This window comes from Triturus cristatus, chromosome 5_1 (genome assembly GCF_964204655.1).
Source record: "Triturus cristatus chromosome 5_1, aTriCri1.1, whole genome shotgun sequence".
NCBI classification, from domain to species: domain Eukaryota; kingdom Metazoa; phylum Chordata; class Amphibia; order Caudata; family Salamandridae; genus Triturus; species Triturus cristatus.
The window spans coordinates 544,436,994-545,590,426 of NC_140587.1; the positions used below are offsets into that span (position 1 = coordinate 544,436,994).

Below are 1,153,433 nucleotides of genomic sequence, written 5' to 3' on the forward strand. Positions count from 1 at the left end.
ACCAGCAGGATTTCCTGTATCTCCCTCCGGTCAAGCGGGGGCGACTGAGACTGCAATCAACACCCAGACGAGGCGGTGAGAAGTGCGAAGTATCCCGACCAGAGCCTAGCTGAGAGAGCAAGATCCGAGGTATACAGAGACCCACCAGTCCGACGTCAAGCCCAGTGTCCGACGAGTCGAGTTGAGTCCAGTCCAAATCCGAGTCAAGTTCAAGTTACTGAGGCCTTCCGTTTCCGAAGCTACCCGGTGAGTACCATTACTGGGGAGGCATTTCTGACGTGCACATAGGTTGTGCCGGTCAAGACGGGTTTGGGTACACAAATCCGGTCTGCACTGTTTTAGCAGTGTATCTGTACTGTTTAGCAGTATATCAAGTATTCCGAAGTGTCTAGTTACTGTCTAGTTATTGTCGAGAATTAAGCTTGGTGATTAGTCATGCAGACGATCATCATTGTTGTTTCAGTTAAAGGTTTAATGTTAAATGTTTGAAGTGTTTAAGTATATCGTGGTATGAATGACTGTTCATTATCGTGTTTATTGTATTAAGTCTGTTCAAATTCAAGTATCAGGTCAAAATCAAGTATAAAGTCAGTTCTCAATATGCCGTTCTTTTCGAAATTAAGACAGATCACTACCAGAAAAGGGGTTCTCGAAGAAGCCGTCCCTATTCCTCCTAGGGACACCCCAGGGCATTTTATGTATCACAAACATGGATTAGACGCTATATTATTTCTTGATTTATGGGTAGACTATACCAAGGGATTACCAGAAAGTCAGAGGTGGCCCACAGCAGGGACCTGGGATGCAGAGTGCATCATGAAAGTCGAGGAAGAGTTATGGAAAAGGAAAGTCAGACAGTCACAGAAAGACGCCGTTGAATTATGGCGTAAAGAATCACATAGACGAACAGAAAAAGCACGTAGACAGGAAGAGAAGAGTAAAGAGAATTCCACTAAAGTTCGAGAAAATCTATTAATTGAGGAAGGTATCCGAGTGAAATCAGAACAAGTAGACAGACAAAGAAATGCCCTTATGAATGGTATGTATCCCCTTCTGGCCGAAGGATTACCTAAGGCTACTCCGGAAACGCCAAAAGACTTGCCAACCCCATTGTTCCCAATAAAGGTACATCCTAAGGGGCATCCTAGAACCGCAGAAGATGTTTTTCTTTCCTCTTATTTAGATGACGCAGCTCCCGAGTATGCCAATTCCGCCCCACGTAGACCGCCTACCAGGGAGGTTCAACGCCAAGATCCAGTACCCATATCCCTACGGCAACAAATCGAGTCACAAGTTCCGGCAAGCACATCTGTTTCTGTATCCGCTCCTACAGCTACTTCTATGGCTGTGTCCACACCTGTAGTTGCTGTGTCACGTTCAACGAATCCTTTTACACCCGACGCCCCAGATGGAGCCGCGGGAGGAGCTACCAATGTCTTTTCTACACCACCCAGAATAAATAAGCTTACTTTTCAAGAGTCAGCGCATTCACGTACACCCAAACTCCTTAGTGCCCGTGCGCTTAAGGAACTTCTTATAGATTGTAGATATGACCCGGTGCCTGGAAAAGAGGACGAAATGACCCTAGCATCATTGCGTATCAGACGAACCGCAGTGTATTTAGCGAAGTTACCAGGAATGACTGCGCATCTAGATAATATATATCATTTTGTCCAAACAGGGCGAGACCCAGAATGTATTTACAGAGCTATGGAATACCAGAAAGTAGAGATCCAGGGGGAACTGTTACGTTTCCTCATAAACTGTGTGATCAGAAATCAAGACCGACCGGGGGTAGACCCGGAAGCCATGAGAATTCTTACAAGATGGAGCCAGAATATATCAGAAGGGAGACATGATAAACAAAATTGTATAATAGCCATGTGCCGAAAGATCCGTAAAGAAATAGAACGCCTACACGAAGAGAGATTAGAGACAGACGAGTTCGAACAAAACGAGGAAGAAGGGCCAGGACTGCCCACAGGACAGTCAGACACCATAGCCTATGTAGGTAGAGGAAGATCTTGTAATAGGAATCAGACTAGATATCATACTGACTCAATGCATCCGACGTGTCCAGATAATAGCAGGAATTTTCAAATACCTATAATTAATATAAGGTCTAACGAGCATTCGTTCCAAACCGCCGACAAACTACTCCGAGAACGAAGGGGTTATCATTTCCTCGATTCTATGGATGAACAAGATTTAGCCAGGGCAGCTGTCCATTGGGTGGACAGTCCCGGAAAATATAGTGATGATACAGTAGTACGCACATTTTTGAATCTTACCCCAGATGAACAAAGGTTAGCTGGGATTTATATGATCCAACAACTCATTATACTGTATCGGAGTCAGCATTCGGACCCTGGTCCCTTGCCTGACATACTGACTGAATTACTTATGAATAAATGGAGAGGTCCAGGTACTGAATTAATTAAAGAAATTCTAGAATCAAGAAAGCAGTATATTCTTTTCGTATGTTCAGAACATGTTCCATTGTCCGTCAAGGAAAGAACTACGTACCACATAGATAGACAGAATCCCTTACGAGAAGTGCACCCAATAAAGGGTGAGGACAATGAGTTTAAACGCGTATTTGTATATACGCCTATATCGAAAATAGAATTATTAGAAATGAAGAAAGTAGTACCCAGTCATGACAAGGACCCAGCGGGGTTTCACCGAGAAATTAAAGACATGTTACTCATGGGAGAGTATACCTACCCCGACATTATGACAATATTAAAGGTGTTGATGCCTGCTGGCATTTATGAGAAACTCAAAGAAAAAGAGTGGGAGGTAGGTGATCAAAAGATAGAATGGTCAGCATTAAAAGCAGAAGAAAGGGCCCGAGGTCCAGGTTCGGGGCTTGGGGACAAAACTAAGGCATTACCAGGACTACTAGTACAGGTACTGCCACGTTTATTAACTACGAAAAAGGAAGATTGGGGTACAATTTCAGCCTGTAAACAGAAGCAAGATGAAGACACTAGTGATTACTATGCCCGTTTTGAAAAATGTTTCGGTATAAATAGTGGCATAAAAGCAAGTAGCGAATCATACCCACATCTGTTTGTAACAAAATTAGTAGAAAATGCTCTGCCTCCAGTAAAGAATAGAGTATTAAAATTCGAAAGTACCTGGCAAGGTAACACCCCAACACAAATGTTACAAATGTTACAGTACCACCACAATAGAATTAAAGAGGAACAAGAACATGAACACAGACGCATGAAAGACACAAAAATGAAAATGCTAGTTTCCCAGACAGTTCCAGCTGAAGGACATAAAAAGGGTATGACACATTCCGATTCAGCAGGACCTGTAAAAGGGACATGCAATTATTGTAAAAAGCCAGGCCATTACGTACACGATTGTCCAGTTCTAAAACATAATATCGCCATAGGTAAAACACAAGAAAGATCACGGCCACTAAGACAAGACCAGAATGAACAAGGAGCTATACAGCATGTCCAGGCAATGCCAGCCGCACAACAGCCAATACAGTTTGTGCCAGCTGCACCCCCATTGCCTGTTGCTGCCACACAAACAACAACACGACAAATGTATCAGACCGCACAGTATGAATATCCCGAGTATCAGCGTTACGCATGAACTAGCCTAGAGAGGGAAGTTGACTTACCCCTTATCGAGATTCCTGTAGATCAAGAAGGACCTTATGTACATAGTAAATTATTAGGTCAAGATAGAAAATTTTTACTCGATACAGGGGCAAGTCGAACAACTATAAAACGTAGTGAAGTTCCAGGGGCACCCCTCTCAGGCTCACAAAATATTTCCCTTGGCTTTTCAGGCAAACCTATTGTTAATGAAGTGTCACAGCCTCTGCCACTCACGATAGGACCTCTGACCCGAACTACAGATTTACTGCTTACTAAATCATGTCCAGAAAATCTATTAGGAATAAAAACGTTAAAAGCTCTAGGAGCTATAATATGTTGTTCTCCGGAAGGAGTAAGATTGTTTTTACGTGATTTTAAAGGTCACTATGTATCTAGAGACATGGATCCCCGACTACAGACTTTACCTACACATCTATGGGCACAAGGCCCTACTGATGTTGGTTGCATGAATATTACACCATATCGAGTCACACTAAAGGCAGGAGTGGTGCTACCACGAATGCGACAATACAAGTTACCACCAGATGCTGTAGTGGCTTTACTACAAATCATTGACGAGCTCATTGCCCAAGGAGTAGTTGTGGAAACAGACTCCAATATATGTAATTCACCGATAATACCGATTCTTAAACGAACAGATCCGAAGGCCCCGCCAGTATATCGATTGGTTATTGACCTGCGCGAGTTAAACAAATGCATTGTGCCACAATTCCCTGTGGTCCCAGATATCTCGTCATTACTGACAGCTATTGATTCCGAAGCGACATTCTTCACTGTAATCGATCTCAAGAATGCCTTTTTCAGCGTCCCAATAGATCCGGAAAGCCAATATTTGTTCGGATTTAGTTTAAATGGACGTAGCTTTAAATTCTCACGCGCACCTCAAGGATTTACAGAAAGCCCCAGCATCTATAGCCAAGCATTGAAACGAGAACTTGACAGTATCCACATGCCAGTTAACACGGCTCTGTTTCAATACGTCGATGATCTGCTGATCACCGCAAGAAGCGAACCTGAATGTGAAAAAGCATCACTGACAGTTTTACAATTTCTAGCCGAAAAAGGGCACAAGGTTTCCCCTTCTAAGCTGCAATTCTGTGCCCAGCGAGTTGTTTATCTTGGACACTCGCTGGACAAGGAGGGAAGGCAGCTTACACCCGACCGCATTCAGTTGATAGCTAACATGCCAATACCCAAGACACAAAAGGAGGTGCGGGCTTTCATAGGCCTCACTTCATATTGTAGACAGTGGATCCCGCAATATGCATTCCTAGCAAAACCACTCATTCAGTTGACAACCCAGGAGGCAGCCACATCGACTGTTCTCCCTTGGACTCAGGAACATACACAAGCTTTTGAAAACCTAAAGAAAGCTTTATGTCAAGCACCAGTTTTAGCAACACCATGTTACAGAAAACAGTTTACACTCTTTGTTACAGAACGCGAAGGTACTGCTTTGTCAGTACTCACACAGGAACAAGCAGGAGCACACAAACCATGTGCTTATTTTTCTAGTACATTAGATCCTGTAGCTCAGGCTTTGCCTGCATGCCTGAAATCAGTGGCAGCGACAGCTTTAGCAATCAGACAAAGCGATGCCATAGTGTTAGGACATCCATTAACAGTTCAAGTACCACACGCAGTAGAGGTTCTTGTAAATAGAACACAAACACAACACTTGACCGTAGCACGACTTACAGGGTATGAACTTACATTGTTTCAGCCACATATAGAAATAAGACGCTGTAACACATTGAATCCTGCCACACTTTTGCCAGTAATCGGAACAGACCCACTAGCTCATGACTGTATTGAAGTCATTACTGTAACGACAAAACCCAGACAAGACTTGACCGATGTTCCATTGTCAGATCCAGACCTGACATTTTATGTCGATGGTTCATGCATGAGAACAAGTACAGGAGAGTTAGTAGCCGCTTATGCAGTCACAACAGATATTGAAGTTATTGAAACTAATCGTATAAATACTTTGTCAGCTCAAGCCGCAGAGCTCATCGCTCTGACACAAGCCTGTATTCAAGCCACGAATAAAAAAGTCAACATATACACTGATTCACGTTATGCATTCGGAGTTGTACATGACTTCGGCGTGCTGTGGCGAGAGAGAGGTTATTTAACTTCCCACGGTGCCCACATTCAGCACGGACCCCTCATTCATGCATTATTAGATGCAATACATCTACCCACTGCAATATCGATTATGAAATGTAAAGCTCATACGAAAGTTACTGATACCATTTCCCAAGGCAATGATCTAGCCGACAGAACAGCTAAACTGACTGCTCAAACTCAAACCCCCGATATGACAAAGACAATAGTCCCGACACCGACATATTGTATGACAGTTAAAGATCCTACTCTTGACGTAATTGACATACAGACACATGCTACACCAGACGAAATAAAGAAATGGACTGAATTAGGAGGGATCCAAACGGACCAAGGATGGATGATGAAGGAAAAGTCTGTATGGTTCCTCCCTGATTCAATGGTCCAAGTCGTAATTAACACTATACATAGTCCAGCACATCTAGGAGAAAAAGCTATGCTAGATAGCATTCAACACATTTGGTTTAATAAGCATTTACGAGCAGCAGCCAAACAAAAGGTCCGTACCTGTATGATCTGTTGCCAGTTCAACCCAGGAAAAAGTGTTCCCGTAGAACAGGGTGGATTTCAGCCTCCTGATCACCCTTTTGAAGTCCTACAGATGGATTATATCCAGATGGAACGATGTCGAGGATTCAAATATGTTCTCGTAGTTGTCTGCGCTCTGTCCCGTTGGACAGAGGCGTACCCGGTTTCAGATTACACTGCCCCGACTACTGCCAAACAGTTGGTTCGAGAATTCTTCCCACGATACGGTTTACCACGTGTTGTCTACTCAGATAACGGCCAGCCGTTCTCATCCGAATTAATGAAACACGTTTCACTTCTGTTAGGTTATCAGTGGAAATTCCACTGTGTCCGACATCCCGAGGCAGCAGGTCTCGTAGAAAGACATAACCAGATACTGAAAATCAGACTGTCCAAAATATGCAGAGAGAAAGGTGTCGACTGGATAGTAGCATTACCAGTTGCACTCTTTTACATGAGAATGGTAGCACACTCTAGAACAGGGCTATCCCCGTATGAGGTGATCTTCGGTAGACCACCGAATATGTGGGGGACGCCCATACCACGCAAAATAACTGATATTGACTGTAATATGCTGACAGATTACTTGGCTTCCTTGATGTCTGCACTACAATCTTCTCGTTCACAGGTAGCTGAAGCCTTTCCCGACAACACTGAGGTGAAACCCCATGACGTTGTTCCGGGTAATCTTGTCTTTGTGAGAAATTTCGACAGAAAGAATCAACTGGAGCCCAGGTGGAAAGCACCCAAGTTGGTCCTGTTGACCACAAGAACAGCCGTGAAGATCGAGGGCCGCAAGGGTTGGATTCATTCAAGTCACATAAAAAAATTTCATGGACTACCTTCAGATATAGACACTGTGCCCTGCACTCCCTCACAGACTGATTCAAAACTTCCTTTGGTGGAAAAAACTGAAAGCGAACTTTACAAACTAAAGCTTAGGCCCACCAAGTCGAGCAATTTGATTGTTTAAGTCCTCTCCAAGGTGAAGCGGTTGAATTGTCTCTGACATGTATCCCCTGGACCTAAGTAGAGGAAATACCGGAAAAATGTTGAAACGACAGGCGTATTGTAAATCACTGCGTAGCCACTGCATAGTGACATTATTAATTTTGTTTTTATTGAGTCTTTTAATAATTATTACAAGTATGTTGTTGCACATATATTACCCTATTTCTAGACATGTTTATAATGTTGCTGCTGAACATTCTTTTAGTGACTTACCTCCGCATGAATTGTCTTACAGACTTGCGCTGCGCAATAACACTTTCATTAGTATGTTACATTATTCCCATCAGACTAGTAACGCCACCAATTGTTGGGTGTGTGGCCGACTCCCTCCCTATCAGAATTATGAAGGAGTCCTGCCATTCTTTCCGCATCCATTTACACATAATGGCTCCTGTGGAGCATGGTTTAGTTTAATTAATTCCATAGACTCAGACACAGCAGTTTACCAAGACCAGTGGATATGGGGAAACCTGAACCTAGTTTTACTCCAAGTCTGCTACCCTGACAAGGAGGGTCGCCCCAAAAGAACAGGAACTGATCTAGAAAATGAAGTATATGGATTAGGTAATTTTACACCTAATCTCATGATTCTAAATGTCGTATCCGAAGTTGAGCTAGTCTTACCCACCATGTCAGTATTCCCAGCAAAAGGTGAATTGTGTGTAAGAAAGGTTGGTTCTATACATATGGGCCATAGTAAATGCACTACTACAGTAGAATTCAGTGATCAAGGCAAATCTTCATTCAGAACTTCTCGCCACTCCTACTTTATATGTGGTCAGACTGCATATATGCGTCTACCTCTAGATTGGGATGGTACCTGCTACATAGCATTCCTTTTGCCACCTGTTTTCCTAGCTCCTCCTGATTATTACAGAAATATTCATTTAGTACACAATAGAGAACGGAGAGATCTCCCCATTGTCGATTACACTGAGACGGCATGGGACAAGTATGTAGATTTTAATAAAGGCATCTTTCCCTATATAGGTACTGTTACTAATAGTAAGCTAATACGTAGATTAACCAGAACCCTTGAAGCAGTAGTGAATGAAACTATTTCCGCCTTAGGCAATTTAACAGAAGAACAGTCTGCTATGCGGATTGTTGTGCTTCAAAATCGTCTTGTCCTTGACGTCATCCTGGCTGATAGGGGCGGAGCTTGTAGGGTCATCGGATCAAGCTGCTGCGTATTCATACCAGAAAATTCGCCATCCGTATATAAAGCCATCACTCGCCTTCATAAGATAGTAAGCCAGATACACCAGAACCCAGGCACTTGGACTTGGTCCAGTTGGTTTTGGAATACGGTATCAGCCTGGGGATGGAGAGTTCTATCCTTCCTAGGTATAAGCCTTCTCATACTATTCAGTTGCTGTCTATGTCTGCAATGTGGACCAGCAATTTGTGGTCTGTGTGCCACATCGTGCATTCCACATCAAGATTTTCATTCAAGATCCCGGAAGAAGAAAGAAGAACAAATGATGCTATATGAACAGATCAATGGATTGATGAAGATTGATATCTCGTGAAGGGCAAGAAGGGGACAAGGAGGGAATGTGGAAATATGGATTTTTCTGGTCAGTTATGTCCCCTATCTTGGACCCCAACGGTTCTATGTGCATGTCGCAAGTACATGTATGCTCCCTCCAGTTCCAGTAATGATGACGCAAACACATGTGCGTCCACCGTCAACATGTCCTCTGTCAGATCCGCCATGAATGGGCTGGATATTCGCTTCCTAAGTATGAAAAGCCACCGACTTTATATGGCTCAGTTACTCCACTTTTACAGTCCAGGCAAGTAGGCCCTGATTCTGTCATCGAACTCCTTTTGCCTTCTGCCTCTGACAGCTCCAGTTCAAGCCTGCATCCGTGACCATGAACTTTGTCTCATTCTCTGCGCGGCTCACGAAGCCTGACATCAGCCTATTCTCTGCCAAGAACTGTATTTCACCTTCGAATTATCTGCTTCCCCCTCAGCCGATGCATTCCTGCCTAGCAGCTTAAGTAAACATTCTTCCAGTTACCAAGCAAAAAGGCCCATCTTCTCTGTCCTCATGCGAGTAATTCATAGCCCTGTTACCATGGAATATTCCTACCCCCTCGCATTCAGTGTAGACACCTAGACGCTTGTACACGCACGCACAGTCAGTATAGAATAGATTCTGTCCGAGAGTCCTTCTTTTGTGGATAACATAGTTCTTTAAACATAGGATGTAGATATGATTTGGGATTAGGTTGACTTGACCCCCCAGACTTCTTGTCTCCACACGTAGAGCTAAATGTCAAGTCCTCGTCACCCCCTAGTTACACGTCAATTACACGTCAGACTGCTGCGCGCGCATCAATGCTAAGTATTATCTTATAGATCCACCTATGTATTACATCATAGCCAATCATGTTCCTTTTTACTCATTATTACACCCATTTTCGGCTACGCACACCAAACGTCAATGTCCTTATCAATTGTTACGCCTACTGTATTCACTTCATTATGATGTATGTATTATAAAAGTTACTGCTTGTCAATAAAGTATGTACTTCACTTCCTGAACTCCCGTGGTGATGGAACTTGAAGCATCCGATTATAATCGCTTATTGGAATAAAGCCCATTCTGAAACTCTAATATCACGGATTCTGCCTCTCATTTCATTGAGCTATTTTTACTATGTTCCTGTATCAAATTCAGTCCCGGTAAAGGAGAAATATTTACCACAGATGTAACACCCTAAAACTCTGCAGCACCCAAAACCAGTGCCTTCTACTCATAAGGCCACAAGAGTGTAGCCTGTGCCACCCCAAGTCCCAAAATTGGCGGCCATTGTCCAAGAATAGAGGTCCAAGGCTAAGAACACAAATACAAAAGGCCAAGTGAGAAAAGGCCTAGTGTCAAACTCAAGTCATCCCTAATCTGTTTATCCCAATGTTGCTGAAGGTAGAATGTGTTAACCACCAGTCTCCTTTCCCATTGACAGTGCAGAACATGAACAGGACCGGCTTGCCCAGTCTAGAGAGGGATAGAGAAGGAAGTGAAGGCACTCAAGAGATGTCATCCATGTGTACTCACACAGCTCTTCTCATCAGTGAAGGTTTTTTCTGATTTTCTGCAGTCTCTCATGGGTGACAATATTTTTATGCTAAACAGAACACAAGTCTACTGTTTCTGTCTGCACTTACTTCAACTTAAAATAAGCACAGTTTTTTCATTTATATGGATTTCACATGAATAGCATTATACTACAGGAAATGAGACATGGATAAAATGTACTCTGTTAACTGATACACTGTGGTAAACATTCAATATATCAATAGCACAGAGCTTTTATCTTGTTAAATTTAAAAGAATCATCATGAGTCTGTTCTTGTTCTGATTTCCTATAGCAGTTTGGAATGTTCATCACTTGAGGCACAGATCAGAAATAAAGGCTCACTGAGGCTCTGCATATAGCACTGAAGAGGCCCAAGAGCCAGTGTTGGACTTGGTCCTCTCTGCAGGGTCACCCCTAAACCACTACTAATTGGAGATTTGTCGTTTTGGTCTTGTTTTATTAAACAATGCTCTATTTTTCCAAGACTGTTGTGGGCTCCTTTTGTGGTGTGTTTTCACTATTTTACTGTTTGAAGTGTTGAACAAATATTTTAGACATAGACTGTAAGTTAAGCCTTGTACCAAGAACAACAATGTCTCAATGTCAACAGTGCATAACTCAATAAAGGAGGGGGAAAAAAAGGGGAATAGGGAGTCCAAAAGTTGAGAATAAAGGTTGTTATTTGCAGGTAGTTATAACAGCACTACATTACAATTAGATTGAAGTAACCATAACAACCAAATGTGCACTGAACGTGCTTATGTGAGTGACCAGTGCAGTGCAGTGACACAAGTGATAAAGGACAGCGTGATACGGCGAAAAAAAATAAAGACAAAGAATTATTCGGGAGTCAAAAATATAACTTAGATAACTTTAGAAATAGTTTGTTTTGGTTAATTTTGAATGACCCAGTAGAGGCCGTGGATGACAAATTCAAATTAAGGTCATCATCAGGACGATGGTTACAAATTCTTTAGGTAGTGCTGTGTAAGAAGGAGGGGAAAGAGACATGAGGTAAGAATAAGAAGGCCCCAGAATTAGGTATAAGGAGGGAGTAATGGCGACAGGTAAGTGAAATTCACCTGGTGGCACAAAGGGGTGTCAATCACGAATAGGAATTGCAACGAAGGGAATCAATCACGATAGGAATTTGCAGTGAAGGGGATGGTAAATCTCTGGGGAAGAAAGAGCATACCAAGTTACTAGCCATTGGTTGCCAAGGCCGATCCGGATAAATGGAAAGGAAGGTCCAAGTGAGACCTATTAAGCTTGATGGAGGGTCCATGATGGTTCGGTAGATGATTTTTGGAGTTTAAAAGAGGGAGGGGGGGGGGGGTCAGGCAAAGGGCAGGTTAGTAAAAGGAATTATGGGGGTTGGGGAAAGAGTCCAGAGGGGAACTGAATATGAGGGATCTTACCTGGGCGCTATGTGATTGCCGCCCGGAATGGATAGAGAACCCAGTCAGCGAAGTAGGACAGGGCGCCCGGTGGCAGCATACGAGTCAAAGGGAATCGATTGGGCTCATCAAGGGAATTAATCCATGAGAATGAGTGAATCGTCTACGCTGGCTGCACGGCGGGGTAGGTATAAGTGCCCGAGCCAAGGACTTCCTGATCACGTGATGAGAAAAGCACTAGCGTGAGTCTAACATCATGGGCAAGTGCCTCGGGGGGACTAAGGAGGGAAAGACGCCTCAAGAAAAATGGCGGCAATAAGGAACAGCGGCACTAAAGGAAACAGAAGTGATCTTGACAAGCATTGCACAGTGATAAAACAAATGAGAGTAAATAATGCTGGACAAATTACAATAAACAGTGGCAGTTGCTTTTTCTAGGAACCAGTATACACATTAATCCGACGTAGTTAATAATACATTAGTAGGCACCGCAAATATTAAGTTACAATCAGAGAGCCTGGCATGATTTTAAAATTAAAGGGTACATAATATATCATAATCATAACAAATCATGTAGAACGATTCACATGGGTAGGGTTTAAACCAGATACACCAGAACCCAGGCACTTGGACTTGGTCCAGTTGGTTTTGGAATACGGTATCAGCCTGGGGATGGAGAGTTCTATCCTTCCTAGGTATAAGCCTTCTCATACTATTCAGTTGCTGTCTATGTCTGCAATGTGGACCAGCAATTTGTGGTCTGTGTGCCACATCGTGCATTCCACATCAAGATTTTCATTCAAGATCCCGGAAGAAGAAAGAAGAACAAATGATGCTATATGAACAGATCAATGGATTGATGAAGATTGATATCTCGTGAAGGGCAAGAAGGGGACAAGGAGGGAATGTGGAAATATGGATTTTTCTGGTCAGTTATGTCCCCTATCTTGGACCCCAACGGTTCTATGTGCATGTCGCAAGTACATGTATGCTCCCTCCAGTTCCAGTAATGATGACGCAAACACATGTGCGTCCACCGTCAACATGTCCTCTGTCAGATCCGCCATGAATGGGCTGGATATTCGCTTCCTAAGTATGAAAAGCCACCGACTTTATATGGCTCAGTTACTCCACTTTTACAGTCCAGGCAAGTAGGCCCTGATTCTGTCATCGAACTCCTTTTGCCTTCTGCCTCTGACAGCTCCAGTTCAAGCCTGCATCCGTGACCATGAACTTTGTCTCATTCTCTGCGCGGCTCACGAAGCCTGACATCAGCCTATTCTCTGCCAAGAACTGTATTTCACCTTCGAATTATCTGCTTCCCCCTCAGCCGATGCATTCCTGCCTAGCAGCTTAAGTAAACATTCTTCCAGTTACCAAGCAAAAAGGCCCATCTTCTCTGTCCTCATGCGAGTAATTCATAGCCCTGTTACCATGGAATATTCCTACCCCCTCGCATTCAGTGTAGACACCTAGACGCTTGTACACGCACGCACAGTCAGTATAGAATAGATTCTGTCCGAGAGTCCTTCTTTTGTGGATAACATAGTTCTTTAAACATAGGATGTAGATATGATTTGGGATTAGGTTGACTTGACCCCCCAGACTTCTTGCTCCACACGTAGAGCTAAATGTCAAGTCCTCGTCACCCCCTAGTTACACGTCAATTACACGTCAGACTGCTGCGCGCGCATCAATGCTAAGTATTATCTTATAGATCCACCTATGTATTACATCATAGCCAATCATGTTCCTTTTTACTCATTATTACACCCATTTTCGGCTACGCACACCAAACGTCAATGTCCTTATCAATTGTTACGCCTACTGTATTCACTTCATTATGATGTATGTATTATAAAAGTTACTGCTTGTCAATAAAGTATGTACTTCACTTCCTGAACTCCCGTGGTGATGGAACTTGAAGCATCCGATTATAATCGCTTATTGGAATAAAGCCCATTCTGAAACTCTAATATCACGGATTCTGCCTCTCATTTCATTGAGCTATTTTTACTATGTTCCTGTATCAAATTCAGTCCCGGTAAAGGAGAAATATTTACCACATGATGGCGCCCGAACAGGGACACTTTCTCATCTCACGCGCCGGCGGTGCGTTGCAGGCCCGGTCTCCTGCCACAGCTGGACGGACAATAACGCGTACCAGCAGGATTTCCTGTATCTCCCTCCGGTCAAGCGGGGGCGACTGAGACTGCAATCAACACCCAGACGAGGCGGTGAGAAGTGCGAAGTATCCCGACCAGAGCCTAGCTGAGAGAGCAAGATCCGAGGTATACAGAGACCCACCAGTCCGACGTCAAGCCCAGTGTCCGACGAGTCGAGTTGAGTCCAGTCCAAATCCGAGTCAAGTTCAAGTTACTGAGGCCTTCCGTTTCCGAAGCTACCCGGTGAGTACCATTACTGGGGAGGCATTTCTGACGTGCACATAGGTTGTGCCGGTCAAGACGGGTTTGGGTACACAAATCCGGTCTGCACTGTTTTAGCAGTGTATCTGTACTGTTTAGCAGTATATCAAGTATTCCGAAGTGTCTAGTTACTGTCTAGTTATTGTCGAGAATTAAGCTTGGTGATTAGTCATGCAGACGATCATCATTGTTGTTTCAGTTAAAGGTTTAATGTTAAATGTTTGAAGTGTTTAAGTATATCGTGGTATGAATGACTGTTCATTATCGTGTTTATTGTATTAAGTCTGTTCAAATTCAAGTATCAGGTCAAAATCAAGTATAAAGTCAGTTCTCAATATGCCGTTCTTTTCGAAATTAAGACAGATCACTACCAGAAAAGGGGTTCTCGAAGAAGCCGTCCCTATTCCTCCTAGGGACACCCCAGGGCATTTTATGTATCACAAACTTGGATTAGACGCTATATTATTTCTTGATTTATGGGTAGACTATACCAAGGGATTACCAGAAAGTCAGAGGTGGCCCACAGCAGGGACCTGGGATGCAGAGTGCATCATGAAAGTCGAGGAAGAGTTATGGAAAAGGAAAGTCAGACAGTCACAGAAAGACGCCGTTGAATTATGGCGTAAAGAATCACATAGACGAACAGAAAAAGCACGTAGACAGGAAGAGAAGAGTAAAGAGAATTCCACTAAAGTTCGAGAAAATCTATTAATTGAGGAAGGTATCCGAGTGAAATCAGAACAAGTAGACAGACAAAGAAATGCCCTTATGAATGGTATGTATCCCCTTCTGGCCGAAGGATTACCTAAGGCTACTCCGGAAACGCCAAAAGACTTGCCAACCCCATTGTTCCCAATAAAGGTACATCCTAAGGGGCATCCTAGAACCGCAGAAGATGTTTTTCTTTCCTCTTATTTAGATGACGCAGCTCCCGAGTATGCCAATTCCGCCCCACGTAGACCGCCTACCAGGGAGGTTCAACGCCAAGATCCAGTACCCATATCCCTACGGCAACAAATCGAGTCACAAGTTCCGGCAAGCACATCTGTTTCTGTATCCGCTCCTACAGCTACTTCTATGGCTGTGTCCACACCTGTAGTTGCTGTGTCACGTTCAACGAATCCTTTTACACCCGACGCCCCAGATGGAGCCGCGGGAGGAGCTACCAATGTCTTTTCTACACCACCCAGAATAAATAAGCTTACTTTTCAAGAGTCAGCGCATTCACGTACACCCAAACTCCTTAGTGCCCGTGCGCTTAAGGAACTTCTTATAGATTGTAGATATGACCCGGTGCCTGGAAAAGAGGACGAAATGACCCTAGCATCATTGCGTATCAGACGAACCGCAGTGTATTTAGCGAAGTTACCAGGAATGACTGCGCATCTAGATAATATATATCATTTTGTCCAAACAGGGCGAGACCCAGAATGTATTTACAGAGCTATGGAATACCAGAAAGTAGAGATCCAGGGGGAACTGTTACGTTTCCTCATAAACTGTGTGATCAGAAATCAAGACCGACCGGGGGTAGACCCGGAAGCCATGAGAATTCTTACAAGATGGAGCCAGAATATATCAGAAGGGAGACATGATAAACAAAATTGTATAATAGCCATGTGCCGAAAGATCCGTAAAGAAATAGAACGCCTACACGAAGAGAGATTAGAGACAGACGAGTTCGAACAAAACGAGGAAGAAGGGCCAGGACTGCCCACAGGACAGTCAGACACCATAGCCTATGTAGGTAGAGGAAGATCTTGTAATAGGAATCAGACTAGATATCATACTGACTCAATGCATCCGACGTGTCCAGATAATAGCAGGAATTTTCAAATACCTATAATTAATATAAGGTCTAACGAGCATTCGTTCCAAACCGCCGACAAACTACTCCGAGAACGAAGGGGTTATCATTTCCTCGATTCTATGGATGAACAAGATTTAGCCAGGGCAGCTGTCCATTGGGTGGACAGTCCCGGAAAATATAGTGATGATACAGTAGTACGCACATTTTTGAATCTTACCCCAGATGAACAAAGGTTAGCTGGGATTTATATGATCCAACAACTCATTATACTGTATCGGAGTCAGCATTCGGACCCTGGTCCCTTGCCTGACATACTGACTGAATTACTTATGAATAAATGGAGAGGTCCAGGTACTGAATTAATTAAAGAAATTCTAGAATCAAGAAAGCAGTATATTCTTTTCGTATGTTCAGAACATGTTCCATTGTCCGTCAAGGAAAGAACTACGTACCACATAGATAGACAGAATCCCTTACGAGAAGTGCACCCAATAAAGGGTGAGGACAATGAGTTTAAACGCGTATTTGTATATACGCCTATATCGAAAATAGAATTATTAGAAATGAAGAAAGTAGTACCCAGTCATGACAAGGACCCAGCGGGGTTTCACCGAGAAATTAAAGACATGTTACTCATGGGAGAGTATACCTACCCCGACATTATGACAATATTAAAGGTGTTGATGCCTGCTGGCATTTATGAGAAACTCAAAGAAAAAGAGTGGGAGGTAGGTGATCAAAAGATAGAATGGTCAGCATTAGAAGCAGAAGAAAGGGCCCGAGGTCCAGGTTCGGGGCTTGGGGACAAAACTAAGGCATTACCAGGACTACTAGTACAGGTACTGCCACGTTTATTAACTACGAAAAAGGAAGATTGGGGTACAATTTCAGCCTGTAAACAGAAGCAAGATGAAGACACTAGTGATTACTATGCCCGTTTTGAAAAATGTTTCGGTATAAATAGTGGCATAAAAGCAAGTAGCGAATCATACCCACATCTGTTTGTAACAAAATTAGTAGAAAATGCTCTGCCTCCAGTAAAGAATAGAGTATTAAAATTCGAAAGTACCTGGCAAGGTAACACCCCAACACAAATGTTACAAATGTTACAGTACCACCACAATAGAATTAAAGAGGAACAAGAACATGAACACAGACGCATGAAAGACACAAAAATGAAAATGCTAGTTTCCCAGACAGTTCCAGCTGAAGGACATAAAAAGGGTATGACACATTCCGATTCAGCAGGACCTGTAAAAGGGACATGCAATTATTGTAAAAAGCCAGGCCATTACGTACACGATTGTCCAGTTCTAAAACATAATATCGCCATAGGTAAAACACAAGAAAGATCACGGCCACTAAGACAAGACCAGAATGAACAAGGAGCTATACAGCATGTCCAGGCAATGCCAGCCGCACAACAGCCAATACAGTTTGTGCCAGCTGCACCCCCATTGCCTGTTGCTGCCACACAAACAACAACACGACAAATGTATCAGACCGCACAGTATGAATATCCCGAGTATCAGCGTTACGCATGAACTAGCCTAGAGAGGGAAGTTGACTTACCCCTTATCGAGATTCCTGTAGATCAAGAAGGACCTTATGTACATAGTAAATTATTAGGTCAAGATAGAAAATTTTTACTCGATACAGGGGCAAGTCGAACAACTATAAAACGTAGTGAAGTTCCAGGGGCACCCCTCTCAGGCTCACAAAATATTTCCCTTGGCTTTTCAGGCAAACCTATTGTTAATGAAGTGTCACAGCCTCTGCCACTCACGATAGGACCTCTGACCCGAACTACAGATTTACTGCTTACTAAATCATGTCCAGAAAATCTATTAGGAATAAAAACGTTAAAAGCTCTAGGAGCTATAATATGTTGTTCTCCGGAAGGAGTAAGATTGTTTTTACGTGATTTTAAAGGTCACTATGTATCTAGAGACATGGATCCCCGACTACAGACTTTACCTACACATCTATGGGCACAAGGCCCTACTGATGTTGGTTGCATGAATATTACACCATATCGAGTCACACTAAAGGCAGGAGTGGTGCTACCACGAATGCGACAATACAAGTTACCACCAGATGCTGTAGTGGCTTTACTACAAATCATTGACGAGCTCATTGCCCAAGGAGTAGTTGTGGAAACAGACTCCAATATATGTAATTCACCGATAATACCGATTCTTAAACGAACAGATCCGAAGGCCCCGCCAGTATATCGATTGGTTATTGACCTGCGCGAGTTAAACAAATGCATTGTGCCACAATTCCCTGTGGTCCCAGATATCTCGTCATTACTGACAGCTATTGATTCCGAAGCGACATTCTTCACTGTAATCGATCTCAAGAATGCCTTTTTCAGCGTCCCAATAGATCCGGAAAGCCAATATTTGTTCGGATTTAGTTTAAATGGACGTAGCTTTAAATTCTCACGCGCACCTCAAGGATTTACAGAAAGCCCCAGCATCTATAGCCAAGCATTGAAACGAGAACTTGACAGTATCCACATGCCAGTTAACACGGCTCTGTTTCAATACGTCGATGATCTGCTGATCACCGCAAGAAGCGAACCTGAATGTGAAAAAGCATCACTGACAGTTTTACAATTTCTAGCCGAAAAAGGGCACAAGGTTTCCCCTTCTAAGCTGCAATTCTGTGCCCAGCGAGTTGTTTATCTTGGACACTCGCTGGACAAGGAGGGAAGGCAGCTTACACCCGACCGCATTCAGTTGATAGCTAACATGCCAATACCCAAGACACAAAAGGAGGTGCGGGCTTTCATAGGCCTCACTTCATATTGTAGACAGTGGATCCCGCAATATGCATTCCTAGCAAAACCACTCATTCAGTTGACAACCCAGGAGGCAGCCACATCGACTGTTCTCCCTTGGACTCAGGAACATACACAAGCTTTTGAAAACCTAAAGAAAGCTTTATGTCAAGCACCAGTTTTAGCAACACCATGTTACAGAAAACAGTTTACACTCTTTGTTACAGAACGCGAAGGTACTGCTTTGTCAGTACTCACACAGGAACAAGCAGGAGCACACAAACCATGTGCTTATTTTTCTAGTACATTAGATCCTGTAGCTCAGGCTTTGCCTGCATGCCTGAAATCAGTGGCAGCGACAGCTTTAGCAATCAGACAAAGCGATGCCATAGTGTTAGGACATCCATTAACAGTTCAAGTACCACACGCAGTAGAGGTTCTTGTAAATAGAACACAAACACAACACTTGACCGTAGCACGACTTACAGGGTATGAACTTACATTGTTTCAGCCACATATAGAAATAAGACGCTGTAACACATTGAATCCTGCCACACTTTTGCCAGTAATCGGAACAGACCCACTAGCTCATGACTGTATTGAAGTCATTACTGTAACGACAAAACCCAGACAAGACTTGACCGATGTTCCATTGTCAGATCCAGACCTGACATTTTATGTCGATGGTTCATGCATGAGAACAAGTACAGGAGAGTTAGTAGCCGCTTATGCAGTCACAACAGATATTGAAGTTATTGAAACTAATCGTATAAATACTTTGTCAGCTCAAGCCGCAGAGCTCATCGCTCTGACACAAGCCTGTATTCAAGCCACGAATAAAAAAGTCAACATATACACTGATTCACGTTATGCATTCGGAGTTGTACATGACTTCGGCGTGCTGTGGCGAGAGAGAGGTTATTTAACTTCCCACGGTGCCCACATTCAGCACGGACCCCTCATTCATGCATTATTAGATGCAATACATCTACCCACTGCAATATCGATTATGAAATGTAAAGCTCATACGAAAGTTACTGATACCATTTCCCAAGGCAATGATCTAGCCGACAGAACAGCTAAACTGACTGCTCAAACTCAAACCCCCGATATGACAAAGACAATAGTCCCGACACCGACATATTGTATGACAGTTAAAGATCCTACTCTTGACGTAATTGACATACAGACACATGCTACACCAGACGAAATAAAGAAATGGACTGAATTAGGAGGGATCCAAACGGACCAAGGATGGATGATGAAGGAAAAGTCTGTATGGTTCCTCCCTGATTCAATGGTCCAAGTCGTAATTAACACTATACATAGTCCAGCACATCTAGGAGAAAAAGCTATGCTAGATAGCATTCAACACATTTGGTTTAATAAGCATTTACGAGCAGCAGCCAAACAAAAGGTCCGTACCTGTATGATCTGTTGCCAGTTCAACCCAGGAAAAAGTGTTCCCGTAGAACAGGGTGGATTTCAGCCTCCTGATCACCCTTTTGAAGTCCTACAGATGGATTATATCCAGATGGAACGATGTCGAGGATTCAAATATGTTCTCGTAGTTGTCTGCGCTCTGTCCCGTTGGACAGAGGCGTACCCGGTTTCAGATTACACTGCCCCGACTACTGCCAAACAGTTGGTTCGAGAATTCTTCCCACGATACGGTTTACCACGTGTTGTCTACTCAGATAACGGCCAGCCGTTCTCATCCGAATTAATGAAACACGTTTCACTTCTGTTAGGTTATCAGTGGAAATTCCACTGTGTCCGACATCCCGAGGCAGCAGGTCTCGTAGAAAGACATAACCAGATACTGAAAATCAGACTGTCCAAAATATGCAGAGAGAAAGGTGTCGACTGGATAGTAGCATTACCAGTTGCACTCTTTTACATGAGAATGGTAGCACACTCTAGAACAGGGCTATCCCCGTATGAGGTGATCTTCGGTAGACCACCGAATATGTGGGGGACGCCCATACCACGCAAAATAACTGATATTGACTGTAATATGCTGACAGATTACTTGGCTTCCTTGATGTCTGCACTACAATCTTCTCGTTCACAGGTAGCTGAAGCCTTTCCCGACAACACTGAGGTGAAACCCCATGACGTTGTTCCGGGTAATCTTGTCTTTGTGAGAAATTTCGACAGAAAGAATCAACTGGAGCCCAGGTGGAAAGCACCCAAGTTGGTCCTGTTGACCACAAGAACAGCCGTGAAGATCGAGGGCCGCAAGGGTTGGATTCATTCAAGTCACATAAAAAAATGTCATGGACTACCTTCAGATATAGACACTGTGCCCTGCACTCCCTCACAGACTGATTCAAAACTTCCTTTGGTGGAAAAAACTGAAAGCGAACTTTACAAACTAAAGCTTAGGCCCACCAAGTCGAGCAATTTGATTGTTTAAGTCCTCTCCAAGGTGAAGCGGTTGAATTGTCTCTGACATGTATCCCCTGGACCTAAGTAGAGGAAATACCGGAAAAATGTTGAAACGACAGGCGTATTGTAAATCACTGCGTAGCCACTGCATAGTGACATTATTAATTTTGTTTTTATTGAGTCTTTTAATAATTATTACAAGTATGTTGTTGCACATATATTACCCTATTTCTAGACATGTTTATAATGTTGCTGCTGAACATTCTTTTAGTGACTTACCTCCGCATGAATTGTCTTACAGACTTGCGCTGCGCAATAACACTTTCATTAGTATGTTACATTATTCCCATCAGACTAGTAACGCCACCAATTGTTGGGTGTGTGGCCGACTCCCTCCCTATCAGAATTATGAAGGAGTCCTGCCATTCTTTCCGCATCCATTTACACATAATGGCTCCTGTGGAGCATGGTTTAGTTTAATTAATTCCATAGACTCAGACACAGCAGTTTACCAAGACCAGTGGATATGGGGAAACCTGAACCTAGTTTTACTCCAAGTCTGCTACCCTGACAAGGAGGGTCGCCCCAAAAGAACAGGAACTGATCTAGAAAATGAAGTATATGGATTAGGTAATTTTACACCTAATCTCATGATTCTAAATGTCGTATCCGAAGTTGAGCTAGTCTTACCCACCATGTCAGTATTCCCAGCAAAAGGTGAATTGTGTGTAAGAAAGGTTGGTTCTATACATATGGGCCATAGTAAATGCACTACTACAGTAGAATTCAGTGATCAAGGCAAATCTTCATTCAGAACTTCTCGCCACTCCTACTTTATATGTGGTCAGACTGCATATATGCGTCTACCTCTAGATTGGGATGGTACCTGCTACATAGCATTCCTTTTGCCACCTGTTTTCCTAGCTCCTCCTGATTATTACAGAAATATTCATTTAGTACACAATAGAGAACGGAGAGATCTCCCCATTGTCGATTACACTGAGACGGCATGGGACAAGTATGTAGATTTTAATAAAGGCATCTTTCCCTATATAGGTACTGTTACTAATAGTAAGCTAATACGTAGATTAACCAGAACCCTTGAAGCAGTAGTGAATGAAACTATTTCCGCCTTAGGCAATTTAACAGAAGAACAGTCTGCTATGCGGATTGTTGTGCTTCAAAATCGTCTTGTCCTTGACGTCATCCTGGCTGATAGGGGCGGAGCTTGTAGGGTCATCGGATCAAGCTGCTGCGTATTCATACCAGAAAATTCGCCATCCGTATATAAAGCCATCACTCGCCTTCATAAGATAGTAAGCCAGATACACCAGAACCCAGGCACTTGGACTTGGTCCAGTTGGTTTTGGAATACGGTATCAGCCTGGGGATGGAGAGTTCTATCCTTCCTAGGTATAAGCCTTCTCATACTATTCAGTTGCTGTCTATGTCTGCAATGTGGACCAGCAATTTGTGGTCTGTGTGCCACATCGTGCATTCCACATCAAGATTTTCATTCAAGATCCCGGAAGAAGAAAGAAGAACAAATGATGCTATATGAACAGATCAATGGATTGATGAAGATTGATATCTCGTGAAGGGCAAGAAGGGGACAAGGAGGGAATGTGGAAATATGGATTTTTCTGGTCAGTTATGTCCCCTATCTTGGACCCCAACGGTTCTATGTGCATGTCGCAAGTACATGTATGCTCCCTCCAGTTCCAGTAATGATGACGCAAACACATGTGCGTCCACCGTCAACATGTCCTCTGTCAGATCCGCCATGAATGGGCTGGATATTCGCTTCCTAAGTATGAAAAGCCACCGACTTTATATGGCTCAGTTACTCCACTTTTACAGTCCAGGCAAGTAGGCCCTGATTCTGTCATCGAACTCCTTTTGCCTTCTGCCTCTGACAGCTCCAGTTCAAGCCTGCATCCGTGACCATGAACTTTGTCTCATTCTCTGCGCGGCTCACGAAGCCTGACATCAGCCTATTCTCTGCCAAGAACTGTATTTCACCTTCGAATTATCTGCTTCCCCCTCAGCCGATGCATTCCTGCCTAGCAGCTTAAGTAAACATTCTTCCAGTTACCAAGCAAAAAGGCCCATCTTCTCTGTCCTCATGCGAGTAATTCATAGCCCTGTTACCATGGAATATTCCTACCCCCTCGCATTCAGTGTAGACACCTAGACGCTTGTACACGCACGCACAGTCAGTATAGAATAGATTCTGTCCGAGAGTCCTTCTTTTGTGGATAACATAGTTCTTTAAACATAGGATGTAGATATGATTTGGGATTAGGTTGACTTGACCCCCCAGACTTCTTGTCTCCACACGTAGAGCTAAATGTCAAGTCCTCGTCACCCCCTAGTTACACGTCAATTACACGTCAGACTGCTGCGCGCGCATCAATGCTAAGTATTATCTTATAGATCCACCTATGTATTACATCATAGCCAATCATGTTCCTTTTTACTCATTATTACACCCATTTTCGGCTACGCACACCAAACGTCAATGTCCTTATCAATTGTTACGCCTACTGTATTCACTTCATTATGATGTATGTATTATAAAAGTTACTGCTTGTCAATAAAGTATGTACTTCACTTCCTGAACTCCCGTGGTGATGGAACTTGAAGCATCCGATTATAATCGCTTATTGGAATAAAGCCCATTCTGAAACTCTAATATCACGGATTCTGCCTCTCATTTCATTGAGCTATTTTTACTATGTTCCTGTATCAAATTCAGTCCCGGTAAAGGAGAAATATTTACCACAGATGTAACACCCTAAAACTCTGCAGCACCCAAAACCAGTGCCTTCTACTCATAAGGCCACAAGAGTGTAGCCTGTGCCACCCCAAGTCCCAAAATTGGCGGCCATTGTCCAAGAATAGAGGTCCAAGGCTAAGAACACAAATACAAAAGGCCAAGTGAGAAAAGGCCTAGTGTCAAACTCAAGTCATCCCTAATCTGTTTATCCCAATGTTGCTGAAGGTAGAATGTGTTAACCACCAGTCTCCTTTCCCATTGACAGTGCAGAACATGAACAGGACCGGCTTGCCCAGTCTAGAGAGGGATAGAGAAGGAAGTGAAGGCACTCAAGAGATGTCATCCATGTGTACTCACACAGCTCTTCTCATCAGTGAAGGTTTTTTCTGATTTTCTGCAGTCTCTCATGGGTGACAATATTTTTATGCTAAACAGAACACAAGTCTACTGTTTCTGTCTGCACTTACTTCAACTTAAAATAAGCACAGTTTTTTCATTTATATGGATTTCACATGAATAGCATTATACTACAGGAAATGAGACATGGATAAAATGTACTCTGTTAACTGATACACTGTGGTAAACATTCAATATATCAATAGCACAGAGCTTTTATCTTGTTAAATTTAAAAGAATCATCATGAGTCTGTTCTTGTTCTGATTTCCTATAGCAGTTTGGAATGTTCATCACTTGAGGCACAGATCAGAAATAAAGGCTCACTGAGGCTCTGCATATAGCACTGAAGAGGCCCAAGAGCCAGTGTTGGACTTGGTCCTCTCTGCAGGGTCACCCCTAAACCACTACTAATTGGAGATTTGTCGTTTTGGTCTTGTTTTATTAAACAATGCTCTATTTTTCCAAGACTGTTGTGGGCTCCTTTTGTGGTGTGTTTTCACTATTTTACTGTTTGAAGTGTTGAACAAATATTTTAGACATAGACTGTAAGTTAAGCCTTGTACCAAGAACAACAATGTCTCAATGTCAACAGTGCATAACTCAATAAAGGAGGGGGAAAAAAAGGGGAATAGGGAGTCCAAAAGTTGAGAATAAAGGTTGTTATTTGCAGGTAGTTATAACAGCACTACATTACAATTAGATTGAAGTAACCATAACAACCAAATGTGCACTGAACGTGCTTATGTGAGTGACCAGTGCAGTGCAGTGACACAAGTGATAAAGGACAGCGTGATACGGCGAAAAAAAATAAAGACAAAGAATTATTCGGGAGTCAAAAATATAACTTAGATAACTTTAGAAATAGTTTGTTTTGGTTAATTTTGAATGACCCAGTAGAGGCCGTGGATGACAAATTCAAATTAAGGTCATCATCAGGACGATGGTTACAAATTCTTTAGGTAGTGCTGTGTAAGAAGGAGGGGAAAGAGAAATGAGGTAAGAATAAGAAGGCCCCAGAATTAGGTATAAGGAGGGAGTAATGGCGACAGGTAAGTGAAATTCACCTGGTGGCACAAAGGGGTGTCAATCACGAATAGGAATTGCAACGAAGGGAATCAATCACGATAGGAATTTGCAGTGAAGGGGATGGTAAATCTCTGGGGAAGAAAGAGCATACCAAGTTACTAGCCATTGGTTGCCAAGGCCGATCCGGATAAATGGAAAGGAAGGTCCAAGTGAGACCTATTAAGCTTGATGGAGGGTCCATGATGGTTCGGTAGATGATTTTTGGAGTTTAAAAGAGGGAGGGGGGGGGGGGGGTCAGGCAAAGGGCAGGTTAGTAAAAGGAATTATGGGGGTTGGGGAAAGAGTCCAGAGGGGAACTGAATATGAGGGATCTTACCTGGGCGCTATGTGATTGCCGCCCGGAATGGATAGAGAACCCAGTCAGCGAAGTAGGACAGGGCGCCCGGTGGCAGCATACGAGTCAAAGGGAATCGATTGGGCTCATCAAGGGAATTAATCCATGAGAATGAGTGAATCGTCTACGCTGGCTGCACGGCGGGGTAGGTATAAGTGCCCGAGCCAAGGACTTCCTGATCACGTGATGAGAAAAGCACTAGCGTGAGTCTAACATCATGGGCAAGTGCCTCGGGGGGACTAAGGAGGGAAAGACGCCTCAAGAAAAATGGCGGCAATAAGGAACAGCGGCACTAAAGGAAACAGAAGTGATCTTGACAAGCATTGCACAGTGATAAAACAAATGAGAGTAAATAATGCTGGACAAATTACAATAAACAGTGGCAGTTGCTTTTTCTAGGAACCAGTATACACATTAATCCGACGTAGTTAATAATACATTAGTAGGCACCGCAAATATTAAGTTACAATCAGAGAGCCTGGCATGATTTTAAAATTAAAGGGTACATAATATATCATAATCATAACAAATCATGTAGAACGATTCACATGGGTAGGGTTTAAACCAGATACACCAGAACCCAGGCACTTGGACTTGGTCCAGTTGGTTTTGGAATACGGTATCAGCCTGGGGATGGAGAGTTCTATCCTTCCTAGGTATAAGCCTTCTCATACTATTCAGTTGCTGTCTATGTCTGCAATGTGGACCAGCAATTTGTGGTCTGTGTGCCACATCGTGCATTCCACATCAAGATTTTCATTCAAGATCCCGGAAGAAGAAAGAAGAACAAATGATGCTATATGAACAGATCAATGGATTGATGAAGATTGATATCTCGTGAAGGGCAAGAAGGGGACAAGGAGGGAATGTGGAAATATGGATTTTTCTGGTCAGTTATGTCCCCTATCTTGGACCCCAACGGTTCTATGTGCATGTCGCAAGTACATGTATGCTCCCTCCAGTTCCAGTAATGATGACGCAAACACATGTGCGTCCACCGTCAACATGTCCTCTGTCAGATCCGCCATGAATGGGCTGGATATTCGCTTCCTAAGTATGAAAAGCCACCGACTTTATATGGCTCAGTTACTCCACTTTTACAGTCCAGGCAAGTAGGCCCTGATTCTGTCATCGAACTCCTTTTGCCTTCTGCCTCTGACAGCTCCAGTTCAAGCCTGCATCCGTGACCATGAACTTTGTCTCATTCTCTGCGCGGCTCACGAAGCCTGACATCAGCCTATTCTCTGCCAAGAACTGTATTTCACCTTCGAATTATCTGCTTCCCCCTCAGCCGATGCATTCCTGCCTAGCAGCTTAAGTAAACATTCTTCCAGTTACCAAGCAAAAAGGCCCATCTTCTCTGTCCTCATGCGAGTAATTCATAGCCCTGTTACCATGGAATATTCCTACCCCCTCGCATTCAGTGTAGACACCTAGACGCTTGTACACGCACGCACAGTCAGTATAGAATAGATTCTGTCCGAGAGTCCTTCTTTTGTGGATAACATAGTTCTTTAAACATAGGATGTAGATATGATTTGGGATTAGGTTGACTTGACCCCCCAGACTTCTTGTCTCCACACGTAGAGCTAAATGTCAAGTCCTCGTCACCCCCTAGTTACACGTCAATTACACGTCAGACTGCTGCGCGCGCATCAATGCTAAGTATTATCTTATAGATCCACCTATGTATTACATCATAGCCAATCATGTTCCTTTTTACTCATTATTACACCCATTTTCGGCTACGCACACCAAACGTCAATGTCCTTATCAATTGTTACGCCTACTGTATTCACTTCATTATGATGTATGTATTATAAAAGTTACTGCTTGTCAATAAAGTATGTACTTCACTTCCTGAACTCCCGTGGTGATGGAACTTGAAGCATCCGATTATAATCGCTTATTGGAATAAAGCCCATTCTGAAACTCTAATATCACGGATTCTGCCTCTCATTTCATTGAGCTATTTTTACTATGTTCCTGTATCAAATTCAGTCCCGGTAAAGGAGAAATATTTACCACATGATGGCGCCCGAACAGGGACACTTTCTCATCTCACGCGCCGGCGGTGCGTTGCAGGCCCGGTCTCCTGCCACAGCTGGACGGACAATAACGCGTACCAGCAGGATTTCCTGTATCTCCCTCCGGTCAAGCGGGGGCGACTGAGACTGCAATCAACACCCAGACGAGGCGGTGAGAAGTGCGAAGTATCCCGACCAGAGCCTAGCTGAGAGAGCAAGATCCGAGGTATACAGAGACCCACCAGTCCGACGTCAAGCCCAGTGTCCGACGAGTCGAGTTGAGTCCAGTCCAAATCCGAGTCAAGTTCAAGTTACTGAGGCCTTCCGTTTCCGAAGCTACCCGGTGAGTACCATTACTGGGGAGGCATTTCTGACGTGCACATAGGTTGTGCCGGTCAAGACGGGTTTGGGTACACAAATCCGGTCTGCACTGTTTTAGCAGTGTATCTGTACTGTTTAGCAGTATATCAAGTATTCCGAAGTGTCTAGTTACTGTCTAGTTATTGTCGAGAATTAAGCTTGGTGATTAGTCATGCAGACGATCATCATTGTTGTTTCAGTTAAAGGTTTAATGTTAAATGTTTGAAGTGTTTAAGTATATCGTGGTATGAATGACTGTTCATTATCGTGTTTATTGTATTAAGTCTGTTCAAATTCAAGTATCAGGTCAAAATCAAGTATAAAGTCAGTTCTCAATATGCCGTTCTTTTCGAAATTAAGACAGATCACTACCAGAAAAGGGGTTCTCGAAGAAGCCGTCCCTATTCCTCCTAGGGACACCCCAGGGCATTTTATGTATCACAAACATGGATTAGACGCTATATTATTTCTTGATTTATGGGTAGACTATACCAAGGGATTACCAGAAAGTCAGAGGTGGCCCACAGCAGGGACCTGGGATGCAGAGTGCATCATGAAAGTCGAGGAAGAGTTATGGAAAAGGAAAGTCAGACAGTCACAGAAAGACGCCGTTGAATTATGGCGTAAAGAATCACATAGACGAACAGAAAAAGCACGTAGACAGGAAGAGAAGAGTAAAGAGAATTCCACTAAAGTTCGAGAAAATCTATTAATTGAGGAAGGTATCCGAGTGAAATCAGAACAAGTAGACAGACAAAGAAATGCCCTTATGAATGGTATGTATCCCCTTCTGGCCGAAGGATTACCTAAGGCTACTCCGGAAACGCCAAAAGACTTGCCAACCCCATTGTTCCCAATAAAGGTACATCCTAAGGGGCATCCTAGAACCGCAGAAGATGTTTTTCTTTCCTCTTATTTAGATGACGCAGCTCCCGAGTATGCCAATTCCGCCCCACGTAGACCGCCTACCAGGGAGGTTCAACGCCAAGATCCAGTACCCATATCCCTACGGCAACAAATCGAGTCACAAGTTCCGGCAAGCACATCTGTTTCTGTATCCGCTCCTACAGCTACTTCTATGGCTGTGTCCACACCTGTAGTTGCTGTGTCACGTTCAACGAATCCTTTTACACCCGACGCCCCAGATGGAGCCGCGGGAGGAGCTACCAATGTCTTTTCTACACCACCCAGAATAAATAAGCTTACTTTTCAAGAGTCAGCGCATTCACGTACACCCAAACTCCTTAGTGCCCGTGCGCTTAAGGAACTTCTTATAGATTGTAGATATGACCCGGTGCCTGGAAAAGAGGACGAAATGACCCTAGCATCATTGCGTATCAGACGAACCGCAGTGTATTTAGCGAAGTTACCAGGAATGACTGCGCATCTAGATAATATATATCATTTTGTCCAAACAGGGCGAGACCCAGAATGTATTTACAGAGCTATGGAATACCAGAAAGTAGAGATCCAGGGGGAACTGTTACGTTTCCTCATAAACTGTGTGATCAGAAATCAAGACCGACCGGGGGTAGACCCGGAAGCCATGAGAATTCTTACAAGATGGAGCCAGAATATATCAGAAGGGAGACATGATAAACAAAATTGTATAATAGCCATGTGCCGAAAGATCCGTAAAGAAATAGAACGCCTACACGAAGAGAGATTAGAGACAGACGAGTTCGAACAAAACGAGGAAGAAGGGCCAGGACTGCCCACAGGACAGTCAGACACCATAGCCTATGTAGGTAGAGGAAGATCTTGTAATAGGAATCAGACTAGATATCATACTGACTCAATGCATCCGACGTGTCCAGATAATAGCAGGAATTTTCAAATACCTATAATTAATATAAGGTCTAACGAGCATTCGTTCCAAACCGCCGACAAACTACTCCGAGAACGAAGGGGTTATCATTTCCTCGATTCTATGGATGAACAAGATTTAGCCAGGGCAGCTGTCCATTGGGTGGACAGTCCCGGAAAATATAGTGATGATACAGTAGTACGCACATTTTTGAATCTTACCCCAGATGAACAAAGGTTAGCTGGGATTTATATGATCCAACAACTCATTATACTGTATCGGAGTCAGCATTCGGACCCTGGTCCCTTGCCTGACATACTGACTGAATTACTTATGAATAAATGGAGAGGTCCAGGTACTGAATTAATTAAAGAAATTCTAGAATCAAGAAAGCAGTATATTCTTTTCGTATGTTCAGAACATGTTCCATTGTCCGTCAAGGAAAGAACTACGTACCACATAGATAGACAGAATCCCTTACGAGAAGTGCACCCAATAAAGGGTGAGGACAATGAGTTTAAACGCGTATTTGTATATACGCCTATATCGAAAATAGAATTATTAGAAATGAAGAAAGTAGTACCCAGTCATGACAAGGACCCAGCGGGGTTTCACCGAGAAATTAAAGACATGTTACTCATGGGAGAGTATACCTACCCCGACATTATGACAATATTAAAGGTGTTGATGCCTGCTGGCATTTATGAGAAACTCAAAGAAAAAGAGTGGGAGGTAGGTGATCAAAAGATAGAATGGTCAGCATTAGAAGCAGAAGAAAGGGCCCGAGGTCCAGGTTCGGGGCTTGGGGACAAAACTAAGGCATTACCAGGACTACTAGTACAGGTACTGCCACGTTTATTAACTACGAAAAAGGAAGATTGGGGTACAATTTCAGCCTGTAAACAGAAGCAAGATGAAGACACTAGTGATTACTATGCCCGTTTTGAAAAATGTTTCGGTATAAATAGTGGCATAAAAGCAAGTAGCGAATCATACCCACATCTGTTTGTAACAAAATTAGTAGAAAATGCTCTGCCTCCAGTAAAGAATAGAGTATTAAAATTCGAAAGTACCTGGCAAGGTAACACCCCAACACAAATGTTACAAATGTTACAGTACCACCACAATAGAATTAAAGAGGAAAAAGAACATGAACACAGACGCATGAAAGACACAAAAATGAAAATGCTAGTTTCCCAGACAGTTCCAGCTGAAGGACATAAAAAGGGTATGACACATTCCGATTCAGCAGGACCTGTAAAAGGGACATGCAATTATTGTAAAAAGCCAGGCCATTACGTACACGATTGTCCAGTTCTAAAACATAATATCGCCATAGGTAAAACACAAGAAAGATCACGGCCACTAAGACAAGACCAGAATGAACAAGGAGCTATACAGCATGTCCAGGCAATGCCAGCCGCACAACAGCCAATACAGTTTGTGCCAGCTGCACCCCCATTGCCTGTTGCTGCCACACAAACAACAACACGACAAATGTATCAGACCGCACAGTATGAATATCCCGAGTATCAGCGTTACGCATGAACTAGCCTAGAGAGGGAAGTTGACTTACCCCTTATCGAGATTCCTGTAGATCAAGAAGGACCTTATGTACATAGTAAATTATTAGGTCAAGATAGAAAATTTTTACTCGATACAGGGGCAAGTCGAACAACTATAAAACGTAGTGAAGTTCCAGGGGCACCCCTCTCAGGCTCACAAAATATTTCCCTTGGCTTTTCAGGCAAACCTATTGTTAATGAAGTGTCACAGCCTCTGCCACTCACGATAGGACCTCTGACCCGAACTACAGATTTACTGCTTACTAAATCATGTCCAGAAAATCTATTAGGAATAAAAACGTTAAAAGCTCTAGGAGCTATAATATGTTGTTCTCCGGAAGGAGTAAGATTGTTTTTACGTGATTTTAAAGGTCACTATGTATCTAGAGACATGGATCCCCGACTACAGACTTTACCTACACATCTATGGGCACAAGGCCCTACTGATGTTGGTTGCATGAATATTACACCATATCGAGTCACACTAAAGGCAGGAGTGGTGCTACCACGAATGCGACAATACAAGTTACCACCAGATGCTGTAGTGGCTTTACTACAAATCATTGACGAGCTCATTGCCCAAGGAGTAGTTGTGGAAACAGACTCCAATATATGTAATTCACCGATAATACCGATTCTTAAACGAACAGATCCGAAGGCCCCGCCAGTATATCGATTGGTTATTGACCTGCGCGAGTTAAACAAATGCATTGTGCCACAATTCCCTGTGGTCCCAGATATCTCGTCATTACTGACAGCTATTGATTCCGAAGCGACATTCTTCACTGTAATCGATCTCAAGAATGCCTTTTTCAGCGTCCCAATAGATCCGGAAAGCCAATATTTGTTCGGATTTAGTTTAAATGGACGTAGCTTTAAATTCTCACGCGCACCTCAAGGATTTACAGAAAGCCCCAGCATCTATAGCCAAGCATTGAAACGAGAACTTGACAGTATCCACATGCCAGTTAACACGGCTCTGTTTCAATACGTTGATGATCTGCTGATCACCGCAAGAAGCGAACCTGAATGTGAAAAAGCATCACTGACAGTTTTACAATTTCTAGCCGAAAAAGGGCACAAGGTTTCCCCTTCTAAGCTGCAATTCTGTGCCCAGCGAGTTGTTTATCTTGGACACTCGCTGGACAAGGAGGGAAGGCAGCTTACACTCGACCGCATTCAGTTGATAGCTAACATGCCAATACCCAAGACACAAAAGGAGGTGCGGGATTTCATAGGCCTCACTTCATATTGTAGACAGTGGATCCCGCAATATGCATTCCTAGCAAAACCACTCATTCAGTTGACAACCCAGGAGGCAGCCACATCGACTGTTCTCCCTTGGACTCAGGAACATACACAAGCTTTTGAAAACCTAAAGAAAGCTTTATGTCAAGCACCAGTTTTAGCAACACCATGTTACAGAAAACAGTTTACACTCTTTGTTACAGAACGCGAAGGTACTGCTTTGTCAGTACTCACACAGGAACAAGCAGGAGCACACAAACCATGTGCTTATTTTTCTAGTACATTAGATCCTGTAGCTCAGGCTTTGCCTGCATGCCTGAAATCAGTGGCAGCGACAGCTTTAGCAATCAGACAAAGCGATGCCATAGTGTTAGGACATCCATTAACAGTTCAAGTACCACACGCAGTAGAGGTTCTTGTAAATAGAACACAAACACAACACTTGACCGTAGCACGACTTACAGGGTATGAACTTACATTGTTTCAGCCACATATAGAAATAAGACGCTGTAACACATTGAATCCTGCCACACTTTTGCCAGTAATCGGAACAGACCCACTAGCTCATGACTGTATTGAAGTCATTACTGTAACGACAAAACCCAGACAAGACTTGACCGATGTTCCATTGTCAGATCCAGACCTGACATTTTATGTCGATGGTTCATGCATGAGAACAAGTACAGGAGAGTTAGTAGCCGCTTATGCAGTCACAACAGATATTGAAGTTATTGAAACTAATCGTATAAATACTTTGTCAGCTCAAGCCGCAGAGCTCATCGCTCTGACACAAGCCTGTATTCAAGCCACGAATAAAAAAGTCAACATATACACTGATTCACGTTATGCATTCGGAGTTGTACATGACTTCGGCGTGCTGTGGCGAGAGAGAGGTTATTTAACTTCCCACGGTGCCCACATTCAGCACGGACCCCTCATTCATGCATTATTAGATGCAATACATCTACCCACTGCAATATCGATTATGAAATGTAAAGCTCATACGAAAGTTACTGATACCATTTCCCAAGGCAATGATCTAGCCGACAGAACAGCTAAACTGACTGCTCAAACTCAAACCCCCGATATGACAAAGACAATAGTCCCGACACCGACATATTGTATGACAGTTAAAGATCCTACTCTTGACGTAATTGACATACAGACACATGCTACACCAGACGAAATAAAGAAATGGACTGAATTAGGAGGGATCCAAACGGACCAAGGATGGATGATGAAGGAAAAGTCTGTATGGTTCCTCCCTGATTCAATGGTCCAAGTCGTAATTAACACTATACATAGTCCAGCACATCTAGGAGAAAAAGCTATGCTAGATAGCATTCAACACATTTGGTTTAATAAGCATTTACGAGCAGCAGCCAAACAAAAGGTCCGTACCTGTATGATCTGTTGCCAGTTCAACCCAGGAAAAAGTGTTCCCGTAGAACAGGGTGGATTTCAGCCTCCTGATCACCCTTTTGAAGTCCTACAGATGGATTATATCCAGATGGAACGATGTCGAGGATTCAAATATGTTCTCGTAGTTGTCTGCGCTCTGTCCCGTTGGACAGAGGCGTACCCGGTTTCAGATTACACTGCCCCGACTACTGCCAAACAGTTGGTTCGAGAATTCTTCCCACGATACGGTTTACCACGTGTTGTCTACTCAGATAACGGCCAGCCGTTCTCATCCGAATTAATGAAACACGTTTCACTTCTGTTAGGTTATCAGTGGAAATTCCACTGTGTCCGACATCCCGAGGCAGCAGGTCTCGTAGAAAGACATAACCAGATACTGAAAATCAGACTGTCCAAAATATGCAGAGAGAAAGGTGTCGACTGGATAGTAGCATTACCAGTTGCACTCTTTTACATGAGAATGGTAGCACACTCTAGAACAGGGCTATCCCCGTATGAGGTGATCTTCGGTAGACCACCGAATATGTGGGGGACGCCCATACCACGCAAAATAACTGATATTGACTGTAATATGCTGACAGATTACTTGGCTTCCTTGATGTCTGCACTACAATCTTCTCGTTCACAGGTAGCTGAAGCCTTTCCCGACAACACTGAGGTGAAACCCCATGACGTTGTTCCGGGTAATCTTGTCTTTGTGAGAAATTTCGACAGAAAGAATCAACTGGAGCCCAGGTGGAAAGCACCCAAGTTGGTCCTGTTGACCACAAGAACAGCCGTGAAGATCGAGGGCCGCAAGGGTTGGATTCATTCAAGTCACATAAAAAAATTTCATGGACTACCTTCAGATATAGACACTGTGCCCTGCACTCCCTCACAGACTGATTCAAAACTTCCTTTGGTGGAAAAAACTGAAAGCGAACTTTACAAACTAAAGCTTAGGCCCACCAAGTCGAGCAATTTGATTGTTTAAGTCCTCTCCAAGGTGAAGCGGTTGAATTGTCTCTGACATGTATCCCCTGGACCTAAGTAGAGGAAATACCGGAAAAATGTTGAAACGACAGGCGTATTGTAAATCACTGCGTAGCCACTGCATAGTGACATTATTAATTTTGTTTTTATTGAGTCTTTTAATAATTATTACAAGTATGTTGTTGCACATATATTACCCTATTTCTAGACATGTTTATAATGTTGCTGCTGAACATTCTTTTAGTGACTTACCTCCGCATGAATTGTCTTACAGACTTGCGCTGCGCAATAACACTTTCATTAGTATGTTACATTATTCCCATCAGACTAGTAACGCCACCAATTGTTGGGTGTGTGGCCGACTCCCTCCCTATCAGAATTATGAAGGAGTCCTGCCATTCTTTCCGCATCCATTTACACATAATGGCTCCTGTGGAGCATGGTTTAGTTTAATTAATTCCATAGACTCAGACACAGCAGTTTACCAAGACCAGTGGATATGGGGAAACCTGAACCTAGTTTTACTCCAAGTCTGCTACCCTGACAAGGAGGGTCGCCCCAAAAGAACAGGAACTGATCTAGAAAATGAAGTATATGGATTAGGTAATTTTACACCTAATCTCATGATTCTAAATGTCGTATCCGAAGTTGAGCTAGTCTTACCCACCATGTCAGTATTCCCAGCAAAAGGTGAATTGTGTGTAAGAAAGGTTGGTTCTATACATATGGGCCATAGTAAATGCACTACTACAGTAGAATTCAGTGATCAAGGCAAATCTTCATTCAGAACTTCTCGCCACTCCTACTTTATATGTGGTCAGACTGCATATATGCGTCTACCTCTAGATTGGGATGGTACCTGCTACATAGCATTCCTTTTGCCACCTGTTTTCCTAGCTCCTCCTGATTATTACAGAAATATTCATTTAGTACACAATAGAGAACGGAGAGATCTCCCCATTGTCGATTACACTGAGACGGCATGGGACAAGTATGTAGATTTTAATAAAGGCATCTTTCCCTATATAGGTACTGTTACTAATAGTAAGCTAATACGTAGATTAACCAGAACCCTTGAAGCAGTAGTGAATGAAACTATTTCCGCCTTAGGCAATTTAACAGAAGAACAGTCTGCTATGCGGATTGTTGTGCTTCAAAATCGTCTTGTCCTTGACGTCATCCTGGCTGATAGGGGCGGAGCTTGTAGGGTCATCGGATCAAGCTGCTGCGTATTCATACCAGAAAATTCGCCATCCGTATATAAAGCCATCACTCGCCTTCATAAGATAGTAAGCCAGATACACCAGAACCCAGGCACTTGGACTTGGTCCAGTTGGTTTTGGAATACGGTATCAGCCTGGGGATGGAGAGTTCTATCCTTCCTAGGTATAAGCCTTCTCATACTATTCAGTTGCTGTCTATGTCTGCAATGTGGACCAGCAATTTGTGGTCTGTGTGCCACATCGTGCATTCCACATCAAGATTTTCATTCAAGATCCCGGAAGAAGAAAGAAGAACAAATGATGCTATATGAACAGATCAATGGATTGATGAAGATTGATATCTCGTGAAGGGCAAGAAGGGGACAAGGAGGGAATGTGGAAATATGGATTTTTCTGGTCAGTTATGTCCCCTATCTTGGACCCCAACGGTTCTATGTGCATGTCGCAAGTACATGTATGCTCCCTCCAGTTCCAGTAATGATGACGCAAACACATGTGCGTCCACCGTCAACATGTCCTCTGTCAGATCCGCCATGAATGGGCTGGATATTCGCTTCCTAAGTATGAAAAGCCACCGACTTTATATGGCTCAGTTACTCCACTTTTACAGTCCAGGCAAGTAGGCCCTGATTCTGTCATCGAACTCCTTTTGCCTTCTGCCTCTGACAGCTCCAGTTCAAGCCTGCATCCGTGACCATGAACTTTGTCTCATTCTCTGCGCGGCTCACGAAGCCTGACATCAGCCTATTCTCTGCCAAGAACTGTATTTCACCTTCGAATTATCTGCTTCCCCCTCAGCCGATGCATTCCTGCCTAGCAGCTTAAGTAAACATTCTTCCAGTTACCAAGCAAAAAGGCCCATCTTCTCTGTCCTCATGCGAGTAATTCATAGCCCTGTTACCATGGAATATTCCTACCCCCTCGCATTCAGTGTAGACACCTAGACGCTTGTACACGCACGCACAGTCAGTATAGAATAGATTCTGTCCGAGAGTCCTTCTTTTGTGGATAACATAGTTCTTTAAACATAGGATGTAGATATGATTTGGAATTAGGTTGACTTGACCCCCCAGACTTCTTGTCTCCACACGTAGAGCTAAATGTCAAGTCCTCGTCACCCCCTAGTTACACGTCAATTACACGTCAGACTGCTGCGCGCGCATCAATGCTAAGTATTATCTTATAGATCCACCTATGTATTACATCATAGCCAATCATGTTCCTTTTTACTCATTATTACACCCATTTTCGGCTACGCACACCAAACGTCAATGTCCTTATCAATTGTTACGCCTACTGTATTCACTTCATTATGATGTATGTATTATAAAAGTTACTGCTTGTCAATAAAGTATGTACTTCACTTCCTGAACTCCCGTGGTGATGGAACTTGAAGCATCCGATTATAATCGCTTATTGGAATAAAGCCCATTCTGAAACTCTAATATCACGGATTCTGCCTCTCATTTCATTGAGCTATTTTTACTATGTTCCTGTATCAAATTCAGTCCCGGTAAAGGAGAAATATTTACCACAGATGTAACACCCTAAAACTCTGCAGCACCCAAAACCAGTGCCTTCTACTCATAAGGCCACAAGAGTGTAGCCTGTGCCACCCCAAGTCCCAAAATTGGCGGCCATTGTCCAAGAATAGAGGTCCAAGGCTAAGAACACAAATACAAAAGGCCAAGTGAGAAAAGGCCTAGTGTCAAACTCAAGTCATCCCTAATCTGTTTATCCCAATGTTGCTGAAGGTAGAATGTGTTAACCACCAGTCTCCTTTCCCATTGACAGTGCAGAACATGAACAGGACCGGCTTGCCCAGTCTAGAGAGGGATAGAGAAGGAAGTGAAGGCACTCAAGAGATGTCATCCATGTGTACTCACACAGCTCTTCTCATCAGTGAAGGTTTTTTCTGATTTTCTGCAGTCTCTCATGGGTGACAATATTTTTATGCTAAACAGAACACAAGTCTACTGTTTCTGTCTGCACTTACTTCAACTTAAAATAAGCACAGTTTTTTCATTTATATGGATTTCACATGAATAGCATTATACTACAGGAAATGAGACATGGATAAAATGTACTCTGTTAACTGATACACTGTGGTAAACATTCAATATATCAATAGCACAGAGCTTTTATCTTGTTAAATTTAAAAGAATCATCATGAGTCTGTTCTTGTTCTGATTTCCTATAGCAGTTTGGAATGTTCATCACTTGAGGCACAGATCAGAAATAAAGGCTCACTGAGGCTCTGCATATAGCACTGAAGAGGCCCAAGAGCCAGTGTTGGACTTGGTCCTCTCTGCAGGGTCACCCCTAAACCACTACTAATTGGAGATTTGTCGTTTTGGTCTTGTTTTATTAAACAATGCTCTATTTTTCCAAGACTGTTGTGGGCTCCTTTTGTGGTGTGTTTTCACTATTTTACTGTTTGAAGTGTTGAACAAATATTTTAGACATAGACTGTAAGTTAAGCCTTGTACCAAGAACAACAATGTCTCAATGTCAACAGTGCATAACTCAATAAAGGAGGGGGAAAAAAAGGGGAATAGGGAGTCCAAAAGTTGAGAATAAAGGTTGTTATTTGCAGGTAGTTATAACAGCACTACATTACAATTAGATTGAAGTAACCATAACAACCAAATGTGCACTGAACGTGCTTATGTGAGTGACCAGTGCAGTGCAGTGACACAAGTGATAAAGGACAGCGTGATACGGCGAAAAAAAATAAAGACAAAGAATTATTCGGGAGTCAAAAATATAACTTAGATAACTTTAGAAATAGTTTGTTTTGGTTAATTTTGAATGACCCAGTAGAGGCCGTGGATGACAAATTCAAATTAAGGTCATCATCAGGACGATGGTTACAAATTCTTTAGGTAGTGCTGTGTAAGAAGGAGGGGAAAGAGAAATGAGGTAAGAATAAGAAGGCCCCAGAATTAGGTATAAGGAGGGAGTAATGGCGACAGGTAAGTGAAATTCACCTGGTGGCACAAAGGGGTGTCAATCACGAATAGGAATTGCAACGAAGGGAATCAATCACGATAGGAATTTGCAGTGAAGGGGATGGTAAATCTCTGGGGAAGAAAGAGCATACCAAGTTACTAGCCATTGGTTGCCAAGGCCGATCCGGATAAATGGAAAGGAAGGTCCAAGTGAGACCTATTAAGCTTGATGGAGGGTCCATGATGGTTCGGTAGATGATTTTTGGAGTTTAAAAGAGGGAGGGGGGGGGGGGGGGGGGGTCAGGCAAAGGGCAGGTTAGTAAAAGGAATTATGGGGGTTGGGGAAAGAGTCCAGAGGGGAACTGAATATGAGGGATCTTACCTGGGCGCTATGTGATTGCCGCCCGGAATGGATAGAGAACCCAGTCAGCGAAGTAGGACAGGGCGCCCGGTGGCAGCATACGAGTCAAAGGGAATCGATTGGGCTCATCAAGGGAATTAATCCATGAGAATGAGTGAATCGTCTACGCTGGCTGCACGGCGGGGTAGGTATAAGTGCCCGAGCCAAGGACTTCCTGATCACGTGATGAGAAAAGCACTAGCGTGAGTCTAACATCATGGGCAAGTGCCTCGGGGGGACTAAGGAGGGAAAGACGCCTCAAGAAAAATGGCGGCAATAAGGAACAGCGGCACTAAAGGAAACAGAAGTGATCTTGACAAGCATTGCACAGTGATAAAACAAATGAGAGTAAATAATGCTGGACAAATTACAATAAACAGTGGCAGTTGCTTTTTCTAGGAACCAGTATACACATTAATCCGACGTAGTTAATAATACATTAGTAGGCACCGCAAATATTAAGTTACAATCAGAGAGCCTGGCATGATTTTAAAATTAAAGGGTACATAATATATCATAATCATAACAAATCATGTAGAACGATTCACATGGGTAGGGTTTAAACGCATGAAAGCATAAGGCATGAAACATGCACAGTTGTGACTCGGTGGTGTGAGCGGTGTGAACATGCCTACAAACCAATCTATATATATTGGTTAAAAAGGAAACATATTTAGTACAGAAAGAGACCATTTGTCTCTACATAAAGGTAATGTTCAGCACATATATACATCTATATACAAAAAGCGAGCAAGAAAGGGCATGGGTTCTAGGATGTTGTGATAACTGTATTCCATTCATCAAGAGAATTCAGCCCATGGGTCACAGAGTTGCAATGTGCGATCCACCTACATTCGCATTTGTTCAATAGGAGTTGCAGGTTACCACCACAAATTAGTAATTGGGGGCGGTGAATGACCTGCCATGTCAAGTCGGTTTCAGAGTGGTTGTGTTCTTTGAAGTGTGACACTAGTGGTGCAGTCTCAATGTTGCATCTAATACGGCTTTTGTGCTGGGTTATGCGCTGTTTTACCATTTGGGTTGTCTGGTCAATATATAGCATATCGCAGGGGCAGCGTATCGTGTAAATGACGTTGGTAATCCAGCAATTGGAGAAATGTTTCAGATGGTAAGTATGATCAGAGGTCACAAAAGCTTTGGTGTTACTGGTCAGATCGCAAACACAGCATGTCTGGCATTTGTAGTGGCCTATGATGGGGGGGAGGCCCCACATGGAGGTCACTGATGGGATGCCCTTATCTTTCTGGGGCCATGTAATGGCATGGACCAGCTTATCCGAGAGGTTGTTGCCTCGTTTGTAAGAGAACAAGGGGGGTTCTCTGAAAGGTCCAAAGGTACGAAGTGAAGTCCAGTTTTTTAAAATTATACTACTGACTCTGTTGCTGGAGGGGCAATAAGTGGATACAAAAGGGATGGGTGCATTTGAGCGTTTGGTGGATGGTGTCAATAGTATTTCCCTGTGGCTGTACCATGCTCGCTTAGAGGCCCTTCTGACAAGGTGTTTGGGGTAGCTTCTACTGGTCAATTTCTCTGATAGGATGACTGCTTCTCGGAAAGTAATATTTACGCCATTTGCAGTTCCTCCTAAAACGTAGGAACTGTCCGTAGGGTAAGCCATCGTGCAGACCACTGGGACGGTAACTAGAGTTAAATAACAAGGTATTGCGCTCGGTAGGTTTACGATAGAGTGTGGTACCAATGATACCATCCTCTGCGTGGAGTGTGAGGTCTAAAAATGGTTGATCACTTTTTCTGATGTCCGAGGTAAAGGTAAGAAGGCATTGACAGGTGTTAAGCCAGGAGATAAACATGGTTAACTCATCTTGTTGGCCATGCCATAGGAGAACAATATTGTCAATGTAACAACGCCATAATGTGATGTTGCTCAAAAAAGGGTTCTGGATGGATAAGATGTGTGTGGTCTCTAGATGGTGGACATACAGGACAGCAACGTTTAGGGTAAAGCATGCTCTCATTGAGACTCCTTTCACCTGCAGATAGAAGGTGTCACTATTATGAAAGTAGTTGCTAGTAAGGGCAATGTGAAGCAGGTCAATGATAAATTCAGTAGAGATGTGAATGGGTCTGGGTCTGGTGTCCAATTAATGTTTGATGACTAAGAGGCCCTCAGTGTGGAGAATGTTGGTGTACAACGATTCTATGTCGAGACCAGCCATAAGGTCTGTCTCGGCATTGAACGGGAAGTCCTCAATGATATTAATCAAATGGGTACTGTCACAGACAAAGGCGTCAGTGAGTTGGACAAACTCTTTCAAAATAGAGTCAATGTACTTGCCGAGAGGTTCCAGAATAGAGCCACATCCAGATACTATGGGGCGGCCCGGTGGCAGTACTTAGATTACTGGTGTTCTGTGGTGAGGATTATTGAGGAATGCATGCTCTTTTTTTAGAAATAATGGCTGAATGAAGGGCCTGATTAGTAACCATCAGTATTTTTCCATGGATGTTTGTGAGTGGGTCTGAGGTCAGGGCCTGATAGTGTGCAGGGTTATTAAGTTGCCGTATGATTTTGGCATCATATTTCTCAAGATCCATGACAACTATGCCACCGCCTTTGTCCGCGGGTTTTATAACTATGTTTTTATTGTCACTTAAGCTGTTAATGGCATGTTTTTCTGAGAGTCGTAGGTTATATGGAACAAACTTGGATTGGTGTTGTAGTTCCTTGACCTCACGCATGACAAGTCACTCAAAGATCAGGATTTCAGGTGACATCATGGATAAAAGAGGCAGAAAAGTAGAAGGCAAGTGAAATTGTTTCTCATAGGGCTAATCGGTATTGGGTTTGTCTGAAAAAAATTGCTTCAAACAGAGGCGCCTGAAGAACAATAATAAATCTTCTTGTAATTTGAAAAAAATTACTACGGTCTGCCGGTACAAAGGAGAGGACTTTAGAGAGGAGTGAGATTTCGTCAGTGGATAACAAATGTTTAGATAAGTTGAAGATGGGGATAGTGGTGTTAGGGCATGATGGTGCGTGGTGAACTACACTACTCATGGTGGGTTGAGTGGTACCTGCATCAAGTGCAATGGATAACAATTGTGTGAGGGAAAGGGCACCAGATAAGTTCAGAATAGTGTTTAAGTGCCATCATTATCCTCTATGGTGTTTGAGCATGGTAGTAAGTGGTGCACTACACTTCTCGTGGTAGGCTGAGAGAGTGCCTCAATGGGTTCCAAAAGTAGCCTCTGTACCAAGGGGGGAACGTTAGATGGGTTGAGGTCAGTATATGAAGTGTCTTCATTGTCCTCTATGCTGAGTGTGGTAGGATCCCTAGGGGCATCCATCAATGAGGTTTGTAAACGGTAAGCGAATGGTAAATCGGTTCTCACTGATGGGGACCCGACTGGTAAAACTTGCGGCGAGTTTGTCGTTCACTTGCATATTGGTATTGGTAGTTCTGTCTCTGTCGACCACGCCCGCGGTTTACTCCTAAAAAACAGTGGGTAGGAGTGGTGGTGGGTGAGCCTAGTTCTGTTGGCGTTCAGAACTGGGGCCTTCGCCTGGGTCTGAGTCTTCAATGGAGTTGTTGGATGAGTCTAAGAAGGTAATGATCTGATTGTTCTTGTATCGGCCCCAGTTCCTACTTCTAGGAGGCTGGTAGGGAGTGATGTAGAATGTGTCGAGTAAATAAGGGAAAGTCTGATCCTTTTTGTAATTTAAAAAAAAATATCTTTCTGTATTTTGTTGTTGTTTTTGTTTTGTTCAAATGTGTTGAAGGTTGCGATACTCGCTTTGACCTTATCAAGGAGACCTTTAGCGTCAGAGATGCTTGTGTCAGCTAGAATTATTTTTTCAAGCTCTGTTATCTCTTTAGGCTCTTTCCTACTGTGTTCTATCGCCGTGTCAATGCCAAGCACCATCCAGTGCCTAGAACAAATAGTGGCTAGATGACTAAATCTGGGACAGAATTTAGAGTCCTGCGTAAAGATAGCTGGAACGTTACATAATTGTAGTCCTAATGGAATAGTATCTGATTTGAGGTATTCAGTAAGCATGCGGGCATGCAGGTCGGTACAAATCTGTTTTTTCATGAGATTTTCTAGTTTCTCTAGTAGAGCCCTGGAGGTATTAGGGACTGAAGGCAAGGGAGTGGAAGAGTGTGAAAGTAGAGAGGGGCCGCTAAGAATGCGTTGGATGTAGTCATCCGTGTAGATGGAGGTCTCACTAGAGGACATGATATGCCAGTTAGTTGCACATAATGTGGCACAATCAATGTGTAAAGTATTAACAGAAATATACTCTTGCAACCAAGCGGTAGCTCAATAACAAGGAACGTGAATCAGGAGTAAACCCATTGACCCAGCTGAAACCGGGTAAGTTATGTACCAAGAGCAACAATGAAATCATTGAAAAAGACCGTTACATAAAGTGCATAAATCACTAAAGCAGGGGGAAAAAAAGGGGAATAGGGAGACCAAAAGTTGAGAATAAAGGTTGTTATTTGCAGGTAGTTATAACAGCACTACATTACAATTAGATTGAAGTAACCATAACAACCAAATGTGCACTGAACGTGCTTATGTGAGTGACCAGTTCAGTAACACAAGTGATAAAGGACAGCGTGATACAGCGAAAAACAATAAAGATAAACAATTATTCAGGAGTCAAAAATATAACTTAGATAAATGCAGAAAAAGTTAGTTTGGGTTAATTTTGAATGACCCCGTAGGGGCCGTGGATGACGCTTCGAAATCAACGGCGTTTCGACCTATTCAAATTAAGGTCATCATCAGGACGATGGTTACAAATTCCTTAGGTAGTGCTGTGTAAGAAGGAGGGGAAAGAAAAATTAGGTAAGAATAAGAAGGCCCCAGAATTAGGTATAAGGAGGGAGTAATGGCGACAGGTAAGTGAAATTCACCTGGTGGCACAAAGGGGTGTCAATCACGAATAGGAATTGCAACGAAGGGAATCAATCACGATAGGAATTTGCAGTGAAGGGGATGGTAAATCTCTGGGGAAGAAAGAGCATACCAAGTTACTAGCCATTGGTTGCCAAGGCCGATCCGGATAAATGGAAAGGAAGGTCCAAGTGAGACCTATTAAGCTTGATGGAGGGTCCATGATGGTTCGGTAGATGATTTTTGGAGTTTAAAAGAGGGAGGGGGGGGGGTCAGGCAAAGGGCAGGTTAGTAAAAGGAATTATGGGGGTTGGGGAAAGAGTCCAGAGGGGAACTGAATATGAGGGATCTTACCTGGGCGCTATGTGATTGCCGCCCGGAATGGATAGAGAACCCAGTCAGCGAAGTAGGACAGGGCGCCCGGTGGCAGCATACGAGTCAAAGGGAATCGATTGGGCTCATCAAGGGAATTAATCCATGAGAATGAGTGAATCGTCTACGCTGGCTGCACGGCGGGGTAGGTATAAGTGCCCGAGCCAAGGACTTCCTGATCACGTGATGAGAAAAGCACTAGCGTGAGTCTAACATCATGGGCAAGTGCCTCGGGGGGACTAAGGAGGGAAAGACGCCTCAAGAAAGATGGTGGCAATAAAGAACGGCGGCACTAAAGGAAACAGAAGTGGTCTTGACAAGCATTGCACAGTGATAAAACAAATGAGAGTAAATAATGCCGGACAAATTACAATAAACAGTGGCAGTTGCTTGTTCTAGGAACCAGTATACACATTAATCCGACGTAGTTAATAATGTTAGGCACCGCAAATATTAAGTTACAATCAGAGAGCCTTGCATGATTTTAAAATTAAAGGGTACATAATATATCATAATCATAACAAAGCATGTAGAACGATTTACACGGGTAGGGTTTAAACGCATGAAAGCATAAGGCATGAAACATGCACAGTTGTGACTCGGTGGTGTGAGCGGTATGAACTTACCTACAAAACAATCTATATATATTGGTTAAAAAGGACACATATTCAGCCCATTGGTCACAGAGTTGCAATGTGTCCTTTAATTTTAAAATCATGCCAGGCTCTCTGATTGTAACTTAATATTTGCAGTGCCTACCATTATTAACTACGTCAGAGTAATATGTATACTGGTTCCTAGAACAAGCAACTGCCACTGTTTATTGTAATTTGTCCGGCATTATTTACTCTAATTTGTTTTATCACTGTGCAATGCTTGTCAAGTCCACTTCTGTTTCCTTTAGTGCAGCTGCTCTTTATTGCCGCCATCTTTCTTGAGGCGTCTTTTCCTCCTTAGTTCCCCCGGGGCACTTGCCCATGATGTTAGACTCACACTAGTGCTTTTCTCATCACGTGATCAGGAAGTCCTTGGCTTCGGCACTTTTACCTTCTCCGCCGAGCAGCCAGCATGGACGCTTCACTCGTCCTCGTGGATTCATTCCCTTTATGAGCCTAATCGATTCCCTGCGACTCGTACGCCGCCACCGGGCGCCTCGTCCTAATTCGCTGACTGGGTTGTCTATCCCTTCCGGGCAGTAATCACATAGAGCCCAGGTAAGGTCCCTTATATTCAGTTCCCCTCTGGACTTTTTTCACGACCCCCATAATTCCTTTTACTAACCCGCTCTTTGCCTGTACCCCCCTCCCTCTTTTAGACTCCAAAAATCATCTACCGAACCATCACGGACCCTCCCTCAAGCATAACAGGTATCACTTGGACCTTCCTTTCCATTTATCTGGATCAGCCTTGGAAACCAACGGCTAGTAACTTGGTATCCTCTTCCTTCCCCAGCAATTTACCATACCCTTTGCTGCAAATTCCTATCGTGATTCATTCCCTTTGCTGCAATTCGTATTCGTGATTGACACCCCTGTGTGCCACCAGGTGAATTTCACTTACCTGTCGCCATAATTCCCTCCTTATACCTAATTCTGGGGCCTTCTTATTCTTTTTTTTTTTTTTATATTTCTGTTTATTGAAAAAACAACTTTGTCATGTTTACAGAATTTTGCTTCAGATGAAGTCGTCGTACACAGGGCTTAGAGGCTAACACAACTTTTCCCGGCTGTTCCCGGAGTCACCAACTTTGGCCTTCTTATTCTTACCTCATTTCTCTTTCCCCTACTTCTTACACAGCACTACCTTAAGAATTTGTAACCATCGTCCTGATAATGACCTTAATTTGAATAGGTCGAAACGCCGTCAACTTCACAGAGTCATCCACGGCCTCTACGGGGTCATTCAAAATTAACCAAAACAAACTATTTCTGCATTTATCTAAGTTATATTTTTGACTCCCGAATAATTGTTTGTCTTTATTGTTTTTCGCCGTATCACGCTGTCCTTTTTCACTTTTGTCACTGCACTGGTCACTCACATAAGCACGTTCAGTGCACATTTGGTTGTTATGGTTACTTCAATCTAATTGTAATGTAGCTGTTATAACTACCTGCAAGTAACAACCTTTATTCTCAACTTTTTGTCTCCCTATTCTGCCTTTATTTTCCCCCCTCCTTTAGTGATTTATGCACTTTATGTAACGGTCTTTTTCAATGATTACCGGTTGAGACTTTTTTGTTCTTGGTACATAACTTACCCGGTCTCAGCTGGGTCAACGGGTTAACTCTTGTTTCACGTTCCTTTCTAAGTTAAGCCTGTCTGTTTTGTGCCAAGCTCTCAAAAGGGTGAGCACAGGTTAATATGGGAATTTGTGATTTTCAATTACCTTACCATGAAAAGGATTGTGGTTGCTGCTTGACCAGGGCTTACACCCCAGTCAACCCAATTTCTTACAGCCAGTTATTACAGCACACCTTTAAAAGCATGACAAAAATGTACTGGGATTCTGTTACTCTCTCAAAGATGTGATCTAGCAACAATCTCTTGGGCTTCTACAGTGTCATACACAGATCCTTTGTAGACCTTTTTAGGTGCACTGGACAAATCAGGGGCCCAACTGAAGTCCCAGAATCCAAGCAGTGATATCTAACTCTCCGTAGCTATCTCTAATCTAAAGCCTCTGAAGACAGTACTGGGAGAGGTCGAATAATTCCGAGGATGCAAGGAAGGCCTTTGAGGTGATGCAGCGAAAGGAGTTTTAAGAAGCATCACAAATAGAAAACATCTAGGAAGACGTACTCAATGTTTAACTTGAATATAATCTTGGCTGGAGAGCTGGGACCACATGTAAAGTGCCAAGCCCAAGCAAAGACTTCCTTTCATCATCAGGGAGGAAGTGACAGATAGACAAGAAGGTTGGTCCTGGTCTTCCCTCAGTTCTCAGAGCAGTTTTTAGACAAATAAATGTCTAAATACCAAGCTTAGGATTTTGACTATCTGGGCACCTTTAGCACCACAACCAAGGGTCCAAGACTGGACGGACACCATTTGGGGGTTCAGGATTCGCTCAGGCTGGGTCCAGTTGAGAGTTCAAGATGGTAGGAGCCTTTTATGTCTCTGCTTCTGAACAGAAGGTCAGCAAACTACCCTTTGGAGTCACTCTGTAAGTCCTGGATTCAGGTGATGATGCAAGGCTCAAACAGCAGAGCTGGCCTCTGAGAATTTAAAGCAGACTCCTGGCAGCAAAACAGTTCTTCTAGGTGCAGAAAAGCAGTCTTAGTGTGTAGACAGCGTCACAACAGCAGGCAGTCCTCTGAGAGTCCTTCTGCAGATCCAGAAAGTGAACTGAAGAGTGGGTCTGAGGGCCTTCTTTTTATACCTGACGCTTTCCTTGAAGTTAGAAGCGTGTATAGGTTTCTCTTCAAAGTGCTTGGAACTTCCTGACTCTCTCTGCCCTGACTCCAAGGTGGCTGCAGAGAAAAAAAGTGAAGGTGACAAGCCTTTTGTGTGAAGGCTGAGCATAGCCTATTCAGTTGTAGGTTTGTCCGTGCCCAGCTCAACCCCTTATCCTGCCAGCAGATGGCCCATTCAGGCACACCTAATCAATCTAATGTGTGACTGGGAGCTACCAACTATACCCAGTCATGTGATCCAGGGAAGGCTGCAGCCACCAAATGACTAAGGCCAGGAAAATGCGAACTTTCTCTCGGCCTTGAATCAATCAAGTTGCTTTGAAATCCTAGTCAGCCTGACAATTTGCAGGTAAGACGCATTTATCGACATACTGGCACATGCATCAAGCAAAAATCACCTCGCAAAAATACCGAATCGCTAAAATCTCCCGTTAGCGAGTGGCAAACAACGAATCCCAATGCATCAACACCAATAGCGAAAAAATAAAGAATCGCAAAAAAAATCCCCGTTAAAATAAAGAATCGCAAAATAAAGATTCGGCAATACGGAAAATACAAATAGCGCCTGGCATTAGCGAATCGCAAATAAAGAATCGCTAATGAATGCATCAAAAGTCGCAAATACCGAAAATCTCAAAAATCGCTATTTAGCATGAGCAGATTAAGGGGAATCAGAACCAGGAGGTAAAGTTGCAGAAAAAAAAAAATACAGAAAAAATCACAAGTGTTCCACAGATGCAATCAATCAGAAAGCCATACAAATTGGGCCTGGAGACCCTGTTTCCTTTCACAAAATGGCAGCCCTCTACGTGCTTGCAAGGAGGATGAGAATAAATTCTGCAGCACAACGCAGGAGAAGGATCCAGGAGAGAGTATTCAGAGTGCGCATTACATTGCTTGGCCAAAATGAGGATGAGGTATACGACAAGTACCGTCTCAATCGTGCAATGATAATGCGCCTAATTACTGACCTGGAACCACTACTGCAGCACCAGACACGTCGGACCAATGCCATTCCTGCGCACGTCCAGGTCCTATGCAGCCTGCACCTACTGGCGTCTGGAAGTTTCCAGGGGGTCATAGCGGTAGCGGGAGGCGTGTCATAAAGTGCACTAACACGCTTCTTTCGTAAATTCATTGATGCCATGCTGACAATGATACATATCCACATCAGCGTCCCCACAACCCCACAGCAGATGGACCACACCAAACAGGAATTGTACCAGGTGGCCCAATTCCCCCATGTCATAGGATGCATTGACTGCACGCCTGTCCCCATCTGTCCCCCCTCAGCCAATGAGTGCATCTTCCGTAAAAGGAAGTCCTATCACTCCATCAGCGTGCAGGTCGTGTGCGATGCCAAGCACATCCTCACGGACATAGTGGCACAATTTCCAGGGAGCACACACGACTCCAATATATTCAGACACAGTGGCATCCACAGGCGTCTGCTCAATGGAGAATTCGGAGAGGCACTCCTGCTTGGTACGTAAACATACCTCTTCATAACATCTGTATCACACATGTATCATCATGACTGACGCTAAGCCTTTGCTTCCATCCTGTAGGTGACAGTGCATACGCCCTGCGGGAATATATCCTCACCCCCTACATCAACCCAGCTACACCACAGGAACAACGCTACAACGCGGCCCACATTAGCACCAGAAATGTGATTGAGAGGACATTCGGGATCCTGAAGAGTCGCTTCCGGATCTTACATAAGACTGGTGGTGCTTTGCAATATAAACCAGACACCTGCTGCAGGATTGTAGCAGTATGTGCCATGCTGCACAACACTGCAACCAGAAGGGGGATACCCATAGAGGTGGACAGGAATGACAACTACCGGGATGATCAACCACCCGCACAACACTGACAGTCACACGTTCCAAACACAGCTGAAGGTCAAAGGAGGCGGACATACATCACACAACATCATTTCAGAGCCAGGTAAGAATGAGCCATGACGATATCATTAGGAGTGCTACTGTTTACTTCACATGAGCACTTATGTAGGTAATGTTACACTAACATGCAAATTAGAGTTCCCCCACACATTGTGGGCAAAAACATGACCGTTGGCATCACGGGAGTGCTAATGCAAAATTAAAGTGGGCCATGGTTACCCCACCATGGTCAGGGATGCAGGACTGAATGTCTAGTGGCGCTTCCCACGAACACCCAGCCTCCTATCGCGTGTCTCCTCCACCTCACCACGCTGTGTCTCTGTGGCTGTGGAGCAGCGCGAACTGCGCCTCCTGGTGCAGGTCTCCAGCACCGACACGCTGCTCACACTGGATGCAGCCTCACTGCCATCCTCCCCTCCCAAGTTGCTGCCACTGAATGTTCCTGACTGCAAGTGTTCCACTGCAGTGGTCACCTGGCCTAAGGCCTTTGCCACGTCACCACAGTAATGTCCGAGGTCCACCTGCAGTGACACGGAGCGGTGGGACAACACAGCAGTGCTGTTGCAGAGCTTTGTGATGGCCCTGGTCGATGCTGTGGTACGGAGCAATTTCTGCCTATGCCTCCGGCGCTCGCTGTGTTGTCCTGCTCGGATGGCACGGGTGAGCTCCTGGAGGTTCTGACTAATGTCCCTATTGCCCTCTGCCACAACTGTGGTCATGTGCCGCACAGCGTCAGTTAGAGTGCACATATGTTTGGCGAGTCGTGAAATATTAAGGTTCATTGTCCCCATGTGTCTCCCCTGCAGGCGCTGAACACGCAGCATCTGGGCCTCGACTCCACCATAAATGTTCCTTGGCTGGTCGGCTCCCTCGGCAGTACTGCGCATGGACCTGCGCCGCTGCGTGACTCTGCCACGTGCTGGTGGTGGTGCTGGCGGTGTGACACCTGTATGACTTTGCCCACTTGTGGGTGCAGGACTCGGGCCTGCATCCATCACCTGCAGGGAGGGGACATGTGCCCTGCGTCTTGGTGGTATTGTCGCTGGTGGTGGTGGTGGTATTGTCGCTGGTGGTGGTGGTGGTATTGCCGCTGGTGGTGGTGGGGATTGACCTTCCTGCGGAGTGTCGCCATGGGTATCTGCCAGTGTTTCGGAGATGATGAGGCGCTCACTATCATCTGAATCCCCAGGAGATGCATCTGTGTATGAAACAGTGCATTGTTAGTTTATTTTGTGACTACATCTGTTTGTCATTCTGCATTTATTTCCTAAAATTAATTACATGATTTGACTCTCTAAGTTGACCCTGGACTGCTGATCTTATTTATTTTGCATTTGTGACTATACATGCACACTTTTCTGACATGACTACGACTCCCATGATGCAATACTAATGTGAGGGCATATTTGTTATGCACTTCTGCCTGCACACTGTGATTGACCTGGGGGGATGGGGATGGGTATACTATATGCAGCGTATGGGCGCAGGCATGCATCTTACCTTGTTCTGTGGTGGCTGCGCCGGAGGTGTCCATCTGCGTTACTCCGACGACCGCCTCTGGCTCAATGGTCCCCTCGACGAGCTCCTCCAGGGCAGTGTTTGCAGGTACTGTGGATGGCCCCCCTCCTGTGCCAGCTGCCTCCTTGACCCTTTCGCCAATTCTTTCCTTTGCCCCCTTCCTGAGGTCATACCACCTCTTCTTTAGGTCGTCGATGCTGCGGTGCGTCACTCCCACAGCATTCACCCTCTCCCTGATGCAAAGCCAAATTTTCCTCTTCTCAGCTTCGGGCACCTTGAGTGACAGCTTGCCAAACAGCTTGTCATGCTTGCTGCTCACCCCCTCGATCAAGTGCTCAAGTTCCCTGTCAGAGAACTTTCTCTTCCTCTTCCTGGGCGTGTCTGCAGTGGCAGGTGCATCCTTGTCCATCCTGGATGAAGGTAGGGTGGATGGTTTCAGTGGGTGAATTCTCTTGACTCAGCCTGTGTGCTCTGCCTCCTCCTGTGAGCTCCTCAGGGCAGTGAATGAGGGTGGGGCTGGTTGACTTCCTGGTTGTGATGTCATCAGCCCGCTTCTAGAGCGACCCGTTTTTAGCGAATTCGCTAATTCCGGACTTGCTAATACCGAATTCGGTAATACTGAATTCGGTAATTGCTATTCATTATTTTCAGAAATCGCTATTAAGTATTCGGTAAATATTAACGATTTTTAAGGAATCGCTGAGATTTACCGAATCTGTTCATGCATTCCGAAATGCGATTCCTTATTAGCGATTCTTTATTTTTCGCTATTAAGGAATCGCTTTTCGGGATGTTGATGCATGTGCACCTTAGCAAATATACATCTATGATCATGCAACTGACCATAGCAGATTATAACACTATAAAATGGCCTTTTCTTTTAGGAAATTACTGAGACTCATATGGCGTCCCTAGGTGTTTTAATCACTTTTGGAATTCTGTAATTGTATGTCTTTCCTGACCTTGACAGGTAAGACTTGTTCCTTTGTTAGCACGCTCCGTTTACTTTCACTTATTCCTAGTAGGATCAGTTAATCAATTTATAGATTTTTTAGATCTATTTGGCTGCCCCCGTACTGTGCGAGACGCCTCCTTGTACTCAGGGTGAGTAATAGTCATCACTAGTCCACCTCCCATGTCGGCCCATTCTAATACACCCGCTGACGCTATGTCTCAATTACCTTGGGATGTCCCCTGTCCTGATGAAGACCCACCGCGCATACCATTGATGCGCAGTTAGGGACGAAATGTCGATGGTTAAGGGTGGTTCAGCTCTAAGATATCTCTGGCTTTCAACTTTGAGCAATTCAGCCCTGACCACCCCCTCCCACTTTTTTCCCGTTTTGAAACTGCACATATTTGTATGTTCTCAATGCAAAGAGATTCAGCATTATATACATTAATATTGACGTGGCATATCGGTATTCAACAACAATAGCGCAACAGATCGAAGGAAAAAAAAGTGAGAAACCTGCTAGCATTTCATCAAGCAGCACTTCGCTCTCCTCTTTGGAGAGTGATCCTGGTGAGGGGACTAACAATGCACTTGCCGCAGATCCTCCCTCGGTTTTTTATAGGAGGTACAAAGGTACAGACAGGGATATCGAATGAAAACATTAAACGAAGACGCAGGCGGAGGGGTGGCAAGAAACACCAGGTCAGGTATAAAGGCCAGGGAGCAGAATGTGGGCAACAAGAAATAAATGATGATACTATAGGAGAAACTGATTGTAGTGAAGTATCAACTGATTGTAATGCATTGTCAATTGTTAATTTGTCCTCAAGAGAATTATCACCTCAAGAAGAGCTTGTTATGAGTAGAGGGCTGAATTATTGTCCAGAAGTAGATGTGACTTTGTAAATTTGCATACAGATTTATTCAAATTTATTCGCAAAGTGAAAATTAAAAAAAAATATTTGAAGATCATCCTGTTGCACAATGTGTTCCCTTATCCGTTACCAATAGTAATTATGTGCCATCTATAGCAGATATACATCATACACATCCACTTGCATCATTATATGATGAGGAAGAAATAGGGAATGTCATGCAGGTAGCTAGCCACTTGGGCATATCACAAGCTTATACAACTGATAGTGGTTTACGTTGTAGATCCTAATTTATGCCGCCACAAATGAGAGACTCAGCCATTGATGATTTCTATAAGAAGGTGTCAAACGATCTTTATGACTTAGAGGATTTGCATTATAAGAGGAGAGGCTATGTACACATTAACAATCTTAGTGAAGTTGAAAACAGGATATTACAATTTTTAAAGGATTACGAAAATCTGGTCATCAAAGAGGCCGATAAAGGTGGAAATATCGTTCTCATGAACCCAAGTGATTATTTGCATGAGATAGATAGACAATTGAAAGATGTTCAATGCTATGATAAACTAACGGCAAATCCCATGACTTGGATAGAGGGAAATATTAACTCCAAACTATGAGAATGGCATGAATCTAATTTATTGTCAGATCAAGAATACAAATTCCTACAGGCCCACAATTCCCGGTCACCGTGTATTTACATCCTACCGAAAATCCATAAAGGGGGTCCTTTTCGATCTGGGCGCCCCATTATATCTGGGAGTGGTGGACCTACTGAAAATATGGCTCAATATGTTGATAATTTTCTTCAACCCATTGTGAATAATCTCCCGTCTTATCTTAGAGACAGCTCTGATCTCCTGTGCAAACTTGAGGATTTTAAATGGGACCATGACAATTTACTTTTTGTCACCATGGATGTGGAAAGCCTTTAGACCTGTATCCATATTCAAGAAGGGATGAGGGCTTTGAAACACTTTCTTTTCAAATGGAGAGCACAACACTTGGAACATACAGACATGCTACTAACCATGGCAGAAATGATTTTAACACACAATGCATTTCTGCATAATAATGAGTGGTTCTTACAACGACGTGGTACTGCCATGGGCTCCAGATTTGCTCCATCTTATGCTAACCTCTTTATGGGGCTGTATGAGGTGGAGCATGTCTGGGGCCCAGGGGCACATACATGGAGTGATAATGTGATCTTTTACGCTCGATACATTGATGATGTCATTATGATATGGCATGGTATGGTAGAACAGCTTAATATGTATCATTCCTATTTGAATAAAAACAAATTTAATGTGATACTTACTATCCAATACTCTGAGACCAACATAGAATTTTTGGACCTAAGGTTATTCATAAGGGATGAAAACATACATAGTAACATATACAGAAAAAAGACAGCATGCAACAGTTATCTGCACGCCACGAGTGCACATCCACGATCTACCATTGAAGCCCACCCTATGGTGAAATGGTTCGCGCCAGGCACAATTGTAGTTTGGATGAAGACTTTACAAAAAACAGCAGTAAAATTAAGACAAATTTTTCCAAGAGAGGATATAATCGAGCCTGCTTGGATAAGGCTGAAAGGAGGGCCATGACCCTTAAAAGAGAAGAAATAATGATGTCAAAAGTTAGGAGAAAATCTGATATTGGAAAATCTGATTCTGAGGTACTTTTTATTTTGGAGCATAATGTTTTTAGCAATCATATATATAACATCCTACGAAAGAACTGGCATCTCTTTGAAAAGGATGGTACAACAAGCACGATAACATCTAAGAAGCCCAGAGTAGTTTACCGCAGAAGTAAGACTCTGATAGATCTGTTAAGTCCTAATTACATCAGAGACATTCCCACCCCCATGTCAATGTGGTTACCCGATAAACCTTTGGGTTTTCATATTTGTGGCAATTGTTGCATATGTAAACTTGGTTTAAATAAGAGCAGAAAATTTAGCAACAATACATCTAGGTAGTTCACAATAAACTGTTTCATCAACTGTAACACGACGTTTACAGTTTATATGATCGTATGTGATTGTCAGAACAAATATATTGGGAGCAGTACACGCAGTCTTAAACTGCCTATACAAGAACATGCCAGAGCTATCAGGAATAGTGATGATAAATATCCGGTCTTTATGCATATACAATGCGAGCATCCCAATGACAAGAATTTAAAATTTTATGGCATCGATCATGTGAAGATGCCAGAACGTGGAGGTGACAGGGAATTGCTTCTGAGGCAACGGGAGGCGTCATGAATATGCCGTCTGAGGACTGTGAAATTTGGGATTAATATTAATGACGAGATGCATTATTTCCTGTAATCCATCTAAGGACGATGTACATATGCATATGCAGGATGATAAATTGATTTTTTCTATTTACTGTAAAACATCTAAGGATGCTGCACATATGCATATGTCCAATGATATATTGATTTTCCTAATTATTAGTAAATCTATTGGGACACACTGCAAACCACTTAGCTGAATATCGGTGCTGTAATGTGAACCTGACAATAGAGTGGTCTGTGTCTCCTAAGTTCTTGGAACTCTTCTTTCTTTGTGGACAAATGAAATAGCTTTCGGAATGCTAACTGTATAATGTGTAATACTTTCTTAGATTACATAGCATATTAAACTTAGAGTAGGAAACCGTTATGGGTTTTGAAATGCGATGCTCAATAAGGGCAAATGGCACTAAATGGAGTTGTGAACGGGCGCAGCGTTTGGCTGCGTTCATTTTTTAATTAGGATTGTGTTTACAATTGCGAACTAGCCGCATAGCAACTTACTTATACAAAACAGTGGATCGTTTTTTATTAAATGATGCATTTATATACTAGGGAGTGTTGCTGACATAAATTACGAAACGGTTGCATATACGAGGGACATGAGATATAGAACGTGTGGTAACTGACTCACCCAATATGGCCACCAGGTTTTAGCATGGATTAGGGCCTTATGTACAAACTGTAATATGTGATATGCTACGATAGACAAATATCGGGTTTATTGAATTGGGTTTTTTGTAGATAGATAGTGGGGCTGACTCCTATTGACGAATTATGGGGTTCATTAAGTGCAGGGGTTACGGAGAAAGGCTCCAATATGAGCCGCGAACAGTTCCAACATGTCAGCGCTGTTTGCTTGTTTTCTAGCACACGTGAATAGAGTGACCTTGGTCACATGGCAACCTTATTTCCGGGTGAGGAGTTTAAAAACGCGAGACTCACGAATGCACGGTTTCGCTGAAAAATTGGATACTGATTACACATGCGCTACCGGTAAGCTGCAATGGGAATCGTTATTTTACATCATGTATTGAATTGTTCGAGTCTGCTAGATCTAGCTTAGCTAAAGCTTAATAATATATAACGCTATAGTTAAATGATGCGGTGTGGGTGGAATAACTATACACCTGGTTTCTTTAGATAAATGAGATAGGGAAGTGCCGTAATTTACGATGTATGGATAAGCGCACATAGATTTTAGGGGGGATTGTGTTTTTAAAGATGGCCGCTGTCGTTATCAATTGGCTTGGGCAGTTTTAGTTCGTGTGACCATATTTTGACGGGACAGGTGTATATTCATTCTAAATTTCATCACTCCATTAGGGAGTTTTACAACTTACGTCTTGGCCCTTATTTCATTATTACATTTAGTAAAACGAACGTACCTAAGGCTATCCATATAAAACCTAAGACACGCGGTGAATACAATCGCGCTATGAATTTGAAAAAATACTTGAATTGTTTTTGTCAAGCAAAATGACATATGTGTATAACCATATGTTCGCCTGTCATGTAAATTCATGGGCCTTTACATGTTGTCTCTTCAAATTAACTGTGGTCATTGTTCCGCTTATTTATTTTACATCGTAAACTAAGATGGCTGCTGCTGTAATACCAATCCCGATATGAAATGGCCATATTTAGCCTATTTTTCTGTAGCTACAGTAATTCATCACATTTTTTTAATTAAAATTCTTTCATTTTTATTCTTATTTTATTTTTCTAATAATTTTCGTGTCTTTGCACAGTGGGTTCACGTCTATATATAGTTTTTAGTAATATTAAGACCTATGTATTCTAAAGTCGGTAGATATTCATGCATTTCGTTCGGTTCTCATTTGAATGCATTTCATAGCATTTAATCATGAATACATGGAACAAGCTTAGCTCTATTTGAGGGCTTTTTCTTACTGCATAAATAGTCACCGATTGAGACTGTAATAAGCGTGTCAATTCGTGCGTGACTCTGGTGACTTTAACTATTCTGGAATATAATATACTCCATCGGGTATTGATTTCCCTGGTTTTCTGCTTTTTACCAGGGTAATCATTTCCAAATACGGTGTCGGGGATAAGAGCATCATTAAGGTATTACTTCTTTGAATTAGAGACAGGTTCTGGATTGAAGAATTGTGTGAAATATGGCATAGGTAGATAAAATGGTTTAAATATAAACTAAATAGAGAAAATTTAGTGGTATGCCAAAAAATATATATACATTAGTAATGCACACAATGGGATGGGATATTTTGTTTTATATTTCTCATGTTTATTTTTTGTAGAGAACTGTGTGATCTATAGATATCCCATGACCATTGGATCTGAATCTTATGAACTTTTAAGGAATACGTTGTATGCCATATGTTTAAGGTATGGGGTGTTTATTATTATTACACAAACAATGATAAGGATTCTCTCTTTCCGTTTTTGCTTTGTTTCATTTTAACAATGTCACTGTTCTTTAATAATTGCTATTAGCTATCTGACTCACAAATGTGAATATGTTTAGAGACAAATATTGATTTCATGACTATGTCTTATAAAACAAAGTCTCTTGATTGTTGAACATTTCATGAATAATGTGAATAGGCTACAGTCGGAAGCAAATAACTGTATATATGTTTGTAAAAATGTAAGTTTCTAGCAATATATGTATGTCTTATTCTTTGATGAGTTTAGGCTCATTTTTTAAAAATGAAAAATTTATATTTATGTGTATTTTTCTAATAGCCCTGAAGAAGTCTCATTGGAGATGAAACGCGTTGGCTATGAGGCTATGATATGTGGAATGTAAAGAACATCTACTTGTGAAAAATAAAGAAGAAAATTTCACTAAGAAACATACATCTTGAACTGGACGTCTTCTTTATGCGCTATTGTTGTTGAATACCGATATGCCACATCAATATTAATGTATATAGTGCTGAAACTCTTTGCATTGAGTGTTGCTGTAGGACTTGTTCCTATTTTTTAGGGAGTATAGCGGGGAGTACTCCCTGGTTTCGTGCACTATTTAATAATCAGACACGGTATACATTTGTTATGTGCGGATTTGACCAGCCTCTACCCTCAAGTCTTTGGTCTTTACATATTTGTATGTAGCCGCATACTTGTATATATGCACCTTGTCACCAGCACTGAGCACTCTTTGCACCTTGAAGCACGTGTCACCAATTTATTGTGCCTATTTTGGACAGCCTGTTGTTTATTGAAATTGTCTGATGAAATGCTAAAAAAACAAATACTAAAAATATTTTGCTAGTATTTCTGAGTTCTTTATGTTTTGTCAGGGTGTGTTGTACTTCTATTGGTTTGAGCGTGCTAACTGAATTTGTTTACTGGATTTTTTAAGTAAATATAATTGTTCATCCTAAGGGTTTGTATCTATCATCAAAGCGATTGGCGCTCCCCGACTGAGCCATTGTAGTTTACTATATACTCACCCAGGCTCTGAGGGACACTGGGTTACCCCATTGTATTATACCCCAACTTTCTAAAACTGCCATTTTCAAAATTGTAATTTAAAATCCGACGTTACCACTAAATAGGACTTTTAATTACAATTCAATTATCTATCCTCAATCAAAGGTTAGCACTTATTAAATGTATTAAGGCAATCAAATGTTATCCTATGGGACAAGTAGGCCTGACATAGTGAAAAATAAATGTAGACGTTGTTCACTACCCAGACATGGAAAGCTTAAAAGTATGTATCCAATCCTTTTATTACAATGTGATCAGCCCAATGTGCTACATAGGGCCTACCTTATGGGTGATTGATATGTAATAAAAGGGGGAGTTTCAGGCTTGGGATTGTATATTGCCAAGTCCAATTGATAGCTTAAAGCTGCATGCATGGGATGTGTTAAGGGGTTACTTAAGTTGGTGGAACAATAAGTGCTGAAAGCCTACTAGTACAGTTTAATTTACAGGACCTGGGTATATGGTATACCACTCTACAAGGGACTTATAAGTAAATTAAACATGGCAATTAGATGTAAGCCAATTTTACCATGTTTAAAAGAGAAAGCACTAGCACTTTTGCACTCGTTAGCAGTGCACAAAGTCCTAAGGCCAACGAAAATGAATTCAGCAAAAAATGGAGGGCAAAGCCAAAAGGTATGGAGGTGACCCATTCAGAGAAGGCCAGGTCCAACAAAGCATGAGTATGTTTTTTGTTTTCTGAATGTGGGTGGGTTCCAGCCTGAAGGAGTTCACACTTCTGAGGCAGAGGCTGCCCTCTGAAATTCAAAATCTTTTCTTCCAGATACCTGGGTTAATTGTAGTGGAAGGCTTTGTGAGTGAGGCATGCCCTTTTCGGCTGATCTCTGGTTTTGAAAGGGAGCCGGTTGAGAGACTTTAGTGAGGGGATAATGGGGTCAAAGGGCCTTGTGCCTCTTACCTGTCTTGTTAATGCATTGAGGGTAGCTTTGAGTGTCGCCGTTTTCAACTTGGGGAGACCTGTAAGGGTTGCACAGCCATAATCTGGTCTGGAGCCCACTAGTGAGTGTACTGAGAGTTTGAAATCTGGTGATGGCAGGAACGGTTTCACTTTCTTCGGGAGGTTGAGTTGGAATGAAGCACTGAGTGTGGTTGCATTGACATGTGCTTGCATGACTCTCATCCACTGTTATTACAAGGGATTTAGTGGATTCTTTAAAGGTAGTTTTGCAGTTGAAAAGCTACTGTTGTAAATGTTAGGAAAATTGAGGGGGATGTGCTTGTCATAATTACGCCATAATTTATCTTGCTGCCAAATGAATAATAGTGTTAATGCAGGGGATATTAGATCTGCTTTTCATCCTCTCCAAACGATAGCATAACCCTAAACACAGAGAAAAAAATCTCAGAATAATACAGTTTAACAAACAACTAATTTGGATGCTTCAGCACCGTGATGATGGCACTGGCCTTCTTCAAAGTGAGGTCGATCTGCCTATAGGCGGGTTTCCAAAGTCCAAGGGCATTACCAACACTAATCATAGTTCTCTTGTCTTTAATGAAAGCCACATTTACTTCTAAGACCCTGATTACGAGTTAGGAGTAAATATGTGAGGTGGTTTCAAGCGGCTGGACTTACAGTTTTCAATGTGGTACATGTTTACTGCTATTTTTGTTACACCTCATCAGAATGGGGACTAACTGCACGGCCACAGACCTACTGGGTGGGCTTAAAGCACACACGTACCATGTGCTATCAGCTCCTGTCTGGGCCGAAGTCGAGGGGAAGGGGTAGGAATAGTATGAGAAGAAAAGGGAAGATTAGTTCTAGCCGGAGAAATTAGTCAGGTGAAGCAGGACACTAACCTTGACTGTTGAAGCAGCCAAAGCCACAAGCAATGTTACCATCTGGAATTACCAGCCAGTCCAGTGTGCCTGCATCTAAGAAAACCAGAGGCATGCAGGAATTCCACCCTGCCTCAATAATAATGAGGTCTTGAGTAGCGTTTCCCCATAAAAGTCATGTTTCACATTCTGTAAATTTTAAATAGATTTCAGCTTCTTTTGAAAATGTACGTTTCTTTTTACTTGAACTTTGATTTGATAATCTCTTCTTTCCTGTGTCTTTTTTTATATCTAATTGGTTACATTATAGTCAGGAGCATATAAGAAAATGTATTGTAAGTTTGCAGTATGTGTTGAAGGACTAGCCTTGGCAGAAAACAACTGAGGCCCCAGTCAATTCCTTCATATGTAGTAACTCCTGTTGCTCGGCATATCACAATTACCAGTTCAGTAGCAAACGCCACTCCCCCCTCTTTCTTCCCAAGATTAATGTTAGCAGGCCAAACCTGTCAACATTTACTGGGGTGTACAATGGGTGGTTAATACTGGGACCTGCGGATTTTGATGTCGAACGCACAGCTATCTCTCTGCTATACCTAATTGTAAGCGCTATCTATCAAACCAGAGACATTCCAAGCTTGTAGTGTTGGAGTTTACCAGGCGCAATAAATATTGCACCCTCATCCAGGATACTGGTATTGGACCTAACAATGTAAAATGTACTTTGTTCTCATTATTTAGATTGAACTATTGAGACCATATTACAAGAGGTCATGTGTCAAGATGTTAGAGTATAAAAGAAACTTTGGGGCATATTCACAAAAAAATGTCGGAGCGCAGAGCTGGGCCAAATTTGGCAGCTTCGCGCTCTGACATTTTCAAAATGGAAGTATGTGCCGTATTCACAAGAATACGGCGCACCCTGTATTTCCCCTAGTGCCGGGGCAACAAAAGTTGACTAGCACCAATGCAGGCACCCTGCCGCCATGTTGCAAGGATGCATGCGCTGCAGGGACGATTATTTATGTGCAGGAAGGGACACCTTCCTGCACATATACAATCAACATTGGAGGGAGATTTGCACCTCCTATGTGTGCTGCAAATTGCAGCACCCATGGAAAGTGCAAAAAACGAGGAGCACCTATCATTTCTCGTCGTTGCACCATTCTAATGCCTTGTATTCCACAGCGTTCGTTTTTGGCACTGCCTCAGCCTTTTAAATGTGGGAAAGCGTCAAAATGCAATGGGTGTTGTGGTGGCATGCACCGAGCTACACCTATCACATGCCCCTTTGCCTCAGAGGACTGCGGCAGAAAGGGGCATATTTATAAAGTGGCGTTAAGTTACCCAAAATGACAGCGCAACCTTGTAAATATGGAAAATGATGCTGAGCCACCAGAGCGTCAAAAAAGGTGACGTTCCAGTGGCACTGAGGGCTTGTAAATATGCCACTTTATCTTTAAAGTATTGCAGGCGTTTTTAGAGTGGTTGTATGTAAAAAACCCAACATCTTCAGCTCACACAGAGGTCTTAGATTATTCAGTGTATCCAATAGAAGAAAACCTCTGCTCTATGGAATAATGTCTGGCTCCTTACTTCAGAAAATTCTTTATTTCCTAGATTCAAAGATTTAAAAGGAAAAATACCACGGTATCTGTATTACCATATCAACACAAATATATAAAAGTTTGAAAATGTTACTACATTTGCTCAAATTGGGACAACATATGATTTTAACGAGACGAGTGATATTGGATTCTGGTAGTTAGTTCAGTTGGTCTGAAGAGGCATTTAGCATCAGGAAATTCGGTTGAAGGAAAGTATTGAGGCAACATGTTGCACAACTTAATGGCAGAAGAAACAACTCTGCCCATATTGGCAGGCTTAAAGCAGCTTTCAATTCCCAGTTGTCAGTCTCTCATTTTAAAAAAAGCTTTCAAAACTTAAGTACCAATACTTTATGCTGATCTAAATTTGTGTCACTTTTGCAAATTAACTATAATGTAAATGGTGGGGTCATTTGTGAAGTCTTCTTTCCTCCAATGTAGTCCAAGCCTTCCTAATTCCCCATTCATGAAAAGTGACTTGTGTTAAATACACGAAAACATGGAAAGAGATTTCCCACTTAATTACAGGTTAATTACATTTTGAGACTCAAGTACAAAACTTTGTTTTTAATTCTTTGAGCATCTAACTGTGCAGAGGAAAAGAACACAGGTTTAGGAAGGAGTGTTCCATAATTCACAATTTTTGTCACTATTTTTAATGGCAAACCATGCACTTTCGAAGAATTTCACATTATTAACAGCCACTTTCCTGATTTTTCAAACACATTTGAAAAAGTACACAGACTCCTTTTTTAGACGAACCTAAAAAAGGTCGGTCATCTCTGTTTGGGTTTTTATCTCTAATACAAGTTCTCTGCAGACAGTTTTTTTTAACTGAGGCAAGGATGCTTCAGGTGGAATCCAAATTCTGAAATATTTTTTAAAAAGGTGAGTGTTTTCCAGTGTACCTATACATATCAGATCATCCAGGTTACAAACGATGCATTAAAGTTGAGGACACAGAATCATGGACTGTTTAACTATGACTACGACGTACTTTGATGGTTACATATAAGATGGGCATGTAAAGAGGTATAGAGGTCGCCTTGGTGTTTTGGGAGGCTCATTTTAATAGTATTTGCTTCCAGGAATTCGAAAAAGCTGTACACCAATAGAGGGTTTACACATTTGAATTTCTCATTTGCATTAAATTGCACATATTTACAATCACATTCCATTTCTTACATATATACAATATCTAGGCAAAGGGAGATTAAGTGATTTGCCACACGTTTTACTGAAGCCTGAGTCATGATAATTATAGATCCCAAATCGGAGACCACATCTCCTCCAATACTACTATCAGTTTTGTGCAAATGTGAGGAGTGTATACCTCAAACACCGCCTCACCTTCCACACTCCCAACAGACAGCTCCGCTCCGCTCCGCTCCGCTCAGCTGGACCTGGCCACCATGCTGCAAGGGTAAGTGCATCGACACATGGCAGTCTAAAATGTGGCAGCACATTAAGTCATGAAAACGGTTCCATATTTTATGAGATAAGCAGCAATTATGTTCTTTTTTGTGACACACTGTAGCACAGGAGGTTTTGGTTGCTGTGATGCATTGCATACAAATGTACTAAATATGAATGATAATTTATCATATCTATTTATTATTAACATTATGGTATGTATTAAAATGGTTGATTGTATGTGTACAGAAACATACATTTCTGATTTTTATTTAATTTATTTTTTAATTTTTCAAAATCCATTCATGTGATAATTCTTTATTTTTATGTTTAAGATTACTGTTAGACCTGACAGCCTTAAGGTGGTCTTCCCCTAAAATATTTCCATTACTCCGCCATTTGTGTGATTTTTTTTTTTGTTGGCCTTAGGACTTTGTGCACTTTACCACTGCTAGTCAGTGCTAAAGTGTGTGTGCTCTCTCCTCTAAACATGGTCAAAAGTACACATAATTGGCACATTTAATTTACTTGTGAGTCCATAGTAAAGTGCTACCACTTGTACCTAGGGCGTGTCATCAAGATGCCTGCAGCACTTACTGTGCCACCCACTTAAGTACTTTTAAACATGTCTCAGGCCTGACACAGCAGCCTGTGTATGCAGGTTTTAATTGCCATTTCGATTTGGCAAAATAAACCTTTCACCAGGTCCAAAACCTTATTTTTAACCTCTTCAGTGCCCATGACGAGATAGTCTCGTCATGGAGCACGGTCGCGCTGTGCCCATGACGAGACTATCTCGTCATGAACCCCACCCACTAATAAAACGCCCGGCACAGGAGGGGGAAAGGGCGTGGCACAGAAGGGGTTAATATATATAAGCCACCCCTAGGGTAGGCCCTAAACAGCCTAGAGGGCAGGGTGCAGTGTACTTAAAACGTTGGACATGTACTTTTAACTTTTACATGTCCCGGTAGTGAAAAACTCTTACATTCTTTTTTCACTACTGCAAGGCTTGCTTCTACCTTAGGATGATATTGGGTTAACTTATTACATTTAATAAGTGATAACTTTCAATTCGGAGGTAGGTAGGAATGTCGAGCCTAGTGTCTACGGAATTGTAATTTAAACCCTCTTTAATGGTAAAGTCAGATTTTAAATCACAATTCTGAAATGTTCTAATCATTTAGTGCCTGCTGCCTGTATCCTGGGTCACAGGGTGTCCCAGACAGTGAGCCAAAGGGTAATAGGTGATGGCAGGTTGGGTCATCCCTGACTTGATGAGGGAGAGGAACTGTCACCTACCACAAAGGCTCTACCTGGGCACACTCACAAAGAGTTTGGGACTAGTCTTTTGTGACCCCAGTCAAGCTGGGGTCAGGGGAGGGAGGCAGGAAATTCCAAACACCTCTAGGGGTGGAAACCTCTAGAATCATCTCCTACTTCAAAACTGACACCAAGTATAAATAATTGACCCTCAGACCCAACTGTTCAGTACATCTCTAGACTTGTGGAAAACTCAGAAGGACTGCTGTGCTGCTCTGCAAGAAGGACTGCTACACTGCTGCCCTGCCGCCCTGCTGTCCTGTTGCCCCACTGCTTGAGTGAAAAGACTGTGCCTACATCTTGAACGCAGAACCACCAGAGTGACTCTTGGGGCTAGATGGCTGGCCTCTGCATCAGAGCCCGAGGGCCGGAAAAGGCTCCAACCACCTTGAACCCAGCACCTGGACCCTACTTGCTGTGGGTCTTGCCCCCCAAGTGGTGCCAGCCCAGTCTTGAACCCTTGGAAGTGGGCCTGAAGGTCCTCTATCAGTCCAGCTGTGATCCTATGGGCAGAACTGACACAGCGTTGATGTATCTCTTCACAGCTCCGCTTGAAACACCGCTGTGTGACACATCTGCGATGCAGGACTTCACATCACAGCCTGCAGTCTCCTTGGAACCGCTACTGCATAATGCATCCTAGAGGCATACTTTCATATCATAAGCCCCTCGTCGATGTCCTCCTCGATGATGATTGAAGACTCTGCATCACAGCTGCACAGTTTCTTCAGAACCACCGGTGCACAATACATCTTTGACACCGGATCTCACAACTCTCCACAACCAGGTGTTAAGGCGCTCTTGTTCAGCTGGCTTAATTTGATCCCTGTGCCCAATCCATTCTCCATCTCGATTGCCCTGAGCTTGTGACTTTGTCTCGGTCCACCGTGACCTTATGACCACAGTTAGGCTTTGTATTTTTAGACACGATTTTCACGTAAGTCTTTAAAATTGCATATTTCTTGTTCCACAAATTGGAATTTTGTCATTTTGGTGTCAAATAATTTATTACATTTTACTCTAGTTTTCAAATAAGTGTGGGATTTTTTGTGTGTTGTACTTTCTCAGTGCTAAGTTGAAAACACAGTGAAAAACACACACAGACATTAGGGTACACTATATATGAGGGTGCGCTTACAATTGGCAGGACCTACCCAATAGGTTCCTAGAAGATAATAGGGCAGGGATATAGAAATGTCCTATAAGTCTCTAGTATATAGTAGGGCATGACAGTTTAGAGGCCAGCAGACCCTTCTTCACTTGCATGTGTGCACTGCTGAGAGCCTAAGGTAATTTTAAAAGCAGCCCTGTGTTGCAGCACTGCTTTTAAATGTAACTTGTGCCTAAACTTGACTTTGGTGGCAGGGGCACACACTTAAAAAGTGATAAACTATAATATTCTGGCATTTTAGCTACCCCCATGTTCTCCCCAAGGTGTCCCAGGGGTGGGGAGTCATGTCAAGATAAAGAGGGCCATTATAAAAGATGTTTTACATACCCTGGGGATAAAGAAATTGCACATTTCACTTTTCCCATTGTAGTAAAGTGCCTCCTAAAAGTGACTTTGGTGCTATGAGCACTGTGGAGTGAGGATTTACACTGTTATTGCACATTCAGGACCCCCTAAAGCCTCCCCTATGTGTCCCGGGGTGGGGGGTAATGAGGAGTCATGTAACTATAAGCAGGGCCCTTATAAAATATGTTTTATATGTCCTGATGATGGACAAATTGCACATTGCAGTTTCCCCATTGTAGATGCCTAAGGCCAGACGTACGACCATGACAATTTGCGACTCACAAATTGCGCTCCATTGCGAGTCGCGATTTGCGACTCGCAAAATGCCATGTACAACAGTGTCTGAGACACTGTTTGCGATTCCCAATGGTGTCGAAAATTGCATGCCTCATCAATATTCATGAGGCACTCGCAATTTGTGACAACATTGGGAATGGCTGGCCCTCCCAAGGATGGTGGCCAGCTGGGCTCAGCAGACCTCCATGTCTGGAACTGCTTTTAAATAAAGCTGTTATTTTTTTTTTAAATGCAGCCTATTTTCCTCAAAGGAAAACGGGATGCATTAAAAAAAAAGAAACATTTTGTTACATTTTTTAAGGGCAGGTAGTGGTCCCAGGGACCACTGCCTGCCCCTAAAAAATATTTTCCCCTGCATTTGCGAGTGCATTACAAATGTTGCAAATGTATTGTCTCAGGAACTGCCTTTGGCTGAAGAACAAAGAACAACTATGAAGGGTCTGAAATAGAATTGACAATACCTTGAAACTTTGAAAGACCAACCCAAACCTGCAATTCCATAAAACCTCGACTGACAATAAACATGAGAAGTACACAAACTATAACTCAGTATCCTGCGAAAGTCAAGAGAAATAGACTGGTGAATTATCTGCATGCCACACACTAGAGACTGTCAAGGGTTGTGCATGATAATAATGTGAACTGAGGAAGCAATTTTAATCATAATGTCTTTGTTAGTAAGCACTGCAAAACAGTCAGGCAAACAAGGCTGAGGAAGAAAACTGTTTGGATGCTTCAGGACATTGATGCAGATGTTTGTCTGTTCTAATTTATCATTTCTGTAGTGTAAACAATGCTAAATACAAGATTTAAGGTACACGTATTACAGACAAGTGCAAGCAACACCATATATAACACTGCATGTAGAATAAAAACAAACCATATCAGCAAGTACCTAATGACAATCTATTCAAACTGTAGTTGGTAAAGCAAAAGAAAAAGTGCAAATACTTTCAAAGTGCAAAATAAAACAATCACCAGTCCAGCAATATACAAAAATCAAGCATGTTTTGTAAAACAATCCAACTTTCTTCTTGCATCAAGGTGAAAATACTTTCAAAGTGCATGGTAAAAGCAAGTTCAGCAGCTTCCCTCACAAGGACTGACCTGAACCACCAGACTGGGCCTTACCTCATAACAAACAGAGGCCTCAGACCTCAGTGTGTCAACACTGGCGGTATTTACAATGTACTAAGAGTATAGACACGCCTGCTAAATTACAGATTCACCATTGCCTCCAAATGGCTCTATCGTCACGAGTGACACCGCCAGCCAGGCGTGGATTTTAAGCCAACAGCGCCTTGCATTCTGGGAGTTGTGCTGTGACCATCTAAGTAAGGGGTTAAACATTCCAGCATGCAAAGTGTTGCTGGATAAAAGCTACAAATGGACACGACATGGTGCCAATGCCATTTGGCAGCTATGTTTTATACAAGCACAAGGGGATGTTTAATTTCCTCAACACAAGCTGCAGAAGTCTGGCGTCAAATAGCAAACACGTTGTGCGGAGAACCCAGAAACGGAATGTGGAGCCCCGGTGTATGGACCTGAGGTGTCATTCTCTAAGAGACCCAGTGGTAAAAGCCCACAGTTGTCTCTAATGCATGTTAGTGCCAGGCAGTGGTCGAAGTGGTGGGAAAAAAGTAGGGAAACTGTGGGAGGAGAATCGGAGGGCGGAATAACCAATGGATTGGGTCAGTGGGCGGAGTGAGAGGTGTGGCAGAAAGAGCAAAATATCCCAATTTTTTGTATTCGTTTCCCATTTCACTTACCGGTTACAGCTTATTACATTATTTAATTTAACCAATATATACACATGTTTATTTTAGGTTAAATATGTGTTATTGACATTAAAATACATTCACAAAGTGGGATACGTTTCCAATCACAGAATGTCCCAAATATCCTTAAAAGTGGAATCGCAAGCCATTTGTCTCCTAGCCATGGAGTTTCTGTCATCAGCACTTCTCCTCCCTTTTTCCACAAGAGCAGTTCAAACATGAATGGCAAAATATTCTAGTTTGCAAATGTTTTCCACATAACTATGGCTTTGACATATTTACAACATAATACATCATCTGCTGCATAATCTGACGATAGTAAATTGTTTATAGCTCAAACACATCAAAAGTTGCTAAAAAATGTGACTTGTGCTGCTGTGAAATGGAGGGCCCTTTGCAAAGGTTGACTGGTCACCTTTCTCATTGCTGCAGTTGTATATTCCACTAGTACTAATAAGGAAAAATCTTTGCAGAGACTGTTAGCATGTGTACAAATTTCAAAATAAGTATCAGAAAATGTACAGCACCACTAATACCAGTGTAGGGTGTCAGAGCACTTACATCACACATATTACACAGAGACAATCATTCATATGTGTGTAAATCACTGTGTAGGAAATGTTACATAAGACAAAGGACTACAAAGTGTAGGAGTCACATGAGCACTTGTGTCAGAAAAAGACAAACGTTTGCAGCATAAATGTTTTTCTTTTTTGGATCCATTTCACAGGGGAGCAAATAAACGAAAGGAGGAAAGAGAGGGTAATACCTGTTTCTTGAAGTCTCGGTTTTCACTAGCTGAGGAGCGAGACAGAAAGAGAGGGCAGACTTGGAGGCCTAGAGGCCGTCACCGTGGCGTGTGTGCACAGTTTAATTTATGGGGACTTGGAGAGGCCGTGCGCGCAGGAGCACTATTTAATTTGAGAAGACTGGTCTCCCTCGCTGAGAGTGAGGGGGCCCCTGGAGCGTGGGGGCCCCCCGCACCGCGGGGGCTGCGGGGGCCTGTGTTACGCCCCTGAGAGTCACTATTAGGAAGGGACGCCCTTGAAACGCCCCTTACTAATAGAGAGTTGCAATTCCTATTTAGCGAGTCAAAAGAATGTTGCGACTCGCTAAATAGGAATTGTACATGGTCCTATTCGTTTTTACATGCGCAAGCGGGTCGCTTGCCTATTTGTGCATGCAATTTAGGGTCATACATCGGGCCCGAGTCCCATAGGAGTACATGGCAATGGTTTATGGATGCAGGAATTTGTGAAGGTATCATTCAAGACCTTAGGATAATGGTATTGAAAAATCCAGAAATATGCCATTGTTGAATGTATCATAAATTGTACAAAAAAAAAGTTATAAGACTTTCTTGTCTGTAAGCCAAAATTCAGCCATCCTGCCCTCTTCCCTGATTGGTCAGAGTTAACAGGATTAGCCAGACGGGCTGCTTTGATGAAATGATAAGTGGCTCACCGAGGGAGAGGCTATCTGGTGGAGAGAGCTCTGCTACGCAGGAATGCCAAAGCAGGCGGGAGCGTTTGTAAAGCAGGAAGCTTCAAAGGGGGAATAGGATAGGCAGGGAATGTCAGGTCCATCCACCCACAAGTCCCTCTGACCGAGCCAGATGGCAGGCTTAAGGCAGGGATTTGAAGATGGTATGGGGAAGAAAGCTATGTACATGAGCCATACTGGAGGTTGGTTTAACTAGTTCTTACTCCTCTGCAGAGATTTGAGCCATACTGAATTTTGGAAGAATAGTGCTTTCTGAGAGAACATTATGCCACATTTTGGAGGAAGTGGTCATGCTTTGGGTGTTGCCTTGCACCTCTTTCTACAGGAATGCTCACCTGCTTGACCCCAGAGAACACTAAATAAATATATGAGAGGAGCAGAGCCTCTCAGATCGCCTGCTTGAAACTGAGAAGAAGAAGGGTTGCCTAGCAGGCTCTGCATTCTGACTAACTGTGCCTGCTGCATTATCTGGAACTACAACCCTGTGGATGTACCCTGCTTCAAGAGGAATACAGAGTGGACTCCCTGCTAGCTACAGGTTAACATAGCTAACCTGGACAATCCCCACCAAGAATCCCCCACCTGGAGTGTGCCTAGTGAATTTGTTAGAGTTTTGTTGAGGTGCATCGTGGGAATTGTGGTCCCAACCTTTCAAGGACAATCTTGGGGATTACAGGCCCTTGCATTATGTTTTGGACACTTTGGACCCTCAAGAGGAACTTTAGGAAGAAGTTCCAGAAGTTTGGAGCAACTTTGGAAAACAGCTCCATAAGGGGACCGACTCAACCGAGAGAGCCAAGCCAGCCATCTTCAACCATGAGCTGGCCTAACCTGCTGGTTCATCCAGCTGAAAAGCCCTGGAGGTCCGACTTCCAGAGTTTGACTGGGAGCTCCCTGAAAAGCAAGCCGGTGATCCCTCACCGAATCTGGACTGGTGAAGAGAATCGAGAGACCCCGGCAGAAAAAACTCTAGAAACTTTTCTAAGTCCGAAGGTAAAATTTTGACCGAGGCCTACCGTAAGGGGTATCCGAGCAGGGCTCAATCGCGGTTGGCCTGAAACTTTGACTTTGTCCCGGTCAATTGTGACCTGATATCCCAGAGTGTGGAGCTATAGGTTCCTTACTGCTATACAGTGTTAAATATTTAAAAAATCATATCTCCAGTTTCCTACATTAGATTGTTGCCATTTTGGTGTCATTTTAAAGATACATATATTTCCTATTTGTATAAAATAGTGTGGGATTTTTATTGTGTATTGTGTCTTAGTTAATTACTGAATCGGTGTTTTTAAATGCTTTACATACCTGACTCCTGAGTTAACCCTGCCTGCTCACAGGATAGCTACCCAGGGTTGAGCTTGGGAATAATTTATTGAGACCTGTACTGAGCCCTAGACTGTGTTAGTGGCCTTATTGCCAGTGATAGATACATATTTACCACTACCAATAATCCACTTTCCAACATTCGGTAAATGCAACATTATCTCACAAAGTCAAAAAAATTGTTTACATTTTAGCTTAGAAATGTTCATTTTGAGGGCTTGGCTTGGGAGCCAAGCATGGTGGGTACGTCTCGATAGAGCTCCACCGGCCTGAGCCCATAATCGTCAACATCTGCCGTCTATCCTGACCCCAGTGACTATCTGGATTGCGGGATGATATGTGCGAACATCCCAGCCCCTCACGAGGACCGAATTTGGTGGTGCCAAGCTTTATTGACCAGGGCCCGCCCCAACGCGACGGCAGCCTAGAGAGAGATGGCACGAAGCTTGAGGCGGACCGCAACCTTGGGCACCGGCATCAGAGACCAACAGCCATGCAGTGTATGCGCACTTTTCCGCTGCTGAGGCCTGTGACTCCCGGTTGGAGAGCCCGTCCAGTTCGGTGGGCGAGGATCGCCTCCTATCACAGGACCAAGACACCGGTAAGGCCGTGGGGCTGTGCGGAGCCTGCTGGCAGGCGGGACCGGGGATTACTGGGCCTTGCTTCACCCGGAGCGCCCTGCGGGCAGACGTCTCCTTCTTTCCCCCTGAGTCTCCTTGGAGCATTACGAATGCAGCCCCCGGTCTCTGAAAGGAGGGTCTGGAACTGGACCGGGACCTCTCATTAGCACTGAGGCATGCAAGGGGTGTGCTAGGCCCCAGGGCAGAATTACTGATAGGCATGCCCCCCTCCCGTATACGGCCTCTCCTGATTGCGCAGGGAGTGTGTGGAGCTCCCGAGAGGCACATGGGGGTCAGCGTTGGAACCGACCTGGGTGCCCTCATTGCCGACCCTGCGCCAATGCCCATGAAGCATTGGGTGCGGCCTGCACCGGGACGAGGCTGCGGCAGGCCCGATTGCGGCAATCCTGAGTGCTCTTGACCGGGGTGGACGCCTAGGTCGGGGGTCCGGCGAGTCTGGTTCCTTTAGGGGGCCAACTTGGCTGCCCTCCCCAGACAGCGGAAGCGGCTGGGCTAGGCCTGGTGCGGCTTGCTGTCGGGGAAGCCAGATTCCGTGAGGCCTGGCCCGGAGCTCTTCCCCGGATCGGATAGGGATGTTACAGATGGCGTAGTAAGCCTGGCTTGGAGGATGCACATCCGTGAGCCACGAGTTGATGGCACCATGAAAGGGCATCTGGGCTTATCTGATCTACCTGCCCTTGCTATAAGCTCTTCGTCTCATATCTCTGCCTGCCTCCTCCTCCAACAACGGGCAAGGACAAACAGGGTGCGGCTGCCCCAAGCCGGATGGCCCACTATACCACCACAGGTTGAGGGAAGGAAGGCATTGAGGGCTCGTCCCCAGACAACGCTGCCCTGTTAGCGGCCATTACCCAGTCATGGGCAGTGCTCGAAGCCCAGATCGGGGCGGTCGGATCAGAGGTATCATTCCTCTGCCAAGACCTCTGTAAGGCTGTGGATAGGATCACAGAGGCTGAAACCAGGGTATCCACAGTTGAAGACGCAGTCCCTACCCATCAAAAGAAGGTCGACAAGCTCATAGTCGTCTCACAGGAGTTGGGCTCGCGAGTCGAGGTAGCTGAAGGTAGGACGCGGTGCAACAACATTCATCTGAAGGGCTTTCCGGAGGGATGCGAGGGAACATCCATGGGCGATTTTCTCACTGGCTGGCTCAAGTTCCTACTGCCATCTGATGTTATGTCTCCTTGCTTTGTGATCGAGAGGTCCCACGGCGCCTAGCCAAGAAGCCGCACCCTGGGTAGCGCCCGAGGGCCGTGATTGCCCGGCTCCTCAACTATGCTGACCACAACGCTATCCTTCGGTTTGCCGGGACTCACAAGGAAAAATTGGTCGCCGCCGATGTTGGATTCCTACTCTTCACAGGGGTAACACAGGAGCCGACAAAACAGAGGCACATCGAGACAGCGGCATAGATCCTGCTCCAACTGGAGAGACGATGAGCAGTCCACAACCACTGAGTGAATTGGTCCCCGAAAATCCCTTGGCTTCATACTGCGGCCGCTAGCCCATCCATCGGGGTATTGGAATATAATGCACTGGGGTCCACTATACCGGCTCTAGGAAAGACAGATGGTTATGGAGTGGGGGTTTTATTGTTATAAATGTTTTATGCACCAGACACACTCTCACACATCATGCTACAGATACTACACTAACAGCTATGGATGGTGACGTGGGCGATGACGCAACATAAAGGTTGCACTCCATTGGGAGAACTAAACATAATTTCTTGGAATGTACGGAGGCTGCTCAACAAAGTCAAGCGCGGGGCGGTGCTCCGCCTGGTAAGGCGTTATGAGGCTTATGTTCTTCTGCTGCAGGAGACACATCTCCTAGGCAACAAAGCTCCTTGCCTTAACAGGTTTGGCTTCGCCGCTATATACCATTCCGGATTTTCACAGGGTGCACGGGGCAAAGTGATCCTTATTCACAGACGTGTGCCGATCCACATCTCTAAGCACTGGTTAGACCCTTGTGGGCCCATAGTATCGGGCACAGTGGCAGGGGAGCAAATAACGATTGGGAGTATTTATGCCCACCCTCAGTTGGGTCAAACATTTGCAGACAAGATGACACAGCTATGGGGTGACCTTCCTGGGTGGTGACTGGAACGATACCATCTCCCCCCAAGATAGATGGTGCGCAGTGCAGATTAACAAATCCCCTCCTACTTCCAAGCTGTATATATTCGCTCACACATTGGGATGGTCCGACACATGGCGCGCGCTCCACCCTACAGAGTTGGGGTTCTCCTACGCATCGGCCGTACATCATACACTTTCGCAGCTAGACAAAATATTTCTTCCGCACAGTTATACACACAGATTAGCGCATGCCTCTATCTTGGCTAGATGACTTTCGGATCACTCGCCGTTCAAAATAAGTTGCGATTACTGGTCCAACTGACCCTGTGTAGGTGGTGCATGTCCCTATGGCTCCTTCAGGATGCTGAGTATCAGGAGACTTTACGCCTCGCCATTGTAGAATATCTCCGATTTAACATGGATGCCTCTCCTTCGCATATAACATTATGGAAGGCTCTCAAGCCGACGATCAGGGGGGCTAACATCAGCTTTCGTACAGGGGAGAAATGTAGATGCTTAGCACAGGTGCTGTAACTGGAAGTCTGACAAAGCCTGTTAGATTCATAAATGTTAGAGGGGTCGGACCCCAGCTCACGACACAATCTGTTACATGTTCAACAGAAAATTCACCAGCTCCTTACCGACGAGGCCAAGGAGGCGCGGCTAGCATCCCAGCACAGGATCTATCAATGGGGCGATAAGTCCAGCCAAATGCTTCATCGGCTATGCCTGGCTAGATCGAACCCGGCACAGGTTCCTCTCCTGAGGGCCCGGATGGCACATTATATACATCCCCCAAAGCGGTGGTCCAAGCCTTTGCTTCCTTTTATTCTGATCTTTACTGGGAGTGAGAGATGATAATGGAGCCTCTCTTCGACGACTTTCTCTCGGATATTCCCCTCACAGACTGTCTGATCAAATGCGCGATCTGCTGGATAGCCCCATATCGTAGATGACCTGCAGGCAGCGTTGGCAAGCATTCACCCAGGCAAGGCTCCTGGCCCGAATGACTTTCCCAGTGACTTTATGCATCCACATATAGCGACCCTGGGCCCCCACCTAATAAGGCCCAGCATGAAGCCTTAGAACAGCGTATCTTACCAATGGACTAGCGACATGCCGAGATCGTGGTGTTCCTTAATCCTGGTCGTCCCCCGGAGGACCCAGCCTCATATCGACCTATCTCATTGCTGAACTTCGAGCCTAAGCTCCTGGGGAAAGTCCTGGCAGACCGTCTCCGGTCTTCCATTCACGATCTCATACACCTTGACCAGGCGGGCTTTATGCCACAGCGTTCCATCAGGCACAATATCCAGCTCTTTCACAATGCTATCGCGAGAGTGCCCAGCTTAGGTCACCCGGCGGCTGTCTTACTCGCCGATATAGATAAGGCGTTCGATTCCCTGAGCTGAACTTACCTTTTCAAGCTCCTGGTGGCTGTGAATTTGGGCACTCGGTTCATAGTTTATACGCTGCTGCTTCATACAGACCTTACTGCGTCGGTTCATGCCGTGGGACATTGTTACGCCCCCTTTCCCATCTGTCGGGGCACGAGGCAAGGATGCCCCCTGTCCCCTCTCCTGTTAGCCCTGGAGACAGAGCTCTTGGCGGCATGGGTGCGCCAAGACCCATCGATTCGGAAGATGGATTGGACACAGGAGCACTCCGATAGAATCGCGCTCTACGCGGATTATGCTATCTTCTTCATGTCTGACCTGTGGTTCTCGAGACCCTGTGTCCTCCAAATCCTTCGAGTCTTCGGCAAAGCCACAGGGTTGAGCACCAATCCATCCAAATCCACACTTTTTCCTATTTGCGTGGACCAGAGGAGTCAGGCCTGGGCCTCGGAATTGCGCATTGCCGACACCGGCTTTAAGTACCTGGGGGATTTTATATCGCCGTGTCCCACAGCCTCCTGGACGCACAATATCACCCCACTGCTTCCGGCTGTCTGTAATGAGGAGACTGTCTAGTCCCAGCTACCTCTGTCTTAATACGGAAGGTCCGCCATTTTTATGATGGTGTCCTTACCGCGCCTACTATATCGGCTCCAAACCTTTCCATACTGCAACCCTCCATCGTGGTTTACACAACTCAATGCACTTCTGAACAGGTTCCTATGGCAAGGGGGGGGGGTGATTCGGGTTGCACTTTCCACATGTACACAATCCACGTATTGCGGGGGCATTGCAGCGGCGGATGTCCATGCATATAACTCCGCCTTGCACCTCTTGGTGATAAACAAGTGGTGGTATGGGCCCCAGTCAGACCCGGCCTACGCAGTTGAGGCGATCGCCATGTTCGGCACCCCCTAGTTGCACCTCCTATATAGTAATGCATAACTAGATACTCTACCTCCGGCATACCGGACAGTCATACAAATCTGTAGGCGGGCGGTTCGGTCCATGGGATGGTGGGGTAGACTGACTCGCTCCACTCCCCTATTGCATGGCACCTATCTACGGACTGTAGTGGCACTCTGTGGGTACCGTAAAAGGGGACCTTATTGGGATTTCCACCCTGGGGGATGTCATGTGGGGCACCCCTCTTAAATCCTTTCAAATGCTGCAATCGGATTACGACCTCCATAAATCACAGTTCCACCGCTACCTGCAGCTTTGACATGCCTTAGACCCCCAGATGCGCCGACTGGAGGCCCTGTCTGAGTTCCACCCGTTGGAGGGCCGCCTACTGATGGGGGACATCGGGAATCACAAAAATATGCAAATTTATAAGATACTCAATACACACGCTAAGACCACTATCCATAAAAACAGAGCGGCATGGGCGGCGGATCTGCTGGCCCTCACAGACGATGACTGGGCGGAAGCCTTGGCCAACCCCCGGTACGCAGCGGTGTCCGCTAGATACAGGCTCATCCATTTTAAGTATTACACTCGCCATCGGTTATGGAAAATAAGTGCAATTTAGTCCCCTGTGTGCCTCTGTTGCTGCTCTGAGGATGGTTCTTTTTTGCATACGGTGTGGAGTTGCGCGGCGATTCAGCCGTTCTGGACCAGTGTGGTGTCCAGCCTGGGCCAGGTCCTGGCATGGACTATTTCGCTCGACCCCAGACTGGTGCCTCTACATGGCACAGACGACATTGGGGGGAACCGCTATAAACAGCACCTTTTATTTTTGGGCCTCACTTTAGCCAAAAGGGACATAGCGCAGCACTGGAAGGACTCCTTCCCGCTCAGGGTGACTAAATGGAAAGAGGCTTTAGACAGATGTCTGACGGCCAAAATTGTGGTGTTTCAGGTGAGAGCGTGCCCTCAGAAGCACGGGAAGATCTGGGCCCGTTGGGCTGCTTATAGAGGTATAGATCTGCCCCCAATGTCACAGTCCGCCCCCATGACCTCATTGAACAATTGGTGGTGTGCAACTCACCTGTTTAGTGTGCTGATCTTGTATATCTGTGGGTGGAAATTGGTATATATTGTATGTGTAATGCTTTATAAGTGTGTTTGGTGCTGTTTAAAGTATCTTCAGTCTGTTGTTCTGTAGACCATATGGGTTTGTATGATGTACCTACGTACTTTATCTCATGCAAATTATTTGTATTATCCCCGCTGGGCTTTGCCCATTTGGTATGCTGGAATATCAATAAAAATGTATTTTTAAAAAAAAGAAATGTTCATTTTGTCCTAAGAAGTATTGATATTTTTTCAAGCCATTTAACTTCTTGTTAGTCTGTGAAATGCATGTGTTCTCTTCTATTGAAATATTAAGTTACATTACTTATATGTAATAAATATCAATTACTTTAAGGTTAATAGTATAAAGTATTAATTGTCGTCATGATGCAGCGAAACAACCAAACATGGGGCTCTGCAGTGCACGTAAATGAAATACAAAAACAACACTATAAATATAAAAAGATATGGAGCTGATTTAATTTCCAGTGGTGCCATACTTTAGGAAGCCATGTGCCAATGCACACTCTCTTCAACCATATTAAAAAGGTTTGTGCGTTTTCACAAGCATAGGTTTGTAATTGAAAATTGACCCTTCCAGTACAGCCATTATACTTTGACCCCTTCACTGCTAGGCCTGGCCCCCCCCCCTTGCCAATCATTTTTTGGCTATTTGGGGTAGTTGGCGCTTACGCCCTGTAACCTTTTGTCCACATAAATCATCCAAGTCATATTTGCTTCCTTTTTCTAACATCTTGGGTATTCTAAAGTGACCCAGGGTTTGTGGATTGATACCCCTGGAGCATTTTACTGGGACTTGGCCCATTTTTCCCATTTTTTGTGCTTTCAATCTCCTTCAAGTTAGTGGTAGAATTGGGTGTGAAAACAATGGTGCATCCCAGAAAGATATACATTCTGAAAAGTAGACCGAATTCTGAATTCAGTAAAGGGTCATTTGTGTAGATCCTTCAAATTTTTGTATAGAAAGTAACAGTTGAAATAGAAAAATATTGAAATTGAGTTGAAAAAAACAGCATTTTGTGCAAACGTTTTCATCTGTAACTATGCCAGATTTTTTAAAGCAATATACCGTTACGACTGCTGAACACTTCAGATTGCGGGGCTATATAGAGCTTGTAGGTTCACCAAGAACCCAAGGTACCAGAGCCAATAACTGAACTGCCCTTGCAAAGGTTTTTCATTGTGTACAGGCTATACAGATATTCATTTGGAAAAATATATAGTGAAAAATAGGTATCAGGGACACCTATGTATTTCCAAAATGGAAAAAAGATATGGAGTTTAGGAGCAGTGGTTATTTGCACATCGCTGAATTTCTGGGTACCCATACTAGCATGTCAATTAAAGGGCATTTTTCAAAATGCCTTTTTTTTTTACACACTGTCTTACATTTGGAAGGCGCAGGGAAAGGCAATTGGTAATAACATTTGTTCTACTATTCTGTGTTCTCCTAGGTCTCCTGATAAAAATGTTACCTCACTTGTATTGGGGAGGCCCAGTGGTCACGACAGGAAACAGTCCAAAACGCAACATAGACACATCACATTTTTCCAATGAAAACTGACCCTTTTTTTGCTATGTGCCTAGCTGTGCATTTTGGGCCCTAGCTCAGCTGCCATCTAGGGAAGCCTAGAAAACCTGTACATTTTTTAAAACTAGACACCCAGGGAAATCTAGGGTGGGTTGACTTGTGTGGTTCTCATCAGGTACTGTTACCCAGAATCCGTTGCAAACCTCACAATTTGTATAAAAAAACCAATTTTCCTCATATTTCTGAGATGGAAAGTTCTGTAATCTACAGGGAACCACAAACTTCCACCCACCCAGCATTCCCCCAAGTCTTCCAATAAAAATGGTACCTCACTTGTGTGGGCAGGCCTAGCGCCCACAACAGGAAATGGGCCAAAACACAACATGGACGCAACACATTTTTCCACTGAAAACTGACCCTTTTTTTGCAATTTGCCTAGCTGTGGATTTTGGGCCGTAGCTCAGCTGGCATCTAGGGAAACTTAGCTTATACATTTTGTAAAACTAGACAACCAGAGGAATACAGGATGGGCTGACTTATGTGACTCTCAGCAAGTTTTATTACCCAGAATCCCATGCAAACCTCAATATTTGTCTAAATAAAAACACATTTTCCTCACATTTCCGTGATGTAAAGTTCAGGAATCTTTGGGGAGCCACAAACTCCCAACCACCCAGCATATCTCCAAGTCTTCAGCTAAAAATGGCACTTCACTTGTGTTGGTAGGCCAAGTGCCCGCGACAGAAAATGGCCAACAACCAACATGGACACATCACATTTTTCCACTGAATATTGACCTTTTATTTACAATGTGCCTAGCTGTGGATTTTAGGCTCTAGCTCAGCCGGCATCTGGGGAAACCTGGCAAACCTGTACATCTTTTAAAACTGTACACCTACGGGTATCCAAAGTGGGCTGACTTGCATGGCTCTTACCATGTTTTCTTACCCAGAATCCCTTGCAAACCTCAAACTTTGACTAAATAAACACGTTTCCTCACATTTCTGTGATGGAAAGTTCTGGAATCTTCAGGAAGCTACAAACCTCCACGCACGCAGCATTCCCCCAACACTCCTGATAAAAAATGTACCTCACTTGTCTGGGACGGTCTAGTGCCTGCAACAGGAAACGGCCCAAAACCTATTGTGGAGACATCAAAATTATCTAGCACAAAACGACCTGGTTTTGCAAGGGGTTACCTGCATTTTTCATCCCGGGCTTGGCGGCCATCTAGGAAAACCTACCAAACCGAGACATTTCTGAGAACTAGACACACCGGGGGGAGTCCAGGGAAGTGTGACTGGCGTTGATCCCCCAATATTTTCTTACCCAGAATCCCCTGCAAACCTAAAATTTGGCTAAAAATATCACATTTTCCTCACATTTCTGTGTGGGAAAGCTGTGTGATTAACGGGCCGGCACAAAATTTCCTACCACACTGAATTCCCCCAGGTCTCCTGATAAAAATTCTACCTCATTTGTGTGGGTGGGCCATGTGCCTACAACAGGGAAGGGCCCAAAACGTACTGTGGAGACATCAAAATTATCTATCACAAAATTACCTGGTTTTGCAAGGCGGTCAACTGCGTTTTTGGTCCCGAGTTCGGCGGCCATCTAGGAAAAACTATCAAACCCAGACATTTCTGAAAACTAGGCACCCAGGGGAGTCCAGGTAAGTGTGGATTGCCTGGATCCTCCCATGTTTTCTTATCCGGAATCCCCTGCAAACCTCACATTTAGCAAAAAATATCACATTTTCCTCACATTTCTGTATGGGAATGTTGTACGATCACCGGGCTGGCACACATTTCCTACCACCCAGCATTCTCCTATGTCTTCCAATAAAAATGCTACCTCACTTGTGAGGGTAGGCCAAAAAGTATTGTGGAGACATCAGAATTATCTATCACAAAATGACCTGGTTTTGCAAGGGGGCCACTGTTTTTGGACCGGTCTGTGTGCCATCTAGGAAACTAACCAAACCCAGACATTTCTGAAAACTAGACACCCAGGGTAGTCCAGTGAATTGTGGCTTGCATGGACCCTCCAACGTTTTCCTACCCTGAACCCCCTGCAAACCTCAAATGTAGCTTAAAAGACCAAATTTTCCTCACATTTCTGTGTGGGTCACCATGCTGGCACAGATTTCCTACCACACAGCATTCCCTTCAGTCTCCCACTAATAATTGCCCAAAGCAGAGTCAACATAAAAACATATTTAAAAATGTACGCTTCTGAACACGCTTTGGTGCCCCCTTAATCTCTACATGTTTTTGGCCATTCCCTGTTGGAGGAAATGTGAGGAAAATATTACTATTCCCTGGCTTCTAGGGGGCTTTGGCTCCCCGGGGAGCTGATCGGCCTAAGAAATGGCCGAACCAGCTCCTGTGGGGGACAAAACATGGACTAAATATGCCCTCAGGGGAGCGAGCCTTGCTTAAGAGGTCGCTCAATTTTGGAAGTGGTGGTGTTCTGGTTGGCTAAGACAATGATATAGCCAAGCAGAATTTGCCACTCCCGTCAAGGGTAGGTGATTACACTCACTGTATAACCTGAGCTCACCCATTGGGAGCTTAGCACTGAGCAATCAGGCTTATTACACAGGCAATTTGTAATGCATTGGCACAGCATTCGTTCACAATAAATACCCGGCGCAGTACAAAAGGGACTTCACACAAGACTTACGTAAAAATCATTTGTGTTTAACACACGTAAATAATTAATGCAATATGAACATATTGTACTTTTGAGTATAAGTCACATTTAGAAGTATTTGTAGTCGTACCAAACCCACTCGTGTTGTGATAAGATAAATAATATGCATTCGGGACAATACCTAATCTAACCCCCCACCCAGCACACAGCACCCTTATGTGGTGCAACACAATATCTACCACAGGCCCCCTAACAATCTTTTTAATTCAATCCCACACAGTTATGGGGGCACCCTGGGTCACAACGAAATCAGAAACATGTACATTCAGGAAATTAGACAACTTTTTAGCAGCACCTCGGACAGGGGCCACGGGGGGTAAAACCAGTGTCAAATGGAAAGTGCTTTTGGTATGAAATCAACATAGAAATCCTCACCGCCTGCCAATGCTGTGAAACACTGGCCGTGCACACAGTGTCACTTCCACACACACACAGTCACTCACTCTGCACCGCTATGCAGTGCCACTGATACCCACCTAGAATGTACACTATTCCGGGACCCTCTAACTTGCCTAAGGGGTATTGTTCTGTTGACCTTGGGGTGGAATCATTACACTGCAACCATTCAGGTGCAGTATCATACATACTGAGCAGCCATCCTTTATTAGAGAGGAGGTCTCATGCCACTCAGGGGGCGATACATCACTGTATCTTGTCCTGATAAATTGCCAACTGACCCTTTGGGCAATCAAGGCACGAAACATGTCGCCCTCACTTTGCTGACAGCTATCTAGGTACATTGTGACCGGACGATAGCGCCACTGTTTTTCTTTAGTCCTGGTACCCTTACCCCTTAAAAATTGTTTTTAGGACACCAGAGTCTTGAGCCCTTCATCCACCTTTGATATAATAGGCAAGTTCAGCAGAGCCACATGAGGTAGAATGAGGCCCTACTATGGGCATACCTCCACTTCCGGGTCACCGCATACAATGAGCATGCAGTTGCTGTGATGCATGAGAGAGAGATGCAGCACGAACGAACAAACTGGCCACGCACAGGCCAGCCACTAGTCAGACAGTTAGCCTTCATTTCCACAAGAGAATTTTCTGGCAGTGTGCACTATGCAGTCTGGATTCTCATGTCCCACGATCCTGAAAGCATATCTTACCCTTTTGCTGAAGCATGGCACCAGTAGTTATACTGACGTGCCTTTGAATTTAGGGGTGTTTGAGGAGGTCTCCCTTTGAACCACAGATGTCTCACCTAAATTTCAGGCCTGTCTGCCATGGGGCCATGGAATGCAGATCCCAATCTTTAGTGGGGCTATGATCCGGCCCAAGAGGCTACATTTCAAAACCTTACCTACCAATCAATTTCACTCAGCCTTCAAATGGTAGAGGTCTGTTGTTCCAGGGCATGCTCACTGTTTATAGTTGCCTTCGGGAAATGCAAAGATGTGCTCTCCTGGTCCCCCGGTGTTGACTGGAGCCAGGTTCCAAGGCACACGAAGATTTTTAGAACAGAGAAATATCCATATTCTATAAGTGGCATTTATAATCAAGCTATGCCTGAATCCCCTTTACCATTGGAAAGGGGTTGGCACTGCGAATCCCTTGATAAGAAACACCATGAGGCTGCTCCACTGCAAACTACTGCTGCAGCCCAAAGTAATGTCAAATACGTCCTTATGTTAGCCGATGGGAAGCGCAAGCCTCATAGGTAGAGAAAACACACTTAGGTATTCTACACTTACTGAGTGAACGTGCGCAATTGCGCACCCAGGCCTGGGATAGCAGGCTGGACACATGGACCCAGGCATCAGTGGAGCCAGCGCACTCATAGAAGCCTGCAGGGGCAGGCTGGGTACAAATGTAACCATTCTAGGGGTAAATGCACCCTCACAGGCATGTAGAGGTAGGCCAGCCACATAGTCCTGGGCACCATAGGTGCAAGTGCGTACGCACAGGCCTGCAAGAGCAGGTGGGACATGTAGTCCCTAGTGCCATTGGTGAAAATGCACACACAGAAGTCTGCAGGCAGATGGGACATGAGTTGCTAGCGCTATTGGTGTGACTACGCATACCATAGATGCAAGTGCGCACCCTTCAGTCTGCAACGGCAGGCTGGACATGTATTTAATCCAGCACAAAGGCCAGGGCGTACACTCAGGCCCGCAGCGGCAGACTGGGCACCCAGCCAACTAGGTGCAAGTGTGCATACACTGGTCTGCAATGGCAGACCGGCCCAGATCTCAGAACATCATGTTGGCGCCTCTTCCTAAGAGGTCTAGGATGGCGGTCACACTTCCCCACTGTCTTTATGGTGAGGAAGTGCCCCAGGCCCTTGGTCACTCAAGAGCATCAGCAACACCTAAGGAGTACCCCATATGGAGTCACTCTAAGGCAGGGGAAACCCACATGGGGGCTCCTCACTACATGGATGGGGGACATCCACCTGTCCCCGCCCTGCATTCAGCCTACCACCTCCTGCACCCCTAAGGGCTTCCCTGGGGGTTGATCTTGTGGTATCAGAAGGTCCACTCAGGATTGGCTGAGGCGTGAGTGTTACCAACTTAAATAGGGGTGCAATGGAGCCCCACAGGCCTGCCATGGCAGGTTCCATACATGGTTGAACAGGCATCTAGTGGGTGGCACACTCAGTGCTTTGTCCCACTGCTAGCCAGTGCTGTACCCGACCTGGGTATGTGGGGTACCTATTTACGAGGCCCACATAGGTACAGTACTGAAACCAACCATGTATGCACCCCCTTCCTGGTGAGTGCAGGACGGGCATGTGAACCTTCCCTCTGCAGTACAGCAGGAAGGTGCCCAGAGTCCTAAGGTCATGTAAAGAGAGTCAGCAAAAGCGAGACGGAAAAAGCAAAACGTTTGGGGGCAATTTCTCTAAGAAGGTCCATGTCCAACACTCCCCCAACAACAGAACAAGAAATCCCTGGTGGTCTAGTGTTGTGGATTCCTGCTCCATGATCGCGGCACCACCCGTGATCGTGGAGCAGAAATCCACTCTAACCAGGCACAGGGGGAAAGGAAAAACTCTTTCCTTTCCCCCTGTGTCTGCTTTCCCCCACCAAACCCCCCAGGAGAAGGACTCAGTTGAAAGGCTTCCTGTCCCTGGACGTGCTGGAAGCAAATGGCTTCCAGCGCATCCCCAGCTTTACTTGATGATGTCTGTGCAACTTGGGTGCACTGACGTCATCAGATCACCGATGAGGGGTTGGAGGTGGTAGTGTAAGCTCATCCACTGCCATCCCCTGTGAGGGCATGTACTTGGGCAGAGCATGGGTGAGCATCAGCGCTTACCCCCTGGGTGGGTGCTCGGACGGAACAGTTCCATCCTCAGCCATGGTTCTCATGTGCTGAGGACAGAACTGTTCCATCCATAGCACCCAAGGAGTTAAAAAAAATTAAGCACTTTTTCATGTTCGCTGGTTAGTACTGCGCATGCAAATTGTTTTCAGACTTGAGTAATTTTAACTTTTCTGAAACCTTTCGCCACAATCAATGAGGCACAAATTTTATGCACTAAATCCTTTGATAATAGTAACTGGTGGTGTTTCGTTGGTAAAGTACCCTAATATGGAACCCAAACTTGACTGAAATTTACACAAACTAGCACATATCACTAATTTGATTTACTTTGCCCAACTTACAGATGCAAATCTATGTTAGGCCTTAGAGCATATAGTACAGTTAGGTAGATGTTTTAAAACATCTTGAATCTTCATGAATCAGATAGAAGTGAGCTGAGATTTACAGAAAGGTTTGCCTTCCTTCAGAAATGATTAATGTAAGCATATTGGTGGAGCTTAATTTCTGAGGGTACGATCAATAGAGTCAGGTGTTCAAATTTGCTGTTTAATAAGAAAAAAATACACTTGAGGTACAATCCAATGTGACTCCACATATCTTAAAAAGCTGTTATTAACATTTGAAAAATATATTAAACAATATGTAATGATCTTTTACATGTTTGGTACATACCCTTACAAAGTCTATACTGTCCATAACCTTGTACAATTTCTCAAGCTTCCAGAATCTTCAGTATTTTGCCCTACATGTACTTAAACACTGTGTGAGAAGTTTGTTTTAAAAGGTTATACTAATATGGCATTACTGGTTCTAAAGCAAATTCAGATTTTTTTTCCTGCAAGTTGTTTCTACTGAATGGAAAATATTAAAAAGTCCCACTTAATAAAATATTCAGTGAATGGGACATTCCAAATGTGTGACAAGTGGGACCTTCACCTGCAACTAAGAAAGTTTTTATCCAAAAACTATTATTAGAAAAATGATTTGTATGTTTGTTTTTGCCAGTACTGTATCACTAGCCAAAGTATGGATTCAATGTCCCTCTCCCCAAAATTGCCCGGCATACCTCTAGCACACATATCTAGATCTAAACTAACACCCCTTCCTAAAAAGTACCCCTAAACAAAAGAACTGCTTGTAAACAATGAAAATACAAACTAGGACAAACTCATATTTCCGCACAATGTGACCCATCTTTATGCAAAATACAAAGTAACTTACCATTATTAAATTTAACATCTGAAAATGTTGCAGTGCTTATTATTTCTAAATAAATGAAACATGTATTCAATCTGCTTTTTGTATATATTAATTTCATTTTTTTTCCGAAATTAAAAAACAATAATAATTTTGGAAGATAAATATATATAAATGCACAAACATCTTAACAAATCAAAAAAATTGTTAATTTGGACAATTATTGATTCTCACAAAATGTGAAATATACTTTATCATCAAAGATTATAATACAGCTATAAAATGAATATTAATATAATACTTCAAATTAAGATTTTTTCAAAATTGCTCTCATGTTTTATTTAGAAAATGTGTTTAATATTATATTTATTTGGTACATTAGGTAAAGATTTCAAATATTCTTAATTTTGAAATTGATACAATCATATCACAATATAAAATATATACCTTTGTCTGTAGTCCAGTACAAAATATTTGCTTTATTACAAGTAGCTATCATCACATTTATACTACGATCATTATGTTGTCATTGTAGTTTTACTCATGAAATCATGAAATACGTTTTCTGTTTTTTAGCCATCTCAGTGAAGATTTATTTACTTTCTATCTATGTGCAACGTAGTGGCTCATGTAGGACATCAGAGCAGAGTAACTAGATGAGATAATGTGTATTGTATATTTTAACAATGTGTTATTATTCATGGTCTGTAGGTACATGGGTAGGAGATGCATGCATAATAATCTGAAATATATTCAGAAAAAGCTGTTTAGATGTCCACACATACACATTATAAATTATGTTGATTTAGACCATAAATGCCAAACCTGGAACAGCCAAAGAAGAACAACAACAATTAAATCTTATGTTTCAACTATAATTAATATTTAGATGATGTCCCTCAGGCAATTTCATCAGCATAGTAAGGTCATATATAACCAACCAATTACAATTTAAACATGGAGACCCCCATATTAGGATTTGTGGACATGGCAAAGAATATATATTTATATTTTTTTTTTTAAACTTTGTTTATTGGTTTCAATCACAGCCATACATACATGATTGGACGACATGTTCAAGATTGTCAACAAAATAATCGAGCAGACATTCATTCTATTTTTCATATTATACATTTCCTACAGAACTCGCTTGTCTTTGCATCTCCATTTCAACAGTAGGCGACACACAGGGATCCCCCTGATGTTTATTCCAGTGTGACCACTTCCTATCCCATTTCTTGGGACACCCGAGCCTTAAATTCCTCAGTCTCTGCCAACATGCATCTGTCCATTTCTTTGGCCCACATGGTGACGAGTGGTGGGCACGCTCTCCCCCAACCTCTAGCCAGCTCTCGTTTCACCAGCATGTATCCCAGTGTCATAAATTGCTGTTCAACTTCAGTGAGATCAGTCGCCTCCCATATGTTCAACAGTCCCAGTTGTGGTGTTAATACTATGTCCTTCCCCAAAGCTGTGCGCATATGGTCTGAAGCTCCCTCCCAAAGGGCACGTACCTTTGGGCAAGTCCACAGGGTATGGTAAAATGTGGCATGCCGACCACATCCCTTCATACAACGGTCGTCAGGTCTAGCTCCTATTCTCGCCTAAACTTTCCCTGTGATGTATGATCGGTGGAGTATCCTAAGTTGAATCAGCCTGAATCTCTGTGTGAAAGCCGCTTCTCGAGGAGACATAAGTGCTGTCTTCCAGTCCTCGTCATCTGTAGGACCAATGTCGTCTTGTCACTGCTCCCTGAGCTTTGAAAAGGTGTCTGGCAGGTTATTACTCAACTTCTTGTAAGTTAGAGATATTGCCTTCGAACTGAGGGGCCCGTCTAGCAAGCGGTCTTCCAAAGGTGACGATTTCGGAATATCTTTGAGAGACGGAAACGCCGTCTGGATCGCATGTCTAATCTGTAAATACCTGCACATTTCTCCTTGTGCCAGATGGTATTGTTTCTGGAGATCACCAAAGGTAAGTATTGCTCCCTTCTTAACCAGGTCCTTCACCACTGATACCCCGATGAGGTCCCATTTATCAAACCCGGGCTGATAGCACAGCATGTCCAGCTTCTGGGTAAACCACAACGGTGTAGCTTGCGAGAGGACACCCGTCCACCCCAGCCGGGAAGTAACTATATGCCAAATTTCCAATGTATGTTGGGTAGTGCCGAAGAACTTCCCCCTATTTTTCCTATCAGTAGTGTATAGGGCCCCCAGATATCCTGAGCGATCAGTTTGGTATCTATCAAGGGCATATGCTGGGTCATGCGGGGGATGATATATCCAGTGATTGACGGTCACCAATTGCGCCGCCCAGTAGTAGCGTTGTAGGTCAGGGAGTGCTATGCCCCCGTCGTACCAACCTTTTGTCAATTTCTGCAGTGCAATTCTAAAGGCCCTTCCATCCCACAGCAGCGTGCAAATCTCTCTTTCGACAGCTCTAAAATACGAGTCTGGGACCCTGTGAGGACAGTGTTGTTAAGAAAACGAGGAAGGGCTAGCATTTTAAAGAGTGCCGCCCTCCCCACCAGTGTTAAAGGCAGAGACCTCCAATGCTTCACATCCGCTCGTAACCGAGCCAAAGGGGGGGCCAGGTTGGAGCTGTAAAAACAAGCTGGATCTGAAGTGACAAAGATCCCCAAATAGCAAAACCCCTCCGTCGCGACTGCTATAGCGCAGTCTGCCGGAAGGCGGGGAGCTTCGCCCCTCAACATAAACAATACGGACATGTGCCAATTAATCACGTATCCCGAATATTTACCAAAATTCGTGAATATGTCTAGCACTACTCTGATCGATTTGTATGGGGATGCTGGCACCGGGAAACCCTTTTTGGGTAACTGTTGCGCCTTATAAATTGAATTATAAATAAATAAATAAATAAATAAATATAAATAGCAGTATATCGTCTGCAAAGAGGGATATTCGATCTTCCACTTCAGCTGCCCAGTGCATCCCACGCACCATCACGTCTCTACGCACACAGTCTGCAAGAGGCTCCAGCATAAGAGAGAATATCAGCGGGGAGAGCAGGCACCCCTGTCTAGTACCTCTCCGTAGCTCGAACGTCCGAGATGTAAAACCATTAACCCTCACCTGTCCCAACACCCCGGTGTACAGAAGCTTTACCCAGGCTATGAATTTAGGGCCCAGTCCCACCTTCCCCAGGACCTCGAACAGATATGGCCATTCGATAGAGTTGAATGCCATGGAAGCGTCCTCTTCAATATACTTCCTACGAGCCAACACCTTTGTCGCCACGTTAATCAGCGTAATTGGCCTATAGGAGCCACAGTCATCTGCTGGCTTACCCTGTTTATGAATGACTACGATGGTGGCTAGCCGCTGATCTACTGGTAGCCCACCCACTTCTAGAGTCTCTTTATACATGTCTCTCAAGTGTGGCACAGTCAGAGAGGCAGTGGCCTTCAAAAACTCTAGTGGAATGCCGTTAGGCCCCATCGCCTTTCCGGACTTAATCTGCCCTAAGGCCTTGCTGATTTCTTCGTTTGAAAGGTCCGCCTCCAGGGTCTTCCGTTCCCCATCCGTGAGGCTCGGCACCTTGCTGTCCAGGAGGAGCTGATGGGAGTCCTCAGCCGTGTAGTGTGTGGAAGGGGAGTACACATTTTCAAAATGATCAGCAAACTTCTCCGCTATGTCTTGAGGATGAATCACTGCCTCACCCCTCAGTGTCGTCAGATTGTAAACCCATCTGGACCCCTGCCCTCGCCTTTCCAGCCATGCCAGTGTCCTGCCAGCCCTATCCCCAAGCTCATAGAGTCTATGTTGGGTGGCACGGTGTTTAGCTACCACCTGTTCCCTGGTTTTTATCCTGTATTCATCTTGCTTCAGTAGGAGTCCATGACTTGTGTCCGGGGAGGGATCTTGTGAATGCTCCCGCTCTAGTTCAAGGAGGTCCGACTCTACCTGGACCAAGAGTTCGCGCTTTTTGGTGAAATAACCCGTCTTTAATGAGAGAGCTTGCCCCTTAAGAACCACTTTGTATGCTTCCCAGATTATTTGTGCGGAGTCGACTGAACCCACATTTTCAGTAAAATAGTTCTCCGTTTGTGTGCGGAGTTCTTCTCTAATATCCGGTATGTGTAGGAGCCATGGGTTAAGGACAATAGTGGTGCGTGCTTTTCGTTCCCAGTGCATATATTCCATCCAGGCCGGGGAATGGTCCGAAATGCCTCTGGGTAGAACTTTATACTGGGCGAAATTACCTAACGAGGGCAGATGCATGAGGAAGTAATCAATACGTGATAAACTACTGTGGACACTAGAGAAATACGTGAATAATTTATCAGTAGGGTGAAGCGCACGACCTACATCAGTCAAACCCAGTGCCTTCGCGAAATCAGCCATTAGGTCGTTAGATTTCTCCCTAGACTTCGATGGGTGGCGATCACCAGTGTCATCTAAGGTCATCTTGTAGTCTCCCCCCATGATAAGTGTGCCCTCCCGGAGTCTCGTCAGCATACTTCCTAGGTCCTCCAATGCCGTCTTTCCCAGAGCGGGCGGTAAATACACAGGGAGTATGTTGATGTCCTTTCCATCCCATTGGGCCTCTGCCCCATGAAGTGGCCTCCCGTATCCACCCATGTCTTATGAACATTAAGGGGCGTGGTTTTCTTTACCAATATGGCCGTCCCCCTCGAGCCCGTGGTGTAGTCCGCGTGTACTAGAAGTTTGTATCCCCACCTAGTGAGGGCCTTGGATTTCTGACCTACAAGATGCGTCTCTTGCAGCAAGACCACATCAGGTGAATGTCTCTTTAGGTACTGTTGCACTATCCCCCGTTTAATCTTATCACCAACACCATTGACGTTCCAGGACATTATAGAAAGGGTTCGGTCCCTATCCCTCCCCATTGCCATGTATCACATCAATTTCCAGTACTCGGATGTTTGTAGGAAAAAACTTGAACCTGCCCACTCAACAATTGCCATCCAATGTTCACTATGGCTACTTTACGCTTTCGAATCACACTATCACATTGCTGACCAATAATATAGTCAAGAAAGAAACATCCCCAAATTCCAGGCCCCCTGGTTCCCTCCCCCCTCCCTGCCCCCAGGTCCATAGCATGATGCCCTTTCAAACCACCCCGACCCCCAACCCCTCAACAGCCGCCCCCCTCCCTGCCCCCCTGCCCGTGGATTTAAAACTACCCACTCCCAAACATGGCAGAGTGCCTCTCTCCCCCCCTGAAATGCTAGAAATGCACGGGGTGATCAACTCCCATCCCCGCCTGCTCACATCACAATTAACTTGTATTTTTTAGCCATCCACTGATCGTATTGTCCAGTCCCATTCAAATCACATCATTTAACCCTAAACTTTACACCAGGTCCCCTCTTTGTAAGTCTCGTACCCAATGGGTATAGCAACCCCCACCCGGTCCCCCCCTACTTGCGCTTTCAGTTGGGCGCCGGCTCGCCATCGATAAAGCCAAGGGTCCTCATTCCTGTTCCTTCAGCGGACCTTCTTCCACTACAGGACCATTTTTAGCAGCATCTATACGGAAACCCCTGCATTGGCTAGTCCTGTCAGGGCGTTCTCATCTCTGGCTTCCCACCGTACTCCATCCTTCCATCCAGTCCCAGACTGCATCCGGTGAATCAAAAAACCACGATTTGCCATCCAACTCCACCCTCAGTCTCGCAGGAAAGAGCATTGCGCATTTCACCTCACAGTCCCGCAGTTCCCTCTTCACCGCCTGAAAGCTGCGATGTTGGGCTTGGACCTTGGCCGTGAAATCAGGAAAGAAGGTCACTTCATAGTTATCTATTTTCAGCAGGGGACTGTACCTCGCTGTCTGCAGGATAATGTCCCTATCTCGGTAGTTGAACACCCGAGCAATTAGGGGCCTCGGGGGTGCTCCCGGTTTTGGTCTACCTCCAGGTACTCCATGGGCTCTTTCAATGGCGAAGTAACTAGACAGAGTCTTGGGCTGTAGGTGCTTCGTGATGAGGTCTTCTACATATAAGTCTGCAGCCGGCCCCTCCGTTCTTTCCGGAACCCCTAAGATGCGGATGTTATTGCGGCGGGCCCGGCCTTCATAGTCATCGAGCTGCTGTGCCATCCTCTCCTGCTTCTTCTGCATTTCAAGCATCTGCGTCTGAAATTCAGACGTGTACGTCTGTAGGGCACTGGTGACCACCTTAAGCTCCTTGACTTTCTCGTCCATCTTCCGGAAGTCCGCCCGGATGAGAGAGACCTCCACTGTGACCGAATCCACCGAAGCGCGCACTCCATTAATAGCCGCAGTGACATCATGCAGAGTTGGCTCCGGTCCTTGTTTAGAGGCAGCCGCCCCTCCATCCTTCTCCGACTGCGGCGAATCACCCTTGTCTTCCACTTTGGACCATGCAAATTTGGCCAGCTGCTTTCGGGCGTTCGCCTTAGGCCCCTTCCCTCCTGTCGGCATGGATGCGCGGCAATGGACGCCCCACTAGGTGAAAGTACAGACCAGCTTCGAAGAGTTAATCGCAAATCATTGATAAGGGTGACTAAGTTCGTGAGAATCCCTTCCGGATTCTCCATCTGGGTGTCACGGCCCCAGAACACGGATTATCTTGGCTGGGCTTCTACATACTTCGCAGCTTTTGTTAGTGTGGTGTGATTACCTTCGTCGGCTTTCCACCGGAAGCTTCTCTGCTCTCTGTTGACTGCACTCTATCTCAATATCTCCTGCGGGGTTGGAGCTTTCAGCACCTCCTTCTGACTGTGCATTCCAGGTTCATAATGCCCCTCGAGCCCCAGTTTCGGCTCCCACAGCACCAATCTGTTCTTGATCAGTTGGGGGGGGTTTCAGGAATTCCCACGCCCCCCTCCAAAATCAATAATGTCATATACTGGTTATCAGCGATGTGGCCCCGCAGGAGGCAGTAGCAGTCCACTGTGCCAATGCAGTCTTAAGTGCAAGGAGTCATCAGGGCCAATCACTCCCGCCTCAGGTACCCCTCACTGCCATCATCCGCCAGCACTGGACGAGGGTTTTATATCTGATGCACGCCCCAGAGTCACTCCTGTGTAGAGCTGTCGGTCCAAGCCATGCGGTGGGTCACTACTGTAGGGCCCACTCTGGGCAGATTAGCTGGTCAGAAGACCTACCAGTTACAGCCTCAACTGCGCACATAGGCCCGGGGATCCAGCGAGGACGCCTCCTTCCAGTACTGCAGCTGGCCCGCAGGGCCTCAAGCGCTATAGATTGCCAAACTGTTCTTACTTGAAGTCATCAGCAAATTTTTACCATTGGAAACCGTGATTTGCTGTGCCCTCGCTCAGGCCCCAGGGTCAGCATATATCTCCCATGCAGGCCGTAAGCCAGGGCCTCAATTTTACCGCTACGCCAGTCTAGCGTCCGGTGGGCCATGGCGCTCTGTCTTCCCAATGGGTCCCGCCACAGGCCCCAGTTCAGATTGCCTCTGTTGAAGCTGCAGGGTGACACTCCCGACAGGCCACCGCCTCCAACTATTCACAGGCGCCCAGCATATTTGCTGATGCTCTTGTCTGGTCCTGGAGGTCCGTGCTGCATGTCCCATACCAACCACAGAGGCCACCGCCACCCCGGCAGTCACCAGGCCTCCCGCACCGCCTCTCGTCAGTTCCCCACTTCAGGCTGCAAATCCGGGGTCTCGCTTAGCTCATGGATGCAAATGTCTTCGCGTCTGGCGCCGCAATGCCCCCTCCGTTATGCAGGCTCTCAGATATGCGCCAGTCCTCGCAGCGCAAGAAAGCCCAAGCGCCAGGTCTCCACCGTGCCACCGCTCCCCGCTGAGTATCAATCCAGGCCTCTGCCCCTCAGGCACCACAAGTCCTATGCTGGCGGCCGCGGCGCGCGAAGGCCGCAAAGCCGGGAGCTAAGGTGACTAAGTCACTCACCGGGTCCTCTCCCGCTCGGCAGCACCGTCCGGCGCGGGAGCCCTCAGCTGGCCCTCGACCATCACCGGGTGCTTCTTCAGGGATAAGGCTCCTAAAGGACCCCTTCCGGACCACCCCGCTGCCAGGCATCTTTAACGTCCCTCAGGCTTTATCGACACTTTCATTCTGCGGGAGACCACCATTGCCGCCATTGCTGCCCCAGCAAGGACGTTTCAAAAGGAGTCTCCGGAATCACCCGCCGAGTTGCCGCTCCCGTCGAGTCTCTCCTAGGGGGTAAGGAGTGAGATATTGTTCAATTCTGCAATTTCGGGATGTGGATGGCAGTGGATAATGAAGGATTTATGTCGGGGATTCAGGAGCCCTCTCAGGCAGCGGCCATTCTCGTTGGCTTCTAGCCACGCCCCCCATGGCAAATAATTTTGACGTGTTTGATTTGATTGTTTTTTGCCAGTTGAGGTAGTACTACCTGGATTGTATATGTTTGACTCTCAAACATGCAGTGACAAATAATACATCACATCCTCCATCTTCAGAGGAAGTGATACCACTTCCTGACGTCTGTTTACTTCCAAAAACATCTTCATGGTGTCCCATCGCCTAAGCGTCCACAGCTAAGGTAGGCACCTAAGAAGGGCAATATTTGTTTGTGATACAGTACCTCTCCCACTGAAACGTACATGGTAGATTATAACCATATCAAAAAAACAAAGGGGAGGAGTGAAGAGGTAACACTCCTAGAGCATAAGAGGTGGATACGTCCTCCTCTAGTCAATATATGTCAAACAAAGGGATCCACCCTTATAAAAAAAAGGGAAAGAAAATGGAAAAAAGTGTCCCTCCAGAATTTGTGTGTCTCCTACGTTCAGTGAAAGCACATAGCTTTGTTAAAATACCCCTCACCCACCAAAAGGACCCTTGGTGGCATGCTTCATCAACACTGTAATCAGTGCTCCTGCGTAGTCGTAGGTCGTAGCACCCCATCCCGCAACGGGGCGGGAAGACCCCAATGATGAAGCATGCCACCAAGGGTCCTTTTGGTGGGTGAGGGGTATTTTAACAAAGCTGTGTGCTTTCTCTGTATGTAGGAGACACACAAATTCTGGAGTGACACTTCAGATTATAACTATATGCTTCATTCAACATCCCAACTGTAAATCACCACAATCACACCCTTACCCTAGGAAACTACACACACATAGTATTCACACATCACAAATACCCAATCTCATACACATAACAATAACTACCACACACACTCTAAATATACAACACATTAGAAATCATGCTCATTAAAGCTCACTCTTCAGTACGCCAAGCATGCGACATTGCACACATCATTACAGATCACAAAAATATAACTTGACACCATCTTCATCATGGAAACAAAGATCACTACTTTCTCACACAACCTAGATGCCCTTCGTCCCACAGGCAACAGCACATATTGTATGGACTGCACATATAAGAAGGAAGAGATCCTTGCAATCATCCATAATTCCACCTAGACTTGGTCCAGCACCTTCGGCAAACCAGCAATAGTATACTCCAAGAAGCTGATGACATGCCATTTCCTACTCTCTGCAAGTCAGACTGCTACCTTCTCTCTCATCTACAAGTCTCCTGTGTAGAAGTAGTTCAATGATTAATTTTCAGATCTCCTCCACCCAACATGCCTATAACAAACACTTGAGTGTTCTCACCCTTCCAGAAAACACAAACATAAAAAAACAAGAGACATTCTCATCCACATACTCAACTTGTTACAGCATCTTATTCAACCAACTTACTACAAAGGCCATAGCCTCAAGTTTGTCTTCTCAACACCATCAACAATGTGTGTACTACAAACCATCTATATCCCTCAACAAGACAGACTGCTTCACCATACTTTGAAGTTTAAAAGAGTGATTTTTGCCATCAGGAAGTTTTGAAATAGGTAAAGCTTTTTTAATCTTTTTAAGGACATGCGCAACTGATATATATGTGGCATGGACCAACAAATAATGACGAAATCAGACATTCCCAAATTGAACAACTATTGTGATGCTATAGGTACATTAACCATTTTTATAGAAGACATACAACCATTTATTTAGTTGAGGCAGAAATGTAGGGGTGTGTGTAGTAATTAAAATAATAATAGTTTGTGTGGAAGTCATTGTCAAAATAAAGTGTAAACATGCTTTTCTATCAATGTGCTTGATAGCTTAAGTTTAAATCCAGTACATGCAGGTTGTGTTTTGCATTTGTGTGCTTCAATATTCAGAGTCCTTTTCTACTATGGAAAATGTAATTCATTCACATTTGTTAACTGATGGTCCGATGTTCTGTGTCAAATGCTAATAATGAAGGTGCTAATGCATGACCAAAATCAATTTCTTTAGCTTCTCAAATAAAACCTTGTGGCATTATTGCTGTTGTAAATGTTAGCGTATATTTTAAATGTTCTAAGCGTAATGTGAATAAGTTCCTGATGAGTTTAAGAATAATATGTACCTTTTCAACATGTGTACTCTATGACTAGCACACTGAAATATTAATGTAAAGAAATGGCACTTAGAATTGCTTTATTAACTTACATTTTTTAATTTAACTGTATCAACTCCAGTTTCTGCCAACTTGATAGTTCTGTTTTCAATTCTATTTCAATCAAGTTTTATACAAATTAATTAAATTATTGAAAAGGCTTGAAATGTATTTTAATTGCAGATGTATCCAATCAGATATGTAGATATTTACACATTTTTCACATTGTATGTTACATGTAGGTTTCAGACAAGTTAACTTTAGTGAAGAGAAACATGTACAAACAAAACATCAAGAATACAAATCAAAACAATAATTGTATTCAAGAAGGCAGTTCAGGCAAATATACTCAATGATGTCTGTTCAGAGACATTGTGGCACACAATAGCTATACCATCATCTTTATCCTCTAAAACCTCCTCAAGCACCTTGCTGACTTTAGAAGTAACTGACACAGGTGTAGTAGTAGGGAAAGAAAAGACAGCATAGAAAGAAGCTGTTGGCCACATGCCATCAAAGACATAATTGAGTCTATTGAAGGCTGCATTGAAATCCCTGACAAGGGTCTCTTGTGTTGTTAAAACAATGAGAATGTTTTGATTAAGAGTATTCACATGTTAAGGAAGAAATCTATCTTCTGCTTTAGTCTTTGTTGGATTTGATGAATTAATAGTATTTAATATATCTTGATTTTATCGAAGTTGGATGCTAATTCTGGCTCAGCTTTTTTTTTACCACCTTCTGCAATGTCTGCAAGAGAATCATAAATTCATTGGAGCCAATAATGTGAACCTTTAGTGATCTGGGCCAAGTTTTTATCTGGACTCAGACACCTTTGAAATCCTTCCAGAGTGCCTATAAATGCCTCCTTCCCCTTACTCAATTTATCAACAAGACGGTCCTCTGTCCTGTGGATATACCTTGCAAATGTAACTTTCAGATATTCCTAATCCACAGGAGTATGATGTTCTATTCCTTTTTGTAAACAGAAGGCTTGATGACAAATTGAAAATACCATAAACATTGTCATACATTGCCAAGATTGGTGGAGAATTGTCCAAAACATCCATGACATCATTAAAGGTTTCATTATCCATCAAGGGCAAGGGGGCTTGAATTGTCTCCAAGATGTGTGTCAGTCAGTCAATTCACTTTATTCGATACTTATGTAAATAAGATCATAAAAGTACAAATATACACAGTTAAAAAACCTCCATACTTAGAAACCAATTAAATACAGCATTAAATACAAAGTTCATTACATTCACAGTTAGAAAACAGGTGGTAAAAAACTCAGGTGATAAATCGCGTAGTAAAGGTAGAATACCAAAAACAAGGGTTAACAATTCATTCTTACGTATTGTGCTATTGTCTGATCTTCCGTGTCTGAATTAAAAAGGATGCCACAGAAAAGCAGACCATAGGATCAGGCAAAGATTGTAAAAAATACATTCCTACACAGCATTGTTTAAAATGATATTTACACAGCAGTGGCAATATAAATGTTTTGCGAGGTTCAATGTAAAATCAACAAAAGAAGAACATGTGCAAATTTGATTGTACAGAAACGCCATAACAAGGACAGAATGGTAAGTCTTTTATGGAATAAATTCCCGCTGGGTGGGCCAGCATACATGAAATAAAGTTCAATCAAAATCTAATTAAAAGGAATCTATGACATGAGTTTGTCATATTAATAAATATGAAGAAGTCCTTTCCTGTGCCATTGGTCCCTCTAAATATAATTTGACTGATACTTTTGTGAGGCTTGTTATCAGTCTTTCGTTGGCCCTTTGTTTAAGAAAGCGGGATTTAATCTCCTGTTTTGAATTGTTGGAACACTCGTTAGGGGAGACACATAGAAGCTCTAAACCGAGAGAGGAAAAAATGGATTTGATGTAAGTAATCCACAGAATCATATGGGCATATTCCAGGGATATGCAATCTTCAATTAGCTTTTGGGTGACATGGATAGATTCCATTCTCCAAATAGAGTGCCACCGGATGATTGAAGCCAAGCTAATTGTATCAGTCAAGTATAGGACATCTAGTTCTGTGTGGGAAATAAAATTGGAGCAGCTTACGGGGAGGACTACTAGTTTCTTCCAAAAGATGTTCTCTATGGTCTGGAGGGCTGAGAAATTAGTATAGCCCCATATCCCTGCCCGTAGGTGGCTACCGAAACTGATTTGGCTGCATAAACTTTTTTAACCATGTTAATAGGTTCAGCACCCACTTTTTTGATAGATAAATGAAGGGCAATTATACTTTTTTCTAATGATAAGCCCCTTGTGGTAATCATATTGGACCATGTTAGTTGCCTATCAAAAGTTACACCTAGGTAAGAAAAGGTGTCAGTATGGGCTATTTTCTGACCGGATTTGTGGAAGCTTGGGACCTTTCTATCCTTTTGGCCAGTAATTAAAATAAAGGGTTTGGCCTCGATAGTTTTAAGATCTAATGTATGCATATAATTCACATAAATATCTAATAACTTTTGCAGGATCAGGCCCGTGCGAGCAATTAACGCCGCATCATCAGCATACAGGAGAATTGGGGTGCCCCCATCATTGATTTTTGGAACATCTGAAGTTTAGTTCGACAGGGACGCTTCTACCCTATTGGTATAGATGGAAAAAAGAATTGGGGCGAGCACACAAACCTGTCAGACAACCCAATTGATTGGGAACGCCCTGGTGCACTCCCCCAGTCTCCTGTATCTGACACTGGCTGTGGCCGGGGAATAAAGCTGCTTAATGAAAAGTATGATGGCCTCATCTATGCCCATTTCTTTCGTTATCTTCCATAGGTGTTGGTATGCAACGCAGTCAAATGCTACAAACAAGTCCATAAACGCCAAGTATAACTTGTCAGGCTTGGCTTGTGTATACTTGGTGATTAGGAGGCTTAAGATAAGGCACTGATCCTGAGTACCCATTCCCTTTTTGAAGCCGTATTGGATCGGGATCAGAACCTTGTTGCCAGCTGCCCATTCCTTGAGTCTGTTTAGTAAAACCTTACCCATAAGTTTTGCTGTGCTATCCAGCAATGAGATTGGCCTGTAGTTTTCGGCCACAGATTTATCTCCCTTTTTATGGATTGGGATTAAGATTGATTTCTTCCATGAGTCTGGTGGGCCCACCTTGGCGACTGCATTAAAAACGTTTGTCAACACGGTCCCCATAAGTCAGGCTGATCAATAAAAAAATCTATTGGGGTACCGTCCGGTCCGGGCGCTTTGTTACTTGAACACTGCATGAGAGCTTCTCTAATCTCATGATGATAAAAGTTCAGGAGGGGTTTTGTGCGAGTTGATATAGATACATTCTGTGGTATCACCCCCTCAGCATTTGGATAGAAAAAATCAGGAGAAATATGTAACCCAAGATTCCTCATCCACGTAACAATCCAATGTTGGTGCTGTTGTTGGTTTGAGGAAAGGGTCATTGATAGTACTCCAAAAGTCCCTAGAGTTTTTTTTAATTGCAGCTAGATGGATGTTGTTCCCAAGCTTCTTCCTTTAGAGATTTAATTCTAATCTTCCTGGCCTCTTTATATTGGAGATGAAGGAGCTTAACTAGAACCATATCTCTGGGGGTCATTCTAAGAGCCTGGTGCAAAGCTGCTAGGGACTCGGTACATGATCGGTCAAACCATTTCAGACCTGATGTTTTGACCTTCTTGAGAAGAGGATGGGGCTATAGGGTCCCGTACTAAACTGGTTGCATCATTCCTTTATAATATATATATTTTGTTCTTATTTATTTAGTGTTTTCTATAGCGCAAACAACATAGCGCTGACATTTGGGTGTCAGAGCACTTTACATTTCAATCAGCTTCAAAATCCGCAGAAATATAATTCTATAACGTCAAGAACATGTATACGTATTCCAATAACATTGGCATATGCTTAGTGTTGGACTTGGCCCTTTTTGCAGGGTCATCCCTAAACTTTTTGCCTTCCTCCTGCATTTTTTTGGACCTGTTGTTGGCTGTTTTATGACTCTGGGCACTTTACCACTGCTGTTCAGTGCTAAAGTGCATATGCTCTCCCTATTTAAAATGTATATGTTGGTTGGATTCCATGATTGGCTTATTTGGTTTACTGTCAGACCCCAGTAAAGTGCACCAGGAGTGCCCAGAGCTTGTAAATACAAATGCTGCCGGTGGGCTTGCAGCACTGGTTGTGCCACCCACAGAAGCGGCCTGGTAAAATGTATCTAAGGTCTGCCATTGCAGAACCTGCGTGCAGTCTGGTACTGTCATGCTGACTGGGTAAGTGCACACACTTGCCAGTCCCTAAACCTTCCCTTAACTTCATATCAGTCACCTCTATGGTAGGCCCAAGGGCAGGGTGCATTGTAAGCATAAGGTAGGACAAGCCCTGTTGTGTTTGGCATGTCCTAATAGTGAATTACAGCCATTTTCTTTTTTCACTATTGTAAGGCTACCTGTTCTCCATAGGCCAGAATGGGCTGCTAGAATTGTTACATTCAATGATCCTAACAGACCCAGGGAACATGGTAGAAATTCGAGTTTAGTATGCCTGAACTCAGAATAATAAAATACATCTTTTAGTAAAGTTTATTTTAATATTCTGTGTTTGCAAATACCACTTTTAGAAAGTTGGTATTTGCTTGCCTGACCATTTCAGCCCGCCTCTGCTATGAGGTGTATCTGCCTGTCTGGTTGTGTGAGTGACAGGGCTGGGGAAACCCAGAGGGGCAGGGCTAGGTAGCCTGGTGGTGAATAGGAAGATTGGTAGTCAGATGGGTGGGAGGAGTACACCTGGGCTCTGAATAGGGTTGTGCTCTGCTACCACAATGCTGGCTCCACCTCCTGCGGAGCGGCTGATGTCTCTGCCCTGCACCCTGAATAGAAAGGCAGAGTCATGTCAACAGAGTGCTCGAGAACTGGTTTGGACTGGGCAAAGGCCCCTCAACCCCAGAGGAACAAAGGAATTAGGGGAATAAGTATTGGGACCCTGCTCCCAAGAAATTAGATCCTGCTGAAACAAGAAGAACCTCTGCCAGAGGAGAAGGAACTGGGAAAGCTGTAGGAGGAGTACTGTCCCTGATCTGGGGGATTGGCCTGCAGTGGTTGCCTTGCTGCTGAAGGAGAGGAGAAAGACTACTAAAGACTTTGCTTCAACTTGTGCTTTAAAAAGATCTCCAAGGGCTTGAACTGAGCTTGCCCCCTGAACGAAGTCCCAGGACCAGTGGACTTCACCCCCAGCTCCCCAGAGTCTTTTGGAAGTGCCTGCTGTTGTTGTTGGGCCTTCTGAGGGACTGCGTGTCGCAAGGAGCTGGAAGCGCGACGCAAGGAAGAGAAGCGTGCCGCCGTCGGAGCTGTTGCTGTCGCATCTCGCAGAGAGTGTCGCCGCTGCAGCATCGCATCGAGCGGAAGCGTCTCGCATCATTCCGGAAGTGTCTCGCAACACCGAAGAAGCATGTCGCCATCGTAGCCATCGTAGCCATCGTAGCTGTCGCATTGCATCGCATCGAGAGAAGAGTCTCGCATCGAGGAGGAAGCGTGTCGCCATTGCAGCCATCGTAGTTGTAGCATTGCACCGCATCCAGAAAAGCGCCTCGCATCCACGGAAAAGCGTGCCGCCGTCGGAGCCGCTGTCGTCGCATCTCGCAGAAGGCGTGCCGCCGCTGCAGCATCGCATCGAGCGGAAGCATCTCGCAACGTCGGAGAAGAGTGCCGCTGCCAAGGCCGCTCCCGACGCATCTCGTCAAGGGTGACGCCACTGTAGCTGACGCATCGAGTCGAGTCTTCTCGCAACATCGAAGAAGCGCAACGCATCTGGAAGATCCCGTCTTTATTTCTTTTGCACCAAGAACTTCAACGCATCTGCATCGCTGCAACACTTTCGTTGCCCTGTGTGTCGCATCTAAGGTACATTGACTTAAAGTGTCGCATTTAAGAACTTAAGAGAAACTAAGCAATCTTCTACCAACTAAGCAACCGTATTGTGTATTTTTAATCGTTTAATGGTCTTGTGATAATCCTATATAAAGAATCCTTATTTTTAATATAAATACTTGTGTGGTGTCGATTTGTAGTGTTGTCACTTGGTTACTGTATGTGTTCACAAATGCTTAACCTATAACGCTCTGAGATAAGCCTTGTCTGCTCGCGCCAAGCTACCTGGAGGGTGAGCAGGGGTTGTTTTAGTAGTGTAACCCCTTACCCTGACTAGAGGAAAGGTTCCCTGCTTGTCACAAGTACCTACCTGCGCCATCCAGAGAACCCGGATTCTAACACTTACCTATATACAAACCACATAAAATGAAGAATACTAGAATCATTAGATTATAGTAAAGCATGTCATTTTTTTGTAATTAAATTTAAAATAAGACCACTCTTGAGGTCTTAGATACCCACACTGGTTATAGTATTCCTAGACTAGTCAAATATCACTGTGGATTGGTCGAGGTACCTGACCATAGACAACATCACTGTTGGTAGCTGAGGGACTAACTGTATCCCCTTAGCTGAATATAGCCATTAGAGCTCAATCCATGCCAGTAGATTTATTCATGAAGTGATCAGATTCTTTGTTCTGCGATTAGCAGGACTTTAGTCCTCCTCACAATAACTTACTTGAACAGCTGAGTGAAGAGGATTTTCCAAACGTTTTAGTAATACCTTTTGTTTGTTATGGGAGAAATTTACCCATCAGAAAGGACTTAGGGGCATATTCTCAAGGACCTATCGCTGAGTTATCTGCACTTTATCGTGAAAAACTTATCGCCCCATTCACAAGCTGGTGCTAACAGCCGATATCACCAGTTTTCCGGCAATAGCATCCTCAAAAAACATCGCCACGGATGACCCCGGCAACTATCGCTAATGAGATGCAGAGTAGGCGTTCCAGAGCAAAAAGCCGCGACAACACCACTCCACAACATTCTCAACGACCAGCCAGATCGGCGATAAGAACACAAAACAGGTGATGAGGTGCGTTAGCAGCAGGAAATACACCTGCTCTGACCTAGTGTAAAGTCGGACGACAACCGGCCGCAGCCAAGGGAGCACAGTCCACAGCCAAACATGAGGAACCACAGATGCCCCTGAGCAACTGAACATGCAGCCCGGAGCCCCAATAGGGCAACAACACCCCCCGCCACCACCCCCCAGAGTGCATCAGGGGACAGTGGAGGGTGATGATGCAGAGGGCAGAACCAAGCAGAAACAGGCCATATGGCGGAGATGAATGCCATCGCTTCCTTCAGACCACGAGGGCAGATTCATCAGCATCTTCGTCCTCTGCTGTTTCATGTGCCTCACATGTGGGTGGGGGTGTTCTGTCTCCAGCACTGTGTGGCACTGACACCTCAGGGGCTGGAGGTGGAATGTCCGCCACACTGTGTGGCACTGACACATCAGGAGATGTAGATGGAGTGGTAGCAGCAGCTTGCATCAGCGCCAGGCCTTGTGGCAGCAATGCCATGAGGAGGGTATTTATGGCATTGAGGGACCCAGCTACCTCTCGCTGTTGTGCAGCCGTGGCAGTCGCGGCAGCCGCTCTTTCCGCTCCATGTTCTCCATGAGCCTCCGCATGAGTCTCAACTCCCGGGCGAGTTCGCTGGAGCCACTCTGACTGGACAGTCGTTCTTGTCGCAGGGTCAGGACTTTGGCGATGTCAGCCATGGTTCGTTGGAGGGCATGAAGCGGACTGTCGGTGTCCGTTAGGGACTGTGAGTGGTCCCTGATGGGACTTAGACACCCACGTATTGGGTCTAGTTTGTCTGCAATGCGGTCTAACCCCACCTGTACCTGTTCAGCCAGCTTCTCCTGGCACCCCAACACATGACGTTGGAAGGCCATGTGTTTGTCGTGGGGGGCCTGGGAGGCAGCCATGGTGGTGGGTGCTGCCTGCTGTGTGTTCTCTACAGGGGGTGGGTCCTCCTCGTAGCAGCTGGGCTACCCTGCTCCTGGAAGTGGGCTGCGGAGGCTGTCCACAAGCTGTTGGAGGGCGTCGGAGTCGAAGGTGTGGTGGTCCTCTTCATCATCAGAGAAGAGAGGTTGGGACTGCTCTGCCGGAGGTGTTGAATTTCCCCCTGCAAAGTGAAGGGGAGATAGAGTTTAACATTGTGTTCACATGTATGTTGACGCATTGTACATGTTTACATTTGGACTGAATGACAGTGTACATTGTGACTGTTTTTGGGGAGCTGCCTATATGATGCAGGACAGTGGACATTTCGCCAACATCACAGATGTGTGTTTGTACTTGTACATTGTCAACACACATTTCCATGCGATGCCATATGTTATTGGCCTGTTTCTGCACACAAGCAGCACCAGTTGTGTCCTCTGTTCTGTTGTGGATGTGTTGCAGATTGTGCCACATCGTTGTCAATGTTGATGTGCTCTGCATGTGATGTGTGTGTGCCGCGTTGTGGGGGAGTCACCCCTGCAGGTCTGATTTGGCTGCCCCTTGTCCCTTACATGCGGTGCGCCTCTGACTTCTGTGCTTATATAGTGCTGAGATGTGGCATACTTGGGTGCATTGGCCTCTTGGTGGGATTTGGGGGTCTGGGCCATGGTTTTTCCACAGATGTGCTATGCTTACTTGTGCATGTGTGCAATTGTGCCAATCTCCCCCCCGTCCCCCAGTCCCTGTTAGGTACTCACCCTGATGCTGTTGTGTCCGGTCATGTTGAGCAGTGTCTGGGCCCCCAACTCCTTCCACCGTTTCCCCACTGATGACTGTGGACACCATTTCCTCCATCTCATCCAGCTCCTCCTGTGGCTCTGGGCTCCCACCTCCAGTCTGCTTTGCTGCCTTCCGGTTGTTTGTGAGTTTCTGCTTGGTTTTGCACTTGACATCATTCCAGCGCCTCTTGACCTCTTCCATTGTCCTTTTCAGCACTCCGACTGCATTCACCTTGTCCACGATGGTCTGCCATATTCCATTTTTAGTTCCCAGTGACACAGTGGAGGAGACGAACAGTAGTTGATGGTGTTCTATCACCTCCGTTATCAGGATCCTGTTTTCCTGCGGACTGAACCGCTTCTTCCTACTCTTCTTGTCCTTGCCCTTCCCTGACCCCGAGGTCCCAGGCTGGTCCTCCGGGGGGCTTGTGGAGTTCTGGTTGTCCTCTGCACTTGCTCCGGCTACCTCCATTGTGCTTCGCTGTTGTTTGGCTTTCGTATGTGTTTTTTTTCCAACTTGGATAGTGCATTTTCCCACATGTCGCGTGAGGATTGCAGGCCTGTGGCTGGTTTTGGCTGATTTTTGTATTGCCATTTGTGTCATCGCCACTTTTTTCGTGTTTTGCATTTTTGAGGCGTCGCGTTGATTTTAACGCGTTCATTTGACGCGTTGTGGTGGGTCTATCACATGGTGCTACCGTACTGAGAATACCACGGTGTTATTTTCCCGTGATAGACTGTGATGCAAAGAGTTGCATTAAGCTACTTTTGCGGTAGTTATCACACATTCTTGAGAATATCTCCCTTAGTCTCCTTTTTGAATCGTGGAGCATCTGTGATTCTTCTAATATTCGGTGGGAACGAATTCCCCTATCCTTAGTGCAGCTCCCCTCAACGCTCTTTCGTATGTTTTTTTTCTTGCTGAAGAGTGCTGGTTTCAGTAAAAAATCCTCAGATCCCCTTGAGGGTCTACTGCCTCCAGACAGCATAATTTTATGGGCCAGGTAATGTGGAGTTTTGTGGTGTATTGCCTTGTGTGTAATATATGCAATCTTTAGCTCTATTCTTACCTCGTACAGGAGTGATGTGGTTGATTTTTTTTTATCCCGTTATAAGTCTAGTTGCTGCATTGAGACAAGCTTTTAGGGAAGCTGTTGAGATCTTAGGAAGCCCTGATAAAGTTGCGCATCCATACTCAATTCTTGATATGACCAGCACCTGGACTGCCATTTTAAGATCACCAAAATCGACGAATGGCTTCAATTTTCTGAGGTAACTCAGATGGAAACGAGCATTTTTTGACATTGTGTTGATGTGGGCTTGCATGTTTAATTCTTTATCCAGCGTGATTCCAAGCGACTTAGTTGAGTCAACTATAATCGGGGTACCGTTTAGCGCGGTGATCATCTTGGTCCATTCCTTAATCCTGGCTGAACTTTTGGGTGGGGGGGGAATCAGAAGGAATGCATTTTTTTGTGAGTTGAGCTTAAGAAGATTGTCAGTTAGACATTAAACGGTTCTCTGTAGTGCTTGGTTCATTATGTTTATCTGTTCTGGTGATGATTTCTTCATATACAGCTGGGTGTCATCTGCATACATGTGAAAGGAAATGTTAGCCTGTTGTAATACTTCTGTAAATGTTCTGATGTACAGATTGAATAGTGAAAGGGATAGAATTGATCCTTGTGGAACCCCAATTTGAATCGGAGATTGTGGGGCTAGCTTGTCGTTCACAAGGAATCTTTGCGATCTGTTCTCTAGGAAGGAATGATACCATTTCAAGACTGTTCCCATGAAGCCCATAATATTCTCTAGGCATTCTAATAATTTGGGATGGTTTACTGTGTCAAATGCAGACGATAGGCCGAAAAGGATCAGGAGACAGGTTTCATTACGGTTTGGGTCTGATGGGTTCTCAGTACGTTTCTTTAAAAGAGGGATGACCTGGCCGGTTTTTAGAAAGTCCAGAAATGATCCTTTGGCTAGCGATTCATTAATTATCTTAGTCCAATAGGGGATTACCATGTGGTTGCGAGTGGGCCAACATTTTGCAGGCACAGGGTCATTGTAATGGGTTTTTGGTTTCAAAGATAGTAAGCTTTGGGTAATGCCATGCTGATCATATAGTTTGAAGGTTGACCAGTGAGTATTATTTTTGGACATTACTTGAGTCGGGAGGGCAGGATTCTCCACTTGTTTACTTAGATTTAAAGCTCTCTCAGTGGTATTTTTGAGTTCTCTCTCCAATGGGCTGGTACTGATTGATGGGTGCTGAGTCCCGAGAGGTCAGCTATTTGTAAAGTTGTGGAGTTATTAGTCTCTGATTTGTGCTAATTGGAAGGCTTGCTAGACTTTCATTGGTTTGCTCCTAGGGATTCATTGATGATTGCTTTGTGTATGTCCAATCTTAGATTGTTTGCTATATGGCACGTCGTTGTACTTTGTCTAGTACTGGAGGATCTAGATTGTTGACTCTCCTGATCTGTTCTGATATCTCTCATTGCTCTTACCCTCAATGGTGTATGGGTGATGGTGTCTAAGATGTCGCCTTGTTGGTGAGCTGGGAGAGGGATGTTATAGACCTGATCTTTTAGCGTGGTAAAGTATTCATCAAATAGCTCAAGATCTTTGTTGGCAGCTTGGATGAGTACTGTGCCATTTTTGTAGTAGGTTATATTTAGTGTGGCCTTTATATTTTTCGAAGGTTTTATAAGCAGCTTCGTTCTGTACGGGATGTTTCTTGTTTCTATGATGTTTAGCAATTTCGACATCGTAGTGCGCCATTTAGCTGGTGATCTAGTGTAGAAAATTAAGTCGTTGATAATCACTCCATTTTTAGAGTTGACGGAGGGATCTGAGATAAGTGTTTCAGGGTTTTTCCTAAGCAGGTTGTATTTAAAGGTTTGGGCTGCATTTTTAGAGAGATTGGATGGGTATGCTATCGCTCGAGTGTTATTACCTGCAGGAATGAGATTTGCACCTTTCATTTTGTAGCTGGTGCATATAATTCCTCTTGAAGAGTTTCCTCCGCTAATTAGTGAGCATTTATGTTTTCATGCAAGTGATACTCGCTTAATTACTGCTGAGAGTGCCCTTCAATGAATGATATTATCTATGTTCTTGAACATAAGCATTACGGTAACCTATTATCATGTCCTACTATTTCCTTTAAACATCCTGACCTCGCCCTTTGGTATTAGTATTCTTTGTGTTCCACGTGTTCATTTATTTATTAAATAAACTTCCTCTTTTTACTGGTTATGATTGACATTCTTAAGTTTTAATACATTTTTATATAGTCTGGGAATTCTGGATTATGGAAGTTATTTAAATAATTATTTATACAATTATTTATTCTCGGAATGCTGGTCTTTCCTAATTATTTAATTAATTATTAGATAGTTATTTACACTGATTTATTTTAGCATTATTCATAAACATAAACATGGGAGAGCTAATAACAATCGTCTTTCATTCCTGGTTTTCTTGATGACTGTCCTTTTTCAGTTTCCTGGTTCCCTTGATGGTTGTCCTTTTTTTTGTTCTTTAGTTTTGTTGGTAATAGGGAGTTAAATCCAGCCTCATTTGAAGGGTGTTTTCTTAAGGTGTTGCCAGTTCTATTTTTGTTTCTGTGTATACTTGATCCCTTCTCCTTAGTCTTCTTTCCATTACTGATGTGGGAGGGGTTAGATTAGAGCTCTGACATTTTGTTATTTTTGAGTAGAGAATGTGAAGAGCAGACCGTAGTAAAATGACTGAATATCGTTATGTTAGTCTAGAGGAGCTCATATCGGGCGCTTTATGTCCCAATCACCTATGACTGTCTGGTTGATCTTCTCCCCTTAGGGTCTTCTCAGATGCCCAGATGTCTCTAGAGCCTGCCTTTTCTGCCGCCTCTGGATGCTCCTTCTTATGTTAGCAAGCGGCGCTCTATTTTAGCATATCTCGATCCTCACACTTCCGGATGCCCGGTAGGCTCGCTGAGATTTGGCTCGCCTCCAAATATGTGGCATGAGCGGCCGTCGCTGTGTCTTCTTTCTGCATACGGTGTGTCTCCTCCCCCCCGATCGTGGTAGGTGCGACCGTCGCTGCTTCTGGCTTTCTCCTCTCAGCTCTCTCCTCTCCCCTTCTCCCCAGATGTAGCAGGAGCAGCCGTCTCATCCTTCTGCAGGCTAGGGGTGGTCATTAAAGGGCTCTCCTCTCTCCTCGTATGCATGTGAAGACAGGGGGGTGGGTACAGACCACTACTACTTCATGCCTGTCTGGCAGCCCAGTAGTGAGAAAGATCCAATCCAGCTATGGACTCGTTCCATATCCCGAGCCTCACTCCTCCAAATCCACAACAGTAGCTCACCTTGCCTCCTCTGGATTCAGCGTTGAGGACCCTGTCAGACTCCAGGACAGTCGGGGTGCTAGCAGAGGTGAGTCCTTTGGGTCTTAGATTTCTCCTTTCTGTGTCTTGTGGCAAGCTGGTAGAGATGAGTGTGTGCGTGATCTTCGACGGGTGTGTGCAGGCTTAGCCAGGAATTTTGCTAAAAAGCTATCCCCAGCCAGGAGCTCTTTCTTCAAGCTCCTCTCCGACCAGCGGCCATCTTTGAAGATAGACCCCAAGGAATCAAAATCAATCATACCTATTTGGACGCTAAACCAGTCATGATTGGAATTCCTCAATAATCCACACTCTCACCCATTTTATTCAGCTTGCTCATGGAACCTCTTACTGATCTGCTTAAACTCTCAAACATTCACTACCAAATGTACGCAGATGAAGCACAATTGTATTTGAAAATTTCCTCTTCCGAAGATATTAAATTGCTCAACTGCACCCTACTGAATACCCCACAATGTTTAACTGGCAATCACCTCATTCTTAACACCCTCAAAATGGAATTCCTCCTGATACGTCTCCCAACCACTCTGCACCCATAGAAGAATGCCACAAACAACTCTCTGCTCTCAACTGCGCACCACACATGATATATCCACTAAATATAACTCTGGACAAATTCCAGAATATGCAAAATCATATCATTGCTACCACCAGGGGAGCCAACTACCAACTAAACACACTAAGGAAATCAAGCTTTTCTTGCAATCAACTTACTTTCAGTTAGCATTCCAATCCCTAGTCATATCCCATTAGATTATGGGAGTGATACTTGCTGGATCTACTTAGGGCCACTTTGAACTCAGCTGCTAGGCTAATCACAGGTTCCAGAAGATTCAGCCACATTACACCTGACCTAAACAAGCTGAAATGGCTCCTGTTTGAAGCAAGAATCCATTTGAAGATAGCTTGCATGACACACAAGACCCTGCACCACAACAAAACTGTCTACCTTGACAAAACACGTGTACTATCTGGGGGTAGTCACTCCTCAAGAAGCTCAAACTCCCTTCTGTTGAAGCCACACAAGTTCAACAAAAGGAAGACTTATAACCTTCTTCAGGCTAGTCCCAAGTATTTGGAATGCACTACCGCCTGAAACTAGGAGAAACCTCTCCATTACCTTCTTCAAAAAAGAAGTAAGAAAGCTTCTAATGAACAGATTCCTGAACTAGTTATCCTTAGCCACTCAGCTTGACCATTTTCATGTGGACTTTGGTATGCTGTGTCTGTATTGGTTTAGTACTGCTTACCGCATATTCCTTCTTGCACTCTCTTCTCATATGTGTGAGCTCACTGCTATATGTACAGTGCTTTGATACCCTGAAGGGTCACGTTTGCGCTATAAAACTGCAAATAAATTAGTAAATACCTGGGATCGGTTAGAACCTCAATCTTAGCTAAAAACCACTAGAGGAGTCTGGGAAGCCTTCTGCAGTCCACAAATGTCTGACATGTCTTTCAGTAATCCTTCCTAGTGCTGGCACCTGATACTGATAGAATGATTCCAGGTTACAAATAGTTTGTGTAGTTGAGAAGCTTGGGTCACATAAAATCTGGGAAGGCAATATAAAAGGATGTATTGCGTGGGAAAAGATACAAGAGCGGATACAAGACTTCTAAAATTACTCAAGGAAAGAAGGAAAGGTTTATTGAAATGTTACAATCAATCAATCAGAGAATTTGTAAAGCGTGCTACTTACCCGTGAAGGTCTCAAGGCGCTGGGGGGGTGCCGCTACTGCTCGAATAGCCAGGTCTTGAGGAGTCTTCTGAAGGCGAGTAGGTCTTGGGTCTGCTGTAGGTGGGTAGGGAGGGTGTTCCAGGTCTTGGCGGCGAGGTAGGAAAAGGATCTTCCACCGGAGGTTGTTTGTTGGATGTGGCGGAACGCGGTGAGGGCGAGGTTGGCAGAGCGGAGCTGGAGGGTGGGGGTATAGGAGCTGTGTTTGCTGTTCAGGTAGGCTGGTCTGGCGTTGTGGAGTGCTTTGTGTGCGTGGGTGAGGAGCTTGTCGACTGGGAGCCATTGCAGGTTTCTAAGGTGGGGAGTGATGTGGCTGCGGCGGGGGACGTTCACTATCAGACGGGCGGAGGCGGTTTGGATGCGTTGTAGTCGTCGTAGGAGTTTGGCTAGGATTCCTGCATAGAGTGCGTTGCCGTAGTCCAGTCTGCTGTGTCACCGTTCTTCTTGTTTCGGTCGGGATCCACTTGTAGATCTGCGGAGCATGCGGAGGGTGTTGTAGCAAGAGGAGGAGATGGCGTTGACCTGTTTGGACATGGAGAGGGAGGAGTAGAGGATGAATCCTAGGTTGTGTGCGTGGTTGGTGGGTGTTGGTGCTGTTCCCAGTTCGGTCGGCCACCAGGAGTCATGCCAGGCTGAGGGGGTGGGTCCGAGGATGAGGACCTCCGTCTTGTCCGAGTTCAGCTTCACACGGCTGCCCCTCATCCAGTTGGCAATGGCCCTCATCCCCTCATGGAGGTTGGTTTTGGCGGTGTGTGGGTCCTTGGTGAGGGAGAGGATGAACTGGGTATCATCGGCGTAGGAGATGATGTTGAGGTCGTGGTGGCGGGCCACACGTGCGAGGGGGGCCATGTAGATGTTGAACAGCGTCGGGCTGAGGGATGAGCCCTGGGGGATGCCGTAGATGATGCCGGTGGCTTTGGATCGGAAGGGTGGGAGGCGGACGCTCTGGGTTCTGCTGGAGAGGAAGGACGTGGTCCAGTCGAGGGCCTTCTCTTGGATTCCAGCTTCTTGGAGGCGTGTCTTTAGTGTGCGGTGGCAGACCGGGTCGAAGGCGGCTGACAGGTCCAGGAGGATGAGGGCTGATGTTTCGCCTTTGTCTAGTTTGCGCCTAATGTCGTCTGAGGCGGCAATGAGGGCTGTCTCGTGCTGTGGTTTCGTCTGAATCCGGACTGGGACGGGTCCAAGATGTTGTTGTCTTCGAGTTGGTGGGCCAGTTGCATGTTGACGATTTTCTCGATGACCTTTGCTGGGAATGGGAGCAGGGAGATAGGCCGGAAGTTCTTGAGGTCCGTGGGGTCCGCCTTGGGCTTCTTGAGGAGGGCGTTGATTTCGGCATGCTTCCAGTCCTCCGGGAATGTCGCTGTATCGAAGGAGATGTTGATGACCTTCCGTAGTTGGGGTGCGATGGCTGCGTCTGCTTTGTTGAATACGGGGTGTGGGCACGGGTCGGACGTGGATCCTGAGTGGATGGAGTTCATGACCTTGCGAGTCTTGTCGTTGTTGACGTTGGTCCAGGAGGTCAGGCGGTTGGTGCTGGTGATGTTTGCAGGGGGGGTGGAGTCTGGCATAGTCGGGGCGGTCTGGGTGTTGAAGCTGTCGTGGATGTCAGTGATATTGCGGCGGAAGTAGATGGCTAGTGAGTTGCACAGTTCTTGTGAAGGTGGGATGTCGTTGGCGCTGGCGCTGGGGTTGGAGAGTTCCTTTACGATGCTGAAGAGCTCTTTGCTGTCATGTGCGTTGTTGTCCAGGCGGTCTTTGAAGGAGGATCTCTTGGCTAGTCTGATGAGGTGGTGATGTCTGCGGATGGCGTCCTTGTGGGCTGCGTGGTTGTCCGGTGTGCACTCGTGGAGCCAAATCTTCTCCAGTTTCCGGCATGCGCGTTTGGAGGTCTGGAGTTCGTCGGTGAACCAGGTGGCTCTCTTGCTGGCGTGGCTGTTGGAGGGTTTCTTGAGCGGGGCGAGGGGGTTGGTGCAGTCGTTGATCCACTGTCTGAGGTTGCGGGCTGCGGCGTCTGGGCTGGTGGGGTCGGTGGGTGGGTTCTGGGCGAGGGTGGTGATCAGCTGGACTTCGGTGACTTTGCTCCAGCTGCGGCGAGGCAGCTGTTGGGTGCAGTGGTGCGTGGTTGGTTTGTTGAAGGTGAAATGGATGCAGCGGTGGTCAGTCCAGTGTAGTTTGGTGGTGTGGTCGAAGGCGACGTGGGTGCCAGCGGAGAAGACGGTGTCCAGCATGTGGCCGGTGGCATGGGTGGGTGCGGTGACAAGTTGCCTGAGGCCGAGGTTAGCGAGATTGTTGATCAGGGTGGTGGAGTTGGCGTCGTTGGCGTTCTCGAGGTGGAGGTTCAGGTCCCCGAGGAGGATGTAGTCCGTGGATGCGAGTGCGTGGGTGCTGGCGAGCTCTGCGATGGAGTCGCAGAACTGAGCCCAGGGTCCGGGGGGTCTGTAGATGAGTGTTCCTCTGAGGGTGGTGTTGGGGTCGGTGTCGATCCGGAAGTGCAGGTGTTCGGCGATGTTGAAGGTGTTGTCTGCATGGGTGGCGACCTTGAGGGTGGACTTGTGGATGATGGCTATTCCTCCTCCGATTCCGTTGGTGCGATCCATGCATGTGATCTTGTAGCCTTCCGGGATGGCTATGGCGATGTCGGGTGCTGAGGAGTCGTTCCACCAGGTCTCGGTCAGGAAGGCTACGTCTGGGGCGGAGGTGTCGAGCAGATCCCAGAGCTCGATGGCGTGTTTGCGTGCGGAGCGGGTATTGAGGAGTATGCAGCGGAGGTAGTTGGGTCCAGTCCTTTTATGCTTGGTGGCTCTGTCGCAGGTGAAGTTGCAGGTGCGGCAAGAGAAGGGTCCGTGGGCCTGTTTCGGGGCGGCCTGGAAGCAGGTGTGGTTTCGGCCGGCGTTGAGTGCGTGGAGGGTGCTGGTGTTGTAGCGGAGTCTGGTGTTGTGGCGTTCGCGGGGTCCAGGGGTTCTGGTGCTGGGCGCGGTCCAGGCGCGGACGGGCACAGACAGGCGCAGACGGGCTTGCCTCTGGTGCGCCTCCAGTGCGCCCGCTGCGCGCCGCTTACAAAAGATTTCAATATATGATAGTTAGAAATGAGCCCATTAGATCAAACTACTGTACTTCCGACTATTTCAGTGTTTACATTGATCTTCTGAGAACTAGCCAATGTGTCTAGAACCTTTATATACACCAGCAGCTGAGCAAAATCTCTTACAAAGTACTACATCATAAAGGAAAGATTTATTGAAATGTTTACTTACTTTTGCTTATTTATAAGCAGTTTGATATAGCGTGCGCACAACCAGCCTGGGTAGCAAAGCACTTTACTCACATTAGTTACATACAGGGTGGGACTAAAGGTTGGGAAAATTATCTAAAGTACACACAATGTAAGGAATTAACAACAGTCTGGGAGACATTTCCACATAGTTTATATGCCTGAGCCAGCATAAGGGAGCAGTTGTGCGGCATTTAAACAGAACCAAGCTCCATCATAAATACTTAGGTTACTACATGACCTCAACAAGAAAAAGATTTATCATAATAAAAGGTTTAATCATGAATGGAAGTGGTGATGTAAAAGTAGGATTTTAAGGGGCATATCATCAAGGGCTGGCGTTAAAATCATCGCCGCTTTTGCGTCCGTTTTCGGGCAAAAAGCAGCGATAATTTTAACGCCCTATCAGCATGGACACGCTAACGCGTGAATCCATGCTGTAGTGCCCATTATCTTTTTGCCTGGCCTCGCATCGCTAATGAGATGCGAGGTAGGCGTTCCCATGTGAAATACAGCGAAATTAATCGCTAACAGAGGTTCTCCCTATCAGCAAGGAAATCGCTACCCGGCCTAGCGACATTTAAAGTAGCGCTAACCGGCTATATCGCAGGTTTCTTACACCTGCTAATTTTCTGACTTGGCTATGTTTATCATGGGAGGTGGATTATTATACTGAGTCCAAATCTCCCTATCAGCAATGTTTTTATCTAACTCTTTTTTTTATCGCAGGTAATCCTGCAATGTTGCTGCTTATCCCCACTATTGCCTGGATTACTATCGCCTCGGTGATGCGCGTTGCTGATAGTGCGCTAACCGGGCGATAGAATCCGGCGATAGACGGCGTTAGGATTTCACACGCTACACGCGGCCAGCGATAATTATCGCTGCCACTTGGTGATATGCCCCCAAGTTCTTTCTTGAAAATAGAGTATGAGGGTTTGGTTCTAAAGCTGACTACATGCTGTTCCAGATGATGGCAAAAACAGCAGTTGACGGACCGAATGCAGAACAATGTCATACATTCACCCCAGTACAGAGATCTGGGCCTAAATCCTTCGTTTTTTTGCTCACCATGCCATTCCAGTTTGAACCCAGCCATATGCAAATCAGTCTTGACCCTGTGCCTCATGGGAACCGTCCAGCCTGAACTGCCAAGCCAGGTCCTCCCTGGACTGGAACCAAGCATCCTAGGACCGGTTTTGGGGTTTCACCCCTCTTCAGCCAGGATAGCTTGGATCCAGTGGCATGGAGAGCACGGGACTCACGTCTGAGCAGACCCGTCCCACTTGGGGTGACAAATACAAAAACAGTTGATGGACCGAATGCAGAACAATGTCATACATTATGCATTCTCTCCCTCCTGGCAGCTCTAAAGTTCTTCTTTTTGGCATGGTCCTCTTAGTCCAGAAGCAATCTAAAGTTCTGGGGTTTTAGGTCTAACACTTATACCCCTTTTTCCCTCTGAAGTCTTTCTTTAGAAAGTCTCTCTTGCTCAGTAAATCCAGTTTTTTTCTCCCTGGTCCAGTTTCACTACAGGAGGTAGAGAGCATTGTGCAGAGCAGCCACAACCTGTTCAGGTGTCAGTGATAACTACTCGCACCACTCTAGCCAAAGATTGTCCAGCAGCATATGCAGGGCACACATCAGCTCCCTTTGTGTGAGTGGGTGGAGTGAATGCACAAATAGCCCCTGTCAGTTTAAACCAGTCGGTGAATCCACAAGCAGACATAGGCACACAGGATGGTTAAACAAGAAAATGTCAACTTTCTAAAAGTGGCATTTTCAAACACACAATTTAAAAACCACCTTTACTAAAATGTGTGTCATTAAATTCTGAATTCAGAGAGCCCAATCTCAAAATCTCTAGCTGTTCCCAATTGAAAGTTACACTTGTATAATGTTACAAGGCAGCTCCAATGATACAATAAGGGAGACCCAATCCTTGCAATAGTGAAAAACTAAATACATAGTATTTCACTATCAGGACCTGTAAAATACACCACTACATGTCCTACCTTTCATATACACTGCACCCTGCCCATGGGGGTACCTTGGGCTAACCTTAGAAGTGACTTACATGTAAGAAAAAGGGAGGTTAGGACTAAGGCCTGGCAAGTGGGTGCACTTGCCAGGTTGACATGGCAGTTAAAAACTGTGCATGCAGACACCGTAATGGCAGGTCTGAGACATATTTGAAAGGCTACTTGTGTGGGTGGCACAATCAGTACTGCAGCCCCACTAATAGCATTTGATTTACAGGCCCTGGTCACACGCAGTGCACTTTACTAGGGACTTACCAGTAAATCAAATATACCAATCATGGATAACCAATCAGAATCACAATTTACACAGAGAGCATATGCTCTTTAGCACTGATTAGCAGTGGTAAAGTGTTGACAGTCCTATAGCCAACAAAAAGAGGTCAGAACGAATAGAAGGAAGTTTAGGGATAACCCTGCAAAAAGGGCCAGGTCCAACATAGTGACATGTATTGCTTACTGTTTCATTATATCGAACTACTATATTTCTAGCTTTGTGTATTCAGATATGAAGTTCTGAGTGTTTATGTTGATCTGAGATCTATCCAATGTGACTATGACTTTTATACCCAAACATGTACAAATGGCACTCATAATTGAAGTCTGTATTTTGGGGTAGTGAAAGTGTGCAAGGAGAAGTCAGAGGGTACAGGGACTGGCACATGGCTTCAGAGTGCAAGCACAGATACCCTAGACTTGAGGATGAGGATTGGAGTGCCACCCCTAACGCAAGCAAGAGGGCTGTAGCATCCAGCATTAGCATTCTCGTGTAAGGCATTTTCCATGTAAAACTGATGTATGATATCTCTCACGCTACTTGGTCACTGATGAGGAATAAATGCATGAATAAAATGTGAACGTGGTCCAGGAACGCAGAATGACTACAAAGATCTAGTTGTCCCGAAAGGCATTTCATTCTTCAGGGTTATCCAAAAACCTAAATTATTTTCTTTACTTGAAGAAAGGGAATAGATGCTGTGACATAAAGGATATTATTAGTTATAGACAATCCAATACTGTAGAAAACAGGACATAGCTGATTGGACCTTTCCATGCATGACAGAACCTGGAAGCTCTTTTAGTATATGTTCATGGTTGGGATCTAGTCTACTGTCTGAGAATTTTTTTTATTAATAACTTTTTGAAGTAAACATTGCATTTACTTTCCTAACCACTTACATCTAACCTTATTCTCTGATAGCCTCTTGTCTGACTGACTCGACTATAGCACATTGTCAAACATAAGAAATGTATATTCTTTTTGCCTTTTATTTAGCTTTCCATTAGTTTCCCCATCAAGGCTTGCTTCTACATGTTAAGTTCGGGTTTATTAATCACTCTGAAATTAATGACAGTTAATTTATTTGAAGATCCTTTTGGGATAGTATATATATTCTTTATTCGATCAAACATACGACCATTTACATCGTAAAACCATTCATGAGCATAAAAACAATTAAAATCGTGATACAATATTTCATAAAAAAGATTCATGTGATAAAACAGACTTTCTCATCTACCAAAATGAGTGTAAAATACATAAATTCATACCCTCTGGCAAAATTGGATGTGTTAACTGATCAAACTCTCGGAGGCAGTTTTAATCATTTTTTACCTCCTCCACCAGGCAAATAGCAGGAATCTTGAGATAGCAAACACAAGCCACCTTGTGGTATCTGATCTAAAAATACGTATGGCTTCACTGGGGCAATTAAAAGATAACAAGCGGCAGACTGGGGTTATCCAGGTTTTCCTAAGGTCAACATAGGAGGGACAACAAAAGAGGAAGTGGTCAGGGGTCTCAGGAAAAGTGTGACACATAGGGCACAAAGGCATAACAGACACTTTTTCCCAGGTACTACTACTTACATTTAAGGGGAGAGGTCTGTATCTGAATTGGATATATAGGGCTCTTGCCTGGGGGGGTTCGATGTCGTCCAGAAATATTTCAAAACCAAACCCTTCTTTAAAATTTAAAAAACTTGTGGTTAAAGTGCCATGTGCTGTACATTCTAAACTTTGGGGCAGATTTACAAGCCTGCGTCACTTTTAACATGGGAAAAGTGACGCAATAGTGGCACAAGGGGCTTGTAAATCTGCCCCTTTGTGTGTGTATATACTCCCAATATCCTTTTTTAAGAAGGGGAACCATTCATTTTGTAATATACCCTGGCTCCTCCCAGATACTCCCCAACCCTAATTTTAAAAACTACTTCTTGATCTTGTTGAACCACTTAATGCGGCCTGTTTGTTTATGCAGAGCAATCAGCTTGGTCAGGGCCTCCTTTGTGTCACTAGTCCATACCCTAATCCAGAACAGAAGTGCCCTAAGGTTAGCAAAGGTTTTAAGCCAAGATCAAGTCTTAGCGGAAAAAGGGGGGTATTCACAGGCAGGGTCAGGATAGCTCTAGTAAATGTGTTTTCAGCAAGAGTTCAGTCAGACAGATTTTTCAACCCCCATAACTCTACTCTAGCTCTACTACACAGACTCCAGACGATCCAGAACTCCACCGCCAGACTCGTCCTCGGGACTCCGTGCCACGATCACATGACCCAACACCTGCGAGACCTCCACTGGCTCCCCGTCGAGAAGAGGGTCACCTTCAAACTACTCACCTACGCCTACAAATCCCTCAACATCAGACCCAAATACCTCAACGAGAGAGTCTCTTTCCACGTACCCAAAAGATACCTCCCCTCCGCCGACCTCTCCCTAGCAGAGGTCCCCCGCATCCGCAGATCAAGGACAGGTGGGAGAGCCTTCTCCTACATCGCAGCCAAGACATGGAACAAGCTCCCCATGCACATCAGATGCTCCCCAACCCTGCGAACCTTCAGGAAGGTCCTCAAGACCTGGCTCTTTGACTGACCCGACGCTGCGACTGCTCCGGAGCTGCCCCCCACCCCTAGCGCCTTGAAACCCTCACGGGTGAGTAGTGCACTTTATAAACCCTGATTGATTGATAACTTGGCCCCATAAAGGGCTGCTCCTAGTCCTTTTGCCCTGTGGAATTCTAAGATAGGTGAGATTGGCCAGTAGGGAGAGGCCCTAACCCTTCGAACTATTGCGCAATCGGCATGTTGGAGGGTCAGTATGCTCTTTTCTATTTGCGGTGACCATACCAGCCTATCGCTGTTGCGTACTCACAGATAGTCGAAAGACTTGACCTGCTCAAGGGTTTGCATGCCCAACATGAGTTTACCCTTATAGGATTTATAGGGATTAAAGGTCATATATTTAGTTTTGGAGCAGTTTAGTTCTAGGCCTCTCTCTTTGCAGGCTTTGTCAAATTTATTCAAAAGGTTTTGGATCCCTCTCGGTGTTCTAGCAATAAGTAGTGTGTCGTCTGCAAATAGCAGACAGGGAACTATACTGCCTGCCAATTTCGGGGGGTCACCACCACAATTGTACAACTTTCCTATTAGGCCGTTAATGTAGAGGGTAAATAGTGTTGGGGCAAGGATACAGCCTTGGCGAACACCTTTCCGAACCGATGTATCATTTGTAAGACTACCCTCTGAATTCCACCTGACCTTAGCGTATGTGTCGTGGTGCAGCCGGATCAGGATTTTAAGTATGTAAGATGGGAGTCCTAGGTCACTCAGGGCTAGACAAAGTTGAGTGTGATATATAGAATCAAAGGCCATTTTTAAGTCCACAAATACAACATACAAGTGGTCCCCTCTGATGGTCACTTACTTTCAAATTAACAAAAGGAATCTAAACACTTGATCAGTGGTACTTGTGGAGGCCCTAAATCCTGCCTGTAAATCTGACAAAACATTATTTTCCTCAATCCAGTTTTGGATCCTAGTTAAAATAATTTTACAGAAAACTTTCTGGGATTCATCTATAAGGCTGATGGGCCTATAGTTTCCGGGGGACCCTTTATCTCCCTTTTTATGAATTGGGATAATCTCGGCGCCTCGCCAGGTTGCCGGGATGTCACCACCAGACATGATGGCGTTGTAAACCACTTGGAGCAGGGGTCCCCAAATTGTAGGTTCGGCCTTCTATATGTCTTCCGGGAGCTTATCAAGGCCCGGGGCTTTCCCATTCTCTAATGAATTTATGGCTAGGATGGTTTCGTCTAATGTGATGGGAGTCTCCTCGGTTGTTACTAGATCAAGAAGACTTGTTTGTAGGCCTGGGTCATATGGAACCCATTGTCCTGGCTATAATTGCTCAAAATATTCCTCCCACACATGGGGCTGAATATGGAAGTCTGTTTCCATTTCCATATTAGGAGACCCTTTTGACAAGAGGTGCCAGAAGAGTTGGCTATTCTTTTACCTCTAGATTTCCACAAGCATGCACCAGTTATCTGACTCCCAGTCCCTTTTTGCCTTAGTTTGTCCCAGTTGATATAGCTTCCTGCTATTTTTTATGTCCATAAGAGATTTCAGCTTCACCACCACAATTAGATCATCCTTGGCTTTTTTGCATGCAATATTAAACCAAGGGGCTATTTTCCGCTTGGGTCAGTTACTTTGTTTATAGAAGAATGGTCCTATTGTGGCGGTCAGTTGCAGGAATGTGGCCATAATTTCATCTAGCCCAGAGGCAACATTACTCAGCTCAAAGAGGGTCTTCTCTACCACCATATATACTTAGGGAAGAGCAGTTGGATCAGCCAATATCATGGGCCATTTGACTTTTTTGTTGTTATTGCAAGTGATTACCGGGACGCTCTTAGGCCAAGGATGTCCATACAATAAAGCTGCACCAGACAGCGTGAGGGCCAGAGCATTATGATCACTATCTTCCCGTATTAGTACAGCCATGTCTTTAACACGAGACCAAAGTTCAAGATCGACAAGAATATAATCAATCCTGGTCTTTGTTGCCCCCCTCTTGAACGTGTGGCATGCTTCTTTGTCAGAGTCTGTCCTGCTGTTACAGGCACGGACCCCAAATGTAATAGTAAGTGCTAGAACCTGATGCCCCACCCTATTACATTTCTTAATGGGTGGTATCTGGAGCTTTGCAATCCCCCTAGCTTTATCTCCATCTAAAATAAGATCCTGTATATAGTCAACAGGTTCAAAGTTGTATTGAAGTCACCTGCAATTATGAGTCAGTGATTCCCCTTTGCTGAATCAAGGTAAATAGTTAATGTGGTTATTGTGCCAGATGACTTGTGGGGGCTATTGAAATGATTATAGATGTTAAATAGCCTAACATGCACGTTCCCTTTACAAAAAGATAATTCCAGCCCAAGAATTTCCTCTGAGCCGAGGTGCAGAACCTTAATTTTACAGGCTAGTTTATTTTTTACCCAAATAAGGAGGCCTCCCGCTGGGCGTAATAAGTTGACTGCTTGGCTTCAATGCTGTGTGTGGTGTACCACACCCGATGAACACGTCCTACCGCCCAGGTTTCCTGCAGTAGGCATAGATCGAAATCGTCCACTAGCTTGCACCAGTCAGGGTCGGTTAACTTAGACGTTATGCCTGCAACATTCCAGGGTAAGATTTTCAAGTCCCGGAGTTCTAATAAGGGTTCCTGTGTGTGTCCTATGTTACTAATTTCTCCCTCGATCTCTAGTTGGTGAAGGTGATGGCTATTCTTAAGTGCTGGATCACTTTGGACAAAATCGTCATCACACATCAGACTGCATGGCAGGTGATTCCTCAGGAGTGATTGATATAAGTGGAGATGCTGTATGTAGTCAATCTTGGGAATCTAAGTCGCTCAAGGGATGGTATCTATTTCTTAATTCCAGCGGGGTGACCTCCTGGTACATAGGGGGCATCTTTCTAGGTGGATTGGTAGCCAGAGTGTTCTTCATTCTATATTTAAGATGCCTATAAAATAACCAAAGTGGTAACATGTCAATCTCTTGATCCAACATCTGGTATGTTAAATAAGGCCCCCTACCAAGCACCCGGCTATCTAGAGTTGGAGATCTGCAGTTTATAACAATACAGTCTCCAGGAAAGGACTTGCATAGCGGCCCAACCCAGCTAGCCCACCTTACGTACATAATGGCATGATAGTGTTTAAAATATTTGTGTTCAGTGATAGCCAGTGGCAGACTTTGTTCTTCAGCTGGATCTGTGATTCATTTGAATTTTCCTGTAGGGTAGGAACATTGGTGAGGATTGCCACGTAGGGACAACACTGACGTGGAAGATGAAGAGTCACCTTATCTCAATTGACTAATCCATTTTTGTGAGGCAATAATAGGGATGTTAGTTGGTTAGCGCCTACACTGCTCCCAATTGTAGTTACAGGGGGAGGGCTAGCCGCAGTTTTGTTAGGGAGCGAGCTTGTTTTGCCCTGATATCTGGTACATGTAGGCCCTTGGTGCTTTTGTGCTGCTACACTAGTAACATTTCTAGGAGATGCATTATTCACAGAGCAGATTAATAGATCATCATGTGTTGCAGAGGGCCCCTCAGCAGGTGTTACACTCCCCCCCCATGGTCTGGTCGCCCAACCGGCACATTCCTCTTGGCCCCAATCCCTAGTGATATATCAACAACCAAAGAATGCATTAGTTCCACAGTTGACTCTAGTTTATCAGGTCTGGCTAGAATTGGTAAAAGGTTCTTGGTGATTGTGTCTTCTAGAAGAGATGTTAATGCCAGAGTGAACTGCAGGAAGATTTCCTCAGAGTGAGAGGGCAATGGTAGGTTGGAGCCATTCCTGGTGGGTGATCCTTGTAAGGGTTCTGCAAGGGCTTCTGGGCTTGGGGCCTGGAGCCTTTTCCTGGATCTGGTCCGTGCACACCGTGTGGGCTCCATGTGTTTTACCTTTTTTTTCCTTTTGCCTAACATATCGCGTGCTGGGGAAACTGGGGGTGGTGGACAGGGCTGCTGTGTGGGAAATGGAACCACTAAGCTTATCGTGGATGCATGGTTATTTCGGCCAGTATTATTCATTAGAACAGCCTGTGCATCAACCACAATAGATGGGTCAGTGATAGGACCAACCGGGCCCCCTCCCATAGATAACTGATGTTCTGTGACTTAGATCTCCTTATCAATGGCCTTTGCAGCCCGGAGTAAAAAACAGTAAAGTGTAGCATTAGACAGAGTTTTTGGCATAGCCACCTTCACCCTAGTGGTTTCAGGTTTACCGCCATGCCAGTGGGATTGAATTACATTAAAAAGTGTGCCTACTTGTGCAGGAGTAGCAGTCCAGTACTATGGGCGTCCGGAGTCCAAGAAACGGGGCCCGCCCCGCCTCTTCCTGCCACTGACGAGCGCAAACAGACCTACCCTTGGCCCAGGCTTCGCCCGGACATGCCCGCGCTCGTCCCGCATTGCGGGGGGCCAAGGGTGGTTTAAAAGGCCTCCGACCTGGCGTTGGTGACGCGGCTGGCGAGCGCATCACTGGGAGATGGAGTCCCCCTCCTGGCATTAGTGCGGCCAGTTTGGTCAGGCGTCCAGTGCTGTGGGGGGCAAAGGGTGGTTTGAAGCACCTCTGGCACAGCGTTGGTGACTCAGCTGGCGAGCGCATACTGGCGCGAGCGTCACTGGGAGATGGAGTCCCCCTCCTGGTGTTAGTGTGGCAAGTTTGGTTGGGCGTCCCAGTTTTGGGATAGTATTGTTTGAAAATATTCTTTTCAAGAATCTCAAATAATTTTTTTCAGGAAGAACTAATGTAATTCACACACATGCGCCAATACTCAAACACGCACACACTCTGGGCCAGATTTATCGAGGGCTTGCATTGCCCTGGCATCATGCAAGGTGACGCAAGGACCGTGCATGCCCTCAAGTGAGATTTACTATGCCACGCAGAGCCACCTTGTGTGGCTCTGTGTGGCATAGTATATCTGGAGTAACACAAGGTAGGGCAACTCACCACCTTGCTTTTACTCTGCCCTAGGAAGGCATTCCATGGGTAGAAAGTGGGGCCCTCATTTATGGAATTTTGGAATAGGGCAGAGCAGTAATGCACCTTGCTGCGCTGCCATTCACCAAAGTGAAATGGCAGGAATTAAGTGTATTTATGTAATACGGTGCATTGCTGTCCTTTCTCCCTGTGCTGGTGCCATTTCAGCAGCCTAGGGCTAACGTAGGCACTCTTGCACCATGGTGCAAGGATGCCTCTGTTGCATGCAGGAATTTTTTTGTGCAGGAAGGGGCACCTTCCTGCACATAAACAAACCTAAGAGGTGATTTCCTCTTTCTATGTGTGCTCATAGAAAGAGGAAAAACTAAGAGAAATAGAGGTATTTTCCTTGGCACTTTCCCGGGTTTACATGATTTTTTTAAATGTAGGGCAGTGTCAAGATCTATGGGTGTTGAATGGGAAAACCCACAGCAACACCCAGGGAACGCCTCCCCGGGCACAGAGTAAGGTGACGCATTGATTTGCGCTGTGTTGCCTTGCTAAAAATGTATGAGGCCACTGAAAGTCACGCAGAATGTCTCTGCGCGGCTTCATGAATTGGATTGAGAACCCTGCATGTACCACCTTACGTGCTGCAAAAGTGATGCAGTGCTCTCATAAATAAGCCCCCGGGTGTTCCCACGCATCTACCCCGGGAAAGAGCAAACGCCTCAGATGCTGGCCTGCACAAAAACAATCCTGGCTGTAATGTAGGGGGGATCATGCTTTAGTGCTTGGCAGCCACAAGTTCACCAGTGCAGAGAAAGAGCAGGAATGCGCAATATCTTAGTAGATATGGCACTTTCCTTCCCTTTCCACTTGAAGCAGCACAGCAAGTTTTTTTACTGGATTGTGTTAAAGATTAGTAAATATGCTCCTTCATATTTTATCAAAGGAAGATCCACACTGCCCCTTTCATTAAAATAACTCAATAATTTTATTGTATACATTTAACTCTTCCCCATACTTAACCATTAACCCTATTCTTATACCTTATAAAAAATTTGTATCTGTCAATTTTTGTCTTCCTGATTTTTTTCTCAAAAGTGTTGTAGCCCAATATTTGTTCCCGAAAATAACGTCCTTCTGGCTGTATTATGAGAGCATTATCTATTAAATGTATTGTAATGGTTAAATTATAAAAATACATTAAACCAATCTATTGAATACTGTTTCTTTGACACAGAAAACGTAACAACTTCGTGCCTATGACTATCAGTCTCACAGGATGACATTTTGCCAAACAGAAATTTGTTTATTGAAAATACATAAACTGGAGGTCAAGGCATGTCTCTGTTCACCTGGACATCAATCAGCAGCAGTCGCCCGGATTAGCTTGTGTTCTGACTGTATGGATCAGATGTCTCCCTTGACTGTTACAATAAATTTTAAGCACACATCGTCGTTCTTCTTACCATCAACAAATCCTTTCACGCCTAATGTGTAGGTTCCCTGTGAGGAAATAACATGTAACACAAATGATATATGTAAAGACTCACCAGACAAAATATAGCATCTATTCGCCAAAGACATACAATTAACTGATGTGCGTCAATTAATGGAAATTGAGAACTAAGAAACCACATTGGGGGAAATCAAATCATGGAAAAACAATTTTAAGGAATGTCAATTTTAAGGAAAAATGCAAAAAACAAAACAAAATTAAAGGAAACATTTCAAAGGAAAGATAATGTTGAGGAAAAATCCCAAAATGAATCATACTTGGGTGGAGTTGAGGACTACTGCCAGGTTTTTGAGTTGAGAGATGGATAATATTTAGGGTGATAAGGAGTTTTTAGGGGTCAGGAATAAGTCCAGGCACAGAAACAGTTTTTTGGGGTTCAGAGATGGGTAGGGTGTAGGGGTGGTGAGGGTTTTTTTTAGGGTTTTTGGATGTGTGGTGTTTTGGTGTCTGAGGTGTTTTTAGGTTTCAAAGATTGGTTGGGTGTAAGGGTTTTGAGGGGTTTTAGGGTTCATGAATGGGTGCAGTTTAGGGCTGGTGAAGGTTTAACGGTTCATCTATGGGTAGCGACTGAGGTGGTGAAGAGATTTTAGGGTTCAGGATGGGGTGGAGTTTAGGGTGGTGAGGGTTTTAAGGATTTTAAGGATTCAGGGATGGGTGGAGTTTAGATGTAAAAAAGGTTTTTGGGGGTTCAGGTATGAGTAGTTTAGGGTGATAAGGAGATCGTATGGATCGTGGATGGCTGGTGTTTAAGGGGCACCTGGTTTTTTTAGAGATCAGGGGTGGATAGAGTTAGGATGTACTGAGGTGTTTTAAGGGGTATGGGAAGGTTGGAGTTTAGGCATTCAGGAATGGGTGGAGTTAGGGGTTTTATGGTTCAGGGATGGTGGATCTTTGGGATAGAAAGGGCTTTTAGGCTTCAGGGATGAGTGTAGTTTAGGTGTGGTAAGGGGTTTTAGGGGCAGGGTTTGATGGTGTTGAATTAGAGGCATCCAAAGTAATTGTTTGGCAATGTAAAAGATATAAATATGAAATAATGCCTTCTGAAGTAAAGCACTGGAATACATATTTCTGACAAAACTGTTTCCGAAATTATGACCTGCAACCACTGCATTTACACTTGAGAATTAAGCATTCAAAAGCCAATATCGACAAAAAGACATTCTATTAATTGATTTCTCCAAAAAGGTAAATGCCATTCAATCTGAAAATTCCCATTAAACAGTTTCGATTAAATGGTTTCTCAGTAATGGTATTCCACGAATTCGTTTTTCTATGAAATCACATGCAAATGCTTTTAGCACAGTTCAGAATTGGATTTGAACTGTGAACCTTTTCTGAATAATAGGAATGTTTTTCATTCTTTTTGTGTAAATGGGTAAGTACAATTTGATTTTTCATTTGTGATGTAATAAAAAATATATAGTTATGAACAATACTGAGTTTTCTCACCAGGTCATACTTCTTAATGTGACGTGTTGTTTTATATGCTCTGATTTGCTGATGAAATGCTACAACTACTCACATCACAGTGAGTCTGCAGATCCTATAATTTCAAATTAAAAAATAACAACCTTTATTCTGTGAGTAAGCCAGTAGACTTTGCTGTTGTACTAGGAGTGCTGTCTCACACTCTCTCAAGGTTGCTGCCCACTTGAGACATAGAATTATTTCTGATTTAGCTTTCTCCGTATAATTTTTATATCAAGAGTCTTTATGACTTTACTCTGTATTGCTTAATTTCTGTAGTAAAACCTTTTAACTTTTGTTTCATCTTAATGAGAAGGCTCATTTACTTAGAATTTGTATTTCCGAATTTTGATGCTTGGGAGGTGCCTTGATGTGGGGACACATTGCCTCATGAAATTGAGCTATAACAACATCTAAGATCCAGTGAAATGTGGGCATTCTGATTTAGATAGATTTTGATATGTCTAAAATTTGGAGGACCCTGCGCCCACAGTGTTTGGTAGCAGAGGATGCTTTTGCATTAAAGAGCACCTCCTTTCTGCTTTTGAAATTCGTTTTTTGCCCAGTCCTTAGTGATAATGGACTTTCCTTTGTGGATTATCCAAGAGGATTTTACAGAGCCCTGGCTTGCAGTGCTATTCATAAATAATTTTAATTGTAAGTATGAATAGGATGGAATGATGCTGGTGGCTGTGAGTGTTTTTGGGAGTATTGGCAAGGTGAGAGACTTATCCTGCAAAATAGATGGTTATGATGTATGTGAGGAATTTAAATATCGGATGTTGGTTTTGAGTTCAATTGGTGGTTTGATCTCTGTTCTCATGTTCTATTCTTATTTGTAATTTGCAATGAAGGTTTGCTTTATTATGGCTTGGTTTAGTCTAAATTCAAGATCTTGAGATATGGTGGTTTTGTTTGCCTGCACAAAGGTAGTATGTGCAGCTAGGGTTTTCTGAATTAACAAATGTTCCTTCTTGGAGTTTGTGTGTCTCATCTAGGTTAATTTACGGGTAAAAATGCCTACCAGGGATTCTCTCTCACAGTATTGTTCTGGTATTCTGAAAAAAATCTTGATAAGCTCTGAACAGTAGCTTATATTGAATTATTATTCAAAGTGAGTCCTTATTTAAACGTGAATCAATCTTAACAAAACTTTAACTTGAAAAGAACAATACAAGACGGGTGTATACTTATTGAAGCACACATTTATGTGAAAAAATGAGAAGTTGAAGGGTACACACAAAACTAAATTCACATACAGACAAAAAGTGACCGAGATTTAGCAATTGTTTACAGCATTTCTCATCTCATTAACACTTTGTAATCACCCATTTCACATGTTATATAAATAGAGAACTTGTCGCCAATTTTGTAAACAACAATTCCTATGATGAAAACAATTACAATGGCATGAATATACCGCTTCTAGTTTCCATCAAAGGGTATCTTTGTCATAAGAAAACTATATTTCTTGTGACAATTTCTGAATGAATTAAAGTTGCTACCTAGACCAACAGAGTTTGAGGCATTAATTTAAAGGGATTAAATGGCTACAGAGAAGGAAAGACAGAAAATGTCAAGGCTGGTGAAGGGTTCATTTAGACGGTCGCTTGAAGGCAAGTGAAATTGAAAGAAGCGATGCTGGAGGGAGGATATAATAGATGGAATAAGAGTTTTTCCTGCAATAGTCAAAGAGATGACAGACAAAAAGAAAACTGATGAGGGAGATAGAAAGAAACAAAATTAAGATTCAGTTGTGGAGGATAATATAAAATGTCCTAGCTAACGTGAAAGAAAGTTTCAATTCTTTTAAAGACGCGGAGGCGAGGATTATGCCTAACTCTTTTATTTTATTACTCAGCAGCCTTAAACAAATAGCAACTAAAGATTACAAATCCCATGAGTCTTTGCGTAGCCCAAAACAACCATAGTGGCAGTCCCATATAAACAACATCAAAGAACACTTCCTCTTTCTTCGGGCGAAACACCTGGTCCCGCATTCTGGTAAAAAAACTTGTTTCTGATTGAACCCTGGAAAAATAGAAAGAAGTAATTTCAGCAACTTGATACCTAAATGTTATCCCTGAAACAGAACACCAATGAAGCAGGTTAATCAGCGATCAACACGTTAAGTTCAGCCCACATATCAAGTCAATATAGGCATCTCCCCATAACCCTCTGGAACTACAATATGTAGCCAACATGAAGCTTGCCAATATCGAGGGAGGGTAGGAATAATAATTACTCTGGGTGAGATTATCCTCGCCTCAGCATCCTTAATAGAATTAAAACTTTCCTTCATGATAGCTAGGAAATTTTATATTCTAGGTCATGACTGGAGGCTCGGATTATGCTAGTTCAACCATAGAAGCCATGCACTGGATACGTTTAAAAGAACAATTCTCAAAGGTGGACTCTGAGGACCAATCCGCTGCTCTGAGTATGTCCTCTATCCGCCCCCCAAGGGCGAAGGCTTTCAAAGCCATGGCTCCCCTTGCTGAGTGGGCCTCAAAGGCTGTTGTATCAATGCCTGCTTCCTGGAGCACCCATCTCACCCAGCAGGCAATGGTGGCAGTTGTCACAGCTTGGAAAGGCTTCTTGAGCAAGAGAAAAAGTTGTGATACCCCTGGAGGTCTATATTCCGCCTTCATGATTTCATATGCCCTAAGACATCGAACAACACACAGCTTTGGATGACCCGGGAAAGCCGGATAGTGAACCACTCTAGTGTTTGACTTTGTACATTGCGCCACCATGAACGACACCCCTGCCAGTGTGAACACATGCGCTGTAACCTCCAAGGCTCGGACATCCAATACCAGATTGCACGAGATAAGGCAAAGGAGTATTGCTAACTTACCTGTCAGCTCCTTACAGGAAAGGTATTGATTGTCTTGCTAAGATTGCAGAAGACGTAGCACTGTATTAACGTCCCACAAGGAGGAGTACCTCAGAAGGGGAGGAAACTACAGGCGTATGCCCCTCAACAATCTACAAACCAGGTGATGTTCCCCCAACGGAACCTCGTGAATGGGCAAGTGGCCAGCTGATATTGTGGATCTACTCACGTTAATCGAACGATAGGCCAAGCCCTGATCCACTAACTCCGACAAGTAGTTGACTACATGAATTATATCAGCCCCCCACGGGATCCAAACCCCGTCGCACACACCAGCGTGACCACTTTCTCCAAGATGATCTATATCGCTTGACCGTAGATCCAGCCGATGCCTTCCTGATAAGGGAGGAAGCTCTTGCGGAAAGGCCCAGGCTCTGCCAACGTCCCCTGTAATCCTCCAACCCATAAGGTTGAGGCTGCCCTTCCGAACCAAAGGGTGCAAGTTGCCCTGAGAGTGCGTCAGAAGATGAGGTGTCCGGGGAAGTTGGAATGGAAAATCCATAGAAACTTCCAGAAGAACTGGATACCAGACTTGAGATTTCCCAATGTGGTGTTACCAAAATTACCTACACCTTCTGCCTCCAGACCAATGCCGTGAGCCTGGGAATCCTGGCAAGTGGGTGAAACGCATAACCCCGGAACAGGCTCCAATCCTGCAAGAAGGAGTCCGTTGCCTCCACCAGGCCAGCTGAAGAAACAGGGAATCTGATAGTTGAGGCGTGACGAAAAGAGGTCCACCTGACATGGCCCGCTAAGAGTCAGACTCTGAAAGATGGTCGGATCCAGCTTCCAAGCACTAATCTTTTAGATGTCTGGAATGCCAGTCCACCGTCTGGTTGAGAGATCCCGAAGATATTCCGCTGTGACCGACAGTTTACGAGACAGGCAGTACTCCAAGAATTCTTTGGCCCAATTTGCTAAGAGTTTGGACCGGGTGCCTCCTAGCCGATTGATATATCTCACCGCCGAGATATTGTCAATCTACAGTAAGATGGCGCAGGAGACCTTGTCGGCCGCTAAGCTCCAAATCGCAAAGGAACCGGCCAGGATCTCTAAGCAATTGATGTGTAACGATTGTTCGTGCTCAGACCAGTGCCCGCCTGTAGTAACGTCCCCACAGCGGGCGCCCTCCCCCGATGACTGGAGTCTGACTCGATCACCAAATCAGGGACGATCCGAAAATGGCCCTCCCGTACCAGGCCTGCATGTGTTCGAGCCACCAAAGGAGCTCCGTGCGTGCCTCCTGCAAGAGGGAGATCTCATGTGGATACGCGAGACCACGATGCAGGTGTCTTTAAGTGTTGTAGGGCCCGTTAATGCCTGTTTTGAAGATGACAACAGGCCGATGATCCGGGCTAGAGATCCTCTTTCGCCAGAGTCCGGCGCAGTTCTCTGTGGATCAAGGCGCATCTTCTGTTGGGTTAATGTGAGGCACTACTGAACCGTGTCGACCTTGAAGCCCAAGAAGGATATCTGTTGGGCCAGTACATAAACTGAGTTCTGGTTGTTCAAGATGAAACCTAGGCTCTGCAGGAGGTTCTGAGTCAGAGCTGAGAGACCAGAGTATGCTTCACCTGGTGCATCAAAAGGATGTCATCCAGGTACACTATGAGGCGAACACCTTGAGCCTGGATCCACTCCATGGCCGGCCTCAGCACCTTGGTAAAGCACCAAGGAGCTGGTGATAGCCCAAAAGGCAGAAACATAAACTCGTAAATGATCCCGCCCCTCTGGAATTGAAGAAACCGACTGTGGGGTGGAAAAATTGGTATCGGAAGGCGTCCTTTAGGTCGAGCCTCACTAACCAATCGTTTGGGAGCATCACATCTCTGAAAAGGTGAATGCTCTCCATTTTGAAATGGCGAAACACCACCCATTGGTTGAAGTCTCGGAGATTGATCACTAGCCTGAATCCCTTGTCCTTCTAGTCAAGGAAAATATTGCTCAAAAAACCTTCCGGATGTAGCGATGTCTGTATGATGGCCTTTTTGTCTAGGAGATCCCAAACCTTCCCGTCTACCCTTGGGCGCCCTCCCATGAGAAAACTAGTGGTCTGGGGTGAGAGAGTTGCTGGGGTATCCCATGGAGCTCGATATGAAAGCCCCCCCACCATTTACAACACCTAGGCATCCCCTGTAATTGCTTCCCAGTTGTGACAAAACCACTGCAGCCTTCCCTCAACCTCTGGTAGGAATAAAGGAATAGGCCTTACTGGAGGGTCCACCTGGTGCGTTGTGGCTCCTATGGGGTAGCCTCTTTTCCTTTGCTGCGTCCTCTCGAGGGGTAAAACCCTCTGAACTTATTTTGGTCCTGCCACTGTATAGATCATTTGGTCTGGAACTTGTGGGGGTTGTTGTTGTAAGGATGGCCGGAGGAGCACCCCCTACCTCTTTTGGTCCATCCAAAACTTTGTTGGCTGAACACTTTCTTTATAGATTGTTGGGCCTTGTCAAGTGAGGAGAAAGTATTGACAAAACAGGATAATTACTTAATAAATGGTTCCCCGAAGAGACCTCTGTGTGCCGTGGCCCCGGCCTTCGTAGAGGCCAACTTGCCAAGTCTGGGCTCAATTTTGATTAGTAAAGAGCTCCTACGCTCTGTTGATAGCACACAATTGGCATTGCCAAGGAAACACAGGGCTCTCTGCGCCCAGCCCGAGAGAATCTCGGGATCTATAATGTGGCCTTTCTCTTTGGCATCCTCTGCCATGTCTAGAATCTTCGTAAGTGGCCCCAGTACATCCAAGACCTTATCCTGACAGGATCGCCAGGATCAGTCCAGACCCTTTAGGGTCTTTGATGAACTTGCCAATAAAGGAGGCCATTTTGGCATCGATCTCTGGAGTATACGCCACTTTACTCGGTAGGGATGGTCGGGGACATTCCCCTTTCAGCTGGCCACGGACCTTTTGATCCATAGGCATCCGAATCTAGCTAGCCACATATGACGCCACCAAGGGCGCCAGTTTCCAATCTGCAGAGCGGGTATGATATATGTACTCCAGGTTAAGCATACCTGAGATATCTACAGACTCCTGGGTGTGAGGCACATCCAGCCAGGGTTTTTTTCACGCCCCCTTCCAGGCACCAGGGTCTGCTCGGACCAGGCTCTTCATCTGACTCCCCCATTAGGGGCATCTGTGTCGTCCCCAGTATATTCATCTGCCCCAGCTTGGGGGCAGGAATAGTCTTCAGGCGTCCCCTTCGGCTGGGAATCCCCTTGCCTTTGCAGGCCGTCCAAGCGTCTTTTAAGGAAGGCCTGCTGCAGCCTCTCAAAGGCATCGGATGAGGCGGTACTCCTAGTAGCCTTGGCCGGGGCTTTGGGCCTTGCCCTTACCCTTGGAGGATTCTTTTGCATTTAGGAGCATGGACTCCCCTGAATCACCCTCAGTAGAGAAGACCTCCCTGCCTCGGACCGTAAGTTCAATGACACAGCGGCTCAAGGGTTCAAGGACCGAGGAAACCGCCCTCTCTCGTGATGCGTCTATTGCATCCACCAACTCTAAGTGAATGGGGAGAAGTGAATGATCCTCCCCTTCGGGTTTCCAAGAGTTAAACTCACCCGCCATCACAAAGAGGATTAGAAAAAGCCCGAGTGTGTTGGCAAAAAATGGCCCAGAAAAACAAATAGATGCCTTAGAACTGCACTAGCACAGGCCCAAGGAGGTGATTGGATGTGCCAAGTCTTGTTGCCCAACAAATACAGTCAGCTGATGCTCCGCGGAAGAACCGCTAAGCTGGAGCCACTAAACGTAGAATATGTCCTATTCCACCCGGCGTACAAAGAAACTGAAAGTCCGCTCTACGGGAAGCTGTCAGAAGCGCCAATGGGCACAGAGGAATGACAAACATGCAGAGGAATGCCCCCTCCCTCCTTCTACCCTCTAATGGGGCTGGCGGTGCACCACAGTGTGAGGAGAAGGGAGCAGCACTGCAGGGGGAAGCCCCGCCCCACAGCCGGAGTGAACGTCAGGCCGGAGTGCAAACGAGGTGCTCCAACGCACTATTGCACTGGCCGAAGGCAGAAGTCATTAAGGGCTTGTAACACATACCGTGCAGTGCTGACCTCCTGGGGATCCCCCACCAGAAAGCGGATTTCTACAGCGCCTGACAGCGACGCTCACCGAGAGAAAGGTTAATGCCGGCACACTGTTAATGAGAACAATCACGTCTCGAATGCCCCCAATGTTCTCACAGTAAATATAGTACAATGTTTCCACAGACAAACTAGATCAAGGAAAAGCACTTATCTGGCTGCTGAGCAGCGAAGAAAGAGGAAGTGGTGTTCCTTGATGTTGTTTATATTGGACTGCCTCTAAGGTTATTTTGAACTATGCAAAGACTTCTGGGATTTGTAGTCTTTTGTTGCTATTTGTTTAAGGCTGCTGAGCAATAAAATAAGAGAGTTAAGCATAATCCTCGCTTCCGCATCCTTAATAGAATTGAAACTTTCCTTCATGATGAATTGGCACTAGGATGCAAAACCAAGGGCCAGCGCAGGGGGAAACACAAGTATGGACCATATTCTTGTAAATATGGTGCAGCCCTGCGTTTTTGAAGTGGCGGAGCGCGTCATTAAGCCAAGGAGGCCAACGACACGCTCCACTTCTTTGGAAATATGCCCCTATGTGTCTTTGAAAAGAGTTGATGTTTATACTTTTATGACACACTTTTCAAAATTGTGAGAAGAACCTGAAAAGTGGTACAAGGAGGTTCATGGGTTGACTACTTTTGCAAAAATGCACTGAAATGATTTGAATTCCGTTGTTTGAGATTGTAGTTCTTAGTGATTTGTGGTCCGAGTGTAAAGTTGCTGTAGCTTAGCCAACTGAAGAATCAGCTAGGGTAGAGCCTAATAATGCTCCTTCTCATGTAGTTACTGACAAATACATGAAGGTTCTAGAGCAAGAAGGTGCCACAGAAAGACATTAATTGGGTAAAGGTTTTAAGACCTTCACAATAGCTAAAGGAGTCAGTGCATGCCTATTATGAGAGACTCATGCAGATTTTTAAAATACACAGTGGAGTAGAGTACCCTTAGAAAGATGGTGCTAGAGTTTATATTTCTTCTTTGGTGATTTGCCCAGCCAAAGTAGTTGGAGAAAAATAGTAGAAAGCAGTTGATGAGCTCTGATTTAGGATATCTCTCATCTGGAAATACTGGAATGAATGTGATGTCCTCAATACAAGGTGTGCAACTGAGGAATGGGATGGTAGAGATGCGGGGTCGAGTAAGAAGGAATGCGAGCAATTCTGCTACAAATGCAAATATGTTGAAGAAGAGCACTGCTTGTCATTTCTGTAGTGAAATAGTCCATTGTAAGTGAGAAAAGTGATTTTTTTTACCCATATGCAGAGAAATGTGAATCATACATTAATAGTCATTGGCCCAAGCCCAACCTGCACCTGTACAGAGCATGTATGATCAGAGATATATTAGTATGAATATGCTATAGCCCCAGTGTTGCAGCAAAATATGAAAAACAAAATACCATCTGACCCAAGGTACTAACAGAATCCATTAATTCTGAGTAATAGTTTTCCTCAGTTTTCTCCAGAGAATAATTCTCAATGACAGTTCCTGAGGGGGAGGGATTGCTTACTTGGAGCAGTCTTAGAGGTAGACCACAGTGGCCCATATATTGACGGTGAAGTCAATAGCCAGCCTATTTTTCTCTTGAAAGATATGGGGGCTATACAATCCACAGTTCGTTCTGTAGAGATTCCAAAAGACCCTTCTTGGGAAGAAAAGTCCACACTGTAGGCATCAGCAATAAACATAATGTTATCAGGTCACAGCAAATGTCCATCTTAAAATAGGGTGAATTTAGAATAATCATCAGTTCATTCTGTGTGATCTGAGCCCGGTAAATTTGTTGGGCAGAGACTTGCTTTGCAAGTTGAACTATGTGATTATTGTACACCTGAAGATGAACACGATAAACATAAGATAGAACTGCACAGAGGGATCATGTGCATTTAAAAGGTCAGCAACCCACATACCTCACAGGCCACACATGAGGGGTGAGACCAAGGCCTCTAGTACAATAGCCATTGGCAACTGTTGACATTGTAGCCAATGTGCCCTCTTAAAAACACCCCTACACGTGAACATAGGAGGGAATGTCATGCAGATAGTCTGCCTCACATGACAGAGCAGCTGCCTCATCTATCCAGGTCTGGAACATCTGATAGGTCCATAACCACGTGTCTCTGACCCTCACCCAAAGTCTGACACCCATCTAGTGGCTCTTCATGTAGCAAATTGCCCTACAGCTTAGCTATAGCAATCCTGTGGAGGTACACAATTCACTCCCTGCGCTATGCAGCGGAAGCCTCAGCCCTACACCATTAGCAAGTTTCTGCACCCAAATTTTGCAGTGTGGGGACTAGATTGGCCTAACAATGCATGCAAATGTCCTGGCATGCGATCAGTATTTCCAAATCCATACGCACATTGGATAACTTCAAAAACATAATCTACAGAAATATCCCCCTCTGCATCCACTTCAATCGAAGGAGGTTGAACCAACACCTCACTGGGCCAAGTACATCTGTAACTCAGCTACACAGGTTTGCAGCATACAGCCATGTCCAGAACATATGTATCAATTACAAAATAGGTGCATTACGTCGTGTGCACAGATGGCAGGAAACTTTCGTGGTTGGACAGCTGAGGTGAGACATGGCCTATGCCAGATGTCAAGTTGAATAGACTGGAGTTTGTCATCATGACCTACTGAACATCGGTAGTGCTCAGTCTATTCTCACTCCTCGCCCGTGGAGGACTCCTAATATATCAGTGTCCCTTAGCTAGCGAGCAGGTGACAGCGGGTCATTCTTCATGTGTCCAAACACATCAACAAATAAGATCACCAGTGTCCGAACTCCAACCATGACGTGCAGGGCATGGGATAGGGGCTGATGCGCCGAATAAGTGTCTGTCATGTGTCCCATCTCAGCCATCAGTGTGCCATGTGCCAAGAAATAGACCCCTGCAATGGCAGGATCTTCCTGAAACTGGCCAAATGTAATATGCTTCAGGAGCCTGAGTAGGTCCCCCACTGAGCTCAATCCTGTGTCTCTCCATGCTGTTAGTACTTCCCAACAATGCTTCAATGGAAATGAGCCAGGATGTGCAGAATAAGAGACGGAGAGTAAGGGATCATGTTGCTTAGTAGCCACAGGCCCACTACCCCAAAAAACACTTTCACCAGGCTGCCAGCTCCACAGGAAGCTGTGCTTAATGGAGCAACATTGATCCCGCAATCTCATGTGCCCTGCATTTTGAGAACATGCTCACTTTGTACAACTTACTACCAGACAAACTTTACACTGGCCATTATGGCGATCCTGCCACATAACATTCCTTTTAAAATGCACAGCCTGGACAGCCTTTGCTTTGGCAGATGCAGCCTACATAGAGCCACACTTATCATGCCACTATTGCAGATCAACCATCGCAGCATGGTGTCAAACTCCCTGGAGGGGGCAACAGGCACAGCCATTGTATGGTGATGGCAAAAACTCAAGATGCCGGGGAAGATTAACTTCTTAGAAAGTGTGTATTTCACAGGAAGGATCACCGCGACAGCATGGGTAGCTGTAGAAGGTGACCAGAGTGGTCAGAGTGACGGCTCCGTGATACGAGCACACAAGTTTCAAAGGATTCCAATACTCTCGGAATCCACTGTCCCCAACCCGTCCTCGGCTCCGGCACTTTGCTGTTATTTTTTCCGAGGACGGGTTGGGGACAGTGGATTCCGAGAGTATTGGAATCCTTTGAAACGTGTGTGCTCGTATCACGGAGCCGTCACTCTGACCACTCTGGTCACCTTCTACAGCTACCCATGCTGTCGCGGTGATCCTTCCTGTTTCTAACTCAAATACTATACGAAGCCGCATTATTTTCTTACCATTGCCTTGAAGAAGTTCCAGTGTGGAACGAAACGCGTTGGCTGCGAGTCTTTTTACAAGAAAATTAAAAGAATACTTCAAAAATATTGTTTGGACCTGGACTTTTTACTGGTGCACCTTCCTCTTCTGCTTTATGTAATGAGGATATGGCCCTGCTAAGATTCACACAAAGAGATACTTTTCATCATCACAGTTACAGATTCATAATTGCCAAAAACATGAACCTTATGCATTATTGCAAATAAGATTGTCTCACAGAAATATCTGGAATGTCCCTGCAGAGAGACATAATATAGAGCAGCATGTTGTCTGCATCATTGGGTACTACATGTACCTCATCGCCCAGTGATACTCACCATGATTAACACCCCTTTTAACAATGTACACCAAAAAAATTGCCACATTGATTGTGGGTGTCTCCAATCACTCAAGGTGGCCTGGGAGAGATACAGTCACCTATGTTCAAGTACAAGCTCATAGGCATTATCAAGACTGGGCGGGAGGCTGTCCAACGCATGAGTGGTCAACGTGGCAGTGGGCAGAATCACTATGAGTATCTCTTGTACCAGTCAACTCTTTTTTGATCACTGCATGCACTGCCAGATCAAGTACAGGTAGATTCAATCCAGTCATGAATCAGGAAACATCTACCTTGCGTTCAGACTGGGGGGGAATGTACAGGCCGCAACAATACACCGTGAAGGAGTCATGGATTGTTGTCTGACTATTGTGCATCTGGTGCAGGTGATCCATAATCATCCACATATGCTGGGTTGTTGTTATGCAAGAGAGGAGGCAGGACAGGAGTTGCCCTGACTTATCTCCCTCCATTTGCATTCCAGCTTGTCATTTTTCAAAGTAAAAGCAACGCAGTTGCTCAATCAGATGGGTGTGAAGTGTTTGAGCATCTGTCAGTGTGGGTAACATCACAGCCCATAACTGGCCCGTAGAATATTGATTACCTAGTGATGCCTCTGCTTACAGGAAAGCCCTGTGGATATTAGCCCTAGGCACCACACAAGCCCCAAGTACATGCCACTCATTACTGCTTTCAGTGCTTACCACTCCAACAACCGAGAAGTGGTTGTGTCCCAGTAGTCAGTGAAATATTTGGAGGCGGAATCCCTCAGGAATGAGAAAAATGCACAGCCCAACAACGTAGGATGCAGTCACCATGTGTGGACTGGGGGGGCGCTGCACACTACACCCAATCTGTATTGGTATTGGGTCATCTCCTGCGAATGTCACTCACAGCTATTCGGCATCTAGCTCCTCAGGCTGTAGTGTGATCTGCTAACAAATAATCTATTCCGAATGTGCAGGTTGTGTATTGCAGAGTAGTAAGATTACTCATGTGTTTCAGGATGTAGGATCCACTCACAGTGTTGGAGGGACCAGTGTGCAGACCTTTGTGTAAGATAAGCTTGAAGCACTGGAGAGGATGCAGGGGGGGGGCACTCAAACTGTAGCTCTTGGACACAATTGACATTGACATCCTTAAGGCAGGGGATATGGGTAGACCCTGTGAGGATGATGGATATGTGCAGAATGAAGTCTGCTTTGTCAACATTTGGCAATGAAACACTGCCCCCTGATCTTCGAAAACATAAATTAAACCCTTTACAAAGACAGATTGCCCTCCGGCTCCATGGCAGTGTTTAATGGGCTAAATGGGTCCCCGTATGGACCCACACACAGGCTACCCTTGCCAAACCAGAGTACAGGATGCATAAATATTTGCAATGCAAACATTTATGGAACTGGGTATAATGTTCCGGTGTCACCTGTGTCTCTTGTAACAGTGCAATGGTTTTACTCTACACATCCAGAGACATTACAACGCATCTATCTCCCTTGGTGTACCCATACCTCTGACATTCAAAGTCAGAATGCCATGAGTACCCGTGTGTGTAGTGTACTAGGCAGTATGGGGAGGCATTTCAGGAGTAGTCTGCCCCCAGGTGGGTAACCAACACACATCTTGGAGTTTTCATTTGGGGGGCTATGGCCCTGAAAGCATTGGACTGCCATTCAATGATCATGCATCATGACAGTTTAAATATGAACCCTCAACACCTCCATCCCAGAGCCGTACAGAAGGGGAAGCATGAGCAATCAGTGACAACATCTACCTACTAAGGGTAACTTGTCACTTATTCCCAAACACACCTCAGCCAAGGCAAGGCTAGGTGGAGAGAGCATGACCTGTGCTGCTAATAAGTTTTGCATATGCTAGAGTTCTCCTAGCGGCCTTGTCAATAATCTGTCATGAACAATCAGTGACAGACAGCAAGCTGCAGCTAACACATTACATCCTTAACTTTCATCCAGCAACTGTTGTTGCATACTTACATCCATATAATATCCACTTGTGTACATTTCAACATTACCACTTGGCCTGCTTGTTAAGCTAGCGCAGCCCATGCAACATAATCTTGCAAAATACATCTGCAGCTAGGCCTCGCAATCCAGGATCTACCTCCTCCCCTCTCTGTCAACTTAGAGCATGGGTGTAACACAGGCTCCTGTAGCATCTGCACAACACTTCTGTACACTCAGTCCACTCGGCATAGCACATTTAGCACTTGGCAATCCACTAGATATAACAGCGCTCCTAGTTCATCTGTGTGATCTTGGCCAGCATCAAGCATAGCTCAAAAGTACTCCTCTGTCATCTATGCACAAATGACAACATAAACACAAATCATAGGCTCAACAACAAATGGTGTGGTTAAAATTATAAGGCCCTAGCTTGTACAAACAAAACAATTCCTATGATTACATTATAATTGTCAGACTTCAGTTGTGGGGGCGTACCAAAGGATTCCTCGATGTTCATCCAGGCAGGGGCAGGTTGCAGTCACATCCATAGCACTCACAAGTGATGTGGTCACATGCTGTAATGATGATGATGCATTGTGTACGCTGAGTGAGGGGTGACCACAAGTCAAGTGTTGCATTAAAGGCAATGCACTTTTTAAAATTAATATTCCAGGCTGTTAAAAGAAGGTGCTTGTGCCAAACACATTGACATCTGAGCCCATTCCTAAGTGTTTCATGTGAGGGGTGTTGTGTTGATTCTGCAACACCCGGATGCACTATGGATGCAAAACCAAGGGATGGGTTTGTCCACTTGTACCTCGTAACAGTGACAGCACACTAAAGGCAGTGCTCTGTTGCTGGGCTCTGTAGTTACTAGCATTTGTGAGGCCCCGGGCAGTGTCAGCCCGGACTGGCACATAGCATCCACCCTGAACTAAATTGACTCTACACCACTCCTGTTACCAATGACTGAAGTTCAGACTCCTTGCATGAACTGAGCAAAGACGGAGATAGTTGCGGTGCATTGTCATGCTGAAAAGCTACACCTTTGGTTGTTTCACATGAGGGGGCTAGAAGGGGCACTGGATGACCAACCACACACAAATGTCATTCACTCAGAATGCACTAACAGGACTTGACATAGCCTAGCATTCCCAACAGGACAATTAGATGGACACAAAAATACCCTTTGAAATGAATGGTGTTTTCCTACATGTCTGAAACATAAATGACACACAAAGACCATGCAGCACCCAGCATTGTCCCTGAACAAGAAGATGAAATATCTTGAACACAACAAGCACAATCCACTCCAGAACATATTGTAAGAACTCCTAATCCATATGTAACTAAGTCACATGTGTGTCACCTAACTGACATGACTATTACAACCTTTGGCAAATACAAACTGTCTGCCATCTTAGGTACAATGTTAGGTGTGTCATATTCCCATCTGAATCATATGCCTGAAAGAACAACATTTAGAACTTGTGCCCATATGTGAAATGCACTAGCAAGTTGCTCAGTTGGGTGGAAAAGGTAGACACAGACTCATGATACATATCCCTATGACGACACACAAACAAACCCTTGTCAGACCAGGATACACAGTGGGTTTCATTGAATCAACAACATAAAGCTTATCACAATTGAAAGAAAAGTTGAACAAACAACAAAAACACAAGCCTGAAATACCATTCATTGTGTCTTGGTTAGAGTTAGCTTGTCACGCATCCTCTCTGGCCATGTAGACACACTCAAAGTCACTTTTTGCACAAATAATAACTTCAAAGCTTGAACAACATATTGCAACTAACATCAGCCTGGGATAGACCATTCATCCCCATACCTCTGCTTAACATATTCTGGTCTGGTGCATCATATATCTGGCTGTAGGAGCAAACACATAGCTGTATGTGCCCCAATACAGAATCCAAAGAAACATCAAATGAGCATGATGTGGCAGAGTCCATTTCTCTGAATTGTGAAATGGCCAGACTCTCACACTCTACTTGTTTCATAAGGCCAAAATGAGATGCACATTACAACACTAGGTACTATACAACTCTACAATCACCGCGTGTCATCACTCGCATTCTAATTGTGAGACAACCATTCATGCACCAAACGTTGTGTACACATGCAACTAACACCTCCAACAATTGTGTCTGTTAAACACTGTAACTTACTGAGACATGTCCTGGACACACCATCCACATGATGTCCGCAAACGAAATCAGGTTGGAATGACTGACATCTCATTGTACAGGGCCTGGACAATACAGACCTCAGACACCTTGACTAACAAGAAAATCTTCAGAAAGTGGAGTCCTGGGAGGCAACTGGCTCGGGACACTGTCAGAATAATGCCTACCATGGGCACAGTAAATCTATTAGATGGGTCCACAGCCTTGAAGGGCATTAGCCTACAGTGGCAGGCAATCTTAGCAAATCTACCAGATCTATAGAAGACAGACATGGGTCCATCACTAAATAGACACGTATTATACCATTACTTTGTGTACATGGGTGTGTCCAAAATCACGACCTTGTAGTCAAAGTGCCTATGTATCCAGGTGTATTGATGAGATAGTGGTCTATCAGCACACTACAAAATTATGCAGCATGCTTCTCCTAAACTGTTGCACATTGCGACACTAGCACTATGTTGACATTTTAAAGCATGAACCATGTGGAAGTGTGTTTTCCTAAACAAAGCTTTGTGACTTCATGTCACACTCATAGCCAACCTAGGCACAAAAATATAGATACATACTAACCAAGGGCTTGTAGTCTATGGACCATCTACAATCCACGCCAAACTAACATCATTGCATACTTACATCACAAGTTACACATGAATGACAGCTAACCAGAAATCCATTTTGAGGATATGAAATGAAAAATAGAAAATGCTTTAATCAGAAAAATAAGTCGGATAGTGAGTTAAGAAAAAGGGCAATGGCCAGTCCAATATAGCTCATGGCTTTAATAGTACAAAAATATCATGGCCTTCATTGCTTGCCTGCACTTCTCCTGCAAGGGGACACCTCCCACAGGAGGGGCATATATGGGGCAGGCCAGGCACCAAAGGGACAAAACCAGGGAGGACTGGTTTGGTTTTTGGATGGGATGGAATCGGGAGGGGGTGGGCCAACTGCAGTGATAGGGTCAGATTGAGGGGGGTGGGACAACTGCAGTGGGAGGGTCAGATGGAGGGGGGCGCGTGTCAATTGCAGTGGGAGGATCAGATGGAAGGGAGTAGGAAAACTGCAGTGGGAGGGTCAGATGGAAGGGGGTGGGACAACTGCAGTGGGAGGGCCAGATGGAGGGTGGAATGGGCTGGGCTTTACAAGTTTGTGGATTTTTTAATTGGCAATGATGTGAATGGGAATAGGAAGGGGATGTGACTTTTTTTTTTTGGGGGTGTCGAGGTTCTGGTCTGGTGTGGGGAAGTATGGGTTTGTTGGAGGGTGTTGGGTTTTCATAGACCGGGGTGATTTTCTTCTGGGGGTTGACTTTGGGTTATTTTTCTCAGTGGGTGGGGGAGAGGGGGCAGAGTGAGATGGCAGGGCCGGGGAGTGAAAATCCTCTTTTTCTTGGGAAGGGGTTGGTAGGTATGGGTAGAGAAGAGGTCTAGGGCAAAGAGGTGAAGTGTCTGGTCAGAGGGGGTAAGAGGAGAGGCAAGGGTGGGGGTTGTAGAGGAAGAGTTGTGAGATCTGCAGAGTGTCTGTGGATGTTGGTGTGGTTTGTGGTGGTATGTCTGTAGGGGTGAATGTCCTGTCTGTTTTGTGAGTGTGCGTGCTTGTGGATTTTTCTGTGTATGTTTGTGTGCTGCGTGTGGCTGTTGATGCGGATGCATGCCTATGTTTGCATGTGCTTGTGTCAAGGAGGGTAGTTGGGACTGTGGATGGGGAAGAGGCAGGAGGGGGTGGAGGATGGGACAGCTGGAGCTGGGATACTGCTGCCATCAGTGTGGAGGCCAGAGCCTGGTTGGATCTCTGTAGGGCAGACATGTCAGAGTGAATGCCCTCCAGGATTGATACCATTTGTGTGAGATGATTGGTATGCACCTGTAGGACATTCAGCACTACTGTCTGACCCACAGAGATCTGTCTCAGGATGTTGATGGCCTTAACACTCAGGGCAGCAGGGGAAACAGGGGCCAGGGGTGAGGTTTCTGGCATGAAGGAGATGCCTCCCCTTCTAGGGGAGCGGCCACGGACAATGGGCTGGAGAGCACCTGGGAGGGTGGAGATGGTAGGGGTAGTGGAGTACTTGGATATAGAGGATTCAGTCCCTGGGTCATCCACCACCACATGGGAGTCCTCTCTGCAGCTTGAGCTGGTTGGAGATCCAACGGATGTTGTGTCCGACGTGCCCTCAGTGAGGCTCACCTCACCCTCCGTGCCACTGGTTTCCTTCTGCTCGAACTTAGCACTGGAACCAGTCTGGAGAGCTGCTTCCTCTTATTCAGTGGCATTGCCTCCTCCACTGGCCAGTTCTGAATCTGTGGGAAAATAAATCACATGAGTCATCCGTATGTACTTGACACATAGGTATCGTCACAAATCTACATAACTACATAATTTGGACTTGTGCAATTATCTTTTGATACTGTTCCGTAAATACCACATGTTAGTACGCAAGTTGACCTATGCACCTTCACACATGATGTTGTCTGCGACATTAGGGTGTAGCAATATAAAAATCCACAACCACTAAGTCCACTTCTTCAATATGTACCAGGTGATGTATTGTCTTTCGCTACTGAAGGTCTTGTTTCATGACATACCTGTCTCATCTAATGCCAGGGATTTTAGACCTCACAATGGGAATAGGAGTCAAACAATTGAGTTGAGACATGGTATCCATTCTGCAATCCCTAGTCATCAATTTGGGAACCATTGTGTCTAATGTTACAGGTCATAACTGTCATACATCAAGTTGGCGTAGTCATTGCATAAGTCATATCACATAGATAACAGTGATTGTGCTAATTTGTTTTGTAGCTTAAGTTCCTTCCTGTAAGGTCACACATCTAACTCTTACTGTGGAGACACCAAGGTAGTAGGCATACCTAGGGTGAGAGGTATGTGGCCCACAGTCTTATGTCATCTATGCACAGTGTTAGGAAGATGAATCAGAATGTTGTGCACATTGGATCATCTCACCAATTTCACATATGAACAATGCTCAACACACTGCCAAGTCCAATGACTGCATCTTCACAATGATTTAGGTGGATCACTATGCCACTGGGCCATCTGGGTGCATCATCTGTAAATAATATTAGTAATGAACATATTTTCTTTAAAAGTTTAGTCAACATTTTATACCATTCTGTCCACACTGCAGAGGTCCACGTTTGTAGAGGCCAAGTCTGAATGTCCCTCACTTCTTTTTGCCATCGTGCACACTTTGTACAGCTTCAATTGCCCGTGTTTACCATCTCATTTTGTTTAATTACTTCCAAATGAGACACGTGTGAAATCTCTGAATCTAACAGTGATGCATCAAACATATTTAAAAAGGCATCAAGTATGAATAGTCCAGAGCATTTACCTCTGGAACCATTGTGAGTGTGTATGTAACATCATGCCTTACAATTCCAGCCCTGTTTCCACCAGTGACCACCTTTGTTTGCCACAGAATGTCATGTGTTGTCACCATGCACAAAAGGAGAGGCCCCCCTACTACTTAGGTGAGGTTCCTTAAGGTAGGGAAAATTCAACCAATGTACAGATTTACGGCAACCATATGAATATGATAATTAGTTCTAATACATAAGCAATAAGAATTAGAAAGAATCAAGGCAACAAAAACTATCAAAAATACAAATTACCATTACTTAAATTCACAATTAGATGACCTGTGGTATTCATACATTCACTTTCATGTCCTTCAATCATACTCCCATTCAAATTAAATGCAGTTTAAAAACATTATTGAAATAGTAACATTTTACACAAAGATGATAAGTTGACACAAAGCATAAGAAATAGATTCAATTTGAAACTGAGTGTCACAAATTCAAATGACTGGTGGTGTTGTAGGCGTGTTTCGGCACACATGGGTGCCTTCGTCAGGAAGAGGGCCACAGTTGGAACAATTGAGGAATCTGTGAATGAAAATTGTTGCCTTATGAGAAAAGGAGGTTCTTTCTGAGATACAGTGAAAATGCAATAGGCATTAATCAACAGTAAAAAACGTTTGCATTGAATAGATAAGAACAACAAAGTGAAAGAGGAAATGACACAAGATAGGTAATTAAATACTATATAGCAAGGTTTGCAGAATGAAATTAGGTTTATAGAAGTAAAATATGAAAGATGGTGGTAAAGGATAACCCAGAGTGTATAGTAAGAGAGAAATCAGAATGTATATATAAGATAGTGAAGAAACAGAATGAAGCCATAGATACCTACTCGTGACATGATCCCATGCTTGAGTATTACCTACTGTTGATGGTTATACAAAAACCAGTCATGTTTTAGGATCAATGAAAACTATACAATTCTTGATATGTTATCTAGACCTGAGGAAATGAATGACACGTATTGGTGGAATCACAGATTTCCTTGCATTTTCAAAACAGAGTGCCTAGGCGTCTAGCTGATATTTACCTCAATTGCCAAAAACTTTGGTTAGGATGAGAACGCAAGAGAAACACTATTGTATTATCATTCAGTGTTAAGTGTATATTCATCGTCTTTTATAAAGATATGCTAGAAATGGAAGACAAAACAGGCTTAAATGAAGGAATATATTTAGTGCATGTGGCAACATATAAAGGTCTAATAAGCTATTCTTTTATATACCTGTATGTCAGTCCTGGCAATAAGGATTGTAATTCATCATGACAGATGAAAACAGACTATCGTGGTAATGTACAAAGTGCAATGAATGTTTATTTTGTCTTTTATTCCAATACTGGGGAAAACAAAACACACAGATATATATTTATTGGGTAAAAATGAAGAAGTTGCAGTATTGGCAATATATAGTAGCGAAAGTAGCTACTAAATATTGATAATATATGCTCTATTCATACTAGCTATCAGGTTTGTTTGGATTATAGTAAGAGAGGCATAGTACTTACTTTACTCTGATTCAATATGATTAGGAGGGCTGGGTAAATATCGTTGTTGATGAGTGCAAGGATTGCTGTACTATAAACAGAGGAAGCACAATAAGGTATATGCTTCTGTCATTGCATCCGGGGGAGGAAAGGAAGGGGTAGGGGAGGAGGTTTTCGGAGAGCGAGGGTGAGAACGAGAGTATAGGAGTGTCAACAAGCGCACGCAGCCATGCTAATTGAAAACAGATGGCCCCTGTGCTCCGCTGCTCGCTCCCGCAACGTGGATGCCACTACATGCACAAGTGTGTGGAAAAGAGCAGACCAATTTCTAAAGGTCATCTCCTAGAGCAGCGCTAGGCTTGACCTAAAAAGAGGCAAATGTTACAACACCCTTAACAAATCTCATAGAGATAAAAACCTCAGTTCCTTTTTAAGGATAAATAGTTCCAGGTTTTGTATTCAGTTCAATTCGGGAACTCGCAACTTGCTTCAACTAAATCAATTTGGCTTTTTCCATTATCATATCGATTGCATCTCTCCTTCTGGCTCCCCCACCCAGAGTGAAGGGCCTCCACAAACTCTCTTCTGCCTTGAAGGGAAGAATTAGAGTAGGGAAAGAGAGAATTTAATGTGACACCTCTCTATGATTTTAGGCACCAAGTCAGTGTAGGCCTTTTCTAGCCTGTGTTAATGAGGTCGGTTAGATCTTTCTCTGTGGGTACAGTTAGAATGATAGAATCCGAAGCACACATCACAATGTGTCCCAATTCAGTTTTATTTGCTATTGAATTCTTAAATCAGTAACTACTTAACATACTGGCTAATTCTAACAGAAGCATATCAAGGTATGTGTGACTGAATAAAATGGCACAATAACTTCTGTAAATGAGAATTAAGCATTAATTAATCCATTATGTCTAAACTAAGGAAGGAAACAGCTAACATCTTAGGAGAGTCCTATCCTACTTCTGCATTTGGTTGCAGAACACAAGCCTTTTTGGCAAACAGATTACGGGGGTGGCAACAAAAATTGAGGAATTTTAATACAACAGCACAGCATCAATTCTCATAATTTATATACTGGAAATTCATTGCATTCATGTTGAGGTTTCAGATGAGATTCTGTCAGTAACTAAGGAAACCTGAATAAGTTTGGCCAGCAATGTAGGTTTGTATGCTCTCATTGGCTCTGCAGATATGTGATAGAATAGATTTGCTATAAGGCAACTCTGGTAACCATAGCAATGTGCAATTGCAGCAACAGCTTATGTCACAAAGGTGCAGAGATAGGTCATAGAGCTTCCTGTAGACAGTAAGCTGTATTGGGATACTTTACGCTCATTAGCTCTGGCAATATATGAGTTAACAGAAGCACTTTTGCAAAGCTTTCCAGATAACCACAGCAATTGGCAAGAATGGAAGCAGAGCAAGTCTGAAAGGCACAACGATCGGACAGACTAAGGGGAAAGAAAAGGACATTTGCTCGCACAAGGAAATGAGGTCAGGAAATATGGTATGGAGATGTAGAGCACACCTTGTGAGGTATGGAGGGTATTCAGAGTGAAGGGTGCCACTTACAGATTTTTCCAGGGGGAGGAAAATTATCAATGTACTACGTCAACCACAAGGGGAGCGGGGAGCCAATCCTAAAAGTTTGGGTTCATAGACTCAGTTGGGGTAGAGGAGCTCATGGTTAGGGTAGGACAGAAGTTCTCATTGTTAAGCTTTTCTGAGGCCGTCATGCTAAGAGGTGCATTGTAGGTTGAGGATAATGCAAGGCGGGCCGCTTGCTATTCTTTTAGTGTATATTTTTTTATTCTTATATTTAGTAAGGCCTCATAAATTAGCCAAACATAATAGTGGAAGGCTGCTGAAAGTGAAACTCAATTTGTCTGTTTTTCATTATTGGCTCTTGAATTCCTTCTTTTTATTTGTTCCTCTTTTTTAGGGGAGGTATGCCTTGCTCTTAAAAATAGGTGAAATGCAGGCTGAAGCGGGAGATCTGATTTGTGGTGTGCCACTGGCGAAGAAACAAAGTAACCACCACCAAAGGTTGCTAGGAATCGTGTAAATAGTACAAGGGAATAAAATGGTGCATGAGAATCTGACAACAAATTGCCTAACTAAAGTTAATAAGCCAAAGATCTAAGGATCGCTGCTGGGAGTAGCTAAATACACTCTCTCAGCGCATTTGTGGAGACGTGCAGTATGAAACAAAGGCTTGCAGATCCTGTTTCATCCAGGTAACAGTGCGGATAAAATTAAAAGGGTGCAGTGGCACAGGTCGGAACTTCAGGGAATGATTGGGTCACGATAAGTGCTATGGCTTAGTGAGATTAAAAAAAGCCTCAATCTAGTTATGAAAACCTATAAGGGCTTGCAATAGTTTGCAAAGGTGGAGGAAAATGAAGATGACAAATAGACTGGTGGGTAAAAAGTGGAATACGTTGGGTAGAGAAAGCAAAATAAATAAAGAAGCAGTACATGTATAATAATAAGTTTAGTTAGCCATAAGAAAGACAAGGGAAAAATGTAGATAAAGAAAACAAGCATTGGCCGTGCGGCCGTGAAAATGACAAGGCCGCACGGCCCGCAAAAGTGAAAGTTATCGCGGACGCGATCAAGCAGGGTGAGACACATGGCGGCTGCACGCGTGCACGCTCACGTGCATGCAAGCTTTAGGCCACAGGCAGCACTTGGAAAACGCGCATGCAAAATGTCCCTGCCAGACCAGCGCATGCGCTGGATCAGGCGAGACATAAAAAATGAGAATAAAAAGTTACATCAGGATGTGGAGGATACAGCAGGTGACAATGAGAACTATGTTTCACTAAAGTAGGTACAGATTATCAGAATATTTAAAGTGGACCAAGGGATTGGAGAACGGTTACTATGTATAGCCTAAAAGACTTAGCCAGCATTGTATCATATTGCCTGTTCCCATGGAATCTCCTGATTTAGACCATGCTTGACTGTATCCAAAATAAATATCCAAAATACTTCTCTACTTTTTCTAATAGCATCAGTATCAGTACCTGCTTTAATGTTTATTTTTTCCAGGATAAGCCATTTAATGTCTTCAGGGCTGTGTCCTACCTCCATTTAGTGTTTCACTAAAGGGGCAGCGATCTTTTATGTCCGTGTCACTGATCGTTGTTCTGTCAGTCGTGTGGCTAATGTTCTAGATGTTACGCTGACATAGCCCAATCTGCATGTGCATAAAAACAGATAAACAATGTTTTTTGTTTTGCAGTTTGTAAATTATTTTAGTGTAATTGTTTGTCCATTATGTTCAAATGCATCAGTTATTATTGCTAATTCACATGCCTTGCATTGGGAGCATTTATTATTCCCACAGATTGGGTTTTCACCATCTATTGTTTTTTGGATAAAAAGTTGTTTTGTATTGATGCACGTATAGACAATTTGGTCCTTCAGATTTTTATTACTTCGATGTGCAAACACCAGACGTGGCAGATTGTCATTTTCATCTGAGTTGGTATTCATAATGTGCCAATTGGCGCATATTATTTGACGTACTTGTTCATTAGCTGTTGAGTATCTTGTAACGCATGCTAATTTTGGTGCAGTTTTAGGTGGATGATTATCTAAGAAGAATATCTAAGAGGTGATCTCTATCATAAAAATGTCACCATTACAGTGTTAGGCACATGGGCTAATTCTTTGGATTAAAGAGAATGGCATCTTATACCCAATCATGTGAAAGGCCAATGAAATGCCAGTGTGACAGGTGACCTGAGTTAGCAAACCTGCATTTAGCCCATGGGATACATTGGAATACACTGAGCACCATGGCTGGGACCTAACATTGGCACACTGACAGTACAAAACTAACCAAGACCTCAACATTGACATCACCTGCTACCGGGATGTATAGCATGGGCTTTTTACAGTTGAGCGCTCCAACACAACATACTTCACAGATTTGGTGTGACCACTCAGAGAACAGTTCAGACATTAGTCAATGTGCTGGCTCATGTTGAGCAATCGCAATATTCCTGAAGGTTATCTCCATGCACATGTTTTCGTAATGCGTTCAGATCACATGAGCATGGCACTACTGTCACGACCCTGAACATATTTTCCTCACATGTTCCAGATGAAAGGGGCATAACCAGGCATCTACTTATCCTTGTGCATATGCATTCTTTAACAATGAACAGTGTTTTTGTGTTTCTTACAACCTGTAAAAGGGCCAGCAGGCTAAGATACGTCAACATGCATGGTTAAAAACATTGTGCAAAAAGGCACATACTCACCCCCTCCTTGCTGCTGTGTGGCTTTCAACTTCCCATTCAGGTCAGGGAAGACAACCGCTAGGATGTGGAGCATGTGTGGGGTCAGGGTTCGATGGGTGCCCCTCTTTCCTGGAGGTGACAGGCCCAGCTGGACTTCTGCAATCTTATTCGTCCAGCCTCTCAGGTCCTGCCACCGTTTGCGACAATGATGGGTGCGCCGATTGGCGACCCCCACAGAGCGCACTTTCCAGGCGATGGTCATCCACAGCTCGGCCTGCTAATGGGACTTGACCTGGAAGGATGACATGGTTGCAGACCCTTAGTTCAAATGCAACATGTTTCTGAGACGAAAACTGATACACATAGGTCATGGTCAGATTGGCAACAATGTCTAAGGGGTTGGCAAGTGGCATTATGTGCAGTTCTCCTGTGTACAATGAGGACTCCATCCCATGAGAACAGTGATAAGATGTTTACACCAGTACATACACTTCTACAGCAGTGTACTTGCCCAGACCAGTTATCTACACACTTTGAAACTTTCAACTAAACAGTTTACATGCTTGTCTGTGAGATTCCTAATGCCAGTAGTGCATGGTTATTGAACATGTCAAATGACAATGCAGTGTGATCATCACTCACCTTCTCCTCTTGTTTGCCATAGAGCTGCCTGTACAGAGGCTGGGGGTGTCCAGCAGCATCTGGTTTTCCTCCTGGGTGAAGGCTGGGGCCCGGCCCTCTGTACGTGCCATAGTAGCTCGCAGAGGACAGCAGCAAAGAGATGGGGAGGTGCAGGAATAATGCAGGTACTGCAGGCAAGTGAAGAATCTAGGGAACAGACAGACTTATATCTAAAACGTAGAGGTAGTCTTCAGTCCATGCGTCCAAAGCAATAGGTTCGCGTTGGTCACATTTTCCGAATCGGTCAATCCATTACATTGATACAGATGACAGGCCTACCGCGCGGTTATAAAAATATCATCGAACCACGAGAGACTTTGATACATTACCAATGGGAGTTAACAGCCAATGGCTGCGTCTGAATCGGTTATGATGCGCCTACAGCGTCCTTTGAATAATCGGTCAGTAGGGCAAACACTTTTGGAAATGTTGTATTAATGTGAAAATACATGGCTGGAGGCAGCTTTTTCCTGGTGAAAAGGACATCTAACTGAATCGCTCACACTCCCATGAGGACCGAACCTTAAGGGGCATATGACACATTGATTAGGAGGCTCATACCAACAGGAAAACAAACAACTCCATTTAGCCTCTTAGGCATGGCCACAGTCAAAATGCATTATTGGGGCAATTCAAGTACAGTCTTTACCTAGTCACTGCATTATGGGACAGTGTGCCCCAGTGTGCAATCCGTGTGATGTGAGACCGAAAAGGTGGTGTTTTTTTAAACTCCTGGATAATGGATTTACCAAGGAATTACTACACAGTGACATTAAGCAGCCACATAAGCGTAGTTTTTATGTGTGATTTACTAGTCTATCTTTGTGTCCTACACTTAAGTGGCTAACCGCATCACATGGAACTCTACATAGTTAATGGTTTGTGTATGTAATTGTTTCTGTAATGTAGACGTGACAACATGACATTGTCCACCCTGTGACAATAGTGTGCATACTTTACATTGTGAGACGCTGTGTATGTGGTGTCTCACATATAAGGCATTACATGATCCCTTTGTGGGTACATTTGAACCATATGAATGTTTTCACAACCTAAATCTAGGTTTAATGTTTATGAGTTGTTGTGTAGGTTATGCTTGATTTACATGAACAGTGACAGACACTAGTGAAGTTTACACTGCTGTGCTCTAATTACTGTGTCACCATACCTTGGAAACATGTCCACAGGGGTCAGTATGCTGTGATATGTATGTGAGGTCAACCTCATTCATTGAAATGTGTATTTCCATTAACATCCAGGTTTAGGTGTGGTCATTTTTGATTTGCTGTTAGTCGAAGTGCATGCTGCTCGTTACATTGTGAACTAACACCAACTGTGTTTACACTCTACACATAGGTATCGAACACAGCCTCCAGTGTACAGGCCCTTTCTAGACCTACAAACAATGGAAGTATAGGATATAATCAAGAAATATTGTTTAACAAGGGCTACAGTTGATGAGTTGTGCCAGCAGTTGGCACCTCATTTGAAGTCTGGTCGCACTAATCCAACAGCACTGAGCCCCAGGCTGAGGGTGATGACAGCATTGCATTCCTTTGCCACTGGAACATTCCAGTACACAGTGGCAACAGCGAGTGGAATGTCACAGCCCATGTTCAGCAATGTCCTTCGGGGTGTGTTGTCTGACATCAAGGGTGACTTCTAAGCCTTAGAATGGATACCCCATGTCATTGGAGCAATTGATGACACCCATGTTGCGTTGATCCCACCACAAGCCAATGAATAGGTCTATCGCAACTGCAACCATTACCACTCCATAAATGTCCAGGTGGTGTGTTTGGTTGACATGTAATGTAATGTGTTTTTTGTAAAGCGCACTGCTGCCCTGAGGCGTCGTGGTGCTGTAGACCGCTGGGGAACCCGTCCTGGCTATCCCTGTGAGATGGTCCCTCCTGGGTATCTCCAAGGTGAAACCAGGCATCCCCGGCGAATGTGGGGGGCCGTTGTGGAGATGAGGCAAGCTAATGCCCAGAGTTGCCGAGTGTGATCTCTGGTTAGAGTAGGCACCGAGGCGAGAATTATCGAGTCCGCTGGCCATGGTCCACGACCCTGCCGCGTCGGGAATTGAACCCTGGTCCCAGGCCATCCTCTCCTTCTGGGTCTGCTGCCTCTAACCAGTGAGCCACACTACTCCACCATCTCACACGTCTGTGCCTGTTTCCTTGGCTCGGCACATGACGCATAAATCCTGTCAAACAGCGTCATCCCATGTTTGATGAGTCAACTGCAACCTGACCGAGCCTGGCTTATTGGTAGGTGATGCTGTATGGGTATGTTGCAGTGTGTGTTGGTTGTATGTCAGATAGTGATCTGTTGTCAGATAACTGAAGTCTTTTATGTGTTTAATGTAGCAGACACTGGATACTCCAACCAGCCATGGTTACTGACACCACTGCACAACCCAGTCACCACAGCAGAAGTGTGCTTTAATGAGGACTATAGTAGGACCAGGCGGATAGTGGAGTGGAGTTTTAACCTCCTGAAGACAAGATCCCGCTGTCTGGACAGTAAGTGAGGAGCCCTCCAATATGCCCCATTGAAGGTGTGCCAGATCATCACGGCTTGCTGCATGTTACACAATGTGGAAATATGTATCGGCATACCTCAGATAGTGGACAACGGAGACCAACAGGTACAACCGAGGGAGGATCTAGGACTGGGCCATGATGACAGTGGTGATGATGATGGCATGGATTTGAGACAACAGCTTATCCACAACTTTTTCACATGACTGTAGATATGCAATGAGAGGAGGTGATTAACCCCAATTGTTTGTTGTTGTGGTGCTGGTGGACAATGTGTATGTATGGTTGTGCGTGTCTAATAATTGTCCTGAGGTTTTTTCTAAGATGGGTCTTTGAAATGGGCAGATTGACATGTACAGTGTTACCATGAAGCCTAGCTAGTGTTCACACTGACATTTTTGTGCTTTAGATGACATCGTTTTCAGAATTGTCCTACCTTATTCCTGATTTCCTGACTCTGTTCTATGTTTTTTCTTACCAGGGTACATTGTCATGTCATCTACAGAGTGGACTTGCAAGTTGGGACTTCACCACACACATGATGCCTTGACAGAACTGTTGCTGAACTCCCCTGGCACATACTTCCTTCAGACATGATAGTCAGTTAATTTTGTTTTTAATGCCTTTCAGTACTGTGTGATGTGATGTGACTTTGTGTTCAGGCACCAGGTTATATATGGAGAATAAACCTGTGTTCCACATTGAGGTGTGCCTTGTCTGTTATCACACGTACAAAGACGTATCAAATCAAAATTTGACTATGATGAGCTGGTATGCTAACAATGATTGTTGATTGCGCTGGCAAATTGTGAAAGTTTTGTAGACAATTGACATTCCAGTGAACCTGTACTGTTTACTACGGGTTGTGTGATAACCTGGTTGTGTATATCTATCATGCTGTGCCAAGGTACATTTACTCATGAGCCCTTAGTTTACTTTTTGGAAGTAATTTGTTGCCAATGTTGTTGACACTTTCTTCTTTGTGATTTTGTGGGTCATTACATTTGGAAATCAAAGGCACAACAGGAACAATTATTTTGGTGTAAAGTGTTTTATTTTTGTGCCTAAAGTGAGAAAATAAAGCCACACAATGGTAGTGTGCTCACAAAGACCGTGCAGATAGGAGTTGATAGTGTTTGTAGATGAAATTCTCCAAGGTAAAGCCACAGTTATCTGAGTCCAAAGTCCAACTGTGTCCAATGTCGGACAGTTCTTGATGACAGTCAACAAAGTGAATGCTTGGCACACACTGGATGATATCAATGGCACATTGTCACTTCCTGGGGGTGGTGCATTGCCATCCGACTCTCACGGATTTTTCCGCAGACGACCCTTCCCACGTTTGGTTGGGGGACCCACAGCTGCAGGTTCCTGGGGTACTGGGGACTCTCTGCCAGAGTCCACGTCCCTCCCGGTGACTTGTGCAGATGTTGATGCACCAGATGCTGTGGGCACACAGGGAGGTGTGGTCAAGTGAGTTGCAAGCTGGTGGAGGCTGGTACCAATGCTAATTTTTTAATTAGAAGTGTCCAGCTGTTGGTTTTGGCCTACCTACAGCTGCTTGATGTTACGTAGGATCCCTAGTACCTGGCCCATTTCTCCCTGGTAAGCCTGGTAGGCATTGATCACCAGGGAGAGTATTGGGTGATCATTATCGGCAGCACCAGCTGCTCAAGAGCGAAGATCCACTAGGCTCCTTCCACCGCCCCTACCCACCCGAACAGGCCCAGTTGTGGGTGGCACAGTCAACACTGAGCCTCCTTCCTCATTGGCGTGGGTGTTGTTGTCAGTCAACTCCAGAGTGCTCTGTGTTGCTGTGCTGCTGGCGGTGTCCCGGGCTGCTGTGTCCGTTAGCGTAGGGGTCAGCTGGGTGTTGTCAGCTGAGGTGGGAGTGGTCGCAGTGGATCCTGCTGTAGCTGCTGGTGCTGTGTGCCAACCCAAACCTGATGGACCAGGTTGGTCCTCGTCATTCGGGAATGTGTGAGAGTCTGCATTGCCGGAGAGAGCTCCTGGTTGGCCAGAGTCTGGGAGTGACTGTCCTCCTTTGGTCCAGGGATGTTCCCAGCTCATCCTGTGGGTACAGAAATGACACAATCATTAGTGTGAATGTCCACTGCACCTCAAATCATACCCATTACATAGATGACTGAATCTAACAATAAGTTAATGAAGATAGATTGGCCTCCTTCATCCATGATGCTGGCCTATGTTTTTGGAGAACAATGAAAAGATGTGGATTGTGAACATGTGCACCTATGTGCATAAATGGGCATGTTGTGTTTATTTCTCGTTACATGTCCAAAGACATTGACTGGTATCTGACACTCTGTGGATGACACTGGTGGGTAGGTGTTCTCCACATCTGTAGTTTAACGTTGCCATACGTACTCTTTAGTTCCCAATGTTGGAGTTTGTCAGGTCTGTGTACTGGGCTTAGTCCATCTGTCATCAGTCAAATAGGTATGGCTGTCTACAGACTCACAGTCTGTTGATTTCCCTTGAATTGTGTGGTCATGGTATGAGTGAGGTGCTTATTGTTCTCATCTCATGACACACAAGTGAATGCCTATAATGAGCCAAATGTGTGACTGCTTAGCTTTGTGCCTACACAGATCATGTATTCTGTAATTTGTCTCCATAGTCAGATAAGATCACAAACTCTGCTTTCTGCTATTTTTTGACAAGCTAATTTCATGAGCTGAGGTTTGAGTGCTGATGGTCTATTTCTGGAATTTACACTCTTCTTCCCACCCAGCCCAACCAGGCCACCGGGAAGAATGTTGTCCAGACAATGATGGGAAGTGTACTTACAAGATGGTTGTCACGTATGCCTAGTGTTTGGAGCACAAGGTCCAATTTGGTAGTTGTGATAGGGTCAGACAGCAGTCCCCAGTGTCAGCCATCTTGCTAGTACACCTCCACTCACTGTCAGGTAGCCATAGGCTCAGATGAAGTGGTTGTGCTGGGTGTATGGATGAGTAGATGAGTGTTTGCTCTTACTCCAACTCCCATCAGGCCCGGTCCTACATACACCTTTCAACCCAGCCCAACCAGTGGAGCTGTAGCTCGGTTTCCCTGACAGTGAGTGGACATCTACTTGCAAGATGGCTGACATTGTGGACTGGTGTCTGACTAGACCACAACTCCCATCCAGGCCCCAGTGTCAGCCATCTTGCCAGTACATTTCCAGTCACTCTCAGGAAAACAAAATCACAGGGGTTCTGTTTGGAATGCGTGGGACGAGTGTGTCTATGACATTGCCTGGTGGGAGTTGGAGTAATGAAAAACACTCATCCCCCCCACAGCACAACCACTTCATCTGGGCCTATGGCTAACTGACAGTGAGTGGAGAATAGACTAGCAAGGAGGCTCACACTGAGGACTGGTCTTTGGAGCAAAAAGCCATGATGGTAGTCGTGCTCGATGCAGACTCCAGGGATCACTGTGAGCCATCTTTCTAGTACACACCCCCTTGCTGTCAGATAAGTATAGTTCCAGGTGGGCTTGTTGGGCTGTTTGGGATGCGCAGTGTTTGCACTGACTCAGGTTTTGTCCTACACACACCTTCCCACCCAGCCCAGCCAGACCCCCTGGCACTCTGCTTTTCTGACCATGAATGCAAATGCACTATCAAGATGTCTGACACTGGTGTCTATTGTCTGAGTTGACCACAACTCCCATCCTGGAATTGTGGTCCAAACACCATGCCCAGTATCAGCCATCTTGATAGTACACCTTCACTCACTGTCAGTAAAGCATGGTTCCAGGTACGCTTTAGGTGCTAGGTGGCAGGAGGAGTATTTGCAATGGTAACATCTCCCATCAGGCCCTGTACTTCACACACTCTTCCCACCCAGCCCAAACAGCACACCTGAAACTATGATAACCTGACAGTGAGTGGAAATGGACTTGCAAGATGGCTGCAACTTTTGCATGGTCTTTTACTTGAAGCCAACTCCCATCAAGGCCTTGTGCTCCGAACACTAGACACCAGTGTCAGCCATTTTGCTACTACATTTCCATTCACTGTCAGGTAAGCATAGTTCCATGGGTGCTGTTTGTGCTGGGTGGGAGGAGGAGTGTTTGCACTGATTCCATCTCCCATCAGGCCCTGTCCTCCACACACCTTCCCACCCAGCCCACCAAGAAGAGTGTTGTCCTGACAATGAGGAAAAGTGAAATGGTAACCTGTCTGAGACTGGTGCCTGTGTTCTGTGTTGACCCCAACTCCCATCCAGGCCTTGTGGTCCAATCACTAGTCTCCAGTGCCAGCCATCTTCCTAGTACATATCCCCTCACTGTTAGGTAAGCATAGTTCCAGGTGGGCTTGTTAGGCTGGTTAGGATGGGTAGTATTTGCAATGACTACATTTCCCATCAGGTCCTGTCCTACACACACCCTCCCACCCAGTCCAAACAGCCCACCCGAAACTATGCTTACCTGGCAGTGAGTAGAAATGTACTCTCAAGTCCCCAGTGTCAGCCATCTTCCCAGTACATTTACGCTCACTATCCGGGACAGCATAGTTCCAGGTGTGCTGTTTGGGCTGGGTGGGAAGGTGTGTTTAGGACAGGACCTCCTCCCTCTCAGCCCAAACAGCTTGCCTGTGCCAAATGGTACCTAACAGTGAATGGAAGTGTACCATCAAGATGTCTGACACTGGTGCATGGTGTGTGGAGCACAAAACCTTGACGGAAGTTGGCTTTATGTTCAGCACCAAGCACGTGTCAGCCAAGCATGTGTCAGCCAGCTTGCCCTCATTGTGAGGTAGGCACAGGCACAGAGGAGTTGGCTGGGGGGGAGGAGGTGTATTTGCAATGGCTACAACTCCCATCAGGCCCTGTCCTACAAACACCTTCCCACCCAGCCCTAACAGCCCAGCATAAACAATGCTTTCCTCACAGTGGTTCGAAATGTACTATTAGGATGTCTGACAGTGATGCCTCTTGTCTGACTTGACCACAACTCCTATCAAGGCCTTCTGCTCGAGACACCATGCAGCAGTGTCAGCCATCTTGCTAGTACATTTCCACTCACTGCCAGGAAAGCAGACTTCCAGGTTAGCTTGATATGCTGTGTGGGGGTAGGAGGAGTGTTTGCTGTCACTACAACTCCCATCAGGCCTGTGCCCACATACACCTTCCCACCCATCCCAACCCGCCTACCTAGGACTCAGCTTTCCTGAGAGTGAGTGGAAATGTGCTGGCAAGATGACTGACACTAGGGACTGGTGTTTGGAGCACAAAGCCTTGCTGTGAGTTTTAAAAAAGTGTGTAGATAGTAATAGTTTTAAGAGTTTTCATTTTCATTGCAGGTTTGTGGTTTATCTATATGACATACACATCACATGCTCATTGACTATTGTTTATTTAAATTGTAAAAAAACTGTCATTTACAGTGATGTCTGTAGAGGTGTAATTGCTAACTTTAGTGGAATGTGGAGTAGCTACTTACCAGACTCTGGTCCTTCTGTGAATCCATACATGCTCTCTGGCAGAAGGACAGCACACACCTTCTCCTTCCAGGAAGTAAAGTGCACAGGTGGTGCAGGAGGGCCTCCATCAGTCCGTTGTGCATTCAGATGTTCTTCTGCACACAGTTTTCAGACCATCCATCTGACTTCATACCACCTTACCTTGATATGCTGACTATCCTGTCCCACATCCTATTTTTCTGGGTGAGGAGGGTCTGTTGGACTAGGGTCCCAGATAAATGTGGCTCTTCTCTGATGATTTCATCTGCAAACACTATCAACTCTTTCTCGGTTAAACGCGGCTGCTTCCTCTGGGCATGGTGAGGGTGAAGTTGAGGGTGAGGGTGAACATAAAATAGAGAGTGTATTTGAAAGAAGGTATTTAACAAAAAAAGGATCTGTGCAAGTTGTGAGATGGATAAAGTGTGTGAGTGTGTGCAAGGCAGAGAGCAGGGAATGGGCACAGACACCTCTATGGGCTGGTAGCAGTATTGTGTGAGCGAAGGATTATGGTCATTTTTTGTTGTTTATATAGGTGGATTGGTGGGCGTGCCTAATATGGGAATTTTCTTTTTTTTTTATTGGCTTTGCCTATGCTTGTTGTTGTGACTGATTTTGGCATTTTACACTTGCTATGTGTAACACAACCTGACACGGTTCCGAAACCTCGTCGAATGCATCATAATCTGTTCGGCGGGTCAACCGAGTCTTGTTCGGAACCAGAATGCCTATGCAACAGCATTTCCGACCAACTCTGTAGGTTCGGAATTGTTTCTGACCGACACGGTTGTATGGAATGGGTTCCGACCAACTCGGTCGGAGTTTTACCTGCTATGTATCATAATACAGGAGTTGGAGAGATCGCGGTCGAGTCGATCGTAATGTTTCCGAGGACGAGTCAGTTGAACGGTCTTTCCAACCGTCATCGTAATGAGGCCCTTGGTGTTTAACCCCTTCGCTGCTAGGCCTTTTACCCCCTGTGCTAAGCCTTTTTTGGGCTATTTGGGGGAGTTTGCGCTTTGGCCCCTGTAACATTTTGACCACATAAGGTATCCACGCCAAATGTGCGCCCTCTTCTTCCAACATCATGAGGATTCTCAAGGTACCCAGGGTTGGTGGATTCCCCTGGAGGGGACCCAGAAATTAGACAAAATACAGCAAACATTTTTTTTGGGGGGGGGGGGACTGCTACCAATGAAAGCGTCAGTTTTTTTTCCCTGCAAATAGTATCAAAAAAGGGTTTGTGGGGCTGAAATCACTATTTTCCCAGCTTTTAGGGAATTACAAACTTTTGTCAGAGAACCAACCTCCTTCCACTTAATGGTAGAAATGGGTATAAAAGCAATAATGGATCCTGAAAAGCTATACATTGTTTTATTTAAAGTAGACATAATTCTGAATTCATCAACCAGCTGTCATTTAAAGATCAAGTTAATGCGGTAGTCTCTGCTACTTCATACACTTTGAGGTCATGTAAAAAGATCCTGCCCATATTGCCCAAAGAGAGTCAAAGAATAGTTGTCTCAGCCTTGGCCCTATCAAGATTGGACTATTGTAATAGCCTATACCTAAATATTCAGGAAGGGCTATTAAAAAAACTCCAACTATTGCAAAATGCAGCTGCTAGATTGATTTCTGGGATTCCAAAATACGCCGCAATCTCGGCTGAGATCAGAAAGCTTCACTGGCTTCCAGTAAAAAAAAGAATTTTGTTTAAGGCCATGTGTGTTATGCACAGGTCCCTTCATGGAAAGGGACCCACTCATTTGACAAGGCACATTCGTTGGTATATTCCCAGAAGTATGTTGCAATCCTCAGAGGCAAAATTGGTTTCAGTCCCTTTAGCAAAGAAAGCTATTTGGGGTGGACAAAGCTTTTTGGTTGGAGCAGCCAAGGCATGGAATGCTCTCCCACGACACCTTAGAGACATCACACATCACCTTAACTTTAGGAAGGCACTAAATACATGGTTATTCACGCTCTAAAGACCTTTACTCCAACCCAGTTCAATCTAAGGATGGACATCCTATAATAGCGCCAGGACACCTTCGGGTAACAGTCGCGCTCTACAAGTTTCAATAACATAACATAACATAACATATATGGAAACTAACTGTTAAATATAGGAAAAAATTTAAATTAGTTGAAAAAAACAGCCTTTTGTTTCAACGTTTTCACCTGTAACTTCTTCTAATTATGGCAGCTCTTTGAAAGCAAAACACCGTTACATTTGCTGTACCTTACTGGTTGTGGGGATATATAGGACTTGTAGGTTCACCAAGAACCCGACGAACCCAGTGCCAAAAACTGAGCAGCGACTTGCAATGGTTTTTAATTGTGTACCGGGAATATAGAAATTATTCTGGGAAAATGTATACATTAACCCTAGCTCTGCCGGCACCTAGGGAAAACTAGCAAACCTATACATTTTTTGAAACTAGACACCCAGGGGAATCCAGGATGGGGTGACTTGACTGGCTTTCACCAGGTTCTGTTACCCAGAATCCCTTGCAAACCTAAAAAAATTGTAAAAAAACCACATTTTCCTCACATTTCTGTGGTGGAAAGTTCTGGAATCTGCGTGGATCCACAAATTTCCACCCACCCCTCGTTCCCCAAAGTCTCCCAATAAAAATGGTACCTCACTTGTGTTGGTAGGCATAGTGCCCATGACAGGAAACGGCTCAAAACGCAACGTGAACACACCACAATTTCACAATGAAAAATTATCCTATTTTTGCAAGGTGCCTACCTGTAGTTTTTTAACCCTAGCTCTGCCGGCACCTAGGGAAACCTAGCAAACCTATACATTTTTGAAAACTAAACACCCAGGGGAATCCAGGATGGGGTGACTGGACTGCCTCTCACCAGGGTCTGTTACCCAGAATCCCTTGCAAACCCAAAAAATTGTCAAAAAAAGCACATTTTCCTCACCTTTGGTGAAAAGTTCTGGAATCTGCGTGGATCCACAAATTTCCACTCACCCCGCGTTCCCCAAAGTCTTCCAAGAAAAATGGTACCTCACTTGCGTGGGTGGGTCAAGGACCCGTGACAGGCAAGGGCCCAAAACCTATTGAGGCAACATCAAAATTACCTATCACAAACCAACCTGGTTTTGCAAGGGGGTCCCATGGGTTTTTGGCCCTGGGCTCGGAGACCATATAGGGAAACCTACCAAACCCACACATTTCTGGAAACTAGACACCCAGAGGAGTCCAGCGAGGTATGGCTTGCATGGGTCCCCTAAAGCTTTCCTACCCACAATCCCCTGAAAACCTCAAATTTAGCTGAAAAAAATCACTTTTTTCTGAAATTTCTGTGTTGGAAAGTTCTAGAATCTACGTGGCTCCTCAAATTTCCTCCCACCCAGTGTTCCCCAATGTCTCCCAATAAAAAGGATACCTCACTCGCGTGGGTGGGTCAAGTACCCGCGACAGGCACAGGCCCAAAATCTATTGAAGCGACATCAAAATGACCTATTACAAAACAACATGGTTTTGCAAGGCGGTCCCATGAGTTTTGGGCCCCGGGCTTGGCAGCCATCTAGGGAAACCTACCAAACCCACACATTTCTGAAAACTAGATGCCCTGGGGAGTCCAGAGAGGTATGGCTTGCATGGGTCCCCTAATGTTTTTCTACCCAGAATCCCCTGCAAACCTCAAATTTAGCTGAAAAAAATCACTTTTTTTTCAAATTTCTGTGTGGGAAAGTTCTGGAATCTACGTGGATCCACAAATTTCCTTCCACCCAGCATTTCCCCAGGTCTCCCGATAAAAATGATACCTCACTCGCATGGGTGGGTCAAGTACCCGCGACAGGCAAGGGCCCAAAACCTTTTGAGGCGACATCAAAATTACCTATCACAAAACAACCTGGTTTTGCAAGGGGGTCCCATGAGTTTTTGGCCCCGGGCTCGGCGGCCATCTAGGGAAACCTACCAAACCCACACATTTCTGAAAACTAGACACCCGGGGGAGTTAAGCGAGGCATGGCTTGCGTGGGTCCCCTAACGTTTTTCTACCCCAAATCCCCTGCAAACCTCAAATTTTGCTGAAAAAATCACCTTTTTCTCAAATTTCTGTGTGGGACAGTTCTAGAATCTCTGTGGATCCACAAATTTCCTTCCACCCAGCGTCCCCCCGGTCACCCAATTAAAATGGTACCTCACTTGTGTGGGTAGGCAAAGTGGCTGAAACAGGATATGGCCCAAATCGTATTATGGAGACTTCAAAATTACCTATAACAAAACTACCTGGTTTGGGGGGGGGCACCTGTTTTCTTGGCGCCGGGCTCGCCGCCATCTAGGGAAACCTACCAAATCCACATGTTTCTGAAACTAGACACCCTGGGGAGTCCAATGAGGTATGGCTTGCGTGGATCTCCCAACGTTTTCCTACCCAGAATCCCCTGCAAACCTCACATTTTGCTTAAAAAAACATATTTTCCACATATTTTTGCGTGAAATCACCGTGCTGGCACAAGTGTCCTACCACCCAGCTTTCCCCTTGTTCTCCCGAGTAAAATGATACCTCATTTGTGTGGGTGTCCAAAGCAGAATTGGCTAAAAACATATTTAAAAATAAATGTAGCGCTTAGAATTCTCAGTGCTATACTCTAAATCCCTATGTTTTGGGCTCTTCCTACTCACAGACCTTTGGCCCACCCACACAAGTTAAGTATCATTTTACTCAGGAGAACGAGGGGAAAGCTGGGTGGTAGGACATTCGTGCAGGCACGGTGATCACACGCAAAAATGTATGTAAAAAGTGATTTTTTAGCTAAATTTGAGGTTTGCAGGGGATTCTGGGTAGGAAATTGTTAGGTATACCTCGCCGGACTCCCTCAGGTGTCTAGTTTTCAGAAATGTGTGGGTTTGGTAGGTTTCCCTAGATGGCCGCCAAGCCCTGGGCCAAAAACTCATGGGACCCCCATTGCAAAACCAGGTTGTTTTGTGATAGAAAATGTTGATGTCGCCTCAATAGGTTTTGGGCCCTTGCCTGTCGCGGGTACTTGATCCACCCACATGAGTGAGGCATCATTTTTATCGGGAGACCTGGGGGAACGCTGGGTGGGAGGAAATTTGTGGATCCATGTAGATTCCAGAACTTTCCCACACAAAAATTTGAGAAGAAAGTGATTTTTCAGCTAAATTTAAGGTTTGCAGGGGATACTGGGTAGGAAAACGTTGGGGGACCCACGCAAGCCATACCTCACTGGACTCCCCCGCTGTCTAGTTTTCAGAAATGTGTGGGTTTGGCAGGTTTCCCTAGATGGCCACCAAGCCCGGGGTCAAAAACTCAAGGGAACCCCTTGCAAAACCAGGTTGTTTTGTGAAAGGTTATTTTGATGTCGCCTCAATAGGTTTTGGGCCTTTGCCTGTCGCGGGCACTAGGCCTAACCACACAAGTGGGGTACCATTTTTCTCGTGAGGCTTTGGGGAATGCGGGTTGGGTGGAATTTTGTAGATCCACGCAGATTCCAGAACTTTCTACCACAGAAATGTGAGGAAAATGTGTTTTTTTGACAAATATTTAGGTTTGCAAGGGATTCTGGGTAACATAACCTGGTGAGAGCCAGTCAAATCACCCCATCCTGGATTCCCTTGGGTGTCTATTTTTTAAAAATGTATAGGTTTGCTAGGTTTCCCTAGGTGCCGGCAGAGCTAGGGTTCAAAATCTACAGCTAAGCACTTTGCAAAAAAAGGGTCAGTTTTCACTGTGAAAATGTGGTGTGTCCACGTTGCGTTTTGGGACGTTTCCTGACGCGGTCACAAGGCCTACCCATGCATGTGAGGTGCCATTTTTCTTGGAAGACTTTGGAGAACGCAGGGTGGGTGGAATTTTGTGGATCCACGCAGATTCCAGAACTTTCCACCACAGAAATCTGAGGAAAGTTTTTTAGGGGCAAATTTTTAGGTTTGCAAGGGATTCTGGGTAACAGAACCTGGTGAGAGTCAGTCAAGTTACCCCATCCTGGATTCCCCTGGGTGTCTAGTTTGTAAAAATGTACAGGTTTACTAGGTTTCTCTATGTGCCGGCTGCGCTAGGGCCCAAAATCGACAGGTAGGCATATTGCTAAAAACAAACCTGTGTCTAGTCGGCTTTCTGCCGCCCTAGGAGTGATATCGGGTGGTGGGGTTGCCCTGATATGCCTCCAAGGGGGGCGGAAACACTGTGGCTATTTTTTTGGGGGGTGGGGGCATTGGTATGCCCAATCTGGGCAGCCCCCACACCTAAACATAAAAAAGCCAGCGTAATCGTTGGCGTCTAGTGGGCTTTTTGTCCCCCCGGGGGGGCAGATTGGGGGCTACTGCCCCCATCTTCCCCCCACGGGGGCAGAAAGGTTGTAATTGTTGTGAGTGGGAAGTGGGGGCATTGGCATGCCCGTTTTGGGCAGCCCCCACCCTAATTAAAATTTGCCCAAAAAAATCCCTGGTGTCTAGTGAGCTTTTAGCCCCCCAGGAGGGGGCAGATTGGGGGCTAAGGCCCCATCTGCCCCCCAAGGGGGGGCATGAAGGCATGAAGGCTGTAATTTTTGCAGGGGAGGGGTGGGGGCATGGGCATGCCTGTTTTGGGCAGCCCCCACCTTAATTCATATTTGCCCCAAAAAAATACCTCGGCGACTAGTGGGCTTTTTGCCCACCGGGGTGCAGATTGGGGGCTAATGCCCCCATCTGCCCTCCGGGGGGGCAAAAAGGCTGTAATTTTTGTGGGAGAGGGGGTGGGGGCATGGGCATGCCTGTTTTGGGCAGCCCCCAGCCTAATTTAAATTTCCCCAAAAAAATCCCTGGCGACTAGTGGGCTTTTTGCCCCCCCGGGGGTGCAGATTGGGGGATTATTCGGGGCAGAAAGCCTACTAGACGCCAGGGATTTTTTTGAGCAAATTTTAATTAGGGTGAGGGTTGCGAAAAACGGGCATGCCAATGCCCCCACCCTAATAAAAATGTGCCCCAAAAAATCCCTGGCGTCTAGTGGGCATTTTTCCCCCCCCCGGGGTGGAAGATTGGGGGCTAATGCCCTCCTATGCCCCCCGGGGGGGCTGAAAGCCACTAGACGCCAGGGAGTTTTTTTGTCACATTTTATTTAGGGTGGGGGCTGCCCAAAACAGGCATGCCAATGCCCCCACCCTAATTAAAATTTGCCCCAAACAATCCCTTGTGTCTAGTGGGCTTTTTGCCCCCCCGGCGGGGCAGATTGGGGGCTAATGCCCTCATCTGCCCCCCGGGGGGGCTGAAAGTCCACTAGACGCCAGGGAGTTTTTTTGTCACATTTTATTTAGGGTGGGGGCTGCCCAAAACAGGCATGCCAATGCCCCCACCCTAATTAAAATTTGCCCAAAAAATCCCTGCCGTCTACTGGGCTCTTTGCCCCCCCGGGGGGCAGATTAGGTGCTAATGCCTCCATCTGCCCCCCGGGGGGGCAGGAAGGCTGTAATGTTTGCGGGGGAGGGGGTGGGGGCATGGGCATGCATGTTTTGGGCAGCCCCCACCCTAATTCATATTTGCCCCCCAAAAATCCCTGGCGACTAGTGGGCTTTTCCCCAGCTCCCAAGGTCACAGGGGTGAAATAGAAATCTATTGAGTCTGGCTGCGGCGTTCTGGATGGTCTGGAGTCTGTGCAGAAGAGTTTTGTTGATTCCGGCGTAGAGGGCGTTGCCGTAGTCCAGTCTGCTGGTAATGAGTGCGTGGGTGACAGTCCTTCTGCACTCGGGGGGATCCACTTGAATGTCTTACGGAGGATGTGAAGGCAGTTGAAACTAGTGGAGGCGACGGCGTTGATCTGGCTGTTAATGGAGAGGGAGGAGTCAAGGATGATGCCGAGGTTCCGAGCGTGGTCTGTAGGGATGGGTGGGCTCCTGAGGGCAGAGGGCCACCAGGTGTTGTCCCAGGCGGAGGTGCAGGGGCTGAGGATGAGGACCTCGGTCTTCTCTGAGTTTAGCTTCAGGCAGCTGTCCTTCACCCAGGCTGCCACGTTCTTCATGCCTTCCTGGAAACTGGTCTGGTGTCTTCGGGATTCTTCGTGAGCGAGAAGGTGAGCTGGGTGTCGTCGGCGTAGGATAGGGTGTCATCTGCGAACATCAAAATAGGCGTAGACACAACTGCTATTTTAGGGGCATCATGTTTACAGTCCATCAGTATGCCTACTGCTCCATTAATATGTAGGTTAAAGAGGGTGGGAGCAAGGACTCTCCCTTTTCTCACCCCTTGATTGATCTCAAGCTTATCTGTCAGGACCCCTGCGTTATTCCACCTGACCTTTGCAAAGGTTTTTATGTGTAGGGCTTTCAGTAGCCTTAGCAGGTCTGGGGAATGTCATACCCATCCAATACATCCCATAGTGTTTCCCTTGGGACCAGGTCGAATGCCACTCTCAGGTCTATAAAGGTGACATTTAGATGGTCATGCTTCAGGGTGACATATTTCCAAGTTATCACCTTGAAGCAAAGGAGCTGGTCCAATGTACTAATCTTTGGTCTGAACCCGGCTTGCGCCTCTTCTAGGATGTTATTCTGATCTATCCAATTAGGTTTGAACAACACATGCCTGCAGATTTTTTTTGGGTGTTATCCAACAGGCTGATGGGTCAGTAGTTGGAGGGATTTGATCTATCTCCCCTTTTGTAGACCGACCGATTACGATGTTTCCAAACACTGTTCAGTCAGACTCCCATTGACTTCAATGGGGGCCTGTGTTCCCATCGACAGTACAGGCTCCCATTGAAAAAAGGGGTGATCGCGGAAAACCTTGCATCCTGTGGTGCCTGCCACACCATGCATTGCTGGAAAGAGGGGACCCATGGGTACCCCCACGGGCCCCAGCCGGAGGTCTCCTGGTGAAGGAGAGCCCCCAAGGTCAGATTTCAACAGCCAATCCGTGTCGGACAAACCGATTCGGAAAGGCTGTCCGAATCCAACATCGTAATGCGTCGGTTGGAAACGCTGTCCATAGACCTCTACGATTCGGCTCTGACCGACTCGGTTTCTCCAAATGCCGAACAGAACCGAGTCGAAATGAATGAACGGTTTCCAACTATCACAATCAGCCGGTCGGATGTGTTTCTGAGCCGATCGGAAACGTGGGTTCCGAATCAGATTCGGACAAACCATTCGGAGCCTTTCCGACCAACATCGTAATGAGGCCCTTAGTGTCAGATCCCAAAATGCTAAACTGCAAATCCTTCAATTTTTTCTCACATTCTATTGAAAGATTTAGAAATGTTAAGGTTGCCGTGCAACTCAGTCCTAGTGCAATATATAGATGATTTATGAGTTGCATCTGAGACAAAGAATGATTGTAAACTTGACACAATTGCCCTGTTGAATAATTTGGTTGACAATTGTCACAACGTTTCACCTACAAAAATGCAGAACTGTTATAAGGAAGTGGTTTATATGGCTCATCACATTGAGAAAGGAGCAGGGAAAGTCTGAGCAAAACGTGTTTCTGCAATTATGAAATTTAATCCTACCACACAGAGGTGGATGAGGATGCTCCTAGAAATTGTTGGCTACTATCATGAATTAATTCCAAACTTGTGCTTGATTGCTAAGTCTTTAGTAAGGCTGACCCATAGTGTTATCAAAGTTCCAGTTCCATTTCATGGAAAATGTTTAGAGGCCTTCCGGGTTTTGAGACAAAGTTTATGTAATGCACCTGCCCTTGGAAGTCCTGACTATAATTTAGAGTTATACCTTTTATGTCATGAAAAAGGCTACCTTTGCTATTGTAACACAAAAAACATGGAGGAATCATATAGACAGTGCCTATTTATAAGCTGTGTTAGATCAAGTAGCTGTAAGTCTGTCTGGTTGTTTAAAAGCTGATTGTTTAAAAGCAGATTGAACAAAGTGAGGGGATTGTGATGGGACATCCATTAATTGTGTTTGTTCCACACTCTGTTGAGACTTTGCTGACTCATATAAAAACTCAGCACATGAAAAACTGTTTTGAGTGATATGAACAAGTCATACTGCAGTCGAAAAGTATCTCAATCAGATTAAACCCTGCAACGTTGATTTCCTATTCCAAACAAAGTTAGTGAAGATAAAAACAGGAGTCATGATAATAATGATGATGATAATAAACCAGAGCATGACTGCATCAGTGTATGCTGAATTATCGGAGACGGCTTCGTTATATGACTGAATCTATGAAAAACAGGGGCATATCATAGCCCGAGTTTCATCGCTGAATGATCAATGTCTATCACAATACTTACTTGAAATTTAAGGGGAACGACTTCTACTCTGGATAAGATTTTTATTTTTAATGGGACCAAGTAATTTCGCTGGAAGTATTAAATCTCATAAGGAATACTTAGAGAATCCATCTACTACCTTCTGAAGCCTTGAAAAAGTTTCTTTTGTAACGAAACACGTGTCGGCTGCCGGTCCAACGCTATGTGGAAGGGTCACTACATTAAGCTTTCCATCGTTGATATATAATGCTATCTGTTTTCAAGCATATGGTCTGAATGTGCCTACTTGATGTATTTATCTTATTGAACAACAAGTAACAAATACTTTTGTTGCTGATATCTTAAATTGTTCCATGAAACATATTGCTTGTTGGTACTTTAAATAATAAATCCTTTTGTATGAAAAGCATGAATCAAAATTGAACTGATTTGAGTGCCGGAGTTTGTCTATAGTCTCTGAAATTACCACTGGGCTCTTTTGAGCCACAGGGGATAACGCTTTAGGTGGTGGGGTATAAATCTTGAACCTTGAGGAACACCAACACTGTGAATGCACAAAGAGAGTGATGTGCTACCAATAAAGCCCACCACTACCATTTGTAAATATTGTCATGACTGCATCAGTGTTAAAGAATTAAGGGCCTTATTATGAGTGCAGGGTCCACAGGACCGCCGTACTCAAGGTGGCGGTCCAATCACTGCCTCCACTGTGGGTCCGCCCACAGTATTCAGGGTGTGACGGTTGGACTCAGGAGATTCAGGAGCCCAAATTGGTCGTGCAGCGGAAGGGGGCAGCAATATGCTGCCGATGCTGCTGCATCACCGCCGTCCATATTATGAGTTGCCTGTCCACTGCCACTCTCATGTCTGTGAACCCACCATGAAAAGAGTTGTAGAAAGGAAACTAAAGGGGCCCTAACAGGTCCCCTGCTGCTCCTGGGAGTACACGAGGGGGGGGCACATGCTGTGCTCCCCTGAAATTGCACCCCAGTTCCTGCATGGTGTGCCATACATGTCACCCTGTGCAGAAATGTGATGCAGGCGCTGTCATGGCAGAGTCTGAAAAGAAGGCTTACTAATGATCCTTATACAACCGCAGCTGTGAGACCGCCGCAGCACCGCCCGCCTGCCATGGTTTATAGTTGTAATCTGATGGGCGGGCTCCACAGGTGCGCAAGTGGCGGGCCGACAGGAGGACCCCTAACATCCTATTAAGGCCCTTAGTATCAAACTAAAACCAAATATTAAAGAAATTACTCTTCAAATGGCCAATCTGACTGTGTTTATTGATGGAACCTATTTAAGAGATCATTATGGAGAATTATAGGCTGCTCATGTTCCATTTCTGTAGTTCTTGAGTCATCACACCTGCCGGACATAACTTCAGCAAAAGTGACAGAATTGGTTACATTAACAAGAGCTTGTTGTCTGTCAGTAAATGTAAATATGACAGACTATCCAAACAGCATGTATGGTTTGGGAGTGGTCCATGCTTTTCAACAAATGTGGTGACAAAGGGAATTTATGACATCTTCTGGAGCTCCCAACACTAGTAGTTTCTATATACATCATTTATTAAAAGTAATAAAACAATCAAAGGAAGTTGCTATAGTCAAGTGCATTGCCCATAGGGCTGGAAACGATATGGCCACTAAAAATAAATAAATAAATAAATATTCTGATCAAGTGGCCTGATTTTATGCACTTGAGACTGAAATAGTGATTCAAGGAGCGAAACAAGATGAAGGAAGAGCCAATTATATGGTGGATATAGAAGATGTGAATTGTTTCTTATTAATTCCAGTTGAGACTTCTTTAAGTCAATTGAGTGATCTCCAGGGGAAAGCTCCAGAGAATGAGAAAAGACAATGGGAAATGTTAGGTTATAAGAAAAACTACCAGGCTGCAAATATCACTCCTGAGTATAAATATGTATTGCCTGACACAATGCTACATTGTCAGAAAAATACTTAGGGCAAAAGATCAAGTGTTCTTATCAGCAATATTGACAAATCAGACAGAGGACCCATTTACTAAACTTCAGGCAGAGTTTGTTGAAATGCCAGTATGCAATAGCCTGAAATACATTCCTGTGTTTGTCTGACTGTTTTGTAAATGGGTTGAGGCATATCCCACCCAGTAATCAACAGTCTGACAGTTGCCAAACTCTTGCTAACTCGCTGCTGACTTGCTGCTGCTGAGACAGTTCATGGCTCCCATTTTAAAAGTGAGATTTTACAATTGATTTGTACAGCTCTCCAAATTGACCAGAAGATCCATTGTAGTTATCGTCGTCAGTCGTCCAGAATGGTTGAGAGGATGAACACAACCATAAAAAACAAACTCGCCAAAGTATCTATTTCCACTGGTTTGAAATGGCTAGATGCTCTTCCTCATGTCTTGATAAGTATCAGAAGTACACCTGACAGAAAGACTGGTCTCTCGCCCCAAGAAGTATTAATGTGAAGAGAAATTAGATTGGCTTATTCTCCTTCAGCTACACTTGTTTCGATTACTGGTGACATCGTTCTACAATAATGCAAGGTTTATTGCATGTTGAAATATGTTTCTCATCAGATGAATTTGGCAACAGCACAGATCAAAGAAACCCATTATCATCCATTGAATTCAGGTAATTGGGTGGTTATTTAAAGATATATTCCCAGTAATTGGCTTGGAGAAAAATGGTGTGGTCCTCTTCAAGTTATACTAGTAACTAACACTGGTGTGAAGTGTGCCGGAAATCCACGTGGATCCGCCGTCCCGCACACAAAAAGAGTGAAGGCGGTGGATGAAGAAGTGGTGAAATTCATAGGGGTTGATTCCGATGTTGTTCGGAACGATGCCTGGAAACCATTGGGCTGTCCGAATTGCTTCTGAAAGGCATTTGGACAGGTCGCATCTTTCGGAGCCATATCGTACAGCTCTATGGACAAGGGTTCCGAGTGAGCGAGTACGATGACTGATTTGGACAGCCGGCCTGATTCAGTTTCTCTGGAACAAATCTGCTGCCGGAATCTCTCTTTTTGGGGGCCCATAGCAGTTTCCCCTTCACCCGGGAGTTTCCAAATGGGGCCCGGGGGGGTACCTAAGGGACCAACCATCCACAGAGTGGCAGGCACCAGGTTTTCCCTAGCCACCCCTTTCTTCAACGGAAGCCTGTGTTCTTGTTCGGAACTCAGGCTCCCATTGAAGTCAATGGGAGTCCGGCTGAATCATATCCGGAAGCATCCGGCTACATCCAAATCGCTTGGTTGGACCCACCTGATCCAAGTCGTCCAGAAAGCATTCCGGAACCGATTCAGTAGGACGGCTTTCCAAACGACATTGAAATCAACCCCATAGTGTCAAGCTCAAGATCACTGCGTGGATCCGAACAGGGTGGGAAATTTGCAAATTAAACAGGTGACGCAGATAACGAAATAGAAATTCTTGATGAAAGCGAATATCCTGGTGAAGGTACTAGGGGTCAGTTTCAAGGCAAGGGTCAGAGCAAAGAGCTGTTGCCATGCAAAAGTTAAAGACATGAGTGGTAGCAAGCAAAAGTAGTCTCTGACCAAACAGTGAAAGTCTGCAGTTGAAAACGTGAGTTTCAAGAACCCACAAAGGAAGAAAGCAATTCAATGCTGATCGAAGTTCAATTCTATCAGTGAGTGGAAAATAATCAGGGGTAGTCACGCCTGAAAATATAAGGGCTGAAGCAACTTAGCAATTAAAAAGTACTGCAAAAGAAAGCACTGGCAGAGTGAAAGATGAAAGGCATCAATGAAAAATCTTCAGTTACTGAAATTGACACAGAGAATTGAGAAAGTGAGTCACCAGCTGCTATAAGACCATTGTGGAAAAGAGCTCCAAACAAGAACAGATGCTAGATATACCCAATATCTAGCACCTGCATCTAAGGAAGAAGAAGAGTGAAAACCAGAGATCTACATTCTAATAAACTGCTACGAATACACCTTTGAAAATGAACTTGAAAGTGAACTTGAAGAAGAAAAACCACCTTGAAAATCTTAAGAGACTGTTAAGGACTAAACCTGGATGGTGCAACTGTAAGCAAGATCTAGATAAAGAAGAAGAAAATTTTATTTTCCTTTTTTGTAATTCTGTTTTGATTATTGTTTTAAAAGAAATATGAAGAAACAAAGAAAAGCTATTATTGTTCTTTTTTAATTGTTAATTGAGGAGTTTTTTGATAAGTTTCTCATCTCAGTAAAAAATGGTATATTGCAAATGTTTTAAATATATCAGTCTGATTATCTTGCTAATGATACTTATAATATGACCTGCTGTTGTGCCTCCTTTCTCCGATGGGATATGCCTCCACAGAAGTTAAATTAACTACAGTACATCCTGATATATATTATAATACACTGACATGTAGGGAACATTTAGCTAGTGGATTTAATGATAATATCTGTCCTGAAATGTCAAATAATATGTCCAAAGTATGACAGTCAAAGATTGCTTTCTGTGTACTTCTCTTCCCTTTTCTACAAGTAAAGGTGCTACATACTTGCAGCTACCATTGTCTGATAGGTTGTTATAGGAAATTGGGTTAGTAGCTGTGCAGGATAGGAGGCTTGCACAAGTAATAGAAATACCATTTCCCCCTACTGGGACCCAAGCACCACGTTGCATAACATGACTCTCTCAGGGTAGTGAAGCAGAGCAATCCAAGGCCTACTCAGGGGAGGTGGTGTGGGCTAGTAAACATCATGCGCTGGCCCACAATAATAACACTCAATAAATGATTGTCCAGTCAGTGCTTTTTCTTTGAAAAAGGAAAAGTGAATTTATTACGCACACTACTAAATACTCTGCATTAATTTACAAATACATGCATAAGGCAGTTGGAAATACCTTGGTGACACTCTGAAATCACATTTGACCAAATAAGGGTCATGAATCCCAAAATCACAGTACCCAAGTCATCTGCATCAGATAATGCATCATATAACAGGTGGTGTCACATTAAATAAAACAGGCCTATTTGCTTTGTCACTGCGTCACTGTAACAACATATCTGGAAAGTCTATTGGCTTTGTCAAAGGTTCACCATATTAAAAGACAAATAATGCACATGGTAAAATCATCATCATTTCACTACAATCAATACTCATGGGTAAATGCAATTGTTAATGTCAATAATACATTTCAATATTTATCAAAAATCACTGTCAGCATTAGATTATTAGAAAAAGCATTTGATATGAATATCAAATGTATCTGAGTCTTTTTTAACACATTCAGGCCACATACATGGCAGCCATATAGCCAACCCCCAGAGGGCATTGCACTTCCAGCTGGAGAGTAAAAGCTCCATCCTAAGGAATGCTTTGAAAACTATTGTAAAAGCCTGGGGATCATGCAAACTCATAGGGTCAATTCTAAAAATGTACTTGGTGGGGGGCTGCTGAGCTTTTTACAGCCCCCACAACATCAGTTGGTGGTGCCCCGGCTCATAAAGAGCCACATTTAGCACTGTTCCATGCCCCGCAGACATTATAGGGCGCTGTCTCTGAGGAGCAATGCATATTTGAACAGCGGCTCCAGCTGCGTTCTTTTACCGGTGTCGACCTCACGCAGTGCATCATTTCTTCTTTTTTTTTATTTTGAAGGAGGGTGCCCAGTCCCAGCAGGAGACCCCCGTCCTTTAATTTGGTGGCACCTTGCAGGGAGCCCATTCCTTCCTAGCCAGGCCGACTCCTTGTATGAACGGCACTGACCTCACTGGCACAGGAGCCGGCAGTCTTATTTCCACTGCCCGCTTCATGCAGGCAGGATATACTTCTGCAGTGGTGCCAGGCTGCTTTCTTGTGTTGGCCCCTGGGGAGATGGGGGACACTGCGGCAATTGGACCATTGGGGAGGAGGCCATTCACATACCCACTCTCCCCTCAAAATATTAAATCCTGGAGCCTGTGCTGACCCACTCCAGGGGTTCTCTTCAAAATTGCTGCGGAGACCCACGTGCTCTGTCACTTGGGTGGGAAATTAATGATCAAATGGTTTGGAGCTGAATATAACAAGACCTGATGGGCCAGTTTTGAAAATCCGGGGCTCATGGTGCTCCTGGTGACAAGCCCTAGGCACCTGGAGCTTCTTTAGCAAGCCTAAACCATGATGTGCTTTGCAGGAGGCTGGCTCCACTGTCTTCCTGCACCAGCCTTCCTCTCTTCCCGGTGTCCCTCTCCTCTTGAGGGGCACAGAAGTCTAGATCTTCCCTCCAACATGTCCTTATGGGGTATAAGGGAACCAGCCTCACTGATCCTAGAGAGATCCACTAGTCCTGGGGTCAACTGTAGGCAGAATCCTTAGTCCATAAGCGAAACAGGAGGCTTGTCCTTCCAGTTGACCATGGCATTGCTGCCGTCCAATTCTAGTGTCAAGTTCCAACAACTCCCTCTTCTTTGTGCAAGATGTTTTTAATGGGGCAGAAAGTTCTAGAAGCCAGGCATTCCATGTCAATTCTAGAGTGCCACAGCACCCTTTTAACCCCTCCCAACCCTTCTCCACAGCATGCTGGGACAATTCAAGATGGCACCGTCAAATGGTTGCTGTTCACATCTTCTCTAGAGGCCTCAGCCTCACCCCTAGCTGCTGTCACTGCCAGGGACTTTTCCACCAAAACATCAAAGGGGAGCTCCCTCCTATGTTGACTACAAAGGTCTGGACTTCCACCTTTGTTCAGTGGGCTGGGGCTGTCCCAACCTTAGCACAGTGTGACAGCTAATTAACGGATGCAGATCTTCTACCCCACCCCTTCCTCCACAGGAGCTGAGTGAAGCACTATTAATTGTTCCTTTTGTGTGGAGAGGCCTTTGTTTCCCCTGCTGGGCAGCAGTGTAACTAACAAGCAGGGTGACAAAAGACCTGGGGCCCGATTCACAGAACTAACTTAAGACAAAATCCTAAACTTACTACCATTTTGGTATTCACAGAAGGCACTTACTCATTTTGGTATTCACAGATGGCACTTACTCATTTCGGTATTCACTGAAGTTAGGAGTCCTAAGTTTAGGACTCCTAAATACCTTCTGTGAATACCGAAAGCCTTAAAATTAGGATTTTTCTCAGTTTAGTAGTTGTAAAGTTAGGAGTCCTAACCTTAGGACTCCTAAACTGAGAAAAATCCTAATTTTAAGGCTTTCGGTATTCACAGAAGGCATTTAGGAGTCCTAAAGTTAGGAGCCCTAAACTTAGGACTACTCAATTGAGAAAAATCCTAATTTTAAGACTTTCGGTATTCACAGAAGGCATTTAGGAGTCCTAAAGTTAGGAGTCCTAACTATACTACTACTAAACTGAGAAAAATCCTAATTTTAAGACTTTCGGTTTTCACAGAAGGCATTTAGGAGTCCTAAAGTTAGGACTCCTAACTTCTGTGAATACCAAAATGAGTAAGTGCCTTCTGTGAATACCAAAATGAGTAAGTGCCTTCTGTGAATACCAAAATGGTAGTAAGTTTAGGATTTTGTCTTAAGTTAGTTCTGTGAATCGGGCCCCTGGACTCTGATCCTGAGCTGCACCAGAGAAATATGAAAATTCTTGCTGACCCATAAAGTGTACCTGTAAGAGATTGGGACCTGCATGATGAAACTGGGCACACATGCTTCACCCAAGTGTCATAGCTTATCAGACTTTGTAGGCTTACGGGAGGCAAATTTGCACTTTAAGGCAGATTTTGCTCTGTGTGCATAATATAGTATCACTGCAGATAAACCAGTAAACCCTACTGACCTTACTTATGACTGCCCACTAATATTCGAACAGAAAAATATGATGGACAAAATGCTAAACTCTGTCAAACAATCACCCCCAGTCAGATATATGGGTTAAATCCATCTTTTATTTTGCTCACCATGACACCCCAGTTTGGCTAGGAATTTTGTGATAATTAAACAATGTCTACCCTTCTGGACCAGCTGCTTCTAACACGGTTGGAGCCCTAACCAAAATTAAGTAATTCTGAGATACTTGCAATGCAGGCAATGATTATGCAAAACTCCTTAGCATTAGATGTCCTTCTTGTGATGTTTGCAAGATACTGAAGTTGAAGGAGTGATGTACCTTCATTCCAGATAACAGTAGGGTTATTAATACAAATGTACACAATATTACCAATATTTCTCATGAAGTCAAAGCTTTAGAGGATCATGGCTTGTGGGAAAGAGCAGGTTTCTGGGTTAGTGGGATAGTGGTATAGGGAAGGGTTTTTAGCAAGGTTTGTAAATGGTTTGATAGTGAGAGGGGGAATGCTAAGACTAATTCTAACTCCTGTAATAATTTGAATGCTTTGTGCAATTGCCCTATTTCTCTTGTTTAAAGAATCTGGATGCACCAGAAGACTTTCCTATTCTACTAGGGATGTTGTCCGGTACGCTCTCAAATTTGCTGCCCACTTGGACTTAAAATAATTTCTTATTTTGCATTTCTGTATAACTTTAATATCAAGAGCCTTTATGGCATTGACTCTGTATTGCTTATGTTTTAATTTAAAAAAAAAACCCTTTATCTTTTGTGTGATAGTGAACTTTTTGGAGTGAACCAATTTCTTTACAATTTTCAAATTTTGATGCTTTGGGAAATGCCTTAGCACAGGGACACGTTGCTTCATGAAACTGAGATTTAACTGATCCAGTGAAATATGGGCATTCTGATTGAAGTAAATTTGGGGTTATCTAAACATTTGAGCTACTCTGCACCCACAGTACCACTAAAAAGGGTCTTTTTCATGAATGTTACCCCTTTAAACCATATGAAGAGAGGTACATCAATTAGAGGTACACCTTTTGGAGTCATCTAATGACAATACGATTACACATACCTGAAAGACCATATTTTAAAGTTTGAATATATCCATGTGTATTATGCTATGGGGAAATGACATAGAGTAAACTGAAAGCAAAACCTCCTAAGGGTCCCACAATACTGGAATAACCCTTTATTGAGATAAGACATCATCTGTCTTCAATCCTTGGTCCAGGGGGGCATTTTCATACAAAGACTTAGGACGCTCTTTCTTGAAGCACTTAGGGCCTAATTTAGACTTTGGTGGTCCTGCCGCCTCTTTTTGGTAGTCCAACCGCCTGATTATGGTGCAGGGGGTGAGACCGCCATCTGACCAACTCCATACTGCCGCCACAGATGAGATCTAAGGTCCTGTGGCAGTGGCTGTGGGTTAGCAGCAGCCAATGGTGGCAGTGCTGGCATGGGCACCGCCGTCAGGATTACAATATGCCTCTCCGCCAACCTGTTCATGACAGGAACACTGCCATGAAAAGGTCAGCAGAATGGTAGGTTTTGGGTGCAAAGATGTCTCCGTGGTGAGTGTGCATGGGAGACATGTTCCTGGTACTGCTCTGTGTGTGCCCTCATGGTTTGTGCATGTTGGCACGCACTGTTCCTCCTGCAGACCGTGCTGCAGGAAAACAGTGCACCCGTCTGCCCGGAGTCTTCTAAGCATGGCCAGCATTGGATGTGCCTCTTAACTAGAGCAGTAGCATTACACCGCCATGACTGCACCACAGGCACACCACCAGCCCTGCGGTGCTATCGTAATATGGCGGTCGGGTTGCTGCCTGCTTGGTGGTGTTTTCCAAACTGCCACCGCCACAGGCGAGCGGTGTGCCCGCCAACATTGTCATCGGGCCCTTAATGTTGGGAAATATCTAATTGATATTTATGGAAGAGGATTCCTAACATTATCCCTTTTCATCCCACGTTTTTTGTTTTCACATATACCCTAATAATACATAAAAGCAGTTCACTGGCTATGAACACACACCTTGCATGGAAAGGTTTGGGGTGTGAACTGTACTTCTGCACAGGCTTTCTGAATTGTATTAGCTCCAATTGTCATGTTGATGTTTTCTCTTGGTCTCTTAGATCCACATGTGAGAATGATGAAACTGACATTTTAGTGGCAAGTGTCCTCTTAACTGGCAGACAGCGTGCATTGTACAGTAGCATTTATATTGCACTAAGTACCCCTATGTGAGTCAATGAAGCAAAATTGATAACATAACTTACAAAATATATAAAACAGAAAATATGTCAGCATGCAAAATACTGCACTAGAAAGTGTGGCTCAATGAAATCCACTGACAGAACAATTTGCTCCAAAAGGAATGTCCACCGGCGAAGTTAGATAGTGGGTGTGGCCTTGAAATTTTGAAAAATAGCATTCCATAGATAGTGAAAGATGGACCACAACCTCTGCATGAAAGTCTGTCGACTTTACTACCACAGACCCTCTGTCTGTACACTAATATGCAATCTCCAGTCTATTGAGCAAACCTGCTGCTGTCTCACACTTGAGAGTGACTCTACTTTAGCCAGATTTTGACTGTAGCTGGTTAGTTTCTTCCTTGCTATCTTTTGTTCTCCTTTTTCGGGATTTCACTTAAGGCCAGATTACAACTTTGGTGTGTAAGCACCACCCACCAGATTACAAGTTTTCTCATGTTTGGCAGGCATTTCTTTGGCGTTCCCCTGAAAAAGGGCACCACAATGGGAGAGTCAAAGGCAGTTCTTGTAGGTCATATATCTGCAGACCCTGCAGTGCAGGAACTGGAGTGCATGCACACATTGGGGCACAATATGTGCCCCCTGCATGCACCCCATGGCCCTGAGGCAACAGGGGGCCCTGTAGGGCCCCCCTTTGTTTCCTCACTGCCACAATTTTCATAGTGGGCTCACCACCATGAAAACTTTGGCAAAGAAGAAACACGTAATATGCTTACTGGTGTCGCATATGCACAGCCAAGCACATTGCAGCCTGAATACAGCCACAACACCACCAAGGTTCTCTGATCCATGGTGGTTGCGGTAGTCCCATGGCGGTCCAACTGCCTAAGTTGTAATTGGGCAGTTTGCCCGCACCGCCACCATGGCTACAGCAGTCCATCGGACCACTGTAGTCTTAATCAGGCCTTAACCCTGTGTTCCTCTCAGCAACAAACAGCACGGAAGATTAGTGCCAATCTGCCCATCATTTTCAAGACCACTGTTTTTTCTGGGGGGGGACGTTTGACTTTAGCAACATATTTAGGGCCTCTTTTACAACTTTTTGGTGCAGGCAGCACAGTAAGGCTTCCTGCTGCACTGCGCTGCCCTTCATCAAAAGAAAAGGTGCCGTATTAATGAAATACAGCACATTTCTGTCCATTCTCCCTGCACCGGTGCACAAATTGGTGCCCAGTGCCAACGCAGCCATCCTTGCATCATGGTGCAAGGTTGTCTGCATTGTTGGCATAATTGTTTTTGTGCAGGAAGGAACACCTTCCTGCACAGAAACAATCAATGGAGGCATTTTCCTATTTCTATGTGTGCTGCAAATTTCAGCACACAAAGGGGCTTATTATGAGTTTGGTGGTCCATAGACTGCCAGACTCGCAGGGGCGCAGCGGTGGTGGTCTTCTGATTGCTCTATTAGGACCAAGGTGGTCAAAGACCCAAAAAGGATCTCTGATCCCTGGCGGTTGCGCTTGTCTTCAGGCCGCAATATGCTTGGTGGGGCCGCTGCGGCCCGCCTAGCATATTACGAGTTTCCTCATGCCACACTTTTCGTGGCGTGGTGATGTGACGGCCATGAAAAGTGTGGTGGTGAGGAAACAAGGGGGTCCTACAGGGCCCCCTGGTGCCTCATGCCATGTGGATGCACACAGGGGGGCACAACATGTGCCCTCCTGTGTGCATGCACACCAGTACCTGTAAGGCATTGACTGCAGCAGTCTATGCCATGCAGGTACTACCTTTGATGTTCTAACTGCAGTGCCTATTTCATAGGCACCACCATGGGAACAGCAAAGAACCACCCGCTAGACAGGAGAAAACTCCTGATCTGGCAGGCGGTTCCTACACAGGTTTGGTGTTGCGGTAGCAGGGAAGCCCTGCTCCCGCACTGCTAAACTCATAATAAGGCCCATAGAAAGAGGAAAATACGAGGAGAAATGAAGTTATTTCTCCTCATTACGCCTCCCCTGAAGTTTGACCCATTCCCAGGTTTACAGATCCCTGTAAATCTGGGAATGTGTCAAAACCCATGGGTGTTGCGTGGGAAAACACATCACTATGCCCATGGAATGCCTCCTTGACGTAGAGTAAGGCAAGGCAGCACTTTTCTCTGCCTTGCCTTACTCCATATCTGAGCCCTGAGTGGCTTTGCATGGCCTCATAGATAAGATTGAGAAGCCTGCGTCACCAGAGTGTCATAAAAAATGACACTCTGGCAGTGCACGTCTCTTGTAAATGAGGCCTTTAGTGTCTGTGTTTTTATTGGTTGTAGACTCTACCCAAGATGATCTCAATATATTTGAAGGCTTTACTCTGATAGCAGACACAGTACAGCAACTCCCATTCAATACCCTGCACATACATACTTTTAGCCTACTTGCCTTCTTGCATTTCACAATTTTGTATCTATGAACTTTATGTTAACCTTATTGAAAACAACTTGTTTTCTATGCAAATCGTTTTTTTTGTGGGGTGGGGGGTTACGCCCTTTTTTTCCAGCCAATCTCATAATGATTTTATTGCAATCCTGAGGATTTCACATCTCACTCCTAGCTGTACTTTTCCTCATTTTTGGATATAGAGCTACATATAACTCTCCCCGTTGCCAATACCTTACACAAACTGTAAGCAAATTAATCTCACAGATAAACTGCTGTACTCTGTGAAGAAGGAAGACTTATGTCAGCGTTTGCAAAATGTTCCCAAAAAGTTGAAAGTCTCATTTTCAGTCAATCTTTTCACCAATTAGTCAGGCAGAGAGAGACTTTTTCCCATGTATATATTTCTTCAGATTTTAGATAATTTGGCTGTTGCAGTTTAGAGTCCTTTGCTTAGTCGCTCCCAGCAAGTGAGGAATAGTAGCTGCCAGTTCACATGAAAGATGTTTTTTTTACAAACTGTAGCTATGACTTAGTGAATATGGGGCTATGAATTAGTGAATATGGGGCCAACATTCAGAAGCAGACTGTAAGAAATTGGATTATTGGTTGAAGGGGCAACTAATGACCACAATCCTTGTCAGAGTGAGCTACAAAAGTCATTAAATAAATATGTGCTTTAATCTCTGGTTGCTTGGCACAAAAGCAGTCAGGTTTAACTTAGGGGCAGTATTTATGCAGCACCTGAACAGCAATAAAGTGAAAAACATGACACAAAAAATCCCAAACATATTTTTTTAATAGAGTGCATTTAATAAATAAAATGACATAAAAACGACAAAAATACAATCAGTAGAACTGGAGTTATGAGTTTTTAAAGTCTCAGGTAAAAATAGCACCAAAAGGTGTGAAGTACCGACTGCAGGTATCTGATCGCACAACACCGGGACAAAGTTACAAATTGAAGCCGACTACAATGGTGCGTGGGCCAGATACAGGACCAGGTTCGTCCCTCCAGAAGTTTTTCTTCTGACTTCGATGTGATGTCTGTGCAGCAAGACTTTATGGTGCTAGGTGTTGCTCCGCGAAGCTCTGTGTTGGATCCAGTGAGGCTGTCAGTCGGAGGCTTCACACTTAAGGACATGAACAAAGGGCAAAATATTGTCCCATTTCAATGCCTGTTTTTAATTACTACCAGATCTGTGACCCGGAGAGACCAGACCTACTTAAAGCCCCACCTTCAGCATAACTGCCATTGGGGTGGATGCACTGAGTCACAGTGAAGTGCTGAGCAGCGGTCATTTGTTTTCTCACCTGCTCTGCGTTCATTCTTGTGTTACTCAAACTCCAAAAATGTAGTTAAAAAAACTATCCCTCAAGGCAATCCACAGTCTGTAGGTTCCATAACAGACCAAACATTTTTTTTAAGAACCGCTCCAGGAAACCTCAAAAACAAGAAAATCCATTTTTAAATAACTAGTTTATAAAAAACAAAATCAAATTTTCTTAAAAAATATGGGACGTCCAACTTCCCTTAGAACCATCCAGGAAAATTAAACCTGCAAACAATAGACAAAACACCCCCCCCCCACACATACACTACATTCCCAAATATATACATTCATATTATTACTCTACACAAGACTAGTCAGCAATACATACAGTACAAATAACTTACATTCAAAAACACTTTAATTTCTACAACAAATAATATACCTACGCATCTCCAAATAGCATGCAATACAACAATAAAACACAGACTAAACTCAAAAATAACACCACACATATCATATACACAACTATCCTGCCAGCCCCCTACTTTACAAATCCCTTAAAAATAGATAGAAATGAACTTACCTTTACAAACGAAGAGCAGCACCCAACCACAACTTCTTTCCTCCACGAACTCCACGAATGATGCAAAATAACACCAATAGACTACTAAATTGAGTCTGTGGTAGCAAAAAAATGGCCCCAAGCAGGCGAGAGGTCGGGTAGGTTCAAGAATCGGTGCCTTCCGATGAAACTATTGTGATGGCCAGCACTCTCTCGCTATGATTTTTTTAGAGTTTTATATAGCGTGAACTAGACCCGAGACATCGGGTATCAGAGCGCTTTACGCGAACACCAGTTTCGTTACAGACGGACACATTCATTTTTGTTAGGCACGGGGAGATTAAGTGATTTGCCCAGAATCAAAGGATGTTGAGCGTCGTTGCAGAGACTCGAACCCGATTCCCCAGCTTCGAGGTCGATCGCTCTAGCTGCAAGGCTACACCCTCGCCCCATATGGAGTAATCTAGCTATACTAAATAGATAGCACCACTACTTGGGTCGTCCGAGTGACATGACTTGACTCAATAAGGCCACCGCATAACCCCTTTTTCCCATTACCTTAATCACTTCCCTATGGTCCTGAAGAAGCGCAAAGGATCTCCTCCTGAGACCACACTATAACGCGAAACATGTCGACCCCATTCTCTTTTTAAACAAACACTGCACTTGTCTAGCTACTGAGGATCATAACTGCCCTCAAGCAGCACACAACCTTTTTTTTTTAAACTATGACAGAGGTATCCTCCTCATTAAAATTTGTCTACCTTAGATACCGTCTAGTCATTTTTAATTGTCACCTCTCACATAACACTGCACACTGACACACTATACGGCTAAATCACAAAAAAGATCTCTGACAATGTGACCTTTGGGGGACCCGTAGGGCATTGCAGCGCTGGCCCGATGAGGATCCCTGCCCCTTTATGAAGCATGACATCCTTCAGGGTGTGAGAGGGCATCAAGTGAAAGTTTCTCCGACTCTTTTCCATTTCTCTAAAAATAACTTTTTTCAAATACTTATCTTAGGAACAGTGACTCTCCTAAGTGACTTGGAAAAAAATGACCCCTTAATAATGTAAAAAAAATGACCATTCCCCCATAGGAATCAATGGGACAAATTTCAGAAATGTTACAAAAATGTAACTCAAAGGTGCCGATTCCGATCCAGTAAAAATAATTTGCGTACGACCCGTAGCCGTATTTTTTTACGTATGAGTCGTACAAGTACCGTACAAACTGCCAAGTACGATTCGCACGTGAAAAATAACTACGAATAGTGTCGGGAAAGGTCTACGAGAATGCGTCGGAAAGTGTCCACATCCGAATATCGTCTGGAAAAGTGTACGAAAGTGAGCCGGACAGTTTCACGTACAAATCGTAAAACACAAGTCCGAGCGCGCAAGTACGATCCCGACCGTCCGTCCGAATACACAATTGTACGTAAAAAGGCCCGTACGGAGCCAACGCAGTAGCACACATGTACACGGGTAAACTCATGCCCGTGTACGAGCCGTACAGCCCCCCCACCCCCAAATATGTCAGCACCGTACACCACCCTGTCTGCACTGCACCCCAGGACCGCAACTGTACGCGCCGTACCCCCCCATGTACGTGCAGCACCCCCTCATGTACGCGCTGTGCCACCGCATGTACGCACCGTTCCCCAGGGCCGCATGTACGCACTGTACCCCCAGCCCCCCCACCGCATGTACGCACCGTACCCCTGCACCGCATGTACGCACTGTACCCCCAGCCCCCCACCGCATGTACGCACCGTACCCCTGCACCGCATGTACGCACTGTACCCCCAGCCCCCCTACCGCATGTACGCACCGTACCCCAGCACCGCATGTACGCACTGTACCCCCAGCCCCCCACCGCATGTACGCACCGTACCCCAGCACCGCATGTACACACTGTACCCCCAGCCCCCCCACCGCATTTACGCACCGTACCCCAGCACCACATGTACGCACTGTACCCCCAGCCCCCCCACCGCATGTACGCACCATACACCAGCACCGCATGTATGCACTGTACCCCCAGCCCCCCACCGCATTTACGCACCGTGCCCCAGCACCGCATGAACGCACTGTACCCCCAGCCCCCCCACCGCATGTACGCACCGTACCCCTGCACCGCATGTACGCACCGCACACCAACACCATACCCCAGCACCCTCACCCAGCATCGCGTATGTACAGATCGTACCTACGCGAAAAAGACTCATACAGAACCAGGACACTGTAAAACTGCACAAGGAGGGTCAAATCGACTCGCACAACAACACCAAACACATCTACACGACAAAATACATCTCAACGACTGACCTGCCACATCCAAACAGCCCAACAGAGGCCCCAAACACAACCACCTCTTATAACACACCCACCAAAATTCAAACACAGCCACATCCAAAAATAGACCAATAAAAAGGGCCCACACACACAACCCATGAGCCTTTGCAACAGACCTACTGCGGACAGAGCCCACACACAAACCACCCCACATAACTCATACCTTCGCTACACCTTCACTCACACACCTTCACACAACCACCTCCACAAACATCCCCCCTTCACATTCACACACACACACTCACATTCACAACCACACAACCATCCACACCCACACCCACACCCCACACCATGCCCACAGACAAGAATCCAAAGTTCACAACGGCGGAGCTGGACATCCTTGTCAACGAAGTCATCAGAGTCGAGCCACAGCTGTTTGGAACATTGGCCAGACAGACCAGCATATCTGAAAAATCCGCCATGTGGCAGAGGATCGTCGATAAGGTGAATGCTGTTGCGCCCATCCGAAGGACCAGGCATGAATGCCAAGCCAGGTGGTACGATCTGCGCAGGGCGGTCAAGAGGAAGATGAATGAAGAATTTGCCCAGACCAACATCACTGGAGGTGGGCTGCCCCGCAGACCCGTACACTACCATCCCTGGGAGGAGAAGGTGATGGCCATGCTACCGCCGTTGGGAGTTCACGGAGTGGACGGAGTCGCAGAGCCTGGTGAGTACACAAACAACTCACATAACATGGGGGGAATGGCATCCACACCCCAACCACAACAAATGCACGCACCTACCCCCAAGCACTCACCGCACACAACCACACTCAAAAACCACGCCCATGCCACTAACGTCACCATTCACCCTTCACAAATCAAGGCAAGGCCATGTCCAAGGCTACAACAACCACAAACACAAGACTGGATGTCCGGGAGGCTGGGAGGGTGGGCCCCACACAACACATAGTGAAAATGAGACGCAGACAACAATGTCCTCAGCCCATATGGCATAGGTACATACCCATGCACAATGCACAGGGACTGGCAAACTACTAACAAGGTAGCTGACACTGGGCCCTGCTGTATGCAGCACAAGGCCCTCCTGGGACCACTGTACACTCAAACACCAACTCCACAAACACAGGTATCTAGCACAGGAACTCACACACACTGTCATGCCAGCATGCACCATGAGGGGACACACACATCACCTGGGAGACCCAATTACAACTCACACCACACACAACGGCACGCCCGGTCACACACACCCCCCCTCCCCCCTAACACAAGCACACACCCCCGGGGCAGGCAACGGATACACACACTCCCACAATGGACATGTGACACAACAAGACCAAACCAGAGCCAAGTAAGCAACAGAGCCAACTATCTACAGGTCACACACTCAGGAGAACATCCCAATCTGTCCCCCGCAACATCCCCATCCCCAAGTGGACACTGAGAGGAATGCTAGGGACATCCAACTACCTGGGGGAACTGTGTCAACTTGAATATGTATGAAACAGCATTAACATTGTCTCTCTCTCACACACAGGGCAACATCGACGATCTCCCCCCAACACTGGGGGGGAAGAATCACAGTTCCAGGCACCGCGTGAAGACGATCCCAGCGGCAGCGCCGACTCTCACCACTCCATGGATGACCCCGACCAACCTGGCCCCTCTGGTGTTCAAGCACCTGCAGCACCTGCGTCTGGTACATCTGTGCTGACCACCACTCCCATTCCCGCCACATCCCAGGACACACCCAGGATCCCTGCTCGCACTGAACAACACAGCCAGTCTGACCAGGAGGGACAAGGTTCTGCGGGCACCCAGGAGGAGGCAGACAACCCTGCAAATGCCATCCTTCAGGGGTCCCGTAGACCTGATGTGCCCACAACAGCAGGCCAGGCTCGTGTGGGCAGGGGTGGTGGAAGTGGAGGCAGGCGGAGGCGCGAACCTGACCAGCCAGCTCAGGACCCCGGTATGTCACACATACGCATCATCCTGGACTCATACCAGCGTGACACCAGAGGCATGGACCAGGTCGTGTCCAGACTTTCCGGGATGCAGGGGACCCTCGATGAGATAAAGAACCTGCAGGTCGAGCATCATGCCAGTCATCAACAACACCAAGGACGGATGGAGGAAAGACTGGCTGAGCGCCTGGTGGTGCACAGGGACGTGAGCCAATCACTCCATCAGATCGCCCAAAGTCTGGCAAACCCTCCCTGTGCCACCAGGCGTAGACCAGCACCAGACACAGGGAGGGAGGAGGAGGAGGATTCATCTGACTGAGCGTCCCCAGCATCGTCAAGCCCTGCATCTGAGGGTCCCCGGAGGAAGGTGGGTCGTCCACGGAAAAGACCGTGAGCGTCAGCAGACCATCCCCATCTCCCAGGTCACCTGGCCTGGCACCTGGCCCTCTGGCGCAACAGCAGCACCTCACCCAATGACATACTCTGCCACATGGACTTGCTGGTCACAGTCTGACCAATGATGACCAACACTGTGGTCAGGACTCTGATGACTTCCAATGCTAGGATGCCATCTCCCCCAGTGAACTTTGGATTCTATTCCCCCGGTAGACCCCCTTACACATCTACCAAAAGACTCACCCCACCAAAAATAAATTCATATTCTTCTGCACATGAGATGTTGCTGTCATTTTGCATTATTCTACGACATATGTGTGTGGAAATGTCTAACTATGCCTGAGTGTTGAACCAACTCCAGCCATCCATACCCTGGGAACAGAGTCTGGTACAGGACACACATGGGTCACAAGGTATCATTCAATGTAGGCATGGAGCACAACACTCACCTGTGATGGCCTCTGGCTGCTGAGGGGGTGCCTGCTAAACTGTGCAGACAGACCTATTTGGGAGATCATCATCAAGGCGTAGAGGCGGGGAGGGAGTCCCAGGTATGTGTGGCCAGGTGGGAGATCAATGTCCTATGTGCTGGAGTACGGTGAATGTGAAGAACGGTGGCCAGGGCAAGGTTGGGTGCACGGAGATGGACCAACGGGATCTAGGATGACAGACGTAAAAGGTTGGTGTGGGGTCGGGTTTGTGGACTGCCTCCTGAGTGTGGGTGGGGAGTGTGGAGGACATCCTGCAGCAGACAGTGAATCATTGCAGCTATCTATGTTGGACGGTGAGGTGGCTGGGGCACAGGGTGTAGAAGCTGAGGTGTGCATATGCCCCCTGGAAGTGGACCAGTCTCCTTGGAGTTTGGATGTACTTGCTCCATAGAGGACAGGGAAGTATATGTGATGGATGTTGTCATGGACCTGGGGGATGGTCTGTCGTAACTTGGAGTGGATCTATCTGGGGATCATGAGCATAATGCAGAGGGCGTTGCAGCATGAGGTACAGATGCAGTGGACTAGCATGGCATATGTGAGCGAGCCAAACATGATGCACACCATCTTGTGTGTGTGGCCACTGGGTGCTTGTGCAGGGCCCGCAGCAGCAGGCGCCATCTCCCTGCCAAATGCCCCATTTTGCATACAAAGACTAGGATGTCAGAAGGACAACTGCAACAGGCGCGTGTGTAAAGTAAGGAGTGTCCAGTGTCACATGGCACACCCAGAGACAATGCATGCACAATCACCAAAGAGCCATTACACCGGATCAGGAAACTGAAGGGCGACCTGCGCACAGGAGACACACCCTCAGCAGCTGGTGATGGCCCATTGTGTGGTCGACCTTGCTAAAAAACATACACGACCATGTACTTCGTGCCCAATAGGGAGCCTAATCCATGAACAACTGCATGCATGTCGCTAAACTACACATGGACTCCTATGCATTCTCTACAGCAAGTATGCCAAAGATGCCGCATGCCAAGTGGCAAGAGACCTGCATTGACAGAGATGAGGCACCTTGGAGTGTGACGAACACCTTTATTACTCATCCTCACAGTAATGGAATTGCATCCATTGGAACAGAATCACAGGTCATTCGGCTGACCATGTGTGACCTACACTGGACACCCCCTGCAACACACAGATGTGGTAAATCCTACTGAGCTGGCACACAAGTGAAGGGGTTGAGCCTCACACCCCTTGCTGCACACGGAGAGTCTACAATTCCCCATTGAGCCTCATATGGGGATGTCCCACACCATGTCCACCATGAGCATCCCGTATGTTCCTGAGGGACGTTATACACACATTGATGCCTTCATCAGAATCCACAATCCATGACAGATGACTGTCAGGAAGGGTGACTATCAATTCATGGAAGCCATGCAACACGTCACGTGGCCCATGGTGAGTCGACATGTATACATGGTAACACAACATGCACAGGAGCAGTCCCCACATATCACAAACACGTACCACCCACAAAACGCCTTGCTACACTCCTTACCCAAAATGACTTCTCACCATGTCTGTGCATGTAACTCTGATCCAGCACACGTTGCAATACTCATGAGGAATAGCAGGAGTGTAGTGATGACATGAGCAGACGACAGCCGCAGGAATCTGGGGAGGACAGACACACAACAAGTCAGCGAAGAGCCAGTAATCCGCAGACATGTACATGCACACTACAGGATTGATGTTGTCACCATGGTAATAATGAATTTTGTGTTCCCACAAAAATTTGGGGAATGACATTATCACTTGAATGACACATCAGAACACACCTCCAAGTCACTTGGCACACAGTCAGCTTGACACACACATTGCAACACATGCCACACAAGGCTCTAAGCGTGCACACTCAGACACAGGGACTCACCATCATGAGAAGAAGTTGCAGATAAGCTGACTCTGGATGTCCTCATCCTCATCCTCATCGTCACTTGCCCCGTGCCCAAGCCCTTCATCCTCCACGGGTGGATGATCTTGCTCATCCGGATCCAGGATGAGTGGCACGGCCTTCTCCACTGCCATGTTGTGCAGCATGCAGCACACAAGGAAGATTTTTCAGACCTTCACCAGGGCATATGGGAGGGCGCCGCCGGTCTTGTGGAGGCACCGGAATCTGCTCTTCAGGAGTCCAAACGTCCTCTCAATCACGTGCCTCGTCTGCCCATGGGTGTCATTGTACCGGTGTTCTGCGGCTGTTCTGGGGTTGCGGAGAGGCGTCATCAGCCATGGCATGTTGGGATAGCCAGTGTCCCCTACATGGAAACATCATGGACAGAAGTGGGTCAGGAGAAGCAGTAAGATATTAAGAAACCGCTAAATACAGGACTAACAGAGTATACCCACCAACAAGACATGCACGTTTGTTGCGCAGCTGCAGCATCATTTCAGGCACCCTGCTACGCCTCATGATGTAGGCATCGTGTGCTGATCCTGGAAAACGGGCACAGACATGGGATATCATCATGTTAGCAAGACATACCACAAGGGCATTGATGGAGTGGTAATGCTTGCGGTTACGGAAGGCTACCTCCTGTGCGTGTGGTGGTACCAAATCCACATGTGTCCGATCAATGGCCCCAATGACATGGGGCATCCCTCCCAGGGCATAGAACTCACCCTTGACACCTGTCAACTGCTCACGAGTTGGAAAAGTTATGAATTCATCCAGGTGTAACAACATGGCCTCTAACACATCATGCAGGACACGGCTGAACATGGTCTGGGACATGCCACCTACATCAACTATGGTCAATTGAAACGTACCCATGACAAAGAAATGTAGGGCTGCCATCACCTTCAACTTGGCTGTCAGTGCAGTAGGATACCTGTGTAGCGGTTGGATGTGTGGCTCCAGCCTTGTGGTCAAGTTGTCAATCAACGGTAGCGGCGTATACAGTCACGTTCCCTCATGGCAGCTAAGTCTGGCATTGGTCGGGGGAGAGGCGGTGCCCTGCAGAAATTTGAAAGGAATAACGAAGATTGAGTACAGCACTACACCACTGTCAATGAACTGAGCACATGTTCAACAGCTAATACACATATGCTACATACAGAGTCTGTACTGTGCAATGCATCCAGGACACGTATGCCAGCCAGGTAACACCCCTACCAACAGTCAGCTACACACGTGGGTGCTCAAGGTCAACATGACATGCCATGGAACTAGCTGTGGGCCAGTGTAAGTGAACAGGCAGACGCATTACAGGAGTGACAGCCATCCACATATGTGCATAAGAAGGATGTTTTATCATACAGACCGGTTGCGGGACACTAGAGGCACAGGTCACATGTCCTTGAAATAGGACAGTCCACACACCTTGCCATGAAGGGGTACATGTCAGGAATGATCACACATACATTGAGACTACGCAGATATGTGCTTGTCTCGCAAGTCCATGTGTGATGCATACATAGACCCGTTACGTCTGATTCCACATGTGGCCTGGTGTGCGTAATAGTGTGCCATGCCCATCGACATGCACACACATGTTGGATGCAGCAACTGCAGATGCATGTCACGGAACAACTACAGCAAGCTCATGGGAACACATGACACACACATGACATAGTCACATCGTGCAACGCCGGTAGTTACATGTCAGGTGTCATTATCCGTGTCCCAGGCATCAGGGGACAGTTGCGGGTGATCGAGAGAGTAGCTCCTCTGTATCTATTGATATCCAGTAATTTGCTGTTGTGTCATGCTCCCCATTGTTTCCCAGTGGCATGCTGGGTAAACCAACTGTGTGGTGCAGGGCCTACATATGTTTGTAGTATTGTAGATGTCACTCATGTTGCTGTTCATGCAATGCGCTGTGTCCTATGTAGTTTGGACTCATGTGTCATATGTATACAGGTGTCGGATCATTTCCTGTCTCTTGACCTTGGCCACAGCATCGTCGGGGAAAACCGAGGGAGACACTGGCACGGACGTGGGGGAGGGATCCAGCACCGGGGCCACCAGTGCTGGGGAGTCTGGCGCAGCAAGTGGCACGGAGGCCGAGGGGAGTCAGGCGGAGGACCTGTCCAGTCCCAACACCGACTATGACGCTGACGGGTCCGAGGCTGAGCTCCCAGAGGGGGCAGAGGATGCTCCCAGAGCTGAAAGCACCACTCCATCCCTCGCCGCACCCTCCATTCCCATCACCGCCCTCCCACTGGCTCGGGTCCCTTGTGTCCGTGCTAGGCGACAACAGGTGCGTGAGAGACGGCAAGGAGGTGTATTTAAGAGGTGAAGGGTGCACTTCCACTCCGGATCATTCTGTGGTGTGTAGGCACATTCAATTGCATGGTGCTTTTCACATGCACGCTCATGATTTAGCTTGTATTCTGAAAGGGATTCGTGTGCCAGTTATGACCCCGTCTTGAACGCTGCTTGCTAACGGTAATTATGTGCTATTCAATGATGAAGCTTGCTGTGGGATGCTTCCGGGAATTCCTCACATTGTGACTGTATCACTACGAGTGGTTTTCTGTCATAACGTCCTTTTCCCACCCCCGCATGGCCAGCTCGATGTATCCATCTGGCCTTCCATTCCAACCTTGAAAGCAGAGTTCAACGGATGAGCAGAATAAGGGCTCTATTGTCTCAAAAACAAGTCGTGTTGACTTCATCCCGAGAAACATTTGTCCTTCACGTAGCTCACACGCGCACAGAGGTGCAAGCGCTTTTTAACACTGATCTCCCACTACATATTTTGGACTCGGATTCAGACTATCTTTCATGCCTCGTCAACAAGTGGCCTGGCTGTTTTTTTAAATTGTGGGCTCCGGCCTCGTGACCTCCTTCCAAACTCTGTTTGGTGTGATCCCCGCATTTCATCATTCGATTTTTTCTAGCGTCTTCGGAGGTGTCCCTTTGCTTCTCGCCCTCGTAGCTGGGGTGCCATAATTGATCTGCGTACTACGCTGTGGCTTCACAACTTGCGTTACAAGACAGCATGCACCGGCTGCTCCATCTTCGGAAACAGATGCTTGCATTCTACGGCACTCTGCCGCTGGCGACCTTAAGCAGTGCCTATGGATTGTCCTTCCGGTTTCCCTTCTTTACCTGCGTGCAACCTGTCTTTCATTGCCTAGATTGTTCATTCGAAAGGGCTCTGGATTTGTGCCTGTCTAACTCGGTGGCTCCTGACCCGAATTATGATCGACTGATGAGCCCCTTAGTGGCTCATGAGTTGGACTGTTCTGGCGTCAGGATCATGGCCTGTGCTGCTGCACATGGAGTCCTAGGCAATTGGGACATCGGAACGGCTGAAAATGAATTCTTATCCAGAAGTTATCTTGATGTCCCCACCTGTTGTCCACAAATGGTGCTGGATGCCCCGATTGTTGAGGAACACGTGTGTTCTTTCCCCCTGCTGAACTGGATGGCAGATAATTTTGCGGAACGTTCAAATGATTTCCTCTTGGAAGCTGTTGCAACTTATTGTGCTTATACCTTGATGGATTGACTTTAGCCCTGCTCATTTCATGGTGCATCCATCGATGTCATATTTTTTCCCCTTTTACATGGTTAATTTCCCTTCAACATCGTTCATAATTGACATTTCTTTTCTGACTTTTTCGCTTCCCTTCTATGGACTTCCAGTTCATGCCCTTGGTTCCGTTCTATCAAACTTGAACTCTGCGTTCTCGATTTTGCGTTAGTGGTACGAACAAGGGGGGGTGTAGTGATGATTCCTATCTCCCTATGTACAATGCTAAGTTGGCACCACCGCGTTAGTTGTTAGTAAGCCATCTTGCCAATTTTGCTGTTTTTGCACGCGACACTGTAGTTGCGTGTTATTACTTTTGAAATGCCTACTCGAGTTTGCTTCACATGAGAACTGTCTGTTGTTTGACATCCTTCACAGTGAGCAGCGAGCTTGTACTGTACATTGTGTACACAAACAGTCTGGGTGACTAGACGGTGCATGTTGTTGTGTGCAGGTTGATCGTCCCACTATTTAGCCATTACATGCACGCAGCTGCAGATACCTGATAGACGAGTGCTTGCCATATTGCAGTGCAGCACGTTTTAGTTTCATTGTGATGGAGGACTTTCGCAGGAGATGGGACTAGATGATCCTGTGATGTGATTACACTGAGCTGATCTGTACGGTGGGGGGTCCCCCGTTCAAGCTTAGAGACCTTCTATTAGTCGAATGATATTACTGTTGGTTTACTGGCGACAGGAAGGTTGCTGTTTCCACTGTCATTTTCTTATGATTGCTCCTTTCATTGCCTATGATATTGCAACAATGCTGATGCTTCTGAACTTAACCATTTGTCTGCTTATGTTAGCCACAGTACTGCATCTTAGGACGCGAGGTTCATTGAATGAACTCTTCCAACTTTACCTTGTCTGTGTCTATTCTGTTGTGGACTGATCTGAGAATAATGACGAACAGGTATGTCTGATTCCCACCATTCCTGAGAATGTTGTAAGTCGCTTGTTCTGGGTTGTCTATACATTGGGACCGCCGAGCTCAACCTCGGCTAATGAATGGGACACTTAGCTAGTCGGATAAGGGGTTCTGGGTTCTGAGGGTAGTTTGTGGTACACCACACATGTCTCCTTCGTGCCAGGCACCGCACCCCCTGGCCCTGTCTCCCCTGCTGCTGTCAATGCAGAGTTTGTGGACATTCAGCGCCAGTTTCAGGGTGGTCAGACATCGCTGCTGCGTGTCCTCCATGGCCACACCAGACTGCTGACACGGATGGTGTCGTACATGGAGGGCATGTCATCAGCGATGTCTGACCAACGGATGTTGCTGAGGTCCATGGACTCGTCAATGACGGCAGCAGTGGGTCACCTGCAGCGCTCCGTCCCCCCCCTACCCGGGCATCATCCGCACTTCCCACTCCCATGCCTGTCCCATGCACACCCAGACGTCCCCATGCACGCACCCCACCGGACACAGGCAGCACACAACCAGGGAAGGCCAAGCGCACACCTCCTGTCACGCACACACAGGGGGGAGAAGGCACAGGCACTGGGTCGGGGGGCAAACAGCAGCCTCGCTGTCACAGTAGGAGTCTGCAGTCCTCACGACCCACTACCTCCAATACCACTCCCCTTGGCTCTCTTGCCCAACAGTCAGACAGAGAGTCCTTCATGGCCAGTCCATCCCTCTGCCCCAGTGTGACACCACCCCACAAGCGTTTGAGGGATTCCCCGGGCAGGGTGGTTGAGTCCCCCCCTGTCCACACCCTCCCCCAGTTGCACTATGACCCATCCCTCTGACCCCCCCCCCTCCTTGGGGCCTGTGGTGCCTTCGGGTGCAGGGGAGACACTGGAAGAGCTTGCGGCTGTGTGCAGCGCCATACTGCCCTCCTCCTTTGGCGCTGCCCCACCCTCTGTGGTGGAGTCGTCCGTCGACACCTACCTGTGCCCCTCCAGTCCCTGCGGTGCCTGGTTCTTCCCCCCCACATGATGCCCCCCCTCCTGTGTATGATATGGTACAGTGAACTGTGCAGGCAAGCTAGGGGAGACGCGTCCCAATGGAGAAGTGTGGCTCAATGGTTAGAGCGGCAGACCCTGATGCAGAGGTCTAGCCCGGGACCAGGGTTCAATTCCCCGCCTCGGCGGGTCTTGGGCTCAAAATTCCACGGACCTGACAATTCTCGCCTCGGTGCCTATTCCAATCATGGAGTCCCACTCTGCAACTCTGGGCAATAGCTTGCTTAATCTCCACAACGGCCCCCACAACGCTAAGGATGCCTGGCCTCCACCTTGGGGGTGCCCAGGAGTGGACACCTGACAGGGAAATCCAGGATGGGTTCCACAGCGGTATTCGTACAAGCGCCTTGAGACCCTTGCGGGTGAGTAGTGCGCTATACAAGTATCAATTTACAATTACAATTTAAAATGTGTCCCCCCCCCAGGACTTTGCATCTGGCATGGCCTATGGGCTTGTTGAATGGTGTACTGTGGCTACTTTTCTTCGAGATGCTGAATGTGTTTTTTTGTTTTTCGTTTGCACACTATTGCTTTTCTGGTATTGCTGTTGGTGCTGCTGCTCCCTGAGTTGGGGTGGTGATAATGTGTTGGGTGTCTGGGATATGTTGTAGTGTGCTGCTCATGGGGTGGACCCTGGTATCTGCATGCCGTCACAAGGTGTCTGCATATATTCGTAGGTCATGTTAGCTCTTACTGCATGGTGACATTGTCCCAAGGTGTGTTCCTTCCTCTGTGGCACCTGACATCTTCCCTGCAGGGTGTTTCCCAATTGTTGTGCTGAGCTGTGTCAACCTTTCCTCGGTGTGTGACACATCCCTTCGACTTTGGCCATGCATGCTCTGCAATGTCTCCACCTGCATCGTTTGTGGCATCCTTGGTGGACACTGTACTTGTGTATGGAGTATATTGACATGACTTCATGTGGACATTTTCCCTTTTCTGCACTATGCATGTGTGTACTCCCTGCCTCACACACATGTGTTACGTGTTCTGCAGGGTATTTGGGCACCTGCTGACAATTGTGGGCATTGTATCTGTGTGTACTCCACCCTTTTACTTCCATGGGAGGTTTCGACTTGTTGGCTGCCCCGGCACCTGTACATTCCTATCATTCATGGAATGTGGGTGACAGTGTGTGTTCCCTTAGGCTCTCTTAGTTCAGTGGTGTTTGACATGAGGATGCAGTCTTGTTGCATGATCTCAGTGTGTGTATTGTGCTGCCTCCGCCAGGGGTGGGTATGCATGTGTGATTTGTCATCACACCCACATGTGGTGTGTCATGCAGTGGGGGAAGGACGTCCATCCTCATGGGAGTGGGACACTGCTGTCAGTGATGTGTTGTCATGGCACTCTCAACATTGTCGCACATTGTGGATGCCTTCATGCACCCTTGGAGTTTTGCTCATCGGAGGGTGATGTACACACCCCCATGTCTCTGTCCACTGCTGGGGGTCCTCTACACCCACCCCTCATATGTCTGGGCACTGCTGGGAGTGATGGCCACCCACCCCTCATATGTCTGGGCACTGCTGGGAGTGATGGGCACCCACCCCTCATATGTCTGGGCACTGCTGGGAGTGATGGGCACCCACCCCTCACATGTCTGGGCACTGCTGGGATTGATAAGCACACACCCCTATGTATCGGTCCACTGTTGTGGTACGAGCCGTACCCACGCGCTGATGGGCTGGGTAGGGCCCGTACCCCTAGGGCACCCCAACTTTGGGGGTGCGGCCCGTACCCATGCCTTTGGGACGTGGGTACAGGCTGTACCGCCATTGTTGGTGTGACATAGGGGTGGGCGTGGTATGTGCCGTACCCACACGCTGTTGGCCTGGGTGGGGCCTGTGCCCCTAGGGCACCCCAATTTTGGGGGTACGGCCTGTACCCATGCATTTGGGACGTGGTTACAGGCCATTCCGCCATTGTTGGTGTGACGTAGAGGTAGGCGTGGTACGGTCCGTACCCATGCTCTGGGGGGCATGGGTACGTACCGTACCACCATTGTGGTGGTGACGGGTACGCGTCCACGTCCACTTCCGTTGTGGCGGGACGTGGGATTGGTGGACACGCCCCCCGAAGTGACCAGACCATGGAGGTAATTAATGTGCAGGATGTTTTAGTAATTTGTGGGGTGTAGGTTATGTTTCCTGCCCCTTGCACACACACACACACACCCCCTTTGCCCCTGGGGGTTGTTCTGACATTCTGCGGCGTCTGCGTCGGTTTCTGTACATGAGGTGGTAGGCTATGAGGGCCGAGATGACGCGTAGGTTGGGGTCCATCGCTGTCCGTCACGTACCGGGGCTCCTTGTTCGCGTCGTCCTCAATTTCCCAGCAGTTTTTGGCTCCCGTAAAAACTGCATCGTGAGGAGTGACGTCGGCACGAATCGTACTTGCTGGTCCGTAGAACGCTGCCTGACTTCGTCCAGACGACGCGTTTGCGCCGTCCAGACACAGATTTGTATGTATTTTTTTGCCGGTCGGTGTTTTTTACGACTCGTGCGGTAATGGTGTTTCTGTGCGAATCGTACTTGCGAGTTTGTAAGGTGTTTTTCCAGGGTACGAGTCGGACGGAAAAAACGCTCCATCCGACCATTCGTACCCGGGTTTTACAGGATCGGAATCGACACCAAAATGTTTAAAAATGTAATACATGAATAATAGTGATCCAAAAATTATTTAAAATTTTGTAAAATATATAATAAATAATATTATAACATATATAAAATTATTTAATATATATTAATAATGTTTATGTTAAATAACAGTATGAAATATATATAACATATGATTGTGAAAAACATTAAAAACTGTCAAATGTTTAAAAAATTAGAAAATGTATATTCCTGAAAAGGTATTCAGATATTAACATCTGCTGTATTTAACAACTATTAAAGAATGTGTTACATATTAAATAATATTATAACATATATAAAAATATTTAATATATATTTAAAATAATTATGTTAACTAAAATATATTTGTGAAAAATGAACAATGTTTAAACAAATATAAAAATGTATAATACAGAAAATGTATTCAGAAACATTTCTTCTGTATTTGTTTAAAAACTATTAAGAAATATGTTGTATATTAAAGAAAAAAATTATAACTTTAAAATGTATATATTTATATATGTTGGAAATATAAAAATATATTTAAAAAGCTGGAATAACTATTTTAAATGTACCACTCCAATAAATAAGTCAGGAAGGTGTTGGACACTAAAGGGGCAACAATTAATTTTCCCACTCCAAAATAACTTAGCACAGCGAAGGTGCTGCACACAAAAATGCCAACATTACCCAGTCCCACTGCAATAAAACTTATCTCAGGAAAGGTGTGGACACTAAGAGGGTAAAAAAATATATTATGACTACTCTAAGATAAATTATGTCAGGGAAGGTGCTGGACACTAAAGGGTCAATATTTACTATTCCCACTCCAACAAAACCTAACACAGGGAAGGTGCTGGACACTAAAGGGGCAACATTAACTATTCCCACTCCAATATAACCTAACACAGGGAAGGTGCTGGACACCAAGAAGGCAACATTAACCATTCCCACGGCAATAAAACGTATCCCAGGGAAGGATTAGGACACTAAAAGGGTTAAATATACTTTTCCCATTCCAAGTCAGGAAAGGTGCTGGACACTAAAGGGGCAACATCTGCTATTCCCACTCCACTTTAACTTAGCTCAGGGAAGATTTTGGACACTAAGGGGGCAACATTTACAATACCCACTACAATCTACCTTATCTCGGGGAAGATGTTGGACACTAAAGAGGCAACATTAACCACTCTCACTGCAATACAACTTATCTCAAGGAAAGTTTTGGACTCTAAAAGAGTTAAATACACTATTTCCACTCCAAGATAAAAACAACTCAGGGGACATTTTGGACACTAAAGGACCAACATTTACTATCCCCACTCCAATATGACTTAACTCGGGGAAGGACATTAAAATTCAATGTTAACAATTCCCACTGCAATAAACGTATCTCAGGTAAGGATTTGGACAGTACAAGGGATAAATATAGTATTCCCACTCAAGATAAAATAACAAAGGGAAGGTATGCATACTAAAGGGGCAACATTTCCTATTCCCACTCCAATCTAACATAATTCAGGGAAGATGCTGGACACTAAAAAGAAAACATTTACTATTCCCACTGCAATATAACCTAATTCAGGGAAGATGCCGGACACTGAAGGGGCACCATTAACAATTCCCACTGTATTAAAACGTATACCAGGGATGGTTTTGGACACTAAAGGGGCAACATTTACTATTCCCACTCAAATCTAACTTGATTCAGGGAAGGTGCTGGACACCAAAGGGGCAACATTATCATTTCCCACTGCAACAAAACTTATCTCACGGAAGGTTTTGGACATGAAAAGGTTTAAATATACTATTCCCACTACAACATAAATTAAGTCAAGGAAGGTGTTTGACACTAAAGGGGCAACATTTACTATTCCCACTCCAATGTAGCTTAAGTTTTTCAATAATTTGTTCCATTTTTCTAAATGTAACAAAAATTATCCAATTTTTAAAAACAATTCTAAAATGTTTGTAACTTACGAAAAAAAAGTAATATTAATAATTGAACATCAAATATCACATAGCACAATTTATTTGAAAATATGTTTTTATAATTAAAAATAATAATTTACCAATTTTGGGGATTTTATTTTACAACACCAAAACCAATATTTTTGACAGCAATATTAAATGCAGTGATATTTATGCGTTACGATATTCTTGACACAATATTCATGTTACACAATATTTTTATTGTGATATTTTGTTTGAAAACCGGTGACTGCCACAAAGTCCTAATCTGGGTTTTATGGCAATCACTGAGTCCTGGCAGCTCAGTCGAGCCAGCCTGTCCATCTGGTCAACAGTTTCTGACCACAGAGCCCTATGAGGCTTCACCATCAGAAACTTCAAAATGTAATGCATAAACGAAAACTACAAGGTTGGTAGATGCTGTACTATTGCCAGCCTCCAAATGAGGCCACTGACCTATGCTGTATACTAACATTGGGGCTCATTACGATGGTGGATGGACTTCAGTCTGTCTGCCATTGTCACCTATTTGGGACCGCCCGCCAATCATGCGCAGTTCCACAATAGGAATTACGATGCGACCACCACCGTGGCGGTCGCATTACCCACCTTTAACATTGCAACGGGAGTTGCTGGCTGCAGCACCTGTCACAATGTTAAAAAGGAATGGTTTACATATCCCTGGACTACGTGACAGGCACCATGCCGTGCCTGTCACTTGGTACAGGGTTATGTTGGGCGGCACCATAGGTGCCCCCCAACACCCACAGGAATGGTACAAGGGGAGGAGCCCCCAGTGTCCATCCCCACCATCCTGTTGTGTGCAGATTTTGATTCGGTATATAGATTTCCCTATTTATGCCCTTATATACGTACAATTCACATTGCCCTTATTTGGACATAGAAATCCAGCCCTTATTTAGACATTGTCCGTACAAACCAAATACAGGCATGGCCACCTACATCCGTCCATCCACGCCACAACGAATTCTTGGAAAACCAGACACTTAAGCCTTAGGAATTTCCCTCAGCTTGAATATTGATTTCTCCAAGAACTCATTAAGTATGCATGAACATCTATTCCTTAGGGGTTCGTTCATGACGTTCCTCTGCCCGACTTTTATGTCAATACTGGCATTCCTAGACACCTTCAAGGTATAAATATACCAGCACTTGCCCTGGCAAATTGTGGTTTCCGGAGGATTCGATCCAACCCAGACTACGGGGTTCGCCATGGCAAGTTCCGAAGGAGATCGAGTTCCAGCCTGATGTACTGACCTGACGCTGCTATCCTCTTCGCAGAGAATCCAGCTCCATTGCTCTCTGACTTACCTTGTTAGACTATCAAGTCCAGAAGAGAGATTCCAACCTCTCTCATTCTAAGGCATGGAGCTGACTAGAACTTAGAGAAACCTTTGGCAACTCTTGGCTAAACTAAAATATAGCTAGCTGTACTTTAGACATGGCACCTACTTCAAACCTCGTACTGCACTTAGGTTAGGTACACTGGGGTAGAACAATTTAGAAGCATCAGATGAGTATCACATTTTAGCTTATGTTATTTATGTATGTATTTTGATTAATATATGTCATAGCTACAAACCATGCCATTGCAGTATTATTGTATCTTACTGCTAACTTCGTACATATTGTACTTCGCAGTCTGTCTTACGATTGTTGCAATTCATATCTCTTGCATGAGAAATAAGACTGTTCAATAAACCCTTTTATTGAAACGCCTGTCTCTCTATTTCTGTGCAACTCTGTAGAAACGAAGCATGCATGACTGACTGAGTGAAACTATTATCTATTGTTTCCACGATTCTGAGACTGTTCCGATTCTAAGGGAAAGAAAGTTGTCATGTTTATGCGGTTGTCAGAGAATAATACATTCTTGTATATTCGAGAAGTTTCTAGTGACCTCTGCGTTAGCTGGCACACACAAGTAATTAAGTTTAATATACTCAATAGAGACATACTGACCTTAGTCCTATGTCAAATCTATAGTGTATGTTATTCCAATGAGCCTATCAGGGATATAGGAACTACACTACAATCCTTTTCATGGCGATTTAATTGGCATGGAAAGGCAGGCGGAATGGATATCATAATCTGTCTGGCGGTGTTTACCAGGCGCTGCCACCATTCGAGGTATTGAGGGTGATCCGTTTGGCAGTCGGATTGTATCTGACTGTCGGGACCGTGGCGGTCAGATTTTCCGACTACCCCATATCCGACTGCCATCGTAATGTGGCAGTCTGATCGGCCCTTAGAATAGGCGGACAGACCACCACCGACCGGCTGATGGTGGCAGTCCTCCCGCCAACGTAATGAACCCCTTTATACGGTTTTATATTGAGATGTCTTTGCCCCTTGCCTGTGGCTTTACTGAGCACCAAGTTGCATTTATTATATCTTTTTGAGTTCAAACTATTTTATTGATTTTTCAAAGTTTGAAGACAACACAAAAAAGCATACGATATTATTATATATAACATAAATATGTTAAAACTTTAAAATACTGTATTTGAGTTCTAAATATACCTATAATAACTAAGGGCCTGATTATGAGTTTGGATTAGTGACAGAGGGCCACAACGCCAGTGCCCCGCTGCAACACGGTCAAACCCATAGTGAGACCGCCCTCCGTATTCCAATTGGAATACAGGTCGGACGATCCTGCGGCAGCAGTCCCGCGGCTGTGCCTATCAAAGGCTTGTATGTGAGCCTTAGAAAGGCAGTGCCATGGGACCACCACAGCATGGCATGGACTGTTAAGTACATGCCATGCAGGAACTGGGGGTGCATGCATACAGGGGAGCAAAACATGTGCCCCCTGCAAGCATCCCCTGGCCCTGAGGTGGCCCTTCATTTCCTCACTGGCACACTTTTCATGGTGGGCTCACCGCCATGAAAACTGTGGCTGTGAGGAAACTCGTAATATGCCTGACGATGCTGCAGTGGCATCGCCAGAGTATTGCGGGTCTCAGACCACTGCAAGACCTCCAGGGATCATGGATTCTTGGCAGTGGCAGTGGCAGCAGTCCGACTGCCAAACTTGTAATACAGTGGTCCCACTGCTAGTGTGGCGGTGCCCACACTGCCACTGTGGCTACGGTGGTCCATCGAACTGCTGTAGTCCTAATCAGGCCCTAAGAATCATGTAGCTAGAAGAATAGAAATGAAGACTAAGGAAAAAACTAGCGCTTCCCCCTATGTCAAAGATTACAAATTACATTAATAAGAAACAATACATTCAATTAATAAATATATTACATGTATATATCAATATAGTTATCAACTAGTCTCCAAAGCTTTTGAAACATTGGCGCATTTTTACATGTTCCCGTAAAAGTTAATTGAGCTCCACGCCTAGTAAATGTGACTCAGGACAAACATGTATGAACCGATATTGCTTCAGTGGATTTCCACTTAGTCAAAATAGATTTAATGGTATAGAGATAATAAGGGCAATAAGTTTATTATGGGCTTCTGTTTGGAGGTGAGTGCAATAGATTTACATATAGCCATGCTATATGTCAATGTATCAGTGAAGGGAAGAATTTTGAGTATAATACCCCAAACATTTTTACGAAACTGTGATATTATTGTACTTTCAAACAGAACAGGTTTTACAGAGTCTACATGTTGTTTGCAAAGCCAACAAAAAGGGGAGTCAATAAGCTTAGCATTGTGTTTACTACTTTTTATTATTCACAAAGGTAAACTTAGACCAGAAGTCTAACTTTACTAGTTTTCGGTATTCACAAAGGTTAGTTACTACAAGTTGGACTTTTGGTCTACGTTTACCTTTGGGAATTCCGAAAAGTAGTAAACTTACTCAAAAGTGTAAGTTTCCCCTTGTGAATCGGGCCAGAATATCTAAGTCTTGGTCGCAGAGCTATCTTTACTGGTGACAACTGTTTCCTTAGCAAAGTCTTGATGAATGAAGATTTTATTGCCATTAACCATTAGTGAGGGGATCTCTCGTGCTGCTTTGCAAATTAGAGCAAGATGATGATGACAAAGAACTTTAAAAATTACTTGTAGCGGTTTGGCTTGGTGAGGTTTGCAAAGAGAATGAATACGATGTGCTTTATCGATTTTTAATTTTTCTGTAAATTTTAATTTTAAGTGATTAGGGAATAGGTTCTCATGATAATGCCTGCAATCACTTCCCTCTATGTCTTTAGGCAAATTGAAAATCACAAGTTATATTGCCTATTTGGATTTTCCAAATCCTACTATAATATATTCAAAGGAGGAATTATTGCAGCAAGTGGAATTAGTTGGTCAATTCTTGTTTTATTGTCATTAATTTTAATTTCACTATCTGCAACATTCATGGAGAGATCAGCGATGTCTTTACGAATATTTTTTATTTCATTAACAATATTGTCAGTGTTAGATCTACCAGCTTGCAATTCCTCCAATTTAGGGCCTGATTCCGATGTGGTTAGGAAATCATTCCAGCCAAATTGGTTTGGGAATGGTTTCCAATCGACTCGGATCAGGAGAGTCCGACCAACTGAGTATAATGCATCCGGATGCTTCCAGATAAGATTTGGTTGGACTCCCATTGACTTCAATTGGAGCCTATGTTCCAACCGAATGCATAGCGTCCCATTGAAGAAAGGGGTGGCTGGGAAAAATCAGGCACCCTGTGGCGGGCACCCCCTGGTGCCTGCCACACTGTGCATGGCTGGTAAGGGGGGACCCATGGGTTCCCCCATGAGCCCGATTGGGAAGGGTCAGGTGCAGGGGGGCCCTCTACGGGCCCCCAAAGTCTGATTCCAACTGCTTATCGGAAGGCACGATTCGGAAAGACTTTCTGTGTCTGAATCCAGCATCGTAATCGGTCATTCGGAAATGCGGCCCGTAGAGATATACGATTCTGCTCCATATGGCTCGGTCATTCCAAATGGCGTTGCGGTCAGATTGGGATATTCCTAATGCCTAAATCGTATCGTACTTGGTCAGTCAGAAATCTTTCCGATTCGGGGCCCGATTCGGATCTCAGTCGGAAAGCATCCCGACCGATTCGGATCTGGAATGCTTTCAGACCGACTGAACCACATGCCCTTCGGGCGACGGAGTACGATGAATCCCATGATAAACACAACTGGGTCATACAGAACACTATCATTCCGAACAGAGACTCCTTAAACCACATCGATGTGACGACTCGTTTGCAAACGCTCAAGAACAGCATGCCGGTCACAAATTCGACTCATATCAACACACAAGCAGATTAAGTTGCATGAGACTTGGTTTCAGAACCGTGTCGGTCTGTGTATTAAATGTCAGGGGGGGAGTCAAAAACAGTCAAAATAAACATTGGCAACTCCCAAAGAAAAATAATTAAACTACACCCACAAATCCACCTATATAAAGGGCCAACAACATGACCATGTTCCTTTGACACAACTGCTAATATGTCCAAGGAGCTACCACCACACATTCCCTGCTCTCTGCTTCCCTGCCTCTCACACACCACACACCTTGCACAGATTTAATTGCATACAAAACCACACAAACATACACTTTTTTCATATTCACACTCACCATCACCTTCACATTCATCCTCACCATGGCCAAAAGGAAGCAGCCACGTTTTACAGATAAGGAGTTGGAAGCTCTCATAGATGAGATTGTCAGAGAAAAGCCACAGTTATTTGGAAACCTAGTCCAACAGACCCCCCCTTTCCCCGAGAACTACGATGTGGGAGAGGATAGTTAACAAGGTGAATGCTCAAGCACCTTGCCTGCGCACAATGAATGATATCAGGACCAGGTACTATGATGTGTGAAGGAGGGTCAAGAAGCTGATGGCCTGGGAACACGTCTAAAGCCAGCAGACTGGTGGTGACCCTCCTACACAACCTGTCCACTTCACCTCCTGAGGGGAGAAGGTGCATGACATCCTTCCGCTGGAGGGCGTCTATAGAATACAAGGAACAACAGAGTCTGGTGAGTACACAAAACACATTCAAATAAAGTTATTAATTACACCCTTAGAGACATCACTGTAAAGGATACAGTTAAACAAAGGACCGTAACAATCTGTAAAATGAACTAGATTCTAAGAGCATGTGGTGTGTATGTCAGATTGTTAACAAAACTACCTCAAATAAAATTAAAATGTACTACACTATAACCATGTATATACTTCTCACAAACTCACACCAAGGCCTTTTGCTCCAAACAACATGCACCAGCTTAAGACATCTTGGACCTGTACTTTTCCACTCACTCACAGGAAAGCTCAGTCATAGGTAGGCTGTTTGGAATGGCTGGGAAGGTGGGTGGGGGCCCAGGCCCCATGGGACTTGTAGTCATTGCAAACACTTCTCCTCACACACAGGCCACACAGCCCACACAGCCCACACAGACACACTGGGACTATGCAAGCCTCACAGTCAGTGTACATGTCATAGTAAGATGGCTGACACTGCTGCACAGTGTCAGGAGCACAAGGCCTGAGGGGAGTTGTAGTTAAGTCAACCAACATGCACCAGCGGCAGACATCTTGGCCCTGTACTTTTCCACTCACTCACAGGAAAGCTCAGTCATAGGTAGGCTGTTTAGGATGGCTGGGAAGGCGGGTGTGGGCACAGGCCCCATGGGACTTGTAGTCACTGCAAACACTCCTCCTCACATACAGGCCACACAGTCCACACAGACACACTGGGACTATACAATCCTCACAGTCAGTGGAAATGGCCTTGTAAGATGGCTTACACTTCTGCATGGTGTCAGCCTGACCACAACTCCCAACATGGCCTTGCGCTCCTCACACCAGTCCCCAGTGTCAGCCATCTTGATAGTACATTTCCATTCACCATCAGGGAAAGCACAGTCCTAGGTCTGCTGCCTGTGCTGGCTGGGAAGGTGTGTGTATGACAGGGCATGATGCGAGTTGAAGTCAGTTCAAACATTCATCCTCACACACAGCCCAAACAGACCCACTGGAACTATGCGAGCCTCACAGTCAGTGGAAATGCACTAGCAAGATGGCTGACACCGCTGCATGGTGTCAGGAACACAAGGCCTGAGGGGAGTTGTAGTCAAGTCAAGCAACATGCACCAGCGGCAGACATCTTGATAGTAGACTTCCATTCACTGTCAGGTAGCCATATGCCCAGATGACCTGGTTGGGTAGTGTGGGAGGAGGAGTGTTTGCACTGACAACATCTCCTATCAGGCTCTATCCTACACACACCTTCCCACACAGCCCAATCAGGCCACCAGGAAGAGTGGTGTCCTGACAATGACTGGACGCATAATTGCAAAATATCTGACACATGTGCATGGTGTCCGAGTTGACCACAACTCCCATCATGGCCTTGTGCACCTCACACCAGTCCCCAGTGTCAGCCATCTTGATAGTACATTTCCATTCTCCATCAGGGATAGCATAGTCCCAGGTCTGCTGTCTGTGCTGGCTGGGAAGGTTTATGTAGGACAGGGTATGATGGGAGTTGAAGTTAGTGCAAATACTCATCCTCACACTCAGCCCAACAAGACCGCAAAGAATTGAGCTTCCCTGACAGTCAATGAGAATGCACTGGCAAGATGACTTGCCCTGGGGACTGCTGTTTGGAACTCAAGGCACTGTTGGTGAGTTGTGGACAAAGCAGACACCAGTCACCAGTGTCAGACATCTCTGAAGCACATTGCCACTCACTGTCAGGTAGGTAGAGTCACAGGTAAGATATTTAGGATGGTTAGGAAGGTGTGTGGAGGACAGAGCCTGATGGGAAATGGAGTCAGGGCAAACACTCCTCTTCCCAAACAGCACAAACAGACCACCAAGAACCATGCTTACCTGATAGTGACTGGAAATCTACTGATTAAATGGCTGACACTGGGGTCTTCTGTCTGGACAGCTACGCCCTGCTGGGAGTTGTGGACAAATAGGCACCAACCATCAGTGTCAGACAACTTGCAAGTGCATTCACACTCAATGTCAGGGAAGCTGAGTTACAGGTAGACATTTGCTGCTGGCTGGGAAGGAGTGTATGGGACAGGGCCTGATGTGACTTGTAGCCATTGCAAATACTCATACTCACACCCAGCCATGCTAACTACTCAGGGCCTATGCTTACCTCACAGTGAGGAGAAGTGGACTAGCAAGGTGGCTGACACTGCTGTGTGGTGTCTGGAGCACAAGGCCTTGTTGTATATTGCAGCCAAAGTCAAACAGGCACCAGTGTCAGTCAGTTTGAAAGTACATTTACACTCACTGTCAGGTAAGCATGGTTCCTTGTGGGCTGTTTAGGATGGATGGGAGGAGGAGTGTGAGCCCTGCTACATTTCCCAGCAGGCCCTATTCTACACACACTCTATCCACCCAGCACAAACAGCCCCCCATTAACTAAGCTTACCTGACAGTGAGTGGATATGTACTGGTAAGAGAGATGACACTGGGGACTGCTGTGTGGACCACAAGGCACTTCTGGGATGTGTGGCCAAATCAGAGACCAAGCACAAGAGTCACACATCTTGATAATGCATTACCAATCACTCTCACAAAACCATTCTGACATGTGGTTAGTTGTCTCTGGGTGGGAAGAGTGTGTGAAGGACAGAGCCTGGTGTGAGCCGGAGTAATGGTAAACAGTACTACACCCACCATGATCAACCACTTCATCAGGGCCTATGCCTACCTGACAGTGAATGGAAGTGCAACAGCAAGATGCCTGACACTGGTGCATGGTGTTTTGGGCACAAGGCCTTGCAGGGATTTTGATTCAAGATTAACACCAGGCACCAGTGTCAGCCATTTTTGTCAGTACATATCCAGTTGGCCTAACGGCTAGGGCTGTCGACCTCAAATCTGGGGAGCTGGGTTTGAGTCTCGGCAATGACGCTGAACATCCTGTGATTCTGGGCAAACCACTTAATCTCCCCGTGCTTAAATTTTTTTTATGTGTGTCCTAATGTAACGAAACTGGAGCTATGTAAAGCGCTATGATACCTGTTTCGGGTCAAGTTCGAGCTATATAAAACTCTGCAAAAAAAAAAGCTCCCTCGCAGGAAAGCATAGTTCCAGGAGTGCTGTTTTTGCACGCAGGCAAGAGTGTGTGTAGTACAGGGCCTGATGGGATGTCTGGCCATTGCAAACACTCCTCCTCACACACAGACATACAAGATCACTAAGGACCATGATTACCTGACAGTAAGGGGACATCCAACTATAAAATGGCAGTGACTGGTGCCTGGTGTATGGAGCAGAAGGCCATGAGGGGAGCTGTCTTCAAGTCAGACACCAGTTCCCAGTGCCAGTCAGCCGGCAGGGACATTCTAACATACTGTGAGGTAAGCTTATGTCCTGTTGATTAGTAGTTTTAGAACTGGGTGTTGGTGAGTTGTCAAATGTATTTTCACTTTGAGCATGACTTTTATTGGTTCTACACAGTATGCCACACGATTATAGTTACATCAACCTTGGATATGAATTTGGCATGGGTTTCCACAATGGCAATGACAATCTGGTCACACCTTGAGTGTGATGGTGCTCTAAGCGCCTGGAGTTTGTTTAAGAGCATGTATTGTAATTGCTGTATGAAAACTGTGTTATATATAGTTTTTGGAATACAACGTTGCCATTTGCATTACATTTAGTCCTGATGAAGTCATAGGGATAATTCCCGCTTACGACGAAACACGTGTTGGCTAAGGCTAACAGAAGATCATCTGAAGATGAAATAAAACACAACACCTGAAGACAAGACAACCGATCATTTGTCTATTTTGAATTCTGCTGATACTTTGTACAAAACTGTAGTTGATTGAATGGCGTGTGCTTCAAGCCTTTAAATTACTGTTCACCATTCCTAGGATGATACTAGGGAAGTAGGGTATATAAAGCGCTTGATTTCTTTGCACATTGCACATCGTTTTAATCTGCTCATAATTTCAAACTCGACGTGGTATCCTACCTAAATTGTTTTTCCCCGCACTGCCTTGCTCCCTGAGCCTACCTCGGTCGATTTTGGGGCTGGGAGGCTCTCCCTCGAATCGGCAGAAGCACGGCGGCCATTTTGGGTAGGGGAAGCGTCCAGTCACCAGCATAAAAGGCAACGGTCATGTCTCCGCGCAGCGTACGCGGTCAGCGTACGCGCCGGATCTGCGCCGGAGTCGTGCCAGAGTCCTGCCCGTCTGCGCCCGTCCGCGATCAGGACGTGGCCGAGGCCAGGTACTCTGTGGAAACCCCAACATCTTGCTTCAAAACATATAGTAAGGAGTCTCTTTTTTCGATACAACACAAATGCTGTGCTCTCACTGTTTCTCTTCAAAAGGACTTAGCCCTATATCCAGAGTTGGGCATACCTTGCAATATGCTGAATGACACATTGGTCCCGTGCCCCTTTGATCAGCCGCCGTCTCAGGCCCCTAAAGACACCAGCAATTCCTCTATTAAGGCTGGCCTAATTAATTGTCGCTCCCTGCCTAAACATTCTCTCGATATCGCCCAGTCTCTGATGGACAATAACTGGGATTTACTTTTTCTTACGGAAACATGGCTGGAGGATGAATCTAATCCGTCTTTATGCCTGGCCATTCACCCGGAATATAATATCCTATGCACCAATAGAGCGGGTCGCAATCGGGGAGGTGGGGTAGCTATTATTTATAGATCCCAATGGACGATCTCTTCCTTCCCTTACACACAAATTGAACTGATTGAAGCCCTTCCTTTCTGTATTAAATTAGCTGAACACACCACACTGACAGGGCTACTGGTCTATCGCCCTCCTAAATCTAAGGCTTCCTACTTGGCTACATTTTTGGACTATGTCCTTCAGGCTAGCCTACGCTATGGCAATTTTACCTTACTAGGAGACCTAAATCTACACGCAGAGGATTCTTCTGACAAGCTTTGCCTTAACTTTCTTTCTACTTTAAAAGATGCTGGATTAAGCCAATTGGTTTTTCAACCTTCGCACAAAGCTGGTCATACTCTTGATCTTGTTTGCTCGAATTTCTCAAACATCCTGATTGAGGATCCCTATCCGGTGATTTGGTCGGACCACTTTTTTTTATCCCTTTTGCTATTCATTTTTGCCAGCATGTGAGACCTAGAATTCCCCCTAAGGCGGTAGGACGTAATTGGAGTAAGATCTCCCCTGACAGTGTTGCCCTACATCTTGTAAATACCACACCCAAAGACGCCCCTGATTTAGATTCACGCCTGACTAACCTCAACTGCTGGGTCACCTCTGCTATTGACTCGCTCGCTCCTATGCGACCGATTAAAACCTTTCGAGCAGCTCCCTCCGCCCCTTGGTACTCCGACGAGCTTCGGAAATATAAATCTTCTTGTAAGCTGTTGGAGCGACGGTGGAGGTCATCCTATTCTATTGACACAAAACTTAAAATATAAACTGGCCCTCAAAGAATACCGTAGGAAAATAATTGAGCATAAAAAACGTTACCTGGAGGAGAAAATTAATAGAGCGCATGGCTCGGTCAGGGAAATTTTTAACACAGTGAAGACTTTCACAGATCCCTTGGCTCTTAAACAGTGTCTTCCAGTCTCTCAGGCCCTTTGCTCCCGCCTCTCTGCCTTCTTTGAAGACAAGATCACGAAGATCTATGACACCTTCCCCAAGAATAATGATCTAGGGAGTGATACGCCTTTACCTGACCGCATCGAGTCTTCTTCCACCTTTTCAGACTCTGAGGCAATCTCACTGGAACACTCACTGATGGAACTGTCTAGATGCCGCTCCGGCTCACCACTTGACCCTTGGCCTGCCAAGCAATATAAATTATTGGCCTCTTTTCTTAATCCCTTCCTCAACTACATCTGGAATGACTCGCTCAAAACGGAATTTTCCCGGAGTCTTGGAAACATGCCCAACTGGTCCCGATTTTAAAGAAAGCTAATACAGATCCTAATGAGCCGGTGAACTATCGACCCATTTCTCTGCTCCCAGCCCCTGCCAAGGTCCTTGAAAAGCTAGCGCAGCAACAACTGGCAGGTTTTCTTGAATCCCACGGCCTACTTCATGAATCCCAACATGGTTTTAGAAAGTGCCATAGCACTGAGTCTGCCCTTATAGAAATGGCCGACTCTGTGCGGTGGAAACTGGATGGGGGTTCCAGAGCGGTGCTGGTGCTGCTCGACTTGTCGGCAGCATTCGACACCGTCTCTCACCCCATCCTGATTGACCGTCTTCGGTCGAAGGGCATTCAGGGGAAGGCCCTGGAGTGGCTGACCTCTTTTTTGTCTAATCGCACCCAGGCAGTCTATACTCACCCTTTTACCTCTGTTAGCCGTACCCTGAAATGGGGTGTCCCTCAAGGCTCGGCTTTGAGCCCACTATTGTTCAATGTCTATTTTTCTCCTCTGGCTGAACTCATTGCTAGGTCGGGCATCATAGCTACTTCCTATGCAGATGATATTCAGCTGCTTTTCTCCTATGAGAGTGCCACGCGGACTACTTTTGATCCTCTGAAGGATTGTCTGCGGGACATTTCAAAATTGATGGACCATAACTGCCTCCGCATGAATGCGGCGAAAACGGAGGTTCTCTTTTTCCATCAACCCTCCCCTCTTGATGCAACTCTCTGGTGGCCACAGGAACTTAGCCTTCCCCCTGTCTCTAAGGACTCTGTAAAAAATCTAGGGGTCAAGTGGGACTCAAATCTTTCTTTTAGCAACCAAATACAGACCGTTTCAGCCGCTTGTTTTTCCAAGATCAGGATGATTCGGAAATTCATCCCCTATCTCCCTAGTGACACAAGGAAAACCATAGTCCAGGCATTGATTACATCTCACCTGGACTATGCGAACGGCCTGTATTTAGGGTTGCCCGCGGGCCTCCTACATCGGCTCCAGACAGTCCAGAATGCGGCTGTTCGGCTGGTCTGCGGGGTTTCCCTACGCACCCATATTTCGCCACATCGCAGAGCATTACATTGGCTACCAATCCATCAAAGAGCTGCATTCAAAGCCATGACCTTAGCCCATCGAGCAACTAGGGGTAGGGGATCGGCCTACCTCTCTGTTAGTATCCGTCCTTACTGTAACTCACGGAACCTCCGTTCCAACTCCCAACATCTGCTTTCCATACCAAGATTCAGGAAAGCACGTTCTGGAGGTAAAACCTTCCAGGTCTGTGCCACAACTCTCTGGAACGAACTCCCGATCGCAATTAGGATGATCCAGGAAGAATTACCCTTCCGTAAGGCACTAAAAACGTTTCTCTTTTGTTAACCCCCAAGGACTATCACTCTGCTTTCACTCAGAAGCGCCGGGACACCCCGTTGGGGTAGCTGCGCGCTATATAAAATACACAAAATAAAAAATAAAAAATAAATAGAATGCACCACAGGCACTTATCCAGTTCGACAAAACACACATATGCAAAACTGTAAGAGCGCTTGACACCTCACCAACACCCAGTTCTAAAACTAATGATCAAGAGAGGCAGGCTGCTCTACAGGCATTTAAGTAGAATAAATAGAAGGCTAGCAAAATGAGTGACAATCTAGACCGTGATAGACAAGCAGAAGAATTATTTGGCAACCTAAGTAGAGGGAGTACGGGAGTGGAAACCCATCACAGAATGAAGGGCTTCGGGATACATTTATTAGACTTGAAAAACTCAAGAAAAACGAAATGCCAAAGTGGTAGGACAGAGCCACTTTGAAGCAGTACATCAAACTTCAAGGAATCCCAAGGGGCCTAAGATCCCAGATCATCCATACATACGATGATCTGGAGGAGGACCTGTTGAACCTGTGGGGAAAAGAATTGATATCGAGCTCTATGAAGCAGATGGATATATTAGTGTAAAATGCTGATAGAAAGGTTACTAAGCTCCAGACAGTGATTACACAATTAGAGAGTGAGATTACTGCTTTAAACCTACCAGAAGCCATAAGTAAGAACTTTGAACCTTAAAGACCGTATTAACCAAGCATCAAAATGATATCAAACAAAGGAAAGATTGTAAACTTAAAGGAGACAAGCTGGACTATAACAGTGGGAGAATATTTACATTCTCAAACAAATATGACCATTTAGTGCACAATGACATTGACAAACAAACACGTAAGCCTATCTCCTCCAGCTCTAGCTGTACCTCACTTAGTGTGGCACCCGCTAGTGGGAGTGAAAGTGAAGGGCAGGAGAGGTACATCAATAAGGCAGGTGCACCCTTTGGGGAACTCATCCTTCTTACAAGAGGTAAATTGTATCAAAAGAGGGAACCAAGAACAGACCAGGAGAATAGAGAACACAAGAAAACTAGGTACAGTAAGAGAGGAGGTAGCTCAAGAAGAGAGACCTGGAATGAAAACCAGATCATGCGACAGGAGCACATAGCAGACAATATAGAAAGTAAAGTCAATGTTGTAAATTTATCCGACAAGACACTTACAGATGACATGATTTATTTGCTTAAAAGGGGGACGGGGTTCTGTCCTGAAAGCAAGGGCAATATGTGTAATATGAAGATAAACCTGTATAAATTTACTCGAAGGCTGAAACTCAAGAACTTTTTTGCACTTCACCCACTAGAGAATAAAAGTACAGTTTCATCAGCAACTAGTGCTGTGTCAAATACATTGTCTATGCCGTATATACATGACACAGTTACACTATTATCAATCACAGACTTAGAGGAGGATCCAGTTACAGTAGCTAAGGTACTTGAGGATCTATATATACAGATGGATTTGACAGTCACACGTGGTCTGAAAACCAAATCACGTTGGTCTCCTAACCTAGTGAGTGGTGATAACATGGAGATCTTTAATGAACTACAGAACAGGGACTTAGATCTCTATGCAAACTGACAGAGATCTACTCATGACAAAGGGAGGGATAAACTGACCCATAGAGAACGATGTGCTTTGAAACTCCTTCAGGAAGACAAAAACCTGAAGATTAAAGAAGCAGACAATGGAGGCAACATTGTAGTGATGAATACACAGGATTATGAATAAGAAATTTACTCTCCACTGCAAGACACACAATGTTATGAAAGGACACCACATAATCCAATGTTTGGTTTAATCAGCACTGTTAACAAAATGCTGAAACTATGGCATGACAGATGCTTGCTGGATGTGGATCAATATATGTATCTTAAAGTTGACCGCCCCAGGTTCCCCCCTTTCTATACACTTCCTGAGATCCACGATGGCCTTCCTTTCCCACTTGGGAGGCCTATTGTTTCAGGCATCGGGGTCCGACAGAAAAACTATCGTAGTTTGTGGGTGTTTTTCTACAACCACTGCTGTTAAATTTACCATCCCACATTAGAGACACCAGACATCACTCAATCTGCTGGGTGACATTCCCTGGGAACCCGGGATGATATTAGTGATGCTAGACTTGGTGGCTACAAATACTAGCATTCAAAATGATTTGGGCATCAAGGCTTTACGTCATTTTCTTGCTAGGAAATCAGCAAGATTGTGGGAACACACAGAAATGTTAATATCAATGACAGAACTAATACTTCAGAACAACTACTTTCTTTTCAAAGAAGATCTGTATAGACAGACACAGGGCGTAGCTATGGGTTCCAGGTTCTCTCCTTCGTATGCCAATCTCCTTATGGGATGGTTGGAGGAAGGGTGGATCTGAGGCCCTGGCGGACGCCAATGGAATAAGTCAATCTTATATTGGGGACGATATATAGATGACTGTTTTATGATCTGGACTGGTTCATCAATCAAACTAAAGGGATTCTGAGCCTACCTCAATACAAATGATGCTAACATCAGATACACTACCTATTCGAGCACTACTAGCGTGGTGTTTCTGAATGTAGAACTTTACATCAAGGACAACAAGATACATAACAGGATGTACCATAAACCAATATCATGTAACTCAGTTTTGCATGCTACTAGCGCCCATCCATGACACCAGATTCAATCTATCCCCTTTGGAGAGATGGTCAGAGCTAGAAGTAACTGTAGTAAGGATTTTAACTTTCTGTCCTGTATACAGGATATGGAATCATGATTCACACAGAGACGATACCAAGCGCATGACATAACAAGGGCCAAAAGGAGAGCCCTGTCATTAAAATAAACGAGCACTCTTAGACCCACAGCACCCAAGCAAGAATTATCAAAGCCAGTCAGACTGATTGCGGACTATACAAACATGTCAGATGTTCTACAAAGGAGCATGACAAACATTTGGTATATTCTAAAGGCTGACAAAACATTGGAAGGGTCGATAGCCACGAGACCACAGATCACTTCCGCAAGGGTAAAACACTAAGCTCCATTTTAAGCCCCAGTTACCCAGTTAGTGCACCAAAGAGTCAATGGAGTTCACAGTTTACTAAGGGTTTCTTCAAATGTGGACACTGCGGAATATGTAAGTGGGCCCAGGACAAGACAAAACTATTTGGAATTGATGCCAGCAATATGTATACAATTCGTACTAACATTAACTGTAATACTAAATTTGTTGTGTATGTAATTATGTGCAAATGCGAAAAGATCTATGTGCTCAGCATGATCAGATTTCTCAAGGATCGTGTCAGTAAACATATGAGGGCTCTGAAACATGGCAATGAGAGATGTCCAATTGCCACACACACACACAACTGTTATGCCCAAGGTCCTAACAAAAGCTTTACATTCTACGGAATTGAACATGTTACAAGAGCTCCTCATGGGAGCAATAGAGAAACTCAGAAGTCACGAGGCCCTGTGGATCATACGCCTTAGAGCGGTAGAAGAGGGACTAAACTTTGACCATGAGTTACAGTACTTTTTTGGGCGACTGATCTGATTAGACTTTGTATAGTTCACTTACCATTCTGCTCTCCTTCACCTATATCCTACATGTTGGTCATCAAAATCTCCCAATGAGCACCGACCCATAGGTCTTTGGACACTCGGTTATACATGGTCCTCTTACATGCATTAATACAAGTTAGGGTTTACTAATAATTATTGAATGAACCTTAAGGAACAATCTATATACTGGCTTTTCAACTGATAATTAGGGAATTGACCAATTATATCCACTATAATTTGTCTCACTGATTAATGCAGGCTAGGTTTAGTCTATTTACTGGTCTCTCTCCACAATTCCATTACTTGAGACCTTTATGGTCTTTCATGGTGCATTACTATGATTGCAATTCTTACATTAACACAAATGATTCAGGCCTTAATCGGATTTTTAATCTTCACACAGGCAATCATATATTTGGCTAAGGCATTTGTTTGGCTTCTCCCCCCTTCACTCTCCTTCTGTGTCTTTCCTATGTTTTTTACTCGGTTTTTACCCTCATCTCAATCACCCCCTTTCACTCTCATGTGTCCTCTGTGTCTTTCCTCCACTCTTTCTTGCACTTTTTCTGTCGTTTTCCCCTCATTTCAAGCTCCCCCTTCACTCTCCATCTGTGTCTTTCCTCCGTTTTTCACTCGTTTTTTACCCTCATCTCAATCTCCCCCTGTCACTCTCCTGTGTCCTCTGTGTCTTTCCTTCACTCTTTCTTGCACTTTTGCTGCCTTATTTGCACTTTTCTCTCTCTTTTTGCCTTTTTCAGCCTGTTTTTCTCCGCCGCTGCTCCACCCGCGCCCCTCCCCCCAGCACGACCAGTGCGACCGACCCAATCCAGCTCCCCTCCGCGTTCCCGCCTCCCAGCTGTCCAGCCCTCCCTGACCCGTATTGAATGGTGGCCACTGCGCGGCTGTGCAGCGTCCGTGCTGCCAGGGCGCCAAAGGCAAGCTCGTCTGCGCCCGTCCGCGACCCGACTGCGACCAGCGCCAAGAACCCTGGAGCTCTGCACCGCCAACGCTACGACCCAGCAGCACTCTACGTTCTCAACCCAGGCTGCAACAACAACTGCAAGCTAGCATCACCAGCCGACACCCTTCAGCTATCACTGCTGCCGGCACACCTGCAGCACCGCCAAGACCACTGACCCAGCGCAATCCGCCCACAACAACACAACCGAACCGAAGACACTGCAATGCATCCTCCTCAACGTCTGATCCCTCCACAAACATGCCACTGAAATCTGGGACCTCCTCGACAGCACTACCCGGACGTAGCATTCTTTACCGAAACCTGGACCAACACCACCTCGGGACCAGACATCGCCATTGCCATTCCCCAAGGATACAAGATCTCTAGGAAAGACCGCCCCACCCGCCCGGGAGAAGGAATCGCCACCGTCCACAAATCCACCCTCCGTCTGAGCACACTCCCTGACGAGCCCACAGACCTGATGGAACACCTTCACTTCAAGATACTGGCCAGCCCTACCTCCACCCTCCGAGGAACCCTCATCTACCCACACACTGGATCCTGGGGACTTTTCGCCAACTCCATCATGGACATTATCTCCCCACATTCCATTGCGTCCACCAATTACACCCTACTGGGAGACCTGAACTTCCACCTCGACAACCAACTGGACCCCAGCACAACATCCCTCCTGGACAACCTCCACAACATTGGACTCCGCCAGATCATGACCAAACCCACGCACTCAGCAGGACACACCCCTCTTCACAACAGGAAACTCCATCATCTTCAGCCACACCACCAAACTCCCATGGACTGACCATCGATGCATCCAATTCACCTTCAGAACACCCACCATCCACAGACACCAGCACCTGCTCCCACGAAGAAACTGGACCAGAGTCACCGACGACCAGCTAACCTCATCACTCAACAACTCCTCCCCAACCATTGCGGAAACCGACGACGCCAACACCGCAGCCCGAACCATGCACAGATGGATCTCCGACAGCGCCAACACCATAGCCCCCCTCAAGAAAAACAACAACACCCACGCCAAGAAAGCTAGATGGTTCACCACCGAACTTCGAGAGTCCAGACGCACTTGCTTCCACCTCGAAAAGGCCTGGAGGAACACAAAATCCACAGAAGCCCACAACAACTTCAGAGCCGCCACCAACGCCCACCACCAACTCATCAGAAAAATGAGGAAAAAAGCGATTGAAGACAGAATCTCCACTCTAGCACACAACAGCAAAGAACTCTTCAACATCATCAAGGAGTTCGCCCAACCCACCAGCGAGTCCACCGACATCCCTCCCTCACAAGACCTCTGTGACAAACTCAGCAAATTTTTTCACCACAAAATCAAGAGCATCTACGGCAACTTCGACGAAGACAACCAACACACTGAACCCTCACCAACCACCTCCGACACCCTGAAGCCAGCGATCGACAACTTGTCAGCCCTCACCACCAAAGACACATGGAAGACGATGAAGTCAATCCACTCCAGGGCCCCCATGGACCCCTGCCCCCACCACATTTTCAACAGAGCCGCCGACACCATCGCACCCATGATCTGCCACACCATCAACTGCTCCCTGGCAACCGCCTCGTTCCCTGATGACTGGAAACACGCTGAGATCAACCCCCTCGTGAAGAAACCCTCGGCGGACCCCACCGACCTCAAAAACTACAGACCCATCTCACTGCTCCCGTTCCCAGCGAAAGTAATTGAAAAGCCATCAACAGCCAACTCGCCACATTCATCGAAGAGCACAACATCCTCGACTCCTCCCAATCCAGGTTCAGAAAAAACCACAGTACAGAAACTGCCCTCCTCGCCTCAACAAACAACATCCGTACCTTACTGGACAAACAGCAGCCCTCATCCTACTCGACCTCTCAGCGGCGTTCGTCACAGTCTCTCACTGCACCCTAATACGCAGACTCCATGACGCAGGAATCCAAGACAAGGCCCTCGACTGGATCCGCTCCTTCTTCTCCGGCAGAACGCAGCAGGTCAGACTCCCCCCTTTCCTCTCGGACCCTACACCTACCACCTGCGGAGTCCCCCAGGGGTCCTCCCTCAGCCCTATGCTCTTCAACGTCTACATGGCTCCGCTCACCCCCATTGTCAGAACCTACGGACTCAACATTGTGTCATACGCAGACGACACCCAACTCATCCTCTCCATTTCCAACGAACCCAACACCGCCAGACACAACTTTCGAGAAGGCATGGAAGCCGTCTCCAAATAGATGAAAAACAGCTGCCTACAACTAAACACCAACAAAAAGTGCTCATCATGGGCCCAAACCCAGATGCCTGGAATGACACCTGGTGGCCCCTGCCCTCGGAAGCCTGCCCACCCCCACGGACCACGAACGCAACCTGGGAATCATCCTGGACTCAGACATCAAAATGGACTGCCTGATCAACTCCATCTCGTCCTCCTGCTTCCACACCCCCGCGCCTCCTACGTAAGACCTTCAAATGGATCCCCCTCTAACACAGAAAGACCATCACTCACGCCCTGGGCACGAGAAGGCTCGACTACGGCAACAAACTCTATGCTGGGATAAACAAAAACCTCACCCGCAAGCTACAGAACATCCAAAATGCCGCCGCAAGACTGGTCCTCAACCTGCCAAGACACTGCCACGTCTCCCAGCACCTGCGCACACTCTACTGGCTCCCCATCGAAGCTAAAGTCACCTCCAAGATGCTAACCCACGCTCACAAGGCCCTCCACGACACCGGACCAGCATACCTGAATAGCCGACTCAAATTCCACGCACCCAAAGGACCCTACGATCAGTCCAGCTCTCCTACGCCGTGGTCCCCCGCACCAGAAAGACCAGATCGGGAGGCCGCTCCTTCTCCTTCCGCATGGCCAGAGCCTGGAACAACCTTCCGCTCCACCTCAGACAGACAACATTGCTCCCCATCTTCGCAAGAAACCTCAATACCTGGCTCTTCGACAGACCCCCTCCTAGATGGAATGGAACCTGTGAAACCCCCCCACACTCCCCAGCGCCTTGAGACTCTTACGGGTGAATAGTCGCGCTTAACAAACACCTGATTTGATTAGATTTGGACCTTTTAGCCGTCAGGGATGGCAGTGGCGATGTCGGAGCCGGAGGAGGCGTTGGTCCAGGTTTCCATGAAGAAGGCCACGTCGGGCGAGAGGGTGACGATCAGGTCCCAGATCTCTACGGCGTGTCGGTGTAGGGAGTGCACGTTGTGGAGAATGCAGGTCAGGGTGTTGGTGGTGTGTGCATCGGGCGGGCCTTCGGTGGTGGTGGGGGCATTGTCGATGGTGAAGGATCTGTGGCAGGCTCTGCACAAGAACCCTCCCTGGGTGGTGTTTGGTGCGGTTCTTACGCAGCCGTTGTGTCTTCCGGGGCTGAGTACATTGAGGGTGGTAGAATCGTAGCGGTGGGTCAAGGGAGAGCCAGGGTTCCTGGCGCTGGTCGCGTCCGGATCACGGATGGGCACAGACGGGCTTGCCTTATGCGCGCCTTTGATGCGCCAAGCAGTCTGCATTATGTAGGGGAGGGAAGGGATGCTCAGCTGCTCAGCTGGGAGGCGAGAAAACGGGCACGGGGAGAGGGGAGAGGCCGGGTGAACAGTGGTGTGAAGCGTGGGATGGGGACGGCAATAGGGGGGGTGAAGGCAGAAAATAACACAGAGTCAAATTAACAATAGCAGGTGAAAGCAGAAAAATAAAACGGATCCAATATTAACAACAGAGACACAGGAATACAAGCGCAATTACAAAAAACAAACAAACAGTACTTAGAAGGCAGTAGACTCGAACACACGAGGTAGGGGGCCCAGAGGTAGCAGCCGATCCCAGGAGCTGTCGGGGAGAGTGCAGGCCTGTGACCGAGGTCAAGGTCTTACGAGCGCTCCCCCGCAGCGGTCTGCATTATGTAGGGGAGGAACGTTCAGCTGGGAGGCGGGAAAATGGGCGCGGGAGAGTGGAGGGGCTGGGTGAGCAGTGGTGTGAAGCGTGGGATGGGAACGGCAATAGGGGGATGAAGGCAGAAAATAACACAGTCAAATTAATAATAGCAGGTGAATGCAGAAAAAAAAAACAGATCCAATATTAACAACAGAGACACAGGAATACAAGCGCAATTACAAAAAACAAATGAACAGTACTTAGAAGGCAGCAGACCATACATGCCAACATTTCAGAAGAGCAAAGTGGGAGATTTAAAAAAGAAAATCGGGAGAATGGGGCCTTGAATCGGGTAACTGTTATGTATGGGCTTTGGAAGTGTGCTGCTGCAGGACTGGACATTTGAAACGCAAATGCACGTTTTTTTCTTACCTTTCAGAAGTATGGAGTGCCACGGTAGGCGGAGAGAGGGTGATGCAAGTAAGTGTTTTGCACTGGCCTGGCAGGTTACAGGCAGTGCATACACCCCCCCACCCTCTGTGTGGCAGCCGGGGGCTGAAATAGCTTCCCCGCACACACACAGCCACCCCCCTCTCCCCCCCTAGTACTTCACAGGTCTTTAAAAGACCATTGGCTTGTTAATGAGGCTTTGTTGGTTTTCAACCCTTCTAGAGCCCCTGCATCGCCACTCTGACTATTGCTGGAAGAATTAGCACGTTACACAATACCAAGCCCTGTCAGCTGAAACCCCCGAGGAATCGGGTTTTTGCTGACAGGAATCGGGAGGCGGGAGACTAGCCTTGAAATCGGTAGTCTCCCGCCTGAATTGGGAGGGTTGGCATGTATGGCAGACTCGAACACACGAGGCAGGGGGCCCAGAGGTAGCAGCCGATCCCAGGAGCTGTCGGGGAGAGTGCAGGCCTGTGACCGAGGTCAAGGTCTTACGAGCGCTCCCCCACAGCGCTCTGCATTATGTAGGGGAGGAACGTTCAGCTGGGAGGCGGGAAAACGGACGCGGGGAGAGTGGAGGGTCTGGGTGAGCAGTGGTGTGAAGCGTGGGATGGGAACGGCAATAGGGGGATGAAGGCAGCAAATAACACAGTCAAATTAATAATAGCAGGTAAAGGCAGGAAAATAAAACAGATCCAATATTAATAACAGAGACACAGGAATAAAAGCGCACTTACAAAAAACAAAAGAACAGTACATAGAAGGCAGCAGACTCAAACATATGAAGCAGAGGGCCCAGAGGCAGCAGCGGATCGCAGGAGCTATCGGGGAGAGTGCAGGTATGTGCTCGAGGTCAAGGTCTTATGAACGTAATGACAAAAAACAAAAGAACAGTACTTAGAAGAACACCAGAAATTTATTTACAAATACTGAGCATTTCTAATGTGATTATGCATCATCCATGAGACTCAGAACAAATTTCTAGGAAAACGTCTTTAGGCTCAGAACGGCATGCTCACTCATGTGCAGATTAACTAATATTCATGATGGCATATACTACACTATGCCTTATGCTTAGCTATACATTTCTGTTTACAGGGATCACACTACTCCGAGTCCTGACTTAATTGACAGCATACACCCTGCTAGCATTCTTATTTCAATGGAGACAGGCACATGGGCAGCATTATTGGGTAAGTACATTACCATCTCTGATGCATACAAAAAATCCTGTTTTTATGCATGTGTTATACTTATGCATACCACATTCTGTGTATACTGAGGGATTTGCCTTTTATTCTATACTACCTATCTAGAGGATATTCCACAATTGATGTGATTAAACTGCTAGGACTTCCAGAATTCTTGACCTTCCACACTGTCATAATCAGACAAGTCCAAGAATACTCGAACATTACACCTATATACAATAATTCATGGTCAATAGGTTTTACCCTAAACTCTTTTTATCATTGCAATCTTTCTTGGTAATACATAGGTCTGACCACGGGACCACTACATAGAATCAGGTACAATATGCCTTCTGAGTGAACACACACAGAGTGAATTCAATAATTCAATATTTTACATCATTATTCAAAGAAACAGATATAATTGTCCTTACTTGTAAATTTGGGCGTTATGATAGACATATGGATGTTCCACGTTTGTCACACAAGTTTGTCACATGTCACCATAGCTTTATAAACGTGCTTTAGTTCAATGCCACAAATGTGTTTTTACTTTGAGCATGACTTGTATTGGTTCTACACAGTATGCCACAGAATTATAATTACATTAACCTTCGATATGATTTTGGCATGGGTTTCCATGTTGGCAATGACTATCAGGTCACACATTGAGTGTGATGGTGCTCTAAGCGCCTGAAGTTTGGTTAAGAGCATGTATTGTAATTGCTCTATGAAAACTGTGTTATATATAGTTTTTGGAATACAACGTTGCCATTTGCATTACTTTTAGCCCTGATGAAGTCATAGGGATAGTTCCCGGTTACGACGAAACACATGTTGGCTAAGGCTAAAAGAAGATAATCTGAAGAAGATTAAATGAAACACAACACCTGCAGACAAGACAACAAATCATTTGTCTATTTTGAATTCTGTTGATACTTTGAACAAAACTGTAATTGATTGAATGGCGTGTGCTTCAAGCCTTTAAATTATGTCCTGTTGGGTTGTTTGCGCTGGGCAGGAACGTGTATATAGGACTGCCCTGATGGGACTTGGAAGAATAGCAAACAGTCCTACACACACAGCACAACCACTTCATCAAGGGCTATGTCTATCTCACAGTGAGTTCATGTGTACTATCAAGATGGCAGATACTGGAGAATGCTGTCTGAACCTATCACAACTGCCACATTTGCCTATGTGCTACAAAGACCAGCCAACATAGACAAATATCTTTCAAATACACTTACAAACATTGTCTGGATAACACTCTTCCTGGTGGCCTGGTGGGGCTGGGTGGGAGGAGGGGGGTGTAAGTTTCACAAATAGAGAACAAACATCAGTTTATCATAGTTATTTGCCACAAAATGGCACACAACTGAGTTTGTGAAATCATTTGACCATGGAGTCAATGTACAATGTACATGGATCTGTGTATCTACAAAGTTAAACCATCACACAATTTTGCTACTCACAACCATTCACATGTGTAGTGTGAGATGATAACAAGAAGCACCTCCCACACTCAATTCCCGCAGCTTTCTGGCTAAGTTAACAGAATGTGAGCATGTAGGCAGCCACACCAATGCGACTGGTGAAGACATACCCTCAGACAAGTAGATAGGCACAGAAAAGTACCCACATAGGGAGAGAAAATCTCACTGTGAAAGTAAAGATGTGGACAACCTAAACATACCTGTGTCATTCACAGGGTGTCAGGAACCAGTAAATGTCTTCTGACATGTAATGTGAACTAAACACAATAGGCCCATTAATGCACATAACTGCACATGTCCATCAATCCCCCTATTGTCCAAAAACATAGTCATCCCAAAAAATAGGCCTGCATCATGGATGAATGAGTCCAATCTATCTACAGTAACTCATCACAAACTTCTGTAGCCTATGTAATGTGTATGATTTGAAGGGCAGCAGACATTCATAGTAGTCATTGTGTTATGTTTGTACCTACAGAGCCGGCTGAGGACACCACTGGAACCATGCAGGACAGCCAGGCCCAGAATCCGGTCGACCAGGATCCCTCCGATGTTGATGACTTTCATCATTCTTCGGACGATAGACCTGTCCCTTCAGGTATGGGTCACCCCACAGCACCAGTGGCGACAACATCCAGATCCTCTGTGACCACTCCCGCCTCAGGTGCCAACACCCAGCTGACTCCTACTCCCATGGACACAGCAGCCCAGGACAACATCAACAGCACAGCAACATGGGCACTCTTGAGTTGCCCCTCAACAACACCAATGCCAACAATGAAGGAGGCTCTGTGTCTACTGTGCCAGCTCCAGCCGGTCCTGCACGGGTGGGTAGGGGTAGTGGGAGGGGTCATAGGGACCAGCACCATCATGCAGCTGGTGCTGCTGATGCAAAGACCCAACACCCCTCCAGAATCCTCCATGCATATGAGGATTCACAAGGAGGGATGGGCCAGGTCATAGGGATCCTCAGGACCCTGCAACAGCAGCAGGCAGAGTAAAATGAAAAACTGGACAGGTTTACTGACAAAATTGGTTGAACAGACTTCGGTGTACAGGGACATTGTCACCGGGCTCTGCCAGATTGCCACCAACATCTCCACACCTCCTGTGTGCCTACCACATCCAGTGCAACAACATCTGCACCAGCCACAGGGAGGGATGAGGACTCTGGCAGAGAGCACCCTGCATTGGATAGAGGGTCCAAGTTGGACTATGGACTCAAATAACTGTGGATCTACTTTGGAATACCTCATCTACAAACACTATCAACTCCTATCTGCACTTATCTAAAAATAATTGTGCACCACCATGATGTGGACTGATATCATCACATTATGCACCAAAATAGATCACTCTGCACCAAAAATGTGGTCATGTCATTACTTTGAATATAACGGTAATGATGAGGAAAAAGTCAAAGAAGAAAGTGTCCACAACATTGGTAACACATCACTTTGAAGAAGTACATTACTGGATTGTGAGTATATGCACATTGTCACAGTATGATAGATAGACACAACCAGGTCATGGCACAACCCATAGGACATGCTACAGATGCAATGCAAGTCTATTGCTTAAAATACTAGCACCATTTTTAAGCACAATAAACAAACATTTTTAGCAAACCAGTGCATCATGGAGCATGTTTAGTTTAAAAATAACCTTTGGATGTGTGAAAACAGACAAGGCACAAATCTATGTGTAGTCTAGTTGTATTTTCCTGATACAACCTTGCGCCTTAACCCAAAGGACATCACACAGTAACAAAATGCTCTTAAGGATAGATAAATGTCCATCAGTCGAAAATGAGTGTGTGCCATGGATTTACAAAACAGTCCAATGTTGGACTAGGTTCCAGCATCAGGTGTCTGGTGAGGTCACAACTTGTGGGTTGACACGGCAAAGTACCCTGGTAAGGAGAAACATAGAACAGAGTTAGGCACACAGGACTAACCCTGTCCAATGTAGCAAACAATATCATCTGAAGAACAAGATTTACAGTATGGAAACTAGCTATGATTCACGTTAACACTGTACATGTCAACTTTTCGATCACACACAAACTTATCATACAACTAACATCATGGCAATTTTCACACACTCACAAGCATACATAAACACCAGCAACACAACAACAAACACTTGGGGGTAGTCCCCGACTTTCATTGCATACCCACACTCATGTGAAAAAGTTCTGGATGAGCTGTTGTCTCAAATCCACACCACCATCATCATCCCCACTGTCATCATGTCCCAGTCCAGGATCTTCCTTCGCTGGTGGCTGCTGGTCTCCATCATCCTGTAAGAGTGGTATTTCCCTCCATATAGCCAGGTTATGGAGCATGCAGCAAGCGGTGATAATGTTGCACACCTTCAATGGTGCACATTGTAGGGATTCTCCTGTCCAATAAAGACAGCGGAATCTTGTCTTCAGGAGGCCAAATGTCCACTCGATGACTCGATGACTCGCTGGCTCCTACCATGGGCCTCATTATACCCACTTCTGCAAGGGTGACTGAGTTACGGAGTGGTGTCAGTAACCAAGGTTGGTTGGGGTACCCAGAGTCTCCTACATTGAAAACAGAAAATAGAATCAGTTGTTGGTTGACAGGGCATTATCTGACAAACAATTTACACACAACACAACACACACACATGCCACATCACCTACCAACAAGCCAGATATGGTCAGGTTGTAGCTGAGACATCAACCGGGGGATGGCACTATTCCTCATAATATATGCTTCATGTGCCGATCCAGGAAAACGTGCATAGACGTGGGAGAGGGTCATGTCAGCCAAACATACCACCTGAACACTGATGGAGTGGTAAAGTTTGCAGTTGCAAAACACAACCTCATTTGCCTGTGGTGGGACCAATGCCATGTGGATGCCATCAATGGAGCCAATGATATGGGGTATCCATCCCAATGCAAAGAATTCCCCGTTGATGTCTGCCAATTCTCCAGGTGTTGGGAACTTAATGTATTGGCCCAGGTAATGCAGCAATGTCCCAAAAACATCATGAAGAACACAGCTGTACATGGTTTGTGACATTCCACCAGATGTTATCACTGTGTTTAGAAAGGAACCTGTGGCAAAGAAATGTAAAGCTGCCATAACCTTCACTTTGGGCGTGAGTTCAGTTGGATAAGGGCAACCAGGCTGTAGATGAGGTGACAGCTGCACAGACATCTGTTCAATTATTGACTGGGTGAATCGGAACTTCCTGATGGTGTCACGTTCTTCTATGGCTCCGCATCCTAGCGGTGATCTTCCCTGACCTGGATGGGCAGTTGAAAGCCAAACAGCAGCAAGGAGGGGGTGAGTCTGGTACTTGTTGCACTTCTATCTTTAATCATGCATGTTGTAAGACCTTAGCCTGATGGCACTTTTACAGGTCGTAAGTCTGCCAAACGTGCAGTTATTTAATTTTCACAAGATGAAAATGCAGAAGGATCGATAGATGACAGGTAATGCCCCATTCATCAGGGACATGTGAGTGAGTCATGTTCAGGGTTGTAACAGTATTGACAAGCACATATGTGCATCCAACATTCTCAAAACACATGCATATGAGCTTCAGCATGAATCCCATAGCTTGACATGTGTCTGCACATTCACTGATGCGTGAGCCTGTTCTCAGAGTGGTTTGAACAAATCATTGAAGTATGTTGTGATTGGTGCACTCGATTATGGAAATCCCATGCTAAACATTTTTGCAGAATGATTTGTCTATGTTCAGGCCTATATTAGTTTGGCTTGGTCCATGTGCCAATATGTTTTCCAAGACGTGCTGCTAAGTGTGATCACATGTATTCCATGGGACAGTCACAGCTAGGATCACTCTGGTCACATGTCACACTGCCCTTACCCATGATATTGTTGAAAAATCCATACACAACTTTTAAAAGAGTGAGTCCATGTGTACGACTTTGTGATGGTGAAAACACAAGCCATTCAGTGTCAAACACAGGTTGTCACTGATGGAAACATGGCAGTATTTGTGAGGTATGATGTGAGGTACACAGTCACAACTGTTGACATGTGTGTTAATAGTCTATAATAGTCCATCTTAATGGCTTGCTAAACAATGTGTTTGTTGCATCACTGTCTGATTCAGAGGTGTCAAATATGCATCAAATTTAAGTTTGTTACCCAAATGAGATGTTAGACAGGAGCAATATCAGCAGTACAAAGTGTGCATACTGTGTAATTGAAGTGAGGGACATTCAAACTTGGTCCATACAAATGTTGACTTGCTCAGTCTAGACAAGATTGTTCCACAGTGTTGAATGTACTCATGATGGAAATGGGTTTAGTTACTAGAGTCCTTACAGTCATTGCATCCAGATGTGCCAGTGGAATGGTGTTCCGCCTGAGGCATTGTGAAGCTGCAGTTATCAGACTTGGAAATTTGTAGAACATTTATTGCATCTATGAAACTTGAGCTGTTTTTAATATTCAAATATTTAGGATTCTGCTACATGACACCGCGCATAGATGACACAGGACAGTGTGCTACATGCTGTCAGCCCAGCTATGCGTCCTGCCTTGGTGTCTCCAGGATAACACTCACATGTGTAAACTGCCAATAGAGAGGCAAAGCTACTGACCACATGTTATCAATCGCTGTGAACTGTGTAACATGACTCATGCAATGATTATGCATTGTGCATGTTTGACAAGGTAGACATTTGAGCTGTGACATATGAACAAATGGTTCCACATTTGATGACCAAGGATTGCAGAATGTGTACCATGTCTCAATGAAATCTGAGATTCCTATTCCTATTTTGATGGCTATGCTCACTTGCATGAGAGGAGACAGAAATGTCAGGACACAAGAGCATCATGAGCACAAGACAAAACATCCCCTGCCACAAACTCCATTAGTCTACCTTGACGTTATGTTCTTTGATATTGATACACCCAATGTCGCTGATCACATCATGTGTGATTGAGCAATGATTAACTGGCAGGCTAACAAGTACTATGCATGTTAATGTAGCATGAGCTAATAGCAGAACTCAATGTAATGTCTGATATTTACTTATGTGTCAAGTACATATGGATGGCGCATGAAAATCTTTTTTATTCTTGGTCACAGCATCATCAGCAGCCACCAGAGGAGACAGTGCCATGGATGTGGTGGGAGCAGAACGTCACTCTGGGTCCAGTGAAGAGTCGTCGGAGGGGGGACCCAGTGACGGAGAGAGTGAGGGGAGCCTCATTGGGAGCGGATCTGCAACTCCATCTGCAGGGTCTGAATCAGATTACAGCTCTGGTGATGACTCCCATGTGGTGGTGGGGGACACGGTGACTGCATCAACAACCTCAGAGTCCACCACCACTACGATCTCCACCCTCCCAGCTGCTTCCAGCACCAGTTTCCGTGGCCACTCCTGTGGCAGAAGCAAACTCTTCTTTGGGCCACCCCCTGCACCTGTCTCCCCCGCTGCCCTCAGTGTGGAGACCAACGACCTCCTGAGGCAGATTTCTCTGTGGCAGACATCCATGCTGAGTGTCCTCCATGCACACACCACTCTTTTGACAGAAATGTCTTCGTACATGGAGGGCATTCACTCAAACATGTCTGCCCTACAGAGATCAAATCAGGCAATGGCCTCTACACTGACAGCAGCACTGACTCTTTTCGAGCAGTACCTCCCCCCTCCTATCTCTTCCTCATCCACTGTCCCAACTACCCTTCCTGACCCAAGCACATGCAAATACATACACACTGCAACATCCACACGCAGCACACAGACACAAGTTGCAAACCAAACACACCCACACTCAGGATAAAGATAGGATACTCCCCCAGGACATGACAGCATATGACACCCATGCATCCAGCGACACTCTGCATACCTCACAATCCTCTGCCTCCACAACCTCTACCCTTTCCTCTCCTGTTCCCCTCTCAGCCCAGGCACCCCACCATGTTCCCATTGAATTCTTTCCTCCCCAAACATATACCCCCCATCCTAAGAAGAGAAAGTACCTCCCACCTGACCCACCATTAGCATCTGCAACCCCACCCACCCCTGAGAAGAAACAGAAGACAACAACTCCCGCAGAAAATCCCCCGGTCCCAGAAAAAACTGCCATTCCTCCAACCCATAGCTCCCCAGACCTGCCAAGGACCTCTGCCACTAAACCCCCCTCCCCTGAAAAGACATCTCCCATCCCCATTCCAGACACACCCATCAAACGGTACAGAACTCCAAAATTATTTCAGGTTACCCCATCCCCAGATACATCTGCCCATACTGCTACAGCTGCCCCCTCACAATTAGAGCCAACAACTGCAGTGGAGTCCCACCCCCCGCCATCAGACCCTACCACTGCCGTGGACCCTAAAACTCCTCCTGATCCCATCCCTGTCAAAACACAACCCAGTCCCCATTAGTTTGTACCCTTTGGTTCCTGGCATGCCTCCGAGATGCCCCTCCCAGGGGAGGTGTCCCCTAGCAGAACCAGTGCAGGCAAGAATATGTGGGCAATATTTATTTGTTGCTCATCATGAGACTGGACAATGATGGACTGGCCAATGGCCTTTTGCAAATCCTTGGATTTTTATTTTGAGGCTGAATAAAGCACTTTATATTTTTGGTTACAATTGTATGTGTTCACAAACTTGTTTATAGTTAACTGTATGACATGACGGTGTGTTGTTTAATCAATCTTTCAGGGTGCTTGTGGGCTGTACGTACTTTTCTAAACGAAATAGATTGGTATATTGTTCCCTGTCTGTGTTAGTAATACTTGTAGTGGGGTGTAGGTCCCGGCTAAAGTTACTATGCCTAAGGCTAAGCCAGTAGTCCCGACCTCAACCATGGACAACTACTTGGTTAAGATGGTCGATAAAATTAATCAAGAACGAAGGAGATCTTTAGGCCGCCCGGGGTTGCAAAGCTCGGTGCCCCCCCTGTCTAACTCGCCGGCACTAGAGATTCCTTCTGATCTGGACCCTAACACATCTCTGTTACCCACTGAATGCATAAATGAGGGAACCTTAACGGATACCTCTAGTTTGGAAGGTGGTATCCCTGAGCCCACAAATGACCCTGAATCAGGCCAAGTTATTATTACAGATATAACAACCCCAAGTCAGCCGGTATCTAGAAGCCAAAGACTAACCCGCACTTGCAGGAACACTAGTAAAACCACCCAGCCTAAGCGAGGAGGGAATCGACACGTTAAGAAAAACGATCCCGCTCCACAGAAAAAGTTACCATCTCAATCTGTGCCAATGGAGGGAGCTAAGGTCATCCTTGATAAAGAGCAGTTGGATTTTATAATTAATACTATAGATGCCAAGTTTGATATTCTGTTTAAACCCCTATTGACTAAACTTACTACTCTCACTGACGAAGTAGTCAGATTGGGAGGCATCTTGGACTCTCTCACCAAGGTTAGACCTACTGCGAACACTGTTGCTAGTATCGTGGTGCCTGATGAGATTTCCTTAATTCCCCCTAACACAGTCTCATTGTTGGGTGGGAGAGGTAGCTCCAATTGCAGACCAGGAATTGACACTGGAAATCTTCTGTAGTCTCTAAATCATCTTTTCAGCCGCTGGACTCGACTAAACCACCCTATAGCTCAGTTTCAGGGGATTCTACGGGTCACACTGCTAACATCCCCAGACACAGTAATCCTCAACCGGACCTGCCACCCACGTGTGCCCCTTTTGTAGCTGTCCTGATGAATGTCCCACCCGTTAAGAGGCAAGGTGGCAATCCTGTAAACGGTGAATCTCACTCGTCACTAAAGAATAAGACTGTGGACTGGCTCCACCGACAGTGTGATTTCCCCGTAGCCCTATCTAGGGATATTTTAAGTACCAGGAGAACCAATTGGGTTGGCAAATCACGCAAGACCTGTGAAGGCGACTGTATAGTCATTAACTTCCGCAACCCCCAACTTACCTCTACAGTTCTGATTAAAGCCGCATCTCTCCCTGTGAGTGATCAATGCATTTCTTTGCGGCCCCTTGGGTATTTCTATAGGGACTATGCTACTCAACCTGCTATTCAGTCTGCTGATGAGCACCACTGGTGTAGGCCTAGAGCCCAGAACCTGTGCGCTGCCCCCGCTATCCCTACGTTTAATAGATTCCAACCTTTAAGTGGGCTTGACTCTAATGATTGACTGGAGCCCGCCATAGATGATGCAGGGAACGAGGACTTGAATTTGGGTAAAAAGAGCTCTAATATGGACCCTAAGTTACTAACTAGTATTATTATTGATCCTGGTGTAAGCCATCTAGATCCTACTGTGGTTTGTGGTCACGATAGTCTAGTTAGTCCCGGAAGGGATAGGTCTGTTTTGAATGCCCCAGTCCGCCCAGTTAATTACGGCTTATGTTCTATTGCCTGCTGGAATGTCGCGGGCCTATCACACAAGGATGAATGCTTAGGTTGGTTTGATTTTATCAACCTTTTTTAAATTTTATGTTTTCAGGAAACCTGGAGTCTGGACCCCATCAATTACAATGGCTTTGTTTCATATCAATTACCTGCCGTGGCATCTAACTCGGGAAGAGCCAAGGGTGGCCTCCTGATATTGATTTCGGTTGATGTGCCACTTACTGTCAAGAAACATGTTCTGGTGGGGGCCCATTCCCAGATACTATGGCTTTGTAAGGAGCAGGATAGAAATATCCTTTTAATTAACTTTTATAATAATACTAGGCAACATGTAGCTTATGCCTTGGAGGCTGCTTTGGCTAAAATTGTAACAGATAATAATATTGTCTTTGACTTTATTTGGATGGGGGATTTCAACATTTCTGCCTGTTTACTCTCTGCCCATAGGGTCTGTGGTTTCATAAATGGTCGAGGAGATGGTGCCGCCCATTTCCCACATAACCCATACGGGGACTCATTAAACAAAATCTTGATGACATATGATATGGAGATTTTGGGGAATGGGAGGGGCGTTTTTGGTGAAGTTCTACCCACTTTTAAGGGCAGAAACGCAAACACTGTTATTGATTTCATTTGTACCTCCTCCAGCCTTAACCCATGGTGTTCAGTCCCTATAGTAGTGGACAACTTAATTAGCGACCACAATTGTCTGACCATGGAGTTGGTTCTCTGGAAGGCCAACTCAGACCCTAAACCATGTGCCGTTGAGAACATTGAACCCCATAGACTCAACGGAACCAGAATCAGGTGGAAGGGGGAGAAGGCAGATCTTTTGTCCAATTCAATTATTGCAAATTGTTTAGAGGAAATTGATGCTATTCTAGCAAGCAACGAGCTAACAGATATAATCCTGCATAAATTTGTTGATATTAATCATTGTATCGAAGCCAAATTTACTAAGCAACACAAGGGCAATTTAAATCAGCAAAAAGGGTGGTTTGATCACGCAAGTACTGCCGCCCTTAAGAGCCTTAAAGTAGCACTGGCTGCTAAACAGAGGGACCCAAACCTTATTAGGCATCTTAGGGTTACTTATCGGGCAGCATTATCAAAAAGAAAGGCGGAATTGAAGCGTGAGGCCTAGGATAAGCTAGACCAGGCCGCTGAAACCTCTGATTCCTCTCTATTTTGGGCTACTGTCAATAGCCCTTTTTTAAGGAACGAGGATACACCTGTTCTGTCGGCAAATGTCAGTGAGGAAAGTTGGGTCTCTCACTTTTCTTTGATTTTTGATTCTGATAAACATATGGAAATTGGAGGTGGGATCTGGCCAATAATTCCCCTTGATATTTCCCCTACCGAGGTTAAGAAATGTATCAACGCTAGCAAAGGAGGGAAGGCTCAGGGACCGGATGGTGTGCCGGTTGATGTTTATAGAAAAGAACCTGAGATCTGGGGCCCGCTACTGACCAAAGTATTTAATGCTGCTGTAAGTCTCGGTGCCCCGCTTACTTGGAAGGAATCCACTATCATTCCTATCTATAAGAAGGGGGAGAAGGGGGATGCTAAGAACTACCGCCCTATATCCCTCTTAGATTCCTCCGTAAAAATTATGAGCCGGGTTCTTCTTCTTAGATTAGAAGAATGGGCAGAAACAAATAACATCCTGGCTAATTCCCAATACGGATTTAGGAAGGGTAGAGGCACAGTAGAACAGTGTCTCAACCTAGAACTACTTATTGGGAAATACACTATGGCCAAGAAAGGTTCCCTCTTTCTCTGCTTTGCAGACCTTAGTAGTGCCTTCGATATGGTTAACCATAAGATTCTTTGGGAGACACTACTTGAAATGGGGGCACCGGAGGGTATCGTCTATTTCCTGGCCAGGCTTTATGCTAATCTCAGTTCTAGCGTACGATTTGGCCCAGGTGGGGAGTGTACTTCGAAGTTTTCTGTTAAGCGTGGTATCAGGCAGGGGTGTGTATTGGCTCCTTTGCTTTTCACACTTTTTATTAACGAGGTTGACTCTGCTTTAAGGACTGTGGGGGCCGATGCCCCAATCATACTTGATGCCCATATCCCAGTGTTACTACATGCAGACGACGCTGTTCTCCTCTCTAGGACCCCTGTCGGCCTTCAACGGCTCATGGACAGGTTTTCCATGTTTATTGGGGAAAGGAAGCTGGTTATCAACAAATCAAAGACATTTGTCATGGAATGTGGCCAGGGCCGTAAAAAACCCCATCCCTTCTTTATAGAGGGGTATAGGGTTCAGACGGTCGATACTTTTAACTATCTGGGTATCTCCTTCTCCAAGACAGGTAGTTGGTCCAGCGAAATCACCCACGTTAGAGCAAGAATGGCGAAATGCGCTCACGGGGTTTTTACGTTTGCTTCTAAGATAGGGGACAGACGGATTGGGGATATGCTGAAAATCTACCAGATGAGGTGTCTTTCAACCGCCCTTTATGGGGCAGGTGTATGGGGGCATGTTTCGGCTGGAAATTTACAAGTTGAGGAAAACCTGTTTTTAAAGCGGCTACTCTGCCTGCCAATTTCAGTATCCACTCACCTGGTGCATAGGGAACTTGGAATTCACTATCTTTCGGATACCGTCACCCATAGACCTCTATTGCTGTGGCGTGCCATTTGGGCAAAGGAGGAGACCTCCTTGAATAGAGCCATCATCAAGGACTGTCTGTCCCTTGATAATCATTTAAAGATCCCTTGGGTAAATTATGTTTTGAACAGTTTCAAGGATATATATGGTCTTAATTTATTTGAGGACTGTTATGCTGCCAACAGTCTGACCAAAAGCGAATTGAAATCTGTTTGGTTGTCTTTAAAGTACGAGCAACGTTTGAGGGTCAGTAGCAATTTATCCACCTGTATGCTCTATGACAGCTGTTGTGAGCTGTCGGGTTATCAACCTTATTTGAGCTTTGTTACTAGACCCTCCCACAGGTTCGTTCTTACAAGACTGCGCTTTGGGATTGTTCACCACCTAGTGGCGTTTCCTACTATCAAAAAACACCCTAGTGGTCCTTGCCCCTGTGATGGCACTACAGCACAAAGCACTATGCACTTTTTATTGTTCTGTCCACTATATGGTAACTATCGCACTGATCTCTTAAAGCCTATCTTTAAGAAATTCGGTGTCAGAACCGTAAAAGATGCTTTGAAACTGATATTTAATCCTCCACCCGATGTTTGCTTCTTTACTGCTACATTTGTTCTTAGAGCTATCAAGGCAAGGCCTAGTATTATTTTTTAAATAGATATTGAGCTGTTTTTTATACTGTCTGTTTTAAACTGTATTGATGTAGCTTTTATGACTTATGATTGTTAATAGTCTATGTATATTAATGATGTTTTATGTATGATCTGCTTTTATGGACTTTTTGTCAAGCTCCGAATAAAGCTTTATGAAATTGAAATTGTATGACATGAACAATCAGTAGTTTACATGTCCAATGATGTTATTATGTTATGGATTGCATATGTTCCATGGAGTCAAAGCACTTTGAGAGTATGTATACAAGAATGTTGTGTTTACATATCATGGGTGGCATTGTCAACATCAGTTTTGGGTAAAAGTATGACATTAAGTCACAAACTTTATAATTCTCTACACACACGTACACATACATCATGCTTTCATTTGTCAACATAGTGCAAGTGTCTCAAAGTGCAACAGTTTAGGCGTAGCATGATGCATATGTTTGGGATGTGCTGAAAGGCATCTGTCTCATCAATTCATCTGGATACATGTGAATGTTGACTACATTGCAGTGACTTTGGACAAACCCATGTACACAAAGTGATGTTTCAATACTTATATGTGACTTGATGGTGGTGGACCCATGTCTGTGTTTTCTTCAGATCTTGTGGAATAGTGGAAATGTCAACCTTGCAACAGGTGGCATGCCATTATGGGCAAAAACCCTTCATGGCTGTGAACACATCTGATGCATTTACTGAGCCCATGGTGAGTGTAAGGTGAGCAGTATTCTCACAGTCTTCCAACCCTCTGCCTCAACAGGACTCCTATTACTGCATGGGTTTTTGTTGGGCAAGGTGTGTGTTTTCTTACTAGTGTATTGAACACTCATTTAGAAGTTGTTCATGCCATCCTGCTTTTGTTTTGTGAAATTACAAGTATGTTGTTTATGGATTGTCCCAGCTTGCATTGCATTTTACAACCACACACCAGTTGTAGTTGAGCATATGAATAGTGTGTTATGTGTATTTTGTGGATGACAGACAAGGGTGTTGATTTGAGCTTAGATGGATGCTGTTCCATATCACAACAAGCTGCACTATGAGTGCTGCGATGTATGTTGAATTGCTAAGTGGTCCATGTGGTAAGGCAGGTGGACAGTGAGTGCACAGAAAGGATGTATGTCTATCAACTGTGCAGATGCTCCAAGATCTAGATACTCCACCATGCTCTTAGTTGCCACACATGGGAGGATATGTTGATGGAAATATGCATCCTGGCTGCAGATGTATAGTCAAGGGTTCATGCTGCATGTGCAGAGCTTGCTTGAACAAGGGTGAAGGTGAGAGTGACTAGTATGTTAAGTATTGGTTTGAGTGGAGATACATACGTCATGGTGGCAGGACACATTTTGTGGTTGTCAGAGAGTATGACGTATAAGTTGAGTGCATAGGAATATCTTGTGTTGTAGACATGAGGTATCCACATTCCCCCTATATGAGTGTTTACAGATAGCATTACGTGATCCAGAGTATGCAACTGGTTAAATCTTGTGCAAGGTATGGGATGAATGGGTAGATGAGAAGTGTTGAAGCACTTAGACAAGGTTTTATTCTGGCAGGTGGTGAGCTGTAGTCTGTGCGTCTATAGTGAGGGATGACTGTAACAAGGCATTTTGAAATGAGTGAGGATAGTTGCTGATGTGCAATAGTCATATGGTATTGAGCATGTAAGTCATATGTTGATGTGGCAGTGCCACAGTGAGACAAGGTTCAACTTGTCCTTTGTGACAAAGTGGATAAGTGTATGTGAAGGGTATATGCCAGTTGTGTACTTTAGTGTGCAGAAAGGTGAAATGTGTAGTGTTATATAGTTGCAGTATGTTGTTATTGCATCTGTGTATGCATGTGTTTCTGAAATGACAATCTATGTAACTTAAGCAGAGTAGGGTGGGTGTGTGGTGATCTATGACTGACTGAGAACATATCTATTGAGCAATGTAAGTATCTTGTTGTGAGATGTGGTGATGTATTAAGTGTGCATGTCAGAGTGGGCAGTGATGCTGCACATTGTGATATGATTGCAGTCCAAATACATTGCTGAGGGTGCTAATGGTGATGAGCGTGGTTATTTTTACATGTAAAGTTTGACGTCTGTTGAGGAGGTGATGAGTACAGTACATAGTGTACATGTCATGTTTGTGAGAGTTGTGTACATAGTCATGAAGAGTGGTGCCGTGCATGTAGGTGTGTATATGAGAAGGGCAGTGCATGAGTGAGATTGTGACAATTGTGTTTGAGCAGTTTGAGTACAAGGCTGTAGCTTGCAGGGCATACATATTTTTCCAACTAGCTGTAGCAGAGGTGGCTTATGGCATGCTTGTGTGTTTTGACAGTTTTGAAAGTTGAGCATGTACTTTAGGGTGGATGTGAGAGGGGTCATACCTGCACAAGTAGAGTTCATACATGCCATGAGGTAATGTTGATTTGGACATATGTGTAGATTTTGTGTATGTAAGTAGTCAAATACAGTTGCCAGAGCAAATATGAAGATGTGGAATGTGTTGTCTGCAGCTTGCTGTCTGCCAATGGATTTTCATGACTGATTGTGTGAATGTCCACTTTGAGTACACTGTCATATGCAAGACCTATTGCCATCACTGGAAAGGTTGCCTCAACCTAGCCTTGCCTTGTCTGAGTTGTGTGTTGGCATATTTGGAATTGTAACCTTTGTAGGTATTTGTACTCAATAATTGGTCATTATTAGCCTTGCAATGTGCCCTGGGATGGATGTGCTGATTGTTACATTTGTAATGTCATGAATCTGGAACATTGGATGGCATTCCCTTCCTTTGAGGGGTACAGCCCCATCAATGTTCAAGTAATGAATGTGTGTTGTTGTTCTACCTGGGGTGAGTCTACCCCAGGTACGCATGCCCACACTTGCCAGTACACTACACACGCATGGTTATTGCTGGCATTCTGACTTTGAATGCCTGAGGTATGATGACACCAAGGGAGATGGAGTCATTGTGATGATGTCTCTGGTTGTGCTGAGGAAAACACATTGCACTGTGAATAAAGACACATTTGACACTGGAACCAGACGCCCAGTTCCACGAGTGTTTGAATTCTCAAAACTTTTTTTACCTCTGATCTGGTTAAGCAAGTGTCGCCCTTGTGTGTGTCCATAAGGGCTCCCATTGTGCACATTAAATACTGATTTAGGGCCTGATGGTAATAAGTGTTTGTTGAAAGTCTCCTTGATGTTTCCATAGATTTTTGGACATTGAGTCAGTGCCAATTGTGGACAAAGCGGACTTAATTCGGCACATGTCCTTCATCCTCACTAGATGTACCCATATTTCCTGGCTTCAGGATGACTATATCACCAGTGTTTTTAAGCCACAGATTGAGCCACCACCCCATCATCCTCACCGTGCTGGCAGCTTATCTTACACAGTGAGCTGTACTAGACAAACCAACACTGTTTGTGGCTCCTACGTCCTGTGACTCATGCGTACTCCTAAAACTATGCAGGACACAATCTGTACATTCAAAATGGGATTATTAATTTCCGGCATACACCACAGATTGAGGGGCTAGATACAGATTAGCTGCGAATGACATTATCAAAAGATAACCGTACACATGCAGATTGGGATTTGTGTACAGCGGCACCAGTCCACACATGGGGACTGTATCCTACACTGTTGTTGGCCCATTCTTCTTTCAAAACCAATATAGATCTTGACTACAAATATTTCCCTGACAATTGTGACACAACCACTTCTGCGTTGTTGTAGTTGGAGACACTGAACTCAGTACTTAGTGGCTGTGTCTGTAGACATGTATGTTGTCTGGGCCGATATCCTCTGTGCTTTATTGTTCACAGATGCATCACAATGTCATACTTTTGTGAGTACATTGGAGTTCTACTGTCCTGCGATGTTTCTGTGTGCATTGTGGTGGACTCATGCATTCACTTTGTGATACACACATATGTGGTTATTGTAATTCCTGGTCCAGCGTCAAATGTGTTATTTCCCTCGTACTTATCATGCTAACTGTACCTACCTGATGATGACATTCCCTCTTTATACGTACACGACATACTATTGACCCATGTTTGTATTGTGATCACAATGATGCTCAGGCCCTCAGAAAGTAATCAGCACACAATCTGTGATCATCTCTTGAACCTGGCCTCTGTACTTTTACCGGTCAACGGTTTTGTTGTAAAATGAACACTGCTGCTGATCAAGGGTGTGGTATGTAGGTCAGACCGTCCAGTTGTGACTTGCCTCCCTGCAAGACCCCTACATTCAACGCAACTTCCCTGCACCCGCCATGACCTGAAAGTGATGTTTGTGTGGTGTAGATGACACAACCTCTGTCAAGGCATGTAAGGTAGTGCACCATGGTGGTTATACACCAAAGGCTGTCCCCAAGCCTCTATTTACAGAACAGCTGGTGATCCATCGAAATTGTGGCCTAATGTTGCAGTGGCCTGGTGTTGACTGTGTAAGTGGGTAAGTCCATTGGTGTGGTATACGAAGGCCCATCTAACCATAGCCGACAGGTGACCCTGGTGCACCTGCCCATTGACCAATGCGCAAATGCCATCATGGTGATTCCAAAGGTATGCTGATCACTTTTTGATTGGATATTAACACCCATAGGGATCTATGGGCTTCATCCTCCCATAGTGTGTGTCACCCCAGGCTATGACAGCTTCTACACACACACATACAGTCCTTGAGCTGCAGTAGGTGGCTGGTCTGTCTTGTTTGCATATCAGCCCCCAGTATTTCCCAGGTTTGTAAGGGACCATTTAGTAGATGATGAGTCTTGGTTTGTTTGCTAATGGTCCCTGGAGCACTTGCATCTCCACTCTACCCATTCCTCAATGTTGCCAGTTACTTTTGCTGCAACAGTGTGTGAATGCATTTCATTGAAAAAGACCTAAGTGATTGTTTATGTAGACATTCCTATAGCATGTATTCCACCCATAGGAATTTAGGGACTTTGTTTGAGCAGACGTTACATTGCTGGAGTTAATTTCCCCCCAAACCCCAGATATGAATCTACACGCATAGGGGTTTTCCCCCAACTCCAGATATGCATCTAAATGTATGGGGGTATTTTCCCCAACCCCAGATTTGCATCTAGACGTATAGGGGTATTTCCCTCAAACCCCAGATATGCATCTACACATATTGACTCTACATTGATGTGGGGATTTGCCACACCCATATACACTCTACATTAGTGTGAGTATTTGCCCAACCCACATATTGACTCTACATTGCTGTAGATATTTGCCACCCCCATATTGATTCTACATTGGTGTGGGCATTTGCCACCCCCCATATTGACTCTACATCGGTGAGGGTATTTGACCAACCCATATATTGACTCTACTTTGCTGTGGGTATTTGCCACCCCCCCATATTGACTCTACATTAGTGTGGGTATTTGCCACCCCCCATATTGACTCTACATTGGTGTGGGTAGTTACCCAACTCACATTTTGACTCTACATTACTGTGAGTATTTGCCATACCCCATATTGACTCTACATTGGTGTGGGTATTTGCTACCCCCATATTGACTCTACATTGGTGTGGGTATTTGCCTCCCCCCCCATATTGACTCCTCATTGCTGTGGGTATTTGCCCAACCCCCATTGAATCTATATTGCTGTTGTATTTGCCGCCCTCCATATAGACTCTACATTGCTGTGGGTATTTGCCCGACACACATTGGCTCAACATTGCTGTGGGTATTTGCCACCCCCACCATATTGACTCTACATTGCTGTGGGTATTTGCCACCCACCATAGTGACTCTACATTGATGTAGGTATTTGCTACCCCCATATTAACTCAACATTGATGTGGGTATTTGCCCAACCCACAATTGCCCACCCAACCACCAATTTGACACTACAATACAATTATTATTGTCCCCCCTCCTCGGATGTGTTTGTGACCCTGCTTTCTGTTGTATTGTCTTTCATGGGGTAGTTACGTTATTCTGTATGGGTAGGTGTCAGACTTCACACAAAACTCTTTCACACGAAGGAGGGTCCAAGGGATATGTTTAAAGACCAACAACAGTATAAAATCCCCAAATCAACATACAATATACAAAAGTACTGTGGGTCTATTGTTCGATGTGAGTGCAAACACTGATGAAACAGAAAAAGATAAAGAAAAACCAGAGTAATCGTGTGAAACCTCAAAGGAGGATCCTACAAAAAAGGTTGAGTTCCCATCACCCACCAAAGGTGGCTTATCATCATCTGGGATCTATGGATAATGCCATGAGTACCAACCACTATGATAATTGTGGTGGTTCCACAGTTGTCCCAGGCGTGAATGGTATATCGTTGCATACGGTAGGGTGACGGTTGCAGTGCAAAAAGTGAAAAATAAAAGTGCTATTAAAAATGGCTAACAAGACACTATATATTTTTATTCTGGCGCTGTCTTGGTGCCACTTTAAAAACAGTGCATAGACAGCTTTCACAAATAACTGTCAGATAATCGGTCTACATGTTTCGGCTTGTGGACATAAGAGTCCAAGCTCTCATCAGGACCATGTAAACGCTACTGCAATTGGTGTGTAAAAAACAAACAAATAATAGATTACTACCCAATACAACCTGATTTGTCCTGTGTGTCACGGTGGAACAGTTACAGGCAAAGGCTTGTAAAGGAAACCTAATCAAAATCAAACAAAAACAATGGTAAAGAGTCTCAACTTGATCTTTTCCAGCATCAGTGTTAATCACAGAACCATGCTATGTAAAATTTTCAATGTGATACTCAAATTGTATCAAAACTCATTCGTGTATGACATGACGATAGTCAATTCGACATTCGACACATGCACTTACCCGGATAGCTGCAGGTACGCACCTCGCCTCACCTGGCATCCGCTCAGGAATTAGAGGCACCGCTCTAAAAATGGAAATTCCAAGAACAATATTGGGTAGTAATCTATTATTTGTTTGTTTTTTACACACCAATTGCAGTAGCGTTTACATGGTCCTGATCAGAGCTTGGACTCTTATGTCCATAAGCCGAAACATGTAGACCGATAATCTGACAGTTATTTGTGAAAGCTGTCTAAGCACTGTGTTTAAAGTGGCATCAAGACAGCGCCAGAATAAAAATATATAGTGTCTTGTTAGCCATTTTTAATAGCACTTTTATTTTTCACTTTTTGCACTGCAACCGTCACCCTACCGTTTGCAACGATATACCATTCACGCCTGGGAGACCTGTGGAACCACCACAATTATCATAGTGGTTGGTACTCATGGCATTGTCCATAGTTCCCAGATGATGATAAGCCACCTTTGGTGGGTGATGGGAACTCAACCTTTTTTGTAGGATCCTCCTTTGAGGTTTCACACGATTACTCTGGTTTTTCTTTATCTTTTTCTGTTTCATCAGTGTTTGCACTCACATCGAACAATAGACCAACAGTACTTTTGTATATTGTAGGTGTCAGACTTACCTTCTGCGATGGACGCGTTGGTTGCAGTTGTAGTATTGCTCAAATAGGTAGAGTATAGGGATGACATGCATGATGGGATTCATGGCTTCACCGTCTTGTTCGCAGGTCTGATTCATGTTGTGGCGCGAATCGGAGCTGGAATACTCCCCTTCCGGCTAGTCTGACGTGTTGGTTATGGTGACGGATTCGGTGCATGGGAAGTACGCATCGTACTTCGGCGTTCAGAATCTGCTTTGGAAATGCCTCCAAACGACTCTATTCTGCGTTTTCGGAGGCGTTTCGTTTGGACAATGAGGACGGAATTGGAGTGACCGTGTTGTTCGGTAAGTAAACGGTTTTGGGCATCGTACTACGTCGTTTGGTTTAACCGGCTCCCAGTACAAGTCGATTGTACTATGAGGCTCTGGACGCATCTGGGAGGGCCCTCCGCACGACATCGGAATTGGCCCCTCGGTCGGAAAGACACGTTCATGATCCGATTCGGACAGACAAATGCCATTGGGAGGCCTTCCTAACTGCATCAGAATTGGCCCTCAGTATTAAGTGAGGGTTCAGAAGAGTCAACAATTTTAGACTTCAGAGGTGGTGGAGATATTGCTTGCTTGCGTTTATGAGCAGCTGAAGATGTAGGTTAGCCCTCCATATTAAAATATAAACCAGTAAATATATATATTGATAAAAGTGACATGAAAACAAAAATAAAGAATCCAACCCAATGTTAAGCTGCTATTAACAGGTGCTACAGCTAAAACTAACAGCGGTGGATTCAGACCCAAATCCCTGCCCTTCCCTGGTGGAACTCTGCCTTTTCTGACAAAAACGCCAGACAGAAAGCAAACTGAGCCAAGGTAAGATTCCTGGTGCTCCTCGGAAGAGAGAGGTAAGGAGCTCCGCTGTAGAAACCCTACAGAATATTCCTCAAGAAATGGAGGTATGGTGCTGATCAATATTATGTATGTAAGTAAGTAAGTAAGTATACTTTATTGTATATAGTTAATTAAAACTGATACAAAGTTTGCGATAAAAAAAGAGCATTCAAATGATGCTTGTGAGTAACTTAGACAAAATATTAAAACCAGATAAGAACATTTGATGATTAAAAGAATTGTCATGCGAATTGCCAGGCCCAGTTAAGACAATGATTATGAGTCTTTTGGTTTTGACGGTCTTACGCGAGTGCTTGATTTGTTCTTCAGCCAGCTTTTGTGGGGGTTCATATCAGTTCATTGATCGTGTGTGCTTTTCCCGCTGAGTAATGGAGTTCTAACATTAACCTGTGATAGTACCACAATTTCCCAGCTTCTTGTCTATCCATGTTAAGAATTATACTAGCTTGCAGTTCAACTGTGGGTCGTCTAAGTTAAAGCAGGCTATCACTTCGTGATAGCCTTCGTGTTCGGACCTCTCGCAGATTGAAGTGGAGCTTGAGCAGACACGATCTTTCTCTTCCTAGGCTGGGGCAGGTGCATATCAGGTGAGCCATATCCTCGACTCTGTTACTGCACAAGTGGCAATCTGGAGACTTTTGACCCCGTAGACATGGTGTTAAATGCTGAAAGGCTTGCAATTTTCCTAATCGAGGTTTCAGGAATTTCTCCTTAATGGTCCTGAAGTACCCTGCGCTAAAGTATGGTTGAGGTCTCAGTGATACATAGCCGTTTATTGTCATCCAAGCGTGTTTTCTCTGCACGAAGGTAACTTTATCTTCTACAAGTGAAATACTCCTTATTGTCTTCCCCACAATTTTCTTCAAGATAGCATGAGTGGTCGGAATTTCCCAGACCTGGCTGAGACCAGTTTTCTTAGGACACTAATATAGATGTTTGCTTGCCTGGTCCGCTGTTCTCTGTTGTATCTCCTGCCACAGTAGATGGCTTAGGCTGTTTACGATGGCATTCTTGATCCTGTGCCATCAAGTTATGTACGTCCCCTGCCTTGCTAACTGTGTTTGATGAGGCCACGTTCTAGCCCAATCTGGGTGGCGGATGCCTATGTGGGGATGTTAGAGTTAAGAACAATGGTTCAAGGATGGCCCAAAAGGGTCCAATAGAAAAGGTGACCCAGGCAGGGTCACTTGTTTTTTAAGATAAGTGAAATCAATTCCGTAGGGAGCAGGAGACACCCCACAACATGAATTCCTTATAACTTGTAAAGATCAATTATGGAATTCAACTACTATATTGTTGTCAATGCGATGTCTTTTTAGAACTACTATCACTATTTCACACCACGCTTTTCTTATTTTGTGAGCATTCTAAAATTGACTTTGTTTAAATAAATACCTGCTATCTTTTGACCTACATGACCCTTTACCTACTTTGTCTCCTGCTCCCTACGGAATTGATTTCACTTATCTTAAAAAACAAGTGACCCTGCCTGGGTCACCTTTTCTATTGGACCCTTTTGGGCCATCCTTGAACCATTGTTCTTAACTCTTCATTATCACCCCAGGTTCACATATCGGGGTACCCTTGTCTCCTAAAACCCCTATGTGGGGATGTTAAACATGATTCTGTAGGCCCTGATTAAGGTGCTGTCCAGGGTGTGGGCATCTCTTCCTTTTAGCGCTTCGCTGCCGTATGTGATCGTGCAAAACAACAGTTGATGGACAGAATGCAGAACAATGTCATACATTCACCCCAGTACAGAGATCTGGGCCTAAATCCATCGTTTTTTTGCTCACCATGCCAGTTTGTACCTATCCATATGCAAATCAGTCTTGACCCTGTGCCTCATGGGAACAGTCCAGCCCGAACTGCCAAGCCAGGTCCTCCCTGGACTGGAAACAAGCATCCTAGGACCTATTTCGGGGTTTCACCCCTCTTCAGCCAGGATAGGTTGATTCCAGTGGCATGGAGAGCACGGGACCCACGTCTGGGCATACCCTTCCCACTCGGGGTGACAAATGCAAAAACAACAGTTTGATCTCTGTACTGGGGTAAATGTATGACATTGTTCTGCATTCTGTCCATCAACTGTTGTTTTTGCGTATGTGATCGTGGGCAGGATTTTGGCTTGCGTAATCTGAACAAGTGGAGAGAGCCTCGCGCCCATGATCTGGGTATTTATTGGCCTCAGCATTGTCGCAAGGGCCACTCCTTTCCTTTTAATTGACTCTAGCTGACTTGTAAACTGGCCTCTATTGTCAAATATTACCCCTACATATTTGTCATTTGTTGTGTTCTGTAATTGATTGTTCCCTAAGTGCCAGTGGTGGGATTTTTCCCCTCGACTTTTAATGGACATTGAATTCGTTTTTTCCAGATTTACTTCCAGAAGACTGGCATTGGAGTATTTTTGAAGAGCGTTTAAAAGATGTTGCATACCCACATGCGTGTGTCTACTTAGGACTACATCATCAGCGTACAGGATGCTGTTTAGAGTCTTGCCTCCTAACCTTGGAGCATGTGCATTGCATTGGTCTAAGGTCTGCGTCAGGTTGGCTATATAAAGGTTAAGCAGAGTTGGCGCATGCACGCAGCCCTGTTTGAGCCCTAGAGTTGTTGGAATTTGCCTTGACAAGCATGTGACGTCGCCCAGTTTGACCTGCACCCAGGTGTCTGTGTGAAGGGATATTAGTGCGCCTAGCAGTGCCTGCGGGATCTTCCAATTTGTCAGCTTGTTCCAAAGTTTTGCTATCACGATGTTATCAAAGGCCGCCTTAAAGTCTACGAAACACAGATGGAGTGACTGTTTTGTTGCTGTTGCCTTGTCCATGAGTAATGACAATGTTAAGATATTGGTTAAAGTTCCTGGGCCTTATTTATGAGGCCTTGCGACAGTTTTGCGCTTCCGTTGCATAACTTTTTGTGACGCATCGGGGGTGTAAAATATGCCTCCTGTTGCGCCCTATTTACAAAGTGACGCATTTAAGCAGATGCGTCACTTTGTAAACACCTGCGCTACATTATACCTGAGTTAGGTACAATGTATGCAGGGTGGGCGTTCCCATGTAAGTAAGCCTCGTAGAAGTGACGCAGTGAAATCTACAACATTTTACGGCGCCACTTCTAGGGTGAAAATGCGTCAATATCTTACGCCTGCCTCACAGCAGGCGTAAGACTGACGCAGGCTCTTTCACATGGGGCTTGCCCCCATGTGAAAGGACACATTGCTGGAGTTGCGCCACTTTTGTGACACACTCCAGCAATGCTTCACTTTTGCGCCTACAGATACGTCAGACATCCTGACGTATCTGTAACTCCTTGCACCATGATGCGTCATACAGTAAATATGACACATTCATTATGTGGCAAGGAGAAGCACTGAGAAGTGACGCATCACTGCTTTCACGCAGCGATGCTTCACTTCTCATAAATGAGGCCCCCTGTGTTTTTAGCCAAGCCGGTTTGGTTGAGTGGTAGAATTCCTTGCTCCGTTGCCCATTGCTGAAGATCTCAAGTACGTTGCCCGCGTAGTATTTAGGTTTGTTATCAATTAAAGCAATTATGGAACCTTTCCAAGAGACCGGTAGTTGTCCCAATTGTCTGACTTCCTGGAATAGTGGGACTGAGGCACCTGCCCAAAAGTCGACGTTCTGCTTAAAATGAGCGGGGGGATCCCGTTGGGCCCTGGGGCTCCTTCTCTCCTGCCTTTGGTGATCTGGCATTTAATTGTAGCAATGTCAGTTTGTTCTTCCATACCCTTACATAGTGTGTCCGTTTTAATTTCATCCTTAAATTCTGTGGTTTCTTTCACCTTTGGGGCCTGTTTCCTTGCACCATTTCGGCTCGTCCCTGTGGTTGAAGTGAGATGTTAGAAACTCTGACAATACCTCTTCTGTGATATATGAGGTTTGACCACCGTGCGACGGGCGCATTATTTTATTTGCTGTACACTAGAAATGAGTGCTGTTATGAGTTTTGAAATCATGCCATAATTTCGCCATAGCTCCTCTTCCTTGGATCTTCTTAGTTCCCATTTCAGCATCTTGAGGCTTTTCCTGTGTTGTTGCAGGGATGCTGTGATATCAAGGTCTTCCGGTTTAAGCCTCAGAAGTCTCAGAGTTTTTTTAAAATATTTTTTTATTATCTTTAGTTGCTTGTTTTGGGCTCCAGAGAGCCTGTCGGTTTCCACAGGATCATTTGGCGGCCGATATTTGGCTACCGTTGAGAAGGTACTTGATATTCCCAGTTTGCAATTGGGCATTTTATGTACTCTTTTGGGATCTGTAACAGGTCTTTTGCAACCTGGAGAACCTCCCCCATGTTTACTAGGGACTATTTGATCCTTCTGAGATTGATTGTATAGTCGGAGAGAAGGCCCCCTAGTAGTAGCTCAAAAATTGGAGGAGCCGCCCGGAGAATGATTTCCTGGGGGGCGGTGGTCGCTATCCGCCTTGTCACCAAGCCGGAAGGTGGCCACACTGCGAAAGAATGAAAGGGAAAGCAAAGTGTAGTCCAGAGTTGAGGCTGCCTTTTTAGAATAAAAGGAGGAAGCAGCTGGCGAGCCATCAGAGAATCTGCCATTGAGGGCCCTGAAGTTGATATGCTCCAGGTCATCCAGAAGCCGTTTTGCTGTAGAGCTCACTCTACGTTGAGGTTTGTGGTTTTGCCACAGACTGGGCCAGGGTCTCTCCATCCCCTGAGGAGCCTAAGAGGTGGCGATTAAAATCCCCCGAAAGCACCATATTCGGGGTTTAAAATTGTGTAATGTGTGTCAATAAACAGTCCACCAGGAGATTTGCTTCTTTGGATTTCTTTTGCGGATTAAGGTATATGTTAAAAATTACCGCCTCCTTTCTTTTCCCTTTGGAGTTGAGATTCATCCTAATCACACTGACATTTGACAGGGGAACCAAGAGTTGTTTTATTGCGTTTGAGATAGTAATTGATACATAAGTGGCCAAGCCACCTGACAGGAGGCCATATTGTGACGTTCTAGTTGTCGACGTGTGAAAGCAGATATAGCGCTGCATTTAAAATGGTTCAATTGTCCATGTTTCCTGGAGTAGAATTATATTGTGGGTTCTGAAGTAGTGAAAGAAATCAGGATCCGCAGTTTTACCCTTTAACCCATTTACGTTCCATGAGCAAAGACTGATGGTTTTGTTGCTCTTTCTAGTTGACCCTTGATCTTGCTTGATTTGTCATTGGGGACCCCATGTCCAACAAACAGTTCTGGTGATTTGTTCTGGTACTTGATGCGTGGGTGATTGTCGCGGGGGCTGCTGGCCGTGGCTGTAGCGATCATTTCTTACAGGGTTCCTCATAGGAGATGTGGCCCAGGATCCCTTGAGTATTGAGATTGTTTTCATTTTGGGGGCACTATTATGCCCTTTGTTGGTAAGGCGTGGAGATGGGTATCCTATGCTCTGGTAACCAGATATGGTTATACCCCATATTGAAAGCAGGTCTGTTGATCTTATTTCTCTTAGAGTTGGTATGGTTGATATTAGTTGCAAAATGTTGCTTCTATTCAGGGTATCCCAAGGCCCTTTAGATTTGAATTTTGTCTTCAGAAGCATGATGCAATTGTCGTTGGAGACCTGAGGAAGTTTGCCCTTGGGCCCTCTGGTCCCCGTAGCGACCCTTCGGAGAAGTGGCACTTTCTTCTCTCCACACCAGAGTTTGTTTCAGTTGTCAGTTCCAAATGAGGTACACTGCAGTAAGGCCTGGCATACGCTAGCTCCGGATTGCTTAAAGGGCCTGTTTTTTTCAGTTTTTGGCTTCATTGTGCAGTTTTGACAGGTAGTTATTAGCCCATAGTTGCCCGTTGTGTCCGCTTTTCCGCTCGTCTGAATTACTTGTGCGATCGTTGTGTTCTCACTGCCCCTGTTTTCAGTTATTGCGCTTTCTCTCAATGCTTCTGAATTTCTTGTGTGGGCTTGTCGCATGGTTTTTTGATGGGTAACTGGTGGAAGTGTATGAAGTTAAGAGCGGTGTATCTTGCGCTCCTGTCTGGGGAGTTAAACCCTCATGATGAGGGGTGTCTGTAATTAAGCTAATTACTTAAGTGTTGCCTTTGCTTTGTGCCGTGGTCTCTATGAGTCCTTCTTTGCTGCAGCTGGTCCCTTCCCTTGGGCTTGGTCCACTGCTCGGTATGTGATCAATATTATGAATTAGTGACCCCAAGAACCGACGTAAATAGCTCCTCGGTCCTACGGGTGCGCCAGAGATCAGCGAGGGGTGGCCATCTTGAAATGCGTGCTCTCGCGTTTCCTACATTTATTATTTCTGAATTCTAAAAATCCCTTGAATAATACACTGGACATTGACAGCTCTCTTCCCTTCAAATGATATATTTTCTAGATTTTTCAATATACTTTTGTCAACGTTACCTTAAACTTTAAAGATCGTTTATTCAGCTTCATTCCAACCACGCACCTCCCGAAATGTAACTGCTACAATTAGAGAAGTTTTTTTACAACTGTCTTCCTTAACTGACTTCTTCATCAACATACTGGAATGGTTATGCCCATCTCAACAAAGTGTAGAATTGTAATTGAAGCTCGTATCAAAACACTGTGTTTTGAGAGAAACACTCTCACAGAGGGCATTGAAACAGAGTCAAGGAAGTATGCTTTGATTGACTGCCAACAATTCAGTCATTTTAACCCGAAAAAGGTGAGATGAACAATCAAAGTTCTCATGTTTAAATGTTTGTCTTTCACATCCCATTCTTGTCCTGTTTCTTATAATTCAAATTAAATTTTTATCAATTGAAATTGTTTAGTTTGCTCGAACACATTCGCGAGGAGTTATATTAAAATGTATTTACCATGTTCTGCCCTAGAGCGCCATCAAGGGTAGTATCACAGTACTGAACTCTTTTTACAGCAACATGCTAAACATCTAAAGAGACACACTTGGTGATTGTTCATTTCATACATTTATAATACATTATATATATAAGAGATGCAGAAATTTTAGAGTGCAGAAAAGAACAATGACATATCTGCTTTGTGGTTTTTTAACTCTCTGTCTCCACTTCATTTATCAGCAGGAATCTGCTCAATTGGAAACAAGTGAATTTTTGTTTTTCTGTTTTATCACCATGATGCTCTCTCTCTCTCTCTGTATATGTTCTGCAAGCACATATTTAAAGTTTTATCTTGTACTATTTCAAAGTGTTCTCTAATATCCGTTTTGCGAAAAGGTGGATAGCGTTACTATATACAATTAAAACCAGGAGCAAATTATGCTATATACAACAAAAAAAATAATAAGGCTGTTCATGAATAACATAACTTTAATTTCAGTTTACCGCTACTGTCAAACCTTTTTAATGATTTGTGCTTATTTTGCATATTATTTGCATCGGAATAAAAATAATCCATTTTTGAAATGGGGGTAGACAGCAAAAGTTTGGGTCATCGGGGGAGACGAAATGTGATCAGGTTGCAAACAATGTCACCTAAATTTGGTAGCTTGCTGAATCTAGCACATTTAATTAATTTAATTCAGTGTTTCATGTAAGCATGCGCCCGTGATTGCTTAATATTTTACAGATTTTTATTGCATTTCAGAAGAAATGGAAACAGAATATGCCTCTCAAAAACTAAAGATGAATAACAATTTAACCTATGCATCATTCAAGCTTTATTAAGCTACAAAAATAATAAATGTGAATGTCCTGTGTGATTACCATATTTAACAAGCATTTGCAAAACTAATACGTCTTACCTTTGAAATGCATTAGCTACCCTTTTGGCCTTGCCAATGCTTGCCGTTGATGCAACATTGCCAAAAATATGTTTTTAAAGTTTGTTGCTGCTTCTACACAGCATCGGCAAAAAAATGTCTGACTCAGCATGATGATGTGCACAAGCACCTGCATCAACATGCATGTACAAGTGCCGCTCGCAGGCGCTACTGTTGCAGACACTCACCTCCTGCTTGGTGTTTCGTCAGAGAGGTAGTTCCTCAGCCACACCGGGACAGTCACATTCATCAGAGCAGCGCACCTTCCGGGACTGCGAGGACCAGGTAGCCCGGCGTCGAGCCGCCCGCCACACCTGAATCCTCTTCCCGGCTCCTCCCTGCCAGCATATTGGATTATAACGTGGCCTATCCCTGAACGCGCTAGCGGTACGCGCGCGGAGCTTATCCCGGAGCGAAGACCGGGCAAAGAGCGGGCCCTCTGAGGCCCTCAGAGTCACGAGGAGACCGGACCGGGGGAATCCCCTGCATTTTCCAGCAACCGTGAGTTGTGTGTTTGACATTGTTAGCATTACCATGGCCGAGACTGTACCTATTAATACACCCATAACAAATGGTACCCCAACCAAAGGAACACTGGTCGACTATTTCAAAAAGGTTGCTGCGGCATCGGTCAAGGAGACTACGCTCGCTGAACGAAGGGCAGAGCGACGTCGCTCTATAGAGTGTATTAAAAATAGGATACCATTAGATAATATGTCTCCTACAACTCCGACTCACATTGTGCTAAGTTCTCCTACTCTTACGCAGGAGGCATTAGCTATTGATAATGTCCCTGTGCTGCTTAGAACCATTGATCCTACATTTGACAACCTCAATTGTTCGCTTGGTACAACTGATCTGCTCCCTTCCAGTTCTAGTATTCCTATTAAGGAAACTGACATTGTCACTATTCCCTCTCAACCTAAGGCAAAGGCCCCTAGCAAGAAGGTGGGAAGGGTGCTGAAGCCCAAAGCTCCAAGGCCCCCTCCCTCCAAAAGAAGAAAGAGACTAGGTGATATCCCAAAAGATAAGATCAATCACACTGACTTCGGTAAGGGACCCATCCAAATTCCAGGTATAACATCTCTGACAAAGGTTCCACCCACGTTACCAATAACACACGCCAAGGCCACAACACCTTCTACCTCTTTGGCATCCCCCCTTCTGATCTGACTTGTCCTCCGTTGCCCCTACCCGATCTAGGTCTGATGCCACCATACCTCGAGGGCATTGAGCAATTGATAAGGTCATTTGTTCTACCCATCATCGAACGATTAAAAAATATAGAGCAACGCCTAGGGGACCTAGAATCCTTAATTATAAAACATCCGGGGTCACGTAAAGATCCTGTTCACCCGGATTTGTCCCCTCCTGTAGTATCAGCTCTACCTCCTACGTACACCAGAAAAAACGATATGGGTAGCTCTAATTGCCAGCATAGGGCCAAGTTCTCTCATACCATAGCTCATCAACACCATGGGCAAAGTGATGTGGGTGAACAAATAAAGGAAGCAACAAACCCCATCACAGAAACGATTCCAAATGAGAGGGGTGGGAATCAGCACTTAGCTAGGGCAAGAGACCGACCTGGCCACCTAGTCGATCTACCCCCAGAGGCGGTCCCATATGTGGTAGTGCTCACAGAAGTCCCGCCTCTGGAAAAGGGCAAAACTGAAGGCTTCTACGAACTTAAAAATAAAACCATGCACTGGCTTAGGTCAAACAGACCCCTCCCTTTTAACATCAATGGGGAGATATTGCATGTCCGGAGACTTACTTGGTTAGGGCGTAGAACCAAGGATCTCGAAGGGGATGTAATTATTGTCAACTTCAGAGACCCCAGAGCAGTCAACTACATCTTAGACTACCCTTTGGGTAATACCTGTGGGTCCATAAATCCCCGTGAATTGTCATACTTTTACCCAAGACCTGTAGTCTCTTACAATGCGTATCCCAGGGCCTCAGTACAAATGTCGACACATCCCCACACATTTTCTGCAATCTCTGTTCCCCCTGCTAAATATTGTAATATCTATGCATCCACCTCTGCGACTTACGGAAACGCATCAGAATGGGTTACGATGCTCCCTGGGAGTCACAGATATGGCCCATGGAAGGTGAACCATGGGCCACCATTCACTCCCCTTGAAGTCGCAAATAGATTCGGGGCCTTATCAGGAGTCGATGATTGCGACTGACATAGGACCTTGGTATCCCAGGTTGAGGACACGGATCCGATTCCCAAGCTGCAGATTATTTGCCCACAATATTCCACCACTCCTGGGCTACACCTGCCCCTGCCTGAGACTCATATAGCGCCCCATGAATATGCTCCGGCAGTCGCAGATGAAACAGCGGTAAAGGCGCAGGGTGGATGTTTGTCAAGACAGATCAATCTGGCACAGGGTTCCTTACCTAAGGTACGAGATGATGTGGGGGATTGTGTCCTTTCAAGGCCGGCAGAAAGCACTCTGTATGAGACTGCAACGACCGCACGTAGGGCTATGAGGTCATTGGAAATACTATCATGGAACGTGGCTGGCCTACCCAATAAGTTGGATAATAGTGACTGGGAAACCTTTATCAAAGAATATGACATATGCATGTTCCAAGAGACGTGGGCCAGAGAAAACCATTGTTACCCTGGGTTCGTAACTTTCAACGTCCCAGCCAGATGGGGTGGGAAGGGACGCCCGTCTGGAGGTTTATCAATATGGATCGCTTGCCATCTAGGCTGTATGGCTGAGATGGTAGAAACAAACTCATCCGATATCCTGTGTGTGGTCTTGCGTTGGCCCACTGGGATGGGCCTGACCTTGGTAAATATATATTCTAGACCAGTCGGAATTACGGCCACCTCAAGGACAATGGAGGACTTAGTGATTTTTCTTGATTCTCTCATTGGTTCAGAAACACTACTGGTTGGAGGGGACTTTAACATCCAGTTTGAACCATTCCCGATTCACCTAGATGGGATTAGTAGTGAGGAGGATGATCTCTGGGAAATCCCAAGCATTGTAGGACCGCCAGTTAGGTCATCATCACCTCTCCTACTGCAAGTATTAACACTGTCTCTGGCAAATTCACTTAGAGCATGCAATGGTAGGTTCCAAGGGGACATTCCGCCGCAACCAACTTTTAACAGACCAGGCCAGGAGTCCCGGATAGATTATATAATGATCAAACTCCAGGATTGGAAACGGGTTCTAGATTTTAAAATAGTCCCTAGGTTAGACAGCGACCACAATCCCCTAATTCTTTCACTAGCCGCTGACGGTTTTCTAAATGGCGCTGTTCTAGGAAACAGACTATCTGCCCCCAGTCTCACCTTATCCAGTAATAGGCGAAGAATAAGGTGGGACAAACTGCTAGAGAAACCGACTTGCATAAGGAGCATATACGAGCAAGTGGCACCAGCCCTTGAAAAAGTGGAAAGTCTCCTCTCTCAATTGCCCTCGCAAGATGGTTGTTTCCCCCTTGAGGACATTCACCAGACCCTCTGTGATAACCTTGCCGAGGTATTGAACCCTGTGGTCCGGGACAGGAAAGTGAGGAGAGAAAGAGCCTCATGGTTCAATGCCAGTTGCAGGGGAGCTAAGAAAGACCTCCTCCGAGCGTTTAAAAACAAGGAGGCCCCCTCGGTAATTAGGGAAAAGAGGGTTGCTTACAAGCACCTCCTTGAAAACGCAAAAATCGACTGGGACTGGGAGAATTGGGCAGAAATTACAACTGCACTTAAAACCAGAGACTCAAGGAAATTTTGGCATATAGTCAAACATGGCTCAGCCGAACCTGTTGTGGCTATAGAGGGCAATATTGCGCCTGAAGTTTGGGAGGAACACTTCACATCGCTTTATAGTAGGACTGGGCTAGACCAAATAGGAATCCAGGCCGGGACCCCAGTCGCCCTAATCATTGATAATTCCTCTGAGATGGAAGATTTTAACTTGGAGGAATTGGAAATGGCAATTACTCGCCTTTCCACAGGAAAAGCGCCAGGCCTTGACAAGCTCCCAGGTGACCTCTTAAAGCATGAGGTAAAAATTTGGGCACCATACCTTTTGGTATTGTTTAATGCCATCATCCATGGGATGTCAGTCCCTCCAACTTGGCTCGGGGCGGAGATTGTGCCCATTTTTAAAAGGGGCTCACCTCTGCTCCCTGCTAATTACAGACCGATCAGTCTGATAGACGTCCCACAGAAGCTTTTCGCGAGGCTTCTGTTGGATCGACTCTTGGACTGGATCGAAGAGAGGGACATCCTGAGCCCCTTTCAGGCTGGGTTTCGTCAGAAGACCTCCACCATAGACCAGGTTTTCAGGCTGTCCCTTCTATACTGGAAAACAATACAGCTGGAGGGTGGCAGTCTCTATACTGTATTTGTGGACTTAAGGGCAGCCTTTGACCTGGTTCCACGCGGTAAGCTCTGGGAAGTGCTGGCGAATGTCGGGGTGCCAGCTGATCTTTTGACCATGATCATCCGCCTCCACACAAACACCTATGCTCGTGTGAGGTGTGGTAGACATGGAGCACTGTCAAATAAGTTTCCCGTTGACAGAGGGGTAAGACAGGGGTGCGTACTCGCACCAACCCTGTTCTGCCTCTTTGTCAACGGTGTTATTGATCACCTCAACGGGGTCCCCAATTCGGATGTCCCGAAGCTGGCGGGAAGGAGGGTTCCGGCAATTATGTTTGCGGACGATACCCTCCTTCTCTCCAAGTCACCGATGGGAATCCAGCGTGTGTTGGATGGATTTGGGGACTTCTGTAGGGAGCATGGACTGGAGATCAATACTCTGAAGACTAAATTTATGGCCTTCAATCCGCCACCCAGGTTCCACCGCATCCCACGTATAGGGAATAACATACTTGAACGAGTAAACACCTTTGAATACCTTGGTGTTACCCTCAATGAGGAATTGGGGTGGGGTCCACACCAGGAAAAAAGCCAGGATGAAATTAGTGCAACATACCAGTGGAATACTAAGGATGATAGGGAAGAATAGGTCGACCCTCAAACCTATAGGCCCACCCCTTCATATTTACAGGGTACAAGCCAGAGGAGCAGTCACATACGGTAGCGAACTATGGGGTCACAAAGTCTTGGATAGTCTGGGAAAGGAGGAGAACAGATTCCTTAGGTGTCTAGTAGCTCTTACTCCGAGTACACCCCTAGTGCCTCTAAGACTTGACCTAGGCATTAGACCCCTGGAGGAAGAGTTGGCACTTCGCCCCGTGATCTATTGGCGTAGATTATGGACGGTGCCTGAACTGATTCATTATAGACAGGGTTTACAGGAAGTTCTTGGCTTCCCAAATTTGGGGAACATTGCCTGGCTTAAGTTTGTAAGGAACAGTTTGGTGAGCCTAGGTCTAGACGCACTTTGGAATGAACCTTGGAACGCTTGTTCCAAGCTTCCTAAAAAAGCTCTTACCAAAATGTATTACGATTCCAAGGCTCCTTCACTTCGACCTTCAAAATCTTTAGGGTCTTTAACACACCAATTCCTTCACATGAAGACTATGTATGGCTTTGAACTAGCCCTTGACAATGTCTACCCCGCAATTATCAGGAAGCTTTATTTGCAATGGAGGCACGGGTCCTTGCCAATTCGTGCTCTCACTAGCCTTTGGTCTGTGTCGAGACCCAGTATTTGCCCGGCATGCAGAGCAAGCGATGAAACCGAGCTGCATCTCATATTCTTCTGTCCGGGCTATACTGAGGCGCGCAGAAAATGGATCATTTTGCAGGAATCTGGGTTTTACCAGATGCCACGAAGCCTTTAGAATTCTTAAGAGCGAAATGGCTGTACACATTGTGTTTGCTGTGGCAAAATTTCTGGGGGCTTTATGGCACAAACGGAAGCGGTACTTAAAAATGTCACCATGATTCGTTTTGTACTGTGTTAAAAGGCACATGATTTTACGTAATTAGCAGGCATCTAGCCGTGCGGCTGCACCAATTTTTAACCATTTTTATCTATTGTTCTTAAATGTTTTTTATATTCATTTTATGTACTTTTATGGAGATTCTCCGAAATAAAGTTTTTCTTGACTTGGCATGTACAAGTATGTGTGAAGACACTGCAGCATTAATTTTTTTACTTTTAATTTATTATTCCAAGATGGTGGATGCCAATCTTGCAGTAGAAAAGTAAAAAGTTAATAAAAGCTCATTCTCAAGAAAAGTGAGATAACAATACTGAATGGCGACCTCCTGAACATGTTGGTAGAAGAATATCGAGGACAGAATATAGTGGAAAAAGATATTGAAAGGTAAATACATTTAGGGAAGCGTAGACAAAACATTCGAACTACAATAATATAGAATGAGAAATATCGTGGCATGGAAATATCGAGTGCAAGAATATCGTTGTCAAGAATATCGATTTGTAGGTAAGTAATATAGATTTTAAAAATGTAGAAGTAATTAATTTTTATTTTTATTTTTACATTTTCTTTGTCCTCATTTGTGCAATAATCTACTAGGAAGAACATGCCACGGTTTTCGCGTTTCCCACTGAGGCTGTTACTTGGCGAAACACGCTTACCCAAATTTCCTGTCCCTTGGAATCCAATCAGGTATGGGGTTGAGGAGGGAACATTTGGGTATGCAAACCCATTCCGTGGATCCGGGAATTATTGTAGAATTGCTTAATCATTGGACGATTTTGAGACTGATCATACACAAATTAAGAATCTTAAACCACCTGTGAAAGTTAACTAAACTAAAATACCAGATCCCATATGTCCCAAGCCTCTTTAGTCCCTCCCTATTCTTATCCAGCTTTCGCACCCTCCGTATCGAATCCAACCATTCATTCTTGGATGGGGAAGTGGAGTTTTTCACTTGATACAGATCTCCCGCCTAGCTAACAGTATCAACATAAATAGTCGATTTTTCGGTTTCCTTTCCAAGCTGACCCTTACCTCCTCCTCCTCATTCACTACCCCAAAAATACAAAAAAATGCTCATCTCCAGATTTATGCCCAAAGTTGTTGTGAGGACCAAACTTACATCATGCCAGAATGCCTGAAGGCTGGGACAGCGGAAAAACATGTGGCGATCATCTGCTTCTTCCTCCCCGTACTTGGGACAACATTTGCTCACCTGCCTGTTCATCCTTGTCAGCTTTTTTGGCGACCAGTAGGCCCTATGGATTGTAAACAGATGTGTTTTCTAAGGGGGGAAGCACTAACAACATGCCATAGCATAGATATTGATACTCGCCAGAGGGTCTGCATGTCTCCTCTTGAAAAGTCTGTCCTCCAGATTTCCTTGGGAAGAACAAACTCCTCCTCTCCGGCTAGAACAAACAGCCAATACCACTCCAACACCTCCTTCTTTTTTCCAGGATTCTGTAAGAATTTCCTCTCGAGGTTTGTATTTCCTACCTCTCCCTCTGGCAGCGAATTTGACCAGCTAGTCAATTGATTAAACTTGAATCTGGAAATGTTCCTGTTTGGCAGAGCTGATATTTGTTCCCAGTCCACGAAAGTTTGCCCATCAAGTAGCTAGTTCCATCTTGTTACCCCTGCTTCTGCCAATGAGGTTGAGAGTTTAACCCTTAGGCACTTGACGGTTCCTGGGGAGGCCCAAATTGGAGCGTATATGGTATAGTACGAAATCCTCGCTGCCCTTCTAATTTGAAACTATAGCTTACTAGCTGCGTGAAGGATCTTAAGTTTTATTTATTTTTAAATATTTCGGGTGACCACATTTAAACAGAAATCTATCCCCCTCTGCCTTAGTCATGGCTTGTAGATACCTGGGATAATTCCAGTAGTCCTGCATTAGAATTCTGTTTTAAATTGAAAGGCCTTACAGTACTGAAGCATATCCGGGCTAGCAATTCCTCCCTGATGTTTCCCCCCTATGGAGCTTCTTCCATGCGATTCTAGGGGCCTTAGAGGCCCAGATAAAGCTGGTCAGCGCCCCCTGTAGTTTATCAAACCAAGGCTTCTTGAATTCTAGGGGTATTGATGCAAAAAGGAAGGTAAACTTGGGTAATATTGACGTCTTCAAGATGTTTGACCTACCTAAGAAGGAGAGTGGAAGTCCTGCCCAAGATCTTAATAGCTTCTTGGTCTCACCCATAGCCTTCTCGAAATTCAGACGTGGTAGCGCTTCGAGATTATTGTACACCGTAATGCCTAAGTATCTCATTGAGTTTTTTACCAAGGGATTATTACTCAGAAAGTTCCACTCCATCACATCTGTTTTCTGCCAATTAATCTGATAGTCAGAGACCTCACCAAATTTACCCATGATCTCCGAAATTGTTGTTAATGAGAGCGCCAATTTGGTCGTGAATATCATCAAGTCGTCCGCATATAGAGCTACCCTCTTCTCCCATCCCTGAAGCATAAAAGGGGAAATTCCTTGGGTAGCTCTGAGTTTATTTTCAAGAGACTCAATGTATATTTTAAAAAGGAGAGGGGAGACGGGACACCCCTGCCCTGTTCCTCTTGATATAGCTATCTTTAGAGTGAGGTTCGCATTCACCAATATCCTGGCAGAAGGGCTCTGGTAAATTGTCTCCAGGACCCTACAAAAAGCTGTACCCAGACAGTACCTCTCTGTAGCTCTATGCAGGAAGGACCACCTAACCCTATCAAACACCTTTGCCACGTCAAAGGTTATAATAGCCAGAGGGAGCCCATTCTGCGTTGCCATATCTATAGCACCGAATAGTTCATGCGTTAACTCATGCAACTGCCTGACCCTAATGAAACCCTTCTGATCCAGATGAATTAAATCTCCTACGACCTCCCCTAATCTCATTGCTAAAATATGAGTAAAACTCAAGAGGGAATAAAATCACTGAAATCAAGGTAGAAGGAACTCAGGGATAAGATGGAATCCTTGGAGAACAAAGCACAGAGGAATAATTTGAGACTATTAAATATTCCAGAGGGGAAGGAAGGCGAGAACATCAAAAGATGTTTAGTAAAACTACTCTGTGACTTTATCCCAGGTCTATACCCAGCAGGATTAGAGAAAGACATACATAGAGCACATAGGAACCCCTTCAGGAATTCTGGGGTGAGGAAGAACCCAAGAAAGATTCTTATTAACTTTCAATCATATTCCCTGAAGGAGAGGATCCTAGCAGAGGCGTTGAAAGCGGGCAGCTACAAAAAAAGATGACTGGTCGTTTAGGATCGGCTCTGACATTTCTAGAGCTACGTAAGATCATCAGTGAGAGTTGGACAAGTTTATTCAAGTCTTAAAATCAATGGGCGCAACAGCGCCAATACGCTTCCATGCATCATGTGGCAAAACAAGATGCATAACTTTATAAACCCAGAAGAAGTGGAACTCTTTATTAAGCAGATTAAAACAAAGTAGTTGATGTAAGCCGGAGTCAAATACAGAGCAGGCAGGGTCTCGAAGGGCGAATGTGTTTCGCCTAAGAAGAGATGGGAGGGTTCTTCAGGTGGGGTGGGGGGGTGTTCATAGAATTTAATACACATTTTTCACAGGGGTATTGGGAGCATATAGGGAAAAAAAGAAAAAAAAATGTCCAAGTTTGTGGCTTATTGCGATTAAGGACAGAGGGAGTTGCAGGACCTGCGAATATGTTAACATACTAATTTAAAATGTTAAAGATGGTTAAAATATTATCCTGGAATGTCAACGGGCTGAGGGTCAGGAAGAGGAGGCAAAAGATATTGGAGTACCTGTGAGTGGTAGATAGCGAGATTATCATTTTGCAAGAGACACACTTGGTAAAGGTGGAATGGGAAGAGGCGATAAAGAAGTTAAAATGGGTGGAGGCCTCGATATGCACCAATCAAAACTGTGGTGTTAAGGGAGTAGCTATCATCTTTAAGAAGGTAGCGAAAGCAGTAATCCTGGAAGCCTTTTCAGATCCTGGGGGAAGATGGGTCGCTGTTAAAGCTAAGATTCTGGGGAAGACATATGTTATCACTGGGTATTACGGTCCGAATATGGATGACCCCTCACCGTTAAAATCTTTGTATGATCATCTGTTGGACTCTACGGCTCCCATAATCTTGGCAGGAGATTTTAATCTACTTTTAGACCCTGACAAGGATAGGTGGCCAAGTATAAAACCTTCTAGCGAGTCAAACTTGCCCCAAATGAGACCAATACTCAGATGCTGTATGCAGGATCTTGGGTTACAAGATGTGTGGAGAGAGAAGGGGGTGGGTCACCAAAAGTACACGTTTAAGAACAGGAGGCATGGCCATGCCTCACGGATCAATTACTTTTTGGTAGATAAAGGAGAAAGTAGGATGGTTAGTAAGGTGGAACATCTGCCAGCACACTTGTCAGAGCACTCTGCGGTCTGTCTGGAATTTAAGGTGGGAATCATCAACCCCACCCCAAGATGGACATTGGATAGAACCTTATTATTAGATTCCAAGTGAGGTTGCAGCTGAAGAACATAACCAGGGAATATTTTCATTTTAATGACAGGAGCTCTGCACCTCAAATGGTCTGGGATGCATATAAGGCCGTCATAAGGGGGAGGTTAATCAGCATGGCAGGCTTTAAACATAAAAATACCAGGAGTAAAATAGGGTCCTTGGAGGCTAGGCTGGCACAATTGGAAGAGCAGGTCAAGAGGCAGAGTTAGGGGCAAGGGGCCCAGGGATTAAACTTGCTGGAAGCGGAAATGAAGGTGAAAAAAGAGGAGTTGGCTTGCCTCCTGGAGGAGATAGTTAGAAGAAGGTGGGAGACAAGTAAGTTGGCACACTACGAATACGGCAAGGGTTGCGACAAACTTCTGGCTTGGAAACTTCAAGCTGGCAGGGTGGAGGGTCAAGGGGTCCTCAGGTATGAGGAAAGGGAGAGAAAGAAAGCCTTCACAGAGTTTTTCCAGACATTATACACAGAGGAAGTTAAGGCGTCAAAGGAGCAAGTAGGGGGGTATCTAGAAGACATGCATATACCTACACTGCCGGAGGAGCAGAGGGAATGGGGAAATAACAATGGAAGAGCTAGCAAGGTCAATAGGAAAGTTGAAAAGGGGGAAGGCAGCTGGCCCAGATTATCTCCCAAACAAGATTTACCTGTCCCTTAGTGAAGAGATGTCACCCTTCTTGACAGGTCTGTTTAATGAGATTTTCCTTGGGGGCGAGAATATTCCAACATCCTGGGAGGAAGCCACCATCTGCCTATTGCATAAAACAGGAAAAGACCCTGAGCTTTGCGACTCTTATAGACCTATCTCATTATTGAACAGAAGTCATTAATATTGTTTGCAAAAATATAGTTGTTTAAAATATCTATTTTTTAATTAGTGTTACGTATTTTAGCATATATTTTAAATGTATGTCATATGATTTTTTTTGTATAAGTATTGTTTATGTTTTTTGATATATCTGTTAAATTTCTAGTAGTTATTACATTTCATTTAATTACATATTGAGTCTTTTGTGGGTTGTGGACTTATAGGGAAATAGGGTGGGAAGTAATTTAATTATAATAAATGAATGATTATTTTGTATTTAATTATATTTATTGAATGGATATTCAATAGAGTTAATTGTGCTTTTAATTATTTTTTTAGTACATTTTGGTGCCGATTCCGATCCTGTAAAACCCGGGTACGATTCGTCATACGAAGCGTATTCTCCATACGACTCGTACCCAGGAAATCCACCGTACAATCCAGCAAGTACGATTCGTACAGAAATACCATTTCCGTACGAATCGTACAAAACACCGTACGGCTAAAAATGACCTACAAGTCTGATCCTGGACAGCGCGTACGCGACGTCCGTATGGAGTCAGGCAGCGTTTTACGGACCAGCAAGTACGATTCGTCCCTACGTCACTCCGCACAGCTATTTTTTTAAGGCAGCCAAAAAAAGCCGGAAAACTGAGTCCGACGCGAAAACGGAGCCTCGGTACGCGACGGACAGCCATGGACCCCATCCTACGTGGCATCCCTACCCTCTTAGCCAACGACCTGGTGCACCGAACCTGACGCACACGCCGCAGAAGGTGAGAACAACACCCAGGGGCCAAGGGGGGGGGGGTGAGGGCCAGGAAACATACCTCCTACCCAAATTAAAACCTACAATATTGAGGACATACATTACCTCAAGGGTCCGGTCACTCCGGGGGGCGTGTCCACCAATCCCTGCGTCACGCAACAATGGAAGTGGATGTGTACGCCTACCCCTACGGCAACACTACAATAGTGATACGCACTGTACTCACACATACATAGCGTGGGTACGGTCCGTAGCACTATATCAGTGGTGCCGTGGGGGTACGCGACCGTAAACACGCTCTCAGAGCGTGTGTACGGTCCGCACCACCATTGTAGTGGTGTCGTAGAGGTACGTGTGGTACGGCCCGTACACATGCCACCTGAGCGTGTGTACAGTCCGTACCACCATTGTAGTGGTGCCGTAGGGGTACGCGTGGTACGGCCCGTACACATGCCACCTGAGCGTGTGTACGGTCCGTACCACCATTGTAGTGGTGCCGTAGGGGTACGCATGGTACAGACCGTACACATGCCACCTGAGCGTGTGTACGGTCCGTACCACCATTGTAGTGGTGCTGTAGGGGTATGCATGGTACGGACCATACACACGCTCACAGGGCGTGTGTACGGGCCGTACCACGCGTACCCCTACGGCACCACTACCATAGTGATACGGACCGCACCCACGCATACATAGCGTGGGTACGGGCCGTATCCCTGTTGTATTTGTGCCATAGGGGTACGGGTAGTACGGAACGTACACACCCCATGAATGCGGGGGTACGGTCTGTACCACACGTACCCCTATGGCACCAGTACATTTGGGATACAAGGCGTACACACGCCACGAATGTTGGCCTACGGCCTGGTGCAGCATATTACCACTATATTGGTGTGTGTGTAGGCCCAGGACACCAGTGTACTGCACCAAGGGGGTGTGTGGGTGGGCTTGGCTGCATAGGATTCCCAGCAGTGGACAGACATGTGAGGGGTGGCTGCAGAGGACTCCCAGCAGTGAACAGACATGTGAGGGGTGGGTGCAGAGGACTCCCAGCAGTGTACAGACATGTGAGGGGTGGGTGCATATCACTCCCAGCAGTGGACAGACATGTGAGGGGTGGCTGCAGAGGACTCCCAGCAGTGGACAGACATGTGAGGGGTGGCTGCAGAGGACTCCCAGCAGTGGACAGACATGTGAGGGGTGGGTGCAGAGGACTCCCAGCAGTGGACAGACATGTGAGGGGTGGGTGCATATCACTCCCAGCAGTGGACAGCCATGTGAGGGGTGGGTGCAGAGGACTCCCAGCAGTGCACAGACATGTGAGGGGTGGGTGCAGAGGACTCCCAGCAGTGGACAGACATGTGAGGGGTGGGTGCAGAGGACTCCCAGCAGTGGACAGAGACATGGGGGGTGTACATCATTATCAGATGACCACAACTCCATGGGTGTATGTACGCATCCCTAACTGTGGACATAGTGCCATAACAACACATCACTGACAGCAGTGTCCCACTCCCAGGAGGATGGATGTCACTCCCCCACTGCATGACACACCACATGTGGGTGTGAGGACAAATAACACATGCATACCCACCCCTGGCGGATGCAGCACAATACACACACTGAGATCATGCCACAAGACTGTATAGTCATGTCACTGCCTACTGAATCACCTCAGGACAATAGCCAAAAAATGCCACCCAGGATTTGCCAGGCTGAATGTGTCACACCTGGACACAATGCCAGAAGTGAAAGCCACGAAACAGGTGCACAGTCAAAGGTAGTGGGGTCAGCACTCACCTGCTCCCCTGGTCTCCCATACAGGCTGGGGTACTGTGGGAGGAGGACATTCAGCAGGGCCTCATTCTCCTCCATGGTGAATGGCTGGGCCCTCTCCACAGTCCGCGACATGGTGCCAGAGGAAGCACAGACAGCAGCAGTGTGGTCGACAGGAAAGTTGTGCAGGCAAGTGCCCTCTCATGGGTTCTGGCTGACTTATATCTGTCTTGCTGGGGGCTTTCCATTACAGGAGTACAAAGTGATTGGTCAGACTCATTTGCATCCTACGTTTCCTCCAATCCCTTTAAACATACACCAATGACACGAATTTGCATGGTTCAAATTTTGAGCATCATAGCAAGGCAAACACCACTTTGCAACATTGTAATTTTTTGCCCAACTGACTTTTCAAGCCCACATGATGGCCACATTGCAACTGAAATCTCTGTATCCATGACAACCAGCATGCATTTTGGGCCTAATACTAGTCCCCTATGTAATTTTTGAATCCCAAAAACATGTACGGTGCGTTTCACACGTACCCGTACATGTACGGCACCACTACAATAGTGATACGGACCGTACACACACTCTGAGAGCGTGTGTACGGTCCGTATCACTGTGGTAGTGGTGCCGCAGGAGTACGCGCGTGTGTACGGTCCGTACCACGCGTACTCCTACGGCACCACTACTATAGTGATACGGACCGTACACACGCTCTCAGAGTGTATGTACGGTCCGTACCACGCGTCCTCCTACGGCACCACTACTATAGTGATACGGACCGTACATACGCTCTGAGAGCGTGTGTACGGTCTGTATCACTGTGGTAGCGGTGCCGTAGGAGTACGCGTGTGTGTACGGTCCGTACCACGTGTACTCCAACGGCACTACTACTATAGTGATACTGCCCGTACATACGCTCTGAGAGAGTGTGTATGGTCCGTATCACTGTGGCAGTGGTGCTGTAGAAATACGCGCGTGTGTACGGGCCGTACCACACGTACTCCTACAGCACCACTACTATAGTGATATGGACCATATACACGCTCTCAGAGCGTATGGACGGTCCGTACCACGCATACTCCTACGGCACCACTACTATAGTGATACGGACCATACATACGCTCTGAGAGCGTGTGTACGGTCGTATCACTGTGGTAGTGGTGCCGTAGGAGTACACGCGTGTGTACGGTCCGTACCACGTGTACTCCTATGGCACCACTACTATAGTGATATGGACCATACACACGCTCTCAGAGCGTATGTACGGTCCGTACCACGCATACTCCTACGGCACCACTACTATAGTGATACAGACCGTACACACTCTCTCAGAGCGTATGTACGGTCCGTACCACGGGTACTCCTACAGCACCACTACTATAGTGATACGGACCGTACAGACGCTCTCAGAGCGTGTGTATGGTGCGTTTCACACATTTACACTGGTGATAGGAGGCGCACGTGAAAGGAATGGAGGTCTCCGACTCGCACAAGGCTGTACATCAAGTCATTGTCATTGCAGACTTTCATGTGCAGGGCCTAGGTGTGTCAGGCAGTGACATTGCACATGTCTCCTCATGTAGTTGCACAATTGATGTGTGATGACCTGTGTACACATGTCATGTGTGATGGGGCACTATGTGGCACACTTCCCCTTCACACTTTGCACATGTGTGCCTGTATTACAAACGTGTCAAGCACAGCATCACTGGTATGGCACAGTCACCACCACCACCCGCAACTGTCCCCTGATGCCAGGGACATGGACACTAACAACTGAAATTTCACAATCACCATGCCCCGATGTGACTATGTCATGTGTGTGTCATGTGTTCCCATGAGCTTGCTGTTACTGTTCCGTCAACTAAATCTGCTGTTGCTGCACCCAACATGTGTCTGTGTGGAGATGGGCATGGCACACATCTATGCACACCATGCCACATGTGAATTCCCACGTAAGCAGGGTCTGTATGCATCGGACATGATATTTTCACCTCAGGACATATCTGCGTCGTCTCAATGTCTGTGTTTTCTGTTTTCACGTGTACCCCTTCATGGCAATGTGTGTGATCTGTACATATGAGTTTCCATGTGACCTGTGCGTCTAGCTTGCCATCAGCTGTCTGTATGAGATGACATCCTTCAAATGCAGCTATGTGGATGTATGTCACTCCTGTGATGTCTCTGGCTGTTCACTCACACTGACCCCAAGCTCATTTCAGGGCATGTCATGTAGACTTGCCAATCAACGGGTGTATCTGGACTTTTCGTAGGAGTATCACCAAGCTAGCATATGTGTCCTGGATGTATTGCACACACCAGACTCTGTATTTAGCAGATGTGTAGTAGCAGTTGAGCATGTGCTCTGTTCATTGACATTGATGTTGTTATGCTCTCAATCCTCGTCATTCATCACAAATTTCTGCAGGGCACCGCCTGTCCCCCGAACAATGCCAGACTTGGGTGCCATGAGGGAACGTGCCTGCATCCAACGTTACCGATTCACTCAACAGTTGATTGAGGACTTGACCGCCAAGGTGGCACCACACCTCCAACCGCGACACAGGTATCCCACTGCGCTGACCCCCAAGATGAAGGTGATGGCAGCCCTACATTTTTTTGCCACAGGTACGTTTTGATTCACCATAGCTGATGTTGGTGGCATGTCACAGACCATGTTCAGCCGTGTCCTGCGTGATGTTTTGGCAGCCATGTTGGAGCACCTTGATGAATTCATCCATTTTCCGACTCCTGAGGAGTTGACAGGTGTCAAGGGTGATTTCTATGCCCTTAGAGGGATGCTCCATGTCATTGGGTCCATTGATGGGACACATGTGGCTTTGGTACCACCACAGGCACAGGAGGTAGCCTATCGCAACCGTAAACATTACCACTCTATAAATGCCCTTGTGGTGTGCCTTGCTAACATGCTGATATCCCATGTCTGTGCACGTTTACCAGGGTCAGCACACGATGCCTACATCATGAGGCGTAGCAGGGTGCCACACATGATGCTGCGGCTGCACAACAAACGAGCACGTCTTGTTGGTGGGTATACTCTGTTTGTCCTGTGTGTTGCGGTATCTCTGGCTCTTACGGCATCTCCTGACCCACTTATTTACATGATGTTTCCATGTAGGGGACTCTGGCTATCCCAACATGCCATGGCTGATGACGCCTCTCCGCAACCCAAGGTCAGCTGCAGATCACCGGTACAACAATGCACACGGGCAGACCAGGCGAGTGATTGAGAGGACGTTTCGGCTCCTGAAAAGCCGATTCCGGTGCCTTCACAAGACAGGCGGGTCCCTCCCATATGTACCGGCGAACGTCTGCAAAATCTTCATCGTGTGCTGCATGCTGCACAACATGGCAGTGGAGAAGGCAGTGCCACTCATCCTGGAGCAGGATGAGCAGGAACATCCACCCGTGGAGAATGAAGGGCTTGGTCACGAGGCAAGTGATGAGGAGGAGGAGGAGGAGGATATCCGGAGTCAGCTCATACGCAACTCCTTCTCATAATGGTGAGTCACTGGGTCTGAGTGTGCACGCTTGGAGGTTTGGGTGGCATGTGTTGCAATGTGTGTGTCCAGCTGACTGTATGCTAAGTGACTTAGATTTGTGTTCTGATGTGTGACTCGAGTGATGATTTCATTCCACACATTTTAGCAGGGACAGTTTCTTTTAAATTAGCATGGGGACAACATTATTCCTGTTAAGTAAATGTCCATGTATGCGGAGAAAAAATATTTTCGCTGACTTCTTGTGTTTCTGTCATTCCCAGGTTCTTGCGCATGTTGTCTGCTCGTGTCATCGTTGTCCTCCTGCTATTCCTCATGAGTATTGCAACGTGTGCTGAATCAGCGTTCCATGCACGGACATGGGGAAATTTCATTTTGGGTAAGGATTGCAGCAAGGCATTTTGGGGTGGTACGTGTTTGGAATGTGTGGGGACTGCCTCTGTGCATGTTGTGTTACCATGCATACATGTTGACTCACCATGGGGCACATAACATGTAGCATGACTCCCATGAATTGACAGTCACCCTTTGTGACAGTCATCTGTAATGGATTTAGGATTCTGATGAAGGCATCAATGTGTGTAAAACTTCCCTCTGAAACATACGGAATGCTACGGGTGGACATAGTGTGGGACATCCCCATGATGGGCTCAATAGGGAATTGCAGCCTCTCCGTGTACAGCAGGAGGTGTTTGGCTCATCCCCTTAACTTATGTGCCAGTTCATTTGGATTTACTACATCCGTGTTGTGAAGGAGGTGTCCAGCGTAGGTCCCACATGTTCAGTCAAATCACCTCTGAGTCTGTTCGCATTGATGCATTTCCCTCAGTGTGAGCTTGAGTAATAAAGGTGTTCCTCACCCTCCGAAGTGCCTCATCTCTGTCAATGCAGGACTCTTGCCACTTTGCATGCGTCATCTCTGGCATAGTTGTCAAAGATTGTGCATATGAGTGTATGTGTATTTCGGCAACATGCATGCAGTTCTTCATGGATAATGATCTCTATTGTGCATGAAGTCCATGGTTGTGTATCTATTTGGTCAGGTTGCTCCCACCAACGGGCCGTCAACGCCTGCTGAGGGTGTGTCTCCTGTGCGCATCTCAGCGTTCTGTTTCCTGATCCTGTGTCAGTCATCTTTGGTGATTGTTCATCCATTTTCCCTGGGTGAGCCATGAGTAACCTGACACTCCTTCCTTAACATGCACCTGTTGCAGTTGTCCTTTCTGACATCCTTGTCTTTGTGTGCTACTTTTGGCCTACTTTCCAGTACATGCGAACTAGATAAAAGCTTCTGCCACGCACCAAAGCTAGGGAAGACCACACTATCCAACCTGCTGTACGCAGACGACCTGGTGCTTATCAGCCAGACACCCATAGGTCTCCAGCACCTGCTAAATACTACCTACGCCTTTTCAAATAAAAACGCTCTGCAAATAAACTTCAATAAATCTAAGGAAATGGCAGTAAATTACAAAAAGAATAGAGAATACAACTGGCACATAAATGGAGAACGAATGGAAAATGTAACAACCTACAAATACTTGGGTGTAATACTGGATTCGAAGATCACCTTTAAACCTCAGCTGGACTCCCTGCGAGGCAAAGGAATGGCAACCTCCCTTGCCTTAAAATCGTTAAAGACAAAACTTCCAGATCTGACTTTTTACCCGCTCCTTCAAGTACTTCGTGCAAAACTACAACCAACACTCACCTACGGGAGCGAACCCCTTCAAGGGAAAGATGGCACCCTCTTGGACATAGTCATATCGAACTCTTACAGGCTCATCTTTAACCTGCCAAAACAAGTTTCCTCTGCACAAATACGACTGGAATTTGGCATCACGAAACAAACTCTAGAAAGACGGTGTGCATACGTCGTTGCCTGGCACAAGATACGCAACGCCGATAAAGATTCCCTAAACTCTAACATCTGGGAAGAGACTCTTCGGCATCAAAAATCATCAGCGAGGAAGTACTTAATTGACTCTCTTGAAGTGCTGGGCCTATCCAACTTGTGGGGCATCCCAACAGACCACGTGACGTTTAAAAAAACAGCCAAAAAAGTAGTTAGACTTATTTCCACAGTTGAAGATAAGGAGGCCCTGACAAAAAAAGCACACGGCTGGATAATCCTTAATGATTATGGACCAATGCAACCACAGGCATACCTTAATGTTGGCATGAACCTAAGAAAGAAAGAAACATTTTTTAAAATGCGCCTGGGCGTAATTCCTGTATATCCTCACTTACCGCCCTGGATAAGGAAAAATCTTCAACCACAATGCCGCCTGTGCAAAGTCAGAAAGGAAGACATTGTCCACGCAGTGTGCATTTGCCCTAAATTGAAAGATCTGAGATGCAAATTCCTGCGAGACTCCTTCAAAACTCACGGTATCCGGACATGTAGACAGGCAGTCAAACTTTGCTTCAATCCCAGCAAAACAAAATTAAACTGTCAGGTTGTAAAATTTTTGAACTCGCTGGGGTCAGATACATGAGAGCCTGAGGACTGTTGATTTTAATAATGGTAAACTATAATCTGAATCACACTGGCAAATTCACAGGACAGAGCGAACTTTTAAACATCTTCTGGTTAATTGTCCTTGCAATTTTTAATTTCCTTTTATAATGTTTTTACTCGATTTGTAAAGATTTTAATTAATCATGCACAAATAAAATACTTACTTACATACTTACTTACAGACTCACCATGGGGCACATAACATGTAGCATGAATTGACAGTCACCCTTTGTGACAGTCATCTGTAATGGATTTAGGATTCTGATGAAGGCATCAATGTGTGTAAAACTTCCCTCTGAAACATACGGAATGCTACGGGTGGACATAGTGTGGGACATCCCCATGATGGGCTCAATGGGGAATTGCAGCCTCTCCGTGTGCAGCAGGAGGTGTTTGGCTCATCCCCTTAACTTATGTGCCGGTTCATTTGGATTTACTACATCCGTGTTGTGAAGGAGGTGTCCAGCGTAGGTCCCACATGTTCAGTCAAATCACCTCTGAGTCTGTTCGCATTGATGCATTTCCCTCAGTGTGAGCTTGAGTAATAAAGGTGTTCCTCACCCTCCGAAGTGCCTCATCTCTGTCAATGCAGGACTCTTGCCACTTTGCATGCGTCATCTCTGGCATAGTTGTCAAAGATTGTGCATATGAGTGTATGTGTAGTTCGGCAACATGCATGCAGTTCTTCATGGATAATGATCTCTATTGTGCATGAAGTCCATGGTTGTGTATCTATTTGGTTAGGTTGCTCCCACCAATGGGCCGTCAACGCCTGCTGAGGGTGTGTCTCCTGTGCGCAGCTCAGCCTTCTGTTTCCTGATCCTGTGTCAGTCATCTTTGGTGATTGCTCATCCATTTTCTCTGGGTGAGCCATGAGTAACCTGACACTCCTTCCTTAACATGCACCTGTTGCAGTTGTCCTTTCTGACATCCTTGTCTTTGTGTGCTACTTTTGGCCTACTTTCCAGTACATGCCGCCTGCTGCTGCGGGCCCTGCGGCAAGGGCCCTCCAAGTTCCCGGATTCTGCAACCCACACACCTCCAAGATGCTCCTCCCTTCCTCCCTCCACCTATTTATTAGGCTGTCATCAGCTTGTCTGTGCCACTGTTGCGGCCAGGAGGTGCCAAAGGCAGGACCGTCAGCGCATGCAACGTGCACATTGCACGACCCTCATGTCCTTGCATGACCCATATCACACAACAGTCTCATGTTGCAGCCACCCTCCAAGCAATGTCCAAGCAAAAATCTACTGCCTGCTCTCAGGCATTCCCTAGGCGCACACACGACACCTTCGCATGCTGAGTGTGCAACTCCAACTGCCTACACAGCGCTGCCCCGCCTTCTAGGCCCTGTCACACCAACCAGGTCATATCCCTCCTACTCCACACCGGCTCCGTCCAGCAGCACGCCATTGGACTCTGTTACCTCCTCAACACAACAGGCCCACACATCACCATCATGGCAGTGACCTGGATGAAAGCATCCTCAGCACACAACTTCTTCATTGCCATCTTAGATGGATACAAGAGCACCCGCAGGGACGGCACTAACAATCCCGGAGGATGAATTGATATCTATTCCCAAGTACGCACTCAGGGTCACAAATCCGGTTTGGCACAAACCCCCTGCAAACCATCAGAGTAACACTCATCTACAGATCTCCAGGCCTACATCCACAATTCCGCAAAGCCATCAACACGTCCATCGTCACGCACGCCCTCACATCCACAGGATACATGTGCCTGTGGGCCAGGAACTTCTGGCTGGATGAGAACAACACCAGCATCCATCATTGGTCCATCCACATAAGCATCCACATCTCCGACGGGCAACACACTGCCACACACCCCGCTACCAATCCCCCAAAGATGCTTGATGTAAGTCAACACAGACATGCTGTGTGGGACACTGGAGCCAACACCACCGCCACACCCTGCAACCTCACTCACTGGATCAGCAACTGATCCAACAATCTTGCCACGTTGACGGACTTTCCTGTGACGCACATCAACAATTAAGCCACCTGGGTCAAGGCAGACCTACTGGACTCATACACGTCTAGCAGGACTCTTGTGCACAGCTTACAACACAATACAATCAGTGGCCTTAAAACCCTGGAAAACGGCACACACAGCCATCACCATATCATCAGCAAGGACAATTGGACAATTGGAGATCCTTCAGATGGGGAGGAGGACAAAAAACAGCACGACATCAAGGAGCTCATCAGCATCGTGAGTGCACTGACATCAGCTCTCCATCCAAAAGACACCCCACCCTTGCAAGTCTGAGCCAATCCCTTGCATCTTCCTACCACTGCAAGCTCATGGACATACACGCAAGCCTTGGCACACAGAGGCAGAACGCACTATTATACCCGGGACCAACCACCCTCAGGTTTTGGACTTCCATCAGTAACACTGGCTCATGTGCAACATCCCCTGGGGATCACCATCAGACCCCTCCCCACACAACATCTCAACCACATCATTCCCCATCCTTGTAGCCCCCGTCCAGCATGCCATGTATGTATCTTTGGAGTTAGCCGCATTCCATGGTAGATAGAGGCATGCAGTGACCCAGGCCCTTCTTAGACAATGGACGGCAGCTTGCTTCCCTAGCCAGCAAATGTCATCAGGAAGACAGTCAACGAGCAACTGGCAATCTTCCTCCACGCAAAGAGCTCCAGGCAACCTGCACAAGACCATCTTCCACAGTAATCACCCCACTGCAACCATCATCATTGCCATCCAACACCGAAACTTTGCCCTGCTCAACAATGGTGAGGCCACCCCCCTTGACCTCTCCACAGCATTATGCACGATGTGGTCACACACTGTCAGCTCACACATCTCCAACACTGGTATCCAGGGGATGGACCAGGATGAAATCACCAAGTGGCTCACCAGCAAGGCCATGGGAGTGGGACTCACGCCTTCAGCATGTAGTACAGTGGCGTCATCTGGCACATGGCCCAGGGCTCATCTCTCAGCGTGTCAATCTTCAATGTGTCCATGACCACCCTCTCCACCATCACATGCGCACACAACCTCATCATCAGCTCGTATGCCATTGACACCCAGCAGCTCCTCACCCTCACCAAAGACACAGCCATTGCCAGTTCCAACCTTCAAGAAGGCATGAGGTCCGTTGATGAATGGCTGAACATCATCCACCTGAGGCTGGACTTGGACAGGACTGAGGTAATCATCTGAGGATTGTCCCCTTACAGCTGGGTCAACTCCTTGTGTCCCACCCGCCAGGGCACTGTACCAGCACCCAGTGGCCACGCACACAAGATGGTGTGCATCACGGACTCGTCGCTCACAATTGCCATGTAACTCACCAGCATCTGTACCTCATGCTGCAACACCCTCCACATGATGCACATGACCCACAGATAGATCCACACCAAGGCAAGACAGACCGTCCCCCAGGTCCACGACACCAGCCGTGTCAACTACAGCCCCGCCCTCTACGGAGCAAGTACAGCCAAACTCCCGGAAAACTTGTCCACATCCAGGGTGCATCTGCACACCTCAGCTTCAACATCCCACGCCCCAGCCACATCACCGTCCACCTGAGATAGCTGCAATGGATCACTGTCTGCTGCAGGATGACCTTCACACTCCTGACCCACACTCAGGAGGCAGTCCACAACCGCAGACCCCAAACCAACCTTGGACGTCTGTCATCCAAGACCCCGTTGGGCCAACTCTGTGCATCCAGCCTTGCCCTGGCCAACATTCTTCACATCCACCGCACTCCAGCATGCAGGACACAGTTCTCGCACCTGGCTACACATACCTGGGACTCCCTCCCCGGGCACCTCCACATGAGCCATGACCTCTACACCTCAATGATGCTCTTCCAAATTGGTCTGTCCGCACAGTATTGCAAGACTCCCTCATTAGCTTGAGCCCATCACAGGTGAGTATTGTGCTCCATGTCTGTATTGGATGCTACATTGTGACCCATGTGTGTCCTGTACCGGACTCAGATCCAAGGGTATGGATGGCTGGAGTTTGTTCAACACTCAGGCATAGTTTGACATTTCACCACACGTATGTTGTGGACTCATGCAAAATGACTACAACATCTAATTAAAGAAAGTTTGTTTTATTCTCGGTGGGGGGCGTATATTGTGGGTGAAAATAGGTGCTATACAGTGTGGCTAGAATCCAAAGTTCACAGGGGGAGATGGGATCCTTGGCATTTGAAGTCATCAGAGTCCAGAACACAGTGTTTGTCATCATTGGTCAGACTGTGACCAGCAAGTCCATGTGGCAGAGAAAGTCAGTGGATGAGGTGCTGCTGTTGCGCATGAAGGCCAGGTGCCAGGCCAGGTGACCTGGGAGATGTGGATGGTCCGCTGCCTCTCACGGTCTTTTCCGTCCAGGTGGGTTGGGGTCATCCGCGGAGTGTTGAGAGGCGTCGCTGCCGGTGGGATCAGGTTCCTCCCGAGCCTGGGACTGTGATTCTTCCCCCCCATTGTTGGGGGGAGATCCATGACATTGCCCTGTGTGTGAGAGAGAGAGACAATGTTAATGCTGTTTCATGCGACATCCACGTTTCATACATATTCAAGTTGGCACAGTTCCTCCAGGTAGTTGTATGTGCCTAGCATTCCCCTCACTGTTCACTTGTGGATGAGTATGTTGCGGGGGACAGATTGATATGTTCTCCTGAGTGTTTGCCATGTAGATTGTTGGCTTGGATGCTTCTTTGGCTATGGATTGATCTTGTTGTGTCACATGTCCATTGTGAGAGTGGGTAAATCCATTGCCTGCCCCGGGGGTGTGTGCTTGTGTAAGGGGTGTGTGTGACAGGGCCTGCTGGTGGGTGTAGTGTGATTTGGCTGTGGGTCTCCCAGGTGATGTATCTGTCCCCTCGTGGTGCATGCTGGCATTACAGTGAGTGTGAGTTCCTGTCCTAGATATCTGAGCTTGTGGTGTTGGTGTTTGACTTTACAGTGGTCACAGGAGGGCCTTGTGCTGGCTACAGCAGGGCCAAGTGTCAGCTACCTTGTCAGTACTTTGCCAGTCCCTGTGCATTGAGCATGGTGCATGGGTATGTACCTGGGTCATATGGGCTGAGGGAAATGGTGTCTGATTCAGAGTTGAACAATGTGTTTTGTGAGCCCCACCCTCCCAGCATCCCGGACAACCAGTCTTGGGTTTGTGCTTCGTGTAGCCTGGGACATGGCATGGCCTTGCTTTGTGGATGGGACGTACACATGTTAGTGGTATGAGCGTTGTTTTTGAGTGTGGTGGTGTCTGGTGAGGGCTTGGGGGTAGTTGCGTGCATTTGGTGTAGTTGGGGTGTGTATGCCATTACCCCCATGTTACGTAAGTTGTTAGTGTACTCACCAGGCTCTGCAACTCCTTCGACTCGGTGTACTCCCACCGGCGGAAGCAGGGCCATCACCTTCTCCTCCCAGGGATGGTAATGTACCGGTCTGCGGAGCAGCCCACCTCCAGTGATGTTGCTCTGGGCGTAGTCCTCGTTCATTTTGCGCTTGACTGCCCTCCGCAGATCGTACCACCTGGCTTGGCATTCATTCCTGGTCCTTCTGATGGATGCAACAGCATTCACCCTATCGACGATCCTCTGCCACAGGCGTGAGTTTTCGGCTATGTTGGTCTGTCTGACCAATGTTCCAAAGAGCTGTGGCTCGACTCTGATGACTTAGTTGATAAGGATGTCCAGCTCCTCCCTTATGAACTTTGGATTCTTGTCTGTGGGCATGGTGTGGGGTGAGGGTGTGGATGGTTGTGGGTGTGTGGGTGTGAATGTGAAGGTGTGTGTGGGAATGTGGAGAGGGGGTTTGTGTGAAGGAGTGTGCGTGAAGGTGTATATGTTAAGGTGTATGGGCACAGTTGTTGGGGTGTGCTCTGTAGCTGCAGTGAGTCTGTTGCAAAGGCTCATGGTTTGTGTGTGTGGGCCCTTTTTATTGGTCCATTTGTGGGTGGGCCTGAGTTTGAATTTTTGGTGGGTGTGTTATAAGAGGTGGTTGTGAGTTTGGGCCTCTGTTTACCTGTTTGGATGTGCCAGGTCAGTCATTTTGATGTTTTTTGTACTGTAGACATGTTTTATGGTGTTGTGCGAGTTGAATTGACCCTCCTTGTGCTGTTTTACAGTGTCCTGGTTCAGTACGAGTCGTTTTCACGTATGTAAGGTGCATCCATACGTGATGTTGTTGTACCGTGCTCGCATACGCAATGTTGTTGTAAGGTCCGTACATACGCGATGCTGGGGGACGGTTCAGGGGTACGGTGCGTCCAAGTACGGTGCTGGGGTACGGTGCGTCCAAGTAAGGGGCTGGGGTACGGTGCTGGGGTACGGTGCGTTCAAGTACGGGGCTGGGGTACGGTGCGTCCAAGTACGATGCATCCAAGTACGGGGCTTGGGTACGGTGTGTCCAAGTACGGGGCTGGGGTATGGTGCTGGGGTATGGGGCGTACAAGTACGGGGCTGGGGTACGGTGCTGGGGTACGGTGCGTACAAGTACGGGTCTTGGGTACAGTGCGTCCATGTACGGGGCTGGGGTACGGTGCGTACAAGTATGGGGCTGGGGTACGGTGCTGGGGTACGGTGCGTACAAGTACGGGGCTTGAGTACGGTGCGTCCAAGTACGGGGCTGGGGTACGGTGCTGGGGTACTGTGCGTACAAGTACGGGGCTGGGGTACGGTGCTGGGGTACAGTGCGTACAAGTACGGGGCTGGGGTATGGTGCTGGGGTATGATGCGTACAAGTACGGGGCTTGGGTACGGTGCTGGGGTACGGTGCGTACAAGTACGGGGCTGGGGTACGGTGCTGAGGTATGGTGCGTACAAGTATGGGGCTGGGATACGGTGCTGGGGTACGGTGCGGACATGGGGGGTACGGTGCTGACATACGGGGGTACGGTGCTGACATATGGGGGTACGTGCGGACATACGCGGGGGGAGGGGGGGCTGTACGACTCGTATCCCGGGCACAAGTTTACCCGGGATACAAGTGGTACAGAGTTCGCTCCGTACGGGACGTTTTACATACGCTTGTGTATTCGGAAGGGCGGTACGGATCGTACTTGTGCGCGCGGACTTCAGTTTTACGATTTGTATGTAAAACTGTTCGGGTACGTCTCGTAGACTTTTCCCGAAGCGATTCGTATGTATTTTTCACGTACGAATCATACTTCACCAGTGGGACAGGACTTGTACGAATCGTACGTAAAAAAATACGGATACGAGTCGTACGGGAATTTTTTTTACCCGATCGGAATCGGCACCTTTATGTGTGGGTTGTGGTGTTTATAGGGGTAAAAGGTGGGAAGTAATTTATTTTTAATTGGTTTGTGTGTGTGGGCCCTTTTTGTTGGTCCATTTGTGGGTGGGCCTGAGTTTGAATTTTTGGTGGGTGTGTTATAAGAGGTGGTTGTGAGTTTGGGCCTCTGTTTACCTGTTTGGATGTGCCAGGTCAGTCATTTTGATGTTTTTTGTAGTGTAGACATGTTTTATGGTGTTGTGCGAGTCAAATTGACCCTCCTTGTGCTGTTTTACAGTGTCCTGGTTCAGTACGAGTCGTTTTCGCGTATGTAAGGTGCATCCATACGTGATGTTGTTGTACCGTGCTCGCATACGCAATGTTGTTGTAAGGTCCGTACATACGCGATGCTGGGGGACGGTTCAGGGGTACGGTGCGTCCAAGTACGGTGCTGGGGTACGGTGCGTCCAAGTATGGGTCTGGGGTACGGTGCTGGGGTACGGTGCGTTCAAGTACGGGGCTGGGGTACGGGGCGTCCAAGTACGGTGCGTCCAAGTACGGGGCTTGGGTACGGTGTGTCCAAGTACGGGGCTGGGGTATGATGCTGGGGTACGGGGCGTACAAGTACGGGGCTGGGGTACGGTGCTGGGGTACGGTGCGTACAAGTACGGGTCTTGGGTACGGTGCGTCCATGTACGGGGCTGGGGTACGGTGCGTACAAGTACGGGGCTGGGGTACGGTGCTGGGGTACGGTGCGTACAAGTACGGGGCTTGGGTACGGTGCGTCCAAGTACGGGGCTGGGGTACGGTGCTGGGGTGCTGTGCGTACAAGTACGGGGCTGGGGTACGGTGCTGTGGTACAGTGCGTACAAGTACGGGGCTGGGGTACGGTGCTGGGGTATGATGCGTACAAGTACGGGGCTTGGGTACGGTGCTGGGGTACGGTGCGTCGAAGTACCGTGCTTGGGTACGGTGCGTCAAAGTACGGGGCTTGGGTACGGTGCTGGGGTACGGTGCGTACAAGTACGGGGCTGGGGTATGGTGCTGGGGTACGGTGCATACAAGTACGGGGCTTGGGTACGGTGCTGGGGTACGGTGCGTCCAAGTACTGGGCTTGGGTACGTTGCGTCAAAGTACGGGGCTTGGGTACGGTGCGTACAAGTACGGGGCTGGGGTACGGTGCGTACAAGTACAGGGCTGGGGTACGGGGCTGGGGTACGGTGCGTACAAGTATGGGGCTGAGATACGGTGCTGGGGTATGGTGCGGACATGGGGGGGTACGGTGCTGACATACGGGGGGTACGGTGCTGACATACGGGGGTACGTGCGGACATACGCGGGAGAGGGGGGCTGTAATATATTTATATGTTTATTTGTATGAAAATCATTATGGTATTTTATTTTGAAAAAAATTTATAGGTATTTGTGATAAGTATTTAACATTCTAATACATTTTTATTTTTTTTATTTCTTATATTAAATATATATTTTTCTCAACATATTTATATATCTTTTCGTTTACTTTGTTTGTAATGTTGTTCTGACTGGTGTGGGAATAGTATATTTTACCCCTCCACTATCCAACACTTTCCCTATTGTTACATTTACTGGAGTGGGAATAGTACATTTTACCCCTTCGCAATCCAACACTTTCCCTACTGTTGTACTGACTGGATTGGGAATAGTAAATTAAATTGATTTCATTTTTTATATTTTATGTTTTTGGTTTATTTAAATATGTTTACATATATTTTTGATAATATTATGCTATTTAAGATTTTCAAATTATAGTATCAACTAAAATATTAATTTATATTTTTTATATATGTATAATTATATATGTATATACACAGATATATATGTTTACATTTTTAAAAGGAAGTGTATTTGTTGTATTTGTTAAAATATACCTTGAATTATATTTTGTTTTATAAATTAATGTTAGTATTTAATTTATGTTAATTTTAATATTGAAAATTATATATATTTTTAAATCGATATTTAATACAACTACATTATTGGAAACTATATATTTTTTTCGATATTTTCGTACTTACCTGTTTAAGTATAGGGAGTCATATTTTTGCATTCAATAATTTTACCTCGATATTTTTTACAAGTCGATATTCTGTCAGTGAACTGATTTTCTATTCTTAGCTCCACATCTACTTACCATGAAGATATATGTACCTCGTTACTTCATATATGTGGAGTGAGGTATGAAATATCTAGACTTGCTTACCTGCTGATATTTTTTTTTTTAGAATTTGTCCTCAAAATTGTGTGTCATCAATATTCTGGGGTTATTATTCAGGGTTCACACCGAAAAGAGTGGCTCTGAAACAAATTGCTGCTGCGGGGCCCACCAAAAAGGAAAAAATAGGATAAAAAGCAGACATGGAGGGCTGGAAGGGCAATAAATTAGTTTTTGTCATAGCTGTAGATGATTTTCTAATAGTAGTTGATGACTGATTGTCAAAGAACTCCCTGTGGTGTTCGGTACAGTCAATCATTATTTTTTTTCTTGGCTCTGCCACTGCAGCTGTATTGTCTAGCAAGAAAGTGGCTTATTAATTGGGGTGGATGGGGTGTCCAGCAGAAGGAATAAGGCCACAAACCTGTTAAGGTAAAACATAGTTTCAATAATTTAAACCTGGGCTCAATCCCCTGATAGCTATCGCACAGAGCAGAAGGTATAACTTACAAAGATTTGTAAAGTATTTAGCAGTAACAAAGCAGTTAAAAAGTAAAAGCACAATAAAAATCCCGCAACCATTTTAGGAACACAGATACAAATTTAATCAGTAAAACGCCAATAAAAATATAAAAATCCAATAATGGGAATTGGAGCTATAAAGCTGAATCTTCGCACCCTCAAAAGTCTTCTCTTTCGGCAGATACTTTTCGGGCCTTCAACCAATCAAGATTTCAACTTCAGACTGAAGGCCTGATTTAGATCTTGGCCGATGGGTTACTCTATCACAACGGTAATGGATATTCCGTCCTCCGAAATATAAAACTCATTGGATATAATGGGATTTATATTTCAGCGGACAGGATATCCGAAGTAACCCATCTGCAAAGTTCTAAATCAGGCCCTTAATCTTTTTATGGAGCTTAAAATCATTCAGCGGTGTAATCCTGAAGCTGTTATTTACAAGGTTCCATTGAAATTGGACACCTTTGTCATGAGGTCCCGTTGATGCTCTGGAGGTCTTGGAGGTCCAAAAATGTATAAGTCTCAACATTTCAGAATTTCCGAAGCAGGTCTTCTTGGTCACTTCTAAGACTTCCAGGACCTCGGGAACTGCACTTAGGGAGCAGGATTCACTCCACAGGAGGCTACCAACAGAGTCCAGTACAGTTCCAGTTGCTACTGGTTGACTTGTAGCTTGTTTTGTCCCTGTAGCACACAGGGGGTCCGCCAGTTGAGCATTGGTGTCCTGGTTACAAGTGGGAGCAGGTCCTCTTCTGCTAGTCCAGGGAGTGTTCTCATGAGCTGTGAGTGTGGTGTCAGTCTTGTAGATATCACTAGCCTGTGGGTAGGTGTGACTTTTGCACACTCCCTAACCAATGAGGAAAAACGTTCCTAAGAGCAACCTTTCTCACTTTTGCAGCATATCTTGTTTGCTTGACTCTAAATTAATCAACAGTTCATTTTTCTGAGGCAAATCCAACATGATAGAATTGTTTTGCCCCTTAAGGGAATTTGACAGCCAGCCAGGGTTGTTTTTAGGGAAATGGGCAGTCTTCGCCTCTTCAGCTACACCAAAGTGGCTTTCGGACCAACTCTCCTTCCAACTGGGCTGCTGTAAAGCTGGATACAGAGGGCCTACAGAACAAAGGCTTCTCTTCCCCAGGCCTCCCTTTACACTTAACTCTGATTGGACAGGCCTAATTCTAGTCCCTTTCAAGTCAATTAAGTTCATGGACCCTCTTCAGCTGTCCTACCTGAGCTGTCATCAATCACATGCCTCACACCCAGGTCTTCCTGTGAAAAATCCTAAGCCATTGTTCCTGCGTCCTCATTAAGGGGAGGCACTGGCAAGACCATCTTCCAGTAAACTAACGCTAATTATCTGACTATATGCTCAGGCAGGTAAAATTTATTTTTTTAAATTCACGTTTCCTAAATATTTATTATTAAAATTCCAACTTCACCACTGAAATGGATTTTTAATACATTTTAAAAATAGTGTTTGAATCAATCCAATACCCTGTCCCAAACTGGAGGTATAAAGGTTACGATTCTGAATTCTAGTTTTTCTTTCAGGACAGCTGCAGTCCTTTAAGTAAAAATAGCTTTTGGGGACTAGTCAGGAGCAACCCCGGCTCCACTGCGCCAAACCCACACATGGACCGCCAACCATATTATGAGTTGAACTCATGTTACACAAGTTCAACTCGTAATACAGTTAGTGGTCTTTAGGACTTTCCCATGGTGGTGCCTTGAAATCAGGCACCACATGGGAATGTCCAAAAAGCTCCAGGACGGCATGGACAGTACATCCATGCTGTGCTGGAGGAATACAGAGAGGGGGCACATGTGCCTCCCCGAATGTATACCCATGGTGAGGGGCATGGGGGTCCTGTAATGCCCCCTTTATTCCTGCACCGCCAGTCTTTTCATTGCGGGGCTCCGTCATGAAAAGGCTGGTTGTCCAGGAACTCAAAATATGCTGAGCAGGACTGTGCCAGTCCCTGCTCAGCATAATGTGTTGTGGCACTCCTGCCCCACCACAAGGGAACGACTGTTCCCTGACATAGCCGGTAGTCCACCACCGATACGACGTACAAAGTCGCAGTCAGCAAAACAGTGGACCACCACTTCTGCGCCACAGTGGGTCTGACAGTCGCAAGACCACCAGACTCGTAATCAGGCCCTTAGTTCCTACATATTGATGCTCTATGGCCCCGGTACAGTTCTGTTTCTGAGCAGAATCCATGCAACATGGTGCCATCAACATTTGGGCTGGTATTTATTTACTGGTCTCCTGAGTAGTGCTTCTGTGTATCCACAATAACCTCACACCTTTACTCGGACACATCCATGATGTTTGGGGTTCACCCACATATTGTTTAGGAAGCACTGTTGGTTTTTGAAGCTTGAAAGTTTCAAATGATAATACCCAGTTTTGTGTTGCACTTTGTCTTACATTCTGTTTATGTAATGACACAGCCTGTTGCCATTCCTTTAAGTAATAGACCTGCTGTCCATGCACACCTAACGCAACATTGACTTGCTAATGTGGGTGGTGCTTTTATTTTCGTGGTGGAAGCGGATCCTGCTTTCCACTTTGATGGGTCGATTTTCCAGCTGTGGATGTGAACACTAACACATTCCACACATACACTATACCTCCAGCACCTAATTTATATAGGTCTTATCAGCTTATAGAAATACCACTGACTTACTGGAAACACAATACTTGGTGCCCTACCCCACATGGATACACCCATACACATGAGTCCCCTCAGTAATGACGGGGAAACCTGGTTGGCATCAGCCGGATATTCGCCCTACCATAATATGGCGGCTCTTAATTTAGTTCAGACACAAGCCCAGTATGAAGCTCTGGTTGTCTTGTACAGATGCTTAGCTCAATTTATTTTGTGTACCTTGCTGCAACAGAGTTGGCATGTCAGGGCAAGCCCAGTTGCTTACAGTGCCTACAATACATCCTGTAATTGTTCATTCAGTTATTTGTATTTGTATTTGTATTTGTATTTGTAGGAGTATTTATAAAGCGCATATATACCAACAGGTCTCTTAGCGCTGACAGAAGGAGATTTTTGCATTCATCCCAGTAAAAACAGTCCTGGTAGCAGGGGGATTAGAATATGTCTCTGAAAAGCAGAGTTTTCAGTAGTTTCCGAAAGGGGAGTAAGCCTGGTTCTTTTCGTAAAGCATCTGGCAGTTGGTTCCAAAGACGTGGTAGAATAACAGAAATAGCTCGCCCACCCTTGGTAGCCAAATTGCTCCGAGGGCAGACTAGCTGGAAAGCATCTGTAAATATCCTGGTACGGACTTGGCCAGGCGTTCCCTAATGTAGCTGGGGGCATGACCATAAAAGGTTTTATGAGCAATACATAGGCCCTTGAATTTTGCGCGTTGTCTAACAGGCAGCCAATGTAGCTTAAGCAGCAGGGGAGAGGCATGAGTCCTCCTAGGAAGGCTGAAAACCAGCCTAGCAGCGTCATTCTGTACAACTTGGAGTCGGTTAGTGAGTTTCAAAGGAAGTCCCAGGTACAGCGCATTCCCATAGTCAAGGCATGATAGAATAGTAGCCGAGACTATGGATTTCATAGAGGAAGCTGATAGGAGGGGAACCAACTTCCTCAGTTGTCTCAGACACCAGTACAGGTGCCCACCACTGAGGAGACTTGATGACTCAGAGAGAGTTCTGCATCAATCTTGATTCCCAAGCTTTTCACAACTGGTGAAGGACAAGGAGGAGCCCCAAGTTCTTTGGGCCAGAACAGGCCACTCCAGGAGTTATTGATTGTTGGAATGACGAGAACCTCCGTTTTGTCGGGGTTAATTTTTAAAGAATTAACTGTCATCCAGTTGGTGGTGAATCTTAAGATACTTTGAACCATCTCATGAGCATGGGCCGAGTTGTCAATCCTCAGAATAAGCTGAGTATCATCAGCATAGTTAAAAACTCGACAGTCCAAATTGGACAGTGCAGTCATTAAGGGTTGTAGATATATATTAAAGAGTAGAGGGGACAGAGCGGAGCCCTGAGGTACGCCACATGGGATGTCACCTCTATTAGAAGTACAATCACCAAGTTGAACCCTTTGCGAGCGACCGGATAGGAAGGATTTTGGCCAGTCATAGGCCGAGCCCCTGAGTCCCAGGTCCATCAGTCGGGTCAGTAAGATACAGTGACTGACCGTGTCGAATGCTGCGGAGAGATCCAAGAGCACAAGTGCGCTTGGCTCTCTATTGTCAGCATTCAATCTGAGATCATCAAGGACAGACAACATGACTAGCTCCGTGCTATGATGGGATCTAAAGCCAGCCTGACGTGGGTGAAGGAGCTCGAATTTATCAAGGAAGTCGGATAGTGTTTTCAAAACATGCTGCTCCATAACTTTAGCCAAGAAAGGGAGTTGCGAAATAGGCCTATACTTTTTCAATTCAGCCTTGTCAGCCCCTGGCTTTTTCAATAAGGGAATAACTCTAGCCTCCTTCAAGTTAGATGGCACCTGGCCAGTGGCCAGGGAGTTGTTGAGAAGCGTGAGAATCTGACAGTCCAAGGCTGGACGAGCCAGCTGAAAGATCCTAGGTGGACAAGGATCAGCCGGAGAGCCAGATTTGGTTTTATTTATCAGTAAGGCCAGGGCTTCTGAATCCAGAGGGGGAAAATTAGTAAGAAATTGGGCTGGTAAGGTGGGAGGCGACGCCAATCCCTTATTGCTCAGAGCAACGGCAGCAGGAGATCTATTGATCTCATGAAGAATATCCATCACTTTCTGCAGGAAGAAGGACTGCAAGGTGTCGACGTCAAAAGGTATTAAAATTGAATTGACGTCGACCTTTCTGCTAAGTTCCTTCAGGATCTTGAAGGTTTCCTTCTGTTTGTTAGGGGCGTCTGTAATCCGAGCCTCGTAGTATTCTGCTTTCCTGGAAGTGATAGCTTTCTTGTATAGAGCCAGAGCAGCTTTATAAAGGGTCAAGTCAGAGGCGTTATACGCTCTCCTCCACTGTCTCTCTACTTTACGCAAGCTCTGTCTATGTATCCATAAAGCCTCATTGAACCAGGGAGCCCCTTTATTTTTGGGCTTTATTCTTTCCCTACGTTCTGGAGCCAGGTAATCAATGGCCAATTGGAGGGTGTTACTAAGGGATTGACTAGCTAAGTCAATATTGGTGTAACCCTCCTCCGGTCTGTATGGAGATAGTTTCTGAAGAAAATCGGAGAGATTATCCGATTGGATCTTATGCCAGCTTCGCACTCTCCTCCATTCCGGAGGGGAAAGGGTGGAGGGACAATCCAAAGGAACCCAGCACGAAATTAGGAAATGATCCGACCAAACACAAGGGAGACAATTTAAAAGTCTGTCTTGCTGGTTAGATGACCAAACCAGATCAAGAGTGTGACCCTTAATGTGGGTGGGGCCGTTTACCAATTGGTGGAATCCTAGGTTTGACAGAGTCATGTCAAATTGTCTAGCTTGTGACTCATGGGGACTACTTTCCCAGTGGAAATTAAAGTCTCCCACAACCATAAGCTTTTGATAGCGTGTGCTAAGGTCCGATATAGTTTCACAGAAATAGTCGCAAAAACCAGGGGTGGCGTCCGGAGGGCGATAAACTGTCAGAAGTACAAAGCAAGAGGAGTCAAAGGTAAACTTGACTCCTAGAATCTCAGCGTTGTCCGAACTTTCTGATATTATCATAGTGGCCTTGAGACTAGATTTAAAGAAAGTCGCCACCCCCCCTCCTCTTCTATTATCTTGCCTATTGTGCCAGAGAGCATCAAAATTCCCTGGCAAGGATGAGATAATGTCAGGGACTGATGCGTCCCCCATCCATGTTTCTGTCAATGACAGAATATCAATATCCCCTTCCTGAAGAAGGGTAAAGATCTCGAGGCGATGTTTATGCAAGGATCGTGTATTCAGGAGAGCCACTGTCAAGGCCGGAGGCTTCTCTAGTCTAGATGACAGGTGGCCTAGGGGCGCAACTAAAGGGTCTGGGGCTGCAGCGGGAGTTCTTAGAAGATTTTCAGCTTCCAATATTGAAAGGGTGGAGGGTTTGAGAGAGTAAGTACGTGTGGCGAAGGACAGCAGCTCATTAGATGGGTACATGATATTTGGGCCTGGCAGGGCGCGGATGGGCGCAGACGGGCTTGCCTTAGGCGTGCCTTCGGCGGGCCTGCGGCGCGCCCGATGCGCGCGTCTGCTGCGCGTCGGCTCCAGCGCGCTGAAATGCTGTCCCCTACCGCCCACCAACCAATCAGCTCAGCTGTGCAGCAGCTGCCAACTCCCTCCCTCCCAGCACTAGACCGCGTTCTAAGCGGAAGTGCTAGTTCAGGTACGTGATTGAAGAACCAACAGGAAGTGACTGATTTGTTTAGTTTAAAAACACGGAATCAATTTCAGCAATTTTAAAAACAGGTATAGATTTTCATCAGGTACTAGTAATCAAGCGCTGCTTTTACAGAGTAACACACAAGAGCAGGACTGCCTGAGACTTCAGCGCGTCTCTCACTTCGTCCGCTGCGTGTCGGCTCCAGCTCGCTGAAATGCGGTCCCCTACCTCCCACCAACCAATCAGCTCTGCCGTGCAGCAGCTGCCAACTCCCTCCCTCCCAGCACTAGACCGCGTTCTAAGCGGAAGTGCTAGTTCAGGTACGTGATTGAAGAACCAACAGGAAGTGACTGATTTGTTTAGTTTAAAAACACGGAATCAATTTCAGCAATTTTAAAAACAGGTATAGATTTTCATCAGGTACTAGTAATCAAGCGCTGCTTTTACAGAGTAACACACAAGAGCAGGACTGCCTGAGACTTCAGCGCGTCTCTCACTTCGTCCGCTGCGTGTCGGCTCCAGCTCGCTGAAATGCGGTCCCCTACCTCCCACCAACCAATCAGCTCTGCCGTGCAGCAGCTGCCAACTCCCTCCCTCCCAGCAGTAGACCGCGTTCTAAGCGGAAGTGCTAGTTCAGGTACGTGATTGAAGAACCAACAGGAAGTGACTGATTTGTTTAGTTTAAAAACACGGAATCAATTTCAGCAATTTTTTAAAAACAGGTATAGATTTTCATCAGGTACTAGTAATCAAGCGCTGCTTTTACCGAGTAACACACAAGAGCAGTACTGCCTGAGAGCCTTCAGCGCGTCTCTCACTTCGTCCGCTGCGCGTCGGCTCCAGCGCGCTGAAATGCTGTCCCATACCGCCCACCAACCAATCAGCTCTGCTGTGCAGCAGCTTCCAACTCCCTCCCTCCCAGCACTAGACCGCGTTCTAAGCGGAAGTGCTAGTTCAGGTACGTGATTGAAGAACCAACAGGAAGTGACTGATTTGTTTAGTTTAAAAACACGGAATCAATTTCAGCAATTTTAAAAACAGGTATAGATTTTCAACAGGTGCTAGTAATCAAGCGCTGCTTTCACCGAGTAACACACAAGAGCAGGACTGCCTGAGAGCCTTCAGCGCATCTCTCACTTCGTCCCGTTATGGGCAAAATGTCCAATAATCATGAGGAAATTCCATTTTGGATCGTCCACAAAGTGGACCAACTTGAAGCAGTGTTTCCCCTTCCGAGAACACAAGACAAGCACAGAATTTTGAATATGGGCTTACCACATGGAATGGTTGCTGCTATTGGAGACTGTAACACCTGGGGGGCGGTGTTCACTGCTGTCCATACGATTAGTCACAACACTCCCTCAATATCCGTTTTTTCAGACATTTTAAAACAAATACAGAAAGAACACGGGTCAACTGCTGCTCTGAACTTGGGGATGAAACAAATTAGAAATTTTCCCATAGTGTCCTCGATGATTCTGTCAAATATTAAAGGAGAAACAGCATCTCTGGCTTTACGCTGCGACTCGCAGTGGTCGCAGTAGTCTACTGTGTATGTGAGTAGCATATAAATATTGCTGATGTGTATACATCCTTACGATGCAATAATTCTGGAACCAGACCTACAAAACCGCCTCTTGGCAAACCTAGCACTGAGAAGGAAGCCAAACAAACCTGTGAGTCTGTTAAAAATAACATGTGCTAAATCTAAACAAACACAGAACGGTAAACCTCAAGGAGGTTCTCCACCTCCGCAGTCCTCTGAGAAGCAATAAGATTTTCATGATTGCACTAAAATCAAGACTCCAGAGTGGTGTCAGGTTCCTGGTGCACGTTCTCATCATTTCTTTAAGGAATTGTATGACAAGCAGTACGACAGAGGAGAGCAATCTGAACATAGACAAGAAGAGTACGTGCCACCGAAGAAGGAGACACAATGCTCATCTGACTTGGGGATAAAAAATAAAGGAAAAAACTCAATATAAAGCCCCTACTTATAAAAAAAATTGCCACCATAACCGTTAAATATGCCACAGATCCTGAGAACCCTCCTCCTTAACAGGAGCTTAGCTTTGACTCTCCTCCACAGCATGACAGAAGTCACCATGGTAAGCCGGAATCTTCAGGAGTTTTTGGTAGTGAAAGCAACTGACACTTTTATTACATTTGAGACCCCAGATAAGCGCATAGCCCCTCCAGATAGGTTGTATCATCTTGATATTCAAATTGAAGGTGACATACAGTGCACCATTAAAGCTGTATTCTGGGAAAAGTTAGCTCTATCTTATGACATTCATCTGGTAGAGATCGATTGCCCCCCACAATTTGTACAGATGTCCCCACAGGGTGAGGATGTAATACTTCCTTCTTTTTCTGCTCTTGTCCCTGACTCAGTTAAAGGAGAGGAGTGGGAACTTGCACCAGCCCCTGCATTGTACCGCAACCATGTCGGCTGGAATAAGGACTCTCATTATCATGATATACCTGGACGGTCCAGCCCTCAAGTGCATACATAATACCCAATTAAACGGGATGCTAAAGCTCCTGTTAGAGAAATACTCTCCCAAATAGAGAACCGGGAGTAATTGAACCTTGTGTCTCTCAAATGAACAATCCTCTTTTAAAACCTGATCATTATTATTGTATAGTCTTAGACTATAGATATTTAAATATTCATACAAACAATTTTGCAATACAGAATACACATAATATGGCACTAATAAACAATATAGTCCATAAAAAATACAAAACAACCGTAGATATTCCCAATGGGTTTTTTCAGTCAAAATCTCACGCCTAACAGCAGAGATTGGATGGCATTTCCAGCCCTCAGTTTCCAGCGTCGATTTGCAAGTCTGGCTATGGGCTATAAGAATAGTCCTGGGCTATTTGCTGCACACATAACATCAATTTTACACAATATTGATCATGATGCGTTGTCCTACGTGGATGACATCTACCTAATGGATGATGAATTAAATCCATACTTAGCCTGGGTAGATAGCATAATCTTGGTATTTGCTTAACTTGACTATAAATTCAACTTTAAAAAGTCTAACATAGCTTTTCTTGGATTATAAAGTCTTGCCCCTAATTTTTCAGAGAAATGTTCACAATTGCAACCTCCAAATACATTAAGGAAATTACAGTCCCTGATAGGCTTTCTTAATTTTGGTACAACATACATACCAGATTATGCACCATGCATCAAACCTCTTTATGAATTAATACATACTGATTTTTCCACTACAAGCTGGAAATCAGAACACACCGATACACCCAAGTACTTACAATCTGATTTACTTATGTACACGTGTCAATACCACAAACCAGGTTATCAGAATTATACTGGGTGTGATTGGATTTACCTATATCACCTTTAATAAAGTTGAAACAGTGTTGATTGCATTTATATTTTAATGCTGAAATGCATTTTGCTTCCACTGAAAAAATACTGACTGCAATGCAGATGGCAGTTCTTAAAGAAAGTCCACTTGCACAAGATAAATGCATTATTGTCTTTACTCCCATGCCAGCCTTAGAGGCTGTCACAAATTCTAGCATTCAGAACACTAAAGCCCTCCTTCCTAGATTGATACAATGGGCATCATCCTTATCAGCTGTTGATGTAAACTTTGGAACAACGGAAATAAAATGATGGGAGAGTGTTTAATCTTTTCAAACACTCACCCCCAGTCACAGATCTGGGTGTAATCCATTGTTATTTTGCTCACCATGTCACCTCAGTTATGACCCAGCCGAATGCAAATCAGTCTTGACCCTGCTCTCTATGGGAACAGTCAAGCCCTATCTGCCCAGCCAGGTCCTCCCTGGACCGGAAACAAGCATCCTGGGCCCGGTTTGAGGGAATCACCCCTCATAATCCAGTCTATCTTGAATCCAGTGGCGCAGCGAGCAAGGGACCCACATCTGGCTATACCCTTAGCCACTTAGAGTGAATATAGCAAACATCACAAAATAAAAGTTTCCACACTCCGTCCATCATTTTATTTTGGGATGATGTAGACTTTGGCCTGATTTAAACCTTGGTGGATGGGTTACTCCATCACAACAGTGACGGATATCCAGTACGCCAAAATTTAAATCCCTTAGGATGTAATGGGATTTATATTTCGACTGACGGGATATCCGTCACTGTTGTGACAGAGTAACCTGTCAGCCAAGATCTAAATCAGGCCCTTTGTCTTCAACCTTTCTTTGCAGACACAAGAATTTTTGCAATATGAGCATGTATATCCCATGCCCAGTTCTATTCTACTGCTTGATCAGTATAAATACATCATTTACCTTGATGGTTCAGCCCAACCCGCAATAGGTTCTAAACAACATAAATCAGTGGTATGCACTGCCATTGTTGGTGTGATATTGAACAGTGATTTCCAATCACAAAAAACACGCATAGAGTCCCTGGAGGGTCCCTTGGGGGATTGCACTGTGCAGTTGTCTCAACTGAAAACCTTACTTCTTGCACTTAAAGATACCGGTCCTGAATTCCCCACACTTATAGTGTGTGATTCGTATTAGGGTGTGCAATACTTTAATGATAATCTAAATTACTGGAAATTAAATTGATTTACAGATGCTAAAGGTGATACAATTAATCATAAAACGCTTTGGTAAGGTAAGGTAAGGTAAGTTTATTATGCATAGTTAATTAAAACCAGTGCAAACATATTACAAAAATTTTAAATAGCATAAAAGTTTGTTCATTATAATCATCATTTTTAAAAGCGTACAGTAAAAGACCCAGAGTAATTGTCCAGCAGCATTTTTTCCCTGATGCAGGGCAGCATGTTCCTTAGCGTCCTAATGACCTCCTACTTGTTATCTGTGTAGTTGTTCCCGGTTTTGGTGAGTTTAACAGTCTGTGCTCGGTCATCGCAAGGAACTTAACATATCTGCAGTTCAGTTTCGTATTTGCAGGGTTCATGCAGGCAAGCACTGCTTGCCTTCTAGTGCTAGTCCCTAACTGCTTGAACTGGTCCTTTAGGAGGTGTTGGCGGGCTAGCCAAAGCTCTTCACAGAGGCAAGTCAGGTCGAGAATATCGCCCTTTTCTTGGTTACAGAGCGGACAGGCTTCTTGGCCTTTGCTCCTGAGCCATGGTGGAAGATGCTCTCTACTCGGCAAGACCCCTAATCTGAGTTTCAAAAACCGTAGTTTTATGGCATTAGGATAGCCCTGACTGAAGTATGATTGTGGTGTCAGGGTTTTGTATGAGTTTAAGGTCATCCATGCGTGGTTTCTTTTTGTGAATGCGGCCTTGTCCTCTAATGTGGAAAGAGATTTTACGTTTTTCCAAACCAGTTTTTTAAACGTATTATGCCCAAGTTGCATATCCCAAATCGCAAATTGGTTGGTGACCCCCAGGGCTGCCTTCAAATAAGATCTTGCTTGAGATTCGTCCCTGCTTTGGATGTCTTGCCATAGCAGCGAACGCTTTGGGAAAAAGTGGGAGACCTCAAAAATAGGTTACCACGAACTCATGTTACACATACATTGAGTCATCAACTTGTGGGCACACACATTTTAGAGAATTCTCTGGCTGACGAGGCTGCCAAATCTGCAGTCGTGACTGCCACTGTTGCTGCAATTACTCATTATGAAATGAGAATAGACTCTGAAATCTTGCCTACTGTTAATGCTAACAATGAGGGCACACCCTTACCAAAGGGATTTACAGCTAAATATACCTACCACTTAAATGAACAAAACATAGCTTTTGTTAGTATTCTCAGTAGTTGGTGATAGCTTGATTCCCAACCAATGCAGTAGCCTAGCGTTAGCTATAGCTGTGCATGAATGTGTCACCTCTGCACACGCAGGTGTGGTGGCCACTGTTTCAGAAACACTATTGGTGGCCGGGGCTATATCAATAAACTAGGAAATATGTCCTGTGGTATGACATTTGTCAACAGATTAAACCTTCCACAGTGCCTCGCCCACCGAAAACACACCTATTTATTTCTAACAGACCATTTGGCTGCATTTATTTGGACCACTGTGGTCCTCTTGCTTCAGATACAGTGTTTACATTTATCCTAGTTGCAGTTGATTTATGCTCTAGGTTCCTCTGGGTTTGGCCACAGCATTTGGCTGACGCTTGAACTGTTATTAAAGACTTGTGAGTCTGTATCGGTTCACATGCATGCAGTACACACTCCATTCAAACCAGGGCCTCGCTTTTGTGTCAAAATCGTACCGGGATGCTATGGCATACACATCTTTGCAGACTCGAGCACACATTGCAATATGAGCATGTATATCCCATGCCCAGTTCCATTTTACTGCTTGATCAGTATAAATACATAATTTACACTGATGGTTCAGCCCAACCTGCAATAGTTTCTAAAGAACATCATTTGGTGGCATGCACCACCATTGTTCGGGTGATACTGAACTTTAAATCCCAATCACAAAAAACTCACACTGTCCCTGTGAAGTCCCTGGGGGATTGCACTGTGCAGTTGGCTCAAACGAAAACTTTACTTCTTGCACTCGAACATACGGATCCCCAATTCCCCACATGTATAATGTGTGATTTATATCATGGTGTGCAATCTTTTAATGATGATCTACATTGCTAGAAATTAAATGAATTTAAAGATTCTAAAAATGACACAATTAAACATAAGACACTTTGGGTAAAATTGGGAGACCTCAAAAATAGGTTACCACAGACTCATGTTATACATACATTGAGTCATCAACGTGTGGGCACACACGTTTTAGGAAATTGTCTGGCTGATGAGGCTGCCAAATCTGCAGCTGTGACTGCTACTGTTGCTGCAATTACTCATTATGAAATGAGAATAGACTCTGAAATCGTGCCTGCTGTTAATGCTAACAAAGACGACACACCCTTACCTAAGGGATTTCCAGCTAAATATACCTACCACTTAAGTGAACAAAACAGCTTTTGTTCGTATTCTCAGTAGTTGGTGATCGCTTGATTCCCAACCAGTGCCCTAGCCTAGCATTACCTATAGCTGCGCATGAATGTGTCACCTCTGCACTCGCTGGTGTGGCAGCCACTGTTACAGCAAAGCTATTGGTGGCCGGGATTATATCAACAATCTACAAAATATTTCCTTTGTTATGACATTTGTCAACAGATTAATCCTTCCACAGTGGCTCGCCCACCGCAAACACTCCTGTTAATTTCTAGCAAACTATTTGGCTGCATTTATTTGAACCACTGTGTTCCTCTTGCTTCGGATACAGTGTTTAAATGTATCCTAGTTGCAGTTGATTCATGCTGCAGTGTCCTCTGGGTTTGGCCACAGCGTTCGGCTGACGCTTGAATTGTTATTAAAGGTTTACAAGTCTTTATCGGTTCACATGCATGCAGTACACTCCATTCGGACCAGGGCCCCGCTTTCGCATCCAAATCATATCGGGATGCTATGGCATCCCTGGGTTTACAGGTGTATTATTGTTCTCTATATAGGCCGGAAGGCAATTCTGTTGTGGAAAGAATGAACCATGACTTAAAGCAGTTGGATACATCACCTATATGGGGTTCAACAAGCTCTTAATAACCTCTGTAAGAGATGTCTAGGTGGGCAGACCCCATAGGAAGTACTTTTTATCATCAAGATGTATGTTCCAGACCTTGACTGTTCGTACATTGTGGAAGCTGCCGTGCCCTTTAATGTAAACAATCGTGCTGTCTAATAGGATCTACAAAAGTTGCATCACACCAATTCTAATGAATAGTTGAAGACATCTCCGTCTTTGAGAATTTTGGAGAAAGCAGAGCCCTCCGGCTGGATTCCAAGGATTGAGGATCTTGTTTGTGAGAGGGTTACAGTAAAGAAGGAGTTCAGACCATCATACCTAGCACTGGTGCTAATCCTTGGCATCCAAGGCGCAATAACTGTTATATCGCCACTGCTTCCTGGTTCCAAAGATAATCATTTTGTCTCTATTGATTATGTAAAACTGTACCTTGTGGCCAATTCTTAACAGTAGGCCACGAGGAGTCCTTGCTAGTTCCCTTAGCCCTCTCGCTACCATACAGGACATTCCTCTACAGCTGGTAAGCACCACCAAAGCTGTTTCTCCCCAGCTGGGGGAGGGGCGGCGAGAATTCACTACAGTTAATTCCTGCATCCACAACCAGAAACACTACTGAAGTGAGTACTGCAGTTACTACTGCGCCTTCTGTATGTGATGTTGTTTATGCTGATCCACCTTTAGTGGACCCGACTCTTGGTGATTTTTCGAGAGTTTGTGATGATTTTTCTTCTGACAGTTGTCCGTTTGTTTAAACTCCTCCTTCACGGAACTGGTGTTTTCATTTCATGGTTAAAACACACTTATCTAGTTCCACCTTGGATATATGTTTGGATGGCACTTTCCTTGTTTTTTTATTTCTGTGAATTGGATACCTAACTGTGTTCTTTCTAATGATTATTGGCCATTATCTTCCAGAACGCTCTGCTACAGAATTAGTGATGGGTTGTTGGTCCCCGACTCTGCTTCACATAGGCTAAAAAGAGGCTTGTCCCACATAAACATTTCTGTGGTTCCAGTAACTGATGGAAATGTATGGGATAAAGTTCCATTTGATATATGTTGCCCTACGTAGATCCTCCAAATACCATATGTGTTTTGAGTTTCTATGGGTGATGTAAATGTGCCTGGGTTACATTCAAATGATTGGGATGTTGAAACTGCAAACACTATGCTCTCGGAGCTGGAATATTATACTGTTGTTTAAATCAGAGGACTTGTACGTGAACTCTGCTAATTATGGAAAATGTTTTGTTACCATTATGTTCTACACCAAGCTACTGTCCAATGCTCCACTATTATTTATACAAATGGGTACATTGGCCAACTCCCCAACAAGGGAGTTTTAAAACATATAAAGATGAATTTACATATTTTGCAAGGTATGATACATCAGAGTCAAAGTCATATTATTTCAAATTAGTACCTATAACCCCAAAGAAATACATGCTTACACAAACTAAGCTAATACATGCAGCTTTGTTTGTTACAGAATTAGCCGTTTAAAGCTATGCATATTGAAAAGACACCATTGAAATGAAATCAATTTGAGATACCAAACCTTGGCAGGTTCAGGAGACAGAAACTATGTTTAGTGCATGTTTAATTCTAACACAAATGATCTTCCCGAATGACACTATCCAACAGATTACATATCTGGGACTGGCTGAGATCAACGATATGAATGCTTCAACTATTCCCTCCATTGCGCTCTTTGAAAATTGGAAAAATCTTACTGAGTATACCGAAGAACAGCTCAATAGTATGTTGCAGAATGGTACACTTAATTCCACATTTTCTGGTCCTAATGTGTGCTTATTGTGGCCAGTAGACACCAATGGTTGCCATGCTCATCTTTTGAATTCCTCATCAGAGTTTAAAGTAAGCAGACCTGACCAGCAATACTCCCACTCACTACATTCAGGTATCATTACCACCTATTCCATGGAGAAATTGTGTCATAATGGTTGGAACATTCCACACTATCTGCAGTGAAACAACATATTTCTCTCCTGTGCGAAGATATGGATTTGTCTGATTTTTTATTAGGCCCAAAATCTCCATGTTCTAAAAGATGTATTTATGCCACATATATTCAAATGTAGAAATTGTCACAAATGGAAGCTGCTGCACGCTTAAGACAAATTGATCAAGATAATTTGGATAAAGTGCTTGCTGTTGATGAAAATAGTATAAATATGCCGACTTCATGCATTTATAATCTAAATAACATTGTGTCATCTATTATCGATAATATGCAAAGTGGCATATTAACATTGTATCATGGGCAGAGCCAGCTTAGATCTGTAATTTAATTTAGCTGGACATTACAAACCCTTAAGAATGGGTGCATCCCTTGGCGCTGTTTGAACACCTGTAACCTCTTCTTGCTCTTTAATTTGACACGTAAACAATATATGGCGTAAAAGATGCCACCTCTACAATCCTGCATTTAGAGAAGTTAGAACAGCTCCCGTTTACACAGTGGCTGAAACACCTTCAGCTACCTGACAGCTATATATGGAGTAATATCATTACCAATTTCAATATTTCAATTTACAGCTTGCATTAAACTTTTTCCAGTTGGTAGATATGAACCCCTAGAAGGCAGCTTCACACATGAGTTATGGTCACTCCCATTTTTTAGGCTCGAGCTTAAGCGTACAACCTCTTGTATACTTTAGTATACTTCTCTTGTGGGCTTAAACCCATCTGATTAGTTTGTTGCAGTGTCCTTGCTTGCTAGTGGTCAGTTCTGCCTCTTTGTCCCTCCTTTTCTCTTTCTTTCCTCCCACACAGCAGGGACTAACTACTGTATCATTGCACTTTGACATGTTCATGCGTTCTTTGGGGGACTTTTTTTCACTTGGTTTCCTGCTTGTTTCTGGTGAAGCTTCCCTTTTCATTTGCAGAGCATTCTTGCTCTGAGCTTACCTTCCCTACAACACTTTCTGTAAATTATTCTGTAAAAAACACTGTTATCTCCTTAACATTTACAACACCCTTGCCCCACTTGTGTTTTAATTTTATTCCTGCTTCAGGTAAACTGCAGTGCTCGGTTCTGCTCTCCGTGCCGCAGGGCTTCGGTCTCTTTCTGGGGTCGGTCATTTCCTCATAGTCTGCCTGCTATTCTGAAGTGCCCCACACCCTCTCCTCTGCCGAGTACAGGGATTCGGGAGACCACCGTACCAGCCCCTGCTTTGTGTGATCAACATTGAGGCACACCAGCGAGCTCAGTTTGTAACATCATCTAAAGCTGCCAAATTCATGTCTCCCTGTTAATTCAGCTTCAGCGCTTTAGCTGGCATTAAGCATTGCAGCCCCTCCCCCTCCTCCTGCTTGGGGCTGTCTGAGGCTCTCGCCCCTCACCATGTTACTTGGTTCAGTAAGGAGTCGCTTCAGGAGCCCCAGCATCCCCACAGCATACAAGGAATGCAAAACATCCCCTGGAGCATCAACTGACATCAGGGCAGCATTCCTCCTCCCATGGGTCAAACGAGTCAGGAAACTCCAGGTTCCAGCAAAGGAAATTGAAGGCCATAACATCTGTGGGCTGCGCTTAATCACACGGAAGCGCCCTCGCTCACTTGAGTCTTTTGTAATTACATTTATGCAGCGCTTCCGCACCTTCAATCAGCATGGTGGCCGCTTCCCGGCCACCGCGCTTCATGTTTCATGAAACCCAGCTAGCGTGAAGCGGACGCCGTGATGCTAAAAGAAGGCACAGACTCTTTAATTAAGCTCAAGGCCCGGGCTATTAGGGAAGTGCCTCAGGCTCTAAGTCGTTTCTCAACTCTCGTGTGTGGGCAGGCACAGAGCACAGCCTATAATAAGGCCTCTCTGCCCCATACGAAAGGATCCCACAGGTGAACCAACACCAACTGATACAAACTCAGAGGAACACAAACATTATACACATATCATCTACTAATGCACTTTTCTCCTTTACCGCTCTGCGCTCCTCCTGCTGCTTCCTCTTGTTGCTGCTTTCCTTCGTTGTTCCTTCTCCTCTCACAGCCCTCTCTCCCTCCCCCAAAGCCAATTTCCCCACCCCTCTTTTTTAGAGAGCTTTGTGTGCAGGTCTCTATAAAGCAAAAACCAAAGGAAATGATGGACGGAGTGTTGAACATTGCAAGCACTCACCCCCAGTCAACTGATCTGGGTTTAATCCATCACCGTTCTTTAGCCCACTCTGCCACCAGGTCTCTATAAAGCCGGGTGCTGGCTAAATGCGCAGCTCAAATGTCACTCTGCGTCTCTCCTCCCTGTCATTCCTTGCTCACTCTGGATTGTTGGCGATTTTCTCTTCTTTCGCACTTCCACTAGTTATTTATTTTGCCCCGCCCCATCCGATCCACTCGTATTTTGTGTTGTCCCTCTTCCACTATTTTCCTGTGTCTTTCTCCATCTGCAGTTTTTTCTTTAACTCTTCCTTCTTAGTTTCATTCCCTAACATTCTGTAGTTAATTGCTTCAACGCTCTCTCCAGGTTTCCATACGCTCACCCTCTCGATCTGCCTGTGTTTCCTTCTGTGTCTCCTCACCGTCTCAAGCCACTTTCTTTCATTATCGTATCCTCTCTTTACCTACTGCTATAATGCATCTTTTTCCCTTCAAATTTTCTCCACCCTCTCCTTTTACTTCGACTAGCCTTTTTTTCACTCCTCTTCACTTTTTCTATTCTCTTATTTCTCTCTGCCTTTATGGCCCTCATTTTCCCTTCTTTATCTCCTGTATCCCTCTTTCATTATTTCTAAGTGCCTCTCACCAGCCCCTTCCTGCAGGGGCTGCCAACCTTCCAGGGTGCTCCCCATCCCTCAAATGGTCCCCTGTGCAGCCGAAGGCCAATCAATTTCGCTAAAAGATCACACGATGTTGCCATATCCAGACGCCCTGTGCATGGGAACAGCTGCCTATGGTTTTTTTCACTGCAACCTGTCACCTGCTAACTCTGTCTCTGTCCCCCAACCTCCCTCTCTGCCCCTTTCATCTTTGTCGCATCCCTTCCACTCCACTCTTAGCGCCGACACATTCTCTTCCTATTGTCTCATGCAGTGCTATAATTGCAGTGCTTGAGGGGAGGGGCACTTTACATGTGCACAATTTCCGTCTTTCCTTTATAGTACCTCTTACTAATCTTTCCTGTCCATCCTCTTTCCTTCTGATCTCTTTACATAGGTCAAATAATCACTCCAGTGCAAACAAAAAAACATAACTAAAAACATTGTCATTTATAGCCCCAACAGCTCTAACTTTCACTAATGCCAGATCGACTGCATTGCAAATGCTTGTTCTATTGTTGTGAACGTGCTAATAAGGAATTGTTCCTCACTGGAGAGGAATGTGACTCCTCTGTCGGTCTTTCACTTGTTTGAAAACACGTGAATACTAATGGCACATGTAATACTTTTGTAGCATACTTTTGTAGCAAATTTGGCCTGCTATCTAAGAGGATCACCAGCCCCAGCAATACTTCCACTTTGAACAATGCGAGCTGGAATCCCCTATATTTTGTCTGTTTATCAGGTTGTCACTTGCTGAAAAAACATCCTGTTCCTGCCTATGCAGGAAGTTATGGATGGCTCATTGTGGCATACAATTCCAACTTTGAAAGCAAATTTTAACTAACCCTGGGCGGAGCAGGCATAGTTCCTCTATGCAGAGTTCCACTCCCAAAGTAATTATAATGTAAAAAAAAAAGGCACTTCCCTGCCGTGGCTGCCTCCTCCTCGCCATGGCCGCTCTCCTTCGTCGTCCTCGCCGTCCTTCTTCTTTGATAACCCCTATGTTGTAGTACTTGCGCGTGCGCACACCCTCAAAACTTACAACATAGGGGTTAACAAAGAAGAAGGATGGCAAGGACGAGGAAGGAGAGCGGCCTTGGCGAGGAGAAGGCAGCCAAGGCAGGTAAGTGCCTTTCTTATTGACATTATAAATACTTTGGGAGGGTGGAGGGGCCAGCTAACTCCGCTCTGCCACGGAGTTGGAGTTTTACCTAAACTAGGCAAAACTACATAAACTCCGCTGGCGGAGCGGAGTTAACCGCCCGGGTTTAATTTTAACAAGCTAAAAAGACTCAAAGCACTACTGTTCTTAAAAAGAGGATGCCCTCAGATCTGCATGTGAGACCTTCAAACTGCAGGTGGCAAGGACATCTAGTGAGATACAGTTCTTGTTAAATAGAACCTCCCAGTAAATTTTGGTGAATTTATACATCGTATCTTTAATGCTTTGAATACTGCAGTCCCTGCACATTTTTTCCAAAATATGGGCTTGGGTTTGGACAGTTTGTTCCAAACTAGTTTTGGAGTAATACCTGCTTTATCCATTCTCCTTTTTACAGAATGTTCAGTGGATTCCCGCTGCTGCTGTTCCTCATTTGCAGCATTTTGGTTCTATTTTTGCTTCTCCACAATGGATATTCCATTTGCAAGCGCATGAGCTCTACCATTGCTCCAGCATTTCTAGGAGTGCATGCTACAGCTCTTCAGAATGTTACTAATCTAGGCACTGGACCTTGATTGGTTACTGTCATTCCAACCGGTTAGGTTTACCTGTTTGCAACCCGTGTTTCACTGCCTCTGGTGCCCCTTTGAATGGGCACTAGAAATTTGCTTGGCTTTGCAGACACCGGCCTCTGTGGATTTTGTCCTGCTAATGAGTCCCTTAGCAACCCTTTTTCAGAACTGTCCCATGGGCCGATGCCTTCTCCATTACGCCAGCTATGAGACACTCCTTTCTGAGAAGATTTGTGCATCGGCACATGGATCACTACCTTCTGGCTCTCATGACATGGATGCAGACTCCCTGATGACCTTCTCAGCATTAGCTGAGACTGAGGATCATGTCTGTTCTCTGGATTTTGTTAACTGGTCAGTAGACCAATCATCGTCGGCGGAGTCTAAATCTGGTCTGAAGTCACTGGCTTATTAGAAGTGCTTTGAGTTTGCTTATATTGTATTTTCAATTATTTAGCATGTTGTAGCATCACTGTTCCGACCAAAGGGAGGGTCTCATGTATTTCCAAAAGGCCCATTGTATTTTCTCCCTAACTGCAAGGAGCTGGCTGCTTTTGCTTTGCACGTTACGAAAGAACACGCTTGTTTTTGTGCTACATGCTTAGTTTCGGACTAGGCTGCACATGTTTTGATATTTTGTTTCTTGCTGGGATTCAGATGGAACATTTCTTACAAAAGGTCGAAAAACTCTATTCTCTTTTTTCTCTGTGGTATGTATGCCTAGTCATAATAGATAAATTCAGCTGCTGTTTTGAATGAGCAAACTGTTATCATATAACCCAGGACTTATAGCTTTGAGACCAGAGAGGACACATTTTCAAGGAGCAAAGGAGCAAAGGTTTCATGATGAGGAAGAGCTCCACATCATTAGATGTAGAACAACTCTATGTGTATGGCAGAAATGATGTCCCCGCTAATCCGAGAGATCTATAGCTATCTCCCTGTGCTTTCATAGTGAGTGTAAGCTTAGGTAGATTTGTCTTCTATAATTTTTTATTGTGTACTGTTTGCTTGCTGGTCCTATTACAGTTATTACATGCATTTGTCTACTAATTACAGTGTAGCCATTGCATGTAAAGCACAATAACTTTCAATAAATATTGTAAACTTGCTTCGTGTCTCTTTCTTGTTCATTGTGGATACGTATGAGTAAGACAATGAAAGGTGATGACCTGCTACCTTGATCCCTGGGAGGGTCTAGAGCAGAGGTTTTCAAACTTTTGTCGGCTGAGCCCCCCCCCATCTAAACCTTTTCCCACTCTAGCACAGAGTGCCAGGCTATGTTACAAATTGGTTGGGCAGGGGGGTTATTGGCATATTAAGTTTTGTCATAAGAGGCAAATGGGAAGAGAGAGCCCAGACTGAGAAAGGACGAAGCAGGTTAGAAACAGAAAAGGGAAGGAGAGACCCTTACAAAAAGCAAGAGGATGCCGCGTGGGCCTAGCGTGGTCTGGCTGGACAGTAATTTGGAAGGAATTCAAGACTGAGGAAATAAACAGCAGGCTAAACAGTAGACTTTTTTTTGCAATTGATGTTAAAAGACGGATTTTACAACCTCATGGCTGTGAGTGGTGTATCAGGGGAGACGAGATGGTCTAGTTTGACCATGTCAGGATGTAGTTACGTCAGTTTAGAATGTACGTCTAAACCGAAGGATGTTGTGTTTGTACGCTCAACTTGCTTCTGAAACAAAGGCCTTTTTCACTAACAGCAAATGTTTCTGTAGTCGTTCTCTCTCAGTGTGAACTTCTGCGTGAGAACCCAGGTCTGCATGTGAACATCATGCTGCTCAGTGTCGGCATGCTGCGCATTTGCAGGAACTCTTTGACCCTGATGGCTGATGGGAATTCCATTAAAAGAAACATTCCCAGAATTCCCCTTCTTTGTGCCCCTGTGTCCCTCGTGTCCCTCTTTGCTTTAGGCATTTGGGTAGCCACTGAAGGTAAAAAATAAGCATGGTCAGTTTCTGTGTTTTTATTTAACGCTAACCTCTATGGAGAAAGTAATATGCTGGCTCTCAAGCTGCCTCCAGTTGTTCCCCCAACCTAGTCCAGGTGTCATGCAGGGGTTGATGGTGCAGAGCTCTGCCCCCTTGGACTCCTGCAAGAGGGCAGCAAAGATTTGTTTGTCCGCCACAGTTGGTGACTCGGTGCACCAAGCGTTTTTGACAGCTGTAATGAATCTAGCAGCTTTAGAAGTATTTTAATTGTATTGTAGTTTTGTAATTGCATCTATATAGCACTTACTACTGAGGCGTTACATCGCTTGTCTTCACACCTTGAGTAGCCCATAAGGGGCTCCTAAAATATGCGCACATGCATTGATCTGTTCCTGAGACATATGGTGCATAGTGTACATGAGACCCTTGTATCTAGTTTCTGTCCTACTCTATGAAAGAGGTTTTAGGGTAGGAGAGGCACACAAAGGTGTTAGCCAGCTAGGCTGTTGAGGCAGGAGTAATAGCAAGCATGCCCCAGGCTCCACTAACTTGAGGTTCGTTTTAAAAACAAATACCCCAGCAGCAAGCACCCACATAGAATACTGACACCTCCGCCGCCCCTGTGAATAAATATAACTGATCCGACATCAGTATTAAATAAGGAGAGCAGTGGATTTCCAAGACTCGCATTTACCGTTTCCTTGTGAAAACTGATGCCCACAATGGCTCTGTATCCGAAGTCTGCCTTGCCATCAAACGTAAGGAATAGGCAGAGTGGGGGCCCAGGGGGTACTGGAATCAGAAAAGAAACTGCATCTGTAACCAGTTTACAACAGTATGTATATATACACATGGTCTTTAAAGACCTGTGAAAAACTCGGACGTGCCGGAGATAAGACTCCAGACACTACCCAGCCGAGACCCCAGCAGCTCCAGCTGCAGCAGCCTGGGCTGAGACACATGACGGCGGGGGCTGAAGCCCTTTCAACCTAATAAGCGTTACACGCCTGGAAACAACGTTGAAAGGTGAAGTGGTAGGCTGTAATGCACGCCCCCCCCTGAGGGGATGCTGTGCCCCCCCAGGGGGGCGCGGCCACCCAGGAGGGCGCGCCCCACAGTTTGAAGACCTATGGTCTAGAGTGTTGTGTTCTGGGGTGCCAAATTACCAGGCTGGGATAGGAGTGCAGGTGAGCCACTATGAGCTAGTCTGGATTGGCGTGGTATGGTGACTAAGTTCCTACATACTGATGTTCTAAGGTCCTGGGATAGATCTGTTTTTTAGCAGAATCCCGGCAACAATCAGGAGATTTCTCTTCCCCCTTTTACTTCTCTTAGACAGTAATTTGCCCATGAGATTCTCTGCCTTCCCTATTTGATAACATTTCTTCCCATCCCTAGCTTCCCTTATAATGTTGTTTGTTTTCTATTCCTACACACTGGGCTTTATTTAGAATTTGGTAGATGGATACCGCGACACAAAAGGGAAGACCTGTCCACTGTATTACAAGTACATTGTTGTCTATGGTACTTGTAATACGGTGGACGCAAAGCCTGCTACATTGTGACAGAGTATCTCATCTTCCAAACTCTAAATAAGGCCTATAGCCTGATGGTTAAAACGCTGAGGTGCAGTTTGACTGATATTTTGAGTGTTGCCCCTGACATGAGTATCTGTCTCTTGGTGATGTGCAAATAGATGAGCACCATTTGGTCTAAGTTGACCCTGTAGAGCACAGAGTGATAGAAGTTATTGTCTTTTGGGGAAATGAGGATAGTTGGCCAGTTCGCATAAAGCCAACCTTTTAACACTGGAGTCCAATATCCAGAGATTCAAGGGCCAGATGTATGAAGCATTTATGAGGTTTCAAACAGCCTGATTCCCCGAATTAGGCTGTTTACAACTGCAAAAATGTTTTTTATGTACAAATAGCAAACTGCGTTTTTAGAGAATCACAATTTGAGTTTGCAATTCAGTATTTTGAATAGGTGTGTTTAGTACGTCCCTCCCAAATACCAAATCATAATGGCATGTATTAATGTTTACCAACCTAAATACGGTCGCAAAACATTAATATTTTAAGAACACCTCAAAGCAGGTGATAACCTGTTCACAAACTTTAATGTTGACAAATACATTTGTACATTACACTTTTCTTTTTTTTTTAAATGCATCCTGTTTTCCTTTAAGGAAAATAGGTAGCATTTTTTAAAAAAATGCTCTATTTAAAGCAGTCACAAACAAGGTGGTCTTCCAACCTCATCAGACAACCATCTCTGTGATGGGTGTGATTTCTAATGGGTCAAAAATTGCAACCTATCTCATTATTATTTATGAGGAATTTTGATTTGCGCCCCACTAGGACTAAGACTAATAAAAAATGAAAGTTTCATCCATTAAGAATAGCATTTACCAAATAGCGATTCAGGAAGCAAAGTTTGCCTCACGTCATATGGATGCACCCTGTGTGCATGCACACCAGTACCTGCATGGCATGGATTGCAGCAGTCCATGCTGTGCTCGTACTGCCTTTGATGTTCCCATTGTGGTATTTTATAGGCACCGCCCTGGAAAATGCCAAAGAACTGCCCGCCAGACAGGAGAAAACTCCTGATCTGGTGGGCAGTGTGTACATGGGTTTGGCAGTGCGGGTGTGGGGTGGTCCCCCTCCCACACTGCCAAACTCCTAATAAGACCCCAAGTATCTGGTTAATGAGGGCTAGTGAGTCTAGCAGTCAGGGTCCTATGGGAGAGACCAGTTAAGATCTCAAAGGCTTGGAAAGGAGCAGCAAGGTGATGGAATCTGTTAATACACACAAACCCATGTCCTTCCTATATCCAAATATCAGAGGCCCAGCCCAGATCCTGAAAAGAGCTGGCATAGACATGATTTTGAAGTGATGGGAAACTCATCCAGACTGAGTGCACCCGACGGACTAACATGCTTGACTGGTGCCAACTGGAAACTGCAAGTTAGGGTGTTGCTCCAACCATGACTCTTCCATACTTCCAAACGTGTTGGTGCTAGAGAGATGGTTGAAATGGTTCATTGATCAGGGAAACCCACCTCAGCTCATTGAGCACAGCTCTAAGTCCTGGGGTAAAGTTGAAAAATCTCTATGGGCATGATTTATATAAATTTGACGCAGTGTAACGCAGCAAGACAACTTGCTGTGCTGTGCTGCACCATGGTGCAAAGGTGCCTGCAATGCACGCATGATTGTGCAGAATGACTGCTTCCTGCACAAAAACAAACCTTTGAGGCTTTCGGAAACAATTAAGAGACATACAGATTTCTCCCCTTTCTTATGGGAAAGCATAGCATTTTGACGCATTCCCAGGTTTACCAGTCTTGCTAAATCTGGGGATGCACCAACATCCATGGGTGGATGCATAGAAACATCCATGCTCCAACCATGGAACTCCTTACCAGGGCAGGATAACGCAAGGCAGCTAGTTGCGCTGCCGTGCATTACTCCAGATTTACCAAGCAACGCAGGGCCACGCAAGGTGGCCTTGCATTAGTTGGTAAATCTGACTTAAGGATTGGATTGCCCATTAAACACCATCCATGACACAAAGGCAACTCAATCTAATGCTAAATCTGGCCCTATGGGGTTTGGGCAAATCAGGGATGATTTAGACTCAGCAATTACTTTGTCCTGCTAATGAAGCTTCTCAAATGTGGGTGCACTTTATTTGCTTCTTGATCAAGCAAGCAAACTGGGCTACAAGTTTCTCATGGTTCCTTGAAGATTCACATCCTTAATTCACCTATGTCCTCAAGTACCAGCAACATTACCCCAGTCATAGTACGAGTAGTAGCTACTCTCCTTTGCGGATGATGGTACTTGTAATATGCACCTCCTAACCAGTTGAACCTAGACTCTACCGTAGAATATCACACAGAATCATGAAGCACCTCAAGTACTCAGGTTGTCGAGTACAGAAGAAGAAAAAGTAAGACTGACCAGAAAAACAAACAGAGGTGGGCGTAAACCTTTACCACCACATGTGGACTATACAAAACAGGAAAATAAAGTTGCCATGGCCTCAAGTCACATATGAGTTGGGCAAACTATACGTGTTGTTCTTAATTTAGCCTTAGAGGGGTTAAGATTGCTTTCAGAATGCCAGAAAACAAGCAATCAGTGATATACGACACAACAGAAGATATGGTATAACACATGAGATTTTTTTATAGTATCCACCTTCCATGCATAGTGACATATTTTGCATGTTTGTGTGAAACAATAAAAAAGGCAAGCAGATATTTTAGCAAGGTTAAGCAATGAGAAATTATACCTTGTAGACCATTTTATAGGGCAAAGTCTTGTGCACGTTCATCCATGTAGTCTCTGTAAAATAGACAAAAGGAATTGTTCATCTCCGGGCCTATCCAGTAAAAACTAGTTAACAAACATGAATACAGGCTAAGTTTAAATAAATATAAAAACATATAAGGTGTCACCAAGCACTCAGTAGAACTCTGCAGAACAATCAACCCACAAATCACAAGGTGCGCACCAAGTCACTACAAACGCTGCCTGGCTTGAATGAATGAATTTATTAACTTCGATTAATTCAAACATTACAATAAAAGGAAAGAACATTGTTAAAAAGCAGTTAAAAGGCAGTTCCCCCTCTACCCCCAGCACCCCCCTCCCCTTTAATGTCCTTGACTTATAAATGTCCATTGACCTTTGGCATATTTGTGCAAATCCTCGGAGTTACTTATATTTCCATATTTAAATCAACAAATTTGAAAAAACTAGGGGCCAGATAGATGTACGACGCTTTTTAGCATGCGCAAACGGGTCTTAGACCCGTTTGCGCATGATAAAAAGCAAGGGCCCATGTACAAACAGTATTTTGTGAGTTGCAAATAAATTGCAACTCGCAAAATACCGTTTTGCGACTTGCTATTAGGAAGGGGCGTTCCCTTCCTAATAGTGACCACAAAGCTACGCACCAATGTTTAGCGACCGCAAATGCGGTTGCAAAACACTCGTAAATTACCACCCACTTCAAGTAGATGGTAATTCATTCGCAAATGAGAAGGGGTCCCCAGGGGACCCCTTCCCCTTTGCAAACGCATGCAATATTATTTTTTAAGGGCAGGCAGTGGTCCTAAGGACCACTGCCTGCCCTTAAAAAATTCAACAGAAACGTTTCAATTTTTTCTTTTTTAAATGCATCCTGCTTTCCTTTAAGGAAAACGGGCTACATTTAAAAAAAGAAAGTTGCTTTATTTAAAAGCAGTCCCAGACATGGTGGTCTGCTGAGCCCAGCAGGCCACCATCCCTGGGAGGGCCTGTCATTCTCAATGGGCTCGCAAATTGTGGGAGGCTCATTAATATTCATGAGCCTCACAATTTGCGACCCCATTGGGAATCGCAAACAGTGTTAAACACACTGTTGTACATGCCAAATAGCGCTTTGCATATTGCGAGTCGTAAATGCAACGCAATTTGCGAGGCGCTATTTGGCAGGTCGTACATCTGGCCCTAGGACTTTAAAAATTCTAGTTTGCGAGTTGGCCTTTAAGTAAGGTGGGGGAACCCCTTGGTGCCTGTCAGGGGTCACCCTGCCTCCTTCAGCGTGTTATAAGATGTGGCGTAACAGTCATAGGTGCTGGAATGTCTTCTGGCGCCTCATTTAAGGCGATCCTGATCAGGTGTGTGAATTTCCCCAGTCTTGCTAGGTTCATTGTCTTTTGTTTCGTGAAGCATAAGGCCGAGTACTCTCTACAGGACTTTGCCCCGTTAGCAATAAATATCAGGCAGAGAAGGCACCGACGTTCATTATTCAGTTTACGGCAACAGCACAGGCGGTGCAGCCAATATTCCTTGTGGAAGGAAAATAGCCTGCACTCAATGTTCGCCCCCTGGCATGCCCATGCTGGGTTGAAATCAGTGATGCGTAACGAAATAAGTCTCATAGTGAGAATTTTCCTGCGGACCTGTGACGTCTGAGCCTCATTTAAATAGTGTTGGGCTTTTCCCGGAATGAATGATTTGTCCAGTGGCTCTAGGATAGGGCTTTGGCGGAGGACTTTGGTGTCTTGAGCAAAAGATGTTTCCAAGACCTGCATGTTTACTGCTTTCTTCCAGGCAGAGAGTGGAATTTCCGATAGTTGGAAGTGCGCTGCCTCAATCCTCAGTGTGTTGATGTCATGGCCAGGGCTGGCAAGCCAGGCTGTTCCTACCTCCTCGAAGACAGATCTCAGCTGGTATCTGATTGACTCCACTGGAGCACTCAAGATCCTGAGGTATATGTTTATCAAACCCCCCTGGCATATCAGGTCCGGCCTCCCGAGGATGAGCTCCAGTCTCAGGCTTGATTTCCTGGCTGAGCGCGTGATTTGTATGCTTTAGCTTGAGGTGTATTTAAGAACTCATCCAGACATCCAGGAAAAGCCGGATGTCCATAGCTTAAGGCTGGTAGCAGTTTTGCTTTTAAGAGGGTCAGTATCGGCTTGGCTGATGAGCTTAGCAAATGTTGGTTCAGTTGTCTTATCAAGTGTATAACGTGGTTAGCCTTAGAGATCAGATGTTTTCGATGGATGTTTAAGTTGGCCCTTTCTGAGAGCCAAACTCCAAAGTAATTGTAGGATGTTACTGTACAAATTTGCAGATCAACCAAGGACCACATGGCTTGCCTTTTGAGTTGATGTCTCCCAAACACAATTGCCTTGGTCTTCCCTTGGTTAACCTTCAAGTAGTTGGCTTTGTTAAAGTGTTCCTGTGCATGCAGGGCTCTTTGCAGGTCCACTCTAGTGTGGTCCATTATTACTGTATCGTCTGCGTATTGCAGTACCGGCAGCCTCAAACTTCCCAGGCTTGGGGCTGCTAAGCTGGCACCTTGCAAAGCAGCCCCCAGGTCTGCGGTATACAGATGAAACAGGAGGGGTGCCAGCACGCTGCCCTGTTTGAGCCCACTGTTTGTTAAACTTTTGAGGTCACTGTGATAGCGCTTGTTTTGACCCGCACCCAGGTATCTTCATAAATCGATTTTATTGCATTTAATAACTTGGGTGGGATTCCTCAGCTGTCTAATTTATACCATAAACTTTGATGGTCCACTTTATCGAAGGCTGTGCTATAATTAAAGAAGCAATGCAACAATGGAAGACTGACTGTGTTGATAGGTGGGCAAGCGCTATGAAGTTGACCAGGGTCTGTGACATAACTCCTGATTGATAGAAGGGAATGATACCTTTTTCTTGTATCCAAGACTCCAGATCCTTTATGAAAAGTTGTGCATAAGCCTTTGCTTCGATACTTAGCAGGGCGATAAGCCTGTAGCTCAATGGCTTCATCCGGTCACCTTTTTTGTAAATAGGGAAAAGCATAGAACCCCTCCAGGAGTCAGGTGTCCTTGCTGTTGAAATAATGTTATTAAAAGGCAGGGTTAGGATTGCTGCCCAGAAATCCGGCGCTGTCTTAAATACTGGCGCTGGTAACCCATTTGGCCCTGGTGCTCCATCGTTCCTCATTTTCCTGAGTATCATGATAACCATGTCAGCATTTATTGTTGTATCTGGTGACCTGCAGAAACCCTCATCCCAGCTGGTGGATTCAAGAGGACCTTTATCAAGGGGGTCTCTCAAGGTAGGTTGTTTAACATTAGTTGATCTGGTCGGCCCCACTCCCTGGTTCATCAATTCTGTGGGGTCTTTGTCAGAGGAAGCATTTGAATATAGTTGTGTTACATGATTTCAACCACTCATGCCCCGCCACTACATTTTCTCTTGGAGCACCTCGATTGCTCAATTGATTGATGTGTCTCCACAGCCCGGAGGGGTTATTCCCTTTCAGCAGGGAGAACACTTCAAGCCATTCCTTATCTGTGTGTTCCCTTTTCTGTTCAAAAACTTTCTTTCTATAAGCTGACCTCAAAGCAGTAACGGAACGGCCCCTGTAATTATGCCCCCTCTTTTCTTCACTTCCAAGGTCTTACGTAAAGCACATTTGCATTTGAACATGGCCTTAGAAGGGCATTTGTTTCCAGGAAGCTACGGCGACTTAGTACACATGCGTTGGTGTCGAGAGTTTCACAGCTTTTGTTGGCGATCCCCTACAATATTCTCCCAGTCCTTTATTGATGATGCATAAGTTGGTGGGGACCCTTCCTGCTTCTATTCCTGCCATGTTCGCATCTTTTCTCTCTTGTTTCCACACCATTTGATCCTTCAGAGGACCATATGCGTTTCTTCCCCTCTCGTTTCTCCTAATGGCTGAAAGATGGTTGCTGTGGGAACTTCAAGCTGGAACCCAGCTCTCAGGGTCTGTGATAATTTTCGGCTCTGTCCTCAAATTCGAATTCTGTTAGTCTAGCTGCGATGGTTTCGCTGACTAGGATATCATCGATTGGTGAGATATTCCGGAAGGTTGGTTTTGGGTGCCAGGATGTTGGGCATACTTCCTTTTGTGTATGAGTTGAGCATAGCTTGTGGTTTTTGAGGAGATTGAAAAGGGGTTCTGCCCAGCCCATGCACCAGGGACTGATGTGCATTTTGTCTAGATCCCTCAGATTAAATTTCCCCACTATGATTACCTGATAGGATTTATATTTGATTAAGAGATCTTCTAGTGTACGTATCAGAACATCCATCGAATCTTTCATGAAGGTCTGTGCTGGTTTGATGTAGCAATTAATTAGCAAGAGGCGAAGCAGTTGGGACTATGGATTCAGGCCACCAATCAATAAGACTTGAGTCTCTGGTGATTTTGATTGGATTTCTGTAGCCATGAACCTGCAGGCATGCTTTAGGATAACAGAGAGTCCACCGGATGGGTGCCTGAAGATGTTCCTTTTTATCGCTGCTACATGGTGCTCGTAATACCCTGCCAGGGTGGTACTGGACAGGGCCCATGTCTCCTGGAAGAATAGTATATCACCTTCTCTGGAAATTCCTTCAAAATTTCTCCTTTTGTGATTTTACTGATCCCTGCTATGTTCCATGAAATTATGGTCAGTTGTTGGAGTGGCGGGTTTACATCCATTTCCTTCCCCGACCAAGCCTACTGCCATGTTTGTTAGGAATAGTGATGCTGCGTTCTTTGCACTCCTGTTTGATCTAGGTAGAGGTGGTTTGAGTATACTGCCCGATGATTATTGCGGCATGTGATCCTGATGCCAGTATGGGCCTTAAGGCTGGTACGGCTGCTGCTATGGACTCCATAGCTGTTGATCCCATGCAGGACCAGACACACTTGTGCCCTTTGTTCTCAGTGAGGATGTTCAGGTATTTTAATTGTGGCTGAGACTGGGCATCTATACCCCATTCGGTGAGTTGTTGTGCTTCACCCAGTGGAGATCAGATGTAGGTTCGTCTATCAGTGAAAAGGGGCTTGAGATTGGTGGTGGTGTCTCAGTTTTCTGGCCATCTTGGCCAGAACTTTTAGTCCAATGGATTTGTACCACTGACTCTAGGGTGTGTTCCTGCTTTTCTTTCAAGATAGGTGTATAATTTTGCCAATGTGCAATTCATGGATAACAAGTGAAGTAGCGACTACCTGCTCTCTCCAACTTGCAGGACTTGAGAGTGATCTCCTTTTGGGGATTTTGCGAGCTCTGGGGGGACTCTTGGCTCACACTTGTGTTGCTAGTTGCTTGTGAGATAGAGGTGTCGAAGCTGGGGGCTGCTTCGTCCTGAGGTCAATCCCTTTGGCAGCCCTGAGTCGTGCTGGGATTACCACTATTTGGAGAAAGTGCATAACTGATTCCCTTAGCGGGCAGCCTGGAGGACTTTATTGGAGCTCTGAGGCTGTGTTGTGGGTACCTAAGTACTGCCAGGTGGGGTGTAATGAGTTGTGGTGATGCAGAGAAAGAGGGAGGCAAGAAGAGGCAGCTCTCACCGACTTGCAAGCCGCACTGGCGTAACACTGGCTGCCACTGCGAGATTTGGTGGTGCCGCTGCCCTAGCCACTGGAGTCCCGCCCTCTGCCTGCCACCACCACTGTGCCTCACCATGACTGTCTTGCCACCTTGCTGACCTGCTTTGCCTTTGAGGTGGTGTGGGGTAGGTGCACGGCAAGCAGGCAGCAGCTCACAGCAGCTCACAGTCCTCACGGCACTCGGCACCTGCACCCGCAGCATGCCGCACAACTCCTGACTCCACCCTCTGAACATGATCGTAGCCAGTAACCCTTCACAACCTAAGCAAAGCAAAACACATTGTGAGAAATGGCTTGGCCAACTCTGTTTTGATCCTGTTCCTGCAAGTTCTTTTAAACAGTTTCCTCTCTAACAAAGACCTCTTCCCAAGACAGTTTTTCATTCTTCTTTATTTAAACTGACAACACATGATAGGGTGCATAGTTCAATCTGCTTTGTTCTGTTTTATTCTAAACACAAACTAATAGTGATAGGTCTGTTGGTAACTGGCCAATGCAAGCACACACATGCTGGCCTTTATTTCCCTCTCTCTTAAATCCTTATTTCTATATTAGCTCTATGAATTCATTTTACAGGTGTGGTGATGGATTCTCAGACATAACCCTCCCTGCAAACATGTGTTATGCTGTGTTTACTGTGCTATATTATATGCAATGTTACTTTATGTTCTATGACATCATGTTATCACAACTAATGACGTGTCTTTTAGCAATGAACCAGTGTCTTGAAGGGCTTCAAATCTGATATAGTCTGGAGGTGCACAGTACGAACATTTAACAGTGTGTGCATCTGGATTACAAGTCTCCAATCTAGTGTGCAAACTGGGATGAACATTGAAGACAACCTTTTGGGCCCCATTATGATGGCCACTGTAACGGTAAACAGGACCGACCACCAGAGGTACGGCAGGTCATCTAAGCCCATTAGGATGCGACCGCCACCCCGGCGGTCGCATCCTGCATATTTTACATTGTGACGGGCAGTGCTGTAAGCAGCACCACCGCAATGTGAAATATGCATGTTGTGCATTGGCATGCACAAAGTGACAGGCACCGCTCAGTGCCTGCCACCTTGTGTATGCCAATGAAGGGGGGTACCATAGGTACCTTCCAAGTGCAGCCCCCCACCAAAGCATTTTCTGCCGGCCTTTCCATGGTGGCATCGCCACCATGGAATGGCCTTTAAAAATGCACATAATAATATGACCGCCACCATATTGTCTGCCTTTTCCGCCCGGCCGGCAATCCGACCGGCGGAAAAGCGGCGGACGGTCTTTCCGTCCACCGCAGTGCCCCTCAGGTGACACAGGGACATTTGGCGGATGGATCTCCACCACCGAGCCGGCGGTGGCGATCCGCCTGTGTACCTAATAGGCCCACTTGTGTTTTCAGGAAATAAGTCAGTAATTGACTATTGTGTTCTGGCAATATTGTGACTTTATTAAATTGAAATGACTGATTCATTTTGAAGTATGAAATAAAAGTATGATTTGCCTGAATTTGAAGGATTGCTTACTTTAATTTAGGAGTGATATTAAAGATAATTTTACTTGGCGAGACCATCAACATTGGGGTGGTCTGACCCTGGACAGTGTTTCACTGTAAAGTCCATTCCCTCTAAGGAGCTGGACCACCCCAACAGTTTGGGATTCTCACCCCTCACTCATCTGCATGAGCCATCTGAGGGGCCTGTGGTCAGTCTGAACTAGGAAATATGTCCCAAACAGGTAGGGTCGCAGCTTCTTCAGTGCCCAGACCATAGAAAATGTGCCTCTTTCAATGGCATTCCACCTCTGTTCCTGTGGAAGTAGCCTACTTCTAATGGAGGCTACTGGTTGGTCTACCCCTCGTAATTTAGCTGAGCTAAGACTGTCCTAATGCATTGCTCTGAAGCGGTGCAGAGACAGAATATCGAATCAAAAATATCGATTTACACAAATATCAAGTTAAAAATATTGTGGGTCAGAAATATTAACAGGCAAATTCTTGTGGTCAAGAATAACGAATTTAGGTAAGTAATATCGATGTTAAAAATATCGGAGTGTAAAATATCATTTGCAAAAATATAGTTGTTAAAAAATATTGATTTTTTTATTAATTTATATATTTCAGCATATCCTTTATATGTATGTGGTGTACGTTTTTTTGTATAAGATTTGTTTGTATTTTTAATATATGTGTTAAATGTTTAGTAGTTATTAATTCTTCTTTATTTGATTTTTGCGTTTTTAGTTCCGTATCGTTTTGTAGGTTTATACAGGAATAGAGTGGAAAGCAATTTAATTACATGAAACAAATTGATTGTTTTTAGTAACTATTATGATATTTTTATTTGAATTCTGCATTTTTAGTTCTGTAGTTGTTTGTGGGTTTATAGGGGAATAGGGTGGGAAGTAATTTAATTATATTTAATTTATTGAATATTTTGTATTTTTTATCATTTGTTTAATTGAGATATCATAGTGTTAAGTGGGTAAAGTAATTTATTATGAATTAATTAATATTTGGTTGTTAATTAATTTTAATTAGTTAATTAGTACTTAATTATGGTAATTGTGTAAATAATTTTAGGTGTGTGTTGTGGTGTTTATAGGAGTAAAGGGCGGTAAGTGTTTAATTAATTATTATATAGTTGTTAATTAATGTTAATAATTTGGTATTTATTTTCTGTAATTGTTTATTTTTTGTGTTGTTTTTACTTTTAAAGGGGTAAAAGGTGGGTATTTAATATATTTTTAAATATTTAATTATTAGTTATTAATAGTAATAATTTTTCTTTTAAAAATACTATTTAATTGTGTTTTATTATATTATAGTTTAATTTAGGTGTGTGTTGTGGATATTATAGTTTTAAAGCATGTGTAGTCAATGAATGTTTATTATTATTGTTTTGCTAATTGCTACTTTCAAATAATCATTGTTTATAAATGTATTTATTAATTTATCTCATATATTATTTGTAGGTTTTTGTTACATGTAATTAATATTATAATATGTGTTCTTTTTATATGTTTAATGTATTTACTATTTTTTTTAAATATTTGTTATTTATTTTTAGGATTTTTAACATTTTGTAATATTTTTGAGGTTTTTTCAATTGTTTAAGTGTTATTAGTAATTTTTGTTTCTCTGCTATCCAACACTTTTCCTAATGTTGTAATCACTGGAGTGGCAATAGTAATTTTTACCCCGCCGCTATCTAACACTTTCCCTACTGTTGCACTCTTTGGAGTGGGAATATTCATTTTTGTCCCTGCACTATCCAACACTTTCCCTACTGTTCCACTCATTGGAGTGGGATAGGTAATCTTTATCCCTCCGTTATCCAACATCTTGCCTACTGTTGCACTCACAATAGTTGGAATAGTACATTTAATTCCTCCGCAATCCAACACTTACCCTACTTTTGTACTCACTGGAGGGGGACTAGTAATTTTTACTCCTCCGCTACCCAACACTTTCCGTACTGTTGCACTCACTGGATTGGGAATAGTAATTTTTGCCCCTCCGCGATCTAACATTTTCCCTACTGTTGCACTTACTGGAGTGGGAATAGTAATTTTTTCCACTCTGCTATCCAACAATTTCCCTACTGTTGCACTCACAGGAGTTGGAATAGTAAATTTAATTCCTCTGCTATCCAACACTTACCCTACTTTTGCACTCACTGGAGTGGGAATAGTAATTTTTCCAAAAAACACAAAGGAGTCGCCCCCAATCCAGAGAGAAGGAACGGGATGTACTTGTACTAATAACATAAAAAATCCCTTTTCAAAGTCACTTAATTTGTACCAATTGAATAATCGGAAAGAGTGGAAATCAATGAATGATCAAGGTCAATAAACCATTATCAAAACAAATCATAAACTCAACTTACATTAGACATATAGCAACATACTTAATATCAACCTAAAATCTAAAGCAGTCCTTACTTTTTTTTATTTTATTTATTTGAAAAGTTTTATATAGCGCTGGCTAGACCCGGAGGTATCAGAACGGTTTACATGAAGACGAACATTAGTTCAGAGCATAGTTACAAGTTACATGAGTTACTGGAGCGAAGTTATATGCGTTAAAAACATAGAGGCAATGAAAAAAGCAGGCAAGGGGAGAGAGATTCAGGGGAGAGAGGATAGGAGCAGGGGAGGATGACCAAGAATGAGAGAGGGAAAGAGGAGGGGGAGGGTGACGGAAAACACAACCGGGAGACGAGGAGAAATAGTGTCCGATGTCCGGTGTGCTGTGATCCCAGTAGAAGAGGTATAATTCCCACACTTCTGCTGTTTGTGGTTCCCTTTGTGCTGTGGACTCTCTCAGAGGGGTCTCTGAAACTCCAGGGCATAAATACTGGATCCCTCCCCAACAAGGGGAGAAAGAGTGGTTTGGCAAGGGGCGCTATTCCCACACCTCCGCTGTGTGTGGCTTCCTTGACGTGGTGGACTCTCTCAGGGGGGTCTCTGAGATTCCTGGTTATAAATGTTGGATCCTTCCCCAACAAGGAGAGGAGTACTTTGGTAAAGGGCACACACAATGGCGGTAAATTTAGGGATAATGATGTATTGCGAGGTATAACAGTTTTAGAATCCGCCCATGGGGCATCATCATTGTCAGTCCAGGCAGTATGTCTCAGTAGTTGGAGACCTTGGTGGCAGAAGGGCTGCGGCATGAATCTGTCCTGCTAAGTGCCCAGCTCACCTTCTGACTCGTGGGGCTCTTGTATAGAATGGAAGCAGGTAGAGCCTTGCTGGATGGTTGTTGTGTGCTTGGTGGCAAAGCTTCCAGGAACCAGATATGCAGGCACCATTATGAAGTCAGGTAATTGCAAAAGCTTGAACCACTCAACAATGGTAAAATTATGTGGGTTTCCCTTTATAGCGGCAGAGCAATGGTGAGGGACGCTTTTGCACGGTGATGTTAGGTCAGCGTGAGGGGAGTAAATACTACTGCAACAGAAAGTTGACGCCATCTTAGGGTCATGCAACACGCTGCTGGATAAGTGTTTGGATAAGGTTTGGATTTCGCCGTATAGGAGAAAGGATCGGGAGGAGACCGAAAATTCTTGAGTCCAGAGACAGGTGAGTGATCTAGTGAAGATTTGATGGAGCGATGGATTTCTCAGCAGGCAGTCATTCAGGCAGAGAAAAGGACAGCCACCAACACTACATAGCAGCAAGATACTTTAGTAGAAGCGTCGTTATATTCGTGATTGGCCGCCATTCTAGGAATCAAGATCGGGCGCCATGTTAGGGTCAGGCAGGTAGTCAGGCAGGTATACATTAGCCGAGATCAGCGGTTAGCTGTAAAAAAATCATACATCTTTATTGTTACTTTATTGCCTATATTGCTACTGGCCTCTTCTCCTGCCACAAGTGTATATCTCCAGTCACGCCTCACAGGTTTAGTAGCCTTGGATCTTTCGACGTAGTAATTTCACACCTCTCTCACCTTAAACTTTTAGGGATCATTATTCTGCTGAATCTTCAGATTTCAGGAAAGTCTGAGGTTAAAGTGAATATCTGAGACAATCTTAGGGAAGAAAGAATGATGAATTCTATGTCCAACATTTCTCTGATTCAGCCAAAAATGTGAACGTCTCCTACAGACAGTGAATCAATTAATTAATCGTGATCAAGCACAATACTTTTCAAGTCAAGTATTTTGGCATTTGTGCTTTGGCTCAAAAGGCAAAAACATAAAACTTAGACAACACCTAGGTCAATTCCCATAAGAGCCTTGATTGTGCACCAGAGAGAATGATCTTTTCAAACACTCCAGAAAATCATGAATGATCAGCTGAATTCCAAAATGCTTTAATGCCTGAGAGATGCACTCTGTTCAAACCTTACTGGAGGCCCAACTTAAGCAGTCCTTGAGCCAAAAAGAGAAGAAAGCAAATACATATATATCACAAATTGATTCTATAGAAATTATTTATTATTCCGTTTACAATTCAAAAACAATGGGTACACAAATTTACACTTATCCACTTTATACATCACAAATTATTCCCAATCATAAAAACACAGTTGATAAATTCATAAACTTCTCATGATCATAAAAACCAGAAAATGAAAGAATCAATTAAAATGATGTTCCTTTGGGCATAATATGCTCAGTTGGGTGTATCTGTTGACGCAGCGTTTCAGTGAAACCATCAAATTAACATCACCTTCTTCAGTACAAATATTGATTTATTCAATTATTATCAATTAATATTGGGCAGATTTAATATTGAATAAGATGATACAATGTGTCTTGTAGTGTGGAATTGTAATACATTCTTCCACTACTAACAACTTGTCACAGACGTTTGTTAATAGTAACGTGCATAGGGTTTTAACAGCAAAAAGGATCAAAATTATGTATTGATGATCCATGGTATTATTCAATAATAAACATAGGGCATGACGAATAAAGCCTTTTGATGTGCAAGCTATTGAGACTCAGGTTGGTAGTTATAGTTCCAACTACATTAAATGCAAAGAGTAACTTTTATTATTTAGTTGAATTATTTTACTCTCTGATTAGGTGATCTCTTTAGATCGACACAAGTCGAATGCTGCCTGTATGTAGCAGACCAGTTTCTACATACAGGCAGCATTCGGCTGCTGTCGATCTAAAGAGATCACCTAATCAAAGAGGAAAATGCTGTGTGTTGGTAAAGGGAGGCTGTGAACCATCTCATGAGGTGCCTACCCATTCCAATAACATGCAGATATTGAATTGTGCGGTGCATGGAAGGATGCCTCTTCATGTCCCCCGACTTGCCGCTCAATGCTGCGAATAGCGAGGTGCAGAGCAGAAGCTAGCCTGGAGGTAGCCCACCTTCCTCCACCAGTGTATCATATGACACTAGCTCATCATATCAATAGAAGTCCCCCAGTGTGTGCAGTCTGGCAGCAAGTCAAGTGTCGATCTCTGCTGATGAGGTGTCAATGTTGCCACTAGCCATGCCCAACAAGGGCAACGCTGGCGCATATGGGGTAGTGGACAGGGTAAGGTACAGACTACGTCGGTAGCACTTATATGCAACCCCAAGCAGGAAATACTCTGGTGGCTTACCACACGAGCAGGGATGAAAAAGTCAGAGAACAGCGGACCGGGTCCAGGCCATGGACAATGTGGCGTGTCGGAGAGATTCTCCCACACTATCCACCTGGTCACAGACAGTAACTGAGAGACAAAACAGTACTGCTCCATATTGGGCACAACAAGTCCTCCCTGATCCGTAGGTAGGGAAATATTTTCCAATGCTACCCTGCACAGAGACTTGTTCCACATAAACTCTTGCATGATTCCATAAAAGGATCTAAAGTAGGGGGGTGCAAGATATAGGGGCAGGTTAGTGAAGAAATAGAGTTGCCAATGCAAGACCACCATTTTGAGCAAAGCTACCTGACCTATGACGGACAATGGGAGTGTGCACCAGAACGACATTTGGGATCTGAGGACAGTTGTCGTCCTGGGAAGATTACCGCCCAATATGTCAGCTGTTTAATGGTGTATCTGGATCTCTCGGTAGAGAAACATGTTGGGTTGCCACTTGATCCCATTGAGAGCAAATGTGAGATTGCTATAAGAAGGAGTAAGAGAGAATAAGCATGATTTGGCCCAGTTAACCCACAAGCCAGATATAACAGCAAATTCAGTGAGCCTCAGGGGTGGGGCAACGGGTTCCAATAATGTCTCAAATATATAGAGGAGGAGACCATCAGCGTGCAAAGAGATTGCATGAGTTTCACCTCCCAATGGAATGTCCTATTTTTCTCCCTGGGCCCTGATAGCCATAGCAAGTGACTCTATGGCCAAAGAGAAACAGTGGGACTAGTAGGCACCCCTGGCAGATGCCTCTGCCTATCAAGATAGGGTCAGAGATATAAGAGGCTGTTTTGAATCTAGCCAGTGGTGTAGTGTAGAGCAATTTAATCAATCTGAGGAAGCAGCCTCCCAGTCTGTAGCAAGTAGTGCGTCAAATAGAAAACCTCATTCCAGTGAATCAAAGGCATTCTCAAGGTCTAGGGCCAAGCATCTAGAGCGTGGTCATTTTGGTCTGTGTGGAACAGCAGCGGTACCAAGGGCAACAGTCAGGCAGCTAGGACCTTGGCTAAAAATGTATAATCCATATTGAGAAGTGTCAGGGGCTGATAGGAGCCCAGTGCTGTGGGGTCTCTGCCAAGCTAAGGTAGGGAGATAAGCAGAGCTTAGCATAATGATTAAAACAGGGGGTGAGCTATGAGGGATGCTTCATAAGAGCGAGTAGGTGGGGACCCAGCACAGGGGCGTAAGCTTTATAACATTTGGCTGGCAGGCCATCTGAGCCAGGGGACTTGCTGGTTGATAGGGCTCTAATGGCCCCACAAATTTCTGATAGTGTTAGGGGCTCGACCAGCTCCTCACACTGTTCAGGTCTGATGGTGGGAAGGCAGAGCGTGGAGAAGCCGGGTCGCCATCCGTAACTGACCTGTAAAGTGAGGTGAAGTACCTTGTTAGTTCCACATGTATTTCATGTTGAGTGTGAAGGGGGTGCCCTATAGATAAGTTTAGTGAGAGAATGGGAAGTCTAGGCTGGTCCTGGCGTAGCAACCACACCAAAAGGGACCTGTACGTTCGGTTGTTGCGTGATTGTGTGAGGCATTTGCAGCGTAGTTCAGAAACCTGAGTCACTCCAGTAGAGAGGTGTGTTAACAGCGCACCTCAGCCAGTCATTTGGCGTATTCTTCTTCAATTACAGAGAATGTTTCAAGGTGCAGAAGTTTTTGAGCAACGAGCGTGATGTCACCATCTAATCGTTTACGAGTGTTCCAGATTAGCGCCAAGCAGTGTTCCCTGACGGTCACTTTAAAGGTTTCCCATTCCATCAATTTGTCAGTGGTGGTGTCATTATTGAACTCAAAATAGTACGCCGTTGCCATATCCAAGGATGCGAGGAGGGGTCAAACTTCGAGTGCGATGTGCTGCAGTTGCCCTGTGGGTATGGCAAGCAAGGTGTCTCCCCATGTCAGCTGTAGGTATTGTGGATTATGGTCCAAATGTGTTTGGCCTAAATTGTCCATGTGTTTGATAGTGGGAAGCAGATTGGTGGAACCAACAAGCGGTCATGTCTAACATGTAGGTTGTGTGGTGAGGAATAGACGGAATATATTCGCAAGTTTCGGTTGCAAACATATGCCTGCAAGCTGGCAGTGTAGAAGCCAGTTGGTGAGGGGCTGTGCATTAGACGTGGCCAGTGTGCATGACAAGGGAGGAAAGGAGCGATCTAGAGCTGTATCAAGGACAGAATTAAAACCGCCCGCTAGGAGCCATGGGATCCCACTCCAACAGGACAATTTGTTAGTTAAAGCTTGTAGGTATCAGGTCTGGTCAGTATTTGGGGCATATATCCTCCCTAAGTGGAGGCGCCGTACAAAACCGACGAGTCAGGACCTCGGTTTCACCCAGATCAGCACTCCACTCGCAAAAGAGGAGTAGTCGGTAACAAACACAGCCAATGTCAGGTGTGTTTCCTGCAGGAGTGTTATGTGCGTGGATCGGAGCTTCAAGTAGGAGTATACTGCATAATGGCGAGAGGGCGTGTGCATGCTTCTCACATTCCATGTAATGAAATTAGCATGGGCCATGAGGGAAGTGCAATGAAACCCCACATGTGACAATGTCACAAGGGGGATGGTTCCTCGCTATGCGCCTGTGCGTGAAGGCGAGTAGGAGGGTCTTGGAGCTCGGGCAACTAGTCCTAACAGGGGAAAGGGAGAAAATCAAAACAGGTAACATCATTGGGGTGGAGAGACAATTGGTGTCTGCCCAAACTGTCAAACTTTCAAAGGCAAGTGGTGGCCCTACAGGCTAACTAGTTGTAGCTCAAGGTGAAGTGCAAAAACCAAAAGCATGATGCCCCAACTTGCAGGACGTGGAGACATCAACTAATGAGGTGGGTGACTACTGAGGAAGCGTGTATCACTTTACAGGGTATATCCGTGCTCCATGCCAAGGGATGTGCCCAGCAGGGGCCAGGTCATTGTCACCTGTAATGCAAGAGATGTTACAGCATACCTAAGTAATGCAATGGGAGAATCAAAGCATTAACACCAAGGCAGGGTGAATTGTGTGTGCATCAAATGACAGTAAATTATATAAGGTTGTCCGCAGTCTGAGGGGTGACCACGAGTGGGGCCATTGAGTCAAAACCAGAGGGCCATGTGGTGGAGGAGACATCGTCACTGAAGGACTTCACAGATGTTGCATCGGGGTTCAGACTCTGTTCCCGGTCACATATAGTGGACGCCATCTGCAGTGCCTGCCGTTCCTGTAAGATTACCTGTTCCAGGTTTGGTGCATAGCCAGGTTGCATTGAGGGGCGCTCCCTTCGTTGGCGCTGGCAACCTCCCGCTAGGTTACCATAGTGTTTCACTGCACAAGGTGGGGGACACGCCGCTACGAGGCTGGAGGACTCCTTCCTGCCACATGCTTATACAGTTGAGTCGAAGAAATGTGTGGATCCCTCTGCCATCACTTGGAGTCATGCAGAGAACAGAAGCACAAGAAAGTAATAAAGTAACGTATCTCTAATTCTTGGAGGTGCCCCTTAACTGCAAGAAAGGCTGGAAGTGTAGGATAGTTAGTCCTACTCAAGTCATGCATTTTTGCATGTGATGGAGTGCTGCAGGGAGAGCGGCCCAGTGTGACATCAGGTTGGCGTTCCCATCAGTAGTGCATAGGGTTTTTGTAGCCAGGGCTCGCTTGCTCGCCCCCGTAGAGCTTCTCTAGTTTGCGTCCACCATTCAGGCCCATTGGGCACACCCTGCCAGTACCCTGATATCAAATCGAAGGGGCTGAACTTGGCAGTGTCCAGCCTGTCGATGAGCTCATATGCCCGGGGATGGGCTGTTCATACGTTCTGGTTACTGAATTGAGAGCTCTTTAGTCCACACAGAACCAGAATTCTGGTGTGACGCCTGGTGGGGCAGCCTTGGTTACCAACACCACAGGGCTGGACCAGGACCGTTGAAGGGTTCAATCACCTCTAAGGCCAGCATCTTCAAGACTTCCTCCTTGATGCTGGCTCTCACCCTGACTGACAACCTGTAAATTGTGTTCTTTAGAGGGGGCTGTCCACAGTGTCAATATTATGGATGCACAGATGTTTGAGTTCAGTGGTGAGAGATAACATTGAAGCAAACTGTTTGTTCCAGAGGCTGTTAGCAGTCTCTCTGCTGTTGAGGGGTCAGGGTGGAAGAGAGGTTGACAGACTCCACTCACCCATCATTTTCCTGTGCAGAGAGAGGTTCACTCTCCTCCTGACTCCCTAATTTGTCACAAGGAGCATGCTCACTTCAGACGTCTCAAAGTGAGGCTTTATCTTGTTGACATGGAGAACCCTTAGGTAGTTTCTAGGGGTCTGGAGGTCCACCAAGCAGGTAGCCTCCCCCTTACTCTCCTTAATTTCATATGGGCCAGTCCAGCAGTCCTGGAGAGCTCTGGGCTCAACTGGCTCCACGACCTGTACCTTCTGGCCAGGTTGAAACTCTACCAGAGTGGCCTTCTGGTCGTACCAACATTTCATTACTTCCTGGCTGGTGTTGAGATTGCTCTTGGCATTCTTCCAGAAGCGTTGCATCTGGTTGCGGAGGGCCAACATGTAGCTGACCACATCTTGGGGGTGCATCCTTGGAGCTTTCTTCCACCCCTCCTTTACAATGCTCAGAGGTCACCTAACAGGGTGGCCATAGAGGACTTCAAAGGGGCTGAACCCCTACTCCTTTCTGTGGCAACTCCTTGTAGGAAAAGAGAAGGTATGGCAAGAGGACATCTCATTTAAACCTCATGTGCTCAGGTGGGGCCATAAGCATGCCCTTCAAAGTCTTGTTGAATCTTTGGGAGTGATAGGGTGCGGTGAGCTTGTAAGTTACACCACACTCATGCCACAGAGACTTAATGTGCGCAGACACTATCACTTTGGGGAACCCAACATGGGTAAAGATCCCCATCAGAGGTCTAGTCACCACAGGTGCAGTTACCGCCTGCAGAGGGATTGCCTCTGGGTAGAGAGTGGCATGGTCTCCCAAGACCATGATAAACCTATTGCCTAGGGCTGTCTTGGGCTTCAAGGGTTCAATGACATCAATGCCCACTCTTTCAAAGGGGGTGACAACAACGGGAAATAGGGTCAGGGGAGCTTTCTGCTTTTTCCCTGACTTCCCACTGGCCTGGCAGGTGGGACAGGTCCTGCATAATGTATCTGAGTCTGTCTTCATTCTGGGCCAATAAAAGTGGGAGACAAGCCTAGCGAAGGTCTTGTCTTGCCCTAAATGTCCTGCCGGGGGAATGTTGTGAGCCAAACCCAGTAGTAAGGTCTGGTAACATGGGCTGCCCAAGTACCAGGAACCTTAGGCTCACTGTAAAGGAGATTATTCTCCCAGTAGATTAGGTGATCCCAGAGTATTCACTTGCTGCATGGGTTGAGGCCTGTCGCCTCAAGCCCTGAAGAGTGACACACTCTCTCTGCGCTTTGCAGAATTCCTCCCGGGTGGGCCCACCCTCAACTTGTCAGCCAGCATGTTCAGGTAGGTCACATAGGATGACACTGCCCCCCCCCCTGGTTGGCTCAGGGGCCTCCACTTCAGGGACCCCGTCAACCTCTACCATGGGAATTTCAGGGACTGGTTTCACATGCCCCCTGCCCCTTCCCTTGGCACCTGCCTGGGCCATTGTTTAGGGCTCCAGATGCCCTTGACTCCCTTTCCAGGAAGCCATGAATTGTGTGCTCATACAGACCCACTCAGGCAATCCCATCATCTCCAAGTGAGACCTGAGCTCTACCTGTTTCCAGGTGGTATGCTCTAGGTCATTGCTCAACAGACAATTAACAGGCTTGGCAGGGCTCACAGCAACTTTCATGGAACCTGAGACCCCCCCCCCCACCCCACAATCAAAGGGAACCAGAGCCACTGGTAGATGGCTCTCTCAATGCTCAACAACTATAGCTTGGTATAATGTGTTTGGTAGAACCTGATCTGCGGACACCTGGTGACACATGCTCCTGTGTCTCTCAGAGCCTTAACCCATTGCCCATTAATGGTGACCCACTGCCTATAATTGGAAGTATTTTCAGGCATGTGGACATTTGGCACAATTTCTGTATCCACCAGGGAAACTAGGGTCACCTCTTAGAACATTTGGAGTCACCCTTGGAGTGCCTATATTTGTAGCACTCAGTGCATTGGGATACCAACCTCCCCGCCTTATGTTCAAAGAACCCTTTCTTTTTAGAATCAGACTGAGACTAGTTACCACTATTATTACCTTGGGAATTATTTTGGGAGCCTTCAGAGAACTCCCTATTTTTAAGTGTTTCTCCCCCCTCTTTCTTCTGTTAAAGAATATGTAATAAATTGATTGACAGTTGGAATTGTGACAGCAAGTGTGTTAAAAACCTTTGAAGGTGCATTTTAATATAAATTATATGATTGGTAGTCCTACTTCTACATGCATTCATTTGATGAATTAGCTCTTCTATTTCTTTAAATCAATGGCTTGAAAACCCATGCAAACATTGTGAAAGGATTTGCTAACTTTTGTGAAATATTTGCCTTTAATGTTTCTGTGGAAGTGACAGATGATATGTCCTTCTTTTGTGATAATATGTGGAGAATACTTTTTTTTTAGGGTGACATACTCCACTGGCCTCTACTGCTGAAAATGCTAACATGCAGTGGCAATGCAATAATGTGGGATCCCATGCTGTGAGTGAAATTAGTAGATGGTGTCACTAATTGCTTTCAGGTCTTTCTGTAGCAAGTTAGATTGGGTAGCAGCCTGGACACAAACAGTCTCCACATTTTAGACACTATGGCATAAAGGACCTGGTGGTTGAGCACAGAGGTCTCATGAGGAGCACAATTTAAACTTGTTACTGTGGCACCGAGTCAGAGTGCCCGCTGAAGAATACAATGGGCAGTGTACTTAATCTGTTTACAAGCAGAGAGCATCAGAGGGAGTGAGCCAAACTACCCCAGTGACATAGAGACACAGGAGTAATTGTGCTGTTACATTTTGTAGCCACTTCAGAAGATCAAGGAGAAACTGATGGATAGCAAAACATTCCTCATTTGCAAAGTATATTCTTGAGACTTCCAGAGCGATGCTGCGCTATACCCTATGTGGAAAGGCAAGCATTTAAAATATGTTACTCTTTGGTTTTCAGGAAAAACAAATCTTTCACATTGGAAAACTCATCTGGAAAGGTTATAGAAGTATAAAATTAGCCAGACCAATGGGGTCACAATTGTTCCGATCCCCCAACAAGGCACGCCATTGTTAAATCTCAGCCCACCATGATATCTTTCTCTTTAAAATGTAATCTTTAGTGTGTTGTTTGATATTGATTGACTGATGGGAAGGAGTAGTCTGAAAGTAGACTACAACAGATAGAAAATAGAACTTGGAATACAACTAGCTGTAATCAGCACTGCTGTAAAAGCCAACACTGTAAGAGTGCAAGATTGAACTTGAGTTTACTATGCTCTATATTCTGTGTAAATTTCAAGTCTAATCAATGCTATTATGTGCATGTGTGATGTGGCAGTCTCCACTGTGTTTAGCTAGGTCAGAGTTTCCATTGGAGGAGCATTTTTTTCCTTTTGCTAATAACTTTGATGCCATCTGACGAATCTGCGCAAAGCTTTTTAAAAACAAAGTTCATCCACCTCAGCCCTTTCCTGTGAATTTTTGCATCAATCAGTTAGATAGGGTCCAAGAGAAAAGGGAGGTTCCCAAAACATTAATGTCCCATGTTAATTCCTTTAGGAGCCTTTGCTCTCTTATGCAGAAAAAACAGTTGACCAGAATTACACCACGTCAGGCATGAACAACTTTAATCAGAAAGCATGCTTTTTGTGATTTGATGTGAACCAGTTCAGTCGATTTTGAGAAATTCTCGAAGAGTTGCTTAGAGTTGCTTGAAGGGGTTAAAATGTTAGGTGTTTCTGGACAGTTGGTCTCATGAGAGTAGAATGATACAGTAAATTAACAAAATAGGTTCCTTTGATAGGCTGGGGGAGCTTTTTCTCCAGTGGCCCATTTCAATACCATGGGACAGGGTCCGGGACCTGTCCCATGGTACAGAACAATCTGATTGGCTGGCCACAACCCACAGAAAAATTTAGCTGCTGCCATTACAGGACTTGGTGACTCAAACCCTGTGTCCTGAGACTGTTTAAAAAAGAAGATACAAGGGGTCAGGATAGGGGCACTCATACCCTGATGCTTGTAGTGGGACCCAAACATACGCCCCCTCATCCAGTGGTCCAAAATATTTTAAAATGTGTTGTGCTGCGGGCACCACGGTATTCCCATGAGACCCTGTGTGGCCCTCCCATGAAGTACTGCTGTACTCCCACAGAAACTTGAACCGCCACACCATTGGGGTGAAGCTTGAGCGCTGGTACCGAAGGAGTACAGCAGTACCTGTGAAAAATTAAAATTAAATGCAAAATGTGCGTTAGGTGTCTGTGTTGGAAAGGCATCCATAGAGCATTGGCCCCCTGAGCAACCTCCTGATGTGCATGGCTGAAGGCCGTAAACAGAGGTCGGTTGGCCACCCATGGGGGGGTTGGGTGTAGAGCCTAGCCAGATGTTACTAATGGTGTCATCTGAGATGCCATCAGTGATGTCATCAATCATGAGTGATGTAATATGTTGGGGTGGGCGATGTATTCTGCTACACCAACAGAATTGGTATAATTTTGGCCACTCCACGTTATGCCAAATTCTACCCACCGCCGCGTGGCAGAGTTTTTTCTCCTGTGTCGCTCAAAAATGGTACGTTGGGGAGCATGACGGATATTTGACATCCCCTAGTGCAATTTACAGTTGCTGGAAGTGAACCCAGTGAGATTTCTCCAATGTGGGCGGTCACAACCGTTTGCAATCAGAAAGCCGCAAAGCAAGTAGAAAATCTGCTTGAGTGGCAGCAAAATCAATTTGAAAAGCTGCTCCCTCTGGCATGCTGCGGGGTACTGTTTGAGCTGATCTCTCAACACGGAACGAGCTCACGGGGCAAAATCACAGTGCGAGCAGTGCGATGTGCCTATTTCCACCTTCCTCCTTCCACCTTCCTCCTTTAGCTGAATTCCACATAATCATGTGGAGTTTTTTTGTATCTCTGAAGATTTCTGTGGCGTGAAACTCCGGGAGTTCCATCCAGGGCTAGTACTATGTGACGTCATAAGCAGTGCATGGCGGAGCATAAGATATAGTTAACTCACTGAAGTTAAAGTCTGTTTTGTATACCTAATTATAGCGTCACTATGTGAACATAAAAGGGTAGGACAGTCCTATCTTTTTATGAGGGGAGACTCCACAGTCGTAAAGATAGTACTAATACAATTCATTTGTGAATAGCAAACAATTAAAAAGTTACACAAAAGCATAACTTTTCCCTTTGTGAATCAGGGTCCCAGTTTTTTTAGTAAATTTCTACATTTTTTAAAATGTCAAGTATAATCTAATTAACAAAGTTAAAACATAATATTAATTCTTCCTCTATATTTTTAATGACTTTACAGTCAATCTTTTATTTCTATAAAATAACGTGTGTTGTTGATTTACTTTCCATGGTCCTGTGGTAGTCATGCAGGACTGCTACAGCCAATGATGGGCCTCAATTGGAGTTCCGTATGGGTTTTGCTTCCTGTTTGGGTCTCACAAGAGTACAGCGAGGCCACCGGAAAATAAAAGGGTTGAGCCGAGAGCCTTTCCAATTGGGTCCATTCATGAGAATCTCTTAAGTCTCCTAGTTTTTAAGTGTCTCAAGGGTCCCACAGAGGTACAGCAAGAGTATCGGGATTGATAAAAGGTATAGCCCTGGTTGATTGATTGAGGGTTAAGTTGGTGTTGGAGAACAACTGATCCAAGAAAAATTCTTTTTCTTTTTCTCTGTCCAGGTTCATATGCCCTGTTTTTGGTTTTCAAGTTGGTCCCCCCAAAAAAACAAAAATACAAAAAGGAATTAAAAAAGTTAAAATCTACCCAAAAAGTTTTATTATCAGAACCACCTTGACTGGTTTAAACATAGAAAAAATGAATGCTGTTTGTCATGTGTGTCTCATTAGGTTAGTGTATCGTAATAGGCTTCTATACCAGGCTATACATAGTAAAAGGTATGTCTATTGTTGTAAGTAAAACACTAATAGATTTCTGTACGATTGTTAAACATTTAGCTTCAGATTACTTTTTAAATGCAGACCCGACACAAAATTCACAGTGGTATTTATAAACCAACAAGAATCACTATTTGTGTTGGTTTATAACCTGAAACAGTCAAGGGGGCGTTCCATAGTTAGTGTATAAACATTCATATGCATCCACTTATGGAGTTTGATACCAATTCATATCTACAAACACTTGTAGATATTGATTTGTGCCAAACTCCTGCGCCTTCTTGATGTTGCTATAACACAGATTTTTTTTTTTTATTTCTCTTTGGGTTTTTTTCTCTCAGCAAATGTGCTGCATTCTATGGTACACATACTTAGAGGAAATAGCCTTAGAGGATAGTTTACATGGAGGAAAAGACTCCTTCCTGCACAAAAACTAGCCTAAGCACAAAGCAGACACACTTGCGCTATGGGGCTTGAGTATCCTGAGGTAGTGGGTTCTCAGTGAAGACTTCTGTACAAGGCGAAGAGTGTGCATAGTAGGGCCATGACCATCTAATGGGGTTTGGGTGTCTGGAGGCAGAGGGCTTCTGTGAAGACTTCTGTACAAGGTGAGGGGTGTGTATAGTAGGTGCTTGACCACCTAATGGGGCTTGGGGGTCTGGAGTCAGTGGCCTTTCCATAAAGACTTCAATACAAGGCAAAGAGTGTGCATAGTAGTGTGCATAGGAGGGACTTGCCAACCTAATGGGGTTTCAATGTCTGTAGAGACTGGCCTCTCCATGAACAGCAGTGCAAGGAAGAAGTTTATACGTAATAGGTATTCGGCTATGTAATGGAACTTGGCTGTCTGGAGGGAGTGGGCTCTCCATGAGTACTTCTGTACAAAGTGAAGTGGGTGCGCAGTATTGGCTTGGCCACCTAATGGGGTTGGGTTTCTGACGGAGTGCACTCTCTGTGACAAATTCTGTACAAGTTGAAGGTTGTGCTTTGTAGGAGGGGTTTGCTAGCCTAATGGGGCTTGGGTGTTTGAAGGGAATAGGTTCTTGACGCAATTGAAGACAACACTAGGGAACGTGTTGAAGAAGACTTTATTCCGTTACACCACCACAAGTCCAGTCAGCTGGAGTCAGATGTGGAATCTTCAGAACAAGGTAAGCATGAACCAAGGGGGTGGAAGGAGGGGCGGGGGATGGAATGAACTAACTGCCAGATTATAACACACCTCTTATGCAAGGTGAACAATGGAAAGGGAAGAGGAGAGGGAGAGAGAAAGGAGAACAGGAAAAGGTACAGGAAACTGGGCAATAAAAGTACATTAGCATGGATACCAACTAAAGCATTACTCTACATGATAAGGAAAGTTGGTTCTGTCAGGTATACATTTGCTTTGTCCTTATTGAATAAGAAACATTAGTGAAAGAAGCAGTTATTCAAACATTTATGTCGTAGTAATTAATGCAACAAATTGGGAAAAACACAAAGACGCACCAATCATGAATCAATCAAAGAATTGTATTGAAGAAAAAGAATCACTTTTTTACTTTTTTAACATTGTGTTCATGACACTAAGGGGCTGTCACAAGTAATAAACAAAACAGCGCAAGTGTTGAAGTGACAAAGTGCAACAAAATGCTGGTTTTGAACAAGATATGTACAGTGCGGTATTGCTGGTTAAAAAGGTCACTCTAATGTCATCCATCCCTAGATACGTGAATCTCTGATACGCTGGGGAATAGAATTTCCTTTTTTGGCGTGGAGCAGAGAGAATAGGGTCAGGATTTTGACTAGCACGTCGAAGATGTGCAGAATGCTAATGGTCGCGGTGGGTCTTCCTCAGGAAGAAGGGCACACAGGGACAGAAGGATTAATTGTGACTGTTTTCATGGTATGACAACTCTGTGAGTCGGATTCATGGAGGAAATGAACAATGTGGGGTCCTGGTATTGGTGATTTAGAAACCAAGATGGGTTACATCAAAGGGAAGCACGTGGGGCAAGCTCTCCCATTGCAGAACCCCAGGTTGTATATCAGGAGATTTACTGATATTAAGAATGATATTTTGACCAATGGCTCCATTTGGCATAATTGACTCCATTTTCTGTGCAGATTCCATCTTGTGTAACAGACCCCATTTTCTGTGCTCGCACGTAGCTGCAAAGTGGGGAGGGCATGTTTTCGCTCTTCACTTGTTTTTGCTCTTCACCGATCAGAGTGAACTGGAACATGTTGTGTGGGATGCATGCTTGGTACCTTTCAGGGAATGTGCGCAATGTACAGCTCTGTCTCGGAGTCAAAATACAGGAGCATAACCAGATTCTGTCTTGACCTTGACACAGACCAGTATGGCCAGCTCAGTTTTCACAACAGAAGAAAGGGGGCATAGTTTCTAGAACCTTCGCCTCATATTGAGTAAAGGTATTGAAGCTGGAAGTCTTCGGAAGGGCGACTAGCAGCTCATTCACAGAGTAGACGTACTGCTGTGAAACAAATGGAACTTGGGTCCCGATCAAACTCCTTCCTGAGCTGTCAAAGGGCTCATACAGCTTGAGTTGGCAAGGATGTTGCATGATCGATCGGTGAGGTGTTCCTTACTTTATGTATATCATTTCTAAGTTTCTTTGCTCTTTGCTACAAGTATATATGCTACGTTTTATTCTGGTTTTGCACTTGAGTTACTTGATATTTGGGAGTCTGCATTAATTGATATATTTTGCCATCAAATAGGTACCCAAGCACACGTAAAATTTCCGTTCACAGTTTACGAATTAGATCACACATGAAACACAATAAATCAATCTTTCTTTCTCGTTTCTTTCTTTTTTTGAATTTTTCCGTTTGGAAAGTAGTTCCCAAGCCAACACGTGTTTCGTATGATTGTACATGCGACTTGTTCACGGCTAGGTAGAGAGTGATATGATATTTTACATTAATTTGTTGTTTTTTATGATTCCTCGCAGACATTTTTTTATTATTAAAAACAAATGTGCTCCCAGGGTAATTACAAAAACATTGTGCTAGTTGATGTGTTAACACCTCATAGTCCGGTGTTTGTTCATGCAAATAGTGCCATCTGTGGCATGTAAACAAGTGTCGAGTCACACTTTGAGAAAACAGTTGTACAGAGGTATTTATTTGTGCTGAATGGTGAGAAGTGCGCGTGATAATGGTTGATTATGTGATAGGAATTAATTTCTGTATGGATAGTTCCATAGGTATCTCCAATTCAAATCCTAAAAGGAGTCACCCAGTGACACAACCTTAAAAGCAACAATATAGTTCAAAAGTTAGGTAAATCAATGTTATTCTTAACCCTACCACACTTTTACAACCAAGACCCACTGACCTGAACACTTTCGCTGTATTACGGTCTGTAAAGTTTGCATAAAAGGAGAGAAGAGGGAAAAACACAAAACGTGTAAATACACTCTGTGTTGATCTCTATGATTTTGAGCTCAAAATAAAGGCTGTCGAGCGATAACACCCTGCTAAAGAACCCGTGAGTATATACATACTTATAGCACGGCGATAATTCCAAGCCACACTAATCCTGTGGAGTGAGGGCAATTCCTAGTAAGGGCTGAACTTCGATATCACGAACACTCCAAATTTAACACTCGTGGTGTCCAATCTAAATTAGAGAAAGACAAATATAATATGTCTTCGCTTTAGTAAAATGTGGCACTGTAGTTGAGCGTAATTTCACCTTGTTTTCTAAAAATTCTTGTATTTCACGTTCTAACATGTACAAGTAAAGCATGTGTTATGTCTCCTTACCTCTGGACTGTAATAATTGTGCTTTCGAAAGACGCAACTTCCTCCTCATGCCGGACTCCAAATGCGAGTGCCGGCATATCGCCACATGAGCGACTTTCTAGTCCTGAGGCATCACGTGATCGCTACGTCGATGCGAGATCACGTGTGTTGTTCCGAAACGGCAAGCTCCATGTTGGATTAGTCAGAGAGTTGCCGAGTGCGTGTATTAAAATGCCTGAAAATGATTCAGCAATGAGTTTAAAGGCGTTTTTTAAAAGAGGTTTTAAGAATCAAGAGAGGCAACAGGGAACAAAACAAACGCCCTTTGACAAGCCCAAGACAAGGAGAGGGAAAAGAGGGAGCAGAAAAAGAAGAGAAACAAGGCATGAGAACGAGGTCTTGGAACAGGAAGAAATAGATACTGTCAGTATAGTTAACTTGTCCACAAAAACCTTTACGAATGATGATATGGCTCTCCTAAGAAAAGACTTGAGTTTCTGTCCAAAAAGTCATGGCAATGTAATAGATCTGAAAATAGATTTGTACAAATTTATAAGGAAAATGAAGATTAAAAAGCATTTCATGATGTGTGATGAAGTGAATAAAGAAATGGTTGTTGAAAGGCAAATGCATCCTTTGAGTGAAATCACTATACAAGAGATTATAGACACCAGATTACTTTTGTCACTCACTGATTGTGAAGATGAAATAACTACTGCAGATATTGTTATGAGGGATCTTAATGTAATAAGTGATGTTTGGATTGAAAGTGGTTTGAGAGAAAAGTCCAAATGGACACCTACCCTCCATACAGGCAACAGTATTGACATTTTCCATAAATTAGTATTGAATGATTTAGACAGATTTGACTCAAAGAAGCACACGCCACACATAGTAAGTGACAGTTTAACATACGGTGAAAGGCAAGCATTAAAAGAGATAAGGAAAGATGACAGCATAATCATCAAGGAGGCAGACAAAGGGGGAATATTGTCATTATGTCCAATATAGGTTATGAAAATCAAATCATCTCCGAACTGGGAGACCTGCACTGCTATGAACCCCTTACTACTAATCCAATTTGGAAACTGACGGACCATATTAATCGACACTTGAAACAGTGGCATGGAATGGGTATTCTAGATCAAGATGAATATAGTTACCTATGGGTTAACAAGCCCAGATATCCATGTATCTACACGCTCCTGAAAATACATAAAAAAATACCCTTCCCACCTGGTAGGCCCATTATTTCAGGGATTGATGGCCCCACTGAAAAAATATCAGAATATGTAGACATCTTTCTCAAACCAATGGTGTATAACCTACCATCATTTATACGTGACACCAAACACGTTTTGGGGCTTATATCAGACATTACATGGGGACATGACATGACACTAGTAACACTAGATGTTACTGCTCTCTATACGAGCATAAAGAGAGAATGTGGACTTAAAGCGTTTAGGAAGATCCTAAGCACAAGGTCAGCCAGTGCATGGGAACACACAGAGATGCTAATCACTATGATGTAGCTGATCCTTGACAATAATGTTTTTTATTCAAAGAAAAATGGTACCGCCAAAAACAGGGAGTTGCAATGCGTTCCAGGTTCTCTCCCTCGTATGCCAATCTTTTCATGGGTTGGCTGGAGGAGGACTGGATCTGGGGCCCAGCAGGTTCCAAATGGACTGATTTTATTCTATTTTGGGGCAGATATATCGACAACTGTCTCATGATTTGGACAGGAGACACTGACAAATTGATTGAATTTGTAGAACATCTTAACAACAACACCTGGAACATCAGATTCACATATGAGTACAGTAGAGGCAAAATAACATTTCTTGACACAGAACTATATGTCAAAGATAATCAGATCCACAGTAGGCTGTATCGGAAGGATACAGCCAGTAATGCAATTCTACATGCATCAAGCGCACACCCCTCGCACCAGATTAACGGCATCCCTTATGGGGAATTTGTTAGAGCCAGACGCAACTGCAGTTTGGAATCTGATTTCAAAACCTGTACGGAAGCAATGACTAAACATTTCAAACTAAGGGGTTATAACACACACACCCTAGAGAAAGCTAAATCAAGGATTAGTAAGATCAAGAGAGAAACAACTCTAAGGGACACCACGAGTAAAAAGAAGAATGACAACAAAATCAGATTTGTTACAAACTATAACAATCTCTCTACCGATTTGACCAAAAGTCTTAATAGACATTGGCACATTCTGAGAAAGGACGAAACAATGATGGGATTTATTAATGACAGACCTGAGATAACTTACAGAAGAGGAATATGTCTCAGAAACCTTTTAAGCCCCAGTTATCCTACACCAACAACCAATAAAAATTGGCTAACAACACGTACGGTGGGTTTTTATGGATGTGGACACTGCTCAGCTTGTAAATGGGCTAACAGTAAAAAAGTGGACTTCACAGGTCCTAATAACAAACGTTATAAAATCACTACAAACATTAACTGCAGTACTAACTTTGTAGTGTACATCATTGAATGCCGGTGTGCCAAAAAATATGTGGGGAGCACCATCCGTCCATTACGTGAGAGGATAGGTGAACACATGAGGGGTGTCAAACAGGGTGACCTCAGATACCCTATTGCGACACATATCTCAGAATGCCATACACAAGGTCAACACAAGGACTTCACCTTTTACGGAATAGAACAGACCATGAGAAACCCGAGGGGTGGTAACAGGGAACTGACGTTACGCAGAAATGAAGCTTCCTGGATTCTCAAATTGCGGACGACTGACATTGGGATGAATGTTGATAATGAGATGCACTATTTCTTAGGAAAATGAGAGTCACAGACTTAATGCGTATATACAAAAGCACACAGAACTGCTAACTCTTGATGTGATCTGATGCATATTAATTGAAATGGTATAATAGGGATCAAAACAAAAAAAAATGTGTTTTTTTCAATATATGTTATTATGATTTATGAACAGCTCTGTCACTTATACACAATAATCACTGATGATAATCTCTGAATAGTATAGTATTCACAAACACATAGACTGGATGCAAGGGTTCTTATTGGTCCATAGATATCACTATGGGAAAGGTTTTTGTAGTGTTTGGATTGGAAGTGAGAAAATGTTCACTTCCTAAATAAACGTTGAGATTCATTGGGGAAGCACAAGCCAAGATAGTTACATTATAAACAGAAGATACATAGACTGGTTACAATACGTAGATAGTAACCACAGTATTCATACTGTTTGATCATTTAGCTACGATAGACCAGCTAGATATCAGACTAGCGTACTTAATCATAAAGAACGCTTACCATCTTGAACGCGCGCTCGTAATAATTTTTGCATGCCACTTATCTCAAGCATGTCGCTGTCCCGATTCAAAATGGCCGCCACTTAATATTGACTAACCTACACAGGGAATACTGCCACATTGTTACAGATTAGTTAACTTTGATTTTCATATCGCCGCATACTTGACCCTTGGCCACTATATACAGGGTCGTTCTGATTATAGTATCATGTACTGACAAATGTGTGACTCCTTTAATTCCCTTTACTTTCCATACGGGACATTTTTAATTTTTAATATAGACCCTACGGACACCTTTAAACTCATTGCTGAATCATTTTCAGTCTTTTTAATACACGCACTCAGCGACTCTCTGACTAATTCAACATGGAGCTTGCAGTTTCGGAACAACACACGTGATCGCGCATCGACGTAGCGATCGCATGATGCCTCAGGACTGGAAAGTCGCTCATGTGGCGATATGCCGGCACTCGCATTTGGAGTTCGGCGTGAGGAGGAAGCTGCGTCTTTCGACAGCACAATTTTGACAGTCCAGAGGTAAGGAGACATAACATATGCTTTACTTGTACACGTTAGAACGCGAAATACAAGAATTTTTAGAAAACAAGGGGAAATTACGCTCAACTACAGTGCCACATTTTACTAAAGCGAAGACATATTATATTTGTCTTTCTCTAATTTAGATTGGAGACCACGAGTGTTAAATTTGGAGTTTTCGTGATATCGAAGTTCAGCCCTTACTCGGAATTCCCCTCACGCCACAGGTTTATTTTTGGCTTGGAATTATCGCCGCGCTATAAGTATGTATATACTCACAGGTTCTTTAGCAGGGTGTTATCACTCGACAGTCTTTATTTTGAGCTCAAAATCATAGAGATCAACACAGAGTGTATTTACACGGTTTGTGTTTTTTCCTCTTCTCTCCTTTTATGCAAACTTTACAGACCGTAATACAGCGAAAGTGTTCAGGTCAGTGGGTCTTGGTTGTAAATGTTTGGTAGGGTTAAGAATAACATTGATTTACCTAACTTTTGAACTCTATTGTTGCTTTTAAGGTTGTGTCACTGGGTGACTCCTTTTAGGATTTGAATTAGAGATACCTATGGAACCATACATATAGAAATTAATTCCTATCACATAATCAACCATTATCACGCGCACTTCTCACCATTCAGCACAAATAAATACCGCTGTATAACTGTTTTCTCAAAGTGTGACTCGACACTTGTTTACATGTCACAGATGGCACTATTTGCATGAACAAACACCGAACTATGAGGTGTTAACACATCAACTAGCACAATGTTTTTGTAATTACCCTGGGAGCACATTTGTTTTTCATAATAACAAATGTTTGCGAGGAATCATAAAAAACAACAAATTAATGTAAAAAGAAGAAAGAAACGAGAAAGAAACCAAAGATTGATTTAATGTGTTTCATGTGTGATCTAATTCGCAAACTGTGAACTGAAATTTTACGTGTGCTTGGGTACATATTTGATGACTCTTTGTTGCTTTTGCCACAATAACTCAGGGAGGCAGGTGGTTCTCTCTAACCCTTGAGCACCGTCACTAATATAACCTCTTTGAATACCTGGTGGAATTACCTACAGGCGCCTATTACCTATTACCAATACCACCGTATCTAGTGAAATTTGATATATTTTGGCTTCCTTTCTAAAATATTGAATTAATATGTGTGTGTCACTTTAAATGCACCTGAATTTGTTTTCTTGCCTCGCCTTAAGAGAGTGATGGGTCCTGTTTCATCGCCTCGACTTGGGAGTCCTGTTTAACGTGTGTTGTTTAAAGGTGCAGAAATGAATTTGCCTCCTCTTGGGAGTGCAGGGTCCTATTGTCCAATTTGTCCTATTGTGTCAAATTACAAGCACTACAGGAGATTGCAACATGTCTTGCCATGCAGGAAAAAGTTCAAAAAACATTTTTACATCTACTAAAGTGTAGTGGGAGCAAGAGTCTGCAAACACAGATACATGTTTCTTATTGACAGTGATATTGCATGAAGGAAAACATGTGGCTTCAGTGCTATCTTGAAATTGGAATACAAATTTGGTCTCAACAGGAAAGTCATGTTCAATGGCTAAGACTGGTTTATTGCGTTGTTCTCTACAGACTCTTGCCATGTGGTCTCTTTTTCCACACTTATGACACACAACTGCCCTCACTGGGCAAGCTACATTCTTTGCCAAATGGGCTGGGCTGCCGCCCCTGTAGCACTTGGGTTTGACTGCTGAAGAGGAGGCGCTACTGATTTATTTTGTTGTCCTTCTTTGTACCTTGTTTGTTAATGACATTTACATCAGTTAGCTTGTCTCTACCTTCCTTCTGAGCCACAATGCAGTCGGCTGTGTGTTCAATTCCTACCATAGTATCAATTGCTTCTCTAAGGTCAGGATTAGCTACCAGTTGTCTTTCCTGGATCTTTGGGTTAATGGTGCACATGACCAATTGATCTCTAATAAGTGACTCTTGGAGAGACTCAAACTCACATGTATTGGCTAAACCTTTCAAAGCAGCAATGAACGGGTTTTCTTTTTTGTTTTTACCTTGTACTCTTGAGAAACATTTGTGCCTTTCTAGCACCACGTTCAGTTTCTTCTCAAAGTGCTTCTCTAACCTGTTCACTGCAGCTTGATAGACATTTTCATCTTCATCGCTGTCCTTTTTGTCCAGAGCGGGCACTGAAATATTATCATAAGTCTTACGACCTTCAATACCCGAGTTATGAAGTAACGTGTGTAGTTTCCTTAACGGGGAGAATTTTTCTCCACCTATGCAATAAGATAGGATTCCAACAATCCAAACCACTGTTTCCAAGGTAATAGGGGTTTACCTACCTCATTTAGGAAAGGAGGTGGTTGTCAAATATTCATAGAAGCCATGGCAAATATTTTATTATGCTGGAAAATATCACCAAAAAGCTGTGCCCATCGGCTAATAGGAAGGCTGACAAGCACTAAAAATCATTGGCTGTGCCCATCAGTGATTTAGAAAAGTACACGGTGTTTGTAAAAATTACACAAGCTGTGCCTATCAGCGACAAAGACTTGACAGGCAGTGGGTATTATTGAGGTGAATTGGCTGTGCCTATCAGCGAAGTGATCAAACTTGCACTATTTAAATTGATTCAGCTCTGCCCCTCAGCGAACAAGGGGACTGACAGGCAGTTGCTTTACGTAAGGAGCAATGCTGTGCCTGTCAGTGTTAAAGCAAACACAGCAAGAGGACTGACAGGCAGCTGGCTTCAGTAAGGAGTGTTGCTGTGCCTGTCAGCGTTGAAGCAAGTCCAGCGGGATGATATTTTCCCCCACACCATTTAGAAAGAAGCCGGCATGACGAAGACGATGAAAAGCTGGTGGTTCCTTCGGCCATCACCATCAGCTGTGAAACACCCCCTCTTAATACACCACAACAGGAGGGGCGGCAACCACAAGGACGCCCTGTTTGAAGGGAGGAGCAGAGGATGGCAACCCTGAGGTGGAAGAAGGCGGCCTCAGGAAGGCCGAGACTGGACTCTGCACAGTGACACGAGAAAGACCGCGGTCTGAGGAACGGCCACCGCGTCTGGAATGCTCGATGAGGTGGACTTTTGAGTCAGACACGTTGCAGGGGACCGCGCCTGAGGGGTGCGCAGGGGCAGCCGCACAGCAGGTGAGGGTCTGTCACGTTATGAGGCAACAGGGTGAACCGCTGATAATCGCAGCGGGTCGACAGTTAGTGGTAGTGAACCAAATACCAGGAAGCTGGGTGTCCCTGAGGTGGCATGCTGAATCAACGCTGAAGCAGGTATAGAGTTTGTCACATTGGGAAACAAGAAGGATAAATTGCTGAAAAGAAAGGGATGAGCAGAAAGCAGGGGTCAGCTGCTCACCGCAGTGACAGGTTTCCAGTAGGTTACTTCCCGATGCAAAGATGAGAGAAGAGCAGGGGTGACAACTGCCAGGGAGCATGCCATGCACAGTACCTTAAATCCTCACTGGGAAGAGGATTGCACGGCTTGGTTATCTGACAGCTGATGTAGCAGGACACCGGTTGACAGCTTGGAGTTTCGACACCGGTACAAGTAGGGGAATTCATCCACCCGCATTACTCAGTAGGACAGGAGCAGAAAGAAGCAAGCAGCACTGGAGAAGAAGCTGGGGTGGTGGTGAACCGTCCTCACACTGTGAATCATCACCAATGATGCAATTGAAGAAAACACTAGAGAAAGTGTTGAAGAAGACGTTATTCTGTTATACCACCACAAGTCCAGTCAGCTGTGGAATCTTCAGAACAACGTAAGCATGAACCAAAGGGGAGGAAGGAGTGGGGGGGGCGGGATGTACCAACTGCCAGTTTATACCAGTTCTCCATGAAGACTTCTGTACAAAGCAAAGGGTGAGCATAGTAGGGGCTTCGCACCCTCATGGGGCATGGGTGTTTGCAGGGAGTAGGTTCTCCATGATGACTTAAGTACAAATTGAAGGGTGTGTGTAGTAAGGGCTTGGCTTCCTCATGGGGCTTGGCCAACTAAGGAGGCTTGGGTGTCTGAAGGGATTGGGCTCTACGTGAAGACTTCTATACAAGCAAATTGTGTGGGTAGTAGGAATGTAGCCACCTAATGTGGCTTCATGGTCTGGAGAAATTGGCCTCTCTATGAAGTCTGTGCACAGAATGCTTAATAAATACTTGAGTATCAAATTCACATTTGGAATAAGTGGGCTTCACTTGATGTCTTCTATTCAAGGTGAAGGATGTGCATAGTAGGGGCTTGGATGTCTAGTGGGTCTTGGGTGTCTAGAGAGAGGGGGCTGTCTATGAGGGCTTCTGTGAAAGGTGAAGGGTGTGCTTAGTAGGTGCGTGGCCACCAATAGTGTTTGGTTGTCTGAAATGAGTAGGCTCTCTGTGAAGATTTCAGTACAAGGCGAAGGCCACCTAATAGAGCTTGGGTGTATGCATGGAAAGGCTCTCCATGAGGACTAAGCACAAGTTGAAGGGTGTGCATAGTAGGGACTTGGCCAGTTAAAGGGTCTTGGGGGTCTGGAGGGATTTGACTCTACATGAAGATCGTTATACAAGGTGAAGGTGAAGGGTGTGCATAGTAGTGACTTCTGTCTGGAGAAACTGCCACTCAGCGAAGAGTGCTTGAGTATAGAGTGGGTCTTGGGAGTCTTGGGGGAGTGAGATTTCCTTAATGACCTCTGTACAAGACAAAGGGTGTCCGTAGTAGGGGGCTTGGCCACCTAATGAGGCATGGGTGTCTGGAGGGAGCGGGCTTCCATAAGGACTTCTGTACAAGGAGGAGGGTGTACTTAGTAGCGGTGTGGCCAGCAAACGGGCTTAGTTTTCAGGAAGAAGTTGGCTTAAGTGTCTGAAGGGAGTGGGCTCTCCATGATGACTTCAGTACAAGGCGAAGGGTGTACATAGAATGGGCTTGGCCACCTAATAAGGCTTGACGGTCTGGAGAAAACGGTCTCTCCATGAAGAGCTGTGCACCGGGCGAAGTTTATGAGTAATAAGTACTTGGCCATCTAATGGGGCCTGGGTGTCTGGAGGTAGTAGGCTCTCAGTGAGGACTCCTGTACAAGGTGAAGTTTCCCGGGGGAAGATAAATAGGTAGCCCTGCGGGTCAGTGCAGGGCAGTAGGCTAGGTTGAAGGATAGCTGCTGCGGGGGGGTAATGCATACCACTGACTGTGACTGGCTCAGCTGGAGTAAAGCGCAGCCAGGGTGGCAGGAATTGTTAGATAGTCTAGGGGTAAGAGAGAACAGGATTTTGTTGATTAAGGATGGAGAATAGTCTGCTGTCAGTGTGGCTGACAGTTACAGAATTAAAGAAGTTCTGCAAGTCTGGAATTAGGTGCCTTGGCAGAGCTTCGCTATGTGTGAGTCTGAGAGTTGAAATGTTAGTAAATTGTAGGCGGTACAGATCCACACTAAAGCTCTATGATACAGTTCAGTTTCCTCTGAAAGATGAGAGTGGGACAAGAGCCCATTGTCTCTCTACCCGGTTTAATACTGTTGGACAGGAATGAGGTAGATGAGTAGAGCTATGAAAGGTTTCTGCACAGCACTACTAAAGTCAAGTGTGTGAGTTCCCAGAACTGGAACGAAAGTGGCGATCCTTAGTGAACAAATCAGATTCACTACAAGGGGTTTCACCCACAGGCATATCATAAACAAGCATTGGCAAAGCCAATAGTTTCCGCCTAGCCAAGAACTAATGGCTTTGCCAACGTCTTTTAGCCATGTTGCACCGCAGAGGAGAATGGAGTGGAGTGGAGTAAAGTGGTATGGAGTGGAGTAGCTGGGAGTGGTGTAAAGTGAAGTGGCATAGAGTGAAGTGGCATAGAGTGAGTAAATTGGCGTGAAGTGAAGTAGTGTAGAGTAGAGTGGCATAAAACGGAGTGGAGTGGCGTACAGTAGAGTGGACTGGCGTGGAGTGGAGTAGAGTGCAATGGCATAGAGAGCAGGGGCATAAAGTGGAGTGGCATAGTGTAGAGTGCCATAGAGTGAAATGGGTAGACTGGAGCTGAGCAGAGTATAGTAAAGTGGAGTGGCATGGCGTAGAGTGGTGTGGAGTAGAGTGGATCACAGTAGAGTGGCATAGAGTAGAGGGGAGTAGAGTGGCTTGAGGTGGTGTAATGTGAAGAGGTATAGAATAGAGTGACATTGAGTGAAGTGGAGAGAGGTATAGTGTAGAGTGGCAGTGTGTGGGGCAGAGTGGTATAGAGTTATGTACGGAGTTACGTACGGTGGAAGGGAGTGGCATAGAGTTAAGTGGTGTAGAGTGGCGTACAGTGGAGTGGGGTGGTGCAGAGTAAAGTAAAGTGTAGTGGCACAGAGTACAGGGGCATCGAATGGAGTGGTGCAGAGGAAAGTAGAGTGGCATAGAGTGCAGTGACCTAGAGTGCAGTGGTGCATAGTAGAGTGCCATAGAGTGGAGTAGTTCAGAATAGAGTAGAGTGGTGTAGAGTACAGAGGCATAGAGTGCAGTGGCATAGAGTGGAGTGGTGCAGAGTAGACTAGAGAGGCATAGAGGGCAGTGGTGTAGAGTGAAGTGGTGTAGCGGTCCTGATAAAGTGATCAAGTTAGGAACATTGTGAATAAAACCAGATTGTTTTCAAATTTGACTACTTCAGAGAAACTACATGTGCATGACCCCACCCTGCTTGCCCTAAATTAACATTCAGATCCCAGGCAGGTAGATGGCAATTATCTTTTTGTCTCATAGCTTTACTTCACATCATCCCTCTTTACCACTTACTCTCTACCTATCTGTAGATCACTATGTACCTACCACAACTCTCTATTTCAACTTTCGACCTTACCTATGTCTATCCCTTCTCACATCTTTCTCTACCACATGCTACCTCTCTCTGTGCCTGCCGGTCTCAATATATTTACTTCTATTGCTCGACTCTCTTGCTAACTCAGCTTTCTCTCAGTACCTCACTGCTGTTACACCTCACTATATTTCTACTCATCTATTTCATTATTGTCTCACTTTTCTCTTCATCTTCCTGTATTGTACCTCTCTCTGCCTCCCTCTCACCTGTCTCTCTACCTCACCTTTCTGCACCTCATTTCCCTACCTTATATTTCTCTTCCTATATTATCTTTCTCTACCTTGCCTCTCTCTTTAACTACCTAACTTTATCTAACCATTTGTTTGCTGTCTAACCTCTTCACCTTCTCTACTCACCATACCTATCTCTGCCTCACCTCTCTCATTATATTACTCCTTTCTTGCTACCTCTCTTTTTCTACCTCTTTTGTTCTGTCGATATATGTTTCATTGTCATCTCTCTTTGAACCTCCTTTTATATTGCAACTACCCTCTCTACCTTGCCCCTCTTTCCCTCACACTCTTTGTACATCTCTCTACCTCCCCTCTGGGCATACCTCACTCTCTATGTTATAGCACTCCCTCTACCTAATCATCTGCCTATCCTATCTACCTCTATATCACCTTTCTTTCCCTGTCTGATACTGTCTCTTTAATTCACCTCTTTTCTCTCAACACTGCATGCATCTTTCTACATTTCATACCCTCACTACCTTTCTCACTGACTAACTACTCTATTCATCTAACCTGCATTCTTCTACTTCTTATGTCTGTGTCCTGTTGCCTACCTCACAACTCTTTCTAGTCTTCTCTTGCTACCTCATGTTTCTCCTTCTAGCTCTTTCTGCCTCTACCTCTCACTAACACACTTGTCTTTCTATCTTACCTCTTTCTCTACCTCAATCCTTTGTGTACTAAGCTATTCCTGTCTAAATCGCATACTTCCTCTTACATGGCAGAATCAGAGATCACTTTCTACAGAGCTAAGTGTCTGGTTATGCATTTGGTGGTCCATGAACCGCCAAACTCACGGTGGCAATCCGGCCACTTCTGCACCAGCAGTCAGACTGCCATTGGACCACCGCAACTTCCAGATAACCGTGTTCCATGGCGGTGAAGCGGCAGTCAGTGGCTTACAATACCCTGGTTTCCTGACTGTCTGTAGTCTCGTGGAGATTCTTACTCCATGAAACTGCTGATGGTCAGGACGCAAAGGGTTCCCTTTCCCCTTGTGTGTTTGTGCATGCAGGGTGGGTGCATGTTGTGCCCCTTGTGTGCTAGCACCCTCAGTTCCAGCCCGGCATGGTGCTGTGCTGGAACGCACTGTGGCAGTTCTGCGACAGTGCAGCATTAAGGTTTCACATTTGAGCCTTTTTACTGCACTGCCACGGGACCGCCACTTCACCTGCCCACCAGACCATGATTTCAGTCGTAATCTGGCAGGCAGTAGCCCTCTTTGGCAGTGTGAGAATGTGGCAGTGGTGTGGCAGCCTGCTCCCACACCGCCAAACTCATAATCAGGCCCTAATTGTGAACATAGAAAGAGGAAGGAAGGCAAAGGCAGTGGAATTTCATTTTGAAGACTTATCAGACTTCTCCCAATGAAAGGGTGTACATCCTCAAAGCATTATTTCGATTGTCACCATTGCTGTGAGAATGCCAGATGTGAATCAATATTTAATTGCGATTACTCAGACACAGGGCAGTTATTGTTAAAGTAACAAGGATTTAGCTAAACATGAATAACAAATTCAAATTTGTTCCAAATAGTGTCAACGCTGTCTGGGGGTTCAGTACAGCAGGAGCAGCCCGTGCAGGTAAGAGCGGTGGGGCTATGGGGCAGGGTGGCTTCGGATTTAACAGACGACAACAAGGGAAAATTAAATAAATAAGTAATTTCCCCCGTTGTCGTCTGTTGAATCCCCCCCCCACCCCACCGCTCCTACCTGCACAGGCCGCTCCTGCAGTACAGGAGAGTACGTGGAAAGAGCCGCAGGTGACAGTAGAGGTGTACTCATAAGTCTAGCTGTGGGGCTCTCCATGCTGATGGTGCAGGTGAAATTACAGCAGAGGAAGGGGAACTCATTCTGAGCTATGCTATCTTCATCTTCAAAAATACATAATCACATTTGAGGTGAATGTTCAAATCTCAGGGGCCTATTCACAAACTCCATTTATTAGTAGGTTTTGTAGTACTACGGAAGGTCCTACAAAATGCAGTTCTCAAACCTTTGTGCAGGGTTTATGCCTCTACCTCGCCTATCATTTTCTGTGCTTAGGTGTGGGTGTGAAGTCTCTGCACATGTAAATATAAATTTTGTAGTAAATGTGAGAGGGACAAAGGGGAGTGGATGGAAAATGGAGAATACTCACTAATAGAAAGAAAATGAGGAGGAGTGAGGGGTTAAAGGATAATCAGGGAGGGGTTTAGGGAAGGAAGTTTACCCACCAACTTAAGAATACCCACATTCCTATTCACAAATGGCCCTTATAAAGTTACTACAGCCAAGGAGGGACCAAACATGGTAGTACTCAGAGCTGGAGTAAGTCCAGTATGACATACGGCCTACCACTGGTACTTCAACACCCTTCCATGGAAATCAATGGAGTTAGGGACTTCAAATAAAACCCTATAGGAAATAATGTTAAATTAAATTAAATTAATTCAATATAAATATAATTTAATGTTAAAAAATATATACAAATAGTGCATATTTTTAATTTAATCATAAAATATGTTTGGGGATTTAAATATTGATGTGGAAATAACTCTTTTATAATATATTTTAATAACTTTCCATTATTTCTGTACATCACTTTTAACAATTATTGATGCATATAAAAGTAGGTGGGAAATACATTTTTAATTTATTTCAAGGAACTAATTGTAATTTAATTTAAACTACTTTAAATAATTACATTTTTAATTCAACATTTAGTCAATAGTGCTTTAGCATTTTATGTTCAAGTTCTACATTTAAAATAAATATATAAAATTAACTTAAATTAATATTTTGCATACCACATATTTTTAAAGACTTTTCCAAAGTTGAATAAACCTTTTTACTTTTCTCTATACTTTACTACTTTACCATAGGGAGACTCCACAGTTGGGGTGGAGATCTTGGCATGGTAAAGTCTAGGAAAAGCTTTTAAAAAAAGCTATTTCAACTTGGTTAGTGTCTGTAAAATATGTTTATGTTAAATGTTACTGCAAATTATTTTTATGTTTACTTTAAGTAGATAAATAAAGTAAGAAATGCAACATCAGTTCTAACAAAATTTTGAATTAAAAATAAACTATTTAAAATATATTTTTATGTAGGTTAAATTAAAAAAATGATTTCTGCATTATTTTTTAAATGCAAAAGAAGTTATTAAAACATTTGATAATTAAAATAAATATAAGCAGTGTTGTATATATTTGTTAACATTACATTATATTTATTTATATTCATAACTATTTGAAATCTTTTAATTTAATTTAACATTATTTCAAATGGGGGTTACATTTAAGTCCCTGCCTCTATCATTTTCTGTGGAAGGGTGTTGCACTGCCAAGGGTTCGCCATGTGTGGTGCTAGACTTACTACTGTTATTTCATAGTAACTTACATTTGTAATGTAGGCTCCTCCCATTTTTTCAGTGGGTGTAGATGTGTAAGTATACTCTTCTGAGTAACTGTACACTAGTTTTTATATGTGCAAATTACACACAAGCCTAAGTTAACCTTGTTAAATTGTCCTGTACATCTTTATTGCACAACACAAATACCTCTTTTGGTTGCTTGAGTACTCAAAATGTACTGGGGATGGAAACATCGAGCCGGGTTACATACCTCCTTTTAAGTTTCCACAAAATTCCATTTCATCATCATGTCCAGTGCATACATCGTGTGTGCGTTCCAATATTTTCATATTTTCATACCATAAGTCCAGGATCACGTAGAAGTTTTTTACATCAAAACCTAGACAAAACAGAAACATTTTACTTAGAGTGCTCACTTTAATTCACACTTGGGGCGTACATTGTTGATAGTTGAGGATGCTTGTTTTCTTAGGATTCCTGCAGCTTGAGCATTTTGATGGGTGAAAATGTATTACTAAATCTACCATGCCAACTGTCACTGTGAATCCTCAAAAAGCACTGTATCAAACAAAGATTTCAAGTTGTCATACGAATGCTCCCCATGAAGTAATTTATTATTCTGATTCGCTAAGGCACTTTACATCTTGGTGTTCATTTCTTTATTCTTAGCATTTCCCTCTAGTCATAATGTTACTAGAACACCTGTCCATACATTATGACCCAACAGGGCGGAAATATAAATAAGTTTGAAATAAAAATAGCGCCAAAAAGTGTTAAGCACCAACTGCAATCAACTGGACATGGTAGATCGCAACCTAGGCGCAAATTGATGCCAACCAATGGAAAGAGATAAAAACAAGGAGAAATAAAGATATTTCTCCTCATTACGCCTGCCCTGGTTAGGCGTACAGTTTTGACGCATTCCCATGTTTACAGATCCTTGTAAATCTGGGAGTGCATCAAAACCCATGGGTGTTGCGTGGGAACACCCACTGCAGTGCCCATGGAACGCCTCCTTGATGCAGTGTAAGGCAATACAGAGACTTCAGCTGTGCTGCCTTGCCTTACTCCATATCTAAAAGGCCATTAAAAGCCATGCAGGGTGACCTTGCATGGCCTCATAGAAATGGGCCTGCACTCTGCGATGCCGGAACGTCATAAAAAATGACACACCGGTGGCTCAAGGGGCTTGTAAATAAGCCCCTAATTCTCAAAATTGGCTGGTTGGTACATTTGTAAATGGGCTGATTCTGTGAATTAGCCAATTTGCGAACGCAAAATATCTTCATGCATGTGGCCCTCAGTTACATATTTCCTAAAAAGTACAAACGCCTCTTTTATCTCTTTCAGAAGTAAAAGCAATTGCTGAAAGTGCTTCAATACAAATTGTATTGAATTGACAGGCAGCCCTATTTTGCAATCTTGATTGGTTGGCATGTTTAAGTGTGGCTTATTTTTCCCATATTAAAAGTGATGCACTGGCAGCGAAATGGGCTTGTAAATAAGCCCCTGTGTGTGCGCGTACTTCACAGATATTTAGGGGCATATTAGGAAGGGCTGGCGATATAATTATTACCGCTTTAGCATCCGTTTTTGGGCGAAAAGCAGCGATAATTATATCGCAGTATCATCAAGGACACGCTAGCGCGTGTTTCCTTGATGTAGAGCCCGTTTTTTCACAGCCTTGCATCGCTAATGAGATGCAAAGAAGGCGTGGCTGTGAAAACAACACATGTTAATATCGTGAAGGCAGCTCCGCGATATTAACAAGGAGGTGCAGCGATAAAAAAAATCGCGCTACCTCAGCCTTAACTCAGGAATTTAACGTCTGTTAAATTCCTGACTAAGGCATACTTTTAATGGGAGATGGATTATGCTGATACGACCACAGGGTCGTATCAGCAATGTTATCGCTGTTTTCAATGGAACATCGCTGGAAAACCAGCGATGTTCCATTGAAAACACAGCTATCGCTGAAATATTATCGCCATGGCGCTATGCGTTGTAAATATAGCGTTATCATGGCGATAATATTCAGCGATAGCCGGCAATAATATTTCTATCGCTATGTACGGCCAGCGATAATTATCGCTGGCCGTTGATAATATGCCCCTTAGTTTTTCTGGAAGCATTATTGATGCAAAATATGGCACACTAAGTTGCTTTGCAATTCCCATCGCGATTTTATGCTTATCCCAAAAGGATTGTATTTGTTCAAAATGAAAAGCAAGGTAACTTACTAAATGAAAGTTGCCGCAGAGGCAAAATATCAGAAACATGTAACTGAATCTTGAGTCTATAAACATTTTTGATTCCGTTTTCGTTTTAATATCCCATATTTCTTTACATTTCTAGGTTTGGCTTTATCAGTACCAAATTATTTTGAAAATACAAGTAGGAGTGCAAGCTAAGCTGCTCCATAATTAGCGCCATGCTTCAAGAATGGACTACCACTTCTGCACAACATTCCTTAAACAGCACTTTTTATTGGTCCAATGTTGGAATGTTCTTTTTTTTTTACACCAGTTAAATAATTGTATTTGTTTCAAAGCAAAATATAAGAAAGGTACATAAATGGAACATTAATTTTAACAAGTGTATATCTCATGATATAAATCAGTAATGCGATAATAAAAGTTTCTATTTTACATACCAAGATTCTATCTTCAATCATATGAAGAAAAGGAAAGTCTTTGGACTTGAGTGCTATGCATTTAGAAAACAGAAATACTTGTTATTACTAGTATCAAAGAGTGAAACTTAGTAAAAGATAATAGTCTTTAAGATTTTAAAATTCATTGGGTCTATGATAGATATTAAAGGTCAGAAAAAGAAGGGGGCACCAAAAAAGATTAATTAGCAAAGTAACGCCAGTTCTATAAAATATTAACTACTAACACGTGATATCAAGTAATATGATCTAAAAATTAGATTACAATAAAAAAGCATATCATATCTCAACCTATGTAAATTTATGGAGGCATTGGAACCTCATGGATTGATTCAGATGAAACATTCTTCCTGTACTCTTCTTTTTTTTTAAAACATATTTTTTTATTATTACTTTTTTCCAAGAGACATTTCAACCAATCAATGATTTAACAAGCCAGTGGTCCACAATAAGCTGGACCAACTTTGACATCATGTCAGATATAAATGTCCTCTTACAAACAACACAAAAAGATAAACTATTACAGAGGAGCATAGTTCACATAATGATCCAACAAAAACAGTTACAGTACAGCAGTCTCACGAAATACAATCATAGTATTATCATAGTCACAGAGTCTCGAATGTTGGTCTCATTGGGAGCATCTAAGGTTCAACATATTTCCAGGTTCACGTGAAAATAACATACCACCAGCGTGTAAATGTACTCATGGTCTTAGTGATCAATGGAATGGGCCTGTAGGTAGCTCTTGAGCGCTTGCCAAATGTCACAGGGCGCGATCCCGAATCCATGTCCGTGCTAATGCTATCAACAAGGCCATTGCTGAAAATCGTCGAATGCTTCTTCTCAACGGCTTGACATATCCCAAAAGGGCCATCAGAGGTTTGGGGGTACAGGTTGTTCTATCATGAAGACAGTTGTCGAAAAATGTCTTCCCAGTATGTGCTCACCAATGCACAAAGCCATGCAAGATGTAAAAAATCAGCGCCAAGGGCGCCACAGCGCACACACGTGCTTGAAACTGCAGGGTTCATCTTTGCCAATAGCTTGGGAGTAACGTAGGCTCTATGAAGATAATTAAAATATAATCATATATGTCTATAGTTGCATGAGAGGTAGCGCGTCTGGGAGCAACAGTAGTTCCATATGTCGTCAATGATTGTAATATCTAATTCTTACTCCCAGGATGCGCGTACTTTAAAGCCTACAGGTGAGCGACAAGTGATACATGCGTGATACTAAAGGTGCACTGTCGGGTGAAGTAATAAGAAGTGTGAGTGGTGGAAAGTTGACTGGTTAGGTAGAGGAGTCAGGGAGGGCCTTCAATAGGGAGCTACATATTCTATGGAGCAAGAAGCTGTCCATGTAAGTCGCAGTACCACATGCGGTCAAGTCGGCAGTCAAACATGGTTTAGAGTCATTAAACAAGTCACCCGGTTTTGAGAGTCGATGTTTAAGAAGCTTTTGTTTAGTGAGAGTTTCCATAGTAGGGGGTATCCACGGGATATCTACCAGTGATAAATGTGGAGAGTATAAAGATGAGTATTTTAGGTATTTACGCAACTTCGACCATGCCCAATATGTCGTGGGGACAGTTTGAATTTCTGCATGGCATTGTGGAAGGCCCAAGGACAGCAGTGTAGATAGTGGTTGGGGATGTACCTGCGAGCCATCGGGTTTGAGGTATTGAAGTCGGGCATCTGGATGAAACCAGTAATATGTAAAATGGACTTGGGCCACGAGGTAATATAAATAGAAGTCCGGGACCCCAACTCCCCCCCCGCTCAAAAGGCATGGTCAAGATGGCCCAATTCACTTGCGGTTGCTTATCCGCCCATACCAATCTTATCAGAAGTGACCGGCATGTGTTAAAAAAGATCAACGTTAAAGGAATGGGGAGATTTAAAAAAAGGTATAAAAATTGTGGTAGTACTACCATTTTAATTATGGCAATCCTCCCCGTCATAGAGAGCGGAAGCTTCGTCCATTTGTTGATTTGTCTCGAGGCGTTCAACCGCTGGGCCATAATTTAAACGGATGACCTCCGGGGCTTTACAGTGTAAGAAAATGCCTAGATATTTAGGTGAATCAGTGCACCATTTCAAGGGAAATTCCATGTCACTCGGGGTTGTGGCGGGAGTCAATGGGAATATTTCGGACTTGGTCCAGTTGATGACCAGTCCTGAGTAAACGCCAAAGCGGACCACCCCCCGCAAATGAGGGGGCAGATTATGAGCAGGCTTGCATACAAATAGCATCACATCTTCCGCGTAAAATGATGCGATGAGTGGTCCCGTGTGTAACTGTAATCCATGGTGCAGTTAGCGTTCCTGAATGTAGCGAGCTAGCGGGTCCATAGCTATAATGAAAAGCACAGGTGAAAGTGGACACCCCTGTCTGGTGTCCCATGTCAAAGCAAATGGAGACGTGGTGGTACCATTCACTTTCAGTCTTGCAGTTGGGTCAGAATATAATAAGCGAACAAGATTTAGAAATCCAATGGGGATTCCTAATTTTTGTATGACAGCGTACAAAAAGGACCATGCTAGGGAATCAAAAGCCTTCTCGGCATCCAGCATAACTGCTGCCACCGGTAAAGTGGGCTCCATTTGGTTTATCACCAAGAAGACTGTACAAAGGTTAAGAGTGGTAGACCTTACCGGAATGAATCCAGCTTGAAAGGGGCAAAGGGTGGTGTTGACTAGTAATGCCAGTCGGGTAGCAAGTATCTTGTAATCATGATTAAGTAGTGACAGCAGCCTATAGGATTGACATTTGTGGGGGGATTTATCCGGTTTGAGTAGAAGTGTGATCATGGCTTCACGCATTGTTGGTGAGAGTGATCCGCACTGCAGGGCCTCGTCATATACCTCCAAGGGATGGGGAGCAACTTTGTGTTGATAGGCTTTGTAAAAATCACCAGAGAGCCCATTGGACCCGGGGCAAAACTGCTGGCCAGATCTTTAATGGCCTGCTTGATTTCGTCAGTGTCTATCAGGGAGGCCAGAAACTCCTGCTGTCTCTTGTCCAACCAGACCATGCCTATCTCTTGTAAATAGGCAGACAGGGCTGGGCTCGTAGGTGAGTTTCGCGTTTGGTTTAATTTGGTATAATAATCGAGAAAAGCTGTGTTAATGTCCGACCCGTTCGTTAGTAAGTCACCAGAGTCTGTAGCTAGGTGAGTTATGTATGTCGACCGGTATTGTGGTCTAAGGAGGTGTGTAAGCATTCTACCAGGTCGCTCCCCCTCGCCGTACACCTAACTCTAGGATATTTACCCATGTACTTGACCTCTCGGGCAGCTGCATCAGTAAACTTAGTCAGCAGCTGGGAGCGGTCTCGGAGTAGTGTCAAAGACGGAGAATTTTGAATGGCAGTGTCAATATCCTTTAACTTACTATCAAATTTTTCAATTTATCTCAAATGGAGCTGAACATGCCAACATGTTTTGAGATGCAAACACCCCGAATAAAGGCTTTAAACGCATCGCATAGCACAAGTTGGGACAGTAAAGTGCCCATGTTCAATTGAAAGAATTCTGTGATAGCTTCCCCCACCTCACTGTGAAATGCAGAATCCAATACGGCATTAGCCGGGAATTTCCATAAAGGCCGCTGCTTAGGGACTGGGGAAAAACCACGTCTAGTAAGACTGGGGAATGATCAGCTATGGTACAGGGTAAATATTCAACTTTGTGTACGTCTAAGAGAAGCTGTGGCGTAAGGTACCAATGGTCAAATCTGGACTAGGGGCCATGTGGGGTAGAATAAAAGGAATAATTACGGTAGCCTGGGTAGTTGATGCACCAAGGGTCTGCCAAAAGTGCACTTTGCAAAAGAGAGAAGAGGTCCTTTGTAGCCTGTGGTTTTGAGGCACGGCCAGATTCGGTAGTGTCAGTGGCAGGGTCAAGTGTAAGATTGAAATGCCACCTCCCCAGTAATATAGTGTTGGATTTCAGTCGGTCTATATGTGAAGCTATCGTGGAGAAATATTTGGGCGTGTTAACATTCGGAGCGTATATATTGACCAGAAGCAACTGTGTCCCTCCAAGGGATCCCTGAACTAAGAGAAATCTGTCCTCTGGGTCCCTCACAACCGATAAAACTTGGAAGGGAAGAGAGGGATGTATGAAAATTCACACCCCACGGGAGTAAGTGCTTTAGCTGGAAAAGAAATGGTTTTGTCCCCCTGACGCAGCAAAGCCATGGGCTGACAGCGGTGCATAGTGTGTCTCCTGTAGGAAAGCAAGTTGAATGGAATGCCTTGCTAGAAAAGCTGTCACCTGTCTACCTTTTTTGGAGCAAGAAAGTCCTCGTACATTTCCAGGATGAACATCTAAGGTGTAAGTCAGCCGTATGTACTCTCCTAACACTCATCTATACACATATATTTCTTTGAGATGCATCTGAGAAGAGTGGATCGTGCCGTGTCATGCCGCACAAGATGAGTGTGCTCCGAGCCCCGCCCTCAGGGTCACCAGAGTCCCCTGTCGACTCGGGCCTCCGAGGGCCGTGTCAGGCTCGGAAGCGCAGGATCTGGATCCTGGCTCCCTGGGCATGTCCAGCTGTTGCATCACCAGGGCTTCCAACAGGTGTTCTAGGGCTGTCTTCAGCGCATATTTAAGCAGGCGGGTGAAAATAACGCTGTGACGGTTCCAGAGCTCTCGAGTCAGGCGGCCATCTTAGTTGCCTGGTCGGCCACGCCTCCTTCCTGTACTCTTCTGAAAGAAAATTGGTAAAGGGAAAGGAAAACTCTTTTAACCTTATCATTAACACAAACAGCATGAGCTGTATCCACCCTGTGATCAAAACACTGTTAGACCTGTCAGCCTTAGGTTGGTCTTGCCCCAAACGTTTGCCTTCTCCCCTCCTATTTTTACTGAATTCCCTCTTTGTTAGCTTAAGACTTGGTGCACTCTACAACTGCTAACCAGTGCAAAAGGGTTTTTGCTCACTCCCCTAAACATGGTAAAATAGGCTTACACCTGATTGGCAAATTTAGCTTACTTATATGTCACTGGTAGACTAGTTAATCATAAACCCAGGATCTGTAAATTAAATGCCACTAATGGGCCTGCAGCACGTATTGTGCCATCCACTTAAGCAGCCATTGCAGCTTCAATGCAGTTTTAAACTGCCAAGTCTACTTGGCAATATAAACCCCTTGCCAAGATTTAAACTCCCTTTTTATTACATATATGTCATGCCCATAGTAGGTCCTAGGTAGCCTATAGGGCAGGGTGCAGTGTAATTAAAAGGCTGGATGTGTACTTTTAAGTTTTACATGTCATAGTAGTGAAAAAGTCCTAAACCCATTTTTTACTACTGTGAGACCTACCTGGCCCATAGGATAACATCGGGTTGCCCTATTACATTTAATAAGTGCTAACTTTGAGTGGGAACAGGTAAGCATTTATTGGTTGGTATCTCTGAAATTGTAATGGTAAAGTTGGATTTTCAAATTACAATTTTGAAAATGCCGCTTTTTGAAAGGTACAGGAAAAACCACAGGAGATAACCCATAGGCCCAGTCGAGACTCAGGTAGATCAAGTATAGCAATCAACAATGTCTCAACAGGTAATATTTAGTAGGCAATTTCATGAAGTATAAAACAGCAATTACAGTTGCAAGGGAAGAAAGGGAGACAAAACGATTTGTATGAGACGTGTAGAGCGGTCTGTATTAAAACATTATATAAACAGCAATAGTTATATCAGCACTATTGCATTTAATGCAGTGTAACCCAAATATTTATCTGCACATAAGTGCTCGTGCAGAAAGTGACACATGAAGTAATGTGAGGAACAGTGAAAAACAGCTCAAAAAATATGATTCAAAGAACGGTTACAAAACAGTCAAGTGGTAGTACAAGAAATAATCCACTGATTTAAGAACCATAAAAACGCCCAAGGATGTGCTGAGTGGTCGATCATCATCAGTACCGGGTTACAGAGAGTTTGGTCAGTGCTGTAATGGGAAAGAACTCATAAGAGGTAGGAAATATCTCCTCAACCCAAGTACATCAGTCAAGGTATCAAAGGCGTGCCTACACGTCCAAGTGAACTGGTGGAAAATTGTATAAGATCCAGAAGTGTAACTATGTTGTGGAAGATGCGAACGGGTTACGGTCAAATTATCATGTAATTTCAATAGGCTGTCCAATTCCGGTGTCAGTAAGGAATGCGTCCTTCCTGACACAGTCAGTGGTCATTTAAGATAAGTGTATTCAATAATTTGAGAATACTGTTACACCATTAATGTTAAAGGTATCTTTTTAACGTGGCGCCTGCTCTAGCTCTAACAGCATATGCAAATTGTGACTGGGTCCCCGCATTTAGCATGCTATTTCTTATAGGGGCCACATAAAAGCAGTCTATGTTTTGGGAGAACGTTTCAAGCTCTGTACAGGGGCTTTTAAACTATTAAGCTTGGTTCTTTCACCTCTGGTACCCTCACCTGCCCAATCCAAGATGGATGCGGCCCAGCAACATTACATGAGCTCTCGCTCCCTGATAACCAGGGAAGCGGTGGCTATATTTCTAGTATATCTTCTCCTCCACTTAGCAATCCAACATCAAGAATGGGAAGCACGCCTTTAAGAGGTAGAGGTAGGAGACTGAATCTTCTGCCTCCGAAGAGGAGCAAGGAGCTTGTTTGGAGTCTGGCTCCATTGCATATTTGGAGAGGCTCCAGCTTGATATCGTGTAGTTTGGGCAAAATGTTAATAATATGGGTTAACCTCTTCTTACCATCAATTACAGGGATAACGCCCTTTCCCGCACTGCCTTCCGAGTATAACTCGCTTCAAGGGATCGATCTTTGCCACCGTGTTTAGAATCACAAACTGTTTCATTATAGTAAGATTAATCACAATGATAGCTCTCAGTTCAGTCAACGATGAGAGTTTCAAATAATTTCAAACTTTTTTTGGTCATTAAGAATTTAGTAAGATTCTTTTTATTCAGATTAGTCAATGATTTCAAGTAATTTTACAGAAATCTAAGTAGGGTTAGACCAAATAATCAAATAATGCTTCAAGCGTGTTCCATAAAGGACATAACCCTATTCTAAATAACAGGGCCACAATTTATAGCTAGTAGAAATCATGAAAAGCTAAAGTTTAACGGGAAAGAGTGAAATAAAGAGAGTAAAAAACTCAAAATCCAATTAAAGCAGCCGAACCTCGCATAAGAGTAGTTCATGAAACTCAGCCAATTCTTAGTAGTTTGCGCAAAGAAACGTAAAGTTGCAGTAGTAATCTGTAAAACTTGATCATCAACAGTAAAGCATAGGATGAACAGCAGCAGCAGTAGCCACAACTGACAAATGAATGGGTCTGGGTCTCAGCTTCTCAGCTTCAAGCCTCAAGTCTCTAGTCTAACTAGTAACACCTAATATAACAAGCATTGGCATAGCCAATAGGTCTCGCTTTTGAGACCTTATAAGTATTTAGTTATGCAGCACAATATCCTTGGTGCAACAACATCAACCGTTGCATGGCTAAACACTTATAAGGTCCCAAAGGCAAGACCTATTGGCTATGCCAATGCTTGTTGTCTTTGATAAAGGCTGGGAGGCTTGGCTCTTTCCCAATTTTAATCCCAAATGTTCTATCCAAGGCTCTGCTGCATCCTCCCGAACTGCTCTGCACCGGGAAACAACTTGGGGTAGCTGTGCCCATTTCAATTCTTTAGCAATAATAGGGAACTCGGTCTGTTCTTATTGAACACTAATATTTACAGTAGTCCTCCTGTGGTGTCAAGTGCCTATAGTCGGCACTGTGCAGGTAAAGCCAGGGGCACCAATAAACCGGTGTTATCTTCACTGTCTATCAAATGGGAGGATTGTGAAGAAATAACAGACATCTCATGCAGCCGCGGCCCGTGGAGGGAGTTACGTGGGGCGGAAAGGCGGGGCGGAGGAGGGGCAGGGTGGGGGGTTCTAAAAACCGGAATATGGATAATTGCAGGTAAGTAAACAATTAAATAAATAAAACAAATTTCTTTGCGCGCACTGCATCGCAAAATGCAATGCAGCGTGCGCTACGAAATTCGTTTTATTTATTTAATAGCAGAAACATACCACGCAAATACACAAACAGAAAGGAACAGAAAGGTTCAGTATTCATGTATACACAAGGGTGCATGAACGCATTCATGCATGCCCATAGTTTTACACAATAAACCAGTTTTACACAAATATGCAATCACATGGATACATGCAATTAATCAATCAATCAGGGTACTTGTAAAGTGCGCTACTTACCCGTGAAGGTCTCAAGGTGCTGAGGGGTGGGGGGGTTTTGGGTGCCGCTACTGCTCGAAGAGCCAGGTCTTGAGGAGTCTTCTGAAGGCGAGTAGGTCTTGGGTCTGTCGTAGGTGGGTTGGGAGGGTGTTCCAGGTTTTGGCGGCGAGGTAAGAGAAGGATCTGCCGCCGGCAGTCGTACGTTGGATGCAGGGGACATCTGCGAGGGCGAGGTTGGCTGAGCGGAGCTGGCGGGTGGGGGTGTAGAAGCTGAGTCTGCTGTTCAGGTAGGCTGGTCCGGCGTTGTGGAGTGCTTTGTGTGCGTGGGTGAGGAGCTTGAAGGTGATCCTCTTGTCGATGGGGAGCCAGTGCAGGTCTCTCAGGACGGGGGTGATGTGGCTGCGGCGGGGGGCGTTGACGATCAGTCGGGCGGAGGCGTTTTGGATGCGTTTTAGCCGACGTTGGTGTTTGGCTGGGACATACTATAGTTAAACTCGCCACCACACGCACACTTCCGCTCCTCCATGTTTGCACATAAGTCACAGACACAGTCTAAAAACAAACATGCACTCACAGGTTCGCTCACCCCCTATCATTTTCATTCAGTCACATCAGTGGTAAGGAAACTTGAGGGGTCCTGCCCACAAGATGCATGGGGGGTTCCTGTTCAGCACCCAATCAGGAGTGCTCAGGCCAGGGGCCCGCCACCACCAGTGTACAGTGCAGGTAGTGGCCCCCTTGAGTTCGCCCCCCAACTGCGGAGTGGGGGGTGTTTCTACGTCACAGGTCACATGCACCCCAACATTCACACAGGCGCGCCCACACACAAACACTGGCACAGATTGTGTAGAGAGCTCCAGACACTCCTCTGAACACCCCCCCCGGGCCCCTCCCTCACTCTCAATTACTCCTCACTCTGCAGAGCCGAGCAAAGATACAGCTGTCCCCCTTTGTAACCCTTTCATGCGGCATTTGTTCCAATTACCTCCGAACTCTCCGAGCATACCGAAGGTCATTGTCACAGACCGGGGGCTCCCTCCTTTCATGCTGCCCCCTCCCTCCACCCCAAGAACCCTTTGTTTGTCTCTTCTGCTGTTTATACCCCAGGCATTATCCCAAAAAAACTCTAGTCTCTGCGCGTAACATGAATAGCGCACCGTTTCTTTTATGAGTCTGTCTCCATTGCATGGTTTGTGCCCCTGTTGCCATTAACCCCAGCTCTTTCAATAAGTTGCAATTTGCTATTTGATTCTTTTAAAGGCTTTGTGTTTGTTTATCAGCTTAATGCGAAAACAGGCTGAATGGGAGGTAGTGTTAACGGTTACAAAGCACAACTTATTTCGTGTTATGTGTCTGGGGGGCTGCGATTGGGGATTTAGTTCGCCTCCACCCCATCCGAATTTCATGCAGACATTTTACAAGAGAGACCTCATAATAACTGGATATTTCATATGGCGAGCCCGTGTTGCGCATGTAAAGGAACGCCGTGCAGCGCGGGGGTTTTATCGAAGGGTCGCGGCCAGAATGCGACTGCGCATCATAATATCGAAATACTGTCAAAATGCGTGTGTAAATATATATTAGAATTTCGAGAATGGAGGCGCTAGTAGCTGGCGCCAAAAATACCCTGTGCGCAGTACAAACTTAAAGGATGAATCCGAAACCGAGTTGGCTATTTGTGTGTTTTTGCACGGGTAAAATCGACACCCGCGTCCTTTAATTAGGAAAACAGGTGGAATTTTGAGCATTTTCATTTTGTTTAAGATGTTTATGAACTGGCAACGTGCCCCGAACAGCTAGGAATACATGTTCATTTGGATGTGCGATCACAAGAGTGAGCAGTTTAAACTCTTTTTTCCTAATATTCGCTTATTCAAAAGTGCTTTTGTGTGTTTCCAGTAAATGAGTGGACATGAATATAGCGTGCTGGTATCTGATCTGGACAGATCACATACACTTCGGTAGATAAAAGAACAGGCGCGGTCCCGAAAGTGAAAGAGGACCGCGCTGCAGCCCCATAAAGATAAGAAAGTGATTTGCGACTGCAGCAAAGCAAGTGAGCCAGTCCGGCTCGCAGGTGAAAGGGCGTCCACCAAAAACCCTAATTTCCATTGGCAGGCCACTGTTTAGCATAAACGGTGATGCCAACCAATGGAAATCAGGGGCGGGGCTTAAAGCCATTTTCTAAAACTCCTTGTTCACAATAAATCTTGCGAGCAGCGCATGTGCTGCAACGCCACACAAGACCTAAAAAGGCATAAAATATGTCGTAAACATTGTATCAGGCTTTCCTTCTTTGGATCCAATCAGGTAGCAGAATTCATCTGAGAGTGAGTCCTGCTCTTCCTTTCCTACGAAAAATTATGCAGCTTGCAACGTTTTATCACAAAGTTTGTTACAGACACCTTATGTATGTAGCTTCTTGATTCAAAAGCCTCCGTTCCCATAGCCATTAAACACAGTATATCCTTCCAATGTTAAATGTTTCATTGCGTAAACAATGAACTATGCTAAAGAAGAGAAGAAGAGATCAACTTGCAAAAACACTGTTCAGTAATACATTTCCTTAACACAAACAAAAAATACTGTTTTAAGATGTACAAATATTCTATTCAAGCAACATGTGAAATATAAGGAAAATAGGAAGTTTAGTTATTAAAATAATATGCTTCTTAGAAAAATGTTATACATTTATTAAACCAGAACATTCTTCAGTTATGACGAACACTTCTAAGCGTGTCACATTAGGGTCAGGTCTCTAAATTCCATTGGGCATTTTTCAGCATGATCAAGTTCACTTCTAGTTAAAAAAACTTGCATTCAAGCGTTTCTGCGGTCTATATGAATAACTAGGCCTGTGTGATGCAGTTTGCACATTTATATATCTTATTTCATCTTTATGGTTTTCCGTTAATCATTGCACATATAGCTGTTATTCTAAAGGATTTGTACCTTAATTAGTTAGCTTCTTCAATTCTCCCATCTGATGATTATCGTAACCATCACATAATCTTGATTTCACATGTGAGTTCTGCTCAAATGGCACTTTAATTTTCTGTTGAATCTTTTTGTTTTTGTTCGAAACTTTGGAATTTCATGTCGTTTTGCAATCATCAGTCATGAGATTATTTAATTCTAATTCTTTTTCAAATCTTTTATTTCTTTTTCTGCCCTTTCTTTAGTGTGAGTAACATCTACAGTCTTTAAATAACAAATGAAAATAGTAAATAATGCCCTATAAATAGTATTGGCATAAGTATAGCTTTCAAAATTCTTTCTCCTGCTGTTGTAATCCAATTTCCAATTGTATGAATTCCTTTTCAAAATCTTCTAAAATGTTAGGTGTTTACATTTCTTCTAATTCAGGTTTCAAGTCTGAAATGTTCTTTGCAAATTCCTCTATTTTCTTACTCTAACCAGGTACGTCTGAACAACAGTGGGTTAATTTGAGCATCTTGCAGACTCCGCTTTTTTCTGCAATAAAAATATCTAATGTTAAGCGATCTTGTGAAACTATGAAACTAATTGCTACGAGCTCAGTGTTTACTGCTGTGGAATGATTGTGCTAAATATGTCTGCTACTAATTGAACTCCATTTTTTGTACTACTTGTGTGTCTGTGTGCCAGTGTCATTGTTAATGCATTTATACTATACATATGGCACATTTTAGGAAATCATACAGCTAAACAACAAATACCCACCCAATCAACAGGTAACTGAAAATAAGCATCCTGTCCACAAATGAAATAATCTCCTGAAATTGCAGATTTTTCTTGTAAAATTTGCCATAATCCTCCCATAAATACGAATGTATGTTCACAACTACTAATACGTGTATGTCTGGTTTGTTTGGATGTTCTTCTTTTGAAAATGCTAATTTTTCCTTTATGTTGACTGTCAAGCATTTTCTTTCTAAATTCATCTTATTCCTTCTTCCATTTTTCAAAACATCATTATGTTTATCTTTTCTACATATTATGTTAGTTTTTCTTTTCCCTAGAGTTATAATGAAAACTTTCTCTAGTTGTCTCATTAAGCAGGTTAATTGTTTTGATAAGCCTTAACACTATTGAAAGGTCTATGTGGTATAATGTAGTACCAAGCTGCGTCCATTTCTTTTGCTTGCGGGTGTAAATTCTAGCTTTCTATTAGAGACACTCTAGAAAAGATAGAATCATAGTTGTAATATAAATATTTATAGTGTTCTCGTCTATACACAAGCGAAAGCAGTATGCTTTTGAAAATTGCATATGATAATGGTATGTGATAATATGTGACATCTTCATTTGCTTATGATGGTAAATGAGCACAGACATAACAGTCTTTTGCTCCCATGGCATGTCCATATTCCTGTAATAATCTAGAATTACCGTTAGTTGTGTAATCATCTCTTCTGTATTTAGCAAATGAAGCTTTCAGTTGCTCTTCATTATTCATGTATGTATGTGTTTTAGTTACATTTTCAGATCTAAGGTCTTTCTCAGGTGTCAAATAAAACCCTACCTGTACTATTGTAATTATTATTGCTGTTATTACAAAAATTGAACACATAATATATTTACATTCATTTCTAAGGCAACACATGTTTGTCTAGAACTAGATCTCTACAAGCAAGTTCAAAAGTTATATGAAAAAAGAACAAATGACAGATGGAATGCTGAACAATGTCAAACACACCCCCCCAGAACAGAGATCTGGGACTAGATCCATTGTTTTTTTGCTCACCATGCCATTCTAATTTGGACCCAGCCATATGGCAATCGGTGTTGACCCGGCCCCCCCATTGGAGCAATCCAGCCCAAACTGCCAGTTCAGGCTGGACTGTTCCCATGGGGATCAGGGTCAAGACTGATTTGCATTTGGCTGAGTTCAAACAAGGGTGGCATGGTACAATCGATTGGGAAGCGGCCTGAGTGATTGCCATTTTCTAAGATTTATTTAAGCCTTCCATATATCACCTTGTTATTTTTTAAAGTTCAAAAGTTCAGTGTAGAATTCTGTAAATAGCCTCTTAATGCACTTCATATTAACCATCCTTAACCCTACTCCGTGTTCTTCTAAAATTGTCATCCCTACTCTTCTACTGCAGACTCTGGCCTACGTATGTTTTTTTTTTTTAAATAAAAGAGACTGTTAGTGTCAGTTTCTTTTATGCCTTTCAAACAACTTTTTAGACATTTCAATGTCCCTTTATAATTGCAGAGTACATTTCTTGTTAAGTATCTTTATCGCCAATGCTCATTTTGGTGATATCATGGAGTTTCAAACAGGCAGATTTCACATCACACAGTTCATCCAATGTGACATTCAGTTCTTTGTCCACATAGTAAGACCACTCAGGCACTGAATACTTTCAACAAGGCACTCTTGCTCTTTTCGATCTTCTCAGTTTTTGTGGATCACCTTCTGTGTCACCTTTATCACTTGAATTTTTCTCCTCAGTAATAGTTGATGGAATCTGATCTACTGATATGCTCCTTCTCAGTTTTTTTTTATTACACTTTTGTGGCCATTCAGCTCTATGGGTGACTCTTCTTGTTTTAGTGCATGTTTTTTTCACCCTGATCTTTAGGCTATACTGATGTTGTCTCCAAATTGAGGGTCAGTCTCTGCTTCTCCTTCGTTGGAGACTTCAATGCCCCTTTGTGAAATGACAGGCACTTGTATTGGTTTTGCAGTCTGCAAATCTTCATCCCTTTCTTCTCTATGCTGCTGTTGTGATCTCGGTATCACTGCTCTTTGCGGTCTCTCAGCTTGTGGTGGTGCCGTCACCAGTGTTCATTGTTCAGGTTCAAAGAGCACAATTTCTTCTTCTGGATTTCTCACTTTATTGGTGTGCGAGCATGCACCCAATTTAGAACTCCTGCACATTTAACAGCAGTGTTGGTTACTTGGAGCTGACCTGGAAGGGGTCCTCCCATCTCATTTTCAAACAACTCTTCCATACATGCTTCTTGATCACAACCCAATCATTAGGATGGAGGTTGTGGCACTGTTCTTGATGTGGATCTTTAGTGACAGCTGCAACCTGGTATGAAACGGAATGTACAACATCAGCCAATCCTTTGCAGTAATCGAGCATCATAGTATCTGTGATGTACACAAGTGCATTTACAGGAACAGCAGCTAGCCTCAGTGCATGGCCCATCATACGTTTATGAGGTGATAGCCAAATGTTTCTATCAGGGATACTTTGAATACTCATCCGAACCAACGGCAAAGCATCTGTCTATTTCACTGATGTTGAAGCACAAAATTAAGCTGGTTGAGATTTAATGGTGCCATTGAGTTTCTCGACTATACCTGAAGGTTCAGGTCAATAGCTACAGTGCAGTCTTTGCTCAATCTGTATACCTGGGGATCAATTCTCACAATAACATTTTGTTTGGTTGAGTAGGCTTCCGCCCATCTCGAGAAGATGCATACTAACACCAGGACATATCTCAGTCTGTTGCAGACAGGCATCTCGATGAAGTCCATTTGCATTCTTTTGAAAGGACCACCTGATCTCCCTATGTGACTCATGCACTTTCCCTGCATTCATTGGTTGACATGTCACACATCAATGACACACTTGTTCTGCGAGCATCCTGAACCTGGGATTAAACCAATTTAGTCTAAAGAGATGTGTCATGGCATCCCTCTCTAAATGTGTGTATCTGTGGAAGTATTGTGTTATTTGAAACATCAAACTATCAGGCAATACTGGTCTCCCATCAGCTGACAGCCGCATGTTATTAAAGCAAACATAAGAAGATGATGGACGGAGCACTGAAACTTTTCAGACACTCACCCCCAGTCACAGATCTGGGTTGAATCCATGATTGTTCTTTATCTCACTTCCCCACCCCAGTTCAGACACAGCTTTATGCAAATCAGTCTTGACCCTGTGCCTCATGGGAACAGTCCAGCCTGAACTGCCTAGCCATGTCTTTCCTGGACAGTAAACAAGCCTCCTAGGACCGGTTTTGGGCTGACAGCCCTTCATCAGCCAGGCTAGCTTGAATCCAGTAGCAAAGTGAGCAAGGGACCCACGTCCGGGCATACCCGGCCAACTTAGGGCAAACAAAGCAATCACATGTTATTTGCATTTTTCTCACAACCTGCTCTGATCCAACTTTGTTGTTCTGCTTCTGAAACATGTTCTTGTACTCCCTTCAATTCATCGAGTATTGATTACTGGCATCAAAATAGAAAAGGAAGTGTCTGCCTCACACTCACAAGCGAAAGTTCCATCAAATGTGAAGGCCAGCCAGGCACAATACTGTGCAACTGAGTCAACATACATATTTCCCAAGGCAATATCACTGTTACCATTTCGATGGGCTGCATGTTTAAAAACGGCAATTTCCACAAGCAACTGGAGAGCTTCCAACAAAATCCTTGCTTGTACCCCATTTCTAATCAGGGTTCCTGAAGAGTTCATGAAATGTCTTTGTGACTACAATTTCTCAAAATCATGGACAATGCCAAAGCCGTACTGACTATCTGTAAATATAAGTCAAAAAGTAGAGAATCAGATTGGGGCTTTTGGTCAGGTCCAGCATACGTGCCCAGATAATGAAACAAGAAAGGGTATGCAGTTCCTCGGTGGGTCACCATGGAGGTCAGTAGAGAGAGGTACAAAGTGAAAGGTAAAAACCACTAATGGGACATTGTAGTCCTTAAAGTGGTTTGGTAGGAGGGGAATACCTCCTTTCAGAACTAAGGCCCTCACACACCCAGCCAGCTAGGTGTCATGCTTCATAATTGGGTCTGCTCCTCGTCAGGTTGGCGCTGCAATACCCGACGGGCACCCAATAAGGGGCTCTTTGGCTGAGTTCTTTAGTTCCTTGCCATATGGTGAGGTGTGAGTGAGGGGCCCAGACTAGTGTAGATGTGGTGTGAGAAATATGAGAATTAAAACAGGTTGGGTAGTCCAATAAACTATTTAATGAAATTGCTCCCACCTGATTAAAATAGAACAAGAGTGGCGGCTCATATCTGTAGTAATGGTTCAAGATCCTAGCGTTCTACTCTAACAAAGGGGTCAACATGTTTCTTGCCTAAACGTCCAAGTGATCGAGCGGCAATTTGTCAGGACCATGTGCAAACTATCGACACACCGTGGTAGTTGCTGGAACAACCTACCTACCACGTATTAATAGGGATAGTAGCTAAACAAGGTTGAGGGTAATCCTAAGGCTCTACTAGCCATGCCTCAACAGTGTCTTAGCGGGGCTATGAGACCTCTAGGTGCAGTAACCTTAACTCAGCGTCACTGCGCTGGACGACCTACCCCTACCGAAAGAACTGGGTGGTGTACAATTAGTCACTTTCATTTGAGCAGTTGGTGGTGTAAATATAGTCACTTTCATTTGAGCAGTTAAAATGCATAATCTGGTAAGGGCAATCATTTCTGGAACTTGAGCTGAGGTAACCCCTTGAAACCATGAAGCCTCAATGACATCATTTATTGTACATACAGTGTAAGCTGCTTTCAGGGCACCCGCATTATTTCTCAAGCATGAGTCGGCCACAAAAATTACATAATCAGGCTCATTCAGGGGGTTAGCCTTAACATCACGTCTAGGCTTTGAACATACATCCGTGACATCTAGGCAATCATGTTCAACTTCATCACAAACAGTGTAATTTACGAGCAGTAATGTCGATGGATTCAAAACTTGACATCTTTTTAACACAATGTTTTCCATGGACAAACTCTTCTGCTCATACTTTGTAAGTCAATATAGGGTCTTTTTTGTGTCAATTAAAGTTCAACAGAGTGTGGGACCATTACAGTTAAAGGGTATCCCATTACTATCCTCCTACTCTTTTCCATACAAGTGCTCACTGTGGCAACCCCTTTAAGGCAGCCGGGCAGTCCAGAGGCAACAGGGTCAAGGGTGGTTGAAAAACATGCCATAGGTTTTCGAGCATCACCGTGCATCTGAGTAAGCACTGAGAGAGCACAGCCCTCCCTACCTCTGCAAAACAAGGTTAACTATTAACCATAATCTGGCATTCTTTCTTTCTGCTCTAGGAAGGCTTTCAAACAATCATTGGCCCATGGAAGCAGATCAGACACATCCTTGTGTTTCAGCCTCAGTAAAGGCTTTGCCACTAGGGAACTGATTGGGTATCCACTTGAGGAACTTCGATTTTCGATCACGATCGAATCGACCCGCCATTTTGTGACCCGCCGCCATTTTGTGTTGCCATCACTCAGGCAGCACAGCGAACGAAGTCTATTCTGCTTTTTCTGTAGCCTGGTGTCAAAATACGTCCTCGGCCTTTATTTGCAAAGCTGGTGTTAGAACTAGCCGAGTACACTAATCCCTGTCTGGCTTTCTTAATCCTCGTTTCAACTATCTGTTGGCTCACATTATTATTTTCTGACCGTATCTTATTGACTGGCCTTCATTGTCTCCTGCCAGCATTCTCTTGTGTCACGACTGTCCTCTAATACAAACAAACGTATCTCACCACCTGCAAGTTAGTTATAATCTGTTAATGAATTAGTTTGAGGGTGAGGTGACAAACACAGTTGGAGGAGAGGTCTCTTCGAGTCATCCGATATTTCTGTTTTCAAACCTTTCCTATTGGTTCCGCTTTGTTTTCCAACTTTCCTTATTGGCTCTTTCTTATGTGCTTTGAGAGTGTATCTTGTTAATAATTATAACATTGTATAGTATTCAATCTGATGCGCCACAGAGTGAAGTGGCAGTCTCCTGAGAACCTACTTTGTGTACTTCTAGGATAACTGTACTAGCTGCAGCTAAATAAATCCAATCTTCTAACGCCGACAGAGTGTCCCATGTCTCTGTGTAGCGAAGCAGGTGAACTCCGGGGACATAGGGCATACCCTGCGCCGCCAGGCCCAAAAGGTTCTGGTTCTTCAACTGGTGCCCAACGTGGGGCGGCTTCAGTGGTACCGGTTCTGCTCGAAGGTCGTGAGGAACCCCGCAAGAATATTCCGGAGGGTTCGCGAGCCACACTAAGCAACCCCTGTATGTCGAAAGTGGTCCGAAGGTCTTTTGCAGCGCGGTTACTCCTTCCTGACGGCTACTGACGACCACTGCCCTGACTGCCGCCCTGCTTTGGCCCATTCCTTTGATGATATATGGTAAGGCGAGACGATAGACGGGCCTCTGTTGGTGGAAGAAGACGTCCTTAGTTAAGTATTTTCGTGGGTCGCGCCCACAATGTGGTTCTTCGTTTGATGTCCTTAGGTTTCTTAGATTTAACCTTTGCAAAAGTTAAAGCCGAGGGTAAGTGCATTTGTGCTGCGTAAACTGAGTTTTACTCCCTTGAAGTTTGTGAACAGTCCGGAGACATCTCGAGATGCCTGGTCTGACTAAGTTTGGAAGAATTTGTTGTCTTGGTTGTAATAGGGACTCCCGACTCGAGGACTCTTGTCCGATTCCTTCGGTTGGAACTCCCACATATGAGCTCTATTCAAAACATGGTATCGGCCCCATTGCCTTTAACGGGACATGGACTCGATACACGAAGAAAGATGGTGTTCTCAAATGGCCAGAAAACTGTAGCTTCAATCCTGATGTGCTAGATAATTTAGAAACAGTTTTGTTCAAAAGAAAAGCCCGGTCGGCAATGTTTGACTCTTTCCGCCTTTGGCGAAAGGAAGCCAAATAGAAAGAAATTAAACAAGCAAAACGAGATAGGAAAGCACAGGGTATGACAATTATACAGGCTGCCCAACAGTTAAAAAATGATGAAATTGATAATGCGACTGAAATTTCAGAAAGACAACATCGTATGGCGATAGATAAATGCTATCCGGTGTTGCCTGTTTCTCCTTCTGATAATAAGAAAGATATAGAAGAAGATCCCCTAATGTCTCATTTATTAAGGTTGCCTCCACCTTATGCGCAAAATGCCAATGTACCTCAGTTGTTACAGCCTGTTCAGCTGCCAGTGGTACCTCCGCCGGTTCCGGCTCTTCAGCATTTGCCTCCTCCAGTATTACCACCCTTGCCGGTTTTACCATTAGTCTCAATGTCTTTGCCTTCATCTCCTGATCTTAGCTCTCCTTTACCTTCTGCTCCTCCTGCAATTATCAGTTCTTCTCCTGTCAGTTCTCCTAATACTCTATCTCCAGTTCTAATGTCTAATTCACCGTCTGTGCGTAAGCGTCTCACAGATTCTGTCACTAGTATTCTATCTCCTTTCTTTGGAGCTTTTAATGTGTCTCCGGCTTTTGCTCGAAGACAATCTCGTAGTCAGTTCCCAGATTTTGAGGAACGAGAGAAGCTAGACTCTCTTGCACAAAGATGGATCAAGAAGGGTCCACAATACAGTGTGGTTGATATTATGCCTACCTTTTTGCAATGGAATGTGCCTACGCAAAGATATGTTTTCAATATGATGTGCGACATTCTTATTAAAGAATGGGAAGATGTGAGTTCGAGTCCGATCTCACAAGATCTGTTAAATGTACAGGCGGATTTTGAAAAAGGACTTATTGTAGGTTCCAAAGTTGAGGAAGCTGTAAGGACACTTATCTCTTATAGATCCTTATTGTTTTCTCAGATTTTTCTTGACTCTGATCCGTCGGTTAAACTGACGTTGAGAAATTACCCTATGAGAGAGGTTCCTCCAGTTTGGAAAGAGGCAGTTGCGGCTGTAGGCGCTAATGCACCTATTCCTGCTCATTTTCAACGTATATGGGTACATGTTCCTTGGAAGAGATCTGAAGTTTTGGCTCTTAAGCAGACTATACCAGATCCACGTAAGAACCCTGCAGGCTATTATAAAGAATTATCGCAGACAATTGATGCTTGTATTATGAACCTAGCAGATGTTGATATGTTGATGGGTAATGTAGTCCCACAGACAATATGGGCTAAAATTCGTAGAGAGGACCACGCACAAGAACTAGGAGCTACTTGGGATGTTATAGCAAATACAGATAGAGACCAAGTGGGTGGCGCAAAGCCTGACGCTCTGATCTCGGAACTTCCTGGTAGAATCATCACGTTAATGAAAACTATGATGCCTGCACTGAGAGTTAATTGGGATAAACTAGCAGCATGCAAACAAAAGAAAGATGAAAGTGTTTCTGACTTCTTTACTCGTTTCGAGGAGACATTTATCGACCACAGTGGTCAGGACATGGCTACCGAGGGTGGACAGCGATTATTCGTGGACAAATTTGTATTCAATTTGCTTCCCGAGCTGTCACACAAATTAAAGGATTCAGAAAGTTCATGGGCTGTTTCTTCTTCTGCCCAGATATTGGCTACTGCACAATATTATGAGAATAGGGACAAAGAAGAAAAAGAAAAGCAAGAGAAAAAGACGAAAGAACTAAAAACGAAGGTTCTCTTGCAACAAGCCTATCCGCCACGTTATGTTCAGCCTCAAATTCAGCAGCCTCCGCAGTTTCAGAGATTGTATCAAAAACCTGAGTCATACAATCCGCGACCTTTGTTAGGTCCTAATCAATGTGCCTATTGTAGAGAGGAAGGTCATTTTAAGAGTAGTTGTCCGGTTTTATTGCAGCGCAATGGAGCGTTATCTGCTCCACGAGGTCGTGCTGGCCTCCAGTCAGCAAACAGAGGTAGAGGTCGAGGTGTGTTGACTCAAGAACAGCGTGCCCTTCCTTCTCCTAATTCTGCGAACTACTTTGATCAGCAGAATGTGAGGTCTGCACAGTATTACAATGAAGACCATTATGTTGAAGGCGAGAATGAGAATCTTCATACTAGCTAGGACAGCCATGGACAAAGTAAGGGAGTTGTGCCAATCCCAGTAGATCAAAATGGTCCTTATGTTAACGTCACTACAATGGGTGTTTCAGAGCCATTTCTTCTAGATACTGGAGCAATGAGAAGTTCTATCATTCATTCTAAACTCCCTGGAGCACCTTTGTCTGGCTTAACAAATGTTTCTGTAGGATTCTCTGGCGCCCCTGTTCGTAATCCGGTTTCTTGCCCTTTGCCTATTTCAGTTGGTCCTTATGATTTGGAAGCTCCACGTCTGTTGACGAATGGTTGCGGTGAGAATCTGTTGGGCCTAGACCTATTGAAAAGAATGCATGCTACAATATATTGTTCTCCTTCTGGCGTACATCTCACTTTAGGACAGAAGTTGATCTCCCCAATGTATTTGTCCAAAGATCAGTTTCCTCCTGAGTTGCTTTCTCTTCCAGCAGCGCTTTGGGCCACGGGTCCGAACGATGTAGGTTGTCTTGAGATTCCGCCTTATGTTGTCACACTCAAGCCCAATGTTGAATTACCACGTATCCCACAGTATAGAATTTCTGCTGAAGGTGAGAGAGCGCTTTTGAAAATCATTCATGATTTAATTCGGAAGGATGTGGTTGAAGAAACAAGAGGTAACACATGCAATAGTCCTATTCTTTCTGTTCTTAAACGTACTGATCCTTCTCAGCCTCCTGTGTACCGTTTTGTAATTGATCTGCGAGAAGTTAACAAAATTGTGATTCCACAATTTCTTGTTGTTCCAGATATCACTGCTTTGTTGACAATGATACCTTCCACAGCGACTTGGTTTTCTGTTATCGATCTAAAGAATGCCTTCTTCAGTATTCCCATTGTAGAAGAGAGTAGGGACATTTTTGTTTTTTCTCTTGGAGGCCGAAGCCTCCAGTTTAAGCGCGCACCCCAAGGCTATTATGAAAGTCCCTCCATTTACAGTCAAGCCTTAAAATGTCATCTTGATACTTTTCATTTGCCGTCTGGTGCTGCTCTTATTCAATACATGGACGACTTGTTAGTCGCCGCCGATTCAAAAGATATCTGCAAAGATGTCACTGTTGCTTTGTTACGCCACTTGTTTAAGCTGAATCACAAGGTTTCACCTTCCAAACTACAATATGTTTGTCGAGAGGTTACCTATTTGGGTCATCTCCTATCAAAGGAGGGACGACGATTGACACCAGAACGAATTCAGGCAATTGCGTGAATGTCTGTACCATCCACACAAAGGGAAGTGCGTGCCTTTCTGGGTATTACTTCCTATTGTAGACAGTGGATCCCTAACTTCTCTTTGATCGCCAAACCTTTGTTGGCACTCACTTTAAAAGATACGCCTCAGCCCCTTCCTTGGACTGATGAGTGCCAAAGGAGTTTCACTGATTGACGCACTGCTCTCTGTTCTGCTCCTGTACTAGGCACCCCAGATTACACTAAGCCTTTTACGCTTTATGTTCACGAGAGAGAAGGTTGTGCATTGTCAGTCTTGACACAGCAATTTGGAGACAGACAGCGGCCATGTGCCTATTTTTCGGCTACATTGGATCCCGTAGCTAAAGCATTGCCCAGTTGTCTCAAAGCGACAGCAGCAGCAGCAATTTCTATCCGACAGTCTCCTGGAATGGTGTTGGATAACACTCTCATTGTCATGGTGCCACATGCAGTGGATACTTTGCTAAACAGAACAAAAACACAGCATCTTACGAGTGCACGTCTAACTGGATACGAGCTGACGCTTTTGGCTAGTCATATACACATCAAACGATGTTTGTTGCCCCTTCCAAAAGAGGAGAGTATTGAGGATCAGCATGATTGTTTCTTCCGTACTGAGGAAGAGACAAAAGGAAGAATTGACCTGAGAGACACACCGCTAGAGAGTCCGGATGGGACTCTATGGGTAGATGGTTCTTGTTTTAAGATGCCTAATGGAGATACGGTATCAGCCTATGCTGTGACTACCTTACATACGATTGTGGAAACTGCACGTATTAGACACAATTCAGCGCAAGCAGCAGAATTGATAGCATTGAAGAGCTTGTGTATTATCGAAAGGGAAAAGAGTGAACGTATACACTGACAGCCAATACGCTTTTGGTGTAGCGTTCAACTTTGGGCGTCTCTGGAAGGAAAGGGGATTCCTAACTTCACATGGCACCAAAATACAGCATGGTCAGTTGGTGACTGATCTCCTTGAGTCACTTGCCTTACCCATCCAAATAGCGATAGTGAAGTGTAGTGCACACAAGAAGATTACGGATGATGTTGGTCGAGGAAATGCATTTGCTGATGAAGTAGCAAAGAAGACAGCGAGAGATTCAACGAGTCAAATGTATGTGGCAGGTCCTGCGAATTGGGTCAGAGAGAGAGGAATGTGTGAGAATACAGTGGAAAGCGTGAAAGCGATTCAGAAAGAGGCTTCAGAAAGGGAGTTGAGCAAGTGGAAAGAAAGTACAGGAATGGTAGATGAGATGGGTTGTTGGGTGGAATTATCCGAACATCAATGTTGGCTTTTACCAGATGCCTATGTTCTCCCAGTGGTTACTATGGCTCATTGTCCAGCCCACTTAAGTGCAAAAGGCATTTGTAAACTTCTGGCTCCAGTGTGGCAAAATGAAAATATCCCAAAATGTGCAGACAATGTAGTAAAGCACTGTATTGTTTGTTTAATGTACATCCAGGAAAGGGAACCCCAACTCCAGCAGGTCACTTTCTGGTGGTAGTATGCGCCTTTTCGAGGTGGATAGAAGCATACCCTTTGAAAGATAACACAGCTTTATCCACAGCTAAAATCCTACTAAAAGAGTTCTTTCCCAGGTTTGGTTTGCCGCGCATTGTCTGGAGTGACAATGGGAGCGAATTTGTTCGCCAAGTCATGCAGAAAGTTTGTGCAGGTCTTGGAATCAAGCAAAAGTTCCACGCGGCAAATCATCCACAATCAGCGGGTTTAGTAGAGTGCTACAATGGAACTTTGAAGTTGAAATTAGCAAAGGTTCAAGCAAATACGGGACTCAAGTGGCCTGAGCTTTGCCGTTAGCTCTGCTATACACCAGAACTGCAGTACACTCTCGTTTGGGACTTAGCCCTTACGAAGTGGTATTTGGCCGTCCGGCCAACGTATGGGGAATACCTCGCCCTAAGAAATTCTCAGACTTGCCATATCCAATGTTGATTGATTATCTGCATGACCTTACGACTAAATTGCGTGTTCTTCATCAACAGGTTCAGAGTGCTCTGCCGGAGGCCTCCACAGACCCAGGTCATTCCATCCGACCAGGTGACTGGGTCTGCGTGAAGGATTTTCAGAGGTCCAATAATCTACAACCCAGGTGGCGGGAGCCGCGAATAGTCTTGTTGACTACAAGGACAGCAGTTAAAGTCGAAGGAAAGAGAAATTGGATTCACGGTGTGCATTGCAAGAAAGTGCCTTTGCCTTTGCCTTTTGATCAGTGGGTTCGTAGAGGGGTTGGTGACTGTGAAAGCGAAACAGTTCTATGATTTGTACCCTTCAGCGATGCACACCTGAGTGGGACACTGTCTGAGAAAGAGGACGACGACATTTTACAGGAAGCAATTCCATCGCATCGTCGCTTGGATACGACTGAACCACGAACATTGTTTCAAAACCAGAATGTTCCAGGGAAGGAACATTACAATCTAAGGCCCAGACCAAAGAACATTTAAAACTTTCTCCTCCCTTGTGTAGTATTCTGTTTCGGTTGCAGGGTCATGGTAGGAGTCTAGGTCACAACCTGAGTAGTGACAATAGGTCTGCAGGATCTTCAGTGTCATAGGACGGTAGAGCATCGTGACTTCAGTGATTGAGGAAGATTTCCATGAGCATCCACTAGTAAGACGGAAACTACACTAAGTAATAAAGAAAGAAGAGGTGAAGTGAAGAAAGCATCCTGTAAAATAATGTACAGTCGTTTTAGTATAACTTTATGTGTTTTTATATCATTATGTATTGCTTTGGCGATTATTGGTTGGATAATTTATGCTTTGCAGCCAAAAGATGCCTCCCCTTCTTCTTCTTCCTCTTTGCCTTCTTCTACTATCTTTCCACACCTCTTTCATACTCTTCCTTCACATGAACTTGTCAGAAGAACCGAGTATTACAACAATTCCTTTATCCAACTATTACATCAGCATCAATTAGTGGTCAATACAACTGATTGTTGGGTGTGTGGTCTTATGCCACATACCACCTGGAAAGGAATGCCATATCTAGTTCTTCCTTTTTCTTATGAGGGTTCTGCTTGGGCATTCTTCGTCATTTTCTCCAATGCTTATCAAAGCAAATTTAGACGACCTGTTAGTACACAAATTAATTATCCGGATTTTAGTCATAGTTCTTTAATTAAAGGTATGGTAGTCATGGCTAAAATCATGGAGAACAGTAAAATTTCCATCGACGAAAGAAAAGCATACACCAATTGGAACGTCACCCACTATATGTCGAGTCTTAATAGTAAAGTCGGAAAATGAAAGTCCTCGCCAATCTGGACTATACCGCATCAAGGTAACTTCTGTTTACAGATAAACGATCGCTCTTCTGACACTGCACAAAAGAATAACTGCTCCTACACGTACATTTATTCCTCTCAAAACTCGCCTCCTCTAGTGCCGTCTCAAGGCACCTATTTCATCTGCTATGATAGAGCCTATACTTGGTTACCAACGGGTTTCTCTGGTACTTGCTATATAGCCTTTCTTCTTCGCCCTACTTACACTGCTTCTGCCAATTATCACCGAACCCGTTACGGCAGAGGGATTATTGATTCAAAGGACACAGCAGGACAAGAGGGAGGAGATTTCCTTAAAGGTTTTCTTCCCTTCTGGGGTCCCATGTCTAACAGCAGAAATATAAGGCAACTGGTCCATGTCGTAGAGACTACAATAGACATCACTGTAGGAGCCTTAAGTAACATCACGGCAGAACTACAGGCGGATCGTCTTATGACTTTGCAAAATCGAGTTGCCTTAGACTTTGTTCTTGCCGATCGTGGTGGAGTGTGTAAATTGATCGGGTCTAGTTGCTGTATTTTCATTCCTAACGACGCTCCGACAGTATACCAAGCTATCTCCAAGTTGCACATAATCTCCGAGTCTATTCATCAGGACGAAGGAGATTGGTCTTTACCGGAATGGTTTTGGGGACTACTGTCCAAATGGGGTTGGAAAGCATTGACATTCCTTGGTATAATCCTGACCATTATATTTTCTTGCTGCCTTTGTATGCACTGTGGTCCCACTATCTGTGATCTTTGTGCTACTATGTGCATCCCAAAACCCAAGCCACAAGTAACAGAAAACATAAGAATGATGTTACAACAACAGCTTGATGACCTTATGGCAATTGACGTGGACTCAGATTAACATGAGTCTATCTTGCCTGAGTTCTGGTAAAAGGAGGGTCTGGTGAACTTCGATTTTCGATAACGATCGAATCGACCCACCATTTTGTGACCCGCCGCCATTTTGTGTTGCCATCACTCAGGCAGCATGGCGAACGAAGTCTATTCTGCTTTTTCTGTAGCCTGGTGTCAAAATACGTCCTCGTCCTTTATTTGCAAAGCTGGTGTTAGAACTATCCGAGTACACTAATCCCTGTCTGGCTTTCTTAATCCTCGTTTCAACTATCTGTTGACTCACATTATCCTTTCCTGACCGTATCTTATTGACTGGCCTTCATTGTCTCCTGCCAGCATTCTCTTGTGTCACGACTGTCCTCTAATACACACAAACGTATCTCGCCACCTGCAAGTTAGTTATAATCTGTTAATGAATTAGTTTGAGGTTGGGGTGACAAACACAGTTGGAGGAGAGGTCTCTTCGAGTCATCCGATATTTCTGTTTTCAAACCTTTCCTATTGGTTCCACTTTGTTTTCCAACTTTCCTTATTGGCTCTTTCTTATGTGCTTTGGGAGTGTATCTTGTTAATAATTATAACATTGTATAGTATTTAATCTGATGCGCCACAGAGTGAAGTGGCAGTCTCCTGAGAACCTACTTTGTGTACTTCTAGGATAACTGTACTAGCTGCAGCTAAATAAATCCAATCTTCTAACGCCAACAGAGTGTCCCGTGTCTCTGTGTAGCGAAGCAGGTGAACTCCGGGGACATAGGGCGTATCCTGCGCCGCCAGGCCCAAAAGGTTCTGGTTCTTCACACTGTCTACAGTAGTCAACCACTCCCCAAAACATTTTACTTCTTTCTGAGTTTGAGATAGATTCATCTGAAGAATCGCTTCCACTCTCTCTGGTGTCACCTTTTTTTTAGCTCCTTTCTTAATTATGTGTCCCAGACATTGAACTTTTTTTGACAGTATTGTAGTTTACCTAGAGAGACGTTAGGTCCATTCTCAGCCAGATGATTCAATAAGAATCTTAGCTTCTTGTGTCTCTGATGGCATGAGTAGGTCATCAATATATTGCGTGAGTACTGATCTGTGGTGAATCTGTAAGGACTCCAGATTATTTATCAAGATCTGGTTGAATATAGATGGATTCTGTATACACTTGTGGGACTCAGCACAATGCCAAAACTCTCTGCTGGAACACAAAAGAAAAAAGGAACTAGCTATCCTCATTGCCATGACATGGAGAAGAAAGCCTGGCAAAGATCAATGACAGTAAATCATTTTGCAGTACATAGACTTTGGTAACGTATTGTGGCTGGACACGATACAACGGGAAAAACATGGAACAAGAATGTCATTGATTTTCCTAAGGTCTTGCACTATCCTATATTTCCCAGTGGGTTTCTGCAAACACATGATTGGAGAGTTACATGGACTCCCAAGCAACTCCCTCAAAATTATTTTCTGTATCATGTCTTCAATGACAGGTGTTATTCCTGTAATTGTTTCGGGGGCAGATGGAACAAGTGGTGTACACTGCATTTGTCTTTAAGGTAACTCAGATTGGTTCTACACCTTTAACCAGTCGAATATATTTTCATCTAAGAGCTCACACTTCTTGATTCACTGCTTCACTCAAATCAGAGAGTAATTCTTCAATTGGCATTAATGGAAACAATCCTACAGCTGTCTTTTGTTGAACCATTTTAAACTCTACATCCTAAACATGAGTCCAGAATTCAACACTATCCAGTGTACAATAAATTGTGCAATTTAACTTGCACAATAAATCTCTCCCTAACAAGTTTACAGGGCTCGTATGATACACAACAAACCAGCGATTTTCCTCAAATTAACCTATTTTTACAGGCAATTTTTCTGAAACTGGATTCACAACTTCTTTATTTAGAACTCTTACAACGTGGAGTTTCTTTCCTGAGAGCTGCAGGTCTGGGATGTCACAGTTATAACAGTGGATCTGGTAACACCTGTATCAATAAGAAATGATGTGGGGTGGCCATTCACCTCACCTTCAATGAATAGACCACTCTGGTCTACTGGTCTACCTCTAAGACTGTGTCAAACATGCAATTTTCCTCCCCCCTCAGGCACAGTCATTGAGAAATGTTGGAGCCTGAACTGTCTTTATCAAAAACAGGAAGTTGCTGAAATGTATTATGATTTGGATTTTGGAAAGGGTTTTAGTTTAAGTTTGCTTTTCGGGTCTGGGTCAAATTAAATCTTGGATTTCCCATATTTTGTGTGATCATTTGGGTTTGTGGGACTTGCATCATCATAACTTGTTTTTGTATTGCCGTCTGCATCTGTTGTACTGGCATATTTAGCATCTGCACTCCTCTCTGCATTTGCACATTTCCATTTGCGGCATCAGGATTACACCTACACTCCATCTGCCAATGCCCAATTCTGTTACAAATATGATAAGGGGTCATCTTCTTCAGCATTGCTACATCCATACCTCAACCTGGGTCAATTGGAACACCTCTGCCTCTACCTTGTGAAACACCGATATCTCCTGGATTACCCTGAAATCCTACTTGTGGAGCTACAACATCTTGCATGCCTCCTTCATTTCCTACAAAAAAAAAATCTGAAACCCTTTCTTGGGAAACTTTGTTTGAGCAAACATGAAATTCTCTTTAATCTTTTCTGCTTCATCTCTCGTTCATCACTGCAATATTTCCCATTACCTCAGGATCTGATCAAGTGATTTATTCTGCCAGCAGATTACACTTTGTTGTAAATGCCCACTGATCTCTGGTCTCAACCCTATAACGAACTGAATTACATTGAATTGAATTGTATACATAAAGTGCACTGCCACTCACAAGGAGCATCCTGGTGCTGCAAGTTTAAATTTGAAAACCCAATTTGGAAGGAAAGGAGAAGAGAGAGAAAATAAGGCTGGCTAGATAAGGGAGTGACAGAGTGCATTGGGCCAGGAAAAGCCAAGTCTTTAAATGCTTTTTAAAAAGGACTTTTAGTTCTGTGAACCGGAAAGGAATGGGGAACTGATTCCATGTCTTGGATCCTAGTACCAAGAAGGATTTGCCACCTCAAGTTTTAAGTCTGAAAGAGGGAGCGCAAGAAGATTCATGTGGAGGAGCCCAAGGTTCTTTGGGTTGTATGGTGTGTGAATCGGACCATCCAGTATTTGGGACCAGTGGCTCTAAAGACAAGTAAGACGATCTTAAAAAGGATCCTTTTATGTATTGGGAGCCAATGCTAAGTTTTTAAGCAGTGGAAGCAGCACTTCGTCTAGGGAGTTTTACCACAAGTCTGATTGCCGTGTGTTGCACCATATGAAGTTTGTGGAGTATATATTTTGAGGATCCTGCGTATAGACTGTTACATTAATCAAGTCTGGATGTAATAAGTACATAAGCAACTGTTTTTCTGGCAGTTAATGTGAGGAAGTCAAAAAACATTCTTAGGAATTTGATTAAGTTATCTCAGCCACGGAGAGAGCTTGTGGGCGAAAGGAGAGTGAGGTTTCAAATTTCACTCCTAAATTTCTTTCTACATCCACTGTGGCAGGGGAGGGTTACAGAGTTTAACTACCATTGAATTGTTGAAAAGTGACTTGCCAAATAGCAGGATCTCCGTTTTGTCTGTGTTGCATTTTAAGTGATTTTATTGCATCTACAAGACAACTTCAGTCAAACAGCTTCGGAAATTAAGTTCTGTGCCAAAGGATCCTTTGTCTCATGAGAGAATCAGGTGTGTATCATCTGCATATGATGTTGTGTCAATTCCAAAACATGCTATTAGGGATATTGGGGGGACCATGTATATGTATGTATGTATTTAATATACATTATACATTTTCAAAACTAATGGTTCACTCAGGTCAACTCCTGTTCTGAAAGTTTCTGGGTGATTCGTCAAGCGGGGGCCGAGAAAAAAGTGGGGAACCAAAACGCGTTTTCCCCATGTTAATTTCCATGGGAACTTTAGACACGTCTACAGCCCGAACTGCTGAACGGAATTACACCAAATTTAGCAAAAAGGTAGCTCTTGGTTCAGAAAGCACTCTTTTTGTTAAATCGTGTAAATCTGTTCAGTAGTTGCTGAGAAAATTCAAGAAATAAAAATATCAATATCTGAGCACTGAGGAGGGTTTGCGAACCCTCCCGGGCACGAGTTGCACTCTGGCTGGCTGCCAACACTCCAAACCAGAATGTGTTGGCAGCCATCTTGTGACTCGGTAACAGAGTCACAAGAAAAAGGTAAAACAAAGATAGAAAAGATGAAAAGGGGGCAGGGTAGAAACACCCTGACCCCCTAGGCCTGCTCAGGGGGTCTCACAAGGACCCCAAGGCCTGAAACAAGCCTTTTATTTTTTTTAAACAGCAGAATTTGCGCTGGGTGTGCAAATCCTGCCGAGTAACTAAAAAAGAAATGAAGGGCAGGCTCCCCCGCTTCGTTAGCTGTAAGCCCCTTGGTGGGCCAGGTCCCGGGGCAATGCCAAATTATATAGCGAGGGCCCACGGGGGCCCCAGCAGCCCTGGGGTCCGCCACCTCCCCGGGGCTATGGTAATTTCTATGAGGGGGGCACACGGTCCCTCCCCGCAGCCCTGGGGACTGGCACCCTTCCCAGAGCTTGCAAAATTAGATGTGGGGAGGCTCCCAGACCCCCCAAACTCCAGGGACCACCACCTCCCCGGGGCTGTCTTAAATTATGCATGTTGGCACGGCTCCCAGTCCCACTCGGTGGGGATGCTCCGGCTGGCTGTGATGTCCAGGATCTCTTCCTCCAAGAGGCAGTTGGTAGCCTCCAAGCCCCTCACCCTCTCCACATAGCCGGCCAGCCGCTCGTTCAGACCCTGCATGGTATCCTGATGATTATTGGCAGAAAGCAGCGAGTCCATACAGAGCCCATGGAGGGCGGCGTCCATGTTGGCCTGGAGAGAACTCAAGCAGGAGGTAGAGATGCGTAGCTCCCCGGGAGCGCCATACAGACTTGAGGAGCTGGAGCGCAGCTTCTGCAACACGGACACCTGGTAAGACATCTCCGGTGTGCCTGCAAGACTCTGAGCGGATTTGTCTCCTCTGGCACCTCTAGCTCTATATGAGGGGAGGCGACACCCAGGTGAGCTACCATGTCCATGAGTAAGAGCCACCGCCCAATCGGGAGCCGGACATTTGTCTCCACCCTCATGCACCTGTATGGCTTTACCCATGCCACTGAATAATGCATACTTGGTTGGTCTTGGCCACCCCATCCACGTTGCATCCCAAGCATCTGCATAGACTCCCCAGAGATTTCAAGGTGCTACCGTGAGCAACAAACCATCCGGTGCACCTGCACTGCATCTCCCGAGCATTCGACCCGCTCCTTTGCACCTGCACAATTTCCGCAAGCCTTCGAGTTGCTAGCTTGAGCCACAACCCCTGCAGTGCACCTGCACAGCCTCTACCGAGCCTTGGAGGTGCATGCCTAAGTCACGACCCCTCCCATGTGCCTGTCCAGCCTAGCACAAGCCCCTCTGTGATTAGAATCAGCGAAGTGCATGATGCATATGGATCACCGCAGCAGGTGCATTGGTCAACAGCATGTGTACCGACAAGGCCCTCTTGTTGGGAAAGTGTCTAAATGTGAGGTGGTGGCGCCAACCGTGGGTGCCAGCCTAGTAAAAGGCACCTTCTGTGGCGCTGGTTTCCGGTAGGGGACTGCCCTGTATTGTTCTGGGAGAACAACACCTTTTTTTTCCAGAGGAGGAAAACTCGTGTCAGGAGTGTTCCTGCATTGAACCGGAGCAGCAGGGCACGTCTACCCTCCTGCCCCAGCAAGGCTGAGGGAAATGTGTGTGGGGGGATGGGGATAGGTGTAAGGGGGGTCATTGGAAGGTCCCGAGGCAACGGTAACCACTGTCATGGCACCCAGGCAGGCGCTGACTCTCGTCGTCGCTTACTTCACCCGTTATATTTTTTTCTCGATCGATTTTCACTTTCTTTCCACATTGTGTCGTTATCTTTCTGGCGTCTTGGCTCCCTTTTCGCTAATACTGCTCTCATATCTGCCCAGCAGTCCTTTTCTCTGCCCCACCCCCACTTCTTTTCCTCATTCTCTCCTTACCTACCTCCTCTCTTCATTCCCCCTTCTTCCATCTTCTGCCCCGCTTCTTCTATTTCCTTCTGCCATCACCGTCCCTTCCGTTCCCTTGTGTCACCCTCTTCCTTACCTCCCCGCTTCTCTCTCTCTCTTCCATCTACATTGTTATATTTCTCTTCCTTCCTCTCTCTGTGTACTCCTGTTCTTTCTGTTATTTTCCCCTGACTGCCCTCCATTCACACTGCTTCTTTTGCTCCATTCCTCTTCCTTCCCTTCACCCCACAATCTTTCCTTCGTCTCCCACCTCCAGTCCCTCTTTCCTCCCTCATTCACTGCTCTGCCATCCATTCATCCATTGGTAATAACCCCTCCCTCCCCTCTTCTGACCCTCACAACCCCCACCAGTCCTTCGTGGTATCATTGTTCATAAGTGAGGTTAAGACCCCTTCATAGGTGCGCAAGCCCCACTTATCTGGGGGGGCGGTGCCACTAGATGAGTATTCTATACACTCCTCCAGTGGCGCGGCCTATGCAGATTTGCCCAGGTGACCCTGACCTCTTACTACCTGATTGGGTATGTGCTGGTTGCAGGTGTACCGTGGCATGCCCCAAGGTTTCAGGGAGGGCCCCTTCTCTTATTTCGGCCCCACCTGCAGCAGTCCAGTAGTAGGAGCTGCTCTGCCATCTCTACTCCTGAGAGACGTCTGTTCTGAGGAGCAGGTGCCACACCTGGCAGGTGCTCCCTACCCCAAAGCTGTGCTGCTACACCTGGCTGGTGCACGCCCTACCCTGAAGCCCTGCTACCGTACTTGGTAGATGCCCCCACTCTGAGGATGCTCTACCACACCTGGCAGGTGCCCCCTACCCTGAAGCCCTGCTGTCACACCTGACAGTTGCCCCCTCTGAGGACCTCTTAACTGGTACCAGCACCCCCAAGTGGTACTCTGAGCAGTTCGTCCCACAGCCTCCAGTGCTCCACTTCTAGGAGCTCCACCCCCCCCCTCACTTTGAATAGCACTCACCCCTGACAGGCCTCCAGCCCACCCCTCACCTGAGATGAATCTGTACAACAGTCGCTATGGGGCCGGGTGCTGCATCAGCAGCAGCTCCCTGGGCTCCCTGTCCCTGTCCAGCCGCCCCTGGTCCAGTTGCAGGGTGGTGGGCTACCAGCCGGGGCTCCAGAGTTCCACCAGTGCCTTGACCCTGGCCAGGAACGGGCCGGGGCTCACCTGGGCCACCACTGACTTCCTGCTCTGCTCCATGTCCACCCTGGAGATTGACCCCCAGCTGCACCAGATCCGCTCCATGGAGAAGGAGCAGATTAAAGGCCTCAACAACCAGTTCTTCTCCTTCATCAACAAGGTAAGCCCTAGCTGTGGGCCTGTGGGGCTAGGGGAGAGTCAGTCATATGTAAATCTAGCGCCTCAGAAAGGCCAGTAGGACTGGGGTCAATCAGGTCATAATTAAATCTGGGGACGCAGAAAGGCCAATAAGGCTGGGGTTGGGTCAGTCACTTGGGAACTTCCTGCATCAGGAAGGACAGTAGGGCTGAGGAGTCAGCAACGTGTACATCTGGCGTCTCTACAAGGCAAGCAGGGTTAGTATAATTAGTCACTTATAACCAGGCCATTGGATTTATGTGGCGGGGGGAGCCAAATCATACAGCATGGTTGAGTAAATTATGCCTCAAGAAAAGCAAAAGTATGCGGCTGAATGTGGCACATTTTGCGAAAATATTACTTCATTATTTAGTCATTTTTACACTGCCTTGGTATTGGTTGCACCTCATTAGCATCAGTTTGACACCCCAATGCAGTTATAAGCAACAGAAAGGTGACCAGTCAACCTTTGCATTGGGCCTTCCATTCTCCGGCAAAATGTGTAGCTGTATGTTTAGTAAAGTTTGAACCGTTTGAGCTAGAAATAATTTTTGTGTTAAAATCTACAGCTTATGCAGCAGATGGTGGATTATGTGGCAAATGCAGCAAATTTACAATTATGCAAAAAACGCCACTGCCACAAAGTCGTATGATGCCAGTGGCTGTCCTTATAGCTATCCTGGACACATCCGAGAGTCAGACACAGCTGGGACACAAGCAGTCCTGTGTCATGCTGGATTCAGCCATTCATCCTTCTCATGTCAATCGAATTAGCACACTGGGCTGGCTGATACAGTCCAGAATTCCTCGTCCCAGTAACTACGAAGTGCAGTGTGGGGAATCAGATAATGAAGCATTTCCAGGCAGACGTCTGGTTCTGGGAGAATGGCGAGGCTTGCGCCGCGCCTGACGTGGACAACTCAGTCATTCAGTCTTCTGAAAGCTATAAAATGAGCCCTACTGATTTGGGTGATAACTCATATGTGACAGTTCTGCAGGCCATTGCACCTGAACAGCCTGCATTGCTGGGTAAGAGACACAGCATGGCATGCCAGTACTTGGAAAGGTGTCCGGGCTACACCAGTGTCAGTGCCATTTCAGCCCGGTGCCTCTGAAAGGGGTACGGTGCTGGGGTAGTCAGTCAGTCTCGTATCAGGCTGGCAAAGGGCTGGTAAAGCTTGTGGAGAGCCGTTCCTTCTGAAAGGTCGGGAGAGCTGGGCTAGAGTCAGTCTCTTGTTAGGCCGGGGCCCCCCAAAGGTTCTGAGCGACGAACAGTGTTCAGCCAGATCCATGTAAAACAGTAGGCTCCAAAAGGATATGTAGCGCTGAGAATTCAGCGCCACCTCGCTCGCGCTGCTGCCCTGAAAGGTCTGTGGCAGGCAGCGCCACGTCAGGCTGGGGCTCCTGAAAGGCTTGCAGAGCTGGGGCAGCCAGTCTCTCTCAGAATGCCCAATGAAAGGCTAGTCAAATTCCCAGCTGGTGTTGCTCAGAGGCCTGGAGCGGTCTTGGTGAGACATCTCCACGTCAGGCTGTTGCCTCTGAAAGGACTTTTCTTACAGCAAAATTTGCCTTTTCTAGTCTCATAATTTGGGCCTCTCTTGCCGCATAGGTCCAGTGGTCCTGCTGTACCACAGGCCATAACACATCCGGTGGCTAGCAAACTTGCTGAAGTAAAGTGTCTGCACCCGCAGGTCAGAGGGTTAAGACTTTACTCACTCCTTCATCCTTCTGAGGTCAATAAAAGAAGTACCTTTTATCTTTACTGCCTGACATTTTCTCATTTCAATTTATGAGATATTCTTGATGCGTTTCTAGAGGTCTGTTTTGAGAAACCCATGTCTGTGCTTTTTCCCATGTTAAAGGGGTCAGGTTCTGGAGAATGGGGTCACCAGGGCATCAAAAATACTGAAAGAAGTGGGGCAACACAGCCCCCTTCTAAACAAATATAAAAAAGAAAAGCCGGCATCTCGCCGGAGGCCCCGCCCCCTCCCTGCACCACTCTGAAAACGCAATCCATGGAGCGTTCTAAGTTGGGGGTTTAAGTCCCCTTCATTCCTGAGGGTCCCTGGGGGTCAAATAGCCCCCAGGTACCTCCAGTAAGTGCCACACAGCTGCATTGCAGAGAGGTGGTCCGAGGCCATGCCCCTTTTTCCACCACTCTGCAAACGCACCTCTTGGCGTTCTGCTGGTGGGGCGATGAGATCCTCTTGTGCCCTGAGAGCCTCAAGACAAAAGTGGACTTCATCCCCCAAGCAGCAGTGCACCAGGAGCCGCGTTTGCAGAGTGGTGGAGAAAGGGGGTGAGGCCTTTGTCCACCTCTCAGCAAGGGGCTTACTGGAGGTAAGAGGTAGGCTAGTTGGCCCCTAAGGACCCCCAGCAGTGAAGGGGGCTTCAATCCCCATCGGAGAGAGCATCAGGGAGCGTGTTTGCAGAGTGGTGGGCAAAGGGTCCATGGCCTGTTATGAAAACTTAGCAATCCTGCTGTGTGGTACTTACTGGAGGTAATAGGAGGGGTAGTTGGCCCCTAAGGATGTCCTCAGTGGCCAAGTAGCCCTCTTGTTACCTCTAGTAATTCCCACACACTGCCCCCTCTCTTCACCACTCTGCAAACACGCCTCCTGGCAGACTACGGGATGGGGGATGAAGTCCACTTTACTCCTGGGGGACTTTGGGGGCCAAGAAGCCCTCCTGATACCTCCTGTAAGTCCTACGCAGCAGAATTGTTGAGCGCTGGTCGGAGGCCCAGCAACCTTTCTCTACCACTCTGCAAACACGACTACTAGTTAAAGTAGAATGTTTCTGCACCTCTGATTTAGAGGTACTTTTAATCCCCCTGCCCTATTATATACTAGGGCCTTAGAGGGGAGGTCATGCCAATCACAGGGGTACCCCAACACAGAGTGTACCCTCGTGTATGTAGGTGTTTTCACTGTATTCTAAGTGTGTTTTTTAGCATAGCACTGGCTCTAGGCCTAGTTAGTCAGAGTCAGTTACCACCAGTACCCGTAAGCAAAAAGTTGGGGGCACAGGATGACTTTGCAACAAGGCCTCATTCTGCACCTCAGTTGGTTCTTTCTGCATATCTTTTGCTTCTTTCTGCACCTTTCTTTGTCTTTCTGGATTTCTGTTGCCTCTTTTTGCATTTCTCTTGCTTCTTTCTGGGCCTTCCTTCCTCTTTCGGCACATGTCCTACCTCTGTAGGCATGGTTAGAAATTAGCATTTAAAAACCTTAGAAATTCACTGAAAATAACCATAGGGTTCAGGGACGTTATAATTGGAAATTATCATTTGAAAAACCATAGAAATTTACTGAAAAAACATGGGTTTCAGGGACATTATAGTTAGAAATTAGCATTTAAAACACCATAGAATTTCACTGAAAAAACCACAGGTTTGAGGGATGTTATAGTTAGTTGGACATTTCACTCATACAAAAACAGTGAAATACATCCATTATAGTTGTTTCAGCTAACTATAAGTCGTGCTCTCGCAATGCACTGCTGATAGCGTCACATATTACATCACTCATAACGTGGTCAGTGACATCACTGATGACATCGCTGATGACATCTCAAATGACATCTCTGATGACATGACTGATGACATCATCCAGTGACTGTGTGTTTCTGTAAAGTTTAAATATGTTTTATATATATACCAAGGTGTATTAAAGAATGAGTGGGTGTATAAGTGTCTGAATGTATCATTTACTAGGTGCATGACTGTCTGTATAAGTGAGTGATTAAACGTGTCTTAATGAATGCATGGGTTAGTGACTAAACTGTGTAAATGTCTGTATCAGTCTATCAGTTGGAGTGTAAGTGGCTCCATGGGTTGGTGAGTAGCTACATGAGTGTCTATATGGGCTATTGATTGGTTGTCTGGGTATCTGTATAGGTGCCTGAGTGTCTATATGGGTGGGTGGGAGGTATTTGACCCCCAGCATGGATGTGTGAGTAGGTGCTTTACTGGGTGTATGGGTTTAAGAGTACACCTGTGAGGGGCTGTATGGGTGGGTGAGTATGTGTATGGCTATGTTGGTGAGTGAATGGCTAACTCAGTGGTACATGTGTGAGTATCTACATATGTGAAAGGCAGTATATGTAAGTGTTGAAGAATATAAATGACTATATTTGAGAGTGATTGATTCTGAGGGTGGCTGTATGGATGAGGGTGTGCTTGTATCAGTGATTATATAAGAGAGTAAGTATGTGTTAGTATATGTATGAATAAGTGTGGTGGTGTGTGTATAACTGTATAGGTGAGTAAATGAAAGTGTGATTGATTCTTTGCATGACTGACTAGGTGTGTGAGTAACTCTATTGCTGAGTGGCAGTGTGTGAGTTTCTCTATAGGTGTATAAGTGCATATGATAGTGTTGTATTGATGAGTGACTACATGTATGAGTGACTGTATAGGTAAATAAGTGGATGTGTGTGTAGACCAAGGAATCAGTGAGTGTAATGTAGTAACTGGTATTGGTATGTGTATGGTTTCGAAAATGGTAGTCTGTATTTTAGAGTGGGTGTATCAAAGGTTATATTAGGTTGTGAGGAGGTGCATCTGATTATCACATAGATGATGTCATCAGTGATGTCATTTGAGATGTCATCAGTGATGTCATCAGTGATGTCACTGACCATGTCATGAATGATGTAATATGTGATGTCATCAGCAGTGCATTGTGGGGGCGCGAGATATAGTTAGCTCAACTAATAAGTGAAATGTCCAGCTAACTATAACATCTCAGAAACCTATGGTTTTTTTGTGAATTTCACAGGTTTTTTAAATGCTAATTTCTAACTACAACATCCCTGAAACTTATGTTTTTTTTCAGTGAATGTCTAAGGTTTTTTAAATGCTATTTCTAACTATAACATCCCTGAAACCTATGGGTTTTTCAGTGAATTTCAAAGGTTTTTTAAATGCTAATTTCTAACTATATCGTCCCTGAAACCTATGGTTTTTTCAGTGAATTTTAAAGGTTTTTAATTGCTAATTTCTAACTATAACGTCCCTGAAACCTATGGTTTTTCAGTGAATTTCTAAGGTTTTTTAAATGCTAATTTCTAACTATGCCTACAGAGCTAGGACATGTGCAGAAAGAGGAAGAAAGGTGCAGAAAGAAGCAAGAGAAATGAAGAAAGAGGCAACAGAAGTCCAGAAAGAGGAAGAAAGGTGCAGAAAGAAGCAAGAGATATGCAGAGAGAACCAACAGAGGTACAGAAAAAAGCTTTGTTGCAAAGTCATCCTGTGCCCTGGGCACCCCCACTTTTTGCTGACTGGTACTGGTGGTAACTGACTCTGACTGGCCCTGGGCTCTGCCTAACCAGGCCCGGAGCCAGTGCTATGCTAAAAGACACTTAGAATACAGTGAAAACACCTACCTACATTAGGGCATACCATGGGTTGGGGTACCATTGTGATTGGCATGAACTTCCCTGTAAGGGCCTAGTACATAATATGGCAGGGGGATCAAAACTACCTCTAAGTCCCTAGCATATAATACGGCATGGCTGTTTAGAGGCCACCAGCCCTTTTCTGCACTTGCATGTGTGCACTGCTGAGCCTGAGGTCAGTCTAAAAGTAGCCCTGTGTATGCAGAAGGAGGTAAGAGAGGCACAGAAAGAGGCAAGAGAGGTGCAGAAAGAGGGAAGAAGCGTGAAGAAAGAGACAAGAGAGGTGCAGAAAGAAGCTCAAGAGGTACAGACAGAAGCAACAGAAGGACAGAAAGAAGCAACAGAGGTGCAGAAAGAGGGAAGAGGGGAACAGAAAGAGGCAAGAGGAGTGCAGAAAGAAGCAACAGAGGTGCAAAAGGAGGCAACAGAAGTTCAGAAAGAGGCAGCAGAGGTGCAAAAACAGGCAGAAGAGGTGCAGAAAGAGGGAATAGGGATGCAGAAAGAGAGAAGAGGGGTGCCAAAAGAGGCAAGAGGGGTGCAGAAATGTGCAAGAGAGTTGCAGAAAGAAGCAAGAGCAGTGCAGTAAGAAACAAAAGAGGTACAGAAGGAGGCAAGATGGATACAGAAAGAGGCAAAAGAAGAGTAGAAACAAGCAAAAGAGATGTGGAAAGAGGCTAGAGGGGTGCAGTAAGAGGCAAGAGAGGTGCAAAAAGAGGCAAGAGAGGTGCAGAAAGAGGCAAGAGAGATACACAAAGAGGGAAGAAGGGTGTAGAAATAGGCAAGTGGGGTACAGAAAGAAGCAAGAACAGTGTAGAAAGAAGCAAGAGAATGTGCAGAAAGAAACAACAGAGGTGCAGAAAGAAGCAAGAGCAGTGCAGAAAGCACCAACAGAGGTGCAGAAAGCGGTAAGAGGGGTGCAGAAAGAGGCAAGAGAAGTGCAGAAAGAAGCAAGAGGGGTGCAGATAAAGAAAAAAAGGTGCAGAAAGAGGCAAGAGGGGTGCAGAAAGAGGCAAGAGAAGTGCAGAAAGAAGCAAGAGGGGTGCAGATAAAGGAAAAAAGGGTGCAGAAAGAGGCACGAGGGGTGCAGAAAGAAGCAAGAGAGGTGTAGAAAGAAGCACAAGAAGTGTAGAAAGAAGCAACAGAGGTGCAGAAAGAGGCAAGAGGGGTACAGAAAGAGGCAAGAGAAGTGCAGAAGGAAGCAACCGAGGTGTAGAAAGAGGCAAGAAAAGTGCAGAGAGAGGCAAGAGAGTTGCAGAAACAGGCAAAAGAGGTGCACAAAGAGGGAATAGGGGTGCGCACAGAGGCAAGAGAGGCACAGAAAGAACCTACAGAGGTGCAGAAAGAGGCAAGAGGGGTGCAAAACTGTGCAAGAGAGTAGCAGATAGAAGCAACAGCAGTGGGGAAAGAACCAACAGAGGTGCAGAAAGAGGCAATAGGGGTACAGAGAGAGGCAAGAGAAGTATAGAAAAAAGTAAACGAGGTACAGAAAGAGGCAAGAGAGGAGCAGGAAGAGGCAAGAGAGGTGCACACAGAGGCACAAGGGGTACAGAAATTTGCAAGAGAGGTACAGAAAGAAGCAAGAGAAGTGCAGAAAGAAGCAAGAGAAAGAGAAGTGCAGAAAGAAGGAACAGAGGTGCAGAAAGAGGTAAGAGGGTGCAGATAGAGGCAAGAGAGGTGCAGAAATCATCAAGACGGGTACAGAAGGAAAAAAGAGCAGTACAGAAACAACCAAGAGAGGTGGAGAAAGAGGCAAGAGGGGTGCAGAAAGAAGCAAGAGAAGTACAGAAAGATGCAACAGAGGTGCAGAAAGAGACAAGAGAACTGAAGAAAGAGGCAAGAGAGTTGCAGAAACAGGCAAGAGATGTGCAGAAAGAGGGAACAGGGGTGCTTGAGAGGTGCAGAAAGACTGAAGAGAGGTGTAGAAAGAGAAAAGAAGGGTACAGATAGAGGAAAGAGAAGTGCAAAAAAGAAGCAACAGAGGTGCATGTGCAGAAAAAGGCATGAGAGGTGCAGAAAGACGGAAGAGAGGTGTAGAAAGAGAGAAGAAGGGTACAGAAAGAGGAAAAAGAAGTGCAAAAAAGAAGCAACAGAGGTGCAGAAGGAGGCAAGAGAAGTGTAGAAACAGGCAAGATAGTTGCAGAAACAGGCATAAGAGGTATAGAAAGAAGCAAGAGCAGTGCAGAATCAACAGAGGTGCAGAAGGAGGCAAGAGGGGTGCAGAAAGGGACAAGAGGGGTGCAGAAAAGTTCAAGAGAGGTACAGAAAGAAGCAAAAGCAGTGCAGTAAGAAACAACAGAGGTACAGAAGGAGGCAAGAGGGATGCAGAAAGAGGCAAGAGCAGTGCAGAAAGAACCAAGAGACATGTAGGAAAAGGGAAGAAGGGTGCAGAAAGAGGCACAAGGGGTGCAGAAAGAAGGAAGAGAAATGCAGAAAGAAGCAACAGAGGTGCGGAAAGAGGCACAAAGAGTGCAGAAAGAGGGAAGAGGGGTGCAGAAAGAGGCAAGAGGGTACAGAAAAAAGCAAGTGGAGTGCAGAAAGAGGCAAGAGAGGTGCAGAAAGAGGCAAGAGAGGTACAGAAACAGGTGAGAGAAGTACAGAAACAGGCAAGAGAATTGCTGAAAGAAGCAACAGAGGTGTAGAAAGAAGCAAGAGAAGTACAGAAAGAATCAACAGAGATGCAGGAGGCAAGAGAACTGCAGAAAGAGGCAAGTGAGTGGCAGAAACAGGCAAAAGAGGTACAGAAAGAGGGAACAGGGGTACAGACAGATGCAAGAGAGGTACAGAAACAGGTAAGATGGGTGCAGAAATAAGCAAGAGGGGTGCAGAAAGAAGCAAGAGCAGTGCAAAAGAACCAACAGAGGTTCTAAAAGAGGTAAGAGAGGTGCAGAAGGAGGCAAGAGAACTGCAGAAAGAGGCAAGAAAGTTGCAGAAACAGGCACAAGGGGTACAGAAAGAGGGAACAGGTGGGCAGACTGAGGCAAGAGAGGTATAGAAAGAGGGAAGAGAGGTGCAGAAAAAGGCAGGAGGGATGTAGAATTTTGGAACAGAGGTGCAGAAAGAAGCAAGAGCAGTGCAGAAAGAACTAACAGAGATGCAGAAAGAGGCAAGAGGGGTATAGAAAGAGGCAGGAGGGGTGCAGAAAGAAGGAAGAGACTTGCAGAAAAAAGCAACAGAGGTGCTGAAAGAGGCAAGAAGGGTGTCGAAAGAGGCAAGAGATGAGCAGAAAGAGGCAAAAGAAGTGCAAAAAAAGAAAGTTGCAGAAAGAAGCAACAGAAATACAGAAAGTGGCAAGAGAGGCGCAGAAAGAAGCAAGAGTGGTTTGCACACAATTAGTACCAATTTAACACCCACATTTAGTAATAAGTAACAGGTGACCATTCTAGGTTTGCAAAGGGCCTTCCACCACACGTTAACACTTGCTGCATTTTTGGTAATGTTTGAGCTAGAATCAAGGCTTTTTTGTCCAAATCTGCAGATTAGACAGCAGATGATGGATTATGTGGCTAATGCAGAAAATGTATAATTGTGCGAAAGTCGGTGCAGCCAAACAGTTGCATAATTCCAGTGGCCCTGCTCATACCTCTGACTAGGTCCAGAAGTGCTCCATAGTGATCCCTTCTTTTTTTTGTCTCATTGAGTTCATAATTTAGCTTCTGTAGAAACGAGGAAGAATAAACCTGAGGTTACCACTCCACAACACAGACTACCATACCATATAATTACTCTTAATAACACATAATCCCACTCTACATAATTCCTATACACTAAATACCACGGGCCCGATTCACAGAACAAACTTTACGTCCGCACTCGGGCCGGAAATTCCGGCCCGGAGGCGGAGCTTCTGACCCGGAGGCGGAGCTTCTGGCCCCGAGGTGGGGCTTCCGGGCCGGAGGCGGAGCTTCTGGCCCAGAGGTGGAGATTTTGGCCATGGCTAAATCTCCGCCACTGGCCGGAATCCCCACCTCCGGGCCGGAAGCTCCGCCTCCGGGCCGGAATTTCCGGCCCGAGTGCGGACGTAAAGTTAGTAGTCGTAAATCCATTCTGTGAATAGCAAAAGTAGTAAGTTTATTCTGTGAATCGCAAAAGTAGTAAGTTCATTCTGTGAATACCAGAAGTAGTAAGTGCATTCTGTGAATACCAAAATGGTACTAAGTTTAGGATTTTGTCTTAAGTTTGTTCTGTGAATCGGGCCCCACATATTTTCTATACACATAATTTCACTGCACAACATACCACATAATTCCACTACACACAAAGTACATTCACTCCACTCCAAAAAAATGTTAGTAAAAAACTTCTTGATTTACAACGCCAACAGCTCGAACTCTTGAAAATGCGAGACCTATTACATTACAAATGCTTCTTTAACTGGTAGTCGCGTTTACAAAGTGGTGGAGAAAGGGGGCTGGGCCTCCAACCAGCGCTCAGAAATTCCGCTGCATAGGACTTACAGGAAGTATCAGGAGGGCTTCTTGGCCCCCAAAGTCCCTCAGGAGTAAGGTGGACTTCATCCTCCAACTAGTGCTGTGCCAGGAGGCACGTTTGCAGAGTGGTGGATCAAGGGGGGTGTGGCCTCTGAAGACCTCTTAGCAATCCCACTGTGTGGGACTTAGTGGCGGTAACAGGAGAGGTAGTTGGCCCCCAAGGAATACCTTGGTGGCCAACTACCCCTCCTATTACCTCCAGTAAGTCCCACACAGCAGCATTGCTAAGTTCTCAGAGCAGGCTACACTCCCTTTCCCCACCACTCTGCAAACACGCTCCCTGGCGCGCTCTTGCATGGGGATTAAAGCCCACTTTGCTGCTGGGGGTCCTTAGGGGCACAAGATGGCTGCCAGTACTGCCTGGTTTGGAGTGTTGGCAGCCAATCAGAATAAAGCTTGTGCTCAGGATGGTTTGCGAACCCTCCTTGGTCCTCAGATATATACATTTTTATTTTTTGAATTTCTCAGCAACTATTGAATGGATTTACACCATTTAAAAAAAGACTGCTTTCTGAAACAAGAGCTACATGTTTTGCCAAATTTGGTGTAATTCCGTTCAGCAGTTCGGACTGTAGCCGTGTCTAATGTTTATATAGAAATTACATGGGGAAAACGTATTTTGGGCCGCCCCTTTTTTCTCAGCCCACTTGATGAATTACCCTGAATCTTTTGAAAATTTTGCAAAGGTTCGTCAAACGGCACCAAAGATATTGGCAAAAGAAAAAAACCTTTTTGAATAGAAACAAGATCCTAACTATAACTACCAACTGGCGACTGCCCGTAGGATATATGTATATATATATATATATATATATATATATATATATATATATACATATATATATATATATGAAAAGTTCACCGTCCCGTTCTCCGTAGTCTCCAAGAAGATACACAGGTACAGACCACAGCGTACTACCGAAATTAAATGTTCAGTGCAAACTTTATTCCGTGCACCCTGACATGACGCGTTTCAGTCGCTTTCCCATAACCTTGATCACAATAGAATAAAAAACAGCATGGATTATATGGCTCCTGGAGTGCGAGTATCTTTTTGTTGGCAAATCTAATTGCAAAACTGGTCCATTTCATTACTTGCACTTGTCGAGCTGCGCGCTGCAAAAAGGATCAATTGTTGCCAAGAATATATATATATAAATATTATATATATATGTGTGTGTGTGTATATATATATATATATATATATATATATATATATATTCACTGAAAAAAATGTAGGTTTCATGCACGTTATAGATAGAAATTAGCATTTAAAAAACCATAGAAATTAACTGAAAAACCATAGGTTTCAGGAACGTTATAGTTAGTTGGACATTTCACTCGTACAAAACCATAGAAATTCTGGCGTTATAGTTAGTTCAGCTAACTATAACTCGTGCCCCCGCAATGCACTGCTGATGACGTCACATATTACATCATTCATGACAGCAACTATTGAATTATGCCACTCTACCGGAGAGTTGATTAATTATAGCTGTCAACTAATTAGGGGTCTGACAGAGTAAAACCAGCTAGAACTGACACCCATTAAGACATTGATATTACCATAATGGTCAGGTGTACTATGGTTTCAAAACTAGTTAGTATTACCACATATTTGACAACCTAGTATTTGTACAAACATGAATTGTTTTAACATAGGATTGCATGTCCCACAATGTCTCATTACAGGCCAGGTGGGTAATTGTGTATATACTGAAACTGAAGAGGGACAAAACTAACCGTGCTCAAGACCGTTGAGGTCGTAACGCGTTGGTTGTGTATGGTGATGGCAACAATGGAATACAAAAGAGCCTGGAATATATGACTCCTGGAGTGCAGGTATCTTTTTGTTGGCAAATATAACTACGAAACTGATCTATTTCACTACTTGCACCGGTCGAACTGCGCGCCGGATAAAGGATCAATTGTAGGCAACAAAAGTTACAGAAGCAGCGTCGCCTGACTACAAGCCTGGATTAAGCTCTGGAATTTTCAAGTGAACAATTAAAAAAAAGAGAATGGTATAATTCACCCGTTCATTGAGAGGGAAGAGTTTACCCAGCGCTAGACACAACCCATGCCGAAAGGGGATGACCGTATCAGCGGGGCCAGAGGACACTGCCGGAGTCAGAAGAGAACCACTAGGTAAGACGCTGCAAGCAACGCGCTGTGGGGAGGAAGGAAGCGGGCTTATCTTCGAGACAGCAATTGAATGCCCAGGGTCGAACACCTCGACTTTGCACATTCTCACTGGGAGCACATAAAGGCACGAATCCAATACGCTGAACACAGATTTCAATTTCAGCGTTAGCCTCAGAGTTATAAGAACGATCACCTGTCTTGTGAACCAGCCATTTTCAGGTTGTCACATAGCAATACTGGTTTAAGAAATTTGATTACCAATCTGAACAATGAAAGTAAGAGTTTCTAAAAGGCAGTAAAAAGTGGAAACTCTCCTTACAAAGAATAAGGAAGGACTAGTGGATGGGAAAACCACAGACGCAGGGAAATCACTTTCGACAGAAAACAATTTAAAGCAACTGTTTTCACATCTTGAGAAAGCTATGAGAAAAGAAATCAACAAAGGATAGGAGGTAATTACAATGGAGAAATACATCGCGGTCAATAGAGCACCAAGAAGTTTAGGAATTTTTATACTACCAAATCATCCCGATACCAAACCAGAAATGTTAGAAGAATGGAGCAGGAACAACATGGAGTGCTCCAGAACTATAATGCTAATCATAATAAAATATGCCAAAACAGACCTGGAGGAGATTCACAAAGCAATTGGAAACATTGAAGCCCAAATTCAATCCCTAAAGAAAGACAATGAAAGTAATGTGTACCAACAAGATATGGAAACACGACTAGACAAATACGAAAAAGAAATAGAAGAAAGGAAACAAAGGAAATTTAGAAGAAATGAGAGGGATTATGAAATAGGAAAAATGTTCACCTTTGCTAATATATTCACAGTACTCAAAAAACAACTAGAAGAGAATCAAATGAAATGGAATTAATCAGATGCAACTGTGAGTGAGTGGGATGCAGATTTAAGTGAAGGGGAAGGCACTGCAACATCCTTAAAAAATACCTCTTTTTTAGAGGAAATGAGACTGTCATATACAGATCAAAGACCGGGGAAAACCACGGAAAGGGGGAGAGGGAGAGGACAGGCACCAAGACGTGGACGAGGAAGAGGAAGAATAAACAGTCAACCGAGGGAAGAAATGCAAGGAGAGGTAACAGAAAATACAAACAAATACCCCCTACGAAGCCGACAGAAAAACTGGACATATTTATGAAACTGGATCCAGACAACAACCTTATAATTCACTTGTCACAAAATGAATCATCTGAAAATCAACGAAAGGTATTAAACAAAGGTCTGACATTTTGCCCTGAGAAACCATACGATTATGTGGAGACAAGAATTGATGTGTACAAATTCATTAGGAAATTGAAATTCGCTAAGTTTTTTTGCAAAACGTAAACCTTCACCATCCATGACTTCGGAGGGGGTAACACAAGTTGTAGGAATATCAAGTGATCAAATTTCAGACCTGAAAACAATATATGATTTAGCCCACAATTCACAGGATGATGATATGCCTGAGTCAGAGATGCTTAGAGATGTATTAGGCATCAACATCACAGGCCATAATAGGATCAAAATCGAAGTTCTTCCCTACGCTTACTCCAGGTAACAGGATTGACCTGTACCATGAACTAGTGACAAAAGATTTGAAGAATCCAAACAACAAGATACAAGACAAAAAAAAAATATAACTAATGCAGAAAGAAATGCCTTACAAGACCTAATGAATAGTCACAATATAGAAATCAAACCAGCTGATAAAGGCGGAAATATTGTGATAATGGATAAGGCACAATATAGTAAAGAGGCATCACGACAACTCAACATTCCAGGAAACTATAAAAAACTCAAAGAAAGTCCAATCAATGAATTAACACTGACTTTACATGACAAGATAGATGCATGGCAAGAGAGAAGGCTGCTGAGTTTTGAGAAAGCAAAATTTCTGAAATCCGAAAAGCCTGGTGATCCCAACGATCTACTTCCTCCCCAAAGAAATAACATCTTTCTATTTGATCAACAACTATACTGCCAAACTTGTGATACTGCAATGGGAGTTTCTTGCTCTCCAAGCTACGCAATCTCACCACTGGGTGGTGGGAACAGACATTGGCTTGGGGAGAGGGAAATGACGAACATACAGAAAAAATAATATTGTGGTTGAGGTTCATTGATGACCTTTTCATAATATGAAATGGCAAAACCGAAGAGTTCACCCAGTATTTCAACCTGCTGAGCAAAAATTATATAAGTCTGAGCTTCACTTGTAACACCAGCACAGAAATATCCGATTCTTAGATATACAAGTATAGATAGACAAAGGAACAATCAAGACAACTGTTCATCGCAAACCAACTGCAACAAACAGCATCCTATGTCAGGGTACGTTCCGCGGAATCCAGCTGCAGCAAGACAGGATCCACCTCCTGATCTCACCAGCACCCTAATAATGCCACAGAGTATTTGAGTGATCAGGCATGGGAAAGGATAGGGAAGGAACAGCGGGGAAAAGAACCTGTAACAACAAAAACAAGGTTATAAACACTGCATGTAACTGGCTACTCTCATAGTGTCTCACTAAGTCCCTTTCTGTACCTTGAATAAACAATCGTGATTCCTTCGAACTGAAACAACAAGGACATCCCTCCGGTCAATCACGATATCTATAATACAGAATGTACACTGTTAGTGAACCTAGGTATGTTGTTACCATTCAAGTATTTCCCTGCCGGCATTTCCCATACATACCTAGAGCTTCCTAGGCCACTTTTGTGAGACAACACCAATCCACAATACAAAAAATTATTCCCTGCTCTGGAGTTCAATCACATAAAGAAAACATAAAATAATGCTGTTCCCAAATGTGTTTCTTAGATAAGTTCTTGCCCTAATGATTGATTGAAGAAACCACCAAGCCAAATCAGAACAGAGTACTCCTGATCGGAAAGCATACTTGACAAGAAGTGGTTAACCTCACCACTTACTTTCACTCATGGATGTGAGATCTATGCCCAACATGTTGAAAAAACCCAGACACGGCAAAGCGTGGTTACCACACCACCGCTTCCCGCTCTGGTATTTATGCAAACTGTAAGTCAAACAAGAAGGTCCCTTTGGGTCCCTTATATAGCATACAGTGCAAACCAATTCAAACCAACTACATTCAGTCAATAACCACTTATCCGCACCAAATAGAAACCAAGAGCATAATATAAAAAATATATCCTATATCTTTATTTAGTAAACAAATATCATAACATTTATAAAAAATGTATAACACATTTATCTCAGTTATATTAAAAACATTTCATTGATGGTACAGCGGGAGAACCTTATAAAGTTCAGAGAGGCCAGACTAACATCAACTTGATCTATATCAGAGAGCACTACAAATACATGGAATTGATTATTGTTGTTCCCAATTTAATGTATTGAAACCATTCCGTATCTTCTACTCAGATCCGATGTTGTTTACAAGGCATGTTCTGTTAGGACTAGGTGTTGTCAGAATATTTCCTAAAAAAGCGACGCGTTTCGGTGGTATCGTAATAATTCACCACCTTCTTCAAGCTAAGAATTGATTCTAACACATCTCCCAGATCATTTATCTAAGAAACAATAACATAAAAAAATATATGTTGTAAATATCTTCACATAAAACTTAGTTTATAAACATTACATGCAATTCATATTACTTATACATTCCATTACATAAATTGCAGAAAAAACAACTTTCTTTTCAAGAGAACATTAAAAATAATAATTTAAAAAATAAATGTTTACTACATTACGGTCTAGGTTTCACAAATGGTGCTATCCATACTTTCATATACCAGATATTAATTAGGCTAACTAGCATCCTCATTCATACATTCACCATTCAAATGTTATCAAGGGTATTACCCACCCGATATTCGAAGTGATGGAGGACATTATATCCCTCCTTTTATGCAAAACGTTTTCTTTCAAGGGTAAAACCCAAATCTTTGCTGCTCAGTGTTGGGGCACAATGTATCCTCCCTAGAAAATATGAATCATAGTCAGGAACTAGAAATTGCATTAATATCAAAATTGACTCACTATATTATCCCTTATTTTTAAAAATGTATCCTCAATTTTAAAAAAAACTATATGATAATACATTTGGATTTATTGAAAATTCTACCTTGGCAACTCCTTTTGTGGTTTTGTTTGATAATTAAACCAATTGAAGTGAAGCGTTAACCAGGGACCACAGCCTCATTGATTAGAGCTAAAAATAAAATCAAGTGATATTCAATCTGATGTTATACATAAATTCTCATGGGCATCAATACTTTACTAATAAAAAAAAAAAAAATATATATATATATATATATATATATATATATATATATATATATATATATATATATATTTTAACCATATTATACCTGTATACTTGATCCAAAATATCCTGACCACTGGAGCTATGGTCATAGATCGAGATATTTCAAAGAGTGGAGGTAGGGGTTTCTTAAATATGATAATACTCCATCAAGAATATTTTTTCCAAAAGCCTCCACAAATCCACCTATATAACAAAAAGGCCATAATCTCATATTAGTACCTACCTACGCATCTCTATTGCGTCTATCTACTCATTTCCAAACAACGCATGCCTCTTTCAAAACTACAGATATAGAAGATACTAAACAACATCCATGTTCCTCAAAGTGAACACGGTACTAATATCGTACTTTATACTAGAGGCCATGATTGTTCGACAACATTAAAGCTTAATATAAAACAATCATGACCCGAACTACCGATACTAGGAATTCTAGAAAACATCCATGCTCATCCAAATGAACGGTACTGATAATGCATTTTGTGTTGGTGGCCAACAACATTCAACAATAATGAGGCTTTATAGTGTGCAAGCATATCCCAATAGATACGGCCAATCTACGCAGAAGATCAAAAGGACTATGTCTGCTCTTATATTTATATATTTTAAAAAAAGGAAAATTCCAAAGTACTAATATTGTCAGTGTATTATTTAAATTACTCCACTGACAGTTTCTGATCTCGATATAACGGGCTTGCGCATACCACTCATCTCAACTGACCCCCATTGCTATATTACGGTAGATGTATACGCACTATGTATACCTAAAATGATATTTGAAATGCATACTCAAACTCATCAAAAAAGAAGAAAACATTATATACCAATATCACGGGTCTCCTCGATCACCATTACTAACCCTTAACCTACATGCTCGTAAGCCTATATTGCACCCCTTCCTTATTATTCTATCAGTCAGGGATCACTCACCGGGACTAATAACTCTCCGCTCCTGCTCCTATTTTCTTCCCGTGAAGGGGTGAACGCCGACTGGTTTCCGTTTCCGTTTTTGAAGTATCGGTCGCACGTAAAAAATCTCAATAGACAGAGGACTAAACCAAACTGAAAGGGTCCGCCATTTTGCAATGGGTTTAGTCCAAAACCTGTTTTTTGTAGTCAGTTCGAATGAAATGGCTAAACAATTCCGCACCATATCTCTTACTCACATAAATCTTTCCTGGGGCCTCTTATGAACGATAAAGATGGAAATCATTAAAAAAAATTATCAAAATACACAATACATATGTTCTACTAAATTAGTTATACATGTATAATCACAGATCAAAACCTAACAAATCACTATATAATAGAGTGATTCAATTTAACAAGAGGAGAGCCTGTCTCATACTAACCTCATATAGAGCCCTAAATATTACCCCTATATTAAGATATGGTTCACAAACCTCAATGTTTTAATATTGTTATTCATTCGAGATGAAGAAAAAGATGGATGAACCCCCTTTCCTTTAAGAATAAAGTTGGTATACAATTAATGCCTAAAAGGACTTTTAAACCTTATCCATCCATTACACGTAACATCTCCATACTATTTTAAAAGTTTTTCCCATTCCTCTCGTGAATTTAGTCCCTGTCTAATGGTATTCAGAATGCAAATGTACCATTGTTCTCTCGCCTTCCTTTTTGTCTCCATGTTTCCTCCTCTCCTATTCATGGTTACTTTCTCTAGTATGTATTATTCAAAATCAGTTTCTTTGTGTGCCTCTTCTAGAAAGTGGACCACTAGGGGTGCATTAATATTCCTAGTTTTAATGGCAGATCTGTTCTCAAGGAGTCGTATTCGCAGTTCTCGACCCATCTCTCCTACATATGCATGTTCACAAGGGCATCTAAGCAAATATATGATGTTTTTACTACGACAGTTGTTCAAAGTGTGAGCAACTATAGTGCGGCCATTATGTTGTAATTCCTTTGCCACAATACATTGTGCACATAAGGAACAATTGCCACATTTAGTATTGCCTATCACTTTTACATTGTCAATAGTCCTCTGCTTTTGGGATAAATCCTCCCTATACATATGGACCAATTGCTTGCGTAGATTGGTATTCCGTTAATAAGCAAAAAAGGTTTTTTTCTAATCTCACATTTTCATCATTATTAAGTATATTCCAATGTTTGTTAACCACATTCTTGATTTTATTACTAATCTCATAAAATTGGCTCACAAACACCACTTTAGTCATCTCTTCTTTATTCTTGGGACCCTCAAACATCATTTCTCTATTGTAAAAACGTGCTCTTTTAAATGAATGAGATATTAATTTTCTGGGGTAACCTCTGTCTTTTAATTTGGTTTTAAGAACCTCTGAGTGTTTATAAAAATCCTCCAATTCAGTACAGTTCCTCCTCAACTGGAGGAACCGACTGAATGGGATATTATCCCTCTGGGACCTAGGGTGGAAGCTGGAGTTGTGAAGTAAGGTGTTTTTATCCATAGGTTTAGTATACAATTCTACCTCCAGCTTACTACCCCTTGCCCCAATGGTTATACCTAATAATCAACACTCACCCTACTCTGATGGGTTGTAAATATGAGGTTCACATCTCCTAGGTTCAGCCAACTAAGAAATTCATCTAGTTGTTCCATGGAACCAGTCCATATGAAGAACACATCATCAATAAAGCGATGCCACTCGCTAACATTTTCATAGGAGGGTGCTAGTTCATTATAAATGCGATTTTTTTCAAATTGTCCAACATACAAACATGCCAGACTTGGGGCGCAAGTTGCACCCATGCTGGTCCCCTTCTTTTGGCGGAATAGCTGGTCTTTTAACAGAAAAATGTTGTTGGTCAACACTAAATCTGTACACCTAATAATTAATTCTTTACTAACTCCCTCCATTTCTATGCTCTCAAGTAGTTCAGAAATTACCTGCACGGTGGATTGCTGCGGTATGTTTGTATATAAGGCCTTAATGTCTAGGGTTACTAGACATTGAGTATCCTTGCAGAAAGGTTTATTCTCTACCAAACTTATAATATGGGTGGTGTCCTTAACATAGGATTTTAGTTGGCTAACCAGGGGCCTAAGAAAAAAATCAATGGGGCAGATTTATGAGCCCCTTGCGCCTCATTTACGCCGTCGTTGCGTCACTTTTGTGACGCAGCGGCGCAAATCCTGCGCCATGCTGCGGGGTATTTACAACGTGATGCATCTGGCAGATGCGTCACGTTGTAAAGCCCTGCGCCACATGTAGGCGTTCTGGAGCAGGGGGGGGGGCGTTCCGACGCAGGAACGCCTCCTAAAAGTGGCTGAGTGAAATCTACAAGATTCCACTCAGTCACTTTTAAGGCCATGCTGCGTCAAAACCCTGCGCCTGCTTGAAGCAGGCGTAAGGATTGACGCAGCATGTAAGGGATAGGGCACCCCCGAGCCTTGCTGGAGCTGCGTCGCGCTTGCGACGCAACTCCAGCAATGCGCCGCCTTTCCGACAGGAGATGCATCACGCATCTGCCCATCCGAGTGCCACGGTGCGCCGCATTGTGAATGCGGCGCATCAATGGTGGTGCACGGGTGGGCAGATGCGTCGCAACTCTTCTGGCGCATCTCTGCTGATTAGCAGAGATGCGCCAGACGTCATAAATCTGCCCCAATATATTTACTAAAAGGTTCTAGAATGGAGCCTAAACAACTCACAATCGGTCGCATTGGAGGGTTCACATGATCCTTATGGATTTTAGGCAAACCATATATTGCTGTAGTTATGGGGTTGCTATCCAATTTTGCAGATCCAATTTTGTTCTTTCACCAAGTCAACAAGGTCACTACATTTCTTAGCTAGGATTGTAAGTTCCCTTTCCTGAACTTTCTCATAATGTGCATGGACATTAAGTAGACTAAGCATTCTATTCTCATAATCCTCAGTATCAAACACCACGACCCCACCCCCCTTGTCCGCGGGTTTGATCGTGATAGATTGATCGTCTTTGAGGGTACTCATAGCATTTCTCTGAGCCCTGTCCAAATTCTGTACTTGAGTGAATTCCTTTTTGAGTATGTTCTGGATCTCAATTTCCACAACTTTTTCAAAAGTTTCAATGTTACCACCCACTTGTGCTAGAGATGGCGTGAACGTAGATTTGGGTTTGAAACCTGTGACATTGTGGGACTCCCTTGTAGGTTTGTTTTCAAAAAACCTCCTCAACCTAATTTTTCTAAAAAAGGACCTAAGATCCCTTTCTAATTGAAATCTATTGGTTTTAGCTGTAGGAAAAAAACTAAATTCCTTACCTAATATTTCCTTTTCATTGTGGCTCAGGGATCTGATGGATAAATTGATTAAAGGGATCTTATCTAACGCCAATATCTCTGGCGTCTGTTTTGCATATAATCCTGGGGAGGTTGACTCCGAACTTGTTGACCCCCCATCTGATTCCCATTGTACCTGCCTCTTCTGTTTCGTTGTTCTAAAAAACCACCCTGTTGTTCTGTGGGCCCTCTTGTATTTTCTTCCCTATGTATATACTCCTCTTCGCTACTTGAACCGGATGTTTCAGAGAATGTTACTTGTTTCCTACCTCCCAGTGTGTATCTAGGTCTTCTGTATGTATTTCTATCCCATCCTGGTTCATTTTTTTGATCATAGTAGTTTTCCTTAAGAAATGGATAGGCAAGTTCTTGACTAAATCTCATTATATCTTTTTTGAGTTTATTCGTTGTTTTGTTTGTTAGATAGTCTCTATATCCATCTACATCTTTGTTGATCTCCTCTAACTTAGATTTAGCATCCTCTAATGCTGTTTTCTCTTGTAATTCAAGTTCTAGTTTCTCTATTGCCTCCCTTTCTATAATGATTATTTCCTGAGCCGTCTTTATGATTTATGCAAACTTTTGCAAAATAGCAAAAAAAAACAGAAACAGCAAAGCGTGGTGAAACTCACCACCGCTTTCCGCTCTGGTACTTGCCAGAAAGAGAGAAACGGCAATGCGTGGTTAATACCACCACCACATTCCACTCACGGGATCCAGGAAAAGTCAATTGGTACCGTAGCACCAGAGTAACAGAAGAAACAGAACACGACGTGTTACGTGAAGCCTCACCGCAACAGACGCCGATTACCTCACAATGTGGAAGCGGTCGGAATCCTTAACTCAGAAAGCCGGTTTCCCAAACAGTCCATGAATAGATTTGTGGCATCTAACAGCCACAGACTTCCCCTCGTCCGAGAGAAAGCAGGAACTCCGAATTACACACATCGTCCTACGTGCGTCACTCCTTGATGTATCCCCTCCCAGTTCCAAGCATCCTGGGATATGTAGTTCCTATGTCGGCACTGTAGGCGTGGCTAGGCTCAGTTCCTGACATCCTACACAGGTCTAGCTTCCAACCTAAATCCCTAATAAAGAGTTTACTATACAGGCAGTTTCGAAGAATGATGAGAAGGAACTAACAAGCAAGATAAAAGAAACAGAATTGAAGTTTTGGAAAAGAGGATACAAACCAGCATACATCAAGGAAGGTAAAAGAAAAGCAGAAGAGGTAACTCGGGAGCAGACCCTATTAGTTATGGAAAAGAAGACCAGTGAGACAAAGGACAAAAACTAACATACAGCAAAGAAAATCATGAAATTATCAAGATTATGAACAAACATTGGAATGTCCTTATGAAAGTTTCAGATATTGGATGTAACTTGGGAAACTGACCAACTATAACCAACAGAAGAGCACCTTCATTAAATGACAAATTGGTGCACAGCCACTTTAATTGACCACAGGCCAAATCATGGCTACAGACACACCAATAAGGCTACCAATGAAAGAAGAGGAACTTGGAACATATTCAAACAATACGAAACAATGACAACAACTATTCAATGATGAAACGTAAGAATTCACATTCGGGGTATAGCTAGCAACAAATTAAATACTGAAACATTGCATCAGTACCCGCAAATAGAAGGGGCAGAAATAGAACAACAAAACTGAGATGCCTTGAATCCAGATTAATAATTCGATTCCATACCAAACAACTGTACGGATTAAATGGGGATGAAGAACTACATGTACACCTATAATTGACAATGGGACCTTCCGCATCCGAGACAGAGATAGATGCATATGACTTCTGACTTGTAAACAATACCATTATATAAAAAAGGCAGCCACTTAGCCATAACAACACTCAAAGAACTATTATTTGTAAATTCAAATTAATGGGACTAACAAATCTCAAACCAACAATTGGGAACTCTGCCAGCCTATTACATATAGGACACTCAGCCACCAACTATTGCATTATGCCACTCTACCAGAGAGATGATTAATTATTGCTTTCAACCAATTAGGGATCTCACAGAGTGAAACCAGCTTTAACTGAGACCCATTAAGACATTGATATTACCATATTGGTCAGGTTACCAAACTAATTAGCATTATCACGTATTTGACAACCTAGTATTTGTACAAACATGAATATTTTTTAACATAGGACTGCTTGTCCCACAATGCCTCATTAAGGGCCAGGTGGGTAATTGTATACATACTGAAACTGAAGAGGAACAAAACTAACCGTGATCAAGACTGTTGAGGTTGAAACGCTTTGGTCGTTTATGGTGATGGCAACAATAGAATAAAAACCAGCATGGATTATATGGCTCCTGGAGTGCGAGTATCTTTTTGTTGGCAAATTTAATTGCAAAACTGGTCCATTTCATTACTTGCACCTGTCAAGCTGCGTGCTGCAAAAAGGATCAATTGTTGCCAAGAATAAATATATATAAATATTATATATATATGTGTGTGTGTGTATATATATATATATTCACTTAAAAAAACCATAGGTTTCACACATGTTATAGTTAGCTGGACATTTCACTCGTAAAAAACCATTGAAATTCCCCCGTTATAGTTAGTTCAGATAACTATAACTCGCGCGCCCGCAATCCACTGCTCATGATGTCACATATTACATCACTCATGACATGGTCAGTGGCATCACTCATGACATCACTGATGACATCATCCTTGTGATAGAGTGGCTGTCGCGCGAGTTATAGTTATCTGAACTAACTATAACGGGGGAATTTCAATGGTTTTTTACGAGTGAAATGTCCAGCTAACTATAACATGTGTGAAACCTATGGTTTTTTAAGTGAATTTGCAAGGTTTTTAAATGCCAATTCCTAACTATAACGTGTGTGAAACCTATGGTTTTTTAAGTGAATTTGCAAGGTTTTTTAAATGCTAATTCCTAACTATAACGTGTGTGAAACCTATGGTTTTTAAGTGAATTTGTAAGGTTTTTTTAATGGTGTTTTATTATATTTTTTATATATATATTTATTTTTTTTAAGGTTTTTCACCGTGAGCGCAGACCCCCTGACAAAGAATAGGGGGTCAGGAACTCTCTACCCTGCCCCCTTTTCACGTTCCCCACCTTTCTTTTTCACTGTCACACACAAAACACACAAAATTGCAGCCGACACTTCCTGATTTCCACCGATTCGAACGTTGACTGACATGTAACCACCAATCAGAATTACGCTCGCGCACGTTAAGGTGCGCGCACGGTGCGCGCACGGTGCGCGCCTAAAGATATTTATGTACTTTTAACTGCAATTTTCTGAGGAACTACTGAACAGATTGACTCCATATATGCAAAAGGCACATCCCTGACCTGAGGACTACCTCTTTGCCAAAATTCAAGTAATTCTGTTCAGCCGTTCGGGCTGCACCTTCGACTAAAGGTCCTATGGGAAAATGCATGGGGAAAACGCGTTTTGGGACCCCCCTTTTTTCTCAGCCCCCGCTTGACGAATCACCCCGAGACTTTCAGGGTAGGAGCTGAGCGGAGCGCCCCATTAGTTTTGAAAATTTCGCGAGGATTCGTCTACCGGCGCCAATGTTATTCAAAATAGAATTTTCAGATTTCCTATGGAAACTCGGTCCTAACTATAACTATCTACTGGCGACCGCCAGTAGCTAATATTCACTGAAAAAACCAAAGGTTTCAGGGGCGTTATAGTTAGGAATTGGCATTTAAAAAACCTTAGAAATTCACTGAAAAAACCATAGGTTTCAGGGGCGTTATAGTTAGATGGACATTTCCCTCATACAAAACCCTAGAAATTCCCCTGTTATAGTTAGTTCAGCTAACTATAACTTGCGCCCCCGCAATGCACTGCTGATGACGTCACATATTACATCACTCATGACATGGTCAGTGACATCACTGATGACATCACTGATGACATCACTCATGACATCACGGATGACATCATCCAGTGAGTATGTGTTTCTGTACAGTTTTAATATGTTTAATATATATAGGGAAAGGCCTGTTGAAGAATGAGTGGGTATACAAGTATGTGAATGGATGATTTTCTAGGTGCGTAACTGACTCTATAAGTGAGTCATTAAATGTATCTTACTGCAGACTAGTGACTAAACTGTGTGAATGTCTGTATGTGTCTGTGTGTTGGTGTATAAGTGGCTGCATGGTTTTGTGAATAGCTATATGAGTGTCTATATGGGTTATTGATTGGTTGCCTGAGTATCTGTATGGGTGCCTGATTGTTTGTGTGGGTAGGGTGTGTGTGACTCTGTGCATAGATGTGTGAGTGGGTGATTCTATGGGTGCATGGTTTTAAGAGTGCAACTGTGATGAACTGTATGGTTGGGTGAGTGTATGTATGGGTGTGTAAGTGATTGAATGTATATCTCAGTTGTACATGTGTCAGTAACTACGTATGTGAAACGCAGTGTATATGTGTGTAAGAGTATATAACTATCGATATGTGAGAGTGTGTGATTGCGGGAGTGGCTGTATGGATGAGTGTGTGCTTGTATTAGTAATTGTATAAGAGCGTCAAGAATTTGTTAGTATTTTTATGAGTAAGTGAACTTGAGTGTGTTTAACTGTATAGGTGAGTAAATTGGACTGTGTTTAATTATTTGCATGACTGACTAGGTGAGTCAGTACCTCAATGGATGATTGGCCGTGTGTGAATATCTATATAGGTGTATAAATGCATATGATAGTCTTGTACGGAGTGTCTGTAAGTATGAGTGACTGTACAGGTGAGTGAGTGGAGATGTATGTAGACCTAAGAATCAATGAGTGGGTATGTAGTTATTGGTATTGGAGTATCTATGGTTTTCAAAAAGGCCGTCTGAAATTTTGAGTCGGTGTATCAAAGGTTATATTAGGGTGTGAGAAGATGCACTAATTTATCACATGGATGACATCATCAGTGATGTCATTTGAGATGTCATCAGTGATGTCATCAGTGATGTCACTGACCATGTCATGAGTGATGTAATATGTGACGTCATCAGCAGTGCATTGCGGGGGCGCGAGTTATAGTTAGCTGAACTAACATAAACAGGGGAATTTCTAGGGTTTTGTACGAGGGAAATGTCCAGCTAACTATAACGCTCCTGAAACCTATGTTTTTTTCAGTCAATTTCTAAGGTTTTTTAAATGCCAATTCCTAACTATCACGCCCCTGAAACCTTTTGTTTTTTCAGTGAATTTCAAAGGTTTTTTGAATGCCAATTCCTAACTATAACGTGCATGAAACCTATGGTTTTTTCAGTGAATTTCAAAGGTTTTTTAAAAGCTAATTCCTATCTATAACTTATCTCTAAAGATATCATGTTTAATGATTTTCGTTGGATTCCTATACTTTTCAAATTCAGTGTGTCAATTTAATTAATTATGTTTTTTTTAAAATACTTTTTATCACCATTTTTTAAACTTATTTTTTCAATTAATTCTTTTAAAAATTAAAAAATATTATTTGTTTTTTTGGGGTTTTCAAACATATTTTTTATATTTTTAAAAATATTTTTTTAACTATATGTTCAAAACTTTATTTTATATATATTTTTTCCATGTTTTTGGATCCGTGCACCCTATGCGCACCGTTCTCGATCCCTACGCGTTAGTATCCACGCATGGTATGCGTTTGGTACGTGTTTAGTGCACGATCGCAATACGACCGGTACGCGACTCCCCGCCTATACCCGACACGTTCGATGTACATGACGCGGTAGGTGCGCGGATCCTTCGAAATATTTAACATTTAAAAAACATATATATGTATTTCATGTGAATGTTAATTGAAGACAAACTCTAAACTAGTCTTAAACGTAATATATTTTTACATGTAATCCTATATTTTTTTCTAATTCAATTTTGCGGATGTGACCTGCAAAAAAAGAGATTTGATTGGTTCATTACACTTCCTGTTCTAACTATTGAAAGACCCCACCCAATTCAATCATTCTCCTTTCACCTTCTTTGGAGGAGCATCTCTTTGCAAAGAAGAACATTTTTTAGACTAAGTTTACACTTAGCTCTAACTTTTTTCATCTAAAAATGGCTTCAGGGCAGCAGACATCACCTGCATCTCCTCATTCATCTGAGGATGAATTTTTGGAGGAGGCACCACGCCCACAACGTTTTTCTTCAGTGGTGTGGAAATGTTTTACTTTTCCAGAGGGGCAAACAAAGACCAATGCCACCTTGGTCATGTGCAAGATTTGCAAAAGAGTGCTGTCGCGAGGGGATCCTAACAAGAAATACTCGTGCGGCACGGCAAGTATGATGAAGCACCTAAGGACCCTTCATCCGAACAATCTTGCACGAGAAGAGTGCAAACGGATGAGAAACACTCCTGCTCCTGCGCCTTTCTGAGTTTCTTTTCTTTTTCTTTTTTTTTCTGCCATGATTTCTCTATTTTAACGTTGAAAAACAGTATCTGTAAAAAAGAATCACAAATAAATGTATATTAACAACTTTCAAATGTATACTATTCGCTTACTGTACAAACACATTTTATATAAAAACTGACTAAGAAACTATAGCCCTGAACCACAAGTGTGACGATGGTTAAAACACTATATGCATAGTGCATACTACTTTGAAGCAGTTCATGCCCTGAAGCCTACCTCACTAAAAGACTACATGCTAACTGACTGAATGATTACAGTACTATAAGGAGACACACTGGGTGAGTAACAGGGTGTTTGCTAGAAGTGTATGAATACTGACTGGGGAATTGAAGGTGTGAAAGACAACTGTGTAGGTGGTTAAGAGGACTGCATACATAGTGGATAGGCGTTTGAAGCAGTCCATGTGCTAAGGCCTGACTCACTGCATGAGTACTTGGGTACTGACTGACTGATTATAGTACAGCAAGGAGAGTGCCTGGGTGAATTTATAAGTGGTTGGCTTTTGGCACAGTGAATGGATTAGTACTTGGTACTGAATGGGTCACTAGAGGAGTGCAAAGGGAGCAACAGGATGTTTGCTGGACTGTATGGATACTGACTAGGGAATTGAAGGTGTGAAAGACAAGTGTATAGTATGTTAGAAGACTGCATGCATACTGCATAGACATTTGAAGCAGTCTATGTGGTAATGTATGGTTCATAACATGAGTACTTGGAAACTGACTAAATCATCAGACTACTGCTAGGACAGTGCCTGGGTAAAACTTTTCAATTTTCAGTTCTGGCGCAGTGAAGAGAATAGTACATGGTACTGCACTTTAGTGTCAAACCCTGACTCATTTTATCAATGCATAAGCAAAGACTAGCTTCTAATGCTACTAAAACTTGACAACATGACCGGTTTTAAAACAGTTATCTGTCAGCAAATACACGATGTTACCAAATGCTTCTCTCACAATCCTTACCCAAATGCACACAGACTCACAGTGTGATTTTAGACAAGCAACACTATCCTAGAAGTTTACCAAAACTCATTCACTAGTCTAGAAGAGGTAAGGGTACTGCACACAATCTACATAATTAAGTACTGCACTTTGGTGTCAAAGCCTGACTCATTTTATCAATGCATAAGCAAAGACTGGCTTCTAATGCTACTAAAACTTGACAACATGACAGGTTTTAAAACAGTTATCTGTCAGCAAATACACGATGTTACCAAATGCTTCTCTCACAGTGGTTCCCAAATGCACACAGACTCACAGTGTGATTCTAGACAACAACCACTATCCCTAGGAGTTTACCAAAACTCATTCACTACTGTGGAAGTGGTAAGGGAACTGCACACAATCTACATATTTCAGGACTGCGCTTTTGTGTCAAAGCCTAACTCATTTAATCAACGCATAAGCAAAGACTGGCTTCTAATGCTACTAAAACTTGACAACATGACAGGTTTTAAAAGAGTTATCTGTCAGGAAAAACACAATGTTGCCAAATGCTTCTCTCACAGTGGTTCCCAAATGCACACAGACTCACAGTGTGATTCTAGACAAGCATCACTATCACTAGGAGTTTACCAAAACTCATTCACTACTGTGGAAGTGGTAAGGGAACTGCACACAATCTACATATTTCAGGATTGCACTTTTGTGTCAAAGCCTAACTCATTTAATCAACGCATAAGCAAAGACTGGCTTCTAATGCTACTAAAACTTGACAACATGACAGGTTTTAAAAGAGTTATCTGTCAGCAAATACACAATGTTACCAAATGCTTCTCTCACAGTGGTTCCCAAATGCACACAGACTCACAGTGTGATTCTAGACAAGCACCACTATCCCTAGTAGTTTACCAAAACTCATTCACTACAGTGGAAGTGGTAAGGGAACTGCACACAATCTACATATTACAGGACTGCACTTTTGTGTCAAAGCCTGACTCATTTAATCAAACCATAAGCAAAAACTGCCTTCTAATGCTACTAAAACTTGACAACAAGACAGGTTTTAAAACAGTTATCTCTCAGCAAATACACGATGTTATCAAATGCTTCTCTCACAGTGGTTCCCAAACGCACACAGACTCACAGTGTGATTCTTGACAAGCAACACTATCCCTAGCAGCTTACCAAAACTCATTCACTACAGTGCAAGGGGTAAGGAGACTACACACAATCTACATATTAAAGTACAGCACATTAGTGTCAAAGCATGACTCATTTTATGAATGCATAAGCAAAGACTGGCTTCTAATGCTACTAAAACTTGACTACATGACAGGTTTTAAAACAGTTGTCTGTCAGCAAATACACGATGTTACCAAATGCTTCTCTCACAGTGGTTCCCAAATGCACACAGACTCACAGTGTGATTCTAGACAACAACCACTATCCCTAGGAGTTTACCAAAACTCATTCACTACTGTGGAAGTGGTAAGGGAACTGCACACAATCTACATATTTCAGGACTGCACTTTTATGTCAAAGCCTAACTCATTTAATCAACGCATAAGCAAAGACTGGCTTCTAATGCTACTAAAACTTGACACCATGACAGGTTTTAAAAGAGTTAACTGTCAGAAAATAAACAATGTTACCAAATGCTTCTCTCACAGTGGTTCCCAAATGCACACAGACTCACAGTGTGATTCTAGACAAGCACCACTATCCCTAGTAGTTTACCAAAACTCATTCACTACAGTGGAAGTGGTAAGGGAACTGCACACAATCTACATATTACAGGACTGCACTTTTGTGTCAAAGCCTGACTCATTTAATCAAACCATAAGCAAAAACTGCCTTCTAATGCTACTAAAACTTGACAACAAGACAGGTTTTAAAACAGTTATCTGTCAGCAAATACATGATGTTACCAAATGCTTCTCTCACAGTGGCTCCCAAATGCACACAGACTCACAGTGTGTTTCTAGACAAGCAACACTATCCCTAGCAGCTTACCAAAACTCATTCACTACTGTGCAAGGGGTAAGGAGACTACACACAATCTACATATTAAAGTACAGCACATTAGTGTCAAAGCATGACTCATTTAATCAATGCATAAGCAAAGACTGGCTTCTAATGCTACTAAAACTTGACAACATGACAGGTTTTAAAACAGTTATCTGTCAGCAAATACACGAGATTACCAAATGCTTCTCTCACAGTGGTTCCGAAATGCACACAGACTCACTGTGTGATTCTAGACAAACAACACTATCCCAAGCACTATACCAAAACACATTTCTTCATCTAGAAGGAGTACTACATTTTAGTGTAGAAACATAACTCATTTCACAAATTTATAAACAATGACTGGTTTCTAATTCTACCAAAATATAAAAACAGCACTGTTATCTGTCTGCAAACACATGAAAAACACAAATGCTTATCACAGAATGGTTTCTACATGCACACAGACTGTCAATAAGATTGTAGAGAAAAAAAGTACTCCCTACACTTTAGCAGGAGGAATACATTAGTCTGATTAAAATCAAAATAGTCTGCATACATCCCCTCACAATTAAATAACTCACCTTTCAAGTTGTTTTGTAGATTAAGAAGTATATCAGTCACACACCAGATATCAGTCACACACCAGATTTTCTTATACAGAATCTCTGCACTGTGCACCTCTCAGCAGAACCAAAGAATGGCAAAGTTTCCCTCTCATTTCCCACACATATACATGTAAACATCAAATCACATTCCTTCCCACATAAATTCAAAAGCAAACACACATTTCTATTGGTTAAACATTTTAACCCTTTCCAAATGACATAAATTTGAACCCTTCCCCCAATCTGCCTTCTGCCCGTAACCATAGAAACAGATCATGGAACACTGTACTGAGCACACAGGTCACAAGTTCAGCACACAATGTTGCTAATCAAGACAGCAAGTGTGCTTGACTTTTCAACATATTACAGGAAACACTGGTCCCTGAAATCAAAGATAGTTAGTCATACAATGAATATAGCCAAGATTGGTACTATATTTCAGCCAATGTCCAGCCGGACAAGGCACCTTTAATAAGTAGAAATGATTAACAATAATTCCGAGAATGTAAGTAGAATCTTAGTGGGACACAAGCCTGTATCCTTAGACTTACATTTCGCGAGGACAACATGTGAAAGACATGCAGGCAATTTCAATAATGTTTCTGTTTTGAAAAATTTAAAGAGTAGCCAAACATCAAATACAAATACTGTCACCTTCACAATACATTATATACAGAAAATCGATTGTGTAAGGTGAACAATTATGTCGACGGCGTTTCGATCCTTATCAGGGGGATATCGGATCATCATCAGGACTGAACAATAAAATTGCCCATATTCAGATACCTGAATTTACATAAAATAAACAACAAAACACAAAAGTTTGGGGAAAAAAATGCAGGGAGAAAGGGGGAGGAAATAACAACATAGTAGTTATTAAATACGTTTTCAAAGTAGAGCACATGACGTAGATGAGAAAATTCGCGTCAGATCAAGCGGCTATCTACATTTACATGATTTTGAAATTGGATTCTGTTATGCTAGTGGCATTGTGGACACCAAGCGTCCGATGGGTCTTCTTAGAGGACATAGGAGAAGGGTGAAGTTATAGAGGTAAAAAGATCAAATACGAGTAAGAGCTTGGAGAACAGAGAGTGAGTGGAAGGTGATTATAACCACAATGGGTTAAAATTTACAAATTTGTGCGTGTAATTGTGATGGTAAAAGGAAGAATAGTGTCGTAGTAAATGATTTAATGTGAGGCGGAGACATGTCGTTAAACTGCCCAGCAGTGTAATTGAGGGCAGGCGTGCGCTTAACAGAATTGCGCCGTGATGAGAAAGCCGCGAATGTACCGCGGGGGGAGGGAATTACCTCAAGGTAACACGGGTAAGCAGAGGGGGCGTCTTTGACGGGTAGCGAGATCACAATACTCCAGACGGACGCGTTTGTAAGGTACAATGCCTGTGAAGAGAAAGGCTGGAGTGAGGTGGATGGAATGGAAGCGGCGAGTGAGAGAGGGTGGAGCGAGTTGTGCGCCTACCTAGGACAATTTAGTTTCGGATATGCAGACCACGGTAAAAATTCAAGGTTCGTCTGGGAGGGAAAATGAAAAAAACTGGTTGGATCAGGAACCGTGGGGAAGACCTGAGAGGGGGGAAACATGGGAGGAGCGGTGGCGATCCTTACCTCTAAATAGTGAGAGAAGAGAATTCCGTGGCCACGCGTAAAGCGTCTCGTTCGGGCAATGCCGGATCGGGGGTGAGGTGGATGTGAGACTCCCGTCATGATATGGGTTTGAGGAGTCATGTGATCGGCCATGTGGGCGGTCATGTGATCCGGAAAACGGGCTTGTGAGTGAAACGAGAGTGGTGGGCATTTGAGGCGCCATATTGGGAGGGTGAAAGCGCAATGATGTAAGGTGGGAGCCAAGGAAGTGATGGGATAGAAATGAATTAAAGAGAATCAATCAGATAGTTGCAAAAGAGTATCGTGCCTCAACATTATACATTTAGAGAATCAAAGTAGTAAGTGGTAATGGAAGTGATCATGCCACATCGGTATACATTTGAGAGTTATGCACATTAAGTTATGCAAAGTGTTGCCACATATAAAACAGAGCAGTGGCGAATTGCGGTAATGGAGACAATGGTGTTGTGGTTAATGTTCAAGAAAGTAGAATGAATAGGTCAAAAGTGTTCATGACAAAGAAGTCCAATCCTCAAGGCGGTTCAGCCCTTTGTGTATGCTGCCAGTTTTCAAAATCCACTTCAATTCCTCTTTGTTCAGCAATTGAGAGAGATCTGCGCCTCTCGGTGGGATTTTTACAACAGAAACCACTGTCCAGCGTATATCGTCCTCAGTATGGTTTAGAGCCTCAAAATGTTCGACCAAAGGTGCATTTGGGGTTTTACATATTAATCTGCTCCTGTGTTGGCAGATTCTGATCCGGATTTTTTGCGTGGTTTGACCTATGTAAATCATATCACAAGGGCAGAAGATGGCATAGATAACATTACAAGTATTACAGTTGCTGAAGTACTTGTGTACATTACGTATATTCCCAAATGCAAATTCTTTACAATCGGAGGTAAATCTGCACACAGTGCAGTTACCACATCTGGTGTGACCAATCAAGGGTGGTAGGGCCCAATGTTCATGAGGGGTACCAGTATTTATTGTGCTGGGTAGTGCTGCTCTTACCAGGTGGTCTTTAATGTTCTTGCTTTTTTTGAAAGCAAAGAGGGGTCTTTCAAGGTTGAGTATTCCTGCGTTTACTACATTCCAGTGTTTAAGAATGCTTTTACGTAGTTTGTTTGAAGAGAGGGAGAAAGTAGTGACACAGACTATACGGTTCTGTGTTTTCTTGGGTTTGGGTTCCAAGAGAACTTCCCTCGGACAGTACCATGCTCTTTTGAGGGCACTCCGAATCAATCTTTTTGGGTAGCCTCTTGAGGTCAGTTTGTTACTCAGTGTTTTGGCTTCCCTGAAGTAGTCCTCTTTGAGGGTACAGTTACGTCGTATGCGTAGGTATTGAGAATATGGTAGAGGGTCTCTTAAAGCTCTTGGGTGGTTACTACTATACTTCAGCAGAGTATTTCGTTCAGTGGATTTCCTAAAGAGGCTGGTAATCAGATGTCCATCTTTGTGTGCAATATTAAGGTCAAGGAATGGTATGGATGATTTGTTATGTGTGAGTGTGAATTTGAGACCACCGCAGTTGTTGTTGAGCCAATAGAGGAAATTTTCAAGCATGGTTTGGGTGTCATGCCAGATCAGAAAAATGTCGTCTATGTAACGTTTCCATAGTGACATGCCAGAAAAGAAAGGGTTCTGTTGAACCAGTATGTGATTTGTTTCAAGTGCGTTCATGTACAGAATGGCTAGATTTGGTGCAAAAACTGCTCCCATGGATGTACCCTTGGTTTGCTGGTAGTATTGGCCATCAAACAGAAAGAAATTCCTTGTAAGGCAGATCTCCAGTAATTGTAAAATAAAGATGGTGGGGACTGCATGTGGTCTGATACGTGTGTCTAGAGTTGCCTCAATGATGTGTAGTGCGTCTCGTTGGGGGATGTTTGTATATAATGACTCCACATATCTGCTTATCATATATAATGTTCCTTACAATCAGTTTTTGTTAACCAATAAGAATCATGCGTTTAAAAAACAGAAATATACACCCTACCTTTCAGTGTAGAAGGTTGTCAAACAACCAATGATTTCTTGTCTTTTTTCAAAACTGCATCTTAGCCACCATTTTAGAAACATCTTACTTTCCAAACTGCCATTTCATTTACAGAGACCATCTGAGTGCATCCAGACCTCCTTTCAAGATGCTTAGAGTGTGGATTGTGGGACACAGCTATATTTTCTGGAGCCAAAGGTATGCAGAAAACAAAGGCATTCACAAAGACCTAGGTTTGCCAAATGTAGACATTAAATGGATTGGACAGAAAGGGTTAAAGTGGCACCAATTGATGCCATTGGTGAAATCCTTCATGCATATCCAACACCCTGGCCTCATAATAGTGCACTGTGGTGGCAATGACCTAGGCACTTTGACTGGGGTAGGTCTGGAAATCCTCATGAAGGACACCTTTGCAGAACTGATTTCACTTGTCCCCAAAACTGCCTTTGTGTATTCTAACATATGCCAAAGGCAGAAATGGAACTGGTCCGATCATTTTTGTCCACAAATTGAGAAAGCTAGGAAACATGTGAATAAATCTGTTTCTGCTTTTCTCCGAGACTATAGAATGGGGTCCATTTACAATACCAATCTGCGCTTTCATATGCAAGAGATGTATAGGAGAGATGGAGTACACTTCACAACTTTAGACTCTGTATAGGTACTTACTTATAAGTACCAAAAACTCTCAATGAATACAACGGCTCTTTTTAGAGCCACTCAAGAACAAAACACATAAGCTTGATCTTTATCTCCCAAAAATTTCTATTTTTTTTTCCTTGGATCCGCGCACCCAACGCGAGAGAATCCGTGCACCCAACGCGTTAGGATGCGCGCACCCTGCGCGCATTTCGCCGTTTATTTTTCTTTAAAAAGGGGGCCCCAGTGGGTCCTTCTGGGACCCCCTAAGCACCTCTAGAGAGTCAGAGTATTTCCACTCTGCCCCCTTTATATGTTTTACACACTTATTCCCCTTGCTTCTTCAGCCTTGCTTCTACCGAGGCAGAAAATGGCCTCCAACAGTTCCTTGTTTCGAATGTAGACAGACACATGACAGCCATTTAGCATTTAGCGCGCGATCGGGAGGGTGCGCGCTCGGTTCGGGGAGGATGTGCTTACGGTGCGGGTAGGGTGCGCGGATCCTCCCCGGCCATAGATATCACTAACTTTTTAACCCTAATTTTCTCAGGAACTACTGAACAGATTCACACCATTAATGCAAAAGGCATGAGTCTGAACTGAGGACTACCTCTTTGCCAAATTTGGTGTCATTCCGTTCAGCGGTTCAGGCCGTAGCTGTGACAACAGATCCTATGGGAAATTGCATGGGGAAAACGCGTTTTGGGACCCCCCTTTTTTCTCGGCCCCCGCTTGACGAATCACCACGGATTTCATATGGAAAATAGGTCCTAACTATAACTATCTACTGGCAACCACCAGCAGATAATATATATCTATTCACTGAAAAAAACATAGGTTTCAGGCACATTATAGTTAGGAATTAGCATTTAAAAAACCTTAGAAATTCACTGAAAAAACAATAGGTTTCAGGGGCATTATAGTTCGTTCAGCTAACTATAACTCGTGCGCCCGCAATGCACTGCTGATGACGTCACATATTACCACACTCATGACATGGTCAGTGACATCACTCATGACATCACTGATGACATCTCAAATGACCCCAGGGTCCCTCAGGATTGAAGGGGCGTGGCCTCAGAACACCTCTCTGCAACGCAGCCCCCTGGCGCATACTGGAGGTTCTTGGTGGGCTAGTTGGCCTCCAGGGACCCCCACTATTCAAGGGGAATACGTTCCCCATCTGCAAACGCGCCAGGGGGTGCATTTGCAGAGTGATGAAAGGAGGGGGCGGCGGGATGCCGTTTTTTTTCTTCTTTTTTTGTTTTTTAAGAAGGGGGGCTGTGTAGCCCCCCTTCTTTTTCTATTTTTTTGGCCCTGGGGACCCCATCCCCCAGGGCCTGCCCCCTAATTTTTTTAAAAAAATGTGGAAGGGGACCGTGTGGCTCCCTTCCCGAGGCCTTAATCGGCCACGGGGACCCCATCCTCTGGGGCATGGCCTTTTTCTTTTTTTCTTTTTTCAACTGTACTGTTGGGGAGGGGTGTCGCGTGGCCCCGGGGACCCCATCCCCCGGGCCCAGCCTTTCTAATTATTTTTTTTTAACTTTTGGGGAGGGGGGCCACCTGGCCTCCCTCCCAGGCCACTTGTAGCCCCAGGGACCCCATCCCCCGGGGCTGGCCCTCTCTGTTGGGGGCCATGGGGGGGTCCCCAATCCCCCCATGTTCCCAGCCGGCTCCCCGCGTCCTGCTAACATGCTGCTCCCCATGTGGAAAAACAATCTGCTTTGCTTCATTGAAGCGAGAGCAGGTTTCCCTGCTCTCGCTTCAATGAAGCAAAGCAGTTTGCAATGACAGGGTGGGAGCCGCAAGGCTCCCGCCATATCATTGCAAACTACAGTGTCCCGGGCCAGGCACCCCGGGACACTGCAGGAGACGGCCCTGGGGTGTGGCGGTCCCCAGGGCCATCAATGGCTCCAGGAGAGGGGCCACGCAGCCCCCCTCCTCACATTCTCAAAGCCCCGGGGGTGGTGGTCACCGGGGCTGGGGGGTCTGTCACGGACCCCCCAATCTAAATATTTAGAGCCTCAGGGAGGTGGCGGTCCCCGGGGCGTGTGGGGGGCTTGAGCCCCCCCCACACAGGGAATTTTTTAAAAAAAAAGCCCTGGGGGTGGCGGTCCCTGGGGCTGTGGGGGTCAGTGTGCCCCCTGCAATCAAAATTAGATCGAGCCCCGGGGGTGGTGGTCCCCGGGGCTGCGGGGGGCCATGAGCCCCCTGCTATTATTTTCTGAAAGTCCCGTGGGTGGCGGTCCCCAGGGCTGGAGGGACTGAGAGCAACCCGCACATAATTTTTTAAAGCCCCGGGGGTGGCGGTCCCCGGAGCTGGGGGGGCCTGAGAGCCCCCTACATACTTTAACAAAGCCCTGGGGGTGGCGGTCCCCGGGACTTGGGGGGGCCTTTGAGCCCCCCACCCACTTATATTGAAGCCCCAGGAGGTGGCGGTCCCTGGGGCTCGGGGCCCTGAGAGCCCCCCACCTAATTCCAAGAAGCCCCGGGGGGTGATGGTCCCCGGGCCTGGGGTCCCCTTTGGGCCCCCCTTTACATATTAAGTATTGCCCCCGGGATTTGGCCCCCCGGGGGCTAATTGACAACGAAGCGCAGAAGTCCGCGCTTGTTTTTTTTTTTAAATTTCAGCCGAATCTCGCCGTTTTTTTTATTAAAAAAAAATCTTTTTTTGGCCCTGGGGGTCCTTGTGGGACCCCCTGAGCAGGCCTAGGGGGTAAGGGTGTTTCTACCCTGCCCCCTTTTTTCGTTCTGCACGTTTGATTTTCTGCTTTCTTGTGCCTCGATTCTACCGAGGCAGATGATGGCTGTCAACACTTCCTGGTTTGAAGTGTTGACAGCCAATTAGCATACAGCTCGTGCTCGGCAGGGTGCGCGGATCCAGCGCGGCCATAGATATATATGTAAATTTGATTTAGATTTTCTCAGGAACTACTGAATGGATTTACACCATTTAAGCAAAAGGCACGACTCTGAACCAAGGTCTACCTTTCTGCCAAATTTGGTGTAATTCCGTTCAGCAGTTCGGGCTGTAGCTGCGACTAACGGTCCCTATGGAAAATTGAATGGGGAAAACATGTTTAGGGACCCCCCCTTTTTTCTCGGCCCTCGCTTGACGAATCACCCTGAGACTTTCAGGATAGAAGCGGACCGGAGCGGGCCACGACTTTTGAAAATTTTGCAAAGATTCATCAACCGGTGCCAAAGTTATTCCAAATAGAATGTTGCGGATTTGCTATGGATAATAGGTCCTAACTATAACTACCTACTGGCGACCGCCAGTAGGTAATATATATATATCATATCATGAAGATTGCCCTTGATAGAAACGCCAAAATAGTTGAAAATTTGCACCTTTCTTTATTGTGGACACAGGCACAGCGCGCTTGCTCCCCTATCTCAAGCGCCAAATACATTTCAGGCTTCGCGCCCTTTCTCAATGGCCTATCACAAACGTCCTGGCAGTTATGTGGACCTATACTCTACTGCCACGCCCATGTGGGACTTTGCACCTCAATGACTTCTGGGACAGGTAGTCCGTGCTTTTTCACCAAAGTGGAATGCTCAGGTATTCGTGGTAAATTGTACTCAACCAGTGGGTTTTGGTGGAGGAGAACCGCTTCCATGCCTGCCAATGTTCTTTGCCACAATACCGGTAAGTTTTTCAACCCCACACAGCACTAGGAACTCCAGGTGCTGGGTCCGCTGTCTCAGCGGCAGGGCGTTTCTGCGATGAAGCGCGCCTCAAATTAATTCCATATCACGAAGGTTGCCCTTGATAGAAACGGCAACATAGTTGAAAATGTGCACCTTTCTTTATTGCGGGCACAGGCACAGCACGCTTACTCCCCCATCTCAAGCGGCAAATGCATTTCGGCTTTGCGCCCTTTCTCAATGGCTTATCACGAAAGTCCTGGCAGTTATATGGACCTATACTCTACTGCCACGCCCATGTGGGACTTTGCGCCTCAATGACATCTGGGACAGGTAGTCCGTGCTTTTTCACCAAAGTGGATAAAGCAGATAAAAGGCCCGTCCACTTAACTAATGTTTAATTTACAAATATCTTATCTTACCCTATCCGTCAGGGGAGGAGGTGAGTATACTGGAAGAGACTTGATATGTCTCTAGAGTTGAGGGAGGGTTCCCCAGGAAGGGAAGGGGGGGGGGGGGGGTTTATGAGGAACACACACATTTTTTATTTCTATCACAAGGTTGGGGGAGCATTTGGGAGAAAAAAAAAATGTCCTTATATACAAAGCATAAGCCTAAAAGTCGTGATATTGCAAGTAAGAAGATACTCTCAATGGATCTCAGGATAAAATATGGGTAGTGTACAGAACTTAAAAATACTTTCCTGGAATGTAAATGGACTCAGGTTCACGACTTGAAGGAAGAACATTTTGGAATATCTGCGTATTACTAACTATGACATTATACTAATTCAGGAATCTCATCTTATTAAGGAAGAATGGGCAGGAATACTCAAAGACCACAATTGGATAGAACATTGTTTTCAATCATTACAAAAAACGCTGACAAAAGGGGTAGCGATTATTTTCAAGAAAAATACTCGAGCAGTTATAGGGAAAGTAACAGCAGACACACATGGTAGATGTGTGACCGTTAGGGCAACATTTAATACAACTTGGTTCATGTTTTGCCAGCTACTACGGCCCCAATACTGATGATCCAACTCACCTCCAATCTTTGCTTCTCCATTTGGGAGAAGTAAACGATCAAATTATTATGGGAGGAGACTTCAACGTAGTCTTAAATCCTAATTACGACTCCACGTCTAAAAGAGCGGCAGGGGCTACACCAAAAACCCGTAAAGTCCTTCAACAATTAATGATTGAGGGAGGACTCTTGGATATATGGGGCGAAAGGAGATTCACAGCAAGATTTGCAGGGGGAAAATTTACTTTTCATAATAAGAAATGTGGCCATTCTTCAAGGATTGACTTTTTTCTGGTAGATCGCAACACCAGTAAAGATACATCTAAAGTCTCACACCTTCCGGAACATCTTTCCGATCATTCAGCGGTACTCTTAGAAGTTGCTCTACCAAAGTGCCTTGCACCAACAAGATGGACTCTTAATCGTACATTACTTCTGGATCCTGTTATTGTTCATAAACTGAAGATAGCCACAAAGGAATTTTTTATGTTTAATGTAAATTCAGCTGCACATTATATTGTCTGGGACTCATATAAAGCCTTTTTAAGAGGTTTATTGACTACACTCTCGATAACACACAGCAAAGAAAGCAAAGGAGCATATTGTGGCAATTGAAGCTAAAATTACTCAAAAAACAATAGCATTACAACAAACACCTAATGATCCGAATAAGAGACAACAACTACATCATGCCAAGAATGAATTAATAGACCATCTTGAGGCAATAAATAAGAGAAAATGGGAGGCAAGTAAACTTGCCCACCATGAGTATGGAGAAGGTTGTAGTAGACTTTTAGCCTGGAAAACTAAATCAGAATACACCCGAAACATGGTGAAGAGCCTTAAATGCCCAAGTACTGGTAAAGTCATTGAAGAGGACTCCGAGATTGAGGAGGCCTTTGTTCGCTTCTTCTTAGATCTATACTCTGAAGAATCAATTCCAAGTAAGGAAAATCTGGAAGTCTTCTTCCAAGACCTTCAACTCCCTACTCCTTCGACCGCTGATAGTAACAGCCTAAATAATCAAATTAGGTTAGAAGAAGTACTGCAGGTCATTAAAAATCTAAAAAAAGGGAAAGCAGCTGGTCCAGACGCCATCCCAAATGAAGTCTACATTATTTTGAAAGAGGAGTTAACCCCCTTTCTACTCCAACTTTTTAATTCTGTGTTTGTTCTGGCTCAGGAGTTGCCGGCTTCCTGGAATGAGGCCACATTCACTAATATTCTAAAACCCAACAAGAACCCGCAACTTTGTGAGTCATACAGACCAATCTCTCTTTTAAACTGCAACCATAAAATTTACACTCAACTCCTTACTAAGAGGTTAGATAAGGTTGCCGGCTCTATAATACACCCCGACCAAAGAGGCTTTATGAAGGGGAGAAAATTATATGAATTAACTCATGATCTTATTGGAGCAATAGACCTAGCAATCCTATATGAGTCTCCACTGGCAGTTTTAACATTTGACGCTGCTAAAGCTTTTGATAGGGTCAGTTGGCCCTTTCTAATAGAAGCAATCCAACGTTTCAACCTTGGAAAACCTTTGTAGCAGCAATAAAGGCTCTCTACAATAATCCTTCCGCCAGGATTCTAGTTAACGGCATTTTGACTAAACAACTTAAGATCTCCCGTGGGACTAGACAGGGTTGCCCTCTCTCTCCTCTTCTTTTTAATATGTATATTGAACCACTGGCATGCAATCTAAGATCCTGTCATCACATCTCCCCCTTTCGGTGTATAGGTTGGGAAAGGAAAATTGGTTTGTATGCGGATGACCTCAAGGTTCTAACCGGAGACTTAGAACAAGCACTCCCGGAGATTTGGGTTCAGTTGGAGAACTTTGGGAAAGTTTCAGGATACTCTGTAAATCAGCAAAAAACGGAGCTTATGATATGGAACTCTTCCTATAAAAGAAAGTTGGAAAAACATCAAATAAGATATCTTGGGCTTCAAATCATTAAGAACGTAGATAAGATAGCTCAGCTAAACTTCGATAAAACGGTAGCAAGTGTAAGACAGCAGTTACAGACATGGGATTCTCTTCCTCTTTCAATGGTGGGCAGATCAAACTTACTGAAAATGTCAATTCTTCCCAAATTTACCTTCTTATTTGATAATATCCCCCTGGAATTCTCTAAAAGCTGGTTCAAAAAGGTACAAGGTCTCTTTTCCTCCTTTATTTGGGGCAGGAAAAACTCTAGAATCTCCCAAAAGAAACTTAGGAGAAAAAAACCTAAAGGTGGAATTGCCACCCCTGATTTATACCTTTACTACTGCGCCTTCCAACTCAAGAGTTCACGCCAACTTTTAAATGATAGTCAGACCTACTCACCCCTTTTCACCGCTTTAACACTCACCTATAAAACAGAAGCTGACTTTTTTCTTTTAAAATATGGACACCCGAAATTCTTTAAAAAGGTCAGACTGAAGATTCTTAAAGCAGCTATTAGAGTTTGGGTCCAAGTGAGAGCTCTACTAGATATTCCTTACTACAATTAAGAAACTCCGATATGGGATAGCCCGGGTACTCCGCTATGTTTACAAGATGCTCTCACACTGCCTCTACGTAAAACCGAAATTAAAAGATGGGGAGAGTTAATAGTAGACAACGAGCTAATCCCTTGGCATCTTTTTTCCATTTTAACAAATAACTCGGTCTCCCGTTTTAAGTATCTGCAAATTTTAAGTTGGACCAAAACAACCAATAAAGAAAGGGCTGGGAATGGAGATCTGGTTAAAGGAATCAGTGTAAGATCAACCCGAAAGGAGGTAGCAGCATGGTACTGGCTAATGATTGAGACTGTAGAGGAAAAATCCATCCATTTTACAGAGAGCTGGAAGAAAGATATGCCGGGCGAGGACCTGGAAACTCTCGGGCAAGTATCTATGTCTACTCTTTGGTCATATGTGAAAGCTGCCCCCCTAAAAAGTAACCACCTTTTTACTGTCCACAAGGCCTATTGGACACCACTGAAACTATCCAAATTGGGGAATAGAGTGTCAAAGAAGTGCCTGAAGTGCGATGGAATCAACGTAAACGAGGTACACATGTTCTGGCAATGTCCTGCGCTGGAGATCTTCTGGGATTATGTGAGTAAAACATTTTTTGAAATTACAGGAAAAGAGGTCAGACTAACAGCCCCTATTATCATCTTTGGGGTAATTCCAGGGGGACAGACAATCTGGTTTTATCTAAAAAACAGAAGGCTCTCCTTTTTGTTTTGATTCTCCTGGCACGTAGGGAAATCTGTATAAAGTGGATCTTACCTATTCCACCAACTAAATCCGAATGGATAAGTTTGGCCCAACGCATTTCAACTCTGGATCGAGCAAGTAAAAGGGAAGAAAGTCTAAATTTTGGGATCTATGGGATAATTGGTTAACAACCTCTTTTGTTTATAATTCATAACTATTAACCCAAGATACACTGTTCCCCCTTTACTGCATACAACCGTCGGATCATCACTCAGTATCGAACCTATCTAGGCAAAGTGCTGCAACTTAATTATGTCTCAGTCCAATGATTATGAACTTGCTCTTGAGGGTGAGATGTTGGAAAGCCAGTTGTGGCTAGGAGTAAATGCCCTTCGAACAAGGAAGAGCCACGACTATGTTGGATAAGCCCTTATTGAGGACACCTTTACTGGGGGTGAACTTTTTTTACCCATCCTTCAATGAGAAGAGACCAGGTGTGGATGTTTCCTCTTGTTGGGCTATAATATGGTCTAATAGGCTTAATCTTCCTGAATTAAGAGCATGTTTTGTAGTATGAGAACAAAAATAAAATAAAAAATAAAATAAAAGTATTAGAACACATGAGGGCCATCACCAACAAGGACATACACTATCCAATAGCAAGACACTTAGAGACACACCATTTTTCAGACAGTTCGAAACTGAGATACTATGTCATCGAACAGATCGCTTCGAACAGTAGAGGGGGTAACAAAGTACTGCTACTTAGGAAAAGAGAATCCAGACACATTATCAACCTGAGAATCGGGTACCCAGGTGAAATCAATAAGGACGAAGAAATGTCCATACACTTACATGATGAATGAGGTTATTCATGCTGTCTCCCTGATTTATTACTGAGTTTATTTTACATAGTTTTAACACAGCCTTTGTATCTTACACTAGGATGAACCTTGTTGATTGATACGTGTTTTATTGAACTACTTATGAATCTCTCTGATTATTTTCCGGTTAGCGAGAGTCACATACAATAATGTACATTTGATGTCTGATTTCCCCCACACCTTCCCGTTCTCTCACTTGTCGATTTCTCTCTCTTGCAGGAGGAAAGGAAGGGACCCGGTTGATCGATCCTGCTCACTCTTGGGCTCCCTACCCTTTTCTTCGTGATTGCATCCACCAGATTTCCAACATTGGTCAGATAATCAACTCCACTTTTATTTTATTTTCATGTTTACAAATCTTTGTTTGTGCACTGTGTTTAAGGATAGGAGTTCTTGCTTGATCTCCCTGGGGTATCTAGGTTCACTTAATTTGTAAATAGCACATAATTAGATATGTCTAGTCACACAACACAGTTCCTCAGGCTTGGCATCACTTCAGGAACATGACACTGAGCTTCTGGTTCACCAACTTGGGGCTACTCTGGCACTATGCTGCCTTTTACTGTTGGACCCCAATAATCTCAGAACAATTCCCACTAAGAACGCATGTACCTTTCACAACCTGACTTTCATTATATCTCCTCAGGCACTTAGTCATTACAAACATTACCAGATGTAACAATTGTGCACAAGATTTCTTTCTATGGGCATTTGCAGGCCCTTTGTAACGTTGTACCCTCTGTACCAGAGCCAGCACAAACTTACATTCACTATCTACGACTAATTTACAGTTTAGAGATGGCCACTACAGTTAATACTAGGAGCATGTCTCACTCTTTGCAGAGTCCTGTGTTTATTGCAATGACTACATGTATATGCAACCAAGACTATCTGACAGTTCTAAGATGGCCGCCATAGTTAACATGTGAATGCACATTCCAAGATGGCCACCGTTACTGTTTCACTATGTCACTCTATGTAGAGTCCTTTGGCTATTGTCATGACTACATGTATATGTAACTGGCATTATCTTTCACTCTGTATGTGATCAAGGCTGCTCTACAGCCAAAACGCATAATGTGGGGTTTATGATGGAATAAATCCCTTTGTGCAACTCCATCTTGTTGTTAACTTTTTGCACGCTACACTCCTTTGGAACTTTGTTTCACCTACTGGCTCGCTCCGCCGGTCAGCGCACCGCCCTCCTTGGGTCTCTTGCTCCCAGAAGGAGCTCTTTGTTTGGGATATAAATATATATATATGTGTATATGTCTATATATATATTCACTGAAAAAACCATAGGTTTCAGGGGTGTTGGTTAGCTGGACTTTTCACTTGTACAAAACCATTGAAATTCCCCCGTTATAGTTAGTTCAGCTAACTATAACTCGCGCGCCCGCAATGCACTGCTGATGACGTCACATATTACATCACTCATGACATGGTCAGTGACATCACTCATGACATCACTGATGACATCTCAAATGACATCACTGATGACATCACTGATGACATCATCCTTGTGATAGAGTGGCAGACCTCCTCTCACCCTAATATAACCTTTGATACAGACATTCAAAAATAGAACTGAACTGAACTAACTATAACGGGGGAATTTCTATGGTTTTGTATGAGTGAAATGTCCAGCTAACTCTAACTTTCCCTAAAAAAGTGAATTTCTAAGGATTTTAAATGCTAATTTCTAACTATAACGTACCTGAAACCTGTGGTTTTTTCAGTGAATATATATATATATATATATATATATATTCACTTAAAAAACCATAGGTTTCACACATGTTATAGTTAGCTGGACATTTCCCTCGTAAAAAAACAATGAAATTCCCCCGTTATAGTTAGTGCAGGCAACTATAACTCACGCGACCGCAATCCTCTGCTGATGACGTCAGATATTACATCACTGTATTTAGACACCTATTTACCCATGTCTTCTTCCATTAATCTTTAGCTATACATATATTACAAATATTTATTTTTCAGAAAGACACATATGTAATCAGTGATGTAATATCTGACGTCATTCAAAATAGGTGGGACGCATTTTCCCCATGCAATTTTACATAGGGACCTTTAGTCCAAGGTACAGCCCGAACGGCTGAAATTTGGCAGAGAGGTAGTCCTCAGGTCAGGGAAGTGCCTTTTGCAGGTCTGGTGTCAATCTGTTCAGTAGTTCCTGAGAAAATCAAAAGTAAAATCATATATATATGTGGGCGGAGCCTAACCACACATCTCATCCTGAGATCTGATTGGCTGTCAGCACTTCATCCAAGAAGTGTTGGCAGTTATCTTGGGACCAATATACATGATAGCACCTCATTAAAAAGCATTGCAGTTCATAGAAGGTTTTAAGACTTTAGTTACATTATAAATCATTTGTTGATGGTACCATACTCATTTTAGGAATTGTGGTATGTTCTAAGGTGATTTCACCATGTGAAAAAGCCTTCTGCTGGGATATCATGATTGAGAGAAAAATATTTTCTCATGCTTTTCCCACAGAGGTTTGGAAGGTGATATATAAGCTAAACTGAGAGCTTATTTTCTGTAAATTCACATTATCTTTCTCAGTCATGTGAGAATGAAGTCTGACATTCTCAGTAAAACATGTACATCCAACAAGGGCAGAGACTGTCAGAGACTGTCAGTTGATTCCTTTGTGTTCTACTGCAGCTTCCCAGAGTGTTCCAAAGAACAACTAGAGCGCTAACAGTCCTACTTATGATAAACATATGGCACACCTGAAGCCATCTTGCTTGGATTAAAGTGGTAACTCTTAAAATATTTAATTTAAAAAGGAACAAATGAGGGGGTTCATTTTTCCATAAAAAGTATGATTAGTGCTGCAGAAAGAAAAATTAGGGCACATTTTGAGTGACTTCTCAAATCCTCTTCTATTTCATTAAAAATTCTGACATGCAGACTGAAACATGCACTTTCAATACCAGCAGCAGTTTTCCCTGGTGAGCAGTAGCTTTACTACAGTGATCTAATGAGCAAAAATAGTGCTAACATTCTGAATTTATAGCAAATGTGTGACACATCTGAATGCCTTCTTGATGGAATCAAAGTAAAAAACTGAAAGTATTTCCTACTGAGGAGACTGCAGTAAATGAGGAAATTAGAAAACTTCATAACAAATAAGTCTCCCAAGATGGCCACCAGAGACAAAAGAGCCCAAATGTAGCCCAAATATCACCCAGATGTAGCCCAAGTATAGCCCAATGACAGAATGTCCCAGAGTGTTCTTAAAAACAACTAGAGCGCTTACTGTCTTCATTATGACACAAGTATGGCACACCTGAAGCCATCTTGATTGGAATAAACTGGTAACACTTAAAACATTTAATTTAAAAAGGAACACAATGAGGGGGTTCATTTTGCCATAGAAATTATGATTAATGCTGAAGAAAGAAAATGAGGGCACATTTTGAGTGACTTCTCAAATCCTCTTCTATTTCATTAAAAAATTCTGACATGCAGACTGAAACATGCACTTTTAATACCAGGAGCAGACTTCCATGGTGAACAGTAGTTTTACTACAGTGATCTAATGAGCAACTAGAGTGCTAACATTCAGAATTTATGGCAAATGTGTGACATATCTGAATACCGTCATGATGGAATCAAAGTAAAAAACAGAAAGCATTTCCTACTGAGGAGACTGCAGTACATGAGGAAATTAGGAAACTTCAAAACAAATAAATCTCCCAAGATGGCCACCGGAGACAAATGTAGCCCAAAATCACCCAGATGTAGCCCAAATATAGCCCAATGACAGAAGTGTGCAAAACACTTATTATTTTGTGTTTTTGCAGTGTTATATAGTGCAGACTTGTCAGGTATTGGAGTGCTTTACATGAGCATTGGTTACATCACACAAGAACAAATTCATTTTGGTTGTAGACATGGGGAGACTGAGTGATTTGACCATAATCACAGAATGTCGAGCTGAAGCAGAAACTCCAACCTGGTTCCCCAGTTGCAAAGTCTGCAGTTCTGAAAGTAACACCTCATCCTCTCCCCTAAGTGCAACATTTAATCAAGCGGTCAACTGGATAAAAAAACATAAAGATAACAAATAATTTAAAAGTGCTTTGTCGCTATTTGAAAACTCAGAAAATATGTCCTTATTTTAGTCTTTTAGAGCACTAACCATAATTTTGATGCCAATAAGACCCTCTCATATATGTAATTTCTAAAGGAAATGCTCTAGGTATTACAGTTTTGATTACATCAAGATGACGTCAGGCGTTCCACACTTTTGTAATAAATATAGAATGTTAGCAATCTAGTTGTTCATTAGGATACTGTTGAGAGGCAGAGGCCAGGGGCACGGACTCTGAAAATTGAAGGCAGGTAGGAGGGTGCAAAGGCAACAATTTAACCACACTGAGCAGACAGGAAGGGCCGTGGCAGCACAACAGACTATGGAGGGCAGTGGAAAGGGGGCAGGGGCAACAAACCAACAATACAGGACTTGCAAGAGAGGCTGTGGCAATGTAATAGACCATTGTGGGCAGAAGGAAGAGGCAATGGTAGTACAACCATACATGCCAACAGACCCGATTCAGCCAAGAAACGTCCAATGTTTTTAAGCTCAAATGGGCTTTATTTGTTCTGTCTCCTGTCTACAATCTCCTCTTTTTCAATGTAACTCAAAGGGGAAAATCAATACCCCAGTTTTTTTTCAAAATCTCCCTCTTACCAAGTTCAAAATGTTCGCAAGTATGGTACATTGGATCATGGAAGGAAATGGGGTAGGGACATGGACTTGGATAACAGAGGACAGGAGGGACATGGAGAGGTGCACCAAACTGACCCTGCAGGGCAGGCATCAGGGTTTGCAGCAGCACAATACACCACACAGGGCATGCGGGACGGGAGTGCAGCACAACAATCCATAGAAAGCAAGAGGGAGGGGACAGGACCATGCACATGGACAACAGAGAACAGAGGGGCAAGAGGCAATGGTAGCTAGCTGACCATAATGGACAGACAGGAGAGAAAGCTGCAGCATAACAGACCATAAAGGGCAGGAGGGACGGATCAGGGGCATTACAATGGAACAGACAAACCAGGAGGGAGGGAGTAGGGGTCTGCACATGTAAACAGAGGGCTGGGGGCAAGGGGGCAGGGCAGGAGCAGCAAGATAGCCATGGAGGTCAGGCAGGATGGGCACTAGAAGCAAGACACACCATGAAGAGCAACACTGAGACTGTGATGGCATACACACAGACCATGGAGGGAAGGTGGGAGGGGGTCAGGGGCAGCTAACTGACCACACAGGGAAGGTGGGAGGGGCCATGGCAGCACAGAAGACCATGCATGGCAAGTGGGAGGGTTAGTGGCAGCACAATGGCTATGATGGGCAAGAAGGAGGGTGCAGGGGCATGCACAAAGGACGATGGAGGATAGAAGGGAGGGTCAGGACCTGTGCACAGACAAGAAAGTTCAGGGGAAGGGGCCTCACAAAAGACTGCACGGGGCAGGCAGGAGGACCAGTTGCAGCACAACAGACCAGGGAGGGCAGAAGGGTGTGGCAGTACAATGGACCATGTAGGACAGGAGGAAGAGGATAGGGGCATGGCATGTGGACAGGCAGGGTGGAGGTGGCAGCGACAGGTTACAGTCATCTGACAATGCTAGGCAGGTGGGAGGGGAGTGGCAGCTCAACAGAACACTCATAGTAGATAGGAGTGGCAGGTCCATGGAACATGGTGGGCAAAAAGGATGGAGCAGGGGCATGCACAAAGACATCGGAGGGCAGGGGGAAGGAGAATAGGGGCAGCAAGCTAAGCACAGAGTTTAAGCAGGAGGTCAATGATGGGGCATAGAATTGGGCAATGGAGGGCAGGAGGAGTGGACTGGTACATCATACTAAATTGAGGGCAGTGGCAGCACATCAGACCATGCATGGCAGGAGGGAGGAGGCTAGTCCATGGATTCACACAACAGAGGATAGGGAGGAGGGGGATGGGGCAGCAAGCTAACTGTTCAGTGAAGGCGGGTATTAGGAACTTTATTGTTTTTAAAACGTGTGTCTGTGCGAACTACTTAAAATATGAACAAGTATGCAGCATAATCTCACTTTTATTCAGGAAGAAGAGGACGTTTGTGACAATGATAGGGTGGGAGCCGCGAGGCTCCCGCCCTGTCATTGCAAACAGCAGTGTCCCAGGGGTGGGCACCCCGGGACACTGCAGGAGCCGGGGGGGTGGCAGTCCCCAGGGGTATCACAGCCTCCAGGAGGGGGGCCGTGCAGCCCCCCTCCCAATCTGTAAAAAAGCCCTGGGGAGGTGGTGGTCCCAGGGGCTTGGGGGTCCTTAACGGACCCCCAAATGTACATATTAGTGCCCCATGGAGGTGACGGACACCGGGGTGTTTGGGGGGGCTTGAGCCCCCCCACACAGGTTTTTTTTTATTAAAAAGAAGCCCCGGGGGTGGTGGTCTCCGGGGCTGCCAGGTGGGCTGTGTGCTCCCCGCAAATATTTATAGAAAGACCCGGGGGGTGGCGTCCCCTGGGCCCCCGCAATTATTTTTTCTGCATGCGCCCGGGACTTGGCCCACCCAGGGGCTAATTAATAACGAAGCACGGGAGCCCGTCCGTCGTTTTTTTGATTATCGCGGCCGGATCCGCAGATCCTCCTCGCATCTCGCGATAAAAAAAAAATGCTTTTTTTGGCCCTGGGGGTCCCTGTGGGACCCCCTGAACAGTTCTAGGTGGTTGGGGTGTTTCTACCCTGCCCCGTTTTCTTGTTTTGCACCTTAGTTTTAAGATGGCTGCCAACGCTTCCTGGTTTGGAGTGTTGACAGCCAATTAGAATAAACCTCGTGGTCGGGAGGGTGCGCGGATCCACCGCGCCTCTATGTATTGAAACTTTTATTTTTTTATTTTCTCAGCAACTACTGAATGGATTTACACAATTTTTAAAAAAGGGCACTTTCTGAACCAAGCACCACCTTTTTGGCAAATTTGGTGTAATTCTGTTGAGCAGTTTTGGCTGTAACCGTGTCTAAAGTTTCCGATGGGAATTAACATGGGGAAAACACGTTTTGGGATCCCCCTTTTTTCTCTGCCCCTGCTTGCCGAATCGCCCGAAACTTTCAAGACAGGAGCTGACCGGGGCACCCCACTAGTTTTGAAAATTTCGCGATGATTCGTCATCCGGCGCCAAAGTTATTGGGAAAACAAAAAACGTTTTTCCTATGGAAACTAGGTCCTAACTATAACTACCTACTGGCAAACGCCAGTAGGTAATATATATATATACATATATGTATATCGTAAAGCTGGGCTAATGGATGAGCCCTGCAGAACTCCTGATGTCACTGGTCTTTCTATAGATGAAAAAGGTCCCAATGTGACTATAGTGTAGGAAACTTCCAACAGAGCAAATTCTGTGGAATGGTTGGGGCGGAAACCAGATAACTCGGGATGAAGTACTTTTGAATTCTCCAGAAAATAAGTTAATTGGCCATTGACCAATGTTTCAAGTATTTTTCTTAGAACCAGGAGCAGTAAGATGGGGAAGAGGTTAGGCGTTTTTTTTTTCAGAGGTTTCACCACTGTCAATTTCCAATCTGAGGAGACGTCAGCCATGGCTACTACGGAATTAAGAATGTTATTGATAAGTACATTTATAATATCAACAACCTGGTGAAGAATGGCAGGGGGTAGAGGTCATTGGGAGAACTTGACCTAAAAGGATGACCTGACGTGACTGTGGAAGTGAAATCTCTTCAAAGGATGTTGAAGTTGCACTCCCTACTTTTGATGGGACATTTAGTAGATTGCAGTCAGAGTGAGAAGTGATGATTGGGAACCCCTGTTGAATGGCAAGTTTTTTCACTTTGAAAAAGGAAGCAAATGGTCATAAGGGGTTGGTGAGCGGGGCATGTCCCTAACGAGTGCCCTTAGTTGAAGAAAAAATTTGGAAGTGCTAAAAATAGTTTTAGAATTGAACTGCGCCTCTGCAATCTGGTTGGTATAGTAATTTTTTTTCTGCTTTAATCTAGGCACGGTACTCATTCTGCACCTTTTCGAAGTGCGACAGGTCCTCGAAATTGTATGCTTGTCGCCATTTATGTTCTAATTGTTTGCAGAGCAACCACTGCTCTGCTATGGTCGGGGAGAACCATGAAGCTGAAGGGTGGGGTCTGCGCTACTTAGATGATGTATCAGGATATTCTCTTCCACTCTGCTGTTGAAACACCTGTAAAAACTGCTTATAGTACTCCTGTACTGATTCGTTTGTCTCTTGTGTATTTCGTCTGATTTTATCCATTCAAGATGTTTTGGAGGCACTTTTACTTTAAGGAAAGTTGTCACTGCTTCATATTTCTCCATAACAACAGGATATGGTGCATTAGTGAGCACCATTCTCGTTGGCTCTCACATGGCCATCCTTTAGAATTTCTCTTGAACAATGCACAATTCAACAAAAATCTTTAAAATTACAACAAAACATATAACAATACTTTTTTGCTCTGCTAAAGAAAACAATAGTAATTCAACAACCAGAATAGTAAGGTTTTTACACCTTCTGACTATTACCACACAAAAAGAATGTCACATTCGCAAGCGAAATCACGACCAACGAGAAATCACCTGAATCAATGCAGCTTCACCCTTTGCGCAATCAGGTTCTGCTAACATCAATCAAATTTAGAACAATCACAACAGTTCATTAGTGTCCCTGTCTCAGTTGTGTAGGTGACGGTACTTCACACGCTACACCACAAACCTGAACACAAGAGATACCATTCTACAATGGCTACTTCAGTGTTTTCTATACTTGTCTCAATTTACAGAGATCTTAGGCTACGTCCAGCCAGAAACTCTTCCACTTCTTAACATATAAACAATAAACATCTCGATTCATCAAACCATTCACTCTCATCTCAATAATACACCAGTAAACACAAATTACAATAGACGACGCATCACCCTATTAATACTCACACCTCCAAAACAGCAACCGCCGTTGAAGATCGCACCTTGGGCGAGATGTATGACCATTTGATTTTGCGAGTATCTAATTGCAATTTTTTGCAACTCGAATGTATTAATGTGTATAGCAATTTCCAAATAGGTTGCAAATGGAAAGAAATAGGTGTCTGCTGGAGTCAGCAGACCGCCACGATGGTACTTCTTTTTAAATAAAGCATTATATTTTTCTTGTAATGCAGCCGTTTTCCATAAAGGAAAACGGGCTGTATTTAAAAACATAAAAATTTAAAGTTTTCTTTTCATTTTTTAGGAGTAGGCAGTGGTCCGTGGGACCACTGGCAGCTTGAATGCAAGTTAAATAAAACTTGCATTCAAGCGTTTCTGCAGCCTACACGAATAACTAGGTCTGCATAGTACAGTTTGTACATTTAAATGCATCTCATTTCATCTTTACATTTTTACATTAATCATTGCACACATAGCTCTTCTTCTAATGGATTTGTAGCTTAATTAGTTAACTTGTTCAAGCTCATGATTAATAAAGTGGTGGAAGTAGCTCTTGCTACTAGGGATTCTGTTTCTCCAGTCAAAACTTAAAGCGTGGCTATGGATGATAAAGACACTGACACTTCGGATGAGGAGACTAAAAAAGGAGGAGATACATTCAGGGTACTGAGTTGAGAGACTTGACCATCTTTGGAGGTGATGTAAGTAGAGATGAAGCCAAATTGGGTTTCCACGTATGTTTAATCCATACAAGAGAGAGCAGCTTAGACAACCACAACCAAGAAGTACATCGCCAGTGTAACCGCCCGTCACAAGTGGAACCTGGAACCCCACATGACTCATAACATTCTATTATGAGAATACTACACACCTTTCCCCTTTAAATAAAAAATAAAAAATAAAAAACATTTGTGTAATCAATGAAATTTACAAATAGTTGACATGTGAAATTAACATCTAACAAAATCATTCATTTTAACAGGTAATTTCCTGATGCGAGAACTCCTTCTTGGAATCGATATCTTATCATTTTGTCTAGGCACACTTTCCCCAGATACTACATTTGGATTCACAAGAGGAGCAATGCTTGTTGGTACATCATCTGGAATTACAGTTAAATCTACAGTGGTTTCACGAGTTTCTTGAACATTAGAAGAAGAAACACCAAAATCTTGTCCAGAAGAGCCTTCAAAAGCATCTAAAAAAAATTGAAAATCATCTCTATTCTCATTGATGACTATATCCTTTTGAGGCATAACATTCAATTTGCTAAAACCATTGTTAGACCTATACATAGACACCCGTCTAAAGTTCCAGATTTTCCCGCCTTGTACTCTGACAGCTTTGCTAAAAACCTCAATTACTTTGAGAGAGTCCGACCACTTTGACCACTTATTGTCTGGACACACAAACTTGACACGTACTAAATCGCCCACTTTAATTTTATAGTTAGAAAAACGATTCTCACAATTTTCCATTTGCATTTTGTCTTGATATTTTAGTACACGTTCTCTGACAGCTTTGAGATCCACCAAAGAATCCTTAAGATCATTCGATTTTAACCACCAAGGCCTGAGTTTCGAACTAGCTTTCCTTCCCCTCAACATTTCAAATAGAGAGCAACCAGTTACAGAATGAGGAGAAGTTCGATATGTAAGCAAAGTGGCTCTCAAAGCTTTCCTCCAGTCTATGTTACTTTTAATAGCTAACTGTATAGATTCTTTTACTACTCTGTTAAACCGTTCAACTTGACCATTGGCCATAGGGTTGTAATTTGACACTCTCTTATGGACAATACCACATTTATTTTAAAACAATTCTAGCTCTTTACTAATGAATTGTGGGTCATTGTCAGAGACAAGTTCAGCAGGCAAGCCTTCTCTACTAAAAACATTGTCCAGAAACTCTATATCTTGAGATGATGTAATTTTGTCTACAATTTTGACTTCTGGCCATTTCGAGAAGTAATCCACCAAAACTAAAGCAAAAACATTTTTCACAGGTGTAAGACACAAAGGGCCAATTATATCAATACCCAGTTTCTCCCATGGTCCTTGTGAATATTCAATCGGAGAGACACTCACCAATAGAGTTTTAACTGTCTTGTCACTTTTAGAGCAATGGGCACAGTCTCTAACCCATTTGTCCACCATGTTGTCAATGCAAGGCCACCAATAAAATTGCCTTAAACGTCTTTTAGTGCAGGACATGCCCACATGTCCTTCATGAGATAAATTGATTAAGTGATTTCTGATTCCTTGCGGGGGAACTATTTTATCACCCCTAGTTACAAACCCATGTGAGAACATAAGTTCATCCTTAATTTTAAAAAACGAACTGATATCTCCATTCAACTTCCTCTCTTCCGGCCAACCAACACGCAGATAATTTATCACACTGTTCAGTGTCACATCCTTGGACATTTCTTTAACCCACAGTTCTTCAGAAATACTATCCGAACCCATACTGTGATTAATATCCTCCATGGTATATGCCACGTCACATTCTACTTTGTCCCTACCTGATTCTTGAATATCAGACAAAGGCAAAGAAAGTCGTGACATACAATCAGCATGTACATTCATACGGCCAGGAATATACACAACATAACACTGATATTCTTGCAATTTAGCAGCTAGTCTTGCTAACCGCGCTGTAAGCGTTTTGCCACCACCAGCCGCTAACATGTTGATTAGGGGTTTATGGTCTGTCCTCAATTGAAACTTTGTTCCCCACAAAAATTGTCTAAAATGTTTGGCAGCCCAAGTACAAGCAAGCAACTCCCTCTCAATCGTGGAGTAGTTGAATTCCGCTCCACGCAGAGACCTAGAGGCATAAGATACTACAAACTCTTCTCCAAAATTCTTTTGCATCAGCACCGCCCCTAAACGTGTGCTACTAACATCCACAGCTACTATGCATTCCCCACCAATCTCAAAAGGTCTCAATAAAGGAGCAGAGCTGATATCATTTTTTAGAATTCCAAAGGTTAGATTCTGTTGCTCACCCCGGATGAATTTCGCATTTTTTTTCAATAGTTCACGTAAAGGAAATACTTTTGAAGAATAATTCTTCACAAATTTACTGTAGAATTCAGTTAAACCTAGAAAGGATAACAACTGCTCTTTTGTGGTAGGTGCCGGTGCTTGCTGAACGCTTCTCACATGGTCTAATTTAGGTTTAATTCCTTCGCTTGATATTTCATGACCTAAATACTCCACACTATTTTTCCTGAACTTGCATTTAGAGAATTTTAGTGTTAGACCTTTCTTTTGTATAGCATCTAAAACCTTTTTTAAATTAGAGTCATGTTCCTCGAAATCTCTCCCAAAGATCAAGATATCATCTTGAAACACAATCGCCCCTGGACAATTCTCCAACACCTCTTTCATGATCCTCTGAAAAACTGAAGCTGCACTAGCTAGCCCAAACGGCATTCTTAGGAATTGGAACATGCCTTCGGGTGTAATAAATGCTGTTAACGATTTGGACGCTTTGTGTAATACAATTTGGTGATACGCACTAGCCAAATCCACCGTAGAAAACACACGTGCGCCTGAAAGGGTTGAGATCAACTCATGTATGTTGGGTAAAGGATGTCTATCGATCCAGATCTCTTTATTTAGGCTGCGTAAATCGACACACAAACGCAAATCCCCATTACTCTTGAGAGAAAGAACCACCGGAGAAACCCATGGGGAAGATTCTATTGGTTCAATCACGTTCCTAGACACAAGATCAGCTAATATGTCTTTCAATTTGGTACGGTAAGCTAAAGGTACATTGCGGACCTTGTGTCTTACTGGTAATGCGGAGTCTTTAAGAATAATCTTATGTTTGAAATTTATGTATTCCCCAAGTGTATCTTGAAATACTTTGGGATACAAACTTTTTACGGTTTGAACAAATGCCTCATTATCTGCAGAAATACTATACACAGGTGGCGAGGCATTAGGATCCAATTTGATCCCCTACTCTTGTTGATGTGGCCATCCTAATATGGATACACCTTTAGTTGCAACATACAATTTTCCTTTGCTTTCTTTTCCTTTAAATGCAAAATTTACCCAAATGAAACCTTCCAGCTCAATTTTGTGCCCTGAATAACTGCCCGGTTTGATATCTGGAGGTAACAATTGTTTTCTGTCCCACAATTTTTCAAACAGATCCTTGCCAATGATAGAGTACCATGGACAAGAATCGATCATCATTAATACCTCTTTCCCATCAATTAATATCGTACCGGATGGAAAACCTTTGAAATTACTCCCCGTCACACAAGAGATACAATTGAATTCATTGAATTCTGTGGAAATATCTTCCTCATCATTTGTTACACAGTTTATTTTCTGCACTGACCTACACATTTTACCAAAATGGCCTGCTTTCTTGCACTTGACGCAAATTTTACTCCAAGCAGGACATCCTTTATAGTTACCTACGTGGACGAAACTGCCACATCTGTAACATATAACAGGGTTTCTTCTATTGTTGAATTTATTCTCCTTAAAACTAAAATCCTTTCTATTGGCAAATTGTGGTCTTTTTGTTGTAAATTGGTTTTTTACAAGTGATACCTCAACTACAGTATCTTGTACCTTAGTATTACATACTTGAGGTTGACCTCTGATTTCATTAACAAATTTCTCAGATTGTTCAATACCCTTGGCAATATTCACTACAGCACTTAAAGACGATTCAGTGCCTAACCACAATCGTTCTTGTATTTTCTTGCTTTTAGTCTTCATCATTATTTGATCTCTTAACACTTGTTCATAATTAATGGTATCAAATGCACATGAACCTGCTAATGAACGTAAGGCAGATACATAACTTTCAATTGACTCATCCTCTTTTTGTGCGCGGGAATAAAATTTAAATCTTTCCATCACAACATTGGTTTTCTTCCCAAACCTGATACTCATTTTTTTAACTGCGACTTCGAAAACATTTACTCCTTCTGTACTCTCTAAAGGTGGTAGATTGTCAAACTCTTTAATCCCCTGGCCCCCTAAACAAGGTCTCAAAAGGTCTAATTTTCTTTTGGGGGAACAGCCATCCTCTTCTAAAAGCTCTACATAGGCTATAAACATGGGGTACCATAGATCCCATTCCATTTTGGGCTCACCCGCAGAGGGTAAAAAATGTGGGGGTGCTGAAATATTCGACATTGAAATGAGAACAATACCCTTACAGTATTTGTGTTATAAATTGTACGCATACATGCAGTAGAATCTTGAAATGGTGAAAAGAAGTATTTTGTCAACTTAGTGTTGCAATATTTTTCTTATGCTTGGCAATCATGAAATATACCAAAAACCAAAATAAAACAAAGGAGACAAAAAAAAAAATTGTCTTTGCATAAGCGGTGTGCGAATCACCGAAAATAGTGCTCGCCTTTCTTTTCTTCGTGGAAATGCGCTTTAAATCGCCCTTGAAATAGCACAGACACCGTGTTATTGTTCGAGTTCCTCACTAAATATGGCCGCCGAGAGCGTATGATGTCATCGCGCTCCCAGCATGCTCCGTGCGTTCTCAGCGCGATTCACCGTCATTAAATGATGAGCGTGGAAGAGCGCGGAGACCGAATCTTGCTGTGAAGTTCCAAAATCTGTTCCAAGTAAGTTGTATACTTTTGAACTCTTTGCAAACGCGCAATCCAGGTAAAAATACTGTCCCAAAACGCTGCCAATCTTGAATCCAACACGCCTCAAAAATGTTCGTAACTGGCCAATTACACGCTTGTAGTTCACTTTCGCTCTCAACCTCCACAATTGTGTCCGCTTACTGGAGTCCTGCACTAAACAGCTTACGATCTCCCTGTCGGCATCGCACAGCAGACTTGACTCCTTAAATTCAGACACTAGTACAGCCGCCGGTGCAATCACAGCACAACTCTTTGATACAGCCGCCGGTACGTGTGCATTCACGCATACACGCACTTAAAATCAAAAATTTCTTGATACCTTAAATCTTCTCTTGAAGTGAACGCTGTTCTCTCTTGATCCCGCTTGTCGCCAATATGATGTAAGTAGAGATGAAGCCAAATTGGGTTTCCACGTATGTTTAATCCATACAAGAGAGAGCAGCTTAGACAACCACAACCAAGAACATTGCCAGTGTAACCGCCCGTCACGAGTGGAACCTGGAACCCCACATGACTCATAACATTCTATTAAGAGAATACTACAGGAGGCAAATAATTTGGTCACCAATTGGAGGAATTTGTTAAAAGGTCTACGGAGGACCATAAATTGTTGGCACCATCTATGCCTCCTTCTAGAGGTAGGAGTTTTGGTTATCCCAGAGCTTTTGGACATCAGTCCTTCTGGACCAGGGGTGGTGGCCAGGATGGTCCCATCTCTGAGAAATCCCAGCACCAACCTGGAACCCCTCATGTCACCCTCTCAACATCAAAGTTCTAGCTATCCAACACGAGTCAGGGAAGAGTTTGGGCATCTTCTTCATCCTGGAGTAAGGGCGTTCCAGATATTTATCCTTTTTTAAGGGTCAAGAAGCAGTCCAGATCTTTTGCAATACTCTAACAGAGCATGGTTGGCTCATCAATTTTGGAAAATCTCATATTATGATTTCCCACGAGCATCAGTAGATAGGAGCCTTCTTCATGACAGATGTTGAGAAGGTGTTTCTCCCTCCACCCCACCAGAAGAAGCTGAGAACATGCTTGAGGAACCTTTTGGAATGCAGTCAGGCTCTAGCAAGACTGTAGTTGATGCTGTAGAGAGACATGGCTGAACTTCTTTTAGTTCCTTAGACCTGTCTCCAACTTTACCATCCTGTGTGTCATCTTGTTTGGTTCGGAAATGCAATCTCTCAAGACTAGGAGTTGGTGGTTCCAGTCCTCCCTAAAGTAGTTCTTAAACTCCAATAGTGTTTGGCTACCAACAACTTGAACAAGAGTGTACTTCTATCTCCACCCCTGCTGGTGACTGTTACAGCAAATGCAAGCAGTCTGGAATGATGAACGACTTTGGAAGATCATACGGTCCAGGGTTGGTGGACAGCAAAAGAATCGCACAATTCTTCAAATTGGAGGGGGTAAAAAGCGGTCTACAGAGCATTTCTTGCTCTTGCCCCTCGGATTGTGGGGAAGTCTGTAGTGGTGCTCACAGATAAACAGGCAGCTTGAGCATATCTCAACCACCATGGGAGCACCAGAGTTCTTGAAGAAAGGATCTGGATTTGAGCTGAGTCCATTGGATATCCCTGTCACCATATATCTTCTGGGGAAAGAGAATCGGCATGTGTGTGTATTTTAAGCCACACATTCCCCTCCTCTGTCACAATGTCACTCGACCCTCTTCTTTTTCAGGATGTAGTGAGGAGGTTCTGAGAGCTGTATGTGGATCTCTTTGCCTCTCTTCAAGATGCCCAACTTTGGAGATTCTGCTCCCTTCCTCCCAGAGTTCATGGAGGGTGGATGCACTGAGTTTTCAATGCCCCAGGGGTTTATTGTTTGCAGTTGAAATTCTTTGAGAGGCACTATGATGTTTACCATCTTTGTCATCTCCTCTGTTAATGTGGAAAGTCTTAGAATTTTTGAGGGATGGTTTCTTACTGGGCCTAGCACTTTCCACTCTTCGCAGCCAGTTGGCAGTGATCAGGGCTATTAGAGGAGATCCTTTACCCAATTTGACCCCTTGGTTTCTTGTTTGTTGGAGAGTCTTTCTTTTCGAAGGCAGTTCATTTGCCTGTACCTTCATGGGACCTGCCTCTGTTTCTGAATATGTTACACATATCTTCTTTTGGGCCACTTGCTGCTTTTTCTTTATGCTTGTTGACCCTAAAGGTTTGCTTTCTGGTCACGGTAGCATCTTTCATTCCAACAATGTCTTCTTTCTTTCATTTATCTCAAGATATTATTCTTTTTACTTTCTTTCCCTCTCCTTCTTCTGTTGAGGAAGAGCTCTTTCACACTCACAAGGCTCTTTCTATTTTTCTGGAAATAACAGTGTCTTTTAGGAAGGTTGACTTTCTTTTTGTGACATCGTAAGCAAGGGGCATGTTACTTTTGCTTATCAGAAGCGAGGTTTTCTCTTCCTCAGACTCTTCAGGGTAATTCCACTAGGGGTCTAGCTTCTTCTTTGGTGGCCTTCAAGAGATGTTCACTGAAGGATATTTGTTCAGCCACTACAAGGCCACACACTTTCATTTTTCATTACAAGTTACAGATGGGGGTGCTTTTGCCTCTTCCTTTAGTTCAGCACTTCTGTCTGCAGTTCAATATGTTATGTGACTGTATTTCTAAATAGATTGCATGGGGTTTGGCATGTCACATTCTATTTTGTTCTTTTCATTTCAAAGATTTATATTTTTCTGCGTTTGCTTTGCTATACGCTCCAAGTGTGGGACAAGGAAGATGGCTAAAGCAGGTAATGACTTGGTTTCTTCCTGGTAATCTTTATTATGCTGAGTCATAGTCATCCTCGTCCTCGTCCTAGGTTCCATCCCCTTCCCACCCTCCCTGGGGATTTGAAAGGTTTGCAATAAAAAAAAATTGTTGCCATTGTGAAAACGATTTAAGAGCTTGTTTAAACTTGGTGTATTTAAGGGATATCCTGTGAAGTCCCCTCCTATTTGAGGCTCAAGAAACATTCTTCCTAGAAAAGCCATTTGAGAGAGGCACTTTATAGGAGTTTTTAAAGCTGCATGAATTCTGTGCAGCAAGTATACATTGCTCCAAGTGTGAAGACTACGACTTGGCGTAAAGAAGATTACTAGTAAGTAACCAAGTCATTAGGTGATTTAGACTTCCATTAGGAGCGGCTCACAGCTTTGTGCAATAAATGACAAACAATGTTCCAAGTATCCCCGGTTGTTTGTACAGGTTGGATTCAAATATTAGAAGGGACTGTGCTGTCAGATAAGCAGAAGATAGAGACATGAGCATATCATTGGATGGTCTCAAAGAAGTGACAAAAGACACACAAGTGATGGACGGAATGCAGAACAAATCAAAACATTCACCCCCAGTCAAGAGATCTGGGTTAAATCCATCATTCTTTTGCTCACCATGCCATCCCAGTTTAGCCCTGGCCATATGCAAATCAGTCTTGACCCTGTGCCTCATGGGAACAGTCCAGCCCGAACTGCCAAGTCAGGTCCTTCCTGGACCGGAAACAAGCATCCTAGGACCGGTTTCGGGGTTTCACCCCTCATCAGCCAGGATAGCTTCAATTCAGTGGCACAGTGAGCCCGAAACCCACGTCTGGGCATACCCGGCGCACTTAGGGAGAGAAGGCAATAGACACACAAGTGATGGACAGAATGCAGAACAAATCAAAACACTCACCCCAAGTCAAGAGATCTGGGTTAAATCCATCATTCTCTTGCTCACCATGCCACCCCAGTTTATACCTGGCCATATGCAAATCAGTCTTGACCCTGTGCCTCATGGGAACAGTCCAGCCCGAACTGCCAAGCCAGGTCTTCCCTGGACAGGAAACAAGCATCCTAGGACCGGTTTCAGGATTTCACCCCTCATTAGCCAGGATAGCTTGAATTCAGTGGCACAGTGAGCCAGGACACACGTCTGGGCATACCCGGCGCACTTAGGGCAAGAAGGCAAAAGATACACAAGTGATGGACGGAATGCAGAACAAATCATATATTTACCCCCAGTCAAGAGATCTGAGTTAAATTCATCATTCTTTTGCTCACCATGCCACCCCAGTTTAGACCTGCCCATATGTAAATCATTCTTGACCCTGTGCCTCATGGGAACAGTCCAGCACGAACTGCCAAGTCAGGTCCTCCCTGGACCGGAAACAAGCATCCTAGGACCAGTTTTGAGGTTTCACTGCTCATCAGCCAGGATAGCTTAACTTCAGTGGCACAGTGAGCCCAAAACCCACGTCTGGGCATGCCCGGCACACTTAGGGGGAGAAGGCAAAAGACACGACGGAATGCAGAACAAATCAAAACATTCACCCCCAGTCAAGAGATCTGGATTAAATCCATCATTCTTTTGCTCACCATGCCATCCCAGTTTAGACCTGGCCATATGCAAATCAGTCTTGACCCTGTGCCTCATGGGAACAGTCCAGCCCGAACTGCCAAGTCAGGTCCTTCCTGGACCGGAAACAAGCATCCTAGGACCGGTTTCGGGGTTTCACCCCTCATCAGCCAGGATAGCTTCAATTCAGTGGCACAGTGAGCCCGAAACCCACGTCTGGGCATACCCGGCGCACTTAGGGAGAGAAGGCAATAGACACACAAGTGATGGACAGAATGCAGAACAAATCAAAACACCCACCCCAAGTCAAGAGATCTGGGTTAAATCCATCATTTTCTTGCTCACCATGCCACCCCAGTTTATACCTGGCCATATGCAAATCAGTCTTGACCCTGTGCCTCATGGGAACAGTCCAGCACGAACTGCCAAGCCAGGTCCTCCCTGGACTGGAAACAAGCATCCAAGGACTGGTTTCAGGGTTTCACCCCTCATCAGCCAGGATACCTTAAATCCTGTGGCACAGTTAGCCCGAAACCACGTCTGGGCATACTCGGGCGCACTTAGGGAGAGAAGGCAAAATACACACAAGTGATGGACGGAATGAGAACAAATCAAAACATTCACCCCAAGTCAAGAGATCTGGGTTAAATTCATCATTCTTTTGCTCACCATGCCACCCCAGTTTAGACCTGGCCATATGCAAATCAGTCTTGATCCTGTGCCTCATGGGAACAGTCCAGCCTGAACTGCCAAGCCAGGCGACCCAATTTCCTGTGGTAATTGAGAGTCAGCATTAATTTAATGCTCATACATTTCAATAATGGGGCTATTGAGGGGCTGGCCAGTTTTTTACTCAGGCACAAACACACAGTAGGTAAAGCTAAAGTCTGTGGTAGGTTTGGTGGTGTTTTGTACCACATATTTTGCCTGGCCAGTCCCCCAGAATGTGTAGTGAGTTACAAGTTCAAGTTTAGTGTAAGCAAGATGCCATGTCTCTTTTAGACTAGAACCTTGGTTAGATGAATATATAAATAGAGCTATTCACTCTAAAATAGGACTCTAACCACAAAAAGTGTTCTTTATAGAGCAACAGCAGTTTGGTCTAGTACAAATGTATCTTCACCGTACTGCAATAATAGGAGGGATTTCTTCCCAAATTTAGGCAGGAATGCATTATTGGAGGTTAGAGTGCTTCACAAATCTGCTGTGAATATATTAAAAAGAATGGGAGCTAAAAGACAATCCTGTTTGAGTCCCTATAGTATACACTGTTCTGGGGATACAGTTGTAGGACTCAGTTTGACTTTCACCCTGTAACTATACAGTTATATGATAGTCCTGAAGAAGGAATCCTTGTTAAGAGGAAATCCTTTACCACCCCCCCAGCCCCACACACACACACACACAATTTGCCAGTTTGGCCCATTAAAGGTTTCTGTCAATGTTTTCAAATGTACTAAAGTCCATAAAGGCTGACATAGAGATCCTGAAGTGTTGGTTGACCTATGTATGAACATTGACAGTGTGAGTAGATTACCCTCACTTCTGCAGCCTTGTCAGAAGCCTGTTTGGTAAAAAGAAATACATGTTTATCTCTGACCCAAGCTTCACGGTCCTAGAGGAGCAATATGGCATAGCATTTCCCCTCCGTGTCTATTTGGGTAATGAGGCAGTAGTTTGCTGGAAAAGTGTGAAGGCCCTTTTTGTGATTCAGGAGAAGGATTGATCCTCAGCAACCCACAGGGATTGAATTGGAGGAAAAACAGAAACTGTACAAATGTGTCAGCCAAGTTACCCAGAAGCTGAACCGACCGCTGCTGGAATCCCATTAGAACCAGGAGCGCAGGGGCGGTTCCTGCCTTAGGGCGGTGGGGCGTTGCCCCACTGATATTTTGTCCCTGTCTCACCCCATTACATGTGAATAATAAAAGCAAACAATTAGTGCAAACTTTCCAGAGTTATATTTTATTCTTGCGGCAGTCACATCCTTCTGCCGCGAGCGGTTTCTGTTCAACTCTGAAGGGGGTGAGGCTTCAGTTTGATAGATTGACGCATCCTACATACTGGTAGCAAACAGTGAGGCATCTAGTGCGCATGTCGGGTTGGACGGCCTCTGGATTGGCTGAGAGACAGTTCGTAGGCCTAGTCTAGGCCTCTGGTGCAGGTGGCACACATGGCACCGCGGGGTGGGAGGCTCTGCCTGCCAACAGAGCATGACCAGTCACTGCAATGACTTATTGTGAAGCCGCTGCTGGGCTGCTCAGCCACCCTGTCTCTCCCTCCTCTTTGAGCACGTTGTTTGCACAAGGATACGACAGAGAAACCAGACGGAGACCACACCTGACCTCTGCTGTGCGCAGGCTTGAGTCGCAGCATTTGTTCTGACACCGACTCTCCGAACCTTGTGATCATCACGAATAAAGCGCAGATCCCCATATGGAGTCAAGTGGACACATCTACTGTCTATGAGTAATTCAGGGAAGCTGGGTGCCTGATTAAATGAATGTTATAGCCCAGCTGCTTAAAAAGGTGTTTGCATTTTAGGGTCAAATCAAATGCAGGTGTTCTTTAGCTGCTAAGTCACTATAACTATCTGATTCCGGCCTTCAGCAAGCACAGCACTCCACCTCTTTGGCTGAGACAAACAAGCACTCAACTGAGAATCTGAAACTAAAATCAATTCTTGATTTTGTGGTTTGCACATGTAACGCTGTCTGATAAGCAGAGTCATCATCAGTAACCCAGTGCGGCCAGGCGGAAGAATAAGAGCCGCAAATCAGTCAACATTGCAAACCTTCAGCAGCAATGAGATCATAGGATCCATCTGCAAAGCTCCTGGTGCATCCGAGATGCTTAAGGAACTGTGAAATCATAAAAGAAGTTGCAAACTGGCAGTGCCAGCTTCCCAGGGCACTGATATATGATGATTTCCTGCGAAGCGAGAGGACTGTGTGCCCTTTTGTGTATTCATGTGATTAGTCTCTGCTGTGTGGGGGAGGGCTCCTTTCATCCTGGCAGCAGCGGGCTGTGTGTGCACTGCAAGTGCAGGTATTGTCTGACACCTCCGCGCATGCGTTCAAAGGGACAGGATTTTCATTGACGCCAATGAGACCCTCCAACTAAAGAAGGCGAGCATAGCTTGAAATAAAACATGCTGTAGAGATGAAAAGTCCAGCTGGTGCCTCACCCAAACGGGAAGCCTCAGAGAGGCAGGGCGACAGGAGGCCTGCTAAACATTAGACAGCAGTGCGGTCGGTTGGCATGACTGTTTGTGGTGATGTTAATGCTGCCTGTCATCGCTTCCCTCCAAAACTTGAGACAGTAAACAAACTTGCTTGCCTTAGTCATCAAGCAAGGTTCTTATATTGAAGACAAAATGTCCCAAATAGATAGTTCCCTCTTTAGTGTTACAGTATTACAATATTCCGATTTTAAATTTCCTTGTACTTAATTCATGTCTGGACGAGCTCCAAAGTGAATGGTGGGGAATTTAATTTTTCAATGATTATATGTACCGCGAGGTTTAGCCACCCACGTCACTGAAGTGTCACGAGAATTAATGTGACTTATAGTGAAACAATAGGTAAAACGGTTACTACCTGGACAAGGCATTCATTTCAAAGTCGGTAACTACGAAATATTAACATATATATAGTCGAGCACTGCACGTCTTTGAGAGGAGATATGGGGATAATGTGAAGGGATATCACTGAGAAACAGACCATTAAGTACTCTCAGACCCAAATAGTGGAATAAGTCTAATGTTGATTCAGCAGTTTTATCTCGATGTTGAGTAGAGTGGTGGTTGGGGGGGATGGTAAAAAACATGTCCACAGATTCCGCCCATTCTCCCCATTGCCCCAAACAAGTTTGTATTAAACTATACTGTGACTATTATGTGATTAGCCTCACATGAAGATTTGGGTACACTGATTTGAGAGATGAGTGATAGGAAACCTTTCTTTTTCCTGATCTCCACAGGTTTGATGTAAACATTGTGTAGGGTGAAGTGGAGTGAACTGGCTCTGGTTAAAGAACAGTAACAGCTCTGTGAAACAATGAGGGAGACTTGGAGCGTGATCTTGTTTGTAACAAAAATAGTGAGACAACCAAACGTATGTCCTCTGGTTTTGAAAAATCATGGAAGCTATTGATAGAGTACTCTGTAAGGCACCAGTTCTCTTGATTATAGACAATATCGTTCAGCGGAAATATGTTTGACCTTTCAAGGTTTTCATGTAATTTTGGATTTTCACCTATGTTCAAGGAACAGATATGATTTTTGGGCAAGTCAGAACCAAATGCTAATACCTCAGGTTTAGGACTGAGAGTCCAGGCAGTTTTCCAGCCACTGAAGAAGGGAGTTTTCCAAGAGTGCATCTCCTGCTCTTTCTTATAACACAGCTGGCTGTTTTCTGTTCCTTAATGGTCCCCAGATTGTGTCAGGACCTCTTTCCTTTGTACTCTTGAGAGTGAAAAAAGGTTTGCTTTGGGGCAGTTGCCGCCTGGGCTTTTGTGATCATAAACTGACATCACAAATGGGTATTTTTCAACTACGGCTTCTAAGAGCTTAATGCCTCAGTCTTCAAATAAGTCCTCATTACAAAGAAATGGGCTAATACAGCTCTCCCTAAAGTGATTAGAGGAGATTCATTAAGGTTGTTGCCTCGATGTGGCTCACATGACATCCACAGATCTTTGCTTCAGGGAAGAAGCTGATTTAGGCAGTCTGAAGATGTTTCCTCCATTGAAAATATCAAAAGGGCCATGTCATGTATATTCTGGAGTAAGCTTACTTATGGGTAGAGGGGTGAGCAGCGAATGGTTTGGAGCCCATAAATCTGTTTCCTTGTGAGACTGGGACAATTTACTAAATCGGAGTGTTGTCACTGCAATTCTCAGTAATATAATAATGTGGGTGAAAAATGTTTGAATACCTTACGAATTCCTCAGTGTCAATGCGAATGTAGTGGGGAGTAAAATACTTTGCGGAAGGAAGCTCTTTTATTAATTGAGCTGGATTTGATATTCCAGCTGCAGCTTCTAGGGACAGAGATGCATCGTTTCTCCATGTTTGTGTGGCTTGGCCGCTTTGTTGATGTTTTAGTAAATTTAAATCTAGCCCTTCCTTTTTAGGTGCAAAGGTTATTACAGTCTTTTAGTTTGCACTTAAGGTCAGAACTGTAGAATGGATGTATGACAAAACCACGTGTGCATTACCATGCATGCCTTAACAATGCAGACTTAACCACACATTGGTCTTTACAACGCATGTCTTTACTGCGGAAAATGTTATCACTCACATACCCATACCACGAATGGCTTTACAACGAAAATGTAGGCATTTTTCAGGTAATTATGAAGCCCTTTGTTACATATATATATATATATATGGTTCAGGTTCTCCTGTGTGTTTTTTAACATTTTGTGTCTAGAGTATATAATTTGGTTTGTGCACTGTTTATTGTTTTGACAACAAGTTTTTTATTCAAATTCTTTTTTTCAGGTGACTTAATGGAACTTTGATTAATAACATGGAAAACTTTAGAAACTTCTGAGTTCGTTGAAGAAAATTTCTTGCAGAAAAGGGTTGAACTTTTCTCATCTCTATACACTGTGTACAAGGTGTCACTGTGCATTACAAAAAAAATGTTTTCACGCTCGTGAATTCCACTTTATGAAAGAGTATGCCCACTGGGGCTTGATGGTTTCTTTCAGTTCATATATGCAACTGATCAGCACTAATTTTGGTGGCTTTTTTTTGAGAAACACAGTCAGTAATCAAGTTTATATGCGCGTGTCTGCCCTTATACCCGCAATGTGATCAGCCATGATTATTCTGATGTTTCAGCTATATACGATGCGCCATTGATATTGCGGGTGCACCTCAATCATGTGAAGAGTTGAACAAGCCAATTGGACATTAATGTGTATAGATTACGAGGAATGGTATTCATCCACATTGACAACAGCATGGGCAGTCTCGAACTGTATATGCATAATATAGGTTTTTGTCGGGCATGAATGTTATCAGATTGTTGATCAGGCCCACTAGGGCAAAACGAGTATAATGTGTTGCGGGTGTTAGACAAAAGTGAGAACTGCACCTCAAACACACTGATGTTTGCTCACATACCGGCAAGATGATAAAGTTTCATTTGTTCAAGCTTTAACGTGAAAAACTGTGATGTGTTAGAACAACGCAATGTATGGTTAAGAATTATGTATTCCATTTACTAATGTTTATTTTGTGAACACGAAGGGTCATCTGAATTTAAATTGATTTATGTAAAATACACGGAGTAGTATTTTTACAATGTTTATAGCACGTGACCGGCACTTGCACTTTAATAATGAGAAACAAACACAGTCTGTTGCCCGTGAGAAAGGAGTGCAGGTAAACTTCGAAACGCGTCAGACCTAGTGTTTAAATAAACACACTTTTTGATTGAGGCCACGGCTCCAGTGTTTGATCTTTCGTCCTGTGACTGGGAAAGTGAGACGCAGTGGATTTGTGTGGTATATTTGGGGGTGGCTACCCCTGACGTGTGCCCGCCGTTCGAGAGGCTCGGGAACAGCCAAACTACTTTGGGAATGTATATATATATATAAATATATATGTGTATTACCTACTTGTGGTCGCCAGTAGGTAGTTATAGTTAGGACCTATTTTCCATAGGAAATCTGCAACATTCTATTCCCAATAAGTCTGGCGCCGGTTGACGAATCCTCGTGAAATTTTTCAAACTTTTGGCCAGCTCCACTCCGCTCCTACCCTGAAAGTTTTGTGGTGATTCGTCAAGCGGGGGTCAAGAAAAAAGGGGGGTCCGAAAACACGTTTTCCCCATGCAGTTTCCCATAGGATCTGTTGTCTCAGCTACAGCCCGAACCGCTGAATGGAATGACACCAAATTTGGCAAAGAGGTAGTCCTCAGTTCAGACTCGTGCCTTTTGCATAAATGGTGTGAATCTGTTCAGTAGTTCCTGAGAAAATTAGAGTTAAAAGTTCATAAATATCTATGGCCGCGGTGGATCCGCGGACCGTACACGCACCGTACGCGCACCCTCCCCGAACCAAGCGCACCATCCGGATCGCGCGCTGAATGCTAATTGGCTGTCGAGTGTCTCTCTACATTCGAAACCAGGAACTGTTGGCGGCCATTTTCTGCCTCGGTAGAAGCGAGGCTGAAGAAGCAAGGGGAATAAGTGTGTAAAACATATAAAGGGGGCAGAGTGGAAATACTCTGACCCTCTAGAGGTGCTTAGGGGGTCCCAGAAGGACCCCCTGGGGCCCCCTTTTTAAAAAAAACAGCGAAATGCGAGCACAGTGCGTGCATCCTATCGCGTTGGGTGCGCGGATCCACGGGATTTTTTTTTAAAAAGACAAGAAATCATTGGTTGTATGACTACTTTGTACACTGAAAGGTAGGGTGTATATTTCTGTTTTTTAAAGGTATGATTCTTATTGGTTAACAAAAACAGATTGTAAGGAACATTATATATGATTAGCTGATATGTTGAAAAGTGAAGCACACTTCCTCTCTTGTGTAGGAACATTGTGTGCTGAACTTCTGACCTGTGTGCTTAGTGCAGAGTTCCATGACCTGTTTCTATGGTAACAGGCAGAAGGCACATTGGGGGAAGGGTTGAAATGTCTTTCAGTTGGAAAGGGTTGAAATGTTTAATCAATAGAAATGTGTGTTTGCTTTTGAGTTTATGTGTGAAGGATTGTGATTTGATGTTTACATGTATATGTGTGGAAAATGAAAGGGAAACTTTTCCATTCTTTGTTTTTGCTGATAGGTGCACAGTGCAGAGATTCTGTAAAAGAAAATATGGTGAGTGACTGATATACTTCTTAATCTACAAAAGAACTTGAAAGATGAGTTATTTAATTGTGAGGGGATGTGTGTAGACTATTTTGATTTTAATCAGACTAATGTATTTCTCCTGCTAAAGTGTAGGGAGTACTTTTTTTCTCTACAATCTTATTGACAGTGTGTGTGCATGTAGAAACCATTCTGTGATAAGCATTTGTGTTTTTCATGTGTTTGCAGACAGATAACTGTGCTGTTTTTATATTTTGGTAGAATTAGAAACCAGTCATTGTTTATGAATTTGTGAAATGAGTTATGTTATGTTTCTATACTAAAATGTAGTACTACTTCTAGATGAAGAAATGTGTTTTGGTATAGTGCAAGGGATAGTGTTGTTTGTCTAGAATCACACAGTGAGTGTGTGTGCATTTGGGAACCACTGTGAGAGAAGCATTTGGTAACATCGTGTATTTGCTGACAGATAACTGTTTTAACCTGTCATGTTGTGAAGTTTTAGTAGCATTAGAAGTCAGTTATGGCTTATGATTTGATGAAATGAGTCAGGCTTTGACAGAAAAGTGCAGTCCTGAAATATGTAGCTTGTGTGCAGTTCTCTTATCACTTGCACTGTAGTGAATGAGGTTTTGGTAAACTCCTAGGGATAGTGGTGCTTGTCTAGAATCACAGTGTGAGTTAGTGTGCATTTGGGATCAGTGTGAGAGAAGCATTTGGTGACATCATGTATTTGCTGACAGATAACTTTTTTAAAACCTGTCATGTTGTGAAGTTTAAGTAGCATTAGAATCCAGTCTTTGCTTATGCGTTGATTAAATGAGTCATGCTTTGACACTGATGTGCTGTACTTAAATATATAGATTGTGTTCAGTACCATTAACTCTTCTAGACTAGTGAATGAGTTATGGTAAACTCCTAGGATAGTGTTGATTGTCTAAAATCACACTGTGAGTCTGTGTGCATTTGGGTAAGGATTGTGAGAGAAGCATTTGGTAACATCGAATTAGCATTTAAAAAACCTTTGAAATTCACTGAAAAAACCATAGGTTTCATGCACGTTAAAGTTAGGAATTGGCATTTAAAAAACCTTTGAAATTCACTCAAAAAACCAAAGGTTTCAGGGGCGTTATAGTTAGGAATTGGCATTTAAAAAACCTTAGAAATTCACTAAAAAAAACATAGGTTTCAGGGGTGTTATAGTTAGCTGGACATTTCCCTCGTACAAAACCCTAGAAATTCCCCCGTTATAGTTAGTTCAGCTAACTATAACTCACGCCCCGCAATGCACTGCTGATGACGTCACATATTACATCACTCATGACATGGTCAGTGACATCACTGATGACATCATTGATGACATCTCAAATTACATCACTGATGACATCATCCAATGACTGTGTGTTTCTGTAAAGTTTAAATATGTTTAATATATATAGGGAAAGGCGTATTGAAAAATGAGTGGGTGTATAAGTGTGTGAATGGATGATTTAGTAGGTGCGTGACTGACTCTGTAAGTGAGTCATTAAACGTATCTTACTGCAGACTAGTGACTAAACTGTGTAAATGTCTGTATGTGTCTGTGTGTTGGTGTATAAGTGGCTGCATGGTTTTGTGAATACCTATATGAATGTGTATATATGGGTTATTGATTGGTTGTCTCAGTATCTGTATGGGTACCTGAGTGTTTGTGTGGGCAGGGTGTGTGTGACTCTGTGCATACATGTGTGAGTGGGAGATTCTATGGGTGCATGGTTTTAAGAGTGCATCCGTGATGGACTGTATGGTTGGGTGAGTGTATGTGAAAGGCAGTATATAAGCGTGTAAGAGTATATAAGTGGGTATATGTGAGAATGTGTGATTGTGAGAGTGGCTGTATGGATGAGTGTGTGCTTGTATCAATGATTGTATAAGAGCGTAAGAATGTGGTACTATTTTTATGAGTAAGTGAACTTGAGTGTGTATAACTGCATAGGTGAGTAAATGGGAGTGTGATTAATTATTAGCATGACTGACTAGGTGTGAGAGTACCTCTATGGATGATTGGTGGTGTGTGAGTGTCTATGTAGGTGTATAAATGCATATGATAGTCTTGTACGGAGTGACTGTAAGTATGAGTGACTGTACAGGTGAGTGAGTGGAGGTGTATGTAGACCTAAGAGTTAATGAGTGGGTATGTAGTTATTGGTATTGGAGTATCTATGGTTTTGAGAATGGACGTCTGAAATTTTGAATTGGTGTATCAACGGTTAAATTAGGGTGTGAGAAGATGCAGTAATTTATCACATGGATGATGTCATCAGTGATGTCATCAGTGATGTCATTTGAGATGTCATGAGTGATATCATCAGTGATGTCACTGACCATGTCATGAGTGATGTAATATGTGACGTCATCAGCAGTGCATTGCGGGGGCGCGAGTTATAGTTAGCTGAACTAACTATAACGGGGGAATTTCTAGGGTTTTGTACGAGGGAAATGTCCAGCTAACTATAACGCCCCTGAAACCTATGGTTTTTTTTGTGAATTTCTAAGGTTTTTTAAAGGCCAATTCCTAACTATAACGCCCCTGAAACCTTTGTTTTTTTCAGTGAATTTATATATATACATATATATACATATATATATGTAACAATAAACAATTTCTTTCTATTTTCCAATCAAGTATTCCAGCAGGTGAGGGGTGGGCTATGGGGGCCTGTTTATCCTCTAATTACGCCTGCCTCCATATGGGGTACTGGGAGGAACAGGTCCTCATACCAACCTATCCTAAAATCATGTCTGAAAATGTTGTGAAATGGTTTAGGTATATTGATGACCATTTGATAATTTGGAATGGACCGGAATGTGAAGCTTTGCAGTTCATAGAAAATCTCAATAGTAACTACTTGAATCTTGGTTTTACTGGTCAAATCAGTGACAGGTCAATATGTTTTCTAGATGTTGAAATCTTTATTCGTCAGAACAAATTACAGACTAGAATGTATAGAAAACCCACAGCCGGTAATGCCATATTACGTGCTTCCAGTCACCACCCTGCACTCTTAATTATGAGCATCCCCTAAGGAGAAATTCTCCAAATATGAAAAATTTGCACCACTGACAATGACTGTATGGAGGCACAAAGAGATCGCATGGAAAGGTTTCTGAGGAGAGGCTATCTCCCAGAACTTATTGACAAGGCCATATGCAAAGCCAATGAACCTGGCAGGTCACAGTCACTTACAGGCAACAAGAAATTGGTTCAAACAGAGCAAACCGAGACTAGATTGATTTTAACCTAAAATAGTCAACATCAAACTATTCGCAAAATTGTGAATAGAAATTGGGCACTGATTGCAAGTGATCCCGTATTGGGGAGCCAATTGCTGCGATCTCCCAGTATCACATACAGGAAGGCGAGATCTATGAGCAGTTGCTTAGTATCCAACAGCCCAGAGGTCAGAACCAATAGCTCTAGGCTTAATAGCAGCAAGGGTTTTATCAAATGCCCAGTTTGCAAAGCCTGTATAAATGGGGTGAGCAAAACAGAATACATGACTCCCTTTAACAACAGACCTGTCCGTATCCAGAGTAAGTTGACTTGCAAGACGGAGTACGCGGTATATGTGCTGGAGTGTCCTTGTGGCCTGCGCTATGTGGGCAGTACTAAGCTGCAGGTGCACAAGAGGATACTCCAGCACATACGGGCTGTTAGACCTGTCAGCCCTTTGGGTGGTCCCTCCTCATCATTATTTATTTTGTCCCACTTTTGCCTCAAACCCTGTTTGAATTTTTCCTTTTTGGGAACCACCAGACTTTTTAGTGTTGCTGCAGATGCAGGGAGCCATTTTATCTACCCCTGAAACTTCTGTCTGAGGGCCTGGAGCACAAAATGGTGGCCACCTGTGACATCACCAGCATCCACTGGAACCTACCAGCACCTTCCAGAACATTCCAGAACCCTGTGACAGTTGGAGGCGGTTTAGAATGTTGGGAAGCTAAGACAGAGAGTTGGCAGTTGGAGCTGGCAGTTGGCACCTGACTGGTGAAGAGAGAGCAGCAGAAACCTGAAGGAGGAAGGAGTGAGGCAGCAGGGGTGGAAACTTGTGCCTGGAGTGGGGTCCATAAACCCACCCTTGATACTAGTCCCTACTGACTGAGCCCGGCCTGGAGCCCTGTGTGGGAAGAAGTAAGAAAAACCATCTTAAGGACCTGGACAGCAGGAACAGGCCTTAGGAACCAAGAACAGCAATATCCTGACCTGGATACTGGTTTCCCTGGAGCCGGACGTCGAGTAGCCTGGAGACCTGGAGCCTGAGGTGGAGAAGCGGCGCTGACTGGAAGAGCAGACGTCGTGCCCAGAGCCGCCAGAGATCGTGAGAGGGCGCCGACGGAGGACGTGAGGTGTACCAGAGGTCGAGGAGGAAGTTAACCAAGGTCGAGTGAGCGGTGTCGACGGGGGAGTGAAGTCCGCCCTCCGGAGTCGCCGGAGACCGAGGTGAAGTGTACCGGAGGTCGGGAGTGGAGATCGCAGTCCGGAGTCGCCGGAACCTGAGAGAATCGTGCCGGAGGTCGGGAGTGGAGGTCGCACTCCGGAGTCGCCGGAAACCTGAGGAGAGGAGCACCGGAGGTCGGGAGTGAGGATCGCACTCCGGAGTCGCCGGAAGTCGACATCGAGCCAAGGCCGGCCGACGTCATCGAACCTGAGGTCGCCATCGGACCGGAGCCGCCCGAAGTCGACATCGAGCCAAGACTGCCCGACGTCATCGAATCGGAGGTCGAGATCGAGCCGAGGCCGCCGACATCGATCCGGAGCCGCCTACCGGCGTCGTCAGGAACTGACATCGTGCCGAGGCCGCCGACATCGAACCGGATCCGCCTCACGGCGTCGACACGACTCCAGCGGCGTCGGAACTTCAGAAAAAGGGCAGTAAGTGGAATAGAGGGCGCCAAAGGCCCTGTGGAATCCTAAGAGACTACTCTAGGGGTTAGAGAGGTGCTGGAACCAGCTGGACTGTGCCAGGGGTGAGCTGGGACTAATCTAGAGGGGTTGTGTGGAGTGAGAGAGCCAGGTCTCTGGTATTCCCCCCTTGATCTACCTCAGTTTAGGCCTCAGCCTTGTCCAAGCCAGGGAGTAGACACCCTCAAGCCTTCCACATCCTGTGGAAATGTGGATTTTCCTGATCAGTTATGTCCCCTATCTTGGACCCCAACGGTTCTATGTGCATGTTGCAAACACATGTATGTTCCCTCCAGTTCCAGTTTTGATGACGCAAACACATGTGCGTCCACCATCAACATGTCCTCTGTCAGATCCGCCATCAATGGGCTGGATATTCGATTCCTAAGTATGAAAGGCCACCGACTTTATATGGCTAAGTTACTCCATTTTTGCAGTTCAGGCAGAGTAGGCCCGATTCTGTCCTCAAAGCCTTTCCCTGCTCTCTGCCTCTAACAGCATCAGTTTAAGCTCGCATCTGTATCCATGAACTTTGTCCTACTTCCTGTGCAGCTAACGGTGCCTACCTCGGCCAGTTTCGCCTGCCTGCCAAGAAGCTGTATTTCACCTTCGAATTATCTACTTTGCTCCTCAGCCGATGCATTCCTGTCTAGTAGTTTAGGTAAACATTTCCTTTTGCTTCCAAGCAAAGGGCTCGGTTTTTTTTTCTGTCCTCATGCAAGTAAATCATAGCCCTGTTGCCATGGAAAGTTTCTGCCTCTCGCATCTCATATAGACACTTAGACGCTTGTGCACGTACACACAGTCAGTATAGAATAGATTCTGTCCGAGAGTCCTTCCTTGTGGATAACATAGTTCTTTAAACATAGGATGTTAGATATGATTTGGGATTAGGTTGACTTGACCCCCCAGACTTTTTGTCTCCACATGTAGAGCTAAATGTCAAGTCCCCTTCACCCCCTAGTTACACGTCAATTACACGTCATGCCGCTGCGCGCGCATCTATGCCAAGTATTATCTTATAGATCCACCTATGCATAACATCATAACCAATCATGTTTCTTTTTACTCCTTATTACGCCCATTTTCGGTTACGCACTTACAGTATCGTTTCTCTTATCAATTGTTACGCCTTCTACATTGGTTTCATTGTAATGTATGTTCTATAAAAGCAATTTCCTGTCAATAAAGTATGTACTTCACTTCCTGAACCCCCGTGGTGACGGAACCTGAAGGCCGCGACTCGAGTCGGCCATTTTGGAATAAAGCCCATTCAGAAACCTCTTATACCACGGATTCTGCCTCTTATTATTCTGAGCTATTTTATTTAAGACTCCGTATGAAATTCAGTCCAGGTAATAGAATATTTACCACATAATGGCGCCCGAATAGGGACACTTTCTCATCTCACGCGCCGGCGGTGCGTTGCAGGCCCGGTCTCCTGCCACAGCTGGACGGACCACAACGCGTACCAGCAGGATTTCCTGTAGCTCCCTCCGGTCAAGCGGGGGCGACTGAGGCTGCGATCAACCCAGACGAGGCGGTGAGAAGTGCGAAGTATCCCGACCAGAGCCTAGCTGAGAGAGCAAGATCCGAGGTATACAGAGGCCCACCAGGTTTTCGAAGTCCCGATGACCAGAGGGTCCGATGTCCGCAGTCATCGAGTCCAGTCCATTCTCCGAGGCCTTCCGTTTCAAGGAGCTACCCGGTGAGTACCATCGCCGGGGAGGCGTGTTGACGCGCACATAGGGTGTGCCGGTCAAGACGGATTTGGGTACACAAATCCGGTCTGCACTGTTTAGCAGTGTATATGTACTGTTTAGCAGTATATCAAGTATTCCGAAGTATCTAGTTATTGTCGAGAATTATGCTTGGTGATTTAGTTTTGCAGACGATCATCATTGTTGTTCATTTAAATGTTAAATGTTTAATGTGTTAAAACGTCCTGCATATTGTGGTATGAATGACTGTTCATTATTGTGTTTTTTGTATTAAGTGTGTTCAAAATTAAGTATCGGATCAGTTGTCAATATGCCGCTCTTTTCGAAATTAAGACAGATCACTACTAGGAAAGGGGTACTCGAAGAAGCCGTCCCTATTCCTCCTAGGGATACTCCAGGGCACTTCATGTATCACAAACATGGCTTAGACGCTATATTATTTCTTGATTTATGGGTAGATTACACCAAGGGATTGCCAGAAAGTCAAAGGTGGCCCGCAGCGGGAACCTGGGATGCAGAGTGCATCATGAAAGTCGAGGAAGAATTATGGAAAAGAAAGGTCAGACAGTCACAGAAAGACGCTGTTGAGTTATGGCGTAAAGAATCTCATAGACGTACAGAAAAAGCACGTAGACAGGAAGAGAAGAGTAAAGAAAGTTCAAATAAAGTTCAAGAAAATCTATTAATTGAGGAAGGTATCAGAGTGAAATCAGAACAAGTGGATAGACAGAGAAATGCCCTTATGAATGGTATGTATCCCCTTCTAGCCGAAGGATTACCTAAGGCTGCTCCAGAGATACCAAAAGACTTGCCACCCCCATTGTTTCCAATCAAGGCACATCCTAAGGGGCACCCTAGAACAGCGGAAGATGTTTTTCTTTCCTCATATTTAGATGACGCAGCTCCCGAGTATGCTAATTCCGCCCCACATAGACCGCATACCAGGGAGGTCCAACGCCAAGATCCAGCACCCGTATCCCTACAGCAACAAGTCGAGTCACAAGTTCCGGCAAGCACATCTGTCTCCGCATCTGTCTCTACAGGTACTTCCATGGCTGTGTCCACACCTATAGTTGCTGTGTCACGTTCGACGAATCCATTCACACCCGACGCCCCAGATGGGGCCACGGGAGGTGCTAGCAATACTTTTACGCCACCTAGAATAAATAAACTTGTTTTTCAAGAGTCAGCGCATTCACGTACACCTAAATTCGTAAGTGAACGTGCGCTTAAGGAACTTCTTATAGATTGTAGATATGACCCAGTGGTCGGTAAAGAGGACGAAATGGTCCTGGCATCATTACGCATCAGACGAGCCGCAGGATATTTAGCGAAGTTACCAGGAATGACTGCGCATCTAGAGAAAATATATCATTTTGTTCAAACAGGGCGAGATCCAGAATGTATTAATAGAGCTATGGAATTCCAGAAAGTAGAGATACAGGGGGAACTGTTACGTTTCCTCATAAACTGTGTGATCAGAAATCAAGACCGACCGGGGGTAGACCCGAATGCAATGCTTATTCTTACAAGATGGAGCCAGAATATATCAGAAGGGAGACACGATAAGCAAAATTGTATAATAGCCATGTGCCGAAAGATCCGTAAAGAAATAGAACGTATTCATCAGTGATGTCATTTGAGATGTCATCAGTGATGTCATGAGTGATGTCACTGACCATGTCATGAGTGATGTAATATGTGACGTCATCAGCAGTGCATTGCGGGCGCGCGAGTTATAGTTAGCTGAACTAACTATAACGGGGGAATTTCATTGGTTTTTTACGAGTGAAATGTCCAGCTAACTATAACATGTGTGAAACCTTTGGTTTTTTCATTGAATTTCTAAGGTTTTTTAAATGCTAATTCCTAACTATAACGTGTGTGAAACCCATGGTTTTTTCAGTGAATTTGCAAGGTTTTTTAAATGCTAATTCTTATATTTAACGTTTTTTTTTTTTTTTTTTTTTGCAATGTTTTTTACATATTTTTATTTTAAATTTATATCCTCTTTAAAGACTATGGTTAAATTTTAAAAATTCTACAATATATTTTTTATTTTCACCTTTTTTTTAAACTAAACAGGTAAGATATAGTAGTATAACATAGTGAATCATTTTTTCCCTTTTCTTTTTTTTTAATTATTTTTTTAACGTGCGCGTACGGTAAGCGCACGTCTTGCTTTTAGTACGTTAGATTTCTACGCTGTTTGCGTTCAGTTACGCAATTTGCGTAGACGTGCGTCACGCGCATGCGGCGCGTAACGCGTACGCTGCACGCGCATGTTACGCGGAAGTGAAGGGGCGTGCCTGTTTTGCGCATGCGCGTGTGCGCGTGCCTTTTTTACACGCATGCGTACTTTTACCGTAAGCGCTCCGTAAGCACACCGTAAGCGTAACGTACACGCACGTTGGGTCATGTGATCAAGAAACAACACTTTTGATTGGTTTTTACTACTTTCAGTTCTAGAACTCTCCTACACCACACCCATTCCCCTCATTTCTGCTTGTGATCCCTTAGGAGAAGGAGCTGAGTTGTCTTTGTGATACGATGGCAGAACAGCAGACCTCTTCTGAGAGTGAGGCTAGCAGCACTACCATCAGGCAGAGAAGGAGGAAACAAAAGAGCTCTTTCATATGGGAGTATTTTTATTTTCCAGAGGGCAAGAAAAAGGTAAATGCACCTTTAGTGACTTGTAAGCTTTGTGACCGTGTACTTTCAAGAGGGAATCCTAACAAGAAGTATTCCTTCGGGAATCACACTATGTTAAGACACCTTCATGATGTACACGGTAGGACATATGCTCGACATACTGGAGGAAACGCTTCAGTAAGTCAACCAAGCACATCCACAGCAGCTCAGCCTAGTCCATCATCTGCAGGGCCGAGTCCATCTTCGGCAGGTCAGCTGAGCCCTTCATCTGTGGGGGGAGCATCTCCTTTTTCTGGTCCTCTGGAAACTAACCATCGGTTTGCGAGGGTTACAATGCGGTGCGCCACTTGTTATGGTCTAATTGCTCATAGGGAGACCAGTGTTGCCCTAGTTAACAATAAAATAGACCAGCACATTTGTCCTACCGACTAATATTCCCATTCTTTCTTTCCTCTGTCCCTGTACGAACACAACGGCTCTTTTAAGAGCCAACCTTACCTATCAACTTTTTTTTATATATTTTTTTAAACTTTTTTTTGATTTTTTTTTTACCGTACGCGTACGGTACGCGTATTTTTTTTTATTTTTTTAAAAACCCACTTAACAGCGGGCAAAAAAAAAATAACAATCTCAAAGATTGTTTAAAAAAAGCCCAGAATCTCTTCTCAGTTAAACATAACATTATCGAAATGCAAAATATTATTCATTAAAAATATCATCTAATAACAAAAACTATTTCTAAAAAATACCGTCTGACAATTTTCTTACAGAAGCATAATCTCAAAAATAATATATCTCAAATAAATCCACAATACATCTAGTTTCCTTTCCTTTAGGTCAAATGTTAATTTTTGAAATTATTTTTTTATTAAATTTCCAACGATAATCCAATAAAATTCCAAAATTTAAATTGTACAGATGTTACCGATTCTCTCTAAAATTTTGGTTTCCGAAAGATTAATTAGGATTTAATTAAGTCCACAATACAATTGGATACCTTTCCTTTAGGCCAAATGGTAATTTTAAAAATCTTTTTTGATTAAATTTCCAACGGTAGTCCAATAAAATACAAAAATTTAAATTGTACAGATGTTACCGATTCTCTCTAAAATGTTGTTTTCCGAAACATTAATTAAGAATTATATAAGTCCACAATACAATTGGTTACCTTTCCTTTAGGCCAAATGGTAATTTTAAAAATCTTTAAATTTGAAAATTCCAATGGTAATCCAATAAAATGGTAAAATTGTTTTGTACAGATGTTGCCAATTCTCTCTAAAATTTAGGTTTCAGGAAGATTAGATAGGAATTTGCTAAATCAAATGGCAAACGTTGCTTAAAAACCAATTGACAATCATTACACATTGTCCAGCCTTTTTTACATTTTAGATAAACTGTGTAATGACCAGAAGTTACAGTAGGTCCATCATGGAAAATTATTGCAACTGTTACAAAAGTTTTTCCTGAAATTGATAATTGCTGTCCTGTAAACTTCTTTATTAAAGTATCCAATTTTGAACCATCAGCTCTACATCGTTGCATCATTAAAATTACATACTGTCCGTATTCCTTTAAAATTAACGTTGAAAACATGTCAGATTTACACTCACCGCATTCCATGCTATGATTAGCATCTTTAACTAATTTAGCAAAAGTGACTGTTTTACTCTCTGGCAATGTTAAATAAATAAACCTTTCAGAATCAACATTAGAGCCACATGTATTGAAACAGTTTTCACAACTATGTCCCCATTTATAAGAGAGACCAAACAAATTTTCAATGTGTACACCTTCTTCTTCCAGTACCTGAAGAAAATACAACAAGAATTCCTGTGCGTCTTGCTGTACATTTTGAGAAAACTGTGTACATCCTGAACATACATCTAAAAGTTTTCTAATTTCAGTAGCACTTTCTATTTGAGTTTTATCATTACTCAGCTTTTGAAAAAGGAGACTCAACTCAGAACAGAATCTTTTTCTCTGATTTACTATTATCTGCTCCTGCAAACTTTCCAGATAAAATGCAACATTCAGCACTACATTAGCGTATGAGTTGACACCAGAGCTATTTTCAAAATGACATCCTACAACCTCTTCTTCATTTTCCTTTTTCTTTTTGCTTGCAATTACATCACTCCTCTTTTTTTTCCTCCTCTCTACATCCTCATTACAGATATTCTCATTTCTCCTTTTACGAGAAACTACACGTTTCTCTAACACAGGATACTGACCTAAATGAGGAGCATAGGTTCTTCTTAATCTATTATACTCCTTTACACAATTTGTATCAGCACTAACTTTTGAGTCATCAAAGTCTATCATGAATAAACCAGATAATGTTTTCACTCGTGACAAAGCTACATAAGCCATACCTTCTTTGAACACAGTTGAACCAATGTTCACAAATGCACAATCTACAGTCAATCCTTGAGACTTGTGAATAGTTACAGCATATGCTAGAGAAAACGGAAACTGTTTCCTTTGTACATATAAGTCTTTCACAAGCATAAAACGAACTGTACAACGACAAATGTCTATAACTTCTTCTATCTGATCAAATTTTATTTTTAAACATGCAATTCCATCTTTTTTCTGATAATTAATAAAACCCACAACTCTTCCCATAGCTCCATTAACTAAACCTTTTTCAACATCCAAATTTCTCCTTAAAAACACTCTACAGTTCATGCAAACATATAGATTTTTTTCTAATCCAGCAGTTTTGGAAATGTTCTTCTCTAGTGAATCCAATTTATTTTTCAGTTTGCCTGTTAATGTGATAGTAATTCTTCCATCCTGAATTTTGTCCACTGCTTCCAATTTCCTGATATCTTCCTTTTCCAATTTCAAAAGCTCCTCATTGAATATTGAGCATTCACGTAGAGTTGGCATTAAGCAGATGACACTTTTCTTTTCTGCAATGTTCTTGTATATCTTCTCTGCAACTATTTCTTCCTTTGGAAATAAATTATGTAGCAACCGACTCTGTAATGCTTTTGTGCCAGCTTCAGTGAGTAGTCCAATTCTGATATCTTTCAGAATACTTCCATATTCTTCATCGTTTGCTTGCCTCATATTAGTAGTAAGTTCCTTGTACTCAAAGAAGGACCAAATATTTGCATTACCGATGCTTCCCAATGACTTCTTTGTGTCTTCATGTGTCACAGTATTAAACACTGGTTGTCCTTTAACTGGAGTAAGCTGTAGAAGATCTCCAAAAACTATGACATGTTTTCCACCAAATAACACGTCATAGTCTGTCCTTAGAGTTTGCTGCATTCTTAAATGCACAAAGGCAAGCATTAAGTTTGATACCATGCTCACCTCATCAATAATGAGAACTTGCATCTTCTTCAATACTCTTGAAACTTCCAAGCATGCTTCTCCAGTTAGCTTGTGGTATTGTATTTTGTTCTCATGCTCCACTGGTAACATTAGCAAACGATGTAAGGTGATTCCTTTTATGTTATATGCTGCTAACCCAGTTGGAGCAGTAACCACACAAGACAAAGTAGAATCCGTTTTTTGCTGTAGGTAGCTTCTGATGACTTTTATTAGGAAACTTTTTCCAGTTCCAGCTTGTCCGCTTACATACATCCTGATTGGATGAAATGATGTGCATGAGCACTCTTTTTTTTCATGTAGTAATCCGTGATCAATTTTGTTTCTGATCTCTTCATAAATTTGTTGCTGCTCTTCATTCAGTTGGCTTTCCAAATTTGGTAAGTCTATAAATTCTTCTTGAGCTTGATTCATAGCCGTTTCCACTTCATTCATGGCTATTGCAGCTTCATTTTCAACGATTGGTTGTCCTAGGGGATCTTGACTGAGTGTTCCTGAAATTTGGCTGTCTTGAGAACTGTCTCTAGCTACTTCAGCTGCAATTGTAGTTTCCTGTTCAATTTCTTCATTTAACATTTGCACATAAGTTGTGAATGTACTGCATTGTATGCTGTCTTTGTAAGCATTAAATGAATCTTCATAGCTTTGAAATTCTCCCAGTAGTTCGTCCTCTGTACGCCATGGTTTAAACAGCTGTAAAAGAGCCAAGTAGTAAAATTCCTTTTTGTCAGTAGTGTCGCAACTCAGCTTCCTGTGATTTATCAAACTTCCTTTTGTTTGCTTCACCAAACATCCTTCCTCACCAATGACTTTATATTTTCCATTGTTGATGTCTTCTGCGGCTTTCCGTGAATAAATGTAGTTCTGCAGCACTTCATAGAGACACATGTTCTCCAGATGATGACTTCTCTTGGGATAATATGTGTCCAACATGTTTGATTTCAAAATATCTGTACTTTCTGGGTCATTCTCGGCCAAATATTCAATTTCTCCAACAGATTTCAGTACCCGATTTCTCATTGCTGCAAGGCCTAAACTTGCCCAAATTATTCTTCTTGATTTCGAGTAGAGACTTGCAGAAGATAACCTATCTGAACATTCGTAGGATCCAATTTCTCGATGCGATAACATCTTTAAACTGAAACTGTACAGCTTCTTACTGACAGTCTTCTCGTGACAAATCTCTTCCCACATTTCCTTCAATTCAGTTTTTTCAGATTTAGTAATGTAAGACGTTACATATCGAGCAACAGCAATGGAATTGTCAGCTACATACTGTATATCCATGTTAGCATTCCACATGGATAAAATGACTGGGTTGTAGTCATTTATATTTTTTGATTCTTCTTTTCTTTTAAGGTTGTAGGTATTCTTAGGTGATTTTCTTGTAATAGTATGTCTCACAGATGACATAAAACTGTTTACTCTTCCATTTGAAAGAACAGGTCTAGGAAATCCAAATCGACATTTAGTGTAGTATTTATCTTTGCTCTTGTATTTCCGTCGACAGTATTTTCCACACCGATGACTTTGGAAACGTAAAACTTGCTCCTTTAACTTTTTCTCTTCTGTGCTTTTTGGTATAGCACATGTTGCATATTCTTCAATGAAAGATAACACTGCTTCATCAGTATCTGTTCCAAACTTTGGGGCATCCTTGATCCACAACAGCATATGAATATAAGGAGCACCTCTTGCCTGGTACTCTTTTCTCCAAAAGAAATCCTCTACTTCTCCAAGAGGTGGATTTTTTTTATTGCAGATGAAGGACATCATAGCCTCAAATCTATGATTGAAATATCTGCAAACATTAACCGGATCCAATGAGCACAGTTCTCCTGCTGTCTTGTATTCGATGTTTTTAATGTTTGAATTTGCCTCTCGTAGAAAATCCAGTAAATCATCCCAAGCGTACTCAGCACAGCTTAGAGTAAGGAACCATGTTGGTGTTCCTAAATTTCGTAACATGCATTTTCATTCACCATGGCGTCGGTACCAATATTCATTTGTCCCACGCTGACAAGCCATCAGATTGATCAGTTGTGTTTCCAAATGATCATCTCGGTGCTGCACTTTCTCCATAAAATCCTTAGCAGACACATTTTGTAAATGTACTCCACTTTTTAAAATGTGATTTACTGCATATGATAATGCAGACAAGTCGCTTTCAAATAAAAGATGGAATAAATAAGGAATACTTTGTCGAAATCTTGGATCTTCTGCATATAGTCTTGTAGTCCGATACTCAGAAGCTGGAATCTGTTCTGGACGTTCATCGTATCGTCCTCCTTTTCCTGTAGGAAACAGCTGGGGAAAACATCGAGCTTCCAAGCTCTCCTCCCATACACTCACAGGAGTTCCTTTTGCTTTCTTCATCTGAAACAGATCAATATTATCTCCCATAACTTCTTTTGAATGAAGAGGATGTATGCTAAAATGTTCATAAACTTCTTCTTCCTTTGACTTGTCCACTTTTTCAATTTGTCCAGTTGGTGTTTCTGTGTCTTCTTGTAAATCTTCTTCTTCTTCTTCTATATAAATTGATTCATACCATTTGTTATTCCATTTCAAATACAAATTTGCTCTTTGTACTTTCCGTACATCTACCAGCTCCTGCCAAATCTTCTTATTCTTTGTAGGTACACCATTAACCAGAATAACTAATGGTTCAGTTTCCAAAGTATCTGCATTAATAGTTTCCATATTTTTTTTCAAATCCAAGGGCAAATACACCACTCTTCCTTTTAAACCTCTCAGTAAATCTGAAGGAGGTAATTTACCAGTTTTTGGCTCCATACGCACTATGGTCTGGAACGGATGAACACATTGAATAAGTATAGACTCATATGTATTTAATTCAGAAAGTTCGGCAGGAATAGCATCCAATTCTAAATTATTATGTACAGCTCTGGTCGGCATTCTATTTTCTTCTAACTTGTTGTAACAGTATTTACAAATACGCTGATCTTCACCCAATTCAAAACAATTTTCAAGAAATATATATGTGGCAAAATCCTTCCACTTATAATTATCTTCATTTTCACTTTTTCTGTAGAGATCAACATTCCTGGTTTGTTTTCTATAATGAGTTCTGCGGCAACAAATACAAGTAATATTTGGTCTTTCATTAGAGATTATTGCAAATTTTGTTATGTGATCATTAAATGTCTTACTTACAGAGGGTTCTACATTCTCTTCCACTTCTTCCTCATTTACTGTGTCCTTTTCTGCACTGTCTTGTTCAGGACCAAAGTAACAAAACTGAATTTCATCAATAACCTTCTCTACATCTGATACCGATCCACGGAACAGAGCCCTATTCAATTCATCTAACTTTATTGCTGGACTTTTAGCAAAATACAACCGTCTCACAAACTTTCTCATTTCAGTATGATGAACAGCCAGCATCCTAAAATGATGAAAAACACTTTTACACACTATTCTAGATAGACAAGCCAGAGAATGACCCTGCAAACCAGTATTCTCTCTCACTCTGCATGGATCTAGACTTTGAAGCACCTTAATCTTCTGTTTTACACTTTTTTTACTATATTCTCTTAGAAACTCACGAAATTTATCAATAGATTCCTGACGCACAGTGCAAATACTACTACAATTCCAAGTGTACACTGGGGCTTTAGGACGTCTCCCCATAGCCTCATCCGCCATCACTTGTACCTCATCTCTTGGAACCATTTTCTCCTTCTCCATTATACAACCATTTTTCACTTCGTAAGCACGACCTCTGGTGTCAACTGTATGCAGCAAACTATTACTTTGAAAATAACTCTCTTCATTAAAAAAAGGTTCACTACTTGAACTATGCATCCATTCTCCTAAAAACACTTTACAAAAGTTTGTTCTTTTCACTTCTCTTTTCCTTTTGGTTTGTGATTTCAGTACATTAACCATTTTATCTAATGTACGCATCCTATTCAAAATTAAAATGAATAGTTTCCTTTTTAATTCTAATGCCTTAGCTGCAATGGCTTCAATTTCTTTTTTTCTCTTATAAAATTTTGCCTTTTGCTTATATTTCTTCACATCCTTTATCAAATTGGACATAACTCTTCTCTGAAACATTTTTCTACGTATCTCTTTAAACGCTGTTTTTCTGTTTAAGTTAATCTTTATTGTTTCTGAAGGTATATTTGCATTAACTAAATGCTCAATTTTTTCCTGTTCTTTTCTATTTAAAACATTCTTTCCAGTACAGACATTTTGTACATTTTTCCTTTTTTTGAAGATGTTCTTTAAAAAATCTTTTGTCTGCTTACCAGAAGACTTTCTCTTTTTCCCAACATGAGCATCTCCAGCTAACTTAGGTCCTCCAGTTGTCTTAAAATATAGTTTTTTTTTGTGGTTTTTCCTTAGTCTGGATTTTGTAGGCATCTTAAATTTTGTTCACTGCTCTTCAGCAATACCTGAAAAAAACTAAAAAAAAATCTTTATTTTATTTAAATATATTACTACATTTTTTATGATCTTTTCAAATCTTAAAATACTAAGTACCCCTTTCCTACAAGTGAAAATCACAATAACACCTTCACAAATTAAATATCTAAAAACAATTCCTGTGTGCACACAGAGTCATGGTTTGAAATTAGGCAAAAAACGAAATTTCTTTGCCAATTGGAAAGCACACTTCCTACTGCTTTTTTGGCAAGTGATAAGTACTTTTACAATCTGACACATTTCTAATCCACTTTTCAGATTCTCAAAAAAGCACATGTCCAAACAGCTTTTTCAGACCAGAAACATCTGTAACCTGGGTGACTGACTACACTCCAGCAAGGGCAACCAGCCTTAGTGATGCTGAATGTATTTGCATTACTAACTGCAACCTCAAACCCCACTCGGTTGTGAATACTGTGCATGATTCCACAGGATAAGCAGGTGGCTGTGTGCTAGGAGTCTGCTTCTGCATAAAAAAAGAGTTCCCCCTTTCCTACTAATGCAACTGTAAAATTACCAGAGCAATACGCAATAAATCTCTGTCTGTAATTCCTCTTTGCACACAGAGTCATGTTTTCATATTAGTCAGAAAACGAAATTTCTTTGCCAATTTGAAAGCACACTTACTACTCTTTTTTTTGGCAAGTGATAAGTACTTTTACAATCTGACACATTTCTAATCCACTTGTCAGATTCTCAAAAAAGCACATGTCCAAACAGCTTTTTAAGACCAGCAACATGTGTAACCTGGGTGACTGACTACACTCCAGCAAGGGCAACCAGCCTTAGTGATGCTGAATGTATTTGCATTACTGACTGCAACCTCAAACCCCACTCGGTTGTGAATACTGTGCATGATTCCACAGGGTAAGCAGCTGGGTGTGTGCTAAGAGTCTGCTTCTGCATAAAAAAATAGCTCCCCCTTTCCTACTAATGCAACTGTAAAATTACCAGAGCAATATGCAATAAATCTCTGCCTGTAATTCCTCTTTGCACACAGAGTCATGTTTTCATATTAGTCAGAAAACGAAATTTCTTTGCCAATTTGAAAGCACACTTACTACTCTTTTTTTTGGCAAGTGATAACTACTTTTACAGTCTGACACATTTCGAATCCACTTTTCAGATTCTCAAAAAAGCACATGTCCAAACAGCTTTTTCAGACCAGAAACATCTGTAACCTGGGTGACTGACTACACTCCAGCAAGGGCAACCAGCCTTAGTGATGCTGAATGTATTTGCATTACTGACTGCAACCTCAAACCCCACTCGGTTGTGAATACTGTGCATGATTCCACAGGATAAGCAGCTGGGTGTGTGCTAAGAGTCTGCTTCTGCACAAAAAAAATAGCTCCCCCTTTCCAACTAATGCAACTGTAAAATTACCAGAGCAATATGCAATAAATCTCTGCCTGTAATTCCTCTTTGCACACAGAGTCATGTTTTCATATTAGTCAGAAAACGAAATTTCTTTGCCAATTTGAAAGCACACTTACTACTCTTTTTTTTGGCAAGTGATAAGTACTTTTACAGTCTGACAATTTTGAATCCACTTTTCAGATTCTTAAAAAAGCACATGTCCAAACAGCTTTTTGAGACCAGCAACATGTGTAACCTGGGTGACTGACTACACTCCAGCAAGGGCAACCAGCCTTAGTGATGCTAAATGTATTTGCATTACTGACTGCAACCTCAAACCACACTCGGTTGTGAATACTGTGCATGATTCCACAGGATAAGCAGCTGGCTGTGTGCTAAGAGTCTGCTTCTGCACAAAAAAATAGCTCCCCCTTTCCTACTAATGCAACTGTAAAATTATCAGAGCAATACGCAATAAATCTCTGCCTGTAATTCCTCTTTGCACACAGAGTCATGTTTTCATATTAGTCAGAAAACGAAATTTCTTTGCCAATTTGAAAGCACACTTACTACTCTTTTTTTTGGCAAGTGATAAGTACTTTTACAGTCTGACACATTTTGAATCCACTTTTCAGATTCTTAAAAAAGCACATGTCCAAACAGCTTTTTGAGACCAGCAACATGTGTAACCTGGGTGACTGACTACACTCCAGCAAGGGCAACCAGCCTTAGTGATGCTAAATGTATTTGCATTACTGACTGCAACCTCAAACCCCACTCGGTTGTGAATACTGTGCATGATTCCACAGGATAAGCAGCTGGGTGTGTGCTAAGAGTCTGCTTCTGCACAAAAAAATAGCTCCCCCTTTCCAACTAATGCAACTGTAAAATTACCAGAGCAATACGCAATAAATCTCTGCCTGTAATTCCTCTTTGCACACAGAGTCATGTTTTCATATTAGTCAGAAAACGAAATTTCTTTGCCAATTTGAAAGCACACTTACTACTCTTTTTTTTGGCAAGTGATAAGTACTTTTACAGTCTGACACATTTTGAATCCACTTTTCAGATTCTTAAAAAAGCACATGTCCAAACAGCTTTTTGAGACCAGCAACATGTGTAACCTGGGTGACTGACTACACTCCAGCAAGGGCAACCAGCCTTAGTGATGCTAAATGTATTTGCATTACTGACTGCAACCTCAAACCCCACTCGGTTGTGAATACTGTGCATGATTCCACAGGATAAGCAGCTGGGTGTGTGCTAAGAGTCTGCTTCTGCATAAAAAAATAGCTCCCCCTTTCCATCTAATGCAACTGTAAAATTACCAGAGAAATACGCAATAAATCTCTGCCTGTAATTCCTCTTTGCACACAGAGTCATGTTTTCATATTAGTCAGAAAACGAAATTTCTTTGCCAATTTGAAAGCACACTTACTACTCTTTTTTTTGGCAAGTGATAAGTACTTTTACAGTCTGACACATTTTGAATCCACTTTTCAGATTCTTAAAAAAGCACATGTCCAAACAGCTTTTTGAGACCAGCAACATGTGTAACCTGGGTGACTGACTACACTCCAGCAAGGGCAACCAGCCTTAGTGATGCTAAATGTATTTGCATTACTGACTGCAACCTCAAACCCCACTCGGTTGTGAATACTGTGCATGATTCCACAGGATAAGCAGCTGGGTGTGTGCTAAGAGTCTGCTTCTGCATAAAAAAATAGCTCCCCCTTTCCATCTAATGCAAATGTAAAATCACCAGAGCAATACCAAACAGCTTTCTGAGACCAGCAACATGTGTAACCTGGGTGACTGACTACACTCCAGGAAGGGCAACCAGCCTTAGTGATGCTGAATGTATTTGCATTACTGACTGGAACCTCAAACCCTAAAAGTATTCCTTATTTATACCAGTACACCTTAATTTATGGTGAAAACATAGTCCATATTATTTTACATGTTCCTCACATTTAAATTTCTCCCAAAACACAAAATGATAAACACAACTTCAACAAAAGGAATTCCAATTCTATTATTCATTTCTTAATTTACCATATACATCCCCTCTCAAACTCTTAACTCACCTTTAAAATTAGTTAGTTGTGAAAGAAATGTGGCACTCAAACAGCAGATTATTAGAGCCAGGATCTCTGTTCTGTACACCTCTCTCCTCTCAGCAGAACCAGATAATGGCAAAGTTTCCCTCTCTTTTTCCACACATATACATGTTAGTTTCAAATCTCAGTGCTTCCCCCTTTTTTTCAAATGTAATCACACATTTCTATTGGTTGAAAACCAACCCTTTTCCAACTGTACCCTTCCCCCAACTTGACTTCAGCCTAGTACCCTTCCCCCAACTTGACTTCTGCCTGCTACCATAGCAACTGCTCTTGAAACACTGTTGTGTAGAGTTAGGTTAGAAGTTCACCACACAATGTTTCATTTCCAAAGAGCAGGAGTGCTTGACTTTTCAAACCTAACAGCAAATCCATAGTACTGTTCTTTGGTAACACATTTTTCTGTACCAATACAAAACATGCTTCTATAAATTTACACATACAGCCTAGTTTTTAGTGTAGAATGGTATGAAACAGCCAATCAGTTCTTTTAAAAAAAAAAAATATGTATGCCTCCATTTCCAAACTGTCTTTCATTTCTTTTTACCATTCTACTGAATTACACCTCCTGAGTGCACCCCGATCTCCTTGGAAGATGTTCACAGTGTGGATTGTAGGACACAGCTATGTCTTCTGGAGTGAAAAGTATGCAGAGAAAACAGGTATGGTGAGAGACCTTGCTTTGCCAAATGTAGACATTAAATGGATTGGTCAGAGAGGGTTAAAGTGGCACCAATTGATGCCATTGGTGAAATCCTTCATGCAAATCCAACACCCTGACCTCATAATAGTGCACTGTGGTGGCAATGACCTAGGCACTTTGACTGGGGTAGGTCTGGAAATGCTTATGAAGGACACCTTTGCACAACTGTTTTCACTTTTCCCTAAAACTGCCTTTGTGTATTCTAACATATGCCAAAGGCAAAAATGGAACTGGTCCAATCAATTTTGTCCGCAGATTGACAAAGCAAGAAAGCACGTCAACAAATCTGTTTCTGCTTTCCTCCGAGACTATGGTATGGGTTCCATTTACAACAACAACTTGCGTTACGACATGCAAGACATTTATAGAGGAGATGGTGTACACTTCAATGATGAAGGGAACAGAGTCTTCCTCTTGAACCTTAGACTCTGCGTCGGTACTTACTTGTAGGTACCACCAAAAAAATCAAATCACTTCATAAACACAACGGCTCTTTTTAGAGCCCCCTAATATCTAAACACTTATTTCTGAATTTAATTTATTTTTTAATTTTTTTTTTCTACCGTACGCGTACGGTAAGCTTACGGTAAGCTTACCGTACGCGGACCCCGCGATTGTTTTTTAAAATGAATAAATGTTTTTTTTGTACTTTTCTGTCCTTCTTTGACCCCCTTTCAAATGTTAGGGGGTCTGTAACTCTCTTCCTTGCCCCCTTTTCAAGTTATCACCCTTTTTTTTCTGAGTGAAACACACAAAATGGCGGCCGCCGCTTCCTGGTTTCGACCGATTCGAATGTTTACTAAGATCTAACAGCCAATCAGAATCGCGCTCGCGCACGTCACCGTACGCGTACGGTAAGCGCACGGTAAGCGCACCGTAAGCTGGCTCAGATATATATATTGATTTAAAGGCTATTTTCTCAGAATCTACTGAACAGATTTACACCAAACCTACAAAAGGCACTTCCTTGACCTGTAGACTACCTCTCTGCCAAATTTCAAGGAACTCTGTTCAGCCGTTCGGGCTGTAGCTGTGTCTAAAAGTCCTATGGAAAAATGCATGGGAAAAACGCGTTTTGGGACCCCCCTTTTATCTCAGCCCCCGCTTGACGAATCCCCCCGAGACTTTCAGGGTAGGAGCGGAGCGTAGCGCCCCATTAGTTTTGAAAATTTCGCGAGGATTCGTCGACCGGCGCCAAAGTTATTCAAAATAGAATGTTGCGGTTTTCCTATGGAAACAGGGTCCTAACTATAACTACTACCTATAATATATATATATATTACCTACTGGCGGTCGCCAGTAGGTAGTTATAGTTAGAACCTAGTTTCCATAGGAAAAGCATTTTTTGATTTGCTAATAACTTTGACGTTGTTTGACGAATCTTGGCAAAATTCTCCCCCCAAAAAAATCTATCCAGGTCAGCTCCTATCCTGAAAGTTTTGGGGTGATTCGTCAAGCGGGGGCTGAGAAAAAAGGGAGGTCCCAAAACGTGTTTTCCCCATGTTAATTTTCATAGGAAATTTTGAGACAGGCTACAGCCCGAACTGCTGAACGGAATTACCCCAAATTTGGCAAAAAGGTAGAGCTTGGTTCAGAAAGCGACCTTTTTTTAAATGGTGTAAATCCGTTCAGTAGTTTTTGTTTTTATAAACAAATTTTATTGCCTTTTACATGTCAAACATTATATCCACTTTCAGGATGTCAATGTGCAACAGAATAGAGCATTACCAGGTGAATATATCAGTTGTTGTCCCTATTTTGTCCCATCCGCCAATGTACGGCTGCAGCGGTCCCACTACTATCTAATATCGGTTCAGCATACTTAAGAGAAAATTCCCCCTTCCCTTCTCCCTAACAAGTAACTAGGTCTCCCCACTCCCCCTACCTCCCCGCACTGCTGTCTCCCCTCTACCACTTTGGAGCTCAGTTAGAAGACTCTCTTGCGCTCGAGGTGTGTGTAATAGTGCTACACCAGAGCCGTCCATCGCAACTCCATCCTCTCCTGTGTGTGTCGACGCCATGTAGTGCTCCCATCCCTCTGGCTCTATTGTGTTGCTCCGTCCTAGGCTGGTCCCTCAGGGTTCTCTACATGTGGGGGTCTCTCTGGGGTGGAATCCTCCGATGCCCCACCATCTCTTGCCAAGTCCACCATCAGTCCCTCCTATGCCTGAGCTCGTTCCAGCTTGCCCACTCCGCGCTGTGCATTCCTAAGCAAGACCCTGCTCTCTCATTCCGCCCATTTCACCAGCTCTCGTTTCCATCTGTGCACGTTGGGGCACCCCGGTTTTTTCCAGCTACTGGTTATTCCTCGTTTGGCCAGGATAAATTCCAGGTCCTGAAACCTAGCTGTGTTCTTGATTTTGGCAGTGTGTGGGAACAAGTGGAGCAGTACGTGGGCAGGTGTGCAGGGGACCACCCTCTCCGTCACCCTCGCTGTCACCTGTGTAACTTCTTGCCAGTATTGTGTTAAGGAGGGACAGCTCCACACCATATGAGCGAAAGTGACCCCCTGCGCATGGCATCTCGGGCATCGAGCATCCGCGCCATCAAAGTAGCGGTTAATACGTTCTGGAGTTAAATAAGCTTGGTGAAGTATATTGAAACTTATCAAGCTAAACCAGGCGTTTCAAGATACTTTGGCAGTTCATTCTAAAATATTGTCCCAATCCTTGTCGTCAAGCGGCCTGTCAATGTCGTCGCCCCATTTGTGTCTTAGGCTGTCCAGCGGTTGTATGGAGTCTCGCCCTATGGCTCTGTAGAGGCACGCCACGGCCTTGATGGTTCCACCCGCCAGGCTTATGTATTCGCAGGTGTTGTGTTGCGGCGGTTCCGTCGACCCCATACCCCTACGTCGTCTCATCACTCCCATAACCGCTCCATATAGTAGGAAATGCCCCTGTGGTATGTCCCAGTCCGCGCTGAAGTCCTCTAAGGAGAGAAGCTTCCCGTCCCGTAAAAGATCCCCAATCTTCGTCACTCCTGCTTGTACCCAATCGTCCAAAACCTCCCTTCTGTCCTCCTTGGGGAAGGGCTTCTAAAAGCGAAAGCGCCATCTCCGGTGAATATGGGCGCTTTGTTCTGATTTTCTACAGGTATCTGCCCCAGCAACGATTTATCACTCTATGTTCATTGCTATGAATCTGTTGAGGCCTGGCCGTCCTTAGCAGGGTTCGGAACACAGCGGCCCTGTCCAGGGCGAAAGGTGGCACCCCCCTGTCCAGCTCTCGGCTCCCCGCCACCCACTGTGTGAACCTCTGCAGTTGTCCTACTAAGTAGTAGGCCTCCATGTCGGGCACCGCCATGCCTCCCCCCAACCTGGGCCTCTTTAACGTATTAAGGGCTACCCGTCTGCGTCCTGACCCCCATATGAAAGCCAACAAGCAGGAGTCCAGCTCCCGGAACCAAGCGGCTGATATCCAGATCGGGAGTGTTACAAAGAAGTAAAGCAGCCGAGGAAGAGCCACCATTTTAAGTAGTGAGATGCGGCCCATAACCGAGAGGGGAAGTCTCCCACAGAAAGCCATAGTGTCTTTGAGCGAGCATAGCGCCCTCCCTACATTGCCTTCCTTCACATCCTCCATAGAGTGGAAGATGTGTACTCCCAAATAGCGGAAGCAGCGGGGCACCCAGGTTTAGGGGGCCTCACATCCCTTATCAAAGGGAATAATCTGGACTTCAGCCAGTTGACTCGTAGCCCCGACAGAGAACCAATGTGCTCCATCATAGCCCTTGCTCCTGGCAGATCGTCCTACGCATCGTTTAAGAATAGAAGGAGGTCATCCGCATACAGCGCTATTTGGTGCGACCTGGATCCCCCGGTATGCCCTCCCAGATCTCGCTATCCAGGCTAATGGCTCCACTGCCAGGGCGAACAGCAGTGGGGAGAGTGGACACCCCTGGCGCGTCCCCCTTTCTACCCGGTACCGCGCCGATACTGTGCGTCCAGTTCGGACCCTCGCCACGGGTCGGTGTATAGTAACTGCACCTAGCATACAAATCCCAGCCCTAGGCCCATTTTGTTTAATACTGCATACAAGAACCCCATTCGAGGCTATCGAATTCTTTTTTAATATCGATGGCGAACACCGCTCCCCCTGCTCCGCCGCCGTCCCTAGTTCAATGATGGACAGTATTCGACGGATATTTAGAGTCGTATTCCGACAGGGGATAAAGCCTGCCTGGTCTTGGTGCACCAGAGGTCTCATGTAGGGGAGTAGTCACGTCGCCAATATTTTGCTTAGGATTTTAAAGTCGAAGTTGAGCATCGACAATGGCCTGTATGCTTCACACTCCAAGGGGGACTTGTCCGGCTTCAATAGCAGTATTACCACCGCTTCCCTAGTCGTACCCGGCAAGTTGCCCATCCCCTTTGCTTCTGCACACATCTCCGCCAACCTGGGGGACAATTCGTCCACGTATGCCGCATAGAACTCCTTGGGGAGCCCGTCCGTGCCCCGTGTCTTCGCTCTCGCCAGTGCCTTAACAGCTGCCCGAATTTCACGTTCCGAGATGTCAGATCCTAGGAGCTCAGCTTCCTTGTCTGTCAGGGTATGTATCAGGAGGTTCGCCAGGTATTCCTCGATTTCCCCCTCCCCACGGGGCCCAGCGCTCTTATAAAGCCTCTCATAATAACCGCGGAAGCTGTTGTTAATGTCGTCTTGCCAGTATATGCGTTGCCCTTCCAGCCCCGTCAATTCTAAAATTGTATTCTCCCTGTGGGAGGGATTAGCGAGCCACACCAGCAGTCTACCCGCCTTGTCTCTCTCAGCGTGTGTTCTGTCCATATACGCCGGTAGTCAAAGCACCTCAGTCTCTCCTCCTGCACAGCCATCTCCTCCCTTGCCTCGAGTAGCTCCTGACGGAGGTCTGAATTGGTCGGGTGTCTACGTTCCACCTCCCTCAGCGCTCGGTCTGCCCGTTCCACGTCAGTCAGTAGTGTACGTCGTACCCCTATGGACAGTGCCATGCAGCGCCCCCTAATCACTGCCTTAAAAGCCTCCCACGCTGTCACCCTGGAGGTGGGTCCCTTGCTCACTTTGCCACTGGATTCAAGCTAGCCTGGCTGATGAGGGCTGTTAGCCCGAAACCGGTCCCAGGAGGCTTGTTTACTGTCCAGGGAAGACATGGCTTGGTAGTTCGGGCTGGACTGTTCCCATGAGGCACAGGTCAAGACTGATTTGCATTTGGCTGGGTTCAAACTGGAATGGCATGGTGAGCAAAAAAACAATGGATTTAGGCCCAGATCTCTGTACTGAGGTGAATGTATGACATTGTTCTGCATTCTGTCCATCAACTGTTGTTTTTGCAATTGTCACTCCGAGTGGGGCGGGTATGCCCAGACGTGGGTCCCGTGCTCTCCATGCCACTGGAATCAAGCTATCCTGGCTGAAGAGGGGTGAAACCCAGTAACCGGTCCTAGGATGCTTGTTTCCAGTCCAGGGAGGACCTGGCTTGGCAGTTCAGGCTGGACTCTTTCCCATGAGGCACAGGGTCAAGACTGATTTGCATTTGGCTGGGTTCAAACTGGAATGGCATGGTGAGCAAGAAAACGATGGATTTAGGCCCAGAGCTCTGTACTGAGGTTAATGTATGACATTGTTCTGCATTCTGTCCATCAACTGTTGTTTTTGTCCTCGTCTGTCAGGGCATGTATCAGGAGGTCCTCCAGGTATTCCTCGATTTCCCCCTCCCCACGGGGTCCAGCGCTCTTATAAAGCCTCTCATAATAACCGCGGAATCTGTCGTTAATATCATCTTGCCGGTATAAGCATTGCCCTTCCGGCCCGTCAATTCTAAAATTGTATTCTCCCTGTGGGTGGGATTAGCGAGCCACATCAGCAGTCTACCCACCTTGTCTCTCTCAGCGTGTGTTCTGTCCATATACGCCCGGTAGTCAAAGCACCTCAGTCTCTCCTCCTGCACAGCCACCTCCTCCCTTGCCTCGAGTAGCTCCTGACCGAGGTCTGAATTGGTCGGGTGTCTACGTTCCACCTCCCTCAACGCTCAGTCTGCCCGTTCCACATCAGTCAGTAGTGTACGTCGTATCCCTATGGACAGTGCCATGCAGTGCCCCCTAATTAATGCCTTAAAAACCTCCCACGCTGTCACCCTGGAGGTGGGTCCCTTGCTCACTTTGCCACTGGATTCAAGCTAGCCTGGCTGAAGAGGGGTGAAACCCCGAAACCGGTCCTAGGATGCTTGTTTCCAGTCCAGGGAGGACCTGGCTTGGCAGTTCGGGCTGGACTGTTCCCATGAGGCACAGGGTCAAGACTGATTTGCATTTGGCTGGGTTCAAACTGGAATGGCATGGTGAGCAAAAAAACAATGGATTTAGGCCCAGATCTCTGTACTGAGGTGAATGTATAACATTGTTCTGTATTCAGTCCATCAACTGTTGTTTTTGCATTTGTCACCCCGAGTGCGACAGGTATGCCCAGACGTGGGTCCCGTGCTCTCCATGCTACTGGAATCAAGCTATCCTATCTGAAGAGTGGTGAAACCCCGAAACAGGTCCTAGGATGCTTGTTTCCAGTCCAGGGAGGACCTGGCTTGGCAGTTTGGGCTGGACTGTTCCCATGAGGCACAGGGTCAAGACTGATTTGCATTTGGCTGGCTTCAAACTGGAATGGCATGGTGAGCAAAAAAAACAATGAATTTAGGCCCAGATCTCTGTACTGAGGTGAATGTATGACATTGTTCTGCATTCTGTCCATCAACTGTTGTTTTTGTCCTCGTCTGTCAGGGCATGTATCAGGAGGTCCGCCAGTTATTCCTAGATTTCCCCCTCCCCGCGGGGCCCAGCGCTCTTATAAAGTCTCTCATAATAACCGCGGAATCTGTCGTTAATGTCGTCTTGCCGGTATAAGTGTTGACCTTCCGGCCCCGTCAATTCTAAAATTGTATTCTCCCTGCGGGTGGGATTAGCGAGCCATGCCAGCCGTCTACCCGCCTTGTCTCTCTCAGCGTGTGTTCTGTCCATATACGCCTGGTAGTCAAAGCACCTCAGTCTCTCCTCCTGCACAGCCAACTCCTCCCGTGCCTCGAGTAACTCCTGACTGAGGTCTGAATTGGTCGGGTGTCTACGTTCCACCTCCCTCAGCGCTCGGTCTGCCCGTTCCGCGTCAGTCAGTAGTGTACGTCGTACCCCTATGGACAGTGCCATGCAGCGCCCCCTAATAACTGCCTCAAAAGCCTCCCACTCTGTCACCCTGGAGTCTGTGGAATGTGCATTGTCCGTAAAGTATGTGGTAATTTGCTCTTTGATCTCATGGTGAACATCTGGTCTTCTAGTGCCTCCGGCTTAAGACGTCAGGTGGGGATGGGTTGTTGTTTGTGTCCACACTGTAGTCGGATTAATAAAGGATTGTGATCTGACACTGTTCGAGTGAGGTATTCCACATTGTGGATTTGGGTGTGCATGTCTGGGGAGCATACGAAGGTGTCTAGGCAGACGTGTAAGTCATGGACATGGGAGAGGTGGGAGTACTCCCTGTCCAGTGCGTGTGCCTGCCGCCACGTGTCCACCAACCCCCAATGAGATTGCCATTCCCTAAATGCCTTAGCTGTCCTATGTACTGGAGCATCTAAAAGCGGTGGGTGCGAACGGTCCAGGGTCGGATCTGCTATACTGTTAAAATCACCCCCCATGATTATTGACCCCGTCATATGTGGGGCCAGTGATCCTGATAAGTGCTCAAAGAATGTTCCCTGGTCTATATTTGGGTCGTAGATATTGATCAGTGTGACATCCTGCCTGTCTAGGAGCCCAGTGACCACTACGTACCGGCCCTCTGGGTCCACCTTGTGGCCGGTGTGTGGGAAGTGGACACCTGCCCTGATCCATATCAGGACCCCTCTGGCAAATGCCGAGTACGTAGTGTAGTATGCCTGGCCTCTCCACCAACAGTGTAATGCCGCTCCCTCGGATGCTAACGTATGCGTTTCCTGCAGCATTGCTATGTGAACCCCTCGTCTATTTAGTTGTGAGAAGATTGTGTATCTTTTATGCATGGAGTGCATCCCCCGGACATTCCAGGAGAGGAGATTATATTCTGTCTGAGTGGGCATTGCTAATCAGCCTTTCCGCCTCCGTCTGGCCTCCTCTGCCCCTCCCGGCACCTAGCGCCCAAATTCTTATGGCTAGAGCCTCCGAGCAAGAACCCATGGCCCCACGTATTGATAGACAGCAGTGCACCCAACTTGAAACAAGATAAACATCCCAACTCCCCCTCCCCAGGACAGCTCCCCCATCCAAACCTTGCACTCTCGTGCCTTAACAGAGTCCAAAAGTGGTGACTGGGCCAATATCCGCCTGGAGGACAGCCATCCTCTCGGGCCCCTCGGTGCCCCCCCCAGGGTATAGGTCAATTACAATTGTATAGGGACCGCTCTTGGCGTTGTGTAGGGCGACGTCAGCGCCGTTCCCCGCCTCCCAACAATATAGTCCTGGATGTACTTGCGTGCTCGATCTGCATCACATCAGGTCGTCTGCTGATCTGGGTGTTATGAGTGGTAGGACTTGGCTGGCATCCCCCACCGTGCTCGAACTGGTCTCAGAGTCCGAGTCTCTCTGTTCCTCTCCGGAATGCAAGGGAGCATCCCTGGTGCTCGTTTTGCTCAATGAGGCCACCGCTGCGATCACATGTGCTCTGTCCTGGTGCGTCTCTGCCATCGTTGGGTGGCTCTTTGAGTTCGCCCCTCTGTCAGGGTAGCGTGTAAGGTCCTTCTCAGCTGGGTCTTTGCCTTCCCGTCTCCGGTCTCGGGGATCTTGCGCCTCAATCCAGTCTCAAACATCCTGGGGTGTAGTGAAGAACGTGGTTCCCCTCAATCCCACTATATGGAGTCTGGCTGGGAATACCATAGTGTAGGACACTCCCATTTGATGCAGTTTCCTTTTGACCGTGACGAAAGACGCTCGTTGCTGTTGCACCTCCTGGGAGAAATCAGGGAAAATCCTGGCCACGCTGTTGTCCACTTTGAGTTGTCCTTTGAGGCGCGCTTGGCTCAGTATATGGTCTCTGTCTTTATAGAAGAGGAGATGGGCTACCACCGGCTGTGGTAGTCTGCCAGGCATGGGTGCCCGAGCGGGAACTCTGTGCGCCCACTCTAGTGCGAAGAACGTTGATAGGCCCTCTTCCGCCACTGCTGTGCGCAGCCAGTGTTCAAGGTATGCCACCATATTGTTCCCCTCAACTTTTTCAGGTAGGCCCGTGACTCTAATGTTGTTTCAGCATGCCCTATTTTCCGCATCCTCCGCACGCTGTTCTAGGACCAGGACTCTTTTTTCTATGTCCGTGACTTTGCCAGCAGTCGCTGTGACCGGAGGCCTCAGACGTTCAACCTCATCTTCTACTGCCGTAACCCGGTCAGCTAATTTTCTATGATCTGCTCGTAGTAGGCCCAGGTCTTCTCGGATTGTGTTGATCTTGGTCTTCACTGCTATCTGCGATTTTTCTATGGCTTGCAGGATGTCGTGGAGTGATATCTCCCCGTCACTTCGGGTCCCCATGCGTGGGCGTGTCTCCCCATTATCATCACTTGCCGATCCCTGTTGCTCAGTGTCGCGTTTCTTGGTGACCCGTCCCATAGTGCTGTCGAGAGATCCGCTCCTGTATGTATGTGGGATGGGTCTGCGGTGGGTTGGTGGTCGCCCGTGCGCTCTGGAAGCCCTTCCTGCAGCCCCTGGGTCCCGGGTTCGTTTATGCGTGCTCTGCCGCCATGGACCAGGTAGGTGCCAGCTCTGTACTTTCGCTTCTCCTGTGGCACCCAGCAGTGCCTCGCTGACGTACAGGTGTTGTCTTCTCTGTACCTCAGGCCCAAAGTGTGCTCAGGGCCGTGTCGCTCAGACCCCTCTCTCACCTCAGGATTTACCACTACAATGACTGATCTGCTCCCCGTATTCAGCGGTATTCCTCCCCAACCGCAGCGCAGCCGCCCTCAGTCTGGGTTCCGCTGTCTCTGTTTTTGGCTTGCGTGGCCTATCAGTGGGACCGGATACCTGATGGCTGTGGGGATGTGTAAAGGCCGGGTCCCTCCAGGTCTTCCTCCGCCATCTGTTAGAGGGTCACGGACGCCATTGTGGTAACATGTCGCAAGTCAGCAGATCAGTGCCCAGCTTAAGGGTGCCTCAATCCTCCTCAGCGGGGGCCACAGTCACGCAGCTCTCCTCAATTATGTGGCTCTGTGGGGGGTTTGACCGCACGGTAGGTTATGCGCCTCAGTCTCGTGACCTCTGAATCCTGGAGGCAGCCCCAACGCTAGGCTCCCCGTTGCTGGACCTGATATGGTCCGTGGGCTTATGTATTTATTCTTCCCTCCTCGGTCTCAAGGCTGGGTCAGGACCTGTGCCGCTTCAGGTTTATTCCCAGTACAGGGTCCTCTTCCTGCACAGCCGGGTTCTCACCTGTTCCGAGTGTCCCTTTCCGCTCACCGAGCGCCGCTGCTTTCTCGATTGGGCTTCGCTGACCCGCCCGTCAGTATGGTCCGCTCTCCTCTTTGTGCCCGGCTGTGTCTGCAGAGCTCGTCTGCGGCCTTCAATTGCTGTGGTGCGCTCCAGGCATTTCTATTGTATCTTGCCGCCATTTTGAGCGAACTCGTGACTCCGCCGTCCGGTTCCCCGTTAAGAGCTCTTTAGCATGTTTCTTGGCTGGATCCAGTCTGCGCCGATGCCCCAGTGGTTCCGACGCTACATGCGCCGATTATGGTGTCTAGAGTCCCCCTATATCGGGCAGGATGGTGCTGGAGAGGGGGTCACTGGCAGGAGCTCCGATTCAGGATCCTGTCCCCATCGGCGTCAGGCCACGCCCCCCGTAAATCTGTTCAGTAGTTGCTGAAAAAGTCAAAAAATCAATTTCCCATAGGAAACTTTGGGCAAGGTTACAGCCGAAACTACTGAATGGAATTACCCCAAATTTGCCAAAAAGGTAGTGCTTGATTCAGAAAGTGACCTTTTGTAAAATGGTGTAAATCCATTCAGTAGTTGCAGAGGAAATCAAAAAATAAAAATATCGATATCTATGGCCTAGGAGGGTTCACGAACCCTCCCGACCACGATCTTTATTCTAATTGGCTGTCAACACTCCAAACCAGGAAGTGTTGCAGCCATCTTGTGACTCGGTAGAACCCCCTAGGCCTGATCAGGGGGTCCCACAAGGACCCTCAGGGCCAAAAAAAGCATTCTTTTTTTAAAAAACAGCCGAATTCGCACTTGGGTCGCAGATCCGGATGAGAAAATAAAACAAAAACGAAAAGCGGTCTCCCGCGCTTCATTGTATTGAAGCCCCCATGTAGGCCAGGTCCTGGGGGCACTGAAAAAAATGTGTGGGGGCCCCAATCACCCCCACACAGCCCGAGGACCGCCACCTCCCTGGGGCAAGATTTATGAGTCCCGGGGACCGCCACCCCCGTGGCTTCTTTTTCAATGCTTGGGGGGCCTCCAATGCCCTGCCAAGCCCTTGGGACCACCACCCCCCCGGGGCTTTTATTAATTATTTGTGGGGACACACAGCCCCCCTCTGCCCCAGGGACTGCCACTCCCCAGGGCTTTTTAAAAAAAAACTGTGTTTGGGAGCTTGAGACCCCCACACGCCCCTGGGACCGCCACCTCCCCGGGGCACTAAAATGCAAATGCGGAGGTCCGTTATGGACCCCAAGCCCCGGAGACAACCACCTCCCCGGCTGTGAAGTAGTTGGGAGGGGGGCCGCGTGGCCCCCCTCCAGGAGCCCTCAATGGCCCTGGGGGCCGCCACCCCCCAGGGACAGCTCCTGCAGTGTACCGGGGTGCCCAACCCGGGACACTGCTGTTTGCTATGGCAGGGTGGGAGCCGTGCGGCTTCCGCCCTGTCATAACAAACACTGGTTTGGATTTTGTAAGCGAGAGCAGGTTTCCTGCTCCCGCTTACAAAATCCAAACCACATTGCTTTTCCACAAGGGGAGCTGCATGTTAGCAGCTCCCCTTGTGGAAAAGCAATGCCGGCTCCCGCAGGAGGTGGGGACCCCACGGGACCGTGGGGGAATTGGGATCCCACCACAGTCCCCAACAGATAGGGTCAGCCCCGGCGTATGGGGTCCCCGGGCCAGAAGTGGCCCAGGAGGGGGGCCACGCGGCCCCCTCCATCAATGATTAAAAAAAAAAATGAGGCACAGCCCCGGGGATGGGGTCCCTGGGGCCACTTGATGCCTAAGGAGGGGGGCTACGCAGCCCCCCTCCTTTAAAAAGAATTACAAAAGAAACCCATAATGTGGCCATGCCCTGGGGGATGGGGTCCCTGGGGCCCCAAATAATTTAAAAGGAGGTGGACCACACAGCCCCCTTGAAAAAAATAAATAAATAAAAAAGCCGGCATCACGGCAGAGGCCACTCCCCCTAATAGCAGCACTCAGCAAATGCACCCCCTGGTGCGTTGAAGGTGGGGGAATTAAGTTCCCTTGAATACTGAGGGTCTCTGGGGGTCAACTAGCCCACCTGGTACCTCCAGTATGCGCCAGGGAGCTGCGTTGCATAGAGGTGTTCAGAGGCCACGCCCCTTTTTACACCTCTCTGCAACGCAGCTCTGTGGCACTTTCTGGAGGTACCTAGTGGGCTCGTTGGCCCCCAGGGACCTTCAGGACTCAAGGGGAATTATTCCCCCAATTTACAATGCGCCAGGGGGTGCGTTTGCACAGTGGTGCAGGGAGGGGGCGGTGCCTGACATACCAAGTGTGCAAATGCACCCCCTGACACATTGTAAATTGAGGGATTAAATCCCCTTCAACCCCTGAGGGTCCCTGGGGGCCAACTAGCCCACCAAGTACCTCCAGTAAGCGCCAAAGGGCTGCATTGCAAAGAGGTGTAAAAAGGGGAGTGGCCTCTGAACACCTCTCTGCAACGCCGCTCCCTGGCGCATACTGGAGGTACCTGGTGGGCTAGTTGGTCCCCAGGGACCCTCAGGATTCAAGGGGACTTAATCCCCTAATTTAAAATGCGCCACAGGGCGCATATGCACACTTGTCACATAAGGCCCCACCCCCTCCCTGCACCACTGTGCAAATGCGCCCCTTGACGCATTTTAAGTTGGGGCATGAATTCCCCTTCAATCCTGAGGGTCCCTGGGAGCCAACTAGCCCACCAGATACTTCCAGTAAGCGCCACAGGGCTGCGGTGCAGAGAGGTGGTCCTAGGCCATGCCCCTTTTTACACCTCTCTGCAACGCAGCTCTGTGGCGCTTACTGGAGACACCTAGGGGGCTAGTTGGACCCCAGGGATCTTCAGGATTCAAGGGGACTTAATCCCCCAACTTAAAATGAGCCACGTGGCGCCTTTGCACAGTGGTGAATGCAGGGGGCGGGGCCTGATGTGACAAGTGTGCAAATGCGCTTCGTGGTGAGTTTTAAGTTGGGGGATTAAGTCCCCTTGTATCCTGAGGGTCCCTGGGGGCAACTAGCCCACCAGGTACCTTCAGTAAGCACAACAGAGTTGCGTTGCAGAGAGGTGAAAAAAGGGGCGTGGCCTCGGACCACCTCTCTGCAACGCAGCTCCCTGGTGCAAACTGTAGGTACCTGGTGAGCTAGTGGGGCCCCAGGGACCCTCAGGATTCAAGGGAACTTAATGACCCAACTTAAAATGTGCCACGGGGTGCGTTTGCACACTTGTCACATCAGGCCCACCCCCTCCCTTCACCACTGTGCAAACGGGCCCTTTGGTGTGTTGTAAGTTGGGGGATTAAGTCCCCTTAAATCCTGAGGGTCCCTTGGGTCCAACTAGCCCACCAGGTACCTCCAGTAAGCGCCACAGAGCTGCGTTGCAAGGAGGTGTAAAAAGGGGCGTGGCCTTGGACCACCTCTCTGCACTGCAGCTCTGAGGAGCTTACTGGAGGTACCTGATGGGCTAGTTGGCCCCCAGGGACCCTCGGGACTCAAGGGGAATTAATCCCCCAACTTAAAACCTGCCAGGGGGTGCGTTTGCACAGTGGTGAAGGAAGGGGGCGGGACTGATGTGACATGTGTGTACTTATCCAATCACTCCGCCAAAACCCAAGCACTTATAAATTCACTATGCACTCTCCTTGCAGTACTCTAATCATCCATTCAGTACCCATGCATTCATGCAATGAACCATGCACTAACACATGCACTGCTACAATCCCCTAAGCACTTCCCATGCAGACCTTGAACCACCTACACACTACTGATTCACTCGTCCAATTACCCAGGTAGTACTGATGCACTCCAAAAATCCCTCTGTCACAACCCATGCACTCCTCCAATCTCCCTGCCAGCACTACGTACTTATCCAATCACTCCGCCAAAACCCAAGCAGTTATAAAATCACCATGCTCTGTCCTTGCAGTACTCTAATCATCCAGTCACTACCCATGTACTCATGCAATGATCCAGTCACTAACACATGTACTGCTACAATCCCTGTGTACTACCCATGGAGTCCTCTAACCACCTACACACTTCTCATTCGCTCCTTCAATTCCCCTGGTAGTACCCATGCAGTCCAGCAATCACCCTGTCACTCCCCGTTAGGTCCTCTAGTCACGCAGCCACTACCATGTACTAATCCAAACACTCCGCCAATACCCAAGCACTTGCAAATTCACTCAGGCACTCTCCTTGCAGTATTCTAATCTATCAATTAGTAGCCATATACTCATGCAATGATCCAGGCACTAACTGATCACTGTTACAATCCCATATGCCCTACCCATACAGTCCTGTACCCACTTACACACTTCTCATTTGCTCCTTCAGTTCGCAAGGTAATACCCATGCAGTCCCGCAATCACACTGTCACTGCCTGTGCACTCCTCCAGTCACCCAACCACTACCATGTACTGATCTAAACACTCTTCCATTAGCCAAGCACTTATAAGTTCACCACGCACTCGCCTTGCAGTACTTCAATTATCCACTCAGTACCCAGGTACTCATGCAATGACCCAGTCACTAACACATGCATTGCTGCAATACCTTGAGGACTACCTATGCAGTCCAGTAATCTCCCTAGTACTATCTATGCAGTCCTCCAATCACCCAGCCAATCCTATGTGCTTATCCAATCACTGCGCCAAAACCCAAGCACTTATAAAATCACCATGCACTCTCCTTGTAGCACTCTAATCATCCAGTCACTACTCATGTACTCATGGAATGACCCAGGCATTAACTCATGGCAAATACTGAAGAGGTCATGCAAATCACTGGGGTACCCCAACGCATAGTGTTCCCTAATGTATGTAGGTGTTTTCACTGTAATCTAAGTGTCTTTTAGCATAGCACTGGCTCTAGGCCTGGTTAGTCAGAGTCAGTTACCACCAGTACCCATCAGCAAAACGTTGGGGGCACAGGAGGACTTTCTGCTCCTCAGTTGGTTCTTTCTGCACATCTCTTCTTCTTCCTGCACTTTTCTTCATCTTTCTGGACTTCTGTTGCCTCTTTCTGCATTTGTCTTGCTTCTTTCTGTGCTTATCTTCCTCTTTCTTCACATGTCCTACCTTTGTAGGCATAGTTAGAAATTAGCATTTAAAAAACCTTAGAAATTCACTGAAAAAAACATAGGTTTCAGTGAAGTTATAGTTAGAAATTTTCATTTAAAAAACATTTGGAATTCACTGAAAAAAACGTAGGTTTCAGGGACGTTATAGTTAGAAATTAGCATTTAAAAAAACCTTAGAAATGCACTGAAAAAACCATACGTTTCAGGGACGTTATAGTTAGTTGGAGATTTAATTTGTACAAAACCATGGAAATTCGGCTGTTATAGTCAGTAGACCTAACTATAACTCACGCCCCCGCAATGCACTGCTGATGACGTCACATATTACATCACTCATGACATGCTCAGTGACATCACTGATGACATCTCAAATGACATCACTGATAACATCATCCATGTGATCATCTGATGTACCTCCTCATACCTAATAAAACCTTTCATACAACCACTCTAAAATACAGACCACCAATTTCAAAACCATAGACAGACCAAGAGCAGTTAGTACATACCTGTTCAGTGATTCATACGTCTACAGACACATCTACCCACTAACCTATACAGTCACGCATACACGCAGTCATTCATCTATACAGCCACCGATATATACACGCATACACCCATATAGATACTCACACACTGCCACTCACCCAAAGAGTTACTCATACACCTGGTCAGTCATGCAAAGAAACTATCACACACCCATTTCCTTGCTTATACAGTCATACACACACCACCGCACTTATTTATACAGATACTAACAAATATTTACTCTCTTAAACAGTCACTGATAGAAACACACACTCATCCATACAGATACTTTTGCAATCAGTCACTCTCACATATTGTCATTTATATGCTCCAACACTCACATATACTGCTTTAAAACATATGTAGTTACTCACACATGCACCACTGAGACATACATTCACTAACCAACACACCCATACACACACTCACTCACCCATACAGCTGTTTTTATATGCACTCTCAAACCTATACACCCAATGAAACAACCACTCACATATCTATGCACAGAATCACACACCCCTTCACCCACCTACAAAGACACTCAGGCACCAATAAAGATACTCAGACAACCAATAAATAACCCATATAGACACTCATGTAGCTACTCACCAAGCCATGCAGCCGCCGCTTACACACCAACTAACAGACTGATAAAGACATTCACACAGTTTAGTCTCTAACCCATGCATTCAGTAAGACACATTTAATCACTCACTTATACAGTTAGTCACACACCTATTAAATCATCCTTTCAGACACTCATACACCCACTCATACATCAATACACATGGGCATATATATATATATAAAAAACGTATTTTGATACTTTACAGAAACACACATTCACTGGATGATGTCATCAGTGAAGTCATCAGTGATGTCATCAGTGATGTCACTGAGCATGTCATGAGTGCATTGCGGGTGCATGAGTTATAGTTAGGTCTACTAACTGTTAACGGCCGAATTTCTATGGTTTTGTATGAGTGAAATCTCCAACTAACTATAACGTTCCTGAAACCTACATTTTTTTCAGTGAATATATATATATATTTATATATTCATACACATATTCATATGTATATATACTTTTTTTTTTTTCAGCAACGGGGTTTCCTGCCAAATCGCACAGCAGCGGGTGCAAGCGTGGGGCCAAACCCAGGCCGAATTCAATTTTAAAACAAGATACGCTGCACTCTGGAACAGTTGTTTTTAAAGCTTTTTTATGTCAAAGCCCAGTCTGTCAACCGACGCGTTTCGGCCATGACAGCCTTTTTCACGGTGGGTGACATTAATGTCAGCTGACTTTTTATGTCATTTCCTGTTTGTTAATCACTCCCATTGAATTCTGGGAGTTGAAGTTCAAAACATTACAACAGTCACCTTAAACAGAACAAACTAACAAAAATGTTTTTGTGTTGTGTTAGACCTGTTGTCAGATATACCAGAAATGTTACTCAAAGTTAGTTATATGCATAAAGAGTGTATAAAGCATAACAATATCGCTATAATTAGTGATGGTTTCTCTTAGTAGAGTACTGCATTATAGAAAATAGATATAGCGAGTACCTATTAAATTAGTGAATAGTGTTAGGCATCTAGTACACGTACTTTTGACTGTATAGGGTGATGCCGTAGTGGCTGTGTATTGTTGTGCTTATGTGACTCGATTCCTGCTCATGTGTGAGCATGAACAATTTGGTGGATCTAGTGCCAATAAAAGGAATTAAATGCATATAACAATTCGACCTGGTGGTTCAATTCTATAAATGTACGTAATATTCCTCATCCAAGTTCATCCCATTGGGATTCTTAGTACGCAACCTGATGATATACTTGGATTCACGTTGACGGAGCATCTTCTTACGGTCACCCAGCCTTTCATTTTCTTCCACTGCATCTATGGCAAAGAAACTCATATTTTGCCAATCTCCATTCTGGCATGTGAGAAGATGTTTTGCAGTTGCATATGTTGAGTCTCGATTTTTCACAGCTCTTATATGTTCCAGTATTCTCTTTTTCAACATGCAGACCGTGCTGCCAATGTATCTCATTCCGCAGTTGCATTCAATACAGTACACCACAAATTTCGTAGTGCAGGTGATTCTCTTGGTGATGTCGATTTTTCTACCTTGTGGATCTCTGATTTCTTTCTTGTTGGTTCCGATTTTGCATGCTTTGCAATTATTGCATTTCCTAAATCCAATTTGTTGTTGAGTAAGCCAATTGGTGGTGGTGGTTTTTGTTTGGAAATGACTCCGGGCTATTGCATCTTTAATTGACGGTGCTTTACGGAAGGTGATAAGTGGTGTGGGTCCAATTATTTGGGCCAAATCTCGATCTTGTTGGAGCAGTGGCCAATATTTTTGAATGCTCTGTCTTATTTTGTATGCTTCCTTGCTGTAGGTCAAAATTAATCGAGGACTGGATTGTGTTTCCTTGGTTTTATCTACTGATTTATTGATCAGGATTTGAGTCCGTGATAATTTGTTGATCTTGTCTTTGCTGTTGCTTAGATCTCTTTCTTTATATCCTCTCTTTCTGAGTCTCAGTGCACATTTCTCGATTTCGTTGGATGCATCTTGATCTTTTGAGCAGTTTCTCTTCATTCTTACAAATTCCCCATAAGGGATGCTCCTTATAAGTGCTTTTGGATGGAAGCTATCAGCATGGAGAATACTGTTGGTTGCTGTCTTTTTTCTGTATAGAGTGGTTTGTAGTTGACCCTCATCTACATAGACTGTGATGTCCAGAAAATCGATTGTATGTCGGCTGCTATTGCAAGTGAAGGATAAACCGATGTTATTATTGTTCAATATTCTAAAGTATTCCATGAATTCCTCTTTAGTTCCATTCCATATTAGAAAGAGATCGTCAATATATCTTGACCACAGAATGATTTTATCCAAGGCGTGTTGGTTGTGAGGGCCCCAGGCTATCTCTTTCTCCCACCACCCCATGGTGAGGTTGGCGTAGTTAGGTGAAAAAGAGATGCCCATGGCACAGCCGCAAAGTTGATGATATATTTGATGGTTAAATAAAAAGATATTGTTATTGAGGCACATCTGTATCATGGTAAGTAACATTGCAGAATGTTCAAGTTCACTTATATTTCTTTGTTTGAGAAAATACGAGCATGCGTTTAGTCCCACTGGATGTTGAATGGAGGTATATAAGGAGACAACGTCAATTGTGATCATGAGGTATGACGGGTCCCAGGTGGTATTTGATAAGATCCGTAGGAAGTCTCCTGTGTCTTGGATGTATGAGTTAAGATTTCAGACCATGGGGGCCAAGTGATGATCTACATATGTTGAGATGTTCTCGTACAGGGAATTGCAAAAGGAGACGATGGGTCTCCCCGGGGGATTGATGAGAGTTTTGTGGATCTTCGGCAGAAAATAGATTGTGGGGATCGTAGGGTTCTCCACAAAAAGGAATCCTCGTTCGTCAGTATTGATCAGGCCTTGTGAATGCCATGTATCTAAATTTTTTCGAGCTTCTTCTATCATTTTATGAATTGGATTGGATTGTAGTTGGATATATTTGTCCGGGTCTCTAAGTTGCCTGTATGCCTCGTTCATATAGTCGCATGTGTTCTGAATCACTATGTTACCGCCTTTGTCTGCAGGCTTGATGATAATATTGGCATTGTTTGCAAGCGATTTGATTGCTAGATTTTCAGATTTGGACATGTTTTCCCTTGCTTTGATGTTTCTTAGTTTCTCCATGGTGTCTATTTCATGCGTTACAGCTTCTGAGAAGGAATCGATTTTGTTGCCCGGATATAGTTGTGGGCAGAATTTAGATTTGTTCTTGAGACCACTGGTGGTGTGTTGTTTAGTGTTTATATCCAATTGATGTAGTATTTCCAATTCAGTATATTCATGGCTGTCCTCAGTTTGAGCTAGGTCAAACAGGGTTTTGAGGTTGGGTATTTCCTCAATTGTTAGGGAAGGTTGTTGAGTACTGTTTGATATGCTTAGATCCTCTGAGATGTTAGTGTCGGCTATCCCCTTGGTCGCATCGTGTGCGTGTGATTTCACAAGTTTTAGTTTCCGTATGTATTTGTATAAGTCAATCTTAGTGTTGGTGTAATTAAAATGTTTTTGAGGACAGAAGGAGAGGCCTTTGTTCAGTGTTTGGTATTCCATCGTGGTTGGAGTGTATTCGGACAGGTTGATTACAAGATTTTCTTGATCTAGTTCTTTTTTGTTGCTGTCTTGTTTCTCAGCCAGTATTGTCTTTTTTGACCTGGATCTTCTCATTTTTCGGTGGCTGATGAAGATTTTGTATCTCCTCTTCCAGACCCTCTGCCTCTTCCTCGTCCCCTGTTCCTCCCTCTGCTTGGTCTGCGGTTTCTGGATAGATTCTGGTCCAAATTGACCAGTCGCATCTCTTCTAAAAAAGTGATGGAGCCTGTGGTGGCGGTGTTGGTTAGTGTTTCGTTATCACTTTCCGTAATGTCAGATTCACTGCTGGGCTCATCCCATGTAATAGGAGGTTTTGAGGTGTAGTTTTTCTTCAATGCGTCAAATCTTTTGGCAAATGTAAGTATCTGGCCAGTTTTGTAGTCAGCTTCATCGCGCAGAAATTTTCGGTGTTTTCTTTGTTGAATTTCATCCTCGTATTTTTCGAGGCGTTCTTCCATTTCCTTGCGAAATTTGGCTGTTTCCTCTTTATTTAGTACTGAGATTTGTGATTCTAAGTTAGTTATAAGTTCATGGATTTCTTCCAAGTCCTTTTCAGCGTATTTTATAAGAATCCGCATCATATTATAGCTGCAAGCCATATTATTCGCTCCCCATTCCTCTAACATGTCTGTTCTCGTATCGGGAGAGTTGGCATGGTAAAGATTCTGAGACCGCGCGGTACTCTTTCAACTTCCAAGTATTTTTGCAGGGCCAGTGCCTCCCAGCTTTTGCTAATTTCACGTTTATATTGCTTCTCCACTTGTATAAACAATTGTTTGACTGTGGGATTCAATTCAACCGGGTTTTTGTTTTCGGAAATAGAAGACGATGGTGTTGTTTCACTAGGTGGAAACAGTGTTGCTGCTGTCAGCACTCGTTTCACTTTTCGAGCTTCCATTGCGTGGTAGGGAATTCACGAGTTCTGGTATAGGTGGACACAGAGTTTGGTTTGTATACCTTCGTTTGGTACGGGCTTGATATTTGGAATGAATTTGAAAACAAAGTTCCAACTTTGGGACAAAAATACGGTGAGCCACACAACAGTGTGTGGGGATCCCGTTAGCGATGTAATCGTTAGTCCCCAAGTCGCTTCGATAGAGACAAAGTACAGCTGTTTTCACATGAGCTGAGATATCGGAACACTTACCCAGCCGGGGAGACTCCTGTACGGGCGGCGCTCTCTGCCCCGTCCTCCAGCGCTCGACCCAGCGCGATTGGTAATGTTCACAGCTCGATGGATCAAAGCGTATCCTGGCGTGGTTTCGTTGGTCTCGATCGGGCGCTTACGGCTAGATTTGGATTTTCAGCAATGGGGTTTCCTGCCGGATCGCACAGCAGCGGGTGCAAGCGTGGGGCCAAACCCAGGCCGAATTCAATTTTAAAACAAGATACGCTGCACTCTGGAACAGTTGTTTTTAAAGCTTTTTTATTTCAAAGCCCAGTCTGTCAACCGACGCGTTTCGGCCATGACGGCCTTTTTCACGGTGGGTGACATTAATGTCAGCTGACTTTTTATGTCATTTCCTGTTTGTTAATCACTCCCATTGAATTCTGGGAGTTGAAGTTCAAACCATTACAACAGTCACCTTAAACAGAACAAACTAACAAAAATGTTTTTGTGTTGTGTTAGACCTGTTGTCAGATATACCAGAAATGTTACTCAAAGTTAGTTATATGCATAAAGAGTGTATAAAGCATAACAATATCGCTATAATTAGTGATGGTTTCTCTTAGTAGAGTACTGCATTATAGAAAATAGATATAGCGAGTACCTATTAAATTAGTGAATAGTGTTAGGCGTCTAGTAAACGTACTTTTGACTGTATAGGGTGATGCCGTAGTGGCTGTGTATTGTTGTGCTTATGTGACTCGATTCCTGCTCATGTGTGAGCATGAACAATTTGGTGGATCTAGTGCCAATAAAAGGAATTAAATGCATATAACAATTCGACCTGGTGGTTCAATTCTATAAATGTACGTAATATTCCTCATCCAAGTTCATCCCATTGGGATTCTTAGTACGCAACCTGATGATATACTTGGATTCACGTTGACGGAGCATCTTCTTACGGTCACCCAGCCTTTCATTTTCTTCCACTGCATCTATGGCAAAGAAACTCATATTTTGCCAATCTCCATTCTGGCATGTGAGAAGATGTTTTGCAGTTGCGTATGTTGAGTCTCGTATTTTCACAGCTCTTATATGTTCCAGTATTCTCTTTTTCAACATGCAGACCGTGCTGCCAATGTATCTCATTCCGCAGTTGCATTCAATACAGTACACCACAAATTTCGTAGTGCAGGTGATTCTCTTGGTGATGTCGATTTTTCTACCTTGTGGATCTCTGATTTCTTTCTTGTTGGTTCCGATTTTGCATGCTTTGCAATTATTGCATTTCCTAAATCCAATTTGTTGTTGAGTAAGCCAATTGGTGGTGGTGGTTTTTGTTTGGAAATGACTCCGGACTATTGCATCTTTAATTGACGGTGCTTTACGGAAGGTGATAAGTGGTGTGGGTCCAATTATTTGGGCCAAATCTCGATCTTGTTGGAGCAGTGACCAATATTTTTGAATGCTCTGTCTTATTTTGTATGCTTCCTTGGAATACTTTAGAATATTGAACAATAATGACATCGGTTTATCCTTCACTTGCAATAGCAGCCGACATACAATCGATTTTCTGGACATCACAGTCTATGTAGATGAGGGTCAACTACAAACCACTCTATACAGAAAAAAGACAGCAACCAACAGTATTCTCCATGCTGATAGCTTCCATCCAAAAGCACTTATAAGGAGCAACCCTTATGGGGAATTTGTAAGAATGAAGAGAAACTGCTCAAAAGATCAAGATGCATCCAACGAAATCGAGAAATGTGCACTGAGACTCAGAAAGAGAGGATATAAAGAAAGAGATCTAAGCAACAGCAAAGACAAGATCAACAAATTATCACGGACTCAAATTCTGATCAATAAATCAGTAGATAAAACCAAGGAAACACAATCCAGTCCTCGATTAATTTTGACCTACAGCAAGGAAGCATACAAAATAAGACAGAGCATTCAAAAATATTGGCCACTGCTCCAACAAGATCGTGATTTGGCCCAAATAATTGGACCCACACCACTTATCACCTTCCGTAAAGCACCGTCAATTAAAGATGCAATAGTCCGGAGTCATTTCCAAACAAAAACCACCACCACCAATTGGCTTACTCAACAACAAATTGGATTTAGGAAATGCAATAATTGCAAAGCATGCAAAATCGGAACCAACAAGAAAGAAATCAGAGATCCACAAGGTAGAAAAATCGACATCACCAAGAGAATCACCTGCACTACGAAATTTGTGGTGTACTGTATTGAATGCAACTGCGGAATGAGATACATTGGCAGCACGGTCTGCATGTTGAAAAAGAGAATACTGGAACATATAAGAGCTGTGAAAAATCGAGACTCAACATATGCAACTGCAAAACATCTTCTCACATGCCAGAATGGAGATTGGCAAAATATGAGTTTCTTTGCCATAGATGCAGTGGAAGAAAATGAAAGGCTGGGTGACCGTAAGAAGATGCTCCGTCAACGTGAATCCAAGTATATCATCAGGTTGCGTACTAAGAATCCCAATGGGATGAACTTGGATGAGGAATATTACGTACATTTATAGAATTGAACCACCAGGTCGAATTGTTATATGCATTTAATTCCTTTTATTGGCACTAGATCCACCAAATTGTTCATGCTCACACATGAGCAGGAATCGAGTCACATAAGCACAACAATACACAGCCACTACGGCATCACCCTATACAGTCAAAAGTACGTGTACTAGACGCCTAACACTATTCACTAATTTAATAGGTACTCGCTATATCTATTTTCTATAATGCAGTACTCTACTAAGAGAAACCATCACTAATTATAGCGATATTGTTATGCTTTATACACTCTTTATGCATATAACTAACTTTGAGTAACATTTCTGGTATATCTGACAACAGGTCTAACACAACACAAAAACATTTTTGTTAGTTTGTTCTGTTTAAGGTGACTGTTGTAATGTTTTGAACTTCAACTCCCAGAATTCAATGGGAGTGATTAACAAACAGGAAATGACATAAAAAGTCAGCTGACATTAATGTCACCCACCGTGAAAAAGGCCGTCATGGCCGAAACGCGTCGGTTGACAGACTGGGCTTTGAAATAAAAAAGCTTTAAAAACAACTGTTCCAGAGTGCAGCGTATCTTGTTTTAAAAATGTATATATACTTATATATTCATATACAAATATATATATATATACACACACACACACACACACCTTACCTACAGTAGGTAGTTATAGTTAGGACCTAGTTTCCATAGGAAAAGCTTTTTTGATTTGCCAATATCTTTGGCGCCAATTGACGAATCTTTGTAAAATTTTCAAAACTAATAGCCGGCTCCGGTCAGCTCCTGTCTTGAAAGTTTTGGGGTGTTTCATCAAGTGGGGGCCAAGAAAAAAGGAGGGCCCCTAAAAGCTTTTTCTCAATGTTAATTTTCATAGGAAATTTTGTTGCGGCTACAGCCCAAACTGCTGAATGGAAATACACCAAATTTGTCAGAGAGGTAGCTCTTGGTCCAGAGTGTACTCTTTGCTTTAAATGGTGTGAATCTGTTCAGTAGTTCCTGAGAAATTTAAAAATAAAAAATATTGATATCTGGTGACCGAGGAGGATTCGTAAACCTCCCGATCATGAGCTTCATTCTGATTGGCTGCCAACACTTCAAACCAAGAAGTGTTGGCAGCCATCTTGTGACTCAGTAAAACTGAGTCACAAGAAAACAGTAAATAAAAGAAAAAAAAAGAAAAGGGGGCAGGGTAGAAACACCCATACCCCCTAGCCCTGCTCAGGGGGTCCCACATAGACCCCCAGGCCCAAAACAAGCATTTTATTTTAAATTTTCGTCTGGAGTCACGCTGGGTGCGCAAATCTAGCTGAAAAAAAAAATGAAGCGCGGACTCCCGCGCTTGTTTTCCTTAACCACCCAGGTGTGCTAGGTCCTGCGGGCAATCCAAATTTATGTAGCCGTGGCCCGTGGGTGCCCCTGCAGCCCCAGAGACCACCACCCCTCGGGCTTTGCTCATATGTGCAGGGGCATGCAGCCCGCCCACACTGCCCCGGGGACTGCCACCTCCCGGGGAATTTTTATTATGGGGTGGGGGCCTCACGGCCCCCCAAACCCTGGGGACCACCACCCCCGTGGGGCTATGATTAATAATACATGTGGGAGTGCTCAAGCCCCCCCACACTGCAGCGGGGACCATCACTTTCCCGGGGCACTAATTATTGAAATGCAGGGGTCCATTGCAGATGGGAACCACCACCTCCTGGGGCTTTAAACTTGTTGGGAGGGGTAAATTGATACTTGTATAGTGCACTACTCACCCGCAAGGGTCTCAAGGCGCTTCGACACGACTACTGCCCGAACTGCGGGGGGGATTACACCAAATTTGGTAGAAAGATAGATCTTGGTCAAGGGAAGTGCCTTCCGCTAGTTTGGTGTAAATCCATTCAGTAGTTTTAGGGATATTAACCAAAATCCAAACTTTTATATCTAGTGACGCAAATCCTCCACTGATTCAACAGTCCCTGTGTTGTAATCTAATTGGCTGCGAACACTCCAACCAGGAAGTGTTGGCAGCCATCTTGGGACCCATCTTCAGCCGAGTCACACAAACAATATTTTTAAAAAAGAAAACAAGGCAGGGTAGGAATACCATGACCCCTAAGCTCTGGTTGTGAGATCTAAGAGGGGCCCTGCCAGGGCAAAATAGCATTTTGAAAAAACTCTTCTCCAAAATTGATGGAGGATCAGCGAACCCAGCAATAAATTAAAAAAATAAGCATGTTCTCCCGCCCTTGTTTAGGTAAAAGTGCACGGGAGGGCCAGGCCCTAAGGGCATGTGCAGATAAAAAAAGGAGTGGGCACACAGGGCCCCCCTCCTAGGTAATTTTTATGCCCCAGCGTCTACCACCTCCCTGGGGCTTATCCGTGTATTAGGGGGACAATGCAGACCCCCACAGGCCCCGGGAACAGGCACCTCCTTGTGGCTATGTTGCAAAATGTCTGGGGGGCCTCGTGGACCCTCCCATGCCCCTGGGACCGGCACCTCCCTGGGGCTAAATTGCACATAATGGGGAGGCCTCGCAGACGGACCCCCAGAGCAATGAGGACCACCACTACCCCGGGGCCAAAATACCATTTAAAAATTGGGAGGGGGCCATGCGTCTCCCTCCCTGGCCATAAAACTCAATAAATCAAAAGGCCGGGCCCTGGGGAATGGGGTCCCTGGGCCGAAATCAGCTTAGGGAGAGGAGCCGTGCAGCTCCCTTCCCTAGTTAATTAAGGCCAGACCCCAGGGAATGGGGTTTCCAGGGCACGGGGAGCAGGGCCCCCTCTCCTATTAAAAATAAATGAATCAAAAGGCAGAGTCCTGGAGTCCCAAAGATTGAAATACGCCCAGGGAGGGGGGCCGTATGGCCTCCACACCATTCAAATGTGGGCTGGCCACTCACAAACCCACTCAAAAAACCACTTACCCACTCAAAGACCCACACAGACACTCACACACTCACTCACAGACCCATTCAGAGACTCATGCACCCACTCACAGACCCATTCAGAGACTCATGCACCCACTCACAGACCCACTCAGACACACACACTCCCACTCACAGACCCAGTCATAGACTCATGCACCCCCATTCAAATGTTGCCTGGCCACTCACACACCCACACACAGACCCATTCAGAGACTCATGCATCCACTCACAGACCCACTCAGACACTCACAAACTCACACACAGACTGACTTAGACACCCAAACATCCACTCACAGACCCACACGGAGTCTCACGCTCCCACTCAGAGATCCAATGAGACACTCACTCAGACCCTCATGTACTCACTCAGACACTCAAGCACCCACTCACACACCCAGTGAGACATATGCAAGTACTCCCACATCCACTCACTCACACATCCACAGGCACCCAATGAGACACTCACACACTCAGTCACATACCCATTGAGACACTCTTGCTCTCACTCAGGCACTCTTTTCATAGGTTACAGTTACGAAATAGATTTTAAAAACCTGAGAAATTCACTAAAAAAACCCAAAGGTTACAAGGACGCTCTAGTTAGGAAATAGAATTTAAAAAAACCTTAGAACTTCACTGAAAAAAACAAAGGTTACAGGGACATTATAGTTAGGCTCAGATGGCACTCATACAAAACCAGTGAAATTCAGCAGTTATATTTACCTGAGCTAACTATAACTTATGTCCCAACAATGCACTGCTTATGCGCTGACATATTGCATCACTCATTACATGGTCAGTGACCATTTTAAAAATACATATTTATTAGGGAAGGAGGCCATGCAGCTCCCATTCCCATGCTTATTTTGGCCCCAGGACCCTATCCCCTGGGCCCAGCCTCTTTGCAATGGGAAAGGGGCTGTGCATCCCCCTCCCCGGGCCGATTTCAGCCCTGGGGTCCCAATCCCCCAGAGCACCCCGTCACGATTGAGACCGTGTAGGAAGCCTGTGGGCACCCGCCGTCCCTGCCAGCATCCTGCCTCTTTCAGGAGCCGACATTGCTTTCAGACATGGGGAGCTACTAAACATGCAACCCCCTGTGTCTGAAATCAATTAGTCTCCTTCCCTGCTCACTTGACAGTAGACAGGGAAACAGGCGAATGCTCTGCTTGCAGCAAGTGAGAGCCTTTTCACTGCTCTCGCTTACTGGAAGAGGAGTGTTTGCTGTGGCTTGGTGGAAATGGTTAAATCTCCCACCATCTCACAGCAAACAGCTATGTCCTGAGGTTGGACACACTGGGACATAGCATGAGCTAGCCCTTGGGGTGGCAGTTCCCAGGGCCATATATGACTCCACGAGGATAGCCCACGGTCCCTTTCCATTGTAAAATGTTGCCCTGGGGAGATGGCAGTCCCGGGGCTGGTGGTCTGTGACAGACCCCATACATTCAATTGCATATATATTTTGATAATGCCCCAAGAAGGTGGCATCCCCGGGGCTGTGAGGGAGCTGCGCAGGCCCCGCATTTATTTAAATGTTTGCCCCAGGGTGGTGGTGGTACCTGTGGTATGGGGAGTGCTGCTACAGCACTCCCCATATTTTTACACCCAGTACAGCCCCAGGGACCTGGCCAACCTAGGGGCTAACTATTACAGAAGCGGGGGAGCCTGTGCTTTTGTTTTTTTGTTTTTAATTTTCAGCAAGAGCCAGGGATTCAGTGCGACTCTCACCAAAAATGTTTTAAAAAATGTTTTTTTGCCCTGTAGGGTCCCTGAGGGACCCCCCCTTCAAGAGGCCTAGGGTTTCAGGGTATTCCTACCCTGCCCCTTCTTTTTTTAACCATTTTTTGTGTGAATCAGCTTAAGCCGAGTCCCAACATTGCTGCCAACACTTTCTGGTTTGAAGTTTTACAAGCCAATCAGATATCAGCACGAGATCGGGAGGGTTCATGGAGCCTTTGTGTATTAATATATACAATTTGGGGTTACTCTTAATATCTCAAAATGACTGTATGGATTTAGGCCAATTTACCAAAAGGTCATTTTCTGGACCAACAGCTATCTTTCTGCCAAATTTGGTGAAATTCCGTTCAGCAGTTCCGGCTGTAGTCATTTAGAAAATATCTATGGGATTAAACATGGGGAAAAGACGTTTTGGGACCCCCCCTTTTTCTCTTCTCCCGCCTGACGGATCACCCCGAAACTTTCAAGACAGCAGATAAAGTGAGCATCATACTAGTTTTGAAACTTTCACAAGGATTCGACACACGACGACAAAGTTATTAGCAAATGAAAACCAAGTCCTAACTATAACTACCTATGCAGATGTCTGCATAATAAGCATACTATCTTTCTTTAATTTCTTAGTTAGCTTTTTTACTTGCTTGCATTTTTTTACATAAAGAGAGTGATGATGAAGGTGAGAATGTGTTTTTGATATTATCAGAGGGTCACCTGGTCAGAGCTGGAATCAGAAACATTGCTGGTGACTGATTGAGCGGGCTCATTGAACTCACCTTTAAGTCATGTGAGAGACAGCTCGGTGTGTTTGAGGGATGTTTTATCATTAAGTGAAAAAGTGAAAGGAGAGGCTTTTTTAGGACCAGCGTTGAATCAATAAGGGTAGCTTTGGTTAACTAATCAGGACTATGGGGAAGTAGTTTAGGATTTGATGAGTGAATGCTCAATTTGCAGCACTGGCTGTTGGTGTTCATGTCCTTTAGGAGGGTATCAAGCATACTGGCAAGTGTTAATAATTTATTAACAATCAGTCAATATGATAGGAACACCATATGTTTTTTGCCTCACATTTTAGCTGCATAATCAAATTATTTACTCATTCAAGCTTTAAGTCGATACTGGCAAGATAATCAGCAAGGGATTGCAACAAATCATCTGAATTACCATTTTGTCAGCATGAACGAAAATTGATTTGGGTATTGCATTTAGGGTTGAGTTACTTGAACCCCAGATTTGGACTTGGGAAAGGCTAAAAGAACATTTTTCTGAGGGAGAAGTGATGGTAGGTCAGGAAGAGGGGGAAAAGTCATGGAAAATACAATCGGAATCAGGAATGAGGTTGCAAATCCCTGTGAGTCGTTTGATATGAATCTGTTGTCAGTTTAAGTGCAGCCTAAAAGACTGATTCCTTGAGAATCGAATAAGTGATATGGAGGTTTCATTCTATCACAATCACAGGAGAAAGAGGAATTTCATTTTGGTCTGTGGTCAGCAATGAAAAGTCTAAAAAGTAATCCTGGACTGAATCAAGGGGGTAATCCTTTAAGGTTGATTCAGCCCTTACAGCATAATCTCCCAACTTTTACTTCAGAGGTGGTAACAGATAATGGCTCCTGTGACTAATGGTCATGAATGGAGTTTGGGGGATCTGGAAAAGCGGGAGAATCAGGGGATTCAGAAAGTAATATGGCCTGAATAGGATCACTGGTCGCTTTCTCTAGAAAGAAGTTCAACTCCTTACATGCCTTGGACATCAAAGTGGAAACCTGGACTTAGGCTTCAGGTGATAATAGCACTGTATTAGTCCTGGGGGCTTTTAGGAGTAAATCATCTAGTGTGTCGCTCTTGAAGTTGTCTTTTCTTCTTTTTGTTGGCACTGCATTTTCTGAGAAAAGCTATGGTCCTTCCCATCTCTGGGGTTGTGTGGCTGAATTTCAGTTGGCCTGCTCAAATTCTATACAGTATTTCAGTGAGGCTGCTTGCTTTCTCTGGCATGTGTAATGAAGCAGATAGTAACTAACTGGGGAAGCACAGGGATTAGGGATGTGAAATACCAGATGTAGGTAGTGCACTATTTATCAATGGGAAGAATGGGCATACTCAATATTAACTGAGCAGGAGAGGTTTCTCTGTAGGTTTCTGCTCCTGTTCTTTTGTTGATTCTCACTTACATAGTAATGACAGAACAAAGTTTAACATGGATTCAAAGCTAACAATGTAGAATGACTAAAGCCTGCAGTCATTTATTTTCAGAAATTGAGGATATTGGTTGAGGGGAAGTGAGTACTCTCCTCAATTAATAACCACAATCTTTGTCAGGGTGAAATCTTAAAGTCACCAACTTAACATGAGTGCAACCCAGATAGCTATGGCACAGAGCAGACAGGCTTAACTTAGAGGCAATGTGTAAAGTATTTACGCAGTACTCAAACAGTGATATACTCAAAACACAACAACAAAAAAGTCTGAAACCAATTTGGAAACATAGAGTTAATGTAATAAATAAAATTACACCAAAAGAATAAAATCCAGTAAGGAAAACTACAGTTAGGAGGGCAAGATGGCGGCCAGCACCTTGGTCGAGTGAGCTGGTCCTCGGCGTTCTTCCACCCCCGGTGGCGTTCTAAATCCTTTGTCTTATGTAGCATGGGGGAAGATTAGTCCACGATGCTCTGGTGGCTTAATTCTTATTACGGCAAGTTACGGCAGCAGACTCTGATAACCCGACTGACTCTGAAGGCTGTCACGTTACCTGTGCTCGGTTATCATCGTCCTGATCTCCATTGTACTGACGGCAGTGTTGCGGCGATGCCCCCGAAGACGAAGAACCCGCCTCGAGCTCCATCTAAATCAGCGTCCTCGGCGGCTGCAGTCACAACGGCGGCAGATGCACTGTCAGCCCCAGCACCGTCGGAGCTTCTCAAGCGAGGCCAGGCGGGCTGCAAAGTTGGGAAAACACCGAAACCCACATCACCCTTGCTGCCGGCAATGTTCAAAACGCGGACAGCCGGAATCGCAAATAAAAACTTACAGGGTTCTGTCATCACCGAATCTTCCTCTCTTCCCTCCATTCCCGTAGTGCTTGGAAATACTGTGGATCCTGATCTCGACGTGACAGCGCTCTCTTTGGGGGGCACGACGGGCAGCTTCCAGCGCTCAAAATCTGTGTTGCCTCCTGAAGTGCAACCAAAGGGAATCCTGGGAGATGTAGTCCTTTCAGGCTCTGTATCCATTATACAGCCAGCAGATGCAGTTCATTCCCCACAAATAACGATTCCATCAGCTTCCCTACCCCTTGGGTCTCTGAATAACGATGCTGATACTGACGGGGATAATTTTTTTTCATTGTCAGATCATATGGGGTCCTCTGCCGATGACGAGGGGCCAGATAAGGTTTGGTCCGACGACGAGAGCAGCGAGGCAGGTGATTGGCGAATTAACGATGTTTTGAATCCATCTGTCCCCTTGACTGCCCCCTCTATGGTTCGCCGGGCACCCCAGGATCCTGGTACAGTGGAAGGCTCCCTAGCCTGGGACTATTCCTTTTCTGCACAGCCCGGTTTGTATGCTAACCCTAAAGACCAGGCTGAAAACAACCTCGATCCCAAGATGGACCCCATTTCTGGCCCCATGACATTAGCCATAATCTACCAAACAATAATGGCGCATCGCGAGGAGACACGACAGGAGAGTGCTAGAGCACAGGGGGTATGCCGTAGGATACAGAATTCACTCCGTAGAGTGATTAAAACCTGTACAGATATAGCATCTAGGGTCACAGAAGCGGAGACGCGGATATCCACGCTGGAAGATGACTTAGTAACTCAAAAGACTACCATAGTCGCAATTCAGTCTCAGCGGGATGACATTCAATTGAAGCTCGTGGACATGGAAAACCGGGCTAGACGCAACAATTTAAGAATTTTGGAGGTTCCCGAGGGTTTGGAAGGTTCTGATATCAGGCAGTTTGTGGTCGATCTTTTCATTGAAGCATTTCCAGAGGTTAAGGAATAGGACTGGCAGCTGGAAGTCCAGCGGGCGCACCGATTCCCCTTTAAACCTAAACATCGTCCTGATCAAACACCTAACAGACCCCGTGCTATCCTAATTTCTTTGCATAATTTTTTAGCCAGAGAAAGGATTTATGATTTAGTCAGACCGGATAGGCAACAATCAGGGAAGGGCTGTCAATTTTTTGTAAGGCCGGACTTTTGTCCAGCCACTGTTGAACGGAGGTGGCGGCTCCGCCAACTTATTGCTCCTTTTCAGTCCAAAGGGGCGCAGGTTTTCCTACTCTTCCCTGCCAAGCTTAAAGTGGTTCATCAGACTCAAACTCAATTTTTTGAGTCTGAAATTTTGGCTAAATCATTTTTGGACTCAATTTAGTAAGCAGATGTAGACTGGATCTAAGTTAATTTTTCCTATTTTTTTCCCTTTTTATTTTTTTGTTGTTGTTTGTTCTATTATAACTTTATTGATCCAGACTCCTCTGCGTAGGGTTCCCTAATTGCTGATGCTTCTCTTGCTTATTCTGATATGCTAGGTTCATATTTTTTAGCATCTCTAACCGGTCTACTCTTTAGTCTTTAGTCTGCAGCGTCATCGGGGGAGGACGCTTTGGCCAACACCAGCACTTCCATCGTCCGGACTTCGGTCCGTATGCCTTGGGTGGGGGGATTGGGCCTCACTAGGACAGGGTGGGAGGGTTGGGCCTTGGCTCGGGGGGGTCAAGGATGGGTTGCTTTTTGGGGAGGGGGGTGGGGGTGGGTAAAAGGTGCATTAAAAAAAGTAAAAAAGCTTGATAAATTGACTAGTTTTCATCATGGTGTCTTCATCATTACAATCAGCATAGTTATTCTGCATGTTTATTTGTTGTGTCTAGTATTCGATGGCAGTGAGTAAAATTCGTATAGCAACATGGAATGTGTGTGGCCTCAATGATGGAAAGAAGAGAGCATTACTCTCAAAGGTTGTTCAGGTTTTGCATTTAGAGATATTATGCTTGCAGGAGACACACATTCCATGGAACAATCGTGAGCAATTGAAATTACCTGGGTATGATTTAATTGGCTGCTCACGACAGTCCTCTATGGTTAGAGGGGTGGCAATTTTGGCAAAGAGGGGGCTAGGCTTCTGTGTCAGAACTTCCCAAGATAATGCAGGCCGCTGGGCTATCTCTGAGCTCTCAATTAATGGTAGACCTTTGACAGTCTGCACTGTATATGGTTCAAATGTTGACGACCCTGCAGTCCTGCATTATCTAAATGTAGAATTAGCCTCTTGGCCCCATCCTATTTGTTTATGCGGTGATTTTAATATCAATCTTCCCGCAGATTTTAATCTCATAACAGGCCAAATAAAATATGTGGGCAAGAAACCCAGAGTATTTAGAGCACTGCAAGCACTGGTCCAGGAGCACTCAATGATTGATTTGTGGTTTTACCACAAGAATTATCTAGATGGTTACACATATTTTTCGGCCCCCCACAAAAAAATGGTCCGTTTGGATTACGTTTTCCTTTCTGATCAATTTGTTGATAATACTTCGATCTCAATCTCGCCTCGTATGATTTCGGATCATAACCCGCTGATTATCAATGTTACCCTAAATCCTTACTCGAAGCCTCTTAGAGCATGGACTTTCGAGAGAAAGCTTTTGACTGAACAACTTTATCTAGACCATATGCGCCCATGGGTAACTGAGTTCTTAGACCTGAATAGGGGGTCAGCACAGAGCAATATCATTTGGGACGCATTTAAGGCAGGAATTCGAGGCGAAACAAAGAGCTTTTCGTACTCTCGGCAGAGGCGATTGTCTGATCAGACTAATGTTCGGGTTGACGCACTAAGGCGTGTAGAGGTCCTTCTTACTGATGCAATCAGGGAGGACCGCGATATAACACAGCTCCAAACTCAGGTTGCGATTACTAGGGCTTCCTTGCTTGAGTTTTTCGGACAGGACCTGGCTGCCAAATATTCTCAGTATCGTCAGATGATGTTCGAGTTTGGTGAACAATCAGGTAGGGTCCTGGCCAAACGTCTCCAGCAGCGGGCCCATGCTAATCGTATTATTAAGATCAAAGATACTCAGGGTCACATTCAGGACACTCCTGAGGGAGTTCTGGCTGTTTTCTCTGAGTTCTATAGCTCTTTATACACTGAAGAACTTAATGATAATAACGCAGATAACGAGTTTGTTTCCTTTATAAACGATCTTAATACTTTAAAAGTTACAGACCAGCAGAACTCTATTTTGGCAGCCCCAATAGAATGGGAGGAAGTCGAATTGGCGCTTAACTCACTAGCTAAAGGCAAGGCGGCTGGCCCGGATTCCATTCCCCTTGAGTTTTATTCCATATTTCGTACTGAGATACGGCAGGAGTTTTTAACAATCCTCAGAAATGCACAATTGGGCCGCATTCCAGATTCCTGGTGCTTCACAACTATCATTCTTTTTAAGAAAAAAAACAAGCCAGAGCTAAATCCTGCATCATTCCGCCCGATTTCGTTGATTAACACTGACAATAAGATTTTTGCAAAAATCCTAGCCACAAGGTTAGCGTCAGTGATTTCACCTTTAGTTTCTATACGCCAACATGGTTTCATTCCTGGTAGAGACACAACAGACCATGTTCGCCGTGTTATAGCTCTGCTGGACTGGGCACAAGCCACGGGCTCCCCACTGGGTGCAATCCTGTTAGACGCTGAAAAGGCGTTTGACAGGGTTGCCTGGGGATTTCTTTGGCGAACCCTACACTGGAAAGGGTTTTCTCCAGAGTTCATCTATGCCTTGCAGTCATTATACATCAAACCTTCTGCAACCCTATCTATATCAGGGCTTATATCAAGACCGTTTAATATTAGCAGGGGCACTAGGCAGGGTTGCCCCTGCTCACCCCTCCTTTTTGCACTTTATATAGATCCGTTTCTGTCCAAACTTGAACTGACTTTAAATATATCTCCTGTCAGGATTAACACGCATGAATTTAAAATCTTGGTATATGCCGATGATATTTTGGTCCTGACTAGTGACGTTTCCACTGCATTCTCTGCTATTAAGTACTTAGCACAACAGTTTGGCCAGTGCTCGGGCTATAAGCTTAATGTCCAGAAAACACAAGTGGTTCAATCCACAGCAATGGCCCCGTCCGATGCACCAGTGGTCCAAAGTGCTCAGTATTTAGGGATTTTAATTACATCAGCAGTGGATAAGTTGCCCGACATGAATATCTTGCCTATTATAGACTCCGTTGGCCTAACTCTGCAAAGACTAGATAATCTACATTTATCGATCTTTGGCAGAAGGAATGTCCTAAAGATGTTAATCTTACCTAAATTTCTTTACTTATTTAGGACCATCCCATTAGAATTTGCTCAGTCTAGTCTTGTCCATGCGGAGAGATGCTGTAGCAGATTTCTTTGGGGATACCGCCAGCCTCGGAGGTCAGCCAAATGGATGCAACTACCGCTGCATAGAGGTGGGTGGTCTGTCCTAATTTGTTGTTATATAGCTGGACAGCTCTATTGCAACATTTTGCTGTTCCACTGTTTGGTGATAGAGCAACACTTCCGCTTTGGCGGGCACCTTCTATATTTGAAATTGGATTAGGAGAGGAGGCCAAGGGAATCTTACTATCAGTCCTCGAACCTAGTTACTACAAAAAAACTAAGTTTAAAGTAATTATCTCAATGTACTCAGTGTGGAGGAAGGTACGCCGTAGATGGTCCATTGCTAATGTTAATTATTTCACTCCGCTGTCATCGGCTAGACTATCACCCTCAATCTTTCAAGACCAAACTACATTTCGATGGAGGCAGCTTGGTATTACTACTTTGGGTGATTTAGCATATGAGGGCACTATGGCATCTTTTCTCTTTTTGAAAGATAAGTTCAGTTTGGCTACTCATGAATTCTTTAAGTATCTTCAGCTTCGGTCTTATCTAGGTAAACTGTTAGCCAATATTCCTACTCTGTTTACTAAGCATAATCTTATGGTTATGATCTTGAAGAACTCAAGGATAGGCCCGCTTTATCAAAACTTACTGCTCGGCCTTCCTGACGATCTCTCTCTTTACAACATCAAATGGGGAACTAAGTTGGGTAAGACTAGTATAGATATTACGCATTCATTAGAGCTGTCTAGTACGGTATTAATTTCAGGGAGCCTGCGCTCCCAAAGTTATATGGCCCTATTTGATCTTTACTACACCCCAGCTAAAATATCCAAATGGGGTGGTAGGGGCCATTATAGTTGTCCGAGATGCGGCCTACCAGCAGCTAACGATGTACATATGTTTTTTTCCTGCTCAAAACTTGTTCAGTTCCTTCAAGATGTTCAGGTATTTATGAACACAAGTCTTAAAATCTCGGTGGAGCTATCCCCCGAATTAGTTATATTAGGATGCGAGAAAGACTTTTTAGCATTAAGAGCGAGCCACACTACAGCCTTATTATTTATAGCTATGTCTGTCATACGATTGTGTATTACATCGGAATGGCTTAGCTCTACCCCTCCAACCTTTTTTAATTGGAGAGCAAGGATGTTAGCCCTCCATAATTTAGAATCAGCCGTGTTTTTGAGGGGTGGTAGGAGAAGACGAGAGAGGGGGGTAAGAATTTGGGCTCCTGTAACGCAATGGTTGAACAATTGAAGGACATATCTAGCCTTATTACTGCATGAATGTACTTTTTTTCCTTTTGCTTTCCTTCTCTTGTTTCTTCTCTCTTTGTTTACTATTTTATATAGTAGTCACTGTTGCCATGTGATTTGTATGATTCTTGTCTTTTTGTCTTAACAAACCCTTACTCTCATTCCCATTCACAGACACCTATGATGTATTAATAGGTTCCGAATCATTGTAATGTTTTCAAGCTGTTTAATAAAAATGTTCAAAAAAAAAAAAAGGAAAACTACAGTTATGAATTTTTACATTTCACGGTTTAAAATAGTGCAAAAAAGTGTTAAGCACCAGCAGTGGTCATTCGTTTGTGCTTGAGGTTACTAGATGCAGCTGACCATGTTCGGTTATAGAAACCAGGTTCACCCCAATCTGAATATTTATCTTTGGATTTAGTCTCTGAAATGGAAGTCAAGAATTCTCAGCGGTGCAAGAAAGTTGTTTGTGGCCGAAGAGGGCTCCAAATTGTTAGATAATCACTAGATAAGGTCTATGCATAACGAGTTTTGTGGCCGGAGAGAGTCCCCAGCCGGCAGGATATTTTTTACACCTTTGCCCAGAGAGCTTGTATTCTTCCTGTGGTACAAGGCTGCAAGCTGTAGCTGAAGAGGGCTCCGCGAGGCCGGATACCGTCTCAGCAAGGTCCAGCTGAATCAAATTTGCTGCTGTGGATAAAATATAGCTGGAGCTATGGGGATATTTGGCCCAGCGGCAATGCACCTTCGTCGGATCAGCTTGGCAGGTTGCTCCTGGTTCCCCACCAGTTCTCAGAGTAGAAACTTGGTAACAATTTCTAAATTCCAGGTTTTAGAATTTGTTAGGAGGACTACATTTTGTCACCAGCCAGTGGTTCAGGACCGTCGAGACAGCACTTGTGGGTTACGACTCACTCCAACAGAGGCCGGCAGCAGGGTCCAGGGCAGATCCTGTTGGGACTGGTCAGCTGGGAATGCTGGAAAAAGGCCTCTGGGTGCTCGATGTGTCCCTGTAGCTCAAACAGTAGATTAACTTTAGACCCTTGTAATCCACTTCTTTGCCATAGGTACAAGAGGGAGAGCAGGTCTAGTCTTTAGAGCTCTTCCCAGGTGACAGACAACAGATACAGTTCTCTTCTATTCTTCACATGTCCAGAATGTGTTCTGAGGAGGGTATTGGAGATGTGAAATTTATGTCCAGTGCCCATCTGTAGGTGGGGGTGACTCCTGCCCCCCACTAACCAATGAAGTAAATGTTCCCACTGGCAACCCTACCCACTTTTGAAGCACTTCTTTTGTGCCCTACTGCTAACTATACCGCGGTATCCCTCACTGACCCAAACCAATGTGGCAGAATCTTTCTTACCCTTGGCAGAGATCCTACGCCCATCGTAGAGGTGTGACCAGAGAAATGAGCAACTCCACCCCTGTGGTCACTCTAAACCAGCTCTGGAGGCAGCTCCTCTCCCACTGGGCCAGCTGCCTGACTCTCTAGGGGGATGAAGGAAGGGGGCAGGCCCAGGTGTTAGCTACAACTGCCTATGACAGGGTAGGCCTCTTTGAAGTTAATGAAAATTCTGGGCATAGCCTGATGGTCAGCCTGCCAGAGGAACAGAACACCTCCCCACATCCAAGGCCTTTTTCTCAGCTCTGGGAGCCAGTTCACACCTCTTAATAGCAGCTATATAGGTGATAATTGGACATGTAAATAGGCTTCTAGATTCTTTAGGCAGGTAACAAGCAACTTTCTATAAGTCTCTGTTCTACAATATTTAGTACAAATTCCAAATTACCAAAGAATTGGGCATGTAATTAATATTTGAAAAAAATCCAAGAATATATACCAATGTTTTTCTATGGAACAGCAAGCCCTGCTACAGTGAAAATAGATTTTAATATTTTTTCACTATTAGGACATGTTTAACATTGAACTTTTACATGTCCTCCTTTTAATATCTTGTACCTTGCCTTAAGGGCAATGAGGACTACTTAGATGTGGCTTATAAATATTTAAAAGAAAGGTTTTGGCCTGTCAACAAGGGTTATTTTGACTGTTTGAATTTGCACAGGCTGTCCATAGCAGGCTTGCAGCCATGTTTACATTGTCACTGAAGTGGGTGACATAATGAGTGTCACAGCCCTCTAGTGACATTTAACTTAAAGGCCCTGGATGTACTTTGGGCACCATGTACTAGGGAATTATAGGTAAATATGCCATTTACGGGTATGCCAATTTTATCAAGGAGAAAAGGGGAGCACAGGCACTTTACCACTGGTTATGACGGATAAAGTGGACAGAGTTCTATAGCCAGCAAACAAAGGGTTCCACAAAGAAAAAAGCTGCGGCGAGCCTGATGAAAAGGCAACTATCAAAGACTAATCATTAGTCCAGTGTTTCCCCAAACAACCCAGAAAACTGTGAAGTGAGTACGTTAAATTAAGACACATTAGAATGGCTGTCAAGCTCTGCTGAGGAGCTGTATTAGAAGTAGTACTTAAGGTAAAGGTAGACAGCCAATAAATATAAATTCAGCACAAAAGCGCAGCCTACCAAACTCCTTTTGATCAGCCATGATGCCACCTTCTCCCGGAGCCTCCATATCATTTAACAAATAAGAAGATTGTGTGTCTGAAGATACCCATTTCTGCTCCATGAGTAATATTTTTCATTATCTGCTGAGCTGATCTTGTGCAATTTAGAAGGGGTCTAAAAGAGCTGATTATATAAAAGAATAAGGTTTGAGTGATAGAATCAGATTTAGAAACGTTATACATTATAGGCCATAGTTTGACGTTCTTCTACTTGCTCATTGTTTACAGCTAGAGAGCGGCTTCAGGCCGAATGTAATACTGAAAAGGGAGGAATTACTGGATTACTGGGGATTGCCTGAGTGGTTGCTAATATGAGGGATACCGGAGATCGCTGGCCTTGTTAGTTTGATGCCCCAGTTGTTGAATTGGTCGGCTTTTGATTGGACCAGCTTCTTTGTGACCTTGGGCACCAGTGTAATTAGGGTTGCTTCAGTTACTCGATTGCTGGCGCTGGGTTTGAATCCGATTGAAATTATTTAATTAGATTCCAAATTACACAGTTCTGGGATTGATTTGAAGAGTCTGAGAATGTTCCCTCAATTTAAAACATCATACGGACTATGAGAGGTATACTAAGGAGCAGTTTGGTCTGGGAGCTGTCTGTGGCCAGGTTGTGCACTATTACAATAGCTGGATGCTCAGACGCTTTTGGGGTTTGAACCTTTCTCCGTTGGAGAGAGGGCGGTTGTTGTAGAAAGGATGCTTGAGCTGAGCTGAGATGGTTCAGAGTCACTATGTTGGGGATTGTTTTGCACAAGGTCTCCAGGTCGGATTGCTTAGGTAGTGTTGTCTGAGGCCTGTCTTCGCCGTCTTTTTTTGGGTTGCCTGTAAGATGTTGAGGAACCGCCAATCTCTGCACAAGTCTGGTCTTGCCCGTTGGTGGTAGTGCATGGGTTTATCACTAGATGATTCACAGCAGGGGCTTGCTTCCGAACGGATTCCAGCTCCATGTTAGTTTGCGATCAACCATTCCCTGATGTTGCTGGGAAAGTGGTCTTCGGTGGGTAACTTGGAGCCATCTGCGACTGTACTGCTGGCGAACGGTTGGTTTTTGGAGTTGGTTTTTGAAGCACAGGTGATTGATAAGCCGGGGACAGACTGCTAGTGATGCTGGAAGTAGTGATGGATCCCGATGGAGTGATGGGTTTGTTTTTAAAAAAGTAGTCATGATTGTGTTTTGTGATTCGATTATATGTCTGTTGCAATTTTTACAAAGTCTTTTTTTTCCCGCTTAGACAGCCCATGCACTTGCAGTAAACTTGTTGTTGTGACAGCCTCCGTTAGCACATGCTGTCGCCCTATTACCTGTTGAGGGTGTTTGTTTTTGCACGATCGTCTGAGTTTGACCTGAAACGTTTAAGTCCACGTTAACTAACATATGTTGATGAGTAAAAGAACTCTTTGAGATGGCATTTTGATTTTCGAGAATGGAGTTGAAAACTGAGGGAACTGTGTGCTTGGCTGATGTCAGGCACTCCCACGGATCTTTATGACTGGTGGAACCATTCTTCCTGTTATGTTCCTTCTGAGCAGGCGGTTCAGGAACAACTACCGGGTGAAGGACCTTTTGTGGGATGTGAACCTGCCCCGATGATGGGAACTTCTTAACTTCAGTTAGTACTGACGAGAGAAATTGAGGTAGCGAGAACAGGGAGTCAATTATTGGAGAGCAGCAGCATACTGCTTGTGCCAGCTGAACTTTGGATTGTTCTTTTGTGACCAGTGTGTTAAGTGCCTCTAATTTTTGCTCGATCCCAGCGGTGTACACAGCAAGTGTATTTAAGAGATCAACCTGTAGATGCAATTTGTCAGAATGGTAATTTAGCGTTGATACCGTAGATTGAAGAGTTTGCAAAGATTGTGACCAGAGCACTTTTGTATCAGTCAGTGGGCGGTTTTCCTGCTCTGTAGATTTGTTAAGATCAGTGGTAAAAAAGGACAAGTCTAGGGGGGGGTTGGTCTTGGTGTTGCTGTCCCCGCCTGGGCTGGCCATGTGGTGGCACCGAGTAGTTAGATTTGCTGAAGTTATTAGAGTCAGTAAATTGAGTTTGCCTGAGGGGGACTTCTTTGCCCACTTCGCAGCTTGAGGGGAGGGTACTGTGTTGCTCTCCTCACGATCGTCGGTATTGATTGTTGATTTGAATGTAATGGGTGAAAACAGGCCTCGGTTGGAAATGAGCTGGGGAATGGACTATGGGTCCTCGCTTAGGCTGGTGATTGGCGGGGAAACTGGTGCGGCTTGTGGGTGCGCAGTTAGTAGATCATAGAGCAATTCTTCGTGGGCCTGAATCCCACTAGGAACGCCATGGATCATGGCCTATACCTGCGTTTGGGGCGTGGCAGAACCTGGGTTTGCCTTGGAGGCATCCAACGTCGCGACAGGCGGGTTCGATCCTAACTTTAGGGAAATTGCAGTCTTCCTGAAATAGTCCCTCAGTGTTGCCTTTTTTGAGGTAGATACTACCGAAGCAGAAGTACTGAAGTTTGGCTCATCAAGTTTAGAGGTGACAGATGATGTCACCCCCGATGGAGCTTGTGAGGCTGGTATGCCATCAGGGGACGGGGGTGGTGTTGGACTTGATCTGGTGCTACGTTGGATTGCGATGTTTCTAGGTGTAACGAGGCCATGGTGGCGCCCGTGATGACAAAGGTGGTCTCCAGTCTTGGGTTTTTGTTGCAGGGTTTGGCTGGTTCCTTCCTGACTTTCCCAGACCTCATCGCTGGCTAGAATTGGTGTATTTAGCTGTACGCACCTTCTGTGATGCTGGCAGTTGGCAGTAGGGGGCTGAATACAGTCCCGAGGAGCGACCAAGTCCTATTAGGGTCCCACGGGGCTGGCTGTCTGGACTTTTTTTTTTCTTCTGACTGAAGCCCTTTTTGCCTGGTGATGTACGTGATAGGGTGAGGTGAGGTGCGGTAGAGCTCCTCTGCAGTAGGGGGTGAGGAGCCAGTTTGCACACTCACCGGGTCTGTTGGCTCTTTGTGGGGACGGTGGGTAAAAAGGGTAAATGTCCACTCAGGCCCAGGAAATGGAGTTGCGGCAGTGATTCTCCTCTTACCAGCTCTTGGGTTGTGGGGCTGAGGATAGGGCTGGAGCTGGAACTGGAGCCGCCGTTGGCGTGGTTAAAAGCACCGCTTGGTCCACTGGCGGGCACGCTCGGGAAAGCAGGTAATGCCAGAAGTGAGTGTCAAGTGGGGACGCTCCTGAGGTGCCACAAACCGCACCCGGTCTGACCGGGCCGTCTCCCCGGCACCTGGGGCCTGTGCTTTGCGGCAGCCTGCTGTGGCTGCTGCACTTGCTGCTCTCAGCTTCCCTAGCCCTCTGCGATCTCCTCCTCCACCGCCGTGACCCTCCGCTTCCACCGAGCAGAGGAGGAAATGATAGGCGGGGGAAAACCTCAGTTCGCGCCCTGCTCACGGCCAAATCCCTCACGGCACAGAACCCTTTCACCGTTAGCCCGCGGGCTCGCTGCTCCCAGCTCCCTGCTCCCGACTCCAAACACCGGCACCGCTTGGCTCGCTGCTGCGTGCTGCGTGGTTGCGAGCTGCACGTTGTCTTTGTACATAAGTAGGGGAGCGATTTTTCATCAATCAAAAAAGTAGGGGCATGTTGTGCCCCTCTGACGCCGCCTACTTTGACCTCTGCTGTTGCTGCAATGAGAGGCTAGGACCTTATAATACTTTGCCACTTGGAATGAGCATTGCAGCAGGGCTCCTGGGGAGCAGCACACTTTTTTATTTGAACACCACAGCTGGACCCGACTATTTGGGGTCCCACTGTGAAGGACTTGTTCGTAAGAAGGACCTGATACAGAAGGTGGCGTGAATCACTAAGGGAGACATCTTTTGGAGTTTTTATTATGGGAACTGCCATGAGGAGTGGTCTGTAAGGAAGGCTTAATGTAGTGCGTCAGACATTTCAAAACCCATTTTTGAGAGGAGCAATTAGTGCCCCAACCTTGCCAAGTGTCACGTTTTACAGGTTAGACTCATGCATCTGGCCTTATTACTCATGCAATTAATCAGCTGTAAAAAGACAGGCAGCCCAGATTTAACATTGATTCTAAATGTTTCATAAGATTCATTTGTTTGTCCCCTTCACTGCTATATGTAGCCAATAACATTAAAGCAGAATTTTATCTAGCCCAGTCCCCTTCTCCCATTAGTACTGTTTGGCCATAACTGCAGCTCCTCCTCCCCTTTAACACTGATTAGTTGAGCACTCAACCCTGGGACTAGTGAATGCACGGCAGTTTACCATGCGCTCCTAGAATCTAGCTGCAGCAGCAGCACAATTTGATGGCTTGTCCAAATTCGACCTCCTGGGACCATATTACCAAATACAGCATGCTGTCTTTGATAGCACCAGGCGCACCTTTCAAAAGATGTGTCCCAGCGCAAACAAGCAGAGTGTGTCGTACTATATTAAATGCGCTGTCCCCAGGGCAGCCGCGAAGTTGTGTTGCCCTGGGGACAACGCATTCAAGCGAGAAATGGAGTGGCTTGAAACAACTGCTCATGTTTTTAATTGTGCAGGCAGGAACCTGCCTGCACTTTTAAGGGGGATTATAGATCCCCTTGCAGGCGGGAGCAGTGAGTGACTGCACTTGCCTGCAAGAGATTTTCTGGGGGGGGTCCATAGAATCCCCTTTGCCCCTCCATAGGACTGCTATTAGGGGGGGGGGGGTACTGACAGTGCACCACCTGTCAGGTGGCCCACTGTCAGTGCGCCTCCAGACAGTTTCTTTGCCTCTAAGCCCGCATCTATAATTTGTTGCGGGCGCAGAGGCAAAGGGATTCTGTCGTTTACATGAGGCCACACCCCCATACAAATGAGGGAACATCTTCTGGTGATAGCACTGGCGCTATATGTGTGCCAGCACTATATGTATTACAGAATGGGCCACATTTCTGTAATACCAAAGTGCCCCGAGGAACACAAAGCAGGTGCACATGCCCATTGCACCCCCAAGGTGCTTTCCATAATGTGGCCTCTTGTATACTGGTACAGTAGCACAGTAAGTGTAAAGTACACTTAAATTCATGAAAAACTCATTAATTATTTTTATCATTCGATTGTCATGTGCCTCACCATGACCCCTTCTTCAGGATTTAATAATGTGGCCAAATTTACAAAGAAATCACGCAGCGCAGCACAGCAATTAAAGTTGCTCTACTGTGTTTCATGAATGGGAGAGCAGAACTGTGTCATATCTACTAAGATGTGGCGCTGTTCTGATCTCTTTCTGTGCTAGTGCACTTTTGGTTGCGATGTGCCAACGCAGACCCCTTGCACCATAGTGCAAGGGTGTCTGTTGTATTAAGTCCAGTTTTTGTACAGGAAGAAATGCTTTCCTTTACAAACACTATGCTATAAGGCATGTCCCTTTTTAGGTCTCGCCTGGCGATCGCTCAGCGAGACTTATGTAGGGGCTTCAGAAAATGCTCCCAAAGGCTTCCTAGGCGGATCGGGTGGTGGTTACGTGCACAACCATGCGCATTCCATTTGCTACCAGCTACTTCCTGCGCGTGCGCCGCCTCACGCATTCAGAGAGATTTAGTAAGGGGCACAAGACCTTAGGAATGTGGTTTATGGCCAGTGCATGTGAGGCATTCAAGCGCGAAGCTGGCATCTGGCATCCGGCTTGAAAGCAGCAGACTGCTTTCGCCAGCGCGCGCTCGGCCTCACTTCCTGCATCCCCTCTTACAACAATTAACTTTCGTTATAACTCACACCCCATATGCTCGTTCCCTCCCACCCTTCCTTTGATGTCCGCTTTTCTTGTTGTTTACAAACCATGCCACACACTGCTGCACGCCACACACTGCTGCACGCCACACACTGCTGCATGCTGCACACTGCTGCACGCTGCACACTACCGCATGCCACACACTGCTGCGCACACTGCTGCATTACACACTGCTGTATTACACACTGCTGCACGCCGCACACTGCTGCACACCGCACACTGCTGCACGCCGCACACTGCTACACGCCACACACTGCTGCACGCCACACACTGCTGCACGCCACACACTGCTGCATGCCACTGCACGCCACACACTGCTGCACGCCTCACACTGCTGCATGCCACACACTGCTGCACGCCGCACACTGCTGCACGCTGCACACTGCTGCACTCCACACACTGCTTTAATGCGAGTTTATGCTACTGACATTGTAAATGACAATGCCTTTTATTTCTTTTAAAACCAAAACATAAATAAAAGGCATTGTAATTTTACAATGCCAATAGCTCAAACTCTTATAAATGCGAGACCTATTGCATTGCAAATGCTTGTTTTATTTGTGCTGTAGAATACAGGAGACATTCTAGGAGGGAAATATGTGGAGAAAGGAAAACAGTTCTCCTCGTTAGGCATATCTCAGACAGGCGCAGGATTTTGTCTCAAATTCCTGTGTACAAGCCTGTTTTTTTTTAGTCAAATCCCAAGGGTGGTTGCGTGGAAACGCTCATGCTCCAAACATCGAACACTCTTGTGACGCAAAGTACCTCAAGGCAGAGTAATAACTTGGGTTACAATGTTTATGTTAATGTTAAAGCCATTCATAACGCACTCGAATCACACCGAGGGGTACCCAATCCAATGCAAATCTGAATTTACGTTGGATTGTAAAACCCACAAGTAGATTTTGCATCAGGTTTGTGTTAAGAAAGTAATGGAACCCTGATGTTGTTAAATTCTGTCCTGCAGTCTCTGTTCTACTCAGGCGCCCAGGCAATTGTGCAGGAGCACACGGTACACCTACCTGCATGCACAGCTCCATTCCTGTGATGGCTTCAATTGTTGCAGACAAAGTCCATTCACAGGCCAGCAGTGTAACCATGCTGCAGGGGCCTCCAACCGCTCCCCAGTGGCGTAACTAGTGGCGTAGCTAGGCGGGGCTGTCCACTCGGGGCTTCACTATTTTTAGGGCGGCGGAGGTGAGCAAGTGGTCTGTCAACTACCACCCCTCAACCCCTCTCCACCCCCGTGAGAACAAGTCACTGTCTGTCCCGGGCTGCAATAAGTCTATCTATGCCACTACCCCTCCCGCCACTATTTACTCTCTGATAGCAGAAACTAACCTACTAGCTTATGGCCTGTCCTAAATCAGTACATAAAAGACTGTGCATCAGACTATGTAAGTATGTAAAACCTTCAAAATTGCAAGGTCACTGCTGTGCAATGCCAGATTATGGAACCTCACAGAGTAGTTGTTACACTTAATATTATCCTGGCAGTGAGCATTTTGAAGAGCTTAAACAAAATCTAATATTGTCTGTTGAAAAGTTTGCAATGCTGCAATGAATTGTTCTTAAACCAAACAATGTGTATTTTTGATATTTTTGATATATTGTTGGACCTCGTTTAAATTAGCCGAAGCAAAAGTAAGAATCATTTTTCACTCAATTCAAAGAGGTTGGAGAAGAGTGCAGCATACAGCCACTTACTAAACAGTGACTACCCTTTGTCTACAGGTCTCTTGCAAAGGAGTCATCATTTCACAGTGGCATCCCACAGAGTCAGCCTACAAATGTATAAATGGTACTAAGGACCTGTGCACCTTAAACACGCATTTCCCTCCACCCCTAACATGCGATGGCGGAGTGAATGGAACCTCCTACATCTATACATATATAGTGGTCCTAACTAGAGATCCAGATGTCCTGGAAAGAAATTCTGCCCCAAATGAAAGGGACGCTGGAGACACAATATCACAGATAATCCCAGAGCACTGATCAGGGCCGGACTGGGAACCCAAAGCAGCCCAGGCAAATTTGTTGGACTGCACCCCACCCCCGGGGGTGGGGGGCAAGCGTGAAGCACTGCTGCTTAAAAAAACGGCCCCCAGCACTGCTGCTTTTGTTACTGGGGGACGATATTACAGCATCGCTGCAAAACCAGTCTCCAGTAACATAACCAGCTCCCACTGCTACAAAACTGCCCCCCACCACTGCAAAACCACCCCCCACCCTTTCAGCCTCCCAGGCAAATGCCCGATGCCCGCTACGGCCAATCCGGCCGTGGTTCTGATTCTGGACCGGGGACCAAACGCCATGGAGGGTATAACAGCAGCAGAATAGGTTTTGGTAAGGCTCACGACCGGGTCCGCAAATAGTTTATCGCCCTTTCCTGGAAAATGAAGGCCCCGCCTTCTGGTGTCTTAGGGTTCAGCAAGCTGTGCCACTCTCGATATGGACAGATAACTCACACCATATCTCCTTCTAAAAAAAATATATATATATGGGAAAATAGTAACCGCTGGTTGACTACTTCTCCAGACCGGAAAACAAATGTGTTGTAGGCTCCTAGACTACTGCCACTACATATCATTATCTGAGCATCCACCACAGGAAACAATCGAGAGGGCATGCTAAAGGGCGCTACTCCTCTCTGGTTACCCATCACATTCCCATATTGACAAAGGTGCTACATTTGTGCTACCCATTAATGAAATGACACATACATCAATCCCTCAGGCAAAGGCAGCACTCATGCTACCATCTGTTCCTCGATTGTGATGGTTGGGTTTTGGGTGGGATAGGAAGAAGTGTTATGTAACTTCAGCATGCAGCAGCTATCTCTTCCCTTTATTTGTGCAAAAAGGTAAGAATGTTTGTCTGTCAGGACAGATGCTTGATATTTCTGTTTATCATACACAACACTAATACGATTGTATGCTCTTGAAAACTGTACAATAAAAGTATTTTTAAGTACAAACGATTCAGTATGTCCTTAGGTGTACTGAAACAGTTCTTCCCTTCTACCTCCTGTACCCTGCGAAGCACACAGCATTTGAGGCATCTTACAACATTTTAAGACTCTTTTCTAGGCCCTTGAATTTGAAAAAAGTAACCCTGGGCGTAGTTCGCGAAGTAGCGCTATGCGTAGCTACGCAAAGTGCACTTCGCACTACGCGAACTACGCATAGCACTTCGCGAACTGCGTAGTACCCTGTTCGCACTGTACAAGATGCCGTTCTCAATGATTGCACAGTGCGGACAAGCATCCGGCACTGTGCAATCATTGAAAACGGCATCTTGCACAGTGCAAGCTGTAGTTTTCTGCCGCTCGATTAGATTTTCACTCGAGCGGCAGCTTTCTCAACGCGGACTGGTAGATTCTCATCGCAAGCGGTCGCGAGCATATGCGACCACTCGCAATGAGAAACCTGACCTCCCGCGTTGAGAATCTCGCCGGGAGGTTTATTTTCCACGCTCGCAATCGCCAACGTGATGTTGCTGATCACGAACGAGGAAAATGACTGGCTGGGATGTCATTTTGCTTGCTCGCGGTAACCAACTTGACGTTGAGGACCGCGAGCAAGCAAAAAATGACCGCTACACTACCCTACACTACGCATGTTTGCACTGTGCTACGTGCAATTCACGTAGTGCGAAGTAGCGCAAACTTCGCAAACTACGCGAGCGTAGCGTAGTGCTTTGCCCAGGCTTAGTACTATTTTTGATAGTAGTGTATTGCTCAGCTCGTGATTGTCACACATAGGACTTACAAATGCTTAGCACACATAAAAACATTCCAAGTCCAGAAATGTCATATAAAGTATAGCTAGGTCTGCAAGACCATAGAAGCCCCTTATCTTAGACTCTTGGGCCTCATTTATGAAAACTGTCGCATTGCTGCGTGTAAACAGCGATGCAACAGTTTTACTGATCCCTCCTTGCGAGAGGATAGATGAGCCATATTTAATATACGGCGCTCCATGTCGCAAGATACAGATACGTCAGATACACGCATTTTTTACACCGCCGGTGCGTCACAAAAAGTGACACAACGGTGGCGTAAAAGTGTCTCAAGGCCTCAGAAATAAGGCCCAGTGTCTGTCATTCTATTTTATCACTTATTTCGTGGTGGGGCAGCTGGAGACAGCTCCTCATCATGTTTACTCACAGGGTATTTCTTTTTCCATCTTATTTTTTTACTGTTTTCTCCTCCATGGTTCCACACTGGTATCAAAAAAATCAAAAGCCAAAAACAGAATTGCACTTCAAGAGACATTGTCATACGAGTGGCACCACATTGCTTCCTGCATTGTGTCATTGTGAATGCAACTCCAGATCACACAGACAGAAAACCAGCAGCTTAAATGGCCTCAATTTTCCAACAAGCTTGAGGCACAACTGTGAAGGACATTGAGGCCCAATCCAAGATGGCAACCACTACTCCTGACTGAGGTGTGATATCTGGCATCAGATCTCCCACAGCACCAATCCAGGTCTTCTTTCTCTGTTATTGACTCGCCCATGCCTGTTCCTTACCAGTTGAAGACAAGATTGAGTGTGGTACCTTACTTGAGATGACTTCAGAAGTGCTGAGATATGGCATTCAGTAAGCTATAGCCCCGCCCTCCAGACCCAAAGTTCAGCAGTGCTCTGCAGGACTCAGTATACCTAAGCCATTTGCTTCACAGGTTGAATCAGAGGTTCCTCTAGGAGCAAGAAGCTTGGTAAAAGCAATCCGAAAGTGCTTGTGCCAGGCATAAGGCTCTGTTGGCTTAGACAAAACCATCCTAATCAGCAAAAAATATAGAATTTGTTTTGGAGGGACTCCTGTTCTGTCCCATTTACAGTGTTATTACTTCATTCATGTTCAGCTGCTTATTCACCATTTTAAGTAACAATATTACCAAACCAATGGTAAAATTAAGTTTTTAAGACACGGTGTTCATACCAAAAATTTTGGAAGTTATTCTTGTTTCTTAAAGACTAAATAGCTCTTTGCTTAACATATTGAAAATAAATTCATTCAGCAAATGAAATAATAGAAGTAAATATGCACGGTCATATTTGCCAAACATACTGATTTAGGTGGTAGGCTATTACTTTTGCAGCAATCTCCCTACGGATTTATATCTTGCATCCTATCACCTCTATTAAGGCCGAGAAGGGCTTGCCCATGTGGAGGGGAAAAAAATTAAACCAAGCTCTCAGTGCAGCTGAACATGGCTGCATGAGACTCAAAATGAGAGAGTGAGATGCACGGGGGGCGACTGGCTCTCGAGCCCTGCGCTGTGTGGGGGTGATATTTTAGTATGTGGACAAAGGGGTGTTGTGACTGAGGAGATAAAGAGCTGGTCACCTCGCTAGATGGATGGAATGTTTTTATATAATCTTCATCTGCTTGTACAGGTTTGCTGTTGGGTTGTTTCCATTGAGGACGATTAAGAAAACAATAAAGACATCTCAATATCAGTGAGTTTTTATTTATGATTCCTGCAGTTAACCCTCAGAAAGTAAAATACCTCATTGCTCAACAAAAATGAAACACATGCTCTTTCAAGCAAGAAGGCTTGAACATAAATAAACAAGTGAGATTGTTAGAAATACATTTTTAATCAAACTAGACATGCATAAGCATATTAGAATTTAACTTTACAAAGCATTTAAAACTCTGCTAAGAGCTGCATAAATTAATCACAAATAGGGAAAATGTGCTTGCTTAAAACATGTAGGAAAATTAACAAGTGCAAAATGCAGTAGGATATCATCCTCAATGTACTTCTGTGACGAGGCCCAACTCATTTTTCTTGTGACTCTTGCTTACAGATGTTCTTTCGAATATTCTGCCTAGCATCAGCATCCTACTGACGAATGTGCTGACTTTAAGATTGTATTCTTCTGCTTCACCCCACCACATTAGCTCACCCTGCTTTCACAATGAATTTGCTGTTGATTTATAATGAATAGACTGATAGAATAAAGAATAATTTAGAAATATCATATGTATGCTTAACCAGGGCATTGTCGTTAGAATTGTTGCAGTGTATTTGAAAAGTCCTTAGTCTTCACAACAGGACATTGGAAGCAGCTAAAAGCTTAGGTATGAAGGTCTGCATTAGAACTTTCTCCCATGTATCTAAAACTGCAACATTAGTTTAACTATGCACCAGCGTCAATGTTTGCCATAGGAATCAGGAGGAAAAGAAACAGATGTTGTTGACATCATCGGACGAGTGTTTTCCATTGGCTGGATATGACTCAAACCTACTAATTTTCATTACATTATTGGTGTTTTTTATATTATAATCGACAGTTCCTAGCTAGAGAGAGGAGAATACCCTTAACCTTGCATGACGCCTGATGGTTTATGCGTTCTGTCCTTATTACTAAAAGCTACTGCTGACAGTGATTTTACCCTCCTTTTCCCTGACTCTTTGTGTAGGGAGACTTTCTTCTTTCATTGATTAATGCTATTGCTGCGATCATTTTTCTATCTCTTTATTTTAACGGTTGCTGCTGCAGCTGTGGAGAACTCGTCAGACTTTCCAGAATGACCATTTATCGGAAGTTCGAGACTCTATCTATACTCCAAAAATCCTTGTTCTTTTCAAGAAGAGACTTTTCATGGGTTTCTAATAGGGTAGGTTAGGCCCTTTAGATAGATAGGAACTGATTTTGTTATGAAGCACTCTGTTGCTTTATGCTGTCACTAACCAAACCTTTTCTCGATATTTCTGAAATTGTACTAATCTGAATAAAAATGACAAAAACAATACTAACCATTAAAAGATAAATAAAGGTTTAGAAACTTTTCAATTTCTCGTCATTGACTTATAATTAAGAACCTGACAGTTGATGATAAATGACTTGTACTTTTATTTCAGCTCCATTCCAACACAGTGGCCAAGGTCTGTTGGCCTGACAGTGAAGAGCCACAGGATTTTGAGGACCCCAGTTGAAGGTTTGGTGTGACTGATTTAAAACCCAATTAAAAAAAATCCTTGGGTGCTAGCAAGCGTCTCTGTAGAATTTTTATGTCATTATTTAATTTTTTTCCAACCTTCATGTATTTTTTTTTTTGTGAAATCTTTTTTATTTTATCAAACATAACACCATCAAGGCAGAGTTTTTCCATATGTTGGACATACATAGTATTAAGCAGTAGACCACAATCCCAGCACTTTGCTGCGTTAAAGCGCAATACAACAAATTCATACCCAGTAGCTCACATTGAACATCCTCCTCCCTCCTTATTGGTCCCCATCAAAGCTCTCATCCGCCTGTTCTCTTGGCGGGTCACAGATGTTGCCCCTATATCTATTCCACGCCCCCCAGATCCTGTTCCATTTTTGGGGGCAGCCGCGGTTAATGAACACTGTTCTCTCTGCTACCATTGCCGTGTCCATATCTTTACACCATGCGCTAAGCGACGGTACCTCCACCGCCCCCCACTTCTGCGCTATGTTGCGTTTAGCCATCATGATCCCCAGTGTTGCCCAGTCTTGCGCCAACTGTGTTAGGTCATTTGGTTCCCATACATTTAGCAGACAACTCTTGGGCTCCGGCAAGAGGGACACTCCCTCTGCCTGCGAAATCGTCCTCATCACTTTCACCCAATAGACCCTAATCTTCGAGCATTGCCATATGGTATGACAAAAGGTACCCTCCTCCCCACATCGCCTAAGATAATATGGGTGCGAGGCTCTACCCATCTTAAACATGATGTATCTGGTGTAATAGGTTCGGTGTAGAATTTTGAGCTGCACCAATTTGAGTCTCGAGGGTATACCCACTTCCCTTGGTGAGGACAGTGCCTCCTGCCACGCTGTGTCATCCAGGTCACCTACGTCGCGGATCCATTGGTCCCTAAGTGGCATCGTGGGGTCCGGTAGGTTGTTAACTAACTTGCGGTAAGTGAATGACGTAGCCCGCTTATGCATGTATTCTATCAGTAACCTATCCTCCAGAGGGGAAGCTTCCGGGACCGCAGTACCATGCGGCAGGGCCGTTGTCAGTGCATGTTTTATCTGTCTGTATCGATAGATTTCAGTGGGCGCTAACTCATACTGTTGCTGGAGGTGCTCGAAGGAGGCCACTCCCCCCTTATGCCACATGTCCCCCACCGTGGATATGCCGATGGCATCCCATTGATCAAAGCCCTTACTATTCCTAAGTCGTCCCAGTTTCCCCGTGTCCCATAGAGGAGTAAGTTGGGTTATGACCCCTTGCCAACTCAGTTTTGCCTGTGCTGCGTGCCATATGGTAACTGTGTGTTTCGTGGGCCCTATTAATGTACGAGTTTGCTTCTTATTATAGAGGGGGGACAGCATACTTCCTGTTCCTAATAGAAATCTGTCAGCCTTAAATGCAGAATCCGCTTGTGCTACGTGTACCCACTGATTAATCACCTTCAATTGTGCCGCCCAGTAATATAGTTGTATATTTGGGAGCGCTATCCCCCATCATACCACCCCCGTACCAGCTTGGCCTGCGCTATGCGTGCCGGTTTGTTTCCCCACATTAAGTTGGAGACCTGGGCTGCAATTGCTTTAAAATAGCTTGGATGTACCGGAAATGGGGCATTTTCCAACACATATAGGAATCGAGGAAGCGCCATCATTTTAAAAAGCGCTGCCTCCCTAGAAGAGTCAGCGGCAATAACCCCCAGTGCGCTGTGTCCCTTTTTAGGCGCTCCAGTCGGGGCATCAGGTTTCTTTTGAAGAAGTCATCAGAGTTAGCCGTGACATAGATACCTAAATATTTAAACGTGTCAACCCGTGATCTGTAGCGGGCAATCTATAGGAAGTTGTGGTGGGGGGCTGTGTAGTACATACAAGGTAGATTTGGACCAGTTAATGGTGTACCCGGACGCCCGTCCGAAGAGCTCGCATATATTGAGGAGGACCAGTATGGAACGCCTGGGGGAGGACATATATAGTAAGATGTCGTCCGCATACAGAGAGATGCGGTCCTCCCATCCTGCTGCCCACCTGAGTCCTCTTATCGTTGGCTCCCACCTGATCCATGCCGCCAACGGCTCCAGTACCAGGGCAAAGAGCAGCGGGGACAGGGGGCAGCCTTGACGTGTGCCCCTCGCTAGAGGAAAGTCATTAGAGATGTGCCCGTTAGCCGTAATGTGCGCCACTGGCTTGGTGTATAAAAGGCGGACCCATGCACAAAAATTATGGCCAAAGCCCACGTGACGAAGGACTGCGAATAAAAATGGCCACTCGACCATGTCAAACGCCATTCTGGAATCCAGGGAGAGTATAACCGCCGGTTCCTGTAGATATGGGATACGGACCATTACTCCGTGCAGGCGCCGCAAGTTTAATGCCGTACTTCTACCTGGCATAAATCCGGACTGATCCGGGTGGAGCAGGGTCAACAGGTGCGGCGTTAGCCTAATTGCCAATAGCTTTGCCAAAATTTTCGCCTCCGCATTAATTAACGATATCGGGCGATACGAGGTGCAGTCCTCAGCAGGTTTGCCTGGTTTGGGTTTTGCCACTATTGTGGCCATTCACTGGTCTAGTGGTAACTCGCCCATCGTCAAGCAATCGGTGTACATGTGTAGCAAGTGCGGGGCTATAGTCCTTGCTACCTTTTTATAGGGTTCAACTGGTATGCCATTTGGTCCCATTGCTTTGCCGGATTGCAATGACCCAATCGCCACCTGCAGCTCCTCTAACGTGAGGTCCGCCTCCAGCATGAGGGCCGCCTCCGGAGTGAGCTTAGGCATGGCAATATCCTGTATATGTGACAGCGCTACTTCTGGTGTCATCTCCGAAGACGACTCATACACCTGCTGGAAATGGTGCGCCAGTGTGTGCACTATTGTGTGTGGATCCGTTGTGATTTGTCCCTCCCTGGTCCGGATCCTCGCTATCCATGGACTACCCCGTTCCTCTTTATCTAGCCATGCCAGAAGTTTTCCGGCTTTATCCCCAGTTTCATGTATCTTATGTTGCATGGCCGTTAGACGTGACCTGGTCATACCTTCAAGGTATCCCCTGTGCTGTTGCTGTTTAAAATGCAATTTCTGGCGCTGTATCTGGCGTTGGGCCACTGGTGTGCTGGGCCTCAGCGTCATGCAACTCCAGCTCTATATCATGTAGTTCCCGCTGCTTCTCCCGTTTATGCCCTGCGATCGAAACTATGGCCTGTCCCCTAAGGACAGTCTTATATGCCTCCCACAGAGTTGTCGGGAGTCTACCGTCTGAACATTCTCCTGAAAGTAGTGTTTTGTCGCCGTAATCACAGCCTTCTTGATCTCTGGGACCTGCAAGTAACCAGGGTAAATGGGATAGGTACGTCGCCTAGCTGTATGGTGGTATGTGTACGTCATCTGCACCGGGGAGTGGTCAGATATCCCTCTGGGTCTTATCTCGATATTGTCAACGTGTTTCAGGCAATCCGCTGGAGCTAGGAAGTAGTCTATTCTGTATAAACTGCGGTGCACCCCAGAGTGGAAGGTAAATTGCCGTGTCGTGGGGTGGTGCCACCTCCACACATCGGAAAGTCCAAGCGCCTCCAGAAAGCTCCCAAGGTGGGATGTGCCCGACACGAGTGCCCTCGCCGGATGGTGGTCTAGGGTGCCATCTATAGTTGCATTGAGGTCCCCCCGAATCAAGAGTTCCCCCTCCGGGAGACCAAGCAGGAACTCACTAAGAGCCGCGAGTGCCACTGTGTGTAGCGCAGGGGGAATGTAAACTGATACTATATTTATAGACCGCCCCTCCCACTGACCTACTATGGCCGCAAAACGGCCGTGGACATCCGTTTTAGTATGGTGCACTATCAGTGGTGATTGTTTTTTAACTAGGATACCCACACCCCTAGAGCCTGAGGAGAATTCAGAATGTACTACCATTTTAAACCCCCATCTGTCCATTTCCCTACATGCGGCGCCAGTAAGGTGTGTTTCCTGAAGCAGGGCCACCGTTGGGGAGCACCGCTTTAAGTACTGTAGAACCAATCCCCTCTTTATTTTGTCGCCGAGACCATGGACATTCCAGGTAATCATGGACAGTGGTGTCACTTGGGCCATAGGGTACGTTTCAGGATCAGGGGTAGTCTGATTTTGTGCTGCCATACCTGATGCTAGGTGTATGAGAGATCGAAGAGTCACCCATGTACTGCCTCTGCTGGGTATTGTGGAAAAGTGCCCTCCGCCTAAGAGCTTCCTTAAGATCAATCACAAAATATAAACAAAACCAACATAACATATTCACCACTACCTCCCCCAACCCTACCCCCCTCCCAAACGAAAAATACTGATTCTTCCTGTTCCTCCCTTCCTCCCTCCTCCCTAACCCCAGATCATTCCTTATTAAAGAATGAGTTGCAATTGTACGATCATCATAGTGTAGTGTTCGGTACACCCTAATATATTCAAAATCCACAGGAGTTACGTGCCTCTCACACATCACCCCCAGTAAAGGGCGAAGACAAATCTCTTTCCCGTGTATCTGTGCCTGCACATTCTTTTCGGCTAGGGTGACCATCAAAATAAGATAGAAACCATTCAAAATCAAGAACATAGAACTTTCCCTCTTACCTACCCCCTCCCTGCCTCCCTGCCAGACGGATCCCCAACTATCCGCCACCCCAACATAGCAGAGTGCTTCAACCCCTTCAACAGTACTTGCGTGTGGGGGGGGAGAGAAGTCCGTGAGATACCGCAGTCTATCCCTTCCTCAGAGACAGTCTGGTAGTCGGAGTATGCCACGTTCCCTTGGTCGGGCCCACCACTCTGGGTCAGAGCCCAGCACCTCCGAGCGGGAGGGTGAGTACATCGTGTGCATCGCGGCCATTAACTCAATTCCCCTCACACTTATGGCCAGATCGTGTCAGCCGCGCTCTGGCACAGCGTCTCTTGATCTGAAGTCGCCGCTGCCCCTCAGCCCTCTTCTCCAGTCCGGTGTGCACCGGCCTCCTCACGTCCCGGGCTATGTTCCACGGAGCCGTCGGCGTCCCCAGGGCGCCGCTGTCGCTTCTCTGTCCGCCGGGATCCCTCCGCTCGTCGACATCCCTCGAGCCAGTCGTGGGCCTCTTCTGGTGATTCAAAAAAACAAGTTTTTCCATCCGCCATCACGCGCAGTTTTGCCGGAAACAGCATGGAATATGGTAGTTCTCTGCGCCTAAGTTATTTCTTTACTTCAAGGAAGCTCCTGCGACGTTTCGATACCGCTGCCGTATAGTCCGGAAAGAAGGACACCACTGCGTTCTGGACTCGCAGTGGGGGGGCCACCCTCGCTGTTTGGAGTATTACATCTCTGTCGCGATGGTTGAAAATGCGGGCCAGGACCGGCCTGGGGGGAGCTCCGGGTTTGGTCTTGCCCCCTGGCACCTTGTGTGCTCTTTCCACAGAGAAGAAATGTGAGAGCCCTCTGGGCTGAAGTTTGGTTTTTATGAGCTCCTCGACATAGAGATCCATGGCTGGATGCCCGTCGCTCTCAGGAATGCCCGTGATTCGTATGTTGTTACGTCGAGAGCGCCCTTCCTGGTCGTCCAACTTCTCTGCCGTACTCCGATTTTCTGCTTCTAGATGGATGACCCTACTGAGTAGAGCGGCGGTGTCTCGCGACAGCGATTTCGTCAGTTGTTCCACCTCGGTTACCCTGGCGGTCATTTTCTGGAAGTCTGCTCTCAGCAAGGAAACATCAGTGGAGATGGTGCCCACCTTCGATTGCACACTGGTAGGGGCCTCCATAATATCTTCCAATGTCACTTTTGTCGCCCCCGGCGGCTCGGACTCTTTATGAGAGATGTCCCTGCGTTCAGGCTCCGCAGGAGCATTCTTATTATAGGCGTATTTGTCCAGTTTGGCTTGTGAGTTCGTGCGCGGGCCCCTGCCCCCATCTCTGCCACAGGGATGCAGCTCCAACTGGTAGTCTCCGCCGCCTGCCGCAGGAGCGCACTCCACGAGCGGCCTGTCGGTTTTCCCGCCGCGCCGCTGACCCTGTGCAAGTGGGGCTCTATGTCGCTCAGACTGGACCAGTAATGAAACTTCGCGGCACCAGTGGCATAACACCGCCCTGCCTTGCTTTGCCCTCTGACAGCCGCTCGGTGCGCCAGCCGTTAATTCCGCCGTCGGGGGAAGTGGCGCCTTTATCCTTGCCGTACTCCCTTTCAGTCTGGGCTGCAAGGCCAGATTGACCTCTAGTCACTCCTCTGAAGCAGGGGGCTCTCCCGCCCAGCTAGGCTGCTCCCGATGCCTCTACTTGTCCCCCTCTCCAACCATTCAGGGCACTGCTACAGTCCTTAGGTGTGCAGAGTTATTTGGCAGTGAGCCCCGCATGCCCCAGACATCCAGCGCTTCTTATATGGCCCCTCAGACCTCTCCCCGCACCAGTAGCCTCCGGAGTAGACAAAATGGAGCTCTCCTGCCCCTCGCCGCTCATCTGTACCGTGTCGGCGTCGGCTGGGTCCTTGTCAGCACTTCGCCCCCACCTCCGCTTCTCAGGCGCGCCTCGAGGCCTGAGGCGCGCACCTGTACTGCCAGCGCCTCGTGTAGGCCCCCGATGGGGGGGGGGCGCAGGATCACTCACCGGGAGCGTGCACAGGTGCGGGCCACGATCCTCCTGTAGCGTTCGCCGGTAGTTCGGGCACCCACCGTACCTTCCGCCCCACTCTGGAGTACAGGCACTTCCGGCCACTCGCGGCCTACGCTACTGCCTGGCTGCCAACGGTCCGCCAGGCCGCATTCCGCTGTGCTCTTCCCTCAGCATACGACGCGCCCCCGCCGGACATGGAGCGGCGCAATCGGTTCTCCCAGCGTGGCGCTTGTTGTTGGTGTCCCTGAGGCACAATACATTTTCAGATGGATGAACGGATGCTTTAGGGATTCCGCGTCTCTCCCCGGAGCTTCTCTAGAGTGCGGCCATTGAGATCGGCTGCTGGCCACGCCCCCCAATGTATTCTTAATGATACTCTGGCGATTAGTCAGGATTTTCCAAAAGCTATTTGTTGGAAAGTCCTCATTTTTTTTTAAAAACACACTGATTTCCTATTTCTTTGATTTATTACTATAGCAGACATAAACAAAGAAAATACAGAGAAAAGGAATAAAACTACAATGCCCAGCATTCCCTGGCGCTATGACTACAAATGTACTGAAAATTGATGGCAGGAATGCTTGAATTAATCTCAGCCACTTTTAATTACCCCGGCCACATCCCAATCCACTATTATTTTGCATGCCATGCCACCTCATTTTAGACCCAGCCATATGCAAATCAGTCTCGACACTCCAGCCCGAACTGCCGGGTCCGCCCTGTGACGTGTATGTCCAGCCATGTGTCCCATGCACACTGAGCCACTTTACCAAAGTTATACCCAACTGATGAGTCTTAATAATGGAAAACTGTACTTGGGTTACTTGTATTCCGGTTCAGGGAAGACCTGGCCAGTAGCTTCTGGCTGTTCCTATTGGAGCAGGATAAGACTGATTTACATAGGCTGTGCCCAAATTGAAGTGTCAGGGTTCGCAAAATAACGATGGACTGGAATGCAGCCCCAAGTAATTACCAGTGGCTGAGATTAATTAAGCATTCCATCCATCACTTTTTGGTATACTCCGGTGTGACTACAAATGTAGGCATCACAGGTGTCCCATGAACACCATATAAATAGACCCCCCTCATAGTTTGTCACACCCTCTTTCTTGTTGTTCAATAGTTTAGTCTGCCTTGTGTGAGAATAGGAACAAAATAAAGTAAATACAAATGAAGATCATTAGTAGTGACACAATCCATTCTCTGGATAATGGAGATAATGCTTGCCTCCATGTCTTTAGTAAAAGCAGGACATTCCAGCAAAATATTTTGAAAAATCATTATTTTGGGTCAAGAAATAAAGGTTCCTTTTTATGCTTTTTCTAAATGTATTAACAATCGAGAGAACAGCATGAGAATTTGGTTACAGAAGGATGTTCTGAAAGTAGAAACAGAAGACCAGACAGCTGTTCTCTGAATATATTTTAATCTAGCTTTGGTCCAAGAGGCTTAAAAAGCCAGGGCTCATCTAGAAGAATGGGCTCCAAAGTTTGAAAAGTCAATGCCTGTTTGGGACATAATCTATTTGACACATCTAGCAACAGTGGCGGAAGTGACTGGAGAGTTGGGCTTCACATATATAAATAATCAATTGGCCTACAGACCTTCTGAGAACAGATCTGTGAGACTGGTACTCCTTCAGACATCTTACAAGACAAAGTTTTGCTTGCTTTGAAAAAGCAGGTTACTCCAGCAAGGAAAATAACGTTTTTGTTCTTGTTTTGATATTAAAAGGACCCCAGAAGCAGTAAATTATCTTCCAGAAAGTTCCAAAGCTTTAACATCAAACACGCTTTTGCAAGAAACCAAACATAGTAGCATTGTATGTTTTGTGAATGGGCTGTTAAAGATAATTTCAAATTGGCAGACCTAGAGATAGAACTAAATGATCATCCCATACACAGTTGTATTTAGTGGAAGGAGGAATACTCATCCTAATTCCGCAAAAATATTTGCAAATGAACAGATTTTCCCCAAATGGTTTTCCATTTATGAAATGGAGATGCAAAGAAATAGCTGACCTGAGTACGTTTCATGTTTTGTATCACTTAATTGATGACACCAGATGGCCTAGGTAACTACCTACAATTGGGACATCCACTTGAAAGGTTTAGGAACTTGATCCCAAATGCCAGGTATACCACTGATCTCAAGCTGATTTGTAAACCTTAAAAGTACCTGGAGCCTAAAGCTTTGTTGATGAGGTCAGTAGTCTCTGCAGAAAGTCCCAGGGCTGGCCAAGCATTGTGGACACCCTACGCGCCTAAAGTTGGCTCTTGCTAGACAAATTGAGATTGTAATATAGTTTTAAAGGGTTTTGAAGGGAGACATGGGAGATTGGGTAGCATAATTTGTATGTCTACAGACATTTGAAGGAGGTCTGAGTACCAGATGTGAGATGGCCAGGCTGAAGTAATTAAGATCACTAAAAATAGATCTCTTCTGAGTTTTGATTGACACCAGAAGATCATTAAAAATGGAGCAAGTGCATAAAGAAGATCTTGGTTTCAGATTTGGAGAAATGCATCAGTAACTATAGCCAACTCATCTGGAATCCAACTGCAAAATTGGGGAAGTTCAGTGTTGACTCTTGATGCAAAGAAGTCTATGTCAAAAGGATCCCAAATTTTCTGAATATGAAGGAAGACTGAAATGTATAGTTTCCAGTCGCTGTAGTTTCAGAGTCACCAGGCCATATGCATGAACACATTTTCTCGTGGACACAGAATGGATAAATCCCTATGCTACATACAGCCCTTAGTTCATTTGATCTGGGAGGTGTTCTGCTGTAATAGTGATATGGTGTTGCAGCCAACACTCCCAAAACTGTTTTGCTAGATTCAGTAACAGTTGTGGATGAGTGTCTCCGATATGGTTGAAATAACTTACTGCCATTAGGTTGTCCATTCTGAGAAGGATTGAACATGGAGTACAATTATTTGCAGAGGTTTGGGTTGCAAAGGAGTCTGCAATAAGTTTATCTATATTGTGGACCCCTTCTGAGACCATGTGCTGTCAATTTAGAATTGGCACCCTACCTGGCGAACTTGTGTCGGATGCTAATAGAAGATCTGGGCAGAATTCAAAGCTGATTGTCTATTCCATGCTATCAGGTGTTCTAATCAACAATTGTCTTCTTACTTTTTTCTGGATCTAAAGAAATTAGGTCCATGTAGCTTAGCTCCCTTCTCAAGTGGATAATTCTGAGTCATTAAAACTCTGAAGTGTCCTGGGAAATACCACTTGGGTTGATTGTAGGAGAGTAGGATCTGCCTCTTATGGTTACCCCCACTTTTGGCTGGTGTTTCACTGTTTTTCGACTTTAGTCTGGCTGGGGCCCTGCTATTCAGGACCCCAGCCTAGCTACTTCCTCTCTAAATTGATTCCATGTACTTTAGGTACACTCCAGATTGGATTCTGGGGTACCCTTGTGAGTCCCTAGTATATGGTATACAATGTACCCAGGGCATAGGTACCCCAGAGGCCTACCAGGGGCTGAAGCATGTATTATGCCACCCTTGGGAAGCCTTCCAAAATGACACCACAGGTCTGCTACTGCAGCCTGGGTAAGTTGGTGCAGGCACCCCTTACTGAGATATAGGTTCACTATATCTCTCCTATCACTGCACATAGAAACCTATCAGTCACCCCTATGGCAGGCCTTATCAATCCTGAAGGCAGGGTTCTAGGTTATATGTGAGAGGGTGCCCAGGCCTGAGCTGAGCCCCTCTGCAGCCTTCGGAATCCATCCTCCGGGGTTGTCAGTAGTGCAGCCTGACCATATACTCTTAAGTGCATTATAACCAAACGGTTAATGCTAACTTTGGACTGGCTGCACAGAAACATGTCGTGTTTGGTGTCAAACACCTTGGAATCATACCCCCACACCAGTAACTGGTGTGGGAGTATGATCCCACCCTTCCAGAGGAAGAGGCATGACAGCACCGGTATACCCGGTACCAACTTAACAGAGCCCTGGCATCACAAAATGGGTGCTGCAGCCACAGACCCAGGTCTGGCCTCCTGCTGCTGACTGAAACGCCGGCTGGTGAGGCCTGGACAATAGGTTTCCTGTCACAGGAGGTGTAACCACCTCCCAGACAGGCTGATGTGTACTGGGGCTGGGTGGGAGCACTCTCAGAGTGCTTTGAAGTCCTACACTGGGGGCACATTTGGTGTCCCTGTGCATAGTCCAGCTCAAACCAGTTCAGGGGCTTCCAGCCCCTGCTCTGGCGCGCAACTGGACAAAGGAAATGGGTGTAGCCACCCCTCTTTCCAAACCCTCCCATAGGTGGGTCCCTAGAGTTAGTCCAACCCCTTTCTTAGGTATAAGTAAGGAACCCCTGGCAACAGGAATTTAGATATCCCTGGACGAAACTCTGTAGCTGAATCCTGGAACTGCGACGCTCCACTCAAGACTAGAGGACTGAATAAATCTCCCTTGGGGTCAAGGAGTGACTCCCCTGCTTGGCAGGCACCAACAAAGCGTTTTGCCGGTCTGCATCTCCGAAGCTCCCAACAGACTCCGAAGTATCTGCAGCCCAGGAAGAGGATTTCCAGACTTCTCAGAGGCCGACCGGAGTCCCCAGCAAAGCTGAAACCCACAGCCCTCGTGAGTAATGTGAGACCAGAACTCCTGGTCATCGTGCACATTTGCAAGTGCATTGACTTCCGAAAGTCTCCCGAAGTCGTGCTTTGGGTTACTTATAGCCCAAGCCCCGAGCACCATCTGCACCGAAGATTGTGGGCCTACACTCCACAAGTGTTCCGTGAGCCTGCTTCTTGCATTTCTGCTCAAGGCTCCTTCGCGATTCCTGGTCCATTGACTGGTGGGTCCCTGTGAAGGCAACTCTGATTTTCCTTGGACTTCTCTGGTTGCCCCAGATGTGCCCTGACTCCTCACCAAAGCATTTCTTCTCTTTCTGCGTGGGTTGCTGTTGCCATGGCTTGTTGCACCCAATCCGGGCACCGACACTGCAGCACTCGACATCCTTCGTGGGACAGCTCAAATCCAGCTCCTGGTTGTCCTAGATGCTTCCTGGTCCTCGTGGCTGAAGAGTCAAGCTTCACCTTCTTCACCTGAAATCCCCCAACATCGGTGGGCATACGCCTATCGTGCCCCTAGTCACTGGCAAGTGACCGAGACTCTGTCCCCTCTGTTTTCAGGTTCTTCTCGACCTCGATCCAGGCTTGGATCTCTTCGGACACTTCACATCTTCCCGGCAGCAGCATTTCTTTGTCAGCTCCCATTGAAAACGACGACGCGACCCGACACCATTTGACACCTATGCACCCGGCTTCCCTGGGTGAGGTAATACGAGTACTCCAGTGCTCCAGTGGGTGTTGACCCTAGAACTTCCTAAGTCCAAAAAGGTTTGGTCCTAGCTCATCTCTAAGTGTCCCTAATCTTTAAAAATCTAACCGTGACTTTCCCCATAGAAGTAACGGGAGCTCGCGGCTGTGTTCTCACACTGCACACGGCCCCTGTGGGTCCCCTGCGTTACTACCTTGGGTGATTCCTTGGGGTCCGAGCAATTCTACAGGCTCTAGGCCTTGTGTCTAGTTAAGTCGTGGTTCCTAAACCACTAATTTAGTATGTGGTTTGGCTCTCCTCTAGGGCGTAACGTGTATTTGTGCGATTTTACTGTAATATTTGAAGTTTACTTGAACTTATGTGCTTTGACCTCTAGCCTCATAAAGATACTAGCAGGGTGTGTTTAGTAACAAATACATATACTTTATCAATATCCCTGGTGTGGTTGCCTTTCATTTAGCCATTCAAGAGATTATAGACTGGTGAAACAAGCAGCTTTACAATCCTTCAAGACTTAGACTGAAGGCTCCTCTCCATAGCTACCACTAGGACAGCTTTCAATAAAGGTTGTCTTTAACCTATCATCAATAAGGGGTTGCTTGGACTGATGCAAAGTGCCCGCTATAACTAGTGGACAGCATATACCAGGCCAACTTCTCACATTGATGAAGCCAATAACTCTACTATGCGTCACAAGTGCCTGAGGGATATGTGAGAGGCAAGCATCAATTGTGACAGTTCTTTTCTAAATTCCAAAGTTTTGAATTTGGTTGTTGCAGGATGCTAGATTCAGAATTCACTAGGAATCCCAGGAACTCTGTAGAATGAACAGGTATTAGAAAGGATTTTTCCTGGAGGATGACAAAACCTACATTTTCCAGGAAATAAAATGGTCAACTTGTAACTGATTGTCTCGGGAGAAAATAAGAATGTCATCTAAGTATATGATTCATAGATACAAACATTTTCCCAGGGGTCACATAGTATGGTCTGTGGTGAGCCAGAGGGCCACATTGATGCAGGCAGGTTGGGAGTGGGGCTTTGTGGATGATTCAACGGTACATGATACTTTATTGGCTTCTTTTACTTTACTTCAGTTCGTTTGTAAATAAAAGCTTCCCCTTTTATTTAACATCTTTCTGAGTGTTAATGCTCTCTGAACTAAACAGCAGCCCAGTTCTGCTGTTAACCCAGGGGGTGGGGGGGGCATGTGAAGGTTAGGAGAGCAGCCACTGGACCGTATTTTGGGTATCACTGATATGAATAGATGAAACCTAGAGATTAAAGATATTACATTTTTTCTATTTCAATTTATTGCACATGGGTAATAAAACAATTAGAACATATATGTGAAATAACACTATGGGCCTCATGTAGGTAAATAAATATTACCGATTCTTAAATACCGAGCCGTACCGAATCGGTATTTAAGAATCGGTAAGTTATATGTAGGTAAAAATTCGGTAACAATTACCGAATCGGTAACATTCGGTAATCAAGAATCGGAATTCACCGAATCGGTAAATACCGAGGTGGTATTTACCGAATCGGTAAATACCGCGGTGGTATTTACCGAATCGGAAAATACCGAATCGGTATTTACCGAATCGGGAAAAAAAATCACATGACTTGATGAAATAGCCAATCCTGTGCAACCACACCCCACCCAACCAGGAAGTGGCCACACCCAGGCAGGTGCACACAATTAACAGACCCTGGAGAGGCTTGGAGTGCAGAGGAGAGGCAGGGAGCCAGTGCCTGTTTGTGCAGCAAAAAAACATCATGTCCAGCCAGAGGACACAGAGAGATGGAGGAGAAAGGAGGAGGAAGCTGAAATTCAGCCCCAAGGAACTCCAGGTGCTGGTGGAGGAGGTGGTGAAGCAGCACCAGAAGCTGTTTGGGAGGCAGTCCCTGCAAGTGCCTGAGGCTGAAAAGCGCAATATTTGGCTGGCCATCCAGGCGCAGGTCAATGCTGTGGGAGTGACCCACAGGGACATAGAGGTCCTCAAAAAGCACTGGTATGACCTGAGGATTGTAACCAAGAGGAAGATGGGGGAAATCCAGAAGGAGGCCAGCCAGACTGGAGGTGGAACCAACAGGGCACCTGCCCTCACCGAACTGGAGGAGCTGGTGGGGGCCACAATCGAGAATGAGAGCGTCGTGGGTCTTGGGGATGCTGACAGCTCTGCCAGAGCCGCCACCCAACAAGGTAAGACGAATGCACAGCAATGTAGCCCCCCCTACCCCTATCCCACATCCCCCATTGTGAAATGAGTATCCCACTCCAGTCCATGTGTTAGTGCAGACAGGCAATGCATTCTGGGAGATGTAGTCAGGGAAACCCCAACCATGAAGTAAATAGCACAGGGCAACAAGGCATGTTACACACATTAGGCACAAGGAGGCAGAGGACAATTTGGAGTGTGACATGATTTATTGTGATGCTTGCAATGCAGCCCTTCGGGGACACTGAGCCGATGTTGCATTTCTGTCCACAGATGTGACATCACGCAGGACAGGGCATGCTGCAGGAGAGAGGGCACACCGGCCACACAGATCACCTCTGGCCAGCACAAGTTCAGCCCAGGGAGCAGGGCCACAGGCAGCCGCACCACCAACACAGGCAGCCTCGCCTCAACCAGAGCCAGCATCACCTCACCCAGAGCCAGCATCACCTCACCCAGAGCCAGCATCACCTCACCCAGAGCCAGCATCGCCACTCATGTTTGAGTCACCGGCCACATCACCGCCTGCAGGTGTGAGAATGAGGAGGCGTCCTGCCGCCAGGCTGCGAGCCTTAGACACCTCGTCTGACGACAGCAGGGGCCCTGAGCAAATTACTATGCCCCAGGATGGGAGCCATGCCACTGTGCCCTACACCTCACAGGCAGCACAGACGGGTGCAAGAGGGCGCCGCAGGTCCCGTGTCCAGAGTCCACCAGCAAGCATTGACAGCCATGGTGTCTTCTCGGGGCTCGAGGGCCAAATGTTAAAACAACAGCGCCTGCAAACAAAGACAGTCATGTCAGTCCAGAGGCATATGCGGTTCATGAAATCTACATTTGTCAACATGGACAATAACATCGGCGCAATGGCAGCGGGCATTCGGGACATGTCCCAGTCAATCCAGCAGTTGTGCAGCAAATTAGATGCTGACATAGATGCACGGCGCCGGGAACGGCAGAGGAGGGACACTACCACCAGGGCACTCAACCGTCTGGCAACTGCCACTTCTCTACTCTGCCGGCGCTCTGTGTCGATGCAGGAGGGCCTGACACACTGCTGCAGCGACGTGTCTCGGGGGATGGTGCAGGTGACAAGTGCACTAGAGGTGCTATTAACAAGTCAGGCGGCGACAACTGCTGCAGGGGATGCTGCGGAGAGCATCGACACCAGCAGCAGGAGCAGCATCACACCCCCCGTCCCAGAAGCACGCAGGAGCAGCAGGCGGCTTGGGGTTGGCTGTAGTGAGGATGCTCAAGCCGTGCCATCCCACACTGCAGCGCGTATGCGCAAACATTGATGCAGCCCTGCGTAGCCACTTCCCAATGGGTGACGTAACCCTGGACTTACTCCTTGTATATATGCTATGTTGCCAGATTGGCTTGATCTTGTGTTCATGGCGTAGTGCCGCATTAAAACTACGTCATGACATACCACAACTGGCTGTGTCCCCTTACTTACTCAGAAATAGTTGCATGTGATCTCTGCCCGTCTCTCTCTCCCATCTTTTGCAGTTGGCACTCTAGCTGCGTTGCCCTCTGGCTGGCCTGACTCATCCTCGTTGTCCTCAAAATCTGTTAGTTCCACATCCGTACCTCTCTTCGTGGCAAGGTTGTGCAGCATTGCACAAGTGGCAATGATCTTGCAGCAGTTGATGGGTGTGTACTGGCGTGCGCCTCCGCTCTTGTGGAGGCAGCGAAACCTGCTTTTCAGTAGTCCAAACGTGCGCTCCACCACATTGCGTGTAGATTTATGTGCCACGTTGTATCGTCTCTTACTCTGGGTTGATGGGTGTAGGTAGGGAGTGAGGATGAATGACCGGCAGGCATATGCACTGTCGCCTAGGTGAGTAAAAGGGAACCATCAGTCACATGCCTCTATACACTATGATTTGCAGGTTTCATGGGGCGTCACTGTTACTTACCTAGCAGGTATCCCTCTCCAAATTCTCCGGCAATCAGTCGTGTGTAGATCCCACTGTTCTGGAAGATGTAAGAGTCGTGGGTGCTCCCAGGAAACTTCGCTACAATATCAGTGATGATGTTCCCTGCATCACAGATCACCTGCACATTGATGGAGTGGGTGGACTTTCTGTTCCTGTAGATGTGCTCTGTGTCAGCTGGTGGGCAGATTGGGATGTGTGTGCCATCAATACAGCCAATGACATGGGGGAACTGTGCCATGTCAGTTTTAGTTTTCTGCAGTTCAGCCTGTGTGTTTGGGAAGCTGATGTAGTGGTGCATTCTCTGCATCATGGCATCCAGGAACTTCCTGAAGAAACGGGACAGGCAACTCTGGGATACACCACCCACCGCAGCTATCACCACCTGATAACTGCCGGATGCCAGTAGATGTAGGCTGCAGAGCACCTGCACATGTGGTGGTATGGCAGGCGCCCTTCTTGTTGGCTGGTCCAGGAGTGGGTGCAGGTCCCTTATCAGGTCCATGATGGTTTGGGGGTGTAGCCTGTACCTTTCATGTATCTCTGCATCAGTCAGTTGGAAGAGTGTGATGCGCTGTCTGTAGATGCGTTCCTCCCGTATCCATATCCTCAGACCTGCTGCCTGTAGACGTAGGCGCCTTGCAATGACATACAGAGCGGCCATGTTGTCCACGCTGTTGCATTTTGGGATTGCTTATATGGTCTGTTGATGGTTACCACCTGCTTTCACTCAGTGTTAATTACCGACTCTTAATTACCGATTTTCATGGATTTCTTCATTACCGATTTTACCTACATGTCATTTTCAGTTTTACCACTTCATATTTACCACTTCATATTTACCGATTCATATTTACCACTTCATATTTACCGATTCGGTAAATATGTATTCGGTAATTATGAATCAGTATTTACCGCTTCATATTTACCGAAAACTGGTTTTTGGTCTCCTACATCTCACTTGTCCATATACCGGTCGGTAACGGCATATTTACCGAATTTCGGCCGTTACCGACCGGTATTAAGCTACCTACATGAGGCCCTATATTAGGTAAAGTGATACGTAAAACTAATAAAACAAAAATAATATCTTTCTCTACATTGATAGAAAAACAGAACAAAAACCTATACATTACAGTTCATACATATAAAAGTTTGAAAAAAGAGAGAAAAGCTTACACCAGCTTTAAGAAATGATCCATAAAATTCACAAAATTCCAGATTAATTGTGCATGTTGTTAATTTGGGCTCTATATTAAAGCCTGCCTGCAGGTTCTTATGTGCAGCTGATTTAACCTCTTTCTCAGGGACTTCCTACGACCATTCAGTACAACTGCCCACATGCATAAAATATGTAAAAACGTGTCTTCTTTGTAACCATGTTACTTTCCACTTGGGAATAAAATCTTTTGTAGGAATGTGGCTCATCATGTATGAGAGAAACTTCAACTTGAAACGTAGGGGAAAATGTATCTTAAGATAGTGGTGATACATTGGTTGCACACACAAATTTAACACCGTCCAGCCATGGGACTTTTTGACAAGGCATACAAAGGAGATGAAGATAAAACGCAACTGGTTTTAGGAGTTGAATGAATCAATGATGCAACTTTTAAAGCGCACAAATGCCCGGAGAAATCTTGCCGATATGCAGAGCAAAGAAGAGCCGAAGATGTCCTGAATAGTATTGTATAAGATAAAATAGTCAGGTTTTGAGTTGCTTCCTAAAGACATGGAGTGAGGAGAAAGTTTTCAGTTCGAGTTGCAGATGGTTTCAGTGAAGAGCCGTGACTCTAAAAAAGCTCCCCCTTCCCCCAGGTGGCGAGTATGAAGGAAGCACCCTTGTGCGTCTAGCTGCACCGGAATGCAGAGTTCTGCCTGGTATATACCACTCAAGATGTTTTTTTTTTTAAAGGCTGAGGCTTTCCCTTAGAGTGTTTTATAGGCTAGGCAGAATGCCTTAAAGGTGATACGATGGCTAACTGGAAGCCAATGCAATTGTCTAATAGCTGACCTCGCTGATTGAGATTTGGGAATTTTTTAAAGGAATCGTGCGGCCGCATTTTGAATGGTCTGCAGATTCTTGAGTGGACCTTTTGGGAGGCCAACATAGAGACTATTACAATAATCCAGTCGTGATAAAACTAAGACAATGACCACAGCTTTCAGAAGATCAAACAGCAGACATTTTTCAATGTTGTTGATAATTCTAAGCCAGTGGAAGGAGGAAGAAGTGACCTTGTTGATTTGATCTTTATATTTTAACTCCCTGTCCAACATGATCCCCAGGTTTTTTGCTTTGGACATTGGCATTGGTGCAGTGCCCAAATCCCAGGGCCACCAGTTCAGAGACCATATGGATGGACTATTGCCAAACTGGATGACCTTTGTTTTTGTAGAGTTAAGCTTCAAGCAATTACTATCCATCCATCTACTCACTGCACTCATGCATTTATTGATCGTGCTACCAGAATAATTTTCACTTTTCACGAGTGAGACTATTATTTGTGTGTCATCGGCGTATGATGCCAGAGACAGGACAAAGGATTCAATCAAGGAGGCAAGTGGTGTAACATAAAGATTAAACAGGGTAGGGGACAGGGAAGAGCCCTGCAGTGAAACACCATGGTGCCGAATATAGACCAAAAGGAAGAGTTGTGAAGTGGTACACAGAATTCTGCCATTCAAATTGGAGAAATGTGGGATGATAAAATGAATTGGAACTGAAAGGAAAGCTTTGGTTAAGTGCAGACGTACCACCCAATCCACATGTTAGAGACAGTATCCGTTGGAGAATGGTTTCCATTTTGAAGTATCCTATAAAAGTATACTACAAAATGGTTGACCTGACAAAGATTTATGACTGGCCTCAATTTCTTGTTTTTCTTTTCTACCAGAAAATGATTGCTTAAAAACCCTGATGAATCTAAAGTTGTTTTCTCTATAGCTCCCTTAACTAGAAGCTCACTTCCCTCCATAAAAATGAGTGTGGGATCTGTATGAAAACATGGACTCTGTGTGAGAAAAAGCTCACTACTGGTTCCTGATAAGACTCTACTTGGTTACCTAGGACGGTCCGAAGAACTTACTGATCTCTAGTTAATTTTTGAAAAAACTGAGACATTCCAACTCCGAAGCAAAGTGGAAGAAGTTGTATATTTACCAATAGCAGAGTTGGTTCTAGATTGACCTCTGTGATGGTATCTACCACCTTTTCTCATTTGGGGGTAGAAAGTTGGCCTTCAAGTTGGTACCATGTTTGCTCACTATTGTAGAAAACTGAGATCCTCAATCAAAGTGTCCACAACTGGCAGAAGGGCCACCTTTTCTGCTAGCCCATGTAAAAAACAAGATGGCTGAATACTCTCTCGAGGTACTTACATACATATGTTTAAATCAAATTTATTTTTGAGAAAAAGACTGTCTACATTTCCAAAGGAAAGGAAAATAATTCTTCTTCCTCTCCAAAGAAACTGTTAATGCCTCAGGAGTTCCCTTATTCATCCTTCTCTTATGAGGATTATAGGAAAATTATACTTTGTGAAAAAACCCATGCCTCAAAGTAAAAATAGACTCCATTCAGCTTGAAGAGTTTTTACCGACATTCTGCTATAAGCTGAAATAATACATCTGGATCACTCACAAAGAAGGAAGGAAAATAAATCGCACTGGTCACTGTTGTCTACCTTCTGGGGTTTTCATTTTCTGGAGGTGGTAACTACACATGAGCCTTTGGGTTTGACTACCCTTAAGATTTAGAGTTTCTTTATTCAGCAACAAGATGTAAAAAAGTGGACTAAGCAAGTTGAAGAGTAAAACTTCTCACTACTCTGGCAGTTCATTTCAGGACCAAATGTTTTCAAGGAGTAGAAGGTTTCTAGAAAGTTTCTACGGCAGGAAATAAAAAGACGACTGGAAGAAACTAAGGAATAAAAAGTCTAACTCAAATAAAGGCTAAATCTAATCTTAACATATTTAAGTTTGAAGAAGAACATCACATTTCCTACTTCAGGGAATGTATTTTTATTTTTTTACATAATTTTTTTCTTAAGGAATATTTCTTGCAGGTTGATTCTGTCATGGCTGGGGTATCTTGATCAGATACTGAGCATATATATAAAGACATTTTTTGCAATGTGCCTTGTAAAAAAAATATATATATTTGGGTACTGATAGGAGAAATTTCAAAATGTTAGACTACCTCCATTTTTCGAATTCCTCCGGGCAACCCATAATGAAATGGTTGAAATGGCAAAAAAAAGTCTTCACACATTATGTTTGTGCCTGTGGCACATATTTATGTGATGAGAGATGTTTTATGTACTTAATTGTAATTGCATTTATATAGCACTTACTACCCCAGATGAGGCGTCAAAGCACTTTTTTGGCTAGTAGCACGCTACTCCTGAACCCATAAACGATTAGTGGTGGATAAGTGTAGTGAAAATATGAAAGTAATTTGAGTGGTGGATATGTTAGTCAGTTATTTGGATTGAGAAGGATAGCGAAGGGGTAGAAGAGGTAAAAAGGTTTGCATTTGTATAGTGCTTGCTACCCCTTGTGAAGTGTTGAAAGTGCTTTTCCAGCGGGTAACACGCTACTCCGGAACCCATAACGGATTAGTGGTGAATTAGTATAGTGAAATATTGATTTCATTTGAGTTGTGGACATGTTTGTCTGTTATTTGGATTGGGCAGGAAAGTGGAGGAATACAAGGGAAGGATTTAGAATTGTATTATTTATTTATTTTTGGAACTCATAGCAGTAGGAGGAGGCTTGGGGTAAATAAAAGAAAGGTGGAGGAGGTGAGTAAAAGGGAGGTGGAGGGGAAGAGTCAGAGGTAGGGTTAAGAAAGGCTTGTTTTGGGGGATCGAAATAGTAAAAAGAGGTATGAGATGATGCAAGGAGGGGTGGAGTAGGGAAGAGTCTTGAAACGGTTATATTGGGGATCATGGTAGTGGTATGGGGTTTGGGATGAATGAAAGAGTGGAGGTAATGGATATATTGACAGAGGTATAGGGTGAGAAATAGGCTAAAGCATTGGAAAGAGTAGTAGAAAGAGGTTTGAGATGAGTTAGAGAGTTGAGCTAGAGGACATATTGAGAGCAGTATTGGTTGAAAAATAGGGTAGTGCATTGGATATGCTGAATTAGAAGAAAAGTAGTAAATCTAGTAAATATATAGATCCAAAAGTAATAAAGATATAGATCCATAAGTACATGGAAGGTATAAAGATGCATTAATAAAGATAGTATATGTAGATTACAGGTGCATTAAATAAACTCTGTCTTTCAAGTGTTGTTCAATCAATCAATCAATCAATACATTTGTAGAGCGCGCTACTCACCCGTGAGGGTATCAAGGCGCTAAAGGGAGGGGGGGGTGCCGTTATTGCTCGAATAACCAGGTCTTGAGGTGTTTCCTGAAGGTGAGGTGGTCCTGGGTCAGTCGTAGGTGTGCGGGGAGGGAGTTCCATGTCTTGGCCGCCAGGTAGGAGAACAATCTTCCTCCTGTGGTGGTTCTGCGAATCCGTGGGACGGTGGCGAGGGCGAGGCTGGTGGAGCAGAGCTTGCGGGTGGGGGTGTAGAATGAGAGGCGGTTGTTGAGGTATTCGGGGACCATGTTGTGGAGCGCTTTGTGTGCATGGGTGAGCAGCCTGAATGTGATCCTCTTGCTGACGGGGAGCCAGTGCAGGTTTCTCAGGTGGGTGGATATGTGGCTGTGGCGAGGGATGTCGAGGATGAGTCATGCGGAGGCGTTCTGTATGCGCTGAAGGCGTTTCTGAAGTTTGGCCATGGTTCCTGCATATAGGGCGTTCCCGTAGTCCAGTCGGCTGGTGACAAGGGTCTGGGTGACCGTCTTTCTGGTTTCGGTGGGGATCCACCGGATGATCTTTCGGAGCATGCTCAGGGTGTTGAAACATGAGAACGAGACTGCGTTGACTTGCTTAGTCATCGTGAGGGAGGAGTCCAGGATGAATCCCAGGTTGCGTGCGTGGTCCGTGGGTGTCGGAGCGGTGCCCAGCGCCAATGGCCACCAGGAGTCATCCCAGGCGGATGGGGATTGTCCGAGGATGAGGACCTCCGTCTTGTCCGAGTTGAGCTTCAGACGGCTGTGCTTCATCCATTCTGCGACATCTTTCATTCCGTCCTGGAGGTTGGTTTTGGCGATGGATGTTGGGTGTCATCGGCGTAGGAGATGATGTTGATGTTGTGTTTGCGTGCGATGGTGGCGAGGGGGCTCATGTAGATATTGAAGACGGTTGGGCTGAGTGAGGAGCCTTGGTGTACGCCGCAGATGATCTTGGTGGCCGCGGAGCGGAAGGGAGGGAGGCGGACTCTCTGGGTTCTGTCGGAGAGGAATGATGTGATCCAGTCCAGGGCCTTTCCTTGGATCCCAGTGTTGTAGAGGCGGGTTATTAGGGTGTGGTGGCAGACGGTATCAAAGGCTGCCGAGAGGTCCAGGAGGATGAGAGCGGCTGTCTCTCCGTTGTCCATCATGGTCCTGATGTCATCGGTGGCTGCGATGAGGGCGGTCTCAGTGCTGTGGTTGGCTCGAAATCTGGACTGGGATGGGTCGAGCGAGTTGTTTGCTTCGAGGAATGCAGTCAGCTGTGTATTGACGGTCTTCTCGATGACTTTAGCCGGGAAGGGGAGAAGAGAGATGGGGCGGAAGTTCTTGAGGTCTTTGGGGTCTGCTGATGGTTTCTTCAGAAGGGCGTTGATTTCTGCGTGTTTCTAGCTTTGAAGGAAGGTGGCTGACGTGAAGGAGCTGTTTATGATGTTACGGAGGTGGGGTGCGATGATGGTGTCGGCTTTGTTGAAGATATGATGGGGGCAAGGGTCGGAGGGGGAGCCTGAGTGGATAGTGTTCATGATGTGGGTTGTGTCTTCGGTGCTGATAAATTAGCCTTATTTATTTATATATATATATTTTTGTAGATCAATAGTGAAGCAATTGCAGATAAATAGTTATGATAAAAAGATTTACTTCTTTATGCAATCATCTATATACATGTTAAAAACATAGAATAATGAAACTATCAGTAATATGTACATTTGTTAAGCAGAACTAATGAGTATCTATATATAATAATTGTTGTGGTGGTTAAAGAGGATCTTTGGTAGAGGCTATTGGCATAATCAAGTTTGGACAAAACAAGGGAGATGGTAGCGTGGACCTTGCATGGAAAACCCAAATGGGGGAAGATCTGTCACATAGTTTTTATAGTAACAATACTTGATCTTGCTAGTTTGTCCACTTGGGCATTCATCGATAGCTAGGAGCCCATGGTCATTCCGAGGTTTCTTACTTCCTTCGATATTTTAGGCGGTGTTCCAGATAATCAGGCCACATGGCGAGTGGGTCATAATGTTTCCAATTTCCACACATGAGTATTTCCATTTTAGAAGGATTCAATTTGAGATGGCTCCATGTCATCCATTGATCCACAGACCTGAGACAACTGAAAATGTTGGCAAGTTTCCAATGTCTCTGGGGCATTGCAGTTGAAGAAGTATTTGCGTGTCATCTGCATAGTTATAACACATGAGGTGACATTTATTGATCAGTGCGGGTAATGATTTCATGTAGATGTTGAAAAGCATGGGCAATATAATAGAGCCTTGAGGGACCCTGCTTTTGTGAAGTATGGTTTGGACGAGAAAGGTGGGGTATAGATGACATTAGTTCTGCTGCAAAGGTAAGATGAGATCCAGTCTAGAGCAGTCTCCTCTATGCCGGCTTCGTGGAGTCTTTGTATCAGAGTCAAAGGCAGCCGAGAGGTCCAAGAGAAGTAGCACAGCAACCCTGTTGCAGTCAACTGTACTCTTCAGGCCATCCCAGATGGCAAGGAGGGCCGATTCTGTGCCTCTTCCTGGATGGAATCTTGTTTGGAATTCTGAAAGTATAGCATTCTCTTCAATGAATTGTGACATATGGGCGAAAGCTGCTCTTTCTATCAGTTTGCCCAGGAAAGGTCCATTTGAAATCAGTCTGTAGTTGTCAGGTTTCAGCTGGTCCAAGTTTGTTTTCTTCAGTAATGGGCGTATGTATGACTTTTTGATTTCTTCTGGAAATATTCCAGTAGTTAAGGATTTGTTGATGATTCTCCTCACTGGAGTGTCAGCAGAGGTTGTTAGAAGAATTGTCTTGAAGGTTTGCAGTGGACACGGGTTAGAAGGGCTGCCGGCAGACCTGCTTTCTTTGACCAGGTCCATAAATTCATCATGTGAAATGTGTTAGAAGGAACGGAGAGGCTGGGTTAGAGTATTTTTGGATTTTAACTTTGTAAAAGAGTTAGTGCTGATGCTTTTTCCCTGTTTTAAGTATGAGTCCATGTCTGCTTTGTTCCTGTAATGATTTGCCAGTTTGTCTGTGAACTCTTGAGTAATGGGATGAGCTGCTTCTAAGCAATTTGGTTACGAAATTCATTGAGAATTCGAATGCAATTTTTTCATTGCTTTTTTGATAGCTGACTTGTACAATCTGTTAATTTTCTGTAGGCGAAGTATGTCTTGTTTGATGTTTGTTTTGAGCCAGGCATGTTGCAGCTTCCAAATTTCTTGTTTTATCTCTGCATTTCTCCAAGGTGCTTGTTTTCTTTTGTTCTGTTGTGTGGTTTTTAGTGGAATCAGGCTATCAAAAGCAAATCATTTTTTAACAGAATTTATTGTTTCTCGATCTCTACTGGATGTTAGTTGTGTTTCTAAGTGTTCCAAATTGAGTTTGTTCCACGGCCGATAGGTGGATGCATGTAAGGTGGTTTACAGTGTGTCGCTTAGTGTTGTTTTATGGTGGAAGGCAAGCAAATGGTGGTCTGACCATATAACTGGAGTCACTGTTTGAAAGGTGACTCGTTCTGTCTTAGCAGAACTACTTGCCTTTCAAACAGTGTTACCTAGTTACCTAGGATGTGTCCAGAGATGTGTGTGGGTTCGTGGACGATCTAATGCAGGTTCAGTGCTTCTGAGGCAGTAAGGACTGTTTTCGGATGGGGCATATTAGGTTTGACAAACCCAATGTTGCGGTCAACCAGAACACATAGGTTGGAATATAGTGTTATCAGGTTTGAAACTGTGTCTAGAAGTGCATCTGGGAAAGTTGCCTTGCTAGGTGGAGGTCTGTAAAGGAGAAGAAGGTTACTGGAGGAAGACGATGTAGGATTGCATCTGGAGAAAAGAGCCTCACAATTTTTTATGGAGACATCATCAACTTCAGTGATATGTAATGTTTGCCTGAACACAACAGCTAGGCCACCTACTTTTTTGCCTATAGGATTTTGGGTGATAGTTTGATAGTCTAGAGGAATGGCTTCATGCAGGACTGGAGCCATATCATCTCCCAACCATGAATAGTTTGCTTAAGCATTGCTTAGGACCAGAAGGTCCAGAGATCTATGAATCTACCAGCTGATTAAGCATGGAGTCTTAATAAATATGAAATAAGACATTTGTGGGAAAAAGTTAAACATGAATTATCTTCCAAAGATTGGCACAATACTGGAGAGATATTTTAGTAGAAGCAGACAGAAAAGTGACAAAAAGTTTGGAAGTATTTGTTCATGTATTGAGTTTGTACACTCTGGGATTCACAAAGGGTCTGATGACTCATAAAGTTATTTGTGTGGAGTCTCCTCACTCGAGGTGGAATCTCCATATGACACACTGCAGAGAATGATCCATATGAAGATTCCACCCAGAGTATGGAGATTCCACCATGAGTGCAGAGACTCTGCCCTGATGTGGAGGCTCCACGCTCATAGCTGTGCAAATCATAAGTCCCTTTGTGAATCGGGATAAGAGTGTACAAACTGTGAGTTATAGGAAATGTTATAAAGGAGGAGAAGGAGTATCAAAAGAGAAGAACTTTAAAGGTATATGTTTCAGGTGTAATTGAGATAGACCCACTTGGCCTTGTTCACAAAGGTAACTCACACGTATGAGTAAATTTAGAGTGAGCTCGATTCACAAAGGAACTTACAACTTGCGGAATCTCTGCACTCATGGTGGATTATCCACACTGAGAGCAGATCTCTGCCTTGAGCACTGTAGTGTGGAGATTCTGCCCCGAGTGCAGAGATTCTGCCACAAGCGCGGATATTCGCAAGTCCCTTTGTAAATTAGGCCCAGTAAGTTTACTACTTTTCAGTATTCAAAGACCCCAAGTGTAAAGTACAACTAAAACAAACACAGTAGACAGTTCCGCACTACACATGGCCAACCACTGTTACTGCAACACCCTCCATAGAAAATATAGGCTGTTTCTGTCCCATTGGTTGACCATGTGTAGTGCTGGGATTACTAAAAGTGTAAGTTACTACAAAAGTGTAAATTACTGCAAAAGTGCAGTTTGTGAATACAGAAAAGTAGTAATACATTCTCAAAAGTGTAAACTTATTCAAAAGTGTAATTTGTAAATCCAACCTTCAGTGAATAACAAAGACTGTCCACATTTGAGGCAAATTTGTAAAGCATAAAACCAAAGGCAATTTTGCATCGCTAAAGAAAGTGAGTGACAGTGTTAAAACGATTAAAGATGGATGCATTGAAGTTGTTTTATGGGTTAGGTCAGATGACAATAAGCATCCTAAAGATGAAGTAAATGTAAAAGAAACTGAACTTGAAATGATGTTTGATTCATCCTACAAATTGATAATCACATTGTGGGCAACTTATGTTCAACATAATGGGGAGAAACTGACACTAAACAAACTTGAGGGTCTGATTCACAATTTACACTTTTGTGATGCATAAATAATAGAACCTGTAGAGGCCACTGTGTTGTTGGCACCAGTGGTTACAGCTAAAAAACAGGTGAGACTATAACGCATACATTTAAGAGAAGTAAATGTGTTGTAGCAGATGGATATTTATTGCCAAATATAAGTGAAATGATTACTCTTTTACATAGTGCTAATTATTTTTAGGTCTGGCCTAAAGGTGGCTTTAGCTGTCTTCCAATCTCACGTTTTTTAAAAAAAACATACAAAAATATATACATATAAATATATATATATATATATATATATATGAGGGGCTTCAATCAATACTCTTTCACCATTGGTCTGCTCAAACTTCACTCAAATGATACTCATTCCCACCACAGGACAATGTATAGTTTAATGTACCAGACAACTTCAGCCTTTGGATGAATTCACTTTGAGTGATTGCATTTTGGCCTTGCACATGTATACATATGTGCATGGGTCCAGGAGTCACTTGCCCTTCTTGCTGTTATCCACCTCAAACAAAATAGAGGTGGAGTCATGTTTTATTTATAGTATTGTTTAAAGTATGTTCTAACTTTAAAAACGTGACAGCAAAAATCTTTTAATGCATTCTGTAGCCTACTAGCTGCCATTGTGAATGTGTTGTGCATGGTAAATAAATCTTTTGGATGGATCCCAGTAAATCATGTAGCTCAACAAATGGACAACTGAGAGGAAAAAATTTATCTGAGCTGCTCAGAGCACCTGTCTGCGCTCACTACATGTGCTGTGATGGTCATGGGTTCCGGCTTTGTGTGTTGAGTTTGAGTTTGAGGGATGCTTGGCTCCCTACCATTTTCCCCCATCACTTTGCAGTGTATCAGGGATTGCGTTCTTTCGTGGATTCATTGTCACATTTTTAAGGAAGGACAGAGTTGGGCATTTGTCCTCACTACATTGTTTAGCCACGCTTCATGCTACTGCACTGCATGACCACAACGGCATTTGTAGATATTATGTAAAAAAATAATTATTTATTTATGTCCGGGCCACAAGTATGGCTGGACACTTAAGAACAAGCATTTGCAGGGTAAAGAAATGGGTAGTGTATCAGTTTTGCCTAGAAGGAGAAAATTATACCCATCACCAAGCAAAAGCCTGTTTACGGTAAGGTATGCAGTACATACAAATGTGCAAATAGTAGCAGGAACATGTTCAAGCAAATGAGTAATTTAACATCCAGAAATGGGGAACATATCCTTGTTTGGGGAAAATTATACATTCATGTTTGAAAATCCCTGAAATGCGACTGTCAATATTAAGGGTCTTATTATAAATTTGGCGGTGCGGGAGCAGGACACCGTCAAGCCCATGTAGGACCCGCCCCGCCAAATCAGGAGTTTTCTTATAGTCTGCTGCAGTCCATGCCGTGCAGGTACTGGAGTTCATGCACACAGGGGGGCACATGTTGTACCCCCCTGAGTGCATCCACATGGTGTGAGGCACCAGGGGGCCCTGTAGGGCCCCCTTTGTTTCCTCACCGCCACACTTTTAATGGCAGTCCCACTGTCATGAAAAATGTAGCAGTGAGAAACTCATAATATTTGGCTGGGCAGCTGCGGTCCCACCAAGCATATTGCAGCCTCAAGACCACTGTGCCACCGCCAGACTCATAATAAGCCCCTAAGCAAAATGATTGTGTATATTAAGAATCTTTCTGCGAAAAATTGGTTATATTGATTGAAATCATGCACTTTAAACCAACTAAACAGGTGTGCAAAATCTCTCAACTGAATGCTGCTAAGTTGACTACATTTTGGTGTTACTACTTGATGTTCACAAAATGTTTGCTGTGTCAGTGAGTTCATTCTTTAGGAAGCATGTTCGGGAGTTCTATCATTTAGGGGCCAGCAGTTGAAGCCTCTTTTAAGGTCAAGTAAAATAAGGGAAGGTCTGGTAGCAGCAAAACAGGTATGTAGACTAAGGGTGTGATTATGATGTTAGTCGGAAAGCCTCCGACAGCTACTCAGAAGCTTTCTGATTGTGGTCATAGGCTTTCAGAGTGACAAGGTCAGTTTGCGTTCTGACGGCCCGACTATAATGTCGGTGATCAGAACGTACATCAGTGAGTCATTCTGACTCGGCTCCGAGCAGCTCTTGAAGTCTTCTTGCCGGTCGGAACCACACCGTAATCCCCTATGGACGGCGTTTCTTGCTTTTGGGATTACGATGAAAGTGTTTAAGTGACATTGTAACTACCTGCTGTGAGAGAGGTTGGTTAGGTAGTGATTTATTTTTGTCTCCTTCACAAATAATAACACAATGCATAGTAAAACTAGTTAATCAGCTGCATTGGTGAATGTCCATTAAATTAAAAATTTAATTGCAAGCATAAAGGAGACACATTTATGTAAATATATAATTAAATGTTTTCATTCTGTTCTAGCTTCATATGCTTGCAGTAAAAAATAGCAATTTCATCAGCTTGCCATAGCAACACCTATTGGTTCTGCCACTGCTTGTTTAAAAGTTGATCTTATATCAGCCTGAGGTGAAATTACATCCTAATTCTAAAGATTTCACAGCCTTTTTAACTCCTATCGGATCATTTCACTTTACATGGATTCTGTTTGGTTTACTTTCAGCAGCATCAGTGTTGCAGAGATCAGTGAATCATCTATTGAAAAACATGGTGGGTTTACACTTGTTTCAAGATGATGTGCTAATTTATGGAAATACCATGCAAGAGCACAATAAAAGAGCATAAAATGTACGGATATGGGCTTACATAAAAAAATAAAATGTGAATTTGCTCAAAGGGAAATAAAGTATTTAGGTCATTTAGTGAGCTACCAAAACCAGAATTAGTTAACATCTCTGAGAAGTTACCATATCCCAGAAATAAGGAAGGACATTTGTCCTTTCTAGCCATAATCAAATATTATTTTAAATTTAAACAAATGTTTGCAAGTAAAGATGTGTACACAAGGATGTTGACAAAAAACATATGGTTGGCATAAAATTTGTTAGAATTAGTTTAATAAGGTGAAAAAATCTAAAATACGTCCATGCTCTAAATATATGTGACCCAGCATACCCTTACAGTGTTAGCACACATGCTAGTGAAAAGGATTTGGGAGCAGTTTTGAAACAAAAAATGAAAGACAATGAGTTATGGCCTTTGCTCAAAGCGTTAGGGGGGGTTGGAACTGAGATATTCTTTGAAAGAAAAACAAGCATTGACAATAGATAAACGAAAAAGAATTGTGAGGGGCAACATTTTGCATTATTGCAGATCATATGTGTTTTCTAAAAAGGGCATAGATTCCATCTCTTTAAGAATTTGTAAATGGGTGATCAAGATACAAGATCATGATTTTGACATAAGATTTATATCCCAAGTGTACATACCAAAACTGCTGACTTTATCCAGATGTATTTCTGAAGATAATATAATCGTACATGATGGTGTTGAGAATGAATGGGAGTATTAAAGGTGTGTATAGTTTCTCTTGGTATTATTGCTGAGTATCAATGGTGTCAGGACCTACTCAAGGATATTGTATTGATGTAAGTTACATAAACTGTGAGAAAATTAAGAAACAATTTAATTAGTCGTAGACCATTTTGGTTCATCAAAGAGGAATTGTCTGGGTCTGGGTTGATCTTTAGAGGATCTATAATAATTCCTCCATCAATTGACAAAGAGAGAACCATAGCTCGTCAGGGACATATGGGCATATGGAAGACCAAAGAACATATGAAATGGATTTTCTGTGGCCACGGTGTGATTTATATATAGAAAGTAAAGTTAGACATCATTTAGAAGGCTCTGGGAGTGACATAATTAGCAAGAGACGGACTCCACCTAGGGTTTGCAGAAAACGTCCAAGTGGTAAATGGAAAGATATTGTTTTTGATATAGTAGGCCTTTTGACCAATGTAAGACATTTTATTTTGGTTACTGTTAACTTGTTATCTTGGTGCCTGGAAAACTTGAGTATGTCGGATATTACAACTCAGACAGCAATTAAATTCTTTAATGACGTTTTTGATAAAGATCATTTTCCAAGGACATTACTTACCGTTAGTTAGTATACTTTATTCAGCTCTATACCGACCTATTAAAGTGCAATACAATGCAAAATACAAAATAAAACAGCATGTGATAAAATAAATAGGATAGAATATGATACATACATAAGTTACATGCATTAAAAATATCCGCCATTAATCAACTGATAGGTGCTATAACCCTAAATATCAATTAAAATACAGCACAGAGGATAAAATAGATAATACAATAGTTAAACATTTATACTTCGAGGATTAAACAGAGAGAGCACTGGATTTATGATTGTCACATACAAGTCTAGTTCACAAAAACCTCAAAAAGGTCTGCCAAGTTCATGAACTCTTACAGCAACTCATTCATGATTGCACACAAAGTAAGTTCTTTGTGGTCTATAAATATTTTTGTCATGACCTGAGGGTATAGTCAACACTTGTGCATGTTTAAAAGCCAAATTTATTCTCAAGGATCCATACCAAGAACAAGTTAAAAGGCCATAATGTCTTACCATGATCCTTATCCTCTCCATTGCTAGCATTTGTTTGATAATACTATCAGGTAGAAACTCAAGCCCCAGTGTATTCACACTAGCCCAACAGCAAACAAAGACCTACTCAAGCTAAAGACAATATACATAGATGTATAATTTTTCAATTTGCGCATTTTGTCTAAAGCCAAAGTTGAGACGTAGTGGGTGTATCCATTTCTTTCTGGGCTTCCCATACGCTAGACAAAAAAAACAAGACATGCACCACATTCTCTGTTGTAGAAGTAGGGCACAAAATGCAATTACAGTCATCATGCTTGTTATCGCCATTTTCCCATTTCAATACGGATGCAGAAGGACGTCACTTTATAATCAATATTTAAATTGATGACACAGTTCTTTATTTAATTAATGTATATGGTCTGACAATTGATGATCCTGAGCTCTGGTCTCTTTTTACTACGGAGTTGCTTCAGTTAGGTAATGTTCAACTTATCATTAGGGGAGGTTTTAACCTCATATATGATCCTTTATTAGATAGAACATGACAAACCAAATATCATCCTCCCAAAGCTTTTTTCAAGTTAAACCCCAAAGTTGGTCAATATTTTGTGGGTACATCATCCAACAGAGAATTATTTTAAAAAAAATTCAAATCATCATATCTCTTATTCAAGATTAGACTACTTTTTAGTTTCTCATCCATTAATTCACTCAGTTTCTACTCCAGTTATACATATTGCTGATCATGCACTCATTTCAGTTGTTCTACATCTTAGTTCCACTTAACATACTTTATACAGATGGCGTATAAACACACATATTGTTCTTAATGAAAATATAAACCAAAACTCTTGTCAGCACTTCAAGATTATTTTAATCCAGAAGGCTCTATTTCTTTAATAACTCAATGGGATGCATTTAATCTATATATTAGAGGGGTAACCATTTCCCTCATGGCTCATGAAAATAAATCTTTTAACTCTAAAATCAAAGATTTGGAGAAACAGTTTTAAAAATTTGAGAGACTCTTTATTACATTTAGCGAATTTACAGATAAAATACAATTGCAAAAACTTTGTTATGAACTTCATTCAATTTTAAGCAAAAGGGCTGGCATACAACTTTCTAATAATAAAGCCAAGTTCTGTTTTGAAAGTAAATTCTTTACAAATTATATGTGCATTAAAAAAGATAAATCAAATTAATGCGATTCGCAAATTGAATTGTAAGATTGCTTTAACCCAAAAAGATATAATTAGTGAATTTTTAAATTATTATTTAACCTTGTACAAAAATCCTACTTCTGAGGATTCTTCACCTATTGACACTTCTTTGCATAAATGTGGTTTACAAGAAATATCACAATCAGTTTAAGATGACTTAGACTCACCAATTACTACCGAGGAGATTGATCTGGCTATTAAATCTCTTAAACTCCATAAATCTCCTGAACCTGATTGCATCCCAGCTGAATTTTATAAAGAATTTTCTTTGCTTCATATTCCTCATTTGCTTAAGCTTTTTACCTATTTTAGTTCCTCTGGAACAACATTTGGATCTTTTACTGAAGCACTGATTATTGTTATTCCAAAACCTAACAAATATCCTACTATTGTTTTGAATTATTGTCCTGTTGCCTGAATAAATCAAGATTGTAAGCTTTATGCTGAAATTCTTGCAACCAGATGTATTGGATTCACTTATACATACTGATAAATCTGGTTTCATGAAACATAGGGCCTCATTACAATGGCGGTGGGACTGCCACCATCAGCCCCTCGGTGGTGGTCCCACGGGTATCGGAACCTACATTACCACCCACTGCATTATGATGGAGGGCAGATGGTTGGCGGTCAGAGACACCGAGGCCGTGGATCCGACGGGTTCAAGGAGCCCGTCGGACCGTCGAAGCGCCTGCTATCCCTACAATGGTGCCGTGCCTGCCAGGCACCTCCATAGGGATTATGATGTCCCTTCCCGCAGGCTGTTTCATGGCGGTTTACCTACCATGAAAAGGCAGATGGAGAGGGACAGTGGGGACCCGTAGTGGGCCCCCCTTCCTCCCTAGCCCTCCGACGTGGGCCCTGGGGAGCACCTATGGCGCCCCCCGGCATATCCCTGCACCATGTGGCAGGCACCATATGGTGCCTGCCAAATAGTGCAGGGATATGTACAGAGTGTATATTTTGTACTGCAGCGTGTGCTGCAGCCTGCAGCACATGCCGCAATACAAAAGATACACATTGCGACCGCCTTCAAGGCGGTTGCATCGTGATACCAGTTGCGTTACCACCGATAGCTAGTTGGGCGGTCCCATTTCCGAAGTGATCCGACCGCCATCCTAATCAGGCCCATAAATACTCTGTAAACAATACTAATGTCTTAATACATACTATTGAACAAGGGTCTTCCTTATCCTCACCTTCTGGAGTACTGGCATTAGATGCTGAAAATGCTTTTGACAAAGTTCATTGGCAATATTTATTTCGTACTTTATTTCCATTTAATTTTGGTGATACGTTTATTCACATGATTTCGGCTCTTTATTAGCCCTTCGGCTCTCCGGTTCATTATTGGACAAATTTCGAATCAATTTTTTAATGTCTACTAGACAAGGTTGTCCCTTGTCTCCTTTACTTTTTCTTATGGTTGTTGAACCTTTACTCACTGCTAATAGAAATTATATAAATGTTAATGGTATTTGCCTTAAAGATATTCTTATAAAAACTTTAGCTGATGTACTACTGTTGTTCATTAGCCATTCTGAATCTTCCCTTCCACCTTTTTTTTAAATATAATTTCTTTATAATCAAAGATTTCAGGTTACATATTAAATACTAATAAAACAGAATGTTTTCCACTAAATGTTCATTGCTCCCATGATAATTACTTATAAAGGAAATTACTTGTCAAAAAGATAAACTTAAATATCTTGGTAGATTGTATTCCCATAAAAAAAAAATCAGATTAAATTGTGAAATTATTGTAAATTGTACGAAAGATAAATTTAGCAAGTGGACCGCATTACATCTTTCATGGTGTAGGAAAATGGATTCAATAAAAATGGTATTAACTCCAAAAATATTTTACTTTCTTGCTATGATTCCTACTGAATTCCCTTTGCGATTTTATAAAAATGTTGATAAATTTTGTTCTAAGTTTATCTGGAACAACAAAACTCCACATATAAGTTATAAAAAATTTAAGATTGCAAAATGCAATGGAGGTTTTGGCATACCAGATTTTTTAAATTATCATACTGCATTTATAATAAAGCAAAGTTTTCTTTGGTTTAATCAATCCCATGATAAAAATCCTCCTCCAGGGCTTTACATAGACAAAGGGTTGACAACACAATTTTCTCTGCCTGCTTTATTAACTATGGCTAATGCCTCAACGTTACTTAACAAATCATTTTTTTTTAATCCACAAAGTTAATATTAGATGATCTAGATCGTTTTTTTCAATTTTCAATAATCCATATCTTAACTATATCAAAATAGTATAATCCACTGTTAAAACTTTCTCTAAATTTAACATTTTGGCAGTCTTGGGTTAATGCTGGTATTTTTAATTTTAAAGATATACATATATCATAATAATACTTTTTTATCATTTGATGAATTGAGACAAACATTTTGTTTGCCTCCTTCCGTACAAGCTTTTATGTAATTCTATCCTTGTTTTTTCCTAATAATATTCCTTCTAATGTGCATTTTGATATAGAAATTTATATTAAAGCAGTGGCTACTTAATCTCATGCAGTATCATTAATTTTAAAAAAATTGAATAGTTTTCAGGAAAATTATATTACTATAATATCAATGTTTTGGAATAATGGACTCTCATTATCATTATCTCAGGATATATGAAGAAAATGTGGTTAAATAATATTTTAGGATTGTTACCTGTGTCCTTGTATCTGACAAATTCTTTCATTCTTTTACTTGCTTATGGACTCCTTTAAAGTTATTTCAGGCTAAGCGTTTATCTTCCTCTAATTGTTGTCATTGCATGCTGAGTCCTGGTTCGTTTAAACACATGCTTTATGAATGTAATCTTGTCTCTAAATTTTGGAATGAGGTTTGTGATGTCATTCAAAAAAATATTACATTTCTCTGAATCTCTTTTATATAATATGTTAATTTGTTTATCTGTTGCTCTTTCCACAAAGATATCTGATTTAAACTGTAAACTCTTAGATTGTTTTATTGTCGACAACCTTTAAATCTATTTTTGCTAATTGGAAAGATGTTTCAATGCTATCACTTCATACATGGTGGTCATGGATATTTTTTACTAGAAGAGTTGGTAATCTGTCATTGTCAGGTGTTATTCATAATAACTTTGCTTATCATTCATTTTGGAAACCAATATTTACATCCACTTGGTTATTTACTCCTTCATTTACAAAGATTTTAAGGTTACTTTATGTAGCTCTCAATTGAATATTTATATTGTTGATAAATGTATTTTTCCTTCCCCTTTCTATTTCATTTCCTTCTATATATCATATTATATTATAATTGTTTATGTATAGGTACTGCTATTATAGTACTGCTCATATTAATGTTACTTCTATAAGTACCCATTTTGGTGCTATTTTTTGTATTGTCTTGGCTTTATTATAAAATTCATTAAAATAATGTAAACACAAAAAACCCAGAATTTTATATAAAGCGTCTTGTCTAATGGTCACTGTATAACATCCAAAAAATAAAGGTATATGTTTGGCGTCTCAAAATGTGCAGTCAACCTCCTTTATTAGGTCACCTATGCAGATTAGATATAGCATATTTCTAATAGATGGCCTTCAAACTCTGCTTGTATGCCGTAGTTAGGCAGAATTGATCAGTCTAATAAGTCTCTATACCTAAGATGCCAAACCAAGATTGTATGTGCCAAAACCATGGGAAAACAATGGAGTTATCAATCATAAGCACCCTGAGACCCTCTCTGCCAGGTGCTAACTTTAGTACCCTCCAGATCCTCAGCCAATAGAGTAGAGTTCTTAGTACTGCCAGATGCTGTATCCTGTTCAAATCTATGTCAAAGGGGTAAGTGGATTACTTTTCGGGATGGATAATAAGCTCCTATGAAGATGATCTCATCTGATGTCGATGGGTTCACATTATCTGTGCTCCAGATACTGGCATCATGTGAAGCAGCGGCTTGAGCTAACCCTTTATAAACGTCTAAGGCAGGGGAGTTGGCTCTAGAGATCATGAACTCTTATATATCACTGCGGCTCTATGTTGGAGAATGGCTTTGCCTTTTTGGATATGTGAACTCCATGTCATCTTACTGTCAGTCTAGTGTAAGACCCAGATACTCAAAATTTGTGTGTACGTTCCAATCTTTTTTGTCCCAGATATATATTCCTTTTTAATGACCTGTGTAGTCTTACTGCCATATATTTCGTTTTGGATACAATGATCTCAAGTCCCTTCTTGTCGCAATATGCCTTAAAATTATCTAATAAAATATGCAGCCCCATGGGTGTTCATGACAACAAAAGGGTATCATCTACAAATTGAAAAGCGGGAACAGAGATTCCCTCTTTTTTGGGGGAGTCATTAGGACACTCTAACAAGACCTTTATGACATAATTCACATACAAAGCAAAGCATGTGGGTGTGAGTACACAGCCCTGTCTAACTCCCCTTTTATCTGGATGTAATCAGTAAGTTCGCCCTCGGCTCCACCAGCACTCCTGTGCATAGCTCTTCTCATGAAATCTTAATATTTGCAAAGGAATAGCAACTGGGACACCAGCAAACCTGAGGGAGCCCCACAGCAAATACCTTGGGACGAGTTCAAATGACAGCCTCAGATTGACAAACCCTACAAATAGATGGTCACCCCTTATTTCTATGTATTTCCAAATAAAGATGGAGAGCCTAAACACCTAGTCTACTGTACTGACCTTTATTATAAAGCCTGCCCAATATGGGGAAAGATCCTTAGTATACTCCATCCACTCATTCATTTAATTCAAAATCTGTTTTGCATAGACCTTTTGCAGAGAGTCGAGTACTAATTGGTCTAAGGTTGCTAGGTTCATTCTGGTCTCCCTTTTTAAAAAAAACATACAATGCGCAAAAGTTACATTAGAATTCCCATTGATAATTAGTAGACCCTTGGTCTCTAGGCTATTTAGGTGGTTTTCCAGTGAGACAATTGTTGGAGATTCCATGTTTCTATATCCCGGCCTGATGCAAATAATAGATAAATTCATTACAATCCCCCTAGAGGTAGTTCTTTTAAGTCCTATGATGTCTGGTGAGTCAAAACGGCTATCTAAGTATATCTTAACCCAAATAATAAGACCCCCTGAAGGTCTACTCACAGAGGATGGAATAGCGCTAACAAAATATGTTTTGTAGCCTAATCTATGAGGGGGTGGGTTAGCCAAGTTTCCTGGAACATACATTAATTAATCTGGTCAATATATTCCAGCCAACCATGATCACAAAGTTTTGGCCCAAGGCCGGCAACATTCCACGAAAGTAAATGAAAGGAACTATTTCCAATATTATCTGCTTGGTTAAAAGGTGTTAGAGTATTCTTGGAATCGGCATATTCAGTAAAAATACCTTCATTGACATCATTAATTTTGATACTAGGTAAAGCAGAAACTAAAGTACAGGGAACCGCTATAGGAGATGAAATAGGGTCCACACACTGTGTCATTGTGGACTGACATAAACTCTTTAGAGAGATCAGTCAATCAACACTTGCCAAATTGGCAGACATTGGATCTAAATTTCAGGGAACTGCTTGACTGCTGACATCTTCTGGAACATTACAGATAATGGGGCAGAGTTAACCTCCAATATAATGGAAGAAGTTTTGAAGGAGCGAGGCATTACATATAAAAGCAGTGTGTTATATCATGCACAGACAAATGGAATGGTAGAAAGGTTGAATAGGACAATAAAGGAATTTATCCATCTTGCAAAAAGATTTGGAAAATGTAGGAAAGATGTACAGAGAGAAAGAATAGTGGCAATCACTTGACCCCTTATGCATCAATTAGTAAGGTTCCTTTTGAACTGAATTGAGGGGATAGACCCAGTACTTAGATATGTCATGGTTGGATTAACTGGAATAAGATTCCAGTTGTAAATGAAATTGGAGTTGATTGGGAAGTCAGAGAAATAACAAAAAAGAAAGAGTGGTTTGGCAAGAAGCATTCCACAAAATTGACTAAAGTCAAAATTGGTTATTTGTTGTGGTTAAAGTATGATTTGCAGACCTCAGGGATGTCAAGACTGTGGTATTAATTGCTCTATAAAACAAGCCAGGCAATTTACTAGGCAGATATAGCATAAAGACCAAGTCAGTCCCAAGTAATATACTGTAAACGTCAAATAGCACTCAGCTCCCAACGATGCTGTTGGTACAGCAGAAAAAGCAATAAAGTCAAATCAGAGGGCTCTCAGAATACAGTAAAATAATTAGATCCCATTTGATAACAATAGTGCATTGATTTTCATAGACCCTATTTATTACAAACTTCTTTAAAACTCCATACTGCCAATGTGTTTCATTCATAGAATGCTGTCAGGGACTTCCTCAATATGACAGCATCATGAGTTCATATCGGGTTGATGACATCTCGATAAGCAGTGTTTAAAAGTTGAAATCTCCAAAGCTCTAGCAATATGTCTTCAAAGGAATTGGATATTGCATATGGAGGTACCTGAGTCCATGATCCACACTGCATGTGGGAAGTTGGCATTCCAACAAACATTAACAAAGGCAATAGGGCAGGGTTTAGTGCGCTACTGCATGCAGTGTTAGCACATTAGAGCAACTCAAAAGAGAGGGCTTTTGTTGTCAATTAGTCCCTCATGCAGTTTGAAATGAACAATGTATTGAGGGCAGAAGTATAAACACAAGCTGCCAATGGCCTTAGGTGGGAGATGAATACTTCACTGGGCTGAGCCGAGACATAATTGACAAAGTCTCAAGCCAATGACTGAAATAGGGTGATCAAAGAAAGCCAATGATTAAACAGTGTGGCCCGAAAGCACACTCTATTTATGACAAAATGTATGTTTGATAGCAGCACTGTTAACACCAAGCCTAATGAGCCATGAAATCAAGAGTAAATGCATTATTTAACCCGGTATTCAGGGCTGGTGCAAGCTTTTGGCAGCTAAGCACTTGCAGAGAATAACACAGTGGTGGTATGCATGAAGGTCTGCAGCCATTGCAATGCAGTCAAGTTGTGGCGGAAACATGAGTTTTTAAAAATTTACTTATTATATTCCATCCATGGCAACAATGGATCAGGAAGCCACCAGAAGTGTGAAAAATTTAAAAAAATCAAGACAGTAGGTATTTTCCATCTATGCACACAAGATCTGGCACAACATCCCCACATCCATCAGGACCACCTCAACGCTGTCCCAGTTTAGAAAAGAGATAAAAGTGTACAATTTGAAAGAACACAATGCATTAACCATCCACAACCCAGCATCTTCTCTATTACTCGTTGACGTTATGCTTGTCTTTAAACATGTACAACACTCCAATTCCTATTGGCTAGGTGTTTGCTATAGAAATAGAATATACATGCATTAAATTTTGCCACACAATTTCTCACTGTCTCTGCTCCTCAGCATTTGTTGGGAGGGCTGGACAGCAGCTTTAGGGAAGCCCACACTGAGGCACCCTGAGCCATCGGCTGAGCAGGCTCACCTGCTGATGTTCAACCATATATAGTAGGGAGGTGTTATAATATATATTTTTCTGTGTATCCCCTTTTAAGGTTACATTATTAAATTATTCACATGAATGACATGTATAGAATGCATGTTTGTTTAATGTCACTTTTCCCTGCAAAGTGAATAATCAAGTCTGCTTGAATATATTCACATTTAATCTGAGCTGCATTCTTTATTCTGAAATAATGATTGCTGAATTTTGAACAAGATTCCATTAAAACTGATAATTTAATTTCTTGTTTATTATTACTCACAGAATGAAAAAAGGTGAAAGAGCATCTGGCTACCTTCTGATAACTGGTTATTTGAAAAGAGTCGCCATTGGCCTGATAATGTATAAGTTAGGAACAATGTGAGAAATAGCTAGGGAAGAACTTTATGCCAGCAGATGTAGATGTGACAGGCCATACAGAATTGTTTCACCTACACTCACTGAACACTAACAGAAGCTTATTCCAGCTTAACTTGCTGGGGCATACACCCTTCTCTCCTCCGGAGATGAGACTAGCAGACTAATCTATTCTAGTGAACAATGATTTCATCATTCGAAACAGGTATGAGAGTGTGAACCCTCTTTAAAACGTGATTAAGTGCTAAAGTGCTTGTGCTCTGTCCTGAAAACATGTTGAATTGACTGATATCCAATTGGCATGTCTTATTTACTTGTAAGTCCCTGGTAAAGTGGCACTACCTGTATCCAGTTCCTGTAAATTAAATGCTACCCACTTATGTAGCACTTTAAACATGCCTCCGACCTGTTATTGCCGACTGTATGTGCACAGTTTTAAGCTGCCATTCCAAACTGACAAAAACCTTTTGCCAGGCCCAAACCTTTCTTTTTAATACATATAAGACACCCCTAAAGTAGGCCATGGACTGCCCCTAAGGCAGGGTACAGTGTATTTAAAAAGTTGGACATCTATTTTTATGTTTTACATATCCAGGTAGTGAAATACTCTTAAATTCATGTTTCACTACTGTAAGTCCTACCTCTCTCAAAAGTTAACTTTGTAATGACCTTATTACATTTTATAAGTGTAATGTTCAAATGGGAACAGGTCTCCATTCATGTTTGGTGTCTCTAGAACCACAATTTAAAATTCTAACTCATGGTGAAGATTTTAAATTACAATTTTGAAAATGCCACTTTTAGAAAGTGGCATTTCCTTGCCTCAGCCATTTGGTACCTGGATCCTGTCTCTGGGTCACCTGACTGGGCGTGGATGACTGTTAGGCTTTGTGTATTTCACCTAGACAGCCACATACAATGGGGGGCTTAGGTGTGACTGGTAGGATGGGAGGTAGGAGCTGGACCCCACCCCACTTACACGTGAATAGGTGTGTAAAAAGGGATACATACTCCCTGTATTTAGTGTGGGGCCATAGATAGGAAGGCAGGGCACCTGTGCACGTCAAAGTTATGCCCCTAGAACTTCTCTCCACTTTAAAGGCCCAACTCGCTATAAATACTGGAACTCAGGCATCACCACTCCAAAACACTTCTGGACCTGTGGATACTCCGCCAGAAAGAAGGAATGTTGTGCTGCTACAAGGACTGCTACCCTGCTATACTCCTGCTCTGATGGAAATGCTGCCCTGCTGTGCAGGCCAGCTGTCCTGTTGCCTGGATGAGAAGGACTGGATGTGCATCTCTTGAACCCAGAGTAACTCCAAGGGTTAGTTGACTGGCTTCCTGATCTGAAGCCTCAGGGCCATAACAGGCTTCCAACAACCTTGCGTCTGCACCTGGGCTCTGCAATCTGTGAGTCTACCCTGCTAAGAGCGCCACACCAGTTGTAGACCCTTGAAAGTGGGCTTAAGGTGCTCTGCCAGCTTCTGTGGATCCAGCGGAACTGAAGCCTCTTGGCTACTGCGTGGATTGAACCCAACGCAAAGATCCGCATTGCCGCCACAGCCTGCATCACCTTCGCTACCACCGCTGTGCGACGCATCCTTGATGCAGGCCCTCGTATCCCTTATCAACAGCAGCCTCGTCAAGAACGTCCGGCTCTGCATCGCAGTCTCGCAGCTCCTCGGAACTGATGCAGTGCCTCGACTGTGCACGGCATCCTCGAAGCCGGACTTCTCATCGAATGCTCTGTTGACTGGATCCTCGATGATGATGTAGGCCCTCGCATCACAGACTCTCTGTGTCTCATAACTAACTTATCATGTCAGCTGCACAGCACATTTTTGACACGGATCCTCGCAACGTTCCGCAAACCAGGATTTAAGGTAATTTGGTCAGCAGGCATAACTGGGACCCTCTAGCTGGCACACGCCCCATTCTAGTCAGCCTAAACTTGTGACTTTCTCCCAGTCCAGCACGACAGATATCCACTGTTGGTGCTTTGCGTTTTCTGGTCCTATTTTCAATGAAACTTTTAAACCTGAATATCTCCAGTTGTACTAATCTGATCTTTGTAGTTTTGGTCTTGTTTTATTTATTAAAGAAAGTTCTATTTTTCTAACATGATGTGTGTTCCTTTATGTTTTTTGTTTTCACTTTACTACTGTTTGAAGTATTGCACAAATACTTTACATATTGCTTCTAAGTTAAGCCTGACTGCTTCGTGCCAAGCTACTAGAGGGTTGAGAACAGGTTAATTTAGGGTTGGCTTATGCCTCACCCTGACAAGGACTGAGGTTGCTGCTTGACCAGGGCTTAAACGCCAGTCAACCAGCTACCAAATTTCTCACACAAAAGGTCTAGAAATCTTAATTTCCAGGAAGTGCGCTAGAAAATCTAGAAAACCTAACATTTTGGCACCCAGTGTTTGGCACGTTCTTCTGTAACTTTAGATGATACACTCAAGGTATAAATTATTACAGTTAGTGAACATGTCCATTGTAATATTGGATAACTCCTTCAGATCAGATAAGGGCTCTACTTTGGGCTTATCAGGTGGCTCACTTATAAAAGGTTATTCTCCATTTTGACTTCAGTTTTGAATTTCATGTTTTAAATCTGTTTGCTTGTTTGCAAGCTGCTCCTGTTACAATAGGTGTACATTTGAGTGCACTAGTCACACGATATCTCCTTGCTAGGTGTTTCCTTAACACAGAGGTGGGGTAACGTTTGTTGGAAATGCACCTGCTGCATCTACTTTTAAATATTCTACTGATGGCTGGAGCACTCCCAGCTGATTGACCCTATTGAGACTTAGAAGTCTCGCCCCACCGGGGCTGCGACTGGTGACTTGCATGGATCTCACCAAGCTTTTTTGGACTAAAATCCCTTGCAAACCTCAAACTTTGATTAAAATACCACATTCTACTCATATTTCTGTGATGGTATGTTCTGGAATGAGCAGAGAGCCACAAACTTCCTTCTACCCAGCGTTGCCCCAAGTGTTCTGATAAAAATGGTAACTCAGTTGTGTGGTTGGCCCAGAGCCAACGACAGGAAACAGCCCAAAATTCAACATGGATACATCACATCTATTCACTCAAGAGTTATCCTTTTTTGCAAAGTGGGTAGCTGTGGATTTTAGGCTCTAGCTCAGATGGCAACTGGGGAACCTAGCAAATGTACACATTTTTGAAAACTAAATACCTGGGGGAATCCAGGGTGGGGTGACTTGCATTGTTCTCACCAGGGTTGGTTCACCTAGAATCCCTTCAACACCTCAAACTTTGTCTAAAACAATGCATTTTACTCACATTTCAGTGATGAAAAGTTCTAGAATTTGTGGAGAACCACAAATGTCCTTCTACCCAGCCTTACCCCAAGATTCCCAATATAAATTGTACCACAGTTGTGTGGGTAGGACTACTACCCGTGACAGGAAACAACCCCAAAGTCAACAAGGATACATCATATTTTTCCACTCAAAACTGACCCTTTTTTGGCAAAGTGAATTTTGGGCCCTAGCCCTGACGGACACAAGGTAACCTAGCAAACTGGCACATTTTTAAAAACAAGACACTTGAGAAAGTCCAGGGTGGGGTGAGTTGCATGGCTCTCACTAATGGCCTGGTTACAATGGCGGGGAGACCGCCACCGACAGGCTGTCAGTCTCCCCGCCATCTTAACCCACTTTACTTTGCGCCACAGTTGGATGGCGGGTGGCTGTGTGGCGGTCGTAAAAACTGACTGTCAGAGATCAGACGGGATCGAGGAGCTCGCCTGTCCATCGGAGGCTGGGTAATACCTACAATGGTGGCGGTGCCTACCAGGCACAGCTGTAGATATTACAATGTTCCTTCCCGCCGGCCATTTCATGGCGGTGAACCCGCCACGAAAAGGCTGGCGGAGAGGGACATTGGGGCCCCCTAGCAGGCCCCTCTTAGCCTGACCCACAGACACAGGACTACATATCCCGGCACCATGTGGCAGGCACCGCATGGTGTCTGCCACGTAGCGCTGGGATATGTGTGGAGTGTTTGTTTTGTACTGCAGCAGGTGCTGCAGAGCCCAGTACCTGCCACAAAACAAAACATGGGCAATGCAACCGCCATGGTGGCAGTCGCATCCTAATTTGCCCTGTGAGTTTGCCGCCTTGTAGGTGGTCGGTCCCAAAAATGAAACGATGGCGGACGGACTGAGGTCCATCGGTCATCTTAATCTGGACCTAGATGATTTTTTCTTTACCCAGAATCCCTTGCAAATCTCAAACTTTAACTAAAAAACACATTTTCTCACATTTCTGTGGTGGAAGGTTCTAAAATCTTCAGGGAGTCACAGACCATCCTTCTACACAGCATTCCTCCAAGTCTCTTGAAAAAAATGGTACTTCACTTGTGTGAGTGGGCCTAGTGCCCATGACAGGAATGGCCCAAAATGAAAAATGGATACATCACATATTTCAACTCAAAATTAATCCTTTTTTGCAAAGTGTGTAGCTGTGGATTTTGGGCCCTAGCTCAGCTGGCACCTAAGGACACCTAGCAAACTTGTACATTTTTGAAAACTAAACACATGGGGGAATCAAGGGTGGGGTGACTTGCATAGCTCTCACCAGGTGTCTTTGCCCAGAATCCCTGGATACCTTGCAAACTTCAAATTTTGAATACAAAAATGCATTTGCCTCCCATTTCTGTGATGGAAAGTTCTAGAATCTGTAGGGAGCTACAAACGTCCTTTTACCCAGCATTTCCATAAGACTCCTCATATAAATAGAATTCATTTGTGTGGTTAAGCCTAGCACCAACGTCAGGAAATGGTTAGAAAGGCAACACAGATACATCACATTTTTCCACTCAAAACTGACCCTTTCTTTTCAAGGTGGGTAGCTATGGATTTTGGCTCTAGCTCAGCCAGCACCTGGGGATACCTAGCGAACTTACACATTTTAAAACTAAACGACTGGTTCAATCCAGACTGGTTTACTTGCATGGCTCTCACCAGGTTTCTTTTACCCAGAATCCCTTTGGGAAGTTCAGGGGTGCATCACTGGTGTGGTTCTCACTAGGTAATTTTACACAAACCTCTTGCAAACTTCAAGCATTGGTAAAAAAACATGCATGTTATTCAGTTTTCTGTGACGGAAAGTTCTGAAATCTGCAGGGAGCCAACCATTGCCTACTACCATGAGTTTCCCCATGACCTCCAATAAGAACAGTACCCCACTTGTGTGGGTGGGCCAAGAGACCATGGCACAAAAGGTCATCAAGCTCTTTGTTGCTAGATAAGCAATAGGGGTAGCTGCGGTATTTGAGGCCGTGCTGTGGTGCCACCCATGCAAAGCTATGAACCACAGACATTTTTGAAAACTGAACAACCAGGGGATTGCAGGGTGGCTTGCTTTGCATGGATCCCACAAGGTTTTTGTACCTCTCTGTTGGAAATTTCCGGAATCCGCAGGAATTCCCAAAATTCCTACCACACTAAGTTACCCCACTTGTGTAAAAAAAAATGCGCCCCTCCTGTGTGGCTGGGCCTAGTGCCTGCGACAGGAACGGATCAAATGAAGAGAAATGGAAGTCCCGTAGCCAGTCCTCGAGCTGAGTAAACATAGCTACATTTAAAACGAAGGCAAACGTGCTGGGGAAGACTTCCTAAGTTCCCTAAAGAATACTTCAAAAACTAGTCAAGACCTTATGTTTTTGCCACACAAGGTACTCCGTGACAACGTGGCTTATGTTCAGTCCACCATGTGCAGTGTGGGGACTATAATGCAATTGTCATTTGGCGAACAGAACACCTGTCAATGTCCTGACGGCGTATAAAGATGTCGAGCAGGCCATAACCAAGTACATGATTTCCTCAAGTCAAGGAAAAACATTTCTTCCGCTGCTCGCCAAGTGAAGTAGTGGCCTATGGAAGGTAGATGTCCATGCACAGTTACTCAACAAAAAGGCCTGGTTACGACTGACACACAATAAACTTATGTATTCTCAATCCATTGGGTATCAAATACACCTCCTGGGTTCGGCTTTGCTTATATTATTTAGTCATACCTCCCATGTGTGTACAATTATTTCGAAAAAGCATCCAACCACAAACGCATCCCAGTTATCCTAAAAATTGAGGATGATACTGGTACATTGATTGTAAAAAATGAGAAAAAATGTGAGGTGGGTCAGAAAGTGCCTCACGTAAGCAACATCCACAGAGCTGCTGGTAGGTACTCACCAGTGTGCTCACTTTGTCATCATCGGCACTTTCATGACAAGAAACATATAAATGTGACCTAACTCAAACAAATGTGAAAATGTAACCCATAAATGAGAAAAGTGTAACAAATAATGGTGTAAACTATCTACCATCTCTACCCCATAACGTGTAACAAATAGTCAACTGCATTCCCCATTAAAATAGGTTGTGAACACCTATCATATGTATTTAATGTTTGTCTAGTGTTCACACCCGATTAAAAAAAGGGCATGTTTAGACCATTTTAAACTGAATGGCAGACATGTTTTATTGTCTTAGAATTGTGCGGCAATTTCATCAGGGCACGGGGACACATCTCCACCTCAATAATACGCTATTCCACTAGGGGAATTGACACAACTGCGAAGAAATTGCAGCGATGATCAAATCTTCATGAAAGAACTAGATCGATTGGCATAACGGTTAAAAAATAGGGGCTATTCTGAAGACACTTTATCAAAAGCAAGCAATAAGACCACCAAGACCAAACATCACTCACTCTTGAAAAGTAAAACCAAAAAAAGTAACGGTGAGCAACATTTGGCCTTGATTACGAGGTTTTCTGCACAACTTATTTATGAAATATTGCACAAACACTGGCATATACTGGAATTGAACCCCACCATGAAAAAACATATATCTCGTAAACCAAGGATAACATATAGCAGAGGAACTACACTGAGAAGTTTACTATGCCCCAGTTACATCACACAAGACTCCCAAGACATTGGGGGCACATGGCTTCCAGAGAAACCGAAGGGTTTCTTTAAATGCACAAGATGCAATGTGTGCAAATATGCCGCAGATAAGATAACATGTTTCTAATATAACACCAGCTTCAGACACCGATATATACATTAATATATCAACTTCAATACTACATTTGTTGTATACTGCTTAGTATGTTTGTGTCAAAAAATATATGTGGGCAGCACTATCAGACCTCTTAAGGAGGGTATACAATAACACATAATGGCAATCAGAAACAACAACACAAATTACCCTTTGGCAGTACATTACAACACAATGCAAGCAAGTTCTGAAATACTTAATGTCATGCCCTGGCACACAGCAGGGCCAGTTCAGAACCCTACTTTTAATGAAAGAAGAAACTAAATGGATAATTAAACTGAGGGCAGTGGAACTAGGTCTGAATACAGATAGGGAAAGTAACCAAATGGATGGGGATTCCGCTGAATGTGCGAAAAGGCCCCTATTTTAAGAAAAGAGGAATTCTTTTCTTGAGTCCCCTCACTCAACCACGGTTGCCCCTAGGTGACATGCTTCATCATTGGGGCCATCCCAAACAGCTGCTGTATGGGCCATGCGGCAACTTGCAAAACTACGTAGGAGCACTTTTGTGAACAAATGTGTAGTGCAATGTTGTGGAGTGGGAAAGTGATGCTAAAAATAACTAGCTAGTGAGCTAATATGTTATTCTTGCTCCTAGTTGATATGAATAAAAAGGGGGTATAATAGGGAGAAACATAACTATCATGTGTATAGAGTCCCTGGTATTTGGTTGACATGTTTCGAGGTATCCCCTAAACCTCTTCTTCAGGACCACACGTGGACCAGCCCCGTGTGTGCCACTCCCAGTGAAAACCTATAATAAGGAAACAAGATGCACACCTAATGTGTGAGCACCTATCTAAAATACATACAGTTAAACCCTTGGCTCATAGTATCTGTTAGGGAATAAAACAGAATTGGAAGTTAACACATTATGCCTGCCTACCTGTCACGTAGGCAGACCCAGACCAAATTGTGGTAATCCGATCAATGTGCTCCTCTATTGTTGGTGTAAGTGTCCTTAGAGATAATAGTTAATTAGTGCTTATATCCAATGTGGTGAAATAAAACACATTCGATGTCTACTTTGTGGGAAGGCGTGGTTAAATGCAAAGTTAAAAAACACTTGTGAATAAGCACCACCTGACATGAAATGAAATGAAAAAATATTTATAGAGCGTGTGGTTACCCAGAGGCATCCCAGTGCTAGCAGGCACTCAGTGAGGAACAAAGAATTACTGAAAAAGAAAGGTTTTCACTAATTTTCTGAACGTAAGATGATCTGCTTCAGAACATAAATGTAGTGGAATACTGTTCCACAATTTGGCCCCATTATATGAAAACATTCGGCCTCCACTGTGAGCACATTTGATCTTAGGTACAGCAATTAAGCCTTTGCTCCCTGACCTAAGATTACGATTAGGCACATATCGTTGATTCCAAGAGCGGATCAGGGGCGGGCCCCTTCCTGCCAAGGTTTTATGGATAATACAGAGCGCTTTAAATTGTACTCTTTGCTGGACAGGAAGCCAGTGGAGATTATCGAGGGCCGGCTTAGCCGAGGACCGTTTAGGGATGTTCATCAGCATGCGAGCTGCACAATTCTGTACAATTTGAAGTCTATTAATTGTAGCCAGGGGGGCTCCAAGGTAAATTGTGTTAGCGTAATCCAGCCGCGATAATACAATGGCTTGTACAAGTAAACGTCTTGCTAGAAATGGCAACAATGGCAGTACCTTTCTGAATCTCCTGAGCAGTCCGTAACAGTTCGCTACTACTTTACGTGATTGTACCTTAAAATCTAAGTTACAATCCATCCATTCTCCTAGACTCTTAACGAAGCTCTTTGGGACTGGGGGGGAAACCAAGCAGCTGGGCCACAGATGGTGAATATCAGAGGGAGCCGATTTCCCAAAGAGCATGAGCTCAGTTTTAGACCCATTAAGCTTCAAGAAAGAGCTGCTCATCCAATCAAAACCACCTGAAGTCAAGCTGCCAGTTCAGGGTCTGAGTGATTTGGCTGCTTCAAGGAGACAATCAATTGAGTATCGTCGGCATAAGACACCACCTGTATCCCAAAAGGGAGGATGGCTTCTGCCAGCGAACTCATATACACATTAAACATCGTGGGGCTCAGGGAAGATCCCTGAGGAATCCCACAAGTCAACGGGATAGGCTTTGATGATCAGTCTCCTCCAAACACCGACAAAACCCTATCCTGCAGAAATTATTGAAGCCACCTAAGAGCCAGCCCTGTCACTCCAGCAGCCCTTAATCTCTGAAGCATTAGATGATGGTTGACAGTGTCGAAGGCTGCACTGAGATCCAGAAGGATAAGCGCAGCGCAGCCTCCACTGTCAAGAATTTTCTTATGTCTTCTGTCGCCGCCAGTATAGCCGTTTCTGTTCCCTGTTGCGGTCTAAAACCAGTCTGGGTAACATGCAGCCGATTGTTGTTTTCCAAAAAAGCAGATAAAATCCTATTAATGTATTTCTCTGCTAATTATCTGACCCCTGGCAACAGGGAAATGGGGCAATAATTTCCCCAGTTCCCTCGGTCAAGATTAGGTTTTTTTAGAAGGGCCTTGACTCTCGCATGTTTCCATTGAGCAGGCACCATCCAAGTTAAAAGCGAAGAATTTATGCAATCCAATATAACCGGTGACACTACCTCAACTGCTTTTTGAAGGATACTGGGGGGAGGCAGCGTCCAGAGGAGAACCTGATTTAAGCTCTTTCAATAGTCTTTGCAAAGTCTGGAGGTCCAACATATATACATATAGTTCGGAGACATCCTAAAACATACTTATGTTTAGGCAGAACTATGCCTCATGGTCTGCAGGGGTAGAGGGGCTTGTAGTCATACCCTAAAGAGATATAGAGAGTTTAGTTAGCTTAGAGCATGGATAGGAGATGTCTAGGCCGCAAAAATAACACCAGGGGCCACTGCAACCACAGTGGTAGGATGAGGAACAGGGGAGGACAGGGTTACGGATGGCCACCATACCAACCCCCACCTTTCCCTTCTCCCCCTTTCTATTATGGATTCCCGCATTTCCAACTACAACCATATACCTACTGGGAGTCAGCCCCGCAACTGGATCAATCTGGATCATCGGTTCCTTTTGTAGGACGAGGAAAAGGGACACAAAGAGGAAGAATCAAGAGAGGACCACAGGTTCAATGGTCACACCCGCTGGAGACAACGAGGATAAACATGAGGGGTATGGGCCCACCGAACAACCGGACAACCAGCAGCCATCCAGTTTAGTTATTAACTTATCAGGAACCATACTGTCAACAATACAACTAATAGTATTGGAAAAAGGACTAGGTTTCATACCAACACTGAATTTTGACAAGTTTCTACTCAGCTGTGAGCTGAATGAGTTCATACGAAAGATTAATTTGCAAGTATTCTTTGAACACAAAACGACAATGGAAATCCAAAGAGGGGATACAGGTCTACATCTGAAATCAATTTTCACACCCCCATCAGTTACCCTACGGGTAGAACTCCTAGCCTTCGAGAAACCAGTTCTGAAGGAAGTAGGCGACATTGATCCAAGAACTATAAAAATATTCCACAATACCACCAGGACTGAACAAGAAGCCATCAGAGAATTGGCCAACAATACGAGCATCACAATCAAACCGGCAGACTAGGGCAGTGGGATTGTTTTACAAACCACAGAGGCATACCAAAAGGAATGCCTAAGACTTCTAGCAGATGAAAGGAACTACAAGCGGATCAGAGAAGATCCTACAGAATGTCTACGGATTGGAATCACCAGCATGGTGGAAGAAACGTTAACACACGATTGGATTACCAAGAAAGAAGGAGAGTTCATAGTGAATACCCACCCAGTCACAGCATACTTCTATACTATCCCAAAAATTAATTAATCACTAGAAAATCCAAAAGGATGTCAAATCGTTTCTGGGATTGGATCCATTTTGGAGCCACTCTCCAAGTTCACGGATGCCTTCCTGTGCCCCCTGATACAAAAAACTAACACCTACTTGAAAGATATGAAGGCAGTACTCTGCCTCCTTCAAGACCTGCACTACAACCCAACATCCAGCATCCTCATCGGCTTAAATGTGGAGAGCCTGTACACAAGCTTACCCCATAAAGAAACCCTGGACATTATAGAAGAGGTCCTCTATAAAGCAGAATGGACCTACCACACCCCAAGACACCTGGTCCTAGAGTGCTGCAAGTGGGCCTTGACGGAAAATTACTTTCGTTTTGAGGAAACCCTGTTCCAACAACAGCACGGGACCAGCATGGGCAGCACTTTTGCTCCAAGTGTGGCAAGATTATATGTTTACCACCTTGAAGAACACAAAATCCTGTCCGACAACAACCCACACTGCCCAAAAATTCTACAATGGAAAAGGTACGTCGATGATGTCTTCTTGATTTGGAAAGGCGACGAATCAGAAGCCAATGATTTTATCGAGTGGCTAAATCTACAGGACCGCTATCATAAATTCACTCACACCATGAGCAGATCGGAACTGATTATTTTAGACCTAAATATCTACGCTGCAGAAGGTATACTGAAGACAGCAACGCATTTCAAACCAACTGCAAAGAACTGTCTGCTCCCATACGATAGTTTCCACCCGAGACACCTGAAGGAGAACCTCCCTTTTGGACAGATTCTCAGGCTCAGGAGGAACTGTTTGGAAATGAAGGACTACAAAGCACAAGCCAATGACCTATTGGAAAAATCTTCAGAAGAGAAGGTATCCACCGACTATGATCAATAAAGCCAAGAAAAGAGCGGCAAACAATCATGGGGAAGCGCTCCTTGAAACATATCAGGAGGAAGACAGGGAGAAAGACAAAAGACCCATATGTGTTACAACATTTAACATCGAATCCGACAGGGTCACCAAATTAGTCAACAAACATTGGCGTATCCTTAACAGTGGCAAGCTGAACATCCCAAAATCCAAGTTCTGACATAGGAAAGGGAAAAGCCTCAGGGACATCCTGGTACACACCCATCCAAAACCTCTACTCAGAAATGAAAACAACCAACAGGTGATTAGCACTCTACCAACGGGCCACCACCCATGTGGTAATTGTAGTGTGTGTTACCTAACCACTACCACTAAGAAAGTGACCTTCAACACAGGAACAACTTGGGAATTGCGAAAATTTACCACCTGCAACACCACAGGGATGGTGTACATGATCACGTGCATCTGCGTTCTGCACTATGTGGTTATGACCACTAAGAAGGTCAGCACTAGGATATATGAGCATCGCAGCAACATCAGATGCCACAGAGCCAGCACAAAAATGACATCACATTTCAACGCAATGAAACACACCCCAAATGATCTGCGTTGGGTAGTGTTAGAGCACATCAAACACTGCAACAAAGGGGAGTGGCTAGTGAGCCGATGGTGACTGGCGCGTGAGCTCGGTGCTCCACATCAGCCCAGATCACAATCCTGTTTTGAACGCTCAAGATAGCAGGGGGTTTAAAGTGATGCGGTATGCGATGGCACCTCCTCGTGTGTACGTAGGTATAGAGCAATCAAAATTTGAACGGTGCTACAGGTGGGGGGATAACCTTGAACCCCCAAAGAAGACCGGAGTCTAAGAGTTTGTACTACAGGTGACCTGTGCACACGTAATCTGTGTCAACAGTTTGAATTACTGCATGTAACAAATAAACAACTATCACAGTAGACAAATGGCGTTTTCTTTCTTTGTAGTTTTAATCGGTGCTCAGATGCCCAGCCAACACATGTTTCGTCAGGGTGTGAACCCACGACTTCTTCAGGGCTACAGAATGTACAATAGCAATGTGTTAGCACACTGTTCCGTAAAGTTAAAATCAACTGTAAACGGAATGGCGATACATTGTGACAATGGTGTAAAACACACCCTGTGCAACAGAAACATCACCTGAAGACGATATAGGGACTCAAACACACAGAATAGAAGTAAAAATCACACAAATGCTTGGTGTCGGTGTGTCCAACCTTAAGACAGTTATGCATGTCGCATACGTTACGTTTGAACAATCTTCAAAAATTATTTTTTTTAAAAAGAGATAAATATATATTTCCACAGTGCAAATCACATGGTACAGAGTGGCATAGTAATAGCTATTGACGGATAAGATGTTCTTCTGTAATAGTGACATGCAATGGAGGGAAAGGAGACCTTCACCAGAGAGGAACACAGTAAACACGATAAAACAGATAGCAAAGAAGTTAGAAAGATGAAGGTATAGGTACATATGAATGGTTGTAGGTTCTGAGAGCGCATCTTATCTAACGGACAGATGGTCTGAAAGGAGAAATTCTGAAACACGGGGGGCAAAAATGGGGAAGCCTAGTCAGTGAATGTGCTGCAAGCGGGTAAACAGATCATATGAGAAAGTGAGAGGGTGAAAGTTAAGCTCACCTCTCCGCTGGTTGTACTTCCATCCCGGCTGAATGGGTGAGCAACTCCAAAGAAGGACAAAGAATTATAATCAGGTAAGTACCAGAACAGGAACACTGAAGAGAAAAAGGGGAGTGGAGTTAATGTAAATTACGGTGGGAAAAGGGAGCAAAAGAAAATGCTCATGCGTCTTACTGGAACTGTACTGTTCCATTAAAACTGTACCGATTAAAACTACAAAGAAAGAAAACGCCATTTGTCTACTGTGATAGTTGTTTATTTGTTACATGCAGTAATTCAAACTGTTGACACAGATTACGGGTGAACAGGTCACCGGTAGTACTGTTTCGAACGCTGCTGCCTCGGATCCGGGGGCCTGTACTTGGCCCCACCGAAACTGGGGGAGCCTGACCTGTTTTGAGATCGGACTGTGTACCTGGGGTGCCGCGCAGTCCGTGTGAGGCGGCTGGGGAGGCACCGGCATAGAATCCCCAAGATGAGGCGATCACTGCCCCGGAGTGATTGGTGCGTTGACTGCAGAACGAGCCCAGCCAATCTCTGCACCTGCTGACCTGGCCTCGGGAGCATTGGAAGGGGCTCCGCTGGCTGGACACTACCTGCGAGGGGCGACTGAGAGGAGCGCTGCCCGCTGAGATTTTCCTGGTGTGGGGGATTTGAGTGCTGTGACGGGACCCGCCAGTGCATTCCAGCGTCCCTGGGAGCTGAATTGAGGTGGCTGCCCGCGCCGGCACCAGGGCCGTGCTGCTTTGTGAGACATCAGCGAGGCCTCGACTGGACTCCCAACCTGCAGGATATCAGTTGCCTGTTAGACCGGCCAGCATTGAGACCGCCACTATTTTCCAGCTGTTGCGACGGGTAGCGGTCTACCGGTGGAGTGCTGCTGGAACGTCTGTCCTCATCCCTGAAAAGTTGCGGGGGAGGCTCCCACTGGTGGGCACAGTGTGGAGGCATGCCGAAGCTGAGTGCCCTGGTTTGTGTGAGTACAGCTGTGCCTGCTGTGGGTGAGAGACCTACACCTGGGATTGCTTGCCCCGGGGCCTGCGCCCTTGCCTGTTGCTGAAGGCCCCGTCTGCGGGGCTCCCCGCCCTGTGACCCCGCGGACTGAGGCAGGGAGTGACTGGAATCTGTTTTTGCTGCGGAGGCGCTGAGCCGTTTGGGAGAGCACAGCGTGGGACATGAGGAGGCCCGGGCTCTGGTCTTCCTGGTGTTGGTAAGCTGCGATCCTCGTCGAGTGGGCACTGGGGCATGTGCTCTCGCAGTGAATTGTTACTCTGCTCTTGGCCTTGCGTGTGGCAGCGGGACACGGGGGTCGGAATCCGCAGCACCTCATAGACATTTGGCAGGGGCGAAGGGTGAGTGCTATTTTCACCCTGGTGTGTGACGCGACCACTTGCATTCATTTCACGGACTAGGTAGGAGGCTACTACAGTCCCTCAGTGGCTGGCTGGTGGCGCTGTGCCCCTGGGGACATGGGGAAACCGAGAGGCAAGCAGACAGGAGTTCCCCAGGACCCTGACGACTTGGCATCCGATCGCAGGCGGCAGGAATGCCCTGAGCCCCCAGCAGACAATCTAGTCCAGCAACAGTTGGCCCATATTTTGCAGGCAATAGAATACACTAAAGATACCGTACACCAGGATATTGCTAATGTGGCGGTCGGGCTGGGGTTCCTCAGGGCAGAACATACTACGCTAGCTGACCGAGTCAAACAAACGGAGGCCTGCCTGGAGGGCATGGCGCCGGTGCAGCAATCCCTCGCTGCTCAGCTGGGGGATATCACCCACAGGGTTCAGACAATGGAGAAGAGAGCTGAGGATGCCGAAGGGCGCAATCGAAGAAATAATATACGGGTGCTGGGCCTGCCGGAGGGAGTGGAGGGTACTAGCATGATTGCCCACCTGGAGGGCTGGCTTCGTGACGCAGTGGCACCTGCTGGACTGACTCAGTTCTAAACTCTGGAGAGGGCCCATATGGTACCTGCCCGTTCCCCGGCCTCCTCGGCCGGTGGTGCCCGCCTGCTTCACTATAAGGACAGGGATTTCTTACTGCAGAGAGCACGCTCCTCAGGGCCCTATACAATGAACAAGTGTAAAGTGTTAATTTTCCCTGATTATACGCTGGAAGTTCATTGCTGCCGTATGTCTTTTTTGCCTGTCAAGAGGGATTTGCGGGACGAAGGGCTGCAGTACTCCTTGATGTTTCCGGCACGACTACGTTTAGTCTTAGATAGCAAGACTCACTTTTGTGATGATCCCAAGGAGGCGTGGGACTTGATTACAATCTACAAAACTGGCCACGGACCGGCGGAGCGACGAAACAAACCTGACATGGGGATCAGCGCCCGCGAAGGTCGCGGCGAACAAGGCATCGATGCACTGTCCTGCAGGGGCCTAGCACTTCCCAGGCGGAGAAAGAGATGTTGGCCGCATTGCGGGCGGTGTCAGAGCTCCTACAGGATCGCCAACTGTCGTCTGGAGCGGACACTGGATCGGAGAAGGTGTCGGATGGCTCTGCATCTGATGAGTCCAATGCTGACAGTGTTAAATTGCCACATGTTACCCCAGGGACAGCTGATGGAATGATTTGACTGATCCATTGCTTTTTCTAATTTTGCCTCGCTCTTTCTCTTTCTCTTTTTCTGTGGCTTGACCACTTCTTTGACCTGCTGATACTGCAATGACCTTTCTTGCACTGATGGGCTGTTGAGGGGGTGGGGGGTATTTGGGTCAGTTGTGGTTCGCCCTTGGATGAGGGCCATTCTGTACTGTTTGGGGCATGGCGCTGCCCTGTTAGTGGTACCATAGCGTGATCACAGCTGCCTCCCCCCTTGATCCTCTGTAGTCACTAGAGGGCATTGTGTGTTTAGCTAGTTTGGATGGGAACTAGTGTTTTAGTGCCTGTTCTGGGGTGGGGGAGTTCGGGGTTCTTTTTTTCTTTGTCTTGGGATGTTCGGGGGCCTCGGCGTGTCACATTTGGGTCCCCACCTGGGTGCTGTACAATGTTGAATCATGGGGTCACTACTTGAACTGAAAGGTTTATCATGGAATGTCAGGGGCATGCATACAATGGTGCGGTGGCACAAGATACATGCTTACTTAGTGCGTAGAGGGGTTCAAATCGCTTTCCTCCAGGATGCGCATATTACACGTCATGAGGGCCTCGCCCTGCAGCGTAGATGGAGGGGTCAGATGTTCTACACAACGTATTCTGCCTTCACGTGAGGAGTGTTGATCTGGGTTAGGGCGGGGTGCCTTTCCAGCTGGTGCAACAGCTAGCAGACCCGGAGGGGAGATATGTGGTGGTCGCGGGTCACCTCAATGGCAGGGATGTGGTGCTGAGTAGTATTTATGCGCCCAACACGGAACAACCGCCCTTTTTAACTCAACTGTCCGGAAAATTGGCATCGTATCTGACTGGCTCAGTGATTATGGGTGGGGATTTCAACTCCATCCCTGAAATTTTTTGGGATAGATCTCATCCGCCTCTCCCAGACGTACCTATCCATAAGGTCTCCAAGGCCAGAAGGATTGGCAACTTCAGTGGGGATTGGTTGACACCTGGCGGTTACTCCACCTGGGGGAGCGTGATTATTCTTTCTTCTCAGCTACACGAGCTTCATGTCAGGCTAGATGCGATACTGTGTTCCCCAGACACACATGCGGTAGTTCAACATAGTGAATACCTCACCAGAACACTATCAAATCATAATTCACTACTCCTACGGTTCCAGTGGTCCCAGGCGCGCCCCGCAATCCCAGCTTGGTGCTTAAACCCAGAGCTCCTAGAAGATCAGGCCTTTCGAGAAGTGGTGGGGGCTGGTATTACCATATATTTCCACGAGAACGTGGGCACGGCGTCATCGACTGCCGTGGAGTGGGATGCCTTTAAGGCTGTGCTAAGGGGTCACTGTATTGTTAACATGGCGGGGGTGCACAAGACACTACTGCAAGATATAGAGACCGCGGATTAGCGCTTGCGCGCAGCGGAACATGCACGGCCCAGGGACCCTAACGGGCAGCAGGACTTACTGGAGGCAAGGGAGACGGTCGCTGTACAGGTTGAACGGCTGCGCTGTTTTGATTATAAAAGATATATAGCGCGTGCGCACACAGAACGTGATAAATCCGGTGCGCTGTTGGCTTGGTTAGCCAACCCCGCCCGACGAGGGACGGTCATTTTGGAATTGTGTAGCCCGACGGGAGAACTTTGCTATACCCAGCAGGGGATTAATGATCAATTCTTTTCCTATTATACAGATCTGTATCGGAGTAAGGTGACGCTGACTGATGAAGTCCTTGGCGAGTTTTTATCTACAGCTGACCTTCCATGCCTTGATAGGGCACAGGCCGAACTCCTAGGCCAGGATATAACATTAGGAGAATTTAGGGGAGCGATAAAGCACATGGCGCAGAAAAAGACCCCTGGGGCCAATGGACTGCCGATCGAGTATTATCTGACCTATATTGATCTTTTAGCTCCTAAGCTAGTGTCTCTTTACAATGAGGCGAAGGGGGTGGATGCACTTCCTGTCACTACCCGTGAAGCCATTATTATCCCACTGCTGAAGCAAGGGAAGTCGCCTTCAGATAGGACCGCTTACCGCCCTCTATCCATGCTCGCCACTGATTACAAGATTCTGAGTCGGATCTTAGTGACTCGTTTGCTCCCGCACATGGTTCACTTGGTGCACAGGGATCAGGCGGGATTCATCCCAACACGGAACACAGCCATCAATGTGAGGCGTCTACTGCACATATTGGAAGCGGATTCCTACCCGATGGCATCCGCTGCAATTTTATCTGTTGACATAGAAAAAGCGTTAGACAGACTAGAATGGCCCTACTTATTTCAGGTAATGTGCAGTTTTGGTTTGGGCGATCCTTTTGTGGCTTGGACGGCATTATTATAAAAATACTACACTGCTCGGGTTAAGACGGATGGTGTGACCCGCGGAACGCAGCAGGGATGTCCGCTCTCCCCTCTGACGCCCTCGTCGGAGCGAAGGGTTTACTCCAGGATCTTGAGGCTGTTGCGGGACTCAAGGTGAATTGGGCAAAGTCTTGCCTGTTCCCCAGTGCCCCATCATATGGGGGTCCTTTATTTACTGACGTCGTGCAATGGGAGTATCGTTGCTTGACGTACCTTGGGACCCTCATCTCTCATACGCAGGCCGACCTACTGGAAGGCAATGTGGGTAGGGCCCTCTGGAGCCTAAAATGTAACCTGGAATTTTGGGGGACCTTACCTCTCTCTGTAGCAGGCCGTGTGGCCCTTCTTAAAATGGTGGCTCTCCCCCGGTTACTGTATTATTTTTGAACCCTGCCAGTCTGGATACCTGCATCGCTTTTTAAACAACTTCAATCAATAACTACGGGTTTTCTCTGGGAGACTGGCAGGCGACGGGTGGCGCTGAAAACTCTAATGAGGCCAAAGGCTGATGGTGGCTTGGCGGTGCCTGACTTTGAGACATACTATCTGGCAGCCCAGTTACAGTGGCTTACTCAGGCAGTGGCGCTGTAATATCGGGGACCGGCTGAGCGGGATGGAGGACGAGTGTCAGGTGCTGTCTTGTATTCTTTTACAGCTGCCACTACGGCTCCAGATGCTAAATAATGAGTTACAAACGTTTTGGCTTTGCTGAAACAGGAGTCAGCGAAGGGCGCAGATTGTGCGCCCCTATGCTCCAGTGATCCCGCTAGCCATGTGTACTGCTCTCCTGCATGGGGGCAATTGGGCCACACTGACTGACTGGGGGGAGAAGGGTCCTGATACGTTAGGGGATTTACCTGAGGATGGTGCCTTCCTTCCCTTCGATACATTGCGGAACAGGTATGACCTCCCTCGGGGGGATTTTCTGCTTCACTCGGCTCTGGTCGCAGCCATCCAGCAGCTCTGAAGGGAGGGGCTGTCTGAACCATGGACCTCCATGGCTTGTCAGTACGTTGTAATGGTGGCGGGGACCTTTAAAGCAGTTACTTGCCTATATAGGCGCATGACGCGCGAGGCGCTGGCTCCGTTGCGGGAACGGCAGCAGAAATGGGAGGAGGATTTAGGCAAAGAAATCCCTGAGAAGGTGTGGGCAGAATTGGTTGAGAGGGTGTGGAAAAGTACTAGAAATCTCGTTTCCAACAAGTGCACTTTTTCATACTACATAGGGAGTACCTCACCCCGGCCAAAATTAACACATACATCAACACGGACACAGCGCTATGCCCACGATGCAAAACGGAGGGTGCGGATTTCCGCCATATGATGTGGGACTGTCCCCAGCTTGGGACGTATTGGGAGGAGGTGGTTTCGCTATTGTGTGACATCACTGAGAAGGAGATAGAACCCGCTATAGGCCCTTGCTTGCTACACTGATTTCCCCACACATCCAAGACCAAGATCATTAGCAAATGTTTGGATTTGGGTCTTCTTCTGGCCAAAAGAGATATTACAGCACACTGAAAGTCTAGGCAGGGCCCCAGCGTTCAGAGGTGGAAAGCTGACGTCCTTAAATGGGCAGAATGCGAGGGCACAGTTAGATTGCAGCTAGCTACCTGAGCGACAAAGCTTTGGAAGCTGCGAGGGCCTGGGAAGCAATGGTGGTCTTACTGAAATCCCCGTAAACTGATCTGGATGGGGACTCTGCCGGTGGTGACTTGGCTATTTCGCCCTGACCAATGTATATTCCATATCTGACTGTCTGTACCTATCATATCCCTAATTGTGCCTTCCTCTGTTGTTGCAGTGTTCCTTGGTATGCATCCCATGTTACCTGTTTTGCAAACGTTTGTGCCCTATCTTGATGCTCATACAACATTTGCTTTGTGTGACATGCCGGGAAGGGGGGAGGGATAAGAGGTTGGGGAGTTTAGAATCGTTTTGTTTTGTCTGCCCTGTGGCTACGGTATTGCTCATTTGTCTCTCATTACTCATTGATTATTGCTGCGATGATCCTTCCTCATTCATTGGGTTATCACCTGGTGCTATTATCTGGTGGATTGGCACACAAATCTGTTATCTGCGAATATGTAACTTGCATTTGGTTGCGATCAAAGACTGTTATTGACTAATGGGCTCCTGTTAGCCTTTGTAATTTGAGTATGTTTGGATGCGTCTGTTTGGAAATAATAAAAATAAATTTACAAAAAAAAATCAAGCACTGCGACAATCTAGAATGGGGGAAACTAGAAAAGGAAAAGAGATGGGTGTATAAATTGGACACAGACACAGAAGGCCTGAATGAAAATATCCCATGGGGGCAGTTCACAAAATGATTTACAACAGCACCCACGTACCGTATAAATATTGGTACTCTACCCTAAATACCACTCTGGGTAGAACCCTATGTTGTGGTCACACATAACTAATAACATCTTAAAATACCCCCAGAAGGACAATCCTTTCTCTTATATCTACCTATATTTTCATCACTCACTCTCTATCCCTTTTCCTTTATTATTATTCTTTTCCTTTATTATTATGTACCACCATGAGGGGTCAACTGGTTTTGTGGCCTTATGACCCTTATGGTCCCACCATTTGACACATATGGTGGCCTTTTCTGTGAACTACAGGGGCTGATTATGACCCCTTTTTGAAATCTGACTTCTCCTCCTCTCCCCCCCTTTTTTGCGCCCTTAATGAGTACTGCCTTCACGCGAGGACCCCCGTTTAAGGGTCCTCGAGGTTTTTTTTTTCTTCTATTGATTCCCCTCCCATTATGGCCCAACATTGAGCCATTCACAGTGGCCATTTTTGTTTTTTTGTCGGTCTAGCCGCAACCGCGACCACGACCGATTTTGTAGCCTTTTTTCTTTACTTATTTCATATTCTTTTTCTATTTTCTATATTTTTTATTATTATTTCGAACCGCACTATTGTTTTTCGCTGGTCACAGGCATTATGCCAGGACTAGAGGAACCGATACGGTCACTTGGATGATTTCTCACAAGATGGCCCGTGGTCTTGCCGCCAGCAACGGCTATTTTCCTTCCTTTTTCCATCAACGGTCTAGTTGCACCTCAAACCATGAGCGTGACTGGGCTGATTTTCAATCCCTATTTAATGAGCCCCGGGAGACGGACACAGTAAGATGCGGTCCGCCCGGGTGCCATTAGGTGTTATCAGACAGAGGTGTGCTTTGCTGAAGTAAGTTCTCCAACCCCATTTTTTACTCAATAGCATTTACGGACAGTCTGAAGAACGTTGTTGTTCTTAAAAACATCTCACATACATGATATGGGTAGACACAGTAAAGTGCTTGTTTAGGCAGTTTCTACTTGTTTTCTTTCTTCTCTAAGCTAACTAAACGCTCTATATCTCTTTAGTGTATGACTACAAGCCCCTCTACCCCTGCAGACCATGAGGCATAGTTCTGCCTAAACAGAAGTATCTTTTAGGATGTCTGTGAACTATATGTATATATGTTTTTTTTCTTTTTTTTTAAATTCCTAATTTACTGCCATGGTTCCAGACTACTGAGAGCCTACTGCATGGGTAACAAGAACTGCGGGTGCACCGTTACACTGGCACAGTCAATACTGGAAGGGAAGTAGATGAGAGATCAAATACAAGAGCCCTACAGCTGCCACGGCCACGCTAGCAGTTCAACCCATGTTAGCCAGCTGACAGAAGTTAACCAATTTTATGGTTATACATGCCGCTGCCGATGATGTGTGCGACCTGGGCGAAAGGAAGGGTGACCAAAAAAAAGCAGCAAGATAGTACAATGGCAGAATAATCATCGGAGCTGGGGAAAAAAACTAAAAAAAACAACCCCAGCGAGTTCAGGGAGACCCCTCCAACAACTTCCAAAAGTTTCTCCTGTCACGATTACCGGCCCTAGCTATGTCTAGTTTAGAAATCTGAAGCAGGGATCTGTGCCACTCATACAGCGATGGTGCAGTGGGTTCTTTCCAGCGTTTGCAGATTTCTCTACGAGCCACCAGCATTGCATAAAATAATAGGTTACCAGCCATAGACCGTGTAGAGTCTACCGTTCCGAAGATTACTAGTTTCAGGTCTATTACTATCAGGCTTCCCAGCCTGGCCGAGAGTTTGCTACTAATTGCGTCCCAAAATGGAGTTAAGTGAGGACACTCAAAAAACATGTGTGAGTCAGCAGCCTCCATAAGTCCACATCTCGGGCAAGCCACCGGACCTCCTGCAGCAAATTTCGAGAGTCTTTGTGGGGAATAGTAAGCCCTATGTAGTGTAAACAAGTGGTTCCTGCGTAGCCAAGCTGGTTTCACTAATTCCCACAACAGTTTACAGGACATCAACCAGAGATCAGCAACGTTGGAGTCAGGTATCAAGGAACTCCACAGCTGTTCTGGGAGATCAAAGTCGCCATCCATTTCATCCATTATTAGAGAGTACCATAGCGAGACCTCTTTTTTTACAGGGGGCTGATCAACTAAAAGGGATTCCAGGTAGCTTCCTCCCCCTAGAACGGACTTATTAGGTCGTGTGGGTCGTGTTGTTGCTGCTTGGGCCCAACTTACTATTTGTACATATTTAAATCTTGAGAGATTGGGCCCAACTTTATGAACTAAGTCCTCCCATGGGAGCAAAGTACCTTCCACAAAAAGATCCCCCCAGACAGCTATCCCAGATTCCCTGAGTGGTACTGCAAGTGCATCACTTAGCCAGTTTGGCGCCTCTGGAAGATCCCATAAAGGTGCTCTACTGGAGTAATACCCTAGTTTAGTACAGGATTTTATTTTTGCCCAAGTTCTTGCCAGGCCCTGTAAGATCTTCAACTTCACCTTTTAAAAAAATTTGGGGTCTCCAAACTTAAACAGAAAACCTGACTGCCCAGCTCCTTCACCCTTCAACAAAGTAGCAAACAAATTACCAGTCCCTACGCCTGAAGGTGTTTTTAACAGCATACGGGAATGGGAAAGCTGAAATGCCCAGGCATAAACCTGTAAATCGGGCCCTGCCATGCCCCCCTTCTCTCTTCGATGCCTTATCTTTTTCCAAGCTATCCTTGGGTTTTTGTTGCACCAGATAAAGGAACTTATCTCACTCTGAAGTTTAGCCAACAAAGAAGGTTCAAAATAAAGAGGAATTGTATTAAACAAAAAGGAAATTTTAGGAAGAATGGACATTTTCACAAGATTAACTCTTCCAATTACAGTGAGGGGAAGGTGTATCCATGCTCTCATCAGTTTACGGCATTCTTTTGCGATCCTAGCAAAGTTGGAAGACGCGATCAGAGTAATATCTTTAATGATGTTCAACCCCAAATATCGAAGACTCTTATTTGAACCATCACTAAAACTACTCCCGACATCATTCCATACCAATGTTTCTGTTTTAGCTGCGTTTACCTCATAGCCAGAAACATTTCCAAATTCGACAGCCAGCCTAATAACTGCCGGGAACGCCGTGTCAATATCAGATGCCATGATCATGAGGTCATCCGAGATCGAATAAAAGAGGGGAAAGGGACAGCCCTGGCGGGTCCCTCTAGAAATAGGAAATGATTCAGAAAGTCCGCCGTTAACAAGTACCCGAGCTGATGGGCTATTATATAGCAACTGTACAGCCCTTCGAAAATTTCCTCCCACGCCAAACTTGGCCAAGGCCCCCGACAGGTACAACCCGTTGACCCTGTTGAAAGCCTTGGTGGCGTCGAGCGTAAGAATGGCCAACGGAGCTACATCCGAGGTAGCCATATCGATGGCCCCTATTAGGTCATATGTTAACTCGAAGAGCTGACGGCCTCTAATAAAGCCCTTTTGGTTAGGATGTACTATTACGGGGATGACTTGACCCAACCTTTTTGCCAACAGAGATGCAAAGATTTTGTAGTCTGCATTTAATATGGATATAGGGCGGTAGGAGCCACAATCGGCAGGGGGTTTGCCAGGTTTTAATATAAGAGTGATGGAAGCTTCATTCCAAGTTGCTGGTGGTATGGCCCCGCCTACTATGATTTGATTAAATAGCATTGTAAGAAAGGGAGAGATTTCTTCTACCAAGATCTTATATACTTCTGCTGGCAGGCCATCCGGTCCAGCAGCTTTACCCCCCTTACTAGCTCGCACAGCCCCCTCTACCTCTTCCCTAGTTACCTCCTTTTCCAACATTTCGCGTTGTATATATGTTGTATGTGGTGTTTATTCACAAGTGTTTTTAACTTTGCATTTAACCACGCTTTCCCACAAAGGAGACATGGAATGTGTTGTATTTCACCACATTGGATATAAGCACTAATTAACTATTATCTCTAAGGACACTTACACCAACTATAGAGGAGCACATTGATCGGATTACCACAATTTGGTATGGGCCTGCCTACATGACAGGTAGGCAGGCATAATGTGTTAACTTCCAATTCTGTTTTATTCCCTAACAGATACTACGAGTCAAGGGTTTAACCGTATGTATTTTAGATAGGTGCTCACATATTAGGTGTGCATCTTGTTTCCTTATTACAGGTTTTCACTAGGAGTGGCACACAAGGGGGAGGGTCCACGTGTGGTCCTGAAGAAAAGGTTTAGGGGATACCTCGAAACACGTTGACCAAATACTAGGGACTCTATACACATAGGGGCCGATTCCGATCCGGGTCGGAAGGGCACCGAACGCGATCCGGCCGGAAAAACTACGAGCCGTACGCGTGTTTTCCGCCTGACTCGTACAGCTGTACGAGCGAGCAAGTACGATGAGAGCTACATGAGATTCACCGACCGAGTCGTTTCCGGGTCCAAACTGCTCCATACGTCTCGGTCGGAAGCTAACCGTGGCGTGCAATGGATGCGATTTACAACCGAGCGAGTACGATGCACGCGTCGGACAGCCTGTGCGAGCCAGAGTGTCCGGCTCGCAAAAGCTCCCGGAGTCGGACTTTGCGGGTCCACGTTGGACCCCCTGACACCCGCAGCCCTACGACTCGGACACAGGGGGAGACCTATGGGTCTCCCCAACACAGGCATGTACGGCGCAGATGGCACCAACACGTACCCACTGTAGGGGGCGCACTTGTTCGAGGCGTCGCCATTCAGTCAATGGGAGCGCATGTACGCGTCATACGACCGGCTCCCATTGACTTCTATGGGAGTCCGACCGAACCGAGTCCGACAGCATACGGCTGCATCGTACTCGCTCGGTTGGACTGTAGGGGTCTGGCTCGGCCGGAAAACACTACGGATCCGACTCGGTCAGAGTGCTTTCCGACCCGGATCGGAATCGGCCCCATAATAGTTATATTTCTCCCTATTATTAACCCCTTTCTATTCATACCAACTAGGAACAAGAATAAAATATTAGCTCACAAGCTAGGTATTTTTAGCATCACTTTCCCACTCCACAACACTGCACTACACATTTTACAAATGTGCTCCTACGTAGTTTCGCAAGTTGCAGCACGCCCCAAACAGCAGCTGTTTGGGATGGCCCCAATGATGAAGCATGTTACCTAGGGGCACTCAAGAAAAGAATTCCTCTTTTCTTAAGATAGGGGAATTTTTCGCACATTCAGCGGAATCCCCATCCATTTGGTTAGGTTTTTGATCTGACAATTACAGATTTCTTTTGAGCTATATGTACCTTGGAGGGTGAACCTAACCTTTACCTCCATCTCCCCCCAGTTTTGATTATACCGATAGGGAACACATGTGTTTTTAGGAGATTGAGTCATTTGTAACATAACATCAAATGGACACATTATCTGTAATTGTAATATGTAAGAATCACTGCCATTAATATTTGTTCCAGGGTTCATATGATAACTGACATGATTTACGTACTACAGGATCTGTAATTGCATTGTCTGATGTACAAACCTGTAACTTACCATGGGTAGGAATTGGATTTGAAACACACATGTTAGAAAGGACATAGCTTTGATGTTTACCATTACTAACAACCATGGTACCCACTTGCTCTTTTATGTCACTTTTGAGGTGCAACTCCTCCCTACCTGTGTCTCTTTGACTAACTAATCAATCAGTACTCAATAGGCTTTTGGAGGCTACTTGAGGCACGTTATGAGTGTATATGGGATCAATATGTAATACCACACATCTCATTTTGAGGCTTTTTGGTTTCAGAACATGACTGACACTTCTTTCAGGTTTCTACACTTCTATAAGCTGATAAAGAATTATAGGACCTCTGGAGATGGCGTACATACTTAATTGCCTCATTTGCTTCCCCCCATGGACACTTTAAAACGGAGACCGGCAATATGAATATCACATACCCTTTTCAGAATTGACTCTTTTCTGCAGGGGCAACTACTGATGTTACTGAATAAGATATAGACTTTTTATATAATTCGAGGCATATGAAAAATGGACAAGACCAGCATGGCGACCGCTGCATGCCGACTTTCTTGTTAGAGCGCTAGTCCTATTTTCATCTTCCTGATCCACGTTCCGGATTAACACATATTTGAGGATCGTTAGACATACTCGGTCCTCTACTTCTGGGAAGCCAACAACAGTCAACAGAAACATACGAGGTACAGGTAGGGGGGAACCAAAATAGAAAATGTTACTTTTGGGAATGCCCTATGAATATAGAGTCGATACAATGAGGGAGTGACCCGCATACGGCTTGGGACTAACAATGTTTTGCTGCGAAGTGGGATAATATCATCTGTGTTTTCATAGAGGGATCTTTCAAAACTACTCAAATGTTGGATGCATTTAAATACTAAGACCTACCATGCACCAATGTTTAATAGATTTTTTTATGGATTTTGGACGTGAACGCTAGTGCGCTCACATCACACTTTGGACTACTAACGTCCATACAATAAACTGCAAAATAGGCTTTTTGATATAAAAAATGTATTGTACATAACTGTTGTGAATATTATATGTAAATAGACTGGATTCGGTGAAGGAGGGATTGGCATACGGCTCGGAACTCACAATGCTTCTTTGCGAGGTGAGATATTTCTTCTGAGTCTGTATGGATGGACAATTTCCACAACCTTGAATGTTGGATATCTTACCTCTAACCTCTAAGACTTACCATGCACCATCTTACCAATGTATATTTTTGACAAAAACGTTATCACGCTCCCCTCACACTTTGGATGATTTAAGTTCATACTATGGACCGTGAAGGTCATTGAGCAAAATAGTTTTTTAATGAATATTTATTGTTCGTGACAATAACAGTTTTGATATTCACATAGGAGGCTTATCATGGACTCATTTGCGTCGACCTTTTGAAACTGATTCACAACGGAAGACTTTTCACACCGCTTGTCAGATGGGATGCCTACTCATTATGACTTAAAATACGAATGTCCTGACCTAGACTTCACATGAGGTGTAAATAGTATTATATTTCTGTAGGACACATTGTTGTGACCATTAACTGATCGGGAGGGTACTCAACCAGAACCAGAAAAAGAGGATTTGAGACAACCCAGGTGCTCATGACGGCATATGGAAATAATATACCCACTACCATTTCGCTTATGTTAGTTGATTTAATGTCACTTCCCTAACACAAGGATTTTTCTTAAAACGTGCTATCTGTGTGAGGAAGATTACAATACCACCCTCTTCTACCATTATCTTTTAACAGTATCAAGGATACTACTCAAGGATACTACTTGATGCACATCTCCACCCGACCTTTCATGACAACGTGAATGTATATTTAGGTCCATTTTTTAACATTTCACTTTTTGTTTCCATTGGGGCGACTTTGATCTTTATAGGTGAAGGACATTCACTGTTCACCTCAAACATCTTTTATCTGAATCTTTATCTTAGCCTTTCACATTAAGGACTGGATGACAACCCTTACAACAGCATGGTTAGGTTCACTTTCTTCTCTCTTCTTTGCACATACCACGGGTGCAAGATACTCTATTCAAGATGATACTACGTTGCACCGTCTTCTTTCCTAGTGAGTAAACACCACAATTTAATAATATCTCTTGATTAAAAAGAAGGTTTTACCTGAAAATTTGTGTTTTAAATCTCTGTATTTGTATACATATGATTACAGCCTTGAAGAAGTCACTGCGTGACGAAACACCTGTCGGCTGTTTTCCCTTGGTCATAATACAAGCTTCAATCCACAACCACTGAAATCTTTTGTCTATTTTTTATGAAGAATCATGTGAATACAGAGCATTGAACCTGCTATTTAGGAAGTGATTTCTACATGACTGAACAACATCATAAAACTATAGTGTTCTATTTTGAAAAATAATTATTGAATAAGATAAGTGCATATTGGACTTTTGTCATTTCAAAGGTTTCAAGCTTCTTGAGTGCGACCTGCTTTACGTTGCATGCTCTGTTTTGAAACGATTTATTTGGAATCAACCATCAATAGTATCACTTAACATGAGAGAAGCCATTGGACCAGGAGGGTTGCGGCAAGCATACTGCACTGTAATGCAGTTAGCAAACATTAAGGGCCTGATTACAATGGGGGTCGGACCTCCAACCGCCATCCTATCGGGCAGGGGACCGTCCGACAATAAGTCGGCAGTCCCGCCTGCCCTATTAGGATAGGATTGCATGCGTAAAATGCTTTTTTCTACTGCTGCTTGTGCTATGGCCCAGGGAAAGGGCTGCAGCACAAGCCACAGTAGAAAAAGCCACTTTATGCACATCCATTCTCTGTGTGCCAGGCACCATGTGGTACCTCGCACACAGTGCATGGATTTGTGGGGGGCAGTCCATGTGCCCCCAGGCCACTTAGCAGTGGCCCACAGGGGACGGGGGACCTGCTTGGGCCCCCCAAAAGTCTGTTTACGTCTGCCTTTTCATGGCAATGAGACCACCATGAAAAGGCAGTCGGAAAAGGTCATCCTAATCCTTACGGCAATGCCTGTGCGGGTACTACCTCCATTGTACTGATAGGAGTCCGACTGCCACCCATACGGGATCTTGGTTCCTGTCAGATGTGCTGGTCTTCTCTCTGACCTCTGTGCTCTAACCACCAGTATTGTAATCTGGTAGTCAGGCCGATGGCCTCAGATCCCTTTTTCACCTACAGTCTCAGCTTCTTCATTTCTTGAGATACTAATGCCACTGCCATCAACATCTGGGCAAAAGTAATGAGTCTAAACCGATAATATGGTCGCTTACGTGTTCCAATACCAAAGAAAATGTATGAAACAAACATATAAAAGGTCCGTTTGTATCTTTCTTTTTCCTTTTCTAAAGCAATTTTTGTGAAGCAGTAGGTAATAAATGAAATATATATTGCCGCTTCTTTCATTTTATCATTGCAGCTATATACAAATAGGGATGTCACATATAGCTTTATTATCATTCTGGGATGTTATAATTATCATGCTGTTTCTCTTCTTGGCATTTCCCTTTTTAGGTCACATCTGTTAATCATTTAGGAATGAATGGCAAATGTAGTATGCACATTTTCTTAATATCACTTTTCCTTCCAATCTGATAATTGAATCTACTTGAATACATTAACATTATTTAGGACCTGAGTATGAGTTTGGCGGTCTTACCGCCGTACCACTGCGGCGGCGGTCCCAAGAAGACCGCTGAGCCGGCAGTCTTCCTCCGAACCGATTGCAACGTTCCGGATGTGCTGCTGGTCTCTCGGCAGTGGTGTCCCGACTGAGTGACGTTTCGCTGCTGGAATGATAGGTAAGTACGTGTGTAAATCTGAAACACATATATACATTGTGTATGTGTCATAATGTATATGTAAGTAATGTGTACTGAATGTTTTGGTGCATGTTCAAGATAATTAACTGTTACTGAGCACTACATAAGAGAAGGGATGACAAAGCCTACCTCTGATTCTAGCAACAATAGGGTGGCAGAGCATCGTGATCTAATAACAGCAGGACAGGAGGGACCTGGAAAATGGTGTCCGACACAGATTCAAAAGTGAGACGCCAAAAAAAGAAGAGTTTACCCCTCTTTTTCTACCTTTCTGTCAACTTGCGCACGGCAGTGTCGCAGCCAGAAAAAGATTGACGGAAAGGCTAATCGTAATGGCAGGAAGCCTGTTGGGACTGCCTCCAAGATCCGGTTGCAGGATTCTCGGCGGTGGCGGCAGTCTGCATCGTAATACGGCAGTCAGACTGCCAACGGTGTTGCAGTGAATCCGATGATGTTTCGATGGCAGTTTACTTATCGCCAAAGTCGTAATCAGACCCTTAATCTGAGCTGCATTCTGTGTTCTAATATAATTATTGCTGAGTTATGATCAAGGTTTTCTGAAAACTTCATTTATTATTATTGTTCAAAGAGCATGGTTTCAGAGAATGAAAATAAGTGAAAGACCATCAGGCCACTTTTGCTTAACTTTATGTAAGTTAGGAACAGGGTGCCTCATTTACAATATTCTGATGCACAGCAAGCCTTCCTGTTGAGCTGCCGTGCATCAAAATAAGAGGGCAGGAATGCGCTGTATCTACAAGGTGCATTCCTGTCCTTCTCCCCAGCGCCACCTCACAAACAGTAGCCGTGTGCCAGAGCAGATACCCTTGCGTCTTTTTGCAAGGGGTGACTTTATATGGACTTGTAACTGTGGGGAAGCCCATTGCACTACCGGTGCGCCAATAAAAGTGATGCACTGGGGGTGCAGTGGGCTTGTAAGTAAAGCCCCTCAGTGTGAAAGAGCTAGAGAGGAACTTTGTACCAGGAGACTGAGATGAGACAGGCCATGCAGAATCCTTTGACCTATCATTTGTGTGAGCTCTTAACCTCTACAAATAAACTTAAAGAAATGACTTACTTGGAATCCAAAAGAAATGGATATTCCAGACGACATTCGGATTGATACCACAGCTATGCATTACTATCTTTGGTGCATGACTTGCTTTACCTAAATAATAAATATGAAGTTTTACAGTGATTAACTTCCAAAAGCATCATGTAAAACAATTTTACATTTGTTTATAATAACTGTACTAACAATTTAAAAAAATCCATAAGCCATGTCTGTGTGCCTTGAAAGATGATTTCTGTTAAACTTCATTATCACTACAAAAGTGTATATAGAACATGTAGATATCTTCACACCTTAAGAAGCAATGAATTCAAAAATCAGTACCATACAGGAGTGAAAGAAATAATATTTATGGAGCCTATAGTACATCCGTGCTACTAACATACTTTTCACTTAAAAGTACTATTACCTGAACAAAAGTGAGCAGGGGGTCAACACTCATAGTAGTAGGGGGCTTTCCAGTGGATGTAGGTTAAATGAATGCCAGCCCCTCAACTACCATGTTCTATCTGTAGGCTTCCTTATCACCCTTGTTAGGATCTATGCTAACAAGGGTGGGCTCCTTGAATCTTCAGGCCTCTTTTTTGGAGAATCACACCTTTGTTCTAGTGACACCAGTAGTTAGGTGTTGTGACGCTGTGCCCCTATTCCTGCCTCAGAGGGTGATATTAATAGTACACTATCTTTTGTATGAAAGATGATACAGAGGAAAAGTGGCCAATTTTGAAATTGAAATGAACACATGGAAGGTCAAATATATTTCATTCCTTTCTCAACATAGGTAAGATTAAAACATAAGACGATCGAATGGCAACACTTCGAGTCACAGATCAACATTTTTCTGCCTTGTCACAAAGCAAATAAGAGTCTCTGGCACTCATCAAGATCACAAGCCTCAAACCACACTTCCTACTGACTATGCTTGGTACCTGGTGGGAGTAGTACAATCTAAAGTATGTGGAATATATAACAACAATTGAAACAATACTAAACCAGTCATAGCATGTATATGTGATCATTAAAAAAACACTGCTCTAAATTTCTGAGTGATGTTGGCACAAATAAAGATAAAGAAGACATATATCCATTACTTAAAGCCCTTTACCTACTTGAACTGTATTGCCAAATGTCAAGGTGAACTAGGAAAGAGCCATCATCTAAGTAAGCTGGTGTCTATGTCAGAATGCACTAACACAAATTCAAGATACAAGAGCAGTAAGCTTCTCCACACTTCTCCATATCCTACTTAGCCATAGAAATATGTTGGTTAGCAGGAAACACGGGGAAGGGGAAAAAAGAGAAAATACTGAATATTAGCAGTCTGACTCTTCACTCTGCTGGGCACTGAGGTTGACTGGTCACAGTAGGTATCTAAAATCAAGATTGATTTATTTACCTTATCACTTTATTGACACATCTGTCATTTGCTATAAAAATAGTATAGCATCAGAATATCTCTATGTCTGAGATCAGTGTTCTAAGGGGAAGGCTGACATTCCTAGAACTTGAACATAAACAAGACATTTGTAGTCAATGCTATTCAAGCCTCTGACATAATCTCACTCTCTTTTCTAATAAGGTAACTAGCTCCTAATTTTGGGAGTACAATCTCAAGTTCCGTTATACATTCAGAGGAATGTTTTCTTAAGACCACAATGCAGCATACATTCATCAGAATTATATAGATCACTCTTATAACAAGTAATCAACATAATAGTACTGATTCACTAAGTTAACTTACACTTTTGAGAAATTTACACTTTTGAGTCACTTTACTACTTTTTGGCTATTCATAAAATACAAGTGTAAAGTTACTCAAAAAGTGTAATGCACATGTCTCCACCACCTGAAAAATAGTGTGGCGCCAAATTTATGAGTGCAAGTTACTACTGCCTAAGTAGTAGTAAGGCAAGCACCACATATGGACTTTAACTAAAACTCAAGAATTCATTTAGTTAGGTAATTTCAATTCAATTTTAAATAGTTAAAAATATACATACATGTAATATAATGTTACGAAATATACACATACATATGTATTGTTTAATTTTCAAATATGTTAACAACTTAAAATTGAATAACGTTTTAAAAATATAATTAAATTACTTATATAAATATTTTATGGGGTAATGTATTATTTAATTTAAACCTCAAAAAAATATGTGTATGTAATTTAATATACAAAACTCATTAAAGAATTAATTCAAAATAAATGTAATATTGCTGTTGCATTTATCAAATGAATTAACATTAATATGTAGCATAGAAATATTTTTTATATTTTTTATATTTTTTTCAAGAGAAACTTTAAAAATGTTCCCTATTGATTACCATACAGAGATCCTCACCCCGACTGTGGAGTCTCCCTCTGACAAAGTATACCAAAAAGTAAATAAAAATAAAAAAAGGTTTCATAAGTTTTTACATTACAAAATGGTTGTTGAAATATGTAAAACATAAATCATGAATATGTGCTCTCATTATTGTCTCACATTTTATTAAAATTATTTATATTTTTAACTATTTAAAATACTGCAATTTAAAGATAGCAATATTTCCAAAGGGTTTTAATTAAAGTCCTTGCCTCCATTGTTTTCTATGAGATGGTGTTGTAGTACCAGTGGTTGGCCCTTCTAACGTTAAGCTAATCAAAACAATTTGGTATGTTACTACTAAAATTAATTAGTAGCACATCAAGCACCACCCATACCCAACCATGGGTAATGCAACAGTCTCCCATAAAAAATAATGGTACTAGAGACTTAAACTAAATCTCAAGAGGAAATAATTGTAAATTAAACTAAATTATTTAAAATAGTTAAATAATAAAATAGTTAAATATATACATAAATATAATTGAATGTTACAAATTTAAAAATCAATGTAACAATATTTTTTTATAAAATATTTGATTAAATTAGAACTAAAATAATGTTAATTAATTCTATATATATATCACTTCAGATAATTTTTAATGCATAATAAAACATTACTTTTTCTGTTGGTGGGAATTATTTTTTTATTTAAACGTCAGAATACTAATTTTAGTTCAATTTATTTCCATTAATTTAAGATTTATTTCAAAACGTAATTAATATTGCTGTCGCATTTTTTTTCTCTACATTTAAAATAAATATATTAATTAATTAGCATACATTTTTTATATAAACATTTCTGGAATGTTTATTTTCAAGTTAGATATGTTTTTAATTTTCCCTATTCTTTACCATAGGGAGACTGCACATTCAGGGCAGCAGAGATCTCTGCATAAGTAGCTATAGGGAAGAATAAAAAAGTTTAAACTAGAAAATGAAGTTTAAAAATACTTTATATTTCCTAATATAAATTCACTTAATTCTTTTATTTTAATTGTAGAACAAACTAAAAATGCTACACCAGTATTAACTTAATTTTGGAATAAATATTTAACTAAAGAATATGTATTCAATTAATTTAAAATTATTTTATAAAAGTCTAAAATGAAAAATAAATTCCTGCCTAAAGAAAAAAACATATTACGCATTAATAACTATTAAAAGCGATGTTAATTAAATTAAATGTAATTGTTTTTTCATAACAACTATTGTTACATTAATTCAACATTATTTCATAAGAGGTTTTTTCGTAATTCACTTCTTCCATTATTTTCTATGGAAGAGTGTTCCGATCCCAGTGGATGGCCATGTGTGGTGCTGGACTTGGGGTAGGATTACGATGCCGGTCGGACTTTTGTCTGACCGTCACCAAAAGTCTGACCGTCACCGTGGAGGAGGCAGGACCGCATTAGGATGCGACCACATTCACAGCGGTCGCAATGTGTATACTTTGCATTGCAGTGTGTGCTGTGGGCTGCAGCACACTGCCCAGTACAAAACATACACATTTAAAGCATCCCTGCACTATGTGGTAGGCATGGCCACATAGTGCAGGGATGCTTTAAATGTGTATGTGCCACATGGTGCAGGGATGTTTAGGGGGCCTGCCTTTTCATGGCGAGTTAACTGTCATGAAAGGGCTGGCGGACAGTGACATCCTAATCCCTAGGCCGGTGCCTGAGCAGGCACTGCCACATTGTAGGGAATAGGAGTCCAACTGCTGCACTGACAGGATCCTTGATCTTGTCGGACATGGCGGTCTTTCTCCCCATCAGCTGAGATCTGACCGCCTGCATCCTAATGCAGTGGGCGAATCCAATGGGCTGGATGGCAGTGGGACCACCAATGACAGCCTGACCATCATAATCTAGACCTTAATATTGTTTTTAGTAGAAAGTTAAACTCAAGTATTTTGAATAGCCAAAAGTAGTAAACTTACTCAAAAGAGTAAATTACTCAAAAGTGTAAGTTACCTTTGTGAATCAGGCCCAATATGCTCATGACGACTATACTCATAATTAGGTCCAAAGTAATGACGCTTGAACCAAAAGGAAACTTATAATCAATAACTTGCAAAATGGCCACTGCTATTTCTAAACAACATGCAAGTTTGATTGATTAATCGAAAATGGAGATTGCATTTGTGTGCTGACAAAATTGTGCATCCACTACAGACAAAAACCTTTCTCCAGGTGAAGCAAATGTTCAGGAAGCACTGCCAGTGTTTCCTTCCCCAGAATGAACTCAGCACTATTGAGTTCAGAGTATTGCACATGCCAAATAATTGAAGGTAAGGCAAGACCACAGATCAAAACATTGTCCTCCCCACGCCCTCTAATACTGGCGTCTTGGTGGTAGAGCTCCAATTTTGTCTTGATTCTTGGTATAAATTTCACATAACAAACATAGAGCATGAAGACAAGAGATCAGTTACCAAAATGGCCCGTAAGCACTGAACCTCCTCCAATCTAGTAAAGTTTGCACTTGTTTCCTATCAGTTCATAAATCAAGTAAATCTAAAGTTTTATCTAACTCATACTCTTTTTCAGAAATCACCTGAATGCTACAGGATTTGGAGCATGATGTGTTTGTGCAGAATTGGGTTATGATAAAGATACATGAAATATAGGATGAATTTTCATAGACAATTTTAACTGTACTGTAGCTTGGATTCCCAATCTGTTTAATATGAAAAGGACCAAACGTTTTGGTTACAACATGGAATATATTTGGGAATGTAAATTGTTTGTAAGTAACTATACCTTTTAGCAAACAATACATTTGAATGCAGTGGTTCAATTATGATTAGCACAACATTTGTATCTAGCTTTAGCACTTTCTAAGGTTTCTAGTGCGGATTTTTTGCCCTTTCCTCAATCTAATTAAATGGTCTGGTTCTGAAGGTACAATAATAAAGATGAATCAAATGGTAATATTCTGGAAAAATGTCAATAATATAAAAAAGAAAGGTGACATCTTTATTCTGCTAACCACAATGTCTTACTCCATTGCTCTTCTTGTAGTAATGATTGACATCTTAAATACTATTGAACACTTTAATTTAATCTTCAGTCCCCCTGTCTGGGTGTGATAACTAAGAGACAGATGGCCTTCCATATCTAATTCATTACACAATACAGGCCATAATTTTGATGTGAATGGGGACTTCCTGTCAGTATTTAAAATGTGTGGAATGCCATGTAACCATATTATTTTGTATACAGATTTGTGCAACCTCTCTGACATTGTGAAATCCTGGTAATTAGGTAAAAGGACCCATTTTAGTCAAATGGTCTGCAACAAACAAAATAAGAGTACTGTTTAAAATTTTAGGCAATGCTTCCATGGAATCCTTTGACAACATACGCCAAGGTTTGGGTGCATCAGCTGATGGTCTCGGAGGGCCCTTGGGTTTTACATGGGAACCTATTATCTATGCACATATGGAACACATCTGAACATAGTGTTTCACATCAGTAAAAAGGGTTCACCCCCAAACATATATCCTCAATGCTGCTAATGTATTGGCTATTCCAGTAAACCCAGAACCTTTAGAATTATGAACCCAACTCATAGCCTTCTGTTCATTTAAGCTGCTGGCATGTTCATGGCTTCAGAGAATGATCCATCCTTCTCATGCTTTTCTACCTATTCCTAAATCCATGCTTCCTTATTGCTTCTTTAACTGTAGACTGGTTCTTTATGTGCCTTTGTCAAAAATGAGTAATTAACCCTGCAGAATGACTGTTCCAAATTTTTGATGGCAAAATGAATGCTAGATCAGTTATAGTTTATTCTGGTTTTCTTGTTGATTCTGATAAGGTGTCATTAGGGCTTGGTCTGTAATTAATTACACAATCATAATCATAAAAGAACAAGGTCTATCTGAGTTATGAGGGGGACAGTGCACTGGCATATTTCAAAACGTTCATATTTCTCTGATCTCTATATGCCTCTGTGTAGTGGTTGGCTCCCTACAAATAATGCATTCACTTCTCAAAGCATCTTTTAACAACCAAAAGCTCTGTAGCAATGAAGGTATAGTTTAATTCTACTGGACAAAATGTTTGAGTAAGATAAGCTACTGAATGAACCTGCCCACTGTGTGCCTGTCTCTGAGATAGAACATCTCCCATAGCATGACAAGAGGCATCTGTTTCAACTATAAAAGGATGTTCTGCATTGGATGTTGCAACATAGGAGCACTCGAAAACTGTTCTTTCAAAAAGCAAAATGATTGGTCCATCTTTTTAGTCCATACAAAAAAATTCTCCCTTATGTAGTGACCTCGTGATTGGTCTTACTATTTCAGAAAACTGGTGAATGAACATTTATAAAAGTAGACAAAGCATAAAAAACTCTGTGTACTCTTGACTATAGTTGGTGGGAGCCACTAAACACCTGCTAACACATTGTTTTTATCTGTCTTAATGCCCTTAGATGTAATTATATAACTCAGGAACTCTGCAGTAGTAGTATGAAAAATGCACTTGTCTATCTTAGTGAAAATATGATGATTTTTCAACTGTTGTAAAACTGCCATAAAAGTGGTGTTTGTGTGTTTTCAAGAAGTCTGAATAATCCCAAATGCATCTAAAACTCTTGTATGAAATATTGAAACACTGCAGAAGTGTTTCAGAGTCCAAACGGCATGGCTTGATAATTAAAAAACTCAAATTCTAAGCAAAACACAGTTTTCTACTCATCACCCTCTCAGATCCTGACTAGATGGTACACTCCTCTAAAGTCTACTTTAGTGAATGTTCTCAAGGTTTCGAAGCTGTTCTACGAAAAACTGGTATCAGGGGTTAGTGATCAGTTCTTAACTGTAATTCTCTTAAGTGTTCTGTAGTCAATAAAAGCTCCTAGCTTGCCTCCTTTCTTTTGAACAAACACTCATGGAGAGGAGACTGTGATGGTGTAAATACTCTTCAAGTTGTTCTGTTTCAAATACTGTGAGTGCTTATACTCAACTACAAGTTATTGGCGTGCCAGGTTCTAAATCAATTTTACAATCTTAAATCCATCAATATATTGCTGCCATAGTTTTATACAGGCTGCATGGGGAAATTAAGATGTGTTTTGCTTTAAATCCTTGAGCATAAAGGTTTGACATAGTTGCTGCAATTGTACTTCCCAAGGAATTTCCTCTCTATGGTGAAAATGGTGACTTCAAATTAAATACATTTTCTTTTATGTCCATGCCTGCATTCTCAATGAGGAAGGTAGTAGGTTTTATGTACTCCCATTTAGCGGGCGATTACAATCTTGTTAGGATGGTCTCCTAACGTGATCTGTAATGAGCAAATCCGATTCAAAGCCGCTGTTTCCATCCAAATCGTCCCCCGTTCAGAACAACCAAGTAAAATGCGACTATCGCGTACGTGTCGACCAAATTGTTTCCAAACCTGATCCTGTCTTTATGACTCGTTCGTAGCCGAATCGTGCAACGCAAAGGAGCCAGATTCCTCACGTGTGAGTACAATTCGGACAGCCGCATCAACTCGGTTACAGCAAGACAAAACGGCTGTCGCAATCAAGCTTCGGGGGCCGTAGCAGGCCCCCCTTCACCCGGGGCCATACAAATCGGTCATGGGGGTGTCCATGGGTCCCCCCGATCCAAGCATGCACAGTGTGGCGGACACCATGGGGTGCCCACCACAGGGTGTATGCTTTTAACCACCCACCCCTTTTTGCTATTGGAGCCTGTCTACGCGTTCAGTATACAGGCTCCCATAGAGTTCAATTGGAGTTCGTGCGCACCGAGTCTGTAAGCATGCAGATGCATCGTACTCACTCGTTCGGACTCCAGTGCGCCAATTCATACGGAAAGCATTCCGGATCCGTTTCGGTCGTGATGCTTTCCTTACGAGATTGTAATTGGGCCCGTAGTATTTCTCAGTCACTCCTCAATTGTTCTCAGTGTATTTTTCTGGGGATGCATTCCTTGTCATAGTTTGACTTCAAAAATCAATTTCATTACATTTTTCTTTTCTAAAATACTATCCACTAACTCTTTAACTCACATATCCTCCCTTTCAAATGGTATTTTTGAACCCTTAAAAATAAACACTGAAAACACCCAATGGTCTGACTTTATTATAGCACAAGCATAGGCATATAACACTAAAAATACATATAGGCACACACCAACGTTAAATTCTGGTGGTTATCATAATGAGTATTAATTTAATGTGTCATACTTTGTTGCCAGTTGTATTTACCATTGGCAGAAAAAAGCATCCCCTCTTCCAAAGGAAGTTTACGAAAAATATGCAAAAAGTGCAAAAAGTTCAACTTTATTATTTCCATTTCACCATTCTGTGCATTGATTGGTCTCACCAACACCTGTTTGGCTCTAAATGTGTGGGTAGTAGTCTGATTAGTTCCAGAGAAAAAATAATTCTGAACAGCATAATAGCAATAATGCTGTTATAAATCCTCTTATGCTGCACTATTTCTGTCAAATGTCTAACCTCTAGCTATCAGGTTCCCCATTCTGCGCTGATGCAGACTTTGCTCCTGGGTATCCACGGATTCCCTATTCTTCTCCTGCACAACAAACAACTGCTTCCTCCAACACCACAGTGCTATGGCTAAACTGTACAATTTTCTTTGCATACATGCTTTGTGATAGTCCTTGGCAGGGGTTCCTCATACACAATCATTAGTCAAATTTAAATTTGATTTGCTCAGCCCTGTCCTTCAAATCTGTTAAATGTTTCCACTTAACATTTTGATATTATTTTCCAAACTTAGAAAACCAACAACTGTGTTCTCTTTGTGAATGTAGGTTGATGTTAAGTTTATAATGTCCATGTGAGCATTATAGAGTAGATTGATCCATTGTAAAATGAGCCCTACCTACCACCACCCTTTCTAGCACTAGAAATATTAAAGGCCACACAATGGAGTCAAACACCCCCACCACCTCCACTCTCATAAGCATTTTGATGAATTGTGGCAAATAGTGTGCGGATACTGTCTGCCGTGGAGCACCAGGGATGAAGCTAGACTGTTCCGGCCACACCAGGGTAGATATTACCAGCAACAGCCTATTTGCCAATATTTTCGTGGGAAATTTCAACATTTATTATGGACCAAGCCCAATATGAATTACATCTATTGGATGGCTTATTAGGCTTCAGAGTGAAATGGCAATCACCTCTTTCATTATTTTAAGGGTTCGACCTTTTTGGGATGCCTCCCCATACATATCCAGCAGCATTGGAATGAGTTCCAATATTTTATGGGATTCTGTAGGGTGACTGTCACTTCCAGGAGCACTACTATTCTTTAAGTGAGTTCTTCAGCCGTACTTGGTTGGCAAAGTGAAGTGTGATGTTCAGGCTCAATGCCAGTTTAGTGCTATCTAATATTGTATGGATGTCTCTTTTTGTCTCCATTGACTGCGAACTGTATATGTGCCTATAGAACCCTGTAAAAGTCTCTAATGTGTCTGAAGAGACATGTAAAACCTGGCCCTCCGCCATGATTATTCTGAGCACATTGGTAGCTGCCATTTCAGTTTAAATAGGGATGCTAGCTTATTTCCAGGGCATTCTCCCTTTCTATACACAGGAGCTTCATATTATTGATTGCTTGTGTGCACCTCCCATTCAGCCAACTCTTTAGAGTCCAGGATCTTCATTTGCATAGCTTCTACTACAGCAGCCCCAGCTCTTTTATCTTATTGGTCCTCCAATGCTTTAATTTCCCCTTCCAAATGAGCCAAATGGCCCTTCATTGATTTCAATATTCTGTTCCCCTTGGCAATGCATTCTCCACAAACCATAGCCTTATAGGCCTCTCTCATTGTGTCAGTCGATTCACCTGGGCCTTTCTTTATTCATGATAAAGTAGTTATTGATGTCCTCCCATATTTTATTTTTCAGCATTTATAGTTACACAGCTACTCCAAGGAGTGTCCCGGCGCAGTACTTGCAGTACGGTTAGGTAGAGAACATGCAAAGTTTATTTTAAAAAACATGTTTTCCGCTTCTTTTTAAATAAACCAGGATCGCTTACGGAGCGTAACTCCAGCGGAAGCTGATTTCATGCTACCACACCCAGCAGGGCAAGCGATCTGCCACCAGCTCTCTGTCTATGAATCCTTGGCGAGCAGACCAGCAGCTTATTCAAGGAACGCAGTTACCGCAACGAGTTGTAGAAGCTAAATCTGGATCTCAAATAGGTGGGTCCTTTGTCGTACAAAGCGACATGGACCAACACCAAGATCTTGAACTTCAATCTTTCCCTAATAGGAAGCCAGTGGAGAGCCCAAAAATTAGGCCTAGCACGCACCCTCCTAGGGAGGTTAAGCAGGAGCCGAGTAGCCGCATTCTGGATCACCTGGAGTTTGTCACATAGATATCCTGGCAGGCCTGCAAACAGGGCATTGACGTAGGTCAATGTGGGACATAATGAGTGCTTGAATAACCGTTTTCCTAGCATGCGAAGGTAAGAGAGGCAGAAATTTATTTTGTGTTCTCAGAATCCCAATGCAGGTTCCCACCAGCCTTTTGATTTGAAGCTCAAAAGACAACCTCAAACCATATGCCCAAATTTTTCCCAGCCCACCATGGGGAGCCGGTGGGGTTGTATCATCCGGCCAGAATGAGAGCCAAAACTGTGGGGGAAATCCCAAAGAGGAGAAAATCCATTTTGTCCTTGTTGCATTTCATTTGCGCCTTTGCCAGCCAGTGGAAAACTGCAGAGAGACAGGATTTTACATGAGAGCAATATGCTTATTTCCCCTTATTCCAGGAAAAGAGCAGCTGCTTATCGTCCGCATAGGAGATAACTTTTGCACCAAATGTATATGCTAACTGAATTAACGGGTTAAGATAAATATTGAACAGCGTGGGGCTCAGTGCCGAACCTTGAGGAACCCCAGGGTCCAATTTTTGAGGAGCGGCTGAGAAGGGGGGGATCAAGATTTGTTGCCTTCTGTCCTCCAGGAAGGATTTTAGCCAGTTCCATGCAGATCTGGCCACTCCTATCTCAAGCAATCGGTCTGAGAGCAGGGCGTGGGGCACCATATCAAACGCTGCCAACAAGTCCAGTAGTATCAGTACCGCCCTACCCGCTGAATCCAGAATTGTCAAATTCCTACAGATAGGGGTTTCATGCCTAGACTAGCCTGAATAGATAGGACCTTTTCGGAAAAGAAGCCAGCCAGTTCCTCACACCACTCCTTGGAAGCCTCCTTGGAGAGAGTACAGGCATCTGGAGTCAGAAAACTCTTGACTATCGAAAAAATAATAGTTAATAATAAAAGAGTTATTACCAGTGCAATCAATGCACTCCTCATAGTGGAGGCATTTAGCTCTTAGGATAGCCGCATAATAGTTCTTTTGAGCTTTATAAAGATCTCTTTGTCCACTAAACTATAATTCTTCCTCCATTTGCATTCTAAATGCTTGCAGTGTTGTCTTTCCAGTTTCAAAGAACCAGAGAACCAAGCCTTGGAGGGGTGCTTCAACCTCCTCTATGCTGAAAGGTGGGGGCTCTTCAGCAATTTTATTAATCCAATTGTAACAGCTTAATGCATTGCCCTCGATTTCACCAGACATCTTGGGGGAGAACAAGGCTCTTTTTTAATTCAAGGGGGTCTATCTTATTAAAGGCTTTCACCCTTTGTATGTTTTCACTCGTGATCTGTTCTGGTTTATTAAGTGTCTGCCAGGCAAACGTAATCAAAAATTGATCCAACCAGATCACCGGAAGAGAGTCATCCATTAGTTTCGCCTCATTGGAGCAGACTTGATCTAAGATGTGTCCCCCTCGATGAGTAGGTTTCACCACAAATTGTTTGAGGTTTAGCTGGTTCATGGATTGAATAAACTCGGACGCCTCCCCCTCCTCATGTTTGTCTAAGTGTAGATTAAAATCACCAAGGACCATGAAGTGGGAGTATCTCAAGGCCAGGTGAGTGATTGCATTGTTTGAATATTTCAAGAAGGCATTGGCTGGACCCAGTGGTCTATATATCAAGACTCCTGCTACTACATGTTGGGGAGAGAAGGTGCCACCGAAGCCTAATGCTTCAGTTCCCGTCAACTCCACCAACTCATTCTGCTGGCAGCCCCATTGTTCGTCTAGAACAATTGCTAAATCGCCTCTCCTCCCCTCTTTCCAGTCCAACCTGATGAACTTGAAGCCCTTGGGAATGGCCATCACAATGACTGGGCTAGAGGTTTTGGTCAGTCAAGTTTCGGTAATGAAGAGCAGGTCGAGAACCTCCTCATCTAACAGGTCAAAGATGTTCTGTGCATGTCTCTGAATAGAGCGTGCATTAATTAAGGCTGTCTTAACCATAAGCTTGCCCTGCTTGGCCTGCGCACACGCTCCCAGTTACGCTTGTGTCAATGGGCCTCGAGGAAACCTTAAGTTGTAATCCACATAACATGAGGTGTGATTCTCACCAGGATCCCAGCACTCTATTACATAGTTACTAACAGGGGCAAGCTGCAAGAGCTCCATTCTGCTGTATTTAAGCATGACCATCTCACCTTTTGTAACCTAACTGGCAGCATGGTTGGTGCTGGCTGCTCCTGGAATGCTGACAGGCGCATATGGGCTTGCCTTAGGCGTGCCTTTGGTGCACCAGCGGTACGTCCGCGCAGCGTGTGTCTTTTTATACATCCGCCCTCCAGACGACTAGACCATGCACCAACTAAAAATGGCATCTCTAGTCAGCAATGCAGGAAAACTTTCAGCCCCTGATGTAGCAACGCCCACTTCCCAGAACCAGGGCCGAATGCAGATCAATTTCAAGATAACAATTGAGAGTCAAGTGGAAGTACACATTCAAAACATAGCACAATTAAGACATTAGGGACTATTTCATCATGGAACACCCTGTCCAGCAGATTCCCATGCTGAAAGCAACACAGAAGATGTCGCCAGAAGGGGACATCTCCAGCATCTCTGGGAATTGGTCTGGTGATGTCCGGGAGAGGGGGGTAGTAGACCTCAGCAGTCCACCCTAGGACACTCCTTGTGCCTAGCCAATAATACAATCTTTTAAAAAACGTTATTATATTGTTTTTTAGTACAACATTCAAGTGCCACCAGTAATTGTAAACTAGGAAAGCTTCTGAACATTTCCTAAAGGGCCCATTCGGGTGGAGGCTGTTTGCGGCTTCTGCACCCTCAGTTTGGGGGCAACATTATCTTGGTTAGGGTTGGTGGCAGGGCTAGTGGTACCTACTGGGAAAGTTCTTGGGGACACATCGCTCTTGCCCATAGACCACACTGTTGTCTCCAGCACCCCCACATACCTCTTGCTGCGTACATCACACTTTCAGCTTCCATACAGTGGGTCATTCCCTGTCCCACATCTTTTTAGTGGGGTTCATGGGGTTTCCCCAGTGCTTCGCTATGTCTCTTGTTGCTAGAGCGATTTCCAGCATGCCAAAAAATTGTTTCTTCCTCTGTAGGTCCAAGTCGCCAAGGATACCTAGCAGTACAAATAGTGGGGTTTCTAGGATGTGTAATCCTAGGTTTTTGACAGTGCTGCAATACTCTCACTCCAGTAATACTTAAGGTGGGGGCAGGCCCACATTGTGTGAATGAAGGTGTCCCCCTCGACCAGGCTCCTCAAGCAGTTGGGTGAGGGAACCCTTCCCACTTTGTGCAGTCTATTTATGCTATAGTACACCCTATGTAGTATTTTCAGTTGAATAAGCCTCAGACTCACTATAGTCACTCAATCAATCAATCAATCAATCAAAGACATTTATAGAGCGCACTACATACCCGTAGGGTCTCAAGGCGCTTAGGGGGGGTGCCGTTACTGCTCGAACAGCCAGGTCTTGAGCTTCTTCCTGAAGGAGAGGTGGTCTTGGGTCAGGCGCAGATCGGTCGGGAGGGAGTTCCAGGTCTTGGCGGCCAGGTAGGAGAAGGACCTTCCTCCTGTTGTTGCTCTACGGATGCGTGGGACGGCGGCGAGGGCGTGGCTGGTTGATCGGAGGTGGCGTTTGGGAGCGTAGAAGTTGATTCGGTTGTTGAGGTAGCTCGGGCCTTGATCGTGTAGGGCTTTGTGTGCGTGGGTGAGGAGACGGAAGGTGATTCTTTTGTTGACGGGGAGCCAATGCAGGTCTCTCAGGTGTCCGGAGATGTGGCAGTTACGTGGGATGTCGAGGATGAGTCTGGCTGAGGCGTTCTGGATCCGCTGAAGTCTCTTCTGGAGCTTGGCGGTGGTTCCGGCGTAGAGGGCGTTGCCGTAGTCCAGTCGGCTGGTGACGAGGGCCTGGGTGACGGTCTTCCTGGTCTCCATGGGGATCCACCAGAAGATCTTCCGTAGCATGCGCAGGATGTTGAAGCACGCCGAGGAGACGGCGTTGACTTGCTTGGTCATGGAGAGGGAGGAGTCCAGGATGAAGCCCAGGTTGCGTGCGTGGTTAGTCGGTTTGGGTGCGATGCCCAGGGCGGGGGGCCACCAGGAGTCGTCCCAGGCGGTGGGCGTGGAGCCCAGGATGAGGACCTCCGTCTTGTCTGAGTTCAGTTTCAGGTGGCTGGTCGTCATCCACTCGGCTACCTCCTTCATCCCTTCGTGCAGGTTGGCTCTGGCGGCGGTGGGGTCGTTGGTCAGGGAGAGGATCAGCTGGGTGTCGTCGGCGTAGGAGATTATGTTGAGGTTGTGTTGGCGTGCGATGGCTGCGAGGGGGCTCATGTAGACGTTGAAGAGGGTAGGGCTCAGCGAGGATCCTTGAGGGACGCCGCGGATGACTTCGGTGGCTTCTGACTTGTACGGTGGTAGGCGGACTCTCTGTGTTCTTCCGTCGAGGAAGGAGATGATCCATTCCAGTGCCTTCTCCTGGATTCTGACGTTGCTGAGGCGTTGCACTAGGGTGCGGTGGCAGACAGTGTCGAAGGCCGCGGAGAGGTCTAGGAGGATGAGGGCCGCTGTTTCTCCGTTGTCCATCAGGGCTCGGATGTCGTCGGTGGCGGCGATGAGGGCGGTCTCGGTGCTGTGGTTGGCTCGGAAGCCGGACTGCGAGGGGTCGAGGGATCCGTTCGTCTAGAGGAAGGCGGCCAGCTGTTTGTTGACGGTCTTCTCGATGACTTTGGCAGGAAACGGGAGGAGCGAGATTGGGCGGTAATTCTTGAGTTTGGTGGGGTCTGCTGTAGGTTTCTTGAGAAGAGCGCTGAGTTCGGCGTGCTTCCAGCTCTCGGGGAAGGTGGCGGTGTCGAAGGAGGTGTTGATGATGTCCCGCAGGTGGGGTGCGATGACAGCGTCGGCCTTGTTGAAGACGTGGTGAGGGCAGGGGTCGGTCGGAGATCCGGAGTGGACGGAGTTCATCATGCGGACGGTGTCTTCGGTGCTGATCGGAGTCCAGGCTCGGAGGGCGGCGGTGGGTGGCTTGGCTGTGGTCGTGGCGTGCGTCGGTTGGGTGCTGAAGCAGTTGTGTATGTCCGCGATCTTGTTGTGGAAGTAAGAGGCGAGGGAGTTGCAGAGGTCTTGCGAAGGGGTGATGTCGTTGTTTCTGGCATTGGGGTTGGAGAGCTCTTTCACGATGTTGAAGAGTTCCTTGCAGTTGTGTGCGTTGTTGTCCAGCCGGTCCTTGAATGCAGTTTTCATGGCGGCGCGGATCAGTTGGTGGTGCTTCCGGGTGGCGAGTTTGAGGGTGGTCTTGTTGTCCGGTGTAGGTTCCTTTCTCCAGACTTTCTCGAGGGCTCGGCAGTTCTTCTTGGAGCTCTTGAGTTCGTCGGTGAACCATGGGGCTTTCTTGCTGCCGGGTCTGCTGGGCGGGGTCCTCAGCGGGGCGAGTTCGTCCGCGCAGTTGCTGATCCACTTCGTGAGGTTGTCGGCGGCCTGGCTGGGGTTCACTGAGCTGGCAGGAGGGTGCTGGCTCAGGGAAGCGGCGAGCTGGTCGGCTGTGATCTTGTTCCAGCTTCTACGGGCAACCTGTTGCTGGTGGTGGTGGATCGTCGTTCTTTTGAAGGTGAAGTGTACGCAGCTGTGGTCCGTCCAGTGGAGTTCTGTGGCGTGGCTGAAGGCGATGTCTTTGCTGGATGAGAAGACGGCGTCGAGTGTGTGTCCGGCGAGGTGGGTGGGGGTGCTCACCAGTTGCTTCAGTCCAAGGTTGGCGAGGTTGTCGAGCAGGGTGCTGGTGTTGCGGTCGTTGTTGTTCTCCAGGTGGAAGTTGAGGTCCCCCAGGAGGATGTAGTCGGTGGAGGGGAGGGCATGCGGGCTGACGAAGTCGGCGATGTCCTCGCTAAATTGAGGGCGTGGTCCCGGGGTTCGGTAGATCAGGGTGCCTCTGAGGGTGGTCTTCGGGTCGGTGTGGATCTGGAAGTGCAGGTGTTCGGCGGTGGTTAGGGTGTTGTCGGTGCTAGTCGTGATTCGGATGGTGTTCCTGTGGATGATGGCGATGCCTCCTCCCATCTGGTTGGCGGTGCGGTCCCTCCGGATGATCTTGTAGCCCTCTGGGATGGCGATGGCGATGTCGGGCGCTGAAGAGGCGTTCATCCAGGTCTCCGTGATGAAGGCAACGTCAGGGGCTGTGGCGTCTAGGAGGTTCCAGAGTTCGGTGGCGTGTCTGTGGACGGAGCGGGTGTTGAGCAGGATGCACTTGAGGTGTTTGCTGCTGGTGTTCGGCTTGGCAGGTGCTGGTGCCGGGCAGGTCCGGATGCAGGTGAACTTGCAGGCGTGGCAGCTGAAGGGTCCGTGGGTGCGTCTCGGGGTGGCTTGGTGGCATCCCGGGGTTCGGCCGGTGTTGAGTGCGATGAGGGTGGCGGCGGTGTATGTCAGGCGGGTTGGCCGGGGTCGTCGTGGGCCAGGGGTCCTGGCACTGGGCGCGGTCCAGGCGCGGTCCAGGCGCAGACGGGCTTACCTTTGGCGCGCCTTCGGCGCACAATCGGCGCGCCCGCTGCGCGTTCGCACGGTCGCCATATATGGCGAAGTGCGCGGGGGGGCGGAGCAGCTGGGAGACGGGAGCGGGGAGGGTACAGAAGGCAAAAGGGGCGGGGTTAGCGGCTGTGGCGGGAAGCGGGGAGCGGGGAGGGAGGACGAAGGGGCCAAACGAAGCAAGCAATACAGAAGGCAAAAAACAAGTTACAGGGAGACAGGCAACAAAACACAATAAAGAACAGCAAATACGAAGGGGGCAGGTCAGGCGGTCACGGACCACGCCGCTAGAAGGCAGGGGGCGTGGTCACGTGGCGGAGGCTCGGCTAGTGAGGCAGTGAGGCAGAAGGCGGGGAAGACGCACGCAGCAGCTGGTGGCCGTGCGGCGCGGGGGTGTCCTAGAGCTAGGTCACACTCACCTGCGTCGCACGGTCGCCATATATGGCCAAGTGCGCGGGGGGGCGGAGCAGCTGGGAGGCGGGAGCGGGGAGGGTACAGAAGGCAAAAGGGGCGGGGTTAGCGGCTGTGGCGGGGAGCGGGGAGGGAGGACGAAGGGGCCAAACGAAGCAAGCAATACAGAAGGCAAAAAACAAGTTACAGGGAGACAGGCAACAAAACACAATAAAGAACAGCAAATACGAAGGGGGCAGGTCAGGCGGTCACGGACCACGCCGCTAGAAGGCAGGGGGCATGGTCACGCGGCGGAGGCTCGGCTAGCGAGGCAGCAAGGCAGAAGGCGGGGAAGACGCACGCAGCAGCTGGTGGCCGTGCGGCGCGGGGGTGTCCTAGAGCTAGGTCACACTCACCTGCGTCGCACGGTCGCCATATATGGCATTCGCATGGATCAATCAGCGTGGCTTCCCAATCTATATCTTCCATGTCACCTATGTCTAATTCCCAGCGATTTCTTATGGGCTTTAGGTCGTCTGGCCTTTTGTTTATAAGTGTGCGGTATGTGAACAAGATCACCTTTTCTGTTATCTCCTCCCCCGGCGAACGGCCTTTACAACGCGGTCGTTACACCGTGATACATTTACATCACAGTCATTACAACGCAAGTTGTTACAACGACTTGCGCTGGATGGTGCTCTAAACTAAGGAATAGTATGATTTACTATTCCAACACATTCCCTACTGTTACACACACTGCAGTTGAAATGGTAAATCATACTATTCCTAAGTCCAGCTACTCTAGCGCAAGTCGGTGTAACGACTTGCTTTGTAATAGCCGCGATGTAATGATCGCGTTGTAACATCATATATTCCCTCCCCCAGTATTCTTTTCTCAATGGGGTCACTATTTTCCCAGGTCTCACAGGAAATGGATTCTGCTCTCAAGGTGTGTCTTATTTGGAGATAGTGAAGCTCCTGCAATGGGTCGAGAGCATATTGTGCCTTTAACTTGTCAAAGGGGGGTATGTCATCCTTGCCCACCATGTCTGCCAGCACAGCGATGCCTATAAGGTCCCGTTTTGTGTATCCAGCTAATTTCCTGACCTCTCTCAAGCTGTCCACCACACAAAAAAGGGTGTCCAGTGACAGTCTGCCCCTCCGCCCCACATAGTTCATCGACTTGTCCCATGCCATCAAAGCTGTGGTTAGTCCCAGGAGTGCATACCTATGTAAATGTATATATACCCACGCACTGCCGTTTTTCCCACTGTGGTAATGCTAATGAAATGAAGGGAAATGAAGCGGCGGTGATGGAAGGGCTTCGGTTGGGATGAGCTCCTGCATCGATCGTTCCTGGGCCAGGTCCTTTGACGAGGAGGTCATGTCATAATTGCACCCTGCTGGTAAATATCATGCAAAATGTGACTGTGTTCCATCTGGATTTTATGATTACTAAATGCAGCGGAAAGTGAAGAAATGTAATTTTACAATCTGTGCATTCATTTGAGAACTTTCGGAAAGAATGCCACCACTTACCTGTTATTTCTGCTGCATTGTGGGAGACGTAGGCTGAACAGTCACATGAGTCACCACCATCTTTAAAACCACACGCACGTATGCACTTTGTGAACTGCCTCTTTGCCGTGATGAAGGCGCAGGTGCCGAAACATGTAGGGTTATGGGAGGCATTGTGCTGGTTTTCCACGATTAAAGGACTGCTGCACAGGATTTGGGCCTCTGTTTGTTTTGTTCACATGCCGTGATTGGTGGGCCCCTCCGTGTCCACTGTTTGAGAGGCCGCCCTGAAGGGTTGAAGACTCCTTGAACGGGGATTCATGTGTGAATTCAAATTAGGAGTACGACCCACGCACTGCCGTTTTTCCCACTGTGGTAATGCTAATGAAATGAAGTGAAATGAAGTGGCGGTGATGGAAGGGCTTCGGTTGGGATGAGCTCCTGCACCGATCGTTCCTGGGCCAGGTCCTTTGACGAGGAGGTCATGTCATAATTGCACCCTGCTGGTAAATATCATGCAAAACGTGACTGTGTTCCATCTGGATTTTATGATTACTAAATGCAGCGGAAAGTGAAGAAATGTAATTTCACAATCTGTGCATTAATTTGAGAACTTTCGGAAAGAATGCCACCACTTACCTGTTATTTCTGCTGCATTGTGGGAGACGTAGGCTGAACAGTCACGTGAGTCACGGCCATCTTTAAAACCACACGCACGTATGCACTTTGTGAACTGCCTCTTTCCCGTGATCAAGGCGCAGGTGCCGAAACATGTAGTGTTATGGGAGGCATTGTGCTGGTTTTCCACGATTAAAGGACTGCTGCACAGGATTTGGGCCTCTGTTTGTTTTGTTCACATACCATGATTGGTGGGCCCCTCCGTGTCCGCTGTTTGAGAGGTAGCCCTGAAGGGTTGAAGACTCATTGAACGGGGATTCGTGTGTGAATTCAAATTAGGAGTACGACCCACGCACTGCCGTTTTTCCCACTGTGGTAATGCTAATGAAATGAAGTGAAATGAAGCGGCGGTGATGGAAGGGCTTCGGTTGGGATGAGCTCCTGCACCGATCGTTCCTGGGCCAGGTCCTTTGACGAGGAGGTCATGTCATAATTGCACCCTGCTGGTAAATATCATGCAAAACGTGACTGTGTTCCATCTGGATTTTATGATTACTAAATGCAGCGGAAAGTGAAGAAATGTAATTTTACAATCTGTGCATTAATTTGAGAACTTTCGGAAAGAATGCCACCACTTACCTGTTATTTCTGCTGCATTGTGGGAGACGTAGGCTGAACAGTCACGTGAGTCACGACCATCTTTAAAACCACACGCACGTATGCACTTTGTGAACTGCCTCTTTCCCGTGATCAAGGCACAGGTGCCGAAACATGTAGGGTTATGGGAGGCATTGTGCTGGTTTTCCACGATTAAAGGACTGCTGCATAGGATTTGGGCCTCTGTTTGTTTTGTTCACATGCCGTGATTGGTGGGCCCCTCCGTGTCCGCTGTTTGAGAGGCCGCCCTGAAGGGTTGAAGACTCCTTGAACGGGGATTCGTGTGTGAATATATATATATATATATATATATATATATATATATATATATATATATATATATATATATATATATTACCTACTGGCGGTCGACAGTAGGTAGTTATAGTTAGGACCCTCTTACCATAGGAAATCCGCAACATTCTATTTTGAATAACTTTGGCGCCGGTCGACGAATCCTCGCCAAATTTTCAAAATAGGTGGGGCGCTGCGCTCCGCTCCTACCCTGAAAGTCTCGGGGGGATTCGTCAAGCGGGGGCTGAGATAAAAGGGGGGTCCCAAAACACGTTTTTCCCATGCATTTTTCCATAGGACCTTTAGACACAGCTACAGCCCGAACGGCTGAACAGAGTTAAATGAAATTTGGCAGAGAGGTAGTCCTCAGGTCAAGGAAGTGCCTTTTGTAGGTTTGGTGTAAATCTGTTCAGTAGATTCTGAGAAAATAGCCTTTAAATCAATATATATATCTGAGCCAGCTTACGGTGCGCTTACGGTGCGCTTACCGTACGCGTACGGTGACGTGCGCGAGCGCGATTCTGATTGGCTGATAGATCTTAGTAAACATTCGAATCGGTGGAAACCAGGAAGCGGCGGCCGCCATTTCGTGTGTTTTAGTCACAAAAAAAAAAGGAGATAACTTGAAAAGGGAGCAAGGAAGAGAGTTACAGACCCCCTAACATTTGAAAGGGGGTCAAAGAAGGACAGAAAAGTACAAAAAAACATTTATTAATTTTTAAAAAAATCGCGGGGTACGCGTACGGTAAGCTAACCGTACGCGTACGGTAGAAAAAAAAAAAATAAATGAAATGAAATGCAGATTTAAGTGTTTAGATATTAGGGGGCTCTAAAAAGAGCCGTTGTGTTTATGAAGTGATTTTTTAGTGGTACCTACAAGTAAGTACCAATGCAGAGTCTAAGGTTCAAGAGGAAGACTCTGTTCCCTTCATCATTGAAGTGCACACCATCTCCTCTATAAATGTCTTGCATGTCGTAACGCAAGTTGTTGTGGTAAATGGAACCCATACCATAGTCTCGGAGGAAAGCAGAAACAGATTTGTTGACGTGCTTTCTTGCTTTGTCAATCTGTGGACAGAAATGATTGGACCAGTTCCATTTTTGCCTTTGGCATATGTTAGAAAACACAAAGGCAGTTTTAGGGAAAAGTGAAAACAGTTGTGCAAAGGTCTCCTTCATAAGCATTTCCAGACCTACCCCAGTCAAAGTGCCTAGGTCATTGCCACCACAGTGCACTATTATGAGGTCAGGCTGTTGGATTTGCATGAAGGATTTCACCAATGGCATCAATTGGTGCCACTTTAACCCTCTCTGACCAATCCATTTAATGTCTACATTTGGCAAAGCAAGGTCTCTCACCATGCCTGTTTTCTCTGCATACTTTTCACTCCAGAAGACATAGCTGTGCCCTACAATCCACACTGTGAACATCTTCAAAGGAGAACTGGATGCACTCAGGAGGTGTAATTCAGTAGAATGGTAAAAAGAAATGAAAGACAGTTTGGAAATGGAGGCATACATATATTTTTTTTTTTTAAATGATTGGCTGTTTCATACCATTCTACAATAAAAACTAGGCTGTATCTGTAAATTTATAGAAGCATGTTTTGTATTGGTACAGAAAAATGTGTTACCAAAGAACAGTACTATGGATTTGCTGTTAGGTTTGAAAAGTCAAGCACTCCTGCTCTTTGGAAATGAAACATTGTTTGGTGAACTTCTGACCTAACTCTGCACAGCAGTGTTTCAAGAGCTGTTGCTATGGTAGCAGGCAGAAGTCAAGTTGGGGGAAGGGTACTAGGCAGAAGTCAAGTTGGGGGAAGGGTACTTTTGGAAAAGGGTTGGTTTTCAACCAATAGAAATGTGTGATTACATTTGAAAAAAAGGGGGAAGCACTGAGATTTGAAACTTACATGTATATGTGTGGAAAAAGAGAGGGAAAATTTGCCATTATCTGGTTCTGCTGAGAGGAGAGAGGTGTAGAGAACAGAGATCCTGGCTCTGATAATCTGCTGTTTGAGTGCCACATTTCTTTCACAACTAACTAATTTTAAAGGTGAGTTTAGAGTTTGAGAGGGGATGTATATGGTAAATTAAGAAATGAATAATAGAATTGGAATTCCTTTTGTTGAAGTTGTGTTTATCATTTTCTGTTTTGGGAGAAATTTAAATGTGAGGAACATGTAAAATAATATGGACTATGTTTTCACCATAAAATAAGGTGTACTGGTATAAATACGGAATACTTTAAGGGTTTGAGGTTGCACTCAGTAATGCAAATACATTCAGCATCAGTAAGGCTGGTTGCCCTTGCTGGAGTGTAGTCAGTCACCCAGGCTACACATGTTGTTGGTCTCAGAAAGCTGTTTGGTATTGCTCTGGTGATTTTACATTTGCATTAGATGGAAAGGGGGAGGTATTTTTTTCTGCAGAAGCAGACTCTTAGCACACAGCCAGCTGCATATCATGTGGAATCATGCATAGTATTCACAACCGAGTGGGGTTTGAGGTTTCAGTCAGTAATGCAAATACATTCAGCATCACTAAGGCTGGTTGCCCTTGCTGGAGTGTAGTCAGTCACCCAGGTTACACATTTTGCTGGTCTGAAAATGTTGTTTGGACATGTGCTTTTTTAATAATCTGAAAAGTGGATTCATAATGTCTCAGACTGTAAAAGTACTTATCACTTGCCAAAAAAAAGAGTAGTAAGTGTGCTTTCAAATTGGCAAAGAAATTTCGTTTTGTGACTAATATGAAAACATGACTCTGTGTGCAAATAGGAATTACAGGCAGAGATTTATTGCGTATTGCTCTGGTGATTTTACATTTGCATTAGATGTAAAGGGGAGCTATTTTTTTGTGCAGAAGCAGACTCTTAGCACACAGCCAGCTGCTTATCCTGTGGAATGATGCACAGTATTCACAACCGAGTGGGGTTTGAGGTTTCAGTCAGTAATGCAAATACATTCAGCATCACTAAGGCTGGTTGCCCTTGCTGGAGTGTAGTCAGTCACCCAGGTTACACATGTTGCTGGTCTGAAAAAGCAGTTTGGACATGTGTTTTTTTAAGAATCTGAAAAGTGGTTTTAAAATGTGTCAGACTGTAAAAGTATTTATCACTTGCCAAAAAAAAGAGTAGTAAGTGTGCTTTCAAATTGGCAAAGAAATTTCGTTTTCTGACTAATATGAAAACATGACTGTGTGTGCAAAGAGGAATTATAGACAGAGATTTATTGCGTATTACTCTGGTAATTTTACATTTGCATTAGTAGGAAAGGGGGAGCTATTTTTTTTGTGCAGAAGCAGACTCTTAGCACACAGCCAGTTGCTTATCCTGTAGAATCATGCACAGTATTCACAACCGAGTGGGGTTTGAGGTTGCACTTAGTAATGCAAATACATTCAGCATCACTAATGCTGGTTGCCCTTGCTGGAGTGTAGTCAGTCACCCAGGCTACACATGTTGTTGGTCTCAGAAAGCTGTTTGGTATTGCTCTGGTGATTTTACATTTGCATTAGATGGAAAGGGGGAGGAATTTTTTTCTGCAGAAGCAGACTCTTAGCACACAGCCAGCTGCATATCATGTGGAATCATGCATAGTATTCACAACCGAGTGGGGTTTGAGGTTGCAGTCAGTAATGCAAATACATTCAGCTTCACTAAGGCTGGTTTCCCTTGCTGGAGTGTACTCAGTCACCCAGGTTACACATGTTGCTGGTCTGAAAATGTTGTTTGGACATGTGCTTTTTTAAAAATCTAAAAAGTGGATTCATAATGTGTCAGACTGTAAAAGTACTTATCATTTGCCAAAAAAAAGAGTAGTAAGTGTGCTTTCAAATTGGCAAAGAAATTTTGTTTTCAGACTAATATGAAAACATGACTCTGTGTGCAAAGAGGAATTACAGGCAGAGATTTATTGCGTATTACTCTGGTAATTTTACAGTTGCATTAGATGTAAACGGGGAGCTATTTTTTTGTGCAGAAGCAGACTCTTAGCACACAGCCAGCTGCTTATCCTGTGGAATCATGCACAGTATTTACAACCGAGTGGGGTTTGAGATTGCAGTCAGTAATGCAAATACATTCAGCATCACTAAGGCTGGTTGCCCTTGCTGGAGTGTAGTCAGTCACCCAGGTTACACATGTTGCTGGTCTGAAAAAGCAGTTTGGACATGTGCTTTTTTAAGAATCAGAAAAGTGGATTTAAAATGTGTCAGACTGTAAAAGTATTTATCACTTGCCAAAAAAAAGAGTAGTAAGTGTGGTTTCAAATTGGCAAAGAAATTACGTTTTCAGACTAATATGAAAACATGACTCTGTGTGCAAAGAGGAATTACAGGCAGAGATTTATTGCGTTATGCTCTGGTAATTTTACAGTTGCATTAGTAGGAAAGGGGGAGCTATTTTTTTATGCAGAAGCAGATTTTTAGCACACACCCAGCTGCTTATCCTGTGGAATTATGCACAGTATTCACAACTAAGTGGGGTTTGAGGTTTCACTTAATAATGCAAATAAAAACATGTAAAATAATATGGACTATGTTTTCACCATAAATTAAGGTGTAGTGGTATAAATGAGGAATACTTTTAGGGTTTGAGGTTGCAGTCAGTAATGCAAATACATTGAGCATCAGTAAGGCTGGTTGCCCTTGCTGGAGTGTAGTCAGTCACCCAGGTTACACATGTTGATGGTCTTAGAAATCTGTTTGGTATTGCTCTGGTGATTTTACATTTGCATTAGATGGAAAGGGGGAGCTATTTTTCTATGCAGAAGCAGACTCTTAGGACACACCCAGCTGCTTATCCTGTGGAATCATGCACAGTATTCACAACCGAGTTGGGTTTGAGGTTGCAGTCAGTAATGGAAATACATTCAGCATCACTAAGGCTGGTTGCCCTTGCTGGAGTGTAGTCAGTCACCCAGGTTACACATGGTGCTGGTCTCAAAAAGCAGTTTGGACATGTGCTTTTATCAGAATCTGAAAAGTGGATTCAAAATGTGTCAGACTGTAAAAGTACTTATTACTTGCCAAAAAAAAGAGTAGTAAGTGTGCTTTCAAAATGGCAAAGAAATTTCGTTTTCTGCCTAATTTCAAACCATGACTCTGTGTGCACACAGGAATTGTTTTTAGATATTTAATTTGTGATGGTGTTATTGTGATTTTCATTTGTAGGAAAGGGGTACATAGTATTTTCAGATTTGAAAAGATCATAAAAAATGTAGTAATATATTTAAATAAAATAAAGGAATTTTTTTTTAGTTTTTTCAGGTATTGCTGAAGAGCAGTGAACAAAATTTAAGATGCCTACAAAATCCAGACAAAGGAAAAACCACAAAAAAAATCTATATTTGAAGACAACTGGAGGACCTAAGTTAGCTGGAGATGCTCATGTTGGGAAAAAGAGAAAGTCTTCTGGTAAGCAGACAAAAAAAATTTTAAAGAACATCTTCAAAAAAAGGAAAAATGTACAAAATGTCTGTACTGGAAAGAATCTTTTCAATAGAAAAGAACAGGAAAAAAATGAGAATTTAGTTAATGCAAATATACATTCTGCAATAACAAAGATTGACTTAAACAGAAAAACAGCGTTTAAAGAGATACGTAGAAAAATGTTTCAGAGAAGAGTTATGTCCAATTTGATAAAGGATGTAAAGAAATATAAGAAAAAGGCAAAATATTACAAGAGAAAAAAAGAAATTGAAGCCATTGCAGCAAAGGCATTAGAATTAAAAAGGAAACTATTCATTTTAATTTTGAATAGGATGCGTACATTAGATAAAATGGTCAATGTACTGAAATCACAAAGCAAAAGGAAAAGAGTAGTGAAAAGAACAAACTTTTGTAAAGTGTTTTTAGGAGAATGGATGCATAGTTCAAGTAGTGAACCTTTTTTTAATGAAGAGAGTTATTTTCAAAGTAATAGTTTGCTGCATGCAGTTGACACCAGAGGTCGTGCTTACAAAGTGAAAAATGGTTGTATAATGGAGAAGGAGAAAATGGTTCCAAGAGATGAGGTACAAGTGATGGCGGATGAGGCTATGGGGAGACGTCCTAAAGCCCCAGTGTACACTTGGAATTGTAGTAGTATTTGCACTGTGCGTCAGGAATCTATTGATAAATTTCGTGAGTTTCTAAGAGAATATAGTAAAAAATGTGTAAAACAGAAGATTAAGGTGCTTCAAAGTCTAGATCCATGCAGAGTGAGAGAGAATACTGGTTTGCAGGGTCATTCTCTGGCTTGTCTATCTAGAAAAGTGTGTAATAGTGTTTTCCATCATTTTAGGATGCTGGCTGTTCATCATACTGAAATGAGAAAGTTTGTGAGACGGTTGTATTTTGCTAAAAGTCCAGCAATAAAGTTAGATGAATTGAATAGGGCTCTGTTCCGTGGATCGGTATCAGATGTAGAGAAGGTTGTTGATGAAATTCAGTTTTGTTACTTTGGTCCTGAACAAGACAGTGCAGAAAAGGACACAGTAAATGAGGAAGAAGTGGAAGAGAATGTAGAACCCTCTGTAAGTAAGACATTTAATGATCACATAACAAAATTTGCAATAATCTCTAATGAAAGACCAAATATAACTTGTATTTGTTGCCGCAGTACTCATTATAGAAAACAAACCAGGAATGTTGATCTCTACAGAAAGAGTGAAAATGAAGATAATTATAAGTGGAAGGATTTTGCCACATATATATTTCTTGAAAATTGTTTTGAATTGGGTGAAGATCAGCGTATTTGTAAATACTGTTACAACAATTTAGAGGAAAATAGAATGCCGACCAGAGCTGTACATAATAATTTAGAATTGGATGCTATTCCTGCCGAACTTTCTGAATTAAATACATATGAGTCTATACTTATTCAATGTGTTCATCCCTTCCAGACCATAGTACGTATGGAGCCCAAAACTGGTAAATTACCTCCTTCAGATTTACTGAGAGGTTTAAAAGGTAGAGTGGTGTATTTGCCCTTGGATTTGAAAAAAAATATGGAAACTATTGATGCAGATACTTTGGAAACTGAACCATTAGTTATTCTGGTTAATGGTGTACCTACAAAGAATAAGAAGATTTGGCAGGAGCTGGTAGATGTACGGAAAGTACAAAGAGCAAATTTGTATTTGAAAAGGAATAACAAATGGTATGAATCAATTTATATAGAAGAAGAAGAAGAAGATTTACAAGAAGACACAGAAACACCAACTGGACAAATTGAAAAAGTGGACAAGTCAAAGGAAGAAGAAATTTATGAACATTTTAGCATACATCCTCTACATTCAAAAGAAGCTATGGGAGACAATATTGATCTGTTTCAGATGAAGAAAGCAAAAGGAACTCCCGTGAGTGTATGGGATGAGAGCTTGGAAGCTCGATGTTTTCCCCAGCTGTTTCCTAAAGGAAAAGGAGGACGATACGATGAACGTCCAGAACAGATTCCAGCTTCTGAGTATCGGACTACAAGACTATATGCAGAAGATCCCAGATTTCGACAAAGTATTCCTTATTTGTTCCATCTTTTATTTGAAAGCGACTTGTCTGCACTATCTTATGCAGTAAATCACATTTTAAAAAGTGGAGTACATTTACAAAATGTGTCTGCTAAGGATTTTATGGAGAAAGTGCAGCACCGAGATGATCATTTGGAAACACAACTGATCAATCTGATGGCTTGTCAGCGTGGGACAAATGAATATTGGTACCGACGCCATGGTGAATTAAAATGCATGTTACGGAATTTAGGAACACCAACATGGTTCCTTACCCTAAGCTGTGCTGAGTACGCTTGGGATGATTTACTGGATTTTCTACGAGAGGCAAATTCAAACATTAAAAACATTGAATACAAGACAGCAGGAGAACTGTGCTCATTGGATCCGGTTAATGTTTGCAGATATTTCAATCATAGATTTGAGGCTATGATGTCCTTCATCTGCAATAAAAAAAATCCACCCCTTGGAGAAGTAGTGGATTTCTTTTGGAGAAAAGAGTACCAGGCAAGAGGTGCTCCTCATATTCATATGCTGTTGTGGATCAAGGATGCCCCAAAGTTTGGAACAGATACTGATGAAGCAGTGTTATCTTATATTGAAGAATATGCAACATGTGCTATACCAAAAAGCACAGAAGAGAAAAAGTTAAAGGAGCAAGTTTTACGTTTCCAAAGTCATCGGTGTGGAAAATACTGTCGACGGAAATACAAGAGCAAAGATAAATACTACACTAAATGTCGATTTGGATTTCCTAGACCTGTTCTTTCAAATGGAAGAGTAAACAGTTTTATGTCATCTGTGAGACATACTATCACAAGAAAATCACCTAAGAATACCTACAACCTAAAAAGAAAAGAAGAATCAAAAAATATAAATGACTACAACCCAGTCATTTTATCCATGTGGAATGCTAACATGGATATACAGTATGTAGCTGACAAGTCCATTGCTGTTGCTCGATATGTAACGTCTTACATTACTAAATCTGAAGAAACTGAATTGAAAGAAATGTGGGAAGAGATTTCTCACGAGAAGACTGTCAGTAAGAAGCTGTACAGTTTCAGTTTAAAGATGTTATCGCATCGAGAAATTGGATCCTACGAATGTTCAGATAGGTTATCTTCTGCAAGTCTCTACTCGAAATCAAGAAGAATAATTTGGGCAAGTTTAGGCCTTGCAGCAATGAGAAATCGGGTACTGAAATCTGTTGGAGAAATTGAATATTTGGCCGAGAATGACCCAGAAAGTACAGATATTTTGAAATCAAACATGTTGGACACATATTATCCAAAAAGAAGTCATCATCTGGAGAACATGTGTCTCTATGAAGTGCTGCAGAACTACATTTATTCACGGAAAGCCGCAGAAGACATCAACAATGGAAAATATAAAGTCATTGGTGAGGAAGGATGTTTGGTGAAGCAAACAAAAGGAAGTTTGATAAATCACAGGAAGCTGAGTTGCGACACTACTGACAAAAAGGAATTTTACTACTTGGCTCTTTTACAGCTGTTTAAACCATGGCGTACAGAGGATGAACTACTGGGAGAATTTCAAAGCTATGAAGATTCTTTTAATGCTTGCAAAGACAGCATACAATGCAGTACATTCTCAACTTATCTGCAAATGTTAAATGAAGAAATTGAACAGGAAACTACAATTGCAGCTGAAGTAGCTAGAGACAGTTCTCAAGACAGCCAAAGTTCAGGAACACTCAGTCAAGATCCCCTAGGACAACCAATCGTTGAAAATGAAGCATCAATAGCCATTAATGAAGTGGAAACGGCTATAAATCAAGCTCAAGAAGAATTTATAGACTTACAAAATTTGGAAAGACAACTGAATGAAGAGCAGCAACAAATTTATGAAGAGATCAGAAGCAAAATTGATCACGGATTTCTACATGAAAAAAAAGAGTGCTCATGCACATCATTTCATCCAATCAGGATGTATGTAAGCGGACAAGCTGGAACTGGAAAAAGTTTCTTAATAAAAGTCATCAGAAGCTACCTACATCAAAAAACGGATTCTACTTTGTCTTGTGTGGTTACTGCTCCAACTGGGTTAGCAGCATATAACATAAAAGGAATCACCTTACATCGTTTGCTAATGTTACCAGTGGAGCATGAGAACAAAATACAATACAACAAGCTAACTGGAGAAGCATGCTTGGAAGTTTCAAGAGTATTGAAGAAGATGCAAGTTCTCATTATTGATGAGGTGAGCATGGTATCAAACTTAATGCTTGCCTTTGTGCATTTAAGAATGCAGCAAATTCTAAGGACAGACTATGACGTGTTATTTGGTGGAAAACATGTCATAGTTTTTGGGGATCTTCTACAGCTTACTCCAGTTAAAGGACAACCAGTGTTTAATACTGTGACACATGAAGACACAAAGAAGTCATTGGGAAGCATTGGTAATGCAAATATTTGGTCCTTCTTTGAGTACAAGGAACTTACTACTAATATGAGGCAAGCAAACGATGAAGAATATGGAAGTATTCTGAAAGATATCAGAATTGGACTACTCACTGAAGCTGGCACGAAAGCATTACAGAGTCGGTTGCTACATAATTTATTTCCAAAGGAAGAAATAGTTGCAGAGAAGATATACAAGAACATTGCAGAAAAGAAAAGTGTCATCTGCTTAATGCCAACTCTACGTGAATGCTCAATATTCAATGAGGAGCTTTTAAAATTGGAAAAGGAAGATATCAGGAAATTGGAAGCAGTGGACAAAATTGAGGATGGAAGAATTACTATCACATTAACAGGCACACTGAAAAATAAATTGGATTCACTAGAGAAGAACATTTCCAAAACAGCTGGATTAGAAAAAAATCTATATGTTTGCATGAACTGTAGAGTATTTTTAAGGAGAAATTTGGATGTTGAAAAAGGTTTAGTTAATGGAGCTATGGGAAGAGTTGTGGGTTTTATTAATTATCAGAAAAAAGATGTAATTGAATGTTTAAAAATAAAATTTGATCAGATAGAAGAAGTTAAAGACATTTGTCATTGTTCAGTTCGTTTCATGCTTGTGAAAGACTTATATGTACGTAGGAAGCAGTTTCCGTTTTCTCTAGCATATGCTGTAACTATTCACAAGTCTCAAGGATTGACTGTAGATTGTGCTTTTGTGAACATTGGTTCAACTGTGTTCAAAGAAGGTATGGCTTATGTAGCTTTGTCACGAGTGAAAACATTATCTGGTTTATTCATGATAGACTTTGATGACTCAAAAGTTAGTGCTGATACAAATTGTGTAAAGGAGTATAATAGATTAAGAAGAACCTATGCTCCTCATTTAGGTCAGTATCCTGTGTTTGAGAAACGTGTAGTTTCTCGTAAAAGGAGAAATGAGAATATCTGTAATGAGGATGTAGAGAGGAGGAAAAAAAAGAGGAGTGATGTAATTGCAAGCAAAAAGAAAAAGGAAAATGAAGAAGAGGTTGTAGGATGTCATTTTGAAAATAGCTCTGGTGTCAACTGCTACGCTAATGTAGTGATGAATGTTGCATTTTATCTGGAAAGTGTGCAAGAGCAGATAATAGTAAATCAGAGAAAAAGATTCTGTTCTGAGTTGAGTCTCCTTTTTCAAAAGCTGAGTAATGATAAAACTCAAATAGAAAGTGCTACTGAAATTAGAAAACTTTTAAATGTATGTTCAGGACGAACACAGTTTTCTCAAAATGTACAGCAAGACGCACAGGAATTCTTGATGTTTTTTCTTCAGGTACTGGAAGAAGAAGGGGTTCCCATTGAAAATATGTTTGGTGTCTCTTATAAATGGGAACATAGTTGTGAAAACTGTTACAATACATGTGGCTCTAATGTTGATTCTGAAAGGTTTATTTATTTAACATTGCCAGAAAGTAAAACAGTCACTTTTGCTAAATTAGTTAAAGATGCTAATCATAGCATGGAATGCAGTGAGTGTCAATCTGAAATGTTTTCAACGTTAATTTTAAAGGAATACAGACAATATGTAATTTTAATGATGCAACGATGTAAAGCTGATGGTTCAAAATTGGATACTTTAATAAAGAAGTTTACAGGACAGCAATTATCAATTTCAGGAAAAACTTTTGTAACAGTTGCAATAATTTTCCATGAAGGACCTACTGTTACTTCTGGACATTACACAGTTTATCTTAAATGTGAAAAGGGCTGGACACTGTGTAATGATTCCCAATTGATTTTCAAGCAACGTTTGCTTTTTGATTTAGCAAATTCCTATCTAATCTTCCTGAAACCTAAATTTTAGAGAGACTTGGCAAGATCTGTACAAAACAATTTTACCATTTTATTGGATTACCATTGGAATTTTCAAAAAAAATGATTTTTCAAATTACCATTTGGCCTAATGGAAAGGTAACCAATTGTAATGTGGACTTTTTAAATTTTTAATGAAACTTTGGAAAACCAAAAATTTAGACAAAATTGGTAACATCTGCACAATTTAAATTTTGGAATGTTATTGGATTGCCATTGGAAATTTATTCAAAAAAGATTTTTAAAATTACTATTTGGCCATGAGGAAAGGTAAACAATTGTATTGTGGACTTATTTAATTATTAATTAATCTTTCGGAAACCAAAATGTTACAGAGAATCGGTGAGATCTGTACAATTTAAACTTTAGAATTTTATTGGATTAACATTGGAAATTTAATCAAAAAAGAATTTTAAAATTACTATTTGGCCTAAAGGAAATGGAACCAGATGTATTGTGGAGTTATTTGAGATATATTTTTGTGATTATACTTCTGAAACAAAAATGTCAGACGGTATTTTAAAGAAATAAGTATTGATATTAGATGATATTTTTTTAGAATATTATGCATTTCTATAATGTTATGTTTAAGTAAAAAGAGATTCTGGGCTTTTTTAAAACAATCTTTGAGATTGTTATTTTTTTTTGCCCGCTGTTAAATGATGAATGCAATTGCTTTCACAATTTATAGTGAAATGCAATATCTTCTGAAAACAGCAAAAAAAAGGCAAAAAATTTTTGGGGAAAATATGTAAATATGTGTACTGTATTATAAAATGTTTTATTAAATATTAATACTTTTTTCTTTTTTTTCAGATTGAGATAGAAAATTTTCGAAAACTTGAACCATTTTTAAAGCAATTACAATTAAATTTTAATTAATAAATAATTTTTTGAGTGGGTATGGTAAGTCAAAAATTTCATGGTCCCTTTTTTCCACTTCTCCACAATCACATTTTCAGTTTTTCATTGTAGTCTCTCAAGGACCTTGTAATGTGATAATTGATTTTTAGTGTTTTTAAAAAAAAAAAAAAAAATTACGCGTACCGTACGCGTACGGAAAAAAAAAAAAAAAGTTTAAAAAAATATATAAAAAAAAGTTGAAAGGTAAGGTTGGCTCTTAAAAGAGCCGTTGTGTTCATGCAGGGACAGAGGAAAGAAAGAATGGGAATATTAGTCGGTACGACAAATGTGCTGATCTATTAAATTGTTCACTAGGGCAACACTGGTCTCCCTATGACAAATTAGATCATGACAAGTGGCGCACCGAATTAAAACCCTCGCAAACCGATGGTTGGTTTCCAGAGGACCAGAAAAAGGAGATGCTCCCCCCACAGATGAAGGGCTCAGCTGACCTGCCGAAGATGGACCAGGCTGAGCTGCTGTGGATGTGCTTGGTTGACTTACTGAAGGGTTACCTTCAGTATGTCGAGCATATGTCCTACCGTGTACATCATGAAGGTGTCTCAACATGGTGTGATTCCCGAAGGAATACTTCTTGTTGGGATTCCCTCTTGAAAGTACACGGTCACAAAGCTTACAAGTCACTAAGGGTGCATTTACCTTTTTCTTGCCCTCTGGAAAAGAAAAATACTCCCATATGAAAGAGCTCTTTTGTTTCCTCCTTCTCTGCCTCAAGGTAGTGCTGCTAGCCTCACTCTCTGAAGAGGTCTGCTGTTCTGCCATCGTATCACAAAGACAACTCAGCTCCTTCTCCAAAGGGATCACAAGCAGAAATGAGGGGAATGGGTGTGGTGTAGGAGAGTTCTAGAACTGAAAGTAGTTTAAACCAATCAAAAGTGTTGTTTCTTGATCACATGACCCAACGTGCGCGTACGTTACGCTTACGGTGCGCTTACGGAGCGCTTACGGCAAAAGTACGCATGCGCGTAAAAAAGACACGCGCACGCGCGCATGCGCAAAACAGGCACGCCCCTTCACTTCCGCGTCACATGCGCGTGCAGCGTACGCGTTACGCGCTGCGCACGCGTGACGTACGTCTACGCAAATTGCGTAAATGAACGCAAACAGCGTAGAAATCTAACGTTATAAACGCAAGACGTGCGCTTACCGTACGCGCACGTTAAAAAAAATACTACAAAAAAAAAAAAAAAAGGGGAAAAAAAACCAATATGTTATATTAATAAATCTTACCTGTTTAGTTTAAAAAAATGGTAAAAATAAAAAATATATTGTAGAATTTTTAAAATTTAACCATAGTCTTTAAAAAAGGATAGAAAATTAAAATAAAAATATGTAAAAAAAATTGAAAAAAAAAAAAAAAGAAAAGGTAAATATAAGAATTAGCATTTCAAAAACCTTGCAAATTCACTGAAAAAACCATGGGTTTCACACACGTTATAGTTAGGAATTAGCATTTAAAAAACCTTAGAAATTCAATGAAAAAACCAAAGGTTTCACACATGTTATAGTTAGCTGGACATTTCACTCGTAAAAAACCAATGAAATTCCCCCGTTATAGTTAGTTCAGCTAACTATAACTCGCGCGCCCGCAATGCACTACTGATGACGTCACATATTACATCACTCATGACATGGTCACTGACATCACTCATGACATCACTGATGACATCTCAAATGACATCACTGATGACATCACTGATGACATCATCCTTGTGATAGAGTGGCAGACCTCCTCTTCCCCTAATATAACCTTTGATACACACATTCAAAAATAGAGACTAAAATTTTCAAAACAATGGACATACCAATACCAGTTACAACAACCTCTTCAGTAATTCTAAGAACCACATACACATCCACTCATTCACCAACAGTCATATACAGTCACTCATACATGTACTCACTCATCATATGTACTCATACACCTATACATCCTGTTACACAATGCCACTCATCCATAGAGTTACTCACACATACTCACTCATGCTAATAAAGAAACAAACATACATTTATTTGCATATACAGTTATACACACACCACCACACTTACTTCTACGGAAACTTACACATACTTAGTCTTATAAACAGTCACTTATAGAAACACATACTTATTCATACAGGAACTCTTTCAATCTCTCACTCTCACATATACTCACTTATATACACCAATAGTCACATATATTAGTTTAATAGATATGTAGTTACTCATAAAGACACTATTGAGACAGTCATTCACTCACTAACACACCCATACACACACTCATCCACCCATACAGTCCTGCACACATGCTGTCTTCAACACATACAAAGAGTGAATCACTCATTCATGCACCTATGCACTACGTAATACCCCCCACCAAACCATGCAGACACTCAGACTGATACTCAAAAAAACAACTAATAACCTATATAGACACCCATGAAGCTAATCACCAACCCTGCAGCCACTTATACACAAAGTGAGAGACTGATACAGATATTTTCATATTTAAACATTACTCAGTAAGCCATGTATTCACTATGATACACTTAATCAGTCAGTTACACAATAAATTTTTCAAAAACAAAGCATCCATTTAGACACTTATATACCCATTTATTCTTCCATTGACCTTGAGATATACATATTTAAAACATATTTAATTTTCAGAAAAACACACATTCACTGGATGATGTCATCAGTGATGTCATCAGTGATGTCATTTGAGATGTCATCAGTGATGTCATGAGTGATGTCAGTGACCATGTCATGAGTGATGTAATATGTGACGTCATCAGTAGTGCATTGCGGGCGCGCGAGTTATAGTTAGCTGAACTAACTATAACGGGGGAATTTCATTGTTTTTTTACGAGTGAAATGTCCAGCTAACTATAACATGTGTGAAACCTTTGGTTTTTTTCATTGAATATATATATATATATATATTCACTGAAAAAACCATAGCTGGACATTTCCCTCGTACAAAACAATTTGAGATGTCATCAGTGATGTCATGAGTGATGTCGTGAGTGATGTCACTGACCATGTCATGAGTGATGTAATATGTGACGTCATCAGCAGTGCATTGCGGGGGGGCGAGTTATAGTTAGCTGAACTAACTATAACAGGGGAATTTCTAGGGTTTTGTACGAGGGAAATGTCCAGCTAACTATAACGCCCCTGAAACCTATGGTTTTTTCAGTGAATTTCTAAGGTTTTTTAAATGCCAATACCTAACTATAACGCCCCTGTAAGACCTGGGGTCTCCAGGCCCTATGGGGCGGTAACGTGACACGAGCGGTCGGGCCACCAAAGGTCTGTGTGTAAAGCACCATACACCATGCACCTCACATGGGACAAGGAACACACACAATAAGTGACGCCACACGGTAGGAGTTAAGTAAATACTCAAGTTTATCCAAGCAGATCACGTTAGATGCAGTTCATGAGGTAACAGTACATTTCATAAGCTGGTAATACCACAAATGACATTCATTATATTTCAGTACTGCCTGAGGTACAATTACCCTTCACCTAGGGGAACACGCGCGCTTCCCTTTCCTGTAGCGCCTTAGGGAGGTGACAATGGCGCTAGGCGCGCTAACTGGTGACGACCTCAGAACGGGGCATCTAGCGTAGAGTTACTCGTAATAGATGTCATTTAGCATTTCATCATGGAACATGAATAACAGTGTGCTACTCGTAATCAATAGCACGTGGTACTTCAACATGGAACATGAATAACAAAGCGCTACTCGTAATCACCAACACGTAGCACTTCAATATGGCACATGGATAACAGAGCGCTACTCGTAATCACCAACACGTAGCACTTCAATATAGCACATGGATAACAGAGCGCTACTCGTAATCACCAATACGTAGCACTTCAATATGGCACAAGGTTAACAGAGCGCTACTTGTAATCACCAATACGTAGCACTTCAATAAGGCACATGGATAACAGAGCGCTACTTGTAATTGCGGGCGCTGAGTACTTCAGTGTGGGGTAGGACAGTCAATGCGCCTCACGGAGCTTTTAGCGGGAAGTGCCTGGGACGGGAGGAGCGAGTCTCTCGGCTCTGGTGCAGTCCGTAGGGTACCTCGCTTCAGAGCAGTCACGGGGGCACAAGGAGAGGATCCCTCGGCGGGGTCTCTCCATCGTGCTGGCAGGGGGGAAACTCCCACGGAGAGGGGACCCAGGCTGAGGGTGCGGTGCGGTTCCCGACCAGTAGGGGGCGCACCAGGGGCAATCCCAGCCTCCGGGCTTACCTCGTTCTCGGCGTCAGCTGGCGTCCGCTCCAGCGACGATGGGGGAAACTCTGCCCCAGGCCTCGCGCACCTTCTCTCACAGCTGCGACGGCAGCGGCAGGGCCCCGGGCTTCTCACGGGCCTCGCCACTCTGCAGGGCACTTCTTCCGGCCTCCGGGCCGCGGCGGTGAGCGCGCTAGCTTCCACGTCACAGGGGGGGCTCAAGTTAAGGTTGGGGACTCCGTGCTCAGCGGAGCACGCTGCCGGGGGTCCCAGGCCAGGTCAGGGAGCGCAGGGGTCACAGCGCTAATACCTGGTCGATCCCCGGTGGCTCTTCAATCTGCTTTGCATACGGCTTCAGGGGTCAGTCTGGACACGCAGTCTCAGTGCTTGGCATATAAGCTTAAGAGTTCAGTCTGGACACGCAGTCTCAGCGCTTGGCATATAAGTTTGAGAGTTCAGTCTGGACACGCAGTCTCAGTGCTTGGTATATAAGTTTGAGAGTTCAGTCTGGACACGCAGTCTCAGTGCTTGGTATATAAGTTCTGTTCTCAGATGTTAGATAAAGGCTTGTTGGCGCAGATGTATCTGGCGCCCTTACAGGGGTTCTGTTACAGGGGGGTAGGGATGGAGAAGGCGACTAGATCCTTCCTAGTCAGGTTGGGCAGAGAGTCTCTGGGTCCTCCTACTGCTGGGCAAGATCAGTGGGTTTCACAGGGTCCCTCACTCACTTAAGAGGCAGCACCTAAATCCTGTCACTCTCAGAGGCATAAGTACCTGGCTAGGCACAACCGCCTACACTCCTGGTGGATTCTTCCAGCTCTGCTTCACCCCAATGGCCAACTCACCACAAAAAGTTCCCTCCCCCACTTAAGTAGCCCTAGGTCAGGTGACCTCTGGCCAAGGCGGCAAAAGAAAAACCACACCTCCCTTCTAGAAGGTTCCAGCACATTCCAGGAGCTTCCCCACTCTACCTAAGGGACAAAAAGGCGGGCTGGAGTCGCAACATTGTTGTGGGGTTCCAGCCGGCTCCTGGCAGCTAGGGTGCTACTATGAAAGACCACTCTGCAGTAGCAATGGCCTGTGGCAGCCATCTTGGGAGAAGGGAGCACCTGCACCTTAACACTGATTGGCAATGAAAAGGCGCCCGGAGACCTAGTCCAACATAAAAATGAGGGTGGAAAAAATGAGGCATGATACAAAAATGGAAGGGGAGACCACCCTAGGGCTGACAGGTCCAACATGCGTCCCCCCCAGCCGAAAGAGGGGAGAGCTACCCAACCTCTAGGGAGTTCTCATCACTAAGGCGGAAAAACCTGGAGAGACCGTCAGCATTGGCGTGGTCAACTCCGGGCCGATGTTCCACCCGAAAGTCCATCCCCTGTAGGGAAATGGACCACCTCAACAACTTGGGGTTTTCGCCTCTCATCTGCATGAGCCAGCGAAGGGGCCAGTGGTCGGTCTGAATAAGGAAGTGAGTGCCAAAGAGGTATGGCCTCAACTTCTTCAGTGCCCAGACCACCGCGAAGGCTTCTCTCTCAATGGTGCTCCATCGGCGTTCCCGAGGGAGGAGTCTTCTGGATATGAAGGCCACCGGTTGATCTTGGCCCTCGGCATTGAGTTGTGAGAGCACCGCACCTATGCCGTGCTCTGAGGCATCTGTTTGTACAATAAATTCCTTGCTGAAATCTGTTGTTGCTAGTACTGGAGCGGTACACATTGCCTGTTTCAGCGTGTCAAAGGCTTCTTGGCATGCAGCTGTCCATATGACCTTGCGAGGTTGCTTCTTTGAGGTCAATTCCGTCAAGGGGGCTACGATGGTGCCATATCCCTTGACGAACCGGCGGTAATACCCAGTGAGGCCGAGGAAAGCTCGGACCTCTGTTTGGGTCTTGGGGGGCTCCCAAGCCAAGATGGTCTCTATTTTGGCCTGGAGGGGTTGCACCTTACCTCCGCCCACCAGGTGTCCCAGGTACACGACAGATCCCTGTCCAATCTGGCACTTGCTGGCTTTAATTGTTAAGCCAGCGCGTTGCAGCGCCTGCAATACCTCCTGGAGGTGTTGCAGATGGTCCTCCCAGGAGCTACTGAAGACAGCTATGTCATCCAGGTAGGCTGCTGAGAAGGACTCCAGGCCAGATAGTACCTGATTCACTAACCGCTGGAATGTGGCCGGAGCATTTTTAAGCCCAAAGGGCATCAGTCGAAACTGGTAGTGGCCCTCGGGGGTGGAGAACGCTGTCTTCTCCCGTGCTCCATCGGCCATGGCAATCTGCCAATATCCGCATGTCAGGTCAATGGTGCTGAGGTACCGGGCTGCTCCCAGCCGGTCCACCAGCTCATCTGCACGTGGGATGGGGTGAGCATCTGTCTTCGTGACAGAGTTCAACCCCCGGTAGTCCACACAGAACCGAAGCTCCGGTGTCGTACCCGGTGGGGCCGCTTTCGGCACCAACACCACTGGACTAGCCCACGGGCTGCTGGAAGGTTCTATCACCCCCAGCTCCAGCATCTTTGCCACCTCACGCTGGATGCTATCCTTCACTCGGTCAGAGAGCCGGTAAGACTTATTCTTCACCGGGGGGCTGTCCCCTGTGTCCACATCATGGGTACACAGATGAGTGATTCCAGGCGTGAGGGAGAACAACGAGGCGAACTGTCCCAGGACATGGCGACAGTCCCTCTGTTGCTCTGGGGTCAAGGATGGGGAGAGGACTACACCTTCCACCAAACCATCCTTCTCTTGCACCGCTAGAAGGTCAGGAAGAGCTTCACTCTCTTCCTCTTCGCTCCCATCCGTCACCATAAGGAGAGCAAGCTCTGATCTCTCATGGTGCGGCTTCAGGCGGTTGACGTGGAGCACCCTGAGGGGCTGACGGGGGGTTTTCACATCTACAACGTACGTGGTCTGGCCTCGCCGCTCCACAATGTCGAACGGGCCAGTCCACCGGTCCTGGAGGGCACAAAGCTCCCCAGGTTCCATAACCCACACCTTCTGTCCAACGTCTAACTCGACCGTCCGAGCGTTGCGGTCATACCACTCCTTCATCACGGTCTGGCTAGCCTCCAGGTTCTCTGTGGCTGCCTTCCACAGCTTGGCCATCTGGCTGCGGAACGCCAGCATGTAGCTGACAATGTCACGGGGAAGCTTCTGTGAAGTCTTCTCCCACCCCTCTTTCACTAAACTGAGGGGACCCCTAACGGGATGGCCATAGAGCAATTCAAACGGGCTGAATGAGACTCCCTTCTGCGGTACTTCCCGATAGGAGAATAACAAGCAGGGGAGGAGGACGTCCCATTTACGCCTCAAGCCCTCTGGTAGGCTTCGGATCATCCCCTTCAATGTCTTATTGAAGCGCTCTACAAGTCCATTAGTCTGGGGATGGTAAGGAGTGGAAAACCGGTAGGTCACCCCACACTCCTTCCACATGGCCTGCATGTAGGCCGACATGAAATTGGTGCCCCTGTCCAACACCACGACCTTGGGGAATCCCACCGGTGCAGTGATGGTCCTCAGAGGAATAGCCTCTGGGTACCTTGTGGCGTGGTCCACCAAAACCAAGATGAACCGGTGTCCCGCTGTGGTCGGAGGGTCCAATGGCCCAACAATATCGATACCGACCCTCTCAAAAGGGGTCCCGACCACGGGGAGCGGTTCCAACGGGACCTTCAACTTAGTCCCAGTCTTGCCACTAGCCTGACAAGACTTGCAGGTCTTGCAAAAGGTGTCTGATGCAATCCTCATCCTGGGCCAATAAAAATGGGGGACCAACCGTGCAAAGGTTTTGTCCTGACCCAGGTGTCCGGCTAAGGGTATCTCGTGCACTAACTCCAGCAGAAAGGCCCGGTAACATTGGGGGACCACTATGGCCCTCGAAGATCCATGTACCGGCACCCTGGGCTCACTGTATAGGAGACCACGTGATAACCTCCCAGTTCCTGACTGGCCACTTGGGCTTCGGCCTGCCGCCGCATGCCTTCAAGAGTGGGGCACGTCCTTTGTGCCTGACAAAATTCTTCCCGGGTAGGCCCTCCTTCCACATGCCAGTCAGCAAGGGTCGGCAAGTCCTCCACAGGAACGACATCTACCTCCGCGGACTCCGGGGGCATCTCTGCGGCCTCCCCATCCATCTCACGGGGCATGTCCTCTACCACCTTCTTCTTTCCACGTTGGGCCTTGGGTTGGGCCATGATTCCAGGCTCCAACCCAGGGTGAGTTCCATGCCGGGCAGCCATGGACCGCGTGCTGACGCAAGTCCACCCTGATATTCCCAGCATTTCGGTGTGAGCGTGAAACTCGACATCTTTCCACTTGGTGTGCTCCAGGTCGTTCCCTAGCAAACACCCCACAGGCAAGGCAGGGCTCACAGCAACTCTCAGCAGGCCTCTGACTCCTCCCCACTCAAATGGAACACGAGCCACTGGATAGTGACTCATACTGCCGTCAGCCAATACGGCCGGATGGAACTCCTCGGGGACTACTTGGTCTGGGGACACCAGCCGCCGCACGACAGTGGTCATGCTGGCCTCTGTGTCCCTCAGAGCTTCCACCTCCTCCCCATTAATTCTCACCCTCTGCTGATATTTAGCAGTGTTCGGGGGCAGGGACACTACGGGGACCAACTCTCTATCCCCGAGTGAAACCAGCGTCAGGCCTGTCCACTCCCCTTCCCTATCTAAGGGCAGCTCCACCCCAAGCGCTATACTACTCACCCCGGGCCTTTTCCCGCCCGTTGGGCCCGGTGGTCGCTTGCGACACTTGGGATCTCCCCTGTAGTGTCCAATCTCCCCACACTCGTAGCACCGCACAATCCTAGGCTGCTGACTCCTATCAGGGTAAGTGGGTCTTGTGGAATTGGACGGGGGTGGGGTTCCTACTCCCTTCCCAAACTTATTTTGGGGACCTTTCGAGAACTCCACCTTTTTATCTCCCCCCTCTTTCTTCGGGGGGAAACCCTGTCCGCCTTTCGAGCCATCTCCCCCGGGGCCCTTGTGAGACACCCGGGTGCTCACCCAAATATCTGCCTCCACCGCAAGCTCACGGGGATCCATCAACTTGCGGTCCACCAGATGTTGGCGCAGCTCCGGAAAGCTCTTATCCAAGAGGTGCTCCCTTAAAAAAAGATCGTACAACCCTTGGTAGTCCTGCACCTCGCTGCTACGCACCCAACCATCTAGTGCCTTCCTCGCATAATCAAAAAAATCTACCCATGTCTGGGTGGACAGCTTATGGCTGCCACGAAACTTTTGCCTGTACTTCTCGGGGTTGAGACCAAACTTCTTTAACAAGGCCTCTTTCATGGGGACATACCTTACCTGATCCGCCTTGGCCAAATATAACAGGGTGTCCCTAACATTGGGAGGTATATACCGGTATAAACCACCTCCCCAATTACTCTCGGGTACCCCATGGGCCGTCAAGGCTACCTCGTATGCCTCCAACCATTTCATGATGTCGTCCCCCACTGTGTAATTGGCAATTACCTCTTTAGGTAGGTAGAACTTTGACTCTTGAGGTTCCTTAGGTATGCTGCCACCATTGTCCTTATTGGACGCGTTCAATTGGAGGGCGCGTAACTCCAGCTCTTTTAGCTGAAGCTCGTGCGCAAGCTTCTTCTCCTCCATTGCCCATCTACTGTTTTCCCTTTCTTGTTCCAATCGGGCCAATTCCCTTTCTTTCTCTTGTTCTAACTTGGCCAGCTCCCACCTTAACTGCCTCTCTTCCCTCCTGTCCTCGTACTCCTCTGGAGACGCGCTCCTCCTTGACCCTGTCCTACTAATGGCCCCAGAACGTCTCCCTGGGGGCACATTTTCAGACACATCTATATTCAATATGTCGGTCACTTCTTGGGCGCTCTCCTCCTGAGGTGCCTCTGGTGCCTCCTGTCCCTCATCCCCTCTCCCTTCTGGGTGGGCTTCTACCCATGCCCTAATGGCGGTGCGGAGTTCCGGTCCTTTGGCCTTCCGTACCCCAGGCACCCCCATCCCCTGCCCGAACTCCCTTAGTTGCTTCACTGAGTACCCCTCGAGGTCAGCTAACCGGAATTCCATTCTGGCAGGTGGGGACCTAGACACTAAGGAGAAAATTTCCTAGGGTGTAGATAACAGTTCTCAGCTAACCAGGCTTCCTGTACTCTCAACCTGGACAGTGGAAATAAAAATGCAGCAATCAATGGTTTCAGAGCTCTGGAACAATTAGGCGTTTAATTGTGGCGCCCTTCGCCTCACGGAAGGGTGCTGTATGGTCACAGGTCCTAAGGATCCCACCGCTCGTCAACAATGTAAGACCTGGGGTCTCCAGGCCCTATGGGGCGGTAACGTGACACGAGCGGTCGGGCCACCAAAGGTCTGTGTGTAAAGCAACCATACACCATGCACCTCACATGGGACAAGGAACACACACAATAAGTGACGCCACACGGTAGGAGTTAAGTAAATACTCAAGTTTATCCAAGCAGATCACGTTAGATGCAGTTCATGAGGTAACAGTACATTTCATGAGCTGGTAATACCACAAATGACATTCATTATATTTCAGTACTGCCTGAGGTACAATTACCCTTCACCTAGGGGAACACGCGCGCTTCCCGTTCCTGTAGCGCCTTAGGGAGGTGACGATGGCGCTAGGCGCGCTAACTGGTGACGACCTCAGAACGGGGCATCTAGCATAGAGTTACTCGTAATAGATGTCATTTAGCATTTCATCATGGAACATGAATAACAGTGCGCTACTCGTAATCAATAGCACGTGGTACTTCAACATGGAACATGAATAACAGAGCGCTACTCGTAATCACCAACACGTAGCACTTCAATATGGCACATGGATAACAGAGCGCTACTCGTAATCACCAACACGTAGCACTTCAATATGGCACATGGATAACAGAGCGCTACTCGTAATCACCAATACGTAGCACTTCAATATGGCACATGGATAACAGAGCGCTACTTGTAATCACCAATACGTAGCACTTCAATATGGCACATGGATAACAGAGCGCTACTTGTAATTACGGGCGCTGAGTACTTCAGTGTGGGGTAGGACAGTCAATGCGCCTCACGGAGCTTTTAGCGGGAAGTGCCTGGGACGGGAGGAGCGAGTCTCTCAGCTCCGGTGCAGTCCGTAGGGCACCTCGCTTCAGAGCAGTCACGGGGGCACAAGGAGAGGATCCCTCGGCGGGGTCTCTCCGTCACACTGGCAGGGGGGAAACTCCCACGGAGAGGGGACCCGGGCTGAGGGTGCGGTGCGGTTCCCGACCAGTAGGGGGCGCACCAGGGGCAATCCCAGCCTCCGGGCTTACCTCGTTCTCGGCGTCAGCCGGCGTCTGCTCCAGCGACGATGGGGGAAACTCGGCCCCAGGCCTCGCGCACCTTCTCTCACAGCTGCGACGGCAGCGGCGGGGCCCCGGGCTTCTCACGGGCCTCGCCACTCTGCAGGGCACTTCTTCCGGCCTCCGGGCCGCGGCGGTGAGCCCGCTGGCTTCCACGTCACAGGGGGGGCTCAAGTTAAGGTTGGGGACTCCGCGCTCAGCGGAGCACGCTGCCGGGTGTCCCAGGCCAGGTCAGGGAGCGCAGGGGTCACAGCGCTAATACCTGGTCGATCCCCGGTGGCTCTTCAATCTGCTTTGCATACGGCTTCAGGGGTCAGTCTGGACACGCAGTCTCAGTGCTTGGCATATAAGCTTAAGAGTTCAGTCTGGACACGCAGTCTCAGTGCTTGGCATATAAGTTTGAGAGTTCAGTCTGGACACGCAGTCTCAGTGCTTGGTATATAAGTTTGAGAGTTCAGTCTGGACACGCAGTCTCAGTGCTTGGTATATAAGTTCTGTTCTCAGATGTTAGATAAAGGCTTGTTGGCGCAGAGGTATCTGGCGCCCTTACAGGGGTTCTGTTACAGGGGGGTAGGGATGGAGAAGGCGACTAGATCCTTCCTAGTCAGGCTGGGCAGAGAGTCTCTGGGTCCTCCTACTGCTGGGCAAGATCAGTGGGTTTCACAGGGTCCCTCACTCACTTAAGAGGCAGCACCTAAATCCTGTCACTCTCAGAGGCATACGTCCCTGGCTAGGCCCTACCACCTACACTCCTGGTGGATTCTTCCAACTCTGCTTCACCCCAATGGCCAACTCACCACAAAAAGTTCCCTCCCTCACTTAAGTAGCCCTAGGTCAGGTGACCTCTGGCCAAGGCGGCAAAAGAAAAACCACACCTCCCTTCTAGAAGGTTCCAGCACATTCCAGGAGCTTCCCCACTCTACCTAAGGGACAAAAAGGCGGGCTGGAGTCGCAACATTGTTGTGGGGTTCCAGCCGGCTCCTGGCAGCTAGGGTGCTACTATGAAAGACCACTCTGCAGCAGCAGGGGCCTGTGGCAGCCATCTTGGGAGAAGGGAGCACCTGCACCTTAACACTGATTGGCAATGAAAAGGCGCCCGGAGACCTAGTCCAACATAAAAATGAGGGTGGAAAAAATGAGGCATGATACAAAAATGGAAGGGGAGACCACCCTAGGGCTGACAGGTCCAACAGCCCCTGAAACCTATGGTTTTTGCAGTGAATTTCAAAGGTTTTTTAAATGCCTTTTTTTTTTTTTTATGTCCTTGTAACAGTCTTTTTTTAATTTTAATAATTTTTTATTCTCATCATCACAAATGACACATAAGTACTATAATGCAAAAGAAAAAACCTAGAGAAAAATTTAACATCACCTTAGTAATAGATCAAAAAGAACATGGAAAATTGCAAGGAGAAGGAGAGCCACAATCATAAATAAATCAAACAGGACCATGTAAACAAAGTTTCATATAGTACTTAAATAATATAGAATTATATAATCAAAAAGACATAGGTCGCCACAATACTTCAAATTTAGCTAAAGAGTGAATTCCCCTTGCCTTTGCTAGGGCGGCCTCTAAGCCGTAAATTTCCTTAATTATGACCCAACAATCCTCAACCAGCGGAGGTGTGGGAGAAATCCATACCCTGGCAATAGTTAATCTAGCAGAAGCCATCAAAATTGAAAAAATACATGCCATATCTGGATTATTCTCCCTATATCCCAACATAATTTCTAAATCAGTAAGTGGTTGATCCAACCCAAGTTTAGACCGTAAGAGTTGTTCCATTTTCTTCCAAAAAACCGTCAGAACTGGGCATGATATAAACATGTGTAATAAATTAGCAGCATATAATCCACATTTAGGACAATGTTTTTTATCACCCGCCACATTTCCTTGGGCCCATTTAGCTATTTTAGCCGGAGTAGAATACAACATACAGACAGTACGTAATTGCTGAAGTTGCAATTTAACAGAATGGACCGATTTTTTCAGATTCCCTAATGCTTGTTTGATCATACTGGGTGAGACCGCTATACCCAAAGTTTGACTCCAGCATTCGGCTAATTTTTTAGGGGAACAACATTTACAACGCAACTTTTACAACGCACTACACTTACAACGCATTTTTTACAACGCAACATCCATTACAACGCATTCCATTACATAGCATGACACTACAACGCATTTTTAAAAACTACCTTTACAACGCATTCCATTACATCGCATACTACCTTTACAACGCATACCATTACAACGCATAATATTACACTACACTATCCAACACTTACCCTACTGTTGCACCCCCTGGAGTTAGAATAGTAATTTTTACCCCTATACTATCCAACACTTACCCTACTGTTGCACCCCCTGGAGTTAGAATAGCAATTTTTACCCCTATACTATCCAACACTTACCCTACTGTTGCACCCCCTGGAGTTAGAATAGTAATTTTTACCCCTATACTATCCAACACTTACCCTACAGTTGCACCCCCTGGAGTTAGAATAGTAATTTTTACCCCTATACTATCCAACACTTACCCTACTGTTGCACCCCCTGGAGTTAGAATAGTAATTTTTACCCCTATACTATCCAACACTTACCCTACTGTTGCACCCCCTGGAGTTAGAATAGTAATTTTTACCCCTATACTATCCAACACTTTCCCTACTCTTGCACCCCCTGGAGTTAGAATAGTAATTTTTACCCCTATACTATCCAACACTTACCCTACTGTTGCACCCCCTGGAGTTAGAATAGCAATTTTTACCCCTATACTATCCAACACTTACCCTACTGTTGCACCCCCTGGAGTTAGAATAGTAATTTTTACCCCTATACTATCCAACACTTACCCTACTGTTGCACCCCCTGGAGTTAGAATAGTAATTTTTACCCCTATACTATCCAACACTTTCCCTACTGTTGCACCCCCTGGAGTTAGAATAGTAATTTTTACCCCTATACTATCCAACACTTACCCTACTGTTGCACCCCCTGGAGTTAGAAAAGTAATTTTTACCCCTATACTATCTAATACTTACCTTAAATGCAATTTAATATTATGCGTTGTAATGGTATGCGTTGTAAAGGTAGTATGCGATGTAATGGAATGCGTTGTAAAGGTAGTTTTTAAAAATGCGTTGTAGTGTCATGCTATGTAATGGAATGCGTTGTAATGGATGTTGCGTTGTAAAAAATGCGTTGTAAGTGCATGCGTTGTAAAAGTGTGCGTTGTAACGACATACATCCAATTTTTTACTACCATCTTATTTAAAACCATGTAAATGTGTATACATCAGCCCTATTAGAGATTTAGTCTTTCTTCCATATATACAATCCCAAACATTTGATTCCATAGGCTCAGTTATCCTTAGATTTGAAGTCAAATAGTTTCTTACTTGCAAATATTTAAAGTAAGAATGTAATGGCAAGTTATAAATTAAACACAAATTTTCAAAAGATTTGATTCCTTTCTCACTATATATCTCGCCCAGACATGTAATTCCATACTTAGCCCAAGATTTACCAGCCTGATCCTGAAAAACCTCGGGAAAAAGAGGATTCCCCCACAATGGGCATTTGTTATGAAATAGTGATAGTTTACACTTAGAAGACATATCTCTCCAAACATATACAGTATCCCTCACAGTCTTAAACTTGACTCTTTTAAAATAGTTAGGGTCGTTTATTCCATATAAAAACATATCCTGTTGATTACCTAAAATAAACTTAAAGAATGAATCCGTCTGGTCCAGACCCAACAAACAGCGGAAACGTCCTGTAAATGAGGCCCAAAAATAGATTTTGAAGTCCGGGAAACCTAGTCTGCCTTGTTCGTATGAAGGTTTGAGTAGCTCAATTGCCCTCCTAGGTTTCTTATAGCCCCATATAAAACTGCTACAGATACCCTCAAGTTTTTTAAAAAAAGTATTAGGAATTTTCAAAGGTATTGAACGAAAAAGATATAGAAATTTAGGAAGTATTTTCATTTTAATTAAGTTACATCTGCCAAGCAGACCTAAAGGAAGCCTATGCCAGATTCTAAACAGCTTAGTAATTGCCTGTAGGAGTGGTACATAATTAAGGTCAATAATCTGATTAACTTTAGCTGTTATCTTTACCCCTAGATAGGTCACGGTTGTATATGCTCCGGAAATAGATTTATGTATCCCGGCTGTAGTGAGCACCTGAGTTTTATTAACATTTAATTTATACCCTGAAACATTACCATATTTCTCTGCTTCTTGCTTAATCCTCATCACAGCCTCACTTGGATTAGTTGCGTAAACCACTATATCATCGGCATATGCCGTAAGTTTAAGTTTGAAAGTACCTGATTCCAGCGGATTAATGTACAGACAAGATTGTAAAGTACGTAAAAATGGCTCTATGTATAAAGCAAAAAGTAATGGAGACAGAGGGCAGCCCTGTCTAGTCCCACATAGAATCCTAAAAGGTGCTGATCGGGATCCCATATAGGAAAGATTCGCTTGTGGATTACGACATAGAGCCTGTATACAAGTTTGAAACTGCATGCCTATACCGATCTTAGATAGCACTGCCCATAAAAACTCCCACCTCACACGGTCGAATGCTTTTTCGGCGTCTAATAAAATCATTCCAAAATCTATTCCAATCCAAACAGCTTTATTCGACAAAAGTCATAAAAGCGATACAAAACAGCACAGGTACACAATACACAATAAAACAGTCTAAAAATGTTACTATTAAAATATGTACATTTTTTTTAAAAAGCAATTAATATACACAGAAATCATTAAGGGTACATCCAAAGTGTCTAACGCTACTAGCTAAAGCGCTTAAATCTGATTACCCATGCCCACCCCAAAAATTTGGCCAAGGCCACAATAATGACCGGGTCTGTGCAGGTGCGAAGGAGTCTTAAAGCTTCGACACTCCGTCTTGTGCCCAATAGTTTTCAAACGGGACTCAACCATACACGCCTCGGGGCCGCATAAGCAGGGCAGGCAAAAAACATATGCGCAAGGGTTTCTACCTGAGATTCACAGTAAGAACATAGGTTGGTACTTATAGGCTTCCATCTAGCTGAAAAGGATTTTAAAGGCAACACTCCTACCCGCATCTGGAAAAATAATTTCCTATCGAGCACTTTGGTGACAAGATCCCAAAAATGTTCTAACCTTGGAACTGGTTTAATACTCAAAAATTCATCAGTTAATGAGAGGGATTTAGTTTCATGGAAAACCTTGGCATTTACAAACTCCCAATATTTTTCTTTCATGTATGCTTTAGATGGAAAGGTAGCAGCCAAGGGGTTCTCCCAGAGATCACTCATCCCAAGTGCCACAAGGGATTTTCTAGTCTCGTTGAGCCAAACAATCTTCCGGAAGCCCACCAAAGACATCCAGAAAACCCTCCGCATAGTGGGCTAACTCCGGGGTAGTCCACAGGCGACGCCAATATAAAATAGGACGAAGCCTGGCTATATCGGCTATTGAATTCTTGCCAAGGTCATATCTTAAAGGAACAATGGGCGTGCTCTGGGGGAGGGAAGTGATGCCACGCAGGAACCTGTTTTCCGAGGTAACTAAAGGAGACAGGTTCTCATAACCCCACAGCTCAGCTCCATAGAGAGCCGAGCTCACCGCTTTAGCACTATACACCTGGAGCACAGGTCGGACAGGCTTCGAGGGGGACTTTTTAAATTCGCCAACAAGAGCTCCAGCAATTTGCCTGTGTTTTAAGGTAGACATATCACGCTGTAGTTTCCACGAAAAATTATTTTGGATGTTAACACCTAAATAGTTAAAAGCCTGTACTTGTTCAAGTGGATTTTTAGATAAAACAAAACTATTTTTAAAAAGTTTGTGAGGCCTGAATACCATAAGCTTGGTTTTTTTAATGTTCACCTCAAGGCCTCGATCAACACAAAAGGTTTCGAAAATATCCAATGAACGCTGAAGGCCGCAGGGTGTTTTAGCAATTAAAAGCGTATCATCAGCGAACATTAGGATAGGGACCTTAGTGTTGCCAAGAATGGGTGCGTCTACGTGGGCTTCCAAAAGTCGCTCCGCTATATTGTTAATAAATAATGAAAATAGCGTTGGGGCCATAGCACAGCCTTGCCTGACGCCTCTTTGGACGGGAAAGTCCTCAGTCGTTATACCCTGCCCTCCCCATCTGATTCTGGCAGAGTTGTCCGCATGCAGCCTCTGGATCAAGGACAACAAGCCGCCGTGTAGCCCTAAAACTTTAATGTCAACCAAAGTTTGGGATGGGGTACCAGATCGAAGGCAGCCCTAAGATCCACAAACACCGCATACAAACTCCCCTTGCCCAGAACAACCGTCTTCCAATAGAGGAGTACGAAGCGGAATACTTGGTCGATAGTACTAGTGTACTGACGGAAACCTGCCTGAAAAGAAGATAAAATATTGTTTGACGCCATCCAGAGATGAACACGGTTAAGGATCAACCTACCCGTGATCTTCTGGATGGCATCAATCAAACTAATAGGCCGGTAATTCTCCGGGAGTGAACGATCCCCCTTTTTGTACACCGAGATTATTTCCGCGGCTTTCCAAGAATTAGGGATAGGGGCACCATGAGCCAGCGCATTAGCAATCAGCTGGATGTATCTCCCCCATCTAGGCTTATCATACAGGAAGATATCTGCAGGTACACCATCCGGGCCGGGTGCTTTTCCGGATGCCACCCCCAACAATGCTGAGTTCACCTCAGAACTAGTAAAATCGTCCTCATGATTAAACAACTGGTAAGACCCCGGAGTTTCAAAGGGGTCAATGGGTGCAGCATATTGGGGTTTAAAATACTCAACCCATTTCTCTTGGGAAACATTATTTTGGGGGCCCTCTGGATGTCCACCAGAACCCCACTTTACAATACTCCAAAACAATTTGCAATTATTCTGAAGGCTTGCTTCAAGGAGGTCCTCCCATTTTTCCCATCCCAGATGCGTTTGGCTCTAGCCACACAGTTCTTATAAATAATTCTTCTGTGGCGAACTAGGGAGACATCCCCACCCTTCAGAGCCTTCCCAAGTAGAAGTCTGGCTTCCCTACAATCCTTGTTGTACCATGATGCTTGATGGGTAACACCTCTTGATCCTGGTCTAGCTTTAATGAGAAAATGGGACTTCAGGCTAGTAAATAAGCTATTGTGCGCAGATGTTACGTCCCATAAGTTACCATTGGAGGCTAGAACTGACTCCATAATAAAAATGGAACCATCCACCTCTTCCTGGATTTGAGCTAAAGTAGCTGGATTTCCCATATGTCCAGACCATTTCAAACGGCGCATATCATTGGAAGGGACCACCTCAGGGGGGCTCAGCTCCCCAACCCTGTCAGTGCCACTATTAGCCTTCCACCATCTATGCCATAAGCAGAGAGGGTCATGGTCACTCTCCGGAAGAGGAACGATCTTCATATCAACAAGGGAGTGCCATAATTTCATATCGGCCAAAATATAATCTATTCTGCTCCTGGCTACTCCATTATTAAAAGTACAAGCACCCTCGCGGTCGCTAGGCATTCTGCCATTCAGAGCCCTCAAACCTCTATCCATACAAAGGGAATTAAGCTGAATGGCCACTTCCGGCCATCTTGATAGAGGGGGTAACTCCAGGGATGGGATACCCCAACCTGACTCTTCAATATCCTGCTTATCCCATTTATTTTCAAGAAGAGGTTCAAACGTTATATTAAAATCACCTGCTATGATAACAAAGGTATCAACTGAGTACAGATCCAGCAAGCTAAATAAATCATCAATGACCGTGGACTTGACACCCCTACAACTTCTTATATACACATTATAAATATCAATTTTACCTATTGGTCCCAACTCAAGTCTCAACAATTGGATATCACTATTACCCGTGTGAAGAAGCTTAGTGGTCAGGGACAAGTGACTTCTTAACCAAATAGTTAGGCCCCCTGATGGCCGCCCATGAGATCCCTTAATTGCCGGAATGTGGAAATTTAGATAGCCCACACAAAAGCGTGGCTCTAAAAGCCATGTCTCCTGAAATAAACAAATGTCCATTGTATTAATAAATGAGACCCAATCGGCAATAGCTAGCTTCGAGTTTAACCCAGCAATATTCCAAGAGCATAGGGAGCCACTGAGCGGGGCATAGCCAACTGAATCGGGAGTAATAGGCTGCGCATCTGATAAAAGACCACCTAGGGGTTGGGCTGGCCCCTGGCTTAGGTCTATATCAGGAGTATGATGGGAAGTGTTAGGGGCTAAAATAACCGGGCACACAGAACGGGAATTGGGATCAATACAAAGGCCGGCCATACTAGGCACTTGGTCATTGGTCCCAGCCCGGGCACCTCTAATCCACTGGCCAGCAATCCCCTCATCATGAAGTCAGTCTATATTGTCCAAGGAAGAACCAGCCACTCCCCTGGTGCTACAATATCCCCTCTTGGGCCCACCTAAATCGTGCGGGGGGCAACTTCGCAATTGGATGGAAGAACTTTCCGGCGGGCTGGATCTAAACTCCATGAGTAAAAGATTTTCAGCAAGATAGGTATTATTAAGAATTAATTCAATACAATCCACGGAGGCCCTAGGTGAGGAAAGTCTAGTGGCTCTGGAAATATCTTCCCTGATGACTGAACGACAACCCCTGACGTGTCTCAGCCAATGGATCGCTTTGTTGGTCAGTGACTCGGGAGACTCAGTGCCACTAAATGAAGTCAGTTTGGGGACATTGGTCATAAAAATTTTATTAGAGCAATCCATTGCATTACCCTTGGACTGGACAATAGATTGAATAGTATGGACACCCCGGCCAGCCAAAAATCCCTGGTCTGTTTTAGCAGGGTCATTACCCCCCCTCAACCTCTTGGTGCAACGTGATTGAGCATGCAGCGTACTACTACCATTAGCTATCAAACGACCTAAGGGTTGCTTCGTTCCAGTCTTGACAGCATTGCTATATAAGTCAATACCTTTGTGACAAGAGTTGGGGAGACCTAGACAAACACCCTGGGAACCTAGTGGGTCTGTTGGAACAGGTAGAGTAGAACTTAATGTGGAGCCAGGGGTAGAAGATGGAACAGCAAGACACAGCCCAACTTTACTAGTCAGAGACTCTACCACTGATTTCAATGAGCTAATTTCATCCCTCAACGACTTAACCATCTCAATAAGGTCGTGTACAATGTTATTAGGTGACTCAGCGGAGTTACCAAAAAGGGTATTAGAGGAGCATGACAGAGGGTCAGGTGTGGCCACATAACTATCTTCCTGCTCATGTAGCAATGGAGAAAACCTATTATGACAAGGCAAAGTAGGAACACAACCCCCAGAAGCAGCTGCATGAGACAATGGAGAGTTATCCTCAACAACCAAGACCTCGGGAACAGACGTTTTGTTTGCACCTAATGCGGGCTTAGATCGAAACATTTCCGGCACAACAAGAACTGGCACAGGATTTACATGCCCAGAGACGATAGAGGGGGATGGGGGAACAACAACCCGGTTATCAGCCACCAATGGCTGGTTACACCCCAATATTGCCTCACACTCCCCCACCAAATCGTCAATGCGCGAAAGGGTCCCTATCGGGTCGGTCTGTTTAGTAGCACGTCGGGACTTCTTAAGTTTCCGTACTTTGGGCAAGGAACCACAGCCCCCTGAACCCCCAGAGTTCTCAGCTAGCTTTCTCTTGCCCATTTCAACACACGACCTTTAGGTTAGGAGGGACAACAGGGCAGAGTCTCAGGGCACGACGTGTAGTCACCCTATGGCGCCGAACTGTTTCTTGCGGCTAGGCAATAAAGTCCAAGTGGGGTGGCCCAGCCCGGCCTCTTCTGGCCCCTGACGGCCACAGACGGCCCGGCGTTGCCCGCGCGTGTCCCGCGACACGAAGGAAGCACTCGCTTTTAAGCGCCTCCGGGCGCGCTGGAACGCTGGAGCAGTCCGGCTCGCTAGGAATCACGGGAGCTGTAGTCTCCCCCCGCGGCGGCCAATGGTGTTGAATGGCAGCGGGGGAGACAAACAGCGTAGGGACCCCGTCGCTGTCAGGCTGCTCAGACCCCAATAGCAGGGAGTTCAGGTGAGGCGATGCAGTGGCGCTGCTAGAAAGATTATGGTCCAAAATCTATTTTCTTTTGCTCTGCGTAGTCGAATGCTCCAATAGCCATATTCACGTGAGCAGTGGTATCCCTCCCTGCTATAAATCCATGTTGTCTTTCAGAAACTAGATCCGGCATAAGCGGAGCTAGACGGGTTGCCAAGATCTTTGAAAATATTTTTGCATCTGCATTAATAAGAGAAATTGGCCGGTATGACCCACATTCAGTTGGTATTTTATCCTTTTTTTTTAAAAACACAATCTGTGTCTGGTTCCATGAAGTCGGTACTGTTCCACTGACAGCTACAGATTGTATTACACTAGTAAGGGGTAGAAGCAAGGTCTTCTTAAAGGTTCTATAAAATTCTAGCGGCAGTGAATCAGTGCCAGTAGCTTTCCCAGTAGGCAATGTTAATAATGCTGCCTCCACCTCTTCCAGCGAAACCATTTCATCCAAAGTAGCAACTTTCTCACTATCTGCCACTGGAAGTTCACTATTAATAATGTAGCTTAATACCTCATCTTGATTAGAGGGCCATGTAAGAGAATAAAGCTGTTGGTAAAATAATAGAAATTGCTCCAAGCTATCTGAAGCTTCAGTATACATTAGCCCGTTTACCCCTTTAATAGAGTTAATTTTAGTTTTTGCTTTTGTTTCTGCAGTCTGATATGCCAATATATGTCCTATATGCTCCCCATATTCATATTTTTCTAAACGATGCTTACAATAATTAACAGCCATTTTATCCTTTAGGAGCTGTTTGACTGAGATTCTTGCGTCGATTAATAAAGAAAACATCCTATCCTGGGCCATTAAATCCTTTTTTTTAACTGCTTCTACATGTTGATTCTCCAAATCTCGCAAATTATATAGCAAAATCTCCATCTCACTTTTTCGTTTTTTATTCTGTAAGAAGATATATTTTTGTGTAATACCACGAACATACGCCTTCATAGTATCCCGCACAGTTACTGGAGATGCAGATCCAGCATTTATTTTGAAGAATTCCTCCAATTGCTGAGTAGTATGTACCAAATATTCGATATCCTTCAGCAAGTATCTAGGAAAAGAAAATGGCCTAAGTTCTTTTTTCTCATTTTTACCCCGAAAAGAAAAAATTATGGGGTTGTGGTCAGAGGTTACCCGAGGGCAAATTTCCATTTTTGATGTTAAAAGCAGACTATCAGACACAAAAACCATATCAATCCTAGAATATGATTTGTGAGGGGCCGAATAATAAGTGTAGCCCGGTATTGAAGGATATATATATCTCCAAGCATCTTTGAAAGACTGGAGTCTTATCATTTGTAGAATTGCTCCGCGAGTTTTACGCATTCTTAAATTAGTACTTTTCCCAGTGGAGTCTATACTATAATCTATGGCACAATTAAAATCCCCCATAACCAGTTTTTCCCCCTCCCAGTTTAGCAGTTCTAAATTAAGAAACTCAAAAATAGAGGGGTCATCCACATTACAGCCATATACAGCACAAATCACGTATTTTTTCCCCATATATCGAGCTGAGTTAACGCCCAGCGCCCCCATTGATCAGCCTGCTTTTTAATCACTGTGCACTTAAACCTTTTATCTTTTAAAATAGCCACCCCCTTTATGGATACAGTTTGAGTAGTGCAAATAATAATATCAAGTCCTAAATGCATCAATAAATTTCGGTCCTTATAGGCCAGATGTGTTTCTGTAAGAACCGCAAATTAAGGCTGATAATTTCGAAGCTCTTCCCGGACTAACCGTCGTTTAGTTGTACTATTAAGGCCAGCCACATTACATACCAGACAATTAATCCAATTCATGATGGGTTTCTAAATTTTGGATGAGCCCTCCTCCCTCTACTACCATCAATATACAAATAAACATAATATTTACTATTTTTGATCTATTATTTCGTCTATTAATCAGTACCGAAAACATTAAGAAAACTGAAAAAAACCTTCCTTTTTTAATGCCATAGTGCCCTAGTGATGATGATTTCCCCCCCCCAATTCAACCCCGTCCTCCCTCCCTTGTCCTTTACGAACAACATCAACATCTAAGAGTGACAACTCACCCTGTCTCTTAGAAGAACCCTCCCCCCCTAGAAGCGCCTGCCGCTGGAAGGGCAGCCTTTCAGAGCAGCAGCATAGATGGTCAACCCACCCCCTTTTGTAACAGCCTCCTTTAACCCAAAAAAAAAAAAGATTTGTTTAAGTCGACTCTTCCTCCCTCCCCCCTTTTTTTCCCCCTTCTTTCCTTTAGTTTTTTAGGGTTTTTTTTTTTTCCCCCTTTTTGCCTTTTTTTCAATCTAAAATGTTAACTGATATTTTAACAACAGGAAAGAGGAAGAGAAAACATAGAAAGGGCCAACGCCCCAGGTAATAATCCAAGTGATAGTCCAACATTGACATTCTTCATAAATTCAATTCAAATTAGCTTCAAAATTCAAAAAAAAAAAGGAAAAGAAAAAAAGAGATAATATAAAGCCTGGAACCCCCGGACTATTCGCTAAGCATTAAGCCCCCAGACTATCTTTGTTCAGCAGCTTCTGCTTGCCAATTAGCCACTGCCAAGCCCGTTTCTTTTTCTTCCAAGAAAATGTAAGTATGGCTGCCCTTAAGTACTTTTAAACGTGCAGGCTCTTGTAAAAAAGCTTGGGCTCCCAGAGCTTTTATAGGATCTATGAATTGACGTAGTCTCCAGCGTCTGTCCATTGTAGCCTTACTAAGATCCGATCTAACAAGAAAAGTAAATGAATCTATCGATATTGGAGTATTAGGTCGTGCTTTTGCTGCCACTGCCTGTCTCAATAGAAAATTCCCCAAGTAGATCAGAAAAGGACGAGGGTATTGCCCTCCCTTATTCTTCTATGTTAATGGTAGCCTGTGGACCCTTTGAAGTTGGGAGTCCCAATCCCAGTCAGAAAGATCCGGAAAAGCTTTTTGGAATAGTTTAACCATGAACCCCCTCGGGTCCGCCCCCTCCGCTCCTTCTGAAATACCAAATAGCCTCAGGTTTTGTCGACGCTGGCGATTTTCCATGTCTTCCAGTTTGATCTGCATGCCTGAGATCTGTTCCTCATGTTTTTTAGTAGAAACATCTGTGAGCGCTGATAGTTCCTCAGTAGCTAAAACTCTCTGTTGCAATTCTGAGATATCTCGAGTTAATCCGCCAAGTTTATCCGCCATTTCCTGCAATGATTGTCGCATTCTGCTATTGTCTTCTCGAGCCTGAGTATAATGTATTTGCGCCTCTTGTCTTTGCTCAGTTAAAGACTGTAGTATCAGGCATAATGATGGCGTCAACGCCTGAGTAGCCTGGACTTCAGCTGAAGAATGAGCATCACCATGCATCGAGGGTGTAAATTGTGACCCCCCCAATAACCCTTGCTCAGAACTAACTTCTTTTGCTGCAGTCGCAGAATTAGGCTTCGTCGTATTATCCTCAGAAGGGCTAGTACCCGAGAGTCGCAATGCCATATTCCTCACTCCCCCTTTTGCTTGCACCCATTTCCGAAGAGGGCTGGGATCAGAAATAGCTTTCCCTGGTAAGAGCACGGGGGGTATATGTTTTTTTAATTTATTTTTACTTTTCCTTTTATTTTTCTTGCCAATTGACAATTTACCCGTCATCTGAGGTTTTTTAAATGCCAATTCCTAACTATAACGTGCATGAAACCTATGGTTTTTTCAGTGAATTTTAAAGTTTTTTTAAATGCTAATTCCTATCTATAACTTATCTCTAAAGATATCATGTTTAATGATTTTCATTGGATTTCTATATTTTTCGATTTCAGTGTGTCAATTTCATTAATTATGTTTTTTTTATTACTTTTTTATCACCATTTTTTTAACTTATTTTTTCAATTAATTCTTTTAAAAATTAAAAAATATTATTTGTTTTTATTGTTTTTTTTAAAAACATTTCTTTATATTTTTGAAACTATTTTTAAACTATATTTTCAAAACTTTATGTTTTATTTTTTTTCCATTTTTTGGGGATTTGCGCACTCTATGCACACAGTTCTCGATCCCTACGTGAAAGCATCCGCGCACGGTACGTGTTTGATGCGCGATTGCAATGCGATTGCAATGCGACCGGTACGCGACTCCAAGCCTATACACGACACGTACGATGTACGTTACGCGACGCTTCCGCGCTTCCACGATGCGTCATGTGCGTGTATGACGCGGTGGGTGCGCGGATCCCACAAAATATTGAACATTTAAAAAAACACATATATATATATATATATATATTTCATGTGAATATTAATTGAAGACAAACTCTAAACTACTCTTAAAAGTAATATATTTTTACATCTAATCCTATATTCCTTTTAAATTCAATTTCGCGGATGCGCGCTGGGTGCGTGCTGCGTAAGCGCAGGGTGCGCGGATCCCATGTGACCTGCAAAAAAAGAGATTTGATTGGTTCATTACACTTCCTGTTCTAACTATTGAAAGACCCCACCCATTTCAATCATTCTTCTTTGACCTTCTTTGGAAGAGCATCTCTTTGCAGAGAAGAAGCTTTTTTGACTAAGTTTTTACTTAGCTCAAACTTTTTTCAGAACTAACAATGGCTTCAAAGCAGCAGACATCTCCTGCATCTCCTCATACATCTGACGATGATTTTTTGGAAGAGCCACCAGGCACACCACGTTTTTCATCTGTGGTGTGGAATTTTTTTACCTATCCCGAGGGGCAAACTAAGACCAATGACACCTTGGTGACATGCAAGATCTGCCAGAGAGTGCTGTCTCAAGGGGATCCTAACAAAAAATATTCATGCGGAACAGCTAGCATGATGAAGCATCTGAGGACCCTTCATCCGGTAAATCTTGCTCGGGAGGAATGCCGAAGGATGAGAGTCTCTCCTGCTCCTTCCGACTCATCGCAGCCGAGCACTTCAAGAGTGCATCCTTCAGCACAAAATTTGGACATCCATCCACAATTCCAATTTTTGAAAAGTGCTCTGCACTAAATGCAATGCAACTTTATGCTACAGAGAGCAGTCTATCGATCTGATCTGCCACAGGCAAGAAAGTCACCATTGCTAGTTTTTGGGGGGTTTTTCCCTGAAGTTCATTGTTTTGTTCCTCCTGTTCTGTTTTTTCCTTTTTTTTCAAGAAAAACCAAAAAATTTAAAATTGTTCAGAAACCCCAAAAAAATATATAAAAGAAGAAAGAATATATAAAAGAAGAAAGAAGAAAAAAAAAAGTTCTTCTAAGAACTAACTTTCCTGGTTTAAAAAAAGAGCTATATTTGTTTGTTTGTGTGTGAAAGTTTAGCTGAATGTATGTGTAGTACGTAATTGACTGAATGAATGCATTAGTAGCGTATGGTGAATGTATAAGTGCAGAACTATGAGGAAGTGCTGCAGCATCACACAGTAATCTCTTTAACTGCAGTGTGCTGTAGTACTTCTGAAGCACAGGGATGCAACATATGTACATAAATATGTTGCAAATCTATGCTTCTCTCTGCACGGCTGCTTAAACTGCAGCCTTGTGGTGACACAGGCACCCTTGCACTATAGTGCAAGGATATCTGTGTCATGTGCTGTTTGTTTTTGTGCAGGAAGACACACCTTCCTGCACAAAAACAATGAGAAAACGCATTTTTCTCCTTCAATGTATGCTGAACATTTTAGCATGCATTGAAGATATAAAAATGTGGAGAAATGAAAACAATTCTCCTTGTTGTACTTTCCTACACCAATTTTAGAATGGTGCAGCATTCACACACATATCGAGATTTATGATTTCTGATAAATCTAGAGATGTGTCTTGTTCTATGAGTATTCAGTGCAATCATGCACAATAACACTTATAGAACACCCTTTCAACGCAAAGTGGTGTGTATGATGAGGTTGTATTTACATGGAGTAGAAAAAGTGCACAGAGTGCCTTTTCCTCTCTTTGTAAATATGAAAGAGTGTCTTGCGCAATAACTATGTTACAAAAAGTGACATATTTATGTTTTTAAAATTGCTAGCGAATGATAGAAGGTAAGCACAGAGTTTTGTCTACAAAGATGTTCAAAGAAGAATGATTGAAATGATTGCGGTCCTTTAATAGGTACAATGGGAAATATTATGAACCCCTCAAATCTCTTTTTTTGCAGGTCACATGATATCCGATTACGGTCAGATTTCAAAACTACATAGGTATAAACAGAGGGGCAGATTTACAAGCCCCTTGCGTCACTTTTGCACCGCCGCTGCGTCACTTTTGTGACGCAGCGGCAGCGTAAAAGTTGCGGCCCATTTACAACGTGACGCATCTAGGGAGATGCGTCACGTTGTGAAGCCCTGCGCCTCATTAAACCTGCGTCAGGTTTAATGTATGCAGGGTGGACGTTCCGTCGCAGGAAGCCCCGTAAAAGTGACGCAGTGAAATCTACAAGATTTCACTGAGTCACTTTTACGTCCATGCTGCGTCAAAACCCTGCGCCTGCTTGAAGCAGGCGTATGGAGTGACGCAGCATGTTAGGCATAGGGCGCCCCTGAGCATTGCTGGAGTTGCGTGGTGCTTGCGACACGACTCCAGCAATGCGTGACTTTTCCGTCAGCAGATGCGTCAGAATTTCTGACGCATCTGTCAATCCTTGCGCCATGGTGCGCCGTATTGTAAATACGGCGCATTCATGGTGACGCAAGGATTTGGAATGTTGGCGCAGGGAAAGTGACGCATCTCCACAGATGCGTCACTTTCTTGTAAATCTGCCCCAAAGTATCTACCTTATTGAGCCTAGCCTAAAATGAGACATCAGGGAATGTTTCCAGGTACCGGACGCCAAACTCACGTAGGGTGCCACCCCAGCATGGTTTGTGTGAGACTGACTGAAGGCTTCAATAATTCTCTACCCTCTCTCTGGGCCCTTCTATTTGAGAAAAAACACTCCCTGATCCGCCCTCTGTCCTTTTTAGGAATGTCTGAAGGTTTCTCATAAACTGACGGGCAGCCTAAGGCCTGGGTTGTCTCCCGAATGTATTTAAGTGAAGGTATCATATTCCCGTAGTCACATGAGAGGTAGTTCAGGATAATTTCCCTATTCAGGCTAGCTTCCTCCTTTTACCAAATTGAGCACCACAACAACAGGAGAGTAAGATTTATCTGATTTTCAATATTTTCCAGACCCAGTTCCTGATGAATAGCAAGGTGTGATGTTGACAAAGAGACCCCCAAGACACAACGGCACACCCTATTTTCTTTAAATTGAACACTACTTACATCTCTATAATCCCAAACCCCTGCTCCATAAGTCAATATAGGCAGACATTTCCTTTTATATATATTTCAATCACGGGAAGGATGGGGTTATTACCAATGGAAGAGGCAAAAGAAAATATTGTACCAATTGCATGCAAGAAGCAATTTTTTCTATCATTGATACATGGGGTCCAAGTACGTGAACTGTCATACATTACACCAAGATATGGGAACTGGGTTACTCTCTAATAACCATTTTCCAAGAGCTGATGCGACAAGTTTAAAAAATGTTAGGGCCACAAACCCTGGTAAAGGTTTTAGTTAAATTGGTTTTCAGATCTAAATCCTTCATAAATAGCACAAATAAGGAGATCAAATCCTTAAGACTATTGGCAGTCCTGGCTAACAGCACAGCATCATCTGCGTACAGGAGCACAGAAACAAGTTTTTTTTATAAACCATCAGGACTTCAGCCCCTGAAGTCATTAAAGCTGCTTCCAATTCTTTTATATAAAGTAAAAGCAGGATAGGTGCGATCACACAACCCTGACGTACCCCACATTTGACTGGGAAAGGGGCAGATCCCTCACCTCCATCCCCATACCTCACAGAGGCAGCCAGGTCCATGCGAAGGTACCACAAGAATGTCACCAAATCCTCCTCTACGCCCACAGTAGTTAAAATGTCCCAAAGCTTGGATCTATTAATGCAATCAAAAGCGCATGAAAGATCTATGAATGCTCGGTGAATTGGACTAGATTTAGAAAATGTATACTTGGAAACTAAAAGATGTAGATTTAATTTGGAGGTGATTGACCTGGTCGCCCTGGACTTCAGCCCGGAGACTCAGATGAGGGGACAACAGTTGTAACAAAATCAGAAGCCTTTTTGTCTCCGGAGTTACAAATGTCAGTCTGAATCCATGCTAGGATAAAGGTGGTGAACTGAGACAAACAATTTGTACTTATGTGTCCAAAGTTGTCGAAGGTCAGTCTGTGGGTGCCAAACTCCAATAATCATCTGAACCCTAATATTTTGAAAAAATAGATTTTTACCTGATCAGTTTCGACTTGATCCAAGACTCATCCTCTACCTCCCCAGAAGGACCCACATTATACCCCACCTCAAGAAACAACACTGGCTCCAATTCCAGAAGAGATGCCAGTTCAAGATGCTGACCCACGCTTACAAAGCCCTGCACAGCAAGGACCAGCATACATCCACAAAGGCCTGACCTTCCACCAACTTATCTGCTTCCCTCTCCCTCACAGCCCCCCCACATGATTCGCCAAACCAACAGTGGAGAACAAGCCTTCTCACATCTGGCCGGCAAGGCATGGAATAACCTTCCCCTGCAACTCAGGACCGTCCCGTCGCTCCAGCAGTTCAGGAAAGAACCCAAGACATGGATGTTCGAATGAACAAACCTCCCCTCAGAAGCCAACATCTCCAGCGACTCAAGACCCACACAGATGATTTGCTGCGTTTATACATGTTTGATTGATTGAAACCTTGTTCTATAGTTCCAAGGCCTTTTCTGAAGCCGTTTTGGACCTGACCAGGGGAGCAACCTGTCCAAAACTATTCTTCCAATAATTATAACAGTAGAATCTAATAACAAGAAAGGACAATAGCCCTTTGGGTCCTGCGCATTACACTTTTTGCAAACTGGCACAAGAATAGAAGCATGCCGTCAACCCGGTGGAATTGATGACATTGGTGAGCAAAGGATGATACAGCTCCAGGATTTCCTTGAATATATATCCATCGGTATCCCATCAGGGCCCGGAGCTTTTTTAGAAGAACTAATATTTAATACCTCTTCATGGGAAAAATAGATGATCAGGGGCAATGTACACTCACCAAAGCCTCCTTCCTGAACAAGATCATTGGAGTGTTAAATCCTGCTAAAGTGACATACCCATACCTCTGGGCCTATATGGAAGGTGACTTTATTGGAAGTGGAACCTGGGGAGAGGCCGACACGTACAGCCTTCCAGAAAGCCTTCGTATCAGCGTGTACCAAAGCTTCCTATTTCTCAATTTTTATATTAGCCTTTCTTTTCCCAAGAGCCTGGGAATAGGCCTTTCTACAAATGCTTATCGCTTCCTGGTCCCTAGGGGTTCATGTCAAATCCCTTCTCAGTCGATTCTTGTCTTCTCTACATACTTTATTGAACCAGGATTTATTGCAATTCATTTTATTTCCAATGGGCTTTATTAACAACTCTTCTTGCATCGTGACCTGCTTCCTCGTCTAAACAGAGGTTAATCGCCCCCCCACACCCCTCAACAGTTTTACTCATGCTCATCATCATATTTGCAGAGCGCCATACCAGTCAAAACCCTGTGTCTTTTGGTCCATTCACGTTTTCCCTTTGTCTCTGTCCCAGGAATATTTAATGAGCGCATAATAGGGTTATGATCTCGGTGTATAACAGACAGGACCTCCCCTTCAGTAACAAAGGATTGCACATTTTTGGAGATAAAAATATAATCGATTGTAGCACCTGGCTCCCTACCTGTGCAAGTCGGGACTTGCCTTGAGTTGTTACACTCTCCAAATCATGTGCTGTCAAAAAAGTAATTAAAAGACCCCCTGTAGAATCCAAATCTACCTCCAATCTGTCTTCAAATGATAAGGGTGAAAAAGTTGATGCAGATAACATCGTGAATCCCCAGCTTTGCACTGAAATCACCTGCCAAAATCAAATTAAATGGCAAACCCAAGCATGATTTCATATTTGCCACTGTATCCACAAAATCAAAAGTCTGGGATTAAAATCTGGTAGTCTCTAACTGAGAATTTGTTATTATAGAAATTTACTAAAACCAGACCAACGTCGGTGCTCCACTTTAAATCAAAGGCCTTCATATTTTCCCTCCCTGGATGCAGCTGCACAATATTTCAACGAATGTTGACTGTAAACCAAGTGGCCAAGCCCATGGACAGGCATTGAGAGTATAACACGTGTACCCGTCAAAAAGAGATCACCCGTAGCCCAGGTCTTTTGCAAAAGTATGATATCATAGTTGTTAATAATCACACACCAATCTCCAATTAACATCTTAGGAATCAGACTGCAGCATTCCAACACAACAATTTCAAAGTCCCATTTGGCTGGTTAAATGATTTATCCCCATAATCTGATTTATATATTGCAGAGGCATGGCATTCCAACCCACTGGGAGGGACCTACCCTCCTACCAAGCATGAAGAAACATTGGGTAAATCAATTGCCCATTCCGTATGACACTGCCCACTCAACAAACCTACATTTCTTGGATGATTCAAAAGAGAATAAATATTCGTACTACAAAAGCCCAAGATGGAAGTCTCAGGGGAGTTTGTGGGACCAGGAACCACAGTACCATTCTGCCCAATGATACTGCGTAAATCATTATCCACAAGGCCAGATAACACCATTAATGTATTCTCGGACAAAAATTGGTCCGCATGGTATAGGGACTAGAAAGGAGTTTTCCTAATATCATGACCAGAGTTAACTGGATCCAAGTGTTTGTAGGAAAATTCAGGGGTAGGATCCTTATTACTACAGAACGATCAGAGCTTGCTTTGGCTTGAGCCAATATTTCTCTTGCAACCATGTGATGAGAAAAGTTGATAATGAAGCAGTCCCCTGAGTACTTCTTAGGCAGGGGTCCCACTCCACCAACCCTCCAAACAAAAAGAATCTCTTTGAACAAGTTGGTGCCACACTTGATGTTAGAATGGAACCAATGTGTCACCTTATTTTTCAATTCGGTCATAGACTCTATAGCACCAGGGGCCAGACTATGTACATTTGTCAGCACTACCACATACGTGCATGAATCTGGAGGCAGATGGATTACTGGAAGGGGTTAGTGTGGACTTGTGACTGGCCTTTACTTTCTTGGGGCAAAGCCACATTTCGAAGCCCCCCACTGTCTATCCACATAAGAGTGAGACCCAGGAGGCCCCAACTCATACCTGTTTATATCTGATTCCCTGCTGGCAAGTTGGAAGACTGTTTGATCAAGAATTGCATCTGTGCAAGGTGGTTGCTTTGTACGACCCTCAGCATGTCCTTTGTTACAATTGCTCAGAGATTTCTGTATAGCGGCAAGGTGGTCACAAATGGGGTACAACTTGGTATCAAGCAGATTAGAAAGCCTTTCCCCTAAAGTGTCTCAAAGAGCTATGTCCAGGGGCTCTGTAATAGGAGATGTAGTGGTAATAATAGACTGATTTGTGGTCACCATGCTTTTTAAAACCCCTGTTTTGGGCTTTTGGATTCTCTTTCTGCATTTGGGTGCAGGACCACCCCAAAAGGATCTTGGGCTTGACTCAGCAAGTTTGGGCTCACCATTCCCACCCCCTCAGTGGGAGCTCTCACTATAATAGGGGTCTCTTCTGGCAAAATATGGTCTCTACTTTGAATAGTGCTCTGGGGTTGAGGAGCTGAAGATTGTAGTAAGTCATTATCATCAGCAGAGAGGGAAGGCCACACCTCTGTCAATTCAATCTCTTTGGATATTATGTCAATCGCCCTGATCAGGAAGCTAGCAATTGTTGTGTGTCCTTGGATCTGTGACATAGCGGAGCTTACTTTCCGGTTCCCCATCGTAAGACCCACAGAATTCCACTGCCCCACTCTGGAGCCCAAAGATGGAAATGACCCACACAAGACATTGCTTGGACCGGCTTTTGGAGGGGGAACATGGCAGCATCAGCTAAGCGGCCGCTGGCAGACGGTTCTCGGGCACGCTCTTGAGGGGTCTCTGGAAATGACTACTGTGTGAATATTGCCCTCCCCACCTTTCCCCGACCTGAATTGTACCTCTGTACCTTGTTTTTTTTTTTGGAGGCCCCCCTCCTTTTTGCTTTAGCACGCATCGGTCGGTGCATGGCTCCGGAGGGATACCCTGGTACGTTGAGCTTCCCGCTGGGAGGGCGCGTCTCGGGAGTGGCGTCGGAGTAGGACCGCTTGTTTCAACCTCCAGGTCCGGGTCTCCGAAGGCAGAGTCAGCACCGAAGACTACGTGGCACCGGCTCCAGGACGAGAGTGGCCCACGGAGCAAACCCCCCAGGTAGGGCGTGGGGGGCTCGGACTGGTCTTGGAGTCTGTGGGTAAGACTGGAAAAGAAGGTAAGGACTTCTGTGGATTCCTTTCTTGTAGACTTCATTTCCAACAGACTGCTGCTGCTGCCTGGGAAGCAGGAGAAGGAGGGGGAGCCCGATATTATATGGAGTGGGGAGAAAGCCAGAAAGTAAAGGGTGCGCCTGTATTAAAAACGTGCAGATACACTCTTAGAACTAGGACTGCTCACTCTCCTTGGATACTGGATTATATATTCAAGATACCTCCCCCCAGCAATTCCAACCCTGCCAATTAAACAAAAGAAGAAAGGAGGTGAAGGAGGCGAAGGAGAGAGGGTGAAGAAGAAGTGAGTAAGAACAGATTCTTCAGAGTGTATAAAAAGCGGAGGGAGAGGCAGAGGTAGAGGGAAGACACCATCGGTCCCTAAAATAAAGATAACCCCTTCTCTGAAGTCATACTATAAAGTTCTGACCCCTATAAAAGGAATCCAGTAAAACAGAAGTCCAGAAAATTTCTGATAACTTTTCATACATACACTGTTAAGGAGGCAATTCTATCAACAGCACTAAAGGAAGGGACACTTACATCTAATGCCCTCTCTAACTCCTGTTCATTTAATAACAGGTAGGACATATGTCAATACCACAGCACAGAAACAGTGGGAGATGTGCAAACAAATGGTGGAATTAAATAAATTGGGGGCTAGAGCACAATTGAAGTTCCCTGCATCACTTCGTACCATGTGGTGTAATCACATGCATACCTTCCGTTCGGTAGAGGAGGTACACGATCTTATTGATAAAATTAAGAAAGGAGGAGAGGTGTAAGGGAGGTATAATTCTGAAAATAAGGAGGACCCAATGACCAGAGAGATCAGGGAAGGAAAATGGATAATGATCTTTTTTCTATATTTGACCCGAGGACCAGACCCTGATTAGGCTTATAGCCTAAATAGTAGGGAGGGTTCCCAGAGGGCAGGAGGGGCATGGGGGGATGGGAGGGTGGGAAGAGGGGGGAGCACAGGTGGGGGAGGAGTGGGTGAAAATTCAAAAAAATTCCTCTATCTCAATTTCAATATTAGGTGGTCTGCCCTTGGTTCTTGGCATTAGGTGTAGCTATTATTCGATGGGCCCTTTTATTAGCTGAGACCTTGCAATGGGAGTCGGAGATCTAAAATTCCTCTTGTGGAATATGAATGGTTTACGTTGCCCCCGTAGACAGAGATTAGTGATGAAGTATCTAGAGCAAAGTCCTGCCCAAATATGTTTCATTCAGGAGACCCATTTGAGCCATATAGAGAGTCGCACAATATTTGGTAGGTATCCATGGATAAAACATTATTGCACCCCAGAACAGATAGTCCATTGTAAGGGAGTGGCCATTTTGCTTAAACATGGGGCAGGCTATACAATCAAATCTATAAAAACTGATCAAACTAGGAGATGGATAATAGCTAGATTAGACTTTGGAGGATCGGAGTTGGTATGCGTATCCTTTTATGGTCCCAACAAAGATGACCCTACATATATTTGTAAGTTGCAATGGATCCTGATGGAAGTAGCTTCGCCATTAGTAATTGGTGGAGACTTTAATGTTCTTTTAGATCCTTTAAAGGATAGATCTAACCAGAGTCATTATGTAGGGGCACCCCGGGTACGTCAGGCCCTAAATAATATGATACACGATCTAGAGCTTGTGGATCTGTGGAGGGCAAAGAAGGGTAACAAGCAGAGATAAACCTTCTAGAGTAAGAAATATGGACATCTTTCTCGAATCGACTATGTTTTGATCGACAGGTCCATTGGAGATGGTATGACATCAATAGACATCCAGCCCAGCCACATTTCAGACCATGCCCCTGTTATATTTAACTTAAAAGGGAGACGAGATAATGTAAGACCTAGATGGACACTTAAAAGATCTATGTTGTCTGACCTAGAGATAGCAAGAGATCTCAAATGTGCAACTATTTCTTCGATAATATTGGTTCAACATCAATGGACTTTGTATGGGATGCCTTCAATGCATATTTGAGGGGTTTTCTACATAGTCGTATATGTGCAAAGAATAGGAAGGAATCACGAGATCTACGACTGTTGGAGGATAAAATCTCCCAATTAGAGGCAGAAAGGATCTAGCTTAATCAGGGGGCACCTGAAACAATATCCCAAGTTCAGAGGGACCTCAATAATGCCCGCCAGGAGTTTAGAGTAAAGCTCAATCAAAAATGCAAGGCACAGTGACTGTCAAAATCCGTGCAGAATTTCGAATATGGAGAGAAGGCAGGAGCACTTTTGGCATGGAAAGCCAGGGCTGATCGTGTAAAAAATCATATAAATGAATTAATTATCAATGAATATGGGGAAACATCGAGCAGATTGGTGGACATGCAAGCACGGCTCATTTCATTATTCTCGGAGTTGTACAAGGAGGAAATGACACCTAATACGGCGGCCCTTAAGATCTGGCTGAGGGAGAAATCCCTTTCGACCTTAACATCTGAAAGCCGTGACCTCCTAGATGCCCCAATAACCAAGGGTGAGATTAGAGAGCAAATCGGGAAGTGTAAAAACAACTAGACAGCAGGCACAGATGCACTTCCTAGCGAGATATATACACTTCTGCAGGAAGAACTGGTCCTGATTTTGGAAGTTTTATTTAACTCAGTCTACCAGCCAGAGGGTAAGATACCTAGCTCTTGGAAAGAGGCAACTATTGTGCTTATCCTGAAACCCGGAAAGGATCCGCAAAGGGCAGACTCCTATAGACCGATCTCCCTGCTGAATGCTGACTATAAGATCTTTATGAGCATCTTAGCAGGGAGGTTGCTCAAAATCGCCCCACAGCTGATCAATGCTGACCACAAAAGCTTTATCCCTAAAAGATATATCCAAGAACAAACCCAACAACTAATTGGTAATATAGATCTTGCCACAGCTCGATCCAAACCCCTGGCCGTAGTGGCACGAGATGCGGCCAAGGCGTTCAATAGAGTTTGTTGGGTTTACCTTTGGGAGGTGTTAAGGTCAATGGGTTTTGAGTCTATCTTTATTCAGAGTTTGGTAAATTGTTATCAGGGGGCCTTCGCTAAAATATTATTAAATGGGGTTTTAACATCTAGCTTTGACATTCTAAGAGGAATGAGACAGGGCTGCCCCCTTTCACCCCTACTCTTCAACATCTATATAGAACCCCTGGCTCAAACAATTAGGGCAGATGATCTGATTACTCCCTTTAAATCTCACCAGTACAGCAGCAAGGTCGCTCTATACGCGGATGATCTGCTATTATATACTGATAATCCAGCGGTGGCAATACCAAGGATTGAAACCTTGTTAGAAGAATTCAGAGTTTTTTCAGGATACCTAGCTAACACCTCTAAAACCGAGGTGATGCTCTGGAATATAGACACCTGGGAGGGTAGTATATGTCAAGAGTTTAAATACTTGAGTATCATAATCATTAAAGAGATTTAGAAAATTCCACAGATCAACCTAAATAGGACTATAAAAAAAGTTGACCGATTACTAGCCAGGTGGAAAAATCACCCTTTAACAATTTATGGCAGGGTCAGCCTAGTCAAAATGGTTATTCTCCCTAAACTAACGTATCTCTTTAATGCCATTCCCCTTACCTTTCCAAAATTAGACATCAGTAAGATCCAGAGTAAGATCACAAGTTTTATCTGGGCCCATAAAGGTGCCAGACTAGCTTTGAAGAAGCTTATGCGTAGGCTGATTAAAGGGGAGTTGGCCCTTCCGGATATTAAGTGGTATTGTTTCGCCTTTCAATTAAAAAATATCCGGATGATGCTCTCAAAACCAGATGAGTCAACTTGGGGCAGGCTTTTAGCAGAAATGATAAGGCAGGAGGGCGGAGAAGGTTTCCATTATAAATTTGGAGCACCTAGGTACTTCAAAAAAGTTTGTTTGAAAGTTCTAAAGTATGCCCTTAGTTTGTGGCATGAGGTCAGAACTAGATGGGGGATAGGGTATTACTCAGAGTGTGCCCCAATCTGGCATTCCCCTGGGACACCGGAATACCTTAAGGATAGCCTGGCAATATCAATCAAAAGAGCAGGTATCACCACCTGGTCAGGTTTGGTATCTTCTGAGGGGGTACACCCATGGGAGGCTCTAAGAGCTAGGATTGGAAAGGGCCTCTCCAGATTTAAATATATGCAACTAGTCTCTTGGTTTGCTGCAGAGAAGAGGGAAATACAAGGGATATGGGAGGTGGAGCATTCCTTCAAAGATGTAAATCCTAAACGTAAGGAAATCTCAAAGTGGTACAAGATGTTTGTAGAGGCAAAGGATAAAAAATACCCCCCACCACACCTTATATGGAATCAGGTCCCCTTGGAATGTGACATTGAAGATCTTTATGAACCCTCCCTGAAGTTGTTGTATAAGTATGTTAAATCAGCAAATCTCAAGGAGAATCACTTCTTTGTTATTAATCGATTATACTACACCCCTGCCAGGATAGCAAAGTTCGCCCCTCTCTCCAACCCCAAGTGCTCAAGATGTGACCTTCTCTATGCTAACGATCTACACATATTTTACGAGTGTCCTAGACTCTTCGCCTTCTGGAGGGGAGTTGAGGAAGCCTTATGTGGTATTTTGTAGAGAAAATCATCTTAAATGTGACTATAGTATTATTTGAGAGACAATGGCACGCTAAGCAAGAAGTTGAGACATACACATAGAGACTTACTGCTGTGCCTGGTTTTAATAGCTCGAACTGAAATATGTTTGAAGTGGAAAGACCCTTTGCCCCCCAAGCCCCAGCATTGGGTTAAAGCTGCTTCCATAATGGCTAGATTGGACCAGGGAAGCAATAATGACAACTGTTTGAAAATCTGGCAGGACTTTACAGTATGGGGCAGAGGTCTGGGCTTTGTGTAAAACCTCCTCGTCCTATGATTACACCAAGCCACCAACAAAGGGGCAGGTCTGGTTCCGGGTACTAGACCAAGGTGAATACAGTAGATACGGGGCGCACAGGTTGGAAGGGCGGCTATCCAAGAATTGCAGACACCTACTTGGTGAGATGAGGACCAAAAAAAAAAAGAAAAAAATATATTACTCGGACCAGCTTAGAGTCCAAACACAGGGCATGCTAAAACAAACAACAGTCACACAAAATACCTGATGCAATGGCAAGGACTGGAAACAGGTAATAAAACCAAGAGGGGTGGCCCAGCCACTTCCAGATGATGACTGGTGAATACAGGCCTAGTCTTGGCCAGTGTTGGCTCGGGCATGTGCCCAGGCGTGTCTCGCACAGTGGGAGCCCAGCAGGAGCCCAGCAGGGTTGATAAGCACATCCGGGCACAAAAGAGAAGGCGCATATTACCTGCTGTGGGTTTTGGTGGCCTCTGTAGCCTGTGGACTCCCCCTTGCAAATAAACTGTCCTGCTTTGCGGGAGCCCAGAAAGGTTAATAAGTGCCTCTGGGTACAAAAAGAGCAGGAGCGGCCTCCCTGCCACGGATTTTGATGGCCCCTGTAGTCCGCTGCCTCCTGCCTTGCAAACAAACTGAGCTAACTTTCTAACTACTTTTGCCTTTTGTAATGATTCATTAATTTTAAATAAAGCTTTATGGTTGGAACTTGAACCTTGTTATGTGTATGGATTTTGTTGTATGGATTTTCTTATGTGGTTTTCTTGTAATTTAATACTCAGGGCCACCGTTCTATGGAGCTCACATGGCCTGATCCATCTTATCAGCCTTTTAAATGGTAAAAAAGTGCAGACACTCTCATAACATAACATAATGAAAGGTATGATAGAAGAGTCTTTACCTAAGACTAATCACTTTGCAGCAGTGATGTCGGCCATCATTCATCAGCTTCTTTAAAGTCCTGAAGACTTATTTCTTCTCCAGCAATGCTATGTTATTACCTGTTGATGAGGACTTGTGATGTGAAGGTCCGGTGTCGGGGATGCGTCGCGCAGTTGACGTGATGCGTCAGTTCAGAGGAGCTGTGAGGTTGTGATACGAGAGTCTGCATCATGTTGAGGCTGATGTTGACAAGAGATTTATGGTGCGAGGGCCTGCGACGGGGAAGCTTGGTACAGCGGCGGTTCAGATGGGGGTTGCGAAGTTGAAGCAGAATCCTTGTGCACCAGAGGAGATGCATTGTTCCTGCTGTAGCCACAGATGGGATGGCAGAGCACCTTCAGGCTCACCTCCAAGGGTCCAGGACTGGGATGGCAGTACTTGGCAGGGTAGGACTCACAAGTGGCAGAACCCAGGTGCTGGGTTTAAGGGTTTTGTCCCTGATGCTGTAGTCAGGAGACCATCCAACTACCCCTTGAAGTCACTCTGGGATCCTGGGTTCATCAGATGCAGGAACAGTCCTTCTTACTCAGACACGAAGGCAACCAGCAACCCAATTTCTCACAACACTGTTTAAACTAACTAATTATTTTGGTGAAATGAATGCTGGTCCATTCATGTATGACTAATAGCATCGCTCAAATCTAAGCTATCTTCCTGACTAAAAATGTCAAATGCATCTCCAAACTATTTTCAAAGGTTCATTCCTATCTTTATAGACCACTAGAATAAACCCATTCTTTAGATTTTGTTTTTTTAGAAATTCCTCTCCTGTTAAGGCATTATATCATCTGTGAACTCCTTTGGAAACTGATCACCTACAAAATCCATCCCCCTTATACTCAAAATCTACTCTACAGTGCTGAGATTAAAGATTATGTTGAGTCATTTTTACTACCACCATTGTTAATTATGTGTATAGTTAAGCTAATTTAGTTACTACTTCTAGTTTCTGCTCCACTAATTTTGATAAGAATCGAAATCCTTATCTTTCACAGTAATTAGTAGCAGTACATTATCCTTCCAACCTGTCTCTTCTTTCAAGTCTACTGTTTTGGATCCCCCTCTGAGTTCCCTTGTAAAAAAATCCCTTCCTCTACATTGGCTACAGTCATTTTTGCATTTAAAATGTTAACAACTACCGCACTGAAGATATGCTTCTCCTCACTTTCTAATTACTTCCTCTTACTAACACCCTTAGCCTGCTCCTCCACCCTTTGTATGTCCCATGCTTTTTTCTACTCATTTCTCGTATGAAATTCATGGGTCTTCTCCATCTTCCTTCCTAATTGTGTGGTGTTCTTTCTTGTAAAGATAGCTCTCGGGTTCTCCAAAAACACTCAGTGAACAAGTCACTGATATTAGCCGTCATTAGCAAGAGAAAATGTGCATATGATTCATCAAAGGTTTGAAGGTGCCACACAGAAAAATCCTTGCACTCTATATATAGTCACTGGAAAAAACAAAGGTTACAGAGACATTATAGTTAAGCTCAGATTGCACTGCTTCTGACCTTACATATTACATCACTCATGACATGGTCAGTGACATCACTGATGACATCTCAAATGACATTTCTGATTACATCATCCAGTGAGTGTAAGTGTTTTCTAAGAATGTATGAGTGTTATACATATATACTAAGCTACTACAAAAGTGTAATTAGTATACTAGGTGTACTACTAATGAGAGATACTACTTTAACATATATGTGAGGGGCTGTGTGTATCTGTATGTCAGTGGGTGTCTGAGTGGCTATATGTGTGTGTGAGTGGCTTCATGGGTGTAAAAGTGGGTGTGTGAGCTCCTGCGTGGGTGAGTGAGTGGCCGTTTGAGTGGCTGCATGAGTGAGTGAGTGGGTGTGTCAGTAGCTGTATGGGTAGGTGAGTGGGTATGTTAGTTACTATGTGGGTAAAAAAGTGGGTGTCTGAATGCCTGTATGAGTGAGTGAATGGATGTGTAAGTGTGCTGTATGGGTAAATGAGTAGCTCTTTGAGTGGGAGTTTGGTTAAATGAGTTGTTGTGTGAGTGGCTGTATTGGAGAGTGTGTCTTCATGGCTGTTTGGGTGAGTGAGAGGATGTGGGAGAGACTATAGGTGAATAAGTGGGTGTGTGAGTGGCTGTATGGGTGAGTGCATGGTTATGTAACTGGTTGTATGAGTGAGTAATTGGGTGTGTATGTGTGACTCTATGGAAGAGTGAGTGGGTGTGTGAGTACTGGATTGGGCCTGTGAATGGGTTTGAGAGTGGTTGTGTGGGTGTGTGAGTGGGCATACAAGAGGTTGCATGGGGGTGTGAGTGGTTCTGTGGATGATGTCATGAGTGGTAGCATTTGAGATGTCATCAGTGATGTCACGGACCATGTCATAAGTGATGTAATATGTGAGGTCATAAGCAGTGGATTGTGGGGGCGTAAGTTATAGTTAGCTCAGGTAACTGTAACTGCCGGATTTCACTGATTTAGTACGAGTGAAATCTGAGCCTAACTAAGTCTCTGTAACCTTTGTTTTTTAAAGTGAATTTCTATGTTTTTGTAACTAGTAATCGAGCTTGCAGAGTGGTGGAGAAAAGGGGCAAGGCATTCGACCAGCTCTCAGGAATCCTGCTGTATCGGACTTACTAGAGGTAACAGGAGGGCTTCTGCGCCCCAAGAACCCTCAGCATCCAAGAGAACGTCATCCTCCAACCAGCAGTGTGCCAGGAGGTGTATTTGCAGAGTGGTGGATAAAAGGGGCATGGCCTCTGAAGACCTCTCAGCAATCGTGCTCTGAATATGCGCTCTCAGATATTTATTCAGTGTTCTGGGGCAACAAGCAGGGGACACCTCTGTCCAATGAGATGCTGGTGCCCCCCAAAAGCATGACAACTTCCTCCAAAGTGTGGCATCTTCTTGTTCCAAAAAGCACTGTACTTCCAAAATCCAACATGGATGATTTCTCGCCAGAGGAATAAGAGCTAGTTAAACCAACCACCAATGTGACTCATTTATATTAGCTCTCCTCCCCCTGACCTCTCTGCAAATTCCTGTGCTAAACCTGCAATCTGTCTGGAGCACAGGATGTGGAAATAGGTTGGCTGGCATTCCTTACTGATCTGCGCTTTCTTTGAGATCAGTTTGATTTACCCAGCCCCCTCTGCAGGACCCATCCTCCCCAGCTGCAGAGCTCTCTCCATCAGATAACCTCTGCTCCTGCCAGGCCACTTATCACCTAATCAAAGCAGTCTGGCTAAGCCTTTTGCGGCTGACCAATCAGCAGCGACCACCAAAAAGCTGCATTTTGGAGGAGAAAGTTCCATAACTTCTCTCTGTACTAGTTATGATACATTTAACACTGGCAAGTTTTTGCATTTATCAACACCAATCTGTTAAGTCCTGGAACAATATTTTCACTCCTTTCCTAGCAATATTTATAGCTAAATAAAATATTTCAATGCTAGCCTGTGAAGCTAAGGTTCTGCAATAGGGAAAATTAAAATGGCAAGGTTTCCTTCACCAGGGCATATAAAATATATTTTATAAGGCCCTTGCTTTAAGTTACCTGACCCCCTACCCTTGGGACACCCATGGGAGACTGTGGGGGCGTCTAATATTTACAAATAAGGTGGATTATCACTTTTGAAAGTGCCCATACCATACCACCAAAGCCATATTTGCACACAGTTGTACTTTTAAAGACAGTCTGCAAGGACAGGCTGCCTTTAAAATGACAGTGGGCACTCAGCACTGTACACATGTAAGTGCAGGATATCAACTGGCCTCTAAACTTCCATGCCCTATTACATAATAGGCACTTCAAGCTAGTTTGAACCTCCTAGCCCTATTATATACTGGGGACTTATATGGTCTGTCAATGCCAATTGTGAGAATTTACTTTTAAAGACAGGCTGCAAGATCAAGATAGGACTGCCTTTAAAAGAACAGGGGTACACAGCAGCGCACATACAAATGCAGGAAATCTGCTGGGCCTCGAAACATCCACGCCCTGACGTACAGGTAGATTGTAACCCCTGGCCCTATTATCTACTAGGGTCTTATAGGGTCTGTCATTGCCAATTGTGTACCCTATTACATGTATCTTTGTACACATAGCACTGGCCATGTTAGCAGAGACCAGGATAGTCAGAATCAGTTAACACCATTATCATTCAGCAAAAAAATTGGGGTGAACAGGGCAAGTTTCTAACAGTCAGTCTCTGCCGCTGACATACTGCAGTTCTGCCCGTCTCTAAATGTGATGGACGGAACTTCAGTTTGGCAAGGAGGGTACTCCATTGTGTGTGCAACCCTTTCCGCGAAACTCTAAATGAGGGCCATAGACTGCTGTTGTGCTCAGGAGGATTTTGAACTTCATTACTTCTAGAAGAAATGAGTCCTGGAAAATGATACTACAAAAAGTGTACGCCTAGGTACAGAAAGATGAAAGCATACACGTATTGATTTACACCTCCAAGATGTTCAATGTGTAATTCACAATGAGCTTTAGCTCACCATAATGTCCACTGAAATTTGTACTGACCTTCACAAACTGGTGCATTTAAAGAAAATGAAATGTATAACTTCATAACAACCAAATGGATGTTGTTCTGCTCAGATTTAAATTTGCTATTATATTTTGACCTGGAAAGTGGGACAGCAAAGTGATAATCCTAAATCGATTAATTATTTTGCCTGAGTGATAATGTGTTGAGAAAAATGCAAAAACATGTACCATTGCCTAACAATGTCCTAAGAGACATAAATAAGGAACCAAAGATGTAATAGACAGAGTGTAACTTTTCACAGTAAAATAAGTAGGTTTGCATGTCCCAACTAAACTAATCCAAAATAAATATTTGAAATGGTAAAACAGCATCCTGATAGAAACAAACAGCAATGAAGTGAAAACACAACAAAAGAAAAATCCCACACCAGTTAGAAAAATAAAGTACATTTACAAAACGTATTTTACACCAAAACAACAAAAATCCGATCAGTAGAACTGGAGCTATGAGTTTAAATTTAAAGTAGCGCCTAAAGGTTCAAACGGTGAACTGCGGACATCTAGTAGCACGAGATCTGGTCAAAGTTGAAAAATATGGCCAACTATTATGGGGATTGGGTCAGATACAAAGAGTGGATTGAGTCCGGTCTGCACTTACCTTTGGACTTAATAGACATTCTGTGGAAAAGGTCTCCGAAGGTAATGTTCAGTGGGGCAAGACTGCAGACAGAATCAGAGAGGAAGACGTCATTGGGATGCTGATATCTAAAGACGCGGTTAAGATTTGTACGTTCCGATGTGGTCTCATTTTTGAAAGTCAAAAATCTCCAGCAGGACAAAGCTACAAGCTTTGACTGACAAGGGTGCCACAAGGCTGGATCTCCCTTCTGCTTTGGACCGCTAAACATTATTTGCTGCTGTGGAGAAGAATGTAGTGGGAGCTGCTGTGAAGTCAAGCCGACCATCGTGGCACATTGGGCAGATCAACAAGTGAGGAGGTCTCAGTCTTCTCTTTCTTCTCAGAGCACTTTTTAGCAAAAATGTTCAAAGTCTCAAATAAGCACCACTTCCAAGGGTCCAGGACGGGTGAAGCACCATTTGGAGGGCCAAGACTCACTCCAAGTCCAAGTGCAGGTTCAAGATGTCTGGAGCATTTCTGTCCCTGAGGCCCTGATAAGGAGGCTAGCCAACTAGCTCTTGGAGTCACTGTGGACTCAAGAAGTGGAACAGGGCACAAGCAGTAAGGCAGGCCTCTGAGGGATCAAGGCAGATTTAAGACAGCAGAGCAGTCCTTCCAGGCACAGCAAAGCAGTCTTCTGAAGTGCACCGCAGGCCACATCAGCTGACACTTTTCTAAGAGTCCCGAAAGTGAACAGAAGAGTGGGTCTGAGGGCCCCATTTTTGTACCTGGTGCCTTCTTTGAATTAGGAGACGTTTCTAGAGACTTTCATTTGAAGTGCTTGGAATTTCCTGGCCCCCCTGCCCTGGCTCCAGCCTGGCTAAAGGCACAATGAGGTAGTTTGACGCCCTTTGTCTGAAGGTAGGGCACAGCTTATTGATTGGCAAGTGGGGCTGTGGCCAGCTCTGCCCCCTCATCCTACCAGTGATTGCCCATCCAGGCACACCTAATCCCTCTATTGTGTGTCTATCTGGGAGGAATAAACAAAGTTCAACTCCCAACTACACCCAGTGATGTGTACTGGGAATGTTATGGAATGTAAGGTGCATTTGTAGAGTGCTGCTTGTCACTTGTGAGTGTATCCAGGTGCTGGGTAGGTGAGTGTAGGCATGTGGTGATGCAGGGCCTTAATACAGGCAGTCTCAGTAGCCCACAAGAAGACTAGTTAAATAACCAGGTCTTCAGCTTCTTCAGGAATTCAAGAAGAGAGGAGGAGGCCCTGATGTGATAGGGGATGTAATTCCAGGATTTGACGGCTTGCTAGGAGGATGATAAATCTCCTGTTCTGCTTCTATGGATGTGGGGTGTGTTTGTGAGTGAGAGTATTGGTGAGTGAAGTTGACTGGTGGGTTGGTAGAAGCAAAGCCTATGATTGAGCTATGCTGGTCCCGTGTTGACTTGAATGCATGTGTGAGAAGTTTGAACCAGTGCGCTACTGGATGGGGAGCCAGTGGAGCTCTGTCAGGAGTGGTGTGGTGTGGGTGTGGTGCAGGAGGTCGAGGACAAGTCTGGCAGTGGTGATTTGGATGGTTTGAAGTCTGTGAAGATCGGTTGGGATGCCGCATAGAGTGCTCTACCCTAGTCCAATCTGCTTGTGATTAAGGGCTGTGTGATGGTACATCTGGTTTCTAGTGGGAGACACTTAAAGAATTTACGTAACATGCGGGGGATGTGGAAGCATGAGGAGGTGACATTGTTGACCTGGGACTTAATGGTGAGGTTGGTGTCCAGGCCTAGGTTCGTAGCATGGTTGGTTGGAGTAGGTATGGATTCAAGATCAGCGGCCCACCAGGTGGAGCCCCAAGGTGACCTCTTATTCCCGAAGATCAGCACTTCAGTTTTGCCAGTGTTGAGACTGAGGCAGTTTTCTTTCATCCTATTGGCCTTGCTGGTCATGCAGTTTATCTTGGTGGTGACGGTGTCGTCTGAGAGGGCAAAATGAGCTGAGTGTTGTGGACGTAGGACATGATATTGATTCCTTGGGATCTGGTGATGTTTGCCAGAAGAGCCATGTATATGTTGAAAAGTGTAGGGCTGAGTGATGATCCCTGTGGGACTCCGCTTGGCTTCTGATTTTAATAGCAAGAGCCTGACTTGTTGTGTTCTTCTGGAGAGAAAGTGAACTATCCATTTGAGCTCTGGTCCTTGTATTTCTGCTGTGTGTAGTCTGAAGATGAGGGTGTGGAGAGAGATGGTGTCGAAACTGGTAGAGAGGTTGAGGAGGATGAAGGCGGTGGTCTGTCCACGATCGGGGATGGTGCATATGTCATCTGTGGCAGTGATGAGAGCTGTTTTGGTGCTGTGGTTGTTCAAGACTCCTGATTGCGAGTCGTTCAGGAGTTTTGGGCATTTTAGGTGGTCAAAGAGTTGCCTGCTAATGTTCAGTGACTTTGGCTGGGATGGGGAGCAGCAAAATTGATCAGTAGTTACCGAGTACTTTGGAGTCAGCTGAGGGTTTTATGAGGAGGGAGGTGACTTCAGTGTGTTTCCAGCTATCTGGGAAGGGAGTTGTCTTGAGGGAGGTGTTGATGATGGAAGTGAGTGCAGCACTGATCGTGCCTCTTCCCAGGTTGTAGATATTGTGGGGGAAGGGATCGGTGGGAGTACCTGAGTGGACTATTTTCATTTTTGCTGCAGTGTCCTCGATGGATAGAGGGTTCCATGCTGTCAGTTGGTAATCTTTGGTTGATGAGGTTAGCAGGCTGGAAGGGTTGATGGGGGGGGGGTCGAAGTTGCTCTAGATCTTGGATATTTTTTGTGGGAGAAGTCAGAGAAATTGTTGGAGAGTTCTTGTGTAGGAGTGGTAATTTGGGTTGTGGCTGTTGGGTTGGTGAATTCCTAGATGATGGTGAAAAATTCCTTTGCATTGTTGGAGCTTGATTCAATTCTCAGGGTCAGGGCCTTTTTTAGTCTCTTTTACTTGATGGTGATAGTGTCTACGTGAGGCCTTTTAGGTGTTTCTTGCAGTTGTTCCTCTTGTGGTTCTCCATTTCCTTTTGAGTTGTTTGCAAACTCTCTTGGATTCTCTAAGGTTAGCGTTGCGCCAGCTAGCTTGTTTGTTGGATCTTTTGGGTTTTCGATTTGGTGTTCTTCAGCAGTGCCAGGTTATTGGCACAGGTGGTGATCCAGTTGTTGAAGCTGTTTCTGTTGTTGATTAGGTAGTTGATGAGGGCTGGGTAGTTTAGTTGAGGGGTGCTGAGTCATCCCGTTCCTGTAACTTTCTTCCAGCAGTAACTTTTGGGTGTTGCTAGACTCCATACTGGCGGTTGGTGGCCCTGTTATTTGGAAGTGGATGATGGATTGGTCTGTCCATGTGAGTGTAGTGATGTGTCTGACTTTAATCTTGTTGGTGGAGGAGAAGATTGGATCCAGGGTATGTCCGGCAATGTGGGTATGGCCTTGTACGAGCTGAGTGAGGCCGATGTTCTGTAGTCTTTTGAGGCTGTCCGTGGAGTTGGGCTCCATGGGTCATCGAGATGAATGTTGAGATCGCCTAGGAGTATAAAGTCTTTGGTGCCCATGGCGAGAGGTGCGGTGATATCAGTGATCAGTTTGTGAAAGTGGATGGGAGGGCCTGGGGGCTGGTAGGTGAAGGTGCCTTTGATAGTAGTTTTGCTGTCCATCTGAAGCTCGAACTGCATGTATTCCATAAAAGTGGCTTCTGGGTCAGTGTAAGAGGTGCACTTAATGGTATCTCTGTGGATGATGGTGAGTCCTCCTCCTGGTTTATGGGGTCAGTCCTGGTGCAGTATTTGGCATAACTAGTTGGGATGGCTCGGTGATGTCTGGCACTGATGTGGGGGTTGAGCCACCTTTCGGTGAAGAAGAGGAGATCTGGTGCATTGGAGCCAATGAGGTCCCAAATCTCGGTGAAGTACTTGCAGAGTGAGTGTGTGTTCAGGAGCATGCATGCGAGTGAGTGTTGTCGTGTGGGGTGGGTGTGTGGTGCTGTGTGAGTGTGGGTCTTGAGTTCGGACTTGGTGGTGGTGGTGGTGTGTGTGTGTGTGTGTGTGTGTGTGTGTGTGTATGTGTGTGTGTGTGTGTGTGTGTGTGTGTGTGTGTGTGTGTGTGTGTGTGTGTGTGTGTGTGTGTGTGTGTGTGTGTGTGTGTGTGTGTGTGTGTGTGTGTGTGTGTGTGTGTGTGTGTGTGTGTGTGTGTGTGTGTGTGTGTGTGTGTGTGTGTGTGTGTGTGTGTGTGTGTGTGTGTGTGTGTGGGTGGTTGGAGGCAGATGAAGTACTGATGTGAGCAGGCAACTGTGCTCACAGTGAACTGAGGTGTGGCAGTAGCCGTGTTTGTGGCGGCATCCAGGGTTGAGCAGGTAGAGTTTTCTGGTGATATAGCTGCTGGAGACATTTAAACCAGGGTTCCTGTTGCTGAACGCAGTCCAGGTGGTGACGGGTGCAGATAGGCTTGCCTTTGGAGTGCCTTTAGCATGATGGAGGCACACCTACTGCATGCGTCCACTGCATGCCGGCGCGGTGGGATACGTTAAATAAGGCCTTGGAGAGTGGTAGGAGTACAGTGGGGTGATGGGCCTGCTCAGCATGAGCTGGAAAGTATGGCGAGGATAGAAGGGAGGTTCGGTGGAAGCAGCTAGGTGGGAAAATGCGATCAGCAGAGGTCGGGTAGCAAAAACTGACAGAAAAGACCAAGATGTATAACTGAGCAGTAAGAGGAGCAAAAGATGCAAAAAAGGGACAATCAAGAGTAACAAAAGATGCAAAAGGAGCAATTAAACAGAGGCGGGGGCAGATAGAACAGACGGCACATACAAGAAAGAGCAGTTACCGTGTCGGGCAGAACGAGCAGCTAACAAGAAAAAAGCAAGGAGACAGACACCAACATGAATCAGAAGGGCAAGGTGAGGTCAAGGTAGCACTGAAGAGATGCCTGGGCACCTACAGGAACAGGCTGAAGGCACAAAATAGCTAGGGCAAGAAAACAGCAACTTTCTAAAAGTGGCATTTTAAAAATTGTGACTTAAAATCCGACTTTACAATTAAAGGTGATTTTAAATTACAATTTCTTAGACACAAAACATTAGTTGCCTACCTGCTTCTAACCAAAGGTTAGCAGATATTAAATGTTATAAGGCAACCCAATGTTATCCTGTGGGAGAGTTGGTCCTCATAGTAGTGAAAAACAAACGTAGGAATTTTTCCCTACCAGGATATGTAAAATATAAAAGTACATATCCAACCTTTTAATTACAGTGCACCCTGCTCTATCGGCTGCTTAGGGCCTACCTTAGGGGTGACTTATATATAATGAAAAGGGAGTTTAACCCTTGGAAAGAGGGTTAGTTAGCCAAGTCGAATTTGCAGTTCAAAACTGAATTCAGACTGCGATGGCAGAACTGGGACATTTTTAATGGCCTACTTATGTCGGCGGCACAATACGTGCTGCAGGCCCACTAGCAGCATTTAGTTTACAGGCCCTGGGTATATGGTATACCACTTTACTAGGGACTTTTAAGTATTTTAAATATGGCAATTTGATGTAGGCCAATTTTACCACGTTTTAGGGAGTGAGCACAAGCACTTTATTTATCACTGGTTAGCAGTGGAAAGGTGCACTGAGTCCTAAGGCCAGCAAAAACATATTCCGAAAAATAGGAGGGCGACGAAAAAAGGTTTGGTGGAAGACCACCCTAAGACTGATAGGTCTAACTCATGTGTCATGCTTGGATACTTTGTTTGGTTCAGCCTCACTTAATGCTATCTTCTTCAGAAGTTGTTTATTAACATCTCACAATTGTAAGCAAAAGTGAGTTGCTTCCAGAATTACATATTCGTTTTTGCTAGCACCAGTGTGGAAGGTGACCAGAGATTTAGACGCATTCAGAGAAATTTGCAAGATACCAGTATAAACATCAATAGAAAGAAATGTTCCGTAGGTACTGACTGGTTACATATTGAGATAATGAAAGTCCATGACATAGGTCCTCATTACGATGACTGTCGGACGAGAGTCAGACCGCCATCATAGCGGGCATGTGTCCCACTGACTACATGTTGGTGGTTACACCTGCTCAATTCCGATGCGACCGCCATGCAGGCAGTTGGTAACTTACCTTTTGCATTGCGACTTGTGCTATGGCCCTAGAAAAGGGCCCCAGCACAAGCCACAATGCAAAGGAGCAGTTATCAAACATCCATGCACCGGTGCATGGATGTTTGGGGGGGACACGACATGTGCCCCCCCCCGGGCCCTTAGTGGAGGCCCAAAGGAGACGGCAGTCCTGCTAGGAGCCCCCAAAGTCCAATTCCATGTACCTTTGAATGGCAGTTGGACCGCCATGCAAAGGAAGAGGGCCATCATAATTCATAAGGCAGTGCCAATGCATGCACTGCCCCGTTGTAGGGTTGACTGTCGGACCGATGCGCCGACGGGCTCCTTGGGAATGTCGAAGGCATTGGTCAATCACTCCGTCTGCTGTCATCTGACTGACCCCATCATTATGTGGCGTTTGGACCACTATGCTGGATGTTGGTGTGTCCACCACCGACAGCCTGACCATGGCAGGCCCACCGACATCGTAATAAGGCCCTTAGAATGGAACAAAGGAATAAACTAGAGGAAAGAGCGGTAAACACAAACTTATTCCTGGTGGCAAATAAAAGTGACGCTTTTTTTGGTGTATATGCCAGTACATTGTCTGAAATATGTGTTGAATTAGCCATCCAAAATGAAGATGTTGACAGAGTTACTAAAGAAAGGCGTGCAGTGTGAATGGAACCAGAAATATGAATGTATTTTCAAGAAACTGACACAGGAATTGGGGACTTCTGTGGCTTTAGACATTTCACCTATGTAGGAAATTGATCACCAACACAGATACCTTATATTTTTGTATATGTGTCATCCATAGCATGGTGCTGGATGGGCAAGACTATAGAGAGGAATTTGCATCCTAATCAGTCAAAAGAGCAGAACTAAAAGATTCAGTAAACAAGAAAGAAGCCTTAGAATGTGTGGGCATGTAAATATTTAATTAATCAAGGGTCCTATTCACAAAGCAATTTGCATTTGGAAATCAGATTTACTAGTGCAAATAACTGGATTAACATGTGCTAATACCTGGATTAACATGTGCTAATACCTGGATTAACATGCACAAGGTTCTCACTAAAGGTGATCTTGGTGTCATAAATCATTTTATCCACAATTAATATTTCCCTCACAACACTGTAATATTATAAAGGAGTAAATCTCATGTAAGGAGTATGGAGTGGGGTGTTTCACGTCGTGTTCAACCTTCAAAGTTTATGAATGTCCACAAACATGTTTTTGCGACCACTCACTAACTCCTCTTCGAGCCTTACACTCTCTAGAAATGGTTGGCATGTGAAGGCTGGAATAAATCAATTTCTGTCGTGAGATGGGGAACTAAACACCTCTACATTTCACTGAGGTGTAGTGGAAGAGGTGCCTTAATGGGAAAGATGTTTTTCGCATCGAGAAAGAAAAAGAAATGTAAACAATGTGCAATTGCACTGAAGCACTCACTTTCCCCAATGTGGATACAATTTGGTCAGTTCCACATTGGAGAGAGATCAATACGAAAATAATTCATGTCATTTTTTCCAAGGCGACACCTGTAAAGCTGCAACTAGGTTACCTTTTCAGGTATAGCCTTATAAAGTTCTTTGAGCTCCTAAAAGTGTAAAACTACATTCTTTCGGTTGAGCAAATCGCCTCCTTCAATGATAGCATTCACCCTTGAAGAAAGGTCACAAACTGTTAGGTGCCAATTTACGAGCTGGTTTGTGACGTGGTGCAGGAGCATCGGAAATCTTAAATCAGATTCATGAAGGCACTCAAGGCCACTTTGCGTGGGCCTGAGTGGCTCCATAAATCTGGAGTAAGGCAATGCGGCACAAATTGTTCCATGGGCATCGCATGGGTGTTCCCACACAACTCCCATGGTTTATGGCGCATTCCCAGATTTACCAGAACTGGTAAACCTCAGATTGCGCTAAAAAGATACGTCTTCCCAGGAGAGGCATAACTAGCAGAAATATCTTTATTTCTCCTCATTTCTTCCTCCATGCTGCGAGGGAGGAATATTCCTCTCAGGATTGTTTTTGTGCAGGAAGGTGCACAAAAACAATCCTGCATGCAACGCAGGCACCCGTGCACCATGGTGCAGTGGTGCCTGCATTGGCACTAGGCTGCCAAAAGGGCGCGAGAGCAGAGGAAAAGGCAGGAACGTGCCGAATTGCCTTAAATATAGTGCATTTCTGTCCTTCCCTGTCACACAGTGCAGCTCAGCAAGGTGACTTCATAAATAGGCCCCTAATTCAATATCATGTCAGCTTAAGTACTCCGGCAGGTAGAATTGCCATGCTAGGTGTGCCAAAACCTATTTACACCACAAACGGAGGGATTGTCACAGTAGGTCAGTGATGCTGAATGAAAAAACAAGCACCTCCACAAAAGTAGGTCGAAATGGACAGTGGTGAGGGTGGTCAGCTTGCTGGTTTGTGTTGACTTGCTTTCTGTTGTATATCAACAGATATTATAGATCTCTGAATTGGGTTAGTGGATACTGACTGTATATTCCTTGTTGCATACTCGCTAAATGTCTCCACATAACACTTTGGTCTAATCTGCTAGCAGGGATAATTTTCCTCTCGTTGCCTCTCTGGCCCCTGCTGGCAATTCGCCTCTTGTTTTCCTTTACAATTGTCTAAGCCAATGCATGGTTGTACTCATTTGTTGGTTTTGACAGAATTATTTGTGGTATATCACTGGGTGATTGGGGCCTAGTGTGGGTGGGGGTTGGGTGCATGGAGTGTTAACAGTCATTATGGTGTACGCTGTAATAGCACTACTGGCCATGTTGCCTTTGGTATAGTTCACCATCCATTTGCTTTGTCAGCGATAGCTCCCCATTGTGGGGTAGATTAGAAAGCAAGGTATTCACAACAGGACATTAAAGATCCTGACTTGGAATGTTAGATTATTGGGCAACTGTAGTATGTAGCATGTGATGTATTATTTGTATCAATGCTACCTATGTTAATGTAGTTCCTTTTTGTTCACTGTTCCTTTAATCCTGCATGTTTGGTCATTTGGAAATTAGAATGGTCAATGAGTTCTAATAACATCAGTAAAGGGGCAATGTAGTTCCGCCTCCTCCATTTCTTCAGGGTCCTAGCAAGCCGGAGATCAAATGAAAACAATGGCTGGGTATTCTCGAGAATTATCTCATGGCTAAAGACACACATAGATAAGACTCAAATCGAAAGTTGTCTCTTTTATTCAATCATCTGGGGGTTGCTGCTCAAAGAATGTTTGATAATTTACCTACCGTCACACCTTCTAACGATAAAGGTACTATCTGGAATGTATATGAGGGGGCTAAAGAAATTCTAGAAAAGCAATATTCAGAAGAAACAAGTGTGTTATTAGAGCAACACAATGTTTTCAAACGCAAGCAAAGCAGTGATGAAACTGTCAAGTTTATTGCTGCTTTGCGTGTAATAGCGTCAGTTTGTGAATTCGAGAATTCAGTTGATGTTTATATCAGAGATCCATTCGTACTCGATTGTTTTCCATAGAAAACCTAAAGCATTGAGAAAGCCATCATTTCCTCACAAGCTTTGTCTGGAAATAAAGTCTTGCCTCCTATTGCTTGTGTTTCAGATGAAAGCTCAGTATGTGTTGCTAATATAAAAGTTAAGAAGAGGGGGCAAATATTTTGTTTCTGTTGGGGTTCGCATGCATATATCAGTAACAACCCATCTTGCCCGGCAATTAATAAGAAATGTAATGGCTGTAGACAATTGGGTAATTTCCAGACTGAATGAAAAACAGGAAGTCATACGGTAAAGATAAGTAACATAGATATTCAAGATTGTGCTGAACAATTCAGTAATGTTTTAACAGTCGACACCAAGTGCAATAATGTGTCTAGAAGAATCAAAAACCCTTTAATGTAAGCTATGGTAAATGGTGAATCTATTCCTGTCATGGCAGATTCAGAGGCACCTGTACCAATTTTAGTAGATCATACATTTTTTAGCCATTGGTCTAGAGCTTTTAAGTTGGAAAACCCTGACATAAATTCCAAAGTTTTTAGAGAATTTGATGTAAATCTATTGGGTTACTTTAAAGGGAGTCTAGGGTGTCTAGGAAGGAACATTAGCCTCAAGATATAAGTAGCAGACCAAGGACGTGACATTGTAGGTTGGAAAGATTTGACCAGATTAGGGATCATTTTGAGGCCAGGCCATGACTAACCTATCATCCTTTTTTTATTTTTTTCAAGAGTTTTATATAGCGCGAACTTGACCGGAATCCAATCAGGTATCAGAGCGCTTTACATAGCACCAGTTACGTTACATGAGGATATACATTCATTTTTTGTTAGGCACAGGGAAATTGATTTGCCCAGAATCACAGGATGTTCAGCGTCATTACCGAGACTCGAACCCAGTTCCCCAGAGCCAAGGTCGAGCGCCCTAGCCGTTTAGGCCAACTCCTCTCCCTTCTCCTTGGAGAATTGCCCAAATGTGCCTTTCAAACTAAGGAGGATGTTCTCCAGTTGATTAATGAGAAGTTTTCTGACATGTTCAGAAATTATCTTGGCGCAGTAAAAGGTGTTAAACATTTAATTGAATTAAAGAAAAATGTCTGTCTGATTGTTCATAAAGTGAGACCAATTCCTGTTAGCGTTCATAAGAACCTCAAAGAATTGCTCAATAATTTGTGTACAGAAGGAATCCTCAGATTCCTCAGAGTGGGTTTCACCTGTTGTTTTGAAAAAGAGAAAATCTGGCGAGTTACGGCTGTCTGTGAATTTAAGATCCTTGAACCAAATCAGTGTTGTAGATTGTCACCCCCTTCCCCAAATTCAAGAAATGTTAGCCAATATTGGGGAAGCAAAATATTTTTCCACCATTTATCTTCATCCCGCTTACCACCAAATTGCTATAAGCAAAGAACCTCAAGAACTTACTACATTTGTGACACCCCACGGAGCGTATAAGTACATGAAACTATCGTTTGGCCTGGCATCAGCTACCAGTGTCTTCCAAAAGACTTGAGCAGTGTTCAAGCTTTCCAATATGACATTTAAATTTTTAATAAAGATAAAGAAGAACCTATTATTGTTCTAGAAAGAGTCTTGACCATTTCAATGAATAGAAGTATGACTGTAAGACCTGGAAAATGTAAACTGTTAGTGTCTGAAGTTGATTATTTGGGTCATACTGTTACATCAGAAGGTATAAAACCTAAATCTAACAATTTGGAATCAATTCAAAAGTCCCATCCACCATATGATAAAGTATATTTACTGTCCTTCTTGGGCCTGTGCGAATATTATCACATTTTGTTCTAGGTTATGCTTTACTTGGACAACCCATGAGAAACTTGTTTCGCAAAGGTGTAAAGTTTGAGTGGGCAGCTGAAGTTGATCAAGCTTTTAGTGACATCAAGGGCTTAGTGGTTAATGCCCCAGCCTTACGGCTCTACAATCCTGAAGACAACAGCTTAATTTCCGTAGATCCTAGCTTAAAAGGAGTTGGAGATGTTTTTGGCCAAATTATTGATGGGAAAGAAGTAACTGTAGCGTTTGTTTGAGGATACTTAGTGATGCAGAGTCAAAGGGAAGTACGCCCAAGGAGGAACGAATTTTCGAGCAGATTTCTTATCTTGAATGCCTTTACTGGTTCCTGAAAAGGATGTTGTTGATGAGAATGATTCTGAGTATGTTATGGCTACTATTGATGTGGTGTATGGCACTCATAGACTGTTTACTGAAAATGACTGGGGGCTGGCCTCTTTAGAGGATCCGATTTTGCAGAAAGTTTTTATTTACACTAAAGAGGTCACAAATTAAGCACGTCACTTAGGAGTTGAAAAGCTTTGCACAAGCTGTGTCTGAATTGCCCTGTGAGAATCAGATTTGTCTTAGAAGTGGTTTAATTGTACCCCCGCAAAGCGTATTATTAAAATGGCTCATGACGGACACCTGGGCATATCTGCTACTCGCAAATGGTTACAGCAATTTTACTGGTGGCCCAAAATGGATGATCAAGTAAGAACTCTAATCAATGTTTGCCCAGAATACATTGCCTCTGACAAACATTGGAAGACATATAATAAATCTTTGTACCCTGTTCCTTTACCTGATTGTCCTTGGGAAATAATAGCTTGAATTTTTCAGGTCCTTTTCAGTTGCTTCCATCTCATTATTGATTTTAAATTGTACTAGTTGACTACTCTTCAAAATGGATTTACTTTGCTTTCGTAAATTCCCCGCACACTAAAAATGTGATTAGTTTCTCAGAGAAAGGCTTCTTCTGTGTTGGATTTCCCAAATAAGTTTTTACTGATAACGATTCACATTTTATTTCAAAAGATATGCAACAATTTTTCAGATCAACCAATATCAGACATCTTTCAATAGCACTGTATAGTCCTGCTTCAAATGATTTGGTGGAGAGAGGGAGTACAAACAGCGGAAACTTCTGATTTGGAAGTATCTGGATTTTTTAAATACAAAGGGGCTCATTAGGATGGCAGGTTGACTTTAGTCCGCCCGCCACCCTTGCGGTAACGAGACCGCCCGCCTGCCATGCGGTGGTCTCACCACCCTAATTATGATGCGACCGCCACCGCGGCGGTCGCATCTGCCGATTCAACATTGCGGCGGGTGCTGCTGGATGCAGCACCTGCCGCAATGGTGAAATGCCATGTTGTGCATTTCCATGCACAACGTGGCAGGCACCATGCGGTGCCTGCCACTTTGTGCATGGACAGGCAGAGGGGTACCAAAGGTACACCCCAAGTGCACCCCCTGGGGGCCCGCAATGGGCCCCCTAGGCAAGTCCCTGCCACCCTTTCCATGGCGGCATCACGCCCAAGGAAAGGCCTTTAAAAACCACCATCATAATATGTGCCCCAGCTCCGCCTGTCCGGCAATCAAAGCGAAAGCCGAATGCCGCGATACCCACCGCCATCTTAATATGGCGGTGGGTAATTCATGTTAGGATGGCGGGCCGATCGTCCCCGCTGGGCCACCGGCAGCGATCTGCCCGCCATCGTAATCAGCCCCAAAGTGTGGGCTTATCTCACTACTCTCCAAGCCACCACTGGCATTTCTCCAGTCAAACATCTGAAGGGTAGAAATCCAAATTTAGCTTTGGTTCTCAATTGGTTGAAGAGTTCATGGGATGAAAACTCTGAAATTGTTTTCAAAGACATGTGTGACAGAGTTTCCTCAAGATAGTTGTTGAAGAAAGAACACTTTGACGCTTTGTGAATGTAAAAGACATTAAATTCTTGGTTGGTGTTTGGGTTTTAATAAAATATGAAGGGTGGGTAAAGTTTCTGTCTTTCGTTCAGGAAAGGGATGGTGAAACAAAAACCAGTTAGTTCCCATCACTAATTCTCAAGTTGAAATCAATAACAAAACAAGAGTTGGCAAAGATGGAAATGATTCTATGTTGTCAACTGATTTGGATTTAACGTGTGTTGCTAACTCTCTGACTGGGAACCATTTTCTGGAGGTACAAAATGAGTGCAGTTCTGTGATTTCTCAGACACAGTCATTAACAAGGCCATAGGATGTGATACAATCTTTGATCCAGATGTTCTCCTGTGATGCAACTATTCATGCAAATTCTGCTCAAATTGCTTCTCAAAGTTTGCATGGGGTCAGATTACCGAGCAGATGATTAGATCTTGATTTGTCTTAGAAGTGGTAGTTTTTTTCTTATTTATGTTTTTTTTGTTCAGTAAGAAAGGGGAGGTATGTTGTATTTGTATTAATGGTATTTATATTACTGTAGTTCCTTTTTGTTCACTGTTTCTTTAATCCTGCATGTTTGATCATTTGGAATTTGGAATGGCAAATGAGTTTTAATAAGATCAGTAAAGAGGCATTCAGATCATGGCTGCTGCTGTCACCAGTGCCTTAAACTGTTGTTGTGTCGTGGGTTGTGTGGGCTGAATAAACTACACATCTACAATGTTTGTGTATCCAGGACTCAGCCTGTTTATTCTACGTGCTCGCCTCACCACAGCAGCCCACGGAAATGTTGCCAGATTCTGGCATAACTCTCGTTCTCCAAGATAGATATAGTGTATTCCCAGGAAACCTGTTTATCCCCCACTAGAGGATCTGACTTTGCTAAGTCCTGGGGAGAAGATCGCTACTTTGCTTCCTTTTATATGTATTACAGGACAGTGGATATTCTAAATAATCGATCAGTCAGGTTTAGTCAGCTAAATGTCATATTAGACAATTGGAAGTGCTATCTGATAGTGCAGGGCCTGCTGGGAAATGTTCATGTCACAATGATAAATTCATATATGCTAAATGTAGACTACCTGAACTTTTGTTCTCACAATTGAATACCCATATCCAATCAATCAACACTCATACAATTCTATGGGAGGTTGATAACATGGTAATGAAGGAAGTGACCCGTTTAGGGCCACCTGGGTCATCACAGACCACCTCTCAGCCTTCCATACCAAATAAAGAGTCAGAGAACCAGTGGAGAATATACACTAATAATCATTTATTAGTATATGCTCAGAGCGGTGCTCCGTCTCATAAGAATACCACAGAGGAAACTGAGGAACAGTAAGCACGAAGATACATTATGTACATTGCATGGTTAGCTAACAACACACCCATAATGGAATTTTCCAAACAGATGTTGTCGAACAGCGAAAAACTAAAAAAGGTTTCTACTCTCATATCTTGCACAGTTCAGGACATCTCAAGGCCGTTTCATCCTGTGCTGCGTTCAAGCTGCCAGACAGGTGGGAGAGGTTCTTTAGCTAGAAAAAACTATGTACAGGCACAAGCAGCTCTTCGACACAGAAACAAAACTTAGTAAAGGGTATTTCTCGGAACAGGGAAGGGTTCGTTTTGAACCTCACACAAAATGGAGTCTGAAAAAGGAAATGGCGCAGCGAATGCTAACTTATACACGGCATTATGAGAGCATCAACAAGCATAATCTAACAGTACTAAATCCCTAACTTGACTGTACAATATGATCGACTCAGTGTCACAACAGAGCAGGTGAAACCCTAGCTATAATTATGAGCAAGAATGAACTGGTGAAGATATGGAGGGAGGGTCACCTCAGTTGCCGGGAATATACATTCCATTCCTTGGTACATGACTCCTCCTCAAGATGGGATTATTGCTACAGGCCTATCTCACAACTAAACACACAGATAAAGATCCTGGTGAAGGTCTTGGAACCCATGGGTGAGTGTTATAACTGTATACACACTTCAAAGAGAATGGGGGGACAAGGAGCGGATGAGTAGGAAAGGGAAAAGGTCCTGTACCGGTGCTCCTGAAGTTAAACCACATACAAAGTAAGGTAACAGTTCCTAAAGAAATATATATGCCAGTATGGTCTACTATGCAAGAGAAAAGGGGAAAAGGGGGGGATGACAAAGTGTCACAGACAGGGTTCGAAAGAGGTAGTGTAATGGAGACTAGAGACTCCTGGATGGTACTAGATGTGCCCTCACACACCCTTGCGGGTGCAAAGCATCATCATCGGGCTGTGCTCCTCGTGGGGGTGGCGCTGCAGTCCCTCACGGGCCCTAAAAAGGGCTCTCTATCGGAGATCTTTTGGTGGAGTCGCCGTAGTTGTGCGTGTGGGTGTGTGGGGAGGGGGGTGGTGGTGAGGCTAAAAAGACCTAATGGTGCCCTAACTATTTATTGGTGGGCCCAGGAGGTCTGCTAAAAATAACGGGGGATAATGTTATATAAACATTCTGAGTGGGGGGAAAAAAAAGCTGTAAATACGTCCCACTGCTCTCGACCCGTAAGAGTGAGGGTTTAAAGTGAGAGAGAGGGGGTACAGGTGGTGGTCAACATGTTTCGCGCTGTTGCCGGTCCCTAATGGATCCTAGCGCTTCGTCAGGACCAAGGTGGTGATTAAAAAGAAGGGGGTGGGATTAAGAAACAAAAAGGGAGAGAATTCTATAATCCCATAGGCAAAAAAAAAGGTGTGGGAGGAGCACGGATTATTCGTGTCCTTGACGTCGAACCTGTGGGGGAGAGGGAGAGAATAAAACATAAAGAAATAATGTGGGGCTTCCTACGAAAGAGGGCTCGAAAAGCATGCACCAGAGAGAAGAGTATTCCAGCCGTAGTCGTGCTAGGAATAGGTGCTCGTGCCCTGTGTGACGTCGATGGAAGTGCCCAACAAAGGGGATTAAAACAAGACAGACGCAAACTGCAAGTGAGGTTTCTCAGGTTGCCAGTATATAGTCCCTTCAAAGAAAAACAGGCTAAGTGTGATGGTGGGGTTAAAGAGACTCAGTGACAGCGGTGTGCGAGATGACGGGAGTTTACTCACACCAGTGGGCGATGGCTGACTCGTCTACAAGTGAGGCGGGAGGTACTGAGAAAGTTAAAATGACTCCCTGGCAGTAATTAAATAACATAGCCCAGACATTGGAGGGTGAATACTTATGAGTATGGCATAGACGTGGTGGGATCATGCCATGAGTTGCAAGTGCTGGGTATGTAAGAGTACAAATAACGAGTGTGGACGTGACAAAGAAGCTGAAAATAAATACATGCTTATAGACAATGATTGGATAGACAATCCTACCCGCAAGAAGTCAGGGTCCACGCAGTGCCGGATCTTGACCAACTGGGGCGGGGGCTACAGCTGTGAAGGTAATGGGTTAAGGATGGAAAAACAGGCAGCATAAGTTGCGGGGGGGGGGTTGTTGTTGTACAGTGGCTCGCACACGGGGCTGATAAGTGTAGACACGCCGTCTATCACAAAAGGCACAAAGACTGTATGAAGGTCGCTAAAGAGCAAAGGACGTACTTACATCTGCCCCGGGAAATCGCCTCGACAACCTAAGGTGCCTCCAGGGTCGCCGGTACTGCTGTACGGCGGCGCAGCGTCTTAAATGTACGCTCAAAGATTGGTGGTCGAAGAGGTAGGGTAGATACTGAGGAGGGACTCAGCTACGTCTCAAAAGGGTAGCGGCCATCTTTGAACGGCAAAAAAGTCCGAACCTATTCCTATTGCTGTATGGCAATGGCTAGTATCGTAGGGGTTGGGGTTAGGGAGAGTGTGGGTATAGGTATCCCATATAGCCATATGCAGTGGTTGCGGAATGCGTATGGCTGTGTATCCAGTGTTGTTATGTTTTGGACTCAGCTACGTCTCAAAAAAGTGGCGGCCATCTTGGAACGGTAAAGCGTCTGAACCTTTGTCTATTGCTATATGGCCGGTGCTAGTATCATGAGTGGTGGGGTTGGGGAAAAGTGTGCGTATAGGTATACCATGTAGCCATATGCAATGGCTGCTGACTGCATATGGTTTGATGATCCAAAATCGTTATGTTAGGACCATTGGAATGTATGTCATAAGTGTCAGTATGTCATAACATATAGAGGGCCAGTGTTATGCTTGTAAATGGAAACAGTCTACGGGTTCCCCAAGGGGGCGGGTGCCAGGGGGTTTGGAATATATGGCAAATTGGCAGCAGTATATGCCAGGAGTTCAGTATACCAAGGGGGGATAGGGTGCCGCCATCTAAGTATGCTCTGTTATGATGGCACGGCAGGTGGAAGGTGTATTACATTGTTTACAAATAGGTAATGTATCAGGCGTGGAGTGTACTCCACGGAATGTCGTCATTAAGGCCAGATACATTAGACTTGAGTCTAAAGACCCATCGCTGTTCGGTTTTGAAGAGGGTCCCAGCTGACCAGGAAGTGTTGTGATCAATGACAACCCAGCGTAAGCTCTCAGGGGGATGGTTGAGTTCGAGAAAATGGTTCTGCAACCTCGTTTGGGTTCGTTTGCATCTTATTGTGCTCTTGTGTTCCCCAATGCGTGTTTTGACGGGTCTTGACGTCATCCCGATATAGTGGAGTCCGCACGGGCATGTTAGTAAATAGATGCAGTTCTTGGAGTTGCAGTTAGTATGGCGTTTTAATTGCCATGGTCTAGACATGCCTAGATCAACCTCCTTCGTAGATCTTGTTTGAGAACAGCACGAACACGACCCACAGGGGAAATGGCCAGAGATGGGAGGTAGGTGCCAAAGGGTTGGAGACGGTTTAGGAATGGTTCTGGGGCGTGTGTGTACAAGGATGTCCCTCAGGTTTTGAGTGCGTTTGAAGGCAAACAGGGGGGGAGGTCCCGGATCAAACGTCCCAGTACTTAGTATTCGCCAGTGTCTTTTCACTATTTTTTGGATAGTGTTGGAGCGGGGGGTGAACGAAGTCACGCAGGTGAGTGCGGAGTTCTCTGGTCTTGTTCTTGTTTCCAACAGGGACTCGCGATGGTTGTTTCTTGCCCTCTTATGAGCTGTTTTGATGATGTTGATGGGGTAGTTCCTAGCAGTGAGGTTTTTACTCAGTATGGTTGCTTGTGTCTCGAACTCGGTGAGGGTGTTACAATTTCTTCTTAGGCGGAGGAACTGGCCCACAGGGAGGTTATCCCTAAGTGATTTGGGGTGGTGGCTCTGATAAAGTAAGAGGCTATTTCTGTCCGTGGGTTTTTTGTAGTTGGTTGTGTAAAGCCCACCCTCTTTGAGTGTGATGAGGAGGTCCAGAAATGGTATGGATTCGGGGGAGTGGGTTCCTGTGAATCTGAGGAAAGGGTCAATTGTATTCATCCAAGTGAAAAAGGCGGTACATTCCTCTACACTGCCTCTCCAGAAGATGAGGATGTCGTCGATGTATCGGCGCCAGAGGAGGATGTTATCATGGAATGGGTTGGAGGGTGTCCTGATTTTTGCTTCCTCCAAGTCGGCCATATAGAGACATGCCAGGCTCGGTGCAAAGGTGCTGCCCATGCATGTACCTTGGATTTGGTGGTAAAGTTTATTGTTGAATGCGAAGAAATTTTCTTTAAGTGCAAGATGAGCACAGTTGCAGATGAAGGGTATCGGAGTGATGTATGGCCATGGGTCCACATTCTGTAGGGCACGTTCAAGGACTGCCAAGGTGGCGTCCTGCGGGATGTTCGTGTATAGTGCCTCAACGTCCATTGTCACGAGCAAGTCAATCGTCTCTGGGGAGTCAAATAGTTGTATCAAATTGAGTACCTCCATAGTGTCTCTCAGGTAAGTGGGTGTCTTGCTGACTAAAGGTCGCAAGAAGAAGTCGCAGAACTTACTCAGAGGTTCAAGTAAGGAGTCAATACCTGAGACTATGGGGCGTCCCGGAGGAGGATTCATGCCTTTATGAATTTTTGGAAGGCAGTAGAAATACGGTGTCCGTGGGTTGGTTTGGTTCAGGAAAAGGGCCTCATCATGCGAGATCCAATCCTCAGCCTCAGCTTCTGTGGTCAGGCTCTGTATCTTGTTCACAAGGCGTGACGTTGGGTCCGTTTCAATGAGTTGGTAGTATTTGGTATCTGAAAGTTGTCTTTCACATTCCGCTTCATAGATCCCTTTGTCGAGGATGACGATCGCGCCGCCCTTATCAGCTGGTTTGAGGATGATCATCTGGTCATCCGCGAGACTTGTCAGGATACTTCGTTCTGCCTTGGATAGGTTGTCATAGTGATGGCCAGTGACTCTGGTCTCGGTGACTTCTTTGAGGACTGCCTGTTCGAAAGTGAGGACTTCGTTAGGTGTCATGGCTGAGGTGGGGGTGAACCTGGATTTAATCTTCAGACCAGTCCCTACTGTCGGGGGAGCAGGTTTACCATCAAATAATGCCTTGAGACGTATTTTCCTAAAGAAGAGGTGAAGTTCCTGATGGAGTCTAAAATCATCCTCTCTGGGAGTTGGAACAAAACCAAGGCCCTTCTCCAGGAGTTGTTGTTCGTCCGGGGTCAGTGATCTAGATGATAGATTCACTACTAGGGTTTCGTTGACTTGCTCCTGAGAGTCATCCTGTCCTGGTCTTGCCATTGAACATTCTTTCCTCCTGTTCTTCTCCTGCCTCTTCCTCTGCCCCTCCCTCTGTTTAGAAAAGGGGGGTTCGGAAATTGGTTGTACTGAGGTATGGGCTGGTGGGGTCCAGGTGGGTGGTTCCAGAGAGGTTGGGGGCCCATCCATGGTCCTTGATACATAGGTGGTTGATAAGGGAGACCCGGAAAGCCTTGAAACAGGGGAGGAGGTGGTGGGGGTTGTCTGTATCCTCCTCGGTACCTTGGTTGTCTATTATCATAGCTGGAATTGCTATTATTGGAGCCTGACGAGTGATTGCTACTAGCATCATCCAAAGTCTCAGGAGTTTGACTAACATAGTCTTCTTTCGTGTATGGAAAGATTTTCTCTTTATCAAATCTTTTCACATCCTTCTGGAGTTGGTGAATCTTTTGTTTAGTCAGGTACTCCTTATGATCGTTCATCTCCTGATTTTCCCTTTCCTACTCATCCGCTCCTTGTCCCCCCATTCTCTTTGAAGTGTGTATACATATTAGAACGGCAGCTAGCCGTGGGACAACCCCTCTATTTTTCATCTCTTTTGCTTGGTTAACATAACCCGCCCCTTTTCCTTTCCCCCCCCCCCCCATTCCACACAAGACATCACAAACTCTATAGTCCCCCTAACATCTTTAGACCCCCTGATCCATCATGGATGACCCCGGCCTTTGTTTCGATGACGAGACAGTAGCCGAAATTCTAAGAGCCCCCTCTTTACTATCAGAGGACGGCAACCTTCCATCAGGCAGCAGGGACGACGACTGGAAAGCCCTACAAACTCTGAGGAGGTTAAAAATTAAAACAGCCCTACACGGTACAATTATGACCGAGTACCTAAGAGCCAATATTGCTCCCAATGGTTTACTTGTCACGCTCTCGCCACGTATATTCCTTGAGGACATCACTTTTCGACGGGAATGGTCCCGTATTGCATGGAAGTGCACGAGGGATTGGCTGGTGTTAATCATCAACACAGCCAAAAGACTATCGGATGAACTCCTAATACAAATTACATTGTCCGAGAACAGACTTAAGACAGGCATTTCCATCACTACCTTTAAGTCACGCCTGTCTGAGATCAATCAGGAGATGAACGATCATAAGGAGTACCTGACTAAACAAAAGATTCACCAACTCCAGAAGGATGTGAAAAGATTTGATAAAGAGAAAATCTTTCCATACACGAAAGAAGACTATGTTAGTCAAACTCCTGAGACTTCGGATGATGCTAGTAGCAATCACTCGTCAGGCTCCAATAATAGCAATTCCAGCTATGATAATAGACAACCAAGGTACCGAGGAGGATACAGACAACCCCCACCACCTCCTCCCCTGTTTCAAGGCTTTCCGGGCCTCCCTTATCAACCACCTATGTATCAAGGACCATGGATGGGCCCCCAACCTCTCTGGAACCACCCACCTGGACCCCACCAGCCCATACCTCAGTACAACCAATTTCCGAACCCCCCTTTTCTAAACAGAGGGAGGGGCAGAGGAAGAGGCAGGAGAAGAACAGGAGGAAAGAATGTTCAATGGCAAGACCAGGACAGGATGACTCTCAGGAGCAAGTCAACGAAACCCTAGTAGTGAATCTATCATCTAGATCACTGACCCCGGACGAACAACAACTCCTGGAGAAGGGCCTTGGTTTTGTTCCAACTCCCAGAGAGGATGATTTTAGACTCCATCAGGAACTTCACCTCTTCTTTAGGAAAATACGTCTCAAGGCATTTTTTGATGGTAAACCTGCTCCCCCGACAGTAGGGACTGGTCTGAAGAATAAATCCAGGTTCACCCCCACCTCAGCCATGACACCTAACGAAGTCCTCACTTTCGAACAGGCAGTCCTCAAAGAAGTCACCGAGACCAGAGTCACTGGCCATCACTATGACAACCTATCCAAGGCAGAACGAAGTATCCTGACAAGTCTCGCGGATGACCAGACGATCATCCTCAAACCAGCTGATAAGGGCGGCGCGATCGTCATCCTCGACAAAGGGATCTATGAAGCGGAATGTGAAAGACAACTTTCAGATACCAAATACTACCAACTCATTGAAACGGACCCAACGTCACGCCTTGTGAACAAGATACAGAGCCAGACCACAGAAGCTGAGGCTGAGGATTGGATCTCGCATGATGAGGCCCTTTTCCTGAACCAAACCAACCCACGGACACCGTATTTCTACTGCCTTCCAAAAATTCATAAAGGCATGAATCCTCCTCCGGGACGCCCCATAGTCTCAGGTATTGACTCCTTACTTGAACCTCTGAGTAAGTTCTGCGACTTCTTCTTGCGACCTTTAGTCAGCAAGACACCCACTTACCTGAGAGACACTATGGAGGTACTCAATTTGATACAACTATTTGACTCCCCAGAGACGATTGACTTGCTCATGACAATGGACGTTGAGGCACTATACACGAACATCCCGCAGGACGCCACCTTGGCAGTCCTTGAACGTGCCCTACAGAATGTGGACCCATGGCCATACATCACTCCGATACCCTTCATCTGCAACTGTGCTCATCTTGCACTTAAAGAAAATTTCTTCGCATTCAACAATAAACTTTACCACCAAATCCAAGGTACATGCATGGGCAGCACCTTTGCGCCGAGCCTGGCATGTCTCTATATGGCCGACTTGGAGGAAGCAAAAATCAGGACACCCTCCAACCCATTCCATGATAACATCCTCCTCTGGCGCCGATACATCGACGACATCCTCATCTTCTGGAGAGGCAGTGTAGAGGAATGTACCGCCTTTTTCACTTGGATGAATACAATTGACCCTTTCCTCAGATTCACAGGAACCCACTCCCCCGAATCCATACCATTTCTGGACCTCCTCATCACACTCAAAGAGGGTGGGCTTTACACAACCAACTACAAAAAACCCACGGACAGAAATAGCCTCTTACTTTATCAGAGCCACCACCCCAAATCACTTAGGAATAACCTCCCTGTGGGCCAGTTCCTCCGCCTAAGAAGAAATTGTAACACCCTCACCGAGTTCGAGACACAAGCAACCATACTGAGTAAAAACCTCACTGCTAGGAACTACCCCATCAACATCATCAAAACAGCTCATAAGAGGGCAAGAAACAACCATCGCGAGTCCCTGTTGGAAACAAGAACAAGACCAGAGAACTCCGCACTCACCTGCGTGACTTCGTTCACCCCCCGCTCCAACACTATCCAAAAAATAGTGAAAAGACACTGGCGAATACTAAGTACTGGGACGTTTGATCCGGGACCTCCCCCCCTGTTTGCCTTCAAACGCACTCAAAACCTGAGGGACATCCTTGTACACACACGCCCCAGAACCATTCCTAAACCGTCTCCAACCCTTTGGCACCTACCTCCCATCTCTGGCCATTTCCCCTGTGGGTCGTGTTCGTGCTGTTCTCAAACAAGATCTACGAAGGAGGTTGATCTAGGCATGTCTAGACCATGGCAATTAAAACGCCATACTAACTGCAACTCCAAGAACTGCATCTATTTACTAACATGCCCGTGCGGACTCCACTATATCGGGATGACGTCAAGACCCGTCAAAACACGCATTGGGGAACACAAGAGCACAATAAGATGCAAACGAACCCAAACGAGGTTGCATAACCATTTTCTCGAACTCAACCATCACCCTGAGAGCTTACGCTGGGTTGTCATTGATCACAACCCTTCCTGGTCAGCTGGGACCCTCTTCAAAACCGAACAGCGATGGGTCTTTAGACTCAAGTCTAATGTATCTGGCCTTAATGACGACATTCCGTGGAGTACACTCCACGCCTGATACATTACCTATTTGGAAACAATGTAATACACCTTCCACCTGCCGTGCCATCATAACAGAGCATACTTAGATGGCGGCACCCTATCCCCCCTTGGTATACTGAACTCCTGGCATATACTGCTGCCAATTTGCCATATATTCCAAACCCCCTGGCACCCGCCCCCTTGGGGAACCCGTAGACTGTTTCCATTTACAAGCATAACACTGGCCCTCTATATGTTATGACATACTGACACTTATGACATACATTCCAATGGTCCTAACATAACGATTTTGGATCATCAAACCATATGCAGTCAGCAGCCATTGCATATGGCTATATGGTATACCTATACGCACACTTTTCCCCAACCCCACCACTCATGATACTAGCACCGGCCATATAGCAATAGACAAAGGTTCGGACGCTTTACCGTTCCAAGATGGCCGCCACTTTTTTGAGACGTAGCGGAGTCCAAAACATAACAACACTGGATACACAGCCATACGCATTCCGCAACCACTGCATATGGCTATATGGGATACCTATACCCACACTCTCCCTAACCCCAACCCCTACGATACTAGCCATTGCCATACAGCAATAGGAATAGGTTCGGACTTTTTTGCCGTTCAAAGATGGCCGCTACCCTTTTGAGACGTAGCTGAGTCCCTCCTCAGTATCTACCCTACCTCTTCGACCACCAATCTTTGAGCGTACATTTAAGACGCTGCGCCGCCGTACAGCAGTACCGGCGACCCTGGAGGCACCTTAGGTTGTCGAGGCGATTTCCCGGGGCAGATGTAAGTACGTCCTTTGCTCTTTAGCGACCTTCATACAGTCTTTGTGCCTTTTGTGATAGACGGCGTGTCTACACTTATCAGCCCCGTGTGCGAGCCACTGTACAACAACAACCCCCCCCCCGCAACTTATGCTGCCTGTTTTTCCATCCTTAACCCATTACCTTCACAGCTGTAGCCCCCGCCCCAGTTGGTCAAGATCCGGCACTGCGTGGACCCTGACTTCTTGCGGGTAGGATTGTCTATCCAATCATTGTCTATAAGCATGTATTTATTTTCAGCTTCTTTGTCACGTCCACACTCGTTATTTGTACTCTTACATACCCAGCACTTGCAACTCATGGCATGATCCCACCACGTCTATGCCATAGTCATAAGTATTCACCCTCCAATGTCTGGGCTATGTTATTTAATTACTGCCAGGGAGTCATTTTAACTTTCTCAGTACCTCCCGCCTCACTTGTAGACGAGTCAGCCATCGCCCACTGGTGTGAGTAAACTCCCGTCATCTCGCACACCGCTGTCACTGAGTCTCTTTAACCCCACCATCACACTTAGCCTGTTTTTCTTTGAAGGGACTATATACTGGCAACCTGAGAAACCTCACTTGCAGTTTGCGTCTGTCTTGTTTTAATCCCCTTTGTTGGGCACTTCCATCGACGTCACACAGGGCACGAGCACCTATTCCTAGCACGACTACGGCTGGAATACTCTTCTCTCTGGTGCATGCTTTTCGAGCCCTCTTTCGTAGGAAGCCCCACATTATTTCTTTATGTTTTATTCTCTCCCTCTCCCCCACAGGTTGAACGTCAAGGACACTAATAATCCGTGCTCCTCCCACAACTTTTTTGTGACTCTGGGATTACAGAATACTCTCCCTTTTTGTTTCTGAATCCCACCCCCTTCTTTTTAATCACCACCTTGGTCCTGACGAAGCGCTAGGATCCATTAGGGACCGGCAACAGCGCGAAACATGTTGACCACCACCTGTACCCCCTCTCTCTCACTTTAAACCCTCACTCTTACGGGTCGAGAGCAGTGGGACGTATTTACAGCTTTTTTTTCCCCCCACTCAGAATGTTTATATAACATTATCCCCTGTTATTTTTAGCAGACCTCCTGGGCCCACCAATAAATAGTTAGGGCACCATTAGGTCTTTTTAGCCTCACCACCACCCCCCTCCCCACACACCCACACGCACAACTACGGCGACTCCACCAAAAGATCTCCGATAGAGAGCCCTTTTTAGGGCCCGTGAGGGACTGCAGCGCCACCCCCACGAGGAGCACAGCCCGATGATGATGCTTTGCACCCGCAAGGGTGTGTGAGGGCACTTCTAGTACCATCCAGGAGTCTCTAGTCTCCATTACACTACCTCTTTCGAACCCTGTCTGTGACACTTTGTCATCCCCCCCTTTTCCCCTTTTCTCTTGCATAGTAGACCATACTGGCATATATATTTCTTTAGGAACTGTTACCTTACTTTGTATGTGAGTGTTATAACTGCCTTGATTCACAGAAACCATCCGGCCTTTAAGCCCGCCCAGCATCAAGAAAAGCCTCAATTGCCTGCAAAACTGGCTGGACTGTATGAGGGATGATTGAGAATGAAGGGCTCTCTTATTCCTAGATGCAGAGTAGGCGTTTGATTCCATAGACTGGGTGTTCCTTTTCCAAGTCCTGTGGAGCATGGGGTTCGTTCCAGGAAATTGTTGAACTACTTAACCAAAACATTACGACAAGGATGAAGGTGAACAGCACGTTATCACAGGCATTTCCTTCAGAATAAGGGACCAGGCAGGGGTGCCCCCTGACTCTCCTACTGTTTGCTGCTGTCAGTATGAAGCCCCTGGAATCTTGGATAAGAGTAAAAGGGGATATTGTGGGATTCACAGATGTGGGCAAACTCACGAAAGTGTTGAAGTACACGGATGAAATACTACTATATTTGTCTGACCCTGCAATGTTGTTCCAAAGGGGTTCTATCTATCTTTGCCAACTTCAAACGCTACACTGGGTACATATCAACTGGGATAAATGAATCCTCTATGGTATAGGAGAATGGGATGACAAGATTCTGATCCCACCCAACATTAAAGTCACGACAGAATGGTTCCGTCACTTAGGGATCGAAGTAGAAAGAAATAGTCCCCAGTCCCTAGAGAAGAACCTGGGTGTGTTCTACCACGAGTTTCTGTCTGACATAGACAGATGGAGATGCCCACCTCACTTAATCGTGAACAGGACAGGGCATCCCTATTTAAGATAATCACTCTCCTGAAATACCTGTACGTACCCCCTTGCCCGTCCATGACTCCTTCCTTGATAAAGTGGACAGCACACTACAAATGCTGTTTTGGGATGGAGGCACCACATATACAGTGCTGCGTACGTTACAGAGCAGCACACAAAATGGAAAAATATTGCTCCCCGACCTTAGAGCCTATTACTGAGCATCCCAGTTGCAGCACATCGATGAATAGTGCTTCTCCCTCAGGGATAAGACTGGAGCGGACGTTGATGGAAACCCACACTCACTAACACTATATATATGTGAATCTCTGTATCCGTCTGTCTGTTGGTGTGTAAGCGGCTGCATGTGTTTGTGAATAACTACATGCGTGTCTATATGAGTTATTCATTGGTTGTCTGAGTATCCGTATGGGTGCCTGAGTGTTTGTGTGGGTGGGGTTTGTGTGACTCAGTGCATAGATGTGTGAGTGGGTGATTCACTGGGTGCATGGTTTCAAGACTGCATCTTTGATGGACTGTATGGGTGGGTGAGTGTGTGTATGGGTGTGTTAGTGAGTGAATGTACATCTCAGTGGTACACGTGTGAGTAACTACATATGTGAAAGGTAGTATATATGTGTGTCAGAGTATTTAAATGGCTACATGTGAGAGTGTGTGATTGTGAGAGTGGCTGTATGGATGAGTGTGTGCTTGTATCAGTGATTGTATAGGAGCATACGAATGTGCTAGTATTTGTTTGAGTAAGTGAGCTGGTGTGTGTATAACTGTATAGGTGAGTAAATGGGAGTGTGATTAAATATTTGCATGACTGACTAGGTGTGTGAGTACGTCTATGGATGAATGGTGGTGTGTGAGTGTCTATATAGTTGTATGAGTGCATATGATAGTCCTGTACTGAGTGACCGTAAGTATGAGTGACTGTACGGGTGAGTGAGTGGATGTGTGTGTAGACTTAAGAATCAGTGAGCGGGTATGTAGTTATAAGTCTTGGAGTGTCTATGGATTTGAGAATGGCAGTCTGTAATTTAGAGTGGGTGTATCAAAAGTTATATTACGGTGTGAGAAGATGCATGAAATTATCACATGGATGATGTCATCAGTGATGTCATTTGAGATGTCATCAGTGATGTCACTGACCATGTCATGAGTGATGTAATATGTGACGTCATCAGCAGTGCATTGCGGGGGCGCGAGTTATAGTTAGCTGAACTAACTATAATGGGGGAATTTCAATGGTTTTGTACGAGTGAAATGTCCAACTAACTATAACGCCCTTGAAACCTATGGTTTTTCAGTGAATTTCTAAGGTTTTTTAAATGCTAATTTCTAACTATACCGTGCCTGGAACCTTTGTTTTTTTCAGTGAATTTCAAAGGCTTTTCAAATGCTACTTTCTAACTATGCCTACAGAGGTAGGACATGTGAAGAAAGAAGAAAAAACGCAGAGAAAGAAGCAAAAGAAATGCAGAAAGAGGCAACAGAAGTCTACAAAGACGAAGAAAATTGCAGGAAGAAGCAAGACATGTGCAGAAAGAACCAACAGAGGAGCAGAAAGAGGCCTTGTTGCAAAATCATCCTGTGCCCACAACTTTTTCAGACGGGTACTGGTGGTAACTGACTCTGACTAACCAGGCCTAGAGCCAGTGCTATGCTAAAAGACACTTAGAATACAGTGAAAACACCTACATTCACTAGGGTACACTATGCGTTGGTGTACTCCTGTGATTAGCATGACCTCCTCTGTAAGACCCTAGTACATAATAGGGCAGGGGGATTAAAACTACCTCTTAAAACGCGCCACGGGGCGCGTGTGCACACTGGTGAAGGGAGGGGGGCGCCTGAGGTGACATGTGTGCAAACATGCCCTGTGGCCGTTTTAAGTTGGGAGATTAACTCCCCTTGAATCCTGATGATCCGTGGGTCCAACTAGCCCACTAGGTACCTTCAGTAAGCACCACAGAGCTGCGTTGCAAAGAGGTGTAAAAACGGGCACGGCCTGGAAAACCTCTCTGCAACACAGCACAGTGGCACTTACGGGAAGCACCTGGTGGTCTAGTTGGCCCCCAGGAGCCCTCAGGATTGAAGGGCAATTATTTCCCCAACTTAAAACGCGCCACAAGGCGTGTTTGCACACGTCACCTCAGGCCCCGTCCCCTCCCTTCACCACCGTGTAAACACGCCCTGTGGCCGTTTTAAGTTGGGAGAGTAACTCCCCTTGAATCCTGAGGGTCCCTAGGGTCCAACTAGCCCACTAGGTACCTCCAATAAGCGCCACAGAGCTGCATTGCAGAGAGGTGTAAAAAGGGGCATGGCCTCTGAACACCTCTCTGCAACACAGCTCCCTGGTGCATACTGGAGGTACCTGCTGGGCTAGTTGGCCCTCTGGGACCCTCAGTATTGAAGGGGAATTAATTCCCCAACTTACAACTCGCCAGGGGGCGCGTTTGCACAATGGTGAAGGAAGGGGGCGGGGCCCCGGGGGGTGGTGGTCCCCAGGGCTTGGGGGTCTGTCATGGACCCCCCATTTTAAGAATTAGAGCCCTGGGGAGGTGGCGGTCCCCGGGCATGTGGGGGGGGCTCGAGCCCCCCACAGGAATAATTTTAAAAAATAAGAGCCCCCGGGGGTGGCAGTTCATGGGGCAGCAGGGGGCTGTGCAGCCCCCCAGCAAATGTATTAATAAAAGCCCCGGGTGGCGGTCCCTGGGGCTTGGGGAGGCTTGGATGCCCCCACAAAAAAATCAAAGCCCCGAGGGTGGCGGTCCCCGGGGCTGCGGGGGGGGCTGTGTGCCCCTCGCAAATCTTTCTGCAAAGCCCCGGGGGGTGGTGGTCCCCGGGGCAGTATGGGGGGATTGGGCCCCCCCACCCGGGGGCTTTATTTAAACGAAGCGCGGCAGCCCGTGCTTTGTTTTTTTGTATTTTCGCAGCCGGATCCGCCATCCCGCGATTTAAAAAAATATAATATTTTTTTGGGGCCCTGGGTGTCCATGTGGGACCCCCTGAGCAGGCCTAGGGGGTCAGGGTGTTTCTACCCTGCTCCCTTTTCCTGTTTTCCACATTTGTTTTTCGGTTTTCTTCTGCCTCTGTTCTACCGAGGCACAAAATGACGGCCAACACTTCCTGGTTTGGAGTGATTACAGCCAATTAACATGAAGCTCGTGATCGGGAGGGTGCGTGGATCCTCCGTGCCTCTAGATATCACTATCTTTATTTCTTAATTTCTCAAAATTTACTGAACGGATTTTTACCATTTTTAACAAGGTTGCTTTCTTAGCCAAGCAGTACCTTTTTGCCAAATTTGGTGTAAATCCGTTCAGCAGTTTTTGCTATAACAGTGTCTAAAGTTTCCTATGGGAAAACTATTTTTTCACCACTATTTTTTTAATATCTCAGGAACTATTGAACAGATTTACAACATTTAAACAAAGGGTGCTTTCTGAACCAAGGGCTACCTTTTTGCAAAATTTGGTGTAATTCCGTTCAGCAGTTCGGGCTGTAGCCTTGTCTAAAATTTCCTATGGGAAAGAACATGGGGAAAACGTGTTTTGGGACCCCCCTTTTTTCTCGGCCCCCGCTTGCCGAATCCCCCCCAAACCTTCAGGATAGGAGCTGATCGGAACGGGCCATTAGTTTTGAAAATTATGTGGAGATTCTTCAACCGGCGCCAAAGTTATTGGGAATAGAATGTTACGATTTTCCTATGGATAATAGGTCCTAACTATAACTACCTACTGGCAACCGCCAGTAGGTGATATATATATATATATAAATATATATATATATATAGAGAGAGAGATATAATAACAAAAGTGATTTGCTACAATATTTTGTTATAGATTCAGTCTTGCCTCTCAGACGTGGAGGCAACAGAGAGGCCCGTTTACGAGCCCTTGAAACGAAATACATCCTAGAACTTGATACAAAGACCCCACAGGGTCTTAAATTCTAGTGAGGATTTTTTTACTTGTCTTTAAATCGGTTTTTGATGTTTTAAACAAATGCACTGCTATTTCATGTCATTTAATTGATTGGTCTAATCCTCTCTAAAAGTTCGTAATAATTTTATATGTTCGTTGAAATTATTTTTGTGTTAAAGCACTTTATGCACTTTATTAGAAACTGACTTGGGTTGGGGTGACATGCTCAATCATTGTCTATTATGTCTTGTATGAGCTCTATTTCATCTTTGGCACATGTATATATTCTAACAGGTTTTTTTTAATTGTTAACATATTAGGAGATTTACCATCAGGCACAGCCACATTGGTAGATTTGACGGCCTCTTTTGAATTGGAAAAAACTTTTTTTCCTTGTATATGCATTATGCATATAAGTTAATTCAGTATGGTTTTGTTTTTGAGGGGTTATCAAATATTTGGTAATAGAACTTAACCATGGACATTGGTGCAATTCTGGCCCATTAGGGTTTATTATGTTCCCAGATATTGCACGACTTCCTTGCTTGGTGTTTGTATTTTACACATTTTTTTATCCAAGTTATCTCCGTTTGGGAAAAACTGTTTTCTACCTCAAAAATACAGATTATCTGTTTATTATTATTGATTTTCAATGCAATTTAGACAACACAAAAAAATATTTTTGGGGGTATTTTAAATAATGTGCCTTTTTGTCACCCATGTTCATTTATCGTAAGGAGAAAAAAAGTACATTTGTATTTTTTCTATGTCCATTGAGAATGACCAATCAGGTCTGTTGACATTAAGCACCGGGCACTTTAAATATGAGCATACTACTCTCATTGCGTCATGTGAACAAGGCCTCTAGTAGGCTGAAACGCGTCATGACAGACATGCTGATCGTTTATTAAAAGTTTCACCTGCACTTATTTCGTGGTCTGTGATCGTCTGTTCCAGTCCTCGTTCTATCCTTGAGGAATTTTGGGACCTTGTTGGCGAAGTTTGTTGATATATATATATATATATGAATCAACAAAATGCCCGTGAGCATTAAGGAGGCACTCTACATCACCCCCGCCATCCGGCCTGGTATGCAGCTCGCCTAGGATTTTCCGAACTTTCGTTTGTTGAGCTGACGCATTTCAAGGCACAGAGGCCCCTACTTCAGGGGCAGCTAATGACCAGCACTGACACTCAAACAGGTATGTTTCCCGTTTTTATTATCCACATGACCCTGCAGTAGCATATACATCACGTGCCACATGCAATGAATGATGGGACATGTAGTTTCCGCTGTGTGAGTACAATTATTTCCTTTAAGTAAGTTTGGCACTCGTTCGTGATTAAAAGCATTAAAGTCCTTGAGTAGGAATCGGGTTGTCCTGACGAGCTCAGTGTCTGCAATTGGAGCGATGTGCTGCGTGGCGTTAGAACAGTTCATCTCCCCAGCCTCATAGCTTATGTCGTGATGGTGCCTCCTCCACAGCAGGGACCAGCCGAGCAAATAAAATGAATCAACAAAATGCCCGTGAGCATTAAGGAGACACTATACATCACCCCCGCCATATGGCCTGGAATGCAGCTCGCCTAGGATTCTCTGAACTTTCGTTAGTTGAGCTGACGCGTTTCAAGGCGCAGAGGCCCCTTCTTCATGGGCAGCTAACGACCAGCAACGACACTCAAACAGGTATGTTTCCAGTTTTTATTATCCACATGACCCTGCAGTAGCATATACATCACGTGCCACATGCAATGAATGATGGGACATGTAGTTTCCACTGTGTGAGTACAATTATTTCCTTTAAGTAAGTTCGGCACTCGTTCGTGATTAGAAGCATTACGGTCCTTGAGTATGAATCGGGTTGTCCTGATGAGCTCAGTGTCTGCAATTGGAGCGATGTGCTGCGTGGAGTTAGAACAATTCATCTCCCCAGCCTCACAGGTTATGTCATGATGGTGCCTCCTCCACGGCAGGGACCAGCCGTGCAAATAAAATGAATCAACAAAATGCCCGTGAGCATTAAGGAGGCACTCTACATCACCAAGCCATCCGGCCTGGAATGCAGCTCGCCTAGGATTCTCCGAACTTTCGTTAGTTGAGCTGACGCGTTTCAAGGCGCAGAGGCCCCTTCTTCATGGGCAGCTAACGACCATCAACGATACTCAAACAGGTATGTTTCCAGTTTTTATTATCCACATGACCCTGCAGTAGCATATACATCACGTGCCACATGCAATGAATGATGGGACATGTAGTTTCCACTGTGTGAGTAAAATTATTTCCTTTAAGTAAGTTCGGCACTCATTCGTGATTAAAAGCATTAAAGTCCTTGAGTAGGAATCGGGTTGTCCTGATAAGCTCAGTGTCTGCAATTTGAGCGATGTGCTGCGTGGAATTAGAACAGTTCATCTCCCCAGCCTCACAGTTTTATGTCGTGATGGTGCCTCCTCCACGGCAGGGACCAGCCGTGCAAATAAAATGAATCAACAAAATGCCCGTGAGCATTAAGGAGGCACTCTACATCACCCCGCCATCCGGCCTGGAATGCAGCTCGCCTAGAATTCTCCAAACTTTAGTTAGTTGAGCTGACGCGTTTCAAGGCACAGAGGCCCCTTCTTCATGGGCAGCTAACGACCAGCACCAACACTCAAACAGGTATGTTTCCGGTTATTATTATCCACATGACCCTGCAGTAGCATATACATCACGTGCCACATGCAGTGAATGATGGGACATGTAGTTTCCACTGTGTGAGTAAAATTATTTCCTTTAAGTAAGTTCGGCACTCGTTCGTGATTAAAAGCATTAAAGTCCTTGAGTAGTGTGGTGTCCTTGTGAATACAAATAAGTAGAAGGCAGGACAAAAGAATAGGCAAGTAGGTTTATTGGCACCTCATCCATCAACCGCTCTTCTCCAACTCCCACTTCCAGAACCCCACGATAGCCCTTCTGATTCCACATTGGAATCCATGCCACATTCTGACCTTAGGCCAGTTAGCTCCACTGTACATTGCCACACATCTTCCCCCTCAACAATAATAATAACAGAATTGCAAATAATCATAAAACAAGAAAATCATCATACAGCATCAGGACAAAGAAACATAAGCTGCCCTGTAACATACTACTAAAATGAACAGAAAGGCATCACAGTAAAATAAACATGTGACATGGCGAAGCACAAATGAACCCCACACACTCTAGCATGACCAACCTATAACCTAACATAGTCCTTCATGTAAACAGGAAGTCTGCGCACCCTTTGACTTCTTTCCCGGATGCCCCTCAAGACCCCAGACTGATTAGAACCAGAGGACAAGAGACCAGAGGATCCAGAACCAGAGACTAACCTGTTGCTATCCGCCTGACCAACAGAAGCAACAGGATTGACCACTACCACGCGACTCTTGTTCCAAATCCTCCCATCACTTGTTTTTACAGCGTTATTAAACACTTTAATCACAGATCTTACATTGGTAAATTTTGACCAAGGTTGACATCCCACAGGAGCTCTTATCTTAACCATATCTCCAACCTTCACCACCTGAAATTGGGCACCTTTCTTACCATCAACATAAAGTTTCCTCAAAGCCTGCTTCTCTATCTCTCTATCCCTCCACCTCCCTACCTGATTATCAACAAAACCCTTGTTTAACTTCATCCAACCAGGACACAACAAAGTATTAGGTATCCTTCCTTTAAATAATTCAAAAGGAGCCCTCCCGGTAGTTGAATGAGGAGACACTCGGTAAGCCAAAATTCTGTCTTGAAGTGATTCCTTCCAATTCAACCCACTGGCTCTTGCCAACTGAATACTCTCCTTAAGAGTCTTGTTGACCCTTTCTATTGCACCATTAGCTTCAGGATGATATATGGCACACCTTTTATGTTGAATACCACATCTCACCATAAAATCCTTGAACTCACTAGAGGTAAATTGTGGTCCGTTGTCCGAAAGAATGCTGTTAGGAAAACCCTCTCTCTTGAAAATTTCCTGCAAGAACCTGATGACACACATCGTAGACACATCCCTAACAGCACCTACCTCTATCCACCTTGAGTATAAATCCAGAACCACTATTAAATATGGAGTATCACATACCCCATGCAAAGGACCAACAATGTCAATCGAAACCTCATCCCAAGGATGATCAGGTAACTTCCTGCACACCATTGGAGTTTGTTTAGTCTTCAAAATCTTGTCACTAGCACAGCATTCAGGACACTCTCGAACCAACCTCTCTATCTCCATATCCATGCCAGGCCACCAAAACTGCAACCTCAGCAGTTCCTTGGTCTTGACAATCCCAAGATGACCAATATGAGCAAAATTGAGCAACTTCTCTCTAATACCCACCGGAGGAACCAACCTCGTGCCCCTTGAAAGTATGCCGTCCACCACAGAAAGCTCATCAGAAACTAATCTCCAGGGTTTCTCCAACTGTTTACCTTCCCCCAACATCACCATCACTCTTGTAATTTCATCATCCTTATTGATTTCTGAAATCCAATCCTCTTGGGTAACAGTACCATCTGTGATTTCACACACATTAACCACCTCATTATCATCCTCACCATCCTCCTCATTGCTTTCTTTGAGATCAACCAACCTAGAAAGACAGTCCGCAGATCTATTTACCACACCCGGAATGTAATCAACCTCAAAATTAAACTCCTGTAAAGAAATGATCCATTTCCTTATTCTAGAAGAAATGGAGTCAAGACCTTTCTTAGAAAACACCTCCTTCAAGGGCTTATGGTCCGACAAAACACTAACCTTCACACCCCACACCAGATTTTTAAACTTCCTTAAAGCCCAAAATATGGCTAAAGACTCCTTCTCTATAACCGAATAACCCCTTTCAGACCCTCTTAGACACCTTGAAGCACAAGCGATCAAACAATCCACTCCATTCTTCTTCTGAAGCAGCACCGCCCCCAATCCTTTTTCACTAGCATCTGTCATGATAACCGTCGGATCGCTAGGCACAAACGCATGAAGGGCTGGCGCTTTACTCAACTCCTTTTTTATCAAGACAAACTCCTCCTCACACTCACTTGACCACAAAAACACCGCATTTTTTACAGTCAATTTCCTCAAACAATGAGTTTTACTTGCATAGCCAGGGATAAATTTACTGTAAAACTCTACCATACCAAGAAAAGAAAGCAATTCTTCCTTGTTGACCGGTACCGAAACATTCATGATGGATTCCACCAATTCCTTCTTGGGAAAAACCCCATGTCCAGTTATACAATGTCCAAGATAATTTACCTCCTGCAACCCAAATTTACACTTATCCTTCCTAAGAGTAAGACCCGCTTCCCTTAAACGTTGCAGGACGGCAAAAACCCGACTATCATGCTCTTGTAAGGTGTTCCCAAAAATCAAAAGATCATCTTGATAGCATTTAACTCCAACAAGGCCCCTGAGAATGTGTGACATTATTCGTTGAAACACAGAAGCCGCCGAGACAAGCCCGAACGGCATTCTACAAAATTTAAAAGTACCCATGGGGGTAACAAAAGCAGTGAGATCCTGGGAGAAGTCATCTAACTCAACTTGATGATAAGCTGAGGCCAAATCAAGAGTTGAAAAGTATTTCGCACCACCCAACGTACCAACCATCTCATCGATGTTCGGTAAGGGAAACTTATCTACTATGACCTCTTTGTTCAAAGCCCTCAAGTCAATGCAAAGGCGAATTTCGCCAGTAGCCTTCTTGGCCACGACTATCGGAGCCAACCATTCTGTAGCTTCAACTGGTACAATTATGCCTGCCTTCATCAATTTATCTATCTCTTTCTGAACGCCAGCTTGTTCATTCAACGGAATTCTCCTTACTCTAGCCACAACAGGTACCGCTCCTACTCTTACTTTAATGTGATGTTTATATCCCTTAAGACACCCCAAGGTATCCTTAAATATGTCAGCAAACTGTTCTACAAACCTGAGGGACGTGTCCCCAACCGCTTGTACTTGAACCTGTGGAGAGGCATTGGGATTTAACCACACCCCCAATAAACGTTGATGAGGCCAACCCATAAGGGAATCACCCTGCTTAGCAACAGATATCTTCCCCGCAATCATCTTCCCACAAAGTTCAATGGTGGCCACAAAATATCCAGACATTTTTATAGGTAAGCCTCCATAACCCATGGGAGAAAGATCACTCTTAAAATATTTCACTCTGTTGACAAAATGTTGCATAAAAACATCCTCTCCAATTATTGTCAGGTGAGAACAGGAATCAAACTTAAAATTAAGGGGTACCCCTTCTATATCCACCACATGAGATGGATGATCACTTTTGCTTGCATCAACTTGAAATGTGACCACCTTTACTTCAGGCTGGTGCTTGGCAGTCATACTGTTATCTTTATTGCCTTTACCCTTGCAACATTTAGCGAAATGTCCTTTCCGACCACACATGTTGCAGATAGCTCTCAGTCCAGGACAATATGGTGAATTAGCAAAATGCCCAAAACGTCCACACCTAAAACACACAGGTTTTCCTCCAACAGGAAAACTGGTTACATTGCTAGGCATAGACATACTAGCATCTTTTCCCTTAATCTCCCTCTTTTGTACCTGGCATACCACTTCTTCTACTTTATTTTCAACCACTGTACTTTTACTCTTTTCTTCAATTTTAGCCTTTTCTTCATTCAACTCATCAACACACTTCCTCATATGCTCTACTTGCTTGGCAATAGTAATCACTTCTTCGAGCGGAGGTTCATCTTTCAACCAGAGTTCTTTCCTGATATCATCATGCGCACACCTCAACACAAACTGATCTCTAATCCTCTCCTCCACAGCAGGACCAAATTAGCATGAGGAAGCAAGCTTCCTCAGAGCCGAAACATACTCTTCCACCGACTCCTCTTTTTTCTGTCCCCTTAGACCAAAGTGGTACCTTTCCATTATCGTGCTCAGCCTTGGTAGGTAATGACGGTCCAATTGTTCAATACATATTTCATATTCATTGAGGTTCCTTTGTTCAGAAGCACTTAACTCAGGTAAATGTTCTAACACCTCTTGACCTTCACCCCCAAGACAATGCAACAATAAGGAATGTTTACGTTCGGCACTGAGATTCGTGCCACACACCCTCGCATAATTCGTAAAAATTTTCTTTCACTTTTGCCATTTAACATTCGGCTCACCTGGACTAGTTAGAAAAAACGGAGGTTGCGTTACATTCTGCATGACGATAGATTTTTTTTTTTTAAATCTTAAACATTACCAAGCTATCAATATCAACATGAAATCAGAATAAATAAAAATAACAAACAAATTAACATATGACCAACTCCACCTTTAGTAGCACAAAACACCTCTAAAATTTCGATCAATTGTTAAAGTACTTGTGACCAGCTGGCTCACATACGGGAAGAAAGAGTTATAAACACACTTCCAATGAAGTATGATTTCTGTGCACGTTCCCTCTGATTCCAAAAAGAAAAAAACAAAGTTCAGTATTTTCCTTTTTTTTTTTTGAACACCGTATTTCCTTACAAATGAATGAAGATCTTCCCAACAACTGAAAATGGCCCCCAACAAGGTTCTCATTGGCTGTCTCCAAGCCTCCTTTTGACGATTCAAGCCTCCACCTGGGAATTGCTGGGACACGCGCTGAAGCCTTTGTTTTCTTTATGACTTCACCGCACACGCGCAGAAGCCTCGCGCCTCCCTTTGGCACACACGCTGAAGCCTTCGTTCTCCTTTATGACTTCACCTGCACATGCGCAGAAGCCTCGCGCCTCCCTTCATGACTCCTCGGTGAACGCGCTGAAGTCTCGCGCTCCGCGTTGAAGTCTCGCGCTCACAGCAACCAGTTTTACGGAGACGTCTCGCGCTCCCGATGCCACCAGCTGTTCTCCTCCTCCAGAAACTCTCACCATACGAAGATCCGCAGCGCCACACCCGGAGCGTCACCAGTCTCGAAGGCCTCCAACAACGCCTCCTCATTCGCAGAGATCACGAATATCAGCTCCAGGATCCACACCGAACCCTCCAGGTTAGTGCCAAACCGATGTTGAGGTGCCTTTACTCCTGCCTTTACTCCCGCTCGTCGCCAAATAAATGTGGTGTCCTTGTGAATACAAATAAGTAGAAGGCAGGACAAAAGAATAGGCAAGTAGGTTTATTGGCACCTCATCCATCAACCGCTCTTCTCCAACTCCCACTTCCAGAACCCCACGATAGCCCTTCTGATTCCACATTGGAATCCATGCCACATTCTGACCTTAGGCCAGTTAGCTCCACTGTACATTGCCACAAGTAGGAATCGGGTTGTCCTGATGAGCTCAGTGTCTGCAATTTGAGCGATGTGCTGCGTGGAATTAGAACAGTTCATCTCCCCAGCCTCACAGGTTATGTCGTGATGGTGCCTCCTCCACGGCAGGGACCAGCCGTGCAAATAAAATGAATCAACAAAATGCCCGTGAGCATTAAGGAGGCACTCTACATCAGCCCCGCCATCCAGCCTGGAATGCAGCTTGCCTAGGATTCTCCAAACTTTCGTTAGTTGAGCTGACGCGTTTCAAGTCACAGAGGCCCCTTCTTCATGGCCAGCTAACGACCAGCACCGACACTCAAACAGGTATGTTTCTGGTTTCTATTATCCACATGACCCTGCAGTAGCCTATACATCCCGTGCCACATGCAATGAATGATGGGACATGAAGTTTCCACTGTGTGAGTACAATTATTTCCTTTAAGTAAGTTCGGCACTTGTTCGTAATTAAAAGCATTAAAGTCCTTGAGTAGGAATCGGGTTGCCCTGACGAGCTCAGTGTCTGCAATTGGAGCGATGTGCTGCGTGGAGTTAGAACAGTTCATCTCCCCAGCCTCACAGGTTATGTCGTGATGGTGCCTCCTCCATGGCAGGGACCAGCCGTGCAAATAAAATGAATCAACAAAATGCCCGTGAGCATCAAGGAGGCACTCTACATCGCCCCTGCCATCCGGCCTGGAATGCAGCTCGCCTAGGATTCTCCGAACTTTTGTTAGTTGAGCTGACGCGTTTCAAGGCACAGAGGACCCTTCTGCATGTGCAGCTAATGAACAGCACCGACACTGAAACAGGTATGTTTCCGGTTTTTATTATCCACATGACCCTGCAGTAGCATATACATCACGTGCCACATGCAATGAATGATGGGACAGTAGGTAGTTATAGTTAGGACCTATTTTCCACAGGAAATCCACAACATTCTATTCCCAATACGTCTGGCGCCGGTTGACGAATCTTCGCGAAATTATCCAAACTGTTGGCCAGCTCCGGTCTGCTCCTATCCTGAAAATTTCACGGTGATTCGTCAAGCGGGGGCCGAGAAAAAAGGGGGGTCCACAAAACGCATTTTCCCCATGCATTTTCCCATAGGACCTGTTGACGCAGCTACAGCCCGAACTGCTGAATGGAATTACACCAAATTTGGCAAAGAGTTAGTCCTCAGTTCAGACTTGTGCCTTTTGCATAAATGGTGTAAATCTGTTCAGTAGTTCCTGAGAAAATTAGGGTAAAAAAGTTAGTGATATCTATGGCCTTGGAGGATCCGCGCACCCTACCCGCACCGTAAGCACACCCTCCCCGAACCAAGCGTGCACCTTCCCGATCACGCGCTGAATGCTAATTGGCTGTCGAGTGTCTGTCTACATTCGAAACCAGGAACTGTTGGCAGCCATTTTGTGCCTCGGTAGAAGCGAGTCTGAAGAAGTAAGGGGAATAAGTGTGTAAAACATATAAAGGGGGCAGGGTAGAAATACTCTGACCCTCTAGTGTTGCTCAGGGGGTCGGGCCCCCTTTTAAAAAAAAAAAAAAAACGCAAAATGCGCGCAGGGTGCGCGGATCCGGACGAAAAAATTAAAAAAACTCGAAGTGCGGGCTTCCGCGCTTCGTTAATAATTCGCCCCCGGGTGGGCCAAATCCCGGGGGCAAAATGTTTATATATTAATAGGGGAGGGGGGCTGTGTGGCACCCCTCCTGGAGCCCTCGAGGGCCCTGGGAACCGCCACCCCCCAGGGCCGGCTCCTACAGTGTCCTGGGGTGCCCACCCCCAGGACACTGTTGTTTGCTATGAGAGGGCGGGAGTCTCCCGCCCTCCCATAGCAAACTTCGTTAGGATTTTTAAAGAGAGAGCAGGTCCTGCTCTCTCTTTCAAAATCCAAACAAGATTGCTTTTCCACACGGGGAGCTGCATGTCAGCAGCTCCCCATGTGGAAAAGCAATGCCGGCTCTCGAAGGACGCGGGGAGCCGGCTGGGACCGTGGGGGCGTTGGGGCTCCCCCCACGGTCTCCAATGTTTTTTTATAAGCCCCGGGGGATGGGGTCCCCGGGGATAATAACAATTAGTGATAGGGGATATTTTTTTTTTACGGTAAAATTAGTAGTCGCGCATCCTATCGTGTTGGGTGCACGGTTCCTCACGCGTTGGGTGCGCGGTTCCTAACGCGTTGGGTGCGCGGATCCAAGGAAAAAAACTGACATTTTTGGGAGACAAACATCTTGCTTAAGTGTTTGGTTCTTGAGTGGCTCTAAAAAGAGCAGTTGTGTTCATTGAGAGTTTTTGGTACTTATAAGTAAGTACCTATACAGAGTCTAAAGTTGTTGAGGAAGACTCTGTTTCCTTCATCAGTAAAGTGTACTCCATCTCTCCTATACCTCTCTTGCATATGAAAGCGCAGATTGTTATTGTAAATGGACCCCATTCTATAGTCTCGGAGAAAAGCAGAAACAGATTTATTCACATGTTTCCTAGCTTTCTCAATCTGTGGACAAAAATGATTGGACCAGTTCCACTTCTGCCTTTGGCATATGTTAGAATACACAAAGGCAGTTTTGGGAAAAAGTGAAAACAATTCTGCAAAGGTGTCCTTCATAAGCATTTCCAGACCTACCCCAGTCAAAGTGCCAAGGTCATTGCCACCACAGTGCACTATTATGAGGTCAGGGTGTTGGATATGCATAAAGGTTTTTACCAATGACATCAATTGGTGCCACTTTAACCCTCTCTGTCCAATCCATTTAATGTCTACATTTGGCAAACCTAGGTCTTTGTGACTGCCTTTGTTTTCTGCATGCCTTTGGCTCCAGAAAATATAGCTGTGTCCCACAATACACACTCTAAGCATCTTGAAGGGAGGTCTGGATGCACTCAGATGGTCTCTGTAAATGAAATGGCAGTTTGAAAAGTAAGATTTTTCTAAAATGGTGGCTAAGATGCAGTTTTGAAAAAAGGCAAGAAATCATTGGTTGTTTGACAACCTTCTACATTGAAAGGTAGGGTGCATGTTTCTGTTTTTTAAACGCATGATTCGTATTGGTTAACAAAAAGTGCGTGAAAGGAACATTATATATGATAAGCTGATATGTTGAAAAGTCAAGCACACTTGCTGTTTTGATTAGCAACATTGTTGCTGAACTTGTGACCTGTGTGCTCAATTTAGTGTTCCATGACCTGTTGCTATGGTAACAGGCAGAAGGCAGATTGGGGGTAGGGTTCAAATTTATGTCATTTGGAAAGGGTTGAAATGTTTAACCAATAGAAATGTGTGTTTGGTTTTGAATTTATGTGGGACGGAATGTGATTTGATGTTTACATGTATATATATGGAAATGAGAGGGAAACTTTGCCATTCTTTGGTTTTGCTGAGAGGTGCACAGTGCAGAGATTCTGTATAAAAAAATCTGGTGTGTGACTGATATCTGGTGTGTGACTGATATACTTCTTAATCTACAAAACAACTTGAAAGGTGAGTTATTTAATTGTGAGGGGATGTATGTAGACTATTTTAATTGTAATCAGACTAATGTATTTCTCCTGCTAAAGTGTAGGGAGTACTTTTTTTTGTTTACAATCTTATTGATAGTGTGTGTGCATGTAGAAACTGTGATAAGCATTTGTGTTTTTCACGTGTTTGCAGACAGATAACTGTGCTGTTTTTATATTTTGGTACAGTTAGAAATCAGTCATTGTTTGTGAATTTGCAAAATGAGTCATGTTTGAACACTAAAATGTAGTACTCATAGATTAAGAAATGTGTTTTGGTAAACTCCTAGGGATAGTGTTGTTTGTCTAGAAACACACTGTGAGTCTGTGTGCATTTGGGTAACCATTGTGAGAGAATAATTTGGTAACATCATGTATTTGCTGACAGATGACTGTTTTAAAACCTGTCATGTTGTCAAGTTTTAGTAGCATTAGAAGCCAGTCTTTGCTTATGCATCGATAAAATGAGTCAGGCATTGACAGTAAACTTAAATATGTAGATTGTGTGGAGTACCCTTACCTCTTCTAGACTAGTGAATGAGTTTTGGTAAACTCCTAGGATAGTGTTGCTTGTCTAAAATCATACTGTCAGTCTGTGTGCATTTGGGTAAGGATTGTGAGAGAAGCATTTGCTAACATTATGTATTTGCTGACAGATGACTGTTTTAAAACCTGTCATGTTGTCATGTGTTAGTAGCATTAGAAGCCAGTCTTTGCTTATGCATTGATAAAATGAGTCAGGCATTGACAGTAAAGTGCAGTATTGAAATATGTAGATTGTGTGCAGTCCCTTTACGCCTTCCACAGTAGTGAATGAGTTTTGGTAAACTCCTAGAGATAGTGTTGCTTGTCTAGAATCACACTGGGAGTCTGTGTGCATTTGGGTAAGGATTGTGAGAGAAGCATTTGCTAACATTATGTATTTGCTGACAGATAAGTGTTTTAAAACCTGTCATGTTGTCAAGTTTTAGTAGCATTGGAAGCCAGTCATTGCTTATGCTTTGATTAAATGAGTCAGGCATTGACACTAAAGTGGAGTCCTGAAATATGTAGATTGTGTGCAGTCCCCTTACCCTTTCCATAGTAGTGAATGAGTTTTGGTAAACTCCTAGGGATAGTGTTGCTTGTATAGAATCACACTGTGAGTCTGTGTGCATTTGGAAACCCATGTGAGAGAAGCATTTGGGAACATCATGTATTTGCGAACAGATAACTGTTTTAAAACCTGCCATGTTGTCAAGTTTTAGTATCATTAGAAGCTAGTCTTTGCTTATGCTTTGATAAAATAAGTTAGGCTTTGACACTAAAGTGCAGTACTTAAATATGTAGATTGTGTGTAGTCCCCTTACCCCTTGCACAGTAGTGAATGAGTTTTGGTAAACTCCTAGGAATAGTGTTGCTTGTCTAGAATCACACTGTGAGTCTGTGTGCATTTGGGAACCATTGTGAGAGAAGCATTTGGTAACATCATGTATTTGCTGACAGATAACTGTTTTAAAACATGTCATGTCGTCAGGTTTTAGTAGCATTAGAAGCCTGTGTTTGCTTATGGATTGATAAAATGAGTCAGGCTTTGACACTAAAGTGCAGTACTTAAATATGTAGATTGTGTACAGTACTCTTACGCCTTCTACACTACTGAATGAGATTTGGTAAACTCCTATGATAGTGTTGCTTGCCTAAAATCACACTGTGAGTCTGTGTGCATTTGGGTAAGGATTGTGAGACAAGGATTTGGTAACATTGTGTATTTGGTGACAGATAACTGTTTTAAACCCTGTATTGTTGTCAAGTTTTAGTAGCATTAGAAGCCAGCCTTTGCTTATGCTTTGATTAAATGAGTCAGGCATTGAGACTAAAGTGGAGTCCTGAAATATCTAGATTGTGTGCCGTCCCCTTACCCCTTACATAGTAGTGAATGAGTTTTGGTAAACTCCTAGGGATAGTGTTGCTTGTATAGAATCACACTGTGAGTCTGTGTGCATTTGGGAACCACTGTGAGAGAAGCATTTGGGAACATCATGTATTTGCTGACAGATAACTGTTTTAAAACCTGCCATGTTGTCAAGTTTTAGTAGCATTAGAAGCCAGTCTTTGCTTATGCTTTGATAAAATGAGTTAGGCTTTGACACTAAACTGGAGTCGTGAAATATGTAGATTGTGTGCAGTCCCTTTACTCTTTGCACAGTAGTGAATGAGTTTTGGTAAACTCCAAGGGATAGTGTTGCTTGTCTAGAATCACACTGTGAGTCTGTGTGCATTTGGGAACCACTGTGAGAGAAGCATTTGGGAACATCATGTATTTGCTGACAGATAAATGTTTTAAAACCTGTCATGTTGTCAAGTTTTAGTAGCATTAGAAGCCAGTCATTGCTTATGTATTGATACAATGAGACAGCCATTGACAGAAAAGTGTAGTACTGAAATATGTAGGTTGTGTACAGTACCCTTACCCCTTCCACAGTAGTGAATGAGTTTTGGTAAACTCCTAGAGATAGTGTTTATGTTTTTTGTTTATGTGTATGTTTTTTTTCGATTTTTATAGCGCACAAATACCCGGAGGTGTCTCGGCGCTCTGTATCGCTCTGCTCGTCTAGAATCACACTGTTAGTCTGTGTGCATTTGGGAACCACTGTGAGAGAAGCCTTTGGGTACTTCATATGTTTGAATATGCATTACTGCTTAAAAACTTTCCTGTTCTCAAGTTTTGTTAGAATTAGAAGGCAGTTATTGCTTATGTAATCACCCAGGAAGTGTCCTTGCAATACTGCAAACATTCAGTTAATATTCAAGTAGTATCTAAGTGAGGCAGGCCTTAGCACATGCATTGATTCAAATGCTTATCCACTATGCATGCAGTCCTCTAACCATCTACACAGTTCTCTTTCACACCTTTAATTCCACAGTCAGTATTCATACACTTCAAGCAAACACTCTGTTACTCCCCATGTACTCCTCTAGTGACCCATTCAGTAGCATATACTAAACCATTCACTTTGCCAAAACCCCAACATTTATAAATTCACCCAGGCACTCTCTTTTTAGTACTCTTATCATTCAGTCAGCATCCAAGTGCTCATGCAGCGAGCCAGGCCTTACAACATGGACTGCTTGAAACCCCTATGCATTATGCAGACAGGCCTCTAGTCACCTACACATTTGTCTTTCACTTCTTTAATTAACTAGTCAGTTTCTATATATTTCAATAAACATATTGTCACTCATCTTGCACTCATCCAGTGACTGATCCAGTACCATGTACTAATCTTTTTACTGTGCCAAAACTGAAAAACTTAACAGTTTTACCCAAGCACTGTTCTAGCAGTAGTCTAATGATTCAGTCAGTTTCCAGGTACTCATGTAGTGAACCATGCATTACCACATAGAGGTCTACAAATGTCTATGCAGTATGCATGCAGTCTTCTAACATACTATACACTTGTCCTTAACAGCTTCAATTCCCCAGTCAGTATCCATGTACTTTCAGCAAACATCCTGTCACTCCCCTTGCAATGTTCCAGTGACTTATTCAGCACCATGTAGTAATGCATTCACTGCGCCAAAACTGAAACACTTGTAAATTCACCCAGGTACGCTTCTTGCAATAGTCTAATCATTCAGTAAGTACCTAAGTACTAATGGAATGAGGCAGGCCTTAGCACATGGATCGATTCAAATGTGTTTCCAGTATGCATGGAGGCCTGTAAGTACCAACACAATTGCCTTTGTGACGTTCAATCTCTCTGTCAATATCTATAAACTGCAATAAACACTCTGTCACTTTAATTGCACACCTCCACTGACTCATTTGGCAGTAAGTACTGACCTATTCACTGCACTAGAATCCAAAATCTTAAAAAGATTCACCGAGTCACTTTTTTTTGTAGTACTCTAATGATTCAGTCAGTAGTCAGGTAGTTTTGCAGTGATCCATGGATCTATGGACTGTTTCAAATGTCTATCCATTATGGATCTAGGTCTCTAGCCACCTACATACTTGTCTTTCACACCTTTAATATCCCAGACAGTATTCATACAGTTCCTGCAAATACTCTCTCACTCTCCTTATACTGCTCCAGTGACCCATTCAGCACCATGTACTAATCCATTCATTGCACTGAAAGGAAACCACTTATAAATTCGCCCAGGTAGTCTCCTTGCAGTGCTTTAATCATTCAGTCAGTATCTAAGTACTCATGCAGTGAGCCAGCCCTTAGCACATGAATTGCTTCAAACGTCTATCCAGTATGCATGAAGTCTTCTAACCACCTACACACTTGTCTTTCACATCTTTAATTCCCCACTCAGTATACATATAGTGCAGCAAACATCCTATCGATCCCCTTGTACTCCTCCAGTGACCCATTCAGCACCATGTACTAATCCATTCAGTGCGCCAAAACCCAAACACTTATAAATTCACCCAGGCACTCTCTTTGCAGTACTCTAATCATTCAGTCAGTACCCAAGTACTCATGCAGTGAGCCAGGCCTTAGTACATTAATTGATTCAAATGCCTATCCATTTTGCATGCAGTCCTCTAACCACCTACACACTTGTGTTTTACACCTCCAATTCCATAGTCAGTATTCATACACTTGTAGCAAATACTCTGTCACTCCTCTTGGAGTCCTCTAGTAACCCATTCAGCACCATGGAGTAATCCATTCACTGTGCCAAAACCCGAACACTTATAAACTCACCCAGGTATTCTTCTTGCAGTACTCTAATCATTTAATCAGTATCCAAATAGTATTGGAGTTAGACAGGCCTTTACATATGAATGGATTGAAACATGTGTCCAGTATGCATGTAGGTCTCTAATCACCTTCACACTTGTCTTTCACACCATCAATAATCATGTCAGTATTCATACACTAGGAAATACCCTGTCACACACCCAGTTTGTTTCCTAATAGTATTGTAATCATTCAGTCAGTTAGCATGTACTCTTTTAGTGAGGTAGGCTTTAGGGCATGAACTGTTTCAAAGTAGTATGCACTATGCTTGTAGTGTTTTAACCATCGTCACACTTGTGCTTCATGGCTATAGTTTATAAAATGTATTTTTACAGTAATAGAATAGTTATTAATATACTTTTATTTGTGATTCTTTTTTACAGTTACTGTTTTTCGACATTTAAAATAGAGAAATCATGCCTGAAAAAAAAGAAAAAGAAAAGAACAGAGACAGGAGAATTACTTGAAGAAAAGTCAACCACAAGTATTGAATGTACAAGATAATGTGGCTAAAAAGAAAAAATCTTCTGGTAAGATCACAATGCAATTTATTAAAAATGTTTGTAGGAGGAAACAGAATGTACAGAACGCTGAATCCAATGTGAATGTTTCAACTAGAAAAAAAATCAAAATAAGAGGAAAAGCAAAAAAAACAAATATTCAGTCAAAGGAGACAAAGTGTGCTAAAAGAAGGCAAAATCAGTATAAGGAATTACGAAAAAAAATATTTTACAAGAGAGTAGTACAAAATTTGCTGAAAGACGTGAAGAAATATAAAAAGAGAGCTCTGTTTTATAAAAAGAAGAAGCATATTGAAAACATTGTTGAAAAGGCTTTAGAAGTAAAAAGGAAACTATTCATTTTAGTATTAAACAGAATTCGATCACTAGATAAACCAATAAATTTAATGAAGGCCAAAAGTAGGAGGAAAAGAGTAATTAATAGAAAAAAAATGTGTGATATTTTTGGGGGAGAATGGAAACACAGTTCCAGTTCAGAGCCTTTCTTTAATGAAGAGAGTTATTTACAGAGCAAAAAATTACTGTTTGCAGTTGACACCAGTGGTAGAGGTTACGAAGTTAGAGATGGTTGTCCAATTGAGAAAGAGAAAATGGTTGAAAGAAATTCAGAAGAAGTGATAGCTGATGAAGTTCTAGGGAGACGTCCTAAAAAAGTGTTAAACAAAAGATTAAGGTGTTGCAAGGACAAGACCCTTGCAGAGTGAGAAAAAATACTGGTTTGCAAGGTCATTCTCTGGCTTGTCTTTCTAGGAAAGTTAGGGAAAGTGTTTTTCACCATTTCAGGATGCTGGCAGTACATCATACTCAAATGCGGAAGTTAGTGAGAAGATTGTATATGCGACAAGTCCAGCACTAAAGTTAAATGAGTTGAACATTACTCTTTTACGTGGCTCAGTATCAGATGTGAAGAAGGTTTGTGAGGATATTGAGTTTTGTTACTTTGGTCCTCAGCAAGAGAGTGGAGAAACTGTGACATTAGTAGAAGAAAATGTTGAAGACAATGTAGAACCTGTGATTACAAAAAAATTTGAGGATGAAATCACAAAGTTTAAGGTAATTTCAGGTGAAAGACCAAATGTTTCTTGTATTTGTTGTCGACGAACTCACTATAAAAATCAGACTAGGGGTGTCAATCTGTATTTAAAAAGTGAAATAGAAGATAATGATAAGTGGATGGAATTTGCAACTTATTTGCTGGTAGAGGATTTTTTTGATTTGGGATCTGAGCAGCGTATTTGCAAATATTGTTATAACAAATTAGTTGAGAATAAAATGCCTGCTAGAGCAGTTCATAATAATCTAGAGTTGGTTGCTCTTCCTCCAGAGCTGATAGATTTAAATACGTATGAGTCCATTCACATTTCACCCGTTTCAGGCTATTGTTCGTATGGAGCCTAAAACAGGTAAATTACCTCCATCAGAGTTGCAAAGAGGATTGAAAGGAAGAGTTGTGTATTTACCGTTAGACTTAAGGAAAAATATTGAAACTATTGGTGTAGACCTTGCAGCAAATGAGCCACTAGTCATTCTAGTTAATGGTGTTCCTACCAAAAATAAGAAAATCTGGCAAGAGTTAGTGGATGTTAGAAAAGTGCAAAAGGCATCATTGTATCTGTTAAAAAATAATGAGTACTATAGACATGTGTTTGTAGGAGAGGAAGAAATAGATTTAGCAGAAGATACTGAAACATTAAGTGGACAAATTGAAAAAGTGGACATGTCCAGATGTGAAGAAATCTATGAATATTACAGTGTACATCCACTTCATTCTAAAGAGGTGATGGGGAATACGATTGAGTTGTTCCAAATGGAAAAAGCAACAGGAAGTCACATGAGTGTATGGGAAGAGAGTTTGGAAGCTCGTTGTTTCCCGTAGTTGTTTCCAACAGGAAAAGGTGGACGATATGATGAACGTCCTGTGCAGATTCCTGCATCTGAATATAGGACAACAAGATTAAATGCAGAAGAACCCAAGATTTCGACAATGTATCCCTTATATGTTTCATCTTCTGTTTGAAAGTGACTTGTCTGGACTTTCATATGCAGTAAATCACATTTTAAAAACTGGAATGCATCTGCAAAATGTAACTGCTAAGGATTTTATGGATAAAGTGCATCAGAGAAATGCTCATTTAGAATCTCAGTTGATTAATCTGATGGCATGTCAGCGAGGGACTAATGAATATTGGTACCGTCGTCATGGAGAACTGAAATGTATGCTACGTAACTTGGGAACTCCTACATGGTTTGTTACACTAAGCTGTGCTGAGTATGCTTGGGATGATTTACTTGAATTTCTTCGAGAGGCAAATTGCAATATAAAAAATATTGAATACAAGACACCTGGAGAATTGTGCTCATTGGATCCTGTTAATGTATGCAGATATTTCAATCATAGATTTGAAGCTATGATGTCTTTCATCTGCAATAAAAAGAATCCTCCTCTTTGAGAAGTTGTGGATTTCTTTTGGAGAAAGGAGTATCAAGCAAGAGGTGCTCCTCATATACATATGTTGTTATGGATCAAGGAAGCCCCCAAATTTGGAACAGATTCAGATGAAACTGTTTTGTCTTTCATTGAAGATTATGCCACATGTGCTGTACCCAATAGCAAAGAACATAAAAACTTAAAACAACAAGTCTTACAATTCCAAAGTCATCTATGTGCAAAATACTGTCGACGAAAGTACAAGTCAAAGGATAAGTTCTTTACCAAATGTCGTTTTGGGTTTCCATGTCCTGTATTATCCAAAGGAAGAGTGAACTGTTTTATGTCAGCTGTGCGACATACTATCACAAGAAAGTCTCCGAAAAATACCTACAAATTAAAAAGAAGTGAAGAATCAAAATACATAAATGACTACAATCCAGTTATTTTATCCATGTGGAATGCTAACATGGATATTCAGTATGTTGCGGACAATTCCATTGCTGTCGCTCGGTATGTAACGTCCTACAGTATTAAATCAGAAAAGACGGAATTTAAAGAAATGTGGGAAGAGATTTCTCACGAGAAGACTCTTAGTAAGAAATTATACAGTTTGAAGATGTTATCGCATCGTGAAATTGGAGCCTATGAATGCTCAGATCGGTTATCATCTGCAAGTCTATATTCAAAAAGTAGAAGAATCATTTGGGTGAATCTAGGTCTTGCAGGAATGTGAAATCGGGTACTGAAATCTGTTCAAGAAATTGAATGTTTAGCAGAAAAAGAACCAGAAAGTACAGATATTTTGAAAACGAATATGTTGGACACATATTACCCGAACAGAAGTAATCATCTTGAGAGCATGTGTCTCTATGAAGTGCTGCAAAACTACACTTTTAAACGGAATACTACAGAGAACATCAATGATGGAAAATATGCAGTTATTGGTTCTGAAGGATGTCTGGTGAAACCAAGGAAAGGAAATGTAATTAATCACAGGAAAGTGAGTTACGACACTGCTGATAAAAGGGAATTTCACTATTTAGCCCTTTTGCAAATGTTCAAACCATGGCGTTCAGAACTGGAATTACTTGGAGATTTTCAGAGCTATGAAGATTCATTTAATGCTTGTAAAGATAACATACAATGCAGTGCTTTTGCAAATTATGTGAAAATGTTGAATGATGAAATTGATCAAGAAGCTACAATTGCAGCTGAGATTGCTAGAGACAGTTCTCAAGACAGTCAAAGTTCTGCTGCACTGAGTCAAGATCCGCTAGGACAACCAATTGTTGAAAATGAAGCAGCAACTGCCATGAATGAGGTTGAAACAGCAATGTATCAAGCTCAAGAAGATGTAATACAGTTAGGAAACTTGGAAGAACAACTAAATGTTGAACAGAAACAAATACATCAACAAGTGAAAGAGCATATTGACCATGGATTACTTCATGAAAAGAAAGGGTGCTCATGTACATCATTTCAACCTATCCGAATGTATGTGAGTGGTCTAGCTGGAACAGGAAAAAGTTTCTTAATTAAAGTAATTTCAAGTTATCTGCAAAAAACAACTGAGTCGCATTTGTCTTGTGTTGTCACTGCTCCAACTGGGTTGGCAGCACATAACATTAAAGGAATTAATTTACATTGTTTACTAATGCTACCAGTAGAGCATGAGAACAAATTGGAATACCACAAGCTATCTGTAGAAGCTTGTTGTGAAGTTTTAAGAGTCTTGAAGAAAATTAAACTTCTCATTATTGAAGAGGTGAGCATGGTCTCAAACTTGATGCTTGCCTTTGTGCATTTAAGAATGCAACAAATTCTTAAAAGAGAGTATGACGTGTTATTTGGAGGAAAACACGTCATAGTTTTTGGAGATCTATTGCAACTCACTCCGGTAAAAGGACAACCAGTATTTAAAACACTTGCACTTGAAGATACCAGAAAGTCTCTTGGTAGTGTTTGTAATGTGAACATTTGGACTAATTTTGAATACAAAGAACTGACAACAAATATGCGACAAGCAAATTATGCTGAATATGGAAGTATTCTTCAAGATATAAGAATTGGAATTCTTACAAAACATGGCAAACAAGCTTTGGAAAGTCGATTACTTTGCAATGTCTTTCCAAATGAAAATGTAATTCCTGCAAAAGTGTACGTGAAAATTGCTGAAAATAAATCAGTGATCTGTTTAATGCCAACACTGCGAGAGTGTTCCATATTCAACGAAGAACTATTGAAACTGGAAAATGAAGAAATTATAAAAATGGAAGCCATCGATAAAATAGAGCATGAAGGAATTACTATTATTTTGACGGGAAAGTTGAAAACAAAACTGGATTCTTTAGAAAAAAAAATATCTAAAACAGCTGGTTTAGAAAAGATACTGTATGCGTGTGTAAACTGTCAGGTAATTTTAAGGCGAAATTTGGATGTAGAAAAAGGGTTAGTTAATGACGCAATGGGTAAAGTGGTAGATTTTGTTAATTATCAGAAAAAAGAAGGAATTTCATTTTTAAAAATTAAATTTGATCAGATTGAAGAAGTTAAAGAAATTGGTCGTTGTTCAGTTAGTTTTTTGCTTGTTAAATATTTATATGTCCGTAGGAAACAATTTCCATTTTCTCTGGCATATGCAGTGACTATTCATAAATCTCAAGGATTAAGTGTAGACAGTGCATTGGTGAACATTGGATCTACTGTATTTAAAGAGGGTATGGCATATGTTGCTTTATCGCGAGTCAGAACATTATCTGGTTTGTTTTTGATTGATTTTGATGAGACAAAGGTTACTGCGGATGCAAACTGTAAAAGAGTATAATAGGTTAAGAAGGGTGTATGCTCCAAATTTAGGTAAATATCCTGTATTTGAAAAGCGTGTGGTTGGTCGAAAAAGAAGGTTTGACAGTATCTGTTCTGAAGGTGTTGAGAAGGGAATAGCACAAGATAATGTTGTGATTGCAAGTAAAAAGAAATTGGACACTGTTGAAAAGGTTGTTGGTTATCAGCTTGAAAATAGTTCAGGTGTCAACTGCTATGCTAATGTAGTGGTCAATGTTGTTTTTTATCTTGAAGGTTTGCAAGAACAAATTATGCAGAATCGGCAACAAAGATTTTGTTCTCTGTTGCATTCTGTTTTTTAAAAATTGACAACAGACACAAGTAAAATACAATCTGTTTCAGATGTTCGTAATCTTTTGGATGTGTGTTCTGGTTCTACACAATTTTCACTAAATATCCAACAAGATGCTCAGGAATTTTTAATGTATATGCTTACCATTTTTGAAAATGAAGGTGTAGAAATAGAAATTATTTTGGCCTTTCTTACAAATGGGAACATTATTGTGAAAATTGCATGTATACATGTAGCTCCAATGTAGACACGGAGAGATTTCTGTATTTAACATTACCAGACTGTAAATCAGTGTCTTTCAATAAATTATTTAAAGCTGCAAATCAAAACAGGGAGTGTAGCCAATGTAAATTAGAAATGTTATCCACATTATTTTTAACAAAACATGGCAAATACATAATTTTAATGATGCAACGTTGTAGAGCTGACGGAAGAAAATTGGATACTTTAATAAAGCAATTTGTAGCAGCACAACTATCAATATCAGGAAGGACTTTTGTAGCAATTGCTATAATTTTCCATGATGGTCCTTCCACCACATCTGGACATTACACTGCCTATCTAAAATGTGACAAAGGCTGGACACTTTGTAATGATTCCCAGTTGGTTTTCAAACAACGTTTGCCTAGGGAATTACAAAATTCCTACCTAATATTTTTAAAATCAAAATTTTAGGAAGATAATTCACTCTCTGATAAATGTATTATTATAATTTAATAGGACTACCATTGGACAATTTACATAAAAAAGGAGTGCAAAAATACCATTTGGCCTCAAGGAAAGGTATATGTTTGAATTATGGCCTTTTTGGTGGTCATTGATTCGGTGAATATTTTAAAGCGGCAACATTTACAGCTTTTATAAGTTAAAGTTATAAAATGTTGTTAGCCGTAAGCATTTCATATATGTGTGATTTGTATTTTCTGGTATTTTACTGAGATTAGCATGTTGGTTTCTTTTTAACAATCTTCCTGATTGTTTTTTTTTTTGCCCGCTGTTAAGTGATGAGTACGATTGAAATCACTATTTCTAGTGAAATTCAATATATTCTGAGAACAGCAAAAAAGGCAAACAAATTACTTTGTGGAAATTATGCTGTGTTGTAAAAAATGTATTATTACATGTTATAACTATTTTTATCTTTTCTTTCACAGATCCTAATTTTAAAATAAGCAATTTACATCAATTTAGATTACAAAGAAAATCTGACAAAAATGTATACCATTTTTTATTTCTATTACTGTGAAGGTAAGTTTAACTAAGTATCAATATACAGACTGGAGACATCTGCAAGAAGCTACAAAGTTTAAACACGTTTTTAAAAACACTCTGGGGCAGATTTATGTTTCCTGGCGCATCCCTGCAAATCAGCAGGGATGCGCCAGGAAAGATGCGTCACGCAAGTTTACCCTTGCGCCACCACAGATGCGCCGCATTTACAATGCAGCGCATCGTGGCGCAAGGATAAACAGATGAGTGACGCATCTGATGGTATAAGGGCGGCGCATTGCTGGAGTCGTGTCGCAAGCACGACGCAACTCCAGCAATGCTCAAGGGCTGCCCATACCTAACATGCTGCGTCATGCCTTACGCCTGCTTCAAGCAGGCGCAGGGTTTTGACGCAGCAGCGTCGGAAAAGTGACTCAGTGAAATCTTGTAGATTTCACTGCGTCACTTTTCCGAGGTTTTTTCCGACGGGACACCCACCCTGCATACATTAAACCTGGCGCAGGTTTAATGTAGCGCAGGGCTTTACAACGTGACGCATCTCCCTAGATGCGTCACGTTGTAAATAAGACGCAACATGGCGCATGGTTTACGCCGCCGCTGCGACACAGAAGTGACGCAACGGTGGCGTAATTGTCTCGCAAGGGGCTTGTAAATCTGCCCTGAAGTGTTCTCAGGTGAAAAGCGTTTGCACATTTTTTCTAACATGTTCAAGCAGTCACATATAGAATGATTTGCTCCTGCTGTGTAAATGCTGTTTCAGGTGCTGGACGGGACACTAGGACAGGAAAATCAGCAGCATGTGCACCTCCACTGATCAAGGTTGCGCCCAGTGTCAATGCCCTGTTTCCTTTATTTTAGTTGATCAGTGGGTTTTACAACTGTTTTCCATAAAAAGCGTTCTAGCGTTTGAGATCCGAGGCCTATACTTTTGAGGGTATAAAAAAAGGTAGCTTTCAAATTGTGGTTTGCATAATTTATTCAGACTCTTACTTAATTTTAACTGACTATCATTTGCAGTCACTAGCTTCCCCTGCCAGCAGTCATCTGGAAAGCATCAGTTGCAATAATACTTGTGCCAAACCCTGAACAAGCTGTCTACTTCATGGTACCAGGAACTCTGCGAAAACGAGGCCGTGTTTCCAAAACGATCCTCCTTTATTTCACAGGGACTCAAAGCTGAGATTCAGAGTATTGAATCCTGCAAGGGGGAGCTTTGCAAATACTGGTCGGGCTTTTCAAGAGGGTATTATTGTCTTGATGATGCACAAAGCAGCGAACTCATTCAGAGGACATAGGACCAAATTTAAAATGCTACACTGGCGCCGGTGCAATTTTGCACTTACTTTTCTACTTCCAGGCACATTCAAACACATTTGAACACGGCGATCAGTACAAAATTGCGTTTTGCACCAGCCCATGCTTAAAAATGTTCGGACAAACGTTAGTGCAAAACTGTAATGGCACCAGTGTACTATCAGCAGTGCAGAAATATTGATGGAAAACGGCGCCGGCTTTGTTGTCAATAGAATTAGCGAGAATGTAATTGCCTCGTGGCAACAGTATCCACAGGGTTTGTTATAGGTGATAACTAAGCACACCATAAGCAGATTTTCTGATAATGCAGACTCACACTCTCTAATCTTGGGAAAGATTTCATTCTTTCTAAAATGTAGCAATAAACGATGTCTCCTGAAAGGAACAGAGGCACACTGTAAAATCACCTTGAACGGGCGCGGTGCACTTTGACCAGACATAACATGGCATGATAATGCCAGCTACACAGGAAGGACCATAATGCAGTCAGGGAAGGTCCCTTGCATTGTTGTTTTCGAACAGAAATAGTGCAAAGAAGTCGGTAACAGCTGGGGTTAAACAGAGTGCGCGCGCACAAAAGTCTCCACGGCTCTATAAATGCAAAGAAAGCCAGGACAAGAGAGCGCGCGCATAATCAGCCCCGGCCGTGCATCTGTGACTGTGAGCTTACTATGTCCCAAAAATAAGCTACGACAGTATGACACTGCTCCAACCTTTGGGTTTTACTCACCGCAATAAACGTACTCCACCGTTAGAGATGGCGAAACGCACAGGGTATGTTTCTCTGGTTCTCGACCAAAGGCCTGAATGAAGAGAGTAAATAAAATAACTGGCCCCAGAGTCGCCATTCTCAACTCCTTGCCGACAGTAAAGAGGAACACGTTTAGGTTTCGTTATTATTAAGCAGCGCTTCCCGCAGCTTTTAAACAAAAGCACATTAACTCTTTCAGATAATGATTATTTGAGTGGGTGAAATTCGGAAATAAACAGACAAAGCCAATAGGTTAGCATTTAATGGGGCATGCATGCAAGTATAGGTAGGAACAAAAGGTGTGGACATGGAGGCTTAACAACCAGTGGCAGCTGGTAATGTTACCAGGGAGGGGTGGAGCGTGACATGTGGAGAAGTGTAATCTTGATCCCATTTGAGATATTGTAGAAGTGCATCATAATTCTGAGTAGTCCGCACTCAAATATATTCTGTGTGAATAATGTTACTATAAAGATTTATATAACATTTATAAATTAATGTGACAGGAGAAGTTAACAAAATGTGTCCCATTGTGAGGTTAATAGATTAGAATGGGAATGGTTAAACAAACATTTAAAATGTATACGTGTAACAACAATTATGTTCATGCAGGTGCATTTAGAATGACATCTTCGTAATTCTCTACAATTTATACATGTATTAAGAAGCTGTATTTATTGTGTGTGTAGAAATGTGAAAGTATTCTGTAACCCGGTGCACTGTTGAAATTGACTAGAGGGGGCCTCAAGAAACAGTATAGTTCATGCTCACGTTAAAATCTAACATGTAATTCCTATTTAATCTTCAGTGGAGAATGCAGTTCCTTGTATTTTGTCTCCACTGTGGGTATGAATAAAACCTCCTTAGTTAGCATAGAAGGGTTTTGTTTTCATTAGATAGCAAGGTATGAGAAGACGAAGTTGGCACGGAGGAGGACAGTAACAAGCAAGGAGGTGAGTTCTCATGGGAGAGGAGAGGAATGACCAAGGACAAACTAAGTTGCAACTTATCAATGGTGGAAATGTACTGGCACGATGGTTCTTCAGAGGACAGTGTATGAGCAGGCATCTCTGCACTATGTGTAAATGGGTGAGGGTCTTGGGTGCTTGGTGGGTGCATGGATTAATAGTTGTCTAGCAGGAGGACTATGGAATGTTGTTGTGGAAAGACATCAGGTAAGGAGACTGCCAAGGGCTAGACTTAAGGATTGGGAAGGTACCCCTGAAACCACTAAGAAATTTGCATCTAAAATTTAAAGCACTCTGGTGGATGAAGTCTTAAAAAATACCTGCCACTTGTGCAGCACTCAAAGCCCCTCAGTAAATGCCCTGGGGATCGGGGACACCTGCCGCATTATCAGATCGCATCTTCAAATCATCCTCAGGGAGCCCACAGCCATCCAGGTCCCTCTTGGGGAGCAGAAGAACTGTTGTGCTATATTTCAGATTGCCCCCTTAAATTAGAGGTGAGGTCGGAAAAAATATTCGCCATTTGCCTGGGGAGGCTCCATGTCTGCTCTGAGTGGCTCTGTGACACAGGGGGCTTCTCAGGCACAGAGTAAATGGATGTGCTGCCTCCCAACTCATTTCCATGCTCAAGACCAAGCAATGCAAAATGTGGAAGGAGGTAGGAATGCCGTCTCATAGCCCAGCATCTAGAAGAGCTTTCTGGGCTGGCAGAGAGTCAGCATGGACTGTGCAGGATTTGGGGCTCCCTTGCAATCTGTGGTATTTAGTGCAGGTTCAGCAGCCTGTGCAACAAATAGAAGAAAGAAAAATGAAATGTTTGATCACCTGAATTGTCCAGTGTGAAGGATTGCCCCATGACCCTTCTAATTTACATATTGTTTTTGCTCAGAAGTGCTGTATCGTGTTATGAGGCCAATCGGGAGCAATGTTTGGCTCCTTGTAACCACCTCTACATTTTTAGGAAAGTCAGTACCCTATGTCTACCATGGTGGAAAACTACTAATCCTGGGGGAGGTTTGAGCGAATTTTAAGCTCTTCGAAGGCTGATATGTTGTATGTCCTATGAGTGTGTGAAGTGTTGGATGTTTTAAGAAATAAATAATTTTTAATAGTGAATGGAAGAATAGAGAATGATACTCCTGCAAATTGTACTCATAAATACTCTCTCAGCTGTTCAATCTTCGATTATGTTATTGTCCCATTTACTTCATTTAGCATGATCCCTGATATGAATGTTCACAATGACCCCTATAGTGATCATAAAAGCCATTTCTTGCTTGATTGATTTAGTACTGAAGGAAGTAGGGCCCTGAAATGTCAAAGATACAACAGTAAGGTTTGAGAGATCAAATGGTAGAACTCATTGGAATACCAAGTCAACTGGTAGATTGAAAGAATCTTTGGCAGCATTATTAGTGGAGCAACAGTTTTTGTTTCCGGAGCCACTACTCAAGTATTAAAATTGTATGAAGGTCTTGGTAGCTACATTAAAAAATGAAACAATTCAGTTTTCTTAAGAACACCAAATTCCAACCCTGTCATTCACTTAAATAGGGAGATAAATAGACTAGTGAAGAGTCAATTCATTGTTTTCTCAGCAGAGAGTAGCAAATTAATCAATCTCTTAAAAAGAGGGCAGAGACTGAAATTGTCCTTCAAGACAGAGAAGGACGATTATAATTAGTTTCAGTTAAAAGAAGCTGCATCACGCAGAGATGTTAAAAAAATTGATGAAATTATTTAAAATTTTTGCAGCTCTGGAATAAAATCCCTCCCAATTGCAAAAAAGAAAGCTAAATGAAGTGTTTACTTTGATGAATTGTAGTCATGTAATGCTGGTGCAGATTTGCCTTCTATTCCTTTGCCTGATCTTCAGTCCTCTCCTTCAGTATGTGGTGCCCCTACTACAAAAGACATTGAGGTTAGAATTATGGGAAGGAGATCTTCTGGGTTAATGGGGCCCAATGAGATTCCCATCACAGTTATTAGGAGGGAAGAATCTCAATGGCCCACGCTCCTCATATCTCTTTTGCATATAGCTATCAACATGGAGTAACCCCTCCTTCTTGGTCTATAATGATCCTAATACCACTACACAAAAAGGGCCCTAGAAATCTCCCCTGTAATTACTGCCAAATTGCCCTGCGTGGTGTGGTAGGGAAAATATTTGCTAAGGGCATCTTGGAACATTTTTCTGAGTTTCTAATCCTCACCACCACATCCGACGTAGGAGATGCAGAGGTCGCTCCTTCTCCTACCTAGCAATGAAGAATTGGAATGAGCTACACTTTCATCGACGGACCTGCCTATCTCTTTCAGAGTTCCGAAAGTTCCTGAAGACCAGTCTATTCAGCTAATCAGCTGGGCTCTGCCAGCACCTGGATACCCTCATGGAGTGACAAGAAGTGGTCTACAAATCTACTGATAGATTGATTCAGTGTGTTAAAGAGAAACACATTCTTCATATAGAACAAGCAGGCTTTGGGAAGAAACATTGTACACTTGATAATATTGTTATGTTGAAACTCATAGTAGAGCAGTATGTTTCTATTCGCGGGCTTAATGTATATGCTGCATTCATTGCCTTCTCCACAGCTTTCGATCGGGGGGATCATACAACATTATGGAAAACATTGATGAAGTTAGGTATGCCCGAAATGCTTCTTACATTAGTTACTGGTCTTCATTCTTTCACTTAATGTCAGGTGCTACTGAGTGGGGATCAGGGCCTGTCCTCCATAATTCCAACTAAAAAAAAAATGTCAACAGGGTTGCTTGGTGGCTCCAGTCCTTTCTTCATTTTATGTTTCATACCTTCCTGATAGTTTAGCAAACAGTAAGGGGGATGCCCCTAGTACAGGTGGCCGTTTTTCATGCTTGATGTATGTGAATGATATAGTTATCCTAGATTTGACTCTCAAGAGCTTGAACAATAGGTTGGCCTCTTTACAGCAATTTGTTGATCTTCATTTTAAATAATTAATGTATCACAAAGTATGGTACTGACTTTTAAAGGTAGAAAAGTCAGGAAGACCTGTTATGTCTGGGTTTTGGATGCAGAGATGCTGGAGGTGCTAAAATCATATTATTTTGGGGAACATTATGACAGACACTACAAGTGAAAAGGATTACACCAACCACTGTTCCTCCAAAGCCTCATCGCATGCCAATGAGCTAAGAGCCTTTTATAACGATATGGGCCAGAGACACTTCATGCACTTGCTATCTGTAGCTTGTCTTGTGCAATACTTTTTTGATCTAAAGTGTTCGAAATAAAGTTCGTCTGACTGACTGGCTATCTGTATATAAGGCGAAAGTTCCCCTGACACTATTATATGCCATTGAATCAATTATTTGCTGAAGTAGTATTTTCTAGAGAACCTTGAAGGTCAAATACTGCGTAAATTGCGCAATTTTAACTCCTCTGGTCCGGTTCCCGCTTTAAGACTGGAATTTGGCTAAACAAGTTGCTATGTGCAAGGATTGGCTAGTGTGGTTCCGTGGGGGTTTCAGCTTACGAAGAGCAAAGAGGATTCATTGAGAACCAGAAAAATATGCATTTTCCAGGAATCCTGAAAATGCGTTAAACCAATTTGACTTAAAGCAAGCTTTTCTGGCCTCTTTTTCTCATATTCAACTCAAAAACTTTTTAAACCATTCGCCCAGTTTTATTAGCAAATGGTTGGATGTAAAAAACGTCTTCGTCAATTTTGGACATTCTTGCGTATGAATTTGTGTCCTTTAAATGTTTAAACAGCGAACTGTCTCCAGAGACAAAGAGAAATTGTGTAATCTGTGCAAGATGAGTACTCAGGATTATAATCATGTACTATTTGTCTGTCCCGCTCTGATCCTTCTATGTTGTTCCATCCTGAGGCCAGTGTTTTTAAAGAACGATATTAAGACAGAAGCAGGGGCACAACAATTTCTCTTTTTTCCTAAAAATTTGGTTATTTGTATAAAAGTAAAACTTTTTTAAATGTATTCTAAATATATATTAATGTGATTAATGTGTTTTGTCATATTATCTCGTTTTATGTGGACCTCTTTTGAGTTCCAGATCATGAATACATTTGAATTGAATTGAACTGTATGGATTAATTGAGTTTTCAGTAGTTACTAAGCAATCTGATTTAAAAGCAGAAACATGATTTCCATTGAAATATGCACCGTTTCGTATTGCTTGCTATGGAAAATATGTCAAAGCTCATAGGTATGACTTTTTATAGTGAAAGTTAAAATATGTGCAGCCATTTTTCTCATAATATTCTGGAAGGCTCAATAATATGGAAATGTTTATATTTCATTCTTAAATGCATGGTGACATCCTTGGACAAAGCCAGAAGGCCAGGATTTTGATAAGTGCATACATCATGATTTGCAGTAAGCGTACGTGGAGGTATTATGTTTCTAAGAGTCATAGGGGGAGATTTACCAAAAAATCACGCTGTGCTGAGTTGCGCAACAGGGAGGGAGCAGGAAAGCGCCATACCTTCAGAGATATGGCTCTCTCTTCCCCTTTCCCTTGCGCCATTGCACGGGAACCTTCCTGTACATAATACGATGCCCCCACACGATGCAAAGTTTTTACCTCTTTGTATGCGTACCGCACAGTGCAGCATGCATGCAAAATCGTAAAAGAAAGGAGAAATTAAAGCATTTCACCTTCCTAGCGCCTACTTGAAAAGGGGGCCGTTTTCTCAAGCTAAACCCAATCTACTTTATTTAGTAAATTGGGATTAGCGTGAGAAACCTTGGCTATTTGCTTGGGAACGCACATGCTCCACTCTTGGCGCTGGAAACACGGCGCATAATCTTAGCAAATTTCCCCCCAAGTGGGTTAACAGGTTAGGGGGTAATTTGAGTACTGCAAACCTTTTTTATGATATATATATATATATATATATATATATATATATATATCACCTACTGGCGCCGGTTGACGAATCCTTGCGTAATTTTCCAAACTTTTGGCCAGCTCCGCTCCGCTTCTACCCTGAAAGTTTTGTGGTGATTCGTCAAGCGGGGGACGAGAAAAAAGGGGGGTCCCAAAATGCATTTTCCCCATGCAATTTCCCATAGGATCTGTTGTCGCAGCTACAGCCCGAACCGCGGAACGGAATGACACCAAATTTGGCCATGAGGTAGTCCTCAGTTCAGACTCGTGCCTTCTGCATAAATGGTGTGAATCCGTTCAGTAGTTCCTGAGAAAATTAGAGTTAAAAGTACATAAATATCTATGGCCGCGGAGGATCCGCGGACCGTACACGCACCCTCCCCGAACCGAGCGCACACCCTCCCGATCGCGCGCTGAATGCTAATTGGCTGTCGAGTGTCTCTCTACATTCGAAACCAGGAACTGTTGGCGGCCATTTTCTGCCTCAGTAGAAGCGAGGCTGAAGAAGCAAGGGGAATAAGAGTGTAAAACATATAAAGGGGGCAGAGTGGAAATACTCTGACCATCCAGAGGTGCTTAGGGGGTCACAGAAGGACACACTAGGGACCCCTTTTTAAAAAAAAAACGGCGAAATGCGCGCACAGTGCGCGCATCCTATTGCGTTGGGTACGCGGATCCACGGATTTTTTTTTTTAAAAAGACAAGAAATCATTGGTTGTATGACTACTTTGTACACTGAAAGGTAGGGTGTATATTTCTGTTTTTTTAAAGGTATGATTCGTATTGGTTAACAAAAACAGATTGTAAGGAACATTATATATGATTAGCTGATATGTTGAAAAGTGAAGCACACTTCCTCTCTTGTGTAGGAACATTGTGTGCTGAACTTCTGACCTGTGTGCTTAGTGCAGTGTTCCATGACCTGTTTCTGGGGTAACAGGCAGAAGGCAGATTGGGGGAAGGGTTGAAATGTCTTTCAGTTGGAAAGGGTTGAAATGTTTAACCAATAGAAATGTGTGTTTGCTTTTGAGTTTATGTGTGAAGGATTGTGATTTGATGTTTACATGTATATGTGTGGAAAATGAAAGGGAAACTTTTCCATTCTTTGTTTTTGCTGAGAGGTGCACAGTGCAGAGATTCTGTAAAAGAAAATATGGTGAGTGACTGATATACTTCTTAATCAACAAAAGAACTTGAAAGATGAGTTATTTAATTGTGAGGGGATGTATGTAGACTATTTTGATTTTAATCAGACTAATGTATTTCTCCTGCTAAAGTGTAGGGAGTACTTTTTTTCTCTACAATCTTATTGACAGTGTGTGTGCATGTAGAAACCATTCTGTGATAAGCATTTGTGTTTTTCATGTGTTTGCAAACAGATAACTTTGCAGTTTTTATATTTTGGTAGAATTAGAAACCAGTCATTGTTTATGAATTTGTGAAATGAGTTATGTTATGTTTCTATACTAAAATGTAGTACTACTTCTAGATGAAGAAATGTGTTTTGGTATAGTGCAAGGGATAGTGTTGTTTGTCTAGAATCACACAGTGAGTCTGTGTGCATTTGGGAACCACTGTGAGAGAAGCATTTGGTAACATCATGTATTTGCTGACAGATAACTGTTTTAACCTGTCATGTTGTGAAGTTTTAGTAGCATTAGAAGACAGTTATGGCTTATGATTTGATTTAATGAGTCAGGCTTTGACAGAAAAGTGTAGTCCTGAAATATGTAGATTGTGTGCAGTTCCCTTACCACTTGCACTGTAGTGAATGAGTTTTGGTAAACTCCTAGGGATAGTGGTGCTTGTCTAGAATCACAGTGTGAGTTAGTGTGTATTTGGGATCAGTGTGAGAGAAGCATTTGGTGACATCATGTATTTGCTGACAGATAACTTTTTTAAAACCTGTCATGTTGTGAAGTTTTAGTAGCATTAGAATCCAGTCTTTGCTTATGTGTTGATTAAATGAGTCATGCTTTGACACTGATGTGCTGTACTTAAATATGTAGATTGTGTTCAGTACCATTAACACTTCTAGACTAGTGAATGAGTTTTGGTAAACTCTTAGGATAGTGTTGATTGTCTAAAATCACACTGTGAGTCTGTGTGCATTTGGGTAAGGATTGTGAGAGAAGCATTTGGTAACATCGTGTATTTGCTGACAGATAACTGTTTTAAAACGGGTCATGTTGTCAAGTTTTAGTAGCATTAGAAGCCAGTCTTTGCTTATGCTTTGATTAAATGAGTCAGGCTTTGACACAAAAGTGCAGTCCTGAAATATGAAGATTGTGTGCAGTTCCCTTACCACTTCTACAGTGGTGAATGATTTTTGGTAAACTCCTAGGTATAGTGGTTGTTGTCTAGAATCACACTGTGAGTCTGTGTGCATTTGGGAACCACTGTGAGAGAAGCATTTGGTAACATCGTGTATTTTTTAGCAGATAACTCTTTTAAAACCTGTCATGTTGTCAAGTTTTAGTAGCATTAGAAGCTAGTCTTTGTTTATGCATTGATAAAATGAGTCAGGGTTTGACACTAAGGTGCAGTACCATGTACTATTCTGTTCACTGTGGCAGAACTGAAAATTTAAAAGTTTTACCTAAGCACTGTCCTAGAAGTAGTCTGATTATTTAGTCAGTTTCTAAGTACCAAATAGATTGCTTCAAATGTCTATGCAGTATGCATGTAGTGTTCTAACATACTATACACTTGTCTTTTACACCTTCAATTCCCTAGTCAGTATCCATACACTTCCAGGAAACACCCTGTTACTCCCTTTGCAGTCCTCTAGAGACCCATTCAACAGCATGTACTAATCCATTCACTGTGCCAAAACCCAAACACTTATAAATTCACCAAGACACTTTCTTTCCAGTACTCAAATGGTTCAGTCACTGCCTAAGTATTCATGCACTTAGCCAGGTCTTAGCACATGGACCTCTTCAAACCCCTATCCACTATGCATGCAGTCCTCTAACCACCTACACACTTGTCTTTCACACTTCAATTCCCCAGTCAGTATCCATTCACTTCCAGCAAACACCCTGTCACTCCCTTTGCACTCCTCTAGTGACCCATTCAGCATCATGTACTAATCCATTCACTGCGCCAAACCCTAATAAATTCACACAGGCACTCTCCTTGCAGTACTCTAATCATTCAGTCAGTACCCAAGTACTCATCCAGTGACCCAGGCCTTAGTATATGGACTGCTTCAAACCCCTATCCACTATGCATGCAGTCCTCTAACCACCTACACAATTGTCTTTCACACCTTCAATTCCCTAGTCAGTATCCATACACTTCCAGGAAACACCCTGTCACTCCTTTTGCAGTCTTCTAGTGACCCATTCAGCATCATGTACTAATCCATTCACTGTGCGAAAACTCAAACACTTATAAATTCACCAAGATACTATCTTTGCAGTACTCTAATGATTCAGTCAGTGCCTAAGTATTCCTGCACTGAGCCAGGCCTTAGCACATGGACTGCTTCAAATCCCTATCCACTATGCATGCAGTCTTCTAACCACCTAGACACTTGTCTTTCACACTTTCAATTTCCTAGTCAGTATCCATACAGTCCAGCAAACATCTTGTCACTGCCTTTGCACTCCTCTAGTGACCCATTCAGTACCAAGTACTAATCCATTCCCTGTGCAAAAAGCCTAGCACTTATAAATTCACCTAGGCACTCTCCTTGCTGTACTCTAATCATTCAGTCAGTACCCAAGTAGTCATGCAGTGAGCCAGGCCTTAGCACATGGACTGCTTTAAATGCCTATGCTGTATGGATGCAGTCCTCTAATCACCTACACAGTTGTGTTTCATACCTTCAATTCCCTAGTTAGTATTCATACTCTTCTAGCAAACACCCTGTCACTCACCCAGTGTGTCTCCTTATAGTACTGTAATCATTTAGTCATTTAGCATGTAGAGTTTTAGTGAGGTAGGCTTTAGGGCATGAACTGCTTCAAAGTAGTATGCACTATGCATGTAGTGTTTTAACCATCGTCACACTTGTGGTTCAGGGACATAGTTTCTTAGTCAGTATTTATATAAAATGTGTTTGTACAGTAATGGAATAGTATAATTTTGAAAGTTATTAATATACATTTATTTGTGATTCTTTTTTACAGATACAGAATAGGAGTTTTTCTCATCTGTTTGCACTCTTCTCGTGCAAGATTGTTCAGATGAAGGGTCCTTAGACGTTTCATCACACTTGCCGTGCCGAACGAGTATTTCTTGTTAGGATCCCCTCCTGACAGAACTCTTTTGCAAATCTTGCACGTGACCAAGGTGGCATTGGTCTTTGTTTGTTTGAAAAACGTTGTGGGCGTGGTGCCTTATGCAAAAAAGAAATTCAGATTCGGTAAATATTTTAATTCGGCAACATTTACAGTTTTTGTAAGTTAAACTTATAAAATGTTGTTAGCTGTATGCATTTTATATATCTGTGATTTGTTTCTTGTGGTATTTTGTTGAGAATAGCATGTTGTTGTTTTTTTAACAATCTTTCTGATTTTCCAGGTCTGTCGTCGACATCCATGGTCCCCACAGGAGTGTTCCGCCTTGTTGTTTTGTATTATTTTTGATACATTTTGTTTATTAGTTTATCGTTCATATATATATGTTAATAAAAAAATAAAGTTTGAAAATAGTTTATCGTTTACATATTTATGATTATAAAAAATAAAGTTTGAAAAAAAAATTAATAACGTTTTTGGTTGTTCTCTTAACTGCTGTGTGACTCTTTCTTGTTCTTATTACTGTTATTTGATGGAGTCCACCATGGTGTTAAATTTTGGGGCACTTATCGCTGGAATACTGGTGATATCTGCAGTTTGCACCAACTTCTGAATAGTGTGTTAGATTTTTCTCAACTTTACTTCCATTAAAGTGCTGATAATGAAATGGAGACTAGCCGTTCCCGTGCAAAAAGACACAAGGTGCACCTTTCCGATTTATTCTAAAAACTATAACCCTGTATTGAATTGCACTGAGGTATTGACTGCATTTACAGTGTACACACAAAATCTATTAAGAAATCTCATTGTATTTATATTGATTGGGAATAGTGCGTCAGGTGCTGGATCTTGATGAGATACACTGCTCAGTTCGTATATTGTTCTGCACACGAAAAAAATCACATCACAACTTTCACACCAATTGCAATGCGAATCAAATTCCGGCGATAAGACACGTTAGCACCAGGGATATTACACCTGCTTTCTGCTGGTGTTAAGCAGGACAACTACCTGCACCATGAAAGGGAACACAGCCAAGAGCCACACCAGAACACCCACAGGTGCCATAGAGTCAATGAGCATGATACAGGGATACCCATGAGGGCCAGAAGACTCATCTCAACAACTCCAAGACCGCCAATGCCCCCCAAACCCACTTCTTAGCAAGTGTGTCCCTGTGGTCATTGTCTTAGCATGATAGGCACGAGCCCTGCAACATCACAGTGTGCTGTCACCTCAGCGTTGGCAGTGAGCCTGGACGTGTAGCTACGCACGCATCCTCCTGCATGCACAACTGGCATGTGCTGGTCTGGGGTTCACAGGTCAGTGCAGGGGTGTGCCTATCCGGCAAGGGGAACGGGTTTCTCAGACATGTCCGTGTACAGGAAGTGCGGTAAGTGTGTCTCTGTGTTCTGGTGTGGCCTGCTACAAGAGCCGCAGCAGTCGATGTTGTAAAGTGGCATGCACCACCTCCAAACGGCACTGTGATGGTGTAGTTGGAATGTAACAGGACATGCGCAAATAGGCATTACAATGGTGTGCCGTACGAGTGCACGAGATACAACAGCGTACCGTACAAAAGTGTGGGGGCTCGTGGGAGGGAGGAGCAGCCGTTTGGCAACATAACACACAGTGAACTCGACCATGTGCCACATGCTGGGCATCTCATCCATGATGACCACGGTCGCAGATATCCCACAACACCAACGACTGGCCTTTGTACACATCCTGTATGACTGCAGCGTGGTTTTCACTTCTATGCTCGTTCAGTGGTGTGATGTTGGCGGGTTGTGTGACTTGTGCTCCTTGTTGGTGTGTTTCATTTTGGCCATTGTTAGTCTATATGTGTGTTGTACTTAATTGTGCATGTGTGCCATTCTGTCCATCCCCCACTCCCTGCTTCTTCCTCTTCCTGGTGCTGTTGTGTCTATAATTTTGTTGCTCCACACATAAATACATGTAAACAATAAATTAAAATAGTTCCTTGATTCTTTTAGGTTTCAAAACTTCTCTATTGATTTCTTTTTAATTTTCCATATGAACAGTTTTTTTAATATTCAACAACACATAGAAGTCAGAAGTGCAACGTATTCTATCAACACACTTTCTAGAACATTCTACAACACGTACAGGTTAAAAGTTCATCCATTTTTTAAAGCTTAACGATATTTTTTTGCAACATTTTCTTGAACATTTAACGACACGTGCAGGTTAAAAGTTCACGATTGTTTTAAGTTCGAACAGTGCCTTCCAAATGCAAGTAGCAGGTGTGGTTGAGCTGAGCAAATTTGATCCTATATGTACTCCACGTTGAAACTGCTTTTTCTTAACCAATCACAAAGATGCTTTTCCACAAAACTAATGTGCACCCTACTTTTAAAAAAGAATGCTTTTCAGGATATCTTTAGAGATAAGTTATTGATAGGAATTAGCATTTAAAAAACCTTTGAAATTCACTGAAAACACATAGGTTTCATGCACGTTATAGTTAGGAATTGGCATTTAAAAAACCTTTGAAATTCACTGAGAAAACCATAGGTTTCAGGCACGTTATAGTTAGGAATTAGCATTTAAAAAACCTTAGAAATTCACTGAAAAAACCATAGGTTTCAGGGGCGTTATAGTTAGCTGGACATTTCCCTCGTACAAAACCCTCGAAATTCCCCTGTTATAGCTAGTTCAGCTAACTATAACTCGCGCCCCCGCAATGCACTGCTGATGACGTCACATATTACATCACTCATGACATGGTCAGTGACATCACTGATGACATCTCAAATTACATCACTGATGACATCACTGATGACATCATCCATTGAGTATGTGTTTCTGAACAGTTTTAATATGTTTAATATATATAGGGAAAGGCCAGTTGAAGAATAAGGGGTGTACAAGTGTGTGAATAGATGATTTTTTAGGTGCGTAACTGACTCTATAAGTGAGTCATTAAATGTATCTTACTGCAGACTAGTGACTAAACTGTGTGAATGTCTGTATGTGTCTGTGTGTTGGTGTATAAGTGGCTGCATGGTTTTGTGAATAGCTATATGAGTGTCTATATGGGTTATTGATTGGTTGCCTGAGTATCTGTATGGGTGCCTGAGTGTTTGTGTGGGTAGGGTGTGTGTGACTCTGTGACTAGATGTGTGAGTGGGTGATTCAGTGGGTGCATGGTTTTAAGAGTGCATCTGTGATGGACTGTATGGTTGGGTGACTATATGTAAGGGTGTGTTAGGGATTGAATGTATATCTCAGTTGTACATGTGTCAGTAACTACATATGTGAAACGCAGTGTATATGTGTGTAAGAGTATATAACTGTCTATATGTGAGAGTGTGTGATTTTGGGAGAGGCTGTATGCACCATAGTTCAAGGATATCTGTGTCATGTGCTGTTTGTTTTTCTGCAGGAAGACACAGAATGTGTTAGTATTTTTATGAGTAAGTGAACTTGAGTGTGTTTAACTGTATAGGTGAGTAAACTGGACTGTGATTAATTATTTGCATGACTGACTAGATGTGTCAGTACCTCAATGGATGATTGGCGGTGTGTGAGTGTCTATATAGGTGTATAAATGCACAGTGACTGTAAGTATGAGTGACTGTACAGGTGAGTGAGTGGACATGTATGTAGACCTAAAAGTCAATGAGTGGGTGTGTAGTTATTGGTATTGGAGTATCTATGGTTGTCAAAATGGCCGTTTGAAATTTTGAGTAGGTTATATTAGGGTGTGAGAAGGTGCACTAATTTGTCACATGGATGACATCATCAGTGATGTCATCAGTGATGTCATTTGAGATGTCATCAGTGATGTCATCAGTGATGTCACTGACCATGTCATGAGTGATGTAATATGTGACGTCATCAGCAGTGCATTGCGGGGGCGCGAGTTATAGTTAGCTGAACTAACTATAACAGGGGAATTTCTAGGGTTTTGTATGAGGGAAATGTCCAGCTAACTATAACGCCCCTGAAACCTACGTTTTTTTCAGTGAATTTCTAAGGTTTTTAAATGCTAATTCCTAACTATAACGTGCCTGAAACCTATGTTTTTTTCCGTGAATATATATATATATATATATATATATATATATATATACACATATGAATGGATAATATTTAGTGTTACATGTATTAAAGTACTTTTCCTGTTTAAAGAAATAGTACTAACTGGGCATGGATTTCTTGAGTACTGTTTGTTGCGTTGCTGAGTTCTGAGTTCTCGCCCACAGCCCCTCACTGAGTAACCCTGTAACATCGCCAGCTTGCTACGCTGAGATTCACATGTTAAAAGGGATACTTGGTTCTCAGTTTGAGAGTCTGCAGTACGAGGCCCAGAAACACAAGAAGCAAAAAACTCTGTCACAATTGGAGCCAAGTAATTTCTGACTTCACTGGAACCCACCTACCTGGATTTCTCTAAAAGACTTCATGTGGCTCCGAACTTCACAACCCCATTTGCAAAGGGCTTACATAACGCTGAATGCTGTATTGTTGGTGTTTAATGTTATGTAAAAATGAAAAATACAGTTTTTAAAATAAAAATACAATTCAATGTAATGATTTCTTATTATGATAGCTTATGCATTCACCAAATAGTCTGGGCTACATTCCGAAAACAATGCACACAGGCTCGGACGCTAACATCTGCCACTCACAACCTGTTAGCAACTCCAAACCTGCCATGTGCTGCCTCCAAGTTCCGTTTTTTCTGTCTTTTAAGTCCCCTACAATAGAAACCAGCACCAACAAGCATTTTCTTCAAAATTTCAAAACCAAACTGAAAGAAATGTGCTGCAATTTGAACATTATGTTTAACTGACTCACTCTTACAAATATGCACATTATATGCCTTTATGCATCCTAGTTACAGGCCTACTACCTTTTAAGTCCCCTATATTGAACCCAGCACCTACAAGCCTTCTCTTGCAGAGTTCAAAAACACACTAAAAAAACCTTTTGCTTCAGCTTCAATCACATGAAGGATTACTGCATACTCTGTTATAACTATGAACATTACAGGCCTTTATTTTCCCTTAGCTAGTTGATATGTTTTTCTCCACCAATAAGATTCATATATTGATGCAAATTACCCAAACCTAACTGTTAATTTTCCTAACTTTGTTAAAAAGCATACATTAGTTTCCTATGTATCACCATTGGTGCTACAAATTTGCATTAGAATACATCTGCAAGTCTGGGACGTCATTTGGAGCTCTAATGTAGAATACTGTATGTTATTGACAGCTACCCATCTGCAAATTTCTGTGATGTATGCCCAATGATCCCCATTCCCGGATGACCATTAAATAACTGTGCAGGAAAAATGGGTGAGCCATTGAACCATACATAACATGGCCTAATCTCCTTCACTTCCCCTCCACTGATCCTAATGGAAGACCCTAATGTAGAAACACCATGTTATTGATAGCTATCCATCTACAAATGTATGTTGTTCCCCTGATGAACTAATACCACAAATCAACTGTGCATGAGAAAAGCAGTCAGAGGTGTGTCAGTGAACCAAACACAACATGGCCCAACTTCCCTCAGCTCACCTCCAATGATCTGCATGTTCAAACTTGCGTACACCTGGAGCACTGTCACCCATTGTAAACACCCTCTAGTCATCTCCCTTCTCCAAGCTCAATAAAAAAATGGAATTGTACCATCCTTCCCCACAACCACAGCAGTAACTTTAGCTTACCCTAAAGCATTTACAATACCTGTCACTCATCACTAGTACTATTGAGAACATCCTCCTCCTGACACAGTCTCGGGTTTCCTCTCTTACTATCATTTGTCCCTTTACTCCTCCACCTAACTAAAGGCCATGCTGTCCTGTCTCACAAAGAGAGGGGAGAGCCAACAATGCGTGTAGAGCACCTTTGTGAAAATTGATGCCAGAATATACGACAGTCTTCTTTCTTCACTGCAAGTCTATGCCAGGTAACAGGGGAGGTAGCGGGTGATGGCATAAGAGTGCCACCCATATTCCCTTCACTTCCTTGGATATTAAAGATACACAATAGATGGAAAAAGGCAGGTGAACAGGCACACTATCAAGCAGTATTTGTTCTCCTCCTGGGGTCCCTTGAACCCCAGGAGAAGCAGTAGACCAGCAGGGGCCAGAGGGTCTGCATGAGACCCCAGTTTTTCACTGCTCTGGGGACGCTTTTGCTGCGCACTTTTGAAAGGTGCCTCTTACCTCGTCAGCCGTGAGGGGAACAGCGCTTCACTCCGGAATCATTGTGCTGGTCTCTGCGGTGCCGTGAGGGGAACGGCAGAATAAATCAAAAACTACCACCCCCATCATTCCCTCTTCCGGGCGCCTGCCTATCGCGTCATCAGGCAGCGCCGGGGAGGGTTTTTTTTTTTTAATTTTTTTGAGTTTTTAAAAACCTTTATTGTCACTTCAAAATGTACACCGCTATTTAGCCAACAACCCGGAGGCAGGCAGCATAGTGACGTGGCGGCGCGCCGCCAAAGCTTATCCACCTCGTACATCTGAGCAATATATCCAAAATAAGAATATACACAATTTATAGCAACAAACAACCAGAAAGCGACAGTCGAGGAACAGTAGCACATGCTAATCATCAGTACTTCTGCAGTCTCCAACACGTTACCCACGCGGTGCCGCAGCCGCGGAAACACCAGGCAGCCCATCCAGTCATATCGCAGCCCAGCCACCAGAGCAGCAGCGGTCAGGGCAGCGCATCCCCATCGCCAGTTAGCCTCCACATGCAGACCCAAAGCGCGCCCCTATCAAACCACCAGTCCACTCGCTCATGGCCTCAGTCCTCGCCAGTCGCATCCCTCCTCGCCAGCCAGTCCACTAACGGCTGCCATATATCCACCGGTCGTGAGCGCTGCGGCAACTGATCCCAATAGGCAGTGAGTTGGTCCTTGCAGTATATCGCGGATCTAACCCATCCCGCAACGGCCGGCGGGGCCTGCTTCTTCCAGTGTACTGCCAGTTGACGCTTGGCGAGCAGTAAGAGAAGGGCCACAAGACGACGCGACGCCGGGGGTATATTCTTAACAAAGCCCAGGAGGGCCACCAGTGGGTCCGGAACAATGCGCATACCCACAATTTCACCGACAGCTTTGAAAATGGCATCCCAGAACCCGTCAATGGGTCCACATGTCCATACAAGATGGAAGAACGTAGCGTCCCCCGCGCCACATCTCCAACACTTCGTATCAGCCTGCAGGCCCATCTTAAAAAGTTGTATAGGTGTACGGTACGTCCTGTGTAAGTAGTTGAAATGTACCAGCCGCAGCCTATAATTAGGCGACAATTGCTCAAGCTGGGCGCAGCAGAATTCCCACTGTTGTTCCGTGATGCGCACGCCCGTTTCCCCCTCCCACAATGTCCTGGAGTCCACATGCGCAACAGGCATCGCGCGTTGTGTAGACCTGTATATGCGTGTTATTAATTTCCGCGAGGAGGAGTTGGACAGCACGTCCTCTAAGGCCGCCAGCGACGGCGGGGCCTCCGGGAACGTAGGGTACCTCTGTTTACAGGCCGACCGTAATTGATAGTAGAGCAGCAGCTCCGATGCCGTCGGTTCAGAGGCCGCGGCCATGTCAGGCAGTGTAATGAAAGTATCGGCTGGATACAGGTCAACTGCCACCGTCAGCCCACACGCACTGGCCCGGCGCGCCACCGCCGCGTCCGTCAGCGGACCCAACAGGGGATTTCCCTCCAGAGGCATGCTCGGGGCGTAGAGATCGGAGATGCCCGCGCGTCCGGCAATGCCCGCCCAGGCCCAACGCACCATTTCCACGGTGTCAATGTCTTCCCTAGGTCGTTTATATTTCTGGTACACCGCTGTCCGTAGCGGACAGGGCGCCGCCACGTCCATCTCTATCGCCACGTGTGGCTGGTAAGGAATTGGGTGATGCCAATAGTGTAGGTATTGTGCCTGCGCGCTGTACGCATACAGCTCAAAGTCCGGGGCTGCCAGGCCCCCTTGACGGAAGGGAAGTGTGAGGAGGTTCCAAGCCACTCGAGGCTGCCTGCCCGCCCAGACCAGTTCGATCACGGCTGAGCGGAGGCGACGGAAGAATGCCCTTGTTAGCGGTAAAGGGATGTTTACAAATAGATAAAGGAACTTGGGCACAACGACCATTTTCGCAATAGCGATGCGGCCCAACATGGAAAGCGGCAGCGCCTTCCATCTCTTCACCTTAGTCTCCAGCCACTCCATGGCCACCCCGAAGTTAGACAGCCACACCTCCTGAATTGAGCGACTGATCCGAATGCCTAGGTACTTGACCTCGTCAGTGGCCCACTCAATCGGGAATTCCGTGTGACATGCAGATGTGCCGTCCGTCAGCGGCAACATCACTGACTTCGACCAGTTGATATCTATGCCGGTTAGGCCACTATAGCGTATCACCTCTCTCATCAACGGATCAAAGTTCTCTGACGGGTTCATCATATATATGGTAAGATCATCAGCATACATCGATATCAACAGGCCACGTGACGTGAAGCCTATGCTGCGCTGGGTGTGGTGCTGCCTCAACCGAGCCGCCAGGGGCTCCGTGGCGATGGCAAAGAGTAACGGCGAAAGCGGGCAGCCCTGTCGAGTCCCTCTGGTTATGCGTATGGGCGCAGACGTTTGACCATTCACCCGCACTCTTGCCGTCGGGCCATTATACAGTACGCCGATACGCCTAGCAAAGGGCAGGCTAAAGCCCATTCGGGTAAACAGTGTCCGCAAAAATTTCCACTCCAGGGAGTCAAACGCTTTGGTCGCGTCCAGCAACGCCGCCGTTGCCTGCACCCTGGGGTCCAGGTAGTGTAGGAGCCCAAAAAGCACCCTCAGGTTCTGGGAGGTGGATCTCCCCATGACAAAGCCCGACTGATCAGACAGCGCTATCTGTGGCAGCATGAATTTTAGGCGGTCAGAGAGCAATTTCGCATATATTTTAGCGTCAAGGTTTATCAGGGAAAGTGGGCGGTAGGAGTCCGGGCTAGTGGGGTCCTTTCCTGGTTTCAGCAGCGTGATGATCAATGCTTCACGCATTGACTGGGGAAGGATACCCGTTTCCACCGCCTCCTCGAACACTTTGTGCAAGCGCGGAACCAGGATGTCAGCATATTCCTTGTAGAAGGCCGCCGTCAGCCCATCAGGGCCTGGTGCCTTGCATGGGGGTAAACTAGCGATCACTGCCCTTATGTCGTCCGGCGCAAACGGGAGGTCCATGTACTGTCTGGCTCTATCATTGAACCACGCCAGCGCTATAGTATCTAAGTACTCACGGAGAACAGTGTCGTCCGGATCCACCTTGGAAGTATATAATTCTCTATAAAAATCTGTCATAGTGGCGAGTATATCCGGCGGCTCCCGCACCACCCCACCGTCTTCCCTCTGTAATTCCAGGATATGACCCGCCCCACGCGGTGCCCGCAACAAGTTCGTCAGCGTGCGGCCCGCGCGGTCCCCCTCTCCATACCGTCTGGCCTGACAGTCTTTAGATAAGTACGCGACCTCACGGTCAGCTTCCTCCTGATATCTAGTCAGTGTCGATCGGAATGTAGCCCGCACGCCATCAGAAGGCGCCACAAGTAACGTGGACTCAAGCCGCGCAAGTTCCGCCTCCAAGGAGCTAAGCGTGCGCCGTATGGTTCTCAGAACTCCCGACTTTAGGGACATGCAGTACCCTCTGGCGACCACTTTGCAGGCCTCCCACAGTATACCCGGGGACTCCACAGATCCCTCATTAAGCTCAAAGTACTCCTCGAGCTTTTCGCGGAGACCTTGCTGGAATACCTGGTCGCGCAGTGCCCGGGAGGGGAACCGCCAGCTAAAGGGCGTAGCATATTTGGAGGGGGTAGCCAGTGACAATAACACCGGAGCATGATCAGAGAGTGACCTCGGCAGGTGCTCTACCTCCAATACCGAGGTGTGCAGATCCCTGGATAACAGCCAGTAGTCCAGCCTGGACCAAGCAGCCCTATGCGCAGTTATGCACGTACCCGCGCGATCCCCGGGGTGCAGCACTCTCCAGGAATCCACCAGCCCCGCATCTTGTATAATATCTCGGAGCGTCTCCGCCGCTCTAGGATGATGGTCCCTGGCCGCGCCCTGCCTATCCATCGTGTCAGAGAGCACCACGTTGTAGTCACCCCCCCACAGCACTGCCGCCGGCCCCCGGGTCTGTACCTTATGCCATAACTCTCCATAAAAGTCGGGATTGTCGTCATTGGGGCCATAGACATTCACCAGCACCACTCTCATGCCATGCAGCGCCCCCACCAATATGATATATCTGCCATCCGCATCCCTAATCGTCTCATGTGTGGTCCATGGAAGCCCTCTCCTGATTAAGATCGCCACACCTCTGGAGTAATTGGAGTATGCCGCATGTACTAGCTCTGCCCATCGGTGTCGCCGGAGCAGCTGTGTCGCAGTAGCAGTTAGATGGTTTTCCTGCAGGAGGCAGATGTCTATGTCTTTCCTAAGTAGGTAGGCCTGCACCAGCCTGGCCTTGCGGCCGTCATTCATACCACGCACATTCCAAGTTAGGCACCTCACTCTCTGCACGGCGACAGGTACCTCAAAAAACCATAAGCTAGCAGCAGGCCATGTCCGCTCAGCTCGCCACTCTCGCCCCACCTGCAAACACAAGGGTCAAACACCTGCCGCACGGCTAGCAGCCAGGCACAGGAGTGAACACAGCACCCCGTGCACCTTGATGGAAAACATTGCAGTGTGTACTTTATAGTAAACGATAAATCACAGCGATGTGCTTCTTCTCGGTCGTCGCTACAAACCCCACAACTAACCATAACATCCTCCCAACTCCCAAAACCAGAAACCCCACCCGCGCCAACCCCCCAATCAGGTTGTGCAACTTCCCCCCCAATTACCCACCCCACCCCACAGTCAGTCACTAAGGCCATCGATAGTAGCCCGTAAATGGGAATCATCCCCTGAGGCGCGCAGGTTGGCCACCTACTAACCCCGTACTTTTGACAGGGCGATCGAGCGCCAGTTGGTTGTGCCAGCTCGAGGACCCCCACCCCCAAGATCAAGAGGTCATATTAATAGCAGTCCAGCCATCTGGAGGAACTTCCCAATGTCCCCAGCAGACACCAGTCTCCAGTCTAGCCCATACAGGCAGGTCACAGTGAAACATCAGAAAACCCCATCGGATACAATCATTCCACATCACTTAGCCTGTCCTGGAGATCTGGTCCCTCCGCAGGCGGGTGGTTCTTCTGGTCTCTGGCCAATTGCTTCGCGTACTGCAAGGCTGCCTTCGCATCCACGAAGAAAGAAGGTTTCCCCGGGCCATGCACCCGGAGCTTGGCAGGGTAGATCAATGAGTACTTCGTGCCCGTTTGTAGAAAGATTTTCTTCGCCGGCATGAATTCCCTGCGGGCCATCTGAACCTGTAGCGTGAAGTCCGGGTACAGCGCGATGTGGTTGCCCTTGTATTGTACGTCCTTCATGTCGCGTGCCATGCGCAATATCGTGTCCCGGTCCCTGTAATTCAAGATGCGCGCGATAATGGGTCTGGACGGTGCTCCCGGCTTAGGCCTAGGTCCCAGTGACCTATGTGCCCTTTCAACTAGGAACATCTGCGAGAGGCCTGACCCGAACAAGTCTTTCAACATCTGCTCGACATATTGCTCCATGTTGGTGATGTCCGTCGATTCTGCCACCCCCGTGACGCGGATGTTGTTGCGCCTTGAGCGAGCCTCCAAATCCTCGTTCTTTTGCTGTATGAGTGCCAGGACTTTTTCCATACCCTTCATTTGCGTGGCCAGCGCCGACTGGTTCTCCTCCGTCTCCGCGACACGGGTTTCCAGCCCTTCCACTCTGCCCTCCTGCTTGTCCATTCGCGTCGTAATGCCATCCATGCGCGCCGCTAGCGCGTCCATCTTGCCATCTATTCCCTGCAGGCTCGTCTTTAGGTCTTGAAACATTGATTTAATGTCCACGTCTTGAGAGCCGCCCTGGGCATCCTTCGCCACGTCGGAGTCTCGAGTGTCCGGATCCGGCGTTTTTTGCTTAGATTTGTCGAATGTCAGGCGCGGTTGGCGGGTATCAGGCTTGCCCATTGCTGTCTCGCAGCGCTGACTATGGAACGGAGCCGCCGCTGTCCCCAAACCGCAACCCGACTGGTTGTCGCCAGCAGCCGCAGTCCCGCGCGGCAGAGTATGCCCTTCCACGGATCAGTACGCTTCGCCGGTCCAGTTGCGGCACAGTTCACCAGCCGCAGGCCGCCCTCAGCGCGACCACTGTACTGCTAAGCTCCCAGGTCAGGGCTTCGCAGCAGCACCGCACGGCGTCAGCAGCGCTCCAGCCCGGCAAAATGGCGTCGGACTCAGTGTCTCCAAGGCACAAACGCCGCCCGTCACAACAGGCACATGCACCGGACCTCGAGGGGTTGCGGCCCACTAAAGCTTATTTTCAGGGTCCAGGCAGCAGGCACTTCTCCCCAATCCACAGCTGCAGGCAGACCGCCGCCACCGGGAGCTCCCTCGTAGGCAGCCGTATCTTCGCGCCCCACGAGCACAGCACGGGTTACCTCGTCGGGTGGATTGGCAGTTCGCGCCCAGTTCACGGTGTCCCACAGGGCCTCTCTCCGGTCGACAGCTCAGGCCCACACGCCACGACCTCCGTAATGGCCTCCAGGCTCCTCCAAGCGCGGGGACACAGAGCGCCCTCCCAGCGCCGAACTCCAGCTCCGCCAGCAGCGAACCTCAGCCCAGGGCGAACCGCCTCCGGATCCCAGCGTCCCCCGAGGGGGAAAAGTCAGTGAGGCAGCGCGCGATCAGGCCCGGGGAAATCAGCCTCACACCTACGAGCAGCACCGCGCCGCTCTGGGCATCAGTCCCACGGCAGTCCCCGGCTTCCAGGAGGGTCGCAGGCCCCGCCTCCGGTGCTCGCTCGGCAGGCCGATAGTCACTGCAGCCGCACTCGCCGCGGCAGGGATCCCCTCCGGCCGGGCCCCCACACCAGGTGTTCAAGCGGGGGCGAGAGGACCGAGACCAGGCACAATTTTGTCGGATAATCGCCGGATTAATTTGCTCGATCGGCGGAGCTGCGGTTTCAGGCAGCCATTCCGCCTCGCAGCCAAGCCACGCCCCCCCCAGCGCCGGGGAGGGTTAAAGCCTCGGGAGAAGACCCGCAGCACGGGACGCTTTTGCTGCGCACTTTTGAAAGGTGCCTCTTACCTCGTCAGCCGTGAGGGGAACGGCGCTTCACTCCGGAATCATTGTGCTGGTCTCTGCGGTGCCGTGAGGGGAACGGCGGAATAATTCAAAAACTACCACCCCCATCATTCCCTCTTCCGGGCGCCTGCCTATCGCGTCATCAGGCAGCGCCGGGGAGGGTTAAAGCCTCGGGAGAAGACCCGCAGCGCGGGACGCGCGCGGGCAAAGCCCGGGCCAAGGGCGGGCCCGTCCTTGCCCGTCACTGCCTGGATCTGACTGGACTGGGCCACCCCCCCTAACATTGTCATATGCGCATCAGCAGGAAAGGTAGATTTGTACTTTTAGTTTGCATTGGCCATACGACTAGTGTGTACTGCCTATGTTTATTGAGGTTAGTGGCCTCCTCGCCTAGATTATTGTAGGGTTGTACTGTGACTCAACATTCATATTATTGTCACACTACATTGCCAATATTATTTTGAGATTGCATTGTTACAGGGGTGTACACAGTATATGATGGCAGGCAAGGGGAAGCGCATGGGAGGGGGTGGGTCCGTGTCTGGCACACTTGACCATTTTATTACTAGAGCAGTTTCTGTTTTAGAACACGAACTGGCAATTACTGAGCGTCGGCTATCCTCCGAGTTAATTCAAGCTAGACGTTCTTCCTTGGGAATACTTGCTTTAGCAAAATCCCCTAAGGACTCAGTAACGCAGGTTTTGAGAGATGTTGTGCAGCAGCGGAATATAGGGGATAGCACCATTACATCACCTGTCCGAAATGATCCAATTGATGCCCTGGGGGAAGTTGCCCCCTTAATTATTAGCGCTCCTACAAATCCTAAATCTGTCTCTACTTACCCACAGACAAGAGCTAGTAAAAAGGGTGTTAAAAGTGCTATTCTTAAGAGGAAGAGAGATGGGCTGACACAGGGCGGGAGACAGGCTAAGCACTCTAATATTACGACATATTCACCACCGGAGACTGGTGAGGTTCAGGCTGTCGATAACTTACTTTTGGGTGAAACTTCTAATAGGCTTTCGGACCAGCCCCAATATAGTGATCTGACGTCTCAGATCGGGCAAATAGTCCGTTCCCTATTATTGCCACTTTTGGAAAGGGTAAAGGTGGTCACTGACAAAGTTGATCGACTTGAGCAAACTATCTTAGATAACTTTTGCTCATTAAAAAATGTTATCAAATTAGCCACCAAGGACAGTGACAACCCTATTAAGGTTAATTCCACTCTTCCTGCCCCGTCACTTTCTCCTCCCATCACTGATGCACCATCTATAGCTAATTCCAGGGGATCTCCCCTTAGAACTATGACAAAAGACAATACCACCACTCAAGGTGGTAGCCAGGTCAGGGCTGGTTTAAGGGACTCATTAGGAATCAAATCTGTTAGCAGGAGTACACATAAAGGATTAAACACAGACCCCGGGGACAGAACAACTAAATCCTCCAACATCCATATCCACCTACCTCCTGACTCTATTCCTTATGTTGTTGTCTTGACCGGTGTTCCGGAACTTAAAATCGGCACAGAGGAATCCTATCAACAACTCAAAAATAAAGTTATTTTTTGGCTAAATCAAAAGAGACCGATCCCAAACTTTTTGGACGGGAAGATTCTCTTCGCCAGAAGAATTAGTTGGGTGGGCCCCAGACCAAAAAATGTCCCAGGGGACTGTATTATTATCAATTTTAAGGATAGCCGTGTGGTGCGTTTTATTTGTGATCAACCACCTAGTCGTGATAGGTCAGAAATAAGGGTATACGATCTGTGGTATTTTTATAATTTTTATCCTAACATTTCTTGAAGTTCTGGCCAAAACCAGGAAAGAAGGGGAATTAACCCAAACTTTGCTATATCCCCCCCCCCGAGCTTACTGATAATATATACCATCCGGTTGCCTTAGCTTGACCGGGGCTGGAGGGGTCCTCTTCTAGCATGTCTCCCGCACTAAACAATTTGATAGTTTGATCTGAGGGAAAAGGAGCTGAAGTTATAGAGCCGCATGAGTGCAGCAAAAAAACTACCTGCAAAATTTTAAGCTGGAACATTACAAGCATTAGACTCAAAAGCCAGGACGAGCTATGGGTGGGCTATGTTGTGTCCCATGATATCATTGCATTGCAGGAAACCTGGGACACAGCGAATAGTCTTTTTTGGATGGCTATGTTCATTTTTATATTCCAGCCACACCTAGTTTGGCGGGGAGGGCAAAGGAGGGCCTTGCATTGTTGGTTTCAATGAACCTGAAAGGATTTGCAAAACAGGTAGAATCTGGTTCCCAACATTGTTTAGTTGTAGAATTAGTGGTTGCAAACTCCCCTTCTTTGCTTCTGATCAATTTTTACAATTCTAAAGCACCTAGAATCTCTGGGGGAGGTTCTGGACAAATTCAGAGCGTCACATAATAGCTTTGAGGTCATCCTAATGGGTGACCTTAATATCCATCCCTGCAGCCTAGGTTGTATTTTGGACGATGATGATGGATTTCCCTATTCATCATCCACACATTTTGAACACACCAAACAAGGTGAGGCTTTGGAGAGCCTATTGGCTTCCTCAGACCTCTCCGAACCCGGTTGCGGCATGGAAGGTCAGAGAATTTTTACTTTTAAAGGAACTGATTCAGGATCAGTCATCGATTACATTTTTGTTTCTTCATTGATTTTGTCCTTGGTTTTATATTACAGGGTTGAGGACTCCGTATTTAGTGACCATAATCCCGTGATAGCTGAGGTCGCGTCGGAAGGGTTCTTGGCCTTTAAAGACTCAAGAAATTTGGGAACCAGAGCCCTTGTAGCAAAAGACCAGGGCAGGAGATTAAAATGGGCCCATGTGATCCCGATTACTTTTTTACAAGAAGTTCTGTCTAAGGTTGAACCGGAGGTGGGTATATGCTTAGACCATGCTAACACTAACCCCTGGATAGTTGAGGCCTTTAATACCATTTGCCTACATATAAATGCTGCCCTCCTGGTTAAATCTAAGCCAGGCGGCCAAATAGGCAAAAAATGGTTTGATACTAATTGTACCAAGGCTCATTCTGCTCTTTTGAAGGCGATAAAGGGAAAACCGAGAAACAGACCTCTGATCGCATCTTTGAGGAAACAGTATAAACTGGCCATTAAAGCTCGTAAAAACGAGATTCAGGAAGAAGCCTGGAATAATTTACTGTTACCGGAAACTTTGCGGGATAGCTCCAAATCTTGGGGAGTTATAAACCATTCTTTCTTTTCCGGTAGCGAGAATCAGGCTATGGATTGTAGCATTCCTGACGAGCAGTGGTTAGCCCACTTTGAAAAAATCTATAGTTCATTTTTGTCTGGGAATTTAGATGGGCTGCTACCTTTTAATCAGGTTGGTCCAGTTTCGGCCTTCAAAGAGGAGGACGTAGAAAAAGCTATCCTTGAGACATCTAAAAATAAAGCGCCAGGTCCTGACGGCGTCCCTGCAGACCTATATAGGTCTGCTCCTAAACTGTGGGCCAAAATATTAACAAATGTCTTTAATGCCGCTAGAAATAAGAATATCCCCGAGTCTTGGGCAAAGTCTATAATCATCCCAATTTTTAAAAAAGGCCAGAGGGATGATCCGGCCTGTTATAGGCCTATTTCCCTAATTGACTCTGCCGTTAAAATCTTAGGCAGAGTCATTTTGGGTAGGTTGAACACTTGGCTCGAGGGTAGTGGCATATTATCAGACGCTCAATACGGTTTTAGGGCTAATAGGAGCACGCAGGATCAATGCTTAAATCTTCACTTACTTATTTGCAAATATACTATTGCAAAGGAGGGGTCCTTGTATATGGCCTTCATGGACCTCTCCTCAGCCTTTGACCTGGTTAACAGGTCAAAACTGTGGAGTATTCTCTTGGACATAGGGGTTGATCCCCCTCTGGTTGGATTTTTGGCAGATCTCCATCGCGGATTATTAGCCTTGGTGAGAGTCACACAAGGGGGAAGGTGCACCAGCTGCTTTAAGTCAGAGAGGGGTGTTAGGCAGGTGTACATATTGGCACCTCTTCTTTTTACACTATATATAAATGCCCTGGACCCAGCCCTGGCCAATGCAGTGGCGGATGTACCACGTGTAGGAGACACTAAGATCCCAGTTCTCCTATACGCTGATGACGCCGTGCTTTTGGCACGTTCAGGGGTGGCTCTTGATAGACTATTGGCCTCTTTCGGTGATTTTATGACATCATTAGACCTGAAAATTAATACTCAAAAATCACAGGTTATGGTCACTGGTCAGGCCAGTAGGAAAAAGAAATCCAAATCTTTTTTTTGCCTAGGCCACAAGGTTAAAAGGGTCCCAATTATTACTTACCTAGGGGTTATTTTTGATGAGAAAGGTACATGGGGCCCGCAACATAAACAAAAAGGCAATTCTGTGGCAAGATCGGCCGCAGCCATACTTGGTTTTGCCAAACGGTTGGGAGCTTGCCCCCTGGAGGCCATTTTGAAAGTTTACAAAGCTAAATCTTTGGCTATAGCCACCTCTGGCTCTGCCATTTGGGGCTACACTAACAGCGATACCATACAGAGGGTGGAGAACAAGTTTTTAAGATCCTTGCTGTTTGTTCCCCAGTCCACACCCACTTTTACAATACACTCAGAACTGGGTATGGGGTTTGTTGTAGACTTAATCAAAGTGGCACCTGTCATATGTTGGTTAAAAACTTGGCTTAACCAGGAAATTCCTCTAACCCACCTGATACTCAAGGATTGCCTTGCCCTGGATAGAGCCTATAGAATCCCATGGATGGCATACGTTAAAAAGATGTTGGCAATAGTAGGCAGACCAGAGCTATTTAACTCCCCTGACTGTATTAATAAGAAGGACATCATGGGGATTAAGACCGCACTATTAACACGATTCATGGTCGAGAGGGAGGACTTGGAACTAAAAAAGCCATTAGTGAGAAGGAACTATGGGTTAATAACTGTTCCTGGTCTTGAACCCTACCTGGCATTTGTAACCAGCCCACTTCATAGGTCTCTACTAATCAAGTTTCGTTTAAACCTGATACATTTTGTGCTAGGTTTTTATCCCACATGGGCCACCCCTGATAATGCTACCCCATGCGATTGTGATAATTTTTCCTGTCAGGACACACTACATTTTATTATGTTCTGTGAACATTATGCCCAGATTAGGACAAAATACTTGTTACCTTTACTTAAAGGGGCTGGTTTCGCCCAGGTTCGGCCAGCGCTTCTGTTCTTGCAACTTTTGCCTAACACTACTATTGCTTTTTATGTAGCAAATTTTTTAGTTGCAGCTGTTCGCATCAGTAAGAAGCGTGTTAGAGCACGGCCCAGTCTTAACATGACTGACATGGTGTGACGGATGGTGGTCTTTTGCCATGGAGTTTTCTATTCCTGTTAGATTTTTGAAATTGAAATTAGACTTCTGTATCTTATTTATTCTTTTTAACTTAGAATTGAACTTATGAAATATGTTCTCTTCAAACTTTTTAAACTTTGATAATATTATTTATAACTACTATTGTAATTGATTAATTTTTGCCCTGTTTCTTATGTAATGTGACTATCTGTTTGTATTGTCTCTTTTTTTGATCTTTAATGATCGAATAAAAGTAACTGACTGACTGACACTGCTCTGTCACAGCAATGAAATGCAAAATTGATTTTTATTGCCCTGATGTCAGAACAGTAAATAACCAAGTTTAAAGTCCAGTGTTTGCTATAAGCTCTTCCAGTGGAAGCCATACACATTTTTTTATTTTATACACGACACCTATTTTTTTAATAACTTTTTTTGAGAAAACACACTTATTCTGATTTGTACAGTTGAATATGACAGTTTGTAAATGAGTTATATAATTGTTTATGAAAAAAAATTGGGGATAGAGACTTAAATATTGCATTAACATTAAATATCATCATGACTTTAGCTTGTGACTTGTATGTGCTGAACTGTAAAATAATACAAAAAAAGAAGGTGATGGATAGAATGCTTGAATTAAACTCAGCCCCTGGCAATTGCTTGGGCAGCATATCAATCCACCCTTCTTTGCCCAGCATGCCACATCAGCTTGGCCCCAGCCATATGCAAATCAGTCTTGACCCTATTCCGCGTGCGAACAGTCCAGTCCGAACTTCCAAGCCAAGTTCTACCTGAACAGGAACAAAAGAAACCTAGGACTGGTTTTGCCTTAGTTATGGCTCTTCAGCCTGGTATAGCTTGGTTCAAGTGGCATTGTGAGCCTGGGCTCCCATGTCTGGGCATACCCGCCGTACTTTAGGCAGCAAATGCACAAATAACAAGGTGATGGATTGAATGCTTGAATTAATCTCATCCACTGGCAATCACTCTGGCTGCATCCCAATCCCCGTTGTTAGCCCACCATGTGACCTCAGTACTTGTTTTTTGCATTTGAAGTTGAAATAAAGCAGTGAGGCTAAAGAAGAAATCCCATCTTTCTGTGAGATACAGGTAACTATCAAAGAAAACATGTGTACATAGTAAGTACATTTACATTTTCTAGAACCATCACCTTAGCAGAGAACTATATCTACAAGTTCAAGGAATTTGCAAAGAACCCAGTCACAAATGTATAGGTGTTAACATTGATGTGGAGCTGCCGATTCCTACATTCAGAACTGCAGATTTTTGATGCATTTGTGAGCTTTTAAGCATGTAAAGTTATGAATATGCATATTTACATATGTGCACTCAGTAGAAGGACATCTCTAAAGGAAAGTCATAAGAAAGTAAGGAAAGGTATGTGGTGTGCACACACTCTGTCAATATCCATAATGGCGGTCCACCAACCTTCTGTGATGCATGAGGTCTCTTGCTGGAGTGATGAAGAACTCTAATCCACCTTCTCAAACTCTGATGAGATATGTAACTGAGAACGGTGAAGTCAGTATGAGAGAAGGCGGAAAGAAATTGATGATGTTTTGTCATATTGCGACTTGGGTTGGGCCAGAAAACCTTAGATCAAAATACAAAGATAACTCAAAATGTTCTTTTAAGAGCAAACTTTAGATCTTGCAGGTATTAGTCAAAGAGTTTCCCCATCGTGGATCATGGTGGTACTCCCACTCTGTCAGTTTTACAGACTTTACATGGAATAGTCTTAGGGATGAAGAATGTTTCTTGTCACCTAATCTCTAAAACAGATCACATACATAAGGTAATTTGCATGGCTGTGTGGATGAATGTCATTTGCAGAAAGACAATATACAATAAGGCCAAAATACTATAATAACAAAAAGGTACCTATGTTTCTGAGGAATGTTGTTTTGTTCAATATATAGTAGACGTCACTTGTTAACTCTCAAGAGATTTCTGAAAATGAATCACTCACCTTTAATCCTTGCGATGTTGGAATTCTCAATACTGTTTACTTAATTATGTGATTTGAGAACTGTTCAAATTAGATGTTTGAATTGGGTTTTCAAAATTTCAATGTTTAGCAGACAACATACATCAAGTAATTTGCATTACAGATACAACTTTTAGTCCTCATACAATTGTGATCCAAAAGATCTCTAATCTTTTCCTTCTTTTTCAGCACATCTTAAAATCCAATACATTTTAAGTAAAAAATACACTAACCTTTTACTTTCTTTCTTTTCAGATAAAACTGTCCTCCAAGTAGATTACCTCTGTGGACTGAAGCACAGGTTTAATCTCCCTCAAAGCAAACTGTAGAGAATTGAAGAACACAGAACTCATGTTTTTAGGTAGTCAACAATGAGATCATGAAGGGAAAGCAAGGTCCCTGATATGGGAATATGTTTAAATAGAAAACCAGTGCCAAAATGGTCACTGAGACCCTGGAGATCTCACAAGATTTCTGAAATAGTGAGATCCCACATGATCTCCCATACTAGACCCAGAAGAAGGTCACTCAATATTGGGCATGTTAGGGCCAGAAACCTTTGGCCACCCCTTTCAGCAATGACACCTGAAATGCCTCTGAAGGGGATCAGGGACAAAACAGCAGAGGATACCAGTCAACCAACAGAAGGAGAGGTTTTGAACTGAAGGAGAGTCCCTGATACTTAAATTGCCTATATTATGAATAGCTAAGTCGCAAAATCATCAAATGGAAGCTCTGCATACCTCATGCAAAGGCACACCTGATGGTAACAAATCACAGCCATATATAATTCCACAAAAAACACTTAAATATCAGATGTGGGGATGCATAGGGCCTAGTCACTAATTGTTGCACTGTATTGCCATAAACAAAATCAGCATTGGAGCCAAAAAGACTTGAGAGGAAGAGAAAATTCACAAATGACGGTGCAAAGTTCACTTTCTACTGGAGCATTATATCAAGCTATTTAGTTAGTCTCCTTACAACCTCTATGCCTACGAGAAACATGCCGTGTACAAGCTTGTCCCCACAGTGAACTAAAACACCCTGGTGGATGTCCGATATAAATGTCAGGATGATGAGAAGCTTGTGAAGGAGAATTAAAACAGTCTTTAGATGACAGTTACATTTCAGGATGGCAGAGTCAACTTAAGGCATGACTCAACACAAAAAAACAACTGCTGGTTCATCACCATTTTTCACTTGAAGGAAGTGACCCGATTAGGGTCACTCACGACCATCTCTCAGACTTCCATACCAAATGAAGAGTCGGTCAGACAGTAGAGAATACAAACCAATAGTAGTTTATTCAAAGTACAATCGGAGCGGAGCCCTGTCTGCCCAGTCGCTAGGAGTGCTGCAGAGGGACAGACATCAGCAAGCATAACGATACATTATGTACATTTTGAAACCAATGTAAGCACACCCACCATGGAATTTTCTAAACAAATGCAGCTGGACAGTAAATTACAAAGGAGTAAGTTTCGATTCTAAGGCCAGGAACCCACAATCTACCAGTCAAGGTCATTCTGCCTGTGCTCGCCACTAGGCAAGTGGGAGAAGGCTTACATCTAAAGGAAAGGTATGCGCTAATAAGAAGAGTGCATTCATTAGTGTAGCAAAACTCAGCTCTGGAGAAACATAACTTATAGAAGGGTGTTTCTCAGAATAGGCGAAAGATTGGTTTCGATCAGGATACAAAATGGTGCCTGTACACAAAATGGCACTGCGAATGCTAACTTACATAAAGCAATGCGAAAGCATGATTTTTATTCCAACACACTCCACATGTTGCATGGACTGTTGCTTCTGAGATCACCTTGCTATGGCAAGTTGTGGATCCCACCATACTGGTCCCTGTTTCACCCTCATTAAGATATACTGTGTGTACTTCTCCTTACTAAACCCAGGCTCTTCTTCTTTTCACTCCCAGTCCACTTTCAGTTCAGTTTCAGTTCAGTAATTTGGCTATTTAAGACATTGTCTCTTAAACAATAAAACAAGTCATAAAAATCTGTTAAAAAGTCAGATCCAAGTAGAATGTATACAGTAATTCAACAGTAGGCGATTAAAATCCAAATCAAGGTACAAAATCATTTACACGCATTAAATATCTAGCCAGAGAACACATTACATTCATAAATAGCATTTGAAATAAAAAGCACAGTGTTCACAATCTGTACCTAATAATCTATTTAAAAAAATAGAGGTTTTAATGAAGTGTGTGTCCATGGGTGTAAACCTATTCCGAATTTAAAGCTACTGTTATTCATTTGGGAGTAAGGAAAGAAAGTGTTAGCTTCCCAAACTTTGCAAAGTTCTACAACTAAGGGCTTGTTCTTTCTGTACCGAAGATCCCTTTCTCTTGACTCTGTCCCACACAATCCAGATAGTTATTTCTCAAAATAAGTTAAGGGAAGTGCAACTCTGTAATTATTGTTCCTCAATACGTCTGCCATCACCAGTCTCATCTGGCCCTATAAGATTAGGAAGCAGCTACTGGTGATGGCAGACGTATTGAGGAACAATAATTACAAAGTTGGGTTGCTCGTATGTTACCAGTTTGTTCCGGAACCTCAGTGTGTGTACCACTGTAGTAACAGGCCAGGATTGGAGCCTGACCTCCATTCTGATATCTGAAGCCACTTTACATTAACAGATTAAAAGATTATTTAGACAACAGATTTTTCGACAAGCCAATCTAAAACATTACATAAGCCCAACACTTCTACTACGTATAAAACTTTGGGGCGGGATCAAGGCTTTGTAGGCTACCAGGACCAGGTTAAGCAACGGGCCACCATAATCATGAATGAATTTTTTTAAGCCAACTATTGGTCAATTGAGGTTTTTTATTTAATGATTCAACATGGGATGACCACATCAATGATTTATTAAAGACCATACCTAGATAGTTAAATTCTGTGGTTTCCTCGACTCTAGTTTGCCCAATAGACCAAACAAATCCGCCAATTTTCTTTGTACGTCAAAATGGGGTCTACAATTATAGGAATCAATAATTATGAAGTCATATGCTTCTAGCAGACAAGATATATGTGAGCCACCCTTTTTAAGAGAAAAGGAGTGGGTACCTATAAGGGTTTTTGGGAGGTCAGCTTAATACAGGGCAAAGAGAGTTGGTGCCAACAAACATCCTTGATGCAACCCATTCTTAATGCGTAACTTCCGAGTATGGCTAATATGAGCATCCAATTCCACACATGCCCAATTGTTCCTATTGAGTTCTTTAAATATCCCCAAAAGAGTAGTCAGGATCTCTATTGATTCCAATTTGGCCCACAGAGTTCTTGATTCCACCAAGTCAGAGGTGACCCGGAAATTCACAAAACTGGTATACAGGGAGCCCCTGGTTTCCATGGATTTGTGTGTTATAGTTAAAGACTGAAGCAATTATCAATAGTGTGGAGCCCAGCTTAAAAGCCTCTCTGTTCTAGCTGGATCAAATTTGCCTCTTCGCTCTTTCGGGTTAGAGTCTGAAGTTATAATTTTGCATAGGCTTTGCACCCACATTAATTAGACTAATTAAGCAGTAGTTTTATTATCCACCAGATCAACCTTTTTGTGAAAAAGGTTTTATGGTGGCACCTTTCCAATTCCCAGACTAAGTCCGGGCAGATGTATATTGCCCAAGATCAACAAGATTAAAATGCCTTTTTGGTAGGTGACCTTGAGTCAATTTTAAGTCACCTGCACCTTTTCATTTTCCTAAAAAAACAGCTCTGCTGTAATCAGGCGTTGAAGCACACCTTGGAGGCATCCAGCTTCCAGGCTAGGTACACAATGATGAAGCATGTCACCAACTAGGTTGGTGTGTGAGGGCTATTTTAAAAACCCTGAAGGTTCCCCCCTGCATTTCGGTAAGTGACAGACTCCAAAGGGTCATATGTTAGGTAAACAAAGTACTCGCTCTTGGTGTTTGATAGATATTGCTTGAAAACCCCAGAAAGAATTTTTGCCCAACATTTTGAGTTGGTGTTTGCTTTAATTGCCAGCAGATTATTCGGTCCGGCACATTTGATTAACTTGGTCTACGTAATGGTATCTCTAACAGCAGACTGAAACAATAGGGAAAGCAACGTGGTATCAACAGAAGAAACCTCCTTAATTACATCATTTTCTTTCCCAGCATAAGTTGATGACTGATGGTCTACCCAAACCTCTTCAGATACCATACTTCCTGTTCTTGTATTCATACCACGAACCCCTGATCACACCAGTTTCCAAAATTGCTGAATATCATAAATAGAGATTACAACCATCGTTTCATCCCTCATCCTTTTATATAATAACACTTTATTCTGCTGTATGCTTGCTTTGCAATTCTTACAATTGTCATAATAGCAACTATCATCTATATGAGAGATGTCTTCCTGTTCCATTTTCCTTACCTTCTTTTTCAACTCATGTCACTGATACCAAACCGGGGTTCCTTCTTTTTCACTTGCGAAAAACAGAAGGCTTTTTGAAAGAAGTGTTCCCGTTCCATTTGAAGCAGTTGACCAAGTCTTTTATTGTTTCTTCATAATTATTAATCTGGATATTGGTTGCCGAGCCCAAGCTGTTTAAGTCAATGTGTTTTTGAAAATGTGGTAAGGATTGAATGTGGTAGGCACTTATTCTAGCAACAAGGCATCTTGGAAATTCCACGTCAAGGGGCAGAACTCTACCTCTAGTCAACATTTCCAACTTCAGTTGGGCCCTTAGGGGAAGATCATCGTTTCCTATAAGTATAAAAGGCTGAAAGTCCCAAATTAGAGAGAAATGTCATACACTTACAAGGATATAGCCAATTGGACCCTTTAGATTTCCAAATTTAAATGCCTGGGTTGCAGGGGAGTCAAGTTGGAATCAACAATTAAGGCAGAAAAAGTTCCAGCTCTCCAGATATTTTTGCATTAAACCCAGTATCCTTGAACTTTTGCAATTGGGGAAATTTGCCAGTGGAATTGAATAAGTGCTCATCAGTTCAACAACATTGGCTGCCTCTTATCAGAGTGTCAGATGCATGTTGAAGTCGCCCAATCTTATATCACATATTTGGCAAACCGTGAACAAGAAGAAGAGACAATTGTTTAAGATTTCCGTACACATATATAATTATATTATTTTATATTGCTGCATTGTTGAGAAACAGTTCTTAATTGCATGCAACCATTCACTTTTGATGAATATCTGAGTTACCTCTTTACCAATCCGGATTGATACTAGGGTAATTAGCCAACCCAATTTAGGCCCTGAACTGTTCTGAACCACACCTCAACAGATTTGAATAAAATTTGGAAGACTTATTTTTCTCCGGAGGCAAGTTTTGTAAAAGCATAAAACATTTTGTCCAACAGTTCTTCAAAACCTTCTGATTGAAGCAAACGATTTAACCCATGAACATTCCATACAACCAATGAAAAACTTTCTAGGGGCACATGTCCTAATCAAGATCCCTTAGTCCACTGAGTTCCAACCATGCAAGACCCTCTGCATTTGCGTCTACCGGTATCTCTCACTGTAACAAACATGTGTAGATTATCTGTGTCCTACTTAACTTACCTATATGGCAGATTCCTACTTCTGCACTTCCAGCCTTGTGTGAAAGTTTAAAAAATGACTTAAGTGCAGGGGTCTAAGTTCAGTGGTAGGCCCTATTCTGATCCCTTGGGCAGATAATTAATGTTCCATGGCTGGGATAATCCTCTCACATAAGAGAACAACGTCACCTTAGTTATTTCACTAGCAAGTTGCCCCAACATAAATCCCACTTGCTGCAGGTCACTTGAGTCTATATTTTGCAGGGAGGGACAGAGTTTGAATGTCCCCAGTAATTTGGATCTACTTAATGGTTTCATCTTCTCCCTTTTTTCCCTCTTTTTAGAATATCGAAAAATGAAGTAGTGAATTACCATGCAATTTTGAATCCTCAGTGAACTGAAACATCTTTCATGGGGGATTTATCTTGGGCATAACCATATTTTCATTAGCAGTGTTTTGGTAATTTTATTTAGTTCACCTTGCTCCCCCGGTTGTGTAAGTTGGAAAACAAATGGAGTGAAACACTACCGAGGAGGTCATTTTCAATGTACCTGACAGGGGTTCAGGTTCCATGAAACTATCAACCTTTTGTTGTTAATAGGGGTTTGTACTTTTTGTTATAGGTATACCAGTCTTTGACTATGCAGGTAATTTAGAACTGTTACTGCTCTCTCTCCAACTCTGCTAAAACACAGAGGGTTTTTGTAGACATTTATCAGGTTATTCTATTTACTTTTCCTTCAATAAGCTCTACGGGATAGAGTATGCCTTTTATAGGATACATAATCCCCTCTTTTTTAGCTAATATAGGAATCTTAGAGATGAATATGTCAGAGACTGCGTCCACCCTTTACACTGAGCTATGTCACTAGTTCCTGCTTTGTCCTTGTCCATGAGAGGCTCTACAGCACGGGCTAATGACAGCATACACGCATTGATTGCTTCCAGCTCATCTAAGATACTTTTTTTAATAACCCAGTATCTTCTTTTTGATTTGTCATTGTTTAGCACTACAGATTTAAAATCCAGTGAACTGCATGATTAGTAACACATTCAACATAAAGGGCCCATGCAACGCTAAGGTGTCAATATATGAAGCAGGGATTGACTGGATTTGTTGGTTATAGGATTCTCTTCAGGATAAACCTTGTCAGTAAGGGGACGTGGCTTCGGCACCAACGAAGATGGCCGCCTTTAGGTTGAATTTTATTGTGGTCTGAAATAGTAGAAAAAATATATTGTAAGGAGTTTGTGAAAATTGTAAAACGTTTACCTGAAATAGAACAACATATTTTTGGTTATGGAAGAACAGGGTAACATTTGGCTTTTTACAGAACAAATACATTTGTGTTTATTTTGCTGTATTTATTATGTGAAGTTTAACATATTTATTTACCTTCAAACAGTATTATTGTTTTGGAGAAGAGCATTTTGTTGATTTAAAATATTATTAATTTTTTTTACGGTTCAAAAACTCTATTCACATATTTTTTTGATGTAAAAATTACCTTGTAATGTTTCTTGTTTTGATGCTTTACTTTTAGAAATGTTTTGATGTTTAAAGATGTAAAATCTGGAAGAAAAAATATCTTTACATTGTTTTAAAAAATGTAAATTGGATGTTATTCTATTTTACAATCATGTTTTTCCATGTAATTTCATTGTTTTAGTCCTTTTTGGTGTAAATATTAATAAAACAAACTTACCTTTTTAAATAATTCTCAGAAGGTCTTCTGTTGATTAGTAATTTTGCACCCACCACTATCCAGCATTTTCCTTGAGTTAAGCACCCGTTGGAGTAGGAATAGTAATTGTAACCCCACCATTATCCAGCACTTTCCCTGAGGCAAACACCCTTCGAAGTAGGAATAGTAATTTTAACCTCACCACTATCCAGCACTTTCCCTGAGGTAAGCACACTTCAGGGTAGGAATAGTCATTTTGCCACCATCACTATCCAGCACTTTCCCGGAGGCAACCACCCTTTGGAGTAGGTATAGTGATTTTAACCCCACCACTATCCATTATTTTCACCGAGGCAAGCATTCCTTGGAGTAGGAATAGTAATATTAACCCCACAATTATCTATTACTTTCCCTGAGGCAAGCACTCTTCGGAGTTGGAATAGTAATTTTAATCCAACCACTATCCAACACTTTCGCAGAAGTAAACACAGGTCGGAGTAGGAATAGTAATTTTGCCCCCACCACTATCCAGTATTTTCCAAAAGGCAAGCACATGTCGGAGTAGGAATAGTAATTTTATCCTGACCACTATCCAGTACGTTCCCAGAGGTAAGCACCCTTTGGAGTAGGAATAGTAAATTAAACCCCACCACTATCCAGCACTTTACCTGAGGTAAGCACCCTTCGGAGAAGGAATAGTAATTTTAATCCCACCACTATCCGGCACTTTCCCTGAGGAAAACACCCTTCAAACTATGAATAGTAATTTTGCACCCACCACTTTCCAGCATTTTCCCGGAAGCAAGCAGTTGTCAGAATAGGAATTGTAATTTTATCCCCGCCACTATCCAGCACTTTCCCTGAGGTCAGCACACTTTGGAGTAGGAATAATAATTTTAATCCCCCCACTGTCCAGCCTTTTCTCTGAGGGAAGCAGTCGTCGGAGTAGAAATAGTAATTTTATCCCCACCACTATCCAGCACTTTCCCTGAGGTAGGCACCCTTTGGAGTACGAATAGTAATTTTATCAAATAGAAAACACAACAATGGGGGAGGGTCCAAGGGAGAAAAGTTTATAGACCTGCAAGATAGTAATACCCCAATCAAGTTTACTACAAAACACAAAGAACTATCTTGGGTCTAAGAGTGAACAATGATCACAAGTGACAGAGGTTAGTTACGGTAAACTCCCACTAGGAAAAATCCCTTTAAAGGACTGGAACCCTCACTCACGCTAGGTGACATGCCTCATCATTGAGTTCTTTCTCCCGATGGAAAAACCTACTTCCACCGAGGGCTAACACCCCCTCACTGTGAGGGAGGAGTCCAGGGATGTTATATGTAAATATGAGGCTGTATACAAAGGAGATCCTTGTTAGTCCCTTATGCGGTGAGTGGAGTGAGAAAACAGCAGCGCAAACAATAAGCTAATTTAGGAAAAAGAGTGTGGTGAAGTTAAAACTGAGTGGTGAGAACCAAAATATTTTTATTTTGTAGGTTTCACCATCAGGGTTAAAAAGCAGGGCAAATAGAGCTGTATAGAGCTTTAAACTGCTTGATGTAAAAGGTCAACATGTTTCAGCCCTATTTATCTGTAGAGAAGTATCCGGGCTTTCTTCAGGACCGTGTGTAAACAATAAGCTGCTGCTATTTGGTGCTCAGACAAACAAATAATACATTTTGATACTACACCAGTAATCAGTTCATATGTCTTCGGTATTACTGGGTATATCTAACAGAATAACGTAAACAAAATCTGTGTCAGAACAGTGTCAAAAGTTCATACAACACTATTGTAGTATATATTTACTACTAATAAACCAATTAGAAGTAATTGGAAGCCCGTGCTGTGGGCAAGGCACTTACCCAAATAGTTGGATATCCACCCTCACCTCAACCTGGTAACAACTCAGGGAAGGGGGGCCCCGCTCTAAGAAGAATAAAAAATCCCTCCTCCAGACCGTGGAGAAACCTACTTGCTGACAAATTGGTCTATTCCTCAAAATATTCTTAAGTGTCACAGAGAGACACATCAGCAAACAAACCAACTTTAAGACTATGTATGAATATTAGGTAGACTGACCTTCAGTCAAAAGAGGAATAAATGATGGAGTTTAAGTAAGGTTGTCTGGTGACATACAACTATTGAGCAAAAAAAGGGGTTGGGAATGCCAATCAGACAGTATGTGAAAATACATCTGATAGAGCTCATTCTACCAACACACTCTCTTTGTAATGCTAGTTTCAAAATCAAAGATAATCAGAGGGTAACAAAATAACAGAGAAAAAGAGTAGAAGAGTAGGGGACATAATCTAAACAGTTTCTGAACCAAAGTTCCCATTCTACTCATGCAAGCCCTTACCTCTCCGTCTGTACCCCGGACGGTCGTTGTGCTGGAACTGGAGGTACCGACTGGAGGCTAACCCACTCTGTTAAATAGTGCCTGTGATCAAGGTTGACTGCCGGCAGCTGTGGTGGACCCAGAAGGTGCCTCCGAGTGTGCCTGATTGAAAAAACGGTAGTTCCACGTACTGAGCATGTTCAAAGAGGCAGCTACTAACCTAATGCAGTGTCCCATGAACCGAGCATGCCCAGTAGAGAGACGGTGGTTCTACGTACTGAGCATGCTCAAAGGGGCAGCCGCTAACATAATGTAGTGTCCCATCAATCGAGCATCCGCAATTGAAAGGGAACACATACAAAGAATTTATTGGAATATTCCAAAATGTTTAAATGAAACTCTATGCACGAAATGTTAATTGAATTAATGTTTTTAACAAAAGAATGAATACAGTAGGTTGTTTGTAAACTTGATGAACTGTTTAAGCAAAACACCCAATATTAGAGAAGCAAAATATTATTCGGGTTTATGACACACGCGCAGGAAGTGCAACATCTAAATGGTTCATCAAATTTGTTTAACAAAGTAAACACCCAAATAGTACCATCAAGAGACCTAGCTGGTGACTAGGTCAAGAAGGATGCCAGTACCGATGGTATTTACCTAACTAAGAAAGCTTATGAGAAACTCGCATTAAAGGATGCAATACATGATGAGAAGGGCCATTAATGTGAACAGGGCAATATGTCACAATCATGAACTTGTATCAGGAGAGCAGACTACTGATCTTTACTCATGGCTAGCTCTAAAGCGATAGCCACGGTACATCGTCGTTTAACCCCATGGTGTCAGTATGCAATTTGTGCACCCAACGCTGTTCTCGAATGAAGAGAAACTTCTGAATATCTGTCACGTGTAGGGGAATAAAGTGTTGCTCCAACACTACCCATTTAATATCCCGCTCCGTATGATCATAATTAATGAAATGGTTAGTCATTTTAGTGGAACTCTTTTTACACCTGACAGTGCTTTTGTGTTCAAGGATTCGTGTCTTTATTTTCCTTGTAGTCATCCCAACATATCACATATTGCAGGGGCACGTGATCATATAGATCAGTTTCTCACTATTGCAGTTAGTGTGTTTAGAGAGACACCATGGTCTATCCGTGCCTATATCAATCTCAGTAGTGTGCGTAGTTTGTGGACAGACCGCACACGAGCCGCACGGAAAGTGTCCCTTAACGGGGGCAAACCCCAAAGGGACACTTGGTTGAGTAGGGGCTCAAACTTGAGCTTGAGCCCCTGTCGACCTTTGTGGATTTCTTCTTGAAACCCATTGTAGCAAAGATGCCAACATATATACAGGATACTAAAGACCTGTTACGCCTGTTTCAAGACTTAACTTTTGACCAAGAAGAAGATCTCTTGGTCTCGTTCGACGTAGAGTCACTATACACATGTATCCCTCAGGACGAGACTCTTGTCACTATTCAATCTCTGTTGGAGGAAGAAGACCTTGACTCTATCACTCCTTTGAATTTCCTCATGGCCTGTGCCACCTTGGCGATGAAAGAAAACTTTTTCAAGTTTGAGGAAGAACTCTTCCTACAGACATCGGGGACTTCCATAGGCAGTGTTTTTACCCTCAGCCTGGCAAATCTCTACGTGCATACTTTTGAACAGACTGAGGTTCTCCAGCAATCCAATCCCTTCAGACATCACATACTGACCTGGAAGAGGTACACAGATGACATCTTTGTGATCTGGAAAGGGACACTGGCATCAGTCATAGCCTTCCACAGCTGGCTCAATACAAAAAATGAGTACCTACGATTCACATATGAACTCTCTCAATCAAGCCTTCCTTTTCTTGATGTCAGGATATATCCGGAGAACGGTTTGCTTGCAACTGAACTCTATCGCAAGCCGATGGCACGCAATTCGCTGTTATCTTACAATAGCTTCCACCCAAAAGCCCTGCGGGACAATCTTCCATTTGGGCAATTTCTACGTCTCCGTCGGAACTGTTCCAGTATGGAGAAATATACAGAACATGCTAGATCCCTTTCTGCACAGCTTAAAGAAAGGCAATATCCTGTTAACATCATTCGTAGGTGCAGAAAGCGGGCTTCGAATAACCATCGTGAAGCCCTCATTGAAAAAGCACCAGCCAAAGAAGCATTACAGAGACTTACCTGTGTTAACACGTTCTGTGGTTATTCTAATAAAATCAAGAATACCATTCTGAAACATTGGCGTATTCTCAATGTTGGAGCCACATCTCTACCATATCCCCTGTTTGCTTTTAAGCGTAGCAGCAATATAAAAGACATGTTGGTGCACACTCGCCCTCACTCCAAAAAACCACTCAACCAAGTGTCCCTTTGGGGTTTGCCCCCCGTTAAGGGACACTTTCCGTGCGGCTCGTGTGCGGTCTGTCCACAAACTACGCACACTACTGAGATTGATATAGGCACAGATAGACCATGGTGTCTCTCTAAACACACTGACTGCAATAGTGAGAAACTGATCTATATGATCACGTGCCCCTGCAATATGCGATATGTTGAGATGACTACAAGGAAAATAAAGACACGAATCCTTAAACACAAAAGCACTGTCAGGTGTAAAAAGAGTTTCACTAAAATGACTAACCATTTCATTAATTATGATCATACGGAGCGGGATTGGAGCAACCCTTTATTCCCCCACACGTGACAGATATTCAGAAGTTTCTCTTCATTCGAGAACAGCGTTGGGTGCACAAATTGCATACTGACACCATGGGCCTAAACGACGATATACCATGGCTATCGCTTTAGAACTAGCCAGGAGTAAGGATCAGTAGTCTGCTTTCCTGATACAAGTTCATGATTGTGACATATTGCCCTGTTCACATTAATGGCCCTTCTCATCATGTATTGCATCCTTTAATGCGAGTTTCTCATAAGCTTTCTTAGTTAGGTAAATACCATCGGTACTGGCAACCTTCTTGACCTAGTCACCAGCTACGACTCTTGATGGTACTATTTGGGTGTTTACTTTGTTAAACAAATTTGATGAACCATTTACATGTTGCACTTCCTGCGCGTGTGTCATAAACCCGAATAATATTTTGCTTCTCTAATATTGGGTGTTTTGCTTAAACAGTTCATCAAGTTTACAAATAACCTACTGTATTCATTCTTTTGTTAAAAACATTAATTCAATTAACATTTCGTGCATAGAGTTTCATTTAAACATTGTGGAATATTCCAATAAATTCTTTGTATGTGTTCCCTTTCAATTGCGGATGCTCGATTGATGGGACACTACATTATGTTACCGGCTGCCCCTTTGAGCATGCTCAGTACGTAGAACCACCGTCTCTCTACTGGGCATGCTCGGTTCATGGGACACTGCATTAGGTTAGTAGCTGCCTCTTTGAACATGCTCAGTACGCGGAACTACCGTTTTTCCAATCAGGCACACTCAGAGGCACCTTCTGGGTCCACCACAGCTGCCGGCAGTCGACCTTGATCACAGGCACTATTTGACAGAGTGGGTTAGCCTCCAGTCGGTACCTCCATTTCCAGCACAACGACCGTCCGGGGTACCGACGGAAAAGTAAGGGCTTGCATGAGTAGAATAGGAACTTTGGTTCAGAAACTGTTTAGATTATGTCCCCTACTCTTCTACTCTTTTTCTCTGTTATTTTGTTACCCTTTGATTTTCTTTGATTTTGAAACTAGCATTACAAAGAGAGGGTATTGGGAGAATGAGCTCCATCACATATATTTTCATATACTGTCTGATTGGCATTCCTAAACCCTTTTTTTTGCTCAATAGTTGTATGTCACCAGACAACCTTACTTAAACTCCATCATTTATTCCTCTTTTGACCGAAGGTCAGTCTACCTAATATTCATACATAGTCTTAAAGTTGATTTGTTTGCTGATGTGTCTCTCTGTGACACTTAAGAATATTTTGAGGAATAGACCAATTTGTCAGCTAGTAGGTTTCTCCACGGTCTGACAGAGGGATTTTGTATTCTTCTTAGAGCGGGGCCCTCCTTCCCTGAGTTGTTACCAGGTTGAGGTGAGGGTGGATATCCAACTATTTGGGTAAGTGCCTTGCCCACAGCACGGGCTTCCAATTACTTCTAATTGGTTTATTAGTAGTAAATATATACTACAATAGTGTTGTATGAACTTTTGACACTTTTCTGACAGAGATTTTGTTTACGTTATTCGTTTAGATATACCCAGTAATACCGAAGACATATGAACTGATTACTGGTGTAGTATCAAAATGTATTGTTTGTTTGTCTGAGCACCAAATAGCAGCAGCTTATTGTTTACACACGGTCCTGAAGAAAGCCCGGATACTTCTCTACAGATCAAGAGGGGTGAAACATGTTGACCTTTTACATCGAGCAGTTTAAAGCTCTAAACTGCTCTATTTGCACTGCTTTTTAACCCTGATGGTGAAACCTACAAAATAAAAATATTTTGGTTCTCACCACTCAGTTTTAACTTCACCACACTCTTTTTCCTAAATTAGCTTATTGTTTGCGCTGCTGTTTTCTCACTCCACTCACCTCATAAGGGACTAAAAAGGATCTCCTTTGTATACAGCCTCATCTTTACATATAACATCCCTGGACTCCTGCCTCACAGTGAGGGGGTTGTAGCCCTCGTTGGAACTAGGTTTTTTCATCGGGAGAAATAACTCAATGATGAAGCATATCACCTAGGGTGAGTGAGGGTTCTAGTCCTATAAAGGGATTTTTCCTAGTGGGAGTTTACCGTAACTAACCTCTGTCACTTGTGACCATTGTTCACTCTTAGACCCAAGATAGTTCTTTGTGTTTTATAGTAATTTTATCCCCTCCACTATACAGCAATTTTCTTGCGGCAAACCCCCGTTGGAGTATGACTAGTTATTTGGCCCCCTACTCTGTCCATTAACTTTTCTGAGCTACACACCTGTTGGAGTAGGAATAGTATTTTTGTCCCCACTACTATCCAGTTTGTTTTACTTAAAAACGATGAATATTTAAATATATAATGTTTTGTTTACTCACATTATGTATTTTTTGTATGACTGTGTTTTCTGTTGTGCTTTATGCAATGCTGACAATTTTTCGACAAAAGCTGTAAGATATTTAAAATGGTATATGTGATTAAAATCATGCTTGGATTAATTTGCTAATTTATTACATTTTATATAGGTTTAACTTACTTGGAATTGTAGATGGCACTGTTTGATGTCTATAATTTTGTGGCAGGCAAAACGCGTGTGGTGTGTCTGGCAGTCAGTTAACCACTGTTTTTATAATGGAGGACGGCTGCTTTTACACTTTTTTTGTGGTGTACGTTAATAGTACAAAATATGGTTTGTGTATTTTTTGGTCTTCTTTTTAAAGCTGTGTAAAGCTGTAATGATTTTTTTGGGTTTTATTAATGTTCATTATTTTTTTTAATATATGTTATGTCCACCATTTTAGTGACCTGTGTGTCAAGGTGATTTCATTGAGAGAGTCGTAGGACGTTCGTTTTTGTGAAGTTTAAAATGATGGAATATTTGGGTTTTTTTTGTATTAGTTTCATATTATTGCCGTTTTATTATGTTTAATATTTGAAATAAATAATGGTAGATATTTTAGTAAAATTAAGTGCATTAATGTTCGTTTTTGGGGTTTGTCCTTTTGAAAATATTTTGAATATATTTTGAAAAATGTATATGATGTGTATTTAATTAAAATATGCAATTAAAAATTATAATGTTATTTATTTTCATTTTATAATTTTTTTATGCATGTTAAATATATTTTTATTATATAAAATAAAAGTACATTTTAATAGATGCATTTTTTTGTTCAAGAATTTAAAAAATACTGAGTATTAATTTTTGTACTTGAGTTTTCATTTTAATGTACAGTACTTTTTAAAAATACAAGGGTATTAATACAGTAACCCACCCAAAACCTCTTTTTTCTTTGCATCCCAACCCATTTGTTAGTATAAGATTTTTTAAATAAAAAAACATGAGTATTAAGTTTAGTACTCGAGTATTAATTTTAGTACTCTGTATTAATTGTAATACTTAGTGCTAATTTTAAATATCTATGTTTTAGTACACTACCCCACCCAAAATCCCTATTTTCCCTGCATCCCGTCCGAGGGGTTTATTAAACAATTTTTTTTTTAAATGTGTTGTAATTGTATGCGTTATACTAGTATGCATTGTATTGGTTAATTTAATGCATTAATATAATTTTGCATTGTAATGGTATGTGTTGTAAAAACATGTGATGTAATGGTACTTGCATTGTAAAAACTGCATTGTAATGGCTTGCGTTATAACGTCCTATATTCTGAACCGACAGATCAACTCTGTTTCCTCCACATGCTGTAATACCCTTCACATCCTCTGCAAGACCTTCAAATGGATCTCCCCCGAATCCAGAAAGACCGTCACCCATGCACTCATAACCAGCAGACTGGACTACGGGAACTCACTCTATGCCGGGAACAACAAATCTCTACTCCCCAAACTCCAGACCATCCAGAACACTGCAGCCAGACTCGTCCTCTGCATCCCACAACAAGACCATATCACCCAGCACCTGTGAGACCTCCACTGGCTCCCCGTCAAAAAGAGAGTGACCTTCAAACTGCTCACCCACGCCTACACATCCCTCCACAACACCAGACCCCAATACCTCAATGAAAGAATCTCCTTCTACGCACCCAAGAGAAACCTCCGCTCCACTGACCTTGTCCTGGCCGAAATCCCACATATCCACAGGAAGAGCCTTCTCCAACATCACAGCCAAGACCTGGGCAGAACTCCCCCTCAGTATTAGACGGAATCCCACTCTGCAAGCTTTCAGGAAGAGCCTCAAGACCGGGCTCTTCGGATTAGACAGAGCTGCACGCACAATGCACCCCCCCTATCTCCTCCCCCCAGCAACTTGAGACCCTCACAGGTGAGTAGTGCGCTTCACAAATCCCTGATTGATTGATTGATATGGAAAGTGCCTCTGCTCTTGCATTGTTTGGTGGCAGGAGTACAAGAAGAAATACATAATTTACCTAAATTGGAACAAGATGCGATATGTGGCTAAAATGAGTTTGAAGTGTTGCTAAAGAAACTGGATATACATTACTTGCCATGCGCAAGTACCATTCATGAGACATTTTGTCAAATGAGCCCAAATCATGGAAGAAACAGTGGAGTAGTATACTACAGCTCTAAGAAAATTGACATCCACCTGTAAATTTGATATTTTAACCATTGAGTGCATCAGAGATCAGTTTCTGTTGAACTGTATGTTGTCAAAGTAAGAGAGAAGCTGAGGTTAAAATAATAACCACCTCTGTGCAAAGTAGTAATTGTAGCAAAGAGCCTTGGCACACAAGAACATGTAGTGAAGAGAAAAAAAATAACAGGAATAAAGTTGGGGAGGGGTCAATGCAGTTAACAAGCACAAAAATGAGAGTAGGTACAAAATGGAAGATGACTTTACAAAAGAAGGGGAGTTTTCATGTTAATTTCAAAGATGTGGCTTTATTGGACATATGGCAAACAACAAGGAGAGTCCTTTCATAAAAGCAGTTTGCAACAAGTGTGATAGGAAAGGGCAAAAACTATGACTGGGGGACAGTTGAGAGAGATGTGTGAAGAGGTGATGCTGTAGCTAGGCAGCAAGTCTAATGAAAATATCAGAAGTAGTGGATGTGAACATTAAAGGAGTCAAGATGATATTCAATTGAATCCATGAATCACCATTGTGTTCAATGAAACGTATAGCCAACTGTTCGGAGGAGTGTTTACCTTAAGCAGGGTGAACATCAAGCCAGGACGTAAACGCTATTAGAATGAAGAGTTTTTCGTGCTACAATGGAGTGGTTGGCACCAATAGTGGTGGCTAGGAAGGTATTAGGAGAGATTTGGTTGTGTGGATTTGGGGTCAAAGCATAAAGAGGTAATAGCAGACAAATTGCCTTTCCCAAACAACACTTAGATGTTTTCCTTACTTGCGCAGGAAAAAGTTTTCATCACTCTAGACCTGGCATCTTTGTATCACAAAATTAAACTTCTGCACAATAAAAGGTTTAACAATGTCCTGGGTTGGTCTGAACTTTGAGGACTGAGAACAGTTGCTCTGGAAAAGAGATAATCAATTACCTAGGACACTGCATCAAGGTTATTGGAGTTAAGCCAAAAAAAAGGATTGGTGGAGACCATACAGAGTTTGCAGGTTCTACATATCAAGGAAAAATAGCTGTTATTTTTAGGGATGATCTGAAATAAAAGCAAATTTGTGGAGAGGCTTGGAGAGAAACTAGCTTCAAAAGAAAGTTGTTCAGGAAAAATCTGGAATTCAAATGAGATGAAAGTTCTAAACGACTCTAGAAAAAAAAGACTTATAAAGATTTGCAAGCTTATGTCCTAAATAAAAACAATGTAGTGGATATGGATGGGTGTTCAAACGGAGCAGGGGTGTTGTTGTAGATGAGTGTGGTAAAAAATTAAAAAACACTTGTGTCACAAGCATTGCAATGGGTGCAACTGAACCATTGCATGATTGAAAAGGAGGCCTTAACATTTAGCTGGGCAATTATTACATTTCAGATTTTTCTGTTGGGTGAAGTGTTGAATGTGAAGACTGATCATTAAAAAAATATGTGAGATATTCAGTAAAAAGTCACTGAATGCTGTCTATGTAAGAAAAGGTAAATGGGATGCAAGTCTTTAGGAATGCATGTTTCATGTAGAGGGCATATCAGGACCAAAAAAGCATGCAGCGGATTGTTTAGATTTGTGATGGACGAGAAAAACGGAGATGATGAGGTTGAGAAGTTGCAGAAGTGTACATTTTATTACCAGAGAGATACTCCTAGCTGACTTGAGAGAGGAAAAGGCTAAATATTTGGTAATGTAGAAATGAGCAGATGCATGAGAAATATGTGGATTATTAGAACATTGGAATGTAGAGCACTCCATTGCAGACAATGGAGTGCTCTGTGCTTCTACGGCCCTTTAAAAGTCTGCAGAGTAACATTTCTTTTTTTTAATTCAAATCATTTTTATTGAAATAACAATAACAATACAATAACTCTTCCAATCAAAAAAGTTCAATCAGTCTTTGGAAGACAATTACAAAACAGAAATAAATAGCACCTGACACATGATATAAAGTAGAATAAACATAAAGTAAAGTAAAGTAAAGTAAACATAAAATAAAGCACCTCCGGCTTGCATCATCAATGAACAGGTACATATATATACACATACTGCACAAAATGTGGGAGGCGCACCTGGGTTCAAGAGGATACACCCTGTCGTACGGACAACCAACCTCGTTCAGAAAGACCAAACCACATAATAACATTTCAATATTTCAGGGTGGCTCATAATGAAAGGAGGATACGTCTAATGATTTCCAAAGCTTCCTATTGGAAGGGCTCCAAGTAGAAGCTTGTTGAGCCGGATTATTAGAACCTCTCAGGAAAGACAACCACTCCTGCCAGATTTTGAAGCTCACCTCATTCGCCTTCTTCCATTTGCAAAGTACTACTTTACAAGCCATTGTGAGCATTAAGTCCAAGAGCTGACGATCCTGAGCATTTGATATTTGTGGGTCCAGCGCCCCTAAAACAACATATACAAAGTCCTGGACAGGCCTTATCTTGAACACATGATCAATGCAGTTGAATATTTTCCCCCAGTAATCCCCCAGTGAAGGACAATTAAATAGCATGTGTGCAAGATCACCAGAGCCTGCTTGACAATTCCAACACACAGAGTACTCCCTTAATTTACATTTGAAAAGTTTGTCCGGCGTCCAGAACGCCCTGTTGAGCAGCATATATTTCGTTTGGAAGAGGATGGGCGATACCTTGTGATGAAGGGCCAACTTATGTATCGCATCCCAGTCAAAAGTTATACCGGTTCGATTTGGCTCGGCCTCCCAATGTAACTCCACCCTTTTATGATTCCTCGTGGGTAAAGGCAGTAACAGTTTATACACCCTCGAAACGAAGTGGCCAGCATGCACAAGGCGTGGTATATGAGTTATTAACCATGGGGTATAAGGAGAGAAGTTACGCGCAGTCAGCATCATTTTGGTTTTCAAAAAATCATAAAATTCCATTGAGGTGAGATCATGCCTTTGTTGCAGGATCGAGAACGGCAGTGGAGCCTTATCATCATATAAGTCCTTCACCAAATTGATGCCCTTCTTGGACCAGGACTCCCAAACTAGCCCACTACTATTATATTTGAGATGGGAATTCCTCCACAAGGACATATACGAAGACCCAGCGAATGTCAACTTTGTTTTATGTGTTTGATCGAGTCTAAGCAAAGCTCGTCTTGTATTTAGCATGATATATTTGGAGTGTGGTAGATGTGTCAGATCCATCGTGAGAAGGGCCTCCAAAGGAGCGTGATCTATCAGCTCCTCTTCAATGTCTACCCATAGTGGTGTATAGGCAGGGGACTTTATCAACCATTGAGCACCTTGTTTGCAAAGAAACGCTGTCTGGTAGTTCCTAAAGGAGGGGAGACCCAGGCCGCCTTTATCTTTTGCCAATTGCAGCTTCTTCAATGAAATTCTGGCTTTCTTGCCCTGCCACAGAAAGCTGCCAAACAGCTGATCCACTTTAGTAATAAAGTTATTCGAAAACGTCATAGGGAGCATGCTGGCCAGATAGTTGACCAACGGAGTTGACATCATTTTGAGTGTCTCCGCTCTACCCCACCAAGAAAGAAACTTTGGAGACCAGCCCTCCAGCAATGTAGAAATCTTTTTAAGGGTCAAATCCTCATTTACTCTCAACGTAGAGATCAAATCTTTGTCAAAGTCTAGCCCAAGATATTTAAAGCACCGAGGCTGCCAAGTGAGACCGGAGTTCCCAATAATCCCTTTATCCCCAACATTGTTCAGAAGCTTGACCTCCGTTTTGTCCTTATTGAGTTTATACCCAGATACTCTGGAAAAGTCTTCAATAACAGTCATGAGGGCAGGTATGGCCTCATCCGCTCTTTCAGACACAATAAGTATGTCGTCTGCGTAAGCAGTTAATTTAACAATGCAATCACCAAATGGCACACCCGCTATCTTAGGATCATTCCTTATATGGTATAAGAATGGTTCAATTGCTAACAAGAACAAGGAGGGAGACAGGGGACATCCCTGTCGCGTGCCCTGCTTTAAGCAAAAAGGGAGGAGAAGGAACCACCCGCTCTGACCCCTGCCGAAGGACAACAGTATAGGGACATTACTAGTTTTGTAAACGATTCCCCAAAATTGAATTTACATAAAACTGCTTTAAGGAAGGACCAATCGACCTTGTCAAACGCTTTTTCAGCATCTAGAGTTATTGCTGCCGTGGGCGTACCAAGGAGTTTCGCTTTTTCTAAGACGTGCGCCAAAATCCTTGTATTGTCACTGGACAACCGATTTTTAAGGAAGCCAGCTTGGGAAGGGTGGATCAACTGGGAAAGAACCCTCTGGAGGCGAGCGGAGACGATCATAGCAAGAAGTTTACAATCTATGTTAATCAGCGAAATTGGCCTATAGTTTTTCGGTAACGACGGGTCTTTCCCCTCCTTAGGAAGTACAGCAATTATTGCTTCCGCTAGTGTACCTCTGACCTCGCCAGATTCATTGATGTCTTGAAATAAGTGTAGGAGGGGTTCGACCAAAAGGGAGGGAAAAGTTTTATAAAATTTTGCCGTGAAACCATCAGGGCCAGGAGTTTTCCCTATCTTTAGCTTTTTAATTGCAGTCTCTATCTCCAGAGCATTGATTGGATTATTGAGACTGGCCTGGTCTTCAGCAGAAAGCTGCGGAAGGACACACTCGTCTAAGTACTCCTTAATCCTGGATTCCTCCACCGCCGTATTCTTTGCATAAAGGTCTTCGTAAAATACTCTGAACACCTCTGTTATTTTATCTGGGTCAGAGTGTGAGGATCCCAATGCATCCTTAACAACACTAATAGAGTTCTTCTGGACTTTGAACTTCAAGTATGAGGCTAGGGACCTACCTGCCTTATTAGATTCGCAAAGCTTAAACCTCCTACCCTTATCAAGCCAGACTCCCGCCCTTTCGCTAACTATTTTATTATATTCATATTTCTTATTCGCCAACGCCGCAAGAGACATATCATCCCTATCTTTTAAGTGTCTGATCTCAAGGTTCCTAATATCGGCCTCCAAGGCCTCCAGCTTTGCCGTATGGTTTTTGTTCATGGCAGACCTAATTTTGATACACACACCCCTTATAGTACTTTTCAAGGCATCCCACCGAACGAGATCGGACGTGTCCCCCTTTTTGTTAATCTGAAGATAGGACGAGATCGCCTCATGTATAGTGGACCGGTGTTTATCACTGTTTAGGATTTCATCATTCAGACGCCAAGCTGTCTGACGTGAGGAAGGTTTGACATTAGCAAGTGATAAGGATATGCAAGAGTGATCGGACACTACACGGGGTTCTATGGTAGTGGACTCTACTCTAGGGACGCCGTTCTGTGTTATGAGGATATAGTCAATCCGGGAGTACAAATCATGTGGCGCGGAATAAAAAGTACAGTCTCTCCCAGTGGGATTCTGGAGCCTCCATGTATCCACCAATTGGAAGCGTTGACACAGGTTAAGAAGAGCTTTATGTGACTTATTTGACTTGAAGGGGCAGCGTGAATCTCTATCTAAAGTTGCATCCAACGGCAGATTGAAATCCCCAGCCAAGATGTGTACCGCATTATCCGGAATAGTTTCAAGATGCTTATTCAGAGCGTTCCAAAACTTCAGATCGCTAGTGTTGGGGCATAAATGTTAGTGACATAAAACTCTATATTATCCCTACTCAATTTGGCCGTGACCCACCTTCCATCCACACACGCTTCAGAGGACAAGATCTCTACCTTAGATTTCCTCGCCACAAGTATCAGGACCCCATTCTTTTTGTTCACCGCCTCAGCCCCCACCACCTCATTATAAAATTTATTCCTCAAGTGATAAAACTGCTTCGCTTCAAGCTTTGTCTCCTGTAGTAAAACAATATCTCCCCTCATTCTTTTCACATAATCCAAAATCTTTTGTCTCTTGACAGGCTGGTTCAGGCCTTTAACATTAAGAGATAATATCTTCAATCTGTCTATATTGCATACTCCCAACGGAGAACTAATTGAGCTAATTGGCATCATAAGGTTGCAGCATCATACCGATAAACATACATTTCACACAATAAGCACATTCAGGGCAGTAGTAGAGTCCAACACCACCCACACCCACGAGCATCAATGAGATGGTGACTATGCAAGCAAGAGGAGACAAAAACAAAAAACATTGAACACACACCCTTCCCCAAAAAACCCTCAACCCCCCACCCTCCCCACCCCCACTGTACGTAGTAGGCATGGTGACTGGAAAAAGATTGCGTCACATCCCCCCGTGCTTGACCATTGCAGAATAAAAAGAAACATGGAACAGAGGAACTAACACAGTCAAATGGAGGTATACGTCTCACTATAGTAATATCAAACAACCCACATCGGGAGCCCACTCCTCAGGGACCGCATCTGCCGGTCAAGAGCCATTAACCAAACTAACAAGAAGCCACCAACGTGCTCCTCAAACCACCCTATGTGAAGCATGACCATTAGTAATCGTGGTCAAAGGAGCCGACACACATCATCATATTGATAAGCATTAATGACAACATACACTGGAACCAGGTAATGGAAACAACTACCCACAACCAACAGATCATTCATTGGAAAGTGTCCTAAAGCGGAGAGTCGCACTGACGACAACCCCTCACCGTGAGACGATGAAGCACATATAAACTTATGAATTCTGAATTGGCAAAAGAGAACATGAAACACATGTAAAATTGTGAATTGGCAAAAGAGAAGATGGACCGGTCACTTGTATCCTGATGCCGAGGCCTGATCAACTGTACCCACGGAGTTACTCGTTTCCATGTCCAAGTCTTCCGGCCCATCAAGCATACGTTTCAGTTTCAGTGGATCAGAAAAAAGGTGCGGAGAGCCATGGATCATCACACGATATTTTGCAGGGCCCACGAACCCATATTGGAAGCCTCTTTTCTTTAGCATCGGTCGGAGTGCCAAGAACGCCTTCCTAACTTCCACCGTCTCTTTACTGTAGTCCTGAGAGATGAAGATTTTGACCGATTTCCATAAGATATGGTTGTTTTTCCGCATGAACCCAAGGATTTGCTCAACATGCTGGTAACGCAGCGGTTTACAGACAATAGCTCTAGGACCTTTTTGATTCTTATTTATTCTGCCCGGTACTCTATGAGCCCTATCAAACTCCAGTGGATGAGTAAAGGACATGTTAGTAGCCTGGGTGAACCACGATTGCAAAAAAGCCACACAGCTCCCATACTGATCCTCCGATCCTTCCGGAAGACCAAAAATACGTAGGTTACCCCTTCTGTTTCTGTCCTCTAACTCCGCCAGCTTCCGTGTTGTTTGATCCGCGGTTATGCACAGGCGTTTAATGGCACTACATGATTTTACTTCCAGGTCCTCTAATCTGCCAATTCTCGATTCTGCTTCTAACAATTTTGCATTGGTTTCGCGGTTATCTTGCCGAATCGCCGCTACCTCTTCCTTGGTCGCTTTCGCCAGCTCCCTAACTTCATCTAGCTTATTAAGTATCAGGTCCATCGGGTCCGTGTTGCCTTTCCCTCCCTTGTTGGGTGAACTTGGATTCGACTGATCAGATTTGAGTCTCTTCATACTTTTCACTGAGTCCTTACCGTCCGCCATGGTCGCTAGTTACACCTCTTCCGTGGGCGTACTCAGCTGCCTCCTTGTGTACCAGCCCCCACCTGTAGAATGACTGACGGTCGCCGGGTCTTCCGTTGTCTTATAGTATCCAATTCCTTAGAGCGCACAATAAGCCCATAGGTCTACCACATGTAAAAGTATGGACGCATTACCTGTCCATTCCGTGGCTGCTACCTGCGCTGACAGTGGATCACCATGAATAAGCACGCACTCTCATATATAAGCAGAGACGTAAAACAGCAAATATGTGCAAGGCTGGCTGCACCGACCCAGGATAAATCCGTGTAGTAAAGCACAGAGTGATCCAGAGAGAAACACAGGGTGCCAAGTTGGTAAGTCTTAGATCTCGCATCTTGGTATCGGATTCACCCACAGCTCCCCATCTCCAGGCAGAGGATCTAAAAACCCCGATCTAGGCAGGCAGACCGTATCACAGGCAGTATGGCAGACTGGCAGACTCAGCCGAGACAGCTTAGATCCACTTGGGAGAGAGCAGGCCACCTCTCATTCTCGTCTTCGCACCAACAATCGCGCCGACACTGCCTCCATTACAAGTGACGAGCAGCGTCAGCAGAACTAATCAGAGTTAGGCGCGGCTCTGTAGCTGGCTTCCCCACCTTCCAGAACATGACACAGATAGCCGTCATTGCTCGTAGCAGGGACCCCCCTCTTCACAGGACATCACTCAGGCACCATTGCAGTGACCTCGAGATTCCCCGACTGGGATGCGGGTGCCGCCATTTTGCGAACGCGGCAGGCATCAATGGCTCGACTAGATTTAAGCTGGTCATCTGCACCAGCCCATACGCGCACCCCTCCACATACCGGTTATCACCGCAGCAACCAGCAATCGGCAGCAAGTTCCTCCGACATTGACGAGTGACTTCCAAGCCGGTCGACAACACCCCGGCGGTCACGCGGTCACATGTCCTGCTGCACTCCTCTCGGCCATCGATCGGAGCGCACGAAGTTCCCGGAGAGCCGCTTCCCTGCGTCCAAAAACCTCCAAGTTTCACCTCGGCTGCCCCCTTACATTCCGGTTAAGGATTCCTCAACTTGTCGTTTCGTTGGGGCAGCGAGACCCGTTCCTCCGTCCTTTTTCGAAGATCGCACGGGCAGAGAGATTCACAGCGCCGCCATCTCTTTCTGCGTCCAAACCACGCCCCTGCAGAGTAACATTTCAATGTTGTTTAGGCAAAGGCCTCTCGGAGCCCTAGGGGATTTCAATCCTCTCGACTCCAAGAGGCCTTTGTTTAATTTGTTAGAACAATCTGCCCTCTAGTGGCCGAATGTTCTAATAGCCTATAGCCCTTCGTAGCTGGGCTATACCGGCTGTTAAAGGCCCGCTCCTTTGTTAAAGGCTCGGGCCTTTAATGCTGGAGCGGGCCTTTAATAGCCAGTATAGGGCTATAAGGCTATAATAAAGGCAGTCTCACACCAGAGACCAAACCTTACTGGATTGTAAAAATCTGAATTGGCAGCGAAGGATGATTTATTGTTCAGTGGGACATAGCTGATACCCACAAGTTTGTTGAGGAAAAGATTGACAGAATTAGCACACAAACGCTATCTAGGTGTGGTAAAGACCAAGAAAACAATATGATTGGACTTTTGGTTGCCTTGTTTAGACCTCGAAGTTGAGAAGTCTATTAGAAAATGTGGAAAGTGTTGCAAGACTGATAACATTTCTTAAGAGTAATATGTCTCTCATGTACTGTAGAAAAATACCACATGGACTGAGGGAAGAAGTAACAAAGGACATTATGGATCTCATCAAAGGAGAACTGGCTAAGCCTTACATTTTCCTTTTAGGGGAATCATTCTCCCAGTGGCCTGAAATACAAAGAGTCAGTGAAAGCATTTCTTGTGGCGGGATAATATTTTCTGAAGGGGGCTTTCATGGAGCGGGTTGTCAAAAACAATTAATACGAATACCAAGTGGCATGTCTGTTAAAGGGAAGTGGAAAGTTTTTTCAAACATGCATTCACATATAAAGAGTGCGCTTTTTATCAACCTGAGGGCAATGGCAAGATTTATTGATTGAACTTACTGTTAAACAAAGGCATACAGCTAACAAGAGTCACTGGGTTTCCTTGGAAAGCAAAACTCCAGGACAGATTGGTGACTTACAGAATGGCATCACATCGAACAGAAGGAACCCTAACAACAGGCTGGTGCCTAGATGGATGGATTGCCAGATAGGAAGTTTTGAGGTGTCCACAATGCATGAATGGAGAAAAGGGATGGGATTATGTAAGGTTAAGAACACTGGTTTGTAGCGCACCATGGTGAAAGTTTACAGGACCTTTATAGGTTTGTCTAAAAAAGGCCATACAAACAGAGAACAAGAGAATTTGGAACTGGTCATGTTTCTCTTCTGTGTTATGACATGGAGGAAAAAAGGTGTGAAGAGGAAAATTTGAGTTATGTGGGAATGATAAGTCTAGAACAGGCAGAAAAGATATTGTGAGAGGTTCAGGAGTAACCAGGCTTAGACAGAAAAGAAGTATGGGAAAACTAGCACATTTAAAAGATGTTGCATTTCAAATAAGGCTCTTTGCTGTTCAAGTGGGCTACGTTTGATATAGTCTATGTAGCTGCATGTTGATTTCAAATCTTATTCATTTTGTTGTTCTTCTCATTTTGTACAGTCTATTAACTTCCATTCTGGTTTGTCTTCACTCATTGAGTCCTAAAGGTTGCAAAATAAGACAGCTGAGCTGGTGGAGGTGGATGAGGCTTTGTAATAAACATTCCTCGGCTGATCCTGAATTTGCCACCTGATTCAATGTTTTACATCATTAATACTGATTTTAGTTGATCTACTTAATGCTTTAGCTGTATTTTATCTATCACTGCTTTTAAGAGGAACACCTAACCAGACTATGCTGCTCTCCGTGCAGTGAAAAGCCTGTAGAAAGTGTGCATAGACAACATGAAAGTAAAAGCATGCATCTGAAACACTGTGTAGAGGTTGCAATAAATCACCTATTAACGCTACTTGTAAAGAAAAGCCTCCAGTTTCTCTTCGTGTAACCCGTTCACCCCCTTTGGGAGTAAAATGATGATTTGGAGGAGTATGACCCAATCAAAGGAAAGTTCAGAACAGATTAACATTACACTGTGCACAGAAGGTGAGCATGCGATGTCAGTTTCAAAAGGATATCTGATATGGAACACACAACATATATGCATCTTGAACGATTTTCTTCTTTCTCCTTAAAACATTTTAAAATTAGTAATGCACCTATAATGTTTCTGTAACCGGAACATTAATGTCTGTGTGAGCCTGTACTATCGTCTCGCCCTGCTATCTTAAGGCCCAGACCTGTGTACCTGAACTTTTCCATTCAGCCTTTCCAAGAAGATCCTCATTCATAATATTGGAGTAAAACTCTCAATGGAAAGGGAACTGTGAAAGTTGAATACATAAGTGAAGCAAGATGCTATGAAACATTTGTAATATGGTAGGCCATGTGACAGTGCATACCCTGATCATTATCAGACGCCTGCAATATCTATTGCATTTTAACTATTTCTTGGAAAATGGGCTTAGAAATGCACGATTGGTCAACATTTTATCACTAATTTCTTCTGGAAGGTGAAATTACTATGTGACTGTTTAGGGTCACGTTTGCTTCAGCACTTACTGAGTCTCCCTTCAGAACTTGTAATTTTTTACCCAATTTACGGGGCAATTGTACTGTAACAAGTACTATTTTGTCCAATTTTAAAAGAATTCGCGCCTGAAGAATGTTGGGTTTGTTCGCATTGCTTGTTGCAACCTGGAGTGGGCTTTTATGCCCCACTACTTTTTAAGTTCGCTAGCCACCACTGATGAGTTATGCAAGGTTGGTGGGTGTTACAGTAGTATGAAAGCTATGTCTTACACGTCAGACTAGATGTGTGCTATCAGAGCTTTTGAAATATCTCAAAACTGGGTTGCGATTGTAGAGTCCAAGACTAAATATAAGAGCACTGTGAATTCTGTTGATGTCTCTATTCTTATCCAAGGAACAAATAATAAAATGCATGGCACAAATGAAAGATCAGGTCCAGCATTATACATAGGGTGCACTGTGTTTGTGCAACAGCTCACCTTTCAAAAGCTATGCCTGGCACAGACCAGGATAGTGTGCCCTATCCTCATTACTGTGCTGCTCTCAGGGCAGCCCCAAACTAAGACTTCCTTGGGGGGGAGCACAGTCACTGAAAGACTGAGCGGCTGCCTATAGGCCACTCCGTGTATCACAATGCTGGCGGTAGTCGCCTACACTTTAAAGAGGGGAAAGAGATGATCTGCAGTCAGGAGCAGTGACTGACTGCATTCGCCTGTCTGGGATGTCTGGGGGGTCCATGGGACCCCATTTCCCTCTTACAGAGGTTCATCCTCAGGGGGTGAACCGGGCAGTACACCCCCTCTTGTAGTGCATTCTTAATGTGCTTCTTAAAGGCCTGTTTGCCTCTGCGTCTGCATCAGCAATAAGGCGCTATTGCAGAGGCAAGTTGATTCTCTCATATACATGGAGTCACACCACATGCAAAATGAGGGAACACCTTCTTAAAATAGCACATGTGCATCAGCGCGATCAGTATTACAGAAGGGGCCGGACAGGCTTCTGCAGGCCGTTCTGTAATATTATAGTGCTGCGGGGGCACACAAAGTAGGCACATACACCCGGTGCGCCCCCAGGGCACTAGGAGTAATACAGCTTCCAATGTGTAAAAAACATTACTAGTAAAATGGCCACACCATTTTTAATACTTTTATTGCACGTATATGGCACCCACATTTAAGTGGCTTCATGTCTTTTTTTTTTATTGTTGTGGCATATGCCTGCAATATAAAATATTTACCATTGCACCAGCTTGCCACGACCAGAGCTATTGATTTGGACAAAGCTTCTTTAAACTTTAAAACCTGTCCTCACACTAGCAAGAGCCCGGTTTCGTTTTGCTGAGCCCTGCATTGTATTATTACCAGTGTAGGGGAAAATAATAAAACACCACCTAACCAAGCACATAAATGCACGCTGGTACTATACCAAAAGGAGCTGGAAAATAAATCACTATCTAACTTGGCACATGAAAACCAGGCAAAACAAATAAAGGGTATGTGAAGTTAATATAAACAAAACGGATGTGTACAAGGTTTACAGGCTTTCTGTAGTCCCTTAAAAGTGAAGAGAGGCAATGGCTGAAGTGGAGTGGCCAATTGCCCCAAGTAGTATGCATACTAGGCGACTTGAACACCTAGGCTGTTGACCCCATACAACTCCTGTGTCCAAGGGGTGATCACTCAAATAGACAGGTGGGTGTTCCACCAGTGAGCCAACAACATACCATGAAGCAGGTCATATTCAAAACTGCCTGTTCTTTCTTAACACTTACATAAAAATACCTGAATACTAGCCACTCTCCTGATGCGACTAGATCCTCATTCTCGTCTAAACTGTGGAGTAAAGAATGTGCTAAACTCCAATCCCTGGCTGCCACAACTGACCCTTTATATACTTCAAGTTCTTCCAACTCAATATCTTCAGAGATACCCATTCATGGGATCGATGTACCTGGTGACATACATCCCAATCTATGCATTTACCTGTTGCTTACTGCTTCTACTCCTAGTGGCAAAGAATCTGAATTTCATGCTCCAAGGGGCTACGTCTTCTGATGGGCCTCGTCTTTTGCTTCAAGTCCCTTGTCTGGGCTGACACCTTGTAGGACAGCCCCTATTCACCAGGCAAAGCAGGGCTCAGTCTTCTGGAGCATCTCCTGCTATTGAGCCATGCTTGGCTTATATCGTCAACTTTCCTGCAGTATCCTGGCAGATTTTGCCTTTCCATACTGGCCTACTTGCATAAGCCATTGGACATTCTATTATTTTAACTCTATTTGATGCATTGATAATCCCCTAATGATTTTTCTATTAATGTACTCAATATTTCTGTCATGGATTTTTTTTCTCATATTTTGTGGTAATCTTTCAATATCATTATTTTGAGATTTTTGACCTCCCTGAATTATAATCACTTGTAGCACTCTTGTGTATTGTTATATATGGCCCATGTTTTAAAAGACTGGATTGGTAAGCCCCAGTTTTTGTTTTCTGCCTACTATAGCTGGACATACAAGTTACAGCAGTAGAGTATATCAGTAATTTATACTGGGCACTAATGTGGTCTCTCCGGTGGTCACACTCTGTAGTGGGAAAATCTCTTTAACACCTACCATACTGGCCACGTTAGGTGTGTTTATGCCCTGCGTCATGACATGTAACACTTCTAAAGAAATACAAAATTTAATCTGAAAAATCACAACATTCACTCAGCAAAGTGCTTATAAGTGAGGCAAACCTCTCTGGAAGTCTTTTCCATTGTTTTCCCCTGATGGACTTAAAGATCTGATTAGAATTCCAATGCCTTGGAAAATGCTAGGCCTTCCCTCAATTAAGGCATAGTTTGCACGAAAAGGTTAAATGTAGGTATTTCTCCTTCTTTGACTTGAGGTGAAGAGAAGACGAAGAAGCCTTTACAGAATGTATGGTTGTTCTACCGCTTGATCATAGACAAACAGTAAAAAAAGCCCAAAGGCTGGGTTAAGGACTTAAAAGGCTGGCTTAGAAAACAAGCATTGGCATAGCCAACAGGTCTCACCTTTGGGAGCTTATGTGTTTAGCCAGAACTTTTGACTATGTTGTAGAGTATTGTGGCTGCTGTACATCATGTTGAAAAGTTATAATAAAAAGTGTTAAGCATTTTTGTTACCTTTATACAAACCAAGACAACATTATATACAACTGAACAACCTGATTAAAGAAAGATTTTAACATAAAAAATATCTTCTAGTTTTTTGTACTTGCACTGATGGCAACTTCTTCCTGCCTGTTCTCATGCTGGTTTGTTATTTTTAAAAAAATGGTTGTTATGGGGGAGCGGGACATAAATAACGGGGGAGTGGAGGTTGGAAAACAGTAATTTAATTGAAACACGAGCAGCGGACGGACTCTAGGGGAGAATCAACAGATGACAGATTCCGAGGGCAGACTGACGTGATGCTTAGGTGATGCTTAGGTAGTGCGATGATGCAAAATGGTGGTGGTGAATGATGTTTGGTGCTCAGGTTATGCCACTATATGGTGTGGATTGGAGGTACGTTGTGTATTGTGGAGTTAAAATATGTTGTTTGGTGTGTAATTATGTGGTGTGCATTGGAAATGTGTGGAGATGAATTGTGTGGCATAGAACTGTGGTGTTGAGTGAAATTATGCTTCGTGAAATTGTGTCATGGTGTTGAGTGCATTTATGTTTATTGGTGGCATGTGGCATAGAGTGCACCTAAGTGGAGTGTATTTATGTTGCATTGAGTAGAGTGCAATTATGTGGCCTGTAATTATGTGGCACTGAGTGGTATTATGTGGAGTGTATTTATGTTGCATTGAGTAGAGTTTAATTATGTGGCGTGTGATTATGTAGCACAGTGGTATTATGTGGACAGTATTTACGTTGCATTGAATAGTGTAATTATGTGACGTGTAATTATGTGACACTGAGTGGTATTATGTTGAGTGTATTTATATTGCATTGAGTAGAGTGTAATTATGTGGCACTGTGTGGTATTATGTGGAGTGTATTTATGTTGCAGTGTAATTATATGGCTTGTAATTGTGTGGTACTGAGTGGTATGTGGGGTGTATTTATGTTGCATTGAGTAGACTAATTATGTGGTGTGTAACTATGTCACATTGAGTGGTATTATGTGGAGTGTATTTATGTTACATTGAGTAGAGTAATTATGTGGTATGTAATTATGTGGCACAGTGTTATGTGGAGTGTATTTATGTTGCATTGAATAGAGTGCAATTATGTGACGTGAAATTATGTGCTACTGAGTGGTATTATGTGGAGTGTATTTATGTTGCATTGAGTAGAGTGTAATTATGTAGCGTGTAATTATGTGGTACTGAGTGGTATTATGTGGAGAGTATTTATTTTGCATGGATTAGAGTAATTTTGTGGCGTGTTATTTTTGTGCCACTGAGTGGTATTATGTGGATTGTATTTATGTTGGATTGAGTAGAGTGCAATTATGTGGTGTGTAATTATGTGGCACTGAGTGGTATTATGTGGAGGGTATTTTGCATTCAGTAGAGTAATTATGTGGTATGTAATTATGTGGCACTGAGTGGTAGGTATTATTTGGAGTGTATGTTGCATTGAGTGCAGTGTAATTATGTAGCATATAATTATGTGACACTGAGTGGTATTATGTGGAGTGTATTTATGTTGCATTGATTAGAGTGTAGTTATGTGGCGTGCAATTATGTGGTACTGAGTGGTATTATGTGGAGTGTGTATATGTTGCATTGAGTAGAGTGTAATTATGTGGTGTGTAATTATGTGGTACTGAGTGGTATTATGTGGAGAGTATTTATGTTGCATTGAGTAGAGTGCAATTGTGACGTGTGTTATGTGGTACTGCGTGGTATTATATGGAGTGTATTTATGATACATTGAGTAGAGTGTAAGTACGTGGTGTGTAATTATGTGGTACTGATTGGTATTATGTGGAGTGTATTTATATTGCATTGAGTAGAGTGTAATTATGTGGTGTGTAATTATGTGGTACTGAGTGGTATTATTTGGAGAGTATTTATTTTGCATTGAGTAGAGTAAATATGTGATGTGTTATTTGTGTGCCACTGAGTGGTATCATGTGGAGTATATTTATGTTGCAATGAATAGAGTATAATTATGTGGTGTGCAATTATGTGGTGCTGAGTGGTATGTGGAGTGTATTTATGTTGCATCAAATAGAGTAATTATGTGACGTGTAATTATGTGGTACTGAGTGGTATTATGTGGAGTGTATATATGTTGCATTGATTAGAGTGTAATTGTGATGTGTGATTATGTGGTACTGAGTGGCATTATGTGGAGTGTATTTATGTTGCATTGAGTAGAGTGTAATTATGTTGCGTGTAATTATGTGGCACGGAGTGGTATTATGTGGAGTATATTTATGTTGCAATGAAGAGTAATTGTGATGTGTGATTATGTGGTACTGCGTGGTATTATGTGGAGTGTATTTATGTTGCATTGAGTAGAGTGTAATTATGTGGTGTGTAATTATGTGGTACTGAGTGGTATTATGTGGAGAGTATTTATTTTGCATTAAGTAGAGTAATTATGTGGCGTGTTATTTTTGTGCCACTGAGTGGTATTATGTGCAGTGTATTTATGATGCATTGAGTAGAGTAATTATGTGGCGTGTAATTATGTGGCACTGAGTGGCATTATGTGGAGTGTATTTTGCATTCAATAGAGTGTAATTATGTGGTGTGTAATTATGTGGCACTGAGTGGTATTATGTGAAGTGTATGTTGCATTGAGTGCAGTGTAATTATGTAGCATATAATTATGTGACACTAAGTGGTATTATGTTGAGTTTATTTATGTTGCATTGAGTAGAGTGTAATTATGTGGTGTGTAATTATGTGGTACTGAGTGGTATTATGTGGAGAGTATTTATGTTGCATTGAGTAGAGTGCAATTGTGACGTGTGTTATGTGGTACTGCGTGGTATTATGTGGAGTGTATTTATGATACATTGAGTAGAGTGTAAGTACGTGGTGTGTAATTATGTGGTACTGATTGGTATTATGTGGAGTGTATTTATATTGCATTGAGTAGAGTGTAATTATGTGGTGTGTAATTATGTGGTACTGAGTGGTATTATTTGGAGAGTATTTATTTTGCATTGAGTAGAGTAAATATGTGATGTGTTATTTGTGTGCCACTGAGTGGTATCATGTGGAGTATATTTATGTTGCAATGAATAGAGTATAATTATGTGGTGTGCAATTATGTGGTGCTGAGTGGTATGTGGAGTGTATTTATGTTGCATCGAATAGAGTAATTATGTGACGTGTAATTATGTGGTACTGAGTGGTATTATGTGGAGTGTATATATGTTGCATTGATTAGAGTGTAATTGTGATGTGTGATTATGTGGTACTGAGTGGCATTATGTGGAGTGTATTTATGTTGCATTGAGTAGAGTGTAATTATGTTGCGTGTAATTATGTGGCACGGAGTGGTATTATGTGGAGTATATTTATGTTGCAATGAAGAGTAATTGTGATGTGTGATTATGTGGTACTGCGTGGTATTATGTGGAGTGTATTTATGTTGCATTGAGTAGAGTGTAATTATGTGGTGTGTAATTATGTGGTACTGAGTGGTATTATGTGGAGAGTATTTATTTTGCATTAAGTAGAGTAATTATGTGGCGTGTTATTTTTGTGCCACTGAGTGGTATTATGTGCAGTGTATTTATGATGCATTGAGTAGAGTAATTATGTGGCGTGTAATTATGTGGCACTGAGTGGCATTATGTGGAGTGTATTTTGCATTCAATAGAGTGTAATTATGTGGTGTGTAATTATGTGGCACTGAGTGGTATTATGTGAAGTGTATGTTGCATTGAGTGCAGTGTAATTATGTAGCATATAATTATGTGACACTAAGTGGTATTATGTTGAGTTTATTTATGTTGCATTGAGTAGAGTGTAATTATGTGGTGTGTAATTATGTGGTACTGAGTGGTATTTGTGGAGTGTATTTATGTTGCATTGAGTAGAGTGTAATTATGTGGCACTGAGTGGTATTCCCCTAATATTGACAAATGTATCCATTAGTTCAGACATTTGCGTTTTACAAACTGAAATCTTTCTGGCCAATATTTTCCTAACGTTTTAAGTGCAACTAAAACAAGCAACATTAGGTGCATCTAAACACACATACAAGGGAATTGGGCTAATCTTTTTATTATGTTATTCAGGATTCTACCTTTAGTTAAGAAAGGGGAAAAAACAATCGCCTAATGTATTACGATTAGTTATTTAGTGAGCAGTAAAATTATAAGTCAGCTGCAAAGTGCAGCCATTACAGGGATGTGCTAATGGACGCTGCATAAGTATCCTTCCGCAGCTGCCATAAAACTGTTGTGGTAAACTACTTCCAGATAAGCGAATACTGAGCTAGTAAGGTGCTCCTAGTGAGTCACTACAATCGGTAAGAAAACTCTGCTTTCCAACCTTTAACTGAGCCCCAGACGGGCAACGCGCTATATTGTGCAAATGTTCAAATAAACCAAAGCCAAAAACAAATAAATAAGCTGAAGACATATCTCGGTGTGTTGGGCGCCTGCTGCAGACAGCCAATGGTTAACAGTTTGCAGGTTAGAATTTCGGTGAAGGCGACTTAGCCCTTCATCCTTGTGCTCTTGATAACATGAGTGGAAGTAAGTTGGGTGGAAACACATCACACGTAAGAGCAAAGGCTTGGTCCAGTCTGTGAAAGGCGCTATATAAGCACATACCATTATTAAATGGAATTGACCTAACGCACCAGTCATCAGACCAGCAGGGTTTCCATCCAATATACCACAGTAAATCAATGCACCTATCGCTGAAATCGGTGAACAACCCACAGATCACAGATTAAAAGTTTGTGCTGGCCCGGGCACTGCCTTTCTGAAGTAAACAAAATGAATATCATAGAGATGGATAACACCACCACCAGTTATTAACAGCTGTAAGAAAAAGCAGTGCTACTTACAGGAGAAACGAAACAGGACCAGTTGCGTTCAAAATGAAATGCAACATTAAGAATTAACATTAATGCAGAGTAGGACACGCTCCACTAATTCTTGCACTGCAAGTACACCGAAGCAACAAATTAAGGAGCTCGAGCAGGCCGGAATCATGGAAATAAACAAATGGTGGGAAAGTGACACTTTAAACCAGCACGACCAGCGCTGACCACCATGTTTCCAATTAACGCGACCGCGAGGCGCGACTGCGATAATTGGAAACAGATGGCGCTGCTGCTCGCTCCCGAGAACCCTAGGCCAGGGGACAGAGAAGGCGGGACATGCACCCACCTTGGACCAATTGCGTGCTGTCTTTCTTTGACTGACGCATGCACAGGCCAATTGCGGGTTAATTTTCAAAAAAGCACACGCACGAGCATGTGTTCAAAGTTCAAAAGCCCTTACTAAAAGCCTCGCAGAGCAGCGCATGCGCGCTGGCTCAAGCAAGACCTAAAAATGGCTGCTAAGAGTTTTGCTACTGAGCAGCTGTTTGCAAGCCCTTTATTTCTAGTATACAAACAGTGGACTTGGAGCCCCAGACGACATTTGCTTATTTGTTTTACCAGCCCCTTCAGCTTTTGCTTTGAGACTTTTTCCATCACATCTAGCCCAGACAAGTATATATCTCTCACTTCATGTTAGTGATTGGTTGATGTATCATTACAACTCCTAGCGATTATTCCTACTGCAGTGCATAAGGGACCATTTTACATCTAAAATCATCATGCATTTTGTCACATTCAGTCCTTTATCTACAATATGCATTTAAAGAGCAAAGCAAACATTTTCTCACTATTGCGTGCATTTTTCAATGCTTGTGTAAGGAATAAAGTGTGAACCTACCCTTAAAATAACCATTCTAATGGTGTACCACTTTGCTGATCGAACAGCATGTCACAAAGAAAGCCAACTGAAGTCTTGTGAAATAAAAGCACAAAAACGTGATCTCACAGGACTGCAGGTGTCCATCTTGGTGATGAAAATCTGTATTGAGGGAAAAAGGCAAAGTTATTGCTTAATCCACACTGTGTATTGTCTTCATGATGGCAATTAATAAATAACGTTTACATGAGTTGCACTGGCATACAATCTGTTGAGGAAAGATATTTTAACCCCTTCCCTGCGGGGGTAATTCCCCCACGGTGCGGGGGGGGGGGGGAGGGGTCCGCCGTGCCACTGTGCTCGTGACAAGCTCAGCTCGTCATGACTCACAGTGGAGCTGGCGGGGAATTTATCGCACGTGGGCAGGCCGCGGCCGTTATGATGAGCTGAGCTCATCATGAGCATGGAAGGAGTTAAAGTAATAGTTCTCCCACAGAAACTTCTCTTTAATAAGTTCAGTTGTGCATATCACTTTTCCAGGGCATATCGCTAAGCAGGTGCACATGCCAGAGATTCTATAAAACATTTACAAACAAATAAGAGTATTAAATGCTCATGTGGCCCTGAAGGGCATATCTGGAAGGTTAATAATTTTACATCAATTATAGAAGCTACAGTTAACCTGACTTTAGCTTTACTGTGAGAAGGAAGTCGCACTAGAGTCTAGACGTTTGTTCATGATTTCAAGATACCGCTGCTCTTTACTACATTGTATGAGGGTTTGGTTGGATCAAGAATTGCTTTCGGGTATTCTTCTCAAATTTAACATTGAAAATTGTGAAGATATAGTATTGCAAAGACTTAGGACGCACTGTGAGAGCAATATATTTTTCAGTAATTGAATTCTGTAGAATTTAGATTTACTGAGATCACTTTGCACATCCTTATAAATTTAATAACTCAAATATTAATGCCACTCGGATTTTTAAAAGGTGTTTATGTTCTTATTCACTTTATTTTTTACATGATGAGCTGTAGATTGTACAGTTCACATAACCTAATAAACTTCTATTCAAATGCTAATAGTTAATTAGTAGAAAGTCCTACACTATTTTCATACGATATTTAGATAGTAAATAAAGAAATTTTATGATGATCTATGTTCACCGATGTTAAACCATCCTTTTTAGGTCGAGCCTAGAGTCAAAGGGCAAGCGCTGCTATAGGGAAGATCTGGGGTAGTTCAGTACGGGAGAGAAGCCCCACCCACTACCCTGCCATATTTTTCATTGGCTTGTGTCTTTGTCCTTCTTTAATGCAGGCTTCTGATTCCTCCATAGGCTTTTAGTCCCTCCTTAGTAAAGGTCAATGTTGTCATTTGATTCCTCCTATGGCTACTGACCTCTTTACTTCGGTTCTCACACCGTAAGCACTATATTCTTTATTGGGTTTGTCCTATTTGAAGCAGAACGATGTGCTCTGTTTGATTTCAGCGCGCTTTCACTTTTGGGACAATCTCAACCGCTCATTTAAATAGAAGTACGGTGTTTTGTTTGCTTTCTGCGCGATGTGAATGCTTTCACTTTCGGGACAATCTCGACCGCTTTTTTAAATAGAAGCACGGTGGAGTTCGGAGGGGGAGATGGCTGCGGGGGAAGCTGTGGGCTCCCCGCCCCGGGGCTTTTTTTCCTGTTCTTCGACTTTGCTGTGGGTGAGTAGGTTTCTGTGTAAGTCTGTATGTTTGTGAGGTGGGTGGGGGCGGGTATAACGGGGAGTGGACAGGTTGTAGAGGGTGCCTTGTATTGCACCCATACCACCGCACGCGTACCTCTAATGACTCTGACAGGGCTCGCTCGTGTTTACATAAATGTTCACCTCGTCTCAGTACTCCCAGGCCAGCACTTGGGTAACTGGGTATGGACACTTGTGTTTATAGGAGTACCAGTACCTGTTTTTCTCATGATGAAGAGCGCACTCCTCAGGGGAGAGTGGGAGTACTTTTTTACACCAAGGGGGAGCTTCTGCACCGTTTTATTCCAATTGTATTTGCTCCGCATATAGCTGCATTTTACTGTGGAAGGTCTCTGTATACCGTTCCATTGCACGGATTGTGAGGTCAGAGACCTTCCACAGTAAACATAAACAAGCAATGGAAGTGCGCGTTAATAAGCAACAGTGGTGCGTGTGCAGTGGCTACACAGCTTCGTTCACCTCGAGGCACAAACTCAACTGAGTGTCGGTGGCAGATGTCTGTGCCTTCGAAATATAAAATGCAGCTATATGTGGGGTAAAATAAAGTAAAACAATGGCGAGAGTGTTCAGAAACTGGAGCCTGTGCAAGGGGAGGGATGCGTTGAATGGAGAGTTGCAGGGTCTACCAGGCTGAGTTTCGCAGCCCTTCCAGTCACGTTCCACAAGGAACAAGCATTGGCATAGCCAATAGGTCTCGTATTAGGGACCTTATAAGTGTTTAGCCATGCAACAGTTGGTGTTGATGCACTAAGGATATTGTGCTGCATAACTAAATACTTACAAGGTCCCAAAAGCGAGACCTATTGGCTATGCCAATGCTTGTTTGCATTTGATACCTAATGGAAGGGTTTGCCCCTTTGTAGGCTTCACGATAAGGATAATGGTTGATTTGCTTTCTACAGCCTCATGGTAAGAGACATAGAAAACAGACAAATAGTCCAAAACTTCGATGGTAGACTTCATCACGCAGCAGCCATTTTATACTGTATCGGTTTTGTTTAGGATTTCTTGTATCTGTAGTGATCCCCGACTGACCCTGATTAAACTCAAGTAACAGGCAGCAAGCTGGTCCTTTGCAACTAACTCGCCTTGTACCTTCTTCGAAATTTTTTAAGGTTGATAAATATCACAATTTTAGGTCAGCAAAGCTATTTGAGGCGGAAACAGATTCATTAAGGGAATAGTCTTACCCAAATGCGTTCCTATGACGGCGGTACAGTTAACACACGCAATTGTAATGCGCAAGCGCACTCTGCGCAAGGGGGGGGCGCAGGTAACGGTGAAAGGGGACAAGAGAGACAGAGGCGGAGCAAATGTATATGGAAGCAGATTAGAAGAAATGGGAGTGTAAGAAACGAAGGGAGAAGGAGCGAAGAGTCGAAGCGGAAAGAAAAAGTGGCCACACGGAGAAAGTAAGAAGCACTGACAGAGTGAGGCATAAACTGCAAGAAAGTGAGCAGGTTGGGCTAGAGTAGGGAGGAAAGGGAATAGGCAAGACAGGTGAAGATCGGAGAAAGAGACCTTGAAGCAAGCCAGACGCAGAATACCGGCTGCGGTCTGTGGAGGGCATAACAGCTCTATTGAGATTAGGTGGGCGGTACAGGAAGGAGGAGCTTTCAGGGGAGACGGTGAGCGTGAGATTGGACATAGCAGCATTAGGAAGAAGAGGGCGGAGTTCTATGCGAGACGCCCGAAGGGGCCGCACTTTGAGTGAGGATTGCTTGCAGGCTGAGGCGGACCGGACGGCGTAGGTCTGAAACAAGCATTGGCCGCGTGGCAGTAAAAGTAACGCCGTGCGGCCGTAAAAGCTAAAGTCATCGTGATCACTCTGAAAGCTAAAGTGATCGCGATGACGCGCTAAAGCACGCTAGGGATGCGCGCGCAACAGCGGGAGGAGGTGCGGAGATGGTGCTGAAGGCTGGCGCAGGAAAGGCAGATGGCTGGGCGAGAAGGGAGGGGGGAATGAGGGGAGCAGCTGTGCGCGTGCACGCCATCGTGAACTCAAGCTTGTAGCCAGCACAAAAATGTGGGTAGCACTTTTAAAACCCACCTACTAAATGTCTCGCAGAGCAGCGCATGCGCTGGCTCAGGCGAGACCTAAAGAAAGACACACTTGGGTGCTCCATAAAGAATGAGAAAGAAATCAGCAAGCACACACACACATTTTTACTTCATGTGCTCTTCCTGTGCAAGTTAACCTATCCACATTTGGCAATGTGCACATTTCCTATGCATTAATAAGACCCTCCCAGGTATATGTTTATTATGGTTTAATTAGCTCACATGCTGGCAGCCCTGCCTCTCTTGGATACACACGCTGCCTGTTGTGCTCGGAAAACATGTTTCGCAGGAAGAGATTCCGAATTCCAGCACAGCTTGAGGGTTGATCTTTAATTATGCATTTTTATTAAAAATATGAAGCATGAGATTGGCAACGAGACATGGATTGGTGTATGTTGCAAGAGAAGACTGTGTACACGGCGCGGGGGTGCCCCCGAAAGTGGGGGGAGGTGTGGTCAAAGTGGAACGAATACAGAGGGGAAATATGTGAGCCCCCGCAGGCCCGCCGCTCCGTCTTGGAGAATATGGACTGAAAGATCTCTTCCTTCGTGGTGTTATGTAAGACTCATTGCTTTAAACTGTCCATGCATGTAACCGGTGCTGCAGCGACTCATTTGCTTAATGATTGACCATACTGTTCTTTTGTATTTTGCAACTAATAAAAAAAGATTTATTTAAAAAAAATATATGAAGCATGTGTGGGGAAAGTGAAGGTCTCTGTATAGCGTTCCATTGCACGGGTTATGAGGTCAGATGCCATATAAATACTTCCAACTGTAAGAAAGAAAAAAAAAATGGGAAAATGCCCAGTGGTAAACACTTGCTCAGTTACTTACTCCCTCTGTGTAATGTTTCAGCTCACTGGCTCTCATGCAGTACTTGCGCACACTAATCTTCTTGCACGTGTGTGTGAGGTGAAAGCTTTCACTTAAAAGTTTAGCAGTCTCGACAACCACCGGAAAACAGCTCCCAATCAGGACAGGCTCCTTTCCTCGCCCATGGGTGGAGCAGGAGCGCATCAATGTCTCAATGGGTCAGGGCAGCACTTGGCAGTGCTTCCTGCTGGCGCTAACTGATAATAGTGACCATCACCTGCACGGGACCCCCAATCTCCTCCCTAGCATAGCACCAGGACTTGACCAACCCTTCCCATAGGCCCCTCTCCGCCAGTTTATATCTATGGGTCATCGTGGGTCACTTGATGCAATCCACTTCCAGCCCTGAAAGGCCGCACTCCGCTACCTGGAAATGTTAGATCTTTGGGGTTTTCCAAAAAGGAAGAATTTGGATTTTGAGTGGAAGAATATATAATCAGGCTAAACTATTGGAGCTGCGCACCTGATCAATGTCCTGCTGACAAGTGGTAACAAACGAATATGACTCATTGTGCACGAGCTGCCTGCTGATGCCTTTATTGGACCTGCAGCATTCAACAGGACAAACCACAAAAATGTTATTGGCAGGGGGAAATCTGGGTGGACTCTACCACAGAGAATGGGCCTCTTCTTTTCTTTGAACAAACATCGTTCTCAATATAAATATTATCAAGCATACTAATGTGTTCATTATTATATGACAAAATCTTTGATGGCAGGTGGTAATTGGGTGCTTGGAAGCAAAATGACAATGAAAAAGCAAAACATAAATAAAAGGCATTTATAATGCCCATAGCTCGCACTGGCGTGAATGATAGGTGAGCGAAGGTGACCTGCACTAGATAGAACGCCGCAGAGTCAAATGCGGATTTAAAGGCGGAAACTGTACATAACATTGCCTTTTTATGACCCATGTTTATTATACAGACTTCAGTGCCGCCGTGCCGGAGGAGCAGGCTTAAGTAATACAATGTACCCAGAATCCCCTTGGTTTGATGAGATATGGCGTCAGATGCTTGTGCTCTTGTATATAGTTTTATTTTAAGAGAAAGGGGAGGCATTGGGAGAACTCAAAGCGTGAAAGTCATTATGGAGACATGCTGTGCAGATGTCCTTTCACAAATCCCTGGTATATTCAATATGAACTTGGTCTTTCAGTCTGCCTGCTTCCTCTCTGCAGCTGCTGACTGCTCGGAATGTAGTATATCAACAAGGGGCTGTTTATATTTTCTGAGACTGCTTTGTGCTCACTTTAGGGCGGCATGCAATTTTGATGACGCTGTTGTTCCTTTTCCGTCACATAACATTAAAGTGATATAAGCAGAGTAAAGGATATCTATGCACACGGCTCGATTGGGGAAAAAAACGATTTAGTTCAACACTTAAACAGGCAGCAGCTTCAAATTGCTAGAGACCGTAGAAGTGACATCGTGCAGCATTTCAGGCCCAATGATATCTCATGGCTGAGCTTCGTCCTTAGCCTCTCAGAAGCCTTGTTGCTGGCACTGAAGGGCGTAGGGCAGGGCACGAGGTGGAAACTACTGTAAGTAAACAGGGATTGCAGAGCACATGTAGCTCCTTTATGACTAGGGTGACCAGGTGGCTCCTTGTACCCACTGGCCAGCGCTTTTTCCATTCCTGGTCTTTTCTTTTACATACCTTTGTTATCAGATGTTGTGATACAATTGGCTCAAATAAAATTAACCAAGACTACAACCCTCATAATGCACTGATATGTCGGTTACCCTACTCATAACTCTGCAGATGTAGCAAGTGTAGAAAATAAGTACTAGCCACGGAACACAGCTGGCAGACCTTCAAGACTGTGCTATTTTTTAGAAATGTGACAACAATCAAACCTAGTAATTAATAGTTGCCAAAAGAGTGAGTTTTTGAAAATCAATCTATATTGAGTAGCCCAGGAAATCAAAATGATTTTGGACTGCGTTGTAGTGATTAGAATTTTGTTGAATTTACTTAAATACTGATTTTTGCCTAGCAATATTTTAATCACTTATTTATGTCCGTCAATTTATGTCCGTCGAGTGGTAATCGTGAAGTAACAAACTCTTAAACTCCGAAGACGAGCCATAAGCAACGCTGTGATTTTCAGTTATGAAGATCAGGATGTGCAGTTAAGGCCTCAGTAGGTGTATATGGTGTGTCACAGGCCACTCTAGTCAGATATAACCATGATGTCATATCACTTACTGCAGTGCTTAATTTGAGCTGGTGGTTGCAGCACCCAGCATAATGTGCTGCATGGATAAATACTTATAAGGTCCCAAAGGTGAGACCGATTGCATTGCAAATACTTGTTTGTGTACGTTAAGTCCTTCAATCAACAGCTTCTGGGCACAATTACACAGTGGCAGACAGAGAACTATTTAATAGCAGAACTGAGAGTGATAAACGCATCTGATTACTGCGTCAAAGTTAAATCACTCAAAAACACACCTCATGTAAACATGTAATGAACTAGGTCTTTTACTCACAGATTAGATGAAGAATAGCTGCTTGGCTGTAGTGTGGCCTCTATTGGTCTTTTTGTCAATCCGCAAGAAATTTTGTTTTAAGAACAGTGCCAGACAGAAAATGAATGAAATAGTTTTCTTATAAATGGTGTGATAATCTGGTGAATCTGTTCACAAGAAGATTTGGCTTACACTGCTGACTGTCCCAATAAGACAAGGCATGTATTTACTTTAAAACAGATATACGCCGGCAGCTCAACAAATTTATATTGGCTCCAGAGTCACCACAAATGATCCTTCAGATATTTATTCAATGATGAACCTTACACAAGTCACGTCACACTATAAAACCTTAAAGATGCACCAAAATACATTAAATGTATAATCACAGGACAATTCAGACTCCAGTCTGCAACGGAATGAATGGTAAAGACAGGCACTTCTGAGATCAGAAGCGCGATGAGCCGTTAATGTTAATTTGAATTTGTATAGCGCACTCATGGCAGACTGTGCACTACAAAGATGCCAATAACTTAGCATAGAGTGGTTTTACAGTTGCTAGGAGGTTAACCCTGCTGGGCCACTAAATGGTAACTTTATAATCAACATAGTAATTTAGAGATGAGCATACAATTTATTCCCAACTTAACGAGATCATTAAATCTAAAAAAGGGTTTAATTTAAAATGAGAACGGTTCGCCTTAAGGAATGCATGATAAAAAAAAAAGCTTCCATCTTTGAACCTGGGTTTCTCACAAGAACATGGCGATTATCTCCACCCAGAGTTTAGCAGCACCGTGGATTCTTTTATAGGTGAGAAATGTGACATTAAACCTAAATCTATCTAGGTCTTCCAGGCTTCCTAAAACTGATCCCCTTTTAACAAGCAGCACACAATTGGTGCAACAGCATTCTGAACGAGACTCAGTCGAAGGGGTCGATTATGATGTCGGATGGAATGGTTCCGAATCGGATTCGGGTCTGCCGAATCCGATTCGGAACGCGTCTTTCCGACCAATTCAGAAAGCTTTCCGAACGACCAATTACGATGTTCGGAAAGTGTTCAGACTTTCCAAGTTGGTTCCGACTCGGTTCCAGATGGCATTCGGAGAAACCGAGTCGTTCGGAGCAGACTCGTACTGGTCTACGGACCGTGCTTCTGACCAAGCAATTACGATGTTGGATTCGGACAGCCTTTTCGAATCGGTTTGTCCGACACAGATTGGATGTCAGAATCTGACTTTGGGGTCCGTAGCAGGGCCTCCACGCACAGCCTTCCGAATGAGGCTCATGGGGGTACCCAAGGGACCCCTCTTTCAGACCATGCACACTGTCGTAGGCACCAAGGGGTGCCCACCACAGTGTGCACGATTTTCCTCACACCCCCCTTTCTTCAATGGGAGTCTGTGTATTCAGTCGGAACACAGGCTCCCATTGAAGTCAATGGGAGTCCGACCGAATGGTATCCGGAATCATCATAAACGGTCGGTCGGACACTCTCCGAATCCGATTTGGTCGGAAACCATTCCAAGACCGATTTGGTCGGAGTGCTTTCCGACCAACATCTTAATCGAGCCCTAAATAGTTAAAGGAAAAAAGTGTACAAGCCATAAAGGTTGCAATCAGATTTCATCCAGCAGCCTTTTACAAGCAGCTATAGAAATGGGTTCCAAAACTGAATAATCTGCGATTGGGTTTTGAATACCTACGTTTTAAAATCTTTACGTGTTCCACTGATACAAAATTGGATGGTCACTGAAAAAAATCAACACAGATGTATCGTGGACTTTAAATATGATTTGACAAGGCGAAATAGTTAGGCAAAAAAATAAAAACGCAGCGGCATGCTCAGAATCTTATTTATGGTCCTCGGACTCTTTTAATTCTTCAAAGTCAAAGGTGAAAGGTTTATCATAGCCCATCAGGTGGCTATAGTCTTGAGGACTGTTGAACAGCATTGGATTGACAAGCATCGATTTACGACGAGCATAAAAAGTTGTGAACATCTTGCTGACACCTGGAACCGTAACATCTTGTTGATGGAAAACCGTCCTCTTTTCAGAAAGAAATGCATTGTAGGTAACTGCTGTGTAGGTATCAGTCTCTGGCTTGTGGTACAGGCGTGCTACGTAGCCCTTGGTAAGGAGGTGCAATGTAACTGGAGTTACAAAAGTGAAGAATCCCATAATGCTGTAAAACACCATCTGCAGAGCAACGCTGTCAGCCCCAACTCCAGATTTAAACATAACGTAGGGCATCACACACAGGCTGAACATGCTGGTGGAATAAGAAAAAAACTTCACACCTATAAAAAGAAAATTAAAATAATTAGTTTTGATTGCATCTTTAATATAAACTTTCCATGTATCATCAACAAATATTTTTCAACAGCTCAAACATATTACATTTCCTTTTTATATCTGAACTAGACACAGCTTTAGCTGCTTGACCACCATCATATAATTTTTTTTAAAAGCAAGCATTGGCACAGCCAATTGGTCTGTTCTTCCACACAGCTACATGACCATAATTAGTTACTAGATGCCTTTCTTGAGTCGTAAGCAACAGCTTGAAGTCTTTAACAAGGCTGCAGACTTTCAAAACTTTACTAGAAGTCCCTCTCAAGCCAGAAGCAACTGCTCAACAAGTCGGTCACAAATCTGCAATAACTCAAGTTGTTACTAAATGTCCCTCATGAGTCAGATGCAACTGTTTCAAATGTCCTTCACAAAGTTAAGGGAGTGTGGCTTCAACATAAAAATGTGCAACACTTTTACTACCAATAAACTATTCTTGTTTTGTAAAATATGCCAACACTGGGGTATATACTGATAAATGAATACTGCAACTTTCAATAAATGTTGTGATTACTAATGTAAGAAATTGAGTTGTTCGTTGAGAGGGGTGGAAGCCCCACTCAAGTAAAAACAACACCCTTGTCAGGTTGAACTACAAAAGTAACAAAATTAACCTGTGCTTAATACTCCAGTAGCTTGGCACAAAGCAGTCAGGCTTAACTTAGAGGCAATGTGTAAACTATGTATGCAGCACTGAAACAGTAATAAGGTGAAAACACAACATGAGAAAAATCTCAAACGAATTTCGAAAAATAGGGTCAATTTTAATAAATAAGATTACCGGAATGACACAAATTTTATTGTAGAACCGGAGATATTGAATGTAACCGTTTTTAGTAAAAAAATAGCTCCAAAATAAAGAAAGCACCATTTAGTTGCTCAGGACTGGGACAAAGTCACAAGTTCAGGCAGTCTGCAATAAAGCAAAGGCAGGGCACAGTGCCCAGTTCGACTCACTGGGAGCTGCACCTTATGTCCTCGATGATAGGTGTGCGCAATGTTGCTTTGTGAGACTTTGCTGCTGGGCATTGCTTTCGATGAAGCTTTCAGATGTGAGGCAAAACTTTGTGGGGCTTCACGACACTCTGCTTCAGTTCCAATTAAGCTGTCAGCTGGTTAGCAAGGCTTTGCTGGGCTTCACGTCGCTCTGTGTCGAAAACAATGCAGCTTTCCGATGGGATCTGTGCTGCCTTGACCTGCGAGGCTTTACGTCACTCTGCGTCAGTTCCAGTAAAGCCATCAGATCTAAGATGCACTGTTTTGCACGGCCCTGCGTAGCTTCTCACCCGATCTGATGGAACTTTCAGTTAGGCAGGGTGGAGTGCTCTCTGATGCCACCCAAAGGTCCATGACCTGAAGGGCAAATGTTATGGATCAGGACTCACTCCAGCAGAGTCCAGCAGCAGGACTCAGGCAGGTCCAGTTGGTGCTGGTCAGCTGGGCATCTTCACAGCAGGCCTCTGGAAGCTTTTTGTGTCCTTGTATCTCAAACAGGAGGTCAGCCAACGGACCCTTGGAGTCACTCTGAGTAGCCTGGGAGCAAGGCAAATAGGTCCAATCTTCCTTCTTCAGACAGCAAGGTGGTCCTTCAAGCAGCAGGACAGTCCTTCTTCTGAAACGTACACAGATCCAGGAGTGTTCCAAGTTAAGGTTCTGAGAGTGCCACTTGTTTCCCTAGGACCAGCCTGTGTGTGGGGGGGCATTCCCTTTGTCTAATCTTCCTCTTTCCTTGGTGTGGCTCCAAACTGGGTAGGTTCAACAAAAGGCAAGCAAGTCCAAGAAGGTTGAGTGCCAACCCCCCAGGACAGCCTGATCAGGGAGGCAACATCCTGTCCCACACCCAAGGCCCTTTTGTGATTATGTTTGGAAGCAATACACAAAATACCACAGGAGAGCCATCCACAGTCATGTGACTCTGAACACTGGCAGCAAGGCACATTTGGTTTAAGCAGAAAAATGCCAACTTTCTAAAACTGGCATTTTCAGAATAGTAACTTAATATCTGACTTTACCACTAAAGCGGATTTTAGATTACAATTCAAGTGTTAAGAGTATTTTTTTATATGCTCCCAATCTAAAGTAAGCACTTATTAATTGAAATAAGGTAACCCAGTGTTAGTCTATGAGAGAGATAGGACAACAGTAGAAAACAACTATAGGGGTTTTTCGGTGCCAGGACATGTAAAACTTAAACTCACATGTCCTACTTTTTAAATACTAAGCACCTTGTCATAGAAACTGTTATGGCCTAACTTTGCGATGACTTATAAGCATTAAAGAGGAAGGTTTAAGCCTGCAAAAGGTTTATTTTGCAAGGTCAAAATGGTAGGTTAAAAGTTAAAACTGCACTACAGGCTGCAGCTGCAGCGTCAGGCATGAGACATGTTTTAAAGTTTTACATTAGTGGATGGCACAATGAGGGCTGCAGCCCACTGGTAGCGTTTAATTTACAGGTTCTGGTTACATGTATTACCATTTACTAGGGAATAATAAGTAAATTAAATGTGACAATTAGGTGTAGGCAATGTTTACCATGTTTGAGGGAGAGAGTACAAGCACTTTAGCACTGTTTAGCAGGGGTACAATACAGGGAGTTCTAATGCCAACAAAATCTGATAGAGCAAAAGCTAGGAGATGAAGTCAAAAGGTTTGGGGGATGTCAGGTTTAACTCTATGGAAGACAAACTAGTATGTACAGGAAGTAGCAGTCTCTTGCTAAATCACGTGCCTTCAACTGTGTTGTTGGGAAAATGTTTTTTGAGTAGCACTAAACTTGTGTCCCAGTAAAATTTCCACTGCTGTATGCCATGACAGAAGGAAGCAAAATGCAAAAGAAATATACATAATATTATGTACTTATAGTTAGGATCATGTTACTAGAGGTAATGCAATTTTGAGAGGCTTGAGAAACTCTCATGATAGCATCAATTCAAATATAGGGCGCTCAGATTGGCGCAAGGAGCTTTATTTCCCCTAGGCCAATTCGCTCCTGGGGAATCTTATAGGCTGCTCCGTGTTTCACAGTGTTGCATAGAGTGTACAGTGTTCTTAGTAGATACTTTTCGGAGGGCAGAAATAGGCACCGAAACATACGCTGCTCAAGGCAATATTGGCGAAAGGTAAGGCCTAGATCGGAGGCAGCACAACCCAGGGGATAGCTCTGAGAAGAGTGGGGGATGTCTTGACTACCCCTAGTGAAACACTGGAGAAAACTGCACTCCACCCCCTCTACAAATTAGCTGGTCGATTCACCTCAGTCCAGGTGGTGGGAGACCTGGTGAGTTGAGCGCAAGAGGTGTTGTCTCTTGCTCTGAAGGGACCTTCTCCAGCAGCATCCAGCTAGACCTTGACCCTCCACAGAGAAGGGAAGACACCCAGGGCAGCAGAACAGGGACTCCCCCAACAAACTTTGTGATCACACTAGCCCCACACTACGGGGCCTAGTTTTACCCTTGACAGTGGCACAATAAAGGGTGGGGGCACTCCCACTTATAACAAGAGGCGACACAGACGGATTGCCCTGGGGCACCAAAAATAGGAAGTCATGGCATAAACCAGACACAAAAGGGATGGCACAATTAAAGACCTCATAAAGCCTCATCATCCAAGCAGGAAGAGGGCAATGAGCCTCAAAATACAGGCTGAAGAGAGAGACAACAATTTTGGTGAGCTCACCAATGATGACAAGATGATCACAAAGAGATTCTTGACCAAAATGTTTATGGACCTCAAGAAAGAGATCGGGGGGGGGGGGGGGGATATTGCACAGCACTGGGGGGCCCGTCAGTCACCTACACTGGGAAAGTGGGAGGAGGACCTAGATTGGTGTATGTTCAGGGAGAAGTCGGTCTATGTTGCAAGAGGGTGCCCTGGAAAATGGAAGAGTGTGGGGGCCATGGAACCACTACAGAGGTGATATCTGTACTCCACCGACTACCTTGCATGACTCTGAGACCCCTTGATTTATCTTGTACTGTAAAATGCTATTTGACTTACTGTGTTCCAGATCGGACATTCGGAATTGGTAATGCCTCTTGCTTGTAAATTATAATGGTGAATTTTGTCGATGGTGTTTAATAATAAAAAGATTACTACAAAAAAAGATAGATCGGGGCAGTCCATACAGACCTGAAACAGAGCCTTTCGAAAATCCACACAGACCTGGATGACCTGGATCATAGGGTAAACACGTTGGAATCTGCCCAAGATGAGAGATGTTTAGACCTCGAGGCATATTGTTTCCTCTTGATAGAGTTGCAGGACTAAGTGAAACAGATGCAGGAAAAACAAGAAGACCTGAAGAACAGATCCCGACGCTCCAACATGCGCGTTCAAGGAGTTACACCTGGGAGGGTGAGTAAGGACGTTCAACAATGTATTCAGGGAGGAGGAGCCTAGCGCTTGACCAAGATGGCCGCGTGAGCTTTGAGCTCCCGAGACCCTCGTGCCCTCCGTCGTCTATCCTGTATATAATCCTGTTTGTATGCATGGCATCGTGTAGATGACTTGTCAGGGAGGCGATCGATGCCACCCGAGGTCGAATCGCCCACCGGGAACCGGAGTTATGCATGGCGGAAGATTGAGGCCCATCTCCGAGGGATGCCAGGGGCTCGAGTTGGCAGGATGCCCGACCTCTAATTGAACAACAGCGGCCAGGCGAGGTGTGAACTGCCGGACGGAGGTCCCTATCCTTTCACTTTCACTTTCTCGCCCTTTGTCTGCCCAGCCCAGGGAGTGCTCGCGTCTGCTTTATTATCATTTGGACGCTCTGCATGCCACACTGGCGACCCATCGTACGACGGAGCACTCTTGCTTTCTCTCGCTGAGAGAGGGCAGTCCTGTTTGACCCGACCTGCTCGAGCCCACCATGTCGGGCAAAGCAGAGGTGGATCGCCCGAAGCCCAAGGCCACCAGGCGGGGAGCCTACACTCAAGCCAATAACATGGACCGCTATGCCCAGCAGAAGGGGTCACCGGGTGCACCGAGCCAGTCCCCGGATACACAGAAGACTGCTTCACCCTTGGCCCCGGAACTCTCACTGCAGGATGTCATGGGTGCACTTGACGGGCTGCAGACCTCGATTGGGAGACAGTTTGATGCCCTGGCGCACAAAGTGGATACCATCTTGGTGGATGTTAATCTGATCCGCGCGGACTTGGGCAAAACAAATGAACGGGTCAAATCCCTGGACATCAAGACCACGGGCCTCGCCGATTATGTCTCGGACCTGCAGACCGAGGTCCGTAAGTTGCGGACCGAGCATGATCTCGCAGCCCGTCGGCTGGAGGATTTCGAGAGCCGGGCCAGGCGCAACAACGTGCGCATTATCGGGGTCCCAGAGTCCTCGGACGAGATCTCAGTGGACCTGCTAGTGGAGGACTTGGTGCTCAATCATCTGCAGCCTAAGGGTCTAGGGAAGTTCTTCGCAGTTGAGCGGGCCCATAGAGTGCCTGGTGGGCGGCCCAAGGTGGGAGCCACACCGAGGCCGATCGTCGCCCGGCTCTTTCATTTTCGAGACCGGGACGCCATCCTGCAGGCCTCGAGGGTAACGGGCCCGGTCCCCTTCCAGAACGCGTCGGTGAATTTCTATCCTGACTTCACCCAGCAGGTACAGAGGCAGCGGCAGGGCTTCCTGGGGGTGAAGAGGAGGCTTCGGGAGAGGGACCTGAAATACGCCATGCTCTTCCCTGCCAGACTACGTGTGGTGTTTGAAGACCGAACATTCTTCTTTGAGTCACCTGCCATGGCGGATGAATGGCTGGACGCTCTGCCTCGACGACGCACGGAAGAGGACACTGCCGTAGACGGGGACAGTGGCCGGGATGAACAGGGTTGATGTATTCGGAACCGGACTGACTCGGACTGACTTTAGATAATGACTTGCAGTAAACACGGAGGTTGTGGGAGGACGAGGGGAGCTCTTTCCTCCCTTAGGGTACTTTTTGTAGATTTTGGGTTTGGTAGGGCGACAGGCACACTGCAAGTTGGGGGGGCTTTGTAAGCTGCAGCAGGGGTGCAGGGTGGGGGGGGGGGGTTTCGGGATTTTGGGGTTGTTGTTGGGGGGTTTGTTTCAGCAAGGCATAGTGATTATTTCCAGGACTGTTCCATGGGGGCTCTTCGGGTGTGGGGTGGGCCTCTTTACGTTTGGGGATGGGGGGTAGAGGTTTAAGTGTTATAAGCTGGAATGTGAATGGTTTGGGGGATCGCATTAAGCGTGGGATTGTTTTGCAATTCTTGAAACGGTCATTGCCGGATGTCGCCCTGCTGCAGGAGACGCATCTTATAGGTAATACGTGCTATGCCCTGAATAGGAAGGGTTATAAATTCATAGCTCATTCGGGATTCTCCTCTGGGTCCAGGGGTGTGGGTATCCTAGTCCGAGCCTCGCTACCATTTGAGGTGGACTCCACCATTGTTGATGATAGGGGGAGGTTTGTGGCGGTGGCGGGGCGGTGGGAAGGAAGAACTTTGGTTTTAGTTTCGGTTTATGTCCCGCCGGCCCTGCAGGCCTCCACTTTCACAGATCTGGGTAGGGCCCTGCTGGATCTCCCGGGGGGTATGCTTGTACTGGGAGGGGATTTCAACGCTGTTGGCTCCGGCCTGCTGGATAGATACCCGCCCAGAGACACGGGGGGGCTCAGAAGTGGCTTCCAGACTTTCTAGATACGCTTGGCCTGATAGACTGCTGGAGGCTCCGGCACCCCACACAGAGCCAATACACTTTCCACTCCGGGGCGCATGGTAGCCTTTCTAGGATTGACTACTTACTCACTCTGGCTGCGCATGCCTCATTGGTGTCTGAGGCCAGGCACATGGCGCGTGGCATATCTGACCATTCGCCGGTGTGGGTCAGGCTGGATCTGGGTCGAGAGGGAGGGGGAAGGGTGGCCCCTATCAACCCTTGGTATTTCCGAGACCCCAAGACGCGCTGGTAAAGACAGTAGATAATTTTTTCAAGGACAATCAGGGATCCGTGGACTCGGCAGTGTCGCTGTGGGAAGCATTTAAGACCGTGCTGCGAGGGGAAGCCCTCTCCCTTGTAGTGGCTGCCAAGCGGCGGAGAGATGGCGAGGTTTTGCAGGTTGAGGAGGAGATCGCGGCTTTGGAGGGAGCGCTGGAGGAGGAGGTTACAGAGGCCTCACTGCATGAGCTGTGCTTGAAGCAATCCGAGTATAAGGACCTGGTGACGAATGCCGCTAAGACCCTCGGTAGGGAACAGCAGGGCCGTCTGTATGATGTTGGTGACAAGGCCGGGAAACTCCTGGCTTGGCTGGACAAAAAAGAACGGGTCAATAGAGTAGTGCCGGAGTTGACGGGAGAGGGGGGAGAGGTGATTGTGGAACCTGAGAGGATTGTGCAGTGTTTCTCGGACTATTTCCGTATGGTTTATGCCTCAGTGTCGGACAGGCCGCCCGAGGACTCGCATGACCTCCTGCGTGATATTGCATTGCCCTGTCTCTCTGATATAGATAGGGACGATCTAGATGGTGACATAACGGTCGATGAGGTGGCGGGGGCTATCCGCGCGTTGAACTCGGGCAAGGCCTCTGGTCCGAACGGCTTGCCGGTCGACCTGTACAAGCTATTTCCGGATAGGGTTGCCCCTCACCTGCGCGCCATGTTCGTGGAGGCGCGGGGGAGTGGGGCCCTCCCGTTGGATCAGCGACTGGCGACGATTGTGGTTATACACAAAGAGGGCAAACCCCGAGATAAGTGCGCTTCATATAGGCCTATCTCACTCCTTAACGCAGAGCCGAAAATTCTGGCTAAAATCCTGGCGGCCCGGTTGATCAGGGTAATCGGTGACTTGGTCCATCCGGATCAATCCGGTTTCATCCCGCACCGTAACACAGCGTTAAATCTTCGGCGCCTTCATGGTGTAATCGCCAGGGCGGGCACGCTGCGTGAATCAGCTATTGTGGCGTCTCTGGATGCCACGATGGCCTTTGACACGGTGGAATGGGCATATTTGTGGGCCGTGTTGACCAAGTTCGGCTTTGGCCACGGTTTTGTGAGCTGGGTGAGGTTGCTGTATGAGGGCCCTCTTGCGAGTGTGGTGGTAAATGGCCGGGCGTCGACTCCGTTTCAGCTTGGGAGGGGTACTCGGCAAGGTTGTCCCCTGTCGCCATTGCTGTTCGCCCTCGCCCTTGAGCCGCTGGCCGCTGGCTGCGTGGATACGCTGGCACCCGGATATACGGGGACTTAGATGGTCGCCTGAGCACGAGGACCGTATATCGCTCTATGCTGATGACATCCTGTTGTATCTTGCCTCACCCAAGAAATCACTTATAGTGGTCTGTGACGTACTCACATCTTTCGGTAGGAACTCGGGTCTCGTTATCAACTGGAGTAAATCGTATTTATATGTTCTTAGTGGCGAGGTTCCACCGATCCCTCGAACTTGTTCGATCCAGGTTGTTCAGCAGGGCTTCGTGTATCTGGGGATCTTTATCTCCATGGATTCTGCCATGCGATATGAGAGGAACCTGCTCCCCCCCCTAGCGCGCCTGAAGCGGGATGTGGAGAGCTGGCGGAGGCTGCCGCTCTCCCTCGTTGGGCGTGCGGCCCTGTTCAAAATGATGTCTCTTCCCCGGTTCCTCTACGCGCTGCAGAATACTTTGGATTGGGTACCGGCCAACTACTTTCGGGAGGTCGAAGGCCTCCAACGAGCGTTGCTGTGGGACGGGCGGCCGTGAATAGCTATTGCAAAGTTGACGCTCCCATGGTACGACGGGGGTATTGTGCTTCCAGACATCCGACGGTACTATTGGGCCACCCAGCTGAGTGCGATTAATCATGGGTTTTATGGCCCGGCCCTCAGCCCTGGGTATGCCATGGACAGGTGGTTGCTGCGTGGTGGTAACTATTACAGGGCGTTGTATTCGCGGTCCCTGGACTCGTTCCTCACGGGGCCCACTGGTGTGGCGGTGCGTGTGTGGAAGATGGCAACTGACTCGCTGGGCTGGAAGGATAGGCTCACCCTCGCAATCTGAGAGATTGGGTAGGCTTTGGCACACAAAAGGCTTTGACAAATGGGACTTGATCGGCATCTCCAGGGTCGGAGATGTCCTGATTAAGGGGAGGGTGAAGTCCTTTGAAGAGTTGCAGAAGGAGTATGAGCTGGGACCATCTGAGTTTTTCCGCTATATTCAGGTGCGTCACGCCCTCCGATCAGTCCTCATAGAGGGTGAGAAGGAGCCTGAGTCCTCTCCTTTGGAGGACCGGGTCCTTGATGGTCATATGCCCGAGAGCACGATCTCGCTCATCTATAAGAAACTGATAAACGTCCGGGCGGATATGCTTCTGGGGTTGAGGGACCAGTGGTCTAGGGATGGCCTCGAGTTGGATGACGAGGATTGGCAGTCTGCTGTTTCCTCTCCTAAGGAGGTTGCGATCCCGTCGCGTCTGAGGCTGGTGCAGCTTAAAATACTGCATCGAGTGTACGTGACGGGGCCAAGGCTGGTTCACATGGGATTCTCGGAGGACGGCCTATGCAGGAGGGGATGTGGTATGGTGGGTACTTTCCTGCATATCATTTGGGAATGTGGTGTCATCACGGAATTCTGGCGGAGAGTCCATGCAGTGATGGGGGAGGTGACGGGCATTGCTATGCAGCCGGAAGCGCGGTGTTGTCTCCTGAATGTCTGGGGGCCCACGGATCACAATGCGGCGCAGACCCAATGGGTGACTCTGGGCAACATGGTCGCTAAGAGAGATATAGCGCGATTGTGGGGATCCGTGGGCCCCCCCACATTGACCGCGTGGAAAGAAAATATGGACTGGAGTATGCTAAGGGAGAAGACGGTATACTGCGCTAGAGGCCGCCCTCGGAAGTGGCACGCCATCTGGGGGCGGTGGAACCAATACAGGGGGGGAATTTGTCTTGCCCCTGATCTGGATCCCCCCGAGGAACAGCTTTCCTCCTAACCTTCTTTCCAGCTCAGTATGGTTAATGGACTTCTTTGGCCTCTGCTGTCCCCCTTCTTCCTCTTTTCACGGTACTGTAAATGGTAGATGATTGGGGTCCTGCCTCCCCTGGGGGGCTATCACCATGGGCATTCAGTGTTCTTGCCTTGCTGGGGGTTGTTGTGGGTTTTGTGTTTATTTAAAAAATGGAATCTTTGCACTCCTCCTTCACTGTACTGTGGGCGCATCTCTGTTCCTCTTTACCGAAGCTGCCGAACCTCCGGGTTGTCGGCTGAATAGCTGTGTCCAGACTTTTGAAAATAAAGGTTTTAAAAAAAAAAAAAAAAAACCAATGTATTCAGGGACTAGGAGAGATGCTACTGGACGAACATGGCCCTGACCCTCTCTGCATATATCGAGCACACAAAGCGGGTCTGCCCACAGAGAATTCAAGAAACCCCAGATATCCTGGTGTGTTTTTATCATTAGGAGTGCAATCCTCGAGTCAATGAGACGTGGAGGTTCAATATATTACACCGGCAGCAATCTCCAAATAGTTCGGAATGTGACAGCGATCACCTTAACTAAAAGGTGAGCCTTTCACCCGGTCACCTCATTTCTTAAGGATCATACATTAGATACAGATAGGAGCATCCTTTAAGACTACACTGCGAGATGAGGGGCAGGAGTTGGGTGACTAAATCTCTCAAGAAAGCATGCACAATACGTGATCTGCCCCACCCAAGTCAAACCGAGACACATCGGAGGAGCTGCCATGCCCACATAGCCAGACATGGAAACTGGCGATAGACAAAAAATGAAGGAACCCTTCCAGCACACAAGACAGCACTCGGAAAGGTACACAACATGAGCAGTGGACTGTTTTCACAGCAGCTCCCTCAGTCACAGTCAACAGATCATCAGCAGTGAACCTTCAAAGCCAGCTCCTAGCCAGCTCTCGATGCCACTTTGAATTGGGTCTCCAGGAGACTGAGGTAGATGAGGGGCATTGCCAGACAGAAAGCAGACCGAGAGGCCCTCATCGGGGGCAGCAAGTGATGATCGATGCAGACAAAGGCTTGCTCACAACACACTTTGAGACAACGTTTAAGTTCTGTTCTCATTTAGAGAACGCTCGGATGACTTTGCCAATGTTGAAGTCCCAACAGTTACGGGACCACCTGTTCACATGTTAATATGGTTTGATTGATCATTAAGCTTTGGGAATATGGGAAGTTTGAGAGGGTGTGTGGGGGAGGGTAGTTGTCTATCCAAAACAGCATCAAAAGATGCCAGGCGACACAGGGAGCAGCACCCCATCACCCACACCTCCAACCCTGTTTGTATATACAATTAATGGCTGAATAACCACCTCAAAAGGTGCTCCATGCTACAGGAGCTAGGCAGGCTAAACACAAATATTGGGCTTTTGCAAGAGGCCCACCTTTTGAGACAAGAACGCAGTGCTTAATTTGTGCTGTTGGTTTCCGGTGCTTAGCACCGGCACTTATTTCTCAGGGTCGGATCTACACGCAATATAGGCTCACTATGTTCACACGGTCTCTCTGGTGAAGAGCTGATATTGCACCATATATCCATGCCTGCTTGGGTTCAATGTTGCCAGATTGGTGATTTCCCACACAAATGGCAAAATGTTTCTCATTTGTGCGGTAAAAAAACCTACTGGTTGGTCAGTGATTGGGCTGGGTTTGGTCTTGTGTGCGTAACATTTTTAAAATTGGACGCCGCAGCTACCCACCTTATCATGAGGCACACACTGTCAGAAACTGCCTGGGTCCCTGCCTCAGCATAACAAGTCCATTAATCATAGTAGCGCTAGTGCGCTACCAATGACCGCTTGCAAAATAGAGGATTAGCCCACCCGTTGCTTCTTGGTGTTGAATCGTCAAGTGTGTCCGAGTCAGACCAATGTAGATCAGTGTCTCCACTTTTCGCCCGCCCCAGCATACTGGGCAGCCAAAGCGATAGTTAGTCGATAGAGGAAGCAAGCAGCGTGTCGCGCAGTAGCAGGCCTCAGATAAATTAAAACTAAAAGGCAGCAAGTAATGATTTCATAACATACAAGTAGAGTGAAACAAATAACGCAACGTCAAATGTACTCGCACCACTTTTAGCTGATCCCAGAGACAGATAAGGAGCCCGCCAAGCCACCGGCGCTCTCTAGAGGTGGAACCTCACAAGGTAAACTTACTTGGATTAGTAGTTAAGATCACCCCGATCAGCCTCCTGGCTGGGGGAAGGCACACACCAACACCCTATGTTCCTCTTCCGAGGCCTGGATTAGTTCCCAGGGCTCGGGCCTAGGCCTTTATAGGAAGACATTGTGTTGTTATTGTCATCCGGCTGCGCTGGAAAAAAGATATGAAGTGTGTATATCGCTGGATAATGAGGAGCTCCATCGGCAGGATTGCAAAAAATCTCACGGCAGACACAAACGTCTTACATGAAACTTGACCTGTGTACACGAGCAAATACAGTGCAGTAATTTGTCCCAATGCTGCTGGGAGGGCACAGGCTTTTAGGCCGAAGATCACACTATGAGACAACTGCAGTGTGGAGTTGAGACCACATGTACGAGCCCCTGAGCCCTCAAATTACTTTGAAGCAGGGGTACCCTGTAGCTTGGTTTGAAAGGAGCCACGTGCACACCAGGGCAGCATTTTATTTTCAGGAAGGGGGCCTTCTTGTGAGATGGCATTTAGTGGTTTGTTGATTTAAGCACCAATTGGCCTTTGGCACCGATTTAGATGTGGTTGTTTCATTGCACGCACAGTGATGGTAGCGGGGAGCTGTCCTCCACGTTCACGAAATAAAGCATTACCACATTAAAATCGCTACACATCAAATCACAGTTTTTGGTGCATTTATTAAATACAAAAAATAAAAATGGTCAAAAAAACATCTCAAATTAATTTTTGTGCATGGGATTCGGGCACAGAACAAGAGTTCTAATTTTCATAGCAGGGAGACTGCTTGCAGAATCATGTGTGAAGTCCAAATAATGCCTGACTTGCCCTGAGCACTTGCAAAGTGCTGCCACAGATTGCATGCTCATATGTCAAAGAACAAGCAGAATAAAATGTGCGCGCTTCATATTCCCATAGTGAACATGCATAAATATGTCACCTCTGCAGGTCGATCGAGAGTTCAGACATACACTTGATTATGAAGCACCTCTGTTAATTTTAATTTCAGTCAGGCCAGCCACAAAGAAAGTGTGTAAAACTGTCTTCATCGCGGGTGCAGCATTATGCTGCAAGACGGCAAAGAAGTATTCAGTATCTCTCTTTCTTGAAGAGCTCGGATGCCAGCCAAAAAGAAAATGAATTCTGCCTGTCACATCTGCTATAATCTTGTCTTTCAGATCAAAATGTTACCCTTTGATGTCAGAAAAACCTGTCCAGTTGGTGACAGGGCTACTTTGCATAGTTGCAATTATTGATTTAGGCTTATTTACATAATCATACCCGCAACGTATCGATTGTGGTAGAAACCCAGAGGCTACCTTTTTGGTATACAAGAACCATACCTTCACTAGATAGACAGAGGAGACGCTTCCACGCTGACACAAGACACTGGAGTCCTGCACGCTGAAGCTTCAACACGCAGCGGTTCAACATCCCTTGCAGGGTGTCCAACTTGTGACCAAGACAGGGTCCTTCAGGTAATGGGGTTGGCTCTTTTCTAGGGGATTCTTGGCTTCACACCAACACACATGCTAGGTACATTTGGGTACACTTAGGTAGGGTCCGCATCGTAGGAGTACACTTGATTACTGTCATGTTTATATGCCTACATATATTCACTGTTTTAGCACCATGGTAGAATTCTACCTTCTATTTACTCTATTGGTGCTTATAATACTTTACATTTGCTTCTGTCTATTCACTGTCGCACAAAACATGTTTTATACTAGAATGACGCTGGTTCAATAAATGCTTATTGAAAACGTTGCCAATGTGTGTTCTGTGTATCTCTCGGAGACTAAGCGAGCACGAATGACTGAGTGAAAAGTACTGTACTGTTTCCACGATCCCTGATGGATCAAGGGTTTTCATGTTCAATGGTTGTCAGAAACAATTCACTCCTTGGTAGGGTTTGGTGGCTTATGGTGGCACTGTGACTTAGCTGGAGTATAGGCAGACATATCCTGTGGGGGTTTCCGGAATCAGTCTAGACACCAATCCCTCAGTATATGTTGTTCAACAAATGCGCAGATCCTATTTATTTTTAGGAACTACACTACATGGCGCCATCAACGTTGGTTTGATTCTTAACGGTCAAATCTGAGTAGTTCAGTCATTCTTTTCTCAGAGACCCCTACTCACTTTTAACCAGAGACATCTGGAGTGGAAAGGGAAATCCGCCGAAGCTGAGTAGGTAGACGCTATGTATTGACTGTAGGTTTTTCAAGCTTGAAGGATTATAGTTCCCCACACTGTGCAAAACGATATCTCTTTTCCTTATTACTTCCTCCCCCAATGTCTACAGCTGGAGACGGCGACAGATAGGTGCAGGGGAAGAAGATCAGGAAGTTGCTCTTAACATTACAGAAAATAGCAGACATGCAGTTACTATGAAATTATTATGATACGGCCTACCGGCAACGGGTGGTAGTGTTACCTTCGTGATTGAGGCACACGAGGCACAAAACTGGGCTACTCGTTACAAGGCTTCAGGAAAACAACGGGAAAACACCTCCCAAAACAGACTGACATTCAGATCACTGAGGGGGAGGGGGAGGGGAAGGAGGAGGAGAGCGCAGCCCCGCAAAAAACAAAAGAGCGCCATCAAAGGGAAGGTCAACCAGCCGTTCTCCAACGTTCTCAGGGAAAACACTATCCCGTAGCCAGGCATGGCGATGAAGGGCCACTGAAGAAGCCATGGTGCGACCAAGCACCTCCAAAACGTCCAGAGCCGAGCGAAGAATAAACACCGCCAGCTCCCGGCCATCCAACACATGGTGCCGCAGATCAACGCAGGCACCCTCCTGAGAAGCGGAAGACTTAAGGGACTTGGCCGAATCCCATAAGCAAATGACGGCTCTGGCCAATACACAAAGAGTGTTAAGCGCCCGCAAAGCAGCACTGGAGGAGGCGAAGATGTTGCACCCCCAGGAATCTAACCAGCGGGCCTCCCGTGATGGGGGAGACAACACCAATGGCAAGGAGGGAAAGGCGGTCTATAAAAGAGTGCCCCTGGTAGAAGGGTGGAGGGTAAGACAGACAGTATCATGCAGAGCAGGACGGTGGCGGTGCAGAAGTGGATGGGGCACCGGGTCCCCAGTGGCAGGACGTTCCCAGGCCCCAAAGAGAGAATTATGGAGCGAAGCCTCGAAGGGAAGAAGCAGCTCCCTTCCACCAGAGTCCTGATGAAGAACCTCCAGCAGATGATCCGTGGGAAATGGGCAGCTGGATCGCCCATGCGCAAGATTCCTGCAGCCGTTGAGACAGCCTGAGCGAAGGCAGCACTCGCCTCCGTAGGGCCCCGCGGTGGGGAAAGCAGTTCCTCCTTGGGCGACGGCTGCAAGCTAAGGCGGCCGTCCCCCAGCCCAACCGGAGGTAGGAAAGGCCAAGCCCGGAATGGGTGAGGGGGGACCGGCGAGTGGGGAACCTGAGGCTCCTCCGGCGAAGACTGCGGGCGCAGTGACGGCGAAGACCCGTCCTTGGAAGACGCCAGGGAAAAAGCCACGACGCGGTGACCCGTCTCCGGAGAAGATTAAACAAACAGCTGCCGAACCTCTGGAGAAGAGGGGGCGTCCGAAAACAAATCAACGACACGACGCCGGCACGGCGCCTTAGAGTCCGCCACCGGCGTCAGGTCAACGTCGACCGGCGCCGAAGGGGACGCCGGAACGACCTCTGCCACAAAACACGTCGCGGGAGAACGGGGCTGGGTCGGAGCCAGGTGGGTTAGGAACGGCATCGAAAAGGCATCGACTCGACCTCCGACGAGGCAGCCACCTACGTGGAGGGAAGAGGAGGGCCCGGGGACACGCCCCAACCCCAAGCCGGCCCCTGCGGCGCCGCCAGGGCCAGCAGCCACCGGCACCTGAGCGGCGTCATCTCGGCCTCGGACAAGGCCGCCGCCTGCCCAGAGGACCGAGGGGGACTCGAGGACGCGCCTCGAGCCCCGGCAACCTCCCGTGACACCACAGGGCCCCCGCGGGATTTGCAGCGAGACAGAGGCACCGTAGTCCGAAGGAGGGAACCCCGAAGGGCCGCACCCCAACGGCACCACATCTTCAGAACCTGGAGCCAAACCTGTCGGCGCCGGAGCCGCCGGCGACGCCGCGGAAGCCCCTACACACAGCAGATGTCCCAGGAACAAGAGGAGAAGAAGGCCGCCGCATAGGCCTCCTTCTGGGCTCTGGTTGCCCCTGTGCCGGGGAACGGCGGATAGGGTGGCGACGCGCGGGACCGCACCACCCGCAGAGAACCCGTGCCCCCAACAGGCCGGGGACCGGGCCTCAGGGACAAATTGCGACACTTCCAAACAGGTGAACGACGCCCTTGGAGAGGGACGATGTCGGAGACGGAAGCGGCGGTTCTTAAAGCCTTCCGCGGGGGAGGAACACAACGCGACGCCGATCTGGACATGTGGGCCGAAAGGAGTTTCATCCAGCGCTCCCGCCGGGACATCGGCTTCATTTGCTGACAAGCCTCGCAGTCCGTGGAGTTGTGGTGCTCCCCCAAACACCACATACAGATGGGGTGAGGATCTGGCGCGCGCAAGACAAGCATGTCTTGAAGCCCGAAGGCATTCGCACACTGTTCGGATCTGCGTTGCACGCGGCAATGAAGGAAACTGACATCAGCACGCTGGGGTGGGGCTTATGTGATCTCGCTGACATCACGCCCGCAGAGGACGTCAGGGCGGAGTCGCGAGGTACCACCCCCCAGCGCGCAGAGATGCTGGGCAAGAAAGTTTTCCGGGTCCAGTCTCAGGCCTGGGGATAATTCTATGTTAAGGAATCTGCGGCTAGTATCAGATACTATGAAATTATTATGATACGGCCCACCGGCAACGGGTGGTAGTGTTACCTTCGTAATTGAGGCACACAAGGCATTCAGAACAGAGGTGTTCTATTCTTGGGTCAAATTCCTGCCTGCAGATGCGCACACACATTTATTTCATACTTACATTGAAGATGACACACCTGAAGAATATTTTCCATACATGGACGTAGAAGTCCTGTTAACATACCAAGAGAATATTCATTGGTTTAAAAGCACCCTCCCCCACACGACAACAAATGTGAGAGACTGTTCGCACAGCAGAGAAGGAGTGACCTAGCTGGTCCTAGCTGCTTACACACCACATCCAGAGATTGATACATTGCAAGCAGCGGAATTAATTACACTTTACACAGTCATAGTAAAACTATACAGAAACCTTACACAATTTGTAATGCGAACACTTACAATTCAACCTGCGAGGTTTACTCAAGCTAGTCAAACTCAAATGACTATGACAAATATCAGCCCACAAACGCTGAACGCTATTATGGGAAGGATGCCCACCAAACGGGAGCAGATGCAGTTCTGGATAGCACAGAAAACGGCACAGCTTGAAGCAGTATTTCCCCATACGGGCCCGCAGGACAAACACAGACTACTTAAAATTTGTTTGCCAATGGGACTAGCTCTCCCGATAGAAGATTGTACCACTTGGGGTACAGTTTTCGCTGCTGTTCATACCAGAACTCATTGTACACCCTCAATTACAGTTATACCAGATGTATTGAACCAAATACAGAATGACTTCGGGGCAGGTTCTGCCCTGGACTTGGGGATGAAACTGATGGGCAATTTTGCCCAGGTATCAGCAATTATGTTAGGTAACATAAAAGGGGAGGCAGCAGTGGTGGCTATACGCCAGTGCATAAGGGATTTCACTTCTGCACAACAACAGTGAGAACTACCCAAGATTATCGAAGAAACCTATGCTTCGCTAGCTAGAGATTACTTGGGAGCTTGACTTGGGAAACCACAAGTGACGGGTAATCCTGAAAAGGATAACTCGAAGCAAGCACCAGATTCTTCTAAAAAGAAATGGGATAACAAACAATCAAAAAATAATAAGCAGAATGCATCACAATCACGCGGTGACTCTCCTCAACATGAGCCCTCTGAAAAAGGTACAATCTTAGGAACCGTAGTAGGTATCAGGATACTGATATACGTTCCTCTAGTTCCTTTCAGAGTTCATCAAAACACTCAGAGAGGGAAGGACGGTCAGAACACAGATCAAAGAGCGAGTTAAGCCGACAAGGGAGACCCATCGCTCTTCAGACTACATTATCAAACAAGAAGATAAACCCAAAATTAAACCTCAATTTAAAAAGAAGAAGGTAGCTGGCCTTAACATAAGAAATGCCTAGGCTACTGAGGACTCTGCTACTGAACGGGGAATGCGCTATGACGATGCTAGACAGCTCAGTGCAGCAGAAGTAACAATAGCTCGCCAGAACCCGATAGCATTTCTGGTGACAGCAGCGCTGAATGAAAATATCACGGTGGAGATGCCGGATACAAGGGTAAGTGTCCCACATACTTTATACGAAATTACGCTCCAAATGGAGGGGGACATACCCAGGAAAGAGAAAGGTCTCTTTCGGGAGAACCCGACATATGGATATGACATCCTTTTGGCAGAGATTGTCCGCCTGAGTTCGTTATGAAGTGCCCTAGGATGGAAGATGTCATTTTACCAGCTTTCTCCGACCTGGTTCCAGAGTCACTTAACAATTCATATGCGCAGGAATGGGCGTTAGCACCAGCTCCCGCACTTTACCGCAATCATGTAGAGTGGGATGCTGAGTCACCTCACCATGAAATCCCATTAAAATGTACTCCTACTCCAGAGAGGCAGTACCCAATAAAACAAGATGCAAATAAACAAGTCAGGGAGATCTTAGATCAACTTGAGTACCAAGGTGTGATTGAAAACTGCACCTTTTCCGTGAATAATCTTTTGTTTCCCGTAATGAAGCCAGACAATTCATACCATCTAGTTTTAGTCTACAGGCATTTGAACACATGTGCACGAACTATTGTAGTACAAAATGCACAGAGTGCCACATTAATGAATAACACCGTGTGGAGAAAATCTAAAACACTAGATATCCCAAATTGATTATTCTGCCAAAATATAGCTCCTGGAAGCAGATATTTGACAGCATTCTCGGCCCTCGGCTCTCAATGCCAATTCTGTAGACTGCCCAAAGGGTATATGAACAGCCCCGGGTTGTTCTCAGCAAGAGTAACAAGAGTTACTTCAAAATTGTGATGAGGAGGAATTGTCCAACATAGATGACATTTACCTGACGGACGAGGACTTAATGGAACACTTGAACAGGGTGAACAACAGAATTCTGGGGTTCGCCAATTTGGGCTACAAATGTAACTTCAAAAAGTCAAAAATTGCCCACCTCAATGTCTTATTTTTGGGATATGAGCTATCAAGTGAAGGGAAAAGCCAGGCAGCTAATTTTTTAGAAAAATGTTCACTGCTCCAACCTTCAAAGACTATGAAAGGTTTACAATCCATTTTAGGATTCCTAAATTTTGGCAGAACATACATTTTGGATTATGCTGAAAGAGTTAAACCTTCCTAAGACCTAATAAGACCTGATTTTTCTGTCCAACATTGGACACAGGAACACACAGAAATTCTCCTTTCCATACAAGCTGACATGATGGCTTCCTAACACTTACATACACGTGTAAATACCACTAATTTGTTGATCTGTGTAGTCGCAGGTCAATCAGGGTAAACTAACCTCACCTTCAATGAAGGCGAAACGGTACCCATAGCATACAAATCACATTTGTACACAAACGCTGAAATGCGTTTTGCATCGATGGAAAAGATACTGACAGCAGTATAAACTGCTGTAGTGAGAGAAAGAGCACTAGCACATAATTGTCGTGACTCCAGTACCAACCTTAGAGGCTGTTACCAAAGCAAGCATTCCGAACGCAAAAGCACTGCATCCACGACGGATACAATGGGCCAATTCTCTCACTGCAACAGATGCAGATTACAGATATGATCCTACACTGAAAACACAAACATTTCTGCAGTACGAAAAAGAATATCCTCTCACGAATAAAATTCTGCCTCTCGATCAGTATGAACACATAATTTATACTGACGTATCTGCCCAGCCTGCCATAGGAAGTAAACAGCAATACAGCGCAGCATGTGCGATTGTAAAGGGACGTATGTGAGACTGCAAGTTCCGTCCTAGCAATACGCAGATGCAGTCTCTAGGAGATTGCATGGCTGGCAGAACTTAAAGCCCTGATACTGGCAATAAGAAATATGGATCGGAAATTCCCCACACTTATTGTGTGTGATTCATTTTATTGTGTCCAGTCATACAATGAATATCTTCACTATTGGGACCAGAATGGGTTTAGAGATTCCAAAGGTTGCACAATAAAGCATAAGCTGCTTTGGGAGCAGGCGCAAAGGCTGAAAGAATGCTTGCCGCGGGATCATGTAAATGTTGGTTGGACCATCTTCCATCTGGTCATCAGCCTAGTGTCCTTCTGACCGAGCCCGCTCCCCTTCAGCTGTGCGAACGGTTTGCAAGTTGGTATCACATTTGACAAGGATTTATCTTTTGCACCCCAAATAGCTAAAGTATCCTCAGCTTATTTTCGTTACTGTAGGGTCTTATAAAGATTTTTTCTCTTTTCTCCACCTCAACATCACCTGTCATTCAAGCCACAGCTGTCTCTCACTTCAACTATGGCAATGCTCTTTACTTAGACTCTATGGTTTCTCGAACCATCATTTGCAAATTATTCAAAACACTGCCACCCGTCTCATTTGGGGCCTTCTCCCTAGAGTCTCAACTTAGCACCACCATCCTCAACTTCATTGGTTCTCGATATCGAAAAGTAATGGCTCTAAAAAGGATCTGCAATAGCAATAAAGCATTCTCTAAAGGAGCCCAAAATTTGCAGTAACCTCTTCTCCCTCTACCAGTCAAATTGCATCCGGCACAGAACCGTGGGGCCTGAGCAAACACACTGCCCAAATTGACATCCAAGAAAGGAAATTCTGGAAAACCCTCCTTATGCTTCTGGCAGGATTAACCAGAATTGCTCTAGAATATGACATCATTGTCCATTCTCAACAGATACCAAATGTTGCATATCAAATACTGTCTAAAGAGACTGAAAAACAACAAGAGCAACCTTGCATGAAGGAAACACTTCACCATGCAGACTTCATCCAAGTACACCATGCCCTGGGAGAAGGAAGCAAAACGACTTAAGCTCGTCCGGGCACCCGGCAACCTATGCCTGGGTCTCTTCACGAAAAAAGGAATTTAACACAAATACACTGAAAACCTTCCTAAAACTCCACCTTTGAAGACAAGAACAAATCGATATCGCCGGTCTGTTTGTGCTTTCTCAACATCCCCACCTTACCCTATGACTCTGACCAACCTTGGTGAGAGGAGACTGCTCAACATGAAAATAAATGGCGCCCTCTCGCTAATGCCTATTGATCAAGAAAAGGAACTTTGTAGTCTCTGATGAATAGCCATTAGTCCAAATAGAAGTGTTATCCTGTTTCCTGCTGAAAAGCCCTCACTACAAATCAATCTGAGGAAGTATATTGTGTCTGGAAAGCAGCTAGAGATTGTCGAACACTTTTCATCTACTCAGCGATCTGTTTGAGGCAATAAGACTCATGGGCAGGTCCCTGGTCACTGGGACAGAAGACATCAAGAACTGTAGACAATCTCAAACACCAAAGAGGTCACTATATGAGCATGAAATTGAAATAGCATGACTTTTTGACTAATTGTTAAATTAACATCTTTAAAGCCATCTTTGCTTTCCTCTATCTTTCTTTTTAGGAACCCATACGTACTTTACAATTAACACTGTATCCTTACCATTCTTTTTTACTTTTCCCTTACTATAAATATGCTTTATGTGTGAAAGGTGTAACATTGTGTGAGCTTGTAGGTGTTCCGGGGCTCGTGTCATTTCTGAGCTTGTAGAAAGCTAGGAGGTCACTGGGACAAAGGAGACGGGAGCTGGAAGGAGGTGGACATGCGGCTCTTGTTGCTCTGTAATTGAGGTTCAAGTCATTATTAAAGCTAAGCTTTCAACACTACCTGCGTGTTTTCATCATTGCAATAATGGCGAAAAGTGACTTGACCCTCCATGAAACCACATTTAAGGCCACCCAACTATAGGATTCAATATCGTGTGGTGAAGAGCGAAGACCGAAGCTGTATTTTCGCAAGTACAGTGTTTGTGAGGACTAGTTGGAGCATATGCGGAGTTCCCATCTCCTTGTATACTTGACTGTCGTATTTTGCAACATTATTAGTAGTTTTTACCGGTGTGTCCGTGTGGACCGTTACTGCCGTGAGGAAGTTGCGCGAGGATGAAGCATGTGAAACGTCATTGTCCCGTCAATTGGCACGTCAGATGGTCGAGGTGGAGTTACGTGGTACGCCTGGGAGCAGTGGCACCTGCTTTGTCACTAAGAGTATCGCGGATAGATGCTCTACGGTGTGATGCATCCAGCACACGTTTGTTCACGCAGCAGCGGCCATCTGGGATCGGGCCCATATTTCTTGGACATCGCAGCGTCAACTCACAGCAGTTGGAAGGCGTTGACAGCTTTCTCCACTGGCTCTTATACAGCGTCACGTCGATTCAGAGCAGGAGGAAGGAGTCAATGACTTTCAGCACAAGCTGTCTGCAGAGTTGCGGGAACACGCAAACCATGCTTGTTGCTTCAGGAGAGTAATTTTGAGCAGGTACCTGTCACAAATACACCGGAACAGAGTAGCAGATCAGGTTTCAGGTACTGGTCATGTTACATAATTGTATGCGTATCAGAAGGCAGGAAGGGTGTTAAGCACCTTTTATACATGGTGATAAGCACACCAACTTTGTTTGCAGAGCATATCCTTCACCGGGCATGGATGTCTAGTTGGTAGCTTTTCATGTGCTTCCGCTAAGGGGGTCTTTAGTAGTGTTTAGTTCTGCAATTCTTAATTTTGTGAATGTATAGCAGGACAATGGTGACAATGAACCTCCCTGCTCGGCAACCGTTTTATGGTGAAAGATGGGGATTAGTGAGGATATGGTCAAAATTCTTAAGGGAAGGATTTCCCGTAACAGCGACCAGGTCAGGCTCAAAAAAGAAGAGAAAAGTATGAAAGTGAAAAGCGTGAGCAAACAAAACCAGGAAGAGAGATTTTCTGATTTTAAACATCTAGCCCAAGATAAGAGGTGTTCTGCACTTGGCCAGAAATGTGCAAAATGTAGGATTACAGGACATTTTGCATGTGTGTGTCGCAAGTCGAGGTCAGTAATGTGTGTGGTTGATGAGCACAACCAAGAGGAGGAAAGGTCAGGATCTGATGTTGAAGATTTCCAAGTCCTGTGCTTACATGAGGAGATGAGTGGGGCTGATGGCAGACAAAGGAAGAAACCTGTTTGTAAAGTGATTGGTGGTGTGCTAGTGGCCCTAATGGCGGATTCAGGTTCGCCCTACACCCTCATCAACAAAGACAGATGGTTGGATTTATTTTGTGGGAAGATTGGGGCAGATTTAGAGAAGCCAGATGTTCATCCAGTGAGTTACACTGGTGAGGCTATTGATTTACTAGGGTATCCTAAACTGTTGTTCGTGTTTAAAGGAAGGCAAGCTGAATTCAAACTCTATGTGTCTGTTTCTGGACCTTGTTTTTTGGGATGGTGGGATCAAGAGGAGCTGGGTATCCTACTTGATCCCAATAGTCCAGATCCGGTTTTAAGTATAGATAAGGGAAGGGAAGAAGGAAGCAGTGAGTTTGTGGTGAAGTTTCCCCAAGATTTTCACTGGTTTTGTGGGGGAACTTAAAGGGTTTTCTCACGAAATAACTTTGAAAGAAGGCGCTTGCCCTTGCATCCACAAATGAAAGAACATCCCCTTGAGTGTCAAAGTTGAAGTGATCAGTGAAATCAATAAGTTGGTAGGCTGGGATAGAGCTAGACGATGAGGATTGGCAAGCAGCAGTGTCCTCCCCTAAAGTGGTGGCTATCCAGGCACGCTTGCGACTGGTTCAGCTTAAGATCCTTCATAGGATCTACATAACGGGACCCAGATTAGTGCACATGGGGTGGTCTGATACAGGGGATTGCAAAAGGCGATGCGGCCTTACCGGAACGTTTATGCACATTTTCTGGGAATGCACACATATCAGCTCTTATTGGCGCAAAGTGCACGACTCGATCAACGAGGTGTTACATGTCTCCCTCTGTCCCGAGGCGAGACGATTCCTCCTAAATGTCTGGGAGCCCACGGATTTAAACACTTCTTAGACACAATGGGCCACTTTAGGGTTCATGTTGGCAAAAAGAAACATCGCTCAACTCTGGGGGGCAGCACATTCACCCACATTAGAAGCCTGAGAAAGAAACCTTGATTGGTGCATGTTCAGAGAAAAGACAGTATATTTGGCAAGGGTGTGCCCTAAGAAGTGGTCACATATCTGGAACCCATGGAATATTTATAGAGGAGAGATATGTACACCACCTCGGAATGTAGAGCATGGTGACCCTATTTCTCCGTGATGTTCCTCTCATATGTACTGTCTGTATATCCTTCCATTTGTGCGTATTGTGAAGTGTCAACTACCTGGTCCTCTGTAATGTACCATTCACCGATGTTTGTTTAATAAAAAGATTTGTTAAAAAAAAAAAAGTTGGTAGGCAGTGGGATTATTGAGCAAGTAGAAGGCGAACGGCCACATCCGTTTGTGTGTGGACTTAAGGGAACTTAATAAAAACATTTACGTAGATGTGTTCCCTCTTTCCAGGATTGCGAAGTTGCTGTCAGTCACTAGGAGTATGGAGTGGTTTTCCACTATAGATTTGACTTCTGCATACCATCAGGTTCCCCTGCATAAGAGCAGCAAACATCTTACTGTTTTTATCACACAGATTGAGATGTCCCAGTTTAAACGGGTCCCTTTTGGATTGGCATTGGCTGCTGCCATGTTCCAATGCCTAATGTTTGAGGATATGAGGAATGTAATTTTTTTTTGAAAGATGACATTTTAGTCATGGGCAGGAATAGAGAGGAGCATAATAGATTTCTGTTGGAGGTACTAAGAACGTTGGAATTTTATGGATTGACAGTAGAAGAGTCCATGTGGAAGTTTGCAAGGAGGACCGTAACATACTTAGGGCATGAGATCAGTTCACGAGTGATAAGTCCTAGGTCAGACTTCGTGGAAGCTTTCAATAAAGTCCCGGTACCCCAGAGTAAGGATGAAGTAAAGTCTTTTTTAGGTTTAGCTGAATTCTATTCTAAATTGGTCTACAATTTCTCTGAGAAAATGCTTTGCATTCGGCAACTACTTAAGAAGGGGGTGCAAGTTTGTATGGACTGATGAGTGCCAGCTCAGCTTTGATAGCATTAAAAAGGATATTGTTCGGCACCAGCCCTTCAAGGTTTTGAACCGAAGCTCAAGAATTTCATTATCACGGACACAAGTGGTAGAGGATTGGGTGATGTGTTGTCCCAAGTGCAGGAGGATGGAACTGACAGCATGGTAGCATTTGCGCCCAGACCACTTACCTCAACGGAGGAAAGGTACTCAGTTATTGAGAGGGAGACTTTGGGGTTTGTGTGGGGCCTTAGACACTTCAGTTTGTGTGGGGTACCAGTGTCATATTGAGAACTGACCATAAACCTCTCACCAAAGTCCTCACCTCACAGGGTCTAAGTTATGTGTCCCCCAGAATCTCACGCATGTCCATGCAGCTGTTGGATTTTGTTTATGAAGCTAAGTATGTGCCCGGTGTACGTATCAGAATTGCAGATTTATTTTAGCAGATGTCCGCTACCACTGGAAGGTGAGGTAAAGAATGATTGGGATGAATGGTTTGTGGCAACAATTTTTGGAGAAGAATTGCATAGCATTACTCATGCAGAATGGGTCAAGGCTATTTCCCAGGATGATATCTTGGTTATTGTAAGTATGTTCAAGGAGGTTGGCCAGAGAAAGCTCACTTGTGAAAGGATTTTATTCCATTTTGGGAATTTAAGAACAAGTTATCCCTTTAGTAAGAGTTGTTGCTCAGAGGAGGCACGTTAATTCCACCGAAGGCATTACGGGACAAGGTGATTCATCTTTGCCATGAAGGACATCTGGGAATAGTGAAAACCAAGTGTAGAGTTAAACGTTCTTACTGGTGGCCTGGGGTGGAAAAAGAAATTGAGAGGGTTGTCAGAGAATGTGCGAAGTGTATTAACTCTGAAAAACTTTGTTCACTCTTAAACCACCTTTACAACCTATTGCAGTTCCAAGTATGCCTTGGGAGAGAGAGAGGGGATTGACATTTTTGGTCCTGTGACGGATGTTAATGGTTTTCAAAAATACATTCTGGTGATGATTGATCATTTCTCCAAATGGGCAGAAGTCAAAGCGGTCCAAAGGGCAGATTCGGAGTCATTGTTGTATGTCATGGGAGAGGTGTTTGGACGTGAGGGATTGCCGAAGGATATCATTTCAGACAATGGGGGACAGTTTGCGGCGGTTTCAAAGGTTTCATAAAGAAACCTGGAATTGTACATAGAACCACATCCCTTTATCATCCTGAAGGCAATGGAAGCATTGAGAGCTTTAACAGGGTTATAAATGAACTGTCAAACAGTAATGGAATAGTTTGGGAGGATGAGTTAAGGAAGACTGTAGGGGCCTACAGTTACCCAGTGTGAATCCACAATGCATAGCCCAATTAGAATTGATATGGGGAAGATCACCACATACTAAAGACAATATGGGTTGGTTAAATTGCAAGAAAGTTGTCTCACGGTCAGCAAGGAGGGTAAAGGAGTCCCTAGAATTGAATCAAGTGAAATATAAAACACGTATTACCACTTACATGGAGTGAAAAAAGTGAGCTTGCGTGTGGGAGATGTTGTGAAAGTAAAAAAAGGGAGATTGACTTGCAAGGGGGAAATTAAATATTCTACTTCTCTTAAGGTAGTTAAGATTTTATGTAATTCTGCGCTGCTTAGTGATGGTAAGGTATGGCAAGCTAAAAGAATTGCATTATTCAAGGGGAGTGCTAAAGCTGGTTCAGAAGGAGATAGTTCTGGTTTGGGCCCCGGGGTATGTATACATCTGAGAAAATATGATTGGGTTGAAGATGTAATTCCTTCTGAAGTAGTGACTGAGGGTTTCACACCTGTACAGGCGCCAGTGTCGCTAGAATCTACAGAGAGTGTTTACCCCATCCCTGTGCAGCAAGAGCCGGGTGCAAATGAAGCTGGTTGTGTGGGTCCGGGTTGAGGAGGGTCCAAGAATGGGATGGACACAGGAGAGATATATTACACATATATGTAATTAGGTGCTTATGAGTTATTTACGAAGGGTTTAATCTCTTTAGAAGTTTATCAGAGGGTTTTAAACTCAACACTGCTATTTGTTTAGCACAATTTTATGTTACACATTGTTCAGTATTATTTGTATGAAAGGGGAAGGGTTATATTGTGTAAGCTTGTAGGTGTTCTGGGGTTTGTGTCTTCTCCGAGCTTGTAGAAGCTAGGAGGTCACTGGGACAGAGGAGACGGGAGCTGGAAGGAGGTAGACGCGCATCTCTGTTCTTGCGCTGTAATTGAGGTTCAAGTCGTTATTAAAGCTAAGCTTTCAACACTACCTGCGTGGATTCATCATTTCAATAAAAGGCAGATATACAGAAAGCACTTTAATAAATCAAATATACCAGCCAAAGAACAGTTTGCATTCTGCCTTTTTCATTCTTTTGAACAATCCTGACATCTGGAGGGCTCGCCAACGAGGCCACTCGCCGTCTCCGCATGCTGCCATTTTCTATAACAAACTGAAACCATAGTGCCACTGTATGTCCCATTGTAATAGATTAAGGAAATTTTTAAAATCTGGCTTTTTTATTAAATTATCTCTTGCTCCATAACCATCTAATCTTCTCATTTCGCTGACCAGTGCAATGAGACAGAGGTTTCTTGTCTCCCGGGCACTACATTCTCTCACATGAAAGGAGTAAGACAGCATAAAGTCTTCTCCTTCTAAGACTGCACCTCCGCTGCGATAGGCTACATTTTCACAACTGCATTTATGATAGCAAGGCATTTTTATGACCAAGTTTCGTCATCCTCTTTTTCCTCCAGGCCAGACCATTAAGGTTTGACTTCTTGTATTGTCCTTCATGACATTTCTGGTTCTCGCAATGGCCCATGTGCTTTTGGAGGTACTTTTTAAAAAAAATCTTTGTTTGCTTGCAGTCATTGTTGGTTTCTCAAAACCATTGAGACAGCCAATAGATCTTGCAGAGGCGAGACCCACTGGCTTGGCCAATGTTTGTTCTCTAATACAAAAACCTCTCCCTATACATCCTTACATTACTGTATCAGCCCAGGTTGTTTCAGTCATCACATCTTATCAGTCCCACCTGGCGTTAGAAAATACAGGTGTAGTAACCAGTTTCATAAAAACGATTTCACAGGAATGGGGTGCGAACACCCACAAAAGAAAAACGTCATAGAAGAAAACTTCAGGTAACATACATACCAAGAACTGCTCTTGCCAAATTGCCAACGTAAACCAATCTTCCATCTTCTCGACTGACAGACGACGAGGATGTGGTGAAGTTTCTCGAATATTTCACACAAGAAACTGATAACTGCAAGATAAGATCAACATTATGATTAAAAACACTTCTCAACTCTAATGAAGTATTGCTCTTCTGTTTAAGAAACCTCAACCACGAACTGCGCACAGTTCATCTAGAAATTGTTTCTAGAGCTTCTATTTAACCGAGTAACTGTAATCTCCTAGCTCTAGTGCTGCGTGATTATAGACTTACTCCAGTTTTACATTAGCTAGCGATGGGTCCAGAAACTGCATTAATGGCAGTGCTGGTTTACCATTTCCAAACAAAAAGGAAGGGGGGAAATTATAAAAAATGTAAAAAGAATCTGACCTTACATATATTTGGGCATGTAGATGAAGGCCACAACAGACCGAGACAAGCTAATGATACATGAAGCACACTGACACTGTCCTGAATATAGCACTCGTACTGCACACACAGAGCATAGTTCCCTATTAGACACATACCAGGCGAACCCGGAGCTGATGCCATGAAAATGCTGGCAATTAATAATTATGTGCTGGACAGTGGTATTTTTGATTATATGAGGACCACTTCTTGAGTTCAAACTTTGCCGCTGTATTGCTATCTTGGCACTAAAGAAATAGAGAAACCTGAAAAATAGGGCTACCTGCTTCTGCTAATCGAAGTTTAGTGTTGGAAACATGTGGTCATCTAAAGCATAAAGGTCATCCATCATTTTTATGGACATGGGACAAGCATCCGAAATCTTGATGTGAGTGACAGAAAATGGGAGGCTAAGTGTATTGAATGAACGGCTTAGGGACCTTATAACTGTTTAGCCATGCAACACTTGATGTTGTTTCACCAAGGATATTGTGCTGGATAACTAAACACTTATAAGGTCCCAAAGGCGAGACCTATTGGCTATGCCAATGCTTGCTCCCATTGTGTGCTGGTATCTTTTTTCGAGCTTTACAGTCCTGGGCGCCCCCTAATAAGGCTGACAAGCCATCGCTTTGTGACTTTATTAAACATGAATTACTGGTTAGCTATTTTTCGAGCTGAGCAGAAGTATCCACGTTCTACTACAAATAAAGTTTCACTGCGGAGAGACAGGGGAATGAATGGTTTGTGTGGAGTTTCAGGAACTTACCACAGTTCTAAACATTTCACTGCAAAACCGCAAACTTCCTCCGAAGTCAGAGCTCGCCAGTGGATTAGCAGCACCGCGCGTTCCTACACACTTCCCCCCCCCCTTAAAAGCACATACCTCCTAACGTTACCGTAAACGAAGCCTGTTTATAGGTTGTACGTATCCATAATTCACGTTCGCAACATTCAATAATTAATATTTTAATAACAGGGGAAGCGAAGGGCATCCTGTGTCAGTGGAAGCGGCAGTTCCCGTCGGCCACCACCAGAGGCCGCCTTGGTGCAGGCGAGCCCTGGGATAAAAATCCGTCTGAGCCCGGGCAAGCGTCCTTCAGTGGCACACATGCACAATTGGGAATTGGAGACGACTTGCAAGCATTTGTTCCCATAATAGCCTCCACCGGCTGAGCAGAGTTTCCTTCCTGCTGGCTCCGGCCTGGGAATTGAACCAACCTGTGCATAGCAGAGGCGTAAATATATGTAACTAGTGTGCGTGGGAGGCAATAAGCCAAGCGCTTCGGCTGCTGGAGGAGGACGTGCAGCCGGGCCCCCAAAATCCTGGGTGGGAGACATGTGCCAGCAGCCGGCCATGTTTTTGTCGGTATTCTGAGGCAGTTAGCCGAGGACACCGGAAAATTAGGCTTCCCGTGCGAACAGGGTCGACTGGAAGTGCAGAAACCGTCGCTGTTTTCAGAAGATTATTGCTTCCAGTTTACATCGGACTGACTAACCAGTCGTAAATCTGTGTTTTTCAGTCCGATCGCACATAGTGCTGGCCTTAACCTTGAAAAATATGTCAACAGCCCCTGAACATCACCCCCCACAGGCGCCCACCCCGGAGCGGTAAGTCTGCAGTTTTGGGGCAGGGTGCGCATAGCGTGACAGCTGTTTGACCATTAAATTTAAGCCGCGTTGCTAATTCTTCGGCAATAATTGGATTTATGTGGATAGGACATAGAGAGAGAGAGAGCACGAGGCAGAGTCAGGGTGGGAATGTAAAAAAAACCAAAAAAAACGCGGCCCGCGCTGTGTTTATTTAATGACGCGCCGGAGTAAGCTGATTCCAAGTGGGGGAGGTGTGCTGTGTCTGTCTGCTGGAAAACACACAGCGTTTCCCTTGCGGGAGGGAGCAGGGCACCATCTGGTTGCAAGTTAATTACAAACAGATGGTATCAAAGCTCGCTCCCGCAAGGGAATCGCCAAACGTGCATGCTTTGCCATTGAAAGCAATGCAAAGCGTGCACGTTTTTGGCCCAAAAAGTGAATCGATTCCTAAAGGTCTCCTCCTATGCAGCGCATGCGCATTGCGTAGGCGAGACCTAAAAAATAAATGGAGTATAGCATATGGTACAATCAATCTACCTAGATTAATTAAATAATTACAATATTATTTGATGCTGTGAAAAAGGCAGCAAAGGAATATAAGGGTTTTTACTGACTTCAGCCGAATTGAGTAATATATTTAACCATTACAAAAATATTTATAAAATAACACACCAATATATATTTACAGTGCAAAACCAGTGATTCGTACGTTTAGGAAGGAAAAAACAGTGACATTTTTTACCCCAGTGAAGTGACCATAACCAGCGCTCATTAGAACATATAGTGATTTTTAAAATTTCAAATAACAGGTTACTGGAGATAAAGGATGTCTTTTCTGATTCTGGTTCACTATTCCAGACCAAGGACCAGATTCTTCTCTGGTGCTTTTAAGACTATCCTTAATGGTTGCTGATGACATCTCGACCCCTCTGAGGATATGAGGGTCTCTTCAGGACAGGGATTTCCTGGGGGCTGCAAAGCATTGATTGAAATTAGTAGGGTCTAGTGGGTGGTGTATGCATATGTTCTTGGCATGTAGAGCTGCAGAATTATATACTTGTGCATTAATCGCCATCTGGTGTTGGGCTCGGATGTTTGCACTTTGTTTTTGTATTGGAAGAAGTTCTTTTTAGTCACTAGATAGGTGACTCCTCCTTAGGACGATAGTGAGCATGGGCATCAACTCCATCCTCACGTTGTTTTTCGCCATAAAGGGTGATGATGGAGTTTGTGAGAAACAGAAAGAGATGTCCATGTGTGATGTATTTAAGTAAGATAGCACTGCAACAGATAAAGGTACAGATAAAGGTACCCGGGGAGGCGGGTGGGCTTATATAATTCTGCAGCTCTACATGCCAAGAACAGATGCATACTGGTAAGTAGCATTTTCCATTCGAGGCATATAAGCTGCATTATATACTTGTGCACAGACTGTACAACAGTACTCTCCCTAGCGGTGGCCACCTGTATCTGTTGCAGTGGTTTGAAAAAGTGTCTTTAGTACAGCCTGGCCCACACTAGCCTGTTTTGCCTGCACATCTACACAATAGTGTTTTGTGAAAGTGTGCTGTGTATACCATGTTGCTGCTTTACAAATGTCATCTATAGCAATGTTCCCTAAGAATGCCATAGAAGCCCCTAGTTTGCATGTTGAATGCGCTCTAGGGGGAATGGATAATGTACACTTTGCTTTTTGGTAGCATATCTGGATACATTTAACGATCCACCTGGCAATTCCAGCTTTTGATATAGGGTTACCTTTATGTGGTGGTGAGAAAGCTAAAAAAGTTGTTTAGGTTTTGTGAAAGTGTTTGTCCTTTCAATGTAGAAAAGGATAGCTCTTTTGACGTCAAGCATATGAAGAGCACGTTCTGCTACTGAGTCTGGTTGAGGAAAAAAGACTGGTAGTTCAACAGACTGGATACGGTGGAAAGCAGAAATGACTTTTGGTAAGAATTTAGGGTGTGTCCTAAGAACCACTTTGTTGGGATGTATTTGTAAAAATGGTTCTTGTATGGTTAATGCCTGGAGTTCACCAACTCTTCTGAGAGATGTGACCGCCACAAGGAAAGCTACTTTCCAGGTGAGAAATTGTAGCTCATATTTATGTAAAGGTTCAAAGGGGGGGGACCCATGAGCCTGGTAAGGACAATGTTTAGATTCCACACTGGAGAGGGTGGAACTCTGGTAGGAATTATTCTTTTAAGGCCTTGCATGAACGCTTTAATGGCAGGTACCCTAAACAATGACAAGTGTTGTCTACTCTGTAGGTAAGCAGCTATGGCAGCAAGATGTATTTGTACAGCTGTGAATGCTAGATTACATTTTTGTAGATGCAGGAGGTAACAAATAATGTTTTGAATTGAAGCATCTAGTGGATTGATTGTGTTGTTATTGAAGTAGATCACGCATCTCTTCCATTTAGCTGCATAGCATGCTCTAGTGGTAGGACGTCTAGCCTCTTTAATGACGTTCATACAGTCTGGTGGGAGATTGAGGTAACCAAACTTTAAGACTTGAGGAGCCAGATCGCTAGGTTCAGTTGAGTTGGATCTGGATGCCTGATCTCTCCATGGTTCTGCGTGAGAAGCTTTGGGGAAAGGTGCAACTTTTTTTCTTTTTTTTTTATAACTCTTTTTTTTATTAAAAACAAATCGGCAAAAAAATAATAATAAAAAAAAAACACATCGGCAAATAATACAATACAGAGGATCGGACAAATTATACATCACAACACAGATGAGAAAAAGGATATTCACATATTACAAAAGAGAGGAACATCACGGGAAGTGGGGTCATCTTGATCGACGTTACGAGGTAGTGCACAGATCTCTACTCTGTAGCTGTTCCACAGGCCCCAGATATGTGACCGCTTCCTGGGGCACCCCCTTGCAAGAAATACCAATTTTTCCCTAAACATGCACCAATCAAGGTTTCTTTCCCATGCTTCTAAGCTAGGCGGATGTGCAGCCCCCCCCCCCCACACCATTGAGCGATATTTCTTTTGGCCAACATAAACCCCAGAGTGGCCCACTGCATCTGCGAAGTGTTCTAATCTGTGGGCTCCCATATATTTAGCAGGCACCTCCTTGCCTCCGGGCGGAGGGAGATACGTAATACCTTGCTGATTGTGTAATGCCCTTGGAGCCAGTAAGTTGTGATATGTGTACACTCCCAAATAACGTGTATGAATGTGCCGGTAAGACCACATTGCAGTTTGCATCCTCCTGTGTCAGCCCTCCCCATGCTCACCAATCGGGGCCCGATATATAAATTCTGTGCAGGTTCTTAAGTTTAACCAGTCTCAAGCGTGCTGGAATAGCTACTACTCTGGGGGAAGACACCGCCACCTGCCAATCTTCGTCGTCTAGCTCTATCCTGTCCTGCACCCACATATCCCTCAACGCCTGGAGAGGGTCTGCCATGTGGTTAATTCATTTTTTGTCGATTAGTGAGATTGTTTTTTCAGGGAGGTGACCGTCCAAAACTCTGTCCTCCAGTGGGGAAGCCTCCGGGGATCAGTTCCCTTAGGTAGGGAGGACTGGAGTGAGTGCCGAACCTGCACATAGCGCAAGTACTCCGAGTCTGCCAGTTTATATTCACTCTGAAGCTCATTAAAGGTCTTGCTCCCCCACATATCCCTGATGGCTGAAATTCCAATAAGGTCCCACCTGTCGAAACCCTTCGTTTTCCAGAGATTACCCAGTGTCTGAGTCCCAAAGAGGGGTGGCTAATGTTAATTTATGTCTCCATCCCAAAGAGCCAGTGGCATCATGCCAATTTGAACGGAATGCTTCGTAGAGCCTGTTAATAAAAATCGCTTAGGTCGGGAGTACAGGGATCTGCCATAGCTTCCCCTCCCCCCCTCCCCCCCTCCCGGGAGGAGCCAATTGTCCATGGCGCAGTCTGGGTCGTCTGCGCGACCAAACGTACCATGGTTGATTGCCGCCAACTGGGAGGCCCAGTAGTATTTCCTGATGTCTGGGAGACTGATGCCTCCGTCGTACCAGTTTAGCGTTAGTTTATTTAGTGCGATTCGAGGTTTACCGTCTCATAATAGGTCACTTTGCAGGCCCTCAATTTCCTTGAAGTAACATGCTGGGACTACATCTAAGGTGTTTTGTAGGGCATAGAGAAATCGTGGCAGGGCAAGGTGCAACTTTTGGTGTGGAACTACTGAGAGTTCCAGCAGGCTTGTGAACCATGGTTGCCAGGCCCATGTTGGAGCAACTAGGATCATTGTGAGAGACTGTTGTTTGAGCTTGTGCAGCAGTAATGGAATGAGCGGGAGAGGTGGAAAAGCGTACGCAAATCTGCCTGACCAGTTCATCCATATCGCATTGCCTTTGGAGAATGGGTGTGAATACCTGGAGGCAAAGCTTGGGCATTTTGTGTTTAAGTGTGTGGCGAACAGATCTATGTCTGAGTGGCCCCACATTTGATAAAACGGATGAAGAACTTGCGGATGCAGTTCCCATTCGTGGATCTGTTATTTCTGATGACTGAGCAGATCTGCAATCTGATTGTGTTCCCCCGGAAGATGTTCTGCTAAGAGGTATATTTTGTGAGGAATGGCCCATTTCCATATGCATATGCTTTGAGCTAGGCGTGAAAGCTGCAGAGAGTGTGCCCCCCCCCCACTGTTTTTGTATATATTACATTGCGGTCATATTGTCCGTACGGACAAGGACAGCTTTGTGTACGAGATGTATTTGGAATGATTTTAATGCAAGAAAAATCGCCAGTAATTCAACGTGATTGATGTGGAGCTGAATGGTATGGTTTAAGAGATAAGCTCCCCAGCTGGTGAGCGATGCGTCCGCTGTTAGCACTATCTGTGGACCCGGGTCTAGGAAGGGCCACCCTTTGGAAAGGTTTTGTGTGTTCCACCACTGCAGAGAGCGATGTGTGTGGCTGTCTACCAACACCAGATCTGTAAGCAGACCTTGAGCCGGGTTCCACTGATGTGCCAAACAATCTTGTAATGGACGCATTTGGAGTCTTGCATAAGGTACGATTAAAATGCAAGAGGCCATCATCCCTATTAGTTGCATAAACACTCGAGCTGGTAGTGAGTGTTGACGTTGACATTTTGTTATGAAAGCTTGCATGCTGGCTGTCCTGGCTGGGTTGGGGTATGCAAGGGCTTTTGAAGTATCTATTGTGGTGCCTAGATACTGTTGGGTGTGGGATGTAACTTGGTGAGGTTTATTGTGAATCCTAAGTTGTGCAGGAGCTGGATTGTTTTGTGTGTGTGGTACACACAATCGCTGCGTGACTTGGCTTTTATGAGCCAGTCGTCGAGGTAAGGAAACACATGACTGTGTTGTCTTCGCAAGTGAGTTGCTACTACTGCAAGACATTTTGTGAAGACTCTGGGTGCTATTGTGACTCCGAATGGGAGCTCTTTGAACTGATAGTGCTGACCGTCCACTACAAACCGTAGATATTTCCTGTGAGCAGGGTGAATGGGAACGTGAAAGGAGGTGTCCTTGAGATCTAGAGTGGCAAGGAAATCACCTTGTTGGAGCAATGGGAGGACCTGTTGGAGAGTGACCATGTGAAAGTGGTCGGATTGTATGTACAGTTTAACGTTCTGAGGTCTAATGGGACGAGGAAGTAAAGGGAGTAAACCCCTGTGACTTGATGGTGTCTAGGAACTGGTTCTATTGCGTGCTTTTGCAAGAGAGAGAGAATCTCTTGTTTTAGAAGCGCGAGATGTTCTGTGGACATCGGACATTGTATGGGTGGTATGTGTGGACGAGTAGAGGTGAGTTCCAGGCAGTAACCATACTGGATAATTTGCGTAACCCACCTGTCTGTGGTGATGGAATTCCAGACAGGTAGGAACTGTGATAGTCTTCCCCCGACCGGAGTGGAATGGTCTGGGAGGAGTAGAGGGAAGTCACTGTTTTGTGCTAGAGGAGGTGCGGGTACTATTACCGCAACATCTTCCTTTGTTGTTATTTCCTCTGTAACCCCCTCTAAAATATCCTCTGTTACAGGAAGTTTGAATGGGGCTTTTGTAGGAAGAATAAGTGCTGTCTGTTCCAATGGTCTTGGAAGCGCCCCTATAAAAGGAGCAACGAAAGGAACCTCTAATGGTTGGTGACTGCACGGCCCCCATTGATTTAGCTGTTTCAGTGTCTTTCTTCATCTTCTCTAAATAAGTGTCTACCGTAGGTCCAAACAAGTGTTCTTGATCAAAATACCGATTAAGAATTTGAGACTGTACGTTGTTTAAAACTAGATATGCGTAGCCATGCGTGCCTGTGCAGTAAAACACTTGTGTTAACAGCACGAGATGCTGTGTTCGCTGCATCACGAGCACATTTGATAGAGGTGTTTGTAATTAGTTTTCCCTCTTGTATGAGGTTGTTAGCTTTAGACCTATATTGTTCTGGAAGATGCTGCACGAGTGTCTCAAGCTCATCATAATGTGCCTTATCATACCAGGCCAACAAAGCTTGGGTGTTGGCAATGCGCCAGAAATTTGCCGCCTGTGGCGTAACCCGTTTACCAGATGCGTCCAATAATTTAGATTATTTATGCGGAGGAGGGGTATCACCTGCTGTCTGGGAGTTTGCCAGTTTACGGACACTTGACACTACCAGAGAATCTAGAGGGAGCTGTCCCTGGATATAAGCTGGATCATTTGGAGCTGGTTTATATTTTTTATCAACTCTGGGGTTGAGAATTCTAGCTGACAGGGTCTTTAAACACATCAGGGGCATGTTTAATCATACCTTTTAACATAGGTAAAGTACTTGTTGTCTTTTGGGAATGTGTAAAAGTCTCTAATAAAAGATCTTCCTCCAAAGGGTCTGAGAGTAATTCTACCCCATGATATTTGGCTGCTCTATTTATGAGTTGCGCAAAACCTATGTTGTTTTCTGGAGGGGATGGTTTAGATGAGTATGAGTCAGGCTCAGGTATATCTGGGATATTATTATAATCATCCCAAGGGTCAGGTGGTGGGATACTGTGGATATCCTCATCATCATCACCACCCCCTTATGGGTCTACATTCCCACCCCCACCCCCAAAGTCATCAACATCATCATCTTGTGGTGCAGGTGAAGGAAGCAGTGGAGAGTGTACTGGAGAAAGTGGTATCGTTGGAAGATTTTGAGGGGGAGAGGAGGGTGTGAAAGGTGAAGTTGCTATGTCTTTCTTCTTTAAGGGTATCTCAGGTGCCTCTGAGGTGTCCAATTTCCTCTTTTTAGGTGGTATTGTTGTGACATGACCGGTAACAGGGTCAATGTGTAGAGTTTTTTGTTTCAGATCCGAGGGATAAGGTTGAAACAGTTCCTTTGAGCTATTGTCTTTCTTTGGCACCGACGACTATGGTTCCAAGTGGTGTTTTGGTTTAGGCTCTGTAGCTTCAGGAGGGGTTTTGCTCTCCTTATGCTTTGATGGAGTTTTGGAGACCGAAATCTTTTTTGGCTCTGAAGATTTATGGAGTTTTTTCGGTTCCGAGGGATTGTCCTCGGTGTGTTTCGGTGCCGAAGCGCTCGGCGTCAAAGCTATCTTCGGTGTCGATAGAACAGGGCGTGGCACTCTCTGTGGTTTTGGCTTTTGTTTCAGTGCCGGAGATGGTTTTTCGGTACCGCTATGTGGCTGGTTCGATCCTGAGCCTCCTGAAGGCTTGTCTTTGGACTTCGCAGCCGAGCCCGAGCATCTGAAGTATCATCGCGATGACTACCAGAGCCTGAAGGCTCAGGTGTCACCGGAACCTTATGTTTTGTTTTAGATGGGGCAGGGGTCTGGATCTGGGTACTCCTGATCCGTTGACCTGGAGTAATAGTCTGATCCTCAGCATCTGACTCATCGGCCTCGGAGACGCCAATTTCTTCATCCTCCGGTTCTTGTTCTTCTGGAACATCGAGCCTGGATCGAAGATGTCGTCCTGCGGCGAGGTAGTTGATCAGGACATTATGTGACGTCGAGCCCGACAATCACGTATGGTCTTCTTTGATCTGAAGGAAGCACAGGCCTCGCAGTCTTTGTCCTCGTGTCCTGGAGATCAGTGTGTGGGAATTTAGCACCACACAGGGGGCATTTTTTTAAATGGAGTTCTTTCCATTGACTGCAGTACCCGACGGCGCAGATAGGCCCAACGGCCCGCGTCAAAGTGGAATGCGATCGAAACAATACCGTCGAGCAGTGAGGGATTGCGCGCAGAAGGGTGATCGAGTACGACCCTGACCCGGAGCGCAGCAATTTACATCCGAACCCGATGGCGGAAAAAAAACAATCTGAAGATGGAGTCGATGCCTATGCGCACTATTGTCCAAGGAGGAGTCACCTATCTAGTGACTACAAAGAACTTCTTCCAATACAAAAACAAAGTGCAAACATCCAAGCCCAACACCAGATGGCGATCTATGCACATGTATATATTCTGCAGCTTCTATGCCTCGAACATATTTTTACCCAAAACAATAAATGCTGTTTTCACCAAGGACTTTTAATCTTAATTAAATTTATTGCATGTACATTCAATCTCTTTATTTTTTTAGCAGACATATCAAGCATCAAAGGCAGACCTGTTAGACCTGTTAAATGCACCTCACACACAGTTCCAACCATTTAAAGCCCAGTACACTTCTTTTCCAGTACCAGCCGTTGTTTGATACTGTTGCCAAGCAGAACCCAATAGCATTTGAACTTCATCAGGGCTCTATTATGTTAATATTCATTAGAATCCTGGTTCGAAAATTCATTGGTCAGATCAAGCAAAGCTGCAATTGGATGATCTCCATATTCTAGAGCCAAGTTTGGCAAAAAAATATACAGCTGATCCAATATAGGGTGGGGCATAGTGTTCCCCATGTGATACCTGAATTTGTATCACAATTGGCCTTCCATGTCTCTTCCTAGTGCCCTAATCATCCAATTGCAGCTTTGCTTGATGTGACCAATGATTTTGGATGCTGCCATCACTAATTTTCGAACCAGGATTCTAATAAATATTAAGATACTAGAGCCCGGAAGAAGTTCAAATTCTTGTTTGAATAAAACACGTTGGCTTAATGTTCGTTTGATGGAATTTTTTACACGTCATATGGAAAGGAAATAAAGGAAGAATTTTTTTTAAATACCACTGAAGATTTGTGGACTGTTATATTTTTGGGTGCATCATTCCACACTTTAATTTTAACTCCAACAAAAAATTGTCTAGTAAAATTGTATCACACCCATCAGTCAAAAGAGAGATTTGAGTGCCAGAGAGATGTGGATGAAATATTACACCATATGTATGAGGGAATTCTCTCACACCTGTAGCAAAGGATAGTACAGAGGTAGATCCACTGATTTCTGGGCCTCTTTAGTAAGCCAGTCTATCTCACCGCCAGTCTAATATGGCTCGCAGCTTAGATTATACTAGTGTCACCAGGCTTCTCTCATAAAAAGAGGTCATCTAGTGTCCTTCCCAGATTGGGCTATCCCCAAGCACTCTAACAGATCAACAGGCTTCTTGATTCTGGTTTACACTTGCTAGTTTTTCTAGTAAGGCTTCAAATGTCATGGTATCCAACATGCCAGGCATTGCTTGTGTTCCATTTTGGAGGGGTCTGGCAGCTCAAGCTGGATTCTAACTATTCAAGCAGGATCAGATCTGGTAGGCATTTGGTTCGTCCCTGTAGATTTGCACAGTGGGCAAGAAAAGATGTATTGGAATGTAACCCAGAGTAATTGCCACTGACTGAAATTATTCCAGCATTTAACGCATCAAGTTTTTGTTTTCTAAGGTAAATAGCATTTCTTCACAATGAAATGTGTCATTGCTTTTACACCTGGTCAAGTTATTTTTTTAGTATCTCTTATTCATTTTTTCACCAGAGAGTTAGTTATGAGACTCTCTGGGAATTCCAAAAGTTAACAGTTCACTAAAGCAGGTAGAGACACAGCGGAGATGGGAGGGTTTGGCTGGGTAGAAGCAAACTGATGAGAGAGCAGCACACAAGGGAGAGAGCAACACAGAGAGTGGGGGTATTTGGAAGGAGAGAAATATACGAAGAAGAGAGCTAGAAGGCACATGCACTCTCCTGGAGTGCTAAAAAAGTAGATTCCTCGCAGTGGAAGAATACAAGTCAGTCAACCAAAAGGATGGTCAAGAGGCTATATGCTCCAGTAGATGGACACACACAAGAAAAGGAGGGAAAGCAATTGATAAAAAGCAAGTAAAAAAAGTGACAACAAATCCAACCAATGAAAGCAGTTGACGGACTCTAAACCCACTGTAAGCTCTTGGTATAGCCCACAAAACTTCTTTCGCAACCAGACAGCTAAAAGCTTTCTAGTAGGCAAGACCTCAAAGTGGACCTCAGTCCTACTCATGAAAACATCACCTCTAAAGGAAGACATTTGTAATCCATCTTCTTAGGTGGATTCCATCAAATGTTGGTAATCATAGCCATATGAATTAGGCATCCTTATGTAATATGCACCACAATCTGTAAGTCTAAATTGAATAACCACATGTTCAAAGACACTGTCACAAGCTTACATTACAGTATATTGGACTGATATATTATTTCTCAAACACAACAATGTCAATGAGGGAGCAGGTAAAACAAAATTGTGTACACCTCCTCTATTTTGCATGAAATTAATTACGTAATCATTCTAAGTATTAACCCGTACTAATTAGTTTGGAGTGAAAACGACTAATCAACATTTACACCTTGATAAACACGAGATACACGTGGGACTAAAATGCAAACTGCATGGCAAAACAATAAAAAAATTAACTGTGGTACGCAGACTAACCTTAGAACGTGGTGGAATAGAGAAATGCACGTTTCATGTCGCTTGTGTGATGGTTTGTGCTTCCAGTGCTGCAGAATGGTGAGTATTATTGCTTTAAATGTTGCTACACGCTAGGGAAATACTGATATATACTGGGATTAGCATGGTATTAAACATTAGAATCTTCATTTCTATATTCCAATTACTGTTATGTCTGTTTTTGCTTAAGTTGGCATTTGGGCCTGCTAATCCGCAGTACTTAAGATGGAGCTCCGAAGATGCCGCCGTCATGTGAGCGCGAGGACTACTGCGCAGAATCGGATGGCTCTGGAGATGTCCAAGTGACCTCAGCTCCTGTACCAGCATGTCCCTTGTCACGGATAGGAGCATGGAGGGCTGCCAAGTGATGAACGGTGTGAACTACCAAGAGGACAAAAGCTTGTTTTACTTCCGATCTTTCTCCTGTAAACAGAAGGATACAGGACACATTTTATACTTTGCTATGCCAAGTCTCATGGAAAACCATGGGACATGTGAAAATTGTGAGAAATTGCAAATTGAATGGAACTTACCAATCCGAACAGTTTCTGACTCTAAAATTGTTGCATGTTGATCTGAAGTAAGCAGGAAAAGGGTATAAAGACCCTCGTCCGCGCAAAGGGGGTGGTTCGTTGGGCTGATCGTCTATGGCGTTGGGTCTGCTTGAACTGACGAAGATTTCCCTGATTCACCTTGGGTTTCTTTGAAATTTGGGAAAGCTATTCCATCTGATGATTGATTATTGCCGTGGGTTGGACAGTCAGTGCTGGAGAGTATAGCCGTGACTTTGGATATAGCATCCCTGTGATCGGAGGGTCACCAACTTTGAGATTTTGGTGAATATAATGAAAGGCGAAATCTATGCTTATGCTCTGTAGATTTGATGTCTCCTTGAAATAAATTGAATCATGATTTATTCTATAGTGCCTGAATGCTAAATCAAAATTAGATAAACAAAATTTGGATCAATAAGAAATGAGTTTGTGGTTCTTTAATTCGGTACTGGTGAGTAATCAAATGTTTCAGAGGCTTTGTGTTTTAGCTGGTTCTAAATCACCATCAACCAGTCCAACTAATTGGTCCATCAACCAAGTGGTGGAGTGCCTTGATGTCAAAGTCAGGATTCTAGAGGTGCAAATGTATATAATGTAAAGAAATTTTATCCTGATAGGTAATAAGGTACACACATGTACAGCGCTTTTTCTCCTGTGTACAGATTCGAGTGAGACGAATGGGAGTTGGTGTACAAAAACATACACCTCCTTTAAGGGCTTAGAAAATACACTCTCCCCATTTCGAATCTTCCGAGGTTTCTTGACCAGCACAATCACCCCTTTTTCCAATAGCACCAATTTACCTCCTAACCGATTGTCATGGCGACTTTTATACACTCCTTGTGTTTTCTTAATGTTATTCTTAACCATACTTGTAAACCAATTAATTTGTTTGGATTCTGACACCCAACTCCGAGTGTCTTTGGTAAACTGAATCCTGTGATACATAACGGTGAAGGGACTATATCCAGCGATTATGGAGTGGGGCGTATGATACATCCAAATAATTTTTTCAACCTTCAGTATCCATTTCCTCTTCCTATTCTTAGCTATCTGCAAAAGTTTTTTAATTACTTGATTAAATCGTTCGTCTTCTCTATTGCCCTCAGGTAGACACACAGAAGTACATTGTGCTCAATACCATTGCACCTTGAAAACATCTCTACTTTGTCTGCCTTAAACTGAACAAGATTATCAGTTACAAATCTCCTCAGTAACCCTTCCCTCTGGAAACTCTCATCCAAAAACGTCACTACACTTGCCGAGTTGGCACACTGAACAAAATTCACCTCCAGCTATTTTGAAAATGAATCCATGCCTACCAAAGTAATATTAATTTCTCCATTTTCATCAACTACAGATCCCATTATGTCCATTCCTACAGTTTCCCAAGCCATTCTTTGGCTCTTTGTAGGACATAAAGGTGGTTTTAAAGTAACCTGTGACTTATCAGCATTCTCGAACTACGGGAACTCTCTCACAATTCATTCCACTTCAATGTCCATACCAGGAAACCAATATCTTTTTCTGACAGTCTTCTTGCTTTTCACAATACCCAATTGGCACAACTCCACAATGCTCTTACTTGTTTTTGAGGATAACAAGCCACCTGCCAATATTAAATTAGTGAAAGGTTTGTGATCATTTCTAATCAAAATATGAAATCCCCAAACAAAATTCCTGAAATGCTCAGGACCCCACACCACCGCTAGCGCTTCCCTCTCTACTACAGAATAATGTTCTTCAGCTGGTGACGAGGCTTTTGAAGTGTATAACGCAGTACCTTCATTACCACTACAATCTGTTTGGGACACGGCTGCACCTATTTCTTCACAGGAATGATGCATTCACATTGGCGGAAAAAAACATGCAATTCATTTGCAGAACAAATATCCTTTTTTTTATTTCAAATAGTTTTATTGATTTTCAGAAAGAATACTACAAAATGAAATACAGTAAAAGTAACAGAAATAATACTGACATATACTGACATATGAAGAAACCAAGGAAAATGTAAAAGAAGAAAAGGTCCCCAAATTATCCAATCTCAATACATTATGAAGTGGAGTTATGTTGGAGGAGGCAGTTATGTTGGAGGAACACAGATGGTCCATGAATATCACAATCTACAAACGATCTATGTTACATTACGGGCGCAAGGTAGTATGTTAGGAGTAACATATGTAGCATACAATCCATGATACATTACAAGCGTACTAAAGAAGACACAATAAGATCCCACTGACACGTTATAGGCAAGTCAGAGAGCTTTTATAGGGCACAAACAGGTTGGGATATTCCCTTTAGAGTACCAGGTCCTAGAATACTGTTTATATGCAGTGGAATGCAGTATGAAGGGTTTCACAGTGGGTCAAATGTAAACGAAAGAGCATCAAGAGACCTCCATAGTTTCCTATGAGGGATGCGCCAGGGAGAGGAATGTAGGGAGATGTTATCCGCCCCTCTGAGAAAGGACAGCCATTCCTGCCCTATTCTGAAGGAGACTTCTTTGGAGCTCTTCCACTTATTGAGCACTATTTTGCAGGCCAAGCTAAGCATGATGTCTAGTAGATATCGGTCAATCACGTCTGGAAGCATTGGGTCCAGAAAACCCAACAGGATATAGGAAAATTCCATTGGTGGGTTAATGTTAAATATTTGGTTTATACACTCATATCTTGTCCCAATAATCTAGTAAGGCGGGGCAATGGAAGAGCATAGGAGCAAGGTCGCCAACATGTGTGTTGCAGTTCCAACATGTAGGGCTTTGACTGAGGTTAAGCTTGAAGAGTCTTTCTGGGGTCCAGTATGTCCGGTTTATTAGCATAAGCTTTGTTTGGGATATTACAAGCGTGATTTTATTAGAGAAGGGAGTTACATGCATCTTGTCCCAGTCAAAGGGAATGCCTCTAGTGTTAGTTTCGGATTCCCATTTCATCTCACTCTTTAAGTGTGATTTACAAGGTTTTAGAGATAGCAGCCTGTAGATTTTAGAAACGGTGTGTCCTGACTTCAACAGCTGTAGCATCCTTGTGAGGATCGACGGGAGGGCAGTTTTTATAGAGCGCAGCGCGTGTTGTGATTTTAGTTATAAGAACAAATATCCTTAATAACAGATTCACAGTCTGACTGCATCGGAATTGTCCATACAAATTTCACTTTATTCTTCAACTGTTCTCTCAAACTGGATGTTTTCTATGAAAAATTGGCTATAAACTTGGCATAAAATTCTACCAGCTCTAGAAAACAAAAACATAAGTCTTGTTATTAGAGGGTGTTGGAACTTCTTAAATCATACTCAACATTTCTTTCTTTGGTTTGATTGTTTCCTTCTTAGCTTAATGCTCAAGATAATTCACATTTTTGACTACAAATTTACACTTTGAAAATTCTGCAGTCAAACTATTCCTTTGCAGATTGATCAAGATCTTTCTCAGGAAACTCTTTTGTTCCCAATTGCCAAAATATAATCCTAAAAAACGTGGTTCCTTCAAACCCAGTAAACAATTTAGGCATCAATGTTTGGAATACCGCACCTGCTGAAACCGACCCAAATGGAATCAGCATGCATCTGTAGCATCCCATGGGCGTCATGACTTTGTTTACATTTTTTCTGTCAGGGTGCAAGCACACCTGATAAGCCAAAGAAAGGTCAATGGAAAAAAAAACACTGCATTCCCTTGATCACGGCGAGCATTTCACTGATCTTGAGAAACAGAAATTTCTCAGTTACTATATTATTATTGAGGTATCTGAGATAGATACACAATCAAATTTTGCTGTGAGGCTTTCTAGCCACCACCAAGGATACGATGCATTCCAAAACTTACACAGGCTCTATGACCCCAGCTTTTAAAAGTTGTTTAATTTCTAGGTTGACCTTCTCCCTCACCAACCATGGTAATGTCTCACCTTGTGCACTTTTAGGTTTGCTGCCTTCTTTAATACAATTATATGATAAAAATCCTAAGAGGGTACCAATTTTCCCAAAGAAAATGTTAGGAAACTAGTTAAATAACTTTTCCTACTTGTTTACTGTACAACACTATTAGCACCTCCAATTGGCTGTTGGGATACAAATATGATATCCAGCGCTCCTTCGCCAACCCTTCATTACACTAATGGGGTTTCCTCAGCTACATAGAACTTTTGTGTAGACTTCCTATTCTTGAACTCAAAACTTATGGTTCTTATATGGTCCAAGTATTGGCTTTGGTTGGCTAGAACAATTGCAATTATTTCTTACCATACTCTATTATCAACAGTGGTTTATATGGAACCAGAATCTGCTACTATCAAAATTTGAATACCATCCTCACCCCCCCCCCGCTTAAATGCATATAAAGATGTACTATTGCATTTCTTCGTTAGACTACCAACTACCCCTGATTTGGTTTGATATCATTAACACCTATAACGAGAACACAATCTTTAGTAGTCTGTTTACTGTCTTCATCCAACAAGGTGGATTCAGACTCTGAATCTGTAATTTTCTTAACCATATTGATTCAAATTTTACGCAATATATGGGAGACTTCACTGTAAAACCTGCTCATTGGGCACCTCCTGTGAATGCTCACATCCCTTCCAGTTAATTTGATGAGCAGCGACACAATACCTGTCCTTGTTTCAGAGCCCCGCTCAAAGAGGCTATCTCAACCCTTTAAAGAATTCCAGTATACTCTGCATCTCTACGCAGTTTCTTTGAAAACCTTATTGCAAAATTCCTGTTGGGTGCTGTGCATGACAATAGGTAACAAAGCAGGTCAAATTTATGATGAACATTTGATGGAGCAGGGTTTTGAGAAAATAAAACCTGCACAAATTAACACCCCAGTAACACTTGCTAACAGTGTGCTCTATGTTTAATATGCACAAACACAATAGGAAAATGCTTTGCGCATGCGTGCAACAACACGAGACTAATGCATGTCAGACTAGGCCGCACTTTTGAGTTCTGCTTCGAAAGTAAAATAAAATAATGCTGCTTTAGCACATTAATGCTTTTGATAGAGATTTAACATGGGATAGTGCAATGGTGGGTGGTAAACAGTGAAAAACACATTTCGTGAAATTATTAAATGTCTGTTTTCTATTCATTATAAAGAAAAACATCGGTCTATAAATCTGCATGACAATAACGGGTTAACGGGAGAAAACCATTAAAATGCCGAAAATCGAGTTTAGAGAGAGAAATCGCGGTGGCTGAAGCTAGTAACCTTCGCAAGGCTTTTGTAAGACTGCCAAGAGATGAAAGGATGGCCATGAAATGCAAAAGAAATGTACAAACTTCTTCCGTAGAAAGCATCTACAGAGAACAATGAATGTGTATTAAACTGAAACATGTTTTCTAGAGGAAATATGAAATCATCGGACGTGGATAACGTAGTGTAACTTGTGTAAAACAAAACATTATAAAAATACGATTGTGTCCAGGGGCGGCTGGTGACATTTGAAGGTGGTGAGACGTGGAGGTCCGAGTTGAGTGCCCGGTGGTGGGAGGGGGAGGGGGGCTCGGGAGGGTTAAACTGACTTCTGCCAAACAGAAACAATGCCTGATGCCTTCTTTCGGCAGCCAAAGCTCAACTCCGTGTGCGCACAAATCTATAAATTAAACCACCCAAGCCACATTCGGGAATTTCTGAAAGTACTGTACACGACACGATCGTAATACCAATTTTTATCACCTTCCTGCTCATAAAAACCTAATAAAAATAGCACAAAAAGGTTTTATTGAGACAAATATTTTACAGAAACATGGATTATTTAATTTTGTGCCTACCTGGCGTCACTCTGCTTGTGCTTTCCTAGCTGCCGAATCGATTAATCATTTTTCAACACAACCTGCATGATCGTTCGAGAATGTTCATGAGCGCCACCCACTGCACTGTTTTATTGAATGCAAGCAAGCAACCCATATCTCGCGCTGCTGACAGGCTATTCTGTCGTTTCCAAGTGTCCTATGAATATTTAGGTCGGCTTAATAATTAATATTCCCCGTGGTTTGCTACTTGGAATGTCAGACGTTATTGGTAAAATCTATCACACCCCTGATACCATCGCACACGCCAACCTGAGACAGAGAAGAGGAAAGCGAAAGATGTATTCTGCAGAGAAGCCAGAAAGCAGACAAAATACACCGAGGCAACAGGAGACAAGGCGAGGCGTCTGATGGATAGAAAAGAAACGTAAAACACAAGAGAAACTGAGAAAATACACACAGAAATGTCCAGCGGAGAAACGGAACGATTTACTCTGACATGCCTCGCACCGGAAGCCGTCCCAGTAGTGACGTTCCAGCGAAGATCCACTTACCAAGACGACATCGATCATCTCTGCTCAAGAAACAACACATCCGAGTCTGTGGTGGCGTGTGAGAGGCTGGAGGGAGAGTGTGGTGCAGTGCGGGGCTGTGACTGTGGCCGGTGCCGGTGTCTGTCCTGAGCAATGCACAAGCTCCAGCCTCCCATCCATTGTCCAATCAGGAGGCCTGGGACTGGCGCGAAGGAAAGGGGCGTGCTCCGGTGTGGCCACCCACTGCCCTGCCCCTTGATTTCAGTGGCGCTATGCTGAAGACGCCTGGGGCGCAGCACAGGCGCCCCATTTGAAACCAGGCATTTTCCGCTTTCTTTGGCCACTCCCTTCATGTTGACATCACTCTATCCACATGTGCTTCCAGGGCGAGCAATATTCCTCTCCCCGGCCAGCACATGCAAGCAGGAGGTCTCTGACCTCCTGTGACCTCGTCGTCGTCCGTGCCATGAAGAAAAAAAGTCAGAGTCAGACAATTTAATTTGTATTATTGTCTATTGTGTGTGAGAGACACATGGGGAAGAGACAGAGCACGTCTTTTGAGGCTGCTGCATTGCGTGTGATGTCTTTCCCCGATCCTCATCCAGAGGCTGGTGGGCAACGCTCCATTCGCCCCTATGCACCAGCCACCACTGATTGTGTCTATGGTGGTGTGATAGATCTCCCCCCCCCCCCCACCCTGAATCAACCAATGAGAGACTGAGTTTTTGCAGATGTTTCAACTATTGTGGGTTGGACATGTAGGTTTTAGGGTATAACTGGGGTGCTCTAGGGGGTGTGCTTAGGGTGGCGTTGAGAGAATCTTAGAGGGAGATCCTCACTGTCCGTCAGTTTGCTGAGGCCTACCTGTTTTCCTGTTCCTATCCTGCCTCAGTATTCCTGTAATCTTTGTTCCCTGAATCTATCTCGGTGGACCTCCTACTATCTCCGTGGCCACGGAGTGGTATTTTGTTATTTCCTCAGGTTAGTATTTAGCTAAATGATCTGTACTTTGCATAATTATTTGCAAATGTATTTTGGCTCTGAAACTTTTGTCTCTTCGTCTATCCACTCCTTCATATGCATTTTGTTCATTTGATATGAGTTTGATACTGCTTGCATTGATAAATGTTTTCTTTCTCTCACTGTGATTAATGCACGGTTTGCTTTGTAAATCTGTACATGTTGAGTTCTTAGCGGTACAAAAGGGGGTGGTGATGGACGGAGCATCAGAACCAATCAAACACTCACACCCAGTCAACAGATCTGGGTTTGATCCATCACCGTTCTTTAGCCCACTCTGCCACCCCAGTTCAGACATGGCCATATGCAAATCAGTCTGACCCTGTGCCTCATGGGAACAGTCCAGCCCGAACTGCCAAGCCATGCCTTCCCTGGACCAGAAACAAGCTTCCTAGGACCAGTTTCTGGCATTTCAGCCGTCTTCAGCCAGGCTTGCTTGAATCCAGTGGCAAAGTGAGCAAGGGACTCACGTCTGAGCATACCCTGCCAACTTATGGCGAACAAAGTGGTACAAAAGGGGGTGGTGATGGACGGAGCATCAAAACCAATCAAACACTCACACCCAGTCAACAGATCTGGGTTTGATCCATCACCGTTCTTTAGCCCACTCTGCCACCCCAGTTCAGACATGGCCATATGCAAATCAGTCTGACCCTGTGCCTCATGGGAACAGTCCAGCCCGAACTGCCAAGCCATGCCTTCCCTGGACCAGAAACAAGCTTCCTAGGACCATGTTGAGTTCTTATTCACTGTATTATTTGGTGATAAACTTTATTAACTTTACATTGAGTTTGTGGTTATTTAGTAATAAGGATAGATAGACCTTTATTATTATTACCATCAACTTCAGTTCCATCGACCAAAGGAAAGAAGTCGGTATAAAGACTCAGTTATGTATTTAGTGTGTAAGATATGAGTCTGTATAATGAACAACTGATTTCGAGTGTTCATTGGTCTTGAAACTCATCCCAGCGTCAATTCAGCGGATGTTGTGTTGGTAAGTTTGTTTTATGGTTCTGTGTGTATTTTGTTTATCGATTATCGATCCCTGATTGGCGCTGGATCGCATTTAATCAACAAACGGGAGCCCTTGCTGATGGGGACAGTCCTTGGAAGATAACCGGTACCAACTGACATATCAAAATAACCGGCCCCCAAATTCCAACATAAACCATATTATGCCATCAGCAAGGAACATGAGCTCATACAGGTTAGTGAGCAAGTGCATGTACAAAGCAGATGATGCAAACATAATCATTACTACAATCAAAGTAAATAGCCAAACAAAGAATAAACTTACCCCTGATACAACTCTTGGAAGACAGCGTAGTAACACTAATGCCCGGGAGTTGCTTTAGTAGGAGACAACTTATTTATTTCATGGTTGGTTACCCCAACCTTACATGCATCCACACATTGTCACAACCTCAACGCTCACCATTCTACAGCATGTCTGCACAGCCCTTACATAGAGGCACCCCAAGTCATTACGTTATCCAATATCCTTACATTCATTACTAAATGTTAGACCAAGTCACCACAGAAACCGTCAAAGTTAAGACACCATCCAAAGCAGAGATTCCCGGATTCTTTTGCTGCCAGAGATGGACCACTCCATGGCAACTTTAAAACACTCCATTAAGACATGTTTCAAGGGGGAAAATAGAGTCAGGAGGCTGGTCTGACCATTCACATAAAGAAATGGAGTTCTACCTAACGCAAGAAATGCTACCACACGACCATTTAGCCCCACGACGCTCTCTAAAGGGGAAACCACAAGGGAAAATAATTTAACTCACTACATCCGAAACTTTAGTCCTTAACCAGTTTGCTTTCCTTTGTATAACAGCTTGACAGAAACCCTTCCCACCTCGTCACTGAGACAGCACTTATTGAGTCCTGCGTTTTCTTTTTAGGTCTCGCCCACGCACCGCGCATGTGCTGCATAGAAGAGCTTTAGCTGTCGTTAAGCTCTTTTTCGAAGCACATACTTGTGCTTGTGGCGGCATATACCTTGTGGGAGCGCGCAGGGGCCCGCCACAAGCATGAGTATGTGCTTCGAAAAAGAGCAGACTGCTCTTCCCAGCGCGCACGCAACACTTGCGGGTGCACCCCTCCGACTGTCTCCCGCTGCAGCCTGCATGCCTTTTTTTTTTTTTTTAAACCTTCAGCTGGTGGCGCGCGCGCTTGTTCACATTGATGTTGTCGACGTACTTGTGCAGACCTTTATTAGTCCTACACTTACGCAGTCTATTGATAGTGTCTGGACTTTACTGGAGTTTTTCTCATACCCATCTCAGAAATATATTATGACGTTTCATGCCACGTACATGTCTCATTCTAACATCCGCCCATGGGATACACTTTCCCTGGATTTGATAGGATCTTGTTAACCTCATATCTATCAGCATACACTAGCTCTTGCAACGAGACTGTGACCCGGTTTCATTAGTCTCATCCATCACTGTACCACCTCTCATCATTGTTACCCTGGAAACACTTTCCTTTTTACAGATCTGCACCCTTTCGACAAGATAATAATCCCCGCATCAAAGTGTGTGCTTAAGTGCAGATTATGATTGAGGACACTGCCATTCCTATTAGCCTCAGAGACCACATCGCGGCCCCAAGAGTACCCACTGGTCAAGTTGTGGACCACTGACACTGCAACTCCCATGAGCCTCTTTTCTTTGATGGACACATGTGACGCCATCCCAAATCGTGCTTCTTTGCTTTTAGAAGCCGCTCTAGACTAGAAAATCCTCCTCAGCCAGGTGTGGCTATTTTGGTGGCAGTTATCAAAACAGGTAGGCCCTGCGACCCAGTGCGCTTTACCACACTCACAGATACCACGGATTACAAAGATTTGCTGATTGTTATGGGTACCACTTAGCAAAATCCAACTATTGAGATTTAGCACTATTTTCCTATTACTTTTTAATTGAGGATTCTATATTTCCATCATTACTGCCCACCGATTAAAAACATATGATATTTCCCTACTATACCTGGCCTTAGTTCTGCCTAGGTCTTATACAGGAGAATATGAATGCATTAATTGTGTTTTCAGCCCACATGCAAAGCATGGCTGCGTTTCACACAAGAACACATCATAAAATACATGTAAAAAACAAGTAAAAACTATAAACATTTAACACCTTACAAGAGTTTTTATAAAGAGAGCAAGAATTCATTTAATTAAAGAGGTAGAAAAGATAAATTAGGACAAAAAGATAAAAGGCCCCTTCTTCTTGTGACTACACACAATCCTGCAATCTTCATCAGAATATATCTATCCATGGATCTGGACAGCATATTTCACTGAACCAGAGAAATTACCAGTCTGTACTGATTTAACCATTAAGTCTCAGCTTTTGCTCATAAACATTCTAGTCAATTTTGTTGCTTGCCAAGACTGGTCACTTAGGAGGAAAAATATTTGTTCATCTGGCTCCTCTAACTGTTTTTTTGGAGCAACATGCTTATAGTTCTCAGTCTTATAGTACTGTACATATTGCAGTCCAGTAAGAAATGTCTCAAATCTTCTATGGCACCACAGGGGCATTTGGGAGATTGCAGTATTTTTTTCCTGTTTAGGGTTTAGTTTAGCAGTATGCAACCTCCTCTCACCAGGGCCAAGGGCCTCTTTTCTCTCTCGTTTGCCAGCAGTATTAAGTGCACTCTTCCTCCGCTCTTTTGCTAGGTGCACGCATTGTTTGGTCATGATAGAGTTTATCTGCCTCTTCAAAAACATTTGAAGATTACTAGGGGCTTGGAATAGTGCCAAGTTGAGTCTCTTCCTTTCTTTGAGACCGACTATTACGAAAGTGGACATACTAATCAGCTTATAATGTTCGTTACCCGCACATATTTCAATGGGGCCTTCTGGCATGGAGGTGTACCCGTCAGATATGAAGATGGCAAAACGAAATCCTTTGGGGGAGGTTGAGAACTTCTAGAATTCCCTCTCAAAGTAACCGAAATGGCAAGTAGTTGTTAGACGGCGACCTCAGAGGAGCCTGGAAGGGGTCCTGACTACCCTGAGACCCACCCTCAAAGTATCGTAGCCGGGCACTGGTGGGAGACTCCCCAGGGGGAGGAATCTCGTATCTAGGATCGTACTTCTGGCACCACACGACACAGAGTGACCACACCGGGTATTCTGAGAAATCAATCTTTATCAAGTAGGTTATCACTGCAAATATGTACAAGGTGAGCGCGAGCTCAAGAGTCTCGGAAGGGGTAGGGGGTAGCGGGACAGTCTCTGGTAAAGGTTCAAAGCAGGGACGTATCCGGCGCACAGCTCACAATCCTCGAGCTGGGGGATACGATGTTGTAGTTGGGGTCCGGCGGGACCGTGAGGGTCTGTTGGAGCCGCGAGTCACTCAGCGGGCTCAGGTACAGGTTCGGAGGTCTTACGATCTTCAGGGAGCCGCGAGTCACTCAGCAGGGCTCAGGTACAAGTTCGGAGGTCTTACGATATTCAGGGAGCCGCGAGTCACTCAGCAGGGCTCAGGAGGGTCCAAGTTCCAGGAGCCGCGACCACGTCGGCAGGCTCTCGTTGTTCCAGCGTCGAATCTCCCGGACAGACCCAGAGCACCCCTTGTTATAGGTCGACCCCTCTTTGATGTCCGGAGTCTGTGCAGGCAGGGGTCTTGTCACCTGGGGGTCGCTTGTTGGGATTTGCTGCTATTGTCTTTTGATCCTTTCAGGGCCGGGTCGGGAGGAGTCCCAGACACCCAGCAGGCACGGAGCCAGCCCTCAGGGAGGCCGGAGGGCCGATCAAAACCCATCGTCCCGGGGGAGTTCAGAGGTGCGATAGAAACTGCTCCTCCCTCTCTCATCCCCTGGAAGCGTGATGTCCTCCAGCCGGAGTGGCGCCTCTAGGCCCGGGTCGCGCTGGGGCCGGGCGGCCATCTTGGTGCATGAAGTGGGCACGCGGGCCCGGGGTGGCCGAAGGGAGAGAAGCCATGGACGGGGATGTCCGGGTCGGTGCGTGTGTCCTGGTGGGGAGGTTCGGCTGGGCCGTGTGCTTGGGCTGCAGGTACCAGGATTCGGTGGTGCGGGGGCACGGAGGGCCATTCTACGAGGCCGGGTCCAACACGCGTCCCCCCCAGCTGAAAGCCGGAGAGAACTGCCCATCAGCTTGGGGGGTTCTCTTCGCTGAGGCGGAAGAACCGGGAGAGGCCGTCAGCATTGGCGTGGTCCGTACCAGGGCGGTGTTCTACGGTGAAATCCATCCCCTGGAGGGAGATTGACCACCGCAGTAGCTTGGGGTTTTCTCCTTGCATCTGCATGAGCCATCGCAAGGGCCGATGGTCAGTTTGGACTCTGAAATGGGTGCCGAACAGGTAGGGTCGTAGCTTTTTGAGTGCCCAGACCACGGCAAAGGCTTCGCGCTCTATGGTGCTCCATCTCTGTTCTCGGGGCAACAGCCGCCGACTGAGGAAGGCGACGGGCTGGTCTAGGCCTTGGTCATTTACTTGGGACAGGACGGCCCCAATACCATGCTCGGAGGCATCGGTCTGGACTATGAACTCCTTGGCGTAGTCGGGAGCATGGAGGACGGGGGCAGTACACATGGCCTTTTTTAGGGCATCGAAAGCTTCCTGGCAGGCAGCCGTCCACTGCACTTTCTTTGGCTGTCTTTTAGACGGGAGTTCTGTGAGAGGGCCGACAAGGCTGCCATACCCCCGAATGAATCTTCGGTAGTAGCCCGTGAGTCCCAGAAAGGCTCGGACCTCCGTTTGGGTGATGGGTGGTTCCCAGGCCAGGATGGCGTCGATCTTTGGCTGTAGAGGGGCGACCTGGCCGCTCCCGACCTGGTGCCCCAGGTAGACCACGGATCCTTACCCGATCTGGCACTTGCTGGCTTTTACTGTGAGGCCTGCCTGGCGCAGGGCGGTTAGCACCCTCCGGAGGTGCTGGAGGTGCTCACTCCACCCTGAACTGAAGACAGCGATGTCGTCCAGATATGCCGCGCTGAACTGTTCTAGCCCGGCCAGGACCCTATTCACCAGTCGCTGGAAAGTGGCCGGGGCATTTTTCATCCCGAAGGGCATTACGCGGAAGCGGTAGTGCCCATCGGGGGTGGAGAAAGCGGACCGCTCCTTGGCCCCTTCGGTGAGCGCAATCTGCCAGTATCCGCAGGTGAGGTCGAATGTGCTGAGGAACCGGGCTGCCCCTAGTCGGTCAATGAGTTCGTCGGCTCGTGGAATGGGGTGGGCATCGGCTCGGGTAACGTCATTGAGCCCCCGGTAGTCCACGCAGAATCGGAGCTCGGGGGCGACACCGGGGGCCGCTGCCTTTGGGACCAGGACCACGGGGCTGGCCCAGGGACTGTCAGAGGGCTCGATCACCCCCAGGGTCAACATCTTCGAGACTTCCGCTTGAATGCAGGACCGGACCCGGTCAGGAACCCGGTAGGCTCGGTGTCTCACCGGCGGGCTGTCCCCGGTGTCCACGTCATGAACACACCAGTTGGTGACCCGGGGGGTCAGGGAGAAGAGGTCGGAAAATTGTCTTAGGAGCTGGCGGCAGTCCGCTTGTTGCTGGGCAGTGAGGGCTGGGGAGAGGTTCACTCCTTCCACGGAGCCATCCTGCTCCTTGACACACAGGAGGTCCGGGAGGGGATCCGACTCATCTTCGGCCCCGTCATCGGTGGCCAGCAGGAGGCTCAGTTCTGTCCGCTGGAAGTGAGGCTTGAGGCGGTTCACGTGCAGGACCCGGAGGGGATCCCGAGGCGACTGGACGTCCACCAAGTATGTGACTTCACTCTTCCGCTCAACCACTTTGTAAGGCCCAGTCCATCGGTCCTGGAGGGCGCCAGGCTTCACGGGGGCCATGACCCACACCTGCTGGCCCGGCTGGAACTCTACCAGAGTGGCATTCTGGTCGTACCAGCGCTTCATCTCTTCTTGACTTGCCTCCAGGTTGGCCTCAGCCAGTTCTCGGAACTGCCTGGTCTGGTTCCGGAGGGCCAGGACGTATTGGAACACATCTCGGGGGGTGGTCTGGGGTGCTGCCTCCCACCCTTCCTTAACCAAACTGAGGGGACCTCGGACGGGGTGTCCATAGAGTAATTCAAACGGGCTGAACCCTAAGGACTTCTGGGGGACCTCCCGGTAAGCGAACAAGAGGCAGGGGAGCAGGACGTCCCACTTATGCCGGAGAGGCTCTTCTAGGCCAGCGATCATCCCTTTCAAAGTCCTATTAAACCTTTCTACTAGGCCGTTCCCTTGGGGATGGTACGGGGTGGTGAACTTATAGGACACCCCACATTGTTGCCACAGGGACGTCATATACTTCGAGATAAAATTAGTGCCGCGATCGCTCACGACCTCGCGGGGAAAACCCACCCTGGAAAAGATCCCCATCAGGGCCCGGCCCACCACGGGGGCCGTAATGGTGCGTAGGGGAATAGCCTCAGGATAGCGGGTGGCGTGGTCCACTAGGACCAAGATGAAACGGTGGCCTTGGGAGGTGGGGGGGTCCAGTGGTCCCACGATGTCGATTCCGACTCGTTCAAAAGGGGTACTGACGACCGGGAAGGGTTGGAGGGGAGCCTTGCACTTCCCCCCACTCTTCCCACTAGCCTGGCACGTGGGGCAGGACTTGCAGTGGGCTTCTACCGCTGCTCTCATTCTAGGCCAGTAAAAATGGGTCACGAGACGGCTGTAGGTCTTGTCCTGACCCAGGTGGCCGGCGAGGGGGACGTCGTGGGCTAAGCCCAGGAGGAAATCTCGGAAGCGGAGGGGTACCACCAGTACCCGTCCGGATCCCAGCTCCACCGACTTCTGCTCACTGTACAAGATGTTATTTTCCCAATAGATTCGGTGTGTCCCGGTCTGGTCACCTGCGGCTTGGCCCTCGGCCTGGCGCCGCAGCCCGACCAGGGAAGGACAAGTGGCTTGCTCCCGGCAAAATTCTTCCCGAGTGGGCCCGCCCTCGTGGCGCCAATGGGCCAACTCGGGTAGATCTCCCAACTCGGGGACCGGGGCGGGGTCGGATGGTGCGGGTTCGTCGCGGGCGACGGACCCTTCTGATGGGGGGACGGGAGGACCCTCGGCGGGGACTGTACTGGTCTCTTCGATCGGGGTGCTCTCGACTTCTCTCCGGGGAGTGAGTCGGGCTGACATAGATCGGGTGGTGGCGCACACCCACTCGGGGAGTCCCATCATTCCTAGGTGGGCCTTGCGCTCGACGTGCTTCCAGGGAGAACTCTCCAGGTCGTTCCCTAAGAGGCAGTCGACTGGCTGGGAGGTTCTTACGGCCACCTTGAGTTTACCTATCACCCCTCCCCACTCAAACGGCACCAGGGCTACCTGACACATACTTTCTCTATTGTCTGCGGATATTACGGGGCAAAAGACGTTGGGGAGGATCTGCTCCTCGGGGACTAGGTGCCTGAGGACACCGGTGATACTGGCCCCGGTGTCCCGCAGGGCCTCTACCTGGTGGCCATTGATCTTGACGAGCTCCCCGTATTTCTGTGTGTTGGAGGGTAGGAGGCTACCAGGGATCATCTCCCTATCTCCCAGGGATACTAGGGCCATTGCTGCGGGTTCCCACTCCTCGGCTTCCTCAACCTCCTCCCCCAGGGCTACGTTGGCTATCTGTCTCGCAGGGGGGGTAGGGGAGACTTGGGTGGCCATGGGGCACTCTGGGTCATTGGCGTAGTGCCCGGGTTTCTGGCAACGGAAACATGTGACGGTCACCCGGTGTCCCCGTCTCCCAGGGGGCCCTGTCACCGGTGGGGGGGGCGCCGGGAAAGGTGGAGGTTGTGTCTTCGGGGGGCTAGGCTGGGACTCTCTCGGCCCTCCCTGGTTCCCTCCCCCTCTCTGGCGGGGTGGTCCCTGACTGGCTCGGGGGTACTCTCCTACCATGCCCCGGGAGACCCGGGTGTTGGTCCAGCGGTCGGCCTCCACAGCCAGCTTCCGGGAATCTGTGAGCTTGCTGTCAAGCAGATGCTGACGTAGTTCTATGAAGCAGTTCGCAGCCAGATGTTCCCACAACATGAGGTCAGTGAGTTCGGCAAGGGTGGTAACTTTGCTGCCCTTGATCCACCCATCGAAGGCCCGACTGAAAAAGTTTACATACTCCACCCAGGTGGTGCCCGGGATCTTCCTGCAGTCCCGGAATCGCTGACGGTACATTTCTGGGGTGAGGCCGTATCTTGTGAGTAGAGCCTCTTTCATGTGGCTGTAGGAGGTCTGCAGGGAGAGGGGTAGGTCGAGCAGGGTGTCCCTTCCTTCGCTCAGAAACCGCCCCCACAACCCCGCCCCCCAGTCCTTCTGCGGGATCCGATGGGAGGCCATGGCGACCTCGTAGGCCCTGAACCATTGCTGAATGTCATCGTTTTTATAATATTCCTTGACCACATCCTTGGGGATGTGGACCTTCTGTTCCGCTGGGGAGGCCGTCTCTCGGTTTCCCGGGGGCCTTCCTTCCTCGCTTCTGGCCTTGAGCTCGATTTCTTTCAAGCTGCGTTTGTGCTCTAGTTGGAGCTTCCTTCCTTCGTGCTCCCGTTGGAGCTTCTTTTCTTCTAGTTCGCCTTGTACACGCAGTTGCTCTACTGCTAGCTTTTTTTCCGCTAACTTCAATTCGCCCTCGATTTTGAGTTTGGCTAACTCGAGTTCATGATTGCGGCTTCTCTCACTGTCCGCGAGCTCTTCCGGGGATAGGCCCCCGTCTGGTACGATGCCTTGCACCTGATTGCTACTGCTTTCACTTTGGGGGGGTTCAGCTTCGTCGGGGCGCTCCCCCGTGCCTTCCGGGCGGGAGGCCCCGGTCTCCACCCAAGTTTTCAGTGCTTTCTGCAAATCCTCTTTAGTGTTGAGACCAGTGGTAGCGATTTTAAGTTCTTTGCAAAATTGCTTTAGCTCTTTGTGTGTGTATTCTTCTAGCTGCTCCACCTGGAACACCCTGTTGGCGTTGGTTTCTGCGGGGCTCACGGCGCTTCCTTCTGCCATCTTTGTCGGTAGTGCTTCCGTTGTTCACGGTACGATCTCTAGGTGATGGGCCCGAATCCCGTCGCTTGCCACCAATGTTAGACGGCGACCTCAGAGGAGCCTGGAAGGGGTCCTGACTACCCTGAGACCCACCCTCAAAGTATCGTAGCCGGGCACTGGCGGGAGACTCCCCAGGGGGAGGAATCTCGTATCTAGGATCGTACTTCTGGCACCACACGACACAGAGTGACCACACCGGGTATTCTGAGAAAACAATCTTTATCAAGTAGGTTATCACTGCAAATATGTACAAGGTGAGCGCGAGCTCAAGAGTCTCGGAAGGGGTAGGGGGTAGCGGGACAGTCTCTGGTAAAGGTTCAAAGCAGGGACGTATCCGGCGCACAGCTCACAATCCTCGAGCTGGGGGATACGATGTTGTAGTTGGGGTCCGGCGGGACAGTGAGGGTCTGTTGGAGCCGCGAGTCACTCAGCGGGCTCAGGTACAGGTTCGGAGGTCTTACGATCTTCAGGGAGCCGCGAGTCACTCAGCAGGGCTCAGGTACAAGTTCGGAGGTCTTACGATCTTCAGGGAGCCGCGAGTCACTCAGCAGGGCTCAGGAGGGTCCAAGTTCCAGGAGCCGCGACCACGTCGGCAGGCTCTCGTTGTTCCAGCGTCGAATCTCCCAGACAGACCCAGAGCACCCCTTGTTATAGGTCGACCCCTCTTTGATGTCCGGAGTCTGTGCAGGCAGGGGTCTTGTCACCTGGGGGTCGCTTGTCGGGATTTCCTGCTATTGTCTTTTGATCCTTTCAGGGCCAGGTCGGGAGGAGTCCCAGACACCCAGCAGGCACGGAGCCAGCCCTCAGGGAGGCCGGAGGGCCGATCGAAACCCATCGTCCCGGGGGAGTTCAGAGGTGCGATAGAAACTGCTCCTCCCTCTCTCATCCCCTGGAAGCGTGATGTCCTCCAGCCGGAGTGGCGCCTCTAGGCCCGGGTCGCGCTGGGGCCGGGCGGCCATCTTGGTGCATGAAGTGGGCACGCGGGCCCGGGGTGGCCGAAGGGAGAGAGGCCATGGACGGGGATGTCCGGGTCGGTGCGTGTGTCCTGGTGGGGAGGTTCGGCTGGGCCGTGTGCTTGGGCTGCAGGTACCAGGATTCGGTGGTGCGGGGGCACGGAGGGCCATTCTACGAGGCCGGGTCCAACAGTAGTCTTATCCAGTCCGCAGTGTTCTGCACCATGGACTATTTGACTTCCAACCTTTGTTAGGAAAACTCTATCAATGTGGTTAGAAAATCGATGTCCAAATTTCCTGACCAGTTTGCGATAGCATTTGCCAAAGCCAACGCTTTTTTTCGAGGGTAGTTGAGGACTCAGACTATACATCGATTGGGCAAGCTTTGCTTTTTGTGTGTTTCAATTGTTCTTTCACCTCTTCACAAGGGTGAGCAGTGTTAACTATTACACCGCCACAAAGTGTCACAACATATATGATTCTTTGAAACCCAGTGAGTTGCCACTTTTGATTTACCTCGAGGGATGCAAGTAAAACTGACTAATATGTTTTTTTTACTGTCTTTTTTTCTCATCTTCAATCTTTTACAGGTCCAGCTTTCAGTGAAAAAAGTACTACCCATATCACCACTAATTATGCTAGGTGGGTGAATTTTCCATGGTCCTGACAAATGTCTTCACACCGTTTTAGGGGTTTTTACAGGCAGAAACATGCTGAACTCTTACAATTTGGATTGATCTATACCCCTCTTCTTTAACCTCTATTCTTTTGGGACAAGAATACAAATATTTACTTAGGACCATCAAGATGTAGTTTTATCCTATGATCCTCTCTATTTTCTGCAACCCAAATTCACTTCTATAGTTTCATAGGACTTCCTCCCACCGAAATCATCTCAAGTGCTCCTTCTGTTTCACGGAGGTTTGTAGCCCACTCACCTATATTTCCAGATAGTGATGAGAGGAGGGCCCCTATGATGATGAAGCATGCCACCTCAGGGTGGGTGAGGGCATTCATTCTTTAAACAGAACAGACTGGTTACAGACACGCATCAAATTATATATTTTTTGTTCATCTGAATCCAGCTTAAAATAACAAAGGACTTGTTGTAAGTACTTAACAGAACCTAACAGAGGTCTGAGGAAATGCTAGAATATAAAGAGAAAAATTCTTGCTTATACTTTCCAGAGGACTATGAACTGATACAAATGGCGACTGCACCAGTCTCGGTAGATATTTCGGGGCTTTCAGAAGAGACATGTTTCAAGTGACTCTTCTGCCTTGAAGAGATGCTGAGTTAGTGCAGAAGCATGCCCCTCGCTCCTGTGCCATAAATGCTGCAATTGTGTGCCATGACCTTGATTTTCATGCAACGTGTTTATGGCAGAGGATAAAAGAAAATCAAAATTATAAAGTCAGAACTTTAGCAACACATGGCAAAAATATACCTGTTGCTGTGCTATCAAGGACTGGGTGGGAGGACTGTGGTGCAATGCGGATATGGTAGGGGACAAGGATGCGAGGTGGAAGCGGCATTTGGGGTGACAGCAAGGACACACATGCAGTCCCATGGAATGCTCAAAGAAAAAGAAATGAAAAAAAGTAGTTCCCTTATATTAGGCATGGACATCATGCAAGACAAGCATTTAGGTTCGCCTATGTGAGACCTATAGGCATTATCAAAGTTTTTTTTTAAATGTTGCACAGCAGCGCAAGCTGCTATGCAACATGACAAAGTCAATAATAACAAAGCGCTATGGTGCAGCCAGTGTTGACTGTACCATAATGCATTTTTCGATCACGCTTAGTCATGTTGCACAGCAACCTGCGCTACCGTGCAACATCTTTACAAAAACATTAACAAAGCCAAATAGCTCTGAGGGCTTGTTCATGTTTTTTAAAGGGGGTGTGGCATTACAGCCAGAACTGTTGCCTGCAGGACTGGACAACCAGGTTTGAGGCTCTGCGTCAAATTAACATCCTGAGATTCGAGGCAAATCACTTAAACTCCTTGTGCCTCAAAAAATGAATGTGCCCATGTGTAAAGTAAATATTGCTGGTGCATATTGCTCAAATACCTTCAGGTCCAGTGTGTGCCTAATAAACCACCTGGAAATAAAATTTAACAAGCATTGAAAATGCAATAGGTCTCGCTTTTGATTAATTGAATGCCATTTGCTTTGCTAATGGTATTCTATAGCAAAGCAAATGGCTTTACCTTAATAAAAGGCAAGACCTATTGCATTTGCAATGCTTGTTACACATGCATTCATTGCATTAGCTGAATTGGCCCTAAATAACAGAGTCGAGACTACAACTTCCAGAATGCACCGTGTTTTTAAAAGCAAACAAAAGGACTGGAATACTGTCGCAGTGATTTAGTTCAATAAATTATATTAACTCCTCACCTGGCGGTGCGTCGTCGAGAGAGCTCCGAGTTGGAAGAGCATTTGGTGCGCCGTGCCCCGTAGGCTGGCATGACCGATACCGCTTCTTTTAGTGTCCCGCTTGACCACAGTTGGCGCTACCCCAGTCGTGCGACCTGTGTACAGCCGAGCATAGACTCGACCTAACCGGCAACGTACAGCCACCGCCGCTGCATCAAGAAGCATTGTCGCTAATGCTCACATGCGTCTGTCCCAGAACGATTTCGACGCCCTGTATGCCTGCAGCAAGGGTACTACTAGCCCAGCGAGGTATATTCGAAGACTAACAGAATCGCCATCTTAGAGTGGTCCAATTTCTTTAGTGTTATGGTTCAATATAGAAGTTGGCGTTCACTATATAAACAACTTTCACGCTCCTTTAACTAAGATTGCTTGAGGAAAAATGCAAGAACTTCAAACTTTCATGGGAGACAGTATGGAGACGCATATAAAGTAGGTACACAACAGACCTTGTACTAACCCGAAATAAAAGATGTCTGTTTATTACTCGTGCTTAATAAGGCAAACATAATTTCTAGTTTATTTTCTATAGCTTTTGATCAGCATAAACCTTTAATTACATACTATACTCTGCCATTGCAGATATGTTTAATATTCAAACACCTCCAAAGGAGTCTCTCTTCGATGTCTCCTGCAGGGCCAAGATTGGTTAGACATGTACCATTAATTGGTTGTCTGAATTCGGTAGGCATCTTATAAAGTTGTTTGGCGTTTCCAAAACAATGCCTGCTAACGCACAATGCTCACTCTAAGACTGCTACAAATTGCAAGAAAGCCGAGAAAAGTGTAGTCGGATCTGGTTTACTTAATATGAACTAAATTTCGCATGCTCTAGGCTGATATAAGAGGCTTTCTGGCACATGTCTTAAGCTAAGATTTTGTGAGTCCTTAAAAGCAATTATTAAGGATTCGCAATTAAGGACTTGCAAAATCCTATGCATGTAGGAATCACTATAATAATAGCGATTCCTACACATTCCTTATTTGCGACTCGCAACTTGCGAGTCCCAAATAAGGAATAGCTTCCCATTAATTCCTTTGGGCCTACAGGCCCATAGGAATGAATAGGAAATTGCAAGCGCAATTTGCGAGTACCAATAGGTACTCGCAAATTGCGCATGCAATCAATTTCAGGCTGCAAGTGTGTCAAAAGGACACCCTGTTGCACCCCTGGAATTGACCTCTGCACGTATGTTGCGCACACACATGCCCTAAGGGCATGTGTGTGCACAACATGAAACTTTGAAAAATGCACAAAAGTGCTTTTTTCAAAGGTTTTGCAAATAACCATGAAGTTCAACTTCATGGTAATTTGCGCACCCTATTAGCGAAATCGCTATTTTTTTTACTTTAATGCATTGCAGTTAAGGAATCTCAATTTGGGATTCCTTAAAAACAATCGCAATTTAAGTAATCGCAATTTAGAGATTACTTAAGTTGCCATTTTTGCATTTGGGATGATGCAAACCAAATGCAACAAGCGTTGGCATAGCCAATAGGTCTCGCCTTTGGGACCTTATAAGTGTTTAGCCATGTAACAGTTGCATAACTAAATACTTATAAGTTCCAAAAAGCGAGACCTATTGGCTATGACAATGCTTGTTTCTGTTTATTACTGCTCTGTAGTAATGGCGGCACCCGTGCTTTAGCTTAAACATCTTAAGCTAAAGTCGGGTGCCGAGATTGCTTCAAGAGTAAAGAATTGTCTATTTCTTTACTTTTGAAGCAATCTCAGCACCCGACTTTAGCCTAAGATGTTTAAGCTAAAGCACCGGTGTCGCCATTACAACATAGAAGTAATAAACAGGAAAAAAAAGCAAGAGCCTGCCGTGGGGGGGGGAATGCTACCGCCGGCCACAGCTTGCAGTGCATGTGCGCGAGTGGTGCGCGCGCAGCAGTAATCACGCCATATGGCGCCTCTGCTCAAGTGCGCGCCCGCGCACATGCACTGCAAGCTGTGGCCGGCGGTAGCATTTTTTGAAGCCCTTACTTTAAGTCTCGCCAGACCAGCGCAAGCGCTGGGTCAGGCGAGACCTAAAAATACCAGTAGCAAAGGGGCAGATTCTGAGAATCTGCCCGTTTGCGACCTTTTGTTCTTTTGGTGCATGTACCTGTTTGACTTTGTGATGTACACTAAACACACAAGAAATCAAGAGCACAATCCTAACACAACTAATGCACAAGAAACAAGCATTTGCAATGCAATAGGTCTGGCATTTTACGAGTTTTCGAGCTATTGGCATTGAAAATGGCAATGCCTTTTATTTATGTGTTGTTTTTAAAACAAATAAATACAAAGCATTGTCATTTACAATGCCAATAGCTTAAACTCTCGCAAATGCGAGACCTATTGCATTAAAAATGTGTTCAGCGTGCGTACTATAATTTGTATTTAAAAAGCATTAAGAGAGAGCGTGTCCTACAAAACTATTTGAGAAAATAGTGCTTGGAGGCTGTAATTAAAGCCTACTGAGTAACAACACATGTAACAGGGGTGACGCCATTGGAGGTTACAAAATGAGAGACGGCGGTACTAAGGAGTGACTACTAAGCCTATTGACCAATGAACAGCCACAGTTTACAGTGGACAATGACACAAGCCAATGAAAAATATGGGTGGAGAGTGGGCGGAGCTTCGAGTCCCTACCTGAATACAGCATTCCTCGCAGAGCAGCGTATGCGCTGCCCAGACTCAACCTAAAAAGGAATTGTACTAACCTACTTATTACTAATCTTGGGTATCGGAGTAGCGTGCTACTCTCTGCAAAAAACCCTTTGATGCCTCTTCAGGGGTTGCAGTGCTATATAAATAGATTTACAATCACAATTTATGTTTTTCTTTATAATGCCTTTTTTCTGTTTAATGCCCTAGTTATGTCTAAAGTGCTTTTTAGACTATGTGTGTAGGCTTCTACAACATTGCTCTTATACGGGCAGCAGGGGAATCTACAAGTCAGAACATATTAGTTTGTCCAAAATATTAGTATTAGGGGCTCAAATGGCAAAATATGATTTATGCAGTCATTGTACGATATTTGAATTTATATAGTGCCTCATACCCATGAAGATGCACTGAAGCCATAGCTGCCAAGTTTTCAGACCACTTATGTGTGACATTTCTATACTTTCAGAGTGTGAATAAGTGGCGTTTCACTGCTCAACATGTGACACTTTGAGGGACACTTGCTTATTTTAAATTAAAGCAACAACTAGTATTTCTGTGCCATAGCTACCAAGTTTTCAGATTGCTTATGTATGACATTGCTATGGTTTCAGTACACTTATGAGTGACATTCAATGACACTTAGAGTGGCAACATCAAGCAATGAAGGCCCTGTAAGAAGATCTTGAAACTGCTGCAAAGCATCTGAAATGGAAGGGCGCCAACCTAGTGCCCTTGCAAGTTGATCATACAGTAAAACAATTGTGTAACAGTGATATTAAACAATAAACATGTCTTTCATAGGTAGCACTTGTAGTGATGTCATACAGAGTTTAGAATGTTGCATGTAGTCATGGCCGCATATAGAATGTTAGGTTTTAAAAATGTACCAGTGCTTACTAGGAATGGAGCTGAGGAGCAGGGCAGAAGGAGCTGTGCCAGGGCTTCAATAATAAACGTATTGGAGCAATAATCCAGGCTCTGCGTCATTGCAGATTGGCGATGAGGATGGGATTTTGTGCACATATGCAAACACACACACTGTTAAGTACAAAACAATACTTACTAGATGCCACAAATTGTCACGTGCATTATTTATTTATTTAAGAAGCTTATAGAGCGTGCAGCTACCCAAAAGGGTCTCCCCGTGCTAGAGGCAGACAGTAAGCAGAGATGCTGAATCAAGCAGGAGACACCGCAACATAACCAGGTGACAAAGAGCTCAGTCAGGGCAATTGAAGACCATGGTTTTTAGGTTCTTACGGAAAGTAAGCAATGAGTTACAGTTCCTAAGGGCTACCTGAAGAGAGTTCTAGAGTTTCGGTCCTAAAAAGGAGACGAGGCGCCCCTTATTATGAGCTCGACGAAACCTAGGTGTTGTAAACAGTGTGAGGTTAGCTGATCTCAGCGATCGGGAAGGGACATAAGGAGACACCAGATCTTGGATATAAGAAGGGGCGAGACTGTGGCTAGTTCGAAACATGTAACATAAGGCCTTGAATTATATCCGTTTGTTAACCTTCAGCCAATGTAATTTGTGGAGCAAAGGAGAAACGGAAGCGTATCTAGGCAGCCGAAAAAGAAGGCGGGCGGCCACGTTTTAGATGATCTGCAAGCCACAAATCAAGGCTTTATCAGCGCCCAGATGCAGTACATTCCCATAGTCAAATCTGGATGTTACCAGGGCCTGTAGCACTGTTCTTTGGGTACTTAGAGGAATCTTGAGACATTTAAGAATGGAAAAGCAAGAGGCTGTGAGCTTGGACACCTGCGGCTTAAGGGAGAGATTCTTATCAATGATGAAGCCGAGATTCTTGACCTTATCAACCGGCACGGGTAAAGGCCCCAGTGTGACGGGCCAGTGGTTAACTCCCCACAGTTCAGGATTATTTCCCAGAATCAGGACTTCGGTTTTATTGCCATTGAGTTTTAGGGTGTTTTTCTTCATCCAAAGAGTGACATTAAACAGGCCTTGCCTGAGTGGGGAAGGATATTTATTCTGAGCATCAGATAGTGAGAAAATAATCTGAGAGTCATTTGCATACGCAAATACGGTGAGACCAGACTCTTCAATCACTTCCATCAAGGGGCAAAAACAAGCAACGTACTATTGAAGTCCATACATACATACAGTAAAGACCAATTACAACGAGCGCTTAATTTGTGGAAAAGGAAGTGCCAGGGCCTAAGTTATTACTCAGGAGGCTACTGCATCTATCACCACCCACTCACCCTACCAGTAGCTGCCAAGTGCCTGTACCATTACTACCTACTTACCATCACACTCCTGCAAAAGTGACAATACGGGCTATTAGTGGCCTTCCACAACTGTAAGAATAGCCTGTGAGCTGCAGGTATTACTATTTTTATGTATGTTGCATTGAGTGCCGCCAAGTGGTGGACTGTCATAAATGTGTGCCGGTGTTAAGAAATAAGTGCCGGTGATGAACACTGGCAAACACCAGCATAAATTAAGCACTGCCTTTCCTTTACCTGTGCCCGGCTCGGAAGGTTCTTAGCTGCACACACAGAAGTGTACTGGGCACTGTGAGGTTAAAGCTGCAGTGCCTCATACACCGGAACTTTTAATTATTATGAATGATAATGCATTGTAATCAGTAATGCAGACAAAAGCATTACAGAACGTTATAATAAACCACGATATATGGCACTTGGGAGGGCTGCAAAGCTCTTTTGCTAATGGGTGACATGCTACTATGTTAGAGTGCTATGTCGGGGTGTATGTTTGTTATGGGGCCCATTTTTAGTAGTTGTTTGATGTGATGCAGGAAGACCATTTCTGTGCTATTATTTTTGTTTGTTGCTGCGCCTATGAATGAGTTTGTAGTGAAGAGTGGAGAGAGATAGAGCCCTTAAGCTGCACATGCCAATGCATCTGGTTTAGGCAGGAGATATACAAATGTAAGGTCAAACATGATTTTATTTTAATTTTCTCCTGCCTAAAATTCCCTCCACTTCAATACAAGTACAGCAGAATGTGATGTGTTGGTAGACCAAGACCCTCAATGACATATTGAAGTATTGCAGTGAGATGTCTGAGACAAAGAAAGATCAAGGAGAAGTACATGTTGGTGCAAACGGAAATGATTCATAGGTGTGATTAGAGAGGGGTTTTGTGTGATATTCAGGCTTTGATTCTTTTTCTGGGTCAGGCGAATATGAGTGTGCAAGGAGTCAGTGTTCAAGGTGGTGTTCAGTATGGGCAAACAGGAAATGAAGTGTCTCAAGGAGGAGGAAGTTTTGGTGAAGATTCAAATGGGAATATGAGCAGTAGCGCTCTCAAAAAGAGTACAGAATGCCATTACTGTTACAAGATTGGACATTGGAAATAAGAGGGTAGACTGAATCTCAACACAGTACTGATGCTCAGGTAACTTCTTAATATCAGAACATTAATGTGATATCTCAGAATTGGGCAATGCAGTCAGCAACCTCAGCCCGACTGACCCCTGTGAAAAGCATGCAGAATCAGAGATCGTATATTGCAAAAATGCCACAAGCCCCAATAATTAAGCCAAACATGCACTATACAGGATTTCATTTTCAGAAAAATCCTAGATACCAGCAGAACCTTTTAATAACTAATGACAGTTTTCTCCAGTTTTCCACTGCTACTGAAAGTCTAACTGGACCTGGCCTTAACCAATCACAATGATGGTGCCTGAGGGAGGAAAAGGCTTCCATGCTTGGTGCAGTCCTAGGGGTAGACCAGAGTTGCCCTTATGTAGAAGGTGAAGTGAATGTCCACCCTGTATAATTATTGATCAATACAGGTGCTGCCTCTTCCAATGTAGGTTCCAAAGCCACCCTCGCTCAAAAATAAATGAATGTTGTAGACAATGCAAATAGAAAGCTAACAAATCAAGTTTCAGCAAACATCCCTGAAAGGATTACCCTACATTAAAATAATCACCAATTCATAATAAGTGAGTCAAGTCCTGTAAACTTGTTGGCAAAGGACCTTTTTTGCAAGATGGTCTGCACAATTTTCTGTACGCCAATTGTGGCAATTCAGACCGAAAAAAAATACCCTGACTTCACAATAAAATCAGGGCTAGATATGCGTTTATTCCCTGTTTTGACAAAGGAAGATTTACCACCTGATTTAGAATTTGCTGTTAAGGAGGAAGTTTGGCATTTTACAGGCAAGAAATTTAGACTGATAAAAGATACTAAGCCAGTTAAAATAAAGATGAAACTAGATGCACTTTATCCCACCCAGCCCAATACAATCTTACTCCAGAAACATTATCAGGAATGACGTTAGTGATTGAACAGATTATATATCCTGTCATTTTAAAAGAAGTATTGTACTGTCTCTGTAATTCCCCAATTATGGGACATCATAAGGCAAATAAAAAATGGAGAATAGTGCACCACCTTAAAAAAATGTATAAAAGTGTAATTCCATGTTGTCCCGTGGTACAGAATCCTGTCATAAACTTTTTCCAAATTCCATCAGATGTGGAGTGGTTCACAGTCATATACTCGAGGACAGTCAGTTTCTTTTTGCCTTTGCATTTTTAAACACAATTTTGGTTTGGTGTAGGATTTGTCAAGGGGTTGCAGAAAGCCCTTCAACTTTTAATCCAATCTTGAAGAAAAATTAGGAGACCTTACATTTGCCCTGCAATTCAGTGTGCTGGTTCTGTATTTAGATGACCTATAGATGGCATCAAGAACAAACAAAAGCTGTGGGTTAGACACAATGCAGTGTTGAATCATCTTGCAGTTACTGGACACAATGTGTCTCCTAATAAACTTCAGTATTATCATAAAGAGGTCATACATTTAGGAAACCACATTAAGAAGAAAGTGAGAATGACACATCCAGAGGGAAGACGGATCGGATACAACAAAACTCTCATGAATGCGAAACCACAGATATGTCAGAAAGAGAATACTCGGCGGATATAGAGAGCGATCATCCACTGCTCCAGGATATTCAGCGGATGGAAGCAACAGACCAGAACCGGGAATCCCTGGCCGAGCAGCAACAACGGCAAAAATCCGAAAGTGGCGAAGAAGGTTGAGATGAAGGGGCCAGCGGACCGCCCATAGACAGTAAGATACTACTGGGGTCTGGTGGACATTACGGCATCTTGGCTCAAGGTGGTGAGACTGTACGAGCCTACATAACACATTATTAAATAGTTGATTGTTTTTGGGATGGGGGTGGGTTACAGACCTCTTTGACACTTATCTGTGCTGGTGTTGTCATGTTGATGAATTGGGGGGCGGCAAGGATAAGGGAAGAGTGTAGGGAGGGGGGTAAGTTACATAATGGGAACAGTTACGTAATAGGTTCACACACCAGAGAGTCACATCTTGGATGCATACACATGTATATCGGGAGAAGAGGTGAAGGGGAGGGAGGACAGAGATTGGACGAGACAAACCATATTTGCAGGGACTCATGACCACATTGACAATGAGGGAAGGTCAATACACCGTCATGACATGGAACGTCGACAGGTTAGGGAACAAAATTAAGAGAGGGTTGGTAACTAAATATTTGAAAAGGCTCAAGCCCGACATAGTCCTCCTACAAGAGACTCACCTGACGTGCACACAATGATCTTTCTTGGGTAGAGGGCAGTACATTAGACTGGCGCATGCAGGGTTCTCCGCTGGGTCATGAGGGGTAGCCATACTGATTAAGAGATCACCCCCTTTTCAGATCACAAACACAGGGTCAGACCCCAATGGGACATATGTACCGGTCCAGGGGATTTGGCACCACAAAGAACTCCTGCTGATTAGCATATATGGCCCATGCGCTTGCAGCAGACAACACTGGATAATATTGCAGGGATACTCTTGCAATCAGGGCCTGCCACGCCCATAAGAGGGGCTGATTTTAACGACGTGAAAAAACCCACAGCTTGATCGAACACGCGTGAGCCAAGGAACACTTGGCCCTACACAATTAGCACAGTTCCATGATACACTTGGGCTGACTGATTTATGGCGGCGTCATCACCCAAATACTCGTGCCTATTCCTATTTTTCAGGGGCACACAAAGTCTTCTCTAGGTTGGACTATCTTTTTACCCCGGCTGGAGAGATAGAGACAATTGAAAAGGCAGAATATCTCGCACAAGGTATATCTGATCACTCACCCCTATGGCTCACAGTGGGAGAGACGTCCAAGAGAAGTAGCAAAGATTGGAGATTGAGCGCCTGGGCCCTGCGAAACAGAAAGGTAGCTAAGGAAATTCACACAGACGTCAAGCTATATTTCAAAGAAAACAATGGGTCAGTGGATTCAGCAGCCACCCTATGGGAGGCATTTAAATCAGTGATAAGGGATAGAGCACAGAACTTTTTTTGAATACAAAAAAAGAGCAGACGTGACGCAAATTGAGGCCCTGGAACACAAACTATTAACTTTGGAAAATAAGGTCATACACGACACAGACCCCCACGCCCTCCGTCAGGTAAAGGTGACTAGACAGGAGTATAGAGCAGTAGCCACCCCGGAAGTTAAAGCCCATATTCTGGCCACTCAGCACTGCCTATATGAGACAGGGGCTAGAGCAGGGAAATTACTGGCCTGGTTGAGCAGGAAGGAGACTGAGGCAAGATGGGTAACAAAGATACAAGGACATGACCAGATATACACGACACCTCAAGACATAGCGGGCACCTTTGCTCGCTACTATGAGGCACATTATAGACCTAGACCCTTAGCAAGCGAGACACAAGTTAGTTGCTACCTCGACACAATTGAGACACCCACTCTCTCACAAGAGGATCGAGATGGGTTGGATAAAGACATATCCCTAGAAGAGGTAACCGAGGCAATTGGTAGACAATTAGTAGGAAAACCATTGGTATTGATCTCTAACTATTATTGTTCTTCCCTTCATGTCCATGGCACGGTCTGGGACTACATTAACATAGTCCACGGTATGTCCTCATTTAACCCATCAGTTGAACTGGATAGGCGATATATCCATCGTTGTTCAAGTTTCAGTAGTTGTTTCTCACTAAAACTGGTTGGCATATTCTTAATGATCGACCACGTAAAGTCATTTTCGTCATGCCCTGCTGTTTGGAAGTTGCGCATCATTTTGGAGACTGTCTTGCCGCACCTGAATGTACTCCGGTGTTCATTCAATCGTGTCTTCACCTTGCGTGTCGTCATTCCAATATATTTTAATTAACACTTGCAGGTCATAATGTATATCACGTTGCTGCCGTTACAGTTGGAGAACATCGTCTGTTTCCAAGGAGTTGTGAGGCCTAAATCAATTGCTTTGCTTGCCTTGGTTAAATGGCAAATATTGCAAGTCCCACAGGGGAAATGTTCCACTACTTCTGGGAGGTTCCATAATGTATTGCTCTGTTGATTCCCTCCTGTCTTCTTTTTTGGGCGTGTATGGACCACCGAGTCTCTTAGGGACCTCCCGTTCTTAAAGACAGAGATAGGCTTCTCCATTTTCAATGGCCCTGAATTCAGGGTTTTCCAGTGTCGTAAAATGATCTGCTTCACCGTATTAGATTCTGTCACGCACACCAGTCTTGTATTGTTGGGCTTTGGATATGTTTCCAATAGAGTTTCTCTTGGGTTGTTTTTTGCCCTTTTGTATGCCTGTTGTACCATTTTTTTCAGATAAGATTTCTCTTCCAGTTTTTTTGTGAGCTTCTTTGCATGGACTTCAAAAGTATATTTTTCTGAGCAATTTCTGCGCAGTCTTAGAAATTGCCCTACCGGTAAGATGTCTTTTAAAGTTTTTGGATGAAAGCTATCATACCTGAGAAGATTATTCACATCTGTCTCTTTGTAATACACTTCAGTTCTTAATGTTCCATTTTCAGGCCAGATTCTTAGATCCAAAAAAGTGATGGAATCTTTGCTCACTGTCATGGTAAATTTCAAATATTGGTCTCTGGTGTTTAACCACCCAAGGAATTCCCTTGCTTCGGTTTCAGACCCTCTCCAGATCGAAAAGATGGTGTCCATGAATCTTTTCCACACCACCAACTTGGTGTGATACGGGTTGTTGATATCATAGATGAACTTTGTTTCAAATTCGAAGCAGTTTTTGGTCAATGCTACTCTGACACTATCGATGATGAACCTTATCGGGGTAATCGATGTCCAATCTTCTTTTTTTAGCAAGATCTCAATTACTTCTAAAGATGACTCCTGTGGCATGCTGGTATACAGCGCTTCAACATCTAGAGTGATGAAAATGTCGGTGTTCATGCTGAATGGGAGTGTTTGGAATTTAAACAGGATATCCCTCGTATCTTTGAGATAAGACGGCATTTTCTGGACCATAGGCCTGAAAAAAAAGTCTGTGAATTTTGATAGTGGTTCTAGTGCCGATCGATGCCCGACAGGATGGGCCTGCTGGGCAGGAGGGTTCTTGTTTTTATGTACCTTAGGCAGGATGTAAAAGTAGGGTACCTTTGGGTTCTCTTCTTTTAAAAAACCTGTCTCAGCTGTTGTGATCCAACCTTCCTCCATTGCTGTATTCACCATGCCATGTATGATCTTTACCAACCCTTTGGTTGGATCGCCTGTTAGACGCTTGTAATTCCGGGGATCATCCAGTAGTTTTCTGCATTCACTGTGGTACATTTCCAGTGGCATTACCACTGTTGCACCACCCTTGTCAGCTGGTTTGATTATGATGTCACTCATCCTATCGATTTCGGGGGTGGCGTCTTGTTCAATTCTTGTCAAGTTGTTGAAGGCTCTTCTTTGATTGTCTTTCATTCTGTCGACCTCCAACGTCACTGCTTTCTCAAAGGCCAGCAGCGCTGGTGGCATCGTATGATTAGGTGGAATAAACAAGGACTTCTTCCTTAAGCCCGTGTTCTTTTCCTCTTCAGTTTGTGATGGTATTTGATCCATGTAAAAAACTGCAATTCTTAGCCTTCGAAAAAACTCAGCTAGTTCGATTCTGTAGGACCCTATGGGGGTAACGTGGCGCGAGCAGGTAGGCAACCAAAGGCTTACGTGTAAAGTGACCATACAACACACACATCCACTGAGACAGGAAACGCACGCAATAATTGACACCACACCCGTAGGCTGAATAAAACCAATCAGTTTTATCTAGATCAACATCAGGATCAAAAGCATTAACACATCAAAACCTGGCATGGCATCAAAGCGCGGTACCTGGCGATCCTGGGGAGCGTCAAACACAGCATTTATGCAAAGCGCTGCACATAGCAAATTGTTAGCGCTTCAAATGGAGCATTTTAACATAGCGCTGCACATAGCAATTCAATAGCGCTTCAAATGGAGCATTTTAACATAGCGCTGCACATGGAAATTCAATAGCGCTTCAAATGGAGCATTTTAACATAGCGTCGCACATAGCAAATTCAATAGCTCTTTAAATATGGCAGTTTAACATAGCGCTGCACATAGCAATTCAATAGCGCTTCAAATAGAGCATTTCCACATAGCGCCGCACATAGCAAATTCAATAGCGCTTTAAATATGGCATTTTAACATAGCGCTGCACATAGCATATCCGTAGCGCTTCAAAACATGGCATTCAAGCATAGCGCCGCACATAGCAATTCAATAGCGCCCAGACCATGGCATATAAACATAGCGCTTAAAATCAGAGCCTTCAATCAGGGTATTAAATCTAGCACTGAATCAGAACATTGCATCTGGCATTGCAGTTCACTGTAGCGCTAACCCTGTATCTCTCTCAAAGCGTTGTACATTGCATTTCATCCGGGCATGTCAGTGGGGCCTCCAATGTGTCCACCCCCTACAGCATCCCTCTAGGCCGTTGCAGCTGCCCACTGTCCTGCGGGGCAGCTGTGCAGACTGCAGTGAGTCAACGTGGGGTTGGAGTCCCCTCCGGGACTCTGGAATCCCCCACTGCGGCACTAGTCAGAGCCCAGCCCCACTCACCACTCCTTGGGGGCTGGGCAGGTGTGTCCACCGCCGGCGCAGGGGGGCAGGCACCGACAATGTGCCCCGCTACACCCCCCCAACCATCCACTCATCGGCTCTTGGGGCAGGCTTCGGCCACCTCTCGCGGCCGGTGTAGCGCGCGGGGCTCTCTTCAGCTCCTGGAAACCCCGACCACAGCAGCGCTTCTTCCCGCTTCACCCGGGCCCCCTCCTGGGACCCGGGACTGCGAGTCCTCAGCTGGGCGAGGCGGGGTAGGCTCCCGTCCTCCTTCTCGGCTCTCCCCGATGTCGCCCTTCACCCGGGTCCCTCGCCTGGGGCCCGGGACTTGGTCATGGCCCCAGCGGGGCTCCCGTTGCTCTCGGGGCTCTCCTCCGGCTCCGGAGGGCCCCCACCACGGAGCGAAGTCTTCGTCGGCCTCCGGGCTGCTTCCGGGCTTCCTGCCGTCCGGCAGCCAATCCGGGCGCGGCTTTCGTGGGGGCGCGGCCGATGACGCGGCCGGTGTCCCTGTTGCTGGGCAACGCGCACTTGCGCGGCCCAGGCCCCGTACTTCCTCCAAGCAGCGCCCGAGCGGCGGCGGTGATCCCGGCTGGCGATGAGCGGTAGGCTCCCTCCAAACTTGTAATTCCCAGCGGGGTGGGCACCCGCGACCGTCTTCAAATGCGGGGTGGGCTTCCACTGTTGTAACGAAGCGCCGAGGCAGGGGGGGGGCACCCGCGCAGAAGGGCACAAACGCGGGGTGGGCACCCGCTCTTCCCCCAAGCAGGCAGGGAGGAATCCCTCATGCGAAGACGTCCTCGTGGCACTTCGGCAGCACAGCGCTGCAGGGCCGCACCCACTCCTCAGATCCTGGGCAGTCAGCTCCTCTCCTCCTGGGCAATCAGCAGACAGCGCCGCCCTCACCAGGAGCGAAGTCGCAGGAAGCTGGGATTACAGCACTCCCCAGCCAAGCACAGTCCATTAGAAATGTAGCGCTCACCGGATATAGCGCTCTCCTTCCACAGGCAGCTTGTGTATAGCACTCTCTCTCCGCAGGCAGCTTGAATATGGCGCTCTCTTTCCGCCGGGACTGCAGTCAGGGTCCCACGAGCCGCTTGCTGGTTCCTGCGCCCTTGGTTGAGGGTCTCTTGAGGGGGGGAAGTTGAGTTGGTGGCTGACAGTAGACTAAGTAGTCTCTGCAGGTCGTCCCTGGGTTCTCCTCCTTCTGGGACAGATCAGTGGGTTAGTTCAGGATCCCTCACTCAACTTAAAAGGCAGTGCCTAAACCCTGTCACTTTCAGTGGCATAGGTCCCTGACTAGGCCCTACCGCCTAAAACTCCTGCGGAGGTTCCTCCGGGTCAGCATCGCCCCAACTATAGTTTTCCCTCGCCCTGTGGACAGTAGAGGGGTGTAGGTAAGCTCAGGGCCCAGCACACAGGCCTCTGTGGCGGTAACCCCTGGCAGCAGGTCCCCTCTCTCTCAGGTCCACCCTCTGAGTGAGCACATGGCAGCCCAGCTCCGCCCTTTATACGCCCCTCACCCCACCTACCAGACAGTGCCAGAAGCTTCTAGAAGCGCCTGGGGAAGCTGGTTCTAACTGGCCTAGGGGGAGGGGTAGAGCACCCTGGGTGCCAGGCTTCCCTCCAAAAGCTGGGGTTGCTGGGAAATAACGACTAGACTGTTAACCCAGCTCAGTCAGACGGCACAACCACACAGCTATGGCATCCATTTTAAAAGCTTTATGTGTAAATGGGAAAACACAGTCTGCGTACATCTTTGAACAGTATTCAATATTTGCATTCACATAACATGCGATTTCCCACAAAAGCGGAAAATTCAGGGAAAAGGGCCAAGTCCAACACAACCCCCTTCCAGCCAAAAGCCAGGGTAGACCGATCAATGCCTTGATTGGCTTCCCTGCTTGGGGCGAGAAAAGGTGGATGCATGCCCGCAACTGCAGGAGCACCCGCAGGTTCTCCTCCACTCTGGAACCCGATGGTTCCCTCTTTCAAACCTTCCTCGACCGACTAAGCCACCACCCGGGGGTTCCCTAGCTGGTTGTGGCCAGGACTGGCCCCTGGGCCATCCAGATATCTCTGGCCCTTGCGGTCTCACAGAGTGGGGGGCAGTAACCCCAGGCCCGTAGTACCCGTTGACTACTCTCCTCCTCCTCCTTGCAGTTCCAAACTGCCACTGGTCCTCCCACCTGGGGTCCGCACCCTCAGGCTGACCAGCCATCAGGGGCAAGGCTCTCCTCCCCCTACCTTTCCTTCTGGGGTTCCTCACTCTACTCCCATGCGAGGCACCCTCAGACATCCACTCTCCCCCCAGTCCAGGGCCTTGACCCCGCAACTGGTTCCCCAACTTAGGGTCTAAACCCTTAGGCTGCACCGGTGCCATGGGCGAGTCCTTCCTCCTCCTGCACCCCCTCCCAGAGTTCCGCACCCTCCCAACGGGAGAAGTACCCCTGGAAGACACTTCTGGGGGGACACTGCTAACAGATGCCCCACCCGCCAGGTCAGGTAGCATCTGTCCCTGGCCTCCCAGCCCAGGATCTAAGCCCTGTGGCTGAGCCGGTGCCAGAGGTGAGACCTTCCTCCCTCTGCACCCCCTTCCAGAGTTCCGCACCCTCCCACTTGGAAAAGTACCCCTGGAAGTCAATTCTGGGGGGACACTGCTAACAGATGCCCCACCCGCCAGGTCAGGCAACCCCTGAACCTGGCATCTCAGCCCAGGATCTAAACCCTGCGACTGGGCCGACCCCAGAACCTCAGGAGCTCTGATTACAGACGCCCCTGGTTCTCCTGACACTAGGGGCTCCCCTTCACTGGACGGCACATCAGGACAGCCTAGGCTCCCAACCTGGGGCTCTCTTATGGAACTCTCCAGGCCCTGAGACAGCGGTTGGGGCACCTCGGGACACCTCCCCGTCTCACTCCTTCCTGTAGATAGGACGTGAGGCCCTACAACCCTCTCACATTCCTGGGACCTAGCTGGGCTATTCGCCACCTCTCCCACCTCGCTGGGTTGGAAGATCCCTGCACCACCCCCTTCAGGGTCACCCCCCAATGCCTCCTCAGACACCCTGGCACTCACCCAGAGGTCTGCCTCCCGTGCAAGCTCCCTGGGGTCAGAGAACCCACACTGTAACAGGTGGTGACGCAACCTTGGGAAACAATTCCTGAGCATGTGCTCCTGGATGACTACCTGGCACAGCCCTTCCCAATCATTCACTGCACTCCTCACCACCCAATCCTCCAATGCAGTCCAACACACCTCCGCAAACTCCCCCCAGAACTGGTGGGACAGTTTTCCCCTGCCCCTGAACTCTAACCTGTCCCCCTCCTCCTGGGAATCAGGTACCGTCTCCCGAGCTCTGGGAGTGGGACACCCTACATTGGATTCACTCTCGCTGCCACCACTGGATCCCACCCTTACTGGTGAATCCAGACCACAGAAACCACTCTCAGGGGACAATCTACCCTCCCGAGCTAGTCTCTCCCTGGCAAAGGCCCTCTCCACACTCAGCCGCGCTAGCTCCACTCTGAGCCTTTCCAGTGCCAGCTGATGCTCCCTTCCTTCCCTCCTATCCACCCACTCTTCTGGGGACAGGGAAAGGGACGGGGCAGTGTCCCCGAGACTGGACCCCGCAAGGGGCTCCCAAACTCCGGTGTCCTCACTCGCTACTGGCGTCTCCCCCCGGTCATCTTCTTCCTCCTCGTCAGTGTCACCACCCTCCTGGGTTATGGACTGGGCCCCCTCACTGTCGGAGTCCTCCCCTCTCTGGAGGTCCTCCTCCGGGTCTCCACTAAATCCACCCTTTAAATATGCGGAGGGTTAATCTGACAGGTCCCCACCGATCTCTAAGGGTTCCCCCCTCTTGAGGGCCTCATAGAGAAATAGCTTCCGGCGTGTGTTGCCTACTGGGGGTATCCCTCTCTCCCTGCAGAAATACATCACTTCCTGCTCCGTGTACTCCATAAGGCAAACCTCCTCGTAGGTCAACCCCATCCTGGCAAGGTACACCCGGGACACACCACCCACAGTGCAACAGGGGAACACAATTTAAAACACCACTTCTAGGAGGAAATCACAATCACAATAGGCGTCCAATTGCGGCGCCCTCCGTTTCCCTGGATGGTGCTGTATAGTCACAGGTCCTTATCCCACCGCTGGCCAACAATGTAGGACCGGGGGTCACCAGGCCCTATGGGGGTAACGTGGCGCGAGCAGGTAGGCAACCAAAGGCTTACGTGTAAAGTGACCATACAGCACACACATCCACTGAGACAGGAAGCGCACGCAATAATTGACACCACACCCGTAGGCTGAATAAAACCAATCAGTTTTATCTAGATCAACATCAGGATCAAAAGCATTAACACATCAAAACCTGGCATGGCATCAAAGCGCGGCACCTGGCGATCCTGGGGAGCGTCAAACACAGCATTTATGCAAAGCGCTGCACATAGCAAATTATTAGCGCTTCAAATGGAGCATTTTAACATAGCGCTGCACATAGCAATTCAATAGCGCTTCAAATGGAGCATTTTAACATAGCGCTGCACATAGCAATTCAATAGCGCTTTAAATATGGCAGTTTAACATAGCGCTGCACATAGCAATTCAATAGCGCTTCAAATAGAGCATTTCCACATAGCGCCACACATAGCAAATTCAATAGCGCTTTAAATATGGCATTTTAACATAGCACTGCACATAGCATATCCGTAGCGCTTCAAAACATGGCATTCAAGCATAGCGCCGCACATAGCAATTCAATAGTGCCCAGAACATGGCATATAAACATAGCGCTTCAAATCAGAGCCTTCAATCAGGGTATTAAATCTAGCACTGAATCAGAACATTGCATCTGGCATTGCAGTTCACTGTTGCGCTAACCCTGTATCTCTCTCAAAGCGTTGTACATTGCATTTCATCCGGGCATGTCTGTGGGGCCTCCAATGTGTCCACCCCCTACAGCATCCCTCTAGGCCGTTGTAGCTGCCCACTGTCCTGCGGGGCAGCTGTGCAGAGTGCAGCGAGTCAACGTGGGGTTGGAGTCCCCTCCGGGACTCTGGAATCCCCCACTGCGGCACTAGTCAGAGCCCAGCCCCACTCACCACTCCTTGGGGGCTGAGCAGGTGTGTCCGTGCGCGACTTTCGCTGGGGCGCGGCCGATGACGCGGCTGGTGTCCCTGTTGCTGGGCAACGCGCACTCGCGCGGCCCAGGCCCCGTACTTCCTCCAAGCAGCGCCCGGGCGGCGGCGGTGATCCCGGCCGGCGATGAGGGGTAGGCTCCCTCCAAACTTGTAATTCCCAGCGGGGTGGGCACCCGCGACCGTCTTCAAATGCGGGGTGGGCTCCCGCTGTTGTAACGAAGCGCCGAGGCAGGGGGGGCACCCGCGCAGAAGGGCACAGACGCGGGGTGGGCACCCGCTCTTCCCCCAAGCAGGCACGGAGGAATCCCTCACACGAGGACGTCCTCGTGGCACTTCGGCAGCACAGCGCTGCAGGGCCGCACACACTCCTCACCTCCTGGGCAGTCAGCCCCTCTCCTCCTGGGCAATCAGCAGACAGCGCCGCCCTCACCAGGAGCGAAGTCGCAGGTAGCTGGGATTACAGCACTCCCCAGCCGAGCACAGTCCATTAGAAATGTAGCGCTCACCGGATATAGCGCTCTCCTTCCACAGGCAGCTTGTGTATAGCACTCTCTCTCTGCAGGCAGCTTGAATATGGCGCTCTCTTTCTGCCGGGACTGCAGTCAGGGTCCCACGAGGCGCTTGCTGGTTCCTGCGCCCTTGGTTGAGGGTCTCTTGAGGGGGGGAAGTTGAGTTGGTGGCTGACGGTAGACTAAGTAGTCTCTGCAGGTCGTCCCTGGGTTCTCCTCCTTCTGGACCAGATCAGTGGGTTAGTTCAGGATCCCTCACTCAACTTAAAAGGCAGTGCCTAAGCCCTGTCACTTTCAGTGGCATAGGTCCCTTCCTAAAAAAGTAGGTTGAAAAGGTTCCCACTGGTACCCATATTGTGGGTTTGAAATAGAGGTTGGACATATGGACCCCATCCAAACTGTTGTTGAGGAAACTGGGCCATTTGGTTGATAATTTCCTCTGTTTCTACGGGAACTGCCTCCTCTTTTCCTCGGGTTCCATCTTTGATTCTGCCCTTCAAATGACGAGTCACTTGAGTTTCTCCCCGATCCAGTGCTGTCTGTGTCTGAGAAGTCCGATTTATCTCTCTCAGTCGGATTATAATTCTCTTTTGAATATGGGAAAGTTTTTTCATAACTGAACCGTTTCAAGTCCTTTTGAAACTTAGTAATTTGGGCCTGTGTGAGGTATTCTTTGTATTCATCGATGGTCTTCTTATTCTCTTCCAATTCAGTTTTAAACGATCCAATGGTGACTTGTGTTTTCAAGCCATTTTCCATGGTGTTGATTTCGATTAATAAGGAGAGTCTTTTGGCTGTTTGTCTAATCAAGACAAGCTAGTCTCTTATGCATTCCATGCAATGAAAGACCAGCTACGTCTGAACTCAAGGTCGTTCAAGAAAATGCGGGTTGCATTAGCTACAATGAGACCATGAGGTAATATTCACGCTAGAGCACACAAAACTCTCTATAGAGGAATGAGCACTATGTTAGGACCTAGACAGTTACAATGATAGCCCATAAAGAGATGACGATAGGTCATTCAAATATTGGTTTTATTTTGGTATACTATGTGTTATTTGGAGTCCGTCGGCATAAGAATGGTATTGAGACACAGTCACTGAGATTTTTCACACAGCAGAAGATAAGAGTGATGGTTTCATTTTTGAACACGCGTGATGGAGAGTTTCACGTGGTGAGGCAAATCTAAATATAAAGTGATAAAGTAAAACTTTTATTCCACTATTAAAAAAAAAAATTTGCCTCTCTTTTCTTCTTTACCTTAAAAAAACTACTGGAAAACTGAATGAAACAGGTGAGCGCATTAGGCCTTGTCTGCATGAAATAAATGCCATTTTTAGAGCAGGGACCCCCTAGAGTAGAATTTCTAGCCCTGAAGAAGGCCCCAGACCTGTGAGGGCTCTAGTTGTGGGCCGAAACATGTTGGCAGTTTGATGTGGGTTAAACTGAACCAATAACGTTCAGAAGGAAAACCCCATTTTGTATCATGTTTTTATCTAGTACCCCAGGTACCCTAGGAATAAACTCACTGTTTCGGTATACCTGGAGGTATTTTTAACTTCACTCATCTGGTTCCCTGCATGGCCAGTTAATATTTTATATAAGAACTCCCATAACATCTTTTGGTTAAGTCCACCCAGGTAGTACCATCTTACCTGGGTGTGGAAAGATGCCTATGATTAAGCATGTCAAAATATGTGAGTGAGGCATCTTCTGCAATATCTTTGGATACCCAAGTACCTGAAGATAATTAGGGGTTTAACAAGTGACCACAGTGGGATTTTTCACACTCTTCCTGTTTATGTCATATGTTAATAGTTTTGTCTGATCATCCTGCATGGCATACAGACAGCAGCAGTTGCCTTGTGTGATGCGATTGTCTTTGGGAGATTGCAACTGAATAGCTTCTCTCACTCTCTCTTGTGAAGAAGAAGAAAGATATATAAGACAACCCTTATTTGAGCTTGGAGTTACTGTGGCTGTATATGTGGATACTTAAAGCAGTCAGTGGCTTTCTATTTTGGAATATTTAATTCGGCACTTCAGACACATACAGCTGTTGTTGTGGCTCGTGTACTGTTCAGAGGCCGCTTCACGAGCTGCTCCTGTATTCGCTTGAGGGACCACGCGTAGTTTAGTGGTGAGAAAGATAGCAAAGAGATATTGGGCTAGGAGAACTGCACTTGGTATAGTCTGTATCAGAAGGCAATGCTGTAGTGTTATTGGCAGCAGCGGCGTATAACTACTGTTATTGGCCCAATGCGCATCTGTGAATCTATGTCCATATTTGTAATGGTACCAGTACGTCAACCGTCATTATTCTTGGGCACATGGAGAGAAGCATGCTATATACAGGCAGTCAGAGCAGCCATGCACTTAGCCGCTGTGTAAACATGCAGTGTTTCGGGGGGTGTTGCACGTGGAAAATCTACAAGGCTTAACAGAGCCTGATAAAACCTTTTATCAGTGTGCCTTGAGAGCGTTTTTAGTACTTTATGTTCATATAACAGAAGCGGTGGCTAACCGGCATATGCGGTGGTGTGGCACTTACATGGAGCAGAGGAGTCTGGTTTCTGCGAGGCAGCACGCCTACCAGGAAATCTCTTTTTCAACCAAGATTCGGTCTCTGCCCTTTTAGGGAGGAGATTTCAGCACCAAAAACAAACAAAAAACTCCAGATTGCAATATTTATGTTAACAGGTTTCCATTCACACCACATAATTCAACAAGAAACCACATAATACAAATCAACAACGCAATTATGTAACACACCACGTATGTACAATCCACACTACATAATTCCTCATCTCACCACAAAATACAACTGCACGCAAAATAATTAAACTCCACTACCGAACACTCCACAACACAAAATGCCATACCACATAATTACTCTCCATAACACACAATCCCACTCCACATAATTCCAATATACTAAATACTATATAATTACTATCCACATAATTCCACTGCATACCACATACATCCACTCCACAACACATAAGTAAAAAATAATTACATTTACAATGCCAATAGCTCTACCTTTCACAAATGTGAGACTGATTGCATTACAAATGCTTGTTAAAGGCTGCCACGAGGGCAGGAACTTCGATGCACTGATGATATATGCTGCTGCAATTTGGTACTGTACGAGATATTTTATCTTTTTAGCTGAGGCATTTTGTGTATTGGTTACATTTTAATTTTAATTGTTATGATATCAAATGTTCTTATCATTTTCTTTCATGAATAACTTTTATTGCTGCCACAATGCTGCTGAATAATGTTTTGAATTGATTTGAATTGAATAATGCTGTGCGATTAACTGATGGAAGAGTGTGGAATTTTGAAAGCATTGCGAAATGCCCTGTTCCGTTATATGATTAATGAGAAGCACTTCCTTCATGGGTTGTGTCCCCCTTGGGCACTACTTTTTGGTATTTTTTTTTATCAATTTGTGTGATCAAAAATAAACAGATTTAAACATCAAGTTCTGTGTTATTTTTATTCTTCATACTCCATATTGAGTTCATTCATTAATTTGGTAACTCATGATATATGGACTAATATTTATCCAATGCATTTCGGGTTATGTGAAAAAACCCTTCATCAGGGATTAGTCCTAGGATTTAAATAATAACATGAGGAATTGTCATTCATTCTGGGTAAACGAAATATAGGTCTTTATACATACATCCAATGCGTTTTCATAATTCAACTCATTATGTTCTATGTTTGAGGTTAAATAAAGTTTTTTTTTTTTTTGAAACCGTTTATTACAAAATTCAAAAAATTCAAAAAATATACAAAGATGGGCCTACAACCTTCAGGCCGGCCGCTAGCAAGCAAAAGGAGCATGTGATACAAACAATAGCGCGCATGCCGCGGCAAAGGGAAATGCACAGGAGTTAGAAGCGGTGGTAGCCACGCCATCCGGACCCCACATAACGGTTTCATTTTAATATAAATAACAACAAAAAACAAATCCACAAGGCAACCCACAATCGGAAACAGCAGCATGCGCTCCCCTAGAGGGGGGACCCTACCAATCCATAGGAGTATCAAGGGGGGGAAAAGGTCAAGACGGGGATTAGATGGACTCAGTGCCCAGAACCGGGGAGATAAGCTGGCTAAGGGGACGGGGACGGTGACGGATCGGGCAATAACGGCGGGGTACAGATTCCCCCGCGGTAGGCGTTCCAGGGGCCCCATACGTTCACCCATGTCCCAGGCTTACCTCTCGCAACATACACCACCTTTTCCCGAAACATGCACCAATCCATGTTATCCTTCCATGCCGAGACAGTCGGCGACCTCTGGGAACCCCACAGTTGAGCAATGTCGCGTTTGGCCACCATATATCCCAGAGTCACCCACCGCGTCTGCGGCACCGAGTAGTCGGTTGGCTCCCACACATTCAGTAGGCATCTCCTCGCTTTGGGCAGCAGCGACACACGCGTAACCACCCGCAGGACCTCATGCACACAACGCCAGAATCGCTCCACCTCCGGGCATTCCCACAAAATATGGAGAAAGGTCCCCAACGAACCACACCCACGCTTACACAACCCTTACAGCATAGCCCATACGCAGTAGCCTTGGCCCCGTAACATAGACCCTATGGAGTATCTTGAGCTGGACGAAGCGAAGGCGGGCCGGTGTGGCCACCTCTTTCGGGGAGGCCACCGCAGATATCCAGTCCTCGTCATCCAGCTCCAATCCATCGGCCACCCATGCCTCACGAAGGTTAGTCAGCAGTCCCGAGCGGTCATTGATAAGTTTTTTATAGATTAATGAAATCGTGCTGTCCGGTACATGTCCATCAAGCACTCTATCCTCCAGAGTGGAATACTCCGGGATGGAGGCAACGTCCGGGAATACGGAGCATAGCGCATGACGGATCTGCATATACCGAAAGTACTCCCTGTCCTGCAACTGGAATTCTGTCTGTAGCATCTCGAACGTTTTGAATCCCCCCCTCGTCCAGATATCACCCACCCTGCTGATGCCTATCATGTCCCACTTCTCAAAGCCCTTGGAGGTCCACAGGGAGCCCAACTGCTCAGATGCGTATAGTGGCGCCGCCCGGGTCAAACGATCTTTCCACCCCATCGCCACATTAGCCGTGTGCCACACTCGTACCATGACACGCGTGGGGCCCGTCAGACGTGCGTCAAGCGAGCTGGAGTAAAGCGCTCGGTTATAATCACCACCCGGCAGTAACATCTTATCCATTTCAAAGGCCGGGTTTAGAGCGGGCCCGTACAGGCCGCGATTAATCGCAGCCAGCTGGGAGGCCCAATAATACCGTTTGATATCCGGGAGGGCAATCCCCCTGTCATACCACGGGAGCGTCAGCTTCGCCAGGGCGATACGTGGTCTACCTTCCCAGAACAGTCGGCGCTGCAAACTCTCCACCTCGCGAAAGTAGCGCGCCGGGACGACGTCCATTGTGTTCTGCAGAGCGTACAGGAAACGCGGCAGCGACATCATCTTAAACAATGCCGCCCGGCCGAGCGGCGAGAGCGGCAAGCGCCTCCAACGCGCGACATCCTCCTTCAGGCGCTGGAGGGGGGGAAGCAAGTTCTGACTATATCGGGCCTCCGCGTCCAGGGTAATGAAGACACCCAGGTACCGAAATCCCCGCGGGGCGATCTGGATAGGACAGGCCCGCGGAAGGATAGGATCCTCCCCAGAGAGAACATAGATGCACGATTTAGCCCAGTTGATGACAAGGCCGGAGTTAAGACCAAATGAATGCAATACATCAACCAGTACTATCAGTGAGTTACGTGGGGAAGTCAGGTACAGGAGAATATCGTCAGCGTATAGAGATACGCGGTCCTCATACTCGGGGGTCCAGCGGAGACCACGAATAGAAGGCTCCCACTGCAGCCACTCCGCCAGGGGCTCCAGGGCGAGCGCGAAAAGGAGCGGCGATAACGGGCAGCCCTGCCGCGTGCCCCTGCCCAGCTCGAACGGAGCCGACACTCTACCGTTCACAACCACCTGCGCCAGTGGGCCAGAGTACAACAATTTTACCCAACTGATGAATCCTGGGCCAAACCCAAACTTCGCGAGCGTCGCCCAAATATAAGGCCATTCAAGCGTGTCAAACGCCATAGTGGCGTCCAAGGACGCCAAAATGGCCGGCTCTCGTATGAACGGGACACGTGCGAGCACCCCATGCAAACGCCGCAGGTTAAGCGCTGTATTGCGATGAGGGATAAAGCCGGACTGATCCTGGTGAATCAAGTCACACACTACGCCGACCAGCCGATTGGCCAACACCTTGGCGAGGATTTTGGGCTCCGCATTCAATAGCGAAATAAGCCGATAGGATGTGACCCGGTCCCGTGGCCTCCCCTCCTTATGGATAACCACGATAGTAGCTAGACGCTGGTCTAGCAGGAGGGAACCCGCCGAGTGGGCCGCGAGGAACATAGCACGGAGATGCGGCGCCAGCGTATCCGGTCCCAGTTTATACAACTCGATGGGAAGACCATTAGGACCCATGGCCTTGCCGGAAGCGACCGAACATATGGCGAGGGCAATTTCTTCGGAAGTTGGAGCGGCATCCAATGACACTCTGTCCTCCTCCGAAAGAGAAGGCAGCGCGATATCCCTGAGCAGGGCATGGGAATCCTCTTCAGAGCGGGAGGACACCGGGGAATACACCCCACGGAAATAGTCTGCAAAGCAGGAGACAATTTCTTCTGGTTCAGTGACACACACACCATTCTGTTTCTCAATCAACGGGACAACTCGACTCGCTCTCTCCTTTTTGTCCAGCCACACAATCAATTTACCAGCCTTATCAACCACATCATACAGTCTCCCCTGTTGCTCTCTACTGAGGCCCCTGGCCGCCTCCGTGACGAGGGCCTTATAGGCCGCTTGCTTGAGTCGGAGAACATGTAATTTGTCATCTGTCACCCCACATTCTAGAGCACCCTCCAACTCGGTTATCTCAGCCTCAACACGGGTCACCTCCTACCGCTCGCGCCTCCGGGAATGGGAAATAAGGGACAAGGCCTCTCCCCGGAGTACCGTCTTGAACGCCTCCCACAGTGAGACCGCCGATGACACAGACCCCACATTCTCGTCAAAGTAGCGCTTAAGGGATTTAACCAGCTCTGCGCGAATGGTGGGGTCACGCAGGTACCAGGGATTAATCGGGACCACCCTACCCTCTCCCCTCGGAAGAATATCAAAGTGCAACAAGAGCGGGGAGTGGTCCGAAATACCCCGTGCCAAATGGCGCACCTCCCCTATCCTCCCCACATGCGCCGCCGGAACCAGGACATAATCTAGCCGTGAGAGACTACCATGAGCCCCTGAATGGAAGGTGTACTGAAGCTGCGTGGGATGTTTCAAACGCCAACAATCCACCAGCCCCAAGGTATCCAAGAGGCCAGACAACCACGCCTGGGCACGGGGGAGATCCCTAGGGGGGTGACGATCCACAGTTCCGGAAACCACAGAATTAAAATCCCCCCCCACCACTAGAATCCCCTCCGGAAGGCCAAGGAGGAGGCGCCCCAGATCCGCAAAGGTGGTCGTCCGCAGCCCCGGCGGGACATAAACAGACACAAAAACGACCACTCTGCCCTCCATTCTACCCACCAAAACCGTGTAACGTCCCCTGTCGTCATGGAGCACTTCATCAATCTCCAACGGGAGCGAGTTCTTAACCATAATGCCCACACCCCTTGAACCAGACGTGAAGCCCGAATGGGCCACAAGGCGGTAGCCCCGTCGATTCATAGCACAAAAGGAGTTGCCAATGAGGTGTGTTTCCTGTAGAAAAACTATATCGGGCGAAATTCGCTTCAAGAACTGCAGGACCACACCTCGTTTTATCCTGTCCCCCAATCCATTAACATTCCAGGACAACAGACTCAGTCCCCTACCCCCCATCATAAACAGAAGCCATCACTCGTCCCCCAGAGAGCACTTTAGAAATAACACAACGATACTTTTGCCTTGTGGTATAAACGAACAACACCCCACCCCAACCCACCCACCCCAACAAAACTCCCCCCTCCCTGCACCCCTGCATGAGCCCAGACAGCCCCCCAACTTGCAGTGTGCCTGTCGCCCCTATATAATGAAACTAGCTAAACCCCCTAGAGGAGGAAAGAGTACCCCTTCTAGACCCCACGCAACCTCCAAGGGAGGGGAAAGAACAAAGACAGAAGCTTGGTCGAAAGTGGCATCATAGTCGTCCAGAGTGAGGCCCAATATCAACCCCTCAGTCCCGATCCTGTGGGCCGTCTCCTCCCGCCGCCCCCCCCCCACCATCTCGATCACTACCCCCAGGCAGAGTGTCCAGCCAGTCCCCGGCCGCTTCGGGACGATCAAAAAAGTGCGTGCGACCATCCACCTCTACCCGCAGCTTGGCCGGGAAGAGCATGGCGTATTTTAAGTTCATGTCCTGGAGACGGCGCTTGACACCCAGGAAACTCAGTCTCTGCTTCTGGACCGCTTGGGTAAAATCGGGATAAAAGTTCACCTCCATATTTTCCAGCTTAATCGGCCCTTGCAGTCTGGAGGCTTGCAAGATCGCGTCCCTGTCCCGAAAGTTAAAAATCCGGGCAATGAGAGGCCGCGGAGGGGCTCCAACCTTCGGCCTTTCCCCGGGAACTCTGTGGGCCCTCTCCACGGCAAAGAATTTACTCAGTCCCCGAGGCTGGAGATGGGTAGCTATCAGGTCCTCTACAAAAAGATCCGCCGCCGCCTCCTCCCGTCCCTCGGGTACTCCGATGATGCGGATATTATTCCTCCGGGCCCGACTCTCGGAATCCTCCAGGCGCCGATCCATAAGCGCACTCGCCTGACGAAGTCGGTGCACCTCCGTTTGGAGGGCCGCCACCTCAGTCGTGAGGCCCGACGTGGTTCGGGCCAAAGAATCAACCCGGTCGTTGGTCTTGGAGAGATCAGCCCTCACCAGGCCGACATCCACGAGGACCGCGTCGATCTTATGCGCCAAGGTGTCGAACCGCTGGCCCACCGAGGCCTTCATCTCAGCAATGGCGCCCATGACGTCTTGCAGAGTCAGATCCGTGGGCAAATCCGGGGCATCAGGGGGGCCCTCAGAGGACTTGTGCGGTCCGCCGGGAGATCCCTTCTGGAGGGTATAGCGGTCCATGATGTTGGCCTGATGTACGGCGCCACGCCGGGTCGACTTGGTCTTCGACCGATCTCCGTCTTGTTTCGTGGCCATCGCCACGGGTCACACACCCGCACCAGCTACGCCGTAGAGGGCAGGCAATCAAGGCCACGAGCTCCGGGGGGCCACCCCAGGTCGGCGGGGTGGGTCACAGCCGGCAGGCAGGCAGGGTCTCCCCGCGAGGCCACACCAACACAAAGAGCTCCGCGATCTCACTTGCAGAGACGGCAAGGGGGTGCGAAAGTGAAAGCGAAAGTGCGGGGTACACGACTCGCCAGGCCCAGCCCGCCGTTGTTGTTCACTTTGCCACTGGGTCACCCCCCAGCGCAAATCCGGGGTCCGGCGAGAAATAGGCCGCAAACTTCAGTCGGTGCTCACTCCGGTACCCGAAGTCCGATTCGAGAACGGAGAACGGGTACCACCTCGGCTCAGGCTCACCAACACAGTCCCCTCAACCGAGGCAGGATGAAGACAGGATAAACGTAGGAGGTTGCGGAGGTCCTCGGGAGCCTCGCACCTACGCGGCCATCTTGGTTGCGCGCTAGGCTCCTCCCCTAAATAAAGTTTTAAGTAAACATTTAGAAAATGTTTACTTAAAACTTTATTTAACCTCAAACAATGAACTCAATATGGAGTATGAAGAATAAAAACAACACTAAACTTGATGTTTAAATCTGTTTATTTTTGATCACACAAATTGATTAAAAAAATACCGCAAAGTAGTGCCCAAGGGGGACACAACCCATGAAGGAAGTGCTTCTCATTAATCAGTTACATGGACGTCACGAATGAAGACGCCACCCCTGGAGCACACATAAACATCTACAAATCCAAGACAAATTTATGAACCAGGTTGTAGCGCATATCTCTACCCCATCACTGTTCCGTTATATACAAGCAATCATTCTTTGAATAATGAATTGATAATGGATGGTGTGTTGGATGGAAACAATATGGACAAGAGGGAAATTGGATACACTGTACCTGAGCTTAGTAGCATAGATAAAGAAGATGCACCTATTGTTATTGACAAGGAAATTACTGACAAAGAATTCTCTTTTCAAGAGTGTATTTCTTATAAGGTTTGTGACAAAGAGTCTTCTTCTCAAGAGTGTAACCCTTCTAAAGGAGATTTTAGAGACAAAGATTTTAGAACAGAGAAAGAAACACCAGTGTTGTAGAAAGATTACATCTCGCATAGTTTTATGTTATAAAATATTTGTGCATTACTCTGTATATAAAGTATAGTAAGAGATGTATTTAGGTTACATGTTACTGAAATAGCCGGGCCCATAAGTTCTGGACCTGTTCTAGAGACACAATTTGATGGTTCTTTTAGCAGCATTGAAGCGTAGAGGGGAGAAAATATGTTATAAGCCAATCAATTAATTAAGTGGCCACATAATAACCACAGACAACTACTTAAAGTTAGTTTGATTTATTACAAAGCCAAAAACAACTGAAAATACACGCACCTCAAGACGAGAGTGTAAAATACAATGGAATTAGCATAAAGCCAAATCTGCGTATCCAATTGAGATGATGTAACATGAATAATACAATTAATTCAAGAAGCAGAATGCAGAGGATCAGAAAGCATGAGTCTAAATGCCCCTGCATCGAAAGTTGTTGAATAAAGAGCATTAATCTATCCCAACACTAACACTAAGATCACATCCCTACTTAAACATCTTCAAGAAGAAAGGTAAAAGGGGTCAGCATGTGGAATCTTCCTAAGAAGTCTCTCCACAGTCGATGGGTCACGTAGCATAAAGCTTCCGAGACAGATCTGTTCTTAGGTGCTCTCTCTCCAAAGGCAGAAGAAGAAGCGGGCACTTTTCCCTACTCCCATCATCACATTATTCAGAGATAACTTTCCCAAGATTCATTGAGTATCACGGCATCTGCTCTGGGTACAATCCTAAAGGTGTTTTTCCATGGGGCGGCGGTGTACTTTCCTTGAAACATTTTGTCCTTGGTTCCCAGGCCTTCTCCTGTATGAAGCACAACGACCTCCCTTTATCAACTCAATCCACATGATTGTAACTTCTTCTCTCCATGCCTGTCTACCAAAGACATTATTCTAACTAACAAGAACGCTTCTTTCACCTGCAACACAAACATGAGAAAGAACATATAACACAATGCACATGAAATGTGACTATTAATTCTAAAGCGTGAGTTTTCAGGGTACTGAATTTCAGGCCTACAAGATTTAGCTAACATAAGAAAGCATCATAGGAACTTTACAAAATGGCATAGAAAATAAGGCACAGTCGCAACACTTGTGTTTGTCATAGATTGTATTAAGGAGTCGGGGTCTGGTTTCCTTTCCTCTGTTGTTACGAAAATCAAAGATTTAATACATAAAATGACATAATTAATAAACACATTTAGTACATGAATAATTGTCAGTTTCACAACATGAGTTCTTCACGTTAATGTTTTCTGCTAGTTACATTCACCCTCCACGTTAATTCTCCATGTTACTTTTCAATGGTCTAAGCACATCACGTTTCCGGTTACTACATTTCATGATTTTAACAATTCAGGTTGTTACAATAAAGGATTATATACAGGTGCGGTCTACAAGTGTGATTATAAAGTAACCGTACAAATTAAATATGATTTCCGCTACATCATTAGGTATGTAATAGTTTTGGGGGCTATATAAGTATTTAAGAGCATCATATATGCATGTTGGATTTCTTGTAGTTTCTCTTCAATGTTGTTGCATTTTTGTTCCCTGTTTAAAAACAACAACAAAAAGCAGGGGAAGGGGGGTGGGTTACTAGTTGAGTATATAAGTATATACATTTAATGGAATACTGTAGTAGAATGTGGTTTGAATGATGACGGATGGTAGAATGTATGACAATGGATGGAATCTGCAGGAGGATGGTTAGTGAGAGGAGTAGATACTTATTTTATTTATTTATTTGTAGAGTTTTATATAGCGCTGGCTAGACCCGGAGGTATCAGAGCACTTTACAAGAGAACAGTTGCACAGAGCTACATCAATTACTATAGTATAAAACAAAACAGATACAAGTCCCTTGGAGCATGGAAGGCGGGTGGATGAGGGGGATAGAGACAGGATGCTGAAAAAAACAGACAAAGTCAGGCAAACCGACAATGGAAGAATGAAAATCAAGGGACCCTCAAAATCAAAGTCCACACATCCAATAGTCCGAAGTGGGTCATGGAATCTCATCGTCCAGTTCCAGACTCACTCTCTGTGCCCGAGCACCAAGGGTAGCGGAAGGGGCAAAAATGAAGGAGAGGTTCGGGAGTCTCGCCGTAGCCATCCTTATCAGAGGGAGGGGTAGGTGTCCAAACGGGGGTGGTCAAATTGATGTCATGTAAAGGCAGGCGACACCAAGACGAGGACCGGCAACTTGGAGCGAACTTTGTAGCTAGTTGAGGCCGTCAAGATGGGGGAACACAAAAAAAAGTCAGGAGAAGTCTGCTCGGGTGCTCAAGGCAGTAGCTCCGGAAGAAGGGGAGGCAGCAACGGGGACCATGGAGGGTGCTTCTCCTCTCTGAAAGTGAAAACAAGCTTGGGGGCACCAGACTACATCGCTGTGGCACTCACCGCCGCTGCAACCAGGTCATGGAAAAACAAGACTCACCTGTCCCAGTGGCACCACAGGAGGCAAAGCAAGAAGTCCGGCAGCAGGGAAAGCAGCAGCGGCCCAAACCCGGAAGGCAAGGGGATGGCCAGGTGGGGCGAACCTCAGCCCAGCTCAACTAGACAGTCATCCGGAGATCCCGATCAGGTAGTGGCCGCGCCAAAACAGGCTCCGTCGTCAGCAGATCCACGATGATTCATCCGAAGGTGGGGGAGAAAGGAGACAACAGCGGAGAGACGAGGAGAACCATGCCCAATGTCCGGCTGGTAGGTGACGGCCGAGGGAATGAACCCGAGCCAGTCTCCTCTATAGCCAACAAAGCAGCTCCACTGGGCATTGGCCATGTTGACTCGGACTCCGCAGTCAGAAACACTAATCATGGTTTCACAAGAAAGAACTCTATTTCAGTCGCGGGAGCTGGAGAGACAAGGACCGCAGTCAACATAATCCCAGGTGAGCAGAAGGGTCCAAGGAGGAGGTAGATTCCAGGAGACCAGCGCCAAAAGGCAATCCCTGGCCGGGAAGCTCCCGGCAGGAGCTCCTCACCTGTTGGCCATATTGGAACCTAATCAAAGGTACAGGGCCTCTGAGGGTGGCACAATAAGTGCTGAAGCCCTTAGATGCCTTCCCTGGCCACTGTGCCCTCAGTACCTATGGTACCATTTACAAGGGACTGACCTGTGGCCAAAGACTGCCAATTAGGTTTTGTCTTAATGCAGTTTCAGGGAAAGAATATAGGGCCTGGGTAACTGTTTGGCAGGAACCTCAGTCAAAGTACATCAGCAGTTTGGCAAAAAGTGGGGCAACGATGCAAAAAAAGGACACTTTCTTACAGTCTATGTATTTAACAATTAATCTGGCAATACCTTCTTGAAAATATGATATTGTATCTGTGGCTTACAAGTAGCTACACGCTGGTGCTCTGTCTTGTTGATAAATTTAGATCCATTAATGGTGTACCTGACAGTCCTCAACATCCAAACATACAATGTCATTGGCGCTACTGAGTCGGCATGCAGGAAGATGGACAACTTAATAGTTTGGTTGACATGGAACCGGTAAACTGGATTTTGTAAGTGGGAGTTAGTTATCAGGACTTCACTATCTCTATGAACCTGGATTAACAGTTCTTCTATAGTCTGGATCTGAAACTCACTGATACATCGTAGAGAGGTTTCAGGTGGAATCATTGTTTTGAAGCAGAGGCATCAGTTTTGAAGCCTTATCTACCCTCTTCCACTGTTCCTTTCTCCACCATTGCCAAAACATTTTGCTAGCTTGGTATCCTGGCAGCTCTGTATCTGGTAGCCCTGGCTCCTGAGGAGTTAATGTAATCGCACCTCTTCTTGCCTGAAGTTTAGAAAAGGCAGATCTAGGAGTACAGATCTGCAGTGCACAAATAGCTTTGACCATTCCTGCCCTTTATCTTTTCTAGCAAGAGTTGTTTTTTTTTAACAAACTTTATTGATCACCACAGAGTAGCTCCGAGTTATCATATCCAGTACATTGTGGTATTTTCCATTTCCATACTGTTTACATATGGTATCTATTTGCATTTCCAAGGGTATACGTACATAAGCGGAAGGAAAATAATAACATCTTTGTTGTTATGATAACATGGATATATACAAGATAAAAAGATCATTTGAGTCGATAATCAACATTATTTCAAACAATCCGACTTGAAAACGAAAAAAAACCGCCCCCCTCCCATCTCCTGGCCTGTCGGTTCCATGTGCCTCTCACATTTATCTACTTGTGTAGACATCACTTGGTAAGGCTTACTGCTGGTATGCGGGTGTTTACGCGATATAGTCATTTGACCATTAGTGAACCTAGAACCGCATAGTACGGGTTTCACTGCGGGGTAGAATTGGTTTGTTGTGGGAACAGATCTAGTGTTTTGAACCCTTCCAGCCTGATATCTCATTCCATGAAAATGGGGAGTTTTCGTAATCCACGTGCCTCCTCACGCCTGATTGCCGCGCTTTTGGCACTACTCCAACGTACCACCTCGTCTTGCCATGTAGATAAGGTGGGGCATCTAGTGGACTTCCACCTCATGGTGATAGCGCGTAGGGCTAGTATATGGGCAAGGTCGAGGAAGCACAATTGAACTTTTAGGGTGTTTGTGCGCCTGCGGAGACCTAGTAGACACTCAGTTATGTTGTCATCAATCTGTCATTGTGTAATCTCCCCAAGTGCATTTCGGACCCCAGCCCAGTAGTCACGAAGGTGAGGGCAAGCCCATAACATGTGAACGAAGCCCGCCTCCTCAGACCTGCAACGTGGAGCGTCTGGGAACATGCGACGCAATCTCCGTGGGGTTAAATAGGATCTGTGTAACACCATGCTTTGTATAAATGTAAATTTGGTATTGCGGGAGACTTGCTTGGGGTGCTCCAGGACACTTCTCCAAGCTTTATCGGTTAGTATACTAGCAGTTGTCTCCGTCCATTTTATTCTTACGTCGGTGAGTGGAACGGATGCTTGCGTCCGAATACCAACGTATAGCCACTTCATAAGATGGCGACCCTTCCCCATAAAATATAACGTTCGGGCTAACTCATTTGGTGGAGGCTCATGTCGCTGAGGTGCCCACGTCTTCTTAACGTAGTGGGATACCACAGCATAGGTTAAGTAAAGTTGCTCCGGTACTCCCGTGGTTTGTACAAAAGTGTCATGATCAAGGAGGGTGCTATCACCAAACAACGACCCAACCGTATTCAAGCCAATCTCGGACCAGGCGTGTAGCTGAGCCTTCGTGAGCCTGCCGCCAGTGGTTGGTAGTCCTAATAGTGTGATAAAAACTAGCGTAGGGGGTCACACCTGATGTATAAAGCAGTGCCTTTTTCTAACAGTGGAGGGCCGTCTCAAGTAGCGTTGGCGCATTCGGGGGAATTCTTACTTTGGGTAACAATAGAGTGTGTAGATTATGGCCTGCAGGCAGAAAAGATACTCTCCACTGAAAGGCATGTTTTACAACTGTTGCTGAACTTCTGACTGGAAGACAGAAATCCATAGCCAAGTGAGGAGCTGCAAGATACTTAGTGATCTCTCTCAAGGGAATGTCCGCAGCATCCATCGCACACCTTGAGTTGCTGCTGCAGACTAATTGTGTGAGCTACCAGTTCTCGGTCCCTTTTCAAATGGACCTCAGGGCGGTGTTCTATCAACTCCATTTCCTCCCACTGATGGTAGTCTAATCTGCAGAGCAAGCAGACTGGTTGCAATTCTCCATTGCATGGTGGTCCCCACCGCCTGTCTAATACTTCTCAGGGGCATCTTTGATTCTGCTTTCCTCCAAAGGAATGGTATCTCCAAGTCATCTGTACCGAGGCTCATTTCTCACAATTTGTACCACCAGTGAGACAGAAGGGACCTGGCACCAAACACGAATAGCGATCTGGGGAACCTTAGAATTTCTACCCAGATTAAAGGATATGCCAGGAATAACTCTGGACTTTACCATGCATTAAATTAATAAATAGCATAATTTCTATAGCGCACAGCTACTCAAAGGAGTGTCCCAGCGCTTTTAGGCATCCAGAGGGGCCTTGCTCCGAGTACAAAGCTTATGCCCTGAATCACTGGGAGGTACTAGATGGGTCTTAGAAAGGGTCTCTATATGGAATTAATGCTTCCTGTGCACCACATCTATTTTATCATAATAATGCTGTGCAGGCCTTCGGTATGTTTAGAATCATCCAGTGGATAAGATTTAACAGGGTAAGAATCCATATCTGTCTCATCTGGACAGTCAACCTGGCAGTCTTCCGAGGGGGATCGCCTCCCTCCCATGGTAATGAAGGATCACAAGGTTACCTGGAGTGGTATGGACATTCCTGGTCAAATTCAGTGCAGAATGACTGGGAGAGGGAGGATGGGACTGTGGAGACTGCGGGAGCTGTTGTTTGTAAGGCCAGGACTGTGGAGGTAGTGATGAACTAACCACTTGTGCATGGGGTAGTGGTGGTAGACTGGTGGCCCTGTACCTAACCAGCTGTACCCAACATTCCTTGGAAGAGAAGATTGGGTTATTGCAAGGGTTTTCCTCAAAACTAAGCCTCCTCTTTTTCTGGCAGTGTGTGTGGATGCTCCTGTGAAGTAGTCCTATTAAGGAATACTTAGAAGATGTTCTACCTGTTTCGTACCTTTCTGCTCCTTATATGAATAAATCATCTTAACAACGGAACCAGCCTGGAGATTAATTCGTAGCACTTACTCTCCTTTGATCTTTAGGAGGCAGTACTATGTAGGTCTGACATCTGATTTATGACTTATTTTATTTGAGCTGTACTATGTTTTTATTTCCTATTTTATTTACATTGTATTCTCAGCTCTATGCTAGTATTTCATTTAGATGACAAATTGATTGACTTCAATTTCGATAATAGCTTAAACCTTTAATAAACCCTTACTTGTTTCACTTTAAAATATGCTTCTTTTTCATTGTGAAGCCTAATGTGCTTTACTAATTACAATGTAATTTACTTTCATATTTGTTGGACAGGTTCTGTTGAGGAGCATAAGAATTAGGGGGATTGACACGACACTTGGTTTGTCTGAAGCACTTTACATTTTACAATACTTCAAAAAGCGTTAAGACGTTCAATATGAATAAATAGGAAATTACGACTAGCAGCATGGTGCCCACTGCTGCCGCTTTCAATTGTTTTAGCGCCGTTCTAGTCTTTTATGAGCTCCCTGTGGACTTCGCATTCTTGCAATTGTCACTTCCGCCGAAGTGATCTCCTCTCCCTTTGCTCCGGAAGTGCTGTTGGGCTCCGGTTGCTGCACTACGTTGCTGGGCACGGTGCAGTCACAGCGGGCGTCACAGGTAAGAGGTGCGAGCGCAGTGCCCGGTCAGTGGGTAAAGGTGCATCCTTGAACGGCGTCGCACTGTACTGTGGCACCGGGGAGGGAGGGGCGGCTCTGCTGGAAGAGGCCTCCAATCTTTGAGATAGCACATCACTGAAGTTCGTAGCGCCCGAATACCGGGCGTAGCTGAGACCAAGAGGGAACGGAAAGGGTGGGAGGGACGGTAAGAAATCTACAAACTACCCCGCTCGCTACTACAGGACATACTTAAAGTAGAGGGTGCCCAACCCGCTTGAACTTGATTGGTGTCAACAGCTGCTGTTCGCTGTCATTAGCTGATCGGAAGAGGAGAATGATACTGCAGAACCACCAGAGAGCCTCCTTGTCGACTCACCCCTCCTCCACCCAACCTCCCCCCCCCCCCCCCTCCCCATTCCTACACACTGCCCAGTGATTTGGTGGTACCGTGCGCATAGTGAGCTGGATCTATTTAGGTAAACGTTGAATAGGGAAGCAGTGAGGTTTATGACGCGGTATCCGGATATGACCTCTTCCCAGGCAGGTTCATAACAGCCAGGGGTATTTAACATTGTTTTGCAGTTAATTAGCATGCTTTACATCCAGAAAACTCAAAGTCCGGCTTCCAGTGTATAATCGAAGCGGAACATGTACTACTTCCCTGCCCGAGCACAGCCAAAAATAAGCAATCTGGTTTGAACACCTGCTCGCATCCCTTTGTTTATTATAACTCCTGTACGTTGGGTTCTATTGACAGCATCTGTCGCCCGTACGCGGAATCTGTGTTCATTTGCAATTTCCGTCTGTTTTCTCTTTACAGTATGTATGTAAAGCGCTCTGATACCCACGGGTCAAGCTAGCTCTATATAAAACTCTTAAAATAAATAAAATAAAAAAATGTGGAGGCTCGGCAACGAGTCTGTAGGCTTTATTGATTGCTGCTATTTGGGTGTTGAAACATCGTGACACAGGGACGTTATGTCCACGGTGAGAGGGGCGGCTAGTGGACTAAAGGGAGGAGCTTTAGGGTAAAGAAAATCTTTTTATAGCCGCTTGAAACTTGTTGGTTGTGAATCAGACTGTATATTTTGTACCTTCAGCGGCTGTAAAGTTTCTTCAAGTAGATCAGCAGCAACACTTCCCTGCTATTTCTCACAAACTCAATCACGCTGCAAACTTACTTATAGCATTGAATGAATGAACGTAAGTTTTTTCATGTTTCCACAATGATGGCGATGTTGTAGTGTGTCCCTTGTAGTTATGGTTTCTTGAATGAATTGATGATTCTTTGAAATGTCTAGGATTGAAGGTTCATTATGCTGTTTTCTAGCACTTGGTCTCCTAGGTGGGCATGTCCATTATGTATCGTATTATGTTTTTCTACAACTATATAATAAAGTTCCATGTTTAATACAAGAGGCCAAGGACTTTATTATAGTGGCGTGAACGTATTCCGCCCGTGATCACGGGCTTAACTATGGTGTTTGTGACGACCACCGACAAATTGAAATCTGCGACAAGAGGAGATGGCAAGCCAACTGTTATCTTTAGTGATCAAGTCATTGTGGTCGGACCTGACAACCAATGCGAGAGAGAACTATCTGGTATGCTGCAAGAGGAATACCACTGCCAGAAAACAAGTCCCCATCATCCAAGTAAGTTTGCTTAATTGCTTCATAAGAGATTTGGTCTGCCTGTGCCCAGTGGTTTAACATACACTCCCACAGCCCGAACGGTGCAAGCGGGCTCCGAGCTCTGGCGGCCCCCTCGGGCACTAAGCGGGCTCCGAACACCGGCGGCCCTCTCAGGCACTGGCAGGTCCATGGCGCAAGGAGCCTTGCATGGTACCTTGCAGGAGGGCCCCTCAAGTTTCGTTACGTTACGCCACTGCCTGTGCCATCAGCGACCGGTGAGCCACGGAGCAGGTTCTACTTTAGGAAAATAAATAGAGATCTTCCATCTGAGCAGCTTCGAGCACCCATCCTAGTGCTCTCATGCTTTGTTTCCAGTTCAAATCTGTTTTGTTGAGTAAACAAGGATAACACATATTCCCCCACCGACGTCTGCTGGCTGGTGGGTCTGTGAAAGCTGGCTAAGGTAGGGAGGGGGAAGGAGGGAGGGAACTGACGGAATGATCAAGGAAAGAGAATAAGAAACCAAACATCATGTTCACTCACCAGTGTGAAAAATGCAAAAGACCAGTAGATCGCTTCTAGTCCCTCAGACAAACGTTCTGGTACATCAGTGCGCGTTAATCCGGGTCCATGAGACAGTTCTCGCAGGAATTTTGGGCAAGAGAGTTCCCGAAATTCGTTGACAAACTTCACACGGCTCCCACACTGCTTCTGAAATTATCGCTGCTGGTGGTTGATGGCGGCGGAGATTTTTGCCATACCCAGTGTCCCACAGATTATTGAACCACTAGTCCGTGCCCCAATGGGCTGTGAGCACCTGCCAGGCGGCACAGTTCTAGGGTTATTGCCTTGCCTCTGGGAGAGCGGAGAGGGTATGTGAGGGTGTTGGGGAGGCCAAGGAGGATATAGCTAGGGAGCGGAGGTAGGCCTGTATGTAAGATGTTGATGCCAGCCTAGACTGCGTCCCAATAGAGTTTGAGTTTGGGGCAGTGCGATTTTAAGCTCTGGTTCCTTGACCTTCACACTAGTCGCTGAGATATGCGCTCTGCAGTAGATGTCTGCCAATTCTTTATCTGTCAGGGTATGTCACAACTCTTGATTCCCATCGGAGATGTGCTGCCATACCACCAGGGGTGGGTGCCCAGAGCAACATTTTGTAAAGTTCAGAGAGCAGTCATATGACGCCTGGCTTTAGGAATAAGCCATTTTTCAAAAACGGGTAAAGGGTCTGGCAGTGCCAGTCTAGGATGACCCAGGGACAGATATGGGTATGATGCCAGCGCTCCGATTCTGGTAGCCTACACTCCAGTCAGAGTTGATCAAAGGAAATCAGGTCCTCCTGGTCAAAGAATTCAGCAATTTGTTGACAGTGGGCTTCCTGCCTTGCGAAAAACCCACGGCTGGAGGGAAGATGGGATTTACAATCACTGGTGTATGGAGCGATAGCTGGGTGGTTAGGCCTTGAGAGAGAATAAAAGTATCCCATGGCTCAACAGTGGCCCGCAGCATTGGCGGAGAATAAACTCCCAGTGGATGTTGGTGTTTGGCCTAACAAGGGCCCTTCCAAACGTGTAGATTGGGAATTGACTAATCTATGAAAATCCATTGTTTTTCCAAGGTAGGCCTGTGCTACTCCGACCTGGGAGGTATGCTCAGTTCCGGCCCATGCAAAGTGTTTTACCCTTCCATATGAAAGATTCGATCATGCATTGTAATTTTGAAAGAAAAAGGGGCTGAGACTGAGCTATGAGGGTCTACATGACAAAAATAATTTTGGGCCAAAGTCATTTTTACAACTACCAGACAGGCCAGCTAGGAGAGGACTCGGGTGCGCCAAGTCCATAGGTCAGCGCTGGATGTTGCTACTTGCGCTTTGTAGTTAGCTCTGCAAAGTTTAACTACTGAGGATCACTGCATGAGACCCAGGTATGGGACAACATAGGGCACCCAAAGCTGAACCATACCTAAAGTGTGGCGATCGTTGGCCGGTTTGGATAGGTTGAGGATCTGGGATTTCTGAACATTGATTTTGAATCCCAAAACATACCCAAGGAGGTGGAGTTCATGAAGAAGGGCCGCAATGTGTAAGGTGTACGTTAGGGAGACCAAAACTTAGTCGGCATAGAATGCCAGTTTGTGTTCCCGCCCTCCCATCATTATCCCAGCAATCTGCCAATTTACTCTGATTCTTTCAGCCAGGAGCTCCAAGTAAGGAACAAAAAGAAGGGGCGATAGCGGACAACCCAACTTTTTCCCTGGGGGACCCGAAAGGGTAGAGGGCAGAGGCCATTAACCCTTACTCTGGCTTGGGGGTGAACACAACCGGTCTTTATCCATCTGCGAAACTGGGATCCCAGGCCAAATATTTCTAATGCAGTTTGCAAGAAGGGACAATGCACCCTATCAAACCCCTTCTCGACATCAATAGACGAGTAGCGTGGATATGCGGGAGCTAGAGGCCTTGCCTATAAGGTGTAAGATGCATTTAGTGTTATTGCTACAGTTCCTCTCTGGAATGAAGTCCTCTTGGTCGAGGTCCACAAGTCCCTGCATATACGGGTTCAGTTGGTCACCAAGACCCCAGTGAACAGTTTCGCGTCAACATTCAAAAGGGTAATAGGCCGGTAGGAGGAGCAATAGGTCATGTCCTTCCCTGACTTGGCAATCATTAGGATCACCACGTCGTTCATAGTGGTTGCTAAACGACCCGAGTCACTTATATAATTAAACCGACTGAGCAGTGGGGCCAACTGTGGGCAGCAGGTCTTGAGTTACAGCTGACTGCTCGGAGGAGTAGAGGGTCAAGTAAAAGTGTTCAAATTCCTGGGTAATGGCCTCATATGTCTGAATCTCCGTCCCGTTCTATCCAAGGATCTGCATCACACGCTCCCTGTGAAGTTTGGCCTGGAGTTTGCACGCAGGAAGCAGTCAGGCTTTATTAACTGCCAGTGTAGTACTTTTGCTGCACTCGCAGCATTGCATCTTCTGCTTTGTAATAGTCAAGAGCTTTCAGCTCCTTGCAGACAATTGTTTCCAAACTGAGCTCGCCTCAGTTTGCTTATGAAGGTCCTCTAGATCCTTCAGTCGGTTCTCAAGCATTAAGCGCCTGTCTCGCCAGAGTGTTGAGCCGTGCTGACATGGCAATGAGGGAACTCCGGTGGACTGATTTAAGGCTGTCCCACAGTAGGGAGGGGGGAGACGTGCAAGTTGCTCCCATATCTCGTCCTGAACTGATTAATGTTGGAGTATGGTACCATTGTCATCACAAGCGGTTATGGAGTAAGAGTAGGTGAGTTTAAAGATGATAGTAATAGGGGAATGATCTGAGAGCAGATACTCCGGTGGCTGCATCTGGGACATACGGTTGAAATGAGGAGGAGACCAAGAAATGGTCTAACCGCGCATAGGTTTGCTGAGCGACATAGTATTGAGTGAAGTCGTGGGTGGAGGGGTTTAGTGCCCTCCAGGTGTCTGTCAAGCCCACCTCAAAGAGCCACCACAGTCCCTCGGCAGAGAAAGCACCCGTCTGCCCAAACCTTTGGACTAAACAGTCTATGGTCAGATGTAGAACTAAGTTGTACTCTTCTGTCTCCACTATCAAAAGTTGTGTAGGAGACGACGATGCTACCGGCGCAAATGCCTGTTGCAAGAAAGTTTCTTGTTGTTCATTGGGAGCATATATCGTCGCAACGACAAGGGCGATGCCCTCTAGCAATATTTGTAACGTCAAAAGTTGCCCTGGGACCCAACCAAGGAATTTGTTGGCCAATAAGATTGCTACTGCTGCAGATTTTGTGATCCTGCAGGAGTGAAATTGGTGTGTGTATGCTGTAGACCGAAGGCGTGGGCAGTCTTTTTGAGAAGGTGAGTTTCCTGGAGGCGGTATATGTCCGTCCCAGCGTCTCTGAGCATTCTAAGGGTATCTGGACTCTTAGCGGGGGCATTGAGACCTTGAATGTTTAAATTGATATCAGACATGACAATCCGAAATGGAGAACATGTAGTGTTTGTGTGAAGGGTGTGTAAGTGTTTCCAAAGGGGGCAGTGAGTAGTGGAACATAAACCAAGCTCAAGTTTTCTGATTTTGTTAGCAGCAAGTGAGGAAGAACACGGCTAACCGGAACCATGTTCAGAACAGCAGAAAGAACTGTATGCAGGCCTAAAAAATCCACTCACAATAGCAAGTGAGATTTTATCAGGTCGAGCTATTTTTAGCATTTACTCTCTGTGCTGGGGAGTTCACTTAAGTTCAAAGAAACAGGCGTTCTGTTCATTTTAGAAAGTGAATGAGCAATAAAGAGACCTTTAAATCTTGTTTTTGTCTTGACACAGTTGCTGTCTGTTCAAGGATCGAGGTCAAATGTCAGTTTGTCTTATTACTAATTGTTGCTTATCTGTTCCTGGAAAATGGTGTTTACTTTTCTTTCTCTTATTATAGTTAGTGTTTTTTGTCAAGTGAGTTATCTGACAATAATTGTGAAACAAAAGGCTGTAAATTGTCAGGTTTTATTTCTAACACAGCATTTAAACAGCGTGTACATGAATAATACAAGTATTTCAAAATATATCAGGAATTATGAAATAGCTTTTTTTTTTTTATTCAGAAGTGTGATGCAAAACAAAGCAGAACACTTTACTTGGTGATGTGCAAATGACAAATATTTGCAGAAACTCAATTTCCAGACATTGTACACTATATAGTTTTAAAACCACATGGCAGCGGAAAATTCTGTGACCATTTCAACGTAAAATCTGCTGATTGCAAATGACAGTCTGCTTCTACTTAAGGCTTTAGTTATGTATTTATTAAAAGTGACTGTTTTTAAATATGATTTGAGAAACATTCCTGCCCCCGCACTGATGACAGTGCTGTTAATGAACTGAGGCAAGTCAGCGGTCATGTGTATCCTGTATGTGGCTAGATTTGTATTATATATTGAGCAAAAGTTTAGTCTATTAAAACCAACAAAAGAGACGTGCTGAACTCGTGTATTTGGAGGTGCTCTCATATGTGATAAAGAACAAAATGTCATCTCAATGACTTAAAATACTTACCAAGGGTCACATAATTTGAAACCGGTTTGTGTCGAGCATTGTAATTAGGTAGAGTAGAATATTTAAATCACTAGACCTGCAGGTCTAGTAACATTTTTAGGATTTTTCGAGGCCTGCATTCTTATGGTACATCTTAGCAGGTCGGTACTTTTGCATTATTAATGCCTGTGTAAAGGGCCGGAAAGTGGCCCAAGAGTGAGAACTAGGACTAACTCCAATTTCCTGCATTTGTCACTGGTCTTTATTTGCCACAGTTGTGCATACCCAAATGTCTTTTTATTTTTCATATAGGACAAATTACTTTCTATTTTAATTTTTCAGTCCTCCAAGTGAAACACCAGGCAGTACGACTTTTGCCACTCTGGATAACTAGGTGTCTGGTGGGCTGTACCTCTTGTACTTGGTTGGAGTGCCTTGAGTCCATTAGAGAAGCGTATGTCTTAGCTGCCTGGCAGTGTGTGTGTGTGTGTGTGTAAAAAGGGCAGTGGTGCTTGTCTGATGGTGAGGCTTTTGTTAGCATATGTCATTCATACTTTCAATTAGCTATGTCTGAGGCTTTAAATGTGTCATAGAGGGTTCCCTTTTGGTGTCTGTCTTGTGATCCTGACAATATTAGACAAATGCATTTGCTCTGACTAGAAGTGCAGCTGTATACCAGCTCCATTCGAGCAGCGCTTTATTTGTAACTTGCTCCCCATTTACAGCACTAGCCATTGAGGACTTGTTGTGTAATTTACGAACTACAGGTAGCAAGAACGGAATTAATCAGATTTGTGGACTTTCATCAGTGGGTGTTTTCTGGATGGGAATGATGCAATTTGATGTGGCTGAATCCATAATACATTTGTAATGACCATCATCCACAATACATTTGTAATGATTATCATCCGTTGCCATCTAGTGGTCTGTTTAGTGGTCGATATGGGTGAAATGAAATTGCCCATATGCTATCATGTAGCACGAAGTCTGCTCAATTCTGAGTAATGAGTAATCCTGCTGTGGGTGCTTTTAATATTGCTTTATTATGGATGACACCGAAGTGTTCGTTTTTAGGGCTCGTGCCTGTGTTGCAGTGAGAGCCCTTTTGTATGGAGTTTTGAAAGCTGTCCACACGCTCGTGCGTGTGATCAGCTTTCGCCGTCAGGCATTGGCTTTCACGTGTTTTTTTTTTTTTTTTTTTACAAAAAAAGGCACGCGATTGGGCAAAGGCAGGCGCAAGTCCCGCCTTTGCTATGCCCATTCCCGACAGTGGCTAGCACGCGCAGCAGCGCGCGTTCGCCTTGCTGTCGTTGCCACGCTCCCACCCCCCCAGCTCCTCTGTGGTGCGCGCGCACCACTAGTTGTTGACAATAGCGATCGCAATCGCTTTCAGTGCCGCTTGTTTGCCTTGCAAACACCATAGAAAGCGAACACCTAGTGAATGACAAAGTATTTTAGATGCACAAAGTATCCTGTGTTAAGAGCTACTGCTGAATCTATTCACAGGAATAGATCCAATGCTCTTTGTCGACAGCACCAATGAAATGGTGGCGGGTATTATGGACATATAAATACAACCTTTGGACTGATTTACAGTGTGCTGGATGGGTGACTCCGTCGCAATCATGACAGCTAAGCCATCCACCATATTACAAGTGCATTGGGATTTAATGCGCTTGTAATAAGGCCAAGTCAATATCCCTCACGTGTGATGGAGTAACGTGTCCACCGCACTGTGAATCATACCCTTTATTCCATCAATGTCTTTCATTACCGCCACCACATTATTAGGATACACGCACTAGTAATATGTCGGAGGGAATATCCCTCCAGTGTGATGGAGTAACGTGTCCACCACACTGTGAATAAGGCCCTATGCTCCATTGGTACCTTTCATCCCCCTCTTCACCAGTCCCTCGTCTGATTCCTTCCGAATATTCAGTAGATGAAGAAAGGCTAATTGACCCAATCATGATTACTAGGAAATAATCTGTCATTACCTCCTTACCCCTTCCTCTCCACATACCTTACTCCATCCTCAAAATACACGGCAGCAAGACTCGGTCGGCATAGTGGGGAATAACGCAAAGTGATCTAGCCATTCAGCCTCACGGTCCAAACATTGGGACAGATTTAAAAAAGCCCCTTGCGACACTTTTGCGTCACTTTTTCATGTTAAAAATGACGCAAATGTTGCGCAGGGGCCTTGTAAATAAGCCCCATGATGTTTAAACAGGAAGGTGGGGCACCTGTTGCGCTAGGTTGTCCAAATAACCTTTAATTCCTATGCTAGTGATTACTTCCACAAATTTGTAACCACTCGGGATGAATCAGGTAGACTCAGGAAGCTGTGTCACAGCGTCTGAAGGTTCCCACGCGCACGTGCCTAAGACACTCGAAGAGACCCGGATGCGTTTTTTCTGTTTCCTGTATTTGGAAGGCCACTGGGAGACCCCTGCGGACTGCAGCAGCAGACAGGTAATTCGAGGATGTGCTTGTTATCCGGATGTCTGCTTCGATCCAGACAGCCTCTGCAGAACAGCTGCGTGTATCCCCTCGTGACCCTGCCATCACTTACAAAGGCACTGTAGCGCAGACCCATTAGGACCATCCGCAGGCAGGAGTGATTCGGTCATTTGGAGGTCAGAGACTTAATAACTTGATGAGTAGGAAGGTCAGATACCATCAATAATCAGTCCTCCATATGCTCACTCCAGGGGTAAGACAAAGAGACTGTCAGTCCATCTTGTGTATGAGCATTACTCAGGGAGCTGATTCGGTATATGTCTCAAAACATTATGATTTTCAGTTTCCTCTTGTGATAGTTTGCTAATATCTATGAGATGTCAGTCATGGCTGACTAATATGAAATCTATCCCTGAGTGATACACTTTCTGGATGACGTATAGGTGTGTGTGTATGTCCATGCATGTGTTTGTAGGGGTGCGTGTATACGTGCATGTTTGTATGTGCATGTGGATGCACGCATGTATTTGCATGAATTACCCTCATACTTGAAAACCCTCCCACACATCGGTCAGATATTGGGCTGCTCATTCCACCCATGTGGCGCATTATCCATCTGCCTGACCTACAGCTTTCACCTCCTGCCCCCTCATGGATCATCCAGTTTACAACCACTTTACTCATAGACTGAGAGTCTGCCATCCAACCATGCCCCAAATGCACCCCTGTTTGGCCATGGCCATCCCCGCCTTGGCTCCAGAACCGCCCACCGGTGGGCTGTGCTTCAACTCGACCCTCACCCTATTGACATAATCCCTAATCCTATAGGGAGCCGCAGACTCCTGCTTCATTTCCCTCATTCAGTCTTGCAGACTTTCTCTACTCATAGACTCTCTACTCATAGCACCAGCCCCCCACACCTCAGTCTGTGGTCCTATCATCTGGCCTGATGCACCCACACATCAGCGTGAGCCCAGGATCCTCTGCCTGGCCTGTCATTTGGCCTGGTCTTCCCTGGCCTTCTATAAAGAGAATGAAGCCACCAAACATGCATCTTTTACATGTGGACTTGACACCTTTCCCCATCTTTGTCAGAATTCAAGCAGGACAAGAACATGCGATCAGCCGGTCCATGGCTTTCTAACTGGGTTCAGTACCATACACAGTGTAAAGCTATATTTGGTAAAAAACATATTGTACAAGTGGCACTTGCCACAATATTAAATCTTCAGCATCATAGTAAAGAATGTGTTGGTTATTATAGCCACTTTAGCAGTTGTTCTCGGAAGCAGTCTGGACAGATGAGGTTTCTCCTGCCGTATTTTGTCAGGGACTCGGGAAAGAATTAAAAGTTAAGGTTGCATTGGCATTAATAGTTGATAGACGTGCTACCTCCACAGCCTTAAGAGATTTAATTATACAAATTCATCCACAGCAGAAGACCTGTAGGGAGAGGTGAGGTTATACTAGTTACTCTGGTGTTGCTAATGCCAGAGGGTTGCTGTTCTTTTGATATGAGAGGAGATGTTATTTCAAATCCAAAGGCTGATAATACTAGCTTTCTTGTTTTCTCCTTCCTGCTGAGTTTAGTCTCTAATCTGGCAATGTCCGAGCTGCTCGTCTGGCATTGACCTCCAAGTATTGTTAGCTTGCTAGTTCGGTAAACAGAGGTCTTTATGTAGACTGAGTTGTAAGTGATACAGTTGATCTTGAAGATGATCTTGGCTTGGACATGGAAGCCAGTGTAGATCCTTTAATGCAAGGGGGCTTTGGCTGGATTTCTGCACCAATGGATGAGCCATGCCACTGCATGAAGGATACCTTTCAGGGGAATTCCATTACGATTTACGCTTCAGGCTGCTTCCACCACATGAGAAGGTCCTCAAGATACATATAACATTACTGCTCAAATATTCAGAGAAGTGGCCCCTTTTATTAAGCAGCGATACATATAAGGCTATTCAGATTTCTGCTCATTATGCAAGAAGATCAGGAGTAATCACTGAGTATCAAACAGTGCTATGCAGTTCATTCTGCCTGGGAAGCCTCGTGCACAAAACTTCTGTTCACAGGGCCACGCTTGGTACTCACCTTAGAATTATAATCATAATCCACATTTGTAAAGCGCGAGTAATCAACCGTAAGGGTCTCTATGCGCTGGGGTCCGTTGGTAAGATTAAGCAAGCTATTGCCCAGAGTTACATGGTGCTGGGCTAATCTTCTGCCGGCGATCGAACCGTGATCCCCAGATTCCGGAGTCAGTCGCCCTGGCTGCGGCGCCACACCTCTTCCTACTCAGATTACTGGTCTCAAACCATCAATCCTCTTGCAGTAGAATGATCGATCTGTAGTCGGTGTCATGCTGGCATGTTCTCATTGACACGTTGTCATGTTCAAGGTACATACCACTTTTCACAATCCTCACCAGCCGCATAACAGTGCTGTTCCTAAGCCTTTCTGTCTACTTCTCCCCTCGCCTTCTACTTTACCTGACTCTATTTCGTGTCTTTCTGTTTTCTCTCTTTCTGGTTATAGCTCATCTCTCCACCTCATCAATGACTAATCACTGCCTTCTCTCTCTCTATGGTAATTTTCTGTCTGCTCCTATCTCTGACTATCTCTGTGAACTCTCTGTACCGCCTCTCCTTCTCTTTCTCATCTAGCTTTCCTTCTCCTCTTAACTATTCTGCCTCACCCCCTCACTTAATCCATCTATCTCTCTTTCTCTCTCGCTCTATCTCAGTGTACTCACTCCATCTCTCTCAACTTTGGTTCTTTCTACACCCCATCTCTCTTTATTCCTTTCCTCTACCTTCCTGTCAGCCTTTCACCTCACTTTGCTTGACATCTTTCTATGCCACAAATCTCATTTTGCCCTTCTCGCTACATCATCATTTTTTACATTGCATCATTCGGTGTTTCTTTCACGACCTCTTGTCTTTCTGTCTTGCCTCTTTCCATACCTAATTCCTATGCATCACCCTTCCCTCTAAATTTTTTTTCTTTCTGCCTCAAGTTCTTCTGATCTCACTCTATAACCCTACCTATCTAACTACTTCTTTTTCGCTTCCTACTTCTGTATCATTCTGTCCAGGGACCTCACCTTTCTCCCTTTACCTTACGCCTGCCCTATCCTCACCTATTTCTCCACCTCATGTTTTTCTTCACCTCCCTTCTCTCTCTAACTCTCTTGCTGTAGCATTCTTATTATTACTCTGTCCTTTTCCTGTCTTCCACCCCTCATACTTCTCTTAATGAGCAGAGCTGTACACACAGAAAGAGGATAGGAGGGCGAGGCAAGCGAAGAGAATAAAAGAGAAAAATATCAGGATTCACCTCAATATTCCCAATGTAACTCCTGCAGTGAGAATGCCAGTTGTAGAGATGGATCGACTTGTGATTACATGTATGTAGCAATTAAAGTAAAACTTCAATCAGCCTTCCAGAACAGACTAGACAACAACGCCCACAACAGCAAGGAACTATTTGGCATCGTCAAAGAACTCTCCAACCCCGACGCAGAAAACAACTCCATCCCTCCCTCACAGGACCTCTGCGACTCCCTCGCAGCCTTCTTCCACCACAAGATCACCGACATCTACAACAGCTTCACCACAACCAACACGAACCCACCACTGGAACCCGCCACCGACAACACCACCATCCTCACCTGGAACCCAACCACCACCGAGGAAACCACCCGCATCATAAACTCCATCCACTCAGGATCACCATCCGACCCCTGCCCGCACCACATCTTCAACAAAGCCGACAACATCATCGCACCCCACCTCCGAGACATCATCAACGCGTCTTTCACCACCGCCACCTTCCCGGAGAAATGGAAACACGCCGAACTCAACGCCCTCCTAAAGAAACCAACAGCAGACCCCACCGAACTCAAAAACGTCCGGCCCATCTCGCTCCTACCGTTCCCCGCCAAAGTGATTGAGAAAATCGTCAACGCTCAACTCACCACCGCCCTGGAAATCAACGACTCACTCGACCCCCTCACAGTTCGGCTTCAGAGCTAACCACAGCACCGAGACCGCCCTCATCGCAGCCACGGACGACATCAGATCCCTGACCGACAAAGGAGAAACCGTGGCCCTCCTACTCCTGGACCTCTCTGCAGCCTTCGACACGGTATGCCACCATACCCTGATACGTCGCCTCAGCAACGCCGGCATCAGAGGCAAAGCCCTGGAATGGATCATCTCCTTCCTCTCCGGAAGAACCCAGAGAGTCCGCCTCCCCCCTTCAGATCCACAGCCACAGAGATCATCTGCGGCGTCCCCCAAGGATCCTCCCTCAGCCCCACCCTCTTCAACATCTACATGACCCCCCTGGCGAACATCGCACGAAAACACGGACTCGACCTCATATCCTACGCCGACGACACCCAGCTCATCTTATCCCTCACCAACAACCCCACCTCAGCTAGAACCAGACTACACGAAGGCATGAAGGAAGTAGCGAACTGGATGACAGACAGCCGGCTTAAACTGAACACAGAGAAGACGGAGGTCCTCATACTCGGCCCTACACCCTCCACCTGGGACGACTCCTGGTGGCCTCCCGCCCTGGGCAGCACTCCCCAACCCACTGACCACGCACGCAACCTCGGCTTCATCCTGGACTCATCCCTCTCCATGACCAGACAGGTCAACTCTGTGACCTCGGCATGCTTCAACACCCTCCGCATGCTCCGCAAGATCTTCCGCTGGATCCCCACCGACACCAGGAAGACCGTCACCCACGCCCTCGTCACCAGTCGCTTGGACTATGGGAACACTCTGTACGCCGGCATCACCATCAAGCTGCAGAGGAAACTGCAACGAATCCAGAACGCTGCCGCACGACTCATCCTGAACATACCCCGCCACCACCACATCTCCGGACACCTGAAGAAACTTCACTGGCTCCCAGTCAACAAGAGGATCACCTTCAGACTCCTCACCCACGCACACAAAGCCCTGCACAACCTCGGACCAAAACTCATCAACCACCGCGTCTCCTTCTACACTCCTCCGCGCACCCTACGCTCGACCGGACAAGCCCTGGCAGCCGTACCCCGCATCCGCAAAGCCACCGCCGGAGGAAGATCTTTCTCTTTTCTGGCAGCGAAGACCTGGAACTCCCTTCCCAGCCACCTTTGCGCCATACAGGACCACCTCTCCTTCAGAAGGCAGCTCAAGACCTGGCTCTACGAGCACTGACCCCCCGCTCCCCCCCAGCGCCTTGAGACCCTTACGGGTGAGTAGCGCGCTTTATAAATGTAACTGATTGATTGATTGATTGATCTCTTTGTGCATATGTTCATTTTATTATGATGCACTTTTCCACAAACTATCCCCAAATGCCCCTTTCTTTTTAGTCTTGCAGACCTAGCGTTGCAGCGTGCATGCGCTGCTCGCTCTGCGAGGCAAATTGTAGTAGGGTAGGTTTTAGAAGTGGAGTTGAATCCCCGCCCATCTTTTTTATTGGCTGGCGTCATCGTTTATGGTAAACACTGGCTTCTGATTGAAAATGAGGCTTCTTTGTTACCGCCCTGTCTCCTTTTGGGACCTCCCATCCGGACTGGATCTTTTACTTGCGGCGTTACACGGTGGGCTTTATCTGGTGGGTGAGCACTATTTAGTGTATTGACAATGGCGGCTGTGTTTTAACAAAGAACAAGCTATTTTTTAAGGGAAAGCGTGCATGGCGCGCTACAAATACAGACGAGCGGCTGCCCTTGCTGAAACCGGCCCCCCGCTGGCTTAACTAACGGGGAGCGCAAAATAGAAGACCAGCTTCTGCAATGGCAGCCGCTTGTTTAAATAGCTTTGTTTCACCGCTTCCAAAGGCTCAGAAGAAGCGGTATGGTGTGAGGAGCCATCGTTTAAGTAGAAAGGTTTTTTTTCTCTTTCAAGCGCATCTTTTTTATTTTTTTTTTTTTTTTTTTTTCACATTTACATACTAAGTAATGAACGCACCTCCCAAACAGCATTGAGCGGCAATCCCCGTAGCCATTTATTTATTTAATACAGCCTTGGTAATGCTTGCCTACAGAGCGAGAGACACGCATTGGGCAGCTGCAGCGCTGACCCCGTGAGTATGACTGGCTTGTTAAAACCCTGCGAGAGGCGGCGTGACGTCCCTCTCTCGGCTGCCAGTGTCCGAGTTGCTCTCTTGGCCTGCTCCCTCCGCACGGCCACGGGGCTCCCATAACTGCTCGCGCGGTCTGCTGCCTCCTGGGGCAGGCAGGGCTGTCCTCCCCCAGCTGCAGCACAAAGAGTGGAGGAGGTGAAGGGAACAGCCCCTTAAAGGCGCAGGAGGAGCAGAGACAGCAGCAGCAACACACACGGGCTGCGTGCTGACAATACCATGCCCTTGTAACAGCTTTATTGTAGCACTAACCGTGTGCTGTGCCTGCTAGCACTGGTCCTATAGAAATTATCTTAGTGAGGTCACTGTCCTTATACAACTGGCTATATATCACAGGCCCTAAGACAAGCAAGCAGTCTGTTGACACTGCTCCTTTTAACATATAGGGGCGGTACCAGCTAACCAGCTGTATTACACACACACTTAACAAATTCCACTAGACCTGTACACTAGCAGTACCCATATAGCATTGCTACGGTCCGGGAACACTGGGACTCTCACTTATAGCACTGGCTCACTAGCACTGAACATGCCACGCCGATCTTCTAGTAGGGAGACTGCCCCTACCCACATGTAGCTGTTGCTTACAGACAGTGCCCCAACAGCTCTTATTGGCCTTGCAGCTCTGACCGCTTTACAGATACTGTCACAGAGATCCTGTCAGTTGATGGCTCCTTAGTGCATAGACACCTAACCATAACTCACCCGCACTCAGACAGAGCTCAGTGTCATTGCACCCTGCAGTGCTGGCTGCTGATCCTGGAAAGCGGTGAGTGTAAGCAGCTTCCTGCATCAGAACTCAACGATTAAGCAAAGCTGACATCCCTCAAAGGTCTCGTGGATGTCCTCTATGTGGGAACATTTTGTTAAAATGGCACCAAGTTGTGCATTTTAGAGCACGATTTTCAACTAAAGTGGCCAATAACAGCTCTAGACTTCACAGGCGATTCTGAATGGACACCCAGGAACTATTCCAGTTCTTTGATGGGATGCCAAAAATACCCTCACCAGTCCTCCAGAGTGTTGTCACACTTTCTCTTATTAAAAATGTTGAAAATAATGGTGGCAACGCTATACATTATCATCAGAGTCCCTAAAAATTGGCTAAAAGCCATCAGTTTTATATGCAGTCCAAATAATAAGGCTATGCAATTTGCTGTGGCCACATACGACTTTTACAGATGCATAAAACATTTTTCTTTACTCAAATAGTTCACTTATATTTATGTCCTTATGCTCTCTGTCCATAGTAGATTTTAAATCAAATATTATGACAGAGTATCTACTCAGGGGGCATGGTGGGAAAATGAAAAGTCAGAGATCTAACAATCTCCGGTCATCATTAACAGAGCTATCCCTCGTCCCAGAGAGATCTCAAAGGCTCATGCACAGGAGCTACTATTTAGGTAACACACAACCTCCAGGTACAGAGAACAGACAAATCCCATATCATACACATTCTGGTCTCCAGTAGCGGTAAAAATATTATTATAAAAAGCTTAAAGAATATAGATGATTAATTGCACCCCATAAGTCATCCGATAAGTCTTGGCAGTAAATGTCCTCAAGCACCAAGGAAATAATATCAGTGTTAAATAATTGTGGAGATTCAATAACGTTTACCCAAGCATAAAGTTAATAGTTTCTGGAACTACAATAATTTGGTCCTAAATATCACCATTTAATTTTAGATTCTTGCAAACTAAAGTTTATAATATTCTAAAAATTATACATGTAATCCCCAAATACCAGTTTAGTTTTTGACGTTTAGAGAATACATGACTTTAGTCATTAGTTATCAACTTGTCAAGTAGTGGCATATGGTACTGTCCCTCATGGGATGAATATACCCCACACACTGATGTATTAACATCACATGGCAGGAATACCACCCAAATCTAAGTGTATCCAACAAACACTGGGATGGCCACCTTATGCCAGCAATGCCCACCAGAAGCCATGTATGAGCAGCATTTACTGTGGTGGCAGCCATTCCACAAGGCCCAATAGTACGCCAGTCATTGCTGGGGTGGCAACAAAAATGCAAAGGGTACCATGCATTGTCATCAAAATACAAACTATCTCAATGACCCCCATGCTTGAATTAATGTGTATATTATTGTGCCTATAGGACACGTTATCCCCACATATGCCTTCTTGGCACTAGAAGACAACAGCTTTATGTAGAATGTAAGTCTAGCTCGGTCATTAATGGGGATAAAAGTTTTCGAATTTTTTTTTTTTTTTTAATCTTCTAAATTCCGGACACAGGCTTTCAGCTGTTAAATATCAAGGTATAATGTATTCTAAAATGTGGCTGTGATGTATGAGAGCACCCTGTCTCCAAATCAAACCTTTCTGGGTTTCTTGGTGCCTGTGAGAAGGCGATTTGATTATCTGAAGGCCCTCTTTCTTAGGACTGTACACACTTTTGATATTAATCAGAAATTCAAAAAATGCCCAATAAAAGCCCAAGCGGCCAGAGGGCTACTGTGAGATCTTTAAACTGAATCCGATGTTCCCCGGGGAGCTAGCAGAGTGTTCTCAAATGAGTCATGGAATCTCTTCTGGTAGGGTGAAAGGGTCGGGTAGCTGAGCAGCCATGTTCGGCACTCAATACAGTTTTTACATAAGACAATAAGTGAGTCATGTGTTAACTCTACTATATTGATGGAGATGAGAACTAAGCATGTATGCTGTACCAGGTGTCTTTATTGTTCAGGGAGATGGGAAGGATCTCGGTCAGCCAAATGTTGGTAGCCTTGTTTAGCAGCAGCTCCTCCATTTTATTTCCATTCAGGTTTACATCATTTACTTCCATCCAAGCTTGACTTGCCATTGAGATATGTTTCAACTGGATCTTGTTTTCATGGCTAGAGTATTCGTTCCAAAACAGGTTCTGTGTCTGTAGATGTGAAAACCACAAACCCCATGACAATTGGCTCTGCAGAGGCCATTCCTTTGTATAGATTAGCCAGCAGTTGCCTTAATGATGACCTTCACAACATTCCACAAGTAAGAGAGTGCGGCACAAAGGGAAAGAGAGGGAATTTGACTTTGCTATTTTATGTAAGCACTCGGAAGTGCACGTTTTTCAGCTGTCCCCGGAGTTGCTCCATCAGTCACATGCTCACTCAGTGTGAGTATTACTTGAAAAGGGGGTTTTAGAACCCACCCTCATTTTCGGAGACAAGAGTACGTTTTGATGCAACTGGAGTTGTCTGCTTCACCAAAAAATCATTTGCAATGCAATAGATCTTGCATTTGCAAGAGTTTGAGCTATTGGCATTATAAATGACAATGCTTTTTATTTATAGTTTTGAAATCCTGTAAGCGGTGCGTAAACACACACTTTGTACTTATAGTCCTTAAGCAAACCTGGCAGTAAAAGAGGCGCAGTTACTGCCAGCCTTGCTTCTCCTAAGCGACGACTATATGTACAAAGAGTATGTTTACGCTCCACTTTCAAATTTTCAAAACACATAAATAAAAGGCTTTGTCATTTACAATGTCAATAGCTGAAACTCCCGCAAATGCGAGACCTATTGCATTGCAAATGTTTGTTGTTTCTCTACCAGGGAAGAGTGGACACTCTAGCCCTCCCCCGCCCCCCCCCCCCCCCCCCCCGCCCCCCCCAAGCATGAGCAGTAGTTTAGTACTTTTCTCCATGGTGCAGATTTTGAACTTGCTAATCTGTTTCACAAAAGCCTGCACATGTACTATCACAAATAATCAAATTATTCCATAAAGAGTATCATTGTATTTCAGCATTAAGTGATTAATCCAGTTAAAAAACAGAATTTGTACATGACTTGGACTGCAACTACTGCTTCACACATCAGGACCTTTTTGGGGTGGTCCTCCTTTCACATGTATTTCCTAGGCTGCTCTCCAGACACAGCCTTTGTGTAGTGAGCCCCTCACAATAGGCGGTCTCCAGTCTGGAACTCCCACAACAGAAACGCAAAGAGATGTGAGGATTCTACAGTGAAAGCATGATCAAGGTAGACAAAATGCTTGGCCTCACCTGAAAGGCCCCTTCAACCTGCAGCTCCACCTCTCCTTGCTCGCAGCATGTACTTAAGGGCAGTGCTTCAGAAAGTTTAACCAGCAGCAATTTCCTAACAGTCTTCATCACATTTGTTAAGGGAGCTCTTTCACCAGTCCCACACTCTCATCAGTGTTTGCATTTGCTGCCCTCCAGACACTGGAATGCAGACAATACACTTCCACTGTCTGGGAAGCTGTTCTTACCGTACACCTTTTGCCGTTGCAAACCAGAGCTACTCAAATGGATCCCTAAAGCTATATATATTTCTCAACATATGCGTCCAGCCATTATTTTTCACTTTCAACCCTTGAAATGATCAACTGACCTGGCTGGATTGTTGGTCTAGCATTGAGCAGATGATTTACGTGATTTAAATGCCCAATATCGCATAATCTTCACAAGTAAATATTGCTGGTTCACTCTATAATGTTGCCTCTTCAAACTGCATGCTGTCTCATAAATATTATGTACATTTCCTAAATCCAGCATGAAAAGCGTCCCCTGTAATTAGGATGTCTGACTGGTGGCTTTCTTCTTCATATCCTTTCTTTCAAATGTCTGTTGCCTTCCATCCTCTACATGCCTCCTTTCTCTGAGCATAACCTACTGTCACATGCATGTTTACCTTATTCTTCATTATTGTATTTAGGCTAATTTCCCACAACTCATTTACAAAATCACTACCTCCCCTCCTCCTTCTGCAAGGCATACCTATGCAACCTAACAATACTTATTCTCCTCAAAATCATCTATTAATCCCACCAACCATGTGCATGAGCTCATATGCCTTCCACTAACGACCACAAATAATCAATCTCTATTTATTCCACCATAAAGAATATGGAATGACTGCATGGAATGGTTTGCTTGAGCACAGAAGTCCAATCCTAATACCTCACAGTAACTAATAACACTTAACTAACCACTAACCTTGGATTCCGGAGCAGCGTGCTGCCCAGCATAAATCAGTTCAGTGCCTCGTCAGGGGTAGTAAGCGTAATATAAATGTGGTTGCAATTACAGTTACAATTTTATCTGCCCTCTATTTTCAAGATAACTGTGATTCATATCAAAGGAGTTACTTTCTTCTTACTGTGCAACTAAATTGGTTATATCCCCCAAAGTAAGGTGCATTTTGCCGTAATATCCTCCCTAACAGTGCTGCAGCGTGGAATGTCAAATCCTCCCTTCGTCACAGACCAATTATCGCAGTACACATTAACTCAAATACATTCATTGGTGAGGTCCATAACACCAACACTCACACTCATTTGATCTGCTTCCCCGGGAGGGTTAAGTTTCCATACGCTGACATGAAAGGAATATCTTTTCACATAAACCCTAATGTGCATTGAATACTTATTAACTTCAAACCACGTGATATTCCCCTCATTTGGCGATGAATCAGTTAGTTAGTTTTGAAGTTTGGTAATTCAATTAATTTATTTATGCTCTTTTCTTAATCGAATTTCTTCAAATAATCGACACAACACATTTGTCTATTAATCAAAACATCGTTTATCTAAAAAATTGCAAATTTTTAGAAAATCATCGTCCAAACCGCAGAACATCATATTGACCTAATCTAGCTATTAGTCGTCCTCTAAGTCAGTAAAGTCGTGGAAAAATCTTTAAATTCATCAAAGTCAGGCCGCAATTCAGTCTCTCAAGGATTCAGGATAACAGCTGTGCAGCAGTGTCACCGTTCTCTCCGCCAGCATAACGTCAGGAAATTCACAGCAAGACAAATCGAACGACAGGCTTTTTAACTCACTATTCTACCATCTTTTATAATGATTTTAATGTCAAAATGTATCAAGAATGAGTTTTAGACAGTCCTGATTGGTGGATTTGGGGTCACTCGGTAAAGTTCTCACATAGTCCGTTAGATTAAGTCATCGCACTTGCTGGTTCCGGTTTTAAAGACAGTTCATTGTTCTGTAGTCTGTGGACTGTAGCAGTCGCGTCGTGCGTCTGTTGGCCATCTTTACGAAGGCCCAAATTGTCAACTTGAGTAAAACAAACACTAAACTTAATTAAAACATTGAATTGGCTAATAAAACGTTAAACCCTCACTAATTCCCCTATGTGTAAGTAATTATCTAGCATAATAGCAACATTTAAAGCGTTTATATTCACCCAGTGATGTCATCTGGTGCAACTTACAATTACGTCACAAAAGCAATATATATCATGCAACATTCTAATTTTCTACCATTAGTATGCGTACATATATTAGTATACAATTAGTTTAGCCATGCAAAATGCAAATCCCGCGTGTGATTTTTTTGTTAATATAATTGGTGAGTTATCACTTCAAACGGATTAATAATATTACAATTAATTGATTATTCTGATTAATATAAACATGCAGAATGGGGGGGGGGGGTATACAACATTTTGTACTACCCGCACCAGCACCAAGTAGACGCTTAATCAAATGCTGGAAAAATATATAAATTAAGACATTATTTTAAGAGCCACTGAATAGCAATTACCGGTTCCAATCTTGTATGCATTCCTATAATCAATATTCTTCCATGTCTCTACTGCTCTTCTCCTTTATTGCTTTGGCTTCATACAATGATTGGCACCTCATCTCTCCTATGTAGCACTCTGACTGCTCTGCTTTCCTTGCTATGTTGCTCAATCAATCGTGTTTGTTAAGCGCGACTACTCACCCGTAAGGGTCTCAAGGCACTGGGGAGGAGGGGAGGTGCAGGTTCCAGCCCATCAACGAGGGGGTCTGTCGGAGAGCCAAGTTTCGAGGTTTCTCGCGAAGATGGGGAGTGATGTCTGTCTGAGGTGTAGCGGTAGGGCGATCAATGCTCTGGCCGCAAGGAAAGAGAAGGAACGGCCTCCTGATCTGGTCTTTCTGGCGTGGGGGTCCATGGCGTAGGAGAGCTGGGCTGATCGTAGGGTCCTTTGGGGTGTGTGGAATTTGAGTCGGCTGTTCAGGTATGCCCGTCCGGAGTTGTGGAGGGCTTTGTGTGCGTGGGTGAGAATCTTGAAGGTGATTCTAGCCTCGATGGGGAGCCAGTGGAGTGTGCGCAGGTGCTGTGAGATATGGCAGTGTCTTGGCAGGTTGAGGACCAGTCTTGCGGCGACGTTCTGGATGTTTTGCAGCTTGCAGGTGAGGTTTCTGTTTGTTCCGGCGTAGAGTGTGTTGCCGTAGTTGAGTGTGCTGGTGACGAGGGCGTGAGTTAGTCTTTCTGTGCTCAAGGGGGATCCATTTGAAGGTTTTGCGTAGGAGGCAGAGGGTGTGGAAGCAGAAGGATGCGACTGAGTTGATCTGGTGGTCCATTTTGAGGTTGGAGTCACGGATGAGTCCAAGGTTGCGTGCGTGGTCTGTGGGGGTGGGTGGGCTTCCGAGAGCGGGGGGCCAGCAGTGTCGTTCCAGGTGTTGGGGTGTGGGCCGATGATGAGTACTTCTGTTTTGTCAGTGTTGAGTTGTAGGCAGCTGCTTTTCATCCATTTGGCAATGGCTTCCATGCCTTTTTGAAAGTTGTGTTCGCTTCGTTGGATAGCGAGAGGATGAGTTGGGTGTCGTCTGCTAATGAAACAATGTTGAGTTTGTGGGTTCTAACGATGGGGGCTAGCTGAGCCATGTAGACTTTGAAGAGCGTGGGGCTGAGGGAGGACCCCTGGGGGACTCCGCAGGTGGTTGGTGTAGGGTCCGAGAGGAAAGGGGGGGAGTCTGACCCGCTGCGTTCTGCTGGAGAGGAAAGAGCGGATCCAGTTGAGGGCCTTGTCCCGGATCACTGCACAGTGGAGTCTGCGGGTGCGGTAGGAGACTGTGTAGAAGGCCGCTGAGAGGTCCAGGAGGATGAGGGCTATTGTTTCTCCTCTGTCCAGGAGGGAGCGTATGTTGTCTGTTGCAGTGAGGAGGGTCGGTAGATGAGTGTTCCTCGGAGGGTGGTGGTAGGGCTGGCCTGTATCTTGAAGTGTAGGTGTTCCATCAGGTCTATGAGCTCGTCAGGAAGTGTGCTCAGCGGGAGGGTGGATTTGTGAACAATGGTGATGCCTCCTCCTGGGCGGGTGGGGCGGTCTTTCAGGGAGATCTTGTATCCTTGGTGGTACTCATTGTGTACTTTACTGTTCTTTGTTTTGATCACTTAACACTTGCTCATAAGTTGTTCTCAAAGTCCTACATAGTGACTTCAAATCAGCAACATATTTAATCTGTTACTGCTTCCTTAAAAATAACTTGTACCTCTCCATCACAGTGTTTTTACCATATTATCCTATTATCTGCTTGTCTACGTATTCAAAGCTGCCTATCCTTCCTTCTCCTTCTCCTCCTAGAGCTGTTAGAAACTTAACCTCTCTAAAAACTCTGTCCACGATAAGAGGGTTGCTCAATAAGCAGACAAGAGAGTGAAGAGAATCATCGGGTTTATTCCATACACCTCAGCCCCAGCATACCAACTGCCAATTCCGGAGCGTGCAGGCTCCTCACTCTACATTCTAGAACTCTGTGACCACAAGGTTCCACTGTTAAATCAAGTCTTTTCTACAGTGTTCTGCTATTTTCTACAGTGCAAGCAACATGGGTCCTTTTCTGAAATTACTTTACTACAAGAACAATCTTTATGGATTCTGTCAGCTTCATGGGGTTATAACTTTTATTTCTTTGCCTTTTGTTTTCCTGTAAATGGACATTTACCAACTCCTTCACGTTAGTCCTCCCTTCCCTATTGCAATCGTCTCCGTACTAGCCATGCCTCCTTATGATTAAGACAATCTTGAGGATCACCAGAAAGGCTGTTTCATCACTGCAACACGTGCCTTACACAGATAGTAGCTGATAGGTACCCTTCGGGATCTAAGAAAGTTTTGGTTCTGGGCCATATTCGAAAGCATTAGCTAGAGACACCAATTGAACTGCTCTATAATATATTCCAGCCCTGACTATGGTGGGTTAGCATTAGTTCAGCATAGCACAAAAGCTTGTGAAATCAGTATTGGTAGCTCTAGACAAATCTCTTCTGCTGGTTTGGATTTAAACAAATAACAGTACCCGTTCTGATTTACAAAAATCTGTGACAGAAGGCATAAGGATGTGGTACATTCTGAAATGGAAGAAGAGCTTTCACCATCTCGCCATTCCTGTGTGTTGATGCCAAGTAAGTGGAAATAATGAATATCAGTGTAGTGTTAATAATTTGAGACATATTTTCTCTTTTATGTTGCAGCAGAATTATATGCTTCAAATCTATTAAGGAAAAGGCCAAGAAGCTGTTGAAAGACCATGGGTAAGTGATTTTACATATAGATGTATATCGCACACCTACTTTGAGTACTCATGATAGCAAAGATTCACTGATTTGCAAATCGCATGAAGCCTTTTGTGTAGCAGTACACACTTGATAGCAGATTATCCAAAACAGACTGAGGGCTCACCCAAATGCTCAAGGCTAATAGGAATGCTTTTACCAAGCTTCTAAAAGCCCAAGTGTTTCAGTGTTGTTTTTGACATCCAGTATCCCGGTTCACAGTGAAAGCATGCAGGAGTATTTGGAAAGTTAGCCGTAAAAGATTGCAATGAGCCTGGATGTTTTTATACTGAATAAATTGGAGGCTGATATTCATTGTAGGTTATGAGGAGGATCCACCTTAAATCCACAAGTGGGATTTGGAGCCTTGCCTGCAAGGAATTTGGGGTATTGTGGGATTATCAGTCAGAGACCCACGTTTCCGTTATCAGAACATGAAGGCACTATTAATTGTACCATAATTCAGCATATCATCATGCAAAAAAAATGGTGTGTGTGTAGACTGCACCAAAACAGATCACGAACACCACAGTCTGTAAATACCTGAATAGTAGTTTGATAGAAGGTTTTATCTGATCTGGGAGCCTATTCACTTATGTGGCAATCAGCTTAGTTATTTGTGGTGCTTTGTAAAGTGCTGACTGTTGCTGAATTGCAAAGCCCTAGGCTCAATAACACATAAAAAGGGTTGCAGTCTTAAGTTACCAATTGTCCTCACACATCGACCCATAAATTTGTGTTTTTTGTTTCAAAACAATAGTTTTTATATTCATACAATGCCTAACTATGATGACACTTCAGACTTTGTTATTTTCATTGAGTTTCTAATGCTTAAATTTTTTTAAAAAAAAAATCAATCAGGGTGTTTCAAGCGCACGCTACTCAACCATGAGGGTGTCAAGGCATGGGGGGCTGGGGGTGTGCAGCTCCAGATCAGCCAAAGAGCCAGGTCTTGAGGCTCTTCCTGAAGGCGTGCAGAGTAGGGGAGCGTCTGGTGCTGACTAGGAGCTCAATCCAGGCTTTGGCTGCGATGTAGGAGAAGGCTCTTCCACCCGCTCTGACTCTGCAGATGCACGGGGTTCTGCCACGGCGAGATCGGCGGAGCCAAGGTTCCTTTTGGGTACGTGGAAGGAGACTCTTTCGTTGAGGTATTTGAGTCCGCTGTTGTGGAGGGATTTGTAGGTGTGGGTGAGTAGCTTGAAGGTTACTCTCTTCTCGACTGGGAGCCAGTGGAGGTGTTGCAGGTGTTGGGTGATGTGCTCATGCCGTGGGATGCCGAGGATGAGTCTGGCCCGGTTTTCTGGATGGTCTGGAGTTTGCGTAGCAGGGATTTGTTGTTTCCAGCGTAGAGGGCGTTTCCGTAGTCCAGTCTGCTTGTTATGAGTGCTTGGGCAATGATCTTTCTGGCTTCGCGGGGGGGGGGGGGGGGGGGGGGGGAATCCACTTGAAGGTCTTGCGGCGGATGCAGAGTGTGTTGAAGCAGGTAGAAGCGACGGCGTTTATCTGTCCGGTCGTGGTGAGGGAAGATACTAGTATGATGCAGCGGTTTCGGGCGTGGTCCGTGGGGGTAAATTTTAAAGTAAGATCTTACCGTACCTAACTAGACCGTCACTTTACCCTTTGGAGTTTTTCAGTCAGTTTCTGGGTTGTTTTGATCATATTTGCCCAACTCTCTCACCGAGCATACCTTTGACCGTCTGGGGCCAACCCCCAGACGGTGTGAGCTGTGGATTTGGTCACAGTGCCTGCACCCAATCTCTTGCAGGCACAGCGCCCATTGCTGGTCAACCTCCCATGGTTGCGGGTTCCTGGGACCTCCCCCACATGGGTCCGGGTACTCCCCACCCTGCCCCTTATACCTTAATGTTGTTTTAACTTCAGTAAATGGGGACAGAGATTCTGTTGATGTTTCCTCAAACAGTCTGATTCTGAAGCAGCCAGTGGTAAAAACCTTCTTTCCCTCTTGCAGAGTGAGCTCTGGGATTCCTTGACAATGGTTTACTTGAAAGTGTGTGGCATAATGAAATGCGTGCCACCATTTGTTTGGATACAGACTGTTTCGAAGTAGCCACTCCTTGTCTTATATGACCATAGTTTATAAAGAGTTGATTTGTTTTCCGTATATTTTTGGTTTTCTCTGAATAAAAACAAGCATTCCCTATGTCTGTGTCTGCAACAAAGCAATAGAGGGGACACATAAGAATATAGCATTAGGTATAGTACAAAGGAATTCAGGGGGTAGAGGGACAGGCAAGAGGCTGACGGGAGAAATAAAACTTCAATTTCTGATTTTTATGTATCGCTGTTGTTTTAAAACTGTATTTCTTTTTATCCAAATGCAATAAAATATTTGAACACAAAAACAGGGAGAGATACAAAATCACAGGAAAATTTAAGGGCATGAGGGAGATACAAATAACTGAAAAAATACCACAGCAGGGGAGACAGGAGTGGGAGATAGAGGGGGGTTTGTAGACAGAGAGGAAGATAGGAAAAGAGAGAGGGAACATGTGAGAGACGGGTGAAGGACATAGGTAGAATGAGAGACACAAGGAGAGGGTAAGAACTATAGTTTGAGATAAAAAGAAAGAACTATAGAGAAGAGCAAAAAATGTTAGAGAATGAGAGTGATGAACACAGCAAATAAGAAAGGAGTAGAGGGACAGAGAAACTAAGGCATTTGGAGTGAATTCCTGCAGCTTTTCCAGATACAAATCCAGTCTCTACCCACAATACATAATACATGAAGTACAAAGCTACATGCAGTCCCCAAAGACATCACTTGCAAAGAGGCTCCTGAGTGACAACCAAAAGAGGAAGACCCTGGATTCTCTGAGGCTACACAGAAGCCTCCTGACAGGAGTTCTCGGAATCATGGCCTGATATAATGCACAATATTCAGGGATCTTTGAGGGGGGTGGGGGGGGGGGGAGCACATACTAAGGGATCAATAGGTGAAAACACATTCAGACATCCAAAGTAGAGAAATGTATAGGCCTGAAGATCAGTTGAGACCAGTGGGTCAGTAGCAGTGGATTAATGGTGTTTCTAATGGTGCGTCTAGTCTTGGCCAATGCTACTGACCCCATGAGTTTAGAAAGCTTAATTTATCAGAGATTTCGTCCAAAATTATTTCACGAAAAGTCATTATCCTCAGATGTGGGGTAGAAGTGCTAGATTCAAAAAGTGTCCTGTCTACCTTCCGATAGCCCTCTGTAACAGCAATGAACTCTCAGACACACATGTGAAAACCAATCTTGGAAATACTTTGAAAGTAAAGTTAATGAGCTGCTGTAACTGGGCAAAACTAACTTTTTTTTCTTTTTCGTTGAAAAGAGGCACCTTTTGATCTGAAGATGTACAAAGTCCCTTTCATACTGAATAAGTGACTGGTATGGGCACCGGTGTGTTTTGTCATTCATTGGGTCGTCAAGGGCCAGTGATGAGGAAGCAGTGAGGGTAAAGAATTGAATAAGGGCAGCCTTAGTTATTTCTAGTAAGCAACTTGTCGTGAAATGAGAATTTTAGGCCTCATCAGATGCATTTCAAACATATTGTCTACAAATAGAATCTGTTCAGGTCTCAGTCTAATTTTAAAGAAAGGATAATGACGGTAAGATAATGTATGGCTAGTTTCAATATAATGATAATCAAGCGTAAAGTATTCCACTTTCTTCAACAAATGGGTCTTAACTTTGTTTTTCTCAGTCATACTATAGACACTATAGAGATTAATTCTATTTGTTCACATTTGAAATTGATGAACCTTGTGTTGAAGCTATGCTATGTATTTACATCTCATTCCTCACAACTATCCACAACAGCTCAGTTGCTTTCTTGTGATTTATCTTGTCTTTACATTCTTACTGACAAATGTTTGTATTATAAAAATTTTCTACCATTTTGATATTCTTTTTCTAGTTAAATATATTATTTTTAAGCTGAGATTCTATCCTTTTTTTTATATTCCTTACTTCAGTAACGTAGCAAGGCACAATTTATTTTGAACATTATTTCCACATCTCATGGCTGACCATCCAGTACCCTGCATGTCCAGCAAAAGTAAGCTAATAATAGTAATCTGTCCTTTTTTTGCCACACCTGGTGACCAGAGCCTAAGTCAATGAAATGTTATTTACCTCCGGTTATACACTCAGCAGTCACACTGTATAATATTTGTGTGCTCTCTTATGAGTGATTATAAACTGTGGGGTCTCATTGCCAACCCGCCTCCTGTTCCCATATCAAACAGTAATAGATAATGTCTTTTTGCAGGTAATAACAAGATCAGACCTTATAAGTTAGAAAGCGCATTAGTCTAAAGCATTTTACTTTTAGATTTTATTTTCTTATTTGACAAGCAGATTTTTCAAATCTCATGACTTTGCAGTCCAGTTTTGTAGCGGATTTGAGATGGTGCTAGGTGATTTCAGCATTGAAGATCACACAATCAACCTCTACACCGGTGATCTTGCTGCACTGAATCCCCCCACTTCATTGTTTTTTAGGTCAAGCCTTGCGCAACGCGCAGGCGTTGCTTTAGGAGATGACCTTTAGGAATCGGTCAGCTCTTTTAAAGCACTCGTGCTTTTGCTGGCATCCACCTTGCGGGAGCGAGCAGCGACTCGCAGGGGCCATCTGTTTTCAATTAGCGTGGCCGTGCGGGCTTTTTTATATTTCCCTGCTCGCAGTCACTTTCTAGCCGGCTCGGGTGTTTGGAATTCTATGAAAGGGTTTGAAGGCTCTATCTGTGTACAATGAAACAAGCATAGGAGCATGGCTGTCGTGGTTTGCTTGGAAGAGGTCAGTGACCTGAACGCCAACACTGAAGCAGAAATTTCCCGCTCATCCGACGATATTGCTGCAGGTCGGTCATAATATGCCCTTCTCGTTTCTCCTCCCTACCAGTTTCTGGAACTGTACGCTGCTGCTGCCTGCTTAGCAGAAATAATAAGAGACAATCACTTGTAACGCGATTCCTGCAGAATTGCTCTTCCCGTGGTTTATGCTGCCTTTCATGACCGTCTCTTCAATTGGAAACCAGCATTTGCAATGCAATAGGTCTCGCATTTGCGAGAGTTTGAGCTATTAGCATTGTAAATGACAGTGCCTTTTATTTAGGTTTAAAAAAAAACAAACTTAAATAAAAAGCATTGTCATTTACACTGCCAATAGCTCAAACTCGTATAACTGTGAGACCTATTGCATTGCAAATTTGCTCTTTTCTCCTTATAAACCTTCCGTTTTCCTTCTACCTGAATGGAATTCTCTTTTCACTGCTCCTATGGGACAGAACAGCAACTTCTCAAGGAGATAGCAATCTTAAGTGCCAGGCCACATGTCTTTTATTATGCTGCCACAGTCTAAACAATTGGAACTTTTGACACCACACCAGACTTCTAGGGGCAGGGAGGAACTGATAACAGTCAACAGTTGTACACTGGCTCAGTTACTGCTCGCACATTAAGCCACGGGTCACGACAAAGGAACATGCAGCTTTGTTATACCCTACATCCTTATATCCCAACTTTTAAGTGTGCTGCCGCAGTCTCTAACAGAAGTACATTTAAGAAACAATTGCAACATTTCACACCACGCCACACTGCTTGGCACATCTTTCTTTTTTTTTTGAAGCACAAGGTGTGAATACATTTAAAACAGACTGAACTGATAGAATAGCCTAAAGGCAGCATTACGTTTTTAGCCAATTACAACGCAGCTTTCTAAAACAAGCATTTGCAAAGCAATATGTATCGTATTTGCGAGAGTTTAAGCTTTTAGCATTGTAAATGGCAATGCTTTTATATATGTTTTAAATACCAAAACATAAATAAGAGGCATTGTTATTTACAATGCCAAGAGCTCAAACTTGCGTAAGTGCGAGACCTATTGCATTGCAAATGGTTTTTAGAAGTAGTTCGATAGAATATTTTTGAACCAAAGCATGTAGTTTGTCTGTTGCTTGTAAATTGCCGTAAAAGAGTGACACCTAGCTTTTTAACACATGTTAAATTCTTGGATTTGGTAATTTAATCCGCAGCATTGAAAATCTGGAATTCACTGCCCTGCATTCAGAGTGCTCTCGGTCAAAATGCCAGAACTGTTTGAAGCTTTTACATGTGACAGAGCGACATTTGGTTACAAATGACCAAGAAGAGAAAAGAGGGTGGGGTAGCCGGGAGTCTTGTATTCTAGGGTATAGAATAACTCTAACCATTTATGATTTTTTTTTAGCTAGTCACCGCTGGCTCCCAAAACGTCATAAAGGCACACAGCTTGAAGCCTGGCAGCTAATGGTGGCAGGGCATGCAACCCTGCCAGGGTGAGATGAGCTTTGGGTAGCCCTATGCTATTTCGGTCACACGGATTGTGAAGTAGCCCTGCTCCAGACCAGTACTGTCACACCAGCTCTAGTGCAGTCCTGTCCCTGTCACACGCTGCAGCCGTCACATGTGCTCTCCGGTGCAGCCGTGCTCCCACCACGCCAGCTCTGGGGCAGCCCTGGTCCTCCTGATCCCGAAGCGCTGCTGGCTGAAAGGAAGCACACATTCGCACTTCAGAACTACAAGGAGTGTGGAGATTGGGTAAACAAAGCAACATACTCTGTGCCAGTGAAATTTCCACTTTGTGCCGATGCACGGAACAGAAATAAAATATCTGTGCATACTAGACTGAGACAATTACATCTAGAGCCTGCGGCTGATGCAACAATGTCAATTTCGCTTAATAATACATCAGTCCCCTCTGGTTCCCTACTGAAGCGTCGAGGTCAGCACATCCTAGAACCATCTTCTTTATAAATATAAAAGACACATGAAGCGCGGCATACGTGAAGCAGGCGTCATGCGTGCTGATAAACCAAAGCCGTGTTCAATGAGGTATGTAATGTGACCTCGCGGGTGCGTGCATACTGGAGGCATCTTCTTAAAAGTATAAAACACACATGAAGCACGCCGTCCGGAAGCAGGCGCGATGCTGATAAAACACAAGACAAGCCCGGCGGAGCGTGGCGCGCGCGCACGCGCTTGGGGGCGGGGGAGCGCATTCCAGGCGGGGGAGCGGACCCTTTGAAGTGCGATGCCATACGGATTGCATGGCGGCACGATGCGCGTGATTGTGCGCGTGCAGCCATGCAATCCGCTTTTTGGGAGCACTTTTAAAACCCCCTTACAATAGTCTCGCTTTGCGATCGCTTACGCGATAGCAAGGCGAGACCTAAAAAAACGTTTGATTTACCGTGGGTTTGTTTTTGTAAGCTCCAGGTCCTAGAAACCGTTATTATTTTCATAGCTTTTTTTTGCACGCCAGCCAAACCGTCCTGATTGAAACACCCCCTTCTTAATCTTGTAATCAGTCCCTCCCATCCCCCCCAAAAGCGGGTGAAACTGTTAATTGTGTTGCATATTGATTTTTCGGAAGCAATTTGCAGTTGTATGACAAGCTGGGCGAGCTCACATCGACCGTTAGGATTGTTGATAGAAAGTACGATACTGTCGGCGTTCTATCTCAGGTGTGTTCTTTTGGGAATAGGTATTTGCATGCTTCTTCCATTAGGCAGGCGGAATCCTTAGGGTCTTGGATTCGGTCAGGAGTTACATCCATGACTTTACTCTACAGCGATCTATAGCATTACACAATTCAAAAACTGATGAAGTACACTTTAATTTGAAGCGGCCAATGAGATGTCAATGTGCTACGTAAGTAACTCTTTTGAAGCAAGAGGCATAACGCAGGGCCATACAGCCCACGTGGCCCTTCGAATGGCCTCCACTCATCCCAAGGCCAATGAATATCTGAGAGCTATGGGAGATTCAGGCGCCGCTGAGCCTGCATCATATTTTGTAAGGGGGGGGGGGTGTTTTGCGTTACTCAGCTTTTTAAACCGTAGCCAGTTTACTCTTATACGGAGTCCTGTTTACATGCAAAACATTCAGGTGTTCTCTAAACTTCTCAAATGCACAGACTTGGGGAGATCTGTATTCCAATTCCTTTTCCTTTGATTCTCTCTCTTTAGTTTAGCCACTCGTACTATCTGTGTCTCCAAGCATCTGTTATTACCATGATACTTTTCCACTGAACGCCCTGCCTCATAATTCTACTACAAGCAAAAATGCATAGGTCTGTCAATAGCAGGTTTGTAGTAGTGTATGTGCAGGGCCACTGGAATTATGCGGCAGGAGAGGGCCAAAATATGCGGAAATGTTGAGTAAATTATGTGGCAAGAAAAGTCAAATTATACAGCATAATTTGGCACATTTTTTAAAGTATTCATTATTTTGTCCTTTTTAAACTTGGTAACACTGAATGGACATTGGTTGCACCTCATTAGCACCAGTTTAACACCCAAATATAGCAATAAAAAGCAAACTGGTGACCAGTACAGCTTTGCCATAGCTCTTCAATCCCTGGGGGTACAGTACCCAGGATAATGTGATGTATGGCTAAACACTTATAAGATCCAAAAGTCGAGACCTGTTGGCTATGCCAATGCTTGTGCCTTGTCTGTATGGTATGTTCGGTGCCCCTCCGCAATTCCCAAGTCCTGCATGGGTACTGCGTTTTAGATTTCTCTTCCACCACTCACCATTCGGGTTTCTGTGGACATTTACTGTTGTAAATTTGTTCTTTGTTTTCCTTGCATTATCATAAGCCCATCTCTCCAGATTCACTCCTTGCATATGCTTCTAGGTCCTTGCTTTGCCCTGTTTGGGTTCCTCGTCTGTCCCTTTTTTTCTTTTTTCTTTGTTCTGTTTTTATATAAACTGCTGCTGAATTGTTTTCCATTTTCTAATGCCGGGAACGCAGAGTGGACCTCCTGCATTTCATTCCTACATCACAGCTACGAGTATTGTTGCATTTCAGTTCTCCCTTTATATGTTTGCCTTGGAAAAGTATGTGCATTCACAATCTATATGCAACATTGTCTTGTTTTTAGATTGTCTTAATTTTTCTCTCAGTTTATGAATTGAGAGTAGATTGTGTCTGTACATTCTGCCCACAAACTGGGTGGTATAAGTTACTGGTCTCCAGATATCCAAAATACCACGTCTTTACATTTACCCAAAAGTTTCTGTGGTGTGGCTCATATTGTAATTATTGTAAGTTATTGAAAAGATTTTTGTGAAATATTTAGTCAGCAAAATAAAAAATCAAGCGGGATATCATTTTGAAAACACATAAATTGGTGTATTCCAGGTCCTGAGTTTGTAAAAGCGTAATTTTTTACTTTATACTATTTTCTACCGATTAATTCGGTTTTATGTTTTATCATTGCAGTCCCCTTATTTTAAATGAGTGCTTTACTTTTAGATGGAGAAGAGAAGACCTACGGTGGGTGTGAAGGTCCTGATGCTATGTATGTCAAATTGATTTCATCTGATGGACATGAGTTTATTGTGAAAAGAGAGCATGCACTGACATCAGGAACAATAAAAGCTATGTTGAGTGGCCCAGGTAAGCTCAAGTCTTCTATAATTTTGGTCAAGGAAATTCATTGCTTCAGGCATGTTTTCATATTAATTGCCATGACATACCATGGTGATTTGTACATTTTGTGACAATCATTGCCATTTCAAATAAGTTGCCTTATGTGGAAATGGGCACGAGGCCCAGGAAGGCACCTGGTGTTCTGGATCAAGGTCTCCAAGCTGTTACGTTTTCACTACGACTAAGCAAGTGTGCTGCCATAGTAAAATATTGTGTAATTCTAAGTATATGCATAGTAGAACATCTGGACAGTGCTACTGGCACTGCACTGTCGTTTTGCATCAGAAGTGTACAGAGGGTACCTTGGAACCCCTAACCTTTAGTGAATGTAAAAAAGCAAGTTTGGGAGTAGGCAGTGGTCTCTGGAACCATAGTATCTCTTAAACGGGTTTTCTTTTTAAAAGTTTTTTTTAATGCAGTTCCATTTCTTTAAGGAAGCAATAAAAATAATTATATACTTTTATTTAAATGTAGTTTGGGGCATGATGGTGCACTGACCCAAGCAGGCTGCCATCTCTATAATGGCATCCAGTTGAAGTGAGTCTCAGTTTGCAACCTACTTCATGAATAATGAGGTATGTCGGGTTGCAGCTCACTCTGAATGGTTAATTTGGGAACTGAGATATTAGCACATAGGTCGGTTCACAAAATGTGACTGTACAATTTGTGACTGCTTTTTGAGAATCCAGTTTTGAAAGATTTGGCCCCAGGGTGCATATTGAACTGTTTATACGGGTACCGTAAGTACGTTCCGGGAGGCTGGTTACAAGTCCATTTCAATAGTCGATATATGAGAAGACTTGGGATTAGACTATTGGTGTGAAGTGTTCTTTCTTGAGGAAATGTTTACATTGTCTAAGGAGTCTGTGAAACAAGTGAGGATGACAGCCCACATCAGTAGACATAGCTTACTTCATCCTACTCAATCTGGTTTTCGGTTATCTTATTCCACCGAATCTGCTCTGCTCCTCTCTACGGAAACCATCCGTAAATATGTAGATGAGGGACAGACAGCCGCCTTAATTCTATTAGATCTAAGTGCCGCATTCAACACTGTGGCCCATCATACCCTACTCCAGCGTCTCAGGAAAGGAGGATTGGCAGGCAGAACTCTGCAATGGCTGGAGTCTTTTCTACATGATCGTAGTTTTCAGGTGTCGCAGGGACCTTACCACTCTAAAAGTATTAAGCTGAAACAAGGGGTTCCACAGGGCTCCACTCTTAGCCCTACCCTGTTCAATCTCTGTCACTCCTTTGGCAGAGATTACTGAAAAATTTGGGGTCAGTGTTGTGTCTTATGCTGATGACACACAACTGGTGGTGTCCCTAACACAAGCACAAGAGAAGGCAGCCATCAGTTTTTCGACGTGCCTAGAAGAGCTGGCGTCCTGGATGGTTAACAACTGCCTTAAATTGAATGGTAACAAAACTGAAGTTCTTGTGATAGGCAAAGCACCATCGGTTTGGTCGTTGGCATGGTAGCCTCAGACACTGGGACCAACCCCCTCTCCTGGTGAGCCTGTTAGGAACTTAGGGATGTGGCTGGACACCAAGCTCTCCTTTGTGAATCATACTAGGCGTGTGTCAGGAACATGTTTTGGTGTTATGCGTGGACTCCGGAAGACTTTAGTCGTGCTGCCAATTACAGCAAGGAAAACCATGGTTCACGCTCTGGTGACATCACGCCTGGATTATGGAAACGCACTGTACCTGGGAGCTAATACTAAATGTATAAAGAAACTCCAACGCATCCAGAAGGCAGCAGCACGTCTTGTTCTGATGTTACCCAAGAGAGCTCCTTCTAACAAGGCCTTAGCTTCCCTTCATAGGTTTCCAGTAAGGGAGCGAATTCTGTTTAAGGCTCTCTCTGTCAGCCATCGTATCCTATAAAGAGAGGGACCCACCTACCTGCATGATTTACTAACCCTCTATTCCCCGACCCGTCAATTGAGATCCAGCGGGACGGGACAGGTTAGCATTCCATCTATTAGGAGAGCAAGGATGGGTGGTCGCTCTTTCCGGTTTTTTTTAGCAGCAAAACATGTTTTACCCATACAGTTTCCCAAAAGGATTTTAGACCCGACTACAGCCCAAACCGCTGAATGGAATTACTCCACATTTGCCAGAAAGCTAGATCTTGGTCCATAAAGACAGATTTTTAGGTCGATCTTAGCAGCACGCATTCGTTGCTGTGCGAGACATGGTATATTCAGTATATGGGCTTCAAGCTGGCCCATCGCTTGTTATTTGTTCCCAGTGCCTTTCTAAACCCCTTACTTTTGAATGGTAAATTATGCTTATTTGTTCCTCCTTTTGGTCCGTCGTTCCGTCTCATAACGACTGGCCCTGTTTCAAGGCCCATTTTGCTTCTGTCCATTTCAGTTCATTTTGTTCGCTATTTTTTTCGATTGTGTGCCTCGTGTTCTGGAAATGTTGCAAATATGAGCAGCAGACCAGTATTGCTGCTTTCCCCTCCCATCTACTGTTTCTCCATGTGTTCTACCCATCGCACCTTAGCTTTCACTTATGATCTACAAAGTCTGGCTCACTGAAGATCGAGTTGAGCAGTCACAAAGTTAGAATGTAAGAAATGTTACTTTACTCGCAAGTTCCCTTTCACCTAATCTTTAGTATTTAGCATTAATTATGTTGCACTTGCTTGTAGCTCCGTTTCTGTAAACAGGGCTGTAAATCTTGTTCTTTATCTGGTCACAAATATGACAGCTGTGTCTCTGTTCCCAGTGGTAATTCCTCATTCTTAGTCCTCTAGCCAGTGCTGCTTGCCGTTTCTCTGGTCCCAGGGGTAATTCCTTATTCTTGGTACTGTAGACTGTGCTGCTTCTGTGGTCCCAGTGGTAATTTCCCTTTTTTAGTCCTCTAGGCAGTGTTGCAGCTGCATCTCTGTTCCCAATGTAATTCCTCATTCTTAGTCCTCTAGACAGTGCTACAGCTGCTTCTCTCTTCCCAGAGGTAATGCCAAATTCTAAGTTTTTTAGACCGTGTTGCAGCTGCTCCTGTCGTACCACGGGTAATTCCTCATTCTTGGTCATCCAGGCAGTGCTGCTAGCTGTTTATCTGCTCCCGTAGGTAATTTCTCATTCTAATATCTCTAGGCAGTGCTCCTGCCTGCTACTCTGGCCCTGTCTGTAATTCCTCATTCTAAGTCCTCTAGGGAGTGCTGCAGCTGTGCCTCTGTTCTCAGTTGTAATACCTCATTCTCAGTCCTCTAAGCCCTGATTGGCTGGATGCAACCTGAGATGCAAGTTGCGCCCACCCTTTTGTGTATCGGCACAAGGTTCCCAGGGGAGAAAAATAAAATGTAAAAGTGATAGAAGCAGTCAGGGTAGAGCTACCCATACCCTATGAAGGGTTCTGGGAGGGACCCCTCGTGGGCAACAAAGAGTCCAAATTTGTTTTTGTTTTTTAAGCATGCAATGACCTGCCCAGATTCTGGTGGATCTGCGGATCCAGACCCCAATTTAAAAAAAAAAAAAAAGACATATACCCACTAACAGACCTACACGCACACCCACCCACTCACCCTCGCTCGCATACACACACACACGCTCGCATACATACATACACACACTTACACAACCACCCACTCACACGGCCACTCACACCCACATAACCACTCGCACACCCACACACAGGCCATCATACCCTCATAGAAATTGCAATAGCATATGTTTGTATTAAATGTGTGTTTTAGTATTGAATGTTTTCAATATGTTCGGCAGACCCCTTATTTGTCTGAGAATTCACAACAGATCCGCGTATCCATAAAATTAATTTAAAAAAAAAAAGACTTGGTGCATTGCATTCATTGAAAGACTACATAAGTTACCTTACCTTATTTGTAATTTTTTAGTTTTAAAATATAGAAGAATGAATGTATGATTAGGAATAATTTGTATGAAATATTAATATGAATTTTGGGAAAAGAATGATGCTGCTGTTTTCCCCCCCCCCCCCAATAAAAATAAAAGAATGAATGTATAAATACAATTTATTTATAACGTTGTGAAAATGTATATTAGTAAATTGAACTTCAAATCGAAATACAATTTATATTATAAAAAACCTGTGAAATTCACTAAAGAAGTATAAGGTTACAGGGACAATGAATTAAAAATGCGTAAACATTTACTGAAAAGACCAAGGGCTATAGTGACATTCTAGTTAGGAAATATGATTACAGGGACGTTATCATTGGGTTAGGATTTTGCACGCACAAAACCATAGGCATTTAGCAGTTACAGTTGTCTCAAGTAACTGTAAGTCTCCCTTGCCAGGCACGGCTAATAGCCCCACATATTAAATCAGTCATAACATTAATAATATCACTGCAGTATTTGCAGTGATGAGAAAACTGTGCATTGCGAGGGTGCGAGTTATAGTTACTTGAGATAACTAGAACAGCTTAATTTCTATGGTTTGTGTGTGTAAAATCTGAACCTTATTATAACGGCCCTATAACCTTTGGGGTTATTTTCAGTGAATGTCTAAGGTTTTTTTTAATTCTATTTCCTAACTATCACGTCTCTGTAACCTTTAATTTTTTTTTTTGAGAGAGAGACCGAGAGAGAGACCGAGAGAGAGAGAGAGAGACCGAGAGAGAGAGAGAGAGACCGAGAGAGAGAGAGACCGAGAGAGAGAGAGACCGAGAGAGAGAGAGAGAGACCGAGAGAGAGAGAGACCGAGAGAGAGAGAGAGAGAGACCGAGAGAGAGAGAGAGAGACCGAGAGAGACTGAGAGAGAGAGAGAGAGACCGAGAGAGAGAGAGAGAGAGAGACAGAGACCGAGAGAGAGAGACCGAGAGACCGAGAGAGAGAGACCGAGAGAGAGAGAGAGACCGAGAGAGAGAGAGAGACCGGGAGAGAGAGAGAGAGACCGGGAGAGAGAGAGAGAGACCGAGAGAGAGAGAGAGAGAGAGACCGAGAGAGAGAGACCGAGAGAGACCGAGAGAGAGAGAGACCGAGAGAGACCGAGAGAGAGAGAGACCGAGAGAGAGAGACCGAGAGAGAGAGACCGAGAGAGAGAGACCGAGAGAGAGAGACCGAGAGAGAGAGACCGAGAGAGAGAGACCGAGAGAGAGAGACCGAGAGAGAGAGACCGAGAGAGAGAGAGAGACAGACAGACAGACAGACAGACAGACAGACAGACAGACAGACAGACAGACAGACAGACAGACAGACAGACAGACAGACAGACAGACAGACAGACAGACAGACAGACAGACAGACAGACCAAGACCGACCGACTGACATGCACATAGCTTCATGATGCCACAGAGCACTTTACTTGGGGCACTAGTTTATTATGAGTGCTTACATTTTTCACAGGAGTGTAATTGAAGCATAGTAGAGTTTTGAACTCTTTTTATGGGTCACATTTGTAAAGCAATGCAACTGTCTAATCGTACATTGCCTAAAACATTTCTAGGTCCTGTATAATTTAAACCCTGGTTGTATTTTTAGTTTTGTGTTAATCTGCATAAGAAATTATTTTCAGAACGTTGCAGTTGTTGGATTTAAACAGACACTTTTTAACGTCGTCTTATTTTGTGTTTTTCAGGGCAATTTGCTGAAAATGAAACCAATGAAGTTAATTTTAGAGAGATTCCTTCCCATGTGCTATCTAAAGTGTGTATGTATTTTACCTATAAGGTGCGCTACACTAACAGTTCAACAGAAATACCAGAATTCCCAATTGCACCTGAAATTGCACTGGAGCTGCTGATGGCCGCAAACTTTCTAGACTGTTAAAATAAAGATTTTTAAAACACATTTTTCTGTATATAATACGTCTGCTTTGGTTAACACTTTTATTTCTTACCTCGTGGCATGTGGTGCATATGTATTTGCCAAGTGGAATATACATCACAGAACAGGGTATTTCTTTGTCCATTTGCAATAGTAATTTGTTGTGCGTCTTAAAGACAAATATTTAAATGGTTGATATTAATAAACTGAGAACATTTAGATAGGTATGATTTGCTGTATCTATTAGAAGTCACTTTTTGCATAATGACATGTTTGTCACACACACCTGCTTCAAACAGACTTGAAAGTATGATATTAAAGCTTGGTAACCTCACTGGGGCCCTCTTCTTTCTTTATTGGTTGAATTGTGTGAAATAGACCACTTGATCTTTATTTGTGGGCTCCTGAAGGAATTTGTAGCAAAGACAATGGTAACAAAAAATTTTTTAGGTTTTTGTTAAATGTCAAATGTGGTGTCCTGTGGCCTCTTTGATACACCTAGGCCCGCAAAAGATCCCTGGGAAAGACTTCAGATTAGAGATGCTGAGCAGGGCATGTGCTGGTGTCCCATCCCGGTGCTCTGTGTCCTTAGCATGCTGATTTTGTGGCATTAACCCCTTTCAGGAGGGGGTAGTCCCAGTGGTTACCAGGTGTGAGTTGAAAACCTTCTTGGAAAAAGGTGATTTTCAGAACTCTTAAGGTTGTTCAAGTGTGTTACCCTAATGTTTTGGTGGTTGTTCCATCTGTACATCTTGAGGATAAACCTGGAATGGAAGATCAAGCTTTCCTTACTGCTTCTCAGTTAGCGACTTGAGAAGTAATGGGAGGTAAGGAACGGGCGATGGCTGTAGGTATTAATCCCCATTTCCCTCTAAACAACGAATATGATGCACATTATTTTGAATTTTATCATTTGGTCGGCTAGCATCAGTACAGGTTTGTTCAGGGGGCGAGGGCAATTTTGTTGAGGAAAAGTCTAGCAGCATGATTTTCTTCCTGAAATGTTGAGCATTTCTTTCCCTGGCAAGAAGAATGTTTCAGTAAGTAAGTCCAAAAAAGAACCAAGTACCTGATGATCTCAATTCAGCAATGTCATACAGTAGTGGGAATCCAATATTTAGCAACATACATTGAGGAAGATGAGACAGGTGTCCATGACCTTCATTCTAGTAAAACTGACTTGGGCAAGAATGTCGTGGTTCTCCATCCTCCTGGTGTTGTCAGTTAGCCCCCAAGAGAAGCTCCCGCTGAGGTCGGTCCTTCTCACTCTGCATCAAGGCTGTCTCAGACACCGAGACCCCTAGAGGCTGAAGTTAGTGGTTTGGCTTCCACTTCTTCCTCCTCAAACTTTAGGGATTTGTAAGCGGTGAACCATATACCTTTTAAAATCCATAACTACACTTGTCTCCAGGGCTTACTCTAGTTCCATGCTATAAACCCACCCATGTACACTCAGTAACTTTATATGTATACAACTGATATCATCAGTGATATAATTTGAGATGTCATTAGTGATGTCCTCAATGATGTCATTGAACAGGTCATGACTGGTGCAATATTTGAGGTATTAAGTAGTGCATGGCAGGGGTTCAAATTATAGTTTGTTCAGTAAACTATAACTGGTGAATTCTAGAGGTTTTTAAGCATTCGTTTTTACCTTATTTCAGCACCTAAATAGAACGTCACTTTAATCTTTCTCAGTAAAATATGTGTTTATATGGTCATTTTGTTTGTGTTTCTGTACACACAAACCACACACACTCTTTCTCTCTCTATCAAATTTGCCACATAATTATCAAATGCCACAAAAATGTTTCAAGAATAAGTGGATGGCATTCCTACCAGAGAATGTGGTGCATAATTCAAATTTTTGCAGCATTTTTTAAATAACCGAACAGCATAATTTGATGCATAATCCTAGTAGCCATTATAAAGGACTAGTTGTAGTGAGCGTCATTTTGATGACGAAATGCATATTTCACAAGAGACATTAAAATAATTTTTTGTCCGCTGTTACGTGTGAGATAGTCTTACACTACTTAATTTTGTGTAATGAAGCCAACCAGACATGCTATGTTTATGGTTAGGTTAGGGTGTGCATTGAAAAGCTGTCTTTCGTTTTCTTCTTCTTAATTTATGCGGAATTCTGCTAATCTGCACAAAACATTCCCAAAAAGAAAAAGTAATACAATTTGGGTTCACATGCCAAGTGCCATAGTATTTGTTGGCTTCCTCTACAGAAGATCTTACTGAAGGGAGTTGCATCAAGCTTGGCCTGAAAGTAGAACTGTACTAAAGTAAGTGCATTTGCTTGTTTTGGTAGGAATCAATTTTTGTAGTTTTGGAGAAAACCAGCTTCTAAAAATGTTTTGATTACTTAAAAAGTTAGGATATCTGAACTATTAGTGCACAAATGGTAAACAACACTACATCATAGTACATTAACCATCCACAAACCTCTTCTCCTATTATATGTTGACTTGTGCTTGTTTTTTGGTGTGTTTGTGAGGGTATCTCATGGCCTCCTAAATTGTCATTTCCAAAATTCAGTATTGATCCATTCCATGTCTCCATTGTGTCACACTGGGTGCAGTTACATGTCTCCAGTGTTGTACTATGTCCCTCTTGCCCAATGTGACGCTCAGTCTTCTCAAACTTTTCTCAGCCCTTCTGAAACTATTTTCATTAAGATGCTCAGCAGGGCTATTTTCGGGCACCATCATTTACCTAACCAGTACTTTCAGTATCCCAAATATCCCTTCCCAAAAGGGCTTTAAGAGTGGATAAAGCCAACCCATATAATAAAAGTTCCCCGGCATGTGCCCACAGCGCGGGCACTCCATGCCGAGCCTCGAACAATCTTCTGTAGCCTCTCAGAAGTTAAATAAAATGTATGTAAATATTTGAATTTGATGAGACCGCGTCTGTTTCAAAGTGCATACTTATGAGGAGCCAGCAGGAGGAACGTTCAGTCATTGTCTTCCAGCTGCCCAGTCTCTCCTTCCCATGTAGAAGTGGTGTAACAGTAGCCTCGCAGCTCCCGCAGTGTGGGTGGGTCCGAGCTCCAGCTTGGCCATCTCTGGCAGTGTGCACGGGCGGTGGGCCCCTGGCCTGAGAACAACTCTGGGGGGGGGGGGTGGGGGGAGACCCTCCATGTAATTTGCAAGGGGCCCCCTCAGGCTTCACTGCAGGTTACACAACTGCCATGTAGCCCTGAGGCTTGCAAATGTATCGTGGATATCACCAGGTTTCTCTAAATATGCGTAACCTTCCTCATTTAGAGAACCTGGACATTATCAGCTTGGCCTCCATAGGACTAAACTCTGGCATTTCTACATCACTCGGGTGAGGGGTGATGGCATGTCTAAGTTGAAGGTATTTTGTGGATGAGCACATATTCATCCTTAAGGTCGGAGAAGGCCATGACATTTTTCTTCCTAAATTTATCTCCATGCATTGGGACAGTCCCAACTAGCAAATCCCTATAGTGCAGCCACCTAGGACAGCATAGATCCCTCATGCAAGGGAGTCTGCCCAGTCACCTTCCACCAACATTCTCATTTGTTTATTCACCGCCCTTCATGTGGCAACCTTTGTCGCTTGGGATGTCCCAGTTGAAAGCTTTTCTCAGTATAGAAATTGTACCGGGGGCCCCTCCCTCATACCCTACACTTCAACCAGCTATAAGGTGTCTGGACTGACTTAGGTGTGAAGAATCAACCCATCGTTCATGACCGTAGATGTACTGCCCTGTAATACGATACAGGGTCGGCCATTGCGAGGCCTCCATCATATGTTTACTTTTACTTTCTGAGGTCCTTTTTGTGTGGTTGGTGTAGGTAGAAAGGTGCGAAGGAGGACAAATGGATAGTTTTGGTAGTGTGTGTAAGAGCTTAGAGAGTATGACCATATTAACAAGGCGATCCTGCCCATCACAGAAAGCAGCAGTGATAACCATCTTTAGATGTTAATTCAGATACGCTCCATCAATGGGGGATAAATAATCTAACTATGCAACCTCTTCTGATGGGACATGCTGAATCCCCATGTATTTAAAGCTCACTATTAACTCGAATTCCGGTTGGCTCAGAATGTGTTGTTAATGGACAGAGGAAAGAGCCTAGTCTTACTCCAGTTGACTGTCTGCTCTGAAAGCTATTCAAACTCCTCCAGGGTGTGTACTACATGAGGGCCAGAGATCTCCAGATGGCTAAAGTAGATGAGGAGATCTTCGGTGTACGACGACACTTTATCTTCCATGTTGTCAGACCATTTGAATCCTGTGATCAATTAGATTTGCCTATTGTTCGATGGCGAAGAGTAATAGAGAGTGGGCATCCCTACCTCATTCCTCTCTGGTGGGAATTACTTGGGAAAATCGTTACCAATCCATACCTGTGTGCGTGGGTATGTGTAGAGTATGCCAACATATGTAAGGAATTGGATGTCCACACCCACAAATCACAGGAGCTAGAACAGGTATTCCCAGGAGACATTGTCAAAAGCTTTTTCAAGCTCTATTAATAGGAGTGCTAGAGGATTGTAGGAAAGTGGAGTATTATGTGGTGTGGGGGTTAGTCCTCACCATGTAATACCATCACGATACCCCAAAGATGGTCCTTGGATTCCCACTAATAAATCCTTAGCTCAGTCCTGGTAGTGTGGCTAAGAGCAGACAGGCTTTACTATAGGAACATGTGTTCAGAATTTCAGAGTACCAACATGGACGATAATTGACATAACTTGAGAGACATTTGACACCAATTTATAGAAATAGTTTATTTTATCTTAATTTAGACACCAAGCTAATGGAATGGAATTTTTGAAGCAGTATAAAATCAGTCCTTAGTAATACAGTGAAACGTAATCATTATGGTAAAGTTGTGTGGTACTTGTGAAAAGTTGGCCTGGTATATGCTGTCCACTTGTTAAAGTGGGCACCTTGTACCAGTCCAAACAACCCTCATTGATGATTAGGTTAAAGACAACCTTTATTAAAAGCTATCCTAGTGGTAGCTATGGAGAGCAGCCTTCAGGCTAAGTCTCGAAGGAATGTAAAGCAGCTTGGTTTACCAGATTATAACCTCCTGAATGACCAAATGAAAGAACCACACTAGGAATATATAAAATGTATGTATGTATTACCAAACACTCTCTACTAACCTCTTTATGAGATTAGAGAACAAAGCACACAATATGTAATCACGAGAACGACAGTAAATAGCACAATACACAGCGGGCTCCAGGGGGGAGACCGAACCATATACTAAAAGTGGTATAAAAACCTCAACTTGACTAGACACAGTGCCCAGAGCACATAGAATAGCTGGGACCCCAAGGAACCACCCAAGGTAGTGACACAGGGGACTCGGAGGACAGGTGCAGTGTGAGAACACAGACGCGAGTTCCGTACAACTGTATGGGAAAGTCGCGGTTGGAATTTTAAAAGATTAAGACACCGGAGAGGACTTCAAGCAAGCCCTTTGGAACATAGAAGGTTCTAAGGCCAGCACACTTGTGAGTACCGAGGTACCTGGGTTACCTATCCCAGGGAAGCCAGGTACATAGGGGTCAAGTGGTGTCGGAATTGCTCGTTGATTTCTATGGCGTGATGCAAAGAAGTGCTGCTGCCGGGAAGATGAAAAGAGTCCGGTGTGATCCTAGCCTGGATCGGAGCTGAGAAGAACCTGAAAGCAGAGGGGACAGAGGCTGGGTCACTTCACAGTGACCAGGGGCACGACAGACGAATGCCCACCGATGTCGGGTGTTTTAGGTGAGAAGAGGTGAAGCTTGACTCTGCAGCCACGGGGACCAGGAGACATTGACGACGACCAAAGTCCAGAGGTGAGCTGCCCCACGAAGGATGGCGAGTGCTGGGGGGGTCAGTGTCCGGATTGAACACCAACAAGCCTTGGCAACTGCAACCCACACGGTCAGAGGAAAGATGCTTTGGTGAGGACCAGCAAGGTCCTGGGGACTCACCAAGCTATGGAGAGTCAGGGCACGTCTGGAGCAACCAGGAAATCCCACGGAAAGTCAAAGTTACCTTCACAGGGACCCACAGGTCGACGGACCTGGGATTGCGAAGGGACCTCAAGCTGAATCTCAAAATATCAGCCCACAGAACACTCGTGGAGTGTAGACCGGAAATCTTCATTGGAATTTCTGCTCGGGGGTCAGGACTACAAGTAGCCCAAAGCACAGCCTCGGGGATCTCCAAAAAGCATATGCTGCTGCAAACGAACACGGTGCACAGGGGTTCGGGTTGCATGGTCCCTACGAGGGATGCGGGCCTCAGAATAGCTGAGAGCGCAGATCAACCCCCGAGACCACGGGAACCCACCTCCTGTGTTGCAGAAATCTTTGGAGTCCTCAGGAGCTCGGGAGATGCAAACCGGTCAGATGCATTTCAGGTGCCTCCCTTGCAGGGGAGTAACTCCAAGGGAGATTCTTCAGTCATCCAGTGTTGTGCAGATCGTTTAAGTACTTGATTTCTGTAGCAGACTTTAGTCCAGGTAAAATCTAAAGTCCTGTAGTCAGGGGTTGCTACTTTATACCCAAAGAAGGGGTGGGACAAACTCTGGGGACCCTCCTATGGGAGTCAGGACAGAGGGGTGGCTACACCCATGTACTTTGTCCAGTTTCACGCCAGAGCAGGAGCAAATGGCTCCTGCAACCGGTTTGAGCTGGACTATGCACAGGGACACCAAATGTGCCCCCAGTGAAGACATCAAAGCACTCTTGGAGTGCACCCACCCAGTCCCAATACACTAAAGCCTGTCTGGGAGGTGGTCACACCTCCCTGTGACAGGAAACCTATTGTCAAGCCTTCCCTTGCCGGAGTTTCGTCCAGCAGCAGGAGGGCAGACTCGTGTCTGTGGCTGGCAGCATCCATCTTTTGATGCCAGGGTCGAGAAAGCTGGTACCGGGTGTCATATTTCTCCCTCTAGGAGGGTGGAATCATACCTCCCCCGCCAATTACTGGCGGGGAGGTACGATTCAAAGGTGTTTGACACCAAACACGACATGTTTCTATACAGCCGTTTTAAAGTTAGCATTTACCGCGAGGTTATAATGCACTTAAGAGTATATGGTTGGCTGCATCACAAACAACCCCGGAATATGTTCCGAAGGCTGCAGAGGGGCTCTGCTCATGCAGGTGCACCCTCACATAAAACCCAGCATCCTGTCTTCAGGATTGATAAGGCCTGCCATAGGGGTGACTGATAGGTTTATACGTGCAGTGATATAGGATAGATATAGTGAACCTATATCTAAGTAAGGGGTGCATGCACCACCTTACACAGGCTGCTGTAGCAGACCTGTGGTGTTATTTTGAATGGTCTCCCAGGGGTGGCATAATACATGCTGCAGCCCCTGAGAGGCCTCTGGGGTACATATGCCCTGTGTACATAGTACACCATAGACTAGGGACTGATAAGGGTGCCCCAGAATCCAATCTGGAGTGTACCTAAAGTGCATGCAATCAATTTAGAAGAGAAAGTAGCTAGACAGGCGTCCTGGATAGCAGGATCCCAGTCAGACTAAGTCGAAAACAGTGTCACATCAGCAAAAAGTGGGGGTAACTATAAGAAGCAGATCCTACTCTTCTACAAAACTCTTACAGGGTAAAGGTGATGCGGGTTCCAGGACCAAGCCACGACAGTCGGTTACATTTTTAAAAGACCCGTGGAGCCCGAGTGGAGAGTTATCCCTTCGGTCCCTGGTGCTGAACGGGAGCTGTGGGAGTGCTGCTTTTACTGATGAAACAGTGCTGCAGGGGATAAAGATGGAGAAACATGACAACTAAGTGATTGCAGATTTCGGTTGAATGTTTGATGGAGTTCCCTCTTGATGCAGTGTCGAGTAAAGGGGTCTGTTGCCGAACTGGCGACCAACAAGCCTTGGCAGCAGTAAGTAAAGCAGAAAGTAACTTCGACATCCAGGGGTCCAGGGGAATGTGGTTTCTGCCTGTAACTTTGTGGAAGGCAGGACTACAGTTTCCACAATGCACTAGACCATCTGGATTTGAGTGATCCCTCGGCCGGCCCTATGGCTAGCGATTTTTCAGGTCCGGAGCAGCGTTTTACCTGCAGTTCGCAAAGGACTAGTGCCACCAGTCCATGGGAGTCTGAGGGTGCTTCAGGCTTCCACAGGGGTCCCTCTGCCTGGGAAATTGAGAGAGAGCTTAGGGCGAGACTCAATCCGTTAGTTCCAAGAACATTGCCAGAGATGCAGGGTATCCCTCTTATGCTTTGTGCAAGTCTTGTTGTCGCTGACACAGGTCTCTTCTTCTGTCCTCTTTGATGCAGGTTGTTCAGAACTGAGGTTCTTGTGTCAGGTGGGTCCCTTATATCCTAGATTTAGGGGTGTGGGAGCTTGTAGCCAATGGACAGCTAGTTAGCCCCTGAGGTGACCACATCTACCCAGATTCCTCTATTTTGCCACTCCTAAAGATGGCAGTAATCTAATTTTAGTGTACAGACCAGCCAGGCTGCTTACTTCGGAGGTGTGGCTAGCCTTCTGGGGGTGTATACCTCCTTGAGTAACCAATTACCCACTGTAGGAGAGTGGCATCGACTGCATAGTTACCCCCAACTTTTTGCTGATGTTTTGACTGTTTGTAGCCCTGCTATCCAGGACCCCAGCCTATCTGCGTCTTCTCTTAAATGATGTGAGTACCCTAAGTACCTTCCAATTGGATACTGAGGACACCCTGTCAGCCCCTTGTAGATGATACCCAGGGCATAGGTCCCTCAGAGGCCTACCAGGGGCTGCAGCACTTATTGTGCCACCCCTGGGACAGCCATACAAAATGACACCACCAGACCACTCCTGTAGTCTGGGTAAGATGGTGCTTGCACCCCTTACAGGGATATAGGTATCCTGTATCCCACTTAATACAACACATATATCCTCATAGGTCACCCCCTAAGGCAGGCCTTGCTAATCCTACAAGGCAGGGTGCTGAGATATGTGTGAGGGGGAACCCCTACCTGAGTAGGGCCCCTCTGCAACCTTCGTAAAACCATTGCTGGGTTGTTTGTAGTGCAGCCATACCATATACTCTTAACCGCATTATAAGTAATCGCTATAGCGTGATAACTTGAGAATGGATACACAGAACCATATCGTGTTTGGTGTCAAACATGTAGGATTCATACCCCCAATCCAGCCATGGGAGTGAGAGCATGATTCCCCCCTGCTAGAGGGGCGATATGGGAAAAGCGGCAGAATTTAGACACCAATTTAAAAGTGCACACGTAGTACAAAATGGATGTTCCCCACACGACTCTGGCTGCCTGTTGCTGGGCAGAACTCCAGCCACGGCAGCTGGACAATAGGGATCTTGTTGCATGGAGGTGCTCCCACCTCCCCAGACAGACTATGTGGATTGGAACTGGGTGGGTGCACCATAGGATGTCTTTCAGACTTGCACGTAGGCTTCTCCAGTGCCTACTTCTGCATACACCGCCTCAAACCGGTTCAGGGGCATCCTGTCCCCTGCCCAGGCGGGAAATCACACAAAGGGGAGAGGGTGTAGCCACCCTTTGCCGCCTGAACTCTCATTGGTGGGCTCTGATCTGGACGCTCCCCTAATCTTTGGATAAAGGTGAATACAGGGTCCCCAGAGCCTCAGATTATTCTTGAACTTCACAGACTTGAACTTCGACTTGCTGCCGCACAGCTAAAGGAAGAAATCTCCCTTGGGGTAAAGGAGTTACCCCCCTGCTTGGCAGGCACCTGAAACACTGCAAGGGACCCGGTTGGAACCTCTCTGCTCCTACGGACATCGACGACTCTTTCCTACCTTGAAGTGGGTTTCCAAGCATCCCAGAGGCCAGTGAGTGTGCCCAGCAAAGCTCAGCACCGTGGACCCCGTGGGTGCCGGGATCCCCAATATCCCAGGACACCGGCCACCTCTTGCGCAGCACCCGACCCCGACGAGTGGGGAAGTTGTGCTTTGGCCCATTATTGAGCCAACCTCTCAGCATCAACTGTGCCAAAGATCGACACCCTGGCCCTAGCGGAGGACAATCTTCACTTCCAAAAGTTCCCCTGGTTGCTCCAGGCCTGCTCTTCAGTCTCCTCGATGGAGACCTCGCTCAGACCTTGTGGGTCTGCACCAGTAGCAGTTTTGTGTTTCTTGCGTGGGTTGTGGTTGCCAAGGCTTAGTGGATCCAATCTGGACACTAACACCGCAGCGACCCTCATCCTTCGTGGGACAGTCGCCCTGCAAAAGCTGGCCTTCCTTGACGCCTCCTGGACCACGTGGCTGACGATCCAAGCTACACCTCTTTGACCTGGAAGCACCCGACATTGAAGGGCTCGTTCTCCTGAGCCCCCTGGTCACTGTGCCGTGACCCAGACTCTGTCCCCTCTGCTTTCAGGTCCTTCTCTTCAAGATCTACATTTTCAATCTTCACGACATTGACGACGCTTCTTGCTAGCAGCAGTTCTTCACGTTTTGCCATTGAAAAATCAGCCCGCGACCCGACATCGAAAACTACCTATGCACCCGGCTTCCCTGGGGCAGGTAACAGTGGTACCTCGGTACTCTCGTGGGTGTGGGCCCTTCAAAAGCTTAACTCTAAAGTATTGAACTTGGCCTCCTGCTAGAAGTGTTTTTAATCTTGTAAAATTCAACTGCGACATTCTCCATAGGCTTTAATAGAGATCCCGACAGTAGCTTTAGCCACTGCACGCGTCTCCCGTGGGTCCCCTTCCTCACTACCTTGGGTGGTTTCACAAGGGGCCAGCGACCCTAAATGCCCTAGGCATTGTCTGTAGAATAAGGTTGTCTTTAACCTATCACCATAAGAGTCGAATTGGACTGGTGCAAGGTGGCCCCTATAACTAGTGGACAGCATATGCCAGGCCAACTTCTCACACCCACCTGCCAGGATGCAAATGTGCCTGGGGCAGGGAAAGAGCGGTTTCCTCCACTGGGAGTCAGCCCTGATTCATACCAGAGGCGGTGCAGCCTTTGAAGCTCACCGCCTTGATATGCCACTTCACTAGCCTGCTTGAGAGGAGGTAGGTGTACCTGCCCGAGCCTTTGTTCCTGTGATTCTTTCTCATAGTAGCGTAGGGCTTTTTCAGGTTTCTCCTTTTGTCACACTGCAGCTAATGCCACCTGCTTTGCACAAAAACCTCAGATCACTGCTGATCCTCAGGGCTGGGATTATTGACAAGCCGAACCTTACCAGCCTCCATTGTGCCTACCTTGTTACTTGGAAGTTTGGACCCTTTTAAAAAATGTGTAAAACCTTTAAAGCCTTTTCCTAACTCGAAGCCTTTTAAATGTACTATTGGAAAGGTGGGGGCAGGGGATATTGTTCTACCCAGAGTCCTAACAATTTAATTTTAAAAAAGCTAAACAAAATTAGCAAAAATTATTTTTGGTGTTAGTCAAGTGGATTTCTCTTGCAAAATCACTTATAGCCAAGTGGTACTGCGAAATGCAGGTTTACAATCTCCACCACTGTAACTAGGCCTGGGTGTGAAATTCTGCTTGCTGCGTTTGTGGAGCTTTTCCCACTCTGCAGAGCACCAAGAGTTCCGAAAAGTTCCACTCTGTGGAGCAGAGTTTTTTTTTTCTTGCTTTTGTTTGCAAGCGGTAAGTTGACAAGCGAGGAAAATCTTACTCCAGACCACCTCCCGGTGAGATTTTCTCAACGTATGTAGTCCTGGATGATCGCTACTGCTTGCATTGAGAAACCTTTCCGTTCACGTTGAGGAAGCTGCTGCTCGAGTAGAACATCTACTCGAGTGGCACAGAGAAGCAGCACCCTCTTGCGCTGCATGTGGTGCAGTTCATGCTGAACAAACACCTGGCGCTAAAAGTCTGCACGAACGGCGTGATGTAACGCACTCCGCTGCTTGCTAAACTTCGAGTACGCTGCAGTGTTTTTAGTCACTTCGTGAAGTTCTCCGTAATGGAACTCCTCCCAGGCCTAGCTGTAACTCCATGTAGGAAAGTGGAGTATTAAGTGGTGTGGCGGCTAGTCCTCACCATGTAATGCTATCACGATACCGCAAAGATTGTCCTTGGATTCACACTAATAAATACTTAGGTTAGTCCTGGTAGTGTGGCACAGAGCAGTCAGGCTTAACTAGAGGAACATGAGTTAAGCATTTCATAGTAACAACATGACTATAATTAATTGACGCGACTCAAGAGAACTCTGACACCAAAATAGTCTATTTTTATCTTAATTTAGACCCCAAAATGAATTGATGAGCATACATCTAACCGGAGTTATAGATTTTTGAAGCAATATAAAATCAGTACAGAATGATACAGTGAAACGTTACCATTATAGACATTGGGAAAAACCACTAGTGATAATTAGTCACTTGCATGTCGAGTTGCTTGGTACCCTTGCAGGGTAAAGGTGATGTGGGTCTCCCAGGACCAAGCCATGACAGTCAGTTCAATTTTACCTGGCCTGGGTGCAGAGTTGCCCTGACTGTTTTTACCACTGAAGCGGTGCTTTGGTGGAAGAGAAACCCAAAAACACAACACCGGAGTGCTTGCTGATATCAGTCGAAGGTCAGATGGAGCTCCCGCTTGATGCGTTGAGTAAAGAGGTCAGTTGCCGGACTGGTGACCAACAAGCCTTCGCAGCAGTAAGTAAAGCAGAAAGTAACTTTGAAGTGCGGTGGTCCAGGGGAATGATTTAGCTGCCTATAACTTTGTGGAATGCAGGACTACAGTTCCCATAATGCACTAGACCATCCGGATTTCACTCTCTAGGGGCCCGGTGGCCAACGGATCCGGAATCATTGTTTTATTTGTAGTCTGCAGGCGACTAGTGCCACTTGTCCAGGGGAGTCTGATGGTTTAGGCTTCAACAGGGGACCCTGTGCCTGGAGGGAACAGAGAGAGAGAGAGCCTAGGACGAGACTTGATCAGGCAATTCCAAGAACTTTGCCACAAGTCTTGTCGCTGACACAGGACTCTTCTGTCCTCTTTGTTGCAGGTTCTTCAGAATTAAGATTCGGGGGTCCCTTAAATCCTGGAGTTAGGGGTGTGGAAGCTAGTAGCCAATGGACATCTAGCCCAAACTGCTTGTCTCCCCCTGAAGTGACCGCCTCAGGGGGTGTGGGTCACCTTTTCTAACCATAACCCTCTATTTTTCCACTCCTAAAGATTGCAGGGATCTCAATTTAGTGTACAGACCAGGCTACCCACCCTGGAGCTATGGCTAGCCTTCTGGAAGTGTACACCTCCTTGAATAAGTAATTTCCCGCATGCAAATGTGACTGGGACAGGAGGAGGGCTGTTTACTCCACTGGAAGTCAGTTCTGATGCATATCAGAAGCGATGCAGCCTTTGAAGCTCACTGCCTCGATGTGCCTCTTCTCTAGCCTACTTAGGACAAAGGAGGTGTGAACTCCTTCCTGCTCAAGTCTTTGTTTCTGACTCATGGGAGTGATCACACTGCTGGGCAGGTCAGAATCCTGTCTTGGAAGCAAACGCAGGAGGCGCAGCTTGCTGGCCAGAGCACAGAGAATCTGGGGCAACCAGTTGGGCTACCTCTACGGTAGCCATCTGAGTGCATGTCACCTCACCTAAGAAACAAGATTAGAGTCGGGGATGAGAAGGGATGTTGTTTAATTCAAAAAATGACATATTGGCTGTCCCGTAATGGAGCAGCCAACCTCGAATGCCTGGGTGGCAGCCCATGTTATCCTATAGACTGCTAACACTTATAGTAGTTTCCAATGGGGAACGTCCCTGTAGAGACATATAGGCTAGCATTTATATGCCCTCACCCTTAACATAATATAAGGACTCATGAGGCCTTCATTATGGGTGCCTGAACCATATTAAAATAGTGTATTGACTGTGCCACACATGATAAGGGCACATAAGGGAGTTCAAGCAGTTTCAATGCTTCTGCAGTGTGCAATAGCAGGCCTGTTGTCAGTAGTTTACTTTGGTCACTCAGGGCAGCATAAAACAGTGCTGTAGCCCTGGGACCCCTTTACCACCTATGCAGTGGGTAACCCTTGTACTAGATACTAAAGACTTATAAGGGGGTAAAGTATTTGGCAAATTTGGATTGGCAAGTTGAACATAACAGTTTTGGGAGAGAGCACAGGCACTGGGGTCTGGGCAGCAGACTCTAGTGCACTATCGGAGATATAACCATCAGCATTTGGAGCAAAGAGGGAGGGGGTTGATCATACAAAAATTTTATTTTCCTACAAGGATCTTTCCACTTACCTGTCAAATTAAGGGGGGTAAACGATCTTCCAATGGTATGTCTGTTTGCCCGTGGGGCTTGAATACATTGATGTGGAAGGTCACAGTTCTTGATGCTTCTGGTGACCTCCCTATGGCATACGGGGGTCACCATATCTCAGAATGCACATGCTCCTGCCCTATTGGCATGGTGAAGTTCTTCATGTCTGGTCCCTCCTGGCATACAGGGTTGCCGTCTGCAATCGCACAAGGTTAAGTCTTTACTGCACTGCAGTCTTTTTCACAGCGGCACCTCTTGGCATATGAGGTAACTGACTCAACACTTCAAATGGGTTCTGCCCCAATCAGGTGCGACACAGCTCAATTCATGGCATCATCTTGATTGAGTTAGAGCCAGTTTTTCTGAAACCGGGTCTGCACGTCTTGAAAACAATTTGTGGATGCTGGCACATACTCTCCAGCAGCGTTAATGTGCAGAATAGATCCTCCTGCAATTTCAATCTATTTTGGATCTGATCATTACACCTGCTCCACCTAAAACTAAATGTTGTGCACAAACTGTGCATTTTTCTGTGCAAATTGCACTTGATTTACGGTTGTTTGAACGTGCGTTTTGTTCCTGGCAAAACCTTGCGGTAAGGGAAATACTGGCTGTTTCTACATGGTGTTGCTAAGGGCACTTGTAATTGAATGCATAAACCAACCCAAAACCATACGGTACCAGTATTTCCCCAGTTTTTTGTATCTGATTATTGCCCTCTGAATGAGGTCATAGGCTCTGCTTGACTTTAACCTATTGATGAATAGAAGACCACGTTGAAAGAGTTGTTTTGTATGTATCTGCAGCTTTACAACAAGCAATGAGCCACATTTGTTTTTATTATTCCTTTAGTGACATCTGAGCTGTGTGGAAAAGCATAACAACATACACACCTTGTGACCTTCTTTTCTCCCTATGATACCTTTTGCAGTACTTAGTTCCTTTTATCTTCTTCTATTTCCAAGTTACCTTGTCTGGACAAGAAGTAGCCCAACACAGTCCCAGAACATATGAAGCAAATATATATTGGCATCCGTTCAATCACAGATCGTGCTTCTGGAACTGACAGCTCACGACTTCCATTATTACCAACAAGTCTTTACCCCTCACCCCCATCCTCAATCGAACATTGCTTCAAACCATCCTTGCGTTCAAGATGCCAGCGCACTCGCATGTGAATCATCAAAACTTGTTTCCCTCACTTCGTTCACTCGCTCTTCTACGCAGGAACCTCTGACTGCTTCAAGGCCTTTTAGACACGGAATAGCCCTCGCAAATGTTATGCTAGGTGTGTCTAAGACTCAGCAGCCCTTAAGCCACTTCCCACCACTATCACCTTTCCTCCTTCACACCAAGAACTTAGTAGTGCTGTAGATCTTAGTCATCTCTACCGCCACAGCTCCAGGGCTACAACCAACCGCCGCCTCTCAACTATACCTAAACCTGATGCACATCCTTCAAGTTTAAATTTCTAAAGCTCCTTTGGAAAGCTATCACTATTCTCACTTCTTCTGGGCATATATTTTTGCATAATTTCCAAGATACAAATCCAAGACACATACCTACAGAGGTACTTTCTTATGATCTATGGCTCTCATGCAGAGCCTCCATCGTTTATTTCGCTTTCCAAATCTCATAACCCACTGCTATGACATAGGAACAGTTGATAATAAAACTGCTTACTCACTGTTGTGATATCATAAAGGCCATCCAGGCCAGGCTGACAGGGCTCTGTGAGAGCCTGTCAGTGCAGCTCTGCTTGCCTGCTTTGACTGAAAACACAGCGGCCAGTTGGTCAAGTATGGCTGGGAATTCTTAATTTATTTCTTTTCTCTTTATTTTTTTTTAATTTTATACAAATCTTTGGGACAAGGATACATAACAGAGGCCATGTTATGTATGGCTCCCCCATTATGCCTCTACATAGCAGTCGAAAGCGGAGAAGATGATTTGGGAACCATATATAGCATACAATTATAGATGGGTAAAAAGTGAATTATGAGGATTTTTTTTTTAACTCTGGCTCAAGCTTCGCCCTCGTTGTCTAGTTGATGTCACTCAGAACCCCTCAGTGAAAAACATCCATGTAATTCACTGTTACCCATCTATAATTCTGTATGTTATATATTACACCAAGACATATTGATATTGTGATGTAAATAGGGTGGTCATTTAAGCTAGCAATACTAGCTTTTATTTAAGAAAACAGAGAAAGCACAAGACCAAGTAGCAGGATAGGAGATGGATACACATACATAAAGATGCATAAAAGTGATTTCAATAATACATTGTTATTGTCTCCTCTTCCTTCTTTTCTCGAAGTACTAATGGCAGATTATTTCTTTTTCGTACCATTGACTGGTTGGTGTATCTCTTGACCCTTCAACCTGGGGGTCGCTCCCTTGCCTGAAATTACCTGGTTGAGGTGGGGGGGGGGGGATAATTTGTCGCAGTGTGACAGATACTCCTCCAGAGGGGGCAAGCTATTTTTGAGAGTACTCTGAACATTATCGTGCCACCCCAGAAGCTCTTATCCGCCACATGGTGCTTTATACAGCAGTTCTGTTCAGCAGGACTGAGGGGTGGCATCCCGTTGGGAAACACTGCTGCTACTTTTGGTACAGAGGGCTGATATTGCAGCACCGCTGCAAATCTGGCCCCCTGTACCAAAAACGGCCCCCACTGGTCCAAAACCGCCTCCCCCCCTTCCCCCTTCTGGCCCACCTGGAAAGCATGCGGTGCCCGCTTTGGCTATATATATATATAGCACATTTTTCTCTTCCCCTGCACTGACTGACTTCTCGCTGCCAACGCAGACACCCTTGCGCCATGGTCCAGTAGTGTATGCATTCTGTAAATCATAGGTTTTGTACTTAAAGGGGGCCCATCAAGTACGAAAACTATCCTTTAATACTTTTTCCGTTTTGTATGTTTGATATACAATGCAGAGCAAACAAAACTGCCTACCCTGAAGTGCTTTTTTGAGGGTGCTCAGTCTAAATAATGAAATAATTTGCACAGAGTGAAACAAAAATAAGCTCATATCATATCTCATTAATATATTTTGTTACATCTATAGTGTAATCAAAGTATTAGGCTACTTTGTAATATTCCACATACACTATGCAAAGTACAACATAAGTACATTTTCTATAGTATAAATACACAAAAAAGTGAATAAGCCCACCCAAACCCACAAAATGATTATACAACATTAAAATTCAATCATTCATGCACTTTCAACCGCAAGTACACACCACTAGCAGCTGGCAGGGAAGAAGAGTGGAGGGGCGTGTGGTGGGGGGAGGTTCCACGCCGAGCCCGCAGCCTCCTTTCCTCCATTGTGTTGTGTCTCATTGTCTCTCCGGAACCAGGAAGCACATATGCTCCCACCCTTGACCAATCACAACGCTGCATTGCAACGTTGTGATTGGTCTGAGCGCCGTGGATCGGCGCTCAGATGGACACTGGGAGGCTTTGCATGTTCCTCACCAGGTTGTGTAATGCAGCCTGGTGGGGGACATGCAGCGTCCGAAAAAGCTGGCCAACCAGTTGTGCGCACTTAAGGAGTACAAACCACTCCTCCTACCGGATGTCATGGAAGTTCTGGCCCTGCCTAACTTGGCCCAACAATAAAGAAAATGATTATAACAGTAATAACGTCTATCATATTTTTTTACACTGCTCCTCGAGCAGTAGTGCGAAACTCCTCCGCCTGGGCGAAGGAGCCGTCACTGCACAACACACTGTAAAACTATTCGAGACCCTGTGTAACTAATAGAATAAAATCATTAATCTTGTCTCACTATATACATACATAATGTCTCATTTACTTATAATAATGGTTTTTTTCACTTGTTTGTTACTACTACTACTTGTGTCTGTTGATGCACTTTTCGGTGCACAGTGGACAAAAGGCTGCTCACCTTCAGGACACCACTAAAAAGACTTGAACAATAAACTTGAAGAGAAAATGCAGGAAATGTGAAAGCACGTAAAGACATACATTTGTACCAATAAAAAGACTGTGCAACACAAGGAACATAACAAAACTGAATACACAACACATTATTGTACCATGTATGCACCCATACCACAATAGAAACTTGTGACCGATGACACCACCACCACCACCACATGGTATGAAGTGCATAAAGTAGTAAACAAAGTGCCACAAAACCATCTACCCTACCACCAACACGATACTTACATTGACAAAACATGCCTTGCATCCCTATCTTTCCCAGTGAATGCACAGGGCGGACTACATGCAACGTTAGTGCTTCATACAGAGATCTCACCGGTAAGGCCACCTTGATCCCCTCAATAAGTGCTTGCTGGGTTTTAGAGGGTAGGAACACATACGTAAAGCTCACAGGACTAGATGGCCAATTCCTGCAAAGAGAATTATATAGCTATACATCCTGTGTTAAGACTGCATCCTCCCTAGTACTACTGGGGCTACTTGTAACCCCAGTACACAGCCCCTGAGAAATATTCATAAATACAGATCAACAGCATTCAGCAGGGGGCTTTATTTGGATAGTAGTGGAATAGGTTGGACAAGTATGAGTGTCCAAACACTTAAGGCCACATGCATGACTGAAACCTTTTGTGAGTTCCTAATTTCGACTTTTTGCAACTCGCTATTAGGAAGTCACAAAATGCGATGTACCAATGTGTCTCGGTCACATTTAGCACCGCGCAATGGGGTCACTAGTGACCTGCCTCATCAATATTCATGAGGCAGTTTGCTACCCATTGGGAATTGCCTGTAATCACAGGGATGGTGGCCTGCTGGGGTCAGCCGGCCACCATGTCTGTGATTACTTTTTAACTAAAAGATTATTATTTTTTTTTAAATGCAGCCCATTCCTTTCAAGGAAAATGGGATGCATTTAAAAAAGAAAAATGAAAAGATTCCTTTTCATTTTTTAAGAAAAGGCAGTGGGCATGGGACAATGTTGACCCCCTTCCCGATTGCGAATGGGTTACCACCTCCTTCACAGAGTCTGTAAAATATGAATGTTTTGGGACCTCATTCCGGTCTCAAAATATTGATACATCCCCCTGCGACTTATTAGGGAGTGCTTCCCTCAACACGCCACTTCCTAGTACCAACTTGCAAACCCTATTTTATGAGTCGGTTATAGGCAAAATAAGGTTAGTACATGTGATCGGGCTCTTTAGAAGTCACCAATGGCCCTATTCTTTGTTTGCAGCTGATCAAAACTGTCGTACATGTGGCCCTTTGTTACAAAACTTTCACCGACGAGAAAGAGGACCACTAAGAAATCTCCGCCCATTATTCCTTCGTGCCTCATAATAAGGCCTCTCAAACTTTTTCAGACAGCTTAGCAACACGCCCCACACCTACAGTACATAAAGATCAAAATGACCAATCCAGCCGGTCTTTCACACATAAGTATTGTATTCATTCAAACCTGCTGTTTGTTATTCTTAGTTTCCTTACACTCCAGGTGCGTGTGTATGACTTCCTTCAATACGTTCTGTTCCTCTGAGCATCCCTCTCAACGGCAACACATCTATGTAGGCCAATTCACACTTATTTGGGGGCTTTGATCAACTGTCCCACTCATTTGTGGCTTATTTTTGAAGAAATCTGCCAGTCATCCATGGTTCAGAAGTTAGCAAGTCATTGGGCCCAACACCACACCAGCCCTGCTGGAAGTCAAGCTCACTGCACACCCTCGCCATCCTGTTGGCAAATCCCTAGAAAAATGAAAATCCAGCGAGCCTCAATGTATGTACAATTGCTGGAAAAACATTAGCTGTCAGTCCCGAATGTTTGACTTGCTTACTTGATTGTTATACCTGATAACATGAATGTTTCATTTATAGTGACTAATGAATGACATTGTACCTGGTACAGCTATGATCCTTACCAAATTCCCAACTCGTCAGACAAATAGAGGAAGGAGCAGTGGCGACTGTAACTGGGGTTTATGTAGTACCTGGATTGGCGCCTGATGAAGTCATTCACACTACTGCCTTATTGAATGAAGGTGTGCGTATTCTAGCAGTGGTCTAGTTTCGACAAGTTCTTTCTTAATAGGATGAGCGGTAACCGAACCTGCGCTTCACAACTGGCCTGGCTGCAGTCTGAAGTCCGCATCTGCCCTCTTGGTTGTGTGTTATGCTCTTTAATTCTTGCCTCATTCTACTTACCCACTGTTTGTGAGTTATTGAGCAAGGGGGTGATAGCTGCAGCAGTAAGGTAAGAACATTCATATCGTTTGATGTTTCAATTGGAATTTTTGGATTCAAACAGTCTTGAAGCATTTTTTAGGTCTCGCCTGAGCCAGCGTATGCGTTGATGTGCGAGACATTTAGTAGGTGGGATTTCAAAGTGCTGCCACAGGCTTTTGGTGGCCTAAAGCTTGCGTGCACGTGAGCGTGCACGGGTGCAGCTGCCATCTGTCTTTCCTCCGTTGATCGCTTAACTCGCTGCGCTTGATCGCGATCACTTTCGCGGGCTGTGTGGCCGTATCACTTTCACGGGCCGCGAGGCCAATGCTGGTTTTTGGTTGACCTTGACTGGATGAAAGGGTGGGATGGCCGTGCCTGGATTTGAACCCGTGACATTCATATCATCACTCTGAACGATTTTGGTTCTAGCCTAAAGGTTCAGTGCTTAGAATGTCAACGCCATGCGTGTAGAGCGACCGCCCTCATTTAAAATTTGGCCACAAACCCACCCTTAATTTTGCCACCCAGCCCTGTTGCACATTTCACTACATAACGAGTAACAGATGAGGTGCTGCCGCTGTGGTTAAAAGTTCCTGCGGCATGTGGTGTTGCAGTCGGCCACTGCCGCACAGTTCAAATACTGTTCCATTGGACTTGATGGTAAAACGCTCCTAGAGAACAGACTGCATTACAAGTCCTTTAGTAAGCCTTAATCAGGAGTTGATGGATCCTTTAGTAGGCTCAACATCCTGCGATTCTGGGCAAATTACCTAATCTCCCGGCGCATACCAAAAATGAATGTATCCTTGTGTAACATAATTGGTGCTCGTGTAAAGTGCTCCATTACCTTTGAGTCGAGTTTGCGCTATATACAACTGCAACAAAAAAAAACCTACAGCAGGAGCCTTCGTATACGACCAGACCTTTCCCAAGTGCCCCTCGTGGCTCCAAGCCTATGGTCTGTCTGACGGGAAGAGAGCGATGGGCGGGCGATCGCAGCGTTCTCACCGCATGCCAGCCTCTTACAAGGTGTCGTCAGGGTTAATGTTTCTATGGTGCATTTTTTTCAGAAAGGGATTCCACTCTGGGCAGGCGAGCCATGTTTTCTTATTCAGCGTAAGAGGCACGCGTGCACTCCAAGATCCATGTGTGCTGTCCCCGCAGTCCAGCATCTGCAAGAGGGTGGGGTTACATCCGAGTGTCTCTGGGGGCTTCACAGGGCGGTGTGAGATGGGGGCAAGCGTAGCATCCAGTATGTTAAAGGAGTACTACTGTGTCAGGGTAAGCGTGTGGGACCCATAGCTCTAGTGAGAAACAGATGCAAACATAGATAGAAATGAGGAAGTCTCAGTACTATTTCTGTGTGGGTGGGAGTGCATAGGCAGTTTGAGAGATTACTATCTGGAAACTAATATGTATTGTAGTGATGGAGCAGCGCCTCTCTAACTCTCATAATAACCGGGGGCGTCTTCAGTTTAAAGCAGCAGTCAGTGAAAAATGTGTATTAACTTTTATTATTGTTGTTATTTTGACGCAGGATTTCACATTGTCAAGTAGTATTTCCACAACCAGTAGCAGTAATACTTTCGGATTTAATATTATTGAGTGGTTTTCAATAAAGATGATTTTAGACAACATTTCTTACCTACTTTCATAAAAGCTGTTAAGGGAGGTCTTCTAATTACCGTCACAGCTTGCATCACTGTTGTTTCTTTTAGCCCAGTTATTGGTTTATTGTATTGACTCATTAACCTCATTTGGTTTATGTACAGTTCTTTCTTTTTTTTTCCTTCTGCCATTGCCAGATTTTTAAATCTTTTACCGTGATATTGTTCTTCTTTACAGTGAAACTCTAAAATTGAGTATCACACACATCGCCTCTCTGCCACACACAGATCGCTCAATGTAGTCTTAATTGACTGTTCGATCTGAGCAAAACAACATAAATGAACATATAAGCTATCGTTTGCAGTTCAGCAACATCCCCTAGCCTTAAGCTTGAGTATACATACGTCCAAACCTTCATGAACTTGTAATCGCATATTAAATTCTTGGTTCACCTCACAGTTTTTCACTGTTGAACTCCCAAAAATGCAACTTCCTTTTTTGTGTGGCCCTGTTCCTTGAGACGTGAAGCTTGTTAATAGAACAACTTTTCTCCTAGAAACCATGGAGTAAAAAAATAGAAAGTTCTGTACCCTGCACTCCAAGCTAGCTCCCATCATGGGATTACTCATTAATTCAGTGCAGGGAATTCTCAGATAATGTCAACACTGAAGCATTGAGACAGATATATATACTTGTGCCCCCAAAGCCTCTCTCTATATACTTTACTGTTGTTGCCTCAGTCGGGGTCACAGTTTAAATTTTGTATAGAAATCTGGAGCATACAGAAATCAGCAAGGGCCCGTAATGCAGTTGCAATACCATCTATTGCATGCTGGAAGCAACATTTTGGAATGCGTGCTGTTGAAGCTGCTGCCTTGGTCTAACTGTCTATATAGAGTTTACATTTTAACAAGGGAATCCCAAGGATCACTGGGGACCTGGGGTAATAACTATTTAAAACAAGCATTGGCATAGCCAATAGGTCTCGCTTTTGGGATCTTATAAGTATTTAGTTATGCAGTACAATATCCTTGGTGCAACAACATTAACTGTTGCATAGTTAAACACTTATAAGGTCCCAAAGGCAAGACCTATTGGCCATGCCAATGCTTGTCTTTTAATGTGACACGGTTCATGTTATTTTGGAACTTTGGTGCCTTCAACTCGACATATTTGTGGAACTTTCTGCGGATATTCTTTTTGGTTGTGACAACAAACATCTTTGGGAGCTATCCAAATTCTGAGAGCTATGACACAATAATTTCTGGGATGTGACACTCATAGTCTAAACTAAATATTTTCATATTCACATGGTATGTAGTGTTTGTATAACATACTTCTATGAATGCCTCAAACGTGTAGAATAGAAATCTTAACCTTATGTGGCTATATTTTTTAATAGAATACATCACGATTATTTTATAGAAAGTGATAAGCCGAGATAAGCTCTAGAGATCTGAAGGTGTGCACTAAAAGTGTAATTTTTAAAAAAAAAATGATATTTATATTTAACCCAGAAGAGAAATATAATTGTTTACTTTATTTAAGAAAATATAATTAAGAAATTGGACAGAAGTTCTCCAGAGCTCTGTCTCCCCATTCCCCTGGAACTCTCTTCCTATCAGACTGTAAGAAAGGGATGAGTTTTGGGAGGACGAGGTGTGATTAATCATCTACCTTAATGGCGGTTCTGTGGTACAGATTGGTACTTTGGGCTTGATTACAACTTTGGTGGTGCTGCGCTGGCTTTGTGCCGGCACAGGAGCACCAAAGCCTTGCTTTGTCCGCCCACCAGATTACAAGTTCAACTCGTGTCTGGCGGGCTTTACTTTTGCCGTTCCCACGGCAGTGCCCTGAAAACGGGCACCGCAATGGGAACGCAAAAGCAGTTCAATCACAGCATGGACTATTAAGTCCATGCCATGCTGGAACTTGGGGTGCATGCAAACTGGTGGCACAAGTTGTGCCCCTCCCCTGAATGCATCCCCATGGCGGTGGAGGCTTAGAGGCCCTGTATGACCCTCTTTGTTTCCCCATCGCCAGCCTTATCTTGACAGGCTCACTGCCACGAAAAGGCTAGCGGTGGTAAAACTCATAATATGCTCGGCGGACCGCTGCGGTTCTGCCTTTCATATTGTATACCCCTGTCTGCTGCCACTGCCAGGGAACGACGGTCTCTAAGTTATTCCGCCAAGAGTTAAATATTTCTCTCCATTGTGCGAGCAAATGTGGAACCTTAGGAAATCACATGTTCTTTCATTAGACAATAAGCTATTGAAATTAAATCTGAACAATTGAGACTTAGTAAGTTATATCACTTTCATTGCTCGTCTAGTGATTGAAACTGGCTGACCGGAAGAGAAGAAGTCTATTTTTCTTTATAAATGGTTAGGAAGTAATCAGGTAGTCAGTTATATGAAATGTGAAGAACAAATCGACCTAGTGGTGCAATTAGATCATCATCTAGCTGAGCAACGCTCTGAGGAAAAATAAAAATGATACTAAAATGTTTGTAGTACATGTTAAATTTGAAGAGATCAAAAACCCTAAAATTCTGGACCCCCTGCAGTTAGGCAGTATAAAAAGGTCTGCGTCCTAAAGAAGAAATATAAAGATGATGTGCTCAGAAACTGGGTATGTATCGTGGTCACTCTTGACAGTCTGTAAACGGTTGTCAGAGTAAACTCAAATCCTCTAAGAGCCAAAAAGTAGCAACTTCACAGTCATGAAAAGTGCAGCTGTCACAAAACTGGGTTCCTTGACAATAAAGGGAGCTGCTTGTTGAGTAAAGAACATAAGACAGTTCTAACTTCTATACTATGCAGCCTTCATTTGCTCATATGGTAATTCCTATGAAAATGACCTTGCCTAATTGACAAGGAAAGGTTATTTTAGGACTTTTAGATAAAAAAAAATTACATGGGCATTAAATTTGCTCAATCCTTAAAGTTTCTGATAATTACAAAACAAGCTCCCAAAGAGACCAAGGGGCATATGTATCAACATCACCATTTGCGATTCTCAAATAGCGATTTTTAGAGAATCGCTATTTGAGAATTGCAAAACGGGATGTATTTAAAAAATTGCAAACTTTTTGCGATTTCTTAAAATTCCTTAATTGCGATTAGCAAATTGCGAAATCGCAATTAAGGAATACCTTCCCATTCATTTCTATGGGCCAGGAGACCCATAGGAATGAATGGGAAGTAATTCTCAAATTGCGATTCGCAATTTGCGAATCGCAATTTGAGAATAATTTCAAAGGTGCAAGGGTGTCATGATGACACCCTGATGCACCCCTGAAATGAGCATGTGTGTGCATATGGCGCACATACATGCCATAAGGGCATGTATGTGCACCACGTGGCACTTTGTAATATTCCAAAAAGTGCATTTTTAACAGAAATCGCAAATTACCACCAACTAGAAGTTGGTGGTAATTTGCGATTTCTTAAGGATAATTCGCAATACTTTGGTGCGTCTTACATTCCATTTAAGAAATCGCAATTTGCGATTTCTTAAATGCTTACGCAAACTTAAGAAATCGCTAAATTAGCGATTCCTTAAATTTGCGATGAGGATTTGCCTCATACATCCCATTTTGCGAATTTTGAATGGCAAACGCTGTTTTTTGCGATTCGCAGCATTTGCGATTAAAAATTCGGTTGATACATATGCCCCTAAGCCTGTAAATGGTTGAATGCTCTCTTCAGGGCCTGCCTGGTTTCATATACACCTGATTTCTTTGGTGTGCTTTGAAGTCACCATGAAACAATTTGTTTCGATTTGATTGATGAATCTCAATTTACAGTGATCTGGGGGATACCATGGTTGACCCTGGTTAATCCTCACTTTGAATAGCCAGCTAGGATCTTACAATTGAATGTTTATTATTGTAGCAACCATTGTCTATCTAACAATGAATCACCCTACTGTCACCTTTTTAAGGCACCAGCAGGGGATCTAATATCTCATGTCTTTAGTTGTGCAATTTTTTATATCTGGCTGTTACAATTTTCATTATATGTAGATAAAAAGAGAGCAAGTATATTACCTCCACATACGGACTAAGTTGGGTCTAATAAATTCCATGCTGCCTGTCTAAAAACAGAATATAGAATGTGAAAATGTCACTGGTTGTTGAGGGCGGTTGGCTGTCATCCAGGAGCCTCTGTCCTGATGGTTTTGTACTGCACCTGATAGATAATATTGCTCTTAATAAAGAAGTTTCTTCTTGCATTGCGTGCATCCTTTCAGTTGACCTGCAGGACCTTGAAGCTGTATTCTGGCCAATTTGTTTTCTTGCTGCACAGGCAGCTATCACCATTGTTGATTTCAAAGTGGAGCAGGAGCGCCAACCCTGCCATCTTTGGAGTGGGATAATCCATGCTAGAGTGCTTTGTGCTGTGGTTAACTGCAGATGAAAATCATTTCCAAGCAGATACCTCACCCTCCCCACTTCTAAACAGCCATTTTCTATTGAGAGTAAAAGCAAAAATGACTGTGAAACTCCAAAAATAAACAAAAACCTTTTTTCAATAGTAAGCATTTCTTTGAAAACAATAGTCAAAATAAACTTCAAAAGATGGATATTTTTCAGATTTCAGTTCATTTCACTTCATTCTTTCAAAAGATGGTTCTCCTTTTCTAAATTTCTTTGTATTTGACCAGTCTTTTTTAAGAATTTCAAGGTGATTGTTTGTTTACTTTCAGAATCATTTTCAAAGGTCTGTTGGCAATGATTTGTTGGACAGTTTATCTCTGTTTAAGTCTCTTCTTCTTCATATACTGATGCTGTATACACCCACTCAGGTGAAGCATTCTCTATACGGAGGTCTCTTTTTTTCTTGGTCTTTTAGCAGCTTGTGATTCACTTTCAATAGTCCCCTTCAATTACTCATCTTCTGAAGCTCATCAAAACACGAGGAAGAACAAATGGACATTTCAAACCAGTGGAAGCACATACTTTAAACAGGTTATTCTTTATGGTTACATTAATTCTTTCAACTGCTCTAGAAGATTGAGTACGATAACTACAATGGAACCTCTTATCAATCTAGAGAGCTGTACAAATGAATTGCAAAATCTTATTTTTTAAATGTGAGCCATAATCTGTTTCAATAGAAGTTGGCAGGATATATCTTGGTATGAACTCCCTCAACAAAAGTTTGGAAACTGTCCGGTTGTCTGATCTTCGTGTGGGATAGGCCTCGACCATATAGGAAACAAGCAGATGATCATAAGAATTTAATTAAGGCCATTGTAAACCTGCATCTCCACAAAATTCACTTTGAGTCTAGGCCCTCTGATTTGCGAATGTAACTCATCAAAAAGTTTGTATTACAGCCGTGATTATTTTTTTTGACATATGGGACATCAGCTACACAAATCTTCAGCAACATTTCAAAAATCTGCATTCCCTCAATATTTTTGAAAAGGTCTCACCATAAAATCTCTCCCTGGTTGTGCAAATAGTGGGCCATCGAATGTGACATTGTGTCAGGTAGTACATACTTGTATTCAGGGGTAACACAAATTCTGATAATTACAGTAACCTAATCTCTCATGTTCTTTTCTCATCTTCTGTGGCTTCCTCATGGAGATCTCTCAATTCCCTCAAAGAAGTCTGAACTGAACTTAATAGAAAACAGCCTACATGCTCTGTGTTTTTTATATAGTTTTTTCCTGCATCATCATGATATGTCTGTCTTCACCATCTAATTCTCAAGGGCAAAATATCTGGCTATGTGATCAGCAAATTTATTTCCAATGGTAACCATGTCTTTGCCAGCTTCATAGGCAGCACACTCGACTACAGGTATCTCTTTTGACTATTGTATTGCTTTCAACAAATCAAGTTATAAGACACTATTCATAATGGGATCTTCAGAAGATGTCATATAACCACTCTGTGACCACAGTTATCCCAAATCATGGACCACTCCAAAACCATACCAGCTGGCTTGCTTCAAGGGTTTTTGTAATGGTACATACTGCACAAGCAGCTGTTAGTGCTCCATATTGTTCTTTTAAACAAGAACCATCAACAAATACATTCAGATCAGCCATTTCAAGAGAATTTATGTTAATGTCTGGTCTTGGTTGGGCCATAATTTTGTAACGTTCATTCAGTCATGCTCAGGTTCATTATTACTCACTATTTCCTTGTCTTCACAACTTTTGTTTGAAATTGGAAGCCCCGTCACAGGATTCAGGGAATTACATTGTCTAATTGAGAAGCTTTCAGCTGCTAATATGACTTGCTCATATCTGCTCAGTCTACTGTCCTTCATATGCTGAGTTTTTGTACTAGTCAGCAAAATCTCAACAGAATGTGGAACAAATACAATTAGCGTATGTCCCATAATTCTTTCATTTTATTAAATTACAATGCAAACAGCTGCAACCAATTTTAAACAGTCAGTAAGATTTACAGCTACTGGACCTAATGCAGCTGATAGATATATACAGCTTTCATGATTCCTCCATGTTTGTGAGTCAAAATAGCAAGGGCACACCCACTTTTCTCATGACAGAAAAGATAAAATCCTACATTATAGTCTGGTATTGCAAGAGTGGGAGCATTGCACAAAATTTCTCTCAACACCCGGAAGACATCTCGGCATTCTTCGTCAAATGGTGTCGGATCCTGATGTCACAATGGGTCAATTTTATTAAAGGTTTTGCAATGAGGGAAAAATTGGAATCCACTGATGATTGTAGTCAACAATTCCCAGGAACATCCTCACCTTTCTTTGGGTGGTAGGAGGATTCATTTTCAGAATTTCAGAAATGCGTTCTTTTGAGACATTCCTTGAAGCCTTTTCAATGTGATGACCATGATAAATCACTTCCTTTTACGGTATTGTATTTTTGTAGGGGAAACCTTGTGGCCACTGTCAGCTAAATGATTCAACAGTGCAATTGCGTGAAGTTTACAGTCTTTTGTTTTGGACGCGACAGTAGGTCATCGATGTACTGCACCAAGAATGAACTACAAGGTAACCTCAACATTTTAAAATCTTTCTTGTTGATTTGTCAAAAAATTCAAGGACTTTCAGTATGCCCTTGTGGGATGCTACAGCAAATGAGAACTATATTTTGAAATTAAAATGCAAAAACAAAACTGACTAGCCTCATGGATAGGAATGGAGAACAACACTTGGCACAAGTCAATGACTATATACCATTCTGCAACTGGTGCAATTTGGAACAGGATTACTGCTGGATTCTGTACCACCGGACAACATAGGATCACTATTTTATTTATTTTCTTGAATCCTAAACTATTCTACATTTACCACGTGTTTCTTAATGCCCATCACAGGAGTGCTGCAAGGACTACTGAGAACCTCCTGAAGATTTCCCTGCTTAACTATTTTTTCAGTGACTGGTTTCATTCCATCTTCTGCTTCTCTTTAAAGTTTGTATTGTTTAATTCTGGGGAAAACAGCATTCGGATTAACATCCATCTTTACAGGCTTGGCTCTTTATATGAATCCTATCTTGTTACCAGAGAAATTCCACACCTATTCCTTGACAGCATGTCTTAAATCCACAGGCGAGTCACCTTAGGTTAGAACTGGGGAAAGCTAAAGTCTTAAATCATGCAATTTAATCTTAAGCACAGAATCTTCATCTTATATTTAAATTGCAACACCATATGGTGTGCAATATATCATGCAGTTAATCTTGCCCAGCAAGTGTCTGCCCAACACATTTACAGGGTTTGAATCATGCTAAATAAATTGATGAAAAACAGGGACATGTCCTCTGACTGGATTAACAGTCTGACTATTACTGATTCCTACAACTTGGACTTCTCTTCCCAAGAGGGGTAGGTTTGGAAATGCCACAGAACAAACTGTTGAACTGGTAGCTGCTGTTGCTATGAAGAAAGAAAAAGGTGGGCCATTGACTTCACCATCAATGTATGGGCCACTCTGGTCAACCTCCAGGCCAACTTCAACTAGGCAATCCCCCTCCCCCTAAAAAACAGTCAAAGGGAATTATTTTCTGAAGAAAATCATTACTTATAATAAATGAGCTCTGTTGATACCCTGGATTATATGACATTTTGCTTGTCATGTCTTGCTGCAACACTGGAGCTGTAGGCATATTAATGTGAAACTGGTTCTGAACATGCACACCCTGCACAGACATTGATTGGGCTGGGACCAGTGAATGTGCACTTTTCTGCCTTTGGAGAACAACTTTATTCGGGATTTGATCTGGATTTTGTAGACCTTCCCACTTCCAGTCCTGATTTTACCTCAGACGTGAGAAGCAGTGCTTTCTTTTCAACATGTCACTGTTTGCATTAATTCCAGAATTATTCACTATCCCTGTTCCACGACCCGGCATTTGCGTCATTCCATTTCCACTTCTCACACCTTGCATTGAGGCCATCCATTCATTCCAGCATTGCCAGATTGAACATAATCCAAATCACAACCCATTTTTTGAATCCTAGCATTCCTCTCCGATTGCTTTGTCTGTGCAACCATTAGCTTCTCTTTGATTCTTTTCTGTTTTGCATCAAGCCAATCACTGCTGAAATTGGCAAGCTTCAAAATCTCATCTTTTCTCTTTGTCTGGCATCACATCACACTTTGCTGTATATGATTTCTAATCTTCAGATGCAAATCCATGACAAAAGCAGAGATGAAGCCACTAACACTGTCTTTCTCTGGCTCTTCAACTCCTCTATGCTTTTTGATTCTTGAAGATTTGCATAAGTTTATCATAATAAGCATTCACTGACTCTTTCAGCTCTTGTTAAGTTCTCAAACCTTTTGCCCAATTAGTATCTTTCTCGGGCACCTTCTTTTTTCAAATGCTCTAATATCTGCTTGTATTTGTCAGCCACAGCAAGGAGCAATATTAGGTGCACTCCTTGCGGGTTCCTCTTTCAGCCAACTAACAGCAACCTTACATTCGGATCACAAATCACTGGAAACTATAATCTCAAATAGCTACTTCAAATCATTCGAGAACATTTTCAAAATGGTAGTTAACCTGTAAACTTCCTTGCACAACCTTTCAGGTTCCTCTCACAATTTTTGAAAAGTTGTCATAAAGGCATAATGATCAGCTCTTGTTCAGGGAACATGCACATAATGCCCTCTATTGACTTCTGTTAAGGGAAATTCTTAAACTGTCCCTATTTCTGATTCACTAATTGACTGCTTTGCCTTCTTTCGGGTCTCTAAAGCTTTCTTTTTGATTGCCTTTCCTCTTTTTCACATTTCTCTCTGTCTCTTTAAGTAATTTAATTCCTGTGTCTTTTCAACAAAATCTTTAATGTGAGCTTGTAAAGTCATTGAACCCAGTTCCTTTATTTCATCATTGGTCAAATCCATTTTGTAATTTCTTTTCACATTTTTCATTTTACTGATGTTCACTTCACACTCATCCGCTCATCAGCTAATACTTCAAGCTTTTCATATTTCTCATTTGAACATCTTGTAGCTTCTTTGATCAAATATCTCATTTCATCAACATTGCATGACAATAGTCTGTTCGAATCAATTGTTCCCTATAAAATTTCTCCAAATTAGATTTTTAAAAGACCGCTTTTATTAATTCTCTCGGTTCGAGGTTCCTCAATAACATCAACAGGTGGATCAGCTAGAGTTAGAAGCAGCTGTAATATCTCTACTTCAGATGGGGTACTCACTATTGTGTTTATGATCACAGATGTAGCTGGTCCCGGTGCTTGCACACCCATACTATCTCCCGCTTCACCTATATCCAGTACTATAACAGGACCAGGTCCATTTCTTTGTATTCCATCAGTATATGAAGGAGGTCTAGAATTCAAAAGATCATTAAAAAAGTTAATCTCATCTGAAAAATAATTTTATTTTTCTCTCTTTCACTCGTAGTTTTTCTTTTTGCCTGCTCTCTCCATGACTATTGTGGGGAAACTCTCCCTCCATCAATCATATCCTGCCTCCAGCATCTTTCCAGTTGATGCCACTTAATCTCAAGCCATTGCCTGAATGACCCCTTCACCTTCTTCAACATTTTCCTTCTCTCCTTCTCAGTAGTAATGCGATCCTACATGTTCAGTACCTCAAGCTGTGCAAGTAACAGCTTCATGTCATTTATAATTTGTCTTTAAAAATCTACCTTTCTAATATTAAAGGTACCCTCTAAAGGAAACTGCTAGTCTTTATCAGAAGCAGTATATGTATGCCATTCAGATATCCAATTGCAAGTATAAAACCCAATGTCCGTCATTATTTCATATGCAGGCATTCCATTGATGGGTCATTTTTTACCCACGCAAGAAGGTACAATAGAAACTTTATGCTTTTTCAACACAGCATCCATTATTTCAAGTCATAATACCAGCCAATACCAGTGCAGCTATATCAAATGGCAACCAATCACAGCACCGCTCAGTGAGCTGCAACCAATGACATCTCGACATTGTGGTGATGGTTCCCAATCCCCGCATGGCTCCCTGGCTGGCTAACCAAGCACAGCACAACTTCTCTGTAAATGAGAAAAATGGTCGCAAAGCCTTTTTCAATGAGTCAGTTTCTCTGCAGAATCCTCCAGTATAATCCAAGGTGAACATCCACAATCTCTGAGTAAAAGAGAACTTTTTAAGGCAGAAAGGAGATGAACGAACTGTTTAAGGCCGAAAGGATATGCTTTTAATCATGCAAAACTGTAGTAGAAAAATGGTTCCCTCAAATTAAAGACACCCCGTAATTTACCTCAATCAGAGTTCCCAAATTTTGCTGGATCGGAGATGGTGTTAAACCTCAATTTCACGAAGCAATGTGTTCTTATATCAAGGCAACCCCCAGGCAGTAAAATCTGAATTAGAAATCAATTAAATACATGTTTTGGGCCACTCAATAACTGAGTTCTAGACCAATGAGAGGTTGAAAGGCTTTATTACAGAATTCCAAATTAAAGTGGTACAGAATCAATTACATAAAGGATCTCAAATGCAGAGTTATTAGAGTATGCAAAATCAGAAATTATTATATGTCCTAAATGGGCAGAATAATCAGGAGAAAACTAGACAGCATTTCAAGTAGCATTCCAGAAAGCTGTCTCACCATTCTTCGGGGTGTGTGAGGGCATCAAGAGACAAAACATGCTAATGCCTCTACCCTGTGGGGTGTAGACCTAGGCCTTTACCTTTTGATTTTCCTTCCTTCCCTTTGCTGTGGGTGACTATTGCGTCCACCCCTGGAGCAGTTACACTACCAAATCCATTCCATCCCACTGTCCTAGCCAAAACAATGGAATCAGGATAAATCTCTTTTAAACACATTGTCTAATTTTTACCCTGAAATTTAATTCTCAGCTAAAAATAAAGTAGAGGTTGTCTTGGATGAAATTCTAGATGGGCAGGAAGATGCCTCTTATGTAAACCAGAAAGAGGAAAGTTGTCTTGAATCTAAGAAAAAGTGTTGGACTCGTATATAGAGGTGAATACAGAAGGGTAACGAGGTGATGAGTCATTCTTGTTCTGTCAGGTCAGCGATCTACTAAGTGCCTCATCTCTCACTCTTGCATGTGCAAAGTGCCAGTCTGGCTAGATTTTGAGCCATGACCTAACTAGGGCTCAGTCCACTGGTGCTTGTCTGTTTTCTGAAGCATGAGAGGGTCAAAACTCTGCTCAAAATTGTGGCCTCCTTTAGCTGGCAGAAATAGGTACAATCTAGCTCTTTAATGTTCAGATTGGCAACCTTGAATGCTATTCCTCCCTTGCTCATAAGATGTATTTGTACAGCAGTAGCGTGTATCTCTGCCTATAAAAAGGTGTATGGCTACTTGTTAGAGTCGGGGATCTCTGGTTGGCGCAAGGTTGCCCTTGTGTCAAGCAGGAACCCTCTCCTCCACGTCAGGGCGCAGGATAACCCTTCGCGAATGACCCTTGCTCACCCTCTAGGTGCGTGGCGTGAGCAGCCAAGGCGATTCCTCAGGCGTTGTTGGTTAAGCACTTACAATCGAACACACAGTAAATACATCAATCCCCCCAGAAACGGACACCAGACTTGGATATATATAAAAATACGATTCTTTATGTAAAAATAAGGTATATAGATCTCAGCAGACTTATCACAAGACCAATAACGTTTTCGCTATGCCACCAGGTTGTAAAGCAGGCAAATGTTCTTGGTTCGTAGTTTCAAATGGATAGTTCGTAGTCTCTTTACTTGTAGTTCCAGTACTCACAGAGATCGGTTCCTGCGAACGGGGAAATAAGGCGTTGCGGGCCCCGAGCCCGATACTGGACTTCTTTCGTGATTAGGAGAGTCGGCACAGGTCGGTGCGACTCTCAACTTCGGGAAGTGTTCTTGGGTCCTCAATCAGCAGGTGTGGGCAAGTAGGCAGGCGCGGCCCGCGACCCTTTGGCACGGCGGTGCAGGAGGGTCTCCACAGCGGGGGCGGCGCGGCCTGAGATGTCCGGGGATAGCGAAGCGGGGCCACAGGGCACGGTCAGTGCAGCTGGATGACCCGGCGTAGATCACAGTCGTCGGACGGCTTCCGGCGGGAGGGGTGATAGCGCGGTCAGCGCGCTCCAGTAGCAGGCGGTGACAGGGAGGCAGGCGGCCTGGCCCGGGGACAGAGAGCGGCTCGGGACGGAGCGGGGCTCTCACGGGTTTGAGGCAGGCGAGCTTCTGAGTGTCACGGCCCTAGGAGGGGCGATGAGGGGCGCAGTCTCTTTTCCAGCGGGATGCCCACACGGCTCGAATTGGAGGATGAGCAAGAAGCACAGAGAACCCACTGTTCCTGGGGTTCAGTTCAGGGGGCAAGCTCAGATCAAGCCCTTGGAGAATGTTCAAGCACAAAGTAGCAAAGTCTTTTCAGTAAGTCTCTTCCCCTCCTTTCTCAGCAAGGCAAGCAGCAGGCCAGCTCCTCCAGCGTCTTCTTCTCCTTCTAGTCGGGCAGAGGTTCTTTGTGGTAAACAGGATTCTGATTTCTTAGGAGCCAGGCTCCTACTTTTATACCATGATTCTTTTGTTCTTTAGCGCCAGGGGGCCTAGGCCTGGCTCAGTCCAGTTCTGGAGCACTTTGTTATGGTGAGTCTGCTCTTTCCTTTCAGCAGCAGGGCAGAGACATCAGCCGCCCCACAGGGGGTGGCGCCGGCTTTGTGGTGGCAGAGCACAGGTCTATTCAAGAGTCAAGGTGTACTCCTCCCACCCATCCAGGTGTAATCTCTCTACCCACCACCTGGCAGCCAACCTGTCTCTGGGGATTCCCCAACCCTGCTCCTTACTGTTGCCAGGCAGAACACATACACACAGCAGAGGCGGACTGAGATGGTCAGGTCAGTAAATACTAACTTTCTAAAAGTAGTATTTACAAACCCAGGATATTAAAATAAACTTGACTACAAGAAGTATTTTATTATTCTGAGTTCAGGCATACTAAACTTGACACTTCTACCATGCTCTCTGAGTCCACTGGGGTCACAGCGTTGGCGTGATCCCGGCAGCCCATTCTGGCCTATGGAGAGCAGGTAGCCTTCAATAGTGAAGAACGGAAATGGCTGTAATTCACTACTAAGACATGCCACACACAGCAGGGCATGTCCTACCTTATGCCTACAATGCACCCTGCCCGTGGGCCTACCAGAGGGGTGGCTAATATGTAGGTAAGGGAAGGTTTGGGGACTGGCAAGTGGGGGCACTTGCGCAGTCAGCGCGACGGTCCCGGACCGCGCATAGGGCCTGCGGTGGCAGACCCTAGACACACTTTACAAGGCCGCTTCCGTGGGTGGCGCAACCAGCGCTGCAAGCCCACCAGCAGCATTGGCATTCACAAGCCCTGGCACCCCTGGTGCACTCTACTGGGGACTGACAGTGAATCCAATAAACCAATCATGGACATCAATTACAGGTACATTTTACTTTGGGAGCACTTGCACTGCGGCACGGATTAGCCGTGGCGCAGTGCCCTGAGCGGACAACACCAGCAAAACAATCGAGGCACACCATCAAAAAGTGGAAGGGAAACTCACGCCAAGGTGCCAGGTCTAACACGTGTCCCCTCCAGCTGAAATGTGGGGAGAACTACCCTTGCCCAGGGGGTTCCTCGTCACTACGGCGGAAATACCTGGACAGACCGTCAGCGTTGGCGTGATCTGTACCAGGACGGTGTTCCACCGTAAAGTCCATACCCTGTAGGGAGATGGAGCACCTCAACAGCTTCGGGTTTTCACCCCCCATTTGCATCAACCATCTGAGGGGCCTGTGGTCCGTCTGAACCCGGAAGTGAGACCCAAACAAGTAGGGTCTTAGCTTCTTCAGCGCCCAGACCACAGCAAATGCTTCTCGCTCAATTGCACTCCACCTACTTTCCCGTGGAAGTAACCTCCTACTGATGAAGGCTACGGGTTGGTCCCAGCCCTCCTCAGTCATCTGTGAAAGAACAGCCCCTACACCATGCTCTGAAGCGTCTGTCTGCACTAGGAATTCCCTGGAGAAGTCAGGGGCCAAGAGCACGGGCGCCGTGCACATGGCAGTCTTCAGGGTGTCGAAAGCTTTCTGACAGGTGTCAGTCCAAATCACGTTCCTGGGCTGCTTCTTGGAAGTCAGCTCTGTCAAGGGGGCAACAATCGTTCCATAGCCCTTGACAAACCTCCTGTAGTACCCGGTGAGCCCCAGGAAGGCCCTCACTGCGGTCTGCGTCTTGGGGGGTTCCCAAGCCAGGATGGTTTCAATTTTGGGTTGCAAGGGTGCCACCTTGCCACTCCCCACTTGGTGTCCCAAGTACACCACGGAACCCTGCCCGATCTGGCACTTGCTTGCCTTGATCGTGAGGCCTGCTCGGCGCAGCGCCATCAACACTTCCCAGAGGTGGCGCAGGTGTTCAGGCCAGGTGGCACTGAACACTGCGATGTCATCCAGGTAGGCGGCACTGAACGCATCCAGCCCAACCAGTACCTGGTTGACCAACCTCTGAAAGGTGGCAGGGGCATTCTTCATCCCAAATGGCATGACTCGGAACTGGAAGTGCCCATCTGGTGTAGAGAATGCTGACCTCTCTTTGGCCCCATCGGTCAAGGCGATCTGCCAGTACCCAGACGTTAAATCAAACGTGCTGAGGAACCGGGCAGCCCCCAGCCGATCAATGAGCTCATCAGCTCTGGGGATGGGGTGCGCGTCAGTCTTCGTTACTGAATTGAGTCCTCGGTAGTCCACACAGAACCGGAGTTCAGGCGTGGCTCCCGGCGCAGCAGCCTTTGGGACCAAGACCACGGGGCTGGACCAAGGACTGCTGGAGGACTCAACCACCCCTAGCGCAAGCATTTTGGAGACCTCCTCCTTAATGCAAGCTCTGACCCTGTCAGTTACCCTGTAAGCCTTGTGCTTCACGGGTAAGCTGTCTCCTGTGTCCACATCATGGACGCACCAATCTGTGACACCAGGAACCAGGGAGAATCGGTCGGAAAATTGTCCCAGCAAGTGGCGGCAGTCTTCCTGTTGTTCGGGCGTCAGGGTGGGTGAGAGGTTAACTCCATCCACTGACCCATCTTTCTCAGAGGCCACTAAGAGGTCAGGAAGAGGCTCGGTCTCCTCTTCCATTCCATCATCAGTGGCCAGCAGCATGCCCACTTCGGTCCTCTCTAAGTGGGGCTTAAGGCGGTTAACATGTAGGACCCTCAAAGGGTTCCTGGGAGACCGCATGTCCACCAAGTAGGTGATAGGACTTTTGCGCTCCACAACCTCAAATGGACCTGTCCACTTATCCTGAAGTGCACAAGGCTCCACTGGGGCCAAGACCCACACCTTTTGTCCAGGTTGAAGCTCTACCAGAGTGGCTTTCTGGTCGTACCACCGCTTCATCTCCTCCTGGCTGGCTTCCAGATTTGCCTCAGCAAGTTGCCTGAAACGCCGAGTCTGGTTTCGGAAGGCCAGCATGTAACTATATACATTCTGGGGAGGTTTCCTGGGAGATTGCTCCCAGCCTTCCTTCACCAAACTCAGAGGTCCTCTTACCGGGTGACCATACAGAAGCTCAAAGGGGCTGAATCCTAGAGACTTCTGTGGCACCTCTCGGTAAGCGAAGAGCAGGCATGGCAAGAGGACGTCCCACTTACGCCTCATTGGACCGTCCAGGCCCATGATCATGCCTTTGAGGGTTCGGTTGAATCTCTCAACCAACCCGTTTCCTTGGGGATGGTAAGGAGTGGTGAACTTGTACGTTACCCCACACTCCTTCCACAGGGATTTCGTATATGTGGATATGAAATTGGTCCCCCTGTCGCTCACCACCTCTAGAGGGAATCCCACTCGGGAGAAAATCCCCATCAGTGCCCGTCCCACCACGGGGGCCGTCACTGTCCTCAGAGGGATGGCTTCAGGGTACCGGGTGGCATGGTCCACCAAGACCAGGATGAACCTGTTGCCCAGGGCTGTCTTGGGGTCCAGAGGCCCCACAATGTCAATACCCACTCGTTGGAATGGCGTACCGACCACAGGGAAAGGTTGCAGAGGAGCCTTGTGCTTCCCTCCGCTCTTACCACTTGCCTGGCAAGTCTGACAGGTTCTGCAGTAGGAATCGGAATTCTTGTGCATTTGGGGCCAGTAAAAGTGGGTGACAAGCCTGTCATAGGTCTTGTCCATCCCCAAATGTCCTGCTAACGGCACATCATGAGCCAGCCCCAGTAGGAAGGTTCTGAACTTCTGGGGTACCACCAGCACACGGGCTGACCCAGGTTCAGCAGCCTTAGGCTCAGAATACAGGAGGTCACTCTCCCAGTACGTAGTGTGTTTTGGCCTGAACACCATTGGCCTGGTCTGCAGCCTGTTGCCGCATACCCACGAGAGAAGGGCATTCTTTCTGCTCCCTGCAGAATTCCTCCCTGGAGGGACCTCCTTCTTGCTGCCAATGGGTCAGCTCAGGCAAGTCTCCCAGTTCGGCAATCTGTTCCCCGGTAGGCTCCAGAGCATCCCCCTCAGGGTCTACTTCCTCCTGGGCCGTGGGAACTTTGGGGGCCGGTTTCCCGCGCCTCCTGCGCCTTCTCCCTAAGGCCGGTTCCTGGACCTCTCCCTCAGGCTCCAGGACCCTCTCAACACCCCTACTGGCTGCCATGGACCGGGTGGTCACGCACGCCCAGTCGGGTAGACCCACCATCCTCAGATGTGTGGTCTTCTCCACCTTTTCCCAAGGGGAACTCTCCAGGTCGTTCCCTAGCAGACAGTCTACAGGCATGTCAGTTCTCACAGCGACTTGTAGAGTACCAGAGACCTCCCCCCACTCAAAGGGAACTTGAGCCATTGGACAACGACTCTCTACGTTGTCAGCATTGACAACCCTACAGTAGGCATTGGGTACAATCTGCTCTTGAGACACCAGGTGTTGCCTCACCGAGGTCACGCTGGCTCCTGTATCTCTAAGAGCCTCAACCTTCTTTCCATTGATGGTCACCACCTGCCCATATTTCTTAGTGTTAGAGGGCAGGTAGGTTACAGGGACCATCTCACTGTCTCCTAGCGAGACTAGGGTCATCTGCCCGGGACCCCCACCCTCCTGGACTGCTACTTCCTCCCCAAAGTTAACACTAGCTACTTGCCGGGGGGGAGCACCAGTGGGTGCGGTCTTACCAAACAGGCGACACTTAGGATCAGAGGCAATGTGACCCGGGTCACCACACTTATAACAATTGAAGGGCCCCTTTGGAACAGGTCTACCTGTCGGGGCCCCGTTCTGCTGCGGGGGTGGGGGAGGCTGAGAACCCTTCTGCTGGTTCCCTTGGGAATTACTTTGGGGGCCTTTTTGGAACCCCTTCTGTTTACCCTTGTCCCCCCCACTCTTCTGCTGGGGACCCTGCCCACCTTTGGCGGAGTCTCCCACTTGACCCTTGTGGACCCTGGTGCTGAGCCAGCAGTCCGCCTCCTCAGCAAGCTTCCTCGGGTTGGACAGCTTGCTATCAATCAGGTGCTGGCGTAGCTCAGGAAAACATTGACTGGACAAGTGCTCCCATGCAATTAAATCAAGCAGCCCTTGATAATCATTCACTTTGCTACCCTTCACCCAACCATCCAGCGCTCTGCAGAAAAAGGTCACATATTCCACATACGTACTCTCAGGGATCTTCTTGGTCTCCCTGAACCTCTGTCTATATAGCTCCGGAGTTAACCCATACCTGGTCATTAAAGCTTCCTTCATATGGGGGTATGAGGTTTGGAGATCTAAGGGTAAATCTAACAGTGTGTCACGCCCTTCAGCAAGGAACCTTCCCCACAACCCCGCTCCCCAGTCTTTCTCAGGGACCCGGTGTGAGGACATGGCCACCTCGTAGGCTCTAAACCACTGCCCTATGTCATCCTTTCTAAAATACTCCTTTACTACATCTTTGGGGATGTACACCTTGGACTCTACCTGCGCTGGTGGAGTGCTGCCACCAGAAGGAGCGGTGTCCAAACTTTTCGCCTTCAGCTCCAACTCCTTCAATCTGATATCATGATCCATTTGGCGTTGTTGTGCCTCCAGGGCCAACTTCTGCTTTTCCATTTCCATTTGTCCGGCCAACTTTGCCATCTCCATTGCATGCGCCCTGTCTGCTGCCCTGTCTGCCAGCTCCTCTGGCGACCGGACTCTGCTGGGCTCCTCAAGGTTGTCGGGTGGAACGATGTCCCCCGCATTCCGTGGGTCTCGTGACTCCTTCCAGGCTCTCAGCGCCTTGGCGTACTGGGTTCTCCTCTTGAATCCAGCATGGGGGACTCGGAATTTTACACTGTAGCCTTTCAATTGCTCTATCGTGTAGCCTTCCAGTCTCTCCCAATCCACCTCATCGATTCCAGAAATCACAGAGAGTGCTCTCCCAGCGGAGTGTGAGCCAGGCATGGTTGCAGTAATGGCAGATGTCTCAACAAAGTTCAACAATTACAAACCTGTGGCTGCGTTATTTGGTCTGCTCTCACTATCTGGTGATTAATAATTCACTGTATGCAAATTACAAGTGCAAATCCGAAATCCCAACCGCTGCCACCAATGTTAGAGTCGGGGATCTCTGGTTGGCGCAAGGTTGCCCTTGTGTCAAGCAGGAACCCTCTCCTCCACGTCAGGGCGCAGAATAACCCTTCGCGAATGACCCTTGCTCACCCTCTAGGTGCGTGGCGTGAGCAGCCAAGGCGATTCCTCAGGCGTTGTTGGTTAAGCACTTACAATCGAACACACAGTAAATACATCAATCCCCCCAGAAACGGACACCAGACTTGGATATATATAAAAATACGATTCTTTATGTAAAAATAAGGTATATAGATCTCAGCAGACTTATCACAAGACCAATAACGTTTTTGCTATGCCACCAGGTTGTAAAGCAGGCAAATGTTCTTGGTTCGTAGTTTCAAATGGATAGTTCGTAGTCTCTTTACTTGTAGTTCCAGTACTCACAGAGATCGGTTCCTGCGAACGGGGAAATAAGGCGTTGCGGGCCCCGAGCCCGATACTGGACTTCTTTCGTGATTAGGAGAGTCGGCACAGGTCGGTGCGACTCTCAACTTCGGGAAGTGTTCTTGGGTCCTCAATCAGCAGGTGTGGGCAAGTAGGCAGGCGCGGCCCGCGACCCTTTGGCACGGCGGTGCAGGAGGGTCTCCACAGCGGGGGCGGCGCGGCCTGAGATGTCCGGGGATAGCGAAGCGGGGCCACAGGGCACGGTCAGTGCAGCTGGATGACCCGGCGTAGATCACAGTCGTCGGACGGCTTCCGGCGGGAGGGGTGATAGCGCGGTCAGCGCGCTCCAGTAGCAGGCGGTGACAGGGAGGCAGGCGGCCTGGCCCGGGGACAGAGAGCGGCTCGGGACGGAGCGGGGCTCTCACGGGTTTGAGGCAGGCGAGCTTCTGAGTGTCACGGCCCTAGGAGGGGCGATGAGGGGCGCAGTCTCTTTTCCAGCGGGATGCCCACACGGCTCGAATTGGAGGATGAGCAAGAAGCACAGAGAACCCACTGTTCCTGGGGTTCAGTTCAGGGGGCAAGCTCAGATCAAGCCCTTGGAGAATGTTCAAGCACAAAGTAGCAAAGTCTTTTCAGTAAGTCTCTTCCCCTCCTTTCTCAGCAAGGCAAGCAGCAGGCCAGCTCCTCCAGCGTCTTCTTCTCCTTCTAGTCGGGCAGAGGTTCTTTGTGGTAAACAGGATTCTGATTTCTTAGGAGCCAGGCTCCTACTTTTATACCATGATTCTTTTGTTCTTTAGCGCCAGGGGGCCTAGGCCTGGCTCAGTCCAGTTCTGGAGCACTTTGTTATGGTGAGTCTGCTCTTTCCTTTCAGCAGCAGGGCAGAGACATCAGCCGCTCCACAGGGGGTGGCGCCGGCTTTGTGGTGGCAGAGCACAGGTCTATTCAAGAGTCAAGGTGTACTCCTCCCACCCATCCAGGTGTAATCTCTCTACCCACCACCTGGCAGCCAACCTGTCTCTGGGGATTCCCCAACCCTGCTCCTTACTGTTGCCAGGCAGAACACATACACACAGCAGAGGCGGACTGAGATGGTCCGGTCAGTAAATACTAACTTTCTAAAAGTAGTATTTACAAACCCAGGATATTAAAATAAACTTGACTACAAGAAGTATTTTATTATTCTGAGTTCAGGCATACTAAACTTGACACTTCTACCATGCTCTCTGAGTCCACTGGGGTCACAGCGTTGGTGTGATCCCGGCAGCCCATTCTGGCCTATGGAGAGCAGGTAGCCTTCAATAGTGAAGAACGGAAATGGCTGTAATTCACTACTAAGACATGCCACACACAGCAGGGCATGTCCTACCTTATGCCTACAATGCACCCTGCCCGTGGGCCTACCAGAGGGGTGGCTAATATGTAGGTAAGGGAAGGTTTAGGGACTGGCAAGTGGGGGCACTTGCGCAGTCAGCGCGACGGTCCCGGACCGCGCACAGGGCCTGCGGTGGCAGACCCTAGACACACTTTACAAGGCCGCTTCCGTGGGTGGCGCAACCAGCGCTGCAAGCCCACCAGCAGCATTGGCATTCACAAGCCCTGGCACCCCTGGTGCACTCTACTGGGGACTGACAGTGAATCCAATAAACCAATCATGGACATCAATTACAGGTACATTTTACTTTGGGAGCACTTGCACTGCGGCACGGATTAGCCGTGGCGCAGTGCCCTGAGCGGACAACACCAGCAAAACAATCGAGGCACACCATCAAAAAGTGGAAGGGAAACTCACGCCAAGGTGCCAGGTCTAACACTACTACTCATGTCAACCACTCCCACCCTTCATTGGCATCAATTCACTTACTTGGCAGCATTTCTGCTTTGTGCATGTTGCGATGTGAATTACTGATTCTTCTCCGATTACCCCTTTGTTTTTTTGGTGCAAATGCACACTGCACCCCACTGCCGCTCTGGCTAGGCTGGTGCTGTGTAGCAGTGTAGGAAAGTAGGATCTGCTTTCATGGTTACTCCCACTTTTTGCTTGGTGTCAGTATGTTTTTGACTAGTTTGGCTGGGATTCTGCTAATCAGGACCCTAGTTACTGTGCTTTCTTCCTAAATTGACCATGGTAGTACTTCTTCACATCCACAGTCTGCTACTGGTGCCCCTTGTAAGTCCCTAGTATGTGGTACTAAGGTACCCAGGGCATAGGTACACCAGGGGACTCCCATGGGCTGCAGCATGTATTGTGCCACCCATGGAAGTGCACTTAAACTGTGCCTACAGGCCTGCCATTGCAGCCAGTGCAAGTTGGTGCTTGCACCTCTCACAACAGATATACGTTTCTTTGTATCTGGGATTACAACTAAAACCTGTAAATCACCCCTATGGCAGGCTCTTCAGTCCTGAGGGCACGGTGCTTCTTTATAAGTGTGAGGGTACCCTTGCATGAGCAGGACACCCCTACAAACACTGGAGTCGATTCTCCAGGCTTTTTAAGTGCAGTCGGCCATTTTAAAACATATAGTTGACATCCGTCCTTACGGGATGTCTAACAATATAGTGGCTGCACTGAACCTGGTCATGTTTGGTATCAAACATGTTGGAATCATACCCCAGCTGTGATTCCAGTGTTGGAAGTATGATTCCATGTACTGGGGGGCTCATTTGAGGTACTATTCTACCGGTAAAAGCCTTTCAGTGTCTGACAGCAAGCTAGTGCTGCTGCCGACCACAGACCTGATCCAGCTGTCCTGTAGTTCCCACTAATCTGTAGGATCTGCACATTTGTTGGGCAACATAAACATTTGGTGAGGTACCTAGGCTGATTCCGGGCACCCCCGGAGGATATGTTGGCCTCCAGACCCGCTAGCTCACAGTGCCACCATAAGCCCCCTAACCTTACAAGGGAGCGAATGCTTTCTGGCAATCACTGAACATGACAACCCTGACCCCTCAGGGTTCGTGGTAACAGATAAGAACCTCTCGCTCAGACGTGTTCTTTTGTTTTCAGAGAAATATACAGAGAATGCACAGTGGGATGTTTTCAATATATTTATTGAACTAACGTTATTCTTGTATAAAATACATGTGCTGCGATAATCAGTAGACAGAAGCAGCTGAAAGTGATTACAAGCACCAAAAGTAAATAGGAGATATAGTTCTACCATGGTGCTAAGACAGTGCAGGCATATAAACAAGGCAGTAAGCAGGCATACTCCTACTGTGCAACCCCTACTCTTTGTGTACCCAGAGTGTGTGTGTGTGTGTAGGCATGAAGCCAAGAATGCCACAAAGGGCTGATCCAACCCCATTACCTGGCGGAAGAGAATGTAGGACCCTGTCTTGGTCACAAACTGGACACCCATAATGGAGATATCAGACCACTGCGTGGTGAAGTCTCAGCATGTAGGGACCCTCGGTGTCAGCTGAAGTGCCTCCTCTGCTAATCCTATGAGATGCTGATTATTTATAATAAAAAGCATCCTTGCGATGTACGTACAGATTAGCAATGTTATAGATATGTAGATAGCCCTGTGGCCCATGAATGAAGATAGAACGACATTTGTACATTTGTGTGTAGAGAGTGGCCTTGTACTTGGTGTTCGAGGCATTGGGATAATGTTATGCGAAGCCAGATGTGTAAACAGAAGTTGTTTCGGAGAAACGAATCCAGCATTGTCATACGCGAATATGTGCAAAAGGTCACAGCAGAAATGTTATTGTGAAAAAGAGGACAAAGTAAGAGATGAGCAGTTTCGCTACATGGGCCTAAACCGGGCACATAACACCCACTCCTCATACTAAGGGTCAATTTATAAAAGTTAGCTAAAAAGCCAGCAGGCCATAATAAAATCCAAACTAAAAAGGTCTAAAACCACTTCTAAAATCATCTAAAAGCATGCTTCCCTTCTTAAATATTCATTAAAGCCTTTAAAAGTCATTATACTATTTGAAATCCCCAAAACTCAAAAATCCATGGTGCCTAGAAAAATAAAGCAAAAAAACTGTTTTGATTTGTTATGTTTAAAAACAGGCCAAATCATTCCCACTACATAGAAAAGCCAATTGTTTATGTGTTCCGAGAGATAGTCGCAACATTGCTGTCCCAGGCAGCCGCAGACGATGTGATGTTCCAGGGGCATACCTAGAAGCAGGTTTATGGAGCAAAGGTGATTCCATCCAGTTCCCACAGCAGCCGTTGAGGGTGGGACTGCATCCTGTAAGCATATTGTAGAGCCGGTATCCAGTTTACTAAGAGCCAAACATCCCAGGGTGGCTCAAAGAATGTATTCATCAGCAGTATAATATGCTGGTGACAACAATACCCATGTGCATTTAAGGGGTCCATCAGTACTTCAATGTCCAGTGGTGCAACCAATTGTGATACAAGGCGCAAATCCAATATGCATTCATGGCTGCAAAGCAGGCAGCGGAATACAGGTTGTACGCAGTGAAACCAAACAGGCCTGAAAGACAAGAACCAGTGCTCATTTAGTTCTTGAAGCCGAGGTGTGCCGAAGCAGTGTATCACGCGCTCACAGCATCACAGCACAGCCAGTGCTATCTCCATTCCAGGCTGGCCGTCCATTAAAATCAGGATTCCCGCCACAAGTAGAAGGACAAGCGGGAGACCTCCAAAAACGCTTCCCAACATGGAGTGTATGAAAGATGGTATAACTCCGATAATCTTCTGAGAGGTGCTAACCAGTCCAGAGCCAATACATTTAAGAAGGTATTCCCTTTGTATCAGACATATTAAAGATATGGTGGACCGTCTGTATCTCGAACAAGGACCTTGCAAACTGGAGATCAAACGTCTCTCTGGCTGATGTTGAGGCCACATCTTTTTGAAAAAGGATGGCTTTCAGTTTGCTCAGAAAATGAAAGCGTATGTTGGAAACATTCGTCGAAGGCCATAGCGATGCCTCTCTAACTGTGCGGGCAAGTGGAAACATTACTTGTGCGCAACAAGTGACTATGGCATTAACGGTTACTAGATAAGCGATGCCTGGTTCCTTTCCGCAGCAACCTTGATCATTCAGCATCAAATAGCTCCCATTCGCAACTGAAGCATTGCATGCCCCATGAGGGGAAATGTCCTTGCATACTAAAGACCCACCCAAAGCATCCTCACAGTCAGAACCAGTAAGGAAAACATTCTGTGTCCCCAATCCTGCATCTTAACCTGAATGGTAATTCCCAGTATTCATGCACATAACCTTCCCCTAGTGCTTCATTTTTGCCTACTTGGTAGTATTGTAGACAATATTGGAATTGCAAAGTCGTGACCCGTAGGCAGATGTAACCATGGATTATCCAGTCTGTCTCAGCCACGGTGAAAGGCAATTGGTCTCACTTTTCAGTGTGCAGCATGGTATATTTTCCATCTCTTTGTGCCATTAATATCTGTCTTTCAGTCAGCTCGTATGCAGAAAACAGACTTGTGCTGTTGATATGATGTCACTGCACATGGCCAGAACGTAATGTTTGCAACGTTAAGCTTAATAATACAATGGACCGTAGTTGTGATTATCCATGCTGTACAATAGAAACATCTTGTTGTTATATTATGTCAATTGCAGAAGATACTATATTGCCCAGTGAACAAATACTGGATGTTAATGTGGTCATACTGTTGTCGACCGCAGCCAAAGCCTTTTGTAAATTAATCCTATCAATCTCGCGCAGTCTCTCAGAAGCTTCCTGTTGAGAAACTATCCACAGCTCATTGTATATAGCATACAAGAAGTGCTTTTGATGTGGGTTCCTGGGGCCTAACAAATTTCTGAAATCCATGTCACCAGAAAGAAGGGACAAGTGTTGCTTCACCTGAGAAAGTGTTGAGGTTTTTAGCCAATCAAGGTACAACTTCTCAACACTATATGATGACACTACCCGAGAGTTCTGATTGCACATATCGCTGGTCAGGCCTATTTATTTTAAGCCCTTCGGCATTGCCAAGGAATCTAGACTGACACCCATTAGTGTTCACAGGCCAAACAAACCATCCCTTCCAATTGGGGTCTGATGAAGTGTAAGAACCATTTTGTATCATGGCATCTAGTGTATCCTCACTGTGTTATGTGAAATGCTGCCAGTTCTCAAAATGTGAGAATGCGAGAATACAGGGTGTGTTCAAAATCCTTCATCTTGGTTATTCCAAGACAGGAAGTCTATTGCACTGTTTTATTCAGGAAAATTATATGTTGTGGTATGAGTTATGCTCTAAACAAGGCCTTAGTTCCCTGAACCTGTCAGTCTCTTGTCCCTCAGACAGATGTTGTGTCTATGGTGATTACCAATAGTCAAAACCGTGTATAAGATAGCTGGGAAATAAAGGTAGCAGAGTTTATCAGCTTGGTGTTTTTTAGCATATTTTTCTTTGCAGGTGTAGGTGCAAGCCTATAGTAATATGCGGCTGGGTCCCACATGTCAAAACCAGAAAAATAAGCAAACTTTTGTGCAAATGATTTTGAACTACCTTTCGGCGGTGTTGGGCAATGCTTCCATTCAGTGTAATTATAATCAACGTGTGGGATACTAGCTTTGTGGAAAAATGGTGATCATAATGTTGATAATAAAACATATCACTGTAATTACATGTACCATCATACAATTCATTAGAAGAAAATGCAGCCTATTGTTCTAAATATGCAAGCAAATTGTGCACTGTTTCAATGTCCCAAGCATCAGAGAAAGTACTAGAGGTGATATCATTTAAGGAAATTTTAAACAAATATGGTATTTGTAAAAGTTTAATAGGACCATTCACTTCATATGATACCCTGCCCCACACTATTCCTTCCGGAACTGAACTTCTGTAATGTTCTTCAGGGACAGGTCCCTTTGTTCACGGTGTGGTGATGCATGTGATTTCAGTACCAAGTTCACAAGTTGTACTGCTGAGCGTTGTGGGTGATAGTGTCCATTCAGAAGCAGAAAAAAGACAGTCACCCATACAATCCAGAGGACCCATCATAGTAATCCAATTGTTATCCGGAGATGTAAATAAGGAGTAACAAAGAATGTCTTTTTCAGCCAAAGATAGAGAGCACACATTTGTAGCTTGAAAAGAAGAGGCGGCAACAATGGTATCTCAAGTTCAGTTAAATCCAATGAGAAGCCGTCATAGTCCACAAAGTAGCCAGACGCCGTTCGGTCTATTTTTGGCAGTTCGGCAGGTCTTGTAGAACTGGGAGATGACTCAATCCGTGGCATGTTCACATACACGTCATCAATTTTTTGCAGTGAAATTTGTGTTTCTGTACTCGTTGACTGTACGGTTGTAGTTGTTTCAACAGGAAGAAGAAATTCTTAATTCTTGCTTTCAGTTTCTCTGTGGAGATGGAAATTATCTTTAGTTATTAACGCTTCCATCTGAACTTCTTGGATGGTAGCAAGAGGAGTGTGGCAGTTACCCAAAAGCCCACATATCCTACTGTTGAGAATCAGCCACATAGTGTGGTTTGATCAGATCAATTGAGACAAACCTTTTGTCTCTCCAGCCGGCTAGTGGCAGAAGAAGTACAGTTCTAGTACCTTCAACAGCCAGGATAGGTACGGGCACTCTGTAAGATGGACCAAATTATTTCTTGTCCACAATTTTTTCCCTGACCAGATCGCCAGTCTTCAGGACCCAGCCAGGTCTTGCCGGTACAACCTTCACCTCCCCAGTGGTGGTGCGTTTTACTTGGACATTGCTTTTTGTGCCTCGGAATTCGTTGAGTTCCTGTAAAACAGCCAAACATTCGTTGATGCCAAATGGTGTTTCTGCCGCCACTGCACTGATGTTAGCGAGGTCTGGGACCCACAGTCTCACTCCAAACAGGATTTCACATGGAGTACGACCACCCAGGGATTTTCTTAGCATGTTATTGAGTGCCCTCTGGACCCAATATAAGTGATTGACCCACCTGCAACCCGAGCCTAATACCCTTGCTGTTAAGGACTGCTTTAAGTCATGATTTCTCCTCTCAACTATCAAATTTCTTTTGGATGATAGGGGTAGGAGTAGTACAGCAAGGCAGCACCCAAACTTTCCATAGCTTCTTTGTAAGCTCGAGAGTTAAACACTGGACCCTGGTCAGAATGTAGTGTGCCAATTGCGTACGTCCCGATGAAGACTCGAAAATCCTTTAAAACAGTTCAGGCATCAGCTGACCGCTGTGGCCAAACCCACAAGAATCTGGAGCATGAATCCACTACCATCAAGATGTACTTGTAAGCCCCATCTGAGTGTAAGGGGCCACAGTGATCCAAATAAGCAACTGCTAGAGGCTTGTCTGAAATCAATAGAGGTTTATGTGGAGGACATGCTATGGTGGAACCTTTCATCTGCTGGCAGATGTCACATTTGACGACAAAGTCCTTGGTCCGTTTAGTTAGACCAGGCCACCAATAGCGGTGCTTCAATAATGAAATTGTAGTGATAACCCCTGTTTGTGCTGAACCCAGGCCCTCATGTGCAGCTAGTATTAATCCCAATCTGCAATCAGTATTTGATATAACTCTATCCACCCCCTCCTGGAATCTGAGAACATAGTATGTTTTGAGTACTTGAGTGGAAATCCTTTTGGCAGGTGTGTGTCTTTGTGAGCAACATCGATAAGCCACCATGATGTCTCTGTCTAATAGTGTTAGAACAAGTGAGTGCAGCAACGGCAGCAGTGCGAACTGTTGCCTTAGTTGCATATTCAGCAATGGAATTCCCTGCTACGTGAATGCCAACACGTTTCTGACTCAATATGTGGATTACATGAGCCCGTGGCAAGCATTTTTTCAGCTTCACCACCTGTTCCCAAAGCAGCCTGTGTTTGATTGTGCAACCCTTGGAATCTAGAAATCCATTCTGGCCCCACTAATGAAGGCATTCATTATAGTGTGGGAAATTGAGGATCTGTATTTTGTAGTGCCAGTATCAGGGCTTTGAGTTCTGCCACCTGCGCTGTACAATTCCCTAGGGACTGCGTGTGTTTTTTCAGGACAGAACTTTCCGTCATGTATGCGTGCCTTTACAATTGCGCATACTGCGAAAGTTTGGTGTTTTGTCCATACAGCAGGCTGAGCAGACCCATCAGTATAGATGATGTAATCATATCGATCTAGAGGCATTATTTCATTCAGTAAAGGATATTCTTGTTCGTACTGCAGGAATGCTTGTGTTTGTAATGTAGAATTGAATCTGTAATCTACATCTGTTAGTGTAAATGTTAGCCCATTGAATCCATCGTGGACTTAATGCTATGGCCTTTAAACTGCTTGCTTTTGTAATGGCCTTTAAGGTCGGTACTGGGGTAACCACAATTATGCGTTTCCCCTGTGCTTGTGCTTTCTCTCTCTCACTACAGCAGTCTGTATCGCTGAGAATCTTCTCAGTATGTGCAAAACCCATTTCAGCGTTTGTGCACAAATGTGATTTGTATGCAATAGGTACTGAATCACCTTTGTTGAAAGTGATATAGATTTAACCGGTTGATCCAGAGACAACGCGGATCACCAGGTTAGTTGTGTTTACACGTGTGTGCAAATGTTTGGAAGCTATTATATCAGCTTGTACGGAACGTAAAATGTTTGTATGTTCCTGTGTCCAATGGGTGATTGAAAAGTCAGGTCTAATTAAGTTGTAGAATGGTTTTACTTGTTCTGCGTAATCCAAAATGTATGTTCTGCCAAAATTTTAAAATCCTAAAATGAATTGCAGTCTTTTCAGAGTCTTTGGAGGTTGGAGCAATGCTAATTTTTCTAAAAGAAAAATGGGCCGCCAGGCTTTTGCCTTCACTTGACAACTCATATCCCAGAAACAGGACATTGAGATTGACAATTTTTTATGCTTTTTAAATTAAATTTGTAGCCCAGGTGAGCAAACCATAGATTTATACGGTGCACTCTTTCCAAGTGTTCCATTGATTCAGATAAATATCATCCACATAGGACAATGCCTTCTCATCAAAATTTTGAAGTAACTCTGTCACTCTGGCTGAAAACAGCCCAGGGCTATTATTAGCCATGAGGTAAATGGCAAAATTGCCTGTGAACCTAGTGCTGAAAATGCTGTCAAATATCTCCTTTCAGGTGCTATATTCTGGCAGAAAAATCCATTTGAGATATCTAGTATTGTTTTGTATTTCTTCCGCACAATGTTATTCATTAGTGGGGCTTTGTGTACATTTTGTACTTCAAATGAGAGAGTAGATGTGCTTAAAGCCATTAGTCTAAAACTAGAAGGTATGAATTGTCTGGTTTCATTACAGGAAACAAGGGATTGTTCATTGAAGAGGTGTAATTTTACACCTTAGTATTCAAGTTGTTACAGAATTTCCCTAAATTGTTTTTTAGCTTCAGATTTTATTGGTTACTGTCTCTGGGGTTGAGGAATTGATTTTAATGGGATTCCGTGATGAGGTGACTCTTCATCCCACCCAACATGATTTCATTTTAGTGCAGGAGCTAGCGCTAACCCACTTCTTGGCGAAAGAATGTTTAATAGATTCCGGAACGAGGTCAGAGAAATCAGGTAATCAGGCAACTCAGTTGGCCAGTCTTTTTCAGCTAAAAGAAAATTGTAACTATATGTCAGGTTCTCCCAAAAGAGAGCCCTGATGTTCCTGGGTATGTCCCCCTCCAATTGGATTGTTATTTTGTATAAAAGATGGGGAACACGTACCCTTTTATCAGGTGTTTCCACTGTGATATGCTTAATCAGCGTTACTACCGCCAGATAATCCATCAGGTTCCGGCAAACCATTGTGACTTTTGCCACGCTGTCCAGCATCATCACTGCCCATTCCCCATTCAGAAAGAGAGTCCTCAGTAGCCTGGGCATGCCTTATTTTAATCCCAACTACTTTCTTCTGATTAAATTGAGGTTTAGGAGTCTTTTGTTTGTCTTCTTTTTTAATGATGTAGTCTTGTGAGTGTTGTGATTCCATCTTCGATTTGAAGCGCTCTTCTAATCTGCTCTCTGACCGTCCACCTCTCTACGAACGTGTATCTGATGACTCCTAAAAGGAATGAGAGGAACGTGTATCAGTATCCTGATACCTGTCAGGCTTTCTAATGCTATCACGGTTTCTTAGATTAAATTGCTTGCCAGTGGTTTCCTATTGAGGAGACCCACCCCGTGATTGTATTTTGTTTTTATTTGTTTGCTTATTGTCCCACTTCTTCTTTGAAGAATCTGGTGCTTGCGTAGAGTTATCCTTTTCAGAATTACTCTTCTATTGTGGTTTTCCAGGTCTGGCTCCCAAATTATCTCTACCTAGCGTAGCATAGGTATCTTCGATAATTTTAGGCAATTCCCACAATATTCCACAGGGGTAGCCATTCCCATTGGCAAGCAAATTGTCAATATTCTGTGTTTTTCCTGCTGGCCTGTATGGGAAAAAAACACTTCAAGCTGGCTTGTGTTTTTTGCTATTCAGAACGGAATTTGCTGCCAACTGGTGGGAAGCATTTAGCGTTTGCGGGGTGTTACCTGTGTTAGCCAATTGTGGATGTGCAGCCTGAGCAGTCCGCGCAATGTTAATTGTGGTTGTTTGCATTATAAACTGTGTAAGGTTTCTGTAAATCTGTACTTTATCTTTGTATAGTGTGATTAATTCTGCTGCATCTAAATTAGCAAAATTAGAATGTGCTGTATAAGCAGTTAAGACTGGTCATGTCATTCCTTCTTTACTGAGCGGACTGAGTCTCATGTTTTCTGTAGTGTGTGGGAGGGCACCTTTAAACCAATTTATATGTTCTTGGTAACTTAATGGAATTTCTATGTCCCCCCATAAGCACCATACGCAAACAGAAATTTACAGCATATCCCTCTGTATATAAGCATTTATGTTCACTATAGATATGTACCTATATTTGTGTATTGCTTTGTATCAATATGTAGAATAATTATGTTGTTAAAAACATTTTTTTAAGTACAATAACACACAAAACCCGGAGTTTATCTGGTGCATCTTTGGTTTATATGTACTTGCTTCCATTGTGCATCTATGTACCTTCCATGTACTTGGATCTGTGCGTTTGTAACTTTTCTCCTGAAAAAGCATATCTAATGCACTACCCTATTTCTCATCCTGTACCTCTATCAATATATTTAATCTACATATACTTACCTCCTTTATGCATCTATACACCCTCAGTGTACTTATGGATCTATATACTTATCACTTTTTTTCTAATTTAGCATTTCCAATGCACTACCCTATTTCTCAGCCTATACTTCTCTCAATATATCTTCTAGCCCAACTTTCTGACTCATCTCAAATTTCTTTCTATTACTCTTTCCAATACACTACCCTATTTCTCACCCTATACATCTATCAATATATCCTCGACACCCATTCTCTCATTTATCCCAAACCCCATACCACTACTATGATCCACAAAATAACCCTTTCTAGACTCTCCCTTACTCTACCCCTTTTGGCATCATCCGACACCTCTTTTACTATACCGATCCCCCAAAACAAACCTTTCTAAACTCTTCCCTCTGACTCCTCCCCTCCAAAACCCCTTTTACTCCTCCTACTGCTATGATCTCCGAAATAAAAAAAATCCAAATCCTTCACTCTTCTATCCCTCCACTATCCTTTTCAATCAAAATAAGAGACTAACATGTTCACTTCTCAAATTCAATTTTCCACTATACTAATTCACCACTAATCCTTTATGGGTTCTAGAGTAGCGTGCTACTCGCCAGAAAAGCACTTTAACACCCATCAGGGGTAACAGGTGCTATATGAATGCAAACCTTTCTTCCCCTTCTATCCCTCCGCTATCCTTCTCACTCCAAATAACTGACTAATATCCACCACTCAAATTACTTTCATATTTCACCATACTAATTCACCCCTAATCCTTTATGGGCTTCCGGAGTAGCGTGCTACTCGCTAAAAAAAGTGCATCAACACCCCATCAGGGGTAACTAGCGCTATATAAATACAAACCTGTTTTCCTCTTCTATCCTTCTGCTATCCTTCCGAATCCAAATACCTGACTAACCTATCGACCACTTAAAACTACTGTCATATTTCACTATACTAATTCAACACTAATCCTCTATGGGTCCCAAAGTAGCCTGCTACTTGTCGAAAAAGCACTTTGATGCCTCGTCAGGGGTAGTAAGCGCTATATAAATGCAATTACACTACAATATGGAATGTATTCATTTGGTGTTTCATCTTCAATGTAGGTGTGAAACAATTATGTGCAAGCATCTGCAGCTGTTAACTGAACCCAAGAATAGAATACCTCTGTTCTGAATACTTTGTGTGCCTCAACCATGAAGGTAACGTCTAAACCCGTTGCCGGGAGACCATATTGTAATAATTTTAATAGTAAGTGCATGTCTGCAATTTTCTGTAACTTTAAAAGTTTCTTCTTCTCTCTAATATTTTCTTTGTTATTTTCATTTATGGACATTATTTTTAAAGAAGAAGGAAATTAGTAAATGGATTTATGGAGATAGAGTTTACACAAGGTGGGAAGTTTTTATCATACATGCTTGTATATCCTACAGCCAATACATAGGGTATACCTACTCAGCTGAGGAGGATTTCCCTACCACCATGGACGTCTCTGGTTTGGAGGCGAGTAGGGGTCTCTGAGAAAGCACAACTGAACTACACAGGTAGACTGTTAAATAAGGATCCAACCAACATTGGCGGCGCCATGTCGTGTAGTTCTCACTAATCTGTAGGATCTGCGCGTTTGTCGGACAACATAGACTTTGGGTGAGGTGCCTAGACTGGTTCTGGACACCCCTGCAGGATATGTTGGCCAAGAGACCAGCTAGCTCACAGTATCACAATAGCCCCCTTACCTTACTAGGGAGCGTATGGTTTTTCGCAACCACTGAATGACAACCTTGACCCCTCAGGGATTGTGGTAACAGATAAGAACCTCTCGCTCAGTCACTCATGCTCTTTTGTTTTCAGAGAAATTTACAGAGAATACACAGTGGGACGTTTTCAATATTGAACCGACGATATTCTTGTATAAAATGCATGTGCTGCGATAATCAGTAGACAGAAGCAGATGAAAGTGATTACAAGCACCAAAAGAATAGATATAGTTTTACCATGGTTCTAAGAGAGTGTATGTATGCAGGCTTATATACAAGGCAGTAGTCAGGTGTACTCCTACTATGCAAACCCTACTCTGAGTGTGCCTAGAGTGTGTGTAGGTGTGAAGCCAAGAATCCCCCCAAGGGACGATCCAAACCCATTATATTCCATGAGAGAATGTAGGACCCTGTCTTGTTATGAACTGGACACCCCTCATGGAGATGTCAGAACGCTGTGTAGTGAAGTCTCAGTATGCAGGGACCCTTGGTGTCAGCTAGCGCCTCCTCTGCTAATACTATGAGATGCTGATTATTTATAATAAAATGCATTCTTGCAATGTACGTACAGATTAGCAATGTTATGGATATATAGATAGTCCTGTTGCCCTATGGATGAAGATAGAATGACATTTGTACATGCGTGCATAGAGGCCTTGTACTTGATGTTCGTGGCACTGTGATAATCAAAGCCAGATGTGTAAACAGATATAGTTTCAGAGACACTAATCCTCACGCACGCGAATATGTGCAAAAGTTCACAGCAGAATTTTATTTGTGAAAAAGAGGACAATGTAAGAAATGAGCAGCTTTGCAACATGGGCATAACCCTTGCACATAACACTGCCCTCCTGTTGCTGAGCCAAGCTCAAGCAGGGCAAGGTAGAACAATAGGTTTCCTGTCACAGGGAGGTGTGACCACCTCCCAGGCAGAACTTAGTGTACTGGACTAGAGGGCACTTGCCAGTGCCACCAGGCTGCTTTGTAGGGCACATTTGGTGCCCTCCTTGCATACTCCAGTTTGAGCCAGTTTAGTTAGCCCTTGACTCCCACTCTGGCACAAAACTGGATAAAGGACATGGAAGTATCCTCCCCTCTGTCCAGCCCCTCCTCTGGGAGGGACTACTGAGTTGTTCCAAACCTTTCCCCAGAGTACTTAAGAGCTTACCTGTGGGTGGCTCCTTAGAGTCGTCATTAGACAAGACTCAAGTCTGAAACCATGTCACTCTTCGACCGTCTGGACACTTGGACTTTGTTGGAATTCGCCTGGAACTGAGACTGCATCACAGAACACTCCTGCTGCCCCTGGTCTCGCTCTTCTGCAAGTCTTCTTTGTCGTCTGTGTCTGTGCTTCTTCCAGGATCTTCAACAGACCTGTGGCTGTCAGGGACATCTAAAGTAATCTCCCTTGAAGCGAAAGAGTCACTCCCCTGCATCTGCAGACACCGCATCGAAGCTGACCGGTCTGCTACTCCTGACGTCCCACAGACTTCGTAAGGCTCAGTAACACAGGTGTTGGTTCTGCAACTACCTCGAGGTGTGACCTGTCCTTTCTGCAATTGTGAGGCCAGTATCCCTAGTCAGAACCGCTGGGACCCAACCCTTGTGCAGCGCGCCGATTTGCCATTGCCAGAGATCTTTGGGCTACACGAAAATCCAGCATCTCATCCTGCCAAGTACAGCATCCTCACCACATCCTCTGCACCATGTGCCTTCCTTTTTAGTGAGATGCTCGAGGTCCTCTTGCGATTCCTGTGTCTTTGGCCCCTGGGTCCTCCCGGGGCTCTGCTCCTGCTTCAGTGGGCTCCTCTGCTTGCTCAGGGCCTGCTTTGACTCTCCTGCTTGTGGTGAGTCCCTTGGACCTTGTTAGTTTCAACGTTCCTCCTTCTTCACTCTCCATGGCTGTTGCAGCTACCAAGGCTTATTGGTGCTCCTGCCGGACACTGACCCCCCTGGTCCTTAAAACCGACTTGAGGCAGTTTGTGCATGGCTCCTGGTCTTCCTCAATGTCACCTGGTCCTCAAAGCTGCAGCGCCAAGGTCACTGTCAACACTTCTGAACCGTCTGACATCGGTGGGCTTTGCTCTTCCGTGCCTCCTGGTCACCTCCGAGTGGCATAAGCTCTGTCCCCTCTGCTTACAGGTTTTCCTCTTCAAGAATCTACCCTTGGATTCCACTGGAATCTTGCACAGTCTTTTCGAGCTACATCTTCTTCGAAGTCCCCCATTGTGGTCTGCGGCTGTTTACGACCTCACTTCCCACCTATGCAGCCGGCTCCCCTGGTGTAGGTATCCTGGTTCCTGAGATATCCATGGATGGGGTGACTCACCAACCTTCTGTCTTCCACAGGGTTTCTTCGGGTTCCACTGGGAAGGGTCCTTCTTAAAAACTGCAACAGTGACTTTCCCGTTGACTTCTATTGGGCACACGTCTGTGTTCCCACTCTGCACAGAACCTCCATGGGGTTCCTGGTTACTTACCTTGGGTGGTTCCTTGTGTCCCCAGATACATTGAGTCTCCTGGTCCAAATCCAAACTTTGGTCACAGTTTGCATTCCACTTTTTTATATATACACTGTGTGGTTCTTTTTCGTTTAATCTACACTACATGATTGAACTGGTAAAACAAGCCACTTAACACTCCTTCAAGATAAGACTGAAGGCTGCTCTCCACAGCTACCACTTTGAGAGCTTTCTATGGGTATTAAAGACCACTAAAACCACCATAAGGGTTGCCTGGATTAGAGCAAGGTGCATCACTCGAATAAAGTGTGCCTCATATACTAAGCCAGCCTCCTACAGACAGAGATGGGCATTAAAATCTCCCCCCACACCAAGCCCAGGTCTTTATCACATTTGATATAAGAAAGTCTATGTCCATTCCCAACCTAGACAGTACACAGCCTCTATTTGCAGATGGGATTTTTGTAAAAAATGATAATACCCAGCCTTGTACCATCCCTAAATTCAAGGCCAAGTAAATGGTAAAAAGACGTATCAGGTTTGTATAAGAAGGTTCTGGTGCAAACAATAACTGAGAAATACATTGCCAGGCCACACTCTGGGCTGCTGAAAGTAGATGGAATTGCAGCAAGATGGAAAGTTTTGAATCCGTTTAGATGCACCGGTTTTACTGACCAGGACTCTTGCATGCAGGCATTTGCAAATATGTCCATAAAGCTGATTCAGGATTTGTTTTCAAGTTTGGCCCTCATTCCTGACATGTTCCAAAAGAGGATGGTCTGCTTTGGGACTTGGCATAGTGAGAGACCCTGATACAGAGGATACTGTGCCCATGGTGTTAACAAGTAGTTTATGGGCTGCCCCCACCTCATGGAATGATGCCCCGCCCGGACCTTTCCTGAGTTGCGCTTTCAAGCCACAATGGCAATCTCATATTGATTAGATGGTGTTGTTGCTTTGTGATCTGTGTAGCCATTTGCTATCTCTGCAACAGCGGGCAGGCCTGTGCATATTATTTGGTTGGTTTTTAGTTCACCTGGCTTGTGACTAAAGTGGACATTTGATTTCCCTGACATGAAAGACAATCACGGGTTTCATGCATGAGCGAAGACCTGTATAGGCCAGGTCCCTAAACCACCTTCATAAGATGCAGTGGGCAAGATGTTGGTTTGGTTGTAGGGACCATCCAGTGGAGCACTAGTGACTCACAGGCTTTCAAATCAGCTCTTTCACTTGTCTGGACTGACAGTAACTCTGCGACTGCCACTATGAGATTATATAAAATTTGAGGCACTTGGAGATAAGGGGTTGGGATAATGCAGGGGGGCAATTGCAATACAGCAATACCCCAGTCAAAGAACTTGTCCCTAAAATGCCAGATCTGATTAGCTTTATCCTGGAAAGACCACGAAGTCATTGTGATGTCCCTACCTCACATCATTGGATGGGGCTTAAATTTTACAGCTTCAAGGCTGTTGGAGTTTATGTGATCCAGGTCCTCTAATAAAACCATCACTTTGAGGATGGCACTTCTGTTAAGGATGTGCCTCTGGACACATAGGTTAGGAACATCTCAAATTTCTTTGTTTGCAGACGAGAACTACTGATGGCCTCAGACTCTACTGAGGTATTCACGCCGGTCATTGGCTGTGGTTCCCGGAGGCGGGTCTCAGAGTCCCTAGGGGTAATGTAATCTATGTGCGATAAATTATGCTGTTGCCTTAGGTGCAGATACGATGACACATGAGACTTGAGGTGAGAAGCTGCCTATTACTTTATCATTCATTAGGGCCTCATGGCATTGAGTTGCTGGTTAATAGGCAATACTATTTACTTAGTAGTGAATATAATGTCACTGCTCCTAGATCGATCCAGGATGGGTGCCACTGGCTTCACAAGGGAAGGGTGCCCCATAAGGACTGGTAGATCAATAAGGGAAGATAATTGACTCGGACGTGCAACTTGTGAGTTAATAGCTGTCTCTTGATTGTGTCTTTCTTCCCAAGCTTGCAGCTGTCCAGCCTTTGTTGCTATTTTGGATTTGAAAATTTAATAATTCTGTTTTCCAGTAAGGGGCAACTTATCTTTTATGAAAGCTTCTGCGAGTGGTATTTATGTAGGCCTGGGGCAGAGGGCTTGTTGATGGTAAGGGCTGTATGAGCAAACCCACCCTATCCTAACCAGTTTGATTACCCCGATTATTCTTTGCTTTTCTCTGCAGTTTTATCTCCTTTTTGAGGGGGATCGTTGAGGTGCAGATAATGAAGAATAAGGTGTTCCAGTCATCGGGAGGGTAGAACTTGGATGCTCTGTGCCAACTGATAGTTTGCTAAGTAGGGTGGGTTTGTTGGTATGTACTTGCCGTTGATCTATCTCATGCACGTCTACATCAATTGAGTCTGTTGATTGCGTCTCCTGTGTTATCTCTTCCTTACTGAATTTCATTGGAGGGAGGGTATCACTTTGAAATCTAGGGCCTTTAACTCCCCCTAGTATGACAGCTAAAATAGACGGAACAGGGGTAAGCAGGTGGAGTGTGGATGAGCACGAGCAAGATTGATAATTGGTGGCAGGATCAGCTTGAACTCTTAGTACCATTTCATATAGCATTATCTCTTCCGGTGACATGAACTGCTAATGCATTAAGCAAATGCAACTGGAGCGCCAGTTTGTCAGACTGAAAACTGAGGGCTGAAAATATCACTTCCATGTTGTTTAAAAGGGAGGCCCAAAGTGAAACTGTCAGCGAGGCGTGTTTGTTGCTATTAGCAAGTGCCCCATTCCTATCACTTGCCACCCCCACTGTGGCATCTTTCTCACTTGAGTACAGAGCCCTAGATTGGATGGAGGATGTATTCCATATATTATCGTTGAGCTGATCAGTGATTTTCAGACTTGGATGTGCTTGGATCGGTTGGTCAGGCAGAAAGGATGGCTTTCAAGAGACAGTTTTATTGGACTAAGCAAATGGTTGTAATCCGCCATAGGCTTTCTCTTATTAGTCTTGCTCAAACTCAGTTCAGGTGGCCCAAAAGGGCTGAGCAAGATTGACTCTATCTCCTGTAAAATAAGGGAGCATGCTGAACCATCTACTTCCACTGGGACAGGGGCTGTATTGGTTACAACCCTGCTGTTAACGCTGGTCTGTACAGGGAGATTTCTCGAGAGAGTTTGCCCATCTGACGATGCCCCTCCTGCAGAGTGCTGCATAATCCCCTACTTAATTCATCAGTTGCACTTAGCTGTGTGATGTGGCAAGCAAAGAAGCCTGTTAAATGTACAATGGCTTGCATTGTTATTAACCTCCTTGTTGCGGCGTCAGTGCTTTCTGTTGGGTGCTGACTAAAGTTTCTGGGCCATTTATTGGATTCTAGTAATGGGCCTTGAGTCTGAGGTGAAAGGTTGGCACAGATGTTATTAGTGGGCTTCATGAAATCCATTATTTTACTTTCTTTAGAGAAGGCAATGGCATTATTGGAATTCTCTGCGACAGAGCATCGCTTGTGCCCACCACCTACCACAGCTCTTGCTTAGTATTGCTTTTATTTTTGCCCTTGCAACTTTGTCTGGTGGCCGGGTTCACTATGCCTCGGATCTTGTCAGATCTCATGACCCTCTGTTCGTGCACCTAATGACCCCCTTTGCCCCTACCAGTTCTGCTGGAGGATGAACCCAATGAAAAGCCCATGGGGTGGCCATGTGGTGCTGCACAATAGGGATAACCGTACCTCACTGACATTGTCCTGCTACCAGTCTTCTGCTGGCCTTGGATAGTGACTAAACGCAAATTTTCTGGGAGGAGCCGGTTCGGTGGGCCAAACTGGGCCAGACCCTGGTTCTCCTGGGCACTGCTCGGCTGGACACGACTGGGCACTGCTGGGTTTGAAGCGGACACCTGCAAGACTGTGGGGCTATGAATCCAAGGGACTGAATGGTGGGAGGCGATGGCAACCAATGGAGGCTGAGGGAGTGCCTAGAAAAGTGCTGTGGAGACAGTGTGTCAGGTGTGGGGTAACTGCTGGAAATGTAGGCAGTATGGGTAAGATCAGGAGCAACTTTGAGGCTGCGAGATTGGGCGGAGACGAAACTGAGAGGTAACAGAGTGGGGGGGAGTAGCGGGGTGGCAGGGTGCAAGCCACACTGACTTCTAAGCCGGTTGCCTTTGCACTACTGCAGCGCTTAACCACGCGTCAGAGCCTAGTGCAGCTGACCACTCCTCACTCCCTTCACTATGCCCACCCGCCTGGAAGTGTGGCAGGGTGGCAGGATGCCTCAAGCCTTTTTGCCACTCCTCACACCATGCATATACCATACCAGGGCTGCTTCTGGAAACTGCTGCTCCCGCGGGCAGAACAGCCACGTGGCTCCTTGCCTCACTCTTCCCGCCGCTGCACTCCCAGCTGACCTTGCATCGCATCCAGAAACACTGTATAGTAGAAAATCTACTACCTGGACTAAAATTACACCTAAGGGAGTTAGGGCTGATTTATATGTTGGCGGAAAGTGTACTCCATTGCTATGGTGACAGAGTACCCTTTCAGCCAATCTGAAGGTCCACCTGCCTCATTTAGAGTCAGTTTGACCTTCAGAGTGTAGATGGTGGAGAATACCCTGTCGCTGCAACCTACACATACCTCAAGCAGAGTAAGCTCCGTCGGAGATTTGGCTATGTGTCTGCCCGCTCTATTTAGAGTGGCCGGACACATGGCCAGCTTTCTTTTTGAAAATATTTTTAAAACGTGTAAGTTTGATGTACGGTTCCGTCATATTGACAGAGTCGTCCATTAACATTAAAATGCATTTCCAGGAGCTGCCATGATGGCAGTTCCCAGAAATGCAATAGATGTGCACAAGTGCAGCTGGCATTTGTAACACAGCAGGACCCTCACCATGGCGGGAGTAAATTACCCTGACATTGTGACTGTAATTACTCCAGCTGCCTAAATTTAAATCAGCCCCTCAGTCTTTAACATTTAAAGATGGAGTGATGTTCAAAAGATTCAAGAATGGTGGGCTCAGCAAGAAAAAAGAAAGAAAAAAAAGAAAGGTGAAGACCAGATGGGGAGGGTGTCCAAAGTGATGCAGAGACCAAAGCATAACCATTGAGGGAGGTTATTGTGGGTAGATTTGTGTATGTAAATCTCACGCAACAGAGAAGAGCTAAAAGAAGGGATTGTTCTGTTCCCCAGATTGAGGGACAGGGAGATACTAAAAATTCTCCATCTACCCTCAATGGGATAGTATGTCTCTTGTACAACCCTACCAAAGTCAAAATAAGGAAAGACAAAAAAAGAATAATAATCAGGGAAGACAAAAAATGTCTCAATACTGCCCTCACACACTTTGCAGTGTCATGCTTCATCATAGGGCCGCATCATACATCCAGGTACAGAGCAAAACAAAACACTGGATGGAGCGCAAGTTTTTTTTATATATGAAGAATAGTGGTGAGAGTAGAGTAAAAGTGAAGAGACACAAAACAAAACGCAAAAGTGTAACATAGCTGAAAGGAAAAACATGTATTCCCCTCACAGGCGGGACCAAAAGAGTGCAGATACAAATAGTTAAAACTCCCTAGTGGTCAACACTCCATTTTTTATTTATATTAACCACTGGCAGGATTAAAACTTAAGATCTGGGATATTCAGGGAAGGTAACGACCCTTCTATCCCCACTGCAAATACCAACATGTTTCTGCCAGATTTCTTTGTGCCCAACCAGGTCACTCTGGCTTTCGTCAGGGTGTTGGTCCCTAGTCTATGGCCTTCACCCCTATTCAGGTGTTTTTACCTTTTTATTTTATGCGTTAGACAATGTCCAATTTTCGCGGACTCTGGAAATTTCCGAAGAGGAATCATATTTAAGAGTTCACAAGAACTTCTCTGAACCCGGGACCTTAGTGTGGCTGTGCTCTTGTCGTCACACTTACTCCAAAGAGACACTGTCTACAAAAGCCTCACACTGGTCCTCCGCCGATCGGTGACATTGTCTAACGCATAAAATAAAAAGGTAAAAACACCCGAATAGGGGTGAAGGCCATAGACTAGGGACCAACACCCTGACAAAAGCCAGAGTGACCTGGTTGGGCACAAAAAAAGCTGGCAGAAACATGTTGGTATTTGCAGTGGGGATAGAAAGGTCGTTACCTTCCCTGAATACCCCAGATCCTAAGTTTTAATCCTGCCAGTGGTTAACATAAATAAAAAAAATCGAGTGTTGACCACTAGGGAGTTTCAACTATTTATATCTGCACTCTTTTGGTCCCGTCTGTAAGGGGAATACATGTTTTTCCTTTCAGCTGTGTTACACTTTTGCGTATTGTTTTGTGTCTCTTCACTTTTACTCTACTCTCACCACTATTCTTCATATATAAAAAAAACTTGCCCTTCATCCAGTGTGTTGGTCTGCACCTGGATGTATGATGCGGCCCTATGATGAAGCATGACACTGCAAAGTGTGTGAGGGCAGTATTGAGACATTTTTTGTCTTCCCTGATTATTATTATTTTTTTGTCTTTCCTTATTTTGACTTTGGTAGGGTTGTACAAGAGACATACTATCCATTGAGGGTAGATGGAGAATTTTTTGTATCTCTCTGTCCCTCAATCTGGGGAACAGAACAATCCCTTCTTTTAGCTCTTCTCTGTTGCGTGAGATTTATATTCTGGTAAGGGAGTCAGAGAAGGCTCAATCCCTTGTCTCTTCAGATTTGTGATATTCAGATTTGTGCATGTGCCTTGGATTTGTGGTGATTTTTTCGCATTTACAAATCAATTTCCAAAACTGAGAGAAAAACCTGACCTTTGGTTCACACAAGTTGACCGTTTTTTAAGACTAAGAACATACTTTAAACACCTTATTTGACAATGCAGTTCCTAATGATTTGTGACCTGGGTGCACGATGTTGCTGCAGTGGCTGACAGAGGAACCGCCAAGAGTTACCCAGACGAATGCCCCTTCTCCTACTGTTATGGATAAATATAGTCTCACATGCAAAAGTCAGCCACTAGATTACTCCTGGTTTTGACATAAGAAGACTTAACCCCTGCCTTACAGGAGTTCTTTAACGAGGAAGTCTGTGATTATACTGGCAAAGACATTGGCCTGATCAAAGATGATGAACCTGTGAGATTAACAATCAGAATGCAGAGAATCCCCAAACGCCCCAGTACAACCTCTCACCAGAGGTGGTGGCTGGAATTACCCCCATAATTGAGTATACGTAGTGCAAGGTATCTTAAATGCGATATTTGGAAGTCCTTCAAATTCTCCTATAATGGGTTTGCAGAACCCAAATTAGAAGTGGACATTAGTACTGGACTTGCAAATGTTCAATAATATTGTTGTCCTGTGGTACAAAACCCTGCTGTGATACTATTCCAGATAATCTGTGATGCCGTGTGGCACATGGTCATCAACATGTGCCAAGCATTCTTTTCCATTCCAATTCCAAAATAAAATTCTAGCAAGCTGCTGAGTTCCATGAGGTTATACGGAAAATCCCTCTATCTTCAATCATATACTAAAAAAAAATCTGGATACCTTGCAGCTGCCATGCAACTCAGTCTTGGTCCAGTACATTGATTACCTATTGGTGTCGCCAACAACACAAGATGTATGCAGACAAGACATAATTGCCCTTTTGAACCATTTGGCCAAAAATGGACTTAAAGTGTCCCAGCCAAATTACAACATTGTCAGACGGAATTCCTGTATCTGAGACAACATATTGAGAAATGAGCTAGGAAAGTGTCTCTTGAGAGAATCTCTACCATTTTTCAAAATGAACACTCCCACAATGCAAAGAGAAGTCAGGATGTTTCTCAGAATAGTAGGTTGCTGTTGTCTGTGGATTCTCACACAAAGATGCTTCTGATCTGCTACCAGGGGACAATAACTGCATTAGAGCCTTCCTTGAGCTGAGAAGAAGTCACTGCAGTGCCCCTGCTCTAGTGATGTCTGACCACGAAAGGACTTTGTTTTGTACTGCAGTGGAAGGGATGGGTGCTCCCTATCTGTTCTCACATAGACTCATGGCAATTCTAAGCATCTAGTTGCCTATTTCTCTGCTACTCTTGACTCAGTGGCCACAACGTTGCCAGGTTGCATAAAGGCGGTAGCTGCAGCTGGTGTCAGCATTTAGCAGTGTGAAGGGATAATTATGTCATCCTTTACAGTCATGGTTCCCCATTCTGTTGAGATTTTGCTCACTTGCGCTCAAACACAATATATGATAAACAGCAGGCTGATCCGTTATGAGTGGGTTATAATGGGGAGAATATCCCTCTGCAGAGGTGCTCTTGTCTCAACCATGCCACATTGTTCTCCTTGCCTGTTACTGATGAGAATAACGATGGGGTTGACCATGATTGTCTGAATGCTACAGAATTGTGTACCAAGTCAAGACCTGACATTCAAGACGTCCCTCTAGAAGAGTCTGATTGTGTGTTGTTTTTGGACAGCTCTTGTTTAAGAGATGAACGAGGGATTTCGAAAGCAGCCTATGCCGTCTTCACCTTGGAAGGTGTAGTATAAGCCTCGTCTTTCTGCCATGTAACTTCTGCACAGGAGGCAGAAGTGATCACTCTTAGTAGGCCCTGTTGTGTCTCCAACAATCTACAAGTACACATCTACACTGATAGCTAATACATGGCTTGGTGTGTGCCATGATTTTGGAAAATTATAGTCTCAGGGGGGTTTCATGACTTCCTCTGGCTCCCCCATCCAAAAAAGCAATTATGTTATGGACCTGCTTAAGACTCTACATTTGCCCACTGAAATAGCGGTTGTAAAATGTGCAGCACACAAGAGTGGATGTAATTTTGTGACCACTGGCCACCACTATGGAGATGAGACAGCCAGATACTGTGCTCTTGGATTCTGTACATTGAACAGAGACCATTCAAACAATTCTGAAACTGATGTTGTTACAAGGCATTTGTTGACTGTTGCTGATACATAATAAGAGATCAAGAGTTTGCAGGAAGAAGTCACAGAAAGTGAATAGGAGGGTTGGGTCAGAGCAGGGTGTGTGAAGAATCAGGATGAGATGTGGGTTTCAGCAGACCGTAGACAAGTCTTGCCTGATGCCATGTTGTCTACCACAGCTAGGCATTTTCATGATCCAGCCCTTATAGGGAGAGATGTGATGGTACACTTAAGTCACGCTGGTTCAAGCAGCGGCATCCTCATTGCTGAAGCGCTGTGGTTGGCTGACGAACCGGAGTAGATGGCGCCGAAGATAGTAGGCCAAGGATGCGGTGTGGGACGGATCGGTTCATCGCTTAACTTACAAGCGGTGCTCTCAAACCACGGTGCAAGCAGCGTCAGTGTGGATACCATGGTGGCGGTGCAAAGCGTGGTGTCCACAGGTAACAGTGCAAGCAGCTACTCAGTGGCGCCGTCGGGTGTCATCAGTGAGACCAGTGTTGAAGTGCGGCGGTGCCCTCTGTGGTGCCTTCAGGACACGGAACCGGCCGCTGCATCGTTGATGGCGTCGGGTTGCTTTTTCTTTTGTTGATTCACAAAACACACAGTTCCCAGTGCTGGTAGCATATGAACTTGAAGTCTTTGCTGTTCCTGAAAATTCTTGAACAGGGGGCAAGCTCTAGCTCAAGCACTTGGAGAAACAAAGAAGTTGCAGGAATCTCATTCCAGCCCTTTCTCTGCCCAAGACAGAAGCAGCCACTGCAGGCCAACACAGCAAAGTGGTAGTAGCTCATCACAGCTTCTCCAGCTCTTCTTCTTGGCAGGTTTCTTGATCCAAAAGAGTTCTAAATTCCTGGAGTCAGGGCCTCAATATTTATACCACACTTTTGCTTTGTGGCAAGGGTCTCTGAGTCCAGTCTAAACTTGTTCTACCCTCTATGTTTCCCGTGCTCAGAAAGAAGGGATGACTTGTAAGATGAATAAAGATGAGAAGAATGTTATTGAGGGGTTATACCGTAGGTTAGAACTTGAAATCAAGGGAAAGAGAGAACCTCAGGGTGAGTTCGAAAAGGAAGAAGATAAATTAAAGGATGCTGAGATACACCAAAAGTTGAGTTTAGATCAGCAACAGCAAGGAAAGCTTTGTTTCATGACAAGAACGGAAAAGATTAGAAATCCTCAGATGATGGGTTGGAGGGAATGCTCACAGAGATCTAAATTCCTGGGAGAACAGGTGTTTGATGGGAGGGATCATTTCATTCCTGTTGTGTGTATAAAAAAATGCTTTCTTTAAGCTTCCTGCGAATTAGAGAGGCAGCTGTGATCTAGCTTTAGTGTTCCCGAAGGTGTATCATGTAGATCAGTTAAATAATTTGAGAGTAGTGCGGCACGGGAGAGCCAAGCATATTGCTTTGCTTATTGGAGGTGACATCTTTGGTGCTATGATAGTGTTGAATAACCTACATTTTAAAGTTATATATTCCAGTCTACCATCTAGCCAGCAACTCAGCTGGTGCTTTGGCTGTTATACAGAATTAGTGGATCTTAGAGCAATGGTTATCCAGAATAGGCTTGCTTAAGATATTTTACTTGCAAAAGAGGCCAGAGTTTGTTGCATGTTACGTGTTCAGCAGTGTTACACACATGTGCTTGACAAGAACAAAGAAATGAATGAGTTTGTTAATATTACTAGATTTTCATGCAGCTGAACACTTGCGTTGTGCGATGACTAGGAAGACTACAATAGTGTTATCAATGAAATGTTGGATTCTGGTTGGTTCTCTTCATGGGCACCATAGGGAGTTGTCCTTCACTGTAGAGAATTGTATGTTTTAATTGTGCAGTGGCTTGCTAGTTATATTTAGAGATGCCCTTGCTTGAGAGTTGATGTCCCTTTTACTTTGGAGACTTTGCTCATGCTCCAAGAGTTAGACTCCTGAGCAAATCCTTCTCATTTACCTGACTGCATCTTCTTTTATTCTGCCTTTAATAGGATCGACTCACTGATAGCTTCTTCTTAAACTTTAATCATTCTTATTATTTCTTAGCTTAGAGTTACGGACTTTCCCTTCAGGGATAACCAAACTTACTTGATTTGCATATGACCACTTTAAATAATCGATCCTTGGGTTTGCTATATTTGAATCGCTTTGAATTATACTCATCATCTGTTTACTTGATGATCTAAGACTAACTCGAATGATTTGAATTTGTAACTTGGCAAATCTACTAATAAGCTTTCATGATTTGCAAATTTACTTCTCTCTGTTGTCCTTCTGGGATCAATAGTGCTTCACTGTTATTGATGCATTACTGATGTCTTGATGTTAAGCCTAGAGGTAGGTGAGCTAACAACTTAAGAGTACAAGCTTGGTCATGAGTTTCTGGACATTTTTGTCCTGTAAATCATACAAAAACATCATATGATAGTCTTTTCAAAAAAGTGTATTTCTTTACCAGGAAGGAGCTTTGATATTAGTATGTCACTGCACTGAGAAGTACTTATTAAAAGTGAGTTTTTAAACATGCCCTTACAACCATTCCTGCCCTCGCACCCGCTCTATTGACTGTACCATTAGTGAACTAAGAGGCAAGACAGTTGTCATGTGAACCCTGTATGTGGCCCAGATTGTAATAGAGCAAGGTTATATTCTGTTAAATCAAACGCAATAGGTTTTTTTCCAGATGGATTGCTGAACTTGCGTATTTGATGGTGCTTTCATATGCGATACAGAAGAAAAGTTGGATCAGAACAATAATATATTTGCCTAAGATCACACAATTTGCTAAAGGGGGAAGCTGCGATTAACAGGTTTCTGAATTCTGTTTGTTGATATCTGCCACTAAATAGCTATCTATTTGTCTCTTCTTTTTACCTCAAATGTTAATGCTTTGTTTTTACCTCTTTGTGCATGAAGGTAGAATGAAGGTGGCAGGCAGAAGCCATATGAAAGATGGCTGGCTCATTTTGGGCTCAAGGTTTCAACATGACCTCAAACCGAGCTAGTGCCAGTCTTCAATCTAGAGCTTTCAGTGGCTCACCCACCATTAGTTAAGGCTCAGTTCAACACAAAGATCCATCCACTCAAGTATAACTTGTACGTGAATTTGCACAAAAGATTTGCAAGTTGGGTTGCCTCCTTTCCAAAAGAAAAATACCAGCCACTTGTAGTTTCAAGAGTCTGGACATGATACTATACAAGACTAGAAAGGCCGATTATTGGCCGAAATCTTTTCTGGAGATAGATCATAGTGGGTCTATCTTCATCCGTTTTCGTTCTCCCCTAAGCCTCTGCTATATGATATTCCTCAGGGCTCAGCTTTGAGTCCTACTCTTTTCAATCTCTATTTAGCACCTCTGATGCAGCTGACTGAATCTTGGGGTGTGCAGGTGGTGTCTTATGCGGACGATACCCACCTTCTATTGTCCTTCCAGGAAATCTCGGATTCTGCCCTTACTAAGCTTAAGGAATGCCTTAAGGGAGTCGGTGGATGGATAGATAGTAATTTCCCCAAATGAAACTCGGACAAAAACAAAGGTATTTTCTTTGGTCCATGTTGTCCGCTCCTCCCTAGTCTCTGGAGGAACTTATCCTCCCCAGCCCCTGCTAGGAATTTGGGAATAGTGTTTGATTCAAGTCTTTCTTCTTCTATTGTAATTAAACCATTGCCATCAGTTTGTTTTGCTAAACTTAAATCTCTGAAGAAATTGCCGCATTTTATCCCGGAGAATACACAAAAAAAGGTGGTCAACACCTTGGTAACCTCCTATTTAACTATGCTATAATCTATATTTGAGCCTTTTTGCCTTCCTAATTAGCAGACTTCAGTTGATCCAGAATGCAGCAGCAAGACTGATCCGAAGAATCCCTTATCAGCAATCTATATCGCTTCATCTAAGGCAACTTTACTGACTGCCAATCATAAAACGGAATACATTCAAAGCTATTACTCTGGTGTTTAAGGCCTTTTCTGTTGAGGGCCCTTCCCATTTGAGAAAAAGACTTAGCCCATATAAGCAATGCAGATTGTTTAGGTCGAATAATCTTTTGTTGCTGCAGGTTCCCAAATTCACCAAGGCTAAGCAAGGAGGGAGAACATTAATGGTCCTGGCCGCCACGTTGTGGAACGCACTACAAGTGAGCCGACGCAGAGCTGCCTCTGTTTTGACTTTCAAGAATGAACTGAAAACCACTCTCTTCGACAAAGATTAGCCCCTCCTGAGCTGTACTCAATGGCGATCAGTTTTTCGCTTGAGCACCCGTACGCTTGTGATGATGCAGCTGCGCAAATGTTTTTTTGTTTATAAAGAAAATCAAATGTATTTGTAACAAGACTTTCCTGTGTGTCTTTCAAGTTAGTGATCTTTAAGGCAGCTCTAGAATACATTTAAAGGTGTTTTCAATTTACATTTGTTGTTTTAAGTACGTACAGATTACGGCTAAAAATACCGGTTTTGAAATGATTTTGAAATCCAATCTGCACAGTCATTTAGGTGCCAACCCTATTTGCACGGTGCAAACCCCATCCAGCGCTGCTTCAATTTCAAACGATGAAGTATTTAATGCACAAGATAGCACCATGGTTGGTTCTGAGAGGAGCGCGGGTCCCCTTAATTAAACGTCGGCGTCAAACTGAACCCCAAACCACTACTGTCCAGAGCGTTTTCGTGGGTTCTCTTCACACCGCGTTCCTTCCTTCAAAATTATAACCGGAAAACCCGAGAACAGCGAACTAAATCAGCTGAACTTGTGTAACTACCCACTTAATGAAAAGGCGTGGTTAAACTGCAAGGTTGGCGCATGCGCACTCTCCTCCAGGTACGTGCTACCCACGTGATCGATGCGCCGTCGCTAGGCCGTTTCCTGTGATGGAAGCAGCGGCTGCCGCAGAGTGCGGGGGAGGGGCGGGGATTCCATCATGGCGTCAATGCAGGTGAGGGGTGCGCTGCTTATCCTAATCTTTCCTCTAGGAGATCTCTACTGGTGCCCTTCAAAGGCCGAGGTCAGAAGTCATAGCTGTGGCAGCTCCCCAGACTCTGAACTATAAGCAGTCGCGGAAAGAGGTTCTTGTGGTGGTGACTGTATCGTCCCAGTAGACTTTTAGGGACATTGCAGAGGGACGGCTTAGGGCTGCTCCCTGTCAAAGAGCAGTGCCATGTTTAAAGGAAGTGAGGACGAGTTTAGAGTCCTATCTGTTGTTGGTGTTTAATTGTGCCGTTAAATATGGATCTGAATGGCTTTTCAGTTGACGTTTGCCAGCGGGCAGGTGTAAAGGCAGAGGCAAGTGCTGTATGTAGAAGGGCAGGTATGGTGTCAAGTGGCAGGTTGCGTTTGAGACGGAAATGTTACCCATTTGTTGGTAGGTATTTGTGAACAGTTGGGTAGATGGTGTGTCTTTGTAGGGAGGTCTTTTGTGTATCTAGAACGACAGGTGTTGTGTTGCATTTTCTGCTATTGTCTTTTGTTTACTTCAAGTGATCATCGCTCCTTCAGTGGCACTTTCAGAATCTGAGGTCTATGACTGCCCTTGTCAGACGCATCCATCCTCACTTTGAATCAAACTATACGTTTGAGTCGACCTAGCAAGATCACCTGTGCTTCCGACCGGCTCAGCAGCTGCTTCCTCTGACTCCTCCCTTTGTCTTGGGATTCCTGCGGTTTCGTCTCCCCACAACTTTACCTTCTCTCTGGGTGGCTGTCTAAGAACTCCTCATAAAGCATCGGCTTACAAATAAGGTTCACGAGCCTTGGCAAACTCTTGTAGTTATGTCCGATGTATTTTATTTAATTCCAGGACTTAAGGATCACCTTGGTTTTATGGCAGTCTACCTATATCAGTGTTACGAATACCCAGGCCGGAACAAAACACAACAAAACCGACTGTATTTATGATTTTGTTTTGATTTCTAAGAACCGGGTAGTGCTTAGAATGTTCCTTTTTAGGTCTTGCCTGGCTATCGCGTAAGCGATCGCTCAGCGAGACTCTAGTAAGGGGCTCCCAAAAGTGGATTGCATGGCGAGCACGCGCACAATCACGTGCATCGTGCCGCCATGCAATCCGTTTGGCATCGTACTTCAAAGGGTCCGCTCCCCCGCCAAGCGCGCGCCACGCCGGGCTTGTCTTGTTTTTCTTGTTTCACTTTCTATGTTGTATACACTTCTTGCTCTTCCACCCCACTCTCTCGGCTCTTCATCCCCCTACCCCTCCCTTACAATCACTCACGGGGCTCCAGCCTTCTCCTGTCTGACACCAACCCCGCCTCCTCACACATCGCAGTTTGCCCCCTCCTTGTTATTCGGAACAGCTGCTCTTCGCTCCCTCTCCTGGGCTGCAGATGTCTCCTCCTCCCTACCCCGCCTCACCCCCCCTTAGACGCTTTTATAACAACAAGATGAAGGAGCTGCCACCTATCCCTTCGGCTTGAAATCAAACATAATACAATTGCGTAAATTGGAAGCCCTTACCACCAAGTTGGTATATCTAACCCCCGCATGATCTTTCGATTTAGATGTACCTGTGATTTAGTTTTGCTGTGTCTGTTTGCTGGATGCATTTTCTCTGCGTACTCTCTCTAATGCGTGTGTTAATGGGGCTCCTCGAACCTTCCTCCCTCATATGAGTGTGACTTTAACTCTAACTCGTGCTTAGTTTAAGTGCTCCTACACCTTAGGGTAGAGTCTGTGCAAAATCCAGTCCTTACATTTTTTTTTTTTTTTAAACTCGTACCACCAAGTTGGTATATCTAACCCCCACCAGAAATGTCGATTTTCACGTGCCCGTATTTTAATTGTGTTGTGTCTCTTTAAATGTATCCATTTCCCTGGGTACTCTCTCTAGTCTAGTCCAATCCTTCCTCTCCCCTTCCTCAATCATTCCTCTTCCCGCAGGAATGTGACGTTAACTCGTGCTTAGTTTATATATCGCGGACTGTACCCAGAGGTGTTAGAGCGCGTTACAGTAGTATTCTAGCGTTACATAAGGCACATTTATTGCAGTATTATACCTCTAGTTGTACTTTGTATGTTTTTGTAACATGCACACGTCACTTTTTCCTTTTGTAACGTATCGTTTGCTACCTCTTGTATTTTGTTTGCTCTTGATACTTGCACAATTATCACTATTGCCTCATGTAACGTAACGTTTGCTTTTGTAACATGCTCACTTGTAATTTTCTCCTCATGTATCAGTACTGTTCCTATTGTGAAGCGCTCTGACACCTTCGGGTAAAGTCCGTGCTATATAAAAACAAAAACAAAAAACATAGATTAACTGATGCGTAGCTGAACGAAAGTGCAAGTCTAGGAGGTTGCCAAATAGTATCAAGGTAGACCCAAAGGTCACAGGTAACAGATGATCATTGCAGGCATTTCCTCTTGTTCGAGGGCTTTATGTGGCAAGTACAGCATTGCATTTTTCACATACATTGCATAGTCAGCAATATTAATTGATAGACCTAAAGTCTGCAGTGTTAGGAGGGAGGCTTCATATCGAGATAGACAGTTAATACTCTGGGCTTGTATCAGTGTGGAACGTCGGGCGAGGAGGGAAGAGTAACATTAGCCAGCCCTGCCAAGTACCACGCATCACGGGTTAGACAAATGGATTTTAGTGTTGGTGGCCGCATCACCACACTAAAATGCATTAGTGACGCATATTAAAGCTCCTGGGACCAACACGTGCCCTTGGGCACTGCAGCATTCTTTTGAACAGTGCAATTTGTTTTGGATAGCTCTATGCTGCTGGTTGCACAGCCACAATGTCATTATAAGCCAGGCCACGAGGGGTGAGCGTTGCTGGGCTACAAAGTTAAACAAGCATTTGCAATGCAATAGGTCTCGCATTTACAAGAGTTTGAGCTATTAGCATTGTAAATGAAAATGCCTTTTATTTGTTTTGAAAACCTGCACGCGGTGCGTTAACGCGCACTTTGGGCTTATAGTCCTTGCTTACGAGAAGCAAGGCTGGCAGTAAAAGAGGCGCAGTTACTGCCAGCCTTGCTTCTCATAAGCAATGACTAGAAGTACAAAGTGTGTGCTTACGCTACGCTTGCAGGTTTTCAAAACACATTAATAAAAGGCATTGTCATTTATAATGCCAATAGCTCAAACTCTAGCAAATGCGAGACCTATTGCATTGCAAATGCTTGTTTAAATACCCCTCATGATTGTGTGTGCGATATATAAACATTTTTGTTTACCACAAAGAGCCGCTCCTAGTGTGATAACCCAAAAGAGTTACAGGAACGTCGTAAGTGTGGGCATCTCACAAAAAGTTACGGACTGGTCTCACACACCACCTGGTGTCATGCTTCATCATTGACCAGTCCTCGCCCTCTAAAACCTTTGTTTGATAGAGGGCGGGCATACACTTGACGACAAGGATGCACTTTCTAAATGACTGAGTGGGGGCCCGTGAAACTGTGAGTGAGGTTAAAAATCATTATAGTGGTCAGAAGTGATTTTAATGTGATTGACACCTATATGATATTAAAATTTATATGTGACGGTGAATGGGGTAGTTAGTGTCCCCTAACCGTCTTGTGAGTGGTCAACATGTTTCTGCCGGAGTGGCCCTATTGGGTCCATGGCATTCATCAGGACCTAATTGTGAATGGGGCTCCGTTCTTACCAGGTGTTGGTAAGACGCTACCACTGTGTGAGTATAGCAAAGGCCACACTTCACTTCCTAGGATGCTTCCAAAGGTGAAGCCTATGAGAGAAATGTGAGAAACAAAGATTAATTGGAACTCGTTGGATCGAACGTACCTGTAAAGGAAAAAGAAATACAATGCATGCATTGAACTCTAGGAGTGAATAAAGTGTATGTGACTTTGTGACACTATTTGTGTACACATTTGTGAAGCTTTTGAGGCTGGAAGCAGATAATACTGCTGCCAATCTTACCCTAATCGGATAGACAACTTGTCCCAAGGGGGACGGGGGTAATCCACCGTTTGTCACTTCTGTTGGAGAAAAACATAGAACCGAGGTCTCCATCAAAACATCAGAGGAATTGCTGCACAGACAGAGAATTGAGTCTATACACAAGAACTCTTTTTGAGCGAATCCCAATAGAGGTCATAGAAAACATAGTAGGTAAAGTTGGTTTGATCGTGTGGGTGGAAATACACAGTTATACACACGCACGCTCATTAGTCATTCGTAACACCCATACTCTTACTGTGACACGAGGTAGAATGCTCCTGTGTCCTAGGCGTCCGCTCGATCCTCCCGATTGTGAGGAATGGAGGAAGCGGGCGCCATCTTAAATATGAGGTTCGATTGTGTTAATTGAACGCAAAACAGAATTCAGGTGCGGGGTTCCCGGTGTCGGAAGAGCGCCGAGCCTGTGTTAAAGATGTCGGTTCATGGCGTGAATGGAAGGGGAAGCCCCATTCGTGGTGAGCCTGGGGGTGTGTGTCAACCTTCCCGCTGTAATTGGAGGATCGTGAAAGGAAGCCGGTCATAGGGCGCGCCCATGCCTGTCTTGATGAGTTCCGTATAACGGGAGTTTCCATTGGTGGTGAGGCTGGCCAAACAGAGATTATGATAGGCCGGTGCACTATTGGGTGGGATACTACATGTTTACTTCAGCGAAATGATGATGAGCTATCGTAATGTGCCCAAGCGTCTATTGTTGGCATGGAGACGCTAAGTGAAACTACATGAGCCAAGTTGTGCTGAGGGTGGCGATGTTGGCCGAAATTGCATCGTGATTAAATGGCACGATATTGGGCCGAGTGTAGTAAAATTACGCCCGCACAGTTGTGTCCCAGTTTTCAATGTCATGCGGTGGCACATGAAGGCTTTTGCAAAGTTTGAACGAGTCGCCGAGCAGATGAGAGTTTGACTCAAAATATGGATAGTTAGTTCACATACTTTGTTCCCGAGACAAATATTTGTCCTACTACCCCCTCGTGTATTGACACGGTGCACAGCATCTGTGAGTATTGCAATGAACACTTCTCCAGATATACAGTGATACATGTGGGTGGCCCTGCGCAAACCGCTTTTTACATCTGTGGGGAGAAATGTCGTGAAAATAAGCGGCTAAGGTGTCGGGATATGTTCATATGTGTCCAACTAAACCGTTGTGTTTTATGTCAAGGGGGGGGTTTGTAGCCTGGGTCAATGAATAAAGGTGTATGGCTTTGTAGTTATACTATCTGAAGGGCTTGTATCCAAATCCTATCCCCTTTCTTTATTCTGTCAGCTGCAGCCATGGAATGTCATCATTAAGACCTTTTTCGTGAGAGCGTAGGCGGTACACCCAACGTTGCTCTCTCACATGGAGGGCTTTGGTGAGGTCAAATTTCCTTTTCTTCATGACCTCTAGGATAGTCTAACGCAGGTCTGAGTCTGTATGTTTTTTTTCGAAAAAATGTCGTGTTAGCTTTGTGTTAGTTTTTTTGCACCTGATTGTGCTACGGTGCTCATTGATGCGAATTTTTATTTTCCTTGTGGTCATCCCTACGTATTGGAGTTGGCAAGGGCATGTTAGTAAATATATCACATTTTCCGTGTTGCAGTTGCTGAACGATTTGAGCTGCCATGGTTTGTTTGTCCCAATGTCCACTTTCTTGGTGTTCTTTGTGAGATTACAAGACTGGCATCCGCCGCAGGAGAAATGGCCTACTACGGGTGGTTGATCCCAGAGTCTGAGTTGTTCTATGTTCTCATTGGTGGTCATCTGGGCGTGGACCAGTTCGTCCCGAAGATTTTTATTGCGTTTGAAGGCAAACAAGGGGGGTTCCCAATGTTTCCCAGCGCTGTTAAGTATGTGCCATCTTTTCTTGATAATTTTCTGAACTGAGTTCGATACTGGTGTGAAGGTAGTAACGCAGACCGGTCTGTTGGTTTTGCCTTTCTCCACGTTCTCCAGAAGTGCCTCCCTTGGGTTGTTTCTTGCTCTTTTGTTTGCCTTCTTCACCATTTTTCTTGATTAATGGCGTTCAATAAGTTTCTTCTCAAGTTGTTCTGCCTGTTCTTTGTAAGTGTCTTTCTCGGAGCAGTTTCTCCTAATACGGAGGAACTGGCCGACAGGTAAGTTCTGTTTGAGGGCCTTAGGGTGATAACTCTCGTACAAGAGTAGGCTATTCCTGTCGGTGGGTTTGTTATGGACCTTGGTTGTTATCCCCTCGTTCGTGAGTGTGATATCCAGGTCCAGAAAGACTGCGTGACTTTTATTGATGGTATGAGTAAATTTGAGATGACTGTCTTGTAAATTTACCCAGTGGACGAAGGCTATTGCGTTCTCTTCTGTTCCATTCCATACAATGAGTACGTCGTCTATGTAACGTTTCCAAATCTTAATGTGGCTTCGAAAAGGGTTCACTGCGTTGTTGATGAAGTCCTCCTCAAATTGCTGGACGTATAGACATGCCATACTGGGAGCAAAAGTGCTCCCCATTGAAGTACCTGTTATTTGGTGATAGATGACCTGTTCGAATTCAAAGAAATTTTCTGTGAGGGCCAACTCTGCACATTCCATGACAAAATGTTGGGGAGTAACAAAATCCCACTCTCTTCGTAAGATGATACTTTCTACAACTTCCAATGTTCGTCGTTGCGGTATACTTGTGTACAGGGCTTCGATGTCCATCGTTATAAGCCAGTCGTTGTTGGTATCAACCTCCAGATCTCTTAGGAGGCAGAGGACGTCTTTTGTGTCTTTCAGGTAGGATTGTGTTTCTTTTACAATGGGCCGTAAGAACCAGTGGCAAAATTGCGACGGAGGTTCTAGCACTGATCCAATGCCGGATAAGATTGGTCTACCTGGCGGTGGCATACGTCCCTTGTGGATCTTTGGTAGAATGTAAAAGCGCGGCATCCTTGGTTCTTCGTTAATCAGGAAGTCAGCTTCTTGCTTCGTTATCCAGTCGTTACTGAGGGCTTCCTCCACTATGTTCTTAATTTTAATCTTGATCGGGCCTGTAGGATCCGTCTGATGTATGGCATAGCTGTTCGTATCCGCTAGCAGTCTTGTACACTCATCTCGGTACATCGTAAGGTCCATGAGGACAGTCGCGCCCCCTTTATCTGCTGGTTTGATAACGACATCATGATTATTTTTGAGTGCTTGTAGGGCTGTCCGTTCCTTCCCTAATATACTCCAGGAATCTTTTTCAACATACAGAGGTATGTAAAATTATGTTTCAGTTAATATACTTGAGGCTACCCTAGGCGAGGCAAGAAGCCAAGTCTACATTTACAGAGCACGCCATAAAACGGAATTGGCTCTATGCTGTCAATTAGAAGCTGTAATCACACAAGTCGATGGTGTTTGTTTCATTGAGGTTGAAAGGTTGAAATTATGAAGTGGCCGCAGCTGAGTTTAAACTATGGCCTGCATGTCTTTGAACGGTGTACTAATAATAATAATAATAATAATCCAAATTTGTAAAGCGCGAGCAATCACCCGTAAGGGTCTCTAGGCACTGGGGACCGTCGGGAAGATTAAGCAAACTATTGCCCAGAGTCACATGGTGCTGGGCTAATCTGCCCCTGGCGTCGCGGATCGAACCGTGATCCCCAGATTCCGGAGTACAACACCTCCTCTACGGGCATCCCTCATTACACGATCCAAGTGATCACCGGATTCAGAAGAGACCACCCCACTCCGAAACTCCCTAGACCCCCAACCTCCCTCACCAACATCCCCATGGCCCCCCTAAGTAAGAAACCTAAAAAAGAAACACCCCCTACCAACTGCATGCTCATAAACTGCAGATCAGCCACCAAACATGCCACAGAGATAGCAGAATCCATCCTAGCCCATAGCATAGACATAGCCTTCCTCACCGAGATCTGGCTAAACTGCTCGCCTCCAATCATGGAAACTCTAGTACCCCCAGGCTTTACAATCATTAACAAAGACTGTAAAAACCAAAGAGGGGAGGGTTTAGCGATCATTCACAACAACAACATATCAGTGACAGAAATAGATCCCTTCAACTACGACACCTTTTGAATGTCTAACCGCCAAAATTAACTCAAGCGACAACAAGGCACTACACTGCCACCTCCTATACCATCCCCCAGGCAACACCACCACGTTCACGGAACACCTGTCAGACCTGGTTGCTCACTGCTCACTAAGACACTGACAACCTAATTCTCGGCAAACTCAACCTACACTGGAACGTAATAAACAGCACACTAATTCAAAACCTAAATGAGCTATTACACAGCAACAACCTCACACAGCACTGCTCAGAAGAAACCCATAACACAGGAGCAACCCTGGATGCCATCATCGCCCAACACGACACAATCGCAATAGACCATATCTTACCGGTGGACTTGTCAGACCACCACCTAATCCTATTCCACATCACGCAACGATCATGTACCAACCTCACATCCAAGAGCCCCCCACATGGACGAGAAACCTAACTCTGATCAACATGGGCGACCTAGAAGAAAAGATAAACAGGCTCTTGCCCATCTCCTAAGATGGTCTCTCCGCAAAAGATCTCACATCCCACTACAACACTACTGTGACGTCCATCCTAGACCAACTAGCCCCCCTGAATCTAAAAAAAACCAGGAGCATCCCATCCAGATCCTGGTTCAACATGGACATTAATCATGAAAGGAGGCAACTTGGAGTCACATAGTGTCTATGGAGGAACCAATCCCTCTGAGCCTTCACGATCAACTCAAAGCAGCCCGAAGGAAATACAAAAAGCACATCATCAACGAAAAAACCACCTCTTTCTGCACCACTCTGGACAACGCAAAAAACAGACCCAAGGAACTCTTTAACATCATCAGACAACAAACGTCCAAGACCTCAGCAGCCCCAATCCAGGCCTCCAAAGACCTGTGGGACAAATTCGTCAACTTCTTCAACGAAAAAGTCACCAAGATAGAGTTATCACTAGACCTCAACCTCAATCCCTCCTGCAAAAACCCAATCGCAACAATCTAAACCAACACACACAAGCTCCCCACGGAATCCTGGAAATCCTTTGACCCCGTACTCAAAGATGAGATTCTCAAACTGATCTCTTCCTCCAAGCCCGCATCCCACGTTCTCGATCCTGTTCCCTCCCAATTGACCAAAAAGCTGACACTCTCCCTCGCCCCACTCTGGTGCAAAATCATAAACAGCTCCTTAAAAACTGGCGTCATACCAGACTGCCTCAAAGTCAGCCAAGTCACACCTCTATTGAAAAAGCCAGGCCTAGATTCCAACGATCTGAACAACTTCAGACCTGTCGCCAATCTCCCCTTTCTATCCAAAATCCTTGAAAAATGCATTCTCCATCAACTGACCCAACACATAAACAACATCAACCTGCTAGATCCCCACCAATCGGGCTTCAGAAAAGGCTGCAGCACCGAAACTGCGATGCTTAACATTGTGGATGACATCCACAAGTCCCTAGACACCGACCAAAGCTGCCTACTCCTCCTCCTAGACCTATCAGTAGCTTTTGACACGGTTGACCACAATCTACGCATCAAGGCTCTCTAAGATAGAGTAGGTGCGGACGGGATGGTCCTAAAATGGTTCTCCTCTTTCTTACACAACCGCTCCCAAAGGGTAAAAATCAAAACCTTTACTTCCGACCTACACCCCCTCAGGAGAGGTGTCCCCCAAGGCTCAGTGCTCTCCCCTCAACTGTTCAACATATACATGGAATCCCTCACCACCCTACTCAAACAATCCAACGTTCCCTTCCATCTATACGCAGATGACACCCAGATCTACCTGGAAACCTCCTCCATTAACGACATTCTAAGACTCAACAACACCCATAGAGAAATTCAACATTGGCTATCAACTAACCACCTTAAACTCAATCAAGACAAAACAGAATTCCTCCTCATCTTCAACAAAGAAGAAAACCCTCAAATTGTAGAGTGGCTAAAAGCAATAGATGCCCTCAATGGTAATCTCACTCTGGCTAAATTGGTAAAATCTTTAGGAATCACCCTAGACCCGAAACTGAACATGAACAATCACATTAAGATCTCCACAAAGAGTGCCTTCCACAATTTGAAGCTCCTCAACAAAATCAAACCCTTCATCCCGCCCAAGGACCTCAAACAAGCCACCCAATCACTGGTGCTATCCAGACTCGATTACGGGAACACAATCATCACAGGTACAGCTCGATCCACCTAGCCCCCCTCAAAACAACTCTCAATGCAGCTGCCAGAATGGTCACCGGAGTTAAGAAATATGACCACCTATCTCCCGCACTCAGAGAACTAAGATGGCTCCCAGTCGAAATGAGGGCCACCTTTCGGACTGCCTGCCTCACACACAAAGCCTTGCACACAGGGAAACCGGAATACCTGGCTTCCAAACTCAAGAAAGCCGGCCAGTCAAGAAACCTCAGGAGCTCCAACACCATGCTACTCATCCCCACGAAAACACGCAAGCAAAAAACTGCTGCACGATCTTTTGCGGGAAACGCACCAAAAATATGGAACTCCATCCCAGCCGATATCGGGACTATCACATCCTTTATAACATTCAAAAGTCTCCTAAAATACCTCTACCGTGCCTTCCCGAACCCCAGAGCCGCCGCGGAAACGCACAAACTTGCACTCCACAGTCCCTTGATAATGCTCCACTACTACCGACCTCTTCCTACAATCTGCAGCCACGCGATAATGCTCAACCTACCTCTTCAGGCACCTTACAGCCCCTTGACAGTGCACAACCTCATCCTACCTCTTCCATCCTCCCTGATTCTCCCCCCCCCCCCCCCCCCTCGTTACCTCCTCGCGGAATGAGGTTGAGCGCAGGTCAATGTGCGCTCATCGAGGCTATCGCAGGATTTCCTCACCTCACTGACGCTCAGCACACTGGGTTCTCTGAACATTTATGTGGGTCTATGCCTTTCTTATTTGATTTCAGCCTATTTTCTGTTGTAAAGCGCTCCAATGCCCTCGGGTCTGGCCGGGGCGATATAAAACTTCTAACTAATAATAAAAATAAATAAATATAGTATGTTATGGCATGGAATGGCTTGAGTAACAGAGTGAGTCTAGTGGCTCACTCTCAGAAGATGAAGTCCATAATTACAGGGTCATTCAGTAGCATACTTTATGGTGTATCCCTTTCTAACTTTTTAACAATCACTGGATGGCTGACCTTTTTAGCAGGTCTTGCACTTTCATGCTGGGGGATCTCCCAGCGATGACCCTCTTTTTCCTCGTTCGTCACTGTTTAAAACACCTAATTCTCTGAGACAGACTTGGCATGTGGGCCAGTGAGTCAACCAAATACTTTACGAAAAAAAGGAGAAAAGTAAATTCAAAGCGTTCACTAATGTGCTAAGTGATATTCTTTCTGCATGCAGGATAAGTCAGTTATGTTTGTTGTAGGTATGGAAAAGAAAAAAGAGGATTCCTGCCATAAACGCTGTAGGAAACAAGATTGTTTTTTTGTTACAAATGCTATATATATATATATATATATATATTTTTTTTTTTAGGTCTCGCCTAGCTATTGCATTTACGCAATCGCTATGCGAGACTCTAGTAAGGGGCATTTCAAAGTGCTCCCAAAAGTGGATTGCATGGCGAGCACGCGCACAATCACGTGCATTGTGCCGCCATACAATCCGTTTGGGGAAGCGCTTCAGCCCACTGGCGCCCTCGGCATCATTCTTCAAAGGGTCCGCTCCCCTGCCTGGAATGCGCTCCCCTGCCCCCACCAAGCGCGCGCGCCACGCTCCGCCGTGTCACAAATTTGCTTTCACTTTTCACCTACATACTGCTTATTAAACAAATGTTTGCCGGGATAGCGTTAATATCATTGAGCACACGCCTGTTTGAGAAGTTACACGCTGACCGCGGTTACACGCGCTACCCGCGGCGAAGTGTCCCGCAGTGTGCCCCCTATTTTGCATTTTCTGTTTTCCAAAGGCGTCCACAACACCGCAGGAGCTAATGCAGTACTAACGTTTAACTACACAGTAAAAAGTAGCGTAATACCACCCAGGTGGAAAAAAAATTAACTACGTGAAGTAACAAACATGTACTGAACAGGACGGATGGAGTGTACAGCATTGGTCAGGTGTTTGTGGGGCTGTCTCAAACATGGTTTTATGGATAGACCGAATTCAATAGAGGGGTTCGCCAAGGTTGTGTGTTGGCACCTACGCTCTTCACTCTTTTTGTGAATGGCGTAGTCTCTTACCTGCTCGAAATTGAAGCTGACGTCCCCACATTGGCGGGTGACAAGGTCCCTGCCCTTCTCTTTGCGGACGACACTCTTCTAATTTCAAAAACACCTGCAGGACTACAGAAGCTCCTAGACCGCTTCCTTATGTTCTGTGAGCTAAGAGGCCTTGTCATCAACACCTCCAAAACCAAACTCCTTTATTTCAACCCTACCAGATCCTTCCGGTCTACCCTTACCCTAGATGGAAAACCACTTAAGCGAGTTAAGGAGTTTGACTACTTGGGGATTAGAATCACTGATAGGCTTAAGTGGCAGCCCCACATTGACAAAATGACACTTAATCATAGGCGGGTCATAGGTAGCCTGGGGAAGGAATTCCGCGCCTCCACCACTAAACCCATCGCACCAGCTTTGGATATCTATGCTGCAAAGGCGATAAGTAGCGCCCTATACGGCGCAGAATTATGGGGCTTTTGCTGCGTAGACACCCTAGTATCCAATGAGAACAAATTGTTTTTTAGAGACCTTCTATCACTCCCGAGGGGCACACCGACTGGTCCTCTTCTGAGTGACCTCGGAAGGCGCTCCATCAGAGACCTAGCCACCCTTCGTCCTTTGTTACACTGGGCGCGGTTGTGGCGTACCCCTGAGCTCTCTAATTATGCTGATGGCCTCAGGGAGGTCATGAACTTACAGGGAGCCCATAAGATCGAGTGGCTGACAAAAATCAAGAAGCTCTTGGGCGCAATAGGTCTCGTATCTGACTCTGTTCCGGGGATACCGTTGTCTAAGGATACAATTAAAAAAGCATATTGGGCGTGGATTGATGCCCGGACCTTTAGCGACCCCAACCATGGCAGGCTTACAGAGGCATTTTACCAACACAAGCTTCTTCCTCTCTTAGAACCATATCTGGACTTTATTTCTAAGCCCAGAGACAGGACGCTCTTTATTCAGTTCAGGTTCGGGACTCTTCCCCTCCGCGATTGCACCAGCAAGTGGAATCCCCCTCATAAGACGCTCCCTGACTGCCCTACCTGCTATGGTGTTGTTGAAAATATCTCTCACTTTCTCTTTGTTTGTCCAGCCTATGCATCCCCAAGAACGAAGTGGCTCAGGCCTGCTTGCCTGCTGCTTGGGACAATGGACAGCTCTATTGCCCTGAGAATACTCAATTCTACAACGAATACCACTATAATTTGTGGAGTGGCAATATTTTTAGGATGGGCATGGCTGATTAGGCAGAGGTTGACTTGTCCCAGATAATCTCTTTTTTTTTATCAAAGCTGCTAAGTTTAATTCTTTTTTAAATATTTATTGTTCACAATGTATTTTAGATCTCTTTTACGACATGTTTTAAATGTACTGTTTCCTTATGTATTTGTGTTTTTTAAAAGTACTGTGCTTTTATGACATCACATGTCGAAATAAAGCTTGATTGATTGGATAGACAGAATTATTTAATGTGCATTAGCACTTTCTTTCTGTAAGTACTGGCAAACAGTGCATAGCCCTAGCTATTCTCTTTTACCCAATTACTGCCCTATTAAACAAAAAGTTTAGCGTGATGTGCCTAGACACTGCTTACGGCCCGGTCTCTTGCAGTGAGTTCACTCTGTTCTCCTTTCTCGCTGCCTTTGTTCTCAACCAAGATGGAAAAAAGAACGTCAACTAACAAGCAGGAGATGTTCATGCCATTCGCCTTCAGCTGTGGGTAGTTATAGATAAATATTGTGTTATGTATTATAAGCACACACGTGCATATAACACGTCAGTAGCCGTATGTAGACAAGCACAGTTACGCACATTTGCGTTTTAAACAGTGGACACTGGTTATCTATTTGTTTTTAGGTAAGCTTGCATTTTCCTATAAGAGCTGTGTGTAAAGGCCTCTAATAAATAAACATATGACCTGGAGCAATTCAGGTTTTGTAACAAAACACTGGTTAACTTTTCACCATCTGTCTGCCACCCAGAGAAGCATATCTGAGAGCACAAATAAGCAAACATAGTCCAGAATATAAAGTTTATATTCCTATTTACATTACTGCTTTTTAAAAACCAGAGCATCTGGTGGGAACTGGACCTGTGGGAGCGTTTCCCGTTTTCCTCCCTATAATGAACTTTTCACCTTGCAATTGCTAAAGGCATGTTTAGAAGAACCCTGAGTCCAACTTTAAAGGCAAAGAAGAAAATAGAAAATGTCCTGCGTAAACATAGTTCAAAGAGCTCATATGCATGGCAAATGCCCGCACGTTTGGATTAGATTATATAATGTGTCCAAATATACATATGTATGTAAATCTAATGCATTATGCATTGTGTTACTTAGATAGTCTGTTATTATTATTACAATGCATAATACCTACTCCAAGCAAATATATCTAGGGGCGGATGGTACTTACAGACTATGGGTCTTACAAATATGTGTCTGTATAAAAGTGTAGCCTTCTCCAGCTATTGTTTAATTAGACAGCATCTATTTTGTTGTATTTTAAGCACGTGACAATGCCTTTTATTTGTTTTAAAAACGAAAACATAAATAAAACACATTGCCATTTGCAATCCCAATAGCTCGCATTGTCATTTCAATGCCAATAGCTCAGAACAATGTCATTGCGAGACCTATTGCATTGTAGACCTATTGCATTGTAAATGCTCGTTAAATACATCTCGGTATGTCGCTTCTCAAATTATTTTCTTATCAACTATATTTTGCCCTCTAAATGCATTGCTATATGGCTGTGTAATCAAAATTCTCTTTCCCTCCCTTGTTTGTTCTATATTCCGCTTTCATGCCGAATTATGTTCTTTTTAGTCTCGGGCAGCATGGAAAGCCAGACACCGCTCAAAATAAAAGTAGAAACGCACCTCTAGGTGACTCGCACAAAGCAAAAGTATATTAGTTTGTGAGCTAATTGAAAAGTAAACATTTTGATAGAGGAGAGTTTTTTCAATCGCCACACAACGGAGTAACGCCGTAAACATGTGAGATTAGGGGGTTGCTAAAATTGCCCGGCTGCCCCCTTCCATGCCCATTGCATTGCTAAAGGAAGACATCACTCAAGAGTTTCAGAGCAGTCCCCTTTGGGCAGGAAGCTGTTTCCGTGGCAGGCACTCGGCCAGTCTCCTCTCAGGCTACATGAAGAGACAGCTGAACCCTTAAACAACCGGCGGAAGTTTAAGAATAGTCTAATTCACTAGTATTTAATTCATGGCGCCTGTCTGATGTCCATCACTGCCCCATGCGCCTTGCCTTGGGCGAGAGGAGGGGCAAAAGCCAGACCGAAGGTTGCCGTGCATTTTTTCCCCCTGTGTGCAGGTTGTCGCCTGCCCACCACCGGAGACTGTTGGTTCCCCTCTTCCTCCTCGCCCCTCTACTTGCCAGCAGGCACATTGTTCCCTACCCATCCTTGTCTTGGCATCTTCTGTTGTGGCCGAGGCCTTCGCATGGACCTAGAAGATGCCCTCTGTTCCATGTCTGGGGTGTGCCTTTGAGGAGTAAACACCACTAGTGCCTCCCAGTAAGTGCACGGAGCGGATGAAGGGCACAGAGAGCGTGGAGGAGTAAGTTTGTATAGTGCTTTATGCCAGACGTGTAGCCCCGAAGCCCTGTCGATAATGACCATGTAAGTTTGGGGGAGTGGGTGCAGCTCGATTCCGGTGCTACTTCCGGAGTGGTAGGTAAAACTGAGAGGGGGGGGGGGGTGGTGAGGACACAGATGGAGCGTAAATCAAGTGTGACATTCATTAGGTGGTGGGGGCTGGGGAAGAAGTGGCCGAGCGACAGAAGCCAATGAGATGGGGAAAGTGCGAGGTTTCTGGGGAGAAATTAACGGGGAGGGGTGAAGCAGGAAGAGAGTCTAGGGGGGAGGGAAGGCGTAAGAGAAGGGAGGGGTTGAAGAAAGGGTGAGGGGAGAAGGAATAGCGGGGAGCGAAAAGAAATGGACGGGGTGAGAGAGGAGCGGTGGACTCTGAGGAAAAAAGAGGTAGGAGGGACTGAAGGGTGAAAGGACAGAGTGAAGCAAGGGAGCGAGCATAAGCTGGAAAGGATGTGAGAGTAGGAACCCCCCCCCCCCCCCCCAACCCATGTGAAGGGGGATACAATAATAACATAGGGAGCTGGGAGGGTAAAGGGAAAGTCCAAGGAGGAGGGGTGACGCAAGTGAGTGGGATAGAACAAATAACATAGGACTCTGCAGAGGCAGATGAAGGCAAACGCATCAAGAGAGTGGAGGGCAGTGAAGAAATGAGGGCAGAAGCAAAGGTTAAGAAATAACAGAAGAGGCGCAGAGACAGGAGGTAGAAAGGAGCGAGAGGCAGTGTACGGGGAGAGGGAGGGATGCCCAGAGAGCTGTTTTGCGTCCGGGGTTTTTAGAGAAGTGGGGAGGGCTGGTGGAACCTTGACTCTGCAGCACTTCTTAAGGTACGGGGGACGGAACGTAGCGAAGAAATACAGTATTCATTAGCAACTTTTTTTGTCCTCATTTTGCCAAATTTCTTACTGAGTTATTTATACTCTAGTCCCTCTAGGTCTTACAAGAGGAAACCAGACCGTAGACCATAAGGGAAAAAGGAAGAGTGAAGGTCCACAAGTATACTACTGTTTCCACTTCCATCTCCTTTACAAACTGAGACTGCCCAAGGATTGGAGATCACATGGCCAACAGTGTAGGTGGCATAATCATAGGACTCGCGTTTACTTCTCTCTCCACCTTACCAACGGAGCCGACATTTTTCTCTGCTTCTTGAATCGCGTGCCATATCCGATTCGCTTGTATTAAATAATACTCCTAAGACACACGAGAAGGTCGGAGGATTTTCAGATTTCCATAACTTGCATATCTCACGCCTTACCAACAGAACTCCATAAAACAAGAACTTTGATTCAACCGTTGTAATTTTCACTTCTTGTTCCAAAGAAAATTACCCTAGGGCTTACTTTAATCTGTGTCCCAATGATTTCTCCCACAAAATCACATACCGAGTTCCAAAATGGAACTATTTTTGGACATGACCTAAACAAATGCATATCATCTGCTGCTACCAGCGTGCACCTGGGGCAAATATAGGTATTACCAGTGATTTTTGAAAGCTTTGCAGGGGACCAATAATCTCTGAGTGGTAAATAGATGATTCCGTTTAAGTGGTGCCGGTTTTACTAATTGTCGTAATATACTATAAGAGTCACTCCACAATTGCGTCAAATTCTCATCATTGAACTCTTCGCCCCACAGTTTTAAAATTTCAGTCTCGATCTTCACACTCCTCTCCAAGAAGGCCCAATACCAAAAGGATGTTTCCCTTTTCCACTGACCGGTTCTCATCACTTGATCAAATTTGGATTCCTCCTCCTCCGCCCAGTCTTGTGTTGCCCACCAGGAACTCAGTCGATAGCATTTAAACCATGTCAACAAACCATTAGTTCAATTACACAATGCTTCCCGACTCATCAAATTTATGCCAACCTTAAGGTCTGCCCAATAACAAATACCCCCTCGATTTCAAAGGCTGACTTAGTTGATCCCTCAAGCACTCCGGGGTACCTGGAGAATCCCAAATTGGTGCCCATGATGAAAAATATGGGACTCTCAGTTTTCCGCACATACATCCACGAATGTAATGCAGACTTCAAAATCTTGAGCCTCACCTTTTAAAAATACGTTGGGTTTCTGTATTGAAAAAGGAAATGAATTTGACCTTGTGGGACATCGATCAGCATTGCCTCAAAAAGTAAGCCCATCATTGATACTTCCACGGTTAACCATAGAGCAACAGAAAGATTTAGAAGGAGAGATTAAGGAGGAGGAGATAAGAGATCAGTGTAAGAAAATGGTTAAGGGAAAGGCAGCTGGACCAGATGGTCTTCCAGTGGAGGTCATTCTTTGTATTATAGACGCAGTAATTCCTATTTTACAAGTCTTATTCAATTAGATATATATATAAGTGAGAAGAAGGTCGCTAACTCCTGGTCAGGAGCTACAGTCACCTTGATTTTGAAACCAAATAAGTATCCACAGAAAGTGGAGTCATATATACCGATATCCTTATTAAATACAGTCTACAAGATCTTTTCCAGAATCATAGCATCTCTGGTAGCTAAGGCAATACATGAGGTTATTCATCCTAATCAAGGAGGCATTATACCAGGGAGGCAGCTGAATGAATTGACCTTTCAGTTGTTGAGTTATAGATATTGCGGAGACTCGGAAATTACCTTTGACCATAGTGGCAGTGGATGCAGCCAAAGCTTTTGATCAGGTACATTGGCCCTACCTGTGGGAGGCTTTGTTAAGTTTTGGTTTTCCACAGAATATGGTAAGGGCGGTGCAAAATTTGTACTGCGGTCCTAAAGCCACTGGTTTTAGAGGGACAAGGCAGGGTTGTCCCCTTTCCCCGCTTCTTTTTTTCTTTTTAATATATATATATTGAGCCACTAGCCAATTTGATAAGGGCAGATACCGCTATTCTCCCTTTTAAATCACATGATCTGGAAGTTAAATTCGCACTATATGCAGATGATTTGATGTTGTACACGAGAAACCCGCAAGACGCAATCCCTAACCTGATGAGGAAGGCAGAGATGTTTGGCCATATTTCCGGGTATAAAGTGAACAACTCAGGAAAAACTGAGATTATGGATTGGAATTGGGGTTTTGCAAGCTACGGGGTGAAAACTCAAATACGGTATCTGGGGGTGTTAATAACTCAGAGAATGGAAGATATTACAAAAACAAACTGGAGGAAAGTTAGCCAGGAAGTAATTGAGCTACTCTCAAAATGGGCGAACCCACCTTTGACTATTTATGGAAGGGTAAACCTTATAAAAATGATTATTCTACCGAAGGCGACATTTCTATTTAATACCATCCCATTAGTTTTTCAGAAGAAAGATATAGCAAAACTAAAGGGGAGAATAGGAAGTTTCATTTGTGCATCGAAGGGCCCTAGGATTTCTTGGAAAAAGTTGCGTAGGAGGCTTGATATCGGAGGATTGACACTGCCAGATGTTCTTGCTTACTGATGTTCTTGCTTACTGCTACGCCTTTCAGTTTATTCATAAGCAACTTCTAGAACTTAAAACATTAATGTATTGCATGTTTTAAATGCAGCTGGGATTTAAGAGACCAGAGTTGTATACAGCTGCCAGGATCTGGGTGCAGGGCAAAACTCCCGCCTCTTGAAGTGTGGCGCCCGCGTTGTTGATGAAAGCGGGCGCCTGTGTTGATGAAAGTGGGCGCAATAAACTAAGTAGTGCTCACCTAATTATATGCGTGCTGACTCTAGGCTCGACCTAAAAGAAAGATCACTTCAGTGAAGGAGGCAGGGTTAGTATTTGGGTAAGAGTGTTAATCAATCTGAATAGTTTTTGTGAAATCATAATGCATTCATTAATGACTTAAAAGTTTTAGATTGTACTTTGGTACTACATATAATCTAGATAGATTTTTTTTATTTTCAACGCTCGTAAGAAGTAGTAGGTGCTATATGAATGCAATTTCAGTAACGAAAGTTGTGAGTTTTTCCCTTCAATGTCATAGGAGAGCGGCATTTTACAAACGCTATTGGATGGAAAGAACATTTGCCATGTGCCAGTGCTTGATTTTGACAGACTGTTACACCCTAACTGTGTACATTTATATGCAGAAGTTTATGGAGTGGTAATCTAGCTATAACATAACGTCTATTTGTAAAGCGCAGGGTTTCTTGGCGCTGAATAACATTTTGTTACCTAACGGTACTCATGTTATCGACCTCAGAAGGATGAAAGGCTGAATGGAACTGCAGGAATTTGAAACTGTGACCATGAGGTCGAACGCAGGCCCCTACAGTGGATGCATTAGTCCACAAACCCACCGTTGCTGTAGCCTACGTGCCAACATTTTACAAGAGGAAAGTGGATGATAAAAAAAAAAGAGGATAATATATCTCTCCCACTGACCTGAATCAGGTCTATCGTCATATATGGGACTTTGCAAGTTTGCTGCTGCAGGATCGGATATCATAAATGCAAATATAATTTTTTCTTACCTGTCAAGGAGCATGGAGAAGGCATTATTGCAGGCAGAGAGAGCGTGACAAAAATGTGCACTGGCCTGCAGGAATAGGTTATTGACAGTGCATACTCCGAGTCACAAAAGACCAGTCTGCCGGCAGAACCCCACAAAGGAAACATTTTCTTTAATTAAGGAAGTGGGAGGCGGGAGACCAGGCGGGAAATCGGTAGTCTCCCGTCTGAATTGGGAGGATTGGCATGTATGCTGTAGAATTTATGGGGGTTCAAAGTGATGGCAAGGCAAGTAATTGCTTGCGGCTCATGTTCTGTATTAATCAAGATTTCTTTTTTTGTTTTTGAATAATGTTTATTGAATTTTGCAATCAAACTTACAGTAATACATAAACCATAGTAATGATACATATCTTGTTCATTTTAATTTTGCATTTTCGTGCCCTTCCGATAGGGGCGACAGATCATGTATAGTACAATATACAGTGCCAGCAACATCAATTGTTGTTGAGATCTTTCGGGAATATTTTCAACATAACTGTACCGAAACAGGTTATCAAACATCATCCCGCATAACTAGTGTGCCTATCCAATGACCACCATACGTACAAAACCATCATCTGTACAGCGTGTTGATAGTGAATACTGCAAGACATATGAACAAATGTTAACTGCGGCGGTGATGGGGAGAGATGGTTGCTTGGTCCAAATTCCACCCAATAGACTATATGTGGTTGGGCCTGGCTAACGTTATAGGCAATCTGTCTCTGTGTTTCCCTTGATAAAGCGTGTGGATAATTATGTACTATACTGGGTGGTCCGTCTTGTCATGGATGCAATATCGCATATATATTGCGAGTTACTGCATATCTCGCCATCTTTGGATTCTATGGCAGATAAATAGTTTCGCCAGTCCTCAGATTGAGCTCTAGAAGGCGGTCGTGGGTATGGGAAGCCTGTATGTCATGTTCGGCCATCAAGGCCCGGCGGAGGGCCACCATCCAAACTGTGATGGAGGGGCCTGCTGGTGATTTCCAGGATTATTCAAGATTTCTTGACCTCCTATTTAGGTCTTGCCTGTGGACAGCGCATGCGCTGTTGCTGCAAGAGGTGTTGTTTACAGTAAGGGTCTTAAAGCTCGCCCATTACGTACCATTTGTTGGCTTCATTGTCACTCTTATTGGCTGCCTCCTTATTTGTCAGCCCATGCCAATGTCCCTTCCTGTTCTTTCGTTTGGAGCATTAGCCACGTACTGATTGACTTAGTTTTATTAGTGTCCTTCCGCTGTCTGTCTACTGCTTGTGCTGAGATTCAGGTATTCTTTTCGTTCTTCCTGTGTTGCTTCCCGAGATCTCTTCCTACTTGTCTTCGCTTGCACCCTCCCGTCGTGCTTTTTACCCTTCCTTCTACCTACATCAATTTTTTTTGTTGCAGTTTTATATAGCCTGCTTTGAGCCATCAGAACAATTAAATTAATCAAGAACGCTTTCTCATAGCATGAAACGGTTTGTTCAGTAGCTCTAGCTCAGCCGTCAAAGTAGACCATTCAGCAAAAATAATTGTGTCCTCTCAGCTTGAGATGTGGGTGCGACCTACACATTTTTCATACCAGTGCAATGTCCTACAGTACATTTAACTTTTATGATCTAGCGGTGCAAAGGGCCTGCTTTGTTTGGAAGGATCCCATTAATATTTTTTGCATGTTATAGTAACGGCCAGGAGATGTTTAGATTTGGTTTCAGGTCGCATTTAGGGGCAGTTAGGATGGCGGACAGACTTGAGTCCGTCCGCCATCCTGTGGTAAACCGGGACTGTCCGCAATACATGCGGCGGTCCCGCATACCAAATCAGGATGCGACCGCCACCATGGCGGTCGCATTTTGGTTTTTAACATTGCAGCGGATGCTGCATGGCGGCATTGCCGCCATGGAAAGGTCTGAAATTTCCCTCATCATAATTTTGCGGACGGCGCCTGCTAGGCACCACCACCATTTTATGGTCCCTGGACTGTCCGCCAGGCAATCTGAATGATTGCTTCTGACGGACAAGTGGCGGACGGTCTTTTCATTCGCTGCGCTCAGGAAACAATTCCCCCGCCATCCTAATTTGGCAGGGGGAAACTCGCGGACGCCATGCAGTGGCGGTTCTTCCACCATCCTAATCGACCCCTTAGTTTTGTAAAGATCGTGATAAGTGTTATTTAAGCATTACGTTTGCATATTACAGTGTATGCAGATCAATTCTACTTCCTTTTCTTCATGTTTGAATGACTGACTCCTGTTTCTAAGTGCAAACCAGCCACACGTGTCCCTTCTTTACTTTTATTGCTAGTAGGGACATTTCATTCAGCAAAATAATCAGCGGCAGAGCCAATAGGTCCTGCCTATGGAGGAGCTGTTGGCTTTAATGTATTTTAGCCTTGCTGTATGACCGCACTAAGATGTGGCTAGCATTGACCGCGTAATAGCTTTTTTTTGTTGTTATTTACTTTCAACCATGCTGCACATCAGCTGTGCTGCTGTATAACATGGTTAAATCATATTTACAAAACCAACAGCTCTCCCACCGGAGAGACTTGTTTTCTTTGCCAGTGCTTGTTAACATTTCATCTGTGTTTCTTCCACTACACATCTGTCCTTTGCAGCACACTGTAAAACTGTGTTGTCTCTTAATGGTTATGTTCTTATTGCAGGACTGTCATGTGTTACTGCTGTCTTTTTCAGAAATTGGAAAGACACGGTTTACTCTGACTAAAATTGCCTTTGCTTAAGATTTTCTATGATTACGTCTTTGCTACATTAACTTTTATTAGCAAAAACTCTTGAATAATTTATGCTAAATTGGTTAATTCTTCCTTTGTTTGATCTCAGCTTCGTGCAATCTTTTCATTTCTTCAGTTTTCTTTAAACCAGTATCTGCTGCAGAACATTTTCCTGTGGTCACTGAGAAGCCAGATGATTACAAAAAAGTATTTGCCCTAGTTTTAGTTGATTTTTATTCAAACAATTTTTCTTACTTTGTCTTAGAAGTTATTGATGCAATAGTCTTTCCTGTAAAATATCATAAACAGATCTCTAAAGGTCATGGTTCTATGTTGCTACAAGTTAAATATTTCCCCCCCAGATCTCTGTCCTTCTGAAATTAGAAATTTCAGACTTTATTGCGACCCCCTTGGTATGTTACTCAGCAAGCAAATTAGTGAGGTATAATCATTATGCACAGACTTATTACTTTAAATAATCTCCATCAAATGTACGACTATCATATTCACATTTTGTATATCCCTTGTACAATAATGTTTGGTAATGGTTAAAAAGTACAGGAGAAGTCTATTTAGATTTAAAAAAGGAGTGAATGATGTTTACATTTATGCTATACCCTACTTTCATTATTTGATATTGCACCCATGTTTTGCAATCCTAATTTCTGGATGTTTTTGTTGATGAGTAGCTTCTACACTACACTTGTACACAAAAAACGTGTTGGACATTGTATTTTTTTATGTTGTGAATTCTGATAATTTTCTTTTTTTCCTTGCTTTGGTATTGTTCATTCATTTTACTAGACTGATGGCTAGCATTTCATTTAAGCCACTGAAAAACAGAGAATCAAGTTTTCTCATTTGAAGGGTGTGTTCTGGCAGGTCAGAACCTGAGCATAAAAAAGATCACCTCCTGTAAGTTAATTAAGAACGTGGTTTGTCCACTAGTTGATGTGTGCTTCTAGTCTCTGTAGATGGAGAATAGACCAGGATCTTGCTAGTCAAATAGTAGAGGGACCACCATTGAAGGCATACGAATACCAATTGTCTCAGCTTAAAGTAAATCCCATCTTTCACTTTGAGCCAGTGTATGGATTTTCTACTTGTCTAGATGTGAGTCTTTCCATATTCAACGATTAGAAAGATTCATGCGTTCCGTGCCTCCCGTAAACAGTTTAATTTTTTGTCATTTGAGCCACCGTTTATTTTATTGTAGTAATACAGTATCACCACTTTAAATGCTCCCAGAGTGTGGATGCTGACTGAACTGAATCCAAGTTGTGTGTGAAAAAGTTTAGTATGTCTTTGCGTATCTCTTCCCGAAATGCAGCATCTAGGAGCGCGCCTGCTGGTAATCTTCACAAGGAGGTGCGCGGGGTAGATGCAGTATCAACTGCACCTGAGCATGGTCAGCTAAACTACGCTGTAAATGGGAGACCGAAGTTGTCCAGGTGCTAACATCTTCAGACACCAGCCAAAGATCCAGTCAGGACCATGCATTATGAAAAGACTAGATACAGGTGCCCTATCAGGACTGTAGGTGGGCTCACCACCAGACATCTATCAAACAGTTATCTTTTGCAATCGTTTTCAGGATTGTGGTGGCCTGTGGGTGTAGGCTTTGAGGTGCTGTGACGACCTGAGTGTCCATAACAGTGTTAAAGTCTCCTCCCCAAATCAAGGCACTGTGGCCTAGAGTAGTCATTTTCACCCAAAGGCGAAAAAGATTATGGCTCACTGGGCCTGTCCGGAAACAACTTTAGGGGGGATAAGTGATTGGGACGCCTTGAGGTCCTCAGCCATGGCAGGGATTCTTGTTAGCCGGCCAGATATATAAAGAAGTTTGTCCGTACAGGCCCACCAGCATCTATCTGTGCTCTCCTTAGGGTCACTAATGTACGTGGCCAGGAAGGTGGCCATGAAGGCATCAATTTCAGGGGTCAGTTTTTCCTTGTCCCTAGAGACATGCGGGGGCACTCTGCCCGTAGGCAGCTGCGAACCTTATTGGAAGGGGCTTGGTTGCGAAGCCTCCCAGCCACATAAGTGACTACCTTTTCAGCTGGGTACCACTCAGCGAGCGGGGGTGCAACAGCTCATCGGGTTCAAGCATGTCGGAGGGTTTCTCATATGGTGTGCATCCCGAAGTAGCATCGCCGTTCAGCGTAGGGACTGAGTCGTCCTACCCAATCAGTACCAATGGGCCCAAATCTGACTAGCTTATAGTGCCGCACCTAACCATTCCAGAGATGCATATGATTTGGCACTCCAGAACACAACCCTCTCTGGGATCGCGGTTGCAGCTTACCCCCTTTTGTTCTCTCACTTGTACTTGTCTACAATAAACAAAGGGACACAAGGAAAGTTCATAACGTTTATTTAAACTATTGTCCTTCAATATGCAATAGCTGTGCCACAATTAGAAAACACATGCAGGTCAAAAATGTCATTAGCATTGTCATAAGACTGTAAACAATAAAAAGCCCTGCCCTATTAGCGGACCAATTTGCCTAAACCCACCGTCACTACTGAAAGTAAGTGTTTCTAGACTACAGCTCTCTGGGTGCAGTGGTAAACTCTATACCTTAGCATACGCGGATAGCTGTCCTACATCCTAGCGGATGTCCCCCTCTTGTCTCAAGACCCTTGTTCTGTGTGTCAGTCTCTTCTAAAGTCGTCCAGCACTACACGTCCGGAGTTATGACTAAAAGTGTGTTGAACAACAGCAGCTGGGTTACTTTATTATATCTAGGTGCTAGTGTCCCACCACAGAGAATAACGAGAACCAATGTTGTTTGACCTGGCCTAGGCTGTTCAGACTAAATGCCAGGAAAGGAATAAAATTTTAAAAAGTGTGCTCGCTATGTGGGTAAAATACAATGTGGCACAAAACAAATGTGATATTTGGTAACAAGTGCAAAGCAAAAGCGGCCTACAATGTGCATAGTTAGGCTAACTTTGGGAAACTACTTTTGTGGCTGTGTAGGAAATGAACAACACCCTCCATTTGGTTCGGGCAATAGCATGACAAGTAACTAAACAATATGAATGTAATCCTAAAATAATTCAAATCACGGCTATGTAGCCAAATTATTTTGTGGATGATTACTTATATAAAAGCGGAGAAAGGAAAAAGAAATGTCAATTTAGAAAAATAGTCAAATGTTTATTGCATTGGAGGTATCCATGATGTCACTCGCAAATTCAAAGGCCAGGAGCTCCAAAATGGAGTTCATCTCCGCAGAAGACCATTGATCTATAGCCCAGGTCACAAGTTCCAAAGAACAAACATGGTCCTCGGTCTCAGCTGAAGCTGAGATTGCTACTGGACAACCTGCATCCATGTTAGTAGAGCCACTATTTGGTGATCCATGTGCAGATGCACGTCTCTCCTCGGGAAGGAGTGACTCATAACTCGCACCATGCAGAAGCCACACACCCAAAGAAGAACTTTGATAATGGGTCGATAAAGGACTCCTCAGCAGTTCCATGTCTGTGGGAATAGGCGTCTGCAAAGCCAGGCAGATAACCAGTGCCCATTCGAAGGGGCACCAGAGACAGTGAAACACTGGTTGCATGCAGGTAAATCAGGCAGGTTGGAATATTAGTGACCAATCAAGGTCCATTTCTTGGAGACACAAGATTCTAAAGTAGAAAAGCGTAAGCCCAGAGCACTGCTGTCGCGGTGGTCATCACAGAGGGCTTGCAAATGGAACAGCCACTGGGGAGAAGCAAAAATAGGATAAAAATGCAGCAAATGAGGAATAACAGCAGCAGGAATCCTCCAAACACACAAGAAAAAAGCGAATGAATAAAAGCTGTTATTACCCTGAAAATAGTTAGAAAGGAACTAACTGATCCAGAACCGGCAGTGTTTAGATGCATTAAAAATTCTATGAACTAATTCACCAAAATGTAGTGGGAGGTTTGTGTTTAGCAGTGCCTGTATCTCGCTGGATGTCCTCTCCACCTGTAATTCGAAGGTCTTTCGGGCAGATGTGAGAGCCACTGCTTTTTGAAACAGTAGTGTTTTTAGTCTGCTTAGCTCATAAAAATCTTCTTTTAAAGTCCGAATGGAAGGCCATAGCGGGCTATCAACAACTCAGTGCATGGGGGAAATAGAACATTATTACAGCACGTAATGGTTTGAGAAATCGACAAAACGTATGAACTTCCTGCACGCATTCCGCAGCAATCTTGATATCTAAGCATCAAGTAGCTAAAATTCGGAAGGACAGTAATAAGTGGGAGCATTGCAGGAGCTGGTATTCCTTTTAAAAAAAACAAGCCAAATTTGCCATTGTAGCGTTACATGCTTCGTGCAAAGTAACTTGTTTGCACACGTGTAAATGTTCGACAAGAGAGTTGCATTCTTTTCCAGCAAGGAAGACATTTTTTTTGGCAGGTTTACAATAGGAAAAGGGGAGTGACCACAATTCATGAATGAAGCTGCCTCTTAGGGGTTCCTATCTACCAACTGGGAAATATTTGATGTAAGCTGTGAATTTAAATGTTGAGCTAGGTAAAGATATTACCCCATGTTTTTACCATGCAGCTGAAGGTGTTTCAGCTACAGTAAATGTGAGCTGTTCTATCTTCTCTAAATGCAGTATTGTATATGTTGCCTCTTTCATTGCCGTTATTTGTTTACATGTTAAATTGAAAGGTGAAAATAAGTTGCTGGAATGTAGATACCTCCAAGGTACGCGCTAATTTTTTAGTGCTTAATGTGTCCAGCTTAACTGCATGATCGATCTAAGCTGACTCTGCCTATGATACAATGTTCAAATACATAAAGAGGGTCCCTGAGTAGCTAAATATGTTTGGAGAAGAATCCAGGGAAGGATACAAGTAACAAAGTTTGACAAAAATTTCTCCAAAATCTGCATATAAAAACAAAGCGTCTATGATATAAAGGTTATAAAGGTACCATACATCAGACCAGTTGAATTTATAATTTATTAGTCTTACAAATGAAATTGTATTTTTTGGTTTTTAACATACTAAATCGTGCTTTTAATTAACAAATATAGATACATAGTTTGTGAGGTCCACATACATTGGCAAACAAATCATGTAAGTTCAATGAAAGCAAAAACAAAAATGACTACATAACAATTAGAGAACGCAACGATTACATACAGTCAAACTTACAAAAAAAATACATATCCAGGACATCAACTTCAAAAAACATCAATGGGTTCTAAAAATTATAACACATTGTAATAGCAGTTGTAGTACAATGTTGAAAATACTGCAATAATAATTTATGAAAAGAAAGGAATCTAAGTGGACAGAAGTGTGCCGACGCGCATTTCGGAAGTTACAAAACTATGGAAAACAAGTAACACAACCTTCATCAGGGTGCTGTCTGTGTATTTAAATCGGTGACAACTGACATCCATTCTGGACTTATTCAAATAAAAAAGGGCTCACAACAATCTCCCAAAAACTGTTTTTTGGGAAGTATAGGTGGGAGGAAATGGAGACAAATATCCTTCTGTTGAAGGAACATCAAATTCAGGCGGATGTCTGAACTATATGGGTTTCCACTGCGGATCAGGAGCAATGTTACTGTTTAAGGGAGCAATCCATTGAGAGTAGGAGGTCACAATCCAGGTCATTATCCAGCAAATTAGTGAATGTCAAATGCTCAGCTGCAGTTGCCTCCGGGCATGATCTTAAGATTAGGTAGCCATGAAGATCTGGCAAACATACGTGACCGTGTCGCATCTATGGCCTGGATTCGGCCGATACAAATTTGAAATGTCACTTTGCATAATATCAGTAACCGATGACACTGTATTAGTTAAATAATAAATGTGAGAACTGAGTGTATTAATACTATTCTCAACAACCGCAGGCACTTTGTCCAAATTATATTGATAAAATTCGTCTTGAACGAGCAGCAGCTTCCATTTGTGACAATTACAAATGTCATTATATGTAGCATAAATCTTTTAGAATACGGAGATTTTGATGTTGGTTAGAAAATAAGTGTATTTGTGGTGGATGAGCCTTGTGGAAGCTTTAATCTGTTGACAAATGTCAAAACACAGAACATATTTATTAGCCTGTTGAAATAAGCCATGCCACAAATAACGTTGCAGTACCAGCAAAATAGTGGCCGCCACACCAGCATGTACAGAGGCAACACCTTTGTGTGCCACTAACATTAAAGCAGGTCTGCAGTCTTGGTTGTTAATCAAATGGTTTCCAGCCCCAGGGATTGTTACAAAAGGAATATTTTGTTCATTGAGGTGGTAAGAATATTTAGAAGGAAAACCCTTGGGTAAAGGGTTGCAGTTTTTATTTGCATAAACTGCAGCGAGGTTATCGCTATCTATTCTTGTTTTAGAACGAGTGATTGCTGCAATTGTAGATGTGGCAACTGCACATTTGGCTGCTTCATCAGCAAAGGAATTCCCAATAGCGTGTGCTACCACACGTTGATGACTCAATGTATGCCAAGTCTGTGGCAACCTGTCTCTGAGGTCTGTCACCATATGTATTTAACAACAAGAGAGAGATAGTCACTCTTATTCCCCTGACAAATATACTGAAAAACAACAAAAGAGTGACTAAAAAATTCTGAAGAGGTACTAAGGAATAAGACAGCACGAGGAGAAACATCTTAGTTTAAAAGAACCCTCACCCACCAACCTAGTTGGTGACTTGCTTCATCATCGGGTTCCCACCAGGGAGACCGAGTGCCTCCCTGGTGTGCTTCAACGCGTGAATTACAGCAGAGCAGGTTTTTTGTGCAAGGTTGTGGGTGCAAAGGGTGGTGCAGAATTAAAAGATGGCTGGTTTTTATCCAAAATTGATTTTAATGGCGGAAAACCAGCAATCATTAAAATCAAGTGAGACGGACATGCGCTGGCTGATTAGGTTAACCAGACCCATCCGATTTAGTAAAAAAAGTGAAAAGTGGTCGACATGTTACTGCTTGTCAGTGCAATTATGCTAAGCATTCATCAGGACAGACACTCCATGGTGGTATACGCTTGCTAAGGCGTACCCTAACCAGTGGAGGTGTATGAACAGTAAAACTCACGGTTTTACTGATGCGGCCTTCTGGGATTTCCAAAGGCCACTAGACTCTGAAAAAGAAACGAACAAGAGACACACACACAAGCACACATGGCTGTATAGTGAAAATAATGGTCTCTTCTTGTCCGACATCCACGAGGTGTATATTACTTAATGATCACATGCTGTGATTCAGTCGGTTATTCAAATTGATAACACAACAAGTGCCCCCATTTCTGGCACCAGTGTCCTATAGTACAGACGCTCCGAGTCTGATTCACGACAGAGGAGTCCCAGTTACCGGTAAAGGCCCGTAACACATGTAACGCTTTTAAATAGAGCGATTAATGCGTAATTCATGCATTTTAAGCTACCATGAAGTAGTCTAGTGCTCAGTGATGTACCCTCAAATTAAAATGATAGCGCTACAAGAGACGATATTGGTGCTAAGGGTTGTACACAATCGGGGACAGTGTACATATTAAAAACAAACGTTGCATGGAAAACTTAGGGGCTTACGTGAAGTAAGAACTGGCTACACGTCATGGGTCTGTGGCGGGGGTTTTGAAATGCCGATAGAATTTAGGCAGAGAGAACAAAATGATATTTGACAGCAAGTGTCCCGGGGAATCTTCTGCCAAATTAACCTATTAAAAGGACCCCCATACGCTTACTTCTAGTTTAGCACTCTCCCATTGTCGACCTATTTCTGATCGTCCGCGGCTCGAATTTTGCCGCGATGTAGCTTCCCAGGGTTGAAATGCCAGTTTAAAATCACGTGACTCCAGCGCGCAAAGCGTGTGACGCGTCGCGTCTGGGGCACGTGGTAAAAAACACGAGACTGTGCAAGTGTAATTATGGTGCAATCAAACTTTATTGTTCTTTAAAGGGGAACAATGGTGGTAATGGCATATTAAGTTTAATTGCAGTGCCGCTAGCGTCTAGAATACTGAGAGAGCGGAATTTACTAAGTAAGTGAGGCGCTGTTTATAACGTCCTGTAATGTAAAGTTTATTAACCAAACCATATGGAAGGAAAATCGACAGTCATGCGACCTGAATATATAGGGAACATGCTCGAAACGGCAATTTTGTTGGTTATATGAAAACTTTATTAAAAAGAGGGGATGGTAGCTGACTGTGCCGGTAATTTAGCACATCTCAAAAACGTAACGGAAGCCGAGTATGTCTCTGTGATGGAATTACTGTTAAACAGTCACGTGTGGGTTCAGGAGGAGCACACCTTATCTAGTGTATTTTAAAAGAGAAAGTCACACGTGAAATTCAGGAAGCCACTGTTTAGAAAAGACGGCTACTGTTAGCGTTTCATTACTGAGCCCCATGGAATATTATCGCTAAGTCCTGTACAGTGTGTAGATAGACGATAAATCCACCGTTTCTTTTCGAAAAGCACCTGTTTTGCATTTGAGCCTAGCTTTAGTTGCTAAATAATGGTCCAACTTAGATTGTTTGTAGTATGGCTGGATTGTAAAAAATGGTCAGTGAGTTAAGTGTTGTTTTTGTGGCACCGGATGTTGCTGCTGTGCTCGCATATTCGTTGTTTAATTTTGCGTGATGTCATGCCCACATTCCTGAGCCCGAAAGGGCAGGTGATCAGGTATACCACATTGGTGGAATTGCAGTTCTTGTGGGCCCTTTGTTACCATTGTTTCCCAGGTTCCAGTGTAAGAAATGTTGTGGTGGCAGTCAGATGGCATACACTACAGTGATAGCCTCTATGGCTGGCACGGAAGTAGCAACAATAATGCATTGCCTTTGTGCAAGTGATCGTTCTTTTAGGATCGCCATCTGCACAGCAGTCAGCATTGTTTCAGTGGAAGCGCATCGCATTTATATTCCAATGCCGAGATTTATATGCAGTTGGCATTGTTTCACCATCACTAAAAGTGATCTAGGTAAATCCAATCGCACCTGGCAAAATACGGATAACCAGGTTTGTGGTATTGACACGTGTCTGTAAGTGACATGTTTCAAGTAAATCAGATTGTAAAGAGCTAAGTGTGTCTGTGTTTCGGGTTGTCCAACGTGTAGCAGAAAAATCAGGATTTATTTCATAAAGTGGTTTAATGCGTTTTGCATAATCTGATATGCTGGTTCTGCCAAAATTCAAAAATTCTAGCAGGGACTGTAATTTCTTTAGCATGTTTGGAGACTGCAGTTGTGCATGTTTCTCCCAAAAATGAGGGGCAAGGCTTTTTACCGCATTGATAAGTTCATATCCCAGAAACAGGATACTCAAAAAAGCTATATAAGACTTTTTGAAGTTGAAATTATAGCCAAGTTCAGCAAATCCCAATGTTATGCGATCTACTCTGGTCAGTTGGGGGTTCGGATTGTTGTCAAGGAGATGTCGTCTACATAGGGCAATCCGTTAGGGTCAATGCCATGAAGAAGCAACGTAATGCGAGCAGTAACTAGACTTGGGCTAGATTTATAGCCCATTGGGAGTTTTCCATATTGCATTTGAAAACCAAGTACGCTGAAAGTGATTCAGTCTAGTATCGGGGTTCCAGATTGTGGCTATAAAAACCAATGGAAATGTCCAATGCGGTTTTGTATTTTTTACGGACTACATTGTTAATGAGTGCCGTACTATGTATGTTCTGTACTGCAAATGTTCCTGTATGACTGTTTAAATGTCTATAGTCTAAGGCATGGTACTCACAAACGTTTTCCCTGGGGCCAAAAATTTGGTCTGTGATGTGATAGAGGGCTGCATTGATACCAGCAAAGTGTAGTTCGGTTTTTGGGTGGGGTAAGGTTGGGTGTAAGGGAAGCTAGGCGTATACATCCAGTGTCTGCATTGCACTATGTGAAAACATAACTTGGGATTAATCCCGGCTTCTTACCTTAACCAAACTGTGTGATCCTAGGCAATTATTTTATTTCACTTTACCTCCTTTTTTAGGTCTCGCTGAGCCAGCGCATGCGCTGCTCTGCAAGAAATTTAGTGTGTGGGTTTCCAAAGTGCTGCCACAGGTTTTTGGTGGCCTAGCACTTGCATTCATGCGAGCGTGCACACGCGCAGCCGCCATCTGGTTTCTGAAGTGGCTCATTAAGCCTTACAGCGCGTGAATCCCCTCCCCGACCCCCTCCCTTCTCCCACTCCCTCCTCGTCAGCTTCATTTTCCATTCACTTTTGCGCGGCCGTGTCACTTTCACGGCCATTGCATGTTCTTTTTTGTTAGTTTTTCATCTTGCTCCTTTGCGTTGAAGCTGCCTACTTCTCTTTTTTGCGCCTTTTAGTTTCCCTTTTACTCTTACTCTTGTTTCTTGTTTTAACAATTGTTTGCTCTCTGATTCTGTGAATCCGTCTATTTCTTTTGTTCATTATGATTTTTGGTGCCTTCATTCTATAACGCTGTCTAACTCCTTATTTCTCATGCTATTCGTTTCTGAAACTTTTGTTTCTGTTAACTCTCCAGCTGCTCATTACTCCGTTTTGGTTTCCATTGTAATTGCTTCACTGTATAACGCTCCCTCTTAGTCTTTTTATTTTACCTTTCTAATTCTTTTTTCTTTCAGTGTAATTCTACATTTCCGTATTATAAATAGGACAGTTTCACATCTGGAAACATGCTAGAAAGTGGCAGCATTGAGGCTGCTTTGACCAAGTGACTTCGCTGTTGTAGTTCTGTATGACTCCATCCCTGATGATTCCACTTTATAGAGACTTGGCAGATATGAGCCCTCTGGATATTCATATGTCTAACTGATGAGTCATATTCCCTCCTGGATGGGAGTGCTCATAGCTGTTGCTTGAAGGTTTTACCCTCAGACATTGACTATTTTTGCCGTCTTCTGAATATCCCGTTACCATTGCAGGAATTCAAATTTTGTTGTTGTTGCAGGATGCATAATTATGTCTCTTTAAACCTTATAAGATAGTCATCCGTCAAGTGATTTATTTTAAACACAATTATACTGTTGTTTCTTATAGTAGCAGAGCATAAGCCGTGGGATTGGCTATTATGCAACCCGGAAATATAAACATTACGCACAAGGGCCGCTAAAAGATCAACAATCGTCTCGGCTACGGGCGTTAGGTTGAATTAACAGGAGTCTTATGTAAGTAATGTATAATTGGTCACCTAAGTAAAATCAGAACGGCTTTTATCAACCACGTATTACAGAAGGTAGTAAGGCATTTTTTTGTGTCTCAGGGTAACCTTGGTGTGAGTGAGGTCTGCTCTGCTTCGTTTGTCTGCTGGCAGAGTGGGTCCGCCCATTTGCTGTTCTTCAGTGGAATAGGTGGTAATTTAACATGATGCCTTGACAGCTCTAGTTGATGTCGTTTGTTAAAGCTAATTTTGGAGACTAACTGCCCAACGTTATGTATAACGAATTATATTTTGAGTGCAGCTTGGCAGGCACCTTTTCATCTGGATTGCAGGATTTGGCGGGTGCATGCTATACAGAAGGGGATTTGACTGTCAAATTGCTTCTGGGCACTGCATGGATCGGGATTCAGCGCTTATGTCTTGTTACCAATTCTGAGCTATTTTCTAATAGTCCATTACTAGTTTCAGTTTCAACTTATTTATGCAGTTTAAATGCACGTCTAAGTTTACTACCTTTCGTACGGAGAATATTTGCCGTTTGTTCATGTTTTTAGGTTTTGCAAGGGCCCGGACGTAATACTTAAATATGGCTTTATATAAGATCGACCCTGTTCATTTTTTGTTTTTTAAACTTTTTATTATATTTGCATTTAAGGCACAAACAAATTAGGTACATTATCCAAATATTTCTAGACATTACATTTTGCATGTTGGATGTTGTCACTTGGCGCTCGAGCTTCACAAATGCCCCTACAAAAGACAACCCTCCCCCCCCATTACAATTTCAGTTCCTCCTCGTTTTCAGTATCTGAGTCCCCCTCCGCGAGCGACCCTGTTCATTTTTAACGTGTCTTCGTTGCCTTGGTTTACTTTAACTATCAGTCGTGAATCCTTAAGGGAGCTCTAGAATATATTTTGAAGTGCTTTCTATTTAGATTTGCTGATTCAAGTATGTACTTATAGGAAGAAAAAATATTGGCTTTAGATGATTTTCCTACTTTTTGGTACCCGATGCGACCTGAAAATATTGGTCATCCCGTAGAAAACAAGCATTGGCATAGCCAATAGGTCTCGCCTTGGGGACCTTAGAAGTGTTTAGCCATGCAACAGTTGATGTTGTTTCACCAAAGATATTGTGCTGCATAACTAAATACTTATAAGGTCCCAAAAGTGAGTCCTATTGGCTATGCCAATGCTTGTCTTCTTTAGCACATAAGGACCTCGAAATCCATTACTTCAGAATGTGTGCTGTACAAAACCTTCTCCAGTGTTTGATTTAATAAACTATATGTTGTTCATGTATAATAGAAAACCCCTGCCCCCAAAAGGTGCACATTGACATTATCGGGGTGTAGGGAAGAAGGAATGTTTCTCAATTCATGTTTGAAAACTATCTCTTAAAAATACTCCTCAATGCACTGATGTACTAAAGTGAATGGTTCTGCATGTTAATGAATTATTTACAGACTTTATCATACTTTTACTGCAAGATGTTTTTATAAGTGATGGTGTTTCTAAAGTTAAGCGGTCTAGGACACCCTAGTTTCTTCCTTTCTTTAATTTAAATGAACCTTTACGTACGTGCTTGCTGGTTTATTTAACTTTTTTATGTGACTGCAGAGTCACGTAAACATTAACCCAGTGCTGCTGCTGATCTGAGGGCCGCATGTAAAGGTCATGAGGGCCGCATGCGGCCCCGTGCCATACTCTATCACTGGTCTAAGACAATGGCATATGAACGATCCGGTTTTAAAACTGGAAAATGTGAATTGTTCATCTGAGAGAGACAGGGTTCAATTACACCCTGGTACTCCAATTGCAAGGCAGTATCGCATCCTGTCCTGGATGGGGGGGGGAGGGGGCAACCTAGCATTCAAACATTGGGGGATGGGGGGGGCAATCAACCTCCGTCAAAAGGATGTCATAAGACAGTTACATTTTCCCAGAATATTGCTTTGTACTTCACCTTCTGGTTTTTTTTCTAAATGGAATCTATCTGGAAGGGCGTCTGTCTGCGGTTTTAACTGTTACAAAAGTATCAGTTGCTCTTGCTACCAGGAACTCCTGGAGATTCCTGTGCACTATGGTGACTTCTGCCGTCCTGTCAAGGAGAGTCAACGCCCAACTCCTGTTCAGGAGGAGTGTTCTCAGTGTCTGTGGCATATTTAGTGGTTGAAGCCGCCACTATTTTTTTCTAAAACTGGGCTCTATATTAAGAAGGTCTATCCTCCTTTATCTTAGCATCAGATGAGCGTTGTCTCCCCATTTTCGACTTCAAGTACTCTTCTTGTCTGCGCTCAGATTAACCACCTGTGTCATACTGCTGATCAAATGATTCCTGAAAGGAACGAGGAGAAGGTATATCAGGAACATGATACCAGTTTGGAGTCTTGATTTTAGTGCTGTATTGAAAATCGTACTCTCTCTCGGAGGACTCTGGGGGTGGAGTATCTACATGAGGTCTACCTTTCTGTTGCTGTTTAGATTCATCCCATGATTTGTTAACACAATCGCGGCTCTGCTTGGCTTCCTTGTTTGGTACTAGGCTTGCCAAGAGTCGGTTTGGTAGGTCTGGTTCCCATACTATTACGTCCTCTGGATGTATATACATTAGCATAATTATAGGCAACTCATGTTCGCAGTCTACTGGCGCAACCACTGTGAGCCACTGGCATATAGCCAGAGTTGCTGCTTCACCTTTAACAATAGGCAGAATAATTTCGGATGCCATGGGAAAATTCCTTAGTAGTTTCATCACCAAATCTAGGGCAGCAGCTGTCCCATGTTCGTTCTGTATTTGTTTGAGTATGTTTGGTAAGATGGACATCGAGGTAGTGTTGTAGCAGATACAGCGGCAAAAATTGTCCCCCATGTGTTAGTCTTCAATAGCTGGAACCATCCCATTGGGTAAGCATATAGTTACAATTCTGTGCTTGTCTTGTTGTCCCGTAAGGGGAAACACAGCATCAAGTTGATCCTTTTGTTTGTTTGTTTGTTTTGGCGATCCAAATTCGAATGTCCTCACAGTTAGTGGGTCTTTTGCCCATTACTGAATGAACAATTACAGGACTTATAGCAGATGCCTCCGACAACTGTGCTCGCATGTCAATGCGATTTGTCCCTATAAAACAGGGTGCACAAAATAAACTAACTTAAGAGTCTTTATAAGCTCACTAGACTATGCTATAATGTTTGTGTTTGAACCACATTTTCATTTTTCATGTCAGGGTAAGGTGTATATCCAGCTAATGCTGGCCAGGTTACCCCATTGTTACTTATGGGACCCTAACGTACAGCTTTATCTACGTGGGGAAGGGCGCCAAGGGATCAATTTTGGTGTTCCCGTTATGTAAGAGCAATCTCAAGAAGTGCATACGGTCTATAGAGGTCAGGTGCTGCCGGTGTGGTGTATGTATGAAATGTGTTAGATTGACCATCCTTCTTGGAAATTAAACCAAGAATAAAAAAACTTCAAACATGCTGCATGTGCTTCAACAACTAAAATAATAGGACCACCTGTATTAGGAAGTCCATGTTGAGTTAAATGTGAATAAACAGCAGGTCTGCAGTTCACCGAAATGGCCACCGGCTGTGCCATTGGAAAAACAAAATGGGTTCAAAGTGGTACCTAAATAGGGTGCTAACCTTTTAATATTCAAGTTTGAAACACCAGCAGAGTTTGGTGCTCCCTAAACACTGTGGAGGATTAAGCCATAACACCACAGAAGTCTTGAAAAAAAGGTGTAAGGGTATTGTGGACATGCACAAGCACTACTCTGGAGACCCCAAATAAGAACCAGACCCCCAAATGTTGGCAGCGCCATTTTGCAGGTAACAGGACACCAGCATTTCGGGACCGAGTCACCATATCCATATATATAAGAAATATGTTTGAGTGGCTTCAGGTCTATTGTCACAGGTAGTTATTCAGGAGCAACACTTTGACCTCTGTTTTTAACGAGGAAGTCGAGGGGTAAGATCTGATTACAGGAGGAAGAGCGTTCCATATAACCAGTCAATACACGGTTGTAAGTTCTCTTCTTTTTGAATGTTTGTGGTTTCAACAGTAGTGTGTAAGAATGCCTTATGGCCCGATTCATACCAGAAAAGTTGGATTTTTTTTGCCAGGTAAATGGGAGTGTTATAATCGATGTTCCCTCCAATTCTTTTCCTCTGTGTGCGGCAGTGTAGGGTCTCTGTGTGCTGCAGCCATGGCTATGTGCGCCAGGAACCAGACCACGCGTGGGTGCAGCGCCAGATATCACTCCAGACTTTTGCTTGAAAAACCAATCACCCCGCAGCCCAGCTCTGTTAAGAAGAGAAATTGTATTCCTCTGTCTGATGTAACCTTTCCTATACATTGATTTACACACTATGATTCAGTGTCTCTGTGTAATGTGTATGCAGTGTAAAGTGCTTAACACCTTTCACTGGTAGGAGTGGCGCTAATTACAAAATAAATATGAAAGAGAGAGGGGTTATGGAGACTTGAGGGGCACTGTTAAAGGTTGGTAATGAGAGTATCCATGGCGGAGGTGGTCATTGGGGCGCCAACAAACCTTGTCACACCAGGCGCCTCCAGCACTAAAGCCTGGCCTGTTCAAATGGCACTAATAATTACAGTGAAATTATGAAAACGTCCCACATTGCAATATGAAACCTTGGCAGCTATGTTGCCGCATTTCTTCTCTTACTAGGGCTGGGCTGCGGGGTGATTGTGTGCATTTGTTAAGGTTTTCGTGTTAATTGCAGCACATGATGGGTGCTACGATTAACATGAAAACTTTAACAAAGGCACAGGGATATCTTAAGGATTTTGAGGGCCCTGGGCTAAACTTATTTCTGGGGTCCCTGATCAGAACAGCTTATGATTTATGATACAATTTCAGCTTTTTCATGTCTTTTTTGGCCACGTCACCGACACTGCAGAGGCACTCTGGTCCAAATTCTAAAGGTGCTTCCATCTAATATTCAGGGATAGTAATATGTGTTTTCAAAGTTGTAACATAGCAGCCAGAAGGAAAATGAGAGAATACTAGTAAGAAATAGGATTTAGTAGCGGAGAAAGGGGGAGAGAGGAGCAAAGGAGAAAAAAAGTCATGGCTCAAAGTTAAGAAATGGATAAGGGGGTAATGGAGAAATTGGTAAGAGAGGGACGGAAAGAGAAAGGCAGCCAGAGGGTCTGGAGAACTGGGAGGGAGAACGGAGAATGGGAAACCGATAAGAGAGAAAGCAAAGAACAGGCAGTGAGAGGGAAATCGAGACCAGAATGGGATGGGAGAGAAGGGGAAAGTGGGTAAACGGGGAGTGGGACAGATATGAGGAAGAGGAAAAAGAAGAGAAGGAAACGGCGAGAGCAGCTGAGGAGTGGAAGAAAAAAGGACAACAGATGTGTCCGAGAAGACAGCGAGTGTGATATGGCAAGGCTTCAGAAGTAGCATCTCTGAATATCGACGTTGGGGTTCTAAAGGAGACTTTTTCGCTATCGTGTCATTTCTAAACGCTCGCTCTATGTAACCGTGCTCACTTGAACGAACTAAGAAGGGTGTTAGGCTGGTTAGGCCTTGCCAAGATTTTGAATCTTGCCAGGATGCAGGTCTGAGCAGATGGCAGCTGCAAGTGTGTAAATGACTGATCCATCTGTCTGGAGTATTCTCTTCACTAACACTTGCTCATTTCCTACAACACTCTCCAAACCACTTCCTACAGACACGAGCTCGGGCTGCAGGTGCTATATGAATGGACTAGTCTTGCACTGGCTCGGAGTCTATCCAGAGTGACCCTCCTGCATGGAAGACCCACCGCTTCCCGCAGCTTTTGGCTTCCACCGAGAAAGCTCCCTTGTTCGTGACATTTCCTCCTGGTAGTCTCCAAATCTCACATGTGGTGCCAGGTCTCATGTGCTAACCGACAGATTTAGCCTCTTTGTTAATCAGCACCTAAAGAGTGCCCTTCATCACATTCTGAATGTGTGATGTTCCTAGCTGACAGTGGGTGACTTATGATGGACACTATGTTCAGGGCTTTAAGTGGGCCGGGTCTCACCGGTGCTGAACACCGGCAGTTTTTTAAAGGGGGTCTCGAAACTGGTCTTTATCAGGCTCTTGTTTTGTGCCCTGGCACAGGCGGTCCTCCTTTTATTTTTTATTTTTTTCCAGACTGCAGTGACAGCAGGCACTTTGATGTGCGCTGCTCACACTGCTACTTCTCACTAGTCTGCACGGGCTCACACTGCTCACTAGTGGAGAAGTTACGGCATGACGTTATGCCAGGTGAGCGTTATAGGGGAAGGGAAATCCTTCAGTCATTATCTCTCTGGATTCCCCTTTTCTTTTTGAAACTCAGGGGCAGCAACATTGTCATGGTGTCATCAGGGCTAAAGTGGAAGCTTTATCAATATTATATGCAAGCCATAGTTGCTGCTTTTTTATCTTATGCAACTAACAACCACTGACAAAGCCAATAGTCAGAGTTGTTGTAGGTATGATGTTACTTGTATCATATCTGGATGCAATGACAAAAACCGCAAAATACAAGTCGGGCGGCACAAAATGCTAAACAGATTTTTTTTAGCTTCGATGTTTTTAAGCCACGCCCTTAATTATATTGGCCATGCCCCTTTGCCCCCCCCCCCCCCCCAGTTTTTTAATCCCACTTAAAACCCTGGATAAAGGGAAATGATGCTTATTTAGGCATGACATAATATTGTCAGACTGGATATATATCTTCGTTTGGGGATTTAAGCAGTTGTAGCCCGAGTGGATTGGAATGTGAGTGTAAGGAATAAAGGGCGCTTAATATTCAGATATGATTAAACCCTGCGTGCATAATCTCAAAGCACCAGACGAGTACAACTCAGAGCTGCCCTTATGAAGAGTGTTGCACTCTCAGCCGCAGGGTATCTGAGTTAAAGTTTCGTAGCTGTAATTGCCTTCTGCAGGAGTTACTTACTAGAGGGCCTCAGAGCAAGTAAACAGGCATCAGTCAGCAGTGGCACATTAGAGTTTATAAGTGCCAGCCAGGGAAAGGCATAGGCCGTAGTTAGATAGAGAGAGAGAGAAAGAGAATGAGAATGAACACCTTAGACAATGTTTTCTTCAGAAAAATGTGTATCCTAAATCTGGATGCAATGACAAACAGGAAAATACAAGCCGAGTGGCACACTATGCCAAGTACAGAAAAGTTGAATAAGTCACACAATCACCCCCAAGCAGTACTCTATTAAGAAGAGAAATTCATTATGTCTACTAACAGTGGTGTGCTTCACATGTCGTGTTTGTAGAGTTGCTGCATATCTTTTCTTAATAGAGCTGGGCAGCGGGGTGATTGTGTGACTTAGCTTAAGTTTTCAGGTTAATCACAGCGCCCGTCAGGAGCTGCAATTAACAAGAAAACTTTAACAAAGTCACACTATCGACCCGCAGCCCAGCTCTTTTAAGAAGAGAAATTCAGCAAGTCCACAAACGGGGCGTGTGCTTTACACGCTGTGTTTGTAGACTTAATGAATTTCTTTTGATACTAAAGCGCTGCTGTGGGCAGATTGTGAGCTTTTGTTTATAGTATTCATGTTAATTGCAGCTCGTGATGGGCGCTGCAATTAACATGAATACTTAAAAGCACACAATATGCCCCTCAGTGTGCTCTAGGTACAAAAGAATAAATCGAGTGCCCTCCATAATCCCACAGGCTGCCACAGGATTTAGCTGCCGCTCCCTCGTCTTTTCAAATTAGTTTTATTCCGCCCAGGAAATGCCAGTTTTTCGCACCGCGCGCTTAATTAAAACCAGTGCGCAGCTTAATGGGAACCGTGGTTATAATAAAGCACTTTAAGCGTCAAACAGGGTATCTTGAAATGAATCCTTGCTTCGAGAGAGAGAGAGAGCCAATTGAGTTGAATTAGATCTGGTGTGATGTGACCACATTTTCTTGATCACATCATGAGTCTGGCAGCAGAGTTCAGTGTAGCCCTTAAAGGGACCAGTCTAGCTTTGGGTAGCCTTGCCAGGGTCACATTTCTGTAATCTAAATAGGAGATAACTAGCGATTGGATTGCTAGCTGCATATCGTAGTAACTGGGCAGAAGTTGTTGAGATCTGACAAGTCTGCATTTGGCTTTTTTGGGATTTTGGTGACTTATCCTATCTTAGGGCAATCAAGAATCATGCCCTGCACGACAGATTCTTGGACAATCTTAGACCAGAGCAGGAAAAAGGAAGGTCTAAGCTCTTTGAAGAACTTGGCGGGCAAAGGATCATTGAAATGATTTGAAGGTTTTATTGAAGTTATAGTTCTGAGTAGCTCTGCATCATCTGGTAGTATAAAGGTAGGCCTGACACATTATTTTTTGAAATATAAGCCATAGAGCCAGAAAGAGGGGAACTCACCAAGGGTAGCCATGGAGAGGGAGTGGGTTGGGCCTGATGATGCAGATTTGGTGAGGTGAGTTGCAGTACTAGATCTATCTTTCTTGTGTTTGAAATTAAGTATGCAGAAACCTCACCATTAGTGAGTGAGTCCTTGAGTGCAGATGTTGGTTAGTTGAGTGGTTAGCTTGTAGTTTGATAATTTTCAATAGTGTTTTTGTTCTGTTTTTTGCGTGCTCAAGCTATGAACTAAAATATTCGTCTTTAGAGCTATGGATATGTTTGTTATACGCACTTCTTGTCATCCTCAAATACTTAAGGTGTGTTATGGAAGGAAAGTTTCTCCATGATCTCTCCGCAAGCCTTAGTTTGCATCATTGCCATTAGGGGAGCAGTTGAACCAGGGTTTAGAATGTTTGCTGGGAATTCCTTTGAGTTGCTTCGGAGAAATTGAATCGAATGTATCTGTCATGAAGTGGATGAATGTTCAGTCAGGTCATCCAGATTTGTCATATTAGAGGGTGGAGGAAGGAGGTTATTACTAATGGAGGTTACATCAGTTATGTTGATGTTACTCAGGCCTCGAGACAATTGTTTGGTCATAAAAGGTTGTCCTTGTCTAATCAGCACCCTTCCCAAGATAAGAAAACAGATTAGATAGTGATCCAACCAGTCATATAGTGATATATGGCATCCAGTTGTAGAACGTTATTTTTTGCTATGAATAGAAAGCGATGGTGGAGCCTTTGTTGTTGGTAATTCCGTTGCAAGACTGAGTGAAGTTTAAATTGGATAGGAAGTCTTGAAGATGCACATTAATTGATCATTTGCGTCATTTCACTGTAAGTTGAAATCTTCCAGGAAGATGTGGTTAGGTTGTCGGTCAGAGTTAGAGGATATGGTCTCTGTTATTCGTTAAATCAAAAAATTATCACTTAGGGGTGGTAGATTGTGTGGCGTATGCACACTATCTTGTCATTGTTCCAAATGTTGAAGCCCAGGTGTTCACAGGAGGACATCTGAGCTGTAGATAGTAAATGAGACCCCTCAGAACAGGTAGTGGTGTTGGGCAGGGTGGATTCCTCGTAAGTAAGAAGGGAAGTAGTAGGGGTGGGTGACGGGAAGTTGCAAGCTAGTGGATGGTGAGGTGGAGAGTGGAAGAGGGGTAGAAAGATTTTTCAGATGTTTTCTATGGACTTTTTGTGTTGTTGGGGTGTGGGTAGGGTTACGCAATGGACATGTTTGCTTTGGTTTGTGCTTGAGTGTTTGAACTGGGGAGTATTCATAAAGTTATTCATAAATACTTTGTGTCAGCCTGAATAAACAGGCCAAACAATATACACTACATAATCAAACCGTAATCGTTTGACAAAATATCAAGAATAATTACATGCTAAAATCTTTTGTTTAAAAGTTTAAAAACAATTACTCTGCCAGTAGAGTCCACTCATAATTAGGAGACTACAAATAATAAAGTGCTTGTGCATGGCAGTGCAGCCATCTAGAAAAGTGCTATTACTTATGATGAGTGCATTGATGGCAACCAGCCGAAGTGCCGTCTGGTTAATTATGAAAAAAGCTGTAATTAAAACGCTTCATAAAAAATTATTTAACAACTAATGCTTAAAGCAACAAAAGTGTAAGTGCTTCTTGCAGAGGGCCAGAACATTTTTAAATGACCAATAGAGTGCTCACAGTATAGGAAAAAGCCCAATTTCCTAGCGAAAACAAACCCCACCAACTATGTTACAAACATTAGGCAGTGTAATTATATTAGTAGATAATGCAGAACGTTTGTCACAAACCCTAGATTTCACGGTTTAGTGTCTAGTGATCTAGTTGGTCTCCAATCAGTGTTTGTATGTATATATGTATGTATGCAGGGGCGGCTCCTCCATTAGGGCAGAGGAGCGTCGCCCTAGTGCTTTCTCGCAGTGCGAGAAAGCAGGGTATGCCTGGTTGGGGACGGGCGGGAGGGTATGGCTGGTTGGTGAGCAGGTCTGGGAGGAGTGGCTTGGCCACTCTGAGTTCCCTGACTGGTTTGGTCGGCCCCAGATGGCCGACCACAGTCATGCACACTCTGGATTTTCTCTATGTAGGCTGCAGGAAGCCTACATCGAGAAAATGGCCTTCCTTTAGGCACCCGGCTGGGCGCTGTCCGCACCAATCACAATGCTGCAATTGCAGCGTTGTGATTGGCTATGGGGAGGGAGGCTGCCTTCTTCATGTTCCAGCACTGTTGAAGCAAAGCAGAATTGCTCTTCCACAAGGGGAGCTGCATGTCAGCAGCTCCCCATGTGGAAAAACAATGCCGGCTCCTGCAGGACACGGGGAGCTGTCGGGACCGTGGGAGCATTGGAGCTCCCCCAACGGTCCCCAACGGATAGGGCCTGCCCCAGGGGATGGGGTCTCCGGGGCTAGAAGTGGCCCGGGAGGGGGGCCATGGAGGCCCCCTCCATAAAAATGAAAAATATATGTGGCCATGCCCCGGGGCCGGAATTGGCAACGGGAGGGGGGCCCACGTGGCCCCCTTCCTGTTAGGATTTTTTTTTTAAAAGGGGTCAGGCCCTGGGGAATGGGGCCCTCGGGGCCCAATAAAAGGAAAACGAAGGGGGCCACGCAGCCCTGTGGCACGTTTTAAATTGGGGAATTAATTCCCCTTTAATCCCGAGGGCCCCTGGGGGCCAACTAGCCCACCAGGTACCTCCAGTAAGCGCCACAGGCCTGTGTTGCAGAGAGGTGGTCCAAGCCGCACCCCTTGTTACACCTCCCTGCAACGCAGCTCTGTGGCGCTTACTGGAGGTACCTGGTGGGCTAGTTGGACCCCAGGGACCCTCAGGGTTCAAGGGGACTTAATTCCCCGACTTATAACGCGCCAGGGGGCACGTTTGCAGAGTGGTGGAGAAAGAGGTCATGGCCTTTGTCTACCGTTCACCAATCCCACTGCGTGGGTCTTACTGGAGGTAAAAGGTAGGCTTGTTGGCACCTAACCTACCCCCAGCAGTGAAGGGGACTTCAATCTCCATCCAAGAGCGTGCCAGGGAGCGCGTTTGTAGAGTGGTGGGCAAAGTGGGCATGGCCTGGTACGAGTACTTACCAGTGCTGCTGTGTGGGACTGACTGGAGGTAATAGTTTGGGAAGTTGGCCCCCAAGGATGTCCTTGGGTGCCAACTACCCCTCGTTACCTCCAGTAAGTCCCACACAGTGGGATTGCTAAGATGGCTTTGGAGGCCATGGCCCCCTTTCTCTACCACTCTGCAAACGTGCCTTGTGGCAGACTACGGGATGGGGGTTGGAGTCTAATTTAGTCCTGAGGCAGTTTGGGGGCCAAGAATCCCTCCTGGTACCTCCTGTAAGACCTACGCAGCGGACTTCCTGAGCGTTGGTTGGATGCCCAGCACCCTTTCTCCACCACTCTGCAAACACGACTACTAGTTAAAGTAGCATATTTCTGCACCTCTGACTTGGAGGTAGTTTTAATCCCCCTGCCCTCTTATGAACTAGGGCCTTACAGAGGAGGTCCTGCTAATCACAGGGGTACCCCAACGCATAGTGTTCCCTAGTGTATGTAGGTGTTTTCACTGTATTCTAAGTGTCTTTTAGCATAGCGCTGGCTCTAGGCCTGGTTAGTCAGTCTGTTACCACCAGTACCCGTCTGAAAAAGTTGTGGGTACAGGATGATTTTGCAACAAGGCCTCCTTTCTGCTCATCTTTTGGTTCTTTCTGCACATCTCTTCTTCCTGCACTTTTCTTCGTCTTTGTGGACTTCTGTTGCTTCTTTCTGCATTTCTTTTGCTTCTTTCTGTGCGTTTTTTCTTTTCTTCACATGTCCTACCTCTGTAGGCATAGTTAGAAACTAACATTACAAAAACCTTTGAAATTCACTTAAAAACCATAGATTTCAGGTACGTTATAGTTAGAAATTAGCATTTAACCCCTTCGATGCTGCGCAGATTCCGCCGCTGTGCTGACGGAATCTTGCGCGGGCGTGGTCATGACGGAATGGTTCCGTCATGAGCACAGCTCAACCGTGGGTCATGACGGAACCATTCCGTCATGAGCACCGAAGGGGTTAAAAAAACCTGTGAAATTCACTGAAAAAACCATAGGTTTCAGGGGCGTTAGTTAGTTGGACATTTCACTCGTACAAAACCAGGGAAATTCCCCTGTTATAGTTAGTTCAGCTAACTATAACTCGCGCCCCCGCAATGCACTGCTGTTGATGTCACATATTACATCCCTCATGACATAGTCAGTGACATCACTTATAGCTGGGGGAGAAGCAAGTTCCCATTGCAACTCCTCTAATCTGTTGGTATATATCTTTATAGAACATGACATTACCACTGGTTGGCAGCCAATTAGAGCCAAGCTCGTGCTCGGAGGTTAGGCTCCGTCAACAAATGTCCTTATCCAATCACTCTGCCAATCCCCAAGCACTTATACATTCACTATACACTCTCTTTGCAGTACTCTAATCATCCAGTCTCTTCCCATGTACTCGTAGAATGACCCAGACAAAGTTACATAACCGAGGTCTTCCCCACTGCCAGAGGTAACATGGTTGCGTGCGCAGTCAACAGCACAATGTAATGTGGTAGGGACCAGGGCCATCATGCATACATAATGAACACACTGACACAGTTAGATAGATATTGGAGCTGACTACGGGCACGTGTGCTAGCCACCTTTTTATTACCAGGGTCACATGCCCAGTGACGTCTGTGCTGGATGCGTGTGGGCTGAGTGTAAGCCAGCCCTCAGGGAATAGTTGGTGCTGGCAACAACTGCAACAGTGATCATCGGATCACACACAGAGATTCAATCATAAAGGGTCCATGACTTGTGGTGCACTAAGGTAGGGGCACCAGATCTTAAATTACACACAAAAGATTGTATCGTAAAGGGTCCATGACTTGTGGTGCACTGAGGTAGGGGCACCAGAGATGAGCGTGCTGATGTGAAGAAATTGTTAATGTCCCTTCGGGATATTCCTGCTGCCTGAAGTGACATTGTTGCATCTGGTATCTAAAGGGTCCATGAGTTGTGATGCACAGAGTTAGTGGCACCTGAAGAGCTCAGCGTGTGCGCAGCCAGGGATGATGGCGTGTCCTTGCAGGACAGGATTGGATTGGATTGGATATGTGTGAGACCTGCTGACTGCAGTGTAGGCCAGAGGCAGCGGTCAGCAAGGGCTCACAGCCACGTGGTGTTTACTTGTGGTGCACTGAGTTAGTGGCATCAGAAGCATTCAGTGTGTGTGCGCAGCCAGCGATGATGCGTAGTGCGGGCGGGCCGCACTGGGAGCTATGTCTGTTGCCTACTGGACTGCGTCATCTGCAATCTCGCCTCGATCTGAATTGTGAGCCCTGCTGTCCACAGTGTAGATGGAAGGTTGTAGTCAGCGCAGACATTGAGGAATGCTTTTTGTCACTTCCTCTTGACAAAATCCGAGGACATAGAGTACAATTCTGTCTGCAATTAATAAATCAAGACTCAATTCAAATTGTGAGCCCTGCTGACCGCAGTGTAGTTGTATGGAACAAAAGATAAAATATGTATGGAATACCTTGTCGAAATGTGTAGGTTTCAGGGACGTTATAGTTAGTTGCCTACTGGACTCTGAAATGAATGAATCCATCTGAATTGTGAGCCCTGCTGACCGCAGTGTAGGCCGGAGGCAGCGGTCAGCAAGGGCACACAGGCACGTGGCCTAGAGTTGAGCTGCACAGTTAGTGGCACCTGAAGCACTCCGCGTGTGCACAGCCAGCGATGATGCGTGGTCCGCACTGGGAGCAATGTCTATTGCCTACTGGACTCTGCAATTATTGAATCAAGATTGAATTTGAAAAAAAATTATTTACAGAAAAAAAGAGAGGTTTTATACATACTAAACTTATAAATTAGCAAGTAAAAAACCTATGAAATTCGCTGAAATAACCACACGTTTCAGGGACGTTATAGTTAGAAATTTTAGCATTTAAAAAACCTTAGAAATTCACAGAAAAAACCATAGGTTTCAGGGACGTTCTAGTTAGTTGGACATCTCACTCGTACAAAACCAGAGAAATTCCCCCGTTATAGTTAGTTCAGCTAACTATAACTCGCGCACCGGCAATGCACTGCTGATGACGTGACATATTTCATCATTCATGACATGGTCAGTGACATCACTGATGACGTCTCAAATGACATCACTGATGACATCATCCAGTGACTGTGTTTTTCTTTAAAGTTTAAATATGTTTAAGCATCCTGGGCAAATCACGTAATCTCCCCGCGCCTAACAAAAATGAATATGTGCATCTGTAACGAAACTGGTGCTCTTGTAAAGCGCTCTGATACCTGATATCTTCGGGTGAATTTTGCGCTATATAAAACTAAAAAGAAAAAAAAAAAAACGATAAATAGAGTTCTCTTTTTGCCTTGTGTGGTAGATCCTTCTTTAATTATATCAGTTTGCATTATCATAATAAACGCTGCGTCTCAGTGGCATATTAACATGATTTGTATGCTGTCTGTGTATTTTGGTGTTCATTGTTATTATGTATTTGGACTCAGCCTGACTAGGAATGATTTTCGTTAATTGACTGTATTTTTTGTTGCGTTTCCTACTGTGCTTTTACAATCTTTTCTTTCTGCAAGTCCATGAGGATTCGATTGTGGTCTTCCTTCCAGTTTTGCCCGTAGATTTAAGAGTAAATAACTGGTACTATGGTTTCCTTTTCTCTGTATAGTATGGGTGATCTGTTTCTCCAAATATCAGAAATCCAATTAATGCTAGTAATTATTTTAGAGCATTTGGGGGGGCTCTAATGTCACTCATTTCTCCAGGAACTGTGGTATAAGACCGTTTCCTTCACTAGACAATACCTGTCCGTGGCAGATTACATGTAAATAGTCGTATTTTCGATTTCCTGAAAATTACCTTGTAACTTGCTTCTTCAAAGGTTGTGACAGTTTTTTTGATAATCCAGTTTATTGATATTTAGAAGAAACCACACATTTACATTGACAGCAAAATCAGGCACATTACCTCGATGATTATTAACAGTAAGGGTGATGACATAGACCCGTGTAGCAGGCTCCAGAATAGACTCTTGTGCAAGTTTACCGCAACACATAGGAGTACACACACCAATCAAGACAATAGATTGACCCATTAACCCAGATCTTTTCGAATAGTTCAGGGTAACCCCGGGCCACGAAGAGGGGTTTCGTCTTGGGTCCCGCACCAGTCCACCCCGTCTCCACTTCCGTACAGTGGCGGCTTGGCCTGAGACCATAGTGCCACAATGTACCATTTTGCCATTGCAGTCCCAAGAAAGCGCTTGTCGTCCCGAGAACCATCCAGGCCATCAAACACACCTAAAATCAAACGTAATGGATCATGTGGAACTACCCACCCCAAGGTCTGTGTAAGCTCTTGTTCCACACCCCCCAGAATGATGCAATGGCGGGGCACTGCCAGACCATATGGTAAAAGTCAGCTGGAGCGTGGTCGCATCGTGTGCAAGTCGGGGAGGGCTGCAGTCGAGCTCTGTACAAACGCGCAGGAGTTAGATATGCCATATGCAAATAGTAGAGTTGAATTAGGCGCAGTTTGGAGGAGGTCATCAAGGTCTTAGGAGCCATGAGAGTGTCCTGCCAGTCTGCATCCTCCAAGGGGCCCAGCCAACCCTCCTAGCGGGCGCGCAGTGAGTCTAGGGTCGCGGGACCATTGTTCACTAGGGAGCGGTAGATCCGTGACACCCTTCCTTTACCTAGGCTCCCCATCATTACTTGGGCCTCGAGGGGACTGAATTCAGGGAGGGAGGTGAGAGACGTAATGTGCGCATTGAGGGCATGAGAAACTGTAGGTATTTGTAAAACTGGGAGGCGTGGAGGGAGTAGCGCTGCTGCAAATCTGCGAAGTCCCTGATGTGGTCCCCAACCCAGACGTCCCCGAGAAGCGAGATCCAATGTGGTCCCATTGACGAAAGTCCCGGAGAGTTGAAGTCTCATGCAGCCATGCCCAGCACCATGCCACAGGGGTGTGTGTGTTGGGTAAGCTTCCAATCTCATTTCGTAAGGCGCAGGGCAGTGCGCCAAGCCAATAGGACTGCCCTAGTGATAGGGGGAAGGACTTGTGGTATGGGGGCCCATACAGGGACCGGCGAACCAGTCATGAACCACAATAAGTCTTGTGGCCAGGTAATAGAGGTGAAGATTGGTCACACCCATGCCACCATCATAAAGAGGTATCCAACAGTGAGCCAGGGCCATACGCGGCCTCCCGTCTCTCCACAAAAACTGGGTGAGCAGACCATCAATCTCGCGGAACTAGCTCCCCTGGAGATGACGGGTTATGTTTTGAAGAATATATAGGAAGCTGGAGAGAACCATCATTTTAAAAAGCACCCTTCTGCCAAGGGGATTGAGAGGAAGGGACAGCCATCGCTTGAGGTCTGCCTTTGCCTTGGTTACCAGGGGGGTAATGTTGAGGGCCCATTCAAGTTTTGGGAGTAAGGTTACCCAGACTCCCAAGTATTTGAAGGACTGCCTACGCAGGGGATTAGTTGTTTGCCAGTCGAAACAGGCTCGTGATAGGTGGAGGGGAACCAGGGTGGATTTCGCCGGGTTGAGCCGCAGGCAGGAGACTTGCTCAAAGGTGGAAAGGACTTCAAGCACCATGGGCCAGAGTCCTCGGGATCCGCTAAGAAGAGGAGGATGTCGTCCGCATAAAGGGCGACTTTGTAAACCTGGTTTGGGTCCCAGGCCCATCCCCGGATGCGGGGATCATTGCGTACGAGAGAGGCAGGGGCTCCATTGCTAGCGCAAATAAAAGCGGCGAGAGTGGACAGCCCTGGTGGGTGCCCCTCTGGATGGGGGACGCCTCCGAGAGCACGCCATTAATTAGGACCCGTGCTTTAGGGCTAGAATACAGAACTTGAATGAAATGCCTAAATGGAAGGCCAACTCCCATCGCTTCCAGCACATCTTCCAGATAACTCCAATTAACTTTATCAAAGGCCTTTTCATAGTCCATAAAAGCAGGGCCAAGTACGGGGTGAGCTGATGGCGATGGGCGAGGTGAAGACGGCGTATGCAATGCCGGGTACCATGGGCAGGCATGAAGCCACATTGGTCTGGATGGTCCAAACTGTGCACGAGGGGGCGGAGGCTTTGAGCCAAGGCAGTAGCAAAGATTTTCACATCGGTGTTGAGGGAATCGGGGTGGTAGTCTGCGCAGGAGAGAGAGAGAGCGGTTGTGTCTTACAAAGAACCACAATAGTGGCCACGTCTGCCTCAGTGGGGAAAAACCCCATTTCCACTACATGTTGGAACAGATCGACCAGGTGAGGAACCAACAAGTCGCGATAGGTCACATAATATTCCTGGGGGTATACGCCTGGCCATGGTGTCTTACCGGAGTGCAAAAGTGAAATGGCCCGTGTATCTCCTCCGGAGTAAGGGGGAGATAGCCTGGGTAAGACAGGGTAGCTGAGTCATAGCCTCTGTCATCAGATCAGCCAGGGAGGCCTTGGTAGGACGGACCGTATGAAGTTGGGAATAATAGCCTGCAAAGGCTTGGGCGATGGCATGTGAGGTGAAATGATGAGTGCTGGCCGCGTCACAGACCTCGGGGATTATGGGATTGGCTTTGGGATATGAGACCAGATTATAGAGTAGCTTCCTGTTTTTGTCACCCCAGCCGTATACATACGCTGCTGAGGAACGCCACAGCATTTTAGCGGACTGTAGAGAGATCTGACAGATCTCCTCACGGAGCAATGCGAGCTGTCGGGCGGAGCGAGCGCTTTCCGTGGCGGCCTGGGCTGATTCCAGCTGTGCAGCTTGGGCCTCGAGCTGTAGCAGGCGGGCGGTCTGGGCTGTTTGCTTTGCGTGGACCAAGCCTCTAGCCACGCCCCGTATAGTAGCCTTGCCAGCCTCCCACAGTGTACCCGGGGAGGGAACCGATCCCCTATGGATCAATAAGTAGTGCTTTAGTTCTTGCCCGAGGGTCTCCGCGAATTCCGCATTCTGCAGGAACCAAGCGTTCATCCGCCAAATCGTGCGAACTCCATCGGGGGCACACCCGAGACGGAGGGAGACAGGGAAGTGATCGGAGATACCTTGGGGAAGGATAGTAACCCCAGACACCAACTGACAATCGGTGGCCGGCAACTGGAGCAAGTCAATACAGGAGTGGGTATGGTGGGCTGCCGAGGTGTGAGTGTTCTGCTCTCGGCAGGGGTTCCATACCCTACAGGCATCGCAGAGACCTAGGGCAGAGGACCAATCAGAAAGGCGCTTAGTAGAGGCAAGGAGGGACGCAGGGGGAACACCTGTCGTGTCGCGAGAAGGCTGCATAACAGCATTGAAGTCGCCCCCAATGACCGTCAGACCCTGAGGGAAAGTCGAGATTAATAGTGTGAGGCGTCAGAGGGCATTGTGGCGGGGGGATGTATGCACAAAGTAGGTTAAGAACATGACCCTCGATCCTACCAGTTAAGGCTACATATCGCCCCTGTGTGTCAGTCTCCACCTGTATCAAATTAAAGGGGAGACCTCTACGAATCAATATGGCCACTCCCTGTGTGTGTGGACCAGCGCAAAGGGACCCGGGTCCCAGGGAAGATGACATCTCATAGCCTGGGTGCAGGGACAGGGCTCGTGTATTATGATAGGTCTCTTGTCATTGGCAGTGGCGTATGTGCGCTATGAGCGGTCGTGAAAAAGGGAAAACAGTGGGCCGAACGAGGCCAAAAACAATAAACAGTCAGACAACGGTCCTCCCCCCCCTCACCCCCCCAACACCCCCGCCCTACACTTCTGAAATTGAAGCATCTGTCGCCCTGAAAAGTAAATTAAACAAAAACAATGATACAAAAAAAAAAATCGGAGTGCTAAGCTAAAACGATTAGCAGAGCATGGTCGTGGCGGAGATGGACCCCTCCATGTAGACGGATATGCTATTGTTAGCATCTGCAAGAGAATTTAAGAAACAATATATGGTCTGAAATACGCTGGGCTACAGGGGTCAGACTCCATCACCCTCCCCGGATCCCCGACGCGCAAGACTCCTAGACAAGTCAGAGTCAGATATGGCAGGGCGCAGTGTCTCTGAGGGGTCTGGGACCCGGCTCAGATCAATCAAGGAACCGGTCAGGCTGTGAGTCCCAAAGACCCGAGGCAATTCAGAGGTAATGAGCAATTGAGACCCTGCTTCCGGTGATCGTGAGGCCCCGTTGCGCCAGTCACCCTTCTTGTGGGACCGAGTGCGGCGCTGCTGCGGCTTGGGAAGGGGTGGTTGAGGTTGCATAGGTTCCTGTCGAGCAGGGGGGGAGGCGGGACGGGTCCGCAGGGGGCGCTCCTCTGTGAGCCAAGTCCAGGCCGCTTGGGGGTATAAAAAAAAAAGTCTTGTCCTGGAAAACGACTGAGCCGGGCTGGAAAGTGGAGACCATAGCGGAGACCCAGATTGCGGAACTTCTGTTTGATGTCGTCATAAGTTCGTCGTTGGGCCTGCACCTCTCTGGTATAGTCCGGGAAAAGCATAATTGCGCTGTTTTGGTATGTCATTGAACCCTGTGTCCTCGCCGCCCTAAGGATAGCGTCTCTGTCCCAAAAGTTGAGGTCCCTCATGATGGGCCGGTGTGGAGCCCCAGGTGGAGGCCGGGGAGCCAGGGAGCGATGGGCGTGCTTGACCATGAACCATGAAGAGAGGGACTCTTTAGGTATCCAGGATCTGACCCAGGTCTCCACGAATGTGTCCGCTCAGCCCTGTTCAGCCCCCTTGGGGAAACCCTATGAGGCGTAGATTATTCCTTCTTGGCCTGTTTTCGGCGACTTCGGCCCGTCGGTGAAGGTCTGAGTCTGGAGCCGGGCCACCTGTGTCTTTAGTTGGCCTATGTCATCCTCGGCTGTAGAGATGCACGATTCAGCCTCCGAGATCCTGGCTGTGGCGTTACGCAGGTCCTGATGAATAAGGGCCATGTCCACCCTCACCTCGCCAATCTTATTCTCCACCGAAGCCTGTGAGGCACCAATTGCTTTGAGGATAATGGAAAGGTCTTCCCCAGTGGGGGCAGGGGTATTCGACGCCCCCCTTCCCCCCCGGGGTCCCAGTCATTGGTGGTGTATTAGTCCATTTTGGTCTGTGTCTGTGAAGCAGATGTTTTCGGGGCACGGTCCCTGCCCATCGCGACCGTGGATAGAGGCCCCTGTTGCCAATCGGGTGTGGGAGGCAGTCGGCAATCGCAGAGAGGGATGGAGCTGACACCCAGACTGTCAATACTCTGGCCCGGGCGTCCAGGTTGATCCTCCCAGGTCCCCTTGAGCTCCATGGGTCATTCAGCACGACTCCGGGGACCTCTCTCTTGCCTCCGCGGATGTGACGGTCGATATAAGGCACCACCCCCCGTCTCAAGATGGGTGGCAGTGGATTGATTAGGGGTAGGGGGGGGGGGGGGAAGGCCCAGGGAATCGGTCCGCTGCTCCTCAGCGCAATCAGCCGGGATCTATTCCTGCCACCGCAAGCGTGCAGGGGTCCGGCGTCGCTCGGTGAACGAGACTGAGGCCGACAATTGGCTCCAAGCACCGGGTGCAAGCAGGGACAAGGTCCAAGTGGGTGGATCGTGAGAAGGGAGGCCGATACCAGGGGCCTGCGCCGCCCGACAGTGACGGCCGAGATCGGTCCCCCAGCTGGGGAAACTCTCCTACCAGTGTAGGATGCCAAAGAAAGGAAAAGGGGGGGGGGACGTTGGCAGGGACCAGGCACAGAGCAGGGACGGCCAGGCAGGTCCACCCTGTGTGCACAGGCCGTCATTCGCAGGAAGGCACCCCCAGATATGATGCGTGGCGCAGGGTGGGAGGAGGAGTCAGTCAGTCAGTGAGGGAGGGAGAGGGGGCGGGGGCACCAACATCGTCTCTCCGCACCGCCACCCGACACGGTAGCCGATCCCCAATACCAACCCCACTCACTGGTAGTCTGTAGATGGAGGCCACGGGGGAGTTCCTGTTGCCCCTATAAGCCAGTGACTCTTGGGAGCCAGGGTGAGGCCGCAGCACCGTCGTAGTTCATGGAGAACAGGAGGGATCAGACCGGGCCCGGCCCGGCATCTGTACAGCAGTGGGGGTGCGCCAGAGAGTTGCCAGGAAGAAGGGGCCTCCGGTGATCAGAGTGACCAAGGGCCAAGTCCAGCTCCTCCACCCCTATGTCCGGCGGGACGCATTGTTTGGAGGGCCGGGATGCAGCAGCCGGCGGGCCAGGGCGACCCCCCCCCCCCCCGACCACTTCCAACCCCAGGGGGTGGGTCGGCTGGACACAGGATGAAGAACACTGGTTTAGCGAGGGGGGGAGGTGGCCCAACCCCCCGCGCCGCTACCCGACATTGGTACCAGAGCTTAACAGGAACCCACCCACCGGGTGGGTGCTTTCAAGAAGATCCGGGCCTGAGCCTCTTCGGGGACACCAGGCGGGTGCAGGAGCCAGGAGGAAGTCACCAGCTAGTGTGGGCCAGCCTGTACCAAAACAGTATTTCAAACTACTGCAACAGATACTGGTGGTCGCCGCTAGAAGGGGATACTGCTATACAATCTATGCATAGTGTGTAATCTGCAGCTCATATACCTCGAACGGAATATGCTACTTACCAGTATGCATCTGTTCTTGGCATGTAGAGCTGCAGATCTATACACACCCACCCGCCTCCCCGGCTACTTTTATCTGTTTCCAGTATTATTTTATTTAGATACAGCATACATGGGCATCTTTCCTGTTTTCTTACAAAGCTCCATCATTTCCCTGCTGGCGAAAAACAATCTGAGGATGGAGCTGATGCCCATATGCACTATGATCCAAAGGAGGAGTCGCCTACCTCGTGACTTCCAAAGACTTTCCAGGACAAAAACAAGTGCAAACATCCGGGCCCAACACCAGATGGCGATCTATGCATAGTGTAAAGATCTGCAGCTCTACATGCCAAGAACAGATGCATACTGGTAAGTAGCATATTCCTTTTTAGGTCTCGCCTGACCCAGCGCATGCGCTGGTCTGGCGAGACATTTTGTGAGGGCTCCAAAAAGTGCTACCAGGCCAGCCTAGAGCTACAGTGCATGTGCGCAGGCGTCCCGCTTTACCGCGCTTACTTTCTCTTTCGCAGCCGCTTTGATGTTTGATCGCGATCACTTTTGCGGCCGCTTTGATGTTCTCTGTGAGGCTTCAATAGATTGCAGCAGTTAAAACAAGCATTGGCATAGCCAATAGGTCTTGCTTTTGGGACCTTATAAGTTTTTAGTTATGCAACTGTTGCATGGCTAAACACTTATAAGGTCCCAAAGGCGAGACCTATTGGCTATGCCAATGCTTGTTTAATGTGCTTGAGTTTCATTAATCCTGTACTATGTGCATTCTATATGGTATACGTTTTGCAATGTTGGTTCAAATTAGGATAGTCCTGCACTAATCTCCAGGATTGATCTGGTTTTAACACTGTTAAAATAGGAGTGTTCATAGTAGATGGTTATGCAGAAATTAGATCTAATACTGTAGTTCATCTTGACTGAATTTTAAATGTGGTTTGGATATTGTTATAAAACCCCTGGTTTGTCTTGCCAGGAGGTTACATCAGGAATTGCATCTCTCTCCCAAGCCCTGTGATTCTTAAATAGTACTCAAGCTATTTGTAATGCCTATTTCACGGCATACCAGTTCTGAAGTGGCTGGCAAACTACTGAAGAGAAGACTCCCTTTATAACTTCTGTCCAGTTGGGGCCTTTCTTCCTTCTTGGTTCGGTCCAGACTACTGAGATTGCCTGTTCAATATCCCATTCAGTTCGGATCTGGGTATTGAAAATTGGATCCAGATTGTTTAAATGACAATCCATTGTTTTTAGCTGAACCTAGTTCTTAGTCTCATCTGTAATCAGGAGGGGATCTAGAAGGTATGGTCTTCAGGTGGGCTGTTATTTTTAGCTGAACCTTCTAGGATGGCTAATGCACATTCCCAACTTTTCAGCAAGATTCTCTTTACCCGAGGCGTTCTGCCTACTATTTGCAGATACTTTCTTCTTTTGAAAAGTCTATTTTGGTCCAAATCCTCTTTTGTGCCTTACTTCCTGCTGATAAAACTCACCCTTATGAGGGCTTTGGTAAGAATGAAGACTCTTATATGGATTTCATCACTTAGCTCCACTATCCTGTGAATAATTACAATAGTGCTCACCAGAGTTGAGTATTGATATCTCTTTGAAGTCTTTATAACTTCTCTTTTTTTCTCAATTTATACCTTCCTTGTTCCTTACCTTTATAATATATTGGAATTTTTTTTTCTGAGTCTACCCTGGGTTTTAATTAGAGTGCAGGCCTAAAGATCATAAAGTTTCTAGACCTGCAAGTCTAGTAACTTGAATGATTTATTCGACCTAACTGTAATGTACTTGACCCATAAACTGGCCTCAAATTGTGGGATCCTATCAAATATTTTGTTATGGAGCCACCCTTTTCTTCATTATTGGATCTAAAAGCACCTTCAAATATTAGAGTTCAGCATTTCTGCTATTGAAAAAAACTATTTTATTTAATAGACTAAGTGTTTGCTCCATGTTTAATAAAAATCGGGCCCACATATAGATTACACATAATCCCTGACTTGCCTATTAGTTCATTTAATAGCATTACCATCAGTACGGGGCAGGAATATTTCTCAGTTCATGTTTAAAAACTCACTTTCACTCAAAATGGTTGTGCGCTGTCATTTACACACAACACATTTTCAATTGAAATGGCCACAAACATTCCCATTATCATGCAGTTTTACTTATAAAACTATATAGTGTACAAACTATGTTTGGAAATTTGGTTTCAGCAAAAATATTTATCATTTGCACCAAGTAAAGTGTTCTGATTTATGTTTATTCTATAAAAATCTTTTTTCCACCCCACAGAAGTGCAAACATTTGCCTTCATAACTACGGAAATGTATTTTGAAACGTTGGTACAGTTGAATTATTAGCTATTTCAATCTTAGAGAAAAAGCCTGGCATCTTACAGCAGTTCATTGCATAAACATTGCACAGCATGATTGTCGCACAGTTCACTTAACAAATTCCTCTTACTTCTCAGATTCTGTACCTGAATTTCCACTTCCCATGGAGTCATAAATTTGAGAGATCATCTTTGGTGATTCCACCTCTTTCTGATCTTGTGGTGTTCAGCATACATTAGACGTGGGATCAGCATTAACCGCATTACCTTTAATGTTACAGAGACCGACTGCATTTGCGACAATATGTTGCATATCTGTTTTATACTCTGGTCTGAGCATGAGGCAACATTCCCATTCTGAATTTAATTCAGGACTTTTGCTAATACACCCGTAGTAGTTCCTAGGTTTACAAATGTGTGTTCCGACAATTCACGGTGCCTTGGATTTGACACCTACCCAGCTTGAAGTGTTCATTATCCAGTGTTCTCCTGCACAGTCGACTAAGAATGAACCACCTCCAACTGATAGTGTTTTTCTAGCAATCCAGAATGGGATTGTTGGGCAGTGCCCTGTTATTGCATCTATAGTCGGTGGATTGTGCTTATACAGGTGTTTGGATATTACTTGTGACCTCCGTGCCCTCTGTTGTAATACAAGCTGTCTCAACGTACTCCATATTACTATTCTCCCCATCAGAATCTTTCTAGCTTGCCCTGTGGGTAAACAGTCCCCATCTGGCTGAGGTGTTTATATACCTAATGCAAACCATTTTTGTCTTGCCAATGTTTTTTTTAAAACCTTTTATTTATCATTTTTCATAGACATGACAACATGACAGCTTTCAATCATTACATATATATACTGTTTTTGTCTGGAATACCACACTCCCCAACCACCCCGCAACGCTAATACATCCAATAGGTCCTCCGTATACGACACATAGGCATAGTAGATAGCATAATCAAGTCTGCGATAGCAGTAGCATCCTTGGAACCCCAGGGGAGCAAAATTGCATCCATGCGGCACCAACCCAGCTACAGGATCCCAGGGACGGTGTCCCCTGAGAAGAGCCTTGTGTGCCAGTCTAGTTTCCCGGCCCGACCCCTCATGGAAACAGCAATAACAGAGAGAGACATCTCCCCAGGAATCCAACAGGATAGTGAGTGGTAAGATCAAACTCCGCCGCCGATCAGCAATGCACCTGTGCAGGACGAACCAACCCCAAATGAAAAAAATAACAAAGCGTCTCATCCTGGGGAAGATGTTTCCGGCTCCTCTGAGCCCCTCCCAAGCACATAGGTCCGAAGAGGTCCCCATATGTCCTTCGGTCGAGAGGCCCGGGGAAGTGTCTCAGCATAAACGGTCAGTTTCTCCTGTCAATAAAGCAAGTCTGTCAGCCAATCCTTGAACTTCGGGGCACGCCCCCTGCCCCACCTGCAGGCCACCCGCCGCTTGGCTAGCAAAAATGCGATGACCAGCAGCTTCCGGTAGGATTTTGGTATCTGTGCCGTATACCCCATCAGTGCCAACACGGGAGTCATTGCCAATGCGCTACTTGTCATGGCCTCTAGTGCCACGAATATTTGTCCCCAAAACTCCTGCACTGCTGGACATTCCCAAGCCAAATGTAAGAATCCCGCCCCCTGCCTCCCACATCTCTCACAGCTATCACTGTCAGTGAGGTTAAGTCTATGTTTTTTTGACAGGTGTGTAATATAAACGATGAAGAAATTTGTAGTGTATCACCCGTAGTCTACAACTAGCAGATATCTGTGCCGTTTGGAGGCAGCAGTAAGTCCATTGCTCATCAGTGACCTCCATCTCTAAGTCCTCATTCCACTGTGCACGGGCCGGACTAGTAATGCCTACCTGTTGTGTACGTATACACCGATAGAGTCCTGACACTAAATGCTTTCCATCTGTAGATCCTAAAAAATAGTGTAGCGGGGCAAACTGCAAGGAAGAAGTGCCCGGAGTCCCTGGCGCAAGCGCACGTATAGGAATATATCTAGAGGTGACGGTTGTATTCCCTGAAGGCGGTGATCCAAAGAACGTAATGACCCATCATGAAATAGGTCCCCCCCATGTAGTGACATTAATCCGCTGACATAACTTATGAAATCCCCCTTCTTGTAATAGCGACATGCATGGATGATACGTCAAAGGCATTCGCTGCGAATATAAAAAGGATGAATTAAGCAGACCTAAGACCCTGCTCCAGGCTGCAACTGTGCATGTGACCGTGGTGGGTGGAATCGAGCGTGGCCGGACTGGGGCATATATAATACCATTTAATGTTATAGGATCGGCAAGCCAGTCTTCTGCAGCCACCTGTGGCATATATTTAGGGGGCTTAACCCAATAGTAAGCATAGTGTGCCTGCGCACTAATGTAGTAGAGTTAGAAATCAGGGATATCAAACCCTCCCTGAGCATAGGGCCTAATGAGCACTGACCATCGGAGCCTCGGTTGTTTTCCTCCCCATAGTAACCTAATGAGCTCTGTGCGCAATGTTTTAAAAAAAAAAAAAGAGCCAGGGTTGTGAGGGATATTGAGAAAAAAATATAGAAACTGTGGAAGAATAACCATTTTTATTAATGATGCCCTCCCAGCAAACGAGAGAGGTAAGGAAATCCAGCGGGTGATATTACTGGTGAGCCGCGTGAGGGCTGTGCCATAATTTAGTCGTATGGTTTGTTCCCTATCTCTAGTCACCTGTATTCCCAGATAAGGCAGAACCGCGTCACACCACTCCAGCGGAAAGTCCAATGCAAATCTGGATACCGCAGGTGTAAGAGGGAACACCTGAGACTTCCCCCAATTAATAGTAACTCCGGATATTCGCCCAAAGATTATGAACTCCCTCAATAACTGGTTGATATTCTGCTGCGGGTCTCGGACATATAGGGTCATATCATCTGCATATAACGAGATCAATATCTGCCGTAAGCAACACCGAAACGCTTTATCTTGGTGATGCTGCCGTAGCCGTGAGGCCAAGGGTTCAATCGCTATTGCAAAGAGGAGTGGGGACAGCGGGCATCCCTGCCGTGTGCCCCTCGAGATGGAGAACCCATCAGAGACATGTCCATTGATTACCACCCTGGCATTGGGCTATGTGTACAATAGGCTGATCCATGAGATGAATAACGGAGGGAAGCCCATCCGCCGTAGCACATCAAAGAGGTAGTCCCACTCCAATGAATCAAATGCCTTAGTGGCATCCAAAAAGACCGCGGCAAGCGGGAACTCTGGTGCCACAGTCTCAAGCAGGGAGAACAGGGTGCAAAGGTTATCGGTGGTGGCACGTCCAGGGACAAATCCTGACTGCTCCGGCAATATAAGCTTATCCATTAAAATTGTAAGGCGGTTAGCAAGTACCTTAGCCAATATTTTCGTGTCACAATTTATAAGTGACAGCGGCCTATCGAAATCACAGGAACGAGCATCTTTGCCAGGCTTCAAGAGCGATGCAACCAGTGCTTCCCTCATCGAGGGGGGGAAGCACACCAACCTCCAATGATTCCTCGTATACCTCCTTAAGAACAGGCTCCATGACATCAATGTAGCTCTTATAAAATTTGGCGGGGAGGCCGTCCGACCCTGGCGCTTTCCCATTTTGCAATTGCATAATAGCCTCCCTAATCTCATCCAGTTCGAACGGTAAACATAAAAAAACTCTGTGTATCACTAAGCCACCCAAGCACCACATCCCCCATAAAACTGTCCAGATCCACATGCCCGGCCCTTTGTGTAGTGTAGAGTGTCCGATAATGCGCAGTAAATGTGTCTAGTATGTGGGTCGTATCCCGTTGCGCTGTCCCATCAAGTCCCTCAATTTCTAAGATCTGGGTGGAAAAACGTGGGCATAGAGTTACCTCAGCTAAGGCCTTACCGGGCCGCTCTCCTTCCTCATATCTGCGGGCATTCCAGTATCGTCCCTTGAATTTAACCTCTCTCATTGCCACTTCCTCATACTCTGTCAGCTTCTCCCTGAACGTCTGTTGCATCTGTCCCGTTTCTCCCTACCCCATCCGTATCTCCAATCCCTTCAGCTCCTGTTCCAACTTTCTCATCGATCTCTGGATATCCCTTAGCACACCAAAACTCTTGGAGATACAGTACCCTCTAATAGTTGCTTTAAAGGCCTCCCATATCACCTCCACACTATCCACTGACCCCTTATTCCTCAGAAAGAAGTCTTTTATCTCCTCCCCCAATTCGTGTTGAAACACATAATTTAACAACGCGCTAGGTAGAAACCTCCAGTGAGGCCGTGGCTTGTCGTATCCTGGGGGCATGAGCGAGAGTTTCACTGGGCAATGATCCGAGAACGTTCTTGCAGGATGGACCACAGACCGGATGGACGTACCTAGTCCCCTGGAAAGCAATACATAGTCAATGCGCGCCCATGTCCCTGTGTATGACGTAAAGTGTGTCCCTTCCTTATCCTGAGGATGAGTGTGACTCCAACTGTCCAGCAATCCTCCCTCTTCCATTATGCCCTGCAACGTTTGCTTGGGAGTTATTATAGTGAGACGCAGCAGTATTGGATCTGTCCATGGCTGGATTTATAGCTACATTAAAATCACCCCCCCATATTATATGGGTGGAACCCACATCCACTACTTTCCCCCAAACGGTGGTGAAAAACTCCGGAGTATCTGTGTTTGGCCCGTAACAATTTGCTATAGTAACGGAATCCCTGCCCAATCGCCCCCAAGCGATCAGATATCTGCCCTGGGGATCCTCCAATGCCCCCGCCAATGTAAAAATGTTTGTTTTTTAACTTGTATAGCTGTGCCCCGAGCATAGGAGGAGTACGAGGAGAAGATCCTGCTACTTGCCCATCTGTGAGCGAACGTGTTGTTGGTTTGTGGGCTAATATGCATCTCCTGCAGCAGGGCTATGCTGACTTGCTGCCTATCTAGGTACGCTAGAATCTGTCTGCGCTTTTTTGGGTTTCCCAGGCCCCTAACGTTCCAAGAGATCACCCTTAACATGGATTTATCTTCCGGAGCCATCATATTGTCTTCCCCTATGCCCATCATGAGTCTGCAGAGGTAGAAAAGCGTGTAAGTGCTGATTTAAGGAGGTACATATCCAGATCGCACATTGCATGTCATGTTTGCCTAAAAACTCAACAACTCTTCCCCTTACCACCCCCTCCCACTGTAGCATCCCAATCATGCCAGTCATCTGTAACCCTCCCCCTCCCCAGTATCCAATAAACAATACCGTACATACAGCTTCTCAAGTTGCATACCAGTTATAACTGTAAAAAACCCAGTGAAAAACAAAAAACAAATACACCCATAGAAAAACATTGGGGATCACCCGCGTGGGGGAACCTCGCCAGGTGGCACACTGGTACCTCTCACTGTACCAGGTTGTCCACAGCTTTACTCAGACCCCCTGGCAAGCGTCGTAGGTGTCCGGTCGCTTGCAGGCATTGTGTCCCATCGGCGGCACAATGCCTGCCTCCTCGTGAACTGCGCCTCTTAGGACTGATCTCGCAAGTGTCCTTCTGTCCCAATCTCTAGTAGTTTCGCAATACTTGACAATTAGGAGCCTCGAGTCGACATCCCATATCGTACATCTCATTCCGTGACCGGCGACTGCGCTCCCGAGGAGCCAGTCGCCGCGTGGCTTGCATTTGTGCGCTTTTTCAGTTGTTTGAGAAAGGCTTCCACCTGCTGAGGCTTTGTGTAGATCGTTTGTTCACCTTGGTGCGTAATCCGTAGGCGCGCTGGATAAAGTAGAGCGTAATCCACTTGGGCCTGCCTGAGCTTTTGCTTGACCTCTAAGAATTTGCGCCGCTCCTCCTCCTTGTACATGAGCAGTGAAATCAGGATACATGGTGAAGGGCACTCCTTCGAAATGTAATTGTTTTTTCTCTCTTGCTACCTTGAGCGCCACATCTGTCTCTATAATTCAATAATCGCACAATGATAGGCCGAGGCGTGCTTCCCGGAGGCGGTTTTGGCCCCGAGGAGCGATGAGCCCGCTCAACAATAAATTGAGGAGAGAGTACTTCCGCCCCTACCACTTCTTTCAGCAATCTTTCAATGTACACTTCCATCTTGCCCGTGTTGGCGCTCTCTGGAATTCCTAGGACGCGTATGTTACGGCGACTGCGCGCCTCTATGTCCTCATTCTTGGCAGCTATAATTTTTAGCAGCTTATCCATTTGCGTGACAGTGGTCTGAATATGCGCCGTATTGTCCTCCGCCTCTGATATTCGCTGCTCAGCGTCTTTTATACGGGCCTCATGCCCATCTATTTTGTGAACTATTGCATCCATACGGGTAGTCAGTGTATCCATTTTATCCGCCATAGTCTCGAAGCCTTGACGCACCTCTAACAGGATTGATTTCAGATCCTCCCCCGAGGAGGACGGGATTTCCGATTGCGATCTGTCAGCCCCACTACCGGCCTCCGCAATCTGTTGCCTACCATTCTTCTTTGCGTCGAAGGTAAGCCTTGGTTGCCGCGCATCTGGCTTACCCATTGTGTAGCATAAGGTGTGGGTCAAGGACAGCGCACTCCACCAAGCCTGAGCGGTCTCCAGTCAATTATATCCCAAAACGCCTGAGCAGGAGCCGGATTCCCTCTAGTGTAACGCGGTGCAGCTTCTCCCTCCGTTATCCAGTACCTTCAGGTGCCCACTCCCGCAAATCGCCAACAGCTGTCGTGCCACGTCCCACTCCCTCAGCAATGTGTGGCTCTCTATAATGCACCTATCTGCACTCTTGAGTGGGCCGGCGGCGTATATCACCCCTTCCGCCCTATGTCTCCGGGCTCCTAGGATGTCTTGCCGCCTACTCTGCTGCTTCTATCTGCTTTGGGCAACATAGCTAGCTCCGGGGTGCCTTGTCAGTCAACATATGCCCCATCCGGTTGATAGCCGTGTGGGCTAATCTCCTCACCTGCGTCCCCGCTCACAGCCGACTCGCTAGGCCCGTGGCATGCACTCCTGCCCCAGTTATCCTCTTTCCATCACCTTGTCTCCACAAATTGTGCCTCGTGCCCCTGCTACCTGCGTCCTGTGCATGCAGCTCTGTAGCGATGGGGCGCTGCCTCTCCGCTGTTTCCTTCGTTCCGCCGCTGCCGCCGTTGCAGTCCTCAGGCCTACACCCCTCGTGGAAGCCGCGGCACTCGCGTAGGTCCCACGCCCCTGTCACCGCTCCAGGACGCGGCAGTGCGCGACTCGGTCGGAACTTTGCCGAGACGCTGGCACCGTCTTGCCGCCTCCATCGATGCTGGGACCTGCTAGGATCCCGCCGCAGCCGTAGAGCTTCCTCGGCCCGCAATTTCTGCCGAGAAAGCCCCCGGTGGGAGAGGAGAAATGCAGGATATTTGCGCTGGACAGCGGGAGCCTCACTCGGTGGCGGCCATTCCGCTAGTGCGCCACCTAGCGCCCCCCTTGTCTTGGCAATGTTAAAACTCCCAGACATTGTGCATTGCATGCTGTAGCCTCTCTTGAATTGGGAGCTGATGGTCTATCTAGGTTAGTGGTACTTCGTTTAATCTCTATTGATAATACCATGCTGGAGTATCTTTTGTATGCTTCCATGAATAGTCCTGCTGCATCTGCAGCTTCTATTTCAATCCATGAATAGACCCTTCGCTTGCACAACACACTGCATTTGTTGTGCAGTAACAGTGACCGTGTTTGCATACAATCAGGACTGTATTGTACAACTTCGGTGGTTACTAGGGCCAGAGGTAAGTTCGCAAAGGGCATGGCTAAAGGCCACACCCTCTGCCCGGTACGTTTTGGACATGGCAACTGGCTGTATCCAACAAGTAGTGTGACAGTTAGGCATGACTAGTTCTATGGGCATGATCTGTGACTGAGCTCACTAGAACTGGACAAAACGTGATCAGGCGCAATACTTTTTGCAGCTGTGCTCAGTAGATAATAGGGTATAGCTTCCTGTCCTCATGGTATGGTCGTAGTTTATGCCACTTTCTGTACTAGTGGCAGATGTGTAAATAAATTTCAGGCAAAGTATATCTTAAAACCCAGCGGGCCCATGTAGACGTTGTGACGGATCTTTAGGGGACTCCGCTGGTTGTCAGCGTGGGTTCCGAGAGGAAAAGAGAGAGTCTGACCCGCTGCGATCAATGGGAAGGGAATGAACGGATCCAGTCGAGGGCCTTGTTCCGGATTCCTGCGTCGTGGAGTCTGCAGGCTAGGGTGCTGTGTGAGACTGTGTTGAAGGCTGCGGAGAGGTCCAGGAGGATAAGGGCCACAGTTTCTCCTCTGTCGAGGAGGGAGCGGATGTCGTCTGTCACGGTGAGGAGGGCGGTTTCGGTGCTGTGATTATTCCTGAAGCCTGACTGTGAGGAGTCGAGGATGTTGTTTTCTAATATGAAGGAAGTGAGTTGGCTGGTGACTGCTTTTTCCATGACTTTTGCCGGATACAGGAGTAAGGAGATCCGTCTGAAGTTCTTGAGGTTGGTGGGGTCTGCTGAGGGTTTTTTTTGGAGAGGGTTGATCTCTGCATGTTTCCAGTCATCGGGGAAGGAGGCATCTCGAAGGAGCGTTGGATGATTGGTTGAAGCTCGGGGGCGATGTCTGCGGCTCTTTGGTAGGGCAGGGGTCCTTAGGGGCCCCGAAGTGGGTTGCCATCATAGTCTTTAGGGTGTCTTCGATGCTGAGGGCAGTCCAGCTGTCCAGTGTCGGCTGTGTGGTGTAGGGAACAGTGGGTGTGGGTTCCTCTTGAAGGTTGTGGTCTCCTCGTGAAGGTTGTGGACGTCGAAGTTGTCATAGATGGTCTGGATTTTGTGATGGAAGAAGGCACTGAGTCTGTCGCAGAGGTCCTGGGTGGGTGAGATGTTGGTAGTCTCACTGTTGGATTGGGCGAACTCTTTGATGCTGAAGAGTTCCTTGCTTTTGTGTGCGTGGGTGGAGATTCTGTCTTAGAGTGCTTTCTTCCTTGAGTATCTGATGATTTTGTGGTCGGCGTTGGTGGCTGCTTTGAAGTTGTCGGTTTGCTGGGGTTTTGGAGTTCCTCCATAGCTTTTCGAGGCGCCTGCAGGTTCGCCTAGATTCTCTGAGTTCAGTATAGAATCAGCTGGCTTTAATGGCATGTGGGTTGGAAGTTTTCTTGAGGGGGGCGATGGTGTTGGCGCAGTCAGTGATCCAATTGTGTAGGGTACGGGCAGCGGTGGTAGGGTCCTAGTCTGTGGCGGTGGGAGTGGAGCTGCTGAGGGAGGCAGTGAGCTTGTAGTCGGGGTTCCAATTCCTGCGCTGGAGCCGATGTTGACATCTGCGGGGGATGTTAGTTTTGAAGGTTAAGTGGATGCAGCGGTGGTCAGTCCATTGGAGTTCGGAGGTGTGGCTGAAGGCGACAGAGTTTCCTGCTGTGAAGATGGGTTTGAAGGCGTGTCCTGCTGAATTTATTGGTTCTGGTACGATCTGTTTGAGCCTGATGTAATGAAGGTTGTCCAGGAGGAAGGGGGAGCTGGGGTCTTGGCGGTTGACAAGGTGGAAGTTGAGGTCTCCCAGCAAGGGGTAGTCGGTGGAGGTGATGGCTTGCAGGGTGATGCAATCAGAGAAAGGTGCGCAGGGTCCAGGGGGGTCTCTAGATGAGGGTGCCTCGGAGGGTGGTGGACAAGTTGGTCTGTATCTTGAAGTGGAGGTGTTCCATCAGGTCTGTGGGCCCGTCATTGTAGGTGCTCAGACTGAGGTTGGATTTGTGTGCGATGGCGATGCCTCCCCGGGGGCAGTTGGGGCGGTCCTTTCGGGTGATCTTGTAGCCTTCGGGGATGTCAATCGCGATGTCTGGTCCCGAGGCAGCGTCCGTCCTGGTTTTGGTAAGGAAGGCGACGTCGGGGGTGGTGCTGTTGGAGGTCCCAGATTTCCGCAGCGTGTCTGCGGAGGGAGTGGACGTTGAGGTGGATGCATTGCAGGGTTTGGGGTGTGATGGAATTGTTGGAGGTGGGTCCTGGGTCTCGGCGAAGGTGAAGAATTGTCGGCAGGTGAAGGGTCCATGGATGTCGAGACGTGAAGAGAGCTTGCAGTTGTTCTTGCCGACGTTGGACACGGTCGCGGACACGCGCAGACGGGCTTGCTTTTAGCGCTCCGGCAGCACTCCCGCTGCAAAGCGGCTGTCCATTAAGTAGGGTGCGGGTGGAGGGCAGGGCAGCTGGAAGGCTGGAGGGGCTGCGGGTGCAGCAGCAGCAGGAAACACTGCTGAAGGAGGTTGGAAGCGGGGAAGGGATCAAATAGGTGAGAGGAGTAAAAATAAGTACATTAAGTAAAGAAATCGAGAAAAATTTAATTAAATAAAATGATGGAAGGCAAGAGTAGAGCTGAGTGAAACTGGCTGGAAAAACGGAGCAGACCGAGGGCGAGGCACAGGGCCTCAAACCTCGGTCAGCGGCGGTGAAAGGCAGAGGCACTACCTGAGTTCACTGTTGGTGGAGCTGTGCGCTGGGAGAGCAGTATCCCGAGGGGTTTTTCTCAGAGGTTTACTAGGTCACTCCACTAAGATTATGAACAAATGAATGAAAATATGCGAACAGATGCCCCATGAAGGTTGATAGAAACTGTAGAATGCTCCATTGTCTGCTTATTGAGAGGAAAGTAAGCTGCAGTTCTTGCAAGTAATCAATATTTCCACAAACATTAAATGCATTTATATGGCTGCAGATTCACTTTTTAACAGTCGGATTTCATTGTAAAGATTATAAGAGAAGGTGTATTTCCCCTGCAGGTAACCAATTTGTTCTGTGTTGTTCGTATTGTGATTAGCATATTTGGGCAGGAGAGTTAGCATTACGGTTGCACCGATCGCCATAATTGGGGGAAAAAATATAACCTTGATAACTGATATTATTAGGCTATAACTTCCTTTAACAAAAGTTTGTTAATTTTCTGTTGTAAATTTATTTGGATAGTCCCCTGCTGTATTGACATATGCACAATTTCTAGATTTTAAATATATTTTATGTATGCAACACACTGTTAATCACCTCCACAATCCTTGAGATCCACACTCATTTCCTTTTTTAAGTATATTTTTCGACTTGGCGGTGGTTGCGTTAGAGACAGGAGCTGAATCTGCTACTATGGTTTGTTTTTAAATGTTAGGTGGGAGATATTGGGTTACTATTTGTGAAGGATGTGAGTCTTTCACAAGGATTACGTCCACAATATTTTTTTTTTAACTGAAAACCAAGTACCCTATTGTGGCTGTTCACACACTGTGTAATGAAACAGAGCAGTATATGGTCTATCATGGATGGTGGTCTGGACTAGTAACTTCAGCTTGCTGGTAAGCAACCACACCACTCAACGAATAATTTTCCATCCAACATACAACTTTGGAGTTCATTAGGCTGGCGAGTGTTTGCATGCTTTATAACTGCAGATCTGTAATTTCATATGTACTGTTATTGTAAAACAGGCTGGAGCAGATGGCATTGGTGGGGCGCCAGAGCAAAGTGGTATGGCTGTCCTCTTTGGTGGACCTGCCAAAATGTAGCTCGTTTCAAAGAATTACATTACCCAATGTTTTACTGTGAATACATACATTTTTCGGGTTGCAAAGAGGTGCATGGTGGTGATGAGTCTGGGATGAGTGAAGAAGGGTGTGATGTGAGCTAAGAAAATTAGAAAAATAATGGGGCGACCCGGTGTCCCTCAGAACCTGGGTATTTGTATTAAACAAAGCAATTGGTTCTGTTGGGTTTTCAATTACATTTGAATGTTCAAGAAGCATAGAGTTCACTTGTAACATATAACATTGATTTAAGAAAAAAGGAAAATAGCATGAACATAACACACGCCACGGTTAAGAATACATTAATATATTTTAGAGATATCAAATAATAAAGGCTGTCGCAATTTACAAATTCAGTTGCAAAATGGGTTTTTTGGGTGACTGTTGTGATAAGTGACGTGGTATTAGTGATAAAGACAGTATACTATATATAAAACAAAAATGCAATTAAGGGAAACCAGCATTGGCATAGCCAATAGGTCTCGCCTTTGGGACCTTATAAGTGTTTAGCCATGCAGCACTTGATGTTGTTGCACCAAGAATATTGTGCTGGATAACTAAACACTTATAAGGTCCCAAAGGCGAGACCTATTAGCTATGCCAATGCTTGTTTTTTTTAAACGGTCGTGACATACAAACACCAGCCGTGTCGATATAATACTGGCCAGGAAGCAATACTATGCCGTATTAACTTCTATGTTGTCTATATTAAGTAGCTTACATATACAATGTGCGAACACCACCACCTTGTGGACAGTTGTAGTAACAAAGCGCAACAAGGAAGCTATCGACTTCAGGAATGTGAAAGAAAGCTCTCGTATCTTGAAAGCTGATGACCCATGATGAGAGAGGAATACCATATGGCGCCTCTGCTCGTAAGCACGTGCCTGCGCACATGCACGCAAGCTCTAGGCCACAGTGTAGCACTTTGAAAAACCCCTTACTAAAAGTCGAGCAGCAGCGTATGCACTGCTCTAGGCTCGACTTAAAAAAGAGAGAATTTCTGGGTCTGGGTCTTCTTCATCAGAACAGGTAGGGGGGAAAGGCAGCCAAAATGCAGATTCTTTAATATGTCTGCAAGTGTGAAGGGCATCTGAATCAGGGAGTGGTCTGTGTTGTCCAACAGCCAGTGGTAGCCTCAACGTATTTCTTTAGTATTTCTTGATTTAACGACTTCCACCTGTCAGGCGATTTATGTGATCTGGCAGATTGCATCCGTCCGGCTCTCGCTTCGATCAAAGAGTCTTTAAAATACGTTGAGGCTACCACTGGCTGTTGGACATTTTGGCTGCCTTTCTCCTCTTCCTGTCCTGAAGAAGACGCACCTTGACGCACTTTACTATTTGCGCAACTTATGGGGTCGAAATGTCGACACACCACATATGTCTGCACAACGCTCATGATCACAGTTTCAATTATCAATCGATCCTGAAGGATAAGTGCAAAAATTATAAGGACTGACAGAAATTCTCTTTTTTTTCCCCTTCTTAATTTCAGTCATTTTTGTTTTGTATATAGTGTACTGTCTTTATCACTAATCACCACATGTCACTTTTCACAAAAGTCACCCAAAACCCCCTTTTGCAATTAAATTTGTAAATTGCGACAGCCTTTATTGTTATCTCTAAAACATATTATTGAATTCTTCACCGTGGTGTGTGTTGTGTTCATGCTCTTTTCCTTTTTTCTTAAATCAATGTTATATGTTACAAGTGAACTCTATGCTTCTTGAACATTCAAAAGTAATTGAAAACCCAACAGAACCAATTGTTTTGTTTAATGTGAGCTAAGAAAAGGCACTGGATAATTAGAAGACTGCCGTGCCATAAAATGTGTTGGGCTTTCATTCACTGGTTTCGAAGGTCTGCCCAAACAAACATTCCTATGGAGGTTTTGTGATTTCTCCCCACCCCTTATAACATTTTATTCATTTGAGTAATCTGCACCCAAACTTCGCAGTCTTAAGGTACCCAAGGAATCCTGTCTCTCACACTGGGTTCAGATTTCTTGGGGGCATAGTAAGGATGCAAAAATAGAATTTCTTATGAACTGAGGTGTCAACCTTAACTAAGGAGGAGTGACTGCCCCTCTGTAATATTTGTTAGGACTCTAATTTCAAGGTGTTTCATTTGTTAAAGCTCAATAGTAACGAACTCTTCCTCAGGGTTTTCAAATTATTGATTTCACAACTGAGGATGTATTTTTCCCTGCTTCCCTGTTGGTGGTAGTAGTGTGAGATGCGCCATGTTACATCGATTCTTCTTTCTTATTTGAACTAACCAGCAGTCCTCTATTTAAAATAGATGGTTTCGTTTAAAAAGCCATTTGTTTGCAAAAAATAGGTAATTCCCAGTGGACCTGCACAGTTTTGCTGCCAAGTGCCCACATTCTGGAAACAAGTCTTTAGAAGGCTGTTCTTGGTATTGCTTGCACATTTTCCAGTCCTCCTCTAGTTGAAATTGGATTTTGTTTCAATTGTTTTGAGTTCCTAAATAATTAAACAGGGATAATGTATTCGGAATAGTCATGTAAACTCTTAAGTTTGTACCTGTATTCTTGTGTACATTAACTTTGTATTGTACTTTAATATTTTATATCCCTTTTTCTTTTTGTGGTTCAATAGTGTGTGTACCTCCTGGTCTTGTTAACAACCACGAAAGAATTGAATAAATAAAAATAGCTGACTGTATAATTGTGCATCTTTGTTTAACAGTTTTTTTTTCTTTTTATAGAAAAGACTACAGAAAGAATTGATGGCGTTACAAAGTGACCCACCACCAGGGATGACATTAAATGAAAAGAGTGTTCAGAATTCCATTACACAGTAAGTAATCCATTTTCATTATTTCAAATCTATTGAGAAAGTTAAGACTATAGAATGTTAAATATCAGTAATCAGTGAACAGGACCTTCTTGTCAGCCTCTCAGCGCATATCTTATAATTTTTTTCTGTGTCATTTGTGGGTTTATACTGTCCTTAGACTTCTCATCCGTGTTTAAGTTCATAGTTTACCATTTTCATGGTGTTATTAAGGTCTTGTTTTGGGCTGTGTGCAAGCAGTGGGTCGATTATGCAGTGAGACATCCTAGTTGATAATTGTCTTATGATCGTCAGTTTAGCTTGTTTTGATGGTGTGTTTAGCTACTTTGTGTGTTTGGGTAGTCTCAGAGGAGGGTGCTTTGAAGGGAAGTGTTTAGGCCTTGTGTCCATCTGCCAAATCAGTGTGGTTGGATCATGTAGAAATGTTTTGTGGGTATTACTCACATTTCCTGTTAACGCAGATGTGCATGACCAATGAGGTTGTGGGTAGGCTTTTTACATTGCACCCTTCTTTCGAGGCAGAGGACGCTACTAGTCAGTCATGGGATTGTGGTTTTGCAGAGGTTGCTTAGTATCTAGTCTAGGCTTCCCTTCCTGTTGTTGAATTTTTCCATTTGTATCAGTTGTCTTTTGCTAATTATCCGTTAGCCTAAGAGATACGTAGTGGCAGAAAGGGGATTCCAAATAGTCCAGTCTTATACCAAACTGCTGCATTTATGTGGGAGTTATTTATGTAGCCTTGTTTGTTCAGGCCATTTGTGTGGTTAAAGTGATCTAGTTTTGATATGTAATGAAGTCTGTGGAATGTTTCATTCTGTAGTAGGGGATCTCTGTGTATAGTCCTAATCTAGTGAATAGTCCCGCCCATGTGCGTGGACCCCGGAGCAATAAAAAATAATCTCTAAAAGGTGACAAATCATGCAGACCTGCATACACCTTTAAGAGAGAATTTAAGACAGATAATGCAGCCTATACCCACAGGCTACACTGTCCAGTACTTCAACTAGAATTCCACCAACAACCACAAACAGCACTGCCTGTCTAGTTTTTCTCCCCATAGGAAAAAACCCTGCCTCTACCAGCAAAAGCCTCTGGAATGATAGAGAGGAAGGAGTGGACAGACAAGCCCCATAGGCTGCCATTATGTGGCTTAAAACAGGATACTGTGCCTTTAAGAAAACTTTCCAGGTTTCCAGAACTTTCCCCAGTATCCCAGAATGCCCAGAAGGTCCCATTTACTTTCAGTTCTTTTTTCCGGCTCCTGCTAGCAGGACCCTGGAGCATTGAGCTCTCCCCTTTTCAAGGGTTTTTTGGAGATTTTTGTCAATTTTTGTCACTTTCTCAAGTGCTTAGTAGCTGGTACTGTCAACATGCCTGGCTTGTTCGACAAGTGCCCGGAATGTGGTAGAAAGAAGGCTAAAACTGATCCACACGAGGTGTGTATAGGTTGCCTTCCCCAGTCCCACGTGCCTGAAAACTGTACCATCTGCCACTCGTTCTCAGCCAGGACCCTGAGGGACAGGATGAAAATCAGGCTTCAAGTTCTGGAGGAGAGAAGACTGAAGGCACCAGGTGGGTCTGGAGGGGCTGATTTGCCCCATACTGAGGCCTCTGGGGGGCTCCCCAGGGGCAGGAAGACCAGTAAGCGCTCCCACTCCCCGTCGAGGGCGTCGACGTCGAGGAGGATGACCACCGTCTGTTCGCCGTCTCCCCAGGGCTCTGGGGAGAAGCGGCGTCGACGATCGACGTCGAGGGACCTGAATAGGCCGCCGTCGACTACATCGGCATCGTCGGCGACGACGCAGTCTTCGGCGCCGTCCAGCAGTCGGCGTCGAGATCGGACCCGGCGTCGGCGCTCGCCGTCGAGGGGAGATCGCCGTTCGCCGTCGATGAAGAGGAGACGGTCGACGTCGCCGCCGAAGAGGAGATAGACGTCGAGACGCTCGAGGTCGAGGAGGTCGCCGTCGAGGCACAGGTCGCCGTCGAGGCACAGGTCGCCGTCGAGGCACAGGTCGCCGTCGAGGCACAGGTCGCCGTCGAGACGAAGGTCGATGTCGAGGAAAAGGTCGATGTCGAGGAAAAGGTCGACGTCGAGGAAGAGAGAGTCACCGGAATCGGTGTACTCTGTGGTGTATACGCCCCCTCGGATGCCTCCGTCACCGCCTCCTCTCCCGCCTCCTCCGACTCCTCCGCCACCACCAATGCCACCTCCTCCGCCTCCACCACCGCCTCCACCGCCTCCACAGCCGCGGACACTGCCTCCGCCGCCCCCACCTCGGTCGCTGCCACGCACTCCGGTGGGACCGCCGCCGGTTCCCCCGCGGTCTGTTTCCCTTCCGAGGTACCCGACTCCGCCGCAGGGGACCCCGAAGCAACGACGCCCGCGGTCGCCGGGACCGGCTAAACGGCGGACAGGCCGAAGCAGAAGAGGTCGCGCTCCCGCTCTCACAGGAGGAGAAGGTCACGGAGCCGTGGACGGTCATCGTCGGACTCCGGACGACGCCGTAGGAGGCACAGGTCCAGGTCACACACGCGCTCCTCGACCAGAGACTTTTCCCCGACGCTGTCGGACTCACCGGGGACTAGGGTGTCGCCGGTGGACGATTTGGTCTCTTTCCAAGAGGTGCTGTTGAGAGAGGCAGCGAAGTTGGGTATCACGGTGACGGTTCCAACACCCACGACGCCCGTGATATTCGAGACACTTCATAAGAAACATCTCTTGCCCTCTACTGCCTCTTGTACCAGGACTGGTGGAACCCGCGTTGGAGCTGTTCCTCACTCCCGCGATGACGAAGGCCGCCCCCTCCAGGCTCATGAAAAAGTATAGGGCCCCGGAGTCGGACCCTGCCTTTTTGAGAGTGGACCCGAAGCCAGATTCGGTCATCGTGACGGCGGCGAGGAAACAACATGCGACCGCGCCTTCGTCGACGGTCCCGCCTGACAAGGAAAGCCGCTGGCTGGACTCTGCGGGCAGGAAGGTGTGTGGGACCGCCGCCACTACCATGAAGGCGGCGAGTGCAGGGGCTTTGTTGGGCCGTTACGACCGGGCCCTGTGGGAGTCCCTGCAGCAGTATGCGGACCTACTGCCCCGGGACAAGAAGGAGGACTTCTTGGAGACAGTGCGCGAAGGCATGCTGGTGTCTAACCAGGTGATCGTCGCAGCGGCGGATGTATCCTTGCTGGCCGCCCACGCTTACTGCCATGGCGTTCACCAGAGGCGGCATTCGTGGCTGCGCCTGACGTCCCTCAAGCCAGAGGCGCAGCAAAGAGTGGCCAACCTGCCCTTCTCAGGGGAAACCCTGTTTGGGAAACATGCGGACGATGAGATGGCCCGCATGAAGGCGGAGGCGGAAACCCTGAAGGCCGTTGGGTTGGAGAAGGCCGAGAAAAAGAAGCGCCCGTTCCAGAGGCGGTTCGGGTCTTCGGGCAGAGGGCGTGGGCAGGGTTCGGGACAGCAGCAGCAGCAGTTCCGCAAGCCCTTCCAGAAGCGCCAGAGGGGTAGAGGAGGCCAGCAGGCTACTACCACTACCAAGGGCCCGGCCGGGTCTCGGCCCTGAGCGGCTACTTCCCCCTCAACCGTTACCCACTCCAGTGGGGGGAAGCATCCAATTTTTTCCGGCAGAGTGGAGAAAGATTACTCAGGACAAGTGGGTGCTGAACATTGTTTGCAATGGATACAGTCTTTGGTTTATCAGCCCGCCTCCAGCGATTCCGCCGGTCAGCTCTCGATTCCAGCTGAGAGAGCTCCAGGCGGAGGCAGACATCTTGTTGAGAAAAAAGGCGGTAGAAGAGGTACCTCTGTCTCAAAGGGGAAGAGGTCTGTACTCTCGGTTCTTCCTCGTTCGCAAGAAGGACAAGAACGAGTTCAGGCCCATTCTGGATTTGCGACAGGCAAACAAATGGATTCGCAGAGAGAAGTTCCGCATGCTATCGTTGCACCAGATTTACCCTCAGCTGCAACGGGGAGACTGGCTCTGTGCCATAGATCTACAGGATGCGTACTTCCATGTGCCCATAGCGAGGAAGCACAGGAAGTTCCTGCAATTCCAAGTCTGCGCCAATCACTGTCAATACACAGTACTGCCATTCGGGCTAAAGTCTGCTCCCAGGACCTTCTCGAAGTGCATGGCGGTGGTGGCGGCACACCTGCGGAGGAACAAGGTGTTTGTCTACCCGTAGCTGGACGATTGGCTGATCAAGGCTTCATCCTTCTCGGAGGCACAAGATCACTTCCGATGGACGTGCGCTCTCTTACACAAGCTGGGGTTACACGTCAACATGTCCAAATCGGTCACGACTCCGGTCCAGTGCATACAGTACCTGGGGGCCTCCATCGATACGCGGTCAGCAAGCGTGTCTCCTTCGGAGGAGAGACGGTTATCACTCCTTCGGAAGGCTCAGGACCTCAGGACTGCTCCATCGACGACAGTGAGGAAGGTGTCTTCTCTACTGGGATCGATGGCCTCCTGTATCTTCCTCACGCCTCACGCACGGCTACACATGAGGCCACTGCAGGAGTGCTTGGAGGATCAGTGGGATCAGAGTACAGGCTCTTGGGACGACAAGATACGACTGTCGCTGCATGCTCTTCAATCTCTGAAGTGGTGGTGTTCGGCGGAAAACCTCCTCAAGGGGGTTCCCTTCCACAAGGACATTCCCACGACGAGTGTAGTGACGGATGCTTCTCTCCAGGGCTGGGGAGCGCATTCCGGGGACTTGCAGATTCAAGGAAAGTGGTCTCCTCTGGAATCGACGTACCACATCAATTTCCTGGAACTCAGATCTGTCTTCCTGGCACTGAAGGCCTTCCTTCCGTCCTTCCAGACCAACTTGCTGCTGATACAGACGGACAATACAACCACGATGTATTACCTCAACAAGCAGGGGGGGTCGAGATCGCGCACTCTGTCACAGGAGGCGCAGGCGATCTGGCGCTGGCTGCTGGCCCGAGGACTGACGATTACGGCCACGCATCTGCCAGGGGTGCAGAATGTTCAGGCGGACGCCTTGAGCAGGTTGATTCAGGAAAACCACGAATGGGTCATAAACGACGAAGTACTAGGAGAAGTCTTCGCAAGGTGGGGGACTCCAGACGTAGATCTGTTCGCCAACGCCGAAAACAGCAAATGCCGAGACTTCGCATCCAGGTACCACCAGCGGGGGACGCTGGGGAATGCGCTATGGCTCGATTGGTCGAACAGCTTTCTGTACGCTTTTCCACCAATTCCCCTGATTCCGGCGGTACTCATCAAGCTGTCCCAGTCCAGGGCGCGGATGATCCTGATAGCCCCGGAGTGGCCCAGGCAGTGGTGGTTCACGGACCTTCTTCACCGGTCTCTCCTTCCTCACATGCGGTTGCCGTGCAGGCCGGACCTTCTCACGAAGTTCGGGGGGCGGATGGTGCACCCCAACCTCTCGTCTTTGAGTTTGGCGGCATGGCTCCTGAAATAGTGCAATATGGCCATCTGAATCTACCAGACGATTGTATGGACATTCTGAAGGAGTCTAAGCGACCTTCCACTAGGACATCCTATGCTTACAAGTGGAAGAGGTTCTGTATCTGGTGTAAGTCCAAGAACTTTGATCCGACAACATGTAAGGAAGATGTCATCCTTCCATACCTTTTACATCTGGCGCAGTCTGGCCTTAATTTCCATTCCATTAAGGTTCATCTGGCTGCTTTGACTGCTTACAGGAAATGCCCTTCACAGACTTCCTTCTTTCAGATCCCTGTGGTCAAGGATTTTTTGGAAGGCTTGAAGAAAGTGTTTCCTCCCGTCAGACTTCCCTCGCCTTCCTGGGACTTGAACGTGGTGTTGTCTAGACTGATGAAGGAGCCTTTTGAACCCATTCACAAGGCTTCATTGCAGCACCTATCCTGGAAGGCGGCGTTCCTAGTGGCCATCACATCGGCCCGTAGGGTGAGTGAACTTCAGGCATTATGTGGTCAAGAACCTTATACTGTATTTCATGCTGCTAAGGTTGTGATGCGTACTCACCCTAAATTTCTTCCGAAGGTTATCTCTGATTTTCATGTCAACCAGACTATAACTTTACCTACGTTCTTTCAGAATCCCTCTTCGCCAGCGGAAAGGGCTCTCCATTCCCTGGATGTTCGGAGGGTGTTAAAATTTTATCTGGATAAGACCAAGGATATTCGTAGGTCTGACCAATTGTTTGTTAATTATGGCTCAGTCAGGACGGGTCTTGCGACCTCTAAGCAGTCCATTTCTCGGTGGATTGTGTCCTGCATACAATTGTGTTATCAAAAGGCTAATAAGACCTTAGGGGGTAAACCTAAGGCTCATTCCACCAGGGGCAAAGCTGCCACGACGGCTTTGCTGCGTAATGTTCCGATTGCGGAAATCTGCAAGGCGGCCACTTGGAAGTCGGTCCATACCTTTGCTGCGCATTACTGTCTGGACACGGATGCCAGGGCAGATGCTCAGGTTGGGCAGGCTTCGCTGCGAAATTTGTTCGCACAGTAGTGGTAGTGTCTTGTGTGTTCTCCACCGCTTTTGTTGTGTGGGGATGGGCTTGCCATTCTATTCACTAGATTATGACTATACACAGAGATCCCCTACTACAGAAGGAGTAGTTTCTTTTCTGTAACTCCAGTTCTGTAGTAGGGGTATCTCTGTTATAGTCATAAGCGCCCGCCCTCCTCCCCGGTGGAGAGATACTTATTCATAGGTAGAATGCGACAGGTCTGGCGTGCTACGCCTTCAAAAAGAACTGAAAGTAAATGGGACCTGCTGGGCATTCTGGGATACTGGGGAAAGTTCTGGAAAGTTTTCTTAAAGGCACAGTATCCTGTTTTAAGCCACATAATGGCAGCCTATGGGGCTTGTCTGTCCACTCCTTCCTCTCTATCATTCCAGAGGCTTTTGCTGGTTGAGGCAGGGTTTTTTCCTATGGGGAGAAAAACTAGACAGGCAGTGCTGTTTGTGGTTGTTGGTGGAATTCTAGTTGAAGTACTGGACAGTGTAGCCTGTGGGTATAGGCTGCATTATCTGTCTTTAAATTAAATTATCTTTTAAAGGTGTATGTAGGTCTGCATGATTTGTCACCTTTTAGAGATTATTTTTTATTGTTCCGGGGTCCACGCACATGGGCGGGACTATTCACTAGATTATGACTATAACAGAGATACCCCTACTACAGAACTGGAGTTACAGAAAAGAAACTACTCCTTACCACTAGACATGGTAAAAGTACCTACGGGCGAAAAATGGTTCCATGTGGTAAAGATGCTCCAAATGGAGATATGGTCTTAAAAATTCCTTATGTAAACAAGACCGTTGTCCTATACTTCGCATGGAATAAATTTGCAAAAATATTTATAAAGATTCCAGCTTTAGTTGATTTGAGAAAATTGGGCCTGTGGTTAAACTGTGGAGCAAAGCTGTCTGTGGTAGTGTGAAATGTTATATTGCTTTTTTTCGGCGGCAGAATTGCAGGTTCTTTCTATAATGCTATGCTTTGCTTGGATTTAGAGATTCTGTAAGGATATGAAATTTTTCCTTGAACAGATAGCAAGGAATCTGATGGAAAGATTTTCTGGATTGACCTTTGAATAAAAGGACACAAGATGGAGTGAAAGTGGGGAGAAGGAAGGAGGGAGAAAGGGTATTGCTAAAAGGAGGATGGAACATGTCGTTCTGGGATCATGTGTCAGTTGTCTTCCCCCTTTATTGGCCATTCATGCTGGTTGCTCTCACTGAATCTTTTATTGGCGATGACATGCTCCATTATCCTTTTCCAAACACCAATGCCCTCTGTAGCATGACTCTCTGAGCTATGTTACCAAACAAATGTCCGTAAGTTAAGGCCAAATCTAAAGAATCATGTCTCCATATACAGCTCTCTGTGCCTCCAGTCTATTTGGTCATCTCTGTATGCCTGATGTGAGGGGAGGTACAAAAACTAAATTAGGATTGGATCTGGGAGCAGTCACCAGGCACGGTCCAGAATGTCTAACTATTTTGGCTTTGTGCACCTGATCGAAAGGACAACTGCCTCCTGATACATCCCTGACAGAATCAAATAGAAGCATATCCGACCTTCCATGTCTGAAGATTGGCTGGCAACAGTTACACGGTAGATATGGACAAAATAGGACACTATTTTTTCAGCTCTGAAAGGTGGAAAACCTGTTGTGTGTGGGAAATTAGCACCATCCACAGTTAGCTGCCTTAGGCCAAGATGAGCAGGAGCTGGAGAATCGGGGTTAACTTAAATTAGATTAGTGCTTCCCAAACTTTTTAGAAGCACAACTCACTTTTTAGTACAACAGACTATCGCGACCCACCTAGCTTTAACGCTGCACCATGTTACATCTATTCTTCTCTTTCTTAGTTGGACTAACCAGTAGTCCTTTGTTTAAAATAAGTGGTTTAGTTTAAAATGCCATTTGTTTGCAAAAAATAGGTGAATTTGTTTTTTAATGCAACTAGAGCATTGTTTAGTCGTGCATTGCAATTTACAGACAGCACATTTTCCAATGAAATGGTCACTAAATTTTCACAGACCTACAGTTTAACTGATACAACTATATTGCACAGACGGACATGCGCTGAAATCCGGTTTCTGTGAATATATTATTTGTGCATCGTCAAGTAAGGTGTCTTGATTTGTTCTGATCTTATTGAAATCTTTGTTTCCATTACACTTCAGAATTGCAAAAAAAAGTGCTAAATTTTTGCTTTCCTAACTGCTGAACGTGTATAGATCCTTTATAGGTATTTACATTTAGTTGTCTGTTACTCAAAAGCATTTCCATTCGCACATCATATACCCCATCAAGATTCTGACATAGTTCACTTTACTTTTCTTTCTCTGCCTGCAAAGTGAGAAGAGTTTGTAAACACCAGCCACATCTTAAAAAAAAAAAACAACATAAGCAGCAGAAGACATAGCCTGACATTTTACCAGTCTTTGAAGCACAGCAAATGTGACAAGGGAAATATAGAAATTAAAGGCATTTTTAGGTTTTGCCTGCACAGCACTTGTGCTGTGCTTGACAAATCTATTGCTTTTAATATAAACTTGAAAGGGACTTGCATCCCGCCATCCTCTTTACTGGCTTCTCATTGGTTCCTGTGCGTGCCACTTACTTTTCCTCCATTTCTATTGGCTGTAGCATATTTTCCAGCATTTACCAATGCTTGTTCCTCATCTGCTTCTATTATCAGTTTCCCTTAACAGAAATACTGTTAACATCCGCTTTGGTTGAACTATTTTTCATAAAGTTTTGCCTCTTTTTGCTTTTTACTCTTGCAGTCAAGACAAGTCATGGATATTTATTGAGCGCACATATCACCCGGAGGTCTCATGGCGCTTGCGTAGACTCCTCTAAAGCAGAAAGACAGAAGGAAAAGAAATACTAATAATGGTCGAACATCCAAGTTTTTAATTCCTTGCGGAATCGATTATGATCTATAATTGAGAGTAGATGGAGTGGAAGTTTATTCCAAATGGTAGGTGCCAGATATGAGAGAGATCTCCCACCATTTCTGGCGGTACGAACTCTGCATGGAGTGGGAAGAAATTTGGTACTTGACCTTAACGTCCTAGTCGGCTGGTACCAGCAGAGGTGTTTTTTGCAAAATAGCCAGGCCCGCTTCCGTGCTTTCTCTTGTGCACTAGACAAAGAACCTTGAACTGAGTACGCTTCTTTATAGGGAGCCAATGAAGATGCTTAAGATTAGGTATTGATGGGGATCTAGAAGAAGGGTTTAGTACCAGTCTGGCGGCTGTATTCTGCAGGACCTGGAGCCTGGAATACAGTTCTTCATTGATCGAGGCGAGCAGGGCATTTCCGTAATCAATACGGCTGGTGATCAATCCCTGAACAAGTGGCTTCTTCGATTGGGATCCATTGAAAGATTTTTTTTTAGACTACGCATAATTCCCTAACAGGTGCCAACTACCTGGTTGACCTGATTTTTCATTGATAGCTGGTTTTTGATCATTACTCCAAGGTTCCGCACCACTGGCTTTGGAGAAGGGCAGGGACCCCGATTTCGGGGCCACCAGTCGTTAGACCAAACTTCATGTGCCCTACTGAAAAGAATGACTTCAGTCTTGCTTCCATTTAGCTGGAGATGGTTCGTACTCCTCCAACTATAAATGTGAGTCATGCAGTTTTTAAAACGAGTCTTTGTGTTAAGGGGATCAGGTCCTAGGGTGATCACTAGCTGGGTGTCATCAGCATATGACACCATGTCAAAGCCATAGGATCTGATCACCCTAGCCAGAGGTGACATATAAAGATTGAAGAGCATAGGGCTCAAAATAGAGCCCTGAGGAACTCCCATCTTTACTGGCCGGCTACTGGAAACCATGTTGTTAATTAGTAGCGTAGTGGTACGATTGGTTAAATAGCTTTTAAGCCAGTCCAGGGCCTTACCTCCCGACACCCATCTCCCAGAGCCGTTGTTCTAAAATGCTGTGGGAGATGGTGTCAAAGGCAGCCGACAGGTCCAACAGGACGATCATAGCCGATTGCCCGTTGTCCTGGGCTAATCTGATGTCAATAACTTCCTCCAGCGCTGTTTCATTGCTGTGGGCGGCCCTGAAACCTGACTGTGACGGGTCCAGTAGTCTGTGGCTCTCCAAATGGGCAGTAAGTTGCCCATTGATCAGAGACTCGAGGACTTTTCCAAAATAAGGAAGCAAAGAAATAGGACGGTAATTACTTGGAGTTTTAGGATCGGCAGTAGATTTATTTAGGATAGGTCTGACCATCGCAGCTTTCTATAGAACTGGGACTTCTGATTGCAAAAGTGACATTGAATATATCCGTGAGTTTTCTGAGAAGCAGAGGGGTGACGGTTTAAAAAGAACGTGGAGGTATCGGGTCTACCGGGGAACCAGATTTCATCTTGGCCAAGGCAGTTGCCACTTCATCTGGGTTAAACAGGGTGAACTCCTCTAACAAAGGAAAAATGCTATCAGAGTAATTTACCAAGTTTTCTGCTATTTTATCCCCAAAAAACAAGGAAAGAGTGTCTATCCAGTCTTGAGAGGGAAGATTACCTGGCTGGGTAGGGGAAGTGGTAAATTCTTCCAGAATTTTAAAAAGCTCCTTATTGGAGTTAGCGGCCTTTTTGATCCTGTTCACGAGGTATAATTATTTTGCTGACCTAATGTTGACCAGGTAGCTTTGATGGATAAGTTTATACTTTTCCTGATCTTCGGTGCTTTTACTCTTTCTCCATTTCCGTTCAGCTGTCCCACTAGAGTATTTCAATTTTTAATTGTTCCGTAATCTAAGGTGATGTCCTAGTCTTAACATTAACCCTTGAGAAAGGGGCCACGATGTTCAGGGTAGATGTAATTTCTGCCTCGAAAGAGGTAGCTATGTGGTTGATACTCTCAGTATGAGATAGCAGAGGGGGACTACATTGAGCTGAAAAGGATGCAGTGGTGACTTTCCGCCAAGGCCTTCTCCATGTAAGTTCACTGCTACAATCCTTATTTGTATTGATTATTGGTATGGCAAATTTAAGCATATCATGGTCGGACCATAGCAGGGGGAGTGGGGGCTCTACTCTGATACTTGTTATATTAGTAAGTATAAGATCAAGAGTATGTCCCGCTGAATGGGTAGGTCCCTGCACCATTTGAACCAATCCCAATGTGTCTAGATTGGTGATTAGTTGATTTGTATCAGGATCTGATGATAGTTGTGCTTGATAATTAACCCCCTATCAAAAGAAAACTGTCAGCTGCGAATACATGGGAAGCATTGGCTTCCAGTAAGTTATGAATAAAATTAGTTTTCGGACCCGGTGGCCTATATACTATTGCTCCTCTCCAGAATCCTTTAGATTGCCTTTCGATTCTGAAAATGCGTAGTTCTAGTAGGTCCGATGTGATAGATTCTAATACAGAAATTTCCAATTCAGCCGTCGTGACTATTGCTAAACCTCCTCCTCTCCTGCTATTTCTATCTAATCTAGTTAGATGATATTGGGGAGGGAAGGCAATAGCCACATCTTGAGAGGCATGCTCATGGAGCCAAGTTTCAGTAATGAAACAGATGTCGTGTTTTTCAATGTCCTAAAGGCTCCATATTTCTACAGCATGTCTTGGGTCCGAACGGGCATTAAAATATAGCCCCTTTAATTGTTTAATGTCTTACTATCTGGTACCAAGACATTCTTTGGTTGAAATTTAGATAGTGGGGCCTGCTCCCTCAGGATGTTATCCCTATAGTCCCTGGGGGTCACTATATTCCCCGGTATGGTTTGGCTATCCTTAGGGGGACTAGACCTGTGGGGATCATTCAACCGCAAGAGTTCCTGTCTGATGTAACAAACTTTTGCCATGACAGTGGTGCAAAGAAACTCAAAACACTCATAGAAGGCCAAGTAATAAATCAATCAATCAGACATTTGTAGAACGCGCTACTCACCCGTGAGGGTCTCAAGGCGCTGGGGGAGGGTGGTTGGCGCTGAGGGGGGAGGGTCTCAAGGCGCTGAGGGGGGAAAGGGGGGTAGCTGCTACTGTTCGAACAACCAGGTCTTTAGAAGTGTCCTGAAGGTCATCAGGTCCTGGGTCTGTTGTAGGCGGATAGGGAGGGTGTTCCATGTCTTGGCGGCGAGGTGAGAGAAGGATCTGCCGCCGGTGGATGCGTCGAACGTCGGCGAGCGAGAGTTCAGCGGAGCGAAGCTGGCGGTTGGGAGTGTAGAATGTGAGTAGTTGAGATATGCTGGTCCGGCGTTGTGAAGTGCTTTGTGAGCGTGGGTGAGGAGCTTGAAGGTGATCCTTTTGGGGACGGGCAGCCAGTGCAGGTTCCTCAGGTGGGCAGTGATGTGGCTGTGGCGGGGGATGTCGCGGATGAAGCGAGCGGAGGCGTTCTGTATGCGTTGAAGTCTCATTTGGAGTTTAGCTGTGGTTCCCGCGTAGAGGGCGTTGCCGTAGTCCAGCCTGCTGGTGACAAGGGCCTTGGTGACCGTCCTGCTGGTTCCGGTGGAGATCCATCTGTAGCTCTTGCAAAGCATGCGGAGGGTGTTGAAGCAGGAGGAGGAGACTGCGTTGACTTGCTGGGTCATTGACAGTGATGAGTCCAGGATGAACCCCAGGCAGCGTGCGTGGTTGGTGGGTGTTGGCGCAGCTCCCAGCGAGGCCGGCCACCAGGAGTCGTCCCAGGCGGAGGGGGTGGTACCGAGGCCTTCATTCCATCGTGGAAGTAGGTTTTGGCAGCGGCGGGGTCCTTGGCGAGGTAGATGATCAGCTGGGTGTCATCGGCGTATGAGATGATGTTGAGGTTGAGCGATCGGACGATGCGAGCGGTGTCATGTAGACGTTGAAGAGGGTCAGGCTGAGGGATGATCCTTGGGGTACACCAACGGTGATGTTAGTGGCTTTGGATTGGAATGGCGGGAGGCAGACTCTCTGGGTTCTGTCGATGAGGAAGGAGGTGATCCAGTCCAGGGCTTTGTCGCGGATCCCTGCGTTGTAGAGGCGTGTGCGTAGGGTGTCGTGGCAGGCTGTGTCGGTCTAGGAGGATGAGGGCCGTGGTTTCGCCGTTGTCCAGCAGGGTCCTAATGTCGGTGGCGGTGATTAGAGCGGTTTCGGTGCTGTGGTTGCTGCGGAATCCTGATTGAGACAAGTCCAGGGTGGTGTTCTCTTCGAGGAAGCGAGTCAGTTGTCTGATGATGGTCTTCTCGATGACTTTCGCCGTGAACGGGAGCAGGGAGATGGGCCGCAAGTTCTTCAGATCCCTTGGGTCTGCCTTGGGTTTCTTGAGTAGGGCATTGATCTCTGCGTGTTTCCAGGTTTCCGGGAAGGTGGCGGTCTTGAATGAACTGTTGAAGATCTTTCGGAGTTGGGTGTGATGATGGAGCTTGCTTTGTTGAAGATGTGGTGGGGCAGGGGTCTGATGGTGATCCAGAGTGGATTGTATTCATGGTTTTGATGGCGTCTTCGTCGTTGACGTGGTTCCAGGAGATCAGGAGGCCGGTGTGGCTGGGGGGCAGTGAGTCTAGGGTGTTGGCGGCTGTTGGGTGGGGGGGGGGTTCTGGATGTTGAAGCTGTCGTGGATGTCTATGATCTTGCGGTGGAAGAATGTGGCTAGAGTCGCAGAGGTCTTGTGACGGCGGGATGTTGTTGGAGATGGGGTTTGCGAGTTCCTTCACGATGTTGAAGATCTCTTTGCTGTTGTGTGCGTTGTAGTCCTTGCGTTCCTTGAAGGCGGTCCTTTTGGCAGTTCGAATGAGTTGGTGGTGCCTGTGGCTGGCGTTCTTGAGGGCTGCATGATTGTCCGGTGTTTGCTTGTTGCGCCATTTCTTCTCTAGTCTTCGGCAGTTCTGCTTGGATACCTGGAGGTCGTCGGTGAACCAGATGGCCCTTCTGTCGGTGCTTCTGTTTGAGGGTTTCTTGATCGGGGCGAGAGTGTTGGCGCAGTCGTCGATCCATTGCCTGAGGTTGCGGGCGGCTGTGTCTGTGTGGTTGGTTGGTGGGTCTTGGGCGAGGGTGGTGATTAGCTGGTCTTCGGTGACCTTGTTCCAGCTGCGATGGGGGATTCTTCGTTGGTGGTTGTGTGCCGTGGTTTTCAGAGGAGAAGTGGATGCAGTGGTGGTCGGTCCAATTAAGTTCGGTGGTGTGGCTGAAGTTGACGTGGCTGCTGACGGAGAAAATGGGGTTGAGCGTGTGTCCGGTGGAATGGGTGGGTGTCGTGACGAGCTGTTTGAGACCAAGGTTGGCGAGGTTGTCCAGTAGTGTAGTGTAGTGGAGTTGCTGTCGTCGGCGTTCTCGAGGTGGAAGTTCAGGTCTCCGACGAGGATGTAGTCTGTGGAGGCCAAGGCGTGCGTGCTTACGACATCTGTGATGGAGTCGCTGAACTGTGCCTGGGGTCCGGGGGGTCTGTAGACAAGGGTTCCTCTGAGCAAATAATAAAATGGACAGGAAATCTGGCGGCGGTCTGGCGCAGATGGGCTTGCCTTTGGCCCACCTTCAGCGCGCTGCTGCACACGTCCCCTACATGTCCGTGTCCTTTCCTGCCTTAAATAGGTTTGGAAATGTGACACAGAGCGTCTAGACCGATAACCTTCACTTCCGGTCGGCGAGCCGGAAACTAAGCCAGAATACACGCCTCTCTGCACAACCGGCACAAGCCTTGGCGGACCGGGGACTACTGGCGGCTGAAGGGAAACAAGAGTATGCAAATAAGTGAAGCACAGAACGGCGCAGGTAAAAATAAAGTGACTATTTGGCAAAAAAGGTAATGCCTTACAGCTTTAAAAATAAAGGTGCAAATACAAGTTTAAAATGCAGCAGTTACAGACAGTGCTATACTGTCCTAACGCGAAGGCACACTGTCTGACCTGCAACAGAGGGTCAGCTACATGTCTGCGTCCTTTCCTGCCTTAAATAGGTTTGGAAATGTGACACAGAGCGTCTAGACCGATAACCTTCACTTCCGGTCGGCGAGCCGGAAACTAAGCCAGAATACTCGTCCCTCTGCACAACCGGCACAAGCCGTGGCGGACCGGGGACTACTGGCGACTGAAGGGAAACAAGAGTATGCAAATAAGTGAAGCACAGAACGGCGCAGGTAAAAATAATGTGTGACTATTATGCACAATAGGTAATGCCTTTCAGCTTTAAAATAAAGGTGCAAATAAAAGTTTAAAATGCGGCAGTTACAGACAGTGCTATACTGTCCCAACGCTAAGGCCCACTGTCTGACCTGCAATACAGGGTCCGCCTCATATTTATATAACAATTTATCACCTGGAGAGATTGTGATTTGCATAAAATCACAGGATGCTGTGCCACCGAGACTCGAACCGGGATCCCAAGCTCTCGAGTCAGCAGCTCTGGCCTCTGTGCCACATCCTCTCCACACTCCTGTTATCTGTCGGGGAGCTCTTCCCTTCTCCTGGACAATGATTGATAAAAACAGCTCTTTATTAATCACCTAGGCGAAACCGATGCATTACCAATGCTTGTTTTTTATTGCTTGAACGTACGCGACCCACAAATTATCTGCTAGTGACCCACCAGTGGGTTGCAACCCACAGTTTGGGAAACCATATTTGATCAATTCCTTCCTTTCTATGTTTCCTTTAATTGTTTGAGTATGCTAGCCATTACAGCTAAGGTAGGCAAACAATTTAAAATGCAGTATTTCATGTTTGATAAAATAATGTCGAAGTATAATGGATAAACTACCAACAGATCTTTTTCTAAAAACAGAGTGGCTTGTATTGTAATGAGGTCTTAGATAGTCTCTCTTCCTGTTTTTTATTTGAGTGACTGTAGCATTTGCATAATGCTTTATGTATTTACAGTAAACATCCTGGTAGTTTTCCACTAAAATATATGGAAATGTAGGTAAGCCTATGTGTACAGAAATGTTCCACTAACACAACCTGTATTATGCGGTATGTTGGGCCATATTAAATTCGATAGTGCTAGGACACATTAGTAGCATTTCAGGTATAACTGACTTCCCACCCCATTTACTTTTAAGAAATATGGCAAATGTGTTACAGAAATATCTTCTGTTTACCTATAGACCAGCAAGACACTAGTTGTGAGTGAGTGGTTTACTGACCAATATTAGGACTGTTGGCTGATTTGTGTCTGATCCTGGCTCCCTCTCTTGAACCGTATGATATTCTTGACAAATTACCTTAAAACTGTTTCTTAGCTGTTAAAATTGGGAGGAGTTGTAAATGGGCTAAATTTCAATATCAAATTTTAATGAAGCAAGAAACAGAGCTTGAGCCGGGTCATGAAGTCATTTAAGTTGTACATTTAGTTGCAAAAATAGTTGTACTCTGCCTAATGTATTACAATTAAAAAGCTTGATGCTTCATGTTGGACCTATACACAACTCGAGGAAGTAGCAAGTAGAAAATGTGCTCAGGGCGCTACACTGGCACTTCTACTTTACAAACATCAAAACATCTTTAAAATGTCACCAGACCTGCAGATCTAGTAGCTTGAATTATTTTCTTCTCATTCCAAAACCAATGCACTCAACCCATGAAGTTGAGGCAAGACTATCTCGACAGTGCTATAATTAATCCCCCCACCCCCCCAACCAAGTTGAACGCTCATTCTTCAGGACGCTCAAATAATCGGAGATTGAGAGCAGCACTTGATCTTAAGTTCACTTCACCAATGTATGTATATTGGCTTGTTCAGTTGAGTGAATTTGGTTGGGGAATCAACATCTTTTTATTTTTTTATTGGTGCACTCTGTAGAATTGAGTATAGGTTGAGCAGACGTGCCTACAAGAAGCCAGTATTTGCACTGAAGATTGAAAGGGAAGAGAAAAGGTGTAATATAAAACACAGCTTTATAACTATATTTACCTTTAGTGATAATAATGAGGATAAATGTTACCACATGCACTGAAGTGACCACATACCAGCAGATGAGCAGCTAGACCCTAGAGGTTTAACTGCAAGCAGCAGAATGGAAATTGGCCAAATAAGGTTAGGGGCTAGATGGCCTTTGGGAAAGGTAGGTCTAGAGGTGACTGACTGCAAAGTGCTTTTAGCTAAAGAGCCAGGATTGGCGGATACAGTCTGCTTGGAGCTACATTTGACACCTGTCCTCCCTCGTCCACCTAGATGCCACTGATTAATGGAGTCTAGTATTCTTACCGCAACAGAGGTTGAATGATTCTTCAGTCCGCTAGACCGAAGAACAGATTTACAAAATAATAAAAAAATAACAGCAGTGATGACACATTAATCATCAAAGTACTTTACTTTTAACAATTCACAATTATATAAAACATGTATACATAAAAATAGATATCTCCTGGTTAACATTTTAATTCCAATTAAAAAAAGAATAGATAAAACCATCTGTCAGTGCTTATTACGGAGTTGCAGGGGACTTACTATGAAATCTAACACAGTGTAGATGGCATTTAAACTTCGAGCCTAGCAGACGCTCGCATGTGCTGCTCGCTCTGCGAGACTGCTGTAGTAGAGTATGGGAGAGAAGCCGCACCTACTCTCCTCCCATGTTTTTCATTGGCTTGTGTCATTGTTTTTCGTAAATGCTGCCTTTGGATTCGTTAATAGTCGTTAGTCCCTCCTTAGTACGGCCTTGTATTCATTTGTACCCTCCGATGGCAACTCTCCCCCTTACTTCGGTTGTTTCACGGGACCTGATATTTATTCTTTAAGCACTATTTACTTTATTGACCTGTTACTGCAGGCCGGACATGCGCTGCTTCAGCTGAAACCGCTTGCGTTTTTTTAAGCAGCACGGCCGCCCTCGTAACCATGCTGCCCGCTTTCAATCACTTTAACCCAGCATTATCTCCCGTCTATTTAACGCCCCTCCCCCCTCCAAGGAAAATGGATTTAGACATGATTGGCAAATTAAGTCATGTGAATTCCAGGTAACACATAATCCTGTGCTAATGGGCTGAAGCTGACAACAGCACATCTGTGTTACATGTCACCTGTACTAAATCCACCTGACTGGTTGTTTTCAAAACCCTAGTTTATTAACACCACCACCAATACGACCACCATCAGTACCACCACCTCCACCAATACCACCACCACTAGAACCAATATCTATACCAATACCACCACCCCCCCATCACCACCACCAATACCACCATACCGATACCACATGCCAATACCACCACCACTAATACCATTGCTACTAATACCGCCACCACCAATACCACCACCAATATCAATATCGCCACCACCAATATCAATACCCCCACTACCAATACCGCCACCACCTCCACCAATGCCACAACCAATACCACCACCTCAGCGCCTCTCGCTCACTAGTAATAGTAAGGGCACTGTACGAGGCTGGAGCTGCAGCAGAGACCATCCCTCCCTCCATGCCTGCCATAAAGCACAGCCCGCCCTGCACCAGGAGGTGAAGCCAGTGCCCTACTACAGCTAGAGTGTTTATTAGGCCAAAGATAGCAATGACCTTGTGCAATGCAACACTGCACACTCAAATCACAGAGAGGGCAGGAAATTGCCCCCCCCCCCCCCCAACGCTCTTCCTCCTGAGCCACAACAGTGTAATCACAGAGCGAAAGGTGTTGGAGTGCTTTGTTAGTGTTTATAGCTCGGATCATATGTGACTCTCACTTCACACTTTGTGTCTGTGTATTTTACAACGCTTACACATGCACTGCACTATTTATCACTACTTTGAAGATGTCACAGGCCGGTCCCTTTCTCTGATATTTACAATCTAACAATTAAATGACAATGAATTTTGTTTGTTTTAAAACCCAAAACATAAATAAAAGGCATTGTCATTTACAATGCCAATAGCTCAAACTTGTGTGAATGCAAGAGCTATTGTATTGCAAATGCTCCTTGAATATTGGCACAATGCTAGCCTCCTGCCAGGTATGGACCAAGGGCCGAGCAATTGCAGCCCTTATTACGTTTGTGATCAGTGGCCCCCCCAGAGTTGTGACAGCGACTTATAGAGATCAGAAGAAATGTTGTCAGGTCCTGGGGCTTTATCAGAGGGCTTTAGCTAGTATGTCTGTTACCTCAATTGATTTACTGAAGGCAATAGCCGCCTCTTGATCATAAGATGCATCTTCACCTAAGACCATACGGGAACTTTGGTCACCAGACCCAGAGATTTTAGAGAAGTGCTCTTCCCATGCTTTGGCCGATATTACTGTGTCAACCTTTGGAGCATCGTCGCCTATAAAATAAGGAGAGTTGGCAACCTTACAAAGAGCACTGGAGTCCTTTATACTACTTGCTACCTTGAAATCTTCAGGATGTCTTCCTTATCTCCGTCTTTCACCTAGCAATGGCTTCCTTGTATGCTCACCTAGCAAGGTCTACACCTGGCTGCTTGTTAAGGGCTAATTTTAAAGATTTATGTTCAGGCATGATTAAACCATCTCTGGCTATTGCTGATCTTTGGGGAATTTTTTGTTAATTTTGCTGCCATACATATTGAAAGTTGAGTATGCCTGCATGATATCCTCAGGGTTTGCATCATCTTGTAGGGTAATATCGATTTGGGCCTGGTTGTTCTCTAGAAGATCCTTAAGGAAATTATCTTTATCAATTTTCGACCACTTGCTACTTGGGGCGTTTTTCGTATTCCAGTCTATATTCTGGAATATTGGGGCTTTTAGTGCCAAGATCAAAATTTAATTCCAAGATTAGGGGATTATAATCACTTACGCAGCTGATTTGGACCACCAGCTCATTAAAGTTTGGGGTCATTAATATAAATATAAAATCAATAATAGAGCTTGAATTTGGGCCTAAAAATGCCAGGACTTGGCTTTAATCAGGGCTATTAATCTCCTGCAGGAATATCAAATGTCTGGCAGCAGCTACTTTATTCAGCGCCTCTCAATATGGGTGATGTCTAAAATGTGTAACTGGCTGGTCCGCATAGTTGCAAGTGCCTAAGGACATTATGATTTTGGGGTCACAAGTAAGTGTGTTAAAATCCCCCACCCAAATTATTAAAATTTCCCTGCGATGGTCATTCTAGTCTTTATACAAGTGCTCCTCCAAGTCATCCACAACCTTTGTCATAGTTGGGTCAAAGATGTTATAATGAAAGTTTACCAATAACCGATCAAAAGGTATCTTCATTTTCAATGAGATAATTTGATAACGTGGAGTACCGACAACCTCCCAGATCAACAGCAGTCATAGAAATGAAGGTTTTCAAGCCCCCTTTTGCTCTGCCTGACGTAGACGGGTCGCTGGGACATGGAACGTTAGATAACCATTTATGTAGAGGGGGTCCTGCGACCATGTCTCCTGACAGATGATATGATGCTGCTCTACTGTCTCGACCCAGTCTGTTTTTATTTTTTTTACTTGGATCATAAGCCTGCCACAATCCATGACATTAACCCCTGCGGTGCCACGCCCTTTCCCCCTCCTGTGCCGGGCGTTTCCTTAGTGGGCGGGTTTCATGACGAGATAGTCTCGTCATGGGCACAGCGTGACCGTGCTCCATGACGAGACTATCTCGTCATGGGCACAGAAGAGGTCAAGTCCAATATTTTTATCTGGGTATCGTCGTTGGTCAGTGGGGTTTTAGCCGGGGGAAATAAGGATTAGATGCATTATCAACTTCTGTGTTCCCAGGTATTTGTAGTTGTCATTCCAATTGCTCTATTGATGACAAAGCCTAAAATCTGTTGGATAGTAGAACACTACCATGTTTGGAGTGAATTGCTGCTCTTTCTCTTACGGGTGCACTTAATGGAGCCCTGCTATTGGGACATTGTAGTTTGTTTGATCTTGGTCCATAGAAAAAGCCAAGGGGTTGTGTTCTGATGCCATCCTGAGGGGTGCCTGTTTGAGAGAGGGAGTGTACCAAAACCCACACCAGATGTGGTCTCCTAAAATGTATTATGATACAGTCACTAGGCTAGTTTTTAATGATGGGGCCTACCCATGAGACTCAACTGAAAAATCTCTTTGCGCAGACCTCCAGTCCAGCCCGAGTGCTTCCTCAGCCAATGTGTAACTTTATTTAACAAAGACTTATGCGTTTTGGAGTGTGTAGAGTCTGTCTTTGGGGTGTTCCCAAAGACAATCATATAAGACATTCACTCTGATGGAATGTGCCAACCATTGTATCGGCTGTACTGTTGCCATGTTTATTTTGGACAGTGCAATTGGTTTTAGCGCCCACTTTTTGCAAGCTGTTCTCCTCAGATTCTACAATTCTCTTGGAGGGCAGTGATTTAGATGTAACCAGTTTATCATGGAGAGGCTCATAGGGCTCCATGGCTCCCCCATGTAGACTCCCAGTGTAAGTTGAGTTGGGGCGGGGTAGATTGTTTGCCCCTGGGGCCTGCATTCATTCACGATTCCTGCATTTTGTTAGTTTCTCCCCTTTTCGATTTCTCTGTCTTCCAGTTTGCCTTGAGTTAGTTGGATGTTCTCTAGCTTTTAGTCTGGATATTTAATTTTGTCAGAACCGCAGAGAAAAATTACGGATTTCTCTGAAATGGCTATCTAGGGGATCTAATCTACCTAGACATTTGTTGGTAAAATCTTTGAGGTCAGTTTCTCCACCATCCACCTTCTTTGCTTGCTTTTCCACCACTGGGTTCTTAGCTTTAGATCCTTGCTTCACTTTGAGTGAGGGCCTGGATCGTAAAGCGACAGTACTGGCGCTACTTGCTTCTTTAGTTTCCCTCCTGATTTTCTTGAGAGGGGCGACTTTCAGACAGTACTATTCCTTCAAGCACTGTCAGAGTTGGTGAGCCATCAACAACGCATGGATTGGGCTGGAAGGATTTGGCTGCGGTCATCCCATGATATAAAACTGGATCCTTTACAGTTGGGTTATGTGAGAGAGTCTGACGCTGTAACTCACTATGAGTAGGCTGAGTGCATTCTTTAGCCTCCAATAGTCTGTCCCCAGAGAGACCTGTGCTTTTCAGTGTAAAGTCCATACTTGCTTCTACACGGCCAATTTCTGTCTGAGTGGCACCCATGACTAATGACAGATAACTGGTAATGGACTTTAAAGCCACTCCCCTTTTTTAGAGCAGGTAGTGAAATGGCTACCCTTCCGCTTCCTCGTATTAATACTTTTTCGTCCAGAGCAAACTGGGTCCACATTTGAGGAGCAAAATGCCTGTCTTTTTGGGTTAAAACCTTGCTCCGGCTGTTCAAACAAAAAGACAAACCACTCTTGGCCTGGTCTCCTTCCCGGCACATCATTCGCTGAGCGTCTTAAATGCCGCTTTGTAGTGCTGGTTGCCACCCCTCTCCCCCCCCCCCCCCCCCCCTCCAACAAGCAGTGCCAGGAGTGGCGGGAAGATGGCGAAGGGCGCACTGTAGTATGAAGCCCCACCCCAGCACTAGCCTGAGCAAAGTCTACGCGTCCCAACACATCCTTGCATTCTGGACCAGCGCAGTATAGATCACCAACCACAACAATTTGCTAAATAAATAATGTTCAATTTATCTATCCTCAAATAATACCAATATTCCTGGGATGTAGGCACCTTGGGAGATTTCCATAATGCTCTGATACTTGAACGAACAATCGACATTGATACAAAAATCTAACTTTTATCTTGGAATTCAATAGGCACCTCCTTTTTCTCAATTCCAAAAATATCATCTTAATGGTTGGTGTGGTCTCTAAACCCAAGTGCTGTTGCAAAGAATCTGAAAATGCTGGACCAGATATCCTGGCAATCAATAAAAATGTTCTGCCAACTCCTAGCTGCTTGTTTGGAAATCTAAGGCAGGTTAGCAGAATATTTGGATTTTATTTTATTCTTACAGGTGTGTAATAAAGCATTCATCTTCTAAAAAAAATCTCTTCAGGGAACGATAGAAACTCTTTAACATTCAAGTGCTTTTATTTGCCCAGTTATCTCTATCCAATACTATACTTCTGTGGTTGGCCCATTTCACTCTAATAGAGGTTTCTTCAATCAATCAATCAATCAATCAAAGGCATTTATAAAGCGCACTACTCACCCGGAGGGTCTCAAGGCGCTGGGGGGGGGGGGGGGGTCCGCTACTGCTCGAACAGCCAGGTCTTGAGCTTCTTCCTGAAGGAGAGGTGGTCTTGGGTCAGGCGTAGTTCGGTGGGGAGGGCGTTCCAAGTCTTGGCGGCCAGGTGGGAGAAGGATCTACCTCCTGTAGTCGCTCTGTGGATGCGGGGGACGGCTGCGAGGGCGAGACTGGTCGAGCGGAGGTGGCGTTTGGGAGCGTAGAAGTTGAGGCGGCTGTTGAGGTAGGTCGGGCCTTGGTTGTGTAGGGCTTTGTGTGCGTGGGTGAGGAGCCGGAAGGTGATTCTTTTGTTGATCGGGAGCCAGTGCAGGTCTCTCAGGTGTCTGGAGATGTGAGTTCGTCTGGGGACGTCGAGGATGAGTCTCGCCGAGGCGTTCTGGATCCGCTGGAGTCTCTTCTGGAGCTTGGCGGTGGTACCGGCGTAGAGGGCGTTGCCGTAGTCCAGTCGACTGGTGACGAGGGCCTGGGTGACTGTTTTCCTGGTCTCGGTGGGGATCCACCGGAAGATCTTACGTAGCATGCGCAGGATGTTGAAACAGGACGAGGAGACGGCGTTGACTTGTCTGGTCATGGAGAGGGAGGAGTCCAGGATGAAGCCCAGGTTGCGTGCGTGGTCTGTCGGTTTGGGTGCGTTGCCCAGGGCAGGGGGCCACCAGGAGTCGTCCCAGGCGGAGGGTGAGGAGCCCAGGATGAGGACTTCCGTCTTGTCTGTGTTCAGTTTCAGGCGGCTGGTCGTCATCCACTCGGCCACGTTTTTCATCCCTTCGTGTAGGTTGGCTCTGGCGGTGGCGGGGTCGTTGGTCAGGGAGAGGATCAGCTGGGTGTCATCGGCGTAGGAGATGATGTTCAGGTTGTGTTGGCGTGCGATGGCCGCAAGGGGGCTCATGTAGACATTGAAGAGGGTGGGGCTGAGCGAGGAGCCCTGAGGGACGCCGCAGGTGACTTCCGTGGCTTCTGATCTGAACGGGGGCAGGCGGACTCTCTGTGTCCTTCCGGTGAGGAAGGAGATGATCCATTCCAGTGCCTTCTCCTTGATCCCGACGTTGCTGAGGCGCTGCACTAGGGTGCGGTGGCAGACAGTGTCGAATGCCGCGGAGAGGTCCAGGAGGATGAGGGCCGCTGTTTCTCCGTTGTCCAACAGGGTTCGGATGTCGTCTGTGGCAGCGATGAGGGCGGTCTCGGTGCTGTGGTTGGCCCGGAAGCCTGACTGGGAAGGGTCGAGGGAACCAGTCGTCTCGAGGAAGGCTGCCAGTTGCTTGTTGATGGTCTTCTCGATGACTTTGGCTGGAAACGGGAGGAGCGAGATGGGGCGGTAGTTCTTGAGTTCGGTGGGGTCCGCCGTTGGTTTCTTTAGTAGAGCGCTGAGTTCGGCGTGCTTCCAGCTCTCAGGGAAGGTGGCGGTGTTGAGGGAGGTGTTGATGATGTCCCGCAGGTGGGGTGCGATGACAGCGTCGGCCTTGTTGAAGATGTGGTGAGGGCAGGGGTCGGTTGGGGAACCGGAGTGGATGGAGTTCATCGTGCTGATGGTGTCTTCGAGGTTGATCGGTGTCCAGGCGTTGAGGGTGGTGGTGGGGGGCGTTGGTTTGGTCGTGGGGAGCGTTGGTTGTGTTCTGAAGCTGTTGTGTATGTCAGCGATCTTGTTGTGGAAGTAGGAGGCGAGGGAGTTGCAGAGGTCTTGCGATGGGGTGATGTCGTTGGTTCCGGCGTTGGGGTTGGAGAGCTCTCTGACGATGTTGAAGAGTTCCTTGCTGTTGTGTGCGTTGTTGTCCAACCGGTCCTTGAATGCTGTTTTCTTGGTGGCGTGGATCAGTTGATGGTGCCTTCGGGTGGCGAGCTTGAGGGTAGTCATGTTGTCCGGCGTTGGGTCTCTTCTCCATGCTTTCTCGAGGGCTCGGCAGTTCTTCTTGGAGCTCTTGAGTTCGTCGGTGAACCAAGGGGCCTTCTTGCTTCCGGGTCTGCTGGGTGGGGTCCTCAGAGGGGCGAGCTCGTCCGCGCAGGTGGAGATCCATTTCGTGAGGTTGTCGGCGGCTTGGCTGGGGTTCGGTGAGCTGGCGGGAGGGTGCTGGCTCAGGGATGTGGTGAGTTGTTCGGCTGTGATCTTGTTCCAGCTTCTTCGTGCGGCCTGTTGCTGGTGGTGGTGGACCGTGGTTCTTTTGAAGGTGAAGTGGATGCAGCTGTGGTCCGTCCAGTGGAGTCCAGTGGCGTGGCTGAAGGAGATGTCTTTGCTGGACGAGAAGATGGCGTCGAGTGTGTGTCCGGCGAGGTGGGTGGGGGTGGTCACCAGCTGCTTGAGTCCGAGGGTGGCAAGGTTGTCAAGCAGGGTGGTGGTGTTGCGGTCGTTGTTGTTCTCCAGGTGGAAGTTGATGTCCCCGAGGAGGATGTAGTCGGCCGAGGGGAGGGCGTGCGGGCTGATGAAGTCGGCGATGTCTTCGCTGAATTGAGTGCGTGGTCCCGGGGGTCGGTAGATCAGGGTGCCTCTGAGGGTGGTCTTGGGGTCGGTGTGGATCTGGAAGTGCAGGTGTTCGGCGGATGTCAGGGTGTTGTCGGCGTTGGTCGAGATACGGATGGTGTCTCTGTGGATGATGGCGATGCCTCCTCCAGTCTGGTTGTCGCGGTCTCTCCGGATGATCTTGTAGCCCTCTGGGACGGCGATGGCGATGTCGGGCGCTGAGGAGTCGTTCATCCAGGTTTCCGTGAGGAAGGCAACGTCAGGAGCTGTGGTGTCGAGGAGGTTCCAGAGTTGAACGGCGTGTCTGTGGACGGAGCGGGTGTTGAGCAGGATGCACTTGAGGTGGTTGCTGCTGGTGTTCGGCTTGGCGGGTGCTGGTGCGGGGCAGGTCCGGATGCAGGTGAACTTGCAGGTGAGGCAGCTGAAGGGTCCGTGGGTGCGTCTCGGAGTGGCTCGGTAGCACCCGGGGGTTCGGCCGGTGTTGAGTGCGTTGAGGGTGGCGGCATCGTAGGTCCTGCGGGGGGGCTGGCAGGCGCGGGGGCCAGGGGGTCTGGCGCTGGGCGCGGTCCAGGCGCGGACGGGCACAGACGGGCTTACCTTTGGCGCACCTTCGGCGCTCATTCGGTGCTCCCGCTGCGGGCGTCCGCTGCGCGGTCGCTCTGGGGGCGTCATAAGAGGGGAGCCGGGAGGGAGGGTCTGCGGGGAGGCGGGGAGCGCGGGAACCAATCGGCGGGCGGGGGGGCGGGGTCTCGTGGGCAGCGGCGGGAAACCAGGGGGCTCGGTGGCGGCGCTTGGCGGCCCTGTGGCGGCTGGGGCGGCGCTCGGCGGCCCTGTGGTGGCTCAGGCGGCAGGCGGCAGCAGGAGGTCCAGCAGGTAAGGAGCAGGCGTGTGGTGTGTGAGCGACCAGGCCGAGGGCACAGTGGTCACACCTGGGACGGGGGAGAGGGTCCCCTTAAGAGGGGAGCCGGGAGGGAGGGTCTGCGGGGAGGCGGGGAGCGCGGGAACCAATCGGGGGGCGGGGTCTCGTGGGCAGCGGCGGGAAACCAGGGGGCTCGGTGGCGGCGCTTGGCGGCCCTGTGGCGGCTGGGGCGGCGCTCGGCGGCCCTGTGGTGGCTCAGGCGGCAGGCGGCAGCAGGAGGTCCAGCAGGTAAGGAGCAGGCGGGAGGTGTGTGAGCGACCAGGCCGAGGGCACAGTGGTCACAGTAATGAGATTGTCACAATTCACTTATTCTCCTGACTGACTTGATAATTAGGTTTGTTTATGACGTATAACTGGCTATGGAATTAGAGGTCGTGATGTCAATAATGGGGAATGGTTTCAGTATTTAGGCTAATTGAAATTACGAAAATTAGAATCAACCACAGTCTTTACTGATTACAAATTTAGAAGCTTCCAAATGCTTAATAGAATCGCAGATGACAATATCACCTATTTTGGTTATACCTAGTTTTTCCCAACCCTCAACCCATTTGGTCATCGCAACTTCTGATATGTGGTCTAACTCTTTGACAGAGGTTTCACCATGGAGCGTAGTATTCCTCAAAACTTCATGTAGCCTTATCTTAATTTTTAAGCCTGTTATGAACAACTTATTTGCAACTTCTTTTGAGGCGTTTGACCAGTTTAATCAGTAGAAACATTTTTTGTCCGTTTTTTAGACTGCCTTAAGCAGCGTTATTGGTTTGTAAGAACTGAGCTCCATTGCAGATTTCCATGGGATTAAAAAGCTCATTACCGCGCCTTCACCAAAAGATTTGGAAATCTCGCCACCATGCATGATTGAATTAAAATGAGCTGTTATGGTGCTGTAAGTCCATTGAAGAATAGTTTATAGAATTCGGAGTTCAACCTGTCTTTAGCCGCGACTTTCCCATTGGCTAAAGGAGTGAATAGCCCTTTGACTTCACTTTTTTGTGGTGGTGTTTAATATCTGGGCGATGGCTTCAGCTGAGGCAAGGAAGAGTGAGCTGGTTTAAAAAAAAAAAAAAAATCCCATCCTTATTGGTGTTTAGACCTCCATATATTGCTTTACAATGATTAAAAAAACAGTCTGGCGGATACATGAATCCTCCATAACCTTGTGCTGCTTGTGATCTCGTATTACCACTACCCTCTTGTAGCTAGATCTTTACTTTATCAGCCATGGAAAGAAACATACCATATTTCCTCCTTATTCATATACTTGGCTCTGAAATGGTATTTCATAAACAACTTTCCTTTGTCAGTAGTAACCCTTCAGGGCTGCATTAGCGGTGTTTTGTTCAACTTAGGAGTGGTTTCTATGAGCTTTTCCTTTGTGTGAGAGATCAAGCCGTCTCCCTCTAATTTAATCTGGTAAGCATTTATTGAGCTAAAAGTTCCCCTTTAAGTCTCTTGAAAAAGTTTGCCAAATCAGCTGAACTCAAATTCAGAAAAAAAGTTCTTGGACTTCGATGCAGACTTTATGTATGTTGGCTTCTGATAATAACTGCTTTATCAAGATTCTAGTGATACTCCTGAACGTAGTCCTGATCAGTACACCTGATGTTCAGAGTAACATGATTTATCAGAAAAGCAAGCTGATAAAAAGTTAACTGGTACTCCATGAAGGTTATTTTAGGATTGTATCATTTTTATTGGTTTTAAAAATACAACTGCCGCCTACATCCGTTGGCCGATGGAGAAAAAGCGTGAGGGAAGAAGGGGTGGAATGAAACCAGAGCAGAAGATGGGCAACAACAGAGGAGAAAAAAAACTCATTACCAAGTCTGTCCCAATGAGGTCGCTTAAGATTGTCAAATCCCCATTTATGATTTTGTTATGTACCAGCCTGAGTTTTGATCGTAAGGCGCAGTATGCGTAGATCTATTGGTCAGGTATGTTCTCAGAGTGGAGGAGAGGTGCTTTATGCATGAACCCCAGGTCCTTTCAAATTTTGGCAGAGAGTGGTTGATCACCGCCGATAATTTCTCCATGCATATCGGGTCCCATAATTTGTGTAGCCCATCTAAGTGTGATGGGGTTGTGTCTGATCCCCATTTGGATAGCAGGACCTGCTTTGCTGCGCATAATGCCAAGGTAATTTCCCTTCCCTTGGTGGAGCATAGTGGATATGTTTGGGCATTGTGCAACGCCAGGAGGATGTAGCTAAGGAAACAGGGTATTTCTGTGTCAAACATCAGATCTACATCTGCCAGCACCTCCTCCCAGTACTGGTGAAGTTTAGGACCGTGCCACAGCAAGTGGGTGAGCGTTCCGGAATGATTGCACTGTCTCCAACATTTGTCGTCCCTCCCTTTTTTGCCATGCGGGCAGGGGTGTAGTACCAGTAGTGAATTGTCTTAAGCATGGTCTCCCTCCCCGAAGCTCTGATGTATGGGCACATCGAATGATGGGCAACCATTTCTTGTCTGTGAACCGGCGGCCACACTCCTCCCATCTTTTCCTGGCAGGCGTGCTCAAGGGATTCATCATTGTATATAAGAATGTGTATATGTCCGATAGTAGTCTGCTGTCGTCCTGCCTGGACAAGAACCATCGCTCAAAGGTAGTGAGATGACGACTTGTGTGGGGTCGTATTGAGGGATGCGTTATCCAGTGTCTCACTGCAATGTGTTGCCAGTGTTCTGACTCTGGGAGGCCAAAGTCTTGCTGTACCCTCTGGAGATCTAACACCCCATGCTCAACAAACCGGTCCCTGATGAGCTTGCAATTGGCTTCAGCCATCGCGAGAACGACTGTCCCTGTGCTGCCTGTGGGAAGTCCACAGTTCACATTCCCCTTGATTGGGGTGAGGGGGGAAATCGCGGTGGAAAGACGCTTGAACACACTGACTTTATCCCAGACTTCTGTGGTGGCTTTAACCACAAGGGAGATGTACACTCCTGGTTGTCGATTCCTGCGTAGGAGCCAGGGGATCTTTCATATATGAATTCCAGCCACCACTTGATCTAAAAAGCCCCAGTGCTTCTCTGTAAGCAGACTCTGCCATTCCACAAGAAAGCGAAGCTGGGCAGCCTGATAATATTGCAATAGGTGCGATATACCAAGCCCTTCCTCTGCTACCAGAAGATACGTATGGTTCTTGGCCATTCTGGCCCGTTTACCCCCCATATAAAGGATTCTATGCTCGCCTGTAACTTGCTAATCGTGGAGGCGGGCGGCTGAAAAGGCATTATTTGCATAAGATAGAGAATTTTGGGCAGTAGTGACATCTTCACAGCTGCTATCCGTCCCAGCCAGGAGATGGGGCCACCATGCCAGGACTGAATGAGAGCTCTCGCCATTGATAAGAGATCGGAGTAATTGTGCGAGATTTAGGTTCCAGTAGAAGGGAATATACGTATGTCCAAGTAAGGGATTCCCTGCTTAGCCCATGCAGCGGGGTAACTTTGCCGCAAGAAGCTTCTGCTTGTCCTGTGGGATGGTGATGTTTAGCGCTTGGGATTTTGCGGTATTCACCCTAAAACCGGAGACTCCACCAAAGCTGCGAGGTCCTCTAGCAGAGGTTTACAGTGATTGGCTGGGTTTAGTGGTTGTGAGTAGCACATCGTCTGTGTAGAGAGTTATTTTATGCGACTGACCGCCCGTCCAGACTCCCTCTATTAAGGGATGCCTTCCAATACGTTCTGCCAGCGGCTCCATGCAGAGTGAGACCAGGAGTGGGGAAAGCGGACACCCCTCTCGTGTTCCCTGTGAGATCGGGAATGAGGCAGACAAAGAGTTATTGGCCCTGACCCGTGCCTGTGGATTTGCATATCCGGCCCACACCCATTTCTGGAAACGTGGACCCAGCCCAAATGTTTTCAAGACCTTGCGGAGAAATGGCCAGTGGACATTAACACCTTCTTGGCGTCTATTGAAAGGAACAGAGTCAGGACCTTAGACCGCTCGGTCTTGTCCAACCGGTGGAAGAGGCGCTTGTTAATGTCCCTGTAAGTACATCCTGGTATAAAACCGGATTGATCTGGGTCCACCAACCCGGCCATTTGTTGACCTAGTCTACGGGCCAAAATCCCTGAGAAAAGCTTTGAATCCACATTAAGCACAGATATAGGCCTTTAGGATGAGCAGAGCTGAGGATCCTTTCCTGGTTTCGAGAGGACTTTTATTGTGGCAGTGCGCATAGATTCCGTCAGTGTTCCTTTAGTGTTAAATTAGTTATACAACCGTGTCAGTACTGGGGAGACAAGTTCCACATATTTCTTATAGAAGGCCGCAGTGTACCTATCTGGGCCCTGGGCTTTATCTAGCTTAAGTCTCCCTGTTGCCTCCTTGACCCCCTGAACTGTTATGGCTGCATCCATTTGCGCCGCTATTGAGTCTGGAAGTGGTGTTAGCGCTGGCTGCCTACGTACGAGGAGCAATCCGTGATGAGGGACTTGTCCGCCCCGTACAGCTGTGCATAAAAGTGACCAAACTCCTCTGCTATGTCCTCGTCCCTCATTTTGATTCCCTGATTCTGGCCTACCACAATGCATATGCGTCTTGAGTGCGTTATTGCCCTCAACCTGTGTGCCAGTAGATTCCCAGCCTTGGTGCCCCCTGCATAGTACTTCTGTCTCGTTCGCAGCAGGGCGTGTTCTGCCATGTCCATGTCAAGGGCTTTAAGCTATTTACAGATCGTGTTTTGTGAGAGCCTGTCTATGCGTATCTTCCTGTTCCCTTACCTGCATCTTCAACCCGTCACACTTTGCCTTGCGCTACCCTTCAAGCCGTGCCTCTATGGCTATATATGTGCCCCGCACCACTGCTTTGAGTGCATCCCATATTGACACAGTTGCTGTGTGGTGTGTCATTAAGAGCGAGGTAGTCGGCAATTACGCTCTCCACCTCCATGCTCATATGCTACCACTTTTGGGTTGAGGCGCCACATTCTAGAGCTTTGATTGCACGTCGGTAAACGCAGTTCTATCTGTATTGGGGCGTTATCTGAGATGGAATCTACGTCCATGTCTGCGTGTGTCACTACAGAGAGAAGAAACATTGAGAGAAGGAAATAGTCGATTCTGGCATAAGATTGGTGAGCGGCCGAAAAGGAGTAAGATCGACAGATGGAGGACGTTGCATCCTTCCACACAATCAGCCCTGCGTCTGTCAACCAGTGAGCCCCTGGGGCTAGATCGTCCCGGAAGACACCGATCTTGGGGGAAGTTCAGCCTATAGCTGCATCAAGCGCCAGATTAAAATCCCCTCCCACCACTATGTGTACGTCAGGTGTGGTGAGTATAGTCCCGATGGCTTGGTAGATGAAGGGCTCCTGCTCATCATTAGGCTTGTTAAATGCAAGCTACTGTGAAAGTGTGGCCGTGTAGTGAGATGGGCACTGAGAGCATCCTGCCTGTTAATTCTGAGTGTTTGGGTGATTTGCCCCTGGAAGTGTGTGGCGATCAAGATGGCCACTCCTGCTTTTTCCCTGGCCCTGCAAATCATATTTGCCTGTCAAACCATTTAGATCGCATTCAACCCCAATCTTTTCTGTGGAGATGAATCTCCTGCAGGAGACATATGTCACAACATGGGGCCTTGAGTTGCGCCAACAAAGCTGTTCTTTTAGCTGGTGAGTTCAAACCCCTCACGTTGAGATTAACTATTTGCACCATCTATTAAAGGGGTTGCCATAAGATAAAAATGTTCTGGATAAAACATGCGGTTTCCGCCCTGCTGCACCGCGTGGGGTGTAGAGACAACCTGTCAGTAAATGGAGCATGGCACTGTAGAACAATTACACAAACATGAAAAACTGGGGAAACTAAAGCACCAATCTGTGCTAAACCCGCAACCATGTAGTAGGGGTCCATGTAATCAGTTCCTTGTGGTAGTTTCAGGGTGTCACTAAGGAGTGTCTGAGCCTCCACTGCAACCTTTGCTTCATATTCTTGTTGACAGTGGTCCCAGAGGGTGACAATCTGGGCACTGTGTCCGAGGATCCGTCCGAAAGGCCTGCTGCGTCGCCCTGTGCAGACTACTTCTGAGTTAGAAGGATCGTGTCTTATCTTAGATGTGCCTGCTTTAATCAGATTCTCGCTGTGGATACTGGTTTTGCTCAGTGAGGTGTTGCAGTATCGCTGATCTCTCTCTCTAAGGCTTTCGGTGGCTGAAGGTTTGTTCAACTGTTGTTGGGTGCGAGTCTTGGAATTCCGTTGTCTGCAGCGATCCCGGGTAGACCCCTGGGTCTCTGTTGCTGGAGAGGATCTCTTTGTTCTAGTTCCATTCCCAGGATAGTCGTCGCCTCTGCTGGTGTACGCACCACATGAGTTACTCCTTCCCAAGCAAAGATCAAGCAAAAGGGATGACCCCATTTGTAACGCATTACCTTGTCCCCATAAAAATTCTGTGACTGGCTTCATGGTACGTTAGCGCTGCAATGTAATTATAGACCAGTCCTAGGAAAGATGGATCTTGGTCCCTTCGAAGAGTATGTATGGTTGATCTTATAGTCTCCATTATGAGCTCTTTTTGTCGGTAGTTGTGGAGGCACGTATGAATGCCCTGTGGGGATCCGGGTGTCTGCGATTGGTGGCCAGCCCTGTGCGTTCGGTCCAGCGGGAGGTTTTTATCTTCGAAGTCTGGAACAATGTGGCCGAACATGCGTAAGGAATATTCTTTAAGGCGGCCCACATCTGCCTGCAATGGAACCCCCATGATTCGAATGTTGGATCTGCGCAACCTGTTCTCCAAATCTTCCAGGTGGTAGTTGAGGTCTGCATTGTGGTCTTTGTGTTCCAGTATCTCCCTACGACACTCCTCCAGTTCGTTCTCTCTTGTGTCCCGGCCTTACCCACGGTATCCTAACGTTGCTCCAATGCACTCACGTCTTGGCGCAGCTCTTTGACCTCTTTGGATACTTCAGTCTGCAGCGCCACTGGATCTTCCCGCAACATGCCAAAGAGGGATTCCATAAAACTAATTGTCATTGGTTTCTCCTCACTCACAATCTGCTTTCCCTCCATACCTGAGGTGGCAGGCTTCGAAGAAGCCAGGTCAGCTGTGTGTCCTGTTTGCTTAGAGGCGCTCTTGGTGAGGAGGTCTTTGATGGTGGCTTCCTTCTTTGTCCTGGTGGATGACAAGGGGACGGCTGTAGGTATGCCCCAAGGGTTGTCCTAATGGCGCAGTAACTTCCCTTCTTCCAGTGGTCGGGCAAGTGTTATCACTGCCTCCCGCTGCGCCTTTGTCCGCCGTCTGTCCTCCTAGTCTCTCGGTTTGCCCCACTCGGCCCGGGTCTACTGGCAGCCAAAAGGCAGCTCCGGCAGCGACCTCGCTACCGGCCTTGATGTAAACTCAGACGTGGCTCACATGCACTCGTTCTTTAGTCTGTCTATTACCTCTTTGCTCCCAGTAGCTGCCTCGGTGTATTCCCCAAGTCCACCGCACACTTACTCCGGGTCTCAGGCGTGCCCCTCCTGGTCTAGTGAGTATGGCAACCGATTCAAAGGCCCATAGATGCCCAATTTGGAGAGATTTTCTACACCTAGGCCACTATTCTTAACGCCTTGTCCCTCTGGCCATTGTCTGATCTCCGCATCTTGATCTCCTTCCTGTTCTGGTGGGTGAGCCTGGTGGGGGTGGGTGTTGGGGGCAGGGGGTGGGATATGGTCGAGGTCCGATTATTGTGTGCTCCAGGTGGTGTCACACTTGTGACCTCAGCGCAGCGGGGGCATCGTCCCCATCCACTTGGCTCTCCTGCTGACCTTAAACTGTAGTCACCCTCCTCGAAGTACGACCTCTTTGCCCTGCTGGGCTTGGCTAATTCCGCCTGGCCGCCATCTTAAGGTCAGGCAGGCAGGCAGGCAGGCTTGGGGGCTTCGTACGGCCTTTTTTGCTGGGATTGACGGCGTCCAAGGGGCTTCAACCACCGCCTGCCCCGCTGCTGTAGCTCTCGGTGGGCCAGCCTGTGGCTCCAATGTGGTCTGAGGGGCTTCTCTTCTCACTGCAGTCCAGTGGAGTGAGATGGGGGGTAGGGGGGTAGGAGACAGCAGGGCTGAGCAGGCGAGCATCCTCCGCCAGTCCGATTCCCTCACTCCCGGTCCTCCCCCTGCAGCAGGTGCACTCACTGGTGCGGCCGTTCACGGGTTGTGCCCAGCACTCAGTGTGTCAGCCTCCCAGTTCTGCCACGATCTGCGCCTCAACAGCGTCCAGCTGCCATCTTGTGGCCGGGCGGCCCAACTAGCTCGCTTCACCTCTCCGAGCCCCCTGGCCGTACTTCGGGACTCGTGGAGTGATGTCCCTGACTTTCCCTGCCAGGTGCAGTTTCATTGGAGCGGCTAGCCTCCTGGAGACCGCTGCTCCAGTTTCTGCACGGCTGAGCTCCGTGGATCGGCTACTGCTCGGTTGCCATCTTTTACACACCCCCATGGAGGTTATTTATTTATTTTTTTAAATGTATTTCTTTTTATTTGCAAAAAACAAGGCAACAATATGGTCAGTACTTAAACATTAGTCATTATAACACCGGTAACATACATTGACAGTGTGGGTCAAAGTGTCACTTGAATTAACTATAAAAGCATAATAAGTTCAGTCTATAGTCTCCAAGCTGGACCGGCGGGCCTGCGGAGGCTCACAGATGTCACCTCTATATTCGTTCCAATTTGCCCACACCTCCCCCCCACTTTCGGGGGCACCCTCACGCCGTATACACAGTCTTCTCCTGCAGCATACACCAATCCATGTCTCTTTGCCATTCGGCTAATTTCGGCGGAGCGGATGCACCCCAAAGGCGGGCGACGTTTCTTTTTACCACCATTTGCCCAAGTGTGACCCAGAGTTTCCCTTTCGCAGGTAAGTCTGTGGGCTCCCAGATGTTCAAGAGGCATCTCTTAGCCTCTGGGCGTATGTCTACCTCCCATACTTCCTGCATGCAAGACACCACACGCCTCCAGTACCTCCGCACACTCGGGCACTCCCACAGTATATGGAAGAAAGAGCCAGTCTCACCGCAGCCCCGCCTGAAGAGCCCCTCCCCCCCCCCTCTTCCCATCACCTGCAGTCTAGTGCAGGAGACGTATACTCTATGCAGTATTTTAAGTTGTATGAGCCGAAGTCTAGCCGAAATTGCCACCTCCCTAGGGGATGCCAGCGCACTCACCCATTCCTCATCATCGATCTCCAGTCCATCGGCCACCCACTTCTCTTTAAGGGACCCGAGTGGATCAGGAGGATTATTTATCAGTTTTTTATATGTGAGTGAGATGGCATGCCTTGGCATGTGTCCGTCGAGCAACCTGTCCTCAAGTGGGGAGGCCTGTGGGGGCTTAGTCCCTGGTGGTATGTTGGATTGGAGGGAGTGCCTAATCTGCATATATCTGAAATATTCAGTGTGTGCTAAGTCGTATGTGTCCTGCAAGTAAGCAAAGAATCTGACCCCCTTGGGCCCCCACAGGTCTTTGACCTGTGAGATACCAATAAGGTCCCAGCTATGGAACCCCTTTGTGTGACCCAGGTTGCCCACTCTCTCTGACGCCCACAGTGGAGTGGCCATGGTCAGAGTATTGGACCAACCTAGCTTACGATGCACCGCGTGCCATATTTGCACCGAGTGTTTCGTCAGTCCTGTGAGCTGATGTTTACCAGGTTTAGAGTAGAGTGCGGCTTCATAATTCCCACCTGGGAGTAACCATCTATCCATCATGGAGGTTATTTTAAACATGGAAAACAAACGAGTGAGGACTGTAAACTGGGTACGTCCCTATCCATTGGTTACTACTGCAAAACAACATGGACGGACCCAATGGTGAATCCCTAAAAAAGGACGACTGTGCTGCAAGTTTTAGAATGCCAGGAACCACATGGGTTTTTAAGAAGAACCCTCACCCACCAACCTAGTTGGTGCCATGCTTCATCATTGGGTTCCCAGCTGGGCAGCCGCCCACCCTCTGCACCTACTCCGGCTTCTCGGGATCTCGACCAATTACTAGTCTTCACGTTGTCCCTCTGTTTTCTTTTTAATATGTTCTGGGCCGCTGTGAATAAACAATTGGTCAGCAAGGAATCCCAGAGGCATTTTTAACCTCTCCACTTTTTTGAGCACCATCCACACAAAAAACAAAAAAAACACTCCGCTGTAATTCAGGGTCGAAGCACAGCTGGGTAGCATTCGGCTTCCCAGCTGGGAACCCAATGATGAAGCATGCCACCAACTAGGTTGGTGGATGAGGGTTCTTAAAAACCCACGTGGTTCCTGGCATTCCAAAACTTGCAGCACAGTCGTCCTTTTTTAGGTTTTTTTTGTACTAAATTAATCAATATGGTAGGCTGATTTACACTTACCCAGTGATGTATGACAATATTTACTTAAACAACAATTGATGGACAGAATGCAGAACAATGTCATACATTCACCCCACTACAGAGATCTGGGCCTAAATCCATCGTTTTTTTGCTCACCATGCCATTCCAGTTTGAACCCAGCCATATGCAAATCAGTCTTGACCCTGTGCCCCATGGGAACAGTCCAGCCTGAACTGCCAAGCCAGGTCCTCCCTGGACTGGAAACAAGCATCCTAGGACCGGTTTCGGGCTTTCAGCCCTCGTCAGCCAGGATAGCTTGATTCCAGTGGCATGGAGAGCAAGGGACTCACGTCTGAGCATACCCTTCCCACTCGGGGTGACAATTGCAAAAACAACAATTGATGGACAGAATGCAGAACAATGTCATACATTCACCCCAGTACAGAGATGTGGGCCTAAATCCATCGTTTTTTTGCTCACCATGCCATTCCAGTGTGAACCCAGCCATATGCAAATCAGTCTTGACCCTGTGCCCCATGGGAACAGTCCAGCCTGAACTGCCAAGCCAGGTCCTCCCTGGACTGGAAACAAGCATCCTAGGACCGGTTTCGGGCTTTCAGCCCTCGTCAGCCAGGATAGCTTGATTCCAGTGGCATGGAGAGCAAGGGACTCACGTCTGAGCATACCCTTCCCACTCGGGGTGACAATTGCAAAAACAACAATTGATGGACAGAATGCAGAACAATGTCATACATTCACCCCAGTACAGAGATCTGGGCCTAAATCCATCGTTTTTTTGCTCACCATGCCATTCCAGTTTGAACCCAGCCATATGCAAATCAGTCTTGACCCTGTGCCCCATGGGAACAGTCCAGCCTGAACTGCCAAGCCAGGTCCTCCCTGGACTGGAAACAAGCATCCTAGGACCGGTTTCGGGCTTTCAGCCCTCGTCAGCCAGGATAGCTTGATTCCAGTGGCATGGAGAGCAAGGGACTCACGTCTGAGCATACCCTTCCCACTCGGGGTGACAATTGCAAAAACAACAATTGATGGACAGAATGCAGAACAATGTCATACATTCACCCCAGTACAGAGATCTGGGCCTAAATCCATCGTTTTTTTGCTCACCATGCCATTCCAGTTTGAACCCAGCCATATGCAAATCAGTCTTGACCCTGTGCCCCATGGGAACAGTCCAGCCTGAACTGCCAAGCCAGGTCCTCCCTGGACTGGAAACAAGCATCCTAGGACCGGTTTCGGGCTTTCAGCCCTCGTCAGCCAGGATAGCTTGATTCCAGTGGCATGGAGAGCAAGGGACTCACGTCTGAGCATACCCTTCCCACTCGGGGTGACAATTGCAAAAACAACAATTGATGGACAGAATGCAGAACAATGTCATACATTCACCCCAGTACAGAGATCTGGGCCTAAATCTATCGTTTTTTTGCTCACCATGCCATTCCAGTTTGAACCCAGCCATATGCAAATCAGGGTCAAGACTGATTTGCATATGGCCATGTCTGAACTGGGGTGGTGTAGTGGGCAAAAGAACGATGGATTTAACCCAGATCTCTTGACTGGGGGAGAATGTATGCATTGTCAGCATTCCGTCCATCATTTGTTTGTTGTAACGCTTTTCGCCCTAAGTGGGATGGGTATTCCCAGACGTGGGACCCGTGCTCACTACGCCACTGGAGTCAAGCTATCCTGGCTGATGACGGCTGATAGCCAGAAACCGGTCCTAGGATGCTTGATTCCGGTCCAGGGAAGACATGGCTTGGCAGTTCGGGCTGGACTGTTCCCATGAGGCACAGGGTCAAGACTGATTTGCATATGGCCATGTCTGAACTGGGGTGGTGTAGTGGGCAAAAGAACGATGGATTTAACCCAGATCTCTTGACTGGGGGAGAATGTATGCATTGTCAGCATTCCGTCCATCATTTGTTTGTTGTGACAATATTTACTTACCCTTGTGGGTTCGCTTGATGTCATAGATCAGTAACATCTAAGAACGTGCTGATTGAACAGAAAGCTGATTTGGTGTGTTTCTTTTTAATTCTAAACCCTTTTTGAATTTGAGAAATCCAAAAGGTGATTGGCTAGGAACTTTGATTCTTGTCTGTTTAATGTAAAACTTCTTTTGCTGAATTGGATGCTATCCTAGAGTTTGTAGTTGCCGTGCATCATCATAGACTGAGCCGTAGTAGAATATTATAATGGCACTTCTACACAACATCCATATTTGTCCTGACATTGGACGGCCTGTAATACTATCAGTTTGCTTAATGAGTACTGCTATGCCTCTTATCATAGCCAAGGAAAATGATTGACATCTCTGCACACTCCAGGCCGCAAAATATCAATAAAATGTTACAAGACCTGCAGGTCTAGTGACTTAAATAATCTACTCGACCTAACTGTAATGCTCTTGACCCATAAACTGGTCTCAGATTACGTGATCCTGGTCAAAAATATTACACTGAACTGCCTTGTTCTTCATCATCGCATATGAGATCACTTTCAAATATGTGAGTTCAGCAAGTCTGATGTAAAATTAAAAAAAAACTTTGTTTGATTCAATAGACTGAACTTTTGCTTCATATATAATACAAATCTGGCCTATATATAGGGTATACATGACCCCTAATTTGCCTCTTAGTTCACTAACAGTATTGTCATCAGGGCGGGGGTAGGAATGTTTCTCAGTTCATGTTTTAAATGCTCTCACTTCTAATAAATATGTATTCGAGGCATATGAGCTGCAGATTACACATTTGTGCATAGATCGCCATCTGGTGTTGAGCCCGGATGTTTGCAGTTGTTTTTCCTCTTGGAAAGTCTTTGGAAGTCACAAGGTCGGTGACTCCTCCTTTGGACCGTATTGCGCATGGGCTTCGGCTCCGTCCTCTGATTGTTTTCTTCCGCCATCGGGCTCGGATGTGATCTTCGTGCTCCGGTTCCGAACAGCTTCCAGTTCGACGATCGACGCGCAATCCTCACCCCAACTCGCGGTATTGTTTCCGATCGCGATCTCCCCACTCGACGCGCCTCTCTTCGGAAAACCTTCGATTCCGGTCTTCGACGACGGCCTTCGGGCCTACCCAAGCTCCGGTCCTGGCTAATAAAAAGGACTCCCTTCAAGAAGTGCCCTCGATGTGGGTCCAAGTTCCCCCACACCGATCTCCACGAAGTATGCAATCTCTGCCTCTCCCCTGAACACGAGGCTCGAGATTGTCCGGCGTGTAAGTCCTTCCGGTCCAAGAAAACCATTCGAGACCGAAGGGCTAGAAGAACCATGGCACACTCGTCGACGACTATTCCGGACGCCATCTTCGGGGAAGGCGTCGACGCTCCAGAAAAACACCACACCGACGAGGGACTTGTCAGCGCCTCCGAAGCCGACGATTCAGATGTGGAGGACATTACTCCGGCACAGAGGGTCGTCAGTACTAATCTTCCCGCCCCCACACCCTCGCCGGCACCGAAAAAGGCTTCGGTCACGCCTTCGCCTCCGGGCCTAAGCAAGACCAAGGACCTTGCTTCCCACACTGCACCTTCGGGCCCGGTAAGGAAGCCGATTAAGCCTTCCGGCAGCTCGGGCTCGAGCCAGCCCACCGTCTGTGCCGATAAACACTCTTCGACACCGAAAAAGAAAATGGCCTCCGCTTCGACACCGAGCCCCGCACCGAAACACTCAGTGTCGAGAACCAGCTCCAGCTCCTCGGTGCCGACACCATCTTCGGCACCGACGAAAGCACACAAGGCCACCGACACTTCGAAGCCGAAATCCACCTCTGCGCCGACCAAACAATCAGACTTTTCCAAGCATAGTTCCAAACAACGAACCAGAGCGGAAAAAGACAAAAAACCAACGGCCCCGACGCCTTTGGCGCCGACGGACCAACCAACATCACCAGAACTTTTTACACCGGATCCATTACAAAAAACACTAACCAAGGATCCTAAAACTGGACATTTGATGCTCTCCATCAAAAAAAAAACAGCTGGATAAACCTGCTCCGCCTCCACCTCCAAAGAGGAAGGACTCTGCTACCTCTCCTTTCAGAATACCTTCCCCACCTCCACCGCCTCCTCCACCTTCCCCACCTCATCATTCCCCAACACCCTCTCCGGATGATGATGATGATCAGGGGGATCCATATGATGACATAGGAGACATGCCCCAAGATTTACCCCACTCCCACCGGCTCCCCAGACCCATGGGACAATTATAATATCCCGACATCCCTAAAGTTCCACAGGATGATCTCTACCCTTCCAGACCTTCCCCACCAGAAGACTCACTGGGGTTCAACCATGTACTACAAAGGGCGGCACTCTATCACGGGGTAGATCTCCATACCGACCCCGTGGAGGAAGATTTCCTCCTCGATACGTTTGACACCACACATAGGACTACCTACATATTGCCTATGCTCAAGGGAGTTGTAAAACATGCGCCAGAGGTCTTTAAAGACCCAGTCAGAGCCAGGGTCATTAACCCGCGCATTGAAAAGAGATATAAATCTGCCCCTACAGATCCATCCTACATCCGAGGGCCAGCACCACTGGATTCTCTGGTAGTGTCCACAGCACGTAAAAGGGCCAACTCCCAAGCGTCAGGCGAAGCACCACCACCTGACAAAGAATCTAAACTCTTGGACGCATCAGGCAAGCGTACTGCATCCCAAGCTGCCAACATATGGCGTATCACTAATACACAAGCGCTACTAGCCAGGTATGACAGGGCCCATTATGACGAATTAGAGGCCATAATGCAACATCTCCCTGATAAATACAAACCTAGGGCCAACGAGTTGATTCAAGAGGGCAAAACCATTACTAACACCTCCATACGTTGTGCCCTAGATGCAGCAGACACAGCCTCCAGGGCCATCAATACTAGTGTCCTCCTCCGTCGCCATGCCTGGCTAAGGATCTCCGGTTTTAAACCGGAGGTACAGGCCTCCATCCTCAACCATCCCTTTGACCAGGAACATCTGTTTGGCCCAAAAGTGGATGAGGCCCTAGAAAAGATGAAAAAAGACACTGATACGGCAAAATCCATGGGAGCTTTACAATCACACCCTCCCAGACGCTCCTTTCGCCGCTCTTCCTTTCGGAGCACATCCAGAGGCTACTCCTCCCGACACCGCTTCCACTTCATATAAGGCCCCTACCCAGTCCACCTTTACAAGGGGCTACCAAAGAGGCGGCTACAGGGGCAACAATAACCAAGGCAGAGGCTAAACAAACACTGCCCGCTCTGCCACTGCACCTACCCAATGACTTCCCTCCACTCCCCCCAGACCATCCCACTCCGATTGGGGGCAGACTCCAAAATTTCCTCCCTGTCTGGGCCACCATCACCTCAGACAAATGGGTAACACAAATAATTCGGTCAGGCTACTGCCTAGAACTAATTTCTACCCCGCCAAACATCCCACCCAGACAACGCCCAATTTCACAAGAACATCTAACACTACTAAAGCAGGAGGTAATCTCCCTCCTACAGAAAAGGGCGATAGAACACGTTCCAACCAACCAACGAAATATGTGGGGTCACTCCCTATATTTTTTCATACCAAAAAGGGACGAGACTACGGCCCATCCTAGACCTCAGGCCCCTAAACAAATACATACACTTAGACCATTTTCACATGGTAACGCTTCAGCAGGTACTTCCACTGCTTTCCCAAAACGACTTCCTGACCACTTTAGACCTAAAAGACGCTTATTTCCACATTCCAGTGCACAACGCTCACAGGAAGTTCCTCAGATTCGTAGTGGACAGCCAACACTACCAATTCAAAGTACTCCCATTCGGAGTCACAACAGCACCACGTGTATTCACCAAGTGCCTAGCAGTAGTGGCAGCACACCTAAGGAGACAACACATCCATGTCTTCCCATACCTAGACGACTGGCTAATAAAAGCCAGTTCATACAGCCAGTGTGTTCAACACACGCATGCCACCATCCAGCTTCTTCACCAACTGGCCTTCACAGTAAACCACGCAAAGTCCCATCTACAACCATCCCACATAAAACAATACCTCAGTGCCACCATAGACACCTCTAAAGCGCTAGCCTACCCCAATCCTGCCAGGATTATAAGCATTCAGGCTCTACACGCAAAATTCATAGCACAACACTCCCTTCCAGCTCGAGTGTTTATGCAACTAATAGGGATGATGGCCTCTTGCATCTTCATAGTACCTCACGCAAGACTCCAGATGCGTCCTCTCCAAGAGTGCATAGCGCGCCAATGGAACCAGGCCCAGGGTCAATTAACAGATCTGGTGTTGGTAGACGGTCGCACCCATCACTCTCTGCAGTGGTGGACCACCACAAACCTTTCCACAGGTTGACCGTTCTTGGACCCGGTTCCCCAGATAGTACTAACCACAGACTCATCGCTCTCCGGCTGGGGAGCTCATCTATTACATCTCACCGTGCAGGGCACATGGACACCTCATCAAAAGTTACTCCACATCAACCATCTGGAGTAACTAGCAATCTTCTTAGCCTTAAAATCTTTTCAAACACAGATTTCAGGCAAGGCAGTCCTAATCCGCACAGACAACATGACAGCCATGTACTATATTCAAAAACAAGGCGGCACTCACTCTCCACAGCTCTCACAGCTAGCACAGAGCATATGGAGATGGGCCATACCCCAGAAAATCTTTCTCCTAGCTCAGCATGTTCCAGGAGTCCAAAACACTATGGCAGATATGCTCAGCAGACAAACGCAACAAATCCACGAGTGGAAACTCCACCCACAAGTTCTACACCCGTACTTTCAGATGTGGGGGCATCCACAGATAGACCTCTTCGCCACCCACGAAAAACACCAAAATGCCCAAGCTTCGCTGCCAGATATCCACACCCATTGTCCAAAGGAAATGCGATATGGATGAACTGGTCAGGCAGATTTGCATACGCTTTTCTGCCCCTCCCACTCATTCCACTAGTGGTGCGCAAACTACAGCAACACTCTCTCACACTAATCCTTGTAGCTCCAACTTGGACCAGACAACCGTGGTACACCACACTGCTGGAACTATCTGTAGTACCGCACCAAAAATTACGCCTCTCTCCACACCTCTTAACCCAGAACCATGGAGAGATCAGACACCCGGACCCAGCTCAGCTCAACCTTGCGATTTGGCTCCTGAAGTCATAGAATTCGGTTATCTAAATCTTCCCCCTGACTGTATGAACGTCATCAAGGAAGCTAGGCGACCCACCACTAGAGCATGCGCCGCCGCCAAGTGGAAACGTTTTGTTGTCTATTGTCACAACAACACCATCAATTCCCTAGACGTCTCTATTCAACACATCATAGGCTACTTACTCCACCTACAAAGGTGTAATCTAGCCTATACGTCCATTAGCCTGCACCTCGCCGCTGTAGCAGCTTACTTACAAAACAGGTAACATCTATCACTCTTTAGAGTACCTGCCATTAAAGCCTTCATGGAAGGCCTTAAAAGAATAATTCCCCCCAGAGTGCCACCCTCACCTGTGTGGAACCTAAATATCGTTCTCACCAGACTAATGGGGCCTCCCTTCGAACCATTGCACAAATGTGAACTCCAATTTTTTACCTGGAAAACTGCTTTTCTCGTAGCCATCACTTCCCTCAGAAGGGTCAGTGAGATACAAGCATTTACCATTCAAGAACCTTTTCTACAAATGCACCATAACAAAGTTGTTCTCCGTACCAACCCAAAATTCCTCCCTAAAGTCATTTCTCCTTTTCACCTAAACCAATCTGTAGAACTACCAGTATTTTTCTTGCAGCCACAAACTGTTGCAGAAAGAGCTCTACACACACTAGATGTCAAACGAGCCTTACTCTACTACATCGAGAGAACACAACCTTTCCGTAAGACCAAACAAATGTTTGTCTCTTTCTCTCCACCACACAAGGGCAACCCCATCTCCAAATCGGGGATAGCTAGGTGGATTGTCAAATGCATTCAGATTTTCTACCACAAAGCAAAACGAACGCCATCCGTTCCCCCTAAAGCCCATTCTACACGTAAAATAGGGTCTTCAATGGCTTTTCTAGGAAACATCCCATTAGATGATATCTGCAAAGCAGCAACATGGTCAACACCGCACACTTTCACTAAGCACTATTGTGTAGATGTGCAAACTAAGCAACAGGCTAGTGTGTGCCAGGCTGTACTCAAAACATTATTTCAAACCACTGCAACAGATATGGGTGGTCGCCGCTAACGGTGGGTACTGCTTTATAATCTATGCACAAGTGTGTAATCTGCAGCTCATATGCCTCGAACGGAATATGCTACTTACCAGTATGCATCTGTTCTTGGCATGTAGAGCAGCAGATCTACACGCGCCAACCCGGCTACCTTTATCTGTTCCAGTTTATCTTATTTAGATACAACACACATGGGCATCTTCACTGTTTATTACTACGCTCCATCATTTCCCTGCTGGCGAAAAACAATCTGAGGATGGAGCCGAAGCCCATGCGCAATACGATCCAAAGGAGGAGTCACCGACCTCGTGACTTCCAAAGACTTTCCAAGAGGAAAAACAACTGCAAACATCCGGGCCCAACACCAGATGGCGATCTATGCACAAGTGTGTAGATCTGCAGCTCTACATGCCAAGAACAGATGCATACTGGTAAGTAGCATATTCCTACTAAAGCATGAAGTGGTAGCAAACTATTATTTGCAGGCAGCACTTTTCTATTTAAATGGCCACAATTTCTCACTGACTTGCTTTCTCTGATCAAACTATATAGCTTACAATGTTCGGAAATCAGGTTTCTGCAAATATTAATCATTTGCTAATCCTCAAGTGAAGAGTTCTGATTTGTTTTGATCCTATGAAAATCTTTCTTTTCATCACATGCCTGAATTACAAAAAAAGTGCTTTCTTAATTCCTGATATTTTCTAAAATATTTGTATTTATTTAGAAGCTATTTAAATGTTGTGTGTTAGAAAAAAAACTGACATCCTACAACCTTTTGTTTCATGACCATTGTGTCAAACAGCTCGCTTTTAGGTTGTCAAATGCAAAAACAACAAGGTGATGGATGAAATGCTTGAATTAATCTCAGCTACTGGCAATAGCCTAATCCATTGTTTTTCACCCACCATGCCACCTCAGTTTGGACCCAGCCATATGCAAATTAGTATTTGAGTAACTTCACGTTACGGTTGTAGCGTGGAGTTTCAGCCATATTCCACCAATCGGTAAGTGGCAGAATTTTTCTGCCATTCACGCCTCACAGGAATGATGAGAGGTCCCAAAACGACCGCTTTTGAGCGAGATTTACTGGCCCCTGCCATTTTATAACGCTAGTGGATGCGAGTGGTGGCGGTCAGAGAAGACCGCCATTTGAGAAGATTTGTTGCCGCGTGAGTAGATTTTCTACTTGAGCTGCAGCAGAATCAACTCAAATGCACCTTTTTTAGGTCTCGCCTGAGCCAGCGCTTTAGCGCTGCACTCGCGAGAGCTTTTGTAAAAGGGGGATTTGGAAGTGCAAACCAGTGCTTTCAGGCCGCCAACTACAGTGCATGTGCGCCGGGTGCGTGCACCATTTGGCAGCCTGCGTGATCATTTCGCGGCCGCTTTAATGTTCTCAGTGAGCCGCGCGGCCACTGAGAACATCAAAGCGGCCGCGAAATGATTACTTTCACTTTCACGGCCGCTTTGATATTGGATCGCGATCGCTTTCACTTTCGCGGCCGCACGGCCGCTTGTTCTAATGTAAACCCGTTTCGTTCTTTACGTACTTCTCGCTCCCCGTCTTTATTTCTCATCTTTAACCCCTCGCGTTTTCGACTCTCAGACGTTTCTTCTACTTAGCCTCATATTCGCCTCTGTGACTCTTCTGTCACTCCCACCTGTTTCTCTCTCGCGGTCAGTTTCTCCCCGTCATTCTTTTTTTCCTTGATTTCCACGCACTCCTTCCATCATGTTTCTGCTCCACGCCTTTCCTGATCTTATCCTTATCGTAAGGTTAGGTTTCTACACCTTACATATTTTTATCTTACCCTCAGCATCCTTCTTTTTACTCATGTTCTCCACACATTTTCTCTTTGTTTCGGTCTATAACTTTCCTTCTCCGCCGCCATACGCTCCTGTCTTCCCATCTTTCTACGCCCGTCTCTTTCACGTTCAGATATAATACCGAGATTCCCAATCAACCGGGTAATGTTTCCCCCTTGTTAATGTGTGTTTTAATATGCATGAGAGCCCTGGTAATAGTAAACGAACGATCTGTGTTGTTGCTGAGGACTCCCTGCTCTGTTCTGCTTGTCTTGAGGAATGTGCTTCCTTGAGATAAGCACAAGTTTTATGGGGTCCCTTTGCTCGACCCGAAGAATTCCTTGTCTTTGCTTTTGAAGTGTAGTGGGGGGCGGGGGGTTTATGATCCCTCAATCCCTTTGCTTAGCAAACTTTTTGCAGACGTGAGCTGCATCTGGTGTCGCGTTAGAAGTTCTAGAGCCCAGATATTTACTGTTTGCGATAAACAAAAAAGGCTTGCATTTCTGTGAGTCCAAATAATTTCTGATGGCCTATTGCCTGTTTTCTCCGTTGATGTGGGAAAACATTTTTGGGAGGCTACTCCTGTGAGATCCTGGATATTGTTGAAATATCACTTAAATCCTGTTTCAAGTAAAGACAAGCATTTGCAATGCAATAGGTCTCGCTTTTACACAAGTTTAAGATATTGGCATTGTAAATGAAAATGCATTTTTTTTTTTTTTTACATAAATAAAAGGCATTGTCATTTATAATGCCAATAGCTTAAACTCGCGTAAATGCGAGACCTATTGCATTGCAAATGCTTGTTGCTGTTAGTAGGTGAAAGCTCTTTGTGGAATACACCAAAAGTTTAGTGGGTTTAGATTTCTCTCGTTTCTTTTTTATTTTTTTTTATTTTTTGTTTTCCAAATTAATTTTCGACCATAAAACATTCATTTTTTTTTTTTTAAGTTTCAACAAAACCTTTATTCAGCAGGAAGAAACAATACACAGCCCCTGTGCCTACAACCAACGAGTGGCCGGCGGCGTAGTATGCGAGATGCAAGATAGTAGTGTACACAGCTGTCCGCCTACAACCCGCTGGGGCCGGCAGCGTCACAGGAACTGTCTACATATGGCACGGTAGTTAATGGGGCTGTAACAAGCTCTATGTCGTGTAATCTGTATTCTATCAGTGACCGTAGGAACATGCAGAACTTGTGTATTTAGGAAGATCCGAAGAGCGTGGAGGCTCCCTATGGCATGTCTTCACTATATAATACATCATAATCACAGTGGTAAACCCATAGTTGTAGGAAGCGTCGTGAGCGGGAACCATCCTCCATCCCCCTCCCGTAACAGATGAGTGGGCCATGGCAGCCATCGGCCAATCCGCCAGGTTTCAGCGGGAGCGCCGGTCCGCAGAACAGGAGTGAGATAAGTGGACAAATGACCCCCGACTAAGTCTCCACCCCCACCCCTTCAAGCAATGGAATCCAGTGGAAGTAGGGGTTATGGGCCTGAGCAATTGATTATCTGGGGGCATGCTATGTATGTGGGTGCGATAACAGATAGGTTGTGAGAGGACTCCAAATATCTACTGGTCTGGACGTTGAGGGCAAAAGTTCTGCATATCTAATCAGGGTGTCCTGGCATTGTACCATGTCTTTGATCCAGTCTTTGAATTTAGGAGCCCTGCCTCTCCCCCACCTACATGCTATGAGTCTCTTCGCTATGAGAAAAGCAACCGTGGTAAACCTGCGAACTGGTTTCTTAACGTTTTTTGTGTAGCCCAGAAGTGCCTGTGTCATAGGGACAGCAATCCTCTCCGAAATGCCAGAATATACCTGACACCAATAGTCGGCGACCTCCCGGCAGTTCCAGGCCATGTGCAGAAAGTCTGCTGCTGGTGAGCGGCAGCGCCAACAGAAATCATCCTCTCGCAGGCCCACCCTACACATGTGAGCAGGAGTGCAGTAAAGCCTATGCAGGAACTTGTAGTGGATAACCCGAAATCTACTGCTGGAAGAGATCTGCTCGGTCTGCAGGCAGCAAAAGTTCCAGACCTCGTCTTCAATGGGTACCCCTAATTCTGCTTCCCATTTTGTTCGTGCCCTGCAGGGTTCCAGGTCTGGTGTAGCGTGTAGTGAGTGATAAAGCTTGGAGACCGTGTGTGCTGGAGTGGTAGCCTTTAGCAATAGGTGTAAAGGGTCTAAAGTGGGTGGTTCATCCGGGAATCCCTCCGTGAGTGCACGAACGCCACTGCGGAGTCGAATGTAAAGAAATGTGTCCATTGGGGTAGGTGTGCTATCAGCTAAGATGTGTGCCAGTGAACGAAATTGTCCGTCTGTATAGAGGTCGCCCCAAGTCTTAATATTAAGTTTGTCCATAAACTTCTGAAATAATCGTTCCTGCAGAACGGGTAACTTAGGATGGTATGCCAGGGGAAGCAATGGGGAATATATCAAGGGCGTGCGGAGTCTTTTTGCGATATGCCGCCATGCTAGAACTGAAGTGGAAACTGTGGTGTGGTGCACAGCTCTTGCCTCTGGTGCACTAAATATGGCACCTTCCAATGGGATGGGATCCGCCAACCAATGTTCCACTGCTATTTGCGGCATAAAGGGGGTGGGGTGGAACCAGTGATATACGTAGTGCGCCTGAGCACTATAGTAGTAGAGTTCAAACTCTGGTATATCAAATCCCCCCTGCGAATGGGCGAGTTAAGACGTCCCAGCCCAGGCGCGGTCTTCTCCCCCCCCCCCCCCCCCCCCCAAACTAGGCGAATAAGCTCGGAGCGCAAGCGTTGGAAGAAAGACTTGCCCGGATAATATGGAATATTTAAGAAGAGGTAAAGGAGTTTGGGAAGTACCACCATCTTAATGAGAGAAGCACGGCCTGCAAAAGAGAGCGGCAACGTGATCCATCTGGTCACACAAGTTTGAATATGATCAAATGCGCGGCCGTAATTCATTCGCATCAATTCTTCCCGATCCCGAGAGAGCAGTATGCCTAGATATCGGACCTCATCTTCGCACCACTTCAGTGGATAATCAAGGTGGAATGGTTGGGCAGCCGCGGTGAGCGGGAAGATAGTGGACTTTCCCCAATTAATATGGATACCGGACATGCCCGCAAACCGAATGAATTCCCTCAAGATAGGGTTGAGGTTAACAGCAGGATCACGGAGATACAACGTGATGTCATCCGCGTACAGCGATATGAGCACCTCTCGCTGCAGGCAGCTCAGAGCCTTGTCCCTGTGATGCTGTCGGAGCCGAGCAGCCAGCGGCTCCATCGCTATGGCGAACAGCAATGGGGATAGGGGGCACCCCTGTCATGTCCCCCGCGATATAGCAAAAGCCTCGGATATTCGACCGTTCACCCCCACCCGAGCCACCGGCCGACTATAAAGGATACCCATCCACTGCGTGAATCCGATCGGCAGCCCCATATTGCGCAGGATACATTGGAGATAGTCCCATTCCAGGGAGTCAAATGCCTTAGTGGCGTCCAGAAAGACTGCCACCAGTGGCAAGTCAGGGTCTACATTCTGCAATATTGAGAAGAGGGTCCGGAGGTTGTGGGAGGTGGCCCTGCCTGGGACGAATCCCGCTTGATCCGACAGCACCAGACCTCCCAGTAGCAACTGTAATCGATTGGCTAATATTTTGGTCAGAATCTTGGCGTCGCAGTTGATTAGGGAGAGGGGACGATATGAGTCGCAATATTGAGGTGGTTTCCCGGGTTTCAGCAGGGAGGTAATTAGAGCTTCCTGCATTGATGGGGGAAGTGCACCTGATTCATAAGCCTCCATATAAACCTCACGGAGCACCGGAGCTAGGATATCCACATAGGCTTTGTAGAAATCCATGGGCAAACCATCCAGGCCGGGAGCCTTGCCCGGCGTCATCTGTCCAATTGCGTCTCTAATTTCCTCCAGGCTTATGGGCTCCGCCAGGAACTCCCGCTGACGGTCCGAGAGCCATCCTAATGTGAGTTCCCTCAGATAGTCATCCATATCGAGTTCACCTACTCTGGTGGTGGAGTAAAGGGCCAAATAGTGAGCAGTGAAGGCATCCAGGAGCGATTTTGTGTCTCGCAAAGGTGCCCCTTCGTCGCTCTCCAGTTCCAATACAAAATTTGAGTTCCGCGGGGGGCGAACCACTCCCGCCAGGAATCTCCCTTGGCGCTCTCCTTCCCCATAAGCTCTCGCTTTGAAGTATTTACCCCTGAAATTAACCTCTCTCTCCGCGGTGGACTTGTATTCCGACAAGGCCGTCCGGTACTGTGCTTGCGCATCCGAGTTAGTGGCATAGTCAGGTTGAGTTTCCAAGGTGTGCAGTGTGGTTTCCAATTTGTGCAGTGTGGTACGTAGGGCTCGCAATACACCGGAGCTCTTAGAGATACAAACACCCCTCACTGTGACCTTCAGCGCCTCCCACAGGGTGGCGACTCGTTCCACTGATCCCCTGTTATGCAACAGGAAGTCCTCAATGTCTTGACACAGTTCTGTGAGGAACAGTTCGTCAAGTAGAATGTTGGGTTGGAGTCGCCAGGAGGGCGACCTCCCCATCACGTCAGATAAGCGGAATTTAGCCAGCACCGGGGAGTGGTCAGAAAAGGTACGGCCTACATGTTGTGCTGTGACCAGCGAGGGAGCTAAATTTCTGGAAATCAACAGGTAATCTAGTCTGGCCCACGTGGCACGTGCAGTGTTCCAGTGTGTACCCTCCTTCTGAGCCGGATGTAAGTGACGCCAAGCGTCTATGATTTCCTGTGTTTCACAAATGTCACGCAGGTATCTGTGTGTGTTGGTGTAGTGCAGTATAGAGGGATTGGACCTATCTAGCGCTGGGTCAAGCACCGCATTGAAGTCGCCCCCCCATATGAGGTGTGTGGATCCCACTTCCCCGATTCTGTTCCAGAGAGCAATGAAGCTGCTAGGGTCATCACAGTTAGGGCCATAGGAGCAGGCCAAGGTGACAGTTTCAACCCCTATCCTTCCCCAAGCCATACAATATCGTCCCTCCCTGTCGGCCACGCTGCCCAGGGGAGTATAGGGGACCCCTCTTTTTATCAGAATAGCGGTGCCTCTCGCATAGGACGAGTAGGGCGCAAAAGTAGAATGTGCCGCCCACCTGGCGGCGCATGTGCCACCCACCTGGCGGCGCATGTGCCACCGCGGTGGGGATCCATATGGGTCTCTTGTAAGAAGACTACCTGTACCCTTAATCTGTCTAACGCTCTTAAGATGTGTCTCCGCTTCCTCGGATCTCCCAGGCCTCTAACATTCCAGGTGACAGCAGAGAGTATCCCCCCACTATCGATGTCAGTGTTTACGGCGCGACCTATGTCTGCAGATAGTGGAAGAATAGGTCAGGGAGCGTACCATGCAAGTTCCTCCCGTATGCCACAGTATTTTGAAGGGGTCAGATGGTGCAACAACATTATGCATATTGACTTTCCCCAAACTAAATTCAAACAAACCCAATACAACCCCTTGAATCCCTCCCCACCCGCCCACTCCGACATCCCAATCATGCCGAGCATCTCCCCCACCCCCAATAAACTCACAATACCAAGTCATTACCCTGCTGGGGAACACCCAATTGGGGGACACAAGAGGTCCGGACCTGCCTTTCACCTCCCCCAATATTTCACCCGCTGTCCGCCAGGCGCATTAGCCAGCGGAAGGCGCGGGAAGGGGAGGCAAATGCCGGGGCGAGGTCATCGTTAAGTAACATCTAGGAAAAAACCATGAAAGTGACAAAGTCCGGCAAGCGGCAGCTCATCGTGCGAGGGCCAAGGCACAGTCCAATGCGAACAGCGGGTGCCCGGGCCCGAGCCCACGACGTGGGCGAAAGCAAGACTGGAGCAACATGATGGGCCAGACTGATGGCCATGACGCTTTTTAATCAGTCCAACGCAGAAGTGGGCGATCGGGAGCCAGCCCTCTCCGAAGGGGCCCGGCAGCTCCCCGGGAGCCCCTGTGGTCTTTGAGAAATAGCTCCACTTGAGAAGGGTCCTGAAATGTGAGGCTTGCCAAGATGGACCACCCGTAGGCGAGCCGGGTATAGCATGGAGTATTGAATTCCACTTTGGATCAGACGTTTCTTGACCGACCCAAATTTACGGCGCGCATCTTGCACCGATTGAGTAAAGTCTGGAAAGAAGGAGAGTGTAGTGTTTTCAAATTGGACAGGTTGTTTCTCCTGGGCTAGTCGAAGTAGGGTATCGCGATCCCTATAGTTCAGGAATCTGATGATGATAGGCCGTGTGGGGGCCCCGGGTATGGGACGAGGGCCCAAGGTGCGGTGGGCTCGCTCAACCACCAACTGCGGAGAGAAGGCGGATGCGCCAAACAGATCGGTCAAGAGCTTTTCAATGAAGATTTCCATTTTGCCGACAGATGTAGACTCCGCCAGACCAATAAGGCGTACGTTATTGCGGCGCGA

At 44.8% G+C, this 1,153,433-nt stretch overlaps 4 protein-coding genes across 6 annotated transcripts in view; 2 read left to right on the forward strand and 2 right to left on the reverse strand.

Annotated features, from left to right (window-relative positions):
* Window positions 1-126,378: 126,378 nt before the first annotated feature.
* Window positions 126,379-740,110, reverse strand: LY96 (lymphocyte antigen 96). Its single transcript, XM_085604111.1, has 5 exons — window positions 739,972-740,110; window positions 605,085-605,174; window positions 353,066-353,194; window positions 312,052-312,104; window positions 126,379-126,780 (listed from the first exon to the last, which is right to left on the reverse strand). Exons 1-5 carry the CDS (start codon window positions 740,087-740,089, stop codon window positions 126,685-126,687), a joined length of 486 nt encoding a protein of 161 aa, XP_085460237.1. The 5' UTR covers window positions 740,090-740,110; the 3' UTR covers window positions 126,379-126,684.
* Window positions 740,111-814,991: 74,881 nt separating this feature from the next.
* TMEM70 (transmembrane protein 70) lies at window positions 814,992-879,902 on the reverse strand. The gene is made up of 3 exons (XM_085605420.1): window positions 879,634-879,902; window positions 845,578-845,689; window positions 814,992-817,006 (listed from the first exon to the last, which is right to left on the reverse strand). Exons 1-3 carry the CDS (start codon window positions 879,835-879,837, stop codon window positions 816,558-816,560), a joined length of 765 nt encoding a protein of 254 aa, XP_085461546.1. The 5' UTR covers window positions 879,838-879,902; the 3' UTR covers window positions 814,992-816,557.
* A 35,499-nt stretch (window positions 879,903-915,401) lies between these two features.
* Window positions 915,402-955,741, forward strand: ELOC (elongin C). 2 transcript variants are annotated; one of them, XM_085605421.1, is made up of 4 exons: window positions 915,402-915,546; window positions 940,076-940,135; window positions 949,466-949,609; window positions 955,220-955,741. In XM_085605421.1, exons 2-4 carry the CDS (start codon window positions 940,132-940,134, stop codon window positions 955,408-955,410), a joined length of 339 nt encoding a protein of 112 aa, XP_085461547.1. In that variant the 5' UTR covers window positions 915,402-915,546; window positions 940,076-940,131; the 3' UTR covers window positions 955,411-955,741. The 2 variants fall into 2 exon arrangements, with proteins under 2 accessions (XP_085461547.1, XP_085461550.1); XM_085605424.1 differs by having other exon boundaries at window positions 915,462-915,546; window positions 940,079-940,135.
* A 71,150-nt stretch (window positions 955,742-1,026,891) lies between these two features.
* UBE2W (ubiquitin conjugating enzyme E2 W) overlaps window positions 1,026,892-1,153,433 on the forward strand; it is a 219,518-nt gene continuing 92,976 nt past the window's right edge. Inside the window, exons 1-2 of one of the 2 annotated variants that reach the window (XM_085605426.1) lie at window positions 1,026,892-1,027,027; window positions 1,099,703-1,099,794. In XM_085605426.1, the coding sequence (XP_085461552.1) occupies window positions 1,027,013-1,027,027; window positions 1,099,703-1,099,794 (107 nt within the window). In that variant the 5' untranslated portion in view covers window positions 1,026,892-1,027,012. Of the gene's footprint in view, window positions 1,027,028-1,027,302; window positions 1,027,375-1,099,702; window positions 1,099,795-1,153,433 lie in introns of those variants that run through there. The other variant, XM_085605425.1, reaches the window with a different exon arrangement.

Coding starts and splice junctions, on each gene's coding strand:
- LY96 (XM_085604111.1), bottom strand. CDS start 740,089: ATGGCGACTCTGGGGCCAGTTATTTTATTTACTCTCTTCATTCAGGCC. Junction 353,195..605,084: donor CCATTTCTTTTGGATTCCAA/GTAAGTCATTTC, acceptor TGTTTTGTCTAG/GTTTTGATGTAAAAAACTTC. Junction 312,105..353,065: donor TTGTGGAAACTTAAAAGGAG/GTATGTAACCCG, acceptor TCTATTTTACAG/AGACTACATGGATGAACGTG.
- TMEM70 (XM_085605420.1), bottom strand. CDS start 879,837: ATGCTTCTTGATGCAGCGGCGGTGGCTGTACGTTGCCGGTTAGGTCGA. Junction 845,690..879,633: donor TCTCGACGACGCACCGCCAG/GTGAGGAGTTAA, acceptor CTTATCTTGCAG/TTATCAGTTTCTTGTGTGAA. Junction 817,007..845,577: donor TTTGGCAAGAGCAGTTCTTG/GTATGTATGTTA, acceptor TTCTTTTTATAG/GTGTGAAGTTTTTTTCTTAT.
- ELOC (XM_085605421.1), top strand. Junction 949,610..955,219: donor AGCTATGTTGAGTGGCCCAG/GTAAGCTCAAGT, acceptor TGTGTTTTTCAG/GGCAATTTGCTGAAAATGAA.